Source organism: Schistocerca nitens, chromosome 2 (genome assembly GCF_023898315.1).
Source record: "Schistocerca nitens isolate TAMUIC-IGC-003100 chromosome 2, iqSchNite1.1, whole genome shotgun sequence".
In the NCBI taxonomy this organism is placed as follows: domain Eukaryota; kingdom Metazoa; phylum Arthropoda; class Insecta; order Orthoptera; family Acrididae; genus Schistocerca; species Schistocerca nitens.
In genome coordinates, this window is record NC_064615.1 from 903,741,401 (window position 1) to 904,894,833 (window position 1,153,433).

The 1,153,433-nt window shown below is 43.3% G+C and overlaps 4 protein-coding genes, 3 non-coding genes and 1 pseudogene across 7 annotated transcripts; 4 read left to right on the top strand and 4 right to left on the bottom strand.

Moving 5' to 3' along the window:
* Positions 1-63,810: 63,810 nt before the first annotated feature.
* On the bottom strand, positions 63,811-63,885 carry Trnaa-ugc (transfer RNA alanine (anticodon UGC)). The gene has a single exon. It is a non-coding gene; the product is annotated as a tRNA-Ala (tRNA).
* Positions 63,886-64,418: 533 nt separating this feature from the next.
* Positions 64,419-64,493, top strand: Trnaa-ugc (transfer RNA alanine (anticodon UGC)). The gene has a single exon. It is a non-coding gene; the product is annotated as a tRNA-Ala (tRNA).
* Positions 64,494-96,932: 32,439 nt separating this feature from the next.
* LOC126237215 (division abnormally delayed protein-like) lies at positions 96,933-728,665 on the bottom strand. The gene is made up of 9 exons (XM_049947101.1): positions 728,134-728,665; positions 379,770-379,928; positions 239,005-239,466; positions 225,926-226,233; positions 206,459-206,612; positions 197,970-198,132; positions 118,297-118,423; positions 106,333-106,495; positions 96,933-98,905 (listed from the first exon to the last, which is right to left on the bottom strand). The coding sequence occupies exons 1-9, from the start codon at positions 728,321-728,323 to the stop codon at positions 98,733-98,735; spliced, it is 1,899 nt and encodes a 632-aa protein (XP_049803058.1). The 5' UTR covers positions 728,324-728,665; the 3' UTR covers positions 96,933-98,732.
* On the top strand, positions 445,649-445,766 carry LOC126238301 (5S ribosomal RNA; annotated as a pseudogene).
* Positions 728,666-751,164: 22,499 nt separating the features above from the next.
* Trnah-gug (transfer RNA histidin (anticodon GUG)) lies at positions 751,165-751,236 on the top strand. Its single transcript has one exon. It is a non-coding gene; the product is annotated as a tRNA-His (tRNA).
* A 47,340-nt stretch (positions 751,237-798,576) lies between these two features.
* On the bottom strand, positions 798,577-859,396 carry LOC126237216 (DNA replication licensing factor Mcm7). The gene is made up of 14 exons (XM_049947102.1): positions 859,233-859,396; positions 859,044-859,147; positions 858,825-858,965; positions 846,880-847,004; positions 843,517-843,697; positions 841,868-842,005; positions 827,570-827,752; positions 822,455-822,668; positions 821,985-822,280; positions 817,276-817,457; positions 816,384-816,535; positions 814,672-814,772; positions 805,364-805,473; positions 798,577-798,998 (listed from the first exon to the last, which is right to left on the bottom strand). Exons 1-14 carry the CDS (start codon positions 859,261-859,263, stop codon positions 798,797-798,799), a joined length of 2,160 nt encoding a protein of 719 aa, XP_049803059.1. The 5' UTR covers positions 859,264-859,396; the 3' UTR covers positions 798,577-798,796.
* Positions 859,397-859,591: 195 nt separating this feature from the next.
* On the top strand, positions 859,592-910,702 carry LOC126237217 (mitochondrial import inner membrane translocase subunit TIM14). The gene is made up of 4 exons (XM_049947103.1): positions 859,592-859,715; positions 894,094-894,225; positions 903,599-903,709; positions 910,182-910,702. The coding sequence occupies exons 1-4, from the start codon at positions 859,713-859,715 to the stop codon at positions 910,290-910,292; spliced, it is 357 nt and encodes a 118-aa protein (XP_049803060.1). The 5' UTR covers positions 859,592-859,712; the 3' UTR covers positions 910,293-910,702.
* A 63,234-nt stretch (positions 910,703-973,936) lies between these two features.
* On the bottom strand, positions 973,937-1,029,513 carry LOC126237218 (growth hormone-regulated TBC protein 1-A). The gene is made up of 7 exons (XM_049947104.1): positions 1,029,355-1,029,513; positions 1,028,989-1,029,190; positions 1,028,175-1,028,408; positions 1,022,325-1,022,485; positions 1,022,068-1,022,176; positions 1,004,312-1,004,497; positions 973,937-974,956 (listed from the first exon to the last, which is right to left on the bottom strand). The coding sequence occupies exons 1-7, from the start codon at positions 1,029,372-1,029,374 to the stop codon at positions 974,849-974,851; spliced, it is 1,020 nt and encodes a 339-aa protein (XP_049803061.1). The 5' UTR covers positions 1,029,375-1,029,513; the 3' UTR covers positions 973,937-974,848.
* Between the last annotated feature and the right edge of the window lie 123,920 nt (positions 1,029,514-1,153,433).

Below are 1,153,433 nucleotides of genomic sequence, written 5' to 3' on the forward strand. Positions count from 1 at the left end.
AACACAGAACAAGTAATCTGACATTCATAAATTGCGTTGTAAAAATCTTTACACGGCAATGTTTAAATACAAAACAAAATTAACAAAAGAAAAAAATTGCATACACTAGTTACACGTAGAAGTCAGGCTCCATATCAGTACTCTAAAACATACATCAAACCCACAGAGAAATAAAACTGAGAAGAAAAACAATGAAATATACCACAAGTTACATACTGGTTACGTAATATAGTCAACCTAAGACATCATGTCATAACTCGTTAACTATCATCACTTAAGCAATTGCCACCACTACTCGACTGTGAGTTTAACCTTATCCTTGTCCACCAGTACAAATACCTGCTGCTGAGCTAGTCACTCTATCAACTTTGATCAATACATGCAGTAAATAGTTTAGCAATAAGTGCTTGAATCCACCAGTAGCTCTCGTATCTTACTCTACTGCTCACTTCTCTGTTGTTACACATTTGGACGACAAGAACTTGCATTTCGACTAGCCTTCGTTACACTTTAATGTGAAATATCACCACTGTGATAATGAAAATAAGTGGCTTCAGTCAACACACCAACAAGATCATTACTGTCCACGACAGCAAAATGCATCAATTAATTCCGATATTTGTTGTGCAATGCAAACTCTTGTCCCCTGTGACAACCTTACTGACCTATGCAACAAGAGCCGCTACGTTAGTATTACGCCACTGGCTAATAACTAAAGCATCATTGTACCAAATTTTCTAATAAACATGCTACGTGAACTGGTAGCCGAGAACAAAAAAAAACACTAACTATTCTAAACACAAATGTTAATGAAATACAACTTGCTGTCCCTTCAGGAATGAAACATATAAAAAATTTAAACAATTACAAGTACAAATACATTATTCCCTATCTTGTGAGTCACACGGAATCATTTCACTCTGTGATTTTCTTGGGGTCAAAAAAGTTGCTGACAGGTTCCCCAGAAACACTGTCTCGGTGTCAAAGCTCTCCCACAGTTACCTGGACGAAAGTATTTAAGTCACTCAAATCGGCATTTTGAACATGCACTGAACAGTAAACTGTATCTCACATTAAACACAAATGTCATAGTCACTCTCAGAGTACCATCCACACGAATCTGGTCGCCCAAAAATGGCCCTACAACTACTATTACCCACGGTTCTGTCCTTTCAGTTCATGGTGTAATTAAAAGTCGTAAGTTCCAACAAACAGCACTTATTCCCGCACCAATTAAAGAAATGTCTCCTACTACAAATGCAAATGTCAATGTCCCACTTTAGTTTCTTGCGTTCATACAATAATTAGTCACCAAACGACAGTATACCAAGCGTCCCACATGCAATTCACAAAGCACACTTAACAAGTCATTGCCAAAAGTTTATAGATCCCACCGTTCAGTGGTCAAGACAAAACAAAACGATCGTCCTGTCTGCTAAAGACAAAATCTTTTCCACCACTCACAATGTGGAAACACCAGTCCTTCACTTTCCACCTTATGGAGACATATGAGCAGTCATCTTGCTTCACGGCTCCACAGTCCAGTACTAGTTAATAGTTGCTGGTAAAAAATGCCCGCCGGACTCTGCCGCGCGTCGTTCATTCTGCCGTGGCGCCGCCGCGCGAGCCGTTGAGCAGAAGAAACCACCCACTGTTGCCTCCGCGGGATACTTTCCCCAGTCGTAAGGGTGGCGGAACTTATGAATGGCCAGTGGTACATGCGTGTCGCCCCAGGCCGTTGACCTGCTGTAGCGGGCGCGTGGAGTGTACCCTGACCGGCAGTGGAGTGGGGAGCGCACCGGCTCTGTTGCCGACGTCTGTTTGGCTTATGTGGTACGGGCGCGTTCTGGGTAGCCCCTCGGCGCTACGACACCCAATCAGTCAGACCCTTCCGTGCATCTCGCAACATTACAGACAAAAGGATATTCTTACAGTATTTAAATGCTCATTGATTACATTTATGATCTATTAGATACATTGGTAATAAAAGAATCTTTGTTCCAAAAAACGTAAAATCATACACCCTAGTTTTCTACACATACAACATCAACATTTATCCCTTTTCTAAATACGGCCCACACTTGTGCTATTTATTGTACCTGTCGTCCCTCATACAAAACATGAAAGTGTAAAAAAAAAAAAAAGGAATAAGAAACAATCTATACAGCTCATAATTACAATATCAAATAGTAGACTACTCTAACATCCTATCACAGTGAAAATATTAGAAACCGTTGATTCTAAAACTACAATATACAGTGAACCTTTGTGCTTGTGACAGACTGAAATTAATACCCCTTTAAAATGTTCTAACAAAAAAATAAGAAATAATCTACACAGCTCACAATTACCCACCACATGTTATTAAATAGTAAACTGCTTTAACATCCTAACACAATAAACATTTTAGAAACTGATGACTCTAAATCTACAACATACAATGCACCTTTGTGCATGTGACAGACTGAAATTAGTATCTCTTTATATATTTTACCTTTTTATTATATATAACAACATTTCTAGGACATGTATGAACCATCCACATGATGTCAGATCCTGACCTGCCATCGAGGTTCATCCAAATCAAACAACAAAGCACAATAATGTTTTAGTTATGGATCGGTAGCATCCCCTTTACAGGAGTGTGCGCATTGATCACACTACTCTACGACTCTCACTCACCAGACATCACATTTTCCTTCTCATTCAATCCATTAATACACTAACAGAATAGGTCTAGAAGTCAGCTAACCTTAACACCACCACACTCACGACAACATGCCATACCTTTGCTCCCTTATACTCATAACACCACCACACTCACGACAACATACCATACCTTTGCTCCCTTATACTCAACCACATAACACATGAAGCTGTTTCGGAGATAGCATTCCAGTCTCCGAATTCGTCCTTTCACTCTGGCACCTCTTTCCATCCGCTTACCTCTGCATTCACTTTACCGATTATTCATCCTGCTAAATATCACTTTAGAATTGCGACATTTCATCTAAGAACAAAAAATACGCAAATTATTCGTCCTGCAAAATAACTGTACACATTCTTGGTACCGTTTTGAATAGTTATACTGGCACCAGGCTTCAACAACAACAACAAAAATTACTTTTTTTTTCATGTTGCAAATGTTATGGTATGAATTAGATTTACACTTATATTACATCTTACGTCAGTATTCCACAACGTTCACCATCTGGGTCTCATACTCCCTTTATGTCCTTTCACGTTGTGCAGTTGTCCTCATCTCTTCATTCGCATTTCGGCTCTCCGTCCGTCGATTACTCCATCATTTCCTGGTCTTCCTTCGCCATTCGCATCAATCTCGATTGCAGCATACACAGGCCTCTCTGTAACATACCTCTAAGACATTTCCACATTATTAGTTCTACTCACCTTTATTTACCACTGTTTCATCACGTCGAATCTCTCTTTATTAATCACACTGCTTCACGTCGCTTCTCTCCTTAAATATCACCTTCATCCACTACTATTTATCACGTCGCTTCTCTATCTACCATCTTTATCCACTCATTAATCATCACGTCGTTTCTGCTTGATCCTTATTCATATGACAAAAAAAATGCGTACAATACCACTCTGTCGACTCCTATTCATGCCTCATTCGACCAGTCTATTCCGTCATACTTCCTGACATTCCGCCTGAAAATTCTTATGTTCGATTTGACCCTGCACAACGTTACACACCACAAATAAATACACTGACTATCTACCATAACTTGCCTACTTTCGATCTATCCTTAACTTTTCCATAATTTGATGTTAGAAATGTGACGAAGCCCACACAATTGTTTTCCCTTGATCGTCTCAATTGTGACAATGATTGTCCTGTCGTGAACGCAATCACTGCCTATCCTCTCTTCGCCCATCATTTTGATTCTCCCTTCTTCTTCCATCTGTGTCCCATCTTCTATTTTCCCGGTTTGACGGTCGATATTTCCACGAATTCTGCCCCCTATTTCCTCGCCATCTTCCATTCCCGTCATTCCTCTGATTCCATGCTCTCCTGCCATTCTGATAGTTTCTGCCGTTCCTATCCTCGACTCTGTCTGACCTATGAGTCGTGTCTCTGTTCACGATGTTCCTCTCATTACCCAGTTCCTGTAACAAGTGCTGAAATGACGCAGAATCGTCTAGGCCTCTGCCTGCTATCGCTATATCTCTGCGCAATCTCACTGGCAACTTCGTTATACAGATCCTAATGAGCTCCCCAGGTTCGTATGGCACATCAAATGGTTCAAATGGCTCTGAGCACTATGGGACTCAACTGCTGAGGTCATTAGTCCCCTAGAACTTAGAACTAGTTAAACCTAACTAACCTAAGGACATCACAAACATCCATGCCCGAGGCAGGATTCGAACCTGCGACCGTAGCGGTCTTGCGGTTCCAGGCTGCAGCGCCTTTAACCGCATGGCCACTTCGGCCGGCTATGGCACATCCAAATATCTATTTCGTCTCAGCATTTCCTGATAGCACGCCACTGGATCTCTTATACTACCTTCATTACAATTTGGCATCATCAATATGCTTTGCTTAACCTGGTCCTGCTTACTTTTCGGCCAGAAGTCATTTAAAAACTTGTCACAAAATATCTTGTAGCTACTACAGTCTTTAATAACTTCCTGCATTTTCGCTCTAGCCTCGTCCCTCAAATGGTTACACACAAACTTCATTTTGAGGAGCGGTCCCCACGATGCAGGTAATGAATCTTGAAATTGAGACAGCCACAGACATGGATGTTGGTAGTTATCAGGATCCGGAAAACAAGTGAACTTTTGTACCGACACGAAGTGCCTCCTACATTCTTCTTCCACATTTATGTTTTCCGACCTTGGGCTATACCCAGCTGGGTTTGCCACCTGTTTTATCCGACACAACCGTTCTTCTAACTCTCTGACTTCGTCTTCCTCTTTCTGCCTATTTTCTTTTTTTGAATTTATCTCACTCTCCCTCTGCGATCTACCTGGTGGTGTGTCACCTCCGCTACTGCATGCTAATTGCAACTGTGCTAGTTCTTCCCTATGTTTCCTATTTATTTATAATTGCGCCTCTTTAAACTGTAATAGTGATTGTATCTCTTCCAGCTCGGCATAAACCTCTCGCTGCGTACTGTCAGAGCCTGTCTCGCCTCTTACACTGACCTTTTCTACATCTGCACTAATTGTATTCATTCTGACCACTACCTCCGCAACTTCATCCCTGTATTTATTTAGCGCCACTTCGTGCTGGGTGACTTGAGCTTCCACGCTGTCTAATGCCCCTTGTTTATCTGCAAGTAAGTCCTCCACTACCTCTTTGATTCGCTCATCTGGCAACACGTCCCTACATTCTGTGATATCTCTCTCTATTGCAATTATTCGTACCTCCAAATTATTGGCTTTTTCTTTCACGGCGTCACATACTTACTTCAACGCACCCAGATTCTTCTCCCCCTCATCTAACCGATTATTAACTGTGGACAGACGCTCATCGATAACTGAGAGTAGCTTCCTCATTGCCTCTTTATTTCCCTTATCCATTGCTTCCAATCTTTCCTTAGTCTCCCTATCTCTTTCCTTATTATCTTTATCCATCGCTTCCAATCTTTCCTTACTATCTTTATCCATCGCTTCCAATCTTTCCTTATTATCTCTATCCATCGCTTCCAATCTTTCCTTATTATCTTTATCCATCCTCTGTAAAAACTGAGGTAGCACATTGTCATTTGCTACTTTCGACGCGCTCACCTCGTTCGCCTGAGAGGCAGTAGCTTCGCTAAGGGTAGCTACACTTTCGCTGCATACCTGACCTAGTCCCGGCTCGCCCGCGTCGTCGGGAAAAGCCCCCGGTTGCGGACAAAGCCCGCCGCTTAAAGGATCACCTCGCCGTGGTCCGCTGACCAATTCAGCCCCTTCCGAGTGTTTGCCGTTCTCGCTCATTAACCCATGGTCGACAGCTACTTCCTGCCGCACTGCTACGTTCACGCCAGAATCACTATTCTCCATGGTGACTACACTTTTCGACTGCGACCTAGTTACTACTGACATTACGCAAAAAAAATTATACAACGATCTTCCAACCTTAGATGACGTAGCAAGTGACTACATAAAAAAAATAAAAGATCCTCACCAATCCAGAAAGAAATTGCAAACAAAAAAAAAATTTACTTCTTAGCGCTATTACAATACATTCCATAAAAAAAATCTTAACAGCAAACCCTAACAGCAGAATCCTGGCAGGGTCGAAATTATGAGAGGCACCCACATGCCTTGCTCATACTGTGGCATCAAGCAGTCAGGCCTGCAAGACGAGTGGTCTGCCAAGCGAGTGGATTCATTCTTATTTATCGAGTAACATGAACTCTCGTATTCACAATTAAGTTACAAATTATCCGCCTGTATGAATAATACGCAACGGAAACGCACATCTGACTATCAGTGATTTACAGAACTCTGACTGTTCACTACGCACTGGCAATACAACATTTTCTTTTTGTCTTTTATTTAACGGCTTTTATCAACATGTGGCCACCGCACTGACTATGAATGGCGCACACATTATAAATTCGGGACATAATGACAACATACAATTCGAAGGAAAAGTCCACCAATCTTTTTCTTTTCACTGTCTTATTTATTCCGATAAATTCTATAACCTAAACACACAAATTCTATAACCTACAACAATAACACATGAGAAATTCCGCCCAGTGGGCGTGGCATTACATTGGTGATTCTCTACCTTATGGTCTCGTAATTATTTAATGCTACAGTGCACTTTCTGGATAGGATGGTGGATCTTTTATTATATCTCACACTATCACTTTCAGCTTTCCCACTTCAATTAGTATTTATCCCAGTTTCACACGACACTGCCCCACTTTGTAATTCTACTTTCCTACTATGAACTCTGGAGATATATGCACGTCTTCCTGTGCAATGCAAGCAAAGTGGCGTTGCTGGATAGACGGCCGACTCACCTTGCTTCTCTCTCAGAGCTTGAATCTAGCGTCACATGAAATCATATCACGCAAAGTAATATTAAGAGCATATTCATCACACACGCGAGTCCTCAACTGATACCATGGACGAGTACTTCTCTTTATCAAAAAAATGGTTCAAATGGCTCTAAGCACTATGGGACTCAACTGCTGAGGTCATTAATCCCCTAGAACTTAGAACTAGTCAAACCTAACTAACCTAAGGACATCACAAACATCCATGCCCGAGGCAGGATTCGAACCTGCGACCATAGCGGTCTTGCGGTTCCAGACTGCAGCGCCTTTAACCACACGGCCACTTCGGCCGGCTTCTCTTTATCCTTTGTCTCATACACAGATTGAGACTCACACAGTACTCACCACGTGGAAGTACTCGTCTCTAATTTCAAGTCCTGCACACGCCATTTCTTAAATGTTTCAACTTATAGTACACACGCTAGTAATTCAGCTTAACTTAAGCACACGGAAGTATTTCAACTTATTGCTACACGTGGTTTCATTGTGACCGTTGGTCACTTCCGAAGATTACTACAATCCCATTAATATTACCTGCCTGACATTTAATTCTCCCCACAAAAGTTCCTGAAATAGGGAAATTATTATTTCAAACTACTCTTAAATATTGCACATGCATACCATGTCTCCACTCTTTTGTCTTTACGGAGCACAACTAAAACAGGTCTTAACAGCACAAGATCCAGCGGCAGAGTGCTGAAAACAAGGCCGTTCTTCAGGTTCTCTCGCACCTCTGTCGAGGTGGCGGAAGACCATGCTACCGTATTGGTCAGCCACATTTCAGGCGCTCAAAGCTCGGGTAAATTTCATCTCTTTGGTCCCACCAAAGGTGGCCAAAGGATCGTCTCAAAGATCACTATCTGCAGTTAGCAGACGACCATACATTCATTCATTTCACAGATCTCACCAAACTGGATGTAGGGATTTATTTTGTGGGAGTGCACATGTGATCAATTAAATAAATAAATTGTCATTCTTTCCCACACTGGTATCCGGCTTCGCTGTATTAATTGAAATTGAGTTATTTTACAAAAAAAAAGTGTTGTTCTGACAAAAATAATGAAGTATGTTGTACCTATTTTCAATGTCGGGCTGTACTGTACCCTTTCAATTGTTTCTGAGATGTCATGTTACTGGTGGAAATAATTTAATTAATTAGAGAGAGACAGATGTGAAGTACAGCAGTCAGAGAGTCTAACCACATAACAATTTGCATTTAATTCCCTTGTGCACAGATTATAGGTCATTGTTTGGAGGTAGTTGTTCTGTGCCGAAGTAAATTCTGTGATAGAAATTAATAGTAGGTATCCCCCATGCCTCATTTTAAATATCGCACTTTCCACAGTCACGATTATTGCTAATGGTAATTTCGCGTATAAATCCTCAGAATGTGTCAGAGAACTTTACTCTGCACCGTTGCTATGACGTTTTACTAAATTGAGATGAATGATGCGCAGTCTTGCTTAATAGGATGTCAGAGATACAGTACAGAGTATTACGATTCGTTTATTTCACTTGAAGTTGGGAACCCCAACTTGGGTGTGCAGTCGTGGTAGCTTACATTCCCTGGGATCAGGTCTGGAACCGTCGGACACAATGCGCGCCAGAAAGACCAGCGGTACCTCTCTGTTCCGAAGTAAAGTTCGGGTCCTCAGGTTGTTTTATGGAAATGCCCAAGGCGGAAGACTGTCAGGTGTGAACAACTGACACCTCCCGAGAGAGCAGGGTGCCCCCAGAACATGGGATTTTTCCACTTTTAGCCAGGTGAAAAGGAAACCACAATTCATGGATTTCTTCCACTTGAAAAACTGGCTGCCCAGTGATTAACAGCAACAAACTGTCGAGTGGACAGTCAAAGAGAGACGAAAAATAGTTGTAAGCAAGAGGACTGCTCGTAGGGCGGAGTGTAATGTTAGAACTTGAAACGAACCCGCCATTGACAGGAGACAGCAAAGTCTGAGTCGAGTGGACATTTCCGCCCTCTGAAAAACTAGTGGCTAACCACAATAATGGATAGGAGGGGGAAGTTTATATATGTAGCAACAACGCTGATTCGCTAAAGTCCACCCCACGTAACTTAAGAGACAGCTCTCCCCATAAGCCGAACCGAAAAAGGTAAATGTCATAACTTCACAAACGTCTCCTGTTGGTGCTGTCGACTTCGACTGTTGTTGTTGACCTCACCCGAGAAGCGTCGCTCCGCGACACCTGCCTTAGCTGTCTACCGCCGCGGTCCAGAGCAGCTCTCGCGAGATAATGAGCTCACACCAGGCGCCGCAATACTTCACAACTTGCAGCCACCTCACGCTTCGGCACCTCAACAGATCGCATGGTGTGACCGACCCACCAGCAGTGAGGGCGTAGGGAATTTTACTCGACGAGCAGTGGTCAATAAGCTTCAGTTATCCCGCTTTAAAATCCAAATGCAGACTTGCATTTTCTAATGACTTGATCACAGCTGTAGTTTATTCGGTGCATTTCCATCAGATTCATCTCTGAGTTGCGCATTACATTCAGTTAGCTGTTCTCACTGTTTTCACAGTCAATCACAGGTACTCACTTAAGTTTATAGTCAGATAGCGTTTTTGAGCGTTTGCTTTACTTTGAATTCACATTACACTTCGAGAACCTTTAACATTTCAATGCCAAATTGTATATCAGGTGCCATTAACGCTAATTTAAAGTCAGATTGCGTATCATGTGCCCCTACTCTTACTCCAACCATATTTAAACACTTTGATAGTAATATTATACGCATTTAGTTCTTGAATGCATGTAGTGAATAAATTATATTATGTATCAATTAAACAACATTCTCCCCCCACTCATTCAGCAAAAAAAACCCTCCTACACCGCGACTTCACGTACCGTGATGGGTATAGCCGTTTACCTTCAGAAAAAGAGAGCATTTCAGGATCAACCTCTACATACACTACTGGCCATTAAAATTGCTACACCACGAAGATCACGTGCTACAGACACGAAATTTAACCGACAGGAAGAAGATGCTGTGATATGCAAATGATTAGCTTTTCAGAGCATTCACACAAGGTTGGCGCCGGTGGCGACACCTACAACGTGCTGACATGAGGAAAGTTTCCAACCGATTTCTCATACACAAACATCAGTTGACCGGCGTTGCCTGGTGAAACGCTGTTGTGATGCATCGTGTAAGGAGAGGAAATGAGTACCATCACGTTTCCGACTTTGATAAAGGTCGGATTGTAGCCTATCGCGATTGCGGTTTATCGTATCGCGACATTACTGCTCGCGTTGGTCGAGATCCAATGACTGTTACCAGAATATGGAATCGGTGGGTCCAGGAGGGTAATACGGAACGCCATGCTCGATCCCATCGGCCTCGTATCACTAGCAGTCGAAATGACAGGCATCTTATCTGCATGGCTGTAACGGATCGTGCAGCCACGTCTCGATCCCTGAGTCAACAGATGGGGACGTTTGCATGACAAGAACCATCTGCACGAACAGTTCGATGACGTTTGCAGCAGCATGGACTATCAGCTCGGAGACCATGGCTGCGGTTACCCTTGACGCCGCATCACAGACAGGAGCGCCTGCGAAGGTGTACTCAACGACGAACCTGGGTGCACGAATGGCAAAACGTCATTTTTTCGGATGAATCCAGGTTCTGTTTACAGCATCATGATGGTCGCATCCGTGTTTGGCGACATAGCGGTGAAAGCACATTGGAAGCGTGTATTCGTCATCGCCATACTGGCGTATTACCGGGCGTGATTGTATGGGGTGCCATTGGTTACACGTCTCGGTCACCTCTTGTTCGCATTGACGGCACTTTGAACAGCGGACGTTACATTTCAGATGTGTTACGACCCGTGGCTCTACCCTTCATTCGATCCCTGCGAAACCATGAATTTCATCAGGATAATGCACGACCGAATGTTGCAGGTCCTGTACGGGCCTTTCTGGATACAGAAAATGTTCGACTGCTGCCCTGGCCAGCACATTCTCTAGATCTCTCACCAACTGAAAACGTCTGGTCAATGGTGGCCGAGCAACTGGCTCGTCACAATACGCCAGTCACTACTCTTGATGAACTGTGGTATCGTGTTGAAGCTGCATGGGCAGCTGTACCTGTGCACGCCGTCCAAGCTCTGTTTGACTCAATGCCCAGGCGTATTAAGGCTGTTATTACGGCCAGAGGTGGTTGTTATGGGTACTGATTTCTCAGGATCTATGCACCCAAATTGCGTGAAAATGTAATCACATGTCAGTTCTGGTATTCTTACACATTTGACCCACTTTCATTAGATAAATTTGTACACGATTTTCGTGTTGATGCCAGATAAAAATCGGGGCTCTACTGACAACGTAGCGGCCGCAAGTTACCCGCACACGCCAGTCGCAGCCGCTGCCACAGCGAGAGCGCCCCGGCGATTTGTGGGCTCGGCGCGGCTCATCGGTCCGGAAGTATCGGCCGCGCTGTGTGCGCTCCGCAGCGCGGCAATCCGGCCGTACAATGGGCCGCCTGATGAAGGGATCCATCACCGGCACGCAGATGAGCCCAGCTGCAGGCCGGCCGCGCACTCATTTAACGGCGCGGCAGACACAGACTCCGCCTCACTCTGTTAAGGCCGCACAGTACTCCCGGAACGCGGTTCCGAATACGTGAACAGTTTAGGCGTGGCGCGGCCATCCATTTATTTGTTTTATTACTTTTGTAACGTGGAGCAGAACTACAGAAAGATGTGACGCATCTTAAACCTGCGAAGGCAAATATACGAAAATATTAACAATGTAGTGTAAAGGTACAGCAAGTTGTAAGGTGACTATAATTTCGCACCTTACAAGCACTCATCCACATACTTTGCCGTGAACTACAACCACAATTTGATATCATTTGATAGGTTGTACATCGTATATATGAATATTCAATGGAGACTGACATTGTCACCTATGCCTTGTAAATAAGTGTTAATGCGTATTGCATGAAAGGTGGCGGAGTGTCTTTATTAACAGTACGGTGTAATGAATGATTGCATATACTAGTAGAAGTTGGAACGCCAGTGGCGATGAAACGGCAGGCAGATCTCAAGCTCTGAGTCGAAGATCCGCACAGGTGTTGGTCCTGCTTAAAAACAGGAAATAGCTAGACGCACGCCATCGCACCTGAGCTCTGGAGTACAATAGGGTGACGGCCGGCTGCTATTGCAGCAGAACCAGAAGGATAACTGGAAACTCTGCAAATCGTGGACGCAGGTGATAGGAACGAAGAAGCGGCACCTCGGAAACCACGTAGGCTGGGTTATTTCCAAGGATTTTTACTCAGAAGCGTACCATTGTACGAGTATAGGTTTTTCCTCTCAAACTTTCCGCGCTGGACGACAAAAGACTAAAATATGGTTGATCGGCGTTCGGAAGAACCTATAGAGAGGGAGAATATTCCGTGGTTTCGGGAATATGATTCGTTTTCGGAATTACAAAGGTGGGGACCCGAGCATTGCTCGGAAGCCAGTCGTGGAGAGACGAGGTCTTCCGTTGTGAGCGCCCGTGTGTGACGGTCGCTCGGTATCAGCTTTGTTGGTACAGACGGACTTGCTGTCTTTGCTCTCAGGAGAGTTTATAGTTAGAACAGTTAGGCACTGTATTGTTGTGAACATATACGATTCTGGACTTCACCTCCGGGTTGGAAGTCGTCGCTGAGTACGCAGCATTCAGTAATTGAGAGCATTTCTTCTGTCTATACTTACCTTGAGACGTTGTCTGAACTCCGTCCTTGTGGCTGGGAGTTCGCATTTCTCGTCTGTAGAACACAGAGAGGAGAAGACAGTATTAGAGTATATCAGTCAGAGGACCGCCTTCTGCCGTCCTAGGGTTTGAAAAAAGTTTATTTGTGGCTGGAGTTCTTCCATCGTCGCAGACGAGTACGAGAATCATCACTTCGACGCAGCAGACGCAGTACGTACGTTGATATCGCAAATTGCTTCGGCTTATAAGGGCTATAAAAGTTAGACAGCTGTTATCACGTTAGTTTATTTCCACTGAGGTTCCACACCACCACAGATCATCTTTGAAAGTAGTGTCTTCTAGTGTTTGGTACGTAGATGATGCCAGTCATTTCGCTTTCTTGATGTTAGATCGCACAGTCATAATAAGGAGCAAAGTTGGGCAATTGATTAATAATTTTAGTTAGGAAATGTAGACAATTGTACTTAGAGAGTTGATTTTAATCGATAATAAATATATATTGAACAACTATGTTTATCATTTAGTGGTATTAGTTGCCTTCATCATACATTTATGTTTAGATTGTAATTTTTGTATAAAAAGAGGATCAAGAGATCCTAAGATCTGCTTCAGGGGGTAGTCAGACAGGGCCAAATCATCATTTTAGCGTTTATTATTTTCCGTTGCGCACATTCATTTTACACCCGCCTGGAGTAGCATCTTGGAAAGTGAACAGTTAGAGACTTTTTTAATTTCACAGTTCCTTCACAGCTCCATGTCCACGAGGCTTAACTATGCAGTAGCTAAAGCGGACATCGGGAAAACAGGCACATCGAGGTCATCTCGCCGTCTTTCAGCATTGTCAATTAGTGATAATTTAAAATGGTGTAAAAATTCCGAAAAATAATACTGGACGTCAGTTTTCAGTCTAGAATATGTTGCCTACAAAAAAAAATAAAAACTAACATTTGGACTTAAAAATATATTAACATTCTGAAAGTTTGTAGATGCATGTGACATATATTTCATCGTGAAAACATGTAAGTATTCAGAGATAAAAAATAAAATACCGGAAGAGATGTGAAACAGTTCCGTCTGTACCAAAAAATCTCGTCGCTGATGAATTTGCATTATGTTGGACCTTGTAGAAATTTCCACCGAGAAAGTTGGTAAGAAAACTATAGAATTAATTTTGATAACATCCGAGACATCATTATTGTGTCGTGTCACCTGTGAACGCATTTCATTCGCGAGAGACCAAGTGCGCGGCAGCGCGCAAGTACTTGGATGTCTCCGCCGTGGTTTGTCTTCCGAAGGCTCGCCTTAATACGGCCGAAAATATTCCATGCCTCCCGAATTTATTTTATTTGCACCTCTTACTGACCCTTCGACACAGCAGCCACCATTCATATGGCCCATATACGCTAACAAAAGTAACTGCAAGCCACTATTTCCATTGAAGTCGAGCAGAATACATTTGTGAGTACGGTTCTGTGAAAGCCAAGTTTAATCGAAGTACTCTACAAGACTACTGTCCTCAACAAGCAATAAGCGCATTGCACAAAAAACTTCCTTCCTGCAGCTACAATCGCTATGCATTCCATTAAAAATTTTCGTCCACCATTACACTTTCTGGTTTTAACCAGGCAAGTAACGAAGACTAACAACAGAGGTCTGTGAGCTAGAATGGTTTTTGTCACCGTGATCACCCTGTAATTTTCTAGCAGTCGGGTACTCCACCCGTCGTGGTATTTAAGTACAGTTCTACGCTCTAACCTTCGTATCAAAGTCATCTAATCCCGTAAATTTCTATTTTCGTATACGGTCCTTTCTTGGAGAATCAAAACCCATGCACACAAATGATTCAAATGGCTCTGAAAACTATGGGACTTAACATTTGAGGTTGAAACGTTCCCTTTTGAAAATTTTAAATGACAGTGCTGGTAAACCTCTTACGTTATTCGATTTTCAAATAGCTGAGCAAAACTGAACGTACTCAGACATTTCTCTCTTTACTTATTCTGATCATCACTAAACTGACACACAATATTTTTAGCGCAACGCAATCTGACCTGACTAACAATAATCTATACCTTTCATGAATCACTTACCTCACAAAAATCTTCGTTACTCGAACTACTGCAATACAGCAAGAGCCAATACTGCCAGCTAAATAAAGGATTCTAACTCTGGAAGGCACTAACTACTGATAGGCATACTTAGCAAATGAAAGATTTTGATGGAAACAAACAATGTATTTACCTTAATGCGGTTCAAAAGTCATTATATATATATATATATATATATATATATATATATATATATATATATATATATATATATATTGTGTTTGTTTGTGTGTCTATCGACCTTCCAGCGCTTTCGTTCGGTAAGTCACATCATCTTTGTGATATATATATCAGTTCATGACATCCAGTCTTACAAATTTCCTTTTTCTGACGGACACACGTCCAGATCGTCCGCTCTCAAAATTCTGCCATCTCTCTCCCCACTGCTGGCGGCTCACCTCCAACTGCGCAACGCTACGCGCTGTTCACATCCAACTGCCCAACACTACAATAGCAAATATTCCAACAATGCAAACCAGCCACAGACTGCACAGAGCGCTACGTGGCGTTACCAACGTAAAAACTTAAACAGCCTACTTACAAGGTCATCAGTCCCCTAGAATTTAGAACTACTTAAACCTAACTAACCTCACACACATTCATGCCCGAAGGAGGTCGCACGGTTCCAGACTGAAGCGCCTAGAACCGCTCGGCCACACCGGCCGGACCCATGCTCACATGTAGAGTTTTTGCTGGCTGTTAACATGCACCACAGTCGATTCCGAAGAAAAAGGTATTCTTGTCATTTTATGAACTCGCGCAAAAATATTATTCCTGGTTTCTTCACTTTTAGCCAGATCAGTAAAAAACTTCAGTCCATTCTATATGACAATTTTAGATTGTTTTAGAATGTCTTTACGTCCTCTACACAGGCCTTAGCGTCTCCATTTCTCTCACTACCAAACACATGTCAATGCACCGTTCCACAGAAGACTGAAAACGCTCCTGAACACGCGATATCGGAAGGAAATATTGAGCATTCAGCTGGCGCTTGTTTACTGAGCTGCCAACGGTGTGGCAACAAAGCTATGAACAAAGCTACACACGTCAAAAAAGTATTGCGTGACCCAATTCGCAGAACTCCTGAAGACAGACGTTGACTGTGGATATTGTATCACAGACTCAGTCCCTTTGACTATCCAGAGACGTCACTAAACTCGCCCAAAGATATAAACAACCATGCATGAGCAGCGCCTATTAGACGGAGGGGGTCCGACAGCTGATCAGTCCCAATCATTCCACCAGGAAGGAGGTACACGGCTCGTGTTGTCTGTAGTTCAACCACGCCTAGACGGTCAATACCGCGGTTCGATCACATCCTCATTGTTACTTTGTGCCAGGATGGACTCTCATCACGGGAAGTGTCCAGGCGTCTCGGAGTGAACCAAAGCGGTGTTGTTCGGACATGGAGGACATATAGAGAGACAGCAACTGTCGATGACAGGCCTCGCTCAGGCCGCCCAAGGGTTACTACTACAGTGGATGACAGCTAGCTACGGATTATGGCTCGGAGAAATTCTGACAGCAACGCCACCATGTTGAATAATGCTTTTCGTGCAGCCACAGGACGTCGTGTTACGACTCAAACTATGCGCAATAGTCTACATGATGCGCAACTTCACTCCCGAAGTACATGGCAGGGTCCATCTTTGCAACCACGACACCATGCAGCGCGGTAGAAATGGGCCGAAAAACATGCCGAATGGACCGCTCAGGATTGGCATCACGTTCTCTCTATCGATGAGTGTCGCATATGCCTTCAACCAGACAATCGTCGGAGACGTGTTTGGAGGCGACCCGGTCACGCTGAACGGCTTAGACACTCTGTGCAGCGAGTGTAGCAAGGTGGAGGTTCCCTGCTGTTTTGGGGTAACATTATATGGGGCCGATGTACGCCGCTGGCGGTCATGGAAGGCGCGGTAACAGCTGTACGATACGTGAATGCCATCCTCCGACCCATAGTGCAACCATATCGGCAGCATATTGGCGAGGCATTCGTCTTCATGGACGACAATTTGCGCCTCCATCGTGTACAGCTTGTGAATGGCTTCCTTCAGGATAACGACATCGCTCGACTAGAATGACCAGCATGTTCTCCAGACCCTGCCGAACATGCGTGGGATAGACTGAAAAGGGCTGTTTATGGGCGACGTGACTCACCAACCACTCTTAGGGATCTACGCCGAACCGCCGTTGATGAGTGGGACAGTCTGGACCAATAGTGCCTTGATGAACTTGTGGATAGTATAACACGACGAATACAGGCAAGCATCAATGCAAAAGGGCGTGCTACTGGGTATTAAGAGGTACCGGTGTGTACAGCAGTCTGGACCACCAAATCTGAAGGTCTCGCTGTATGGTGGTACAACATGCAATGTGTTGTTTTCATGACCAATAAAAAGAGTGGAAATGATGTTTATGTTGATCTCTATTCCAATTTTCTGTACAGGTTCCGGAACTCTCGAAAACCGAGGTGATGCGGAACTTTTTTTAATGCGTGTATATGGCGGGCGTATCACAGCACTTAGCGCCTGTGGACTGCACGCAGTGGGTGTGATCTTCAGGTGCCTAATTTCGTGACGGACCATCTAATAACGGGACATTCGTCTGGCTTTAACGACCGGCTACCCAGTCGATTATTTTTTCTTCACTCGAATGAAACATTGGAATGAAAGTAGTACTGCGGCCCGTTTTTTACTCTCTCGCCGGGTTTCAGTGGTTTCACGTATTTTGAAACAACCGACTGACACAAGTCTGTGACGGTTATAGCAGTTATTTATATGTTTCCACTCAGTCTCCAGGTTTGAATGATTTAAGTCACATATTTGTTCAGTCTTTTCGTTTGCACATGAACCATGACTAGGGATGCCAAGTTTTACGTTATCAGTACTGTTTGCATGCAGTCACAACAGAGCTACGCGTATAACTATGTCACTCCGTCAAGAGCTTCACTCCGCTGTCGTTATATACACTATGTGATCAAAACTATCCGGGTGCCTCCAAAAACATACGTTTTTCATATTACGTGCATTGTGCTGCCACCTACTGCCAGGTACTCCATATTAGCGACCTCAGTAGTCATTATAAATCTGATTTAAAGTAGTTGTCACGTCAAGTACTGGCTGGAGGCAGCCGCCTCAGCGCATCGCTACCTCCGGCGATAGAAAATCGTTTTAAAGCCTGTATCTTCTACAAAAAGTAAGGAAAAAATTTCAAACCCACATATGATGTATATCTCTACAATGTCTCTCAATCTGTCAAATATCTATTCTTAATTTTAATTAGGACAAGAGTTACGTTATTTGTTTGAAACCATTTAAATTCTCGATTTCGCAAACAGCTTCTAACTTATCACATCATTACTGAAAAACTATTGGTGTCACAGCAAAATATTTTTTCCATTCATTACCAAAATAATGCACTCGGCAAAGAATCCTTAAAAGTTTTCGTAGTGCATTACGTTTCCTGTATATAAATTTCTGAAAACAGCGTTTTTAAGCAACCCTATCAGTACTGAACTCGAAACAAGTGTGACGTTTAAAATCTCTATCTCCTATAAATATTATGTAAATATTTTGAAATTTACGTACAGTGTCTGTCTCAGTAGTATCTATAAGCATATCAAATATATTTTCTTAATTTTAATTAGGGCCGTTGTCACATTAACTATTGAAGTGTGAGAAATTTTCGTGTCCGGAAAAATTTTCTTCTTTAGATTGCAAATCTCGAAAACTATTACACACATTGATTAACATCTTGGTGTATAAACAAAATGAAATAGAATTAAAATTCACTCTGACTTACCGTAAGGAGATGACGAGAGCTGGCCAAACAGTATTTCTTAGTCTCACACCAAGAATAAGAATTAATCGAAATAAATTCACAAACACAATATTTAATGGCAGTAAGTACACTACACACTTATCAGACAATGCGAAAACACCGCTTAATTCAGAGTCATAGTCATTGGAACTATCCGTGTCGCTGCTCGTGTTGACAGATATAATCAAGTCTTCGACACGTTGTTGTGAGATACCTTCATTGTTCCATGCGTCCTGTATCACTCCTTTCACGTGATGCGCTACTTTCTGCCAGTTTTCCTATGTCACAATTTCAAATGCCTCTTTCAAAAGGCGTTCCACTTCGGTTAATGTGAATTTCTTATTTTCTGCAACAATATGCCGTTTAACCTGAGCCCAAATCAACTCTATTGCGTTGAAATGGCAATGGTAAGGAAGCAACCTGAGCACTTTAAGCCCGTATTTTTTTGCTACTTCATCCACAATGTAAATCGGGTTCTTTGGCTTGTGTTGCGATACAAGTTCTAATAATTCTGCCCTTGTCAAATTATTGTCGAACTGTACCTTATGTTTCTGTAACCAGCTAACAATGTCGTTTTCCTCGTTGCCTTTGTGGGTGCTTTATCTTGTATTACTGAGTGGTAAGGAGCGTTATCCATAACAATGATAGGGTTTTTTGTTAAGTTCTGGAGCATACAGTCTTCAAACCATTTCACAAAAGTATTGTGGTTCATCTCTTCGTGGTAGTCGGAGGTCTTATTTGATTGAACTAAACATCAGCAGACGATTTGGAATGAAACCTTTTGAATTTCCATCATGTGCTTCAATTATTCTTTTTCCTCTGCCGATCGGAGCTGCCATACTACCGCTGATGGTACCGTCTGTCCAGCCTTTTTTTTTTAAACTGTGCCCTGCATTCACCCACGTTTCATCAAGCCAAACGATATCATCAAAATTTGTCCCCACTAATTCTCTAAGAGAGCGGCATCGCCATGCTGCAATATCTTGGCATTCCATTAGTAACTTTCTGCCAGAGATGGATTTATAGCGGAATCCTAACATTTTCAGGACTCGTAACAAAGACGATTTACTACCCTGAAACATGTCAGCCCCTGTGAGGGTAGCATGTAGTTTTTTGAGTGTTGGATACTCCTTCCTCGAATAAAATGCGAATATTTGACGACGAATGGCATCTTCCTGAAAAGAGTAAAGCTTTGTGACCCTCTTCTCTAGTCGCCTCTCTGGTCGCCACCTGGGAAAATGTGTCTCCAATTTAGATGATTCACTTGAGCCTTCTTTCGTGAATTTCCCCTTGCAGATTCTTATTACTGATCGTTCGCTAACTTGCAGAGCAGCTGCAGTTCGCTCCACCACCTTATCCAAAGGAACGAGAGGCCCTCCTGCATCCCTCTCTCTCTCTCAAAACACACGTATTCACGCGCCTGACTGCGTATAACGACGCCATGTCCGCCACATTTGGGAAGTTTCCGAGGAGTGTGCAGCCTCGGCCTCCCTCTCTTTCGACTGCTTTCATCAGACATCGTAAACACGCGAAGCTACAAGTCACTCAAATCTCTCACCCGTACGTCTACAACGGCTTGATGAGGACTGGCTGGCTGGCACAATGCCTTAGTCAGCTCAGAAGAGCGAAGTGGCAACGCAGTGGCAGCAAACAGCGCCGGCTGCCATTGGTTTATTGGTGGCGGGAGCCCTGCAGCCCGTTGCCTGGCAAGTGACAACTACTTTAAATCAGACTTGAGAGCAGAATGGGGCGCTCCACATAACTCAAGGACTTCGGCCGTGGTCAGGTGATTGGGTGTTACTTGTGTCATATGTTTGTACGCAAGATTTCCACATTCCTAAACATCCTTAGATCCACTGTTTCCTGAAGTGGAAACGTGAAGGGACACGTACAGCACAAAAGCGTACAGGCCGACCTCGTCTGTTGACTGACAGAGGCCGTCGACAGTAGAAGAGGGTCCTAATGTGTAATGGGCAGACATCTATCAAGACCATCACTCAGGAATTCCATACTGCAACAGGATCCACTGCAAGTATTATGACAGTTAGGCGGGAGGTGAGAAAATTTGAATTTCATGGTCAAGCGGCTGCTCATAAGCCACACATCACTCCGATAAATGCCAAACGACGCTTCTTTTGGTGTAAGGAGTGTAAACATTGAACGATTGAACAGTGGAAAAACGTTGTGTGAAGTGACGAATCACTGTACACAATGTGGCGATCCGATGGGACGGTGTGGGTATGGCGAATGCCCAGTGAACGTCATCTGCCAGCGTGTGTAGTGCCAACAGTAAAATTCGGAGGCAGTGGTGTTATGGTGTGGTTGTGTTTTCCGTGGAGGGGGCTTGCACCCCTTGTTGTTCTGCGTGGCACTATTGCAGCAGAGGCCTACATTGATGTTTTAAGCACCGTCTTGCTTCCCACTGTTGAAGAGCAGTTCGGGGATGGCGAGTGCATCTTTCAACACGATCGAGCACCTGTTCATAATGCACGGCCTGTGGCAGAGTGGTCACACAACAATAACATCCCTGTAATGGACTGGCCTGCACAGAGTCCTGACCTGAATCCTATAGAACACATTTGGGATGTTTTGGAACGCCGACTTCGTGCCAGGCTTCACCGACCGACATCGATACCTTTTATCAGTGCAGCACCCCGTGAAGAATGGGCTGCCATTCCCCAAGAAACCTTCCAGCACCTGATTGAACGTATGACTGCGAGAGTGGAAGCTCTCATCAAGGCTAAGAGTGGGCCAACACCATACTGAATTCCAGCATTACCGACGGAGTGCGCCACGAACTTATAAGTCATTTTCAGCCAGGTTTGCGTTTACTTTTGATTACAAGAGCGTATCTAGGTAGCAAGGAAGGTCGTTCAGTAACAGTATATGTTCTTTTAGCTCAAAAGTATTTTGTAATTTGCTTCAGTGGTACAGTATTCATTAACAATTGTTACTTAGGCTTCAAACAGTGTTGCTTTATTTGTAGAGACAACTTACACCATGCCCAAACAGAAAGGATACTCGACTGATGTGACTAAAGGTGTTTTACATTGCTTGGAGAACGGGAAGTCGCAATCTAGCGGTGCTAGAGACTATGGCAGAGTCGACGGCAAAAACAGGAAGGAACAGTGGACAATAAGACAAGGCCAAGCCGTCTCCGATAAACAACAGCCAGAAAGGACAGAATGATTAGTATTCAGTGGTCTGCTGATCCAAGGAAATCGGTTCGACAAATTAGGGATCATGTGGAGCACTCATCATTCACTGAACCTTTACGTCGCTACTATAAAACGTCGCCTAGTAGCAGATGATTTAAACGGTAGACGACTCTCACATAAATCACTCATAAATTCAAAAAATACTAAGGCCAATATAGAGTTTGCAAAGTAACATCAAACTCATTTTTCTGATGGCAGGTTGTGGAGGGAGGGTGTGGGCCTATACAAGTAGACCAAAAAACCAAAGGGACAAAAAAAAGTACCAGGTACCGGCCATTAAGCACGGCGGTGGCGGCGTCATTGTGTGGGGAAATTTTGCTAGACGTGGGACTGCTCCTCTAGTCCAAATGGAAGACAAATGGAACGTTTCCTATACAGTGACATTTCAGAAAAGACATGGTTCAACATGGGAGAAAGAATATGAGATGTGATAGATGTTTCACAGCAGAATGATTCAAAACATACCTTAGGCCATTTAAAAATTTTCTTTGCAAGCACAAATTCAAACTTTTTGAGTGGCCATGTCGGAGCCCGGATGTAAACTCAACTGAGCACGTCAAATTGGCGCCAAGCAACGTGGGGCCACAACACTCAACATTTATTATAATTGTTGTTTATAGGTGTAATGTACCATAATAAAATATTAATACGTATGTTATTCTCTTTTCATGTGAGAATCTGACACGAGCGTCCTCAGCTACTGCTTGCAACACTTCAAATGCCAATAATTCCAATATAGGGTGCCCCCTATGAACCATGGACCTTGCCGTTGGTGGAGAGGTTTGCGTGCCTCAGCGATACAGACAGCCGTACCGTTGGTGCAACCACAACGGAGAGGTATCTGTTGAGAGGCCAGACAAACGTTTGGTTCCTGAAGAGGGGCAGCAGCCTTTTCAGTATTTGCAGGGGCAACAGTCCGGATGATTGACTGATCTGGCCTTGTAACACTAACCAAAACGGTCTTGCTGTGCTGGTACTGCGAACGCCTGAAAGCAAGGGGAAACTACAGCCGTAATTTTACCCTAGGGCATGCAGATTTACTGTATGGTTAAATGATGACGGCGTCCTCTTGGGTAAAATATTCCGGAAGTTAAATAGTCCTCCATTCGGATCTCCGGGCGGGGACTACTCAGAAGTATGTCGTTATCAGGAGAAAGAAAACTGGCGTTCTACGTATCGGAGTGTGGAATGTTAGATCCCTTAATCGGGCAGGTAGGTTAGAAAATTTAAAAAGGAAAACTGATAGGTTAAAGTTAGATATAGTGGAAATTAGTGATGTTCGGTGGCGGGAGGAACAAGACTTCTGGTGCGGTGAATACAGGGTTATACATACAGAAGTAGGAGTAGGTTTAATAACGAAAAAAAATAGGAGTGCGGGTAAGCTACTACAAACAGCTTAGTGAAATCATTATTGTGGCCAAGATAGACACGAAGCCGACGGCTACCACAGTAGTATAAGTTTATATGCCAACTAGCTCTGCAGATGACGAAGAGATTGATGAAATGTATCATGAGATAAAAGAAATTACTCAGATAGTGAAGGGAGACGAAAATTTAATAGTCATTGGTGACTGGAATTCGATAGTAGAAAAAGGAAGAGAAGGAAACGTAGTAGGCGAATATGGAAAGGGGAAGCCGCCTGGTAGAATTCAGCACAGAGCATAGCTAACACATGGTTCAAGAATCATGAAAGAAGGTTGTATGGATGAAAGCGGCCTACAGATACCAAAAGATTTCAGATAGATTATATAATGGTAAGACAGAGATTTAGGAACCAGTTTTTAAATTGTAAGACATTTCCAAGGGCAGATGTGGACTCTGACCACAATTTTTGGTCATGAACTGCAGATTAAAACTGAAGAAACAGCAAAAAGGTGGCAATTTAAGGAGATGGGGTCTGGATAAACTGAAAGAACCAGAGGTTGTAGAGAGTTTCAGGGAGAACATAAGGGAACGATTGACAGGAATGAGGGAAAGAAACGCAGTAGAAGAAAAATGGGTAGCTCTGAGTGATGAAACAGTGAAGGCAGCAGAGGATCAAGTAGGTAAAAAGACGAGGGCTAGTAGAAATCCTTGGGTAACAGAAGAAATATTGAATTTAATTGATGAAAGGAGAAAATATAAAAATGCAGTAAATGAAGCAGGCAAAAAGGAATACAAACGTCTCAAAAATGAGATCGACAGGAAGTGCAAAATGGCTAAGCAGGGATGGCTAGAGGACAAATGTAAGGATGTAGAGGCATATATCACTAGGGGTAAGATAGATACTGCCTACAGGAAAATTAAAGAAACCTTTGGAGAAAAGAGAACCACTTGTATGAATATCAACAGCTCAGATGGAAACCCAGTTCTGCGCAAAGAAGGGAAAGCAGAAGTGTGGAAGGAGTATAGAGGAGTATAGAGGCTCTATACAAGGGCGATGTACTTGAGGACGATATTATGGAAATGGAAGATGATGTAGATGAAGATGAAATGAGAGATATGATATTTCGTGAAGAATTTGACAGAGCAGTGAAAGACCTAAGTCGAAACAAGGTCCCGGGAGTAGACAACATTCCAATAGAACTACTGACAGCCTTGGGAGAGCCATCCCTGACAAAATTCTACCATCTCGTAAGCAAGATGTGAGACAGGCGAAATACCCTCAGACTTCAAGAAGAATATAATAATTCCAATCCCAAAGAAAGCAGGTGTTGACAGATGTGAAAATTACCAAACTATCAGTTTAATAAGCCACGGCTGCAAAATACTAACACGAATTCTTTACAGACGAATGGAAAAACTGGTAGAAGTCGACCTCGGGGAAGATCAGTTTGGATTCCATAGAAATGTTGGAACACGAGGCAATACTAACCCTACGACTTATCTTAGAAGATAGATTAAGGAAAGGCTAACCAACGTTTCTAGCATTTGTAGACTTAGAGAAAGATTTTGCCAATATTGACTGGAATACGCTCTTTCAAATTCTGAAGGCGGCAGGGGTAAAACACAGGGAGCGAAAGGTTATTTACAATTTGTAACGATACCAGACGGCAGTTATAAGAGTCGAGGGGCATGAAAGCGAAGCAGCGGTTGGAAAGGGCCTGAGACAGGGTTGTAGCCTGTCCCCGATTTTATTCAATCTGTATATTGAGCAAACAGTAAAGGAAACAAAAGAAAAATTCGGCGTAGGTATTAAAATCCATGGAGGAGAAATAAAAACCTTCAGGTTTGCCGATGACATTGTAATTCTGTTAGAGACAGCAAAGGACTTGGAAGAGCAGTTGAACGGAATGGACATTGTCTTGAAAGGAGGATATAAGATGAACACCAACAAAAGCAAAACGAGGATAATGGAATGTAATCGAATTAAGTCGGATGATGCAGAGGGAATTAGATTAGGGAATGAGACACTTAAAGTGGTAAAGGAGTTTTGCTATGTGGGGAGCAAAATAACCGATGATGGTCTAAGTAGAGAGGACATAAAATGTAGACTGGCAACGACAAGGAAAGCGTTTCTGAAGGAGAGAAATTTGTTAACATCGAGTATAGAGTTAAGTCTCGGGAAGTCGTTTCTCAAAGTATTTGTATGGGGTGTAGCCATGTATGGAAATGAAACGTAGACGATTAATAGTTTCGTCGTGAAGATAATAGAAGCTTTCGAAATGTGGTGCTACAGAAGAATGCTGAAGATTACATGGATAGATTACATAACTAATGAGGAGGTATTGAATAGAATTGGGGAGAAGAGGAATTTGTGGCACAACTTGACTGGAAGAAGAGATCGGGTGGTAGAACATGTTCTGAGGCATCAAGGGATCACCAATTTAGTATTGGAGGGCAGCGTGGAGCGTAAAAATCGTAGAGGGAGACCAGGAGTTGAATACACTAAGCAGATTCAGAAGGATGTAGGTTGCAGTAGGTAGTGGGAGATGAAGAAACTCAGGGTGATTCACGAAGATGTGCAAATATTTTAATACGTTATTCTACAAGTAGAACTAAAGAAAAAAGTTCATATAAACACAGGTCCTCAAATGTTTAGTTACGTACTTCCGGCTAATAAAAGATTTTGCCTGACATTTAGCAACTTCGCTAATATGAATCCATTGCAATACTGTAGGAGGTTAAAGTAAAGCACGATTTCCATTTATTTTGTTGTTATTCGTCTGGTGAATCTAATAAAACATGTCCCAAACGTGTATCTGCAGTAGTTTTCCAGAATATCCAGAGAAGCAAAGATCATTATACAAGTAAATTTCTTTACTTTCCATTTAGAATGTATAAACGTTTATGTCATTGTTGGCAACCGTTAATGAGTTTTCTCAATCGTTTCCCCAACCTTGAAACGAGCTAGTTTTCTGTATTTTTTAGTGAAAGAACATAATAATAACAATGTATTTAAGTGAAACCACATAGTAATTGTGGTAGTTTGTAGATTATATATGAAATAGGGGTGCCTTTCAACTTTACGACAGAGGAATACGCCGATATGGTGTTTATTTATGGCAAATATGATGAGATGGTAATGCTACGACTGCAGTTAACGAATATTGCGTACGTTATCCAACTCGGAGGATTCCGAATGCACGAACCATTAGTGAAGTATTTCGAATGTTACGGGAGACAAGTTCTCTAGTTGCGTTCATAATCGGCACGAGCGCTCGGTGCGTGAAGACGATGCTGAGGATATTATGGATGCTGTTAACGTAGCCCGGGTATCGCTATACGACGTATCTCTCAACGTATCGCATTTCACAATCTAATGTATGGCGTACACTGATGTGTACCCTTACAATAAACAAAGAGTGCATCACTGCAACGCAATTTCCAGCAGCGATGTAGCATAAATGTCTGGTGTAGTATAATCAACTCACACTTTATTGTACCATTCATTTTCCCAGGATGATCTAACTGGCGAGACGTACTTACAGTTCCTTTAAGAAGAAATGCCCCGCTTGCTCGAAGGTGTTCCAGTTTCTACGCGATTTGAAATGTATTTTCAACATGACGGCGCGCCTCCACATTTCGCTAACGCCGTTACTACATATTTAAATGAATATTTTCCCTAGAAATGGATTAGTCGTGGTGTACAGGTCTGTGGCTACCAAGATCGCCCGATTCAACACCAATGGATTTTTGTGTATGGGGATGGATGAAAGACATAATTTGTGAGCACAAAGTCAATACAACTGAGGCATTACTTGCTCGCATTATGAAACCAATAAACGAAATTAAGAACAAACCAGTGAATCTTCTCATACACTCGCAGCTAAGTGCATTGAGATCCGTAGACATTTTTGATCATTTATTGTGAAATTGTTGGTACAACTTCCATAAGACTGAACTTTATTTTTTCTGGTTTACCATGAATTCACGTGTACTCTGGTATTCATGAAAGCAGATTATCTGACACATTCATACAGTTTCAGTTAACGTTATTACCATCATTTCTCCAAAATTAAATTCTCTACAACTTCTGTTGAAAACTTTGTGTAATTGTCCAGAATTAAAAAAACAAATTGGTCCAAGTATTTAATAAATTAAAAATTTTATGAAATGACTTCTTTGCTTCTCTATATGTTCTGGAAAACTGTTGCAGATACACGTTTGGGACATGTTTTATTAGATTCACCAGATCAATAACAACCAAATAAATGGAAATCGTGCTTTTCTTTAACCTAGTATAGTTTTGCGATGGCTTCATATTAGCGAAGTTGAGAAATTTCAGGCCAAATCTTTTATTAACCGCCGCCGCAGCTAAACATATTCGGACCTATATTTACATGAACCTATTGCTAACACAAATTCAAACAACTGCATGTACGGTTGTTGGACAGGACCAGGAAGAATATGAGCATGTGGTACTAGGTGAAAGCGGTTCTTTTTTTTGGGAGAAGATGATGATCGATTCATTTGATTCATACTTCCTTATGTTATATATGCTTTATATATGCTCTTTCTTTCTGTCTCTCTGAGGGGGTGGTTTTATAATCCCGGCATTTGCCTTACAGGTAAGGGAAACCCCTCTAAAACCTCACCTGGGATTATTGGTTTCAGTTTAGATTGTCTTCTTGAACTCTTCTTTAATTCTAATTTAGTCTTCTTCTAGTAAGTGTCCAATATTATCTTCTGGTCCTGTCTGTAAATTAAGTTCGTCAAAATCTTCTTGTGTGTGTCTAATGCAATGTATTATGGTGTGTGTCGGATATTTATATTGATATTTGGGGAAGTCGAAAGTGATAATGTTTTCTTGTAGCAGCTCAGTTGTCAATGTGCTGGAGTGCAGTCTGTTCAGGCCAATCTTGCTTGCCAGTTTGATAAGTCGACTTTTTAGCGTTGTGATTTTTGCTGTGTCATAGACTTCACTGTTTCTTGTATAGGTGCCAGATCTTGTGGCTAGTCTTAGGATGCGCCTCTCTGTACTTAGTATCCTATCGGTTTGGTATGTGTTTGCTATCCATACTGGTGCTGCGTATTCTAGTACTGGTCTGATGAGTGACTTATATGTATATACTAGTGTGTCGTTTGGGGCACCGTTGAATCTGCCTTTGATCAACTTAAGCAGTCCTTCTCTCCTCCTGGTTTTTGTAATCACCTTATCAATGTGTGGTTTCCATGAGAGGGTGGAGTCCATAATGAGGCCTATATAGTTTGCGTTTTTTGTTCCTTTTATTTCTTGTCCCCATAACTGTAGTCTGACATCATCTGGTTTTTGTTGCCGGTTTTGAGTGTAATTTCGGTGTCTGAAAACCACCAGCTGGCTTTTAAGGGCATTTGGTTTAATTAGCCATTGGCTGAGCCATTCTTCTAGCCTTTGTAACCTCCCCACAGAAATTTTAAATGACAATACTTAATAGAAATGGAGCCAAGCGTAACCTTCCCGCAAAAATATTAATGACAAAGACAATTAAATGATAACTAGCAATCTGACCCAAGTACAAGCTCACATAAAATAATGAAACATGATCCCATGACAATGGAACTACAGTGATAATCAAAACTCAATTTAACCGAAATGTCGGTCTTTGGCCCTGTGCAAAAATCAGAATTAATTTCTTACCTTAATAAAACTGCATGTCAAAATTCTGCTCTTATTCTGTGCCACAGCTTGCAGCAGATGCATCGCAATATCAAAAATTTTTTTTTTTTGAAGTTAATTGAAAAATTTTTTGTTTAAAGGAAATGGAAGGAAATCGAATGATTCTTTGTTAAAAAATTGCTTTTATATCAAAATTATTATTGGGGCGATTCTTTAAAGTCAATTACAATGAATATACACTAGATTATCTGATGAGCGCAAAGCTGCATGAATACTTATTTAATAAAAATATACCTCATCCTGAATCTCGACCATTGCGGTGCCGACGCCCGCCGACTGCTCTGGGCTACCACTACTGAACTCTCTTGCAACTAGACCGCAACTCTACTCGGCTACAACTGCCGACAGACTGCTGTACTGCACTCGACAGACAGCTCACTACTACTGCCTCTGGTCAGAGATTCTGTGCCTCACCATCGCTGCTTATAAAACGTACGCGTTTCATAACCCTCCACTGGGGGGGGGGGGGGGGGGGGGGCAAAAATTTGGCAGCGATGGTGAGTCATTTGGACTTGCCATCGTAACAAATTTTTCTTTTAATTAATTAACATTTACAAAATATTTGGATGTAATACATTAATTAAATGTTATGCGCATGCACCGATTACAAAACATTACAGACAAGACAAAATATAAGTACAATGAGTAGAGAGCGTATCAGAAAATCAGAAAAATGTATATACAAATTATTTGACAAATAACAAAGTGCACACGCACTGTAAGATTCTGTAGCATTTTCAGAACAAAATCATGTTGACAAAGGACATGAGTGCACATGCACTGCAGTGGAGAATATATCAGCAAAAGACGAAATGTATATACAATGAATAACAAATGACATAAAACATATCACGAAATCATAAAAGGTATACAGAATAAGCACAAATCATATTGAAAAATGAGAAAAGTGCACAGGCACTGAAATTCAGTAGAAAACACCTAAGTGCACGTGCACTGAAAACTTTTGAACATTTTCAAAAGAAATAAACGCAAGGGTAGAAAAATCATCAAATCACAAAAAGTATATACAATATAGATGACAAGAGTGCACACATACTGCACTTCAGAACAAATCGAAAATGTCTTTAGTATTTTCACAACAAATAAACAATGGCAGAAAATCATGTCGACAAGTGACACAAGTGTACTCGCACTGGAGTTCAACAAATCGAAAAAAATGTATAGGCCATGAACATAAATGATGTTAGCTAAAATGATTTTCACTATTAGGATAGGAAAGGAAAGGATTGCATCATGGTTGTAGCACTTTAGTTTGCACACAGCTGCACTGAAAGTCCATATCTTTCCACAGAATCACAACACTAAGTGATACAATCTGCAGTTCCGTTCCCAGAAGTATTTATCAGCGTATCAAGACACTGAAACGTCGTAGTAATATTCCATGCTATCATTTGGCAGTATGCCAGGTATACCAAACAGTGGGACCATAATAACGTCTTCGTCGCTTACGGTGGTGGACAGCATGTCGTGTCAACACCACGCTCGTAAGAGGCACACCAACGTAGAATTAGTGCAAAAACCAAATATAGTGCTCCATGATAATGAGGATGGACAAGACAAATGGATGTTACAATAATTCCAGGTAGTTAGGTCAGAAGGTGAAGGACATTATATCACAGACTAGTTTTGATTACATTAGTAGTTTGCGGTATCCATAGCCTAGTTATTGAACATTTCTGTACCATTTATGTAGTATTACAGAAAAATGTTCATTAATTGTTTTACAGACAACATTGTCATTGCTCATTTCAATACCGTAATCAGTAGCATTCATTTCCTAATTACAAAGCATTATTAATTAATCATTGGTCATTTCAATACAGTAATCGGTAGCATTCTTTTCCAAATTACAAAGCATAATCAATAGCATTCAATTCCTTGTTACAAAGCGTAATTAGTAGCATTAATTTCCTAGTTACAAAGCATTAGTAATTAATCATTGGTCATTTAAATACAGTAATCATCTCAATACAGTAATCACTAGCATTCTTTTCCCAGTTACAAAGCATAATTAGTAGCATTCATTTCCTAGTTACAAAGCGTAATTAGTAGCATTACAAAACATAATCAGTATCATTCATTTCCTATTTACAAAACAATGAATAGCATTCATTTTCTAAATACAAAGCATTATTAATCATTGGTCATTTTAATATAGTAATCAGTAGCATTCTTTTCCCAGTTACAAAGCATAATTAGTAGCATTCAATTCCTAGTTACAAAGCATAATTAATTAATGTTCATTTCAATACAGTAATCAGTAGCAATCATTTTTCAGGTGACATTATTCATAGCTGATCAGCATTACACAGAGTTCTCTTAAACTGCTATCATTATTTGGGACTGGTAATACATTTTTGTTAGCAATGCATTGCGTTGGGATCGATAATTAATTGCTCAGGCATAACAATATTTGCTTTTGACCTATTGCTGCAAATGAGGATAGGTAACGTCATTCGTCATGAGTCAGCTGTAGCAAGGTTATGAAACAAGGCAGTATATGTGATCACATTTATAAAGTATAGACACAAATGGGTAAAAATAAAAATGCAAGTATTAGAACGGTATAATAAGTAACAGGTTTAATAAGTATCATGAAAAGCTTCTGCTGGAAAATACAAAATGGATTATTAAGCTGAAAGAAGAAACGTAGACTATGCTGAAAAGTAGTGAACTTCGAATTAACAAGTAGTGAAATGTGTATAAAAAATGTGTTCCATAGCTGTCCTTTCCAAAATCTTCAGTCATCCTACTATGCAATATAACACCTTCTGTCAAAGCAAACTGCAACAAATACTTAAATAACTACATAGCATAAATTCATAACTTCAACATTATCCTCATCTGTAAAGAAAAACTTCATTATCCATATCATCATAACTCCATCATTATCATCATCACCTGTAAAGAAAAAACTTCATTATTCATAGTAGCATATTCTTCATCATTATTCTTCATCAGTATTCATTATCATCTGCAAAAAGTCACTTCATTACTCATTACATAACTATTCCTTATTTCTATCATATTTCATCACTTAAAACTAAGATGTGTAGTTCTGTCTGACAGCTTGCATCAATCGCCTTGTATTCTGAAAGAAAAAAATTAGTTAAGACTGCTATTCTGCGATGTGTATAGTATATTCTTGTTAATGCTTGTTAATTCTGATCCATGTACTCGTCCTCATAAGGTTTTGTATCTTCTTTCATCTATTCCGTAGTTGAAATTCCCATTTCTGTTTAATTTATTTCCTTTACGCATCATTCTTTCTGAAACTGATGAACAAAGATTAATGTCTTGTATTTAAATCATATACCCATTAGATAATGATTGGTTAATGGTGACACAATTAAGCATACAGCATAACATGACAGAAAACGTAATATGTCAAAAACATGGACAGTGTTCAAACGCAAAAATGTACAGAGAATATCACAATGCAGCAGCAAAAAAAAGAAAAATGTAAAACAGTCACGATGTTGAGATATCATAGGGCAAAAATGTCAAAGTCAACTGGTGTGTGTTATACCTTAACTAGTTCACAGTGCATACAAACAAAACTTGAAAACAATCGTACATACATAAGAAAGACAAAATGTGACATTCGTTGTGTTCAGCTTGTATGTAGTGTAGTTAATAGAGGCGATAATTAAAGACTTCAATGGAGAGAGAATTTGATAAAATTAATGCGTCACTACAGAGAATTGCATAATTATTCATAAAATGCGTAAGTTCATCTGGAAAAATATGCACGGTCTAGTGTGTAACGACAAGAAGAGCGACCTGCTAACCTTACCTTGCCGGGCACTTGCCAAGAAAAAATACGATAATCATCAATAATTGTTCACATAAATATCTGGAAAATGTATTACAGTGTGATAAATCATAAAGTATGTTCATTCAATAAACGGTTTAACATTGGAGATATGGTGATTGCCTTTCGATTTTCTGGTTCTCAAAGTTTCGACGTGTACAACATTGGGGTGAGGAATGCTGCGAATCCGATATGGACCTGCGTATAGAAGTTCAAATTTACTGCACTTACCTTTTAATTTGCTGGATAAATAGTGTGTACGTACTAATATCTTCTGTCCAACGTGAAAGTCTCGGCGTCTACAAACCTGTTTTTGCTGTCTTCTCCGGCGCTCTGCGGCACGTTTGATGTTGTTCAGCGCAATGTCAATTATTTCGTGGTGTCTTAGTCGACGTGATCTAGGAAAATTTACTAACTCTTTGATTTTGTTTGGTGGTTCAACGTTTTTCAGTATAACAGACGGAGATAGCATAGTAGATTCATTTGGAATGGAATTAATTACATCTTGGAATGAGTGTATGTGTGTGTCCCAATTAACATGTCTTTTGTGGCAGTATATTCTACACAGTTTACCAATTTCTTTCATTAATCGTTCACAAGGGTTCGAAGAAGCGTGGTACTTGGATATATAGATCGGAGAAATGTTTCTAGCTCGTAACATGCGTGTCCATATAGCACAACGAAATTGTGATCCATTATCTGAAATTACTCTCATCACATGCCCTACATGAAATAGAAAATGTTTTACAAATGCTTTCGAAACAGTTTTAGCAGTAGCTTTGCGTAACGGAGTGAAGGTAACAAATTTTGACGTGAGTTCAACAGCGACAAAGATGTAGCAAAAACCTCTGTTAGTTCTCGGAATTGGACCAAAAATGTCTACTGCGGCCATATGTCTTAATTTAACAGGTACAATGGGGTATAATGGAGGAATATGTGAAGTGGTGTCAGACTTAGCTTTCTGGCAAATTTTACATGACGCTAAAACTCGTCGTATACGTTTTTCCATGTTCGAAAAATAACAGTTCTGTCTCAATATAAGAAAACATTTTCTTGCTCCGTAATGTGCGTAGCTTAAATGCGTGTACCATATTAATTTGTTAAACAGTTCGTCAGGAATGCATAATAACCAATTGTTGCTGTCAGGATGAGAGCGGCGAAACAGAATGTCATTGCGTACAGTGTAGTGGTTCCTAATCGTAACATTATTCTTATCTTGCCAAAGGTGTTTAATTTCTTTCCACACATTGTCTTTGCTTTGCTCTCGTGCTATGTCCTGTAATGACGAGGAAATAAAATTTTCAAATGCTACTTGCTGAATGTACATGACACTGAAATTTGCTTTGCAGAAGTTGGTTGCTACGTCTTGCTGATTGTTGCTGAGAGAACGGGATAATGCGTCTGCTATTACATTTTGTGTGCCGGGAATGTAAACAATCGTAAAATTAAATTCCTGTAAATACAGTTTCCATCTGCTTAACCTGTCGTGAGTAAATTTAGCCGAAAGTAAGAATTGTATCGCTCTGTGGTCTGTATAAATGGTGGTATGTCTGCCATAAAGAAAGTGCCGAAATCTCGTAAAAGCCCATACAACACATAACGTTTCCAATTCTGTGACGGAATAATTTCGCTCAGCAGGTGATAGAATACGACTTGCAAACGCGATGTTTTTAATTACTGTTGAGCCATCTTCTTCAATTTCCTGAAAAATGTGTACGCCTAAAGCTGTGTTGGAACTGTCGGTGGCAATAGAAAAATTTCGAGTAAGATCTGGGTGCGATAAAAGTGGAGCATTCAACAAAGCATATTTCAAATAACATTCTCGTGAACAAAATTCTGCGTGTCAATAAGTATTGCTTACGTTACTCAAATAGGCTACCTATACTGTGTCTGGTCAAATTCTGCCGTACGTGCTGTTATTTACGGGACGATGCTGTGGTATTTTGACTATTTAAACTGCTCTGTTATTTCTTACTGACGTGTTACGCTATAGATGACACCTATTGTCTGTTTCATTCATGATTATATGTTGTTGCTGACATTCTTGCTGCTGAAAAGATCGACTGCAATGAAATGTACGCTGAAAATTGTGCTCGTTAATTTTACGTCTGTCATAATAGTCACTTCTATACGGCGCATTACGATACGAGTCTAAATAGTGTGTTGTCTGTACGTAGTTATTTCTTTGCTGCTGTGTGTTACTATTTATTGTAGCTGGGACTACACGTGCACGCGGCGAAACATTAAAGCTTGGTTGACCTTGTAGACTGCATTGTTGGTTAGGTATGTTAACCGGTTGACTTTCATGCTGTTGTGGTGGAAAACGTCTATTGTTACAAAAATGTGGTTCCTGTTACTAATAATTTTATACACACTGATGATTACGATTTTATCTGTTATCAAAATTACGCTGGTGGTTCTGAAGTGCCTACTGAAAATTGTCACATTCGGTAAAAATTTGTCACATCGGGTTTTCATTACTCATTTTTCTTAATTCTAGGAAGAGCAATAGTTAAAGAGCTGTTTTAATAGATATAAAGGATAGTAGGAGAGAAGGCAGCAGTGCAGAAAACTAAAGATGAAACAGCACTACTACAGCTCGGGGCCCTATGCTCGCTACGGCACATATTCATTAAAGCGTAATGAATCCCCTGAGGTCTATTACGCACTGCAAATAAAATTTAACTTTTGCGTCACAGGCAATGGCGGTATAAATTCAGAAGAAAATTGTAGTATCCATGCTAATTGTCGTTTCTGTATTACACTCAATGCTGATGAAAATACAATGGCAAATTGTCGTATCGAGTTCAAAGCTAGTTTCTGCGTTACAGATAATAGCTGTGGAAGTACAGAAATAAATTGTCGTATACAGCTCAAAGCGTGTATCTGTGCTCTGTCATTATTAAATTCCTTAGATTTTCTTACAAATGCAAATTGCTCATAATCTACGTTCTCGTCACTGAATTTGAGAACACGTTCAGGTTTGTGTGAGAATCTGTTTGTCTGTGTCATTTCGTACTTCAAGTTGCGTAGCTTTTCAGATTTTAAATCGCGTGGCTTTCCGGATTTTAATTCGCGTAGTCTCTGTAAACTCCTCAAATTATACGCACTGCGTGAGTCTGACAATTGTTCGAAAAGTGGCATCTGCTGTGATGTGTTATTAACTGAAATGTTTTTCATCTCTGTTACTTCTTGCTGTAAACTTGACAGTTTTCTACGCAAGGTGTTATTAGACGAATCGATCTCATTAATTGTCTGCTGTAGGTTTTGAAATTCAGGTGTTTGGTTAAATGAAACCGGTGAAGTATCGTCTGATTTATTGTCATTAGTGCTTTCGATGACATCAATACGACTGGCCAATTCATCACATTTTTCAGTCAGTATTTTTACCTGATCATCGGTTTTAGTGTCAGTGGCATTAATCTGGTTTTGCAATTTACGTGTAGTTTCGTTCAGTTTTCTAACGTCAGCTTTGACGACATCGGAATCCTGTGTTAGTTCTAATTGTTCGAGTCTGTCGGTCACTGTTTGAATATCTATTGTGTGTGTATCTGTTTTTGATTTAAGATCCGAAATTTCGTCACGTAATTCTGTGTTCGACTGTTTGAATGTATTAATTTCGTCGGACACTGTGGCAATATTATTGTCTACATATGTTTTTGCCTTCGCAAACATTTTACGTTTGTCTTCCTGTCTCTGAGCAGTGATTGTTTCCATTACTTGACGTTTTACTTTATTTTGATCATCAATAAATTTGCGGAAACGCGTATCACTGTTTTGTACGTGAAGACTAAGACGTTCGTTAATTTGAGTGTTCTGTTGTTCGAATTTCGCGTCAATCTTTTCATCCATTGTGCGCTTAAGTTCTGCTGTCATTGCTTTAAATTCGTCCCGTAATTGTGTAGCTTTTTCAGAGCATTGTTTAGCGACTCCGCTAATTTCGTCTCTGAGTGTTTCTGTTGCAGCTGTTTGCATTTCCCTTAATTCCAGAGCAACAGACCTAATTTCTTCGCTACTTTTTCTTGAACAAGCCTCAATTTCCTCGCGTAACTGCTCCTTAGTGTCATGACACTGCGCGGCAACGGCTCTAATTTGTTCACTAAGTTCCCTGGAATTGTCGTCTAATTTTTTATTAAGCTGTTTGTTCTGTTCACTAAGTTGTTTGAGATTTTCGTCATTGTTGTCTAATTTTTCACTAAGTTTGTCTTGTTTTTCACTCTGTTGTTTCTCCATTTGTCGTAAAAATGCCATAATTTGATCCAAGCCAAAATTGCCGGCGCTATTCTCCGTGCCGTTTAATGCTGGATCTGGAATTGTCTCGCTTTCTGTAACCATTTGGTTATTCTGAGATTTACAAAAAGGTTTGCCAGTCGAATTTACACTGTCGGTCACTATTTCGGAATTAAATGGATCCGTCGTACTTTCAGTACACTGTCCATTTTCATTAGAAAAATTTCTCTGTACGTTACTTGAATTTTCCAAACCGGGTGTGTTAACCTGGGCAGCGCTCATTACAACAGAGCGTCCCGCGTCATCGATCGTCGTCAAATCAACAGAGGACATAACCGAGTTCGTTTGTTCATCATTAAGACAAAAGTCATCATTATTAATGGTTGGAACGCACTGGTTGTCAGTGAACGCAAGATTGTCATCACTATACTGCGTGTCACAATTACTATCGGTCACGTTGTTTAAGTCGGTAAATTCATTCACTACACCTCGCGACGTACTATTAATAGTCTTTCGCGGCATTTTTACAATAGTCACAATTAATCACAAAACAAATAAACACAATGCAAAATCAACACACAAATACAACAGAGCAACGAATTGCCGATGATCTGAGGAAAGAAAGTCACAAATTAGTAAACGCGTTGCGCCAAATTATAATTATATTTAAGCAAATAAGAGCAGATATCTGACTGTTTTTCAAAAGATTCTCACGAAATACGATCCTGGACTGGGTGTCGCCAAGTGTAACCTCCCCACAGAAATTTTAAATGACAATACTTAATAGAAATGGAGCCAAGCGTAACCTTCCCGCAAAAATATTAATGACAAAGACAATTAAATGATAACTAGCAATCTGACCCAAGTACAAGCTCACATAAAATAATGAAACATGATCCCATGACAATGGAACTACAGTGATAATCAAAACTCAATTTAACCGAAATGTCGGTCTTTGGCCCTGTGCAAAAATCAGAATTAATTTCTTACCTTAATAAAACTGCATGTCAAAATTCTGCTCTTATTCTGTGCCACAGCTTGCAGCAGATGCATCGCAATATCAAAATTTTTTTTTTTAAGTTAATTGAAAAATTTTTTGTTTAAAGGAAATGGAAGGAAATCGAATGATTCTTTGTTAAAAAATTGCTTTTATATCAAAATTATTATTGGGGCGATTCTTTAAAGTCAATTACAATGAATATACACTAGATTATCTGATGAGCGCAAAGCTGCATGAATACTTATTTAATAAAAATATACCTCATCCTGAATCTCGACCATTGCGGTGCCGACGCCCGCCGACTGCTCTGGGCTACCACTACTGAACTCTCTTGCAACTAGACCGCAACTCTACTCGGCTACAACTGCCGACAGACTGCTGTACTGCACTCGACAGACAGCTCGCTACTACTGCCTCTGGTCAGAGATTCTGTGCCTCACCATCGCTGCTTATAAAACGTACGCGTTTCACCTTTTTAGGTATTTGGTGTTTGTGAGTTGCAGTTGTTCTCTCGTGACACCAATATACTGTGTCATCAGCATATAGTGCAAGGCCTTCATTCCAATGGTTAGGGCGAGGTATGTCTGCTGTGTATATGCTGTATAGCAGCGGTGACAGTATGGCCCCCTGTGGTACACTGGCTTCTGGTGAGAAAGTATTTGAAAATTTGCCTTCTACTGAAACAGCTGATGGTCTATTGTTTAGGATGGTCTTGATAAGCTGGACTAGTTGTCTGGGTACGCCAAAGTCTATTAGCTTGTGGAATAGGCCATTATGCCACACACTATCGAATGCCCTTTCGATGTCAAGATAGAGGGCTGATGCACAGTCTAATCTATTGATGGCTTTTGTTACATGGTTGACTAGCCTCAGGATTGGGTCTATCGTAGAGTGTTGTTTCCTAAAGCCAGATTGAATGTTCGGTATTATATTTTGTTTCTCCGTATGGTGTTGTAGGCGGTTTTGTAGGATGCTTTCGAGGCATTTTCCTATTACGGGTAATAAGGTGATTGGCCTGTAGGATGTCGGTTTGTTGACTGGTTTCCCCGGTTTAGGGATCATAATTATTTTTGCTGTTTTCCATTGTGTCGGAATTTGTCTAAGATTTAGTGCAGCATTGAAAAGACAGTGGAGTGATGTGGCTAGGGCTTTCTTTGGTGCCAGTCTTAAGTGTTGTCTGGTTATCCCGTCCAGGCCGGGGGCGGAGTTTTTGCCTTTATTTAACGCTAGTTCTATTTCTTCGTCTGTTATTTCTTGAAGGAGTGAGGTCTGTTCTTTATCGAGTACCTCTGGGGCCGCTATTATGTTTTCTATTTGTTTGTCGACTTCATTTTTGTGAGAGAAGTTGAAAAGTGGGTCTTCTGGTATTTGATGTGTGTCCATACGGACTTTTCTGAAAATTTCCGCTTTTTCCTGTCTGTGATTATATTTCCTTCGTTTTCAAGTGGTGGGTCGTTTCTTGTTTTAGCGCCAGTAATTCGTTTGAAGGTGTTACAGAATCTTGTTGATTGTTTACGGTCTAAGGATTTGGCACGTTCTTTCCCATTTTTGGGCTCTGATTTCCTCCAGCTGCCTCTTGACTAGATTGTTAAGCCTGTTCCATTCTATTCTATGTTCGTCTCCTTGCGTTCGTTTCATTTGTCTGTATGTTCTTCTCTTTAATTTGATGGTGGCTAGTATATGTTCTGGGATTCTGCTGAGGCCTGGTTTAATCCTTTTTGTAGGTACAGTGTCTCTTTCCGCTTGTGTTATTGCGGCTATTACGATTTTGTTATATTTGTTTAGTTCATCTGCTGTGATAATGGGTTCAGTTCCTGGTAAGTTTGTTTCTAGGCTTTGCTGGTATTTTTTGACATCGACGTTTTTGATGTCGTAAATTATTTTTGTATCTGTGTGAATGTTTGTGGCATTGAATAAGGTTGTTCTTATTAGAATAGGAAGATGGTCTCGCTTGTTATACTGTTTCCAACAAAATGGGTGGGTATTTGTTTTTCAATTGAGGTAGTGAAAAGAATATGGTCAGGAATGGAGGATCCTCTGTTATTGATAAAGATTGGTTGCCTATTGTCCACTCTTTTGATGTTACTTGTTTCAAAGAGTTTTTCCAATGTGCCGGCCGCGGTGGTCTAGCGGTTCTGGCGCTGCAGTCCGGAACCGCGTGACTGCTACGGTCGCAGGTTCGAATCCTGCCTCGGGCATGGGTGTGTGTGATGTCCTTAGGTTAGTTAGGTTTAAGTAGTTCTAAGTTCTAGGGGACTTAGGACCTAAGATGTTGAGTCCCATAGTGCTCCGAGCCATTTGACCCATTTTTTTTTTTTTCCAATGCTCTGCCATTTATGTTGGTATCTGTATCCCCGAACATGGTTGAACGTGCGTTAAAATCACCCATGATAATGTTTGTGCCTAGGCTTGCGAGGCATCTGATGAAATCTTCTCTGATGTTTGCTTTTGGTGGGGTGTACATTGTTGTTATATAGACCGTTTTCCTGGTTTTTTTTTTTTTTTTTGGGTTCTGAGTATAACACCCTGTATGTTTTCAAATGTTTCTGGGATATCTATCCGAGTGGCTGGGAAATCTTTGTTGTGTAGAACAGCTACTCCTCCATTCCTGTGTCTTCCAGTTTGCGGGTTGTCAAACCTGTGGCAGGTGAAGTTTTTGATGTCTATTGGAATGTTAGTTGCCTTCGTGTCTGCTATTCCTAGCAGACTGATGTTTTCACTTTCAATTAGGTGTTCAATGAGGTTCTTTTTCGTTCTCATCCCATTTGAGTTAACGAAGGCAATGACGGAGCCTTCGGTAGTGTCTTCTCTATCCTTGGTAGCCATTTTGTCCCTGGTGAAACTGTGGGGTCTTTTTTTTTGGGGAGGGGGGGAACTGTGTTGCTTTTCTACTGTTTTCCGCCTGTTTGGACGACTGCCGGTGCTGCACTTTCGTCTGATTGCGCAGGGGGTATCTTCAGAGTCGTTTCACGAGGTTGCGACTGGGCGTGTCTTTCGGGCGTTAACTTCGGTGGCGCGATTGAGGAATTATATTCTGTTGGCATGTCACTTATATGTATGTGCAAAGAGCTCCAGCTTTGTGTGACTGCAATTTTTCTGTTGAAGAATTTCTTGGCTATGTCGTTTATGGCTGTTTCAACTTTGCCCTTTCGTTCAGGTAGTATGTTGATGAGAGCAGTGGTGACAGCTCTAAGGAGGTCGTTGATGTGTACGTATTTCTCGTCGTCGGAATTTGCCTCTTTTTCAGCTGGGGTGTTGATGCAGCGGACTGGGGCGGTGGTTTCAAATGATGCAGGTTCCTTTGGTCTCAGCGGACATCTAACGTCGTTTGCAAGGTGTTCTCCTCCGCAGCCTTGACATTTGGGTGTGGAGTCTTTTGCGGTGCAGCTGCTGCTAAAATGCTGACCGGCTCATTTACTGCAGACAGGTGGTTTTTTGCAGTTGCTGGTTAGGTGTTCATAACTGTGGCACTTGGCGCATTGCGCTGGTTGGGGAGGGGGGAGATTTGATGTCTCTACCTCGTGGACCTTGCAGTGCATTTTGAGGTTGTTTGCTAGAAGCGAATCCACCGTTGCCTGGTCGCTGGTGATCACTCGCATTTTTGCGATTGGGTTTCCTGTCGCCCTGGAACGGATTCTGACCACTCTTTCGAATTTTAGATTTATTTCTCTGAGCGCCTCTTCTACGTCGCCTTCTGTCACATCGAAGTCAACTTTAGTGATTACGACACTTAGGCTTGGTGAGAAAGACTTTGGTCTTGTTGATTCTTGGTTTATTTCGGAGAGCTTGATTGACTGATTTCTCATTTCGGGTCTACAGTGTGTTTTGAGCTTTTTGATTGTGAGTTCTTCGAGATTTAGATTTCGGCTTACTAGGACAGCGCTCCCGTTTCTGTTAAGTTTGGTGTCCAAGATTTCCGCGGCAAGATTGACTTGCTTTAGTTTTGTGTACAGAGACTTTGTGGTTTCCTCTTTCTCAAGGTTTGTCAGTCTCACTGCGTATTTCTGGGCATGGGTGATTGGCGGTTCTTTCTCATCCGACGAGGGGTCGCTCGTATGACTTTTTCTTCTCGATTTTACTTTTGTGAAGTAACCGTCGTGTTGATTGCCTTTTATAATTACGCTGATGAGGGGTTGACTGGGGTCCAGCGTTTCCTCAGTAAGAGGGGGCTGGTGCGGCTCTTCCACAATTTGGTTTGTGTGCTGGTATGGTTCCCCTGTGGTATCACTTGTGTGCGGGTGTTGGTCTTCGGTGTTTTCGTCCGTGTGATTTTCTGGCTGTTGAGTCATGAGGTTTGGTGGTTCCGTGTCCGTTTGTTTGTTTTGCTCCCGTTTCTGTCTTGGCCTTTCAGTTAGCTTCGACATGTTGGGTTTTTGTGTGGCCTTTCTGTCTTGTGTTTATAATCCTACTCGCGGGTTCTATCCCTTGCCCTGATCCTATGCCTTTGCCTCAGTAAGCGCGGGCTGGCCGACGTGAACGGGGCCCTGACTTACTATTTTCCCTAACTATCAGTCCCTATTCGGGCTGTCCGGAAGACTCTCCTAGCACTACTCAGAAGATAACATCGACAATTTGCTTAGCTTGCCCTGATCCTAAGCCTTTGCCTCAGTAAGCGCGGGCTGGCCGACGTGAACGAAGCACTCCTAGCACTACTCAGAAGATAACATCGACAATTTGCTTAGCTTGCCCTGATCCTATGCTTTTGCCTCAGTAAGCGCGGGCTGGCCGACGTGAACGAAGCACTCCTAGCACTACTCAGAAGATAACATCGACAATTTGCTAAGCTTCCCGAACTATCAGTCCCTATTCGACTATTCGACAATTTGCTTAGCTCCCTATTCGACTATTTGCTTAACATCGACAATTTGCTTAGCTTGCCCTGATCCTATGCTTTTGCCTCAGTAAGCGCGGGCTGGCCGACGTGAACGAAGCACTCCTAGCACTACTCAGAAGATAACATCGACAATATGCTTAGCTCCCTATTCGACTATTTGCTTAACATCGACAATTTGCTTAGCTTGCCCTGATCCTATGCTTTTGCCTCAGTAAGCGCGGGCTGGCCGACGTGAACGAAGCACTCCTAGCACTACTCAGAAGATAACATCGACAATTTGCTAAGCTTCCCGAACTATCAGTCCCTATTCGACTATTCGACAATTTGCTTAGCTTGCCTAGCAGACTTCAACTGACAGCACCTTTAAATCTCAGTGCTTCAGTATTCCAGCTGCGAGTCTAATATTTTCAAATATAATTTTTCTTTTAGATATTTTGTGTACAAATTTCACCCGCTTAGCTACTGTTATTTGTATATGTGTTAGTTATAAGATAATTTTTGGGATTTATTGTTATTGTCAGTGATATATTTTTGTGCAATATTAGTGTCACATATGGTTAGTCAGAAGAAGTAAATAAAGTCGAATGAGCATGCTGATGCAGAAATGGCATCAGACCCTCAAATAGATCAACCTTCGCACACTTCAGTGCAAGTCCTCGATAATATAAATATTGATGATGACGATTCATTACCTGATATTCCGAGTGAAAATGCAACTGAGAAGTTGTCGATACAGACGGACATTCCTGCAGTTAGACCTTTAGAAGTGAATGATAATATTTCTACCGGGCAAGGGGCAGAAATTGGAAATCCTCAAGCTGTGCCACTACCGAATGGTAAATTGTTAGCATTATTATTTGAAAAGTTCAATATCATGGAACAGGAAAAGGAAAAGCGAAGGCAAGAAAAAGCTGTAAAAGAACAACAGCGCGAGCTCAGAGAGCAGGAGCGTGATAGGGCATTCATAGAACAAATAAACAATATCTTTATCCAACGAGACACGGAAATTGTCCAGAGAATTAACCAGGTGTTAGTCGATCGCGATACAATAATTATAACTCAATTCAACAACGAAATCAATTCAATAAAGACTAGTATTAAACCATTGGCAAACGTACCAACTAAAGTGAATTATCTTCAAACCGAAGTAGATAAGTTAGAAACGCATTTCAAAGCTTTGACCACTACTGTGGAGTCAATACTGAATTACATCCACACAGAAGTACAGAAACAAGTCCGAACGGAATTAACCAAGGCACTGAAAATCACAATCTTGAAACAATGTCAGCTCACAGCAGTGAGGAAGCTGGTACTGACAGGCAAAAGAACATTGAAAATTTACCGACAATCTCTATTGCAGTGCATAATAGACCAAGTTTCGGTAATCAGTTTGTATTGCCCCAACAATTAATTTCACCAAAAAACCCGAATTATGAAGCAGAGTGTACTTGCAATAAAGTCAATACACCACCTGCTAATGGCAACAACTCCATGCACTTAAGTACATTGATGCATGAAGAGAGCTTGATTAAACACCGCCAATTCCAAAGATTCAACGAGGAGAGTAAAAAGAATATTCATCCCGTAGGTTTTATTAGAAACTTTAGAAGTGTTTTTCCAAACTCTTGGACGGAGGAACAGAAAATCCAGTTCGTGGTTTCACACATTTTCGGTGACGCATCGCTCTGGGCGTTGAACGCAGCTGGAACATGCAAAACATTTAACGAATTTGAGTAGGCCTTTGTCGACCAGTTCTGGTCAGCATCGACACAAGAACGAGTGAGGAAGATTATATAATGCAGAGATATATAACCCTAAGACAGGCTCTTTGAGAAAATATATTGAAAAACATATTAACATGACAAGATTCTGGGATGAACCAGTAACCACACGAGACCTGTTACGAGTACTGACGGCTAGATAGCCAATAAATATTATAGAGAAAAAGTTTAACGTCACAGATACCGATCTTCTGGAATTTTTATCTATGATAGACTCGTCATACTCACTCCAAGAAGGCGCCAGAAAGAATAGTGCCAACTGCGTTAACGGTAAAGGTTGCTGGGACGGAAGCAATGGAAATAGAGGTAAAGGCAGTCCCAAGAAGACCTAAAACAAAACCCATGGTAATGGAAAGTATAATAATAGTAAATTTCATTATAGCCAAAAATCTGATCACCTCAGTAATAATAATAATAATAATTACCAGGAAACCAATGACTACCAGCATTCGAATGGTAATCAAAGGCAATATAGTAATGAAAATGACAACAATAATAATAATTCTAATCGTAAAATACGAATTGAAAATAAATTGGACAGGACGCACACGGATAAACCAAAAACATGCGTGGTGACAATGAATACTGGCAACAACCAGGGCCAAGTTATTGGCAACCGCAGCAAAACTTTATGAATTCGGTCAGCCAGTAAATTACGTACATGCCGAATAACCAGTATCCACAGTGGTGGGACCCGAGTAGACCACGGCCGACTGTAGAATCTCGAAATGTGAAAATAGTGGAGGTATCCTCGGAGCCGAAACAATATACCAAGGTCAACAAACTAATCTCGGACCCTGTAGGCCTTCGCCACGAGATCGAGACTAAGAATGAAGAAAAGAGAACGTTAATATGATTCGCTATCAGGAGGGCAAGAAAATCGAAGATGAACTTTATCAAGAACTTGACGTCGCTGACAAGGAAGAAAAAGAAAGTATTCAGACAAGGGGCAATGTAACCATCAGTGGTGTAACAACCATTATCCTCCTAGACACAAGTGTATCGTTGATGAACGCACAATTTTTCAAGCAGGTAACGCAAATAAAAAGGCTGCCAATTTTGCCTGTTACGAAATGAAAACTTACAGGAGCGCTGGGAAAGAAAGCACAAATTATAAGGTATCAGACACAGGTAGAGATTTCCTTTGGAAATGATAGCATTATATACGCGTTCCCATTAATGTAAAACTTATCAAATACAGGTGTTACAGGGCCTTAAGTTTTTACGGGACAGAGAGGCTATAATAGAACTCGCCTGGGGAACATGTGTACTTAAATAGTGGCAGCGACTAATAACGTTGAAGCTGAATAGGGAGTTCAGTATGAGCCTTCCGCTGACAAGAGGATTAGACGTATCTGTCGGCAAACAAAAATTGTTGGTATTAGAGTATGATCATGTACAATGATACATACTAAGCGAAACAATGACGCACCCAATACCGTGATTGACATCGGCGCAACAATAGAGGAGACGTTGAAAAAGACATCTTACACTGACTCTTCACTGGCTGAGCAGTTAATAAAATTGCTAGATAGCATGACCTGCCCCCATGAACCATGGACCTTGCCGTTGGTGAGGAGGCTTGCGTGCCTCAGTGATACAGATGGCCGTACCGTAGGTGCTACCACAACGGAGGGGTATTTGTTGAGAGGCCAGACAAACGTGTGGTTCCTGAAGAGGGGCAGCAGCCTTTTCAGTAGTTGCAGGGGCATCAGTCTGGATGATTGACTGATCTGGCCTTGCAACACTAACAAAAACGGCCTTGCTGTGCTGGTACTGCGAACGGCTGAAAGCAAGGGGAAACTACAGCCGTAATTTTTCCCGAGGGCATGCAGCTTTACTGTATGGTTAAATGATGATGGCGTCCTCTCGGGTAAAATATTCCGGAGGTAAAATAGTCCCCCATCTGGATCTCCGGGCAGGGACTACTCAAGAGGACGGCGTTATCAGGAGAAAGAAAACTGGCGTTCTTCGGATCGGAGCGTGGAATGTCAGATCCCTTAATCAGGCAGGTAGGTTAGAAAATTTAAAAAGGGAAATGGATAGGCTGAAGTTAGATATAGTGGGAATTAGCGAAGTTCGGTGGCAGGAGGAACAAGACTTTTGGTCAGGTGAATACAGGGTTATAAATACAAAATCAAATAGGGGAAATGCAGGAGTAGGTTCAATAATGAATAAAGAAATAGGAGTATGGGTAAGCTACTACCAACAGCATAGTGAACGCATTATTGTGGCCAAGATAGACACGAAGCCCATGCCTACTACAGTAGTACAAGTTTATATGCCAACTAGCTCTGCAGATGATGAAGAAATTGATGAAATGTATGATGAGATAAAAGAAATTATTCAGGAAGTGAAGGGAGATGAAAATTTAATAGTCATGGGTGACTGGAATTCGAGACTAGGAAAAGGGAGAGAAGGAAACATAGTGGGTGAATATGGATTGGGGGAGAGAAATGAAAGAGGAACCTGTCTGGTAGAATTTTGCACAGAGCATAACTTAATCATAGCTAACACTTGGTTCAAGAATCATAAAAAAAGGTTGTATACATGGAAGAATCCTGGAGATACTAGAAGGTATCAGATAGATTATATAATGGTAAGACAGAGATTTAGGTACCAGGTTTTAAATTGTAAGACATTTCCAGGGGCAGATGTGGACTCTGACCACAATCTATTGGTTATGAACTGTAGTATAAAACTGAAGAAACTGCGAAAAGGTGGGAATTTAAGGAGATGGGACCTGGATAAACTGACTAAACCAGAGGTTGTACAGAGTTTCAGGGAGAGCATAGGGGAACAATTGACAGGAATGTGGGAAATAAATACAGTAGAAGAAGAATGGGTAGCTCTGAGGGATGAAGTAGTGAAGACAGCAGAGGATCAAGTAGGTAAAAAGACGAGGGCTGGTAGAAATCCTTGGGTAACAGAAGAAATATTGAATTTAATTGATGAAAGAAGAAAAGATAAAAACGCAGTAAATGAAACAGGCAAAAGGGAATACAAACGTCTCAAAAATGAGATCGACAGGAAGTGCAAAATGGCTAAGCAGGGATGGCTAGAGGACAAATGTAAGGATGTATAGGCTTATCTCACTAGGGGTAACATAGATACTGTCTACAGGAAAATTAAAGAGACCTTTGGAGAAAAGAGAGCCACTTGTATGAATATCAAGAGCTCGGATGGAAACCCAGTTCTAAGCAAAGAGGGGAAAGCAGAAAGGTGGAAGGAGTATATAGAGGGTCTATACAAGGGCGATGTACTTGAGGACAATATTATGGAAATGGACGAGGATGTAGATGAAGATGAAATGGGAGATACGATACTGCGTATAGAGTTTGACAGAGCACTGAAAGACCTGAGTCGAAACAAGGCCCCGGGAGTAGACAACATTCCATTGGAACTACTGACGGCCTTGGGAGAGCCAGTCCTGACAAAACTCTACCATCTGGTGAGCAAGATGTATGAGACAGGCGAAATACCCTCAGACTTCAAGAAGAATATAATAATTCCAATCCCAAAGAAAGCAGGTGTTGACAGTTGTGAAAATTGCCGAACTATCAGTTTAATAAGTCAGAGGTGCAAAATACTAACACGGATTCTTTACAGACGAATGGAAAAACTCGTAGAAGCCGACCTCGGCGAAGATCAGTTTGGATTCCGCAGAAATGTTGGAACACGTGAGGCAATACTGATCCTACGACTTATCTTAGAAAATAGATTAAGGAAAGGCACACCTACATTTCTAGCATTTGTAGACTTAGAGAAAGCTTTTGACAATCTTGACTGGAATACTCTCTTTCAAATTCTAAAGGTGGCAGGGGTAAAACGCAGGGAGCGAAAGGCTATTTACAATTTGTACAGAAACCAGATGGAAGTTATAAGAGTCGAGGGGCATGAAAGGGAAGCAGTGGTTGGGAAGGGAGTGAGACAGGGTTGTAGCCTTTCCCCGATGTTATTCAATCCGTATATTGAGCAAGCAGTAAAGGAAACAAAAGAAAAATTCGGAATAGGTATTAAAATCCATAGAGAAGAAATAAAAACCTTCAGGTTTGCCGATGACATTGTAATTCTGTTAGAGACAGCAAAGGACTTGGAAGAGCAGTTGAACGGAATGGACAGTGTCTTGAAAGGAGAATATAAGATGAACATCAACAAAAGCAAAACGAGGATAATGGAATGTAGTCGAATTAAGTCGGGTGATGCTGAGGGAATTAGATTAGGAAATGAGATACGTAAAGTAGTAAAGGAGTTTTGCTATGTGGGGAGCAAAATAACCGATGATGGCCGAAGTAGAGAGGACATAAAATGTAGACTGACAATGGCAAGGGAAGCGTTTCTGAAGAAGAGAAATTTGTTAACATCGAGTAAAGATTTAAGTGTCGGGAAGTCGTTTTTAAAAGTATTTGTATGGAGTGTAGCCATGAATGGAAGTGAAACATGGACGATAAATAGTTTGGACAAGAAGAGAATAGAAGCTTTCGAAATGTGATGCTACAGAAGAATGCTGAAGATTAGATGGGTAGATCACATAACTAATGAGGAGGTATTGAATAGAATTGAGGAGAAGAAGAGTTTGTGGCACAACTTGACAAGAAAAAGGGACCTGTTGGTAGGACATGTTCCGAGGCATCAAGCGATTACAAATTTAGCATTTGAGGGCAGCGTGGAGGGAAAAAATCGTAGAGGGAGACCAAGAGATGAATACACTAAGCAGATTCAGAAGGATGTAGGTTGCATTAAGTACTGGGAGATGAAGAAGCTTGCACAGGATAGAGTAGCATGGAGAGCTGCATCAAACCAGTCTCAGGACTGAAGACAACAACAACAACAGATAGCATGAAGTATTTATAGATCGACCAGGTATTATAAAAGGATATGTTTATGACATGAAAGTCTATCTCCATAAGACCTATTGTGGAGCTTCATACTCGGTCCCTCGACAAAGAAAAATGAAGTAATAAAGGAAATCCGAAAAATGCAGGACTTGGGTATTATTGAAACATCAAATTCACCATATAGCAGCCCCATGTTGGCCGTAACCAAAGCAAATGAATGTACACGTTTAGTTCTCGACGCACGAGACATCAACAAGACCATTGTGCCAGTGCGGGTGACGCCTGCGAATCTCGAAGAGGAAATTCAGAAGTTCTTTGGTAAGAAATATTTGACTTCACTTGGTCTGCGTTTCTCGTTTTGGCGGATCGTATTACCTAAGGAATCTAGACAATATACTGCTTTTGTGTTTGGAGGTCGAAGCTACCAATTCTGTGTTCTTCCCTTTGGCTTGAATAATATTGCTAGTGTGTTCATAGCAGCCCCAGATAATGCACTAGGACTCCAGCTATTAGATCAGGTCACAGCATATGTGGATGACCTTTTGCTAGAGATAGACACTTGAGAAGAACCCCTTGATTTATACAGAATGTGCTGGACAAGTTTCTAGCAAGAGGAGTAACTGTAAATTAAAAAAAAAATCCAAGTTTACACAACAAGATATAATATTCTTGGGTCACATTATATCGCCTCAAGGGATAAGACCATATCCAAGCAAAATGGAGGCAACTGCGAATTTTCCGTACCCATGGACGAAAAAACAACTCAAAAGTTTCATTGGGTTAGCATCCTTTTTTCGAAGATTTCTGACGACTCAGCAGCTTAACAGTGAAGCGTTACTGAGCCTGTTAAAGGAAAATGCACAATGGTGCTGTACATCGCAGTGCAGGGAAGACTTTGACAATATCAAGGAGGCACTCATTAATGCACCGATTCTCCATCAGCCGGATATGTCAAAGGATCTCTTCATTGCATCGGACACCTCAAATTATGGAATCGGGGCATGCCTGTTTCAAACTGAACAGTTAGATGATAAACTGGAAGGCGAAATGATCGGATTTGCCAGTTGGATACTAACCAAATATGAACGCTCCTACACAATGAGCGAACTTGAGGCGTTCGCTGTAGTACTTGCTTTTAAAAAATTCCGTTTCTGTGTATACGGGGAGCATGTTAACGTCCTGTGTGATTATTAGGCTTTGAACTTTATGTTAACCTTCAGGTTACTGCATGGACGTTTAGCTCGATGGATTTTAGCTCTACAAAATATGACTTTGAAATCAGGCACGTCCATGGACCTGATAATGGAGTTTCCGACGCATTATCCGAGCCACCGCGTTTACCAGAGTTTGCAGCCTTAGTTGAAAACTGCACAGAATATAAGATCTTGCTGGTAATGGACAAAGCTTGTAGTAAAAGGTATCTAGCGTTGTAGAAAAAACAAGCAATGCCAAGAAAGTGATCCGATTTGGAAGAACATCAAAGACATATTGCGTCAGCAGAATGACAGTGCTTTCCACCAATATTATCAGTTAATCAATGACATTCTGTTTTAAAAATCAGACAATGCTAACAGTAGTTGGCAAGTGTGTATTCCATCAGGCCAGCTTAAAGACATTGAAACCTGGTAATAAAGGAAGGCAGGATTCGGTTACGATTGTGGACGGGCCGTAATTAGTTACTATTAGTTTCCTTTTGCAATTACACACATTTATTTTAAAACGGTAATTCCAGACTCAGCAATAAATAAAGATATCACACGTTATTAATGACGAAAGGAACAACTGTGTAATTAATACCGCTTTCAGTGCGTCACAATTTGACAAATGAGAGTAAAATACAGACACAGCAAATAATGTTTTAAAAACAAGCCAGTGTGATCCCAATTACAATTTTAAGGCAAGTAACCACAGTCACGGCTGAAGGTCTTTAACGCCAAGAACGGCACTTATAAAAAATTTAACAAATATGCTGTAAGACAGCAATGCAATAGCAAGGTTAATTTAAAAAGACAGGCAACTGGTCACCAAATGGGTGAGACAAAGTGATGGTAAACTTGGTAGCACAACCATTTAAACCTGCTGTAACGCCAAGAATGGCAATTATACAAAAATTTAAGAAACATACAGTAAAACAGCAAATACAATAATAAAACACAAGGGCCAGTCACAGACGGTGCACCAGTAATCGACCCCTGAGTAGGTCTGGCAAAAAACACTTTCTTGGAGCGTTTTCTTTTTCTTTTGGGTACGTTTTCTTTACGCGGTTGTCTTTGCCGTTTGCTCTCGTGAGCTTTTGTCTTGTTAGGTGGTCCGAACATGGACATCTGTCCCATAATCTGGTAAAAATTCTAGCAAGAATATGACTGAATGAGTGTAATTGAACATAGGTAAAATGTATGCCATCAAATATGGAAATGTACTGGTATCTAAACAGTTCAGTGAATCCTAAGGTCAGAACAACGTAGAGGATTCCAACGGTCATCTTGTCATTTTTGTTGTTGTTGACAGTATATGACCTTTGTTATCATGTTATTACAATATGGAACAATGTGAACATGAACAAAAATCATTACTTCGTAAAGTGTCAGTTGTATAGAAGATCGTCTTTTGTGTGGTTTATGAAACACTAGCAGTTATCAGGACAGTGAAGCGTTTCTCACAAGTACTTTGAAAGTCTAGTGGACACGTGAAAAACTGTCTTCTTTTAAGGAAAGTGATGAATAGTGATTATAGCTGTGATCAGTGAACATATGAACGCTCATAGAGTGTTAATGTTAGCAGCAACGACATGGACGTTGAAAAACTGTTAACAGTATCAAAACTGATACAAAATTCCAGACCTCAAATAAAGCTGTTACGAGTCATCTTCGCTTGTCAAATGTTATGAGACAGACTGTACTGACAGCCGCGTGGCAACAATAATGCAACGCTCGCTCCGCATCGCCTCGAGCGAATGTTTGCATACTGCACAAAATAAACAAAGGACACGATGGACACCAGACTGAAAACCGTACAGTTTCGTACATATGCATAGCTAATTAAAGCTGACAATGAATCACTACATTCAAATGAACAGTGTTAAGATGCAGAACATCGTCCGAAAACAAACTGTATGAATCGATGCGAATGAAAGGGATCTTGAAACGAACACTTCTTCCACAGGATGAATTTAGTAATTACCTTGTTACTGACCCCCCTTTTCAACATTTCATTTACCCATCTTGTACGAGAGGGACGTGGAACGAGGGAATCAGGAACTGTTGCAGTAATACTTCCAGAGAGCAACAGATCCAGTCCAGGGCGCGGCCGACGGCAACCGACGCTCCATCCACACAGTCGAGGGCGTTCCAGCAGCGGTCTCCGTCTGCCTTCGATCAAGAGGCTCGATTCGAGGGCGGCTACCCGACGTCGTCGGGGAATCGTCATATGAACTTTTGTTATTTTGAACAACATCAACTCGTAATTTTCATGTTAAACCTTGTTGAAAGAACCTTTTGACCGCTGATACAGCTAAACACAGACATAAATAATTGTGCTCAAAATATTTTCTTTTATAATCATGTCAAGCCTGACACATAAGAGTAGGTAACTATATTCTCTTGAAGCCTCTTCGACGGTTTTGATCCCGGTTTTTCGGATACAGTGATTCCAGAAGGGGGGGGGGGATGAGTTAATCCGGGAAGTCTCGGCCGCATTTTCCAAGATTTTATGGTTACTGGAGTCATTTACACAATCTTATCAACACTAATTGTGTCATGTGTTACTCAATGTTATGTCTGAACAGTTGCATAACGAGAACAGTGTGTTAATGAAGTGAAAGTGAACAATAAGAGACGTAGATATGGTGGTCTGGAAAAAAATACAATCCATAAACTATTTCTTTTTTTCTCAGCCCAAGGGGCGATGTAGTACTCACGCCTATATTTGATTCAAAATAATATTCGCAACAGCATTGTATGTGGAATGTGACTGATCCTATTCTCGTAATACTAATAAAAAGGCCTTCATCGTTAGCAAAATAATAAATAATTTAATATTTTGTAAAAAATTGTATCTCAGCAATACCCATGTCAAAAGATAATGAAAATCTTAATCTTTTGTTATCTATGATTTTGTAGAAAAATTCTTCTTCTTGTTGTTCGAACTATTGTACTCATAGGATGTGGTTGGTGTCTGGTAACACAGAAGTTTGCAAAAAAAACTGTACTAAAATATTGTTATGTTGCTAACCGGTATTTGAAAATAGAGTTTATGGATTACTGGTATGAATCTTCTTTGTTTGGAGTTTTATTCTCGTCCTGTATAAATGTTACGTTTTCTGCTCAGCTACCAAAGAGCGCAGCCATTAGCGCTATAGATCTACAGCGCAGTTTATTGGTAAATGGTGAATATTAATGTGTCTTGTAACATTGAGAAATATTTTCAAATGTTAGTGCGTATAGTGAAAGTGAGAAAAGATTTAATATATATTACTTATTACCAGTAAACACAGCCTGTGGCAGAATCGGTAAGTGATTGTCTTATGTTAGTCACCACCTTAATGAAATATTGCAGCGGCAGTTTGAAACTGATTTTCTATACTGACTTAAATGTTGTTGGTTATAATTGCAATAATAATTGTGTATTAGTTACTGAGTACCCACTCCAAGGTAACAAATTCCAGTTAGACTGTGAATACATCTAACTTTTATGAATTCAAACACCATCTTATGCGATATAAATTCTTATCTGCTGATATATGAAGCCTGGTAATTTCGAAACAACTTTTATGAAATATTTTGACAGAAAATACATTAGTGTTGTGTACGTGTGGTATTGTGTGACAAAACTGTTCGTTTTGCTCAAAGAAAAGTGTTGCCACCTCGGGGTAACAGCAGCGTTAAATCTGATAAACGATCTGCAACTAGCGAAGAGTATCTTAAATAACAGCATTGAAATTACTAAAAATCATTAATCTTGTCTAGTTCAGATTACTTGTCATATATATAGCTTGTTTGTTGGTTATAAACGATTAGTTTTGTGAATGAACTTAGTGAATTTTACACTGCCTGACATTCAACATTGCTACACGTTCCCAGGTGGAGATTTCTTTAACAAAATAACGTTCATTAGCCGGGAAAAGCAGTGATTAAATAAAACCTCATGTTACATTAATAATAAGGAACTAATTTTATTGTAATCTTGCTGAACCTGTACGACACAACACACACACAATTACACCACACGTCACTGTCGGAAGTATGTTTTCGTGAGAATTGTTTCCGATCTTCCTTTAATATTCGTTGAATCTCCTTAATTTATACACTCCTGGAAATTGAAATAAGAACACCGTGAATTCATTGTCCCAGGAAGGGGAAACTTTATTGACACATTCCTGGGGTCAGATACATCACATGATCACACTGACAGAACCACAGGCACATAGACACAGGCAACAGAGCATGCACAATGTCGGCACTAGTACAGTGTATATCCACCTTTCGCAGCAATGCAGGCTGCTATTCTCCCATGGAGACGATCGTAGAGATGCTGGATGTAGTCCTGTGGAACGGCTTGCCATGCCATTTCCACCTGGCGCCTCAGTTGGACCTGTTGGAACAGCAAGTTCCCTTGCCGGTCTAGGAATGGTAGAACGATGGGTTCGATGACGGTTTGGATGTACCGTGCACTATTCAGTGTCCCCTCGACGATCACCAGTGGTGTACGGCCAGTGTAGGAGATCGCTCCCCACACCATGATGCCGGGTGTTGGCCCTGTGTGCCTCGGTCGTATGCAGTCCTGATTGTGGCGCTCACCTGCACGGCGCCAAACACGCATACGACCATCATTGGCACCAAGGCAGAAGCGACTCTCATCGCTGAAGACGACACGTCTCCATTCGTCCCTCCATTCACGCCTGTCGCGACACCGCTGGAGGCGGGCTGCACGATGTTGGGGCGTGAGCGGATGACGGCCTAACGGTGTGCGGGACCGTAGCCCAGCTTCATGGAGACGGTTGCGAATGGTCCTCGCCGATACCCCAGGAGCAACAGTGTCCCTAATTTGCTGGGAAGTGGCCTTGCGGTCCCCTACGGCACTGCGTAGGATCTTACGGTCTTGGCGTGCATCCGTGCGTCGCTGCGGTCCGGTCCCAGGTCGACGGGCACGTGCACCTTCCGCCGACCACTGGCGACAACATCGATGTACTGTGGAGACCTCACGCCCCACGTGTTGAGCAATTCGGCGGTACGTCCACCCGGCCTCCCGCATGCCCACTATACGCCCTCGCTCAAAGTCCGTCAACTGCACATACGGTTCAAGTCCACGCTGTCGCGGCATGCTACCAGTGTTAAAGACTGCGATGGAGCTCCGAATGCCACGGCAAACTGGCTGACACTGACGGCGGCGGTGCACAAATGCTGCGCAGCTAGCGCCATTCGACGGCCAACACCGCGGTTCCTGGTGTGTCCGCTGTGCCGTGCGTGTGATCATTGCTTGTACAGCCCTCTCGCAGTGTCCGGAGCAAGTATGGTGGGTCTGACACACCGGTGTCAATGTGTTCTTTTTTCCATTTCCAGGAGTGTATAATATCAAATATGAATTATCCATGCAGATAGCATATATCCCATTGAATTTATCTTCTGAGTCACTTTTTATGAGTCAAATGATTTCTTCTATTCCCACGCCACTGTACGTTTCTGTATTTTGATCGAAACACAAGGTTAACTATTAAGAAAACGCCTAATCATAAACTTGAACAAAAACTGAACTCATAGTTTCTTATTGGCACCCAGTAAAAAGCAAATATCGGAACGTTAATAACAGTGATGACAGAAAATAACGGTGTGAAGTCAACAATAATGATTTAACAATGCGATAATGATGGAATATTTTCATTTGGCTGCCCGCACAGACTGCTTTCACTCAAAAGAATGAATGAACAGTTCAACTAAACGTAAAATTATAACAGAGTGAATCGATTGTTTTGATTCGCTTGCTCCCACAGGCTGCTTTGACTTAAAAATCCCCCATTTATAAACGAATGCTTCGGATCTTCCATTCGCAGGTCAAAGCGGTTTAGGTGGCTTCAGATTTTTCTTTATATAGGTGCGTGCCTGTAAGTGTATTGCTGGTTCAAACCCATCTTCCAGGCCTTTTCCAGCAATGTTCAATTAGAGCTCCAACATTCTTACAAATGGCAAGATCAGATTTAAGTCTGGTATACGGAAGGTGAGAGGGTACTTTATTAACTGGAGAGTTTTTAGGATCTGATCTGCTGCTTATCTTACTTCATTTTCTTTTCAGTGATCCGTCTTCCGACTTTGAAGAGATAAATCTTATACGTTGCCCCAAGTTAACTATAGAAACCCCATGAAGATTCGTTAAGTAGTTTCGGAGATCAGTGTGGTCAAAGAGACAGAGACAGTTTTTAAAAATAGTCTTGTTACATTCTGTTATACCTCCTACATCACTGAAAATAAGTTTTCGGCAGTTATTTTCGATGTACAGACGCGTCAGTTTTACAATTTTATTATTAGTATAGATATATTTTCCAAAGCTCTCTCTCATCTACTCTAATACTGAACCTCGTATGTCTTCCAAATTCACACTCTATCACATCAACACAGTTCCCCCTCTCGTAGTAGCCGTCGTCATACTATTTTAACCTGTCACGTTTCTTTTTTGCGTTTAACGATGGAATTCGTTTTGCACTCTTAATGTTGACGCTTTTGCTTCTAATTTACGTGAAAGTCTATCTAGTATTATCAACAATAGTACTCGGTCTTCTAGGCGCTTCAAACAATTTAACCTACGCTGTCTTTCGACTGGTTATGTCTTGGCAATTATCAAGTGCTCACTGCAGAGTGGCTGATGGGTTGGGTTGATTTGGGGGAAGAGACCAAACAGCGAAGTCATCGGTCTCATCGGATTAGGAAAGGCTGGGGAAGGAAGCCGGCCGTGCCCTTTGAAAGGAACCATCCCAGCGTTTACCTGAAGCGATTTAGGGAAATCACGAAAAACCTAATCAGGATGGCCGGACGTGGGATTGAACCGTCGTCTTCCCGAATGCGAGTCCAGTGTGCTAGCCACTGCGCCACCTCGCCCGGTGATCTGGCTGATGGGACTTCCCTTAATATAAAAGTACAGCGACAATACAAACTGCATAATGCCGTGAATTTTTCGAGGCACACTATCTGGCTATATTTCTGACGCGAGTAGTGACCACGTGTTTGACAATATCGCTGAGTAATAGCTGAAGCGATATATTTCCGAGAGAGACGCTTATGCAGGGGACACAGTAGCACCACGAAGGTGGGGGAAAGGCAGCTAATGGAAGTAGATGTAGCTCTTATACTTTTGGAGTCCACGATGGGAAAAATACCGCAATCAAAAGAGAAATTGTAGGTGCTGAGTCAACCATCCGAGTACAAAGTTATACCAGGAGTCCCAGAAGGAATGGTTAGTATTCAGGGATATGGCAGGAACGCTCATTTGAAGCAAAAAACTTCATATGGATTAATGCCGTATTCCGAATGGTTTCTTAGATGGAGGACATTTAAAACACATTTTTATTTATGGAATTGATGGCTTTACACAGAACTCGATTGAATCGTATTTAACAAACAGCGTGCAAGAATTTCTGCTCAATAAGTCAAAATTGGCTCTGAGCACTATGGGACTTAACATCTCTGGTCATCAGTCCCCTAGAACTTAGAACTACTTAAACCTAACTAACCTAAGGACATCACACAACACCCAGTCATCACGAGGCAGAGAAAATCCCTGACCCCGCCGGGAATCGCTCAATAAGTCAAACAATGTTGAAAAGATAGGAAACTACTCGCTAGGGAGAGGTCACAAAGGGCGTACCACAGAGCACAAAATACATACCGAGCAGAGACCACAGTAGGGTTACAATAAAACGTCAAAGAGTTTGGGTCGGTAAGACACATACTTGGGCGCCACTAGCCCAAAACCAAATGTACAAAAATTTGTTCCGTCTCGGAAACCTTTCGGAATAGGGCACGCGTCCATATGAAGCTTTCCGCTGCAAATAGGCGTTCCTGTCATAACCCCGAAAGTTGACCGTTCTTCCCGAGACACAGTGTGTGCCACATGCAGGCATTCTCCAGCGCTGCGCCAAATTTTTATGATCGGCGTCACATAGGTGGCGCACATGCCTGGAACCTCATTATGCTTCCGGCACACGACATACAAATAGTCCTATCCATCCGCCGATAGTTATATATGCCGTCACGGAAGCCGCTGATACTAAAGGACTACATCCTTCATCCGCACAAAGAGTAGTTCGCAGGTACACATTCTTCTACCGACCACAGATTGAAGCTGCGGCACCGCTTCACTCGGTCAGTTGTCGCACATCCAGCAGTGATCGTAGCGCTCCGTTATCATCGTCTGTTGTCTAACTGCTGCCGCGCGGAGTGGCCGCGAGGTTTGAGGCGTCATGTCACGGACTGCGGGGCATCTCCCACCGGAAGTTCGAGTCCTCCCTCGAGCATGGGTGTGTGTGTTGATCTTAGCATAACTTAGTATAAGGGGGGTAGGACGTCAAACGGGCCGAGTTGCAGCAGGAGAGGCACCACAGGACATTTTAATTTCCACTGTCTATACTTTTACAAATAAATTCATAAAACTTTGTCAACACGACCAGGAAGGATTCAGGATTCAAACTCATAGCAATGTAAGTTCAAAAGTATAACAAAATAAATTTTTATGTTTGAAATTTCATTATTTTTTCACTTACTATTGGCTGCATTTGTTGCTATAGGTACAGTTTTCTTCACAAGTAAGAGAGATTCTTCGATGAATTTTGCACAGCATACAAACCATACTTACAATTCATCGAAGAATCTCCCTTACTTATGAAGAAAAGTGTACCTATAGCAACGAATGCAGCCTATAGTAAGTGAAAAAATGATGACATTTCACATCTAAAGAAAATATATTTTGTTATATTTTTGAACTTCCACTGCTATGAGCGTGAATCCTGAACCCTTCCTGGTCATGCTGACAAAGTTTTATAAATTTATTTGTAAAAGTATAGACAGTGGAAATTAAAATGTCCTGTGGTGCCTCTCCTGCTCCAAGTCGGCCAGTTTGACGTCCTACCCCCCTTAAGTAGTGTGTAAGTCTAGGGACCGATGACCTAAGCAGTTTGGTCACTTAGGAATTCACACGCATTTGGACATTTTTTTGTCTAACAACTTATCGCCTGACGAAGCCTTCTAACAAACTGTCACCGACAGCAGTCCAGACTGAACAACAATTAGAGTAAATAATTATCATTCAGTGAGCGAGGTTAGATCAGTGTTCAGGACCTTTACTCCACTGTCACGCTTTCTCATCAAGCAGAAGTTCAGTATTTATTATGTACAATTTTCTACAAACTATTGCTAATTTTTTCTCATGGTGTATCCGACATTATTTGTACTTTTGTCTGCTAGCGGACTATGATCCGTTAGTTGCTGTACTCAAGCACGCCATCTCAATGTATCCAACTACGTTCTGTGGTAAGGGGTTCGCTTCCTTCGACCACTGCGTTAGGGGCAAACTTATTTGGAACGTTATATTTAACTAGTGAACTGATAATAGATATCAACAGAACATTCGCTCTGAATATCTCGTCAATGAGACTGATTCAACCTTTGGTTAGACTCGAACTAATATGGCAGAGTATACTCCAATGGAAAAACTGCGGGGAAGATCAGTTTGGATTCCGTAGAAATGTTGGAACACGCGAGGCAATACTGATCCCACGAATTATATTAGAATTTAGATTAAGGAAAGGTAAACCTACGTTTCTAGCATTTGTAGACTTAGGGAAAGCTTTTGACAATGTTGACTGGAATACTCTCTTTCAAATTCTGAAGGTGGCAGAGGTAAAATACAGATGGCAGTTATAAGAGTCGAGGACCATCAAAGGGAAGCAGTGGTTGTAGCCTGTCCCCGATGCTATTCAATATGTATATTGAGCAAGCAGTAAAGGAAACAAAAGAAAAATATGGAGTAGGGATTAAAATCCATGGAAAAGAAATAAAAACTTTGAGGTTCGCCGATGGCATTGTAATTCTGTTAGAGACAGCCAAGGACCTGGGAGAGCAGTTGAACGGAATGGAGAGTGTCTTGAAAGGAGGATATAAAGTGAACATCAACAAAAGCAAAACGAGGATAATGGAATGTAGTCGAATTAAGTCAGGTGATGCTGAGGGAATTAGATTAAGAAATGCTTGCAAAGCGGCCAGAGATGGACCAACGCGTTATTGACCTGCTCAATTTGTGAAGCTGTTTCTCTTCAACAAATTATCCATTGTCTTCTGAAATTGTAATCAATGGATAATTCGTTGTTTTTTTTTGTCTTAGAGTGTTTTAGTTGTTGAGAAATTTTGCTTTATGAGAAAAGTTTTTCTAACCAATCAGAGTGTGCATTTTGTATTCTCTCTATTTTTGCCGTCGTAAGATATTTTGCCGCTCAAGTAGCAAAACTCGTCTACTACTTTTAGCATTTGATTTCTTAATATCACTTCTTGAGCATCACTTGATCCGGAATGGAGAGTGTCTTGAAAGGAGGATATAAAGTGAACATCAACACAAGCAAAACGAGGATAATGGAATGTAGTCCAACCTCCTTGCCTAGGGACACCAGATGAAAGTTGATGTCGTTAAGCCCTGAATGAAAATTGCGCAACGGATAACTGGGGAGGGGAGCTTGAGAGCGCTACGTAGAGAGCGTGCCCTTTCTGTAAGATCCTAGGGAAGGGGCTGGAGGGGTCACACGCTAATGTGTGGCTCCCTGCACCTGCATTCTATATCTTTTATTTTAAATGAATTCCTTTAACTTGACTTCTTTGTGATTTATAAGGTATGTTAAAGATTGATGACAATTGATTACCTATTTATTTTAAACATTATCACTCGACTTTACAGCGACTGCAACAATTGTTCCATTTTACAGATATTACAATTTTACAACTTATAGCTCGGGTATATTATATACTAATCTGCACGCACATTTCTATGGGCAAGACGGAATTGCGTTGGCCAAACGTATACCACCGAAGTCTTCCAATATTTTACATAGGACATCCACTATGTGAGGAGGATAACGGGCAAACTGGGGACCAGATACATTAACACAGGCGGCCAAATTTCCGAAATTAAACGAGAACATTCATTTCCTTACACAGTCCGAAGCTGGAAATAAAAGAATTAGTAAAAATATTCAAATACATCTCTTCCATGCGTGAACATTGAGACAGACGCACTGAGGGCACGTCTACTCACTTACCCGTCTTCCATAACACTCCAGAATATGGCGGGCACCCAGAGGTCTTCCTGGGCCCCGGTGGAGAGGGTGGTCGAACCACTTGGCCGTGACCAACCTCTCCACCCCAAATCTTGTGACACTGGAAAGTCTTTGACTTTTACCTGCCTGTGCTGTCTCTCTGATCCCCTACCCAGGAGTAAGGTTGGCACTACTGTACTACAGAACTACTTCCCAACTAAGATTTGGCCACGCTTTACGGAAAGGTGTGAGGAGGATAAGGAAAGGTAATGTGCAGATTCACATTCACGTACAAGAAATGCATAGTACACGACACATATAAATACGTATTATGAAGCCTGACACATTTCTTTCCACCCGTCCACATGGGTTCTGTTGCACCCGCGACCGGCCGCATCGTGTAATAAAATTGGCAGCGGTGCCGCCTCTGTTTGTATTTCCCGGTGCGAGCGAGCAGCGAAACCTGCTGCTTATGGAGCGGAAACTACTGTACCGTTTCAACTTTGACATAATGCACTCCCAAATATACAGAACCCTGCTCTGACCACGACTGACACTTGAGAATATCGCACAGGAGCCCGTGATAAAATACAACAGCATTTATTTTCAAGCAAGTACGAAGCGTGTTTTTTAAGTAAGTACCGTTTTGAAATTTAAAAAAGACGTGCTAAGATATCTCAATAATTTTATTTTTACGTGAAAGTCTGTACCTTAATCTACTTTTCTACATAATTCCCGTCAGTTTTTGAGTACCCTCCTCATAGAAGTCTGCCGCCTGACTTGTTAACAACTGCATCACCACTGTTTTGACTTCGTCATGAGGACGCTGACCGCCCAGGTGTTTCTTCAAGTGCAGGAACAGATGGTAGTCACTGGGCGCAAGATCGGGGCTGTACGGAGGATGATCTAGAGTTTCCCATCGAAAAGATGTGATGAGATCTTTGCTCTGATTCGCCACATGCGGACCGGCATTGTCTTGCAGCAAAACGATGCCCTTGCTCAACTTGCCACGTCTTTTGTTCTGAATTGAACGGCGCAGATTGTGCAATGTCTTGCATTGATTGTCTCATTATTAGGTAAAAATTCCACAAGCAATACTCCTTTCCTGTCCCAAAAAACTGGGCACATGATTTTCCGGGCAGAAATTGTTTGCTTAAACTTCACTTTACTGGGTGAATCTGAATGCCGCCATTCCATGGACTGTTGCTTTGGTTCTGGTGTGACGTAGGCCACCCATGCTTCATCTTGAAGAAACACCTGGGCGGTCAGCGTCTTCAAGACGATGACGAAGTCAAAACAATGGTGATGCAGTGGTTAACAAGTCAGGGGACAAACTTCTATGAGGAGGGTATTCCAAAACTGGTACAACGTTATGACAAGTGCCTCAGTATTGACAGAAATTATGTAGAAAAGTAGATTAAGGTACAGGCTTTCATGTAAAAGTAAAATTTTTGAGATATCTTAGCACGTCTTTTTTTAATTTCAAAACGGTACTTACTTGAAAAACACGCTTCGTATTTCTCGCTGTTTTTCCATATTTTTGTCCAACCTCTGTATCTCTTTGCCTTGAACACTTTTATGTTGATTCACAAATGCAGCGTAAGATGATGATATGCATGCGTGTGTCATGAAAGTAGCTTAGCGCTATTTAATTGTTATCGTCGCTGTTCTGTATTTTAAAGCTGACACTTTTTAAGTGAAGTACGTTTGCAGAAGATGCGCTATTCTGCAACGTGACTGGGCATGATAAAACTATAAATCGAAAAGCATTAACTTCATTCGATAATAACTATTCAGCTGCTTCGATTTATTCATCATCATTTTAATCTCTACAGAAAATCAGTACGAGAATATCGTTAAAATAATATTGATCGTTTATATATATATGACGGTAGTATCTGTTCCCGAAAGAACAGTTACCGTGGATGACCATGCAGCTTTACTAGAAATGAAATGATAATCAAATGGACACCCTAGCTGCAAACAGACGTTGATGTACTTCATTGGGGACATGTTGAAAATGTGTGCCCCGACCGGGACTCGAACCCGGGATCTCCTGCTTGCATGGCAGACGCTCTATCCATCTGAGCCACCGCGGGCACAGAGAATAGTGCGTCTACAGGGACTTATCCCATGCACGCTCCCCGTGAGATCCACATTCCCAACATGTCCACACCACTACATTCGTAGTGCGCCTAATAGATGTTTGCCAATCATACTCATTACTCGTGGCAGATTAATCTACCAAGTCCCGTACGAGTTCGGGCATAGCGTGTGCGTTCGCACAAGAAGGTCAATGGCCGGGAAGCCGTATTTTAACTATATATGACGGTAGTATCTGTTCCCGAAAGAACAGTTACCGTGGATGTCCATGCAGCTGTTCTTTCGGGAACAGATACTACCGTCATATATAGTTAAAATATGGCTTCCCGGCCATTGACCTTCTTGTGCGAACGCACACGCTATGGCCGAATTCGTACGGGACTTGGTAGATTAATCTGCCTCGAGTAATGAGTATGATTGGCAAACATCTATTAGGCGCACTACGAATGTAGTGGTGTGGACATGTTGGGAATGTGGATCTCACTGGGAGCGTGCATGGGATAAGTCCCTGTAGACGCAGTATCCTCTGTGCCCGCGGTAGCTCAGATGGATAGAGCGTCTGCCATGCAAGCAGGAGATCCCGGGTTCGAGTCCCGGTCGGGGTACACATTTTCAACATGTCCCCAATGAAGTACATCAACGCCTGTTTGCAGCTAGGGTGTCCATTTGATTATCATTTCATTGATCGTTTATTTGCACGAGGTTGACATCTTACGTACTCATATTACTTACCTCTTTCTCACGTATAAGATTTTCCAGATATGTATGACCATCTGTCACATATTAACAACTGGTCGCCTCTTTTTGCTCGCCATCAACATTCCGCGAGTAAGACGAACCTGTTGGCATTGGGCGGCTGCAGTGGCGCGGAGCGAGTGACAAAGAACAGGTGCGCCCGAAATGTCTAAAAGCATTCAGAAGTTCGTACCTGCGTACTATCAGGATTACGGCCAAAATTTCGGCGCGGGAGTGGTTTCTGTGCTGATACTTTGCAAGCATAATTTTATCTCCTTAAAATGCGAGGTCAAGTTCTTGTTAGACTCTTTTTCAACTACTGCTTACAATTTATGTTATTCGAATCTTATAGCTTACAAGGAAGGTTTACGTGTGGGCCACCGATTTTGATCAAGTTTTGCAAGGACGCTCTACACTGAAAATAGAGACCAGTGCTTCAACCTTTTGCTAGACAGTCCCTAGTTTCTGAAAAAAAAATCGTGGTCAAAGTTGATGACGGAAAATCATATTTTCAACACTATACATCGAATTATCGTCTAAAAATAAACGCTTTTTGTTAATCTAATATGGGGTCCAACGCTAATAATGTTCGAGTTATCCACGTTTTTGTGTTTTCATGCTGTAGCTTGTATCACCATCATTCAGTATGTCGACCGGAGCGAGTTCGGCGTTTAAGCGGTCAAGACACTATGGTATACTACGAAACTGCTGGTCCGTGTTCGATTCTTCATGGTGGAATTTTTTCGATTCGATATTTTTTTCGGTGTATCTGATAATGCACTGTTAATAGAAAGACATTTCATGCGAATACCTACGCCGTCCGTGGTGGCCGGGCGGTTCTAGGCGCTACAGTCAGGAACCGCGCGACGGCTACGGTCGCAGGTTCGAATCCTGCCTCGGGCATAGATGTGTGTGATGTCCTTAGGTTAGTTAGGTTTAAGTAGTTCTAAGTTCTAGGGGACTGATGACCTCAGAAGTTAAGTCCCATAGTGTTCAGAGCCATGAGAATACCTACCTTTCCGTTTTTTGAAGTAAAACCTTCGGGAGCTGTGATTAATAATCAAATAAGTAGCCTATATATAATGTACTGGCAGTTATTTTCATCGTCATTCATGATACGTTAAATAGGGCTTTCGTAGATGATTATGCTCAACCGACTTGCACCGTGGAAGAGATGCCATTCAAATCTATTTGAATGCACGACTTCAAAATCATGTGACATCACATCAGAACAGATAATTACAAGACAGAGCAGATGCTATCAAAATTCATGCGTTGGTCCACAAGCAGTTGTTCTCGCCTGTCTTTCAAGACAAGCTTTTATACGCTTGATACGCATCTAAATTGATAATTGATAGGTCTGGTTCTAGCTAAATGAATCAGATGTTTTCCATCAACAATGCACCTGAAAACATGTCAATGCGGCGCGAAGCGAGAAATACTTTTTTCTCTGTTTCTATGATACATTTCACTCCACTGATTGCGAGAAAGCTCACCAATAGACGATCATTTGGTAGATAATATACTTCAGGTGTATTTTTGTACTATTTATCAGATGAAACTTGCTGTCACTACATTATAATATATTATTTACTATTTGATTATTAATTACACCTCCCGACGATTTACTTCAAAAAAGCGGAGAAAGGTTTTCCGATTATCAGAATCTTGTCAGAAAAACCGACAAGAATATAGAATTTAAAAAAATGCCAGGATCAATAACTGAATACGAACTTGCTGTTTAGTCGTCTAATGCCTTGATCGCTCGACCGCCGATCTCGCTCTGCAACACTCGTTGAATGACCGGTACCCAAGCTACAGCGTGAAAACATAAAGATGTTAATAACATAACTGACTTTGGACCCCATATTATACTAACAAAAATGTTTTTTTAGACGATCTTTCGATGTACAGCATCAACTTTGCTCTTGATTTTCAAAAACTAAGGACCATCTAGCAAAAACCCGAAACACTCTTTATTTTAAATATAGAACGTCCTTCCAAAAACGGTGGCTCAAAATCGGTGAGCCAGATGTTAGGCCCTCCTCTTGTTCCATAACTACACTGGTGTCTAAAATTAAAGCAACAAACTCCTATTTCCCCGACCTATGTGTAATTCACGATGTAATCATACGAACTGTCAATAGACATTGCTACGATCGTGTTCTGCACGGAAGATGGCATTCCGGTCAACGGGCAACCGCGCTAGCAATGACGTCAAGGCACCTAACAAGCGTGGTAGTGTTTGCAGGGCAGTTCCACATGCACAACCGCTGTGTACACAGTGGCAGACGCATACAGACTCTACTGTGGAGGGCCATGGAAAGAATGGAAGCAGGAGAGTCGCAAACTGATGTGGCCCGATAGTTTAATGTGAATTGTCCTGTTGTTTCTCGGATGAGGCGACAGTTTACAGAGACCGACGTGTGACATCAGAAAGAGTGGACCGTTATTTGGCTGTAAGGGCACGACGGTACCATCTTAGTACTGCACTGCAACTGGCATCTGACCTCGCAGGATGCCCTGGCAGTGTTGTATCGAGGCAAACGGTGTACAGAAGGCTTCAGCAGAGTGGCCCTTATTATTGGACACCTGCTGTCTGTTTACCTCTGGCGTCTCTTTACAGAAGGGAACGTCTAGAGTGGAGCCGTCAACATGCCACCTGGACTGTCGAACGGTGGACCAATGATCTTTTCACAGATGAGTCTGTATTTAGTCTGGAGAATGATTCTCGACCGATTCGCATCTGGAGGGAACGTGAAACACGATTTCAGAACCCAGGCGTTGTGGATAGAGACCGATATCTAGGAGGTTCCCTAATGGTGTGAGCAGGGATTATGTTGACCACTCGAACACCTGTTAACGAAATTGTACGGGTTAATCAGCAAGATTTATATGCTATCAGGTACCGTGAGGAGATCTTAGGATCTCATGCGCGGTTGTTGCGAGGTGCTTTGGGCCCGGACTTCGTACTGATGAACGATAATTCTCGACCTCATAGAGCACAGGTGGTTAATGTTTTCTTGGAAACGAAAGATATTGCACACATAACGTGGACTGCTAGTTCCTCCGATTTGAATCCCGTAGAGCATGTCTGGGATGCATTAGGGAGACGGGTTGCAACACTTAGCATCCACCAATCACTGTCCATGACTTGGGAGCAGCTCTGCAGGAAGAATAGGCGTTATTGCCTCAACATGAGATTGATGACATCATTCACAGCATGTCCCACAGTTGTCAGTCTCGTATTGGTTCAAATGGCTGTAGCACTGGAGGAAAATGTTAAAATGTGTGTGAAATCTTATGGGACTTAACTGCTAAGGTTATCAGTCCCTAAGCTTACACACTACTTAACCTAAATTATCCTAAGAACAAACACACACACCCATGCCTGAGGGAGGACTCGAACCTCCGCCGGGATCAGCCGCGCAGACCACGACTGCAGCGCCTTAAACCGCTCAATCCCGCAAGGCAGCAATGGAGGAAGAATGGGCGTTATTGCCTCAACATGAGATTGATGACATCATTCACAGTATGTCCCACAGCTGTCAGTCTCGTATTGGTTCAAATGGTTCAAATGGCTGTGATCACTGGAGGAAGAATGGGCGTTATTGCCTCAACATCAGATTAATGAAATCATTCAAAACATGTCCCACAGTTGTCAGTCTCGTTTTGCTTCAAATGGTTCAAATGGCTGTGAGCACTGGAGGAAGAATGGGCGTTGTTGCCTCAACATCAGATTAATGACATCATTCACAGCATGTCCCACAGTTGTCAGTCTCGTTTTACTTCATATGGTTCAAATGGCTGTGAGCACTGGAGGAAGAATGGGCGTTCTTGCCTCAACATGAGATTGATTACATGATTCACAGCATGTCCCACAGTTGTCAGTCTCGTATTGGTTCAAATGGTTCAAATGGCTGTGAGCACTGGAGGAAGAATGGGCGTTGTTGCCTCAACATCAGATTAGTGACATCATTCACAGCATGTCCCATCATTGACAGTCTCGTATTGGTTCAAATGGTTCAAATGGCTGTGATCACTGGAGGAAGAATGGGCGTTATTGCCTCAACATCAGATTAATGAAATCATTCAAAACATGTCCCACAGTTGTCAGTCTCGTTTTGCTTCAAATGGTTCAAATGGCTGTGAGCACTGGAGGAAGAATGGGCGTTGTTGCCTCAACATCAGATTAATGACATCATTCACAGCATGTCCCACAGTTGTCAGTCTCGTTTTACTTCATATGGTTCAAATGGCTGTGAGCACTGGAGGAAGAATGGGCGTTCTTCCCTCAACATGAGATTGATTACATGATTCACAGCATGTCCCACAGTTGTCAGTCTCGTATTGGTTCAAATGGTTCAAATGGCTGTGAGCACTGGAGGAAGAATGGGCGTTGTTGCCTCAACATCAGATTAGTGACATCATTCACAGCATGTCCCATCATTGTCAGTCTCGTTTTGGTTCAAATGGTCCAAATGGCTGTGAGCACTGGAGGAAGAATGGGCGTTGTTGCCTCAACATCAGATTAGTGACATCATTCACAGCATGTCCCATCATTGTCAGTCTCGTTTTGGTTCAAATGGTTCAAATGGCTGCGAGCACTGGAGGAAGAATGGGTGTCATTGCCACAACATGAGATTGATGACATCATTCACAGCATGTCCCACCGTTGTCAGTCTCGTATTGGTTCAAATGGTTCAAATAGCTGTGATCACTGGAGGAAGAATGGGCGATATTGCCTCAACATCAGATTAATGACATCATTCATAGCATGTCCCAGAGTTGTCAGTCTCGTATTGGATCAAATGGTTCAAATGGCTGTGAGTACTGGAGGAATATTGGGCGTTACTGCCTCAACATGAGATTGATGTCATCATTCACAGAATGTCCCACAGCTGTCAGTCTCGTATTGGTTCAAATCAAATGGTTCAAATGGCTCTGAGCACTACGGGACTTAACATCTGAGGTCATCAGTCCCCTAGAACTTAGAACTAATTACACCTAACTAACCTAAGGACATCACACATATCCATGCCCGAGGCAGGATTCGAACCTGCGACCTTAGCAGTAGCACGGTTCCGGACTGAAGCGCCTATAACTGCTCGGCCACCACGGCCGGCTCGTATTAGTTCAAATGGTTGAAATGGCTGTGACCACTGGAGCAAGAATGGGCGTTAAAATGGTTAAAATGGCTCTGAGCACTATGGGACTCAACTGCTGAGATCATTAGTCCCCTAGAACTTAGAACTAGTTAAACCTAACTAACCTAAGGACATCACAAACATCCATGCCCGAGGCAGGATTCGAACCTGCGACCGTAGCGGTCTTGCGGTTCCAGACTGCAGCGCCTTTAACCGCACGGCCACTTCGGCCAATGGGCGTTATTGCCTCAACATCAGATTAATGACATCATTCACAGCAGGTCCCACCGTTGTCAGTCTCGTATTGGTTCAAATGGTTCAAATGGCTGTGAGCACTAGAGGAAGAATGGGCGTTATTGCCTCAACATGAGATTGATGACATCATTCACAGCATGTCCCACCGCTGTCAGTCTCGTATTGGTTCAAATGGTTCAAATAGCTGTGAGCACTGGAGGAAGAATGGGCGTTATTGCCTCAACATCAGATTAATGACATCATTCACAGCATGTCCCACAGTTGTCAGTCTCGTATTGGTTCAAATGGTTTAAATGGCTGTGAGCACTATGGGATTTAACTTCTGAGGTCATCAGTCCCCTAGAACTTAGAACTACTTAAACCTAACTAACCTAAGGACATCAGACACACCCATGCCCGAGGCAGGATTCGAACCTGCGACCGTAGCGGTCGCGTGGTTCCAGACTGTAGCACCTAGAACCGCTCGGCCACCATCGCCGGCTCTCGTATTGATGCCAGAGGTAGTCACACCCCATACTGAGCACACTAACCAGCTGTCGGAATGTGTGTGCAAATCCGTTAAGTTGGAAAGAAACGAACAACATTTTTGTCTACTGTTATGCATGTCGCAGTTGATTACATTCTGTATTCTTTACATTGTTTCTACTTTACTATCAACCGTTTATAATATTTTGTGGCAAAATAAACGCAGTCTTGCAGAATTTACATTTCTTGCTTTAATTTTGGACAGCGTTGTATTTCTTCGAAGTGATGATACTTCATAAGTACTCCTAGCGCAGGGCCGTGCTTTTCACTCGTCGCACCGTCTGGAAAAGTGGCGAAGCGCCTCGTTAGAAATGCTGCGTTTCCGGTGTTTGTGGCGCCGATTTAGCGTCTTACAGTCGAGACGCGACCGGGAGGCTCGGTGGCGCGGTAAGTGCTGTTGCCCGTGCTCGTGTCTACGGGCTGTTCGCGATGCGGGATGTGAGGGGGGCCGTGCGCAGATTATCGACCCGTGGCGTGGCGTGGCGTGGCGTGGCGAGGCCTAAGCTGATGCTGTGGCGGCTCGAGACGCGCGCTCTCCAGAGCGGCAGGCCGCGGTTAAAGTGGAAAACACGCGCCGGCCGCCGACGCCAACCACCACGCCGCGCGGTGGGCGCCGCAGCAGCTGGTGCAGCCGAACGTGCCCTTCGGGGCAGCAGGCATCGTGTTTGCTGACTGGGTAACGTTCGTGACGTCATAAGAACGGCAGCCAGGACGTTCAGAACGAGCCGGTAGGTACCTCTGCATTCTTTACTGCTTGCTCGCCGTACCGTGTCCCTTCGCAGAGGTAATACACACATCAAAAAAAGTTTTGCATCACCCCGGTTCCCTGAACTCCTGAAGACAGACGTTGACTGGATATTGTATCACAGGTACAGTCCCTTTGACTGTTCAGAGACGTCACTAAACCCACCCAAAGATGTAAACAACCTTGCATGAGCAGCGCCTGTTAGACGGCGGGGGTCCGACAGCCGATCAGTTCCACTCATTCCACCAGAAAACGGAAATCCAATGAGGTTCCAGCAAACGTGGAAGAATACATAGTGCAGTGTTTACATCAGGTTTATTCTTATGATGAACGGATTATAAGTGTTGTATTAAATCACGAAAAAATGCGTCATTACGTTGCGAGTGCTATCTACAACTCCTTAGAAAAGAAAACTAACACCCACAGTGGGTGTAAACACTTCTCAAAAATATGTTTCCCCGGCACCACTCCTCTTCCCCACTACAGTTGCTTCACTCACACATCCTGCACCCGCATTTAAAATCAGCCAAGTTAAAATGTGTATGCATTATGCTTATTGTTTATAAATCATTTGATTGTTGGTCTCCTTACTTCTGAAATAGCAGAAATTGGTGGACTTCAGACTACCAATACTTTGCGTCTGACTACTGCCAGTAATAATAATAATAATAATAATAATGCATGGGCCCTACGGTAGTGTAGTAGCCACAGCATAAATACAGATGCGTTGTGATGTCAGTTAGATTGTTTATTGTTGCGAAGCGAATAACGAAGCAATTTATGGTCTATTGTAAGAACTACCTACAGACTGGAGAAAGTATTTTCATGAGTATTAAAGCATATTGATGTATGTATATGTATCAGTTTTACTATCTTAGATACATGGTACAGAACATGAATGTCGTGGATGGACTACATGGGGAAGATGTTCATACATTCGTTTCACAAGTTGTAACCTCTACCTCATTGTTTCGTGCGTTAACAGTATTTGAAATAAAACGTTTAATTATTATTAGCATATTTAGTTAGCATCAGTCTTACAAAATAATCATATTTTGAAAATAACTTAATTTTCTTACTGTAACACAGTTCAACCTTTTTCTTTTTACGCCCCAGGAAATTTCATTTACCCCTCAGGGTGTGATTACCGCTGTTGCAGAGAAACTGTGAAGACAGAATAAAAATGATGAACACTCTTTAGGAATATTACTTTAAACACAACTTATCTTCAAGGCGATTACTTGCTTCATTTTCGATCTTTCGTGAAATTTGCAGCCTTGGAGATTGATGTAATGTCAAAAACATAGCTTTAATTACTAGTACTGCAGGAGAAAAAGGACATTCAGGAGGGAAAACGAATATGGAAAAGACATCATTACACAGAGGTAATCATTTATTCTGAAAATGTAACTAACTTCCGTCGACTGTAGTTTACAAGACGACTGGTCTTCATTTTAGAGTAAGAGTCTATGAAAATATTTCCTCCAAATATTACAAGTTTTTGAAGTGATTTCTTTCATATCTTTGCCACACATACACGTTTCAAGTAGAACCAGTCGTCCTTCCCAGGAGCTGTTTAGACGTTTCTCTATAATTTACACTGCTTATGAACCAACTTTCGAAGTCTTCAGACACACATGTTTGAAACAATTCGGAATATTATATCAGATGGTTGATTTTAGGCACCTCTGAACAAATTTCGTAATCCGCAGTACAGCCCGATACACGACATTTACATCCCATTTCAGATACTTAGCACATGTAACATAACAATATATTCTTTTTGAAACACGGAAAAAAGATTTATGTATTCTGTGATTTATCTAAATCGCTTCTGCCGGACCGGACGCGGGGTGGTTCCTTTGAAAAGGGCACAACCGATTTCCTTCACCTTCCTTTCGTAATCCGAGCTTATGCCACATCTCCAATAACCACCCTGTCGACCTGATGTTAACTTTAATCTTCCTTTTTTCATATCGGTCAACAAGGAACTTGTCGAAGTACTTCGGGTCTCACGAGTGCACACAGCAGTCTCCGACGGGGAGCGAGTAACTACACTCCTGGAAATTGAAATAAGAACACCGTGAATTCATTGTCCCAGGAAGGGGAAACTTTATTGACACATTCCTGGGGTCAGATACATCACATGATCACACTGACAGAACCACAGGCACATAGACACAGGCAACAGAGCATGCACAATGTCGGCACTAGTACAGTGTATATCCACCTTTCGCAGCAATGCAGGCTGCTATTCTCCCATGGAGACGATCGTAGAGATGCTGGATGTAGTCCTGTGGAACGGCTTGCCATGCCATTTCCACCTGGCGCCTCAGTTGGACCAGCGTTCGTGCTGGACGTGCAGACCGCGTGATACGACGCTTCATTCAGTCCCAAACATGCTCAATGGGGGACAGATCCGGAGATCTTGCTGGCCAGGGTAGTTGACTTACACCTTCTAGAGCACGTTGGGTGGCACGGGGTACATGCGGACGTGCATTGTCCTGTTGGAACAGCAAGTTCCCTTGCCGGTCTAGGAATGGTAGAACGATGGGTTCGATGACGGTTTGGATGTACCGTGCACTATTCAGTGTCCCCTCGACGATCACCAGTGGTGTACGGCCAGTGTAGGAGATCGCTGCCCACACCATGATGCCGGGTGTTGGCCCTGTGTGCCTCGGTCGTATGCAGTCCTGATTGTGGCGCTCACCTGCACGGCGCCAAACACGCATACGACCATCATTGGCACCAAGGCAGAAGCGACTCTCATCGCTGAAGACGACACGTCTCCATTCGTCCCTCCATTCACGCCTGTCGCGACACCACTGGAGGCGGGCTGCACGATGCCCGGCGTGAGCGGAAGACGGCCTAACGGTGTGCGGGACCGTAGCCCAGCTTCATGGAGACGGTTGCGAATGGTCCTCGCCGATACCCCAGGAGCAACAGTGTCCCTAATTTGCTGGGAAGTGGCGGTGCGGTCCCCTACGGCACTGCGTAGGATCCTACGGTCTTGGCGTGCATCCGTGCGTCGCTGCGGTCCGGTCCCAGGTCGACGGGCACGTGCACCTTCCGCCGACCACTGGCGACAACATCGATGTACTGTGGAGACCTCACGCCCCACGTGTTGAGCAATTCGGCGGTACGTCCACCCGGCCTCCCGCATGCCCACTATACGCCCTCGCTCAAAGTCCGTCAACTGCACATACGGTTCACGTCCACGCTGTCGCGGCATGCTACCAGTGTTAAAGACTGCGATGGAGCTCCGTATGCCACGGCAAACTGGCTGACAATGACGGCGGCGGTGCACAAATGCTGCGCAGCTAGCGCCATTCGACGGCCAACACCGCGGTTCCTGGTGTGTCCGCTGTGCCGTGCGTGTGATCATTGCTTGTACAGCCATCTCGCAGTGTCCGGAGCAAGTATGGTGGGTCTGACACACCGGTGTCAATGTGTTCTTTTTTCCATTTCCAGGAGTGTATTTCAGAGGAGTTTAATAATTCTTGACTGCGTGTTTAAACGCTTGCAAGTTTTCGATAGTACACGACGAAATAACGACCTTTAGTGGGCACTTTTTCAAATAAATATTGATTTCGCTTCGGCCCTGCAGGGAGCCGAGCATTTGCAAAGTGTGACGTCATAAGTTCGTTGCAGGGCCCGTATTTTTCGTTGGCCCCGGTGTTCGTTGTGTTTTCTGACGCGGTGCGGCCATTACAGCTTGTGAAGTCTATACTACACGGCGTAGCTGCGGTGCGTAAGTGACTGCTTTTACTGCGCTTGACTTTTTACTCACACGGCAGGCATGACTCAATCATTTCATATATCCAGAAGTTTTTCTGTGTCGTGCTGCTTTCCTTTACCAGTATATTACGTAGCTCAGTGTAGTTGTGTCATCCAGCGTACTTGTTGGTTAGTTGATGGCGATTTGTGCTGGTAGAGCGTATCTCGTGTTGTGGCAGCAGTTCATTTTTAGCGTACAGTGTAATTGTGGGTGCCCCGTTATTAAGTTACTCGGACTGATATTGTGGTATGTGTTCTTGGTTGGTACACCACTCGTATTTCATCAGGTCCGAACGAGATTATGGTTTAAGGTTATAGTATCAACTTAGAATAAGTTTTTTGCTCCTATATTGAACTGTAGCCAATTTTAACGAATTATTCCTCTGCAGAATGTTGTTTACTTGGTTTGATAATAACTACCAAGGATTCCTGTTCAACCCGTTAAGCTCTTATTTTACAATAAATGGTTGTCAACAAAGGATATTTTAAATAAAGCCCATTCTCACACAACCCCCTGTTCGAACCCCACTCCACACAGGCGTTTTACACGATGGGAAAAATTCATCTGGACTGCCACCGGACCTACGGTAGTAATTAAAGCCACAACTGACAGCTGTAGACCATGTGAATTGCGGACCACCTGCATCTCTTCATGCCTGATATCTTCCACGACGACAATCGCATGTTATAGCAGGATAGGTTTCCGTGTGACAAAGCCAGAATCATGCTACAATGGTTTGAGGAGTGAACTCGTGTTGATGTCTTGGCCACCAAAATTGCCTGACACAAAGATCGCCTGACCTGAAGCCAATAGGACACATCTGGGATGCTATCGAGGACCAGCTCCGCCTTCACAAATCACCAGTCTGTAATTTAACGGAATTGCCAGAGCCTTGCATAGACATCTGATGCCACATATCCCCAGAATTTTATGGACTACTTGTGAATCGATGCCACACAGAAGCGCTGCTGTATTGCGTCCGATAGGTGGGCCAACACGGTATTAAGCAAATGCTCACAACGTTCTGGTGCATCATTGTATGTAGCCAAGTATTTCGCCAAACGGGTAATGGTGAAACCTGACGTAGAACAGAATCGCCGTTGGGTCCGTTGTGCAACTATTTGGTACAAATTAGTCGAAGCAAAATTTCGTTCACACAAATTTTCCTAACAGGGCCTGAGGCAGAACAGATACTCCCTAGGGTCACAGAGGCCCTGAATTGGCTTTCAGGCTTGTGTAAATATTGGCCCTGCTAATAGGGAGGTTCTAGCTCCAATCACTCCGTTTTATTTTTGCCATTTAGTTTGGATTTCAGCCTTAAGTCACCAATGGGTACTCGCTTGAATAGAAGTGAATTGATCTTAGTAGATAGGGACGGTGAACCAGTGTTCATGACTAAGGGTTCACACGGACATTGATGACGGCCAGTAAGTAAGTAGCAGAAAAGAAGTAGCAGATAGTTTTCAAACTGTAACACTTCTAAATCATGCTTGCATACTAAATCCATTTCTTACGTAAACCAGTAATTCATCACACGTGTATGGCACTGATTACGTTGTTTTCAAAAAGCTCAGAGGATGTCTGTCTGGAGGAAACGGAATCGTGACTTTGGTGTAGTTGTTAGAGTAATTTGTCGATTCTCTATTGATAACTCTCCATTATTCAAGTAAAAGGTTCATTACCAACCACATAAAAATAACGCACTGTCTCAGCAATTCAAGCTAGTTTTCGAAACAAATTTCAAGAAAAATGATCTTAGTTTGATTTTTGACATAAACTTTTTAATATAATGTACCTGTACTGCGTAGTATGCCGCTAAGGCATAAGTCTATTTGTTCCGCTGCGTTACAGATTCATTTTTTTTCCTTTGACGAGATGCTGGTATTAATCCACTCATCAATTTTATGGAAATTAATTGCGCTGCGGTCAACATATACAGGACTGCGACTGAAATAAAAGCTGGAAATAAACTCTCATGCAATTAACTTCTTGTGTACACATGGAATATGACTGAAATCCGCTTTCGTCGCATGAGAATCTCATTACGTTGGCACTGTGACGCTCAAGCCTGCTGATTTCATGTCCTGAAAGCACATTGCCATTTTGCATCCTGTCAATGAACAAGTATGCTAGAAGAATCTAATATTCATTAAATTATTATCATTCTTCAAGATTATTTCCTTCATTTCCTGATATTATATTTTAGAGAATCGTTCTCCAAATAAGCCGCTATCAATTGTTATAGTAAGTGGAACCACATGTTGCAAACGCAGCATTTCAAAAATATGGTTCCATAGCAATGAAAACAAACCTACTGCAACTGTCAGAAAAGCCCACTGAGTCTGACCATCAGAACCGACTCGGAACGACCTGGGATCGAACTGAGACACCGCTCATCTTCACGATTTGGCAAGCTCGGCACGTTACTGCAAGGCTGCCTCACTGTGCGCCACCCAACCTGAACTGACTTGCACAGTGTTTGTATCCCAGGCGGCGTAAGTGAAAAGAGCGTGCCATTGTTAAGGGGCAAGATAAATATTAATCAAACTAATATCCTACCCAGTATCATACTGAGGAAATGCAGTGACTACGTCCCTAATTGCACGGCGTCCACATATTTGTACGGACATTGCTCGAAATTGGAACCTTAATAAATAAAATATTTAGAAAATACGGCAAAGGTATTCCGAAATCAGAAAAGAACACAGTACTGTTAACTGAGACAGCCTTCGCTGACATAAACACATTCATAAAATGACATATACACTACTGGCCATTAAAATTGCTACACCACGAAGATGATGTGCTACAGAAGCGAAATTTAACCGACAGGAAGAAGATGCTGTGATATGCAAATGATTAGCTTTTCAGAGCATTCACACAAGGTTGGCGCCGGTGGCGACACTACACGTGCTGACATGAGGAAAGTTTCCAACCGATTCCTCATACACAAACAGCAGTTCACTGGTGTTGCTTGGTGAAACGTTGTTGTGATGCCTCCTGTAAGGAGGAGAAATGCGTACCATCACGTTTCCGACTTTGATAAAGGTCGGAAAGTAGCCTATCGCGATTGCGGTTTATCGTATCGAGATATTGCTGCTCGCGTTGATCGAGATCCAATGACTGTTAGCAGAATATGGAATCGGTGGGTTCAGGAGGGTAATACGGAACGCCGTGCTGGATTCCAAAGGCCTCGTATCACTAGCAGTCGAGGTGACAGGCATCTTATCCGCATGGCTGTAACGGATCGTGCAGCCACGTCTCGATCCCTGAGTCAACAGATGGGGACGTTTGCAAGACAACAACCATCTGCACGAACAGTTCGACGACGTTTGCAGCAGCATGGACTATCAGCTCGGAGACCATGGCTGCGGTTACCCTTGACGCTGCATCACAGACAGGAGCGCCTGCGATGGTGTACTCAACGACGAACCTGGCTACACGAATGGCAAAACGACATTTTTTCGGATGAATCCAAGTTCTGTTTACAGCATCATGATGGTCGCATCCGTGTTTGGCGACATCGCGGTGAACGCTCATTGGAAGCGTGTATTCGTCAACGCCATACTGGCGTATCACCCGGCATGATGTTATGGGTGCCATTGGTTACACGTTCGGTCACCTCTTGTTGACACTGACAGCACTTTGAACAGTGGACGTTACATTTCAGATGTGTTACGATCCGTTGCTCTACCCTTCATTGGATCCCTGCGAAACCCTACCTTTCAGCAGGATAATGCACGACCGCATGTTGCAGCTCCTGTACGGGCTTTTCTGGATACAGAAAATGTTCGACTGCTGCCCTGGCCAGCACATTCTCCAGATCTCTCACCAATTTAAAAGGTCTGGTCAATGGTGGTCGAGCAACTGCACAATACGCCAGTCGCTAGTCTTGATGAACTGTGGTATCGTGTTGAAGCTGTACACGCCATCTAAGCTCTGTTTGACTCAATGCCCAGGCGTATCAAGGCCGTTATTACGGCCAGAGGTGGTTGTTCTGGGTACTGAATTCTCAGGATCTATGCACCCAAATTGCGTGAAAATGTAATCACATGTCAGTTCTAATATAACATATTTGTGCAATGAATACCCGTTTATCACATGCATTTCTTCTTCGTGTAGCAATTTTAATGGCCAGTAGTGTAGAATCAGAATTGTCATCACGGACCTATATCTACACAAGTTTAACGGAGAACACACCGGAGAGAGAAGATGATAACTAGATTTAGGCAACTAAGGGGGTGGTGGATGGCAGACCTGGATGAACCTTACCGTGTGGCTAGCGCTGCTGCTCTGTCGTATCGCGAAATGCTCGCAATCGCCAAACGTCCAAAACAACGATCGAAGCCAGACTTCATTACTATATTCTGTTCAAAGTAATGAATAGTTCGACTTTACTTTAGCCTGATGATGCATACCTATAGCCAAGACTGCGGGCAAAACGGTAACTAGTGATCCTTGCAAGTCCTCTTGGAAGCAGAATGGGCTAGTTTGCAGATGCGCTTGGCGCAACACTGTAGTGACAGATGGAAATGGGTGTGGCGGCAGCAAGCAGCGACCGGTGTAAGTCGGCGCAGTACTCGTCACATCGCTCCCTGACGCTGACATCCGTGAGCCCTTCCTTGGCTCAGGGCTGGCGCAGGTTAAGCATTGGTTCCTGCTAGTCCTCCAGGTGTGATGGTCTTGTAGTTTCTCTTCATGAATTCGTTTCTGGTGATGAAAAACCAAGAATTTTCTTTGAGACATCGCTACCAGTTCTTTGGCGGGCGAATGGTATTGGTGATGATGATGATGATGATGATGAATGGGTGATGTCATAATTGTAGGAAGGGAAAGCTAGTGAGGTCTTGGCAGGGTGGTTCAGCACCTAGCCTATGTCCTTCTCCTCCTCCTTCTTCTCTGAAGGCTTCTCGAGCTCGAAAGCTTCCACTGGGTGGCCTTTACCTCGTCATAGTTGCCCTTTTCGTCATTACAGTTCACCTATTCTGCATCTCGGTGACCTCGTCCGCATTTTTGATGAGGCGCTCTCACTCATTAGGAGTGAAAACTATATGGAAGTTGATGATCTTCACTGTTTGCAGTGGGAGGATGTTGAGAAGCATCCCTAACTGTTCAAGGGAGAACGGATAGGGCTGATGAGGGAAAGGAAGTCTTGTTAGTCAGGAGAAGTGAACAGGTAAGGGTTAAGTTAATTGGATTAGGTGCCATCCTGGAAGGATGTGGCAGTCATCTTCCGCACTGGTCCCACAGTCTCCTTGCGTGGGAGAGGGAGGCAGGCGGGTGGTGGTGGTGCGACAGGCGCTCTAGGGAGCGACGATGACTGGGCGGTTCTGGGAGTGGCGGCCTCTGAAGCCGGCAGACCCCATGTGCGGACAGTGTTTGGAGCAGCCTGCTGCGTAGTCACTGGCCCCTCTGTATTGAGGACGACTAGTGCAGGCGACTCTATCTCATGTGTTGCTTCAGCCTGCTGAGTGACCGCTGGCACATCCAGGGAGGGGGTAGCAGGAGCAGGCGTCTCCGTCTCCAGTAGTCCAGCAACGGGGTACTTTTTCTTTGCAAAAAAGGAGGAAGAAGACTTTATTCTTTTATGTTGTGTATATAGTTGAGAGTATGTTGAATCCAAATTTTCGACCTCCAAAACCCTCGCGACAACAAGAATTTTTGGCACATTTTTTTAGGTTTTCGAGTATTACTCGGAAACTATGCATCTTACTCAAAATTTAATCCACAGCAGAATGAAAGACCATTAAATTTTTCATCGAATGACGTACTTCAATGTCAAAATTGGTGCACCCATTTGGCCATAATGAGCTGTCAAAATCCGTTCGTTTTTACCAACTTTGCTAAAAAGCTGGCTCCAACACTTGTTACTCAAAAACGGCTACTAGAAACGTAAAAGTCAAGTTATTAAAGCTGAAGAGCATGAAGTTTCATGTTACAAAATCATCTAGTTTTTCAGTTTAAGGCACTGTTAAGCGTTCATACACCTGGCATGGGGATAGCAACCTCTGCTGTGTCCATGTCAATAGAGGGAGATCCTACTGGACATTTCATTTGATTGAATAACTTTGACTTACAAAAAAGCAACAAAATGGTATTAATTTGGCTTTCAAGTGTGTGAATGCTTCATAATGACTACAACTGTTAAATTAGATGATTTTGTAGACCAAAATTTCATTCTCTACAACTTTGATAAATTGTCATTTTTCATTCAGAGTAGACATTTTTCAGTTACAGGCGTTGGAACAGACTTTTCATCCGAGTTGGTGAAAACTGACGAACTTGACAACTCATTACAGCCAAACAGCTGCATCGAATTTAACACTGAAGTATGTCATTCGATGAAAAATTTAATGCTCTTTCATTTTGGCACGGGTAAAATTTTCAGTAGAATTCATAGTTTCCGAGTAATAGGTGAAAACCTGAAAAAAGTGCCAAAATTCCTTGGTTTTTTGGCCATAAAGAGTTGTCCCGAAGGTTTTGGAGGTCTAAAACATGGATTCAACATACTCTCAACTACATACACAAGATAAGAAAATAAAAACTTCTACGTCACTTTCTGCATGCAAAGGGCCTTTTTTGTCACGCAGTCACTGGACTATATGGTCACCTCAGCAGCTTCAACAATCTCTGCAGTGGCGAACGAGCTGATTGTCTACGTGGCAGGGTACAAACCTACGTTCAGCCCTCGTATGGTGGTGGGATAAACTCGACAGTCAGCCACATCCGTTTGTTCAAAGACAGGAGCTGTCGTTTCTCAAATCGGAAATGACTATGTCTTTATTTAATCTCTTCCATGCACTCTCCAAGTCGTTACAGACAATGGGGGAGATGGCGGCCTCGGTGCAATTTTAATATCAAATTAATTAAATTAATCAATTAATCAGCCGACCCCCGCCCTTCACCACCGCCACCCACCCCGCCCACAACCACGCACACCCCCACCCACGCATGTCGTCATCTGTTTTTCTCAGCCTGCACGTGTGCCCCAGCCCCTCCTCCCCTTCCTCCCGGTTGTCCGCAGCTCGTGGTCGTGCGGTAGCGTTCTCGCTTCCCGCGCCCGGGTTCCCGGGTTCGATTCCCGGCGGGGTCAGGGATTTTCTCTGCCTCATGATGACTGGGTGTTGTGTGATGTCCTTAGGTTAGTTAGGTTTAAGTAGTTCTAAGTTCTAGGGGACTTATGACCATAGATGTTGAGTCCCATAGTGCTCAGAGCCATTTGAACCATTTTGAACCCTTCCTCCCCACCCCACCCTCACCCATCCCCAACCTACCCTATTGGCAGGAATTTCAAATTTTGGCGGGAATTACGAATTCTGATAGGAATTTCTTTGTCCCAGGGCTGTTCTGAAATCCAACCCCCCCCCCCCACACACCCACACCCACCGAGGAATTGGCGGGAAATTAAAACTGGCGATACCTTTTCTGGGACTCGAACCCTGGTCCTCCTGGTGAAAAGCCCATTAAACCACCAAAGGCGCTTGTAATTGACGGGAAATTATAATTGACTGTGCCGTTTCTGGGACTCTCAACTATACAGTGCCCTAGTGCACCCCCCAACACAAGGAAACTGTCCAGATTCGGGTGAGGAAGGTTAGGTTAGTATACTTTATTTATTTTGGCCTAGAAAATGAAGTACAGATTGGCCCTAATTACGTAATTAATCACAAAGATTGGGCCTAATTACACAACTTATGCGTAGCGCAACACAAGGACGACATAAAAGCGCAATACAACCCAAAAACTGACGATGCCATACAACTGGTTTTATCCTGCTGGGAAAAAAGGGAAATTTACCAGCATAATACTCACCATCAGGAGAACGGTCCAGATGGTCCGCAACACTCGCCTTTCCACCATCTGGCCGCCGCGTTAAGGCGCTGCTCCTACGCCAACGCAGTAGCACGTATAGTCAACTAAACAATAGGAGATTAAAGGATGGCCACCTCACGTGAAACTTGGGGGCTCATTAGCTTGGCTCCAAATATTGGCTTTTTTAGAATTTATAACTTGTATACAAATAACTTTTCTTAGTTTCACACATTAAAATACAGTTGTTTCACTAGTAAACACTACAGTCTGGTTTCTAAGGAATCCACTGTAGATGTGGCCCAGGTTCGAACTCATACAGAACTGTCTCTCCTGGTGCTGGTTTCATAACAGGTGCTCCTGGCACCTCCGGGAGGTGTGACTCTCGCCTCGTCGGATTGGCACCTGTGGTGATGCTGCTTGGATGTGCAGTATCTTTGCAGTGGTCAATCTCTGTGCAACATTATCCGCTATTGGTGGCACCAAAAGTGACGATCCAAGTTAACTTGCTTGTATGGGAGAAGCAGTGATAGGCTTTTTTATTGTGGGAGGGCCAGGGAACAGCATCGACAGAGATCCTGGGTACAGTATAGAGTGTGACCTGGTAAAGATTGCGTCGGCATCGAGACACACCAATGTTGAATTTGTATCTGTCCTGAGACGCCATGACCGGCCTCATTTGAACTCTTCTGTTGGGAGAGTTAATTTGGAGTTGGAACGGCTGCTTGGGTCGGGTGCGGGGGCTCATATTGGTGTGGTTCCTGTTGATTATCTCAGTAGGCGGGACTATACCAGGCACGGCCTACATCTCAACAGGAAAGGGAAGGGGAAACTGGCTGGGGTAATAGCAGGAAATTTAAGGGGGGGAGGCACTGCCATGAATGGTAAAATACCAGTGTTTACAGGTGTTGGAGCAGCACCTTTTTTAGGATAGGTAAGACAGAAAGATGTCAAGTTCTACGAGAGGTCAGGATTGAAACAAATCTTCAGTTTAGGAAAGAAATTAAACAGCACAATTCTAGCACATTGGATCACCAATCACAGCTATCAATTATAAAATTTCACCAATCACCAGAAATTTTATCTCCACCAAGTTGTATCTCAGTCCTAGGTAATTGCATTGATGAATTAAAGTCACCCAACCCAGTTGACATAATCTGCCTCTCTGAACACCGTGTGACCACTGGTATAGGAACTAGGCCTAAGCACAATGAGAAACTCAGACAGGAGAGTACTGCAAATGTTAGAATAAGGAAAGGTTCTCATAAAAGAATAATTAAAAATAATGTAAGTATATTTCATCAAAATATTGGGAGTTTAAAGAATAAAGTAGATGAGCTTCTGGTTTGTTTAGAAGATTTAGAAGCTGAGAATGAAATAGATATACTATGCCTGTCTGAGCATCACATTGTTACTGATATGGATAAGGTAAATGTAAGTGGATATAAGCTCTCTGCACATGTAATGAGAGAAAATATGGAGAAAGGAGGAGTTGCCATATATGTCAAAAGTTATCATTGTGCAAAAAGTATAGACACAAAAAAGTTTTGTGTAGAGAAACATATAGAAGCATGTGCCTGTGAGCTTAAATTAAATAAAGGCACATTTATAATTGTAACTGTATATAGGTCCCCATCAGGAAATTTTCATCTATTTCTGAAAAATTTGGACTCCTTGTTGTGCTATCTGTCAGACAGGGGGAAGCAAATTATTATTTGTGGGGACTTCAATGTAGATTCTCTGAAAGAGGGTAATAGGAAAAATGACCTTGAAGTATTACTCGGTTCTTTCAATTTGACACCCGTTATTGATTTTCCTACTCGGGTGGTAAAGGATAGCAGCTCACTGATAGATAACTTCTTTATAGACCAAGATAAGTTTTAACCAGATAAATGCTCAGCCTGTTGAGAATGGTCTTTCTGATCATGGTGCACAGCTAGTTACAATATGTGACATAGCTCCATTCAGCAATACTAAACAGTCCTCCAAAGTAGTACGTCCAGTCAACGATTTAACAATTGCAAATTTCAGGGAAAGCCTACAGCAGTTAGACTGGGATGAGGTGTACCGTGAACCTGATGCCAATTTCAAATATAATTTATTTCATGACATTTTTGTAAATGCATTTGAAAACTGCTTCCCCAAGAAAATAGTTAAATATACTCGTAAGAAACCTTGTAACAAACCATGGCTTACTAAGGGTATAAAAATATCTTGTAACCGGAAAAGGGAAATGTATCTGACAGCAAGAAAGAGTAGTGACCCAGAAACTATCAAAAATTATAAAAACTACTGTGTTATATTAAGAAAAGTTATTAAAAAATCCAGGAGTATGTGTATCATGTCTGAAATCAGCAACTCTGATAATAAAATTAAAACAATTTGGAATATTATTAAAAGAGAAACAGGTCAACCAAGAGCAGAGGAAGACAGTATTACCATCAAATTGAATGAAAACTTTACGAACAAAAAGTCAGAAGTTGAAAATATTTTTAATAATCATTTTCTAAATGTTGTGGATATGGTAGGATCCAGGTGTTCATTAGAAGATGCTAGGCTGCTAATGGAAGAGGCTATACCTATGCAATTTGATACAATTGAAATCTCACCCACTTCTCCCTCTGAAATTAGGAAAATAATAAACTTGCTTAAAAGCAAACACTCACATGGAATTGTGGCATTTCCAGCAAAATACTAAAAGCTTGTTCTCAACAGATAAGTAAGATTCTCAGCCACCTGTGTAATAGCTCTCTGGAACAGGGCATTTTCCCTGATAGACTGAAATATGCTATTGTTATACCTTTGCATAAAAAGGGGGATAGATCTGATGTCAACAATTACCGTCCAATCTCCCTTCTAACAGCTTTATCCAAAATTTTTGAGAAAGTAATGTATTCAAGAGTAGCTTCACATATCTGTAAAAATGAAGTACTAACAAAATGTCAGTTTGGTTTCCAGAAAGGTTTTTCAACAGAAAATGCCATATATGCTTTCACCAGTCAAATTTTGAATGATCTGAATAACCGAACACCACCCATTGGGATTTTTTGTGATCTCTCAAAGGCTTTTGATTGTGTAAATCATGAAATTCTGCTAGACAAGCTCAAGTATTGTGGCATGAGTGGGACAGTGCACAAATGGTTTAATTCGTACCTAACTGGAAGAGTGCAGAAAGTTGAAATAAGTAGTTCTCGTAACATGCAAAGATCAGCACATTCCTCAAACTGGGGAACTACCAAGAATGGGGTTCCACAAGGGTCAGTCTTGGGTCCTTTGTTGTTCTTATTATATATTAATGACTTGCCATTCTATATTCATGAAGAGGCAAAGTTAGTTCTCTTTGCTGATGATACAAGTATAGTAATCACACCTGACAAACAAGAATTAACTGATGAAATTGTCAATACTGTCTTTCAGAAAATTACTAAGTGGTTCCTTGTAAACAGACTCTCACTGAATTTTGATAAGACACAGTACATACAGTTCTGTACAGTGAATGGTATGACGCCATTAATAAATATAGACCTTAATCAGAAGCATATAGCTAAGGTAGAATATTGCAAATTTTTAGGTGTGTCCATTGATGAGAGATTAAATTGGAAGAAACACGTTGATGATCTGCTGAAACGTTTGAGTTCAGCTACTTATGCAATAAGGGTCATTGCAAATTTTGGTGATAAACATCTTAGTAAATTAGCTTACTACGCCTATTTTCACTCATTGCTTTCATATGGCATCATATTTTGGGGTAATTCATCACTGAGGAATAAAGTATTTATTGCACAAAAGCGTGTAATCAGAATAATAGCTGGAGTCCACCCAAGATCATCCTGCAGACATTTATTTAAGGATCTAGGGATATTCACAGTAGCTTCTCAGTATATATACTCTCTTATGAAATTTGTTATTAACAACCAAACCCAATTCAAAAGTAATAGCAGTGTGCATAACTACAATACTAGGAGAAAGGATGATCTTCACTATTCAAGATTAAATCTAACTTTGGCACAGAAAGGGGTGAATTATACTGGCACTAAAGTCTTTGGTCACTTACCAAATAGTATCAAAAGTCTGACAGATAACCAACAAGTATTTAAGAAGAAATTAAAAGAATTTCTGAATGACAACTCCTTCTACTCCATAGAGGAATTTTTAGATATAAATTAAGAAAAAAAATATTTTAAAAAAATAAAAAAATAAAAATAAAAAATAAAGAAAAACAAAAAAACACAATAAAATAAAGTTGTTATATTAACTTAAGTATGTTGTTAAATTAACCTAATTATGTCACGTATTGGAAAATTCGACTCGTTCCACATCATTACGAAATATCGTATTCATGATCCATGGAACTAGTATTAATCTAATCTAATCTAATCAATGGTGGAGGCGGTTCCAGTAGCAGTGAAGTCAATGACGTCGCAGGTGGTGGCAATGGTGCGGGCAGTGGCAACATCCTCATTTGCAGCTGCAGGTGCCACACCAGTGATGGCACCACTATGACCTGCTGTGCCCCATCACACCTTGTGGCTGCTGGAAACTGTGATTTGAAGACAATGATGGCCATTGCCATGCAAGGTGTCATTCACTGTGGTGTCACTGGAGCTGGCGGACAAGTGTTGATCTGACTGCCCATCTTCTTGCAAGACCAGCTTATAGGTTGATAAATCTTTCTCGACTATTTCTCTCTTTCTTTCTGCAAAACTCTGTAGCAAAAGTGCTTGTGCACTGTTGCCAGATTTGTATGAGGAATTTGTTTAGTTTGACAGGAACCAGTAAAATGCTGTCACTGCAGCTAAGTGCCACAGATCTCAGGCAGGGTGGGAATTCTATGGAAACGATTCATCAGAGGGGTTGTAAACTTCACCCATCGCCAGTAGACATTGCCCAGTATGGTCCCCCTCAACTTAAGTACTATGAACACTACAGGACCATAAACTAGTCCTATTATGTCTGGAAACAGGTTACAGTCGGTGTGCTCTACTAGTTTTCACTTACAACATTGAGACATGAGCTTTTAATGCAATAACCATTGAAATACTGAGGATTTCTCAGTGAGCGAAGGAGAGATGAATATTGCGTTTTATATGACAATAAACAAATGGATAAGCGAAAGCAACATAGTGCAAGGTGTAGTTATGACTGTAGTGAAAATACACCCCTGGAAATGGAAAAAAGAACACATTGACACCGGTGTGTCAGACCCACCATACTTGCTCTGGACACTGCGAGAGGGCTGTACAAGCAATGATCACACGCACGGCACAGCGGACACACCAGGAACCGCGGTGTTGGCCGTCGAATGGCGCTAGCTGCGCAGCATTTGTGCACCGCCGCCGTCAGTGTCAGCCAGTTTGCCGTGGCATACGGAGCTCCATCGCAGTCTTTAACACTGGTAGCATGCCGCGACAGCTTGGACGTGAACCGTATGTGCAGTTGACGGACTTTGAGCGAGGGCGTATAGTGGGCATGCGGGAGGCCGGGTGGACGTACCGCCGAATTGCTCAACACGTGGGGCGTGAGGTCTCCACAGTACATCGATGTTGTCGCCAGTGGTCGGCGGAAGGTGCACGTGCCCGTCGACCTGGGACCGGACCGCAGCGACGCACGGATGTACGCCAAGACCGTAGGATCCTACGCAGTGCCGTAGGGGACCGCACCGCCACTTCCCAGCAAATTAGGGACACTGTTGCTCCTGGGGTATCGGCGAGGACCATTCGCAACCGTCTCCATGAAGCTGGGCTACGGTCCCGCACACCGTTAGGCCGTCTTCCGCTCACGCCCCAACATCGTGCAGCCCGCCTCCACTGAATAGTGCACGGTACATCCAAACCGTCATCGAACCCATCGTTCTACCATTCCTAGACCGGCAAGGGAACTTGCTGTTCCAACAGGACAATGCACGTCCGCATGTATCCCGTGCCACCCAACGTGCTCTAGAAGGTGTAAGTCAACTACCCTGGCCAGCAAGATCTCCGGATCTGTCCCCCATTGAGCATGTTTGGGACTGGATGAAGCGTCGTCTCACGCGGTCTGCACGTCCAGCATGAACGCTGGTCCAACTGAGGCGCCAGGTGGAAATGGCATGGCAAGCCGTTCCACAGGACTACATCCAGCATCTCTACGATCGTCTCCATGGGAGAATAGCAGCCTGCATTGCTGCGAAAGGTGGATATACACTGTACTAGTGCCGACATTGTGCATGCTCTGTTGCCTGTGTCTATGTGCCTGTGGTTCTGTCAGTGTGATCATGTGATGTATCTGACCCCAGGAATGTGTCAATAAAGTTTCCCCTTCCTGGGACAATGAATTCACGGTGTTCTTATTTCAATTTCCAGGAGTGTAGATTCGGACAGGCATGTAGCCATTTGAAAGGATGATAGCTGCATGAAAGTAGTTTTTTTCCTCAATTCAAAGATATGAGAGTGTTTTTCTATATTCTGAACAAAACACAACTGCAACTGAAATGGAGAGTTGTTATATGACTTTGGGAAACATGGCAAGTGACGTGGTTGCCTATACAAAGTTTGTCTGGAAAGTAAAGCCAGTAAGCCCATAAAAACTAATCTATAGATCAGAAAGGTACAATGAATGCATCAACATTTTTCAAAATACGATACTCATGTGTCAATACATTTTTGCCAGCGAGATTTCGGTGTGTTGTAGGCAATACTGGAAGGGGCTGGGTTGGGTGACTGTTAGAGCTTTTATGCTCTCGAAACAGTGCCCATTCAAAGGGTGTCTGGAGCTGGTGAAAAAAAATGAGTCTGCGGAACACGTTTTGGACTGTAGAGCGCTGGGAAAGTGTTTCCATGACGTTTTAACCAGACAGTGCATCACCAAGAAGGCGTTGTGGTTGGGCGCATTGCCTTGGGAGAGCTTTCAGGAACTAGTGATGTATCGTATGTTGCACAAGACACTTTTTTCCGCTTTCTAGCACTTCCACGTAAAAGGCATCCTTGGCAGTCTATATGATGGGTACGAACTCATGGGGGACAAAACTGCTTTCATCGGAAAAGGCAACGTACATTGCCTTTACTCTGGATCTTCTCATACATGCCATCTTACGGCGTGGTGACTGTGAGGTGTGCCCCTCGCAGCTCTCTTTCTGCATCTCAGAGTTGTGTTCGAAAATCCATGACTTATCGTCAGTTATAACATCGTCCAGAAGTTCTCCACAAACGGGTGCTTGGTTGAACTTGTAGTCATTGTTCAAAATCTTTAGGACAAGTTTTTCAAACAGTTTCTTCAGATTAGATTCAGTTTTCGTACCATAGACCCAAAAAATGAGATGATTCTCGTGGGTGTGGAACATGTCAGAAAGTATAACATAAAATATTTGAATATAATACTTACTACCCTGATAATTTGTCAGGAGATTGTCGATATAGATGAATACAATGCGGTAAACTGGAACAGCTAATATTTACAGAATTAACACACTGTCAGAATGAAACATTGTTATGCACTATTCATAAATTTATCATACAGAAAACACCTAATCTTGACTGTTGTGAATAAATGCTGTCAAAACAGAAATCTAGCAGCCATCTTTACTTAAGCGAGCTTAACAGTCTCTGTTAAGATATTCATCTATAGAGTAGGAGTTGCCTATCAAAATGTCTTTCAAACTCTGTTTAAACGTGCTTTACCTGAAACCAAGTTTTTAATGGTTGCTGGCAATTTATTGAAAATGTGTGTTCCTGACTATTAGACCACTTTTTGGACCAAGATAAGTGATTTTAGGTCTTTATGTAGATTGTTCTTATTTTTAGAATTGATACTATGTATTGAGCTATTGGTTGGAAATAGAGATGTATTACCTGCAACAAATTTCATTAAGGAATAAATATACTGAGAATCAGTGGTTAGAATACAAAGTTACTTGAACAGGTTCCTACATGACATTCTTGAATTTACACCACAAATGATTTTTGCCACATGCTTTTGCAGCCTAAAAAGTTTTGCTTGGATGAGTTGCCCCAGAACACGATCCCATATGACATAATAGAATAAAAGCAAGTGAAGTATGCAAGTTTTTTTTGTTATATTTATATCTCATACATCTGACATCATTCTCATTGCAAATATAGACTTATTTAGGTGCTTCAGCAATTCTGTGGTATGCCCTTCCCAAATGAATTTATTATCAAGTTGTAATCCCAGAAATTTAAAAATGTCAACCTCTTCGATCTGCATGTCTTCATATTTTGTACACTTGCTGGAAGGAAATCTTTTACAGGTTCTGAACTGCATATAGTGGGTCTTCCCACAGTTACCTATTTCCCTCCCAGTTATGCTTCTCTTTTCTTTTCCTTTCTCTATGAATCACTCCACCTCCTCCTCACTTATATTCTTCAATTGTATGTTATCACATTCATCTTTCACTCCTCATCCATCTCTTTCTCCATGCCCATTTCTAATAGCACTCATAACTAAAAACTTACCTTATTGTGCTCTTTAATTATTGTTGTATTTACCAAATAAGAATATAAACTGGGTACATATTTTTCTTATTTGTAAGATTTTAACTTTTGTTTTTCTAAATTTAGTATAACATGCTCACTGTAATAAATGAAATGTAAAATATGTAGAAAGCCTGGTTAGGTATAAGAGAAGACCTAATGGACCTAATCTTGCCAGGTTAAATAAATAATCTTGATGTTCCCATGCCCACTGTAATCATAATTGTCAATGTCATTGGATCAGCAATGGAAGACAAATGCACCATCTGCTGCAGAGCTCCGTATTAAAAAATGTGCACTGGACAGTGAGGTATGAAATACAGTACTTTTACCTTCACCAGCATTATACTCTGTTATCATATCTGCCACAGATAGCTGCCTATTCTGGTTTACAGAGTGGGAAAGGCAATGAAGTATAGATGTCCAACACCTTGTTACACACTCATGGTTTCACTGTCTTTCAATCACTTTCCACAGATGTAGATGACTTCCACAAACATTGTATTTATTTGAAACATGAAACTTTCACTTATTTACTGTTGTAAAATTAAATGAAGGTTTTCTCATTTCAGAGTGATTACTGCCAGTTACATTGCAGCAACATACTGTTTTGTTTATATTATGGTGTTTATGTTTATACTGTCATGTTGTCCACAGAATGAGGTATCATGCGAAAGATGGTACACCAAGACAGCATCACAAGTAAAGAAAGTTGCAAGGAAACACTGTAATGAATCAGAGATATCACTGCAGACGTGACCCCTAGTATTTCCTTACACCACTACAGCTGAGGAGTTATTTGTATCCAAGTACAGGGCTGCTCAGCCCACACTCTGTGTAATCAGTGATCAGCTATAATAATCAAATTTAATCTAAACTTCTGAAACTGTCTGGACTGCAAAGACATGTTTCTTACAAAGTGACTGGTTTCAATCATCACATGTTCATCTTAGACCTTCAGAATCATACAGATTGACAATGACTGTACTCAAGAGCAAGAATTGCTGACTGGCAATAGTCGAGTAGTCAGCAGTTGACTATCAGCAGTTCCTGTTGCACATACAGCCATTATCTATCATACAGCCATTATCCAGCAATGCTTTACAAAATAATAGTATCCAACATTAAGACTAACAATACAATGTTGCACAGATATAGCTGTGTGTGACTAGACAGTTGCACTGAACATTTTCATGTTAAAGACAATGATATCTGAGGTGACACTGTCATTCTGTATTGAAATGCTAATGCTGTAGCTGGCAGTGACAGCAACAGTTTCATATTACCTGTGTGAACACACATAGTTGTTCCAAGGTTAAATATTTACCATGCTCAACTTTCAATAAATTACTTATACACTAAAGATTCAAAGACTCTGGTACAGCTGCTTAATATCATTTAGGGCCCCATGAGCACACAAATGTGCCGCAACACGATGTAGCACAACTCTACTAATGTTTGAAGTAGTGCTGAAGGGAATGGACATCATGAATCCTACAGGGCTGTCCACAAATCCATTACAGAACAATGTGGTGGAGACCTCTTCTGGACGGCACATAGCAAGACATCCCAGATATGCTCAATAATGATCATGCCTGGGGAGTTTGGTGGCCAGCAGAAGTGTTTAAATTCAGAAGAGTGTTCTTGGAACTACTCTGTAGCAATTCTGGACGTTTGGGGTGTCACATTGTCCTGCTGGAATTGCCCAAATTCGTCAGAATGCACAATGGACATGAATGGATGCATGTGATCAGACAGATGCTAACAAATGTGTCACCTGTCAAAGTCATCTCTAGGCCTATCAGGGGTCCCATATCACCCCAACTGTACACGCCTCACACAGTTACAGAGCCTCCACCAGCTTGAACAGTCCCCTGCTGACATGCAGGTTCCATGGATTCATGGGGTTGTCTCCATACCCATATACATCCATTCGCTTGACAGAATTTGAAACAAGACTCATCCGACCAGGCAACATGTTTCCAGTCATCAACAACCCAACGGTGGTGTTGATGGGCTCAGGTGAGGCGTAAAGCTTTGTGTCATGCAGTCATCACAGGTACATGAGAGGGCCTTCGGCTCCAAAAGCCCATATCGATGATGTTTCGTTGAATGGTTTGCACGCTTACGCTTGTTGATTGACCAGCATTGAAATTTGCAGCAATGTGCAGAAGAGTCGCACTTCTGTCACACTGAACACGTCTCTTCAGTCACCGATGAGATTTGATGTTTTACCGGATTCCTGATATTCATGGTACATACAGTTGTGAAATGGTCATACGGGAAATCTCAACATTATCACTACCTTGGAGATGCTGTGACCCATAGCTCATGCACCGACTATAATACCGTGTTCAAACTCACTTACATCTTGATAACTTGGCAGTGCAGCAGCAGTAATTGATCTAGCAAATTCACCAGACATTTGTTGTCTTACATAGGCATTGCTGCCCATAGTGCTGTATTCTGCCCCTTTACATATCTCTGTATTTGAATGCACATACCTGTACCAGATTCTTCGGCACTTCAGTGTAATTTGTGTGTGTGTTGTGGTATTCGTTAAACCATTTTCTGAACAAGACTTGCTACATTAATTCACAGTTATGGGTTCTCCAGCCATAACTGTGACTTACTGTAGCAAGTCTTGTTCAAAAAATGGTTTACTACATCACTTTAACATTGTGTGGCCACTTAACAGAAGGTTATTAGTTTCACATCCATCTGATGTACCACCTCCACTGCTATAAAGAGCCAGCAGTATACGTGTTTATGGATATACAGATGAACTGAAAATCTTACTTCTTTTCTCACCTATAATAATGACAGAGTATCATACCTTTCCTTGATCTTCGATCTCTGCTAGACTTATGAAGTCTAAGAAAAAGAAGCTTGAGCATAGTAACAAGCACTACCCTCTAATCCTCCAGGCTCACACATCTCAATTGCAGTTTCTGTTCCCTCAGGCTAGCACCATGTGTGCAGCTGCATTTAGATTTAGCCGGTACCCAGTCAGCTGTTTTCATAGGCCACCTACTAATTCTGTTCCTTCTGGTTAGTTCTGTGTATGGACAGACACATTGAGACAGCTACCGATCACTGTAAAAATCTGAAAGACTATGTGTTCTCCATTAATTTTGGTCATCTTTGATTATTTCTATATGTCACCCCGTCCCTGCCTAAAGGTGCTATAGTTATCTAACCAAAACAGTACTATTTCCCCACATATGAAGCCATATGTGTACCAAGACTGGAGGAATTCATAAGTTTATGAAGTCTGATTTAAATTGCTCCATATGTCCCAGCCTTGTGTTACTTCTTTTCTTTTGGTAGTGGTGTAAAGTATTGTATACAGTTCTCTCTCTCTCATGTACAGGATGGAGCAAAACTGTGTCACGAAATTTTAACCCTAGATAGATGATACCAGTAGGAATCAAACTGACTAATGTTGTGTAGGTCGACAATGCACTATTTTTAAACTACAGAAACTTGGTGCCAATAGGGCAATTGGAGTGTGTGGCACCAAGTTTTCATAGTTTTCCCACTCATGTACCAAGTTTAGTTAAAATTGCTCAAACCATTGCAGACTTATTGCCTCCTGCCCCTCTTATCTAAGTGTGGTAGATGTGTCTTACATGGCGCACAATACTTTTAACCCATAAGTTGTAAGTGCATGAAGTTTGATTGAAATAGTTCTAGCTTCACAGACTTTTTGTCTTCTCCACAACCTTATGCAATTGCCATTGTGTGCTACACCCACAGAATTTAATTCTAGGCAGTTACGTCATACCTGTATTCCAGATTGAAATGCCTGGAACATTTTAACCATAGTTGCCATCACTTTACCAGTTCCTAGTTTGCTAGGGACAAATAGTGTCTATGACACTATTTTTGTTCCCCTGCATAAATTTACAGATGTTCAGTTGAATATATGGGCTTTTCAGTTTTCGATCTGTACTAGAACATACAGGATGACAACTATTGAACTATATGAAATTAAAATCATCATAACTTCTGAAGAGTTTGGGTTAGCACATTCAAACTGCCTGGTTGGACACAGGGCATGATGGGAATTAGTATGTGGCACATTTGGGGGACTGAAAATCCACATTTCACAACCCAGAAGTCTCTTGACCGTCAACGGCTAACATTGTGGAGTGCAACATCCAGTCGTGGAATAATTGGTGCAATATTCCTTGATGACACAGTGACTACTGAGCGGTACGTAAAGGTTTTGGAAGAAGATTTCATCCCCATTATCCAAAGTGACCCTGATTTCGACAAGGTGTGGTTCATGCAAGATGGAGCTCGACCCCATCGAAGCAGCAGAGTTTTTATGTCCTGAAGGAGCACTTTGGGGACCACATTCTGGCTCTAGGGTACCCAGAAGACACTGGCATGAGCCTCAATTGGCCGCCATATTCTCTGAATCTAGATAAATGCAACTCCATTTTGTGGGCTATTAAAGACAAGGTGCACAGCAATAAACCCCAAAACCATTGCTGAACTGATTATAGCCACTTAAGAGGTCACTGACAGCCTTGATGTTCCAACACTTCAGCGGGTCATGCAGAATTTTAGTATTCATTTGTGCCACATCACTGGGAGATGAAGAAGCTTGCACAGGATAGAGTAACATGGAGAGCTGCATCAAACCAGTCTCAGGACTGAAGACCACAACAACAACATTGTGCCACATCATCGTCAGTGATGGCAGGCATATTGGATGTCACAACCTAAATTCAAATATCTGTAGCGATGTTTATGTGTAGAATAAAGTGTGTGCATGCTGTAATTTGTAACTAATTAATGTTTTCTTTATATAGTTCAATAACTGTCACCCTGTACATACATACGTAAATGATGGGTCATAACTGAGAAAAATATTTCATGTTCACACATTGACCTACGACCATAAAATAGATTTTCCATGGTTCTGTGCAACTGAAACTCATAAAATTAAGCTTACATTTGAATGTTCGTTTGTTCTTGCAGTAACGCAGAGGAAAGAGCTGCAAGTCTGTACAACTTGCCACACTGTCAACAATAGCCATGCTTGGGCCATCAGCTGTTCCTTCTGTTAACATGGAATGAGTCCATAAAAAGTGTCAGTGACAGCAACATTTGTTTTAAAAGTTCTTATTAAATTGCTTGTAGTCTAAAATGATGTTGTTCTTTCCATTATTTTCCGAACACTACTGACTAATAGAAACAGGGCCTCAGTTTGTCGGCTGTTCATCCAATGTGAGAATGAAATGTCGTGATTTTTTTAAGTTATTCAGTGTCTCATTACATGGTTAACTTAATTTTGTGAACATTATGCCCAGGAGGGAAAGGAACAGGAAGGTTCTTGACTTGCTGTGCACAACAGCACATGGTTCTCAGTACAAAGTAATGGCAATTGACATCTTCATCATACTCAATCAATAATTAGCACTGTTTTACCACTACGAGAAGATGAGAAAATGTAGAATTCCATGTATCCATCAGCTTATAGTAAACATGTTTAGTTTCTACAACTTCTGGCCAATATGCCATCCCATGAAACCACAATTTCCTACATAACTATTTTAGGAAAGTACACCATATTATGTCAACAATTTATTATTTTTTTCATTAAATACAACCAGTGTAGAATATCATATGCACAAAATAATTACTAACATGTTGTCATGATCAAAATTCGAATAAATGGTAGTCAATTTCATACTATGATGTAACACACCTCGTCCACTGTTTGCACTATGGGACCAACAGTTCCTAAGGATATCATTCGCCATAATTTACAACCACCACACATGTACAACTACTAATCTTCGAAACATTTATCACAGTTTTTTTTTGCTTCTCACAACAAACTCAACATGCAAATGTTGAGCAATAAAATCACGAACCATCAACATATATTACATTTTTAAAGAAAAATTATCGTCCATTCATATTACTAATAAACTAAATATCTATTCGTCCATTCGTCTGCCATATCTCGTTTGCTTACAGTCTGGCGATTGTCATATAGCCAATAGAGCCAATTCAATGCTCCACTAAATGAAACACAAAAAAAATAAGTACCAGAAGGTGAGATTCTTTTGTTCGCTACATACGTCACTGTTCAGCTAAAAAGTGTTAAATTAGGCAACTTTCATTAAGCTGAACTGATTCATCATACGACACAAAACAGACATAAACTTTCAAAATCCATGAACTAACAATATTACATTAGTAGATACTCTATCATGATGTTGACTGTGCGAGTATATTCGGCACTCATAACAATTTTGCTGAATTGTTATTTATGTAGAGGTACGATTAGGAAGCGAAACTAAACTAACAATTCAATGCTGCCTTTTGTTGTGATAGTTAGTCAGGATGCCAAAACAGGGTTGGCCTCGCTATAGTGATTAAAAGAATGAAAAACATAAATAAATAGTCATACTACTTAAATTGTGGATACAGACAGCTGCTATTTTTGCCAGAATTCTCACAAATGATTAATACATCTTAATTATGGTTATGTTCTCTTATTTGTCAAATTTAGGAAGTATTCCCATAAATATTGGGGTACACTAAAGGCTGTGCGTTCTATGCACGGTCAATGACAAATTCCTTATCACCCGAATTTGTTTTCATTCACAGAATGAATAGAAACTGAAGATTTGTTCTGCCATTGCAGTCTGCTGTTGGTATACATATTTTAGGCCGTTCTGATGTATTACTTCCTGAGAACATAAGATCTGAAAGTGGCACAAAGGAACAGTTAAATAATTTAAGGTCAGGTACTGTGCGTCTTTTGGAAAATAACACATTTTCCTCATAGCATATTTTACAGAACTCACTAAATTTTGCCTATAAAACTATTTGCTACAACCTAATTCTTTTTATTGTTGTTGGAACATTTCGGGTGAAATCATTTTGGGTATCAGGTTGTGTCATCTTGCTGCCTTCCAGCCATTTACAAAGAAAGACAATGTTTCAACTGTCTTTACAATGGTCGCTTTCAGGACAACGAAATATCACTATCGTCACACTGTGGAGAACTGCTCCAAAGATGGCTGAACTGTCAGTACAGTTTTGTGGATTTTCTTTAGTGTAACAAAATGATGCAATCAAATCTAATACCCAAATAGATCTTAATCGAACTCACTCTGACCCTGGAAACCTGTGCACTTATGAAGGAAATCTATTTATCCGTGAGTGTAATAATGTGGCCGTACTTCATCAACATGGTGTGTGTAAAATTAAACTCCTCTCAGAACTTGCAGCGACAATCTCTAATGGCTCTTCTGCACCACTTATGCAGCAAAAATGGAATTTGTCGCACTGCTTTTTTTCCGCCTGTTGTTATCCACCAAAATGCAGACTGCTTGTTGGCCAGGGTGAGTTCGTCTCTAGCCGTCTCTGTGACACAGCACTGTAACAATGGCGCCATATGCGATGAGCAGAAGACTCCACGACATGGGCGCCCTGCGGCCGGCGGAAGACTCTGCTGGAGGTTTGTCGGCCCCAACTCCTGGCGACACCTGCACATTCTCTGTTGCACTTCGGTCGCCTCCTTCTGGCACTGCAAAATAAAATAGTGGAGATGCAGTAAGACATGGCTATAGTGTATACCAAATATGGAAATTTTGTAGAAATAATATCGATGTCCCACAAAATATTCATACATTGATATTATGCTGCTGATATATCGACAATATTTATACATTTATATAACTGGAACCCAGATAATTGTGAGCTTGCTGTAATACAAGAGCTAACATCCCACTAAAACAAGTTTACAAAACACAGAAACCTAGACTACGTCCACCCTGCGGCAGGCTATGAGAATTTGCATCTGCCTGATAAAGGCAACCAGTTGAGCATGAAGAGCATACGATGACATTGTGGGATGTGATGTAGTCTGGATTTCACCGCAATCACACACATTGATCCTATCAAATTGGAAGGTATTACTAAAATGACTGATTCTTCCTACTCCAAATTTGATTTGAGTGATAAATTTCCAAGGCTTCCATTCGTCCTCTGTGCCACAGACATATTTTGTAGAGGTTGGGTCAATACCTGGGAAATGTCCAAGTGCTCAGTTCATTTTTGCTTCCTTCCTGTTTTGGCTATTGTAGTGATTTCTCTAGCAGTGCTCTTTCTGGGTTTGAAATGTTAAGCTGTCATAGAGTACATGATTTGAGATGTGGCATCCTTATATATATATCATGTCTGCTATGACATAGCAGCACTATTGCAGCCAGTATGTGGCAAATAAACTTATTAGAGCCAAGATTCAGTATTGCACTCATATGAATCCACAGCTTGTCTATATTGTAACTACTTAATTATTTTCCCATCCATTTAGACTTCTTGGGAGTCTATAAATTCCACATGTATTACACATACACTACTGGCCATTAATCGACAGGAAGAAGATGCTGTGATACGCAAATGATTAGCTTTTCAGAGCATTCTCGCAAGGTTGGCGCCGGTGGTGACACGTACAACGTGCTGACATAAGGAAAGTTTCCAACCGATTCATCATACACAAACAGCAGTTCACTGGTGTTGCTTGGTGAAACGTTGCTATGATGCCTCGTGTAAGGAGGAGAAATGCGTACCATCACGTTTCCGACTTCGATAAAGTTCGGATAGTAGCCTATCGCGATTGCGGTTTATCGTATCGAGATATTGCACTCGCGTTGATCGAGATCCAATGACTGTTAGCAGAATATGGAATCGGTGGGTTCAGGAGGGTAATACGGAACGCCGTGCTGGATCCCAACAGCCTCGTATCACTAGCAGTCGAGATGACTGGCATCTTATCCGCATGGCTGTAACGGATCGTGCAGCTACATCTCGATCCCTGAGTCAATAGATGGGGACGTTTGCAACACAACAACCATCTGCACGAACAGTTGGACGACGCTTGCAGCAGCGTGGACTATCAGCTCGGAGACCATGACTGCGGTTACCCTTGACGCTGCATCACTGACAGGAGCGCCTGCGATGGTGTACTCAAAAACGAACCTGGGTGCACGAATGGCAAAACGTCATTTTTCGGATGAATCCAGGTTCTGTTTACAGCATCATGATGGTCGCATCCGTGTTTGGCGACATCGCGGTGAACGCACATTGGAAGCGTGTATATGTCATCGCCATACTGACGTATCACCTGGCGTGATGGTATGGGGTGCCATTGGTTACACGTCTCGGTCACCTCTTGTTCGCATTGGCGGCACTTTGAACAGTGGACGTTACATTTCAGATGTGTTACGACCAGCGGCTCCACCCTTCATTCGATCCCTGCGAAACCCTACATTTCAGCAGGATAATGCACGACCGCATGTTGCAGGTCCTGTACGGGCCTTTCTGGATACAGAAAATGTTCGACTGCTGCCCTGGCCAGCTCATTCCCCAAAACTCTCACCAATTGAAAAGCCTGCTCAATGGTGGCCGAGCAACTGGCTCGTCACAATACGCCAGTCACTACTCTTGATGAACTGTGGTATCGTGTTGAAGCTGCATGGGCAGCTGTACCTGTGCACGCCATCCAAGCTCTGTTTGACTCAATGCCCAGGCGTATCAAGGACGTTATTACGGCCAGAAGTGGTTGTTCTGGATACTGATTTCTCAGGATCTATGCACCCAAATTGCGTGAAAATGTAATCACATGTCAGTTGAACAGACACCTCGTGCAAAAGGTTTAAATGAAAACAGTTTCAGGCCCCTAACTTAGAAACTTATTTTCAAATAAGTCACTCTTTTGATATTTTTTAAAATCTGATGTATTGTAGACACCTATGATACGTGGTCAACATACAAAAGCTAAATCCAGATACAGTGAGATTCAATGAAATAAAACAGATGATAAAACAATCTAGTTAGATGAAAGTGGTAGGATTCTTTATCAATAGCAAATACGAGTAAAATATGAGTTGCTGTAAACAGTTCAGCGATGCGATTACTTTCATCATAACTGAAACAAAATCAGTGGCAATAATGATAGGAATATATCATAAGTCACTTAGGAACGAATAAATAGCAAGGAAGCTGAAGCGAAATAGCTGAAGGAAATAAGTGAAGGTAGGAAAAATTAGATCTCTGAACTGAAAATCCGCAGACGAAAAGTCTAACTAAATTTCGGAGAATTTAAAGGCAAAGACCAAAGAAAATCTAATAATTAAAGTAGAGAAGAGACGAGATAGGAGAAAAGAGTGGAATGAAGGCCTCTGCAAGAGAATGTAATTGTCTGTTGATGTCCTAGAAGAAAACCAGGGTGTTGATTTGGAGACCACAAAGGCTCCAATATTACAGAGAAAATTTGACAGTACTATGGAAGATTTTTGATAAAACCAGTCAAAAGGCCGACGAAAACAAAATCAGCCTTGGTTTGATTACGAACCAGACTGCCCACATGCTAGGCACACTGAATAAAAAAATCCTGTCATTCCTTGGGGACATCATGCTATCATGCCTTGAAAAGGCCACAGTTTGGTGAGGAAGTGTGTCCACAATTTTCATGAGGTATACCTTGCACGTGCTATTCAAAATAGCCCCAGACATTTGTTATGGTGTTAAGATGTGGAGATTTAGCAGGCCAGTCGAGATGCAATACAGTGCCTGACTGCTCGTCAAACCACGAACGTATGCGTGCATCCCAATAAACAAGGATGTTGTCATCTTGAAAGACAGCAGTGCCTTGAGTATACTCACCATGGAGATATAGAAGAAAGGGCAACACAGCATCACTGAGATTGTTCAAATAAATATCATGATCCGTTTTCACAGAAATCTAAATGAGTGGCCTCCAATCATGTTACCAGAAACACCCCCAAAACATTACAGAACAAAATCCAGTCTGAACTATACCCATCACACACAGAGAGTTAAATGCATCATTCGGCACTTGCTGCAGTCTATGCTCTACATCATTTGCAACGGCACAAAATCGTGCCTCATCGGACAACACTAAACGCCGCAGTCAGCCACTGTCCAGTTTCTGTATTTTTTGGTCCACTGAAGACATGTAACTTCTTGAACCACTGTGAGCAACAGCCTTTTTCTAGGCACCCTACTGGAAATGTCCATTGCATGCAGCTCCCTTGGCTATGTTCACTCTGAAAGTGGCTGAGATGAACCTGTAGTCACTGACAGCAGCAATTCCTCTTGAGTTCGAAACTATCACTGACAAGGCTTAACACTCCTCTCCAGCTGCATTAGGATCTTTTTACGACTTCTGTTCATTTGATGTCTTACAGGGCTGCGAGAGGCACATCATTCCTTGTAGACACTTTGAATACACAGCGTTACAATAATCCCAAATGACCTACAGGCCTGGTGCCAGTGTTTCAATGAACGCCACTACAGCTACTTGCTTGTCCCTGAGCCAGTGGGCCGGCTATTGTGACCGAGCGGTTCTAGGCACTTCAGTCCGGAACTGCGCTGCTGCTATGGTCACAGGTTCGAATCCTGCCTCGGGCATGGATGTGTGTGATGTCCTTAGGTTAGTTAAGTTTAAGTAGTTCTACGTCTAGGGGACTGATGACCTCAGATATTAAGTCCGTAGTGCTCAGAGCCATTTGAACCAGTGGCGCTCGATGTAGCTAGATGGTGACCCATCCAAGAACTGAGGTCTGACATTGCAGGGAAGTGGTGTTTCCAAAATGTCACCCCGTGTTGATAAACCATCAGTGCAGGCAGCTTCATTCACTGCATGGTCATGGGCACGCCCATCCAACACAATAGCTCTTTTCTACCATTCTCTCACAACTCCAACTCACACTGTGCGGAGAATAATGTGGCCTTTAGATGCGCAGTTGGCAGGGCACGTGTGGGGAGAATGGTAGTTGACGGGGTTGCAGGCAGGCGCTTTAGGAGAAATGCTGAGCACTGGAGGCGAAGTGCCATTCGAAACTGAACCCTAACCACACATATTTTGTAAATATTAAGTGGAGCCTCTCCACGCCCACACTTGCATGTTGACAATTCAAAAATATCTGCTTTGTTTAGTATCTAAAAAGAATTCCGCTGAAAATGCAACGAAAGCAGAGATTTATTTTCACCTGGCTTGTTAACCGTTTGTAACTTTCAGAGAAGCGTTATTAGTCGGAAATTTTGAGTAAAATCTACATTTCTCCTATTGCTACGTTAAAATTTGCTTCTCTTCCCAAAACACGGCTGGGTTTACACAATGTCACCTCACTAACACGTGCACATGCAATTGTGAAAGAATTATGAAACAGTGGTTTATTAAGTGAGGAACTGAGGAAAATTAAGGTAAATAGCTTGCTATAAGGCGCATCCTCAGTATCAAAATAAACTTGCAACATATTCACTTGTGTTATAAAACCCACAGCATTTCTCATTTGACCATCTATAGATGGCCCTTTAAAATTACATTTTCATCGAAAACAAGTCTGTAGCTTCTGGAATAACAAGGTAAATAATGAACTTCTGCATAATAACTATATGTGAAAATACTCCCCTCTTTGCATGCTACCATTTGGCTAAATCTCATTTCGATATCTCAAACAATTTGTGAAACATAAGGAATTTTGTGGATATTTTATTCTGGCTTTTTCACTGGTGCGTGTGATCCAAAATGTGTGTGCCACATTCCTCCATCCTAATCTTAAAAAAATGGAAAAAAAATCAGTATGTTAGCTACAATTCATACACAGCGATATGTTGCGTAAAAGGCACCAAACGCAAAATCATAGCAAGCCCCATTTTTCGTTGTAAGCTTTTTCGAATTTTGCACAGCGTCTTTCTTAAATGCAAATATCACAGCGTCTTTCTTAAATGCAAATATCACAATAACTATGACCATTAACGAAATGACGGGCATGTCATCATGAAGCTGACATATAAAGCTATACGTAATAGCACTCCGTCTTCAGGCCACGAGTGGCCTACTGAGACCATCCGACCGCCGTGTCATCCTCAGTGGAGGATGCAGATAGGAGGGGCCTGGTGTCAGCATACCACTCTCCCTGTCGTAAGATGGTATTCTTGACCGAAGCCGCTACTATTCGGTCGAGTCGTCCTCAATTGGCATCACGAGGCAGAGTGCATTCCGAAAAATGTCAACAGCGCATGGCGGCCTGGTTGGTCACCCATCCAAGTGCCGACCACGGTCGACAGCGCTTAACTTCGGTGATCTCACGGGAACCGATGTAACCACTGCGGCAAGGCCGTTGCCAAGCTATACGTAATGCATAAGTGAAACATTTTTACCGAATAGTTTCTGTAAAATCGTTTGAGAAAGATTGTAGGGTGTGCAACTCGATTCTGTCATTGCCAACTGGCTCTACGGCATACAAATAATGTCGGGCTCCCCTTAGAAACAAACGAATGAACTCGCCCAGCGCTTTGGACGAAAACTGATTACTGTGCACTGGCCACTGTATCCTGCGTGGACTCCACACAGACAACAGTTCATTTGGATGACTTATGGCGGTGGTGGTAGCAGTACTGCACCATCTGCAATGCTTCGAAGAGACCGGTGCGCTCTTTTTGTCTCGTTGACTTACATTTTACACTACTGGCCATTAAAATTGCTACACCAAGAAGATATGCAGATGATAAATGGGTATTCATTGGACGAATATATTATAATAGAACTGGCATGTGATTACATTTTCACGCAATTTCGGTGCATAGATCCTGAGAAATCAATACCCAGAACAACCACCTCTGGCCGTAATAACGGCCTTGACACGCCTGGACACTGAGTCAAACAGAGCTTGGATGGCGTGTACAGGTAGCTGCCAATGCAGCTTCAACACGATACCACAGTTCATCAACAGTAGTGACTGGCGTATTGTGACGAGCCAGTTGCTCGGCCACCATTGACCAGACGTTTTCAATTGGTGAGAGATCTCGAGATTGTGCTGGCCAGTGCAGCAGTCGAACATTTTCTGTATCCAGAAAGGCCCGTACAGGAAATGCAACATGCAGTCGTGCATTATCCTGCTGAAATGTAGGGTTTCGCAGGGATCGTATGAAGGGTAGAGCCACGGCTCGTAAAACATCTGAAATGTAACGTCCACTGTTCAAAGTGCCGTCAGTGTCAACAAGAGGTGACCGAGACGTGTAACCAACGGCACCCCATACCATCACGCCGGGTGATACGCCAGTATGGCGATGACGAATGCAGGCTTCCAGTGTGCGTTCACCGCGATGTCGCTAAACACGGACGCTACCATCATGATGCTGTAAACAGATGCTGGATTCATCCGAAAAATGACGTTTTGCCATTCGTGTAGCCAGGTTCGTCGTTGAGTAAACCATCGCAGGCGCTCCTGTCTGTGATGCAGCGTCAAGGGTAACCGCAGCCATGGTCTCCGAGCTAATAGTCCATGCCGCTGCAAACGTCGTCGATCTATTCGTGCAGATGGTTGTTGTCTTGCAAACGTCCCCATCTGTTGACTGAGGGATCGAGACGTGGCTACACGAACCGTTACAGCCATGCTGATAAGATGCCCGTCATCTCGACTGCTAGTGATACGAGGCCAATGGGATCCAGCACGGCGTTCCGTATTGCCCTCCTGAACCCACCAATTCCATATTCTGCTAACAGTCATTGGATCTCGACCAACGCGAGCAGCAATGTCGCGATACAATAAACCGCAATCGCGATAGGCTACAATTCGGCCTTTATCAAAGTCGGAAACGTGATGGTACGCATCTCTCCTCCTTACACGAAACATCACAACAACGTTTCACCAGGCAACGCCGGTCAATTGCTGTTTGTGTTTGAGAAATCGGTTGGAAGCTTTCCTCATGTCAGCACGTTGTAGGTGTCGCCACCGGCGCCATCCTTGTGTGAATGCTCTGAAAAGCTAGTCATTTGCATATCACAGCATCTTCTTGCTGTCGGTTAAATTTCGCGCCTGTAGCAGGTCGTCTTCGTGGTGTAGCAATTTTAATAGCCATTAGTGTAGAAAGGAACAGAGAGAGAGAGAGAGAGAGAGAGAGAGAGAGAGGAGTGGTGCTCACCTATGGGCGCGTCCCCAGAGCCGGAGCCCTCGTCGGGCCAGGCCTCCGCGGAGTCGGCCTCGTCGTCCCACGAGTCCCCCGGCTGCTGGCCGCTGCCGCTGCCTCCCTCGTAGCGGGTGAGCGCCAGCGCGGACGGCGCCTCGGCCACCTGGCTCACCACCACCTGCCAACACCGCCACCAGCGCCGTCTCGAGAACACAGTTACGCAAACAGGACGCTTCCGCACAAAACAAGGCAAGACACACAAAGAAAATCTTACTCAATGCAGCACCGCTGCTCAGAGGCCAGCTGGAAAGAAAAAGCATTTTGTTACATCACGAGAAATACAGGGCTATTACAAATGATTGAAGCGATTTCATAAATTCACTGTAGGTCCATTCATTGACAAATGGTCACGACACACTACAGATACGTAGAAAAACTCAAAGTTTTGTTCGGCTGAAGCCGCACTTCAGGTTTCTGCCGCCAGAGCGCTCGAGAGCGCAGTGAGACAAAATGGCGACAGGAGCCGAGAAAGCGTATGTCGTGCTTGAAATGCACTCACATCAGTCAGTCATAACAGTGCAACGACACTTCAGGACGAAGTTCAGCAAAGATCCACCAACTGCTAACTCCATTCGGCGATGGTATGCGCAGTTTAAAGCTTCTGGATGCCTCTGTAAGGGGAAATCAACGGGTCGGCCTGCAGTGAGCGAAGAAACGGTTGAACGCGTGCGGGCAAGTTTCACGCATAGTGATGTGAAAGATTCAGTGTTTAAACCTCCTCTACCAAGAAACGTGCTAGAACTGCGAGCTCGCATCAACAATGCTTTCGAACTCATTGATGGGGACATGCTGCGCCGAGTGTGGGAGGAACTTGATTATCGGCTTGATGTCTGCCAAATCACTAAAGGGGCACATATCGAACATTTGTGAATGCCTAAAAAAACTTTTTGACTTTTTGTATGTGTGTGCAAAGCATTGTGAAAATATCTCAAATAATAAAGTTATTGTAGAGCTGTGAAATCGCTTCAATCATTTGTAATAACCCTGTATTGCAGAAGAAAAGAAAAATGTCTTCTCAGCCAGACAGTTCGGAGTGGGTCAGGTTGAGAACTGACCACACCTACAGGTTCATCAGTATCCTCCGAAGACACAGACGAAGGTAATGGCACCGCCCTGTGAACTCTACCGGCCGGGCGGCCGAGCGGTTCTAGGCGCTACAATCTGCAACCGCGCGACCGCTACGGTCGCAGGTTCGAATCCTGCCTCGGGCATGGATGTGTGTGATGTCCTTAGGTTAGTTAGGTTTAGGTAGTTCTAAGTTATAGGGGACTGATGACCTTAGAAGTAAAGTCGCATAGTGCTCAGAGCCATTCGAACCATTTGAACCCTGTGAACTCTGCATGATTAAATACGACGATCCAAAGCTGGCAGAACTACGTGACTAGATTCAGTGTGAAGGCAATGGCAGGGAATGGTACCATGACTAATGTGTTAGTGCAGTGATGAAGACGGTATTTACTTCTGGAAAAACATGTTAATTTTTGATGATATACAGGTATTTTTGAACTGACTCTATTAACTAGTTTTATGACGCGATTCACCTTTCTCGAAGAAGGCGAAAAGGTCATACAGGCCATTCCCCATACTGCAATTTGGTTCCACTCAATGTAAAAATAAACTGTGCAAACTCTTGACACAGTACGATAAATAGAAAAAAAAATGGAAGACCGGAAAAACGTGAAAAACCATAAGTTTCTCAAAAGATTACGTTTAACGTGAAAAATGCAAGTACTCCGTTAATGTAATCGAGTTATTTACTTCCTTTATAAATAAATGCGTTCTCATTTCACAGATCGCATTGGTCAGGTGACATGATGGGTCACCTACACCACAGACGGACGCGGTGGCCGAGCGGTTCTAGGCGCTTCAGTCCGGAACCGCGCGACTGCTACGGTCGCAGGTTCGAATCCTGCCTCGGGCATGGGTGTGTGTGCTGAGAGAGAGAGAGAGATTTTAGAGGGCAGACCAACTGAGCCCCGTTTGTTCCTATGACCCAACCTACATCACTCCAGTCGTTTTTCACTTGTGAGGGAAGCAACTGTTGCAGCAAGAACAATGAATTCGTGTTCAGTTTGTTTATGAGTGAAGATTCATTTGATCGAGTTTTAGTCGCATGAAGTAACCGGAAGCAAACTTCTGTCTGTGCACACGTAAATAAACTGTATCAAAGTGCTCTTCTTGATGAGGCACCATCTCGTGCTCCACCTGTTATTCGTCAGGCAAGAAGAATGGTGAAATCTTTTTATTGCTTCGAAATATTTATCCTCCTTTATGAATTTGAACTATTCGCACATGAAGATAGCCGGCCGCGGTGGTCTAGCGGTTCTGGCGCTGCAGTCTGGAACCGCGGGACTGCTACGGTCGCAGGTTCGAATCCTGCCTTGGGCATGGGTGTGTGTGATGTCCTTAGGTTAGTTAGGTTTAAGTAGTTCTAAGTTCTAGGGGACTTATATTCTGAGATGTTGAGTCCCATAGTGCTCAGAGCCACATGAAGATATTGTGATATTTGTATTTTCTTTGTCAGTATGTCGAAGGGTGGTCCTGTGCCCCATCTGCAGCCGAAGCACCTATTTAGATTTCAAGATTATTTCAAAACTTTTGTAAAGTCCGATTTTTGACATATCGCTCGAGTGATCTCGCAAAAAAACGAAAAATCATTTATAGTACCTACGCACTGAATCTGTAGCCTTGCCATTCTTTGACTCGAATGATTGTCGGCGTCGAAAATAAAAGCGGTCACTTTACTGAATCGTTAGCCAGGACCTTCAGACTAAAATAATAAAAGAATACAAGTATAAATCGATCAACTCACAGAAACCATAAAAAACAGGAACATTGTAATAAATCAAAAGTAGCTTTTACCAGCTTTGATTTTAGTGACGATTTCTATAAGGCGTATTCTTCAATGTGGGATTAAAATCAAGTATTCATCAACTCACTATACGTTACACGAAATGTCGGGCGAACTGCCGGACGTACGTAACTTGCTGCCACGATGTTTCGGCGCAGAGTCTTCTGTCCATCTTCAGGACTTTACCGTCGAGAATAAATTGAACTCCCCTATTTAACACCTTGCCAGCGCAATCGTGGCGCAAGCAGTCGTCACTGCGCATGAGCTGCCTGTGCTCACGCGCTTCTGCTTCGAGTCATTGTGCTGCGTCCAGCACCCTCCGTAGTGAAAACTATCTTCGTGCTGTGGATGTGATTTTACCATATGAAGATGACAGATTGCGCTGGCAAGGTGTTAAATAGGGGAGTTCAATGTATTCTCGACGGTAAAGTCCTGAAGATAGAGAGAAGACTCTGCACCGAAACATCGTGGCAGAAAGTTACGTGCGTCTGGCAGTTCGCCCGACATTTCGTGTAACGTGTAGTGAGTTGATGAATACTTGATTTTAATCCCACAGTATCAACATAGATATCGCGGCGTAACACCACCCACCGGTAAAACCTGCCTGTGGCAATAAGCCGAACGTAACGGATCAGCGTGACTTGAGAAGACGTGCAGGATGCCTCGCAGACGTATGCGCGAACCGTACCGTCAGATCAGCGAGTTTGAAAGAGGGCGCATTATTGGCATGAGAAAAGGGATGCTTCCACCCGGGAAATTGCTGCTCGTGTGGAACGAAGTGTTTCGGCAGTGCAACCTGTGTGTGCAGAACGATTCACGGAAGGCCGTAGAACACGACGACGTGGGTCAGGTCGCACCACCCAGACCACTGCGTCTTTCACTTCTCCGCCTACCTTTGACGAATGTGCAGAAACATCCACGACGGCAATGGTGTGTGGAAGACATGACTGGGTACATAAGGGCATAAGATAGTGTTTTCAGACGAATCCAGGTTCTGTTTGTTTGAAAATGATGGCCGCATTCTGGTTCGTCACAGACAGGGGGAACGGCATCACAACGACTGCATTCACACGAGAAACACAGCACTAGCTCAAGGCGTTATGGTGTGGGGTGCTATTGGGTGCAACCACAAATAACAGTCGGTGCATGTCCAGGAGACTGTGAGCAGTGTAGCCTGCGTGAATGACATGCTGCGACCTGTAGCCATACTCTTTCTCTCTTTCTGCACAACACCCCCGAAACCATTTTTTAGGAAGAGAATGCACGACCACAGGTTGCTGCCAAACACGTGCCTTCTTGGTGTCACAGGATGTCAGCCTTTTTTCCTGGACCGCCAGGTCACCAGACTTGTCGCCAATCGGAAATGTGTGTGATATGGTGAAATGAGAGGTGCAGCGCTGTGACCCAATGCCAACCACCACATATGGACTTTAGAACCAGGCGAATGCAGCATGGATGGCTTACCACAGGACGCCATTCGCGCCTTATGCGCGTCGATGCCATCACGCATGGAACAAGTTATCAGGGACCATGCGTACTAGGTACCAGGACATGTGCTGAACCGAGGTGACTGAAATGCTAATCATTTCTGCAGAACTTACTAACGTACATGTCTTGTGAATATGAACGTCCTCTCTCTAGTCTTCAAGCTGATCTGTTCTTTTTTTCCGAACGTGAGTGTAATAGCCTCAGTGTGTATAAAAGACAAGAGATTATACGAGGGTGAGTCAAATGAAAATTTTAAATATTTTTTTAAATATTATTTGTGCAGAAGCGGTACAAAGTTGTATCACTTTTCAACATAATCTCCCCCACGCTCAATGCAAGTCCTCCAGCGCTTAAAAAGTGCATAAATTCCTTTACAAAAAAAATTCTTTTGATAGGTCGCGCAACCACTCATGCACTGCGTGGCGTACCTATTCATCAGAACGGAACTTCTTCCCTCCCATTGCGTCTTTGAGTGGTCCAAACATTTGGAAATCACTTGGGGCAAGGTCTGGTGAGTATGGTGGATGAGGAAGACACTCAAAATGCAGGTCTGTGATTGTTGCAACTGTTGTACGGGCACTGTGTGGCCTTGCATTGTCATGTTGCAAAAGGACACCTGCCGACAGCAATCCACGTCGCTTTGATTTGATTGCAGGCCGCGGATGATATTTTAGGAGGTCTATGTATGATGAACTGGTGACAGTGGTCCCTCTAGGCATGTAATGCTCCAAAATGACGCCTTTTTTTGTCCCAAAAGAGTCAGCATAACCTTCCCTGCTGATGGTTCTGTTCGAAACTTCTTTGGTTTTGGTGATGAGGAATGGCGCCATTCCTTGCTCGCTCTCTTCGTTTCCGGTTGGTGAAAGTGAACTCAGGTTTCGTCCCCAGTAACGATTCTTGCAACGAAGCCATCACCTTCTCGATCAAAGTGCCGAAGAAGTTCTTCACAAGCATCAACACGTCGTTGTCTCATTTCAGGAGTCAGCTCCCGTGGCACCCATCTTACAGACACTTTGTGAAACCGGAACACATCATGCACAATGGGGTGTGCTGTCCCATGACTAATCTGTAAACATGCTGCAATGTCATTCAGTGTCACTCGGCGGTTTTCCTTCACTATGGCTTCAACTGCTGCAATGTTCTGTGGAGTCACAACTCGTTGTGCCTGACCTGGACGAGGAGCATCTTCCACTGAAGCCACACCATTTGCGAACTTCCTACTCCATTCGTAGACTTGCTGCTGTGACAAACATGCATCACCGTACTGAACCTTCATTCGTCGATGAATTTCAATAGGTTTCACACCTTCACTACGCAAAAACCGAATAACAGAACGCTGTTCTTCCCTGGTGCAAGTCACAAGTGGGGCGGCCATCTTCATACTGATACTGCGACGGTATGTGTGCATCTGCACTATGCTGCCACCTACAGGCCGTTCTGCACGCTGTTTGTAGCACGCTTACCAACTTACAGGATAACGGCGCGCAATTTCGATTTGTTACTACAAATTTAAGGTTTTCAAAAATGGTTCAAATGGCTCTGAGCACTATGGGACTTAACATCTGTGGTCATCAGTCCCCTAAAACTTGGAACTACTTAAACCTAACTAAGGACATCACACACATCCATGCCCGAGGCAGGATTCGAACCTGCGACCGTAGCGGTCACGCGGTTCCAGACTGAAGCGCCTAGAACCGCACGGCCACACCGGCCGGCTTAAGGTTTTCATTTTACTCACCCTCGTATTTAACTATTTACTTGTTACAACAGTGGTTTCTTCTTGCTAAGTGAACTGAATTAATAAAAATTAACGGTGGCAGGTTGTTTTAATGTTAGGACTAATGTTCAAAAGTTGATGAGATAATGGTTCAAAATTCGAAGAGTGTAGTGCTGTACCCGCGGTGACCGTAGGCTCCACGCGGCACAGCAGAGTCAGCTAGGCTGCCTGCGAAATAGGCGTACGCGCCGAGATGACACCATAGTTTCGACACGGCTTACAAAGGGCGAAGTCTTCGCTGCACTATTTTTCTGCACCGGTGACATGGACGAAGTTAGACATCTGCTCACTACCGTTCTTTCTGCCACGTATTCAGGGGGCTACATGTCCCTGAAGAGCGAAGTGGAGAGTGCACCGGAGGGTAACTAGAGACTCAGCAAGTCTAGTATTTTCGGGACCGATATCCTGCCAGCTAGTACAACGAGGGACGCTCGCACACCACACTTATCGCTCAGAGAATGGGCTTCTTGGAAGTGTCACTTAACCAGTCTAGGACCCGTTACAACGTTATTACTAGCCGAACACTGCATCTGATGTCGGTGCTCATCAGAAGAGAGTTAAATACTGCGTATACTTTATTCAGTAGTAAATCTTGTGAACTCTTACTCAGAACAGATATAAAATTCAAATTCTCTGTTTACTCACTTATTACTTTAAAAACGTCTTTGCCTTTGGTAGTTCACGGAATTCCCTCGCAACAGAGGTACTGTAAAGCTATGTGTCCTTCAGCAACGAAACGAATAAAAGAAACGAGCTGAGCTAGGTCACTTACATCATCAGATTCATCTCGCTGAACTGCAAACATTAAATTTGTTTCACGAACTCTAGTTATAACAGAATGATCAATGTTTTTATGCATATACTGAATACGTCTTCCAACTATATTATCAGCCAAGGCTCTTTTTAACATCTCGTTCATACTGAGGTCCAAACACTGTTTCCAGTACAACACTGGAAGCAATTATCTCAGCTAGAAGACCTTTCTGAGAGACCTCGAATTTCTTAGTACGTATTGGACTCTGCTGATTCTTCTGTTTTAGGATTTCTTTGAAATAGTCAAAACTTTTAACTTTTAAACGGCTGTGGTTTGTTAGTTGATTTGGTAGGAGGGGACCAAACATCGAGGTCATCGGTCACATTGGATTAGGGAAGGTGGGGGAAGAAAGTCGGCCGTGCCCTTTCAAAAGAACCATCCTGGCATTTGGCTGTAGCGATTTAGGGAAATCACGGAAAACCTAAATCAGGATGGGAGGACAGTGTGCTAACCACTGCGCCATCTCGCTCGGTAAAACGTCGGTGTTTTGTAGAAACATGGCGCAGCAATTTATTCGTACCACTCTTGCGCTGAAAAAGTTTTATACCACATATCATACATTCCGGTGTAGGATGTCCGTCATTTCTACACCACGTGAACGCCATTTTTAAGTATTCTTCATTTGACAGGCTCACCTTTGTGTTCTTGCTACTGCACGAAGGCACGGAACAAACAGAATTTCGGACGCATTGTTTGAGGGTTATTCTGCGTCTAGTACATCTACTGAAGTTCCGGTCTCATTGCATGACTGTTGCCCTACATCTGATGTTTCATAAACCGTCAACAGTCTCTTTCTGGCGGTAAAGTTATCTACTTCTGATGACTTCTGCAAATTATATCACTTTGAAAGAAGTAAAATAATGACACATATCACGAACGAACAGGAAAACATACTACCGAAAAAGTGTACTATCTGCCACTATCGCCGGACCGATAGAGAGCGCCAACGTACAGCAGCAGCAGAGAGACATACACTGACGAGCCAAAACATTATGAGCACCTGCTTAATAGCTTGTTTCGCCATATTTTGAGCGAAATACATCACTGATTCTGCGTATCAGCAGTCCAACATTTTGTTGATACGTTTCTCCAGGTACGTGGCATTACATATCTAAGCACAGGTCATGTAATTCGCGTAAATAGCGAGTTGCTGATTTGCTTACGCGGTAACGGCGCCAGATAGCGACCCAGATCGGTTCCACATGACTCAAATCAGGCGAATTTGATCGCCGAGACATCAACGTGAGTTCACTATAACGCTCCTCAAACCGCTTAGCACGTTTCTGTCTCTGAGACGCGGACAAATCTGTCGCCGGGGAAAACATAATCCATGAAGAGAGGCAGCTTTCAGCGTGTCACAGGTCCCATGCAATCGCAGAAGAATGTCTCCCACAGCATAATACTGTTCCCACCAGGCTGCGTCCGTGCCGCGCCCCACGTTTCAAATCGCCGTTCACTTCGATGACGGCGTTTGTGGAGACGACCGTCGACCTAGTGTAGGAAAAGCGTGACTCACCCGAAGAGTCATCAAGTTTCATTGATCGACGGCCGAACCCCGATGTTGCCGTGGCCACTGCAATCGTAACTGACGATGTCGTTGGGACATCATGTGAACACGTAGGTGTGGTCTGCTGCGCAGCTCCACGTTCAACAATGTACGATGAACGGTCTGCTCCGCAGTTGTACGTGCGCCGGCATTGTGCTCTTTCCACAGAGATGCCACAGATCACCGTCTATCCTACTTCAAGGAGCAGACAAGCCTCCGAACCTGACCTACGATGAAGAGTCGTGGACTTCCAACCATTTAGCTCCCAGTCGTAGTTTCACTATCCTTCTACCTCTTTCCGCAGATGTTCACGACAGTAGCACGTGAACATTTGACCAGCTTCTCCGTTCTTGAGACACTTGTTCAAAGGCTTTGCGCAATAATAATCTCCCCTTTGTCAGAGTCGCTTATCTCAATGGATTCCCCATTTGCAATCCATATCTTCGCTATGGAGATCCTCCGTCCGTCTCTGCTCCGCTCTCGTACTTTAGTTACCGCGTCACGTGCCTGCAACACCACCAGACGGCATCCAGCGTCGCGGTGGGCAGTGGTCATCATGTTTTGGCTGATGGGTGTTTAGTTGCCTTAATTGGTGTACATGCACAAAGTAGTGGGGTACAACATACCGATCACTCGTTCTATACGTGATGTCTGGTTACAATAAGTGAAGAAAAGGATCTTTTGTGTTACTTTACCACACGTTTTTCATTTGTTTTACATTTGAATTTACTAGTCTTGCGACACCCTTGATGCCACTACTCGATACCGGGATGTCCGGACATACAGTCTGGAAAGCTCTCCTCTAGGGGGTCGTCATTTATTATATAGATTTTGGCAATGATATTGACACTTAAAGTAGTAAAGGAGTTTTGCTATTTGGAGAGCAAAATAACTGATGATGGTCGAAGTAGAGAAGATATAAAATTTAGACTGGCAATGGCAAGGAAAGCGTTTCTGAAGAAGAGAAATTTGTTAACATCGGGTATAAATTTAAGTGTTAGGAAGTCGTTTCTGAAAGTATTTGTATGGAGTGTAGCCATGTATGGAAGTGAAACATGGACGATAAATAGTTAAGACAAAAAGAGAATAGAAGCTTTCGAAATGTGGTGCTACAGAAGAATGCTGAAGATTAGATTTGTAGATCACATAACTAATGAGGAGGTATTGAACAGAACTGGAGAGAAGAGTTTGTGGCACAACTTGACAAGAAGAAGGGACCGGTTGGTAGGACATGTTCTGAGGCATCAAGGGATCACAAATTTAGCATTGGAGGGCAGCGAGGAGGGTAAAAATCATAGAGGGAGACCAAGAGATGAATACACTAAGCAGATTCAGAAGGATGTAGGTTGCAGTAAGTACTGGGAGATGAAGAAGCTAGCGCAGGAGAGCTGCATCAAACCAGTCTCAGGACTGAAGACAACAACAACAACAACAACAACAACAACAACATTGGCAGCTGGTGATCGGATGGCCTTTCTGATGGCACTGATCAACCTTTTTTTCTTCCTTTTTTTTTCCTTTATTGGATTTCGAGTCGCCCTGGCAGCAGCTTAGTACGCTGCTTTTCAGCCTACAGAATTTTTGAAACATAAGAAGATAAGAAAAAATAAAAGCAGGCGATAAAATGGTGAAGTAAATTGTAAAACGGCGGAAGATTGTGGAAAGTTAAAACATAAAACAAATGGTGGGCGATGATAACAAAATACACAGGAAGCAGACAGGGAAAATAGTAGACAATTAAAAAACACGGCGACAGTATGGTTTCTGTTCACAAGAGATATAAAAATCACACCCTGCGATAGTATCATGTCCGTTCGCAAAACTTTGGAAGAGACGCACAACACTTAACAATCACTGGAAACACTGCACTAAAATGTCAGCACGAAGATGATACATCACAGGCAAGGGCAGATGGGGAGGGGGGCACCTGGACAGATGAGGGGGGGAAAAGGGGGGAGGAGAGGAAAAACGAACGGTGGGGGGGGGGGGCGGGGGACCGACGAAGGGAGAGGACTCAGAAGGGGAGAGCAGGGCAGATGTGAGAGGGAATGGGGAAAGGCAGAGGAAGGACTCAGGGCGAGAGAAGGGAGGCAGAGGGAGAGTAGGTGGGGAAAAAACAATATGGTAGGGGGGGGGGGGGAGAGGGAGCCCAGGAAAAGGACAAAGGAAAGGAGAGGACGTGAGGATGAGTTGATAGGAGGGATAAATGGAGGGAGAGAGGGCAGCATCTTGGAGGGGGAGTTGACAGAAGCCACCTTGGGAAAGGAGATGAAGGGTGTGGAGATGGAAGGTAGGGGGGACACAACAGTGAAGGTGCAGCAGGAGGCGGGGAGGGGAGAGGAGAGGAGCAACTGGGGGGGGGGGTGAGGGGGATCAAGGTGGCGGGAGGTGTAGAGTATGTGGAGTATGTGGATATGTTCGAGGAATAGGAGCAGATGGGGGAAAGGAATCAGGTCGTAGAGGATCCGTGTGGGGGACGGGATCCGCTCAACTTCCGGGATGGATGGAATCTATCTGCGTTTCGTTTCATGTTCAAGTGCAAGAACGTTTTCGAAATGTTTGCGCACCTTGTATCTGAGGCGGGACTTTGGTACCAGCCCGGTTATTACCTAGGTGGATGTGGGAAACCACCTACCATCATATATTACAAGGACGTAAAATAATAGCTTTCCAAAATACGTGTACATACTTCTGAGTAGGGGACCCGCAGATTGTTAGTGGTATGGGCGCCGCGCGACTTGAAAACCCGCCATGTCTCTGTTGCACTGTTGTGAGAACTGATATCTGAACAGAACGGGGGAGGGATGAAATACACGTAATTCTGTGACAGTCACAATGTCATTACTTCATACACAACCCGTTTCGTTGGTTACACTTTCATCACCAGGTGGATGGCATTTTTTACGTTGTTTTCTTAGTGGCAAAATCGGCGATTTCTTGCCGTGGTAAGTGACATGGCCAAGAGATCAGGTTGCGACTTGCGAACTTAAAGTCAGCAGTGTGTATGTGTGTGTGTGTGTGTGTGTGTGTGTGTGTGTGTGTGTGTGTTGCATTCTGAAGCGTAAAAACCGCGTAAGCTGCTCAGTGGATATAATTCATTCACATTTCCACGTCAGATGCAGTGCACGTACCGTTGTTCTTGTACTCGCAAGTCACAACGTAACCTGTTGGCCACCTCGGATGCTAGTGCTGCAAAAAAACCGCCGATATTTTCCATTACAAATAGCCGCGACTGGTTTAAATTCAAACAAAAAAATTAATTTACGAGTACTGGAAAATATGAACAAAATATGTAAAACAAGAAGACGGTGGCTTGTAGCTAGAGACAGGCTACCGAGCAACGAGCAGTACTAAAATTCCAAGGATAAAATCAACTTGGTTCGTGTAATAAATGCGCGCTATTGAGCACGCTATCGTACACATACGGCGTGTCGAGACTTTACCTGCTTTATATGCCTGAGTTGGTCGCTGAGCTCTGCAATGCGCATGTCCGGCTGGTGGGGCGTCCACGTGATCTCAGGGTTGTACTTCTGCGCCGTAATACTGGACGCCACCACGGTCTTCGTGTACCTGCCGACACACACAAATATCTTGACAATGAAAAAAATAACTGTCATGTTCGTGCGTCATCCGTCTACATGTAGAACTTATGCAATATCAAAGAGTAATCAACACCGCAACTCTTTTCGAGAGTTGAATTTTAAATTTCCTGAGGTCCGCACAACCAAGCGAAGGCCAACAATGTCCCTAGAGTTTTAGACACAACGTAGAGGTTTAAGGGGCTCCGGAAAGGCTCAAAATCATGAAAAGTTCAATTATTACTTTTTTGCGTTTTCTGAATCTGCAAACTATTACCTTTTAATAGATATATAATTTATTCAATTCCGAAGACTACAACTATTTTTAAATTTTTTTTGAAATGTGTTCTACATGGGCGTGACCCACTGTGGCACTGTTAAACTGCTGTCAAATGGTGTTATTATTAACGTCCGTGTTCATCAGGTACATTTTAGTGATGTGAGATAAAGTATGTGTTGTGGCTAACCTGTGATGGTTCAATATATATCGCTGGTGTGATTGTCGATTGTTTCATGTTTATTTACTCTGTCGTTATCTCGAAAATATTCGTAATTAATTCTGTTTTTTGAGTCTCTGTTTTGTTGAAGAATAATAATGAGTAAAAGTAAAGTTATTAGAAATCCTCTGAGGGCTTTTAAGAAAAGGAGAAATGTTGGAAAGCCAAAGGTATGTGTTATTACTGTAAACAATAAAGACGATAACCAAGTGAGTGAACCTAACCTCTCAAGTACACCTGCCCATAGCAGTCAAAGTGGGAAAGAAAATACTTCACAGAAGAAGCTTGGTTCAATGAGTGAAAACTATGAATGTTGCAATTTTCAGAGACTTAGCAGCACCTGAACTGTTGAAAAAGTGTATTCACGGAAAAACTCAAAACCCCAATGAAAGTGTAAATAGTGTTATATGGTCGAGAATCCCCAAGACTGTATTTGTTGGAATAGAAACACTTCACTTTGGTGTGTATGATGCTGTTGCGACTTTCAATGATGGCAACATTGTAAGGTGCAAGGTATTTAGAAATATGGGAATGAAGATAGGTTCTAACATGGTATGAGCGATGCTTGCTTTAGACCAGGAACGCCTTCGGCCTGCAGACAGGGCTGTAAAGAGTCTAGAAATACAAGCAAGAGTAAACAGGAGGAGGAACAAGAGGAAGCTGGAGGATGAGTTTGCAGAGGATGAAGATAATCCATCCTATGGACCTGGAATGCACTAAAAAGTTAATCCAATCTTTGTCGCTCGATTCCCAAAACTTTTATTTTCTCATACTAATTACATGTTTTCTAAGGATCTTCCAAACATATTTGTTTCAAACTTTCAGTAAATGTTACACAGTAGCTTCTGCATAATTTAACACAGCCTTTTTCCAAAAAACTGTATATTTTTGAATATATAAATAAAAAATTGCAAAAAAATTTTGTGAATTTTCATAACAATTGAAAAAAAAAACATCTTTAATAACTGAACTAAAATTTTGTAAAATCCCTGTGTTAAGTTGTAGCCCATATTCCAATAAATAATCTGTAAAAAGTTCAACTTCCTACCTCAAATACTTTGTGAGGAAAGATGTAATTTATAAGCGTTATTTTAACATTGCAAGTATAGGGCGTTCCGGAGCCCCTTAAGAATGGTGCTCGATTTCTCCTGGAAGAAACAATGCTCCCACTGCGAGACGTAGCACAAATTCCGTTATGATAGGTGAGGAAGGAACTCAGCCGTATGCGTTTCAGAGAAGACACACCAGCATGCGTCTCATTGGAGAACGTCAGTTCGCTTTAATTAGTTAGTCAGTTACATTCTCCACAGACTATCTGAACGATTCTTTTATCAAAATGATGCGGAACGATCCAGTTTACACGATATATATACACGATTAGTGTTCACATTACTAAACACATAATTATTATTAGTCCCACTCATGCAAATACACTTTTTTAATTTTTTTATTTGTTAATGGCTACTAGTTTTTAAGCAGAAATTTGTCAAAGGAATAGGAGCTGTCCAGGAGAAATTATTTTAAGTTAGATTTAAAGCTTGCTTCGCTACCTATCTCACATTTTATGTTACTGGGCAAATGATCAACAATTTTTGTTGCTGTCTGAGGTGTCATAAATGAGTAAAAAAAATTGTAAATTTGTGGTAAGGACTATGTGACCAAACTGCTAAGGTCATCGGTCCCTAGGCTTACATACTAAGTAAACTAACTTAAACTAACTTTTGCTAAGGACGACACACACACCCATGCCCGAGTGAGGACTTGAACCTCCGACGGGGGAGCCGCACGGACCGTGACAAGACGCCATAGACCGCACGGCTACCCCGCGCGGCCAGAAATGAATAACAAAGGTGATTTTCCCCTCTAGTGTTGTGGGTATGGACATCACTGTTTTCAAATTATGATGGATTATTTGTGACGAATTTCATTAGCGAATATATGTACGGTGACGGCGCAGTTAAAATGCCTCGAACACCACATACAAGCTCGCTTTTGTGCAATCAGCACTTTCGTTCCAAGTGACGAGTTAGTCACGTATTACCCAACAAAGCGAACTGCGCACCTGACTGTGGTGTCAGAACTGACGCGTTTACGCTACACTTGTACTTCCAAATGCTATGCGTAACGTAACTATTAAGCAGTGGCCACCAGCTTTATTTGACAATACTCCTGACATATCATCACTGTGATAACATTTACTCGCCCTGCAATGTATATGAATCCATCGGTTCGCATATGATCAGTCTTTTACTTTAGCGTCTTTTAAAACATAATACCACAAAAGGAAAAAAAAAATCCTCAGACTTCCCCTGATAGTCCCGAAGTCCAATTACGTGCAACGGATCTACGAAGTTTTCGCAATGTTGTTATTTCTACGTATTGTTCATGATATCGCAGAAATTGTTGACTGTATCACACTTATTCATATTCTCTGAGGTAGATACTTCAATCCCACATTATTCAGCATCGTGAGGACATTTTACACGATCACCTTACGTGATTGCATTCGTTTGACCTGAAACGTGGCTGCACTCTGTCTCGTCAGCAAGTTAGTTCCACTATGGGAAGATCAACAGTTCGCTTTATCGAGTAGTAACTGGTAAGTAACGTATGAATGCACCTCAGCAACAGCAACAACATATCTATTGAAGGCATAAAGTCGGCATACGAGCAAGCGATGATATTTAGCAATTTATTAATAAATATCCGCCTTGATCGCACATTATTATACAGGTTGTTTAACTAGCACAGGTACAAATGAAAAGGACGAGTTGAGAACAGCGAAAATAAGCAAATAATCCTAACAAACACAGGTCCGGAAACCAATGGTTTCCTCAATATCACATATCTACGGTGCACTCATGCTAACGTCACAATACTGTTAGCGTCTAAGGTTACTTTTATTTCGCAATGGCACAAGTGAGGCGTAAATTACATCTACATCTACATTTATACTCCGCAAGCCACCCAAAGGTGTGTGGCGGAGGGCACTTAACGTGCCACTGTCATTACCTCCCTTTCCTGTTCCAGTCGCGTATGGTTCGCGGGAAGAACGACTGCCGGAAAGCCTCCGTGCGCGCTCGAATCTCTCTAATTTTACATTCGTGATCTCCTCGGGAGGTATAAGTAGGGGGAAGCAACATATTCGATACCTCATCCAGAAACGCACCCTCTCGAAACCTGGACAGCAAGCTACACCGCGATGCAGAGCGCCTCTCTTGCAGAGTCTGCCACTTGAGTTTGCTAAACATTTCCGTAACGCTATCACGCTTACCAAATGACCCTGTGACGAAACGCGCCGCTCTTCTTTGAATCTTCTCTATCTCCTCTGTCAACCCGAACTGGCACGGATCCCACACTGATGAGCAATACTCAGGTATAGATCGAACGGGTGTTTTGTAAGCCACCTCCTTTGTTGATGGACTACATTATCTAAGGACTCCCCAATGAATCTCAATCTGGCATCCGCCTTACCAACAATTACTTTTATATGATCATTCCACTTCAAATCGTTCCGTACGCATACTCCCAGATATTTTACAGAAGTAACTGCTACCAATGTTTGTTCCGCTATCATATAATCATACAATAAACCATCCTTCTTTCTATGTATTCGCAATACATTACATTTGTCTATGTTAAGGGTCTGTTGCCACTCCCCGCACCAAGTGCCTATCCACTGCAGATCTTCCTGCATTTCACTGCAAGTGACGAACTGCCCTATTTTGATCTTATCATCATTACGGATACGGTACCTAAGTACTGGTAAATAGCGTTTCGACATCAAGCGTATCAGTCGCGGCCTGCCAGGTCCCCTGATGTAGACACGTTGGATTTTTTGTTTGCCGATATTTAACCCTTTCGCTGCTGTGGGCGTGTATACACGTCGTGCTACGCCGTTCCCCAGGTGCAGTGGACGCGTATAGGCGCGCCACTTGGGATTTCCTAAAGTGCTACGGACGTCTGTAAGCGTCCTCAACTGTCGAACTCTCACTGCTGTAGATAAGTTAGTTCCATACCTCGGCGAATAAAAAAATCTCGAGTATTTATCATACAACATGCCTCATTGCATGCTATCATTGTCAAAAAAAATTGCATCGATATCTTGAACCGTTTATGAGATAGCGATTTTATGAGCGCATGATTCCGATGCGCAAGGACTTGAATGGGAGCGTCACGTGCGACCGTCTTTCGAATTTAATACCCAATATACACTCCTGGAAATTGAAATAAGAACACCGTGAATTCATTGTCCCAGGAAGGGGAAACTTTATTGACACATTCCTGGGGTCAGATACATCACATGATCACACTGACAGAACCACAGGCACATAGACACAGGCAACAGAGCATGCACAATGTCGGCACTAGTACAGTGGATATCCACCTTTCGCAGCAATGCAGGCTGCTATTCTCCCATGGAGACGATCGTAGAGATGCTGGATGTAGTCCTGTGGAACGGCTTGCCATGCCTTTCCACCTGGCGCCTCAGTTGGACCAGCGTTCGTGCTGGACGTGCAGACCGCGTGAGACGACGCTTCATCCAGTCCCAAACATGCTCAATGGGGGACAGATCCGGAGATCTTGCTGGCCAGGGTAGTTGACTTACACCTTCTAGAGCACGTTGGGTGGCACGGGATACATGCGGACGTGCATTGTCCTGTTGGAACAGCAAGTTCCCTTCCCGGTCTAGGAATGGTAGAACGATGGGTTCGATGACGGTTTGGATGTACCGTGCACTATTCAGTGTCCCCTCGACGATCACCAGTGGTGTACGGCCAGTGTAGGAGATCGCTCCCCACACCATGATGCCGGGTGTTGGCCCTGTGTGCCTCGGTCGTATGCAGTCCTGATTGTGGCGCTCACCTGCACGGCGCCAAACACGCATACGACCATCATTGGCACCAAGGCAGAAGCGACTCTCATCGCTGAAGACGACACGTCTCCATTCGTCCCTCCATTCACGCCTGTCGCGACACCACTGGAGGCGGGCTGCACGATGTTGGGGCGTGAGCGGAAGACGGCCTAACGGTGTGCGGGACCGTAGCCCAGCTGCATGGAGACGGTTGCGAATGGTCCTCGCCGATACCCCAGGAGCAACAGTGTCCCTAATTTGCTGGGAAGTGGCGGTGCGGTCCCCTACGGCACTGCGTAGGATCCTACGGCCTTGGCATGCATCCGTGCGTCGCTGCGGTCCGGTCCCAGGTCGACGGGCACGTGCATCTTCCGCCGACCACTGGCGACAACATCGATGTACTGTGGAGACCTCACGCTCCACGTGTTGAGCAATTCGGCGGTACGTCCACCCGGCCTCCCGCATGCCCACTATACGCCCTCGCTCAAAGTCCGTCAACTGCACATACGGTTCACGTCCACGCTGTCGCGGCATGCTACCAGTGTTAAAGACTGCGATGGAGCTCCGTATGCCACGGCAAATTGGCTGACACTGACGGCGGCGGTGCACAAATGCTGCGCAGCTAGCGCCATTCGACGGCCAACACCGCGGTTCCTGGTGTGTCCGCTGTGCCGTGCGTGTGATCATTGCTTGTACAGCCCTCTCGCAGTGTCCGGAGCAAGTATGGTGGGTCTGACACACCGGTGTCAATGTGTTCTTTTTTCCATTTCCAGGAGTGTAGTTTGCACAGGATAGAGTATCATGGAGAGCTGCTGATACCAGTCTCTGGACTGAATACCACAACAACATGGTTCAAATGGCTCTGAGCACTACGGGACTTAACTTCTGAAGTTCAAAAATGGTTCAAATGGCTCTGAGCACTATGGGACTTAACATCTGTGGTCATCAGTCCCCTAGAACTTAGAACTACTTAAACCTAACTAACCTAAGGACATCACACACATCCATGCCCGAGGCAGGATTCGAACCTGCGACCGTAGCGGTCGCGCGGTTCCAAACTGTAGCGCCTAGAACCGCTCGGCCACTCTGGCCGGCTTAATACCCAATAACTTGAGGACTAAATGAGATATCGTTCCGCTCACAATTTTAAACGAAATTCCGATGTATTGTTTACATTTCATTCACTGCAGTATACCAGCTACACTCAACCATATGCAAATGCATTTTTACCTCTGCAAACTATAAAATTTCGTACAATATTTTACTTAATTTCACGCAGTAACCGTGACGGATAACTAATAAAAAATTCAGAACTTTATCGCGTGAAGATATCAGACTTTAAGATGTACAAAAATCAAATTTTTTCACGTAATAGTTTTTGAAAAATCGAATGATTTCATATCGGCCGGAACACCGTCTCTGCACCAGCATTCGGCGAGGCGTACAGCAGTAAAAAAAACAATCGCCTCAGCACGGAATGCAGAGAGAACGTCAGTAGCAGCGGAAAGGTTACAGACTTTGATGTATTCCAGCCTTGTTGATAGTGTGGACGAAATTCGGGAACGCACTGTGGATGGTTGTCGATGCATTCGGAACACGCATGAGATTTCTGGGCCGGCCGCGGTGGCCGAGCGGTTCTAGGCGCCTCAGTCCGGAACCGCGCGACTGCTACGGTCGCAGGTTCGAATCCTGCCTCGGGCATCGATGTGTGTGATGTCCTTAGGTTAGTTAGGTTTAACTAGTTCTAAGTCTAGGGGACTGATGACTTCAAATGTTAAGTCCCATAGTGCTCAGAACCATTTGAGATTTCTGAACGTGTACAGGAATCGATGAGGAGACGTGCTGAATCCTACCTTCACATGAAGGGTGAGACCTGTTGTAATGTGTTTGTCCTTCAAATGCTGTAGTTTGGATCCTCAGTGTCTTTATTATAAGGTGCTCATGTACGCAGTCATAATTAGTCGTTCTAGGGAAACCACTGGTTTCCGGACCCACGTTTACTAGGATGATTTGCTTGTTTCGTTGCCTTCTACTTACCCCTTTCGTTTGTACCTAAATAAACAAACCCCCTGTATAATCTACAATCTTGTCAGTTTCAGCTTTCTGCCATCATCAGGTTTGTTAAAACAAAATGGAAAAATATTAATGGAACAACAGTAGGTTCAATTTGGGCTGAAGGGCAAGACTACAGGAAAAAAAAAATTTAACGGCGGATAATAAGGGTAACCTAGCTGACGATCATATCATTATTAATAATCTGAAACGAGTATCAACGTCAAATGCTTAGCCGGCCAGAGTGGCCGAGCGGTTCTAGGCGCTACAGTCTGGAACCGCGCGACCGCTACGGTCGCAAGTTCGAATCCTGCCTCGGGCATGGATGTGTGTGATGTCCTTAGGTTTTAGTTCTAACTTCTAGGGGACTGATGACCACAGCAGTTAAGTCCCATAGTGCTCAGAGCCATTTGAACAATTTTTTTCAAATGTTTAGTAAACGCATGTACACGAACTAGTGAGCGATTGCCTGGGGGGTGCCTTATACTTACGCCACAGGCGGCATCGAGAGCGGGCCTCCTACCGCAAGCACCCTCACAGGGAAGTACGACGTTCCATTTAGAGGCCACGAGGTGGCGCCGTCTAGATTATCCTCTGAATGTTCTATGGACTCAGACTCTTCTTCACACGACGTCTTTTTTATGTGCTTTGTGATGCTAAAAGTTTTTATATAAGTAGATTTTATACCATTATTACACATTTTATGCTTATTTCAAGTATGGATATGGTATTATTAGAATCAACCATCGCTAGCACTTGTTCAAAAAGCAATCGTTTCCTTATAATATACCTGTTACTGTTATGGGGGTTGAACCCCTCTAACATCCTCCACACCTACAAATCCTTAATCCGCCCCATCCTCTGTTATGACGGTCCCGCCTGGATATCCACCTCCCCAAAATTCTAAAGTCCCTCCAGATCCTCGAGCGCCGTGCACTCTGCCTCTCCTTCCACATACATCTCCCGTCCCCCATGTGGGACTACATTCCACCTGATTCCTTTCCCCCATCTGTTCCTATTCCTCGAACATATCCGTATACTCTACACCTAATGCCGCCTTGATCCCCCTTCATCCCACCTGGTTGCTCCTCTCCTCTCCAACCCCTGCCCTCTGCCACGCCTTCACCGTCCCCCCCCCCCCTATCCTCCACCTCTACACCCTTCATCTCCTTTTCCAAGGTGGCTTCCATCAACTCCCCCTCCTGGATGATGCCCTCTCTCCCTCCATTTATCCCTGCTATCAACTCTGATCCTCATCTCCCCCTCCTTTTCTCTGTCCTTTCCCCGGGTTCCCTCTTCCCCCCCCCCTTCCATCCTGTTTTTTCCCCCACCTACCCTCTCTCTGCTTCCCTTCTCCCACCACCCCGAATCCCTTTTGCATTCCCCTCCTCTCCCTTTCCCCACTCCCTCTTGCGTCTGCCCAGTCCCCCCTCTTATGAGTCCTCGTCCTCTATCGGCTCCTTCCCCCCCTCTTCGTTTTTCCTTTCCTTCCCCCCCCCCTTTTCTTTCCCATCATATCTCCAGGTTCTCCCGTCTGCCCTCGGCTGTGGTGTTTCATATCTGTGCCAACTTTTTAGTGCAGTGTTCAAATGAGTGTTCAGTGTTATGCGTCTTTCCAAAGTGTTGCGAACAGAAATCATGCTGTCGCTGGGTGTGATTTTTATATCTCTTGCGAACAGAAACCAGACAGTCGCTGTGTTTTCTAATTGTCTGTCTATTATTTTTCCTGTCTGCTTCCTGTGTAATTTATTAGCATCACCAACCTTTCGTGTTATGTTTTAAGTTCCACAATTTTCCCCCATATTACCATTTCATTCACCGATTTTATCGCCTGTTTTTATTATTTATTATCTTCATTTTTTAAAACAAATTCTGTAGGCTGAAGGGCGGCGTACTAAGCTGCTGCCAGCCCGACCCGAAAAGCCAAAGCCGTTAATACTGTGAACACATATCCATCCACACATACTATAAATCTAAATGTACGTATGTGTCTGTATGTTCCACACTCCTACTAAACCACAGGACCGATTTCAACCAAACTTGGCACACACATCCCTCGATGTCAGGCAACAGTCGTTGTAGGGCTAAGAATCACCTACCTATCGTGGTTCAGTAGACATGAAGTCATAAACAATGGGATGCTTGAAAAACTGTCACATCATGCTTGACATTTAAATGTGTGACTACCGTGTTACTAACTGTATTTGCAATAAATTTCGCAGGCATTATCTACATATGCCGCTAAATCCACCTACAAAAGTTTGTCATGCTACCACACAGACGGGTAGTTCAGGAGATATGACGGTTTAAACACTAAGATGTGTGAAAACTACCGCACTGAGCATAATGTTTAGAGTTGTTGCTTCTTTTCTACTAACTCTATTCGCAAAACATTTTACAGACAATGGGATGAGAAGTTCCGCCTTATGCAAGACACCTTATTTGTTTTGTTTCACCCACACATGTTTCAGGACTTTCGTGCAATCGTCATTGGGTTCAATTTTTATTTTTAACAGTAAAATTGTTGTTACATACTAACATTTGTGTTGTTTACAACATTATGTAAAAGTTGCATTTATAACTTAATTGCCGAAAAGTGGGCGTAAGCATTAATAAACATACCTAACATGATGTTATTGTCCATGTTAACTAATACTTACACCCATTTTTCGCCAATAAAGTTACAAATGCAACTTTTACATAATGTTGTAAACAACGCAAATGTTAATATGTAACAACAATTTTACTGTTAAAAATAAAAATTGAACCCACTGAGGGTAGCACAAAACTGCTGAAACATGTATGGGTGAAACAAAACAAAAAAGGTGTCTTGCATAAGGCGGAACTTCTCATCCCATTTTCTTAGCAGGCACGGATACAACAAGAAGAACTGCACCACAAGATGATTATTTTACAGACAGTATCCACATACGCCGCTGAATGTACCTATAAAATTATATCATTGTATGACACACAGATCAGGAGATATGACGTCATAAGCACTGAGATACGTGGGGAAAAAAAATACCGCATCCTCCATGACGTTTTAATACATTTAAGCTTTATTGCAAAGACACTCCTTCAGTATAGTTAATTTAAGGAAATCCCTGACACCTAGCAGTGCATTTGACAGCTTTCAACTGTGAAGTGCAAACGGCTTTAGGCGAAAACAATAGGCGTCTATGGAGCTATGAAGAGACATTACCATAGAGACGTTTACAAAAACGCGAAATTGCGTTGTAGACACGGGAAGCAGCTGCGCCCGGAGTACAGAAACCGTCCGGGATATTAAACTTACACATTTTTACATTAAGCATTTTTCTTTGTACGACAGCTTCATAATTGCAAAGGTCTTTTCACGAAAACAAAGAAATGAAATTTTTTCTACACTCCTGGAAATTGAAATAAGAACACCGTGAATTCATTGTCCCAGGAAGGGGAAACATTATTGACACATTCCTGGGGTCAGATACATCACATGATCACACTGACAGAACCACAGGCACATAGACACAGGCAACAGAGCATGCACAATGTCGGCACTAGTACAGTGTATATCCACCTTTCGCAGCAATGCAGGCTGCTATTCTCCCATGGAGACGATCGTAGAGATGCTGGATGTAGTCCTGTGGAACGGCTTGCCATGCCATTTCCACCTGGCGCCTCAGTTGGACCAGCGTTCGTGCTGGACGTGCAGACCGCGTGAGACGACGCTTCATCCAGTCCCAAACATGCTCAATGGGGGACAGATCCGGAGATCTTGCTGGCCAGGGTAGTTGACTTACACCTTCTAGAGCACGTTGGGTGGCACGGGATACATGCGGACGTGCATTGTCCTGTTGGAACAGCAAGTTCCCTTGCCGGTCTAGGAATGGTAGAACGATGGGTTCGATGACGGTTTGGATGTACCGTGCACTATTCAGTGTCCCCTCGACGATCACCAGTGGTGTACGGCCAGTGTAGGAGATCGCTCCCCACACCATGATGCCGGGTGTTGGCCCTGTGTGCCTCGGTCGTATGCAGTCCTGATTGTGGCGCTCACCCGCACGGCGCCAAACACGCATACGACCATCATTGGCACCAAGGCAGAAGCGACTCTCATCGCTGAAGACGACACGTCTCCATTCGTCCCTCCATTCACGCCTGTCGCGACACCACTGGAGGCGGGCTGCACGATGTTGGGGCGTGAGCGGAAGACGGCCTAACGGTGTGCGGGACCGTAGCCCAGCTTCATGGAGACGGTTGCGAATGGTCCTCGCCGATACCCCAGGAGCAACAGTGTCCCTAATTTGCTGGGAAGTGGCGGTGCGGTCCCCTACGGCACTGCGTACGATCCTACGGTCTTGGCGTGCATCCGTGCGTCGCTGCGGTCCGGTCCCAGGTCGACGGGCACGTGCACCTTCCGCCGACCACTGGCGACAACATCGATGTACTGTGGAGACCTCACGCCCCACGTGTTGAGCAATTCGGCGGTACGTCCACCCGGCCTCCCGCATGCCCACTATACGCCCTCGCTCAAAGTCCGTCAACTGCACATACGGTTCACGTCCACGCTGTCGCGGCATGCTACCAGTGTTAAAGACTGCGATGGAGCTCCGTATGCCACGGCAAACTGCCTGACACCGACGGCGGCGGTGCACAAATGCTGCGCAGCTAGCGCCATTCGACGGCCAACACCGCGGTTCCTGGTGTGTCCGCTGTGCCGTGCGTGTGATCATTGCTTGTACAGCCCTCTCGCAGTGTCCGGAGCAAGTTTGGTGGGTCTGACACACCGGTGTCAATGTGTTCTTTTTTCCATTTCCAAGAGTGTATATTCCATTACAAACACAGTTCATTTTTTGTTTCCTTTTATAATAGCGAATCGGTACAAGGAATACACGGACAATTCCGGGCATGTCAGCTATTTACATACTAGAACTGACATGTGATTACATTTTCACGCAATTTCGGTGCATAGATCTTGAGAAATCAGTACCCAGAACAACCACCTCTGGCCGCAATAACGGCCTTGATACGCCTGGGTATTGAGTCAAACAGAGATTGGATGGCGTGTACAGGTACAGCTGCCCATGCAGCTTCAACACCATACCACAGTTCATCAAAAGTAGTGAATGGCGTATTGTGACGAGCCAGTTGCTTGGCCACCATTGACCAGACGTTTTAAATTGGTGAGAGATCTGGAGAAAGTGCTGGCCAGGGCAGCAGTCGAACATTTTCTGTATCCAGAAAGGCCCGTACAGGACCTGCAAAATCCGTTACAGCCATACGGATAAGATGGCTGTCATCTCGACAGATAGTGATACGACGCCGTTGGGATCCAGCATGGCGTTCCGTATTACTCTCCTCAACCCACCGATTCCATATTCTGGTAACAGTCATTGGATCTCGACCAACGCGAGCAGCAATGTCGCGATATGATAAACCGTAATCACGATACGCTACAATCCGACGTTTATCAAAGTCGGAAACGTGATGGTACGCATTTCTCATCCTTACACGAGGCATCACAACAACGTTTCACCAGGCAGCGCCGGTCGACTGCTGTTGGTGTGTGAGAAATCGGTGGGAAACTTTCCTCATGTCAGCATGTTGTAGGTGTCGCCACCGGCGCCAACCTTGTGTGAACGCTCTGAAAAGCTAATCATTTGCATATCACAGCATCTTCTTCCTGTCGGTTAAATTTCGCGTCTGTAACACGTCATCTTCGTGGTGTAGCAATTTTAATGGCCAGTAGTTTAATGAACTGCGAATAAGGCGGATAACTGTTAATGAAGGAATAATAATAATAATAATAATAATAATTCCATCGTAGGGAACAGAGTAATTTGATGGTATTTTTTTTATATTAAAGATTTTGACCTGTCTCAAACAGATTAGCGGTGTGCAGATGCAAAAGCAATGTTAACCCCTGACTAACTAGCTCACTAACATAAAAATATTACAAAACGAACACTGACGGGAAAAAGGCAGGTGTTGCTGCTGTCATTTCCAGATTCTGCTCCACCTGACCAGGTTGATACACTTTTCGAATATTCTCCTTTTCTGTTTGGTGAAACAATCTCGGCATCGTACGTCTTAAGACGAACTACGCAATGCCACTGGGCATCGCTTTGCGTAAAGGGCGAAAGCAGGCAATTTACAGAAATGTTGGCTGCAGTGAGAGTGGATTAGAGGGTCCGCGCTGAAAAGCCGAGACGACGTCTACGCTGAATCTGGAGGGCTTAACGAAAGTACACCGCTGCAGAGTAATCCTCTTCCCCCGGCAAGCGGTGCACTCCAGCGCGATTTCTGTGCCGTATTTCCGCCTACCGCTTGCACGCAGACTTCCCGCTACAGAAAACTTCATTGGGTGGCAGCTGACAGTTTCACTGCAAGAGCTTTGGTACCTCAAAAGAGCCCCGTGCATCTATATTTACTTTTGTATCTACATGATTTCTTACAATTCACACTAAAGTGATTAGCAGAGGGTACATTTTCAGACTCTTTCTTGACCGCTGCATTCTCGAATGGCACGTCGCAAAAACCAACACACAAATCTTTCCGTGCGAGATCCGATTAATCTTACTTTATTCAAAATGGTTCAAATGGCTCTGAGCACTATGGGTCTTAACATCTATGGTCATGAGTCCCCTAGAACTTAGAACTACTTCAACCTAACTAACCTAAGGACATCACACAACACCCAGTCATCACTCTTACTTTATTACGATGGTCATTTCTCCCTGTGCAGGTGGGAGTCAACAAAATATTTTGGCATTTGGAGGACAAAGTAAGTAATTGAAATGACGAGAAAATATCTCGGCAGTATTAAAAACCCCTATTTTAATCATTTCCACCCCAACTTACGTATCATATATGTGTTGTTCTCCCCCCTATTTCGAAATAAAACAAAACGAGCTGCCCTTCTTGACACTGTTTTCGTGTCCTCCATCAATTCTATCTGATGCGGACCCCCACACCGCAAAGCAATACTCCAGAAGATGACGGATAATCATAGTGAACGCAGTCCAAAAAAAATGTGTGTGTAATCTTATGGGACTTAGCTGCTAAGTTCATCAGTTCCTAAGCTTACACACTACTCAACCTAAATTATCCTAAGGACAAACACACACACCCATGCCCAAAGGAGGACTCGAACCTCCGCCGGGACCAGCCGTACGCAGTCTATTTAGAGGATTTGTTTCACCTTCTAAGTGTCAGTTTTCGGTTCGCTTTCCCAAAAACATTATCTATTTGATCGTTCCGGGTTTGAGTTGTTCGTAATTTTGATCTCTAGGTATTTAGTTGAACCGACGACCTATTGTGTAATCGAAAGGCGAAACAAAGACTGCCCTTTGTTGGCAGAACACTTAGAAGATGCGACAAACCCACTAAAGAGATAGCTTACATTGCACTTGTCCGTCCTCTGCTGGAATATTGATGCGCGATGTGATACGCGAGTTGGGGTGGCAGTCACTGAAACAAAGGCGGTTTTCTTTGCGGCAAGATCTATTTACGAAATTTCAATCACCAGCTTTCTCTTCCGAATGCGAAAATATTTTGTTGACACCCACCTACCTAGGGAGAAATGCTCATCACAATAAAATAAGAGAAATCAGAGCTCGAACGGAAAGATTTAGGTGTTCCTTTTTCCCACGCGCCATTCGAGATTGGAATGGTAGAGAAGTAGCATGAAAACGGTTCGATGAACCCTCTGCCAGGCACTTACATGTAAATTGCAGAGTAACGATGTAGATGTAAAAATCTGATGGACTCTTTTTAGTACTCATGTGGAGGATCTCACACTTTTCGTTCTTTAGAGTCGATAGTCACTTTTCATACCATACAAATCTTCTAAGTAATTTTGCAACGGTTTTTGATCTTCCCATGACTTTACTAGATGGTAATCGTCAAAATCATCTGGAAACAATGAGTGAGGGCGGCTCAGATTGTCTTCTAAATCGTTTATATAAATGTCCCATAAATGTTGCGACAAATTTCGAAAAGTTGTAGAGGGTGCCGTGAGGAACAAATCAAGGATGGGAATCTGTGCTGGAAACGTCATACAACGACGCTACAGAAAGCCGAAGTTATTGGCGCCAGTGCCTGCCACTGGGTTACCCCTTCGGAAGTGATGGTGACTGATCGCCATGATCGACAGTGGAGAAGAAGGGGTCAGTTACTGTACAGAATGGTCTTCTCTCCTATGAATGTGATGATGATCTCGGGCACAGGTTTCCATCCGCAGCTTATTTTTCTCCTGGAACCCTCTCAAATCTCCATTATCTTTTGGTATATAGAAGTACAGATGGAAACCATGTGCAAAACCGCCATCCACCAAGGCAACAAAGCAGCGCAAATTTTCGGCACTGCTGACAAGTTAAGGAATAGGTAAAAAGTGTGGTCAAATATATCAAAACGTCAACATTTGTTTGGGATATACGTATACCACGAGTACCTGCGACGCCACTCCACAGTTAATTCGCACCCTTTCGCCATGACGCATTGATTCATCGTGCGTCTCGAAGATACATTAACACAAACTGTGCACTCTCTGTACGGTATCAAACGACCGAGTGGTTCGACTTCAGCTCGCACACTGTTCGCTCCTTTGTCAGACTGTCGCATGTTTACGGGTCACGTAACGGGCCTGTGCCTGTATGGCTATTCACTTTTTCAATTACGAGAGGGCTGAGGCGGCGGAAAATGTGGAAGAAAGTGGTTGAATAAGCTGTTTAAAGGGAGGCGTCAACTTTGTGAAGTTCGCCGTAATGTGGGATGATCTAAATAATTTTTTTTTTCTCTGGATTTACAATGTGAGTACATTTTTCCAGCACCTATTCTAGATTACAGTAAGTCACTAATTATTGTTCTCCACTCTTCTCTATTTGTCCATAAATCTTCAGGAATGTTGTTCTTCCTCATTGCTGACTGAACTCCCTGTATCCATGTATCAGGTGGTCGTCCCCTTTTTCTTCTTCCAATTGGTACCCAGTCGATTATGCATTTTGGTAGCCTTTCCTGTTCCATTCGTCTGATGTGTCCATACCATTTAAGTTGTTTGTGCTCGATGAAATCAATAATTGAATTTTTACATTTCATCTTGTCTCTGATTACTTCATTTCTTATTCTTTCTCGTCTTGATATTCTTGCTGAACGTCTCCATAAATCCATTTCTGTGGCTAATAATTTTGATTTCAGTTGCCATTTTGTTGTCCACACTTCTGAACCACATGTAATAATGCTCCTAACTATTGTTTTAAAAATCCTTATTTTGTTATCAGTTGTTATGTGTTTGTCCCAGAGAATTCCATTCAATAAAGAGATTGTCGTCTTTCCAGAATTTATTCTTGATCTAATTTCTTTGTCCTGTTTCCCATCATTTGTAATTTTCACACCTAAATATTTATATTCCTCAGTAGCTGTTATTGTTCCCATCCCTTCTTCTAATATTAAGTCTCCATTCACTCCACCAATTACCATGTACTTTGTTTTATTCACGTTTACATTTAGACCTGATTTTTTATATTCTTGAATCAATTTTCTGGTCATGTACTCTATGTCCTCATAGTCTTGGGCTATAATCAGTTGGTCATCTGCAAATTGTAACGAGTATATTGTTCTATCATTTATTGGTATTCCCATAGCGTGACATTTTTTCTTCCAATTCTGTAAAGTTACTTCTGTATATATTTTATACAATGTAGGTGAGATGCTACATCCTTGACGTAATCCTTTTGTGACTTGGAATCCATGTGATAGATATTTACCAATTTTTATTTTTGAAATAGAATTTTTATATAAATTTTGAATTGCTTTAATTATTCTTGGATTTATTCCTATTGATATTAAAGCTTTCCATAAACTGGATAAAGGCACACTATCATAGGCTTTTTCTATATCTATGAATACTAAATGTATAGGTTGTGCCCGAACCATTTTTTTTTTTCAATAATTTGTTGTAGGCAAAAGTTATGATCAATTGTTGATCTTCCAGCTCTAAAACCTGCTTGTTCTTCAGCCTCCTTTTCTTTGTATTCTTGTTCTACCAAATATTTAATAATTCTTCCATATAATCTACTGAAGGTATTGGTCACTGTTATTCCCCTATAATTTTTACACTCATCTTTCGCTCCTTTTTTATGTATCACTGAAATATATCCTACTTTCAAATCATTTGGGACATCTTCCCCATTTAAACATCTTTCGAAAAGGTTTCTTAACAATTCCATTAATTTCTTTGTTCCTAATTTTAATAATTCTGCAGGAATACCTCCAATGCCTGTAGCCCTTCCATTCTTTAAAGATTTTATTGCAGTTTTTATTGTCTCTATTTCCAAACGGATGTAATTCTCTGCTTGTATATCTATCATTTCATTATATTCAGGGCCGGCCGAAGTGGCCGTGCGGTTAAAGGCGCTGCAGTCTGGAACCGCAAGACCGCTACGGTCGCAGGTTCGAATCCTGCCTCGGGCATGGATGTTTGTGATGTCCTTAGGTTAGTTAGGTTTAACTAGTTCTAAGTTCTAGGGGACTAATGACCTCAGCAGTTGAGTCCCATAGTGCTCAGAGCCATTTGAACCATTATATTCAGGGTTTCCCAAGTATTCTTCCCAGGTTTTCTGTTAATAAACTTTTAAAATATTTTTCCCAAGAGTCATGAGTAATATATTTAATATGTGTTGTTTCTTTGGAATTCCTTCTTAAATTTTTTATAGTTTTCCATGCTTCTGTGTTTCTTTTACCACCAATATAGGATTCAATTTTTTGACATGACTGTTCCCAAACTTTGTTTTTTGCTTCTGCAACCTTTTTCCGGATTTTCGCTTGTTGTGCATTAAGCTTTATTTTATCTTGAAGATTTCTGGTATTTAACCATTTTAAATATTTTTCTTTCTTTAATTTCACTTCCTTTTTAATTTCTTCATTCCAGTAGTATAATGGATGGTTTGTACGTGTTTCTTCTGTTTCTCCTAAAGCTTCCTTGGCGGCTTCATGTAGTTTATTTACAATATAATGATATTGATCTTCTGTATTATCAAACTCTGTTTCTACCAGTTTTTCATCTAATCTCTTTTGATATAAAAATATTGTGCTTTCATTCTCAAAACTATTCAAATTATATTTAGGAATTTTGATTTCTGTTTGTATATTTTCTATAGGACAATTTCGATTTTCTTCAGTGCTTTTTCCTCTGAAGGGGAATAAAAATTTGGAATTTACCAAATAATGATCGCTAAGAGTTACCCCTCTATATACTCTTATGTCATGTATTTTTATCCTCGTTTGCTGTTTAATTATAATATAGTCTATTATTGATTTTTGATTCAATGTATCTTTATGCCATGTGTATTTATGTATTTCTTTATGTTGATAAAAGCCATTTAATATTTTCAATGAATTTTGTTCACAGATATCAATAAGTCTATTACCATTATCATTTATAACATTTTCTCCAAATGGTCCTATAATTTAATTTCCAATTTTACTTCCAGTTCTACTGTTAAAATCCCCTGCAATAATAATCTCCCTGGTTTTCCCGATATCCTCTATGATTCCATTTAAATTATTATAGAAATCATCCTTTTTACAAATTGGTTCATCTTCACTTATTCCATATACTCCTATAATAGTAATTTTGTATCCATGAATATCAATATTAATTTTAATCAGATTTTCATCAATAGGTTCCCAGTTTGTGACCATTCTTTTGAATTTGTTTTTCATCAATATCGATATCCCCCGTTTTGCTCTTTGATTTTTTGGGACACCACTATAGAAATGTGTATATGATCCTATTCTTTCAATACCTCGTCCTTTTTTCTTAGTTTCTGGGAGTATAATAATATCTTGATTTATAGCCTCCATTTCTTTAATCACTTTTCCTACTTTATTTTGTAATCCTTGTATATTCCATACACCAGTCCGTTTTCTTAGCCTTTTTCGTCTCCTATTATATCCGTCCTGCTGTAATCTTATAGGCTTTTTAACCAGTGAGGTTTTTCCAATGAATGGGGAGTTGGCCCATCGCATTAACCCCCAACCTGGAGGACCAGGTAATTTTTGCTCAAGGTTTTCTTCCTTTAGCCTTTGGTAATCCAATACCTAAACTACAAGGCAGTAGTTGCTAGTTTTGGTCCACCCCGGGTATTTTATTTCCCCGGTACCCTCCATATCTGGTGGGCATTCCCCTATCCGCCACCTGGGGAGGCGCCCGATGGGAGACTAGCAACTCCAATAATTGTCGTGATAAATACTGGTGTTAGATTAGAATGACGTGTGAAATATTTGTTTACATACTGACAAGAGTAGGTCCCACGTTAGAGAAGATGAACAGCTTTCGAAAGGCCACACCTCCAGCATTAAAATAACCTGCGGTGTCTCTTATTTAAAAAGAAGAATTATTTGTTCTCTAATCGACAAGACGTAATAATAAGGATTCTACTTTCTGTTGTGTAACGAAATGGAAGGAAGCAAGATTAGCAGTTTAATGTCACGTCGACGGCGAGGTCACTGGTGACAGAGCACTGGGATTATGGTGCATATGGAAGGATATCGATCACACCCTTTCATAGAACCCACCTCGGAACGCACCTTAAGCGACAAAGGAAAATATTTAGAGAAATAAGGAAACAGTTACATCTTGAAAGCCACCTGGTCCTTACCAATGAATTATGTTTCGATAAATTATCTGTGTTGCTGACAGGTTAAAAAGCACGCTAGTGATCTATAGCACCATCATACACTGAGGGGACAAAAGTCATGGGATACCTTCTAACACCGGCGTACTGCAGCAAGTCGATGTGGCATGGAGTCCCCCGCAGAAACATTCAGCCATGCTGCCACTACAGCCGTCCATAATTGTGAAAGTGTTGCCAGTGACGTCACATAAACGTTCGATGGGATTCATGTCGGGCGATCTGGGTGGCCAAACCATTCGCTCCAACCGTCCAGAATGTTCTTTAAACCACCTTCGAACAATTGTGGCTCGGTGACACGGCGCATTGTCATCCATAAAAATTCAGTCGTTGTTTGGGAACATGAAGTCCATGAATGGTTGCAAATGCTCTCCGAGTTGCCGAATATAACCATTTCTCGCCAATGATCGGTTCAGTTGGACCAGAAGACCCAGACCGAACCATTATGGAGCCACAACCAGCTTGTACACTGACAACTGGTGTGCATGGCTTCGTCGTGGTCAGCGCAACACACGAACTCTACCATCAGCTCTTACCAACTGAAATCGGGACTCACCTGACAAAGCCACGGTTCTCCAGTCGTCTAGGGTTCAACCGATATGGTCACGAGCCCAGGACAGGCGCTGCACCCGATGTCACAATGTTAGCAACGGCATACGCGTCAATCATCTGCTGCCACAGCCCATTAACGCCAAATTTCGTCACGCTGTCAGATCGGATACGTTCATCGTCCGGCCAACAATGATTTCTGCAATTATTTAACGCAATGTTGCTTGTCTGTTAGCACGGACAACTCTACGCACAGGTCTCTGCTCTCGGTCGTTAAGTGAAGGACGTCGGCCACGGCGTTATCCGTTGTGAGAAGTAATGCCTGAAATATATTTTCGACAAGCTCTTGGCACAGTGGATCGCGGGAGATTCAAATGGCTCTAAACACTATGGGACGAAACATCTCAGGTCATCAGTCCCGTAGACTTAGAACTACTTAAACCTAACTAACCTAAGGGCATAACACACATCCATGCCCGAGGGAGGATTCAAACCTGCGACTGTAGCAGCAGCAGCGCGGTTCTGGACTGAAGCCCCTAGAACCGCTCGGCCACAGCGGCCGGCGGATCGCGGGAGATTGGATTTCCTACAGATTTCCTAAATGGAATGTCTCACGCGTCTAGCTCCAAATACCATTCTACATTCAAAGTGTGTTAATTCCCGTCGTGCAGCGATAACCGCGCCGGACACTTTTTCTACACGAATCAGCTGAGTATAAATGAGAGCTCCGCCAGTGCACAGCCCTTTTATACCTCGTGTACGCGATATTACCGCCATCTGTATACGTGCACATCGTTATACCATGGCTTTGGTCACCGCAGTGTATAACTAAATTCTTATACATGCTCTTACCAGGCAGAAAAACGGATTTTCGAAATACGCCTATTATTTACGAAGTACTTAACTGGAATGAAATGACATGGAATGATACAGCAGATGTCCGCCTGCCCGCATCTCGTGGTCGTGCGGTAGCGTTCTCGCTTCCCACGCCCGGGTTCCCGGGTTCGATTCCCGGCGGGGTCAGGGATTTTCTCTGCCTCGTGATGGCTGGGTGTTGTGTGCTGTCCTAAGGTTAGTTAGGTTTAAGTAGTTCTAAGTTCTAGGGGACTGATGACCATAGATGTTAAGTCCCATAGTGCTCAGAGCCATTTGAACCATTTTTAGATGTCCGCCTGCTTCGCTGAGTGGTAACGTGTTTGCCTACCTCGCAGTGGGCCCGTCTTCGATTCCCGGCCGGGTTGAGGAGGAGGGGGAGATTAGTGTTTAACGTCTTGTCGACAACGAGGTCATTAGAGACGGAGCGCAAGCTCGGGTTAGGGAAGGATGGGGAAGGAAATCGGCCGTGCCCTTTCAAAGGAACCATCCCGGCATTTGCCTGTAGCGATTTAGGGAAATCACGGAAAACCTAAATCAGGATGGCCGGAGACGGGATTGAACCGTCGTCCTCCCGAATGCGAGTCCAGTGTGCTAACCACTGCGCCACCTCGCTCGGTGGTCCGGCCGGGTTGAAGATTTTCTCCTATCGTGGACTGGGTGTTGTTCTCATCATCATTTCATCATCACCGACACGCAAGTCGCCCAATGTGGCGTCATCTGACTTGCAACTCTGCAGCCGAACTTCTTCGCGTGGGGCCTCCCGGCCATCAGGGCCACACGATCGTTTCATTTCGTGCAACAGATAAATTATAAATCCAGGTGCAAATGCCGGACTGACATAAATATTCAGTTGTCTGTAAGTTTATATGTGTAAAGATAAAGGTGCCGTCTGTGGCGCTGGTCCGTGAATGGACTATCGACCTCATTGCAGCCCTTCTATCCACCGCGGCACTAGTAGGAGGAGGAGCAGCGGGCCCCTAGCCACAGCCGCCTTTTACTCCCGGGAGAAATTCTGGGTACTCACTCTGATAGCAGGTTAAGTGGACCTGCGGCCGTCCCGCAGACTTTCCATCGAGGAACAATCACCTCGCCCCTATCCGGGACCGAACACGGAGTCTGGCGTATTAAGTCTTGAAAGTGTCCACGGGTTTATTGCCAGACTCTAAAATCAACTTGATTCCATATTTCGACGATCCAACTATCCGCCATCATCAGCAGAACGCTTTTGCTGCTGTTGAGTCCCGCTGAGTTGCAATCCATCATATGAACGCAGTGGGGTAGTTACGACTCTGGTATGCAAAGCACGTTCCATTTCCGACACTGACAGTTTAGCCCAAGAACCTGCACATTTTATGGCTGTTTCTACGGAAAAGGTTACTCTGAGAAGCACATTCGTCAGGCTATGAAGTATGGACCCTCCCCAGTGGCCGGCCGTTGTGGCCGAGCGGTACTAGGCGCTTCAGTTTGGAATCGCGCGACCGCTACGGTCGCAGGTTCGAATTCTGCCTCGGGCATGGATGTGTGTGATGTTTAGCTTAGTTAGGTTTAAGTAGTTCTAAGTTCTAGGAGACTGATGAGCTCAGATGTTAAGCCCCATAGTGCTCAGAGCCATTTGCACCATTTGAACCTCCCCGGTGGTGCATGAAGAGGAGCACAGATCTGTGGTCTTTATTGCTTATTCTGGGGGCAGATCGTTTAAGACTGGAAGAATTTTAAAGAGTTTTAACATTGAGAGTGTTTTTCGTCAACCGGAAAGATTAGGCACTACGCGGCTATGTGAAAGATGATTTGGAGCTTCCGAAGCCTGTCATATACAAAATTCTATGTCAGCGTGAGAAGGCTTACACCGGCCATTCGATTCGCACAGTTCAGGACAGGTGCATCGATCATCGCCGTCATACGAGGTTACAACGGCCGGAAAAATCAGCAGTAGCTGAACATTGCTTAAACGAGGGACGCGGGATGAAACTTGAAGGGACTGTGATAGTTGCCCACACTTCCGGTTTTTGGAACAGTGTTTATAAAGAGGCAATTGAAATTAGGTTGGTAAACAATTTGATTAACAGAGACAATGGCTTTCCTCTTAGCAGGACGTGGACCCTGTGCTATTCCGCGTCGAAACAGAACGTTCTTCGGTGTGGCCAGTTCGAAGTTTTGAAAACAGTCTTTGGGTGCGGTGTATCATTGCCGTCGGTGTTCTACTACGGGGAGCGTGACCCGCCCAGTACTGGAGGACAGCAACTGTGATGGGCGGCGCATGCGCCTTGTATGGTGCAGAGGACTCTCTAAGGCGACGATCTGAAGCCTCGGCATCAGTTTTCAGCGCGACTCAGCCGCTGCAGCAACAGCATTCTCCTGAAGATGACGGACAGTTGGATCGCCAAAATGTCGAATCAAATTGATTTTAGAATCCGGCAGCAAAACCGAGGAGACTTTCAAGACAGAGGCTAGTGCTCTGCCCGCTAGTTCACCACGGCCACTATGTATTCATAAGTAATACGTAAACGTGCCATATAATAGAAGGAAACAGCTTCAAGAATTTCACCATGTGGGGGTCGATATAAATTATAATCGCGATAGCTACTAAAGCTGCTTTACATGACTCCAGTTGTATGTAGCTGGTTACGAGATCAAGACTGTACCGATAGTACCAAATTTCACCCATCATCTCTCACCAAGGGACAACGCAGTGGCTGACGACCTGTGCTTAATGACTGAGAGGAGCGGCGTTTAGGAAGAGCTGTAAGTGCTAACAGACCGGCAACACTGCGTGAAATAACCGTAGAAATCAATGTGGGACGTACGTATCCGTTACTAAAGTGCGACGCAATTTGGCATTGAATGGCTGAGGCAGCAGACGACCAGTGCGAGTGGCTTTGCTAACAGCACGGCATCGCCTTCAGCGCCTCTCCTGGGCACGTGACCATATCGGTTGGACCGTAGACAACAGTAAAACGGTGGCCTGGTCAGTTGGTAAGAGCTGATAGTAAAATTCGAGTGTGGCACAGGGGCCTTGAAGTCATGTACCCGAGCTTTCAAGAAGGGCCTGTGCAAACTGGTGGTGGCTCCATAATGTTGTAGACTCTGTTTACATGGAATGCACCGGGTTCTCTGGTCCAACTGAACCGGTCGCTGACTGGATTTGGTTACGTTCGACTACTTCACTTCCTGCCATTCATTCCCAAACAACGATGTAATTTTTATGGATCACAGTGCGCCACGTCATCAGGCCACAACTGTTCGATGTTGGTTTGAAGAACATTCTGGACAATACGTGAGTGATTAAGCCACCCGGATCGCCCGACATAAATACCATCGAAGATTTATGGGATATAATCGAGAGGTCAGTTCGTGTACAAAATGCCGCGCCGGCAATACATTCGCAGTAATGGACTGATATAGAGCCAGCGCGGCTCATTACTGGTGCAGGCGACTTCCAACGACCTGTCGAGACCATGACAAGTCGAGCTGCCGCGCTGCGCCGGGCGAAAGGAAGTCCGACACGATATTAGGGGGTACTCCATGACATTTGTCACCTCAGTGTGTAAAGCGTGTCGGGGGGAACGCGGGAATCAGTGCAGTGGTAATGCGGAAACGGAGCGATTTATCCAAAGGGCATGGTCATTGGCATTCGGGTCAACGGTGGAAGCATGTCCGAAACAGCTACGTTTTTAAACTGTTCGCGACCAGCCTTGGTCAAAGTATACTGTGCATGGCAAAATGACACTATTCGAAATCCCTCGGGCATGGGTGTGTGTGTGTGTGTGTGTGTGTGTGTGTGTGTGTGTGTGTGTGTGTGTGTGTGTTGTTATTAGCATAAGTTAGTTTAAGTAGTGTGTAAGTCTAGTGACCGATGACCTAAGCAGTTTGGTCACACACATTCGAACATGTTTTTGCTATTCGAAACAGGCGCCGAGGGATAGGGAGGATCAGATGGTCAGAGAGAGGGGGGAGACGGAATTAGGTGGGGAAGGAGGAAATGGACAGAGGGGTAAGCAGCAGACACACAGGGGGAGGGTAAGAGCAGATAGAGCGATATGAAGAGGGAGTGGCAGGAGGAGATGAACATAGTTTGGAGATGGAGGATATGGACAGATATTTGGGTGGTTAGATAGAGAGAGGAGTAAACCCGCCAGGTTAGCCGAATGCGCTAACGCGATCCTTCCTGGACTCAGGTAGGTGCGCCGGCCCCGGATCGAATCTGCCCGGCGGATTAACGACGAGGGCCGGTGTGCCGGCCAGCCTGGATGTGGTTTTTAGGCGGTTTTCCACATCCCCCTAGGTGAATACCGGGCTGGTCCCCACGTCCCGCCTCAGTTAGACGGCTCGCAGACATCTAAACACTTTCGCACTATTCCATGGATTACACTAGTCGCAGACAGTTGGGGTACACTAATTCCTTCCCGAGGGGTACGGGGTGGCGGCAGGAAGGGCATCTGGCCACCCCTTCAACTAATATTGCCACCTCCGATTACCTATACCGACCCTGTGTATCCGCAGGAAAAACGGCACAAGCTGAAGAAGAGGAAGAAGCTAGAGACAGGAGTAAGGAGGAGATGGTCTAATAGAAGACTTAACTAAATACATACCTGAGCAACGATATGCACTCAGTTAGTTAAAATAATAAAAAAAGAGGAAAAGGAAAAAGAGTTTTATTGTGACTTGAAACTCACTTCCCCTTTTTACCTATTTTTAATCTATAGTCTCTGTCTCGTTTGTGGATTCTGTTTTTATTTAACAGACATTTGTGTCACTTTTCTTCTTTCTGTGCACACATTTCACAACCACATGATATAGACCTCATATATTAGTATCTTTGCACTCCCTAGCCTCTTGGTCTGTTTACATCTTTGCCGCTCTTGTGATCCATTTATCACGCCTGCCACACGAAGTTTAAAGTTAAGTGTTTTTAACATTATCTCAAATGGCTCTGAGCACTATGGAACTTAACATCTGAGGTCATCAGTCCCCTAGAACTTAGAACTACTTAAACCTAACTAACCTAAGGACATGACACACATCCACACCCGAGGCAGGATTCGAACCTGCGACCGTAGCGGTCGCGCGGTTCCAGAGTGAAGCGCCAAGAACCTCTCGGCCACTGCGGTCGGCTAACATTATCTCACCAGCTTTCTAGCGTGTATGTAACATGGGTATGTCTTCATTCCACCACCTGGGTCTTGGGACGCAAGCTGTATATAACAATGGGGGCATAGCGGCACCTTGAAGGGCACCCCAGTGAAATGGTTCAAATGGCTCTGAGCACTATGGGACTTAACATCTGTGGTCATCAGTCCCCTAGAACTTAGAACTACTTAAACCTGACTAACCAAAGGACATGACACACATCCATACCCGAGGCAGGATTCGAACCTGTGACCGTAGCGGTCACGCGGTTCCAGACTGAAGCGCCTAGAACCGCACGGCTACACCGGCCGGCACACCCCAATGAAGTTGGCTATTAATTATACTATTATACGTGGGAAATTGTATTTTAAACAGTAGATAAATTCACACTACCACATGCAATTGCGTGTTACAGCTTTTCTTGTTTACTGGGTTAAAACATTCCACGTAAGCAGCTATGGAACTTTCACTTTCAACGGTTGTAAGTTTCATAACTACATGTATAATATATGAGGACAAACTGCTAACAGAATACTTGAAAATGAGCACGTGCCGACATTACGATCCGATAAATGATGTTTTAACAGCCTAAAGCGGAATGTTTTCAATTAAAAATTTCACGAAGGCTGGGGGCCCAATCGTATTCAAATTTCTGTTTGCATTACTCTCTCTCTCTCTCTCTCTCTCTCTCTCTCTCTCTCTCTCTCTACTGTCGTTCACACTCGCTTTCTCTTTTTAAATTGCTCTAACGCGTCCCCGCATAAAATCCGATTCGAAATTTTGTTCTAACTCGGTATATCTGTCGACACTGTTAATCAAAAGAGGGCTTATCCTTCCTGTTTACAGGAGTAAGTAAACCTGTTAAATTTTTGGAACGAAGTATCACCAACTGTATGTGGATGACTGTATGGCAGCAATTAAACAGCAAAAGACGACCGAAAACCGTAGTACTAGGCAGCCGGTGTGTTCGTAACCTCGTGGACACGGACGTATATTTGCTGGTGCGTGCGCCTATGCCACCACCTAGCGGTAGGTCGCCGGCTATTTACTGCGCCGCTGACAGCAGATAGGCCGGCCAGCACAGCACACGCCGGCCGGCCACACATTTCGCTGTGCCCGACACCACAAGGACAGATGCGGCATCGCCATGCGGCCCCTCCACACACACTGGGTTCTCGCTTTGTCGCGGGTCGCAGCATCTCGCAGCAAGCGAAAATAAAACTTTAAAAAAGAAGAGAAGATCGCCTTGCTGTTCTTCCTGAAATAACGAGCTTGATCGCGCGTGTAGCATGTTGTCCTCCTCAGAGGTAAGGACAGCAAGTCTACAACATATTTCAGATCAAAGATATAAACAGACACCACAAAACATCGAGGGACGGCAGGGGCTTTCTAATGACGTGGTGCTATATACTTCGCCAAAGCGCACAGCAGCACTTGGTCCGCGACATAATCAGAATATTCGCGTTCTAATGAACGACTAATAATATGGGACGGGACAACCGACTGGAATAGGTCTTAATGTTTGTAATGGGTATCATATAACTTTCATATGCATGACTACAACGGATGTTCGATTCGACGACCATTAATATTAGGAAATTTCGAGTTGAAATAGTTTAAACTTCGAAATTTTAATGTTGTTACTGCAGTGACTGAAAAATTCTACGATCACTGCTAATGACGAAATGGACGCTGTTCGAAAAAAAAGAAAGGCTGGCTACTTGCTACAGCTGTCAATAATTTTTCTGTCATTAAAACGAATCTTTTGCTGAATACGCATAACGACACATTTGCGACTCGTCAAACGGGATGAGGAGGGGGATGGCCGAAGAAATATTTTAAAACGAACAAAGGCAGGAAGATCGGCTGTTGTTCTATCTCAGCGTGGACTAATTCCTTTCACCGTTAGTGTGTATAGTGCAGGCAACACGTTTTGCATTATGGGAAACGGAGAGAACAAATTTGACTAATGGAGTCACCGTTAGCAAACAGCACAAGAACATAATAATTTGCAAACTGGAACACAGCCGGACATACCATCACAGCACAGTTATTATTTGAAAGATGGACTTCCAGACCCTGAACAAGGTCCATTAGAAGTACAAAAAAAAAAAAAAATGGTTCAAATGGCTCTGAGCACTATGAGACTTAACATCTGAGGTCATGAGTCACCTAGAACTTAGAACTACTTAAACCTAACTAACCTAAGGACATCACATACATCATTCCCCGAGGCAGGATTCGAACCTGCGACAGTAGCGGTGGCGCGGTTCCAGACTGTAGCGCCTAGAACCGCTCGGCCACCCCGGCCGGCATTAGTAGTACACCGACGAGCCAGACCATTATGACCACCTACTTAATAGCTGGTTTGTTCTTCTTTGGAACGAAATGCATCACTGATTCTGCATATCAGGGATCTGACAGTTTGTTGGTAGGTTTGTGGAGGTATGTGGCATCAGATGTGTACGCACAGATTATGCAATTCGCGTAAATAACGGGCTGCCGTTTCCCGTATGCGGTGATGGCGCCCCGGTCTACGCACAGATTATGCAGTTCGCGTAAATAACGGGCTGCCGTTTCCCGTATGCGGTGATGGCGCCCCATAGTTACCCAGATAGGTTCCACAGGATTTCCATCAGGTGAATTTGGCCGACGAGACATCAATGTAAGTTCACTTGAATGCTCCTCAAACCACGGTTCTGGCACCGAGACAAGGACAAGTATACTGCTGAAAGGTAACATCGCTGCAGGGGAAGAAGTCAAGCATGAAGGGATGTAGGTGGCCCGCAGCTATCAGCGTGTCTTCGATTACTACAACAGGCGCCACACAAGTGCAGCAGAATGTCTCCCACAGCATAGTACTGCTTCCACCAGCCTGCGTCCGTGGCGAGCTGCGTGTTTCGATCCGCTGCTCACCTCAATCACAGCGTTTGTGGAGAGCAACATTGATCATATGGTTCAAATGGCTCTGAGCACTATGGGACTTGACATCTGAGGTCATCAGTCACCTAGGCTTAGAACTACTTAAATCTATTTAACCTAAGGACATTACACACATCCGTGCCTGAGGCAGGATTCGAACCTGTGACCGTAGCAAGCGCGCGGTTCCGGACAGAAGCGCCTAGAAACGGTCGGCCTCAGCGGCCGGCTTAGCACCATTGACCTAGTACACCAAAAATGTGATTCACCCGCAGCACCAACACGTTTCCACTGATCGACGGTAGAATCCCGGTGGTTGGGTTCCACTGCAATCGTAACTGACGATGTCGTTGACTCAACATGTAAACACGTACGGGTGGTCTGCTGCGGAGCTCCATGTTCGAGGTACGATTAACGGTGTGCTTCGAAACACTTGTGCGTGCACCACCATTGTGCTCATGCACAGAGATGCCACAGATCACCACCTACCCTATTTTAGTGAGCAGATCAGCCTCCGAACCCCACGTTCTGGGAAGAATCGTGGACGTCCAACCCTCTGGCGCCTAGTGGCAGTTTTACTGTTCTCCTACTTCTTTCCATAGGTGCTCACGACAGTAGCACGTGAACATTCGACCAGCTTCGCCGTTTTCGAGACACACGTTTTTAGGCTCTGCGCAATAATAATAATCCCTTTGTCGCAGTCGCATATCTCAAAGGACTTCCCCATTTGCAGCCCACATCTTCGCTAGGGTGGTCCCGGGCCCGCGTCTGCTCCGCTTACATAGTTTCGTTACCGCGTCAGGTGCCCGCAACGCCACCAGGCGGCATCCAATGTCGCCGTGGGCAGTGGTCATAATGTTTTGGCTTATCAGTGTATGTAATAACATCATCAGTACTACGTAACCAAAGACACAAAAAACTGAAGTTAAATACGAGGTGCATTCAAGTTCTAAGGCCTCCGATTTTTTTTCTAATTAACTACTCACCCGAAATCGATGAAACTGGCGTTACTTCTCGACGTAATCGCCCTGCAGACGTACACATTTTTCACAATGCTGATGCCATGATTCGATGGCAGCGGCGAAGGCTTCTTTAGGAGTCTGTTTTGACCACTGGAAAATCGCTGAGGCAATAGCAGCACGGCTGGTGAATTTGCGGCCACGGAGAGTGTCTTTCATTGGTGGAAAAAGCCAAAAGTCACTAGGAGCCAGGTCAGGTGAGTAGGGAGCATGAGGAATCACTTCAAAGTTGTTATCACGAAGAAACTGTTGCGTAACGTTACATCGATGTGCGGGTGCGTTGTCTTGGTGAAACAGCACACACGCAGCCCTTCCCGGACGTTTTTGTTGCAGTGCAGGAAGGAATTTGTTCTTCAAAACATTTTCGTAGGATGCACCTGTTACCGTAGTGCCCTTTGAAATGCAATGGGTAAGGATTACGCCCTCGCTGTCCCAGAACATGGACACCACCATTTTTTCAACACTGGCGGTTACCCGAAATTTTTTGGTGGCAATGAATCTGTGTGCTTCCATTGAGCTGACTGGCGCTTTGTTTCTGGATTGAAAAATGGCATCCACATCTCATCCATTGTCACAACCGATGAAAAGAAAGTCCCATTCGTGCTGTCGTTGCGCGTCAACATTGCTTGGCAACATGCCACACGGGCAGCCATGTGGTCGTCCGTCAGCATTTGTGGCACCCACCTGGATGACACTTTTCGCATTTTCAGGTCGTCATGCAGGATTGTGTGCACAGAACCCACAGAAATGCCAACTCTGGAGGCGATCTGTTCAACAGTCATTCGGCAATTCCCCAAAACAATTCTCTACACTTTCTCGATCATGTCGTCAGACTGGCTTGTGCGAGCCCGAGGTTGTTTCGGTTTGTTGTCACACGATGTTCTGCCTTCATTAAACTGTCGCACCCATGAATGCACTTTTGACACATCCGTAACTCAATCACCGCATGTCTCCTTCAATTGTTGATGAATTTCAATTGGTTTCGCACCACGCAAATTCAGAAAACGAATGATTGCACGCTGTTCAAGTAAAGAAAACGTCGCCATTTTAAGTATTTAAAACAGTTCTCATTCTCGCCGCTGGCGGTAAAATTCCATCTGCCGTACGGTGCTGCCATCTCTGGGACGTATTGACAATGAACGCGGCCTCATTTTAAAACAATGCGCATGTTTCTATCTCTTTCCAGTCCGGAGAAAAAAAACCGGAGGCCTTAGAACTTGAATACACCTCGTATTTTTGCTGTATAACCACATCCTAAGCATCTGAGAGACTGTTCCCGAAAGCAGGATATACCCTCTCTCAACAATGCACTAGAGTGAGGGGGAAACTTTTCTCGAATATTTTTAATGTGTAGACAAAAAGCAGTGGGACGCATCAAGTTAATTATTGTATTTATTACTTAATAAATATGCTATTAGATGTATTTGTATGCTGCTTACTACGCTATTCTCGTAAATTCAACATCGATGCTAAAAACTTCGATGTTTTGCCGCAAACTATTACCGGCCATCGATCTCTAAAGTTCGATAATGATACCGAAATAGACAGAGATGATCCCTAATGAGAACGAATGTGAGGTATGCGAGGGGTAGTCATAAAGTTTTAATTGTCACCGCTAACGATAATGTTACATAAGTATTACTTTCATTTGTACTTAATCAGACACAATTTAAGTAAGAAATTAGCTGTCTCCGACGCCATCGGCGATCTTCACATAATAAGCCGAATGCAGTTTTTTTACTCCAAACATCACAAAACCACATAACTATTTTTCCAGTACTCTGAGTAGGCCTCGGATTCTCTTGACGCAGCTGAAACACTTCCGTTGCTGCCGAAAACGAATTACTGCACGACACTCAACTTTATCAATGGGCCCTGCCATTTTGTTTGCATTGTGTTAGGCTACTCGGGCGCGAGCATTTTAGTGTAACTTTATTTTTTTCGAGGTTATAAGAAAACTTAATAACAACCCCCGTATAGCTTTGCATTTTGTATGAAACGTAAAAATTTCCTTGCAAAGGTGTGAATTTTTTATTAAACCTTCTACGGTAATTTCTTTTCGATGTCAATTTGTTTGTGACTGAACAACATTCTTATGAATCCATGTTACCCCCGCCCTTTAAGGGATGCACAGAAACCTTGTGAACGTCCGAATGAAACCTGAAAGACCAAGCACCGCGCAACCTGTTACGAAACAGACTACAGACGAGTAAAGAGTATTAAGAAAAGACGCCTAGGCGAGATATGGAATTAGGTTGGTAAATGTATGCGAGTTGTCTCCTTCAAATTCTCTTAAAAAGGGAGTGTTCCATAAACGAATCTTTGCTTCGGAACCTCTATCGTTTACGCGTGGAAGGCGTGTATACGTGCTGGTATTGTTAATGATAATATTTATGAGTATTATACTACGTGTACTGATCCATACACGGCAGTGTTATTTTAGACAAACTCAGTCATCCCACATCGCAGTAAAGAAAATTCATCTCTACCACAATACTTTTATTTATAATGCTATCATCTCCGTAAGAGTAATCCTACGAAACTGGTAGCATTACAAATAAAAGCCATCATAAAGAGGTGTAATTTTATTTACTTCGTTTAATAACTGCTGCCGTGAATCACAACATGAATCATATCATTTCATATCACGTGTGCTTCTGATGGGATCTATATATGTCAAACTGGTAGAATGGCCGATAACATATACAACGTATTAATCTGGAAGTATGGGAGAAATCACTCCACATTTACAGAGCATTTCCGGCAACGTAAGCGCAAGCCACTCTCTAGAATAGAAGACATGAAAATAATCAAAATAAACACAAAAAAACACTTCCACTCTTGCAACAAAATTATCATATATAAAAAACCAAATCGGAAAAGAAAATCCTTTTGAATGACCAAGCACACAAGATAAATAATTCACTATTCACATTAATAGATAAAATTGAAAAGTAATATACCAACGATTTGTATGGCACTGCAGATTTTTCTTGTAAGAACGGTTACTGTGTGTACAAAGTCGTACACAACTCTAACCGTTCTTATAAGAAAAATCTGCAGTTTTTGTCAGACAAATAGTGTCATACCCCAGCACGCGACTTACGAAATATGAAAACTACAAAGCAAAAGGATCGTGACGTGAAAACCTGTTAAATGATTTATAAGTGAATGCCACAGTTGTGAATGACCACATGAGAGGAAACTCAATTTTGGCTCGAAAAACGAATAACTGTATGCAATAATTTACTAACGCAAAAAATTATGGAATGTACTGCTCTCTAATCTAAAGTTATTGCATATAAAAACAGAACTGTATAATTCCACATCCATTGAAGATGGCTTAATATAAAAAGGGAAATGCGTGTGCAGCATAAATTAATACAGACTGCTGCTACAAAAAAGTTTCAGTCTATAAAACGAATAACGTTACTCCAAAACATTGGGATGTGCGGTGAAAGTAATGTACGTAACATCCGAAGAAGTAATACACAAAGGAATTAAACACGTTAGCTGCCAGCAGGCACTGATTTATAACAATGGAGGAAGTTGAAAATTTGTGCCCGACTGGGATTCGAACCGGGTCTCTTGCTGCATGTGCCGCTGATTCGCTACCCATTACGCCATCCTGACACAGTGATCAGCACAACCGCACGGATTACTTTAGCACGCCTCCCATCAGGCCCAAATTCTCAACTTTGTACCAAATGTTCATATATGTGTCAATTCCTAAGCGACCAAACTGCTGAGGTCATCGGTCCCTAGACTTACACACTACTTAAACTAACTTATACTAACAACAACACACACACACACACCCATGCCCGAGGGAGGACTCGACCCACCGGCGGGAGGAGCCGCGTAATCCGTGACATGGCGCCTCAAACCACGCGGCCACTCCACGCGGCGCACCTGCTCATTAGCCTCATTACTCGCGGCATCTCGTCGGTTCCCGTACGACTTCGAGCTTGGTATGCATCTGCTTGCCTTAATTATATTAAACCTGCAGCCACTATGAATCAAGACACAAAGGAATTAAAGACGGTATGTGTCTCACTGATATAAATTAATGCCCACTGGCACTAACGTCTTTAAATCCTTTGTGTCTTAATTAATAGTGGCTGCAGGATCACAATGGTGTCTGTTCTTTGGCACATTTCCGAAAAAACAGACATCACATACATTCAGCGAACTACGCAAATTACCGGTTATACTGTCCAGTCGGTTCATTTTGTCGTCCTCTCTTTTCGTCGTTTGACACATGGGGTTCCGCTAATTTTGAGGCGCACACTACGGTAGCGAGTCTCTGGGCTCTAGGCAGAATACCACTCTGCCTCTCCCGAGACACAGCATCATCTGATCTGCAGAAGCGGAGGAAAAGTCGATTAAAAAGACCGCAGCGTTAAACCGGCAGTCCTGTTTGCCGGTGCCCCTGGGACGACGTGGAGGCTTAACGACAGCGCACCACACTCCTGCCGAATATTCCGCCTCCCTCTAGCATAAAGAGGCGCTCTCGCGCGACACCTACTAGCGTTTTAGCCTACCTCCTGCGCTCCGACGTACAATTTAGAGCACCGTTCGACTTTCGTGTACTACTTCAGTTGTTACGTCCGGATCACGGATTTACTTCATACCTTGTATACTTTTAGAAATCCACTAGGACAATATAACGTGCAAGTAGTAAGGCGTATTTACACTCCTGGAAATGGAAAAAAGAACACATTGACACCGGTGTGTCAGACCCACCATACTTGCTCCGGACACTGCGAGAGGGCTGTACAAGCAATGATCACACGCACGGCACAGCGGACACACCAGGAACCGCGGTGTTGGCCGTCGAATGGCGCTAGCTGCGCAGCATTTGTGCACCGCCGCCGTCAGTGTCAGCCAGTTTGCCGTGGCATACGGAGCTCCATCGCAGTCTTTAACACTGGTAGCATGCCGCGACAGCGTGGACGTGAACCGTATGTGCAGTTGACGGACTTTGAGCGAGGGCGTATAGTGGGCATGCGGGAGGCCGGGTGGACGTACCGCCGAATTGCTCAACACGTGGGGCGTGAGGTCTCCACAGTACATCGATGTTGTCGCCAGTGGTCGGCGGAAGGTGCACGTGCCCGTCGACCTGGGACCGGAGCGCAGCGACGCACGGATGCACGCCAAGACCGTAGGATCCTACGCAGTGCCGTAGGGGACCGCACCTCCACTTCCCAGCAAATTAGGGACACTGTTGCTCCTGGGGTATCGGCGAGGACCATTCGCAACCGTCTCCATGAAGCTGTGCTACGGTCCCGCACACCGTTAGGCCGTCTTCCGCTCACGCCCCAACATCGTGCAGCCCGCCTCCAGTGGTGTCGCGACAGGCGTGAATGGAGGGACGACTGGAGACGTGTCGTCTTCAGCGATGAGAGTCGCTTCTGCCTTGGTGCCAATGATAGTTGTATGCGTGTTTGGCGCCGTGCAGGTGAGCGCCACAATCAGGACTGCATACGACCGAGGCACACAGGGCCAACACCCGGCATCATGGTGTGGGGAGCGATCTCCTACACTGGCCGTACACCACTGGTGATCGTCGAGGGGACACTGAATAGTGCACGGTACATCCAAACCGTCATCGAACCCATCGTTCTACCATTCCTAGACCGGCAAGGGAACTTGCTGTTCCAACAGGACAATGCACGTCCGCATGTATCCCGTGCCACCCAACGTGCTCTAGAAGGTGTAAGTCAACTACCCTGGCCAGCAAGATCTCCGGATCTGTCCCCCATTGAGCATGTTTGGGACTGGATGAAGCGTCGTCTCACGCGGTCTGCACGTCCAGCACGAACGCTGGTCCAACTGAGGCGCCAGGTGGAAATGGCATGGCAAGCCGTTCCACAGGACTACATCCAGCATCTCTACGATCGTCTCCATGGGAGAATAGCAGCCTGCATTGCTGCGAAAGGTGGATATACACTGTACTAGTGCCGACATTGTGCATGCTCTGTTGCCTGTGTCTATGTGCCTGTGGTTCTGTCAGTGTGATCATGTGATGTATCTGACCCCAGGAATGTGTCAATAAAGTTTCCCCTTCCTGGGACAATGAATTCACGGTGTTCTTATTTCAATTTCCAGGAGTGTATTAGACGATTTAGAGAAAATCGCAAGAGATATTTTAGGCCTCAGTGAAGTACCGGTGCCTTGTGATCCTGAGCACGAGATGGCGGCGATCAAGTGGTTAGCGTTCAAGCTCCGTATTCGGTGGATCGCTGGATCAAGTGCTTCTCATTATTTTCTTTTCTTTCTATTTAAATTTTTTTCGACACTAGTCCTATTCGTGGATGACGACTAGTCATATTATTTCGTACATATTACATTTGAAAGATAATACACTAATGACCATTAAAATTGTTACACTAAGAAGAAATGCAGTTGATAAACGGATATTCATTGGACAAATATATTATAATAGAACTGACATGTGATTACATTTTCACGCAATTTCGGTGCATAGATCCTAAGAAATCAGTACCCAGAACAACCACCTCTTGCCGCAATAACGGCCTTGATACGCCAGGGCAATGAGTCAAACAGAGCTTGGATGACGTGTACAGGTACAGCTACCCATGCAGTTTCAACACGATACCACAGTTCATCAAGAGTAGTGACTGACGTATTGTGACGAGCCAGTTGCTCGGTCACTATTGACCACACGTTTTCAATTGGTCAGAGATCTGGAGAATGTGCTGGCCAAGGCAGCAGTCGAACATTTTCTGTATCCAGAAACACCCGTACAGGAGCTGCAACATGCGGTCGTGCATTATCCTGCTGAAATATGGGGTTTCGCAGGGATCGAATGAAGGGTAGAGCCACGGGTCGTAACACATCTGAAATGTAACGTCCACTGTTCAAAGTGCCGTCAATGCGAACAAGAGGTGACCGAGACGTGTAACCAATGGCACCTCATACCATCACGCCGGGTGATACGCCAGTATGGCAATGACGAATACACGCTTCCAATGTGCGTTCACCGCGATTACGCCAAACACGGAAGGGACCATCATGATGCTGTAAAGAGAACCTGGATTCATCCGAAAAAATGACGTGTTGCCATTTGTGCACCCAGGTTCGTCGTTGAGTACACCATCGTAGGCGCTGCTGTCTGTGATGTAGCGTCAAGGGTAACCGCAGCCATGGTTTCCGAGCTGGTAGTCCATGTTGCTGCAAACGTCGTCGAACTGTTCGTGCAGATGGTTGTTATCTTGCAGACGTCCCCATGTGTTGAGTCAGGGATCGAGACGTGGCTGTACCATCTGTTACAGCCATGCGGATAAGATGCCTGTCATCTCGACTGTTAGTGATACGAGGCCGTTGGGATCCAGCACGGCGTTCCGTATTACCCTCCTGACCCACCGATTCCATATTCTGCTAACAGTCATTGGATATCGACCAACGCGAGCAGCCATGTCGCGATACGATAAACCGCAATCGCGATAGGCTACAATCCGACCTTTATGAAAGTCGGAAACGTGATCGTACGCATTTCTCCTCCTTACACGAGGCATCACAACAACGTTTCACCAGGCAACGCTGGTCAACTGCTGTTTGTGTATGAGAAACGGTTGGAAACTTTCCTCATGTCAGCACGTTGTAGGTGTCGCCACCGGCGCCAACCTTGTGTGAATGCTCTGAAAAGCTAATCATTCGCATATCAAAGCATCTTCTTCCTGTCGGTTAAATTTCGCGTCTGTAGCACGTCATCTTCGTGGTGTAGCAATTTTTAAGGCCAGTAGTGTATATTCTGACATTGTTGACTCTGGAACGTGGAATGTCAACCGTATTCTCACATTGTTTCAACCTCGGACGCGGTATGTAAAGTGTGCGGTTGCCACGGCGACGTGACACACACTTTGCGGATGTCACAGTAGGCCGTCCGCTTTGCGGACAAAGCCAACCGCGGACCTGTGGGGAGCGCCAGAGTTGTCTCATGGCTTATTAATGGCCGGCAGGCGGTAGCAGCCTCCGTGGTCGCGCCGGCCACGTCACGTTAAAGTTTCACTCGCGGGGCGCCGATTCCGAAGCGGTGTCAAGACCCGCCCGCAGTGGACAACTTTTAATTGGGAATGGTCTGCGCCAGGGTCAGGCTGTGGCGGTGAGCCTGTACGGAAAGCCCGTCCTCCACAGCTGCTCGCGTAGGGGGAACTGACACACGTCGCGCTGTAACTTTGGCCTCAGCCAGAGTTTCACAGACTTTCCTCAGCTCTGGACAACCTGCAGGCAAGCAATGTAATCCGTATAAATTTTTAATTTGTGGTGCGCGTACTGTAAGACCTTCGGTACACACACCATCAGATTATTTGACTTATCGCTCTAACGAAGTAGGCGAGTGTCAGCAATATGTCTCGTGGTCTTATCGTGGCGGGTTTATCTTCTGCCGTTAGGTCAGACGATAGAAATGCCACTTGCACGCTTAGAGTAGCAGATTGACGGTGACTAACTTTAAACAGAGCTTGATTAATTTTCACACACATTTATTAAAATAATAAATAACATAGACTTTACGTAACTTGATTCTGGATGCTGTTTACAATTGCCAATCTGAAGTTCCTTTGGTCTTGGTACGTTAATCTTATTCTCACATATATCTGATACTTGACAAAGTGTCTATACATTTCTCTTCATGGCTATGTACAGGAATATGATAATCTTATTAGGCACAGACTGAAACTTGACTATAGACTGGTACAGACTAATGCAGACTCGTTATAATACCTCGCGCGTTCATGTATCACTGCGCGAGTGTGATCCGCGAGGAGAAAAGGTTCTACGTTAGCAACAATCTCATTGGCTGCGTTACATATTAATACGCGGATCGGCAGAAGCAGAATTTGATCCGTCTCTAAGACAGCGCCATCTCGTAGTGCGGAGACGGACGAGCGCTGCGCCTGCGCTGTTGTGCTTAGCGGGGCGCGCTCTATTGGGAAAGTTGTGTACGCGCTGACTACGGGGAACTATGTACACAACATAATTATTATTATACTGAAGCGCAAAAGAAACTGGTATAGGCACGCGTATTCAAATACAGAGATATGTAAACAGGCAGAGTACGGTGCTGCGGTAGGCAACACCTATGTAAGACGACAAGTGTCTAACGCAGTCGTTAGATCGGTTACTGCTGCTACAATGGCAGGATATCAAGATTTAAGTGAGTTTGAACGTGCTGTTATAATCGGCGCACGAGCGATGAGACCAGCATCTTCGAGGTAGCGATGAAATGGGGATTTTCCGTACGACCATTTCACGATTGTACCGTGAACATCAGGAATCCGGTAAAACAATAAATCTCCGACATCGCTGCGGTCGGAAAAAGACCCCGCACGAACGGGACCAACGACGACAGAAGAGAATCGTTCAGCGTGACAAAAACGTGCAATATTTCCGCAAATTGCTGCAGATTTCAGTGCTAGACCACCAACAAGTGACAGCGTGCGAACCATTCAACGAAACATCATCGACATGGGCTTTCGGTGCCCAAGGCCCACTCGTGTACCCTTGATGACTGCACGACACAAAGCTTTACGCTCGCCCGGGCCCGTCAACACCGACATTTGGACTGTTAATGTTGCCTGGTCGGACGAATCTCGTTTGAAATTTTAGCGAGCGGATGGAGACAACCTCACGAATCCATGGACCGTGCATGTCAGCAGGAGACTGTCCAAGCTGATGGAGGCTCTATAATGGTGTGGGGCGAGGCGAGTTGCAGTGATATATGGGACCCCTGACACGTCTAGATACGACTCTGACAGGTGACACGTACGTAAGCATCCTGTCTGATCACCTGCGTCCATTTATGTACATTATGCATTTCGACGGACTTCAACAATTCTAGCAGGACAATGCGACATCCCACATGTCCAGAATTGCTACAGAGTCGCTCCAGAAAGACGCTTCTGAGTTTAAACACTTCCGCTGGCCACCAAACTCGCCAGACATGAACATCATTGAACATACCTGGGATGCCTTGCAACGTGCTGTTCAGAAGAGAGCACCACCCCCTCGTACTCTTACGGATTTACGGACAGCCCTGCCAGATTCATGGTGTCAATTCCCTCCATTAGTCGCGTCCATGCCACGTCGTGTTGCGGCACTTCTGCGTGCTCACAGGGGCCCTACACTATATTAGGCACGTGTACCAATGTCTTCGGCTCTTCAGTGTATTTCGTATGGCATCATAAGCCTACAGAAAATGATGTTTAATTTGTACACTATAAAGGGTGATACAAACCTTTAGCGTCAACATTTCACAAAAAGCAGAAGATCTTAAACTGCGTATTTTGTGGTTAGAGCCGTTGAAGGAGAATGAATACGGCGTGTGTCCTAGTTCCGCTAGATCTGCTTGTGTGAAATTGCTAACTGTAAGGCTATCTTAAGACGAGTTGCAGCATTACGACCCTAAAAGTCCCAACAACAACCGTGCAGAAAGTAAAAGAGCACTGCTGCAGCAGGCGGCCTACACGCTAATGTAACAGTATGTGTCTGACACTCGTCAAAAAATGGTTCAAATGGCTCTAAGCACTATGGGACTTAACATCTTAGGTCATTTGTCCCCTGGACTTAGAACTGCTTAAACCTAACTAACCTAAGGACATCACACACACATCCAGCCCGAGGGAGGATTCGAACCTGCGACCGTAGCAGCAGCACGGTTCTGGACTGAAGTGCCTAGAGCCGCTCGGCCACAGTGGCAGGCTGACACTCGTCATACTGGCGGTGGAGTAGCGAGGGAACCAAGTTTTGTGCTAGGTTTTGTGTTTGCGGGCGATAATTCGTCGAATTCGACCCCAATACCGAGAGGCAGGTTCACGGTCGCTCCTCCACCAGAACGCCACAGCCCACAAAGCGAAGACCGTGAGCGAGTTTTTGACCAGCAAACGAGACGCAGTCCTGGATCACCCGCCGTATTTGCCGGGTTTGGCTCCAGACAACTTCTGATTGTTCGGCAAATTGAAGTTGGTTATGAAATGATAACATTACGACGCAGTTAAGGACATGCAAATACTGTTCCAAAAAATGACTAAAGCGACTGTTTCAAAACCCTTCAAAACGATTTCAGCTGTGTTCTGATTCAGGGAAGGATTATTTTGAATAAATGCAATGATTTTGTAAACATAATCCATGACTTTAATTTTCATGGCTACTGTCTTAACGGAATTGGGACACACTGTGTACTTTAGGAGGTGATAGTCTCACAAATTATGCAGAAGAACTTCTATGAATCTTGGAAGGAAGGAAGGATTCAAATGGTTCAAATGGCTCTGAGCACTATGGGACTTAACATCTTAGGTCATCAGTCCCCTAGAACTTAGAACTACTTAAACCTAACTAACCTAAGGACATCACACACATCCATGCCCATGGCAGGAGTCGAACCTGCGACCGTAGCAGTCCCGCGGTTCCGGACTGCAGCGCCTAGAACCGCACGGCCACCGCGGCCGGCAAGGAAGGAAGGAAGGAGATGGTGTATTAGCAGTTAAGGCAGGTCACGAGTTCTGCTTTGAGAGGTCAGTCAGTCACCGGCACTGTAGCTCAGCGGCTAGCCAACATCTTTAATAACAAGAAAACTGACTGAAGGTCTCATCGATAGAATGTAAAGATGTCATGCGACATCCGAAAAGAACCATTGACGACAGAACGACGAAGAAACAGATCGGGAAGAAAGTTGGTAGAGTGAAAATTCACTCTGCAATATTCACTGTCAAAAACGACAAAATTAACAAAAATATATTTAATATCATGTTATCTGTAATTTAGCCTTCAAAAACTAAAAGCAAAAAAATATTCACTGAAATAATTAAAGAATTGTTTTCACGTAAGACACTGTAATTTACCTTAACATAAATTTCCGTTTTCCCAGATGTGATTTTAACAATTCTTAGCACATAGGAGGGTTTCTATAAAAGGTAAAGTTTGACTGCACTTACAGTAGGAATTCTTGAGTGATGGTAATGCGGGTAGACAGGGGGGAAAGGCCGGGTCGGGGGGAACAGGGAACATGTGGAGGGGTGGCGACCATCTCAAAGCAGTAAGGGGACGCTTAGAAGTAGTAGCAGCAGGTTTAGTCCGTGGGCTACTTCCCACAAAAACGATATCACTGAAGGTTGCGTACTTTGTTATAATCCGAAATAACTCCAGTCACATACTTTAATGGATAATCAGTTTCACCGTCGAACTATTGTGAATTCTCTTTGGTTAATTAATAACTGTTTTTCATTTATGCCAACTGTCTTATACGTGAATGTGTATATTTTTGTTGTATGAATGCTACGCCCGGAGAGATTAAAATATGTGTAAAATCAGAGGAATGATCATTCCAAGGAATGTGGAAGAAGTGAAACGAAAAGAGGGCTGGCTGAGATTTTCTGGGTCTGGAATGTACGAAAAGGAAGATTTAAACGACTCGAGGACTAACAGTTAGTGGCACAGCTCTATCAAGGCGAAGTAAAGAACATTGATTCCAAATGATGAAAGTTATTGAGAAAAAAATTGTTCAAATGGCTCTGAGCACTATGGGACTTAACATCTATGGTCATCAGTCCCCTAGAACTTAGAACTACTTAAACCTAACTAACCTAAGGACATCACACAACACCCAGCCATCACGAGGCAGAGAAAATCCCTGACCCCGCCGGGAATCGAAACCGGGAACCCGGGCGTGGGAAGCGAAAGTTATTGAGATTTTAAAGCGATCTATCAGCACAGAGAAGTTGATACGTGAGTTATAAATGACGGAAGAATGTGGTTTTGCACTGAGTTACAGAGAATTAATATGAATTGATGGAGAGTATTTCCGTGAGTGCACGTCACATCTATAGATGGCGCTCTTACATAGGACGCTGCAATGAGATATCTGAAATTGTTACTTGAAAATATTTGTGCCACCTGGATATTCCTTCATATTCGTACTTTTCTCAAAGCCTGTTTGATTAAAGCCAATTTGTCTCTCACGGCGTCAATACTTTTCTTAGCGTATATTAGTGTAAAACCAAGAAAGGTCGATAGCCATCTTGTTAGCAAAATCAAACGAGCCAGAGATTCCAGCATCACTCGCAATCTTGATACATTACAATTTAAGAGAGATTTCTCGGCATGTACCGGGTCATCAAAAAGTCAGTATAAATTTGAAAACTTAATAAACCACGGAATAATGTAGATAGAGAGGTAAGAATTGACACACATGCTTGGAATGACATGGGGTTTTATTAGAACCAAAATGCAGGATGGCGCTCCACCCCATATTGCTAGACGCGTGAAAGACCTCTTGGGCTCGTCGTTTGGTGATGATCGTGTGCTCAGCCGCCACTTTCGTCATGCTTGGCCTCCCAGGTCCCCTGATCTCAGTCCGTGCGATTATTGGCTTTGGGGTTACCTGAAGTCGCAAGTGTGTCGTGATCGACCGACATCTCTAGGGATGCTGAAAGACAACATTCGACGCCAATGCCTCACCATAACTCCGGACATGCTTTACAGTGCTGTTCACAACATTGTTTCTCGACTACAGCTATTGTTGGGGAATGATGGTGGACATATTGAGCATTTCCTGTAAAGATCATCATCTTTGCTTTGCCTTACTTTGTTATGCTAATTATTGCTATTCTGATCAGATGAAGCGCCATCTGTCGGACATTTTTTTAACTTTTGTATTTATTTCTTTTTTGTTCTAATAAAACCCCATGTCATTCCAAGCATGTGTGTCAATTTGTACCTCTCTATCTACATTATTCCGTGATTTATTCAGTTTTCAAATTTATACTGACTTTTTGATCACCCGGTTTTTTTTTGGCAGCGAAAAACATTAAGCAAATCTTGAAAAATAAAACTGGTTTTACATATAGGTAACAAGAACTTACATATAGTTCAAAGACTTCCGTCCCTTATGCACACACACACATGCACGCGCGCGCGCCCACACACACAAACACTCGCATATTTATCTGGCTTTCCTGTAGAACAGGTACACATACCAGATCCACACACACAACATACATACACGCAATGTTAATTTTTTTCTGGGATAATGGACAACATCGTTCCACATACTGACTAAAATAGTTCAAATTCTCCATTCCGACCAAAACATTCTGAGGCTTCCTCTTGCTCATCATGACAGAACTACAAATACTTTCCCAAATATGATCAATTGGGATTCCCTTTCGCCACTACCAGCCATCTGGGATATTTGGATGAAATCAACGAAGTTCTACGACAAAAAAGTGACTATCAGGATTCTTAACTTGCACGATACCTTCCTATCGGTATGTCAAACGACAAAATATTTTGGAACCAGTGACAAATTCATTAAGCTCCATTAAAGCAGAACGCAACATCCGGACGCGAGATGCGACAGCGACGGCGGGCGGAAGATTGACTGGGGCTTACCCCCTCCCCTCCCCCCCTCCCCCCTCCCCCCCACGACCACCACCGCTGTAGCCACAAGCCCCACTCACCACCGAGCACGTCGCGGGGTCGGCCACATCCGAACTCTGGATCGGCGGGCACAAATACCGCCATGAACCAGCAGACACATCTTTACATCATTCCATCATCCACCTGAAGATGTCAGAACGGTTACCTGCCGAAACATCGTGGACATTCGACGATTGGATCCGGCAGTACATACGAAAACCCTGGCAGCAGGATATACGCCGGGAAAGCCTCAGATTTAAAAAACAGCTAACGCAACGCTATATTACAGTTTTAGTTACCAGAAACTATCATATTTCATGTAGTATTGCGTCCACTTAAATGAGCGTTGTGAATGCGGTTTTGCCATCGGAGTAACGGTATGTACCGGGAGAACATTAGTAAAGAAGTAAAAGTAAATAACAGTTACGTGAGGAGCTACACTCGGAAATCTAGAACGGCGGTGTCCAGATGTCGACACGAGCCTACGATTCTGCGCAGAGGTCATCAATGCTACAATGCTATCCCCCCTCCCCACCTCTGAGCTATAGTTTTGAAGAGCTACCGATTCTTTTTCTTTTTTCCAAAAGGGCCACGACCTGGACTTCCGCAGGCTTAGCTACAGAGTGAAAGTGCGTGGGCGCTTCACACACACACCGTAGGAATTCCAATTTACTCTCCAAGTATGCCTTCGCGGCCCCTCAAAGGACGCCGCCATCCCGCACCCCCCTTTTCTTCCGCCACGCAGCGGCAAGTGTCTCTGAAACATGAAGGGGCGACAAGTCACGTGATACTTCACAAGCCGCTGCGTCCGCCGCTCTATAGATCCGCCAGACCCCCGTACTGACTAGACAATCCGCAGCACAAGCAACCACGCACAGTGTCTCACTGTCGCGAAAGTATGATCAAAATACAGCAACCCCAAAAAACCATAGTTAGAAAATTTGGGCCGCTAGGTCGGCTGTACTATTGTTAGTTTGCAATGTTCTGACCCACAAACACACGAGCAACGGATCGCAGCAATCGGTGACCACGTTGCGCGATCTGTCCGTAGATCCCACGTGCAAGCGCATATCGCCGCAACCGATCGCTGATCGCTCGTAATCCCGAATCAATCTGATGAACTGCAGGCGATGAATAGCTCATGTGTGGTAATATGGCTGTCGTTTGTCTCGCTCATTTGTTCCCAGCCTTTCTTAGACCCTTACCCTGAGTGCAATCAGACATTAGCTACTATCCCCGCCTTTCGCCCTATGCCATCTGTTGCCCCTCCCCCTCCCCCACATTATTACCAACTTCAGCACCTAACTAAACTGCAGAATAAAAGCCTTTCCTTGAAGGCTTTTATTTTAAAAACGATGAAAGATGAATGATATTTAGTTTGCGTGCACGTGTTTGTGTTTGTGTGTGTGTGTGTGTTTGCAGGCCGAAGTGGCCGTGTGGTTCTAGGCGCTGCAGTCTGGAACCGCGAGACCGCTACGGTCGCAGGTTCGAATCCTGCCTCGGGCATGGGTGTGTGTGATGTCCTTAGGTTAATTAGGTTTAACTAGTTCTAAGTTCTAGGGGACTAATGACGTCAACAGTTGAGTCCCATAGTGCTCAGAGCCATTTGAACCATTTTTGTGTGTGTGTTTGTATGTGTTAGAATGAATAACGAAGGAATTCGTAGTGCATCGTAAGTGTTACTGACAACTCCTCAGAAAAGAAAGCTATCTATCCACAGTCAGAGCACACAGTTGTTATAAAACACGCTTCCCCTGCAATTCTTCTCATTGCAGCACTTGATTGAGCTGCCCACTGCAATCCCATTTAAAATGAAACAAATTCATATGTGTGCACTATACTTACTTTTCGTAAAACATTTCATTGCTGCGCTGCTTACTTCAGAACTGGCAGAAAATGGATGACTTCAGGCTGTTAATGCTTTGTGTCTAACCACAATAATAATAATAATAATAAAAGTGTGGGTGGATTATGTGAGGAACCTGTAACGTCGGCCGCATTAATACAACTAATTGAAAAATAGTAATTATTGATGACTTGTGTAATCAATATTCGAATCTTACAAAATTGTGATAATAGTAACGAACTTTTGAAAATAATTTATTTTCGCGACTAAAACAGAAACGTGTCTTTTAGTTTTTACCCCTCAGAAAATTTCATTCTACCCCTCAGGGAGTAATTACCCTCCGGTTGGCAACCACTGGGCTATCTGTTAAGCGCGGTTGTATGATTTTGTTTAGTATCGCTAGCGCAGGAGTTCCCAAACTTTTCCTCTGACGGGACACTTTGAGACTCCTGGTATTTTGATTGAACAGCTTGTTTCTTTTGAAGGTTAATAAAAAGAACATTTTTTACTCACTCATTACTTCCATTTTTAATAATAACTAATTAAAGATATCATGATGCAATTTTGAAACTTAAGAAAAACGTCTAAAAACAGCGCTATGTTTTTATTAGTTTTATGAGGGCTAGTATCTGTAGCGTCATTGCAGTGCGAGCTATGCAGGAAATTTTCAATCAAAACAACAATGCGTTTGGCATTGGCAAGAAATTATCTGTTCTACTGGATTTTTCAATGCACGAATTTAAAATTAGATAGTTGTTTTCTGCTTGCAACTAAGTAATATCACATTTTATTGCCTCTTTGGATGCAACTGATAGTATTCTCTGTGTTATTGGTCGTGGCAAAATTCAGACAGCAATTTTGGACAGAGCAGATACAGTAAAAACTTGAAATTTTACGGTTTTTTTCTTTAATAAGCAAGTATGTCGAACTCACGATACGAATAACATGAAAAAAAACACATAGTAAGACTTAGAAAAAATCAGTCTTCTTGAAATGTCAATCAAGGAAGAGTGAAAAATATTCAGTTAAAAGAAGTACCTTGAGTGATGGATTTACGACTTCACGGAAAAACAAAGAGGTGGCTTTGAAACCCGCTTTAGAAAATAAGTTTTCCGATAACATTCAGTGATAAACAAGAAATAATATTTCCGTTCAATGAAACCTTCGAAGAAGAGAGTGGATTCAATGAAATGTTTGTAAACGTTGGGCCGTTGAGAATTGAGGCCGAGCACTGCTGAGCAGTATTTACTATACGTGTGATAAGTGTGTCGCTAGAGGTTCAACAAACCTTTTAATTTAGGCCCATTCTGTACAAATCTTTAACTTAACAACTTTATTATGTAGTTTTGCTTATGTGAGTCAACTTTCTGCGAACATCGAAACTCATTACTAAGATGTCTAACTTGTATTTACTTTAGTATACAGTTTATATATATTTACAGTACAATTAAAACTTCTTTATGACAAAAATTGCTCTTTTACAAATTACTATCACGCATCCAAGTTGCTGACAAGACAGATAGGTAATACAGGGTGTAACACTGTACGGAACATAATTGCTGGAGACATTCATCACAAGAACACGGAGAAATTATGTTATATGAACATGTGTCTGGAAGCGCTTTGTCTCCATGTTACAACTCATTTTCCCGAAATCATTAATCATGGGAAACACAAAAGAGCAGAGTGTCAGAATCATGGGGAACATGCACCCTTGGTGACGTCTGGTTATGTTGTGTGCCTCCAGTGTTTTATTTTACGGTCTACTGCCTGTCGAATGTCCGGAACAGTTCTGAAGCGAATGTCAAGAGCCGGTCGGTTGTGGCCGTGCGGTTCTAGGCGCTGCAGTCTGGACCCGCGCGACCACTACGGTCGCAGGTTCGAGTCCTGCCTCGGGCATGGATGTGCGTGATGTCCTTAGCATAGTTAGGTTTCAGTAGTTCTAAGTTCTAGGGGACTGATGACCTCAGATGTTACGTGCCATAGTGCTCAGAGCCATTTGAATGCCACGAAGTGGTTCCTCCATCTTCAGAACCAAATCAAAGTCGCAAGTACTTAAGTCCGGGGAGTATGGTGGATGGTACAGTATTTCCCAGTCCCATCGACCGAACAGAACAACCACAGCGTGCGCTTTATGCGCCCGCGCATTGTCATGCAAAATGATGGATGGGTTGCGCAGAAAGTGTCGCGCTTCTTTCGCAAAGCTGGCCGCATGTGATCCTCCAAAAACGAACAGTAATACTGTGCATTGATGGTCTGCCGTGGAGGAACGTAATGCGTTAGGGTAACACCATCACAGTCGTAAACGAGGGTCACCATAACTTTAGACCGCTCCATTCGCATTATCAACAGAACAGGCTCTGCTAACGGTATACTACGCCTTCCACATCGCTGGCAACGGGTTCTACACAACGCTGGTGACTACTTTGAAAGACAGTAACAGGTGCAAACATCTAACTCTTTTGTATCGGTAGTGAATAAATAGTTGCCACTATTTAAGTTCCAACCCTCGTACATGTCCCTGTTGCCATGCGACGTACTTGATTGATTGACAATGAGATTTTCACTCTGCAGCGGAGTGTGCGCTGACATGAAACTTGCTGGGTGATTAACACTGTGTGCTGGACCAAGACTCGAACTCGGGATCTTTGCCTTGTGGTGGCCATCATTTGCTGCACACAATTGCAATCTCTGGAGTAATGAATGTCGTACACGCCGCAGTACATTTGGTGCAATTTCGCCGCAGGCTGCCACAATACGTTGTTTCATATCCTCTGGGGTTGTAGGCACATCACGGTACACATTCTCCTTTAACGTACCCCACAGAAAGAAGTCCAGAGGTGTAACATCAGGAGAAACACGGTCGTCATCGTAAACATGTCCCTGCAGATGCTGCTCGCTGACCGTGGCCCGTGTTTGTTACAACACGCAACTGAACGTCGGAGGTTTCAAGCGTCAACTTTAGGTTACAATATCTCCGGATGTAATTAACATTTTACAATGCAACAAACGGCACTGATTACGTATTTGTTTATATGTTCAGATGCGCTAACAAAACTAACGTGGTTCCATTTAAAAAACGTAGGTTTGTGTTAAAAAACATACTTCCGTGCATTTTTTGTATGGTTTGTATTAAACAATTACACTAGCTCCTCTCCTCACGTTCGGTCTGTGGAATCGGTTCGTTAGTATTTGATGTGGTTTACGAAATATATCCAGCGGTAACGTTAGGTGACTCACCCTGTATAGTAGTAGCACTGGACTACACAGTAGTATCCTGGTAAAGCAATCTTGTGTAGCGGGGTCGAAGCTGGACATTGACTGCGGGCAATATCGCTTCGGATATTTTCAGTGATTTGACGCTCGTGTGTGGAGTCCGTTAACCCGCTGACAGTGGGCAGCTTACTTACATTGTTGTATTTCAGGTTGAACCACATGGCCCCACATACGGGCGAGGGATCGCAGCGTTCTGTCGCAAGCGGTAATGCTGGAATCGGTTGCTCGCCTCGAGCCCGTCACACAGGAGCGATCCGCCAAGCAATTTCAACCAGTATTACCAATACCACTGCGTCAATCAGATCTGCTATGAAAAATGAACTGCATGTTTAGCATAGTCGCAGTTGATCTCCGTTTCCACGCGAATATTTTCAAAAAATAAATTTAAAGAAACGAGAATTGAGATGCTTTTCTTGGCAGCTGTAGGTTATTTTACAGGATTTTTTACGTTTTTCACTGACGCCAAGTGCATTGTGTAGATCTTCCCAGTGGGTTAACACAATTCGTTTTTCTTTTATTAGTACTCAATTCTTTTTTCATTCTTTAGTCTTATGGTTTAACTTCAAGTATTTACATATTTGTTTTTCAATTACGATGTGACTGTAGAGATGTTGTCAATGGCAGCACTACTGATTACCGTAAGTGTTGTTACGAAGTGCATGAGGGAGGGTTAGGTTATATGCAGCAGCAAGGGACTGTACATCTGAAAAACTGATTTGCCCTGAGCATTTAAATTAAATAGTCAACTTAATATTACGGCACTGCACCATTCTGTTTAGGTGTTAAAAACTTTGGTAATGGGTGTAAATGTTTCATAACTAATTCAAAACCACCAGATGGAACCCAGTGTATCGTGACTATTACTATAAACTTCCCAACAATTCTGCTTCTACAGCACAAGCTTCAACATTATAATCACCACAAAATCAGAGAGTGTATTTTCTACTATTTTTTAATACAAGCTCCGGCCTCCGATTCGCTTCTCAGAGTGTCTCGTTTGAGCCATTAGATATGGTTTGTGAAAGCTTGCTACTGTGAAAACAATAGGCAAGGTTAATAAATATCTTTCGGGCTACCAGTCACTATTTTCTTTTGTTTGTACTTTACGTGACGGCTAACGATTTTCATTTTCAAGTGCGTTTTTTCTCCGTGTCCTACTCCATTCTTTCATCAGCATCATTACGAAAAAAAAAAAAAAGGAATAGTAAGCAGAGATAAACGCACTTGAAAATGGGAATCATTTCCCGAAGCGCGTAGTGTATAATTTAAACAAAGGAAAATGGTGACTGGTGGCATAAACGTTATTTATAAACAAACTCATTACTTATCACAGTAGTTAGCCAGATTCCTAGATAACTATAAATCCTTTCATTTCTTTCACACACTGGACTCGCACTCGGAAGGACGACGGTTCAATCCAGCGTCCAGCCATCTTGATTTAGGTTTTCCGTGATTTCCCTAAATCGCTCCAGGCAAATGCCGGGATGGTTCCTTTGAAAGGGCACGGCCGACTTCTTTCCCTAATCCGATGAGACCGATGACCTCGCTGTCTGGTCTCCTCCCTAAAACAACCGAACCGAACCGATTTCTTTCACAAAGTTTTATTCAACGTGGTCAAAGAGAAACGAAACAAAAATGTACTAGAGAACCAAGTAGCAGCCGTATTGCATGCACAAATCGAATGCGATCTGTCAGACCACCTGGGATTTTCATGATATCAGCAACCGATCGCTGCGTTTTGGCCGCACACGTACGATCCACAAAGCGATCGGTCGCCCACGCGACGAACTGCTGCGTCCGTCGTTCGCTTGTGGGGTCCTTTACTCTTAAATTCTCTATCGCGAGCAATGGGTCTGGCTAACAGGGCGGAGAAAAAAAAAACCGGAAGGGAGATAGGATTTAACGTCTCGTCGACAGCGAACAAAGTAACGCGTCTTTCAAGTCAAATGCCTTCGTTTCGTGTGCTCGGAACATGAAATTATGAAATCGAGGCTGCTGCATACCAGTCCCTATTTAATTCTTTAATCGTATATTAAACATTGTTCTTTAAATTATCGTTCGTACTGAAAAATGAATGAAAGACTGATAAAGAATAATGAAAAGCGATAGAGATATTCCATGACATCCCGCAATATTTGGAATCCTGCTACGAAGTATTTTCTTTCTGAACAGCGTAAAATTTAACTTCAAGTTATTATTCCAGCAATAAGCCGCATTTCAAAAAGTACGTGCCATGTTTTCAATTGTCCGGTAAAATATTTTCTTCGTGAACAGCGTGTGAAATTGAACTAAAAGTTACTAGTGCCAGTTACAAACCTAATTTGAAATGGTAATCGCAGTACGCCGTCATTTGAACATTTTTCCGAAAGTCGATTAAACAATGTAACACGTAGCCCAAATTAATACATATAGATCATTAATCGATAACTATAGCATAATTATGTCAACACGAATGTCTTGTATTTTGTTAAGTCAATAAAGGGTGTTCAGAAATTCCCGTTAGAAACTTTTAGGACTTGTAGAGGGGAGTGAGTACATAATATTTTGGCTTAGAACCCATGTCCCGAAACGTACTGTTTCCATGCTACAGCCATTTGATAACGCGACCACTTTTACAATTAATTGATCAAGCGTGGCCCATTACATCGCTCATTAATAGCCAAAGAAATTGCACATGTTCTCGCTGACGGGCTCTCTTCAAAGTGATACAGTACGGCCTCTTCCAGTTCGACTGTGCGGCGTCTCCTTGGAGCACCACATTCACGTCTGTTGTGGTTGACGGTAGCCTCTCTCGAAGTCGTTGCATAATAATGGTGAAAAAGGTACGCGACGGAGTCGGACGTTGTGCAGCACGATCTTGACAAAGGCGGCGAGCAGCGTTTCCATTACCGCGAGCTTCGCCATTCGGAAGGATCATGTCGGTGTATTGGTCAACGTGTACTCAGCCGTGTTGTTCTAACACTCACAGGTACATGAGTGAGGCTCGAACCAGGTCAGAGAAGTGGGACAGACGTCAAATGACATCAGCAGATCCGACGTAACCACCCACCACCATTACTGATCTGTTGCATACCTTCCTTCAGAATTGTTTTCAAACGGCTGTAGCACGGAAACGGTACGTTTACGGACATGGGTTCTTATTCAAAATATTATTAATCACTCCCGGTACAAGTCATAGAAAATTGTAACGAGAATTTCCGAACACCCTGCCTAATAAACTAAAGAGTGAGAAAATAATGAGAAAAAGAAAGATCAAAACTTGATATAATATTTATGAAAGTAACACAATATGGAATACATACTACACATTAATTTTAATTTCAATTTCATTTGGTGACAATGTCAATGTTACAATGAAATAATTATTCATTTTGATGATAATTCTCCTACCAAATAAATCGGAAAATTCCTTAACAGAAAAGAGTGGACGTTTAATTAGCGTGCCGGGAAATATGAGGCAGATTATTTCAACCCTATTGAGCGCCAAGTAGCAAGGGGCACCGAATGGTAATTATTAAGGCATATTTCCCTGTTTTTTTTTTCGAAAACGAGAAAAAAAACATAAATTGAAGACCTATTCAACAAGTCAGAACGAAAGAGAACGGATCTCCTTCATCACAGTTCTGATGAATTACCACACGCTGCACAAATGCGTCTCTGAGCTTCAGCAAAATTGGACGCTTTGAAATTTGTACAAGAGGTTTCGTCGTCCAGCCCATCCAAGGTATTAAAACAGTAAAGCAAGAAATGTCTTCTTCGTATCATCAAATTTCCATACGGTTACTGCACAACTCTTATTGACCAGCATATTGCCCATTTCGCTGTAGTTAAAGGGGACGCTAGTTCTACAAGGGTAAAGAGACGTAAGTGTTGGCACTATCGTCGCCAACGGCGTCCTAATTCAGCGTTATTCGTTGCTAACAGGGTTGGTATCCTGACGCATTCAGAACACTTACCGCGTCGCTTGCTGTCAGCTTGTGTGGAGAGAGCGACAAGGAGAGAAAGAGGTAAGGGAGAGAAAGAGATAATGGAGAGAAAGAGGGCGCAAACGCTCTAAAGGCGACAGTAATCATGCAAATTTCGTTTGCGTGCTGGAGATCTAATCCGCCTTTTGGAACACCCGTATCAGAGTCTCCTTACTCGGTAATCCCACTGCTGAGTTCCCCAGAAAATTAAATTTGCTTCTTTTTTTTTTTTTTAAAAAAAAGTAGGGAAAGAAAATCCCTGGTGATCACGCCGCCGGGCGTACTTACCACACGAAAAAGTTTCCTCCTTCTTAATGAATTCGCAAAGTGTTAGTGATAATAAACTTTTAAGAGTAGTTCCACTCCTTATACAGGGGATGAAACCCCAAGCCCTAATACATGGCTTTTCAGAAGTTCTGGTGCAAGAAGGTACGAATAAAAAGACAGCTTGCAATGTAGGATTTAACGGGGCGTCCATTCAATACTGATACCACAGAACTTGATTTAATTAACTATATTGATATAAAGTATATTCTACGTCTTTGCTACATTTTCTATTGGATTTAATCAGGATTCTGTATGACCAAAATAAAGTACACTACGTGAATGCGGAGGTTTGGGGTGACCAGAAACAGTCTGAAAAGCTTGTAAGGGTCCAGCAAGGTAGATTGTGCCTGGAAATAACTGCAGAGAAAAAATTGCGCCGTTTCCGAGTTAATTAGCATTGAAGTTAGCCAATCAGGCCGTTGCTGTCGCAAATTTAAACAGCCCGCCAGATACATTTAGTGTTAGTTGTTGGTTCTGGCGAAAGGGACCAAACTGCAAGGTCATCGGTCCCATTGGATTAGGAAAGGATGGGGAAGGAAGTCGGCCGTGGCCTTTCAAAGGAACCATCCCGGAATTTGCCTGAAGAGATTTAGGGATATCACGGAAAACCTAAATCAGGATGGCCGAACGCGGGATTGAACCGTCGTCCTCCCGAATGCGAGTCCAGTGTGCTAACCACTGCGGCAGCTCTCTCGGTAATTTTAGTTGTTCTTACAGCGTAGACGATAGTGCGTGAGACTGCTCAGCCTTTGACTAGGGTTCGATTCTTAGTACAGCCCCATGTCCAGTTTTATCATTGCTCTCTTGTTCGGTTTTAGGATACCAAACGAAGAACACGTTTGGCGACAGTCTCTTGTGGGCCGCTTGAACTGGCCCGCGCAAGGGGCTGATTGGCTGTCTTTAATGCTAATTAACTGGGACTCGGCGCAACGTATCGAATTATTTTTCTTAACAATCATTTCTGAGCACAACCCACCCTGCAACACCCTTACAAATTATCTGAGTGTTTCTGACCACCTGTATAAATCCTTTCAAACGACAAAATATTGTGTGTCGGTGCAGTGCAGTGTGCTAAAAGTCGAACGGCTGTGTATGAAAGAACACAGAAAAATAATGCAGGAGACAAAACACTGACCACTGAAGATACTTTTAAAAAGCGAAAAGCGTCTAGTCTACATAAGACGTCATACTGACGCAAAACACGGAATATCTCCCACATTAGTTTCAGATACTTGTTCCGTAGTTTCATTGATATAGCTGACTCAGCAAAGCTCTTTTATTAACGATATTCCTCTCTTGTTCCAGTGTGCTTTCGATGTTTTCCATGTTTCAGCCATCCTGCGTAATCTTACATCTCAGGTAAGTCGTTATTCTCCTTTCTCCGGCCCTTCATCAACCACGCCTTTGCTTTGTTTATCCGTACACCATATTCTGTGGTTAAGTATGCTCTCCATTCCTTTCAACAGTTTTTCGAAGTCTCCCTTACATCGGATCAGTAGCGCTATTATCTGTTGTCCCTGCACTTTTGTTCCTGTTCTGAAATTTTCCTTCACTTCTTTCAGTGACGTACACGCCGAACAATAATCACGATAAACTGGTATCCTGTCTTACGCACTTCTTATCGTTAACTTATGTTTCTTGACCTTGAACCATTACATTATTTTTTTTTCCTTTATTTCATTCTCCTCGTCCCCTATAAGTGGACGCAGCATTCCGCTTTACAGCCAAGAGCTTTGGTGGAGACATTTTTGAACATTTATTGTCAATGTATTGTGAAATTGTATTCACACTGTACAACTTCTTTAACATTGAGCTTTGGTTTTTCGGTTTAACATGAATTCACGAGTGCTTTTATTAAAAAAGCAGATTATCGGAGTCATTCATACAGTTTCAGTTAACATTTTTACCATCGTTTTTCCAAAATTAAATTCTCTACAACCTCTGTTAAAACCTTAGTGCAATTGTCTGCAATTTAAAAAACAAATTGGGCCAAGTAGTTAATAAACTAAAAATTTTACGGAATTACGTCTTTGCTTCTCTGGATGTTCTGGCAAACTACTGCAGATACATGTCTGGGACATGTTTTATTAGATTCACCGACCAACAAATGGAAACCGTGGTTTCTTTAACCTCGTACAATTTTGCGATGGCTTCATTTTAGTGATGTTGCTAAATTTCAGGCAAAATCTTTTATTAGCCGTAACTCCGTAACAAAATATTTGCATAGCTTCGTGATTCACCCTGTGTAATTCAGGAGACATGACCTCATAAAGATTGGGCTCCGTAAAATCGAAACTGCAGCGCGAAATAAGCTAGATATACAGGGGAAATAAGTGTACAAATATGTGATAAATATATTAATTATATGTGAAATACATGACACATGTGTATACGGGGCAAAGCAGTGGGGAAAAAATATCCTCCTACGGTCCTGAATCGATTTCAACCAAACTTGGTACACATATTACTTAGTATCTGGAGAGATACACTTTGCACCTATGAACCGGCAACCTACTGTTGTGGTGAAAGAGCTAACGTGGAGTGAAATGGAAGGTCGAAGAGTTGCACAGACCCAGAGGAGGAAGGTGGACATGCGCACAGATATGAGCAAACAGGAGATAAACGAGAAAACTACAAAGAACGGAACTTGTCTAGCTTGAAGGGGGAAACCAGATGGCGCTATGGTTGGCCCGCTAGATGGCGCTGCCATAGGTAAAACGGATATCAACTGCGTTTTTTTAAATATAAACCCCCATTTTTTATTTCATATTCGTGTAGTACGTAAAGAAATACAGGGTTATTACAAATGATTGAAGCGATTTCACAGCTCTACAATAACTTTATTATTTGAGATATTTTCACAATGCTTTGCACACACATACAAAAACTCAAAAAGTTTTTTTAGGCATTCACATATGTTCGATATGTGCCCCTTTAGTGATTCGGCAGACATCAAGCCGATAATTAAGTTCCTCCCACACTCGGCGCAGCATGTCCCCATCAATGAGTTCGAAAGCATCGATGATGCGAGCTCACAGTTCTGGCACGTTTCATGGTAGAGGAGGTTTAAACACTGAATCTTTCACATAACCCCACTGAAAGAAATCGCATGGGGTTAAGTCGGGAGAGCGTGGAGGCCACGACATGAATTGCTGATCATGATCTCCACCACGACCGATCCATCGGTTTTCCAATCTCCTGTTTAAGAAATGCCGAACATCATGATGGAAGTGCGGTGGAGCACCATCCTGTTGAAAGATGAAGTCGGCGCTGTCGGTCTCCAGTTGTGGCATGAGCCAGTTTTCCAGCATGTCCAGATACACGTGTCCTGTAACGTTTTTTTCGCAGAAGAAAAAGGGGCCGTAAACTTTAAACCGTGAGATTGCACAAAACACGTTAACTTTTGGTGAATTGCGAATTTGCAGCACGAATGCGTGAGGATTCTCTACCGCCCAGATTCGCACATTGTGTCTGTTCACTTCACCATTAAGAAAAAATGTTGCCTCATCACTGAAAACAAGTTTCGCACTGAACGCATCCTCTTCCATGAGCTGTTGCAACCGCGCCGAAAATTCAAAGCGTTTGACTTTGTCATCGGGTGTCAGGGCTTGTAGCACTTGTAAACGGTAAGGCTTCTGCTTTAGCCTTTTCCGTAAGATTTTCCAAACCGTCGGCTGTGGTACGTTTAGCTCCCTGCTTGCTTTATTCGTCGACTTCCGCGGGCTACGCGTGAAACTTGCCCGCACGCGTTCAACCGTTTCTTCGCTCGCTGCAGGCCGACCCGTTTATTTCCCCTTACAGAGGCATCCAGAAGCTTTAAACTGCGCATACCATCGCCGGATGGAGTTAGCAGTAGGTGGATCTGTGTTGAACTTCGTCCTGAAGTGTCGTTGCACTGTTATGACTGACTGATGTGAGTGAATTTCAAGCACGACATACGCTTTCTCGGCTGCTGTCGCCATTTTGTCTCATTGCGCTCTCGAGCGCTCTGGCGGCAGAAACCTGAAGTTCGGCTTCAGCCGAACAAAACTTTATGAGTTTTTCTACGTATCTGTAGTGTGTCGTGACCATATGTCAATGAATGGAGCTACAGTGAATTTATGAAATCGCTTCAATCATTTGTAATAGCCCTGTATGAATGTTTTAGTTGGACCACTTTTTTCGCTTTGTGATAGATGGCGCTGTAATAGTCACAAACATATGGCTCACAATTTTAGACGAACAGTTGGTAACAGGTAGGTTTTTAAAATTAAAATACAGAACGTATGTACGTTTGAACATTTTATTTCGGTTGTTCCAATGTGATACATGTACCTTTGTGAACTTATCATTTCTGAGAACGCATACTGTTACAATGTGATTACCTGTAAACACCACATTAATGCAATAAATGCTCAAAATGATGTCCGTCAACCTCAATGCATTTGGCAATACGTGTAAAGACATTCCTCTCAACAGCGAGTAGTTCGCCTTCCGTAATATTCGCACATGCATTGACAATGCGCTGACGCATGTTGTCAGGCGTTGTCGGTGGATCACGATAGCGATTATCCTTCAAGTTTCCCCACAGAAAGAAATCCGGGGACGTCAGATCCGTTGCACGTGCGGGCCACGGTATGGTGCTTCGACGACCAATCCGCCTATAATGAAATATGCTATTCAATACCGCTTCCACCGCACGCGAGCTATGTGCCGGACATCCATCGTGTTGGAAGTACATAGCCATTCTGTCATGCAGTGAAACATCTTGTAGTAACATCGGTAGAACATTACGTAGGAAATCAGCATACATTGCACCATTTAGATTGACATCGATAAAATGGGGGCCAATTATCCTTCCTCCCATAATGCCGCACCATACATTAACCCGCCAAGGTCGCTGATGTTCCACTTGTCGCAGCCGTCGTGGATTTTCCGTTCCCCATTAGTGCATATTATGCCGATTTACCTTACCGCTGTTGGTGAATGAGGCTCACACGCCCGTTGGGCATTTTGATCACAATAGCCATACATCAACAGGATATCGATCTTTTCCGCAGTTGGTAAACGGTCCATTTTAACACGGGTAATGTATCACGAAGCAAAGACCGTACGCACTGGCGGAATGTTACGTGATACCACGTCCTTATAAGTTTGTGACTATTACAGCGCCATCTATAACAAAGCGAAAACAGTGGTCCAGCTAAAACATTCATATTTCTTTACGTACTACACGAATATGTAACAAAAAATGGCGGTTTCTGTTTTAAAAAACGCAGTTGATATCAGTTTGACCTATGGCAGCGCCATCTAGCGGGCCAACCATAGCGCCATCTGGTTTCCCTCTTCAAGCTATACGAGTATCGTTCTTTGTAGTTTTTTCGATTAATGCTTATTTCGTGAGATATTTGGCCCGGTCACTATCAATGGACCACCATATATATATATATATATATACTCCTGGAAATTGAAATAAGAACACCGTGAATTCATTGTCCCAGGAAGGGGAAACTTTATTGACACATTCCTGGGGTCAGATACATCACATGATCACACTGACAGAACCACAGGCACATAGACACAGGCAACAGAGCATGCACAATGTCGGCACTAGAACAGTGTATATCCACCTTTCGCAGCAATGCAGGCTGCTATTCTCCCATGGAGACGATCGTAGAGATGCTGGATGTAGTCCTGTGGAACGGCTTGCCATGCCATTTCCACCTGGCGCCTCAGTTGGACCAGCGTTCGTGCTGGACGTGCAGACCGCGTGAGACGACGCTTCATCCAGTCCCAAACATGCTCAATGGGGGACAGATCCGGAGATCTTGCTGGCCAGGGTAGTTGACTTACACCTTCTAGAGCACGTTGGGTGGCACGGGATACATGCGGACGTGCATTGTCCTGTTGGAACAGCAAGTTCCCTTGCCGGTCTAGGAATGGTAGAACGATGGGTTCGATGACGGTTTGGATGTACCGTGCACTATTCAGTGTCCCCTCGACGATCACCAGTGGTGTACGGCCAGTGTAGGAGATCGCTCCCCACACCATGATACCGGGTGTTGGCCCTGTGTGCCTCGGTCGTATGCAGTCCTGATTGTGGCGCTCACCTGCACGGCGCCAAACACGCATACGACCATCATTGGCACCAAGGCAGAAGCGACTCTCATCGCTGAAGACGACACGTCTCCATTCGTCCCTCCATTCACGCCTGTCGCGACACCACTGGAGGCGGGCTGCACGATGTTGGGGCGTGAGCGGAAGACGGCCTAACGGTGTGCGGGACCGTAGCCCAGCTTCATGGAGACGGTTGCGAATGGTCCTCGCCGATACCCCAGGAGCAACATTGTCCCTAATTTGCTGGGAAGTGGCGGTGCGGTCCCCTACGGCACTGCGTAGGATCCTACGGTCTTGGCGTGCATCCGTGCGTCGCTGCGGTCCGGTCCCAGGTCGACGGGCACGTGCACCTTCCGCCGACCACTGGCGACAACATCCATGTACTGTGGAGACCTCACGCCCCACGTGTTGAGCAATTCGGCGGTACGTCCACCCGGCCTCCCGCATGCCCACTATACGCCCTCGCTCAAAGTCCATCAACTGCACATACGGTTCACGTCCACGCTGTCGCGGCATGCTACCAGTGTTAAAGACTGCGATGGAGCTCCGTATGCCACGGCAAACTGGCTGACACTGACGGCGGCGGTGCACAAATGCTGCGCAGCTAGCGCCATTCGACGGCCAACACCGCGGTTCCTGGTGTGTCCGCTGTGCCGTGTGTGTGATCATTGCTTGTACAGCCCTCTCGCAGTGTCCGGAGCAAGTATGGTGGGTCTGACACACCGGTGTCAATGTGTTCTTTTTTCCATTTCCAGGAGTATATATATATATATATATATATATATATATATACACACACATATATATATATATATATATATATATATATATATATAGAGAGAGAGAGAGAGAGAGAGAGAGAGGGGGGGGGGGATAGGAAGAGATGGACAGAGAATGGAAACAGGAGGAAATGTAGAGACGGGGGTGGAGGATGGGGAGATGGACAAATATGGAGAAGAAGTGGTAACAGATTAGGGAGGAGGACAACTACAGGCAGACGAAGCAGATGGACAGATGGGTCAGGAGCAGATAAACAGAGAAAGAAAAGAGAAAGAGAAGAAGGACAGAGACAGGGTGGAGAAAGGGACAGAGAGGGAAGGGGAGGAGATGGACATAGATAGGGGAGGAGGAAATGGACAGAGAAAGAAAAGAGGAGGCGACGGCCAAGGAAAGACGAGGGGATGGCCAAGGAAAGAGGAGGAGGGTCAGAGAAGGGGGAGGAGATGTATAGAGAGAGAGGTAGGAGAAGATGGACACAATGAGGGAGAAGGTGGAGTTGGAGGGGGTCAGCAGGAGGAGATGGAATAGAAGAGAAGACGTTGCCCATACAAGGAACTGCCTATCAGAAAGTTCTTTAACTGTCGTAAACTCCAGAACGCTATCTGCATGACATTCAATGTGCTCTGCCAGCTTTTGTTTCCAATTATTGACTCCTGTCTGTACTAATGTTAACTCTCTGAAGTCTGCGCAGAGGCTGATTTTGGTCGTACTGTTATATTCATGTCTCCCACTATTTTTTGAGAAAAGAAAGCTTTCTTTACGTCCGTGGATGCTAGTGTAACAATGCCTATAAGGATATTAGCGACAATGCTACATTACTCCTGTCCACATCTGTGTCTCTTACCGGCCAATCATTCATGTCCCTGCAGTAGGATATTGCACTGCGAGAAATAAAAGATTAAATATACAGTTTAAATGACGGATCACGAAGTATACTTTTGGTTGTTGGAATTGTTGCTTCTTCAAAAGCAAATTCAAGCTACACCTTCATTTAGAAAACTCCCGTATGACACAAGACATAATGGATTTCTTCGCATTGAAACTTCAGGTGTGCACGAATTATTAAACCGACCGTAATCTCTAGATGGGTGCAATTTTATCTCGGATGTAGTGAAACACACACTCTTCTACGCACCTGCATTTCAAGAGTGTTGCCACACTGCGCCCATCACGCAAGAACGATAATTAAAAAAAATATCATCAACATGCAAAGGTTATTGTACTGCTGGATACTGCATGACTGCTGGTACTCAATTCCAAGCTAAAGAATAAGCTAAAAAAAAAGTTAAATAATGTGAGGAAATAGTTTCTTCAGCCGTGATGTGATGTCCATTCTGTAGTCCATTAACAAACGCAGTGTCAGAACTGCTTCTCTAGTAACTTTTTTCTTACTGAAAGCAACCTGATCTTCGCCGTACGTCTTCAACATAAATTATCTAGTCCTAAGAAACAGCATTTAGCAAAATTCACTCCGTTACGAAACGAATTTATGTGCGTACAGAATGGCAGTTTCCGCAATCTGCTGCAATTAAATATCTCCTTTCTGCCTCTCCTGACTATGCAGCGAAAAAAAATTTTTAAGCACTACTCTTCGGGAGGCAAAAGCAACTTTGCAGCACAGGTCGTCGATCACAGGTATGATCGCCGAAATGAAGATGGGAAGAGCGGCGCGTTTTAATTAAAATGGAGCCACTGCCTGCGCGCGTTAGTGGCTCTCTGTAGAACACGCTTCGAATAAAGGACGAAAGCTCGTCGTAATTCGCGCGAGTGTTTGCAACAGCGGGCGGCAACAACGCATCAGCGACGAGCGTCTTAATTAATTTGCGTCCTGGGGTCTGGGCTGTGACAAAGCTGCGTGATGAGTGCTTTCAGCCTAATTGTCCTCTCCTCTCGTATGATTGTGAGGCTACTTTCAACGCCTTCCTGCGCAGAAAGCGAACTGCTGTATTCCCTCGCGGAACACACTGCATGTGTAATCAGCTGCAAGATAAGCACCGTGGACATCGTTTGCAGACTACGCGATGATACAATGTCCCTTCTTCTTACAGGAGACAGAACTGCTCGAAATTAAACAAAGTACTGCAAACATGCATCAGGAAAACGAATACTTGTATAAACACGGACCATCCCGACAGCTGAAGTCTGTGCACCAGTGTTTATCTTTCATAATTTGTAAGCTACACCTAGTGAGTCCGCAAATGATTGTATGAGCAGGTTATGTCGCTAGACCAATAATTCCACAAATACACGCTTTCGAAGATAATAGTTTCTCACTAAAGTTATATAAACAAAGAATCAATCATGGCAAAACAAGATCGATCGCGAACTGCCACAAGGAAATCTCATAGAAAAAAAAGGGAAAAGAAGACAGTGAGCCCATTACACGAATACAGAGTCCACTTCTCTCCCATATATATATAAGCACGCATATATCCGCACAAACACACAGGCAGACAGAACTGACATCAGCACACACAGTCACAGGGGGAAAAAAACTGAAAGCAAAACCTGAGAAAGCTGGCAGCACATACAGAAACGAATGGTTTTCTAGACAAAGAATACGGCAGTTAAATTGCTATATTTCGAAAACAGTGATCACAAAGAAAACTGCAGATTTTCAACCAGTTTGCCACATGAGAGAAAAATGTCTGGAATACAAATAATGAGTTAAACGCTGATCTGTAAGTGCTTCTCCATTTTATGATAAAAACTCAATAAACTGTTTTGAATCCATAACCTATACGTGCGAGCGATAACCTATATTTGCAAACGAAAAAATCGTGTAATATATCAGGACACTCCCTGAAGATGCCTTTTAATTACGGTGAAACGCGTCTGGATGCAGAAGATAAAACAAAACACCTAATGTGCAGCATGCAGAAGTCGTTTTTCTTTTGAACTACTTTAATTTATATACAGCTGCTGCGAAAATGGCCACCATAAGAAAATTGAAAAAATATAGACTGCTCGGTGCACGACGTTGCTTCCTATAATACTAACGATGATGATAAAGAACAAGTATAAAATGGAAACAATGTTTCAGGTTCTTGAGAACAAGCAAGCAGATTCATGAAATTGTTATTAGGTTCCCAGCTAATCAGTCGCTCGGAAATCGCAATATATTCGGAAAAATAATATCAATATTATATGTGAAGGCATGGTTATGTTTGTTATTATATTGTTTGTATATTAATTTGACACATTCACCATTCCTATTCTATTCCAGCTGCGTGCTTACAGTGTTTCCCGACGTTTGAATGTTCGCGCAACGGAAAACTGATGTGTCTTGCTGACTAGATAACATCTCCTGTGCGATAATCCTGTGCCGTAGTTTGCTGACGAGATCACGTACCTGTGCTGACATAGAAAAGAAAATCGAGCTGCCGCCATCTTGATTTCAGTGCTGCCGCAATTTGCAGCTTTCGTATTTGCACTTGCGTAGTAAGAAAGTTGAAAGTACGGTTTGTTGTCCTTCAGTGAAGTGCGACATCGGTGTATAAAGCCTTTACTATATGAGGGCGTACTGAGAGGTAATGCCGCCGAAATTTTCATGTGAAAACTCTTAACACTTTTTAAATAATACAAACATTACCAACATTTTACATCTTTATTCTTCATGTCTATACCTATTTATTTCTCAACATAGTCACCCTGGCGACAAGGACATTGCTCCCAACGAGTTTCTTGATACCGTCACTGTAGAATGTTTGATTTTGCTGACCGAGCCACATCCTCACCTCTCCTTCCACCGCTTCATTACTACCAAAGTGAAACTCTCTGAGGTGGATGGCGTCAAGTCGGAAATCAATGTAGGATGATTGATGACAGTGAGTCAAAGGCGTGGATTGCTGCATACGCCGCAGCGCTCGTGTGCACTCTGCCATTGTTATGCTAAAGGAGAGGGGTCCCAATGTGCGGACGAACTCTTCGAATACGAAACTCGATTACAACCTGCTATTTTTCACGCATCGACATACATTGGTGTCCAAAAGTAAAGCAACAAACTGAAACTTTGCAAGGTTGCGTTTATATTGCCAAAAACTACATTACTGCCCATTAAAATTGCTACACCACGAAGGCACGAAATTTAACCGACACGAAGAAGATGCTGTGATATGCAAATGATTAGCTATTCAGAGCATTCACACAAGGTTGGCGCCGGTGGCGACACCTATAACATGCTGAAATAAGGACAGTTTCCAACCGATTTCTCATATACAAACAGCAGTTGACCGGCGTTGCCTGGTGAAACGTTGTTGTGATGCCTCGTGTAAGGAGGAGAAATGCGTACCATCACGTTTGCGACTTTGATAAAGGTCGGATTGTAGACTATCGCGATTGCGGTTTATCGTATCGCGACATTGCTGCTCGCGTTGGTCGAGTTCCAATGACTGTTATCAGAATATGGAATCGGTGGGTTCAGGAGGGTAATACCGAACGCCGTGCTGGATCCCAACGGCCTCGTATCACTAGCAGTCGAGACGACAGGCATCTTATCTGTATGGCTGTAATGGATCGTGCTAAATACTGCATTATCGGGCAACAACAGTCATATTATGTGGCAGGTGTCATTAGAGCACAGTTAATAGTCATTTCATGTAATAATGAAAAAACTAGGCACTCATCTGTTTGTGTTTCCCACGCTGGACTCGTCGTAAAATCATGGCTCAATCGTTGCAAATCTAGGTGGTTATGATTCCAAGCTCGGATGCAAAGAGGCCTAGGTTTTATCCTCCTATATTCAAAAGTTTAGTAGTTGCGCTTCACAAACCATTCTTGAACCTTACACTTTTACTGGACACCCGCATCTCGTGGTCGTGCGGTAGCGTTCTCGCTTCCCACGCCCGGGTTCCCGGGTTCGATTCCCGGCGGGGTCAGGGATTTTCTCTGCCTCGTGATGGCTGGGTGTTGTGTGATGTCCTTAGGTTAGTTAGGTTTAAGTAGTTCTAAGTTCTAGGGGACTGATGACCATAGCTGTTAAGTCCCATAGTGCTCAGAGCCAACTTTTACTGGACAATGGTGATGTAAAAAAAAATAATCAGCACTCCAAATTTAAATTACACTTCTTTTAACTTGCATTTTATTGTAATATCACGTAAACACAAAATATCACTTCACGATACAAAACATACTTGAAAACATCTCTCTCACAGTCACTGTTAAAGTTCACATTTTATAAGCGGACTACGTTATGCGTCTTTCCAACATGACGTCCAACACTTGACCTTTTCAAGGTCCGACTACTTAACAACTAACTAATAATCGCTTACGCGCCCAAAAATCAGAGTTACAAGTACGTCAAAGCTCATAGTGACAAAAGGAATAAGAATAATATCATTGCAATATAAACATATCGATGTATCACAAATGAAATCAAATCTGAATGTTGTCTCAGAAATATGTCAACTACTTTACAGAAACACAGTAGAATATTACTGGTATCGAGAGGTTCAGGTGAGGTGCCGTAATGGTTACGTAATTCAAGTACCATTACAAGGTACGACATTGAGAAAAAAAATGTTTAATGAAAATTGCTCCGTTTTGTGGTTTTTAGTGTGCTGAATCCTAATATGAAAACGAAAAGCTGTATCACCCACAGCTGTTTCACATTCAACGCTGAATAATTAAAAAAACGCAGATTTTGTAATTTTTAATGGTATACGGAACAGTGGCGGATAGAGAAAAACATCAAGGAGGGGGCACTAAAGATATTTTGAGCTATCTTTACTTTTACCGTAATAAAAAAATAATCTAGTCACATGCAAAGCTGAAGAAAGTTTTATTTAAACTGCTTATACACATATACAAGACCATGCCATTTTACGATATAAAAAAATTGCAACTGTGCTTCCTCTTCCTTAAATGTGCGCCTATTCTTTCTGGCAAATTGCTTAATTGCATCGTCAATAGGAAAATCAATGTCGGGGTGAGTGTTCAACAGAGCTAAGCCATTAAGTCGGGGGTGACCGAGGGGTTCTAGGCGCTACAGTCTGGAACCGCACGACCGCTATAGTCGCAGGTTCGAATCCTGCCTCGGGCATGAATGTGTGTGATGTCCTTAGGTTAGTTAGGTTTAAGTAGTTCTAGGGGACTGATGACCTCAGAAGTTAAGTCCCATAGTGCTCAGACCCATTTGAACCATTAAGTCGATCCTCCTTCCTTTGTACGCCGAAATGTTGAAAAACTTCTTTTTACTGTAGCAATAGATGCAGGTAGAAAAGCAAATATTTTGTACAGCGTGTGCAAAGTAGGATAGTCAGATGTAGGACAAACAGACAACGCTTGCATAACAGATTCACGATCATTAAGGGCGTTTATGCTCGTTTGCTTGTATTGAAGAATCTCTCCCATTAAAATACGATGACGCGGACGCGCGTGCTACATAGGAAAGTCGATTGACGAAAGAAACGAACGAATAGCGAGCGGGCTGAATGGGGCGGGTGGCAATGCGGGCGGCCCTGCAGAGTCTCTAGTATGCCCGTAGATCACGTCACGTTGCACAGTGCACAGTAAGCACGTAGAGATGCCTAGAGCGATAGAAACTCCCGTCAAAGGCTGTCATTCGATTTCTTCATGCCAGAGGGCTACGCCTGATTTCATTCAACCCACATAATATAACTGTCAAGCGTCTCTTTCGTGGCAATGCTCGATCGCACACTGCATGTACAACAAAGACGCTCCTACAGTGTTTTCGATGGGAAGTGTTTGATCACCCACCTCACATCCCGGAGTTGGCTCTCTTTGATTTCCATCTCCTCGCTCACATGAACCGCTGTCTGTGAGACGGCGGAAAGCATTGGTGGCTGCTTTGTATGACGAAGGTATGGAAAGCTGGTACCACACTACGACAAATGTCTAAGTCGGAGTGACGATTATATGGAGAAGTAGCTGGAATGCGTAGGTAAATGTTACGAATAAAATATTTCACTGTGGTTTCCATTTAGCGACCGATCAGAAGTTGAAGAAAAAAAAAGCCTTTGTAAGTCTCATATGCTAATTCAATTATTAATATGTTGAAATTTAAGTCGAAGTGGGTGCACTGGTTAATATATCGTACCCACTACGATAAGCTCTCTGATTCTTCTTCCTTTTGGACAAGAACCTAGTCGATACAAAAACATTCTATTATCACCTCTACACATTAAGTTGAGCGTTGTGAGATCTTTTAATCGGTTAGGTAGGTTAGAGTATTTGAAAACAAAACTGTATATGTTCAAGTTAGATATAATGAGAATTCATGAAATTTGGTGACAGGAAGGACGTGTGATCAGCTCAGTACAGGGTTATCAGCGCAGAATCTGACAGGAGTAATGCAGGAGTAGGACTAATAATAAATAAGAAAATAGGAGTGCGGGTAAGATACAATCACGAGCATTGTGAACGCGTTACTACAGCCAAGATAGACAAAAAGCCGGTGCAGTAGTACAAGATTAAGTGCCAACTAGCTTCACAGGCGATGAAGAGATTGAAAGAATGTGTGATGAAAAGGAAAGGTAAAGTTCTGCATTCTGGGCCCGACGTTCCACTCGGAACCGACCGACCGCCATGTCATCGTATGCGAATGGCGTCACTGGCTGCGGTATGGAAGAGCATGGCGTCAACACACCGCTTTTTGGGTCGATGTCGTGCTACTTCACCTTGAAACCGCAACTAATCGGTCGCGAAGCTCCTCAGTTGGCCTGAAGAAGCTAAGTGAACCCAATACCAGACCTCCCACCAAAGAAAAACACCTGGCAGTATCGGGTATAGAACCCGGGTCTCCCGCCTAGCAGTCAGCCGGACTGATTGCTGAACTGCCGAGGCGGACACACGAGTTATGGTGAGCTAAAGTAAATTATTCAGATATTTAAAAACAGACCAATGTAAAGTTTTTTTTTTAATTACCGGTACCAGTTACAAACTTTGTCAACTATTGTATTAATTATTTATTTAGCGACATGTTTCGAGGGTTAAACCTCATCTTCAGGCTAAATGGCATTACAAAAACAACTTTACAATAACGTCATATTGATACTAAATAGTCTTTTCGTAAATACTGTGGTCATCCTGTGGAAGAGGAGAAAACTTAGTAAGAGGCGAGGTCGCTTTGTAAGCTGGACTGATGTTTGCACGAAAATGTTGTGTAACGTCACTCACTTTGTTCTTATGGCGTGGCAGTCTCGTTGTGATGTGTTGCGGTGTATCCATTTCCGTCTCTCACTTGGTCACTGTTCACAAATTGTCAGCAATATAACAGTAACTGGGAAACACTATCACAAACAGTTCTGTAGTGAAGTGAACAAGAACAGTTTGCGATCGTGTTCACAAGTTACTGCTATATTAGTCCTGCTTGTTTACATGTCTCTGTATTTCAATACGCATGCCTATACCAGCTTGTTTGGCGCTTCAGTATATATTAGGCGCTTAAAGGAAGAGAAAGAGAGGGGGAGATAGAGAGAGAGAGAGAGAGAGAGAGAGAGAGAGAGAGAGGGAGAGAGAGAGAGAGGAAATGTAAGCCAATACACGTAATCCATATGTGGTAGAGAGGTATGTACGCGTTTATTTCTCAATAACACCGTTTTTTCATTCAAAAATTCATTACAAATACATGCGTTTTGCCAGTTGTTTAGTTGTAAAAAAGTTACGTAATACCAGAATCATCATAGAATTTATGCGTATAGTGTTTCCAAAAACATGAGATGAACCAAAATGCACAAAAAGTAATAAAAATATTTTTTCGCTAGGCTGTCTATTGAGTTTAGTATTCTACTCCAGGTATTTCTCTGACACGATTTTCAAGTAGTTTTCAAGAGCATTAACGCACCGCACAGACTAAAACGGAGTAAGCGAGGTGCTAAATATTTGAGCTCATCAACAACCATGGCTGATAATGTAGTGGTAATCAGGCCGCCATTTAAAATTGCTTGTGACACGTGATTTGGATGAAAGTGTGAATCTCTTAATTTCTCACGTAATTTGAGATAAATATATAAATGTTTTAGAAACATAAATAAATTAGGAATTTCTTTAATGCAAACGCACATTGATCGAAACAGTCACCTGACTTAAAGAAAAACTTGTGAAAGTTCACTCATTACTCTGAAGTCACTGTCACATGAGAAGTTCCGAAAGTAAACTCTCTTCGCAGGCTGACAAGTTGTCAGATCCAAATATATCGAACTTTTTATATCTTCTGCCAGTGGGAGACAATCAAATACTTCTGCACACTAATTGATTGAAGGCTAGCTACGTTAATGGCGGAAGTACAGTTGCTGGTGTTTCGAAATAATGTAATATTATAGCACATAAAATACAGATACAGTTCCCAAAAACGTACTTTCACACGCAGGAAGTAACCTTCAAAAGCACTGGAAAGTGACATAATGATAGAGAAAGGCGTCGTGTGATTGTCTTGGTATGGTGAGAATACAATGAATAATACGAAGAAAGAATTTGGCACATCACAATAAAAATGAAATGAGCGTGTGGCATCGGTGGCCGGGAGGCCCCTAATCGGGGAAGTTCGGCCGCCAAGTGAAAGCCTTACTTCATTCGACGCCACGTTGGGCGACTTTCGCGCCGGTGATGAGGATGAAATGGTGATGAGGACATCACAACACCCAGTTCGTGAGCGGAGAAAATCTCGAACCCAGCCGAGTACCGAACCCGGGCCCGCTTGCGTGGGAGGCGAGCACGTTACCACTCAGCTAAGCAGGCGGACACACCACTATATAAGAAATATGAAAAAAGAATCGGATATAGATTTTGTTTGCTGTGAACTTAAGGTCACTTGCTAGTGAATCTGCTTGAAAAATTCAAATTTTCTTTTTTCCATCTTAAATTAATATTTAGAGTTTTGTGAACAAAATGGTAGTTAAATCAATCGATTCGGACATCGGGAACATCTTTTAAAAACAAATTTAAATGTATGTCGGTATGCGGCAACGACCGGATTTCCGCTGCGGTCTGATGTCAAATGGCGTCATTATTATTTGCGTTGATCTAGAAGCGTGAAACGCGGAAAGAAACAAGGTTTCACAATACAGTTGAAGGAAAGTAACGGAAAGTGTTTAATTTGTAATTACATAAGACGAAAAAAGAGCTTTTCTGTGAGTTCTTTTAATCCGTTTTTCGGTTTGTATTTCCGTCTTTGAGAGCGTTTTTCCCTGGGAAAGTAAGCGTGTATCAAGTCGAAATTGATATCACGTACTAAGGTCGGTGGTCGCTTGGGGGTGTCAAACGTTTGAAGCTTGTAAGTGAAGGCAGCGAGGAGTTACGGTAATTTATGCGTTCGCGATGTGTCTAATTTATGCGATTATCTCACCGTCACTTGTTTAGACTTGTCCCGTTGTAACGGGACAGCTAGCAAGCGGAGCGCAGCGGAGTCGCATGTAATGCAAAGTCACTGGCTAAGTCGGAAAGTAAACAGGGAAGACGTGAAACGAAAATTTCCGCACGAAAAATGGACCCCTGAGGCAACCAAAGAGGGCAGAATAGCACAGAGGAGCAAGAAAAGGAAGAGAGAAGACGAGGAACACACAAACCACGAACTCTATGTAACTGGAGGGCTTTAAGAACAACAGAGATGAGTAACAACTGAATTTCCCAAGAATCAAAATGTAAAGTCACCCACCAAGTCGGGAAGCAAACAGGGAAGCAGTGAAACGAAAAATTCCGCACGAAAAATGGGCCCTTGAGACAACCAAAGAGGGCAGAATAGCACGGACAAGCAAGAAAAGGAAGAGAGAAGATGAGGAACACACAAACCACGAATATTATGTAACTGGGGGGCTTTAAGAACAAGAGACGTGTACCTTTAAACTGAATTTCCCAAGAATAAAATTTTCTGACAAGCTTATTTTATGCAAAAAAAAAAACCTATTGAGCTAGAGGTCTGAAATTTTTTATGATATTTCAGTCTACCTTTTGGAGAAAAGTAGACTACAGACACCAGCCTATTATCACCAGGAGGAAAAATATACCCGTATTAATTATAAAAAATTATCTTAATTTTGAGTGTCTAATTTATGTATTTATAGTATAAAAACTATTGATTGAAATCAGTTGATTGTAGTGACCTTTTTAGATAACCATGTCATAAATGTGTGCACAAAGTTTTAAGCATCTAGGAAAAGTAGTTAATAAGTGTATAGACTTCAAACATAGACTGGCAGGAAAAATTATAAATTACTGACCGACATAAATGTTTATATAATAAAGTATATATGGAATCTATACTGAATATTATTATACCAAAATCTTCATCCTTAAAACACTTTCATTCTCCTAAAATTTCTTTGTATTCAGAGTTCACATTATGTAGTTAGACCCGCATAAACTTCATGAAAATTTTTTACTGTTTTTACAGCCATTCACTGGCAAGTAACCTTAATGCATCAGTTACAGCTTTTAATACTTAAATGCTTGGGCCTGTTGAAAAGTAATGCCTCCAAATATTTTATGTGAGAACTGTTAAAACTTTTAAATAAAATAAACGTCATTAACAATATACATCCTTATTCGTCATGTTTACATATTCGCAGCTGTCTGCCGCTTCAGGGCTCAAAACTATAGCGTGTTGCATGGCGGCGTATAACATACACTACTGGCCATTAAAATTGCTACACCACACAGATGACGTGCTACAGACGCCGAATTTAACCGACAGGAAGAAGATGCTGTGATATGCAAAATGATTAGCTTTTCAGAGCATTCACACAACGTGCTGACATGAGGAAAGTTTCCAACCGATTTCTCATATACAAACAGCAGTTGACCGGCGTTGCCTGGTGAAACGTTGTTGTGATGCCTCGTGTAAGGAGGAGAAATGCGTACCATCACGTTTCCGACTTTGGTAAAGGTCGGAGTGTAGCCTGTCACGATTGCGGTTTATCGTACCGCGACATTGCTGCTCGCGTTGGTCGAGATCCAATGACTTTTAGAAGAATATGGAATCGGTGGGTTCAGGAGGGTAATACGGAACGCCGCGCTGGATTCCAACGGCCTCGTATCACTAGCAGTCGAGATGACTGGCATCTTATCCGCATGGCTGTAACGGATCGTGCAGCCACGTCTCGATCCCTGAGTCAACAGATGGGGACGTTTGCAAGACAACAACCACCTGCACGAACAGTTCGATGACGTTTGCAGCAGCATGGACTATCACCTCTGAGACCATGACTGCGGTTACGCTTGATGCTGCTTCACAGACAGGAGCGCCTGCGATGGTGTACTCAACGACGAACCTGGGTGCACGAATGGCAAAACGTCATTTTTTCGGATGAATCCAGGTTCTGTTTACAGCATCGTGATGGTTGCATCCGTGTTTGGCGACATCACGGTGAACGCACATTGGAAGCGTTTATTCGTCATCGCCATACTGTCGTATCACCCGGTGTGATGGTATGGGGTGCCATTGGTTACACGTCTCAGTCACCTCTTGTTCGCATTGACGGCACTTTGAACAGTGGACGTTACATTTCAGGTGTGTTATGACCCGTGGTTCTACCCTTCATTCGATCCCTGCGAAACCCTACATTTCAGCAGGATAATGCACGACCGCATGTTGCAGTTCCTGTACGGGTGTTTCTGGATACAGAAAATGTTCGACTGCTGCCCTGACCAGCACATTCTCCAGATCTCTCACCAACTGTAAACGTCTGGTCAATTGTGGCCGGAGTATCTTCTGTTTCCAAAACATCAACCACGTGTGCTGTACGAGGTCAAGCATTATCGTCCATCAATACGACGTCTGGGCCCACAGCACCTCGCAACAGCCGCATATGACGTCCCAGGATCTCTTCACGATACCTGACAGCAACTAAACGTTGACGATTCACCCGTACAATTTTATGAATAGGTATTCGAGTGGTCAATATAATCCCTACCCACGCCATAAGAGATTCTCCTCGATATCGGTCTCTTTCAGCAATGTTTGGATGCCGAAATCATGTTCCACGTTCCCTCCAGATGCGAAGTCGCCGAGTGCCACTCTCCAGACCAAATCGTGACTTATCTGTGAAAAGAATATTGGCCCACTGTTCAACTGTCCAGATGGCACGTTGACGACTCCACTCTAGACGTTCCCTTTTGGAACACGCATCAGAGGTACAAATACAGCATGTCTCCAACAATAAAGACCATTATGCTGAAACCTTCTGTACATCGTTTGCCTCGATACAAGTCAGATGCCAGTTGCTGTGCAATACTAAAGCGGTATTGTCTTGCTCTTACAGTGAAATAACGGTCCTCTCTTTCTGATGTCAAACGTGATCGGCGCTGCCTTGGTGTCCGGATGCAGTTTCGCTCTCTCTAAACTGTCACCACATCGGAGAAACAACAGAACGATTCACACTAAACAATCGGGCCACGTAAGTTTGCGACTATCCTGGTTCCATTCTTCCTATTGCCCTCCACCGCAGAGAGTCTGGTAGGCGTCTCTTCTGTACCATAATGCACCGTCTGTGAGCGTGTACACAGCGATTGTAGACGTGGGACTACCAGGCGAACACTACCCCGTTTGACAGGTGGCCTGCCGCGGTTGTCCGTTGTCCACCGACAGGAATGCCATCTTCCGTGCAGAACACGTTCGTACGGACATCTGTTGGCAGTTTGTATGATTATATCGTGAATTAGACACAAAACAAAGAAATCGCGGTTTGTTGTTTAATTTTGAACACCTGTGTAGTTACGCTACTAGCCATTAAAATTGCTACACCAAGAAGAAAAGCAAATGACAAACGGGCATCCATTGGACAAATATATTACACTGGAACTGACATGTGATTACATTTGCACGCAATTTGGGTGCATAGATCCTGAGAAATCAGTACCCAGAACAACCACCTCTGATACGCCTGGGCACTGAGTCAAACAGAGCTTGGATGGCGTTTACACGTACAGCTGCCCATGCAGCTTCAACACGATGGCCGAAGCATGATTCGAACCTGTGACCGTAGCGGCAGCGCGGTTCCAGACTGAAGACCCTGGAACCGTTCGGGAATATTGATATTATACCGCCAACAGTTGTCTCGTGATGTTGTTGACTCATATACATGAAAAAGCAATTTACACACGTGTAATGGAGAATACATAACTCTTTAAAATTCTCAGAACATTAGAAGATGGTTCCGTACAGGGACCAGAGCCAGAAACCTTCCCTTTCACAGTCTATGCTCTTTACTGGCTGTGCTATTGCGGCGCGACTCGCGACCCACCCTTGGAACTTTTACTTCTGTCAGTACCTCTCGTTCTTTACAAGGTACACAGAAGTTTCTCTCACACAGATTACCGGACTGGCTCTCCTGGATTATAGGATATTGCAGTGAAAGGCTTGGACACGGCCTAGGCCCTATGAAACTGCATTTAAAATGAATCTTTCGTTCTGTGCCGGAGTGTGCGCCGTTTAGAAACTTGCTAAGCAGATTAAAACTGTGAGGGTAAGTTGTGAGTCGCACTCTGCTAGCTTAGTTTTGTAGAGGTATTGCCAGAGTAAGACAAGGTCCGGGTTCCAATTCTTGTCCAAACACGGTTTTCTTGCCTGGTTTGATGCAGTCCGCCCGAATTCGTCCCTCATTTGCTCAAAAACAGTATAATTCCTCCACTTTACTTCGTGGTCACCAACTTCGAACTTAATTTTATCGCTGATCTGATTTTTGCTACTCTCTACTTTCGTCTTTCTTCAGTTTACTCTCGAGTAACAGTGTGTGCTCATTAGACTGTTCATTCCATTCAGCATCTCCTGTAATTCTTTCTCTTTCACTGAGGGTAGTAATGTCATCAATGAATCATAGATACCAATACCGTTTCATTCAGAATTTTAATCCTCCCCCACCTTTCTAACCCCAGGTGTTCGTCCCTGGTCTTCTGATTAATAAAGTTAGAAAGTTTCAAAACGCGCGCAGTCTGCTGTAGAGTGAAATGATCATTGCTACTCTTTGCTTAAAGCTCACAAGCCAATGGTCCAGTCCGACATGTCGAAATCTATCCAGAAATTTTTCACGTGCGAAGAACACACCAAAAGCTGCAAAGGCGCACTGTAAATATTTTTTTAAAAAACGTTTAAGTTACTCTTTGCCGAAGAACCACTTAGAGCAGGGGTTTGTACAGCCTTTCCTACCTTGTGCGGAACCGGCGAATAAGCAGATGCAGCCGTGACAAGAGAACGCAGTGCTGCTTAGCGCGAAATCCGCAGTTCACACACGCGAATTTTAAGCACTTGTATGTGTAATTGTTACAAAAGTGACTACCAGAGGAAAGGAAATGTAGGCAGTGTATGATATTACATTACAGACGACTTCCGTCAATCGGGTCTTTAAACTGTTGACAGTAATTATTTTATAATAACTCCCGTAACACGGTTCTTATGATAATTTTAGGTAATGTAGATTTTGCCAACTTCTTTATTCCGTGATCGTCACAAAAATGGGAAGTAATTACTGGATGACTAAAACGAACATCTTCCTTACACCATTCACACCTATTAAAAGAAATATTACTCCATTCAGTCATTTCACAGTAATTACTAGTTCTATTTAGACAGAATTGAGATGGTATAAGAAATGGTTGTGGCCGTTGTTCTACATATTGAGCTGCATACCAGGCATATTTGATCAAATTCGGAAAATGTGTTGATGCGAACTGACAAAGGTTTTCCGTGATTTCCCTATATCACTTCAGGCAAATGCCGGGATGGTTCCTTTGAAAGGGCACGGCCGATTTCCTTCCCCATCCTTCCCTAACCCGAGCTTGTGCTCCGTCTCTAATGACCTCGTTGTCGATGGGACGTTAAACACTAATCTCCTCCCTCCTCGAACTGACAATGCACAAATGACTTAAGTTTAACGATACTGTTGCGCTAATAAACCTGAAATGACAAATAGCTATCAGAACATATATTTTCCGACAATTTTCTGAAAAATACTTTACGCTGATGAAAAATTTCCTCGAGAGGCTAGTGGTCCCCGAAAACAGATAAAAGCTCTCTAATGTTTCAAGACTGCGCAACAAACTTCACTCGAAATGATAAAGTGCGGCTTGCACGTAGTTCTTGCACAAAACCTGACTGACTGACTTGATGAACGGCATTTTAGGGGATAGCAAGAAGCTTTGTCGTCACATTAGCTACAAATTTCTCTATAATATTACCTATTAGTTACACGTCCTGTGCTGTACATGTTTACTTGAAGTACCCTTCGTAATTTTTGTGTCTTCCTTTCGTGTAATTTCCTGAATCCGTTTAACCAGGTTGAAGAAACTTGGAAATCAGCAACATTCATCTCATTCACAATATTCAGAGGGCCCAGTCTCGTAATTCTCCCACAGTAATGGTGCATTGACTCTCGCAAGTAGTACTAAACTTTCCGAATAGTTTCTGATTCATCCTTTTGCGATTTCCATTTTGGCGCATATTTCATGTAAATAATAAATTTCAGCTATCAGTCATCCTTTGGAATTTTTATTGGCAGATCTAGATTTCAGCTAGAAACTAGCCATTGTCAATGCACTATCATTTTTGATCAATGCATGTAATGCCTGTTGGTCGGGCTTCATCCAAAGTTCGTAGTATTCAATGAACTGTGGATGAAGCCTGACCAACAGGCATTACATGCATTGATCAAAAATGATAGTGCATTGAGAATGGCTAGTTTCTAGCTGAAATCTAGATCTGCCAATAAAAATTCCAAAGGACGACTGATAGCTGAAATCTATTATTTACAAATAAAAATAACAGTCGCTGCGTGCAACAGCCTCTGAATGGAGAGTAACCTGATGCACATTCCATGCTTTGTGTATATCTTTGTTCCATTTATGCAATTCAAAAAAATGGTTCAAATGGCTCTGAGCACTATGGGACTCAACATCTGAGGTCATCAGTCCCCTAGAAATTAGAACTACTTAAACCTAACTAACCTAAGACATCACACACATCCATGCCCGAGGCAGGATTCGAACCTGCGACCGTAGCGGTCGCGCGGTTCCAGACTGAAGCGCCTAGAAACGCTCGGCCACACCGGCCGGCTATGCAATTCACATTCAGATTTTACGAAACTAAACTGGCTTTGCACACTGCTTAACTTTAAGTTTTCTCTCTCTGCTTCGTTTAACCAAAACAATTGCAGCCTTTTCTTTGCCACTTAAAGCTAATATTGTACATGTTTTGTTTGGGCTGGGAAGGTGTTATAGTTTTGTTCAAAATGGTTCAAATGGCTCTGAGCACTATGGGACTCAACTTCTGAGGTCATTAGTCCCCTAGAACTTAGAACTAGTTAAACCTAACTAACCTAAGGACATCACAAACATCCATGCCCGAGGCAGGATTCGAACCTGCGACCGTAGCGGTCATGCGGTTCCAGACTGCAGCGCCTTTAACCGCACGGCCACTTCGACCGGCTAGTTTTGTTCTGGACTGTAATTAGCACAAATACCGTTATTCAAACCACAATTCACGGAACTGTCAGAGGTATTTTCTGGTTCTTCTAATTATTATCCCACAATTTGTAACGAAATGTCGACATCATTCGAATGAATGTCAAAGAAATTAACAAACAAATAACACACATGTAGGTCTTCAGGAGAAGTAGGTGATTTCGACTGCATACCACATTCTTCATATATCATCTTTGCAAGGTGAAAAACATTAACTGGATTCCACATTACTGTGAGACTCTGGAACCTGCACTAAGACTGATACCATTAGCAAGGATACATGAAAGAACGAGTCGCAAAGGCGACTGTAAATTATTATGGATATTTAATGAGTTGCAGATTCGATCGAACAGCAACTGTGAACAATTACGTCAGAGAAACTATCAACAGAAACTGAAATTCGCTTTACAAACTGCGATCGCGGAGCGCCATGTTACCTGTTTACCAATGCGCTGTAAACAAGAGCTGGGCGCCTGCCGTGTTGCGCGTGCGCCGTCTGCTACAGTCACGGTAGTGGTGTACAATTGTAGAGCTACGAATTTGGCAATTCGCAACGTTTTTTTAAATACTTGGAGTGCGAGCAGATAATATTCTGACACTGTGTTTCCTCCTCTATAAAAAATTTCAGGGTAGGTTTCAACATGTCGGACTGGACTGTCCCCTTGTCGGAGTTTGGAGAAGTGACAAAGAGATACACTTCGGCAGATAAGATGCAATAGGGTGACTGAAAAGGCAGAGAGTTATGCCTACGGAAGACAAAGACCTCTTCAAATTCTCGCACACGCCTGCGATGCGCCGATGCTATTGAGAGTGTGGTGAGAGGTGTACTCACTCTCCGATGCGCTGGCCGTTCCAGCAGTCGGCCGTGTCACGGGTCTCGGCGAAGCTCTCGTCGGAGCAGAGCGATTCTGCCAGGTTGGCGTAGAAGCCGCGGCTCTTGCTCAGGCTGGCCAGGAACGGCTGCAGCCTGGACGATAGCGTGCCCGTCGCAGGGGCTGAAAACACAGGCCGCCACTCAATTCTATCCGTGCTTCTTTTAAACAATCGACATATTGTCAAATGGACGCTTGCGATCTTACAACTGTTTCGATGGTTTTGTACAGCAGGTGTCACAGCATAAAAAACGAGAACATATCCGCAAAGTGTCAAGCAAAAATAAAACAAACATGTGGGGCATACACTGAATTACTGTGTAATAAACGGTCACCAAAAACAGTCGTTACATTTGCAGGCACTGTTATCTCAAAGCACACTGTCGAATTTACTAATGTGATCGAACAAAGATGAACATTGTAGGCTATCAGTCTCTTTGGCGTATTCTGTGGTTGGCTCCAGAGAAGTGATGAAGGAACTAAACTAGAGTTAAAAAACTAGAAACCCGCCTCGATTGCGAAAAAAGCACCTAGTGTTAACCTAGGTTTCGGCGTAGATAACTAAACCTTCTTCAGAACAATAAAACCCACGACGTCTTTAGATTACGTCCCCCTCCCCCCCCCCCCCCAGGCTAACTATTGGCTTTAGGAATAGTTTTTAAGAGTTCCTCCTGTTGTCATAGGTAGCTTCATATGTTTCTTTCCTAGCATAAGCAACCGTGTGCGGTTATTTTTAGGTTTCATCTCCTATGTAGTTCGTCACTTATTCTATCCATTCCATTTTTTGATATACGTTGATCCACGGTTGGGAATATATGGGCTATTTAGCCCCGACCCACGTATAACCTTTCTCGTATTCGTATGCGCATGCGCTTTCAAGTAACTTCCCTTGTCTTGCGCATGTGCAAAGGTAGCGGGTCGGGCTTGTAAGTGAGCGACCATTTGTAGCTGCAGTTTATGGCGGTGGTGGTGGTGGTGGTGGTGGTGGTGGTGGTTCAAAAATGGCTCTGAGCACTATGGGACTTAACATCTATGGTCATCAGTCCCATAGAACTTAGAACTACTTAAACCTAACTAACCTAAGGACATCACACAACATCCAGCCATCACGAGGCAGAGAAAATCCCTGACCCCGCCGGGAATCGAACCCGGGAACCCGGGCGTGGGAAGCGAGAACGCTACCGCACGACCACGAGATGTGGGCTACAAGGTGGTGGTGGTGGTTAGTGTTTAACGTCCCGTCGACAACGAGGTCATTACAGACGGAGCGCAAGCTCGGGTTAGGGAAGGATTGGGAAGGAAATCGGCTGTGCCCTTTCAAAGGAACCATCCCGGCATTTGCCTAAAACGATTTAGGGAAATCACGGAAAACCTAAATCAGGATGGCTGGGGACGGGATTGAACCGTCGTCCTCCCGAATGCGAATCCAGTGTGCTACCACTGCGCCACCTCGCTCGGTAGGTTTATGGCGGGTCATGGCCCATCGAACATAGGCCGATGGGAGGTGGAGCGTACACCATTAAGTTTAGTAGTGGTTTTGACTATGTACATATGTACTGTTTGTTTTTTCCTTTTTTCGTTTATAAATGTATAGCTATGGTGTTCTTTTCATCATTGACAAAGGTTTTCTTAGGCACTTGTGGGTTTTATCGTTCTGAAGAAGGTGTAGTTATCTACGACGAAACCTAGGTTAACACTAGGAGCTTTTATCGCAATCGAGGCGGGTTTCTAGTCTTTGTAATATATTTACCAACAATTGCTGACGCGCTGCGATGTTGAAGGTTCTTAAACTAGAGTTACATAAACTCAAAGCTCTCATATATCTTTGGGCGGTCGTTCTACGTTGTAAATACGTAATGTAAACACGTATGTTAGAAAATTTAAGAGTGGCAGTAGGGGACTGTTACACATCTTATACAACATGAAATATAAGCTTACCCTAGTACATCATATGTCAGTTGTAAAGCAAATTATGTAACCATCTGTCAGTGTATTATGAAGAGGACCAATGGATATAATACGAACGTTCTATGAAAGAGCCTATGAATGTTTACTATACAAACATTCAGCACTATAATGTAACAATATATTGCAAAGCAATTGTCTACATACTTACACTAGAGAAAATATTAGACTTGGATACAGGACAAATGCATCATATAACCAAGTTTAATATATTTAACCGATGACGTCGCTTATAGACGTCTGATCATGGCCTAAGTGGAAGCAGCAACAATCTCAAGACTCTCATACAGGGTGAGTCACCTAACGTTACCGCTGGATATATTTCGTAAACCACATCAAATACTGACGAACCGATTCGTCTCCGCACGCAGACCAACTGTAGTACACCGTGTTACCAGACGTCTGTGATAGTGTAGTGTTGTAGGAACTGTGACCATGGTGTATTCGAACTCTGAAAAGGCGGAGATGATACTCATCCATGGCGAGTGTCGACGAAATGCAGCTGAAGCCTGCAGGGTGTATGCAGAACGGTACCCGGACAGAGAGCATCCAACATGCCGCACATTGCAAAACATCTACCGCCAACTGTATGCAACAGGTATGGTCGTAGCACGCAAACGGATCCGTAACAGGCCCGTCACAGGAGAAGCGGATGCAGTTGGTGTATTAGCTGCTGTTGCCATGAACCCACACATGAGTACACGGGACATTGCGAGAGCCGGTGGACTGAGTCAAAGTAGTGTCATGCGCATACTGCATCGTCGCCGCTTTCACCCGTCTCATGTGTCGGTACATCAGCAATTACATGGTGATGACTTTAATCATCGAGTGCAATTCTGTCAATGGGCATTCTACCTGTTTACCGATGAAGCGGGTTTCACAAACCACGGGGCAGTGAATCTACGGAACATGCATTACTGGTCCGTGGACAATCCTCGCTGGCTCAGACAGGTAGAGCGACAGCGACCGTGGACTGTAAATGTATGGTGCGGAATCATTGGCGACCACCTCATTGGTCCTCACTTCATTGCAGGGGCCCAAACAGCTGCAACATACATCGCGTTTCTACAGAATGATCTGCCAACGTTGCTCGAAAATGTCCCACTGGAAACGCGTCGACGTATGTGGTATCAGCATGATGGTACACCTGCACATTCCGCAATTAACACTAGGCTGACCCTTGACAGGATGTTCGACGGGCGTTTCATAGGACGTGGAGGACGCATAAATTGGCCAGCCCGTTCTCCCGATCTTACACCTCTGGACTTCTTTCTGTGGGGTACGTTAAAGGAGAATGTGTACCGTGATGTGCCTACAACCCCAGAGGATATTTGTTGGTTGGTTGGTTGTTTGGAGAAGGAGACCAGACATCGTGGTCATCGGAGTAGGGAAGGATGGGGAAGGAAGTCGGCCGTGCCCTTTCAGAGGAACCATCCCGGCATTTGCCTGGAGTGATTTAGGGAAATCACGGAAAACCTAAATCAGGATGGCCGGACGCGGGATTGAACCGTCGTCCTCCCGAATGCGAGTCCAGTGTCTAACCATTGCGCCACCTCGCTCGGTCCAGAGGATATGAAACAACGTATTGTGGCAACCTGCGGCGACATTACACCAGATGCACTGCGGCGAGTACGACATTCATTACGCCAGAGATTGCAATTGTGTGCAGCAAATGATGGTCACCACATTGAACATCTATTGGCCTGACATGTCGGGACACACTCTATTCCACTCCATAATTGAAAACGGAAACCACGTGTGTACGTGTACCTCACCCCTCATGGTAATCATGGTAATGTACATGTGCGTCCGTGAAAAAGACCAATAAAAAGGTGTTAGCATGTGGACGTAATGTGCTGTTCCAGTCTCTTCTGTACCTAAGGTCCATCACCGTTCCCTTTGGATCCCTACGTAATTCGGTGCTCTCCGATACACACGATCGAACAGCGGACGAGTGGTACTCAAGCGTCAACTTTAGGTTACAATATCTCCGGACGTAATTAACATTTTACAATGCAACAAACGGCACTGATTACGTATTTGTTTATATGTTCAGATGTGCTAACAAAACTTACGGGGTTCCATTTTAAAAAACGTAGGTTTGTGTTAAAAAGCATGCTTCTGTGCATTTTTTTATGGTTAATCAATTGCACTAGCCCCTCTCCTCACGTTCGGTCTGTGGAATCGATTCGTCAGTATTTGATGTGGTTTACGAAATATATCCAGCGGTATTGTTGGGTGACTCACCCTGTATATATTTGCTGTCTTTATCTACAGCTTTTACCCTCTACAGCTCCCTCTAGTACTACAGAAGTTATTTCCTAATGTCTTAACATTAGTCCTACCATCCTGTCCCTTCTCCTTGTCAATGTTTTCCATATATTCCTTTCCTCGCCGATTTTCCGGAAAACTTCCTCATTCCTTGCCTTATCAGTCCACCTAATTTTCAACATTCTTCTATGACACCACATTTCAAATGCTTCGATTCTCTTCTGTTCCGGTTTTCCAAAAGTCCGCGTCGCACTACCATACAATGCTGTGGTCCAAATGTACATTCTCAGAAATTCATGAGTTATTTTTCTGCCTAGGAACCAGATTTCTTTAACTTCATCTACTTCGTCATCACCAACCCTGATGTTTTATCGCTGTTCTCATTTCTACTACTCCTCATCCCTTTCGTCTTTTTTCGTTTACTGTCAATCCACGTTCTGATAAGGCAAGGAATGAGGAGGTTTCCCGGAGAATCGGCGAGGAAAGGAATATATGGAAAACACTGACAAGTAGAAGGGACAGGATAGTAGGACATCTGTTAAGGCATTAGGAAATAACGTTCTGTTCATTCATTCAACATAGCCTGTAATTATTCTTCACTTCCACTGAGGATAGCAATGTCTTCAGCGAATCGTATCATTGATATCCTTTCACTTTGAATTTTAATTCCACTCTTGAACCTCTCTTTTATTTCCGCCATTGCTTATTCGATGTATAGGTTGAACAGTAGGGGCGAAAGGCTACATCCCTTTCTTACGCACTTTCTAATCCGAGCACTTGTTTCTTGGTCTTCCACTTTAATTGATCCCTCTTGGTTCTTGTACAAATTATACACTCCTGGAAATGGAAAAAAGAACACATTGACACCGGTGTGTCAGACCCACCATACTTGCTCCGGACACTGCGAGAGGGCTGTACAAGCAATGATCACACGCACGGCACAGCGGACACACCAGGAACCGCGGTGTTGGCCGTCGAATGGCGCTAGCTGCACAGCATTTGTGCACCGCCGCCGTCAGTGTCAGCCAGTTTGCCGTGGCATACGGAGCTCCATCGCAGTCTTTAACACTGGTAGCATGCCGCGACAGCGTGGACGTGAACCGTATGTGCAGTTGACGGACTTTGAGCGAGGGCGTATAGTGGGCATGCGGGAGGCCGGGTGGACGTACCGCCGAATTGCTCAACACGTGGGGCGTGAGGTCTCCACAGTACATCGATGTTGTCGCCAGTGGTCGGCGGAAGGTGCACGTGCCCGTCGACCTGGGACCGGACCGCAGCGACGCACGGATTGTAAAGACCGTAGGATCCTACGCAGTGCCGTAGGGGACCGCACCGCCACTTCCCAGCAAATTAGGGACACTGTTGCTCCTGGGGTATCGGCGAGGACCATTCGCAACCTTCTCCATGAAGCTGGGCTACGGTCCCGCACACCGTTAGGCCGTCTTCCGCTCACGCCCCAACATCGTGCAGCCCGCCTCCAGTGGTGTCGCGACAGGCGTGAATGGAGGGACGAATGGAGACGTGTCGTCTTCAGCGATGAAAGTCGCTTCTGCCTTGGTGCCAATGATGGTCGTATGCGTGTTTGGCGCCGTGCAAGTGAGCGCCACAATCAGGACTGCATACGACCGAGGCACACAGGGCCAACACCCGGCATCATGGTGTGGGGAGCGATCTCCTACACTGGCCGTACACCACTGGTGATCGTCGAGGGGACACTGAATAGTGCACGGTACATCCAAACCGTCATCGAACCCATCGTTCTACCATTCCTAGACCGGCAAGGGACCTTGCTGTTCCAACAGGACAATGCACGTCCGCATGTATCCCATGCCACCCAACGTGCTCTAGAAGGTGTAAGTCAACTACCCTGGCCAGCAAGATCTCCGGATCTGTCCCCCATTGAGCATGTTTGGGACTGGATGAAGCGTCGTCTCACGCGGTCTGCACGTCCAGCACGAACGCTGGTCCAACTGAGGCGCCAGGTGGAAATGGCATGGCAAGCCGTTCCACAGGACTACATCCAGCATCTCTACGATCGTCTCCATGGGAGAATAGCAGCCTGCATTGCTGCGAAAGGTGGATATACACTGTACTAGTGCCGACATTGTGCATGCTCTGTTGCCTGTGTCTATGTGCCTGTGGTTCTGTCAGTGTGATCATGTGATGTATCTGACCCCAGGAATGTGTCAATAAAGTTTCCCATTCCTGGGACAATGAATTCACGGTGTTCTTATTTCAATTTCCAGGAGTGTATATTCCCCGTCTTTCTCTACAGCTTGCCCCTATTTTTTCTCAGAATTTCGAACATCCTGCACCATTTGACATTGTCTAACGCTATTCCCAGCTCGACAATCCCTGTAAACGCGCCTTGATTTTTCTTTAGCCTTCATTGTTCTCTTTTCACTGCTCAAGTCTCTCCTCTGCTGTTAACAGTGGAATTCGCATTGCACTCTCAATGTTACCACCCTTGCTTTTAAACTCACCGAAGGTTTGTTTTGACTTTTCTATATGCTGAGTCAGCCCATCTGATTATCCTTTCTTTTTCGATTTCTTCTCATGTTTCATGCAGCCATTTCGCTTCAGCTTTCCTGCACTTCCGAGACTTGTATTTCTGAATTTCCCTGACCATTTTTGTACTTCTCTCTTTCATCGATCAACTGAAGTATTTTTTCTGTTACCTGTGGGTTCTTCGCGGTTAATTTCTTTGACCCTACGTTTTTCTTTCCAATTTCTGTGAATGCCCTTTTTAGTGATGTCTATTCCTCTTCAGCTGAACTATCTACTATGCTGTTCATTATCGTAGTATCTATAGTCTTGGATAACTTCAAACGTATGTCTTCATTCCTTCGCACTTCCGTATCCAGTTTCTTTGCGCATTGATTCTTCTTGACTAGTCTCTTAAACTTCAGGCTACTCTTCATCATTTCTAAATTGTGATCTTGGTCTATACCTGCTCCTAAGTACGCCTTACAATCCAGTATCTGATTTCGCAATGTAATTTAACTGGAATCCTCAAGTATCTCCCGGCCTTTTACAAGTATAGCGCCCTCCTCTTGTGATTCTTGAACAGAGTATTCGCTATTACCGTATGAAATTAATTGCGGAACTATACTAGACTTCTTCCTCTCTCATTACTAATACCAAGTCCATAACGCCCCGCACCCCTTTCTTGTACTCCTTTCCCTACAATCGCACTACAGTCCCCAATGACTATTAGATTTCTATCTCCATTTACGTACTGAATTACCCGATAAATATCCTCATATACTTTCTCAAATGGTTCAAATGGCTCTGAGCACTATGGGACTTAACATTTATGGTCATCAGTCCCCTAGAACTTAGAACTACTTAACCCTAACTAACCTAAGGACATCACACAACACCCAGTCATCACGAGGCAGAGAAAATGCCTGACCCCGCCGGGAATCTAACCCGGGAACCCGGGCGTGGGATGCGAGAACGCTACCGCACGACCACGAGCTGCGGACATATACTTTCTCTCTTTCTTCATCTTTGACTTGCGACGTCGGCATGTATACCTGAACTATCACTGAGCTATTCACAGTAACTCACTCTCCGTCCTTTCTTGTTGTTCATAACGAATTCTACTCCCGTAATATCATTTTTTGCTGCTGTTGATATCTATACTCATCTGACCAGAAATCTTTGTCTTATTTCCACTGCACTTCACTGATCCCACTCTATCTAGATTGAGTCTTCCATTTCCCTTTCCATATTTTCTAGCTTACCTACCAAGTTCAAATTTCAGACTCGTAAACATTATCCTTTCGTTGATTATTCAGTCTTTTTCTCATGGTCACCTCCCCGTTGGCAGTCCCCTCACTAATATCCGAATGGGGAACTATTACGGAATCTTTTGCCAATGGAGAGGTCATCATGACAATTTACCTTATTTACTATATACATTACACAAAAGCAAGTAAGGAAGAAATGTGTCATTGTTACGAATTATAAAGATTACACACTACAGAGAGGTTCGGAATTTGCCGTTGCACACTGTAGCAAGCTCTGGCGATAAGGAATTTAATGCCACGACCTTTCCTCCTCGTCGGCCGAATACTGCTGGTGAAAATTTCTTCCACCATCAAGATTCGAGTAGCGACCGCCTAGTAGTAGCCGTGCGTGTGGGAGTGCCTCGGCAACCTCGACTACAGTCGCGACAATCAAGTGTAGGCGGAGGCTGCGTGCTCACCGTGGGCCGCGCCCTGCTCCCGCTGCGGCGCGTCTCCGCCCGCGCCGCCCCCGCTGCCAGCGGCCGCCTCCTCCGCGCTGCCGCCACCACCGCCACCCACCTGAGGCTCCTCTGGGACAGCCGCCCACCGGTACGGCCCGCACGACAGCTTCACCTGCACAAGTGTACGCCACGTACAAAAATGTTACGCCGCAGCAAAAAAGCGCTCTGACAGGCACGAGCTGCACTGTACAGCCGTCAACATTAAAAGTGCAGAAGAAATGATCGAACGGATAGGTGGAAAGGGTACACTGAGGACCTCGAGCGGAAGAAAGTTTTTGCTGGCGTGGTAGAGCAACTGGGTGTCGGTTTGGATGACATACGGCATTCAATGTCTACACTGTGCAACACAATTAACTGTGAAGAGAGTCCTAGGTCCCTGTGGGCAGGCTACGCTGCTGCCCTTGCGACTGCCAGTAGTCATGCGAAAACGGAGAGCCGTCAATAGGTTGCCTATCTGCAGGCGCCTAGGACTCAGTCACAGGTTGTCTCTATATAGGTATGTTTTTAAAGAGCTCAACATAGGTCGGCGAGTGGTAGCGAGGGTGTTGCCAAACTGGGTCGTCTTCGATGTATCAGCGTCGCAGCGCCCCGTAATCACGCCGCAGGAGGACATGAAACAGGTGGGCTAAAAAAGCATTAACACTGTTTGCTGCTGTAGATCGCGTCCAAATTTCTTTGCATGGTTTTCAACGGTCTCCAGTGGTCCTACCCTACACACCACAGCAAAAACTGCACTCCAAAGGCGCGCTGTAACGTTCATTGGTGTTCTCAGAAAAGGGTGGAATCGTCCGGGGGGTTTCAACAGTGTCAAAGAACGTCGTCCTGTTGCTCGCCATACTGCCATCTGTAGTTTTCTACTGAAATGTGTGGGAATAAATGCCCCAAGGAAAGGGGTAGTTTCATTGGCGCCCTTGTACCACCCGCCTGAGATCTTTTCGTCGAGATTCTATGCGGTAGTGTGTCTGAAATGTTTTCCTCGGACACTCAAAAGAAAACTTCATGATTTCAACGCTGGGTGTCACGTTGCTCACGTCAGTCGCAGAGGCGTCAAAAGAAAGGCTGGAATATGGATAAGGGGGGGGGGGGGGGGGGTGACGACCCTCTCATTGTGTGAGACGTCCACGGTCACATTGGGAAGAGCTGTGGTGAAATTTTGTGCCAATGTAATATCAACGACCTAGCATAAGCATCTGAGCTCCGAGCTTTTTTTCCGCATGTGTCAACACCGTGCTACCTCAAGCGTCGCAGAGCCCGAGAGTGACGTCGAAGGGTACCATGCTTTTACACAATTACAGAGGAAGGTTGTAGGCACGTTTGAGTCAATTTTCAAACTTCTACCTTGCAATCGGAGACAATAACGGCGTTTGGAAAATGTAGTCCTTTAATACTGTTACACAGTGAATGTTACTAACAGCTAACAGGAGTCGCGATCACAGTGGTGCCTGTCTAGTGGCTTCCAGGGGTAACAAAAATTTGATTATCAGTAGATCATAGAACTAGTGAGCGAATTTAAAAATTTAAAATGCTGTCATAATCTTCTCGCAGAGAACTGTACCTTACGTTAAAGGTTCACAACAGTAAGACAAGTAGTATAATTAGAAATTCTGCATACGTAACCCACGACGTGAGAATTCACTCACAGAGAGAGGTTCCCAGCAGTGACATAGACATTTTGAAATCATCTATACAATGACATAAGTTAAGGTCCCAGGTTTGATACCCTACTGCCAGCCGGCCGGGGTCGCCAAGCGGTTCTAGGCGCTACAGTCTGGAACCGCGCGACCGCTACGGTCGCAGGTTCAAATCCTGCCTCGGGCGTGGATGTGTGTGATGTCCTTAGGTTAGTTAGGTTTAAGTAGTTCTAAGTTCTAGGGGACTGATGACTTTAGCAGTTAAGTCCCATAGTGCTCAGAGCCATTTGAACCCTACTGCCATTCACCCTGGTGGACCATCATTTGCCAGTAATCGACGAAAAAAAAATTCGGAATTTCGCGTGATGCTCTTCAACTTTAACAAAAGGACTTTTAACAGACTGTTTATACAGCGTGACGGTTATACTACAGGCCTCACGTGCAAGAGGTCGTGGGTTCGGACTTTGTCGTTTGCTTTAAATTTTTTATGTTTAAATCTCTATCGAAATTACTTCCATCATCATTTTTATTCAGTTAATTAGATTAAATGTAATTTTTATCTCTATTCGTTTGTCACATTTTAATCAACATATTAACTTTTTCAAATTGCTCTCAGTTTTTTCTTCCTGTCTTTTTCCACTTGAGGTCTTTATGCATGTGAATTTATTAGTATTTATCTATCACAGTATTTAAACATCTGAAACTGCCGATGCATCGGTTAAAAAAAACAAAAGGTGAAATAATCTATTTAACGCTGACTGTGCAATTGTGTCAAAAATGTATTTTTGTTACAATATGTACATTGTTTTGGATGGTTAAGATCATGAAAAAACGTTTAAAACAGGGATTATTACTCCATTATGGACAAAGTAACGCATATGCAGATTTAAACGAAAGAATGGATTATAAATAACAAAATGAGGAATGGAAATAATGAATGCAGTAACATGGACAAACATTTAGGATGATACAACGGAAAAAATTAAATCGGAGTTAATACATAAAAAGTAATTAAAATCATATGGACAAAGATTCCCTGTGGAAAAAGAATGATAGGACGAAAAAATGAGACCAATTTGAAAAACTTAATACGTTGATTAAAATCATGTGACGAAGAAATAGAAACAAAAAATTAACTCAAGTCATTGAATAAAAATAACAATCAAAGTAATTTCGTAAACATTTAAAAATAAAAAATTCCAAACAATCTGATGAGTTTCGAACAAACAACCCCTTGCACAGGGCGCCTGTACCTTAACCGTTACACTGCTTAACCTGTCTGTTAAACGCCCCTTTTTTAAAGCTGAAGAGCATCAAGCGAAATTCCCAATTTTTTTTCGTCGGTTACTCGCAAACAAGAGCCCAAATAGAGTGAGACGCTGCAGGGTGTGAAACATGGGACCTCCCTTGGACCAATAAGGCGCTACGCATAATAAAATTCCTTCGGAATTTCTCAGTTCATTTAGAGAAATGGCAATCAGACAAATACTCGTTGCAGTGCATAATCTATCAGACTGGAGACATACCATCGGACTTTCGGAAAACACTCCACACAATCCCGAAAGACAACAATGACCGCCGAATGCCAGCTGGCAGCTAAAGTGTTTAATTCCTTTGTGTATTACTTCTTCGGATGTTACGTAGTTACTTTCACCGCACATCCCAATGATCTGAGCAGCCGGCCACGGTGGTGGACGAGCGGTTCTAGGCGCGTTAGTCCGGAATCGCGCGACTGCTACGGTCGCCTGGGGCATGGATGTGTGTGATGTCCATAGCTTAGTTAGGTTTAAGTAGTTCTAAGTTCTAGGGGACGGATGACCTCAGATGTTAAGTCCCATAGTGCTCAGAGCCATTTGAACCATGCGCATGCACACACCGCAACTGTCGTTTGGAATCGTCAACAATGCAATTCGCGTCCGTGGTTCGACATGCGCGAACCGCTATCGTTCGTGGATCGGACTATGTGTGCCTGATTACGTTATGGTGTCCCGCTATCTAAAGCATAACACATCTGCGAGAACAAACTGTTAACGTATCCGTATGGGAGTTTATTCACTCGCAGACTGCATTGTTGGAATCTTAAACTGCATGCACCACAATACAGTCCTCAATTATTTATAACTTCGCCGTTTTGACTGCTCTATTAATTATATTTGGAGGTGACCGACATGATATTGACTATTGAATATGAAATATTTTTCTGAAGATGTTTAACAGATTTCCATGAAAAATATCAATCGGGAACGCCACAGCTGCCAGGGATTTTTCCTCGGTGGGAGGAATGGAACGGAGTGCACTGCGCCTCGAGATACCAGCTGTGGAGCTGCTTGAGAGGGAAGTGGCGGCTCCAAGGTCTGCAAAGCCAAAAACAGCCAGAGAACGGTGTCTTGATTCCACGCCACTCGAAACCACATCCGAATGACGTCACTAGCAGAAGTTGACACGTCAGCCGCTCAGTCTCTATTGGCCATTGTAAGACCAGCATGGCGGAGCTGCCAGCGTACTGGCGACTGAGGTGTACATGGGGGCCAGAAGAACAATCGATACTACTTCGTATGGAGTACTTTCAGCTCGATATCGATACATTTATACTCGACTCTCTTCAGATGCTGATTTTGCTCTTTCTTCTTCTGTAGTGGTCAATCCAAGGATTGGTTTGCAACAGCTACAATGGAAGCTTGTCTCCATTCTGTGCGTCTTTCAACTTTTCTCTTCATTTCTTTATAGGTTTTACATCCCACATCTTTCACGATTTGATCCATGTACCTCAGCCGTGGTCTTCCTCTTGGTCTTTTACCCTCGACATATCCCTCTATGATTGTGTTCAGGAGTCCTTTATGTCTTAATAGATGGCCTGTAAATTGCACTCTTCTTTTAACAATGAAACTCCAGAAGCTTCTCTTCTCACCTGCTCTTGAGCATGCGTCTATAGCACCACATTTCAAAAGAATTTAGCTTCTGGTCTTGCTCTGTCCCGAAAGTCCATGTTTCACACCCATAGCATGCCACACTCCACACATATGATTTCGAAAATCTTTTCCTGATTTCAAGGCTGACGCTCTTAGATGTTAAGATGTTTAACTTCTTGTTTAAAGCATCCTTTGCTTGAGCAATTCTACTTCTCTCTTCTCCCTTGCTCCTTCCATCCCTGGTAATATTACTGCCCAGATAAGTAAATTTATCAATTTGTTCAAGCAGTTCATTGCCTACATTAACTTGGACTTTCACTTGATCTTTTTTGTCGCATGCCATTACTTTTGTTTTTGCTTTATTAATTCTCATATTATATTCTTCCTCCATAACTTTATCCATTCTATTTAGTAGGATTACAAGATCTTCACTTTCAGCTAGGACAGCTATATCATCGGCATATCTTATCATATCTATTCGTTGGCCATGAATTGCTACACCTGTCTGTGAATTTTCCCATACTTTTTTCAGCGCCTCTTCAATGTATAGGTTAAATATAACAGGGGATAGTGCGCAACCTCGTCGGACACCTTTCCGTATCTGCACCTCTTCTTGTTTTGTCTCGTTTTTGTACAGGTTCCATATCATTTTTCTATCTTTATAGTCTATTCCTACTTTTTTGAGTACCTCAAACATCTTTTCCCATTTAACATTATCAATGGCATTGGCAGATACAATTGTTCGGTATCCTCCCTCCCTCCTGATGGATATCGTGCCAAATTCTGTCCGACTGGCGCATTAGTTGTCAAAATCCCAAGATGGTTGGAGGGACCCGCCGACAGTGCCCAAAACATTCCCAATTAGGGAGAGATCTGGCGACCTTGATGGGCAAGGTCGAGTTTTGCAAGGACGAAGACAAGAAGCAGAAATTGTCGCCGTGTCCGAGCGGGAATTATCTTGCGCAAGTGCAAGCCCAGGATTGCTTGCCATGAGGGACAACAAAACTGGGCGTAGAACATCGTCGGATAACAATCAACGGGGTCCTGCTATGAAAAGGTACCCAAATCATCATTCACGGCTGTCGGTCCATATAGCGGACGACAGTCATTTTGGTATCTCATGCTGTCCAGGGCTTCTCCACACACGTCGTCGGCCTAGAATCTTATTGAATGGAGAAGAACTGTCTTCAGTGATGAGACCCACATGGAACTGAGCCCCGATGACCAGCGATGACGTGTCTAAGGACGCCCCAGACAGCCGTGGGATACCAACCTTACTCGCCTACGAATACGGTCCGACAGCCAGGTGTGATGGTCTGGGTGCCTTTCCATTTCACAACAGCGCCCCTTCGATTGTTCATCCGTAGCAGCCTTACGGGACGGTAACTCGACGATATTCTACGCCCCGTTTTGCTGCCCTTTATTGCCAGCCATTCTGGGCTTATATTTCAACAAGTTAACGCCCGCTGGAACACGGTGGGAGTTTCTACTGCTTGTCTTCGTGTTCGCCAAACCTCTTCTTGGCTAACAATGTTATCAGATCTGTCCACAATAGAGAACGTTTGGAGTGTTATAGGAAGGGCTCTCCAAAGAACTCGCGATTTTGACGCTCTAATGGGCCAACTGGACAGAATTTGGCACCGTTTTCCCTCCGAAAGACATCCGACAACTCAACGAATGCCAAGTCGTATACGTGCTTGCATAAGGGCCACAGGTGGAACAACACGTTATTGACATGCATAATTTGTGAATTGAATAAACCAGCCAAGTTTTCTGAAATTGTAGCCATTTGCTTTACTATACGTGTACATCATAACTACCGATTTCCGTCACATTCGGATGATTCCTTTGTAGTGTGTCTTTTTTTTGTATATTTACCCAAAATTTGGACGCACCGGTACGGTTCCAATATTTTCAACAGTTGAACGCACCGTGTTCGTGCGACTTCAAACATTTGCGATGCTTCGTCAACCCTGACAACGTTTCTTCGCAGTTCGCTCACCTGCAGTCTCCTTGTTATAACGATTCCACTTGTTCGTTTTTGAATTGCTGTTTAGAACAATTATAAGTGAAAGAATTACTGAATCGGCACGCAGAATAGGAGGAAATGTTTGTATCTACTCTAATCTCTTTACATTAGACAAGTATCGTAAGCTTGATGAGTATGATATTTTCCCTGCAATAGTACTCATGTATTAGTACTTTCCGTTGGACAGCATGTTCCCAGATGGACACCTATATACAGGGTGTACATAAAGTCTGGGAACACTTTCAATTATTTATTGCACAAGAACTAAACATTGTCAGACGTCATATATATTGCATTTTTAAGAGAAAGTCTGAAAGTTGTTTTATAAACATTCGATATGCGAACCAAGAGTGACCCGGCAGACGTCAATACGGTAATCGAATTCTTGCCATACCCGTCCCAGCATGGCATCGTCGACTGTGGCAGTCGTTTCCCGTATTCTCTCCAGGAGGTCTGCTACATGATGTGGTATACACGGTATATACCCCAGATCTTTATGTGCCCACAGAAAAAATTCCCACGGAGTGAGATCTGGTGATCGGAGAAGACATTTCATGAAACAGCTGTCCCCTTCTGTAGCACGGCCGATCAATCGATGCGGCAGTTCCGTGTTCAGATACCCACGAACTTCACAATGAAAATGGGGTGGAGCCCCATCCGGCTGAGAGATGAACGGAGAGTCCGATTGCATTTGAGGCGTCAGCCATTACTGCAACATGTCCAAAGAGGAATATCCAGTGACAATGCTCTCGACGAAGAATAATGGCCTGTACAGTTTCCCCATTGGGGAATCTCATTAAAATTTAATGCATTCGTGTGGATGCTTTGTACCCCAGATTCGACAATTATGGTTGCTCACTTTCTCATTAGTGTGAAAACTGGCTTCGTCGCTAAAAATTAAGCGATCAACAATTCCATCCCTATTCTCATTCAATTGTTGCAACTGCTAACGAATCACAAAACGCTTGTCTTTGTCGTCGTCACTGATCTTCTGCACTAGCTCCAGTTTGAATGGTTTCATGCCATTGGAGCCATTTCGAGTTCACAGGATGCACGACGCACCAATTTCTTTGGACTCATGAATATCTCTCGTGCGCCCTCCACATTCACTTTACTCACACTGGGACGTCCGCTTCTCTTCATCTACATCTACATCTACATGACTACTCTGCAATTCACATTTAAGTGCTTGGCAGAGGGTTCGTCGAACCACAACCATACTATCTCTCTACCATTCCACTCCCGAACAGCGCGCGGGAAAAACGAACACCTAAAGCTTTCTGTTCGAGCTCAGATTTCTCTTATTTTATTTTGATGATCATTCCTACCTATGTAGGTTGGGCTCAACAAAATATTTTCCCATTCGGAGGAGAAAGTTGGTGACTGAAATTTCGTAAATAGATCTCGCCGCGACGAAAAACGTCTTTGCTGTAATGACTTCCATCCCAATTCGCGTATCATATCTGCCACACTCTCTCCCCCACTACGTGATAATACAAAACGAGATGTCCTTTTTTGCACCCGTTCGATGTCCTCCGTCAATCCCACCTGGTAAGGATCCCACACCGCGCAGCAATATTCTAACAGAGGACGAACGAGTGTAGTGTAAGCTGTCTCTTTAGTGGACTTGTTGCATCTTCTAAGTGTCCTGCCAATGAAACGCAACCTTTGGCTCGCCTTCCCCACAATATTATCTACGTGGTCTTTCCAACTGAAGTTGTTCGTAATTTCAACATCCAGGTACTTAGTTGAATTGACAGTCTTGAGAATTGTACTATTTATCGAGTAATCGAATTCCAACGGATTTCTTTTGGAACTCATGTGGATCACCTCACACTTTTCGTTATTTAGCGTCAACTGCCACCTGCCACACCATACAGAAATCTTTTCTAAATCGCTTTGCAACTGATACTGGTATTCGGATGACCTTACTAGACGGTAAATTACAGCATCATCTGCGAACAACCTAAGAGAACTGCTCAGATTGTCACCCAGGTCATTTATATAGATCAGGAACAGCAGAGGTCCCAGGACGCTTCCCTGAGGAACACCTGATATCACTTCAGTTTTACTCGATGATTTGCCGTCTATTACTACGAACTGCGACCTTCCTGACAGGAAATCATGAATCCAGTCGCACAACTGAGACGATACCCCATAGGCCCGCAGCTTGATTAGAAGTCGCTTGTGAGGAACGGTGTCAAAAGCTTTCCGGAAATCTAGAAATACGGAATCAACTTGAGATCCCCTGTCGATAGCGGCCATTACTTCGTGCGAATAAAGAGCTAGCTGCGTTGCACAAGAATGATGTTTTCTGAAATCATGCTGATTACGTATCAATAGATCGTTCCCTTCGATGTGATTCATAATGTTTGAATACAGTATATGCTCCAAAACCCTACTGCAAACCGATGTCAATGATATAGGTCTGTAGTTCGATGGATTACTCCTACTACCCTTCTTAAACACTGGTGCGACCTGCTCAATTTTCCAATTTGTAGGTACAGATCTATCGGTGAGCGAGCGGTTGTATATGAGTGCTAAGAAGGGAGCTATTGTATCAGCGTAATCTGAAAGGAACCTAATCGGTATACAATCTGGACCTGAAGACTTGCCCGTATCAAGCGATTTGAGTTGCTTCGCAACCCCTAAGGTATCTACTTCTAAGAAACTCATGCTAGCAGCTGTTCGTGTTTCAAATTCTGGAATATTCCATTCATCTTCCCTGGTGAAGGAATTTCGGAAAACTGCGATCAATAACTCCACTTCAGCGGCACAGTCGTCGGGCACAAGCAACCCGTCGAAACGAATTGTTGTGCCAGTGGTAAATGGCCTTTCTTGTTGGTGGCTTCTTACCGTACTCGGTTCTAAACATCTTTTGAACAGCTGTAGCGCACTTGTTTTTTGTAGAACTCCAACACACAGAAAGCTCGCTGCACACATGAACTCGCCAAGTTTGCAACTAGCGCTGACTATCGGCAAATTACCAAACTATGCTGTGGCGGTATACATGGAAAAAAAATTCAGGGTTTCTCTTCAAAATGACAGACGTATGATACCTGTACAATGTTTGGTTCTTGTGCAATAAATAACTGAAAGTGTTCCCGGACTTTATGTTCACCCTGTATTTAAGTATTTTTTCAGCGCACACAGTCTGCTACCGTGCGTCGTTGGAAGTGATCTCACTACCGCTGTAATCAAAGCAGGCGGACGGAGGAATCGCCGTGCTATTTTCATACTCCCCTATTAACATCCGATGTCTCGCCGACTGCGAGTAATCTGGTCCCGACGTTCCAATTGTACTCCCGACAGAAGCCGATAAAACTCATTTCCCTCTCGGCACTCCTTAAAGTGCCTGCTACAGATTTCAGAGTAGCGCTCCACTGAGCCGGCACAGATGAGCTCCATTACCCGTCTAGCGGCTGCTTCCAGCTTCCGCGTCTGCGAAAATGCCGACAGGCCAGCGAGACACGAGAATTCCGCCGGCCCCTCAAAAGATAAGCCCCTAACGAGCGCCGGCCGGGATGGCTTTTCATTTCGTACAGGAACGGACGGGTGGAATCAAAATAAATAAACAGATGAAGGAACAAGTTCTTACATCGCTGTGCTGTTACAGACGAAAATTAGAAGACTCTCCATGAATTTCCAGCAAACGAGGTGTTGACACCGGCCATTAGCTTCCGGGACTCCAGCACGACACAATCCCCTGAAATCAGGGAAAAAGTTACCAGCGGAAAAATGCTCCTATCGATGCACAAAAAGGCATCCTCCTTCTTAAAAATCTCTGGCTGTAAAATGGCGTACCAGCTGCCTCATTTTACCTTCCTCAGCACCTTTAAGAACTTTTCCCCAAAAATTTTGACACGCGAACACATTCGTTCTTTTTAACAAGCAACTCACCTCTCCCTCCTACAACCCCCATAAATGTAACCCATCCGCTCCCACTTGTCCATTCTCATTCACTCATTCAGCCCAACAAACTGTCATATCTCTTTCCGTCTCTCTCACTGTCACAGTGTCCTGTCTCACAGCCACAGTCTCCTTCGTTCTGTCCAACTAATAATACCTCCTCTCTTGCTTTCTCTTACTGCTAATATATCATTACTTCCTTCCCACTGCTGCTGTCTCTTCTCAATGCGGCTATCTCTCTCTTCCTCGTTGTCACTGCCATATAGACTGTCTCCCATTATCACTATCTCTCTTCCACACTCAATTTTTCCGTCTCTTTATTCCTCTCCCACTGACACAGTCTCCTTCAATCTTCTCCTAACACTGTTCTATCATTGTCAACTACGTTCCACTGTCACTGCGTCCCTCTCTTTATCTCAGACTACCATTGTCTCCTTCACTCTTAATACGAGGGTTGGAGCTTAAATAGTGGCAACTATTTATGCACAACCGGTACAAAAGAGTTATATGTTTGCACCTGTTACTATCCTTCAAAGTAGTCACCAGCGTTGTGCAGAACCCGTTGGCAGACATGTGTAAGGCGTAGTATACCGTTAGCAGAGCCTGTTCTTTTGATGGTGCGAATGATGCGGTCTACTGCCTGTCGAATCTCTGGAACAGTTCCGAAGCGAATGCCGTGAAGCCAAAACTGAAACGCCAATCCAACGAATGGCGTCATTATCGGTCGCCGCGAAAGTCGGAAGTGCGTCAGAGCCCCAGTATGGTGAAAGTTATGGTGATTCTCGTGTATGACTATGATGGTGTTATCCTAACGCATTACGTTCCTCCACGGCAGACCGTCAATGCACAGTATTACTGTTCATTTTTGGAGCATCACATGCGACCAGCTTTGCGAAAGAAGCGGCGACACTTTCTGCGCAACCCACCCATCACTTTGCACGACAATGCGCGGGCGCGTAAAGCGCAAGCTGTAAATGCTCTGTTCGGTCGGTGGGACTTGGAAGTACTGTACCATCCACCACACTCCCCGGACTTAAGTCCTTGTGATCTGATTTGTTTCCGAAGATGAAGGAACCACTTCGTGGCCGGCGTAAATGGCAGGCGGAGTTTCAGTGCGGTACAACACTGACATGAATGGAATGCAACATCCTATATTTTTCTGTTTACCTTAGAAATATGCAGACAAGGAAACAATACTTCAGAAATTACAGGAAACTGATCTTGTCAGTATTTTTATTAGCAGGACGCGTTTCGGCAGCATGCTGTCACCATCAGATGCATTTACAGTTACTTTTACATTGTAATTAATATTAAACTTAAATTTATCCATGCTGTACGGATGTTATTTCAGGGCTGCGACTGTTTTGTAAGATTTTAATGAAATAATATATACTGCAACAGTCACTTGTTACTAACATTTTATTAGCACGACGCGTTTCGGCAGTATTCTGCCATTATCAGGTGCGAATTCCATATCTGTTCTAAGAAAGCACAAATTTTCAAATACAGGGCTATTACAAATGATTGAAGCGATTTCATAAATTCACTGTAGCTCCATTCATTGACATATGGTCACGACACACTACAGATACATAGAAAAACATACAGAGTTAAAAACATACAGGCGGCCGGAGTGGCCGTGCGGTTCTAGGCGCTACAGTCTGGAACCGAGCGACCGCTACGGTCGCAGGTTCGAACACTGCCTCGGACATGGATGTGTGTGATGTCCTTAGGTTAGTTAGGTTTAAGTAGCTCTAAGTTCCAGGGGACTGATGATCTCAGATGTTAAGTCCCATAGTGCTCAGAGCCATTTGAACCATTTTGAACAGGCATAGCACCGTGGGTACCAAGAAACAGTGCGACGCTGCAGCACTTGAGATACGTAAAATACAGACTGCCAAATTGTTTCATACGAGGGTACGTCAATTATTATCCGCAATTTAGTTACATTATTGTTTATTTTGGTAGTACTGTCGTTTTACGTTGATTACGCATGCTTTGTTTACTTTTTAATAGATCTTCTCAGTTTTCAAGCTGCTAGGTTAGTTTCGTTGTCGCTGCCGTGCTGTTAATCATGGCTGCTCCGCTGTCTATTTGCACCAAAGAAGAGCAACGTTCAGTGATCCGTTTTTTGTGGTCTGAAGGCGTTCAGGGGTCGAAATTCATCGAAGACTTTCGGTACAGTATGGGAACAGTAATTTGCCACAACGGAGTGTCTACGAATGGCTTGAAAAATTTCGAAATGGTCGAACAAGTGTTACGCACGATGAAGGAGCCGGACGACCGTTTACCGCCACAAATGAAGAAGCCACTGAGCTTTCACGTGAAATGATTCTCTTAGACAGACGATTAATATTGACGAAGTGGCACATCGTATGCAAATTAGTCTCCTGTCTACGAAATCATCTACAACAGACTTGGGTTTCATAAAGTTTGTGCAAGATGGATCCCAAAACAACTCACACAGTTGCATAAACAAACACGCTTGGACATCTGAAAAAACATTTGGATCGCTATGGTAACAAAGGGGACAACTTCTTAGACAGGATCATTACTGGTGACGAAACACGGATCCATCATTACGAGCCGCAGAGCAAACGGCAGAGTATGGAATGGAAACATCCAAATTCGCCGTGGAAGAAAAAGTTCAAGACCCAACCGTCGGCAGCAAAACTGGTGCTTACGGTTTTTTTGGACGCACCAGGTCCTACTGGAACATTATGGGGAAAGGGGCACAACAATAAACAGTGTCCGTTACAGTGAGATGCTTACTGCCAGGCTAAAGCCTGCAATTCGAAGCAAACGCCCGGGATTGCTGTCAAAAGGTGTTGTGTTGTTGCACGACAATGCCCGTCTGCATACTGCAGCCCACACTGCTGAAACGATCCAGAAACTCAAGTTTGAAGCACTGGATCATCCTCCATATAGTCCCGATTTTGTCCCTTCTGATTATCAATTGTTTGGTCCACTCAAACAGGCATTAAGGGGCCGTCGATTTGCCTCGGACGAAGCAGTGAAAGAAGCGGTGGATTCCTGGCATGAGGGCATCAGGAAGCTTGTACAACGATGGGCCAAGCGCGTTGAAACGCAAGGAGACTATGTCGAAAAATGATGTTCATGTAAGTTTGCTTTTTGATTACAATAAAATTTTATAACTGCTTTGCGGATAATAACTGACTTACCCTCGTACATCGGTCGGTGGAGATGAAGTAAGTGAATGTCATCGAGGGACAATGTATTAGGGCATGATAGAAGCAGCGTATAATCTCTATAGTTAGCAGAAACTTTAAATATCGCGTCCAGTTAACACGGACAGAATACCACCGGTAGTGTTGGAAAAACGTCATCTACCAGTGGGTGTCAAGCAACTGCTGCTTATGATGACGATAACTAAAACATCCAACGTAAGAGGTTTAGATAGTAACTGTCAGAAATCGATCACAAACTAATCGCGAGTGTTCTCTTAAGTAGCTACCCGCTACTTCATTCTGTCGCACTCGCCACCAACCATTGAGCCCGCCTCTGTAATTCCAGTTTCTCCAACTTCCCCTCAGAGGCGCCGCCTCCGGAATAAGCCCGTATACGGTGGCTGCGAGTCCCGGCTACAAAAACAGAGCTCCGCCCAGATGGGAAAAGTTGGCACGCTAATCTCGCGTGAGCATGCCAACAGTGTCGCGTACGTAACACAGTTTTAATGCGGTGTGACCGAAACACTGGGCGTGACGGTTGGTTATTCTCTGGTAATGGATCTGAAACACATTTGAGAGGAGTAGAATATTTGCATTCTGTTTAATATGTAAGCGTATTATAAGTCGCAATAAACGCCCAGTAACATGCGTTACTATCGTCGTGCACGGGAAACAGCATTATGGTTGAGTCTTGAACTACAGGCTGTTTCACGTACGACGTAACTGTAGCGCCTGACGTTATAATTACGTAATTAAAGAAATTGTAGCACCTGGAGTTGAAAATTAATCCAGAAACTATTTTAATTAATGAATATTAAAATCTGCATATCCATTTTACGTACGTTGCGAGTGCGGCCTTGAGACCATAAATAGATAATGATGAAACATAGACAGAGCTATTTTTGGATGATTGTTGCAACTCGATACCTACATAGTTACATTATATGGCTCCGAGCACTATGGGACTTAGCTTCTGAGGTCATCTGTCCCCTAGAACTTAGAACCACTTAAACCTAAGGACATCACACACATCCATGCCCGAGGCAGGATTCGAACCTGCGACCGTAGCGGTCGCGTGGTTCCAGACTGTAGCGCCTAGAACCGCACGGCCACTCCGGCCGGCTGTTACATTAAAAGGTACTAATTTCCGCAAAGATTCGGATTTCTCTTAAAGCTGAGTCTTTGTACGAACTTAAATGTTTCACGCCCAGGAATATACCTGAAATGTGAAGTTGGCCATTTGAAGACACCAGTTCCAGGCTACGTAACGTTCCAGAGTGGTCGATCTTGAACTGCTACAAAAGACACGGCGGCCTTTGTGGCCGAGCGGTTCTAGGCGCTTCAGTCTCGAACCGCGCGACCGCTACGGTCGCAAGTTCGAATCCTGCCTCGGGCATAGATATGTGTGATGTCCTTAGGTTAGTTAGGTTTAAGTAGTTCTAAGTTCTAGGGGACTGATGACCTCAGATGTTAAGTCCCATAGTGCTCATAGACATTTGAACCATCTGAACAAAAGACACAGTTACTTTAAACCTAAGAAGTGGTGCCAAATTGGTCTGTCGACTTGTTTCCTTTACAGCAGGGGGTTTAAACAGCACCAAAGGCTAGCAGTGGCTCTCACTTTTTAAAGCGTGCTAGACAGTTCACCACATGATCCCATGATAAGCACGTTCTGTCTTTAGACGACTTGGAACTACATTGGAACGTTGCAGCAACGTTCCGGAGTGCTGACACTTATGGTTTAGAAAGGCTGCCGGATCCCTTCCAGCAAACCATTCAGCCACCTTGTTGCTCACTAGTGGCGACAATTCGAGTAATAGGTAATACACTACTGGCCATTAAAACTGCTACACCACGAAGATGACGTGCTACAGACGCGAAATTTAACCGACAGGAAGAAGATGCTGTGATATGCAAATGATCAGCTTCACAGAGCATTCACACAAGGTTGGCGCCGGTGACGACACCTACAACGTGCTGACATGAGGAAAGTTTCCAACCGATTTCTCATACACAAACACCATTTGACCGACGTTGCCTGGTGAAACGTTGTTGTGATGCCTCGTGTAAGGAGCACAAATGCGTACCATCACGTTTCCGGCCTTGATAAAGGTCGGAATATAGCCTATCGCGATTGCGGTTTATCGCATCGCGACATTGCTGCTCGCGTTGGTCGATATCCAATGACTGTTAGCAGAATATGGAATCGGTGGGTTCAGGAGGGTAACACAGAATGCCGTGCTGGATGCCAACGGCCTCATATCACTAGCAGTCTTATCGGCATGGCTGTAACGGATCGTGTAGCCACGTCTCGCTCCCTGAGTCAACGAATGGGGATGTTTGCAAGACAACAACCATCTGTACGAACAGTTCGACGACGTTTGCATCAGCATGGACTATCAGCACGGAGACCATGGCTGCGGTTACCCTTGACGCTGCATCACAGACAAGAGCACCTGCAATGGTGTACTCGACGACGAACCTGTGTGGACGAATGGCAAAACGTCATTTTTTCGGATAAATCCAGGTTCTGTTTACAGCATCACGATGGTCGCATCCGTGTTTGGCGACATCGCGGTGAACGCACATTGGAAGCGTGTATTCGTCATTGCCATACTGGCGTATCACCCGGCGTTATGGTATGGGGTGCCGTTGGTTACACGTCTCGGTCTCCTCTTGTTCGCATTGACGACACTTTGAACAGGGGACGTTACATTTCAGATGTGTTACGACCCGTGGCTCTACCCTCCATTCGATCCCTGCGAAACCCTACATTTGAGCAGGATAATGCACGAACGCATGTTGCAGGACCTTACGGGCCTTTCTGGATACAGAAAATGTTCGACTGCTGCCCTGGGCAGCACTTTCTCCAGATCTCTCACCAATTGAAAACGTCTGGCCAATGGTGGCCGAGCAACTGGCTCGTCACAATACGCCAGTCATTACTCTTGATGAACTGTACTATCGTGTTGAAGCTGCATGGGCAGCTGTACCTGTACACGCCATCCAAGCTCTGTTTGACGCAATGCACAGGCGTATCAAGGCCGTTATTACGGCCAGAGGTGGCTGTTCTGGGTACTGACTTCTCAAGATCTATGCGCCCAAATTGCGTGAAAGTGTAATCACATGTCAGTTCTAGTATAATATATTTGTCCAATGAATACCCGTTTATCATCTGCATTTCTTCTTGGTGTAGCAATTTTAATGGTCAGTTGTGTACTATGACACTTCGAAAATACTCTAAAAACAAAGCACGAAGCCATCCATTCTGCCACTCAGCTGACGCTAAATATTATGCTGCCGTAGCATCATCATTTCACGGAATCTCTATCTTGACCGCGTTAATTTTCTTATTGTGTATTTCAATATTTCTTGTCTTTTAATTTTTCCTGTTTACTGAGTAGCTACAGCCGGTCCAATATGCTGTAACAGTTGAACAGTTTATGCACACTTCGCCATTCATTTCGTCGCTATCACACCAAATGAATAAGTGATTCTTACATCTTTAACATAGGACTCGATTCACCACACCTGTTTATCTGAGTCTGCCGACGACTCTTACTTGCACAGCGTTGTCAACTCCCCGTCCGACATTAATTTCCATTAGTAGCTAGATCATAAACACAGTGATTAAGCAGCAGGCGAAAGTTAATTACGTCTGCAAGTATGGGAAGAAACTGTACACACTGCACTTAAACATACAATAAAACATGATTGTTGTTACAGAACAACACCTCTCTCCAACACGTCCCAGAGCCTGATGACAGCGCTACGTTAGGTGAGGTTACGTTAGGTTCAAAACAGTAACTTCGAAATGACTGATGTATGGGAGAAATGGCTCAAATGGCTCTGAGCACTATGGGACTTAACCTCTGAGGACATCATTCCCCCAGAACTTAGAACTACTTAAACCTAACTAACCTAAGGACATCACACACATCCATGCCCGAAGCAGGATTCGAACCTGCGACCGTAGCGGTCGCGCGGTTCCAAAGTGTAGCGCCTAGAACTGCTCTGCCACTCCGGCCGGCCGATGTATGGGAGACTTGAAAGTTGTAAGGAACAGACCAATGGCTTAGTTTCATTACGTACTGTACTGTCGATATACTCAGATAATAGGATAACACGATATAGTCAAAAAATAGATTACAAAATTTGTAGTACGGACTATGGGACCAAACTGCGGAGGTCATCGGTCCCAAAGCCTACACACTACTTAATCTAACTGCCCGAGGGAGGACTCGAACCTCCGACAGGGTGGGGGGGGGGGGGGGGCAGCCGCGCAATCCGTGCCAAGACGCCCCTGACCGCACAACTATCACATAAGGCAATTTTTTTTATAAAAAGCAGTAAAGTGTGCTTTCAGTTCTATTCAGTTATAAAAACATGTGATGAGGAATTATTTCAAACTGAAAAAGAAAATACTACAAGGATTTAATAATTATATTTTCCCAAAGAAACATGAAATTATTATTATTAATCTTATTTTTATAGCTTTTTGAGAATAATTTGGAAACATTTGTAATGTAAAGCTTACAAAATATTAATAATACATAGCTTTGACCTTTGAATGTAAAATCGATACTTAAAAATGAATATCTTTCTACTGCGAGATTGGCATATTTGTCACTCTTTATCTAACGTTTAGCGCGTGTTAATGGTGTTGTTTTGGAGAGAAGTGACATTTTATAAGATCAGTCCGATTTTATTATATGTTGAAGCGTAATGTGTTGAGAATTGCTAAACATGAATATCATTGTACTGCGACACTTGCATCTTTGGCCAGTCTTTGTCTTTTTTGGCGTGTGCAAATGCTATCGTGAAAAAAAGTGATGTTCTTTTTTATTATATTTAAGAGCAACGTGTTGATATTTGCTGGCAGAAGCAATAAATACGGAAGAAAACAAAACCTCCACAACGTTTTATTACAAAACTTAATTAAAAAACTTTACAAAATTAGATTTCTTCTTACAAAACGGGAACTTACACAAATGGGCAGTGAACGCCAAAAAAAAAAAATAGTAATCTTAAAGAAGACTGCATAGCAGAGACAAGTTAAGCAAAGTTATTTTTCGAATATGATGATGTTTGGAACTTTATAAACATGCCCCTCCCCAGAATGAGATTTTCACTCTGCAGCGGAGTGTGCACTGATATGAAACTTCCTAGCAAATTAAAACTGTGCCGGACCGAGACTCGACCTCGGGACCTTTGCCTTTCGCGGACAAGTGCTCTACCAACATTTCCCAGGCTGTGGCTAGGCCATGTCTCCGCAATATCCTTCCTTTCAGGAGTGCTAGTTCTGCAAGGTTCACAGGAGAGCTTCTGTAAAGTTTGCAAGGTAGGAGACGAGGTACTGGCAGAAGTAAAGCTGGGAGCACGGGGCGTGAATCGTGCTTGGGTAGCTCAGCTGGTAGAGCACTTGTCCGCGAAAGTAAAAGGTCCCGAGTTCGAGTCTCGGTCCGGCACATAGTTTAAATCTGCCAGGAAGTTTCATTCCCCTCCCCGTTTGTTCTTTGTCATACGTAGTTTACAGCCATGCCCGTCACTGAATATCTGCAAACTTTTTGTCAATACTGATTTCAAAACCGCCGAAACGAACGGAGGTGGTCAGGAAGTGTTACATCTGACGGCGGCAGGAATAAGAGTAAGTACAGAGACAAGCACTGGGAATGAGAAGTGAGCAACGAACACCAACACGAAAACGAGCTAGAGAGTGTACGTAGAGACGGGATGGGGTGGGGTGGGGTGGAGCTCACCTTCCTGTCGAGCCCCGGGCGGGTCTCCATGGCGATGATGATGGCCTCGGCGACGTGCGCGTCTATGGAGCGCAGCGCGTCCTCTAGCGCGGCGTGTCCCTGCACGGCGGCCGCGAGGCGCTCCGCGGCCTCCACGTATCCGTTCCACGGCAGGTCCAACTCGGCGGCGTGCTGCGTCAGGCAGCCGCGCACCACGTTCAGGCAGAGGCCCGAGCACGGCTTGGCCTGCGCCGACAGCCCGCTGCAGCGCGAGCAGTACGACATGCGCAGCAGCGCCGACTGGCACCGCGACCACGACTCCGCCCCGCCTGCCAAGCACCGACACACACTGCTCTGTAGTACAGCGCTACAGGCTGGTTAAAATAAGCATCACTGACGTTGAAAGGTAGCCAAAAGAGTTGGAAAGAAATAAGTCGCCAGGTGCGGATGGAATCCCAGTTGGTTGGTTGGTTTTGGGGAAGGAGACCAGACAGCGAGGTCATCGGTCTCATCGGATTACGGAAGGACCGGGAAGGAAGTCGGCCGTGCCCTTTGAAAGGAACCATCCCGGCATTTGCCTGGAGCGATTTAGGGAAATCACGGAAAACCTAAATCAGGATGGCCGGACGCGGGATTGAACAGTCGTCCTCCCGAATGCGAGTCCAGGAATTCCAGTTCGGTTTTAGCAAACATATGTCATTCCCAGAAAGCTCATTTCGAGTCGTGAGTTCCTTATTGGACTGTTGATTTTTTAAAAATATCGGCAGTCCCATGAAACGATATTTAAAAAAAGTCGCAATCAGCCGTCGATAGATCGAATAAAGGTATCGATACATCGGCCTAAAAAGTATCGACGTATCAACATATAAAAATATCGGCTACATATTTTAAATATACTGTCGGTGTTAGAGCTATATAAGTATTGATTTATTACTAGATATTCTGAACATCAACAAGCTATCAGCCAACTTACCCTCCTTAGAGCAAGAAGTGAAAGGAAAACGATGTACGTTGATGCTTGGTGAAACCACTTTGCTAACGATGGTAACTGCACGTAAGTGGCATAGTAATCCCAGTTCGGTATTACAGAGAGTACTCTTCGGCATTCATGCGGAGGATCCCGGTCCGATTACGGTTACGGCCATGTAGGATTGAAACAGGGTGCACTCACGAGGAGAACACGGCAAGTGCCATAGCCCGATTTCCCAGAAACTTCGCACAGTGGAAGAGGGGCCAAAATAAGCGAAAACTAGTCTCGGGTTATCTGTAAACACTCGAACGTTTCTGAGAAAACGACGGTCAAAGTTTTCGAGGTACTTTATGTGCCTTTCAGCGAGTAAGTAGTTCGACCAAAGCAGTGGCACAATGACACATAGTTACACGTTTGCACCCCATGTACGAAACCCGACTATTTCTTTTCATTTACTTACCCTATGTCTGGTGAGTGAATTTAAAAAAAGAAACAGTAAGTGAATGATCCATGATCAGTTGCAAGCGCCAATTTCCGAAAAAGTAATCCGTCGTTTACAGCGAAATTATCGCCAAAGCGTGAAATCTCCAGCACTGTTAACGACGTATCTTTACCAAGTGAGATCCATACGAAGAAATCTCGCTGTGCAGAAACGGCCTTCGCGTAATCTTCGTGTTGTTTGGAATTTGTATGTTCCAAATGTTTCTACGATCGGTATCTTCCGCGGGACTGAACGAAATCTTCATCAAGAAAAAATATAATAATCAAGAACTGATATCAGAATATAAGAATATGAAGATTTAAAAATATCGTAACACATATTACATAATAAATATATGATATTGTAAAACCCAATTGTAATTTTATAATTAACATGACGTCCTTTTATCCTTTAAATGATAAGAAACATTCGTGTAGCAACCTTCTACAGACTTTGGTCGATTATTGAATAAAATAAAATAAATGAAAACAATAATCCAGTTTCGAACCCCGGATGCAAAAGTGAGAGGCCGTGACGCTAGCCACAAGCAGTTGGGCCGACATTACCGTCCCTTAAAAGGCTTCTAAGGCACTTCGAAAACATTGATGGTCGTTTTCTCAGAAACGGCCAAGTATACGGGGTGGTCCACTGATCGTGACCGGGCCAAATATCTCACGAAATAAGCGTCAAACGAAAAAATTACAAAGAACGAAACTTGTCTAGCTTGAAGGCGGAAACCAGATGGCGCTATGGTTGGCCCGATACATGGCGCTGCAAAAAATCTGTCATCATCCCGTAATTTCTCTCGTGCCCAGTGGCAGGACCGTACACGACGTTCAAAGTCGTCGCCATGCAATTCCTGGTGCACAGAAATATGGTACGGGTGCAATCGATGTTGATGTAGCATTCTCAACGCCGAAGTTTTTGAGAATCCCGATTCTCGCGCCATTTGCCTGCTACTGATGTGCGGATTAGCCGCGACAGCAGCTAAAACACCTACTTGGGCATCACCATTTGTTGCAGATCTTGGTTGACGTTTCACACGTGGCTGAACACTTCCTGTTTCCTTAAATAACGTAACTATCCGGCGAACGGTCCGGACACTTGGATGATGTCGTCCAGGATACCGAACAGCATACATAGCACACGCCCATTGGGCATTTTGATCACAATAGCCATACATCAACACGGTATCGACCTTTTCCGCAATTGGTAAGCGGTCCATTTTAACACGGGTAATGTATCACGAAGCAAATACCGTCCGCACTGGCGGAATGTTACGTGATACCACGTTCTTATACTTTGTGACTATTACAGCGCCATCCATCACAAAGCGAAAAAAAAGGTCCAACTAAAACATTCACATTTCTTTTCGTACTACATGAATATGTAATAAAAAATGGAGGTTCCTATTGTAAAAAACGCAGCTGATGTCCGTTTGACGCATGGCAGCGCCATCTAGGGGACCAACCATAGCGCCATCTGATTTCCACCTTCAAGCCAGACGAGTTTCGTTCTTTGTAGTTTTTTTCGTTTGATGCTTATTTCGTGAGATATTTGGACCGGTCACTATCAATGGACCACCCTGTATATAGATAACCCGAGACACGTGTTCCTTATTTGGACTCCTTTTTCCACTGAGCCAAGTTTCTGGGAAATCGATTTGCGGAACTTCGCCCGCATCTCGTGGTCGTGCGGTAGCGTTCTCGCTTCCCACGCCCGGGTTCCCGGGTTCGATTCCCGGCGGGGTCAGGGATTTTCTCTGCCTCGTGATGGCTGGGTGTTGTGTGCTGTCCTTAGGTTAGTTAGGTTTAAGTAGTTCTAAGTTCTAGGGGACTTATGACCACAGCAGTTGAGTCCCATAGTGCTCAGAGCCATTTGAACCATTTGCGGAACTTCCGGTGTTCTTCTCGTCAGCTTCGTGAAGCCAACTGAGGAAGTACTTGATCAAATAATAGCGGTTCCAGGTCACGAAAACCGACAACGGCTGAGAGAGCGGTGTGCTAGCTCCGCGCCCCTTAATGCCATTGGTAGATAATGAGACGGCGGTCGGTCGGTACCGATGGGCCCGTTAGGATCTTTGGACGGTGTTTAAGTTTACTTTTCGTCAGTGGCCCCTTATTTACTTGCATTATCGCGAATCTTTAGGTAAGTCCTATTTATAAGAAGGTTAAATAAGTGGCAAACATAGAATGAAGGCTTTCACGATCGGATGACATAGCTGCCAGTAAACCTTTCGTGATTATCTCTACTCATCACGTGTTACTTCGACCACGCCCCGTTCGCTACAGTATGTATGTCGCTCTCGGACGTCCGACCGGCCAGTCGGCAAGACTTAGTGGAGGAGCGCCTCTGAGGATGTCCAGCGCAGACCTGGACGAAACGTCAGGAACAGAAGAGTTTCCTGGACCACGATCTCGCATCCCGAAAGGTTTAAAAGCATAAATGGCAAACAGTCTTACAAATGGGGCAGCCACAGTAAAAACAATTATACATACTGAAAGGAACGCTCAAATTAAAATATAGGTTTATTGGTCTGCTATTACCCTGACTCCGCATGTTTGACACGGAGGCTAAGTCGTCCTTTAGCCCAGAACGCCAATTCTGACGTTGCTCTATCGCTTCTCCCTTGGCACTTACATTTTCCAGCCGTTAAGGGGAGTCTGTCTCTCTCCATTCGTTCCACGTGTTCTTTCCATTTTCTCCTATAGTCTACAATTTTATCATTTAGACTAAAAATTTTTAGTTTTTCTCCAATATGTTGATTCCTTAGTCTCTTCTATTGCGCAACCTTTAACTCGCCCAGGAATTTCGATCCTTGTGCCTGAATACGGCTTTCTTGCTTTTAGCTTACCACTAAGTTCTCGCTTCCGCAGGGCATTGTGAGGACTGCAATTATTTTATAGAATTCAATTTGAGTATCTTTCCTAGTTTTATTTTTAAGGTTTCTTTTAACTGTTTCGCATACCCGCCTAAATTTATTAAGCTTAATTTGTATATCCTTGCTGTAGCCATATGTCAACTCAAATGGTTCAAATGGCTCAGCACTATGGGACTCAACTGCTGAGGTCATCAGTCCCCTAGAACTTAGAACTACTTAAACCTAACTAACCTAAGGACATCACACACATCCATGCCCGAGGCAGGATTCGAACCTACGACCGTAGCGGTCGCGCGGTTCCAAACTGTAGCGCTTAGAACCGCGCGGCCACTCCGGCCGGCTTATGTCAACTCACATCCTAGGTAAGTGAAGTGTTTTACTTGCTCTAAAATCTGTTGACCTACCATTATTTTGGGTCTAATGCGTTCTGTCCCCAATGATGGCCACCGTATAAGTTTTTTCTGTCGATATCTCCATGTCAAATTCCCATTTATTTGTTTCAGAACGTAAATTCCTTTCTGAACATACTCTTCTTAATGTGTTAGGATCACTGCGTCGTCAGTATATAGTAAGTTACTTAAAAGAATCGTTCTGCCTAGGTATAAACCTTTTTAAAATCCTGTTTTCCATATGTGCATTATTTTATGTATGTGAATGTTAAACGTAGTTGGGGAGATACAGCAGCCTTGTCATACTCCTTTTTAGTAGTATTTTAATCATTTTTCTGTTGACATCTACAATTATAATCGTGTTCGATACATACTTCTTATCGCGTTTATTAGATGTTTTGAATATCCACGACTCGTCATTACCTCACAAAGTTTCATCCATATAAATTGCAGGTGATTCAAGAGCTGGGAACACTGACAGTAAAAACAGACTCTCCAATGTACTGACATTCTTACAATGGTTAACCGAGAATCACTGTTCTCTAACCACTGATGATCTCCCATGAACCATACTTTTCTCATAAATGGATATGTTAATTCTTTTGTGACGATAACGCCAGACTTGTAGCAACAGTGAATGCCACCCGCTACTGCAAAAGTTGCATAATTTGCTCATTTTTGTTTTGCAAGAGGAGGGTTCTTGAATAAGCGACTTAGCAGGATGGTACAACGGCTCACATAACACGCCAAAGTACAAAAAATGGAAATGAGCGTATGGCATCGTTGGGCGGGAGTCCCCTATTCGGGGAAGTTCAGCCGCCAAGTGCAAGTCTTATTTCATTCGACGCCACTTTGGGCGACTTGCGCGCCAGCGATGATGGTTAAATGATGACGAGGACAACACAACAGCCAGTCTCCGAGCAGAGAAAATCTCCAACCCGGCCGGGAATCGAACCCGGGCCCGCTTGCATGGGAAGCGAGCACGTTACCACACAGGTAAGCTGGCGGACACGCCAAAGTACAGCTACATTTTGACAAATGTTTCCAAATAGTATGGTATTTCGGTTTAACAATATAATGCAGTTGTCCCGTTTCCGTGGTTGACCAGCTTTGGATTACTTTCTTTCGGATTATGTGGAGGAACGGGTTTCTGCCAATCGCTTGCTACAATTGACGAATTGTAGACTGCCATTCGCCGTGAAATAAGCGCCATTCCACTGGATATGTTAAGGCATGTTGTGAAAGCTTGGGCGACGCCTTCAGCTGTGCAACCAGCCAGATGGGGTACATTTGAAGGAACTTATTCTCAAGGAGTAATGACGCGTCTGCCGATATATGTTACGTGTTGTTGTTGTTGTTGTTGTTGTTGTGGTCTTCAGTCCTGATGCAGCTCTCCATGCTACTCTATCCCGTGCAAGCTTCTAAATCTCCCGGTACCTACTTCAGCCTACAGCCTTCTGAATCTGCTTAGTGTATTCATCTCCTGGTCTCCCTCTACGATTTTTACCCTCCACGCTGCCCTCCAATACTAAATTGGTGATCCCTCGATGTCTCAGAACATGTCCTACCAACCGATCCCTTCTTCTAGTCAAGTTGTGTCACAAACTCCTCTTCTCCCCAATTCTATTCAATTCCTCCTCATTAGTTATGTGATCTACCCATCTAATCTGCAGCATTCTTCTGTAGCACCACATTTCGAAAGCTTCTATTCTCTTCTTGTCTAAACTATTTATCGTCCACGTTTCACTTCCATACATGGCTACACTCCATACAAATACTTTCAGGAACGACTTCCTGACATTTAAATCTATACTCGATGTTAACAAATTTTTCTTCTTCAGAAACGCATGTTACATGTTATGTTATGTTAACCAGGGACCTAGAAACGACGGATCCGTCCCCGCCGCAGCCGCAGTGGTCCGCAACCCCAAGACGACTACCGCAGTCCACTTCACCCCTCCGCCGCCCCACACCTAACTAAGGGTTATTGTGCGGTTCGGCCCCCGGTGGACCCCCCAGGGAACGCCTCACACCAGACGAGTGTAATCCCTATGTTTGCGTGGTAGAGTAATGTTGGTGTACACGTATGTGGAGAACTTGTTTGCGCACCTATCGCCGACATAGCGTAGCTGAGGCGGAATAAGGGGAACCAGCCCGCATTTGCTGAGGCAGATGGGAAACCGCCTAAAAACCATCCACAGACTGGCCCGCTCACCGGACCTCGACACAAATCCGCTGGGCGGATCCGTGCCGGGGACCGGCGCTCATTCCCGCCCGGAAAGTCGTGCGTTAGACCGCACGGCCAGCCGGGCGGGCTATGTTACATACTGTAGTTCATTGCCAATTTATATACCTGTATTTCAAAGCTGCAGTCACCATGTAACATCGTTTGAAGTTGGTAGATACAGTACATGCCAGTCTGTATTAAGATGTGGTTTATTATAGGCCTGCACCTTCTTAATAGACGGAAAATAAATTACGAATTCGTGGATAAAAAACTTTCCGATAGCGATACCATATGTCTTGTCTGCACGGTCCTTTCTACAGACAGTCCGGTCTTGCACCAGAATGGAATGCCATTCACTTATAGGATCGGTTGCAGGCACGCGCAGCTGAAGCCGACTTCCCGGACATCGGTTTTGTGTTACGGGCAGCCTACAAATACGGCGCTGCCCGTCCCGCAGCAAGCAAGCAGCGGGTAGTGGAATTTTCTTTTCCGTGTCATCGGATTCAACGCACGGGAAACACCTGAAAACAAGCGCGACGATACGTGACGTTCAACTGTCCCCATCATCTCCGATTTTCCTGCAAAACACGTCCACAATGATACACTTTAAGGACATGTTATACTACGAAAGAACTCGTGAACAATCCACTACGTTCAAGATTAAGATTGACATGTATGAAGGGAGTAGTGGGGAGAGGCTCTGAGAAAGACATGGCACGCATCCGGCTATTCTCACAAGACAGAAGCTACCACACTTTTACTTACCACTGAAACACTTACCGCCTACAACAAGCTTCAGGAAGCCTTGTCCTGCGGAACCGATCGTTGCGCGGAGATTTTGTTCAGCAAAAAAGCTCGACATCGCTCTCTTGCCCAGGGTATTGGCGAACTGTGTCATTTCGGGCTTATGTATCTGCATTGTCACCGATTATTCTTGATTCTAAGGTTCTTGATAAAACGCCCAACATGTCAAAGCGAAAGGGGGAGGTGATTCGCTTCAGCGTCGAAGTAAGTGATTAAAGTTAAGGCCGAAGATTATGGTGCAATATTTCTCCATAAACAACAGCTCTCCATATACGAAATCGATGAGCTGACGAGAAGGGCATTACAGTGTCACCTTATCACTGCCACTTCAACCCAACAGAATTGAAATGGATCCAAACTAAACGTTACGTTGTTTGCAATAATCAAAAAGGTACTCTGCAGTCGAGGCTCTCAGCAACGAAGCTGCTATGAAATTAATTTCTAAAGAGCGGAAGGAAGCCTTCAGTCATCCGCACCGCTTCCTGGGAAAAGCATGGGGGGACGATGTTATTGTTGAAAATTCAGTACCGGAAATGATCAAGTCATTAAATAATCGTGGTATGTGTAATAGCTACAAGAGTAATTTCAGTAGAGATTTTCCATTGTCATCAGAGAAACGATGCATAGGGGTATTGAGCTGCATTTTTTGGTGTGTGTAGTTTAAGTACCTGCATAGCAAAAGCATATTTTGCTAAGGTCTGACTATGAAGGCTGCTATCGACAATTGAGTCCAAATGAAGTTTATTTCAGAAACACGATCATAATCTCGCGAAAGAGATCTCTCTCACTGTTTATACAACAACAGTTTAAATACTGGGGAAGTGTACTGTGCATCACTACTGCCTTTTCTTTCAAACCTATAAGCTGCCTACTTCGATAAACAACCAAAATCTTATTTATGTTAGAAATAAGGATGAATTTGTATCACAAAACATAGTAAAAGGTTAATTATAAAAATTAGTGTGTTTTCCAAATCAAACCGAACAGGTCACTGCTCATCTTTTGAGGCAAATGAGAATTATTGTGCGTCAATTTAAAATAAATTATCTCGTGTTGAAGATCTACGACAGAGTTCTCTTCCGTAGCAAGCAAATAAAAATTCGATGTATCTCAAGATTTTGTCCAGAAAATGAGTTCTCCTTCATTCAATAACAAAAAGGTTTCCCGCATCTCTTACAAACATTCTATGGCAAATAAAAATTAAAGTGTGAACATAGTGCAGTTGTTCCAGAAGACACTGACGCCATTTCCATTTCTGTACGTCTTGTATTTTGCGCATTTGAGCAAGCTGAATCAAGTTCACGATTAAGTGTGTGTTCTGAGCGAGACACGACAATTCTCCCTCGTGTCTCCCAGTGTTCCCACCCAAGATCGTATCAAGTCATTTCCAAAAGACTGGATAACAGGCACGCAAACTCTACCAATAATATGCGTGCTTGCGTATAGATAGCGCTCGATGTAAATGTGCATAGGTCGTCACGCGTGCCGAGATAGTCCGTGCAGCTGTAGTAACGGTGTGTTTCGGATGGCGCAGTGGTTAACGCACCTGTCTAGTAAATAGGATGTCCCAGGTTCGAAGCCCGGTCCGGGTTCGCATTTTCACTAGTTGCCGCTGATCCCGCGTAATGGTCCGATACAGCTTACAGCAGTGATCCCCTTCGCTTTCCTTTCCTTTCCTTTCCTTGCTTCCCCTCTACACCTTCAATTTACACAACATGTGTGCCTATTAGCAGGTGTACGTTTATTGCTGTTATTGTTTTTGGAATAAGGACGCTTAACATTAGTTCCCAGGCTCTTATGTTTAAACGCAAGGTGCTCTTGAAAAGTTAATTGAATGGTCTCAGAAAACAACAGAAACAAGAGCTGCAAACAAAACAGCTTTGACAAAGGTTTCTTGTGGAATCGCTTGAGGCACTGCGATCATTGTTGGTGGACATCCCATCATTACCGGAGATTCGACTTGGTGCTACCAATACGACCCGGAGACCAAGTGACAGTCAATGGCATAGTGCCCATCGTCTGCGTCGCCTCCCAACAAAAGTCAGCTCACAAAATCCAAGATTAAGACGAAGGTCATCGCCTTTTCGACATCATGAGTATCTAACCGCAGGGATGCGGCAAAGGCGATGAACAACATGCCATTGACTGTCGCTTTGCCTTGTATTCGTAGCAGCCGGTCTCATCTCTGGTAACGGTGCGGATATCCAGCAACGCGTGACCACGGTGCTTCTAACGATTCCACAAGAAACCTTTGCTGGAAAAAAAAAAAACCGGTTCTGAGCACTATGGGACTTAACTTCTGAGGTCACCACTCACCTAGAACTTAGAACTACTTAAACCTAACTAACCTAAGGACATCACACACATCCATGCCCGAGGCAGGATTCGAACCTGCGACCATAGCGGTCGCGCGGTTCCAGACTGTAGTGCCTAGAACCGCTCGGCCACACCGGCCGGCTTTTGCTGACAGTTTGCAACAGTTTTACAGCTACGTTGTAGCTAGTGGTGATCACTTTGAAGACTAATAGCAGTTTCCTTTGTTTTCTGTGACTATTCATCGACTTTTTCATACGCACCTTGTATTTCATATCTATTACACGCCAGTGCGCAACTCCTCTCTCGCCATGAAGACGGCGAGGGACTACACGTGACAGATGAACCGTTGACGAGCTACTAGAGCTCTCTCTACATTCACATTCAAGGCCAAGGATCAAGCCACACAGGTGGCTGCCGTATTTCTTGACTCCCGCAAAATATATGACTCTGTACCACACCAATGTTTAACGTACAATTGTATGGTGTATGAAGCGAAATTTGTCACTAGACTGACAATTTCTTGGTGGGAAGAATGCAGCGTGTTACCTTGGAGCCGGCCTGAGTGGCCGTGCGGTTCTAGGCGCTACAGTTTGGAGCCGAACGACCGCTACGGTCGCAGGTTCGAATCCTGCCCCGGGCATGGATGTGTGTGATGTCCTTAGGTTAGTTAGGTTTAATTAGTTCTAAGTTATAGGCGACTGCTGACCTCAGAAGTTAAGTCGCATAGTGCTCAGCGCCATTTGAACCATTTTGTTACCTTGCATGTAGAGTCGTCGATAGATGAACTAACTTCAGGCGAGCCCAGGGAACTGTGTTGGCGTCCTTGCTAGTCATGCTGTACATTAACGACCTGGCACACAATATTAATGATAATCTCAGAATTTTTACAATTCAAACAGTTATCTGTAATGAATCTGGAAAATTGTGTAGCCCGATCCTGATAAGATTTGGAAGTTGTACAAAGATCGGCAACTTGCTTTAAATTTTCAGAAAAGTAAACTTTTGCACTTCCCGAGAGGCATAAACGTAGTGTCCCACGACTACAGTGTCAATGACGTCCGCCCCTGGTAGCTGAGTGGTCAGCGCAACAGACTGTCAATCCTAAGGGTCCGGGTTCGATTCCCGGCTGGGTCGGAGATTTTCTCCGCTCAGGAACTGGGTGTTGTGTTGTTCTAATCATCATCATCAATTAATCCCCATCAACGCCGAAGTGGCGACAAATCGAAAGACTTGCACCCGGCCAACGGTCTACCCGACGGGAGGCCCTAGTCACACGACATTTACATTTAGTGTCAATGACGCACAACTAAAATTAATCAAATCGTACAGAGACATATTATAACTATTAGTAAGGATATGAAACGGCATTATCACATATCTCCATCTACATGCATTCTGCAAGACACTGAATGGTACCACTACTAGTCATTTCCTTTCCCGTTCCATTTGCCAGCACAGCGAGGGAAGAACGGCTATCTATATCCCGCTGTATGAGCCCTGATTTCTCGTATGTTATCTTCGTGGCGCTTATACGAAATGGGGGGCAGTAGGATCGTTTTGCAGTCAGCTTCAAATGTCGATTCTCTAAATTTTATCAATAGTGTTCCTCGAAAAGAACGTCGCGTTCTCACCAGGGATTCCCACTTGAGTTTCCGAAGCATCTCAGTCACACTCGCGTATGGTTCGATCCTATCGCTAACAAATGTAGCAGCCTGCCTCTGAACTCCTTCGGTGCCTACCTTTAATCCGACCTGGTGCGGATCCAAACCACTCGAGCAATAGCGTCCCACATGCGGTCTCCTTTACAGATGAGCCAGACTTCCCTAAAGATTCTTCTGATAAACCTACGTCAACTATTCGTCTTCCCTAGCACAGTCATCGACTGTTCGTTCCATTTCATATTGCTTTGCAACGTTATGCCCACGTATTTAAACAACGTGGCTGTGTCAAGCAAAACACTAATAATTCATCAAACCAGCTAGAAATTTTGTTTACCTCATCTTGTAACATCCTATAGTCACTCATCTTCGACATCTTCCCGTACAACAAAGCATCATCAGTAAACAAGCGCAGATTGCTGCCCACACTGTCCGTCAGATCATTTATATACAAAGAAAATAACAGCGGTTCTACCACAATACCCTGCGGCACTCCTCAAGATACTCTCGTCACTGATGAACACACGCCGTCAAGGAAATCATACTGGATTGTCTTCGAGTCACTCACATCTCTGGGAACCTATTCCATATGCTCTTTCCTTCGTTAACAGGCTGCAGTGGGGCACCGTGTGAAATGCTTTTCCGAAATGCAGGAATATGGAATCTGGCTGTTGGCTTCATCTACTGTTCGCAGTATATCATGTGAAAAAAGGGAAAGCTGGGTTTCACACGAGCGATGCTTTCTGAAACAGTGCTGATTCGTGTACATAAGCTTTTCCTTCAGATTGCACCATCTATCTTATGTTTAACGACATTCAAAGGAAAATAACCAATAAATCCGCAAGGTGTCGAAAGTTACGGTGTTCACTTGTGCTCTTACAAAGGAGTAACCACTGTACAGGAGTCACCTGCGGTTCTTTTTTGTTTCCCCTTTCACTTGAGACTTTGCGAGAGATTCGCAATAAATGCAAGCTAAGTAAAGGGCCAATACCGTAGAGTACTCTTCATAAAACCGAATTAGGATTCCATCCGGACCTGGTGACATACTCGCTTCGAACTCTTTCAGTTGTTTCTCTACGTCAGGGATGTTTATTACTACATCATCCATACGGGACTCTGAGCGATGGTCAAGCGACGATATGTTTGTACTCGTATGGTCCCGCTGCGCGAACGATATCTTGAACGCGGAATTTAAGAAATCTTTCACTTAGGTTCAGTCAAGTAGTGAACTGCGGTTGATTGCTAGGAGACTGAAAACGCAGTGCGTCTAGAAAGATGACTATTTGTCAGACCGATGGCAAATAGGACGATTTGCTTGTTACTGTGCACACACCCCAGACCAGAGGCAGGCAGCCAGAGCAGGGGAGTGAGTACCTGGGTTGGCGGTGAGCAGGCGGTCGGCGTCTGCGAGCACGGCGGCGCCGAGCAGCAGCGCCTGGCGCAGCAGCCGGGCGGCCCCCAGCGCGCCGCGCAGAGCCCTGGCCAGCCGCCGCGGCGCGCCGCCGAACGGCTCCAGCTCGGGCGCCGAGGCGCTCAGGCACGCCGCGTAGTCGGCCGACAAGTCGCGCTGCGCCTTGCGCCCCGACAGCGTCTGGCGGTAGACGAGCGGGAAGAGCCGCCAGAAGGCGTCGCCCACCGCGTCCTCCAGGTCCTCCGGCTCGTCCTGCCCCGCCGCCGCCGCCCCCGGGGGCAGCAGCGGCTGCTCCAGCTGCGCGGCGAGGCGCGCGTACAGCCGTGACACCGGCTCACGGGCGGCGGACGGCGACCGCGGCAGCACCACCGCCAGCAGGGACAGCGTCCGGTTCTCCGACTGCCGCAGCAGCTCCGACACGTGCTCTGCAACACACACAGCCGCACCGTGCGTCGTCACCGCCTGCGTCAGCAACATGTAGGCATTCATTTCCTTCCACCTCCGTAGTGAAGCTGACGTTATTGTGTATGCTGTTCAGGGGGCAGAGGATTCTTCAAACTTTTCTAGAACACACTGCAAGACCACGAATGTATCGTCCACATGTCACGGGAACACATGCATCCAACGTATTAAAAACAGCGGCAACCAAAACTATGTACATTGAATCTTAAAGGACTAGTTTAGCGAAATGGTTGAGAGCAGTCAATTTTCTGATTTTTATATACTTGTTTAAGCTGATAAGATTAAGGGCTTCAGCATGACTCTTACATTAAACCGTGGACCTAAATGCTTACGCCACCACTTTCAAAATAAAGATAATATAACAGTAATAACGAGGCAGTATTAGAAGTGACGGGATGTTCTGTAACAATATTTGTATAACTTATTTCAATACACACATCATGTTCACATTTAAGTTGTTTACTTTTATTTTCAGATGGCTGGTTTCGATCTTCTAAGAGGTCATCTTCAGGTCTTACATTCTTTGATTACCGTATTCCACGCCTGCACTGATTGGCCTGTCCCACGCCAACTGTTCCTGTTGTCATCAAGGAATGTAAGAGTTGAAGATGATCTCTTAGAAGATCGAAACTGGTCATCTGAAAATAAAAAAAAAATTGAATGAGGTCACGACTGTATGTACTGAAATAAGTTATAATACAGGGCGTATCAAAAGGAATCATCCGATTTGGTACGCCTATATTTCTGAAACTGATAAACGTATACAATGAATTTTGTTTTTTGATGAACGGGGAACTCAAAACTTTTTTTTTTCATACCTTTTCATAGGTGTTCACTACGCCCCTTGAGACGCACAGCATATGTCAATGCGGTATTCAAATTGCTCCCACACTGGACTTAAACTGAGTCTTTTATAAACCCCCACAAGAAACAATGAGTTTTAGTCAGATACGGTAACCTTGGAGGCCAGTAATGTACGGCTGAATCATCTGGTCCAGTGCGACCGATCCATCATTCAGTAATCCTTTAATTTAAAAATTTTGTATGGTTTCTTACGTAAACGTCAACGCAACACACGCCAGACCGACATTAGGGGCATGTCGAGTTGCACAGCGATTTGCCTTTACAAATGGTTCAAATGGCTGTGAGCACTATGGGACTTAACTGCTGAGGTCATCAGTCCCCTAGAACTTAGAACTACTTGAACCTAACTAACCTGAGGACATCACACAAACCCATGCCCGAAGCAGGATCCGAACCTGCGACCGTAGCGGTCGCGCGGTTCCAGACTTTAGCGCCTAAACCGCTCGGCCACTCCGGCCGGCATTTGCCTTTACACAAACAACCTGTTTCTCGGAATTGTTCATGCCATCGTCAAAAGCTCTGTGCTGTAGGAGGATCCACGCCATACCTAGTACGAAAGTCACGCTAAACAGCTATTACTGACCCGTACTGCGTAAAATGTAGAACACAAAACGCTTTCTGTTGTCCTGACATCATTTTTACTGGAACTGAAGTGGACGCACACTGCTGCTATCTAGCGGGATCCATGAAAAACATTGCCCACGCACATACACTATGTGATGAAAAGTATTGGACACCCCCTAAAACACACGTTTTTCATATTAGGTGCATTGTGCTGCCACCTACTGCGAGGTACTCCATTCAGCGACATTAGTAGTTATTAGACATCATGAGAAAGCAAAATGGGGCGCTCCGCGGAATTCGCGGACTTCGAACGTGGTCAGTTATTGGGTGTCACCTGTGTCATACATCTGTACACGAGATTTCCACACTGCTAAACATCCCTAGGTCCACTGTTTCCGATGTGATAGTGAAGTGGAAACGTGAAGGGACACGTACAGCACAAAAGCGTACAGGCCGACCTCATCTGTTGACTGACGGCGACAGCCGACAATTGCAGAGGGTCGTAATGTGTAATAGGCAGACGTCTATCCTGACCATCACACGGGAATTCCAGACTGCGTCAGTGTCCATTGCAAGTACTATGACATTTAGGCGGAAGGTGAGGAAACTTAGGATTTCATGATCGAGCGGCTACTCATAAGCCACACATCACGCCTATAGATGCCAAACCTACGTCTCGCTTGGTGTAAGGAGAGTAACCATTGGACGACTGAACAGTGGAAAATGGTTGTGAGAAGTGACGAATCACGGTTCACAATTTGGCGATCCTATGGCAACATGTAGGTATGGCGAATGCCCGGTGAACGTCGTCTGCCAGCGTGCGTAGTGCCAACAGTAAAATTCGGAGGCGGTGCTGTTATGGTGTGGTCGTGTTTTTCATGGAGGGGTCTTGCAACCGTTCTTGCTTTGCGTGGCACTATCACAGCACAGGCCTACATTGACGTTTTAAGCACCTTCTTGCTTTCCATTGTTGAAGAGCAATTCGCTGATGGCGATTGCATCTTTCAACACGGTCGAGCACCTGTTCGTAATGCACGACCTGTGGCGGAGGTGTTACACGACAATAACATCTTTGTAATGGACTAGTCTGCACAGTCCTGACCTGAATCCTATAGAACACCTTTGGGATGTTTTGGAGCTCCATCTTCGTGCCAGGCCTCACCTGTCAACATCGATACCTCTCCTCAGTGCAGCACTCCGTGAAGAATGGGCTGCCATTCCCCAAGAAACCTTCCAGCACCTGATTCAACGTATGCCTGAGAGAGTGGAAGCTGTCATCAAGGCTAAGGGTGGGCCAATACCACGTTGAATTCCAGCATTACCGATGGAGGGCGCCTCGAACTTGAAAGTCATTTTCAGCCAGGTGTCCGGATACTTTCGATCACATAGTGTATCTCAAATAACATAATAGTTATGATTTTATTTAAATCGAATGATTCTTTTTGATACACCCTGTATTATAAATAATGCTGTTTTTCCTAGAACAATATTTCAAAAGATTTGCATAGATGAAATCTCAGGTTATCAGCCTATTCTATTCGTATGGGCGTGTTGTCGAGACGCTTCGACGCGTTTTCTACTCATCTTCAGGCAAAGTGTCACATCAACGGCGACATAGTGAAAATGTCTATACACGCTCTCACCACCACCAATTTCCAGTGTGGTGGATAGTTCTATGTTCAGATAGACGGATTCACTACGGCAACTTCCCGGAACACTTCGAGCGAACAGCTCTCGAAACCGCGCGTCCGAAACCAAAGACGTTCTACACACATGTGGACGACACATTCGTGGTTTCTCCGTGTGTTCAGGAACACCTACAAGAATTCTCTCCCACCTTAACAGCATACACGACAGCGTCAATTTCACTCTGGAGATGGAAGGAAATGTAATGCCTACCGCTCCTAGACATTCTCATAAAGAAGAACCCTGATGAGAGGCCGGGACAGTCCATCTATTCAGCGCAACGCAGATCTGTGCACGCCACCTCGGTACAAGCGGCAAGGCCATAAGGGAAAAAAGTCTGCTACTGAGCGAAACCTTTCGCAAAAAATGGCTACTCGAAGTCACAAATAAGACGCGCTGTCCATCCGAACGAGAAGAAGGAAGTAAAACAATCCAAAAGAATAAAAGAAACACCTCGCGTTGCTTCCACACACAGGGCCACCCGCAGCCAAGACTGCAATGACAATGGAGACACACAACGTAAAAACCATTTTCCGCTCTACGGTTAAGTTCAAGAATACTCTGGCGTCAGTCCAGCTGGGACTACGGGCACCTGGCTCCAACTATACCAGTTGCCAGTGTGGCAAGCAGAATATCAGGCACACGCAGCGATGCATCTCGCAGTGCTGTTCAGATCATGATGTTTGGTTTGGTTTGTAGGGTGCTCAACTGCGCTGTCATCAGCGCCCATACGAAGTCCCAATGTTCACACAGTCCAATTCTTGACTCAGTCCAATCGAGTCACTGTCACGAATGACGACGATGATGATGAAATGATGAGGACAACACAAACACCCAGTCCCCAGGCAGAGAAAATCCCCACCCGGCAGGGATTCGAACCCGGGATCCCCTGATCCAGAGGCAACAACGCTAACCCCAAGACCATCAGTGCGGACAGTGTTCATAACGTGTCAGAAGCGTTCGCTGGGCCACACCTACAAATCTATGAACACAGCATCAACTAAGGGCACCTTCATTTTTGGACACACAGAAATGCTTTGCCGCGTCAATGTTTCTGGGATTCGGTCACCAGAAAGAGGCAGTGGAAATACAAGTACATGACGATCTTGTCGCTTGGGACCACGGTTTCCAACTGAGCTCCACGTGGGATGTGGCGTTAGCAAAAATTCATCAGGAACGCTCTGATGTGAAAGCGGGGGAGGCAGCGGCCGAGACACAGGCAGAGCCATGACACGGTGCCTGGACCCCCCCCCCCCCCCGGCCCGGTCGAGTCCCACAGCCGTCGCCGATATTTCTGGAAGCAATCGACTGCCCCACCCGCAGGTCCTTCGGCAGAGGAGTCTGCGGTCCAGCGGCTATTGTAAAATACCACTTTGTAAGGCTGATCTCAGTACATTTCCACCACTCAGAATGTCGAACAGCTAAATACTTTATTTTTCGGAAGCCTTAAGAAAAGAATGAATTTATATGATGAGTTTTCACTTTGCAGCGGAGTGTACGCTGATAAGAAATTTCCTGCCAGATTAAAACTGTGTGGCGGGCCGAATCTCAAATTCCTTTCTTCCGAGAGTACTAGTAGCGCAAGTTTTGCTGGAGAACTTCCGTGATGTTTGAGACGTGGAAGATGAGACAGTGGTCTAGAAAAATTATGTATGCGAGCTTTTGTCTTGTGTATGAAGTCGGAGCCAGACTTGTGAATTCAATACAGCACAAGATTACATCCTTCCATGTAAATACGGGAGAAGATATTAAACGAAGTGTATTTTAATTCTCAGCTTAGACCTGGTGTGTGCGTGTGTATGATTAACAGAATCTTTGATAGTATCATATTAGGAGATGTTATAGTTTGTCTGCAACGCCTGAAGAGCAAAAGCTCTTTATTTTAACTATGGAAAGTGGCGGTGCCCCGTAGGACTATATAAGGTTTTTTTGAACATTAAGCTTAGTGGGGCGATAGTAAAGAAGTTGTGGACAATAAGATGATATTCACCCAACACCATGCCAATCGGTCAATGACTTTGGACAGAATATAGGTACTCGTGTTTCCTAATTTGTATGGAGGAAAAGTAGCGGCTTCTTTTTACATAAAGTAATAGTTGCCAAACGTGTTAACGTCCGCAGCTCATGGTCTTGCGGTAGCGTTCTCGCTTCCCGCGCACGGGGTTCCGGGTTCGATTCGCGGCGGGGTCAGGAATTTTTCTTGCCTCGAGATGCCTGGTGTTGCTGTGTCATCTTTATCATCGTCATTCATCCGCATTACGGTCGGAGGAAGACAACGGCAAACCACCTCCGCTAGGACCTTGCCTAGCACAGCATCGTCCACTACGCTCCTCGGAGTATGGGACATGATCATCATCAAGTGTGTTAATGAGAACGCATTGCATGTGGCGTATCTCGCAAGAAAAATCAGTAGCACCATAAAACTATCAATATGTGAAAAAGTTGTTTTCAAAAAATTACATTGACCTGGCTACAGTTATAATTATTCTTACAGCGCATCAGATACGATGTATGAGGAACGATCAAAAAGTTTCAGTTCGAAGGCCATACAGTCTAGCGTCAGTATGCCAGCCAGGCCAATTCGCCGAGAGCACTGAGGTAATCAACCCAACGACGCACCACGTTGAAGATATACCTTTGGCAAAACACCGTGCCCTGCTGCGTGAATAACTCTGTAACGGTCTGTTGCACATCCGGCAGGAATCGACGGCCGTTGAAGGCCTTTTTTTTCTGGAACCGAAGGGGTGATAGTCGCATGAGGAGAGATCAGGACTATAGGGCGGGTGCTTCTGGTTACGACGTTTGCGATATGAGAACGTGCGCTATCAAGAAGTACAGCACCCCTTGGCGCACCATTCCACAATGGTGGTTTTCGATGGACGTACTGCCCCATATACATTCTTCATTCTGCGACGGACGTTTGCCTGTGTTTCTCCTTTGACAACCAAGAAAAGAACAGCAACACGTTGTTCCTGTTTGGAGGCATTTGGTAATAACGTCGCCATACTTCATGTTTCCGCCATTTATCACATGTTGGAAAGACACGAATGCCACACTAATTCCTTTCGTTCGTATCGTACTTATATACCCGCATCGGAGCCGCGCTATGTTACATAAATGCTCCAGCAACGCCCTCAAACGGAAATGTTTTGATCTCCCCTCATACAAAAGTCGTACAGGACAAAAATTATTACCAGGTCGTGAGGCATAATTGGCTCTGTGTCTTCATGGCTATTTTAAGTACTCCAAAACAAAAGAACAGAAAACGACGGTGTCTGATACTATACAGGAACGCAATGGACTTAAATTCGACACTGCGCCTGAAGATCACGTGTAGGGAACATTGCCACAACACGACGCCACGATTCAGCTGAAACCCGAAAAACCCAGCATTCACATACATGTAAGCCTATTTTGAATAACAGTACTACAAATTAACAGAAATAATAGCAGTAACACTATTGTCACTACTTCTGCTACTATTACTAACCTTAGTAACAGTGACAGAAGAGGACACACATTGCGTTTCTGGGTATGCAGAAGCTAGATAATATAGCACAGTGCGATCTAAGAAAGCAATTCAGAGGCACTGTTCCTACTATCGACTTACGAAAATGAGAAAGTTCCGGTAGGAAGAAAGGGCACCTAATTGTAAAGGGGTAAAAAACTGGTTCAAGAACAATAGCATGCACTAAGTCATTTAGGAGATAGAGTATTAGCTGTGTTCCAAGGCTGCAGATGTGACTCATATGTCTGATACAGGGAGGGATATCATCCTTGTACCGAAAAGGAGTTAGAGAAGGCGACTACGTAACGGAATAGGACCGGCAGGATTCTGCTCCGACTGTGCTGTTGAGACACGACTATATCGTAGTACTTTTAAGGAATCAACCATACCTACCACAACGCCGCAAGAAATTAATGCCTGTATGGTACAAAAACTTCTGTTATGATCATTACATTAATTTTTAAGGGGTGGCACCAAAGTTATTGAACCTTTGGACTAACGTAACGCTATATATAAGGGAGCGTGATGAAAAAAAAAAATCTGTTCGCCACAAAAAGCAATTATTCCCACGTATGTTGCTGCAATAACGCACTAGCTCTTCTGCCCGTCCTGTCAACATCACCATCCGCATTACAGATGCCGCTTCGAATAAGCTGAGTCGGAAATCATGTTAGTTCCCCGCAGCCCGAGTAACAAATAACTCCGTACTGGTCGTCTCTCTCTGCAGCTACTGTGCGACGATGGCTTCCATGACAGCTTCCCACAGCGCCACAGCATGCCAGCAAGACAAGCAACCATACTACGTGCAGTCTATTCACTGGTACATTTGGTGCAGTTACGGGCAGCTACCACCACTACGCACAACCAAAACTGACGCGTTATTTATCAGCACTTAACTGTTCTTGGGGATTTCAGTCAGAAGACTTGGTTTGATGCAGCTCTCCATGCTAGTCTCATGCAGACTCTTCACATGTGCGTATTGCAATCTACATCCATTTGAGCATGCTTACTGTATTCGAGCCTCGGTCTCCCTCTATGGTTTTGAACCTTAAGCTTCCCTCCATTACCAAATTGGTGATTCCTTCATGATTCAGGATGTCTCCCGTCAACCGATGGTTTCCTTCAATCGAGGTGTGCCATAAATTTCTGTTCTCCCCAGTTCGATTTAGTATCTCCTCATTAGTTATTCGATCTACCCTACTAACCCTCAGCATTCTTCTGTAGTACCACGTTTTAAAAAGTCGTAGTTCTCTTCTTGCGTCAACTGCTTACAATCCACCTTTCACTGCCGTACAAGACTACTGTCCAGATACCTTCAGGACAGGCTTCCTAGCCGGCCGGAGCGGCCGTGCGGTTCTAGGCGCTACAGTCTGGAACCGAGCGACCGTTACGGTCGCAGGTTCTAATCCTGCCTCGGGCATGGATGTGTGTGCTGTCCTTATGTTACGTTTAATTAGTTCTAAGTTCTAGGCGACTCATGACCTCAGGAGTTAAGTCGCATAGTGCTCAGAGCCATTTGAACAGGCTTCCTGACTATTTTATATAGTAACAATTTCCTTTTTTCCGGTAATGTTCCTATTCTCAGTTTGCATTTTATATCCTCCCTACATCGGCAATCATCAGCTATTTTGCTACCCATCTATTACTTTGAGTGTCACGTTTCCTACACACATTCTCTCTCTATCGTCTGAGTTAAAAGGTTCAAATGGCTCTAAGCACTATGGGACTTAACATCTGAAGTCATCAGTCCCCTAGAACTTAGAACTACTTTAACCTAACTAACCTAAGGACATCACATACATCCATGCCCAAGGCGTGATTCGAACCTGCGACCTTAGCAACCGCGTGGTTCCGGACTGAAGCGCCTAGAACCGCCCAGACACCGCGGCCGGCTCGTCTGACTTAACTGGACCACATTCCATCAGCCTCGTTTAGGTTTTCTTGATACTCATCTTACGAGGGGCGTTCAATAAGTAAAGCAACCATTTTTTTCTGAAAGCAGGTTGGTTTTATTCAGCTTTCCAATACACCACATTATTTCTCACTTTTTCTGCTACTAAACCACATTTCTCAACATAATCTCCGTTCAATGTGACGACCTTACGCCACCTATGAAGGGTCCGTATGCCCGCATGGTACCACTTACTTGGCGACGTCGGATCCAACTCCTTGCGGCATTAGTAACCTCCCATAGTCGACGTACTGCTTCCAGCAGTGTGCATTCTTCATTGGTCAAAACAGATGGAAGTCGGAAGGTCCGAGTTCCGGGGTGTCGGACGGATAAGAAAGAACAGTCGAACGAAGTTTTGTGAGCTCTTCTCAGGTGCGCAGACTTGCTTGAAGCTTCGTATTGTTATGGAGAGGCAGAAGTTCGTCTACATTTTTATGGCGAAGAAGACGTTGAAGTCGATTCTTCAGTTTCCTGAGGGCTGTTGTGTGCGACCAGCCGGCACGAAGGAGTTCGGACACGTTGGCGCGAGCTTTTTGTGATGATGACATACGCCTCGCCCAACGAGTCACCGTGCTTTTGTTGGCTGCCAGGTCTCCGCAGAAATTCTGCAAGCGCCTACGAATATCTGCAATGTTCTGGTTTTCCGCCAAAAGAAACTCTGCATGAAATGTCCCTCCGTTACATACACCATTTTGAAGGCTACGTATAGCGCCGCCACCTATGGGAACTTCAAGAAAGTACAAGACACTATTCATTCCTATCAATCGATCTTCCAGTTCTGTATGATCTCCTTCATTTGCTGTACTTTTATATTTTATCCTTTCGTCAATGGACCAGCAGGTAACTACGAAACAAACATTGTCGTAGAGCACGGTGACGTTTCTATAAACCGAGCAACTCCTACTTACTCATGTGCTTTCTGCAAACACCGATCGTGTGGAATCCCATGCGCTCTGCTCGTTCACAATGCCTACAAGGTGTTTATGTTGGTAACGCCACGTAGCACTCTATATGAAAATCACTGACTGTGCTGTGTGCAGTCAGTGGCTGGTTTGAACTGTTGGAATTTGCTATTGTAGTGTTGGGCAGTTGGATGTGAACAGCGCGTAGCGTTGCGCAGTTGGAGGTGAGCAGCCAGCAGTGGTGGATATGGGGAGTGAGATGGCGAAGTTTTGAGTGCGGATGATCTGGACGTGTGTCCATCAGAGAGAGTAAATTTGTAAGACTGGATGTCATGAACTGATATATATATATTATGACGTTTGAACACTATTAAGGTAAATACATTGTTTGTTCTATATCAAACTATTGCATTTGCTATCTGTGCCTATCAGTAGTTAGTGCCTTCAGTAGTTTGAATCTTTTATTTAGATGGCAGCATTGGCGCTCGCTGTATTGCAGTAGTTCGAGTAACGAAGATTTTTGTGAGGTAAGTGATTCATGAAAGGTATAGGTTAATGTTAGTCAAGGCCATTCTTTTGTAGGGATTATTGAAAGTCAGATTGCGTTGCGCTAAAAATATTGTATGTCAATTTAGTGATGATTAGAATAAGTAAAGAGAGAAATGTCTGAGTACGTTCAGTTTTGCTCAGCTGTTTGAAAATCAAATAACGTAAGGGGTTTACCAGCACAGTAATTCATTAATTTTTCTAAGGGGACGTTTCAAAGGCAGCAGACAACGGAGCATAGGCTGACTTCCAGAAAGCCTTCGCTGCACTCTGCGCCTATCTATTCTATCTATCGCTTGCGCCTTGTCCCGCTGTTACACAGGGTCGGACATGGTTAACCGGATTTGGCATGTTAATTCTAAGGGGTGGCCGGATGCCCTTCCTGCCGCCACCCCGTACCCCCCAGGACGGAATTAGTGTACCCCAGCTGTCTGCGTCGAATGTAGATCGTGAAATAGTGTGAATCTGATTCAAATGTCTGTGAGTCGTGTAACTGAGGCGGGATGTGGGGACCAGCCCGGTATTCACCTAGTGGCATGTGGAAAACCTCCTAAAAACCACATCCAGGCTGGCCGGCACACCAGCCGTCGTCGTTAATCCGCCGGGCGGATTCGATCCGGGACCGGCGCGCCTACCCGTGTCCAGCAAGCAGCGCGTTAGCGCTCTCGGCCATCCTGGCGGGTTCGCTGCAGTCTGCACCGTCACCTACTAAACAAAACACACGGGACGCCGGCCGGTCTGCCCGCCACCTGCGTGAGCCGCTATCTCCCGGCCCGGGCCCCAGGCAGACAGCACGTCTGGCGCGGCGCCGCTCAGTGCAGCCTCCTGCCCCCGGCTATCTTATCTGCGGGGCGAGGCTGCTCTAGCACCAGCTGCGCCGCTCCGCGCAACTTGCCAACTCGTCTCGCTCCGTGACGTCACCAGCGATAAGGCGGCGCTTCTAGCTGTCACGTCAGAACCGCGCCGGAATATATTAGGTCACCCGGCAGCAAGGGCCGATAGGTACGGTGCGTATTGAGCCCCTCTATTCACAGAATGTGATCGACGCTATCCACAATCACAGCTAGATAATACAGGGTGATTCAAAAAGAATACCACAACTTTAGGAATTTAAAACTCTGCAACGACAAAAGGCACAGCTAAGCAATATCTATCGGCGAACTAAGGGAGCTATAAAGTTTCATTTAGTTGTACATTTGTTCGCTTGAGGCGCTGTTGACTAGGCGTCAGCGTCAGTTGATGCTAAGATGGCGACCGCTCAACAGAAAGCTTTTTGTGTTATTGAGTACGGCAGAAGTGAATCGACGACAGTTGTTCAGCGTGCATTTCGAACGAAGTATGGTGTTAAACCTCCTGATAGGTGGTGTATTAAACGTTGGTATAAACAGTTTACAGAGAATGGGTGTTTGTGCAAAGGGAAAGGTTCTGGACGGCCGAGAACGAGTGATGAACTGGACTACAGTATCTGGAGATGTTAGAGAATTGGCTGTTCCCTCAGCTCGAACAAGAAGCACAACAATTCATATTTCAGCAGGATGGAGCGCCACCACATTGGCACTTATCTGTCCGTAACTACCTGAACGTCAACTACCCGAGGCGATGGATCGGCCGCCAGGCAGCCCGTGACAGAGCACTTCATCACTGGCCTCCAAGAAGCCCTGATCTTACCCCCTGCGATTTTTTCTTATGGGGGTATGTTAAGGATATGGTGTTTCGGCCACCTCTCCCAGCCACCATTGATGATTTGAAACGAGAAATAACAGCAGCTATCCAAACTGTTACGCCTGATATGCTACAGAGAGTGTGGAACGAGTTGGAGTATCGGGTTGATATTGCTCGAGTGTCTGGAGGGGGCCATATTGAACATCTCTGAACTTGTTTTTGAGTGAAAAAAACCTTTTTAAATACTCTTTGTAATGATGTATAACAGAAGGTTATATTATGTTTCTTTCATTAAATACACATTTTTAAAGTTGTGGTATTCTTTTTGAATCACCCTGTATAAGCGCGGCTATGGTTATCCGCGGCAAAGATTACATTGCTGAAAAATAAATAAATACATAAAATCATATGACATTATTGGCTGGAACTCACCACCCCCACTGGGGTTGTTCGGCCGCCTGGCGAAACTCTCTTTTTGACGCCACTTGGACGACTTGCACGCCGATGAAGACGAGATGAAATAATGCCAACCCAGTTCCCGACCGAAGAAAAATTCCAACCAGGCCAGGAATCGAACCCGGGAACCACAATCTAGAAGTACCAACCGTTTTCCTTTCTATCTATTTTTCTATCTATTTCCTCGTCGTTTTTCTTCTGTGCGGAGGTAGTTTTTATGGGGGAGCGGGTGGGGGGGGGGCAAGGGGGGGGGGGGGCTGGTGCCCAGTCATCAGAACTAACGTGCAAGCAAACAATAGACCACCAAAAAAATGGTTCAAATGGCTCTGAGCACTATGGGACTTAACATCAGTGGTCATCAGTCCCCTAGAACTTAGAACTACTTAAACCTAACTAACCTAAGGACATCACACACATCCATGCCCGAGGCAGGATTCGAACCTGCGACCGTAGCAGTCGCGCAGCTCCGGACTGAGCGCCTAGAACCGCGAGACCACCGCGGTCGGCTAGACCACCAGCTACAGACAGCTGATATCACCTACGTGATCATGAATATCCGCCTATATACGTGTGGATATCCGCAATAATAATTTTTTGGTTAAAAGGTGGGTGTCGTCTGTAGGAATCAACATGGATTCCGCAAACAACAATGGTACGCGCCCTCTCTTCGTCCACGAGAACCTCGAGGCAATGACGCCCAGCTTTGCACCGTCCTCTATGACCTTCGGAAGGCGTTCGATGCAGTTTGGCGCTGTCGCCTAATGAATAAAACATGAGTATACGGAATATCAGGCCAGCTTGTGATTGCACTGAAGGGTTCCTAGAAAACAGTGCTCAGCATATCATTCTTAACGGAAGGAATTTGCAAACGTAAAAGTAACTTAGGGCTTACTCAGACGAGTGTTATAGGATTATCACCATATTGTATATGGCTGGATAATGTCAGAAATTCCATGAGGCGTTTCGCTGATAATATTGTCGTATGCAGAGGAGCTGCAACGTTAGAAAACTGTAGCGGAACTATAAAAATAGATGCAAAGGATCGACGCGTGCTGCAGGAACTGGCAGTTGACACTAAACAAAAAGAAAATAACCCATTGCGCATAAATAGGCAGACACATCCATTACTGTATGATTATATATTTGAGCCGTGCTGCGGCTCGCGTTGGTGCCGTGTGTAGGTTTCTGCCAGACCGTATCGTTTAGGTGGCATGGTTGCGTTGTTTGTCTTCTTTTCTTCTTCACTGGCGCCACTCGGTTTCGTAAGCGTTGCCGGTCCGCTAGTGGCAGCAGCGGCGCTTATCGATATGTAGTTCTGCTGCCCTGTCTTTGAGGATGCCTCGTGCTTCTTCCGTGTAGTGCGAGAATGGAGTTAGGTTGGGGACGAGGAGCAGCGAGGTCCGCGCACAGCCGGGACCTCTGGCGGCGTGAATGGACTGCCGGATCGAAGGGCAGTGGTCACGAGGGTGCACGACCACGCCGAAACCGGATCCTGTATTTTTAAGTTGAGTGGAATCCGCGTAAAGAAACCTCCACCATTATGAAATCTCGCGTTTCTCCAGAGATTTGGGTTCGTGTTGCTGCTCGTAGTGTCGCCAAGGCGAAAAGCAGCGAGTGGACTACCTGGGGAGGGCGGATCTGATTAGCCTTCCTAAGCTTCTAATTACTATTTATTATTTTCAGCTTCTTACATTGTTAATTTTTCCGTCTTGTGGCCGCTAACGCCCCAGTTACCTGCCCTGGGTTTAGGATATGTAATGGCAGTGTACATTCCCTCGCCTTGCAGCCGCTGTCCAGTGAGGCGTATAAGTTTGACAGCTTCTTGATTGTAGGTTGGGTGGCGTAATTTTACATCTTGCATTTGTTACAGGGTAGTATTTTCGGAAGAATTCTTAAAGAATATCATTTCCATTCCGCACAACTTATAGGTGTCGATTATAGTAGCTATGACGAAACAACACAGATTATATTTATTATTAACGAAATAGTGTTATTTAGGTTAAGTAAGTTGTACTGACATTGTAGGATCCTGATTATGACTTGTCCGTTCGAATCAGGTGCGTTTACAAAAATGGTTCAAATGGCTCTGAGCACTGTGGGACTCAACATCTTAGGTCATAAGTCCCCTAGAACTTAGAACTACTTAAACCTAACTAACCTAAGGGCATCACACACACCCATGCCCGAGGCAGGATTCGAACCTGCGACTGTGGCAGTCCCGCGGTTCCGGACTGCAGCGCCAGAACCGCACGGCCACCGCGGGCGGCGGTGCGTTTACAGGAATATCGTTTTCGTCCATTACGGATCTTATCTTTGTATGATTTTTTTTTAAATATTAGGAGGCTCTGGCGCACTGTCTGAATATAACATCCTTCATCACTTGAACAGCCTCATCGATGCTGTTTTCAACGATTCCGTATCGCTATTCCGTATCAAGTCGCAGCTAACATGCGACGTCATGGAGAACGATCTGTCCCCGCAAGAAACCGTTAGTAGATATCCTTTACCGTCCTCCGTCGAACTAAATCCAAAGTGCCTACGTGACTGAAATCAGTCGTCAGCGCAGCCACAAGCGTGTGAACTTCCGCTGTTCGTCTGCCGGTCATCTTATCTTACCAGATAATTAAGATCCCTTACACATATTTGGAAAGCGTACAATGGCTAAGACTGGCTTAAATATTTCACGAGAATAACAGTGTCGGAGAAGTGTTTAACTGGGCAGTTTCTCTGCTGCATTACTCTCATCACATCAAAGACGCCGAAAAATAGGACCAAAACGCTCATGTATTTACCGTTAACATCAAAAATCTAACGGAAATGGAAGTACAAAAAAAAAAATTGGACGTGCGCGTGAACGGTGAGCAACAAGACAGCGGCAATGTGAATATGTACAACGCCCGTTCCATGTAACTTGTTCTCGGAGGGGAAGAGGATTGGAAATGAGAATAATTTTACGCACATTGGAAGTACTGTGGCAAGTGACTAGAGTCTTGGGGCTCTGAACAGGGTAACCGAAGGATCCATCTACAATCTAGTACGAAGACTTTCTGAGTTAAGGAAGTTCCTCTGAGAGCTAAACAGACCATGTTCAAAAATTTTCTTCTGCCTGTCATGTCCTGTAGCCTGGAGAGCACATAAGTCAATTGTCTGTAGATAAAATTAATAACTTTGATCCCCCCCGCAGAAGACAAGGAGAGAGAAGTTCAGAAAGGGCACATAAGGGGATACCTGAAAATGACAGTGACCATAGCGTAACGGCTGATTATAGCAAGCCTGAAGCGGTTTGGTGCGGACTAAGCGAATGCTGGACAAAGACCAGCTAGATATCGAAGAAAAATCTGGCTGGACCAAACTTAAAAAAAAAAAAAGATAAGTGCAAGTATGACTCACGCACCGAGGGTTCCGCACGAACTTAATTATGTATACAGACAGTTCATTCATCCCGGGAATCGAGAACTTTCCTTGTACACTTCGTTTTGTGTTATTTTTTTCTTTTTTTTAGTATTCTCAACCTTTATTTCTTTGGATAAGATTCCACAGCCGTTTTCAAGCTGCAGTTTGCTTTTCGCGGCGTTTGTGAGGATAGTAACATCTTTTAACGCTGTTTTGTTAGGGGTGACAGTTATCAGGACGGATCCTAGGACTTTACGTCCTTTGTTGCTTTTTACTTTCTTTGTCGTAAAAACAGGAGCAGCGTCATAAGGACCAACAGCCGAAGAGGTAGATTTGTTCGGCTGAGGCTGGTGAATTAAAGGGGCTGACAGATCAGCTGCTCCCAGAATAGGGCTATCCGAAGTGGATGGGAGGTCTTGAAAAGGTCGTCCAAACAGTTTTATCCCACCCTGCACGAATCGCCTTGTCAAATCTGTTTCGTTGCATTTCTTCTTCTTTCCCTGCGGGATATATTTCGGCCTTGTTCTCGGATTTCTAGAACGAAAACCGCTCAAGATAGTCACACAGATAAAATAGTTCACAAGCTGGCTCTAGCCAAAATTTAGACCATTTGTAATAGACCGAAATTAGGCCATTATTACTGCATAATTTCTAGCTTATTTACAAAATAACGAAAAATAGTAGTTATCGAAACTAAAGACAATCTAAACGCCAAGATTACGCTTAACCCGATATGCTAGAGAGGCGATTATTCGTGTATGAAAAAATAATGAATGCGTACCTGCTCAAGTTTTAAGATGGTCGAAACTGAGTTTAGGTTGACTACAACCGTATGTGACAATAAGTGCCGAAGTGGTTTACTGATGATCTGAAGTGGCTTGAAGCGCTGTTTTGCATTTTACATTCAGACCCTAGCCGAAATCTGGACCACTTTCACATAAAGCTGCACGTCTTCAGGTGGTTAAACAAGACAGAACCAGGACAGTACCCGACTGGAGGCTTGTAGCGTGATACGATGAGTGACTGTTTTACCTTTGAAATGATGCTGTGCATCGGATCCTACGATGGCCCGTTCAGGTGTTCCACCCACAGTGTGCGGAGGGTGTAGTTCAGGACGGAGGTAGTTCTGTGATGATTGGAGGTGTTTTTTACATCATGACTTGTGCCCACCCATTCAGGTTGCCGTGTACATGACCAAGCTATTTATTTCGACATTCTCGGTAACCTCTCTTTTACAACTTAATGATGAGTAACGGATCTTCCAAAACGATAACGGCCGTATTTGCAGTGATACACGTATACGATCTGCTTTGACGGTCAGGCACCTCTTCTAGCCAGCTAAAGCACCCTGCCTTAATCCCACAGAAAATATCTGGAACTATTTAGAACAGCGAATGATACATAGAAATCAACATCCGCACAGTTTGGTAACTCTAGGTGATCTAATGATCAACGAATAGCTTCAGCTGGATATGGCATATCGTAAAGTACATACGGACTCTCTTCTTCGCCGTACTGTGGCGATTGTAAAGGCTGCACATGGTGTTTAACAGTATTAGCACACTCTAAAGGCGCATTTACAACTCTGCGACTTTCTGTGCGTACTAGGCGCATGCAGCCGTTGCACGAAGACGCAAGGAAGCGGGTGCACCAGTGCGAAGTCACGCATGACCCTGCGTTGTGCGCACAGACCACCGTACACAAGCACAGAAGTCTCCCCATACCAGAGGGGGAGACACGTGCCTCTCTACTTGCTTCTTGGCGAGCACAGCCGCAAGCGGCCTTAAAATATACAGTCGCGACACTCACTACTCTGAAAATTGTTACCGTCTGGCATTTGGAATGACACTAGAACCCCTAGCGACACGAAACCAGGTCGTAAGATTAATTTTTATTTTTTATTATTTTTCTATTTAATTAACGAAACAGTTGCTACATTTTTGCGTTCCAAGCGTTCCATGCTTCAAGAAGCGTGAATAACCGTAAAGTGCATCTAAAAACAGAGGAATCTCACTGATTCACTTACGTAAGTTACAACTATCCATGAAGAAATACTTTTGTATAGGTTTATAGCTGCAGCTGAAAAAAAAATATAAATACATATTTCACGCGTGAGTAGCATATGTTTACACTGAGGTGACGAAAGTCATGGGATAGCGATACGCACATACACAAATGGCACTAGTATCGCATGCACAAGGTATAAACAAAATGGCAGTGCATTGGCGGAGCTGTCACTTGTACTTAGGTGATTCACGTGAAAAGTTTTGCGACGTTATTAGGGATGCACGACAGGAATTAACACACTTTGAACGCTGAATGGTAGGGGGAGCCAGACGCATGGGACATTCCATCTCGGAAATCTTTAGCGAATTCAATGTTCCAAGATCCACAGTTCCAAGACTACTTCTCACCATGGACAAGACAGTGACTGACGGCCTTCACTAAAAGCGCAGCGGCGATTGCGCAGGGCTGTCAGTGCTGTTAGACAAGTAACACTGCTTGAAATGAATCTGGGACGTACGACGAAGGTATCCTTTACGACAGCATGGCGAAATTTGTCATTAATTGGCTATGGCAGCAGACGACCGACCCGAGGGCCTTTGTTAACAGCACGACATCGCCTGCAACGCATCTCCTGAGCTCGTGACCATATCGGCTGGATCCTAGACGATTAGAAAACCGTGGCCATGTCAAACACGATTTCAGTGGGTAAAAGCTGATGCTAGGGTTCCATTGTGGCGTAAACCACACGAAGCCATGGTCCCAAGTTGTCAACTAGGCACTGTGCAAGTTGTTGGTGGCTCCATAATGGTGTGGGCTGTGTTTACATGGAATGCACTGGGTTCACTAGTGCGATTGAAGATGGTTATGTTCAGCTACTTGGAGACCATTTGCAGTCTTTTATCGATTTCACGTTACCAAAGTACAACGGAACTGTTATGGATGACAATGCGTCATGTTACCGGGCCTCAGTTGTTCGCGATTCGTTTGAAGAACATTATGGGAAATTCGAGCGAATGATTTCGCCAGCAAGATCGCCAGGCATAAATCCCATCGAATTTATGGGACATAATCGACAGGTCAGCTCGTGCACAAAATCCAGCGCCGGCAACACTTTCGCAATGATGGACGGCTGCTGAGGCAGCGTGCCACATAATTTATGCAAGGGAGTTCATGCCACGTCGAGTTGCTGCACTATGCAAGGGTAAAAGGAGATCTGACACGATGTTAGGGGGTATCCCATGAATTTTGTCGCCACACTGTATGTTGTTGTCCGTCCTTAATTACGAAATGCACTTTCCTTGACACGTAACAACTTTGTATGGAATCTAATGATTCCCACATTCTTAGACTTCACTCGACCTTCAAAAGACGAACATTTTTGTAGACGTAATTACTTTCGCTTCAAAAGCGAATGTGTTGGAGATTCTTGATGTGTATGGCTCAGATGTAGCAACAACTGACGAATTGGTGTCTTCTGTGCAAGGAATCAGTTTTATTGGTTTTGTTGTTTTATTACCACGACTGTATGGTTTTCCCTTCAGCTACAGTTATGGTGGTGTATTTCGTTTCACTGGTTTGAGCAGAAGGGTAGTGAAGAAAACTTCTCGTTGTTGAGTAGATGCACAACCTCTTTCTGCAAACCCTCGTGTCTTCTGCTGTTTACTGGTCTTTTTTGTTCTTGGATGGAAATGACATTTTTCATTAAAAGTTTGTATGTTACAAGAGAATCGTATATAAACTGCCCTGTACTGTACGGTTTCATATCTCCCAGGATCCTTCGGAAGCTAAATAAAGATAAATATGTGAACATTTTTGTCAGAGCTGATTTTTACGGCTCTACATACGCCCCCTATTGTAAACACTAGGTTACAAATCAATATAAACCATATTATTCCCACTCATCCGATATCGTATCCAAAAGTGTAGCTTTCTGTCCGCTTGGCGCGCTTCTGTCGTAGTGTACAACAAAAATTAGCAGGAGTCTCGTGACTGTTTTGTGTTAGACTGTGGTATTAGCTTGATGGTTCCGTGGGTGAGTAATTTCTTGTGGTCTTGTAATAAACAAGACCAGAACGGCGCAGAATAACGCGTTATCAGCAACGCACAGCGCACCCCTCTGGAGAACATCTTACTTCCAGAGCAACAAAGACTGAATTAGAATCAGGAAAAAAAGAAATCATATGCACCAATCGTTCCGTGACTAAAGCAGTTTGCCGGGCCCGACCCGCATCCCCTATTACGCATACATAAAGCAGTCGTTAGACGCACATTGTCTACCATAACCGCAATACTACAAAGCGTCGGACAGCAAACACAGGGGGGAAAGAAACTCACGCGATCCAGACATTGCAGGGAAGGATGGTATCCAATCACAGCCCGTAGAACTAAATGTTCACGGCTCCATTTGTCCCTAACATAGGGTAACATATTCTTCCGGAAGTGATAACAGCTAAACGACGCAGCGAGAGTTCGTGACCCCTCCGATTTCACCGACGGTGAGGGTAGGTACAAGTTATAAACAGAGGGGACAGGAGCGAGCACGCGATACAATACCGGAGAGAGGGCGGTGGGGGACATGTAAGATGGAGAGCCATAATCTGAAACGAGCAATTTTTCGTTAACAGTCGTTGCTATTAACGTCTTACAGCTATCACTGAAAGTTTTAATGCTCACTGCCAACTTAAAGCTGGCTGGAAAAGGGAGGTAGCTTCATCCTAAGAGTATATGCACTAATTCTTCTTGTTCCAAGCTGCGGGCGATTCGCCTGTTCCAGTCACACAGGAACTTTTTCCCAAACCGTGCTTAGTCTTGCAATGTCTCTTCTATCATTAGGTTTACGTGATAAAACGTTTTTTCGTATTATTCCTTATTTTTTGGTATTCTTCATTCTTGCATTCTACTTCTGCATCCATACTCCGCAAACCACCTGACGGTGTGTGGCGGAGGGTACCCTGAATACCTCTATCGGTTCTCCCTTCTATTCCAGTCTCGTATCGTTCGTGGAAAGAAGGATTGTCGGTATACTTCTCTGTGGGCTCTAATCTCTCTGATTTTATCCTCATGGTCTCTTCGCGAGATATACGTAGGAGGGAGCAATATACTGCTTGACTCTTCGGTGAAGGTATGTTCTCGAAAGTTTAACAAAAGCCCGTACCGAGCTCCTGAGCGTCTCTCCTGCGGAGTCTTCCACTGGAGTTTATCAATCGTCTCCGTAACGCTTTCGCGAGTACTAAATGATCCCGTAACGAAGCGCGCTGCTCTCCGTTGGATCTTCTCTGTCTCTTCTATCAACCCTATTTGGTACGGATCCCACACTGGTGACCAGTATTCAAGCAGTGGACGAACAAGTGTACTGTAACCTACTTTCTTTAGCCGCGCGGGACTAGCCGAGCGGTCTAGGGCGCTGCAGTCATGGACTGTGCGAATGGTCCCGGCGGAGGTGTGAGTCCTCCCTCGAGCATGGGTCTGTATGTTTGTCAGGATAATTTAGGTTAAGTAGTGTGTAAGCTTAGGGCCTGATGACCTTAGCAGTTAAGTCCCATAAGATTTCACACACATTAGCACATTTTCCTACTTCCTTTGTTTTCGGATTGCATTTCCTTAGGATTCTTCCAGTGAATCTCAGTCTGGCATCTGCTTTACCGACGATCAACTTTATATGATCATTCCATTTTAAATCACTCCTAATGCGTACTTCCTGATAATTTATGGAATTAACTGCTTCCAGTTGCTGACCTGCTATATTGGAGCTAAATGATAAGGGATCTTTCTTTCTGTTTAGATGTGAGAGCCATATTCTCCTCCCACATAGTCATTTTTAAATCTATCCAGTTCTATCCAGCCATCCACGGATCACGGCTATCTCGTTTCTGACCGCTCTATCTTACTAATAATGTCACCCGTGTCTCTAAGTCGTAAAGCAAAACCGACACAGCCATCACTTTATATAATTTCAGCCATGTTTTTCTCGTTTCATAGACAACGTTTTTTTCTGAATGTTGCGCATATGGCTCGGCAGTTATTCAGCTGATGATCGTTACCAAGATCAGTGATGTAAGTAAATCACAGCCAAGATTTTGGAAGAGAGGCACTTGCTGAAGAGTACAGAATGGCACTGCCTGCGTTACTGAGAAGTACGATGCGCTCTTCCTTCTGACATACATCCAAATAAGACAGGCTCTGCTATTTCTATGTATTCGCCGATACCAGGCCCTCAACTCTGAATTATTATGCCTTTCCTGGACAGGGATATAAGTAGCATACGCGCGCAGGTTGTGACACATGGTCGACGGCATATGAAGTTTGGATGTAGGCGTGACTCGTGCACGGATAGCCGAAGCGCTTAAGGCGACCGCTCGCGAAGAGCATCAAATCCAAGTTCGAGTCCCGGTCCGGCACAAATTTCCACTGTCGTCATTCCAACATACACCACACGTGGTTCATATTCGCAATTGCGAATACATTTCGTGTACTTGCTGAAGAAGTCAATTATCTAGGGTTATTTTTGATCGGACTGGATATTTGCTTCTAACAGCTGCCTTAGTATTTTGTGCAGAGATTCCCGTGTTGTACACCAAGCAGAGCTGCTGATGTTAATGTACAGAACTATGAAGGCCATACATTCATAACATGGGAGCATATCCTCGTTTAATCATTATGTTCCATAAGCGTGATCCTTTGAGTCTATTAAAAGCCTTTGCATGATCAATGAATGCAAGGCACGTCTCAAGGTGAAATTAGTATTTTCAAGGAAAATATGTCGTCTATGCATGAACGACCCTTTCTAAACAGAATTTGATCTTTATATGTGCTATTCGTTAAACTTATCTTGTATTTAAGAAAAAGCTCTATCTTTCCGTTCAAGAGAAAAAAAGAGAGAGACAGACAGACAGACAAGAGTTCCAGTGCTATCTGTTAGCTTGTTACAAGAAAGACGTTAACCCTTAGTTCCGTCGAACTGCAGTCCACTGTAGCAGTAGCCCTTGGGTGGTCTGAGTGGGGCATGTCAACGACAGTTCCTGCCTCTCTGTCTCCTCCACGTCCGAACAACACCGCTTTGGTTCACTCCGAGACGCCTGGACACTTCTTTTGTTGAGAGCCCTTCCTGGCACAAAGTAACAATGCGGACGCGTTCGAACCGCGGTATTGGCATAATTGAACTACAGACAACACGAGCTGTGTACCTCCTTCCTGGTGGAATGACTGGAACTGATCGGCTGTCGGACCCCCTCCGTCTAATAGGCGCTGCTCATGCAAGATTGTTCACATCTTTGGGCGGGTTTAGTGACATCTCTGAACAGTCAAAGGGACTGTGTCAGTGATGCAATACCCACAGTCAACGTCCATCTTCAAGAGTTCTGGGAACTGGGGTGATGCAAAACTTTTTTTGCTGTGTGTGCAACAGTTTCTTTCCGTTTACTTAAAACCTGAAACACGAAAGGCTCCTCGCTTCAGTTCTACACAGGTATGTCAGACCTAGACCAGGCACGTAACTGCATGCTGTTGGATCTTCTAATCGCAAGATAGTTCTCGTGGCGTCGATCTAACAATTCCTTGTTGCATGTGACCAGTGGAAGATGGCATTGCATGCTTACGTGTAGCCACGGTACTCCAATTGGTTTACAAGATTTTTGGGCCCAAGCCTCCCTTGACCCGAACATAAACTCCTTTCGCACAAGGCTGCCGACGCGAAGTGTGGCGTAAATAATCCAAAGTTTCGAAAAAAATGAGTAAGAGTAGTTACTTCTTTATTAAATAAATGAAATGATCCTATGGTATTATTGGCCAGGAGACTCGAGTTCAATCAACTTTTAATCTTATTACAACTTATTCTTATTACGAAATGAGTGGGCAGGATAAGCTTGTTCATCATTAGCTCTTCAAATCTCGGCACAAGATTAGATATGCGACTCGCATCTCTTTCTCCTCACTCATTCGCGATCTGTACTTCCTACTGGTGATTGACAATGGTGGAAAACCTACACCACATAAGAAGAATGTTGATGTGGCATCATAAATATGGTATCAAAACACTTAGGGCCTTGTTACCTAAAGGCAGATACTCCTGCTTCATTAAGTTCCAAACCTCGAACAGTGAGATGGAACTAGCTTCTATTTTAGTGTGGAATCTGAAAAAATAGCAAAAAATGGCTCTTGTTCTTCAGTGGTAAGTGATGACGGAAGTTGTGTACGGAAAGATCTCTGATCCAGCAGAGCTGATCAGTTAATCATCCATAGGGTATACTTCAACTTTTACTCCATTGAGAGTCAGCGTCTTCTAAACCCGTGTGAAAACGTAATGTACACTAAGAAAAAAAGAAAAAAAAAAAAAGAAAAAGATCTCCGAATGAGACGGAAATCAGTATATGTGATGTACACACAAACAAATGATTACAGTTTCAGAAAAATTGGATGATTTATACCGTGTTGGTCCACCTCTGGCCCTTATGCAAGCAGATATTCGGCTTGGCATTGATTGATGGAGTTGTTGGATGTTCTCCTAGGGATATTGTGCGAACTGTCGAGTTAGATCGTCAAAATCTCGAGATGGTTGGAGGCCCCTACCCGTAATGCTGCAAAACGTTCTCAACTGGGTTGAGATCCGGCTACCTTGATGACCAAGATAGGGTTTTGTAAGCACGAAGGTAAGCAGTAGAAATTCTCGCCGTCTGTGGGCGGACATTACCTTGCTGAAATATAAGACCAGTATGGCTTGCCACGAAGTGCAACAAAACTGGGCGTAGAGTGTCGTCGACGTGCCGCTGTGCCGCGTATGACAAAGAAAGGCGTTCTTCTATGAAAATAAATGGCGTCCCAGACCATCAATCCTGGCATCCCACCGCTCTCTGGGGCGTCTCCAGATACGTCTTCGGCCTGGAATCTCATTCTCTGGAGTAGAATTCGTCCCGCTTCGAACTGAGCCCGATGACCCATTTTGTTGCTTTTCATCACAAGCCGTCGTGGGCTTACATTTCAGCAAGCTAATACCCGACCACACACGGCGAGAGTTTCTACTACTTGTCTTTGTGCTACCTAAACCTGCCTTCGCAACTAGTTGGCCGGATCTCTCCCCAATTGAGAACGTTTGGAGTATTACGGTGATTCTATCTAGCGTGCGAATTAACAGTATTTGGCACGACATCCCGCAGGAGGACATACAACAACTCTGTTGATCAATGCTAAGCCGAATATTAGCTTCTATTAGGGCCAGAGAGAGACTAACACGTTACTGTCTTAGTGTATATACACTCCTGGAAATTGAAATACGAACACCGTGAATTCATTGTCCCAGGAAGGGGAAACTTTATTGACACATTCCTGGGGTCAGATACATCACATGATCACACTGACAGAACCACAGGCACATAGACACAGGCAACAGAGCATGCACAATGTCGGCTCTAGTACAGTGTATATCCACCTTTCGCAGCAATGCAGGCTGCTATTCTCCCATGGAGACGATCGTAGAGATGCTGGATGTAGTCCTGTGGAACGGCTTGCCATGCCATTTCCACCTGGCGCCTCAGTTGGACCAGCGTTCGTGCTGGACGTGCAGACCGCGTGAGACGACGCTTCATCCAGTCCCAAACATGCTCAATGGGGGACAGATCCGGAGATCTTGCTGGCCAGGGTAGTTGACTTACACCTTCTAGAGCACGTTGGGTGGCACGGGATACATGCGGACGTGCATTGTCCTGTTGGAACAGCAAGTTCCCTTGCCGGTCTAGGAATGGTAGAACGATGGGTTCGATGACGGTTTGGATGTACCGTGCACTATTCAGTGTCCCCTCGACGATCACCAGTGGTGTACGGCCAGTGTAGGAGATCGCTCCCCACACCATGATGCCGGGTGTTGGCCCTGTGTGCCTCGGTCGTATGCAGTCCTGATTGTGGCGCTCACTTGCACGGCGCCAAACACGCATACGACCATCATTGGCACCAAGGCAGAAGCGACTCTCATCGCTGAAGACGACACGTCTCCATTCGTCCCTCCATTCACGCCTGTCGCGACACCACTGGAGGCGGGCTGCACGATGTTGGGGCGTGAGCGGAAGACGGCCTAACGGTGTGCGGGACCGTAGCCCAGCTTCATGGACACGGTTGCGAATGGTCCTCGCCGATACCCCAGGAGCAACAGTGTCCCTAATTTGCTGGGAAGTGGCGGTGCGGTCCCCTACGGCACTGCGTAGGATCCTACGGTCTTGGAGTGCATCCGTGCGTCGCTGCGGTCCGGTCCCAGGTCGACGGGCACTTGCACCTTCCGCCGACCACTGGCGACAACATCGATGTACTGTGGAGACCTCACGCCCCACGTGTTGAGCAATTCGGCGGTACGTCCACCCGGCCTCCCGCATGCCCACTATACGCCCTCGCTCAAAGTCCGTCAACTGCACATACGGTTCACGTCCACGCTGTCGCGGCATGCTACCAGTGTTAAGGACTGCGATGGAGCTCCGTATGCCACGGCAAACTGGCTGACACTGACGGCGGCGGTGCACAAATGCTGTGCAGCTACGCCATTCGACGGCCAACACCGCGGTTCCTGGTGTGTCCGCTGTGCTGTGCGTGTGATCATTGCTTGTACAGCCCTCTCGCAGTGTCCGGAGCAAGTATGGTGGGTCTGACACACCGGTGTCAATGTGTTCTTTTTTCCATTTCCAGGAGTGTATATTCATCATGCATCTTTTTCTTCCATAATAGTAAGTTTTTTTTTTCTGAAGGGTGAAATTTTATCTGACAGTTGCAAAACGTTAGACTCATTACCACGAATGGATACATTCAATGAATTGAGCTATTCAATGATGTCACAAAGATACGCCCGCTTCGAGTCAAAGTAGATGTCTACTATCCTCTCGGAGATCTAATGCTTATCTCGAACAACATCTTTTCAAAACATCCGCACGTGAAAGCCAACAAGAGTTACCCTAATGTAACCATTTCTTTTGTCAACGCACGTCTGCTGAAAACATCTCGAGTTAAGTGATCGACTTTTAACGAAGTGTACCATTTCGATCACTGATTGAAAATCTTCACGAAGGACAAGGCTCGTGATCTCTGATGCCAGTGCTTCTCGATGAATAAAACATTGTGTTAAAATAGCACGAGGAGCCTCTTTTCGGATCAGAGATTGCAATCCGGTGTAACAGCCAGCTGTACTACAACTTTTATCTATACACACGCCTACAGATTTTCTAAATAATGTTTTCTTCCATAAAAAAAAAAGGTTCAAATGGCTGAGTACTATGGGACTTAACTTCTGAGGTCATCAGTCCCCTAGAACTTAGAACTGCTTAAACCTAACTAACTTAAGGACATCACACACAGGCCGCCAAGGTGGATGAGCGGTTCTAGGCGCTACAGTCTGGAACCGCGCGACCGCTACGGTCGCAGGTTCGAATCCTGCCTCGGGCATGGATGTATGTGATGTCCTTAGGTTCCTTAGGATTAAGTTGTTCTAAATTCTAGGGGACTGATGACTTCAGATGTTAAGTCCCATAGTGCTCAGAGCCATTTGAACCATTTTTTTCGGGGAGCCCGGGTTCAGTTCCGGCTGGGTTGGTTTTCTCCGCTCAGAGACTGGATGTTTGTGTCGTCTTCATCATTACCATCATTTCATCCTCATCCACGCGCAAGTCGCCGAAGTGGTGTCACTTCAGAAGACTTGCACCAGGCGGTCAGGTTTACCCGCCTGGAGGCCCTCACCACACGACATGGCATTTCGTCTTTCAAAACCTTCACGTACCGTTCGGTAGTCACCGTGCATTGCACACCACACAGTCAAATGTAGAGGGTGAAGACTTCTCGACCGCGAACTGCGGATTCTCAGTCCCCCAAATAGGCCAATTTTGCTTATTGATGAGCCCATTCAAATGAAAGTGGGCTTCGTCGCTAAACCAAACCATACTAGTTCCCATCAAGCCACGCGGTCAACCGTGCAGTTTGAACGTCCTAACGCAAAGCGTTCAGAAGTTATGACGATTTTATATCATGTAGTTGAATAATTATCACCCTGCATATTATCGACACGCTTGTGAAACCAGTAAATAGAACCTCGTCGATTACAAGCCTCTACATGTTACTGTAGTTTAGAGGACTTGCAGAGGAACTGCTCCCTACCAACATAACATCCAGTGTGATCCCTAAGTCAACAGATGGGGACGTTTGCAAGACAACAACCATCTGCACGAACAGTTTGACGACGTCTGCAGCAGCATGGACTATCAGCTCGGAGACCATGGCTGCGGTTACCCTTGACGCTGCATCACAGACAGGAGCGCCTGCGATGGTGTACTCAACGACGAACCTGGGTGCACGAATGGCAAAACGTCATTTTTTCGGATGAATCCAGGTTCTGTGTACTGCATCATGACGGTTACATCCGTGTTTGCCGACATCGCGGTGAACACACATTGGAAGCGTGTATTCGTCATCGCCATACTGGCGTATGACCCGGCGTGATGGTATGGGGTGCCATTGGTTACACGTCTCGATCGCCTCTTGTTCGCATTGACGGCACTTTGAACAGTGGACGCTACATTTCAGATGTGTTACGACTCGTGGCTCTACCCTTCATTCGATCCCTGCGAAATCCTACATTTCAGGCCCCTGCACGGGCCTTTCTGGTTACAGAAAATGTTCGACTGTTGCCCTGGCCAGCACATTCTCCAGATCTCTCACCAATTGAAAACGTCTGGTCAATGGTGGCCGAGCAACTGTCTCGTCACAATATGCCAGTCATTACTCGTCATGAACTGTGGTATCGTGTTGAAGCTGCATGGGCAGCTGTACATGTACACGCCATCCAAGCTCTGTTTGGCCAGGCGTATCAAGGCCGTTATTACGGCCAGAGGCGGTTGTTCTGGGTACTGATTTCTCAGGATGTATGCACCCAAAATGTAATCACATGTCAGTTCTAGTATAATATATTTGTCCAATGAATACCCGTTTATCATCTGCATTTATTCTTGGTGTAGCAATTTTAATGGCCAGTAGTGTATATTTTCAGAAACATATGTCCTGTGGAAGCTGTCTGCTTACACTGTCAGTCTGACAAAATGCTCTCCGAATTTTCGTTCAGTGAAAGCCCTCCATATATTCTGATGGAATCCCATGAAACTGGTTGTGAGGAAGCAAGTAAACGTTTGTCGGTACTAACGAGTTTGTCGCACAATGTCTCCGCCTGCTCTTCAGCCTTTATAAAACTCTTACGCAGATACCGAAATTCAAAAACATTATAATGTGTTTAGAGAGATGACATTTGCCGCTTTCAGATACGATCTAAGTTATCGTGCTCCACCCAGCCGCAAATGACAACGTGATTGACATACGCTCTAAGGAGGTAGCCACGCCCTAATAACAACCATATTTACTAGTATTACAACCAGTCTTCTGACGTGCTCGTCCCACTGACGCAATATTCCGAACGTGACGCGCGCGACACAGACCAGATATTGATCACTAAAACACAAACTAAAAACCCAACGCTTTCCTCAGAACGGAGACGCGGAAATACTACCGCCGAGCAGCGTGTGAATACGCACTAACAGGACATTTATTCTTTGTGCACAGGTCTGTTTGTCGGACACTGATCTACAAAAGTAACCAATGAAAGACGTATTTTCCGTAGTGAGTAGATTTCTTTATGTTCTGTGATTGTAAATTAGCGCCGTCATATGCGGGATACCACTAAGCATATTAGTGGCCAAGAAAGCAAAACCAGATACCGTTGTCATTTTCACAGAACACATGGTAGAGTACGTGGTGTTGAGAAGCTCTCTAATTTGCAGCCCGGTAGCAGTACCGAAATATCGCAGCGTTTCAACGACCCGTACGACTTTCTACGACAGCAGATTCTAGTAAGTATGAGGATTTGATGGATGCGATCAGTTTCGCTTTAGGAAAGGTAAAGACGACTGAGTGGCATTTCTGACATGGCGCTTGATAATCGAGGCAAGAGTTAAGAAATACCAAGACACTTTTACAGGACTATACAACGACGTAAAATGGTACTACATGATTGAAATTCTCCGTAAAACAGGCGTAAGCTACAAGGTAGACGAGTAATATGCAGCGTGCAAGAAGGAAACGGGAACAATAAGAATGGGAGGCCAGGAACGAAGTGCCCGGTTTGAAAAGGATATAAGACAGAAAGTGCACACCTGGCAGGGAAGACTAAATGCAGACTTATACAGGTAAAATGGGCATTGCAGGCAAAAGAACTGCAGTAGTATCAAGCGTACGTCTCAATTCCAGGACGAAATTTCGGAGAATGTACGTTTGGAGCACAGGATTGTATGGAAGTGGATCATGGACTGTGGAAAAATCACAAATGAAGAGAATCGAAGAGTTTGAGACGTGGTGCTAGAGATGAATGTTGAAAGGAGAACGTTCTCCGCAGAACTGACGACGAAAGGAAAAATATGGAAAACGCTGACAAGAAAGACAAGATGATAGGACATGTATAAGGCATCAGGGTACAATTTCCATAGAACTAGAGGAACCAGCAGAGATAGAAACTGTAGGGAAAGACAGGGACTGGAATAACCAAAAAAAAAAAAAAAAAAATGTGCTCATCGTGTCTAAGTGAGATGAAGAGGTTGGCACAGCAGAGGAAGACGTGAAGGCCCCGCATCGAAGTACTCACACGACTGACGATAAAAAGTAAATAAACAGACCATCAGAAAGCCACCAGCGTGCAATATGTGCTGTACAACTTGTGTTTACGTATCGCTAACCCTTTTCTTTGCTTCCTAAAGCGACTGTTCGTTAGTCTGTGAGTAGCATCTCCGTTTTGCTGCCTGCAATTTTGACCAAGAGGGAAGTGCTCAGACTGAAAAAGGTGAAATCACAGAAAACGTGAATCTGTATGGCTGGCTCGCTGTGGGTTAGAACCATCTTTGCCCCTAATACTGAAAATAAACTGTTCAAACAGAAAATATACTGTACATTTCTTGTGTTTTCAGGATTAACATCGACGTTTCTGGGAAAAAAACGAATTGTCTGTATCAATACGGACCCTTAAACCACATATTATTTTTCTGCATACATGGTCCTAGCAGAAGAGTTAAAGTATACAATGAATGATTGCCAGCGAGACGGCATGTACAGGGTGCTCCATTGATCGTGACTGGGCCAAATATCTCACGAAATAAGCATCAAACGAAAAAACTACAAAGAATAAAACTCGTCTAGCTTGAAGGGGGAAACCAGATGGCGCTATGGTTGGCCCGCTAGATGGCGCTGCCATAGGTCAAACGGACATCAACTGCGTTTTTTTCAAATAGGAACCCCCATTTATTACATATTCGTGCAGTACGTAAAGAAATATGAATGTTTTAGTTGGACCACTTTTTTCGCTTTGTGATAGATGGCGCTGTAATAGTCAAACGTATAAGTACGTGGTATCACGTAACATTCCGCCAGTGCGGACGGTATCGTGTTGGTGTATGGCTATTGTGATCAAAATGCCCAACGGACGTGTGTTATGTATGCTGCTCGGTATACTGGACGACATAATCAAAGTGTCCGCAACATTCGCCGGATAGTTACGTTATTTAAGGAAACAGGAAGTGTTCAGGCACATGTGAAACGTCAACCACGACCTGCAACAAATTATGATGCCCAAGTAGGTGTTTTAGCTGCTGTCGCGGCTAGTCCGCGCATCAGTAGAAAACATATTGCACGAGAATCGGGAATCTCAAAAACGTTGATGTTGAGAATGCTTCATCAATATCGATTGCACCCGTACCATATTTCTATGCACCAGGAATTGCATGGAGACGACTTTGAACGTCGTGTACAATTCTGCCACTGGGCACAAGAGAAATTACGGGACGCGTTCTATTTAGCGACGAAGCGTCATTCACCAACAGCGGTAACGTAAAGTGGCATAATATGCACTATTGGGCAACGGAAAATCCACGATGGTTGCGACAAGTGGAACATCAGCGACGTTGGCGGGTTAATGTATGGTGCGGCATTATGGGAAGAAGGATAATTGTCCCCCATTTTATCGATGACAATCTAAATGGTGCAATATATGCTGATTTCCTACGTAATGTTCTACCGATGTTACTACAAGATGTTTCACTGCATGACGGAATGGCTATGTACTTCCAACATGATGGATGTCCGGCACATAGCTCACGTGCGATTGAAGCGGTATTAAATAGCATATTTCATGATAGGTGGATTGGTCGTCGAAGCACCATACCATGGCCCGCACGTTCACCGGATCTGACGTCCCCGGATTTCTTTCTGTGGGGAAAGTTGGAAGGATATTTGTTATCGTGATCCACCGGCAACACCTGACAACATACGCCAGCGCATTGTCAATGCATGTGCGAACATTACGGAAGGCGAACTACTCGCTGTTGAGAGGAATGTCGTTACACGTAAATGCATTGAGGTTGACGGACATCATTTTGAGCATTTAATGCATTAATGTGGTATTTACAGGTAATCGCGCTGTAACAGTATGCGTTCTCGGAAATGATAAGTTCACAAAGTTACATGTGTCACATAGGAACAACCGAAATAAAATGTTCAAACATACATACGCTCTGTATTTTAATTTAAAAAACCTACCTGTTTCCAACTGTTCGTCTAAAATTGTGAGCCATATGTTTGTGACTATTACAGCGCCATCTATCACAAAGCGAAAAAAGTGGTCCAACTAAAACATTCATATTTCTTTACGTACTACACGAATATGTAATAAAAAATGGGGGTTCCTATTTAAAAAAAACGCAGTTGATATCCGTTTGACCTATGGCAGGGCCATCTAGCGGGCCAACCATAGCGCCATCTGGTTTCCCCCTTCAAGCTAGACAAGTTCCGTTCTTTGTAGTTTTTTCGTTTGACGCTTATTTCGTGAGATATTTGGCCCGGTCACGATCAATGAACCACCCTGTATAGTCTGGACGGCGAAAGAAAATGGTTCAGAGCTGGCAGCGCTGTTGATTACGGGTATACTTTTTTCACTTGATACTAGGCCATTCGTACGCCTGTATCAAAGAGCTTAATTTTACCAAAAATTTTGCTTCTATATCTGTGAATTAATATTTCGTTTTGATAATAAAAAAATTAATACAATTAAAAGAAACGCTACTAGCGAGAATCGAACTACCGACTTCACGACTAATTCGAGGAGTGTTCAGAAGAAAAATTAGGAAACAACTCTGCGGGTAAAATTGAACTCTTTATTCAAAAGTAATCAACTGCCGAGCAAAGCTATCACACTGTTTCACGAGCTGAAGGATTCTCTGTTCCCAGAATTCCTGTGACAAACAGAAGCCAGTCCTCCATTGTGTCTTTCAATTCGTCGTTCGAGTTGAAGTGCTTCCCTTTGAGACTTCCTTTTTTTTCCGCGGACGAAACATAGAGGAATCGCATGGCGACATGTCTGCGATGTGGGGCGGATGCTCAAGCAACTCCCACCTGAAGCTGGTCATTACTGTTTGTGTGATGTGGGACACGTGTGTACGCGCATTATAGTAGAGCAGAATCGGTCCCTCCGTGAGCGGCCCAGCCTGTTTGCCCTTGATGGGCTTGCGCAGGCTACGGGGTATCTTAAAGTACGCGTCACTGTTAATGGTTTTTCCGTGCTCGAGGAATTCAATGAGTACCGGACTCGGACATGGAAAAGCGCGGTGAGCATCACCTTACCTGGTGTGCGTACAGCTTTAAATATTTTGGAGGCAGGCGACGCCGCTTACGTCCATTGCCTAAATGTCTCACTGCTCCATCGCAAAGCAGGATATGCAAAATTCAACCGGTTTGATTGTTACTATGCTTCGTACATTTTCATTTGAACACTCCTTATAGATTAATACATGACACTAGCTTGGTAGTAAAGGATGTTGTGTGCAACATTGGCTCTGTTTCAAATAGTGCACATCATGACATAAGTTCATGGCTTGTAGAAAATAAACTAACACTAAATCACAGTTGTTGTTGTTGTGGTCTTCAGTCCTGAGACTGGTTTGATGCAGCTCTCCATGCTACTCTATCCTGTGCAAGCTTCTTCATCTCCCAGTACCTACTGCAACCTACATCCTTCTGAATCTGCTTAGTGTATTGATCTCTTGGTCTCCCTCTACGATTTTTACCCTCCACGCTGCCCTCCAATGCTAAATTTGTGATCCATTGATGCCTCAAAACATGTCCTACCAACCGATCCCTTCTTCTAGTCAAGTTGTGCCACAAACTTCTCTTCTCCCCAATCCTATTCAATACCTCCTCATTAGTTACGTGATCTACCCACCTTATCTTCAGCATTCTTCTGTAGCACCACATTTCAAAAGCATCTATTCTCTTCTTGTCCAAACTGGTTATCGTCCATGTTTCACTTCCATACATGGCTACACTCCATACAAATACTTTCAGAACGACTTCCTGACACTTAAATCTATACTCGATGTTAACAAATTTCTCTTCTTCAGAAACGATTTCCTTGTCATTGCCAGTCTACATTTTATATCGTCTCTACTTCGACCATCATCAGTTATTTTGCTCCCTAAATAGCAAAACTCCTTTACTACTTTAAGTGTCTCATTTCCTAATCTAATCCCCTCAGCATCACCCGATTTAATTTGACTACATTCCATTATCCTCGTTTTGCTTTTGTTGATGTTCATCTTATATCCTCCTTTCAAGACACTGTCCATTCCGTTCAACTGCTCTTCCAAGTCCTTTGCTGTCTCTGACAGAATTACAATGTCATCGGCGAACCTCAAAGTTTTTACTTCTTCTCCATGAATTTTAATACCTACTCCGAATTTTTCTTTTGTTTCCTTTACTGCTTGCTCAATATACAGATTGAATAACATCGGGGAGAGGCTACAACCCTGTCTCACTCCTTTCCCAACCACTGCTTCCCTTTCATGCCCCTCGACTCTTATAACTGCCATCTGGTTTCTGTACAAATTGTAAATAGCCTTGCGCTCCCTGTATTTTACCCCTGCCACCTTCAGAATTTGAAAGAGAGTATCCCAGTTAACGTTGTTAAAAGCTTTCTCTAAGTCTAGAAATGCTATAAACGTAGGTTTGCCTTTTCTTAATCTTTCTTCTAAGATAAGTCGTAAGGTCAGTATTGCCTCACGTGTTCCAACATTTCTACGGAATCCAAACTGATCTTCCCCGAGGTCCACTTCTACCAGTTTTTCCATTCGTCTGTAAAGAATCCGTGTTAATATTTTGCCCTGTGACTTATTAAACTGATAGTTCGGTAATTTTCACAACTGTCAACACATGGTTTCTTTGGGATTGGAATTATTATATTCTTCTTGAAGTCTGAGGGTATTTCGCATGTCTCATACATCTTGCTGACCAGATGGTAGAGTTTTGTCAGGACTGGCTCTCCCAAGGCCGTCAGTAGTTCTAATGGAATGTTGTCTACTCCGGGGGCCTTGTTTCGACTCAGGCCTTTCAGTGCTCTGTCAAACTCTTCACGCAGTATCTTATCTCCCATTTCATCTTCATCTTCTTCCATTTCCATAATATTGTCCTCAAGTACATCGCCCTTGTATAAACCCTCTATATACTCCTTCCACCTTTCTGCCTTCCCTTCTTTGCTTAGAACTGGGTTGCCATCTGAGCTCTTGATATTCATACAAGTGGTTCTCTTCTCTCCAAAGGTCTCTTTAATTTTCCTGTAGGCAGTATCTATCTTACCCCTAGTGAGACAAGCCTCTACATCCTTACATTTGTCCTCTAGCCATCCCTGCTTAGCCATTTTGCACTTCCTGTCGATCTCATTTTTGAGACGTTTGTATTCCTTTTTGCCTGCTTCATTTACTGCATTTTTATATTTTCTCCTTTCATCAATTAAATTCAATATTTCTTCTGTTACCCAAGGATTTCTATTAGCCCTCGTCTTTTTACCTACTTGATCCTTTGCTGCCTTCACTACTTCATCCCTCAGAGCTACCTGAACAGTCCAAATTTCTAGGAGTTCAGATAGATAGTAAACTGTCGTGGAAAGCCCACGTTGAGGATCTTGTTCAAAGACTTAATGCTGCCATTTTTACTATTGGAACGGTATCTGAAGTGGGTGACAGTTCACACGAAAAGTAGTTTACTTTGCTTATTTTCATTCGCTTTTGTCGTATGGTATTATATTTTGGGGTAACTCTTCCCATTCTCAAAGGATATTTTTGGCTCAGAAACGGGCAGTTCGGGCAATAAGTGGTGGAAGTTTGCGAACCTCTTGTCGACCGCTGTTCACGAGTCTGGGTATTTTGACATTGGCCTCTCAATATATACATTCTTTACTGTCGTTTCTTGTTAACAAGATCAGCTTATTCCGAAGAATTTGCAGCTTTTACTCAGTCAATACTAGGCAGAAATCCAATCTGCTTTTGGATTGCACTTCCTTGACTCCTATGTAGAAAGATGTGCAATATACTGCTACATCCATTTACAATAAGCTACCACAAGAATTCAAAACTCTTAGCAGTAATCCACGCGCTTTCAAATCGAAACTAAAGAGTTCACTCTTTCTGTTCTGTCGAGGAGTTCCTTGAACATTTAAGCTGATTCCTATGTTATATTGTTGATTGTGTTGACATGAACTTTTGGCCTGTCTTTTTTGGGTTCATAAGCATTTTCTTTTATCTGTTACCGCTTTTATATTGTAATTTAATGTACCGACACGTTCTATGACCTTGGAGATTTGCTCCTCAATTTGATCCTACGGAACTTGGCATGTAAAATAAATTCATACTGGCGATTTCATCTCTCCTCAGATCTTGACGCAGAAATGTAAACAAAATCGCGTTTCGTGATTGGTCGTGACATACATGCAAAACAAGCAACGCCAATCCCATATTTAATTGTCAGGATCTTCTCTTGCCTTATGATTCTTTTTTGTTTTGTTTTGTTTTTAAGGAAAGGGGTACATATCCCATTTTTAACATATTCTTTTGTTTCTTTGTTCAATGTCATTTTGCTTTTTGATGGGACGATATACGCAACCCCGGCATTCTCCTTACAGTCGGGGAAACCCCGCTTTAAATCTTCAGCTTGTAACTCAGCTCTGTGACGCCCTCGAGGCACGTCTTCAACTCGTGGCAGCGTGTTGCGGTGTAAAAATACGTACAGCCTTGTCACAGGGCAGAGAGTTTACTTGGGGCCGCAAGCCATAAACAAACGAAAGCTGCCGGTAGCCGGGGGGACAAGCAGAGGCTGCAGCAGCAGCAGCAGCGCCCGGGTCTGGAGAGGGGAATCCCCGTGAGGTGGGGGGGGGGGGGGGAGCGGACAGAGGGCAGCACTCAGCGCGCCAGATAAGACACTGAGGACTGACCCGCCGCCCTGCTTATCGCTGCCTGCCCAGCACAACTAATTACCGGCCGACCGCAGCGGACAGGTACGGCAGTAGCCCGCTGCCAGCTGCGTTCACTGTGCTGACTGTCTCACGAGGAATAGTTACCACTGTAGGGGGTGACCATATAGACTACTTCGAATAACACATTCCGTACAACGTGTGTTCAGTTTCTACTTGTTACGGAGATAAGTTTTCATTCCTCGTGTCGGTACTCCATTTCCTTCAGGTTTATACAGGGTCTCTCTCCTAAGAGTCGTCAGATGCGTTTTCTCTAGTGCTTCAGCAAATATTTGCAATTTCGTTTTTGCAACGTGTAGCTGGAGTCGGCTCAAACAAATAGTGCTCGCCACGTCTCGAGTGGCGCCCAGTGTCCTCGGAAAGCGTCGGTTTTGTTCCCCGTTAAAAACAAAACTATTTTCATACCCAGTCGATAAAGCGGTCCCAGATTAGTCAAGCATGCAGCGCTAATGAAAAGGGGGAAGGCCATAGACACGGCCAACCGATTCGGCTCAAATTTGGCAGGTCACATGTGTGAAACCTAAAACGAAGGATTTCAAGATATTTTGGCTCAAGACCCTCCCGTTTTTGAGAAAATCACCCCTAAAGGTTATGATTAGCAATCGACTCAAAATTGACGGCATCGATAGATCATTGGAAATGACCATTTTTCATCATCAGGTGTGGGTTCCCCAAGCGCATACTTTTCCAGAACTCGACGAAAGAAACTTTTACAACGGTCGCTTATGTACTCAGATGGTAAACGCTTTTCGCGGAGAGCGCCAATAGCAGCCGGCACGCTAGCTCAGCGTGTTCGGTCAGAGGGTTACCTGCCCTCTGTAATAAAAAACTGAGTGAATGGATCAAGCATCATGCGACGTCTGTCCCGAACAAATACAACTAACAAAACGACATAAAAGAAGCACAACGGCCAAGGTAATTGGCTGGGAAGCGGAGAACCCAGGTTCGAATCTCGAGGAAACTGTACGGTTTTCATTTTTTTAAATTGTAGTTTTCAAAATGGCTCTAAGCACTATGGAACTTAACATCTGAGTTCATCAGTCTCCTAGACTTAGAACTACTTAAACCTAATTAACCTAAGGACATCATACACATCCAGGCCCGAGGCAGGATTCGAACCTGCAACCGTATCAGCAGCGCGGTTCCGGACGGAAGCGCCTAGAACCACTCGGCCACAACGGCCGGCAAATTGTAGTTTTTCGTATCAGAATTCGTAGGGATCGGAGGGTTTACAATGATATCGTGCGCAACTCAACAGGGAATAATAACAGTAATAAGGTAGGCAAACTAATTTCCCAAACGACGTGAATTAGTAAATAATTAAACTGTTAACCCTTGTCACATGAAAACAACTCCGAGTAAGAGTTGCTGCGAATTCCTCACGAGGGACCACAGATAGCGCACCGCGCGACGCTTGTTTACAGCGAGGCGCGGAACAGAATGCACGCGGGGAGAGTTATGTTGCACCGGTTGCCTGTTCGTCACATCATAGTTGTGAACCTCAAAGACCGAGGGTGTCCAGCACGAACCTTATAGAAGTCACTGGGAAAGAGTTGTTTTCCGTCATTAAGCTGCTGCGGACTTCGAGGACACACGTAACGATTTTTCGTCGTTAATCCGCCGAATAAAATGTGTTTTGTGAAAGAATACAGTGATCTTCCGTAAGTAACATGACTTGTACGGTATGTAGTTTGAAGTAATTATCTCGTAGTCGGGAACCTGTTACAGACGACGGCAAGCGGGATTTTACCGACACTGTGTTTTGGTTTGTAAAAGTGTTGCAAGACAGATGTATTATCAATCCACTACCGGAAGCAGGCAGTTCTGTTTCTCGGCGTTCCAGATTCATAGGAGCGGTTATCATCGAGCGATTTTTGGAGCTGACGAACGAAATGACTTTTGTTGATACGAAAACGTGTACCATGAAGGCGTAGCAGGTGATTGAGTGGAAGATATCACGACTAGTCAATCGCACAACGGTCATAATACTCTGGAAATGTCCATCGTCGGTGGCAATCTGTGCTTCATCTGTTCCCGATGAGTATTACGAACCAGTTACTAAACGACTGAACTACGGTGCTATATCCTTGGATGTAAAAGTAAAGGCTGTGGCATTAGCCAGGAATCATCCAAATTGGAATCTACAAACACTGCAAAAGAATGGAGCAGCAACAGCTCTGAAAAGGAAGGAGGACCTAAAATTGTGGGAAAATGATATCGTTAAATGAGGGGCAAGATACGACAAATACCAGGCCGTAAATAAATGGACATGCGAGAGATTTGTCGATCTCGTCGTCGTAACGAGAATGCAACAACGAGAATACTCCAGTAGTGGGCTGCAGGTGCAGCACTTCAATATACGGCCAACGAGGATTTTACGTTTGCTGCATCATTTTCTTGGGCAAGGAATTTCAAATCGGAATATAAAATTCGTCGACGACACGTCACTAAATACGTCTCCCACAAGGAGGCAGAAAGTGGCAGCTCTTTTCAGCACGCAAACGGCGTCACTTATGACCGGCTGTAATCGTGATTACATGATCAACACCGATCAAACACAATGCCAGTATCGGGTGAACATTCGACGCACGTTCGCGCATAGAAAAACGAACCCTTGTCGCATTTGGTTGAGAAAAAAAAAACTAACATTCGAACAAGGCGCAATATACCGCCACAGCCTCTGGAAAAGTGTTGCCTAAGGTTTTCCTGTGTTTACAAGAGACGAATGTTACATTTGGTCCTCGGGTTATAGAGTAGGTCAATCGCTTAACCGACTCGTTGAAAATGTTTACATGACTTGCTCAAAAAATGTTCAAATGTGTGAAATATTATGGGACTTAACTGTTAAGGTCATCGGTCCTTAAGCTTACACACTACTTAACCTAAATTATCCTAAGGACAAACACACACACCCACGCCCGAGGGAGGACTCGAACCTCCGCCGGGACCAGCCGCACAGTCCATGACTCTGCGCCTGAGACCGCTCGGCTAATCCCACGCGGCCATTACTTGCTCCAGATCCGGGAAATTGACAAATGCGACTTACAGAAAATTTCTTGAGAACGTATTAAAACTATACGTTGCTGATAACAAGTTTTGTCTAATACTGGATCCCTGGTGTGGACAAACTAATGTATGGTACTGTGTTTATAGACGACGAGGGTCAACCGACGCGCACGGTAAAAGTAATACCGCCAAACTGCACACCTGTGTGCCAGCCGTGTGATGTTTATTTCTATTACTTTTGAATGCATTATGGGAACAGCAGTGATCAATGTCTTATAAATACCGCGCGACTGCTACGGTCGCAGGTTCGAATCCTGCCTCGGGCATGGATGTGTGTGATGTCCTTAGGTTAGTTAGGTTTAAGTAGTTCTAAGTTCTAGGGGACTGATGACCACAGATGTTAAGTCCCATAGCGCTCAGAACCATTTGAACCATTTTGTCTTATAAATAATTACTACTAAAAACAGTCTTGATCACGATTTATTTAACAAGGTGACCGGTTTCGACCACTACTGTGGTCATCTTCAGACCATTGAGTAGGAACCTCTTTCTGTTGGAGAATCACTACTCACAAGTGATTCTCGAACAGAAAGAGGTTCCTACTCAATGGTCTGAAGATGACCACAGTAGTGGTCGAAACCGGTCACCTTGTTAAATAAATCGTGATCAAGACTGTTTTTAGTAGTAATTGTTTATTTCAATCACCAGGATAAAAACTTATGTCGAGGCTTCAGAATTACTATGTGCTTCTGAAACCCAGCGGAAATTGCACAATCCCACGGATGCAATAACTATTCAAGGCATAATTTATAAACAACTTTCAGCACCGATTTTTCAGGCAATGATACGTATTCGTGGTTCAAATGGTTGAAATTGCTCTGAGCACTATGGGACTTAACTTCTAAGGTCATCATTCCCCTAGAACTTAGAACTACTTAAACCTAAGCACATCACACACATCCATGCCCGTGGCAGGATTCGAACCTGCGACCGTAGCGGTCGCGCGGTTCCAAACTGTAGCGCCTAGAACCGCTCGGCCACCTCGGCCGGCCGTATTCGTGGTACACATCAGAATTAATTCCCGGAAAACGCATATTTTAAATGTAAACAAAGTTTCTTTTCCGCCGACTCTTTGGAAGGAATAGTGTAGCTGTCGAAAGATTGCATTCATTAGATGTTCTTGGTGTCGCGAGTATATTTGTTTCGAATATTTATATGACGAGTACCATCCATCTAGTTGTTCGAAGAAGTGAGGACACACAACAGTGATTGGAAGAGCCATTGTAATGTGACCAGGAGTAACATTTTAGTTGTTTACTATCCCAAGAGGTTTGAGAAATTTATTTGCCTAACTTTTTATCATTCTTTGTTGATATACTTAACTTATTAACTCTCCTATCCCTATAAATTGAGATACGGAAAAATACAAACGAGGAGAACTACATCCGCTAGGCTTCCTCGAGGTTCGATCCCGGGTTCTCCGCTTCCCAGCCAGTTACCTTGGCCGTTGCGCTATCGGCGAGCTTGGCGAAAAAGCGTTTACGATGGGGGGGGGGGGGGGGGCGGCGGCATAAGGGGCACTTGTAAAAGTTTCTTTCCACGACTTCTGGAAAAGTGCGAGTTTGCGGACCCCACATATGATGATAAAAATGCTCTATTTATAATTATCCATCGATCCCGTCTATTTTGAGACGACGGCTCATCATAACCTTTAGGGGTGCTTTTCTCAAAAACGGGAGGGTGTTGAGCCAAAATATCTTAAGGGTCCTTCGTTTTAGGTTGTACACAGGCGACCTACCAAATTTGAGCCGAATCGGTTGGCCGTGTCTTAGGTCTTCCCCTCGTGACTCGCTGCTGGATTGCTGTTTATATTTCGTATTTTACTGTCTCTGTTAATACATATCGATAAAACAAATATCGCACAAGACCAGTCTGGGACCTAGCTATCGAATGGATACGTAAAATTCCGCTATAAAAGTCATTTTGTTTGCAATGGGGAACAAACTGGCGATTTCCGTCAAGAATGGCACCGCATGATCACATTCCACATTATTACGAAGTGTCGCTTTCACATTCTGTGGAACAAGTATTAATGAAAGGTAATGTAATGTAATGAAAGACATGAGCATTGACTACAATTACACGATGCATAAACGAAATTCCAAATATCTGCTGAAGCGCCATAGAAAATTCACCTGACGACTTTGAGAGAGACACTGTATCTCGACAGTCATTTTTCGACATGAAAGCATCTATCCGCTCGCTCGTCGAACTTTCTTGTGCGACATATTACCGCCAGATTTGAATCACAAATAACTGCGAGACTAATAACGCGCAAACAGTTGGTGATCTCACAAAGGATAGATCACGTCTGCACGTGTTTGTCGCGTAGTATGTGTTTTGCATGTGAGGCCATCGTACCAGGGTAGGCACATGAGCGTGACTATTACGAGTTAGTTTTGTGTAAAGTTATAAATCAGAGCACCGTCGAAATGCGTTTTGTTTGGACACTAAATCCGGTGCCATCACGAAGAGCGTGCGGAGCATTACTAGTACCCAAAGTGAGATAATAAAAATATCCGCCAAAATGTATGTGAAAATCGGTATGAAATTTGAAGCTACAAAATAATGAAAGGTGCCGTCGCATATCACTCGTATTGTACTCGAAATAATAGAAAACGAAAGTCAGAGGAAGACTCGCGTCGAAAAGAATCCAAAAAATACCTGGAAAGTCCTGTGAAAAGGGAATGCCAGAGCTACGGGCAGTGTCGAAAAGGAAATGGAATCACAACGCGAAGAGATTACGTAGCTGGCCCAACGGGCACATAGCGGCCAGTGACAGTCCAAACATGTGATTTATGTGTTCTGTAACAATCATACAACTCTGGGTAACCCTCGTATTACAGAGAGTGATAGTTAAATTATATATAAGTACGAAATAACTGTTATGATTTTATCGCGACGTGGCCACAAAAATCTCCTGCTCGTACCCGAATTGCACACACAGAAACTTTTTAATTTCTAGGCGTGCAGTTGTGTTTGAGTTTGCGTAATTGAATTTTTCTATTGTGATTTGATTGTACTGAATTGTGTAAGCATGCCGCATATGCTGATATAGCACATGTGTATGAATTTTGTAAAGGAAATTCTATTGATACCTGTGCAGAATACGGCACACGGTTTCCTAACTGCAGAGTATCAGATTCAATAGTGTTTTACTCATGCTCTCGTTAAACTGCGTGAGAATTCTCCAGTGCCCAGCAGTTATATCTCATTAGACATTGCAAACGAACAGAGTGGATGAAGTAGAAGCAATTATTTGATTGGTAAAGCGTAGTCCTCCAATAAGAACGCAGAGAATTTCTACACGTAGCGATGCTCCACATACAAGAATATGGCGGACATGACGCATCCACGGTCTCTATCCTAATAATGTTCATTCAACACCTTCAAAGTTATACGGATGGAATTTGTCGTTGATTAATTAATCCCATTAATATCTTTTGTTGATGAAGTCACTTTCATTCGTGACGTTATCAATAACATTCCCAACTCACGTCAGTCGTCTGACGAGAACCTACATGACTCTGTAGACACATTTTCAGCAACGCTTCTTTAGAACCATAAATGTGTGATGTGGTAAGACAGACAATCAATTGACTAGGCATGTTGTGTTATCGCATGGTCTTGCGGTGCCCCGTTATCTACGCAGACTTTCTCGAAAACGAGCTTCCAGCATTACTGGAAGACGTTCCTTTGGCCACAAGGAAGGGTATTCATCCAGCATGGCGCGACCCCTCCACATTCAAATCGTCAGGTGACACATCATCGAAACCTGGCATTTTCCGATAGATGGATCAGCAGTAATGGTCTCAATTCCTGGCCACCAAGGACTCTGACCTTCCCCCTTAGATTTTTGTCTGTTGAGATGGTTGAAAGGCGAAGTCTACAAAGAAAAAGTCAACACGAGAGATGAGTAATTGAACAATGAATAAATTTTCACCTGCCACGATCACTAAAATCATTTATTCATATAGATGATCGGTTTCGGCAATTCTCTGTTGCCATCTTCGGATCCATGTTTACATCATAACACAATCTTCTCCTTCCGTACAGGAAGTGGTGCTATGTAATGTATGTCCATGTTGGTATTGGGAGCTATACTAGAAGTCGGAATATCAGTTTTAAAACAATAGCTATGAACACACATATTATTGCGTCAGCTACAAGTGCTCACACTCACCAATGCTTTACAACTGACACATTCCTCGTGATTCAAACACCTAAGTACATCAGATGGTGCAGTAGTCGTACAAATCAATACTATCATCTTACATTAGATTAAGGCATGTATCTATTATTCCATACCATCATATACGCCTAAATTATCATCATAACATATAAGCCAAGTCAGTATTCTACATTTAAAAAACTTGTCTGCAAAATCATGTGGAACATCCATAAAACGTAATTTATACATAAACCTTTTTGTGTCGCTTCAGAAAATTACAAAAAATTATAAACATTCTTAATAGTCCTCTACCAAATTTTACAATACACAAAATTACTACCAATACGAAAAGATATAACCACTTAAAAGCTCTCTATGTAAAGCTAATGGTGTCATATGTAGGTTCGTTTTAACGCACCCAGGAAGAGCTCAGTATCTACAGACACAGATATGACATTTCATCAAGCATACATTCAAGTTCTGTGTTCTAACGATGGAGCTATTTAACGTATGTGCTTCTGTTTTCCAAGACAACACGTCACTCGAGGTCTAGGTGGAATCTCGTCACCTGACCTCTATGTGGAATCTAATCACAAACATTAAATAGCTCCGTTGTTGGTACACATACGTATTCTTGATGAAATATCATATCTGTACTTGTAGATATCGAGCTATTCCTGGGTGTATTAAAATCAATCTACATATGATACCATTAGCTGTACATAGAGAGCTTTTAAGTGGTTATATGTTGTAGTATTGTTTGTGATTACGTTTAAAAAAATGTTTAAATGGCCCTGAGCACTATGGGACATAACATCTGTGGTCATTAGTCCCCTAGAACTTAGAACTACTTAAACCTAACTAACCTAAGGACATCACACACATCCATGCCCGAGGCAGGATTCGAACCTGCGACCGTAGCAGTCACGCGGTTCCGGACTGAGCGCCTTAACCGCGAGACTACCGCGGCCGGCTGTGATTACGTATACAGAAAAATTTGGTAAAGAACCAATAAGAACGTTTGTTAAATTTTTTAAAATGATATAAAATAATTATGTGTAAATTACGTTTTATGAATGTTGCACATGATTTTGCAGACTTTTTTTTAATGTAGGCTCCTGAGTTGGCTTATATGTTATGATATGTGATTGTGTGGAATAACAGGTGCATACTTTAATCAAAATGGTTCAAATGGCTCTGAGCACTATGGGACTCAACTGCTGTGGTCATTAGTCCCCTAGAACTTAGAACTACTTAAACCTAACTAACCTAAGGACATCACACACATCCATGCCCGAGGCAGGATTCGAACCTGCGACCGTAGCAGTCACACGGTTCCGGACTGCGCGCCTAGAACCGCGAGACCACCGCGGCCGGCGCATACTTTAATCTAATGTAACATAATAGTATTGATTTGTACTACTGCTGCGCCATCTGATGTACTTAGGTCTATGTATCACTAAGAATGTTTACGCTGGGATCAGAAGGTTGTAAAGTGGTGGTGAAAGTCAGCACTTGTAGTTGACGCAATACTATGTGTATACCTCAGGGTATCAAAATGGTTCAAATGGCTCTGAGCACTATGCGACTTAACTTCTGAGGTCATCAGTCGCCTAGAACTTAGAACTAATTAAACCTAACTAACCTAAGGACATCACACACATCCATGCCCGAGGCAGGATTCGAACCTGCGACCGTAGCGGTCACGCGGTTCCAGACTGAAGCGCCTTTAACCGCACGGCCACACCGGCCGGCCTCAGGGTATCAACATGGTCATAAATTGTATAGCACCACTTACTGTACTGAAGGAGAAGATCGTGCACTGATGTAAACATAAATCCGAAGATAGCAACAGAGAATTGCCGAAACTGGTTATCTATATGAATAAATGATGTTAGGGATCTAGACAGTTGAAAATATATTTAGTGTTCACAGCACTACAGATCGCCCCCATGTTTGAAGTGTTTATAGATGAATAAGTGGTTGTTCGCTTTACGGATAATAGCACCCTTATAAGTGAATGCTAAGGCGACCTCGGAAGAAGGAAAAGGAGGAAGACTGGGTTTAACGTCCCGTCGACGTCAAGGTCAATAGTAACGGAGCACAGGCCCGGGATGTGTCAAGGATGGGGAAGGAAAATGGCCGTGCCCTTTCAAAGGAACCCCCCGGCATTTTCCTGGAGCGATTTAAGGAAATCACCGAAAACCTGAAGCTGGATGACCGAATGCATGTCGTCCTCCCAAATGCGAGTACGGTGTGCTAACCACTGCGCCACCTGCTCGGTGCAACCTCAGGAGAGAAATACGTTGTGTTGTCAACAGCACAGTAAACTGTATAGAAGTCTGAGCTGGAATTCATGAAAATTAACTCTGAATTTATTCATTTGCTTTTCTTCACGTCTCCTATTGTTTGGACTACATTCTAACAGCTGTGTCTTTGTAACAAATAAAAAATGTTATATGGAATGTTTCACCTGAATTAGTCTATACTGTCAGCTCCTAAAATATTTTTTGTTCCTACTGAAACAGCCAGAATGCTAGGTGTGGTGCCGTCCGCAGAGTGAGGTCTCTCGTAAAGGTACCAAAAGTAAAGAAACGCTGCCACTCGCGCACAAACGAATTGGAGAAGTCGGCGTCGACACGGCCCAAGTGTTTCCTTACACCGCCGCAGCCGCCGAAAGTTATTTATGTCCGAGAGCACAGTGCCATTCAGTCCACTCTCTATGTACGAGTAATAGCCGAGTATCTATGTAATCAGTGACCATTCGTAATCATAGCTTACGACAACAGTATCGTCTTACAACAGATACGGCTGCTTGCGAGTAGAACAATTATTCAGAACTTTATAAAAATCATTGTACTTTGATGTGAAACAATCATTCTGCACGACGAAATGGTCGCCGCAGTTTTCGGGAAGAAGTAGAAAACTGACCTTCAAACTCACTTCCACAGTCACCTCAGGATTTCTAGTACGTTCTTCGTCGCACTTCCTTCTCCAGTGTACAAAGATTACCGACTATACGAACTATCCCGATATTAGACTATTTTTATTTTCTTTTTATTGGGCTATTACGCCACCAATGTAGTAGGCTACTTCGTTAACGTTATTAATTTAAACGCACCAGTGAGGGTAATGGACAAAAAATGACTTTTGTAAGCGGTACACTAAAATTATTTACATTAACAATTCGATCCAAACTTACCCTTACAAGCACAGTAGTTTCGTAGTCAGAATGTCTGAAGAATACAACTACTTTTTTTGTGCTGTTAAAATTTACAAAATTGTTGGGAACAATTTTCAGAAACTTCAGTTTTACAATTTGTAAGTGCTAGACGAAGCCGGTGGCGTAATAGAGCCAGTCAGTGAAGACCAAGCAAGGTCGCCAGTGGGAAATAATTCGTGCTAATATTTGTACAGTGATGAGAGAGAGTGCCATGAACAACATGCTAGAGATGGTTAGGTTAGGTTAGTGTTGTTTAACGTCCCGTTGACAACGAGGTCATTAGAGACGGAGCGCAAGCTCGGGTTAGGGAAGGATGGGGAAGGAAATCGGCCGTGCCCTTTCAAAGGAACCATCCGTAGTTGCCTGAAACGATTTAGGGAAATCACGGAAAACCTAAATCAGGATGGCTGGAGACGGGATTGAACCGTCGTCCTCCCGAATGCGAGTCCAGTGTGCTAACCACTGCGCCACCTCGCTCGGTCAACATGCTAGAGATCCTGACCGGTTGGGTATGAGTGTGGTAGTGGAGGTGCGTTCGAAGGTCACTTTTGTACGAGTATGTTTTTGGCGAATAACTCGAAAACTACGGCCCTTGGCGAAAGCATACCTCAGTACAAAATTAACTACATTAAAGTTCCTACAATGAAAATCTATATTGCAGATTGCATAAAACCAAAGCGGTAGGGGCAGCTGAGACACCCAGTAGACAAGCATCATTGACATCGATCTGCAGCAGGATTCTGAAACATGCACTGTGCTCAAACATTATGATATACCTCGAAGACAACGATATACTGACACACAATCAGCACAGATTCAGAAAACAGCGTTCTTGTAGTACACTAGTGGCTCTTTATTCACACGAAACAATGAGAGCTATCAACAGAGAATCAAGTTGATTCCATATTACTAACCTACGAAAGGCATTAAGTGATGTTTTTGCACAAGCAGTTTCCCATCAAACTGGAATCATCACGTAGAAAATGTATGGGGAAGGCGAATCACAGACTGCGTTTTATTGGCAGAACACTTTGAAGATGCAATAAGTGTACTAAAGAGGCTGCATCACTAAGCTTCCGTGCAGGTGAACACAACCTGTTTTTCTTACTGCTCGCTTTTGTGCAGTCACTACTTTCTTCCTAAGTTGTGTGTTCCCCACTACAGATGTTATGTAAGTAGTTAGTCCTCGAAAATACAATAAATGTGTTAGAAAGTTGATACGTTTGTCTCCAAGACTAGGAATTATACGAAGAGCAAATTTAGCTGAACTTAACTGTTTCAGCAGTTCAGTAACATGCTTCTTTCATGGATACGTACACCCAAAAATTTAGAGCATTCTACTCCGACTCCTGTTCATGAGCTACGTCAGTTGTTGGAAAGGCTCTGTCGCAAAAAACTGAATTAGTGTTTTTTCTCCACTTATCGATAGGGCACAGATGCCCAGCAAGGGCGTTCGCAGAATTATTTAAAATGGGATCGCTAGACTCGTCCGATAACTGTTGTTCATGTGTCTTCAATCCAAAGATTGGTTTGATGCAGGTTTCCATATTAATCTCCCCTGTGCAAGATGCTTCATCTCCGAGTAACTACTGTAACTTATATCCTTCTGAATCTGCTTGCTAAATTCATCTCTTAGTCTCCCTTTTCTATTTTTACCCCCCCCCCCCCACACACACACACACATACACACACCTCCCTCCAATACTAAATCATTGATTCCTCGACGTCTCAGAATGTGTACTATCACTCGATCCCTTCTTCTTGACAGATTGTGCAACAAATTTGTTTTTTCCCCAATTCTGTTCAGTAAATCCCCATTAGTTATCTAACCATCTATTTTTCAGCATTCCGCTGTAGCACCATATTTCAAAAGTTTCCATTATCTTCTTGTCTAAACTGTTTATCGTCTATGTTTCACTTCCATATATGGGTAAACTCCATAAAATACTTTCAGAAAAGATAACAAACATTTAAATCGATATCCGATGTTAACAAATTTCTGTTCCTCTGAAACGCTTTCCTTGCCATTGCTAGCCTACATTTTATATCATCTCTACTTCGGCCCGCATCAGTTATTTTGCTGCCCAAATAACAAAACTTGGGTACTGGTTTAGGTCTCTCGTTTACTAAACTAGTTCCCTCATCATCACCTGACTTAATTCAACTACTATCCTTATTTTGCTTTTGTTGATGTTTATCTTACATCCTATTTTCACTTCAACTGCTCTTCCGATTGCTTTGCTGTCTCTGACAGGATTACAGTGCCAACGGCAAACCACAAAATTTTTATTTCTTCTCCCTGAACTTTAATACCTTCTCCAAAGTTTTCTTTCGTTTCCTTTGTAGCTTGGTCAATGTACGGAGTGAATAACTTGGTCAATGTACGGAGTGAATAACATGGGCAATAGGCTACAACTGTGCCTCACTCCACTGTCAACGACCGCTTCCCTTTCAGGCCCTTCGACTTTTATAATTGCCGTCTGCTTTCTGTACAAGTTGTAAATAGCTTTTCGCTCCCTGTGTTCTACGCCCGCTATCTTCAGAATTTCAAACAGAGAATCCCAGTCAACACTGTTAAAAGCTTTCTATAAGCCTACAAATGCTATAAATGTAGGTTTGCCTTTCTTTATGTATCTTCTGAGATGTCATAGAGTCACTATTGCCTCACGTGTTCCTACATTTCTCTCGAATTCAAACTGATCTTCCTTGAGATCGACTTCCGCCGCTTTTTCCATTCCTCTGTAAAGAATTTATGTTGTTATTTTGCAACCCTGACTTATTAAACTAATAGTTTGGTAATATTCACACCTGACAGCATGTTTGTTTTTTATTTGAATTATTACATTCTTCTTGAAGTTGGAGAGTATTTCGCCTGTCTCACGAATCTTGCACACCAGACAGAAGAGTTCTGTCGTGGCTGGCTCCTCCTCAGCTATCAGTAGTTCTGACGGAATGTCGTCTACTCCCTGGGGCTTTGTTTCGGTTTTGGTCTTCCAGTGCTCTGTTACAATCACAATTCTAGATAACATTATTGGGAATTAGCGATCTGTCAGTTAAGAAAAATTAGTAAAAAGCAGTCTCGATCGCACCGATAGTTATTACAAATACTACCGGTTTCGGTCTCTAAAAGCAGGCCATCTCCAGATAATGCACCATCCGGCTAATGATGATGACGCTTGGAACAGCTGTGCCGACACCAGTCGCGACTGTCTTTTACTAATTTTATTCTCTCAAATTCTTCTAGCAGTATCACGTTTCCCATCTGAATTTCATCTACGTCCTCTTCCATTTCTATAATATTGTCTTCAAGTTGATCTCCCTTCTATAAACCCTCTGTATACTCTTTCTACCAATCAGCTTTCCCTCTTCGGAGACGGCCGCTGTGGACGAGCGGTTCTAGGCGCTTCAGTCCGGAACCGCGCTGTTGCTACGGGCGCAGCTTCTAATCCTGCATGGGCATGGATGTGTGTTGTGTCCTTATGTTAGTTACGTTTCAATACTAAGTCTAGGGGACTGATGACCTCAGATGTTAAGTCCCATAGTGCTCAGAGCGATTTGAACCCTCTTCGGATACACACAATGCAGAAAGACTAGAGTTTTAAAGTTCCGTTGAAGATGCGACGACGATATCATTACAGACATGACAAGCTGAAATAGGAAAAGGATGGGTATGGGCATTGGGAAACCCGCATTTCAGGAACAGTTGGCTAGGGGCAATTTATCTGACCGTGGACCCGAACAGCAAGTAAGCTCCAGGCGTGGTTCGTGTGGGGCAGCCACTTGACACCGTAGCCACACGCGAACGACTAAGGCCGCTGCCGATTAATCGGGCAGCAGGTCTGCGGGCCGAGTCTTGGCACTTGATTCGCGCCGCCTTCGTAATACGTGTCAACTGGGCGGGCGCGAACGCTGGCTCTTGCCTCCCGCACTCCGTATCCGCTGCTATATGTACAGGGTGTTCCGCAATTCCCATTACAGGCTTCTACAGGTTGTAGGGGGGACTTAATACATAAAAGCCACAGTACAATCTGTGGCGGAGGGTACTTCGTGTCAGCATTAACGATTTTCTGTCCCCTTTCTTTCGTTTACTGAGCGAAGCAAATATAAATGTGTATGTGCGCCTCTGTATGTGCCCTAATTCCTCTTACCTTTTACTCATGATCCCTAAGCAAGATATACGGTGTCTTCCATACTCATCAATTCTTGACCATCTTCAGCTCCATCTCAATCTCGCTTTCCATACCCGCTTACCTTTCCCAACACAATTTTGTCTACCACCACATCAAATTCCAGTTTCTCCTTTCTCAAATCAAACTGTTACGAACTTCATTAATCTCCTGCCAACGCTAACCCCGGAGAGAACTGTTTCGCTCCTTATCTCTAACACTAGCACTCTGACACATTTTCACCATGTTGTTGTTGTGGTCTTCAGTCCAGAGACTGGTTTGATGCAGCTCTCCATGCTACTCTATCCTGTGCAAGCTTCTTCATCCCCCAGTACCTACTGCAGCCTACATCCTTCTGAATCTGTATAGTGCTGTCGCAGGTTCGAATCCTGCCTCGGGCATGGATGTGTGTGATGTCATAAGGTTAGTTAGGTTTAAGTAGTTCTAAGTTCTAGGGGACTGATGACCTAAGATGTTAAGTCCCGGCCGGCCGGTGTGGTCGAGCGGTCCTAGGCGCTTCAGTTCGGAACCGCGCTACCGCTACGGTCGCAGGTTCGAATCCTGCCTCGGGCATGGATGTATGTGATGTCCTTAGGTTAGTTAGGTTTAAGTAGTTCTAAGTTCTAGGGGACTGATGACCTAAGGTGTTAAGTCCCATAGTGCTCAGAGCCATTTGAACCATTTGAGCCATTCATCTCTTGGTCTCCCTCTACGATTTTTGCTCTCCACGCTGCCCTCCAATACTAAATTAGTGATCCCTTGATGCCTCAGAATATGTCCTACCAACCGATCCCTTCTTCTACTTAAGTTGTGCCACAAATTTCTCTTCTCCCAAATTCTATGTTCACATGTGTGAAATCTTATGGGACTTACCTGCTAAGGTCATCAGTCCCTAAGCTTACACACTACTTAACCTAAATTATCCTAAGGACAAACACACACATCTATGCCCGAGGGAGGACTCCAACCTCCGCCGGGACCAGCCACACAGTCCATGACCGCAGCGCCTAGACCGCTCGACTAATCCCGCGCGGCCCCCAGTTCTGTTCAATACCTCCTAATTAGTTATGTGATCTACCCATCTAATCTTCAGCATTCTTCTGTAACACCATATTTCGAAAGCTTCTATTCTCTTCTTGTCTAAACTATTTATCGTCCACGTTTCACTTCCATACATGGCTACACTCCATACAAATACTTTCAGAAACGACTTCCTGACACTTAAATCTATACTCGATGTTAACAAATTTCTCTTCTTCAGAAACGCTTTCCTTGCCATTGTCAGTCTACATTTTATATCCTCTCTACTTTGACCATCATCAGCTATTTAGCTCCCCAAATAGCAAAACTCATTTACTACTTGAAGCGTCTCATTTCCTAATTTAATTCCCTCAGCATCACCCGATTTAATTTGACTACATTCCATCATCCTAGTTTTGCTTTTGTTGTTCATCTTATATTCTCCTTTCAGGACACTGTCCATTCCGTTCAGCTGCTCTTCCAAGTCCTTTGCTGTTTCTGACAGAATTACAATGTCATCGGCGAACCTCAAAGTTTTTATTTCTTCTCCACGGATTTTAATTCCTACTCCGAATTTTTCTTTTGTTTCCTTTACAGCTTGCTCAATACACACTTACCATACACACCATAAATTAATTCCCCCCCCCCCTCTCACTCCAATCCATTTCTGAACGCAACTTTTACTGAATCGTGCTCTCGGACAACAAAAACTACATCCCACCCTTAACGTGCATCGTCAGAGTCCTCATTTCCTTCAAAAATGGTTCAAATGTCTCTGAGCACTATAGGACTTAACGTCTAGGGTCATCAGTCCCCTAGAACTTAGAACTACTTAAACCTAACTAACCTAAGGACATCACACAACACCCTGTCATCACGAGGCAGATCATTTCCTTCCCCACACCCGTTCACCGAGCGACATGACGTAACAGTTGTAGTGGACTGACAAGGCAGCCAGTCCACAGTGACGGGTAGCCGAAAGGGCACACGTACACACACGCCGACTGGCGCGAAGTCTGGAACAGGATTCGTAATGAATGTGATAAAGAAAAGAACGTAGCTACTAGAACACTTAACTTTTATATCGTCCTTTGGTATACAGCATTCTTGATGATACAAGTGAGACTATCTTGAGATACATGCAATGGTACAAATGGCGCCTTGCTAGGTCGTAGCCATTAACTTAGCTGAAGGCTATTCTAACTGTCTCTCGGCAAATGAGAGAAAGGCTTCGATCAGTGTAGTCGCTAGCAATGTCGTCGTACAACTGGGGCGAATGCTAGTACGTCTCTCGAGACCTGCCGTGTGGTGGCGCTCGGTCTGCGATCCTGACAGTGGCGACACGCGGGTCCGACATGTACTAATGGACCGCGGCCGATTTAAGCTACCACCTAGCAAGTGTGGTGTCTGGCGGTGACACCACAACAGTAAGACACTGAACTCGGATCGGGCCGTACAGCGGTTCAAACCCCGTTCGTCAACATGAATACTGCTTTTCCGTATCCTCTTCAAATTGCTGCCGGCCGAAGTGGCCGTGCGGTTAAAGGCGCTGCAGTCTGGAACCGCAAGACCGCTACGGTCGCAGGTTCGAATCCTGCCTCGGGCATGGGTGTTTGTGATGTCCTTAGGTTAGTTAGGTTTAACTAGTTCTAAGTTCTAGGGGACTAATGACCTCAGCAGTTGAGTCCCATAGTGCTCAGAGCCATTTGAACCATTTTTTTTCAAATTGCTAAAGACAAACTTCATGAGGCATCGTTTGAGAAGGGCATGGCCGATTTCCTTCTCCCAGTCAGAGCTTTCACTGTGTCTCCATGACCACACGTAGCCGATGGGACGTTAAACAGCAATCTTACTTTTCCTTCTTTCATATCCCTTCCTCTCTTTCTCCACACACTTTGCACGCTTTCTCCGTCCTTTCCTTTGCCTCGCTACACGCTGTCCTTTCCTTCCTTATGTACTGTCGTTTTCTCCCTCATATCCCATTCTACTTTCCCTTTATCCTCTCCATAACCGTGGCCTGACTTCCAAGCTCCCAAATCCAATGTTTTCTTAGCAATGAATCCTAGGCTCCATAGACTATTAGTCCTGACCCATATCACAACATCCCTTCTCCCTTTCACTGCTGCCCCACATCCAACACTTAAGAAAATTGTGCAGCCCTCTATAAACCTACTTATTTTTCCCATTATGTTTCCTTCGAATCATTACCGAGCTCCGCTTCCATCTTCACTTTAGTCCTCTATCACGATTCTTCAAGAGCAACAAGGCAGTCAACATGCATCAAGTTTTAACACATTACACGCTTAATATCATCGTAATACGTTTTAAAAATGCAAATATTTATCTCTTTTATAGTAACTGATACCCGAATAATAGAAGATAAAACTTTCACCATCAGTCAGAAATGCTTCTATTAAAATACACTACGGATTTCGATTTCTGTATGTTCACCATCATGGTTTAGTATCATTACGTTGTCACTGCTTGTACATGGTAGTTCCCACTACTGCTACATACATACATACATATTTCACGGTGACATAACCGTAAGGGATAAAACTGAACTGAAATTACTTCTGAGCGTGTTTAGTCTGAAGCGCAGAGTTTTTAGCCACTGACAGTACTATGACAGTGTTGACTGGAATGCTCTCTTTGAAATTCTGAAGGCAGCAGAGGTAAAAAACAGGAATAGAAAGGCTATTTAAGACTTTTACAAAAACCAGACGGCAGTATACGAGTCGAGGGGTATGAAAGAGAAGCAGTGATTGAGATGGGACTCATACAGAGCTGTAGCCTATCCCGATGTTATTCTATCGGTAATTGAGCAAGCAGTAAATAAAACCAAAGAAAAATTTAAGGTAGGGAGTAGAGTTTATGGGAAAGAAATAACTGCTGTTGAGGTTTTCAATGATATTGTGATTCTGTCAGAGACAGTAAAGGACTTGGAAGAGCAATTGTACGGAATGGAGAGTGCCTTGAAAGGACGATGCAAGATCAACAAAAACAAAACAAGGATAGTGGTCGAATTAAATCAAAGGATGATGAAGGAATAGATAAGGAAACGAGACACTTGAAGTAGCTGAGTGTAGTTATTTGACCAGTAAAATAACTGGCCGAAGTAGAAAGGATATAAAATGCACACTGGCAATGTAAGGAAAAACGTTTCCGAAAAAGAGAAATTTGTTAACATGGAATACGGATTTACGAATTCGGAAAAATTTTCTGAAAATATTTTTGTGTGGAAGTAAAACGTGGACAATAAACAGCCTAGGCAAGAAGAGACCAGAAGCTCTTGATGTGTGGTGCTACAGAACATTGCTGAAGATTAGATGGGTAGATTACGTAACTAATGACGAGATAGGCCTACTGAACAGAATTGGGGAGAAAGGAAATTTGTGGCACATTCTGGCTAGAAGAAGGGATCGGCTGGTAGGACACATTCTGAGACATGAATGGATCAACAATTTAGTATTCGAGGAAAGTGTGAGGGATAAAAATCATAGAGGGAGAACAAGAGATGAATATAGTAAACAGATTCAGAAGGATGTAGGTTACAGTAGCTATTCGGAGATGAAGAGGCTTGCACAGAATAGAGCAGCATGGAGGTCTGCATCAAACCAGTCTTTGGACTGAAGACCACAACAACACAGTACAACTTCACTCCTGAAGAATATGGAAATGGAAGTAACGAGAGAGAGAGAGGGACGAGAAGTTCGATGTTTTATTCCATAATGATTTGGTTCAAGAGAAGGTACCTAGGCTATACAACAAGGGTTGGGCATAAACAGTAAATAAATGTACAAGAAGCGCCTCTGGTTTTTCTAGCTCGAATGAAACGTGGAACTGAGCTTTATCTTGAAGAGCGGCGCTGTTTTTGCGGTGCTGTGGTTGGCAGCAGCGCTAGACTTCCCAAGCAGCACCTCGCCCCTCTCAGCCGGAGGTGAACGATGCCCAGCAGTTTATCAGGGCGGCAACCACTGAGTTGTTTGTGCGCTGCAGTGCCGGCATTCGTCTTTAGTGGTAACCTTTTTCTAAGCAATAGACTTCTCTAACGTTAACTGTTTTCTCCTCAAAAGTATGCGCTTGCCTTCCCTCGTAAATTAACAATCCACTTTATTTTAATTTTTTTTTAAATTTTACCCTTCCAGTCCCTGTAAAATAAGGGCTACTTACCCTCTGAGGCAATTTCGGAAAGCTCCTTTTCTGCCAAGTTATCCAAGTATTTAGTAGTAACATAATGCTTTCAGAAGTCAGAACTTTACATTGCGTGATTCAGTTGCCTATGCACCGTATTTATTTTTATAATTGAAACAAGTTGACCACATTTAAATGGTTCAAATGGCTCTGAGCACTATGGGACTTAACTTCTGAGGTCATCAGTCCCCTAGAACTTAGAACTACTTAAACCTGACTAACCTAAGGACATCACACACATCCATGCCCGAGGCAGGATTCGAACCTGCGACCGCAGCCGTCGCGCGGTTCCAGACTGTAGCGCCTAGAACCGCTCGGCCACTCCGGCCGGCTGACCACATTCAACTCGACGTAATCTGGTACATCAGCAGTGATGTGTGCACGATGCGTGGTCAGTAGATCAAAGAAACTAGAACCGGTTCTTATTCCGACAGTACAGTTGTTACATCATAGACTATTCTCTGTAATCTGTATGCAAGAGATAGCATGCGTACCTAGTATGTTCCAAAGCGTGAGACTGCATAGACAACTGAATCACGCAATGTAAAGTTCTGACTTCTGAAAGCATTATGTTACTACTAAATACTTGGATAACTTGGCAGAAAAGGAGCTTTCCGAAATTGCCTCAGAGGATAAGTAGCCCTTATTTTACAGGGACTGGAAGGGTAAAATTAAAAAAAATTAAAATAAAGTGGATTGTTAATTTACGAGGGAAGGCAAACGTCGCGCATAAAAATCAGATTTACCAGTGCTCATACCTTGCGTTCTGTTAATGATAAAGAGGTACGGCAAGTATTTTGGATAGAGACCATTTCATTTGTATACTCAACATAAGGATCGTCTCAGCATGAATATTGCACACTTCTTCCTGCTTAAGCAACTGGAGCAAATCTGTTGGTTCTTTTTTGCATTTCATGTGGTCTACGGTGACGGGACTTACGGGGGCACCATTCGTTCATGGCAGTTCCACGGAAAACTCCACAAAAAGGGTTTGTGACTATGTCCTCCTACCGGAGCACAGAAAATGCTAAGTTTTTCCTGTTTATTTAAAACACTGACTGAGAAGTGGGGTACCAACTGCTTCATTCTACGTACTCACCACCTTTAAAAACGTTCCCAAAAATTTTGGCATGCGAACAATTCGCGGTTTTCTATGCTCAGAGAGAGGAAGACAGTGGCAGTAGGAAGGAGACGAAAAATAAATAAATACTCGAGTATAGTAGGCAGTAGTTGTGTAATGGAAAGAGAGAAGCGAAGAATGACAGTGTGAGAGAAAGAGAGGGACACAGTGTCAGTGGAATGTAGTTGACAGTAATACAACAGTGCTAGGAGACATTGTAGGAGGAAGTGCTAGGGGGAGGGGGGGCAGGGATAAAGAGAAAGAGGAAATGGAAGTAGGCGAGCGCCAGTGATGATGAAAGACAGGGTATAAGTCAATGACAACAAGGAGGAGAGAGATAGTGACAGGGAGAAGAGACAGCAGGTAGGAAGGAAGGAATGAGATATCAGCAGTAAGAAGGAGCGAGAGGGAGACAATGACAGTGAGAGAAGACTATAGTAGTAGGACAGAGCGAAGGGAGCTGTGGCTGTGACAAAGGAGACAATGACAGAGAGATACAAAGACAGAATGACATTGAGTTTGGGCTGAATAAGGGAGAGAGAAGTCTCTGGCTCTGAGCACTATGGGACTTAACATCTATGGTCATCAGTCCCCTAGAACTTCGAACTACTTAAACCTAACTAACCTAAGGACAGCACACAACACCCAGCCATCACGAGGCAGAGAAAATCCCTGACCCCGCCGGGATTTCGCCGGCCGCGGTGGTCTCGCGGTTCTAGGCGCGCAGTCCGGAACCGTGCGACCGCTACGGTCGCAGGTTCGAATCCTGCCTCGGGCATGGATGTGTATGATGTCCTTAGGTTAGTTAGGTTTAAGTAGTTCTAAGTTCTAGGGGACTGATAACCACAGCAGTTGAGTCCCATAGTGCTCAGAGCCATTTGAACCATTTGAACCCCGCCGGGAATCGAACCCGGGAACCCGGGGGGAGAGAGAAGGGGAGTTATGAGAGACTTATAGCGATGGACAAGTGGGTATGTGAGTTCCCCTAAATGGAACTTTTAGTAGTTTGAGGTATATGTTAGAAAAAGCGCGAATATATTCGCATGCCAAAAATTTGGAGAAATTTTTGAAGAGGTAGATGGTACCCCACCTTCCCGTCAGAGGTTTTTTTTTTCTCCCATAGGAGCGTTTTTCCGCGGATTATATCTACACTAAGTAAGCCACCTTACCGCGTATGGCGGAGGGTACTCTGGAACCACGATCTGATCACCGTTCTCCGCTCCATAGGGGAATGGTGCGTGTGGAGAGCGACAGTCGATAAAACACTGCATGAGCTGAAATTTCTCCGATTTTCTCGACGTGTATTTGTATAAGGAAGTAGCAACTATGTTTCCCTACTCTTTTTGGACCGTTCGATCTCGGCATTTCAACAGCAACCTAACCTGTGATAAACAACGTCCCTCTTTTAACGACTGCCACGGGAGTTTGTTGAACATCTCCGCAACATTCTCGCTCTTACTAAACGGTACCGTGACGAAACGCGCCGCTCTTCGTCGGATCTTCTCTGTCTCTTCCGCTAGTCCTACTTGTGAGGGTCACAGACTGATGCACATTACTCAACGATCGAACGAACGCCTGTTTTGTAAGCCGCTTCCTACATTGATGAATTATATTTCCTTTAGATTCTTCCAATGAATTTCTGGCTGGCGTCTGCTTTTCCTACAGTTCGTTTTATGTGATCATTCCTAGGTGTTCTTTCCGTTGTCACTATTTACAGTGTTTTATCTCCAATGGCGTAATCGAACAAACGTGGGTCTCTTCGCCTATTTACGTGCAACATGGTTATAGACAACAATATCGACTGCAAACAGCCTCATGGAGCTTTCGAGAGAACCTGTTCGTTATCTCAGATCTCGCTTAACAGTCTGCAGCGTAGTACTGTGTCAAACACTTTGTGGAAATCTGGGAATCTCGAATTTGACTGTTGCCGTTCATCCATGTTTCGCAAGGCATCGTGCGACAGAAGTGCATGCTGTGTTTCGCAGTAGTTATTTCCTACATCTCTGTTGACTCGTGGACAGCCGTTTTCCTCTCTAAAGGACATTTATTATATTCGAACTTAGAACATGCTAAAGAATTCCGCAGCTTCTCACTCCTTCTCGTATAGATCAGCAAATGATGGGCCAATAACGTGCTCTATTTCCACAGTATTTTGCATATTCCTTTTTTTTAAAAAACGAAATGTTTGTAGAATAATGATTCGCTTCAGTTGCTAGTAATTTTCTTAATTTATTCCACGATCGGTTTCGAAGCTTAAAGCTTCATCTTCAGCTGACACCAACTGTGAACAAGACAAGGGGTACTAACGTACAAGTACTGTGGAGCTGGCATACTAAAATGAAAGCTACAGTTATAGAAAATGGCGTACTCACGTAATTATGAAAACATGAATGTGTGGCGGTCGGGCCAGTCAGTCACACCAGACACACGACAAACAAACCCATGGGACTGGAACAAAAGCGTTAACTTTGGGGAGGGTTCCGGACAGAAATGAACTCAGTAATACTGTAAATAAATAAGTAACTGAACTAGCGCATAGTACCAGCAACCACAGCGCCCCCTAGACAGCACGACACGGAAGTGACTAGTGATGGGTTAGTTAACCTTTGGCACAAGACAGAAATTAACTGAGCCTTACCCTGTACGTCGGTCATTTCGGTTCCTACTCCCCAACCTTTAGAAGGTATATCTCATCGCAATCGATTTAATATGCTACCAGGCAAGATTAATCTGACAACATTACGTTTCCAGAATGAGATTTTCACTCTCCAGAGGTGTGTGCGCTGATATGAAACTTCCTGATAGATTAAAACTGTGTGCCGGACCGAGGCTCGAACTCGGGACCTGTGCCTTTCGCGGGAAAGCGCTCTACCATTTGAGCTACCCAGGCACGACTCACGACCCGTCCTCACAACTTCAATTCTGCCAGTACCTCGACTCCTACCTTCCAAACTTCAAAGAAGCTCTTCTGCGAACCTTGCAGAACTAGCACTCCTGGAAGAAAGGATATTGCGGAGACATGGCTTAACCAAAGCGTGGGGGATGTTTCCAGAATGAGATTTTCACTCTGCAGCGGAGTGTGCGCTGATATGAAACTGCATGACAGATTAAAACTGTGTGCCCGACGGACACTCGAACTCGGGATCTTTGCCTTTCGTGGGCAAGCGCTCTACCAACTGTTTTCCTGAAATCGCCACGTGAACTGAAAACATATATCCTTATACATCGTATGATTCTTCTGTGCAATGTTATCATTCGTTGAGGAGAACGAAAAAAAACTTATTGCCGTACAGAACTTCAATTTTTCGTAAGAAGATAAAAGGATAATATTCAGTAGCTCAATGCCTCATTCCGCCTGCTGGCCCCGCCTCCCGTGTGTAGACTTCGTCGACCTCGCAGAGCTAAGTTTACGCTTGCCAGAGGTAAATAAACATTTTCAAACGTAAGCAATTTACACAGACCACATTCAGCTGCGGAGTACGAAGGTTTTTTTCTCGCGGCAAGGACCATCGCTCATTAGAAACATTTACCTCTAAGTACTACAAAGAGTACTTCTGTTGTCGAACAACACACCACGACGTATTGCCAGTAACAATTTTAATGTAAGCGGAGCAATGTGCTCGGGGTTTTCAGTATTTTAACTGTAATTCATATATAAATAAATCTGTGGCTTAATGGCAGCGTCCATAATTATATCGTTACAAGTTATGTTGGACGCCTCATTCATGAATTACAACTCTGTTAAAAATTAAATCAGTAACTGTGCAAATTCAGTCGAAGCATAATAGCAAAAATGAATTATTTTATACAACAATAGCGTACACTTCAGTCGTAACTAATGGTCCCCTTGCGTGAGATATTCGTCATACTTACTGAGTGTAAACGACTGTAACGAAACTACGTATAGGGCTGCGCCATGTTTTTTCGTCATTGTTCGAGTAGAGAGAGAACAAAGCTCTCATGAAATTACACAAAGGATTTTTGTCCGAATTTTCATAGACAAAGTAGAAAATGAACAAATGGCGTATGAAACAACCAGCGTGAAATCCAGTTTAAGAAACCGACTTCAATGTAATCAGGGTAATTAAGAAACTTAATTAGTGAACTGAAGGAAAACTGAAATATTTTGTAAATGAACTGTCAAAAAGTTTATGTATTCAAGGCCTAGCTATTTTGCGCATAAAAAGTTGCATTGGTGTAGAAATTTTGAAATTCTTACATGTTAAAAATCAAATTACTGCATAAATTTATACATTCTTAACAATAATAGAATACCGATCGAGATTTATATATACGAAAGCGTCCAATCATTAATGCAATACATTTTTTCTGGGCCAATTTCGGATGAATAAATGCGGATATTGTGCAATATTCCCGCCTCAGACCCTACAGTTTCATGTAGCTCCGATAGGTAACGGCACTATACGTAGCCTCCATAATGGCATCTGTAGCAAAGGTGCTTTCCAAGCAGAGAGCTATTATTGAGCTTCTTTTGGCGGAAAACCAGAGCTTGCTGAATGTCTACGGAGAGTTGGCTGTGAACAAAAGCACGGTGAGTTTTTGGGCGAGGCGTCTGTCACCATACCAACAAGGTCGCGCAAACCTGTCCGATCTTCCGTGTGCCGGCCGCCCGCACAAAGCTGTGACCCCTGCAATCTTGGAACGTGCGGACACTCTCATTCGAGGGAATTGACAGATCACTATCAGACACCTCTCTGCACAACTGGACGTCTCTGCTGGTAGTGCTGGCGCACTCGTCCACCAGTTGAGGTAGTCAAGGATGTGTGCCCGCTAGAGTCTTCGTCGCTCATAACGAGCAACGAAGGCCCATCTGTGTGGGAATTGCTTGCGCGTTACAGGGAAGGTTCTGATGCAGCAAGACGTGATCGGACGTCGGCCAGTAGAGTGGTACCACGTGGGCATACCGGCTCTCGCAGTAAGGTGGCGTAAGAGCGTCGCACGGAATGGAGGTTATGTTGCAAAATAGCTTTTTGTAGCCAAAAGGGTGCGAAATAATTTGGTGTACTGAAATCCTGAACAAAACCAACCTGCTTTAAAAAAAAGTTCAATTACTTACTGAACACCCCTTCTATTATATTTTATGCTTTCTGTGCAAAATATGAAAATTTTAATAAAATTGAAGGACGGTAAAATGTTTTGTGCAATGATTTACCTAAAAGCAAGAAGTAAAATAAATTAGACCAACACCTGGCGCACCTAATTTGCATCATTCAAAGGTGCGTCAAATGTTTCTCTAACCAGTTTCATTTCTTACTTTTAGACAAAACATTTCACAAAACATTTGACCACTTTTCTCATGCTGCGTATATAGCGATGTGCTCGTACTGGCACATCGCCCACACCTATAGAAGAAAAACATGGTGGCCGCCTTGCTTAACGTCCAAATCCGGTGGAGACGCTGCGGAGAGGTTTGGCCTGCCAAAGAATTCGAAATAGCTAACTCCGTGTTGCTTGAAATAAGGAAAAACACCTTTCTTTTTAATTATTTTTTTTCCTTTTTTAATTTTATTTATTTATTTTTGTATCACTTTTCGCAGGAGAACTTCTGGGAATTTTGGAAGGTATTAGGCGAGGTACTGCCGGAAGTACAGCTGAGAGGACGGATCGTGAGTAGTAATAATAAAATTCCGAGAGCATACGTTCCAAGAAAAGGACTCTGATAACTCTGTCGGTAGAGCACTTTCCCGCGAAAGGCAAAGGTTCCAAGGTCAAGCTGGAAAGGGGGAGAAAGATGGTACCTGTAGTACCGGCCGCCATTCACCATATAGTGTAGAGATTGCGAGCAACCTCCGTGGTCGATCATGACTCCGCCCTACCATTGGGTGTACTGTCGCCACCATAAAATTACTCGGTGATACATCGCGCAGGTAGCAACTGTTTGGATAAACTACTTAGCAGTTCCGTTTAGAAAATAAACCGACCTTCTGTTAATTACTACCCAACGGAGATATTATTGGCATGCGGTTGGCAGCACTGCCGCGCGCATTACCTCTTTGTAACCACGTGTTCACAGAGTGTTGATAGCTCGTTTACTTTTCGTGATGTTATTTGTGTGCTGCATGTGTGCTGAAGTGCTAGTGGTGATTTTGGTAACAGTGATTTCTGAAATATGCGATTTTTTGAAGCAATGAGGCAGTGTAAAATTTTGCTTGAAACTGGCGAAAACGTTTAAACAAACGTTTCAGCTTTTGAAACAAGCTTATGAATATGATGTTCTGAATGGTACGCAATGTTTCAAATGGTTTCTACAATTGCAAAGTGGTCGTATGCCGACTGAAGAGTATCATCGACTATGAGGGCCTTCCACTTCAACTGACGAGTCACACGGTCAATAAATCAAAGATCTGGTGCGTGCAGATCGCCGACTGACCGTTTTGCAACGGTTACGTGAAAAAATCCACGGAAAGAGACCAGAGTTATGACGAAACAACTCATCTTTTCTTGCAGCACCACAGAACGCCTGCAAGCTCAGGTCTGTGGATTCGTCAGGTTTGTGCCAAACATCAGATGCCTGTTCTTCTACTGTCCCCTTACTCGTCATACTTGTCTCCTTGCGATTTCTTCTTATTTTCGAAATTGAAGTCAATGCTGAAAGTACGATGTTTTCAGAGCAGCCTTAAATGCCATCTGAAATGAAGCTATCTGGGACTGATTCGAGAAATAAAAAGATCGCATGGGAAAATTGTGTTAATTGGGGTGGGGGTGGTAGGGGGGAGGAGTTTAAAGTTATAAAGAAATAAACTTCGTTTTTTTCTGAACAGACTCGTAATAGGACTAAACCCCAGGCAATCATGGTTTATTATGATTCGTAATGTGTCCCAGCGGATACCCGAGTCAAAACTGCTGACTTCTTAGAGCACTGAATTTGAGTATTAGATTTTCGGCAACATTCGTGACATCTTCAGCTGTTTCTGGCTCGATAACAAGCCAACAAAAATTTGGAAATTTGTGGTAAGTTCTTATGCGACCAAACCACTCAGGTCATCGGTGCCTAACATTACACACTACTTAATCTGACTTAAACTAAGTTACGCTAAAGACGACACATACACCCATGCCCGAGGGAGGACTCGAACCTCCGACGGGGGGCGCCACGCGGGCTGTGACAAGACGCCTTAGACCGCACGGCTATCCCGCGCGGCAACACGCCAACAATTGTTTTATAAAACTTTTACTTTAAATGTAATTACACACCGAATTAATACAGGGAATTATTAAGATTTCTCCATAGCTTCATACCTGCGGCTCTTGCCTATTTTGTTATTAAAATATTCCAAAAATGGCAAATGGCTCTAAGCACTATGGGACTTAACACCTGAGGTCATCAGTCCCCTAGACTTAGAACTACTTAAACCTAACTAACCTAAGGACATCACACACATCCATGCCCGAGGCAGGATTCGAACCTGCGACCGTAGCAACAGCGAGGTTCCGGACTGAAGCGCCTAGAACCGATCGTCCACAGGGGCGGCAGAATATTCCATTCTAGCGCTTAAAATGAAAGCGTTTGGTTTTTCGCCGTGACTGTCACGACGATAAGATGAAGAGAAGCCGGAGAGAGTACTTTTTCTCTGTATCGAATATTCACTGGTATTGCTGAATTTTGTGTTAATAGGGAGATATAGAAATATATGTGGAATTCATCTGATCTGTATTCGAGGTCGCTAACACGTGCATTTATCAAAATGAAATTTTCACTCTGCAGCGGAGTGTACGATGAGATGAAACTTCCTGGTAGATTAAGACTGTGTGCTGGACCGAGACTCGAACTCGGGACCTTTGCCTTTCGCGGGCAAGTGCTCTACCGACTCAGCTATCCGAGTCCTTTTCTTGGAACGTATGCTCTCGGAATTTTACTAGCAAACCACACCATGACGCAAAATGCCTCACTTGCAACGTCTGCCACTGCAGTTGGATGATCGTACGCGTGACGCTTTCGCGGTTAGTGAATGAACCCGTAATTAAAAACTGCTGCTCTTCTTTAGATCTTCTCTATTTCATCTATCAATTCTATTCGATACAAGTCTCAGACTGATGAGCAGTCTTCAAGTATTGGTCGAACGAGAGTTTCGTACGCTACTTGCTTTCCTAAAGACCTTTCCAATGAATCTCAGTCTGGCATCTGCATTTCATGCGATTAGTTTTACATCGTCGTTCCCACTTTAAATAGCTCCCTACGTATGCTCCCACTATTTAATGGATGCAGCTGTTTCCATAATTTTTCTATATTCGTGTAATCAAACAGTAATGGCTCTTTCGACTTATTTATGGGTAATACCTTACAATCGTTCATGTTGAGGGTAAACTGCCGACCCCTGCACCAAGTGTCGATCCTTTTCAGCTTTCCAGACATTTCGCTGCAATTTTCGGTCGTTATGACTGTTGTTTATTCGACATCATCCTCGAAAGCCTCCGTCTTTCCCACATTTACTAGGTCTTTTAGACATGGTGTTTCACAATTTCTATTGCAGGCTTTTAGTGGTTGTAGAGGGGACTTAGTAGATTAAGTTTTAATAAGGAACCCACGTACAGAAATGTGCAGTTTGGATGTTAGATAAGCTTGAATATCGGATCACTTTCAAATCTCCCGCTTGACGATACACACGCGGCAGAAATAATGAGCTCTGACCTGTATACCCTAAAGGAGCCTATGGCATAGGCAATGTTTCCAGCACTCGTCATAGAGTCTTGTTCAAAATCGAGGGTGAGGTGCGTCCATGGAACATTACAGTCAACACTCCTAGTTGCGAACGAAGCAGTCTGTCGCAACTGTTATTGTAGTCAGATGAAAAGGGTGTGTGGTGTTACAATTACAACAGGGGGTGACGGCAGCGCCTTCTTTCCAGCTCGTGTTCTTGCCGTAAAGCGGCAGCTTGGAAAGTGATCCGAACTTCAAACTTATTTTAGATCCACGCGGAACATTTACGGACATGGGTTCCTTATCAAAACTAATAACTCCTACCTACAATATAATCCCTAAAAGCCTGTAATAGGAATTGTTGAAGTCCATGTATATACTGTGAACGGTGAGGTTAAGTTCAGATGACGGAAACCATATAGTCTGCGTGTTCAAGTCTACCTCCACCAACAAAACAGTTGTTACATTAAGCCTGAACGCTATCCATTGATGGAGTGCGTCGTCATTGTGGGTAGCATTTATATTGTCGAAATTTTCGTCTAAGGTGTCTTAGTTCTTAAATGCATCTCTCATCTGAATATAGCTGGGAAGTAATCGCTTTTAGAATGCCCTCGGCACAACCCAGGCTGATATCTAATGGGCGATGTAATAATTTTCATTTATTACACTCCACACCCGACGTTCACGCTATACCAGAATTCTTTCAAGATATCTGAGTGCTGAAGTTGGTAATTAATTAAATATCTTTTTTTTTCACTAGCCAGCAGCTTTCCGTCGTAATGTCTCATCAAATTTTTCATCAGCCTTAACCCTTCTTCATCCACGAGAACTGTTATGTAAGGAAGTGCCATGTAGTTTCTTTTTTCTTTTTGTTAAACGTCTTGGTGTCAGTATATTCAAATATTTTTCAGTGATTTTTTCGTATCGAACAGAATCTCAGTTGCTGTCTTTTTCATAAGCGCTAATGTCTACCGACACAAACCGATAGAGTGAAACAGCGCCGACAGTACTAGAGGAAAAAGTGTTTGTAAGTGAAGTACAAGAAACTTGAGTGTTCTGGATTTTGTATTCTGATATGATTACCATACAGAGCTCCGACACAATGAGGATGGTTTGCGTACTGTTTAAACCCTTGAGAAATTTCAACCTATTTTTATTCACCTGGTGTTGGAAATCCTCATAAAGATAATTTTGCATACTTGACGAATTATTCTACATATAGTGGATTATCGAGTTTTATATGAATAGTAAGAGTTCCCCGTTAAGCATCCTCTTGCAAGATAATCTGAAACCGAACAGACTGCGAGAGAGTGACTTCATGCTCTATCGCTTTGTTATCTGAATTCATTTGAAATTCGATCGTGCTTTAGCGTGCGTCAACACGTGTTAGATCTGTACTTTGCTTAATACTTCTGTGACATTCTGTTGGCGTACACTTCAAGTTACTATTACGTCTGAAGATTTCTGTCCGTTAAGAATGATATTCTTTGTTGTATTTACTAGGAATATGCAACTTCTCAGAAATAGTCTTGTTACAAGAAAAACAAAACTCCTAATATCTTAACTCCCCATTCCGCCCAGTTATCATATACAGATCAGTGGTATGGACGTTGACAGAACGTCATAAAAATGCACTAAGAATCCTTGAGCGGAAAATACTACGCAAAACCTATGGTCAAATAAGGGAGGAAGAAGGCTGGAGAATACGCTACAACGCCGAATTACAAGTGTTAATACAACGTAGGGACATAGTAATATTTGTGAAATCACAGCGAATACGATGGCTAGGACACGTGGAGAGAATGGCAGAGGATATAAGACGGTTTGACGACATAGTAGTGAATCTCACTACTATGGGAGTCCGGGGATGGAAAAAAGCAGCAAATAACCGAGAAATGTGAGGAAGATCGTTGAAGAAGCCAAGGCTTACCAAGGGCTGTAGCGCTACTGAAGAAGAAGATTTGCTAGGAATTCTTCAAACAAATTACAAAGATGGTCTGGTATTCCATAAAGTCGCATTTCGTTCATTAGGGATTAGTGTGGAACTGCATATAACGCTTCCGGAAATCACGAAACACGGCATCAACCTGGGCACCGCTATCTAGTGCCTTCAGGGTCACGTGGACGAAGAGAGTGAGCTAGAATTCACGCGATAGTTGCTTTCGGAACCCCTGTTGACTCCAGAAATGTCGTAATATGTTAGCATAAAACGTGCTCTAACACTCAACAACAGACTGACATCAGCACGGCAGGCCTTCATTTGTCTGCGTCTGTTCGGCTACCCGTCTAGTAAAACTCCTGCCGACGCGCAGACAGTGCACGGCAAGGCGCGCGCAGATCCTGGTGGGAGTTGCAGAGCGGCAGGTGACCTCGAGGAGGCGGTCTCTCCGCCAAAAGCGCGCGGCTCGCTTCTCACCGCCCACGCTGCTGCAGCCGCTTCCAGCGCGACCTGACGCCGACTCCAGCAAACGGCGCGCACTCACCTGGAACACGCAAACAGGAGGCGTCAAGTCACTCGGCACTGAGAACAAAGCGCTATAACGTAGCGGCGCATGCTGTTAAACATTGAAACTAGTGGATGACAGATCACACTCGCTAACTGCTTAGCAGATTAACATTCCGAAGACCTGAAAGAAAAACTGAGGGCGTACTGATGCAGATCAGTTTGAGTACAGGAAAGAAAAAGGTACCACACGTGTAATTCGGAAACTACTTACTAAAACTATTAACTGGCCGAACACAGCATCAAATTTCATCAATTATACAGGGTGTTTCAAAAAGGACTTCACAACTTTAAAAATCCATATAAATTTACTGAAAAAAGATATAGAGCTGGGTTTAGTGTTATTTTGTAGGGAAACACATCAACTTTTTTCACCTTACACTAGAGATGTATGCAGCTTCCGGCGTTTATCCTGCACACATTCCATCGGAATTCAATTTCTTCCCAAACTTGCTGTAGCATTGCAAGTGTAACTCGCTCAGTGGCGCCGTAAATTCTTCATCTAAGTTCAGGTAGAGAAGCCAGCACAGCAGGTACAAACACGATATCCTTCATGAATCCCCCACAAAATAATCGAGTGGTGTCAGGTCTGGAAAACGTGGGGGGGGGGGGGGGGCGGCATACAACTGGCGCATCACGACCAATCCATTGAACTGAGAAAATCAGCCAGGTAGTGGGCTGGTGCACCATCTTACAAGAAGTAAACATTTCGTTCTTGGTCATCCACATCGATCTGTGGTATCAAAAATTGTTGTAACATATCCAGGTACACTACCCTGTTGATGGTTGTCTCACGGATAAAAGAGGGGCTGTACACTTTGTCCTTGCTCAATGCACAAAAAACGTTCAGTTTAGGGCTATCAAATGGTTCAAATGGCTCTGAGGACTATGGGACTAAACTTCTGAGGTCATCAGTCCCCTAGAACTTAGAACTACTTAAACCTAACTAACCTAAGGACATCACACACATCCATGCCCGAGGCAGGATTCGAACCTGCGACCGTAGCGGTCGCGCGGTTCCAGACTGAAGCGCCTAGGGCTATCACAAACATGCTTCAATGTTTGATGTGGATTTTCACTGCCCCAAGTCGATTTCGTAGGGCTGTTGACAAAACGTTGTCCCAATCGCTCAACGACGTCGTCACATGTGCTTGGACGACCTGATCATTTCCCATGTCTTACCGAGTATCCTGTTTCTACAAAACATTTATGTCACTCCTAAATTGTAGGCCTACTAAGAGGACCTTTAGCGTACTTCGTACTGAAATTACGCTGAGCTGTTATCGCCGTCTTCGATTCTTCAAACCAAAACACACAGCTAGCACACTCAGGTCCAGTGAAGGCAGCCATCTTCAACGCAACTGCCGCTAGCGCTCCTTACGGTGCGATTCGGCACTAGCGAACTACGCGAGAGAAAACTTGATGTATTTCCCTACAAATTGACACTACAATCTCCTCTTTAGGTACTATGAATTAATTAAAATGAATTTTCAAAGTTGTAAAGTGCTTTGTGAAACACCTTGTAACTGAAAGCTCACAGATAAAATATTGATCGCCACTTAAAAGGACAAACTAGTCGGTTTGGAACACAGTAGATCAGTGTTTCCCAACCTTTTTGAGATCATTACCCCTGAGTGTAATGAGATATTTTTAAATATTTTTACTGGCTGAGATCTACAACCGTACGTTATTTTGTTACAGGATGTATATATAGCAACATCGGTTGCACAAAAACCGATGTAGCTACATACAGGGTGTTACAAAAAAGTACGGCCAAACTTTCAGGAAACATTCCTCACACACAAATAAAGAAAAGATATTACGTGGACATGTGTCCGGAAACGCTTAATTTCCATGTTAGAGCTCATTTTAGTTTCGTCAGTATGTACTGTACTTCCTCGATTCACCGCCAGTTGGCCCAATTGAAGGAAGGTAATGTTGACTTCGGTGCTTGTGTTGACATGCGACTCATTGCTCTACAGTACTAGCATCAAGCACATCAGTACGTAGCATCAACAGGTTAGTGTTCATCAAGAACGTGGTTCCAAATGCGGAGTTGGCAGATGCCCATTTGATGTATGGATTAGCACGGGGCAATAGCCGTGGCGCGGTACCTTTGTATCGAGACAGATTTCCAGAAGGAAGGTGTCCCGACAGGAAGACATTCGAAGCAATTGATCGGCGTCTTAGGGAGCACGGAACATTCCAGTAGAGAAGTTGCTGCTGTACAAGGTAACGTTGACCATGTCACTGTATGGAGAGTGCTACGGGAGAACCAGTTGTTTCCGTACCATGTAAAGCGTGTGCAGGCACTATCAACAGCTGATTGGCATCCACGGGTACACTTCTGCGAATGGTTCATCCAACAATGTGTCAATCCTCATTTCAGTGCAAATGTTCTTTTTACGGATGAGGCTTCATTCCAACGTGATCAAATTGTAAATTTTCACAATCAACATGTGTGGGCTGACGAGAATCCGCACGCAATTGTGCAATCACGTCATCGACACAGATTTTCTGTGAACGTTTGGGCAGACATTGTTGGTGATGTCTTGATTGGGCCCCATGTTCTTCTACCTATGCTCAATGGAGCACGTTATCATGATTTCATACGGGATACTCTACATGTGCTGCTAGAACATGTGCCTTTACAAGTACGACACAACATGTGGTTCATGCACGATGGAGCTCCTACACATTTCAGTCGAAGTGTTCGTACGCTTCTCAACAACAGATTCGGTGACCGATGGATTGGTAGAGGCGGACCAATTCCATGGCCTCCACGCTCTCCTGACCTCAACCCTCTTGACTTTCATTTATGGGGGCATTTGAAAGCTCTTGTCTACGCAACCCCGGTACCAAATGTAGAGACTCTTCGTGCTCGTATTGTGGACGGCTGTGATACAATACGTAATTCTCCAGGGCTGCATCAGCGCATCAGGGATTCCATGCGACGGAGGGTGGATGCACGTATCCTCGCTAACGGAGGACATTTTGAACATTTCCTGTAACAAAGTGTTTGAAGTCACGGTGGTACGTTCTGTTGCTGTGTGTTTCCATTCCATGATTAATGTGATTTGAAGAGAAGTAATAAAATGAGCTCTAACATGGAAAGTAAGCGTTTCCGGACACATGTCCACATAACATATTTTCTTTCTTTGTGTGTGAGGAATGTTTCCTGAAGGTTTGGCCGTACCTTTTTGTGACACCCTGTATACATCCCGTACCAAAATGAGACATTTATTAGCTAGTACCTACCTGGCCATCATCATCAACATTATTGCTTAACTAAAGTTTACACTGAAAAAGAATTCTCTTCGAACACATTTTAGAATGGCGAAAGATAAATGTTACTTAGTTTTTGTCGATATTCCATTAAACCTCACCAACTAACGAGAAACTTTATTCCTAACAACCTTTCCTTTATAGAATGATAAAGCACAGTGTATTACGCATGCCACCTACAGCCCCTTCTCATTGAAGAAAACTAATTATCCACACTCATGGTATGCACTTGTCAGAAAACGTCATTCATCTGCACCACTCCTCTCCACAGCGACACTTGCTTCACCCATACCCAGTATCCCCATTCAGAATCAACCAAGTTAAAATGTGCGCATTATACTTGCTTTCTGTAAAGTGGTCATTATTTCTGAACTGACAGAAACTGGAAGAGTTTAGTCTGCCAATACTTTGAGTCCGACAAGTACCACTAATAATAATAAGAAGAAGAAGAAGAAGAAGAAGAAGAATGTCAATAATAACACAGTGTAATAGTCAATACTGTTGCGTTGTGCTGGTCCATTGTGGGAACCACCTGCAATTAGAAGAAAACTTTACTAACATCATCTCCGCTTTATGTATTAGACATATACTGATTTATCATATATATTTAAAATATATCACTCTATGTCCGTCTGGAGGTTTGTTAGAGCATAGTGAAACAATTGACGTAAATCGTCTTTCAGGATTCTTGGTAACAACTTAAATTAACGACTTGTCCTTATACAGTAAGAATATACATACAGGGTGCGGCACGTAAAACCAGTCCGTCGCACGCAACCTTAATGTTCCAGTGCGTGCGCGCGTGCCAATGATAATGGAAAATGAGAAACGCCGTCCAAACAGCCGCGCACGAACTAATCATTCCCTCTGATGTACCGACACTGCGCGGAACTATGTTGCGTAAAGCAGCTGCAGCCGCAGCCAGTGAAACTCGCCGAAACCAGTTCAGAAAAAGGCCTCGTTGTGTGAAGCTGGGTTACTGTGAGTGTGTGATAGTGCCGTATTCGTTAGCCGAGCGTGTTGCCATTGTTGAAGCGTTCATTCGCACTGGATCTTTTGTGAAAACAAAGAATTTGTTTCAAGAGAAATTTCCAGGACGTAGTGTGGCAGCAAATGACACCGTATAGGAACTGATTGAAAAATGGCGGCGTACAGAATCGGTTCAAAATTCTCCCAGGAGCAGACCAACACCTGTCAACACATCTGAATTAAAGAGGCAGGTGCAGGAGATAATGACAAGAAGTCTCCGTAAGTCAACCAGGAGATTTAGTCAACAGGTTCATGCGAGTGACGAAAGTTTCAGACGTGTTTTAAGGGGCCTGAAGTTAAAACCGTATCGGATATGTGTTGTGCATGAACTGAAGGAGCCTCACCTGCAGAAAAGAGTGCACTTCTGTTCATGGCCCTTTTGACAAATGTTGCCAGTGGTGTCTTGGACTCTCTAAGGCTCATCATACGCAATACATTGCATATAATTTTATGCTCGTGTGTGGACTTTACGGGCCGGTTTTACGTGCCGCACTCGGTATGTATCGTGTGAACAATGACGTAAATCGGGAATTACTGCAAGAATGTTTCCCCATAATACATTATATATACCGTATAAGAATTAAAAATGTATAGCCTATGTTCGTCCGAATTTTTATAGAGCAGCGGGTAAAAAATTGAAGTAAATCGATTGAGAACTGGTAACAGCGTTAAACAACGAGTATTGTGTAAAAATATGAAATAAGTCAGTCAAGAACTTTCCAAGATTTTTACTAAAAACCTTTCACATATCCTATGGCCGTCCGAACGTTTATTAGACTGTCGTGTAAAACTTTGAAGTAAACTGTGTTAAACTACAACTTGTCTTTATATAGCAGAATAGATGTGCATGGCGTTACTCTTTCCTACTTCGTGCGTTCACGTCGAAATGCCAACCATTTGCATATCCAAGCTCTTAGTACACCTTACGCCAATTTGGCATTTCATCATTTTGATTTGCACCTCTTTGTGTTGGCCGTGTACATATTTCGGCACCACTGCCCCATCATCAGTGGGTTTTCGTTTTTATTATTTATTCATGTACACCAAATGTAAAGAATAAATAAAAACGAAAACTCGCTGACGATTGCACAGTGGTGCCAAAAAATGTTTGGGTACTGAGAAGAAACGGTGTTTTGCATAACTGGCGGACCTCACATACAACAATTTGGCATTTGTTGCATGCTGCTATCGTGGTGCTGCAGCTGAAATTATACATATACAAATGATTCATTCGTTTTCAAAGTTCTGTATTTTGCAAAGCATCATATGTACAAATTTGACTGATGCATGAATGCAACCGTAAACTGACCGAGTCTGCATTGCGCAACCGTTTGGCGTTACGAGTGCACTACCTTGACAAAATGGTTACAAAGCAAAAATAGAGTTTTTGTTAGTTTCCACTATGCCAGATGTTTATCCGTTACAACAGTGGGCGAGCATTAAGACGGAAATATGGAGAAGAAAGCCATGTAAATAGCGCATTATGCATCATGATCGACAGTTTAGGGATATGGGTGTCTCTGTAAACGGAAAAGTATTTGCCGACCACTTCTGAAAACGAATCAATAATTTATCGTGTCCCTGTATTTTGCTTGCAGGCGCAAGTGGTTCAGGAGTAGTGGGATGGAAGCGCATCAGGGTAATCGCATCCTCGGCGTAGAAGACTTATGTAAAGTGTGCACTGTTGCCAGCCCACTGCCCTGCCCGCACCACAGTGCATAGAAGTAATGGTCTGTGGTCTGGACAGAGAGCGCGCCACACCGTGGGAAAGGCAGCTGCGGCTAACAGCTTACCTTCGGCCCAACACAAACAAGGGTGCCTGCTTTAGGCAAACGGTATCCGCCTCCCGTCCGACAACAGGCCCAAGCAGCGGTCTGCCCTCACTACGCCTGCTGCTGCTCCGTAAGAACGGATTTATCCAGTCAGTGACTGCTTGTGATTCACACACACACACACACACAGACGCCCAAAGAAACTGGTATAGGCATGCGTATTCAAATACAGAGATTTGTAAACAGGCAGAATACGGCGCTACGGTCATCTAAGTCTATATAAGGCGACAAGTGTATGGCGCAGTTGTTAGATCGGTTACTGCTGCTACAATGGCAGGTTATCAAGATTTAAGTGTGTCTGAACGAGCGGGACACAGCATCTCCGAGGTAGCGATGAAGTGGCCGGCCGGAGTGGCCGTGCGGTTCTAGGCGCTACAGTCTGGAACCGAGCGACCGCTACGGTCGCAGGTTCGAATCCTGCCTCGGGCATGGATGTGTCTGATGTCCTCAGGTTAGTTAGGTTTAATTAGTTCTAAGTTCTAGGCGACTGATGACCTCAGAAGTTAAGTCGCATAGTGCTCAGAGCCATTTTTGATTTGTAGCGATGAAGTGGGGATTTTCCCGTATGATCATTTCAAGAGTGTGCCGTGAATATCAGGAATCCGGTAAAACATCAAATCTCCGACATCGCTGCGACCGGAAAAATATCCTGCAAGAGCGGGACCAGCGACGACTGAAGAGAAGCGTTCAACCTGACAGAAGTGCAACCCGTCCGCGAACTGCTGCAGATGTCAATGCTGGGCCATCAGTAAGTGTCAGCGTGCGAAACATTCAACGAAACATCATCGATATGTGCTTTCGGAGCCGGAGGCCCACTCGTGTACCCTTGATTACTGTACGGCAAAAAGCTTTACGCCGCGCCTGGGCCCGTCAACACCGACATTGGACTGTTGATGACCGGAAACGTTTTGCCTCATGGGACGAGTCTCGTTTCAAATTGCATCGAGCGGATGGACGTGTACGGGTATGGACACAACCTCACGAATCCATCGAATCTGCATATCGGCAGAGGACTGTCCAAGCTGTTTCAGGCTTTGTAATGGTGTGCGGAGTGTGCAGTTGGGACCCCTGATATATCTACATAGGTCTCTGACAGGTGACACGTACGTAAGCATCCTGTCTGATCACCTGCACCCATTCGTGTCCACGGGACTTGGGCAATTCCAGCAGGACAATGCGACACCCCATATGTCCAGATTTGCTAGGAAGTGGCACCAGGAACACTCTTCTGAGTTCAAACACTTCCGCTGGCCACCAAAGTCGCAGACATGAACATTATTGAGCATATCTGGCATGCCTTGCAATGTGCTGTTCAGAAGAGATCTCCACCCCCTCGTACTCCTGCCGATTTATGGACAGCCCTGCAGGATTCATGGTGTCAGTTCCCCCCAGCACTATTTCAGACATTAGTCGAGTCCGTCCGACGTCGTTTTGCGGCACTTCTGCGTGCTGGCGGCGGCCCTACACGATATTAGGCACGCGTACCAGTTTCTTTGGCTCATCAGTATATATAATTTCGTCACATTATAAACTCTCGGTGTAATATCGGCAATAAAGTGTGACAAGAATGTCCGCCTCCTTAGCGTCTTTGGCTGCCATGCAGCGGGCCTAGGCTCGCTTTCCTGCCGGGACGGAGATTTTCTCTGCCCAGTGACTGGATATTGTGTTGTCCTCATCATCATTTCATCGCCATTGAGACGCAAATCGCCCATTTTGACATCAACTGAAAAGACTTACAACGCGGAGGCCGAACTTCTCCAGGCGGGGGCTCCCGGCCATGAATGCTATACTATAATTTCATCTGTGAAGATGAATTATAATGTGTATTCAGTCAATCGTCATACATGGGTTCTATCCGGATGGATTTACTGTAGTACCCGGTATGTTGCGAGTGTAAAATGACATCAAAGAGATAGAGCATACTTGTGTCCATGGGAAAAAGTTAAATGCACTGTATAGAATGAAAAATTGAAAACTGAGTGAACAAAGCTGCTAAATTTGGTGTTGAAGCCTTTGCAAACATTGCAGAATGCTCAGACATGGGTCTTATAGACTCAAATGAATGATTTCTGATGGAGGAAGGAATCGCCGTTTGTTCGTGTTTGTCAAAAAAACTAGTCAGTTGACTTGTGTGACCTCAATGAAGTTTTCTAAAATACTTTTATTCGTTAAATCTTTTTGTTTATCTGTGATCAGTCGCCACGGTATTTCTTTCATACTCGGTAATGAGGCCAATTTTGTGCTACTTAAGAGTCGTGGTGTATTCATACTGTAACTTAGGGGACTGTCTAAAGGAAAGATGAATTGCTTTCCATCTGCTGTACTGCTCTATCTTCCTGTGATGATGGTCGCTACGACCGAGACCGGTAAAGCGTATAGAATAATTGGAACAGCTGACGGCTAAGATGCAGACCGTCGAAAAGGGTACATTGGGCACATGTATGAGAGTGAGTGATTGCGTGTTATCGTGGTAGAAGAAGAAATGTATTTTGTTTTCGAAAACGTTGGATACTCAGTGTAAAGTCGCAGATTGACAAAGCTTTCGAAGATTTGCGATTAAACAATGCAAAAGGGATAAATAGCATTCCTTCGGTTCAAAAATGTCTCAAATGGCTTTAAGCAGTGTGGGACTTAACATCTGAGGTCATCAGTCCCCTAGACTTAGAACTACTTAAACCTAACTAACCTAAGTACAGCACAAACATCCATGCCCGAGGCAGAATTCGAACCTGCGACCGTAGTAGCAGCGCGGTTCCGGACTACAGCGCTAGAACCGCTCGGCCACAGCGACCGGCCATTCCTTCGGAATTCCTAAAATCATGGGAGTAGGCCTATGTGGCAACCAAACGATTATTCAAATGTGCCGAAACTATTCAACCGGAGACACACACCCAGACTTTTCGACACGATCCCATACAGAGCAAGCGCAGATTAACCAGAGATTTACCGCAGAAACAACTTCACAACTGACGAGTACAAGTTTCATAAATAACATGCAATGTAAAGGAATATTGAGGCTATGTTGTCTTACGATAAGTTCGATTTCAATCAAGTTAAAGGCGAGAGAGAATTCTGACGTCGCGCTTGATTATACGAGGGCTATTCCGAAAGTAAGGTCCGATCGGTCACGAAATGGAAACGACTATGAAAATCCGATAAAGCTTTGCACAGATGTGTTGGATAGTGTCTCTAGTATAACCCCAGTTAGCATCACGTCGCTCTTCTCATTTCTGAGCTCGCAGTGAGTGCGTAAAGATGTCTAGAAAATAGTGTCTGCCGCCAAGTACGGGGGCCTGGTGAGAAATTTCCCCTGAAGCTATGCAGCTAACATTACATAACTGTCGTGCTGTTTCGTCTTCAAGACAATTCTCAGCCGCATTCTGCAGGGGCAATGAAGATGCTCCTGCATCGTTTTCAAATGGAAATGTGAGATTACCCACAATACAGCCCGTAATTGTCTCCCTCTGAGTGTCAGCTCAGGTCACATGAACCGCTGGTTATGAAGACAACATTTCGGCACAAGACAACGAGCCGTAGGCCAGCGTAGAGAATTGGCGGAGAGCACTGGCGGCTGCCTTCTGTAGCGAGGGTATGGGAAAGTTGGTACAACGCTACGATACACGTCTAAGTCGGGTCGGCGACTATGGAGATAAGTAGCTGCAAGGTGTATCTAACTGTTGCAAATAAAACATTTTTGATTTTTACCGTGGTTTCCATTTCGCGACCTATCGGACCTTACTTTCGGAATAGCCCTCGTAGATGCAAGATTTTTAAAAAAATATCAAGAGACTGTCGAGAGATTTTTCGATCTAGAATCATTGGTCGTTAATGTGAGGTGGAGCAAGATGTTTGAAACCCATTCTCGCCTTTTACGGCACCCTCTAGTACCACACTCATTAATACGTGTTCCACCATCTTGTTCATTCTTCTGGTTACTGTTTTGCGCGCATTCCTTTCTTTGTCGATACTGGAGAAGACTTCCTCATGTCACAACATATATTCTCAGCAATATATTCCTCAGTTAAAGTCTTACATTTGATACTAGTATACTACTTTGGTTGGAATTTTAATAGTGGCAAGTATTTATTTATAACTTATACAAAATACAGTAGATACGTGTCTCAGAGTTTCACTGTTCTTCAAAGTAGTCACACCAGCATTGTGTATATAATACGTTGCCAACGATATGGAAGTCGTAGGACACCCGTAGCAGCGCCAATTGTGTTGACAGTTCAAATGATTCAAATGGCTCTGAGCACTATGCGACTTAACTTCTGAGGTCATCAGTCGCCTAGAACTTAGAACTAATTAAACCTAACTAACCTAAGGACATCACACACATCCATGCCCGAGGCAGGATTCGAACCTGCGACCGTAGCGGTCGCTCGCTTCCAGACTGTAGCGCCTAGAACCGCACGGCCACTCCGTCCGGCTTGTTGACAGTTCGAGTGGCGCGGTCTCTTTCCCGACAGTCTCTGTAACAGCCTCAAGCGAATGCCATGAATTGCTTACTTCAATTTAGGAATGAAGATGAAGTCACAAGGGCTTAAGTCCGGGGAATGTCTTGGGCGGTATAGCACTTCCTATCCTCATCGGTCGAACAAATCAGTCACAACGTGCACCATGCACGAGAAAGTGGCGCCGCTTCTTGCTCTCCGGTTGTCACATGCTGTGTTCAAAAAATGAACAGCTTAGAGGAAGAAGTGGCGACACTTTTTGCAAAACCTACCCAACATTTAGCAGGACAATGCTCGAGCGCATATGGTGCGAGCTGTGACTGGTTTGTTCGACAGACGGGGATGGGAAGTCTTGTACCATCCACCACACTTCTGGACCTAGACCTTTGTGATTTCAACTTGAAGGAAGCCCTTCACGCCATTCGTTACAGAGCTGTTACAGAGTTTTTCGGGAAAGAGACCGGTACACTCAAACTATCAACACAACTGGCGCAGCTAGAGGCAACCTACGACTTCCTCATCGCTGGCAACGAAGCAGACACAATTCTGGGAGTACTTTCAAGGACACGACAGAACTTTGAAACGTCTATCTATTTTGTATAAGTTGTAAATAGATAGCTGCCTCTATTAAAGGTTCAACCCTCGAAATTTTGGAGAGGATTGCCCTCTTTGCCTGCGCTAGTTTGCTTTTTATATTATCTTTGATTCGTCCAAACAAATAGCAGAATTGCCACATTTCATCTACAACATGGTTGACAATTTTTATGTTACGTTTATCGCCAACCTCACTTTTGCTATTCCTCAATACTTTCATCTTTCTTCGGTTTACTCCGAATCCATACTGTTTGCTCCTTAGACTGACCAATCGGTTCAGCAGACGCTGTAACTCTTTTTCACTTTCTTCACACTCTTATCTCATGGTTTTCCATTCTTACTGTTCCCTCTTGGCTGTTTTACGTACAGAGTTTTAGGGGTGTAAGTGGAGATATTTCTACCTATTACTGAGGACAGTGCACAGAAAAACATTACATCGGTATTACGGTTTGGTCGTTTTGGTACAGTACATAAATGATGTTGTAAAGGGTATGATTACCTGCAGTGTTGTCAGCAGTGGTATTGCCAGCTCTGGTAGAGAAAGAAACATAAAAGAATCTTTGAGAGAGAAACTGGGAGCCGACAACTCCTCTTCGTTCTTTTGCACATAATCAGAGCCGAATATCGTTCAGTGTTAGTCTACTGAATATTCTATATCCATAAAAAATTAAACTGCATTTTATAAGTAATAAAAATTAGTTGATCGCGTTATTTCTGCGCTCATAAGTAACCAAAGAAATTATTCTTGATGCAAGTACAGTTTACATGCACAAACGGACCTATTGTTATTTTGTAACTAATAGAACATTCTTGATCATGATCAAAGGCAAAAGTTTCCTATTATTATTGACAAGTCCGAAAATTGTTTATGAGTAACAGACGCAAATTTTATATAAGCCCGACGAAGTACTGAAGCGATGTTTGACATATGTTTTGTTCAAATGGCTCTGAGCACTACGGGACTTAACATCTGAGGTCATCAGTCCCCTAGAACTTAGAACTAATTAAACCTAACTAACCTAAAGACATCACACACATCCATGCCCGAGGCAGGATTCGAACCTGCGACCGTAGCGGTCGCGCGGTTCCAGACTGAAGCGCCTAGAACCGCTCAGCCACGCGGGCCGCCCATATGTTTGTTGTAGTTTTTTTTTCAGTCTTACACTTCTTGTAGGAAGTGGCAGTTTCCAGCGCTATTGATAAAGCTGTATTTTCTTTATTTTTACTTCCACGACATCCCTCAGTTCACGTTACAAGTAAAACAATTTTCGGATAAAACCAGAACTAAACAGTGACTGCGTTAATGTTGCTATAAGTGCTATTTATTTTTTAAGTGACAGAAGGATGACTATGTAGAATAAAAATGTTCTGTACGTCAATTTCTACACGGTTCACCACTTGCGGTTTCTAGGGGAACCTAGAAGAGACTGATCGCACACGCCAACAAAGCGATCGAAATGAGGTCACGCCCGCTAGGTATGCAACACACCTATTGTACAGGTGTCGCAGTTAACTGACCAAATCTACTAGGAAAAATTCCGTAGTACACTCTTACGATAGTCTATAGTAGCCTACAGCAGTTTTACTACTCTAGGCACATGCAAAGCATTAATATTTATTTTCCCCTGAGTGGTCAGGTGTAGAGAGTGTGGACATAAGCACGCTAAACGGTTAGTCTATACTGACAGGCGTAGTCCATTTCGCGGTACAGTTACGACAGTGCATAAAACATTAATTAGTAAATCATCTGATGTGTTTGCAAGAAGACTGTCAAATGCAGAGAAAAAACGACTGACACACTGAAGTGGATACAATTAAGGTACTAATGATCAAAATATCTGTTCCTTCACCCCTAACACCGTTGTATATTACCTGTCTTTCTGCACAGCATGTAGCCGGCCGGGGTGGCCAAGCGGTTAAAGGCGCTACAGTCTGGAACCGCGCGACCGCTACGGTCGCAGGTTCGAATCCTGCCTCGGGCATATATGTGTGTGATGTCCTTAGGTTAGTTAGGTTTAAGTAGTTCTACGTTCTAGGGGCTGATGACCTTAGAAGGTAAGTCCCATAGTGCTCAGAGCCATTTTTTTGCACAGCATGTATCTATTTACTGAGGATTCCAAATACCTTACACCATTTTGCATTGTCGAGCACTTTTGCTAGATCAATAAAATCAGTGAAAGTGTTGATTATAAGTATTGCATCCATAATGAAACATAACGACCGATCTTCCTCTCTGGTGTCTTTACCTTTCCTGACACGAAACTAGTTATCATTTAACACACCCTCAGCTTGCATTTACATCTTTTGTACATTATTCAGTAACTTGGATGCATGAGCTGTTGGTCATATAGTATGGTCTTACAATTATCTGTCAATCTTCCGGACTGTGTGGATCAGTGATAGCCAACCAGGACCCTAACGCCCACTAGTGGTGAGGGATAGGCAGTGGGGGTTTTAAAAGAGATGTCATTAGGTTTTCATAAATCTCTGACATAAAATATTCGATAAGTAATTGTTATTGTTTGCTTTAACTTGCCATTCGTTATTGTGAAGCTGGTGGGTGGTTTTACTAGTAACAGAGACCCAAAAGTGGCGGAAGGTGGAAAAATGTTGACTACCCCCGGTGTGGATGATATTCATACAAGAAATGTTATCTACCGTTCCTGCGTTGTTTGCTCGGAAGTCTGCGGAACTAAGGAAAATTAAAAGTAAAATCAGCTGTACAGGTTCAAATGGCTCTGAGCACTATGGGACTTAACATCTGAGGTCATCAGTCCCCTACAACTTAGAACTACTTAAACCTAACTAACCTAAGGACATCACACACATCCATGCCCGAGGCAGGATTCGAACCTGCGATCGTAGCAGTCGCGGGGTTCCGGACTGAAGCGCCTAGAACCGCACGGCCACCGAGGCCGGCAGCCGCACAGGAATTGAGCACGATATTCCTGCATGGGGTAGATCGCAATGGTCACTCAGAGTAACTCATTTTATTTCAGATATATTTATAATAATTTTCAAGAAACTTTCTTAAAAACAGGGAGCTATGAGGTTGACAAGACGAGAGAATGGTGACGATTGCTTTGGTTTTTATGACCCAGTGGAGAGGATTACATGCGTGGGAGCTTATCTGTGAGCTAGTAATTGGTGGCGCGACCGGTGCTGGCGCGGGGTAATTATCTCGTATGTCGGTCGCACTGCGGCCATTAGCAGCAATTAAAGTCCGGCAGCCAATAATGAAGCAATAAAGTGCCGTGTCATCGCGCTGTGTGTTCCTTCCTAACGGCAAACTGCGGCTGGCGATTAATCTAGTCGGCCAGGAAATACTTCACGTCCGAAGCAAGAGCAACGCTGCGTCCGGGTCCACAATAAATCTCCAAACTAAAGCATTACGCTTTATTTCCAATCCTTCTCCGTAACGGTACACATAGTTCCCCTCCTTTTACCCAATGGCATGCAAAGCGCTTGGACATACAATACGGTATCTACCAAAACGGAGGGTAAGGTTTCAAGACACATTCGTCAAACATCAAAGTAGAAAATACACTACTGGCCATTAAAATTGTTACACCACGAAGATGACGTGCTACAGACGCGAAATTTAACTGACAGGAAGAAGATGCTGTGATTAGCTTTTCAGAGCATTCATACAAGGTTGGCGCCGGTGGCGACACCTACAACGTGCTGACATGAGGAAAGTTTCCAACCGATTTCTCATACAGAAACAGCAGTTGACCGGCATTGCCTGGTGAAACGTTGTTGTGATGCCTCGTGAAAGGAGCACAAATGCGTACCATCACGTTTCCGACTTTGATAAAGGTCGGATAGTAGCCTATCCCGATTGCGGTTTATCGTATCGCGGCATTGCTGCTCGCGTTGGTCGATATCCAATGACTGTTAGCAGAATATGGAATCGGTGGGTCAGGAGGGTAATACGGAACGCTGTGCTGGATCCCAACGGCCTCGTATCACTAGCAGTCGAGATGACTGGCATCTTATCCGCATGGCTGTAACGGATCGTACAGCCACATCCCGATCCCTGAGTCAACAGATGGGGTTGTTTGCAAGACAACAATAACCTGCACGAACAGTTCGACGACGTTTGCAGCGGCATGGACTATCAGCTCGGAGACAATGGCTGCGGTTACCCTTGACGCTGCATCACAGACAGGAGCGCCTGTGATGGTGTACTCAACGACGAACCTGAATGCACGAATCGTAAAACGTCATTTTTTTCGGATTAATCCAGGATCTGTTTACAGCATCATGATGGTCTCATCCGTGTTGGGCTTCTCGATAACCTCTTGTTCGCATTGACGGCACTTTGAACAGTGGACGTTACATTTCAGATGTGTTACGACCCGTGGCTCTACCCTTCATTCGATCCCTGCGGAACCCTACATTTCAGCAGGATAATGCACGACCGCATGTTGCAGGTCGTGTACGGGCCTTTCCGGATACAGAAATGTTCGACTGCTGTCCTGGCCAGCACATTTTCCAGATCACTCACCAATTGAAAACGTCTGGTCAATGGTGGCCGAGCAACTGCCTCGTCACTATTCTTGATGAACTGTGGTATCGTGTTGAAGGTGCATGAGCAGCTCTACCTGTACACGCCTGTGTTTGACTCAATGCCCAGGTGTATGAAGGCCGTTATTACGGCCAGAGGTGGTTGTTCTGGGTACTCATTTCTCAGGATCTATGCACCCAAATTGCGTGAAAATGTAATCACATGTCAGTTCTAGTATAATATATTTGTCCAATGAATAACCGTTTATCATCTCCATTTCTTCTTGGTGAAGTAATTTTAAAGGCCCTTAGTGTACTAGGCTGCTGCATAAGTTCGTAACGCGTTTCCAAAAGTTTAACAAACACAACAGATACACATAACAGAGACTTTAGTCATCAATAATGTATTTTCTTTCACTGTTTACAACAGTCTGTCAACGTGCTTTCGAGGCGAAGAACTCGTGCATTCATCCACGAAGAGCGCTTTCATCCGGAAGGCAAGTTCTTGAAGGTTGTTGGATAGAGAGCGGAAAACGTAAAAATCTGAAGGCGCACGATCAGGTGAATAAGTTGGGTGCGGAATGACTTCCCAATCCAACTCCTGTACAGTGATTTTTGTCAGTCTAGCATAATGCGGGGCGGGCGTTGTCGTGGAGTAGCGTAACTTCACGCAGTCTTCCTGGTCTGCAAGACGTCTCAGTTCTTGTCATTAATGTCAGCAGTGATGGATACACATTGGGGAAGCAATTCGTAGTACAACACACTATCACCGCTCCACCAGATGCATAACATCTTTTGTGGATACGCATTGGTCTTTGTATGGGGAGTTGCTACTTTGTTTGAGCTCATCCATTCCTTTCTTTTCCTTGTTGTTGTTGTTGTTGTTGTTGTGGTTTTCAGTCCAGAGACTGGTTTGACGCAGCGCTCCACGCTACTCTATCCTGTGCAAGATTCTTCATCTCCCAGTACCTACTGCAACCTACATCCTTCTGAACCTGTTTAGTGTATTCATCTCTTTGTCTCCCTCTACGATTTTTAGCCTACGCGCTGCCCTCCAATTCTAATTGGTGATCCCTTGACGCCTCAGAATATGTCCTACCAACCGATCCCTTCTTCTAGTCAAGTTGTGCCACAAACTCCTCTTCTCCCCAATTCTGTGCAATACCTCCTCAATAGTTATTTTATCTACCCATTTAGTCTTCAGCATTCTCCTATAGCACCACATTTCGAAAGCTTCTATCCTCTTCTTGTCTAAACTAGTTATCGTCCACGTTTCACTTCCATACAAGGCTACGCCGGCCGCGGTGGCCGTGCGGTTCTGGCGCTGCAGTCCGGAACCGCGGGACTGCTACGGTCGCAGGTTCGAATCCTGCCTCGGGCATGGGTGTGTGTGATGTCCTTAGGTTAGTTAGGTTTAAGTAGTTCTAAGTTCTAGGGGACTTATGACCTAAGATGTTGAGTCCCATAGTGCTCAGAGCCATTTGAACCATTTTGAACCACACAAGGCTACACTCCATACAAATACTTTCAGAAACGACATCCTGACAAATCTATACTCGATGTTAACAAATTTCTCTTCTTCAGAAACGCTTTCCTTGGCATTGCCAGTCTACATTTTATATCCTCTCTACTTCGATCATCATCAGTTATTTTGCTCCCCAAATAGCAAAACTCATTTTTAAACGTCTCATTTCCTAATCTAATCCCCTCAGCATCACCCGATTTGATTCGACTACGTTCCATTATCCTCGTTTTGCTTTTGTTGATGCTCACCTTATATCCTCCTTTCAAGACACTGTCCATTCCGTTCAGCTGCTCTTCCAGGTCCTTTGCTGTTTCTGATAGAATTACAATGTCATCGACAAACCTCAAAGTTTTTATTTCTTCTCCATGGATTTTAATTGCTACTCCGAATCTTTCTTTTGTTTCCTTTACTGCTTGCTCAATAAACAAATTGAATAACATCGGTCATAGGCTATGACTCACTCCCTTCCCGACCACTGCTTCCCTTTCGTGCCCCTCTACTCTTATAACCGCCATCTGGTTTCTGTACAAATTGTAAATAGCCTTTCGTTCCCTGTATTTTACCCCTGCCACCTTCATAATTTGAAAGAGAGCGTTCCAGTCAACATTGTCAAAAGCTTTCGCTAAGTCTACAAATGCTAGAAACGTAGGTTTGCCTTTCCTTAATCTATTTTCTACGATAAGTCGTACGGTCAGTATTGCCTCACATGTCCCAACATGTCTACGGAATCCAAACTGATCTTCCCCGAGGTCGGATTCTACCAGTTTTTCCATTCGTCTGTAAAGAATTCATGTTAGTATTTTGCAGCCGTGGCTTATTAAACTGATAGTTCGGTAATTTTCACATCTGTCAACACCTGCTTTCTTTTCCTTATGTTAGCATAAAGACACCATTTCTCGTCACCAGTAATGCCACAGGATGGGAATGGTAGGTGTCGTTCAAGAGCTAATGATGATGAGCAAGAAGAGCTGCACAGACAGCCACCCGCTGATTTTAGCTTAGAGCATGCGATACCCATACGCCCGAGTTTTCAAGCTTCCCGATTACATGCAAATGTCGCACGAGGGTGGAATGATCACAGTTTATCACGTTTGTCAGTTCTCGAGTACATTGATGTGGATCATTGTGGATTAATGCGTGTAAACGATCTTCGTAAAACCCCGAAGATCTTGCTGAACATGGAGACTCACTAATGCCTAAACAATCCTCCTTCAACGAGAAAACTATTTTCTTGTCGTACTCTGTCCAGTGGCATTATCCCCATACACGGCGCAAATGTTTCTGGCTTCCTTCGCTGCTGCCACCCCTCTATTCAACTCAAATAGAAGAATAAGGCGGAAATGTCACGATTTCTCCACTTGGCACTCAATATTTTACGGTCCATAGCTCCACTCACTACCTCCAAATGACAAGATGACAGTATATAGACCCAGGTAGCAACACTGAACTACAAATGAAAAGTTACAGTAGATAAATAAACCCATAGCAAAAACGCTACGAACTTATGCACTAATCTGTTACATGGACATGGGAATGGATACGCTCTATCTCCATTTTAAAACACACATTCTACAACTCTTCATAGAGCATTAATCACGGAATGGGATGTACTATCACGCCATATGAGATTTGTACATGTTATGTTCAAAATACCCCCCGTTAGCATTGATACATGCATCAAACATGCGGGCATAATGAATAGCGAACGGGCTGATATTGTTGTTGTAACGGTAATTGAAGTAAGTTTGTGTGTTTGTGTGTGTGGGGAGAGGCGGAGGGGACAAAACTCGTACAGGGTGACCAAGGCTTGAATTCAGTACTTATGTTCAAATTGAAGTAGGCTGCAATAGTTATTCGGAGACGAATAGGTTTTCACGGAGAGCTACGTCATAACTATCTTGAACTGAACAGCAAAACAATAGCGCGTGAAAGATAGTCTCATGTGATTTCCTTGTATGTTACGCTCCTGTGTGTTAACTCTGACGAATGTGCCGTGATGAGCTGTAGAAACTGAGGCTAATGTGAAAACACAGCTTTCTCTGTACGTTGATCGTTTGTTTTTTCTCCCTGTACAATCACAGCTGAATCCTGAATAGCAACCTATTCAATCCTTATTTATATTCTTTGGGTTTGGATGCTCTAACAGCAGTCGTGCTTACCGACTAATTTATGGGAAGTAGGTTCTGTCTTATTGTGCGAACAGTACAATTTTTTCTAGCTCAAATATGTTTCGGCACATCTGTGCCATCAGAAGTAGGTCATGCTTTAGTGGTCTGAAAAATACAAGTTTTACAAGGTGATATGACGTTTCGAGTTATATGCGAAACATTCGCAGACTAGACTGCTGATATTTGTTTCACATACAACTGGAAACACCTTATCTACGTGCAGTAATCCCTCCAGGATATCTGATGATGGATAAATTAAAAAAACACGTCATATGGGCAATAAAGTTATTCCTTGCCTGATGTCTGACTTTTACCATTGGCACGCAGTAAGCCTGAATGCAGAACCACTGATTGTTTTAATTTCAAGTTTCACGTCGATTAACAAATTGCAAAAGAAATATTTTTAATGAGTGACGTAATTAAAAATTAACAATTTACCGATTTTTTCTTTTACTTGTACTGTGAAACCTAACTTCTTGCCAAATTTCACCATTTTAGATCGACCGAAAGTACTCTATAGGTTTTGATAAGTAATTTTGCGAGTATTAAATTGTGTGATATAAATAGCCCTACCTTTCGACTGCGTTGACGTCGTATCTTCCATTATTTACACCGCCAAGGGACCATAGGCCTTAGTATGTGAGATAAATTTCAACTTCGTACGTCTACTCGTTCCTGAGAAAAAGGGTTTTAGCGCTCTGACAGACAGACGGACAACAGATAGATGTATAAGGGTTCCGTTTTTACCGATTGAGGCACGGGACCCTCAAAAGTATTTTTTTATTTATTTTACAAATGTAGATGCTTTAGTGGCTGTCCTGTCATGTAACAGAGGGGGACAAAAGCGAACTAAACTGCTTAGGAGGATCGGCAAAGACCTGAATGCTGCAAACGAAGACGTGCGTGTGGCCCGATGGACAGGCAGTTAAGCTAATGCTAGAGCAAGGTGGTGCTCTAGCCGGTATTATGAGGCATCGAAAGGAGTCCAAGAAATTCAGGTACACCGTGACAGGTGACTCTCGGCTTTGCTAGGAACGCGAGTCTGCAGACTAACGCTGGGAACGATTTATCACGGCCGAAATAAAAATAACTTGCAGTAAGGTGCTCCAACGCACGTGGCACAAGACGACGCGGAGAAGTAAGGAGAGACCGCTAATCCCAGCCGAGTGCAGCTATCAATTTCACTGCAACCAATCAGGAACATTTTTATCGGGAATTTTGAGAGACACGTGGTAATGTCATGCAGTGGACGTGGCAATATACTGACTAGGAGATATCTGGGTGTACCACCAGGGGGACTGTTGGGTGTACCACCAGGAAAGATGGTACTGCACTACTCGATGTGTGTGTGTGTGTGTGTGTGTGTGTGTGTGTGTGTGTGAGTGAGTGAGTGAGTGAGAGAGAGAGAGAGAGAACGTAAAGAGAGAGTGAAAAGAGTGAGTAAGAACTACAGTAACAGCCCTGCAACTCCTGTTATCGCTGTAATTACCGTGCCAGTGAAAAGCTGTTATGTCAGAAACTACTTGTTTCAGGACACTTAAAAAGCTAGTGGGGCGAGTACCTTATCTAATGTTAACTACAAACAGGTACCTTCATTTCTGTGTAGGGCGGCACGTGTACTGGACCTAATGAACTCCCAGGCGACTCAGAAACTAACGATCATCTTGTTAATAGTATCAGCAACGTGGGTAATATTTACTTGATATACACTCTAAGACAAAAAAGAACGACGCACCACGAAGAAATTATACGAATGGGACGGAAATCGATAGATGAGTTGTACATATACAAAGAAATGATTACAGTTCCAGCAAAATTGGATGTTTATCAAAGAGAAAGTGATACGCCCGCTAAACCCGGTGGGCAGAACAGGTAATAGGATTGTGGAAAATGCCAAGGGTTGAGGTCAGTTTCTGCTTCTAATTGTCATTTATTGTAATTTAATAACCTTTACAACCAAATCTTTACAACCTTTACAACCAATCTTTACCGAATGCAACTCTTTCACGCCTGAAGGCCTCCAACAAGAAATCTTAACAAGATAAAAATCCAATTAAGATGGCAATAAAATAATTTAAAGAAGCAACATATGCAAGGAGCAATACCGATTGCTCAGGGCCACAATTAAACTTCAAAATATTAAAATGTATTACCATAAGCTTCAAAGGCAGAAGGCCGCGGTGTTTAAGCTTGAAAGATAAATTTAAAAATTAATTTTGCAAATTTTAAGAAAACAAACTAATAACCATAAGCCTAAAACAAATAAATAAATTCCAGTGGCACTCAGAAGGCCTCTACGGAGGTCGCTCTGCCCTCGTTCACTTAGGTGAGACAGGTGGTGAGCCCCACTATGCTTGATCTGTCAGAACCCAAACAGGGGACAGCCACGGACCGACCGACACAACGACTTGCTTCCCATCAATCAGTACATGAGAACTCAAACCAGCAATGTTACAAACGGGATAATCCACAATGGAGTATGTATTAGCTGTCAAAATTACAAACCATGTTGGACAGCGACAACAGGTGAGGAAAGGACGCTGCCTGAAATTACGTTAATGGCCAGGGCAGGTAACCGGAACACTAACGGCCACAAGACAGAAAATTCCACTGGTGCATTCGAATCGTAGTCGACCAAAATAGCATGACGGCTAAAACTCAGCAGTAGAACCACTCGGTGTTGCCCATCGGAAAACCTCCCCAACAGCAAACCACCGAATCGAACGACCACGACATGAATAGACGTGGCTTGGGTAGCTGAAACCACTACTCAACTTTGGCGTCTTAGGTCGATGAAGCCACGAAGCTCGTAGCGATCGGATAGCTCCTCACACGCTCCGACACCGCGCAGGGGCTGCCAACGGCTCCAGCCGACTGCACCGCGCGAAGATAACTTCCCTCGTCCGCAACAACCGAACGACTGACTCCAGACCCCCCCGACGGAAACAATATGCAACAAACCAAAGATGGTACACGGCGCAAATATCGATACACATCACTGCTGCCACACGTAGAAGAAAGAAGAACCACGACGTAGCCGTGACAATGGTGGGAAACTATACACAGATAGACAGCGAAGTTCACGAAAACGCATACTGGGAGAGAGCACGGCTCAGAAAGAGCTTCACAAATTGAGCAAATCAACAATGCGTTGGTCCACCTCTGGCCCTTAAACAAGCAGCTATTCGCCTTGGCATTAATTGACACAGTTGTTGGATGTCGTCCTCATGGTACCATGCCAAATCCTGCCCAATTGACGCGTTAGATTCTCAAAATCCCGGAGTGGTTGGAGGAACCGTTTCACAATGCTCAGAACGTTCGTAACTGGGGAGAGATCCGGCGACCTAGTTGGCAAAGCAGGGTTTGGTAAGCAAGAAGACAAGCAGTAGAACTCTCGCCGTGCGCGGGCAGAAATTGCAGTGCTGACATGTAAGCCCAGGGTGCCTTACCATAAAAAGGACAACAAAACAAGGCATAGAACATCGTCAATGTACCACTGCCGTGTAAGGGTGCCGCGGAAGACAATCAACGGAGTCCTGCTATGAAAAGAAATGACATCCCAGACCTCCACTCCTGGTTGTCGAGTCGTAGGACAGATGACAGTCAGGTTGGTTCCCAACGCTGTCTGGGACGTCTCCAGACACATCTTCGCCGTTCATCCAGGCGCAGTTCGAAGCACGACCCCTCAATGACGACAGTTCAACTCCAGTTAATACGATTCTAGGCCGAAGACGTGTCTGGAGGCGCCCAGGGCGGCTGTGGGACGCCAACCTGACTGTCGCCCGTCACACGGATCGACAAATAACACTGATGGTTCGGAGTGTCATGTCTTTTCATAGTAGGACCACTTTGGCAGTAGTCGGCGGCACACTTACAACACAGCGGTACATTTTGTTTTCCTTAATGGCAAGCCATACTGAGCTTACGTTTCAGCAAGACAATTCCCGCCCGCAGACGGTCAGAGTTTCTACTGCTTGTCTTCGTACTTCCCAAACCCAACCAAGGCCCGAAAGGCTGTCGGATTTGTCCCCAATTAAGAGTGTTTGGAGCATTATGGGAAGAGCCCTCGAACCATCTTGGGATTTTGACGATCTAACGCGCCAAGTGGACAGAATTTGGCAAGATATTCCTCAGGAGGACATCCAGCCAAAGGTGGACCAACGCGTTATTGACTTGCTCAGTTGGTGAAGCTCTTTCTTTTGAGTGAATCATTCAGTTTTTCTGAAACTGTAATCACTTATTTGTCTATACCTGTACATCACACCTACTGATTTCCGCCCCATTCGGATAATTTATTTGTCTTGGAATGTATGCATGGCTTGATGCCTGACGATTAGCACCAGTGGTCCGAAACGCTTCGACAGTCAATTGATGTCACAAGATCAATAATCCTTCGCCTTTACTATAACACATTCATCGAGAACGAATCTGCCAAAATGACAGTGGTTACAGAGAATCCTCAGTGTTTTTGCGAAGTAAGAGATGACGCGCAAGAGATACAAAGGGCGTTCAAAAAGTTTTGCACAGTCGTCTGTAATTTTTTTATTTTTTGCAGGAGGAGAATGAAATTGTTTGCGAACATACTTGGAATATTTGGCTATAAGTTGGCACATAAAAGTATTTTCTTTTATTTACAGGTGAGCGATAATGGATCGTGAAGTAGATGTCAGGTTGCGACAACGGTCGGTGATGGAGTTCCTCTTCAAGATTGGCGATGACTCTGCCACATCGATTCACAGCAAGTTGTTCCCTGTTCATGGGGAGTACACAGAGGATTGCAGCAGTATCCAGCGGTGGTTGCAGAGATTTAAATATTTCTCTCTACTGAACAATCCACGGTGTGGTAGACCCTCGACGGCAGTGAGTGACGCGAATAAGGACAGATGTGTTACCAGGTACAGTCACTAGGGTACAGAAAAATCTGTGCACGTTGGGTGCCTAGATTATTGACAAGAGAAAGAATGTGTGCGAAGGTCTCATGAAGACCTTTACTGAAGAGTGGAAACACTGCTCTGACGGCGTCATTACCCAGGATGAAACATGGTTGTTTTTGTCCGAACCTGAGAGCAAAACACAATCCATGGAGTGGCGTCATCCGGGTTCCCCTTGGAAGAAGAAACCAAGACTTTCACGAACAGCAGGGCGAAATGTGATGGCCTCCTTCTTCTGGGATCGGTGTGGTGTCATTTTCATTGACTTTTTGGATTCTGGCTCCACAATTAGCTGAAACCGTTACTGTTTGTCATTGGACAAGCTGCGACGTGCCATCAAGACTCACAGACCACAGCTTCAGGGTCAGCTCATCGGACTACACCATGACAATGCCAAACCCCGTACAGCCCTTATGACGCAGGAGAAAATCAGGAAAATGGGTTGAAAAATTGTTCCTCATCCTCCGTACAGTCCGGACTTTGCTCCGTCTGATTTTTACCTCTTTGGTCGTCTGAAGGCCCACCTGCGCGGTAAAACATTTGACAGTGAGAAAGACCTTATTTCCTGTGTCAAGCGATGGTGTAAAAGTCAATCCCCAGAATTTTACCAAAGAGCATTTACATCATGGAAAGAACGTTGCGCCAGATACGTCACAGCCGACGGAGGCTACATTGAGTAGGCTCAATGTACAGCTAAATGTTCCAAGTACATGGCTATTGCAAATGATGGAAGCGATTTCATAAATTCACTGTGGCTCCATTCATTGACATATGGTCACGACACACTACAGATACGTAGAAAAACTCATAAAGTTTTGTTCGGCTGAAGCCGCACTTCAGGTTTCTGCCGCCAGAGCGCTCGAGAGCGCAGTGAGACAAAATGGCGACTGGAGCCGAGAAAGCGTCTGTCGTGCTTGAAATTCACTCACATCAGTCAGTCATAACAGTGCAACGACACTTCAGGACGAAGTTCAACAAAGATCCACCAACTGCTAACTCCATTCGGCGATGGTATGCGCAGTTTAAAGCTTCTGGATGCCTCTGTAAGAGGAAATCAACGGGTCGGCCTGCAGTGAGCGAAGAAACGATTGAACGCGTGCGGGCAAGTTTCACGCGTAGCCCGAGGACATGCTGGAAAATTGGCTCATGCCACAACTGGAGACCGACAGCGCCGACTTCATCTTTCAACAGGATGGTGCTCCACCGCACTTCCATCATCATGTTCGGCATTTCTTAAACAGGAGATTGGAAAACCGATGGATCGGTCGTGGTGGAGATCATGATCAGCAATTCATGTCATGGCCTCCACGCTCTCCCGACTTAACCCCATGCGATTTCTTTCTGTGGGGTTATGTGAAAGATTCAGTGTTTAAACCTCCTCTACCAAGAAACGTGCGACAACTGCGAGCTCGCATCAACGATGCTTTCGAACTCATTGATGGGGACATGCTGCGCCGAGTGTGGGAGGAACTTGATTATCGGCTTGATGTCTGCCGAATCCCCAAATGGGCACATATCGAACATTTGTGAATGCCTAAAAAAACTTTTTGAGTTTTTGTATGTGTGTGCAAAGCATTGTAAAAATATCTCAAATAATAAAGTTATTGTAGAGCTGTAAAATCGCTTCAATCATTTGTAATAACCCTGTATGTTCAAAAAACAAAAATTAATTCTCCTCTTGAAAAAAATAAAAAAATTCGAGACGACTGTGCAAAACTTTTTCAATGCCTTTCGTACATAGTACGAGGGTCACTCCAAAAGAAATGCACACTATTTTTTTTAAAATCCATCTTTTATTCTACATGTTTGAAAGTTTTACAGTCCTTTAGCAACAATATTTTCATTTCTCAACATAATTTCCATCCCTTTCAACTGCCTTACGCCATCTTGGAACCAGCGCCTGTATACCAGCACGGTAAAAGTCTGGACCAACCTGCTGGAGCCATTGTTTGGCAGCGTGCACAAGGGAGTCATCATCTTCAAACCTTGTTCCACAAGAGAGTCTTTCAGTTTGCCAAAGAGATGATAGTCACATGGAGCCAGGTCAGGACTGCAAGGTGGGTGTTTCGGTGTTGTCCATCCGAGTTTTGTGATCGCATCCATGGTTGTTTGACTGACATGTGGTCGTGCATTGTCATGCAACAGCAAAACATCCTGCTTTTGCCGATGTGGTTGAACACGACTCAGTCGACTTTGATGTTTTTTCAGTGTCGTCACATATGCATCAGAATTTACGGTGGTTCCACTTGGCATGATGTCCACAAGCAAGAGTCCTCTGGAATCGAAAAACACCGTAGCCGTAACTTTTCCAGCAGAAGGTGTGGCTTCGAGTTTTTTTCTTTTTTTCTTTGGTGAATTTGCATGATGCCCCTCCATTGTTGCCTCTTCGTCTCTGGTGGAAAATGATGGAGCCATGTTTCATCACCTGTCACAATTCTTCCAAGAAATTCATGTCAACCATTCTCGTACTGTTCCAAAAGTTCGCTGCATACCGTTTTTCTTGTTTCTTTGTGAGCCACTGTGAACATCCTGGGAACCCACCTGGCACCCACCTAACCTAACCTTTTTTAACGCCAACACTTTCAGTATTCCGCAAAAATTTCCTTCCCCTATCCCAGCTTAGCGTGACAGTTCGTTCATTGTGATGCGTCTGTCAGTAGTCACCATTTTGTTAACTCTCTGCACATTGTCTGGAGTGTGTGCAGTACGAGGCCGCTGCGAGGACAATCTTCAATATTGCCGTGCCCGCTTTCATCACGTAACCTGCTTGCCCGCCGACTAACTGTACTGCGTTCGACAGTAGCATCTGCATACACCTTTTTCAACCTCTTGTGGATGTTTCCCACTGTCTCGTTTTCACAGCACAGGCATTCTATGACAGCATGTTGGTTCTGACGAACGTCAAGTGTAGCAGCCAACTTGAAGACATGCTGTGACGGCGCCACTCACGGGAACAGGTTGAACTAAGTTTGGAAACAAGCGGGAAGGATGTATCTACACACTGTAAAACTTTCACACATGCAGAATGAAAACTGTATTTTTACAAAAATAGTGTGCATTTCTTTAGGAGTGACCCTCGTATAATGAGACGCGGCGTGGTTGCAGACTGGGGACACGTTTCCCGTTACAGGCAGACACCGGCGGGACAGAAGAGCCCGCCCTGAATGGGCGGCAGAGGACAGGCCTCTTGCTCCCTGGTGGGCTTCTGCAGACGCAGCAGACCGCCCCCGGGCGCGGGTTTTGTCCCTCGCCATTAGCGCCTTTCTTCTTCTACCTGCTCGCTGCTCCATTCAGGAGCCTACCGGACACAACTGGCCGCGCGGAAAACCCAGAGCGGGCGCCCTCCTAAAAGATCACCAGACGCGAACCTTTAACACGTCCTGCTCCCAAAGCACCACTACCTCAACGCTCTCGAGCACACAGATTTTGTCCGCCGGTAGCTGAGTGGTCAGCGTGACAGACTGTCAATCCTAAGGGCCCGGGTTCGATTCCCAGCTGGGTCGGAGATTTTCTCCGCTCGGGGACTGGGTGTTGTGTTGTCCTAAACATCACCATTTCATCCCCATCGACGTGCAGGTCGCCGAAGTGGCGTCAAATCGAAAGACCTGCACCAGGCGAACGGTCTACCCGACGGGAGGCCCTATCCACACGACATTTCATCTTTTTTGCTCCGTTCCACCTACAAGAGGTGTGATGAGCAGTTTCCAGCGGGTTCATGCGTATGCGCAGAGCTGAAGCCGCGTATGAGCAGCCCCTTCGCCGACTTCCGGCTACCTGAAGTACGAGCAGTAGCAGCACGTAGCCAATTGCTAGCCGGAAAAATTTTTCTGGCACGCCGAATCTGCCACATTAGCGCAGAACAATCTAAGTTAAAATGGAGGGGGGGGGGGAGGAATCACCACGTGAGCTGTTTCAACGTTCTGTGATTTTGCTGTTTTCGTTTGCAGCTCTCGCCTCCAATGAAAACATAGCGGATTTCTGTGCTGGGAGCCATCAAGTAAATTAAAACACATTCACATAATCACGGAAGATTGAAATGTTGGTTTCAGTTTTCTGATTTTATTTCCAGGATATCAGCAAGAAAGCATTAATCGTCTTGCAGTGCAATGAAGTTACCTTTGTCGGTTTCCTAAAAAATCATGGCTTTTATTAACATTTTCCGCGGAGACAGTCAATTTATTTGAAATCAACTGTTTCGTTCCGCACTATGGCCTATTTTCCAATGTTTGTTCAATTTCATGTGCACTATTATTTGGTCATAGAGGATCAGAAAGTGCCAGACTATTTACACTGTTGAGCCAAAACATTATGACCATTGTTTAACAGCGTGTTGTATTTTCTAAACACAGTACAACAGAGATTCTACAAGTCCTTGACAGGATTTCAGAAGTATGTGGCCGCAGACGTCGACGCACAGGCCAAGCAAGTCCCGCAAATGATGGTTTACGGCCGGCCGCTGTGACCGAGCGGTTCTAGGCGCTTCAGTCTGGAACCGCGCTGCTGCAACGGTCGCAGGTTCGAATCCTGCCTCGGGCATGGATGTGTGTGATGTTCTTAGGTTAGTTAGGTTTAAGTAGTTCTAAGCCTAGGGAACTGATGACTTCAGATGTTAAGTCCCATAGTGCTCAGAGCCATTTGATTTTGATGGTTTACGTGCACGAGGCTGGCGCCCGATAAGTGTTCCAATAGGTACAGATCAGGCACATCTGCTGGCCAAAACGTCAATCTGAGTTCACTATAACGCCCCTCAAACCACTGTAGCACGATTCTGACCTTGGAACACGGACAGTTATCCTGCTGGAATACGTCATAGCCGTAGGGGGAGACTTCAACCATGAAGCGATGCAGCCGGTCCGCAATAATGATGTTCACGTAGTTCACTGCTGTCTTTATGCTTTCGATTACCAGCACAGATCTCACGGAAGCCCAACTCCATGAACTCCACAGCATAATCCTGCCCTCACCGGCCTGCATCTGTGGGGCGGTGCACTTTTAGTGTAGCCATTAAGCTGGATGACGACGTATAAGGACCCATCCATCGAGCTGGCGATACGTTTCTATTGATCCACGGTGAAAGCTCAGTGATGCTGTGCCCATTGCAATCGCAATTGACGATGTCACTGGGTCAACACAGGAGTCGTGTGATGTGGAGTTCCATGTTCGACAGTGGCCTCTGAACGGTGTGCTCCGAAACACTTGTGTCTGCACCAGCATTGTACTCTGTCGTCGTATCTGCTACAGATCGCTGCCTGTCCTGGGTTACACAGTGGGGGCTCCTCCGAACATGTTTTATGATGAGACTTGATCGTCCAATACCATACGGCCTACTCGTTATTTCACCATCCTTCTACCACTTTCCATAGGAGCTCGACACAGTAGTACGCCAACAGGCGACCAGGTTCGCCGTTTCAGACATTCTCGTTTCCACCCGCAGCGCATCAACAATGAGCCCTTTGTCAAAACCGCTTATCTCAGTAGATTTGCGACCCACATCTTCACTATAATGACTACCCGTTCGTCGCTCTTCCGATTACATTCTGTCATTTTTCGTGTCACTTGCCCGCAACACCACCAGGAGGCATTGAATCCCGTGGCGGGTAGTAGTCACAATGGTTTTGCTCTTCAGTGTAGAATGTCCAATACGCAAAACAAAACAGTTTAAACACAAATATGTATGTATTCAGGCCACTGATGACGCCTTTAAAGTAACAAAGACGAAACGCATAAGGTGCGAAAAATTCGTTCAGTTATAATTAGATGGACTTAAAGTGATTATTATCAGTTCGTATGATGTTTATTCAACGTTGCCTTTGAAGGTCCTAGCAACGGCTCCATTTCGAAAGCATAATAAACATATCATGTACACTAACAAGAGAGTGTCCTGAGCGGGTAAGGACTGTTGTCTAAATGATCAGCCACTTCTGGTATCGATCTGCAACACAGTAGGTAGAGAAGCTGGCTGCCCCGGTCCATTTCACGAATAGGGAACACAACTGCTTTCTGTTTTTGCTCCAAAACCAGTAGAAACAGGGTAATTCCGTGATGATGTTACGAACTTTTAGGGGTGATGGAGGGGTAAATGTATCAATTTGAAGTCAGGAACCCTAGTCCAGAAACGGGCGAGTCGAAAGATATAAGCGAATAACCATTCAAGTTACGGCTTAGCCTCGCGCAGCGCTCAGACTAAACGCCACAACTTCCGAACCCTGGTCATGACGTACAGAATTCTCGCTGAATGCTCCCCATTAACCTCAGATAATTTCTCCTGTTGATGGACCTTCAACGGCGCACCTACCTTGATGTCACAGAGGCCGAAAATCCTAACTGTACGGTACAGTAATACAGTAATAATGAATTCCATTTACCTGCACAGCTTTCACAAGCTGCTACATTTACAACACTTGTTCAAAATGACGTCCCTTAGCGACATTGCCGGCAGGGCATCGTTGCACAAAGTTCTGTCGTCCACGTTATAATAACCCCAGTGTCATAAATGAAAAGCACCAGTTTGCTTTTGTTCTGCAATATTGTAGAACAAAATCAAACTGGTGCTTTTCATTTATTATAATGTTGTTCTACCAAGAACCGACGGAAGATTCTGTTAACATGAACCCCAGTGTGGTTTGAGCAGTGTCGCAGGCTGCGAGAATTCTTGCTAGGGCCTCCTCTTCAGTCTCGACAGGTGTCTTGTACACAAGATTTATCACATGGTCCGACAACAACAAAAACGGGGGAGGGGGCGGGTGGGGGGGGGAGAGCAAGTGAACGTGCTGGCCACAAAACAGGACGTTCATTGTCTATCCACTTTTCAGGGAATACCTGAATGCTCTCAGACAAAGCCGGCCAGAGTGGCCGAGCGGTTCTAGCCGCTACAGTCTGGAACCGCGCGACCGCTACGGTCGCAGGTTCGAATCCTGCCTCCAAGGCAGTTAAGTTTAAGTAGTTCTAAGTTCTAGGGGACTAATGACCTCAGCAGTTGAGTCCCATAGTACTCAGAGCCATTTGAACCCTCAGACCAAAGTAAGGTTAGGCTCCTTAACGTTGGAGCCTCTACACTTCAGTGCTCGTTGGGATCGCCTACCCTATAGCAACAGTACCACTGACAAGAGGTATCACAGCAAATATTCACTTATAACTTTCAACTCTGTCCTTTCCGGACCAGCGTCATCTACCTCAAATTGAAGCATTACGCTTCTCCATCGTCCCTAAAAGTTTGTAACGTCATTACGGAATCAGCCTGTATTCAGTTTACATGATTTGAAGCAGGTATAGTCCGGTATGACTTCACAGCATTAGCCGGTTACGCAAACGCCACTGCTAGACGGCTGACGTTCTATTATTGTATTCAATGAGCTAGTAAACTTCTGAACCTCGACATCTCCGAAAGCTTTGAGAACAGCGTCGTACTAGAGAATTACTCGGTAGACATAAGTGTGTAGTACAACAGTTAGGCGTATCTTCCCACATTCGTACTGTTATGTGAAGGTATTTTAGGACAGCACCTATTGTTGTATCTTTGGTCGGAAGATTAGTTACATGTAGCACATCATGCTAGTCTATCCTACACAAGCCTCTGCAGAACTGCTGCAACCTACATCTGTTTCAAAGTGCTTATTGTACTCAAGCCTGGATCTACCTCCACAATTTTTGCATCCCCCCCCCCCCCTCGCCAACACACACACACACACACACACACACACACACACACACAATTCCCTGCATAACCAAAATAACAATTCGTTGATGCGTTAGGACGTGTCCTATCAATCAATCACTTCGTTTAGCCAACTTGTGCCATAAATTTCTATCTCCCCCTATTCCATTCATTACCCCTTCAATACTGACTCGAAATACTTCTGTAGCACCACACTGCAAAAACTTCTATTTTCTTCTTGTATGTATTGCTCATTGTTCCAGATTTATTTCCGTACAAAGACTACACTCCAAACATAAATATTCGGAAAATACTTCCTTAACATACCAATTTACGTTAAATGGTAAAATAATTGTCCTTTCATGATAAACAAAAAAATGGTTCAAATGGCTCTGAGCACTATGGGACTTAACAGCTATGGTCATCAGTCCCCTAGAACCTAACTAACCTAAGGACATCACACAACACCCAGTCATCACGAGGCAGAGAAAACCCCTGACCCCGCCGGGAATCGAACCCGGGAACCCGGGCGTGGGAAGCGAGAACGCATGATAAACAAAATTACATTAAAAACGCCTGGTCTGCCAGGAAGTTTCATATCAGTGCACACTTAGCTGCAGAGTGAAAATTCATTCTGGAGACATTATTGGTACCGTTTGTATTTTTATATTTTTATTTTTCCACTCCGGTATCGAGTTACACGCCCTTCGTCAGCGGTCCTATACAAGATACGTTATAATAGAATACATGATATATTATATCCTATGGAGTAAGTGTTACAGAATTAGGGACACGTTCTATTACTATGTATCTTCAGCAGGACCGCTGAGGATGATCGTGAAGCTCCATACCGGTCTGGAAAAATAAAAACACGAAAAAAGCAGCCTTGACCTTGTCTGTATATATAAATAAAATCGTTTGTCAACTCCACGAAGGCTTCAGGACACCGTGAATACGAAACATTCTCCAATGATGACACGCTTTTCTTGCTATTCTTGATTTTACTTAGACGTTAAAATGTTCCCCTATTCTCAGAAAGGCTATTGTTGCTCCCGCAAGTCTACCTTTTATATTCTCTCGACTTCGACCATCGTCACGTACCTTGCTGCTCAAATCACAAAACTTGGCTTCTACTATTAGTGTTTCATTTTCTAATCCGTCTTCCTTCAGCTCGTTTAGTTCTACTATACTCTTTTTCGTTTTTATTTTTGTTGATTTTCATCTTATAACCTCTTTTCGAGACAGACCCATTCCGTTAAGTCACCTTATGTATTGTTAGCCATCTTCGAAGGAATTACACTGTCACAGGTAAACCTTATATTTTTAATTTCTTCTTCCTGAATGTTGCCTCCCCTTTCCAAATTCTCTGCAGTTTGCTTCACTGCTTGCTCGGCGTACAAAGTGAATAACAAGTGGATAGAACTGCTTCCCCCCTTTCATGTTCTTAGTTGTTGTACAAGGTGTAAATAGCCTTTCGCTCCCTGCACTTTACACCTGCTACCTTCATAATTTCAAAGTCAGTATTCCAGTCAAAAATGTGAAAAGTTTTATCTAAGTTTGCCTTTCAATAACCTATCTTCTAAGATAAGTCACAGGATCAGTATCGCCCTGCATGTTCCTCTTTCCACTTTTTCGTAAACCATTCGTGTTAGTATACTTGCAAGTTAGTTGTTGCGGTATCGTCTAGGGATCGTGGTGACACACCAAGGTTGGCGACTCATATCGATACCACAGACGCTTGCAAACCACCACGACGAATCGGAGGCGCTACCGAAGACCAAACCTCCTCTCTCAGTGCTGCAGTGTCCTCGTACTGAGGTCAATACAGTGTCGAGCATGCAAGATGGCTCTGAGCACTATGGGACTTAACAGCTATGGTCATCAGTCCCCTAGAACTTAGAACTACTTAAACCTAACTAACCTAAGGACATCACACAACACCCAGCCATCACGAGGAAGAGAAAATCTCTGACCCCGCCGGGAATCGAACCCGGGGGTGGGAAGCGAGAACGCTACCGCACGACCACGAGATGCGGGCAGCATGCAAGAGCTCTCCCGAGTTCGAGGCCTCGGCTACAGCAGTCGGCTTCAACTAGTAGGACAGTGTTAGTCGAAGGCTCAGTGGAACATGCAGTTGTGTTAATGTTGAACGTTGTACTTCAAAGAATAGTTAAGTGATGCTCTGACAGTCAATGACAGTTGTAAATTATCCAGTAATCCTGTGCAAAGAAAAATGTCGTAGTTAAGTAACTTTTTTATTTATTTATGTAATAAAGTGGAGTAATATTTCATCTGAAACTTCCTGACAGATTAAAACTGTGTGCCGGACCAAGACACGAACTCGGGACCTTTGCCTTACGCGGGCAAGTGCTCTACCAACTGAGCTACCCAAGCACGACTCACGACCCGTCCTCACAGCTTCAATTCTGCCAGTATCTCGTCTCCTGGCAGAGCACTTGCCCGCGGAAGGCAAAGGTCCCGAGTTCGAGTCTCGGTCCGGCACACAGTTTTAATCTGTCAGGAAGTTTCACATCAGCACACACTCCGCTGCAGAATGAAAATCTCATTCTGGTAATATTTCATCTGTTATGGTTAAAAATGAACCTTCTATCAGGGCAGTCAGAGAACCATTAGTTATGGTCGGACGATTGTAGATTCGCCTGGTCACAACATTTATCAAGACGCACATCGGTATTTCCTTCCGTAACGCTTGAACCGTCGAGTACGGCCTCGCGGCGGCTGATGATTTTCAGAGATATCACACAGGCCTGGCGCGGGAGCCCACGAGAGCGACCTGGGGGAACACGTGACGGCCAGCCGTGGAGCCGCACGCGTCGTGTTTACCGCGAGAGTAAACAGCGGCGGCCGGACACGACGTATCCACAGCAGGGGCGGTGCCGGCCTGGGCTAATATTACACTGCACAGGCTCCGCCGCAAGACCCAGCCACTGTAGCGGCGCTGCGTGTCCGTCTGGAGTGGGCCGCCGCTGTCATCAACTCAGCTCTAACACTGCCACTGGAACCAAGAAACTAAACGACTGATGCCTACGCGGATGGCGGTCAGTTCAGTCTTCGTTATGCCCCGAGAATCATGAATACCTACATCTGTACTCCGCAAAACCACAGTGAAAGGTATGCCGAGGGTGCCTCTACTGTGCCAGTTATTAGGGCTTCCTCCCGTTGCATTCACGTACAGAGCGCGAGATTTATATGCCCCTGTGCCCGCTGTAATTACTCTTGTATTCACGATCTCCAGGGGAGCGCTATGTAAGGGGTTGCGGGATATTCCTAGATTCTACATTTAAAGTTGGTTCTTGAAACTGTAAGTGGGCTTCCTTGGGCTGATTTGCATCTGTCTTCAAGTGTCTGCCAGTTCATCTCCATGACACTTTCAAACAGGTGAAACCAACCTCTGACCATTCATGCTGCCCTTCTCTGTATACGTTAGATACCCCCGTTTAGTTCTATTTGGTACCAGTGCCACACACTTGAGCAATATTCTAGGATAGATCCTTTGTAGACTGACTGCAGTTCCCTAGCGTTCCATCAGTAAATCGAAATCTGCCATCTCGTTTAGGTATGACTGATCTTATGCGATCGTTCTATTTCAAATCCCCTCATATCAGGCACTTGACCGCCTTCAACCGTAATCACTGGATACTACACGGTCCAGTCACAGTAATGTGACCACTATTTATTTATTTATTTCATTAACACTACTGAGTAACCCACCGCCTTGAAATGTAAAGTGGGTCGGATGCTTCTGAATCTAATAGCAAAGCCGGCCGGGGTGGCCGGGCGGTTCTAGGCGCTACAGTCTGTAACCGCGCGACCGCTGTGGCCGCAGGTTCGAATCCTGTCTCGGGCACGGATGTGCGTGATAGCCTTAGGTTAGTTAGGTTCAAGTAGTTCTAAGTTCTAGGGGACTGATGACCTCAGCAGTTAAGTCCCATAGTGCTCAGAGCCATTTGAACCATTTTTTCTAATAGCAAAGATTTCTCATTGTTACAATCTTATTGGTCTACAGTAAATAATGCTGTTTTTAATCATATAAAAAACATAATATATAAAGATTTCTCTGAGGTTACAGCGAATTGAATGCTTAACAGTTGTTAAAATTGTTCCATATAATTTGTTACTACCTAGTTGATGAGAATATAATTTATATAATGAAAATGTCAAAGGAAAAGAAATAAGAAAACGTAACACAATGAGGGTGGTGAAAATAATTTGTAGTATCTAGAGGGAAGTGATGTGCTGTATTTGGATGTGTAATACAGTCTAAGTAGCACGTTGGTTAGTAATGGCCTATTTCTATGAATTTCAGATGAGAAGGTCTCGGTACAACCTCGAGCCATTCTCATCTGAAATGGTTTGCGCTAATGTATGTTTACACAGATTATACAGATTAAATGCTGATTGAGCTCTTCATACAAAGAATACATGAATTTTAGCTGTACATGAGAAATACACTTATGTTTGTTATTTGTTAGTAGAAATAGAATATAGTTCATTGCTACTTGAATGCATTATTCCTTAAATAACTTAGTACATTTCTGATATATGAAATTCATTTATTATAGCTTTGAACAGAGAAGAGGATATACTTCTGTCTGCACACAATAAGACGAGCAATACATTACTGCTTGCGGCCGGAATGGTGGCCAAGCTGGTTACACCCGTTCATGCAAGATTCACCCAACCTATTAGTAACACACAAAGGGCATTATTACTACGCAATAAAAACGTACTACAGAATGTGTGAAATCAATTTTGTGGTTATTATTGTTCAAGCATACTTAAATTAACATACACTTCTTAACAGTACATGGCCGGAGAAGGGAAGATCAGGAAGGAAATGACAAGTGAAGAATATCAGACAACAGACGAGTATTAATTTATGTCTTACAATCATAAGCCCTTTTTTCTTATCTGTCATGACAAATAACACATTTCAAAGGCAGTTTATTATATCTACTCTAAAGGATAAGAGAAAAATAAATAAAAAATATATTGTGTCTGCCTGTTCATGTGATTGCCGATAGGTGTGTGAACTACGACGTCGCATACCAACGACAGGAACTCCAGACAAGCTCGCAGATGCATCGGATTGGTCTGCATGTTTGTGGTATGTCCGGTAGAAGTCACATTGGTCATTTATCAGAGAAAAATGAAAAATTTGATACTAAAGATGACTATAAGAAGTACCCCAACGCTGTATGGGATCGTTCCACGTTACATCGCTCCGTCCGCATACTCCCAGGTATTTAATTGATTTGATTGTTTCCAGTGATTGCTCGGTAATTTCGAAATCATCCAAGATGCAACTGAAAAGTTTGGTAAAGGAAACAGGAATTACAAATAAAATTACTTTACTGGCCTCCAAAGCAATCACCTTTAGCTACAGCACACTTCTGAAACCGGTAGCGAAGCTATTGGGAACTGTCAGCAAACGCTTCTTGTGGAATCGCACGAAGCGCTGTGGTCACGTGTTGCTGGATATCCGCAACGTCTGCGTGTTCAACTTTCTCGCTCAACCCAAAGACGACTGTTCTTAAGCACCCTCCTCAATCTCCAGATTTGGCGCTGGAAAACTACTTCTTGTTTCCCCAGCTTAAGTTAGTCCTGCAAGGCTTACGCAACGCAGACGTTGAGCGTGAACACGGTGCTCCGGGTGTTTCCACAAGAGGCGTTTTCTGACAGTTTGCAATGGCTTCAGAACGGATGTCTGAAGTGTGCTGCATCTAATGGCGGTACTTTCAAGGCCAGTAAAGGTATTTTGTTTGTTTAAACTCCTGATTCGTATATTTTCTGAAACCATTCACCGAACTTCTCTGACGCGCCTTGCATAATGACAGGACTTTCCGCTAAATGAGTAATTCGTTGCACTTGTTTACGTTGAGGGTAACTGCCGCTTACTACAACAACTGTCGATCCCCTGCATGTTTTCTTGTACTTCGCTACAATTTTCTAGCGTTGAGACTTCTCTGCAAATAGGTAAAAGAAATAGTGTTGAAAGTGGATGCAATTACGAAGGCAATAGTAATATAACTAGGTAAAAAGACAAGGCCCAACAGAATCATAGGATAACACACGAGATACTTAATTTAATTCACAAAAGGAGAAAATAGAAAAAACGCAGTAATAGATAACGATCATCCATTTGCACAGTTGAGTCGAACTCAAATGAACACCATTCCATACCGAAAAGACCTAGGTAGCCAAGAGCTACAGATAAGTAAACCATTAGTACGTTGTCATTCAATGGACATAATAAATCCATAGCCGGAGGTCAGCGCAGATAACACTAACCACAAGCGTGAGTACTTAGTCCGTATCCGCTAGTCTTATTTATATCCGCCGATATTAAAACTTTGGAAACCACTTTAACCTCGAGTTGACTTATCTTGAGTGATAATTATTTGAGAGAAGATGAACTTCTTAGCCAAGATCGCTTTTAAACAACCTTTACTATCGATTGCCGGTTTCGGCAATCATGCTTACCATCTTCAGATCCCGATAAAAAGTTATTACGTGTCTCCTGTACCAGCTGCACTTGTAGAAAATGCAGTTGGTGTAGCTGTACCTATACTATCAATACCTATACTAGCTGCACTTGTACAGCTGGTATAGGAGATGCGTAATAACCTTCTATCGGTGTCTGAAGATGGTAATCATGCTTACCGAAACCGGTAATCGAAAATAAAGGTTGTTTAAAAGCGATCTTGGGTAAGAAGTTCACCTTCTGTCAGGCAGCTAATGTAACCTTTTCGGATTGTCGGAGCTCTGCTGATTGCTGAAGATTTCAATGGATAGAATGACCTAGCATAGCCTTCATATCGGATCAGCGACAAATAATTTTGAAAAAGCATGTTTTATTGGCTTCACTGGTTTTGGCCATCACGCACACCTTCAGATTGCTACTCCTGTTTTAGTACAATGTCCGTATCATTAGTAGTATGTCTTTTGCTCCTGTTTAGCCATCCCAAGATGTTGATGATAGCCGAAAATTGGTCGTGGTAATAAAATAAAACATTCTGTGGCTGGCTGCAGTCTCCCTCTACAATCTGTAATTGAATAACAAATCTGGAGTTCAACATCAAGCATGAATACAATAACACAACCTTCATGTCGCTTTCTGGCAGCCGAATTATACAGATTTAAGGGAGCTGCTGGTACGACGGAAGCAGGATGTACGTGTAATTGCACGTGGAAAACGAGGGAGAACGGCATGTTGACATCTTTCGCCCGTGCAGACGCCAATAATGCATTTTTTTCTCTCCCGGACACTGCATATTGTACACACTTTTCTATGCAGATGATCAGGTCGTTGCAGCAAACAATGAAGAGGACATATTTCAGACGCTTAGGAAGTTCTTGGAAGAATGTAGAAAATAGGCTCTGAAAATTAATTTTGAGAAGACACAGTATCTGTGTTGTACAGAAGAGTGAAATAACTTTGATATTAGCGTACATCGTATTAGAGTGTGAAAGCGTTTAAGTATCCTATCATGTGATGGAAGATGGGACAGAGATATCCAACAAGAATCAGATAGGGAAGGGGGCTATCCAAACAGTAAATCCTGTACTTTCAACCTCAAAAAAGGTTAAAGGTTAAAATGAGTTTATACAAATCCGTTGTGGAACCAATAACAATCAATGGGAGTGAGTGCTGGGAACTCACAGAAAGGAAGAAGAGAGACTCAGAGCTATGACTCGAGAAGAGCTTGTTGAATTTCTCGACGTGAGAACGTAAGAAACGAGGAAATACGAGAGAAGATGCAGACCCTTACACCATTACAAATACAAGAAATGCAGCTAGGATGGTTTGGATGCAACTGTACTTGGGCTCGTTCACTACCTATTTTTCACATAGCTCATCTACAAAGGGGGTTGGTAGTGAACGGTTGCATTTGCGCCCCTACTATTGAGTCATATATTGGCTAGCTTTTGAACAGCAGTGAATTGAATACACAAATTTTCTATACCACAACCTAGCGAAAATGAGATATACTATACACGTTCAGATTGAAACTTATTTATTCAAAGAAACACTTTAACTTTGTGGTCATTCATTTTTAAGTTCACAAATAAATCCGATCAGTACAAATAATAATCAGTGCAATTCGTACACTGTTTGTCTCACACATACACACTTTCACGTTGTTCCTTCACATACACTGACGTCCATGGTTACACTCGCGGCACTTTGCCGCTCCCAACTTACCACCACAACGGACAACGACCAAAGATCCGATTTTCCCGCTCATATCCACAGTCCTGAGTCGGTTCACGTGACAGTACATAAGTCAAAATAATCTCTAAACATGGCCACAATTCGTTTACAATTTTTATAAGATTTCAGTACTTCAACCTAAATACATTATATAATTTTACACACATTTATCACCACAATTTTATAATTCGTTACAATTAAAAGAAAAACAAAACACTATGCAACGGAACTACAACGCTCATAAAAACACAAAACAAGTATTTCCCGGTCTATTTTGCCCAACATACACTACTGGCCATTAACAATGCTACACCAACAAGAAATGCAGATGATAAAAGGGTATTCATTGGACAAATATATTATACTAGAACTGACATGTGATTACATTTTCAGGCAACTTAGGTGCATAGATCCTGAGAGATCAGTACCCAGAACAACCACCTCTGGCCATAATAACGGCCTTGATACGCCTGGGCATTGAGTCAGACACAGCTTGGATGACGTGTACAGGTACAGCTGCCCATGCAGCTTCAACACGATACCACAGTTCATCAAGAGTAGCGATTGGCGTATTGTGACGAGCCAGTTGCTCGGCTACCATTGACCAGACGTTTTCAATTGGTGAGAGATCTGGAGAATGTGCTGGCCAGGGCAGCAGTCGAACATTTTCCGTATCCAGAAAGGCCCGTACAGGACCTGCGGTCGTGCATTATCCTGCCGAAATGTAGGGTTTCGCAGAGATCAAATGAAGGGTAGAGCCACGGGTCGTGACACATCTGAAATGTAACGTCCACTGTTCAAAGGGCTGTCAATGCGAACAAGAGGTGACAGAGACGTGTAACCAATGGCACCCCATACCATCAGACAGGGTGATACGCCAGTATGGCGATGATGAATACACGCTTCCAATGCATGTTCACCGCGATGTTGCCCAACACGGATGCGACCATCATGATGCTGTAAACAGAACCTGGATTCATCCGAAAAAATGACGTTTTGCCATTCGTGCACCCAGGTTCGTCGTTGAGTACACCATCGCAGGCACTCCTGTGTGTGATGCAGCGTCAAGGGTAACCGCAGCTATGGTCTCCGAGCTGATAGTCCATGCTGCTGCAAACGTCGTCAAATTCTTCGTGGAGATGGTTGTTGTCTTGCAAACGTCCCCATCTGTTGACTCAGGGATCGAGACGTGGCTGCACGATCCGTTACAGCCATGCGGATAAGATGCCTGTCATCTCGACTGCTAGTGATACGAGGCCGTTGGGATCCAGCACGGCGTTCCGTATTACCCACCTGCACCCACCGATTCCATATTCTAACAGTCGTTGGATCTCGACCAACACGAGCAGGACTGTCGCGATACGATAAACCTTTATCAAAGTCGGAAACGTGATGGTATGCATTTCTCCTTCTTACATGAGGCATCACAACGACGTTTCACCAGGTAACGCCGGTCAACTGCTGTTTGTGTATGAGAAATCGGCTGGAAACTTCCCTCATGTCAGCACGTTATAGGTGTCGCCACCGGCGCCAACCTTGTGTGAATGGTCTGAAAAGCTAATCATTTGCATATCACAGCATCTTCTTCCAGTCGGTTAAATTACGCGTCTGTTGCACGTCAACTTCGTGGTGTAGCCATTTTAATGGCCAGTAGTGTATTTTTCCTGCTGCTGTGCTTTAAATTTAAATTACGAACTACTTGAAAGAGCTCCACATTATCCCCCGTTACCTTACAAGGACACGTCTGAAGAAAGGAAGAAGATAGATGGCCCAAGTACTTTCACGGCAACCTACTGGAAGGAGAAGAAGAGGAAGGCCACGAAAAGGGTGGCTAAGTAGGTTCCAAGAAACGATGGAGAGAAGATGAATACAAGAGGATGTGGAAAAATGGCGAGATCGAGGCGTTTGGCGACAGAGATGCTTGCATCGGCAGCTGTAGGATCCCCAGATCTACGTCCCGAATGGGTAATAATGGTGACTTAAAGTGATTACTCCTGTTGTTATCATGAGGTCACATGCTGTGTACACTGACAAAGGTAGCAATGTTGACACCGTCCTTTAACCATTGATCAAAAAGTAGTAACATGGCCGATATTCGTATTCGCGAAGGTGCAAGGTGTCCACAACAGACGCTGATTTCAGATACGGCGCACATTCACTGTGCTGTTTCGCCCAACAGCCTTTCCTTCTGTTATCAAAGCAGTAGTCATCCGAGTAGTAGCGCCGAAAAAGAGATCGCAGTGAGGGGGGGGGGGGATTGGGGCGGGGGGGGGGGGCGGGACCTGCGCCAGCGAGGAGGAGCGGGCTGTCCCGTGTTGCGGCTTTGAAGAGCGCGCCACTGTCGTGTGCAGCGCCGCAGTTGCGCCCTCAGTGGTATTTCGCTTCGGACGCGGCCCGTGCGCCATTGTCTCTCCGTTCCTTTGGAGATCGCTTTATGCCGCACGCAGATGAGAGAAGCGACACGTGACGGTACATTTCCATCTCGGCGGGCGCGTTTTATCTCGAGGACAATGCCGGCTCCGAGTATAAGAGGCGCTGGCGGGCAGGCAAGCAGGAAAGATGAAGCCGCACCGACTCCGCGTTGATACACGGCGACGGCTGAACGCCACTCCCATTCTGCCTCGTGCATATATCGGGTCCATCAGTTTCGTAGCTCAGCCTCGAAAGAATCCATTCCGTCGTCGGAGATGAAGATTGCCTCCGCATAGTTCCAACAACGCGCGATGGATGTGTGCGGAAGGCTGACGAGAAGTTTTCGCATTTGCTCGCTATCTCGTGTGAACACAGTCTGGCGTCGGTGAGATGGTGGTTGTGGTGGAGGTGGGGGGGGGGGGGGACGTCGAGGCGGGTGATGGTTGCAACCATAAGTAGCAAGGCTCCGGGAAATGCACAGGTGGAAGGTGGAAGAAATCTAGCCACACTCGTGTTGCACTTTCTGTATACATCTCTAACATCCCCTCACCCACGATTCATTAAAAATTGACAATGCGTTTTAACCCTTATTTGGCACAGACAGAAATACTGCGAAGAAAAAGTATTAAGTTACTGAAATCAGATGTATATAGTTTGTGAATAATTTTAAACGCTTTGTTTCAACGTCAACTGTATCACTGCCACGAAAGGTGGTGCATGGGTGCTACAATATACGTACTAGAATGTAGTTCCTATGGCTGAAATAACTGTTTGCATTTTGCACTACTGCATGTGATATGTCAAAAAAAAAAAACTGCTCTTTGCTACAAAGCCCAGAACAATTCCATATTTTTCGCAATTTATAGTCGACTATCCCTGAGGGCAAAGTTTACGTAATCGCTTTTGGCCCATACTCTTGCCATTGACCGAAATTATTGTATCGTATATCACTCACTGCAGTTTTCTTCTTCTTCTTCTGGATTCGTTGTCCATCCAATACTCACCCAGGAAAGATAAGTCCATTTGCAATATACCAGGTAATGTGATGTCCTTAGGTTAGTTAGGTCTAAGTAGTTCTAAGTTCTAGGGGACTGATGACCTAAGATGTTAAGTCCCATAGTGCTCAGAGCCATTTGAACTTTTTTTTTTTTTTTTTTTAAACTGCTACATCGGTAACTGATGCTCGCATAGCATTGCAAGATGTCTGCTAAAGATGTACACTGTTCAGAAACTTTTCACCAGAAACAATGTTATAGCGCAGCATCATTACACATCCAAGGACGAATCTTTAAATATGTTGTAGAAAACAGTGTACAGTTTTGATGTTGCCTGAGAGCAGCGGAGCCAAATAAAAGGTTAAGGAAAGTTAGTTTTTCACGCATTTCAATGTTTATGACGCCGTATATCCTGGACTACGTGTTGTAGAAGGATATAATCTCAACGGAATATGTGGACACTGTTTGTAAAACGTGTTGCAAATAGAGCTAAAAGCTAAGAAGTAATAAGTTAAAACGTCATGCCTGCATGAATAGCAAATATGTAGTAAGTTCTCGTTTTTACTGATATCTTGAGATTATAGCACGTCTTACATCAGAGACGTGATTAAGATTTATTATAAAACAATATTCGTTCTATACATGTTAATGAAGTTTAACTTCTGCTATATAATGTTTTGTTTTTCTCTGCTTGTTTCGTGTGTGATCGGGAGGAGACGTAAGGATGATGCCGATTTCAGGCGCAGTGTTGCTTTCGAAAGATCAAGACAACACTGCCGCACGACCGAAGCCACGCCGCGGAAGAATAGAACACCGTCATTATGGGTGTTTCCTGCGCTCACTATTCGCTTGTATCATAATTTGTTGAAATGAATTAACAACGTCTTGTAATAAGATTCAGTTCACTTATTATCTACAATTACTTGAATTCATACGAAGCTGTGCACTCTATATACGTAGCAGACTGTTATGTGCGTTCACTAGAGATAATAAACCGGTGTCAAGGGATCTTGATTTACAACGAACATACTGTAGCTGTGTTCCGAGTCTTTATTTAAGAGATGCCTGTTTTGAGAGAAAGTTGCTTTTCTTAGTGCTATCAAGAATATTATACATAATACATACTGGCCATTAAAATTGCTACACCAAGAAGAAATGCAGAATAAACGGGTATTCATTGGACAAATATATTATACTAGAACTGACATGTGATTGATTGCATTTTCACGCAATTTGGGTACATAGATCCTGAGAAATCAGTACCCAGAACAACCACCTCTAGCCGTAATAACGGCCTTGATACCCCTGGGCACTGAGTCAAACTGAGCTTGAATGGCGTGTACAGGTACAGCTGCCCATGCAGCTTCAACACGATACCACAGCTCGTACGCCAGTATGGCGATGACGAATACACGCTTCCAATGTGCGTCCACCACGATGTCGCCAAACACGGATGCGACCATCATGATGCTGTAAACAGAACCTGGATCATCCGAAAAAATGACCTTTTGCCATTCGTGCACCCAGGTTCGTCGTTGAGTACACCATCGCAGGCGCTCCTGTCTGTGATACAGCGTCGAAGGTAACCGCAGCCATGGTCTCCGAGCTGATAGTCCATGCTGATGCAAACGTAGTCGAACTGTTCGTGCAGATGGTTGTTGTCTTGCAAACGTCCCCATCTGTTGACTCAGGGATCGAGACGTAGCTGCACGAGCCGTTACAGCCATGCGGATAAGATGCCTGTCATCTCGACTGCTAGTGATACGAGGCCGTTGGGATCCAGCACGGCGTTCCGTATTACCCTCCCGAACCCACCGATTCCGTATTCTGCTAACAGTCATTGGATCTCGACCAACGCGAGCAGCAACGTCGCGATACGATAAACCGCGATCGCTATAGGCTACAATCCGACCTTTATCAAAGTCGGAAACGTGATGGTGCGCATTTCTCCTCCTCACACGAGGCATCACAACAACGTTTCACCTGGCAACGCCGGTCAATTGCTGTTTGTGTACGAGAAATCGGTTGGAAACTTTCCTCATGTCAGCACGTTGTAGGTGTCGCCACCGCCGCCAACCTTTTCTCAATGCTCTGAAAAGCTGATCATTTGCATATCACAGCATCTTCTTCCTGTCGGTTAAATTTCGCGTCTGTAGCACGTCATCTTCGTGATGTAGCAATTTTAATGGCCAGTAGTTTACTTCTTTGATAATTACATGAGACGGAAAATTATGAATCTTATATTTCTGACCGTCTATAAACTACGATAACTGAATATTTATACAAGAGATAACCTTATATTGAAAGGAAGATAGTCTAAAGTGACATAAGAGATTAAAAAAACAGTGAAAATTATTCTGAGTCATAAAGATTTTCAGAAGGTTACGTAATGTACGAAGTTAGTTTGTATCTGAATCAAAGATATAACGACAGACGTTTACGTTCTACAATATGCTTGGAGGTATAAATAAGGACAGCTGATGCCGCAGACCTACACTGTACTTGCTTTGAAGCGAGCGTCACCGTGTTAGATGCCCCGAAACTTTAGCAGACTATTGTTTACGACTGCTTCTTGTTCTTAATTCGTGTGCACGCGACAGCTGCTTTAAACAATAAATGTTACAGTGCTTTCGTGAATAACGCAGTGTCAGGTACGCATTTTCAGGTGTTTTTCTTGCCTTACATGCATGTCTGATCCAGTAGTACGACGCGTTTGATCTCGTTAATGTAACTTTCTTTTTGTTGTACTTTTCGAAAAACCATGAAGAGAAAGAAGCATGTAATCCAACATGTTCCTGAATATGGACTATCGAAACTTATCTGCGGTCTATGTTCTCTTCCCGAAAATGCGAGAACCTATGTTTGCTCTGTTTCCAGTCTTTCTTATCACAGCGTTCGCCTAAAGAGTTTTTCGAGTTGGACTATTAGCAAATATAAAATCAAATGACAGACACAAAAACACTACAAAGTAAGTAGCGCAACCAAAATACATATACATCAAAGAAATATCGCTTGAACAAGTCCACATACGAATGATATGTGATTCCCTTACACTTCAGACTATAATCAGAACGATTAGTACACCCGTAAATGTTGCAAAGTGTCATTTTTGATAAAATTCTTTCACTAGAATATAACATTTGAGGTAATTGACATGGCGGACGTAGGCTTCAAGTTTGTGACGTCATGAGAACTTTCCTTATTATACCTCCAAGATAACACGCAGGTATAAAGACCATTATCTATGACTTTCGGAGCAACGAAAATACATCGCTTCTAAACTACAAAGAATTGCTAATCCTTATGACGTAATTTGCCCTTCAATATGAAATGAAGAGTTTGCGTCCCTGAAAAGAAAACAAGTTACCTCGAAAACAGCTTCGGATAGATGAATGATACTTCATACACGCCTACGGTCGATAGACGCTTAACCGAGAATCGGCGAAGTAATAAAACCAACGAATACTTTCTTGTTAAATAAGGACAAAGCATAATCATCTATGTTGGCTTAATTCCGAGATAAAATGAGTTAAAAATCATTACAGGTGTCTTTGGCTCTGAGCACTATGGGACTCAACTGCTGTGGTTATCAGTCCCCTAGAACTTAGAACTACTTAAACCTAACTAACCTAAGGACATCACACACATCCATGCCCGAGGCAGGATTCGAACCTGCGACCGTAGCAGTCGCACGGTTCCGGACTGCGCGCCTAGAACCGCGAGACCACCGCGGCCGGCACAGGTGTCTTTGACTAACAACAAGCGTAAGAAAAAAAACCATTTACCTTTCATCACTTTGTGGGGGATGTCAACGAGAACAAGTTTCGTAAAAGTTTGAAATTAAGTATAAAGTTAATTGGAAAACTCTAAGTGCTCTCATTCTCAAATATTGGATAAATGTAGTCTGGGTAATTTGCGCGCACTGAGTTTGCGCTGCCCGAAGACACACAGGCCTACACAGTACTAACTACTATACACATTTACTCTAATATAACGCCTCTTAATCCATAGATTGACAGCATTTTAAACTTTTAAATTCGATCAACAATTATCTGAAATATTGAAAATCAAAACTTTGTTGCCCGTGGAAGCAAAGTTAGATACGCAGCCTGCAATTAGAACAGTGCACCGTTGACCGGGTTAGCCGTTTACTACCATAGACTGATAACAGATAGCGACTGATATGAACCGGCTGGAGATGGCAAGATGATTAAAATGAATTGCAAAATGATTAGGCAAGATAGATGTTTGGCGCGAAAATTGGCAGTTGACCAGAAACAACAAAAAATTTTGAGATCGTCCACGTTAGTACTAAAAAGAAAATTTCGTTAAATTTCTGTTATACTATAAATCACATTTCTCTGCCTCGTGATGACTGGGTGTTGTGTGATGTCCTTAGATTAGTTAGGTTTAAGTAGTTCTAAGTTCTAGGGGACTGATGACCATAGATGTTAAGTCCCATAGTGCTCAGAGCCATTTGAACCATTTTTTTTATAAATCACACACACTTAAACATTGTCGATTCAGTTAAATATTTAAGGATGACAATAAAGAACAACTTAAGTTGGAACCATCACACAGCAAATATTGTGGCGAATTTCCTCATTCATGTACTCAACTCATAATGGGCGATTCATTTTTACTTAAATCTCATCCTGTGCGGCTCTTCACTATCCTCAAGATTCTCATACCTGCGGCTTGTATTTTTTGACATCTGCCTTTTTATTTTTGTTTCCATACATGGGTAATGGTATCGCCATAATTTTATAAAATTTTATGCTTGCATCTTCCTGGGTTTTGTAGATTTCTGTTTATAGTTCCACATATTGCTTGAAATTTGTGCACATTCTTCCCAGTTTCACTATCATAATAGTGACTCGTGTCGTAGGCCAGATATTTCAAATGTCACATCTACTCAACTTCGTTGTCAGTTACTGTCTACAATTGTACTCCACATTTATCATTATTTTATTCTTCCGTAAAATATTACGAGCTGCGAGTGAGAAACGTGTAACGTCTCCAGCTGTCATTTGTCACAATGCCTCTCTCAGCGGTACTAACGTGATGCCCTTGTGGCTTGTGCGTGACCGTTGTTCAGTTAAAAGCAGCCACAACATTCAATCACGATTAATTACAAAATAATGAAATTAGATTGTTCACAGCACATTTTTAATATAGCTTTCATTACACAAAATTGTTATGTCAACTGAAACTAGCGAACAAACAGCGAATAAATTACACACATATTTCAAATGACTGAATTAATAACAGTACTCTCAGAATACAAAAAAACAAATTTATGATCATGAGGGTATGTTCGAAAAACAAGGGTGAGTCAGTAGATTGGACAACAAGAGCTTTCACAAATGTATAAATAACCCGTGTGATTTAAATTCCAAACCTAGATATAAGAGACAATCAAAGCTTTCAAATGCCGCCGCCAGATACAGGTTGGAGTACTGCTGTTCTTCGAAATACATTTAAGAGAGAAGCGTTGGGGGATACAAGGTCGGCCATTATAGTGCAATAAGTAATAAGGTTTCGCTTTTAAATAAAATATTCATCGCCAACTAGTGGTAGTTTACGGAGCAAGTGTAGTGTCACGGAAAAAAGATCAGCTTTTGGTCTCAGGAATTAGACAAAAATAGAACAGATGTGCGAGACGGCCGAAGGGGACTTCCACCTCAGATGTGAACGTGTGCCGTGTCGAAAGGTTGATTTGATTCAAACCTATCGTCGCATTCATGCGAGGCAGACCGCACACAGACTCAACATCTCCATCGACAGTGTAGTGGTTATCGTGCACAACTCATTGGATCCAGATTTTCTTAAACGCTGGTTTCGACTGAACGGTATGCCGATGGAACAAATGCTTGGACAACCTTGGTGGCTATGTGGGAAAATAATATGTACGCATGCATCAGTAGCTTTGGGTGTATCTTTGATTTCCTAAATAAACGTTTTGTCGCAGAGAGCCGATTACCTTCGTTCTTTAACAACCCTCTTACAGTATCCTCTCTCTAAATACCTTACTTTCAATACGCCTCCGACAAAATTTCTTCGCCAGAGAGGAAAGAAAGTACAATAAATTTAATATGATACATTTCGCCGGGAGTCCTTTTCAGGTGCGTTAGTCCGCCTAGTGCAAGTTTTTCATCTGATGTCACTTCAACGGCTTGCGCGTCGGTACTAAAGAAATAATGAAGAAGACAACACACACAACCGGCCCAGACTGTAGAAAATCCTCTACCAGGCTGGGAACCGAGCCAGAGACCCCATGATCGAGAGTCAACACGGTTAACCACAAGACCACGAGCTGCTGACAAACAAAGTGCAGTAAGTTGTAAAATGCCTGCAGCCTACAGCTAATTTTGGTTCTTCAATATGTACATGTAACTTTTCCAATCCTCATTTCATGAACACTCAAAACGAAGGTTAGACAGACGTTTCTCACGAACTCTGATAAAAGCTACTAGCTAATCACACGTCGCGCGACAGTTTGAGAATATTGCTGTAACAGACTCATACCGAACAACACATGAGCTACCACCGATAGGTGATTAACTGTGTCACTTTCTCAGTGACAACCTACATGACTCACGCTAACTTGCACATTCAGTTATGGTCAACACATCAAACTTGCTGAGCTGGCGCGTTGCTGGCGCCCGTTCCCATCGATTGTCTTTTGATCGTTGAGTCGACTTCGATGCTTGTTTGTCTTTTGACATCTTTGGCGGGGGGGGGGGGGGATTTTAACTGCAGTGCGCGCGCTCTGCTGGTGGCTGGTGTGCGGGTATCCGCTGTGTGAGGTGGAGTGACGTGGGACTTGTCTTTGTATGAAGCACGGCGAGAGGCCGAGTCGACACGACGAAGGAGCGTGGCCAGCCGCTATTGCGAGTGTAACCGTTACAGTGCATATCTTCTGCCCATAGTGTTTGGGATTTCCTCGAGGTTGGAAGGACAAGTTCCGTCGAGTTGGTTATAAGTTACACAGGCCGAATGAATTGAAGTCGTCGAGTTGCTTCGGCGGGTGGTGATCATGTTAACTAAATATTCCAGTGTACTAAAAACTATTTGGAATTGATCCAGTTGCTTATCGGCAACGGCCCTGCCGCAGTGAATACACCGGTTCCAGTGAGATCACCGAAGTTAAGCACTGTCGGGCGTGGCCGGCGCTTCGATGGGAGACCATCCAGCCGCCATGCGCTGTTGCCATTTTTCGGGTGCACTCAGCCTCGTGATGCCAATTGAGGAGCTACTCGACCGAATAGTAGTGGCTCCGGTCAAAGAAAACCATCATAACGACCGGGATAGCGGTGTGCTGACCACACGCCCCTCCTATCCGCATCCTCATCGAAGGACGACACCGCGGTCGGATGGTCCCGATGGGCCACTTGTGGCCTGAAGACGGAGTGCTTTTCTGAGTGCAGTTGCTTATCACTGAATTTGGTGTCGTCATTTGATACCTTGACGGCAGTTAAGGAAGTGTAACGACGCCACCAAACAGACATGAAACACGGCTAAACACGTAGCTAGAAGTGTAACTAAGTAGTGCATAAGTGTGTGTTTGGCGTTCCAAGCTACGCTGGAATATTTTTCCCATTCTACCTGTTATGTGGTAATTCTAGCCTGGCTTTTAAATGTCCGCCGAGATTATTCTTGCTATTCTAACTTTTATGCATTTATTTTAGTGGTGGTTTTAAGGGATTGGCTAACCAATTTTTTAAGAGCCGTGACTGCCAAAGTAAGTCACTGAGGTTAATTCTGTTGGTTTCATTTGTGGAGTATATCATTGAAAGATATTGGTAACTACTTGTGTAGTTAGGATTGTGTATCTCATACCTCAGAATATTGTCTGCCGCTGATGCGTTTTATGTTGCAAATAATTGGCAGTGGTTAACGCGAGCAAACTGGGATCGCACTACCACGGTGGCAGAGTGATATTTAAGGGCTTGCCCCCCCACCCTCCCCCCCACTCCCCCACCGCGTCTCGGGTTATGCTGTTACTGTCCTGTAATTCCATCCTTTTGGTGGAGAGTTACGGTTTCTGAAGCTCAATCGCAGTGCAAAGTTGAGTACCTTTTTATTTCATTTCCTGTCCTGTATTTTTCTTGTATTGGTTAAAATCTTTTTGTGTGCTCGCGTCCATCACTAATTCTCGTGTAGAGTGGAAGCGGCCCGTGTTAAGTGTTTCTTGGGGATATCTTGTCGTTATAGTCAGATAATGAAATCATACGAACCTGGTATATGCAAGTCGTATTGTTCTAATTAATGAGAAGTTGGCCGAGTAAACTTTAAAAATTTTGGGGCTTGTTGAACTCAGAACTCTGATGTGAGTTAGTCATGTTAGTGATATTTTATAAATGAGGATTTTATGAACCTTGTATTAGTTAATGAAAAGTTGGGCGAATAAACCTTAAAATTTTGGTGTTTGTTGAATTCAGAACTTTTATCTGAGATAGTCACGTTACTCATATTTTACGAACATGCTTTTATGAATATTGTGTTTGAATTATGAAAAGTTGGCCAAGGAAGCCTTAAAACATTACTGTCTGTTGAACTCCGAACTTGGATGTGATGAAAAGAGAGATAAAGGGGTTTCCATGTAAGTGATGAAGTAGATATGATTTATTTGTCAGTCATACTGAATTCTAGTATAAAGATACTAGAAGGTATCAGATAGATTATATAATGGTAAGACAGAGATTTAGGAACCAGGTTTTAAATTGTAAGACATTTCCAGGGGCAGATGTGGACTCTGACCACAATCTATTGGTTATGAACTGTAGATTAAAAGTGAAGAAACTGCAAAAAGGTGGGAATTTAAGGAGATGGGACCTGGATAAACTGACTAAACCAGAGGTTGCACAGAGTTTCAGGGAGAGCATAAGGGAACAATTGACAGTAATGGGGGAAAGAAATACAGTAGAACAAGAATGGGTAACCCTGAGGAATGAAGTAGTGAAGGCAGCAGAGGGTCAAGTAGGTAAAAAGACGAGGGCTAGTAGAAACCCTTGGGTGACAGAAGAAATACCGAATTTAATTGATGAAAAGAGAAAATATAAAATGCAGTAAATGAAGCAGGCAACAAGGAATACAAACTTCTCAAAAATGAGATCGACAGGAAGTGCAAAATGGCTAAGCAGGGATGGCTAGAGGACAAATGTAAGGATGTAGAGGCTTATCTCACTTGGGGTAAGTTAGATACTACCTACAAGAAAATTGAAGAGACCTTTGGAGAAAAGAGAACCACTTGCATGAATATCAAGAGCTCAGATGGAAACCCAGTTCTAAGCAAACAAGGGAAAGCAGAAAGGTGGAAGGAGTATATAGAGTGTCTATATAAGGGCGATGTACTTCAGGGCAATATTATGGAAATGGAAGAGGAGGTAGATGAAGATGAAATGGGAGATACGATACTGCGTGAAGAGTTTGACAGAGCACTGAAAGGCCTGAGTCGAAACAAGGCCCCCGGAGTAGACAACATTCCATTAGAACTACTGACGGCCTTGGGAGAGCCAGTCCTGACAAAACTCTACCATCTGGTGAGCAAGATGTATGAGACAGGCGAAATACCCTCAGACTTCAAGAAGAATATAATAATTCCAATCCCAAAGAAACCAGGTGTTGACAGATGTGAAAATTACCGAACTATCAGTTTAATAAGTCACAGATGCAAAATACTAACGCGAATTCTTTACAGACGAATGGAAAAACTGGTAGAAGCCGACCTCGGAGAACATCAGTTTGGATTCCGTAGAAATGTTGGAACACGTGAGGCAATAGTAACCCTACGACTTATCTTAGAAGAAAGATTAAGGAAAGGCAAACCTACGTTTCTAGCATTTGTAGACTTAGAGAAAGCTTTTGACAATGTTGACTGGAATACCCTCTTTCAGATTCTGAAGGTGGCAGGGGTAAAATACAGGGAGCAAAAGGCTATTTACAATTTGTACAGTAGTCAGATGGCAGTTATAAGAGCAGAGAGACATGAAAGGAAAGCAGTGGTTGGGAAGGGAGTGAGACAGAGTTGTAGCCTATCCCCGATGTTATTCAATCTGTATATTGAGCAAGCAGTAAAGGAAACAAAAGGAAAATTCGGTGTAGGTATTAAAATCCATGGAGAAGAAATAAAAACTTTGAGATTCTCCGATGACATTGTAATTCTGTGAGAGGCAGCAAAGGACGTGGAAGAGCAGTTGAACGGAATGGACAATGTCTTGAAAGGAGGATATAAGATGAACATCAACAAAAGCAAAACGAGGATATTGGAATGTAATCGAATGAAGTCGGGTGATGCTGCGGGAATTAGATTAGGAAATGAAACACTTAAAGTAGTAAAGGAGTTTTGCTATTTGAGGAGCAAAATAACTGATGATGGTCGAAGTAGAGAGGATATAAAATGTAGACTGACAATGGCAAGGAAAGCGTTTCTGAAGAAGAGAAATTTGTTAACATCGAGTATAGATTTAAGTGTCAGGAAGTCGTTTCTGAAAGTATTTGTATGGAGTGCAGCCATGTATGGAAGTGAAATATGGACGATAAATGGTTTGGACAAGAAGAGAATAGAAGCTTTCGAAATGTGGTGCTACAGAAGAATGCTGAAGATTAGATGGGCAGATCACATAACTAATGAGGAGGTATTGAATAGAATTGGGGAGAAGAGGAGTTTGTGGCACAACTTGACAAGAAGAAGGGACCGGTTGGTAGGACATGTTCTTAGGCATCAGGGGATCACAAATTTAGCATTGGAGGGCAGCGTGGAGGGTAAAAACCGTAGAGGGACACCAAGAGATGAATACACTAAGCAGATTCAGAAGGATGTAGGTTGCAGTAACTACTGGGAGATGAAGCTTGCACAGGATAGAGTAGCATGGAGAGCTGCATCAAACCAGTCTCAGGACTGAAGACCACAACAACAACAACATACTGAATTAATTATGCGTCCATGGGCATGGTTTAAATTAATGTAAGTGGTTGAAAGAGAACGATATGTGGAAGATATCTTAAAAGATTTTTGTTTTCTATAATACAAGCTTAATTGTAATTATGGTTACTGTGGATGTATTATGAGCAATGCGTTTTTAATAAAGAAGTGTGTGGCAACTACAACTGATTTCGATTGTGGTTTCGGTTTGTCCTTAGGGAACACATCCCACTTGCCTCTTTGAGGTGGAGATAAGATCTTGTACTTATGTTCACAGATGATGAAAACATAGCTTCATGAAGTCTTCCAACAATTTATAGCCGCATATTCTTCTTGTGTTATCACTTATCAATATCACCTTACCGGCGTCTTCGAGTTGGCAATGAAACTTCAAGTTTCCGCTGATAGTGGTCGGGCGGGATCTGTCGGACCCAATGGTGCGCACCCGCTGAGTCACATCTCCAGCGGCTCTCGCTGCGAGCGCCCTCTGCCACCGTGATACAGGACGGCCGGCGGAAGCCAGACGGCGTACTGGCGCTCCGAACCACTTCACTACTCAGACGCCGGCTACTCGCGACTCCGGCACCATCGTCGAGCTTATTTCACAGAGCCTCATCCTTGCTGATACTGTGACTGCTGGATTCTGTTTCTTGCTGCATTACTTGCAATGAGTGTTCTTATGTTTGGAGAAATACAAGTTTAGTAAATCTTTCGTTTACTGTTTACTGTTTTATCTTGTGCACTAATCATATCTGCTCCTGTCCAGGTTTTCTACGACAGTTGCTGTGCCACTCTGTAGCCCACCTCTCCTTACCATTGTTGGCGAAGTCGTACATAACAGTTCTTAATCCGAATCCTGTCCACTATTAGCTTGTTTGCCTTTATTTTTCTTTTTGTCACTAATGGTTTTTTGAGTATGGAGTCCCCTGTATCGAGAAGAACCAGTCTTTTTTTAATCTGTTCCGTTACGTTGCTAGATCTAGTATTTTAGTGTTGTCTACGATTTCTTTAGCTGGAGTTTCCTTTTTCCTAGTACATTCTCTGCCACTCTAATGGGGTTCCCCCTCAAAGATTACAGTTTCCTTGCTTATCTAGGCAGTTCCGCTACTAAGTTCTTCAGCTTTATTCGTTAGCAATTTCTGTCGTAGTGCTTAATTTTATAATTTAGAAATAAACTACCGGCCATTAAATTTGCTACACCACGAAGATGACGTGCCACAGACGCGAAATTTAACCGACAGGAAGAAGATGCTGTGATTTGCAAATGATTAGCTTTTCAGAGCATTCACACAAGGTTGGCGACACCTACAACGAGCTGACATGACGAAAGTTTCCAAACGATTTCTCATACACAAACAGCAGTTCGCCGGCGTTGCCTGGTGAAACGTTGTTGTGATCCCTCGTGTAAGGAGGAGAAATGTGTACCATCACGTTTCCGACTATGATAAAGGTCGGATTGTAGCCTATTGCGATTGCGGTTTCTCTTATCGCGACATTGCTGCTCGCGTTGGTCGAGATCCAATGACTGTTAGCAGAATATTGAATCGGTGGGTTCAGGAAGGTAATACGGAACGCCAGGTGGATCCCAACGGCCTCGAATCACTAGCAGTCGAGATGACAGGCATCTTATCCGCATGGCTGTAACGGATCGTGCAGCCACGTCTCGATCCCTGAGTCAACAGATGGGGACGTTTGCAAGACAACAACCATTTGCACCAACAGTTCAACGACGTTTGCAGCAGCGTGGACTATCAGCTTGGAGACTGTGGCTGCGGTTACCCTTGACGCTGCAGCACAGACAGGAGCGCCTGCGATGGTGTACTCAACGGCAAACCTGGGTGCGCGAATGGCAAAACGCCATTTTTTCGACTGAATCCAGATTCTGTTTACAGCATCATGATGGTCGCATCCGTGTTTGGCGACATCGCGGTGAATGCACATTGGAGGCGTGTATTCGTCATCGCCATACTGGCATATCACCCGGCGTGATGGTATGGGGTGTCATTGGTTACACGTTTCGGTCACCTCTTGTTCGCATTGACGGCACTTTGAACAGTGGACTTTACAGTTCAGATGTCTTACGACCCGTGGCTCTACTCTTCATTCGATCCCTGCGAAACCCTACATTTCAGCAGGATAATGCACGACCGCATGTTGCAGGTCCTGTACGGGCCTTTCTGGGCACAGAAAATGTTCGACTGCTGCCCTGGCCAGCACATTCTCCAGATCTCTCACCAACTGAAAACGTCTGGTCAATGTTGGCCAAGCAACTGGCTGGCCACAATACGCCAGTCACTACTCTTGATGAACTGTGGTATCGTGTTGAAGCTGCATGGGCAGCTGTACCTGTACACGCCATCCCAGCTCTGTTTTACTCAATGCCCAGGCATATCAAGGCCGTTATTACGGCCAGAGGTGGTTGTTCTGGGTACTGATTTCACAGGATCTATGCAGCAAATTGCGTGAAAATGTAATCACATGTCAGTTCTAGTATAATACACTCCTGGAAATTGAAATAAGAACACCGTGAATTCATTGTCCCAGGAAGGGGAAACTTTATTGACACATTCCTGGGGTCAGATACATCACATGATCACACTGACAGAACCACAGGCACATAGACACAGGCAACAGAGCATGCACAATGTCGGCACTAGTACAGTGTATATCCACCTTTCGCAGCAATGCAGGCTGCTATTCTCCCATGGAGACGATCGTAGAGATGCTGGATGTAGTCCTGTGGAACGGCTTGCCATACCATTTCCACCTGGCGCCTCAGTTGGACCAGCGTTCGTGCTGGACGTGCAGACCGCGTGAGACGACGCTTCATCCAGTCCCAAACATGCTCAATGGGGGACAGATCCGGAGATCTTGCTGGCCAGGGTAGTTGACTTACACCTTCTAGAGCACGTTGGGTGGCACGGGATACATGCGGACGTGCATTGTCCTGTTGGAACAGCAAGTTCCCTTGCCGGTCTAGGAATGGTAGAACGATGGGTTCGATGACGGTTTGGATGTACCGTGCACTATTCAGTGTCCCCTCGACGATCACCAGTGGTGTACGGCCAGTGTAGGAGATCGCTCCCCACACCATGATGCCGGGTGTTGGCCCTGTGTGCCTCGGTCGTATGCAGTCCTGATTGTGGCGCTCACCTGCACGGCGCCAAACACGCATACGACCATCATTGGCACCAAGGCAGAAGCGACTCTCATCGCTGAAGACGACACGTCTCCATTCGTCCCTCCATTCACGCCTGTCGCGACACCACTGGAGGCGGGCTGCACGATGTTGGGGCGTGAGCGGAAGACGGCCTAACGGTGTGCGGCACCGTAGCCCAGCTTCATGGAGACGGTTGCGAATGGTCCTCGCCGATACCCCAGGAGCAACAGTGTCCCTAATTTGCTGGGAAGTGGCGGTGCGGTCCCCTACGGCACTGCGTAGGATCCTACGGTCTTGGCGTGCATCCGTGCGTCGCTGCGGTCCGGTCCCAGGTCGACGGGCACGTGCACCTTCCGCCGACCACTGGCGACAACATCGATGTACTGTGGAGACCTCACGCCCCACGTGTTGAGCAATTCGGCGGTACGTCCTCCCGGCCTCCCGCATGCCCACTATACGCCCTCGCTCAAAGTCCGTCAACTGCACATACGGTTCACGTCCACGCTGTCGCGGCATGCTACCAGTGTTAAAAACTGCGATGGAGCTCCGTATGCCACGGCAAACTGGCTGACACACGGCGGCGGTGCACAAATGCTGCGCAGCTAGCGCCATTCGACGGCCAACACCGCAGTTCCTGGTGTGTCCGCTGTGCCGTGCGTGTGATCATTGCTTGTACAGCCCTGTCGCAGTGTCCGGAGCAAGTATGGTGGGTCTGACACACCGGTGTCAATGTGTTCTTTTTTCCATTTCCAGGAGTGTATATTTGTCCAATGAATACCAATTTATCATCTGCATTTCTTCTTGGTGTAGCAATTTTAATGGCCAGTAGTGTAGTAAATTTTAAGTGATTTCTATGACTGTAAGAACATGTGTAAGAAGTATTGGATTTAACCTGGAAAACGTAAAACTCATAATTTTTTCTTTCTGTGGGTGTTCTTTTTATTTATTTATTTATTTATTTATTACACTTTCACTGTAGCAGTTTCTCATCCTTCCATCCAGTTTGCACTCTGTTATTCGGTAAAGATCTCCCTCTAAATATTTATTTACTATCGTGCCTTAAGGTACAAAGCATTTTGACACCAGTTTATACGATGATGGTTTGAGAAGTTCTCGGAACGGAATAGGAAAAAAGTACTTACTTCAATGATACTTTTTTATTTTTCAATGTAATCTCCTTGTAGATTAATGCACATGGTCCAGCGACGTTCCAGTGCCTTGATCCCATCTCGAAAATGAGTTTCTTCCAGTCCTACAAAATAGTTGTCAACTCCGGCTATCAATCTTCGTTTGAAGTGAATCTTCGTCCACGAAGAAAAATTTTCAGTCTTGGGAAGAGATGAAAATTTGACGGAGCCAAATCAGACGAATGTGTGGCAACAATTCATACCTTAGCTCGTGTAATTTCGCCATGGTGACGGCACATGTTTGTGATCCGGCGTCAAGAGTCGCGGCACCCATCTTGCAGATAATTTTTTCATTTCTAATTCTTCAGTTAAAATGTGATATACCCTTTCAGACAACATCTGGCAAGCACGAGCAATTTCACGCACTTTCAATCGGCGATCTTCCATGACCATTTTCTGCACTTTTGCAATGATTTCTGGAATAGCGACACATCGTGGCCCACTACTGCGCATATCATCGTCTAAGCTCTCCCGAACAAATTTAAATTCATTCGTCCACTTGGAAACAGTTGAATATGAAGGAGCAGAGTCCCCCAGTATATTCTACAAAGCGGCATGAATGTCCTTTGCTTTCATACCTATCTTTACGAAGTACTTAATCACTGCTCGAATCTCGATTTTTTTCCATCTTCGCAAAGCACTACGCGGGAACAACAACAGAGCCGCGTCATCGCCACAGCTCTCTTCCAAGAGCACTGACGTGGCACGTGTTTACAGGCAACAGTCCAATGAATATCACGTGAACAACTCGTTGCGCTAGCGCTGACCTCTCATCGTGATTTTGGCTGACCTGAAACTGAACGCGTCAAGCACATTCCTTATCGCCCTCATCAGGTCTGTCATGCCGCATGTGGTTGGAGCTGAAGAACACTGCAGCAGGTGGCTGATAGACTGCACAGCACCACACATGCAAAAAAACTGACTCCGCAGAATACGAGAGCACACTCTGTTAAGAGCCTTCCATGTTGTCCATTCTCGGAATGACCAGCAGGGAGCTCTTCCTTCGGAAGAACGCGTTTCTCAAACTGTTGACTTTTCCTCCGCCACTTTGAGATTCTTCTTACAGTGGTTTACCTGTCACAGCTTGCCAAGAAGCTGTTTCTTGATTTCATCCGAAGATGTGCTGGCTGCCGGCCATATAAAGGCTGGCTTCTGTAGTTACAACCTTGCTTTTATCGTGTCTAGCAGCTATCTAATTTCAGGAGGGGCTATGCCAATAAGGCAGTGGAGTTTATTACGGGTGAAGGCCTTAAACAACTCGTGATAATACGACAGGTCTCATTAAGCGCCTTATCTACGTTTCTGGCACGGTTGGACTTGTACCATGCTGGACATGCATATTCAGCACCGAAATAACACAGCACTAACGCGCTAGGTCTCACGGCGCATGGGTGAGCTCCCCATCTGGCACCTGTCAGTTCCCGCAATACGTTATTTCTGGCTGGACACACAGGTCTGAATTATGGCCGTTATTTTTTAAACGTTTGGTGTAAGGCAAAAGGACCGCTTGGTACATGTTCTACAATGATATACAGCGGCCCAAAGCGAATAGTTTCCTGTTTTAAGGGAGAGAAACCAGATGGCAGTTATAAGAGTCGAGGGGCATGAAAGGGAAGCAGTGGTTGTGAAGGGAGTGAGACAAGGTTGTAGCCTATCCCCAATGTTATTCAATCTGTATATTGAGCGAGCAGTAAAGGAAACAAAAGAAAAATTCGGAGTAGGTATTAAAATCCATGGAGAAGAAATAAAAACTTTGAGGTTCGCCGGTGACATTGTAATTCTGTCAGAGGCAGCAAAGGACTTGGAACAGCAGTTGAACGGAATGGACAGTGTCTTGAAAGGAGGATATAAGATGAGCATCAACAAAAGCAAAACGAGGATAATGGAATGTAGTCGAATTAAGTCGGGTGATGCTGAGGGAATTAGATTAGGAAATGGGACACTTAAAGTAGTAAAGGAGTTTTGCTATTTGGGGAGCAAAAGAACTGATAATGGTCGAAGTAGAGATGATATAAAATGTAGACTGGCAATGGCAAGGAAAGCGTTTCTGAAGAAGAGAAATTTGTTAACATCGAGTATTGATTTAAGTGTCAGGAAGTCGTTTCTGAAAATATTTGTATGGAGTGTAGCCATGTATGGAAGTGAAACATGGACGATAAATAGTTTAGACAAGAATAGAAGCTTTCGAAATGTGGTGCTACAGAAGAATGCTGAAGATTAGATGGGTAGATCATATAACTAATGAGGAGGTATTGAATAGAATTGGGGAGAAGAGGAGTTTGTGGCACAACTTGACAAGAAGAAGGGACCGGTTGGTAAGACATGTTCTGAGACATCAAGGGATCACAAATTTAGCATTGGAGGGCAGCGTGGAGGGTAAAATTCGTAGAGAGAGACCAAGAGATGAATACACTAAGCAGACTCAGAAGGATGTAATATGTAGTAAGTACTGGGAGATGAAGAAGCTTGCACAGGATAGGGTAGCACGGAGAGCTGCATCAAACCAGTCTCAGGACTGAAGACCACAACATTGACGACTATTTTGTGTAGCGAGGTAAGTTTGGAAATGTTGTCTTGCACTCTCTGCCAAGCACTTAAACTTCAACTGCATAGTAATCGCGTGTGTATGTAAAGGATTTTTTAAATTACCGCTACCAGTCACCAACTTTGTCAACTATTGTTTTACTTATTTATTTAGCGACATGTTTCGAGGTAAACCTCATCTGCAGGGTAAATGGCATTACAAAACCATCTTTAAAATAAGGCCATACTGATGTTACATAGTCTTTTCGTAAATGCTAGGGTCATCTTTTCGTAAATGCATTTACGAAAAGACTATGTAACACCAGTATGGCCTTATTTTAAAGTTGTTTTTGTAATGTCATTTAGCCTGAAGATGAGGTTTACCTCGAAACATGTCGCCAAATAAATAAGTTTCCTTTAATTTACGTCTATGATCACTAACTGTTCGATAACAGATTACCGGTTTCGGTCTTTAATGACCATCATCAGATCTGTTTCAAAAAAACTAAGTCCTAATGTTTTAGTTTTCTGAAACAGATCTGATGATGGTCATTAAAGACCGAAACCGGTAATCTGTTATCAAACAGTTTGTGACCATAAACGTAAATTAAAGGAAACTTATTACTTATACGGGTCACTGTTTTTTCGCGACGATGTCGCAGCTTGTGAAAATAAATAAGTAATACAACTGACAAAGTTTGTGACTGGTAGCGGTAATTTAAAAAAAAAAAAAAAAAAAAAAAAAAAAAAAAAAAAAAACTTTACATATTTCTTGAGACAGTCACGGTCGAAAAATAGTCAAAATGGCTTCAAAATCGTGTAGATGTTGATGTGCACACAAGACACTATCCAGTCGCTGCATTTTCCTCTCCTTCCGCTCCGCTGAATGAAAGAAACTAAATCACCAGCGCACAACGCGTGTACGAGCGGCAGTAAATATTTCCAGCACGGCGTGTGGAGTTCTAGCAAAAAGCAGTAGTACTCGCAGGAGGTGGCTCTGTTCTGCCTCATTAACATGTTGAGGGCGCAGCGAGGAGTATGCGAACGGTAGCTGGTGAATTAATTTCACGCCACAACGCCAGGAGGCGTTCCAATGGCCAATTATGCACACCGGACGGCAGCTGGCGCAAAAACCAGCTGACAGCCGGTTCGCCCAGAAGGCGCTCGGCCGACCGATGTCTGCTGTCTGATCGCAGCGACCAGCAGCTACTCAGCTGAACCTTCACAGAACACGTTGTCTTATTTAGTTGCAAACTGTTGTTGTGATCTTCCGCCCGAAGACTGGCTTGGAATAGCTGTCCACGCTAGTCTATCATGTGCAAAGTTCAACTGCTCACAGAGTTCCATTGTGGGCTGTAATTATCATATGGCACCGAAACTTGGTAGATACTGTAGTGCGTTGATGCGGAACTGTTTTACGACGGGAAAAAAATTAGTATAATTTTGGCCACCAGATGCAAATCTGGCGCTGTGACTGCAAGAAAGACGTGATGAAATGTTTCCATAAGTAACGGATTACGAACCGGTCGTGAACAGTTGATCAACATTTCCGGTGGAATGTGAGTAATGTGTTCCTGCATACTTGCCTTCAGATCAGGTAGAAACCGAGCGCGTCCTTGGTAAACGCGTTCTTTTAGTCACCGCTAGAGCCAAAAGTCGCATGGATTCAGATCAGGTGTTCTTGCAGACCATGCATATGTAAAACATCTGGACTTAACACGTTCGTAGAGCATTGAGCAGATCTTTCACTTAGCGAGCGACATGAGCGGTTGCCCCATCTTGCATGAGAACAGTGGTTTCCACACAGTTGCGCTCTTCCAAAGCAGTAATCACACGCTGTATATGGAAGTCTCGGTAAACTTGACAGGCTCTCTCGGTGTATTCTTCTCAAAGAAGAACGGACCTATAGTAAAGGAGCTTGTGAATCCACACCATACAGTCTCATACGGTGAGTGCAATGGCTATTCGTGCACAACAAGTGGTTTAGCAGTACTTTAGCAGTACCCCAGAGTCGGCAGTTCTGTGTATTCGTTGCACTCTGTAGTGCAGAATGTGCCTCCTCATTGCATAGAATATTGCCCTGCCACATTGATTGTCATATGTAACTGGCGGATGTTTGAACCTTGTCGGCCGGCCGAAGTGGCCGTGCGGTTAAAGGCGCTGCAGCCTGGAACCGCAGGACCGATACGGTCGCAGGTTCGAATCCTGCCTCGGGTATGGATGTTTGTGATGTCCCTAGGTTAGTTAGGTTTAACTAGTTCTAAGTTCTAGGGGACTAATGACCTCAGCAGTTGAGTCCCATAGTGCTCAGAGCCATCTGAACCATTTTTTTTTTTTTTGAACCTTGTCTTCGACTGCACTTTCTGACATTTACTCTCTCTTAGTAAATATTCTCTTATTAAATGTCTGTCGTCGTTCCTTCCACGAGCTGCACTTGTGCCTAGTTTGTAGCATTTCACCAGTTACTTAAATATTACGCACCATGTTAATCAGATCTGTTTAACACTATACGTCATAGGCCTGCTGCTCTATGTAAGGCAATTACTGTACATAGTTTCGTGTGTATGTAATAGATTCGAGTATTTAATTCACTAATGCTAGATTTGATTTTAAAGAGTTCTAAAGCCGAAAACGGAAATATTTTAAATACATCAAAATTTGGTCAGAAATGTAAATTCTTCAGTCCACTAATATATTATCCAAAACATATGGTAAGTATACACAGGTTGAGGAAATATGATGTACCAACATAGTTAGTACGTACTTCTTATGTTTTTGGCGACCTGTAAGTGCCATTCAATTGCGCAAAGTTAAATCGTTGAGAAACTTCGGTTCGTTAGTTTTGTTACACGACATAAATGATGTAGTAAATGGTAGGATTACCGGTAGTACTGGTAGCATTGGAAGGGAAACAGACAAATGAATTTATAAGAGAGGAACTTCGAGTTGACGACTACCATTTTTTTTCTTTGTTTGTTTGTTTGCTTGCTTGTTTTGCAGATAATTAGAACATTCATTGTTCAATTTTAGTTCACTGGGTATTTTATATCCTCACAGAATAAACATGTAATTTTATAAGTAACAAAAATTAGTTGATTACGTAACTACTGCGCTTTTGTGCAACCAAAGGAATTACTTTTGATGCGAGTTGAGTTTACATGCCAAGCATAAAACAATCTATGTAACTACTATTAATATTTTGTAGCAAAACGAACGTTCTTCATCATCATCAAAGGAAAGAGTATCCTGCTATTACTGATAAATGAAAAAGTTTTTCATGAATAACAGAAACATGTTTTGTATAAGCACCACGAAGTATTGAAGAAATGTTTGATATATTTTTCTTTTGCCATAATTTTATTTCATTTTTAATTAAATGAAATAGCGTTTTCTGGCACTATATGACAGCCTGTATTTTTTATTTTTATTGTAACAGCCCTCTGTTTCACATTATAAATCAACGATTTTCGAATGAAACTTGAATTAAACAACATTGACATTTTCAATTTTGCTATAAATACTGTTTATTTTTAAACAACAGACACGTGAATAACTATGCAGAACACAAATGTTCCGTAGGTTACGCTGCCCGTTATATATCCTCACTCAGTTTCTGGACGGTTCACCGGTTTCTAGGGGAATCTATTAAGTCACTGATCGCACGCGTAAAAAAGCGGTCGATATGGGGCAAAGCCCGTTAGAGAGTCTGGCAGAGGTTTTATCCAACTACATTCACACTATTTTTCCACCGCCCCAATACCGAAGAGCGCGCGGATAAAACGATGTCTTAAAACCTTTCCGCGCAACTTCTGATCTCTCTTATTTTATTACGATAATCAATTCTCCCTACGTAGAAGGGCGTCAACAGGATAATTTCGATTCGGCGAAGAAAATTGGTGTTTGACATTTTGTGAAAAGATCTCGCCGCAACCAAAAATGCTTTTGTTTTAATAGCCGGCCGGAGTGGCAGAGCGGTTCTAGGCGCTACAGTCTGGCACCGCGTGAGTGCTACGGTCGCAGGTTCGAACCCTGCCTTGGGCATGGATGTGTATGATGTCCTTAGGTTAGTTACGTTAAAGTTCTAGGGGACTGATGACCTCAGAAGTTAAGTCCCATAGTGCTCAGAACCATTTGAACCATTTTGTTTTTGTATTTGTTTTAAAGATTGCCACCCCAGTTCCCGTATCGTATCCGTGACACTCCCTCCCCTCCTTCGCGATAGAACAAAATGAACTGCTCCTGTTTAAACGTTTTCGATATCCTCCATCATTCATATCCGGTAATGATAGCACACCTCACAGCAATACTCTAGCACAGGTCGGACAAGCATACTGTAGATAGTCGCTTTAGATGATCCGTTGCGTCTTTTAAGAGCTTCTTTGGTTTTCGTAATTGTAAATCCTAGGTATTTAGATGAACTGACAGTCTTTATACTTATGTGATTTATCGTGTACCCGAAATTTAACGGATTCCTTTTGGTATTCATGCGGATGAGTTTACACATTTGGTTATTTAGAGTCAACAGCCAATTTTTTTACAGTACAGATAGCTTACCTAAATCATTTTCCAATCCGTTTTGGTCTTCTGATGACCTTACGAGACGGTAAATGACAGCATCATCTGCCAACAATGATAAGGAACTTTCTTAGGGAACGCCAGATGTCACTTCAGTTTTACTCGATGACTTTCCTTCAATTACTATTGACCTTTCTGACAGGAAATCGTGTATCCTATTGCACAGCGGAGACGATACTTCATAGGCACGCAATTTACTTCTGAGGAACGACATCAAGAGTGTTTCAGGAATCTAGAAATACGGAATCAATTCGAGATTCCCTGTCGATAGCACTCGTTACCTCATGAGAATAAAGAGCTGGTTGTGTTGCACACGTGCGATATTTTCTGAATCCGTTCTTTGCGTCAATAGATCGTTTCCTTCGAGTTAATTCATTATGTTCGAAAACAGTAAATGTTCCAAAATTCTACTCCATAACGACATTAGTGACATGCGTCTGTAATTCAGCGGAACACTATTTCCTACCTTGTGACCGGAGCAACTTTTCCGTCTTTACGTACGGATCTTCCGTCGAGGGAGCGATTGTATATTCTACATCTACATCTACATACATACTCCGCAATCGACCATACGGTGCGTGGCGGAGGGTACCTCGTACCACAACTAGCATCTTCTCTCCCTGTTCCACTCCCAAGCAGAACGAGGGAAAAATGACCGCCTATATACCTCCGTACGAGCCCTAATCTCTCTTATCTTTGTGGTCATTCCGCGAAATATAAGTTGGCGGCAGTAAAATAATACTGCAGTCAGCCTCAAATGCTGGTTCTCTAAATTTACTCAGTAGCGATTCACGAAAAGAACGCCTCCTTTTCTCCAAAGACTCCCAACCGAGCTCCTGAAGCATTTCCGTAACACTCGCGTGATCATCAAACCTACCAGTAACAAATCTAGCAGCCTTCCTCTGAATTGCTTCTATGTCCTCCCTCAATCCCACCTGATAGGGATCCCAAACGCTCGAGCACTACTCAAGAATAGGTCGTATTAGTGTTTTATAAGCGGTCTCCTTTACAGATGAACCACATCTTCCCAAAATTCTACCAATGAACCGAAGACGACTATCCGCCTTCCCCACGACTGCCATTACATGCTTGTCCCACTTCATATCGCTGTGCAATGTTACGCCCAAATATTTAATCAACGTAATGTGTCAAGCGCTACACTACTAATGGAGTATTCAAACATTATGGGATTCTTTTTCCTATTCATCTGCATTAATTTACATTTATCTATATTTAGAGTTAGCTACCATTCTTTACACCAATCACAAATTGTGTCCAAGTCATCTTGTATCCTCCTACAGTCACTCAACGACGACACCTTCCCGTACACCACAGCATCATCAGCAAACAGCCGCACATTGCTATCCACTCTATCCAAAAGATCATTTATGTAGATAGAAAACAACAGCGGAACACTACTATTACTGCTAAACTTGGAGCTATTTAACAGCATACTGTGAAATGAACCTAACTGCCGTGCTTTCTGGACCGGAAGACTTGCCTTTATTAAGTGCTTTTAGTTGCTTCGCTACAGCAAAGGTACCAACTACTAAGCTACTCACGGTGGCCGCTGTGCTTGATTTCCACAGTACGCTCCTTTTACGTATTCGTTTATACTAAAAGAATAACCATGTGTACTAAGGATAATTAGATTTGTCATCATCTGTGACCACTGATACTTCTGTTTTTCCCCATAAGAGAATTTTGTACGTCACCACTTCTAATCCTAACAATTGGATGACTGAGCTTCGTGTGTGCTACCCGTCACGACCTGTCCAGAATTCCACGGTACACTATAAATTCCAGTCGTAACCGGTCGTGTTGCGCATTGCGTGAAAGCTAGGTAGTCATCAGTGTAAAGTGAAGTTTCTACGCGCCAGCCGCTGACATCCTGTTCCTGGCATTCTGCGATTAGTGAGCTGGGTACCGCCTCCTTGCGAGCGCTTCACACACGAAACCGGTCGTGGCGACCACTAAATAATACAGCCGTTGAAAATATTAACTGGCGCCGAGTATTTAGTACGGACTCCTGGACGTGCCCACGGACCAGACAGTCGTTTGCTTTCGATGGGCGGGCTTCCCAGCGCTGAACCGCTTCGTGACACGGGCATCGCTCGTCTCTCGTCTGTTTAGGGAACTCATTATACGCGATATTATCTAAATAACGCAGGCTACCTGTACGGAATCAGTTGTTTTGTTTTTGCTGTTCTTATGGCTCTTTACTGCAGTTCGCTAAAAACAGGTTACCAGCAGGCACATCCTAGTTCAGTAATGGACACGGCGGGCGCAACTTATTACGATTAAGTAAGGTCGACTGGCTTTGCTTATACTTCCAACGCGAATTTCCCAACAGAGAGCGCTTTTGTGCACGTTGCTACTTGACCTGAAATAAAATGCACGTATGGAACCAGTTTATGCAGCTGAGACAGTGGCCCTTGGATTTTGCCGTCAGTACATCTGACGCCAGCACAAATGTTGTAAAAATTTAAAAATCTTGTACTGAATCGGACCTCGTCCCTAGGTTGTCAGATTGATGATTTCATGTGTAACAGAGCAATTAGCTTGTCTATTTTTTTATCGAGTGATCAGTCAGCCACATTAACCTGTAGTGCTGGCCACCTAGCACGAATTAATCATTCCGATACGGATATAAAAAACCACCTCCATGTCCTACACATTTAGGCTACTGGATAAAGATAGGCCTTCTGGAACAGTTAGAGATTTTCACCAATAACCATAACTCAAGCTACACCATCTTAAATGAAGAAACTGACTTAATAAAACAAACCATTTTTTCGGAATTTTAAACAATCTTTAATCTTGCAAAACAGGCATTTGCTGTATAACAGACGCATACACGCACGAGCGCCCCTCACCCGCCCGCTTATATCGAGCGAGGTGGCGCTGTGGTTACCACACTGGACTCGCATTCGGGAGGGCGCCAATTCAATCCCGCGTCCGGCCATCCTGATTTAGGTTTTCCGTGATTTCCCTAAATCGCTTCAGCCAAATTCTGGGATGGTTCCTTGGAAAGGGCACGGCCGACTTCCTTCCCCATCCTTCCCTAATACGATGACACCGATAATCTCGCTGTTTGGTCTCCACTCCCAAAGCAACCCAACTCAACCCCATCGCCCGCCCAATTAACATCTCTCTTTCTCTCACACAAATCCTCGACGAACACCTCCTTCCCAAACGTGCAGGTAACTTGACATATTCATTAAGTGTTGCCACCAACATGCTAAGCTCACATGTCTTCGTAGTTCATAACCAATACGGAATAAGCAAGAATCAACCTGCTAAATACAAACATCAAAAAAAGTTCCGGAACCTGTACAGAAAATTGGAATGGAAATAAAATAAACATCATTTCTGCCCTTTTTATTGCTCCTGGAAACCAGACATTGCATTTTGTACCACCATACAGCGGGACCTTCAGAAGTGGTGGTCCAGATTACTGTACACACCGGTACCTCTTAATACCCAGCAGCACGTCCTCTTGCATTGATGCATGCCTGTATTCGTCGTGCCATACTATCCGCAAGTTCATCGAGGCACTGTTGCTCCAGACTGTCCCGCTCCTCCCTCAGAGTGGTTGGTGAGTCACGTCGTCCAGAAACAGCCCTTTTCAATCTATTCCAAGCATGTTCGATAGCGTTCATATCTGGAGAACATGCTGGCCACGTTAGTCGAGCGATGTGCACGATGGGGGCGCAAATTTACTGTGTCTAAGGCGTTCAGCCTGACCGGGTTGCCTCCAAACAAGTCTCCGACGATTGTCTGGTTGAAGGGATATGCGACACTCATCGTTGGAGAGGACGTGATGCCAATGCTGAGCGGTCCATTCGGCATGCTGTTAGGGCCCATCTGTACCGCGCTGCATGGTGTCGTGGTTGCATAGATGGACCTCGCCATGGACGTCGAGAGTGACGTTACGCATCGTGCAGCCTATTGCGCACAGTTTGAGTCATAACACGACGTCCTGTGGCTGCACGAAAAGCATTATTCAACATGGTGGCCTCTCTGCCTCGTGATGACTGGGTGTTGTGTGCTGTCCTTAGGTTAGTTAGGTTTAAGTAGTTCTAAGTTCTAGGGGACTGATGACCATAGCTGTTAAGTCCCATAGTGCTCAGAGCCATTTGAACCAACATGGTGGCTTTGCTGTCAGGGTTCATTCACTGCAACAGTAGCCCTTGGGCGGCCTGAGCGAGGCATGTCATCGACAGTTCCTGTCTCTCTGTATTTGCTCCATGTCCGTACAACAGCGTTTTGGTTCATTCCGAGACGCCTGCACTCTTCCCTTGTTGAGAGCCCCTCCTGGCACAAAGTAACAATGCGGACGGGATCGAACCGCGGTATTGACCGTCTATGCATGGTTCAACTACAGACAACACGAGCCGTGTACCTGCTTCCTGGTGGAATGACTGGAACTGATTGGCTGTCGGACCCCTCCGTCTAATAGGCGCTGCTCACGCCTGGTTGTTTACATCTTTGGGCGGGTTTAGTGACATTTCTGAACAGTCCAAAGGATTGTCTCTGTGATACAATACCCACAGTCAATGTCTATCTTCAGAAATTCTGGGAACCGGGGTGATGCAAAACTTTTTTTGGTGTATGTATAATTTCAATAACCGGATATGAAGAAAAAATGCCATTTTCAACGCTTTGTTCAAAAGGTTTGTTAATTTTGTCGTACTTAGTATCATTCAAGATCAATTAGAACTTCCGGAAAATACACTTTTTGTTCTGTTTATAGCCTATAAAGGATAGTTGTTGCCTGAGACAAAGTGTGAGGAATGTTGTGTAAATAACCTCACCGGCGAACATTGCGTACGTTCAACGTGATGTGGAATCAAATAACTGTAATGTCATCAAGCCGACTTTGTGATTTCCCTTGAGATGTATGCTGGACCTGTATTTATCCACTTGGCTGGAAGCTGTTTTGAGTGTTGGGCATGCTAATGTGTTGTGTTTGTGGTGTTTGCATATTTCTGTCCACCCCACGTATCGGAGACGTACCAGCCTCTCATAATAGCTCCAGCTGTAGTGGACGAAATGTGAGGCGCAGAAACACAATATCGGCCGCGGCCTAATGCCTACGAAACAAAATTCACCAGTGCAGTTGGTGCGTCCGAGCCCATTGGCGTAACGTGTGGATACTTCCGTTTAAAGCTGTGGGCTATCGAGAAGCCGCACGGCGCAAACTGTAGCGCGTGAGACAAGCCAGAGATTAGTGGCAGTGTTGGTGGAGACCCATACAGTACCTCTGACGGTGTCGGCGGCGGAGACGAGCAGCCCCTGCAGCGACCTGGAGTTGTGGTGCAGCAGCGCCTCGAAGTCCTTGCGCACGAGCCGCAGCAGTTCCTGCTCCATCTGCGCCGAGCAGCACGACCGTTCGGCGGTGCACACGTTCAGCGCCATACCTGCAACCGACAATGCACAAGCGGGGTTAGTACCCCTCCCACTCACCGTCTCTTCTCACGAAGCACACTGCATAAGCCAGCTCTCACACCTTACACTTGCACTGCACTAATCTTAGCGGGCCTGACTTCCGGACGAGAAGGTCCGGTAGTATCGGACACGTAACCTTACCCGAAACTGTCTTTGATGACTGCCGTTCTGCAGCTTATGCTGGAATTGGTCAGGGGCACATTCTAGTATACAACACGATACATATAAATAAATTCATATCCCGACCCAGTAACATTTTTCGCACAGCATTTATTTTTGATTTTCGGTTACAACCAAACAAATGTTAATGTATAATTAGTTTACGTACAAATGTAAAAATACGTACAGAAATACACACACACACACACACACAGATATATCCATATATTGTTCCACACCGCCTTAATTACAGGAAGAATTTTCCGAGGACATATGTCTGTAGCACACCGCAACTCCCCGAGTTACTAGAGGGAACCGTAGAGGGCAAAATTCGCTGCAAAAACCAGAGATTGGAATATGTTCAACAAACGACCGAGGACGTGAGAATCAGGTGCTTCTCTGAGATGAATAGCATGGCACTGAAAAGGAAATCGGGGCTGACCGCCTCAAATAAGTCAGATAAATGAGAAATCAAATAAAAGATGATCACACGTAAGCGTAGAAACGCGTATGAGTTACGTAGAATCCTTGTAAATGACCCAGGTATTGTAATATTTTCATTCACATTAGAAAGCGCTGTCCTCCACAACATAGTCGTTAATAAATGAAATGTCGTTATTAGACCCCACCCAAACCTTTATGTGAGCTAACCAAGGATCACAGAGCACATAGCAAGATATCCAAGGGAAGAAGTACCCACTGAACATTCAAAATGTTCAAATGTGTATGAAATCTTATTGGACTTAACTGCTAAGGTCATCAGTCCCTAAGCTTACGCACTACTTAACCTAAATTATTCTAACGACAAACACACACACCCATGCCCGAGGGAGGAATCGAATCTCCGCCGGGACCAGCCGCACAGTCCATGACTGCAGCGCCTAAGACCGCTCGGCTAATCCCGCGCGGCACTGCACATTCACAGAACTTATATGGGATCGAGAGTGCTGCGCCCTTTATGTGCGGCATCCCGACTATATTTTTCTAGTAAGGCTTTAGGAGCTAAAAATTAATTATGGAGGTGCCGCGCGCATTCATGAGAACTCCGGCTCCCGATGTCACGCCGAGTAATGGAAGAGTTAAGCAAGGAAAATTAAAAAAGTTTGCCGCACCTCCTAGCGAGTGACATCAACCGCTCCGCTAAATTACTAGGAACCGCCATTTTTCCCAAATATTCATTAGCTTGCTATGAATATTTATGGCAGGAAAATATTTTGCTGTAAGAGTTAATTCGGTCACTGGGTGCAGTTATTCATTAAACTCTTGTTGGCTCTCCAAGCTCCCAAAACGCAGTATTTTTTTAACACGCAAAATAAACATTTTTTCTTATTTTTCTTTTCTGTTCTTCGCATATTGGCTGCACTTGGTGTGGCTGCCTTGTGAGGCGCAGCGATATCCGTGGTTTTAGAGTTTCTGGGGAATTTTCTCACCGGATACCACTTTTTTTTCAGTCGTTCCATAGGGACCTGGCTAGACATCCAATTTCCAGAATCATCGACGGGAAATTACATGGCAAATTCGCAAGACAGACGCTGAGCAGACGTAATGGGCTACCGGCGATGGACTCGTTTTGGAAAAACTGCACTCACACTTTTAGACTGTGCTTTTGTGGGCGTATTTTCCCGATAGAGTAAAACAAAGGGTGTATCTAACTGCACTCTTGATCACTGACACAAACGCTATATCACATGTTCGACTTGCGCCCGTAATTCCTTTCACAAACTCGCACGATTAGTTTTCCATGACGTACTTCAGGAACATAGGCTAAGTTCTTGATTATGTCGCACAGTCATCATAAAACATACAGAGTTAAAAACATACAGGCGGCCGGAGTGGCCGTGCGGTTCTAGGCGCTACAGTCTGGAACTGCGCGACCGCTACGGTCGCAGGTTCGAATCCTGCCTCGGGCATGGATGTGTGTGATGTCCTTAGGTTAGTTAGGTTTAAGTAGTTCTTAGTTCTAGGGGACTGATGACCTCAGAAGTTAAGTGCCATAGTGCTCAGAGCCATTTGAACCAACCTAAAAACATACAAGATCATATACGCAAACAACACCATGTTGTTGTTGTTGTTGTCTTCTCCTACAATTTTACCCCTCTCCCTCCCATCCCAACCCAGTTAGGAAGCTGACGAGTCGTTGGTGCGTCAAGACGTGTTATATCAACAGATCGCTTCTTTTATTCCAGTTGGGCATAAATTTCTTTTCACCCTAATTCGACTCAGTACCTGCTAATTAGTTATCCGATATACTCACCTAATCGTCAGCATCCTTCTGTAGCCAACATTTCGAAAGCCTATATTCTCTTCTTGTCCGAATTGTTTATCATCCACAGTTTAGGACAGTATGACAGTACACTCCAGACAACTACCTTCATAAAAGACTTCGTAACATTTTAATTTATGTTAGATGTTAACAGATTTTTCTTTCTCAGGGAAGTTGGTGCCCCTCTTGTAATCTTCTTTCAGGACACTATCTATTCCGTTCAACTACTCTTCGAAGGTCCTTGCTGTCTGTGAAAGGGTACCTTGATAAACCAACATTCCTTTAAGGCCTTGTTCCTTTGCTATGGAAGAGCTAGATACTCTCGGAGTTCCACTTCCACCGCCGCAAGAAAATCAGACAATAATTTGAAAAAGTCCAATGTCATCTACATCTACATGTATACTCTGCCTGGCAGAGGGTTCATCAACCCATCATCCCAACAATTCTCTATTATTTCGCCGCGAGGGGTACCCGTGCGGTCTAGGGCGCCTTGTCTCGGTTCGCGCGGCTCCCTCCGTCGGAGGTTTGATTCCTCCCTCGGGCATGGGTGTGTCTGTTGTCTATAGGGTAAGTTAGTTTAAGTTAGATTAAGTAGTGTGTAAGCTTAGGGACCGACGATCTCAGCAGTTTGGTCCCATAGAACTTACTTTCCTTCTATTATTTCCCACTTGAACAATGCGCGGAAAAAAAATGAACGCCTACATTTTTCCGTGCGAGTTCTGATTTCCCATGTTTTATTATGATATCGTTTCTCCCTATGTAGGTCGGCGTTAGCAAAATATATCCGCATTCCGAGGAGAAAGTTGGTAATTGAAATTCCGTTAGAAGATCCTGCTGCAACGAGATACCCCTTTGTTTTAATGATGTTCAACGCAAACTTGCATCATGTCCGTGACACTCTCTCCCTTATTTCTCGATAACATAAAACGTGCTGCTCTTCTTGGAACTTTATTGATGTATTCCGTTAATCCTATATGGACGTTGGGCTCCATAAGGTTCCCTTTCTATGCAGCGACCGTGGAATATAAAATTATAAAGAATGTAGCAACCAGTCGCGGAAACATGATTTATTTATCTCGTTGCAAATCGATGTCGACTGATATCAGTCATCATCGATGCATTTTTCTAACGGATACATTCCATAAGTAGAAGTACTGTCCTGGCAGATTTCTATCATGAAGTGACACATCATGGGTCATAGTGTTGACCTATGAAGTGTCACTATGATGTGTGTAGAAAAATGCACCGATGATGACCGATATCAGTCGAAATCGATTTGCAACAAGATAAATAAATTATCTTTCCGCAACTGGTTGCTACATTCTTTATAATTTTAATCCTGTATGATAAGGATCCCACACCGCGCAGCAGTACTTCAAAAGAGGACGGACAAGCGTAGTGTAGGCAGTCTCTTTAGCGGATCTGTTGCATCTTAAATGTTCTGCCAATAAGTCGCAGTCTTTAGTTCGCCTTCCCGACGACATGTTCTATATGCTCTTTCAAATTTAAATTGTTCGTAACTGTAATTCCTTGGTATTTAGTTGAATTTACAGTCCTTGGATTTGATAGGTTTATTGTGTAATCGAATTTTACGGATTCCTTTTAGCACTCATATGGATGACATCGTGTGCGGTAGCGTTCTCGCTTCCCACGCCCGGGTTCCCGGGTTCGATTCCCGGCGGGGTCAGGGATTTTCTCTGCCTCGTGATGGCTGGGTGTTGTGTGATGTCCTTAGGTTAGTTAGGTTTAAGTAGTTCTAAGTTCTAGGGGACTGATGACCATAGATGTTAAGTCCCATAGTGCTCAGAGCCATTTGGATGACATCGTGCTTTTCATTATTTAGAGACAATTGCCAATTGTCGCATCATACATGTATCTAAATCGTTTTGTAATTTGTTTTGGCATTCTAATGACTTTGCTAGATGATAAACGACAACATCATCTACAAACAACCTAAGACGGCTGCCCAAATTGTCTCCTAAATCGTTTATGTAGATAATGAACTGCAGGAGGCCTATAACGATACCTTGGGAAACGCCAGAGATCACTTCTGTTTTACTCTATTACTTCCCGTCAGTTACTACGAACCTCTTTGAATGGAAACCACGAATCGAGTCGCATAACTGAGGCGATATTCCAAACGCAAGCAAATTGATTACATTCCGCTTGTAAGGTAGGATGTAGCCTACAGGCCTGCACCATAAAAATTTAAAATAAAATAAAAAGGTCTTTGTTTTAACAGTGGTCTTGGAGTCATCTTAAATTGTAAAAAACGTCAACGTAAATATTTTCTAAGGACTTTCCTGGCTGTTTCAGTGGACAGCTGATGAACTCCGCATCGGCCTCTAAAACATCGGATCAAACTCGCAATGGCTTCCCGTGAGACGCGTGTCACTGTAACCGAAAAAAAACGAAATTTTTTAAAAGGATAGTTAACGTAACGTTGGCAATTTGAAGAGTCTCCGATTTTGCAGAAAGCTGATTTTCTGCCTAACTCATTTCATACAAACCAGGAATCATAGACTTTAATTTTCCTGTTTCCAAATTTGGATTCTTGTGCTCTTGAAGCTGGATGCAAAAACCATTTTCAAATAATTTTTTTCGTTAAATAGATACTGCAAGACTTCTTAGAATCTACAGCGCCTGAGAGACAGCTTACTGACTCACGTACTAACGCCAGTAGAGAACAAGTGAAAAAAAAATTAATTTCCTATTACAATGTTATCGCGGCTATACTCATCACTATAGCTGGCTGACAAAGTAAAACAAAACAGAGTAGGGCTATTAGTCTAATAAGCTTTCTTATACCTTTCCATATAAGTTAATTTGTAATTCCAAAAGAGCTAAAGCCCCATAGGCGGGTCATTTAGCACTGACCGGCTGTCTTATCCTCAGTGTAAAGCGTCACTTCAATGTGGTCGGGTGAGTCATGTGGCCAGCACACCACTCTCCCGGCCGTTGTTAGCTCTCCAGCCTCCGAAGCCGCTACTTCTCACTCTAGCAGCTCCTCAGTTGGCATGACGGGGCTGAGTACATATCGTTCCAGTCATTCCATCAAATAAAACCTATGGCAATACCGAGAATCTAACCCATGTCTACATAGCAGTGAGGTACGCTGACTACTTAGCTAAGGAGCCTACCTAATCTTCAGGATGGTCTTAATTAAACTTTCGTTATTTGAGCCACTGTAGATGGAGAACTTTTTACCGTAAAGTTTTTTATTTATTTTATTTGTTATTTTCTTTTAGTCCGTTATCTATACACAAAAACATACCGCATCAAGTGCCTTGAATACAGCATATATACGGACATCAAAAAAAATTTTGCATCGCCTCGGTTCCAAGAGTTCCAGAACCTGTACAGAAAATTGGAACAGAGATCAACATAAACATCATTTCCGCCCTTTTTATTAGTCATGAAAACTACACATTGCATGCTGTACCACCATAAAGCGAGACCTCCAGAGGTGGTGGTCGTGATTGCTGTACACACCGATAGCTGTAATACCCAGTGTCCTCTTGCATTGATGCATGCCTGTATTCGTCGTGGCACTGTTAGTTCATATTGTCCCACGGCTCAACGGCGATTCGGCGTAGATCCCTCAGAGTGGTGCGTGGGTCACGTCGTCCATAACAGCCCTTTCTATTCTATCCCAGGCATGTTCGATAGGGTTCATGTCTGGAGAACATGCTGGCTACTCTAGTCGAGCGATGTCGTTATCCTGAAGGAAGTCATTCACAAGATGTGCACGATGGGGGCGTGAATTGTCGTCCATGAAGACGAATGCCTCGCCAATATGCTGCCGATATGGTTGCACTATCGGTCGGAGGATGGCATTCACGTATTGTACAGCCGTTACGGCGCCTTCCATGACCACCAGCGGCGTATGTCGGCCCCACATAATGCCACATAAACAGCAGGGAACCTCCACCTTGCTGCACTCGCTGGACAGTGTGTCTAAAGCGTTCAGCCTGACCGGGTTGCCTCCAAACACGTCCCTGGTGGAAGGCATATCTGACATTCATAGCTGAAGAGTACGTGATGCCAATCCTGAGCAGTCCATTCGGCATGTTGTTGGGCCCATCTGTACCGCGCTGCATGGTGTCGTGGTTGCAAAGATGGACCTCGCCATGGACGTCGGGAGTGAAGTTGCGCATCATGCAACCTATTGCGCTCAGTTTAAGTCGTAACACGACCTCCTGTGGCTGCACAAAAAGCATTATTCAACATGTTGGCGTTGCTGTCACGGTTCCTCCGAGCCATAATCCGTAGCTAGCGGTCATCCATTACAGTAGTAGCCCTTGGGCGACCTGAGCGAGGCATGTCATCGACAGTTCCTGTCTCTCTGTATCTCCCGCAAGTCCGAACAACACCGCTTTGGTTCACTCCGAGACGCCTGGACACTTCCTTTGTTGAGAGTCCTTCCTGGTACAAAGTAAGAATACGGTATTGACTGTCTAGGCATGATTGAACTAGAGACAACATGAGCAGTGTACCTCCTTCCTGGTGGAATGATTGGAACTGATCGGCTGTCGGACTCCCTCCGTCTAATAGGCGCTGCTCATGCATAGTTGTTTGCATCCTTGGGCGGGTTTAGTGACATCTCTGAATAGTGAAAGCCACAATGTCTGTGATACAATATCCACAATCAACGTTTACCTTCAGAAGTGCTGGGAACCGTGGTGATGCAAAACATTTTTTGATGTTTGTAGTATTTTAACATAATTTCAAATGTGTTAGTAATAACTAAGCATTATACTGTTTGAGGGGAAGAAATCTACATAGAATATCTACTTAAAAAGAAAGGTGATAATAATAATTATGAAAAATTTTAGTTCCTAACTTTTGGCCGTCTGGCGCACAGGTATATATTCATGCGGAATCCAGAAGGCACACGCTACTGATCTGCTTGACTATACAGCGTTGATGGATCACAATTTTTTTTACTTCATAAATCTGGACTACAGAACTACACAACACTACACCGCAACGTATGGAAACCCAACTTTATAGGAATGATGATCGTACTGCGCTACAGGATTTGTGTTAGTAGTTTCAGTATCATGACTTGCCGTTAGGCGCTGGTATTGGTAGGGTTGCACAGTTGCAGACAGTCAGCATGGGTCTGGAAAAGGTGAGCAAAGCTTTAGCTGCTTTTACAAAACAACAGCAGTAGTGTTGCTGCTTTTCGCCAATATCGATGCATTAAAGCAATACGGAGAGGTCCTTCTTCCGCCCGGTATTGAAGAACATGATTCGGAAGTTGGAATTAACTGGCGATTTGGGTATTGTTCCTGGGAGAGGCCGACGATCGATTGCGCCACAAATTGTGGACCAAATTACTGTTGCATGGCTGACAGTGGGAGACGCAGTGTGCGATCTTCAAGAGGTGCACCAACCGTGTCACGGCAACTGAACATTCTATGGACCACCGTTTGAAAAGTGCTGCGAATAACTGTAATCTGGTATCTCTGGTTAGGTTCCAGACTCTCGTGGATGCAGATGATCGTCACTCTGAGCAACGTTAATAACCTGGAAAGTAAACAGGGTAGGCAATTAACAAGTGTTACCTTCTCATGTAGAAATTAAAATGTGTTCCTTTAATGGCTTATTCGTTATTTCTCTTCTCCATGTCCTTAGTAATGCTTCCACAAAGTTTCATTGTCCTACGATCAGTCGTATTAAACACTGACCTACAGAATTTTCCCTCACAAAGACAACTCAAACTTAACCTATTCATTTATTACCCACAATATGCAAGCCCAACGCAATCTGACTGCTATACTACACTGACAACATGACTTCGACTAATTAACACAAAAGAATGGCCCCCAATCGCCAGAAATCATAACAATAATACAAATGCAAAAAAATGAAATTAAGAACTATGAAACTACCTCCACTCTGCCTAAACTCATTTCAATCACGAATCCCAACAGTGCAAACCCCATTCTTTTTTTATAAGTCACTTACCTCACAGAAAATCTTCATAACACGAACTACTGCAATTAACCCAGTAGCAATTACAGCCAGCTAAATAAAAAGATTGTAACTACTATCGACTCTAACTACTAGGAGACATATGGTTACCGAAAGAAAGATTTTGTTGAAGAGCAAACAATGTATTTAGAAAATTTTATCGTATTCATGTGACATCCAGTTCCAAAAATTATATAGTTGTCGATAATTCCACTGCCAAAACACTATCAACCAAACATCCATCATCTACATTTACTTATATATTTTCTTATAAACATATCACTTCATCTCGCTTTACAATGCATGTGCTACCAACACAGAGTCTCCACTAAGGATATCATGTCCATACACATCCCTGTCCACTCGCTAACTGCTAGTCCGTCCAACCACAGAGTCTCCTGCCGAGGGTGCAGAGCGCTGTCAGCGATATTAACGCAGTCTACAGCGCTGCCAACATACAAACAGGCTACTTACAGTTATCACGGTGAGTTGTGGAAGTTTAATCATAACAACCCTGATCTTTACAGACCGCCAAAAGTACTAACTAATCGCGATAAAAAGAAAGAGTACTATAAAAAGAAAGAGGACTATAAATACGGTGGTGCCAAACGAATATTCTTTCGTTGTTTAAACTCATGAATTCGGTAAACCATAATTTGTAGAGTAAAATTTTATAGGACTGAACAATAAACCTTAAATGCTGCGTTCTAGGCTATTAATTCGAAAAGTGGTCTAAAATGCTTAGTTACCACAGAATTTCCCTTGGTGTGGTCCGCACTACAGGTTCGGACTAGCCGTCTGTAGATGCTAAATAGGGCCCTGACTCTACAGGGTTGGCGGCTTATGCACGAGGTGCATTCAAGTTCTAAGGCCTCCGATTTCTTTTTCTCTGGACTGGAAAGAGATAGAAACATGCGCATTGTTTTAAAATGAGGCTGCGTTCATTGTCAATACGTCCCAGAGATGGCAGCACCGTACAGCAGATGGAATTTTACCGCCAGCGGCGAGAATGAGAACTGTTTTAAATACTTAAAATGGCGACGTTTTCCTTACTTGAACAGCGTGCAATCATTCGTTTTCTGAATTTGCGTAGTGTGAAACCAATTGAAATTCATCAACAGTTCAGACATGTGGTGATGGAGTTATGGATGTGTCGAAAGTGCGTTCGTGGCTGCGACAGTTTAATGAAGGCAGAACATCGTGTGACAACAAATCGAAACAACCTCGGGCTCGCACAAGCCGGTCTGACGACATGATCGAGAAAGTGGAGAGAATTGTTTTGGGGGATCGCCGAATGACTGTTGAACAGATCGTCTCCAGAGTTGGCATTTCTGTGGGTTCTGTGCACACAATCGTGCATGACGGCCTGAAAATGCGAAAAGTGTTATCCAGGTGGGTGCCACGAATGCTGACGGACGACCACATGGCTGCCCGTGTGGCATGTTGCCAAGCAATGTTGACGCGCAACGACAGCACGAATGGGACTTTCTTTTCGTCGGTTGTGACAATGGATGAGACGTGGATGCCATTTTTCAATCCAGAAACAAAGCGCAAGTCAGCTCAATGGAAGCATACAGATTCACCGCCACCAAAAAAATTTCGGGTAACCGCCAGTGCTGAAAAAATGATGGTGTCCATGTTCTGGGACAGCGAGGGCGTAATCCTTACTCATTGCGTTCTAAAGGGCACTACGGTAACAGGTGCATCCTACAAAAATGTTTTGAAGAACAAATTCCTTCCTGCACTGCAACAAAAACGTCCAGGAAGGGCTGCGCGTGTGCTGTTTCACCAAGACAACGCACCCGCACATCGAGCTAACGTTACGCAACAGTTTCTTCGTTATAACAACTTTGAAGTGATTCCTCATGCTCCCTACTCACCTGACCTAGCTCCTAGTGACGTTTGGCTTTTTCCAACAATGAAAGACACTCTCCGTGGCCGCACATTCACCAGCCGTGCTGCTATTGCCTCAGCGATTTTCCAGTGGTCGAAACAGACTCCTAAAAAAGCCTTCGCCGCTGCCATGGAATCATGGCGTCAGCGTTGTGAAAAATGTGTACGTCTGCAGGGCGATTACGTCGAGAAGTAACGCCAGTTTCATCGATTTCGGGTGAGTAGTTAATTAGAAAAATAATCGGAGGCCTTAGAACTTGAATGCACCTCGTACTATAAGTGGTTGTTGTTTCCCGTAGGTCGGTGACAGCGCTCGCGGCCACTCCACACACACGGAAGACCGGTTAAGCGATAGAGTAAATGCACTTCTCTCGGCAGCTCGATGAACTGGTCAGCTCTCACGAAGCAATAAAAAAACTGCGCTACAACGGGATGAATAACGATGTAGGCTGTGCGCTACATCGCTGACGTGGAAATGAGAACGTCAAGTCGGTGACAGCCGGTGTCGGGGGGAAACCAATTAACTACACCGGTATATGCACTACACGCCTTCTCTGCCGATCCGCAGCCATCAGTCTCCTAGTCAGCTGCAGCACTGGCCACAAAAGGAGAAACCAGCCAGCTTGTCTCGCCGCAAAAACGTAGTCCGCGTTGCGGCAGTCGCTCCAAAACTGAATTATGTCACAGCCTCCCGACAAACCTGTACATAATTTTGCTGCAATCCTCTGCAGTGAGAGCTGCGTACCAATTTGCCTGGCGCTGCAGTCGAACATAGCCACTCTGCGTCAGGTAATTACTTTCCTGCTTGCGAGGAGATCTCGTACAACTGTAGCGTGCGTGGCGCAGGGTTCTTCGTACTATTACGACCGATTTTCTGTCCTGTTCCACCAGCGTGCGAGAGAATAATGACTTCCTATATGTCCACGTATATAGCATTTGTAGGGTTACAGAAAGCTTTTGACAATGTTGACTGGACTGCGCTCTTTGAAATTTTGAAGGTAGGAGAGATAAAATACGGGGAACGAAAGTTCATTTAATAACCCAGGCAACAGTTAGATTGAAAGACAATAAAGAGGCAATAGTTGAAAAATGGCTAAGAGAGGGTTGTTGCCTGTCCCCCGTGTTATTCAATCTGTTCACTGACCAAGCAGTAAGGGAAATTGAGGGAAAATTTGGAAAGAGAATTATTGTTCAGGGGGAATAAATGAAAATTTTGATATCTGGCGATGGTTCTATCAGAGATGGCAAAGCACTTGAAGGGAATAGTCTCCTGAAAAGAGGTTACAAGATGAACATCAACAACAGTAAAACAAGGGTAATGGAAAGTAGACGAATTAAATAAAGTGATGCTGAGGGAATTGGATTTGTAAAAGGGATTTGCTGTTTGGAGAGGTACATACCTGACGATGGCAGAAGTGCAGACTGGCGATAGCATAAAAGAAAGTTTTGAAGAAGAGACACTTATTAACATTGAATATAATTGAAGTGATATGAAGGTTGTTGGCTGGCGTGTTCCCTTGTACGGAAGTGAAACGTGCACGGAAAAACAAGTACATACAAGAGAGAGGAGAACCGTTTGAATTATGACGCCGCTGACAATCAGACGAGCTGAAAATGTGAACGGATAATATAAGAAATGAGGAAGTTCTCTGCAGAATAGGTGAGGAAAGGAAAATGTACGTAACGCTGATTACAACCAGGGATACAGTGATAGGACATGTGTTAAGACACCAGGGAGTAACTTCCAATGTAAAAGAGGAAACCACAGAGGGTAAGAACTGTGGGGGAAGACACAGGCTGGAATAGGTCCCAACAAATAGCTGAGGACATTGGGTGTTACGTGCTAGGCTTGAGATGTTGGCAATGGAGAATAAATCGTGGTGAGGGATATCAAGCCATGTCAGAAGACATGGAGAAAAAAAATTATACTGGGTGTTCCAGGTGAAATTGTCAATATTCAGGGATAAGAAAGATCATTTGAAGCAAAAAAAAACTTCATACGGACATATCTCCTACTCCTAATGGTTTCCCAGACACAACATATTTCATGTACATTGTTATTTATTTCCTGTATTATTCAGCACATCGTTATTGTTTACAACGTACCTCAGCAGTGTAGAGGACGTCGAGACGAACAGTTGTGGCTATAAAGGCGGGAAACTACTTCAAACTGGCCCGCAGAATCTAAGCTACAGCGCAAGCGGGTGGCGCGAACAGATTTTCATTATCCTTTCGCCCTCTTCGCGCAAGCTATTAGTCCTACAGAATAAAATGAATGGGACCTTTAGGTGGGAAATTTAACGTAGTTTAATTTTGTACTGCGTCATGTTTTCACTGGCCTTTTTCCAAGAAAAACGCACAAAAATGACATTAAATATATTCTCTCTCGGAAACCACTCTGAATAGGGTATATACAAAAATGAAATTTTGCCTCAAATGAGCGTTCCTGTCATATCCCTGAAAACTGATCCTTCCTCCTGCGACACCGTTTATAACTCTGTACGCGCCCAAATCTTTTGATGTTCCCTGTGCGATATTTAAGGTGCTGGCAGCATAACTGTCGCACTACCTTCCACCAATATCGGGGTCAAATTTTACGAAACTAGGTTTTTTGGATGACTACAGCTCACTTCTTAACATTGCCACGTAAGCGAGGAAACAAGATTAGTAGCCAAGCATCGTTCACGACAACGCCACTGAAGATTGATATCAGATAGGGTAGGGGAAGGTTGCGGAAGGAAGGCTGAAGTATATTTTTGAACGGAATGTTCTCCCATCATTTGCCTTAGGCGATTTTGGGGAAGCACGGAGAATTTAAATCCGTGTGGCCGGTCGGGGATTTGAATTGCTACCCTCACGAATGTGAGCATTGCTCGCCTTATAACCCAAACTACGGCTTACGGCTTCCATTGCCTCTAGCATTGCTGTTATACCTTCGGAAGACGATATATCGACTCGCTACGCTCCTGCTCTCTGTATTCGTTCTACTTCTCCCTTCACATCTACAGGATGACGACTCTAAACACTGTAGCAATCAGAATCAGTCGCACTAGCGTCTTGTAAGGGAGTGCCTTTCCAGGTACAAACTCAGAACCTGTCCAACAAATCTAAACATTTCAATATTCCACTCTCCTTCCTTACAACAGACTTCATATGTTCGTGCCATTTGACCAATCTCTCTAAATATTTGCACTATGTAACGTGTTACACATATCTTGTAATCGGGCGTTTTTGGTTACTCTCTCTTTGTTATAAACGTTGTATCGCGTTTATCCACATTTAAATAGAGCTGCCAACAAGCGGGAATTTTGTCCAAGCCTTTCAGCTGTTCCTTACTATAGTCCAGTAACGACACTTTCCTCTAGAGTCTAGACAACCGCATCATTTGCGAACAATCTGATGGCGGTGCCGAACGTACACTATAAATCATTAATGTGTATTTAAAACCATACCTATTCTAACTCCATGCGAAGAGGCCCAAGGGTACCGACCGACCGCCGTGTCATCGTCAGATCAGTCCGCAGTTCGTGGTCTAGTGGCTAGCTCTGGATCATGGGATTCCGGGTTCGATGTTTACTCTGCACGGGGCTGGGTGTTTGTGTTGTCCCCATCATTCAAATGGCTCTGAGCACTATGGGACTTAACATCTGAGGTCATCAGTCCCCTAGAACTAAGAACTACTTAAACCTAACTAACCTAAGGACATCATACACATCCATGCCCGAGGCAGGATTCGACCTGCGACCGTAGCGGTCGCGCGGTTCCAGACTGAAGCGCCTAGAACCGCTCGGCCACAGCGGCCGGCTGTCCGCATCATTCCATCATCATTCGTGCAAGTGGCTAGATTGGACTGTGTACAGATTGGGAATTTGTAGGGGCGCTGACGACCGAGCACTTGAGCGCCCCACAAATCAATCATCGTCATCATCATCATCGTCAGGTGACTAAGAGACATCGGATGAGGATATGAGTGGCGCGGAATCAGCACTCCGCTCTCTCGGGCGTTGGCAGTTTTCGTGATGTGAGGCCGCTAGTACTCGGCTACCATCGGGTAGCTCCTCAGCGGGTATCACGAGGCCGATACCCGGATCAAAATAACAAAATGATTGATAGCGAAACACAGCTGAACGTGGAAGGGGGCAATGTTGTCGGTTCGCCGGTGCATGCGCGCGCAGTGTGACTGTAGCAGCAACAGCTGTGCAGATCCTTACTGTACTGCTTCTCACGCTGCCTTTTAATTTGCGGTACTAAATTCGCTTTACAAGATCGTAATATCGTTGTGGCTTAACAGACTCAATCCCGTGTATAAAATGATACCATGCTTCTATTATTTATATATCGCAACAAATTCAACAGGAAGCACTCTGTCTTTTACAATAATCAGTTTGGCTAAAATGGCTCTGAGCACTATGGGACTCAACTGCTGAGGTCATTAGTCCCCTAGAACTTAGAACTAGTTAAACCTAACTAACCTAAGGACATCACAAACATCCATGCCCGAGGCAGGATTCGAACCTGCGACCGTAGCGGTCTTGCGGTTCCAGACTGCAGCGCCTTTAACCGCACGGCCACTTCGAATAATCAGTTTGAATCACGTTTAGTATGGCTCTGAGCACTATGGGACTCAACTGCTGTGGTCATTAGTCCCCTAGAACTTAGAACTACTTAAACCTAACTAACCTAAGGACATCACACACACACATGCCCGAGGCAGGATTCGACCTGCGACCATAGCGGCCGCGCGGTTCCAGACCGAAGCGCCTAGAACCGCTCGGTCACAGCGGCCGACGGTTATTTAGGTTTAAGTAGTTCTAAGTCTAGGGAAGTGATGACCTCGTATGTCAAGTCCCATAGTGCTTAGAACCATTTGAATATTACCTCCTACACACACTTCACTTTCACATGCTCCCTTAACAACCGTTTCTGTGTGGGCTTACAACATTACTCCACTTCTCTGGCGTTATTTGTGCCACTGTTTGGATTTCTGCCACTGTGAAGCCTTTGTTATTTGTTGCCACGTGTTGTTTAATCTGCGCCCAAATCACTTCGATGGCGTTGAAGTAGCAGTGGTATGATGGAAATCTAAGAACCCTGTGGCCAAGTTCTTTAGCTACCTCGTCCATAACACACATGCTACTTCCGTAAGTTCCACCTCACATAAATCATCGTGAAATTTAACATTGTGGCGCTTGGGCGATTTTAGAAAGCTGTCGTGGTTCATCTCCTCGTGGCAGTCGCTTGTTTTCCTCGATTTGTAAACGAGGAGACGGTTAGAAGCGAAACCAGACACAGTTCCAACGCCCCAAGTCAACAGTTCTTGCGCTCTTGCCCACGGGATCGGTAGAAGTTCCATGTATGCTATCATCTGTCCAGTATTTTCTGACGGAATGACCGGCTTGTATCAATGTTTCGTCGAGCCAGAAAATGTCTTCAAACGGCACTTTAACGACATTTCTTAAAAATCGACAACGCCACACTACAATGTCACCTCTCTCCATTGTAATTTTCCGTCCATTAACTTTTTTGTACCGAAAGCCGAGGGCTCTGACAACCGTTACGAAAGTCGTCTTGCTGCCTCTGAATAACTCTGCCTCGCGAAAAGTAACGCACAGCTCTTTTTATAATTGGATGTTCTTTTTTCTCACAATATCCATACATGTAGCGACGAACAGCATCTTATTAATAAGAGTACAGGTTTGTTACTCTTGTTTCTGTTCTTCTCTCTTTGCTGGGTGATCGCAGTTTGCATGAACCAGGTTCTTCCCTTCTGCACAGTATTTCTCCTTAGAAATTTTGACGACAATATAAACTGCTGGCCACCGTAAATGCAACACCAAGAAAGACAAGAGGTAGCACAACAAGATTTATTTTGTAGATAACATGTTGACCAAGTATCAAATGATTACGTTTACAGACGTCTGTGACATGTGGTTCCTGTCAGAATCAGTAGCCAGAGTAGCCGCCATTGTTGGAGATCACCGCTGCCACACGTCTCGGCATTGAGTCAAAGGGACGTTGGATGTGTTCCTGGGGTACAGCAGCCCAAGCAGCTTCCACACGTTGCCAAAGATCATCTGGTGTGGCAGCTGGGGATGTAGTCTGGGTCACTCGTTGAGCAACCATGGACCACATGTTTTCTATCGGCGAAAGATCCGGAGAGCGAGCCGGCCAGGGAAGCAATTCAATCTGGTTATTGACGAAGAACCTTTGGACAATGCGTGCCACGTGTGGTCGCGCATTATCCTGTTGAAATATGGCTGTGGCCGAGCCCTGAAGGTAAGGAAGGACAACTGGCTCCAGCACCTCGGATATGTAGCGCCGGCTATTTAAAGTACCGGCAATGCGTACTAGCGGCGTGCGAGAGTAATATCCAATACCGCTCCATACCATAATACCCGGTGCAAGACCAGTGTGGCGGTGCATAATGCAGCTGTCCGGCATCCTCTCTCCACGGTGTCTCCACACTCGAATCCGACCATCGTGGTGCTGCAGACAGAAGCGTGCCTCGTCAGTAAAGACAACGTCATTCCATTCTGCCGTCCACATCCGTCTGTCATCACACCATTGGCTACGGAGACGTCTGTGGTTCTGCGTCAATGGTAGACGAAGCAATGGACGTCTTGCGGACAGACCACTCTGCTGTAAACGGCGTCGAATGGTACGCGCAGACACTGGATGATGCGTTACAGACGCAACGTGCTGTGCTATGGTTCGGGATGTCACTGAGCGATCCGTCACTGCCATGCGCACAATTTGCCTATCAGCACGTGCAGTGGTGCACCGAGGTGAGTGCGATCGACCACGTCGGTCCGTCGTACCCTCCTGCATCCAACGGTCACATATCCGCATTACAGTTGTTTGGTTTCGTCCAACACGACTAGCGATTTCTCTGTATGATAATCCACACTCTCGGTAAGCCACTATCCTTCCTCTGTCGAACTCGGATACTTGATCAAAAGGTGTTCGCTGTTGTCTACGAGGCATAACTGATCGTCTTGTGAAACAACCACAAGGTAAACACACGTGCCGAACGTACACTCGTCGAAATCGCCAAGCCTTAAATGGCGCTATGAGGTGGCGCCACAGGCGCGCGTGATGTGCGTCTGCGCTGAAATTCTAATCAGTTGCATATCTCATCGCTGCAAACCCATGGTGTAAATTTCACTTGATTCGGATGCTTCCTTCAGGGTGTTGCATTTATGGTGGCCAGCAGTGTATAATGAAATCTTTACAGCGTCTGCAGTTCTTTCGACTACCTTCGTTACAGGCAATACTGTTGCATCAGTGTCTCTCTCCTTCTCTAAATATCCCCCACCCCCCCACCCCCTATCGAGCACACAAACTCACGTGTCTGACCACGCAAAACATGAGCACATCGCTGAACGTTCCGTTTGGCCGCCACACTTTTTTGCACGCTTCCAGTACAAGCTTCAGACATTCCGTAGCACAAAACAAACTCGCCGCACAGAGAAACAAAGCAGACAACAATTCGGGTCACAACTGTTTACGTTACCAGCTACGAGCGTCGTCTGCAACTGGCTACAGCAGCCGCTACCTGAAGGAGCACAGAGATTTGACAACGATCGACGTAACAAGAGGTGCGGCCAAGCGCGTTCTCTCGTTGGCTGTTGCTATTATAGCAGCTAGACGTCAATCACTTTGTTATTCTGATCCTGGTGTAGTGCACCCCAGTAGGTCAACAGCGCACGGCGGCTCTGATGGTCACCCATTCATGTGCCAATCACGCCCAACGGTGTTTAACTTCGGTGATCTGTCGGGAACTGGTGTATCCATCGCGGCACGGCCGTTGACTCGTAATTCTAACACAGCTTTCAAATTTAATACAGAGTGACTGTGCATTGGTTACCTGACAGTGAGAGGAGGCTGGAAATGTGATAAAATTTATTAAATTGCCTACCCTCGTTTATCTCAGTTTTCATTATTTTAAAGTGGTCTTACGTCGCTCCCATATATCTTGCTGGAAAGCTCGATTTTTTTTTTCATGTCCTCTTGGACAGTTGAGAGCCACATTTCAAGAGGTTCCACTCTGTGTCTGTTATAGACTTACATGACGGAGAGGGTTTTATTCGTGAGTAATCGCTCGTTTCAACGAGATGTGGCCCTACACCTCTTTCCAATTTTGTAAGCTTTTTATGTAATGTGAGCTACATTAAAACAACTCCTTATATGTCCGATACGGAATGTATCCTTAACGAGCTAGTTAGCCTCGATATAAAAATTTCTCCGCGTCGTAGCTGTCACTCCTTGAAATTATGTCACTGCTATCCGCTAAACCTGTACATGATTTTCCAGTCGTTCTCTGCGATGGAACTTGCGTGTTAATACACCGTCCGCCCAAAACGTTCCCAGATCGATTTTATTCCTGGGGTATAAGCGACATCTCTAACTACAGCGGCAGCTTGAATCGACAACTGTGAATAACAGATGTGCATTCGAACAGCCCGTTGTGACCAGGCGGTGTAAAGTAGCGGACGGGCGGCCGCAGAATGTCAACGTTGTTGTGTCGCAAATCGAAATGGAGAAACATCTCCAAACCAAATGCACAAGACATTTCCAAAATGTTTTCAAGAAGGGGGAAGTGTGTGCAAAGTTTGACCCGCACATGTTGACTCCCGAACAAAAACAACGACCCGTGACACGGGTTGATTGAAATGCCAAACGTGGACAATTCTTTCGTGGGAAAAAAATCATTATGGGTGACGAGACTTGCTATTATCAGTACGAACCTACCACAAAATGAATATGTGCAAAACTTTATATGAAGAGTCAACGCTTTCACGTCATAACCGACATTCAATTCACTGTGGCACTCAAGTTGAACACAATGCGAAAGGAGGACTTTTCTGACAGTTTCAGATGGCTGTATGAACGTTCTGTGCGTTGTACTCAAGAGGGGGAAGACTATGTAGAACACATGAAGCAAACCGCCATCTTAATTTTTCTCTCTTTTATTAATCCCGTCTCGAAACTTTTTGACCTCACGGGCTGTATAAAAAATTGTCCAGCTGCGAGTAGGACCCGTGCCAGGGAGGTCCGAACAAACTTAATAATGTACACACATCAAAAGAAGTTTTGCATCACCCCGGCTCCCAGAACTCCTGAAGATAGACGTTGACTGTGGATACGGTATCACAGACACAGCCTCTCTGACTGTTCACAGATGTCACTAAGCCCGCCCAACGATGTAAACAACCATGCATGAGCAGCGCCTATTAGACAGAGGGGGTTCGACAGCCGTTATACAATAATTTGAACCAATTATGGTACAATCTTCCTGTCGTTTATGCTAGCTAAAGATGATAATGGTCATTGACCGAAACTAGTAGCGAATTGTACAAAATGAATGACAGCTGAAGGTTTCACCATGAATTTTAACAATTAGTTATGTAAACAGACAGTTCATCAAACCGCGGAATCGAGAATCTCGACAACTGTTGCCTGTTATGGACATTGATACTGACAAGATAACGGACCCGGGAATTCCAAGACTTTCGAGAATGATTTAATTTTAAGTTTGAAGGTATGAGAAATGCCAATTTTTTTTTCTATTATAATTATAAATTAACACTTCTAGGGCTATTTTCCTTCATTTGTACAGTCAACCCTAGCGCTTTGCTAAATTTTATGATTTTAGGCCAAAGGGAAGTACCATTCAGGTTTTGACGAGTGAGTTTGCGAGTATCAAAATGTGTGACATTAGTGACCGTATCTTTTGATCCATTGACTTGGAAGCTTCCATTTTTTATACCATAACGTACATTAGAACTCGTCATGTGATATAACTTCCAAATTTAAATGGATATCCGTTCCCGAGGAAAAAAAGTTTTAACAGTCTGTCGGACAGACAGACAGGACAACGAAGTGATACTATAATGTTTCCGTTTTTACCGATTGAGGTTCGCAACCCCCAAAACGAAAAAGACTGCTGTCTAGAGGAAAAACAGCAAGAAAAGATCCTTTATTCTCTGTAAGAAGAATTAAATTTCAATCCTACAGCCGCCAAGAGCGCCAGCTTAGGACGCATTAACGAGGCGGAGCTGTTGGGGGCTTTTGTGGTCGGCGCGTATCTGCGGGCTCGGCAGATGGCGTAGCCTGTGGGAGCCCCCAAACAAACGCCGCCCGCGCACGCGGCAGGCAGAGTTTGTCCGCGACGCAGAACTTGCTGCGTATGTGCGTGCGTGGGCGGCCGACGTTCATTACGGAGCCGGCCGCACGCACACACACACGAGAGAGAGAGAGAGGGAGGGAGGGAGGGAGGGGGAGAGAGGCTGCGGCGCCCCTTAACGACGCGACGCCTAACAGCTGCCCCGTAAGCAGGCCACTAGAGGTTCGTGCTAACCCCACGTACCCCTCAAGATCCACGACTATAGCACATGTTTGTCTGGGTAAGAGAAGCCTACTCTATCTGTCATATCCTCCAAGAGATAATAGTTACTAACCGGTGACAAAAAAAGGCAGTCTAGTCATTATGTTGGACAAACTGTCATCAACGTTCACGAAACGGAGGCATTAGCTACCAGAACCATTAACGGTTATGGTAAATAATAAAACTTTTGCAGGAACCGCGCGATCGCTACGGTCGCAGGTTCGAATCCTGCCTCGGGCATGGATGTGTGTGATGTCCTTAGGTTAGTTAGGTTTAAGTAGTTCTAAATTCTAGGGGACTGATGACCTTAGAAGTTAAGTCCCATAGTGCTCAGAGCCATTTGAACAATTTGAAACTTTTGCAGTGTTGTATCCCGGATGCATTAAAGGATGAACTCCGATTCTGAGTTACGCCGCAGCGACTTGTGGACGAGTCTCTCAAATCTCACATCGGCTATGCCGGTCTCCTATCACGTGGGCTTATCACGAGCATAGCAGTTACCCGGCACCGATTCGTATGAATAATCGTCAGGAAATGGGATTCATCCAAAGGACTACCGGGGTAAAACAGTCTCGGTAGTCTAATTTCGTCTAGAGGAGCTAGAGTGCGCTCGGACTGACAAGGGTTTATCAAACCAATGTCTGTTATAGTTTACTGAGGTTGCTATTGTTATCGGGCGCCCATCACATAGTCAGCCTATAAAAGTGAGCCAGTTCGCAGTTATAACTTACTGGACTGTTTCTAAGTAAGCTACGTCTGTTATGCTTTTTCCTTCAAAATCAACGTTTATTCTACCTAAATAAGCTTGCCCTTAGCTGTCTTCGTATACGACGCAGTTGAGAATAATTTATTTATGGTAGACACCGATTATTTTCACAACAGACATGCGTTTGGTCTACTGATATAGTGCGTACCGGCCCAGTCGCTTTTTACTCTTCATTTGACGGCTTCTACGACATGTTTTGTCTTTCTTGTTTGCAAATTGCATTTCATTATGTACGGAAAACGGAGAGACAAAACTGGTCCACGAAAAATACGCATCCATCCTTAACTCCACTGGGTCAAGCTTCATTACCTTTAGCTCGCAAAATGTTACACCAATACCCACAGCTACACCAGGGCTGAAATGATTGGCAAGAAAGGTGAAACCGCTTTTCTCGCATTAGAGAATGAGATACAAGAAGCAGTCAAAAAATCCCTGGACGCTAAAGAATGTCACGCTGCTAACTCGATAAGAGAAGAAGAAAGTGAATGGAAAAGGTATTCAGTGAAAGAATAGAAAGACAAAAGCAAAAGTAACTGACTCTACAGTAAAGTAAGCTACAAAGATGCGGCATGTATATATTGCAATAAACTATATTCCACTTCAGCTGAGGATTGGATTGCACGTCACAAGTACACGCAGTGTGCTCGTAATTCATGCGCTGGCATAGATGGTGAAAACGATGGTGCCCCGTTTATGCGTACGATGAGTCACTGAAGAAATTAAAAAAGAAATGGGCACCCATTCAGACCCGCATACAGGAACGGACTTGAAGACACTTTCTTAGTTTACTGATATAAAAAACGAAATGTTATATTCTTTTATCTTCATTTGGAAATAGTCAAAAATGTTTGAATAAATGGTTCCAAATTTTTTAAAAAGCTTTTTATCGTTGAGACCTCAAAAATTTGCTCCAAACGGGCGGGTTCCCCTATTCTCGAACGAACTGGGACCCTTACCAAGAAGGTTCAACAAAAGCGGTACAGAGAATCCAATTAAGTGTGGCATGGTTCGTCAAGGGATCCTTTAGACGCCGAGAGAGCGTTACGGAGATGATCAACGAACTGTGGCAGTCGCAACAAGAGGCGTTTTGTATCACAGAGAGCGTTACTGTTCAAATTCCGTAGGCGTACTTTCGAAGACGAGTCAGGTGAGTTCCTCCAATATATGTCTCGCCAGATGATCATAGCTATTATGGAAGTTTACAGACAGTCGTTCTTGCCACGCTCCATTCGCAGATGGAACGCAGAAAGGGGGAAAAAAAATCATCGTTCCAGATGTAACCTCCGCCACACACCGTAAGACGGTTTTGATGTAGATGAAGCCGATATTTGCGATTATCGCTGAAAATGTCGTAAGCAGGCTTTTCGTTATATATTCCTTCCCTCAACAATTCTGCAGAGAACCTTCTCATTCCTTACCTTATCAGTCCACCTAATTTTCAACATTCGTCTGTAGCGTCACATCTCAAATACTTCGAGTCTTTTCTTTTCCGGATTTCCCAGTCCATGATTTCACTACCATACAACGCTGTGCTCCAAACGTACATTCCCAGAAATTTCTTCCTCAAATTATGGTCTATGTTATACTAGCACACTTTTCTTGGCTAGGAATGCCCTTTTTGCCAGTGTTAGTCTGATTTGCATGTCCTCCTTGCTCTGTTCGTCATCGGTTACGTAGCTCCCTAGGTCGCAGAATTCCACAACTTCATCTACTTTGTTATCACCAATCCTTGTTTAGTTTCTCATTGTTCTCATTTTTATATTTCTCATTACTTTCCTCTTTCTTCGATTTACTCTCAATCCATATTTTGTACTCATTAGACTGTTCATTCCCTTCAGCCGATCCTGTAATTCTTCTTCACTTTCACTGAGGGTAGCAATGTCATCAGCGAATCGTATCACTGATATCCTTTCACCTTCGATTTCAATTCCACTCTTGAACCTGTCTTTTATTTCTATCACTGCTTGTTCGGTGAAAAGTTTGAACAGCGCATGCGAAAGACTCCATCCCAGTCTTACATCCCTTTTAATCCGCGCACTTCGTTCTTGGTCTTGCAGTCTTATTATTCCCTCTTAGCTCTTGAACCTATCGTTTATTACCGTCTTTCCCTATAGCTTACCCCTATTTTTCTCAGAATTTCGATCATTTTGCAGTATTTTACATTGCCGAACGCTTTTTCCAGGCCTCTCTATGCATCGGAAAATTGCGAGGTAATCTGTAACTGAAATACCTCCGTTAACACTTTTTCCATCACGAACTACCTCTTTCGACAACGTATTTGCCATTTCATTGCTTCGGATCTGCCAAATTTTCGAGTAGATGCCCCTTCGGCTATAATTATTACACTCGGGAAATTTCTCTTTTGGCTGCGCCATGCTGAATAGGCTCCCTTCTACAACAAACACATCTGTTATGTCAGCAGGAATCGAGTCTAGCATCTTTCCATCGGTAGTAAGAAATGTACACCACCAGATCACTTGCCCTCGTCACCACCGATTTCGTCCAGATTTATGGTATATGCAGAGCATGGCCAGAAAAGTAAGTGACAGAAGTAGGAACTCCAGATGGCCAAGCGTGTAGAAAAAAATTGCATTTTCGGCGCGGCTCGAGCGACGATGTGAGCGATTTATGTTAGCGTAATTTCTAGGAAGCGGTTGGCGCACTTGAAAGAGTGCATAACGCTAATCCGAGGATTGTGGGGTCGAGCCCCATTGCGGAAAAATTTTTGTTTTATTTTCAACTTTTACATTATTTACATTGCAAATAAACTGGAAATAATGCTAAATATACTGCATTTCTTAATATCTTCACACAAGGAATGAAAAGGAATGGAACTGCACATAAATTCCCAGTAAAGGATTGTACGGTATACACGAGAAATTCGTATATAAATTTGCCGCCCGTTGTGGCCGAGCGGTTCTAGGCGCTTCAGTCCGGATCCGCGGTGCTGCTACGGTCGCAGGTTCGAATCCTGCCTCGAGCATGGATGTGTCCTTAGGTTAGTTAGGTTTAAGTAGTTTTAAGTCTAGGGGACTGATGACGTCAGATGTTAAATCCCATGGTGCTTAGAGCCATTTGAACCATTTTTTTTTTTCGTATATAAATTTACATTCTTCTATTATTTTACAGATGACATGGTAAAAACAGAGGGAACCTGTAGTTCGCGTCGAGCAAACTGAGGGTTGAATAAACGTCTAAAAGAAAGCAAACAGAAGTCTCATATGCTTTAATTACAATCTGTTCTTGGAAACTTATTTGCAGCGTCCTGGTGGGCAGTGGAAGTACAGTCATCATCATCATCATCATCATTGACTTGAGGCCGTATTCCCGCCGCAATGCGGGGTCGGCTTTGTTACTATCGATTTGGCAGTATTAGTTGCAGAGGGTGGACGGAATGCCCTTACTGCCGCCACCCCGAACCCCCCAGGGTGGAATTAGTGTACCCAGCTGTCTGCGAGTCGTGGAACTTAGGTGGAACGTGAGGACCAGCCCGGTATTCACTTAGCAGGATGTGGAAAACTGCCAAAAACTACATCCAGGCTGGCCGACATACCGGCCCTCATCGCTAATCCGCCAGGCGGATTCGATCCGGGGCCGGCGCGTCTATCCGAATCCAGGAAGCAGCGCGTTAGCGCTCTCGCCTATCATGGCGGGTTGGGCAGTGTAAGTACAGTCTTGCAATCAAAAATTGGTTCAAATGCCTCTGAGCACTATGAAACTTAACATCTGAGGTCATCAGTCCCCTAGAACTTAGAATTAGTTAAACCTAACTAACCTAAGGACATCACAAACATCCATGCCCGAGGCAGGATTCGAACCTGCGACCGTAGCGGTCGCGCGGTACCAGAGTGAAGCGCCTAGAACTGCTCGGCCACTGCGGCCGGCTATTTGCAATCCCAAATTTTCTTTCGCTGAAACTTTCCACGTCTTTTATGAAGATATTAATAAATACGATATTTTGAAAAGTATTTTGGTTCATCTGCAGTTTTAATAACGTAAAACACGAAAATAAAAAAAAAGTTTCGAGGCAGGGACTCGACCCACGACCCACCTATTAGTGTTCTGTAACCTTTTCAGCTGCGCCAACCGCTGCCTGGAAACTAAGCAAACGTAATAAATGTATCATGTCTCGACCAACCGACAAAATTTTTTTTAAAAAAAAGCTCGTTTGGCATTTTGGTGCTCCCCCTTCTGTCACTTTCATCCAAACCCTGCATATACCACTAATTTGGACGAAATCGGTGATGAGTACGCGCAGTCCCCTTGTAAACCACGATGCTGGACTGGTGTCTGAGCCCCACTCAAGTCCGCTGTGGAAACCACTGTTCCACCAGGGCTGTACTCGTCAAACATCGAGCATGTTTAATGTTGGTGACAGTCCGAGGGCGCGTAAGTAGAGACAGAGTAGCTGGAGTGCAGGACGAGATGGCGCTTGGAGCCTGAGGCGCCGCCCTGTGAATCTGCCGCTGTTTATTAGAGCGGGACGGCCTGGTGGCGAGAGGTCTCCCGTGACGGCAGTCTTGTTAACAGAGAAGACGCAGCCAGCTGCACGAGACACATGTGGGAGGCGGATGCTGTCAGTGGCGGCAGTATACAGCGAGGATCCGCTTTTTCTATCGCGGGAGAAGAAAAAGAAATATTCAGAACTGGTCATGCTTGTCGACAGGGAGTTATCCGCGATCCTTATTTGTAGGAAATACACTCGTTTTCCGCTTGCCGATTGCATTTTTTATTGCTTCAAACTGACCGGTTTCGTGCAGTGTTGCCCATTTTCGGATCATGTGTCGTACTTTAACCAGTCTTAATGGGACACTTCAGTTTGAGTGTAGGACAGTGAAAAATATATATACACTCCTGGAAATTGAAATAAGAACACCGTGAATCCATTGTCCCAGGAAGGGGAAACTTTATTGACACATTCCTGGGGTCAGATACATCACATGATCACACTGACAGAACCACAGGCACATAGACACAGGCAACAGAGCATGCACGATGTCGGCACTAGTACAGTGTATATCCACCTTTCGCAGCAATGCAGGCTGCTATTCTCCCATGGAGACGATCGTAGAGATGCTGGATGTAGTCCTGTGGAACGGCTTGCCATGCCATTTCCACCTGGCACCTCAGTTGGACCAGCGTTCGTGCTGGACGTGCAGACCGCGTGAGACGACGCTTCATCCAGTCCCAAACATGCTCAATGGGGGACACATCCGGAGATCTTGCTGGCCAGGGTAGTTGACTTACACCTTCTAGAGCACGTTGGGTGGCACGGGATACATGCGGACGTGCATTGTCCTGTTGGAACAGCAAGTTCCCTTGCCGGTCTAGGAATGGCAGAACGATGGGTTCGATGACGGTTTGGATGTACCGTGCACTATTCAGTGTCCCCTCGACGATCACCAGTGGTGTACGGCCAGTGTAGGAGATCGCTCCCCACACCATGATGCCGGGTGTTGGCCCTGTGTGCCTCGGTCGTATGCAGTCCTGATTGTGGCGCTCACCTGCACGGCGCCAAACACGCATACGACCATCATTGGCACCAAGGCAGAAGCGACTCTCATCGCTGAATGGGACACGTCTCCATTCGTCCCTCCATTCACGCCTGTCGCGACACCACTGGAGGCGGTCTGCACGATGTTGGGGCGTGAGCGGAAGACGGCCTAACGGTGTGCGGGACCGTAGCCCAGCTTCATGGAGACGGTTGCGAATGGTCCTCGCCGATACCCCAGGAGCAACAGTGTCCCTAATTTGCTGGGAAGTGGCGGTGCGGTCCCCTACGGCACTGCGTAGGATCCTACGGTCTTGGCGTGCATCCGTGCGTCGCTGCGGTCCGGTCCCAGGTCGACGGCACGTGCACCTTCCGCCGACCACTGGCGACAACATCGATGTACTGTGGAGACCTCACGCCCCACGTGTTGAGCAATTCGGCGGTACGTCCACCCGGCCTCCCGCATGCCCACTGTACGCCCTCGCTCAAAGTCCGTCAACTGCACATACGGTCCACGTCCACGCTGTCGCGGCATGCTACCAGTGTTAAAGACTGCGATGGAGCTCCGTATGCCACGGCAAACTGGCTGACACTGACGGCGGCGGTGCACAAATGCTGCGCAGCTAGCGCCATTCGACGGCCAACACCGCGGTTCCTGGTGTGTCCGCTGTGCCGTGCGTGTGATCATTGCTTGTACAGCCCTCTCGCAGTGTCCGGAGCAAGTATGGTGGGTCTGACACACCGGTGTCAATGTGTTCTTTTTTCCATTTCCAGGAGTGTATATTACGACTCGTTACACAGTCACTATGACAAATGGTGTGAATATAGACGATACTGCCCGAAACCGGTCAGTTTGAGATAATAAAACAGCGATGATCGACACACGGAAAATAAAAGTATTTTCAATTACATACTAATCGGATGTTAGAGATGGTTATAAGAGTTTCTGGTCAGATACTAGTAAAAAAATTTCACCAATCTGCGAGCAACGCGACAAAATATTCCGCAACGTCACAGATCTTCTTCATCCGTGTCTAACTGGGCCTACTTTCCATGTCCAATGATCCTGACGTCTATGAGACATCAAAATCAAATCTGAAGTTATTCGGCTAACATACGCTGAAGACAAAAAAAATCTGGTACACCTGCGTAATATAGTGTAGGGCCCCCGCGAGCACGCCGAACTGCCGCAACACAACGCGGCATGGACTCGATTAATGTCTGAAGTAGTGCTGGAGGGAACTGACACCATGAATCCTGCAGGACTGTCCATAAATCCGTAAGAGCACGATGGAGTGGAGATTGCATCTGAACAGCACGTATGTTTCAATGCATCCAAGATATGCTCAGTGATGTTCATGTCTGAGGAGTTTGGCGGCCAGCGGAAGTGTTTAAACTCAGAAGAGTGTTTCTGCAGCCACTCTGTAGCAATTCTAGACGTGTGCGGGGTCGCATTGTCATGCTGAAATTGCCCAAGTCCGTCGGAATGGACAATGGACATGAATGGGTGTAAGTGATGAGACAGGATGCTGACGTAGGCGTCACCTGTCAGAGTCGTATATACAGTGTGTTAACTGTAAGACGGCAGAGTTGTGAGGGGAGTGCGGGGAGAGCAGGAAGCAAGCATTGGCTGGCGAGGGGCGAGGAGCCGTTGGGAGGGGGACAAGGCACGCCTACCAGTTGCAGTGCTGGCACTACAAATTGCGCGTCATGCTTACACGAAAGCAGACGAAAGGCTTGGAAGTAAAACTCGCTTTAAATGTTGTTCGTAAACGAAACTGAAATCGTCATGTATATTGAAATCTATGTACATAAAAATGAATGTATGTATGTTTGTCTACTATGCGCTCACAAACCATTCATCCACTTGCAATGAAACTTTGGTGAGTTGTTCTCCGAATGCCCGAAAAGAGTAATAGACAATGTTTCAACAGTTAGGTTACTGTTGCATGCGTAGCGCAATTGATTAGGTAAAGGCTTGTCATGCAGCAGACCCGGGTTTGATTCCCACTGCTCGAAATTTTTTATTTCATTCCCCGCAATGTTAAACTATTAATTATAAAATTTAAATATACTTAAACAGGTCATATAGTATAACGTAACTGTCAATATATATATATACAAATGAATGTATGTATGTCTGCCCTCTGTGCGTTTTGCATTTGGAAACGTAGTGTAATATGAAAGTGTTTCGAAATAATACAGTAACCAGTGGTGTTTCCATACAAAGCAATACGGTAGCAAGGAAAAATGAAATATAAGGTAATTCGGACGAAATAGGGGGCTCCTTCAAAGTGATCGCGAACAAAATACCTGAAATGGAAACTCACCTAATCTTGCTAGACGTTTCTGGTGATACGCCAGGATGATTCTTGGAAAACTGTTTGAATCTTCCAATGCTACGCATGCTTTGTCTTGTGTATGTAGCAGCTCTCACTGAAGATTTGTAAATGGGGTGAAGCAATTTTTTCCGCTCCCTTTCCCTTTCGCAGCATTCAATCACACGCAATATAATTTTGCGAGCATCGCTACGTAATATTGGTTTCCTTCTAACCGTAGGCCTACCGGTAGGGGTTGTTGGCGACTCCCGAGATGGGCCAGCAACTGCCTCTTCACTCATTTTGATAATGTTTAGCACAACTGCACAATAAAAACACGCAGAACAGTACAGCGCAAAACAATAACGAAGCGACACAGTCAGCTACGTAATGTTGGCAGCAGTCGAAACAGCGTGCCAACGGAAGCCTCCCGACGTTTACCGATTTCTACCGATTCAGGACTAGGGAGAGGTCTGCCATCTAAAAGTTTACACACTGTACTCGTACGTGTATCACGGGTCCCATATCACTCCAACTGCACACGCCCCACACAATTAGGTAGCCTCCACCAGCTTGAGAAGTCCCCTGCTGACATGAAGGTCCATGGATTGATGAGGTTGTCTCCATACCCGAACACGCCCATCCGCTCGATACAATTTAAAACGAGACTCGTCCGTCCTGGCAACATGTTTCCGGTCATCAACAGTCCAATGTCGGTGTTGACGGGCCCAGGCGAGGCGTAAAGCTTTGTGTCGTGCAGTCATCAAGGGTATACGAGTGGGCCTTCGGCTCCGAAAGCCCGTATCGATGATGTTTCGTTGAATGGTTCGTACGCTGAATTGGAAATTTGTGGTAAGGTCATATGGGACCAAATTGCTCAGGTCATCGGTCCCTATGGTTACACACTATTTAGTCTAACTTAAACTAACTTACGCTAAGGACAACACACATGCCCATGGAAGGACTCGAACCTCCGACGGTGGGGAGCCACACGGACCGTGACAAGGCGCCTGAGATCCCGCGGCTACCCCGTGCGGCCTCGCACGCTGACACTTGTTGATGGCCCAGCACTGAAATCTGCAGCAATTTGCGGAAGGGTTGCACCACTGCCTCGATGAACGATTTTCTACAGTCGTCGTTGGTCCCGTTCTTGCAGTATCTATTTCCGACCGCAGCGACGTCGGTGATTTCATGTTTTACCCGATTCGTAATATTCAAGGTACACTCGTGAAATTATCGTATGGGAAAATCCCCACTTCATCGCTACCTCGGTGATGCTGTGTCCCATGGCTCGTGTGCCCACTGTAACACCACGTTCAAAGTCACTTAAATCTTGGTAACCGGCCATTGTAGCAGCAGTAACCGATCCAACAACTGCAACAGTCACGTGACTTATATAGGCTTTGCCGACCGCAGTGCCGTATTCTGCCTGTTTACGAGGGCAGTTCAATAAGTAATGCAACACATTTTTTTTCTGAAACAGGGGTTGTTTTATTCAGCATTGAAATACACCAGGTTATTCCCCAATCTTTTAGCTACACAACACTATTTTTCAACGTAATCTCCATTCAATGCTACGGCATTACGCCACCTTGAAATGAGGGCCTGTATGCCTGCACGGTACCATTCCACTGGTCGATGTCGGAGCCAACGTCGTACTGCATCAATAACTTCTTCATCATCCGCGTAGTGCGTCCCACGGATTGCGTCCTTCATTGGGCCAAACATATGGAAATCCGACGGTGCGAGATCGGGGCTGTAGGGTGCATGAGGAAGAACAGTCCACTGAAGTTTTGTGAGCTCCTCTCGGGTGCGAAGACTTGTGTGAGGTCTTGCGTTGTCATGAAGAAGGAGAAGTTCGTTCTGATTTTTGTGCCTACGAACACGCTGAAGTCGTTTCTTCAATTTCTGAAGAGTAGCACAATACACTTCAGAGTTGATCGTTTGACCATGGGGAAGGACATCGAACAGAATAACCCCTTCAGCGTCCCAGAAGACTGTAACCGTGACTTTACCGGCTGAGGGTATGGCTTTAAACTTTTTCTTGGTACGGGAGTGAGTGTGGCGCCACTTCATTGATTGCCGTTTTGTTTCAGGTTCGAAGTGATGAACCCATGTTTCATCGCCTGTAACAATCTTTGACAAGAAATTGTCACCCTCAGCCACATGACGAGCAAGCAATTCCGCACAGATGGTTCTCCTTTGCTCTTTATGGTGTTCGGTTAGACAACGAGGGACCCAGCGGGAACAAACCTTTGAATATCCCAACTGGTGAACAATTGTGACAGCACTACCAACAGAGATGTCAAGTTGAGCACTGAGTTGTTTGATGGTGATCTGTCGATCATCTCGAACGAGTGTGTTCGCACGCTCCGCCATTGCAGGAGTCACAGCTGTGCACGGCCGGCCCGCACGTGGGAGATCAGACAGTCTTGCTTGACCTTGCGGCGATGATGACACACGCTTTGCCCAACGACTCACCGTGCTTTTGTCCACTGCCAGATCACCGTAGACATTCTGCAAGCGCCTATGAATATCTGAGATGCCCTGGTTTTCCGCCAAAAGAAACTCGATCACTGCCCGTTGTTTGCAACGCACATCCGTTACAGACGCCATTTTAACAGCTCCGTAAAGCGCTGCCACCTGTCGGAAGTCAATGAAACTATACGAGACGAAGCGGGAATGTTTGAAAATATTCCACAAGAAATTTCCGGTTTTTTCAACCAAAATTGGCCGAGAAAAAAAATGTGTTGCATTACTTATTGAACTGCCCTCGTACATATCTCTGTATTTGAACACGCATGCCTACACCAGTTTCTTTGGCGCGTCAGTGTATATTCCTAGGCACGCTATGTCGTTAAATTCTGTACTCAAAGTGCGGCAACGTTAGTTAGTTCCCTAACTTCCACCGAGCGAGGTGGCGCAGTGGTTAGACACTGGACTCGCATTCGGGAGGACGACGGTTCAATCCCGCGTCCGGCCATCCTGATTTAGGTTTTCCGTGATTTCCCTAAATCACTCCAGGCAAATGCCGGGATGGTTCCTCTGAAAGGGCACGGCCGACTTCCTTCCCCATTCTTCCCTAATCCGATGAGACCGATGACCACGCTGTCTGGTCTCCTTCCCCAAAACCAACCAACCAACCCTAACTTCCGTTCACACGCAATGTTCTTAAAATAGTATCCAGTAACATAGTTATTCTGGATTATATTTCAGGTTGAGAATTGCCTCTGAGACAGAACGCTCACACTTCGCAAGAAAAAGTGCCTCTGCGCACGAATAACACCGATTTTGTAGCAAACTCACTCCTCCTTCGGTTTTCAGGTCTCTAACCAGAGTACACGTCGAAGCTCATCGCATGTAATGTACTGAAAAAAAAAACTAGATAGCCATCGAAATATCTTCGGCTATAAATAACTTAGACGACTGTTAGGGAACTTCCCTATGCGCTTCAGTCTGGAACCACGCGACCGCTACGGTCGCAGGTTCGAATCCTGCCTCGGGCATGGATGTGTGTGATGTCCTTAGGTTAGTTAGGTTTGAGTGGTTCTAAGTTCTAGGGGACTGATGACCTCAGCTGTTAAGTCCCATAGTGCTCAGAGCCATTTGAACCATTTTTGAAGGGAACTTCCCTAAACATTGCGGCAAAAACGAAACCAATAATCGTTACGTACATGTGAACAAAACACGGGTCCTATGGCGGATCCTTAAAAACACGCATTTCTAGTAAGCTTGAAAACAGTACATAAATAAATGAGTAATGTTTTTTAGTACTGTAACATTATGTTTTAATTTTTTTTTAAGTACAGAAACGTTTGCGACATTAGCAAACTGCTCCCAGTTAATGAACAGAATAATATGACTAGTTCACTGGGAACTACAACTCTTCTGTCTAACACAAAATTGAAATGAGATTAAAGAATTCATCGATTACTGAATGGAAATAAAATGAGCCGCAAGAATAGCTGTAATTGGTGATTTCCTTATTGTCACAACCAGTTTCGCTGCATTAAAAGAGCATCCTCAGGTGAAAACAGTGTCACATTAGCGCACCAAGACGCCCCCAACGTTTGTAGTCAAAAATCAAACCCCTGAGGAGGGGAAGTCGTCAAAATAAATAAAACTGGACAACGGGGCAAATAGTGCGGTGGGACACTTGTGTTGGTTGGAAGGGTAGAGCACGGAAGGCGCCACAAGAAACGCACAAGTGTAGTGGAGTATAGCCGAAGTAAATTACTTTATGTCGAGAGTATTATGTTACGAAATGAGATACTAAAACGTAAAACAGATCTTATGAACACGAGACAATAAAATGAAATACACCATAAAAATTGCGGTGATGAGACAAACTTACGGCAACTTTAAATATGATTCTACGATAAGTATTAAGAAAGCTACAACTTCGTTTAATTATGTATATTACACTGCACATTAAAAAATTAATAATAATAAACCACCGGAGCGATCACGTCATATCAAGTGAAAGTTGACGGCATCAGAAAACACCCAAATAGGCTACATTTCAAATATGAGTGTATATCAAAAGTTACAGACGACCTTATAAAATATTAATATGTAAATGTGCCACAGCCATTACTACTTCACAAGTTACATGTCATTTGGAGACGACATGAGTTACCTAGTTTCTCGCTTCTCATCCCAGATATAGACTAATTACAGTTAATTATCAGATATACTTTCAATGATTATTTATGTATGTGGCCATTAATGAAACCTATAGTATACCACCATAGAAGTGCGAACAATAAAAAGTAAAACAATAATAATAATAGGGAAGGTATCTGGATGGCAGAAGGACTCACTTTCTTCAAGCGGGTCAAATGTACTTTGTAGTTTTAACGTAATTGTTTCGTGTTATAATACTGGATGTAAGCATGTTTATGAATTTTGTTAATAACTTACATAGCACAGGCTCACTGTTTAAGTTTGCACTGAGCTTAGGAGAATTAATTGATTTTGATAACTGAGTGTAACACCTATAAGAGCTTCAATTTTATTTGTGGGACCACATAGCTGAGAACTCTAACAAGGCTGCTGCACTTAATACTGAGACTCGCGTGTGACGAACTTGTTTGCTTGTTTTTGCAGTTATTATTGAGAATAACGAACCACAGTTTTGTAGCATGATTACTATTGAGAAACTGTGCTATCGAACTTGGAATATTTTGCTTTCTAATTTCGTAATTAATGGGCTGGTGAGCGAACTTTCCACGCATATGTTATGTTTACGTTGCTCTGTTGCACTCCGTTAATTATTATTTATCTTTGTTTTCATCTGAATCCGCAAATGTGTAAGGCCACCATTCGCAAATATTCAGATTTTTATCAGTAAACATTTATTTGATTTAAACGATAATTAACCTGTTTCGACAAGTTTATTAACCGCATGGGATTTAGGTACGCAGTTTAAATTCATTAATGAAACTGCATACTAAATTACGAGGAGCGTACAATAAGTAATGCAACACATTTTTTCTGTAAGCAGCTTGGTTTTATTCAGGATTCCAGTACACCATATGACTCCGCAATATTTTGACTACAGAGCCCTATTTTTCAATATAATCTCCGTTCAATTCGACGGCCTCACGCCACCTTACTGGCAGGACCTGTATGCCCGCATGGTACCACTCTACTGGCCGACGTCGGAGTCAGCCTTTTGCTGCATCAGTGACCTCCACATCATCCACGTACTGCTTCCCGCGGAGTGCAGCCTTCCTTGGGCCAAACAGATGGAAGTCGGAAGGCGGAAGGTACGAAATGAGGTAGCCCAGTCTAGTGAATTTTGTGAGGCCCTCCCGACTGCGCAAACTTGGGTGAGGCCTTGCTTTGCCATGGAGAAGGAGAACTTCGTTTGCATTTCTGTGGTGACGAACACGCTGAAGTCGCGCCTGTGACGATGCTCGACAAAAAATTGTCACAATCAGCCCCGTAACGTGCAAACAATTCTGCACATATGCTACTTCGTTCCTCTTTCTAGTTTCCTGTTAGGCGATGCGGAACCCAGCGGTCACACTTCTTTCGAGTATCCCAACTGGTAGATGAATGTGTCACCACTACCAAAAGAAACGTCCAGTTGACCAGCGAGGTGTTTCGATTGTGATCCGTCGATCCAAAGAAATTCAATGACAGCTCTCTGCTTGGAACTCATCTCCGTTGCAGACACCATTCTGAGGGCTACGTATAGCGCCGCCACCTATCGGAACTTTGTGTAACTACAGGGGCTGAAGCGAGAATTTTCCACGATGTCCCGCATCAAATTCCGCATTTTTCATCCGCGATTGACCGAGAAAAAAAAAAGTGCTGTATTACTTATTGAGCTCCCCTAGTGCTGTGGTCCAAGGGCCAGTTCTTTAGTAAACTGAAACGAGGTAAGCTAGGAGTCTAGGTCGTAAATTGTTCACACCAAGCAGGCTTTTAAAACCGCCGGTGCAGTCGAAAGACCATCCTACCCTTCCACGGTCCCAACGTACCCTCCAAACCCACCTTTACCAATTCACCACTTGGTGCAACCAGTGGCTTCTTATTATCAACCCCTCCAAGACCCAGGCGATCATCATAGGCCGCACCACCCTCTCCTCCTGTCCCCATGATATCTACCTAACCATTAACGGCCGTCCTATCCACCTCACTCCTACCCCCAAATACCTTGGCCTCACACTCGACCGCCACCTCACCTGGACTCTCCATCTCCTCACAATCCAACACAAAGCCCACAACAGACTCTGCCTCCGGAAACTCCTATCTGGCCGGACATGGGGACTGCATTCTTCCACCATTCTTCCACCATCCTTCACCCCTACAAATCTTTGACCTGCCCCATACTTAGTTATGCAGTGTTGCTTGGATTTCTGCCCCTCCGTGGTTCTATAAAGCCCTCCAAATCCTAGAACGCCATGCACTCTGCCTCACCTTCTTTATCTGCCTTCAGTCCCCCATGCACATCCTCTATGACTTCATCCCCTTCCCCCACCTTCTCCTTTTCCTTGACCACATCTGCATCCTGTATATTGTCTGCTGACTCGATCCCCCACCCCCTGGTGTCCCCCTTTCTCTCCACGCCCAGCCTGTTGCTGTGCTTTTGCCATTGTGCCCTGCTCTCTCTCCATTCCACATCCTCCACCTCCTTTCCCAGTGCAACTTCCAGCACCTACCCCTCTCGGATGAATGAGCTTCGCCTTGAGTTATACCCCTCCTACATACTCCAACCCCACCTTTCTCCTCCCTCCTCCTCAGGGCTCTGTACCCCCTCCCATACCCTGAGCGGCTTTCCCCCTCCTACACCCCCTCCCACCCTCTCCTGCATTCCCCTTCAGCGTCTCTGCATTCCCTCCTGCTTTGTCTTCCCTCTTCATCTCCCGCCCTGCCCGTCTTCTTCCTCTTGGTGCGTCCCCTGCCCCCCTTTTTCATCTTCCTCCCACCCCCATCCCCCTCCCCTCTTTTTCCCTCCCCTCCGACCTACAGTCCCTCAGCAGGTCCCTAAGTGTCTCGCTCTGTGTGATTCTTATACTGTGGCCGACTTTTAACTTGTGTTTGATTCTTGTGATTTTAAATGCACAACGAATTGCCAGTGGTGTTCTTTTAACTTTATGTCGACATTTTTCCTGTCCCTCCTGTGCATGTCACCGTATTAGTGCATATTTTAACCCCCATCATCTCCATTTGTTGTGTTTTTTTATGTCCCCCTTCTGTCACCCCCTGTTTTGTAGGCGTTTCCCCTTTCATGTATGCTGCACGAGGGGCGTTTGAAAAGCCCATGGAAAAATAAAAACTACTTACATGTTTGGGGTAAACCTTTTTTATTTTTCGACATAGTCTCTTTTTACACTTATAAACTTCGTCCAACGCCGTTCTAATTTTTTGATCCCTTCCGAATTATAGGAATTGCCCAAGTCTGTATAATACCTATTAGTTGCAGCACTCACCTCCTTGTTTGAATAAAATCTTCATCCTGCCAGCCATTTCTTCAAATTGGGGAACAAATAGTAGTCCGAGGGAGCCAAGTATGGAGAATAGGGTGGGGGGGGGGGATGTGAAACGAGATGGAATCCTATTTCCATTAATTTTCGAACAACTGCTGGGATGTGTGCTGGTGTATTGTCGTGATGGAAAAGGACTTTTTTGCAGTCAAAGTGCCGGCGTTTTTCTTGCGGCTCGGTTTTCAAACGATCCAATAACGATGAATAATATGCACTTGTAATAGTTTTACCCTTTTCCAGATAGTCGATGACGATTATCCCTTGTGAATCCCAAAAGACAGTCGCCATAACCTTTCTGGCGAAGGAATGGTCTTCGCCTTTTTTGGTGCAGATTCTCCCTTGGTAACCCATTGTTTAGACTGTTGTTTGGTCTCAGGAATACAGTAATGTATCCATGTTTCATCCACAGTGACGAAACAACGCTTTAAGTCCTGTGGGTTCTTCCTGAACAGCTGCAAACCATCCTTGCAACACTTCACACGATTCCGTTTTTGGTCAAGGGTGAGCAATTGCGGAACACATCTTGCGGATGCCCAAATGTTTATGCAAAATATTAAGTACCCGTTCATTCGAGATGCACCTTAACTCATTTGTCATCCATCACCATATCATGTGTTTTATCAATGATTTCTGGGGTTGTAACCTCTACAGGGCGCCCAGAACGTTCAGCATCACTTGTGCCCATACGGCCACTCCGAAAACTTTGAAACCAATTACAAACTGTTCTAATGGAAGGTGCAGAGTCACCGTAATGTTTATCAAGGTTCGTTTTAGTCTCCTGAGGCGTTTTGCCTTTCATGAAGTAATGTTTAATCACCACTTGAAATGCTTTTTCGTCCATTTTTTGACAGTCTCTCGACTTCCTCGATTCACACGAATGCCAAACACAAAGAAATGGACCAATATGGCTGAAACTTGGTGTGCGTTCTTTCCAAAGATGCTACTATCTAAACATGACCTCGATAAGTGCCGGTGGTGTCATCTCTCGGACTTTGCACGGACTTTCCAAACGCCCCTCGTACAAACGTTTGGCTGAAGAGTGGTGGACTGTGCCACTGCCAGCCCTCCCCTGCCCATGGGGCAGAGGAATGAAATTACAACAAAGAAAAAAAATCGAATGAGCAAGGCTAGAATAAAGCAGGCATTTTCAAACGGATGTTGGTTGAATTAGTTATACATAAATCAACAGGATTGCACATGGCGGACTCGTGTGGAGAGCTCCAGAAATACAGTTTTCGGACTGAAGAATATAACGACGATTGTTTCTGAAACATGTCAAATGTAATATGAGAAAAACGCGGTAAGACGAATGTGGGATGCGAGCTGGCTTTTATAAGAAAGGAAACATTATCGAGAACATTTAAAATTAATTTTATATAAAAAAACATAATTAGTTAAACACTGTTGAGTGCGATTGATTACCTTTTCATGTTAATTAACTGAAATGATACAGAGATCACTTATAGAGGCGATAAATAACATGGTCTAATTTGTCGCTTATGAAAGAGTATTTCATTGGGCGCGTGAGGTACATCCCGCAATTAATCAAAATAAAAATAAGCAGCCTTTAATAGACAGTAGTAAAATCTGCGGAATATTTACAAACGCTTCTGATGCCTCGTCCGCACTAAACTTAAGACATGATGAGGCCCGTTAGCAAGCTGGAAGCTACAGTGGCTTAACAGCTTTCAGCAGCTTTTTTCATGTGTGCATACTTCACTCTACTGTCTGTCTGTCACAATCTGTGCGCCTTCGTATCGGTGCGGCTTTTCGCCGTTTCCCGAAATGGCTTCAGTCAATTGCCACTGTGGTTTCTTTGAAGAGGACATGTCTCAGTTCCTTAGACGTCCCGTTCCAAACCGCCGCAGCCTGTAATGGCCTCGTTGCCGCGATAAACTAAGACCTAATCTTCCTGCCTTCCCAGCTATTTACGGCTTTTCTGCGCAGCCCATTTTACGCCAATATTTAATTCGCGTCTAAAGGCGTTATGCCTCGTACAGAGCACACGGCGAGGCAGCACGTTTTTACGCCATCTTTCTTTTCCCTTTTCCTCTCCTCTTGTGAGACATTCTTTGCTTTTCCTTTCCTCGCACTGTGTGGGCGACTTCCTCTTTACGTAAACTTTCCGCTCATATGCTACAGATATTCCTTCTACTTCTCATAAGTTCCTTCAACACCAGAAAGCACTACGTTCTAAAAACGTTAAGCCGTATGCAGCGCAAATACGTCCAGTAAAGTTTCTCGGTTTCGGCAGATTCTCTCAAATAAAAATCTCGTGTCTTTCTACACAGTAAACAAACGTGCAGCTTTGATGTTTACTCGTGAAGTGCGCAACGGTTCCCAAAAATGCATGACTTTAAATCCGAGCTTAATTCATCAGGTAGAGCTGAGAAACGTATGTACTGCCAAGAACTCATCTGCATCTGGTACTATTACAATCTGTCTGTCTTGTTCTTGTCGCTGTGCATGAAAAACACGATTACACTATAACATAATTGTATATCTCGCACCTTCTGAACGATATATTTTGGAAGGACTGGATATTCATTATACTTCAACCGAAGCCAACAAATTCACAGAACTTCTTTCCTATATCCTAACACTTGGTTAGGTTGTTCCATGCAAAGAATTAATATCGTAGTTTGTTGCAACTTTCGAGGGTTGACGTTAACACAGTATCGGGTTTTGAGGATCAATGTACAATATTTTTTCAATAATGACGACGATGGCGGACCTCATTGTTCAGTGTCAAGACTACATTAGTCACATACAACCTTATCGATGTTTTAAAGTCACGTTATCGTGTTTTTACCAAGTTATTCGACGACGGAGAGTAAATTTTTGAACGTCATAAATGCAGAGATACACTCGTGCTGAAATGTTATAAACATTTATTGTCTGGTGGAAATCATTTCTTGCCATTTATACTGGTTGCATATATAAAGCTGTAAGCTTCACCCTCTTTTATCTGCTGTACTGTCACTAATTATGCAGAAAAGGCATCGGTAGCATTAACACAAAAGGAGCAGTTTACTATCAGGCGAAGTACCTCATTCAATAAAGATTCACCGTGCGCTTCACTTAAACAGGAACACACCTGCAATAAACTACAACTCAGTTTTAACTTAATTGGTGAGGGTATTTAAATGTGAACATGGCGACTGATACACTGCTTTTAGTGACAGTTAACACAGACACGCTCCTGTAGATTTCCAGTCACGCAGTTATTCGCCATTACTAATGTTCACTCCTTAAAGCGTCTCTGCTGTACTTACTGTTTGTTACCTTTAGAGTAATCCGTCTGGAGATTACCACTACTTTCAACAGTAGGTAGAATCGCCTTATTAGAGGGAGTGGTACATTCCCATCCTACTGTCTGACTTGGATCCCGAATAGTGGTGCAATGTGAAATGTTTTTCGCGTTAACAAATCTTTGCCAGAAGTAAAACAGCAGCAACTGACCCAAAACAATCTCAGCAACATACGAGGGTCGTACCTCAGATCTTCAGATTTGAAATCAAGCATGGATGCACTTTTAGATATATATTTTTTAATTAGTTCTTGTATTTGAACACGGAATATCAATGTTAATACGTGTAATGTCCCTACGTAATGTAATAAGATTGTAATATTGCGGCTGCGAGTACCAGCGATCATGCGCGACCGTAATTTAATACGACAACGCTCTTTGCTCTGACGACAACGCTCTTTGCTGAAAAGAAAGAGAAGCATCTATGTTTCTTTGTAATTGTTGGAGATAAGAAATGCCGATTAGACATTGTGCCTTTCTGACGTCAGATAAGTTTGCATATAGAAGTAATTTGAAGTGCAGGGGTCAACATGTAATCGCGATTATCAAGAATAAAAATTGAATTTGAGGAAAAAGGAAGGTAAATATCTTTACGAACCTTTATTCGATGTTAGATCCTCGGACTTTCATAAAAACTATTAGTGTGTTTTAGTATAGTGCATAGTGATTTCTTCGCGAATTAGCAATACTGGGCGCATCTGCTACTATCACGGTCCGAACGACGCGCAATATTTCGCCGTCAGCTTGTGTATTCAAGTTCCCTAAGCGACCAGTTTGTTAGTCAGATGATATCATACTGCCATTGTTGTTGAAACTTATCATTCTGAAAGTGTTTCCAGAAAAGAAAATCTTAAGGCGACTGTGAATATTGTAGCTGCTAAGGGAGACGGCGTCTTCATCGCGAGTTGGAGCAGTTTTTTCCGACTTTGCCTGGCGTTCTCTGAGAACCAGAGAAGCAGACACCTCCAACCGCCAACTCATCCTGTATCTAACCAGTTCTCTCTTTCCAGCAGCCACGAAGAAAACACATTCATCTATAATCAAATTTTTTCACAGATTGTTTGTATTAGACAGGTAAAAATTTTATAATCTATGCATCTAGGCAAAAAAAAAAAAATTCATAAGAGAGTATTTTTTTATGCAGTATCTGTCTTATCTTTGTCGAAAACAAAAGTCAAAGAGCAAGTTAATTAATATTTTTTTGCGTAGCAGTTTCATTTCATACGATTCAGTATGCATGAGTGACTGTATAAAGAATATCAGAATTAACATTGATACACTGCTTTTTACATAATACAAAAAATTGAAGAAGAATGTTTCCATTACAGTGAGAATACATGTGTAAATAAATTCCTAGTTACAATTGGCAACTATAGCATTCATAGCGTAAAGACTGGGAATCATCTTCACAGTCAGTCCTAAAAGTGGTAGCACATCTGTGTTTTCTTGCGCATCCTGAGGCTCCCCTTTATGAGTGTCCTAGCCTTCATTAACCATTCTCTAGTTACGGAGACGTTTCCCCGTGACGTTTCGGAGTAGATGCTGACTGCAGAAAAAGTTTGAAAAACAATTTTTTTTTTCTTTTTCTGATTTGCTTCAGCCCGTATCGTCATCTCGCCAGTACATGTACGAGTCCGGTTTGCTGTCTTCTTTTCAACAGAATCTTTTATTTATGTTTCTTTTTGTTTCAACATTTCCTAGTAAAAATAATGTATCTTCTTTCTTTGTGGTTAGCTTTTCGTAAACATGGGATATTTGGCGTTGATGTTGAGGACGCACTAAGGGAAAGACAAAACTAAAAATATTCGTCCAACGTGGAGCCCGGACCATGGACTGAGGTTAAGAGTCTCATGCTCTACCGACGTTTATTACAATATTTTTGCATATAACATTATTCATGGATTTTGGTGAAATTCAGTTACATGACTGCCCCATGCCGAACAGAATACACATCAATTTAATGAGCACGTGATTTCCATCAGTGGTCAATACCGTAGTTCCGGTTGCAGATTGCTGTCCCGTTTGAATTTTATTAAAATTTATACCACTTCCTTTTAAAAAAAGAATCCTTTTTCTGACTGGTTTAAGGGGGCCCGTCGGTAATACCTTGCGTGATCCCAACTCCTCATCTCAGAGCACCACTTGCACCAAATGTCCACAATTATTTGTTGGAAATATTCTGAACTTTATTATACCTAACACTCTTTACTCTCTACGGCTCCTAGTACCACAACTTATGAAATACAAATTTTAACATATTGCCAAAGTTTCTATTGTGACCACGTCTAGTATATTCTTTATAGAAATCAGATACGATACGACATTTCTAATCCTCGATTGAGTCTAAGCCTTCGTTAAAGATCGCATAAGTAACAAAATGGTCGTATAGTATCACATAACAGCATTACCCTCCTGCTTTGCGAAATACATGACATCTGGTGCAGTCAGTTCCGCCTTAGAGATGTATATCTCAGCACGTTTTTTAGAAATGCGACCTGTTCCTGAGATTCAGAGCCATACTTATAACCTGTCATATCTAGAGTTCCATCGCTGAAATGCTGTCGCAATAACATCGCTTTTGATAAACAGAATAAATCTTTTACACGTGGCCCGGGCAAGAAGTTGTGCGTAACCGAAATCCTGGATTATCAAAGGGGCTAAGAGCCTAAAACAAGAAATCGAGTAACTGTTTAATTAGTCATTGTACACATGTACGTAGGCGATTATATTCAGGTTGAACTAAACATTTTATTAAAAATACTTTTGTGACCATCTGTACACCGCAAAATAAATACAGGTATTCTTCTTAACAAAACATCGTTTCACACTTAAGTTAAGCGCCTGTTAACGGCTACGTGCAATACACGTCGTCGACTTAATTGACATCGCAATGCAATTTCATACAAGCGTACATGAAATAATTTACTAACCCAAGTCACATAACATAAATTTTGTCTTCCAAAAATATTACCGGGGGCCGAACCGCACAATAACCCTGAAAGAATGCTTCCTTGTGGGAACCGGAGGGGTGAAGTGGACTGCATTAGTCGTCGTGGGGTTGTGGACCACTGCGGCTGCGGCGGGGACGGAACCTCTCCGTCATTTCTAGGCCTCCGGTTAACACACAATACAAGGTCTATTAAAATCTAAGTGGTGTGCGTCCCGGTGTTCTGCCGGGTAGCTGTTACCATTTTAAGCAGAATACATCGACGTCATACAGCCGTCATCTTGACGTGCTGCGAATTTTTCTGTTACGTGTAATCGCTGCGTGGATGGAGTCCAGGCAGATAGTACACATTAAGAGCAAACCTCGCAGCACCTCAAATAGACGGTTGAGTAGCTCCTAGATATATTGTGCTTAAAATGGAAACAACAACTCGGCAGCACACCCGGAAGCATATTTTTTATCAATCGCGCCGAGAAAACCTGAGAGATCATATCAAAATTTATTTACTTCCAATCAACCGAATTTCTCCATGCGCAAAAAATGTTGGGGTCTACCCCGGACAGCTGCATAAAAAAAACTAGAATCCCTCCGTACGTCCTCTTAAACTAGGAAAAAACCTGGGGAAACCTGGACGTATGGCAGCCCCATTCATACCGCCAAAACGCCTGGCGAAGTTCCCACGATATACAACTGTGAGCAGATTGTTCACGCATGCATGTTGTTATAATGGTCCAAAATCGCATGACTGCCCGCGCTTGGCCATTTCTCTTCTTTCCTTTGAAGGGTTTCAGAATACATACTATAACCTGCAATTACTACCTTACCTTTTTCTTGTGTGGACTGTGATCACACGTTCAGTAGCAATGAAATTAACTGCTTACTTCTCATTCATCCACATTCCTTTCTCCGTGCACACACGTGCCTAGAAAGATTCGCTATCAAATACGAGAACACGACTGAAATATTCACGTCGCTCGTATTGCCGATACAGAATTCTGACACGCGTCCGAAGTTTCGCACCTTCGCTCTCAGGCAGAGATGAAAAATTCACTTTCATTAAAACTTGCAAGGAACTTTCTACGAGCGGCGAAACGTCAAAGGGCAAGGAAACAGCCAACCGTCTAACTTCATCCCACGAAGAAGTCAAATTAGCGATATTCCCACGAACGAACACGAGGCCCCAATGTCGCGCCTTGGCGTTCGGAAGTCGAACTCGGTCAAGAGGACGCAGTCGCCTCTGTGGCATTCGTTAGGATGTAAAAGTTCTCCCCCGCCCTCCCCCTCTCCCCCCACCATTGCCATTCCATCCAGGGAGTCCAGTCGTATCTCAGAACAAACTTTCCGCCTCTCTTTTACGCCTCGTCCTTTCTTTTCGCGCGGGCCTCGCCCTGAAGTTAGCCGACCGAGTTGCCAACTTCGTGGAACACACGAAGCTCTTCACCTAGCCTGCCAGCTTGTTTCGGACCGTGTGAAGTGGTGCTGCCCTCTGTGGAGTGACGACGTTAGGCGCTCCGTTGCTTTTGTTCGACATCCACAACGCGTCCTTGAACTTCCCCTACCGAAATAAAATTTTAGTTATAAGTGAAGATCTAACAAGATAAGGTCTCTGGACAAAATATTAGTCACTTCTTAAATAATAGAACCCAGTACGTTGTCCTCGATGGTGAGTGTTCATCGGGGGTGAGGGTATCATCTGGAGTGTCCCCGGAAAGTGTGGTAGGTCCGATGTTGTTTTCTATCTACATAAATGATCTTTTGGGTAGGGTGGATAGCAATGTGCGGCTATTTGCTGATGATGCTGTGGTGTACGGGAAAGTGTCGTCGTTGAGTGACTGTAGGAGGATACAAGATGACTTGGACACTATTTGTGATTGGTGAAAAGAATGGCAGCTAACTCTAAATATAGATAAATGTAAATTAATGCAGGTGAATAGGAAAAAGAATCCCGTAATGTTTGAATACTCCATTAGTAGTGTAGCGCTTGACACAGTCACGTCGATTAAATATTTGGGCGTAACAATGCAGAGCGATATGAAGTGGGACAAGCATGTAATGGCAGTTGTGGGGAAGGCGGATAGTCGTCTTCGGTTCATTGGTAGAATTTTGGGAAGACGTGGTTCACCTGTAAATGAGACCGCTTATAAAACATTAATACGACCTATTCTTGAGTAGTGCTCGAGCGTTTGGCATCCCTATCAGGTGGGATTGAGGGAGGACATAGAAGCAATTCAGAGGCGGGCTGCTAGATTTGTTACTGGTAGGTTTGATCATCACGCGAGTGTTACAGAAATGCTTCAGGAACTCGGGTGGGAGTCTCTAGAGGAAAGGCGTTCTTTTCGTAAATCGCTACTGAGGAAATTTAGAGAACCAGCATTTGAGGCTGACTCCAGTACAATTTCACGGCCGCCAACTTACATTTCGCGGAAAGACAACAAAGATAAGAGAGATTAGGGCTCGTACAGAGGCATATAGGCAGTCATTTTTCCGTCGTTCTGTTTGGGAGGGGAACAGGGAGAGAAGATGCTAGTTGTGGTACGAGGTACCGCTACGCACCGTATGGTGGATTGCGGAGTATGTATGTAGAAGTAGATCGCACTGATCGCTTTGGAGCCCTGTACATTGCCTAGCTCTGGTGAAAGGTGGTCACAGACCATCCACGGCCGACGTCATGGCAACGAAGTAGTATCAATAAGAGGTAGTCAAATGAAAATCGAACACGCGCCACAACGGAGCATGGAAAAGTTCCATTCAAGAGTAATCACCACAGCCTTAACATATTTATCCCAGTGGGAAACAAGACGATCAATTCCTGCTCCGTAGAACGCGCTCGGTTGCTGACGGATCCACAACCGCACCCACTCTTGCTGTTCCTCGTCCAATGAAACCGGCGTCCACGCATATCTTTCTTGAGATCGCTAAAGACGTGAAAGTCACACGGTGAATGTACCAGGCTGAACAGAGGGCGTTCCAGTATTTTCCAACCAAATGGCTGAAGCATTGCCTTCGTACCATTCGCAGTGAGGGAAACGGGATTTATCGTGCAACCGAATGATTCCGCCTGATAGCATTCGAGGACGTTTTGACTTTATGACGCGTCGCAGTTTCTGCAGTGTCTTCACAGTGCTGCGCATTTATTGTGGTTCCACATCCGCAAAACCCGACAAACAGTGGACCCCTGCAGTCTAAGGAGGCCATCATGACCTTACTGGACTTTGTATGAACAGTTTTGTATTTCTTCTGTTAACTCCGCCGTTTTCCCTTAGGTTCGATGTTATGGCACCAGTAATGTCCTCGACCTTGGGACCATAATCAATGTTCGGCACTAGAAGCATACTTTACTTTACTGAAAATGCGATAAGTCATAGAGCCAAACAGCTAAGGAATGTTGTCTGATGGAATAATCTTGTTTCACGACAACGCCTGCACCCCAAAACACGATGGCTACCCTTGGTTGGGAAACACTGTAAATCCTCTGTACAGCCCGGATCGTTCACAGTGTGATTTTCATATCTTTAGCGACTGGAAGAAAGACCTGTGTGGACGGGGCTTTCGGTTAGGTGAGGGAGTGCAAAAGTGGGTGCACTTGCAGATCCGTCAGTGGCCAACCGCGTTCAGCGAAACATGACATGATCGTTTCGTCTCCAAATGGGATAGATGTGTTATACCATGTGGTGATTACTTTGGAATAGAACCAGACCCAGAATGTGAATGAGTCCTTCAGTAACGTTGTGTGGTGCCGTGTGGCTAAAAATGTATTTGTTGGCCTTATGAGTCTAAAGTTAGCAGTGTCTGATGCTGTAATAACTTTTAATGATGGGAACTATTAAGGACTTAAGGTTCTGGAGAAGTTAGGTAAATGACTGCGGGAAATGGGTGAGCTTCGTGTACGTGAAGCAGAGTTAGCTGCTCAGCTGGTAACAAAGGAACCAAGAAAGAACAGGAGGAGGCAAGCACTGTGCTGGTGTGACAGTCAGAAAGAGACTACGGGCCAGGACAATTCTAGTGCATAAAAGACGCAAAAATGTAAGTTTGTATAAGAATTTGAAATAAAAAAGTTTTAAACCTCAATACCGCTGAACTACATTTTTTGCTATAAATGGCCCGTTTTCTAAAAGAGTACTGATGTTAGAGACATGAAATTTTCACAGCTTGACAAGTGTGAGATCAACACGTGGAACTAGAATAATTAAATTATCCTGAGTTGTTTTCTTTTTACGTTCATTTATTTATAAAATTCTGTCAAAAAAGGAGTGTTAGAAAAAACAGGATAACATGCCCCAGAATACAATTTTAGTAATAATTCTAGTTCGGTGTATTTAGAAAGGTGCATTCAATAAATATGGAAAATTGTAAGTTGGTGTCTTAAAAAGTTTCCAAGATAATGGGTCACAAAATTGGATAACTTAACATTGGCGGTATAGGACATAAATGTCCCCTTAATCTGAATGAACAAATATAGAGTCAATAATAAAGTTGCGTTCACGACCTACACTTGGCGTCCAACATAAAGGTGGCATGAAGAGAACCTCTTGCAACACAGGAAGTTATTGCTGTTATCGAGGTGGCTTGCTAGCACTCAGCATCTGAACACAGTCATCACAGGGCCAACTAGGGTTTGGGAGAAACTGATAACACGCGTTAACAACACTTGGCAGTATTTCGTAAAAAGAAATATTACACTACTAACTCGTATTAAGACGATGTGGGGCAATGTTGTTAAAAGTTCACTTGCACCTCTAAGCGTGACCATTGGTCTAGTTCTGAATCCAGTTACCGATGACAGACTTCATTATGGCTCTGAGCACTATGGGACTTAACATCTATGGTCATCAGTCCCCTAGACTTAGAACTACTTCTAAGGACATCACACAACACCCAGTCATCACGAGGCAGAGAAAATCCCTGACCCCGCCGGGAATCGAACCCGGGGACCCGGGTGCGGGAAGCGAGAACGCTACCGCACGACCACGAGCTGCGGACAGAGACTTCATTAGCAGAACGTCCGCTTGGGCTCTGCTAGCAGTGACGTTAGGTTAAGTCCTGGTGCTATCTTGAGGCACTGTTGATACACATACTGCGATACTCAGCGGATACTGGATGCACGCTGCAGCACTGTGGCAAAGGGCTGATTGAAGCCATATGTATGGTTATATCTGTGATTGGTGGATGAATGTCCGTTTGAGACGTGAGGCGAAAACATGATACATTTAGAGTCCTGCGCGCTCATTTTGGCGTCGCACAGTTACTACGGCGGATGGATAGGACTATTTGAGCGTCTTGTGGCGGAACTATAACATATTTGCTGTTATGCACGTCCTGTACGGAGTCTGACCTTAACTCTGTTGCACTACACTGGAGGATGGCGCCATGTGGTGCCCGCTCGGTGTTTGGGTGTGTAGTCTCTTCTGGCGGACACTACAATTAAATTCACACGGATTGTAGCGGCACCACCGTTAGGTTAGGGAAAGTTAGTTTTGTGCGAAATTCAGTGCACGAGTTACAGCCAGGTGCGGACCGGATTGCAGTTGGTTACGCATACCAGCAGTTGCGAAGGCAAACAGAGGCCACAGGGGCGTAGAACTGCCAGAGAGGGCACACACAGCAGTTTCCATGGCGCTAGTCACAGGCAGAAGGGGGCCACTGGCCAACATAAGTGTTACGCGTACGTGACGCAAAGCGGCACACAGCCGAGCGTAAATAGGTGCCTTTTTCTAACGAGATTCATTCAAGTGTGGCAGCTCTGCTGGACGGAGAGGCGTGTCACACCACCGGGCTACACGCAGCAACAGATGGGGCGACAGTGTCGCAGTCCACAGTGGGTCGTTGGTCGGACCCTCTGAGGCCGACGGGGTCCGGAACCAACCAGGGCCGCAACTCTTCGGCTCGCTACCGCGGGCAGTCGTCTCAGCTCCCGACACACGCTGGAGACTTCCCGAGGCGAGGGCCACAGATTCGGACGCCGTGTTCCCAGTTACACCAGCGAGGAAGAAGCAGCGGAAAGAACGAGGACAGTGGCCGCTGAGTGGGCTGCTGGCGCAGTCATCCTCTGCAGCTGGCGTACAGGGCCGGCTCGACACAGCTGCGCGTTGCACTGGGTCGCTGGGGCGGCGCCCTCGGCTTTGCGGGGCCCTGCGACGCAGACCGAGGTGAATGGAGTACTGCAGTGGAAACAAATAAATCATTTGGAAAGTTCTCGCCGAGTTTTAATACGGCACTTCCTGGCACCCACCCACTACATTTGGTGTCTTCCCGCCACATTTGGCGTCTGATAGCACAACACAGATGTTCAAAACTTAAGGGGCTCCGGAACGCCCTATACTTGCAATGTTAAAATAACGCTTATAAATTACATCTTTCCTCACAAAGTATTTGAGGTAGGAAGTTGAACTTTTTACAGATTATTTATTGGAATATGGGCTACAACTTAACACAGCGATTTTACAAAATTTTAGTTCAGTTATTAAAGATGATTTTTTTTCAATTGTAATGAAAATTCACAACATTTTTTGCAATGTTTTATTTATATATTCAAAAATATACAGTTTTTTGGAAAAAGGCTGTGTTAAATTATGCAGAAGGTACTGTGTAACATTTACTGAAAGTTTGAAACAAATATATTTGGAAGATCCTTAGAAAACATGTAATTATTATGAGAAAATAAAAGTTTTGGGAATCGAGCGACAAAGATTGGATTAACTTTTTAGTGCATTCCAGGTCCATAGGATGGATTATCTTCATCCTCTGCAAACTCCTCCTCCAGCTTCCTCTTGTTCCTCCTCCTGTTTACTCTTGCTTGTATTTCTAGACTCTTTACAGCCCTGTCTGCAGCCCGAAGGCGTTCCTTGTCTAAAGCAAGCATCGCTCGTACCATGTTAGAACCTATCTTCATTCCCATATTTCTAAATACCTTGCACCTTACAATGTTGCCATCATTGAAAGTCGCAACAGCATCATACACACCAAAGTGAAGTGTTTCTATGCCAACAAATACAGTCTTGGGGATTCTCGACCATATAACACTATTTACACTTTCATTGGGGTTTTGAGTTTTTCCGTGAATACACTTTTTCAACAGTTCAGGTGCTGCTAAGTCTCTGAAAATAGGTTTTATCACCTCCATTATTGCATGAGGCAGACTATGCTTATGAGTGTACACTTCACCAGTTAGCAATCCTTTGTTATATTTACACCAACTGTCTTCTTCTTTGGGACACAAGCTATGTTGGGGATTTTCATCGTCTTTATTGTTTACAGTAATAACACATACCTTTGGCTTTCCAACATTTCTCCTTTTCTTAAAAGCCTTCAGAGGATTTCTAATAACTTTACTTTTACTCATTATTATACTTCAACAAAACAGAGACTCAAGAAACAGAATTAATTACGAATATTTTCGAGATAACGACAGAGTAAATAAACATGAAACAATCGACAATCACACCAGCGATATATATTGAACCATCACTGGTTAGCCACAACACATACTTTATCTCACATCACTAAAATGTACCTGATGAACACGGACGTTAATAATAACACCATTTGACAGCAGTTTCACAGCGCCACAGTGGGTCACGCCCATGTAGAACACATTTCAAAAAAAATTTAAAAATAGTTGTAGTCTTCGGAATTGAATAAATTATATATCTATTAAAAGGTAATAGTCTGCAGATTCAGAAAACGCAAAAAAGTAAAAATTGAACTTTTCATGATTTTGAGCCTTTCCGGAGCCCCGTAAGGGCAAAAGAAACTTTCGCCTATGTGTCACTGCCAAGTACCATAGTTCTATGAAACTTGGATCACGCATAGAAAGAGCTCATACAGTACAGTACAAAAGGTAAATGAAAGAAATATGCAATGAGACGAACAGAAAAGACACAGTTATTAAAAGACAATAATTACATTGAAGTTACCGCGAATTTATGATGTCTCCTAGATATTACAAAAAGCGGGACGTAGTTCTTATTAGGGTGTGTGATCACCACGGATAGTAAGGCGTGCTTTGTAACGTACTCCCAACTTGGCCACAAGGTTGGTGAGTAGTTCTTGTGGTAGGGCGTTCTATTATTCCACCAGCGCGGTAGGCAGCTGCTGAATGATCGCTAATGGATGTGGACGTGCTGCAGTAGTCTCCACAACGCATCCCACACGTGCTCCGTGGTATTTTGGTCGTGGGAACGGCCAGGCCAGTTCATTCAGCGGATACCCGTTTCAAGAGCTGCTCCAACTGCGCTGTTCGATGTGGTCGCGTCTTGTCATCCATATAATTGAAGTTAGGGCTAAAAGCACACTTGACACGATGCACAAGGGGAGGGAGTGTTCATTGTGACAATAACGTTGACTCATGAGTGTACCACGTTCAGATATTTGGAGGTCTACATGCACATGCACCATTATGCCTCCCCACACCATAACACTTCGTAACCGCTCTTTAGAGAGTGGTAATACAGAAACGAGTATTAGATTACATTCTGTAATACGAAATGACCTAAGAGCCAAAAAACGGTAGTAGTATTTCAAAGTAATAGTTAAAATTTTTACAATGAGTAGATATTTGAAATAGAGTAACGCAAAGCAGTACAAAGGGAATTCAAGGAAGACATAACAGAGCTGCGTTTTGTTTTGCATGTAATATATAAACCAATGCGCAGCATTGTAGGTCTCTTGAGTTTTTGTTTTTAGCGGTGGCAAGTGTGTTCGCAGTTCTTCCGTGGTAGTCGGAATTCTGGGATTAGAGGCCTAATTAAATTGCATTCTTAGAACTGGATTAAACATTGGAGTGGTGGAGAATAGATTATTTTTGGATAAATTCAGAGACGGAGTCAATTAGAGGTGATTGGGTGTACGAACATTGATATTCAAGTGAACGGTGATTGTAAGTGTTAAACGAAATGCATCGATCGTATACTTACGAGTTTGAAGAGATTTATTGACAAAACGGAAACTTTTATGTTGAATTAGGACTTTATTCGCTGTATGCGAATTATTAAAGAGTATTGGGACCGAAAACAGTTTGGACCTTATCACACTAGTATCTTTGCCGTTCGTTGTCAAGCAGATTCCGCTAATAAACGAAAATTGAAAAATAGTGCCCGTTAAAAGATTAAACTTGTGCTGAACAGACACTGAAAGGATTCGAACTCATAATTAATATCGTGTCGTGGGAATTGAGAAGCTTGGACATTGTAAGGCCCAGAGACACATTTATAATTTATCGGACATTAATGGCAGTTTCATGGGAAAGCATATCTTTGGTGGTAGGTACATGAAGGAATGTAGTACTGACTGACTGTTATCATACCGAAACAGTACACAATAGGATCAGCTCTCCTTTCATTGATCCCCCGGTGCCATCTCTAATTAATTTAAGAACTTAATAGTGTGGTGGTGGTGGTTGTTGGGATGTTTAAGGGGGACTAAACAGCTAAGGTCATCAGTCCCCCACTTAATAGTGTTTCAAGGGTTATCGGAGGAAGCTGATAAACCTTTTTTACTAACAGATTCAATTGGATTCAACGAATGCATGCTAAAGTAACTAAATCAAATTACTCAGGGAAACAAATTAGTAAAAATAGGCTGGAACTCAACTGATGTCTTACTAAAGAGTAATAAAAAAACCTGTCTTTGGATCCGCCGTGGTTGAAAGTGTATGAAATATCTCTGGAAAAACGCGATCAATTTTTAACTACTAGTTCACACGAATAGATTCACAACGTGATTTAGAGATGTTTTATGCCCGACCCACACGGCAAGGAGTGGTTCTTAACTGGCCGGGACAATAAATACACAAACTTCTGAGATCAGCTCCGCTCCCGAAGGGAGGGGGGGGGGGGGGGGGGACGGCGAAGCGATATCTGTGCAGTCGCGACGGCGGTGGGTGTGTATTAAGAGTTCCCACCTCTCGCCATATAAGGGCACTTACCGAATCTGCTCTCATCCAAGAAGAGCACGCGACTCCACTCCTCATTGGTCAAGTACCTACGTTCTTGGCAACATCGCAAACGAAGCCGCCGATGTGCGTGTGCCAACGGAAAACAACATACTGGTCATAGGTAAAAGTAAACACACGCACGCTTCGCCGTGCCACTGTCGAGTGTGAAATCGCAGTCATGTTAAATGTGATTGCAACTGCACCTGCTGTTTGGCGTGCATCCCTTATCGCCTGTTGCACAATATCGCGGTCACCTGCTGCTGCAGTTGACAGTGGTCGACCATCTCTTCTCTTAGGGGCAGCAGTGCTGTGGTTCGGAAAGATACCCATGCACGCGAAACAATGCTGTGGGGAATGTAGTATCAACGTTCGACACCACACTTGTTAGGGGTTGCAGTTATCAACCGCGGTCCGTACTAGTATCGCAAACCCGCGAGTCAAGACTAGCGCTGCTCCGCGGCTTGCAACAAGTCTCTAGCGTGCGCTCGGCCACTCTGCTCGGGACGTCAAGTAGGAAAGTAGTATAGCCTTCAGCTGATAGGAAGCAACCTCGACCAAGGCGCTTAGTTAAAGTATGGCCTATGTGATGCCTCTATAGCTCTCTGTTTGTAATAATATTCCTCCTGACTATGAAGACTTCTGTACCACCAATTAAGTACAATATATTACTTTTTACCACCGACTTCTAATTATTTTAGTCGTTGTAGACCCAGACCATGCAGCCAGATCCTTATCGCCTTCACTGACAAACCTGCTGTATATGCAAAGAAGGGATTTGTATGTGTCTATTTAGCATTGGCCACCAGTCATTCACATTGGCGACGATTCGATCGTCGTCAACATAACAGGGAACACCAAACTCCTGGACTAGACTCGTAACACTTCGTCCTTGTTCTAGTTTCCCGATGATTCTTCTCTGTGTGAAGTCATCCAAATGTTGTCTCCGGGTCCATGTTACACTAAAGAACACCACTGCTCGCTGACTGACACACACACACACACACACACACACACACACACACACACACACACACACACACACACACAGTCTGCAAAAGAGATTGGTTACAAATCACTCGCGCACGCATACAGATAAGGGAAGCACGAATGGTCACAGCTTTGTTTAATCTCTGGGAGAGTGTCACAGAGATACTGAAGAAACTGAACTGGCAGACTTTTGAAGACAGACATAAGCTATCCCAAGAAAGTCTGTTAACAAAGTTTCAAGGACCGGCTCTAAATGATTACTCTAGGGATATACTACAATCCCCTATGTATCGCTCACACAGGTATCGTGAGGATAAAATTAGAATAATTACTGCATGCACTGAGGCATTCAAACAATCATTCTTCCCGCGCTCCGGATGTAGAGGCTTATCTCACGAGGGTAAGATAGATACTGCCTACAGGAAAATTAAAGAGACCTTTGGTGAAAAGAGAACCACTTGCATGAATATCAAGAGCTCAGATAGAAACCCAGTTCTGAGCAAAGAAGGGAAAGCAGAAAGGTGGAAGGAATATATAGAGGGTCTATACAGGAGCGATGTTCTTGAGGACAATATTCTGGAAATCGAATAGGATGTAGATGAAGATGAAATGGGAGATATGATACTGCGTGAAGAGTTTGACAGAGCACTGAAAGACCTGAGTCCAAACAAGGCCCCGGGAGTAGATAACATTCCATTAGAACTACTGACAGCTTTTGACAAAGTTGACTGGAATACTCTCTTTCAAATCCTGAAGGTGGTAGGTGTATAATACAGGGAGCGAAAGGCAATTTACAATTTGTACAGACAGCAGATGGCAGTTATAAGTGTCGAGAGTTGTAGCCTCTCCCCGATGCTATTCAATCTGTATATTGAGCAAGCAGTAAAGGAAACAAAAGAAAAGTTCGGAGTAGGCATTAAAATCCACGGAGAAGAAATAAAAACTTTGAGGTTCGCCGATGACATTGTAATTCTATCAGAAACAGCAAAGGACTTGGAAGAGCAGTTGAGCGGAATGGACAGTGTCTTGAAAGGAGGGTATAAGATGAACATCAAGAAAAGCAAAACGAGGATAATGGAATGTAGTCGAATTACGTAGGGTGATGCTGAGGGAATTAGATTAGGAAATGAGGCACTTAAAGTAGTAAAGGAGTTTTGCTATGTAGGGAGCAAAATAACTGATGATGGTCGAAGTAGAGAGGATATAAAGTGTAGACTGGTAATGTCAAGAAAGCGTTTCTGAAGAAGAGAAATTTGTTAACATCGAGTATAGATTTAAGTGTCAGGAAGTCGTTTCTGAAAGTATTTGTATGGAGTGTAGCCATGTATGGAAGCGAAGCATGGACGATAAATAGTTTGGACAAGAAGAGAATAGAAGCTTTCGAAATGTGGCGCTTCAGAAGAATGCTGAAGATTAGATGGGTAGATCATATAACTAATGAGGAGGTACTGAATAGAATTGGGGAGAAGAGGAGTTTGTGGCACAACTTGACTGGAAGAAGGGATCGGTTGGTAGGACATGTTCTGAGGCATCAAGGGATCACCAATTTAGTACTGAAGGGCAGAGTGGAGGGTAAAAATCGTAGAGGGAGACCAAGATATGAATATACTAAGCAGATTCAGAAGGATGTAGGCTGCAGTAGGTACTGGGAGATGAAGAAGCTTGCACAGGATAGAGTAGCATGGAGAGCTGCATCAAACCAGTCTCAGGACTGAAGACCACAACAACAACAACATCTCGTCCTGAAGTTTGCAGAGCAGTGCACACTCAGCTGGTGTATGTCATGGGATAACAATACGCACATATAGATATGGCGGTAGTATCGCATACTCAAGGCACAAAGGGACAGTGCATTGGCGGAATAGTCATTTGTATTCAGGTGATCCGTTTGAAAAGGTTTCCGACGTAATTATGGCCGTGGAATGATAATTGGAGCTAGACGCAGGGGACAGCCGATCTCGGATACCGTCAGGGAATTCAATATTCCGAGATTCACAATGTCAAGAGCGTGCGCCGAGAATACCAAATTTCACGCATTACCTCTCACCAGGAAAACCGACTGGAAAACCGTGGCCTGCTCAGATGAGTCTCAATTTCAGATGGTACGACCTGATGATAGGGATCACGTGTGGCGCAGACTCAACGAAGTCATGGACACAAGTGTCATGAAGGCACTCTCTAAGCTGGTGGTGGCTCCGTAATGGTGTGTGCTGTGTTTACATGGGATGCAAAGGGTCCTCTGCTCCAACTGAACCGACCATTTACTGGCATTGGTTATGTTTGGCTGCTTTGAGACTATCTGCAGCCGTTCATGGACTTCATGTTCCCAAACAACGATGGAATTTTTATGGATGACAATGCGCCATGTCACCGAGCCACAATTATTCGCAATTGGTTTGGAGAACATTCTGGACAATGCGAGTGATTAATTTGGCCACCCAGATCGCCCGACATGAATCGCACTGAACATTTATACGGCATAATAGAGAGGTCAGTTCATGCAAAAATCCTTCACCGGCAACACATTCGCAGTTATGGACGGCCACAGCTGCAGCATGGCTAAATACTTCTGTGGGGGACTTCCATCAACACCGTCGGAGGGTCGAGTCCTCCCTCGGGCATGGGAACGTGTGTTGTCCTTAGCGTAAGTTAGTTTAATTAGTGTGTACACCTAGGGACCGATTACCTCAGCAATTTGATCCCATAAGACCTTACCACAAATTTGAAGCCGGCCCATGTGGCCGAGCGGTTCTAGGCGCTTCAGTCCGGAACCGCGCTGGTGCTACGGTCGCAGATTCGAATCCTGCCTCGGGCATGGATATGTGTGATGCCCTTAGGCTAGTTAGGTTTAAGTAGTTCTACGTCCAGGGGACTGATGACCTCAGATGTCAAAGTCCCATAGTGCTTACAAGGGAACCTCCCCATCGCACCCCCCTCAGATTTAGTTATAAGTTGGCACAGTGGATAGGCCTTGAAAAACTGAACACAGATCAATCGAGAAAACAGGAAGAAGTTGTGTGGAACTATGAAAAAATAAACAAAATATACAAACTGAGTAGTCCATGCGCAAGATAGGCAACATCAAGGAAAGTGTCAGCTGAGGAGCGCCGTGGTCCAGTAGTTACCGTGAGTAGCTGCAGAGCGAGAGATCCTTGGTTCAAGTCTTCCCTCGACTGAAAACTTTAATTTCTTTATTTTCGCAAAGTTATGATCTATCCGTTCGTTCATTGACGTCTCTGTTCACTGCAATAAGTTTAGTGTCTATGTTTTGCGACCGCACCGCAAAACCGTGCGATTAGTAGACTAAAGGACGTGCCTCTCCAATGGGAACCGAAAACATTTGATCGCAAGGTCATAGGTCAACCGATTTCTCCACAGGAAAACACGTCTGATATATTCTATACGACACTGGTGGCGGCATGTGCGTCACATGACAGGAATATGTTGTCGACCCACTTAACTTGTACACTTAGCGAATGGGTAAAAAGATTCTTCTATCTTGCCCGTTTTAGGTTTTCTTGTGGATGTGATAATCACTCCCAAGAAAAGTGAAGAGTCTGTCACATAAACTGAAAATAAAAAATTAAACTTTTCACTCGAGGGAAGACTTGAACCTAGGACCTCTCGTTCCATAGGTGCTCTCGCTAACCACGGGACCACGGCGCTCCTTGACTCCCAGTGTCCTTGATGTTGCCTATCTTCGCATGGACTACTCAGTTTGTATATTTTGTTTATTTTTTCATAGTTCCACACAACTTCTTCCTGTTTTCTCGATTGATCTGTGTTCAGGTTTTCAAGGCCTATCCACTGTGCCAACTTATAACTAAAACTGAGGGGGGTGCGATGGGGAGGTTCCCTTGTTAGAGCCATTTGAAATTTGAAATCCATCGACTTGTTGAGTCCATATCACATCGAGTTGCTGCATTACGCAAGGCAAAAGGAGGTCCGACACGATATTAGGAGGTATTCCATGATTTTGTCACTGTATGTCAGTGTATGCTCTGTTATTTGGGGGTTCAACAATAACTGCTTTATTGTAAAGCAGCCCCATTGTCTGATTTCTTTTGCCTACATCCATACTGTTTGCCTTCCGATCTAGTACTGCTGCGTGATTACCGTCGCGACGCCGTCGTGTGTGTAGGCCACTGAGACTATTTTTGACGCTGCCAGTTCGCTGCGAACACAAGCGTCTGTTACTCGTTCTGAGCACAGAGCCGGAAGTGTTGTACGAAAGAGCACTGCTTATCCGTCAGCTGCGCCTTCATCGCAAGCCACGCCGCATCACTCACTCGTCTCCCATTACACACGGGATGAACTAGTGCTCGTCTAGCGGGCTCGCGACTGCACTTATACTGCAGACAGCGCAGCGAGTGCTGGTGTGCACGCGGCGGTGACGTCAGCTAATGAAGACGGCGGGCTAAAATTACGGCCGCTCCTCCACGCGATAGAGCAGCAGCAGCAGCGATGCACCGCCGTATCCATTCCGCTAATGAAGTGCGCGCGCTATTTTTAGCGGCGCCTCGCTCGCTAATGCGCCCGCCTTCTGACGACTGAACCACTTATCTCGCACGGTTCGAGCCTGCCAGTGCACACAATGATACATTCAGCTCCGCGCCCACTGGCGGTTTGCCAAGAAGGTACGTGCTTCTCGACAGTAGAAGGCAGCTATACTTTCATTTTAACCTACATATACGACCGGAAAAAAGCGTGTAAGAAACAGCTACGTTCAGGTCACATTGCTCACACACCAAAGGAGAAATAATAATTATAATTATTACTATCATCATCATCATCATTTTCTCACACACCCGGATGGCCGCGATCGGTGCTTCCGGGATCGGTGAGGCGTGCCGGCCTGTGAACGAATCCACCCGCCGGATTAATGTCGACGGCCAGCGTGCCGGCAGGCTCGATGTGGTTTTTTTAGGTGGTTTCCCACACCCAACTAGGAGAATAACGGGCTGGTTCCGAATTCCTGTCTCAGTTACACGATTAGCAAACATTTCGAAAACGTTCTCACATTAACACACGCATAAAATTAGACGCATACAGATGGGGTAGGCGAATTCCGTCCCCTTGCGTGAGTTTCGGTGTGTGTGTGTGTGTGTGTGTGTGTGTGTGTGTGTGTGTTTGTGGGCGGGGAGGGGGGGGGGGGAGCTTAGTAACAAGAAGGCCATCTGGCCACCTTGTACCACTAACACTGCCATATCCAGAATAACATGCCGACTATCTGAAGGCACGGGATACAGCCAGCAAAAAAAAAAAACTCCTGAACAGGCGAACCGGCAGTCGTGTCATCATCAGCTCATAGGCGTCACTGTATGCGGATATGGAGATGCATGTGGTCAGCACACCGCTCTCCCGGCCGTATGCCAGTTTCCGAGACCGGAGCCGCAACTTCTCAATCAAGTAGTTCCTCAGTTTGCCTCACAACGGCTGAGCGGACCCCACTTGCCAACGGCGTTCGGCAGACCGGGTGGGCGCCCATCCAAGTGCTAGCCCAGCCCGACAGCGCTTTACTTCGGTGATCTGACGGGAACCGGTGTTACCAAACAGCCAGCAAAAAGGTGGTGTTTATTATTATCTTCTTGGAGACATTATGCGTCTATGCAACTATATAAAGTGCTGCTTGTTTTTGCTATGAGCGCTTAGAATCCTCTGAATACCGTAATACATGTTACATAATGTTTTCATATCTTTTAGTTTATTACAGTTTTTTCTTTGTTCTCTTATTGTTAGATAAGGAACAACGTTTTCGGACGCAACTTTCCTCGGGTTAAATCACTGATTGGTTCTACATACGATTTCTTGAGATATTATGACGTATATTTAACCTGGGTTTGTACCTCGTTGGCCTGCGCACACCATGAGTCCCTTCGCGAACGCATTTCGCTCGAACTTTTCGATAAACAATAACTTTCTAATGTTATCATAAATAGAAGTCTGATGGGTCTACCTCCACTGTTTATTGTTGTACTTTCTAGCACAAAAACGTCTTTAATCTTGGGAACTATGGTGGGATACTGTACTCCTCATTTATTATTCTTTTAAATATTTCTCACAGATGGCACTACTTCGTTATTTGAGATTCCAGTTAATCTTTAAGCAGGTAGAGATCTGTCGAGTAGCAGGTTCAAACATATTTGAAGTGGTTGTGTTTTTCATGGTTCAAATGGCTCTGAGCACTATGGGACTTAAGATCTGAGATCATCAGTCTCCTAGACTTAGGACTACTTAAACCTAACTAACCTAAGGACATCACACACATCCATGTCCGAGGCAGGATTCGAACCTGCGACCGTAGCAGTAGCTCGGTTCCGGACTGAAGCGCCTAGAACCGCTCGGCCACAGCGGCCGGCATCTTTTTCATGAACAGCATTGTTGGGACACCAGTATGATGTTACTGTACGTACATCTTTCCCCATTACCGTCTTTATGAAGTTTTAAATACCGATACAAAAGTGTGATAGAATTCCAACAATTACAACACTAAGAACAACAACAACAACACTAATAATAGACCTTATAATCGTACGTTTTACAGGTCCAGGTGGTAAGAGAGTCTTTTTGTTATCAATCATATTTGGTGGAAATAGCAGGAAAGAAGAGATTCTCAGGATACTTTACTGTCAAGGGTAAAGTGACGTTGAAGGAGGAGACTAATAGGACGCAGTGAAATAGACGTACACAAATGCAATGATGATAATCATGTTCAAGAGAAAGTGATAGTCGATGATGAACTGTATTTTGGATAAGGACCTCAAGTTCCAGAGGTACAAACAAGCCCAAAAGAAAATACTGTTAAAACAGGACGCTATTGCGTTTGTGGCCGGTAGAACAACAGAAAAACAACAGTTAAGTGTGAAGAATGTAGCAGATTGAAGCACACGTGGTGTCTATATTCCTTGGTTGAATGTAAATTATCGAGTGAAAAATAATTTCACTATTCGCTGCACTGTTAACGATGATCTCACAGCAATAAAACATTAATTTCACCCATTACAACAGTGACAATTTTTTGACAGTGGGGTATACAGTTCCCGAGAGTAGTATTCACGAGTATTGCATACAGATGTCGTAATGCAGGATGCAAAGTGAATCCGGGTATAGGGAAGCTATCAACCCGAAATGAGCTTCAGTTTCTGTCAAAATAATTTCAAACTTTAATTACTGACTTGTCATTCTATTTATAATAACAGGACACTGCCCGTTTCTTGTCATAAGAATACTTTGTAGTGAAAATTGAACTCAGCGTGCCAGCATCCCGCGCTGACTGTCGGCGGCATCAGAGTAACCCTCTCGAATGGCTGCACTCCCGTTGCATTGTAGAGTTCACAGGGGATGGCTTACCTGTAACAGAACAGATAATTTATTATTACCATTTGTTGTACACAATCCATAACTAAGACTTACAGTAAGAATGGGAAGTGGTCAATTTTTTGGATATTTACTTGGAGTCGGCGGCGACTACAGTACAACGAAACGTAAAAAGAGAACGAAGTAATCAAGGGAAGATACGTTTCTCCGAGACATATTTCTGCATTAGGCCTTACAGGACGGCGTTAACTCCATAAAGTAGGACATTTCTATGAAGTAAGACATTAAGGCATTTTCGACAAGTGCGTATGACGTTAGGGCACACAGTACAGAGACATACCTCCCAATCAAACACGAAACTGTTATGAAGCGCTGTTTACCCTCCGTATGTGGAAGAAATTAGGATATACATATCGAGGAATATTATTATGGTTGATAACGTAGATCTAGCTATGAACCATCCTATATTTATACACGCTATGATCAGAAAAATGTTCCACTGACCCGCTGACTGGTATCCCAACAAGATTCAGAATATGCTCCAAATGAAGCCCCCAAGGCAGGCTACAACGCAGTGACTTTGCCATTCGCTTTTTGGCACGCATGTAAATGGATGCGTGTGGCCTGAGAATAGTCTTTGGACGGACGTTCCACATTTTGGACAGCACGGTGCCGTGAATGCACAGAACTGCTCCACCTGTTGTACAGGAATATCCGCTGCACTCAGCTTATGTGACTGTATAGTGTGGTTTCACAAACTCCAATCTCGGTTATTTTTCTTCCAGGACATGACACCTCGCGGCCCTGTTAGGTGCACATTTGCATAAGGACCTCCTTGTGCACACGTGATTCAAGCTTTGCAAGAACGCAACTATGTCCACATTACTACACTACACTCATGCTCATAAATCAAGGATAATGCTGATACTTGGTGAAACAACGCTCTGGTGGGCGGTTTTCGGGTTTATGTCACCTCGGGGTATGACCATGCGGTGCATTTGACCTGCGGTCGTCACACGGCGCTGACAGCAGTCCACATACGCAGAGGACTGTTGGTGCATGTCAGAGTACGGTGCAGCGAGTAAGTGTGCAGACGTTTTCAGACGTGCTAATGGTGACTGTGTGTTGAAAATGGCTCAGCAGACAGGAAACGTGTCCAGGCGTTACAGTACGGGACGTCCACAGTGTACAACACCACAAGAAGACCGTTATCTCACCATCAGTGCACGCAGACGCCCACTGAATACTGCAGGTGGCCTTGCTCGGGATCTTGCCGCAGCCGCTGGAACAGTTGTCTCCAGACACACAGTCCACATACGACTGAACAGACATGGTTTATTCGCCCGGAGACCTGCAAGGTGCATTCCACTGACCCCTGGTCACAGGAGAGCCCGTAAAGCCTGGTGTCGAGAATACAGTAGGCTACATGGTCATTGGAACAGTGGTCCCAGGTTATGTTCACGGACGAGTCCAAGTATAGTCTGAACAGTGATTCTGACCGCGTTTTCATCTGGCGTGAACCAGGAACCAGATACCAACCCCTTAATGTCCTTGCAAGGGACCTGTATGGAGGTCGTGGTTTGATGGTGTGGGGTGGGACTATGATTGGTGCATGAACACACACCCCTGCATGTCTTTGACAGAGGAACTGTAACAGGTCAGGTGTACCCGGACGTCATTTTGCACCAGCTTGTCCGCCTTTTCAGGGGTGCAGTGGGTCCCATCTTCCTCCTGATGGATGATAACGCACGGTCCCACCGAGCTGCCATCGCGGAGGAGTCCGTTGAAACAGAAGATATCAGGCGAATGGAGTGACCTGCCTGTTCTCCAGACCTAAACCCCATCGAGCACATCTGGAATGCTCTCGGTCGACGTATTGCTGCACGTCTTCAAACCTCTAGGACACTTCAGGAGCTCCGACAGGCACTGGTACAAAATGGGAGGCTATACCCCAGCAGCTGCTCGACCACCTGATCCAGAGTATGCCAACCCATTGTGCGGCCTGTGTACGTGTGCATGGTGATCATATCTCATACTGATGTCGGGATACATGCGCAGGAAACAGTGGCGTTTTGTAGCACATGTGTTTCGGGACGGTTTTCGCAACGTATCACCAATATCGTGGATTTACATACCTGTGTTGTGTTTGTTCCCTATGTGCCTATGCTATTAGCGCCAGTTTTGTGTAGTGCCCCTTTGTGTGGCACCGCACTCTGCAATTATCCTTAATTTCTGAGCACGAGTGTATTTCCATCCAAGACGGGAAGACACTATATGTTGCTTGACAGGTGAAAGACTTGCTTCGAGAAACTTTCAGTAACGACGTTACCTTCTGTAGGCAGTTTGAAGATGTTTGGCTTCCAGATCCTCCGACCTAAAGTCATGTGACTTCTAGTTGTGGGGACTTCTGACAGCTCGTGTCTATCAGAGATGTATCATCACTGCTCCTGATATGAAATATAGAATATGACGACATGTCGCTCTGATTGCACCGAATGTACTGTGAGAAATTGCCGACCATGCCGTGTTACAGATGCAGCATGTTTTTGAGACCATACTGAACACATGTGGTTACTTACGATCGTATCCTAATGAGTGTGCCAGAACCACCGTTATCATGTGTTTGATCGTCCCTCTCCTTTTCCTGCACCCACACCACATTCTGACTGTTTATAGCGCCACATTTTCACCTCGTGGTAGAAAGTGGAACTATTATTTTTTTCAGCGTACTCCGTGAGTGCGGTGATTAATACCTACAATGTTCCAGCACCCTGCGATGTTGCAGCCCACACTGCAGCACCCACAACACCTTCAGTTTAATTGCAACCATCCGGTACAGCACATCCATCCACCCACCATCGCACTGATCCCACATGAAGTAAGCTCCTAGAATACCGCTTACGATATTACAGCCTTCCACAAAACAAGGTCTCTGTTACTTGTACTGCCGTTTGACAGAGAAGAACTTGCAGATGACCCAGTAGATAGAGGTTTAGTGTATTTAGGTGTGAGAAAGTGGAAGTTAGGGAATTTGTGAACCTCTTCTTGTCAAAGTGCCGTGGGGGTTTGTTGCCCAGAAGACGGCTGTCATAGTACCTCTGAAGGGCGAGGAAGCAAATCCTTCCGCAGTGCGTCTTTTGAATCGGTGGGGACGCGGTGCGCAGACAGGCTCAGGGAGTGTTTATTTCCACTAAATGCGTCAATACTATACGAAATTCAGAAATGAGTAACTCACGTAACTAACGCAAGAAACGCACATGAACAAAGTCCACGTAAATTACAACATTCACAACACGCTGCACTGCACAGCTACATGGGAAACTGACTCTAGGTCAGCTGTAGCGATCTGAAGGGAAACGCCACCCCCCCCCCTCCCTCCCCTACCCACAAGCGTTACCAACTGTCCAGTTTACAGGTAGGCGACACATGAGGATGAGCTCAACCGTGTATCAAGTAAATGTTCCGTACTTACAAAGGCACTTCTTCTAACTGATTACGTAGGGTATTCCCTAAGAAAATAACCGTCTGGCCGCACTGCGGTGTTATTTTATAAAATTCTTGAAATGCTAAAATACTAAAATAACCGGCGTTCATCTGGATATAGAATAATCAGGTTGGGAGTGGATGTTTCAATGCATTGCAAAGACCATCGTCACGTATCTTAGAATTTCATTTGCCCTATAACGCCACTGATCGATGTTAGGAGAGGAGGAGTGGATGTGTGGCATGCTATTTGTAGGTTGCACGGCTTGCTGGCAACTGGCAGCCAGCTACCAATCAGCGTCAAGCTTCGGCTCGACGTGTTTTCCAGGCGCTACTTGCAGAGAAACGACGGGGAACGCAGTGTGCCTGCCGGCGCCCACACTGCAGACCAGCACCACTTCACCACGTTAACAAAGAATTTGGAAATCAAATAAAATTATTTTAGTTCGCCCTTATTTATAAGAGGCAACGGCCTTGCCGCAGTGGATACACCGGTTCCCGTCAGATCACCGAAGTTAAGCGCTGTCGGGCGTGGTCGGCACTTGGATGGGTGACCATCCGGGCCACCATGTGCTGTTGCCATTTTTCGGGGTGCACTCAGCCTCATGATGCGAACTGAGGACCTCCTCGACCGAATAGTAGCGGCTCCGGTCAAAGAAAACTATCGTAACGACCGGGAGAGCGGTGTGCTGACCACACGCCCCTCTTATCCGTATCCTTATCTGAGGATGACACGGCGGTCGGATGGTCCCCGTGGGCCACTTGTGGCCTGAAGACGGAGTGCTTATTTATAAGCGTCCCTTATAGGACAAAACTTTGAAAAAAAGAAAAATCTAGGATAATTGCAGATACGTCACGTCTCAATGCGACGTCTGACCTCAGTGCTAACAGCTATGGCTTGGTTATCTAGTAACGAGAATTAGAAACAAAAACGAGTTGTATGCAACACGTACAGCATAAACATAAAGAAAGGAAACGATCACTATGCAATGTAAAATTTATAGTGTGGGCCTGCAGAACTGAGGGTGCAGGTACATAGCAATCAGTGCGTCGGTAAAAACCAGGTGGGAAGAGGTGTCACGGAGTGTGACTACCCCCTTCACTCGTTTTAAGGTTTTAGTCCTTCCATGAGTTTCAGAAATCTTCAAGCAACACTCCTAGCATCACTTTCACACTTTCCTGCTGATGTTATCTTTATCTTGTGTAGCTATCGGGCAAAGCCTTTTGTATTTCCTCTTATTGGACCGTGAGATGTGGTAATCTTAGTTGGATCATACAGAACGTCGAACAAGACACTGCACCCGATTTCCTGTACACCGGCGTCAACTCAATCAAGAAATAAAAATTAGTTTAAAGTACTGCAAGAAATGTACAGCAAGTACAACTATAAGAATCCACAGTTGCGACCAAGGCTAAACTGATGAAACCAACACCACCATGGCCAAACGATAGTGTTGTAACGCCATACCCATGAGCGAACGTAATGTTAGGCAGACAACGCCAAAAGAATTGTGTGGCTCGTAAAATTAGCAATTTCTGAGTTGTTACTTGAATGAGTAATTAATAGGGAAAAGACATATAGGTCGTGAAGTGGAAAAAAGACGAAAACAATGAAGAACGCGTTTCATTTGGCACGTAGCATGTACAACATAACACATTTGTAAAAAAAAAAAGCTGCTCACGTCTTTGAAAAAATGCATTATTTTGAGGGTATGAACTGTTAGGAACATCTGGAGCATTTTTAATTGAGTAATAGTCATTTAGTAAAACTGACACATATTTTCAAATAAGATTTTTATACAAAAACAGTGAGGCATGTGCATTACAGTCGTTTGTATTCATACCATTTTCTGTAAGAGTACAACGAAAAATCTGAGTGACTAGAACATTGTTTAATGAAACTTCTTTCAAAAGACCTTCACTTTCAGATAATTATGTGTCACAATATACATCACACTCAGTATTGGAACTACACAGATACATCGATATAAAAATAGTACACTCTTCTTTCATCATTTTCACCCAATTTTTATGTAAAGATGCAGTTACTGAAGGCTGTTATTAGAATATTCATTACGGCTCGCTACACTAATCTTGATGGTTTCCCGCGATGCTGCTGCCCCCAACGTCCTCATTTTTTCTTCCGGTCTCTCTCTGGATAGTCCTGCAGCTGAAGACAGGTGCGCTGGACAGACCGGAAAAACGCATGGCACGGCATTTGAAACAAACCGTGGTTTTGAAAGTGGAGCAGTTATGGTATATCTATCTGCGACAGATACTTCCTAGGTAGTGTTATTAGCTTTGAAATGTGTATGACGCATCTGAAAAAGGAGCAGTGAAGTACAGTAATAATACATTAAAGTCACGTCATCCGAACAGTATACCATAATTTAAAACATACATTAGTACATTACCACTGAATAATTGATAACAGTGAAATCCTGCCTTAGAACTGAATGGAGCCATTAGTCTCATTATTTCATCTTTAGGAAACTTGAAAACATGAACCCTGTTTCCTGCTATGCAGTTTCTGTTACCTTTCAGTACGCAGCACTTCATAGCAATAATGAAGACGAAACTGAATAAACGTATATTATACGTTGATTATTATTATAAAGAAGTTGACGGACATCATTTTGAGCATTTATTGCATTAATGTGGTATTTACAGGTAATCACGCTGTAACGCACGTAAAGGTACATGTATCACATTGGAACACCCGAACTCAAATGCTCAAACGTATGTACGTTCTGTATTTTAGTTTAAAAAACCTCCCTGTTACCAACTGTTCGTCTAAAATTGTGAGCCATATGTTTGTGACTATTACAGCGCCATCTATCACAAAGCGAAAAAATTGGTCCAACTAAAACATTCATATTTCTTTACGTACTATACGAATATGTAATAAAAAATGGGGGTTCCTATTTTAAAAAACGCAGTTGATATCCGTTTGACCTATGGCAGCTCCATCTAGCGAGCCAACCATAGCGCCATCTGGTTTCCCCCTTCAAGCTAGACGAGTTTCGTTCTTTGTAGTTTTTTCGTTTGATGCTTTTTTCGTGAGATATTTGGCCCAGTCACTATAAATGGACGACCCTGTATAGTATTAAACTCACAAAAACAAAACTTAATACCTGTAACACATAATATATACCCAGTACACAACCGATTCAACACAAAATATCTGTTGACTTTCGCCGCTTCTTGTTGACGTCACAACTTGCAGTTCTCGCAATTGTACGGCCTTCCCATCTAGGTGGTGGTGCTCCAACCCAAGATCGCATTTACAGGCCACCTGTTAATGAAGTGTCGGATGATGTATGGGAGATCTCTGGAGCAGCAAAGTCAGAGAGTAGCACACACACAGGAAACGGAATACACACAGTAAACGGAATATGATGAAAGTAATGACAAGAAGTTGTCTCTCTCCATCAGCTTAATTACATGACAGCCTAATAAGAACGTTAATGATGGATGAAGACAACAGGTCACAAATATAATTGTGATGCACGGCAACAGAAAGGAATTTCTCTACATAATGACCACTTAAGAGACCAATGAAATAAATACGCCACGAGGGTTTGCAAGCATTTCCAGTACATTCCGGCAAATTAAAAGCGTAGGATACTACGATGGCGTAGATGTGCTGGAACACGTTTGGCCATTAGAAAGAATAGTTGTTTGCATAATAGGCAGACCCGAATTCCCTTACTCTCTATCTGAAAAGTAACAGCGTCGGGAAGCGGCAGTGTTTGCACTGCCGGAGACAGACAGCTGGCCTGCCCCCTGCCCTTCGTGGCTGTGGTCTGCCCCCCGGACAGGGGCGGTTTGCTGTGGCGGTGAGGCGGGTGCCGCCTCGCTTCGTTATTCGCACCGTGCCGCCGTGATGACGCGGCCCTCCACTCCTCCCCCTGACCCTTTCCCTTCCCTTCCGCACCCTTCCCGGCCCTTCACAGCCCTTGCCCTACCCCCATCCTGGCGCGCCTCGCAGAATGCCGCGCGTCATAAATCACCCAGTCGGCACAATGGTGGCACGTCCGCGTCCTGTTGTGTGTGCAGACCGCGCTTTGTCGCGACCTTGCTTTTCGCGGACTCTGCTGTTGGCCCACAAAGGGTCCACACCCGTTACCCTTCGCCGCTGCGCCTCACGGCTTCCTTCGTTTTACCTGCTAGCGTTACCAGGTGTCCCGATTTTTGCGGGGTCTCTCTAATTTTTGGGGCATCGTAACACGATCAGCCGATCAACTGAAGAGACGCCTCGGCGCATTCCCAAACTGTACGTTTCGTAAACGCTCAGCAGCGTGGCTTCCATTATTGTATTTACCCCTAAGCCACAGTGTTTCACCATCCCTCCCTCCTCTCTCTCCATTCCGCCACTTCACTTGGCGCTCCAATTACTACTGTACTTCCTTCACGGTAAATGATGACAGCCAAAACAGTTGCAGGATAAAGATTTATTAAAATTCTTGACCACGGTTACGGTATATCTAAATACACCCTCATCAGAAGTAAAATAAACTAAAATTACATCTTACGATGGAGATTCATAAAACAATTGTGCCAAAGGCGTCGTCAGTAGTTAAAACGTCATGTCCATTTTTTAACTACTGACGACGCTTTTGGCACAATTGTTTTATGAATCTCCATTGCAAGATGTAATTTTAGTGTATTTTACTTCTGATGAAGGTATATTTAGATATACCGAAACCGTGGCCAAGAATTTTAATAAATCTTTATCCTGCAACTGTTTTGGCTGTCATCATTTACCGTGAAGAGTTTCAACAGTTGCTGTTTCAGCCATGTTTAAAATCTTGAGATACTGTACTTCCACTCCATGGCGGCGTCCGCACCTCGTGCCCTCTCACTTGTTCGTTTCGTACTTTCGTTCGTAATGCGAAGTAAAATGCAGGAACCAGGTGAGTTTAAGGTGTGTACACAGCGCCCGTAGACACTCTCTGTTCATCCAATCAGTGGAAATACGACTGGTAATTTATAGAATGCAAGACACACGTATTTAGAAAAACAATTTGAATGACAGACATATTAAGTAACTACATCATCATCATCATCATCATCATCATCATCATCATTTAAGACTGATTATGCCTTTCAGCGTTCAGTCTGGAGCATAGCCCCCTTATAAAATTCCTCCATGATCCCCTATTCAGTGCTAACATTGGTGCCTCTTCTGATGTTAAACCTGTTACTTCAAAATCATTCTTAACCGAATCCAGGTACCTTCCCCTTGGTCTGCCCCGACTCCTCCTACCCTCTACTGCTGAACCCATGAGTCTCTTGGGTAACCTTGCTTCTCCCATGCCTTATTTTAACTACGCTGGGTTCCATTTCTTTCCTGATGTAAAGCCCTACACCCCATTGTGCTAGTCCTCCTTTGACTCCTGACAGGTAGACCTTGTATTCTCCCACTTCCTCTTCTTTCTCACCCCTTACCCGAATGTCACTAACAGCTAAAACGTCCAGCCCCAACTTACTTGCAGCCTCTGCCAGCTCTACCTTCTTCCCAGAGTAGCCCCTATTGATATTAATAGCTCCCCATCTCATTACCATTTGTTTGCCAAGTCGTATCTTAGGAGTCCCTGGTCTGTCAGTTAGAGGTGGGACTCCGTCACCTCCAAAGCTCCGAGGCATTTTGCTCTGATTGTTGCCAGCATCATATTTAAAGTACCAGGGAAGCAGGTTGCTAGCCTTACTTGCCCCGAGTCCCATTGAGTTTTTCCCCTAACGGTTGAGGGACTAACCGGTGGATTTGGTAGTCTTTGCCGTATGAGCACAAAGGTGACCACGAGAATATGTCCGAGATGCCTAGCCTTATTCCAAAGTAACTGGTATCCCGACTGTCGGGACCACTTACTTGGCCACTCATACGTTGCCCGTGGTTCATGAACTAGGACATGACTACAGGAACCCACACCATGAGCCACTACATTAAAAAACTAAACTTACCAGTCAGGCCCTGAATACAGGGCAATATCCACCGACTGCCGTGTCATCCTGTGCCTTGTGGCCTAATACGGATGCTGTATGAAGAGGCGTTGTGTCAGCATACCGCTCCGCCGGGCGTTGTCGACTTTCGAGACGTGGGAGCCGATTCTATTCATCCAAGTAGCTCCTCAGCTGGCATTAAGAGGCTGAGTGAGCCAAGGGAAAAAAAAAGACCGTGGCAGTACCGGGAATTGAACCCAGATCGTCCGCATGGGAGTCAGATCCGCTGACCACATGCTTTTGTCTTCTTTCTTTCGGTCTGCTTCTTTGTCGTTCTTCGTCAGTGGTTCTGTGCGGATATCGACGTCTTTCAGATTCCATCCATGACAAACTCCACTCAGTTTTCCCTTTTTATTATATATATATATATATATATATATATATATATATATATATATATATATATATATATATATATATATATATATATAAAGAAGCGGAATGGAGGGGGGATGGGAGAGATGGTGAAACACTGTGGCTTAGGGGTACATACAATAATGAAAGCCACACTGCTGAGCGTTTACGAAGCGTACAGCTCGGGCATGCGCTGAGGCGACCCATATAGAGAGACGCTGAGTTACCGAGGCGGTACTGTTCGCCTACCGAAGCGGGGAAGCAGCCACAGTCTAACAACCTTAAACATCGAACTGTCTTACTATTAAAGTTTCAATATTTTTCTTAAGAAACGCAAAGCATACAAGTCTTTACTGTGCGTGTTTCTTCATATTGAACCCTTTATTGCGCTGCTTTTTTTAAATTTAGGGTATTTTTTGTAGACACGCTTATGAGTCATATATATATATATATATATATATATATATATATATATATATATATATATATATATATATATATATATATAGAAGTATTCCTGAACTTCCTTGCCATGTTATAAATTAGAATGATAAACGAAACGGACCTCATATCTCTTGTCATTTCTTTAATCCATTATGTTTCCATAAATTTGACAAGAGGCACCGATTTCGATCACTGCGCGTTGTGTAGCCACGACAAGTACTGCTGCTGCAAAAGCAATTAGAACAAAAAATTCCTAACATTGCAGGAAAATTTCATACACAAAGAGATCTTACAATGAACAAGAAAGTAATAAAATGACCAAATCAGTATAAGGAACAACTAATTGGTCATGTTAACCACTATTACAATAACAGAGATGTAGAACATACCCAGGCTAAATTAAAAATTAAAAAAACACACACACAAAACAATACTCAACTACATACACACACAACACAACACAACACAAACAATAGACGACCGAAGAATACAGAGCGACAGATGGCACCATTACATACATAAAGAAAACCAACACACACTGAACATCGGAAGTGACGTGCTATGTCGAACCGTCTTCGTAAAGCACCGAAAATCGGAAATCCTGGGTACGCAAACGATCTAAGTACATCTCCAGGCCGTCACATATGCACAAACAAAACAACAAATCCTAAATAGCCGGCCGCGGTGGTCTCGCGGTTCTAGGCGCGCAGTCAGGAACCGTGCGGCTGCTATGGTCGCAGGTTCGAATCCTGCCCTGGGCATGGATGTGTGTGATGTCCTTAGGTTAGTTAGGTCTAAGTAGTTCTAAGTTCTAGGGGACTAATGACCACAGCAGTTGAGTCCCATAGTGCTCAAAGCCATTTGAACCATTTTTTTGAAATCCTAAATAGAAAAAAATAGTAATTTAACCTCACGAAACTTGTGCTACGAAACAGATGTTTCCCACCCAACAACAAAAGAATAACTAAAAACTTTAATGTACAGGGTGTTTCAAAAATGACCGGTATATTTGAAACGGCAATAAAAACTAAACGAGCAGCGATAGAAATACACCGTTTGTTGCAATATGCTTGGGACAACAGTACATTTTCAGGCACAAAAACTTTCGAAATTACAGTAGTTACAATTTTCAACAACAGATGGCGCTGCGGTCTGGGAAACTCTATAGTACGATATTTTCCACATATCCACCATGCGTAGCAATAATATGGCGTAGTCTCTGAATGAAATTACCCGAAACCTTTGACAACGTGTCTGGCGGAATAGCTTCACATGCAGATGAGATGTACTGCTTCAGATGTTCAATTGTTTCTGGATTCTGGCGGTACACCTGGTCTTTCAAGTGTCCCCACAGAAAGAAGTCACAGGGGTTCATGTCTGGCGAATAGGGAGGCCAATCCACGCCGCCTCCTGTATGTTTCGGATAGCCCAAAGCAATCACACGATCATCGAAATATTCATTCAGGAAATTAAAGACGTCGGCCGTGCGATGTGGCCGGGCACCATCTTGCATAAACCACGAGGTGTTCGCAGTGTCGTCTAAGGCAGTTTGTACCGCCACAAATTCACGAAGAATGTCCAGATAACGTGATGCAGTAATCGTTTCGGATCTGAAAAATGGGCCAATGATTCCTTTGGAAGACATGGCGGCCCAGACCAGTACTTTTTGAGGATGCAGGGACGATGGGACTGCAACATGGGGCTTTTCGGTTCCCCATATGCGCCAGTTCTGTTTATTGACGAAGCCGTCCAGGTAAAAATAAGCTTCGTCAGTAAACCAAATGCTGCCCACATGCATATCGCCGTCATCAATCCTGTGCACTATATCGTTAGCGAATGTCTCTCGTGCAGCAATGGTAGCGGCGCTGAGGGGTTGCCGCGTTTGAATTTTGTGTGGATAGAGGTGTAAACTCTGGCGCATGAGACGATACGTGGACGTTGGCGTCATTTGGACCGCAGCTGCAACACGGCGAACGGAAACCCGAGGCCGCTGTTGGATCACCTGCTGCACTAGCTGCGCGTTGCCTTCTGTGGTTGCCGTACGCGGTCGCCCTACCTTTCCAGCACGTTCATCCGTCACGTTCCCAGTCCGTTGAAATTTTTCAAACAGATCCTTTATTGTATCGCTTTTCGGTCCTTTGGTTACATTAAACCTCCGTTGAAAACTTCGTCTTGTTGCAACAACACTGTGTTCTAGGCGGTGGAATTCCAACACCAGAAAAATCCTCTGTTCTAAGGAATAAACCATATTGTCTACAGCACACTTGCACGTTGTGAACAGCACACGCTTACAGCAGAAAGACGACGTACAGAATGGCGCACCCACAGACTGCGTTGTCTTCTATATCTTTCACATCACTTGCAGCACCATCTGTTGTTGAAAATTGTAACTACTGTAATTTCGAAAGTTTGTTCGCCTGAAAATGTACTGTTGTCCCAAGCATATTGCAACAAACGGTGTATTTCTATCGCTGCTCGTTTAGTTTTTATTGCCGTTTCAAATATACCGGTCATTTTTGAAACACCCTGTAGTAACAAATCTGTAATTATTATATATTACAAATACTATATATATAAAAACCAAACATGTATTACACACCAATGACGATGCTTCTTAAGTAAAACGAAGCCAAATGCGTATGACACAATCGAAACAGTAATTCATTTAGTTGCATTAGACGAACCACATCCCAAGAAAAGTAATAGAGCTGACGGCGCTGAGGCCGATCTTCTTCAGTAAGTAGCTAAAAGACACGCAACATTCATACTCACCTAGTCGTAAACACAATAAATTATTTTGGGCCAACAAGCTTTCAAATAAGCAGTGCGGTACATGGAAAGAACAACGTAGTTTTATGACTTTTCTTTACGATAATAACGTCTCAAAACTAGAAACTGCGAGAAGAGCCTATTTTGCCTGTAAGAGAGCTTGTATTTTGCCTGTGTGATTTCACCAGTTTATCAACATTCTTCATGAGACATTATAAAGAAATAGTTACCTATCGATTGACAATTTACGTTTCTTTTTAATTGAAAATTACCTTTTTTCTGTCAGGACCTTTAGGTCCATGTCCAGTCGTCGTAGAACCGCCATTGCCGGAGTCCTGATTTTCTGCGAACTGGATCTGACACACTACTATCTGCAGATACAACGCTGCAGTTACTAGCACCATTCCCAAAGCAATGCAACATATTCTGTTATTTTTCGGGAGTGCGTGGAGCATCGCTACTTCAGCCACAACCAAGGCGATGCCGGTTCTGACTTCAAACGAGCCCGCATCTAGTGGTCGTGCGGTAGCGTTCTCGCTTCCCACGCTCGGGTTCCCGGGTTCGATTCCCGGCGGGGTCAGGGATTTTCTCTCCCTCGTGATGGCTGGGTGTTGTGTGATGTCCTTAGGTTAGTTAGGTTTAAGTAGTTCTGACTTCTAGGGGACTGATGACCATAGATGTTTAGTCCCATAGTTCTCAGAGCCATTTGAACCATTTTGAACTTCAAACGAACGTGCTTATTAATTTACTGAGACGCCAAAGCCATTTCACTCGAATTCTGTACAGGGAAGTTCTAAGCGCGCACGTCAGAAATGACACTTGGCCCAATACTGACAGTCACATGCAAAACTTGATAGCGTATTTTACCGACAACTCCAAGAGGGCCTGTTGAATGGAATGAACAGTATAATCCGCACTGATGGACAGAGAACAGAACTAACAAAAACGAAAGTAATGCGGAGTAACAGGGTTGGGTTGGGTTGGGTTGTTTTCGGGAAGGAGACCAGACAGCGAGGTCATCGATCTCATCGGGTTAGGGAAGGACGGGGAAGGAATTCGGCCGTGTCCTTTGAAAGGAACCATCCCGGCATTTGCCTGGAGCGATTTAGGGAAATCACGGAAAACCTAAATCAGGATGGCCGGACGCGGGATTGAACCGTCGTCCTCCCGAATGCGAGTCCAGTGTCTAACCACTGCGCCACCTCGCTCGGTGCGCGGAGTAACAGAAATGAGATTAAAGTAACATCACAAAATGGTTCAGATGGCTCTGAGCACTATGGGACTTAACATCTGAGATCATCAGTACCCTAGAACTTAGGACTACTTAAACCTAACTAACCTAAGGACATCACACACATCCATGCCCGAGGCAGGATTCGAACCTGCGACCGTAGCAGTCGCGCGGTTCCAGACTGAAGCGCCTAGAACCTCTCGGTCACAGCGGCTGGCTCACAATTCGGGACCTTTTAGTAGACGAAATAAAAGAGTTCTGCTATCTTCGAAGTACCGTTGCATATTAATTCAAAGTATCTATAATGGATACCTATTGTGGAGATGTTTAAAAGAAGGAAGAGCATTTTCTTAGGTTTATTAAATAAAAGTTAAGGATACGATTAGTGAAGTGCTTGGTAGGGAGTGTTGCGCTATGTGGTGCCAACACATGGACATGACGACGAAGAAACGAGAATTACTTAGAAGCTTTTGATTTGTGGATGTGGAGAAGAATGGAAGTGTAAAGAGGACAGGTAAAATAAATAAATGAGCTTACGTTATGCAGTGTAAATGAGAAAAGAGGAATACTGGGCCGCGCGGGATTAGCTGAGCGGTCTGAGGCGCTGCAGTCGTGGACTGCGCGGCTGGTCGCGGCGGAGGTTCGAGTCCTCCCCCGGGCTTGGGTGTGTGTGTGTTTGTCCTTAGGATAATTTAGGTTAAGTAGTGTGTAAGCTTAGGGACTGGTGACCTTAGCAGTTAAGACGCATAAGATTTCACACACATTCACACAGGAATACTGGAAACAAGAGCAGAAAGAGAAATTGGCTAAGACAAAGGATGAGAAGAGACTACAAAATATATTATTCAGTAGGAGGAATGGTGAATGGGAAGAGAGCCAAAGGAAGAAGATAATACCAGCTAAAAGACGACATCAAGATAAATTTGTCATATGCAGCTACGAAAAGGGTGGTGGAAAGCTAGGACTGGAAAATACTGAAGTCACCATCATCATTTGTATCAAAAAATATAGCATAATTTTGAAGAAAAAGAAGATGTCCGAAGATGACAGCAAAGTACAGTTGAAACCGGTTATCAACTGAAAATAAAAATTTAAATGACATCTTAGCTCTGAAGCACTTCTTCAAATGATACATCTGCCCTGATCAGAATGTCTGTAATATACATCATTATCATCATCGTCGTCGTCACAATCACCACTACCACCCATGCCCGCTATGTACGATAGCACCTTCACAGCGCTATTCAGCAGTGGTATTCAGCAGATGGCGAGGCGAATACACAGAGCCCTCACACGTCCTCCCACCCCACCCCCCTCCCAGCCGCTCCAGCCAACACCGGCGCTTTCCTTCTCCCTCTTCTTGTCTGGCCGGTGTCTCGCCATGGCGGCGGTGTTCTTTGATGACGTCACGGCTGCCGCCCACGCCGCTCCTCCGCAAATACCTTGCGCCAGTGGGAGGTCGCGAGGCTGCACTGGCTGCAAACGCTTCGGTGGTTCGGAGACGCCTGCCTCTCTGCAGCGTAGCTGGTCGAGTGAAATCCTGACTCCCGCGGTGCTCCAGCTCCGTACGAGTTAAGCTGGAAATACTTAACCGGAGTGGATATGAGGAGGTCAACTGCAACTGCTGGTTTTACTATTACCAGTTACTAACTCTGTTCCCACTAAGGGTTGCATAGGTTTAAACCTCCGTCAGAAGCTGGGTAACATGTGGCACTGTCTTGTGGCAGAAGCCAAAAACAAAACACTACTTTACTACAAGGCTCTACGTTTTGTGAGGATCTGTGATTGCGAAGATCAACGGAAATAAAAATGTAAATACCTCCAGTGCTCACAGGCTACTTCCCTTGTCGTGTTTACATCACATACACTTTCTATACATTAAAGGGAATAAAGATGGCGTATTAGAAGCTACTAAGTTCAGAAAAAAATAAATACCAATATTGCCCACGGTGACAAATTTATACAACAGGATCATTATTGTTGTTCACGTTTAAGCCCAGCTGTACAACGGGCATTTTCAGAGTTTTGTTTTAGTTTTCCTATTTGCCCACTTTACTTTCATTCTCTCGGTACGGGCTCTATTCCGTTAGTTAAACAAAGTGCTGGCCGTGGTGGCCGAGCGGTTCTAGGCGCTACAGTCTGGAACCGCGCGACCGCTACGTCAGTACACCAAATGGACGTCCACTGAGTGGCGACAGGTAGTCTTTTCTGATGAATCGCGTTTTATACTCCATCGGACAGACGGTCATGGCGCGGAACGCCTGAAAGCAAACGCCCTGTCACAATCGTCGTCCAGGTCAGAGGACGTTCCCTGGGTGGTCTCATCATAATTCAACACAACTATGCATCCATCCTTGGGGTCCACTCCCCACATGCAGTTTCAAAAAATGGTTCAAATGGCTCTCAGCAGATCATCAGTCCCCTAGACTTAGAACTACTTAAACCTAACCAACCTATGGACATCACATACATCCATGCCCGGGGTAGGATTCGAACCTGCGGACTCAACCGCCTAGAACCGCGGCCGGCACATGCAGTTTGATGGTGGTGATTAGTGTTTAACATCCCGCCGTCATTAGAGACGGAGCACAAGCTCGGGTTAAGGAAGAATGGGGAAGGAAATCTGCCGTGCCCTTTCAAAGGTATCTGCTTGAAGCGATTTAGCGAAATCACGGAAAACCTAAATCAGGATGACCGGACACAGGTTTGAACCGTCATCCTCCCGAATGTGAGTCCAGGGTGCTAATCACTACCCGTGCGTATGGCGGTCATATTCCATACTGATGTCGGGGTACATGCACAGGAAACAGTGACGTTTTGTAGCACGTGTGCTTAGGGACGGTCTTCTCAACTTATCACCAATACCGTGGACTTATAGATCTGTGAACGTGTGTGTTCCCTATGTGCCTATGCTATTAGCGCCAGTTTTGTGTAGTGCCACGTTGTGTGGCACCACATTCTGCAGTTATCCTTAATTTATGAGCATGAGTGTAGGAAAATGCAGTATACCTGGTACAGTTTACAGTCGCAATCGCATAAATTAAGCCCATCTTCAAGGTGTCTTTTTTGACGTGGTTGTCAGGTTCCGCCAAGCATCGGTGGAGAACTTAATTAATGTCACTTAAATGTATTTCGTTTTACTCAAAATAATTAAAAACGGACTTCGCTGTCTCTTAAACATCACTGACGTTCTGGAAGTGCGGCACAACCTTCTTGTCACATGCTGCCTCATAATCACACTTCCATGCACTCAAAGAATGTTAATCTCAGAGAAATACTTCTTCCCCTGTCGGCTGGCGTTAGTGACAGAGAAGTGTGAACAAAGGGTTGACTGCACCGTAACAGAAAAACCTGTAGAGCTCGACGTTATAGGGAGACAAAGGCTGAGAAGGGTAGTACGGCAGTGGCCCTACTATTGAGAAGTGCGGCGAGTGCCAGCTGAGGCAAGCGGCTGCTGAGAGGAATGCTGTACGCTGCAGAGGGGCTTAAGCAGCAGGCCTCTCTGAAAGGAAGCCGCTACGCTAATGGCCGCCTGCTAAAAGGAAGTGCGACACGCGCTCCATCGACAGTTAGAGCACTGGGCTTTACAGCAGAACCCAAATGGCTTGTGAGTGGACGCTAGCGGCTCGAGTGACCTAGGACACGCATACTGGACGATCGATATCTGCGCGAAGTACGCAGCTAATGTGGATATTGACGACACTGATAAATGGAACGCCGGCCACTGTGGCCGAGCGGTTCTAGGCGCTTCAGACTGGACCCGCGCGACCGCTACGGTCGCAGGTTCGAATCCTGCCTCGCGCGCGGCTGTGTGTGAAGTCCTTAGGTTAGTTGGGTTTAAGTAGTTCTAAGTTCTAGGTTCGCCGATGACATTGTAATTCTGTCAGTGACAGAAATGGACTTGGAAGAGCAGTTGAACAGAATGGACAGTGTCTTGAAAGGAGGATATAAGATGAACATCAACAAAAACTAAATGAGGATAATGGAATGTAGTCGAATTAAGTAGGGTGATGCTGAGGGAATTAAGATTAGGAAATGAGACACTTAAAGTAGTAAAGGAGTTTTGCTATTTGGGGAGAAAAATAACTGATGATGGTCGAAGTAGAGAGGATATAAAATGTAGACTGGTAATGGCAAGGAAAGCATTTCTGAAGAAGAGAAATTTGTTAACATCGAGTATAGATTTAAGTGTCAGGAAATCGTTTCTGAAAGTATTTCTATGGAGTGCACAGTGTGAAAACTTTTAGATGGCAGACCTCTCCCAATCCTGAATCGGTAGAAGTCGGTAAACGTCGGGAGGCTTCGGTAGGCACGCAGTTTCGACTGCTGCCAACATTACGTAGCTGACTGTGTTGTACAAGGTAGCCATTGTCGTCTACTTCGTTATTGTTTTGCGCTGTACTGTTCTGCGTGTTTTTATTGTGCAGTTGTGCTAAACATTATCAAAATGAGTGAAGAGGTAGTTGCTGGCCCATCTCGGGAGTCGCCAACAACCCCTACCGGTAGGTCTACGGAGAACAACTCACCAAATTTTCATTGCAATCGGATGAATAGTTTGTGAGCGCATAGTAGACAAACATACGTACTTTCATTTATATATATATATATATATATATATACATATATATATACATATACATATATATATATATATATATATATATATATATATATATATATATATATATATATATATATTTTAATGTACATGACGATTTCAGTTTCGTTTACGAACAACATTTAAAGCGTGTTTTACTTCCAAGCCTTTCGTCTGCTTTCGTGTAAGCATGACGCGCAATTTGTAGTGCCAGCACTGCAACTGGTATGCGTGCCAAGCCTCCCCCCCCCCCCCCCCCAACATCTCCTCACCCCTCGCCAGCCAATGCTTGCTTCCTCCTCTCCCCGCACTCCCCTCACAACTCACCCATCTTACGAGGTGCATTCAAGTTCTAAGGCCTCCGATTTTTTTTCTCCTGACTGGAAAGAGATAGAAACATGCGCATTGTTTTAAAATGAGGCCGCGTTCATTGTCAATATGTCCCAGAGATGGCAGCACTGTACAGCAGATGGAATTTTACCGCCAGCGGCGAGAATGAGAACTGTTTTAAATACTTAAAATGGCGACGTTTTCCTTACTTGAACAGCGTGCAATCATTCGTTTTCTGAATTTGCGTGGTGTGAAACCAACTGAAATTCATCGACAGTTGAACGAGACATGTGATGATGGATTTATGGATGTGTCGAAAGTGTGTTCGTGGGTGTGACAGTTTAATGAAGGCAGAACATCGTGTGAAAACAAACCGAAACAACCTTGGGCTCGCACAAGCTGGTCTGATGACATGATCGAGAAAGTGGAGAGAATTGTTTTGGGCGATCGCCGAATGACTGTTGAACAGATCGCCTCCAGAGTTGGCATTTCTGTGGGTTCTGTGCACACAATCCTGCATGACGACCTGAAAATGCGAAAAGTGTCATCCAGGTGGGTGCCACGAATGCTGACGGACGACCACATGGCTGCCCGTGTGGCATGTTGCCAAGCAATGTTGACGCGCAACGACAGCATGAATGGGACTTTCTTTTCGTCGGTTGTGACAATGGATGAGACGTGGATGCCATTTTTCAATCCAGAAACAAAGCGCAAGTCAGCTCAATGGAAGCACACAGATTCACTGCCACCAAAAAAATTTCGGGTAACCGCCAGTGCTGAAAAAATGATGGTGTCCATGTTCTGGGACAGCGAGGGCGTAATCCTTACCCATTGCATTCCAAAGGGCACTGCGGTAACAGGTGCATCCTACGAAAATGTTTTGAAGAACAAATTCCTTTCTGCACTGCAACAAAAACGTCCGGGAAGGGCTGCGCGTGTTCCGTTTCACCAAGACAACGCACCACCACATCGAGCTAACGTTACGCAACAGTTTCTTCGTGATAACAACTTTGAAGTGATTCCTCATGCTCCCTACTCACCTGACCTGGCTCCTAGTGACGTTTGGCTTTTTCCAACAATGAAAGACACTCTCCGTGGCTGCACATTCACCAGCCGTGCTGCTATTGCCTCAGCGATTTTCCAGTGGTCAAAACAGACTCCTAAAGAAGCCTTCGCCGCTGCCATGGAATCATGGCGTCAGCGTTGTGAAAAATGTGTACGTCTGCAGGGCGATTACGTCGAGAAGTAACGCCAGTTTCATCGATTTCGGGTGAGTAGTTAGTTAGAAAAAAAATCGGAGGCCTTAGAACTTGAACGCACCTCGTACAGTTAACACACTGTAGCTATGTATGGAAGTGAAACATGGGCGATAAATAGTTTGGACTAGAAGAGAATAGAAAAGCTTTCGAAATGTGGTGCTACAGAAGAATGTTGAAGATTAGATGGGTAGATCACATAACTAATGAGGAGGTATTGAATTGAATTGGGGAGAAGAGGAGTTTGTGGCACAACTTGACAAGAAGAAAGGACCGGTTGGTAGGACATGTTCTGAGGCATCAAGGGATCACAAATTTAGCATTGGGGGCAGCGCGGAGGATAAAAATCGTAGAGGGAGACCAAGAGATGAATACACTAAGCAGATTCAAAAGGATGTAGGCTTCAGTAGGTACTGGGAGATGAAGAAGCTTGCACAGGATAGAGTAGCATGGAGAGCTGCATCAAACCAGTCTCAGGATTGAAGACCACCACAACAACAACAAGTTCTAGGGGATTGATGACCTCAGATGTTGAGTCCCATAGTGCTCAGAGCCATTTGAACAATTTGATAAATGAAACAGATTGTCGGGAAGCAGTGTCGGGGGACACAACACTGACGAGGCAGGACACTGACCACCGCTCGGTACGGATGGTGGTTATCGCTGAAACAACCAGTTTTTGGTTATATCGATTTTTGCCACGCCAGTTTAACCTGACTGTTAAACCTGCTCAAAATAACCGGTTTGTCAAATAACCAATTTTGGGCATTTTATTCCTATTATTTCCTGTAAAAAAACTTTGAAATCGAACAAAGACTCAAAAATTTTGACTACTTCAGTTTCAAAATGCATAGAATCAAAATATTGAATTGTATAAGCACATAAGACAAAACTTAGTCCGTCCTCCGTTCTCTGCTTTTCTCGAAAAGTGATAAGTGGTTGAAAACACCATTATTCTCCTACTGACATTGATTTTTTGAAACTATGCTCAATAATTATGTTGTTATCGGTGATGGTATTACTACTTGAGCAATGCGAATAGTCAGTGCTAAACGGTGAAAACTGGTGTTTAAGAATTCTGTTTTTCGTGTTAATTTGTCCGTTTTACAGGGCTACGAGCAGGTAAAAGCATATTATGTTGACGGAGGCAGCAGATCAGCTGTTTTCTGTTTTTATTGTGAACTATGAACGAATTGCTATTAAGTTTTTAATTTATTACTGTTGCCGTAATTTCTTTCTTTTCTTTCTTTGTATTTCATTCGTAAAATATTCCCATTCGATATCCCAACTGATATACGATGGATGTCCAGCGACGACACTGAGAAACGATAGACCACAAGGGGCAAGTCTTCCACTTTGCATGTACACGTATACCATCTAATAGGCCACGCCACACGGTAACACGTACATTATTTCTTAAAAGACATCATAGTCGCCATTGGCTGTATAAAATATTTATTATTATGATTGCAATTTCGGCCTTATGACCATTTTCAAGTAACACTGCAAAAGTTACCTAAACACAAAAAATACAAAAGTGAAGCACAGGGTGTATATACATAATTAAGCAAACATTTCATTAAGATAGTAGCGCACTTATAAAAATTGGTGAGAAATGTACATTACTTACATTCTGTCAGAATATAAGACTATCTGACACGAGTACATGTCGTCGTCAAAATGCACCCCTTTGACTGTGAGAGTCCCTCGAGATGAGTACGACACTTATTGCATAGTAATATGTTGTTAAATATGTACTGAACTGTCAATGTTACCATCGTTCTAATAATCTATCACACATACAAGTTCAGCTGCATTGACAATATGTGGAGCTAAGTCCGCTGGCGCGAAAATACGTTTACCAGAGATACTGCCTGTGCACGTAGCAAAGATAGTGCACGCCAAGGATACAACTTATGAGCTTTATATCGTAAAGTCTTTCATCTGTCGCATAGAGTAAATATCTCTGGAGTGAGCATTCACATGCGCAGAACAGATTTTGTATTGTCAACATACATTGCCGGCCTGGTCACGTGATCTCGGGACGACGTGTGTTTGTCCGTATAGCGCCCTGTATATTTAGAATGTCACTTCATCCCTAGTACAGACGGATTCTTGTCGTACGTGTCGTGGATTATTTATATATGTTGCGCAAACATTTTAACAGTATCCATTTGATACCGGGAATAAACCAACTACGTAACTTTTAAGGGTAAGTGATATTACACCCTGCTTCTTTGCGATAGGTGTCACAGTTCAGATGCACTTGATTTTTGGTAGTTTTCGGTATGATACCGCACTTTATAGTATTACAGAGCCTGACGTACATTTTTGCAGTAATAGTCTTGCAAAACGACTTCACAGTACGCTAGTACTTTTGCAAGTGTCCGAAAAACACCGAATTTGCCACACATTCTCGATTATATCCCTGCTAATTCGTCCTTTTTTCCTGCTATTTCTGCGTATTTTTTACTCGTTTTTGCAACCTAAAGCACAATTTTTCTTACTGGTGAGACTTTGAAGTATTTATTTAACGCATTTTACGTACTTGCTCCCAGTTTATTACATAAATAGTAGACTGAGTAATCTATATACATAATCGACAAGTCACTGATAAATGAATGGTGGATAGTATTTTTTGAAACAACTAACCATTCCCTTTCCACTAGCAAATTTACGAGAGGAAGCGATTGTTTGTAAGGTTTTGTACGAGTCGTAATATCTAATATATAGTCATAAAATCGTAGAAAAATAGGTCTACAGAATTAAGCCTTAATTATAATGCGTCTCGAAATTTTTAAACATATACAATGTCTCTTACTAATATGACAACTATAATTAGAGCTACATGGTATGTACCCATGAAAAGTTACTATCCCTCCTTTCACATAATTTTCTTTGCATCCGTAGCAACAACAGTAATTCACCATCGCTATTACACTATCAACAAACGGTGAAACACAACAAAAACTCTTGATATTATAAACTTCAAACGCTGCAGACAGCACACACGCACAGCGAAGTCCCGAAAACACGTAACAATCCTGGTTTAATGTTGATAACATGCGCAGAACGCAATGCTCACTCCAGAGATATTTACTCTATGATCTGTCGACACCATACAGCTTTCTAAATAGTGCTATGATTGTAAGGGTCAATAGAATAGGATGGGAATATTTATTCATAACATAGAGGATAATACATGTGTTATTTGTTAATAAGCTCTCCCATTGACTTAAGTGCTCGTAAATGAGACGAAGACAGAGCTCTGATATATAATACTTTGTAAGCGTATACATTTTAAGAATATGAATGGCGTAAAACGCTCGCCAGCAATCCAATTCACTGTGCAGCACCACAAATTGCGACAAAACATCACAATGCCTCCGCATAATGCCATAAGGCCGCAATTGCTATCGTAATAACAAATATTTTATACGGTCAATGGCGACTATGATGACTTTTAAGAAATATTATATGACTGTGATGGCTGATGGCTCTGAGCACTATGGGACTCAACTGCTGTGGTCATAAGTCCCCTAGAACTTAGAACTAGTTAAACCTAACTAACCTAAGGACAGCACACAACACCCAGCCATCACGAGGCAGAGAAAATCCCTGACCCCGCCGGGAATCGAACCCGGGAACCCGGGCGTGGGAAGCGAGAACGCTACCGCACGACCACGAGATGCGGGCTATATGACTGTGAATCCCAACCATGAGAAGTTAATCAAATGGTTCAAATGGCTCTGAGCACTATGGGACTTAACATTTGAGGTCATCAGTGCCCTAGAACTTAGAACTACTTAAACCTAACAAACCTAAGGACATCACACACATCCATGCCCGAGGCAGGATTCGAACCTGCGACCGTAGCGGTCGCGCGGTTCCAGACTGAAGCGCCCAGAACCGCTCGGTCACACCGGCCGGCGAGAAGTTAATCAAAAGAACATTACTGTCTCAGCCATGCTGTTATACCAGTTCTTATATCATGTGCCTGTTGCTCGTTTCTGTCAGGATTGTTATTAAAATACCACTTTTCGTTTTCCCCATTTTCTATAAAAATACAAATCAAAATAATATAAATAAAAATACAAATACAAATAAAAAACGAAAAAAATTTGCACTGCTACTGTAGCTAGTTGATGTTTCGGTTTTTACGCGGTTATCAGTCAAAAATAAACAGCTATTATAACCGAGAACAAATAAATAACGAAAAATTCCGGTTATTCAGAACTAATATAACGGTATCTGTTTTAACCAGTCGGTTTTTTCCATCCCTATTACTCACGGCGAGACTGAAAGCCGCCTAGTTGCGATGCGGGCACGTGACGCGGTAGGGAAAAGAGCATAACCATAGCTGAGACGAATGGAGAATCATTCAAGCAACTGTACGGGCCGCAATGGGAAAATCCAGTGCCACAAGTGACTTTGACAAAGGACAGATTATTGTTGCCCGGCGCCTGGGAACGAGCATCGCGAAAACAGCGAAATTGGTCGGCCCCTATGGAAAGTCGTCGGAAGAAGATGAAACCACGAGAGGCGATAGCGTGTTGGACGTCTACGCCTGACCATAGAGCGTGCCGGTCGGAAGCTCGCCCACTCTCTAAAGCAGGATAGGTGGCCATCTGTGACAGATCTCACGACAGATTACAATGCTGGTACGTTTCGGAGCACACTGTTGGGTGCACATTCTTGAAAACGGCGCTCCTCAGAAGGCGATCCTTATGTGTTCCCTTGTTGACCCACTGAAATCGTCAATTACGATAGCAGTGGACAAAGGATCATCGAGATTGGACCGTGGGTAGTTGGAAACGTGTCGCCTGGTCGGTAGAATCTGATTTCCTGTTAGACCGGGTCGATGACCTACACAGATAGGCAATCACCCAGACGAACGTCTTCTCGAAACGTGCATCGCGCCAAGGGCACAGGTCGCCGAGGGCAATATTATGCTATGAGGAGCGTTCACCTGGGCTTCCACAGAACCTGTGGCAGTAATCGAAGAAACCATTAGACGTAGTACTACGTCGATATCATTGCGGGACATCTGCTTCCCTTCGCGTTTGATTAGATTAGATTCAGTTTTCGTTCCATAGAACCAAAAATGAGATCATTCTCATGGGTGTGGAACAGATCAGAAAGTATAACATTAAAAACAAAATGTTTGAATATAATACTCACTACCCTGACCATCTGTCAGGAGATTGTCAAAATATGCCAATACGTTACAGTAAACTGGAACTGCTAATATTCACAGAAGTAATACACTGTCAGAATGAAACACAGTTATGCACTTTTTTTATCATACACAAAATACCTAATCTTGATTATTGACCAAGCGCTGTTATAATTGAAATCTGCCATTTTTACTTAAGCTGGGCTAACAGTCCTTGTTAAGATACTTATCCACAGAATAGGAGATGCCTATCATAAAGACTCCCAAACTCTGCTCAAATTGTGCTCCATCTGAACCCAAGTTACCAATGGTTGCCGGCAATCCATTTAAAATGCGCGCTCTGAACACTGGACCCCCACTTTATCAAGGTAAGTGATTTTAGATCTGTATGTAGATTGTTCTTATTAAAGAGCTAAAATCACTTACCCTGGTCCTAAAGGGGTCCAACATTCAGGAATATACACCTTCAACAAACCGCCAGCAACCAACAAAACTGGCCTCAGACAAATCACCGTCCAAACAGAGCTTGAAAGACCCCCGCCCCCCGATAGGTAACTCCCTTCACTCCGCGGATACATATCTTAACAGGGACCTTTTGTGAGATTTTTTTTTTTCAGATTGTAGGAAGTTGTCACTATGTGTGTAATGTTGTATCATACAGTTCCTTCTAACATCAGCCTTGATTGATTTGTTAAAAGCACCGACCGCGGTGGTCTAGCGGTTCTAGGCGCTCAGTCCGGAACCGCGCGACTGCTACGGTCGCAGGTTCGAATCCTGCCTCGGGCATGGATGTGTGTGATGTCCTTAGGTTAGTTAGGTTTAAGTAGTTCTAAGTTCTAGGGGACTGATGACCACAGATGTTAAGTCCCATAGTGCTCAGAGCCATTTGAACCATTTGATTAGTTAAAAACAGTCTTGGTTGCAACTTTAGTTTTTTTATTTATCAACTACGCGTTTCATCTTATTTAGGCATCTTCAGGCTGATATTAATTTGGTACTTCGTAGGGCGATCCTTCAGACAGTGTAGCTAAAGGGCATCGTCGAGTGCATCAGGCCAACATCGCCTTCGTTAACCTCAGTAAATACTTTCTAGATGGACATGAGTGACTCCAAGACCTGCATAACGCGTACACGTTCACAGGAGCAAATTATAGGATAGTCTTGATTGAAACACTTTTCCGTTGTTAGAGATCATTACATACATTTCCCACACCTCAGAATTAAGTCTTTTACAACATACTTGGTGATTTCTGGTGCTTCAGCTGTTGGTACAGATTTGGTGACAGCATAACGGACGAGGTACTCAGCGCACACCGTTATCCATTTATTCCTATCTGTTGGTTTAGAAAACCACTCCAGGAGTTTAAATTCAAATCTGGTGAACTGGAACGAGTGGAGGACAATTTGGTCCCCTACAATATATTGTCTAATATATTGATAGAAACCTGGCCAGTGATACCTGAATCCGATTTTATCAAGGGTCTTCACAAATTCCAGCTGGCCAGGTGTCAAAGCACCATGAAATTCTTCAGTATGGCTAGCCCCAAATGAACTGAGAATGTTAGCAAACACTTGCACTGGTTGTAATTTCTTTTATAGACCTGACGACGATTGCATCTTCCAGCACGATAACTGTCGGTCTCACGAGGTCAGATCCGTGATATAATACTTTGAGGATGATGTTGATGTTCTGGCCATCAAATTCCGCTGATCTGAAACCGATGGAACACACATGAGCCGTTATGTGGTGCCAGCTCAGCGCCCACAAAAGCGACGCCATGCAGAACGGCTGCTGTATTGCATTCCTGGCTTGTACCAACATGCTACGAAGCAGGTGGTCATGTTTTGGCTCCTCACTGCAGGCGGTGTTTTGTGTTTTCGCCTGCCTATAGTTTACTTCAAAACACGATATTCTACGCTGTTACTTGCCAGCCATCGGTGAACACTGACATAGGATTTGATATGTCGCACTATTTACCAGTGCATGTTTAGTAAGGCAAATGGGCTGACGACGAAGGTTTGAAACTATTTTGATTTGTTGCTAGAAAGACTGCAGCGGTCAAAGATATGTACACCAAAGGCGTGCAGTCTACCTACATTAGTGAGTCTTGTAGTGGACTGTTAAGGCAGCCAGTCCACAGTGAAGTAGCCGAAAGGGCACGCGTCAACTCACGCCGTCTGGCGTTAAGTCTGGAACAGGATTCGTAATGAATGTGATACAGAAAAGAACGTAGCTACTAGAACACTTAACTTTTATATTGTCCTTTGGTATACAGCATTCTTGATGATACAAGTGAGACTATCTTGAGATACATGCAACGTTACAAATGGTTAATGGCGCCTTGCTAGGTCGTAGCCATTAACTTAGCTGAAGGCTATTCTAACTGTCTCTCGGCAAATGAGAGAAAGGCTTCGTCAGTGTAGTCGCTAGCAACGTCGTCGTACAACTGGGGCGAGTGCTAGTACGTCTCTCGAGACCTGCCTTGTGGTGGCGCTCGGTCTGCGATCCTGACAGTGGTGACACGCGGGTCCGACATGTACTAATGGACCGCGGCCGATTTAAGCTACCACCTAGCAAGTGTGGTGTCTGGCGGTGACACCACAAGTCTAATAAAATAAAGTCGATGTCTTTTTTATCATTCTTGTGATGTTCGCTTGTCATTCATGACTCTGATGGGAGCGGAGGGATTGGTATACAGTAAAAGTCTTTTCTCCTAGGGTACTTCGTGCTGTTGGGAAACTACTTATTTTAAGGATAATCTTAGGGTGCGTAGTTTTTCAGTTACTTTGCTGCTTTCAGAAGGGGATATTTTACAGTCGCGATATTTACCGTAGTGGTGAGTGAAACTCATCTAAAAGATCGCTAGGCGTTGTATTGCTGCTCTCTCGTACCCAGGACCTGAGCTAGTTGAGGATGAAGATGGGGAAGAGAGGGTCGAATCATGTTAATTTTGCGGTGGATGACGAAGTAGTTTTGAGGGGGGTTGGGTTGATTGGGGGGAAGAGAGCAAACTGCGAGGTCATCGGTTTCATGGATTAGAGAAGGACGGGGAAGGAAGTCGGCCGTGCCCTTTCAAAGGAACCATCTCGGCATCTGCCTGGAGCGATTTAGGGAAATCACGGAAAACCTACTTCAGGATGGCCGGACGCGGGATTGAACCATCGTCCTCCCGAATGCGGGTCCAGTGTGCCAACCACTGCGCCACCTCGCTCGGCGAAGTAGTTTTGTGATTCGACGACAAATGATTACATTTCTAACAGTTCAGTATCCACTGCATGCTCTAAGCTTCGAAAAATTGATTCTGAATTCAGAGTCGGGATTCATACGCCCATCTGTCTGGCGTGGTAGGATGCGAGTTCAGTATTCTGGGCTGTGATTGGTTTATAGGAGCAAACCGAGAAGACGCCACACTGATTTACGCGTTTTGTGAAGCGTTAAGTGCCATGTCTGGTGGTTTTCGTATGCATTACTAATTTATGCAGTTTAACAGACGCATCGCCTTGAACATCTCTCAGAAAGCGTCATCGTCATTTTTGATAGGATTTGTAATGCAAAAGCGTCTGGAAACGCGTCGATTGCGAATAAAACGGGAACGAAGTTCATTGCGAGTACGACGTCACATCGTGGGAAATGAACGGTCCCTTTAAGTTTGTATCCGAACGTCACCCTCGAAAAAAAAAGGGTAAAAGAGCGACTCTCAATATTAAACAAACATAATGAGACTTTTCACTCTGCATCGGAGTGTGCGCTGATATGAAACTTCCTGGCAGATTAAAACTGTGTGCCGGACCGAGACTCGAACTCGGGACCTTCTTCCTTTCGGGGGCAAGTGCTCTACCATCTGAGTTACCCAAGCACGACTCACGGCCCGCCCTCACAGTTTTTCTCATTCTGAAAACATCCCCCAGGCTGTGTGTAAGCCATATCTCCGCAATATCCTTTCTTCCGGGAGTGCTAGTCCTGCAAGGTTCGCAGAACAGCTTCTGTGAAGTTTATAAGGTAGGAGACGACGTGCTGACAGAATTGAAACTCTCAGGGCGGGTCGGCATGTCCCGAGTTCGAGTCTCGGTCCGGTACACAGTTTTAATCTACCAGGAAGTTTTAAATAAACATTATTACCAATAGCAGTAAAACGGTGTCCTCAGAGTTGTGACATTTTCGCATGGGAATTAAGAAAACTGTAAAATTTCGCAACATTTATTAAAAATCGCCTTTTCGCGTTATCGTTTACGCGAAATTTACAAGTCCCTGTCTATCCCGCCTGCAACTTATTCCTTCTGTGATAGTATGATGGTTTCGAGCTCCTAACAGGGTGGTGTCTATTGTACTGTCATCGTCACTTGTGTTCTTCATACACTGCATCGCCTTATATGATGGATAAGAGTAAGCGTGGCGGCGCTAATTGAATATTATAATAGTTTCACATACGAATTGAGTATGTTGCATAACAATTTTGCTCTTACGCCATCATGTCTAGTGGTTACTGTACTCATATAATGTTCATTTGTTAAAGTAGTGGCAGCTTGCGCGATTGTGAGAATCTGCCTTCTGTTCTTTCTGTTTCCGCCACATTAGCTGCTGATACCATCGAAACTGAAGCTGCGTATTATAGTAGAGGTGTTACGAACTTTTATTTTCCATTTGGACTATCGCTTTCCCGCGTGCCTAGTTTTTCCGTCATATTAATGAAAGAGATATATAATTAAAGGTCGTTGGTATTAATCCTAGCGTATCCCTTGCTTTTCTTGTTATGTGTCGTTTATGTGTGATTCATAGGTCTCTGCGACTTATGTCGTAATTCCTAGTTATTTTGCATTGTTAGCTGCAATGTTTGTCGTCGGAGTTTCAGTCATGCTTATTCCTGTTCCTGTACTCTTTTCCTGTACTCAAAACAACCAGTTGGCTGTTAAAGTGCGTTGGCCGTCTTTTGTCATAGAGCAAAACAGAGCTCTAGTCCGCCTGCTTGGCTGAGTGGTAACTTGTTTGCCTGCCGTGCATCGGGCCTATGTTCGATTCCCGGCCGGGTAGGCGATTTTCTCTGCTCGCGTACTGGGTGTTGTGTTGTCCTCATCATCATTTCATCATCATCGATACGCAATTCGCCTAGTGTGGCGTCACCTGAAATAAGACTTGCACCCGGCGGTCGAACTTCCTCAGATGGGACTTCCCGGGCAAAGATGCCACCTGATCATTTCATTTTTACAGAGCTCTAACAATAAGTTACGAAGCATTTCGTTGTTCATACGATTCAGCTTAGCCACTGCTTGCAGGGTAAAACCAGCATACAGTGCTGTCTGCACGCGGAACTAGACCTGCATCCCATTTCCTGCGTGACTTGCGATTTCTTAATTGTACAAACATAAATGTCGCGGGCAAGTACTCCCAGGGGCGCGTTATTCAATAGCGGTCAGACTTCCCACATTGGCAGGCAGCATTCTGAGCTTCTGTACGACGATGGCTTGTTCAGCCACTTAGCGGTACTGATATCACATACTATCAGGTGTCACGTGTCGAGTTGGTGATTTCCTGTGTTATCTAACGCTTATCGGGGCATAAGAAGGGGAACCACCGGTGCAAGTCTAGCGTCGGCTTCAGAAATGAACGCGATTAGTATTGCGCATGAAACATAACTCAGAAGTTCCGCAGCATTTCTGTAAATCAGCCTAGTTTCTGTTTACCCGTGCATAAAGTTCCATGGTTGTAATAACAGGTATCGGCACTACTTACGAAAGTACCACACGACCCATTAGTGCGACAGTTAATCATTTCGTGGTTAGAACTCGTTTTGAACATATTTTAAAAAAATGATGGTTGAAAACACCGCTAACAGCCAGTAAAACTTGGTTTTAATTGACCACACTACCGGTTTGACGAATTTAACAGTCGCATGTTCAGGTGCAACTAAAATTATTACTTTAATCTATCACAGGTGAAGGCGATATTCTTAGTCATGGTACTGCCATTCAAAGAATATTGTCAGTATTTAAAAACCTCGATCGAACGAAAGCTTCTGGAAGGTGGTCGTTTGTTCGTCCAGTTTTTTTAATACTGACAGTATTCTCTGAATGGAATTACCTTGACTAAGAACGTTGGGTTCACCTATGATGGGTTAATGTAATAATTTTTGTTGCACCTGAAGATGCAACTGAAAGCCGTAAAATCAGTAGTGTGGTTAATTAAAACCAAGACTTACCAGCTGTCAGCGGAGTTTTCACTCATCATGACCTTGAGCACCTGCGGACGTCCTGCATATATTGTGTGTGTCCAAGTGCGGTCAGTACATCTACATCTATACTCCGCGAGCCACCTTACGGTGTGTGGCGGAGGGTACTTATTGTACCACTATCTGATCCCCCCTTCCCTGTTCCATTCACGAATTGTGCGTGGGAAGAACGACTGCTTGTAAGTCTCCGTATTTGCTCTAATTTCTCGGATCTTTTCGTTGTGATCATTACGCGAGATATATGTGGGCGGTAGTAATATGTTGCCCATCTCTTCCCGGAATGTGCTCTCTCGTAATTTCGATAATAAACCTCTCCGTATTGCGTAACGCCTTTCTTGAAGTGTCCGCCACTGGAGCTTGTTCAGCATCTCCGTAACGCTCTCGCGCTGACTAAATGTCCCCATGACGAATCGCGCTGCTTTTCGCTGGATCATGTCTATCTCTTCTATTAATCCAACCTGGTAAGGGTCCCATACTGATGAGCAATACTCAAGAATCGGACGAACAAGCGTTTTGTAAGCTACTTCTTTCGTCGATGAGTCACATTTTCTTAGAATTCTTCCTATGAATCTCAACCTGGCGCCTGCTTTTCCCACTATTTGTTTTATGTGATCATTCCACTTCAGATCGCTCCGGATAGTAACTCCTAAGTATTTTACGGTCGTTACCGCTTCCAATGATTTACCACCTATGGCATAATCGTACTGGAATGGATTTCTGCCCCTATGTATGCGCATTATATTACATTTATCTACGTTTAGGGAAAGCTGCCAGCTGTCGCACCATTCATTAATCCTCTGCAGGTCTTCCTGGAGTACGTACGAGTCTTCTGATGTTGCTACTTTCTTGTAGACAACCGTGTCATCTGCAAATAGCCAGCCCGCATCTCGTGGTCGTGCGGTAGCGTTCTCGCTTCCCACGCCCGGGTTCCCGGGTTCGATTCCCGGCGGGGTCAGGGATTTTCTCTGCCTCGTGATGGCTGGGTGTTGTGTGCTGTCCTTAGGTTAGTTAGGTTTAAGTAGTTCTAAGTTCTAGGGGACTTATGACCACAGCAGTTGAGTCCCATAGTGCTCAGAGCCATTTGAACCATTTTCAAATAGCCTCACGGAGCTACCGATGTTGTCAACTAAGTCATTTATGTATATTGTAAACAATAAAGGTCCTATCACGCTTCCTTGCGGTACTCCCGAAATTACCTCTACATCTGCAGATTTTGAACCGTTAAGAATGACATGTTGTGTTCTTTCTTCTAGGAAATCCTGAATCCAATCACAAACCTGGTCCGATATTCCGTAAGCTCGTATTTTTTTCACTAAACGTAAGTGCGGAACCGTATCAAATGCCTTCCTGAAGTCCAGGAATACGGCATCAATCTGCTCGCCAGTGTCTACGGCACTGTGAATTTCTTGGGCAAATAGCTGAGCAATGGGTGCTTGGGAAGGTGGTCCTTTGTTCTTTCGGTTTTTTAAATACGTAATGTGCAAGTGTGCTCATTAGATGTGAAAACAACCTTCTGAAACAAAAAGATGTCGATAAACACAAATTTAAAGTCAAGTAGTATGAAGTGGGAGACGGGGAAAAACCAAGCAGGCTGTGTCACCAATATGGCGGCTATTTTGGAAGCTTTTTCATGATACAACTTTTAATTCTCAAATGGGAAGATAGTCATACGAAGTATCACACAGATAGAGAATAACATGAGGAAAACAACGGTAACTGTCCTTTTTTTTCTTACAGCTGACTTGCAAACTGATGGCATCAATACAAAACGAGCGCATTGAGGTCGTTCTGATATCAGGAGAGGGTAGCACACGTGTCATTGCTGATGACGTCATCCACCGTTACCCAGACACAGAAAAGGGTCGCGAAATGCCGGCCGGACTGGCCGAGCGGTTCTAGGAGCTTCAGTCTGGAACCGCGCGACCGCTACGGTCGCAGGTTCGAAACCTGCTTCGGGCATGGATGTGTGTGAAGTCCTTAGGTTATATAGGTTTAAGCGGTTCTAAGTTCTAGGGGACTGATGACCTCCTCTGTTAAGTCCCATAGTGCTCAGAGCCAACTGTCGCGAAATGGTGAGGCAAACAGAATCAGAGATGCTGGCTAGGTGTCAACCCTCATTGGATTGATATATCAGAAGCAGCTGGCGCATCAAAAGTGATGGATGGTGTGGAGTAATGAATTTTCCAGCTCGTTATCTGCTGTCCAAAGACGGAAGTTTTCCAGCTTACTTTCATGACAGTGCTGCCCCAGCTCATTAGAAGCTGTTCGGGAACAGTGTATTTCCAGTTTCCCTGGAGGTGGATAGGCCTTAGAGGTCCGATGGAGTGGTCGGCATGTCTCTCGGATTTAAGTGCATTAGACTTCTAAAATGTTTGACACCACAAACGGTGGTCAAGCCACAGTCACAAAAACAATGAAATTTTTAAGAGGTTACATAACTAGTTTCGACCCACTGAGTAGTCATTTTCAAATGTAATCACAAACCTGGAAAACTGCATTAATAATTGCAACCACATTTCTTTCAAATATTACAAAAAATACACTAAAACTAGTAAACTGAAGCAAAGGTAGCAGAAACGGGTCGCAAGGCGTCATGACAACTTTTGGTAGATTTCTCTCTCTGATGACAGAAGATCTGAAACCTTTCACACCGCAGGGAGGGAGTTGTTGATGCTTCTGCTCGCATCACGGTACGTGGTTCAAGTCCATCGGTAATGGGTGAAGGGATAACAACGACCGTGTTTATCACATTCTGTACAAAACGCGATGCAGATGAAGAGTGAATAAGGCTACGCTAAAATGAAAGGAACTATTGTTTTTCTTGTGAAAGTCCCCATGTGTGTGATACGTCACATGACACCGTTTCCCTTTGCAAATTACGAGTTGCATACAAGACGGAGGCAATCAAAATGCTCGCTATTTTGGTAACATAACCTCACTGGTTTGCCTCCCTGTCCCATCTCACAAGATTTGGTTCTGAGCGGTGTTTCCACACCTATGGACTACGTCCTATATTTGTGTAGATGATGAGTGTGTTTCAAAACTACGCTTCCTAAATAAATTCCTTCTTTTTTCGCTCTTGCTGTGGCTCATCGTGTGAACCCAGACGACATTTCGAGCTCGCATCTCTAACGGGAGTGTGTGTAAAATACACTCTTGGAAATTGAAATAAGAACACCGTGAATTCATTGTCCCAGGAAGGGGAAACTTTATTGACACATTCCTGGGGTCAGATACATCACATGATCACACTGACAGAACCACAGGCACATAGACACAGGCAACAGAGCATGCACAATGTCGGCACTAGTACAGTGTATATCCACCTTTCGCAGCAATGCAGGCTGCTATTCTCCCATGGAGACGATCGTAGAGATGCTGGATGTAGTCCTGTGGAACGGCTTGCCATGCCATTTCCACCTGGCGCCTCAGTTGGACCAGCGTCCGTGCTGGACGTGCAGACCGCGTGAGACGACGCTTCATCCAGTCCCAAACATGCTCAATGGGGGACAGATCCGGAGATCTTGCTGGCCAGGGTAGTTGACTTACACCTTCTAGAGCACGTTGGGTGGCACGGGATACATGCGGACGTGCATTGTCCTGTTGGAACAGCAAGTTCCCTTGCCGGTCTAGGAATGGTAGAACGATGGGTTCGATGACGGTTTGGATTACCGTGCACTGTTCAGTGTCCCCTCGACGATCACCAGTGGTGTACGGCCAGTGTAGGAGATCGCTCTCCACACAATGATGCCGGGTGTTGGCCCTGTGTGCCTCGGTCGTATGCAGTCCTGATTGTGGCGCTCACCTGCACGGCGCCAAACACGCATACGACCATCATTGGCACCAAGGCAGAAGCGACTCTCATCGCTGAAGACGACACGTCTCCATTCGTCCCTCCATTCACGCCTGTCGCGACACCACTGGAGGCGGGCTGCACGATGTTGGGGCGTGAGCGGAAGACGGCCTAACAGTGTGCGGGACCGTAGCCCAGCTTCATGGAGACGGTTGCGAATGGTCCTCGCCGATACCCCAGGAGCAACAGTGTCCCTAATTTGCTGGGAAGTGGCGGTGCGGTCCCCTACGGCACTGCGTAGGATCCTACGGTCTTGGCGTGCATCCGTGCGTCGTTGCGGTCCGGTCCCAGGTCGACGGGCACGTGCACCTTCCGCCGACCACTGGCGACAACATCGATGTACTGTGGAGACCTCACGCCCCACGTGTTGAGCAATTCAGCGGTACGTCCACCCGGCCTCCCGTATGCCCACTATACGCCCTCGCTCAAAGTCCGTCAACTGCACATACGGTTCACGTCCACGCTGTCGCGGCATGCTACCAGTGTTAAAGACTGCGATGGAGCTCCGTATGCCACGGCAAACTGGCTGACACTGACGGCGGCGGTGCACAAATGCTGCGCAGCTAGCGCCATTCGACGGCCAACACCGCGGTTCCTGGTGTGTCCGCTGTGCCGTACGTGTGATCATTGCTTGTACAGCCCTCTCGCAGTGTCCGGAGCAAGTATGGTGGGTCTGACACACCGGTGTCAATGTGTTCTTTTTTCCATTTCCAGGAGTGTATTAGCGTCATTAGAGGCCGAAAAGTCAAGAGGTCCATTGACCTCCTGAGGCCTTATAGCAGTAGTACAAAGACGGTGGGTAGAGAAGCGACGTGGCGGCTGGCACCTGGCGAAGGCGATGGCGCCCCAGGGCCGGAACCCGCCCCTGGGGAGCAGGCGGGGCGCCATGTGCTGACGTGTCGCAGCCGCCCCTGCAGCCGTTTGCTCGCCGTTTCCCACCTGCGGCCCCGCTTACCGCCACCAACGACCGCCCCCTGACGCTACGCGTCGCTACTACGTGCACAGGAAGCTACACTACTGGACATTAAAATTGCTACACTACTGGACATTAAAATTGCTACTCCACGAAGATGACGTGCTACAGACGCGAAATTTAACCGACAGGAAGAAGATGCTGTGATATCCAAATGATTAGTTTTTCAGAGAATTCACACAAGGTTGGCGCCGGTGGCGACACCTACAACGTGCTGACATGAGGAAAGTTTCTCATACACAAACAGCAGTTGACCGGCGTTGCCTTGTGAAACGTTGTTGTGATGCCTCGTGTAAGGAGGAGAAATGCGTACCATCACGTTTCCGACTTTGATAAAGGTCGGATTGTAGCATATCGCGATTGCCTGTTATCGTATCGCGACATTGCTGCTCGCCTTGGTCGAGATCCAATAACTGTTAGCAGAATATGGAATCGGTGGGTTCAGGAGGGTAATGCGGAACGCCGTGCTGGATCCCAACGGCCTCGTATCACTAGTAGCAGTCGAGATGACCGGCATCTTATCCGCATGGCTGTAACGGATGGTACAGCCACGTCTCGATCCCTGAGTCAACAGATGGGAACGTTTGCAAGACAACAACCATCTGCACCAACAGTTCGACGACATTTGCAGCGGCATGGATATCATCTCGGAGACCTTACCCTTGACGCTGCACCACAGACAAGAGCGCCTGCGATGGTGTACTCAACGACGAACCTGGGTGCACGAACGGCAAAACGTCATTTTTTCGGATGAATCCAGGTTCTGTTTACAGCATCATGATGGTCACATCCGTCTTTGGCGACATCGCGGTGAACGCACAGTGGAAGCGTGTATTCGTCATCGCCATACTGGCGTATCACCCGGCGTGATGGTATGGGGTGCCATTGGTTACACGTCTCGGCCACCTCTTGTTCGCATTGCCGGCACTTTGAACAGTGGACGTTACATTTCAGATGTGTTACGACCCGTGGCTCTAACCTTCATTCGATCCCTGCGAAACCCACGACCGCATGTTGCAGGTCCTGTACGGGCCTTTCTGGATACAGAAAATGTTCGAGTGCTGCCCTGGCCAGCACATTCACCAGATCTCTCACCAACTGAAAACGTCTGGTCAATGGTGGCAGAGCAACTGGTTCGTCACAATACGCCAGTCACTACTCTTGATGAACTGTGGTATCGTGTTGAAGCTGCATGGGAAGCTGTACCTATACACCCCATCCAAGCTCTGTTTGACTCAATGCCCAAGCGTATCAAAGCCGTTATAACGGTCAGAGGTGGTTGTTTTGGGTACTGATTTCTCAGGATCTATGCACCCAAATGCACATATCAGTTCTAGTATAATATATTTGTCCAATGAATACCCGTTTATCATCTGCATATCTTCTTGGTGTAGCAATTGTAATGGCCAGTACTGCCTCCGACGCATTTGCACATACCTTTTCTCAGCATATCCCATACGTTTACATACGAGGTCAGTTTAAGAAATTCCGGAACTTTATCCACAAAATTTTGCTACGCTTACCTTTTACTTATTGTGCATGGTCTCCTGCGAAATATTCTACTCCACAACTAATACACCGCTTCCAACACCGTTTCCACTTCTGGAAGCAGTCTTGGAACGCCTATTGCTGGATCGAGCGAAGAGCCGTCTCCGAATTTTCTTTTATCTCTGCTATCGTTTCATATCTTCGTCCTTTCAATGGGGTTTTCAACTTTGGAAATAAAAAAAAGTCCGCAGGGGCCACGTCTGGAGAGCAAGAACGATGAGGCAGAACAAAATATTTGTATTAAAATTGGTTCAAATGGCTCTGAGCACTATGGGACTTAACATCTGAGGTCATAAGTCCCCTAGAACTTACAACTACTTAAACCTGACTAACCTAAGGACATCACACACATCCATGCCCGAGGCAGTATTAGAATCTGCGATCGTAGCGGTCGCACGGTTCAAGACTGAATCGCCTTGAACCGCTCGGCCACACCGGCCGGCTGAGGCAGAACAGTGATTTCGTTTTTTGTGCAATAGTCACACACCAACAGGGATGAATGTGCGTAAGTTTTTTGGTGGTGCAAGAGCCATGAATTGCCTCGACACATTTCAGGCCGTTTCCGCCTCACATTTTGTTGCAGGCGTCGCAATATGTCCCGATAGTACCATCGATTAACAGTTGGTCTCTGAGGTACGCATTCATGATGAACTAATCCTTGAAAGTCAAAGAAAACTATCAGCATCGCTTTGACATTTGATCTGATCTGACGAGCTTTTTTTGGTTTGTAGAACCTTTCGCGACCCACTGAGGAGATTGAACCTTGGTCTCAACATCATAACCGTAGACCCACGCCTCTTCGCCAATTACGATTCCCTTAAGGAACACCTCGTTCTTATTTGTGCGATCCAAAAGCTCTTCACAGACTGTGAGGCGAAGGACTTTCTGGTCTTCACTGATGAGCGTGGGACGAACTTTGCTGCAACACGATACATTACAAGATGCTGTGTCAGAATTTCATAACATGATCCAAATGAAATGTTGATGTTTGTGATACGAGGGTCATATTTAACTTTCGTCCGGCCATTTTTACAAATATCGTTCAAATGTCTCTGAGCACTTTGAGATTTAACATCTGAGGTCGTCAATCCCGTAGAACATAGAACTAATTAAACCTACCTAACCTAAGGGCCTCACACACATCCATGCCCGAGGCAGGATTCGAACCTGCGACCGTAGCGGTCGCGCGGATCCAGGCTGAAGCGCCTAGAACCGCTCGGCCAGTGCGGCCGGTGTCATTTTTACACCGTGTGAACCTTCGCAACCTGGAATACGGCTTAAGCACTCATCACCGTAGACTTCCTGCATCATCTGGTGTGTCTGCGTAAAGGTGTCCCCGAATTTCACGTAAAATTTAATGCCATCTCTAAATTCGCAAATTGTGCGACACAACGTTCTACTCACTAAAGCACTGTATGGTAACCAACAGACACACCACAATGAAATTAATGGCAGTTACACATTAAACACAGGTGTGTGCAGGAATGTCAACCATATTTCATCACTGGCCGAAATTAAGAACGTTCCGGAATTTTTTTGATTAGAGATCGTACTTAAAATGCACCCATTCCTTTAGATGGTGTGACACAAATCCGGTTATGCTTTGGATTGCAAAAGGGCTGTCCTTACGAAATAGCCAATTATACAGAGTGGGCGAAGTGCAACTACCCCGGACAAAAATTTCATGCACCTCAAGGTAGGCAATCCAACTTACATCCTATGTCCCAGGCACGTACAAGTTGGGTTGTCTGTCTTCAGATGCACGAACTTTTTTTCTGGGCCAGTTGCACTTTGCCTACCCCGTACATTCAGTAAGCACATGAAAACAAACTGCTTGCCATTAAAATTTGTAACGGTGTTGTTCTCACGAGCCGGCCGCAGCGACCGAGCGGTTCTAGGCGCTTCGGACCGGAACCGCGCGACTGCTACTGTCGCAGGTTCGAGTCCTGCCTCGGGCATGGATGTGCGTGATGTCCCTAGGTTAGTTAGGTTTAAGTAGTTCTAAGTTCTAGGGGACTGATGTTAAGTCCCATAGTGCTTAGGGCCATTTGAACCATGAAAACATTCCGGAGACCACAATGCTTCCGGCCTGGACCTTTGGACGATTGTTGTACGGTGTTCACTTTCACACGTTTCCCGCCGTACGCGCCAACGGTCATCCGTCCGATGGAGCATACAGCACGATCCATCTAAAAAGGCCACTCAGTGGACGTCCAATTCCAATAATGGCATGCAAATTGCAGGCTTCGCCGCCGACGAGAAGAAGTCAGCATGGGTGTATGAACCTGGCGCCTCCTGGGAATGTCCATATTACGGCAACGTTCTCTGAACGGTCGTTGAGGAGACACTGTTGGCAGTCTCTCGGTTCATTTGGTTGGTCAGTTGTTCAACAGTTGCAGGTGTGTTCTCCTGTACACATATCCGCAGCCGTCGTTGACCCCACTCATCTATGGCCCGTGGTGCATCACAGTTGCCTCGAAGCCAGAGTTGGATTTCGAAACCGCGCGGGGTAGCCGCGCAATCTCAGGCGTCTTGTCACGGTCCGCATGGCTGCCGCCGTCGGAGGTTCGAGTCCTTCCTCGGGAATAGGTGTGTGTGTTGGCCTTAGCGTAAGTTAGTTTAAGTTAGTGCGCAGGCTTAGGGACCTTACCACAAAGTAAATTGGATTGCGTCATTTTGCCATGCACGATATTCTTTAACCAAGACGGCACGCGAACAGTTAAAATTAGCTGTTTCGGAAGTTCTTTTACTTCGGCCGTAAAGAGAATGATCATGCCCTTTTGGGCGTCAGGTAAATCGCTCCCTTTCCGCATTATGACAACGACTGCACTGTTTTCCGTATTACATAACCTCCGTTGCTAGTGCTGCCACCTGCCGTCTGAGTGATAACACCACGTTGACGTGGAACATGGGCGGTCGTCACATTGCGACTGGGCCGTGTATATTTCTTGTAGTGTGGGACTGTTACTTTCAACCATTAAATTCGTTTTTAAGGCATTAATGTACTTGCAACAATGCAAGTCATGTGACTGTTTTAAAGGAATGTTTTTAGAAATTTGTTTTTAAGATCTTTGAAGAGTATGACGGTATGTCTTTGGCTGTGGAGTTCCACCTAAAAACTGTGAAAGCCATCTTGTACAGTTTAGTTGTCCACTTCATTATGTTAAGGCTGTGCATTGTGCTTATGTGTGATGTAATTGGGAGGGAGCTGTAGAGGTCAGAAACTGTATAGGAAGACAGAGATTGGAATACATTCAGCAAATAATTGAGGACGTAGGTTGTAGGTTGCATGTGCTACTCTTGGCATAGGAGAGGAATTCGTGGCGGGCCGCATCAAACCAGTAAGAAGACTGATGCGAAAAAAAAAAAAAAAAAAAATCAGTCGGTAGAGAACCTCTCCAAGTTCATCACTCAAATTGGCGTTTGATATGCGCACTTTTTGTGACGCGGCAAACGGCGTTAACTGTTTACAGTTCATTGACACGAACTGTCCGGGAAGCCGCGACAGCCACACGCTTTGCTCATCTGTTCATTAGGTTTCCTATTTACAGGCGTGGCGTAATCCGATGCGACAATGCTGAGCAGAGTGGAGCAGAGGCTGGAAACAGCACAAGCAACAGCTGTAATTATAACAATTCTGCAAACCATTATCAAGTTTCTGTTTACCAGTGGGACACTGACACGTAGCAACATGCAGAGAATTCTGACTGGTGCCCTGACGGTCTCTCGTGGAACACGTACAGGGGTTCGACAAAATAATGGAAACACTGAGAGAAATGCTTGGATGAACATAAATGCAGATGCTGGCCCAGCCTGCAGGTTGAGCTGTTGTACTTGATCACGAACGGCACCTGTGCAAAGTACTCAGTAAGTTTCAAGTGTCACTCATGGTCAGAACAGTGTTCCACGTAGTTGTGTGGACATGATGTCGGAGCCAAGTGAATTCGAACGTGTGCATATTGTTGGCGCTTGTGTGGTGGGTGCTTCTGTGACCAAGGGAGCCGAAGAGGAAGCATACCAAAGATTTATACCGCATTCAGGGAACGCGGAAAAACATTACCCGTTAGCTATAAAGCATACGAAAGTGTGTGTTGAGTGATCGCGGCGGATGGTGATTGAACACGATTTTGACGAAATTAAGAGGAGCATCACTGCAAAATTTGAATGTCCCACTCGCGAACCCTTTCAGCACCAAAACAACACGAACGGTGCGCCAAAGTAGGGAATTTCAGGGCGACCTAGAATTCTGAAAGCACTCATCAGTTACGCAGAAGCCCGTGCCAGGAAAACACGGTGCCGAGGTCATAAAATCTGAAGTACTGAACAGTCGAAGACAGTCATTTGGCTGGATTAGTCTCTTTTCACACTGTTTCCAACCCCTATCAAATTTACGTCGCAAGAGTGAACCACGGCGGTGGTTCGGAGATGATTTGGGCAGGTATATGGTAGTATTCCGTGGACTCCATGGTTACTCTGCGAGATCGAATTACTGCCAAGGATTATGTGACCATTTTGGCTGATCAGGTCCATCCCATAGTGCAGTGTTTGTTCCCCAGTGGTGATGCTGTGTTTTAAGGCGTCAGGGTTACTGTTCAGAAAGCTCGCATCGCCCAGGACTGGTTTTGTGAGCACGAGGGTGAACTGTCGCATTTTCCCTGATGCCAATAATACTGAGCCTTTGTGTACTACTTTGAAGAGAACGGTGTGCGACCGCTATCCAACTCCATCATCGTTGCCTGTATTTGCTATTATTTTGCAGGAAAAATGGTATAAGACTGCAGTGAAAACTATACATAACCAGTATTTATCCATTCAGATACGGCTGGAATCCGTTTTGAGTATCAATGGGTTACCTACACCGTATTAGATACAGTAATGTGTTGTGTTTTTGGCGTTTCCATACTTTTATCCAACCTATGAATGATCCAGCGGTAACTACAGGATTAAGGCCGGTGTCTGTGCCTAATGCCCGTGATCTCTGGGACACTATATATCAAAAACGTGATTCAGGATCGCATGTTGCCCATGCTTTCCTGGCTCACATCGAAGCAGAGGGTGTTCGACTGTTGCCGTCGCCAGCACGTTTCTCCAGTTCTCTCACTCACTGAAGACATCAGGTCGTGGCTTACAGAGGGACTGACCTGCCACTGCGATTGATGAACTCCGACATACCGCTAGAGCAGCATGGAAAGGCGAACTCTTGCGTTCAGTTCGACTCGATGCCCAGTTGGCTTAGAACCACTGTTGCTGCCAAATGCGTACTAAATTTCGTACCTTACAAATTTAATCACGTATTCTTCCAACTATAATGTCAAAAAAATTCGTAGCATTTTTGAGTAACAGCGACCTTGTAAGCAATATAAAATTAAAGAAAAATATCTAGATCGCGGTGGTTATTTTATTTAAAATGACCAGTTTCGGCCTAGTCCTAGGCCGGCTTCAGAATAGCACCATCAGCTGTAGTTGACGATGTCCATAACACTTAGTCGACCTGTTCACTGTGTTTTAAGACGACAGTGCTCCTGTTCAGACAGAACTGCTCGCAGTTTCAGCGACTGAGATCTACTGACTGTTCTGGGCATCGTCAACTTCAGCTGATGTTGCTATTCTGAGGATGGGCTAGAATTAGGCCGAAACCGGACATTTTAAATAAATTAACCATCATCGCATTTCAGGCTGTTTTTTCCACTACTTTTATATACTGTTGAAACATTCCCTTAGCTAACCACCGTTACTGACTAGTGGATTACAACCTAACAGTTTAGGATAGTTCGACCGTGTGCAACTGATAAAGGCTGATCGGTTAATATTTGCGCAGGAGTTGTTTCGTATCAAATTCAACAAAGCTAATCAGAATTTCAGATAGCAATAATCGGTACATACTTTGTTAAGGTTCTATGTATATTGTCTAAATAGTACGAATGAGGCAGTTACTCCCTTCGTCTGACAAGAAACAACGGTTAACTCATCACAGGTCGCCTATTAATCTCGTCACACGCCAATATTCTCCACGTGCACTGAAAGCACAATCCTCACTGCAATCCAAATCGTGGGTGCCCGACGCGGTTGTCGCGTAATCACGGTGCACCAATGAACACTTAAACACATCAACAGATCACTCAATTAATGCAATTTCCGTATTTGCTGGAGGTCAGGCCCACGGCGTTGGGTGACATACACAGCCGTTAAACACTTTTAAATGCGGTCGGCAGTCCTGCCGGAACCCCCCCTCCCCCCTGCATGTTTAGCAGTCAACAACTTGCTTGCTCGGAGTATCAACACTGATTACTCACTGGTGCACTTGGCGCTCGACTATCGATAGCACCTACGGCGAGCTGCATGAGGCAAAGATATATCGTACTCAATACGTAAGGGGCGGTTGACCCCTTACACCGTCTAAGCACAATAAGTGAAATTTCGTTAATTATTAGCCTCTCCCATAATTTTGTAACCGAGCAACGTCAAGGAAATAGGTCAAAAAACGATAAATACCAAAGACTGAAATGATCTTGGGCTTTTTCCAAACAGTTTTTACGCTTCGTTGTTCCACCACACTACCGTCAAATTGCTAATAGACGGGGAAGGAGGTCTTCGCACATACCTATATGGAATCACACAGGTGTCCCACCAGGTACAGTCTCCGTTCTTTTGTTGTTCGTTCTTAGTTGATTCTGCTGTTCCACGATGACGTATATCACTCTACAACTCTCTTTCTCTTGTCGGATATGAAAGCTGTGACTTTTAATGTGATCGCCCAGGTGGGACGGTGAGAGCAGCTTTGAGACTGTTTTCCCCATTTCCATGGAAGTTCGGGGCGCAGCATTGGCGACGTGCTGTTTGCGATCCGGATGAGTCGCCCTGGCGCGCTGCTTTAATTGCGACACGGCGTCAGCGAATCGCGTCTTCTCGAGAGCCGTCGGCTGTTTGCCCTCGCGGGGATTTTATTTGCTCTATCGACTTGTCCCATCCTCCCTGGCTGAGCAGAAGTACGCACGTGACGCTTTGCTCCGTCAGGATTCATTCCCCAAAAATATGATGACAGTAAATACACTGCGCGACAAAAATAAATAAATAAAATTGAAGCACCCTGAAGGCAAGGACGAAAGTAAATGTAACTAACAAAGGGACCTCCCCATCGCACCCCCTCTCAGATTTAGTTATAAGTTGGCACAGTGGATAGGCCTTGGAAAACTGAACACAGATCTATCGAGAAAACAGGAAGAAGTTGTGTGGAACTATGAAAAAATAAACAAAATATACAAACTGAGTAGTCCATGTGCATGATAAGCAGTATCAAGGACAGTAACAGCTCGATAGTGGAGTGGTCCCGTGGTTAGCGTGAGCAGCTGCGGAACGGGAGGTCCTTGGTTCAAATCTCCCCTCGAGTGAATAATTTATTTTCTTTATTTTCGCAAAGTTATGATCTGTCCGTTCGTTCATTGACGTCTCTGTTCACTGTAATAAGTTTAGTGTCTGTGTTTTGCGACCGCACCGCAAAACCGTGCGATTAGTAGACGAAAGGACGTGCCTCTCCAATGGGAACATAAAACATTTGATCGCAAGGCCATAGGTCAACCGATTCCTCAACAGGAAAACACGTCTGATATATTCTACACGACATTGGTGACGACATGTGCGTCACATGACAGGAATATGTTGTCGACCCACCTAACTTGTACACTTGGCCAATGGGTAAAAAGATTCTTCTGTCTTGCCCGATTTAGGTTTTCTTGTGGATATGATAATCACTCCTAAAAAAGTGATGAAAACATAAGAGTTTTTCACATAAACTAAAAATAAAAAAATTGAACTTTTCATTTGAGGGAAGACTTGAACCAAGGACCTCTAGTTCCGGAGCTGCTCACGCCAACCACGGGACCACGGCGCTCCTCAGCTGACATTATCCATGATATTGCATATCTTTCGCATTGACTACTCAGTTTGTATATTTTGCTTATTTTTTCATAATTCCACACAACTTCTTCCTGTTTTCTCGATTGATCTGTGTTCAGTTTTTCAAGGCCTATCCACTGTGCCAACTTATAACTAAATCTGAGGGGGGTGCGATGGGGAGGTTCCCTTGTAAGTATACTCTTAATGATTTACACTCGCTGACGGTATCATCAGCGAGTGTAAATGATTAAGAGTTCGTTCTGTGTGATAGGTAGAATGGCCACGAAAGCGCATTAGTGTTCTTAGTGTTTAATGTTTATTTAAGCTGATCTGACTAGGGCTATCAGATCCTCTCTTACATCGGACCAGGGCTTCACACAGACAGTGTCTGTTACATCATAGTTACCTAAAAATAACAGTTTTAATACGACAACTGGTATTAAAATGACATGTGTGTCTGTTATGGCAGTGTGAGTAAATTTTACTAACTGTGAACTAACAAAGTTAATACTAAGATTAATTTTACTATTACAGCTGCGGCCACTAATAGGAATAATAACAATAATAGTAATAAAAAATGAGAATAACTGTGACATTAATAACAATAATGGCAGATATAAGAAGAATTTATAGTTCTATAAAATACATGTTTTCTGATATAGTGAGTTCTGGGAAAAGGAAATTTAAGGAGGTTGCATCGGCTAAGACTACTGGGAAATGAGGGAGATCAGGTTGGAAAGAGGGATGTATAAAGACAACGAGTGTGTACAGGAACAATGGTAATCTAATTGTTGCTTTAGAAGATATGTCTTTAACGGTCTTCTGAAGCTGGAGATGTTATTTAGTTCCATGATATAAGGCTGGAGATTGTTCCAGAGTCAAGTTCCTGCTACTGAGAAGGACTACGAGAAAGTGGCTGAACGATGGAATGGGACAGAAAGGATTTTGCTCTGATGGGAACGGATGTTTCTGCCGTGTCGTTCACCAAGAGCGTTAAGGTCGAGTAGAGATACGAGGGACAGTGTTCATTGATAAGACAATAGAGAAGAGAGAGGGTATGGAAATCTCTGCGCTTGTCTGCACGCAGCCAGCACAGCTGCGCATATGGTAGTGAAGTGCGATGAAAGAGTCGAACATCACAGGCATTCATAACCAAATCCAACCGCCGTGAGCTTTTCTGAAAAAGACCTTGCCGGATAACACCTCTGTAATCAATAAGTGGTAGTATACGTGCTTGTACAAGCTTCTTTTCCAGGACAATAGGGAGGAACCTATATTTTTGTAAGGCATGGACAGATGCTGATGCCTTCTTATACATTGCGTACATAGGTTTTCATCTGATACTGCTCCTAGGCTCCTTACTGAAGGAGAGGAGTTGATAATAGGAAATCTCGATATTTCGGACTCAATGAGTCTAGAATAACCAACCAGTACCACTTGGGTTTTGGATAGAGTAAGCTTTAACCCTATATCCTGTGCCCATTTTGATAGTGCAAAAAGGTCGGTATTCAAGGATAGGAATGATGATACATCGTTTACGTACAATGAAAAGAGTATAGGACCTAATAACGAACCGTGGGGGACGACTTATAACACTACCGTCTGCTACTGCTGTACCATAACCTTAGAGCTGGAAACAGGTTTTGAAATAAAACTATTTTTGTTAAAGCAATTATGGCTTAAAGCAACAGAGCAGTGTTACCCTCTGAGAGGAATTTTGTTATGTTGACCGTGTTGTACCTAATGGAGGTGGCTTATCGGAAAATGAAAGTCAGAATTATGTAAATATTCGAACAGTAACAAACAAAATTTTGCCTATCTGCACTGTTTAACGTATAAAGAAAACGGTCGCCAGCCTAACTAGGCAAGAGAATGATTAACATTCTCGTTCAAGAAAATAGTTATTAGTAATTTTGACGGATAAACACAACCTATACTTTGTCACACGCGAGTGCAATGAACTCTGACACATACATACGTTTACGGTAAGATTGAAACTAACAGTTAGAGCAGCACAAACTATTTGCAAAATTATAACAGGTATCGAAAAACACTATTACTTTCAGGGCTTATACAAACTGAATGGTCTTTATAACGTTATTATTACTATTCACTGCAGAATCATTAATTGGACATAGGTTAAGCCTCTCTCAGTTAAATACTTTACTATTTAAAATGAAAGTTAATTGGAATCCACTAACAGGTTGCTTCTCACTATCATTTGAATAAAGAAATTATGGTTTTTATAATTAGTGGTCTTCCCATTACTTGTTACCCAGCATTAATACAATATACAAACTGTGGATCCCGTTATATTATTAATATGCACTTCCTATACACAAGAGAGACAAACACTTAGCAAACATGAGTATATAACTTTTCACAATTGCAGTTTTCCACTTTTACTACATTGAGAGACAAAATTAACATATGTAAGATACTGACTCACCTTCTGCGATTTACAACAGGCAGTAATGTGATCATTTACTAAGCAAAACTTTATAAGCCTCAGTCTTAAGAACTTTTAATTTTGAATTTGGCAACAACACATTAATAAGCAGTTTTAATAGGAAAATTATTTTCAGAAAGCATCATTTACTTTAACTCACTCTCTTGCCACATTCACTTTAACTTTATTTTTACTATGTTCAAGAGCCATTAATTAGCAAAACACTGGGCTTTAATATTCTTTCAGTAGGGATACTCGGTAATCACTTTAGTTCAAACGGAGAGGAACCTGAGAGGTGTTATGATGAGGAGAAAAATCAAGGTAGGTACATAAATTCAGATATAAATTACCTTATATTTGAGCACACTAACACATCCATTAAGCTGATCCTTCACTGTACATCATTGTAGCATTCCGATGCAATGATTGCGCAATGTGGTGGCAACTGCATGTTGGTAGGTGGAATTGCAGGTAGAATTGCTGAACTCTGTCAGTTCTTGGTGGCGATGATAGATACAAATTCCAGAATAGTTCCAGCTATTTATCCATCCATCCGAGGCATTGGAAAGTAGCAGAAAAAGCCTCTCTCGGAACCAGCACAATATGCATCCTTTACTAGGCAGTGCACAGTTTGGTAGCTCGTTCCCGACTCGTAGCTCGTTCCCGACTGACTCTTGGTTCCACCTTTTCTACTTAGGCCAACCACAATTTGCGCGCGCTACACAGTTCCGTTCCCGAGGGGAACCAAAACAACTTTTACATACAGAATAACTAAGAACCCTAAGTGAGGATCAGCAGTTTACATAACAGAGAACAAATATTTTAAATAAAACAGAGCCTTTGCACATATTAGCATTTCTACAAAAAATTATTCACACAAAATTACAATTATATACAGAAGGATTTGTTCACTCCAATTGAGACAAAGAATTTAAATGGCAGATACACTATTTTGCATAGAACCAAATCATGACATCAAAGTTCTTACAAAGAAAGGAGTATACAGTTTTGTGTTATTGATTCAAACAAACACATTTACAGAAGCTCAGCGATGTAACATTAAATGAAACAAAAGCAAAATAAATCAGTATAGCATTAGAGCTATGGTGTTACAGACTGACACTGCCTGCTTCAATTGTGACTTTATGGAGCCTGACATAACGCACTGCTGGCGGGACGTCAGGTTGGTACGAGGCCTGGTAGGATACATAACAAGAGGTGAACGGCCTCAGGGGTCACCATGAAGGAAAGGAACATGTCACGTTGTCGTGTGAGACAGCGTTATCAGTACCCGATACAGTTAGAAAGATACCTCAACGGTGATCTCCGCTTGACTGTGTGGTGGCATCGTACAATATCCAGATTTGTAGGACATTCGGATGTAGCAGTGGCTCGATGTCGGACTAATCCTTAAGGCGCCGACTGAGCAAATCTGACCACTGAAAGGGAGAACCACCGTGTACCAAGCACATCGTAAGCGCCTGCCATTTAAGAACAACTAATTAATTACTTCCAACTATCTATGCCGCCCCGCACGATTGTTCGGGACCTAGTGTGGCGGCGACCTGAGGATAGGTCCCATACTTCCAATGTTTTGGAGAGGCATAGCGATGTCACATCTGGTCATGGTGTAGGGAGCCATCGGGTACGCAATCAAGTAACGGCTGGTAGTGACTGAAGGAACTCTGACGACACAACTGTACGTCATGAACATGCTGCGTCCTCACGCGTTTCTTCCCATGTTACAGTATCGGTGTGCTATTCTTGAACAGGACCGATTAGGTTCCTTTCAGATTACGCTGATACAATAGCTCCCTACTTAGCAATCATATACAATCGCTCGCTCACCGATAGATCTGTACCTACAAATTGGAAAATTGCGCAGGTCGCACCAGTGTTTAAGAAGGGTAGTAGAAGTAAGCCATCGAACTACAGACCTATATCATTGACGTCGGTTTGCAGTAGGGTTTTGGAGCATATACTGTATTCAAACATTATGAATCACCTCGAAGGGAACGATCTATTGATACGTAATCAGCATGGTTTCAGAAAACGTCGTTCTTGTGCAACGCTGCTAGCTCTTTATTCGCACGAAGTAATGGCCGCTATCGACAGGGGATCTCAAGTTGATTCCGTATTTCTAGATTTCCGGAAAGCTTTTGACGCCGTTCCTCACAAGCGACTTCTAATCAAGCTGCGGACCTACGGGGTATCGTCTCAGTTGTGCGACTGGATTCGTGATTTCCTGTCAGGAAGGCCGCAGTTCGTAGTAATAGACGGCAAATCATCGAGTAAAACTGAAGTGATATCAGGTGTTCCCCAGGGAAGCGTCCTGGGACCTCTGCTGTTCCTGATCTATATAAATGACCTAGGTGACAATCTGAGCAGTTCTCTTAGGTTGTTCGCAGATGATGCTGTAATTTACCGTCTAGTAAGGTCATCCGAAGACCAGTATCAGTTGCGAAGCGATTTAGAAAAGATTGCTGTATGGTGTGGCAGGTGGCAGTTGACGCTAAATAACGAAAAATGTGAGATGATCCACATGAGTTCCAAAAGAAATCTGTTGGAATTCGATTAATCGATAAATAGTACAATTCTCAAGGCTGTCAATTCAATTAAGTACCCGGGTGTTAAAATTACGAACTTCAGTTGGAAAGATAGAGAGATAATATTGTGGGGAAGGCGAGCCAAAGGTTGCGTTTCATTGGCAGGACACTTAGAAGATGCAACAAGTCCACTAAGGAGACAGCTTACACTACACTCGTTCGTCCTCTGTTAGAATATTGCTGCGCTGTGTGGGATCCTTACCAGGTGGGATTGACGGAGGACATCGAAAGGGTGCAAAAAAGGGCAGCTCGTTTTGTATTATCACGTAATAGGGGAGAGAGTGTGGCAGATATGATACGCGAGTTGGGAAGGAAGTCATTAAAACAAAGACGTTTTTCGTCGCGGCGAGATCTATTTACGAAATTTCAGTCATCAACTTTCTCTTCCGAATGCGAAAATATTTTGTTGAGCCCAACCTACATAGGTAGGAATGATCATCAGAATAAAATAAGAGATATCAGAGCTCGAACAGAAAGGTTTAGGTGTTCGTTTTTCCCGCGCGCTGTTCGGGAGTGAAATGGTAGAGAGATAGTATGATTGTGGTTCGATGAACCCTCTGCCAAGCACTTAAATCTGAATTGCAGAGTAATCATGTAGATGTAGACTGTGCTCGTCCACATATAGTACGCGTATCTATAAACTGTCTGCGTGATGTTGAGGTACTCACGTGGTTACAAGATCCCCAGATCTGACGCCGACAGAACCTAAGTGGCACGATCTGCGACATAAAATCCGGCCCAGTGCCAGTACCCACGATATCATGGACCAGTTACGACAGCTGTGGGGCAACCTGCCAGGAGAGAATATGACGGCCTTACGACTTCCTTCTCAAGAGAATCACCGCATTCACATTCAGCTCAGCGGGGGTGCAACGTCATACTGATACATGGGCTCGTACTAATTTCTTTGTAAATTTGACTCGATTTTGTAATCACTAAAATATCATGACATACCCTCTCAAACCATGAACTTTCAGTTCATTCCTCCTCTCCTTCTGGATGCTTAATTTTTATTGTGAGGCAACGTATTTATACCTGCAGCTTTGTTTCTTCTTCAAGAGGTACCGTTCACGGCAATTCAAAATGAATATAGAGATTACAAACGGCTGTAGCAAACTAACGGATAGCAGCGCAACGATAGGAATTATAAAGAGCGTAAAAGAGTTTTTACAGTGTTCCAGGAACCCAGGAACCTATTCGTAACTACAGAGGAAGTGCTCAGATGTGTCACGCTACCGAGGTATCTGAGAAGATTCTCGAAGACACAGTATGGAAGACATTAGTCTGGAGACTGAGATGAGAAACAGTATGGACTCACACGAGGAAGGTCGAAAGTGGATCTAATTTTTGCGTAAGGCAGCTTCAAGACAGGCACTGCGAATACAGTAAAGATTTAGTAATGGTATTCCTGGACACTGCGTCTGACAGTGCGAAAAGAGCCAGGTCCTGGAAAACTTTTCTGATAACGGGAATTGTAAGGCTGACTATGAAAAGGAGGAAGGAAATGTATCAAGGAAGTGCGATCAATGTAGAAGTCGGAGAAACAAACTGATCAGAGCAGAAAAATGAACTGAAGCTAGAGAGCGCACTGTGTAGTTAGCTAGCTACTATGTTTGCTGATAAGTTAATTGTGAGGGGACGTGGAGAAAAAGAGACATGCACTACAAAATGCGGTAAGTTTCAAGTAACTGGCGAACGTAATAGAAGACAGGAGGAGGAGAGACAAGATTAGTGAAAAGGGAAGCTACGCATATACACTCGTGCAGGGTGTAAGAAGTCTGGTCTGTAGCGAGGACGTACATCCAAAAACCAAATAATTGTTATCAGAGCATATCATTCTTCAGCACTCACTTATGTATCGGAAACGTGGGTAATGAATAAAAGGCAGGCTTGTGATATGAACTTTCTAATAAGCAGGATACGACTAGCTAGAAGGAGAGAGTAAGGCATGAGATGCTGGGAGAAATAATGAAAGAGAAACCCAGGCAGAAGACCATATAAAAGACAAGATTAGGACGGCATGTCCTTATTAGTGGAAGTTGGCAGTATATCGAGACAGGCCCACGAAATGATAATGGAAGGCAAGAGACCCAGATGGATCGTTGGAGCGAAGTAATGTGTGCTGAAGAGTGGGGGGGGGGGGGGGGGGGACAGGGAAAAGTGCCCGCATCTCGTGGTCGTGCGGTAGCGTTCTCGCTTCCCACGCCCGGGTTCCCGGGTTCGATTCCCGGCGGGTTCAGGGATTTTCTCTGCCTCGTGATGGCTGGGTGTTGTGTGTGATGTCCTTAGGTTAGTTAGGTTTAAGTAGTTCTAAGTTCTAGGGGACTGATAACCATAGATGTTAAGTCCCATAGTGCTCAGAGCCATTTGAACATTTTTTTTTTTTTTTTTTTTTTGAACAGGGAAAAGCACAGAACTATTGTTCCAAACAGACCCAGGCGGGAGCTGCAAGCTCTGTAAGATGATGATGATGTATAAGAAATTTCAAAATTTCGATCACTGAACAAGCTCTGGGTATCTGAAGACGGAGCGTGCAAGGTTACGTATAAGTGAGAAGTGTATTCACAGTGCGGAGAATATTTCGTCAGTGATTCAATTAAGGACCTCCCAACGCCAAAAAATTCGCAGGTGGTTCGGCAGTTTGAAGCAACAGGATGTCTGTGCAAATGAAAATAGTACCGGCCGGCGACGTGAATCAGCACCAGACGTTGAAAAAATTGGCCTTTTGTCCGGACGTAGTCCACGGACATCAACGTACGAAGTCAGTAGGCATCAAACAACGATTTGACGCGTTTTTAAAACGAAGCTAACAGTGAAACAGTACATAACTCAAATTTTGTAGCAACTGAAACAGGAAGACTACCCCAAACGCCCAAATTGTACTTCGACAATGGTGGAAGAAACCTAGACAATGTGACCTATGGATTACATTCTATGGGGTTATGTGAAAGACCTTGTGTAAGTACCTCGTTTGCTGCAAACAATTCCAGAAGTCAAAATGCGCTCACGACAGTGACTCCACATATGCTTCAGAATGTATGCCGTTAATGGATTACCGCTTAGATGTTGTCCCCGCGTGACCAAGGGGAGTCATGCTGAACAGGTATAAAATAAAAAGTAAATAAATAAATGAAATAGAAAATAAAAATGAAAAAAGTAAAATAAGAAAAATCGAGCTCTCTCTTTTACACGTACGTTCTGTGTAATATGAAGCAAAAAGTTGAAGCTGTTTCTAACATCTATATTCATTTTGAACTGCCCTGCATAACGGTGGCAAAGAGCGCCTAATAGCATTACCGGAACGTACCTCCACAATTTCCCATCCTCACCCCCTATTCCATTCACAGCGTCTGCGCATTCTGTCACTGTGACCCTTGCACCATCTGAATGCAGCACGTCACCAGTCAATGATCAAAGCTCTTTGTGAAATTCGAGAAGACTAAGTGACCATTCAGACGATCCTTAAAGGACGCAACAAAGCGAGACCAAGCGAATGGGGAAGTCGCGTGTGGTTAGACGCCCACAAAGCGAACGTCATTACTGCAGGCACAGAGAGCTATAGTGGCTTCGAGTGCTAAAAAGTCGGTCTTGCTTTCTCTGCGGCAGCTGTGTTATATTCTGTGGCAGTGGCAATGAAAAACGAAGAAAACGGTCGTTATGTGTGACAAAATGAATGAGCACACGAGATGAGAGGGGAAGCTTGTCATTTCTTCAAAAATAACGTCTTCCCGAGAACGAATACTCGTTTAGAAATTGAGGATGAGCGAGTAGAATAAACGATTCATACTAGACCTAGTGAAGAAGACATTAACGAAGCAGGAAAGCAACTACGGGATGTTTATAAATTAGTTATACAAAAGTTCATCTTTAACTGCGAAAGGCAAAATAACTTACACAAACGTTTCTCACACCATTGAATGAAGTAAGCTTCAAGTTACCGTATACTCCTGCCTAACACAGTTCCCGACATTCCCGCTAGGTGGCACGCGCGAATGAATTATTTTAAGATTCATCATGGAGTCGCATAATGGTGCAGGACGTGTGCAGTGTTGTGGTTTCATGAATCCAAATCCGCTACTACAGTTCAGAGACAATTCAGGACCAAATATTGCAAGCCACAACTTCAAAGCTGAAGTTTTAGTAATTGTTACAATCGTGTGTATCACATTGGACGCCGTGTCAGGGTCGACGAGCAGTCGCTGACGCAGCATTTGAAGAAGTTCGACAGTCTTCCTTTCATAGTCCGTGTAAATCAATGACACGTACCAGATTAAAATTGAATACGCCTATACGATGTGGAAGGTATAACGGAAATGCCTGTCATTCACACTTTCCTTGTCAACTCCTGTTAACTCAGACACTGCTCTGATTGTTAAACGGCGATCTTGTCGAACAAGTTTACCGATTTTTTCAATGTTTGCATCAGTTTTTGCTGACAATGGTCTGCCAGTGCGAGTGTCATCACTGGTGTCTTCGCGGCCATCTTTAAATCGTTTAAACCACTCAAACACTTGTGTTCGCGATAAACAATCATCGCCGTACACTTGTTGTAACATTACAAACGTTTCACTTGCAGATTTTCCTAGTTTGAAACAAAATTTGATGTTAACACGCTGTTCTTTCTGTACACTCAACATTTTCCGACGCACAGACAAAACGTCAACTACTTAAAACAGACGCCACGGGCAGACTGAGTGCAGGAGGCAGATGAAACTCGAGCAGTAGGCGGAGCGAGAGTCACGTGACAGGCCACGCGACTTTCAGCCTTATTGCATTCGTTTTATTGTTTCACCAGTACTAGTCCGGTTTTTTTCTAGCCACACCTCGTACTGCAAAAGTTGAGCAAACAATTTCTTCATTTGTATGGCATAGTGTCCGTTACTAAAGATATTTTAATCAGTCTGTCCACCTACAAAGAGAACATGCTTATTCAGTGCAACCCATTCAACATTTGCAGATCATCTAAAACAGGAATATCACAGGCCAAGCACAATAGAACAAGATATTTGTGGTGTCACCGCCAGACACCACACTTGCTAGGTGGTAGCCTTTAAATCGACCGCGGTCCGTTAGTATACGTCGGACCCGCGTGTCGCCACTATCAGTGATTGCAGACCGAGCGCCGCCACACGGCAGGTCTAGTCTAGAGAGACTCCCTAGCATTCGCCCCAGTTGTACAGCCGACTTTGCTAGCGATGGTTCACTGACTACATACGCTCTCATTTGCAGAGACGACAGTTTAGCATAGCCTTCAGCTACGTCATTTGCTACGACCTAGCAAGGCGCCATATTCTTCAAGAATGTATTCTGAACTGATAATATTGTGAATCATGTACCGTCAAGAGCGACGTTAATCATTAATGGATTAAAGTTAAGTATCAAACTAATTACGTCCGCTTTCTGAATTCTAATTCCTTGTCATATTCCAGACCTCACATCAGTGTAGTCCTTCCCTCCTCACGCCAGCCTGCGTGAGCTAAAACGCGTGCATTTCGGCATCCACTAGTAACACGGTGTTGGCTCTTCTGCCAACCCAACAATATTAGTATTAAAAAAATTAGTAAAAACGGACATCTCTCATTTCTCAAGACAGCTATTACACACACACAGCAGTCCAGACACTATACAATTTCGATGAAGAAATTACATCAAAAATACACCCCTCCATTTCATCTCCATTGTCTTTCTTCCGCTTTTTTCTCTACCTCATTACCAACTCATTCTCATTATACATTCACTCATTATACATTCACTGTTCGTTACCTTTGCTCGCATTTGGCCCACCTTCTGCCCTTCCCCACGCTCCACTTGGATCTTCAACGCCTTCACTACTACTTAATTTAATAAATAATGACATCATTAAAACGATCTCATGCAAGTATGACAAATCACAGATGTATAGAACATTTTTAGATCTCCGAAACTAGCAGTTAAGTTGGCTACACTGCTCACACAAAAACGTACAGAGACATGTTTTGCAGAAGAAGGCAAGAAAATAACAGAAGTGTCGTATTTCACGACAAGACTGTACTAAAGTCCACCACTGAATTTTATCTAAATTCAGCGTCAGTCCATTTGCAGAACACCAATTAGTAATTTTCAAAACATTATTACTTACCGTACATTTTCAAGTGCTGAATTATGATTTATCATTTGCAAAGAGCTTTTTGGACATATGATAGATCATCTGTATACATAAAAGGCAATGCCCCGACTGACTGGCTCATTATCGCCCAGTCCAAAGCACTACCGACAGAAACTTGAAATTCGCAGAGGGTGTAGATCTTATACTACAGGCGTCGTTTAAGAAGGGAGTTTTCGAAATTCCACCCCTAAGAGGGTAAAACAGGGAATGAGAGGGTTTTTGAAGATGTCGCTATTAAGACAATTTTGAAGCTAGACCTACGGAAATTTGTATTTCGTTTCTCGGCCAGAAATAAACAAATACGTGTTCCAGAATTTTTTAGAAATTTATTCCCTATGATGGTGAAATAGTTGTTGAAGTTTTTCTAAAAAAGAATCAGCATGAAAGAGCCAATAAAGTATTTTTAGGCTATATCTATGAAAATTGATATTCGACTTCTCGGTTACAAAAAACAAAAATACGTGTTTCAGTGTTTTTGGAAATTCAACTCCCGAGATGGTGAAACAGGGCCAACCTGATGTACAAACTCATTACAGCCCAGGCCAAACCGCTAAGAATAGAAACTTGAAATTTGGAGAGATTGTGGATCTTATACTGTAGGCATCGTCTGGGAAGGGATTGTTCGAAATTCCGCTCCTAATGGGATGATAAAAGGAGATGAGGTGTTTCGAGAAAGTATTTCATTATGAAACCATTTCTGAAGCTAAATCTATGAAAATTTTAATTTGGTTTATCGGTTGGAAGCAAAAAAATAAATATTTCACTTTTTTTGGAAATTCAACCCCAATGGGTGTGAAACAGAGGATTAAAATTTTTATGGAAATATTTCATTACGCGAGCATTTTTGAAGATAAATGTATGAAAATTTATTTGGCTTCTGTGTCAGAAATTTAAAAAAAATCGTGTTTCACTGTTTTTATGGAAATTCAATCCCTAAGAGGATGAAATAGGGGATGAAAATTTTTAAGAAATTATTTCGTTATATTATAAGAATTTAAAGCTAGGTCTGTGATAACTGACATTTCACTTCTCGGTTAGGTAGAAAGAAATATGTCTTAGGGGCTGAAAGTTTCTGCGGAAAAATCACCACAAGAACGCACAAAGCATGATTAACAAAAACCTTGGACTCGAGCTACCACAACCGCTTCTCGGTCAGAAGTACGATCGGAAAAGACCATGCTTTAATTGGCCCTCCTCAGTGTGAAAAATGCAGAATTTGTGAACAACATAAAATTTGATTAAAGAAAAACAAAAACAAACAACAAAATCTGTGGAGACCATACAGTCTCCGCGGGTGAAGCAGGAGGCGCTAAGCAAGTTTATGTATACTAAGAACAAGAACGGATCCAATATGACCCAATATTCCTGAGTTTCGCTTCGCAGCACTTTGCATCCTTTTTGACAGAATTCACTCGTGTCAGAATTCATTACTAATTACGATACACAGTGTAAATACGAGGGTCACTCCAAAAGAAATGCACACTATTTTTGTAAAAATACAGTTTCCATTCTGCATGTGCGAAAGTTTTACAGTGTGTAGATACATCCTTCCCGCTTGTTTTCAAACTTAGTTCAACCTGTTCCCAGAGTGGCGCCGTCACAGCATGTCTTCAAGATGGCTGCTACACTTGACGTTCGTCTGAAGCAACGTGTTGTCATAGAATTCCTGTGCTGTGAAAACGAGACAGTGGGAAACATGCACAAGAGGTTGAAAAAGGTGTATGGAGATGCCCTTGTCGATCGCAGTACAGTTAGTCAGTGGGCAAACAGGTTACGTGATGAAAGCGGGCACGGCAATATTGAAGATTGTCCTCGCAGCTGTAGGCCTCGTACTGCACACACTCCAGACAGTGTGCAGAGAGTTAACGAATTGGTGACTGCTGTCAGACGCAGCACAGTGAACGAATTGTCACGCTACGTTGGGATAGGGGAAGGAAGTGTTTGCAGAATATTGAAAGTGTTGGCGTTAAAAAAGGTTTGTGCCAGGTGGGTTCCCAGGATGTTGACAGTGGCTCACGAAGAAACAAGAAAAACGGTATGCAGAGATCTTTTGGAACAGTACGAGAATGGCGGAGATGAATTTCGTGGAAGAATTGTGACAGGTGATGAAATATGGCTCCATCATTTTTCACCAGAGACGAAGAGGCAATCAATGGCGTGGCATCAAGCAAATTCACCCAAGAAAAAGAAAATTAAAAACCACACCTTCTGCTGGAAAAGTTATGGCTACGTGTTTTTCGATTCCGAAGGACTCTTGTTTGTGCACATCATGCCAAGTGGAACCACCATAAATTCTGATGCATATGTGACGATACTGTAGAACCTTTAACCTCGACTGAGTCGCGTTCGACCACATCGGCATAAGCTGTTTTGCTGTTGCACGACAATGTACGGCGACATGTGAGTCAAAAAACCATGGAAGCGATCACAAAACTCGGATGGACAACACTGAAAGACCCGCCTTGCAGTCCTGACCTGGTTCCATGTGACTACCACCTCTTTGGGAAACTGAAAGACTCTCTTCGTGGAACAAGGTTTGAAGATGATGACTCCCTTGTGCACGCTGCCAAAAAGTGGCTCCAAGAGTCCGGTTACCGTGCGGGTATACAGGCGCTGGTTCCAAGATGGCGTAATGCAGTTGAAAGAGATGGAAATTATGTGGAGAAATGAAAATATTGTTCCTACAGGATGTATGTACACACTGTAAAACTTTCAAACATGTAGAATAAAAGATGGATTTTACAAAAACTAGTGTGCATTTCTTTTGGAGTGACCCGCGTATAATTAAAATCTGGGAATAAAAAGAAAGTTGCGACAGCAAGTGCAAGTCGCAGTGTCTTCGGCGAAAAGTGCAATATCGCAGCCGTTCTGCACAAATTTGGGTCGACGTAATTTCCTCGTTTGCGTCCCCAGCGAGTTTCGGCGCGGGTTATTTCGGCGAGGCCGGTGTCCAGACGGCAGGGCACGGCGCTTGTACGTGACGCGGAGACGGCGAGGTGACGCAATGGGGGCCACGGAAACCTGTCCGGCCCCCGAGAGGCGCCCAGGCTGCGTAGGCGGCGCGCACCACGCACGGAGGGACGGCGGAGCCGCTTGCAGCCGGCCTGTCCAGCCGAGCCGCTACACCACGCGTCCTCCCAAAACGGTCTGAAAATTACGTTTTTACAGTATACTCGCCATCCGCACTGTCACCACAATGAGCAGAATACAAGCTTACGGAATATCACGCCAGATTTTTCATTGCACTGAACAGTTCCTAGCAAGCGGAACACACCATGTCATTACTGAAAGAGAAAATCTTCTGACGTACAGGTAACGGGTGGTTATACACTACAAGCCTCTAAAATTGCTACACCACGAAGATGACGTGCTACAGGCGCGAAATTTAACCGACAGGAAGAAGATGCTGTGATATCCAAATGATTAGTTTTTCAGAGAATTCACACAAGGTTGGCGACGGTGGCGACACCTACAACGTGCTGACATGAGGAAAGTTTCCAACCGATTTCTCACACACAAACAGCAGCTGACCGGCGTTGCCTGGTGAAACGTTGTTGTGATGCCTCGTGTAAGGAGGAGAAATGCGTACCATCACGTTTCCGACTTTGATACAGGTCGGATTGTAGCATATCGCGATTACGGTTTATCGTATCGCGACGTTGCTGCTCGCGTTGGTCGAGCTCCAACGACTGTTAGCAGAATATTGAATCGGTGGGTTCAGGAGGGTAATACGGAACGCCGTGCAGGATCCAAACGGCCTCGTATCACCAGCAGTCGAGATGACAGGCATCTTATCCGCATGGCTGTAACGGATGGTGCAGCCACATCTCCATCCCTGAGTCAACAGATGGGGACGTTTGCAAGACAACAACCATCTGCACCAACAGTTCGACGACGTTTGCAGCAGCGTGGACTATCACCTCTGAGACCGTGGCTGCGGTTACCCTTGACGCTGCATCACAGACAGGAGCGCCTGCGATGGTGTACTCAACGACGAACCTGGGTGCACGAATGAAAAAACGTCATTTTTTTCGGATCAATCCAGGTTCTGTTTACAGCATCATGATGGTCGCATCCGTGTTTGGCGTCATCGCGGTGAACGCACATTGGAAGCGTGTATTCGTCATCGCCATACTGGCGTATCACCCGGCGTGGTGGTATGGGGTGCCATTGGTAACACGTCTCGGTCACCTCTTGTTCGCTTGGCTCTACCGTTCATTCGATCCCTGCGAAACCCTACATTTCAGCAGGATAATGCACGACCGCATGTTGCAGGTCCTGTACGGGCCTTTCTGCATATAGAAAATGTTCGACTACTGCCCTGACCATCTCATTCTCCAGATCTCTCACCAATAGAAAACGTCTGGTCAATGGTGGCCGAGCAACTGGCTCGTCACAATACGCCAGTCACTACTCTGGATGAACTGTGGTATCGTGTTGAAGCTGCATGGGCAGCTGTACCTGTACACGCCATCCAAGCTCTGTTTGACTCAAAGCCCAGGCGTATCAAGGTCGTTATTACGGCCAGAGGTGGTTGTTCTGGGTACTGTCAGTTCTAGTATAATATATTTGTCCAATGAATACCCGTTTATTATCTGCGTTTCTTCTTGGTGTAGCAATTTTAATGGCCAGTAGGGTAATTAAACTGTAGCTAATCACAGAGGCCCAATGTTGGCTGCAGTTACCGTATGGCAGCGAAAGCTGGGAAGTATTGTAATGCTTTATGCAGAACAGATTTATGCTGGAAAAACAATTAGTTCCAATTTTGGTCACCAGGAGCGAATCTGAAGCTGTGAATCCAAGAAAGACGTATAGAAATGTTGCTATATGTAATGGACTAGGAACACAATTTGTGAGAGCACCGGAGACGTAGACGAGATGCTGCATCCGTTTCTCGCAGCAGTTTCGGTGGAATCTGAACAACGTGTGCCCGTATACTGATCTTCAGATCAGGTAGAGGCCGAATGTTTCCTGGTAAACACGTTGTTTTAGATATCCCCAGGGACAACAATCACATAGATTCAGATCAGGTGATGTTGCAGGCCATACATCTGGGAAATCTCTGGAGATAACAATTTCGTAGAAGGTTGCATCAGGCAGATCTTTCATTGGACGAGTGACATGAGGTGTTCCCGCATCTTGCATGAAAACAGGAGTTTCCACACAGTTGCGCTCTTCCAGCGGAGGAATCGTATGCTGTTCAAGGAGGTCTCGATAACGTGCTGACGTCACTGTACACCTGACAGTCCCTCTGGGTGTATTCTCTTCAGAGAAGAACAGACCGACAGCAAAGGTGCTTGTGAAACCAAACCACATAATCACATACGACGACTGCAATGGCTCTTCGTGCGCAACTCGCGGTTAAACAGTACCCCAAATTCGGCTGTTCGACGTATTCACTGCAGCCTGTAGCGTAAAATGTGTCTCGTCCCTCCATACAATATTGCCCGGCCACATTCATCAACTATGATTCATGCCAGAAACCGAAGAGCAAATTCAGAACGTTTGACGTTTCAGTTTCTGCACCGTCTGGATCTTGTACGCGAACCAGTGAAAAGAGACAGCAAAACTTCCCGTACTATTGACCATGAGATGGACAGTGCTCGTGACACTGCACGAGCAGCAGCACTACCCGGGCGTGTGCCGCATGGTCAGTTACAGAGCAGCAAATCGTCAATAAATTCCCGCCGGGATAGGACTCCTTTCTCATCTAAGTACCACATTAAGTTCACCCGCGTTTTAGAATTTCCTTATCATCTTTATTAAACCATAAATGAAATCGGGCCCCTCCTTAGACATTTCCGTCGCCGATACTTTCCCAATGCGCCTCTGTAACTGCTGCCGCTCACGTAGAACAGTGTCATTAAAAGCGCACGGTCTCTCTTCTCGCACGTTGTGGATACAAAAAGTGCACAGCGCCACATTTGCACCTGGTAGCCAGAACTGTAACTACCTTGTTTCCCACAGTTCTGCATTAACGCATTACAATATCTACCAAGTTTCGCTGGCATACGATAGTTAAAGCCCACACTGGACCCCGTGAGTAGCTTCACTACAATTATAACCACGTGGTATCTACGGGAGAAACCCCAAGAAACTATTACTGTATGAATGAAGTACGGAAGCTCCAAGAAGTTGTACGCGGATGATGCTATCCAATATATAGAAGTCGTCATCATCGTCAAACACTAAAAACAACGCCTTGTTGATGAAGCCATGCCGCTCTGTCCCTCTCCATCTTTACCATTGCAGCTTTACCGCTTATGGTTCTGTTACGTCGACTTGCGCGTCCAATTAATTCACTTTTTTGTCTGTACTATGTTACTCAACGCACTTTTCTGTTTAATTTCTTTTAGCATTTTTACATTAGATTTTCTTTCAGGCCAGGAGAGTTTTGTGGCTCTTCTCCATACACACATCCACCGCGACTTTTGTTATGGAGTTGTTATGTCGAATTGGGTGCCCAGTTAACTTAGTTTTACTTTTCTGTATCATGTTAATCAACGCACTTTTCTGTTTAATTTCTTTTAGTACCTGTTCATTGTTTGTTTTCTTATTTCCACATTGACCGCCCTTCACACCGTGCCTGAAAATATTCCAAATAAATGTGTTGATAAATTTCTTTCTCGTTCCTATATTAAGGTCATTTTTTGCTGCTAAATTACACTTATTTCTGAAGGCTTGCAAAGTCATTGTAATCCTTCTTTCAGGATCAATTACACAGTTCTGTTGTTATCTGCTATTGTACTTCCTAAGTAGCAAACTTCATTTCCGTATTTTACTATTTTATTTCCTGTCTTAATGTTTCCCTTTACCTGTTCAGTTTATCTATCACTATTATTTTAGATTTAGGTGCGTTTATTTTCAGTTTCTGTTTGTCGATGCATTATAGAAAAATCTTTACATGTAACCCATGTTCTTTTCAGAATTTCGCCAGCCGAAGTGGCCGTGCGGTTAAAGGCGCTGCAGTCTGGAACCGCAGGACCGCTACGGTCGCAGGTTCGAATCCTGCCTCGGGCATGGATGTTTGTGATGTCCTTAGGTTACTTAGGTTTAACTAGTTCTAAGTTCTAGGGGACTAATGACCTCAGCAGTTGAGTCCCATAGTGCTCAGAGCCATTTTCAGAATTTCATCAGCAAATCCAATTCAGCGCATTTGTTTACAATTACTTTTGATCCTTTGATGCCCGTTTTCAGCATACTTCCATTATGTTAATATCTATAAATAAAATAAATAAACATGGAGCGATAGGATAGCCTCGGCGGACACCTCTTCCTATTTCAAAATAAATTCACTGACTGCGAATATCGAACAAATTTCGGACGGCTGTCAGTCGTCACTAATGTCTGTTCACTCAGACATGCAAGTCAGTATCACGTGATGAAGAGGGCATAAGACTATAATATCACGGGACTCGGGTAGTCATAGTCTCATTACCACTGGTGCGGGAATACAGGAAGTAAATCTGCGACTATTAAGTGATGAAAACAGGGGACTATGGCATAGGAATGTAGGCAGTGTAGCATACGGATGTTTGGGTCGGTCCGAGAAGCATAATATCACGGTTAGACTCCCTGTCCGACACCAATTCTCACATGTCAGTAATTCTAAGATCATTGCTAGTGCCTTTATAGCTTCCCTTGGTTCCCGGCCGCAAAACTAGAAAATTACAGACAAATGTGTGAGACCCGATAACGATCAACGCTCGGTGCAAGGATTGGCAGCAGACCCTCGGTATAAACAAATGTAATGTATTGCGAATGAAAAGGGCAGTACGTTTCTAAAAACAGCCACATCAGTTAAATATCGGAGCGCATGCGCACACAGCGTGTTTCAACGTGATTGATCTCTTATACAGCCCGAGATCCTCGATCTTTCGTATGGCCTACGATTACATTATTGGTCCTTTTCTGTTACAACGGTATTAAAACCAAATAAGTTAATAGGGCACACCAAGTAGCACAGAAGTAAGAATTCAGCAACCAAAATAGAAATTAGAGTTAATCTCTGCATTACACACACGCGAAACACTGGTGATTAGCTTTGAAGAACATATTTCACAGGGAATTTTATGTCATTGTGGTTATTATAATGTTTCATCAGGCTTTCAGAATTAAGTCAGGAAGCTGAAACAAGTATTTCAGCGCGCAGCTGTGCAGTTACGTCAGTCATGTAGTCATCGGAGAAGAAATTTCACACAAAGAACGGGGACAAACACATTTTGCAAGACAAGTATGCGCCTTTTATCTCCTTTCATTGAACGTAACATACTTTTACGTCACACTTGCTCTGCGTAACACATCTACCACTACGCTTGTACATTCCTTTAAAGAGCTCACTGTGGGCTGCATCAGTACTTTTAGTCTTCCTTCAAGTGGTTCAAATGGCTCAGAGCAATGTGGGACTTAACATCTGAGGTCATCAGTCCTCTAGAACTTAGAACTACTTAAACCTGACCAACCTAAGGACATCACACACATCCATGCCCAAGTCAGGATTCGAACCTGCGACCGTAGCAGTCGCGCGGTTCCGGACTGAAGCGCCTAGAACCGCTCGGCCGCCAGTCTTCCTCCATTTCCTTCCTCTTCGAGCCCTTAGCGTAAGACTTAAAAAAAAAAAAGATAACTGAAACACAGTGGAGCAAAGAAAGTAAACGTAGCAATTCTGCAGAAATAATACCCGAATATTATATGTTTGTTTATACTGAGAAGATCGCCACTTAACTGCATAGAATAAACTGCTATACGACACTACTATCTTGTCTGAGTCAGTTAGCTTGATTTCCCTTATCTGTTGTATTACGCTATCTTTTGTTCTGTGGGTGTGCGCCTTAAACAGGAAGGTTTTCGCAAACGACTCACTTGTGTACAAGGAGTTCACATCATTAGGAAATACAGCGAGAGTTGCAGATGAGCATCGTCTGGTGCAAAGATTGGCGGCTGACTCTTTAACCTAAACAAATACAACGTAATGCTCGTAAGTAGACGGAAAGATATGATATTATCTCTCATGTTTTCTCGGGGTGATTTGATTACTGGAGTGCTTACGGATGTTTAGCCGACTTGCTGTTTTCACTGAACTCTTTTAGGCACGTTCTCAAGTCAATGTTTTCCCTGTTCGACGAAAAGTATTATGAACGATCTGTAGTCCGTTATCGCCTGTTGCTAAGCAAAGGCTCCGGAGTCGACTAAGTTCAAACCGACATGTTTGTATTGATACATGGATGACACATTTCTGGTGTGGCCACATGGAACGAAAAGATAGAGTTCCCAGAATGAGATTTTCACTCTGCAGCGGAGTGTGCGCTGATATGAAACTTCCTGGCAGATTAAAACTGTGTGCCCGACCGAGACTCGAACTCGGGACCTTTGCCTTTCGCGGGCAAGTGCTCTACCAACTGAGCTACCGAAGCACGACTCACGCCCGGTACTCACAGCTTCGCTTCTGCCAGTACCTCGTCTCCTACCTCCCAAACTTTACGGAAGCTCTCCTGCGAACCTTGCAGAACTAGCACTCCTGAAAGAAAGGATATAGCGGAGACATGGCTTAGCCACAGCCTGGGGGATGTTTCCAGAATGAGATTTTCACTCTGCAGCGGAGTGTGCGCTGATATGAAACTTCCTGGCAGATTAAAACTGTGTGCCCGACCGAGACTCGAACTCGGGACCTTTGCCTTTCGCGGGCAAGTGCTCTACCAACTGAGCTACCGAAGCACGACTCACGCCCGGTACTCACAGCTTCACTTCTGCCAGTACCTCGTCTCCTACCTTCCAAACTTTACAGAAGCTCTCCTGCGAACCTTGCAGAACTAGCACTCCTGAAAGAAAGGATATAGCGGAGACATGGCTTAGCCACAGCCTGGCGGATGTTTCCAGAATGAGATTTTCACTCTGCAGCGGAGTGTGCGCTGATATGAAACTTCCTGGCAGATTAAAACTGTGTGCCCGACCGAGACTCGAACTCGGGACCTTTGCCTTTCGCGGGCAAGTGCTCTACCAACTGAGCTACCGAAGCACGACTCACGCCCGGTACTCACAGCTTCACTTCTGCCAGTACCTCGTCTCCTACCTTCCAAACTTTACAGAAGCTCTCCTGCGAACCTTGCAGAACTAGCACTCCTGAAAGAAAGGATATAGCGGAGACATGGCTTAGCCACAGCCTGGGGGATGTTTCCAGAATGAGATTTTCACTCTGCAGCGGAGTGTGCGCTGATATGAAAGGTCCCGAGTTCGAGTCTCGGTCGGGCACACAGTTTTAATCTGCCAGGAAGTTTCATATCAGCGCACACTCCGCTGCAGAGTGAAAATCTCATTCTGGAAACATCCCCCAGGCTGTGGCTAAGCCATGTCTCCGCTATATCCTTTCTTTCAGGAGTGCTAGTTCTGCAAGGTTCGCAGGAGAGCTTCTGTAAAGTTTGGAAGGTAGGAGACGAGGTACTGGCAGAAGTGAAGCTGTGAGTACCGGGCGTGAGTCGTGCTTCGGTAGCTCAGTTGGTAGAGCACTTGCCCGCGAAAGGCAAAGGTCCCGAGTTCGAGTCTCGGTCGGGCACACAGTTTTAATCTGCCAGGAAGTTTCAAAAGATAGAGTTCCTGGAACATTTGAACTCTGTCCGTCCTAATTAACTATGGAACTTGAGAAAAAGGACCATCTACCTTTCCCCGACGAGTTAGTTAAGAGGGGACCGGACGGTACCCTTGGTCACAGCGTGTGTAGAAAACCCCGCACATTGACCTCTATCTCTACGCCTCGAGCCACCATCATCGCCACAGAGTTATTTGGTATTAAAGAAAGACTGGTCCGTAGAGCTCTTAACACTTTCAGAAAAGAAGAGTGTGTCATCAGTCTTCTGACTGGTTTGATGTGGCCCGCCACGAATTCCTCTCCTGTGCCAACCTCTTATCTCAATGTAGCACCTGCAACCTACTTCCTCAATTAATTCCTAAATGTATTCCAATTTCTGTCTTTCTCTACAATTTTTATACTCTACAGCTCCCTCTAGAACCATGCAAGTCACTCCCTAATTCCTCCTTCTTGTCAGAGTTTTCCATATACTCCTTTCCTCTCCGATTCTGCGTAGAACTTCCTCATAGCTTACCTTATCAGTTCACCTAATTTTGAACATTCGTCTATAGCACCACATCTTAAATGCAACGATTGTCGTTTGTTCTGGTTTTCCCGCATCCATGTTTCACTACCATACAATGCTGTGCTCTAAACGTACATTCTCAGAAATGTCTTCCTCAGATTAAGGCCTATATTTGATACTAGTAGACTTCTCTTGGTCAGTGCTAGTCGACTTTTGATATCATCCTTGCTTCGTCCGTGATACGTTATTTTTCTGCCTAGGTAGCAGAATTCCTTAACTTCATCTACTTCGTGAGCACGAATCTTGATGTCAAGTTTCTAGCTTTTCCCATTTTTTGCTATTTCTCATTACTTTCGTCTTTCTTCGATTTACTCTCAATCCATATTATGTACTAATTATAGTGTTTATTCCATTCAACAGAACCTGTAATTCTTCTTCGCTTTTACTGAGCACAGGATTATGTCATCAGTGAATCTTATCATTCATATCTCTTCACCTTGAATTTTAATTCCACTCTTCGACGTGGCTGCTACGGTCGCAGGTTCGAATCCTGCCTCGGGTATGGATGTGTGTGATGTCCTTAGGTTAGTTAGGTTTAAGTAGTTCTAAGTCCAGGGGACTGATGACCTCAGATGTTAAGTCCCATAGTGCTTAGAGCCATTTGAAGCATTTCTTGAACAGCACTCTAGAACCTTTCTTTTATTTCCATCTTCGCGTCTTCGATGTACAGATTGAACAGTAAGGGCGAAAGATTACATCCCTCTCTTAAACCCTTTTTAATCCGAGCACTTCGTTCTTGGTCTTCCACTACGTTTATACCCTCTTGACTCTTGTACATGTCGTATATTGGCCATCTCTCTCCATACCTTACCCCTATTTCTCTCAGAATTTCGAACATCTTGCACCGTTTTACACTATCGAACGCATTTTCCACGTCGACAAATCCTACGGGAAATCTTGATTTTTCTTTAGTATTGTTTCCATTATCAATCGCAACGTCAGAATTCTCTCTCTGCTGCCTTTACCTTTCCTAAAGTCAAACTGATGGTCACCTAACACATCTTCAGTGTCCTTTTCTGTTCTTCCGTATATCATTCTTGTCAGCACCTTGGATGCATGATCTGTTAACCTGATTGTGCGATAATTCTCGCACTTGTCAGTTCTTGCAGTCTTTGGAATTATGTGGATGATATTTCTCAGAACATCAGATGGTATATCGCCAGACTCATATATTCTACACACCAACGTGAATAGTCGTTTTGTGCCACTTCCCCCAGTGATTTTAGAAATTCTGGTGGAATGTTATCTATCCCTTCATCCTTATTTGATCTTAAGTCTTCTAAAGCTCTTTTAGCCTTATTCTAATACTGGATAACCTATACCTTCCCTACCGACTCCTGTTTGTTCTTCTTTGACATCAGAGAGAAGAGCGTAGCCAAACATTTACACAACACCTACGAATAGTGTTCCAAGGAATGGGTACTTACATCATCAAGCTTCACGGGCGATGCAGTGAGAATCATAAACGCCTAGGAAAGAGGTTGAGACTGAGATCAAGGAAGAGGAGCTTAACTGCTTTATGCTGACCTAATATACGAAAGTCTCAGTATACTAGTACGGGAACGGGGCATCACGTGTATTTCGCTCTCGTCAACAAAAATAAAAAGTTGCCTCTGAAATGTTAAAGATGACCTAGGTCTCTGGAAGCCGGATGTGTAACCGCATTTCATGGGACTGTGGTTTGTCTTACGTTGAGCAGACTATCAGAACAGTCGAGGAGTGATGCAAGGAGCATCAGCGAAACTCTCGACTAAAACAGCCAAGCAAATCAGCTGCTTCGAATATTATGATGAAATTGAAATAAGAGAAGATCAGTATAGTGGTGTAAACGCAAGTGTCTCAGATAGCATAATTAAGGTGTATATCAAAGTAAAGATGTCGGAAAACCTAATAAAGAGGGCCCTCAGGACATCACATTCACCAGGGATCAGAGATGTAAACGCGGAGAGATTATGCGTTTCACGGAATATCAGTGTAGGTTCTGAAACACAGCAGAGCATCAAACGGCGTAGTCGTCATCGGGATTGGAACTCAACTGTAAAATACGGCGACTGAACAATAACAGTTCACAGTCTGGTTGGAGCCTAGGCAGCGAGTAAACGTAACAGCACACAGCTCGTAACAACTGCAGAAGACGGATGGGTCGATCGTCGAAATATCGTGTATAGAAGAGAAACAAAACTCGGCAGAACACCTGGAGGCACATCATTAAGGTGTGACAGTATTTTACTACGCAATCGACGATCAAAAACCTTACTTTCTGATACACCTTCGGAGTATTTGTAGATACAAAATTTGAGAAACAATGCCCCTCGGAATGAAATACACATATTGCAATGGATCCAGTTACCAGATATTTCATGTTACTTGTAATTTAATGTGAACTGGCACGGCACCTCGCAAACTTTCATACAGAGTCAGAAATATGACTGAAAATGATTTCACTCTTTCGTAAATAATTTTCAAATGGTTCAAATGGCTCTGAGCACTATGGGACTTAACATCTATGGTCATCAGTCCCCTAGAACTTAGAACTACTTAAACCTAACTAACCTAAGGACAGCACACAACACCCAGCCATCACGAGGCAGAGAAAATCCCTGACCCCGCCGGGAATCGAACCCGGGAACCCGGGCGTGGGAAGCGAGAACGCTACCGCACGACCACGAGATGCGGGCAAATAATTTTCGAAAGATACGTCTTCTTCAGTAGATAACTGGCCTGTTAGTGTATTTGATGTTCCCAAAAGATTCCTACGAGATGCCCATTTGCATACCCAACATCTGCCGATCAGTTTTTTCTTCTGTAACGTCACTAGAAGCTCTTCGGCTAAAAGCTGTGCAAATCCCGTACGAATAATTTCATTTTTCGCCATCATGAAAATCGCGCAATTAACGTTTGCAACTTCTTCGGCATCTGGAAGCGCTAATCAGGATGTAAGGGTAGTTGTGGGGGGATGCACATGTGAGAAATTCGTGCCTGTCGAAACCCGGCTTAATGCCTGACGACCACTACCCGCTGCATATTCGTTGAGTGCATAGCCCCACAACGTGTGCTCTGCCCAGCGGAACCACCATTCATCTGTCTTTTGACTTTGAACAGATACGTAGCATAGGGGCTATAGCCAGTCAAGCAATGTACCAGTCCACTCTAAGAGTGAAAACATTTCGTTTTTATCTCTCCCTGGTGTTAGGAAAACATACAATGACGAAAAAAAGTCGCAATAACAAAAATAATTAATGTCGAGTAATGAAATTTCGGGAATATATTTGACTAGGTAACATATTTAAGTGATTAATATTACAAGACCACAGGTTATGAAGACTGCTTCACGCGCTCTGTGTAAACATGCGCACGCCGCTCTGAGGCGCTGTCTTGGCTTGGCAGCAGTTGAGAATGGAGCTCCCGTTGGATGTTACCGTCAAGTGCGAATTGCCAGCAGTTACTCGATTTTTGAACGCAAAGGGCACGGCGCTGATTGAAATCCATCGCCAATTGACTGAAGTGTGTGGTGAGTCGTGCATGGATGTCAAAAATGTTCGTAAGTGGTGTAGAGAGTTTGCAGCTGGTCGGACCTAAATTTACGATGAACAAAGGAGCGGGAGACCGTCAATTTCTGAGGAGACAGTGTTGAAGGTTGAGCAAAGCATGCATGAAGATCGGCGGATCACACTGAATGATCTCTGCACGTTGGTTCCTGAGATTTCCCGAAGCACCGCTCACAGAATTTTAACGGAAACATTGAACTACCGGAAGGCGTGCGCAAGATGGGTGCCACGCCTGCTGACTGAGGACCACATACGGTAACGAGTTGATGCTTCCCGCGCATTTCTTCACCGCCTTGCAGCCGAACGGGACAACTTTCTGGACGCAATTATCACGGGTGACGAAACCTGGGCATACCACTCTACACCTGAGACCAAGCAACAGTCACGCCAGTGGCGGCATCCTTCTTCGCCAAGGCCGCGGAAATTCAAACAAACACCGTCTGCCGGTAAAGTCATGATAACCGTTTTTTGGGATCGGAAAGGGGTATTGTTGGTCGACTTTATGCCCACCGGTACCACAATTAACGCTGACAGGTACTGTGAGACTGACAAAACTCAAACGGGCGATTGAGAACTGGAGAAGAGGAATGTTGTGCAAGGGCGTACATATTCTCAATGGCAACACTCGCCCACACATCGCTCGGCAAACCGTTGCTCTCCTGCAACAGTTTCAGTGCAACATAACCACCCACCCACCCTATAGTCCCGACTTGGCGCCCAGTGACTATCACCTGTTCCCTAAGTTAAAAGAACATTTGGCCGGAAAGCGATTCAGCCCCGACGACGAGGCGAAAGAAGAGGTTCATAACTTTCTGAACAGTATGGCGGCGAGCTGGTATGACATGGGCATACAGAAACTGCCACAGCATCTACAAAAATGCATCGACAGAAATGGTGATTATGTCGAAAATAGCTAAATGTTCAAGCTCTAAACTGATGTAAACCACTGTAGAAATAAACAAGTCTATGTACTTATAAGAAATAGGAGACCTTACTTTTGTGATTACCCTAGTACATTAATAACCGGAGTAACCGCCAGAATTTTGAACGCAAGCATGCCGACCTGCATGCAATATGTTGTACAGGTGCTGGGTTTCAATTTTTGTGATGGCGTTTCACGCCTATTGGGCAGGAACGCTGTTCATGAATGGCAGCACAAGAGATCGAATCACCAGACTGACGTACAAATTTGCAGTCAGCGTGCGTGGCGTGGGATAACCACGAGGGAGCTCCTACTGTCATAAGAAATCGCACCCCAGACCATAACTCCTGGTGTAGGTCCAGTGTGTCTAGCACGCAGACAGGTCGGTTGCAGGCTGTCAACTGGCCTCCTCCTGACCAATATAAGACCATCACTGGCACCGCAGCAGAACCACATTTCATCAGAAACAACAGACCTCCACCTGCCCCCCCCCCCCCCCAAGAGCTCACGTGCGACACCACTGAAGTCGCAAACATCGGTGGTCTGGGGTCAGTCGAATGCACGCTACAGAGGGTCTGCCTCGCAGCTGTCGTTGAAGTAATCGATTCGTAACAGTTCGTTGTGACACTGTGGTGCCAACTGTCGCTCAAATTCCTGCTGGATGTGCACTACGGTGACCCACAGCCATACGCCGAACACCCAACGACGAATCTGGGTGCACGAATGAAAAAACGTCATTTTTTCGGATGAATCCAGGTTCTGTTTACAGAATCATGATGGTCGCATCCGTGTTTGGCGACATCGCGGTGAACGCACATTTGAAGCGTGTATTTGTCATCGCCATACTGGCGTATTACCCGGCGTGAAGGCATGGGGTGCCATTGGTTACATGTCTCGGTCACCTCTTGTTCGCATTGACGGCACTTTGAACAGTGGACGTTACATTTCAGATGTGTTACGACCCGTGGCTCTACCCTTCATTCGATCCCTGCGAAACCCTACATTTCAGCAGGATAATGCACGACCGCATGTTGCAGGTCCTGTACGGGCCTTTCTGCATATAGAAAATGTTCGACTGCTGCCCTGGCCATCTCATTCTCCAGATCTCTCACCAATAGAAAACGTCTGGTCAATGGTGGCCGAGCAACTGGCTCGTCACAATACGCCAGTCACTACTCTGGATGAACTGTGGTATCGTGTTGAAGCTGCATGGGCAGCTGTACCTGTACACGGCATCCAAGCTCTGTTTGACTCAATGCCCAGGCGTATCAAGGTCGTTATTACGGCCAGAGGTGGTTGTTCTGGGTACTGATTTCTCAGGATCTTTGCAGCCAAATTGCGTGAAAATGTAATCACATGTCAGTTCTAGTATAATATATTTGTCCAATGAATACTCGTTTATCATCTGCATATCTTCTTGGTGTAGCAATTTAAATGGCCAGTAGTGTAACTAACAATCACAATCGCTACAGCGTTTATTTAAAGCAAAGATAATTTGCATTCTCATAGTCGCACTACGAGCGCCACTCCAATGTGACTGGCGTGAAATTTGAATAGACATCATCTTTCAGATGTAGAAACACGCCTACCAACTTTCGTTTATGTTACACAACTCCTTCTCGGTGTTGCGATTGTTTTTCCATCAGTGTATACATACTTTGCTGCCTGTGCCTTAAGTGCTCTATCCATTTCGCTACGTATTACAACTGTGGCAGAATAAATGGGACGGACTTGATGTGCTAGTGTGAATTCTAATGAAGCAAACGAACAGAAGACCTTAAATGATGAAACCTTTCAACAGATAAAGGCGAAACGAGTATGGCACGATAAAATCGATTTTATCTAGCAGCGCTTACGTAGACCTAACCTGAAAATGATCAACATCACATTTTCACGCACGTTTGCTGGCCCTGAGGGAACGCCACGCACATCTGCTCTTGAGGCAAAAGTTTTTTAACTGTAAAGTCGCCAGATAAACAACGGCATCAACGAGGCGCTAAAAATGGACGGACAAACACACACACACACACACACACACACACACACATTCACATACACACATTTGCACTGTCTCTCCACGTACAAATGAAATAACCTGGCGAGTCACAATGCTGGCTCATTCCTCCCTCGCTGTTTCGACCGTTATCCCTACACACACACACACACACACACACACACACACACACACACACATAGCCACTCTGCGCTTACGGCCCGGGTGGGGCCGCGCGGCGCCAGCAATGCTACCCACGGCCGCCTGATAGGAAAAAAACAGCGCGCGTTTTGCTTTTATTTCGTGTTCGCTAACTGAGTGTTGTTCCATCGCAGCGACGATTTCGCCCCCTCGGAAGTGCGCCACCTCGCGTTAAAAAACCGGTGCACAGCACTTGTGATAAATGCAGCTTTCGTACGCGCCAATGATTCCCAACGGCTTACACTTTTTTAAAAAAAAAAAAAAAAATCTCCATTTAGGCTCTCCTATGCACATTTAAAACTGAAAAATACTCTGCTGTAATGAATGCATCATGCGCTTAACTTCTCAAGTGTGCGCCCCTTACAGCGTCGAACGGTAATATAAGCGTAGTGCACAATGCCAAATGAATAATACTATTCACTCCATCTGACCCTTAGCACGACCCTTCTAATGCAATCAAGTCACCCCTAATTTACACTTATCGTAAGTTTCACCGTGTAAAAAATTTTTAAAGTACCAAAAACAAGACAATCGTTTTTAAAATTGGGAAACCTAACCCATCACTATTAGGTACTACAGAATTCCTTGACCCCAACAGTAAAAAAAAAAAAAAAAAAAAAAAAAAAAAAAAAAAAAATACTGCATAGTTACTGTTGGGAAAGTTGCTTCATAGACTAATGATTCCATAACTGACAGGGACAGAAGCCCGCATCTCGTGGTCGTGCGGTAGCGTTCTCGCTTCCCACGCCCGGGTTCCCGGGTTCGATTCCCGGCGGGGTCAGGGATTTTCTCTGCCTCGTGATGGCTGGGTGTTGTGTGATGTCCTTAGGTTAGTTAGGTTTAAGTAGTTCTAAGTTCTAGGGGACTGATGACCATAGCTGTTAAGTCCCATAGTGCTCAGAGCCATTTGAACAGGAACAGAAAATACACCGAATACATTTTACAGAAAACGAAAGCCACACTGAAGAAAAAACTAGCTAATCTGAAGAAACAGCAGTTCCCCCCCCCCCACCCCCACCCAAATTCAACCAAAACAGCCGAAAGAAACACATTCTACACATCTTTCCTCAACAACACCGACATAATATTCACTGCAGAAGAAAAGGCAGTACTCAGCAAACATTAAAAGATAACGTTCAAGCTCCAATGGACCAAAAGAACAGAGGGAAGCTCATCAATGTGTCACACAGATTTCAACCATAGCCTTTAAGTAGCAAGGTGACAGAATATCAGCCTGCCATAAAATCAACGAAATTATTGAGAAGGTGATTGCAAAACCATTCCCAGCAAACAAGAAAAGAGAAGAAGCCCTCGCACGTACCATTAAGACTAAATTAAATACGAATAGTGCAATAATTGCAAGAGCTGACAAGGGCAATACAACTATTGTAATGAACTGAGAAACACACATAGAAAAAAACTTTAGATTTCTTTCGAGTCAATAGCATAACAGAAGTACCTAAGTATCCAACAGCAAAAATATATTAAAAAAAGATATCAAGCACATCTCAAACAACGTAAATTTCCTACTTACGAACCAAGAAGCTCTCACTAAGCTGCCGACATGCATCTTGTCTTAAACACAACAGAAGGCACCGAGTAATGAGACCCCCATCAGGTCTATAGAGAACTGTAGGGACAGCCCAACATTCTGACTCAATACAAAGCTCTTCAACATTCTCAACACACTCCGTAATAATAGAACACTTAAAAACACAGCAGGATTTACACAACATGCCAGAAAGTTCCTGATGTAGCCACACTTGTCTCATTTGACATACAAAACCTTTATTCTTCTGTATCAATAGATCAGACACTATTAAAAATTGATGGCAATCTGCAACAGCCCCAAAAAAAAAGAAATCCCTTCCACTCACATTACTGAGTTAATGGACCTGCTGGAATTCACACTCTCACACAACTATTTCAAATCCCACAGTAACAGGTAACTGGTATCAGTAAACTTTTTGTTTCATTCGATATCAGTAACAATCACGGTAAAGTCTAACCTAAAATGTTCGCATTTAAAACTTCGGTATGTTTCCTATCATGCTGTTAACACATTTCCATATGCCTCCATGTTTTTTTTTTTGACATGTTTTTCAGCATGTCCCGTGTTATAGTTCGAAATTCATCCTCAACAGCACAGCGCAGTTCTTCGCTTGCAGCATAACAACGTGCAGATAAATGTATCAAATGACTCGTTTGCAGCATAACAACGTGCAGATAAATGTGCCAAAATGACTCACTACAACGAGTCGTTAGGTGTGGTGAGGTCAGGAGTTCCTGGTGGCCATTTAAAGGGAGCTGGTGTCACTGATGAACCACAACCTACCCACGACGGGCATCTCGTGGTCGTGCGGTAGCGTTCTCGCTTCCCACGCCCGGGTTCCCGGGTTCGATTCCCGGCGGGGTCAGGGATTTTCTCTGCCTCGTGATGGCTGGGTGTTGTGTGCTGTCCTTAGGTTAGTTAGGTTTAAGTAGTTCTAAGTTCTAGGGGACTTATGACCACAGCAGTTGAGTCCCATAGTGCTCAGAGCCATTTTTTTTTTTTTGAACCCACGACGGAGGCGGCGCTCAGTCTTGTCGCAACCATATGCCCCTTTCCTCAAGCTAAGGTATTAGCCATGTTTGTAACATGTGTAAATAATTTGTGCCATTCACAGTCCCTTCAGAAAAGTACGGCTAGAGCAGATGTGATCTCGTTGCTGCCCATATCATTACGTGAGGTGGGTTCCTTTCTAGCTCGACTATGTAATGAGGATTCTCTTTGGCCCAAATGACAATACGTGAGCTGCGATAAGTGGCATGTTCATCTGAAAACACAACGTTGGCACAGTTCACTGTATTTGGAAATTGTGTTAATGCTCGGCATGCTAAAACGCACTCGTTCCAGCGTGCATCCCATAACTCTACGAACGTCCGTCGAAAAGGCCTGACCTGAAGGTCTTTATTTCAGGTGATCTCGCATTGTTGTCCTCAGTATATGCAGTCCTGAAGCACGTGTACGTGTCGATTTCGTAGGAGAGTGTTCAATCGAAGCAGACTCCGGCATGTTTCTTCTCGTGTCTTCTCGCTTCCATTCCGCGGCCTATCTTTAACGCTGCCAAAAGCAAAAGCACGTCTTTCCCGATCCACAAGTGTTGTTTTTCACGGCTGTATCTTATTAAATATTTTCTGGAATGCTCCTGTAATCATTGTCTGCCCTGTGTGTTGTCGTTCGTGCACCCACACATTGCCATTAAGTCTTCCTCAATAGTGCAACTAAAAAAATGGTTCAAATGGCTCTGAGCACTATGGGACTCAACTGCTGAGGTCATTAGTCCCCTAGAACTTAGAACTAGTTAAACCTAACTAACCTAAGGACATCACAAACATCCATGCCCGAGGCAGGATTCGAACCTGCGACCGTAGCGGTCTTGCGGTTCCAGACTGCAGCGCCTTTAACCGCACGGCCACTTCGGCCGGCAATAGTGCAACTATGACCGCTCACATCTGCCATGGCTACAGATTAAAAACTCGTCTGCGACTGCGAGTGCGAAAACATGTAAACATGAATTGCAACAATTGATAAGAAGTAACGTAGCCACCAACACGCACCATAACATTTGATACAAAACAGGGGTTTCAGGGATACGGGAACTTCTCGCCCAGCCTGTGCATTAACTGAAAAGTCGTAGAGGATGGACTCAGAAAGAATATCCAATACGTGAACAAATACTGCTGTGCTATTGCCCGTAGGTGGACGTGCTGACAGTGCGCTCGGAAGTTTCATACAGCTGTAACATTACGACAACGAAATTTTTAAATAAATACCTGTAAACATACACCCACAAAACAGCATCCTTCGCAGCACTTGAAAACTGTATTGAGGGAAGTGAGTTACAGCTGAACGATGACAACTATTGAGAACGTCAACTCAAACAATTATTCATTGAGAACGTTAACTCAAAGACTTATTCAAAATGGACACAATCTTTAAATATTGTGATATTACTTTGCGGACCAAAGGCTTCCTAACCGTCTGAAAGAACAGGTGATATAATGCGGGAGTTTTCTTCAAGGTAGACGGAAATTCATATACAATCCACGAAAGGTCGGAACTGAACGTAAGGTTCTGAAAGAGCCTAAATTTCAGTGCAGTGACCATTGTGCGACTACCAGTCTCTTTGAGGGAGATCGATGGAATCCCTCCTACTACGGCTGTCACCTCATAGTAACGGAAAATGTCGACAAACATTTGTGTTAGGGACTTTGTTGTACGCAGGAACACAAAAGAAGGTGGATATGAATACAGACTTTATGTCGACAAACATTGCGACGGAAGATGAATGGAATGCTGTTAGCATTCATGATGATAAAACTGCAGAGACTACGGAAAAAGAAGGATTAAAAATATGTGCACATGCACAAATTAGAGTCGATAGCCGTCTTCCAGTCTCTTTGGGCACAAAAGCAACAGTGCTCTTGTATTTCAAAAGATGAATGAATGCTAGGTAGTAGTTTTGCGTTTTGAATTGCTTGTGAGCCAGCATTTGGAAGAGTTGGTCCAAATATCTGGTGCGTGGGAGCATTGACAGTGTTCCCCAATAATGCACCGGTACACAAAAGAGTCCACACGAGACTCTTCAACCGAAAACTTTTTCATGGCGCTATGTCTTACTGCATTATAGGCCCAAAGTTCGCTTTACACAAAGCGACAAAAAATGCTTGTAAATTGTATGACGGATGTATGGCGCCACCCTACATTTGGATTAAATTTTGGTTTTACAGTATTTACTTTGTAGATTGCTGTCGTATTCGTTTGGCATCGGCCTATTGATTTAGACGAGTGGGCTTACTTCCAAGGTACATCTATCACAGTAATAAAGTTTCTAACCGTGTGCCTAAGTGGCATGTACCCTACACATAATTAAGTCGCTAAACTCATTAAATCGATGAGTAAGGTCTCCTGAAACAAGAAACAATTTTTATGATACACTGAATTTATCATATAGCAGGATCATGGAAAATGTCCCTACGATGTCTATCATCCACACAACTTTCGCATTCACAAGATTTCATAACTCCAATTGAGTTAGCCATTTATTTATAGATTCTTTCTGGTCGCCATAAAATATACTAAAAAAATAAAAACAAAAAAAGCACGACGCACGACGAAGGAGACATGACAATTGGGCACAAAAAATATTCATACAGGTATATATAGAGAATACAAAATTATAAACTTTGGCGGCCGACGGATGAACGTATGACGCTGCAACGCAACTTCATCGCGCACATGGGGAAGATAGTAAGATGGGGACATGTCGATAGCAGGGCATAAAGTCTTTGCGAATTTCATTCAGTGTACACAGTTGGACAATACCTACGCCTCGCAACAGGCACGTGAACCAAACGTGGAGATGCCAGCATTTGAGAGAGGATACGAGTTGCGCTCTAAGAAACAGGTTGGAGTAACCGCCAAACCGCTTGATATTTGAACAGCGACGATACCACTACTCCATGATGTTGGCAGGAATGGGTGTACCATGGCCGAACACAGCGCCAAGAAGGAAGCGGTGTAAGTAGAGAGATAACAGAACATGAGGACCGAGCAATAGTTACAGAGGCACTCAGAGCCCCGGATTCATCTTTATAATCGATCCGACGTGCAACTGATGCTTCAGTGATCACAAACACCATTAAGAAGTGGCTCACAGAAGGGGGGCGAGCTCACGGCGACCCTTCCGCTGATACCACTCATCTCTGTACACCAACAAGTCCGTTTACAGTGGTGTCTGGCACATCTGGCCTGGAATCTCATTGGCCGCAGTCTAATTGTCTTCAATGATGAGTCCCGCTTCCAGCTGAGCCCCGACGGCGGTTCTGGAGACTCCCAGGACAGCGCTGGGATACCAACCTGACTATCGCCCGCCATACGAGGTGCATTCAAGTTCTAAGGCCTCCGATTTTTTTTCTCCGGACTGGAAAGAGATAGAAACATGCGCATTGTTTTAAAATGAGGCCGCGTTCATTGTCAATACGTCCCAGAGATGGCAGCACCGTACGGCAGATGGAATTTTACCGCCAGCGGCGAGAATGAGAACTGTTTTAAATACTTAAAATGGCGACGTTTTCCTTACTTGAACAGCGTGCAATCATTCGTTTTCTGAATTTGCGTGGTGTGAAACCAATTGAAATTCATCGATAGTTGAAGGAGACATGTGGTGATGGAGTTATGGATGTGTCGAAAGTGCGTTCGTGGCTGCGACAGTTTAATGAAGGCAGAACATCGTGTGACAACAAACCGAAACAACCTCGGGCTCGCACAAGCCGATCTGACGACATGATCGAGAAAGTGGAGAGAATTGTTTTGGGGGATCGCCGAATGACTGTTGAACAGATCGCCTCCAGAGTTGGCATTTCTGTGGGTTCTGTGCACACAATCGTGAATGACGACCTGAAAATGCAAAAAGTGTCATCCAGGTGGGTGCCACGAATGCTGACGGACGACCACATGGCTGCCCGTGTGGCATGTTGCCAAGCAATGTTGACGCGCAACGACAGCATGAATGGGACTTTCTTTTCGTCGGTTGTGACAATGGATGAGACGTGGATGCCATTTTTCAATCCAGAAACAAAGCGCCAGTCAGCTCAATGGAAGCACACAGATTCACCGCCACCAAAAAAAATTTCGGGTATCTGCCAGTGCTGAAAAAATGATGGTGTCCATGTTCTGGGACAGCGAGGGCGTAATCCTTACCCATTGCATTCCAAAGGGCACTATGGTAACAGGAGCATCCTACGAAAATGTTTTGAAGAACAAATTCCTTCCTGCACTGCAACAAAACCGTCCGGGAAGGGCTGCGCGTGTGCTGTTTCACCAAGACAACGCACCCGCACATCGAGCTAACGTTACGCAACAGTTTCTTCGTGATAACAACTTTGAAGTGATTCCTCATGCTCCCTACTCACCTGACCTGGCTCCTAGTGACTTTTGGCTTTTTCCAACAATGAAAGACACTCTCTGTGGCCGCACATTCACCAGCCGTGCTGCTATTGCCTCAACGATTTTCCAGTGGTCAAAACAGACTCCTAAAGAAGCCTTCGCCGCTGCCATGGAATCATGGCGTCAGCGTTGTGAAAAATGTGTACGTCTGCAGGGCGATTATGTCGAGTTGTAACGCCAGTTTCATCGATTTTGGGTGAGTAGTTAATCAGAAAAAAAAATCGGAGGCCTTAGAACTTGAATGCACCTCGTACAGGAGTGATAGACAGGGATGCCATTTTATTTCACAGCAGAATTCCTTTGGTTGTCATCTGCAGCACCCTTACATCACAGTGGAAAGTTGATGATATTCTACGCCCCGTTTTGTTCCCCTTAATGGCAAGCCATCCTGGGCTTACATTCCAGCAAAATAATGCCCTCCCGCACACGGCGAGAGTTTCTACTGCTTGTTTTCGTGCTTGCCAAACCCCTCTTTCCAGCAGGATCGGCAGATCTGTCTCCGACTGAGAACGTCTGGACCACTATGGGTAGGGCGCACTAACCAGCTCCGGATTTAGACGACCCCACGGGCCGATTAGAATTTAACACGATATCCCTCAGGAGGGACTTTCAATCAATGCCCAGTCGAATAACTGTTTGCATGGCGGCCAGAGGTTGACCAACGCGTACTGACTTGCTCAATTTGTGAAGCTGTTCTCTTGAATAAATCATACAACTTATCATTTCTCTGTACATGTACATAGCATCTGCCGATTTCCGTCCCATAGGGTACCGAAATGACCAGATTGAGGTGTAGTTTAAAAAAAAAATTAATTGCTTGAAAATAATCAGCATGATTACGAAACTTAATTACTGATCAGGTTACCCTCCCTTCAGAGACTGTTGCACGCAGCGACCGTTATTTTGATTTGTAAATAATAGATTTCAGCTCTCAGTCGTCCTTTGGAATTTTTATTGGCATATGTAGATTTCAGCTAGCAACTAGCCATGCTCAGTGCTAAGAATACAACAGGTACATAGTTAGATGATGTCACAAAAAAGTTGCAATTAATGGCTTAACTCATGTAGTTTGTATATTACATACCACTATCCTTTTTTGGTCAATGCCTGTTGGTCTGGCTTTGTACACAGTTCATGGAATACTAATTTTTGCGGAAGGCGGGCTGTGTGGAGAACACATCGGTTGGTTATATGGCGCCATTTATGTGAACTACATATAAACCCCAATGGAAGTAAACCACTTCAAATTTAATTACATGAAATGGAAGATAAGTAAAATTCTTACATTGTCGTCCGACTTATTTCATCTTTATCGTCAAGTAATAAATTACTGATTTCAGGGAAAAGTGAAAATTTCACGAACAGCTGCTGATAGGTATCTAAAAGAAGTGTCCAACATATCATCTGTTCAAGGCATAGCTACGTTGCGCATTAAAAACTAATTTGGTGTGATATTTAACTGTCAAAAAGGTTTCCTTCGAATCAAGTTATAAATTTATATTTAGAGAACAGAGGACGGCAGGAAGGCAAATGAGGAGAGAAAAAGATTTATTTCTTCAAGACGTAGCTGTTTTGCGTAAAAAAAAGTTGCATTGGTGTGTTTTCTTATTTTAAAAATGACTTCTCTGGAATCAAATACTAAATTTAGGACATTACAGAGCAGTAGACACTAGGAAGACAAATGAAGAGTCAATGAGTTCATGCTTTCTGAACACAACTTGAAAATAAACGAAAGTTTGAAATCAATATCGGTCAAATGATTTGTTTCAAAAAAGAAATGCATTACATTATAAGAGCTTCTGATGCGTCTTTGAATGATGTTCGAAATCATTATGAGTATATGAGGTGCGTCAAATATTTCTCTAATCTAATTTATTTCCTACAAATCGTTCACGAAACATTTGACTTTTTTCATATTTTTTATTAAATTTTCAATTATTTTATATTTTGTCGCCTGACATTGTATAAAAAACTTCTTATGCTACTTTAATCTTAATTATAGATCTGATGACAATAACTAAAACTTTCGGGCCGGAAATGTCACCGTCACTAAAATATTCCGCGATTTTACGCTACAGTCGAATGGTTTTCACATTAAAACCTAACGTTTCGTTCCTATCTGCAGCGGACGCTTTCAATGGGGATCGTAGCTTCTTTGAGTGTCCCATTCACACCCTGGCTTGCTACCGATTGCAGCAGTGTTCCATTTACGCGTGCTCCCGTGCAGTGGCGTGACGTCACATGATTTGAATACCTGATCTCAATTGGGGGTTGTCTGTTGCCGTCGTCCGGTGTTGCTATCACCCGATGGTGATACAGCAGTCCAGTGGGATCCAGGCGTCATTCAGTTTCAAGCCTTCCTCCTCTATACTGAAATTCCTGGGATGTTTAACGATCTGTGTGGCTTCTCTGTGTACCCTTTCATGTTATCCGCTTGTGGCTGCTAGTATTTGAGTCCTATCAAAGTGAATGTGTTTGTCTCCTGGCTGCAAAGCATGTTCCGCAGCAGCTGATCTGTCAATATCTCTCCTTCTACAGTTACTCTTGTGCTCTTCCAGTCTTTTTTTCTGACCGTTCTGTTTGTAGTACTCAGGTACGCCTCCCCACAACCTGCTTTTTTCCAACAAGGCAGCATATAAACGTTCGTGGATAGAGCAAGGAACATCTGTGAACCGGATCCGCTTAACAAAGAGTTAAAATATCTCACCAACGCATTGCTCAAGAATGGTTATTGGTCCGCTGAGTTAAAAAGAGCGTTAAAATCACCGCACAAAAATCACAGCCATGCACAAGCGCCTGTGATATCGAAAGTTTTTCTGGCTTTCATTAAGGACTTTAATGAGCGCATAGGAAAACTCTTGACGAAACGGATCACATAAAAGCCACCCGGAAGATACAGGATCACCTAAAATTGGTCAAGGATGCTCGCAAACCGCTGGAAAAAGCAGGAATATATAGGATTCCATGTAGTTGTGGAGATGTGTACGTGGCCACTACAAAAAGAAGGTTAAAACACAGACATAAGAGCAACTGTAGAAGGGGAGATACTGACAAATCAACTTTTGCGGAACATACTTTGCAGCCAGGAGACGTTCATTTTGGTAGGACTCAAGTACTGGCAGATACAAGCGGATACCATGAAAGGCTATACAGAGAGGCCGGAGAGATTGTTAAATACCCCAGGAAATGCAATAGGAAGGTGGAGGGGTTGAAATTGAAAGACGTCTAGGATCCAGTGGTGAAGAAGATGTGTACTAGTCTTCACGATGGGGTGACAGCAGAAGGAAGGAAGGAGAACTGAGTTTAACGTCCCGTCGATAGAGACGGAACGTAAGTTCGGATTGTATCATGGATGGGGAAAGAAATCGGCCGTTCCCTCTGAAAGGAACCATCCCGGCATTTGTCTCGAGCGACTTAGGGAAATCACATAAAACCATAAATCTGGAAGGCTCGACGCGAGTTTGAACCGTGTCCTGCCGAATGCCAGTCCACTGTGCTAACCACTGCGCCACCTCCCTCGGTTGGGGTAATAACAACAGCGAACGACGGCAACAGACAACGCCCAATTGGGCTATGGTATTCAAATCATGAGACGTCACGCCACTGCGCGGGAGCACATGTTAACGGAAGTTGCTGAAGTCAATAGCGAGCCAGGGAATGAATCGGACACTCAAAAAGCAGAATTACACATCTGAAGGGAACAACAAGGGTGCGAGGATACGTAATGGTCGTGAAGAAGCGCACACGTGTTGCCCTTGGCTGTCAACCTGCGTCTGTCTCGGTCAAGGTCTCGAGTGCCGACAGCAAATATTGACTTGTCCGGTCGCTTCCGTGAAGAGAGCAGCGGGCAAACAGCACTCTGCAGCGCCGGCTGGCCGGAAAAGTGCCTCCAGCCAGCCGGGGCCGAGCGACACGGAGCGAATCACCTGTACAGTCAGCCGCGTCATCTCCCATCAGTACTGGCCACTAAAACACAGCTATTTCCTTTTTGAAAAACATTATCAACAATTTCTTCTTTTGATGCCTCTCTACTCACATTATTTTTAACACTTTTATCATCTTCAAAACGTACCAACTCTGCTTGAAGTGTGTAAAGCGTGAGGCCAATCTACAGCTACATAAGAACTCCGCAAGTCACCACGTTTGGCGGCGGGGGTACCTCGTACTACTGTTCGTCACTACCTTTCCTGCTCCACTCGCAAATGGAGCGAAGGGAAAAACTACTATCTACGAGGGTTGGAACTTTAATAGTGGCAACTATTTATTTACAGCTCGTACAAAATAGATACTTGTTTCACAGTTTTATTGACCTTCAAAGTAGTCACCAGCGTTGTGTATAACCTGTTGACAGCGATGTGGATGTAGTAGGATACTCTTAGCAGTGCCAGTTGTGTTGACAGTTCGAGCGGCGCGGTCTATTGCACGACGAATCTGTAGCAGTTCTTAAGCGAATGCCGTGAAGTGATTCCTTCAGTTTAACTGACGAGGGCTTAAGTCAGGGGAGTGCAGTAGGTGGTATAGCACTTAGCAGCTCCATCAGTCAAACAAATCAGTAACAGGTTGCACTGTACGCTCTTGAGCATTGTCCTGCGCCGGCCGCGGTGGTCTAGCGGTTCTAGGCGCTCAGTCCGGAACCGCGCGACCGCTACGGTCGCAGGTTCGAATCCTGCCTCGGGCATCGATGTGCGTGATGTCCTTAGGTTAGTTAGGTTTAAGTAGTTCTAAGTTCTAGGGGACTGATGACCGCAGAAGTTAAGTCCCATAGTGCTCAGAGCCATTTGAACCATTTTTTTGTGCGCATCACGTCCAAGAATGACACATTTTCTTTAGAGGTGTCCGCTAAATCCTGCCAGTATGGTCGAATTAGATGCTTCATAGCTGATAGCCGGTCAGGCTTAACCTGTTCTCAGCATCTCACTGTAACCGAACCGGTGATATATACTTAGCTGACAAAAATGCCAGAGGATACCTGTTAGTATCTTGTGGAACCTTCTTTTGACCAGAGTAGTGCAGCAACTCGACGTGGCATTAAAACAGATAGCTGGAAGTCCGCTGTAGAAATACTTAGCCAGTCTGCCTCTATAGCTGTCCATAATTGCGAAAGTGTCGTCGGTGCAGGAGTTTGTGCACCCATTGACCTCTCGATTATGTCCCACATCATGTCGGGCGATCTGGGTGGCCATAAAATCCACTCGAATTGTCCAGAATGTTCCTCAAACCAACTGCGAACAACTGTGAACCGTGACGTGGCGCATTCTCATCCACAAAAATTCCATCGTTGTTTGAGAATACGAAGTCCACGAACAGCTGTAAATGGTCTCCAAGTAGCCGGACATATCCATTTTCAGTCAATGATCGGTTCAGTTTTGCCAGAGGACCGAGTCCATTCCACGTAAACAGCGCACACCATTATGTAGCCACCACCAGCTTGAACAGTGCCTTGCTGACAACTTGGATCCATGGTAAACCCTACCGTCAGCTCTTCCCAACTTAAATCGAAACTCATCTTGCCAGTCTCAGTTTTCCAGTCGTTTAGGGTCCAACTGGTATGATCACGAGGCCAGGAGGGGCGCTACAAGCAATGTTGTACTGTTAGCGAAGGCTATAGCCCATTAATGCCAAATTTCGTCGCACTGTCCTAACAGATACCTTCGTCGTACATCTCACAATGGTTTGTAGTCTGTTAGCAAGGACAACTCTACACAATACCGCTGCTTTCGGTCGTTAACTGAAGGCCTTAGGCCACTGCGTTGTCCGTCGCGACAGGCAATGCCTGAAATTTGGTGTTCCCGGCAAAATTTTGACACTGCATCTCGGAATACGAATTCCCTTATGAACTCCATAATCGACTGTATCATACGTCTAGCTACAACTACCATTCTGAGTCCAAAATCTGCTACTTCCCGTCGTGCAGCCATAACCACGTCAGAAATTTTTTCATATGTATCGCCTGAGCACAAATGACAGTTCCGCCTATGCCTTGCCCTATTACACCTTGTGTACGCGAGACTACCGCCATCTGTATACGTGCATTACGCTAGAGAAGCAGAGTAGGCAGTTTCACAAATGGGTGCGTCAACCAGATATATCACTCACTTTCGACTTGAGAAAGATCTCATCCAAGCGGACGGAACGGTTCTCGCTTTCGCCGAAAGGAGTCAGGCAGTTACGGATGGTTAGTTCTGAAGTGCACTCTCAGTGTTTGCAAATACTTGTACAGTGTGCCGTACCTGCGACGTTAGGTGACGTCACTGCTCCCGCACTTCGTGGTGGTCCAGCGATAAGAGTGCGTCCTGGTGCTGAGAGGCTACTTGAAGATCGAACAACAGGCAGGTTGAGTGAATGTGTCTGTAGCGTTGCCACGAATGACATCAGCTCTCCTGGGTTACATCGAGGCACCATCTGTGAATATTTGTCACCAGAAGAGTGCTTAGTACCGTCGGTGTCAACAAAAATGCTTCCTCTACTTAGTGGCTTCCACAGTCCAACCATCAACCGAGGAAGCCTCATATTACATCCCGAAAATTCTACAGGTCAAAATACGCAGGTACGACTAGTTACAATTCAGGAAGCTTTTCCTGATGGAGCTTCCCAGGCAATCTAACGATGAGAAATCCAGAGACGTGGATCGCGAACTCTCCATTTCCATTGGCAGGGTGCCTCTGTACCACTAAACGACGCTTGTAAAACCGTTAATAAAATGTGTCTGTATTCTTTGTAAAAACTCAGATTTAAAATCGTCACGGAAAAGATCTTTCGGTGGTGGTCGTTACAGAAAAAGAATCACATATTTACAGTTTGTAGTCATGACGTCTAGCAGTTTCTGAAGTGATTTGGAAAGGCATCTCATTAGAAAAGAAATCATCAGATTTTGTTTTGCAATTGTGAAGGTGTACCCATTTTTCTGCTTCCGAACTGTCATCAGGAACACATTTTCATCACCAGAACTGTTCGTTAGGGATGCACAATACGTGCTTTCATACTACTTATAGAAAAAAGTTACTGGCAGCCTCGGGTTGTGAGTTGATGTAACGGTGGAGTATATTGAGGGGTCTGTAGAAGGGAGATGAAGGCAATATTACAAAAATGGAAGAGGATGTAGATGAACGTGAGATGGGTGAAATGATAATGCGAGAAGAATTTGACAGAGCACTGAAAGATCTAAGTCGAAACAAGGCCGGGGAGTAGACGACATTCCGTAAGAACTGCTGATAGCCTCGGGGGAGCCAGCCATGACAAAACTCTCCCCCTGGCGTGCGAGATCTAAGAGACTAGCGACATACTCTTATACTTAAAGAAGAATATAATCAATCCAATTGTAAAGCAAGTTTGTGCTGACATACGTGAATGCAACCGAACTACGTGTAATAATTCATGGTTGCAAAATACTAACACAAGAGGTTGCAAAATACTAACACAAATTCTTTACAGAAGAATGGAAAAACTGGTAGAAGCTGCCTCGGGGAAGATTGCAATGTAGGAATACGCAAGGCAATACTGACCCTACGACTTATCATAGAAGATAGGTTAAGGAAAGGCAAACCTATGTTTATGGCAATTGTAGAGTTACAGAAAGCTTTTGACAATCTTGATTAGAACACTCCCTTTCAAATTCTGAAGGTAGCAGGGTTAACATACAGGGAGCGAAAGGCTATTTACAACTTGCACAGAAACCAGACGGCATATTTAAAGAGTCGGGGGACATGAAAGGGAATCAGTGGTTGAGAAGAGAGTGAGACAAGTTTGTAGCCTATCCCAGATATTATTCAATTTGTTTATTGAGTAAAGGAAACCACAGAGAGATTTGGAGTAGGAATTGAAGTTCAAGAAGAAGAGATAAAAACTTCGAGCTGATTTGACGGCATTGTAATTCTGTTAAAGACAGTAAAGCACTTGGAATAGCAGTTGAACGGAATGGACAGTGTCTTGAAAGGAGGATATAAGATGAGCATCAACAAAAGCGAAACAAGGACAATGGAATATACTCGAATTAAACCAGGTAATGCCGAGAGATTTAGATTAGGAAATGAGACACTTAAAGTAGTAGATGAGTTTTGCTATTTGGGCAGCAAAATAACTGATGATGGTCGAAACAGAGAGGATATGAAATGCACACTGGTAATGCCAACACAAGCGTTTCATTAGAAGAGAAGTTTGTTAAAATCGAATACAGTGGTAATTGTTAGGAACTCTTTTCTAAAGATATTTTCTGGAGTGTAGCCACGTATGGAAGTGAAACATGGACGATAAACAGTTTGGACAAGGAGAAAATAGAAGCTTCTGAAATGGAGTACTACAGAAGAATGATAAACACATGATGGGTAGATCACGTAACTAATGCGGAGGTACTGAACGGAACTGGGGAGATCAGACATTCGTAATACAACTTGACTAAAGGGGGGGGGGGGAATCATAGAGGGGGAAGAAGAGCTGAATGAATACAGTAAGCAGGTTCAGAAGGAGTTAGGTGGCAGTAGTTATTCAAAAATGAAAAAGAGTGAACAGGATAGAGTAGCATTGAGGGCAGCATCAAACCAGTCCTTGCACTAAACACCACAACAACAACATATACCTACGAATGTATGAGCATAGCCAATGGAAGTTCGAAGTGAAAGAATAACCCTAATGTAACAAAAAAGACGTTACTTCGAAATAAAAAGAAACAGTAAAAAAAGACAGTTTGTTCGAAAGGACAAAAAAAAAAAAAAGCCTTACGAAGCACTTTGCTGCACTTAAACTGACAGGATTTGCACCGTGGGTGAGTAATTTGGGAGAGAACAGGGTGAATGCGTCTGGTGATATAAAGTGCGAGGCTTTAATGTAGCAAAAGGGCTGGTGGTTGGGGACGGCTGTAATATGGGACGATGGATGATAGAGAAGCGTGGGATTTGGGACAGGAGCAACTATGATGAAGACCAGGACGGGGGGGGGGGGGGGGGGGGGTAGATCGGAAAAGCTTTCAACATGGCAGGAACGGGCAATGTAATGTAGGATTTCATTGGCTGGGAGAGGGTACCTGTACCTACATACATAGTCCGAAAGCCATTGCACAGTGCGTGGCATAGGGTATATCCTATGGATATTATTCATTTCAGTATACTCTATTTGCGACGTGAGCGAGGGAAAAATGGCTAGCTATATACACCAATGCACGTACCCTAATCTCTATTACCTTATTCTCCTGATTCCTATACGACAGATGCAATAGTGGCAGTATAATCGTCGAACAGTATTCTTCAATTACAGCTTCTTAAAATCTACCCAACAGGGTTTCGTCACAAGTACGTCGTCTTTCTTAGAAGGATTCCCATTTAGGTACTCTGAGCACTTGTGTTATGCTTCCAAATGGTTTATACTGACTTCTTACGATCCTAAAAGCACGTCTTAGAATTCTTTCGAAGCATGTTGTCATGTCAACCTGATAAGCACACCAAACACTCAAACAATATCGTCCATTTGCCTTACTAATACTGATTTTACATTATTCCATTTCATATCGCTTCTTAGTGTTACACCTAAACATGTATGTGATGTGAAGTGTTCAAGACATACACCACTAGTCTTGTAAGCGGATACCATCGTCTTCTGTCTCTTCGTTATACGCATTATCTAACATTTATCGACACGGAGAGTTTGTAGGTGTAGGGCTGACGGTATATGTTGGTATAGCGTTGGAAGTCAGAGGGGAAACAATGGAACTATTGGAAATGAGTTTGCGGAAATGAAGGTTGTTAGGTGTTCAAGGCAAGGGAAGGGAACAGTGATGAAGTCGTAAAGGATTTGTGTAGGGAAGGGCAATCGGATGCGAAAAGCAGTAGACTTTTTTTGTTTAAGTTTTTCGCATTCCCTCTTCCGAATACGTGGGGAATGGGCTAGCTAGTAGTGACCACGTTATTAAAGTAGTGCGGATTAAAATAAAACAATTAATGAGGCTAAAACAGAGATGATGTCTATGAGAAGACGAGGGGTATGTGATATATGTTCTACACCATAAGGAGGGAACTGTAATGTGGGCACGTGGTACAGTGGTGTGCACATAAGAAGGTGTGTGATGGGGCGATGCGCGATGGTAAAAAGCAGTGCACCACGTGACGCTCTAGCCAATAGCGTCATTCTGCCGCGTCCATTGTCGCGTGCGCTCCAGAGAACGTGGTGAGCATTTAGCGTTGATTTTCATGTTAGTTTACATATTGTAAAGGAAATTGCCACGTTAGTATTCATTTGGGTCGCATAAAGCAAACAGAACACGTACTACCATAAGAAGCTACGGCGATAGTTTTCCGAGGATACGTACGAGTATGTTTATAGGGAGAGTCAGAAGCAGAAACAGTGGCCCGGTGTGCCTTTTACCCCTACGTTGCCAGTACTACGGTACACAATGTCTGGAAAGTGCCCTGCAGACGCCACAAGATATTCACCTTCTCCCTCTGCACAGAACGCACCACACAGCAGTCTTCGTAGTTGAGGAATCAGTTAAAGGCATGTACACCATGTGATAAAAGTAACCGGACACCCCGAAAAACATACGTTTTTCATTTTAAGTCCGTTGTGCTGCTACCTGCTGCCAGATACTCCATATCAGCGACCTCAGTAGTCATTAGACATCTTGAGAGAACAGAATGGGGCACTCCGCGGAACACGGACTTTGAACGAGGTCAGACGATTGGGTGTCACTTGTGTCATACGTCTGTACGCGAGATTTCCACACTCCTAAACGTCCCTAGGTCCACTGTTTCCGATGTGATAGTGAAGTGGAAACGTGAAGAGACACGTACAGCACAAAAGCGTACAATCCGACAGAGACTGGCAGAGATCGCCGACAGTTGAAGAGGGTCGTAGTGTGTAATAGGCAGACATCTATCCAGAACATCACACAGGAATTCCAAACAGCATCAGGATCCACTGCAAGTACTATGACATTTAGGCGGGAGGTGAGAAAACTTGAATTTATGGTCGAGCGGCTGCTCATAAGCCACACATCACGCCGGTAAATGTCAAACGACGCGTCGCTTGGTGTAAGGAGCGTAAATATTGGACGATTGAACAGTGGAAAAACGTTGTGTGGAGTGACGAATCACGGTACACAATATGGCGATCGGATGGCAGGGTGTGGGTATGGCGACGCCCGGTGAACGTCATCTACCAGCGTGTGTAGTACCAACAGTAAAATTCGATGGTGTTATGGTATGGTCGTGTTTTTCATGGAGGGGGGCTTGCACCACTTGTTTTGCGTGGCACTATCACAGTACAGGCCTACATTGATTTTGAAGCACCTTCTTGCTTCCCACTGTTGAAGAGCAATTCGGGGACGGCGATTGCATCTATCGACACGATCGAGCACCTGTTCATAATGCACGGCCTGTGGCGGAGTGGTTACAGGACACAAACATTCCTGTAATGGACTGGCCTGCACAGAGTCCTGACCTGAATCCTATAGAACACTTTCGGGATGTTTTGGAACGCCCACTTCGTGCCAGGCCTCACCGACTCACATCGATACTTCTCCTCAGTGCAGCACTCCGTGAAGAATGGTCTGCCATTACCCAAGAAACCTTCCAGCGCCCGACTGAACGTATGCCTGCGAAAGTGGAAGCTGTCATCAAGGCTAAGGATCGGCCAATACTATATTGAACTCCAGCATTACCGATGGAGGGTGCCACGAACTTGTAAGTCATTTTCAGCCAGGTGTCCGGATAATTTTGATCACGTGGTGTATATCTGTAGAAAAATTAACTTTGTCGTTTGGAATACGTAGTACTGCACAGTGTATATCCAGTATTAAGATAACCTGTATTCCGACAAATGCAGTCAAATGGTATCGCATTTGATGTCAGCAATGCAGCATGTAACAAGACATCAGCGATTCAGGTGGTAGAGGGTCAAACTCGGTATAAAGGCAGTCAGCTCTGTGTAGTGTTAGTGTGTGCGTACATGCCTTCACTGCAGGTAAGAAACAGATACCACGTGTTGAGTACATAAACCACAATTGTGGCGTAGCCACACGGAAAACATTAATCATGCGATGAAAAAGCAATAATTGGTCTGTACATGGAAACAGGCCTCTCTGACAGTTTATTCGCCAAGAAGTTGGAGCGTTCAAGTACAATGATTAACAGTTCCGCTAGACTGGCCGCACGATATGGACAGAGCGGAAAAAAATGGGCGAAGTGGAAAATTATCTGAAGCATTAAAGCTGTTATTTTTGCGCAAATCAAGGGCCTCAGACTGTTATTCTTCTCAAATTGTTGGTGATTTACAGTTGCTAGTAACTGCCAGATGTGCACGAAAACAATTTAACAAATGACATATTGCATGGAATAAACAACTGCAGAAACCTGCTCAAACATCCAAAACATAAATAGCATATACTGGAGTTTGCTCAAAAACATATGTCATGGACTTCAGAATGGGATAAGGTGACCTTCACGGATGAGAAGAACTTTGATTTACATGAGTCAGATGAATATCATTATTACTAGCATGATCTGAGAACAGAGTAGAAGCTAAGAATGAGCAGAAGTTTTGGTGGTGGAAGTATTATGATTTGCGCTAAATTTCTGCTTTAAATGTAAAGCACACATTGCTTGGTCGAACACTAGAATGAACTCTAACATCTACACTGAGTTGCTAGTGATAGAATTGATTACTCTATACAAGTACGTAGGGGACGAAAGTCAAATGTTTCAACAAGATAATGCATCTGTGCATGTTTCTGCTACGTCCAAAAAATGACTTGAATTTAAAGATATTGGTGACTTGCCTTGGCGTGCGCGTAGCTCTGATTTGAACCCCACGGAAAACCTTTGGGAAACACTTGCAATGAATGTTTCACTGCAAGATCTACAACGCCCCCCCCCCCCCAAAAAAAAAAGAAAAAAAAAGACAGAGAGAGAAACCGACGCCGAAGAGAATTTTTGAGATAATTACGAAGAACGGAGGTTGGAGAAAGTACTAACAATTCAATAACACAACACGATAGTGAGTGCCTTTACGCCAGTTTCCATCCAGGAAACCCAAATGCCTTATTTCGTTACTCATAGTATGAAAGAAATTTTGTAATTCCGTCATAAGTGTTAATGTCTTATATGTATCTACTACTTTCATAATAAATCGGATACATGTATGTTTCAGATATTGCACTTTTAATTTCGTAGTAACCCTGCCTGCATACTTTCCACTACCGTACACCATTTATAACTGTGATTTGGGTTTAGACTGTGGAAGTTACTGAAGAGTATGTTGGATGGAAAAGGATGAGGGATGTCTTTGTGGGAAGCAGCTGATAGTTGGGATGTAGTAGTTAGCATAGGGGTGGGATACATCTGGAAGAGGAAAGGTTGGGTTGGAATATTCATTTGGGATGGGGTGGGTAGGGTAAGTTTGGTTGTAAGGAGGGACTGTTCTCGGGGATGAGTTTACAGATTAGGAGGGGAAAACGATTGAAATTCCGTCGCGAAGAGGTATGGAGTGCATGGAGATGGACGGAAGCTGGGACATGTTAACAGAGGCGCTGGAGCGTTCTCAAGGATGGAGGAGACTGTAGGGTGTCGGGACTCAAGTTTGTGGGAGACGTAGGAGAGGCGAAGGTGTTCTGAGTGCTGGAGGAGTGGTAGAAATTCGACTAAATGGTAATGTGGATGGGTGTAGAAGGGTAGACAGATACAGAATGGAAAATGGAGTGCATGACACTATATGATTCTTTTTGGGGGGGGAGGGGAGGGGAGGGGAGGGGGGGAGTGGAAAAATTTATAAGGGGCAGAAATCCATGGAACATTGGCAGAGGTAAGGATAGCACTGGAGAATGATACGGGGATTTATTCCTTATGTTCAGTCTGTTATGCACTCTTAGTCTATTGTGGGCTTTCTTCTGGATGGTTAGTATGTGGAGTTCCCAGATCCTCTTATGATCAAGTGTTAGTCCGAGATATTTTAGTGTTTTGGTTAGTATGAGTTGGCGGTTGAAGACTGTGAGGTAGCGGTTTCTTGAGACGGAAAGCTCGTACGGTTTTACCTATGATTATTGCCTGGCTTTTTGGGGAATTGGTGGAAAGGTACATACACAGGCAGCAGATGTTTTTAAAACTGACGGCCGCAACATGAGCTGAGATTGTTGGTTAAAGCTGCTCCTTCCCGTTGCATCCTCCGCAAAAATAAAAATTTGAGCCTTCAGAGCGCACGCCAGTTTCACAGACGCTGCCCCTGAATAAAACGTGTCCCACATTCAGGAATACCTTGCTGCTGACGCCGTTACAGTACTAACGGAAGCACGCCCTATGTCCGCCAGGCAGATAATGTTATGACGACGATGACCCGAGTGCCGGCTGGCGCCGCTAGGAGCGCTGCGTGCGCGCGCCGTCCATTGTCTGAGCGGCGGTTAGCGGATTACGACCGCTAAGCCGCCAAACGGCCCGGAACATGCGCGCTGCGCTAGCTAGCTGACTGCTACAGGAGGGCAGTGTGGGCTGGACTAGGGAGCCGCCCACCTCCGTCCCAACTTACGCGGATTGCGGCCTACACTGCAGCGGTTAGTACCACCAGAAACAACGTCCCTATAGTTCGAATAAAATGACTTTGTGATTGACAGATTTGTAGTAGGGGGTTGGCGGGGTAATGCTTCGGGCGTGTAGTCATCCACGCTCGACAAGATTCTGCATGCACCTGGAGGACAGGCAACACTTCGTGGACGTGGCGCTGGAGAAGGAACTTCAGTTGGCTGGCCCCTGCCACACAAAGTGCTGAAACGTTAACCACAAAGTTATACTCAAATATCTTCAGCGTGTGCCTCAAAATAGAGCCTTTCTTTCATTTTGGAGGGAAAGCCCTTGAGTGTCGGGAATTACGTCCCTTATCCAAATGTAAATAGTGTACAAGATGTGTGAGAAAAGTAATGAGACTGATTTTTTATGTACCGAAATTTTTTAAAATTTTTTTCCTAACAACAGTATTAGCAGAATTTGGACTAGATCAAAAGACAACAAACATCATAAAAGAAACACTCACGGAGACCAAATCCAAAGTAAAATTTATGGGAGAATTGAGCACAGAATTTGAAATAGACACAGGAGTACGACAAGGGGATGTACTGTCCCCAGTGCTCTTCAACTGTGCTCTTGAAAAAGTTGTTAGACAATGGAAAAAAGCAGGTGCACCAGCACACAGACTGGGACCAAGACATAAGGGCATAGAATTACACTGTTTAGCATTTGCTGATGACATGGCACTGATCGCACAAGACATTACTGATGCACAGAAACAGCTAGAATTATTACAAGAACAGGATTACAAATTTCATTTGAAAAAACAAAATTTATGACTGACGTCAAAGGTGCACCTTCTGATCTCAAAATTGGTAATAACTACATCTCTCGAGTAAAAGAATTTAAATATTTAGGTGAATGGATTGCAGAAAATTGTAATGAAAAGAAATCTGTCAGATCAAGAGTCCAGAAAATGGAGACGACGTTTCAGTTAACAAAAAACATTTACAACAAAAAGAGTCTCTCGTGGAACTGCAAAATACGACACTACACAACAGTAATTAGACCCGAAGCTCTCTACGCATCTGAGACACTAAACCTTCAACACAGAACACTAAAAGAGGAATTAGAAGTGAAAGAACGCAAGATAATGAGGGAAATCATAGGACCAAGAACTAAAGATGGGGTACATTATCCAAAACCCAATGCAGAAATATATAAAAATATCTCCAAAATAACAGACACAATGCGCATGAGAAGAATCCAATTCATGGGGCACTTAGAAAGAATGGACTCAAACAGGTTAACGCACAAAATCCATACATTTTTAAAGAACAAAACTACAAGACCGAACTGGTACAAACAGACGGAAAAAGACCTGAGAGAATTAGGGTCTCCAAATCAAATGGTAGAAATGAAATCAGAAAAATCACAAACACACGGGGTTTTGAGGAAGAAGAGAGAAAAACTAACCGACATACATGGTCTACGCAACGAAAGCTAGCCCATTCGTTGTTTATGAAGGAATACTGGGCGAAAAGGAAGGCCAACAAATGTTGATTACCCGTGGTCCTAAGTGATCCATCCGCGAAGAAGAAGTACTGTCCCCTTCAAAGTACAGTATTTCCTTTCGGCAGCTACACACCGTCTGAATCCTTGTTTCCAGTCTTGGCAACAGCGCTAAAAGGCTTCAGCTGGCAGGGCCTTTAACATGTCGCTCATATTCTTTTGCATGTTCTCCAGAGTCCCAAAATGACGCCCTTTTAAGATATTTTTCAATGTCGGGAAAGAAAGTACCAGGGACTCATATGGTCTGTGCAACACCAGGAGTGGCTTTTGAGGTCAAAAATTCCGTGATGGAAGTGGCCGTATGACATTGGGACGTTGTCACGATGCAGTATCCACTTGGCGCGAACCTTTCACATGTGCAAATCTCCGCTCAAAATTTGATGTACAGCGAATGTATTTTGTGCCGAAGAAAAACTTGTGCTCTTTATAAGGAATGTTCCCCAGTGACCTGTTTCAACTTCTCAAAGATCACACTCGAGGATTTCACTTATGGTGCTCTCAAAAATCACGTGATCGCTATATGGAGCTGAAACTCTGACGGAGTATCTGGAAGGGATGAACACACCGGTCTACACAAGCACAGTAACACAAGAAAATGGGCTCTGAGCACTATGGGACTTAACATCTGAAGTCATCAGTCCCCTAGAACTTAGAACTACTTAAACTTAACTAACCTAAGGACATCACACACATCCATGCCCGAGGCAGGATTCGAACCTGCGACCGTAGCGATCGCGCGGTTTCAGGCTGAAGCGCCTAGAACCGCTCGGCCACTACGGTCGGCACAGCAACACAGCGTTACAGTACCGCTCACAGCGTTGTCAGTTTCATTACGTTTCTCACACATTTCGTATAATAGAGAGCATATGAAGGAAGCAGCTTGGTGACTTGAAATAAAAATATTCCATTGGAAATAAAGTAAAAAATCCAATTTGTAACGGATTATGTCAAAGGCTGAAGTACTTAATACTAGCAAGATTGAAAATAACAGAGTTTTTTCTATAGTCTGCATTTCCTGTAGCCTATCAGAGAGGAGTGCATCTACTATAGAACAAAAAATTAGAGCTTGGATACTCGGGAATATGAACATCGTAACGTGGAGTAAGAAAAAGAAGATGCAGAAATGGCACTAATTCAGACTGAAAAATCAGATGTCTCCGAAATAAAAGTTAAAAACTTTCCTTTTCTACTTGTAATTATTTAAGACGAGGCAAAAGACAGCGAAAAGTTACCTACTCGTATAACTTGCAGTTTTTTTATAATTGAAGGGCATAAAAATGGAGCATTGTTGAGAACAGAGCGAGACATGACAGAACCTTGCGCATATAGTAAAGGAAACCAAGGCGAAATGGACATAGAACTGAAATTCACGGAGAAAAAATAAAACCACAAAAGTCTTCTGAGTGCTGTTGAACGGAACTGATAATCTCTTGAAAAGTAATTACACGAACATCAACCAAAGCAAAACTAGGGTAACAGAATGTAGCGATGCTGAGGGAATTAGATAAGCAACTGTGACACTGAAACTAGCTATTTGGGAACCAAACAAACTTATGAAGGGAGAGTAGAGAGGATATAAAATGCACGATGGGAATAGCAAAAAATGAAATGATCGTGTGGCATTGATGGCCGCGGGAAAGTTCGGCAGCCGGGTTGCACGTCTTATTTCAGGTGATGGTAACATAACACCCAGTCCACGATCGGAGAAAATTTCCAACCCGGCCGGGAATCGAACCCGGGCGCACGGCACGATAGGCAAACACGTTACTATTCAGCTAAGGAAGCGGACTGGCAACAGCAAGGAAAGAATTTCTGTATAAATAACAATCTGTTAACATATAAATTTAATTATTAAGTATTTTTGTTGATTATAGCTTTGCACAGAAGCGAAACTTGGATAATAGGAAATTCAGACAAGCAGAGAACAGAAGCGTTTGAAATCTGGTGCTACAAAAGACTGGTGGAGATTATATGGGTAGGTTGAAGTACTAGTGAGGATGCGCTGAACAGAAATGGAAAAAAAAAGAAATTTATGATCCAACGTAACTACAAGAAGGGATCATTTGATAGAATACGGCCTAATGCATGACGGATTCATTAATTTGATAATGGAGGAAAGTGTGAAGGTTAAAAATTGGTTAAGGAGACAAAGGGGTGAATACAGTAAGCAGATTCAAACAGATGTAGGTTGCAGCAGTTATGCGTAAGTAAAGAGGATTGCATCACAGGTGGAGGGGGGGGGGAGCCGGGAGGGGTATGAAAGAGTATGCATTTGCTACGCTATGTAGCAATCGCCGTCCTTTCACGTAAATCCTTCTTGACACTTTGTCTGAAAACGATAAGTCGGAAACTGCCTGAAACCTTGCCTCGAGAAGATTTCATGCTGTATAGCGTTTACAGCTGCAAATCTCTATGCCAGTTCATCTGATGGATAAGGTATCTGAATACGAAAAAGTAAAAAACAAAAATTTTGTAAGTGGCTTGAAGTGAAACTTGTGAGAGAATAAACACACGTGGGTACGGATATCTCTTACCGAAAAGGTTGCAGTGATCGGCCACTCACCTGGAACAAAAGAAAGCAACTTTAGTTCTTCTGCAAGTGCACCTAATTTTCTATTAATTAACGTACGCAACATCGTTATAAATCCTTGAAATTTTATTCAGGCGAGGATAATTTTACGACGAATAGCAAGGAGTCTTACTATTTCTACAAAGTTTTATTCGTCAAAAGACCTCTTAATGGTCGGTTCAGACAAATGTTAATATTATACTTGCTCCAGGATCACGAAGTTATGTACACTGAAGCGCCAAAGAAACTGGTATAGGTATGTGTATTCAAATACATAGGTAGAAAACGGCGCTGCGGTCTGCAACGAATATATAAGACAAAAAGTGTCTGGCACAGTTGTTAGATTGATTATTGCTATTACAATGGCAGATTAATACCATTTAAGTGAGTTTGAACGTGGTGTTTTAGTCGGCGCACGACCGATGTGACACATTTCCGAGGTAGTGATGAAGTGGGAATCTTCCCGTATGACCATTTCACGAGTGTCCGTGAATATCAGGAATCCGGCAAAACATCAAATCTCTGACATCGCTGCGTCCGGAAAAAGATCCTGCAAAAACGGGACCAACGACGACTGAAGAGAATCGTTCAACATGACAGAAATGCTAGCTTTCCGAAAATTGCTGCAGATTTCAATGCTGGGCCATCAACAAGTGTCAGCGTGCGAACCATTCAACGAAACATCATCGAAATAGGCTTTCGGAGCCACCGGAGGCCCAGTCGTGTACCCTTTATCACTGCACGACACAAATCTTTACGCCGCGCCTGGGCCCGTCAACACCGACATTGGACTGTTGATGACTGGAAACATGTTGCCTAGTCGGACGAGTCTCGTTTCAAATTGTATCGAGCGGATGGACGTGAAGGGGTATGGAGACAATCTCACGAATCTACGAACCCTGCATGTCAGCAGGGGACTGTTCAAGCTGATGCAGGCTCTGTAATGGTGTCGCCGGCCGAAGTGGCCGTGCGGTTAAAGGCGCTGCAGTCTGGAACCGCAAGACCGCTACGGTCGCAGGTTCGAATCCTGCCTCGGGCATGGATGTTTGTGATGTCCTTAGGTTAGTTAGGTTTAACTAGTTCTAAGTTCTAGGGGACTAATGACCTCAGCAGTTGAGTCCCATAGTGCTCAGAGCCATTTGAATTTTTTTTGTAATGGTGTCGGGCGTGTGCAATTGGAGTGATATGTGTCCCTGATACGTCTAGATACGACTCTGACAGGTGACAAGCAAGTAAGCATCCTGTATGATCACCTGTATCCATTCATGTCCATTGTGCATTCCGATGGACTTGGACAATTCCAGCAGGACAATGCGACACCCTAAACGTCCAGCATTGCTACTGAGTGCCTTCAAGAACGCTCTTCTGAGTTTAAACAATTCCGCTGGCTACCAAATTCCCCAGACATGAACATTATTGAGCATATCTGGGATGCCTTGCAACGTGCTATTCAGAAGGGAACTCCACCCCTTCGCCTCTTACGGATTTACGGTCAGCCCTGCAGGATTCACGGTGTCAGTTCCCTCCAGCACTACTTCAGACATCAGTTGAATCCATGCCACGTAGTTGTGGGGCACGTCTGCATGCTCGTGGGGGCCTTACACGATATTAGGCAGGTGAACCAGTTTCTTTGGTTCTTCAGTATAAGTTTAATGTACTTCTCTAGAACACAGGATTCTTAGAATTGAGAAATCAAAATAATATTTAATGGCAGTATGGATTGCGATTTGTATAAGCATTGTATTCATTACATAGAGTCGTATTACGTAGAACATAGAAACATACAAAAGCCTTTCCTTAATTCGCATACTATTCTTCAAATAAATAAATATGTTTTACTGCACACTTCCTAAAGTAATCTATGTTGTTCCTTGAGTTTCACGCTATCTCCATACCAAATTTCATCAAAATTGTTAGAGCGCTTTAGTTGTGAAAACCGAACAGGCAAAAACAATTTTGCAATTATAAAAAATGGTTCAAATGGCTCTGAGCACTATGCGACTTAACTGCTATGGTCATCAGTCGCCTAGAACTTAGAACTAATTAAACATAACTAACCTAAGGACATCACACACATCCATGCCCGAGGCAGGATTCGAACCTGCGACCGTAGCGGTCGCTCGGCTCCAGACTGTAGCGCCCAGAACCGCACGGCCACTACGGCCGGCCTGCAATTATAACATTAGTGTGGATGTGTCAGCCCATCCGTAAACAATTTTTAAAATCATAGGGATTATCACAGTTCCATAATAGAGCTACATGACCACAGCGATCTCTGTCCTCGCGACATCTTTTTAGTGACATTTTTCTGTGTTGAAATACAATGAATATGATACAGCACAAGCAACTGCACGAGTTTTTAACTTTCTTAACGACATGATGTTCGAAACAACACACTAAGCTGGTCGTAGATTCTGTATCAAAACTGAAGAGCACTGACCATCCTTTTGCAGGACAACGCTCAAGCACGTACAGTGCAAGCTGTTACTGATTCGTCTGAATGATGGGGCTGCTAAGTGCTATACCACCTAGTGCACTCCCTAGACTTAAGCCCTCGCGAGTTCAACTCGATTTCTAAACTGAAGGAAACACTTCACAGCATTCGCTTCAGAACTGCTACAAATATATCGGGCAACAGACCGCGCCGCTCGAACTGTCAACACAACTGGCACTGCTAAGAGTATCCTACGACTTCCACATCGCTTGTAACGGGTTATACACAACGCTGGTGACTACTTTGAAGGTCAATAAAACTGTGAAACAAGTATCTATTTTGTACGAGCTGTAAATAAATAGTTGCCACTATTAAAGTTCCAACCCTTGTATTAAGGAGAAAAAATGAACACACTATGCTGTACGTGGAATACAATTTGACAGTCGGCGCGGTGGCTGATGAGAGCGACAGTAAAGGCATTTCCCATTTATAGTCGCTCTCCCAGCAGCCACCGCGAGCACTGTCAAGTTAGTTTGTTCGTACAGTAGATGAGTCGGTGTAAGTTGATCCTTGACAGCTGCTGTCGTTTGCTTCGCGAGTCCACCTCAACCAATAGCGCAACGCTATTGTGTAAACGTCGCTATGGCAACGCCCCAGTGTTGTCACAGCTCTGTAGACGGCTACTGTTTGGAGGTGGGGCCGTTAGCGCTTCGCAGTTGAAAAGTCGGCAACAGCGTGCGAAAATTGGGGCATGATTCTGATAACACACAGTTATGACGTTCTGAATGTACAATTTTCAAACTGAAATATTACGTAAAACAACGAAACGACGTGTTCTCGATCTAGGTTTCACAACATATTACGCAGATGTGTCCCCCCTCCCCTCCCCCTGCCATAATCATCCCTCTACTTCAACATCCTGAGAACTGTAGGGCGCTGGTTGTCACTTCGTTGTACAGTACGTCGTGATCGGGTAGGCAGGTGCAGTGGGGCGAAGCGAGTGACACAACTGGCGCACGCGGAAGTTTAGAAAAAGTACATTCAAAAGATCGTAACACAGTGCTATCAGAATTTTGGCCTAAATTTTTCACGCAGGATCGATTGCTGAGGCTGATATCTTCGAAGAGTGCCTTTTTCTCGTTAAAGTATGACGTAAATTTGCCGATGTTCCCTTGTGAGAACGGTGTATGTTAACTTTGTGCGTGAAGAAAACTTTCCGCCTCGGCGGAAACTTTACACTCCGCACGAAAAGCTGTTACTACTCCACAGGCACAGTTTTGGCGCGCAAGCTTCGGTGTGTGCTCTTTTCTGCATGCGCGCTGCGCGCACACTCCAAGCACGAGAGTGCCGCTCCAGAAACAGCAGTTCGGAGCGTGCGTGCAAATGGGGCCATTATGAGCTAGATCCACTCATTGCGCCACTGTAGCGTGTTATACAAGATGTCCATAAATGATCTTCACAACTTCAGATTTTATCAACTTTAAAACTATACTAGATATTAACAAATGGTTTTCAAAGTTCGATACGATAACTCAGAAAGCATCTTTTTTACCTTCCAGGTGACCAATTTTGACGCAAAATTTAACTTGAAAACCTGATAACATGTGAAAGCCATAGGAGAAAATCAGTGTGTGGCCTAGTGCACACAGACTACGTCCGATACCCAATTGCAACGAAACTTTCGAACGAGGTATGGAAAGCAACCACCGTCCCGACCGACTATTCCCGCTTTCCATACGTCATTTATGGAAACAGGTAGTGTCCTCCATAAGAAAGGGGACGGGACGTCCATCTTTTTCACGCGCCAACGTCGACATTGTACCCCTGTATTTGAAAAGCGGACAAAACACGTGCGTAGGGCAACCAGAGAATTGAAAATGCCGGCCGATGCGGCCGAGCGGTTCTAGGCGCTTCAGTCAGTACTAATCAGTGTTTATTCCATTCAAAAGAACCTGTAACTCTTCTTCGCTTTTACTGAGCATAGCAATGTCATCAGTGAATCTTATCATTCATATCTTTTCACTGCCGGTCAGTGTGGCCGAGCGGTTCTAGGCGCTACAGTCCGGAACCGCGCTGCTGCTACGGTCGCAGGTTCTAATCCTGCCTCGGGCATGGATGTGTGTGATGTCCTTAGGTTAGTTAGGTTTACGTAGTTCTAAGTTCTAGGGGACTGATGATCTCAGATGTTAAGTCACATAGTGCTCAGAGCCATTTGAACCATTTTGATATCTCTTCACCTTGAATATTAATTCCACTCTACAACCTTTCTTTTATTTCCATCTTTGCGTCTTCGATGTACAGATTGAACACTAAGGGCGAAAGATTACATCCTTCTCTTAAAACAGCCTTTTTAATCCGAGCACTTCGTTCTTAGTCTTCCACTGCTTTTAAGCCGGTCGATGTGCCGAGTGGTTGTAGGCGCTTCAGTCCGGAACCGTGCTGCTGCTACGGTCGCAGGTTCGAATCCTGCCTTGGGCATGGATATGTGTGATGTCCTTAGGTTAGTTAGGTTTAAGTAGTTCTAAGACTAGGGGACTGATGACCTCAGATGTTAAGTCCCATAGTGCTTAGGGCCATTTTTTGAATTGGTTCAAATGGTTCAAATGGCTCTGAGCACTATGGGACTCAACTGCTGAGGTCATTAGTCCCCTAGAACTTAGAACTAGTTAAACCTAACTAACCTAAGGACATCACAAACATCCATGCCCGAGGCAGGATTCGAACCTGCGACCGTAGCAGTCACACTGCGGTGGATATGCTAGGCACTTAACGGTAACTCGAGAAGGTTTGTTTCTCCGATGAGGCAACATTTCATGTGTCTGGCCACCTGAATCTTCATAACATTCGTATACAGGGTTCACAGCATCCTCATGTCACACGTAGAATCAAAAGAGACGGTCCGATACTCAACGCTGGGCGCGGACTGACGCACAATCGCATTGTTGGTTCGCCAATGTTGGTTTTTGGGGACATGTTACAAGATTTGCTGCGTCACAATTGGAACATCTGCAATCTGATGTCATATTACAGCAGGATGGGGCACCACCCCATTGGTCCAATTTCTAAATCAAATGTTTCCGGATAAGTGGTTGGAAGAGATTGTTCAAATCGATGGCAGTCACGATCCACTGATCTCACACCACTATTCTTACCCTGGGGTACCGTAAAAGATCTGATGTAGCGTACCAAGGTTAGAGACCTACAGCATGCATTCGCAGTGCATTGGAACATGTCACCGTGCAGATACTGAATCGTACGTCGAGAGAAATGGAATTCCGACCAGACATTGCCCGTGCCAGTAAGGGTACACGCATTGATGTACATGAATGAGCAGACAAAACTTTATGAGTTATCCCGTTATCCCATGTTGAAAACCATTCTTCTTCTTCTTGCATTACGGCCTCTGTAGGGCCACGGGTAGCCCCTTCGTGGACTGCATTTTCCTCTTCTTCTCCCAGAACCTCTTCATTCTTTCTCTTCTTCTTTCCCGCTCTTCTTCCGAGATCTTCAGTTTCCGTTTCTCCTGGCGGCTCCACTGTGACATTCTAATCTTTTCCCGTATTCTTCTCTGTCATTGATCTCCGGCATTTTTATCGGTGTATATTTGTTCCTCCAATTTTCGTTTCCTTCGACGTTGATCCCTAATTACAACCACTCCTTCCGAAGATCAACAACCTGCTTGGTTCCTGTCTTTCCCCTTGTCCTCCCTGTTGTTTCCCACACTCTCTTCGTCATTCTGTCCATACTCATCCTAACTACTTGCCCAGTAAACCTGGCCCTTTTTTAGTCTGATTTCCCCGGATATTGTTCTCATGTTCCGGTACAATTATTCCCTAGGTCTTCACATCCACCTCTCTCCACCTCTTTTGGGACCTAGTATTTTTCTCAGTATTTTTCTCTCTTCTTTCTCTAGTTGTTCTGCCCCATTTCTTCCTATTGTCATCGTCTCAGCAGCATATAATACTGCATTCCTCACTGTTGCCTTGTAGCGGCTTATCTTTGCCTCTGTGGATATATTCTTTTTATTGTATATCTCTCTCGTCACGCAGAAGGCTGACCTCATCTTCTTTATCCTCTCTGTTATTCCCCCCTTGCTCCTGTTCCTTCCTGTTATAAATTCTCCCAGGTATTTAAATTTGCTCACCATTTGCACAGTGCCTTCCGGTGTTTCCCAGTCTGCAGTGGTGTTTAATGTCTTTCTCTTGTTATAGGCGATCCTCAGTCCCACCTTTCTGGCTACCTTACTGAAGTTGTAGAGTTGTGTCTTTGCGTCTTCCGTCTCATTTACTATTGCTATGTCATCTACAAAGGCTAGGTAGTCCACTTGAGCCCAGTTGTCCTTTTTGTCCCCCACACGGGTCTTTGATATTCCCATTTCCTCGTTTATTGCTCTCCACTGCCTGATCACTTCGTCCAGTGCTATATTGAACAACAATGGTGACAATCCATCTCAATGTTTAACACCAGTATTGATCTCAAATTCTTCTGATGGAGTGTCGTGTCTACTACCTAAAGTGCCAGCGAGAAAGTTAACGTACTCTCGGTGCGTTGAAAACCATTCGTTAAAATCTAGCACAGTTTTAAAGGTATCAAAGTCTTCAATTTCAAAGGTAATTTATGGACATCCTGTATAATTGCAGAGGTACCTAGTTTCTACTTTCCCGCTTTTCCTTTCCTTCGCCGATACAACATTCCCGACAGTTATGATGAAGGCCGGGGAACCGCGTGGGAGTGTCGTTGCTGCTTAGTCGCTGCACAGGGCAGTCGCCGGCTGACCTTGCGTGCCTGGCGGTAAAATGTGCAGAGGCTGCGCCGGAGCACGGCGGGTTGCCCGCCTCGCAGGCGGACGGCAGACGCTACGCTACGGCTATGCCGTGGTGTCTGGTTGTGCTGTGCCGGTGGCCAGCCCGGGCCAGACGGGCGAGTGAGAGTATATTTAGCAGCGCCCGCGACCGCGCCGTCTGCTGGCCGCGTCTCCCGCTGCAATGCACACGACACTCGCTGACCGTTGCGCCTGTTCGTACATCACTTTCCCCGCGGGAAATTCTCAAATTACACAAGTAACAGCAACGTACATATACCCAGGGTATTCCATACCTTGGCTGGGTGTCTGCTGCAGCGCAGACTACGTCGAGTATGTTGGCCAAGGCACCGGAGGCAGAGCCTACGCGCCATTCCAATCGCAACCTCCGGAGACGATAATTATTTTTAATATAGGCCACTCAACATCATCGTAATCTTTCACTTTACTTCCACATCACATAATTTCTCTAATTTCTCTAGCATTTCCCTAATTAATCCCGCCTGAGATACTGTTAAAACTAGGCAGACTGCCGTCCTGGTACTATTCTATCGCTTTAGCCATAGTCCCGCAGCGATCGCAGGGTCGGCGTGGTTACAACGGATTTGGCAATGTTAGTGTTAGGGGTGGCCGGATGCCCTTCCTGCCGCCACCCTGTACCCCCCAGGCCCGAATCAGTGTATCCCAACTGTCTGCGCCGGCCGCGGTGGTCTAGCGGTTCTAGGCGCTCAGTCCGGAACCGCGCGACTGCTACGGTCGCAGGTTCGAATCCTGCCTCGGGCATGGATGTGTGTGATGTCCTTAGGTTAGTTAGGTTTAAGTAGTTCTAGGGGGCTGATGACCACAGATGTTAAGTCCCATAGTGCTCAGAGCCATTTGAACCATTTGAACCAACTGTCTGCGTCTAGTGTAAATCGTGAAATAGTGCGGACTTGTTTCAAATGTCTGCGACGCGTGTAACTGAAGCGGAACGTGGGGACCAGCCCGGTATTCACCTACGGGATGTGGAAAACCGCCTAAAAACCGCCGGGCGGATTCGATCCGGGGTCAGTGCCGTCCTGTTACTGTTTTAGGTGAAAAACTGAAGCACAGGTAACTGCTATTAAGTCCACACAGACCTTGTAAACGGAGCTGTAGCACCGAAACGCGTTGGACAGTAACTCGAAAATAAAAACATTGAGACTGAAGACGGAATATCATTAATAAAATACATCCCCAACGTAGAACTTACAGGCACGCACTGCGCGCGATGTAATGTCTGTCAATAACTTTACGCAAAAACAGGGATCTAACCATTCACCCAGAGTGCGTTAACTTTCTCACTGACGCTTTAGGTAGTAGACACGACACTCCACAAAATTATAAAATGCTAGTTACGCTGTTGTCGCTGCCTGCTAGGATGGTGAACAGGTCTACAGCAAAACTGAGGCTTGCCCTAATGTCAGGATATGAAACACACGTTAAAACATCAAGTACTGAACGTGTCATTCCACAGGCTCCACATCTTGATGGATCATCCTGTCAAAACCGCGAACTGTGTCTCAATGAACTGTTTATAATACGGCGACCATCACTGCCTTCCATCGGTGCGGTTGCCGTGAGGTTCGCCACGCCTGGGCTGTCAATTTGATTGACAGCAATTTGTCGTTTACCGCCTTTACAATAACCCCTGAGCCACCCGTCTCGCTGTGAGGACAGCGCTACAGTCACAGCACATCCTCTACACGCATCTTTGGTTGCTTTTCTGGCCGTGTCATTTGCCCGTATCGCGACATGTATCACCAACCAGCAGAATATCACCTCTTTTCCTTGTTTTCGATCCGCTGTAAGGCATCTTGCGCGGTCTACACCACATACATTTTTGTTCAGAATTCAGGACTCTGACAGATCCTAATCAGATGATACTCATTCTACTACGATTGATTCTCATTTACTCTTGTGTCTTCCGGACTCTGTATATTTCGGCGCCATAACTTGTCAGTGGTTCTGAGTGGCAAACTTTCTCGGGGAAGACAACCTAGTGTATTCTCCTACTTCGATCCAGCTGTAAAATAACGATAAAGTATTGATACGATTTCAAAATCGAAGGAAACTAAATTCAAAAAATTAATATGGTGTACAATATTTCGTGCACTCTTTCAAGTTGCCCAATTTCGATAGGGAGCTAGTGTCTCAGATCATCGCCGCTCCCTCAAATTCCACGTATACGGTGAGGCATCTGCTTCTGTTTATTTACTTTCTGGTAGCGCTAAAGTCGATGATCATCTTTTTTCATTTTCAGAAACAGTGACTATGGCCTTGTAAAATTGAGAACAGTGTGCTATCGTGAGTTTTTTAAACAATGAGAAATTCGGCGGTTTTTGGATCTAGAATCTGCATCAACATTTCTCTACGGTAACTTGTCAAAATACAGAATACAGTAGATGAAGAATGGGTAGCTTTGAGAGGCGAAATAGTGAAGGCAGCAGAGAATCAAGCAGATAAAAAGAGGAGGGCTAGTAGAAATCCTTGGGTAACAGAAGAGATATTCAGTTTAATTGATGAAAGGAGAAAATATAAAAATGCAGTAACTGAAGCAGGGCGAAAAGGAATAGAAACATCTCAAAAATGAGATCGACAGGGAGTGCAAACCGGCTAAGCGGGAATGGCTAGAGGACAAATGTAAGAGTGTATAAGGACATATCACTAGGGGTAAGATAGATGCCGCCTACAGAAAAATTAGAGACCTTTGGAGAAAATAGAACCACCTGTATGAATATCAAGAGCTGAGATAGTAAACCAGTCCTAAGCAAAGAAGTGAAAGCCGAAAGGTGGAACAAGTATATAGATGGTCTACACAAAGGCGATGTACATAACGGCAATATTATGGGAATTGAAGAGTACGTAGATGAAGGTGAGGTGGCAGATATGATACTGCGAGAAGAATTTGACAGAGCACTGAAAGACAGTAAAAACAGCATCCTGTTAGAACTACTGATAACCTTTGGAGAACCAGCCATGACAAAACTCTTCCATCCGGTGTGCAAGCCGTATGAGACATGCGCAATACCCTCCTACTTCAAGAAGAATATAGTAGCTCCTATCCCAAAGAAAGCAGTTTCCGACAGGTGTGAAAATTACCGAACTATCAGTTTAATAAGTCACGGTTACAAAATACTAACACAATTCTTTACAGACGAATGGAGAAACTGGCAGAAGCCGATCCTCGGGGAAGATCAGTTTGGATTCCGTAGAAATGTAGCAACGCGCGAGGCAATACTGACCCTACGACTTCACACATAAGATAGGTTAATATAAGGCAAACCTACGTTTATAGCATTTGTGGACTTGCAGAAAGCTTTTCACAATGTTCACTAGAATACTCTTTTTAAAATTCTAAAAGTGGCAGGGGTAAAATACAGTGAGTGAAAGGCTATTTACAATTAGTACAGAAACCAGGTGGCAGTCATAAGAGTCGAAGGGCACGAAAGGAAAGCAATGGTTGAGAAGGGAGTGAGACAGGGTTGTGGCCTATCTATTAAACAAGGAAAAAAGGAAACCAAAGAAAAATTTGGAGTAGGAATTAAAATCCAGGGAAAAATACAAATCTTGAGATTTGCCGATGACACTGTAATTCTGTCAGAGACAGCAAAGTACTTGGAAGAACAGTTGAACGGAATGGACAGTGCCTTAAAAGGAGGATATAAGATGAACCACAACAAAAGCAAAACGAGGATAATGGATTGTAGTCGAATTAAATCGGGTTCCCGGGTTCGATTCCCGGCGGGGTCAGGGATTTTCTCTGCCTCGTGATGACTGGGTGTTGTGTGCTGTCCTTAGGTTAGTCAGGTTTAAGTAGTTGTAAGTTCTAGGGGACTGATGACCTCAGAAGTTAAGTCCCATAGTGCTCAGAGCCATTTGAACCATTTTTGAACCATCGAATTAAATCGGGTGATGCTAAGGAATTAGATTAGGAAATGAGACACTTAAAGTAGTAGATGAGTTTTACTATTTGGGCAGCAAAATAACTGAGGATGGTTGAAGCAGAGAGGACATAAAATGTATACTGGCGATGGCAGGGAAAGCGTTTCTGAAGAAGAGAAATTTGTTAACATCGATTGTATATTTAAGCGTCAGGAAGTCTTTTTCTGAAAGTGTTTGATGGAGTTTAGCAATGTATATTGGTGAAACACGGGCGATAAACAGTTTAGACAAGGAGAGAATATAAGCTTTTGAAATGTGGTGTTACAGAAGAATGCTGAAGATTAGATACGCAGATCGCATAACTAATGAGGAGGTACTAAATAGAATTGGGAGAAGAGCAATTTGTGGCACAACTACACTAGAAGAAGGGATCGGTTTCTAGGATACGTTCTTAGGCACCAAAGGATCACGCATTTAGTACTGGAGGTAATTGTTGAGGTTAAAAATCGTAGAGGGAGGCAAAGAGATGAATACACAATTCCTGAAATGGACTGGCCTGCCAAAAGTCGCAACTTGAAACAATGGAAGATCTTTGGGATCAGTTGGAATGTCTAATTTCGGCTCTTGAGGAAGAATGTGCTACCAGTCCTCCACAGATATTGAGGCAGCTCACGAAAGTAACCTAAGCAGAATTCAAGCCGTAATAAGTCGAAGGGCGGACACTGATAGGTGTCCAGATACTTTCGATCAGATAGTGTACATCTACGGGTATGTGGCCGAGGTATTTCTGATACCTAAGTTTCCCCTTTCTACTGTTCCATTCGCGAATGGCGCGTTGGAAGAACGACTACTAGTAAAGCTCCATATGACATCCGGTTTCTCTGATTCTCCAGTCGTGATTACTCCCTGCAACTTACGCTCTCGAAATTTCAACAGTAAATCTCTCTGTTATGCACAATGCCACAGCTTTAGCGTCTGCTACTGGAGTTTGTTGAGCATATCTGTAACGCTCTCGCGCCGAGTAGACGCTCCCGTGACGAAACTTGCAGCTCATCATTGCGTCTTCTGTATCTCTTCTATCAGCCCTACTTGTTAAGGGCCCCACGCTCATGAGTAGTATTCAAGAATCAATAGAACGAGTGTTTCGGAAGGCCACTTTTTCCGTGGGCGAGTTGCGTTTCCTCAAGATTTTGCCAGTGACTCTCAATCTGGCGTCTGCTTTTCCTATGATTCCTACTGAGGTCAGTGGTGGTTCAGACATCCTACAAAAAATGATGCTTATTCCAATATCTCCGCCCATTACATAAGAAGATAACACAATTAAGCAACAAAGTATACCGTAATACATGGAATAGTTGAAGACATAAGCCAACGAAAGTCGGCGGTGCACAAGCATCACATTTTTGTTTCTCGTTTCGTACGGTTTTGCAGCTAACGTTGACGTTTACATGCTTTAGTTATGTCCCTTTGTCTCTTTAAGCTATCCTTTATTTCTTGCAATAAATCAAGTTTACTGCGGTACTTTGCTGTCACCGCTCACTCTAGGCTCTCGCAGCTGCCACGTTGAACTGTTTGAGAAGAGCTTACGAACAACAGATTATAGTTGTCTTTATTTATACACTGGCGCATTTATCTTCGTGCTGCTTCAAAGCGTAGTGGCGCGCCCCGCAACGCTGGACATAATATTTCTGTCCGCTTTCAAAGAACTTCTAACATCTGTGAGAAAGAGGCGGAAAAACCTCTGAGGTGACATTCACAAACAGCGTACGGTGCGCGGGCAACGGTACGCAGCGGTTAATTTAGGCGACCACCGCGAGAATCCTTTGAAACACCACAACCGCGACGTCTTTCAAGGTGGAGCTTCGCTCGTTATCAGGCGTCGCTGTAAATCCACGCTGATAAAACCTTCAACAGTCATTCTGCGCAAATACTAAGCTGAAACACAAGCTCATGGAGAAATTAATAGCCACCCCCTAAAAACAGCACGCTGGCCGCTTTGGAGCACTTGGATGGCAATCACCTGCTGACGTAACTCATGGCAGTGAAGTGGTGTGCCTCTACCATTTGGTTGCAAGGAATCACAGCAGTGAGATTGGATTCATGTGGAGACGCGACAGATGGGAGCTATCGTATTTAGACGTGACGATGGCCACACCGTGAATAAATTTGTCCGGTTTGTTCGCCTATGAACGGGGACGAGCGTCATACCTTGTCAATGATATTCGATTTCAAAGCCGATAGGAACTGCTCTGCTGTTGGTGTATGCAAGGCCATGTCATCGAATTATCGAGCGAACATTACGAATGCAACTACGCACGGTGGAGATTTGGACTCAGCCAACTCGCAAAACGCCATTGCTCTCTCGGCAACACATACTGCTGCACTCCTTCAGTGAAACAAACTACTCAGAGAATAGACAGTAGCTGATTGCAGGCGTGTAGTGCGGCAGGATATATAACTTGCGACGCGAAAGTGCCTATCGAAGTCAAATGAAATACAATGCGGAAAAAAGTATCACTTTGTCGAAGCCCCGGTGTTGCCTTCCCTTGAAAATTTGGCTCAAAGATGCCTATAATCTTCCCCTGTAATGGCGCCTAAGCGTGGCACTCTGCAACGTCACCCTCGGGCTCTGCGAGGCTTCAAACAGCAACGTGTCGACACAAACGAAAAAAGGCCACAGCTCAGAATTTCATGTGAGGTATAATGGGGCACCAAATTACACCACAATTCGTGGACGTGTCACATGATGGGATGGTAATCACAGCCCCTCTTACCCACATTTCACCCCTTCTTTCGACGCCTATACGATGGAGGTCAGCCGGCCGGTGTGGCCGAGCGGTTCTAGGCGCAGGTTCGAATCCTGCCTCGGGCATGGTTGTGTGTAATGTCCTTAGGTTACAAAATTGTTAAGGCTTTCGTGGCCACTTGCTGACAAATTGCCTATTGGCTTCTGTCTCGGGTTCTTCGGCCGACGTTCATCTAATGATTTTTCTGACGTTTCGCCAGCACGAGTGGCTGGCATTGTCAAAGCTTCACCCTCCATTGCCGGTGGTGAACTGGAGGCGAGCTCGCGGGCGCAGACTATATGTACCTGGTGCGCCAACGTCCGAGGGCTTCTCCGCGGTCATTTCCGGTGCGGTTCTCCTCTTGCTACTTGCGACGGTCGTTCGCTGCAGTACAGGAAGCCAGGATCCGTTTACCTTAAGGCTTTCCTCTTTCTTGTTGAAACTGTTCGCGTGTTTTTGTATTTCTACAGCTTCTCTGAACAAGCGCGTGTGATAGTGCTTCTCTACAGCTAGAACTTCCGTGTCGGCGAATTTTATTACGTGGTCGGTCCCATTCAGTGATTGCTCTGCCACGGCCGATTTCTCCACCTGCCCCAACCTGCAGTGTCGCTTGTGCTCTTTGATCCTGGTGTTAATTGATCGTCCAGTCATTCCGACATAAACTTTTCCGCATGTGCATGGTATACGGTATATTCCCGACCTTGCAAGTGGGTCTCTTTTCGCCTTCGCCGATCTAAGACACTCTTTGATCTTCCTTGTCGGTTTGAAAATCGTCTTTACGCCATGTTTGCGCAATGTACGGCCGATTCTGTCCGTCACTCTGGGAATGTATGGCAGAAAGGCCGTACCCGACGACGTACCGAAAACTAAGCGCAGATCCGACGCAGCGTATCACTCGGAATACGAATAGATTAATCAAGGCGTCTTCTCTGCCGGCGGACATACAGAGAAACCTGCGCAACACGGAAGCCCTACCACCTCGGCTGTATGGATTACCCAAGATCCATAAGAACAACGTTCCACTGAGACCGATCGTTAGCGCTCCTGGGTCACCAACGTATAAACTGGCAAAACACTTGGCCTCTCTGCTCCAGCCACACGTGGGGAAGACCGACACATAAATTAAGGACTCAGGACATTTCATTGAGAAGCTGAAGCAACTGAAACTTGCACCAAACGACATCTTGGTCAGCTTTGATGTTGTTTCGTTATTTACGAAAGTGCCACTCAGTGACGCTCTGGAGCACATCGGTTCCATGTTCCCGCAAGACATCAAAAAGCTCTTCCATGCATGTCTCACCACGAGCTATTTCACATGGAATGGCGATTTCTACGAACAGCTGGAAGGCGTCGCCATGGGTAGTCCTCTCAGTCCAGTGGTGGCCAACTTCTTCATGGAACAATTCGAAGCACAGGCACTGGACTCGGCGATTTGCAAACCTAAGGTGTGGTACAGGCACGTCGATGATACTTTCGTGGTGTGGAACCATGGTGAAGAACAGCTCGGTGACTTCCTAAGACACTTGAACAGCCTCCATGCCAACATAACATTTACCATGGAAGTAGAAAAGATAAGAAACTGCCATTTCTAGATGTGCTGGTCATAAGGGAAGGCGAGAACCTGGGACACAGCGTGTATCGAAAACCGACACACACGGACCGATACCTGCACAAACTGTCAAACCACCACCCGAGCCAGAAAAGAGGCATGATTAGTACGCTCGTAACGAGAACAGGACGAATATATGAGCCGCAACACCTCAAACGAGAAATGAAACACCTGCAAACTGTTCTGAGGAGCAATGGGTACTCCACAAACTACATTAGAAGTGTAACAGAGCCCAACACTCGGCGAAGTAAGGAACCAGAAAAAGAAAGGTCGGGTACGGCCTTTCTGCCATACATTCCCAGAGTGACGGACAGAATCGGCCGTACATTGCGCAAACATGGCGTAAAGACGATTTTCAAACCGACAAGGAAGATCAAAGAGTGTCTTAGATCGGCGAAGGAGAAAAGAGACCCACTTGCAAGGTCGGGAATATACCGTATACCATGCACATGCGGAAAAGTTTATGTCGGAATGACTGGACGATCAATTAACACCAGGATCAAAGAGCACAAGCGACATTGCAGGTTGGGGCAGGTGGAGAAATCGGCCGTGGCAGAGCAATCACTGAATGGGACCGACCACGTAATAAAATTCGCCGACACGGAAGTTCTAGCTGTAGAGAAGCACTATCACACGCGCTTGTTCAGAGAAGCTGTAGAAATACAAAAACACGCGAACAGTTTCAACAAGAAAGAGGAAAGCCTTAAGGTAAACGGATCCTGGCTTCCCGTACTGCAGCGAACGACCGTCGCAGGTAGCAAGAGGAGAACCGCACCGGAAATGACCGCGGAGAAGCCCTCGGACGTTGGCGCACCAGGTACATATAGTCTGCGCCCGCGAGCTCGCCTCCAGTTCACCACCGGCAATGGAGGGTGAAGCTTTGACAATGCCAGCCACTCGTGCTGGCGAAACGTCAGAAAAATCATTCGATGAACGTCGGCCGAAGAACCCGAGGCAGAAGCCAATAGGCAATTTGTCGTCCTTAGGTTAGTTAGATTTAAGTAGTTCTAAGTTCTAGGGGACTGATGACCTCAGATGTTAAGTCCCATAGTGCTCAGAGCCATTTTGATAGAGGTCAGAACCGTAACACCCAAGTTAAAATCATGCGGTTTTCTTATACGTAGCCGAGGAAAACATTTCAGATACACCACCGACGATCCGAGGCAGCAGCGGAAACTTGGCAACTGTGTCGCTTTGATACGAGACAAAGGAACAGATCAAGCAGTAAATTAATGTGGGTTCACTACCGACATCTCCTGACAAAGTTACGGGAGACTGTCATTACCTGCCACGCGGGATTAGCCGAGCGGTCTGGGGCGCTGCAGTCATGGACTGTGCGGCTGGTCCCGGCGGAGGTTCGAGTCCTCCCTCGGGCATGGGTGTGTGTGTTTAGTTAGGTTTAGGTTAAGTAGTGTGTAAGCTTAGGGACTGATGACCTTAGCAGTTAAGTCCCATAAGATTTCACACACATTTGAACTGTCATAACCATGTGTGGCGGGAAGCTATGTAATAGTGTGTACTGCTCCATGAGAACGCCACAGCTTATTCTACGTAGGACACAGTCACACATGCTGCTTCTTTGGGCTGTCAAACTTTGCCCCCCCACCCCGTCCGTATTCATCTGACAACGCACTCAGTGACTTCTTTCTCTTTTTGAATGATGAATTGTTGTGTGGCAGGTATTTCCAGGGACGCTTCCTGAGTAACCAAAATGCAGAAACACCCAGGGAAAAATGTATCGCAACGAAGGACGAATATTCCTCCAGTTTCCCAATCAGGGCGCAAATATGCTTACATTGTGTAGCATTTATAGCTCTTGGAGCCGTATTTTATTGCCGGCCTGTGTGGCCGAGCGGTTCTAGGCGCTTCAGTCTGGAACCGCGCGATCGCTACGGTCGCCTGTTCGAATCCTGCCTCGGGCATGGATGTGTGTGATGTCCTTAGATTAGTTAGGTTTACGTAGTTCTAAGTTCTAGGGGACTGATGACCTCAGATGTTAAGTGCCATAGTGCTCAGAGCCATTTGAACCTTATTTTATTCCTACAGATTACACCTGACATGACAGAGGTAATAACAGCAGACGTAAGGCGTCACAAGGTGGGATGAAGCTACTTTGACAAATACTGCTACCTTGAAGTAGGAGCTCCTGGGAAATTGCGACAACAGAGACTACTTGCGTTCTTACTGGCTGCTGCAACGAAAGTTAGAACCGACTATCCTCTTCTCTTTGCACAAAACCGCTATTTTCATTTAATTATAGTAACTAAATTACTCTTTGTGTATAGAGGAGAGGAAATCAGTATAAAGATATTGATATTGGTACGAAAATTATCATTGTCGGCTAGAATAGTTGTGCACAGTGTATATGCAATAGTATGAGATCCAGTATCTGACAAAGGCAGTCAAATGTTATCGCATTTGATGTCAGTAACACAATATATAACAAGACATAAACGATTCAGGTGGTAGAGGGTGGCACTCATTACAAAGGCAGTCGACTTTTTGTGGTGTTAGTACGTATGTACGTGGCGCTACTGCAAATAGGCAACAGACACCATAGGCGCCACTGCGTGTTGTGTGCATAAACCACGACTGTGACACTGCCACACGGAAAACAGTTATCGCGTGATGAAAAAGCAAAAATCCGTGCTTACATGAAAATGGGACACACTAATCGTCACATCGCCAAAAAGGTGAAATGTTCAAGCACAGTGATTGATGGTTTCGTTAGATTGGGTGAACAATACGGGCAGAACTTAAAATATGGCCTAGGTAGAAAATTATTTGAGGCATCGAAACGGTTCCTTTTGCGCAAAGCAAGGGCCACAAACGACATTCTTCTCAATTTGTTGCTGATTTACAATTGCCAGTAACTGCCACAGGTGTACGACAAATTTTGTCGAATGACAAACATCTTGCATTCGGTAGAGGACTGCAGAAATCTGCTGTAAAACCCAAATATAACTAGACTGAATGGGAATTTGCTGAAAAACATATGGAGTTAAGAACGGGATAAATTGACCTACAGTGATGAGAAGAGGCTTACGATAGGGCTGATAGATTTCAATAATATTCGTATGATCTGAGAACAAAGCAGCAGGTAAGAATGAGCAGAAATTTTGATGGTGGAAATGTTCCGATTTGGGTATCCTTCTGTGCTAAATGTAAATAACGCGTTGCTTGAATAATCACTACAATGAGTCCTAAAACGTACACTGAGATGCTACAGACAGGTCAAAAAGTGGTCTGAACATGAATGTATGAGGACTTAGGGAACAAAACTCTACTATTTCGACAAGATAATGCTTCTGTGCATGTTTCCGCTACAACCAAAAAGTAGTTTGAAGCTAAAGATATCAATGTCTTGCCCTTGACTGCAAGTAGCCCGGATATGACTCCACGTGGAAAATCATTGGCGAATACTTGCAAGGCGTATTCATTGCAACGGAAGACAATTTGAGGCCTTATGTGAGCTGTAAACTGCAATACTAGAAGAGTGGGCGACAGTTTCACTGGAAGAAATATAAACCCTAACAAAATCAATGCCGAAAAGAATTTTGGAGATAGTTAGGAAGTACTACCAATGCAATAACACAACAGGAAAGTGAATGCCTTTAGACAAGTTTCCACCCAGGAAATGCAAACGCCTTTTTTTGTTATTCGTCATCCGAAAGAAACTATGTAATTCCATCACGACTACTTATGTCTCATAGGTATCTATTACTTTCATTATAAATTCGATGCGGTATGCTACAGGCATTATACAGTTACTGTTGTAGGAACCCTGATTTTTTACAGATTTCCACTACAATATTTCAAAATAGCATGATAGACCCTTCCCCCATGAACCATGGACCTTGCCGTTGGTGGGGAGGCTTGCGTGCCTCAGCGATACAGATGGCCGTACCGTAGGTGCAACCACAACGGAGGGGTATCTGTTGAGAGGCCAGACAAACATGTGGTTCCTGAAGAGGGGCAGCAGCCTTTTCAGTAGTTGCAGGGGCAACAGTCTGGATGATTGACTGATCTGGCCTTGTAACATTAACCAAAACGGCCTTGCTGTGCTGGTACTGCGAACGGCTGAAAGCAAGGGGAAACTACGGCCGTAATTTTTCCCGAGGACATGCAGCTTTACTGTATGATTAAATGATGATGGCGTCCTCTTGGGTAAAATATTCCGGAGGTAAAATAGTCCCCCATTCGGATCTCCGGGCGGGGACTACACAAGAGGACGTCGTTATCAGGAGAAAGAAAACTGGCATTCTACGGATCGGAGCGTGGAATGTCAGATCCCTTAATCGGGCAGGTAGGTTAGAAAATTTAAAAAGGGAAATGGATAGGTTAAAGTTAGATATAGTGGGAATTAGTGAAGTTCGGTGGCAGGAGGAACAAGACTTTTGGTCAGGTGATTACAGGGTTATAAATACAAAATCAAATAGGGGTAATGCAGGAGTAGGTTTAATAATGAATAAAAAAATAGGAGTGCGGGTTAGCTACTACAAACAGCATAGTGAACGCATTATTGTGGCCAAGATAGACACAAAGCCCATGCCTACTACAGTAGTACAAGTCTATATGCCAACTAGCTCTGCAGATGATGAAGAAATTGATGAAATGTATGACGAGATAAAAGAAATTATTCAGGTAGTGAAGGGAGACGAAAATTTAATAGTCATGGGTGACTGGAATTCGTCAGTAGGAAAAGGGAGAGAAGGAAACATAGTAGGTGAATATGGATTGGGGGGAAGAAATGAAAGAGGAAGCCGCCTTGTAGAATTTTGCACAGAGCATAACTTAATCATTGCTAACACTTGGTTCAAGAATCATAAAAGAAGGTTGTATACCTGGAAGAATCCTGGAGATACTAATAGGTATCAGATAGATTATATAATGGTAAGACAGAGATTTAGGAACCAGGTTTTAAATTGTAAGACATTTCCAGGGGCAGATGTGGATTCTGACCACAATCTATTGGTTATGAACTGCAGATTGAAACTGAAGAAACTGCAAAAAGGTGGGAATTTAAGGAGATGGGACCTGGATAAACTGAAAGAACCAGAGGTTGTAGAGAGTTTCAGGGAGAGCATAAGGGAACAATTGACAGGAATGGGGGAAAGAAATACAGTAGAAGAAGAATGGGTAGCTCTGAGGGATGAAGTAGTGAAGGCAGCAGAGGATCAAGTAGGTAAAAAGACGAGGGCTAATAGAAATCCTTGGGTAACAGAAGAAATATTGAATTTAATTGATGAAAGGAGAAAATATAAAAATGCAGTAAATGAAGCAGGCAAAAGGGAATACAAACGTCTCAAAAATGAGATCGACAGAAAGTGCAAAATGGCTAAGCAGGGATGGCTAGAGGACAAATGTAAGGATGTAGAGGCTTGTCTCACTAGGGGTAAGATAGATACTGCCTACAGGAAAATTAAATGGACCTTTGGAGAGAAGAGAACCACTTGTATGAATATCAAGAGCTCAGATGGAAACCCTGTTCTAAGCAAAGAAGGGAAGGCAGAAAGGTGGAAGGAGTATATAGAGGGTTTATACAAGGGCGATGTACTTGGACAGTATTATGGAAATGGAAGAGGATGTAGATGAAGATGAAATGGGAGATAAGATACTGCGTGAAGAGTTTGACAGAGCACTGAAAGACCTGAGTCGAAACAAGGCCCCGGGAGTAGACAACATTCCATTAGAACTACTGATGGCCTTGGGAGAGCCAGTCATGACAAAACTCTACCATCTGGTGAGCAAGATGTATGAGACAGGCGAAATACCCACAGACTTCAAGAAGAATATAATAATTCCAATACCAAAGAAAGCAGGTGTTGACAGATGTGAAAATTACCGAACTATCAGTTTAATAAGTCACAGCTGCAAAATACTAACGCGAATTCTTTACAGACGAATGGAAAAACTGGTAGAAGCGGACCTCGGGGAAGATCAGTTTGGATTCCGTAGAAATGTTGGAACACGTGAGGCAATACTAACCTTACGACTTATCTTAGAAGAAAGATTAAGAAAAGGCAAACCTACGTTTCTAGCATTTGTAGACTTAGAGAAAGCTTTTGACAACGTTAACTGGAATACTCTCTTTCAAATTCTGAAGGTGGCAGGGGTAAAATACAGGGAGCGAAAGGCTATTTACAATTTGTACAGAAACCAGATGGCAGTTATAAGAGTCGAGGGGCATGAAAGGGAAGCAGTGGTTGGGAAAGGAGTGAGACAGGGTTGTAGCCTCTCCCCGATGTTATTCAATCTGTATATTGAGCAAGCAGTAAAGGAAACAAAAGAAAAATTCGGAGTAGGTATTAAAATTCATGGAGAAGAAGTAAAAACTTTGAGGTTCGCCGATGACATTGTAATTCTGTCAGAGACAGCAAAGGACTTGGAAGAGCAGTTGAACGGAATGGACAGTGTCTTGAAAGGAGGATATAAGATGAACATCAACAAAAACAAAACGAGGATAATGGAATGTAGTCAAATTAAATCGGGTGATGCTAAGGGGATTAGATTAGGAAATGAGACACTTAAAGTAGTAAAGGAGTTTTGCTATTTAGGGAGTAAAATAACTGATGATGGTCGAAATAGAGAGGATATAAAATGTAGACTGGCAATGGCAAGGAAAGCGTTTCTGAAGAAGAGAAATTTGTTAACATCGAGTATAGATTTAAGTGTCAGGAAGTCGTTTCTGAAAGTATTTGTATGGAGTGTAGCCATGTATGGAAGTGAAACATGGACGATAAATAGTTTGGACAAGAAGAGAATAGAAGCTTTCGAAATGTGGTGCCACAGAAGAATGCTGAAGATAAGATGGGTAGATCACGTAACTAATGAGGAGGTATTGAATAGGATTGGGGAGAAGAGAAGTTTGTGGCACAATTTGACTAGAAGAAGGGATCGGTTGGTAGGACATGTTTTGAGGCATCAAGGGATCACAAATTTAGCATTGGAGGGCAGCGTGGAGGGTAAAAATCGCAGAGGGAGACCAAGAGATCAATACACTAAGCAGATTCAGAAGGATGTAGGTTGCAGTAGGTACTGGGAGATGAAGAAGCTTGCACAGGATAGAGTAGCATGGAGAGCTGCATCAAACCAGTCTCAGGACTGAAGACCACAACAACAACAACATGATAGACCATCTCAGTACTCTACTATCATGACGCAGTTGGAACATAATTTTTATGCTCAATTTTGGTGAAACAACTGAAATACTAAGGAGACACAAATCAGTTCGTGCATCATCGCCGCTGTAACGAATGACTGACCAGCAAAGTAATTCACGCCATAATTTTTTTTTTTTTTTTTGTATATAATAGTCAGTGCTAAGTCAAATGGCAAAGCGTCAGGAAGCAAGCGGCAAAGCTCGATCATATGCGAGTAAGGCAAAAATGGCTCTGAGCACTATGGGACTCAACTGCTGAGGTCATTAGTCCCCTAGAACTTAGAACTAGTTAAACCTAACTAACCTAAGGACAACACAAACATCCATGCCCGAGGCAGGATTCGAACCTGCAACCGTAGCGGTCTTGCGGTTCCAGACTGCAGCGCCTTTAACCGCACGGCCACTTCGGCCGGCTGCGAGTAAGGCAGATTATATTATTAGTTCATGAATGGTTAACTTGTATCACGTCAGCAACATGTATTATTCCGTTAGATAGTGATAAAGGACTTAATTTTGATGAATAATGGATGAATTTGATGGAAGCACGTATGCTTACGCAACATTTAAAAACTCAGTTCACTATTTTCTCTAAAGAATATGTTATTATAAAAACTAGCTGGTATATTTATGAACTACGTACCGATTATTTAGGCAAAAAAAATCCTTAGCCCATTTGACTGCAATTCCATACAGCCTCTTACCAAAAGCAATGGAGTCTAAGTCTACGTACTGCTTCTGAGCTGGAGCAGCGACATCGCACGAAGAAGGCAGGCTGGTGGGACTGTTAAAAATTTTAATGTCTCGGTCAGATGGCAATGTGTAACAAGGATCCTTCCACGTCCTGCTACTCTAGTGCAAAAGGGGATACAGTGCCTAATAAAATCAGTGAAACACCCAGAAGACATAAAAGACATAGATAACAGTGTAACTTCGTACACGTATACATCAATGAGGTTATCAACAGGGACTCATTGGGGATCTCCATTTGGCCAGATAGTCGAATCGTACAATATACATATTTGTGGGGCATTCGGAAGTCACAGTGGGCTGATGCTGGACTGCGTGGGAACGTGAGAGTAGGCACATTTGTAATCACGATTACGGGCGACCACACCTGACCATGACAATGGAGGATCGCCGTATTGTGCACCAAGCACATCGTAACATACATCTACGCCACCCAAAAACACGTAACAGACTGCCTGTAACAATGTGTCATCCCGTACTGCTGATGAATGTAATTACATTGTGTTGAGCAGTGAGTCACACTTCTACACTACCTTGCACAGCCCAAATCGGGGAGAAAGGCGGTGACATCGGGACAGGTCCCATTCTTACAAATTTTTTGAGAGGCACAGTGGCGTTACTGCTGGCGTCATGGTTTGGGGGCCATTGGCTATGACTTCAGGTCACGTCTGTTGCGTCTGAAGGTACAACGATATATCACGGGCACCCCACGATCCCGTGTTTTTCCTCTCACGCGACAGTAACGTGACGCCAATTTTCAACAGGACAATGCTCGTGTAGGCACTCCCGTAACAAGCACGGTCCCCAGTACTATCCCCGATAGCAAATGTGTGAGACCAGCTCGGACGTCGAATACCTCTCAGTGCCAGTCTCCAGGAAATAAACAGCCAGTTACAACAGTTGTGAGCCAGTTTTACAATATGACACCCTTCACAACCGAATCAGCGCAAGCATTCAGGCCAGAATGGGTGCAAGGTCATATCGATACGTGGGCTCATGCCACTTTTTCTTTGTAAATTTGACTCCTTTTTGTAATCACTGAAATAACATCAGATGCCCTCTCAACGCGTGAAGTTTCACTTAGTTTCCTCCTCTCCTTCTCGGCGCTTTAGTTTTCAAATTCAGCTGCTACACAAAGAGAGGCGGAAGATACGCTCCTGTTCATGGAGGACAACAATCAGAAAGGTCCACACGAGAACGATACGTGACTCACTTTCTTTACCTGCATAGTAATACACTGAAGAGCCAAAGAAACTGGTACACCTGCCTAATATCGTATAAGGACCCCACAAGCACGCGGAAGTGCCGCAATACGACGTGGCATGGACTCGACTGATGTCTGAAGTAGTGCTGCAGGGCATTCACACCATGAATCCTGCAGGTCCGTCCATAAATCCATAAGAGCACGAGGGGGGTGGAGATCTCTTCTGAACAGCATGTTGGAAGGCATCCCAGATATGCCCAATAATGTTCATGTCTGGGGGTTTGGTGGCCAGCGGAAGTGTTTAAACTCATAACAGTGTTTCTGGAGCCTCTCTGTAGCAATTCTGGTCGTATGGGGTATCGCAGTGTCCTGCTCAAATTGCCCAAGTCCGTCGGAATGCATTATGTACATGAATGGATGCAGGTGATCACACAGGATGCTTACCTACGCGACATTTGTCAGAGTCGTATCTAGACGTATCAGGGGGACCATATCACTCCAACTGCAGACGCCCCGCACCTTTACAGAGCCTCCACAAGCTTGAACAGTCCCCTTTTGACATGCAGGGTCCATGGATTCATGAGGTTGTCTCCATACCCTTACACGTCCATCCGCTCGATACAATTTGAAATGTAACTCGTCTGACTAGGCAACATGTTTCCAGTCATCAACAGTCCAATGTCGGTGTTGTGTCGTGCAGTCATCTGGCTCCGAAAGCCCATTTCGATGACGTTTCGTTGAATGGTTCGCACGCTGACATTTGATGATGGTACAGCATTGAAATCTGCAGCAATTTGCGGCAAGCTTGCACTTGTGTCACGTTCAACGATTCTCTTGAGTCGTCGTTGGTCCCCTTCTTGGACGATCTTTTTTCCGGCCGCAGCGATGTCGGAGATTTGATGTTTCGCCTGATTCCTGATATTCATGGTACACTCGTGAAATGCTCGTACGGGAAAATCCCCACTTCATCGCTTCCTCGGAGATGCAGCGTCCCATCGCTCGTGAGCTGACTATAACGCCACGTTCAAACTTACTTAAATCTTGATAACCTGCCATTGTAGCAGCAGTAACAGATCTAACGACTGCTCCAGACACATGTCGACCGCAGCGCCGTATTCTGCCCGTTTACTTACCTCTGTATTTGAATGCGCATGCCTATACCAGTTTCTTTGCCGCTTCAGTGTATGTACAGTACATGTGATCCCTCTAGCGCAGATGGTGCGGTCCACAATAAAGTGCGCCTGGTTTGGACTAGGTCAGACTGATGGGCTCTGCGCCAACGCCGCCCATATCTGACGTTGCCGCAACATTTCACAGGCGCGCCGAAGCCTGGTTCGTGACTCAGTTCGACCGCTGTGAATGCGGGTCACGTTCCCCGTGCACTATGCTTGCTCGCAGTGCCCCGATTTACTACGCTTGCACTTCTGTTCTTCACAGCGGAAACTTTCCATCTCTCGTAACTCAAGTATTGGCCACTAGGTGCTACAATATGGCAAGTTCAAACTGTACACTGTACGTGTGGACTAATCAGTTTGACAGCTACCGGACACACAAGGAATGTTGTAAATTCCAGGAAGCCACACTATCTTTTATCGGGTGTAGCATACAGTAATCTTCTAAGCTAGTTAGAAAATAAGATAAATTTTTCGTGTGTCCTCACTAAATATCTGAAATACGTGTTACGTTAGAAAGTCCATGTTGAACGAGATGTTAAGTTTCCTCTAAGAAACGAAAATACGCAGTTGTTAAGCCATCTAAAGACACTCTGTGGGACTACTTCCTGAAACGATACGTACTTTTGATAAGCAGGAATTTCTGATAACGTTCTCAAAATTTTCGAAGTGAACCTAGAATTTAAAAGCGTTAGCACGACAACAACGTGTAACGTGCGCATGCACACGAGCTCGTTTTCTTAATCTATGCCGCTCTATCTTAGTTTTATTTCAGCGCTACCGATACAGCACCAAATATCTGCGAGAGCACAGACTGCTTGGCAACGAGGCGCGCTTCAGAGATAGGAGGACGCTATCTCAACGGTTTGCAGAACCTTATCAATAACAAGTTGGCACAGATGTTTGTTTTGACAGACTGTGTTCGCCAGTCGTTTGCAGTACTGAGTTCCTGAAGTTTTCTTTTGTACATACACAAACATGCGACATCATTTCTTGCTTCAGTATTTCATTTTTCCCGGTGCCACCAATTATCTCACGTCTTCAAAGATTCTTCAAACACTGACACTGCGTGTTATACACTACTGGCCATTAAAATTGCTACACCACGAAGATGACGTGCTACAGACGCGATATTTAAACGACAGGAAGAAGAAGCTGTGATATGCAAATGATTAGTTTTTCAGAGCATTCACACAAGGTTGGTGCCGGTGGCGATACCTACAACGTGCTGACATGAGGAAAGTTTCCAACCGATTTCTCATACATAAACAGCAGTTGACCGGCGTTGCCCGGTGAAACGTTGTTGTGATGCCTCGTGTAAGGAGGAGAAATGCGTACCATCACGTTTCCGACATTGATTAAGGTCGGATTGTAGCCTATCGCGATTACGGTTTATCGTATCTCGACATTACTGCTCGCGTTGGTCGAGATCCAATGACTGTTAGCACAATATGGAATCGGTGGGTACAGGAGGGTACTACGGAACGCCGTGATGGATCCCAACGGCCTCGTATCATTAGCAGTCGAGATGACCGGCTTCTTATCCGCATGGCTGTAACGGATCGTGCAGCCACGTCTCGATCCCTGAGTCAGCAGATGGGGACGTTTGCAAGACAACAACCATCTGCACGAACAGTTCGACGACGTTTGCAGCAGCATGGACTATATCAGCTCGGAGACCTTGGCTGAAGTTACCCTTGACGCTGCATCACAGACAGGAGCGCATGCGATGGTGTACTTAACGACGAACCTGGGCGCACGAATGGCAAAACGTCATTTTTTCGGATGAATCCAGGTTCTGTTTACAGCATAATGATGGTCGCACATTGGAAGCGTGTATTCGTCATCGCCATACTGGCGTATCACCCGGCGTGATGGTATGGAGTGCCATTGGTTACACGTCTCGACCACCTCTTGTTCGCACTGACGGCACTTTGAACAGTGGACGTCACATTTCAGTTGTGTTACCACCCGTGGTTCTACCCTTCATTCGATCCCTTCCAAACCCTACATTTCAGCAGGATAATGCACGACCGCATGTTGCACGTCCTGTACGGGCGTTTCTGGATACAGAAAATGTTCGATTGCTGTCCTGGCCAGCACATTGTCCAGGTCTCTCACTAATTGAAAATGTCTGGTCAATGGTGGCCGAGCAACTGGCTCGTCACAATACGCCAGTCACTACTCTTCATCAACTGTGATATCGTGTTGAAGCTGCATGGGCAGCTGTAGCTTTACACGGCATCCAAGCTCTGTTTGACTCAATGCCCAGGCGTATCAAGGTCGTTATTACGGCCATAGGTTGTTGTTCTGGGTACTGATTTCTCAGGATCTATGCACCCAAATTGCGTGAAAATATAATCACATGTCAGTTCTAGTATATTTGTCCTATGAATACCCGTTTATCATCTGCATTTCTTCTTGGTGTAGCAATTTTAATGGCCAGTAGTGTATTTTACGTTGGAGCTTAAATTTAAGTTAACACCAATAACGTCATCTGCTTCTGAAACCGAGGTCGCTAACGCACGCCTGCGTAGTGGCTCTCGACTCGGAGGTGTAAGTCGGTTCGAATCCTGACGGTGGATGAAATTTTCACTGCCAGTATTTAGCCGGCAAGGGAAGGACGGGCGGTAGCGTAACGTCCCAGATCACCAGCCTCTCCGCTAGTGTACTACGAGGGCAGTTCAATAAGTAATGCAACACATTTTTTTTCCCGGCCAATTTTGGTTGAAAAAACCGGAAATTTCTTGTGGAATATTTTCAAACATTCCCGCTTCGTCTCGTATAGTTTCATTGACTTCCGACAAGTGGCAGCCCTGTACGGAGCTGTTAAAATAGCGTCTGTAACGGATGTGCGTTGCAAACAACGGGCAGTGATCGAGTTTCTTTTGGCGGAACACCAGGGCATCTCAGATATTCATAGGCGCTTGCAGAATGTCTACGGTGATCTGGCAGTGGACAAAAGCACGGTGAGTCGTTGGGCAAAGCGTGTGTCATCATCGCCGCAAGGTCAAGGAAGACTGATCTCCCGCGTGCGGGCCGGCCGTGCACAGCTGTGACTCCTGCAATGGCGGAGCGTGCGAACACACTCGTTCGAGATGATCGACGGATCACCATCAAACAACTCAGTGCTCAACTTGACATCTCTGTTGGTAGTGCTGTCACAATTGTTCACCAGTTGGGATATTCAAAGGTTTGTTCCCGCTGGGTCCCTCGTTGTCTAACCGAACACCATAAAGAGCAAAGGAGAACCATCTGTGCGGAATTGCTTGCTCGTCATGTGGCTGAGGGTGACAATTTCTTGTCAAAGATTGTTACAGGCGATGAAACATGGGTTCATCACTTCGAACCTGAAACAAAACGGCAATCAATGGAGTGGCGCCACACCCACTCCCCTACCAAGAAAAAGTTTAAAGCCATACCCTCAGCCGGTAAAGTCATGGTTACAGTCTTCTGGGACGCTGAGGGGGTTATTCTGTTCGATGTCCTTCCCCATGGTCAAACGATCAACTCTGAAGTGTATTGTGCTACTCTTCAGAAATTGAAGAAACGACTTCAGCGTGTTCGTAGGCACAAAAATCAGAACGAGCTTCTTCATGACAACGCAAGACCTCACACAAGTCTTCGCACCCGAGAGGAGCTCACAAAACTTCAGTGGACTGTTCTTCCTCATGCACACTACAGCCCCGATCTCGCACCGTCGGATTTCCATATGTTTGGCCCAATGAAGGACGCAATCCGTGGGACGCACTACGCGGATGATGAAGAAGTTATTGATGCAGTACGACGTTGGCTCCGACATCGACCAGTGGAATGGTACCGTGCAGGCATACAGGCCCTCATTTCAAGGTGGCGTAAGGCCGTAGCATTGAATGGAGATTACGTTGAAAAATAGTGTTGTGTAGCTAAAAGACTAGGGAATAACCTGGTGTATTTCAATGCTGAATAAAACAACCCCTGTTTCAGAAAAAAAATGTGTTGCATTACTTATTGAACTGCCCTCGTAGATGAAATTCCAGATCTCTCTGTAGTGTGCATGAAATTAGGATGTGTGGCACTGTTAATGGCGATCCGTCCTTCGGGTGGGTAGAATAAGCTACGCGGCTGCCTTGATGCTATTCGAGAGCAGTGTGCTACGTCACCGGGTTTCATCCTCTCCGTTCTCTCATCCTCACAATCATACAACACAAAAAACATGACGCTACGCTATACAAGCACCCTTTACATCGACCCACACTGCATACACACACATATGTCACACCTGCCACACATCCGCCATTGTTGCCGGAGGAGGAATACCATTTTCGACAGGCGACTAATCCCACCATGCGGGATATCTAATCCAACAATGCCATACGACATTAACATGGTAATGTGAAACATCAATATAAGGGACGATTAAAAAGTTTCTTCGAAGTCTGCACAGTCAATAATTGGTATGCCACTCAGGCAAAATCGCAGTGAGCATTTATATACGAGGGTAATCCCAAAAGTAAGGCCTCCTGTTTTTTTATAAGTACATAGACCTGTTTATTTCTACAATGATTTACATCAGTTTACAGCTTGAACATTTAGCTATTTTTCGACATAATTACCATTTCTGTCGATGCATTTTTGCAGATGCTGTGGCAGTTTTCGTATGCCCATGTCATACCAGCTCGCCGCCATGCTGTTCAGAAAGTTATGAACCTCTTCTTTCACCTCGTCGTCGGAGCTGAATGACTTTCCGGCCAAATGTTCTTTTAACTTAGGGAACAGGTGATAGTCACTGAAACTGTTGCAGGAGAGCAACGGTTTGCGGAGAGACGTGTGGGCGAGCGTTGTCATGGAGAATGTGTAAGCCCTTACTCAACATTCCTCTTCTCCGCTTCTGAATTGCCCGTTTGAGTTTTTTCAGTCTCACAGTACCTGTCAGCGTTAATTGTGGTCCCAGTGGGCATAAAGTCGACCAACAATACCAATTTCCGATCACAAAAAACGGTTGTCATGATTTTACCGGCAGACTGTGTTTGTTTGAATTTCCGCGGCCTTGGCGAAGAAGGATGCCGCCACTGGCGTGATTGTTCCTTGTCTCAGGTGTAGAGTGGTATACCCAGGTTTCGTCACCCGTGATAATTGCGTCCAGAAAGTTGTCCTGTTCGGCTGCAAGGCGGTGAAGAAATGCGCGGGAAGCATCAACTCGTTGCCGCATGTGGTCCTCAGTCAGCATGCGTGGCACCCATCTTGCGCACACCTTCCGGTAGTTCAATGTTTCCGTTAAAATTCTGTGAGTGGTGCTTCGGGAAACCTCAGGAACCAACGTGCAGAGATCATCCAGGGTGATCCGCCGATCTTCACGCATGCTTTGCTCAACCTTCAACACTGTCTCCTCAGAAATTGACGGTCTGCCGCTCCTTTGTTCGTCGTAAATTTCGGTCCGACCAGCTGCAAACTCTCTACACCACTTACGAACATTTTTGACATCCATGCACGACTCACCACACACTTCCGTCAATTGGCGATGGATTTCAATCGGCGCCGTGCCCTTTGCGTTCAAAAATCGAGTAACTGCGGGCAATTCGCACTTGACGGTAACATCCAACGGGAGGTCCATTCTCAACGGCTGCCAAGCCTAAGACATAGCGCCTCAGAGCGGCGAGCGCATGTTTACACACAGCGCGTGAAGCACTCTTCATAACAGTGTGGCCAACTGCCACACAAACAGAGTTCTGTACTTATAAAAAAAATAGGAGACCTTACTTTTGGGATTACACTAGTAATCATCGCACCGACGCACCAGGTTGAAGAGAGCCGTTTGGTTGAACGGAGTGTCCTGCTGCGTAAAGAAATCCGCAACTGCCTGCTGCATATCCTCGTCCGACAGGGATCGTCGACCTTTCAAGGCCTTTTTTACGGGACCGAAGGCTTGATAATCGCACGGGGTAGAGATCAAGACTGCAGGGCGGGTGCTCGAGTGGTACCACTTGAGTTGACGTGACTTCTGCGGTACGACATTTGCGATACGGGGGACGTGCGTTATCATGAAGCAGCAGCACGCCTCGGCGCACCATTCCACAACGGAGGTTATCGACAGATATGCTGCCGCATAAAAATCATAGTTCTCCGATGAATGTCTACCGATGCTTGTCCTTCGGCATCCAAGAAAAGAATAACAGCACATCGATCCTGTTTGAACGCATTTGGTAATAATGTCGCCGTAGTTCACGTTTCCGCACTTGCCGCACGCACGTCGAAAATACACAAATGCCACACTAATCCCTTGCCTAACCGTCGGTGCTTATATTCCCGCATCGGCATCGCGCTACGTCGCACATCCGCTGCAGCAACGCCCTCAGATGGAAACTTTGCATCACCCCTCTGGGTGACGTTTACACAGACTTCCATCTGTACTAAACCCGGAGGAACGTCTTCATGGTAAAAACTTTGCTGATGATGAAGATGATGACGGCTACAAGGATGAATGATAGAGTAACTCCGAGTTGTAAGGCAGAACTACTGCAACTCTTATCGAGGTACAGCTTTAGTTTTTAAAGTGCCAATGTGCAGGTACGTGGGAAGGCTTGTTTAATACAGGGTATTCGACTGTGACTAGGTACTGACGAAAGGGGCGAATAAAGGACAATGAAACATCCAAATAACACTAACGAACCTGGGACGCCGGTCGGGGGTGCCGAGGGGTTCTAGGCACTACAGTCTGGAACCGCGCGAGCGCTATGGTCGCAGGTTCGGATCCTGCATCGGGCATGGATGTGGGTGATGTCCTTAGGTTAGTTAGGTTTAAGTAGTTCTAAGTTCTAGAGGACTGATGACCTCAGAAGTTAAGTCCCATAGTGCTCAGAGCCATTTGAACCATTTTTTTGAACCTGGGTCCGGAAACTAATGGTTTCTCTGGTACGACGTATGCCCAAGTACAGGGTTATTACAAATGATTGAAGCGATTTCACAGTTCTACAATAACTTTATTATTTGAGATATTTTCGCAATGCTTTGCACACACATACAAAAACTCAAAAAGTTTTTTTAGGCATTCACAAATGTTCAATATGTGCCACTTTAGTGGTTCGGCAGACATCAAGCCGATAATCATGTTCCTCCCTCACTCGGCGCAGCATGTCCCCATCAATGAGTTCGAAAGCATCGTTGATGCGAGCTCGCAGTTCTGGCACGTTTCTTGGTAGAGGAGGTTTAAACACTGAATCTTTCACATAACCCCACAGAAAGAAATCGCATGGGGTTAAGTCGGGAGAGCGTGGAGGCCATGACATGAATTGCTGATCATGATCTCCACCACGACCGATCCATCGGTTTTCCAATCTCCTGTTTAAGAAATGCCGAACATCATGATGGAAGTGCGGTGGAGCACCATCCTGTTGAAAGATGAAGTCGGCGCTGTCAGTCTCCAGTTGTGGCATGAGCCAATTTTCCAGCATGTCCAGATACACGTGTCCTGTAACGTTTTTTTCGCAGAAGAAAAAGGGACCGTAAACTTTAAACCGTGAGATTGCACAAAACACGTTAACTTTTGGTGAATTGCGAATTTGCTGCACGAATGCGTGAGGATTCTCTATCGCCCAGATGCGCACATTGTGTCTGTTCACTTCACCATTAAGAAAAAATTTTGCTTCATCACTGAAAACAAGTTTCGCTCTGAACGCATCCTCTTCCATGAGCTGTTGCAACCGCGCCGAAAATTCAAAGCGTTTGACTTTGTCATCGGGTGTCAGGGCTTGTAGCAATTGTAAACGGTAAGGCTTCTGCTTTAGCCTTTTCCGTAAGATTTTCGAAACCGTCGGCTGTGGTACGTATAGCTCCCTGCTTGCTTTATTCGTCGACTTCCGCGGGCTACGCGTGAAACTTGCCCGCACGCGTTCAACCGTTTCTTCGCTCACTGCAGGCCGACCCGTTGATTTCCCCTTACAGAGGCATCCAGAAGCTTTAAACTGCGCATACCATCGCCGAATGAAGTTAGCAGTTGGTGGATCTTTGTTGAACTTCGTCCTGAAGTTTCGTTGCACTGTTATGACTGACTGATGTGAGTGCATTTCAAGCACGACATACGCTTTCTCGGCTCCTGTCGCCATTTTGTCTCACTGCGCTCTCGAGCGCTCTGACGGCAGAAACCTGAAGTGCGGCTTCAGCCGAACAAAACTTTATGAGTTTTTCTACGTATCTGTAGTGTGTCGTGACCATATGTCAATGAATGGAGCTACAGTGAATTTATGAAATCGCTCCAATCATTTGTAATAGCCCTGTACAGTCATGTCAATGTTACAACACTGTTAATGTCAAAGGCTACGTTTATTTCACAATACCGCAATAGTCAGCGACTCTGCAGTATTAACGGAAGACACGACGATCAGCTAGAGCACCATGACCACCGACATAATATCAATCTATACCCGTCCAGGCGATAGCAGCGTCACCTAGCGAGGAATGACTGCTAGTCAGACACCCGCACGGTACATCTACCGTGAGTCGAATGGGGAAAACGCACGATCTACCTTAGTTTGATCGAGGGAAGATTGTGATTGCCCGGAGGCTCGGCGCGAGTATTTGGGAAACTGCATGACTTGTCGGATGTTCGAGGAGTGCTGTGGTGAGTGTCTTCAATACGTGGCGAAACCAAGGTGAAACCACGTAGAGACGTCGTGGTATTGGGCGGTCACCGCTTATTACATACACTCCTGGAAATTGAAATAAGAACACCGTGAATTCATTGTCCCAAAAGGGGAAACTTTATTGGCACATTCCTGGGGTCAGATACATCACATGATCTCACTGACAGAACCACAGGCACATAGACACAGGCAACAGAGCATGCACAATGTCGGCACTAGTACAGTGTATATCCACCTTTCGCAGCAATGCAGGCTGCTATTCTCCCATGGAGACGATCGTAGAGATGCTGGATGTAGTCCTGTGGAACGGCTTGCCATGCCATTTCCACCTGGCGCCTCAGTTGGACCAGCGTTCGTGCTGGACGTGCAGACCGCGTGAGACGACGCTTCATCCAGTCCAAAACATGCTCAATGGGGGACAGATCTGGAGATCTTGCTGGCCAGGGTAGTTGACTTACACCTTCTAGAGCACGTTGGGTGGCACGGGATACATGCGGACGTGCATTGTCCTGTTGGAACAGCAAGTTCCCTTGCCGGTCTAGGAATGGTAGAACGATGGGTTCGATGACGGTTTGGATGTACCGTGCACTATTCAGTGTCCCCTCGACGATCACCAGTGGTGTACGGCCAGTGTAGGAGATCGCTCCCCACACCATGATGCCGGGTGTTGGCCCTGTGTGCCTCGGTCGTATGCAGTCCTGATTGTGGCGCTCACCTGCACGGCGCCAAACACGCATACGACCATCATTGGCACCAAGGCAGAAGCGACTCTCATCGCTGAAGACGACACGTCTCCATTCGTCCCTCCATTCACGCCTGTCGCGACACCACTGGAGGCGGGCTGCACGATGTTGGGGCGTGAGCGGAAGACGGCCTAACGGTGTGCGGGACCGTAGCCCAGCTTCATGGAGACGGTTGCGAATGGTCCTCGCCGATACCCCAGGAGCAACAGTGTCCTTAATTTGCTGGGAAGTGGCGGTGCGGTCCCCTACGGCACTGCGTAGGATCCTACGGTCTTGGCGTGCATCCGTGCGTCGCTGCGGTCCGGTCCCAGGTCGACGGGCACGTGCACCTTCCGCCGACCACTGGCGACAACATCGATGTACTGTGGAGACCTCACGCCCCACGTGTTGAGCAATTCGGCGGTACGTCCACCCGGCCTCCCGCATGCCCACTATACGCCCTCGCTCAAAGTCCGTCAACTGCACATACGGTTCACGTCCACGCTGTCGCGGCATGCTACCAGTGTTAAAGACTGCGATGGAGCTCCGTATGCCACGGCAAACTGGCTGACACTGACGGCGGCGGTGCACAAATGCTGCGCAGCTAGCGCCATTCGACGGCCAACACCGCGGTTCCTGGTGTGTCCGCTGTGCCGTGCGTGTGATCATTGCTTGTACAGCCCTCTCGCAGTGTCCGGAGCAAGTATGGTGGGTCTGACACACCGGTGTCAATGTGTTCTTTTTTCCATTTCCAGGAGTGTATATCGGACATCGTAGGCTGGGCAGACTGGTAAAGCAGGACAGGCGGCGACTTTAATGCTGGGCAGAGCACAAGTGTGCCTGACTTCAAAGTACACCGAATACTCCTAAAGATGGGCCTCCATGCATGTGCCAGTGTTGGCACCACGACATCGGCAACTACGACTGAAATGGGCACGTGACCATCGGCACTCGACAGACCGTTGCATCGTATGATGAATCCCGAGACCTTCTTCATCACGCCGATGGTAGGGCGCGAATCCGTCTTCTTCCAGGGGAACAGCTCCTTGACACGTGCAGTGCGCGCCTACGACAAACTGGCGGCGACTGTATTGTGCTCTGGGGAACATTCACGTGGGCATCCACGGATCCTCGTGCAAGGCGCTGTGACAGCCAAGGAGTATTGTATACTGGTTGCAAAACTTGCACACCCCTTCATGACGATCACGTATCCCGACGGCAGTGGCATTTTTCAACAAGATAACGCGCCATGTCACAAGGCCAGGAGTGTGATGGAGCGTTTCAAGTAACACTGTGACGAGTTCAGATTAGTGTGCTGCCCCCTCCCCCGCCCCCACTCGCCACATCTCAACCCGATCGAACACATCTGGGATGTGATCGAACGTGGCGTTAGAGATCATCGACCCCTTCCCCGGAAATTACGGGAGTCAGGCGACTTGTATGTAGAGACGCGGTGCTACCCGCGAAACATACCAAGGCCTCACTGCTTCCATGCCACGACGCGTCGCCGCTGATACCTGTGCCAAAGGCGGACATGGCTAAAAGGTAAGAGGTCATAACACGGAGCCACAGGTGGCCATAATGTTCTGAACGACCAGCGTTTCTTTGTATGACGGAACGCTCCACTGTGACTTTACTTATAGAATTTCGACTCAGTCGTTGCGCGGACTTGTGAACTCCAAAGGACTAAATCTAAATTCACCTCGTATACTCTCGAACCATTTCCCGATTATCACCTTCCTCCACAGAAACGCCTTGTACCAACGGTTAAAGTGACATTACCCAGAGAATACGACTATACTATTCACAGGCCGGTGGGCAATTAGCGATCTTTAGCGGAGCCTGCTCAGCGGGTACAAACCGTGGCCTACGATAAATACAAGCCTCAGAGCACGTCTGTGTGACGTCATCAATGTAGTGTTAATAGCCAGCCGACACAAATGCATGCTGTGTCAAAGATTTCGTCAAACGCCCTTGAGAAAAGTACTTCACTGGAGCTATCACACGATCGTAAAATTTTTCGTCGTAGTTGTTAAGGAATGGATGCCAAACAATTAAGAACAGAATATGGGTGGTGACGAGCACACTGCTTGAAAAGAAAGAGACATGGAAACGATTGTGGGTGACAGTGCTGATAGCAAGAGGAGGAGCTCGAAGTGTTCACCAGAATTGGCTTCGTGAGCTACAGGGCAAGGACACAAAGAACAACGAAAATTGTTTAAGAATGGGCGAACAGACATTTCAATTTGCCCTCATGTAAGTGGCCCCTCAATTTTGTATACACGATGCTCATTGAAGAAATGGCTTTTTTACTTTCATTCCTCATAATCGATGCTTTTGGAAAGCCTAAAACTGTGTCATTCATGATTTAAATAATGAAACATTGCAGTAGTTACGCGTATTTTTTCATGTTTAATAGAATGCTTTTCGAGAATATCTTATCATTATCATTCATACAGGTATTTAATGTACTGTCTGTATGTCTATTGTTCAATCTCTGTTGCCCTGGGTTGTATTTTTACGGTTTACTGCACACGGAGAAATTTCTTTTATCCTATTTTCTGAAACATCACATAAAATACCTATATAAATATTTGTTCTTGGTTACCAGAAAAAATTCTCGCAAAGCGTTGTGCAAATCGTTATTTATATTGAAACGCGTACGTCGCGTATGTATTCAGTACCAGCGATGGCGAGGCATGACAGAATCTCTGACCAGAGAGTTATTTATCGTTGCTAGTCTGCGTGGAGTCGGCAGAACGAGTTGTCAGTTGCGAGTTGCACTCAGTCGGCAGTAGTGAGTGGACGGTTGTACTGAGCGGCTTTGCCGACTCCTCACACACTACTGCAGTCTCGCGCGGTCAAGCGCGGACTAGCAACGATAAATAACTCTCTGGTCAGAGATTCTGTCATGCCTCGCCATCGCTGGTGCTGAATACATACGCGACGTACGCGTTTCAATATCATGAACGTTATTTCTACTAAATATCGTCTTATGGCTAAATTAAGATTTTTAGCAACAGGCGAAAGCTATTCCACCTTTCAATATAGTACTCAAATCCCACAGTGTACTATTTTACGTATTATTCCAGAAACGTGAACAATATATAAAGCACCTAATAAGAAAAGTTTATGATGGTTAAGTTAGTTTATTTAGAACAGAAAAAAATTACATTTATTTCACTTACGTACACTTTGAACACATTTGACTTTCCACACCTCCATATTATATGTAAGCTTAACGTCATCCACGGCGCAACAACTACGAATGCAGCTGTTTGCTGCACCTATTTCTTTGTAAGAAACCGCTTATCACGGTTTTTGTAGTCAATATGGGTGGGGTTGTTTGGGGGGAAGAGACCAAACTGCGAGGTTTAGGAAGGATTAGGGAAGGAAGCCGGCCGTGCCCTTTCAAAGGAACCATCCCAGCATTTGCCTGGAGCGATTTAGGGAAATCACGGAAAACCTAAATCAGGATGGCCGGACGCGGGATTGAACCGTCGTCCTCCCGAATGCGAGTCCAGTGTGCTAACCACTGCGCCACCGCGCTCGGTGTAGTCAACGTGCTTTGTGTTTGAAGAATTTCGCATTGTTCATACTTCGTAATGATCACTGTGGTCGTAGTCACGCACCAAGTACGCTTCATCATTCATCATAAGTACACTAAAGCAAACGAAGTGACACGTGAACAATAGCCCTCTCACTAACTTTTGAAAGCTTCCCTACTACACTGTCAAAGATTACAAAAGGGCTTTGATAAGCATTTATCGTTGGCCACGAACAATACGTTGCGGACGTCACACAGACATGCGCTCAGGCCTGTATTTATCGGTGGCCACGGTACAAACGCGTAAAAAATAAAAAAAGATATAGCCATTGTGGTGAATGCTGACTTTCTCGGCGCATGATCCTTATGAAAAACTCTTGGTCTTGAAGGAGGGTGGGAATATTAAAAAAATTGCGACATTTTGAATAGCGCCATACTCACCAGGAGGTGACGAATACGACACTCGTCAAAACATTTCGCTTTTCCTACATTACCATCCGACTGCAATCCCGAGAGATTTTTAACACACAGCCACGGTGCGTATACTCTGCCAGCAGACAACAATCAACTCGTAAATTTGTTTGTGACAAGGCGGCTGGCTGTTGTATCTACAGCAGAATGACATCAGACGCGAACAATGGATTCACACATCGCTGACCGCAGCACAGAAAACCGACACAACTGTGTTGCCAGCGAGTTGCGTCGACTCAAACAGCTAGATCAGCATTTAAGCCTTTAAACCCAGTAGTGCGCAGAATCCGTAGGTAGCCACGACAGTTTATCAGTTCTCTTTAGGAACAGAAAATCGCTTTAAATGTTAATTCCCCTACGATATAGATCTCACGAAGTAATAACTGCTGTCGATAGAAGACGTCAAATGATACCAGAAAGCTTTTGACACCGTTCATCACAAGCGGCTTCTAATCAAACTGCATGACTATGGAGTGTCGTCTCAGTTGCGTGACTGGATTCGTGATTTGCTGTCAGAAATGTCACACTTCGTAGCAACTGGCGGAAAGTCATCGAGTAAAACAAATAATATCTGGCGTTTCCACAGGCAATGTTATAGGCCCTCTTCTTTTCTTCATCTACACAAACGATTTAGGAGACAGTCTGAACAGCCCTCTTAGATTGCTCGCAGGTGCTATCATTTGCTGTCTTGGAAAGCCATCAGATGACCAAAACGAATTACAAAGTAAGATATCTCTGTATAGTGCTAAGAGTGGCAACTGATTTTAAATAATGAAAAGTGTGAAGTCATCTACATGAGTACTAAAAGGAATCCGCTAAATTTCGGTTACACTACAAATCATAAGGCTGTACACTCAACAAAATACTTAGTGATTACAATTACGAATGACTTAAATTGGAACGATCACAGAGATAATGTTGTGGGGAAAGCAAACCAAAGAGTGCAATTTATTGGCAGAACACTTAGAAAATGTAACACGTCTAGGACATAGACTGATTCCACTACGCTTGTTCGCCCTCTTCTGGAGTATTGCTGTGCGGTTTGGGATCTGCCATCAGATAGGATTGATGGAGGAAATCAAAAAAAGTTCGAAGAAGGGCAACTCATTTTGTATTATCGCGAAATAGTGGAGAGGGTGGCACGTGTGTGATACACTCAATGGGGTGGCAATCATTAAAACAAAGGCGTTTTTCCCTGCAACAAGTCGTCCTCATGAAATTTCAATCAGCAACTTTCTCGTCAAGAGTGTGAAAATATTTTGTTGGCACCCACAGGGAGAAATGATCATACAATAAAACAGGAGAAGAACTCGCACGGAAAGATTAAATGTTCGTTTTTTCCGCGCGATTTTCTAGAGAGAACCGATAAAGAAGCAGCTTAAAGTTGGTTCGATGAACGCTCTGCTAGGCACTCAACTGTGAACTGCACAGTAATCATGTAGATGTTTATCTCCATAACGTCTCTAAAAACGTCAAAATCTGTTCTTAATTTTAATTAGTGGCAGAGTTAGGTTTTTCTAGAAGCAGGCGGAACTTTCGCATCAAGAAAGGTTTCCTGCTTGTGCTCCATCTCTGACGATTTCGCCGTCAATAGAACGTTAAAACCTTTTTCACGTGGAGAAAACAATCGCTTTTTATAAATATACTCGCTGATGCTTATGTAAGTAAACGATTTCAGCAGGCGTATCCCATGTTTGTGCCAATTTTCATGCTCTGCCTATTTTCAGCAGCACATCTAGGAAGCGACGGCACAGAAGTCAACAGATATCCACAGCGATAACATTCGCTACAACGAGTTTTCCTCGTGGTTCATTTCTAGCGTCCTAGTGAACTGAGGAAAAGAGAGCGAGGGGTGAGGACGAAATAAAGGAAATATACTTTTATGGATTTGGTGTCTGTTCTTTCGGACACCACTGTATTAACACCTTCAGCTATTAACGGGCGTTGATATATATCGACGGGGACAGGTGAAAATGTGTACCCCGACCGGGGCTCGAACCCGGGATCTCCTGCTTACACGGCAGACGCTCTATCCATCTGCGCCACCGAGGGCACCGAGGATAGCGCGACTGCAGGGATTATGTCGCGCACGCCTCACGCTAGACCCACATTCTCACCTCGTATGTGCACACACTACATTCGTAGTGTCCCACCCCAACACACTCATTACTCGTGGAAGACCTTCTTACCAAGTCCCGTAAGAGTTCGGGGAATAAGTGTGCATCCGCATAGAAGAAGAAGGTCATGGCCGGTATTGCCAGAACTACATACTTATACGGATATGGTGTCTGTTCTTTAGGACATGTTCGACATTTTGCTGAAATACTGCATACTGCTTCTCTGCGTCTGTTAAGTGCACAGTAAGAACCAAAGATCTCTAGATATCTGGCACTGTTCAAGGTGTAATTAAAAAATATGAGGCCAGTAATGCACATGCCGCACAACGCACATCTTCTGAGTGTAGAGGCTCTTCATGCTGAGTATGTGGGTTGTCCTGCGACACTAGTATCTGCAACTCTGGGAGTTTACATAACCTAACAAATGAAACCAGGCCTCTTCTGACATGAAGTAAAGCAAAGGATCCAAGTAACCGTCAGCAGTTTATGTTGATAGCTAGTTACAATAATAAACACTAATACATGTATTTCTACTCTTGCACCACACTCACACGATAGAGTTTTAATTTCATATATTTTAGTACACGATACATCAACCTGCGGCAATAATCTCCTTTTCGAATTGCGGGGACTTGTAATATTCATGCCAATTATGTCTGAAGTTTCAGGGCTTCTCCCTGTCGGTCTCCTATTCCTCTGCACGTTCTGAACGAATCACATAGCCGTCCATTTCTTGTACAGATCTTGAATAGCGCTGGTCGTGGTGAGTTTCCTACCAGGATACTTCGCCCAAACTTTTTTTTTAATTCCTTGATGGAGCCTGTCTTTACGGAACACTCCACAATATCAATACGCTGTTCTAATGCAAATTGCTCCATTTCTGTAACATCTCAACAGTACGAGTTTCTCACAACAAATGACGCACGAACACACAGATGCACTCAGCTTTCCGATAAAATGCAGTGTAGCCAACTTTCGAAACAGTGTTGCCAGCCGCAGGGGGTGGCCGCGCGGTTTGAGGCGTCGCATCATGAATCGCGCGGCCACTCCTGCCGAAGGTTCGAGTCCTCCCTCGGGCACGGGTGTGTGTGTTGTTCTTAGCATAAGTTAGTTTAAGTAGTGTGTAAGTCTAGGGACCGATGACGTCAGCAATTTGGTCCCTTAGGAATTCACATACATTTGAACATTTGTTGCCACTTTACAAGCAATTCTACTAGAGGTGATTAACCGGTACGTGAGGCGTACCTATCAAAGATAAACAAAACCCCGCTCAAAGTTTCCTAGAAATGTCAAGCAGTTCTACATTCTCTTATCACGAATGTGCGACTTACTGTTGATAATAGTCACGTACACATCCTATTTTCGTGAAAGATCGTAAACAGATCAAAAGGCGTTACAATGGTCTGTACGTCATATCAAGTTAATCAGGCTTCTTTTCTTTATTGGGTGGGTTTACAGGAACTTTCTGAATGAAGACGGATTCGCAAAAACGCGAATGAAAGTTCATCGTAAACCCTCAGTTGTACTAGAAACTTCGTTTACATTTCCTTCCGAAACACGACGAGATCAAAAGACATGCATTCATTGTTAACTGCCTGTGTACGACATGACTTGTGTCTTGACAGATCTGTCCAACATACAGAACAGTGTTTTGTTTGGTATCAGTCTAGCGAGAGATTACCTTTTCAGTTTCAGTTCTAGGAGGACTGTTACGAAGTAAAATTAATCTTCCTTCCATCGCTTCATAAAATGTCCCTGAATTCTTCCATCGTTGGGTCAGTAGTTTAGGACTGATTTGTGTTTCTTTTAATGGGTATCCGGTTGACATTTCGTAGCCGTCTTTATTGGTACTGATGTACGTTCATATAGGAGCTCTCCTTTTCTTTTTCTGTTCCCTTTCTGAATAGCCTGTAGCTGAGCTCAATGAGCATCTCTTTATACTGGCACTCAATCCATTGTGCATGAAATACATCTCTCTACCATAACAAATAACAGGTCATATTAAGATTTTGTACAGGCGGGAGCGAGTACATTTTATCTTGTTTGTAATTCTTCTACTTTCACAATATTTTAGATTTTTTCATTCAGATATCGTTATTTGCCAGGACTAATGGTTTAAACCCAAGATATGTAAACGTTTTCTAAGATTTTCTTATTTATAATAAATTTGTTCGATTTGCGTTATTTTGCACAGGACATTATTTTCAGTCTTCAGAGGAAGCCTTAATTATGATTTGCAATAGCCGTTCTTAAAAACACCTGAAATATCTTTTTACTGCATTAATATACACGTTATAGAGGAAGGAAGGTAGTCCCCAACTTTGTCCGTCTTCTGTAAAAATCTGTTTCCAGCTCGATAATTTCTCCTCAGTTCTAGCTGCAATTGCCGCCTACCTGTCCATATTGCAAACCTAGTGACATCTTTACTGTAAAACGCAGTCTTGTAGAGTACTGTTAGCAGCTTGTTGTGTTTTACTTTGCGAAAAGGTTTCTTACAGCCCATGACTTCCTTGTTGTGGCACGCTATCCGTAGTAGTACTGCTAACAGCACGCTGCGCTATACATTGCCGAAAGATTTCTTACATCCCACAAAGGCAAAATGTGTTGCAGTGTTGAATTCCCTAGGTTTTCCCACCAAAAGTTTACAAGTAAGTAACCGTCTCAAAACGATCTCTCCTTCCTACAACCATTTTGTTCTTCTCCCAGAATGCTTATGAAGGTTATGAACTGGACAAATCTGGAACCAACTCGGCCAGCTCTTCAGGTTCCGATTGACGCCAGCAAACGCCGGCCGCTGCACGTGTACCGCTTATCTGGACAGATAACACCTGCTGAAGGACAAACAGAGCAAGCGGGATTACCAGAAAACATCAGGCCACGCACTGTCAGACAAGTAATGTTATGGGCGTTTGTGACCTTGATGTGAAAACACAGAAGTGGTATGCTCGTCAAAGAAAGAAATTATTGAAACATTTCTTGTTATGTTGAGGAGTGCATCATAGTCTCACACTGACTAGGGCTCAACGTGCTGCGGAGTCCGTCATGAGAAACTAAGAGGTACGATTGATACTACCATCTTAGAACATAAGGTCTATCGGTGTAATTACATGATACACAGAAGAGCCAAAGCAACTGGTACACCTGTCTAATATCGTGTAGGGCCCACGCGAGCACGCAGAAGTGCAGCAACACGACCTGGCATGGACTCGACTGATGTCTGAAGTAGTGCTGGAGGGAACTGACACCATGAATCCTGCAAGGCTGTCCATAAATCAATTAGAGCAGGAGGGGGTGGAGATCTCTTCTGAACAGCACGTTGCAAGGCATCCCAGATATACTCAATAATGTTCATGTCTCGAGAGTTTGGTGGCCAACGGAAGTGTTTAAACTCAGAAGACTGTTCCTGAAGCCACTATATCGCAATTCTGGACGTGTGGGATGTCGCATTGTCCTGCTGGAATTCCCCGAGTCCGTCGGAATGCACAATGGACATGAATGGATGCAGGTGATAAGACATGATGTTTATACCTATGCGTCACTTGTCAGAGTAGTATCTGGATGTATCAGGGGTCCCATATCTCTCCAACTGCACATGCCCCTCAACATTACAGAGCCTCCAATAGCTTGAAAAGTCCCTTGCTGACATGCAGGGTCCATGAATTCATGTCGTCGTCTCCATACCAGTACACGTCCGTCCGCTCGATACAATTTGAAGAGAGACTCGTCCGATCAGGCAACATGTTTCCAGTCATCAACAGTCCAATGTCGGTGTTGACGGGCCCAGGCGAGGCGTGCAGTCTTCTTGGGTACACGAGTGGGCCTTTGGCTCCGCAAGCCAATATTGGTGATGTTTCGTTGAATGTGGTTCGCACAGTGACACTTGTTGATGATCCAGCATGGAAAACTGCACCAGTTTGAGGAAGGATTGCACTTCTGTCACGTTGAACGATTCTCTTCAGTTGTCGTTCGTCCCGTTCTTGCACCGCTCGCGAGCCGATTAACACACCATGTTCAAACTCTTGTTAACCTGCCACTGTAGCAGCAGTAACCGTCAGTCACTCGTTGCCTTATATTAGCGTTGCCGACCGCAGCGCCGTATTCTGCATGTTTACACATATTTGAATACGCATACCTATACCACTTTCTTTGGTGCTTCAGTGTGGGTTGATTGTTTGATTGCCCTATGCGTTTCATTTCTTTAATTTTTGAATCGTCTTCAGTCACCTGAATGTACGAGGGCATGCTGAAAACTAACACCTCCGAATTTTTAATATTAAAACTCTTGACGGGTTTTAAATAAAACAAAGGTTATTAACATTCTACATATTTGCAGACTTCTGCACCCAGACGCATGACGGCTCTCCCCGTCGGAGGTTCTAGTCCTCCCTCGGGCATAGGTGCGTGTGTTGTCCTTAGCGTAAGTTAGTGTAAGTTAGATTAAGTAGTAGTGTGTAAGCCTAGGGACCGATGACCTCAGCAGTTTGGTCCCATAGCAACTTACCACAAATTTCCAAATTTTCCAGACGGATCCGAACTGTAGCGATAACATGGCGGTGTCTAACGTAACGATGTCGGTGGGTGAGAAAGAGCAAGCTGTGATCGAATTTCGAATTGGAAGAGTTGATCCACACATCGAGCCACCCCCCCCCCCCTCCTACAGCTTGACGATACCAGATCACACACAAGGGCCGAGACATATGCAACAAACAGTTGTTTATGGTGCTGAGCAACAGTCACACATTAATTTTGAAGTGAACACACCGCCGTTTGATTGTATTATTGTTTGTTTAATTACGACCCAGATTTCGGCCTTTTACGCCATTTTCAAGTGATTGAGTTTATGTCATTAACAGGACATGAGGCTCAAAATTGGCCATAAATTAAGAAAAATATTGGCCAATTTTGAGCTTGATGTCCTGCAATATATTTTAATGACATAAACTCAATCACTTGTAAATGGCATAAAAGGAACAAACCTGCGTCGTAATTAAATAAACAATAATACTGTCAAATGGCGGTGTGTACATTAAAAAAATTGCAACAATTCGAGGCCTTGGGTTCACTGTTATCGATCACACACAGTCCCGACTTGGCCTCATCGTATGTTCATCTGTTTCCAAAACCTAAAGAACACCTTCGAAGACTTCACTTTGATGGTGATGAAATGGCGCATGCAGAGGTGACGTTGTGACACTGTCAACAAAGTGAAACATTTTATAGTGACGGTATCAACAAACTGGTCTCTCATTGGGAGAAATGTGTTCATTCCCAGGGTGACTATGTCGAGAAAAAAAGTATATATGAAGAATGAAGATGTAGAGTGTTAATAACGTTTGTTTTAATTAAAAATCTTTAAGAGATTCTACATAAAAAATTTAGAGGCATTACTTTTCAGCATCTGATATTATTCTTGCTTCTTTGACATGTATGTGATGGATACATTATAAAAACATATTGTCCAGACAGATATCAGGATGCAAGAAATCCATAACACCAACGCTAATATTAATGTATTTTATTTACAAATCGGTTTCCGTCCAGGACCATGTCCACGGTACTGTACAAAAACAAAACAAAAGTTGCAGTAAAATGCAGTGGCCAACACTATCTGCCAGTTCGAAAATTACGATAAAAACATTCACAAGAAGGTACGTCAAATATGCAATTGCAGAACCACCGTTACATACCACACGTTTTTCTAAATCCAGGACACATAATTAAAGTCAAGCAGAACAATTCTGAACACCACAACTGTGTGAAATTCAGGCAGAATCACTACCAGTGAAGACAATCAATTGGCTCAGGGTAGTTATCAACAGAATCAAGTATGATCACAGTATCATGGCCAAGCAACATGGAGTACAAAGATAACACAACCATGGAACACATTTGAATACATCAAAGATTACAAGGTCAAAATGTAAAACACATGTACCTACAAGACACAATACTATAATGCATCTTACGTGAAATACATAAAAGATTAAAATGGAAGTCAGGTTCTTTTAGCAGTATATATATACACAATCGGAGGGAGGTGCGTGTGAGGGTGTGGTCTGGACAATACAACTCTTAATTAACAACGAATGTCATATGAACATACAGTAAATTAGGATATAGCTGGTACGCCACTGCAGGGTAAAGTGTTAAGTAAGACAACAAAATCGACTATAAACCAAACCACAATTCTTATAATAATATACCAAATGTGTGACATAGATGTAACTATTGTAGCTAATACGCACAATACGGTAAGTTAGAAGTACAAATCGTAATCTTCTAGATGTAAAATAGGAAGATTGCTGACACAGCTAACATCAGCAGTCTATCTAGGACGTTGGGGAGCAAAATAACTGATGATGGTCGAAGTAGAGAGGATATAAAATGTAGACTGGCAATGGCAAGGAAAGCGTTTCTGAAGAAGAGAAATTTGTTAACATCGAGTATAGATTTAAGTGCCATGAAGTCGTTTCTGAAAGTATTTGATGGAGTGTAGCCATGTATGGAAGTGAAACACGGACGATAAATAGTTTAGACAAGAAGAAAATAGAAGCTTTAGAAATGTGGTGCTACAGAAGAATGCTGAAGATTAGATGGGAAGATCACATAACTAATGAGGAGATAGTGAATAGAATTGGTGAGAAGAGAAATTTGTGGCACAACTTGACTAGAAGAAGGGATCGGTTAGTAGGGCATATTCTGAAGCAGCAAGGGATCACCAGTTTAGTATTGGAGGGCAGCGTGGAGGGTAAAAATCGTAGGGGGAGACCAAGAGATGCATACACTAAGCAGATTCAGAAGGATGTAGGTTGCAGTAGGTACTGGGAGATGAAGAAGCTTGCACAGGATAGAGTAGCATGGAGAGCTGCATCAAACCAGTCTCTGGACTGAAGACCACAACAACAACATTTATGTTAAAGATCTAGCCCTATGTGTCATCATTAGACAGAAGACAAGAAAACTGTAGGGAAGACAGAATACAAGATGCTGTACTAGCATGGAAATAACATTTAAATTTGGCAGCCTGTATAACAACAACGTTATTGACATTTCTTTCATCTTATTTCTTTAAAATCAGTATGTAGATAAGGTACCCTTTCTGGGTGTAGAACCATCCTTACGAATTATTTAATTTCCATTAATACATTTGTAATAAAAGGTGTAACACAAAGGGTATAACTTTTCAGTCTTCGAGTAGCTGTTCGCCGAGATGTCGGCGTTTCCGGACATAGTCGTCGACCTGGTGGCACATGATACGTGATTCATCCCATTAGGCGACACGTTTCATTGATATACGGTCCACTCTCGACGATCACGCGCCCACTGCAATCGTAACTGACGATGTCATTGAATCAATGTGGGAATACGTGGGGGTCGACTGCTGCAGAACCCTTGTTCTACATGTTAGCTGAACGATGCACTCCAAAATACAATCTAAGAAAGAAAAAAAACACACCACGATGGAGCTTGGTTACAGATTTACAGCGGCTGGTCCCGGCGGAGGTTCGAGTCCTCCCTCGGGCATGGGTGTGTGTGTTTGTCCTTAGGAAAATTTAGGTTAAGTAGTGTGTAAGCTTAGGGACTGATGACCTTAGCAGTTAAGTCCCATAAGATTTCACACACATTTGAACATTTGAACAGATTCATATTCATGCAGGTATCGACGGAAAATGCAAAACTGTAAATTTTGGCAACCACTGATGAATGTATCATGCTGCAGGACAGCTTCATCGCGCAGCGGGCAAGGATAGTAAACAGGGGACGCGTCGATTCCAGAGCCGTTAGTCTCTCCGAATTGTATTCTGTGCAGTAACCTAGACAGTAACTATACCTCGCAAACATGCGCGTGAACAACATATGCAGATGATAGCATTTTAGACAGGACGTGCAGTTGACCACAAAGACACCGGTTGGAGTAACCGGCGAATCGCTCGACATTTGAATAGAAGCGATGCCCCAGTTGGATGATATTGGCAGGAATGGGTGTATCATGGCCGAACGCAGCGTCAAGAAAGAAGCGGTCGACTTTGAGAGACGACAGAACGCGAGGACCCAGAAAACGTCAGAGAGGTACCTCGAGTGTGTGTGAAATCTTATGGGACTTGACTGCTAAGGTCATCAGTCCCTAAGCTTACACACTACTTAACCTAAATTATCCTAAGGACAAACACACACACACACATGCCCGAGGGAGGACTCGAACCTCCGCCGGGACCAGCCGCATAGTCCAGACTGCAGCGCCTCAGAACGCTCGGCTAATCCCGCGCGGCGGTACCTCGAGTCCCGGATTCATCATTATTATCGATCCGACCTCCAACTGATACTTTAGTGACTACGAGGACCATTAATAGGCGGCTTACAGAAAGGAAATAAACTCACGACGCCCCTTGCGCCGACCACGATCGACGTCTGTACTCCAACAAGCCCATGTACACTTTCAGCCTGGAATCTCATTGATTGGAGTAGAAATGTCTTCAGTGACGAGACCCGCTTCGAACTGAGCCCCAGTGACGTGTCTGGAGGTGCCCCGGAGAGCGGTGAGATAGCAATGTTGCCGGCCATACGGCCCGACAGCCTTGAGTGATGGTCTGGGCTGTCATTTCTTTTCCTAGCAGAACTTCTTTAGTTGTCATCTGCGGCACTGTTACAACAGAGCGGTACGTCGACGATATTCTACGCCCCGTCTTATTGTCCTTCATGACAAGCCATCCTTCTGGGCTTACAATTCAGCTCCGCCAACACACAGCGAGAGTTTCTACTGTTTGTTTCCGTGCTTGCCAAACCCTGCCTTGGCCAGCTAGGTCGCCGCATCTCTCCCCAATTGAGAAAGTTTACATGGTGGGCAGGGCCCTCCAACCAGCTGGGGAATCTGACGATTTAATGCGCCAATTGGACATAATTTGGCACGATATCCGTTAGGAGGACATCCAAAAACTTCAATCAATGTCCAGCCGAATAACTGCTTGCTTGCGATCCAGAGGTGGACCGATCCGTTGGTGGCTAGCTGAGTTTGTGAAGCTCTTTCTCTTGAATAAACCATCCAATTTTCTGAAATTGTAATCACTTGTTTGTGTGTATCACATAAACCGATTTCCGTCCCAGTCGGATAATTCCTTCGTGGTGTATCTTTTTTTCCCTTAGAGTGCACTTGGTGCCTGCACCAGCATTGTACTCTGACGTGGGATCTACCACCGATCGCCGTCTGTCCTGCTTACAGAGAGGACAAGCCTATGCCCTCCATGTTCAGTGATGACAAGAGGACTTTCAACACCTTGTCGCCTGCTCGTAGTTTCACCGTCCTTCAACCACTTTCCGCAGATGCTACGACAGCAGCATGCGAACAGCCGACCAGCTTCTGTGTTTCCGAGATGCTCGTTCCCAGACGCTAGACCATAACAATATGCCCTTTGTCAAAGCGGCTTATGGCAGTAGATTTCCCCATTCGCGGCCCGTATCGTCGCTAGAATGATTCTCCACTCCTCTCTGCTCCGCTTACACACTTTCCTGTCCGTCCCCGGTAGCTGAATGGTCAGCGTGACGGATTGTCAATCCTCTGGGCCCGGGTTCGATTCCCGGCTGTGTCGGGGAATTTTCTTCGCCCAGGAACTGGCTGTTGTGCTGTCATCATCCTATCATCCTCATCGACTGCAGGTCGCCGAAGTGGCGTCAAATTGAAAGACCGGCACCCGATGAACGGCCAGCCCGACGATTAAATGAAATAAACATTTTCCTCAGCGCGCCAAGTGCCCAAAGCGCCACCAGTCGGCCTTCAGTCTCGCGTTGCGCAGTGATCAAAATGTTGTGGCTCACCAGTGTACGTCGTATCGATGAGCGGCGGCAGTACAAAAGCACCGTGGCGTTGATATAATCATGTGTCTTCATTTCGAAAAAGGGCTCAATAAAATTTTGTGAACAGTTAAATCGCTGATGACAGGAACAAACACTCATGAGATGCAGACAGGGCAACCAAGTCTCGAATATTCTCTTGATATAATCGAACAAACCTATTGCAGCCGCGTTGGCACTGGATTACAGACAGTAGGATTAGACAATAAACTGATCCTTGTGTAACGACCGCAGAAAATATATGCTTGTAACTCCAATAACTGTCTACTCTGGCCACTAGTGAAGCAGCCTGTACAGGGGGTAAACGATAACTGATTATAACGTAGTTCGAGACGAACAATTTGACATGGAACACTTGTGGTCTATCAAGTCGGGAAATGACAAACTGCGTACAAAAGCGCATGTGCGCCGCCCGTAGAGTTACCAGGTGTCAGGTCTTTTACCGTCGCGCCCGGCCAAAAGTACAGAAGGCCAGCTTCTCCAACTTTTGTTAGGCTTTTTAACGACGAAATAGAAAACGCACAACGAAACCCCGTTCCAACCTAGTCACATATGCAAGAAGAATAAGTATAAGGAGTACTACCAAAGATAAACCAACCAATGTTATTCTTATGTTTGTGTCCTAAGCAGAGGCCAACCTGCCTCGCTAGAAAGTCGCTCCTAATGGTCTTGAAACGCACAAGTGCGAACGAGGGTTAATCTGCGCGGCATCTCGGTTAGGAAAGCGTATAGTGTGTGCCTTTTATTGGAGGAGGAGGAAGACAGAGTCGTGAAGAAGGCTGAGTAGTTAGTTGTTGGCATAATTGCCAAATTATAAGGATGTTCACTGTTTTTTTTAATCCCTTTAAAGATGATGTCGCAAAAACTGGCTGTAATTGATCATTAATAAACGACTGAAAATACCTAACTGTTTTTATTTCTCTTTAAAATAGGTAGTCTGGCTTTGAGGAGAAACTGTCTACATCCTCTCGCTCTCTTTACGCCACCGACTCAGTCGGCTGTTTCGTTAACATTACGAAGTTAAACTTCCTCTGGAGGGTAATGAACGAGAAAAAGACTTTTACAAAAGTTGTGCAAAACTAATTACATTTATAATCCGATCTGAACTTAACGTCCCGCGCCCGGGTTCGATTCCCGGCGGGGCCAGGGATTTTCTCTGCCTCGTGATGACTGTGTGTTGTGTGATGTCCTTAGGTTAGTTAGGTTTAAGTACTTCTATGTTCTAAAGGACTGATGACCATAGATGTTAAGTCCCCTAGTGCTCAGAGCCATTTTTTTTAACTTAACGCTTACAAGCACATGAGTTTAGTTGCAAGACAGCCACGGAAACAAAACGATTTGTTAATTTCATGCTGTTAAAAGCTCACAATATGCTGTACTAAAATTTACACTAACGTCGATTTTACATTTTGCAAGTGCAAAAAAGAAAAATCAGGGTAAAAATTTGGGAATCTCTTAACTAAATCGTGAATCAACGCGAAGGTGTGTGACTTTGATAAAAAGTGAACGGTTTACTATCACAGCAACAACGATAGGTAACCGCTAACACTATGCGTTAATTAGCAACTGCAGTGTTTACTGTCACCACAACACAAAGAAAATGCGACATAAGAATGCACCGTCGCAGATGAATTCCAAGTGGAATCAATTTTTTAAGCAAAGGTGCATGGTCTATGAGTATTTACGTGAGGTGTCGTTTGCAATGGAAACTGGATTTTTGTATGTAACTTATAATCAGAAATAAGAAGACACGCATTTTTCATATAAATGACAACTACATGTGTTAGTCAGCACACATTCGACAAGTTATATATGTAAATGACGTAGAAATTCAAAGTGAACGGAAAAAGACGAAAGGAAATAATGACCGCAACGAGACTCGATCCAACGATTACCAGTCTCATGCGCCTTATCCATCCGACGTTTCATGGAAATGCTCTTAGGACATGCACCTTTATTAACTTAATTTCGTTCATCATACTCAATGTGTCAACAGAGCCTGCAGTTCTGTCATTCATGATTTAAATAATGAAAACTGCACCACTTACTCATTTTTTTTATGTTTGGCACAACGCGTTTCGAGAATTTATTCTCATTTTCAAGTGCATTTGTTTACATGAATATTTTTGGTGATGTTCGCAAGTACGATTTTTCTGCCACTCTTGCGTCTTTTTGAGGTATGCATGTGTGATTTTCTGCCTCTCTTATGTCTTTTTCAGGTTATAACAGGTGATTTTCTGCGTATTTTACGACTTTTTGAGGTTATAAGAGACAGAAAATCACACATGCGAACCTCAAAAAGACGCAAGAGGGGCAGGAAGCACATGCGAACATCGCAAAAAAAATAAATAAATAAATAAATAAATAAATTCATGGCACAAATGCATTTGAAAATGAAAATAAATTATCGAAATGCGTTGCGCTAAGTACAAAAAATAAGTAATTGGTGCAGTTTTCATTATTTAGATAATACATGCAGCTTTGTTTAAAAATTTGATTCCACCTGGAATCGAACACAGGCCCCCCACACAGCGAGAAAGAACACTAAAACAGAGCCACACTGCTCGCCGAAAAAATAAATCTGCCTGATTTTAGTAAGTGAAACGCGTTCGGGAAACTTTAAAGTCGATTTTCTTAAGAATTTTTGAGATATTCATCGAAATGCTTCGGGAGAGGTATATTTGAGTTCTCAACTTCACGTAAAAAAAAAAGTAAATAAATAAATCCAATTGCCGTGCATTCCCTAGTTAGTGAGCGCTTCTTCAAAAAGCAGTGATGATGATTATGAACACACTCGCCCTGATAGCTTAGTTACACGATAGCAACACTATACAAAGGCTTGTACTAGCGTCAATAGATCGAAACAGTTTATACAGTGGCGGAAAACCGCAAGAGCGTCATATACCTATAGCAGCAATATCCGAAACATGGCTGAAACTCGAAGAGCACTTTAATCTTGCTGCATACGATATCATTCTACCAGATTTAGGTGGCTTTGGCCGACGTACGATTTTGTTCCACCAAGGTTCGCCTTACACGACCCTTTCTTTACGTCTCGATCTACATGATCAATCAAGCAACCGTCGGCCGAGTCACGCTAATGTTACGTCCTCTGTAATATCAAAGCATATCGAACAACTCGCGCCCAAAATATTGTAGTATGTTATTTCTGTAGCGTGTTGTGTTCTGCATTCTGCTGTAACGATATTGTTTACTTTTATGTTCGTAGAACGGGAGTAAAGTGTTTTTACGCATCGGAATGATACTTTTTTTTTTAAATTTTGATTGACGTTGTACTTCAAGTTATGTTTACTTTTAATAGCGTGGCTGTTATTCTGACATTTCATTTCTAGTTGCAGCCTGTCTGATTTCCGTAGGCTTGTCAGTTCTGCACTGATGTGACAAAAATGATATCTCATTTGATGCACTGAAACTGTATTACTTCCATATTTCGTCATGTGGCACTGGTGTTCCCGCAGACTTGTTAAGCCACGGAATAAAATCTTCAAGGGTTTCTTGCGGCATAAGATCGCAGTGTGAGCGCGACGTTCCTGATAGGCTACTCTCTTATTCCATCTTCTGGCGAAGTGCCGGTGTATGACAGTCCATCCCCTTGTATATCAGGGAGTTATAATTAAAGTACAGCTACTTACAGTGATTCACTGTGGGCCGTAATTATCGTATGGCAGCGAAACTTGGTGGATACGCTAATGTGTTAATGAGAACCAATTAAACTGGATAAAAATTAATACCAATTCTGGCCGCCAGTTGCAAATCTGGCGCTGTACAGCATCTCGTCGACGTCTCCAGTGGAGTATTGAACAAATTGAGTACGTGGCGTTTACGAATACAATCAAAATTATGCCTTTATCAATTGTTTGACCTTTTCTGCCCATGTCCTGTTCCTAACTCGTTACATATGGAACCATTTCTGCACGTCCTTCTTGCATTCACAGCGCCAAATTTGCACCTGGTGGCCAAAATTGGAACTAATTTTTTTTTTCCATTGTAAATCAGTTCCGCACGCATTAGACTATCTCCTAAGTTCGCTGCCATACGATACTTACAGCCCACACTGGACCTCTGTGAGGAGCTGCACTTTATAACCACCCGGTCTGGATCAGCGGTATGTGCTGATCTGGCACAGGTCGCTCCACTACAGTTTTAACAGCGGTCCGGCCGGTTGTTTACGTAGCCGGCAACTGGCGTCGGTCGTCCACCTCTGCCCTACCCGACACAGACCGCTTAATGCTACGAAGGCTTGTTGCCAAGGCGCGCAGAGTGCGAAACCCTTACCTCGATTAACAACGTACGTCAACACTCGTATCTCGATTGCCTCATGGTGTCCCACAAACCATTTGCCGAGACGATGACAGACGTCTTTTCGAAATCGAACATGTTTTTCCTTTACGCTGTGCTCCGCCAGTGGAGATTATTTTCCCGCTCGAATCTTACGTTCCATCTACGTTCAGTGCAACGTAGGGAGACACAGTGCTACGTTTGTTCGATTCACATTCGTACAGATGGTGATAGACCACAGGTGTACAAAGTCCGAGTGCATCTCACGCTGCCTTTTCTTATATGAAAACTGCAGATCGCGCTACTCCTGCCTACATGGTCAGGTTCCTCTGAGAAGGTGTGTGCACCGAGCGAAATGGCGCAGCGGTTAGCACGCCGGATTCGCATTCGGGTGGACGACGGTTCAAACCGCGGGCGGCCATCCTGATTTATGTTTTCTGTATAATAATGTCGTCTGGCTAGGGTCTCCCGTCGGGTAGACCGTTCGCCTGGTGCAGGTCTTTCGAGTTGACGCCACTTCGGTGAACTGCGCGTCAATGGGGATGAAATGATGATGATTAGGACAACACAACACCCAGTCCCTGAGCGGAGAAAATCTCCGACCCACCCGGGAATCGAACCCGGGCCCGTAGGATTGACATTCTGTCACGCTGACCACTCAGCTACCGGGGGGCGGACTATGTTTTCTGTGATTTCCCTAAATCGCTTCAGGAAAATTCTGGGATGGTTCCTTTGAAAAGGCACGGCCGACTTCCTTCACCATCCTTTCCTAAACCGATGAGATCAATGACCTCGCTGTTTGGTCCGCTCCCTCCAATCAACCAATCATCACTTTTGCACACCATCCTACTGGTGTTACCAATGTTAACAACCAGCATAGTACAAGGTTCAATAACAAGTACTCGCTACAACAGAATGGCTGTGTAATGATGAGTCGAAACAGTATGACCACTGGCCAACGTAAGACTGACTGCTGCAGGCAAGTGACGCGGTTAAGTACTGGGTAGTTATAATTAAACTGACCGTGTTCCGACTGCTGCAGTGCAGGCTGTATGCGTCTCAGGACGATGAAACGTCGTAGGTATGTTCATTGATCGGTGCGCTCGTTGCGTATCCGAAAAAATAATAGTTCCATTTCTTGCCACCAGATTAAAATATGGCGCTGTAAGACGCCAGTGGGACCGATGACCATCGCAGTCTGGTCCCTTTAATCCCACAAACCAACCAACCTAAGACGCCAGAACGTAAAATGCTTCCTGTTTTGTTTGTCCCTTTGCGATGCGTGTCCGTTTCTTTTATGAAGTGACTGTTGGTGTAAAGTGTTTAACAAGGTTGAAGTTCTCCGTAAGAAGCACAATGGCTATTGAGAAGAAAGGCCGTGCACTGCTGGTAATATTGTTTCATCAGAACGGCAGCAATAAAAGCGCTGCACTGCGGGAATTTCGTCAACATAAACAGCTCCGAAGAGGCCCACTGTCGATAAGTGGGCTAAAGAATATGAAGAAGAAATCTGAAGAAACATGTGAATTACGTGGTGCAGCAGAGAGAGGGAGGTGGTCCACTTCCATGACATTTGTCTCTCCCCTGATGAACAGTTCAAAGGTTTTTGAGGCGCGTTTTACACTGGTATCCCTATAAGATTCATAATGTGCGCCAGATAAAGCCCCAAGATAGACCACCACGCCGCCACTTTGCCTTCCGTTTTTTGGTACGCACGGAAATGGATGACATGTGGCTGCGTAGTATTCTTTGGACTGAGGAAGCATATCTTACTTTGCACGGTGCCGTGAATGCACAGAACTGTCTCATATGGGGTCCTACTCCGCACACATGTTGTGCAGGAACATCCACTGCACTCAGCTGACGGACTGTGTGGTGTAGTTTCACAAGCTCCTTCATCCTCAATCTGTTTTTCTTCGAGGAGATGTCACGTCGCTGACCTGTTAGGTGTACTACAGTGGTATCTGCACCATATAATGAACTCCTTGTGTAACACGTGATTCTAGCTTTACAAGAACGCATCTGTGTCCACACCACTGTTTTCATGCTAAATGGAGCTACAACATTTGCCAGGTGAAAGAATTGCCATGAGAACCTTCGTTAACGACCGCATCATCTTTAGGCGATTTAATGACGTCTGCCCTTCCGATCTCCAGACTTAAATCCATGTCACTTCTGGTTGTGGGGATATCTGAATGACTGTGTCTATCAGAGATGTATCCGGAGTCTTCCTGGTATTAATGACAGCATACGACGACGTATCTCGCTGATTACACCGGATATTCAGCCGTTGTGGCCGAGCGGTTCTAGGCGCTTCAGTCCGGAACCGAGCTGCTGCTACGGTCGCAGTTTCAAATCTTGCCTCGGGCATGGATGTGTGTGATGTCCTTAGGTTAGTTAGGTCTAAGTAGTTCTAAGTCTAGGGGACTGATGACCTCATATGTTAAATCCCATAGTGCTCAGAGCCATTTGAACCAATTACACCGGATACAAGCCGGCTGGGGTACCCGAGCGGTTCTAGGCGCTACAGTCTGGAAACGCGCGACCGCTACGGTCGCAGGTTCGAATCCTGCCTCGGGCATGGATGTGTGTGATGTCCTTAGGTTAGTTAGGTTTAAGTAGTTCTAAGTTCTAGGGGACTCATGACCTCAGAAGTTAAGTCCCATAGTGCTCAGAGCCATTTGAACCAACACCGGATACACTCCGAGCAACTATCGCCCATGCCGTGTTACGGATGCAGCATGTTGCTGATTCGGGAGACCAAATCGAACACATGTTGTAACTTGTGACTATATCCTAATAAACGTGACAGAATCGCCGTTATCATGTTTTTGATCGCTCCTCTCCTTTTCTTGCACCCACACCAAGTTCTGACTGCCTACAGCGCCTATTTTCACCTGGCGGCAGAAATGGAGCTATAATTTTTGTCATCTTACTCCCCGAGTATACCGATTAATGAACATATCTATGATGTTTCAGAACATCTGTATGATGTTTCAGCGTCTAGCAATGCATACAGCCCGCACTTCAGCGCTCGGAACACCGTCAGTTTAATTATAACCATCCAGTATATAAGCGGAGTATAGACGAATGGGAGATGATAATACTGACGACACAGGTTGCAAATGACTAATGTAATGACGTAAGCGGCACTGATATAGGGCAGATTGTTACAGCCCGACGTCTAGGAACGAGTACCTCGCAGACGGCGAAGCTGATCGGCGCTTCGCGTGATACTGTCGTGAGCATCCATGGAAACTGGTGAAATCACGAGTGGGCGACAAGCCGCTGGACTTAACGCCTACGATAGAACGTGGAGGTTGGAAGCTTGCCCACTCTGTAAACCAGGGCAGGTGGCAATCTGTGGCAGATATGGCGACAGAGTACAATGATGGTGCAGGTACAAATGTTTCGGAGCACACTCTTCGGCATCAGTTTTTGCTTCGCAGCAGGCGACCCGTAACTACTCCGTCAGTCCAAAAAGTTTCGAGACCGGATCAATAAAAATAAGATATAAGCGTTAAAATAAGTTGTGTGTAGTCTCCCCCCCCCCCCCCCTCCCAATTGAGTACAACGCACAGAATGTCAATCTTTCATTGGAATGTTGTTCAATTCACGCGTCACACGGGCTTGAACGACGGTTATGTCAGGAAAGCGTTGATCCGTCATCTGTATTTCTGCACTTTGTCGTGATAGTTTCGTATTGATAACACCAAGTCTCGACACCTGTGGTGATTTTTTCCAAAACAGAATTGCCTGCATGTGAACGCGAAATGTACGAAGGGGAAGGAAAGGGAAAGGATGGGTGGGAAATACTGACAGCTAGCCGAACAAGGTATTGTGATAATGCAGAGCTGAAATTTTGTGCCGGACCGGTACACGAACCCGGATTTTAGCGTTTCTCATGAACGGTTGCCTTATCTGCTTCGCCCAACCTGACAGAGTCCCTGACTGACTCAGATTTCCAAATTAACGCTCGAGTGCAATGCACCGTCCCTCGTCCATTAAACTCTCTACTCGCAAGTACTGATTCCCTTAGGAGTTCGGATGATATTCGAGCTTCCGAGCTGAAACAAACGTCGAGGAGCGGTCACCTACTTTTTCACAAATTTATATATCTGAGTGATGTCTGTTCTGTCGGACATGACGCAAGGAATAAAATCAGTCTCGGAACCCTTTGGACCTTTTGAAATTCCATGTTCAACCTACGATAGCGTCATACGGTTGCAGTGGGCACGGAATCATTGAGTTTGTCCCGTGCACATGTGAAACGTGTTGCTTGCTAGGCTGCATCTGGTATATTTCTTCTCCAGATCGATGCTCACGTCCGGATACGGCTGCTCGAAACATGCACCGCGGCACGGACACAGGCCGATGGGGGCAGTTTTACGCTACGGGGAACGTTCAAATGGTTCAAATTGCTCTAAGCACTATGGGACTTAACATCTGAGGTCTTCACTCCCCTAGACTTAGAACTACGTAAACCTAAGTTACCTAAGGACATCACACACATTAATGCCCGAGGCAGGATTCGAACCTGCGACCATAGCAGCAGCGAGGTTCCAAACCGGAGCGCCTAGAACCGCTCGGCCACAGCGGCCGGCTGCGGAACGTTCAGCTGGTCTTGCATGGGACCTGTACCAGTAATCTAATGCATCACGCCATCTGTGAACGTTATTGCGGATCACTTACATCCCTTGATGCATGACGTCTTCCCCGACGGCGCTGGCACCGCCCAGCAGGGATGTGTCTGTGTCACGAGGACGGAAACCTGATGCAGTGGTTCTCATGAGCAAGGTAGTGAACTCACGTTGATGTTTTGACACCAAATTCGCCTGGTCTGGATCCGATAAACTCACACACGCCCACAAACCATCGGCCTGTAACTTATGGGAAATGCGTCCACTGGTATCACATACTTCCAGAAAGTTACAAAGGACATGTCGAAACCATGCCATGGTCGCTGCCGTATTGCGTTAGTAAGATGGGCCAATATGCCACTGAACAGGTGGGTCATAAAGTTTTGGCTCATCGGTGTAGACTCAGTTGCCATTTACCACCGTAGATACCTCACGACTCGCTACAGTTTCTACCCAGAGAACAGGTTGTTGTTGTAGTACATCAAGAAGGCGGACAGAGACAGCGAAAAACTGGCAATACTAATTAGTCGGCCACGATTAGAGAGCCGGGGCGCGCGCCGCCACGGGTGGTAAGCAGCGTGTTTATGCATGCAGACGCTCGTCTTCCGGCGAGACCCGGTGCCTAACAATGACAGCGTGTCTCGAGGTCGCACGCCGATGTCTCCGCCTTGGGAAAGTTTCGCCGTCATCGGCTGCGGCATGGCGGCGCTGCCGTCTGAAAGACATCCCTGCTTACGCCCTCCAGCGCAACTTCACCCACCAGACCACTGGAGTCCAAATGAAGTGCGCTCCTTTATATACGATTATTTCAAAGCTACACCGAACATCACCTATTTTCAGACAACTGCTAAGTTCGCTACGTTCAGGATAAGAATCACCCTCCTAGCAAATTTTTGTTGTGACTAACCGATTCCACAAGATATAACAAACTTAAACGTTATTTTCCAGTAGTAGTACACAGTTTTCTGCTCTGTGACAGGGATTTCGGCATTGCAAGAAAGAAAACTAAGTAAACAGGACAATTTTTTACTCTGCACGATGTCACAGAGGTGATTCTTCACGGGTCGAAACCAAGTAAATGTCTGAAATGACAATTAAATCAAGACCTTAAGCTGTCGCAGGCGTTGATATACATCAACGGGGACAGTTGAAAACGTGTACCCCGTCCGGGACTCAAACCCGGGATCTCCTGTTTAACATGGCAGACGCTCTATTCATCTGACAAGGGAACCTCCCCATCGCACCCCCCTCAGATTCAGTTATAAGTTGGCACAGTGGATAGGGCTTGAAAAACTGAACACAGATCAATCGAGAAAACAGGAAGAAGTTGTATGGAACCGTGAAAAACATTAGTAAAATATACAAACTGAGTAGTCCATGCGCAAGATAGGCAACATCAAGGAGTATGTAAGCTTAGGATCGCCGTGGTCCCGTGGTTAGCGTGAGTAGCTGCGGAGGGAGAGGTCCTTGGTTCAAGTCTTCCCTTAACTGAAAATTTTACTTTCTTTAATTTCGCAAATTTATCATCTGTCCGTTCGTTCATTGACGTCTCTGTTCACTGCAATAAGTTTAGTGTCTGTGTTTTGCGACCGCACCGCAAAACCGTGCGATTAGTAGACGAAAGGACGTGCCTCTCCAATGGGAACCGAAAACATTTGATCGCAAGGTCATAGGTCAACCGATTCCTCCACGGGAAAACACGTCTGATGTATTTTATACGACACTGATGACGGCATGTGCGTCACATGACAGGAATATGTTGTCGACCCATCTAACTTGTAAACTTGGCGAATGGGTAAAAAGATTCTTCTACCTTGCCCGATTTAGGTTTTCTTGTGGATGTGATAATCACTTCCAAAAAAGTGATGAAAATATAAGAGTTTGTCACATAAACTGAAAATAAAAAATTAAACTTTTCACTCGAGAGAAGACTTGAACCTAGGACCTCTCATTCCGTAGCTGCTCTCGCTAACCACGGGACCACGGCTCTCCTTGACGGCAAGTGTCCTTGATGTTGCTTATCTTGCGCATGGACTACTCAGTTTGTATACACTCCTGGAAATGGAAAAAAGAACACATTGACACCGGTGTGTCAGACCCACCATACTTGCTCCGGACACTGCGAGAGGGCTGTACAAGCAATGATCACACGCACGGCACAGCGGACACACCAGGAACCGCGGTGTTGGCCGTCGAATGGCGCTAGCTGCGCAGCATTTGTGCACCGCCGCCGTCAGTGTCAGCCAGTTTGCCGTGGCATACGGAGCTCCATCGCAGTCTTTAACACTGGTAGCATGCCGCGACAGCGTGGACGTGAACCGTATGTGCAGTTGACGGACTTTGAGCGAGGGCGTATAGTGGGCATGCGGGAGGCCGGGTGGACGTACCGCCGAATTGCTCAACACGTGGGGCGTGAGGTCTCCACAGTACATCGATGTTGTCGCCAGTGGTCGGCGGAAGGTGCACGTGCCCGTCGACCTGCGACCGGACCGCAGCGACGCACGGATGCACGCCAAGACCGTAGGATCCTACGCAGTGCCGTAGGGGACCGCACCGCCACTTCCCAGCAAATTAGGGACACTGTTGCTCCTGGGGTATCGGCGAGGACCATTCGCAACCGTCTCCATGAAGCTGGGCTACGGTCCCGCACACCGTTAGGCCGTCTTCCGCTCACGCCCCAACATCGTGCAGCCCGCCTCCAGTGGTGTCGCGACAGGCGTGAATGGAGGGACGAATGGAGACGTGTCGTCTTCAGCGATGAGAGTCGCTTCTGCCTTGGTGCCAATGATGGTCGTATGCGTGTTTGGCGCCGTGCAGGTGAGCGCCACAATCAGGACTGCATACGACCGAGGCACACTGGGCCAACACCCGGCATCATGGTGTGGGGAGCGATCTCCTACACTGGCCGTACACCACTGGTGATCGTCGAGGGGACACTGAATAGTGCACGGTACATCCAAACCGTCATCGAACCCATCGTTCTACCATTCCTAGACCGGCAAGGGAACTTGCTGTTCCAACAGGACAATGCACGTCCGCATGTATCCCGTGCCACCCAACGTGCTCTACAAGGTGTAAGTCAACTACCCTGGCCAGCAAGATCTCCGGATCTGTCCCCCATTGAGCATGTTTGGGACTGGATGAAGCGTCGTCTCACGCGGTCTGCACGTCCAGCACGAACGCTGGTCCAACTGAGGCGCCAGGTGGAAATGGCATGGCAAGCCGTTCCACAGGACTACATCCAGCATCTCTACGATCGTCTCCATGGGAGAATAGCAGCCTGCATTGGTGCGAAAGGTGGATATACACTGTACTAGTGCCGACATTGTGCATGCTCTGTTGCCTGTGTCTATGTGCCTGTGGTTCTGTCAGTGTGATCATGTGATGTATCTGACCCCAGGAATGTGTCAATAAAGTGTCCCCTTCCTGGGACAATGAATTCACGGTGTTCTTATTTCAATTTCCAGGAATGTATTTTACTAATTTTTTTCATAGTTCCTCACAACTTCTTCCTGTTTTCTCGATTGATCTGTGTTCAGTTTTTCAAGGCCTATCCACTGTGCCAACTTATAACTAAATCTGAGGGGGGTGCGATGGGGAGGTTCTCTTGTGAGCCACGGAGGGCACAGAGGATAGTGCGACTGCAGGGATTTATCCCTTGCACGCTCCTCGTGAGACCCACATTCCCAACTTAATGTCCACACACTACATTCGTAGTGCCCCTGCCCATTACACTCATTACTCGCGGCAGACAATCTTACCGAGTCCCGTAAGAGTTCAGGCAATGCGTGTGCATCCAGCGCTGAAGAAGAAGGTCAATGGCCGGTTAGCCTTAACTATATAAGAAGATGGTATCTGTTCTTTCGGACAGCAGTATCGTCTGTGACCTCGGTGGCTCAGATGGATAGAGCGTCTGCCATGTGAGCAGGTGATCCCGGGTTCGAGTCTTGCCGGCACGGTAACTCAGCGTGTTCGGTCAGAGGGTTAGCTGCCCTCTGTAATAATAAAACTGAGTTATTGGATCAACGATGAACTGAAACGGGTGTCTTGCGACGTCCGCCCCGAGCAGATGCAACGAACGAAAACGAACAAAATGAGATTAAAAAAAAAGTATCGGTCAGGGCACACATTTTTCACTGTCCCCGTAGATGTATATCAACGCCTGTCGAGACAGATTAAGGTCTTGATTTAATTATCATTTCATTCTAAGAGAGCAGCATGGACACTGATGGTATGTGTTCTTTCGGACATGTCCGAAAGAACAGACACTATCTTCATATAAAGTAGACTTCTTGTTAGAGAGATTGCTGCTAATTAAATACTACACTTCATGTTATGGTGGCAGCCGTACTACAACAGGACCAGAATTTCTGAAAAAACACAGACTTTTTTTTCACGTTTCGTTTCTGATAACAAAAGAAATGGTGGTATTACAGCTAATACAACAATCAATGGAGTGATTACTCAGTCTTGTCTGGGCCTCCGACGTAGTTCACTGACTGCGCAAGAAAAACTATCTTATCCATCTGGAAAGGTTCCAGTTAAGTCCAGTGCTATCTAGGACTTGAAAAGACTCCAACGCTATGTGCCTGACGAACACCTACCTTTCTATGAAGATATTCTGAAATGGCCTGTAAAGAACGACAGCCAAGACGATGATTGGACTGTCAAACTCTTAACTATTGTGTTAGAATGATGCATTATTATTGTGAAACGAAGAACTATACGCATTGGCTCAAATGGCTCTAAGCACTATGGGACTTATGTACGTATTGCTTTGTATACGATCAAGATAATGTCAATGTGAATAAAAAGAAGTGTGCGACTTCAGCATCTTTTACGTATATTTTTTAAAGTCATCAGTTTCCAGCTTTTAATGATTAATTACACTACCAAAATATAATATTATAACTTTAGTCTCATCTCTGGCAATCACATTTGCATCATATAGGATAACAATGCCAATAAAGATGCCTTTTATCGTGCAATTTAAACAGTTTTTCTCAGTTTCCCACAAATTTGTGTCGGTTGACTTTTAAAAAAAAATATAAAAGTGTGGCTGCTCATGCTACAGCAAACTAGCTCTTGCAGCCTTATTTTATCTACACACTTGGGTAGGTATATGCAATTGAGAATGGAGAAATAAAGGGAAAGGATGGGTGGGAAACCATGACTTCCAGCCGCACAGGGCATTGCGGTACTGCAATGGCGAAAGTTAAAAATTAGTTTTGTATCCCGGACTCTGACACGGATCCTCCGCTTTTGTAGAACCGTTGCTTTAACCGCCTCGGCCATCCGAACCCGCTTGCCATCTGACCTAAATTCTCAACTTATCGCACACTGCAATGCAGCTTACTTCGTCCCTTAACCCCCTAATATCCAATTGTTGATTCCCGTAGAGTCCGGGGGATACCACTGTATCCGCACTGAAATAGACATCAAGGAACCGCCGCACTCTCACAGAAATGTATACAGGGTGAACATTAATAAAACTGACAAACTGCAGCGACGGATTCCTGGTTGGAAACTGTGGAAAAAAGGTCCTATGAACATGTTTCCGGAAACGCGTCATTGCCACAGTAGATGGCGCTGACGAATGAAAGTTCCTCTGACCACGTGCCGTGTATTCCATGTGTGTTACAAGTTGTGTGACTGACACAGCGTACTGTAAGCACCAGAATGGTCTGGTACTCATGTGGGGAACAAGGAGAGATGGTTTCTGTGTACGGCCAAGCAGATGGATACAAAAGTTGAGAGGCAGCACGGCTATAAGAAAACAAATACCCTCAGAGAGACCAAGCACATTAACACAATTTTCAAGCACTTTTTGGGCGTTTGTGTGACAATGGGTCCTTTCAGATAGCCGAACGCGTAGGGAGGCGGCGGACTGCGTCTACACCAGGTTTGGAGGACCAGGTTCTGCAGGATATTGAGACGAAGCCTAGTATATAAGCTCCAGGCAAGTTGCCAGCCAACATGTTGTAAGTCAAAATGGTTCAAATGGCTCTGAGCACTATGGGACTTAACATCTATGGTCATCAGCCCCCTAGTACTTAGAACTACTTAAACCCAACTAACCTAAGGAGATCACACAACACCCAGTCATCGCGAGGAGAGAAAATCCCTGACCCCGCCGGGAATCGAACCCGGGAACCCAGGCGTGGGAAGCGAGAAACGCTACCGCACGGTTGTAAGTCATAATATGACTATGTGTACCCTGCATGACAACCGCTACTACCGCTATCATCTGCAATAAGTGCAAGGATTATAGCCAGCAGATTTCCCTCTACACGAAGGATTTCGTCGACGGTTTCTGAACAGACCATCACAATTACGGGATTTCTGACATCAGCCCTCTTTAGCAACGAAGCAACCTTCACCGTTGGTTGAGGCACCTCCTCAGCATCGGTTCAGCATCAGTGTGTGGGCAGGGATTCTTGGCGACCACATACTTCGACCGGCCATTATTCCACAACGTCTCAACAGAGGAAAGTAACTGGACTTCCTGCGGAATAATCTACCAGGGCTGCTTGAAACTATGCCTTTGGTAATACGACAGGTTATGTGGCTTCTGAGTGTCGGAGTGCCACCCCACTTCCGCATTACTTTTCGCCGACACCTCAACAATGTCTTCCCCAGACATGCTCTCCTAGATCATCGGGTTTAACCCCCGGATTTTTACCTATGGTGGCATCTGAAAAGTACTGTGTGTGCTGAACCAGTCCCTGATGTGCAGACCCTTCAACAGCGTGTTCACGACGCCTATGACAGTATTCGGAGAGAGGCCGGAAAGTGCAAAACAGTGCGGCAGTGTGACCGCGTGTACTGCATCCCATGGAGGTCACTTTGAACATCTGTTGTGCTGTGAATGCGATGCAGCTCTGTACTGTGTTCCGGCACTATTTGTTGTCGTTACACGCACACACACACACACACACACACACACACTGTCCATTTCCGGACACATCTTCACAGACCCTTCTTTCCCCTCCATTTCCAGTCAGGAATCCGTCCCTGCAATTTGTCGGTGTTATTAATGTTCACCCATGTATATCTGAGTGGTATCTGTTCTGTCGCCCACCATTCAGATATATACCCTTGATTAGGTTACGCGAAACTTTGTGAGCCTTCAAGATGAGCGCTGAAGATGGAGCGAGCTTTGATGCCTGGGTGTTGCCTCTGCTCGCAAGCTACGGACCAGCCGGGATAAACGGGCCAACGGCCGCTTATTCATTCAGTCTGGAACCGCGCGACCGCTACGGTCGCCGGTTCGAATCCTGCCTCGGGCATGGATGTGGGTGATGTCCTTAGGATAGTTAGGTTTAATTAGTTCTAAGTTCTAGGGGACTGATGACCTCAGATGTTAAGTCCCATAGTGCTCAGAGCCATTTGAACCATTTGGATCGCTTATTCATTAGACTGTGGCGGACAAGCGACGAAAGATCTTGTTTCCACCCGAACGACCAAAGGCAGTGACGTCACGCTCATGTCGGCCGTTCGCGATGTAAGTCGATCGGGGACTACAAGTCGAGCTGAAGTGAAAGTGGTACAGTGTCTGCTGACCACGCAGCAACAGTTTTCATCATGTGATGGAATTCGCGCCGTGCGGGATTAGCCGAGCGGTCTAGGGCGCCGCAGTCATGGACTGTGCGGCTGGTACCGGCGGAGGTTCGAGTCCTCCCGCGGGCATGGGTGTATGTGTTTGTCCTTAGGATAATTTAGGTTAAGTAGTGTGTAAGCTTAGGGACTGATGACCTTAGCAGTTATAAGATTTCACCACATTTGAACATTTTGATGGAATTCGCAAATGCGTAGTAATTACTAAACAGAAAAGAAGAAAGAAACAAGAAGAAGAAACGGCGCACCACGAACGAGCTATGCAAATTTGTCACAAATTGATATTCATACAGGTAAATGCTAAATTGTTAAGTTCAGCGAATGATGGACGACTGTTGACGCTGCAGCGCAGTTTCACGGCGAGGCTGACAAGCATAGTAAACAAGGACATGTCGATACACAGGGCACAAGTATCTCCGAATTTCATTCCGTGTACACAACTGGACAGTATCTATGCCTCTCAGACAGGCAGGTGAGTAATATTGGGGATGGCAACAATTGAGAGAGAACGTGTAGTTGAGGCTTAAAGAAACTGGTTGGAGTAAACGGTGAATAGCTTGATATTTGAACAGCAGCGATGTTACTGTTCGACAATGTTGGCAGGAATGGGCTGAACACACTGTCAACCAGGAAGCGGTCGACGCAGGGAGACGACAGAACAAGAGGATTGCTGTATAATTGTACCGTTTTTGTTCTCTCTCTCAATAGAAGCTAAGCGATGTCAAAGTTAGCGTAAGGAGGGCTATGCGAGAAGCGTTCAGTGAATTCGAAAGTAAAATTCTATGTACAGACTTGACAGAAAATCCTAGGAAGTTCTGGTCTTACGTTAAATCAGTAAGTGGCTCGAAACAGCATATCCAGACACTCCGGGATGATGATGGCATTGAAACAGAGGACGACACGCGTAAAGCTGAAATACTAAACACCTTTTTCCAAACTTGTTTCACAGAGGAAGACCGCACTGCAGTTCCTTCTCTAAATCCTCGCACAAACGAAAAAATGGCTGACATCGAAATAAGTGTCCAAGGAATAGAAAAGCAACTGGAATCACTCAACAGAGGAAAGTCCACTGGACCTGACGGGATACCAATTCGATTCTACACAGAGTACGCGAAAGAACTTGCCCCCCTTCTAACAGCCGTGTACCGCAAGTCTCTAGAGGAACGGAGGGTTCCAAATGATTGGAAAAGAGCACAGGTAGTCCCAGTCTTCAAGAAGGGTCGTCGAGCAGATGCGCAAAACTATAGACCTATATCTCTGACGTCGATCTGTTGTAGAATTTTAGAACATGTTTTTTGCTCGAGTATCATGTCGTTTTTGGAAACCCAGAATCTACTATGTAGGAATCAACATGGATTCCGGAAACAGCGATCGTGTGAGACCCAACTCGCGTTATTTGTTCATGAGACCCAGAAAATATTAGATACAGGCTCCCAGGTAGATGCTATTTTTCTTGACTTCCGGAAGGCGTTCGATACAGTTCCGCACTGTCGCCTGATAAAGTAAGAGCCTACGGAATATCAGACCAGCTGTGTGGCTGGATTGAAGAGTTTTTAGCAAACAGAACACAGCATGTTGTTCTCAATGGAGAGACATCTACAGACGTTAAAATAACCTCTGGCGTGCCACAGGGGAGTGTTATGGGACCATTGCTTTTCACAATATATATAAATGACCTAGTAGATAGTGTCGGAAGTTCCATGCGGCTTTTCGCGGATGATGCTATAGTATACAGAGAAGTTGCAGCATTAGAAAATTGTAGCGAAATGCAGGAAGATCTGCAGCGGATAGGCACTTGGTGCAGGGAGTGGCAACTGTCCCTTAACATAGACAAATGTAATGTATTGCGAATACATAGAAAGAAGGATCCTTTATTGTATGATTATATGATAGCGGAACAAACACTGGTAGCAGTTACTTCTGTAAAATATCTGGGAGTATGCGTGCGGAACGATTTGAAGTGGAATGATCATATAAAATTAATTGTTGGTAAGGCGGGTGCCAGGTTGAGATTCATTGGGAGAGTGCTTAGAAAATGTAGTCCATCAACAAAGGAGGTGGCTTACAAAACACTCGTTCGACCTATACTTGAGTATTGCTCGTCAGTGTGGGATCCGTACCAGATCGGGTTGACGGAGGAGATAGAGAAGATCCAAAGAAGAGCGGCGCGTTTCGTCACAGGGTAATTTGGTAACCGTGATAGCGTTACGGAGATGTTTAGCAAACTCAAGTGGCAGACTCTGGAAGAGAGGCGCTCTGCATCGCGGTGTAGCTTGCTCGCCAGGTTTCGAGAGGGTGCGTTTCTGGATGAGGTATCGAGTATATTGCTTCCCCCTACTTATACCTCCCGAGGAGATCACGAATGTAAAATTAGAGAGATTAGAGCGCGCACGGAGGCTTTCAGACAGTCGTTCTTCCCGCGAACCATACGCGACTGGAACAGGAAAGGGAGGTAATGACAGTGGCACGTAAAGTGCCCTCCGCCACACACCGTTGGGTGGCTTGCGGAGTATGAATGTAGATGTAGATGTAGATGTACCGGTTCGCCTATATAAGGTACGATTTGCCACCACGACAACCACACGAAAACCTAATTTTTTTTCTAATGATAAAACTAAGTAGTTGACTCAGAAGACTTTAGAACAGGTTAATTATGAACCCAGCGATCTCATCTTGTAACGAAACCACACTGGCTACCGTTAAGCACATATGCGGGAGCGGACCATTCTACGTCCCATTTAACAGAAAGTCGCTTGTGTTAGAAGTTTCAGTTTGGAGCGGATGAAAATATGATGTATTCTTAAGATTTCTTTTGCATAATAGTTTCAGCTTATTTTAATTACAAAAAAAAAAAAAATTGTCGCGATTCGAAAGTTCACTAAGGGCGCAAGGAAACCTATTTCCTAAACTGACCGTGTATCGATATGACATTAATAACCATAGTTTGGATCCGTCTGATTGCAACTGAATGAAATGAATTAAAAAAAAAACACACACACACACCAATTTGGATACGTCTGATTACAGCTGAATGAAATGAATTCTTCATACCGTGGCGTTAGCTTTTATTACCTTAAAATCATCTTCAGTAGCCTGAAATATACCAATATTTTGTGTTCACACTCTTATTTTGCATACTGGACGCTACACATTGAGGTTATAAATAGTTGTGACACATCTGATTTTCTATGACGTCGTAATAGTTGAAATTTTTACTTCCGGACTTCGTACATACTGCTCTATTCGTGCTCTTGTTCCCGTTTTATAGCTGCTGTTCTCCTTATTCCCAAACGATATTTCGAAATTTCATTTGCACTGCAGCACAAACTGAACACCCGTTTTCTTCATGTTATCTTTTGGATGTTGTCACCAGCTGTTGAATGTTATTATTGCCAACTATCGAATGTATGTGATGTGATATATCTGTGTCGTCTCTCTCTCTCTCTCTCTCTCTCTCTCTCTCTCTCTCTCTCTTTGTGTGTGTGTGTGTGTGTGTGTGTGTGTGTGTGTGTGTGTGTGTGTGTGTAGGGGAGAGAGAGAGAGAGAGAGAGAGTTGTATTCGTTAGCGCTGTGCATACGAAATCTACGTATGCATGGCAGGAGTATGCACGAAATTTAAATTATTGCGGCGTCATAGAAAATCACAAACTGCCACAACTGTTTATAACCTCAGTGTATAGTGTCCAATACGTGAAATAAATGAGTGTAAACATAAATATATGTATATTTCAGGCCAATGAAGATGTCTTTCAAACAATAAAGGCGAAATGCGTACGGCACGAAGAATTCGTTTCATCCTTTTGTAATTAGATCCAAGATGATAATCTACACTAACAATAAATCTATGAAACCATCGTGTCTGCCTGTTTGTCTTTCGACAGGCTAATCTCCGAAACTACGAGGCGAATTTCGATGGGATTCTCTCAGGTAACTTGAACATAGTTTGAGGTACCGTATATAGGCCCTAGCTCATCAAAATTGGATCACAGAAACAGATATCGTGATTTAATGTTTTACTAAGATTTTCATGTCTGAATACACTAATCTCCAAAACTATTAAATGGATTTTTTTTGGGATTTGCACTGGTAACTTCAGCGTAGCTAGGGGCGCCATGTAAACTATATTTCATCAAAATCGTGTCACGAAGGAAATATTCATAGATATTATAAAAATGTCTGTAGGTGTGTATGTACCTATGTATGTTCCACATCTGCTAAAAGACCATTGGACCGATTTCAATCAAACATCGTAAATAAATCACTTACTGTCTGTAAAGAATCGTTGTGGGGGTAAGAACCACGTACCTATCAAAGGGGTGGGGGTGAAAAAGAAGAGTAGGCCACGATGTGCGAACTCCCATTTTTTATTCTTGTAGTATTTGAGAAAGAGAGCTCTTAGCGGCTTGCAACTAACTTCACAAACCATTTTAAACTCTTACAATTCTTTTTTCTCTCTGACATCTCCCCACGTAATGATGAAAGAGAGAAAGTTTTTCACTTACAACATTTTGGCTATTCACTTTCGCATCAGGTATGGCGTGCTCTTCAGTTTCACATCAGACATGACTTTCAATTTATTACTTCTTTACTATTCACTGTATTCGCGACACATTGTGCATACCGTGTTCACACGTATGTATCTGCAAGTTTATATCATCGTACGGCACATAGTTCAATGAACACACCTTAAGAAAACGTTGGAATATCACAGAGTTTACTGCAATGACTTATTACAGGATACCCACTGAGGTTTGTATAATGCCTTATTAACCAAATAAACACAATTCCTTTTGAAAACAAGAACGATTTTGATTAGGTACCAAAAAATCATTACAAACCAAAGCAGCGTCTGTCCTAAGTAACAAAAACAGTGAAATCTTTATTTCATGATGGTGACAATCAGTCTATAGTAGTGAGTATGTCCTCCCCACACACACAGATGATTTCTTCCACACTGTGAAGCACGCTCTGGATAAGACCATCAAGTTTATCTAGGGTTATGAGGACCCATTCCTCAATGGCAACTTCAGTGAGGTCCTGAAGATTGTCAGGTGGATTCGGACGCTGTGCAGTGGCCACCTTCAACAGATCCCATGCATGATCATTTGCAATCATGTCTGGGAACTGTGCTGGTCAAGGCATTCAGTTGATGTTGGATCTTTGCAGATACCGAGACCTTGCACTGTCATCGACTAGCATGAAGCTGTGACCGACTTCACATCTGTAGGGCCTTACAATTGTTTGCAGGACCTGTTGGAAGTACTGGGGGACCAGTCGAACTCCCGTAGATGAAAATTCGAGAGGTCTACCGTCCGATCATTACTACCGCCCAGAACATTACACTTCCACACGCAAACGTTGGTTGGTTGGTTGGTTGGTTTTGGGGAAGGAGACCAGACAGCGTGGTCATCGGTCTCATCGGATTAGGGAAGGATGGGGAAGGAAGTCGGCCGTGCCCTTTTAGAGGAACCATCCCGGCATTTGCCTGGAGTGATTTAGGGAAATCACACCACACGCAAACGGATGGACTTCCTAAACGTATCGGCATTCCTGAAGTCGTCTAGCACTTCTCCAAACCCTAACACGTCTTGTGTCCGGTCGCAAACCAAACCTGGTCTCGTCAACATGCATGACATTAGTCCGTTCTGCAATGGCCCAATGTTGATGTATAAGACCCCAAGTCTTTCCATTGTGTCGGTTCCGTTGGTTCAGTTCAAAACTTCTCATAGGTCTTCTGGAACGAAGACCACCCTGAAGCAATCTTCTGCGCACTTATATACGAATCCCTATTCCCGGGAGAAGCCATTTCCAATATTTCTGGCAGCTGATGTTGGGCACCTGCGGGCCGACAGTTGGAGAAAACAATGCTGGTGTTGTCATACGAGGGCGATCACTGTGAGATGTATCGTTGACATTTCCCGTCTCTCTGTGCTTTCTCCACACTTAGACACCACTTTGAGTGACATGTAATCGGCAACATTTTGCTGTGTACGAACAGCTGAAAGAAAAGCCACTATCCTTACTCTATCAAAGTGTTGTATGCCTCTACATGGCGTGTTTCTGCAGTGCTGGACACAAACTGAGTGAAGTAGTTGTTGATACTGCACTGTGCGTCGTGTGCCGCTGAAGCAGCGGTATGGGAAACGGCCACTAAGCACGCCAATAGTAAGAACCATCCAGTGTAGAGGCTCCAAATATGAAAGGCATGAAACGCCTAGGTCAATAACACCGGGGAGGAAGTGAGTTCCAAGCAGAGAGCTGTTACTGAGTCTTGTCGGAACCATAGATATTTGGGTTGGAAGAGATGGACACAAAGGGGGGCATCTGAGATGGACAGAGGGGGGAGGAGCACGCTAACAGAACTGAAATAAATACACTGAAGAGCCCATGAAACTGGTACACCTGCCCAATATCGTGAAGGGCCCCCGCGAGCACGCACAAGTGCTGCTACACGACTTCGCATGAACTCGACTAATATCTAAAGTAGTGCTGGAGGGATTTGACACCATGAATCATACAAGGCTGTCCATAAATCCGTAAGAGTACGAGGGGGTGGAATCTCTTCTGAACAGCATGTTGCAAGGCATCCGAGACATGCTCAATAATATCCATCTATGGAGAGTTTGATGGCCATCAGAAATATTTAAATTCAAGAGCGTGTTCCTGGAGCCACTCTGTAGCAATTCTGGACGTGTAGAGTGTCGTATTGTCCTGCTGGAACTGCCCAAGTCCGTCGGAATGTACAATGCACTTGAATGGATGCAGGTGATCAGACAGGATGCTTACGTACGTGCCAACTGTCAGAGTCGTTTCTAGACGTATCACGGGTCCCAGATCACTCCAACTGCACACGCCCCACACCATTATAGAGCCTCCATCAGCTTGAACAGTCCCCTGCTGACAAGCAGCGTTCGTGGATTCATGAGGCTGTCTCCATACCCGTACACGTCCATCAGTGCGATAAATTCGAAACGAGACTCGTCCGACCAGGCAACATGTTTCCAGTCATCAACAGTCCAATGTCGGTGTTGACGGACCCAGGCGAGGCAAAAAGCTTTGTGTCGTGCAGTCATCAAGGGTACACGAGTGAACCTTCGGCTCCGAAAGCCCATACCGATGATGACACTTTTTGATGGCCCAGCATTGAAATCTGCAGCAATTTGCGGAAATGTTGACCTTCTGTCACGTTGAACTATTTATTGTCTTCAGTTGTCATTGGTTCCGTTCTTGCAGGATCTTTTTCCGACCGCAATGACGTCCGAGTCTTTATGTTTTACCGGATTTCTGATATTCACAGTACACTCGTGAAATCCCCACTTTGTCGCTACTTTGGAGATGCTGTGTCCCATCGCTCGTGCGCAAACACCACGTTCAAACTCACTTAAATGTTGATAACCTGCCATTGTAGCAGCAGTAATCGATCTAACTGCGCCAGGTACTTCTCGTGTTATATAGTAGCTGCCGACCGCAGCGTCGTACTGTGCCTGTCTACATATCACTGTATTTGAATACGCATGCCTGTATCAATTTCTCTGGCACTTCCGTGCACATACCCTGGCAACGCCGAGTACTCAGTTAGTCTGAGGTATTGATATAACTTTTCTGGTGATTCCAAAAACTAAGACATGATTGTACAGTACTCAATGCGTTCTTTTCGTGAGATGCTGCTTATTCACAAGCATTCGGTGTCGTTTTAACAGCAAACGCCTCACTGCAGCACTCGTGTCCAACCACAGAGGTGCCGTGGCATTGATCTCGGACGTGAAGGTTAAAATAAGATTCTAACCTACTTGATCCCCCCAAAAACTGACGGGGTAGATCGGACGACCTATGGCAACAGTTGCCCCCGCCACCGTGAACGCAGCCTACCGCTACTGGACAGTGTATTGAGCCGGAACAGAACCCTTTGCCCCGTGTCCGCAGCTCGTGGTCGTGCGGTAGCGTTCTCGCTTCCCGCGCCCGGGTTCCCGGGTTCGATTCCCGGCGGGGTCAGGGATTTTCTCTGCCTCGTGATGACTGGGTGTTGTGTGATGTCCTTAGGTTAGTTAGGTTTAAGTAGTTCTAAGTTCTAAGGGACTCATGACCATAGTTGTTAAGTCCCATAGTGCTCAGAGCCAGCCTTTGCCCCGGGCCTGCCCTGGCTGGCAGAAATGGCACAGCCTTGCGTGGCTGGCGCCGCAGCCGCTACCAGCCTTGTTCGGCTCATTAGCACACACACAATGCCACAGCCAGGCACAGCTGCTGCACGTATTCCGCTCCTCCGTTCACACATGTTCCATTCGCCAGGAAACGCTGCTACCGCATCGCTCTAATACTAACGAGGAGCTGAATTTTTCGGTACGGATACGATGCTGCGTACTGCGCAACAAATGGAGAAAATGCCAATAATCTTTCCTATCATTATTCTCAGGGCTCACACACGATGAGTGCGGTACTTCAACTATTCAGAAGCAGTTTCGATCCACGTTCCTGCCTTGCAAAACTAACACAACACACTTTTTTTATCGGCCGATTCCCGCTGAAAAAATGTGTGGGACATCGCGGAATATTCTCGCTTCAGCCCTTATAGTTTCTTGGAGTTATCCACGTTCCTGCCTTGCACAACTAACACAACACACTTTTTTTTATCGGCCGATTCCCGCTGAAAAAATGTGTGGGACATCGCGGAATATTCTCGCTTCAGCCCTTATAGTTTCTTGGAGTTATCCACGTTCCTGCCTTGCACAACTAACACAACACACTTTTTTTTTATCGGCCGATTCCCGCTGAAAAAATGTGTGGGACATCGCGGAATATTCTCGCTTCAGCCCTTATAGTTTCTTGGAGTTATCCACGTTCCTTCCTTGCACAACTAAGACAACACACTTTTTTTTATCGGCCGATTCCCGCTGAAAAAATGTGTGGGACATCGCGGAATATTCTCGCTTCAGCCCTTATAGTTTCTTGGAGTTATCCACGTTCCTGCCTTGCACAACTAACACAACACACTTTTTTTTTATCGGCCGATTCCCGCTGAAAAAATGTGTGGGACATCGCGGAATATTCTCGCTTCAGCCCTTATAGTTTCTTGGAGTTATCCACGTTCCTGCCTTGCACAACTAACACAACACACTTTTTTTTTATCGGCCGATTCCCGCTGAAAAAATGTGTGGGACATCGCGGAATATTCTCGCTTCAGCCCTTATAGTTTCTTGGAGTTATCCACGTTCCTGCCTTGCACAACTAACACAATACACTTTTTTTTTTATCGGCCGATTCCCGCTGAAAAAATGTGTGGGACATCGCGGAATATTCTCGCTTCAGCCCTTATAGTTTCTTGGAGTTATCCACGTTCCTGCCTTGCACAACTAACACAACACACTTTTTTTTTATCGGCCGATTCCCGCTGAAAAAATGTGTGGGACATCGCGGAATATTCTCGCTTCAGCCCTTATAGTTTCTTGGAGTTATCCACGTTCCTGCCTTGCACAACTAACACAATACACTTTTTTTTTTATCGGCCGATTCCCGCTGAAAAAATGTGTGGGACATCGCGGAATATTCTCGCTTCAGCCCTTATAGTTTCTTGGAGTTATCCACGTTCCTGCCTTGCACAACTAACACAATACACTTTTTTTTTTATCGGCCGATTCCCGCTGAAAAAATGTGTGGGACATCGCGGAATATTCTCGCTTCAGCCCTTATAGTTTCTTGGAGTTATCCACGTTCCTGCCTTGCACAACTAACACAACACACTTTTTTTTTATCGGCCGATTCCCGCTGAAAAAATGTGTGGGACATCGCGGAATATTCTCGCTTCAGCCCTTATAGTTTCTTGGAGTTATCCACGTTCCTTCCTTGCACAACTAAGACAACACACTTTTTTTTATCGGCCGATTCCCGCTGAAAAAATGTGTGGGACATCGAGGAATATTCTCGCTTCAGCCCTTATAGTTTCTTGGAGTTCCGCTGTCGTAGCCTTCAAAATGGCGTCTGTAACGGAAACGCGTTCCAACCAGAGAGCTGTCATTGAGTCTCGTCGGCAAAACAGAGCATCATAGGTACACACAGGCGCTTGCAGAAAGTCTACGGAGACGTGAGAGTGACAAAGAAGCATGGTGAGTCGTTGGGCGAGGCGGCTGTCATCATCGCAACAAGGTCGCGCAAACCTTTCTGACCTGCCGCGTGCCAGTCTTCCGCACAAAACTGACTCCTGGGACGCCGGAACGTGCGGACAGTCTCATTCGAAGTGATCGACGATGAAAACCAGTCATCTCACTGCACAACTAGGCGTCTCTGTTGGTAGTGCTGACGCACTCATCCACCAGTTGGCCACTCAAAGGTGTGTGCCCTCTGGATTCCTCGCCGCCTAACAGAAGACCATAAAGAACAACGAATGTTACGCGACTGACCGCGACTATTTTTTGTCGAACGTCGTCGCAGGCGATAAAAAATCGGTTCAACACTTCCAACCGGAAACAAAACGGGCCGGCCGCTGTGGCCGAGCGGTTCTAGGCACTTCACTCCGGAACCGCGCGACTGCTACGGTCGCAGGTTCGAATCCTGCCTCGGGCATGGATGTGTGTGATGTCCTTAGGTTACTTAGGTTTACGTAGTTCTAAGTTCTAGGGGCCTGATGACCTCCGATGTTGTCCCACAGTGCTCAGAGCCATTTGAAGCCACCTCTCCTCCGAAGGAACAGTTCAAAGCCGCTCCCTCAGCCGGTGAAGTCATAGGGACGGTGTTGTGGGACTCCGAAGGAATTATTCTGTTTGATGTCCTCCCACATGGCGCAACGATTAACTCTGAAGTGTATTGTGCTACTCTCAGGAAACTGAAGAAACGACTTCAGTGTCTTTGTCGCCACAAACTGCAAACGAACTTATCCTCCTCCATGACAACGCGAGGCATCACACGAGTCCGCGCACCCGAGAGGAGCTCACAGAACTTCATTGGACCGTTCTTGCCAGTCCATCCTACATTCCGGATCTCGTACTTTCCGGCTTGCATCTGTTCGGACGATGAAGGATGCACTTCAGAAATGGCTCCGAGCACTATGGGACTTACATCTGAGGTCATCAGTCCCCTAGAACTTAGAACTACTTAAACCTAACTAACCTAAGGACATCACACACATCCATGCCCCAGGCAGGATTCGAACCTGCGAGCGTAGCAGCAGCGCGGTTCCGGATTGAATCGGCAGGCGAAGGATGCACTCCGAGGGAAGGAGAACGTGGATGATGAGGGGGTTAGCGATGCACCAAGACGTTAGCCTCGACGTCGACCAGTACAGTGGTACCATGCGGGTGAAAGGCCTTCCCAGTAAGGCGGTGTAAGTCCGGAGAGTATGTTGAAAAATAGGGTTTTGTAGCCAAAAGAATGGGCAATCATATGGTGAACTGGAATCTTGAATAAAACCAACCTGGTTTCAGAAAAAAGTGTGTTGCATTGCTTAATGAGCGCCCCTCGTAAATAACCAAAAAAGTGAACTGAAGACGAAGAACAGCTGTTGTTTTTTTATTTTTTAAACTGAAAAAGGTTTTACAATAAGACCGCAAGATTTGAACAGCCAGCAGTTTTGGCTGTTGATTGTGATAGGTCGATAGGAGACACAAGATAGTAAACATGGAGCTCAAACGATACGACAATGCATCCTTATTGTTTAAAAAGTGACTGCTGATTTTGTGGAGAAAATCATTTTCAGTAAGTAGTCCCATTTTCACCTCGATGGCATCGTTAAAAGGCACAACTGCCGCATTGGGGGATCAAGTGAGGAACAAATTTACCCCTAAGTGTCACTGTTCGGTGTGCATTGTGGTCTGGAGGAATCACTGGGCTATCATCTTTTTTTTTTTCGAAAACTACGGAAGTATAGCATTAACGGTGAATGGCAAACGTTGTCGTACCATAATATCCAAGATAGTAGTGCCTGAAACTTGAACACGCGCGGTTTTAGCAGGACGGAGCCACTTCCACACTGCCCGTGAAATACTGATGAATTCTCGGGTTTACACCAACAAATCCACGACCACCCAAGCATTAAAGGCAGCGAATGAACGGTGAGCCAACGAAATACCACATTTATGCAAAATCTTTGTTGAAAACTTCGCCGTAAGATTACACGTGTGCCATTCTAGTCATTGTGGCCATTTACCGGATGTAGATATATGGATATGGTGTCTCAGACAGCATATCCATGAATGTATATATTTCTGGCAATACTGGTCATAACCTTCTTCTTCTGTGCGGATGCACACATATTCCCCGAACTCTTACGGGAGTAATGAGTAATGAGTGTGTTGGGGTGGGACACTACGAATGTAGTGTGTGGACATACAAGGTGAGAATGTGGGTCTCGCGGGAGGCGTGCGCGAGATAGTCCCTGCAGTCGCACTATCCTCTGTGCCTTCGGTGGCTCAGATGGATACAGCGTCTGCCATGTAAACAGGAGATCCCGGGCTCGAGTCCGGATCGGGGCACACATTTTCACCTGTCCCCGTTGATATATATCAACGCCCGTCAGCAGCTGAAGGCATTAATATAATTCTAATTTACCGGATGGGTTGTTCCATACATAATTCCCGTATGAGTACATTATGAATCCATAAATACTGCATGGCTTTGTTATAGGAAATAATGTTTTATTTAAAATCCAAATGATATGCTCTTACTTGGCCACTATACTCCGAGTCATGAACAATGGCAGCTCGCGCAGTTCGAGGAATGGACGGGCATTGCAATCGACATTTGCGGTACGAGCATGCGGACGATTTGCACTTGAAGATAGCGTATATCCTGAAAATTATGTCTCTCGTTTGCTTATGTAGAATCTGACGCTTACCCCCAATATCAGCAATGGCAGCTCGCAACAAGTGGAATAAAAATTCACTGAATAACTTTCTACGATCACGTTTAATTCTCTCACTGGCTACGACAATTACTGCAAAGCTCTCACAACGCTACTGAACGCTCATTGCTTGTCGGAGAATGCATGACATAGGTGCGCAGAACAATCCTGAACTCGCCCGCCATCGTCCGTGACTCGAATTATAGCAGCCCAGCTACTTAGGCAATTATATTGTTGTTTAATATGTTTAGAAATTACAGATTCATTTGTTAAGTTTACAGTCGAGTTTAGGCCAATGTCACTTTTTTTCAGCTACATATAATAATTTCGCGGCGCGGTGTGGCCGCGCGGTTAGAGGCGCCATGTCACTAATCGTGCGGCCCCTCACGCCGGAGGTTCGAGTCCTCCCTCGGGCATGGGTGTGAGGGTTGTCTTTAGCGTTAAGTTAGTTTAAGTAGTGTGTAAGTCTAGGGAGCAATGACTTCAGCAGTTTGGTCCCTTAGGAATTCACACACGTTACATTATAATAATTTTAAATAACATATAAACATTCAGACTTTCTTATTTTTATTACTATATTTTCTTTATCATGAGATATGTTTTGCGCTGAGGATGTTATAATTCACGATTATTTTCGCTCGTAGTTATATGGAGTTCATGACTGGAGATGAATAACCATATATCTAAGGACTAACACTGAACAAATTACACGTTAATGAATAAATAAGTGCAGGTGGTTTCTTGTTAAGGAATCAGCTGACTGGTGTGTGCACCTGTGGAGAACCTTCACAACTTGGAATTCACAGAGAAAGGTCCGTCACTTGGAAATATCTTGTGATATGGACACAGATTTTTGGATGTCAGCCACCGTTCGTGACACTTGTGGTTAGGGTAATTCCCAGTTTGACGACTGCCTTATAGTGTTTGACCTGCTTATTGGGAAGCGTGAACAGTTGCGAGCAGTTGGTGATTTAGATCTGTCAGCTCTGAGGCATGATCTTCGCGCCATGGATACGTTAAAACTTTGAGTCTATGGATAGCAGCCCCGTCGTGTTTACGCCCAGTAAACAGGGAGAGTGGTACTACAGGCGTGCCCGCCCGGTTAGCCGTGCGGTCTAACGCACGGCTTTTCGGATTGGGAAGGAGCGCCTGGTCCCTGGCACGAATCCGTCCGGCGGAATTGTGTCGAGGTCCGATGAGCCGGCCAGTCTGTGGGTGGTTTTTAGGCGGTTTTCCATCTGCCACGGCGAATGCGGGCTGGTTCCCCTTATTCCGCCTCAGCTACAGCTACACTATGTCGGCGATTGCTGCGCAAACAAGTTCTCCACGTACGCGTACACCACCATTACTGTACCACGCAAACATAGGGGTTACACTCGTCTGTTGTGAGACGTTCCCTGGGGGGGGGGGGGGGGGGGGGGGGGGAGATCCACCGGGCGCCGTACCGCACATTAACCCTGAAAGAGTGGTTCGGTGTGGGGCGGCGGAGGAGTGAAATGGACTGCGGTAGTCGTCGTGGGGTTGTGGACCAATGCGGCTGCGGCGGGGACGGAGCCTCTCCGTCGTTTCATGGCCCCCAGTTATCATACAATACAATACTATAGGCGTACACTCCCACTGTTCTTACAAGTTCATATGAACAATATCGCACTGAAACTTCCTGGCACATTAAAAATGTGCCGGACCGAGACTCCAACTCGGGGACCTTTGCCTTTTCCTTTTGCAGGCAAGTGCTGTATCGGCTACGCTACTCAAGTACGACTCACGACCGTCCTCACAGCTTTATTTCCTGCCAGTATTTCGTCTCCTATCATCCGAATTTCATAGAAGCTCTCCTGCGAAACTTGCAAGACTAACAACACTCCTGGAAGAAAGGATATGGCCGAGTCATGGCTTAGCCACAGCTTGGAGGATGTTGCCAGAATGAAATTTTCATCCTGCAGCGGAGTGTGCAGTGATATGAAACTTCCTGGCAGATTAAAATTTTGTGCCGGATCGAGACTCCGCTGGAGGGTGAAAATTTTATTCTGGAAACATCTCGCAAGCTATGGCTAAGCCATATCTCTGCACTATCCCTTCTCAAGAAGCGCTAGTATTCCAAGTTCCACAGGAGGGCTTCTGTGAAGTTTGGAAGGCAGAAGATGAAGCACTGGCAGAAGTAAAGCTGTGGGAACAGGTCGTGGGACCTGCTTGCGGCCGGCCGGTGTGGCCGTGCGGTTATAGGCGCTTCAGTCTGGAACCGCGTGACCGCTACGGTCGCAGGTTCGAATCCTGCCTCGGGCATGGATGTGTGTGATGTCCTTAGGTTAGTTAGGTTTAAGTAGTTCTAAGTTCTAGGGGACTGATGACCTCAGAAGTTAAGTCCCATAGTGCTCAGAGCCATTTCTGAATCCTGCTTGCGTAGTTTAGTCGATAAAGCACTTGCCCACGAAAGGCAAAAGTTCTGAGTTCGAGCCTCAGTCCGATACACAGTTCTGAACTGCCAGGAAGTTTCATTTCAGCGCACACTCCGCTACAGAATAGAAATTTCATTCCAGATATATCCCACTACCCTCTACAGCACAACAATTAAATTGACCAGAAAGTTAGATTCACAACACTCACACAACGTCCCTTTGAAAACATTCATTCACAATGTGAACAGCATGAATTCACGTTTCCTGTGAGAAAAATAATGCCCGCTTTAATTCTGAGTCTTCATCTTTGGTAACGATCAATTTTTTTAACCACGCCAATTCGTCAGCTTGTGGTCACTGGTTTGTTCTGGCACATTTTAAAATCTAACCCGTTGACAGACAAATGGCTGTCGGAGCTTATTTGCTAGCTTTGAAATACAATTACACAACGTCCGTCCAAGAAGATCAGAGGGTGACTTTATTCCTGGCGTACAAGCGACGTCGGCGCAGTAATTAGAGTGGCAGCTTCTAGTAACAACTGCAAACAACAGACTTGTATTCGACCAGTCAGTTGCGAGCAGGCAGTTTTAGGTAGAGGACGTGCAGCTATGGTGTGTCAGTGTTGTTGCTCACAAATCGCAATGGAGCAATGAACTGAACATTTCTGAATCAAGTGTTCAAGACATTCTCCAGAATGTTCTGAAGACAAGAAAAACGTATGCGTAGTTTGTCGCGCACATCTCGTTCCCGAACAAAAAACAACGACACGTGGACGCCGGTCACAACATGATTGCAATGAAACACCCGGACAGTTCGTTTCTGGAAAAACTTATTACGGGTGACGAGAATTGGTATTACCAATACGAACCTACCATAAAACGACACAGTGCAGAACGGGTCTCTGACGGTGCGAATTTCTTCTTGGTGTAGCAATTTTAATGGCCAGTAGTGTAGAAGCCATGAAGCATTAAAAACACCATCTTAAGTTCTCTGTTTTTTAACAACGCAGTCTCGAAACTTTCTGGACTGCTAGGTATGTGACGTAACCTTTCAAGTTTTCGCAGAGTTGATATTTCCTTGTACTGTTCACAATAACTGAGGAACTGCTGCCTAAGAATACACTGTCCATATCGTCCAAGGCATATTTATTGCGTGCCCTTCGTTTCTTCTTCGGTGTAGGTACTTCAGTCACATTCCACTTAGCACCGTGTCCCTCCTGCCGTAATTTGTAATTTGCAAACTATCGTTTTACTCATTCAAAATTTATCTTGCACGTTCCGTCGCCTCCTCCTTCAGCACTGTCATTGGTCTCTATTTCTCATCGTCCATAAATTCAGTGATGTTAACAGCATGCCAACGGCGCTGCCAGTGAAGCCATCTTCCGTGACTACATTCAATGCTTGTACTGTGACTCAGCAATGTCGACTAATTTCTACTGGAACGTGGCTGAATCTAGCCACGTGACCAAGTTACTTGCCGTTACGGCTTGGTCTACGGTTGGCTTTGTCGAATAATCGTCCGTTCCTTTTTTCACTTACAATCTTCTGAACCTGTTTCTCAATACTCGTCTGACCACAGGAAAACGCTACGTACAGTCTGCTGTGTCATGAAGTTGAAAGTCAACCTGCATTCTCAGACTAGCAGCAGTGAGTGTCTCCAGTCACGAACGGCCCAAGGCAGCTTGTGTAGACTTCAGTCTCTCAAAATGCGAAATAGCAGTGCTTGTGTTACCAAGAAGTAAGATGCAATGCGTGTCCGAAGGAACAGACTCTGCAGCGACTACAGTCGTTCAGAAATACAGGAACTTTTGATGCAGCCCGCGACTAATTTCTCTCCTGTACCAACCTCTTCATCTCAGAGTATCACTTGCAATCTTCGTCCTCAATTATTTGCTGAATGTATTCCAATATCTGTCTTCCTCTAAAGTTTTTGCCCCCTACAGCTCCCTCTAGTACCATGGAAGTCATTCCTTGATGTGTTAACAAATGTCCAATCATACTGTCCCTTCCCCTTGTTAGTGTTTTCCACATATTCCTTTTGTCTCCAATTCTGCTCAGAACCTCCTCATTCCGTACCTTATCAGTCTACCTAATTTTCAACATTCGTCCGTAGCACCACATCTCACATGCTTCGATTCTCTTCTGTTGCGGCTTTCCCACAGTCCATATTTCACTACCATACAATGCTGTGCCCCAAACGTACATTCTCAGAAATTTCTTCCTCAAATTAAGGCCTACGTTTGATATTAGTAGACTTCTTTTGGCCACGAATACCCTTTTTTCCAGTGCTAGTCTGCTTTTGATGTCCTCCTTGCTCCAAGGTGCTTAAAACATCAGTGTAAGCCTGCGCTGTAATAGTGCCACGCAAAACAACAAGGGGTACAAGCCCCCTCCATGAAAGACACGACTACACCATAACACCACCGCCTCCGAATTTTACTGTTGGCACTACACACGCTGGTAGATGATGTTCACCGGGCATTCGCCATACTCACACCCTGCCATCGGATCGCCACATTGTATACCGTGATTCAGCACTCTACACAGAATTTTACCACTGTTCAATCGACCAATGTTTACGCTCCTTGCCGGCCGGAGTGGCCGAGCGGTTCTAAGCGCTTCAGTCTGGAACCGCGCGACCGCTACGGTCGCAGGTTCGAATCCTGCCTCGGGCATGGATGTGTGTGACGTCCTTAGATTAGTTAGGTTTAAGTAGTTCTAAGTTCTAGGGGACTGATGACCTGAGATGTTAAGTCCCATAGTGCTCAGAGCCATTTGAACCCTTTTTTTTTTTTTTTTTTTTTTTTTTTTTTTTTTTTTTTTTTTTTTTTACGCTCCTTAACCAAGCGTGGCGTCGTTTGTCATTTACCGGCGTGTTGTGTGGCCTATGAGCAGCCACTCGACCTTGAAATGCAAGTTTTCTCATCTCCCGCCTAACTGTCATAGTACTTGCATTGGATCCTGATGCAGTTTGGAATTCCTGTATGATGGTCTGGATAGATGTCTGCCTATTACACATTACGACCCTCTACAAATGTCGGCGGTCTCTGTCAGTCAACAGACGAGGTCGGCCTGTATGCTTTTGTGCTGTACGTGTCCCTTCACGTTTCCACTTCACTATTACATCGGAAACAGTGGACCTAGGGATGTTTAGGAAAGTGGAAATCTCGCGTACCGAGGTATGACACAAGTGACACGCAATCAGCTGATTTCCGCGGAGCGCCCCATTCTGCTCTCTCACGATGTCTAATGACTACTGAGATCGCTGATATGGTATACCTGGTAGTAGGTGGCAGCGCAGTGCACCTAATATGAAAATCGGGGTGTCCGAATACTTTCGATCACATAGTGTACCTTCATTCAGTACTATGTGGCTGTGCTGCCCATACGAAGTTTTGCGATGAGATTGGAAAATAATTTTCCCTGACGCTAGACACAAAGCATTTGCCAGGTTTGTTGAACACTGGTGTGTTGGAGTATAGCGACAATTTGTCATTTGCAACATTGGAGTCTTAAATCTCACCCAGAAGACAGATATGGACTGACAGTACACAATTATCTGAATATAATTCTCGAGATATTTAAGAAACAAAAATGACGATGAGAATTAGACTTTAGTCAGAAGTGTACTGATGGAACAAGACAGATGGAAAAATCATATTAACTTACTAAGAAAACTGTCTTAAAATGCAGACTGTTTCGAGATAACATACACATTGCAACCAAGACAAATCATTGTTTAGAGCTAATTTGTGTGTATGTGTGTAGGTTTTTTTTTGTTGTTTGTGTTATTATTAGTATCATCTTTAAGTGTAAGAGAAGGAAATGATACGCTTTGCATCTAACGCCTAATTTCATGTGTGTGGTGTCATCGATATCGAAGGGCCACCACCAACACCACTAAGAGGAAAGTCTCTGCCTGCCGGAGCGACCAACCATGACACGCTCACGACCACACCTTCGAGGAATCTGTGCGCCACCGCTATCGGCGAGTGTTTACTTCCGCACGCAGAGCTGAACGGCCAGCGTGTCTTTAGCCGAGAGTCTGATTGCTGTGGAGCTTATATTCTCTGCTACGGAGTTGTCAACAAGCTGCAAGTGGACTCGGTACAGCCCATGTATTCCACGCAGAAGGACTCTGCGTGTTACTCAACAGTTATCAGTGACCTCAACGTTATATCCTTTGTACAGTCTATAGATGTAACGACCCACTCACGGGTTGCACCCTCCTTGCAAGTTCATTGTAATACACAATGAATATATTTTAGTTAAGATTGTGTCGCCATTCTTTATTGTTTTATGACATGTCTGTTCCTATCTCCGATCAGTGCTTCAGTTTCACTAACAAAAATTTAATGAATGGCTTTAATTTACAAAATTATTTTAACTAACGATTCATATCATTAACATAAATATCGCTTGTGCGTTTCCTTGTAATACCTTTGAAATGCTTTTAGGAACAACGTAAATCCTGCAGCAATTGTTACAATCTTGCCGTTTCATTTCTCTAATTTACATGACAAGTAATGACACAATATATATTATACAGAAAATGTTCTGTAAACATAACTAAAAACAATTTAAGTTGTTTAAAAAAAATATTTTCCTGTGGCTACAAAATACTTACTGCTGTAGTCAGCACTTTTATCACTGTCGTCGTCATATAATTATACGTAACTCCTTGTTTAATGAAAATAATTTGAAGGATACACGGTGTTGGTTAAACTGTGCATCAACATTTGTAGGACCTTGCAATCCTTTTTATTTCAGTTCAGTAAAAGATTTATTTAAAAAAAGTGGACAGAGTTTTGCATTAGAGTACTGGCGTGTGCGACATGTAGGTGTATTTCTTATATTTTCAGACTGCGTGATCTGGTTTCTTAAATATTAAATAGCAATTACAACAGGACTCATACAAAACTACGTGCCCACTTAAATGTGTCAGTTTTTTTTCTCTGCGTCTAACGGGTTTCCCACAAACACATAATTTACTACCTAATGTTTTCTGCACGATCGTAATTGCACCACTAACTGTACTACGCCTGTCAGTATAGACTAACCATTTGGAGTCAACACTTCAACACGTGATATACTGTTCAGCGGAAAGCCGGCCGAAGTGGCCGTGCGGTTCTAGGCGCTGCAGTCTGGAACCGCGAGACCGCTACGGTCGCAGGTTCGAATCCTGCCTCGGGCATGGATGTGGGTGATGTCCTTAGGTTAGTTAGGTTTAACTAGTTCTAAGTTCTAGGGGACTAATGACCTCAGAAGTTGAGTTCCATAGTGCTCAGAGCCATTTTTGTTCAGCGGAAAATAAGCATTAATGGCTTGCTATCGCCACATGTGCTTGGGTACTAAACTATCTAAAAACACACTACTCCTAATAGCTATAATTATTAGTCTGCAAACATAGTAAATACTGACATAATGCTGTTCAGTACGCTGTCCTGAGTTACCAATAAAAATATGTGCACTTATATCGCTAACACACTGTATATATGTATGCAAGGAAATAGCACTATGGTGTCCAAGTGAAAGAAGTTTGGTTCACCCTCTCGATGCTTGTATGTTCCCAACTTGGATATGGTTAGTGCCAGTGTTAAGATTCCTGACAATGGGATAGACACGAACACCAGTCAGTTAATAAATAATTTGCACCTAGCATAACGGTATATTTGAGAAAATGTAATCTGTAAATCCTGAGATAGTGATTGCGACTCCGTGTTGTGTGCGTAGACTGTGGTGTCACCGCCAGACACCACACTTGCTAGGTGATAGCCTTTAAATCGGCCGCGGTCCGTTAGTATACGTCTGACCCGCGTGTCGCCGCCACACGGCAGGTCTAGTCTAGAGACTCCCTAGCACTCGCCCCAGTTGTACAGCCGACTTTGCTAGCGATGGTTCACTGACTACATACGCTCTCATTTGCAGAGACGACAGTTCAGCATAGCCTTCAGCTACGTCATTTGCTACGACCTAGCAAGGCGTCATATTCTTCAAGAATGTATTCTGAACAGATAATACTGTGAATCATGTACCGTCAAGAGCTACGTTCATCATTAATGGATTAAAGTTAAGTATCTAACTAATTACGTCCGCTTTCTGAATTCTAATTCCTTGTCATGTTTCAGACCTCACGTCAGCGTAGTCCTGCCCTCCTCACGCCAGCCTGCGTGAGCTAAAACGCGTGCATTTAGGCCTCCTCCAGTAACACGGTGTTGGCACTTCTGCCAACACAACATAGGCAGTGTACGGAAGGAAGATAAAGTTACGCGAGTCCAATCATAGGTAAGCAGAAGTTTCCCCTTTTGTTAATGTATACCTTGACTCATTCAGCATCCTTGAAAGTCGACCTCCTTGGTAGAACCTACAGAATGAATAAACATATGTTGGAGGCAGAGTTTAGAGAAAAGACAACAATAGTAAGTGGTGGATAAAGGAAAGCAGCAACAGCACGCAGCAGCGGTCGTGTGTAATAATTTACCACGCATCTGCGGACCAGACACTAGTGCCAGACGCTCTTCGCCGTATAATTGTCCGTTGCCAAAACCGTGAATATGAAAGCACGCACCGTAAAGGACTGCTGCCCCAGACGCGAATTTTATTGGCGTGCCATCCTCGTGAATGGGCGGCCATTAGCTACACCCGCACATTCCGCAGAAGTTAACTCGGCGAAGACGTTCTACCGTGGGAGAGGGTGGGAGGGGGAGCGGTAGAAGGGGGAGAAAAACGAGAAGTAAAAGCAGCAGTTCCGCCGTGGCGCGGCGCGGCAGACGCAAAGATCATGCTAAGCAAAGAGAAGTCTCTTCTGATGCAACAGAATGGTTCAAATGGCTCTGAGCACTATGGGACTTAACATCTATGGTCATCAGTCCCCTAGAACTTAGAACTACTTAAACCTAACTAACCTAAGGACATCACACAACACCCAGTCATCACGAGGCAGAGAAAATCCCTGACCCCGCCGGGAATCGAACCCGGGAACCCAGGCGCGGGAAGCGAGAACGCTACCGCACGACCACGAGCTGCGGACGATGCAACAGAAATCGCTACACCGGCCGTCAGAGAAATAAGCACATCAAGGTCATCTCACCGTCCTACATCACTGCCAGCTAGTGATAATTTCAAATGCTAGTACAAATTACGAAAAAAAAAATTAGTGATATACATTTTTAGTCTAGAACATGATGGAGGAAATTCTTGTCTGCTACTATGAAAAACAAAAAATGCTGACCAACGTTATAAAAAAATTTGAGAAAAATATTTTTTTACTCAACCTGAGGGAAATAACAGAACCAGTGACGTATTTGGACTGAAAATAGTATATGAATATTCTCAAAGTTTATAAATGCATGTGATACATATTTCATTGTGAAAGCATAAAAACATTTCAAGGTAAAAAATTAAATGCCATAACAGGAGCGAAATTTTTCCGTATGTGTAACGAAAAAGGTTGACACTGATGAATTTGCGCTCTATTGAGTCTTGTATAAACTTCCAGTGAGAGAGATTTTAAGTAGGCTGTAAGATTAATTTAGCTAACATCTGAGACGTCATAAAGATATACCATGTGATCAAAAGTATGCGGACACCTGGTTGAAAATTACTTACAAGTTGGTGGCACCCTCCATTGGTAAAGCTGTAATTCATTATGGTGTTGGCCCACCTTTAGCCTTGATGACAGCTTCGACTCTCGAAAGCATACGTTCAATCAAGTGCTGGAAGGTTTCTTAGGGAATAGCAGTCCATTCTTCCCGGAGTGCTGCACTGAGGTGAGGTATCGATGTCGTTCGATGAGGCCTGGAACGAATTCGACATTCCGAAACAACTATAGGATTCAAGTCAGGACTCTGTGCAGATCAGTCCATTACAGGGATGTAATTGTCGTGTAACCACTCCGCCACAGGCTTTGCATTGTGAACAGGTGCTCCAACGTAATGAAAGATGCAAACGCCATCCCCGAATTGCTCTTCAACAGTAGGCCTGTGCTGTGATAGTGCCACGCAAAACAACAAGGGGTGCAAGCCCCCTCCATTAAAAACACGATATACCGTAACAATACAGCCTCCGAATTTTACTGTTGGCACTATACACGCTGGCAGATGACGTTCACCAGGCATCGCCATACCCACACCCTGCCATCCGATCGCCATATTGTGTACCGTGATTCGTCACTCCACACAACGTTTTTCCACTGTCCAATCGTCCAATGTTTACGCTCCTTACGCCAAGCGAGGCGTCGTTTGGAAATTTACGGACGTGATGTGTGGCTTATGAGCAGCCACTCGACCATGAAATCCAAGTTTTCTCACCTCCCGCCTAAGTGTCGTAGTACTTGCAGTGGTCCTGAAGCAGTTGGGAATTCCTGTGTAATGGTCTGGATAGATGGCTCTGAGCACTATGGGACTTAACATCTATGGTCATCAGTCCCCTAGAACTTAGAACTACTTAAACCTAACTAACCTAAGGACAGCACACAACACCCAGCCATCACGAGGCAGAGAGAAAATCCCTGACCCCGCCGGGAATCGAACCCGGGAACCCGGGCGTGGGAAGCGAGAACGCTACCACACGACCGGTCTGGATAGATGCCTGCCTATTACACAGTACGGCCCTCTTCAAATGTCGGCGGTCTGTCTGTCAACAGACGAGGTCGGCCTGTACGCTTTTGTGCTGGACGTCTCCCTTCACGATTCCACTTCACCATCAGATCGGAAACAGTGGACCTAGGGATGTTTAGGAGCGTGGAAATCTCGCGTACAGACGTATGACACAAGTGACACCCAATCACCAGACCACGTTCGAAACCTGTGAGTTCCGCGGAGCGCCCCATTCTGCTCTCTCACGATGTCTAATGACTACTGAGGTCGCTGATACGGAGTACCTGGCAGCAGGTGGCAGCACAGTGCACCTAATATGAAAAACGTATGTTTTTGGCGGTGTCCGGATACTTTTGATCGTACACGACAGCGTGTGAGTACTTGTGTGTCAGCTTGATAGGACCGAGAATATTCCGTAAGTCTCGAAAATTTATTTGCAGCTCTTACTGATCCTTCGTCACAGCACCCATTCCCCAAATCGCCTATGTACTCTGCACAAAAGTACCTGTACGTACTTTCAGGCCAGCTGTAGGTACTTTCAGGTCAACATTAGCGTTGAAGTCGAGCAAAAAGATATTTTTGCATGTGGTTTTGTGACACCCACATTTTATCAAGGAATACTACAAGACTACTGTCCTCAGCACGCAGTAAGTGCAGTTTACGCAAAACTTCGTTCTTTCTTGTGCAATGTCTCCGCTTTCCATCCAAAATTTTTGTGCATCATTATACTTTCTGGACCAAAAACCAAGTGAGTGGATAAGACAAATGACGAGATCTCTGACCCAATAATCATTAATTTTTCCACGGAAATCACTCCAGGTTTTACTAGCCGTCGGGTATTGTCCTCTGTCATGATATTGAAGTACAGTTCTATGCTCAAACTTTTTGTCAAATCGTCAGATCCCGCAATTTCCGTTTTCACTCATATCCCTATCTTAGATAATCACATCTCGAGATTCTGATGTTACTACACTGTTGATACGAAAATACCACAAGGTTTTGTCGTCATTTTATGAAGTTGTAGAAAATTTATAGTATTCCTGGTTTCTTCGCTGTTGGCCAGATCAGTAACAAAACAATCTCCAATATACTCGATACGACAGTTTTAGATATAGTTCATTTTTTTTTAACGCACACCGACCGGAGTAACGCTACTCGTGGGTCCATCCTCCTGCATTTCGCTCACTACGAAACACACGACAGTGCACCGTTCCACGGAAGACGGAAACCATACGTGAACACACGATGTCGCACGCAACTCAGAACATTGAGCTGAAAGTGACCGAATGCGCTGTTAACATCGTACACGCTGCAAGAAAGCTATGAGATGGGCAATCACAGCGCTTTGCGCCAGAGGACTCAAAGGAGTGGTTGTGACCTTGAGGCGTCTAATTTCGTGACCGCCACTCTTGTCGACAAGGTTTTGTTATTAACCACCTTCATTCTGCAGTCGTCGTACCTAACAGAACTTATCGTTTTACGGACCCATTAACCCTCTATTGCACAAGAACAGTAAAACTAAGAATTTTGCAATAACAACTTTGGATTTATACTTCATAGTGCCCATGAATGAAAAATAGATGATGATAAACTTTCTAGTATATATATTTTGGAAAATATCACTCTGTATGTTCAAATATACACTGCGCAAATACGGATGTAATGAGTACGTACATATTAGTTCGTATAAGGGACTACATTTTTGGAGAACAGAGTTCAAAATTTATAGTACAACAACAAATTAAGACTTTAAATTAAATTTTATTTAAAAAACGAAAATAAAAAACATTATAAAAGTTGGGTATACATCAGTTAGCAAAATGTCACTACTATGCAGTTACATATTTCCAGAATTTATACATTGTGAAAATTGTAGAAACAATTTCTATCTGGTACAAAACACAAATAGGTGTTACATTTGGTACACATTACTTTTGTTATTTTTTGACATTTATTATATTTACATCTGGCAGATTTTTCACAGTAGTTAGGCCAGTGATCGATTCTGTCCTTCCTGATGTCAGCATTTGCTGTATTTGGCTGCCTTCTCTTTTTGGTGCCACTGCCTGGTGAGCTATCCAGCGATTGTCTCTTGGATTGTTTTCCTGACCAGCATAAGGATTCAGCAATATCAAGCTTGAAATCAAACAAAGCCATCTGGGTTTTCTTTTCAATACTATTTTCATGACAGGCTCTCTTGTAAAGTAGCCAAGCAACAACACAACTCATGTCCAATAAATGGAAGAACAGTCTCATGTAATATTTCTTTGACCTGATTTTCGTTCTGTACAGATCTAATAAGGAGTCAATAGTGTCAACACCTCCCATAAACTTGTTGTACTCCTTCACAATCTTTGGGCATTTTATTTCGATATGTTGCTTTGTTTTTTGTCATATCTTGCAACCTGGCTTTCTGGGTGAGTACCTGAAAAGGTGCCCAGAAGGCTGACACACCTGTTGTCTTGCCATTTCACAAGAATCAGGTCATATCCAGAAACAGATGCAGTGGATTCAACAGATGTGCCTCTTCCCTGCTTTTTCATTTCAGCATCAGATGGCATCTTATTGTTTCTCACTCTATTCAACTGTACTGTTCCCAGACTGTGAATACCACATTTTACCAGCTCAACTTGAAGCTCTGGACTGCAGAACCAGTTATCATAGAACAGTTTATGATTTTTGTACTTTGGTATTCTTTCAGCCAATCTAAGCACTACATTTCCACTGGCGTTTACATTAGGAATATGACTGGGTTGATTGACGGGTCCAGAATAGATTTCGAAATCATAAATAATACCACTGGCACCTGCTATGCAATATATTTTGTAGCCCCACTTTTTTGGTTTCTTGGGATTATACTGTTTCAAGCTACTGTGACCTTTGAATGGCACAATTTGTTCGTCCACTGCAAGGTGTTCTTCAATTGGTATTTTTGATAAATTTTTTCGCAGCATGTCGCTTACCATTCTAACCTTGAACAGTCTGTCAGGTGCAGAATGTTGCTGAGTATTGTCAGCAAAATGTAAATATCTCTTTATTTGTTCCCATCTGCGTAGTGTCATTACATCAGACACTTGTTTCACACCACATTTCTTGTTCCAGTATCTTCTGTTCCCAGGTATAGCAATCAGTGACATGTAGAATGCAATACCAATAAATTGTTCAATTTCAGTAGAGGTAACACTGAAGGTGTTGGCCACATCACACTGCTTCGAATACAGATTTGTTTGTTGACATATGTAGTCAATGATACTTGAGTCAAAAATCTTTTTGAAGTACGTTAGTGGTGAAAATACTTCTGTAGATGGTGGAATTTCTCCAGTCCAAACAGGAGAAGGAAATACAGATTTTACCGTGTTCCTCTTCCAAAGAAGGTTCAATTTCGGCACATTACAACGAGATGGAGATTGTGCCTGAGGAAGATTATCACCAACTTCAGGTTCAACTATCTGCTCTGTGTTTGCAACACAAGGCACTCCCACTTCATTTGGCTCATCACAGTTTTCTTCGCTGCTGCTACTGTCACCTGATTGTGAGCCTGAAAAGTAGAGTGTGAATTACTTGTCATCAGAAACTGAACAAGAGATGGTGCTGGGAAACTATATAAAGCTGACTAGGCTACAATGCTGGTCTAAGTCACAGTCACAATTTTTTAGATAAAAAGCATGAAACACATTTGGGACATCAACAATTGATATATTGTCACGAGAAAAAGAACACACATGAAAAGAACTGTAAAGAGTTGTATATTAGAGCAAGTAAATGTTGCCACTGTAGCGAAAATCCAATCAACTTCTCATACTGATGTAACTCTTTACATGATTTTTTTATGAAAATTGCTGATCAATTTCTAACTCACCTGTAAGCCGTTCAGGAATGTAGGTTTTATCCAGATCACTGTCATCACTGTCAAAACAGTCCTCGTCACTGCTTTCTGGAGGAATGTAGCTTCTCCCTTGTCTTTTTCCGTAAAATAAACGGGTATCCATGTTTCCTTCACGTATTGTCCACTTTTACCTTTACTGCACACTGTTCATTCAGATACACACTCACAAAAGTTTGAATAAAAAGCAAAGAAACAATTATTTCGAAAGAAACAATACGTTTATAGCTTTTGTAGATCCTTCCAATAGAAACACGGCGAAAGAAAAGCTCAAAAGACACGTCACTCATGAATAAATAAATTCAAGCAATCGCACGCCCGGAGACCCACAGCCTTCTAGACATACCAACAATTCTGCGAACTTTTACTCAACTGCCGTAAGCAGATGCTGCCATCTGACGTGATACACGAAAAACACATATGTACATCTGAGTATACAGTGCACGTCAGTGGCACAGTTACATTACATGAGCCAGTACAGAGTTCTGAAAATATGTATATTTAAATATACACAGTGCAATAGAGGGTTAAGTAAATGGAAAAGTTGCTCCTTTCAGCTTATTGTCCCAGTAACAATGCAACAAAAATGGACAGTGGAACATCAGAATTCCACACTACAGATGCAAACAGTTATAGTTTTAATGTTTCGTGGGATTTCACTATTATCCCAGCGAAATTTTGTATTAGAATCTAAGTGGCACAGAGTATAAATATTGATGGAGTGAGTATTCAGGGGCATAGTCCAGAATTTTTATTGCCGATGTATATTTCCTCAGATGCTACGTGAATTCTTTGATATATTAGATTTACTTCAATAGCAGTAACAATTTTCCGCCCTACTAGTACTAATAAATAAATGTGTAAAAATTGGGCAAATATGTGTAATATTACAGTTTAGCTCTTAGCATAAAACGTAACCAAAACAGAATTACAAAAAAGACACTAGCAACCACGGTTTAATGTTGGCGACATCCGGATTGCACAATGCTCACTCCATGGACATTCATACCCTACAGCGAAAGCCACAGATATTTGCGTTCCTTGGTAAAAACAGAATACACTGTGCATAGCATGTTATGTGTTAAACGTAAACCGATGAAAAAATGACCACATACAAATTGTGGTGTCACCGCAAGGCACCACAGTTGATAGGTTGTAGGCTTCAAATCGGCCGTGGTCCGTCAGTACACATCGGAGCCGCGAGTCGCCACTGTCGACGTTAGTAGACCGAGCGCCGACACTCGGCTGGTCTTACGAGACAAGCTAGCGCACTGCCCCAGTTCTACAGCCGACTTTAATAGGAATGGTTCACTAGTTATAGCTTCAGAGGTCTCATTTGCAGAGACGTTAGTTACATAGCCTTCAGCTAAGTCAGTAGCTACGTCCTAGCCAGGCGCCAAATACAGTTTATGCATTGCCAATTGATCTGTATGTGTGAAGCAATCAGAATTGTAAAGAAGTTCTAAGGCGCTGCATTCAAGGGCTGTGGGGCTGGTCCCGGCGGAGGTTCGCGTCCTCCCTCGGGCATGGGTGTGTGTGTTTGTTCTTAGGATAATTTAGGTTAAGTAGTGTGTAAGCTTAGGGACTGATGACCTTAGCAGTTAAGTCCCATAAGATTTCACACACATTTGAACATTTTTTTGTAAAGAAGTGTTCGCAGTTCAGTCTATAACTGCACTTGTAAATATTATTGTACAAAGTCAAGATCGACGTTCACCGCTGATGCTGAATTGAAGCTAAGTATTTAATTTTACTCCTGTCTACTACTTTCTAATCACCTAAGATGTTCCAGATACATCCCGTCAAGTATAGTTCATTGATCCTCACGTCAGCATACGTGATCAACGCTTGCAATTAATGACCACACTTCATGATCAGACTATGAGTCAAATTGTAATGAAAATCGCCCCCCGTTGTTTTGGATCTGAAATACATTTCATACTTTGAGTCCCTCCTTGATTGCACTTGTAAGCTGTTGGGAGAAGAAGGAAATTATTGTCTCCGCTAAATTTCTTACAAGTAGAATGGAACCAAAATACACATACAAATAACTGTTGTGACCTTCGTACAAAGAATATAATAATTCCAATCCCGAAAAAGCAGGTGTTGACATGTGAAAATTAGCGAACTATCTGTTTAATAAGCCACGGCTGCAAAATACTAACACGAATTATTTACAGACGAATGGAAAAACTGGTAGAAGCCGACCTCGGGGTAGATCAGTTTGGATTCCGTAAAAATGTTGGAACACGTGAGGCAGTACTGACCCTACGACTTATCTTAGAAAACAGATTAAGGAAAGGCAAACCTACGTTTCTAGCATTTGTAGACTTAGAGAGAGCTTTTGACTTTGTTGACTGGAATACTCTCTTTCAAATTCTGAAGGTGGCAGGGGTAAAATACAGGGAGCGAAAGGCTATTTACAACTCGTACAGAAACCAGATGGCAGTTATAAGAGTCGAGGGGCATGAAAGGGAGGCAGTGGTTGGGAAGGGAGTGAGACAGGGTTGTAACCTCTCCCCGATACTATTCAATCTGTATATTGAGCAAGCAGTAAAGGAAACAAAAGAAAAATTCGGAGTAGGTATTAAAATCCATGGAAAAGAAATAAAAACTCTGAGGTTTGCCGATGACATTATAATTCTGTCAGAGACAGCAAAGGACCTGGAAGAGTAGCTGAACGGTATGGACAGTGTCTTGAAAGGAGGATATAAGATGAACATCAACAAAAGCAAAACGAGGATAATGGAATGTAGTCAAATTAAGTCGGGTGATGCTGAGGGAATTAGATTAGGAAATGAGACACTTAAAGTAGTAAAGGAATTTTGCTATTTGGGGAGCAAAATAACTGATGATGATGATGGTCGAAGTAGAGAGGATATAAAATGCAGACTGGCAATGGCAAGGAAAGCGTTTCTGAAGAAGAGAAATTTGTTAACATCGAGTATAGATTTAAGTGTCAGGAAGTCGTTTCTGAAAGTACACTCCTGGAAATGGAAAAAAGAACACATTGACACCGGTGTGTCAGACCCACCATACTTGCTCCGGACACTGCGAGAGGGCTGTACAAGCAATGATCACACGCACGGCACAGCGGACACACCAGGAACCGCGGTGTTGGCCGTCGAATGGCGCTAGCTGCGCAGCATTTGTGCACCGCCGCCGTCAGTGTCAGCCAGTTTGCCGTGGCATACGGAGCTCCATCGCAGTCTTTAACACTGGTAGCATGCCGCGACAGCGTGGACGTGAACCGTATGTGCAGTTGACGGACTTTGAGCGAGGGCGTATAGTGGGCATGCGGGAGGCCGGGTGGACGTACCGCCGAATTGCTCAACACGTGGGGCGTGAGGTCTCCACAGTACATCGATGTTGTCGCCAGTGGTCGGCGGAAGGTGCACGTGCCCGTCGACCTGGGACCGGACCGCAGCGACGCACGGATGCACGCCAAGACCGTAGGATCCTACGCAGTGCCGTAGGGGACCGCACCGCCACTTCCCAGCAAATTAGGGACACTGTTGCTCCTGGGGTATCGGCGAGGACCATTCGCAACCGTCTCCATGAAGCCGGGCTACGGTCCCGCACACCGTTAGGCCGTCTTCCGCTCACGCCCCAACATCGTGCAGCCCGCCTCCAGTGGTGTCGCGACAGGCGTGAATGGAGGGACGAATGGAGACGTGTCGTCTTCAGCGATGAGAGTCGCTTCTGCCTTGGTGCCAATGATGGTCGTATGCGTGTTTGGCGCCGTGCAGGTGAGCGCCACAATCAGGACTGCATACGACCGAGGCACACAGGGCCAACACCCGGCATCATGGTGTGGGGAGCGATCTCCTACACTGGCCGTACACCACTGGTGATCGTCGAGGGGACACTGAATAGTGCACGGTACATCCAAACCGTCATCGAACCCATCGTTCTACCATTCCTAGACCGGCAAGGGAACTTGCTGTTCCAACAGGACAATGCACGTCCGCATGTATCCCGTGCCACCCAACGTGCTCTAGAAGGTGTAAGTCAACTACCCTGGCCAGCAAGATCTCCGGATCTGTCCCCCATTGAGCATGTTTGGGACTGGATGAAGCGTCGTCTCACGCGGTCTGCTGGTCCAACTGAGGCGCCAGGTGGAAATGGCATGGCAAGCCGTTCCACAGGACTACATCCAGCATCTCTACGATCGTCTCCATGGGAGAATAGCAGCCTGCATTGCTGCGAAAGGTGGATATACACTGTACTATTGCCGACATTGAGCATGCTCTGTTGCCTGTGTCTATGTGCCTGTGGTTCTGTCAGTGTGATCATGTGATGTATCTGACCCCAGGAATGTGTCAATAAAGTTTCCCCTTCCTGGGACAATGAATTCACGGTGTTCTTATTTCAATTTCCAGGAGTGTATATGTATGGAGTGTAGCCATGTATGGAAGTGAAACATGGACGATATCTAGTTTGGACAAGAAGAGAATAGAAGCTTTAGAAATGTGGTGCTACAGAAGAATGCTGAAGATTAGATGGGTAGATCACATAACTAATGAAGAGGTATTGAATACAATTGGAGAGAAGAGAAATTTGTGGCACAACTTGACTAGAAGAAGGGATCGGTTGGTAGGACATATTCTGAGGCATCAAGGGATCACCAATTTAGTACTGGTGGGCAGCGCGGGGGGTAAAAATCGGAGACCAAGAGATGAATACACTAAACAGATTCAGAAGGATGTAGGTTGCACTAGGTACTGGGAGATGAAGAAGCTTGCACAGGATAGAGTACATGGAGAGCTGCATCAAACCAGTCTCTGGACTGAAGACCACAACAACAACAACCTTCGTACAGGCGCCCTGATTCGTCCATAACTTAACAAACAATCGTTCGAAGGAAGGTTTTATTCAAAACCCTGACGAAATCTAAATCAATAGAATCAGGTGAAATTCTTGTTCGAAGAACGAAAAGTTTATACACAGAGATTCCAGGACGTGAAGCAAGCAGTAAACTAAAATTACAGCAAGGTTTTCTTTCAGTCTAAATGACTTAAAATATGTGTGATCTATACAATAGATTGTGGTTTGAACGAAATATGAAGAAATTTCAGGTAGTTTGGTATTTAGAATGTAAAACGCGGTACTGAAATATGTACTGTTCCTACGAAACTACGCAACAACCAGCAGATTTATTATACCCAACTCATTAATAGCAAACACACTTCACTCTTAAGTAACTACAGCTTTATCTTTCAAGCGGCTCGCAACATTTTTTTCTCTCATCACGCACAATTTTTTTCTGATTATAGAAACGTTTAATACTATTTGCCACGACCTTAGAGATTTCAGACTTGCACCAGACATTTTTGCGCCATTAATGTGGTTTCTGGATATTGTGGCAACATTCCCGACATTCTGAATCCTCCTGAACACTACACATTTTGTTACACCGCTGTTGTAAGTAATTGCGTAAGTGAAGCTAGCACAAAAGGGTGAGTAAACACCAATCTACGCAGGAAGTGAGCTATGGGATTACAGAATCTGGCTTGGATTAAAAAAACAGTATTTTCAGCGTCTGACCAGGATTTCATCAAACGAAACACGACAGTCCAACAGTTCGCTCCAATCACCAGAAACGTTTCCTATTAAAACACTAGCCTGCTTTGTAATACAGGCGTAGACAGGAAAAGATTTGAGAGTATTTTGCTTCGTTAACTGTGAGTTTTTATTCATGCTAAAACAAGTCTAAATGCTTTTTCGTAAATTAAGGTAACAATATACGGTATATAACACTTAAAATACCATCAGCAGTTATTTACTAATGATCATACGAACTCCGTATGTATTATCCACTTCGAAATATAATATTTTTTTCACACTTGCCTTTATCCACTTCGAAATATAATATTTTTGTCAGACTTTCCTTCTTTGTGTTTAATGTAGTTCACCTACGGCAGACCCGTAAAGGCATTTACTTGTCTGCTACCATGCTGCTTATCACAGAGGCGGCACTCACCTGGAACACAAATAACACACACACATTCAGAGAGCGACTAACTACTACACTAACAGAAAAAAAGCAATTGCAGAAATGTGATGTGGAAATATATTTGCATAGGATACTGCCTGAGGTACAGTGATGTCTTAACTGTACGATGGCCGATTGCCAGAGAGGGTTGTGGGGAGAGGAGGAAGCAAACCCCAACCTCCACACAGACGGCCACGGAGTGAGCAGCCGTTCTCGGGAAACAAGCCCCAACTGCTTCCCTCACCGCGTGTTCCTTCACATGTGCTTCAAACTTTCACGAAAGCAGATGTCATGCAAGGAGATTACATCGTTTTAAATCGAAACTGAAATCATCTTATTAATTGACGCGTTTCATAAAGATCCACATCACACAGAAAAAAGGAAACAGCACATAATAGACCGAACCACAAGCACAGCTATGGCCATCTGACCCATTACTGTCGGCCAGGTAATGTTGGCCGCAAATGCTCAACGTTGGGGGAGGGCAATCAACTTGGGTAATTCGTGCAGCAATGCTGACTATAGTGCTACAATGGTGTAATCGTCAACATTACTGCCTAATAAGCAAGAAAACCCGGGTTCGAGTTCCGGCTGTGCCACAAATTTTAATTCATTTCTTTATCTTAGATAAAGATGAGACTTAAATGTCTCTGGGAAAATTTAGTTATAAGATATGTAAGTAGTCTTTTTTACACCGCCAGACAAAAAAACTGCAACACCCTCAAGGAAAAGGACATCTTATTCACAAGTGAGATGGCAGACAGTTCCTCATAGTGGGACTGCATGATAACAAAATCAGACCAAATGAAGCATACATGTCACAGTAAAGGGTGCTATAACAGTCGCATCAGTACTCGGTGTACCCCCCCCCCCCCCCCCCGCCATCAGTATACCCCCGGCGGTAACATAGGCGCCTATCGTCGCATGAAAGCATGAAAACTATCATAAAGGTGCTGACTGGTATGCTGCGATAGACACTTCCAACCATCTTGCACCTTTTGTTGCAATTCGGCAATGGTTCTTGCCAGCCCTGGAGAACGGGTTCCGTTCGTGTTGGCGAGAGATTTGGTGCTCTCGCTGGCCGAGGCGGTTGTCGTACACCACGGACAGCACGTTGCGTCGCAGCAGCCGTTATGTGTACAGTCATTGTCCCTCTGTAAAAGCACATCACCCTCCTGTCGAGGAAATTACAGTAGCTCGGGGATAACAGCCTGTGCATTGTAGCGTGTACTGGTTATTTTACCCTGGAGAAACACCTGATGCGGCCGCGAGCTGTAACTCATTGAAACCCACACCACGAAGCCTGAGATGGGACCTGTGTGTCGTCAAAGAATGCACTTTGGAATAGGCAGCTCACCAGCACGACGACATACACGTATACAGCTATTACACGCATACCGACAGAAACTACTCTCATCACGGAAGGCAACCGAGCGGCATCTAGTCTGCAGTCAACTCCTTCACGGCGGCGGATTAATCGTGCTTGGCGGTGTCCTGGTGTCCTTCATAGCCTGGTCACAGGCACACGTCATCTTAATCTTGCTGCGAGCAGACGGTTCCTCGTCGTCCCTGATGACACACCAGGTACAACATTGATCCGATTTCGCCCTTGGATGACGTTCGATCGGCCACCGCTCCTCGTCGGTCAAGACGTGCGTCTTTAATATGTGGACGACCACAACCTGGTCTGCAGGTGTGGGAATGTTCCACCGACCACCGTTTAAAGCAGCAACACACCACCAATACATTGATCCCAACATGCCCCCTATGAGCAGCAGTCCTTCGATGCGTCCACCCAGCTCCCCGCAGGTCCACAATGCGAATCCATACAAATGGCTGAAGCTGTCCAACTGGAGTACGTACTGCCCGGTGGGGGATGGTTGCACCCAACAATGAATGTTAAGAACAATGTTCAGCCCGAAATTCAGTACAGTTACTGCCTGCAGAGTCAAAACACAGGGTGCACAAACAGGTTTCCTTAGCGCCATCTGACCCCCGACAACCGTCACGAATCACTAACACTACAGCTCCTTAGAACTGAGGTGACAAAAAACATGGCCGGCCGCGGTGGTCTCGCGGTTCTAGGCGCGCAGTCCGGAACCGTGCGACTGCTACAGTCGCAGGTTCGAATCCTGCCTCGGGCATGGATGTTTGTGATGTCCTTAGGTTAGTTAGGTTTAAGTAGTTCTAAGTTCTAGGGGACTAATGACCACAGCAGTTGAGTCCCATAGTGCTCAGAGCCATTTGAACCATTTTTGAACAAAAAACATGGGATAACGAAATGCACATACACAAATGGCGGTTTTATCGCGTACACAAAGTATAAAGGGGCAGTGCATTAGCACAGCTGTCATTTGTACTCGGGTGATTAATGTGAAAAGGTTTATGACGTGATTATGGCTGCACGACGAGGATTACCAGACTTTGAACACCGAATGGTAGTTGGAGCTAGACCTATGGGACAGTCATTAGGGAATTCAATATTCCGAAATGCACGGTGTCAAGAGTGTGCCGAGAATACGATCAGGCATTATCTCTCACAAGGACAACACAGTGGTCGATGGCATTCACTTAACGACCGAGAGCAGAGGTGTTTGCGATGAGTTGTCACTGCTAACAGAGATGCAAAACTACGTGCAATACTGCAAAAATCTATTTGGGACGTATAATGAAAGTATCCGTTAGGACAATGCGGCTAAATCTGGCGTTAATGGGCTATGGCAGCAGACGGCCGATGCGAGTGCCTTTGGTAAGAGCACGACGTCGCCTACAGCACCTCTCCTGGGCTGGTGACCATATCTGTCGGACCCTTGATGACTGGAAAACCGTGGGGTGGTCGGATGAGTCCCAATTTCAGTTGGTACGAGCTGATGATAGGTTTCGAGTGTGGCGCGGACCACAAGTAGCCAAGGACCCAAGTTGTCAACAAGACACTGTGCAAGATGGTGGTGCCTTCCTAATGGTATCGGCTTTGTTTACACAGAATGGACTGGATGTCGATCATTGACTGGAAGTTGTTATGTTCGGTTACTTGGAGACCATTTGCAGCCATTCATGTTCCCAAACAACGATGGAATTTTTAGGGAAGAAAATCTCCCATGTCACCGGGTCACAAATTTTAGCGATTACATTGAAGAACATTTTCGACAGTTCGAGCGAACGGTTTGGCCACCCAGATCGCCTGACATGAATCGCAACGAACATTTATGGGACATAATCTAGAGGTCAATTCGTGCAAAAAATCAGCACCGGCAACACTTTCGCAATTATGGACGGCTATAGAGGCAGCTTGGTTCAATATCTCCGCAGGGGACTTCCAGCGATTTGCGGAGCTGACACCACGAAGAGTGGTTGGACTACGCCGCGCAAAAGAAGGTCTGACACGATATTATGAGGTATCCCATGACCTTTGTCTCTCAGAGTATCACCCCCTGGTGCCACTGAACACGGTCGTTGAGGACGTTACATTTTTCCCGAAAGTGTAATTAAGTAATTTTTTAGCAGTATCCCGTAATAATGCACAGGTATGTGATGTAGTTTTGCACGGGCTCTGAATCGAACAAAAATGGGCTGAAGAAAGCTGAGGACCGATCGATTAGGTCCCTTTGTCAGAAGAAGACAGGTGGCTGGTCATTACTGCTCGTACTCGTCGGAGCTGATCGGGCACGTCTGGACGCATTATAGCACCGACCTGCCGGCGCGTGCGCGGCTGCTGCGAGCTGCGCCAGTGTCCGGTGGGGGTGGGGGCGGGACCGGCAGGAATGCCGCGACAGGCAGCGACCTGTGGCGGCGAGACCGGCTGCCGGCCCCCGGCTCGCAGACTCGGCCTTCATCAGCGGCGGCGCTGCATTCCTCGGCTAACCCGTCTACCTGCCGGCCCCGCCACGCCCCGCCCTGCCCCACACAAAGCGCTCCTCCGCCTCCGACACTCTGTGAGCGCCGCCTGTTTACCGCCCACCACGCTTCCCCCAGGTGACTCACGAGAGCTAGCAAGTAGGAGCGTGACGTATCACAATGAACGGAATTACTCTCTTATCCAGCAGCAAAGACGGGACAAACCGACCGGTTAAAAAGGATACCGGTATTTAGTTTTGAATAACCGCTACTTTTCGGTATTTCTTTGGTCACGCTTATAGCAGCGATTTTATAATTTTTACTAATAAGTGAGTAATAAACTGCAATATAGATTAGCATAGCGGCACTGCTAAAATGTTTTTAAAATAAAATTTTTTTAAAAAAAGGAGTAATTTTAATTCGTAATGTTTGCATTAATTTGAAAAAGTTTTGCATCACCTCGGTTCCGAGAGTTTCCGAACCTGTACAGAAAATGGAATAGAGAGCAACATAAACATCATTTCCGCCCTTTTTATTGCTCATAAAAGCCACACATTGCATGTTGTACCACCGGACAGCGAGACCTTCAGAGGCGATGGTCCAGACTGCAGTCCACAGATGGTTCAGATGGCACTGAGCACTATGGTACTTAACATCTGAGGTCATCAGTCCCCTAGAACTTAGAACTACTTAAACCTAACTAACCTAAGGACATCACACCCATCCATGCCCGAGGCAGGATTCGAACCCGCGACCGTCGCGGTCGAGCGGTTTCAGACTGAAGCGTCTAGAACCGCTCGACCACACTGGCCGGCTGCTGTCCACACCGGTACCTCTAATACCCAATAGCACGTCCTCTTATATTGGCGTATCCCTGTATTCGTCGTGGCATATTATCCACAAGTTTATCAGGGCACTGTTGGTCCAGATTGTCCCACTCCTCAACGTCGATTCGGCGTACATCCTTCAGAGTGGTTTGTGGGTCACGTCGTCCATAAACAGCCCTTTTCAGTCTATCCCAGGCATGTTTCATAGGGTTCATATCTGGATAACATGCTGGCCACTAAAGACGAACGATATCGTTACCCAGAAGGAAGTTATTCACAAGACGTGCATCATGGGGGCGCGAATTGTCGTCCATGAAGACGGTTGCCTCACCAATATGCTGCCGATATCGTTGCACCATCGGTCGGAGCCTTCCATGACCACCAGCGGCGTCCGTCGGCCCCACATAATGCCACACCAAAACAGCAGGTGACCTTCACTTTGTTGCACTCGCTGGACAGTGTGTCTAAGGCGTTCAGCTTGACGGGGTTGCCTCCATACACGTCTCCGACGATTGCCTGGCTGGAGGCATATGCGACACTCATCGGTGAAGAGAAAGTGATGCCAATCCTAAACGGTCCATTCGGCATGTTGTTGGGCCCATCGGTACCGCGCTGCATGGTGTCGTGGTTGCATAGATGGACCTCGCCATAGACGTCGGGAGTGAAGCTACGCATCATGCAGCCTATTGCGCACAGTTTGAGCCGTAACACGACGCCCTGTGGCTGCACGAAAAGCGTTATTCAACATGGTGGCGTTGTTGTCAGGGTTCATTCGAGCCATAATCCGTAGGTAGCGATCATCCATTGCAGTAGTCGCCCTTGGGCGGCCTGAGCGAGGCATGTCATCGACACTTCCTGTCTCTCTGTATCTCTTCCATGTCCGAACAATATCGCTTTGGTTAACTCCGAGACACATGGACACTTCCCTTGTTGAGAGCCCTTCCTGCCACAAAGTAACAATTCGGACGCGATCGAACCGAGGTATTGACCGTCTAGGCATTGTTGAAGTACAGACAACACGAACCGTGTATCTCCTTTCTTGTGGAATGACTGGAACTGATCGGCTGTCGGACCCACTCCGCCTAATAGGCGCTGCTCATGCACGGTTGTTTACATCTTTGGCCGGGTTTAGTGACATCTCTGAACGGTCAAATGGACTGTGTCTGATACATTATCCACAGTGAACGTCTATCATCAGGAGTTCTGGGAACTGGGGTGATGCAAAACTTTTTTTGATGTGTGTAGGGAAGGCGATCAATACTGCCTTAATAACAATGTCGACAGAAACGAGCGACAAACACATGGCATTGAGCGTTGCTGAGACAACAATGTCCTCGTTGGCATCTGTCGCGGCTTGATGTACGAGTGTACATGCAACGTGCGAGACTTGTCGCCATCCGGCTGTACGGTAGGTTCTCGCTGTCGTCGCAGGACATCCCTTCCGTTGCGGAATGGCACCAACCCTCGTCTGCAATTTTTTTTTTTTTTACAAAGTGACATACCAATGAGGTAAATGCCTTCGTTTGCTTTAAAATATTAGATATTGTCTGCCATTTGTATGAAATAATAATGGAGATAAGAAATTATGGTAACAGTAATAAATTAAAAACTTAACCGCTAGCTTCCTAGACATTTCTTCGTCAAACACTGTCCCAGGTGCGGTCTGACAGATCGCTATATTTAAATAGCCATAAAAACTGCATTCAGAAAATACAGTGAAACAGTTGAGTTTTTATGAAAAAGGTTGGATACATTAATACCCACAAAAGATATATCCAAATAAAGTTTAAAGTTTATTTTTACGAAAAAATGCATTTAAACAAAAAGTTGCACATAATATTACACGATAACGTTAATGCAATGCAAACTCAAATACCCTGCACTCTACATTTTACTTTTTGCTATATTTTTATTGTTTAATGTACATGTAATAACAAAAACATCAAAAGCTTCCCATAAAACGTTCAAAAAATGGAAATTACAATAGTGCTTGTCAGGTTCTTAGTTTCCTTCTCAGAAGTTTTCTTTGCACACGCTGGAATTTTTTTGTAGAGAAATCAAGTTAGACTGGCTTCTTGCAACAATGGAAATATAAGGCATCTTTCTCTTCTCTTTTGGGTCACAAGTGGAGCATTCTTCGCTGTTTTACGTTTTTCCAATTTTTTTACGTCTTTTACTCTTGGTTGTGCTACACCCAAAATACTGTGTATGGTTGCACGAAGTTCACAGCGGATGCGATATTTGTTGACTCGCTTTTTATCTGTGGTGGCACTAATACGTTTACAAGCTTCTACAAAAAATTAAAACGGTTCGCCAGAGTATCGTCTTCGCAGGAACTGTGAAGGACAAACGCATTCACCCCACTTATGTCCAACGTGCGGAGAAATAATACCATTGGCCATCAATGGAAGAGGCTTCGACGACCAGCGATATTTGTTTGAACTAAATATCTTTGTGGTAGAATCTTTAGCTAAAGGTTTAGTCTCTACGCTTCTATCTTCATCAGTTTGATCACCTGGTTCCTCCAAGAAATTAACGGGTGGCAAAACAAATTCGTTTGCACTTTCACACTGTTCCTCCTCTCAATTATGATCACTTTCAGTTTCGTTGTCACTACCTAATCCAACATCACTTCCTCAAATCATTTTAAAACATTTCTTTATTAAAAACAACCAGTTTTTACAGACTTCGCTGACATCTTGAGGTCTTAACAAAATCACCTCGTTATGAAAAGTGTTCAATTTAAGTACACTACCGGCCATTAAAATCACTACACCACGAAGATGACGTGCTACAGACGCGAAATTTAACCGACAGGAAGAAGATGCTTTGATATGCAAATCATTAGCTTTTCAGAGCATTCACACAAGGTTGGCGCCGGTGGCGACACCTACAACGTACTGACATGAGGAAATTTTCCAACCGATTTCTCATACACAAACAGCAGTTGGCTGGCGTTGCCTCGTGAAACGTTGTTGTGATGCCTCGTGTAAGGAGGAGAAATGCGTACCATCACGTTTCCGACTTTGATAAAGGTCGGATTGTAGCATATCGCGATTGCGGTTTATCGTATCGCGACATTGCTGCTCGCGTTGGTCGAGATCCACTGACTGTTAGCAGAATATGGAAGCGGTGGGTTCAGGAGGGTAATAAGGAACGCCGTGCTGGATCCCAACGGCCTCGTATCACTAGCAGTAGAGATGACAGGCATCTTATCCGTATGGCTGTAACGGATCGTGCAGCCACGTCTCGATCCTTGAGTGAACAGATGGGAACGTTTGCAAGACAACCATCAGCACGAACAGTTCGACGACGTTTGCAGTAGCATGGACTATCAGCTCGGAGACCATGGCTGCGGTTACCCTTGACGCTGCATCACAGACAGGAGCGCCTGCGATGGTGAACTCAACGACGAACCTGGGTGCACGAATGGCAAAATGTCAGTTTTTCGGATGAATCCAGGTTCTGTTTACAGCATCATGATGGTCGCATCCGTGTTTGGCGACATCGCGCTGAACGCATATTGGAAGCGTGTATTCGTCATCGCCATACTGGCGTATCACCCGGCGTGATGGTATCGGGTGCCATTCGTTACACGTCTCCGTCACCTCTTGTTCGCATTGACGGCACTTTGAACAGTGGACGTTACATTTCACATGTGTTACGACCCGTGGCTCTACCCTTCATTCGAGCCCCGAGAAAGCCTACATTTCAGCAGGATAATGCACGACCGCATGTTGTAGGTCCTGTACGGGCCTTTCTGGATACAGAAAATGTTCGACTGCTGCCCTGACCAGCACATTCTACAGATCTCCTACCAATTGAAAACGTCTGGTCAATGGTGGCCGAGCAACTGGCTCGTCACAATACGCCGGTCACTACTCTTGATGAACTGTGGTATCGTGTTGAAGCTGCATGGGCAGCTGCACTTGTACACGCCATTTAAGCTCTGTTTGACTCAATGCCCAGGCGTATCAAAACCGTTATTACGGCCAGAGGTGGTTGTTCGGGGTACTGATTTCTCAGGATGTATGCACCCAAATTGCATGAAAACGTAATCACATGTCTGTTCTAGTCTAATATATTGTCCAATGAATACCCGTTTATGATCTGCATTTCTTCTTGGTGTAGCAATTTTAATGGCCAGTAGTGTAGAAACGAATACCAAGTTGCTATGTGGATTTAAAAACTGCACATTATAATGTATATAGCATATTACAACATTTATGCGATCTTGGCTTCAGAACGTTTTTAGCAAGGAAAACAGATTGCTGCTTCTGTCTTCTCAAAATGAGAAAATTTAATGATGGTGAAAGCTAAGTAACCTCGCGAGAACGATTGTGCGAAGAACATGAATGGCCTGAGGTTGGTCTGAGCCATGGTAATGCGTCAAAGAAATGCTGATGAAACTGAACCTAAAGGCGCTAAGAGATAGACCCAAATTATCTCGTGAAAGCCTGCTTACCAAGTTTCAAAAACCAGTTTCAATTGAAGACTCTAAGAATATAGTACAAGTCCCTCGTATTGCTTCCGTAAGTATCGCGAGAACGAGACGAGGCTAATTACTGGGTGCATAGAGGCGCTTAAGTAGTCATTCTTATCGGAGTGGAAAGACGCCGCAATAATTGCTTCAATGGGAGTACCCTACGCCATGCATTTTACAGTGGTTAGCAGAGTATGTAGATGCACATGTGAGGAATTAGCAAGAGTTGGCCACTGCATGCATTCGATAGCCTCGATGTTTAAGTAGCCATCAAAACTGGAATCGCTATAGGCATTGACCTGCCAAATATTGCACATCATTGGTGGGAACACAAAATAAGAGGCCGAGGATTGTGGTTCGGGCCGGGCAGCGAGCAGGTCTGCGCCTGTCGCAAGACGCGCATTCCACGGCAAACGGCCAAAGAGCCAGGACCGACAAAAGGAAGCGGCGCGGCGCGGCGCGGCGGGCGTTCTTCAGCCCTGCGAGAGGATTAGCGCGCACCTCCCGGCCCATTGATAACGCACCGGCGCTTCGCCAGACGTTTATCCCTACCCGTACCCCTACGCCCGTCACTTGAAACGACCGCCGTGACCGCCTGGGTGCGCCCTGCCTATGAAAGCAACTTTCTGCTGGCTGGATACTTACTTCCAAGCTGCTACCTCTGAATCGAACCCACTCCCGCAGCCGAGGTCGCTAGTGTGGAGGTACCAGACACGGAAATCAGGGTTACGGCACAAATTTTTTTTGGTGTCGTAACACCACGATTACATGGGGTACACCTTGCAAAAGACGAAAATCGGGTTTCGGAAGCCTATCCACTCTGATGCCTTCCCATGTAATTCAACCAGTGCATTGTTCTCTACGGGGAGAAACCTTGTACGGTGTCCCACAGGGTTCGAAGTTGGTTCCACTTTTTTGCTCATATACACGGTGTTTCAGCACAGCGGTTGCAACTTTTCAGGATAGACAGAGTACACCGAGACGAGAGTTTACCAAACCTTTATCATAGCGAACTGGATAACTGACAAAATGAGAAGCATGGACGGCGTCATATTTCTGCACAGTACTTGTCAGAACTAGAGATGGGTCGTTCGCAAACTAACGGGTCCAAAGGAACGGTTCACCGAGATGAAAAGAAGGATCGAGGAACGAATTCTAAGGAACGGTCTTTCATAGTTCACTTCGGTCGCGGTTTTCTACTTTTAGTTCTCGGGAACGGGTAATAGTCGGTCTCGTTCCCCAACGGCACGTCGGGCGGTCTCGTTCCCGGCTCAGTCCCGTTCCCACCCGGGTTCGATTCCCGGCGGGGTCAGGGATTTTCTCTGCCTCGTGATGACTGGGTGTTGTGTGATGTCGTTAGGTTAGTTAGGTTTAAGTAGTTCTAAGTTCTAGGGGACTGATGACCATAGACGTTAAGTCCCATAGTGGTCAGAGCCATTTGAACCCGTTCCCGCCTGTCTCGGTCTCCCTCGGCCAGACTCGTCCTTCGCGAGACCACTCGTCGCTGCTCATAGCTAGTTCAGTATCGAGTTTTCGTTTCGTTCGCTGCGCACGCCAATTCTAGACCTGTTCCAAACCTTTTTTTTTTTAACTCTGGGCTTCTGGTTCTTTTCGTAATCTATTCAGCGTCCACGACCGGTAATTAAAATGTATTTTATAATTACGTAAATTACATAAAAATTACGTGGTATGTAATGCATACATCTTTTTAGGTAACAATAGGGCAAATCAGCTTACTTCACTATTTAGATAAACAGCAGAAGACATACTTATAAAAAGCAAGTTTTTTTTATTACACATGCAAAGGAAATCGACACGGCACACACGAGTGGCCATTCTCCGTCTTTTTTTGATCCAAGATAAAACAGCATGTCCATTGTTATGGAAGGCATACCGACATACAACCGGATGAAGCCCGCGCTCCATAATCGACTGTCGGGTGTCACATTTTGTAATGAGAATACGATAACTTCTACAATATTATTTCAGTGGTAGAGGGTGGCGCACGAAAAATCTGCCCCGAGTACTAGACTGCTCATTGTCGCCTAGCATTCGTCATCTATTGTTTCGAAGTAGTTGTTTGCATTAGCTTATCTGTTATTTCTTTACTGCGTAATTATTACATATTTATCTATTCTGCTCGTAGCGGTAAACAAATCGTACGTAATTGGCGAGCAGTCTGGACTCGAGGCCGGTTTTTCGTGCGCCACCTTATATTACTTCACTGCGATCAACAACATAACGCTACAGTTGGCTAAACGAGAGGTTTTGCAGAATCAAGAAAATTACTTCTACAAGTGCGTGAGAATTCTGTAATGAAGAAAAACTCTGTACTCGAGAGGGCAGGCAAGTGCCCCCTCTTGGCACCTTCCATCTTCAGTCACCTATACTACTAATTTTCAGTTTTGCGTAAGAACCATATACCATGCCCTTATGAACGGTGAACGAGTAAAAATGAACGATTCCCAAAAAGGAGCGATCCCCAGGGAACCAGTTCCCAAGGATGAACGAGTTTGCCCATCTCTAGTCAGAACAAAAGCTCTGGGCAAGCAGACGAAAAACAAAGTTCAGCATTCCATGTTACAGGTGGTTGAGTAGCAAGCATTTCACAGAAAATAAAGACAACCAATATATTATTCCGCCTCTGTAGCCGAGTGGTCAGCGCGGCTGACTATTATGCAGGGAGCCAGGTTCGACTTCCGGCTGGAGGGGAGATTTTATCCGCTCGGGGACTGGGTGTGTGTTCTCATCATAATTTTACCATCATCATCATCATCATCGACGCGCAAGTAGGCCTTCGGCTGCGTGGCGGGGCGGACGCGTTCAGCACCCCGAGCCGCACTCCGCTAGCAAGTGTTTGTTTACTTGTGCGCGGTATTATGTAGTAGCGTTATTTAGATCGACTCGAAGCACGGTGGCGATGATCAAGCTTATGTTCAACGCACAATACACCCGACCCAAAGTTCATGAAACTGAACATTTTTTGCGTGACATGATGCATTTGTAACCACAAGGTCTGCCAGGAACTCATCTGTCCATTGTCTTCAAAACGGTTTACCTCAAGCACATATACGAAGCGGCTTGTGACACGTTGCTTCGCAGATCCGCCGACGGATTACGCTTTTTCCATTCTGATGGGAACGTGAGTGTGACAGCGGTTGATCATGCTGGTCTGGGAATTCGAATGGTGCGCGTTTTCGAACTCCCCTTTAAGTCAACGCCGCTCTGGTCATGAACGCTCTACGGCTGCATGGCACAGTTCTTAGCCATGTGGAGGAAAAATAGATAACTTTTGAGACGTATCCGTACCGGGTCAAGTTCGTATTGAGCTCTGAAAACATATACCGTTATGTAACTCTGCAGGCTTTCGTGGCCGTTGTCACTGAAGTTAAAGTCTTCTGGGTTATTAGGCCGCGTCATGTTTCTTCTAAAATGTTCGACGTTTCGACCCCTCTGCTGGGATCATCCTCAGGATCTGTGTTCTAGCAGTAGTGGACACCAAAAGATCATGAGGAAGATCCCAGCAGAGGGGTCGAAACGTCGAACATTTTAGAAGAAACATGACGCGGCCTAATAACCCAGAAGATTTTGACTTCATATACCTTTATATTTGTCCAGCGATGGATGTCGCTCAATCGTTATTTATGACAGACAACCGAGGACCTGCTCCAGTTGTGGACAAGAAGGATATGCTCGCTCGGACTGTATCCCTCTCACATATGTGAAGGCGCTGAGGAATGATGTAGATGTTGACCACAACCGGCCCTCATCTCAGGTGAGCCTAAGTTCTGGCCCAGATCCTATATTACAGCAGTCATATTTGATCCAGCACATCTCCATTCCGTCACGCCACAATTACATCGGGGTTAGGAAAAATGACGATTCATTCTTTTGATGTGAAAGCGAGGCTTCAAGGGGATAATACCGACCCGAGCGGAGACGTGCCAAGGCAAACACAAGTCCCCGAAATGGTGTAAGAAGGCGTGGCTGTCCACAGAAGAAGGGCTGCCCTATGATAAATCCTGCCATAAACCCGTACCACACAGTGACCTTTTCAGGATGAAGTGATAATGGTTGATTTGCGTGTGGATTTTCCATTGCCCATATTCGACAATTCTGTGCCTTGACATATCCTGTCAGATGGAAGTGGGCTTTGTCTGTTCACAAAATTTTCCTTGGCCTATCAGTGGCCACTTCCACGTGAGCAAGAAATTCTAAAGCAAAGCTCTCTTGCTGCCAGATCAGCAGGAAGCATCTTGTGCACATGGCTAATTTTGAATGGATAACAAAGAAGTACTATTTTAAGCACCGTGCTCACGGGTATGTCCAATGTTTGGGCAATTCTCACTACACGTTTGCACACCACTACTCATCTCCTCCTGCTTTGCTGTGTTGGGGCTGCACAAGAGAGGTGTGCAGCCGGAAGACTAGGTCGGCCCCAACAAGCCACTGTCCGCTATATTAGATGCAACCAATCCTGTCACGCTGCTGCCACTGGTCGACTTGGAGCACAAAACGCATGGAGGTGAGACAGAGGCAGCTATGCAGCGGGATGAACCCACGTTCGAGGTGACTAGTGCACGCCAACCGACGGTACCTGTCCCACAATACTCGTTGGGAGAGTTGCAGGACTAACCGATGCCCCTCGCTGACACTGCGGCGGACGGGCCGAGAACGCTAGGTGACCTTGCGTGTCAACCGCCCCGGTGACTGGGCGGCGATCAGTCCACGGTCACAGTGACGCCGTGACCATTCCTAGCACACCTAGTTAAGGGGCTCCGGAACGCCCTATACTTGCAATGTTAAAATAACGCTTATAAATTACATCTTTCCTCACAAAGTATTTGAGGTAGGAAGAACTTTTTACAGATTATTTATTGGAATATGGGCTACAACTTAACACAGGGATTTTACAAAATTTTAGTTCAGTTATTAAAGATGATTTTTTTTCAATTGTAATGAAAATTCACAACATTTTTTTGCAATTTTTTATTTATATATTCAAAAATATACAGTTTTTTGGAAAAAGGCTGTGTTAAATTATGCAGAAGGTACTGTGTAACATTTACTGAAAGTTTGAAACAAATATGTTTGGAAGATCCTTAGAAAACATGTAATTAGTATGAGAAAATAAAAGTTTTGGGAATCGAGCGACAAAGAGTGGATTAACTTTTTAGTGCATTCCAGGTCCATAGGATGGATTATCTTCATCCTCTGCAAACTCCTCCTCCAGCTTCCTCTTGTTTCTCCTCCTGTTTACTCTTGCTTGTATTTCTAGACTCTTTACAGCCCTGTCTGCAGCCCGAAGGCGTTCCTTGTCTAAAGCAAGCATCGCTCGTACCATGTTAGAACCTATCTTCATTCCCATATTTCTAAATACCTTTGGCTTTCCAACATTTCTCCTTTTCTTAAAAGCCTTCAGAGGATTTCTAATAACTTTAATTTTACTCATTATTATACTTCAACAAAACAGAGACTCAAGAAACAGAATTAATTACGAATATTTTCGAGATAACGACAGAGTAAATAAACATGAAACAATCGACAATCACACCAGCGATATATATTGAACCATCACAGGTTAGCCACAACACATACTTTATCTCACATCACTAAAATGTACCTGATGAACACGGACGTTAATAATAACACCATTTGACAGCAGTTTAACACCGCCACAGTGGGTCACGCCCATGTAGAACACATTTCAAAAAAAATTTAAAAATAGTTGTAGTCTTCGGAATTGAATAAATTATATATCTATTAAAACGCAAAAAAGTAAAAATTGAACTTTTCATGATTTTGAGCCTTTCCGGAGCCCCTTAACTGCGATGTCACAAGTATACTGCATAGGTACCTTAACGCCAACAATATTCGCACCCCAGTAAAGCACAAATGTTAACGGATACACTACGGGCAGCACACGTGGGTATTGTTTCCTCCAAGAAGCCTTTCGCAGGCAAAGCTCCCGGGTTCGAATCTCGGTCCGGCACACAGTTTTAACCTGCCAGGAAGTTTCATATCAGCGCACACTCCGCTGCAGAGTGAAAATTTCATACTGGAAACATCCCCCAGGCTCTGGCTAAGCCATGTCTCCGCAATATTCTTTCTTTCAGGAGTGCTAGTTCTGCAAGGTTCGCAGTAGAGCTGCTGTGAAGTTTGGAAGGTAGGAGACGAGGTACTGGCGAGACTGGGCGTGAGTCGTGCTTGGGTAGCTCTGACGGTTCAGCACTTGCCCGCTATAGCGTCCCCAGTGCCATATTACGAAAAGACTTAAAAACAATATTTATAAAGAAGAGACATTCATAATTTGTAAGAGATTTTTTTTTTTCATGTAGCCGATAAACAATAATTTCTCTGTCGAGAAATGCAAAGAAATGCAATGCAAAGAAATATAACAAAGTGATCTAAAGAGACGACAAGATACGCTCTTTTGTTAGTTTTTTAATCGTCTTGACTTCTTCTCTTGTCTTTATTGTGTATCGACGGACATCTTTCGAGTGCTGGCAAATGTAAGCATATTTGTATGAGTTAAGCATATAATATAATGATTTAATATTATTGTGCACTTTTAATTTGTAAGAGGTGATCCCGATTTCATGTCCGCCTTCCTTGAATTAACCTGCATTCAACTAATTTACAGCTCAACAATCGCAGCAGCCGATGCAGCCAACGACGCCATTACGTGGCGATATTAACTTATGAAAAATTAGCGGAAGCGGAAAACTCGCCCGCTATTAACATAATGTTAATTTTTCTCCACAGCCGCACGAAGTTGCAGAAATACGTAGCTCTAAGACTCTTATTTTCAGTACCATAGCCGAGACCCAGAGCCAGGACTCTGACTACAATACAATGGTTAACGGAGGTAAGAAAAATACTCTCGCGCGTGTGTGGGCCGCAATTGTAATTAATAACTAAAGATCTTTTGCTTTAAAGTGAACTCACTAGCCGAGGAAATTAATATGAAAAGTTTATTACATTGTACAACTTATATGCTCATGTTTTAAGATTCAGCGAGCCTAACATTCATTAACGTAACAAATAATTTAAGATTAATATTGTTAAAAGGAGAACTTCAGGAAAGCATTTAATCGCAAAATCAAAATTACATGGAATATCATTTTTATTAAGGCCCACCACGTAAGTCGGCAACAATCAAAAAATAATAATAATAATAACAATAATAATATATTAAATTACGACGGCCGACGGACGCGAGACCGCGAAAGGCAAAGGTCCCGAGTTCGAGTCTGCCAGGAAGTTTCAGCATGCATTGCTGTCTGCGATGATCAAACACCCTCTTAAGAACCATGTCCTACCTCTTGTAATGGCCAGGTGACCATCATATACATCGCACTAACTTCAGTGTAATTATTGTATTTGAATAAAAATGTCATTTCTGTTCGTCTCATTGCATATTTCTTTCAGTTACCTTCTGTTCCATACTGTGGAAGTTCTTTCTATGTACTGTCCAAGTTTTATAGAACTATGTTACTGGGCAGTGATAGATTATGTGAAAGTTACTTACACCCTCAACCCTTTGGTAGACTTGTCCACTCCAGTGGACAACTGTTAATGATCGCTTCTTTTGATGTGTCGGCAGCTGGGCCAACACCTTGTAGATAGAGGTGGCTTAAAGGGCACGCGAGACTAACGCAGACGGGCGTGAAGTACTGGAACAGGATACGTAATTAATGCTATGAAGAAAAGAACGGAGCTTCTCATATACTTATCTTTAATGTCTTCTTGTACATCTCTATGGTGAACACAAGTGAGACAATTACAATCACTGTAAGGCTAATGGCGCCTTGCTAGTTCGTAGCCATTAACTTAGCTGAAGGCTATTCTGTCTCTCGGCTAATGAGAGAGAAAGGCTTCGTACGTCTAGTCGCTAGCTCTGTCGTCCGTACAACTGGGCTGAGTTCGAGTCAGTCTCTCGAGACCTGCCTTGTGGTGGCGCTAGGTTTGCGATCACACAGTGGCGACACGCGGGTCCGACATGTACTACAGGACCGCGGCCGATTTAAGCTACCACCTAGCACGTGTGGTGTCTGGCTGTGACACCACATCTTTGGCGTTTTCAGTCAGTTCTGAAGCTGCAAATGCACTGCATTTGCAGCCTCAGGACGACTGAAAACGCCAAAGAACCGGCCATTAACAGTTGGCACTGCAGTGGACAAGCGCACTACAGATTTAGGTTTTACATGTCCATTTTCCTTACCGCGTCTTGCGCTCGCAACGCCAAAAACCAGCAGTGGCAGTGGTTATAATGTTTTGACTCATCAGTGTGTATTTTCTGATCAACGCCCGTTACGAATAATATTGTGTCCACTGCTTCCTACAGCCAATGGATAGAAGACGCGCCAAACACGACAGAGGGTGGAGGCGGGATTCGGACGCTGGGCCACGGCCCCCGCTGCCAGCAGGGAGCTGGCGGCCTGCCAGCTTTGACGCGACAGCGTCTGGCGCCGGAGTTGCTGGTCGATCTGCCACTGCGTCTGTCCCTCTCAACTCTGTCCTCGCTATTCTCTGTTTCGGTGTCACTGGCTGGCATGTCGTAGGGCTCTTTCGCGCGAGCGACTTTCTCGTCTCAATCGACTGCTCGTGCGCGTGAGTCTAGACAGCGCGCCTGCTTATTCATAATTATACCGAGACTCGCTTGCCACGAGTAGAGACGCTGTATGGAACAAGAGGTATCGACACTTATACGCAGTATGACAATAAAAGTAGTGTACTCATTAAAGAGTAGAGGCCGGGTGTGTGACATCTTCTGTTGCGAGCTGCACTGCTGCAGTGTGGAATGGGTTGACGCCTGTTGGATACCCAGTGAAAGGTGCTAGTAAAACACTATTAACACATCAAATTAGACCTCAATCTCTGTTTTATCCGTCATCAGCCTTGTCACTGGTTTTATGCGGCCAGCCACGAATTCCTCTCCTATGCACAAACTTTTCTCCTCAGAGTAACAATAGCAACCTACAACCTCAGTTATTTGCTGAATTCAAAAAATGGTTCAAATGGCTCTGAGCACTATGGGACTCAACTGCTGTGGTCATTAGTCCCCTAGAACTTAGAACTACTTAAACCTAACTAACCTAAGGACATCACACACATCCATGCCCGAGGCAGGATTCGAACCTGCGACCGTAGCAGTAGCAGGGTTCCGGATTGCGCGCCTAGAACCGCGAGACCACCGCGGCCGGCATATTTGCTGAATTCGTTCCAGTTGAAACGTCCCCTTAGAACAATTATACACGACTGTCCTTAAACTGATACACAATATTTTTAGCGCAACGCAATCTGACTTTCAAAAAATCCCTACGAAAGAATGGCCCTGACTAACATTAACCTATACCTTTCACGAATCACTTACCTCACAAAAATCTTCGTTACTGGAACTACTACAATACAGCGAGCGCCACTACTGCCAGCTAAATAAAAAATTCAAACTACGGAAGGCACTAACTACTGATAGGCATAGTTAGGAAATGAAAGATTTTAGTAGAGAACAAACAATGTATTTACCTTAATAGTGTTGAAAAATCATAATATACATATGATCCTAGTCTGGGGAGGGCGAGACCTGTGCCAAATTCTTCTCAAAGGAAACCTTCGAAAGCTCACTGTAGGAAAAACTTTCCATCTAATAACCAGCCTTGGGGGGATGGTGCCCACAATAATTTTGTACATTCACCATCAGAAACATTTTCTGTCAGTGGCAATCGTTATAATAGCTCTCAAACAGAATGTGGCTAGAAATGAAAGTCCTGTGTTTGATGATGACTTTTACTCAAGACTTCCCTTTCAGGAAGTTCCAAGTGATGTTCGGGACACATATTTACGTGATGTGGAAGCAATCCGAAGTGGCGTGAATTACGAGGTAGCACTGATGGTAAACGCATGAGACAGAGAAGTGAATCTGAACCTGGTGTTGGAAATGGAGGAATTCCAGCTGGATCATCATGGGAGCCAAAAAGAGCCAGAGACATTTCCCCAAAACTTCCAGAATGTAATGGCCATGTCAGAATGGGTGAATGCACCTCCAGACGAAAGATGTCCTCAAGTTTGTCAGATCCAGTCTGCAGTTACTTACCATCACAAAATCATCCATGCCATCGCCGTGAAGCGAAGCTTCCCTGTATCCCTCTGCAACCGAGCTGTGACGACTTCTCCAGAACTCTTCAGCTTCACTCGAGTGATCGGAGTATCTCCCTAGACTCAGGCCTTCACAATAATTACAGTGGAGAAGATGGTGACAGTTGGAGGTGAGCCGCCAGCAGTGGTGGATGTGGGGAGAGAAATGGCGGAGTTTGGAAATTTTTAAGACTGGATGTCATGAACTCCTATGTATATTATGATTTTTCAACACTATTAAGGTAAATACATTGTTTGTTCTCTACTAAAATCTTTCATTTCCTAATTATGCCTATCAGTAGTTAGTGCCTTCCGTAGTTTGAATCTTTTATTTAGCTGGCAGTAGTGGCGCTCGCTGTATTGTAGTAGTTCCAGTAACGAAGATTTTTGTGAGGTAAGTGATTTGTGAAAGGTATAGGTTAATGTTAGTCAGGGCCATTCTTTCGTAGGGATTTTTTGAAAGTCAGATTGCGTTGCGCTAAAAATGTTGTGTGTCAGTTTAAGGACAGTCGTGTATAATTGTTCTAAGGGGACGTTTCACAGTCTCTGTCGTCCCCTACGGAAAAAAAAGACCATGGAAGTGATTACCACATGTCTTAATAGATGTCCTGTCACCCCGTTCCTTCTTCTTGACACTGTTCTCTATATATTCCTTTCCTTGCCGATTCTGTGGAAAAACTCCTCATTCCTTATCTTAAAGCCCACCTAATTTTCAACATTCTTCTGTAGCACCACATCTCAAAGGCTTCGATTCTCTTCTGCTCCAGTTTTCCCATGCTCCATGTTTCACTACCATACAATGCTGCAAACGTACATTCTCAGAAATTTCTTCCTCAGATTAAGGCCTGATCTTTGATGCTAGTAGACTTCTCTCGGCAATGAAAGCCCTTTTTGCAAATTCTAGTGTTTATGTCCTCCTTGCACCGCTCATCATAAATTATTTTATTGCCTACGTAGCAGCAGAATTCCCTAGCTTCATCTACTTCGTGATCATCAATTTTGATGTTAAGCTTCTCGCATTTCAAATGGTTCAAATGGCTCTGAGCACTATGGGACTTAACATCTGAGGTCATCAGTCCCCTAGAACTTAGAACTACTTAAACCTAACTAACCTAAGGACATCACACACATCCATGCCCGAGGCAGGATTCGAACCTGCGACCGTAGCGGTTGCGCGGTTCCAGACTGAAGCGCCTAGAACCGCTCTTCTCGCATTTCACATTCTGCTACTACTCATTACTTTCGTATACATGCCCAAAATTCTACATTGGACAGACAGGCAGAAGTTTTGAAATTAGATATAAAGAACATATTGACGCTCTAAGACTTGGTAACTTGAACAAATCAGCATTTGCAGCCCATATTGCTGAAGAAAACCATTCAGTGGGAAACATTGAGGACAACTTAAAGATTTTACATCTAACAGAAAAAGGGGCCACTATGAATATATTAGAAGAATTAGAAATACACACACACAAAAACAGCACCCCAGACTATATCCTTAACGAACAAACAGAGTTGGCTAACACCCCTTTCCTGAAAAATTTCCAAAAATTACTTTCCAGCCTCCATAGCAAATAATATTAATACACCTATCTGCAGATCAAGTGGAAAATTTATATGTTACTATAATTCTCATGCTGCCAAATGTAATAAAATAATGTACTATTTTACCTATACAGTTCTAAATATATATAAAAAACTTTATAATTAAATTAGCAATAACAGATTAAAAAAAATCTCTGTACTAATGTAAAAGACATTACAGTTTTGTAAAAGAATATATGATTCTTTCCAAACATAGGACATCATCGTCAAATGTTACGATATATCATAGCATCTGTGACACCCATATGTTTGTAAGCTCTTTGTATGTACCAAAACATGTGGTGCGTGGTTGGAATGATCTCAGCGACAAATCTAAAGTGTACAGTGAGAACTATTACGTGTGCAACAACGAGGATGCAGTGTGAATGCACTTACATCGATTGGATGAACGTTATGGAAACAAACACTCGAAACCGACGTTTCACGTAAGTCACATGCAACGAAAATCTGCAACGCAACCACCTGTGTGTGGCGTGTTTGTAATTATGTTTTATTTATATTTTAGGACAATTAATCTATAAAAACACACCAAATGTAGAAAGAAAGCGTGTAAACCGTCTGATGATGAATCGCAACGATTCGAAACCGGTAACGGTTTCCTTTGAATAAAGGAACTCAAAGTAAATTTGTGGCTGGTTGCTGTCCTAACACCATCAACATTTGTCTTCAAAAACAGCCACGGTCTCCAACATGTCATCATATGACAATATTGCATTACTTTCGTATTTCTTCGATTTACCCTCAGTCCATATTCTGTACTCATTAGCCTGTTCATTCGATTCAACGGATCTTGTAACTCTTCTTATCTTTCACTGAGGATACCAAAGTCCTCACCGAATCTTATCATTGATATTCTTTCACACCGAATTTCAGTCCCACTCTTGAACCTTTCTTTAATTTCCATCACTCCTCCTTCGATGTACCCATTGGACAGTTGGGGCTAAAAGGCTACATCCCTGTCTTATATCACTGGTCTTCCAGTCTTATTGTTCTCTTTTGGTTCTAATAAAATAGCTCAAATGGCTCTAAGCACTATGAGACTTAGCATCTGAGGTCATCAGTCCTCTACACTTAGAACTACTTAAACCTAACGTACCTAAGGACATCACACACATCCATACCCGAGGTAGGATTCGAACCTCGGACCGTAGCAACAGCGCGGTTCCGGACTGAAGCGCCTAGAACCGCTCGTCCACAGCGGCCGGCTGGTTCTAATAAATCTTCTCCATAGCTTACCTGTGTTTTTCTCAGAATTTCGAACATCTTGCACAATATGACGTTGTCGAACGCTTTTTCCAGGTGAACAGTCTTATAAACGTGTCTTGATTTTTCTTCATGTCTGCTTCCGTTATCAACTGCAGCGTCGCAGTTTCCTTTCTGGTGCTTTTGCCACTCCTAAAGCCAAACTTATCCTCATCTAACAGAGCCTCGATATTCTTGACCATCCTGGTCAGCAACTTGGATGCACAAGCCGTCAAGCTAATTGTGCAATAATTCTCGCACTTGTCGGCTCTTGCTATCTTCGGAACAGTGTGGATGATCTTTTCCGACAGTCATGGTATATCGCCGTCTCATACATTCTATAGGCTAACTTGAATAGTCGTACTGTTGCCACTTGCGCCAACAATTTGGTAATTCTGATAAAATATTTTCCATCCCTTCTGCCTTATTCCGTTTTAAGTGGTGCAAAGCTCTTTTAAATTCTGACTAATACTGACTCCCCCATAGCCGGCCGCGGTGGTCTCGCGGTTCTAGGCGCTCAGTCCGGAGCCGCGCGACCGCTACGGTCGCAGGTTCGAATCCTGCCTCGGGCATGGATGTGTGTGATGTCCTTAGGTTAGTTAGGTTTAAGTAGTTCTAAGTTCTAGGGGACTGATGACCAAAGATGTTAAGTCCCATAGTGCTCAGAGCCATTTGAACCATTTTGACTCCCCCATCTCTTCCCTGTCGACTCGTGTTTCTTCGTCTATCACGTCATCAGACACGTCTTCCACCTCATAGAGGCCTTTCAGTGTATTCTTTCCACCTATCAGCTCTCTCCTCTGTATTTATCAGTGGAATTCCCATTGCGCTCATAATGTTACCACCCTTGCTCTTAATTTCACCACATATTCTTTTAACTTTTCTACATGTTGACTCCGTCTTTCGGACGATCACTTCTTTTTCTATGCACATTTTTCATGTAGCCACTTCGCCTGAGCTTCCTTGCACTTCCTGTTTATTTCATTCCTAAATAGAAGTCTATTTCTGTATTCCTGAATTCCCCGGAACATATTTTTACTTCGTTCTTTCGTCGATCAACTAAAGTATTTCTTCTATTACCCATGGTTTCTTTGCAGTTACGTTATTTGTACCTATGTTTTTCTTTCCGACTTCTATGATTGTCCTTTTTTAGAGATGTCAATTCCTCTTCATATTATTCTAAAATATCAGGTACACGTTTTTAAGATAAATTGTAAATCTTTTTTAGTGATTATCGGTTTAGACAGATCCGTGCTGTCGTCATCGGATCTTGCAAAACATTAACAGAAGTTCGTGATCTTTACGAACTTGCAAGTGACATAATGAAGTTGTGTCGTTTTAAATGGTTCAAATGGCTCTGAGCACTTTGCGACTTAACTTCTGAGGTCATCAGTCGCCTAGAACGTATAACTAATTAAACCTAACTAACCTAAGGACATCACACACATCCATGCCCGAGGCAGGATTCGAACCTGCGACCTTAGCGGTCGCTCGGTTCCAGACCGTAGCGCCTAGAACCGCACGGCCACTCCGGACGGCTGTGCCGTTTTACAATAAAAGGTAGCAAGGAACCTTAGCATGTCAAAGACAAAATTCCACAAATATAAAACATGGGTCATGTGCTGATGTCCTAGCGAACTCGTTCACTTAACTCTCTCGTGCAGTCAGATCCCCCATCAGGTGACACAATGTCAAAAATATATAATTCCTGTTCGACTGAACTGCCTAGTGAGCTATTCATAATCGCAGTTTCTATAGGCTCAGAGAACTTCAAGCGCGCCTCTTCATTCCTTACAAGGGAACCTCCCCATCGCACCCCCCCTCAGATTTAGTTATAAGTTGGCACAGTGGATAGGCCTTGAAAAACTGAACACATATCAATCGAGAAAATAGGAAGAAGTTGTGTGGAACAATGAAAAAAATTAGTAAAGTATACAAACTGAGTAGTCCATGCACATGATAGGCAACATCAAGGAGAGTGTGAGCTCAGTAGCGCCGTGGTCCCGTGGTTAGCGTAAGTAGCTGCAGAACGAGAGGTCCTTGGTTCAAGTCGTCCCTCGACTGAAAATTTTAGTTTCTTTATTTTCGTAAAGTTATGATCTGTCCGTTCGTTCACTGACGTCTCTGTTCACTGCAATAAGTTTAGTGTCTGTGTTTTGAGACCGCACCGCAAAACCGTGCGATTAGTAGACGAAAGGACGTGGCTCTCCAATGGGAACCGAAAACATTTGATCGCAAGGTCATAGGTCAACCGATTACTCCACGGGAAATTACGTCTGATATATTCTATACGACACTGGTGACGGCATGTGCGTCACACGACAGGAATATGTTGTCGACCCACCTAACTTGTACACTTGGCGAATGGGTAAAAAGATTCTTCTACCTTGCCCGATTTAGGTTTTCTTGTGGATGTGATAATCACTCCCAAAAAAGTGATGAAAACATAAGAGTTTGTCACATAAACTGAAAATAAAAAATTAAACTTTTCACTCGAGGGAAGACTTGAACCTAGGACCTCTCGTTCCGTAGCTACTCTCGCTAACGACGGGACCACGGCGCTCCTTGACTTCCAGTGTCCTTGATGTTGCCTATCTTCGCATGGACTACTCAGTTTGTGTATTTTACTAATTTTTTTCATTTTTCCACACAACTTCTTCCTGTTTTCTCGATTGATCTGTGTTCAGTTTTTCAAGGCCTATCCACTGTGCCAACTTATAACTAAATCTGAGGGGGGTGCGATGGGGAGGTTCCCTTGTTAGTACTTCCGTATCCACGTCTTTGTGCACTGATTCTTTCTGATTAGTCTCAAACTTTAGGCTACTGTTCATCATCACTAAATTGTATTCTGCGTCTGTATCTGCTCCTGGATGCGCCCGTTTACTGTTCATAAAATACCACGGCTGCAGTATCGACATTACAGGCAGCTATCGTTGGCGGATGCCCCAGCAGAAGGCGCCCGTCCGGTATATGCTGATCAAGACGTGAGTCGCATCCGCAGCGACGGTGTAGGCTTCAGCGAAGACACAAGGCCGGCGACTGCACACAGCGTGGGCAGTGTCCGCGCTCAGACGGCTAGCAGCTTGGGGAAGCAGGTGACAAGCGCGTTATCACGCTGCAGATTGCACACAGGTAAGTCGGTCACCGACACCGAAGTCTGCCCACTAGTCGAAGTCGCCCAAGTTCTTCCCAACGGACTCAGCATGCATTACGGCACTGAGGCTAACAGCGTCCAAGTCCCCAGGGTGGACTTTCTGTTCCATAGAAGCGCGTATACAGCTACACCAGCAGACAGCAGAGTGACGTAGGTCCCTCCTCCCCAGGCTGGTCGGCTGCAGACTGAAAGACATCTACTGGAAATGAACAACGTTTATGTGCTATTCACCTGCGTTGGTCATGCTACCGTAAGGCAGCAATGACATCACTTGGCCTTCTTTTCCCATCAGATCATCTTCCCTTAATGCTACTTGATGTCCCAACTTTACGTTTCAAGTGCTCCGGCTGGTGTATCCTGTGTACTGAATAGTTATTCTTGGACTCGTCCTACGGTGTTCTTGCTCAGTCGTGCATGATCGTCAAAATGAAGGAAATACTATTCGTACGAAGCCTTTTCGCTACATTAGCATCAGATGGTTCAGTGCCCTAGACATAGGCGGTGTTCATGCCTCGGGCATGGATGTGTGTGATGTCCTTAGGTTATGGTTCAAATGGCTCTGAGCACTATGTGAGTTAACTTCTAACGTCATCAGTCCCCTAGAACTTAGAACTACTTAAACGTAACTAACCTAAGGACATCACACACATCCATGGCGAGGCAGGATTCGAACCTGCGACCGTAGCGGTCGCGCGGTTCCAGACTGTAGCGCCTAGAACCGTTCGGCCACCACGGTCGGCTCCTTAGGTTAGTTAGGTTTAAATAGTTCTAAGTTCTGGGGGACTGATGACCTCAGATGTTAAGTCCGATAGTGCTCAGAGCCATTTGAACCATTTTGTTTGTTCAACACTCCTATTTCAATGCTTCTTGAGTAAGCAAGGAAGGCGTCTTAATTATTAATCGGCTGCACTAATATATTATTCCGCGGAGCAACAAAATGGTTCAAATGGCTCTGAGCACTATGGGACTCAACTGCTGAGGTTATTAGTCCCCTAGAACTTAGAACTAGTTAAACCTAACTAACCTAAGGACATCACAAACATCCATGCCCGAGGCAGGATTCGAACCTGCGACCGTAGCGGTCTTGCGGCTCCAGACTGCAGCGCCTTTAACCGCACGGCCACTTCGGCCGGCGCGGAGCAACAAAAATATCGATACCTTGAAGTAGCAGAAAACGGAAATTGCAACGATTAGCTGTCCTTCGATGGCACTATCTAAAAAAAAAAAAAAAAAAAAAAAAAAAAAAAAGAGGGGGAGAGAGAGAAAGAGAGGGGGGGAGGGAGAGTGAGGGAGCGAGAGAGAGGGAGGGAGAGAGAGAGAGAGAGAGAGAGAGAGAGAGAGAGAGAGAGAGAGAGAAATCATTTGGATCATACCGATATTTTAGGAGTTGTAGAGGGAGCTGTAGAGAGCAACAACTGAAGAGGGAGACTGGAATAATGCAGCAAATAATTGAGGGCGTAGGTTGCTCTTGCTGCTTTGAGACGAAGAGGTTAGCACAGGAGAGGAATTCGTGGCGGGCTGTATCAAACCAGTCAAAAGACTCAACAGTCACACAGCGTGATAACTGGAAGTTGGTGACCGTCAAAGGTGGTTGTGGGGAGCGGAGGAAGCGAGCCACAGGGTGAGAAGTGTGTGGGGTGAGTAAGATCATTTGCCTCCAGATGTGTAGCCACTTTCATGAGTGCTTCATGCTTCCACGAAAGTAGGTTGGTTGGCTGGTTGGTTGGTTGGGGAAGGCGAGCAGACAGCGTGGTCATCGGTCTCATCGGATTAGGGAAGGATGGGGAAGGAAGTCGGCCGTGCCCTTTCAGAGGAACCATCCCGCCATTTGCCTGGAGTGATTTAGGGAAATCACGGAAAACCTAAATCAGGATGGCCGGACGCGGGATTGAACCGTCGTCCTCCCGAATGCGAGTCCAGTGTCTAACCACTGCGCCACCTCGCTCGGTTCACCACGAAAGTAGGAATCACGCACGGAGGTAAAAATTGTTTAAATGTTATTAGTAACCTAAAACAGATATCGTCGTATGCACTGACATATTTAATAAAGGAAAGGAACTCACGAAATAGAGTGAAGTACAAAACTGTAGCACAGGAGACAAAAATGGCTCAAGTAGCCATCGTAGGGACACAGTAATGTCAGCTGGGTGACGTCGGCAGCCAGCAAACACAAAAAAACTACCGGCCGAAACCTTCCGACTGCACGATTCACGACTAGGAAGCTCGCCGGTCAATTTAAAGTTAACGCACAGTACGAACTTTTTCCACCGGTGATCCATCTTTGGAAAGTGGTATAAAATGTGTCCATGGAAACGTGTAACTAAAACTCATAGAAACAGCTGTTAATTACCAAATTTATGCCAGTGGCATTATCGCAGTGGTGACACCGGTTCCCGACATTCACCGAAGTTAAGCGCTATCGGGTTTGGCTAGCACTTCGATAGGTGGCCGTCCAGGTCTGTCGAGCGCTGTTGGCAGACGGGTTGAACTCAGCCCTTGTGAGACCAGTGAAGGAGCTACATTATTTACAAGTATGGCTCCGGTTACGAAAACTGACAACGGCCGGGAGAGCGGTGTGATGACCACACGCCCCAGCATACACGCATCCCAGTCACGCCTATGGACTGTCGTCACGGCGGTCGGTCGGTAGCCGTAGAGCCTTCCGAGGCCTGTACGGACAGCATTTAGTTAGCTCAACTACCAGATTTATAAAACTATTTAAAGTGAATTCTAATGACAAATCAAGCTCCTCGTGGCAGATCATATTGTTGAAATATGACAGTTTTTTAACCCAGTAATATTTGAAATTAGATTATCTCAATCCGCCATTTTTAATAAACGCCCTTTTTCCACCCATGTCATTATTTATTTATTTATACTAACAAATACGTAACTCTCTATTCACTCTCATCTTATCTTGTTCAGTAAATCATTTTAAGCCGTCCGCGGCGGCCGTGCGGTTCTAGGCACTTCATTCCAGAACCGCGTGAGTGCTACGGTCGCAGGTTCGAATCCTGCCTCGGGCATGGATGTGTGTGATGTCCTTAGGTTAGTTAGGTTAAAGTAGTTCTAAGTTCTAGGGGACTGATGACCTCAGATGTTGAGTCCCATAGTGCTCAGAGCCATTTGAAGCATTTGAACCAAATAATTTTAACTTACCACAAATCTTTGAAACTTTTCGCACATTTTGTTCAAATGTGGGTGAAATCTTATGGGACTTAACTGCTAAGGTCATCAGTCCCTAAACTTACACACTACTTAACCTAAATTATCCTAAGGACAAACACACACACCCATGCCCGAGGGAGGACTCGAACCTCCGCCGGGTCCAGCCGCACAGTCCATGACTGCAGCGCCAAAGACCGCTCGGCTAATCCCGCGCGGCTCGCACATTTTGATCGGATCCAATTTCTATCCGCTGATTCAGTCATTCTACAAGTAAGTCTAACCGTGTAAACAAGGAGGTAAAAGTTTTGTCTGTTCCCACCTTCGTAGTTTGCCTATTGGCATATACCGAGCGAGGTGGTTCAGTGGTTAGCACACTGGACTCGCATTCGGGAGGACGAAGGTTCAAACCCGCGTCGAGCCATCCAGATTTAGGTTTACCGTGATTTCCCTGAATCACTTCAAGCAAATGCCGGGATAGTTCCTTTGAAAAGGCACGGCCGATTTCCTTCCCCATCGTTCTCTAGTCCGGCTTACGCTCCGTCTCTAATGACATCGATGTCGACGGGACGTTAAACACTAATCTCCTCCTCTTCCTCCTATTGGCATATTCCAGCAGCTTTCCTCCCGTCTAACACGGAATCCATACCTCTGTCACACTGTCAACAACATCCGAGCTTTTCACATTCGTATCTGTTCCCTGCTTCCTTCCTGTCATTGCATCTGTTCACCTTACCCTATTGTTTCTCGCTCTTCCTCTGAGCGGTCAATTACTTCTCTACATTTGAGTCTCTCTAAACTTCTGGCGTATATTTCTAATAGATGTTGTAGCACCCATTCGACACGGTAGAGGAAATTGCTTAAAGTAAAGTTAACAAACTCACATTTCGTAAGTTTCACATATTTATTTTTATAACTGTTGGTATTATCATTATGTGCTAATCACGTACTATGCATATTGTAAAGTTTACTCACTAAAGATGTCTGTTTAGATGTAAGAGAGGCTCTGCCAGGCATAAATGAATAAATAAAAACCTTTCCCCGTGTGACTCTTCTTTTACTTCCTTTCGTATACTATTGCAATTTCGGCACTTTTTTTTTAGTCATCAGTCTTCTGACTCGTTTAATGTGGCCCGCCATGAATTCATCTCCTGTACCAACCTCTTCATCTCAGATTAGCACTTGCAACCTACGTCCTCAATTATTTGCTAAATGTATTCCAGACACTGGCCACATTGCTTTCCAATTTTAATGCAATCCTCGCATTACTTTGCGAAAGGTTGCAACGTCACTACTAACAAGCGCTATATTACCGTAATTGTCTTTCCAAGAGCTACTGAATGCAGTTATGAATAGTATAGGGGACTTATGACCTAAGATGTTGAGTCCCATAGTGCTCAGAGCCAATAGTATAGGGTTCCATAAAAAATACTTGTTTCATTATGTCGGCTGACACCAGAGCGCAGAACATTATTCACACGAAACATTACGTGCCCTCAGCGTGAAATCAAGTGCAGAAAACCTGGAATTGTTTAGGAAATAAAAGGCATGTCACACCTTACGTGACTCACCCTGTATATAGATATTTACCTCTGCATGCCAAGTTTCCATCACTTCCTCGAAGTTTCAGGTCTTCGAAAGAACCAGTAGCAAGGTATCGTAACGTAATGGATACCGTGAGCGCTGACTTGGTGGAACTGCGTCTCTCACTGTTTTTTTGGGTCATCAGTCTTCTTACTGGTTTGATGCGGCCCGCGACGAATTCCTCTCCTGTGCTAACCTCTTCATCTCAGAGTAGCACTGGCAACCTACGTCCTCAATTATCTGTTGGATGTATTCCAGTCTCTGTCTTCCCCTACAGTTTTTGCCCTCTAGAGCTCCCTCTAGTACCATGGAAGTCTTACCTCTGCATGCCAAGTTTCCATCACTTCCTCGAAGTTTCAAGTTTTCCAAAGAACCAGTCTTAACAGATGTCCTATCATCCTGTCCCTTCTCCCTGTCAGTGTTTCCCTTATATTTCTTTCCCCTCCGATTCTGCCCAGAACCTCCACATTCCTTCCCGTATCAGTCTACCTAATTTTCAACATTCGTCTATAGCACCACATCTCAAATGCTCCAATTCTCTTCTGTTCCGGTTTTCCCAATGTCCATGTTTCACTACCATACAATGCTGTACTCCAGACGTACGCTCTCAGGAATTTCTTCCTGAAATTATGGCCTATGTCTGATACTAGTAGACTTCTCTTAGCCAGGACTGCTCTTTTTGCCAGTGCTATTCTACTTTTGTTGTCTCCTTGCTTCGTCCGTCACTGGTTATTTTGCTGCCTAGGTATAGTCCGCTTTAAACGATTCATTATTTTCCTATGGTAATTAGTCGCACTGCATGCAGTAGCAATGCACGACAGCTGTTGCACGAGGTGTGGCAATACAGTGACGTGCCCGATGCTGTATTAACGTAAGTACACATGCACCTAAGATCGACCAATAGCCGCGAAGCTTTCTCAGTCGAATGCGACATCCCTAGTGTCTGAAGAGAAATGAGTGTGGCCGTGGCCTTCGTTTGTGTAACAGTTGTTATTTTGTTTTGCATGAAAAATTGTAAGTGTAAAAATAGAGCAACGATTTGACGTGAAGTTTCACATGAAACTTGGGAAAACTGCTACTGAAATCTATCTTTTACTAAAAGAAGTGTACGGCGAAGACTGTTTATTATGTATGCCAGTTTCCGAGCGTTTCAACCGTTTCCAAGACGGCAGAGAAGACGTTGAAGATGACTGATGCCCGGGACGTCGTTCAACATCAAAAACGGATGGAAATATTGAAAAAATACTATCTTATTCAGTCTGACCGTCCGTTGAATATTTGATCGATTGCTGAAACTGTGGGAATTGACAAAGATGCGTAAGGCAAATTTTACATAACCAAGTCAACATGAAAAACGTGTGCGCGAAATTGGTGCCAAAAATTCTCGCGATGGAACAAAAAGAAGCTCGTGAAAATGTTTGTACTTACACTTTGAATACCATCGAAAATAATACTAATTGCTTAGAAAGAATGATAACATGAAACGAATCTTGGTGTTTCACTTATGATCGAGAAACTAAGCGCCAATTCACGCAGTGGAAGGGCCGTTACCGAGAGCGAAGAAAGCTCGAATCAGCAAATCAAGATTCAAAGCGATGACGATTGTTTGTGTGGTGTCACCGCCAGACACCACACTTGCTAGGTGGTAGCCTTTAAATCGGCCGCGGTCCATTAGTATACGTCGGACCCGCGTGTCGCCACTGTCAGTGATCGCAGACCGAGCGCCGCCACACGGCAGGTCTAGAGAGACTTCCTAGCACTCGCCCCAGTTGTACAGCCGACGTTCATAGCAATGGTTCACTGACAAATACGCTCTCATTTGCCGAGACGATAGTTAGCATAGCCTTCAGCTACGTCATTTGCTACGACCTAGCAAGGCGCCATTACCAGTTTATATTGAGCATATTAATGTACCGTCAAGAGCGATGTACACCAATTATGGATTAAAGTTAAGTATTCTACCAGTTACCTCCTGTTTTTGCTAGTCTTATTTCTCTGACCTGTTCCAGACCTCACGCCAGTCTGCGTGTAATTAAACGCGTGCATTTCGGCCTCCTCTAGCAACACGGTGTTGGCTCTTCTGCCAACACAGCAGTTTGATTTTTCGGTATTCATGGAATTGTGGATCTTTACTCGGTTCCTGAATGTCAAGCTATTGAATCAACATTACTATCCTAAGGTTGATGCTCAAATCCGTAGCAAAATGAGAAAAAAAAACGAGCCGTATTCTGGAAGAACAAGTCATGGGTTCTGCATCAACACAGCGCACCCAGCTCATACCGCATTTTCTGTCAAGACGTTTCTAGCGAAGTTCGGTAACGCAATGTTAGACACCCACCTTATTCGCCTGACCTAGCGCCATGTGACTTTATTCCCCAACGTCATATCTGCATTTAAAGTAACAAGATTTCAGTCCGTGGAAGCAGTGAAAGAAAAAGCCGTATGCGTCATCAAGAGGTTCACCGAGGAAGACTTCCACCAGTCATTCAAATATGGCTCAAATGGCTCTAAGCACTATGGAACTTAACATCTGAGGTCATCAGTCCCCTAGAACTTAGAACTGCGTAAACCTAACTAACCTAAGGACATCACACACATCCAAGTCCGAGGCAAGATTCGAACTCGCGACTGTTGCAGCAGCGCGGTTCCGAACCGCAGCGTCTAGAACCGCTCGGACCATTCTTTCCCTCAATGGAAAATTCGCATGGAACATTGTAGAGATAGATGAGAGGAGTAAACTGAGAGTGACAATAACTAAAATGTATGTTTTTGGAAAAAAAAGTTCCGCAGCAATAGTCCGGTTATTTTCACATATGGTATAAGTGTTGTTTGTGAATAGTTATTCCGAGGTCGTGTCCAGTGACGATTATGTCATGCGTAATTGTCCATCCCAGGTAACTTTTCTTATATACTTGCGAGAAAGGTACATAGACGTATGATATGTCCACCTCCATTTGTGTACATTAGTATTAACACAGGATGGAAACTTGGTAATAATACTTTAGACAGTATGTTCACGTGTTTAAACTGACAGCCTGGTGCGAATGGCGCCGTTTTCCAGATTAATGTACTACTTCTAGCAGCCAATTTCACGCCATTTTAAAGAACTCATTATGTTACGTTAAACATTTTGTGCCTCTAAAAACAACTATATGCTCGTACCTTGAACAATAATACATTGTCGTATAGTGCCTGCCTGCTTCAGTCCGCAACACGCGACTGCTACCGTCGCAGGTTCGAATCCTCCCTCGGGCATGGATGTGTGTGATGTCCTTATGTTAGTTAGGTTTGGGTAGTTCTAAGTCTAGGGGACTGATGATCTCAGATGTTAAGTCCCATAGTATTAAGAACCATTTGAACCATTTAGTGCCTGCCACGTGCTTATCAAACGCCCTAGAACAAAAATGTTAGAAAGTAGGTTTTAATATAATAGCAAAAATTAAATAAAAATAAAGAGGACCAAGGATTAACAGATGATACTTGTAGTTTCATTATCAGCATGGTGTAGCATTGTCCAAGGGCTAGTTTTGTACAGAATATTCGATATTGCTAATCTATCGTTCCGAACTTATAGACGCTATTAATGTGTTGCTAGACGATATCGGGAAATAAAGTAGAGCGTGCAGGTTGCAGTCGATGATGCGGGCCTGATAACACCGAATCAGACCTCGTCTGTGCCCAGCAAGCACACGGATTGCTCGTTCACGGTGCCTTCCCCCACCCCTGACCCGGAAGTCGACCGTTCAAATCGATTGTCGAAGCTAACAGCGAACGGGCATTAATTCCCGCTATAAATAAAAGGCAGTCGCACTAACAAACTGCACAGGGGCGCTTGTCGGGGTGCGTTCCAGCTGGCCGAATCACCTAATTCTGCCTCGAACGCGCAGTTAACTCTGCTTCGATACTGCGGCAACTGTATCGTCTTCCGATGCAATTTGAAAGCCGACAATTCTCGGGAAGTTACGGTTGGTGATGCTACACTTCACATCGGGCTAGACGAGGGCCATTCGTTAAGTAATACAACATATTTTCTTCTCGCCCAGTATCGGTTGAAAAAAATGCAGAATTTGCAGAGAGGCATCGTGGAATATTTCCGTTTCAACCGCTATAGTTTCACAAAGTACCAATAGGTGGCGGCGCTATATGCAGCCTTTAAAATGGCGTCTGTAACGGAAATGTGTGTGGGTATGCCCTATGGGACTAAACTGCTGAGGTCATCGGTCCTAGGCTTACACATTACTTAATCTAACTTACACCAAGGACAACACACACGCATATGCCCGAGGGAGGACTCGAACGTCCGACGGGCGGGAGTGGGGGAGGGGGGTAGGGGGTGGGGGGGTGGGGGGGGGGGGGAGGGACCGCGCGAACCATGCGGAAATCCAGACCATCACCGATATTCATAGGCGCTTGCAGAATCTCTACGGAGACGTGGCAGTGAACTAAAGCACGGCGAGACGTATGTCGTCATCGAAACAAGGTCGCGCAAACTTGCCCGATCCCCCGCGTGCCGACTGGCCGCGCACGGCTGTGACTCCTGGAATGTTGGAACGTGCGGACACTCTCAAGGCGATCGACGGATCACAATCAAACACCTCGCTGCACAACTGTTGGTAGTCCTGACACACTCGTCCACCAGGTGTGTGCCCATTGAGCTCCTCGTCGCCTAACAGAACGCCGTAACGGACAATGAAGGAACATTGGTGCGGGATTGCTTGCGCGTTACGAAGATGATAGTGACAAATGGCTGGTTCAAATGGCTCTGAGCACTATGGAACTTAACTTCTAAGGTCATCAGTCCCCTAGAACTTAGAACTACTTCAACATAACTAACCTAAGGACATCACTCACATCCATGCCCGAGGCAGGATTTGAACCTGCGACCGTAACGGTCGCGCGGTTCCAGACTATAGCGCCTAGAACCGCTCGGCTCGTCACAGGCGATGAAACATTGGTTCGTCACTTCGAACCGTAAACAAAACGATATATGACAACAGATATACCGTATGTTTGACAGTAATGGGGTCATATTCTCTTGGAGAACCAAGTCAGACAAGATCACTGAAAGTTCATTTTAATACTATTACCGGTTTCACAGATGTATGCTGCCATCATTAGATCTTCTAAGATGCGATGACGATAGCATAGATCTTGTAAGTGGGCTGCTTCTGTGTAGGCAGCGCTACGTAGCGCTTTGCATTGGACCTCACTGCGCTGTCTTTGCTGTGGCTGGTTGGACTCGTTGTTGGAAGTTAATCGCTAGTAGTGTTGGGCAGTTGGAAGTTAGTCGCCAGCAGTGATGGAAGTACTGTTGAGCAGTTGGAGGTGAACGGGCAGCAGTGATGGATGTTAGATGTGAGAAGTTAGTATTGATGGAGGGTACAGGTCTGAAGTGTTAGCGTAGGCTAACGATCTGGAAGTATCCGACTTTCAGATTGAAAATTATTCATGATTATATATCTTTGTACTGGATGTCACACTGTTAAGGTAAAAAATACATTATTTGGTCTGCAACAAAATCTTTCAAATGGTTCAAATGGCTCTGAGCACTATGGGACTTAACATCTGAGGTCATCAGTCCCCTAGAACTTGGAACTACTTAAACCTAACTAACCTAAGGACATCACACACATCCATGCCCGAGGCAGGATTCGAACCTGCGACCGTAGCAGTCGCGCGGTTCCGGACTGAAGCGCCTAGAAGCGCTCGGCCACCGCGGCCGGCCAAAATCTTTCCTTTGCTAACCAAATGCCTATTAGTAGTTAGTGGCTTTCTAGTTACAATCTTTTATTTAGCAGAGAGTATTGACGCTCGTTGTATTGCAGTAGTTCGCGTAATGAAGATTTTTGTGAAGTAAATGTTAAATGAAATGTATAGGTTATTGTCAGGATTGTTTCTTATTCAGGGCCATTCTTTTGTAATAATTATTTGAAGTCACAGAATGCGTAGCGCTAGAATACTGTGGGTCAGTGTTGACACGATCAGAAAAGGTAAAGAGAAAGTAGGCTCAGTACGTTCAGTTTTTTACTCAGCTGTTTCAGAATCAAATAACGTGGAAGTTTCATCTTCTCTGTCATTCAGCAATTTAAGTACAGACACACTCAATTGAAAGAAAGAAGTTTCAATCTGTCGAAACCAGTAATAGTAATAAAAAGAATTCCTAGCGATCTTGGCAAATTTGATTCTTCAAGAGTATAAAACGGCAGCCCATGGAGCGACGCTACACCACCTCTCCTCCAAAGGAAAAGTTAAAATCCGCACCTTCCGACTTCCACCTGTTTGGCGCAATGGCTGCGCGGGAAATAGTACATTGATGATAGGGAGGTTATTGGTGCAGCAAGACGTTGGCTCCGAAGTCCACCAATAGAATGGTACCAAACCCTCCCAGCTAGGCGTCGCGAGGGCCGTCGAAGCGGAGACTATGTAGAAAAATAGGGTTCTGTAGCCAAATGAGTGGGGAAAAATATGGTGTATTGGAATCCTGAATAAAATCAAAGTGCATTAATTACTGAACGCCCCTCGTTTTATTATTAATATGCTACAGGTACTCTGGACAAACATCACATTTTCCGCCACTTTCTAGTACAGCTAACCGTACTAAAAATGAGGCGATCTGATGTGATGTATCACGAGAACTGCACTTTTCGTAATGCTCAAGAATAAACACGAAAACTACGAAATGCGGCATGTTTCCTAAGCTAACACTGAAATCAACACCTCGGCTTGTCTTAATTTTAATTATCAACAGCCTCGGTTGCACCGTTTACCTAGAATTTACCTAGCCTTCAGTCGGCATAACCCAACCTTCTTCAGAATAACAGTAACTACCTTTTGTCCATAGTCTACATCGTCAAGCTAAAACTGTTGTTATGGTCTTCAGTCCTGAGACTGGTTTGATGCAGCTCTCTATGCTACTCTATCCTGTGCAAGCTTCTTCATCTCCCAGTACCTATTGCAACCTACATCCTTCCGAATCTGCTTAGTGTATTCATCTCTTGGTCTCCCTCTACGATTTTTACCCTCCACGCTGCCCTCCAATGCTAAATTTGTGATCCCTCGATGCCTCATGACATGTCCTACCAACCGATCCCTTTTTCTAGTCAAATTGTGCCACAAACTTCTCTTCTCCCCAATCCTATTCAATACCTCCTCATTAGTTACGTGATCTACCCACCTAATCTTCAACATTCTTCTGTAGCACCACATTTCGAAAGCTTCTATTCTCTTCTTGTCCAAACTAGTTATCGTCCATGTTTCACTTCCATACATGGCTACACTCCATACAAATACTTTCAGAAACGACTTCCTGACACTTAAATCTATACTCGATCTTAACAAATTTCTCTTCTTCAGAAACGCTTTCCTTGCCATTGCCAGTCTACATTTTATATCCTCTCTACTTCGTCCATCATCAGTTATTTTGCTCCCCAAATAGCAAAACTCCTTTACTACTTTAAGTGTCTCATTTCCTAATCTAATCCCCTCAGCATCACCCGACTTAATTCGACTACATTCCATTATCCTCGTTTTGCTTTTGTTGATGTTCATCTTATATCCTCCTTTCAAGACACTGTCCATTCCGTTCAACTGCTCTTCCAAGTCAGTTGCTGTCTCTGACAGAATTACAATGTCATCGGCGAACCTCAAAGTTTTTATTTCTTCTCCATGGATTTTAATGCCTATTCCGAACTTATCTTTTGTTTCCTTTACTGCTTGCTCAATATAAAGATTGAGTAACATCGGGGAGAGACTACAACCCTGTCTCACTCCCTTCCCGACCACTGCTTCCCTTTCATGTCCCTCGACCCTTATAACTGCCATCTGGTTTCTGTACAAATTGCAAATAGCCTTTCGCTCCCTGTATTTTACCCCTGCCACCTTCAGTACTGCCTCACGTGTTCCAACATTTCTACGGAATCCAAACTGATCTTCCCCGAGGTCGCCTTCTACCAGTTTTTCCATTCGTCTGTAAATAATTCGTGTTAGTATTTTGCAGCTGTGACTTATTAAACTGATAGTTCGGTAATTTTCACATCTGTCAACACCTGCTTTCTTTGGGATTGGAATTATTAAATTCTTCTTGAAGTCTGAGGGTATTTCGCCTGTCTCGTACATCTTGCTCACCAGATGGTAGAGTTTTGTCAGGACTGGCTCTCCCAAGGCCGTCAGTAGTTCCAGTGGAATGTTGTCTACTCCGGGGGCCTTCTTTCGACTCAGGTCTTTCAGTGCTCTGTCAAACTCTTCACGCAGTATCGTATCTCCCATTTCATCTTCATTTACATCCTCTTCCATTTCCCTAATATTGTCCTCAAGTACATCGCCCTTGTATAGACCCTCTATATACTCCTTCCACCTTTCTGCTTTCCCCTTTTTGCTTAGAACTGGGTTTCTATTTGAGCTCTTGATATTCATACAAGCGGCTCTCTTTTCTCCAAAGGTCTCTTTAATTTTCCTGTAGGCAGTATCTATCTTACCCCTAGTGAGATAAGCCTCTACATCCTTACATTTGTCCTCTAGCCATGCCTGCTTAGCCATTTTGCACTTCCTGTGGATCTCATTTTTGAGACGTTTGAATTCCTTTGTGCCTGCTTCATTTACTGCATTTATATATTTTCTCCTTTCATCAATTAAATTCAATATTTCTTCTGTTACCCAAGGATTTCTATTAGCCCTCGTCTTTTTACCTACTTGATCCTCTGCTGCCTTCACTACTTCATCCCTCAGAGCTACCCATTTGTCTTCTACTGTATTTCTTTCCCATATTCCTGTCAATTGTTCCCTTATGCTCTCCCTGAAACTCTGTACAACCTCTGGTTCTTTCAGTTTATCCAGGTCCCATCTCCTGAAATTCCCACCTTTTTGCAGTTTCTTCAGTTTTAATCTACAGTTCGTAACCAATAGATTGTGGTCAGAGTCCACATCTGGGTCAGAGTCCACATCTGCCCCTGGAAATGTCCTACAATTTAAAACCTGGTTCCTAAATCTCTGTCTTACCATTATATAATCTATCTGATACCTTCTAGTATCTCCAGGATTCTCCCATGTATACAACCTTCTTTTATGATTCTTGAACCAAGTGTTAGCTATGGTTAAGTTATGCTCTGTGCAAAATTTTAACAGACGGCTTCCTCTTTCATTTCTTCCCCCCAATCCATATTCACCTACTATGTTTCCTTCTCTCCCTTTTCCTACTGTCGAATTCCAGTCACCCATGACTATTAAATTTTCGTCTCCCTTCACTACCTGAATAATTTCTTTTATCTCATCATACATTTCTTCAATTTCTTCGTCATCTGCATAGCTAGTTGGCATACACATTTGTACTACTGTAGTAGGCATGGGCTTCGTGTCTATCTTGGCCACTATAACACGTTCACTATGTTGTTTGTAGTAGCTTACCCGCACTCCTATTTTTTTATTCATTATTAAACCTACTCCTGCATTACCCCTATTTGATTTTCCATTTCCCTTTTTAAATTTTCTAACCTACCTGCCCGATTAAGGGATCTGACATTCCACGCTCCGATCCGTAGAATGCCAGTTTTCTTTCTCCTGATAACGACGTCCTCTTGAGTAGTCCCCGCCCGGAGATCCGAATGGAGGACTATTTTACCTCCGGAATATTTTACCCAAGAGGACGCCATCATCATTTAACCATACAGTAAAGCTGCATGCCCTCGGGAAAAATTACGGCCGTATTTTCCCCTTGCTTTCAGCAGTTCGCAGTACCACAACAGCAAGGCCGTTTTGGTTAATGTTACAAGGCCAGTTCAGTCAATCATCCAGACTGTTGCCCCTGCAACTACTGAAAAGGCTGCTGCCCCTCTTCAGGAACCACACGTTTGTCTGGTCTCTCAACAGATACCCCTCCGAGAAATTAGAGCAAATACGGAGACTTACAAGCAGTCGTTCTTCCCACGCACAATTCGTGAATGGAACAGGGAAGGGGGGATCAGATAGTGGTACAATAAGTACCCTCCGCCACACACCGTAAGGTGGCTCGCGGAGTATAGATGTAGATGTAGATGTAGATGGTTGCACCTACGGTACGACTATCTGTATCGTTGAGGCACGCAAGCCTCCCCACCAACGGCAAGGTCCATGGTTCATGGGGGGGGAAGCCACAAATCCATAAATTATCGTCAGACTGTAAAAATTTATCTGAAACTGCCTCGGCCACACTTCGCGACCGCGATGCGGCAGCCACGAGTGTTGTACAGGAACTCTTGGCTGTTGATTATTAAAATTAAAATTTATACTGTTGCTGACGAGGCCGCGAAATGTTGAAGATATTTAACCTCTGCTTGTCGGTTAGCTTCTGTCAGCCCATCACAGCATGGGACACGTGATCTAGTCAGCTAATGACAGCACAGGACACGTGACTGATATGTCACACAAGAAATATATTAATCTAATTCTACTCATCTGACTTGCAGAAATTTAAGCTGCGCTATTTGATCCCAACATAACCGTAACCTCGTAATTCGTGACATCTTCGGAAAAGACAGCCAAATATTTGTGACAACCAAGATTATTAATTTAATTGCCGCTCCTCTCAGTTGAAGCAGTTTAAGCTGTACTATTAGGTTCCAGTCATTGTCACGTGTCATGTGCTGACTTGTTGACAAAAGTATACCGAGCAGCCGACATGTTGATTTCAGTGTTTGCAAAGATAATAGACCGCATCTGGTGGCTTTCATAAGTACGCTTTTGTATGAGGAAATACGCAGTTTCAGTGATACACTGTATTATTAAAGATCTCTCTCAAAACGCTTCATTTTTCGGACAGTTTGCTGTGTTAAAGTGAAGGGCGTTGTGACGTTGGTCTCTATAATTTTTATTATATTTTGGTTTGAATTTTAAAGAACACTTGGAACCACTTGTTACCTTCAGTCTTTTTGTTCTTCTAGTCTTCCCAAAACTCGCTCATCCTGTGACAATAAGTCTATCTTCACTCTCGTGACAACTTGTTTTGAGTTTCAGATTTCGTTCTTTTTACAGGCCCGACCGGACAGCCGTGTCTCTTAAGTCGCCGCTTCAGGGACGGGGAGTTGCGCTGGCCCCGGATCGAAACCGCCCAGCGATGGTCGGTGAGCACGGCAGTTTGGATGCCGTTTTTAGGCGGTTTCCCCCATCGTACTAGCTGAATACGAGGCTGGTGCCCAATTCCCGCCTCAGTCACACGATTCACAAACGTTTAGAAAACTTTCGCCGACTGTCACATGAATGAAACTCCACGCGGACACCTGGGATACACATATTCCCTCTCCGGGGGAGAATCGTGTGGCGACAGAAAAAGGAACCGGCCACCCCTTAAACTAATCTTAACAAATTCATAAATAACTATGTCGACACTGCGCAGATGATGGTCAAAGGTACAAGGGAAAGAAGAAGAAGACTTACACTTCACCCTCACTGATTTCGGATTATGTAAAAATCAATCGCTGCGGCCTCGCTTTGTAGTAGTTAATTGTTTGGTGCTATAAGGTAATAAAAATTGTTTAGAACTCAATAATTGTATGGAAAAGGTTTGCATGTTTTTATGGCCAACTGTGAGTGAAATATAGATGTGAACTGTACAGTCAAGCTTACATTTTCAGTATCACTTTATGCGTTTGGTCGTTTACTAGTCTATAGTTACGAATATTATATTATTTGTGATAATAAAAATTTGTAAAATGCCAAATAACATTGTAAATTTAATAAAAGTTCATCCGATTACACGTATTTTTCCCCATTACATCAATTGTAATATAAATAAACGATGTTCAGCAGTGTCCACTGTTGCGCAGCCTAAACATAGTGGAGTGTCTGCCAAATGAATCGCGTGCCGCCGTTGATTCGTTGCGAACTTCCTATTTACCACCACATACCATGTTGAGCGTACCGACGTTGGGAGGTAAACGTCCCGTATAACGCGCCATATCTGTCGCCAGTTCTTGTCTGGGTACTTCCTTTTCAGGATATTCCTGGGGCACCGGCGCAGTAAGAGTTGGTATACATCTCGCGTCGTCGGTGGTCGTGTTGTTGGGAAGGATCCTCTGACATAGCTAAGCTCCACAAAAAAAAAAAAAAAAAAAAAAAAAAAAAAAAAAAAAAAAAGGACCTGAAATGTGACATCTTCGGTGAAATATGGCCCACATTGACTGGGGGCAGCATTGAAGTGGGCGCTAGTACATCGGCCAACGCACCAGAGATATTGCGAAATTGACCGCGCCACTGTCGTAGAATTGTACTGACGAATAACGCCCGTGCCTTTTCATATACGTTCACTAGACCAAGTCCACCCTCTCCAGGTGGTAGCGTAAGCGTTGTGTATTGGATCTTAAACAGGTGTCCCACACTCACGTACGTTCCGAAAGTTGCTTGTATCCGTGATGCCACTGTGCGCGTTAAAGGCAAGACATGCGCTACGTGAGTGAGTCTCGGTGCTAGGTATACGTTAACATAGGTCACCCTCTGAATCATATCCAACGCTCTTAATTTCTGTAACAGCACCATTGTCCGTATCAGCTTCAACATGCGTCGGTAGTTATCCACTGCTGTCCGCTGCACGTCCGCGTGGAACGTAACACCTAGACATTTTATGGTCTTAACTAACATGAGCGGGCCTTCTTTTTTAAATGGTTCAAATGGCTCTGAGCACTATGGGACTTAACGTCTGAGATCATCAGTCCCCCATAACTCAGAACTACTTAAACCTAACTAACCTAAGGACATCACACACATCCATGCCCGAGTCAGGATTCGAACCTGCGACCGTAGCAGTCGCGCGGTTCCGGACTGAAGCGCCTAGAACCGCTTGGCCACAGCGGCCGGACCACTCGGCTGCCGCTGCTTCCTGGCAAAAATGGCCACGCACAGGTATATATTTGACGACCGAAATTATCTTGCGATTTTCTCAATAACGCTTGAGAAGTACGCGCTACTCCTTACACATTTTGTTGTTCTCATGGAGTACAAAATAGTGTACGAAGTTTGCAGTAAATTCGCATTCCAAACGTTGTGGCCTCCCCTTGTTAGTGTTAATCGACTGACGAACCGCCAGTGCGTTATCAGTGGTGGGGAAGCTGTGCGTCGAGTGGAGGTGCCAGTTGGCGCAGGAAGCAGGCAGCTCAGCGCAGCGCAGGGGCAGGCAGACCCATTGTCGCAGAGCGCGGTCCGGCCTCCTTTGTCGCCCCGCCGCGGAATGCGCGCCCACCTTTCCACCTTTCCGCAGGCTGGGACCTGCGCCCACGCCGCACCGGAAATCCTTGTTTGTCTTGTTTTGCACTGCCCCGGCAGAAACCTGCTCGCCCCTCGCCGTAGGCTGGCTGCACCTGTGTCCACGGAAAGCTGCCAGTTTTCGCGTCTCATCACTCCCACGTGTGATGGAAACTACCTGCAGATAGCGTATATACTTGCAGTGCCTCCTGACATGAGCAATAGAATACAAATCTTATACGAAGTTTTAAGTCGTAACGCACTATCTAGTCAAAGTACCCACGCACCTACTGGTGGAATACTAGCGGAGTACGTCCTTCGCTTTTATGACGGCTTGAAATCTGCTGCAGACACTTTCAATGAGATATCTGCTGTCTGTAGAGAAACGGCAGCCCATTCCTTCTCAAGAGCAAAAATCAGAGAAGGCAGTGATGTTTGGACGCTTGGGTCTGGAGCGGAGCCGATGATCTAAATAGCTCATCCCAAAGGTGTTCCATCCGGTTCAAGTCGGGACTCTGCGCAGGCCGGTCAATTTCAAGACTGTTATTGTCCACAAACCACTGCCTCACAGGCAAGGTGCCCTGCCATGCTGAAACATTCCACCGTCTCCTGCCTGTTTCTCCGTTGTAAAATCTGCTCATGTTCTTCCACGTTTGGCGTTTTCTTAACCACGAAAAGAGGACGACACATTAATCCCGTAAAAGAACCCCATACCTTAACAGCAGCTGTATCTACACTACTGGCCATTAAATTTGCTACACCACGAAGATGACGTGCTACAGACGCGAAATTTAACCGACAGGAACAAGATGCTGTGATATGCAAATGATTAGTTTGTCAGAGCATTCACACACGGTTTGCACCGGTGGTGATACCTACAACGTACTGACATGAGGAAAGTTTCCAACCGATTTCTCATACACAAACAGCAGTTGACCGGCGTTGCCTGGTGAAACGTTGTAGTGATGCCTCGTGTAAGGAGGAGAAATGCGTACCATCACGTTTCAGACTTTGATAAAGGTCGGATTGTAGCTTATCGCGATTGCGGTTTATCGTATCGCGCCATGGCTGCTCACGTTGATCGAGATCCACTGACTGTTAGCACAGTATGGAATCGGCGGGTTCAGGAGGGCAATACGGAACGCCGTGCTGGATCCCAACGGCCTCGTATCACTAGCAGTCGAGATGACAGACATCTTATCCGCATGGCTGCAACGGATCGTGAAGCCACGTCTCGATCCCTGAGTCAACAGATGGGGACGTTTGCAAGACAACAACCATCTGCACGAACAGTTCGACGAAGTTTGCGGCAGCATGGTCTATCACCTCGGAGATGTGGCTGCGGTTACCCTTGATGCTGCATCACAAACAGGAGGCCTGCGAAGGTGTACTCAACGACGAACCTGGGTGCACGAATGTCAAAACGTCATTTTTTCGGATGAATCCAGGTTCTGTTTACAGCATCATGATGGTCGCATCCGTGTTTGGCGACATCATGGTGAACACATATTGTAAGTGCACATTGTAAGCGTGTATTTGTCATCTCCATACTGGCGTATCACCCGGCGTGATGGTATGGGGTGCCATTGGTTACACGTCTCGGTAACCTCTTGTTCACATTGACTGCACTTTGAACAGTGGACGTTACATTTCAGTCTTGTTACGACCCGTGGCTCTACCCTTCATTCGATCCCTGCGAAACTCTACATTTCAGCAGGATAATGCACGACCGCTTGTCGCAGGTCCTGTACGGGCCTTTCTGGATACAGAAAATGTTCGACTCCTGCCCTGGCCAGTACGCTCTCCAGGTTTCTCACCAATTGAAAAGTCTGGTCAATGGTGGCCGAGCAACTGGCTCGTTACAATACACCAGTCACTAGTCTTGATGAACTGTGGTATCGTGTTGAAGCTGCATGGGCAGCTGTACCTGTACACGCCATCCAAGCTCTGTTTGACTCAATGCCCAGGCGTATCAAGGCCGTTATTACGGCCAGAGGTGGTTGTTCTGGGTACTGATTTCTCAGGATCTATGCACCCAAACTGCGTGAAAATGTAATCATATGTCAGTTCCAGTATAATATAATTGTCCAATGAATACCCGTTTATCATCCGCATTTCTTATTGGTGTAGCAATTTTAATGGCCAAAAATGTATATCTACAGTATTACGCTGCAGTTCGCAATTATTCCAATTTCGAAACCGAGGGGAATGGCGCACTGGATTTGCATTAGGGAGGACGACGTTTCAACCCCGTGTCCAGCCATCCAGATCTAGTTGAGGTATCCGGGAGTTCCCTACATCGCTCCAGTCAAGCGCCGGGATGGCTCCTTTAAAAGGCACGACTGATTTCTTTCCCCATCCTTGGCACCATCCGAGCTTGTGTTCCGTCTCTGATAATCTCTATGGCATGATACTGTAAGCAAAGGTCAAAAAATGGTTCAAATGGCTCTGAGCACTATGGGACTCAACTGCTGTGGTCATAAGTCCCCTAGAACTTAGAACTACTTAAACCTAACTAACCTAAGGACAGCACACAACACCCAGCCCTCACGAGGGGCAAAGGTCATTTTTTTTTTTTTTGTGATATGTTACAATACAGCATCACCGGTCTATTGCGGTCTAATTGTGTTGGTGAGGCAGTAAATTTCCACAGGGCAGTGACTGCGTCACTGCAATTCACTTTGGAGGTGTGGCGGTGGGACTTGTAGTCCCGTACCACCCTCTGACGGTGACAGTACTACATGAGTCAGGCAGAAAAATTTAGCCTAACATGGGCAGGTATGATTGGAAAGTATTGGACGTAGAATGGGGGCTAGTCCCGCCAAAGGATGCGTCTGTGGTGGGCGTGCCAGACCTATCGTTAGCCATGGTCGGAATCCGTTTCCTCTAGGATGGTTAGGGGAACCGGATGTCGATGCCAGCGGCGTGGAAGTGTGGTCCCAACGTGGCGTAACCCATGGACAGTGTCCCGCAAGGCATCCACTTTCTCATAGAGCCGCCGCGCGTTGTTGCGTATGGTCGTCTTTAGGGGGACGATATCCGCTTCCTCGTGGAGAGTGACAATTCTCGTGAGTGGCGGGGCGTGCAGGCTCCACCTGAGCACCTTGTTCTGCAGGCGTTGCAATGTCCGCATCCTGGTGACACTAATCGTGGCCCATGCAGCAGATCCATACGTGAGGGCAGGCAGGATAACTGTTCGGTAAATGCGGAGCTTGGTATGCAGGTTAAGTTCCCTACTGCGAAAGAGCGGGTACAGAGCCCTGGTTAGCTTTTGCCCCTTGTTGGTGACATACTCCGCATGACAGTGGAAGAGCAACTTGTGGTCCATCTGGACCCCGAGATAGGTGGTTGTCGGGGACCAGGGCACCTGCACACCTGCAATCGAGATATTGCGGCGGAGGACTGGGCGCCGTTTCGTGAAGTAAACTGCCGTAGTTTTGGCGGCATTGAGAGCTATTTTGTTTGTCCGGCACCAGGTGATAGTGGCGTCCACCTGTCGCTGGAGGCGGGCGACGACGGCGTCAGTAATGCGGCCAGTGGTGTATAGCGCTGTGTCGTCAGCGTATTGTGCAAGGTGGCACTCGGGGATGACCGGCATATCATTGACATAGATATTAAATAGGATGGGAGATAGCACCGATCCTTGCGGAATGCCTGCCGACAACTGGCGAATGCCAGAACGCATTCCCCGTTGAGCCACTAGGAAAATCCTACCACGGAGGAAGTCATCCACGATCTTGACATAAATGTCCGGTATAGGGGTCAGAGGTGCGACGCATTCATATTGTGGTGAAAGGCATATACCGACTGCGAGAATCGGACGTTCCGTGCTACGAACGCATCTCTGTGTGTTGCCGAACCAAAGGTTATGTTTTATAGACTCTTTATGAAGGAAATGGAGAGATCGGACGTGTGAGCGGAGGACAGAGACTGTATGTATTGTTGTGAGACGCCATTACGGCATATAGCAAATATTCAAATAGTTTTTTGCACAAAATAAAATCCAATAACTAGCCTCAAGTATTCAAGGTATGTATATTCCATACCGAAATTAGTTAATTATCACGGTACAGATATTACGAGACGTAGATCGCTCGGAGGTGAAGTTTGGAACGGTAGTGCGAACCTGCATTTTCCACGGTCAGAATTCGTCGAGAGATTATCTCCGAATTAATAACTTGCTGAACTGTGGGACCTATCATCCACACTCATCAAACAACATCGCACACAATTGTGCCGATCGATCTAAGTAGCGAGTAAAGGTTTTAGAGATTTCAGGTGGAGCAGACAACGAAGAGGAATTTCCGCGAGATAGCCGCTGCGGAATACATCTTTTGCTCTCCTGTGGTACTTAAAACGAAATATTTATATTTTCGTGGTTTTCAGGAGAGTAAAGATAAAAGGAAATAAGGAACTAAGCTAAATCGACTAAAGCCAATAACTTAACCAATAAATAAAATAAAAGCACACATAAATATTTATTTATAATAATAGATAAATATTTTTAATTAAATAAGCAATACTAATAATAATGTATCAAACCTCGATGTCGACAGAACTTTAAACTTCCTTCCTTCCAATTTCGAACACCGCGCGGGAAAAACGAGCACTTAAAATCATTTCTGTGTGAGCTCTGATTTCTCTTATTTTATTAGGGTGATCACTTTTCGATAAGCAGGTGGGCGCTCGCACTCGGAGGAGAAAGCTGGTGAATGAAATTTCGTGAGAGGATCCTGCCACCTTTTTTTGACAATTGCCACACCAATTGGTGTCACATCCGCGGCGCTCTCTCCCCTATTTCCTGATAATACAAAAAGAGTTGCCCTTCTTTGAACTGTTTCGATGTCCTCCGTGAATACTATCTGATGTGGATCCCATATCGTGCAGCAATAGTCCAGGAGAGGGCAGACCAGCGTAATGTATAGGCATCTCTTTAATAAATGGTTCAAATGGCTCTGAGCACTGTGGGACTTAACATCTGAGGTCATCAGTCCCCTAGAACTTAGAACTACTTAAACCTAACTAACCTAAGGACATCACACACATCCATGCCCAAGGCAGGATTCGAACCTGCGACCGTAGCAGTCGCGCGGTTCCAGACTGAAGCGCCTAGAACCGCTCGGCCACCTACGGGCGGCTCTCTTTAATAGACCTGTTGCATTTTCTAAGCATACTGCCAAGAAATCCCATTCTTTGGTTTGCTTTCCGCACAACATTATCAATGTATTCGTTCCAGTTTAAGTTATTCGTAGTAGTAATACCATTAGATTTGTGTGGTTTATCGTGTAATTATAGTTTGGCAGATTCCTTTTAGCACTCAAGTGGATGACTTCACACTACTTATTATATATAGTTAGTTGTCACTTTTCGCACCTTACTGATATCTTGTCTAAATCATTTTGAGTTGGTTTTGATCATCTGAAAAACGTGCAGGTTTTAGAGAAATGGCAGACGATAGAGAAAGATGTTTGGTTTTGAAATTTCGAGAGAATACTTTCCACGAAGAGTCGGACCACATATTACTTCGTCCCACGTACATCTCCCGAAATGACCACGATGGAAAAGTTCGAGGAATTGGAGCTAATACGGACTCTTAAAGACAGTCATCCTTCCCACGCGCCATTCGCGATTGATTGGAACAGGGAGGGAGGGAGTGGGGGGGGGGGAATCAGTTAGTGGTACCACAATTACCCTCCGCCACACACTGACAGATGGCTTGCGGAGTAATGCCGTAGATGTAGGTGCAGAAAGATGGAGAGCCGAATGTTAAATAAGGCCCGTCGTATAGGCAGAACATAATGCAATAAAATAAATAGGTAGACAGAATGGACGAATATCCAGTCAGCCAGAATTATCTGTCCCGTATGATGAATCGATTTCGTCGAGTGTTTCGAGATATCATCAGTAAATGCGAAGGTCAGCCCAGAATGCAAGCTTGATTTGGAAAAAAAAAAAAAAAAAAAAAAAAAGTGGTGCCATAACACTGCTGGGTATTGCAGTGTGTAATGATAACTAGGTGCTGAGAGTTTTGTTTTCTCGCTGTATTTATGGAAGCGTAACTTCAGTGCCATTTACATATTTTGGAAACACAACATCAAAGAGCTTGCACTAGCTTTGACAGAACTAGATCAAAGTGTAACAAAGTTATGAAACTATTGCAGAAGCATTTTGACGAGGGTGATACATAGCGAAGACGGGATACGTTAACGGGCAGTACAGAATGACTAATCATTTTGCTTACACTTACAGTTCTAGGATGATTCAAAATAATATGGCACCAGTGCAGAAACGCATTCTCGTTGCGAGCGATGGACGAGTCCATCCTGCAGTCATGAGGGGGGCGGCCGCCTTAGATGGCTGTCACCTGCCTACCTGCGCACTTTTGAGTGCCTTCTTGTTGGTATCTCTTTACTACATCACTTGGCAATGCAGTCAGCACGCACCACAGGTGCAGGGAAAGTTCTTCATAATCAGGGGCATGTGATTATATGCAATGTCATTATTTTTTATCAGAAAAGGCAAATAAGAAAGCACATACCTCATTGAAAACTATGTGTGAGAGGGCTGAATTAGCCTGTAGGTATTCCAGTCGCTCAATAAAGAGAATAAAGAGAAGCGGAAAAAACACGGCTACAGGTACTTCCTGAGTCTTCACTACTACAGAAAGATGCAGAAGAAGAAAATTTTATTATTTGTTATTATTGCCGAGCAGATTGTCAAGGGACTGACACATAATTTCCACATTACACATATTCTTTATTTCATGTCGTCAGTAGCGTAGCAAGCGACATTTTTTATGTCACTATTTCTTTTCCAGTACTCTACAGGGTGTTTCAAAATACGACAGAACTTCAACAATGGATTCCTCATAAACAAGAAGAAAAAGAGGCTATGTGAACATAGGTCTGGAAATACACCGTTAGAGATATATTCGACCTTCAGTTCCTGCAAACTGCTCTGTATCTTTGTATTTCCAGCTCGTACACTCTGCTTATGTATCAGAGGAAATGTTCAAAGTGATCTCGTACTGCCTTAGCACAGACCACCGTTCATCTGCCCATCGAATTTTGCACTAGATCAAAATGCCTTATTTAGTTTGTACTGTCTGAAAGGCTATCACAATGCGTGCATGGAGATTGGGTTCATCCACAACAGCAACTGAATATAGGAGACACTTTATGTGTCCTGACAGGTGAAAGTCCAGGGGGTTTAAGTCAGACGAACGGGATGGCCAAGCAACCAGTGCTCAGCAAAATGCGCATCCAGGTACCTCCGGGCAGAGAGACTGAAATGTGCGTGCATGAAATAGAGTTATCGACGGGATGCAAGTGGCATGTCTTCTGAATACTCAGGCAATGCGGTAAGCAAGAAATCTGTGTACTTCTGCCCAGATGTTCGTGGAAGGACGTAGGGTCCCAACAAGCAATTGCCAAGGAATTATCAAATGGGATGGGAATCGGTAGATGTGGTGTACATGTGCAGACAAATTAATGATTACAGGAGGAGATTAGCGTTTAACGTCCCGTCGACAACGACGTCATTAAAGACGGAGCACAAGCTCGGATTAGGGAAGGACGGGGAAGGAAACCGACCGTACCCTTTCAAAGGAACTATCCCGGCCTCTGCCTGGAACGATTTAGGGAAATCATGGAACACCTAAATCAGGATGGCCGAAGACGGGTTTGAACTGTCGTCCTTCCGAATGCGAGTCCAGTGTAACCTAAGGACATCACACACACCCATGCCCGAGGCAGGATTCGAACCTGCGACCGTAGCGGTCGCGCGGTTCCAGACTGTAGCGCCTAGAACCGCTCGGCCATATTTGTTACAATGATCATCATTTCTTCCTATGTAGGTGGGTGTCAACAAGATACTTTCACGTTCGGAGGAGAAAGTTGGGTACTGAAATTTCGTGTAAGATTTTGCCGAAACGAAAACCGCCTTTGTTTAAATGATTGCCGCCGATGCAGTCTCTTCCCTATATAGCGATGATACAAAATGAGCTGCTCTTCTTTGAACTTCTTTTCAACTTAAGTTTCTTAACTATAATTCCTAGGTGACTCTTCAGTTTCTCCCGGCGTATTTCTTGCTCGAACAGTCCACGGGTGTACTGCTTGTCCATAGTGTCCAACAGGAACAATATTTCGGCGATCAGACATGTCGCCATCGTCAGGTGCGCTGACGAACTGAGCTCCTGAGGGCGGGCGGCCGCCTTATAAACTCAGCAAGGAATGGGAACCAGCGTTGAGTCTAATTAAAAAGAGGCTCAGCAAAGAAAACGAACGGGCGACAATGGCGAACAAGGCAGTTACACCGACGCCACCACAGACGCCGCCACCAGCGTCTCAGCGACCGCCGACGCGCGGCCGCGCACCGCGGAGAGAACGCCTCGCAGGGGGAGGGGATTTAAGACTGCCGCCCGCCCTCAGGAGCTCAGTTCGTCAGCGCAACAGACGAAGGCGACATGTCTGATCGCCGAAATATTGTGCCCGTTGGACACTATGGACCAGCAGTGAGAATGCATCACTCTTTTTTCCCTCTGTAACTGACTCAATTCCGCATAAAAACATAAAGCATTTTATGAAATTCCACATTACCAAAGCCTACTATATCAATATTAAGGGAGGCGTACAGAAACACTTATTTCTGAAGAAGAAAACTCTCATTTTTCGTGACACGTTATCACGTATCAGGTTCTTTTTGCGTACGAAAGTTAATATTGTACCTCTTTTGAACCACATTGGTGCAGTGAGTGTACGCCACAACTTCAAGATCCGACACATCACATCCGATGGCCTCACAAAACCGACAGTTGATACTGCGTCAGTCGAGACCTGATGCGCTAAATTTGCACAACTTTGCTGTTCCGATAAGTTTTTGATGTCTTCTGTTCACTTACCTATACTCTGATAACGGCTTTATCATATCAGTTTGTGCTGTTGTATACAAATATCTGGCGGACTGCGCAGTTGCAGAGTAGCGCTGTGCTTACTGTTTTGTCGTTCCTGTTCTGAAGTGAAGGTGGTAGAATTCCAGAACATTGAGCGTAATACATTAAGCTTATGCATTATGGATGTTCTATAACTTGTGACTGTGTATTACGAGGTGCATTCAAGTTCTAAGGCCTCCGATTTTTTTTCTAATTAACTACTCACCCGAAATCGATGAAACTGGCGTTACTTCTCGACGTAATCGCCCTGCAGACGTACACATTTTTCACAACGCTGACGCCATGATTCCATGGCAGCGGCGAAGGCTTCTTTAGGAGTCTGTTTTGACCACTGTAAAATCGCTGAGGCAATAACAGCACGGCTGGTGAATGTGCGGCCACGGAGAGTGTCTTTCATTGGTGGAAAAAGCCAAAAGTCACTAGGAGCCAGGTCAGGTGAGTAGGGAGCATGAGGAATCACTTCAAAGTTGTTATCACGAAGAAACTGTTGCGTAACGTTAGCTCGATTTGTGGGTGCGTAGTCTTGGTGTGACAGCACACGCGCAGCCCTTCCCCTTCCCGGACGTTTTTGTTGCAGTGCAGGAAGGAATTTGTTCTTCAAAACATTTTCGTAGGATGCACCTGTTACCGTAGTGCCCTTTGGAACGCAATGGGTAAGGATTACGCCCTCGCTGTCCCAGAACATGGACACCATCATTTTTTCAGCACTGGCGGTTACCCGAAATTTTTTTGGTGGCGGTGAATCTGTGTGCTTCCATTGAGCTGACTGGCGCTTTGTTTCTGGATTGAAAAATGGCATCCACGTCTCATCCATTGTCACAACCGACGAAAAGGAAGTCCCATTCATGCTGTCGTTGCGTGTCAACATTGCTTGGCAACATGCCACACGGGCAGCCGCGTGGTCGTCCGTCAGCATTCGTGTCACCCACCTGGAAGACACTTTTCGCATTTTTAGGTCGTCATGCAGGATTGTGTGCACAGAACCCACAGAAATGCCAACTCTGGAGGCGATCTGTTCAACAGTCATTCGGCGATCCCCCAAAACAATTCTCTCCACTTTCTCGATCAAGTCGTCAGACCGGCTTGTGCGAGCCTGAGGTTGTTTCGGTTTGTTGTCACACGATGTTCTGCCTTCATTAAACTGTCGCAGCCATGAACGCACTTTCGACACATCCATAACTCCATCACCACATGTCTCCTTCAACTGTCGATGAATTTCAATTGGTTAGGTTAGTGTTGTTTAACGTCCCGTCGACAACGAGGTCATTAGAGACGGAGCGCTAGCTCGGGTTAGGGAAGGAAATCGGCCGTGCCCTTTGAAAGGAACCATCCCGGCATTTGCCTGAAACGATTTAGGTAAATCACGGAAAACCTAAATCAGGATGGCTGGAGATGGGATTGAACCGTCGTCCTCCCGAATGCGAGTCCAGTGTCTAACCACTGTGCCACCTCGCTCGGTGAATTTCAATTGGTTTCACACCACGCAAATTCAGAAAACGAATGATTGCATGCTGTTCAAGTAAGGAAAACGTCGCCATTGTAAGTATTTAAAACAGTTCTCATTCTCGCCGCTGGCGGTAAAATTCCATGTGCCGTACGGTGCTGCCATCTCTGGGACGTATTGACAAAGAACGCAGCCTCATTTTAAAACAATGCGCATGTTTCTATCTCTTTCCAGTCCAGAGAAAAAAAATCGGAGGCCTTAAGACTTGAATGCACCTCGTAAATACAAACGACAAAACTGTAACCAGTCACTTTTTGAAATATTTGTGTATTACGATAAACTAATTTTCGATTCTTTTTAGGCTCATCTTCAGATGGGGCACATGGAAGTTACATTTTTACACCAGCAGGGCGATTGAGCGACGGTCTTGGGCAGTACTCAGCCGTTTAAGACTGGCGATCAGCCGCAGGTCTTTGTCCCATCGGACTGGCGGTCCCTCTCTTGGCCTTCGTTTCCAGTACCGCCTTTGTTCATTGGATCATCATTTCTTCTGCCAACACAGCCAGCCCACTGCCATTTCACAGTGCCTTTTCTCAGTCTTCTCTGACATCGGTAATTGAACTGGTGTCTTCTGCCCAGCATACCTTTCCATGCCATGCCGTGCAGTTCTAAGTGTCCGTCTTGCACTTGTATGGAGTGTTCAGGCCTCACAGCCATAGGTCAACATGGAAGGATTGAATGACCAAAAATAATTTTCTTCCAGTCTCACTGTCATGTTTATTCTGGAGATATAGCTGAATTCTTCAAAATGCTTGGTGCGTAGAAAAAAATTCCGATCTTGTGTCTCCAGTCATACTTACACGTTGTCCAGGACAAATGTATTCTCTGTAGTCCAGTAGTGTATTTTTGAGTTGTATGTTTCCCACCGTACCCCATCTAGTGGACATAAATTAATTCTTGGAGAAGTTTATGTTCAGTGCCACTGCCTGACAACCCGAAGAGAGATCCGATACCAATGTCCTTCAAATTCGTTTACCAATAGCAAAATGCCGCCGACAAATCTCTCAAGTCGTTAACTATCTTCTGACTGATTGTAATTCCTTTTTTTTTCCAGGTTGTATACATGGACGAGGAAAAAAAACATCCCGGAATTTTGAAAATACACATTCTCCCGGGTGAAAATACACTTTCTCCGTGTTAAGTGTCAGTATACTTTTCCTCGGCACTGTAAAACTTATCAATCCTTAGAATGTTCATGGTTTTCTACACAGACGTAGAATTTGCTGGCGCTTTAGAAAACGAAACCCATGGCGGAAAAAAAAAACATGTTTTGGGAAGACCTTTGATGTGCAGCAACATGTACGCTGCATTTTTTCGTGTTACGGAGGTATAAATTCGAATTCCACCAAACACTGCATGTTACTTTCCGAAGCAATTAAATCGAGATTGCGATGCACTTTTTTAAGCCAGTCATAGCTCATGTAACGTGGTCTCGCCAGCTGATGATAGCACAGGATACGTGATGTAGTCAACCAATAGCAAGATCACTCTTAAGTAGCGCGAACACACAAAAAAGAAAAGTTAATGGTTGAAATTAATATACATAGTGTTGCTACAAGAAAAACAAAGCTTTCACAAATAATATTGGTCTCGAAGATTAATAAGCTGCAGGAGAAGCTAAGCTTCCACATAGGGCCTATAATGCTGATTTTTTCCGCGTGTTACACTTTAAGATATATCACACAAATGTGCCAGTAAAATTTTTAATTACGACGTAAATGTCTGATCTTCTGGGCTCGAAATTCTTCTAGATGGTCGTCCTCAAAGAGTTGATTTTTAAATGAGAGTCAAACGCTCTGTGATTTAAGAAATTCATCGTACATTCTCGCACATAGTTCATCTTGCGTAAAAGGAATTTACTTTGAAAGTAACACTTTTCAAACCACCATTCGCATATTTTCCCGTGACCTGTTAGAAACTGGTTCGTTTCAGCAGTTGCCAGAGAGCGCCAGATAACAGGCGTCACTGCGCCTGCGCAGCTACGATGACGCAGTAAGCCCGCATGTTCGTAGGTGTAAAACATTAAAAGAGAGCATTATGTCATAAAAGAAACAAGACATCAAAGGATACTTCAAGAGCATCGGAATTTCGTGAACCATACTAAAATGCATAATTCGGCTAAAAGTGCACAATCGTATGTCCAGATTCGGATGTAAATTTTCTTGAGTACCAGTACTGTATTATCTCATGTTTGGTTCTTTATTATGGCATAATGCCATACGAGCTAGAAGATGGAAAACGTGCACTTGAAATGCAGCGAACAGTTGAAACTAGCAAATAGTGTTAAATTAAACACTTCGTTTCAAATAAATTGACTGCCTCAGCGCAAAAGATTGAAAAAAGCCAAATCTCTTTAGCAAACCGAGAAAAATAACTTCATTGTTCTGCAAGGCGATTAATGCTTGACTGTCAGAAAGATGGAAATAAAACCTGAAACTAACAACAAATTTTAGCCTTCCGTAACTATGCGAACGTATTTTAATTCATTTGGTAGCTCCCGACCACAGAAATCCGTTTTGTTTTCATTTCATGTGAGAGCAATAACCGAAGAGGAAACAGCAAAATCACTAAACGTAAACACAGGTCACGTGGAGGCTACCCACCTCCCCACTACAACTCAAGACTGCTCTGTGGATCAGCCCCGGATCTACGATATTTCCGAACCGGAGCAATTTAGGTAGTGGCGCCAAGCCACACATCTGTAGCCAGAAGCGAGAGAAGGTGCTACTCACACGCGACTCAACTGCGCACGCGCAAGAGCCCGCCCGCAACTGCTCAAATGAATCCAATGTAAACAGCTGTCATGTCACGCTCATCGGAGGCAATTTGTTGTTACCACAGTGTTTTGTTGTTGTATATGGCGGACGACGGTTCAATCCCGTCTCCGGCCATCCTGATTTAGGTTTTCCGTGATTTTCCTAAATCGTTTCAGGCAAATGCCGCGATGGTTCCTTTGAAAGGGAACGGCCGATTTCCTTCCCTAACCCGAGCTTGCGCTCCGTCTCTAATGACCTCGTTGTCGACGGGACGTTAAACATTAACCACCACCACCACCTCTCTGTCCCTTGGTCGGCTAAGGGTTGCACGTTTCTTGGACGACAGATTTTTTTTCATGACCAGCGTTTTATCATAGGTTGCAATTACATGACAGCCATGATTAAAAAAAATGGAAGCTTCCAAGTGGACACTGGCTACAAACCCGTCCATACTACTGCAGTGCGAAAAATAATTCTTTTTTTCTTTCTTCGCCTACAGAAAATAGATATATTATCTACATTTGCGTTATCTTGTCTGTCGATACGTGTGTAATGATGCATGGTATATAACTCCGTGTGTGTGGAAGAAACGAAGGGGTGGGAGGGGTGGGGATCGGAGCGTTGGAGAGAAATAAAGGTCGTTGGTCCTTCAGAACTTGATTGCAGCAATCTATTTGAGGCAAATGCTTCGAGATATAGACCGCGGGGGAGTAGGAGGAAAGTACACTGTTGTCAAGATAACGAACTGTGATGGACGCCGCATTTACCAACACAGACTATCAGCAAATACCCGCTCGGATAACGTCCGCGAGTCCACTTCTAGACCGAGACGTTTTCAGAGTGGATTTGACACTACCCAGAACTATCTTACAGTATACCGGTAAAACACATTACATTTTGAAAATATAATTTTATACGTAGCAGTATAGTCCCTTAAGAGCTCCGTGCGATGCATGGGGAAAAATGATACATATTCATTCCATCTTCTCGTTGTCAACAGCATCTGTAGACCGATAGGAACAATGGCTTTTCCAGTCGAAAGGGAAAGGGCGACCAGCACTCGGGAAACGGGGATCTCCCAAAGGGAATACCGAGCAAGGGCATGGGAGGGACAATGTAAAGCCCGGGGAAACAATACTTGACTATAGTAAACAGCTTCAAATGGATGTCTCAGGTTGCAATAGTGATTCGGAGATGAAGGCGCTTGTAGGGGATTGATTACCGTGGAGAGATAAAAGTCATAGCAGTTTTCGGACTAATTTCCACAACAACAACCACCAGCCAATGTCAAAACCTGCTAACATGAAATTATAAAAAGTTGTTGTTTGTTGTTGTGGTCTTCAGTCCTGAGACTGGTTTGATGCAGCTCTCCATGCTAATCTATCCTGTGCAAGCTCCTTCATCTCCCAGTACCTACTGCAACCTACATCCTTCTGAATCTGCTTAGTGTGTTCATCTCTTGGTCTCCCACTACGATTTTTACCCTCCACGCTGCCCTCCAATGCTAAATTTGTGATCCCTTGATGTCTCAAAACATGTCCTACCAACCGATCCCTTCTTCTAGTCAAGTTGTGCCACAAACTTCTCTTCTCCCCAATCCTATTCAATACCTCCTCATTACTTACGTGATCTACCTACCTAATCTTCAACATTCTTCTGTAGCACCACATTTCGAAAGCTTCTATTCTCTTCTTGTCCAAACTATTTATCGTCCATGTTTCACTTCCATACATGGCTACACTCCATACAAATACTTTCAGAAACTACTTCCTGACACTTAAATCTATACTCGATGTTAACAAATTTGTCTTCTTCAGAAACGCTTTCCTTGCCGTTGCCAGTCTACATTTTATATCTTCTCTACTTCGACCATCCTCAGTTATTTCGCTCCCCAAATAGCAAAACTCCTTTACTACTTTAAGTGTCTCATTACCTAATCTAATTCCCTCAGCATCACCCTACTTAATTCGACTACATTGCATTATCCTCGTTTTGCTTTTGTTGATGTTCATCTTATATCCTCCTTTCAAGACACTGTCCATTCCGTTCAACTGCTCTTCGTCCTTTGCTGTCTCTGACAGAAATTACAATGTCGTCGGCGAACCTCAAAGTTTTTATTTCTTCTCCCTGGATTTTAATACCTACTCCAAATTTTTCTTTTGTTTCCTTTATTGCTTGCTCAATATGCAGATTGAATAACAAAGAAAGTATTGTTATGTATTAGGTTGGTGCATAAATTCCTAGCATTTTTCCGTAAGATTAATAAACACAACAGATAAACATAACAGAGACTTTAGCCGTCAATAACATATTCTCCTTCACTAATACAAGGCTGACAACGCTGGGTTAACTTTTCGATTCCGCAACTGTAGAAATCACGTGGTTTTGAAGCGAAGAACGCATCGAGCCATGTTCGGAACGCATTTTCATCCGGAAAGGAAGTTTCTTCAAGTTTGTTCGATAAAGAGCGGAAAAGGTGAAACTCTGAGGGCGCAAGATCAGCTGAATAAAGTGGGTGCGAACTGGCTTTCTAACCCATCTCCTACATAGCAGACTGCGAGCGGGCTTTATCGTGGAGTAGCATCACTTCATGCAGTTTTCCTGGTCGTTGTTCTTGGATTGCGTCTGCAAGATGTCTCAGGTGTTGACCATAAATGTGAGCAGCAATTCGTAGTATACCATACCGTCGCTGTTCCATCAGATGCAGAACATTATCTTTTCTCGATGCGCGCAGGTTTTTGTACAGGGAGTTACTACTTTGTTTGTGGGTCAACCACTGTTTCGTTTTCCTTATGTTAGAAAAAAGATACCGCTTCTCGTCGCCTATAACGATACAGGTTAGGAATGGTCGGTGTTGTTCACGCGCCAACTGATACCAAGCGAGGGGAGACGCACATATGGCCACTCGCTGATTATTGTGATTTTGGCTTAGAGCACACATATTTGAACGTTTTCCATTGCTTTCGCCGGCCGCGGTGGCCGTGAGGTTCTGGCGCTGCAGTCCGGAACCGCTGGACTGCTACGGTCGCAGGTTCGAATCCTGCCTCGGGCATGGGTGTGTGTGATGTCCTTAGGTTAGTTAGGTTTAAGTAGTTCTAAGTTCTAGGGGACTTATGACCTAAGATGTTGAGTCCCATAGTGCTCAGAGCCATTTGAACCATTGCTTTCAAATGTCGCGGGATGGTGGAATGATAACAGTTCATCACGTTTGCCAGTTTCGAGTCCACTGGGTGAATCGTTGTGGGTTAATGCGTTTAAACGATCTTTATCAAATCCCAAAGATCTTCCTGACCATAGAGCGTCACTAATGTCATAACGATCCCCCCTTAAAACGAGAAAACCGTTTTCTTGCTGTGCTATGTCCAATGGCATAAGCCACATACAAGGTGTAAATGTTTCTGTCTGCCTCTGCTGTCACACCTGTATTGTACTCAAATAGAAGTATATGTCGGAAATATTCCGATTTCTCCACTTGACACCCCATTTCCTAGCGTCCACAGCTCCACTCACTATCTCCAAATGACAAAATGACAATATGTACACTCAAATAGCAGCAGTGAACTACAAATAAAAAATGGCAATCGATAAATAAACCCATAGCAAGCGGATCACCAACATGCAAAATAAAAACGCTACGAACTTATGAATCAACCTAATATCTGAGCATCACCTATCTGGCATTAAAATGACATCTACGAATCCCACACAAATTATACACTCACAGATTAAAACTGGGTGCCTGACAGGGACTCGAACCCGTGACCTTTGCCTTTCGCGAGCTAATGCTCTTCCGACTAAGCTATCCAAGCATGAGTCACCATCCGTCCTCATAGTTTCATTCCTGCTAGTTTAATTTCTCCCACCTTCAAAACTTCCGCAATATCCTGTCTCCCAGAGTGCTAGTCCCGCAAGGTATGCAGGAGAACGTTTATGTAGTTCGGAAGGTAGAAGATGAGCTGCGTAGAAAATTTGTTCTGAATATACTCTCCCAGTTAAGAACATTATAAATAATTGGTACCTATTACAAAACGGCAGCATTAGTATTATTGGCACTTAATAAACATATTTTTTACATTTTTATTTTTGTTTTGTAAGCTGTGGCATTGTCGCGGATTAAAATAGTAATCCAGCAAGTGCAGAAATATTTCTTTAATTTCCATCAATGATCACTAAACGTTTGTTCTTTAAGGCTACCAGTTTCGGCCAGCAATGATCATCTTCAGATATGCAGGAAAACAAGGGAAATTATATACAACTACTGGAAAGGTTACATCATAAAACAATAAAATGTGTCATAACGAAAAATTATTACTTTCATGGATGAGGAAACATGGGCTTAAAATGTGACGAGGCATAACACGTCCTAATATAATGAAGCCATGGTGTCATCATCACAAAATATACACAAATCAGCTAAGCATCGCCCCACATATTTAAAATATGAGGTAAAGTAGGCCACCGTGCCGATGGAGTCGTACTATCAACAGCAGTACCGTTCATAACAAACTGCAGTACAGTAACAACAATGTGTGTTTTTGCCGTAAGTTTGTTTGATGTTGCTATTGCAAGTCTACACACATTCGTAAATTATAAAATTGTAGAGAATATATGAAGAGTACAACAGGTAAAGTCTACAGTGCGCTTGCCAAACGTATAAATTACTATAACGAGTTTTAAATTGTTCAAAGGAAATGGTTAAATGATAATATGATTCTTAGAAGCTTTTGTGGTCATTTTAGATAAAAATAATAATATACAAAAGAACAAGCACGTGGAGCTAGTAAATTAATATACTGTAGATAGAATAATTACAGAAATAAACGAGAAGTATGAAAACAATAGTAAGTAATCAGCGACATCTAATGGCACGGCTAGAAGAATGCCGCATAAGCGAGACGTCGGAGGAATTTGAACTGCCAGAGGGCCTAACGTACCCTACACGCCGTTCCGAGGAAAGTATAATGAAATATTGTAACAGTCACGTAATAAGGTAATCTTGTCAATGAAATGTATTGCATAAACAGGGAAGGGTCAACCAAACGCGAGATTTACGGCGTACGTTAGAAAATGAAGCGAATATGTGATGCACTCTATCCTATGTACAGATATACAAACGAGAGGCGTTCTATAATTAATATAATGCATCAAATAAAGCCAGACATTGAGTATAAAGACGGAAATAAAAACAAATATCTTGTAACAAATTGTGCTTAATTCCTCCACTTCTTCCCCAATTACGAAATCGATGTGAACGCTTCCCCCTTCCCTTTTCCAATAAAAATAAAGGGAAAAATTCGGGAAACATCTCCCAATAGTAAACATCCATACCAATGACCACTAAAAAAAAAAAAAAAAAAGTTAGCCGCAAAGTGACCACAGAAGCCACTAATTGTAGTGGTTCTGGCATTAATTTGATACGCTGGTCACTGGCTGTGTACTGGAAAACTTTCGGTCGGTATGTGAAACACGCTTTTGTTTGCTACACGCTGCAGCCACCACAGAACGTGTCCGCCGTGTACGGCATTTTAACTTTTACATCTATAGGGCAAAATTATTCCTTCAAAGACGAGTGGAACAAGAAACTTGATTCATCCAACCATGTGACAAGTTCCCATTGATCTATTCTCCAATCTCTATGACCCCGTGCCCATAGCAGTGGTAAGTGGCGATGGCCTTAGGTCACCAAGTGGATGTCCTTAGGTCACCATGGGAACACGTAGCAGCGGTCTGCTGCGGAATCCCATATTCAACAGTGTGCGCTTAGCGGAGTGCTCAGAAAGACTTCTGCCTGCACCAGCACTATATTCTGTCGTCAGATCTGCCACAAATCGCCACCCATTTCGCTTTGCAGAGTAGGAAAACCTCCAACTTCCGTACTGTGTAGTGAGAAGTGGACGTTCGAACACCTCACCCTTTCGTGGTTTCACTGCCTTTCATTCGCTTCCATAGATGCTCATAACAGTAGCAAAACAGCCGACCAGCTTCATCATTTGCGAGATGAACGTTCCCAGGCAGCGAACATAACATTCTGGCATTTACCAAAAGTCGCTTTTATCAGCGGTTTTCTTACTTCCCTTGCGTCTCGCGGTGAGCAGTCGCCATAATTGGTTGGTTTGGGGAAGGAGACCAGACAGCGTGGTCATCAGTCTCATCTGAGTAGGGAAGGATGGGGAAGGAAGTCGGCCGTGCCCTTTCAGAGGAACCATCCCGGCATTTGCCTGGAGTGATTTAGGGAAAGCACGGAAAACCTAAATCAGGATGGCCGGACGCGGGATTGAACCGTCGTCCTCCCGAATGCGAGTCCAGTGTCTTACCACTGCGCCACCTCGCTCGGTCAGTCGCCATAATGTTTTGGATCATGAATATAGTGGCACTCATGCGATACTACCAGAAACGAACTCTGACTTTTTTTTCGTAATTTTATCAGACAGAAAAAAATATATGCGAAATGTACTGATAAAATTCTGTCGAGCTTCCAGCCGTGTCAAATGGCTCACGATATTTCGGCCGAGTACTCCTCGGCTATTTTCAAGCGGTGACTGTCTTTTAGTTGTTGCTGTCTTCCTTATATAGCCACGCTGTCTTCTGTGACGTCACTGGTGCTCACTCGTTGGGCGGTAGCTCTACAAAACGGACATCGTATTGCATTCGAAGAGACATCTGCTATTACACTGACTAATAGTTTGTGGGGCAGCGTAATTAAAGAAGCGATCGAGATAAAAAAAAAGTGGCTACACGCTCAATAGAAATGGCGGTCTACAGGTAAGCATGGCTTGCGACCCGGCCATCGGAAGGCTAAAGCCGATGCACAAGGAAAACATTGCTTTGTATTGCGCTGGAGCGAGCACCACTGATGTCACGAAAGGCAGTGCGGCTATATAAGGACGGTAGCAGCAATCAAAAGACCACTTGACAATGGCCGAGGCGTTCTCGGCCGAAAGATCGTGAATCTGGAAACTCGAGAGAGAATTTTATCAGAAGAAATATATAATCAACCGAGTCAGGACTTCATTGATGATATATCACTCAAGGCGGTTCATGGTGCCTAACGGTGTGTCCTATCGGAAAAAATGGAAATGATCATACGTATGGCGCCAGTGGCCGGGAGTTCCCAGACGGGAAGTTCGCCCACCAAGTGCAAGTCTCATTGGTGCGGCGCCACATTGGGCGACTTGCGCGTCGACAGTGGCGATGAAATGATGATGAGGAGAGCACAGCACCCAGTCCCTGAGTGGGGAAAAATCTCCCACAACAGCCTGGAATCGATCCCGGGGCCCCGTGCGTGGGTTTTCCAACGCGCTGACCGGTCAGCTATTAGGGCGGACTGTGTCCTATCAACTGTTCCCTTCTCTTGGTTTACTTGTACCCTAAATTTATTTTGTCCTCGATTCGTTTCAGTACTTCCTCGTAAGAATTCGATATACCCATTTAATCTTCACCACTTTGGTGAAATAGCACAACTCATCTGCTGGTCTTACAAGGGAACCTCCCCATCGCACCCCCCTCAGATTTAATTATAAGTTGGTAGAGTGGATAGGCCTTGAAAAACTGAACACAGATCAATCGAGAAAACGGGAAGAAGTTGTGTGGAACTATGAAAAAAATTAGCAAAATATACGAAATGAGTAGTCCACGTGCAATATATGAAACTTCATGGGTACTGTGCAGTCAGGAGCGCCGTGGTCCTGTGGTTAGCGTGAGAAGCTGTGGAGTCAGAGGTCCTTGGTTCAAGTCTTCCCTCGACTGAAAATTTTAATTTTTTGTATTCAGACAATTATTATCTGTCCGTCTGTCCGTCCGATGCGATCACTTTTTTGGGAGTGATAATCACATCCACAAGAAAAACTAAATCGGGCAAGGTAGAAGAATCTTTTTACCCATTCGCCAAGTGTACAAGTTAGGTGGGTCGACAACATATTACTGTCATGTGATGCACATGCCGTCAACAGTATCGTATAGAATATATCAGACGTGTTTTCCTGTGGAGGAATCGGTTGACCTATGACCTTGCGATGAAATGTTTTCGGTTCCCATTGGAGAGGCACGTCCTTTCGTCTACTAATCGCACGGTTTTGCAGTTCGGTCGCAAAACACAGACACTAAACTTATTACAGTGAACAGAGACGTCAATGAACGAACGGACAGATCATAACTTTGAGAAAATAAAGAAAGTAAATTTTTCGCTCGGGGGAGAACTTGATCCAAAGACCTCTAGCTCCGCAGCTGCACACGCTAACCACAGGACCACGGCGCTCCTGATTGCACGTCACCCTTGAAGTTGCATATGTTGCACGTGAACTACTCATTTAGTATATTTTGCTGATTTTTTTCATAGTTCCACACAACTTCTTCCTTTTTTCTCGATTGATCTGTGTTCAGTTTTTCAAGGCCTATCCACTCTACCAACTTATAATTAAATCTGAGGGGGGTGCGATGGGGAGGTTCCCTTGTTAGTGTCTCATTTCTTAATTTAATTCCCTCGGCATAGTTTGAATTAATTCGACTACGTTCCACTAACCTTGTTTTGCTTTTGTTGACGTTCACCTTAAAAGCACTTTTCAAGGTACTGCCCATTCAATTCATCTGCTCTCGCAAGTCCTTTTCCGTCTCTGACAGAATTATAAGGGGGCGAACAAGAATTTTCCAAGGTCACAGTAACTCCTTGCCAACATGTCTGTCTTTGTACACCAGTTTAGGAATAGCGCTGGGTGGCATATACTCTGAGGCAACGACCTCAAACGGAATATTTTTGATAGCCCTTTATACAATTCATCATCAAACCTCCAAATTTTCATTTCTTCTCCCTGATCTTTATCACTGGTTTGCTTCTCAGCTTGCTGACTGTACAGCTTCAAATATATGAGGAAGAGGCAACAAACACTGTCTCGCTCCCCCTCACAATTGCTGCTTTCCTTTTATGTCCTTCGACTATTATAACTGCAAATGCTGATAAATCAGCAACAACCTTGTATCCCTAGAGTCATCGTCTGGGGCGATCTGAAGTGGAATGACAGAAAAAAAGAAACAGTAAGGAAAGCAAATGCCAGAAGGAGAGTCATTAGAACAGTCTTGAGGAAACGCAATTCACTCACGAAACAAGTGGCTTACAAAGCACTTATTAGAGCGATTCTTGAATCTTGCTCGTCGGCCCTGCTTTCTCCGGTGGGAGACATGTCTGCAGTAGCCAGTGCCATGTGATAGGAGTTAAGAACGCAAACTGATGTTTGCCAGTCTCCCATTGCCACTGTATGCTACATTATTTCCCACTTAAGAACTGCACGACGTACAATTTCGTTTCACGATCGTTACAAGCTGCAGACTACCACCGCAAGTTCATTCAGTGCTCTGCGCTCTTTATTTCTGGCTCTCGAGCGGTTGAGGCATGCGGTACTCACCGCTGCGTGCATTCCAGGTGTATCTGGCTACTGTCAAAGTGGATCATTATTTGCAGATATGTGTCTATATTGTATAGGGCTGGAGATGACAATTACCCGTCATAAATCTACAAGAGACACTAAGCATTACCTCAACCTCACAGCCAACACACGTTTAAATAGTATCATCCAGCCGAGCGGTTCTAGGCGCTACAGTCTGGAACCGCGCGACCGCTACGGTCGCAGGTTCGAATCCTGCCTCGGGCATGGATGTGTGTGATGTCCGTAGGTTAGTTAGGTTTAAGTAGTTCTAAGTTCTAGGGGACTGATGACCTCAGAAGTTAAGTCCCATAGTGCTCAGAGCCATTTTTTTTTTTTTTTAAGTATCATCCAGTCACCCTTACTTTACAAACTCTAACTCAGATGCGCTGTTTAAACATTTACGCTACAACGGCGGTATCACATCGCACCACAATGTATGATGCAAGGCCACCAAACATCACCTGAGAAGACCCTAACGTCAATCATACTCAAACACATACTAATAAAAAAAAGTTAATCTTCGATGTAAACGTAGTATCTTTATAGTGAGTGGACATGGAAAGTAAATACAACATATGTAAAATATAGCACAGACTTATTGTTAAATAACTTTAAATTTCATAGCTTATTACAGCTTATGCATCTAAGCCTGATATATCGTCATCGTCATCATTATCATTATAACCTGCAACAACGTGCGAGATGATTACATGGAACCTATATTCAACTATTCATTCACAATAACACGGCAAGTACACACCAGAAGCACCAGCAGCAGTGTAGGTAATGACGTATTAACATACCAGAGCAGGAGTGTTTACACAACACTTATGAAAACACGATACTTAAGTTTTTATTTTTGAGTCATCAGTCGTCTGACTGGTTTGATGCGGCCCGTCACGAATTCCTCTCCTGTGCAACCTCTTCATTTCAGAGTAGCACTTGCAGCTTACGTCCTCAATTATTTGCTGGATGTATTCTAATCTCTGTCTTCCTCTACAGTTTTTACCGTCTCTAACTGCCCCCCTTCTAACAGCCGTGTACCGCAAGTCTCTAGAGGAACGGAAGGTTCCAAATGATTGGAAAAGAGCACAGGTAGTCCCAGTCCTCAAGAAGGGTCGTCGAGCAGATGCGCAAAACTATAGACCTATATCTCTGACGTCGATCTGTTGTAGAATATTAGAACATGTTTTTTGCTCGAGTATCATGTCGTTTTTGGAAACCCAGAATCTACTATGTAGGAATCAACATGGATTCCGGAAACAGCGATCGTGTGAGACCCAACTCGCTTTATTTGTTCATGAGACCCAGAAAATATTAGATACAGGCTCCCAGGTAGATGCTATTTTTCTTGACTTCCGGAAGGCGTTCGATACAGTTCCGCACTGTCGCCTGACAAACAAAGTAAAAGCCTACGGAATATCAGACCAGCTGTGTGGCTGGATTGAAGAGTTTTTAGCAAACAGAACACAGCATGTTGTTCTCAATGGAGAGACGTCTACAGACGTTAAAGTAACCTCTGGCGTGCCACAGGGGAGTGTTATGGGACCATTGCTTTTCACAATATATATAAATGACCTAGTAGATAGTGTCGGAAGTTCCATGCGGCTTTTCGCAGATGATGCTGTAGTATACAGAGAAGTTGCAGCATTAGAAAATTGTAGCGAAATGCAGGAAGATCTGCAGCGGATAGGCACTTGGTGCAGGGAGTGGCAACTGTCCCTTAACATAGACAAATGTAATGTATTGCGAATACATAGAATGAAGGATCCTTTATTGTATGATTATATGATAGCGGAACAAACACTGGTAGCAGTTACTTCTGTAAAATATCTGGGAGTATGCGTGCGGAACGATTTGAAATGGAATGATCATATAAAATTAATTGTTGGTAAGTCGGGTACCAGGTTGAGATTCATTGGGAGAGTGCGTAGAAAATGTAGTCCATCAACAAAGGAGGTGGCTTACAAAACACTCGTTCGACCTATACTTGAGTATTGCTCCAGTGTGGGATCCGTACCAGATCGGGTTGACGGAGAAGATAGAGAAGATCCAAAGAAGAGCGGCGCGTTTCGACACAGGGTTATTTGGTGGCAGACTCTGCAAGAGAGGCGCTCTGCATCGCGGTGTAGCTTGCTCGCCAGGTTTCGAGAGGGTGCGTTTCTGGATGAGGTATCGAATATATTGCTTCCCCCTACTTATACCTCCCGAGGAGATCACGAATGTAAAATTAGAGAGATTAGAGCGCACACGGAGGCTTTCAGACAGTCGTTCTTCCCGCGAACCATACGCGACTGGAACTGGAAAGGGAGGTAATGACAGTGGCACGTAAAGTACCCTCCGCCACACACCGTTGGGTGGCTTGCGGAGTATAAATGTAGATGTAGATGTACCATGGAAGTTATTCCCGGATGTCGTAACAGATGTCCTACTATCCTGTCCCTTCTTCTTGTCAGTGTTTTCCATATATTCTTGTCAGTGTTTTCCATATATTCTTTTCCTCTGCGATTCTGTGCAGAATCTCCTCATTCTTTACCTTATCAGTCCACCTACATTTCGACATTCTTCTGTAGCACCACATCTCAAATGCTTTCATTCTCTTCTGTTCCAGTTTTTCCACAGTCCTTGTTTCACTACCATACAATGCTGTACTCCAAATGGACATGCTCAGAAATTTTTTCTTCGAATTAAAGACTAAGCTTGATATCAGTATTCTCCTTGCCAGGTACGCACTTTTTCCCAGTGCTAGTCTCCTTCTGATGTCCTCATGATTTTCCTCATAATATCGAACACCTTGCACTATTTGGTATTGTAGAACACTTTTCCCATGTCGACAAATCTTTAGTCTTGCTTCCATTATCAACCACAACCTCAGAACTGCCTCTCTGCTGCCTTTATCTTTCCTAACGTCAAACTGATCGTCCTCTAACACATCCTCAATTTTTTCCATCCTTCTGTATTTTATTCTTGCCAGCAAATTGGATGAAAGAGCTGTTAAGATGATTGGGCGGTAAGTCTCGCACTTGTCAGTTCTTGCAATCTTAGGAATTGTTTGGATGATACTTTTCCGAAAGTCAGATGGTATATCGCAAGACTTATATATTCAACACACCAACGTGGATAGTCGTTTCGTTGCCATTTCCCCCAATGATTTTAGAAATTCGATATTTATCCCTTCTGCCTTATTTCATCTTAAGTCTTCCAAAGCTGTCTTAAATTCTGATTCTAATATTGGATCTCCTATCTCTTCTCAATGAACTCCCGTTTCTTCTTCTATCACATCAAACAAATCTTCCCTCATAGAGGCCTTCAGTGTACTCTTTCCACCTCCCGCTCTCTTTCCTCTTCATTTGACAGTGAAATTCCCATTGCACTCTTGATGTTACCATCTTTGCTTTTAATTTCACTGATGATGATGATGATGATGTTTGGTTTGTGGGGCGCTCAACTGCGCAGTTATCAGCGCCCGTACAAATTCCCAACCTTTGCTCAGCCCAATCTCACCATGTTCATGAATGATGATGAAATGATGAGGACGACACAAACACCCAGTCATCTCGAGGCAGGTGAAAATCCCTGACCCCGCCGGGAATCGAACCCGGGATCCCGTGCTCGGGAAGCGAGAACGCGACGGCGAGACCACGAGCTGGGGACTAAAATTTCACTGAAGACTGTTTTGACTTACCTATATGCTGAGTCAGTCCTTCAGACAATCATTTCTTTTTCGATTTCTTCACATTTTTTATGCAGCCATTTCACCTTAGCTTCCGTGTATTTCCTATTCATTTCATTATTAAGCTACTTGTATTTCTGTATCCTGAATCTCACTGAACATTTTCGTACTTCCTTCTTTCATTGCTCAGCTGAAATACTTCTTCTGTTACTCATGGTTTCTCCGCAGATGACTTCTTTGTACCTATATTTTTCTTTCCAACTTCATCTTTTGCAAATATACCTCTTCCTCTTGTGATTCTTCAATAGGATATTCGCTATTAACAGCTGAAATTTATTGCAAAACTCAATTAGTCTTTCTCCTCTCTCATTCCTAGTAGCAAGCCATATTCACCCGTAACCGTTTCTTGTACTCCTTCCTCTAAAACTGCATTCCAGCCCCCATGACTACTAGAGTTACATCTCCGTTTACGTACTGAACTCTCCGTTCAGTATCCTCATATACTTCCTGTATCTTTTCATCTTCAGATTGCGCCTTTGCATTTCCCTTTCTGATTTTCTACCTTCCCTACCACATTCAAGCTTCTGGCACTCCATGCCCCCGACTAGTAGAGCGTTATCCTTTCTTTTTCTCGTGGTCATCTTCCTCTTGGCTGTCCCCGCCTGAAGATCCGAATGGGGGATTATTCCGGAATCTTTTGCCAGAGGAGAGGTCATCTTCACACTTTTTCGAATACAGGCTACGAGTCCTTTGGATGCACACGATGTGTCTTTAATGCAGTGGTTTCCATTGCCTGCTGTATCCCAATGCCGTTGATCATTGTTGATTTTTCCGCGTTTAGGGGCAGTTTCCCACACTAAGGGCAAGAGAGTGCCATGAACCTTTGTCTGCTCCTGCCCTCTTTGACAAGGCCTTTGGCAAATGAGGGTGATTTCTTATACCGGAAGTCTTCGGCCGCCTTTGCTAATAATTTTTATTCAAAATTTAAGCAGAAGCGAGGTTCGAACCCGGGACTCAGGACGTTCTGATTACTAGTCAAAGACATTACCCCTAGATCACCTACAGTGAAAATCAGTATTAGTTAAAGAACAGTACTCACATCCATCAAGAGGGTGAGATACATGTAGCTGAGTATCCATGGTTATGAACGTTCTTCTGCAACAGCTTTTTGGAGACCTATTGCAATCTGTAGTAAGAATCTGCCAGTAGTACCTCACCGGATTCGCCATGGGACCTGCTATCTGAATCCATGGAATGAGTGTACCGCTGCAAGAACCGCTAATACGAGGCCAGATACATCAGAAGGAGGCGCTGTGAAATTGACTCGTCTACGTATGTGACCTCCCTGCCTGCAGTCGTAAGCTTCATGTAGAAAGTATTGTAACCTTTCTCTCATTTGTGAGTGAATTGTTGGATGAAGTTGTACCAGAAATCTATCACTTCGACGTTTAGTTTCATGACTATGTACATACTTATTGATAAAAGTCTGTTTCGGAATTTCTCTACGTAGCGTTACTGTGATAGAATTGAAGGGTTCTTAGGAAACCTTTGTTCTAAAACTGAAATCTGATTATGCTCTGTACGATAGTGTAACGTTTTTTGGAAAGTTTCTGCAGCATTACCTGGCGTGTTGAACGTGTGGCTTTGTGAGTTTATCACCGTGTTAAGAGGGTCAGTGGCTCCCAATGGGGTGTGAAGCTTACGTGAACCTAGTAACCAGTGCCTGAAGAATGTTTCGGTATCCTTTTGTTGCGTATGTTAGTGCACGGAGGTTTGGAAGATTTGTTCGACATCACCTGCCGTGGAGAGCCTTCTGATTTTATCATCGTGTAAGAGCGTAGCGTTGTGCCAAAGTATGGTGAAGTGGGCCTAATGCGATGTGTAAGTACTGTGTCAGTTGGTTAGAAATATTATGCAAAAAGGTTTTGGAAGTGTATCGGACAGCATGACCTGAGGTGAGTGTTAATGATCGTAAGATTACCTCTCATCCCGTAGTTGTGTCTGTATATAAGTCTCGAGCTCAAGCTTTGTTTATTCAGACGTCTTTGAAAAATGAAGACAATACTGAGACTCAATAGCGCGGCCGCTGGAGGCAAGCGTTGTAAACACCGCGCGGCTGAGGTATTTGGGGACTTGGATCATTTCTTTGATACGTCGGACTATGATGAGGAAATGCACCGTGAGTATTGAGTTTTGCTTGACATCAGGAGTGTTTGTGTTTATTATTTATTTATCTACGTCGTTGCTGTTAATTATGATGAAGATACATGTGAATTTTTGATGAGATATCGTTTCGTTATCTCCATAAATGATGTAAGCGCATTTGTGAGCGGGATATCATTTGAAGAGTGGCGGTGACCGGAGAGCGCAACATTAGAGGATCTTGAAGTGATAAGCTTACTACCGCCACCACCACAACGTAAGTACATTTTTAGAAAGCAGTGTGTGTATATATTTGATATCGGAGTTGTTATGTGTGTATTTATTTATATGTACAATTGATGACGAAGTGGGTGTTACTGTTTATTTTTTTAATTTATCCACACAGTTGCATACGATTACGATGATGGACACGTCATCGAGAGATCATCTGATGAGGACGATTATGATGATGGAAACATCACCACCATATCTTCCGATGAGGATGATGCACCACGACACGGTATCATGTGAAATATTCTGCACAGGTATTGTCTATTTTCAAGTAGTGTGTAAACATTCACGCCCTGGTATGTTAAGTACGTCACTGTGCGCACTGCTGCCGATTTGTAGATGTGTCCGTGCAGTGTTATTATCTGAATGACTAGTTGGCTATTGGTTTGATCTAATCATTTCACATGTTGTTGCAGATTCTAATGATGATGACGATAAATCAGTTTTAGATGCATAAGTTGTAGTAAGCTAGCCAGCCAAAGTGGCCGTGCGGTTAAAGGCGCTGCAGTCTGGAACCGCAAGACCACTACGGTCGCAGGTTCGAATCCTGCCTCGGGCATGGATGTTTGTGATGTCCTTAGGTTAGTTAGGTTTAACTAGTTCTAAGTTCTAGGGGACTAATGACCTCAGCAGTTGAGTCCCATAGTGCTCAGAGCCAATTTTTTTTGTAGTAAGCTATCGAATCCGGGCGGGAAGAAGTGTCGGTCCCCGGCGCGAATCCGACCGGCGGATTTTTGTCGAGATCCGGTGAGTTGGCCAGTCTGTGGATGGCTTTTAGGCGGTTTTCCATCTGCCTCGGCAAATGCGGGCTGGTTCCCCTTACTCCGCCTCAGCGACACTATGTCGGCGATTGCTGCCCAAACAAGTTCTCCACGTACGCGTACACCACCATTACTCTACCATGCAAACATAAGGGTTACACTCGTCTGGTGTGAGCCGTTCCCTGGGGGGTCCACCGTGAGCCGAACCCCACAATAACCCTGGGTTCGGGGTGGGGCGGCGGAGGGGTGGAGTGGACTGCGGTAGTCGTCTTGGGGTTGCGGACCACTGCGGCTGCGGCGGGGACGGAGCCTCTCCGTCCTTTCTAGGTCCCCGGTTAACATAACAAAAGCCATGGAATGTAACTGTAAATTATTTAACAGTAAATCTGTGTTTTTTTACAGCTGTTGTACCGGGTGATCGAAAAGTCAGTATAAATTTGAAAACTGAATAAATCACGGAATAATGTAGATAGAGATGTACAAATTGACACACATGCTTGGAATGACATGGGGTTTTATTAGAACCAAAAAAATACAAACGTTCAAAAAATATCCAACAGATGGCGTTTCATCTGATCAGAATAGCAATAATTAGCATAACAAAGTAAGATAAAGCAAAGATGATGTTCTTTATAGGAAATGCTCAAAATGTCCACCATCATTCCTCAACAATAGCTGTAGTCGAGGAATAATGTTGTGAACAGTACTGTAAAGCATGTCCGGAGTTATGGTGAGGCATTGGCGTCGGATGTTGTCTTTCAGCATCCCTAGAGATGTCAGTCGATCACGATACACTTGCGACTTCAGGTAACCCCAAAGCCAATAATCGCACGGACTGAGGTCTGGGGACCTGGAAGGCCAAGCATGACGAAAGTGGCGGCTGAGCACACGATCATTTCCAAACGACGCGCGCAAGAGATCTTTCACGCGTCTAGCAATACTTTTTTTTTTGTTCTAATAAAACCCCATGTCATTCCAAGCATGTGTGTCAATTTTTACCTCTCTATCTACATTATTCCGTGGTTTATTAAGTTTGCAAATTTATACTGACTTTTTGATCACCCAGTACTTAATTTCCATATTCACCCTCTATAACGATATCACATTTACATCGAAGATTAACTTTTTTCTATTGTATGATTCGTGTTAGGGGTTTCTCAGGTTTTATGTCGTTGTATGGTTAAGTTTTGTACACCATACACTGTGATAATATATTAATGTTATACCACCATTATAGCCTACATGTTTAAATAGCGTATGTGAGTTACAGTCTTTTAAAGTAAGGGTGAGTGGGTGATATTATTTAAATATGTGTTTGTTGTAAGCATGACGTCAGGCTGTGCGCCTCTTGTAGGCTTTATGGGATGTCAACGTTCATCTTCAGCCCTATACAACGTAGACACATATCTGCATAAAGTGATCAGTGTTTACAGAGGCCATATATATCTGGATTGCATTCATCGCTGAGAGGCTTTCTTACTTCAGTTTTACTCTACAGAAACGCATACATCTGCATAAGTGTTCATTTTTTAAAACAGGCTGAGACTTGTTCATTGACATGTTCTCTCTACAAGAATGAACGCAATTACACTTCACTGAACTGATGAAATGTTATATAGAGGAGGGGACGTGGGAGGTGAATGGTCATCTCCAGCACTATGACGCAGATCGACATTTGCATAAAATGATTAATTTTTACATTAGCCAGACACATCTGGACTGCGGGCAACGGTGAACAGTGGATGCCTCAAACGCTCAAGAGTCTCACATAGATGCAGTGTGTGGTACTGTTGATGGTGAAAGCGTGCCTAGACGGGAGCGCAGAGCATTGAAAGCACTCAGGGTGGTAGTCTGCAGGTCGTGAAGCGAAATTGGACGTCGTACAGTTCTTAAGTGAGAAATAATGTAGCACGATGTGGCAAGGTACCAGCCCGTACAGGCAACAGGAGACTGGCAAACACCAGACTGCATTCTTAGCTCTGTGAAGTGGCGCCGCTTGCTGCAGACCAGTCTCCCGCAGGAGAAAGCGGCGCCCCACGGCATTCGGATGAGGGCGTTTGGCAACATTTTGATGATGGAGATGGTGTGATAGTGCGATATGGCCTCTGGGGGTGGCGGCGTCATCCAAGCGCTGGCTCACATATCGATCAACTGACGACAGGTACAGCTGCGGTTGCGGTGACTTTTGTTTAAATAAAGGTGGAACTGTTCCTATCCTATTTTTCATATTCCCTCCACCTGATGGTGGTGGTTGTCTGTGCTGTTCAAATGGTTCAAATGGCTCTGAGCACTATGGGACTTAACATCTATGGTCATCAGTCCCCTAGAACTTAGAACTACTTAAACCTAACTAACCTAAGGACAGCACACAACACCCAGTCATCACGAGGCATAGAAAATCCCTGACCCCGCCGGGAATCGAACCCGGGAACCCGGGCGCGGGAAGCGAGAACGGTCTGTGCTGTGTCGTCGTCGATAGCTAGTAGAGTCATCTACCGTCAGTTGGCGGTGCATTCTGATGTAAAGGTAGTTGAGTTTTCTCGTCATGAAATATGTCGCGCAAAATGGTTAGGCTACAGACCGATACTCTCGTAAAAAGTATTTACCGCAATTTTGATTGTTACGAGCCACCTTGTTACTTCATATAAACGCGTTTAGCTCTCAAATTTTATTGCTACATGTCTGGTAAGTACATGTTCTCAGATTTGATTCTTCTGTGACGTATGACTATCTTCCTGCCGATGAAATAGCCGCTAACCATTCCACAAATTTTTTTGTTTTGAATTTTATAAGCACAGTACCTGAACCTAACTTTATGGCCTCTGAACCACCTCACAAGTGTCCAACGCTAGGATGAGTACTGCACACCTCTTGATATATCTATTTCCGTATGTGCAGGTTTCGTGGTTCCCATCATTTTAAATTAAGTCGTGTGCTGCAGTGCCTTCAAGACTGCTCCAACTATGGAAGTCAGTCACATGTGGGTTATAGGTTACTTTAGCGTGCTACAGCAAACTTCTCAAACGGAAGAATGAGGATTCCATGCCGAAACTGGAGCTTTGCCGCGAGCATTATATCTTACTGCTTGTTTTAATATCGAGTCATCCATCCCGTACACTCATTTTTTTGTGATGAATTTTACATGTAAAACGTCTAATTACGTGCGGTGTTTGCATTTGAAATTTCTCTCACACTATGTACACATTCGTGCAGACACACACATCTACATAAAGTGTTCGATTTTTTTACAACAGGTAGACACATCTGTCTGCAACGCACGTTTCCTTTCTATAAGGACGGATGCATTAAATAAGTAACGCATATCTCTAGATTTTCCATTTCCATGCGGAACATACGTGCAGGTTTCACATTTCCTGTCACTTTAATTTAGGTCATGTGGTGCGGCAACATCAAGACTGTTCCAGCTATGGAATGTCAGAACAATTACATTGCCTTCCTCTAGCAAAATTTGGGTACAGTGGACTTCTCAAACGGTATGGCGGTCAAGAACTTCACCACCACGAAAACGGGGTAAGCTCATTGCGCCACGGTCCGGTCGGCGTCCAGTAAGTGTTAGCTCGGACACGGTCAGCTACCTCGGGCGACAACGTGTCCGTAGGGTACCTCCACAGGTGTTTGCTTAAAGTGGAGAGATCCGAACTTAGAGTCAGGAGAAGCAGTGATGATACACCTCTCAGTGAATAATACCTTTGAAAAATACCTCAAGTGGGTCACAAGGCAGGCTTGGACCAGCACAGACATCCTGTGTCTCTGATGGCATAGTGCCAGTATTTCAGAACTTAGATTCTGAAGTCAGAGAACCTATCCCATTATGTCAAGTCTGGGCCAGTAAGCCAGAATTTTACCTCTATAGGTCTGATCTGGATAGTGACGTCATAGAGGTAGTGCCAATATTCCAAGTCTTGGATTCTGACATCATAAAGCTCTTCCAGTATACCCTGGTTGCCAAGTTCGATCACCGTCTTGTATTCCAGGTCCACCATCTTGGATATGATGTCATACTAGGACTGTGCCAGTATTCCAAGCCTTCGATTTGACAACATAGAAAAAATAGTTCAAATGACTCTGAGCACTGTGGGACTTAACATCTGAGGTCATCAGTCCCCTAGAACTTAGAACTACGTAAACCTAACTAACCTAAGGACATCACACACATCCATGCCAGAGGCAGGATTCGAACCTGCGACCGTAGCAGGCTCGCGGTTCCGGACTGAAGCGCCTAAAACCGCTCGTCCACCGCGGCCGGCTGACATCATAGAGCCAGAGCCAGTACTTCAAGTCAGCCAGCACGACAATGCACCATCTTGCATTTCCACCAATTCATACTTAGGACATCAGCCCTGCTTCCATAGGAACATCATTAGCACAGCTGAGCCATTTTTAATTTGCCACCGAAATTTGAATTTCACGCCATTTTATACATCTGCCTTTGTCAGACAGAGGAGGGAGAGGTGGGTGAGGAAATCCCACAATGTCATCGATGACACAGTGTGCCTGAATGCTTCTAACATATCTACTTTTACCTTATCATCCCACTTAGTTTTCAATATTCTTCTGTAGCACCTAATCTCAAACGCTTCCTTTTTCTTCTGTTCTGATTTTATCACTGTCCATGATCCAGTATCATAAAATGCCATGTTCTAAACATACATTCTGAGAAATTTATTCCTCAAATTGAGGCCTATGTTTGTTACCAGTAGATTTCTCTTGGCCATTAATAATCTCTTTGCCTCTTCTAGTCTGCTTATTATGTCCTTGATTCGTTCGTCATGGGTTATTTAGCTTTAAGGTAGAGGAATGAACTTGTTTACATCGTTATCACCAATTTTGATGATCAATTTTTTTGCTGTTCTCGTTACTTTTGTTTTCTACCGGTTTACTCTCAATCCATACTCTTTGCTCATTAGAGTGTTCATTCCACACAATACATTCTGTAATTCTTCTCCACTTTCACTGAGGACAGCAATGTCATCCTTCCACCTTGAATTTTATTTCCAACACGGGTTCTTCGATGTGTACATTGAACAATTGTGAAATACTGCATACCTGTCTTAAACCGTTTTTAATCCGAATACTTTCTTCTTCGCCTTACATTCTTCTTGTCCTCTCTTGGTTCTTGTACATATAGCGTATTACCCGTCTTTCCCTACAGCTTACTCCTATTTTTCTCAGGATTTTGAACATCTTACAGCATTTTACATTGTCGAACGCTTCTTCTAGGTTGACAAACCCTTTGAGCGTTTCTTGATTTTTCTTGTCTTGCCTCCACTATCAAGCGCAATGTCACGACTGCTCATCAGCAAGGGACCTTTAACACAAGAAACAGAGAAATGCCCGAAGAGTAGCACGTTTAGTAGGCGCGACAGCCTGGCGGAGATGTTCATCACGGTGGCAGACATTACAAGAGAAGCGCTTTGTAAATACGGAGAGCACTACTGTTAATATTGCCAGAGCGCACGTTCCCGGAAGTCCACATACGTCTCGCGAACGAACAGAGAAAGTAGAGCGCACGCGGAATCTTGCTAGCGATCATTCTTCCCACGCACCGTACTAGAATGTAACAAGGTACGGGGGAAATGGAAATTGTACTGTAAACATCCTCAACCACACACCGTAAGGTATTTTGTAGAGCACAGATGAGGATGTAGATGAAGCGGAAGAAACTTTTAACTATTGTGAACTACCGTACTATTGTATCTGTGTAACAGTTTTCTTGGCGAAACAGCAAGCATTCGCTGCGTTGCTACAGGATTACTGAATGGATTACTGAATGTAACAAGGTACGGGGGAAATGGAAATTGTACTGTAAACATCCTCAACCACACACCGTAAGGTATTTTGTAGAGCACAGATGAGGATGTAGATGAAGCGGAAGAAACTTTTAACTATTGTGAACTACCGTACTATTGTATCTGTGTAACAGTTTTCTTGGCGAAACAGCAAGCATTCGCTGCGTTGCTACAGGATTACTGAATGGAGACGGTGTCTGCCTGAAGGTTCCTGGTTGCTCAGCGGTGCCAACCGTTCATGGCTGGCTCATCGCATTTCAAAACTCGCCGCCGCAGTCCATCAGGATGTGAGCTCGCTCAGTGTCGCGGCATCCGCAGCATCTTATCTGCAGACACTCAGCATCCTGATGCGTCAAATCGCCTGTATCTTTCTTGAGCAAACAGATGTGTCAGCTTCCACTACTGTTCTGTGAATGTGTTGTTTACAACTCGAAATCCTCTGCATGGGTACAGCTACTGAATGTTAGCGTCTGCCGATACTGCTAAACTTGTCCCTTCTGGTGGGTAAGTTTTTGCTTGTGAGAATCATAACGACAGGCAACTGGAAGTGAATACTGTCAAAGCGGCGATATACCAGGACCTCCTTTGTCCGGCCCTCATTAACTCAGATTTCAATTTTAGGGTTCCGTACCTCAATCGATAAAAATGGAACCCTTTAGGATCGCTTTGTTGTTGTCTATCTGTCTGTCCGACTGTTAAAACCATTTTTCTCACAAACGGGTAGACGTATCAAGTTGAAATTTACGTCACAAACTAAGGCCTATGGTCCCTTGGCGGTATAATAAACGGTAGCTTCTAAGTCAATGCAATCAAAAGATATCTTTTGATACTCGCAAGCTCACTCATCAAAACCTATATAGGGTACTTCCCGTTGAACTAGACACATGAAATTTGGTAAGAAGCAAGGTTTCACAGTATACGTACACGAAGAAATCCGAAAACTGTTTTTTTTGTCGTTTCTCATCCGCCTGTCTGTCTGTCCCTCTATTAAGAGCTCTTTCTCTCAGGAACGGGTATGCGTATCAAGTTCAAATTTATGTCACGGTCCCTTGGCGGTGTAAAACATACGAGCTTCTACGTCTGCAACCAACGGCCATTTACGTCACATATATCGATACTCGCCAACTCACTCAGTAAAACCTTTACGTATGTCCCGCTCACGTAAAATCATGAAATTTGGTAAGAAGCCCAGTGCAAGTAGGGGAAAAAGTAAGGGAAAAATTGTTAATTATTTCACATAAAAATATATTTTTGCCTTTAGAACTTACATTTTATGCATCATCCGTCAAAAACATAATAGAAAATTATTACTGCATGCAAACATAAAATATAAGTTGTAGTCACGTTTTAGAATGTACATCAATATAAGTTATTAGGTCTTGTCTCTTCATATGTATAAACTTAAGACCCCACTAGCTTCTTTTGGTATTTCCTGGCTAGTCTCAGGAACTACTGTAGAGATTTTCATACAGTCTTGGAGTTCCGGGGACCGGTATGTTGCCAATATCGATACTGATAGCAGGCAAAAATTGTCGAGCTTTTCGATTCCCAGGACTGAGGAACTATCAGTATACATAATCAAGTCTGTATGCAACCCTCAGAGGGCGAGTCCTACTCGCACTTCGCCATTTTTTCTTTCCTTTTTCTTTTTTTTAATGCGAAAATGTGTGGTATACGGTTGGTACGGAACGGTATATGTTCAGTCGTTATGTTCGCACCGCAGGTTGCCTGTTCCATGCACCCAGTTTTCTATATCCACTGACGAGAAAAAATCGCAACACCAAAAAAATTACAGTGGAGTGAAGAAATTTCGGGAATACATTTGTCTAGGTAATGTTCTGAAGTGATTAATATTGCAAGATCACAGTTTAATGTAAGCGCAACATAAGGCACTGCAAATGTGAAATGCTTGTACATTAATGAGTGGTATAACCGCCAGAATGATGAACGCACGCATGCAAATATGTATGCTTTGTGTAATGCAGGTGTTGGATGTCAGTTTGTGGGATGGAATTCTATGCCTGTTGCACTTTGTCAATACAGGGACGGTTAATGCTGTCCCAAGCGTGCTCGATTGACGACAGATATGCTGATCGAGCAGGCCAGGGCTCAATGTCAACACTATGTGTGCATGTTGCGTTACATCAGCGGCATGTGGACGAGCGTTATCCTGTTGGAAAACATCACTGGAATGCTGCTCATGAATGGTAGCACAGCAGGTCGAATCACCAGATTGACGTAGGCCTACAAAACTGCGGTCAGGGTGCGTGGGATAGCGCCGGCCGTGGTGGCCGAGCGGGTCTACGCGCTACAGTCTGGAACCGCGCGACCGCTACGGTCGCAGGTTCTAATCCTGCCTCGGACATGGATGTGTGTGATGTCCTTAGGTTAGTTAGGTTTAAGTAGTTCTAAGTTCTAGGGGACTGATGACCTCAGAAGTTAAGTCCCATAGCGCTCAGAGCCATTTTTTTGTCTTATAGTCACACAGGGCCAGTTAGTCACGCAAGAGAGCAAGGAAACGGGGCTAACTCCGCGTCATATTCAGCGTAAAGTCTTTTTTGTCCACAGTGCTGTGGCTGTCAATGGAAAAGCAGTTTCTGGCGACAGCATACTCGGATAAAATTTTCTCCATTTTCTTGTCCTGACGGGCTTCGCTGCAAACTTAAAGTTTTTGACGCCGTTCTCACTTACCATCGTCACAAGAAAACTGAAAAAATTTAATCTAAAGGTGTCACTGTCGATAGTGGCTGGCAGTGCCTGATTGAGAGTGTGCACTTAACTTTGTTCCAGCCGTCCATGAGCGGCTCGTAAGGGCATGCTAGAAATGTTTTCCTTAAAATTAATCTCTGCGAAACATGAGGAAGATACAATAATTTAGCTCTATTTAAGTGGGAAACTTACTTTTCATGGTTATCCAAAACGAATATACCGTAGGACCATTCGACACGCGGGTGTCTCGGTTTGAGATGTTCTAAGAAGTGTAAGGTGTACCGTAGGACCATGCAATACGCGGGTGTCTCTGTTTGAGATAACTGTAACAAGTGTAAGGTGTTATTACACCCTGAACGACAAAACCGATTTCTTCAACTTTTTCTTTTCCCTCTATGAAAATTGACACGATCCTGGGTATATGTTTCTTCAGATGAAAAATAAACACAAGTACTTCATTTATCACTAACTTTAATCTTATACTTACGGCATTTGCTCGCCATAACAGGCTCTTATATTTTTTTTAAAACTTTTTTGTCACAGCTGCTACGTCCGCTTCTTTGTAATGTTAAAGTAACGACGAGCTATCTTCCATCGTGTGGACCCTTCTTGTAGATACTGCTCAGAGAAAACGAAGAGACGCTGAATGAATGATAAAAGTTTCCTATCGGTAAATATATCGAAAATAGCTTACAGGATTTTCGATTTCGCACGTAAACGTACAAAAAAAGGAGAAAAAATTAAAACTGGAGATGTAAAATAGAAAAGTCCCTTTCACGAACAGTTGCAACTCTGCTTTATAGTTCCTTTATCATTGCATGTTGTAGGTTAGTCTTTCACCTTCCGTGTACATTAACGTAAATATCTGCGCATTGGATGCTAAATGTTGCGAAACACGCTTGGTTTATGTAGCCTTGCCCCGCAAAAGACTGCTGATTTCGTTTGTTGCTTACAGGTGGCAAAATCATTTAAAACTAATTTCACTTAGTAGTTACATTAAAATTACTATGCGATCTAAAAAATGACTGAGAATAGTGAGAAGATTTTTACGAGCTTGAAAATAATGTGTCGGTGAGGACGAGTATAAAATATTTGAAACCGGACGACTGGTCTAGAATAGCAATTTTCTCTACTGTTTAAGGCACCATGATCAAGCAAACAAGTTCGCTAAAAGAGGTGAAAAGGTTTACGCGAGGTGCAGGCATTGAAGCTCGTGCCATTACATCAAAAAGATTGTATGCCATAAAATATTCTACCTGCTTTAATTTTCGAACTCATAGAAATAGGTCATGGCAGCCAGAAAAACTTGTAGTTTTTATGGTGGTGTTGTACAATTTCAATGACATTTTACAGCATCATTCAAAATTGCCAGTGTCGTGTTGCCAAACAGTTAACGAACGTTCGTGCCCTGTGCAGGCAGTAACTGAATAGCGCGTTTGAAGCATGGCCCGTCGAAGCATTTTCCGTTAACCGAGGCGACGGTGGTCTTTCATCCATATCGGTCAAACGAGCGAGACCAAAGTTCCGCTAATCAACGCCGAAGGCCGGCGCGCTGGGCGAGGTCAAGAAATAGCCGAGGTTAGCAGTTCAGTTCAGAGTTAGCAGATGGCCGCTTGCTTAACTCGTGCGGTCGCCGGTATGCTCTGAGAGCGGCATTCGCACAGCCGCTGCGTGCGTTGCATTGACAGCTGCTGCTGTATGAATGAGCAGGTGTGCCTGCTACAAAAGACACGCCGTCTGCTACTTAATGCACGGGGACACCTGCTAGAGATTACAGAGGAAACCGTTATGTAGAACGATTTACGGAGAAAATTAGGCGCGAAAGGCTCATGAAATTCATATGTCCTTTGCAATTTTCTCATCAAAACAGCAGATTCTGGTTTACCTCATGGTAACATCACAGTGACAAACCACAAAAATGCTAAATACAGCACTAAATCTGGCCGGATCAGGAAACTTTGGTAAAATCAGATACAACTCGTGCACAACTGGACAAAAAATAAGGCTACAAATGGCATTTCCTACAGAGCGAACAACCGTACAAAGCTTGTAGCGCATTTCTTGTCAACCTGTCAAAATGTGTGCAAAGCTGTCGTCGTCAACAAAAAACGGAAAATAACAAGAGTTGGCCAATTTCGCAGCTGCTGTATATAAATTACACCAGAGCGAAAGAAAACGCATTTTGCATGCTGCACATTCAGTTTTTTTTTTTTTTTTTTTTTTTGTGCATCCAGACACGTTTTGCCTGATCCACTGAAGATGCCTAGTAACTACGGTGAAACGCGACTGGCTGCACGAGAAAAATAAAAAAAAAACTTAATGAGCAGCATAAAAAAAGTATTTTCGTTTGAACTACTGTAATTTATACCGAAAATCTTCGACGGACCCTGCTTTAAACGAGCTATCGGAATACTGAATGCACAGGGCACCAGCACTCGCTGATAGGCAAAACGGCACTAGTAATTTTGAGTACTGGTATCGGATGCCATAGATGTATAACAATAGCACCAAACACTGCATGTTCTGTGGGTTTGATAAGCAGAAACGAGTTCACGATTGCAGTTTAAATATTTTATATCTTAATTTTGTTGCAAACACCGTACGTAAAAACTTTAGCCAGCAATGTCTCTTGACTGCATAGTTTCGCTATGACTGTGAGTTTACAAAAATATTTCACCAGTAAAAATATTAATAAAGCTGACACACTTCGCTTTCCAGAAGACGTGAAGCGTCCATCATATACGCACTTCAAAACGCCGGTAACGGTGGCTTTTAGGCGAAATGGAAGACATAATGGTCCATACACAGACGTTAGAATTCTTTCATAATCTCTGACAAAAAAAGATGCAATTAAAAATATATGAACTGAGTGGGATATACAAATACGGTACTTGAACAATCCTCCACCTTTAGTTCATTGTTGGGATGCTAACGGCTTTGCAAACTACAGCTGGTCAGAAATGAGACGCATTTCGCTAATTTGTCCGTTACTGTCAGCGCTTGTTGCGAAAAAGGCAAAAGAATGCAGTGCAGAAACTTACCATTTATGGGCTTGTCCGGTATGTCAACCGATATATTCTTCATTTCGAAGATCGGTTTCACAGACGCGCAAGACGTCACCATATTTTCGGGCGTTTGTCCAGTACCCGCGAGTGCGTTCCCAAACACGACATAGGTACACATGCACAGAAATGACAACACTGTCACGGAACACAACTCTCTTCTCGCCATTTTCTCCGGCCGGTGTCTACCGAAATAAAAACTCGGGAAGAAACACTACACGACAATGCCGGCGGGAGAAAACGAAGCATTCACTGGAGACGACCGGTAGCTGGAATGCGCATTCACAGCTACGCGCGAAGGCTGGAACTAAATACGAATCTGGCGGTATTCACACGTGCGCGGACATGCGCTTTATTCCGCGCCGCACGCACCGTTCAGCTCGCAGCGCGCACTAGCACACTGCCACACAGTAGGTTACTAGCTGATGCCGGCACGGACGCTGGCAAACTACTCAGCTGATGCGACCTACCGCATGCTTGCACGTCTCCCAAGCACGCTCTCTGCCCGCCTACCCGCCCCCACTACGCCGATACACACATTCATGGGACGCTGACCGCGTCGCGAGCGTCATCTACCGACAAACATTGGCATCTGCTGCGCGGCATTGGAGCGGCGCGCTACTGCGGCCACCTGGCGGCACGAATTTCAACTGCTTGCGGCACGAGTTCCATCATTTGCATCAAAATAGAATTCGGTTACTTCCGAGCCGCGAGTGGAATGCGACGCCGTGGAGAATAAAGGAAGGCTATAACGTTTCTGAATGTCATCCGATCACCGCCACCCACAGAAACATCTCAATATTGAATTTTACTCGTCACAGACTTGCATATCATCGCACTCTCCCATAGTGAGCCAGTTTTTACACGATTACATTATTTTATCCACGATGATTCGAGAAAGCCGCGACTGTTTTCGTAAATTTCAATATTTCATAACCATAGAATAAAGGTGGCAGGGGTAAAATACAGGGGGCGAAAGGCTATTCACAATTTGTACAGAAAGCAGATGGCAGTTATAAGAGTCGAGGGACATGAAAGGGAAGCAGTGGTAGGGAAGGGAGTGAGACAGGGTTGTAGCCTCTCCCCGATGCTATTCAGTCTATACATTGAGCAAGCAGTAAAGGAAATAAAAGAAAAGTTCGGAAAAGGCATTAAAATCCATGGAGAAGAAATAAAAACTTTGAGGTTCGCCGACGACATTGTTATTCTGTCAGAGACAGCAAATGACTTGGAAGAGCAGTTGAACGGAATGGACAGTGTCTTGAAAGGAGGGTATAAGATGAACATCAACAAAAGCAAAACAAGGATAATGGAATGTAGTCAAATTAAATCGGGTGATGCTGAAGGAATTAGATTAGGAAATGAGACACTTAAAGCAGTAAAGGAGTTTTGCTATTTGGGGAGCAAACTAACTGATGATGGTCGAAGTAGAGAGGATATAAAATGTAGACTGGCAATGGCAAGGAAAGCGTTTCTGAAGAAGAGAAATTTGTTAACATCGAGTATAGATTTAAGTCTCAGGAAGTCGTTTCTGAAAGTATTTGTATGGAGTGTAGCCATGTATGGAAATGAAACATGGACGATAAATACACTCCTGGAAATTGAAATAAGAACACCGTGAATTCATTGTCCCAGGAAGGGGAAACTTTATTGACACATTCCTGGGGTCAGATACATCACATGATCACACTTACAGAACCACAGGCACATAGACACAGGCAACAGAGCATGCACAATGTCGGCACTAGTACAGTGTATATCCACCTTTCGCAGCAATGCAGGCTGCTATTCTCCCATGGAGACGATCGTAGAGATGCTGGATGTAGTCCTGTGGAACGGCTTGCCATGCCATTTCCACCTGGCGCCTCAGTTGGACCAGCGTTCGTGCTGGACGTGCAGACCGCGTGAGACGACGCTTCATCCAGTCCCAAACATGCTCAATGGGGGACAGATCCGGAGATCTTGCTGGCCAGGGTAGTTGACGTACACCTTCTAGAGCACGTTGGGTGGCACGGGATACATGCGGACGTGCATTGTCCTGTTGGAACAGCAAGTTCCCTTGCCGGTCTAGAAATGGTAGAACGATGGGTTCGATGACGGTTTGGATGTACCGTGCACTATTCAGTGTCCCCTCGACGATCACCAGTGGTGTACGGCCAGTGTAGGAGATCGCTCCCCACACCATGATGCCGGGTGTTGGCCCTGTGTGCCTCGGTCGTATGCAGTCCTGATTGTGGCGCTCACCTGCACGGCGCCAAACACGCATACGACCATCATTGGCACCAAGGCAGAAGCGACTCTCATCGCTGAAGACGACACGTCTCCATTCGTCCCTCCATTCACGCCTGTCGCGACACCACTGGAGGCGGGCTGCACGATGTTGGGGCGTGAGCGGAAGACGGCCTAACGGTGTGCGGGACCGTAGCCCAGCTTCATGGAGACGGTTGCGAATGGTCCTCGCCGATACCCCAGGAGCAACAGTGTCCCTAATTTGCTGGGAAGTGGCGGTGCGGTCCCCTACGGCACTGCGTAGGATCCTACGGTCTTGGCGTGCATCCGTGCGTCGCTGCGGTCCGGTCCCAGGTCGACGGGCACGTGCACCTTCCGCCGACCACTGGCGACAACATCGATGTACTATGGAGACCTCACGCCCCACGTGTTGAGCAATTCGGCGGTACGTCCACCCGGCCTCCCGCATGCCCACTATACGCCCTCGCTCAAAGTCCGTCAACTGCACATACGGTTCACGTCCACGCTGTCGCGGCATGCTACCAGTGTTAAAGACTGCGATGGAGCTCCGTATGCCACGGCAAACTGGCTGACACTGACGGCAGCGGTGCACAAATGCTGCGCAGCTAGCGCCATTCGACGGCCAACACCGCGGGTCCTGGTGTGTCCGCTGTGCCGTGCGTGTGATCATTGCTTGTACAGCCCTCTCGCAGTGTCCGGAGCAAGTATGGTGGGTCTGACACACCGGTGTCAATGTGTTCTTTTTTCCATTTCCAGGAGTGTAGTTTAGACAAGATGAGAATAGAAGCTTTCGAAATGTGATGCTACAGAAGAATGCGAAGATTAGATGGGTAGATCACATAACTAATGAGGAGGTATTGAATAGAATTGTTGAGAAGAGGAGTTTGTGGCACAACTTGACCAGAAGAAGGGATCGGTTGGTAGGACATTTTCTGAGGCATCAAGGGATCACCAATTTAGTACTGGAGGGCAGCGTGGAGGGTAGAAATCGTAGAGGGAGACCAAAAGATGAATACACTACGCAGATTCAGAAGGATGTAGGCTGCAGTAGGTACTGGGAGATGAAGAAGCTTGCACAGGATAGAGTAGCATGGAGAGGTGCATCAAACCAGTCTCAGGACTCAAGACCACAACAACAACAGAATAAATCTACCCTAGGTTTCAATATGTCACATATCAACGAAGCAGACATCTGTGCTGTAATGTGTCAAGACAAAAATGTGAAATTTGCACGAAACATCTTTGCTGCCGTCTGATGTGTTACGGTGAAATAAATCACAAAAGGTGTGTCCGTTTGGTGGTTTTTCTGCACTGGTATTAAATCTGCGGGCTCTTGGGCGAAGCTGGAATAAAGCGTTAGTGATGACCTCCAACACATGCGGCAGCGATGTTCGAGCAGTAAATTAGCCATAGAAGCAGACAGAACAACTTACACGCTACTCAAAGGCCAATTATCTGAAGCGGAACCTAGACGGTCAATAATAATGATAATATTTCCCTGATGCTGCAGTAATATTGACCATATAGGAGTAAGATTGAGAGGTTGTGCAATAATATTGAGAACACCGGAAACTCTACAAATATATTACGCTGCCTAGAAATGTTGTGCCGTCTGTGGGCAGTATTATCAATATTCGTGATAGCATCTCGCATGCTACACAGACGAAGGAGGTTATGTTATGTAAAGTTCTGTAGAAAATGAGTTCAAAACAACACGAAAGAGCATTATTATTAGAGTGCATCGAAATGTCTAAACCACTGACGATAGCTGGCCGGGGTGGCCGAGCGGTTCTAGGCGCTTCAGTGTGGAGCCGCGCGTTCGCTACGGTCGCAGGTTCGAATTCTGTCTCGGGCATGGATGTGTGTGTTGTCCTTAGGTTAGTTAGGTTTAAGTAGTTTTAAGTTCTAGGGGACTGATAACCTTGGAAGTTAAGTCCCATAGTGCTCAGAGCCACTGACGATATTGTGGGGTGTTAGAACAGATGAGTACAAATACTGGTGTGTTAAGAATGATGGATCGCATGATTTGTTGGGCAGAAAACATAGGGAAGGCCCACGAAGGAAGATATTTTTTTTAAAAAAGTAATTTATGCAGAGTTCTGAGTAAAGGTATACATGGTGAGTAATATAAGATGTAACATCCCTTTTATTTCGTGATCTGTTTTAGTTATCTAAATGAGGTTTTCGAGAAATGACAGTTAGCTAAGAGGTGCGTACTCTAGTATGTAATAAAACGTCTTCACTCTTTTATTGGTCAAGATTTTGAAGGAAGTATGATTTTTTTTAATAGTAAGTTTTCCTTTTTACGGCATCGGAAAGCGCTTTAAAAGATGAAACAGTGGTGCAACGGTTGTTAATTTTGAGGCTGAAACTCTTCGAAAAAGAGGCCCAGAAATATTCTGAAACTGAAAAGCAAGTCAGCTGAAATCGGCTATTGCGCTATAAACATGATCATCGCAGTCTACGTCGTTGTATCAAACTTTTCGACTGTTTACTTATCTGTACTGCACAACAAGCAGGAACTGCGTTGTCTTTCGGCAGGTCATTTTTGCTTCAACATTTCTTGCATGCAGAAATGTACAGCAATGAGGGGAAGTTAGACATTCCACTTTTATACGCTGAATATCAAACAAATGCTGTCGAAACAGTAATGGAAAATTGCCTGACGAAACTTTAAATGTTGCACAAGAAACTGGAAACATACGCACATTTGAAATACTTTCCCTAAACCGCATATGATGCGTAGAAGCTAGCTTATCCCGTAGTGCCATATACAAAAATCATAGCTGACCGGGTATTTACGTCGTATAGGATATGAGAGAGGTTTTATCTGATAATCAGTAGCGTAGGCCCATCTAGCTGTATCGGGCTACAACGACGGAGCCTCGCATGAGAGTTTTGCTTGGAGTTGATTGCACCGCAATAACCGACTCTGTCCACATTGCTTTTCAATTTTAGTGCATTTCTCGCATTATTTTATGAAAAGTTGCAACGTCACTACTAGCAAGCGTTATATTAAAGTAAATGTCTTTCCAAGAGCTACTGAATGCAGTTATGAATAGCATGGGGTTATGGGGTTTCACGTATATATATATATATATATATATATATATATATATATATATATATATATATATATATATATATCGGTTGATACTAGGGTGCAGAACATTATTCGCACGAAAGAATACGTAGCCACAGCGAGCAATCAATTGCAGAAAACCTGGAATTATTCTGGAAATAAAAGGGATGTTCCACTTACGTGACTCACCCTATATATAAATATTTATCTCTGCATGACAGGTTTCCTCCATCACTTCTTCAAAGTTTCAGATCTTCGAAAGAACTGCCAGTGGCAAGGTCTCGAGCGAAATGGCTGCGGTGCGCGCTGGCTTGGTGGAACTGCGTCTCTCTCTCTCTCTTTTTTTTTTTCAGCCATGAGCCGTCTGACTGGCTTGATGCGTCCGGTCACGAATTTCTCTCCTGGGCGAACCTCTTCATATCAGAGTACGAGGGGCGTGTGAAAAGTCCGTGGAAAAATAAAAACTACTTACGTGTTTGGCATAAACCTTTTTTATTTTTCGACATAGTCTCCTTTTAGACTTATACACTTCGTCCAACGCTGTTCTAATTTGTTGATCCCTTCCGAATAATAGGAATTGTCCAAGTCTGCAAAATAGCTATTAGTTGCTGCAGTCACCTCCTCGTTTGAATAAAATACTTGTCCCGCCAGCCATTTCTTCAAATTGGGGAACAAATAGTAGTCCGAGGGAGCCACGTCTGGAGAATAGAGGGGATGTGAAACGAGTTGGAATCCTGTTTCCATTAATTTTGCGACCACAACTGCTGAGGTGTGTGCTGGTGCATTGTCATGATGGAAAAGGACATTTTTGCGGTCCAATCGCCGGCGTTTTTCTTGCAGCTCGGTTTTCAAACGGTCCAATAACGATGACTAATATACACCTGTAATAGTTTTACCCTTTTCCAGATAGTCGATGAGGATTATCCCTTGCGAATCGCAAAAGACAGTCGCCATAACCTTTCCGGCCGAAGGACTGATCTCCGCCTTTTTTGGTGCAGATTCTCCCTTGGTAAACAATTGTTTAGATTGTTGTTTGGTCTCAGGAATATAGTAATATATTCATGTTTCATCCACAGTGACGAAACGACGCTTAAAGTCCTGCGGATTCTTCCTGAACAGTTGGTTCAAATGGCTCTGAGCACTATGGGACTCAACTGCTGTGGTCATAAGTCCCCTAGAACTTAGAACTACTTAAACCTAACTAACCTAAGGACAGCACACAACACCCAGCCACACGAGGCAGAGAACCTGAACAGTTGCAAACCATCCTTGCAACACTTCACACGATTCCGTTTTTGGTCAAGCGTGAGCAACCGCGGAACCCATCTTGCGGATAGCCGGTGTGGCTGAGCGGTTCTAGGCACTTCAGTCTGGAACTACGCGACCACTACGGTCGCAAGTTCGAATCCTGCCTCGGGCATGGATGTGTGTGATGTCCTTAGGTTAGTTAGGTTTGAGTGGTTCTCAGTTCTAGGGGACTGATGACCTCAGATGTTAAGTCCCATAGTGCTCAGAGCCATTTGAACCATTTTGAAGTAGACTCGACTGATCGCAAGTGATTACATTGGTAAATATCAGTAACAAAATTCGACTCCGGGACTTGGAGAATAGATGATTGGTAGCTCGACTGGAAGTGGAAATGACTGTACGGCATTGTGTGCCGGGAGTCCATTCGGGGAAGTTCAGCCGCCGAGGGCAAGTACGCAGTCATATTACGCGCGTCCATTTTCGTAAAGAAACTGCGTGGTTTTCAAGGCTAATAAAGCCGACAACGGCCGTTGGAGAGCGCGAAGAGCGCAAATCGCGTTAACCAGTAGTGCCGTATGCCGGATTGTTGTACAAGAGCGGAGAAAATTGCGAAGATTCTGGACTCGACGATGGCTTGACCAGCGAATTTCTGGTAGAGGAACAGTGTATAATGCTGTACAACGATCTGAGATACACACTAGCAGGAGTTATTCGTTAACTCAGTTAAATTTTCATCTCATTTTCAATTTTAAATTGGGTATAGCTAAGATATAGTGTCTAACGTCAGTCTGTGCGTGCATAAACCACGTTCTCGATGCGGCATTGCCTACAAATCACCTAAAATGATGTACTTCATCAAAAAGACTTCAAGATCGAGATTTGTTTCGTAAATTCATTCGAATGGAAGAGGAGTTTGTTTTCAAACTGCTCGCAATTGTTATAAAAGATACTGGTGTTTAGCGGCAATATGCAAACATGAGCCAGTCCATAAACATATTTTACACAAAGTTTTCGTAATAGCATAAATTCCCAGAGTATAACTTGTGTTTATTTTCAGAGTTCAAACATAGACTGCCCTTCAAGTTAAGCTTTCTGATCACTGGGAAAATATTCGAGTCGTTGGCTTTCACAACAAGAATTGCTGCAAATACATTATGTATAATAAATAACATCGACTTTTCAGATAATACTTCTATCAAATGAATAATAAAGACCCAGAATCTTTTAGAAAACAAAAGGTGAAAAAATATTATCTTGCTACCTTTTACTCTACAACACATCAGTCTACAACGCTATCAACTGTACCCCCGTTTCAACAGAGCATCCAACTTTCCTTATACAACGTACACTATGTAAAGAGTACCCACAAATGTCATTATTTTTGTATTTGAAATGAGAGCTGTACGCAAAACATTCGCTTTTGACAGATCATCGATGCGCCTTAGCATTGAAACGGTATACTTTCGCACCATACAAGTTATAACAGTAAAATCATTTAACTACAGGAAGTCTGTATCTACCAATATGTAGTTTCCTGTCGTTTGTTATAACAAGTCGTAGCTAAAAGGACGCGTTTTCGAGGGATCGTCAATCTACTGATACTCTGGCACAGTTTATATTCATATTGCATTCACTATTAGAAACAAAACCTATCAAATATGATGATTAAAGCCATACAATATGGTGGCTCCTGTGTTCCACTTGTGGTGTAAAATACTGTCGCATCCTATTGGCCACGTTCCTCTACACGAGGCTCGGATCCTTTATTTCACGCTCCGCAGTGTATTGCAACGTGGAATTCCACGCTATGCACGTGCGTTTTCATGTCCCGTGAGCGGACAGGTTAAATGAATGGTCATTACTAGACATCGTCCATATCCGTCCTCCTACAGAACAGGGAGACATGCTATCTGTGACTGCACTGCCTCATTGCAAGTTAATCGAACAGAAAGGGAAGTGCTGCATAACTTGAACTGTGCAGAACTGGAAAAGATACCGAAGGATGGAAGTCATTTAACTCTGTCTGCAGTTCATAGTCTTGTGGTTAGCGATGCTGACTCGATGACGGGGCCCAATTTCGATTCCCAGCAGGGTCGGGAATTTTCTCCGCTCGGGATTGTGTGTGTGTGTGTGTGTGTGTATGAGTGTTGTCCTCTTGTTTCATAATCATGGACACACAAATAGCCAAAGTACCGTCAAATTAAAAAAAAATGACTTTCAACAGGCTGCCGATCCCACTAGGGGAGTCACAGCCAACATTGCCATACGCACATTTCACTTAACTCTGCTGCCAGTAGAATGTCAAGAGCACTGAAGTATCATTTTTACAATGGAAAACGTAGGGATATCGATGCCCAAGTATGGGACAATATTCCTATTAACCAAATGGCACAACATAAAAGAGGTTTGGGGTGTAGGCGTACAACAGCAGTGGAACCACCTCAAGAAGGACTTCAAAAAGGAAACAAGGAGGAGTGAAGCTCATCGTGAAGTGAAACAAGTGCTGTATCGTGTGTGAGATACAGAGGTGAGCGAGTGTGCCCGGACTTACCCCAGTTCACTGTTAGTAACGCCATGTCACCTCGACGCATCTGTGCGTAGCGTACAAGTATTGCACCATAATTAAGTATAAAATTAAAAGTCAAAGTGTTATATTCAAACTTTGTTAACATATATTTTAATGTAATAACGTTTCAAAAATGTCAAGTCTTAAAAGCAATTAAATCAATAATTTTTGTAAAAACACCATTTTAAGAAAAAAATAAGTAGCGCTAAATAAGAAAAGCTAGAAAGCCAGAATTTGGTCAGAATGGGCCTATGAGGTAATAAATAAGTGGTGCAAGTTTCAAAATAATAGAATTAAAAATACAGCCAGAATCGATGTTTTAAAGAAAAATTATAGGCACTAAATATTAGACTTAGAAATGTAAAAATTTCTGTGATACTTCAGGTCAACTTAAAAATAATAACTAATAGACCACGTTAGGCTACCTCTTATAGTTTTTGAATAATTTAGTGAAAACTTAATTTGTAACTAAAATATACCCATTTGTAGTAGATTAAGTACCTGTAATTTTGGTTATTAAATAATAGAGCGATAACAAATTTTAGAACTGTAGTATTAATAACAAACAATACAAGATTTATTAAAACTATAGTTCAGTGGTAACGATCTGCCGTTAATTTCACTTTAAAAATTCTAGAAAGCAAAGTTTTTATTCTAGCGAGCTGAAACTTTTTCTGTGATTTCAAATAATTACCAGAATGCAGGTAAAAATTAAGAAGATTCTAAATTAATTCATAACTTTGTTATTAAAGATTGTGTGTCCGAGAAAGCGGTCGTTCGGAGGCTGCTGCCGTGTGCATAAAGGCCGGTTCCCACTATAGTTCAATTCTTTTATCTTGGCGGCTCGCGCATGCCCACCCAGACGCGGGAGATTGCTGCGTTGCCAGTTGCACACGACGCACGCGCCAATAGAAGCAGCGCCATAGTATAGCATAGTTCGCAAGCTTACGTTTAGGGGGCAGCGCGCAGTTCATGAAGTGAAGCCACTACGGCCGCATTAACCCTTTCGCTGCTACAGAGACGTGCTTCCTGCATTCCGCGCTGTGCGCGATTTTGTCACTGCACTGATCGCCTGTGCAGACACATTGTGTTCCGACTGCTTTGACACTCGTATCATTCGATTCCACAAAAATTATTTGGCCCAAAAATTTGATTTTTACACGGCTTCTTGACTGATACCTTCCCCCCATAAATGACTTAATTTTGTTTCTATGTTCAACGCAGTCATTATGCAGCACTTTTTGTGAAATCGAATGATAAGCGTGTCAAAGCAGTGGGAACACCATGTGTCAGCACAGGCGAGCAGTGCAGTGATGACAAAATCGCCCACAGCGCGGAATGCGGGGAGCACGTGTTTGCAGCAGCGAAAGGGTTAAGGGGCTCCGGAACGCCCTATACTTGCAATGTTAAAATAACGCTTATAAATTACATCTTTCTTCACAAAGTATTTGAGGTAGGAAGTTGAACTTTTTACAGATTATTTATTGGAATATGGGCTACAACTTAACACAGGGATTTTACAAAATTTTAGTTCAGTTATTAAAGATGATTTTTTTTCAATTGTAATGAAAATTCACAACATTTTTTTGCAATTTTTTATTTATATATTCAAAAACATACAGTTTTTTGGAAAAAGGCTGTGTTAAATTATGCAGAAGGTACTGTGTAACATTTACTGAAAGTTTGAAACAAATATGTTTGGAAGATCCTTAGAAAACATGTAATTAGTATGAGAAAATAAAAGTTTTGGGAATCGAGCGACAAAGATTGGATTAACTTTTTAGTGCATTCCAGGTCCATAGGATGGATTATCTTCATCCTCTGCAAACTCCTCCTCCAGCTTCGTCTTGTTCCTCCTCCTGTTTACTCTTGCTTGTATTTCTAGACTCTTTACAGCCCTGTCTGCAGCCCGAAGGCGTTCCTTGTCTAAAGCAAGCATCGCTCGTACCATGTTAGAACCTATCTTCATTCCCATATTTCTAAATACCTTGCACCTTACAATGTTGCCATCATTGAAAGTCGCAACAGCATCATACACACCAAAGTGAAGTGTTTCTATTCCAACAAATATAGTCTTGGGGATTCTCGACCATATAACACTATTTACAATTTCATTGGGGTTTTGAATTTTTCTGTGAATACACTTTTTCAACAGTTCAGGTGCTGCTAAGTCTCTGAAAATAGGTTTTATCACCTCCATTATTGCATGAGGCAGACTATGCTTATGAGTGTACACTTCACCAGTTAGCAATCCTTTGTTATATTTACACCAACTGTCTTCTTCTTTGGGACACAAGCTATGTTGGGGATTTTCATCGTCTTTATTGTTTACAGTAATAACACATACCTTTGGCTTTCCAACATTTCTCCTTTTCTTAAAAGCCTTCAGAGGATTTCTAATAACTTTACTTTTACTCATTATTATACTTCAACAAAACATGAAACAATCGACAATCACACCAGCGATATATATTGAACCATCACAGGTTAGCCACAACACATACTTTATCTCACATCACTAAAATGTACCTGATGAACACGGACGTTAATAATAACACCATTTGACAGCAGTTTAACAGCGCCACAGTGGGTCACGCCCATGTAGAACACATTTCAAAAAAAATTTAAAAATAGTTGTAGTCTTCGGAATTGAATAAATTATATATCTATTAAAAGGTAATAGTCTGCAGATTCAGAAAACGCAAAAAGTAAAAATTGAACTTTTCATGATTTTGAGCCTTTCCGGAGCCCCTTAATGAAGAGACAAAGCACTAGAAATTTCAAAAAATTGCATTCAAACGAATATAATTCGTGAAGTAAGGCACTTCGATATTGTTTTTAAATCACGAAAATATTAAGCACCGCACACACCTTAAACGTTACGCTAACGCGGCTCGTCCGCTTACATAATGCCATGAGGACTATAACACGTCACACAAAATACTGACAAACACTGTTGGCATAACTATGAATTACTCACGCTTCGTCGAAGTACAATAGGAAATAAACAATTACCGCTGTTCTTTATTGCGAAAAAGCGGTATAAAAGAAAGTCTGCTATCAAGACATTGCTTTTGTTCTATTACTTTATTTATGACTGAACGTTTCTAAAACTGAAGACACTCGTCCATGCTCTGCACTGCAGTCAAGCTCTGGCAACGTCGTTCTCTGTTCATTGGCTGACTGTGTTTTGTGACGTCAGATGCGCAGAACGAACCTAAACTCGGCCGCCGTCATAAATGACGCGCACTTTAGGGTTACCGCGCGCCAAAACCGCGCGGCAGGCTCGTGGTTACCATGGAAACGCTGTCAGCGGCGCCGCATAGCGGCCTCTGCGCCGCCGTTTGCCCATGTCGAATCGCTGCCGCTGCCAGGTGCCGCGCTCCAGGTCCGCGCCGCCAATCACAGAACGTGCTGAGCGTGACGTCAGGTACTGAATCCCGGGCCACACGAACTCTTGCTGTACCGCTGGCGCGGACGCGGCGGCAGCTATGATACACTTATCATCCGATTTCCAGGAAACTATTCGGTAGAAAAATTTGATTCTTGTGCATGTTACAGCCTGATATCTTCTCTCTATAAAGGACCGAATTTCTTTTCGTTATTCGTCGTGGTTACTTGCTCTATCGCATTTACGTAAACCATTACATGAAATTTTAATGAGTGTGCAGAGGTAAAAACGCATTGCGTGGACTTAGCGTACAGTTCATTTTAGGTAATACATTATTGCGTATGAAATTTAGTCAACATATCGAAATAGTTTTTAAAGCTGAGAGCAGAAGAACGATAGCTATCACCGTTCTCAAGATATTGAATAATATGTTGGCAGATGGGCTGTGTGGTGGACGCGCGTGGGTCGCTCGCAATGCGACCGATACTTCGTCCTACTCATCGTAAACCATGTGGTTGTATCAGCCGCAAATTTCGTAAACGGTTCAAGAAATCGAAACGTGTTTTTTTGCAAATGATAACTTGTAAAAGGTCATGTATTTCGTCGCATGATAAATATCCAAAATATATTTATCTACCGAGCTATGAAAGTAACTACAGTTTTTCAGAATGAATCGATGAATTTTTTTAAACGGTATTTAATAGCAAGTGGAATGAGAATTACAGTGACATGGAACATGTTATTATTTACAATATTCTATATAGACTTACAGACATTAAACCGAAACTAATTTGCTGGTATATATAAATGTAATTTGCTAAGTATCTACAGCTAGTGATTATTTCCTTTGGTAAGTAACAAACGTTTTTTTTCTTGCTCCAGTGTACTTTATTTGTTCAAGACGCGTTTCGCTTTTTACTTTAAGACATCTTCGGTGGAATCCAGAATGTTTCAGTTCTGTTTTGATATGGGATACTTGCAGATTATAAAACACTTCACATCTTTTTTTTACGTGAATAACTGGTTACTTACAGTTAATCGAGTTTTTGGCGGACATCTGCGTTTCCCTCACCTGGTCACATGCTGGAGGTTGAACTAAAAGTTAGATTATGGAACATAAGCACATTTCAATGTTCGCTCTTTTTTCTTCTGTCACTAGCTGTAGAAATTTTACCGAAAACTCTGATTTCAAGTCGTAACTAAAGTTTGTTCACCTCATGTCCCTTCCTGTTTGGTTTGTTTATGTACATGATGCCAACCTAAAGAATTATATGCTGAAAACTAATGTTTGTTTATTTCTGTTCCGCCTTATATCTGTATGTGTGTGTGGCTGGCCAGTGACAGTTATAGAAAGTTGAAAGTGAATACAGTAGTTGTCCGTCAGTGGTTGAAAGGTTTGGTGTTCAGCTGATTTCAGTTTTGGTTTAAATGTTTTGTGGAGGAGTTCATGTAAGAGTAAATTCACTGCTTACATTAATAGATAAAATAGTAGAATAACATTTCAACAGATTATTATTATCAGAATACTAGCACCCAACCCCTTTGTCCTCACTTTTACATGAACTCCTCCACAAAATAATTAAATCAAAACTCGAATCAGCTGAACACGAAAACTTTCAACTACGCTCTGTCACATATTACATTCTCATTCAGTTCTTAAGCTCAGCCTAACTACACGCACACATGAGCAGACATAAGGAAAACAGAATGAACACACTTTGGTTTTCAGCATTTGCTTCATTAGGTTGGCAACGTGTACATAAAAAAACCAAATAAGAAGAGACATTAATTGAACACACTGTAGTTACGACTCTAAATCAGTTTTTGGTAAAATATTCGCAGATAGTGACAGAAGAATAATTGTGCTCCACAACAATTAGCCCAAAGAACATAAAAATTGTGAAGGAAAAAAGTTTGTAACGTGAAATTGATGTCCTTACGTCTCGTAAGTGATTTTATAGGATTTTATAGTGCGAGCAATTGAGAGTAAAACACAGACACCAGCCAAAAATCACTTATTCACGTAAAACAAAAAACATCTGAAGTGTTTCATAATCTACAAATAACACAAAGATTCCATTGGAAGTGCCTTAAAGTAAAAGGCGAAAAGCGTACAGCACAAATAAAATACGTCACAGGAAGAAAATGGCGTTTGTTACTTGCAAAACGCATATTTCTGTGTTTGCTGCAGGTAATGGTGGCGTAGACAAATTTCTTGTTTATTATTTCGTTTTGCCTTAAGATATTTTGTTTATTTGCAACGTTTAGAATTCTTTATAGTTACATGTAATAACACCTGATTGCCAATTTCTCTTTCCAGCATCGCTAAAACAGTCTATACAGTCAGATGACATGCCAGCCCGTGTAGCCGAGTGGTTCTAGGCGCTTCAGTCTGGAACCGCGCGACCGCTACGGTCGCAGGTTCGAATCCTGCCTCGGGCATGGATGTGTGTGATGTCCTTAGGTTAATTAGGTTTAAGTAGCTCTAGGGGACTCATGACCTCAGATGTTAAGTCCCATAGTGGTCAGAGCCATTTGAACCATTTTTGAACAGTCAGATGTAAAGTCTTTGATAAGTCGATTTCTTTTACTGAAAGATTTTACGTCCCTGATAGAATCATTGTGTCAAACACCTTGGCATATGGTACCAAATATAATATTATGTGAATCGTTTTCAATATCCATGAAGTCTCACTGATCTCAGTCTTGCAAGTAGTTATGAAGGAGCAGTCATAATAATTGGTTTCACAGTTACCACTTTAGGCGTTATAATCCAATTGCCGATCCATATTTGGTTGCCAAAATACCGTATTAATTTTTGATTAACCTGCTTTCCCCTACGAAAACGGCAATTAAAAATAGTTTCATACGACGTTCATGCATCATTTAATATGCCTGAGAATGGTCACATGATATCTGAAGTCAGCGGAAAAGCCTCCTCTGCACAAAAAACGTATGGCAGCATATGTAAAAGTGCATTACGATACATTTGCCACTGATGACTTCTACACAGTTTGAGAACTGCCTTGTCGGCCGGAGTGGCCGTGCGGTTCTAGGCGCTAAAGTCTGGAGCCGAGCGACCGCTACGGTCGCCGGTTCGAATCTTGCCTCGGGCATGGATGTGTGTGATGTCCTTAGGTTAGTGAGGTTTAATTAGTTCTAAGTTCTAGGCGACTGATGACCTCAGAAGTTAAGTCGCATAGTGCTCAGAGCCATGTGAACCATTTGAGAATGCCATTGCATTCGAAAGTCATTGGTTGTTGTTTCATGAAGGAATACATGTCTTATGGAAAATGCTGCAATTGGCAGTGTGGCCATAACAGTAATTAAACTTCATCATTTGCTAACAGTCACCATAACAAAACTGCATTCAAGTTGTAACTTTTCCCTAACATAAGGCTGTTTGCAGAGATTAATAGAGATGTACACAAATACTTCACAAATATATCTGCTAGAGGCTACATTAAACAGATATCCTGGCAATAAATTCGCAGTTGACCTATTTAATGAAAAGTGATGTTATTTGCTGCTGAGCTGCAGTAACAAGAAATACGATTCGTCTGTATGTTGATACAGTGTTCCACAGTAGTCAATCCTCTGCAGGCCTCTTCATCTCTGCATAACTACTGCATCCTACATCCATTCGAATCTGCTTACTATTGGTAAGCCTTGGTCCCATTCTACCATTTAGCCTTCATTACCAAACTGACGATTCTTTGATGCCTCATAATATGTCCTGTCAACAAACCCCTCTTGTAGTCAAGTTGTGCAATAATTTCCTCTTCCTCCTCTATTTAATTTAGTACCTCTTCTTTAGTTACACGATCCTCGTACCTAATCTTCAGCATTCTTATTTATCACCACGTTTTGAAGGCGTCCATTGTCTTCTTGACAGAACTGTTCATCGTCCACGTTTCACTTACATACAAGGCTACACTCTACACAAATACCTTTGTAAAATAGTACCCAACCATTAAAATTTATATTTCGATGTGAACAAATTTTCTTCTTCAGAACGTTTTTCTTACTGTTGACGGTCTTCATTTTATATCCTCTCTACTTCTGCCTTCTCAATTACTGCTTCCCTTTCAAGTCATTGAAGTCTTAGAAATGCAGTTTGGTTCCTGTACAGGTTGTAGATAATCTCGTGTCCTTGTGTTTTATCGATGACATCTCCAGAGGTTCAAAGAATGTTTTTCAATTAAGCTTGTCAAAACCTTTCTCTAAACATGCAAATGCTATAAACACAGATTTGCAGTTCTTCAGTCTGTCTAGTTAACTAAGTGGTAGGATCAGTATTGCCTTACGTGTTCAGACATTTCACAGAAATCTAACATTGTGCTTATGTTAGCTTGTACAACCCCTCCCACTCGCCTCTCTACATATTCGTTCCACTTTCTAGCCTTCTCTTATTTGCTTAGTTCTGGCTTGCCAAAGGAGTTCTTGACAGTTGCTTCTCCTTTGAGCAAAGTTTTCTTTCTTCTTTCTCATTTTCATTCTCCAACGCGATTTTGGGCTCTCTGTCAACGTCATGTTTAGACATTTCTGTTTCTCATGGCCTACTTTATTTGCTGCATTTTTATATTTTTCCCTCTTTTCAATTAATTTTAATGTATCACGTTTTATCCAATGATTTCTACTGTAGCTTTTTCCCGTCCACATACTCTGCTGCATTCACCACTTCTTCTCTCAAAGGTACCTATTGCTATTATAGCGGATTACTTCCTCTGTTTCAGTCAGTCGTTGCATTTCGGTAACTTTAAAATTATCGAAAAACTTTGGCTTCCATCTCCTTAATTTGCTATCGTTTACTGTCTCTTTAGTTGTAAACTGCAGCTCGTAACCAATAAATTATTGTCGGTTTGCGTCTGCACCGGGAAGTGTCTTGCAATTTAAAATCTGGTTTCGAAAAGTCTGTTCCAAATGTGTATTATTCTTTGATGATTCTTAAGCAAGGTGTTGGCGATAATTACGTTATGCTCTGTGTGAAATTCTATCAGGTGGCTTCCACTTTCATCCCTTCCCCCAAGCCTTTGTGTTCTTACTGTTTTCCTGTACCTGCTACCATATCACATTTTAAACTTTTGTATCGCTTACCTATCTGAATAATCTCTTTTATCGTATATTGTTTCCTTCTCTTCCTTTTCCTACTATCGAATTCCAGTCCCACATGACTATTAATTTTCCGTCTCCCTTAACTATCTGAATAATTTCCTTTATTGCATCATACATTTCTTCATCTGCGAAACCAGCAGGCATACAAACTTGTACTTCTGTGGTAGGCGTGGGCTTCTTGTCCATCTTGGCTACAATAATGCGTTCACTATGCTATTCGCAGTAGCTTATACGTGTTCCTATCTTTTATTCATTATTAAACCTACTCCTGCATTACCCATATTTTATTTTGCATTTATAACCCTGTATTCACCTGACCAGAAGTCTTGTTCCTCCTGCCACCGAACTTCACTAATTCCCACTCTTTCTAGCTTTAACCTATCCATTTCCCCTTTTAAATTTTCTAACCTACCCTCCCGATTAAGGGATCTGACATTCCACGCTCCGATCCGTAGAACGCCAATTTTGTTTCTCCTAATAACGACGTCCTCCTGAGTAGTCCCCGTCAGGAGATCCAAATGGGGGACTACTTTACCTCCGAAATATTTTAACCAAGAGGACGTCATCATCATTTATCCATACAGTAATGCTGCATGCCTTCAGGAAAAATTACGGCTGTAGTTTCCCCTTGTTTTCAGTCGTTTGCAGTACCAGCACAGCAAGGCCGTTTTGGTTGATGTTACAAGGCCTCATCAGTCAGTCATCCAGACTATTTGCCCCTGCAACTACTGAAAAGCCTGCTGCCTCTTCAGGGGCCATACGTTTGTCTGGCCTCTCAACAGACACCTCTCCATTGTAGTTGCACCTACAGTATGACTATCTGTATCGCTGATGCATGCAAGCCTCCCCACCAATGGCAAAGTCCATGGTTCATGGGGGGGGGGGGGGGGGGGGGGGGGAGACATATCACTAATCCATGTCTTTTGTCACCTCATTGTAGTTCTATCTTTTAACCAACCTATACTTTGGGGAAAAGAAATGCAGCAGCATAATCATTAAGAACTCTGGAGGGATGCCAGTACTAAGCAAGAAAAGGGACGTTTGAAAGGCTTAAGAAATATGTGGAAGGGCTGTGCACTATCTGATCAAAAGTATCTGCAGTCGTACAAAAGAACATTAATATGGAGTGTGTGTCCACCTTTCACCTTTACGACGATTTTTACTCTGCTGGAAACACTTTCAGTAAGATGTCTAAGTGCCTATGGAGAAGTGGCAGCCCATTCTTTCTTAGATACCAAAACTGGAAGAAGATGGTGGTGCTGGACGCTGGGGTCTGAAGTGAAGTCGACTTCCTAACTCATCCCAAAATTGTTCCGCTGGATTCAAGTCGGGAATCTGGGCATGCCAATCTATTAGTGGGATGTCACTGTCCACAAACCTTTGCGTCATAGATGCCGCTTTATGACAGAGTGCATTCTGGGGCATCGTGTTGTTAGCGTTATTGTATGCGGTAAACATTGCTGTAAAATGTGTCGACTTACTTCCACATTTAGTTGTTCCTTAAGCACAGGGGGACCACGAAAAACACACCCATACCGAAATTGTACTCCAAAGTTCTCCAGGCATTCGCTAAACCTGAACCCTTCATCGGATTGCCTTAGGGTATAGCATGATTCAACACACCAAATCGTTTGCTTCCGTCCGTCCACTGTCCAGTGCTTTCGGTCTTTACACTACCTTAAGTTAAAAAATGGCTCTGAGCACTATGGGACTTAACATCTTAGGTCATCAGTCCCCTAGAACTTAGAACTAGTTAAACCTAACTAACCTAAGGACATCACACACATCCATGCCCGAGGCAGGATTCGAACCTGCGACCGTAGCAGTCGCGCGGTTCCGGACTGCGCGCCTAGAACCGCGAGACCACCGCGGCCGGCACTACCTTAAGTGTTGCTTACCAATGACTATAGGTATGTGTGGCTTATGAGGAGATACTCCACTCTTCTTAACTCCCTATGCACAGTCATTGTGCTATCTGGAATGTTGGTAGCATTTTGGAACTCACGAGTGATCCCTTTCGTTGATTTCATGCGATTTTTTGCAGTTTTTCGAAGGTCTCTGGTCTTGGTTTTGCTGTGGTTGTTTCTTCGTGTTTCCAAATCGTAGTCACATCACCAACAGTTGACGTGGGGAACTTCAGAAGAGTTGAAATGCCCCTGAGGGCGATAACCAATGACCAGGCCACGTTCGAAGTCACTGGGCTCTCCTGGCGGACTCATCCTACTATTACCGCTTCTCTGGGTACAACACGATAGTCCCACTGCTCATTTCGTACTGGCAGGACAGCTTCTCGTGACATCTAGAGGTCAATTTCCCGTTGCATAGCACTGTCCATTTACTTTTGATTGGACAATGTATAGATGAGAGAAACTATAAAATATTACGGATAGGAAAGAGAATGCGGATGAAGATGAATATGAGGATGAAATAGGGTCTGGCTGTGCTTCTATAAGAATTTTGACAGAGCACTGAAAGACCAGACTTCAGTCAATGTACCTGAAATAAACAACGTCACCTCAGAAGTTATAAGATCCTCAGAAGAACCAGTCACTACCAGGCAATCATCATAGGCTGCACCACCCGCTCCTTCCATCTCCACGATTTCTACCTCACCATTTATGCTCGTCCCATCGAGCTCACCCCCACCCTGAAATACCTTGGCCTCATCCTTGGTCGTCACCTCACCTGGACCCCTCATCTCCTGACAATCCAGCAGGAAGCCCATGCCTGTCTCCACCTCCTAAAACTCCTGTCTGGCTGGACATGGGGATTGCATCCTTCCACCATCCTCCAGATCTACAAATCCCTCATCCGTCCTATCCTCTGTTATGCCAGTGTTGCCTAGATCTTCGCCTCCCCCCCACTTTTATAAGGCCCTCCAAATCCTCGAACGCCACACGCTCCACCTCCTGTATGACCTCATCCCCTTCCCCCACCTCCTCCTTTTCCTCCAACATCTCCATATCCTTTACACTGTCTGCAGGATTGATCCCCCCCACTCCCTGGTTTCCTCATTCCTCTCCACCCCCCGGCCATTGCCGCACCTCTATTGCTGTATCCCTCCCTCTCTCCACCTCCACACCCTCCATCTCCTTCATCAGGGCAATTTCCAGCACCTCCCCCACCTGGATGTTGAACTTTGCTGTCACATCTGCTCTTCCTACCAACTGTAACCTGGCCTTGTCCCCCCCCCCCCTCCCCAGGGCCCCCTTTCTCCCAGAGCGGATTCCCATCCTTCCCCATGGGTCCCTGCACCCCCTCCTCGACAGTTTCCCTCCCACATTCTTCCCTCCCCAGCCTTCCCCACCCGTCTCCCCCACTCTCCTCCCCCCCCCCTCCATTCTTCCGTTCTCCCTTGTCTCCAAGCTCCTGGCAGATCCTCTCAGTTTGCTCATCGTAATCAGTGTGCTACATCAGTGTCGCGTTTGCTGCTGTTCTACCGTGTGTCAAGAGCTGTGATTCTAATTGTGTGTTGGACTTGCACATAGTGCTACTGTCAGTGGTTGTTATGTGTTCCGCCTTCCGTCGATACTCTTATGCTTCGGTCATACTGCGCCTTGTGTTCTTTAATTGTCCCAGTGTGTGGTTTCTTTTTATGTGCGCTACTTTTTACGGTTTTTTTATCTCCATTTTACAGTCGCCCCCCTTTTTGTCTGTTCTCTTCCGTACTGTTCCCCATTTTTATATCTATGTACGCCATATTTTCTCCTTTCTATTATTTTTAATGTCTTCTTTGTATAATTACTGTCTTTCGGCTGAAGAGCAGCGCATATACTGCTGCCAGCCCGCCCCTGATGGGGCATTGAAACACAATAAAGGAAAAAAAAAACAGTCACTTCAAAAGTGTTCCACCTGATATGCAAACTGTATGAGACAGGCGAAATACCCTAAGCCATCAAGCAAAATGTAATAATCCCAATACCAAAATAGGCAGGTATTCACAGATGTGACTGTCACAAAACCATCAGTTTAAGAAATGTTATAGTAGCAAAATAGTGAGGTGAATATCTATAGGAGAATGGAACCTCTGCCACAAGAATACCTGGAACATGGGAGGCCATACTAATCCCACAACTCATCTTAGAAGATATTGTGTAGAAAGGCGTACCTACATTTGTAGGATATGAAGATTTAAAAAAAGAAAATCTTTTGACAGAATTTATAGCAATGTACTCTTTGAAATTCTGAAGTCATTAGTGATAATATAGAGGAAGCTGAAGTTACATATTACTCGTATGAAGTCAGATTGCAGTTATAAGAGTCACAGGGACATATAAATGACGTATTAATAGAGAGATGAATGAGACAGAATTGTAGACTACCGCCCATGTCATTCGATCGTGTACTGAGTAAGTACTAAAGGAAACTGAGAAGAAATGTGATAAAGAGACTAAAGTACGCGAAGGATAATTGCCAACGACGTCGTATTTCTGTCAGAGACGAAAAGGGGCTTGGAAGAACAGTTGAACAGAATGGACACTGTCGTGAAAATAAATTGGAAGATGTACATAAAAAAGTAAAAACACGAGTAATGTACAGTAATCAATTTAAATGAGACAATGACGAGAAAATTAGATTACAAAATGAGACACTAAAAGTAGGAGAATATTTTGCGGTTTGGGCATCAAAATAACTGTTGCTGTAGAATAAAAATAATATAAAATGTAAATAACAGGAAATGCTCTTTTGGAAAAAGGGGAATTTACTAACATCGAACATAAATTTTAAGTGTTGGGAAGCCTTTTCTGAAATTATTTCTCTGTACTGGGACCTTATTTGGAAGTAACACGTGGATTTTAAGTAGTGCAGACAAGAAGAATAAGAAACTAGTCAAAATTTGGTGTTAAGAATGCTGAAAATTAGACAAGAGATCAGATGACGAATGAAGAGATACTGAATAGAGTCAGGGAGAAAATACTTTTATCGAATGATTCAATGAAAAGAAGGGGTGGATTAACAGGATACGTCGCGAGGCGACAAGGAAGACTTGTTCGGTTATCGAGAGAGATGTACGAGGTTAAATGTTCAAGAGATAGACTAAGTCTCGGCTACCGCAAGTATGTTCAGATGGATGGAGGCTGCAATATTTATGCGGAGATGAACACATTACCACAGGATAGACTGGGACGTAGAGATGCATCGAACCAGCCTCTTGACAGAAGACAACATCAATAACACAGGCTGCAATATAAAACCTTGTAACCACGTTGTCTATCAACAAGAACTTATTTTCGTCTCCGACGTGGCGATAGAGAAAGCTGGAGCGACGGCTCAGCGGTACTGTGTGACGTAGGCAGCACGTAAGCGGTATCTGGGCCGCGAAGAACAGATTACAGCTTGGCGGCTGCTTAGCAACCAGCCGTGATAGTCTAGTGGTTAGGACATTGCGTTGTGGCCGCAAGAACCCAGGTTCGAATCCTGGTCACGGCAAGAGGCTAATATTTTTATGTAGAATATACATAAATATTACTTTAGTCACTGAAGTAAATATGGCTATTTGTTATCTTCAGATAACAACATTAGCAGTGCAGGAGCTTACATTTTAAGCAGTTTTTTAACAACATTAGCAGTGCAGGAGCTTACATTTTAAGCAGTTTTTTTCTTTTTTTGACAAATATGGGCTTTCATCTGCTGTTCTCATTACGTAATTACGCAAGGCTTTCAAATTTTGCCCCGGCAAAACTGACTGGTCAGTTTGTTTGCAGTATAGTGTTCTTCAGCCAGCGCATAACCTCCTAATAGACATACAAGGTGAGCATGTGGGGCATGTATCCTTCCCCTGACTACAAAAATTTATTTCTAAGGAATTATACTATATACAACCATGTGGTTTGTTGCAAATGGTAGCTTTCATCATACAGTTTGTTATGGATACACTTCTATTTGTCTGTGCTGTTTTTTGAAAATTGTAGCTCAACTCATAAAGTTTTTATCGGTACATGTCTACATGTGCTCTGACAGCAATTGATTTCTTTTCTCACACTCTCTTATTACAGGAATGCTGCCTCCCAATGGCCCCTATGAAGGAGAAAGCGCACTGTGTCTTGTGGTTTCGTTAATACGGTCGCCTGTTACAGTTCAGCGACATTTCCGAACTGCCAATGGTCGAGACGCGCCAGGTGTGAAGTACATAAAAGGATGTTACGAAAATTTTAATTCGAGGCAACATTTTTCATAGTTTAATTACAGGTGGCAGATGGGGATTCAATGACTTGCTAAGAACCGACTACGCCACACTATGCAGAAAGAAAAAAATTTTTGGATACCCATTTGTTTGAAAAATTTATGTGAGATGGCTTCCACGCACTGGGAGATGATGCTAACAAAACTTTTTAGGCGTTTCTTCTTACAAAAACTGACACTGCAAAACAAATTAAGAAATGTACGTGATTGGCAGATGATCTTTTATTCACAAAATCTTAATAACAATTTAATTACTGAATTTTATGGATCAGTCTGAAACATATGTCTACACACAAAGCGCCATTGCAATCTCAGCAAATTTTTCTTGTTCTTTTTCATCTTTTCTTGTGCTGAACGCATGACAACGTTTGTATTTCAGTTTTCTGTGGTAGGTGTTCAGCCACATTTGATAGCCTGAGTTCACCAGGAACGCCACAGCTGTCTTTCACTGAAATGGATACTTGTGGATGACTACGTCATTCCCTTGATGAATGATGAGAATCTTGCTGAGTGTAAACGTAAAGTTAGCTGCTCTCCTCGTCCTGTGGCTGGTGCGTCCGTTATAAATACATTCTCCGTCTTAGTATCAACTTTAAGTAAAAAACAAAAAATTCGGTGCTACCTTTCTGTAGATCGCCCTCCGATTTCATACCGTTCCGCTCCTCATCAGAGTTCTACTCCAACTATTGCACTATTGTATAAACTTTTGGCACTTGGTCAAGCTATGGTGCACATACGACCATCTCTTCCTTTTCTGGAAACACATATTACGTCTTTAGAAGGTGTTGCTTGAAACAGAAGTGTTAATGTCCGTGTGTCTTGGCTCTTTATCGCAGCGACTGAACTTCTTATCTGCGCCTTGAACTCGCCTGCGAAAATTTGTCGTTTGTTTCATTATTCCAGAAGACTTTTTCTGTTGACTCAGATAAGACTTACACAGGATGTATTCCACTATCCAGAAGTATTTTCATTAGAAAGTTCGAAGTGAAATAGTTGCCAAATGTAATAGTTTTTCAAAGGTGAGCACGATTCATGTACAATCCTTTCAACAAGAGGAATGTTAGCATTATTGTTTTCCCCTTACCCACAACAGATCTGGAACTTCAGTAGGTAGCAGGTCTTAGCATCAGCCGGACACCAGACCTTCTATTCGTTTGCTCTTTTTATGGGCCTCATGGACATGTACTGCTTTTTGCTCGATCTTTCCTTAAAGGTGCCACAGCTTCGGGAACGGATAGTATTATACGCATCTAAGAAATTAGCATTTAGGACAGGGCTTAACAACTGGCCGGTTTCGAGCGCGAGTACTCGCGTCTGCTCAGGCACGTGCTCGCGAGCAGCTGCGTGGTCGCGGAGTAGGGCGGGTGGGGAGGGAGGGGAAATGCGCGCGCACGTTTGAATAGGGCCGCAGCGTGCCTATTGAATTCGCGCCGACTGTGTAACGTTTAAAGTACTACGATCAGCTCTTAACAGTCACTTCGCTGGTTAAGAATCATGTGAAGTCGCCGTTGTGTAACCCCAACCATGCTTTCGCAGTTCAACCCCCATTGGGGGGAATTGTATCTGTTTACAGAAAAAGATGGTGTTGCAAAATGTTTAGTATGTCACAAAACGCTGAATTCTGTTATGAAATTTAATTTGCAGCGACATTATATGTTTTACCATGCGAAAGACTACGGACATGGAAAATGTGATTGACCAGATCGTGCACAGGAAGTTATTAAACTTAAAAGGAAGCTATCCGAAGAAGATCTGGACGACGAAGAAAAATCAACTGAGGCAGCTCTCAGAGTGGGTTACAAAATTGCTTTGCTTTTAGCAAAATCCCTGCGCCCCTTAACTGATGGCGATTTAATAAAGGAATGTTTGGTAGTTGCAGCAGAACATTTGTGTCCATCTCAAGTTGAACAGTTTCGGATTGTGCCATTATCTAACATGACCATTATGCGTCGCATACAGGACATGGCAGACGACGTCCAGAGCCAGCTTGCAAATATCTGCAAAGATTTTATGGCGTATTCTCTAGCTCTGGACGAAAGTGTTGATATCACTGGAACAGCGCAGCTTGCCATATTTATTAGAGGTGTTAATAGAGATCTTCAGGTGAGGGAGGAGCTCCTCGATGTAGTAGCCATGAAGAACACTACAACCGGAGGTGATATTTTAAGTAGTGTTGAAGAAAGTGTTGAAAATATAGGATTGTCGTGGAATTCTTTAGTTTCAGTATCTACAGATGGTAGAGGCATACACTAAGCTAATAAAATTATGTGGCATGTGTACATTCTCCTTTATTTGTTTCATTTGTCGCAGTAATAATTCGTGAGTGATATCCCTGCAGGTGGCCGCGGATTTACATCGACTGGCGGCAGCTGTTGTGTACCCCACGTGACTCTCCCCACTCTCCGCTCTGGTCCTGTAGTGGGGGTAGCGTGCTCCCGCTGCTCCGTGCTTGCGCCTTGCTGCTCACAGCTTGCTCCGCGAGCACGTATGTTGTGAAGCCCTGATTTAGGACGTCAGTTAATGGCCTCACTTTTTATAACCTCTATATATAAAGGCAATGTCCCAACCGACTGACTCTCTCACTGACTCATCATCGCCCAGCCCAAACCACTAAGGATATACACCTGAAATTGCACAGGGCGTCGCCGTTTATAATGTAGACGTCATTTAAGACGGGATTTTCCGATATCCCATCCGTAAGGGGCTGAAATAGGGGATGAAAGGCTTTGTGAAAATAGGTCGCTATTAAGGCAATCTTGAAGCTAGACCTACGAAAATAGGTATTTGGTTTCTCGATCAGAAATAAAGAAATATGTGTATGACAATTCTTGGAAATTAACCTAACTGGGGTGAAATAGTGGGTGCAAATTTTTTTTCTTAAATAAATCGTTATTAAAAAACTACCAAGGTATTTTTCAAGCTACAGCTAGGAAAACTGGCATTTGACTTCACGGTTAGAAATAAAAAAATACAACTTTTTAATAGTTCAACCCCTAAGAGGGTGAAATAGGGGATGAAATACTTTAGCAATATATATGATTATGAAAGCATTTTTAAATCTAAATCTATGAAAATTTGAATCTGGCTTCTCGGCTAGTAATAAAAAAATAGTCTTTCACTGTTTCTGGAAAATCAACCCCTATGGGGGCGAAATAGCGGATTAGGGTTTATACGGAAATATTTCATTATGCAAGCATTTTTAAGTTAAATCAACGAAAATTCATAATTGGCTTCTCTGTCACAAATTTAAAAAAATACGCATTTCACTGTTTCTGGAAATTCAATCCCTAAGGTGATGAAATAGGGCCACACTGATTCACTGACTCATCATCGCTCAGCCCAGACCGCTAGGAATAAAAACTTGAAGGTTGCAGAGGGTACTGATCTTATACTGAAGCATCGTTTAAGAAGAGACTGTTCGAAGGGGATGAAAGGCTTTTTGGAAATATGTCGCCATTAAGACACTTTTGAAGCTTTTATTGTTGTGGTCTTCAGTCCAAAGACTGGTTTGATCCAACTCTCCCTGCTACTCTATCCTGTGCAAGCTTCTTCATATCCGAGAAACTACTTTCTTCTCCTCCCCAATTCTATTCAGTACCTCCTCATTAGTTACGTGATCTACTCCTCTAATCTTCAGAATTCTTATGCAACACCACATTTCGAAAGCTCCTCATTACTTCTTGTCTAAACTGTTTATCTTCCATGTTTCACTTCCACAAATAGCTACACTGCATACAAACACTTTCAGAAAGGACTTCCTGACAGTTAGATCTATACTCGACGTTATCAAATTTCTCTTCTTCAGAAAAGCTTTTCTTGTCATTGTCAGTCCACATTTTATATCCTCCCTTCTTCGACCATCGTCGCTATTTTGCTGCCCAAATAGCAAAACTCAATTACTACTTTAGGTGTCTCATTTCCTTATCTAATTCCCTCAGCATCACCTGATTTAATTCGACTACATTCCATCATCCTCGTTTTGATGTTATTGATGTTCATCGGTTCAACCGCTCTTCCAAGTCCTTTGGTGTGTCTGACAGAGCTACAATCTCATCAGCAGATCTCAAAGTTTTTATTTGTTCTCCATAGATTTTAATTCTTATTCCTTTACTGCTTGCTCAATATACAGATTGAATAACATCGGGGATAGGCTACAATCCTGTTTCACTCCATTCTCAATCACTGCTTCCCTTTCGTGCCCTTGGGCTCTTATAACTGACATCTGTTTTCTGTACAAATTGTAGATAGCCTTTTGCTCCCTGTATTTTACTCCGGCCACCTTAGAATTTGAAAGACAGTACTCCGGCCAACATTGTCAAAAGCTTTCTCTAAGCCTACTAATGCTATAAACCTAGATTTCTATTCCTTAACCTATCTTCTATGAGAAGTTGTAGGGTCAGTATTTTGAAGCTAGAACCATGAAAATTGGTATTTCGTCCCTCTTTAGAAAGACAAAAATATGTGTTTCATCATTTCTGGAAATTCAGCCACTAAAGGGATAAATACTTGGTGAACTTTTTTAAAAAATAAGTCATTATTAAAGACCTATTGAAGACTTTTTATACCTATAAAAAATACTTGTTTCACGGTTTTTGGAAATTCAGACCCCAAAGGGGTGAAATCGAGAATGATAATTGTTAAGAAAATACACTACTGGCCATTAAAATTACTACACCACGAAGATGACGTGCTACAGACGCGAAATTTAACCGACAGGAAGAAGATGCTGTGATATGCAAATGATTAGCTTTTCAGAGCATTCACACAAGGCTGGCGCCGGTGGCGACACCTACAACGTGCTGACATGAGGAAAGTTTCCAACCGATTTCTCATTCACAAACAACAGTTGACCGGCGTTGCCTGGTGAAACGTTGTTGTGGTGCCTCGTGTAAGGAGGAGAAATGCATACCATCACGTTTCCGACTTTGATAAAGGTCGGATTGTAGCCTATCGCGATTGCGGTTTATCGTATTGCGACATTGCTGCTCGTGTTGGTCGAGATCCAATGACTGTTAGCAGAATATGGAATCGGTGGGTTCAGGAGGGTAATTCGGAACGCCGTGCTGGATCCCAACGGCCTCGTATCACTAGCAATCGAGATGACAGGCATCTTATCCACATGGCTGTACCGGGTGGTGCAGCCACGTTTCGATCCCTGAGTCAACAGATGGGGACGTTTGCAAGACAACAACCGTCTGCACGAACAGTTCGACGACGTTTGCAGCAGCATGGACTATCAGCTCGGAGACCATGGCTGCGGTTACCCTTGACGCTGCATCACAGACAGGAGCGCCTGCGATGGTGTACTCGACGACGAACCTGGGTGCACGAATGGCAAAACGTCATTTTTTCGGATGAACCAGCTTCTGTTTACAGCATCATGATGGTCGCATCCGTGTTTGGCGTCATCGCGGTGAACGCACATTGGAAGCGTGTATTCGTCATCGCCATACTGGCGTCTCACCCGGCGTATGGTATGGGGTGCCATTGGTTACACGTCTCGGTCACCTCTTGTTCGCATTGACGGCACTTTGAACAGTAGACGTTACATTTCACATGTGTTACGACCCGTGGCTCTACCTTTAATTCGATCCCTGCGAAACCCTATATTTCAGCAGAATAATGCACGATCGCGTGTTGCAGGTCCTGTACGGGCCTTTCTGGATACAGAAAATGTTCGACTGCTGCCCTGGCCAGCACATACTACAGATCTCTCACCAACTGCAAACGTCTGGTCAATAGTGGCCGAGCAACTGGCTCGTCTCAATACGCCAGTCATTACTCTTGATGAACTGTGGTATCGTGTTGAAGCTGCATGGGCAGCTGTACCTGTACACGCCATCCAAGCTCTGTTTGACTCAATGCCCAGACGTATCAAGGCCGTTATTAGAGCCAGAGGTGGTTGTTCTGCGTACTGATTTCTCAGGATCTATGCACCCAAATTGCGTGAAAATGTAACCACATGTCAGTTCTAGTATAATATATTTGTCCACTGAATACCCGTTTATCATCTGAATTTCTTCTTGGTGTAGCAATTTTAATGGCCAGTAGTGTATTACGTTTCAATAAAAAAAATTTAAAACTAATTCTATGAAAATTGGATTTCACTTCACAGTTACATATCAAGAAATATGTGTTAAGGGAAGGAATTTTCTATGAAAATATCACCACAAGAACGCAAAAAGGCATGTTTAGCAAAAACCTTGGACTCTAGCTACTAGAATCACATTTTTTGGTCAGAAGTACATTCGGGAAAGACTATGCTTCTAGGGTCTTAATTAGCGTGAAAAATTTAGAAGGTATTGCAAGAAGTGCACAACATAAAAATTCGATTAAAGAAAAGAAAAAAAAGAGTATCTGTGTGGACTACGCGATCGAAGGAGCGGGCGCTAAGCTGATTTATCATATCCAAGAGCACAGTTTCCCACAGCTTTTGAATTATCGTTGCGATGAAAGCTTTCTAAATTTCTTTGACACTTTTTAGCGTCGTCACTTTCCACACTGATTCAACATGCAAAAAAGTGTCTGAAGTCCAGTAATTTCAAAAATGTGGCAATTTGTGGATGCCCTTAACGATGAGCAAACCAATAAATCCTTTGATTTCATTTTCGTGTCCACCCACTTCTTCGTTGCCACAGGAGTTTCAAGGCTAGATCGAAAATTTTGTTGTTATTGAAAGGCATACAAATTGGTTTGTTCAACAATATTCCGAATGATGGTTCAAATGGGTCAAATGGCTCTGAGCACTATGGGACTCAACTGCTGAGGTCATTAGTCCCCTAGAACTTAGAACTAGTTAAACCTAACTAACCTAAGGACATCACAAACATCCATGCCCGAGGCAGGATTCGAACCTGCGACCGTAGCGGTCTTGCGGTTCCAGACTGCAGCGCCTTTAACCGCACGGCCACTTCGGCCGGCTATTCCGAATGATCTTTTGATTGAAATTATCTAGAAAGTACTCGCACGCACGGTTCATTTTAGGGAATGCTTTCTTTGACAATGCCAAATTACCTGTAACAGAATATACGTCTAAACAGTGAGGCAGTGTTTCACCCTAATCAGTTTCAGAGACCTCATCATTATCATTTGGGACTCGAATTCTTGTCGACTCTGTGGGAGAATCTGCAGAGACTGAACTTGTTCCACGGACTGTAATATTGTCTAATAGTGAGCGCAATTTTTGTTGAAAAGAAGCAGAAGAAAGTGGGTGGATGTTCAGTATATTATGTTCCTCATCCGTTGAAACATCAGTGTCGGAAACTGCCTCATCCTCAGTAAGTGAGAAGAGATACTCTAGCACGTCTTCCTCTGTGAGAAAGTAATTCTGTAATGCGAAATACCTAAACTAAGTGAAGATGCCTAATAACACCTCAGTAAACAGGCTTGTTGTCTGCACTAGAAGTGGGAAAGAGTGCTAGACGCATGACCAACTTGGTCAGTATGAGTAAATATTTCCACATATTTGCAGCTATTTTTGATGTGTTAGGATGGACTAACATTGCATTAAGTATCAAGTAAGTGTCTTAGAGTTAATTACAAATGCCTCTGTAGGCAGATATACAAAAAGAAATTCTAATGTACAGGTGGCAATACCATCTAAACGTGGCAGTGTTGAGTACCTTGATCCATGGAGAACGTTAAAGTATGTGGGAACGAATCTTCCCATTACCGGCGAAAGGATTAGAGTGTGGGAGTGTTGGTGACAAACGGAGCACATGTGGAAGTGTATCCACAAAAAACGTGATGCGTTAAGCTACCATTTGAAACAAAATCGCATTGCTGTATCTAATATAGGTCCTTAGAAATAAAATTCTACAATAAGGGACAGACTTCATGCTCAACGTGTGTTATCAGTGCATAGAAATCTCTTTTTAGTGGACCAGCTGATAATTGTTTAACTCCATATTTACACACTCAGTCTTGATCGTACAAACTTTGTTGTACCTTCTCAGATGCAAGGAGCTGTGTGTTCAATGAAGCCAAGGGCTACGGCGGCGGTAGTGTAGCTACCATCAGAATCAGAGCCACCCCTTTTGGTTAGTCCTTGGAGGTAAGGCAAGACAAAGTATGTCTCGAAGTGACCCTTATTCTCTGATTCCCATTCTTATTCCAGTCCAAGCTTAAACATGCGATAGAATTCCACATCCCGATAACGCAATCTGTCTAACAGAAGAAAATCACGCTGTAAAATTTTCCTGGTGCTCCTAGTTAGGGGTTGGAGCTTCCGGCCTATACTCAGTCACCCCGAAAAGCTCACCCACTACAAAATTTCCTGTAGTAGCCTCGGAACGAGACGGATCATGTGGTAAGCAGAAAATGATATGGGAAAATTACTATGCATATTGGTACAGCGTGAAAGCTGTCTATTTTGGCATGCTGGACGGCTTTTTTTGTATTTTTACAGTGTTTGTCACCTTTCATCGCCTGGTCATGGAACCATTAGGCCTACTCCATAGAATGAAGAGGAATTTTGTACATGATCTCTTGCGCCAAAGACTCGGGAACGTATCCCTGCGTCGAAGTATGGAAGCTCTTGACCAGCGTGGGCTTGGGTGTGGAAATGCTTGTGGGTCGAGACACTATCTGGCGGGAATGCATTTTTTTTCTTTTTTTTTTTTGCACGCAGCCACGCGTTAGGCAATGCTAGGGACGATGCAACAACTATTATTCATTTGTAAAGTGTGACGTTTCAATCTATGGTGCAGATGCTTAAATAAAGGCAGAGCACATACCTGAAACATGCATCCCTTTTATCTCGTCAACGGTTCAAGATATCGAAATCACATTTTTGACAGATGATAATAGACAGAGGGGCAGATAATTTTGTAGCATGGGTAATCCCCGTAATTCTTGTACCAACCGAGATATAGATTCAAATGGTTCAAATGTCTCTGAGGACTATGGGACTTAACTTTTGAGGTCATGAGTCCCCCAGAACTTAGAACTACTTAAACCTAACTAACCTAAGGACATCACACACATCCATGCCCGAGGCAGGATTCGAACCTGCGACCGTAGCGGTCGCGCGGTTCCAGACTCTAACTCCCAGAACCGCTCGGTCACCCAAGCCGGCGAGATATAGAAGCAAATATAAAACATCCTTTGATATCGATTTTTTTTCCTTTGTTTTATGGCCGGTTTCGATCTATGTGATCATAATCAGGTAAGTCTGTCACTTTGACGTAGTATATGAAACATAAAAAAAAAAGCTTTCACCCAAGATAGGCGTCGTCGAAAGACGTAAATATTTAATAAAGCTATGGTAAACAAACACAGTTGACCCTTGGTATAGGCTCACCGCCAGCATATTTGCCTCAGTATCTTCCGTTGATATAATGGTTAATAGCATACACAGTCAACAAAAATTTGGGTCCCCTGCGTAACATCATTGCCTAACAAGAGTTCGTTTCGATATCTTGCACTATTCACGAAATAAAAGGGGCCACGAAATAAAATGGGTGAGTGTTTTAGGTGACTGACCGTATAGAAATGCGCTTGTTTCGCAGTACTTTCTTTGGAAATTGTGTATGTTACGTTTGTCAGTGAAATCAGCTTCAGGTAATCATCTCAACAGGTATCAGCCAGCATAGGCGGCGCAACAGATGCCAAGACTTGAGGTAAGTGTTCAGTGAACAGTGATCAGTGAACAGTATTCTCAGTTAGGTAGGGTTTCGGCACTTTAGCAGACCGCTGTAATATGACGTCCAAGGAACCATCACAAAAGTTGAGGATGGGTGCAAAGCAACAGAAAAGGTCGGTATGGATAGTGTGAGGCTAACTGAAACAAAGATGAGAGGAAATGGCACAGAAGAAAGACACGTCTGTATTAATACCTACAGCTGGTTGCTTACAGAGCAGATAACACGATGTGGAGTCTTGATAGCAATAGGCAAAAAAAGTATGATATTAAATCATGGAATCTAATTAGTGGGAGGGCCCTCATGTTCCAAGGTTGTTTCGACTACGTTGCAGAAGTTTCGCTGGGAAGCCCTCACACATCCTCCACACAGTCCCGATCTCTCCCTGTGCTGTTTACGAATATTTGGAGTCCCGAAGAAATATATTCGCGGGTGTCGATTTGCTTCGGGCGATGAGGTGCACGCCTGTGTACAATCATGGTTCCATAGACGACTGCTGATATTTTTTCATGAAGGCATTGACCGTCTTGTCACACAGTGTATTAAATCTTTTAACAGTTATGACGATTACGTTTTAAATAATAAACAGTTTATTTTTCCATCTCTCTCGTTTTCATTTGGCTGCTCCTTTTAAGTGTCCATACTTAACTCCAGCATTCTTTATAGTAAGCTCTGGAGTATCATATCGTTCCTCTGCTCTCTATTTTTGGTCTAAAGCCAAGCTGATCCTCTTCACTTTATTGCTACATTTTACATTTAATTCTGTTTCTCATAATGGAAGTGAGTATTTTTGTTGCATGTGAAATTTTCTTATAGTTCGGTAATTAGAGCAGTGAGTTGCATCTCCTTTCTTAGGAAATAGTATTCTCTTACTTTCTGAAAAATTATTTGGAAGAGACCCATAATCAAAACAACAGTTTATAACTTCGAATAATTCATCTTTCAATTTTCCCACATTAGAGATCAATTTTTTTCAGCCTCCGATTCATCACTAAATGAAAACCACAGTGAAAATAAAAAAAATGTTTTATTTGCAACAGTTAGCTACACCTTCTATCTACTTCTCGACATAGTCATCGCGCCGACTTAGACATATTTTTGTAAAGTGGTACCAGTTTCCCAATTTCATATGAGGCCAATGATTGCCGCCAATTCCCTCTGCTGGTGTGCAGTCCGTTGTCTGTGCCAAAATGCTGTCATAGCCAGCGGTTCGTGTGATCGAAGAGCTGAAAATCAGAGGGAGCCAATTCCGGGCCGTTTGCAGTGTGCGACCGAGAATTGTCATCAAAGACTTGCTACAGTTAAGTTATGTGAGCTGCATGAAATTAGTTGAAATCTGTGAGAAGACACGTCACACTTGCCAGCCGAGGTGGCCGTGCGGTTCTAGGCGCTACAGTCTGGAGCCGAGCGACCGCTACGGTCGCAGGTTCGAATCATGCTTCGGGCATGGAAGTGTGTGATGTCCTTAGGTCAGTTAGGTTTAATTAATTATAAGTTCTAGGCTACTGATGACCTCAGAAGTTAAGTCGCATAGTGCTCAGAGCCATTTTGAACACGTCACACTTGGCTGGAGATATTCTTTTCTAGGCATCTTTACGTGCTCACTTGCGCTCTGTGTGGCGTGACACGGGCATACTAGAGACACAGCGCGACGCATCTGCGCAAAGCTTAACGGTATTTTTTCACTGTGGTTTTAATTTTGCGACCAATCGGGGATTGAAAAAAAATAGTTGTTGTATCAGCTGCCTGCTCATCTGCTCCTGGGGCTTTCTTTGGTCTCAGTTCTATGAGTGCTGCTGCGATGATTGCAGTAACTATTTCAGTTGCTGAAAATATGTCTTCCATCCGTTGGCTACTTCATAGACAATCAGCAATAGATTTCGTTTCTTATTTTATAGCTCAGATAATCAGTCCTTGTCTTGAACTAAAATTTACGAACAACTTCGTATGCTTTATCTCTCATTACACTTTATAGGTATTTTTCTGCATTTGTACACATATCATGTGACGGTGTCCTGTAAGATACTAAACTTTATAGACATTCTATAGTGTTCCGTTTTCTGAATTTATTTCTTTCCCGAAAAAAAGCTTATTATATTGTCTGGCATATAGGCGTAGCCAGGGTTTGATTTCCATGGAAGATTTTCAACAAATGGTCATCGTTATAAAGTGGAATTGTAAAAGAACACAAAACGGTACAATATAATGTATGTACAAAATTTAAGTTATTGTGGGTGATTTAGCTAGTAAATTATAAAATTTGTTATCAAGCGGAAATCAGTCAATAAACTTCTTTTGTCGATGGTATCTCTATACAGATGTGTTTCTGTATTGCAGTAAATGTTCAGAGATTGTGGTGAACATTTGCGCGCGCATATCGGCAATCCACGTCTTTTCAACGAGTGGTACGGTTTCAAAGAAGAACAAGTTAGTGAGTTGGGGTAGCAGCAGACCGCCACGAATAGAGGAGAAGTATGTGGAAAAGAATTTCCATCTTGCTCAGTGCTGACAACACAAGCACGTTTTCCTCTTCGCCTGCTATGGATGAAATAAGAAAGTAAGTTAAATGTTTTATGTCTCGTCGGCAGCTATAGTCACTGGAGCATTAGTCCGATTTTCAAATACTGGTGGTGAAGGAAGCGACGTGGCCATTTCAAGGTACCATCCCGGCATTCACCTGGAGTGAACGGCGAAGCCAAGGAAAACCCAAATCTGGATGGCAGTTCTGTGATTTAACTCGGGTCTTCCGAATGTGAGACTGAGCGAGGTGGCGCAGTGGTTCTGGATCCGCATTCGGGAGAATGACGGTTCAAACCCCCGTCCGGCCATCTGATTTAGATTTTCCGTGCTTTCCGTAAATCACTTCAGGCAAATGCCGAGATGGTTCCCCTGAAAGGGCACGGCCGACTTCCTTCCCCATACTTCCCTAATTCGATGGGTCCGATGATCTCGCTGTTTTGTCTCCTGCCCTAAATCAGTCAACCAACCAATCAACCGAATGCGAGACAAGTGGATTAGGCACCACGCCAGCCCGCTCACTGACGTCGTGGAAATGTCAGACGAAAATCATAAGGTTTCGTGAAAGCACGAACAGGAACGTTTATGTAATTCTTGAGTTTCTCCCGGCGTATTTGATAATCAAAATATCCACGGGTGTGCTGCCGGTCTATAGTGTCCAAATGGGCACAATATTTCGGCAATCATACATGTCGCCATCATCAGGTGAACTGACGGACTGAGCTCCTGTGAACGTGCCGGCACGGAGATCCGTACGCTATGGCTGCTCAGAGGGAACTGGGTTCGGTCGCGGCGGCGGACGATTTAAATACCCTCCGCCCGCGGCGCGCTCCCTCCGCCGTCCGCGCCCCGCGCCACGGTCGCGCGGTGGAACAGATTGCGACGGCGTCTGAGTTGACGTCGGTGTGATGGCTCTGTCCGCCGTGGTCGTCACAACTATACGTTTGCTCGATTTACTCTTGATTAACCCAATCGCTGGTTCCCAAGCCTTGCTAAGATTATAGCCACAGTCACAATTTATGAGGTCGTCATTGGTGCGAATTTCGATGGCCTCTCTAACAACGCTGTACCAGTATCTCGACGTCTGTACCAGAATCCTCGTGCGGTCATACTCCATAGCGTGATTTTCCGACAAACAATGTTCAGCGACCGCCGACTTGCTCGGATACATCAGTCGAGTGTGCCTCTGGTGTTCACGGCATCGATCATCGACGGTACGCATCGTCTGACCAATATACGACTTGCCACATTGACACGGAATCTGGTACACGCCGGCCTTCCTCAAACCGAGGTCATCTTTGGCGCTCCCCACTAGTGCACGGGTTTTATTCGGAGGACAAAACACAGTTCCGACCCGGTGTTTCTTCAGAATGCGGGCGATTTTCCCCGAGAGTGCGCCTGTGTATGGAATAAATGCAGTGCCTGCCTCCTCCCTCGTGACTTCATCCATCTCAACAGGTTGTGCTGCAGTGGTTGGGCGGAGAGCACGTTGAATCTGCCACTCTGAGTACCCATTTTCTCGAAATACAGTTCTCAGATGTTCCAATTCCTGGGGTAGACTCTCTGCGTCAGAGATAGTGCGCGCCCTATGTACTAGAGTTTTAAGGACCCCATTCCTCTGTGAATGGTGGTGGCAGCTGTCTGCGTGCAAATACAGATCACAGAGGAATGGGGTACTTAAAACTCTAGTACATAGGGCGCGCACTATCTCTGACGCAGAGAGTCTACCCCAGGAATTGGAACATCTGAGAACAGTATTTCGAAAAAATGGGTACTCAGAGTGGCAGATTCAACGTGCTCTCCGCCCAACCACTGCAGCACAACGTGTTGAGATGGATGAAGTCACGAGGGAGGAGGTAGGCACTGCATTTATTCCATACACAGGCGCACTCTCGGGGAAAATCGCCCGCATTCTGAAGAAACACCGGGTCGGAACTGTGTTTTGTCCTCCGAATAAAACCCGTGCACTGTTGGGGAGCGCCAAAGATGACCTCGGTTTGAGGAAGGCCGGCGTGTACCAGATTCCGTGTCAATGTGGCAAGTCGTATATTGGTCAGACGATGCGTACCGTCGATGATCGATGCCGTGAACACCAGAGGCACACTCGACTGAAGTATCCGAGCAAGTCGGCGGTCGCTGAACATTGTTTGTCGGAAAATCACGCTATGGAGTATGACCGCACGAGGATTCTGGTACAGACGTCGAGATACTGGGACAGCGTTGTTAGAGAGGCCATCGAAATTCGCACCAATGACGACCACATAAATTGTGACTGTGGCTATAATCTTAGCAAGGCTTGGGAACCAGCGATTGGGTTAATCAAGAGTAAATCGAGCAAACGTATAGTTGTGACGACCACGGCGGACAGAGCCATCACACCGACGTCAACTCAGACGCCGTCGCAATCTGTTCCACCGCGCGACCGTGGCGCGGGGCGCGGACGGCGGAGGGAGCGCGCCGCGGGCGGAGGGTATTTAAATCGGCCGCCGCCGCGACCGAACACGGAGTTCGCTGCTCGACTCGCTGCCGCTCACATCGTTATCGTCGCTCGCGCACGCCTTTGTTCCATCCACAAGTCATGGCAGGACGCAAGGGCAACAAGTTAGCAGCCGCGCTGGATCTCTTCATCAATGCTTTGGGGAGCTCCCGCGGCCGCAGACGACAGCAGAAGCCGAAGCGCAAGCAGCGATCACTGGAACGCGTCCAGTGCTACAAGTGCCAGCAGTTGGGGCATGTGGCGGGTGTCTGCCGGAACGCAGTCGCGTGTTTGAAATGCGCGGCGGCACACGACACCCGTAACTGCCCCAAACCACGCGGAGCACCCAGCAGATGCGCGAACTGCGGCGGTCCTCACGCCGCCAACTCGCGTAGCTGCGGCTACCGTCGGCAGCACACCACAGCAAGTTCCGAGGTGCCTGCCGCCAAGTCGGCCGCACTGCCTCCCCGCTCCGGCGAGGGGCGCGCCTCGTGCCGCGTCGAAGCGGCCACCGACCAAGCGCTGGCCGACCTACAAGCAGCCTTCGCGGCCGAAAGGGCCGCAACGAAGGATGAGCTCGTGGCTGTCCACCGGCAGCTTCAACAGCTGCGGGAGGAGCTGCGGCTTCTCAAGAAGGCGCCGCCTGTCCCTGCTCCCCCCGCCCCTGTGAGGCGGCCAGTGGGGGTAGACGCCGCCACCCAGACATCCACCGACCCGCCTCCTGCAGCAATGCAGGCGGCGTCGCGCATGGAAGTCGACGTCGGGACGCCTGCGCTGTCTTCTCCCCTGGAAACAGACGTGGAAGAATCGTCCGAAGAAGAGATGCCGACCGCTTCTTCGCAAGCTGAAGAAGCGGTAACCGACGAAGAGCTGCCCCTCCCGCTCCCAGACGAGCGGAGCGTGCAGCCCTTCCTGAAGAAGATCGTGGCGTCGCTGAAGGACGGGACGTACCCTCACGGGGAAAACCCGTACCCCTTCTCGCCGGCGCACGCGAAGCCACCACTCCCTCACCAAACGTGCGACCTCAGGCACATGCGTTGCATGTTGCGTGAGGCGGTAACCAGGAAGGAGCTGATTTTGCTCAACAGCCGCCCCATCTTCACCCCTTCGGACTGGGAACACATCACCCAGGTCACAGAGAAGTGGGTGAAGGAGGAGTGGCGCTCCGGCAGGCGTCAGCCTGCCCCAGAAGACCTACCAGCAATAAACTACTTCGCTAATTTAAACTTAGCGGGGTAGCCAGAGGCCCATTCGAACGAGAGGCCACACTTACGACAACACAGCTGTTAAAGGAGGAATAGCAGCACTGCTGCTTAGCCTCCCCCATCTCCGGACAGAGGATGTCCGTGAGTTTAGCGAGACGAGACGACCGAACCCAGTTCCCTCTGAGCAGCCATAGCGTACGGATCTCCGTGCCGGCACGTTCACAGGAGCTCAGTTCGTCAGTTCACCTGGTGATGGCGACATGTATGATCGCCGAAATATTGTGCCCGTTGGACACTATCGACCGGCAGCACACCCGTGGATATTTTCATTAGGGACGTTTATGTTCAAACATGGTACTTATGAATGATGATGAATATGAAATTAAATTAAGCGTATTGTAAAAATAGTTGATCGCTAAAGTTGACAAAAACAGACTACTGCATGAAGTTTCAACCGTAGCTTGCAAAACTTTTCTTGGCAGTTTCGCCCCCTTTTTCTGATCGATGCTAGACGATAAAGTCAGAAATCGTGGTACCGTTTGTGTTCTGCTTGAGGTCCCTGTCAACCTTACCAATCAATGAATAATTCTAAGTGCTAGGACAGGATTAATTTAATTCCATCCCCCTTACTTCAAAGAAGCGTCACATTTGAAGGTGTGTATAATACGCCTTCACGAAATATTGTTACTTCCACGCCTTCCTCGCCACAGTACATTAGAAAATGCCAGTTCTTCTCCTTTCGATAAGCACCTGTTTCGTAGCCATAAAACGTGCAATATCTGAGAAATGGTCAATTTGACAGTTGTAGAGTATTAAAATATGTTTTCAAAAAGCCAAAGAAAGTTTCGATAAACTTAATTGGTTAATAAATATCGCCATTTATTAGTTTTATGGAAATAGCGTGGTTGATGACCGTCAATTTTTTACTGTGTATTCAGTGGCTTTTTGCAATGTTCACTCTCGTTTTTTCTTTTGTTTATCAGTACAGTTATTCTCTTTATTTATTGCTCCGCTGACGAAAACATGTGCTCTCTGCCAAGTATTTTATTAAGCACTGCTGAATTTGGCTCTGGAGGAGGCATCAGTTGTCAACTGACATTGTTTGATTACGCACGTCAGTGAAAGTCGGCACAATGTCTCAAAATTTTATTTGTGGTGGACGGGGTGGATCTGACAGTGAAGGAAAAAGGCATACAAAAATAGATTAAGGGATTAAGAGAAGAAAGGAGGTAAACATGTTATTACAGTGAACTGCAGCGGTGTTGTTCATGAAAAGTGCAGGAAACTTTATTAAAAGCATTGTTGTCCTAGAACGGGTACAGTGGAAAATGAGTCCCACATTTATTGACCGTCAGTTAAGAAATTTTACCTTAAAAGAAACAGTTCGTAAGATGGCAAGAACTATGCCCCTTACATGAAGTCATTAAAGATCACCTAACTCACGTTGAGCGAACAGTAAGGCTGAACAAAATGACTGACAAGGCACAATGCATCTTGTAGAGGGCATAGTATGGACGTATTGGAATAATTAATGTCAGGTAATGGTTTTAAAGTAATTCACACGACATGAAAACTTTGTGGAAATGAGTCGATTTACTGGACGCTAGTTTACCCCAGGGAAGCATTTAGAGTTGACCGTGGCCGGCTGGGGAACGGTGAAGGGAAGCGACAATAGGCAGCTTAGGGCGGCTCAAGCTCTGAGAAAGCGGTAACGGGGCGCGGCCTCCAGCTGCCTTAAGATGAGTGACAGTGAGTAGGTGGTTGACCCCAACTCCATGCTGGTGTACCGGGAAACAGACAGAGAACTTGTACACCTGTTGATAAATGTCCGTCGTTCCGTTTTCTGTGAAACATGCGAGAAAGCCGTGCAAAGCTACGGTGGAGCGGTCAACAGAAGTCAAAATATGCGTGTTCGTTACTACAGCAACTTCATGCTGAATTCACGGTCTGCAGAGTCTGAAGCAAATCAGGTGAAGAGCGACAGAATGAAATATGCCGGCCTCCGATGGGAACTTAGGACCAAGGAATTTGAAGTACTCTCCTGGGAGTCAGAATTCCGGAAAACTTGGTGTTTGTGCAGACACTAACCTTGATGGGTGGCCCGGGAGGAGCAAAATAGAAGTTGAGAGGAAGGGAAATTTTGTGGGAATTTGTTCACTTCCCAGAGCAGGCATTGGTCAGCACTGGGAAGCGATGCATAATTAACGCGACTTGCGCTGCAATTGGCGTAAGTAATTTTGCTGGAGGGGAAACCGAGGCGAAGAGTGGACTGTGAGAAGTCTCCAAAGAAGTCTTCCGTTCCCAGCTTGCCTAGAGTGTGGACGTGGCGTTCTTGACTCAGCTTGCCTGAGAAAGAGTGAGCATCTCTGCAGTTTAGGACTTAGCAAAGGGAACGATTGAGCTTGGAGATAGGAAGTTTTGGTTCAGCTATGTACTGAGCAAGATAGCTAGGAGTGAATAGACGAGCGCAGCCTTGCAGCACCACAAGGTCGGCCGACGTCCACACAACAACGCCGCTCCACCACGCTGAATTTGGTGATATTGCGCCCCCTCCGGCAACTGATTAATTTGTTGGATCACGTCGGCAAAGTTTCCACGAGGGTTTCATGGGCCGTGTATTATAGAATTCTTCTTGCACTTCGCATTACGCCTGGGTCAGTAATGCTGCCGTTGAGACCTTCATGAGCGATCATAACATAGATGGTTTTACAGTTTCTGACCTGCAGGGCAAAATTTATTGAGTTAGGAGCACATATACCACTGAATTAAGAAAAATAGAAGCAAGTGTAATTTTAGCTGTGGCAATGCCCTCATCTACAAGACTAAAATCCCATCGTTCGAGTTGGCCAACTCTTTGTTAAGGAATATTGTTGACAGAAGAGAAGGCTATACAAATTCAAGAAGCTGCATTCTTTATTCAATATTCATCAGTTTAAAGTGTCGCTGCAGTGCTCCCCATTAACATACGTTAGAATTTTGGAATATTGCCACTGTACAGATCTATGCTTCACACAGTCAAAGAGTAGGACTGGATGTGATGATAGTTCAAAAAGTAGTACAACTCCTTCACACAGTGAAAGAAAAATTGTGTTCTACTGCAATTTCAGAGAAACAATTTCAAATATTTACCTAAAATGCCAAAAAAATATTGTGTAAAATAAAAATATTAGCACTCAATAATGCCATTTCAATATCGATTTATCACTACAGTGCAGAAAAAAATATCACACTTTTTTTCCAAAAAATATTGATACATCAATATGTTATCAACAACCCTATCAAGAATAACTTCTTTTTTTCTGAAGCCGCTCTCTTGATTAATTGTACCTTCCCTCACAACACTTTGGTTATGCCCACTGGATTCACCATATTCATTTTCATACATTTCAGTGGGATTCACAAAAACTGAAGGAGACACATAGTAACCACTTCCAGATGGCAACATTCCTAACTAAAAGGATAGAATTCCTTGATAAATAGCAGGAAAAATCGCTCCACTCATTTCCCAAAGGAAGCAGTGTGACCAACTTAACTCCATGGGTAAATACCACATGCAGTAACATACCATGTATTGTTTTTACATAACAATGAAAAGAATCAATTATTGACTATCTAACGTAAACAGGTAGATAAAAACTCTACTCACCAGGTGATGGCACAGGGACACACACATACAAAAAGCTTTAACTTTTACAAGCTTTTGGAGTCAGTGGCTCCTTCTTTTGGCAGAGGAGTTGAAGGGGAAGGAAGAGGGGTGAAGGAAGAAGACTGGAGAGGTTTAGGGAAAGGGATAAAGTTCAGAAAAATCGCCCAGAATCCCCGGTCAGGGGAGACTTACCTGATGGGATGAGAAGGAAAGACTGTTGTGGGCTGCACGAGTTGAGAGCTTAAAGGTGGAAGATATGGTAACACGCGAGACAGAGATTACTACTACAACATCGTGCATGAGTTAATAAGTGTGAAAAGCTAAGTGCTTTGTGTGTAACAGAGGTGGGAGTGGGGATGGCAAAAAATAGACAGGTTAGAAAATTGAAAACTGTAGAAAACTAAAACCAAGTGAAGAAAGTAGTAGTTACAGGGCTGGAATAGGTGGCGGTAGAAGGGTGCAGACAGAATGTATCTCATTTCAGGGCATGATTTTAGGAAGTCAGCTACTCTGACAAGGCCATGACTTTCTAAAATCATGCCCTGAAATGAGATCCATTCTGTCTGAGATTTTGCCCACCACACCTAGAACAGCATTTCGTCACCTTCCTGATCTCCGCAATATCCTTGTCAGACCCGTCTCCCTACTCCATGGCTCCTACTCCTGTGACCGTTCCTGCTGCAAGACTTGCACTATGCACCCTCCTGCCACCACCTATTCCAGCCCTGTCTCTGGCAAAACACATACTATCATCAAAGGGAGAGCTACCTGTGAAATGACACATCATGTACCAGCTGTTATGTAAACACTGCTTGGCCTTTTACATTGGTATGACTACTAATCAGTTATCAGTCAGGATGAATGGGCATAGGTAGAGGGTATAATACAGGCAACATACAATATTCTGTTGCAGAGCATGCTGCACAACATGACAGTCATGATCTCGGTGCCTGTTTCACCACATGTGCCATCTGGATTCTTCCCCCAAGACACCAGGTTCTCAGAGCTCCGCAGGTGTGAACTAGCACTACAACATGTCCTTGGTCCTTGCCATCCACCTGGCCTTAATTTACGTTAATTCCTTCTGACTCAGCATTATTCACAGTAAGTACTCCTTTCTTCACTCAGTTTTAGTTTTCTATGTTTTTCATTTTATGACCTGACCATTTTTTTCAGTTGTTCCTCCCACTTCTATTACACACAATGCACTTAACTCTGTGCACTTATTAACTCATGCATGATGTTTTAGTAGTAATCTCTGTCTTGCATATTACCCCGTCTTCCATCTTTAAGCTCTCAGGTTTTCGAATCTCATCCAGTGCAGTCCCCAACAATCAGTCTTTCCTTATCATCCTGTCTGGTAAGTCTCCCCTGACTCGGGGCTCTGGGTGACTTTCATGAACTGTACCCCTTTCTCTAAACCTCTCCAGTCCTTTCCCTTCACCCTTCTGACCTTCCCATTCAACTCTTCTGCCAGAAAAAGGAGCCATTGACTTGAAAAGCTTGTAAAAGTTAAATGCTTTTGTGTGTATGTTCCCCTGCCACTGCTTGGTGAGTTGATTTTTTATCTATCCATTTACATAATTTTTTTTGTATGCCGAAAGTATTCCTTATGGAGCTTGAAATAGCAGCTTTTGCATCTATAACTGTAAGGGTGGACCATATTGCCTTAATGGTTTTAGCAGGTATTGCAAAAGTAAAAATGGCTTTGTGCAATTAGGTCTTGTATCCTTGACCATCTAACATCTCGCAAGTTTTGCAACAGTCTACAAATTTCTGCTTTAATTTCAAAACTGTTAGAGCTGGTTTTGGAAAAGGAAGTGTTGTTCCTTCTGTAGCCAATAGAGAACTGAAGAAATGGTTACCACAATCTCATTTTTCATATTTTTGAAAATTATGCATTTTGCAACTGGGGTGCTCAATTGCAATTTTTTAGAAATTATGTTGAAGTGAAGTGCAAAGCATGATTGTAAAAAATTATATAAAACATTTTAATATATTAATAATATCGTATTGTCAATATTTTTAATATCTTAGCCATCTGTGGCTTGTACGTTGTAGTCTGCCACAGCTATGTTTTGGTATTTTTGGTACAGTACATAAATGAAATAGTAAATGGTAGAATTACTGGTAGTATTGGTGGCATTGGTAGGGAAAGGAACATAAATGAATCTGTGGGAAAAAACTGGGAGCCAATGTTTTCTCTTTGTTTGTTTTGCACACTGGACATCATTCACTATTAGTCCTTTGCGTGTTTTATATTCTTACAAAATATGAAATCCATTTTGTAAAAAAGTTATTCATGAAACTTCTGCATTGTTATGTAACCAATGCAATTACTTCTGATGCAAGTACAGTTTACATGCAAAAAGTTCATGTATGAGGGCAAATCGAAAAGTAAGTTTCACTACGTTACCACGAGAGCACGTTGCGTTTTGTGACAGTGGCCATTGTGTAGCACCCGACAGTAACTGTCAACATGTCCAACAGGATGGGTGGTGTGGTATCATACCATGTTGTGTGTGCAGAGCGGGCTAGGCTCAATGGCGCATCAAGTGGATGTTCACTCCAAATTGAAGGTCCATGCAATGATCAGATGTCTGTGCGCTAAATGGCTCAATTGCACAGACATTCATCATGAAATCACTGCTGTGTATGGTGAATACACAATCTCTCATCAAGATGTTGTAAAGTGGTGTAAGGGATTTGACACTGGATGCACGAATCTCAATGACAAATATTGTAAAGGCAGGCCTTCAATGTTCAGTACAACTGCAAATGTTGACCCTGTGGATGTGAAGATTAGAGAGGAAAGTGCCACAATGCTGAACTTTTTGTATGGCAGTGTGTTATCCACTGTTTACCAGCACCTTAGGTATCATAAACTGTGTGCCAGATGGGTCCCATGGCTGCTCATCAATGTTCAATAGGGCAATGTATCCAATCGTCACTGGCATTTTTGGAACGGTATTTTGTGGAGGACAACAAGTTACTGCAGTGAATCATCACAGACGATGACATGTGAGTCCACCCGCTTCATCCCTAAAACAAAGAGAACCGATGAAATGGTGCACACCGCATCACCACTATGAAAGAAGGCCCAGGTTCAACTTGCAGCATGAAAGGTGATGGTGACCGTGTTTTTTGACAAGGAGGGTATGATGCATATGGAATTTATGCCAAAAGGCACGACAGTCAACTCTGCTTCATATTGTCCAATGTTGCACTGGTTGCAGAAGGCTGTTACAGAAAAGAGTCAGGGACAATCGAGTGCCGGTGTGATTTTGTTGCATAATAATGCAACACTGCATTTGTCCCATCAAACATAAGAATTGCTGCAGTGATTCAAGTGGGAGGTATGGCAACACCCTCCATACAGTCCAGACCTAGCATCATGCGATTATCATGTGTTTGACAAGATGAAAGAGGATTTCAGTGAATGACAATTCTGAAACAATGAGGAGGTGAAAGCAGCTTTATCCAGGTGGTTGCACAGTGTTGCAGGTGATTTCTATGCATCCATAAACAAAAGGCTGCTTACCCATTCCAAGAAATGTTTACAGTCTCTTGGAGGCTATGTGGAAACGTGAATTTAAATTGTACATTGTCAGAGCCGTGTTGCCTATGTGTGTGTTGTTTAATAAATGGCCATTACTTGGAAGCATAACTAATTTCTTTTATTCTCCCTTGTAATTATTGTTATTATTTTTTACTCAACAGTATATTCTTCACCACGATCAAAGTCAAAAGTCTGCTGTTATTATTGATAAGTGTGGAAGTTGTTTATGAAGAACAGAAACATGTCCTGTATAAGCTTGATGAAGTACTGAAGCAGTTTTGACATGCTTTTGTCTTGCGTTTTTTTTAATACTACTTTCTTTTTGAGCAAATTTCATTTTATAGCGCTGTATGATAAATCTGTATAGTTTTTTTTTTTTATTTTTGCTACAACATCCCTCTATTTCACATTACAAATAAAAAAACAGAATTAAATATTGACAATTTCAATTTTGCTATAAATACTGTTTATTTATAAACAACACACAGGAGGATAACAACGTAGATGTTCCAAAGGATATGTGGCCCTTTATATACAATCATTCTGTTTCTAGATCGTTCACCACTTCTCATTTCCAGGGGAATCTAGTAAGACACTGATTGCACACACACACACACACACACACACACACACACACACACACACACACAAAGTCATCAAAATAAAGTAATACTCGATAGGAATGCAACACACTTCATGTACAGGTAATGCAGTTGTGATCTTGACTGACCAAAGCCACTAGGAAAACTGCAGTGGTTGACACTTACTTGTGATAGTCTGCCAAAGCGTACAGCAGTTTTACAACTCCAGTGGCTCGTTAAAAGTGAGGATTAAGGAAAGTTATATATACATTTAAGGGGGAGCCTTCTGGTTGAGGCTCTTGGGGACTGCTTGAGTGTCAATAGAAGAACTTTTCACAGTCCGTAACTCTGATTGTACAGATGGTGCCTCTGCAGCTGGATGTGGCTCTGGATCCTCCAAGTTACTTTCCATATGCTCATCTCGCCTCTCTTCCTTGCCCCTTGGCCTTCTCCTCCAAGAGCTTTGCATAAGTCTTCTCCCTTCATTTGTCACTTACTTGCTTGCAGGAGAAGCCTCTGCCCAGTCTGTCAGTGATGGTCTTTTAACTCTAACTCTAGCATGGTTATCTGTCTGAGGAGCTTAATGGTGAACTTTGCATTCTTCTTATCTTTACTAGGATTTGCCTTTGTTTCGTTATGAATCTTGTTCCTCTGCCCAAAATGGCAGTGCCCCAGTGCTGTGATAATGCCACAATTGCTAACAGGAAGTCCTCTTCAGCACCATGATAGGCTTGAATCTTGCATTCACTGACAATGTGGTGAACAGTCTGGTATGGAGCCCGCAGTCACAGGCTGGATTAGGCAGCTTATTCCACTTAAAGAGAGCATCCCTGCATTGGCATGGCCAGTACAGATTCTGTTGAGGGTAGTCTAGGTCTTGCGTGGTAGGTCGAATCCATTTGGAAGTTTAGCACCTGAGATGTTATGCAGGCACACATCTGTCACTGCTTCCCACCAACCTTTCCATTCTTCAAAGGGTTTGAAATCCTTGGCAACCATGTCAGCAGCATCGCAAAAGTTGGATGGCATGATTTCAGTCTCTTACGATTTACAAGTGACAGGTCACTATGCACAGGTAGGTTAGAATTCCAGGAGATCTTGTGGAATTCCCTCATAAGGGCAGTACATCTGCGTAGATCAGGAGGCATTATGCTGGTTAATAGTGGTAGTCAATAAAAAGGGAGTAGATCTGATTGTGTCAGATGTAATGCACATTGTCTTATTCAGCTGGGTGTCAACAAGCCTTATATGATGGCTGTTCATCCAAACAGGTGCACAATACTCAGCACTTGAGTACGTCAAGCCCAGAGCTGAAGACCGCAGGGCAGTTGCTGAAGATCCCCAGGTAGTTCTGCATAGTTAATGGAGGATGTTGTTTTGAGTCCTCCAATTTTGAGCTAAGTTAAGAAGGTGTTGTTTGAAGCATATTGTATGGTCCAGGATGACACCAAGGTATTTTGCGTTCCAATTATGATGAGGACTTGTGCCTGTGAAACTTACTTCCAGTTTTACGTTTGCCAACTGATTATTTAAATGGAAGCAACACACTTCTGTTTTACTCACACTGGGTTGGAGTCTCCAGATTTTGAAGTAATTATCTAATACAGCCCCCCCCCCCCCCCCAAGAACCATGGACCTTGCCGTTGGTGGGGAGGCTTGCGTGCCTCAGCGATACAGATGGCCATACCGTAGGTGCAACCACAACGGAGGGGTATCTGTTGAGAGGCCAGACAAACGTGTGGTTCCTGAAGAGGGGCAGCAGCCTTTTCAGTAGTTGCAGGGGCAACAGTGTGGCTGATTGACTGATCTGGCCTTGTAACACTAACCAAAATGGCCTTGCTGTGCTGATACTGCGAACGGCTGAAAGCAAGGGAAAACTACGGCCGTAATTTTTCCCGAGGGCATGCAGCTTTACTATATGGTTAAATGTAACACTAACCAAAATGGTCTTGCTGTGCTGGTACTGCGAACAGCTGAAAGCAAGGGGAAACTACAGCTGTAATTTTTCCCGAGGGCATGCAGCTTTACTATATGGTTAAATGATGATGGCATCCTGTTGGGTAAAATATTCCGGAGGTAAAATAGTCCCCCACTTGGATCTCCAGGCGGGGACTACTCAAGAGGACATTGTTATCAGGAGAAAGAAAACTGGCGTTCTACGGATCAGAGCGTGGAATGTCAGATCCCTTAATCAAGCAGGTAGGTTAGAAAATTTAAAAAGGGAAATGGATAGGTTAAAGTTAGATATAGTATGAATTAGTGAAGTTCGGTGGCAGGAGGAATAAGACTTTTGGCCAGGCGAATACAGGGTTATAAATACAAAATCAAATAGGGGTAATGCAGGGGTCGTTTCATAATGAATAAAAAAATAGGAGTGTGGGTAAACTACTACAAACTACAAACAGTAGCCCATGCCTACTACAGTAGTACAAATTTATATGCCAACTAGCTCTGCAGATGACAAAGAAATTGAAGAAAGCTATGATGAAATAAAAGAAATTATTCAGATAGTGAAGAGAGACGAAAATTTAATAGTCATGGGTGACTGGAATTCGGTAGTAGGAAAAGGGAGAGAAGGAAACATAGTAGGTGAATATGGATTGGGGCTAAGAAATGAAAGAGGAAGCCGCCTGGTGGAATTTTGCACGCAGCACAAATTAATCATAGCTAACACTTGCTTTAAGAATCATAAAAGAAGGTTGTATACATGGAAGAAGCCTGGAGATACTGACAGGTTTCAGATAGATTATATAATGGTATGACAGAGATTTAGGAACCAAGTTTTAAATTGTAAGACACTTCCAGGGGCAGATGTGTACTCTGACCACAATCTATTGGTTATGAACTGTAGATTAAAACTGAAGAAACTGCAAAAAGTTAGGAATTTGAGGAGATGGGACCTGGATAAACTGAAAGAACCAGAGGTTTTACAGAGTTTCAGGGACAGCTTAAGGGAACAATTGACAGGAATGGGGGAAAGAAATACAGTAGAAGAAGAATGGGTAGCTTTGAGAGATGAAATAGTGAAGGCAGCAGAGGATCAAGTAGGTAAAAAGACGATGGCTAGTAGAAATCCTTGGGTAACAGAAGAAATATTGAATTTAATTGATGAAAGGAGAAAATATAAAAATGCAGTAAATGAAGCAGGCAAAAAGGAATACAAACGTCTCAAAATTGAGACTGACAGGAAGTGCAAAATGGCTAAGCAGGAATGACTAGAGGACAAATGTAAGGATGTAGAGGCTTATCTCACTAGGGGTAAGATAGATACTGCCTACAGGAAAATTAAAGAGACCTTTGGAGAAAAGAGAACGACTTGTATGAATATCAAGAGCTCAGATGGAAACTCAGTTCTAAGCAAAGAAGGGAAAGCAGAAAAGTGGAAGGAGTATATAGAGTGTCTATACAAGGGCGATGTACTTGAGGACAATATTATGGAAATGGAAGAGGATGTAAATGAAGATGAAGTGGGAGATACGATACTGCGTGAAGAGTTTGATAGAGCACTGAAAGACCTGAGTCTAAACAAGGCCCTGGGAGTAGACAACATTCCATCACAACGACTGACGGCCTTGGGAGAGCCACTCCTGACAAAACTCTACCATCTGGTGAGCAAGATGTATGAGACAGGCGAAATACCTTCAGACTTCAAGAAGAATATAATAATTACAATCCCAAAGAAAACAGGTGCTGACAGATGTGAAAATTACCGAACTATCAGTTTAATAAGTCACGGATGCAAAATACTAATGCGAATTCTTTACAGATGAATGGAAAAACTGGTAGAAGGTGACCTCGGGGAAGAAGAGTTTGGATTCCGTAGAAATGTTGGAACACGTGAGGCAATACTGACCCTACGACTTATCTTAGAAGAAAGATTAAGGAAAGGCAAACCTACGTTTCTAGCCTTTGTAGACTTAGAGAAAGCTTTTGACAATGTTGACTGGAATACTCTCTTTCAAATTCTGAAGGTGGCAGGGGTAAAATACAGGGAGCGAAAGCCTATTTACAATTTGTACAGAAACCAGATGGCAGTTATAAGAGTCAAGGGACATGAAAGGGAATCAGTTGTTGGGAAGGGAGTGAGACAGGCTTGTAGCCTCTCCTCGATGTTGTTCAATCTGTATATTGAGCAAGCAGTAAAGGAAATTAAAGAAAAATTTGGAGTAGGTATTAAAATCCATGGAGAAGACATAAAAACTTTGAGGTTCGCTGATGACATTGTAATTGTGTCAGAGACATCAAAGGACTTAGAAGAGCAGTTGAACAGAATGGATAGTGTCTTGAAAGGAGGATATAAGATGAACATCAACAAAAGCAAAACGAGAATAATGGAATGTAGTCGAATTAAGTCGGGTGATGCTGAAGGAATTAGATTAGGAAATGAGACACTTAAAGTAGTAAAGGAGTTTTGCTGTTTGGGGAGCAAAATAACTGATGATGATGATGGTCGAAGTAGAGAGAATATAAAATATAGACTGGCAATGGCAAGGAAAGCGTTTCTAAAGAAGAGAAATTTGTTAACATCGAGTATAGATTTAAGTGTCCGGAAGTTGTTTCTGAAAGTATTTGTATGGGGTGTAGCCATATATGGAAATGAAACGTGGACGATTAATAGTTTTGTCATGAAGAGAATAGAAGCTTCTGAAATGTGGTGCTACAGAAGAATGCTGAAGATTAGATGGGTAGATCATATAACTAATGAGGAGGTATTGAATAGGATTGGGGAGAAGAGAAGTTTGTGGCCCAACTTGACTAGAAGAAGGGATCGGTTGGTAGGACATGTTCTGAGGCATCAAGGGATCACCAATTTAGTATTGGAGGGAAGCGTGGAGGGTAAAAATCGTAGAGGGAGACCAAGAGATGAATACACTAAACAGATTCAGAAGGATGTAGGTTGCACTAGGTACTGGGGGGTGAAGAAGCTTGCACAGGATAGAGTAGCATGTAGAGCTGCATCAAACCAGTCTCAGGACTGAAGACCACAACAACAACAACAACATCTAATACAGACAGGTCACTGGTTAGAATGTCTTCTGTTGTCTTCATTTCCATGTGTTGTACAGCTAGAGCCAGGTCTTCGACATAGCAGAATTTTCTGGAAGAAGTGTCAGGTATATCAGATAGATATAGATTGGACAGTAAGATTGAGAGAACTGATCCTTGGGGCAATCCGTTGTTTAGCTTCCTCTCCTTACTTATGTTGCTTCCAGTGATTACCTGGAACTTCCAATTGCTTAGCTTACTGTTAATTAGTCAAGTCATTGTTCTGCAGGGTATGATGTGGAGAAATTTGTAGATAAAGCCTTCCCTCCACACAGTGTCGAAGGCGCAGTTAGATCAACAAATGCCACAAATGTTTTCTGCTTCATTTGTTATACTGACTCTATGAGGGATGTGAGAGACAATACTTGGTCGCAGCAGCTACACCTTGGTCTGAAGCCTGCCTGATCAAGTGGAACATTCTCTAAGATAACACTTCTTACTCTGTTATATACTAGCCTTTCAAAAGAATTATGACAGATACCATATTACTGTACACACGAAGTGACTATAAGTTTGGTTCTGTGTGTTATCTCACACAGGTGAAGCCTACATGAGACCCCAAACAATCTGGTGTGCTTGGCTGGCATTGTGGCATGGGGGAGGGGGGGGGGGTCGTCGCAGTCCATTGGCTACCTTAAAAATGTCATAGGGTTGCCCACGTGGCAACTTTTAAGAGATGCTTGGTTACTTAAGTGGTTTCCAGGTTCTAGATTGTTCTTCTGCAGTTCTTTTTATGCTTTTGGATTCTCTTTTATTGCTGCCTCTAATTCTTCATTCCGTATTCTTAATTTTTCTTTGGTTTTGTGAATTCTTTCTTCACCCCACTGCCTCTTTAGTGCATTTTCTATATAGGTTCTTATATTGTGCCACTCTTCATCACTTTTTATAGGTGCATCCTTATTGTTTCATCTTACAGGAGATGTGCTTTATATACATCTTGAGCTGTTTTTATTTTGATAATTGTTGCTTTTTCCATCTGGCAAGTAATATAGCACACAGTGATACAAATACATGTCACATACTCTATAAACCAGTGCATCTTGAACAATATTTTCCATTTTTTTGCTTGTTATTGCACAATCCATGAGTGACCCTTCTCCTGTTGTGCTCCATGGGTATTTAGGGATACCTTCTTTCGTAAGAAAGCATCGATTAGCTTCCACTTGCTGAATGTTGCAAACTGTCTCTCTTCTCCATCATCATTCATTCAATTTTCCCCAAAGATTCCCACCACTGCTGGTTTTGGGAGATATCAAACACATGTATTCAGATCTTCAAAAATAATAAAAAGGTCTGTTTTATTGATTTTTTCTTACATTTTACCATGGAAACAGCTTATTTCAATACACAGTAATGATTGTGTTTAAGTTGTTTATTTTTATTTTCAGATGATCGATTTTGATCTTCAAAGAGATCATCTTCAGATCTTACATTCTTTGATGACCACAGGAACCATTGGTGTGGAGCAGGTCCATCTGCACAGGCATATTTTCCATGCTTGCACAGATGGACCGGCTCGATGCCAAGGGTTCCTATAGTCAACAAGGAATATAATATTAGCCAATGTGGTCTTGCTGCGTTGTGCTGCAAACATCTGAAAGCAAGAGCAAAAAACTACCATCCTGTTTCCAGAGCACATGCAGATCTACCATACAGCTTAATAATGATGGTATCAGTTTCACTAAGCATTTCAGTAGTAAAATAGTCTACTATTCTGATATCCAGATGGGTAGTAGTATTAGTTCCCATACCATGAGCAGACAGAGAGGAAACGTAGGTGTGTGTATGTGGTCATGTAGAAAATGCAATTACAAGAGACAGAATATTTCAGTAAGACATTTGTTGAGCACTACCTCTGTTAAGTGCTCTATATCTCCAATTACCTGTTTCATCATCTACATCTACATCATACTCTGAAAGCCATCTAATGGTGTGCGGCAGAGGGTACTTTCAGAACCACTATCTGATCCCTCCAACCCTGCTCCACTTGCAAATAGTGCGTGGGAAGAATGATTGTCGGCAGTCCTCTGTATTGGCTCTAATTTCTCAGACTTTCTCCTCGTGGTGAATACGCAAGATGTATGTGGTGGGAAATAATATGTCGTCCGACTCCTCCTGAAAAGTGCTGTCCTGAAATTTCAATAGTAAATCTCTCCGTGATATAAAACGTTTCTCTTGTAATGTCTGCCAGTAGAGTTTGTTTAGCATCTCTGTAACACTCTCTCGCCATCTAAACGATCCCGTGACGAAATGCACCGCTCTTTGTTGGATCTTCTCTATCTCCACTATTAGTCCTACCTGCATCAGAGAGTTAAAGTTTTCTTATCAGAAGGGAGATGAAGCAGAAGGTGCTGAATGTAAATCAAACTAAAACACACACACATTAGCATATCTAAGTACTACTTCATATGTTAGACTTTTTGCAATATTTCTTTGTGAAAATTATCCTTACTTTTCGAAAGAGTTTTTTCTCTTTATTCTGTTATTTCTTGTTGTTTGTATAAATTTTTCTGACATGTTACACTGTGATGGCCTACAACCTTTTGACTTATGAGGATAGTAATCATAACTAAATTGAATATACCAAACAATGGAAAATCCTGGTGCAATAATAACAATACCCCCCACCCTCTGTCTAACCTCCTGACTGCAGCTAGCTGCCCTACCCTCTTTCGAGCTCATCCTTGTATGCTTCCACAAACAGCACTTTACCGTCCTCCACCCGTACCTTGCTCTCCCTGCCCCTGTCTCTTCCTTATCCCCGCCATCCAGATTGCTTCTCCCATTATTCACAGTTGGTCACATTCTGGCCTAGGAAGGCCAGAGACAGTGGCTGTGTGAATGTGTGAGTCTATGTCGTCTATTTAGAAGAAGGCCTTCTGGCCAAAAGCTTACATGTTTAGTAGTCTTTTTGTTGTGCCTGTCTTGGCATATCTGTTATATTGTGAGTAGCAATCTATCCTTTTCATAATATTGTCATAAACTGAATATATTAGTTTTACGTACATAAATTGAACTACTGCTATTTAAATTTTATAATTAGTAGTAGTAGTAGTAGCTTTATTCATCCATAGATATCTTTTTACAAGGGTATAGGACATGTCGAAGTATTAGCAAGTTTAGACCAATTTAAAATAAGATAATTCGTATACACAAATATTTACAGACTTCTAGTTAGAGACAATCATTAGATTTCACTCCTGGTATACAATACTTTTTTTTACAAGTAACTCACTATCAGTGAGTCATTTTCTGTACCGCAACTTCCCATTTGCTATCCTGAAAAACTGAGTCAGCATCCCTCCATAATGAGTGAGATGTTGAGCTCAGAAAGAGAAAGAGGCGTTAGTATTGTGCTATGCATAGCTTGAGGGGAGAGTGTTTCTAGAAAGGAAAAAAATATAAAGCGAAGGTGTTATGCGGAATTATTTATTTATTTGTATAACATTTTTTAAACCAAACCCCTACTCTATTTTATCTAAGTAATCCTTCAATGAATAAAATGTATTGCGTAACATGTACTTTTTAGCTGTCTTTTTAAATAAGTGTATTTTTGCAATTTCTTTTGGTAATTTATTGTACAGTTTTATTCCTTGGTAAAAAATGCTGTTTTGAGTTTTATATTTATTTTTTCTTGGTAAATGTAAGTTGAGTCAATCTCTTGTTGCATGGTCATGGGCAGAGCTGTTTGTGCAGTAATTACCAATGTTATTTTTGATGTGTACAACTGACTGGTAAATGTATTCACACAGAGCAGTTAAAATCCCGTGTTTTGAACAGATCTTTACAACAAGCTCAACTAATATTTTTGGTTATTATTCTTATGGCTCTTTTCTGGAGTTTAAAACTTGTGTTCATATTTTCTGTGTTTATTCCCCAAAAAAGAATGCCATAGCTAAGAATTGAGTGATGTATGAATAATATGTAACTGAAAGACACTGAATGTTACACATTGATGATAGGATTCTAAGGGCATAACATGCTGATGACACTCTGTTTGCAAGTACCTTTGTGTGTTCACACCACTTCAACTGAAAATCAATATTCAATCCTGGAAATTTTGCACTTGTTACACAGTCTATAGAGGTGCCATCTACATTTAATTTAACATTGCCATTTTTCCTCTTCAAACTGAAATTCACGGCATTAGTTTTCTTAATGTTCGATGTCACCTTATTGCTTATTAACCAATCGTAAACTTCCTTGAGAGTTTCATTTGCTTTCTCGGCAAGGAGTTCTCTTGTTTTCCCATTGACTATAATATTGCTGTCATCAGCAAAGAGAATTTTTCCACCATGAATAACACTACTGGAAAAGTCATTGATGTATATCAGGAATAGTATTGGTCCTAATATCCTACCTTGTGGAACCCTTATATTAAAGTATTTTGGTTCAGATAAGTGTTTTACCAAATGTTTGGATCTATTGGAAGTGTTTGTTATCTCTACTCTTTGTACCCTATCTGCTAGGTATGATCGAAATCAGTCATTGGGTACCCCTCTTATTCCTAATGCTTCTAATTTATTTTATAGGATCTTGTGGTCGATTGTATCAAACGCCTTAGAAAGATCCAAAAATATGCCTGTGACACACTCATCTTTATCAAGAGCATAAAGTACAACTTTTGTGAATTCAACTATGACTGACTCCGTATTTTTGCCACTTCGGAAACCAAACTGTGATTCGCTTAAAAGATTGTATTTACTCAGGTAAATCATTAATCTGTCTTTCATAACTACTTCTGTTATTTTTGAGAATGCTGACAGCAGGGAAATGGGCCGGTAATTTCCTATATCTTCTACGTTACCTTTCTTAATAAAAGGTACAACTCTTGCCTGTTTTAGCTGCTCTGGAAATGTCCCTGATGTGAAGGATTCATTTATTATATTTGTTAAGGGGCCTTGTATAATCCCTCTGCATTGTTTCAGTACACACACTGGTACTTCATTTAAGCCTACCAACTTTTTATTTTTTAGTTTTTGAACAGTCTTATGACTTCATTCTCTGTGGTTGGAAGTAACATCATTGTATTTAGTGCAACATTATTTACAGGTGTTATATTTGTTTCGGGGAATTTTTGCTGTAACTTCTCTGCAATACTTGAAAAATGCTCGTTTACACAGTTTGCTAAGTGTTGTGGATCATTTATTACCTTATCCTCCTCCCTTAGCAGTATGTTATTCTGCGTTTGTTTGCCTCTTCCCGTTTCCTTTTTTATAACACCCCAGACTGCTTTGTCTTTATTCTCTGCATTATAAATGTTTTTGTCATTAAATGACTTTTTTGCAGCAATCAGCATCTTCCTATAGAAGATAGAAATTTAAGAATTCTGGATCATTGTGAATTTTTTTCATGGAACTGAGGTGTTTTAAGTGTTTGGGAGGACTTCTTAACACCTGCTGTTATCCACCTGTTTTTGAGAGATGTTTATACAGACATGCATTCTTTTGGAAATGCCTTTTCAAAGTTCAATTTAAATTAATTGTTTAGCACTGGAATGTAACTAATTTTCATCTAAGAGACTACAATAACTGTTTTCAGTTAATCATTTGTTGTGTTGTGGAATGCAAGTTTTAGTATGCATTTCATACCCAATGAAATAAAATAAAATTATAGTAGCAGCGGGAAGTGAAAATGAGCTGACAAATTGCCAGTTGGTGCACTTGACCACTTGGCTATTGTGCCAATATATGAAGTGCTGCTCAAAAATCCCTCACTCTCTATGCATAAATCTTTAGTGTGTGTCTACCTTTCCCACGGCCCACTCAGGTGAAATATTATAGGAACAAAGGGGGCCATCTACCTGGTTCCATTCACGTAGTTTGAGCCAAATCATTGAGCCTCATCCCATGCCTTTCTGTTATCAGATTTGCATTTTGGAGTAGATTATCTAATTTTTATAAATCTCACTTTCTCCTCCAAACATCTGCTGGAAAAGGACCTCATTAGCAAATCATCTACAGAAACACTTTCACACTAAATTTCTTTGTATACACACCTTTTTTACCACCATTTCTAGTCTTTCAACTTACAAGCTGTAGTAAATGTGACTAAATTGACTACATTAGTTAGTCTGACTTCGACTGCCAGAGACTGCAGTCATGTGTGTGAGAGTTGCATTTGAGTGAGTGTGTCTGTTGTCAATTTTCAACAAACACCTTGTTGGCCGAAAGCTCACTTTCTGATAGCCTTTTTGCTACCTGTGACTCATCATTTCCACTTTATGGTGAGTACAACAATCCTTTTCATAATATTGTTACATCCCATCCTGGGGTTTTACATATTAATTTTATATATATAAACTGAACCTAAGCCAATAAAATGACAGTCAGTGCATCTGATCACTCCGCCATAACACTTTTACTGCAATAGCTCCACAAAAATCCCTCATACTCTACACTTGCACATGTTACATGCACTTTCAAAGAAAAATGTTGACCTCATGCTGTGAGCAACATAACACTCACAGTGCTGGAAGGGATGACGTCACATCAGAGCATGCACAGTCAAAAATAGGCACCTGCATCCCTTCTGTGAGTTGATTGTAGCATGGCTGACCATCCTTCCAGTACTCAACACTAGTTTCTAGTTTTTGGGGAAAGAATGCTATAACGTATGTTTTTGTTTGTTTTATTTGCATACCAGCCCACGTGCAAAGAGAAAAGGTGTAATTTTAGTGATTTCCGGCTCACATTCGGTGAGAAGTTGCAAAATTTTTAGCATGATGTTTACCGTGTGCTGGAGCACATGTTAACTGACCACCACTGTTCGCATTCACTGGATGTAACTAATTTTCATCTAATAGACTACAATGCAACTGTTATTGTCAGTTAATGATTTGTGGCATGAAGTTTTAGTATGTGTTTCATATCCAATTTTCTTCTTAGGAGCTGAATTTTGAAAAAAAAAAAGAGTTCTAAGCATACAATATAAGTTACCTACAAATAATAAACATCTAGAAAGAATGGTCTAGACTGGCTGTCAAACTGCAAAAAAATTCATACCATTTTCTTTCCCTTGATGCTAAACTTGGAAATAACCTCCCTTTCTTACTGGGTGCCTACATTACAAAAAGGATGTTTCTTAACAATTTCATATTTTAGTACAATAGTTTAAAATAATCATTAATATGCCTCTCCTGGATTCTGAAGTTTGGCAAATCCTTTCTATGTCATACAAGGAACAGCCCACGCAAATTTCAGGTCTCTAGAACCAATGGTTCACGTTAAGAATTGGTTCTTAGATTGTACCAGCTGTCATCACCTGAAACTAAATAATAATGCTCCCATCAAATTTCATGTTTCTAGGAACAGTGGTTTATGCTGGATGTTGTCATGTCAGTCAATTGGTCTCTCCTTTTCTCCCCAGGTGCTTACAATAGGAGAGTTTCTCTTCATCCTTTCTAACCTTCCCCAAGTTATCCTTCTTTCCTCCTCGAGGAAGGAACAAATTGTTGAAGTAACTAGGACTTTTTGTAGTTGTGCGTGTACAATGCACACTACTTACATGAATAAAGTAACAAATAATTTCAGTGAATGTTTTATGAGTCCGAGTACATCCAGTTTGTTTGCTCTTTCCTTATTAACTGTTCCTAGAAAAATCTTAACTGGTGATATAATAAATTCTGAGTATCACTTTCAATGTGCTCCTAGAATTGTCAGCTTTTGTTCCTTCATAAATTACTGCAAATGGGGAGGATGGATATAAACATTGTTTCACTTATGCACAGCTGAATTTTGGTTACTAAACTGGCTCTAATTTTTATCTCCGACCTTTTCATGCTGCAAAGTGGTCTTAATTCTAGTTTCTGAGTGCAAGTAACAATGTATGTATTGGTCCTATGTGACTGTTTATGATATACAATGGCACTGATTGCTGATTCTGCATTTTGCTACCATGAGTACAGGTCTACAGATAATGACTGACTAAAACTAGTAATTATATTTCACTGTTACAATCAAAGGTAAGAATAAATAATCCTTTTAGCATGTCTGGATCATCATTATCCATTAATAGTTTTAAAAACATTAAAACAATCACACAAATGTGCAGACTAATGAAAACTGTTGGTCAACTCTGTTCACAAGTATCTGAGCTTTTTAAACAATAGACCTGACAGAGGTAGGGTGGCTTGTGTGCCTTAGTGCTGTAACTGCAGGTGCAATCTCAGCAGAGGGCTATCTGTGAAGAGGCCAGCAAAAACAGTTGTTTCTGTAGAGATGCCGCAACTTTTCAGTAGTTGCAGGAGCAGCAGCCTGGATGATTTACTGATCTGGCCTTGTAACACTTAGCTATGTTGGTACAGTGCATGGGTGTCACTGCTAGGGGAGCATGGGCAGGGAGGTATGTGACCCCCCCTCCCCCAATATGTTTTGAAAAGTAATTTCAAGTTTTTGGGTCTTAGTTGACAAAAAATGACAGCACTGAAAGAACATATCCAATCTCAACTAATTACACATACTAAAAGCTATTGTGCAGTGAGAATTGGTGGTTTGATTAATGTCCCAGTAAGTCAAACCACTTACATTTTCACTAAAAAGACAATATTCCAAGTTTTAATGAAGTGTGTTGCTACAAGTAAGAGTGATGAAGGGAGCCCAAATCTGCTTGGTTTTGCTGTAAGTTTGTAGGAGTAGTGGCCAGGAGATAGATGGCTAACAACTGAATATCACACAACAATCACTTACAGTCTGGTGTTGGTATAATAATAAACTTGTAGTCAGTGCATGAGTCAAGAAGATTTGCTATGAAAAGAGTTCAAGGCAATAGTAAGTAAATGTTTATTACAAAATGTATTCCAATTTACTGAATTTTACTATTGCAATGTCAGTTACTGGAATTTATCAACTGTTTTTAAACTGATCTAAATATAGTATATAGCTTCTTATGTTCTATACATATTATTTTTCCCTCATTCTTCCCTACAAAAAGGTTATGATATAATACATCATAATCATACTCCACTGTTGATAAATTTATACGATGATAAACGACTTTTTATACACGGTAATCACAAAATATGTTTTAGTCCATGCTTAAATTGGCACGCTTCAGGAGTTTTTTCGAGTAACAATGAAATATGTGGTCTAAGACATCCAGAATGCTCCAAAAGGCTGTTTTAGGTCCCAAACTTTTCAATGGGTTCGCCTGTTTAGGGTCCCTTTTAATCGATACCCTATCTGTTAAGTCGTAAATGGCTGAAAGAAAGTGGAAACAAAAGCCATTATTCTTCATAAGGACAAGCAGGACTACGGTACTTCATGGCTTAATGATGATGGCATCCTCTGGATGAAAACTGACTTCTACTCAGATCTCCAGGCGGGGAACACTCAGAAAATTATCATTATAGAATAACTAGTATTCTATGGTTTGGATTGTTACATTTCTAATGAGCAGTAGGTTAGAGAATTCAAAAAGGGAAATGGAGGCGGTTGAAATTAAATGTAGTGGGAATTAGTGAAATGCAGAGGCAGGAAGAAAAGAACTTCTGATGAGGCGAGTACAGGGTGGTTGTTGTTGTGGTCTTCAGTCCTGAGACTGGTTTGATGCAGCTCTCCGCACTACTCTATCCTGTGCAAGCTTCTTCATCTCCCAGTACCTACTGCAGCCTACATCCTTCTGAATCTGCTTAGTGTATTCATCTCTTGGTCTCCCTCTACGATTTTTACCCTCCACGCTGCCCTCCAATACTAAATTGGTGATCCCTTGATGCCTCAGAACATGTCCTACCAACCGATCCCTTCTTCTAGTCAAGTTGGGCCACAATCTCCCCTTCTCCCCAATTCTATTCAATATCTCCTCATTAGTTATGTGATCTACCCATCTGATCTCCAGCATTCTTCTGTAGCACCACATTTCGAAAGCTTCTATTCCCTTCTTGTCCAAACTAGATATCGTCCATGTTTCACTTCCATACATGGCTACACTCCATACATATACTTTCAGAAACGACTTCCTGACACATAAATCTATACTTGATGTTAACAAATTTCTCTTCTTCAGAAACGCTTTCCTTGCCATTGCCAGTCTACATTTTATATCCTCTCTACTTCGACCATCATCATCATCAGTTATTTTGCTCCCCAAATAGCAAAACTCCTTTACTACTTTAAGTGTCTCATTTCCTAATCTAATTCCCTCAGCATCACCCGACTTAATTTGACTACATTCCATTATCCTCGTTTTGCTTTTGTTGATGTTCATCTTATATCCTCCTTTCAAGACACTGTCCATTCCGTTCAACTGCTCTTCCAAGTCCTTTGATGTCTCTGACACAATTATAATTTCATCGGCGAACCTTAAAGTTTTTATTTCTTCTCCATGGATTTTAATACCTACTCCGAATTTTTCTTTTGTTTCCTTTACTGCTTGCTCAATATACAGATTGAACAACATCAGGGAGAGGCCTGTCTCACTCCCTTCCCAACCACTGCTTCCCTTTCATGCCCCTCGACTCATATAACTGCCATCTGGTTTCTGTACAAATTGTAAATAGACTTTCGCTCCCTGTATTTTACCCCTGCCACCTACAGAATTTGAAAGAGAGTATTCCAGTCAACATTGTCAAAAGCTTTCTCTAAGTCTACAAATGCTAGACCCGTAGGTTTGCCTTTTCTTAATCAAGCTTCTAAAATAACTCGAAGGGTCAGTATTGCCTCACGTGTTCCCATATTTCTATGGAATCCAAACTGATCTTCCCCAAGGTCGGCTTCTACCAGTTTTTCCATTCATCTGTAAAGAATTCACGTTAGTATTTTGCAGCTGTGACTTATTAAACTGATAGTTTGGTAATTTTCACATCTGTCAACGCCTGCTTTCTTTGGGATTGGAATTATTATACTCTTCTTGAAGTCTGAGGGTATTTCGCCTGTCTCATACATTTTGCTCACCAGATGGTAGAGTTTTGTCAGGACTGGCTTTCCCAAGGCTGTCAGTAGTTCTAATGGAATGTTGTCTACTCCTGGAGCCTTGTTTAGACTCAGGTCTTTCAGTGCTCCGTCAAACTCTTCACGCAGTATCATATCTCCCATTTCATCTTCATCTACATCCTCTTCCATTTCCATAATATTGTCCTCAAGTACATCTCCCTTGTATAGACCCTCTATATACTCCTTCCACCTTTCTGCTTTCCCTTCTTTGCTTAGAACTGGGTTTCTATCTGAGCACTTGATATTCATACAAGTCGTTCTCTTTTCTCCAAAGGTCTCTTTAATTTTCCTGTAGGCAGTATCTATCTTACCTCTAGTGAGATAAGCCTCTACATCCTTACATTTGTCCTCTAGCCATGCATGCTTAGCCATTTTGCACTTCCTGTCGATCTCATTTTTGAGACGTTTGTATTCCTTTTTGCCTGCTTCATTTACTGCCTTTTTATATTTTCTCCTTTCGTCAATTAAATTCAATATTTCTTCTGTCACCCAAGGATTTCTACTAGCCCTCATCTTTTTACCTACTTGATCCTCTGCTGACTCCGCTACTTCATCCCTCGCAGCTGTCCATTCTTCTTCTACTGTACTTCTTTCCCCCATTCCTGTCAATTGTTCCCTTATGCTCTCCCTGAAACTCTGTACAACCTCTGGTTCTTTCAGTTTATCCAGGTCCCATCTCCGTAAATTCCCACCTTTTTGCAGTTTCTTCAGTTTTAATCTACAGTTCATAACCAATAGATTGTGGTCAGAGTCCACATCTGCCCCTGGAAATGTCTTACAATTTAAAACCTGGTTCCTAAATTTCTGTCTTACCATTATATAATATATCTGAAACCTGTCAGTATCTCCAGGCTTCTTCAATGTATACAACCTTCTTTTATGATTCTTGAACCAAGTGTTAGCTATGATTAATTTGTGCTGCGTGCAAAATTCCACCAGGCGGCTTCCTGTTTCATTTCTTAGCCCCAATCCATATTCACCTATTACATTTCCTTCTCTCCCTTTTCCTACTACCGAATTCCAGTCACCCATGACTATTAAATTTTCGTCTCCCTTCACTATCTGAATAATTTCTTTTATTTAATCATACCTTTCTTCAACTTCTTCGTCATCTGTAGAGTTAGTTGGCATATTGACTTGTACTACTGTTGTAGGCGTGGGCTTCGTGTCTTTCTTGGCCACAACAATGCGTTCGCTGTGCTGTTTGTAGTAGCTTACCCGCATTCCTATTGTTTTATTCATTATTAAACCTACTCCTGCATTACCCCTATTTGATTTTGCATTTATAACCCTGTTTTCACCTGACCAAAAGTCTTGCTCCTCCTGCCACCGAACTTCACTAATTCCCACTATATCACTATATCCACCTTTAACCTATCCATTTCCCTTTTTAAATTTTCTAACCTACGTGCCCGATTAAGGGATCTGACATTCCACACTCTGATCCGTAGAACGCCAGTTTTCTTTCTCCTGATAATGACAGGGTTATAAATACAAAAACATAGAGGGGTATTGCAGGAGCAGGTCTTAATATTGAATAAGAAAACAGGAATACGGCTAAACTAATATGAATAGCATAGTGAACACATTATGGTAGCCAAGGTAGACATTACATCAACACTGACAAAAGTAGTAGAAGTTCATATGTCTACTACCTTCGCAGATGAAGAGACTGAAACAATGTAAGTTGAGGTAAAAGAAATTCCTCAGATAATTAAGGGAAATGAAAATTTGGCTTGGGAGCCTGGAACTAGACAGTAGGAACAGGACGAAAAGGAAAAATAGTATGAGAACATGGGACTGGGGTAAAGGAATGAAAGGGGAAGCTAGCTGGTAGAATTTTGCACAGAGCCTAATTTAGTCATTGCTAACATGGGGTTCAAGAATGATGAAGGATCGTTATTTACGTGGAAGAGAGTTGGAGACATAAGAAGGTTTTAGATATAATAATATAATGTAATAATACATTACGTAATGTTAAGTTGGAGATTTCAAAATCAGATTTAAAACCGCAAAACATTTCCATATGTAGATGCGAACTCTGACCATAATTTACCAGTAATGAACCACTAACTTATGGCAGGAAATTAAGGACATAGGACCTGGATAAACTCAAGGAACCAGAAGCCATTGGGAAATTCGCAGGAAGTATTAGGCACTGATTGATAGAAAAAAGGAGTAATAAATGCAACTGAAGAAGAATGAGTAGCTCTGACAGATGAAATGGTAAGACCACCGGAGGATAAAACAGGGAGAAACACAAAACCCTGTAGAAATTCTTTGATAACACATGAGCTACAGAATTTAGTTGGGTAAAGGAGAAAATACAAAAATGCAGAAAATGAAACAGGCAAAATGGTATACAGAGGGCAAAAAATTTAATTGAGACAAAGGGCAAAATGGCTAAGAAGTTATGGTTATAGAACAAATGAAAAGTTACAGCAACATTAATGAGAACAGGAAGATAAATAGTGCCTGCAGGAACATCAAAGAGAAGCAGCTATTTGAGTATCAAGAGCTCAGATGTCAAGCCAGTATTAAAGGAAGGAAGGCTTAAAGGTGGAAGGAATGTGTAGAAAAGAACTTTAAGACAACATTATAGTAAGAGAAAGTAACTGAACTTTGCTATCTTGGTAGCAACATGGAAGAAACATGTACATTTCTCAAGGAAACCAACCTGAACTTTGCTATCTTGGTAGCAACATGGAAGAAACAGTACATTTCTCAAGGAAACCAAGAGACAGATAGATCTGGCCGAAAGTGTCTTAGAAAAATAAGAAGAACTGTCTGTTGCACAAGCACATCAGCTTCTGTAGCAAGAAAAAGATTTGTAAGTACCTTTGTATAGAGTGTCCTAACATACAGAGTTGGAACCTGAATGTTTGCACAGCAGGAGGAAGCTCACCTCGAAGCTATCAGAATGTGATTCTGCAGGAGAATTACAAGTAGCAGCTGGACTGTTAGAAAAACTAATGATGTGGTTCTAAAAAAAATAGGAGAGAAGAGAGAATTACTGAAAGTGAAAGGCCAACAAAGCAGAAATCACTGAAGTCTTAAAAATACGTTTACAAAAATTTTTAAAAGGAAAGATCATAGGGAAGAAAACAAAGGGATCACTGAGAACATTCTATTCAAACTAAATGATAGAGTGAGATGGGATGTTCTTCATACATGGCGAAGATCTGGGCTGCTGAAGAGAGGTAGCTGTGGCTGTAGAGGCAAGGATTTGCCTTTTGAAAGAAGACAAAGATAGAAACAGAAGTAAATGAAGATAAGATGGGAGATATGATACCATGTGATTAATTTGACACAGAACTGAAGACCTAAGTCAAAACAAGGCTCCTGGCATATATGACATTGTCGGATTACTGAGGTTTTTGTTATGACCATCTTTGACAGAATTATTCCACCTGGTGAAGAAGATACTAGCATATCAAACTTCAAGAAGACTATAATAACTCCAATTTTAAAAAATGCAGATGTTGATAAGAGTGAATATCACATTCAGTTTTAATGTCATGGTTGCAAAATACTGACACAAATATTTTCAAAACAACGGAAAAGTTGGTGGGGGGGGAAAAAAAAAAAAAAAAAAAAAAAAAAAAAGAAAGGAGCACTTGAGGCAAGACTAACTTTACGAGTATCCTGAGAGGTTGAAACTGTTGTCTAGACTACAGTCTCTGAACTTAAAGAAAATAGCAGAGATAAAGTGCATGGAGAGAAAGGCTATCTTTAACTTGACGAAACAGGACTATAATTATAAGAGTTGAAGGAGATGACAGAGAAGCAGTAACTGACAAGTGAATGAGTCAGGGTCGTCTCCTATTCCCGATGATATTTCAAATGTTCATCGAGCAAGCTCTGAAGGAAGCCAAGGAGCAATTTGGAAAGGGAATTAAGTCAGGGAGAAGAAATAACAACTTTTAAGGTTTGCCGATGACATTAATTCTGTCACAGCCAGCAAGGACCTGAAACATTAGGTGAGTAGAATGAATAATGGATGTTCACAGGAATTTTTCCAAGAGGTTAAAGATTCAAAACGTGCTAGTTTTATTACAACTGATTTGGTGAGTTTGAAAACCTGCCATGCCCCAGTAACTAAATTTGACAAGAAGTACACAACACTATTTGTCAAAAGATTGATACTTATCTACTCTGTATTTTTTAGGCTGATTACTTTCGTACCTAAACAGTAAGCATATTTCAAAGACACATGTAAAGCACACCCTTTTATGTATTAATATGAATATGGTTGCCATCTTTTTGATTCAACATTCAGAAATTATATGCTCACATGATTAAATCCAGCATATACAACAAAAATGAAATACAGATTGAAAATATTCACAAAAATAATTTAGTCGTTCTCCAATAATGTTACCTTGAAACTGAAAATTATAAATATGAAAGAGAAAGAAAAATCAGAATGTTTGAGGAAGTCCTACTGGAAACCAACAAAAAGTCTAAAGACTAGATATGGTGGTAAGAAAGGTGCGTATACAAAGAAATTTAGTGTGAAAGTGTTTCTGTTGGTGACCTGCTAATGAGGTCCTTTTCCAGCAGACGTCTGAAGAAGAAAGTGAGATTCATAAAAATTAGTTAATCTACTCCAAAATGCAAATTGATAACAGAAGGGCATGGGTTGAGGCTCAAACTATGTGATTGGAACCAGGTAGATGCCCCCTTTGTTCCTAGAATTTTTCACCTGAGTAGGCCGTAGGAAAGGTAGAACACACATGTAAGATTTATGCGTAGAGATGAGGGATTTTTGAGTAGCACTTCACAAATTGGCACAATAGCCAATTGGTCAAATGCACCAACTGGTAATTTGTCAGCTCATTTTCACTTCCCGCTGCTACTATAATTTTTTTTAAATTTATTTCATTGGGTAAGAAATGTATACTAAAACTTGCATTTCACAATGCACGCCACAAATGATTAACTGACAACAGTGATTGCATTGTAATCTCTTGGATGAAAATTGTTACACTCCAGTGCTAAGCAATTAATTATAAAATTTAATTACCATTAGTTCAATTTATGTACGTAAAACTAATATATTCAGTTTATGACAATATTATGAAATGGATAGATTGCTGCTCACAATATAACGTATTTGCTGAGACAGGCACAACACAAAGACAACTAAACACGTAAGCTTTTGGTCAGAAGACCTTCTAAAATTGACAACACACACACACACACACACACACACACACACACACACATTCAAATGAATACACACCCACAGCCACTGTCTCTGGCTACCTAGACCAGACTGTGAGCAACTGTGAATAATGGGAGAAGCAATCTGGATGGTGGGCAAAAGGAGACGACAGGGCCAGGAAGGGGGAGGGAGAGCAAAGTATGGGTGGAGGACTCACTCTCATTCAAACGCAACTCACATAAACGACACTCGAGTCGAGTGGTGAGTTGCATTTGCATGAGTGTGAGAGAGATCTAATTTTGACGAAAGCCTTACTGGCTGAAAGCTTTATGTGTGACAGTCTTTTGTAGTGCCTATCAGCGCCTCAGCATCTCCACTATATGGTAAGTAGCAACTTTCCTTTTCATAATATTATTAGATTTAATAATTTTTTATAACCTAAGTAAATGTATTGTTAATGTCAATAAATATAATGTTACTGATAGACATATTTCGGTTTTCAATGTAACACTGTAAAACAATGAAATAAGGCAAAAAAAACCACAGTATTTAAAAAATTAGCCCTCAAGAACCTAATATCAAAAATGGCCAAAAAATAAAACCATTTTTCTTATCCATACTAAACAAATATGGTAGATTCATTGAGATTTTATTTAAATTATTTTCAAATATATTGTAATGGTTGTATGACTGGTATATTGTTACTGTACCTTAACTCATTTGCTGTTACGGATGTGCTCTCTGCATTCTGTGTTGAGGTGGTTTTTGTTATGGCTGAACTGCTTGCCAAATGCTGATGCCTGTGCTGAGACAGCATTCTGGTCGATATGAAATACTTATCAGATTTTTGAAAAACTATTAGGTTAAAAAATTTTATTTTTGCAGACCTTAAATTGTGAATGAAGTTTGCATAGTCAGAGTTGTAGGTTAGGTTGAAAGATAATGGATTGGATGAACCAATTAAATAAGAATCTATCATTCTACTTATGCAGCATGATTTAAATTCTTTTGTCTCTCATATGTGATGACAGTGCTGTCTGCCTTCAGTCGTGTGTCCTGTGCTGTTATTGACTAAGCACATACCATACTGATGTGTGTGTTTGGGTAGCTAGAGTTAACTGAATTTCTTTTCAATATCCGTCATACTTACTGGGTTGCAGCAATTTTAATAACTTGGCAGAGGCAAAAATACATTGCGTAAGGCTGATCTAAGCTGATGCTTTGCAGCGAAAGAAATGTAGATAAGACATCAAAATTTAATATAAATATGGGTTTTATATTTGAAGGATGATTGCATGCGACACGCCCTTTTCTTTTTTTTTTTTTACAGATGATAGCATGCAATGAGGTGCGTACAGTGTACCATAAATACTCTAGAACTTTTCTATTAACCAACATATGGAAGTAACTAGTCCACAGCAGTGAGAGGTCAGTGGCGCATACACATCCACAGCACTCAGGGAATGGTATAGCAGGATGTGTATACACGCTCACAGCAGTGAAAGAGTTCATGTTGGAGAACTATATACAACATAATATTAATTACAAATATTTTTTGTTACTTATTATGTCAGAGTTACTAATTTTTGGATACATGGTGTTTGTGAAATTGGTAATGAGTGTTGTATTATAGCAGTGAAGCTATGACCAATGAGGAAGTGTTTTTTATAGAGAAAAAACAGATATCTAAGTACTGTGGTGATAATGACGCACAGGACAGGTAAAACTAGGTTGTGGAAGGGGCTGAAAATAATAGCCCGCACATTTTAGTACAAGAGAGCTATTTATGCTCTCAACTTTATCATCTTCATACATTAAAATCTGTATAAAAATATAGTATCCCAGCAGTGATAAACATCGTTAAGAGATTTCACACACATACACAATTAAGAGATTTAGTTTCACGTGCTTAGCAATATATTTACAAAAACTAACAACAAAAACAGTGTTGTTTATTGTGCAATGAAATTCTATCAGTTTTTACTGCAGAATATTTTAAAAAGTATATCTACCAACATGTAATTGTAATGAAGTTCCAACTTCACACAAATGTTATCTTTGTTCGTGCCTGATTTACGTGCCAAACGTTTAATTCTTCATACTCTTCAATGCATTCATCTATTTGGTCTGGCTTGAAGCCCTTGCCAGTACAATGCTCTCTTATTTCAGATAATTTTACCGTTTTAGAGTCACCAGCGAGTTCACGAATAACTGAAAATATTCTGTCAACAACAGTTTGTGCCCTGAAAAGGAACAATTTGTTTTAGACTTTAGCACCATTATATGTACAGATATCTACTGTTGATAAAGAAAACATGACCTGAAGACTGTTACTAGTCAACAGAAACTGATTATCATCTAGTTTTAATTGTATTTTATTGTGATCAAAATAATTACAATTTATAATAATGAAGAGATATCTACTACACCTTTCTTTCAACACCAGCAAGAAAGAATGCCCAGACTGGCTCATAAAATGACCATTGCAAATAAATACAACTATTACTCCTGACTCAAAACAGGACACCAATTAAGTAAATGTTGAAGTGACTTCATAATACCTGATATAAAATATAATATTTGCTGCTGTCTGCAGAAAAAAATTGTGGATCCATAATGTGCATGTCAATAATGTCATAATAGATTTTAAAATGGTTTAAATGGCTCTGAGCATTTTGGGACTTAACATCTGAAGTCATCAGTCCCCTAGAACGTAGAACTACTTACACCTAACTAACCTAAGGACATCACACACATCCATGCCCGAGGCAGGATTCGGGCCTGCGACCGTAGCAGTTGCGCGGTTCCAGACTGAAGCGCCTAGAACCACTCGGCCACAGCGGCCGGCATAATAGATCTTAAAAATTAGTATTTGCCATTACCTGATTAATGTGCAATATAAATGTGGATACTAATTTTAGATAATCTGTAATGTTAGTGAATGTCAGACATAGTACTGAACTTAAAGAAACAGGATCTATTTATAAGCTGTGCACATTGAAGCCCTAAGAATATTGATTGTAATTTCCAATCCCTGTCAGATAACTTGTATGTTTTTATGTCGTAAGCATGTGTGTGAGAGACCTTCAAACTGTATTTAAAGTTCACTGTGTTAAAATATTTAAGTAGTAACATTTATGAAATGAAAGAATAATGTGTATTCAGAACAAATATCAGACCTGCTATTTGTTTTATGTAATATAAATAGTTGTGCACCTTCTATAGATGGGTGTGAAAACTCCCAAAACTGATAAAGGGCAATAAACTTATTTCATAACCCAAAAGATGACTGCTTGCTGAAAACCCTTCCTCCACAATACACAACCTAATCACAGCGTTCACTAATATATTACAGAAAAAATTATTTTCAGTTGCTGAAAATGTTGAATTTAACATTTTTTTGTAACCGGCAACTGATTTATCAGTGGCAAAACTGAAGTATCCATTTCATTGGTGAAAAAACCACATCACCCTACAAGAAAAATTAGAAATAAATAAATTTATGCACAACTTCTAGGCACCATGAATAACAGAACATTTTTTTTTTATTTTTAAATTAATCCTACACATACATCTCTACTGTTTTCTGAATACCCACAAGAGAACTGGATGAACACGATGATATACTTTTTCATCTTCCTCACTCAACATAACTTATCTCTACACAAAAAACTGCCATCCTCTGGACAAAATATGCAGTAGCTCTGGATACTGGTGAAGACAGGACTATAGAATCAATGGATACTACGCTTTAGAGAGAATCACTGCACCACACTCATAATCAGAGCCAATCTTGTAGAATTAGGACACTCATTAGCCACACTTCTTATTGTGGCCATCGATTTAAAGACTGTATACTGCCTTGTTAGTCTCTCCCTAATGATACAGCAACTTGGACTTTCTGCACTGTTGGGCAGATAAGAAGTTGACAATTTTTGCTACATTTGCAGCCTGTTTCCAGATATTCTAGGGCAGGATGTCCCATTGGGCATGGCGTCTGCAAGCACCATTCAGCTCACACGGGAGTAGTCACAGCTGGTGTGGGCAACCAGACGGACAGTCCGATTGCTTGTGTTTCTGTGCACACGCTGCCTGCTTGGCCACCTGAGCTCGGAAAGTGGACTATGATCATGTACACTACAGCTACAAAACTGGCTGTGCACCTGGCTGGCTAATTTCGGGCAGGTGTGCCGGGTGGAACAGCCTACTCTGGAAAGATTCTCTAAGACAACACAGTTGCCATAAGCTCTTATTTTGTGTTCTACATTTCAACAAAGGTGTGTTCAGTAAGCATGACATTAAGAGGCTTTAAAGATTTTTCTATTACATGAGCCACACAAAAACAAGCCACCAAGCGGCTACTTCTATGATGGCGCCAGTGCGATAAAGCTGCAGAAAGATATCAACCACACCTGTATCCAGGCTACTTAAACTTTGCACTTGACATGTGTGTTTCAGGTTGGTAGCCTAACATTTTAACATGTGAAGAATGAGAAGTGTGAGGCCCTTACTCAGTAGTGAAGACACTTTATAAATGGGAGGCAGGGATAATTTAGACAATTTTAGACCTATTTCTATGCCATCAATGTTTGCTAAAGTTATTGAAAAGGCTGTGTTTGTAAGGAAAATTGATCATATTATATCACATAATTTGCTATCACATGTACAGTTCGGCTTTAGAAGTCATTTAACAACTAAAAATGCAACATTCTCTTTTCTCTATGAGGTACTGGATGGGTTAAACAAAAGGCTTTGAGTGTTAGGCACATTTTTTAATTTAACTAAAGCAAAAGGTCTTTACCCTCACAGTGTTGAGAATGGCTGTGATGCGGGGGGTACGGTCAAATGGGTGTTGCCCCAGGGATCAGTGTTGGGGCCACTCCTGTTCCTTATTTATATAAATGATACCCCCTCTAGTATTAGGGGTAACTCTAAAATATTTCTGTTTGCTGATGACACTAGCTTGGTAATGAAGGATGTGGTGTGCAACATTGGCTTGGTTTCAAATAGTGCAGTTCATGATCTAGGTTCTTACATTTTGAAACACACAATTCGACAAAACCCAACTTTTCAATTTCACAGAATGGGCAAATGATTAGTGAAACTGAACAATTCAAATTTCTAGGTGTTCAGACAGACAGTAAACTGTTGTGGAAAGCCCACATTCAGGATCTCGTTCAAAGACTTAATGCTGTGATTTTTACTATTCGAATGGTATCAGAAGTTTGCTTATTTTCATTTGCTTATGTTGTATGGTATTATATTTTGGGGCAATTCTTCCAATTCTAAAATGATCGTTTTGGCTCAGAAACAGGCAGTTAAAGCAATAATTGGGTATGTTCATGAACCTCTAGTCAACCCCTGTTCGCGAGCCTGGGTATTTTGACATTGGCCTCTCAATATATATATTCTGTACTGTCATACCAGCTTATTCCCAAGAACAAGCAGCTTTCACTCAGTTAATACTCGGCAGAAATCCAACCTGCATTTGGATCGGACTTCCTTAACTCTTGTGCAGAAAGGTGTACAGTATACTGCTGCATCCATTTTCAGTAAGCTACTACAGGAATTCAAAAATCTTAGCAGTAATCCATGCGCTTTCAAATCAAAATCGGAGTTTCATCATGGGTCAAAAAACAGTTCAAATGGCTCTGAGCACTATGGGACTTAACATCTGAGGTCATCAGTCCCCTAGAACTTGGAACTACTTAAGCCTAACTAACCTAAGGACATCACACACATCCATGCCCGAGGCAGGAATTGAACCTGCGACCGTAGCGGTCGCGCGGTTCCAGACTGAAGTGCCTAGAACCGCTCGGCCACTCTGGCCGGCCATCATGGGTCACTCCTTCTATTCTGTTGAGGAGTTCCTTCAAATATTAAGCTTATTCTTATGTTACATTGTGATTGGCTTGACTTTTTCTGGGTTCATAAACATTTTATTTTTAGCTGTTATTACTTTTATGTTGTAATTTCATGTGGTGACACGTTCACCGACCTTTGAGATTTGCTCCTCAATTTGGTCCTACAGAACCTGCTGTGTAAATAAATATGTAAATAAACTACATGTGGCACGCGAACCAATCCCAGCATAGTAATCACTACCGATCATGATGTCGAAGCTCCCTCATTGCCAGTTTTGTCTGAATGGATATAAACAGTGCGTGTTGTGTGTGGTTACTACCGTGTGTTTGCATTGTACTGGGCTTTGTTTCACTAATACTTGGAAAAAGCCAATGAAAGACACTGTTCACCTAGTGACAATCCTTTGCAATGAGGTGTGCTGCTAAACTCCAGGCACGAGTTACTACAGAGAACTCGTGGGCTTTATGAGAAGAAGAAAGTATATGTAAGTATTCATTGGTCAGCCAAAAATTCTTGCTGATAAAGTTGTGGAACGAACATCAAAAACTCTCGGAATTAGTGCGAGAACAGTAATAAGAAAGAGAGCATTATTGCAAAAGTTGAAAAAAGTAGATGTGAACTGTAACAATTCTGATTCACATGGATCAGATATATTTATAGCAACCTCAGAAAATTGGAAAAAGCAGCCTTACCTTGTCACTGACTTAAAATTGTTTCCAAACAGGTGCAATTTGCAGGCAAATTTAAGCTTACTAAAGCAAGAAACAGTATCCTATCTTAGCAAAGTCACTAGTGTGCTAAAATAAACTGAACTTTTGAAGATGGGAAAAAGTCACTAAAAATTGTGCTGAAAAGTATGCGTTTCCATTACAAAGTGCTAGATGGATGCAAAAGCCTGTTAGAAAAAGTATTTATGTTCTGGAGGAAAGCAAGTTCTTGCAAAAAATTGGGTTGGCAAAGACATACATTCAATAATATGGCTAGAAAAAAACACGGGTTAATGCTGAGTAAGGTGTCAGTGAATGTTGGATGCATGATACTCTAAGCAGTAGCAGTCATCATCAGTAGACAGCTAGAAGAGCTAGATTAATTGCAGTCCTTGTAGGCTCTTCCAGTGGTTCTGCTTCTGATGGACTTTTAGTTTTTCAATCCACAAAGACAGTTGATTACCATGAAGACATGTACCATACATGATTTGTTGAGAGACAATGCTCCATATCAATCAGTGATACTGAGTGAAGCTCAACCACAAACAATCATAAAGAAGTTAAGGCACAATGTTTACAGTCGCAAAATATTACTGCTGATATGAGTATGATGGAGCTTCTGTTATACTCACTTGTTAAAGAAAATAAGCCTATGATGGCTACATATGTAGCAGACTAAGTTGCCGAGGAGCAGCATAATACTCGAATAAGGCTGCCACCATATCACTGCCTTTTCAACCCTATTGGTTTCATATGGAGTAAATGTGAAGACACACATAAGGAACAATAACAGAATTGGAAAGGCTGTTGCGTGAAGCTTTTGCGATTTTGGACGCAGCCTTGTGGAAGAGAACGGCCGAGCATGTCAAAAAACTTGTCTGAGCAGCACAGAAAATGGAAGGTATAACATGAACAACTAACGATTTGTCTTGGTGATGACAAAGGTGCTTTTGGTGCTGATTCTGACAACAGTGATGATGGGGAGCTGGATGGAATTGCGCTGTTGTCCAGTAAACTGGTGAGTACAAAACTACAAATATCTGTTATTTATTGCATCACTGTCATAATCATTGTCATTATAAAATGTAGAGCGAGAAGTTACAATGTCAGTTACTGTTTATTTTGTAAACTATGTGCTATATTGTTTTTGCGATATTGGATATCATCATCAAATGTTTTATTTTCTGTATTTTTTTGCTCTACTAATGAAACCATGTGCTTTGTTATGCTCGTATCTATATCATTATGTGGTTGTTTATTTGCTGACATTGTGGTAGCAACTCAAATTCTTATATTCATTGCTATTGCTCAACAGGTCACATCTATGAGATGGAACAGGAAACCGCTTCTCCTCCTTTGATGCAGTACTTGATTTTACCTATATTGAGCTCGTCTTTATTTTTTATCTATAGTGAGCAGTCAAATGTACACAAGTCAGACAGATCAAAGTAAGTAAACTGTTTATTATTTCAAAAGTAATCATCGTAAATGTTAATATATTTACTTCACTGTAATACATGACAGTCAATTCCTTCATGGAAAAATGTCTGTGGTTACCTATGAAGTTGTGATTGTACCTGGGCATGCACCTCTTGGTGCAAAGCAAATCAATGGCCATGAACACATCTTTCTTCAGGAGTCTAAAAATATGGAAATTGCATGGGAGGAGAGTGGGATTTCATGGAGGATGTGTAAGGGCTTCCAAGCAAAACTTCTGCAGTAAAGTTGACATGACCTTGGTAACACGTGTGGTCAACCACAGTTTTAACAGTTAAAATCAGGGCAAGCAGATAAACAGCGTTACTTGAACTATGTGCAGAAATGATGTTTGCTCAAGATGTTACACACTGATAATGAATTTCTTCAGGTAATTCTTACAAGGATAAACTGCATTGTTGATGTAACTAATTGAAGTATAATTTGTAGACCTCTACTGGTGTTCCTCTGTTGCTTCCTTCCTCACATGCCCAGTATAATAATAATAATAATAATAATAATAATAATAATAATACATATTACTTCTATAGAAAACTAACCTCCCTAGTCTCTCCTCAGTGTGATTTAGAGAATCCTTTGACATTTCCATAAGCCTCATAGCTTCAGCAACGTCTTCCTTAACAACAACATCAGCCAGTCTCAGACGAGCCTACAACATAAAGAGAAAACATACAAGTGAAGTTCATTCAGTAATAAAAGTTAATTCAGTTTTATTATTCAGAGTAATGTACTAAACAGCAAAACTAAAAATCCCCTCTCCCCTCCACAAATTGACAGGTACAATTTCAAAATGAGCAAAACTGTAACATCTTTCTTAGTCTTAGCATCTGGTAGCATCAAACATCATGCTTTCCATATCCATATCATCATCATCATCATCAACTAACCTCTGTCTTGGCACTTAAAGAAGATTTTCCAGCATTAGAAATCATAAAATTTACCTCCTCCACAGTGGTTGTTATCTTGTCCAAACTTATCTGACGATGGATAAATTCTGAAATGTGTCATATGAGCATTAAAATCATCCCTTGCTTGATGTCTGACAAACCATTGTGATCCAGACAGCCTGAATGCAGAAAAAAAGAACAATTTTTTTCCATGTGATACTATTATAAATTAGTGGTTTTAGTTTTTTTCTGTACTTGTACTGTGAAACCTTTCTTCTTGCTAACTTTCATGACTCTAGGCCTACTGGAAGTACCCTATAAGTTTAGATGTGTGAGTCTGCGACTATCAAAATATGTGACCTAATTGGCTGTAACTTTTGATTGCATTGATGTAGAAACTTTAATGTTTTACACCGCCAAGGACCATAGATTTCAGTATGTGACATAAATTTCAACGAGATACGACAATACATTTATGAGAAAAACAGTTTTAAACAGACGAACAGGCAAGCAGACAGACAACAAACTGATCTTAAAAGGGTTTCGTTTTTACTGAATGTGGTATGGAACCCTAAGATCATATAGTGTTAGCAGAGCTGGCTCATTATGCTCGTTCTTTCGTGTTCTCTCCAACCGTTTGTTGACAGATACAAACAAACTGTAGTGATCACTGGTAAACATTTTGAATGCTTTTTCGCTTGTGTTCACTTCAATTTGCTGTGGTGTATACAAGGCGTTACACTAGTTCACTCAAGTTCGATGCAGTATGTACAAACAAGGCTTTAAAACATGGAAATGATATTGTACGATTATTTTTACTTGGTTGGGGTCTATAGTCATAATTAGAGACGGGATTATATCCATTATAAAAATATTAAAATATGCATGAAAAATGTTTAAAAATGCATGAAAAATGTCAAAATATGTTAATATGAAATAATAAAAAAACGTTGTAGTTATTGCGTGAATTATATCTCGAAGTCAAACCTGTGCATATCAGTTATGAGGATGAGGGCTGGCCATGTGAAAAATTGGTACATTTAGAATGCTGATATAATTTCCTGAATACTTTCAGGTAGAGGTTAGGAAGGGGTCCTTTCTGGGATTATTTTCTAAAAATTTGCAAAATGGGGACGCATATCCTATTTCAAGAATTGTTCCTTCTTTGCTGCTGTTGTTGGTAACAGGTGGATACGATGTGAGTGAGTCACAGCGAAATAATCAATATGTACAGGATCAACTTCAAGATATATCGCATGCAGAGGGGCACGCTCAAAAACTCCGAAATATTTAGAAAAGCATACAATCCTGAATTTTTTGAACAGCATTAACTTTTAATTAACACTATTGGACCAAAGCATCATTTACAATTTATTTCACATTTTTCTACTGTTGTAAACATAAACGACCAAGTACGGTTCCAAATGTTTGGTAGTAAGAGTGTGTCTTCGATCATTCAAAACATTTTTATAAGCAGAAAAGGACCATTCTTCTTCAACTGACATAACTGGGCAGTAATTGAATTTGGGTGCTATGTTGGCACTTATTGTTTCTGGTAAAACTTCACCCATCCCATTAATAAAACTATGAATTTGGCACACGGGTTCAAAGCTTGAGTTATTGTTTAAAATGTTTTCAAACTTAACTTTAAGTTTTCTTGGTAATACCTCCAGCAATCAGGAATTCACTAGAATAATTTTATTCATTAACTGAATAGATTCATTCAACGCCAAACCTTGAGTTTCAAGCTTTTTAGTACTTGCAGGTATATGGGAAAAATGAGTGCTGATCATAGCAATGTCTTTTTTAATACTGGAATCATTAAAAGCTTCCTTGCACTGGCAAACTGCCAAAGTCTCTGCACTATCAAAGTCATTTACTACCCCTCTAATAGCCTCGAAATGTTCATTGTAAAATAACATAGCTTCAACACATTGTAAAACAACATAGCTTCGACACACGTACCCCAACAAGTTACCACTGGTTCAGGAGGTAAAGGCACATTTGTAGTTTTTCTTTATGGGTCTTGATGTGAGCAGGAGCCTTTAGAAACACTATCTCTGTGAATGAAATCAGTTTATTTACAATCAACAATAAGGAACATACTTCTTCAGCAAGGCAATGTACTCCACGAGCAAAGCACGTCACATGAATCTAATTGGGATAAAACACTCGGAGGGCTTTTCCTGCTTTGACATATAGGGAGCAGCATCTCAAATAAACACAAACAATCTCTCATCTGCAGAAGATTCTGGAAATATTTTTCTAATACCCTCATTCACAAATCTGGCGATCGTAGAATGATTTTCAACTTCTTTGCGTCCCGCTAAATATGAAGAAGAAGGCTCTTCTTTTAAAGCACTAACAATTAAATTTGCAATGTAACAGCCACTAGTGCCTGTAGTTTCGTCAACTGAAATCCAGATAACGCTGTCCTTGAGTTCATTGTGTATTTCTTTCAGAACATTTACGTAAATTGTCGGTATGTAGTTTTTACGCAATGTTGATTCATCTGGTGTATTTTGATTTAAGTAATATTTGCTCAGGAAGCCTCTGAGGATAGGGTTTGTAAGTTTGTGAAGAGGAATATTGCTTGCAATGAATGCTTCACATAGGTCCATGTTAAACCAATTTTTTTGACAAATCCCTGCTACTGCAACTTGCTGTTGTCAAAAGCTGTTGTCAAGATCCTTTCTTCTGCATTCCTGCAATATGAAGACTTCTCTTGACACGCTGGTCTATTTGAAACATTTTTTTCTGCACGAAATGTTTTTCTCACATACTCAACAATATAAAACAATTGCGTCATATGTAAATGTTCCAGCATGGTCAGCTATCCACAAAACGACATTTCTTTTTTCGTGCGGTATGGCGCGCAACATGTTACACACTACACGTTGTAAACATGTTCAACTGTGAACAAGTAAATAGAAAGCTAAACTGAAACAATAGACGTGTAACTAAAAGCTTGTGTAGTTTAATTTAATTGTTGCCAATGCGTACGGTATGACAGCAGAGAGGATTAACAGGGATCACAGGCACAGGAGCATTGACTCTGCCTGCCTGTTCCTGTTCCTCTTCTGTAATGATTTCACTAGCAGTGGCCTCTCGGTTAGTGTTCTGGTTCTAGGTCATGGTTAATCTACGAGACATCAAAACTAGATCGAGTTAGAGACCGCCCGTCTAAATTTTTAAAATACTGTAAACATAGGGTGAAAATATCAACATCACTAGTTTTTTGTTAAAGTGTGCAATAACCGGTGAAAAGGAGCCAAATATGAAAATGCATATGCAACATGCAAATACGTACAATCTGGTTTCTAGTCATAATATACTTTTTAAATAAAATCACTGCTGTCATTAGACTGTCAGATTCTATTATTCGTTTATTTCATTATCGCAGTTTCAGATGTGGACTTATTTTCAAGTGCGAGGCCACAACTAAGTACTGCTTCTCAAGTTGCGTTGTTTACGAAATAATATCACATTATGCCTTGCACTTTTTTATCCATGTGTTTTATAGGTTTCAATTACCTTGCAGTTGAAAATGGCTCTACAGCCGAAATCACTATAGTGAAATAAACAAATACATGCCAAATAGTGATAATGATTTCATTTAAAAGTACCATATGGCTTCTGTGTGGGAGGCTCAGTTGCCGCATTATGTAAACATGTAAATTTTAAAATTTGGACAGTATCAAGTGCTTGGGACTCTTATTAGTTCTTACTTGTAACTATTAATTCATTCATCTGAATTCAAAATCCACTGCCTTTCTTCATCTTTAATGGGAAATCTGAACATTGTTTGTTCAGGAATTGTCTGTCTGCTCCTTCCACAGTTAATGTACTCACAGGCACTCGTCAAGATGACTCGGTCCTCTAGCAACACTATCTCAGAAACAACTGTACTTCACAGCTGCCAGCTGGTTAAAATGGCTCTGAGCACTATGCGACTTAACTGCTGAGGTCATCAGTCGCCTAGAACTTAGAACTAATTAAACCTAACTAACCTAAGGACATCACACACATCCATGCCCGAGGCAGGATTCGAACCTGCGACCGTAGCGGTCACGCGGTTCCAGACTGAAGCGCCTTTAACCGCACGGCCACACCGGCCTGCTGCCAGCTGGTGGAAAGTGGCTTGTGACTGCTTAGCAGTCAGGCAAGGTTGCCATAAATGTTGCCGAAGGGAGTGTCACCTAATGGTTGATGCCGCAAGTAAGGGTGTGACGCTTCCACTGCCTGGTAGCTGTTTCCTGACGAGTGTCGCCTGTCAGAGCAAGTGCTTGGTCAATCTGTTTCTTATGTGATCTGGGATGTAATGTAATGTAATTTCAGCATGTATTTCATTATGTAGTATGGTAGGACCATTTATTATGAACAACAGATCACGCCCAAATATTCATGGCTGTCTGCCATATTAACATTTTGTTGGTTTCATAGTTGGACTTTTTGCTCATTGTATGGTCTCTGAGTGTCAGGCGTTATCCTTTCTCTTTTTGTAATAATACTCTTTACTGTCTTTTTTAATGGCTCCATGTTAACCTATGTTTAAATATCATTTTGTACTTTATTTTGTTTTACTTTTAAAGAAGTTCTTCAACTTTTATCTAGTCACGTGCTTACATACCTGGCCACCTGCAGGACCTCCCTGTAACTTGGCTCTACCCTGTTTAGGTGCCACGTCCTGGCATGTATCAGCAGTTGTTTTGTATCTATCAGAATGATTTAGATGTATGATGTGTGCAAGAATAGTAACGAGATTGATTTTTTCATCTACTAAAGCTTTTATTTGTTTCAAACAACAGTACTATATCCTTCAAAATATGTATTTCGCTTCAACAGGTATACACTGGTGGAGTTGTCGTTCCCTATCAAGGCGGCAGCGCTGAAAAGCTTCAACTGGTTGGGCCTTTAACATGGTAGTCACATTTCTTTTGATTGTTCTCCAGAGTCCCAAAACGATTTCATTTCAAGACATTTTTCAATGGCGGGAAAAGAAAAAAGTCACAAGGACTCGGATCAGGTGAATAGTGGGGCTGTGGAACAACGAGAATATGTTACCAGGTAAAAAAATTTGTGATGGAAGTGGCTGTGTGACATGATGCAGCATCCATTTGTCTGCAATGACCCATCTCACTCCATTCACTTTTTCCTGAGCATTTCAAAGATATCTTTGTAAAACACTTGGTTGACAGTTTGTTCTGGAGGAACAAATTCTTTATGCACAATAATACTCTTACTGTAAAAAAGCAAATCAGCATCATTTTGATCTTTGATTTGCTCATTCGAGCTTTTTTTGGTCGAGGAGGTATCTCAGTGTGCCACTTCTCACTTTACCACTTTGTCTCAGGTTCGTACTCAAAAAACCAGGATTCATCACCTGTGCTCACATGAGTGAGCCATTTGTGGTCATTGACAATCCTCTAAAGAAGATCAATGCACGTTTCTTCAATTGTCCTTCTGCTCAGTAGAGTTTTTTTGGCACAAACCTTTTGCATGTGCTTAACTTAAGTCAAAATTTGATTTATGGTCTAAGTGTTTAACAGGTCATCCATCATCCATATTGTTAAATGTCAATCTGATCTCACAAGAGCAAGCAAACATTCAACATTTTCATTGATTTTTGAAGTTGAAGGTCTCCCTGAGCGAGCTACATCTCCAGTGTGTTCTCGGCCTTCCAAAAATGATTTGTGCCACAGAAAAACTTGTGCTCTTGGTCAGGAATGTTCCCCATAGGCCTGTTCCAACTTTTCAAAGGTCACACTCGCATATTCTCCAAGTTTAACATAAAACTTGATGGCACAACACTGCTTTACATTCCACTTTTACATTTTCATAACACACAATAAAAACACAACTTCACTGATAGAGCTCTCAAAAATCACGGGGGGCTGTTGCCTCATCAGTTGCAGTGTTGTCAGTCTCATTACTTTTTTTTTTTTCCTCTTCTCTACACACCTCTGTGAAGTACATGTAACATATCAGTTTTCTAGAACATAACAATTTCATACAATATTTATGTTGTTATGATCTTTTAAGGTGTTTGTAGGCATTCAATTTTTTTACATCACATATATTTTAATACGAGTACACATTACACTACTTTTTAATTTGTTGCTTCTATGAAGTGCTCCATTTGAGTAATTCTGTTGTACTTTGTTGTTCAGGACCATGTAGACACCACTGGATAATGGCCTTGAGGGCCAAAACGGGTTGTGGTCTTTTAAAATAAAATGGCATTTTATTCAAAATCAATAATACAGTTGCAGAAAACTGCTCCATATGCTAGACAAGAAATTATTCTGTTCAGAGATTCAGTTTGCCACATGTATCTTTGTGGATGGCTCTCTTAAAAATTTTTTTCAGACTTTTGTCATGTCTGTCCTCCTTGTTTCTAAACAACAAAGGGGTCTTCTGTATGATAGTGATGTGAAGCACACAGGTTGAACAATTCTACAGTACACCTTGTGAGTTACCTAGGCAGGTTTATCAACTGTCGTTACCTTTGATTCCTCTAGAGTCTTACATAATCAGACATCTCCCTGGGTCCTAATGTATTGGAAAATATAAAAAATAATCTAAATTACATACTCACGATACCGACACCATTTCCTACCACGCAATTCACTACGCACTCCCATGGGTGAATTTGTCAGTACAGTCCTTACTGTTATGTTGATGCCTAAGTTCATAGTGTTTTTCCGCAAGTTTAATAAACACAACAGGTACAAATAACAGAGACTTTAATCATCAGTAATATATTCTCCTTCACTATTTACAACATTCTGCCAATGCTGCGGTAATTTTTCGATTTCATGACTGTAGAAATCAAGTGGTTTTGAGGCAAAGCACTCATTGAACCACATTTGGAGCACATTATCATCTGGAAAGCAAGTTCCTTGAAATATGTTTGATAGAGAGCGGAAAACGTGAAAATCTGAGGGTGCAAGATAGGTGAATAAGTTGGTTGCGGAATGATTTCTGAACCCAACTCCTGTATAGCGTTTTTTGTCAGTCTATCAGAATGTGGGCAGGCATTACCATGGATTGGCACCATTTCACGCAGCATTCCTGGTCTTGTTCTTGGACTGCATTTGTAAGGCAACTCAGTTGTTGACAATAAAAATCGTACAATCAGTCAAATTTTTTTGAAATAGCACTCTCCTGCTTCAATAAAATTCTAGAGGCAGTGTTTCCAGATCTGGAAAGCCTTATCCTTGATGTCCTCAGAGCTGATGTAACATGAGCCTGGATGTTTTTAATCATATCTCAATGTTTCCCCTTCAGACTTCCTTTTAAGCAAGGAAACAAAACAAGTCTGGGGGAGCCAGGTCAGGACTGCAGGGAGAATACAGAAGCAATGGAGTGTGGGTCCTCTCCAGAAATTCGTTGTCAATGAAGACACTGTGGCTTGGGAGGGTTATCACAAGGCAGGTTCCATTAGTCCTTAATATTGCTTTGGCAAGGTGCAATTGTCCTTTTCAGTTTTTTTAGCACTCCCAAACAGAAAGCTGCATTCACAGTGGTCCCGGTAGGCACATATTCTTAGTGGACAATGTCTCTGACATTTTCATCAGTTCAGCAGGTTGATGGATGTCCGTTGTGAGGTTCATTGGTGGCCACCTCTTGGCCCTCCTTGAACGACTTGTGCCATGAGAGAACTTGAGATGTGGACAAACAATCGCTCCCAAAAAGGCTTGCTGAATTAATGGAAATATTACGGTTGTGGACTTCCTAAATTTAACACAAAATTTGATAGCATACTGTTGCTCCACAGAACAACTCATTGTGCCATTTTATGTAACAACACTGCCACATTTTAAATCTAACACCTCCCTCTGCCTAATCCAGCAGCTTAGCATGTGCTGCAGTGTATTACTGCATGAGAAAGAAATTGGTCGCATTACCCACCTTGTATAGTATACACACCACTTATTGCAATGTACGATTTTGCCATGGGACCTAGCATCTTAGGACGAAGAAACACGTGCATCTGTCTGTAGCTGAAGTCGGTGTTACATGGGCATTTTAATATGGCAGTTTGAAGTGGGGAGCCATTTTGTATTATGGCTGGGTGATAGTCTCGGCACTCAACTGAGCAGTAGCTGTTTCCATATGCTTTATGTACTCCACTTTCTTTTGCATTGTGCATAGCTCATTATTTTATTTTCTTATTTTTGAATGAGTGGAAAGACCAATCATGGTCCATCAGAGGCTTCGAGTAACTCTTCCACAGCACAGAAACTCCTTTGTTTAAAGCTCAAATAAAGCCAAAAGAAGAAAACAAGCATAGACCATTTCAGGAGGGAAAAAAACTGTTGAAGTTTTTGCACAAGCAAACACTCCAGTCAAGAAGCTCTTGTTACATCATCATTGTTATCACCACCACCACCACTCTCTTTTTATGACAATTTCAAAGCACCAATACTTTGTCATTGGGCACACAGCATGGCAACCTTTCAAATTTGTATCACCAGTAGCCGCTCAAGCAGGCACATACTGATTTCGCCAAAAACAGAGGCAATATTTTAAGGTTCCTACTCATTTGTATCCACACAGAAATATTTGATTACAAAACAGCACAATCCACACACAGCACTTAATTGTTCAAAAACTCACATGCAAGTTGAAATTTATTCTATTTGCCAACAATTTGCTTTCAATAACCTAGTATTTTGTAAGAAACCAACAACCCACGTATAAACTGAAATTACAGCATTGTCCTAGTAAAAGGTTGTCTTGCAGCACAAGATTGAATAATTCTATTGTAGTTCTTTGCTCTGATGACCAAAGAGAAAAATCTATTTAAACATAATTTTAAGTTTAAGCACACAGTCAGCATTACTGATTTAATGACAGCATAAATCAGAACAATTATGCAGGAAACAACCTGATGACAAGTTCAGTTTGCTGTGGGACAATAGTGGTAATAGTGCAATGTCTTATGTACAGCTTACCAAAGCTGTTGACAAGCGAAGAATTGCCAACAGATTTCTTGCAGATGTAAACGTGACATCCTTGCTGTTGCGTGCTTCTCTTCTCATTTCCACGTATGAACCTGAAAGAAAAATGATTATTACATATTAGGCAGTTCCAGATATGGCAATATTACCAACTACGGTTGACACACATTCTGTTGTGTTATGATCTGTATGTCACTCAATCTCAGCAGCAAGATACTCAGGATCACATACATTCTTAAACCAAAGGTTACAATTTAAATTTGGATGCTAATTAAAAATTCAAAATAAAGAAAAACAACTGCTATAATAGTGATACCCCTGTTCAGATGAGAGTAACTCATAGTATTCTATTTTAAATGATTACAACATGTAATATTTAGCAGTACAGGTCACTACACACAAAGTTTTACAGTTGCTCCTTTGCTCTGACTGCAAATGGCCCATTTGCTTAAGTCATGACTAGTAACTGAAGCGTAAAGTGGTGTTACATGTAATTAGTGCAAAAGCTGTATCATGAGACACTGCCTACAGAAGGAAAAAGGAAAGTCTCCACACACTGGCCAGAAATGGCTCCACCAGATTTCAGAGACTTTTTCTTTCTTAGCATGTTATGTATGAGGAGTTTAATCTTAATTATTTTTCACTTTGAGACTCGGTTTTATTGTTAATGATAAATCTTTGTATTCCACACTCCTCATTTGTTTGCAACTGCAGAAAATAAGGCAGGGTTTACGGGCCTTGCAAACAACCAAAGCAAGCGAAACTACGTGTTGTGGGCCTGACAGTCAAGCAAAATAAATCGAACTACATGCTGCATTATGAAACACATCACTGACAATATTGTAATACATTATAGAAGTAACTCATTGATGGCGAAAGCTTCCTGAAAATAATTGGGTAAAAGTAACATCAGGAGGAGCGTTCTCCTTGCTCCTCTTGCCCACTCCTTTTGGTGCAACCCCTCCACTCAGTACAGCTACCACACCAGGACAATGTAGCAGTGTGTATTTGTTTTGTCTGTCTGTTAGCTTGAGAGGAGGACATTGTCCAAAAGTTTACTGACAATTTAATTTTGTTTTCATTCCTTTTGACTGCTCAATTGAATGGTGAGTGGCAATTTTTTACACCTTCCATTCTTTGTACTCCATCCTGAACTTTTGACTAGTGAAACTAAAGATTTTGTATCAAGGCAGACCTGAAAAACTTACATTAATAAACATTTTGTCAAGCATTAATTTTTAAAAATTATTTCAGCATGACCTATTCCAACAAGTCTGAACAACAGTCTCCGAATTATATACTAAATAGAGTACAAGCAACTAAATGAAATTAGAAACCTTCACTTAAACGTGCTATTGAATTCAAAACAGTGACATCTGTATATTTTTCATACATATTCATTTTATCAGAAGTGGAAGTCACATTATGCACAAGGGAAAATTTTTGAACACCACCTGCCTATTGGTGAAATTCTGGTTTACTACACTGCACTTAATGAACAACCACCAACCCATTTACTTGACATTGTTGTATACAAGTAATCATAATCGCGTTATATAAGCATATGTATATTTACATCAGAGAGAGCTCGTGGAAAAAGGGGGCGCCAACAACCACAATTAGAGAAAAGCTCCAGAAGAAGCAAAAGATATTTCTTCATTATACTTTTAACTAGAAATAGAATTAGCATTAACAGTCCAACTTACCAACAATGTAATCTGACAGTTCTTCAGGAATAACAGGATTCTTTTTCTTGCATAATGCAATGTAACGCCGCATTAACTGCATGTCCATTGATTTGAATGTCATCGGTGGTTGTTTGCAATGTTGGTGAACATAAGCAATGTGATGAGCCAGCCTGTGTAAGAAACAAAACAAAGGAAACTTTATACTACTTGCCATGTTGACATCTTTATTACTTTTTGCCTATATGAAATGAAAATCTCCCACTCCCCACATACACAAACAAAACACTAGAGAAGCTTCCCATAGCTTTCATCTGATCAAGTCTGTAACTACCAACATGTGACAGACATACAACTGGTCAAACACACAAAACAGTATTGCAATATTGTGTTTGAAGTATACATGGCATTCTTCATGTAAAATCTCATGTCAACTTTCTTCTCCACATAATTTACTAACTAAATCTACAGTGTTGGCTGCACTAAGATGAATACTATGTAACTTGCCATCTCATTACAACCTATCTTTTGGTCCTAAACCAGGAATTCCACAGTTGTTCAGATACATTATTATTACCTTTATTATCTGGACACATGCTGAACTAATCTATTAAGGAAATTCCAAAACAAATGTATCAATGAGGTAACAGCTAACTTCCAGTTTGCCGTAGCAGAGATATAATAAACTATTTTCGCTGCATCTTGCATAGAACGACATGTTGGCATCAGGCCATGAATGAGCTTCCCAAAAAAATGACACTTGTCTGGTTATTGTGCAAAACCTTAAAATTAATTGCATATCGATTGTCAGTAATTACATTTTAATTATTTCTTAGCCAAGAAAATCTATCCAGATATGTAAGAACCTAAAAATGATACTTTTAAGCAATTAATATTTTGTTTCTACATGTACCTGAGATCATTATCCCTGTCCGGCTTGTCCTGAATTAACCAGAGTAGGTCAAATCGTGACAAAAGGGCTGCAGGTAGCTGGATATTTTGTTCCACAGAGCGTTTAGGATTGTAACGACCATATGCTGGATTTGCTGCAGCAAGAATACTCACACGTGCATTCAGACTTGTCATGATACCAGCCTGAAAAAGGAACAAAGGCAAACATGCCACACGTTAATTAAAAAAAAAACTGTGACAGTAATTATAATATATATATAATTAAATGTCCAACAGATACAGCAGATATTTTAACCCCAACACATTTGTCAATGTGATTACATTATCATTTCTTACATTTAAAAGCAAAGTTCCCCTGACACTCATTTAAGTTAACCCTTTTTCTGCTACCAACATGATCTCTGCATTCCGTGCTGAAAGTGGGTTTGTTATGGCAGTAGGATCGTCGACTGCTGCGATCTGGGATTGCCACTACTGTGAGACACTTATCACTCACTCAAAAAATTTGTAATGAGCTTGCAGAATTAGCAACGCACTGATTTTAGCTCATATATTACAGTGTATCAAATGTAGATAAGATAATGAAATTTTATTTAAAACTGAGAGCAGAACAGTATCTTATTTCGTTCTGTAAGTTATTGAGTTTTACATCTGGAGGACAGTCCCACTCATTGTGCCAATTTCCGTCCTTGTGCATTGCAAATCATGTTGTCACAACATGTTTCATAAATGGTTCATAATAGTGAAACAAGATTTTCTGCACTTGACAGCATGCGATGAGGCATGTATATTGTATGAAAAATACTCAAAATGTTTTTATTTGTCAAGATACGGAAGTAACTTGTCCGCAGCAGTGAGGGGTCAATGGAACACGACCAGTAAACATGTCAATAGCACTTCACGAAAACACAGGCACTGCATTTAAACACCCCTTCAGCACCTGTGGAATGGCAGAGTATGAAAAGTTTACTTGTCTTCAGCTGTTAAGGGGTTAAGAATCAAAATTAAATTTCTATCCAAAGAAAATTTTTTCTCGAATGAGATTTTCACTCTGCAGCGGAGTGTGCGCTGATATGAAACTTCCTGGCAGATTAGAACTGTGTGCCCGACCGAGACTTGAACTCGGGACCTTTGCCTTTCGCGGGCAAGTGCTCTACTATCTGAGCTACCGAAGCACAACTCACGCCCGGTACTCACAGCTTTACTTCTGCCAGTATCTCGTCTCCTACCTTTTTCTGTTGAGAAAAAGAAGAGAGTTGGATTTATGAAAAGCAAACTGGAAATGTGAAAGTGCTTGTGCTTGTATAGTATATGAATCCTTTAGGCTTTTCATCCCCCCCCCCTCCCAATGCACACACAAATGGCCAGGTGTTCACCGGCCGGTACTATCCTTACTTACACTTAAAGAAGCTCAAAGAGTTTATTTAGACATATGCAACTGAAGAAGAGCAATCGTCCTGTAGAAAATGTTTGGCACATACTGAAGTAGGACAAAAAACAAAAACAACAAAATATTAGGAAACACAAATAAACTTCAGCAACTATCACTGGTTTCTCTGTCTTAAGCTTACGATGTTCCTGCCTCTTGTTTACACATTCTGCAAACCCAAGATTCTTCCTTCACTGTTTGTTTGTTTGTGTGTGTGTGTGTGGGGGGGGGGGGGGGGAGGAGGGTGTTTGAGGTTGAAAGAAACTTGCTTGTGCATTCACACTTGGTGGCAACTTTTGCTTTTTTTGAAGGCACTTTTTCTTACATTGCATTTTCATTACTTCCACTTCAACTCACTTTATGAATAGAACTGCAGTTGCATGTGTTCCACACTCAGCACCATATTAAAATGTTTATGTTGTTTTTTGTGTATGTTGTGAGCATTGCCAATGCATGAAAGTTTTTTTATGTATTTATATGTATGTGTGGAGGGTGGTGTGGGTGGGATGCAGTGAGTGGGTGACATTGTGTAGGGGGTGGTGAACATCTATATTTAATGTCATGTTAAGTGCCGAAAGTCAAGTATCCTTTTAGAACCCTGTACTGCCTGGATCGTAAGTTCGTTTCACAGATAACCAATTTCAGCCAGTTCAGCAATGAAGGGTTCTGAAAGAATACTAGGCTCTCAAAGATATATAAGATGGCCTCCTGCTTCCACTGACGATGTTATTATTTATGATTTTTTTTTTCTTTTCTGTTACGGTTTTCAGAATGCGATTGTTTTCTTGTAGTGTAGGAAGGTAGGTTTTTTTTTTCTCTGTTTAAATCCGTGCATGACTTTGATGGTAATTTTATGGTGGTGCAAGTGTTTCGCAAAAGTTGAGTGATTTGTCCTAAGCTTCCATACTCTTTATATCTGGTGTCCAATGTTCTCCACCACATGTATTACATTTCAGTTGGTATACTCCTGATTTCTGATATAGATATCTTTTCCCCCATCTTTTTTTTGGAAGTACCTTTGAATTGAATTGTTAGTTTGGTGGGGTATTTTTTGAAAATACTGGATATTCTGTATTTGTGGTTGTACATCACTGTACAAGATCTTTTGTCTTCTCTTTCTTTCTCCTCTTGTGTCATTCCTGTTCTTGTGTCTCGTATGTATGTTCGGGTGGAATTCTGTACTTGCATTGGCGATGGCTGGATGTTTGCACTTTCCTGTTCTTGATTTTATCATTCAGCTTTTTACTAAATGTTCTTTTCATCCCTTGCTTGTGGTTATATGTACTATGGTGTTAATTTTTTATAGCTGCCTGTGTCTAATGGTACTATGTTTGCTCAGTGGTGCATGTGAGTGCTCCTTGTTTGTGCGAGTTTGGGCAATTTGATGCCTGGTGTATTAATGCATTTGTCTCAAATATGTGTAGATTTTTCTGATCCTTTATGGTAATGTCCAAGAAATTTAATTGCTTAAGTCACTCTTTTTCTATTGCAAAATGTATCCACTATGAACAGAATTTATTTCTGTATGTTACTGGTCAATTTTAGTGTTTGTTTTACCCATAAGTGATGATCATGAAAGTTTCAGTTTCAGAGCATTGTTGCAGCGTATATGCAACAGTGTGAATGTGCTGCTGGTATATAAACACTGACATGTAGGCAGGGGATTAGTGTGGCATTCGTGTCTTTCCGACATGTGTGCAGCAAATGCGGGAATTTGAACTAAGGCTACTTCATTACCAAATGTATCCAAACAGACAAATGGCACTAGACATCCATCGAAGAATGAAGAATGTGTTGGGGGCTGCATGCCTGTTGAAAACCACCATTGTCAAATGGTGCATCAAATTCTGTGTTGGTTGCAATTCAACACAAGAAGTTGGTCAATCTGGGAGGCCAGCCACATCCATTATGGACAAGTGGGAGATACTATAGCACCTGCCCCATAGTCCTGATCTCTCCCCATATGATTATCACACTTTGATCGGCTGACAATTCCTGTAGGATGTGTAGCATGCAGTTATGGACCTCTTCACACAGAAGGACACGGTGTTTTACGCAATCAGTATCTTCAACCTGATGTGTCGGTGGACTGATTGGCTCAATGCTCATGGTGATTTTGCCTGATAGGTATAAATATTCTTCAAACAGAAACTTTTTGACTGCCTCATATCAGGCACAAGATATTACCCATATACCTAATCCAGTATATGATGTTAAACCGATCTGACAATATTTTGTTAAAAATGACTTGTTTCGCATGGCCCATAAATGTGTTTGCTATGGTTCCACATACTACTAGGGATCCCATTGGTAGAACCATGTTGAACAAGTCACACTTAAGATCTCCTCCGAGTTACTTTCTCTATAATCAACCCCCCCCCCCCCCCCCAATTCTTATCTCTGCAGAGCATGTAATACATAAATGCTAATTTACACACATGCACACCAACTTTTGTCTCTGCTCCCCACCAGTCTAATATTAATAATTTCGAAAGTTGGCAACACTCACAACCTACAGGAAAAACTAATGAAAAGGCATAAAATGTAATAATAATGTGCCGAGTGTGCAATGAAGAAAGGGAGTGGTTTGCAGAATATGTGAACTATCTAAACACTGTAAGATGCATGCTGGATTTATAAAGAAATGCGGTTTTTAATCTATACGAACCAAAATATACCAACATATTATATATTCATATTTCCAGAATGGGCACAGAAGATGAGTTGTAAATAAAATCAAAAAGCGTTTGGTATAAAATTATCTCTAATTGCAGTAAGCTTAAGAGAGAGAAACCAATGATAATTTATGATAACAGCTGCTGCTGCTGAGGATCATGCAAATGAACATATTTAATTTCAGCAACTTGTTGATTGCTCCACATGTAGAAACCGTAATCATCCTTTTATTAAATACCCATTTTTGGGGCAAAGACCACAACTCAGTAACCCTTTTTGTTTCCTTCATCAATTAAGAATGAAGCGACTCCTGCTTCAGTACTTTATTCTGTTAGCAAACACTATTAACTTGACTGATGTTTCATTGATATCTTTCTGAGGCCCATCTTCAACTTACCAGTTACCTTACACCTGAGCCCATTTCATTTTAAACATCTCTATTTTATGATCCAAGGAGTAAGCCTATCTTTTCCTGTAAAGGTTTTTGCTGATATTAATTCTGCCCTATTCATCGAGGGAACAAGTTGTTTTGAGCAAGATTTAAGTTTTGAAACCTTCAGGAACACACAAAAAGAAACGTTAAGTCCATTCTTCTTTACACTCACCTTTGCGATAGAAATTGTCTGCTGTTCCATGACTTCATGAATGGCAGTACGATCATATTCAGCCATCTTATCAAATTCATCTATACAGCATATTCCCTGGTCTGCCAACACAAGGGCTCCACCTTCTAACATCATTTCGCCAGTCAATGGGTCTTTGGTGACAGAGGCAGTGAGACCAACACCTGATGATCCACGGCCAGTTGTATACTGACTTCTTGGAGCTAATCGGTCTATGTATGATAGTAGCTGTGATTTGGCCACACCAGGATCTCCCATTAAGCATATATTGATATTGCCTGAGAAAAACAAATGCTTGTTTACTAATCAAAATGAAGACAAATTTTGGATATCAACATTTCATTTTAAGTAAAATTACGAACACTAATTTGAGATTTCCTGTAGACTTTCTCTGCACAGAGACAAGAGTAATATGCAGTGACACAAAGCAACAGAACTCACATAAAACTAACCTCTAATCTTCATGCCATTTGGACAGCGGTCTACACCACCAACAAGAAGCAATAACAAAGCCTTCTTAACATCCTCATGGCCGTAAATCTCAGGTGCAATGCTTCCTGCTAACTTGCTATAGAATTCCTCTTCCGTCAGTTGCTGAATTTCTTCTTCAGTCAGATCACCATCTGGTACTTCATTGTCCTCAGCTTTATTCACACAAACAACTCTCTAGAAAAGGAAAATTAATCACCCATATGAACAGTATTATTTGTTAAAATATCAGAAAACTTGGAAAGCAATTATGAATCTATGAAGGTCACATACAACTACATTCAACAATTAAAACTGCAAAACTGGTGAGTGCGAGTAGCACAACTACGCCTACAAAACAGGATCTTCATAGTCAAAGAAACAGCTAGAAGTTACTCACCATGAATAATTTATACTTCATTGGTGGAATACTAGGGAAATGCAGATAGTCTACAAAGAAGTTTGCTAATAAAGCACTTTGAGACCCATCCTAGAATATTGCTAAAGTGTGTGGGATATGCATCAAGCAGAACTAACAGGGGAGGCTGAAAGTATACACAGATGGGTAGCATTAATGGTCACAGGTTTGTGAGATCCATGGAAAAGTGTCACAGAGATGCTGAAGAAACTGAACACGAAGACCCTTGAAGATAGACATAAACTATCCTGATAAAGCCTACCTACAAAGTTTCACGAACCAGCTTTAAATGATGTCTCTAGGAAATAAACTACACCTTCCACAGGGATTGTGCAGACAAGATTAGATTGATTACAGCACAAATGGATGCATTTAAACAAGCATTCTTCCCACACTCCATACGTGAATAGGAAAGGGGAACAAACCCTAATAACTGGTACAGTGGGATGTACACTCTGCCTTGCAGTTCACAGTGTTTTGTGAGTACAAATGTAGAGGCAGATAATTTACATTGTTGCAGTCTTAACAAACCCTGTAGAACAAGAAAGTTCAGACCTCCAGTGAATGCTCAATTCAAATAAAATATTACTTTTTTTTTTTTTACCACTAATTTTAGCTTTTCTCCCAACCTACAGGTTACTCACATGATTCACTGGACAACAAATGAGTAACTTTAATACTACACTAAAAGAAAATCTAAACTCCAAGATCAGAACCAGACGACCCCACTATGCTGACCAGCCACCATATCATCTGGATGCAGTACAGAGGGGCATGTGATCAGCACAGTGCTCTCCCAGTTGTTGTCAACTTTCCAGACCTAAAAGCTACTACTTCTGATTTACACAACTCATCAATTGGTCTCACAAGACAGTGTCCTCCCATCAAGGAAAAATCCCTGGCACTACCAGGAAATGACCCCAGGTTCACCATATGGGAGTCACATGCACTGAACACTCAGCTTTGAAGGTGGACATCACACAACAACGTAAATTACTGCACATTTTAGGAACTTTTCAATACACTTCCAAAAGAGAATGCTGAACAATTCATGTCAACTCACAAATTCAGAGCTGTGAATCTCACATAATGTGGGTTGTGGTCACAGCTTTGCCAATTCTATGCCAGGAGGCATCAAAATTCCTTAATTTTTTAAACTTTAACACATTCACGTCAGTGCTAAGAGTTATGTTTCTCACTGTGAAGTGGTGAGCGTATTAATGCTTTCCTTCATTTGGTGGCACTGTTTTTCCCGTTTCTCACAGTGGGGCAGTGGTCATATTCAAGCACCCTAAGCTACCTTTTATTTTGAAAGTGGTGTAAGTCCATTCTTTTAAAACAATGAGAGGTCTCACAAAATAATTTTTCACTAAAGCACTTATTATGTGATGTACCATTTGCTCAGAAAGCTCTCTTATTGAAGGGTTACACAAAATTGTATTCTCAACTATTCATTGCACCTGGCTGATAGGCAATACATCATGACACATTTTGTCATCACAGTCACTGTGTTCCACATCCATGCTGCATAAAAGTTTTAATACAGCATATGTTGGTGTATTGCCAGTAACATAATTGGTAGAGTCAAGTGCGAGCCACTGACTGCACATGCTGATGTGAACAGGTTACACAATGTCCTTTTTATGTAAAGTTCAGTAGGATAACCTTCAATACCATAGCAGTGCACTCAGTTGGAAAACTGCATAGGAGTAATGAGTACATTACTTGCAGCATAGAATACAGTTCAAATATACCCAATGGATTATGTGATGTGTGCATATCCTAATAATAAATAAGGTCCCAATTACACGATTGTAAGCTAGAATGAAGAAGAGAGTGAAATGACAACATGGCTAAGTGGCTGTATGCATGTGGGATGTTTGTATAGAATAGGATCACATCAGAAGTGACAAGGAGGATACCAGGTGGAAGGAAATGGATTTAAGACAATACATGATGTGATTGTGGTTTTCTCTGTAGGATGAGAGGCTGAGGGAGATTGGTTACAGATGTTGGTCTACAAGGCCTGAGACACATTGAATACGGGCTTTGATGCCAGCTACAGTGGTATGGTTTTTTAGTGTAATTTGGGAAGAAGGCAGAAGGTCAGGGTGCGAGGGTTACGAGGGGGAATGACTTCTACACGTGTAACTTTGAACCCTTGTGAGTAGCCTAGGATTGTAAAGATTTACTGCAGCTCTGTCTGTATGGAAGCAATGTGGTCATGAAGAGCAGTTTTGGTATGTTGAGGTATTCAAGAGCTCTGAAGCCCCTAGACCATATACTCATTATGGTGAAGTGGAGATTTTGCCTGCAGAGAGTATGACGACGGACTGGTCTTCCTTCAGTTCTTGGACAGGTCTGATTTGAGGTTTTGGTGATATTTTTCAGGAAAGATTGGGAGATAGGGATGGATTACCTTAAGCAGATGATATTTTGGGAAGAGGAGAAGGATACCTTTGGGATTTGAGTTAGAACTGTTCTACGCAGGGTTTGTTCACTCTGTTGGTTGTAAGTCGTGATTGAATGGTGATGTGATATTTTCAATTAAGGTTAAGGGTGAATAAGGGGACATTCTGACTAGGGCATTTACCACTGAATTTGGGCGTGGGAAGATTAAAAGATTGGTTGAAAATATGAGATGACAGACTAGTGAAGGACCACTTGAAATAGGAAAAAAGACAAGATGAAGTCTCTATGTCAGGCAAATTGGACACTGAAAAGTCTGTGCAGAAAATAAGACACACAAAACAGTCATTAGACTACTAAAAGCAAATAATAGCACGGAAATAGAGAAAATAAGTGGCCACACAAGACAAAACTGTTGATAAACACTGGAAAATGATTGTTGAACAGAGAGAGAACATAGCTCAATGATGAAAGTAAATCATCAAACAAAGTTTTTAGTTCGCCCAACAATAACAATAGATTGCTCAGTACCGATGGAAGATCGCTGGGGGAGAGGGGAGGGGGGGGGGGAGGAGAGGAGGAGATCGCTAAATAAAAAATATCCCACTAAATGGGTAAAATATCACTCAACACGAATGTGAAAAAGGTCAAATAATGAAAAAATGCTGATAGGCAAGAATTACAGATATACAGAAAAGACAAAAAAAGTGATCAATGCAATCGGCTGTATCAAAAGGAAAATTCACTTAAAAATAAATAAATAAAAAAAAAGACTATAAAATTACAAAGCCACAGAATACTTGGCCAGTACTTATCTTCAATAAGTGCAATTCCATTATTGCCAAAAAGCACATTTCAAAGAGAAAAAATATCAATGGCTTTCAGAGTTACTAGTTCCTTTCTGAGGGAATAAAGAGGGGTAGGTTTGGGAAGGCTAGAAAGGAGTATTTAATGATACAAGCCCACAGATGAGAGTGACCCACTTGCTACGAGGGCAAGGAAAAACAAGATGAAGAAGGAGGTGTCAGAGAAACTAGGAGATCGAAGGTATTACTTTGGGAGGGAGGGTGTAATGTAGATAACAAGGAATAAATACAATATATAATTAGAAAAATGAGTGAAGAATTGTATATTAACATAAGTTAAGTCCAGGAGGGTGGCAGGATGCGACCATATGCTTAAGAGAAAATTCCTATGCCTGGAGGTCAGAGAAATAATTATCAGGTGGGAGAATCCAAATATCCTATGTGGAGTAGCAGGCAGTTTGGTTCCTTGAGTCATACTGCAGAAAATGATTACCAACCGTGTATTAAGTGTGCCAAATATAGACCATTATTGTATGTGCACTCATGCTCTTCAGTCAGTTTGACAGTGGTCATTCTTACAAAAAAACAACGAGCAGTGAACACACCAGTTGGTAAACAACATGTGGTTTCACATGCCACTCTGTCTTTTATGCTGCACAGTTTACCTGTGCATGGATGGAATAAATGGCACTATGTGGATGCATGGGGCAGATTGTGAAACAGGAGCGATTACAACAGTGGAAACCTTGGAATAATGGTATAGGAATGTCGTATGGCTGAACAAGGGTGATGATAATATACTGATATTGTTAACTGTTGAGCATGCAGTGTGACATAGTGGTTAGTGTCACTAGCTAGTGTCCTGTAGGTCGCCAGTTCAAACCAACCTGTCAGAAATTATTTAGTATTTATAATTTCTGGAAGTTTCTCAAAATTTCTAAAGTTTATATATTCTGGAATTGCAACGTTTGTATAAACAGCAGCAATTCTGCTATGGCTGTACACTGGTGTTCATGATAAAAATGTTCTCAATACTAAGTCTTGTACCTCACTAAAGACACTACTTTCGGTTTGGATTTGAGTGTCATTATAAAATGACAATATAATTACAAGCTAGAGAATAAACACAGCCCTTTGAAATGAAGCTGGGAAGATCCTTTTTCATATTTTCCTTGTTACGGGCAGAAAGTATTAGGGAGCACATTACATTAAACTATAAACTTTATTTTGGTCACTGCACACACAAAAATTGTTTAGCAACTTATGTAAGATTGATTGAAATAAACTTTATAGTAAAATCAGGACAAGCCTGAATCTGTACAATAGTATTTCACAGTATTAAAGCAATATAAGCTAAGAGGTTGTCTAAGAGGTATCTTTCCAATGGAGCCACCAAAACTAAGTGTGAATACCACTGAATCATTAACAAAAATTTTAAAATACATTATGAATAATTTATTACTTACATGTGCATCCAAGTATGTCTCCGACAACAACCCTTGTACGATTTGCTTAAAGCCTGTGCGATGGAGTGGAAGGAATATGCCTGTCACAGTGACATGATCACCAGGCATGGCTTGTCGTGTAATTTCTCCTCGACAGAAAACAGTTAAACTGCGAGGAATATTGCCCACTGGAACTTGGTCACTCTGAAACAGAAGGATTTTCAGTACTTGATATAGTCATCTCGTAGAGCAGCAACACAAGCACTGCACTAATCACCACCTTCAACAGTATCCATCACCTGAGTCAATTCATTTGCATTAAAGAATTTGATGAGCAGACAAGCACACTGTGTGATAGTAAGTGCAGAGCAGTGTACAGACATGTACATAAGTTGAAGACTGTCACTTGGCTAACACACACACACACACACACACACACACACACACACACACACACACACACTCTCTCTCTCTCTCTCTCTCCCAATTGGAGAGCACACACCCACTCCTCTCAACTTTGCTTCCTACTAGTTTTCCTTCATCTACCTTAGTTTTCTTTCTACTGTGTTCCCTATATATCTGGACCTCTTTCTAGGTATACTTTGTAGGATTATTTTGCTTAAAGTTATATGATGTTAGCATCATCATATTACCATTTACAAAATAGAATAATTTGCTTTTATAAATACAGATCGTTACATGCTTATGTGGCAGCTTGCACTGGTATATAAATAACTAGAGTAGAAATTAGAACAGCAGTTTGTTTTTACACAAAGGAGGAATGTTACAGTTTAACGTCTGTGTATCTCATCGTCACAGAAGATTGAGCTGCTGTTCAATTGTTTAAGTACAAGGAAGGAAATTGGCCACTACCAAGTACTGGAATTTATGTGAATTATGGAAACTGAAATCTGACTGGCTAAACAGGGAATACAAATAAATATAAGCACAATATCTCTTGGCAACTGTAACTGGTCATTCACAGTTAATAAATTACTTTCCTATTAACAATGAAGTAATAGCATATGGTTATTGTCCTATAGAAGACTTCACACATTTTAGAAGCACGTATATGATAAATACCATTCTCCCGAATATTTCACACAGCAGAAGTATGTACTATTAATAACTACTTTGCTTAGTGCAAGAACAAAAATTCATTTAAGAAAATTGTTGAAATAATAAAGAGACGAAAAGGCTGGCAGCACATAACTTCACAAGGTGCAACTTCCAGTCCTGCAAGCAAAAATACATAAGATAAAACAAAGCACTCCTAACATTCAGAACAACAGGCTCCTTGTTCAGGGAAGAAAAGATGAAACAGTTGGGGAAATGGCACAGGCATTACAGGGAACTCAAACTCCAGCAGTTCTGAGGGACCCCACCCTGAATGAGGGCGAAGAGAAGCTTAGATGAAGGAGCAGGTAGTAAAATATAGAATATCACTAACGCCCACATTAGACTTTAAAAGATCACTGACCACATCTCTTATCACAGTCCTTTGGTCAAATCTTTGATAGTGAACTAGGCAAGCATTTATCAAAGATCTTTAAAAGTTATAGCGAGGACATAGCTTTGATCAAAGTGTCATTGTATACATGTTGCTTCACCTACAAAATGATGTCGAAGTACATCTGGTGTGTGGCTACCAGCACAGTGATCATTGCAAAGTAGGAAGAATAGGAAATTCTTAATAACTCAAAGCATTCTGACTAGAAAAACTGCAATGTGTGATTAGAATCTTTTAAAAAATAGCTACAGAAATCAGTTGCATACAAAGTGGCTGCACTGTAGATGATGTTAAGCTGACATATAGAAAGAAAGGATTTGGAACAAGACGATATGTGGAATCCGAGTGTCGTCTAAATGTACATAAGTAAAATAAATGTATTTATCTGTACAGTAAACTAACCTTCATAAAGTAATACTTAAGTGATTTATGTATTTGTTTACATCCCTGGAATAATAAGTAAAATGGTACACTGTGGGATATGAGTACTATATTGCAAGCAGGAACAGCTTTCAACTGTTGCTACAAATCTTAACCTCACCATGAGACAATCTCGAGCAGAAATGGAATGCATGGTTTAAATAATGTAACACTGCACCCGTTACATATTTTTTGCAAGAATTTATTCTCATTATCAAGTGCAAATATGTACAAAGGTATTATATGTGATGTTTTGGAAAATCGGACAAAAAATAAAAATAAAAAAAGGTAATATCTGCCTGACTGCAATAAGCCACAAAAACATAACTGCAGGACAAGAAAGTACAACACACATACAGTCACCACATAAATTACCTATGTAAATATTTACTCTTGATAATGAGAATAAATTCTCAAAATGCAACATACTAAGCATGAGAATGTACATAACTGGTGTAGTGTTTCATTATTTAAATCATGAATGACACAGATGCAGGCTTTCCAAAAAGATTGATTATGATGAATTAAATTAAGAATGAGTATCATATCTGCAAATATGAGGGACTACTTTCACGAGGACAAAGTGAAATGTTTGTTCGCCCATTCTCAAACAATTGTTGTCTTTCTTTATGTCCTCCACTTCGAGTAAGGAGCAAATTCTGGTGAATACCTTGAGCTTCTCTTCCTGCTACCCCCGATTTCACACACAATCTTTTTCATTTTTTCTTTTCAAGCAATGCGCTTGCTACCAACGAAAGCTTCTGTACAGGCAATTAACTGTACAGCATCCATTCCTGACCCACTATGAGGAAAACTTTTACAATAGTACAGGATGGTGCAGGGGAATGGGAAATTTTGAACATTACAGTTGGCAGCACTGTAGCGCCAGCAGATGTTCGAAACTTTGCACAATTGATGTGAACACATTGCCATTTAGTAATCTTGGAGAATTGGACTGGTGCGGAACGTGCAGTAGCTGTGAGAGAGTTTTACAAAAATGGTGATAGTGCGACTGCCGCGCAGAGAACATTTCGACAGCATTCCCAGCTAGGACGTCATGGACGTGTCCCATCTGCGCATGCAATTACAACGTGGGTGCGTAATTTTGAAGAAACAGGATCTGCCTTGAAAAAGAAACCTCCAGGTGGCATTCCAACAGTACGTACCCCAGAGAACATTGCAGCTGCTAGAGCTGCAATCGAGAGAAGTCCTCGCCGCTCCGTTCGACAGCATGCATCTTTGCTAGGGATTAAGCGATGAAGCTTACAAAGAATACTGCATGAATTAGACTTCCATCCCTATAAGTTGCAGATTGTGCAACACTTACATGAATGAGACCCAGCGTCACGTATGGAGTTTAGTAGCCAGATATTGGCTAAAATCAATGAGGACGCGAATTTCCTTGGTAACTTATGGATATCAGACGAAGCCCATTTCCACCTGAACGGATTCGTGAACAAACAGAATTTTCATTATTGGGCACAGGACAATCCTTGTGAGTTTCACCAGCGACCACTACATAGCGCCAAGGTCACAATATAGTGTGCTGTATCATGTCATGGTGTTATCGGCCCGTATTTTTTTGAACGTGAGGATGGTAGTGCAGTGACAGTAACATCCGCTCGATATGTTGAAATGCTTCAAACATTCTTTACACCGAGACTGTACTAGCTTAATCTTAACGTCGAAAACATGTGGTTTCAGCAGGATGGAGCCACTTCACACACTGCTAGACAATCGATGGCAGTAGTTCGTCAATTGTTTGGACGACGCATTATTTCACGTAACGGTGACATTGCATGGCCTGCGAGATCCCCTGATCTTAGTGTGTGTGACTTCTTCCTGTGGGGTATCTTAAAGGCAAGGTGTACCGTACACGTCCTGCAACAATCCATGAATTGAAGGAGAACATTGAAAACGAAATCACTGCCATTCCCCAAGATTTTTTACACCACGCATTCCAGAGTTTTCATAACAGGCTGTTAAGAGTGTGAACGCCGAATGGGAGAACATCTTTCCGATGTCATCTTTAAAAAGTAAAGAGACACTGTTGGACATTTTGATTGTAAAGACATACTGAATAATGGCATACTGAATACATTCACTTTCGTTAATAAATTACTAGTTTTATGAATTTATTCATGGAAATGACATTATTTTGAAATTCCCGTTTCCCTGCGCCACCCTGTATAATACCCCAAGTGAAGTAGACTGACCAAAGATGTATGACAACATTTTTGACAAAGATCTTTTACAGTGTAATATGGGCCTAAGCACTATTCCAGTTTCAGTTCAAAGATTACAGAAGGGACAGATAGAGTGAGATCTTAAATACGAAATAAAAGACATACGGAAAACAGCAAGCGAAAAGAATAATAAAAATAATTTGTAATAAAAAGAGCAACAGAGTGGCTCCAAAGGGAGAGATAAACAGGTAAATAAAAATTCTAACAAAGACCAAAGAAAAGTGAGGGGCTTAAACTAGCACAAATCTAGAATGGTGGTGAGGTTATAAAAGACCAGACAGTAATGTTCAAAGTGTTGAAGTTTAGCTGCTACTAATGTCAATTATGTGAAGGCAGAATAGTCTCTCGTTTCCAAAGAACCATTTCAATGGGACAAAATTAAAGAGTTTCAGTGAGTAAGGTGAGAATTAGGACAACATTTTTATGCTCTCTGCTACTAAGAGTGACGTCATTCTGTTTAGAAGTATGGGGAAGTCACGGTTGGATGCACATCTAGGCTGAGTCTATGTGGAGAGGCACAGGCATTGCTAATCCAAGCATCAGAGAAAATTGTCCAGCCATTTGTAGTGACATTTAAAATAAAGAAGGGTGGAGAAAGAGCAAGTGATGAAAACTACAGAGGGTTACCTGACTTTGTTGAGCGTGTCAGTGAAAGGAAAGGAGCTCGATGACAGCAGCTTTGGACTGAAACTACAAGGAGAACTTCCATTTCCAATACCAACTTAGAACTTCAAGATAAAACCTTGGGTGGGCCTGGTGTGACTAATGTGCAGTCTGCATAGTGTGACAGATTCTTTGAGAGGCTTGTAGGGACTTTTTCCATGCATCATCAGGGGTTTCACTGATCAGTTTGAATTTGTTAGCATTTGTGTTATCTATTTGACGCCTCAGACCCTCATGAATAAACAAGTTATTGAAAATTGGTCATTGGTAACTGGTGTTCTGAGTTTAAGTGGTTCTTGTGTTGCAACTTTCTTGGCCTACTGAAAAGCAGGCTCCTTTCCTAGGATGTCCAAATGGCCTGGATTTCAAATGAACTTGATGGAGATGTCAGCACCATGAATCTCTGTCAACAGATCTTTGATGTTAGATGGTAGTACATCCTGTGGGTAACAATGGCCAATTGTAAGGAGACTGTTCAATGCATTGTAAAACAATAGGAAGTTCTTACTGTTCTGAGTTCTAATGTGGTACTGGACCTTGGCAATGGTCCAAAGCTCTGCAAAGAACATGCTAAATAAATTCAGTAGAGTTCATTGTTACAATGCAAAGCCAATTAAGTTGTTTGTCCAGGAGCCACCAGTACAGATATTTTTCAATCTTCAGTGCTTCTGGGGGGGCAGAGAGAAAAGTTGTCGGCAAACTGTTGGATCTGTATTCCCATTTGGCCCTTGAAACGTGTGGACGTGACCTACATGCCATGGAGACTTTAGAGAAAACCTCAGTTCATTATTAAGTTCCGCAATCATACTGTAATCATCGGTGAAGACTTTAATCATCCAACAATTAATTGGGAAACTTGCAGTTTTATTGGTGGTGGGGGTGATAAGATATCTGGTGAAGCTTTACTAAATGCCTTCTCTGAAGACCACCTAGAACAGACAGTTAGGAACCTCACTCATGAAAATATATTGGATCTAATGGCACGACTTGAACTCTTTGAGGATGTCCACATCGAAACTGGTATCAGTGACCATGATGCGGTTGTGGCAACAGTGATTACCAAAGCACAAAGAACAAGTAAAACAAGCATAAAGATATATATTTTCAGCAAACTAAATGAAAAATCAGTAGGGTCATACCTCAGATGAGGAACTTGAAACTTTCAGCACAGGACAAGAGAATGTAGGGGAACTATGACTCAAGTTTTAAAGAATAGTTTACCACATACTGGATACATATGTACCCAGTCTAACAGTCCGTAATTGGAAGGACCATCCAGGGTATACGGTTACAGTAAAGAAACTTCTAAAGAATGAGAGATTATCGCATAATAGACGTAAAATCAAGTGGGGGCTATAGATAGAGATATGCTGAATGAAACGCATTTGGCTGTCAAGAGAGCAATGCGTGATGCTTTCTGTGACTACCATAGCAGAATACTGTCAAATTATAATTCACAGAACCCAAAGAAATTCTGGTCATATGTAAAGGCTGTTAGCAGCACCAAAGTTAGTGTCCAGTCCCTCGTGAATAAAACAGCAAGTGAAACTTAGGGTGGCAAAGCAAAACCTGAAATGCTTAACTCCATATTCAAATGTTCCCTTACAAAAGAAAATGATGGAGAAATGCCCCAATTTAGTCCTTGTACCACTGAAAAGAAGTATTTGTGACAGTGATGTTGAGAAGCAGCTGAAATTGTTAAATTTGAACAAAGCTCCAGGACCCGATGCAATCCTTATAAGATTCTGTACTGAATTTGTGGCTGATTTAGCCCCTCTTGTAACTATCATGTATGGTAGATCCCTTGAACAAAAAATCATTCCCATTCCTTGGAAAAAAGCACAGGTCACACCCACCTACAAGAAGGGTAGTAGAAGTGATCCACAAACATTCAATATCCTTGATATTGGTTTGTTGTAGAATCTCAGAACATATTCTGAGCTAAAAAATGTCGTCTTTTGTACAAAATAACCTCCTCAATGCCAACCAGTGTGGTTTCCAAAAATATCGATCATGTGAAACTCAACACACTTCTCTCACAAGACATACTGAAAGTTTTGGATCAAGTCAATCATCTAGATGCATTACTTCTCGATTTCCAAAAAGCATTAGACTCAGTACCATACCTATGCTTATTGTCAAAAGTATGATCATGTCAGATAACAAGTGAAATTTGTAATTGGACCGAGGACTCATTGTCTGATGTACAAGTAAATTCAGGTGTGCCCCACGAAAATGTGTTGGGACCCTTGCTGTTCATGTTGCGTATCAATGACCTTGCAGACAATATTAACTGTAACTTCAGACATTTTGCAGATGATGCAGTTATCTAGATTTCAAAGCAGTTCAAAGATTGCCAACATGCTTTAAATGTTCATAAATTTAAAATTGTGCACTTCACAAAAAACACCAAGATAGTATCCTATGACTACCATATCAGTGAGTCACTGTTGGAATCGGCCAACTCATACAAATACCTGGATGTAACACTTTGTAATGATATGAAATAGAATGATCACATAGGCCCAGTTGTCGATAAAGCAGGTGGTAGACTTCAGTTTATTGGTAGAATACTGGGGAATTGCAATCAATCTACAAAGGAAATTGCTTACATAAAATTTGTGTGACCAGTTCCAGATTATTGCTTAAGTGTGTGGGACCTGTATCAACTGGGACTAACGTGGGGTATTGAATGTATACAGAGAAGGGCAGCACAAATGGTCACATTCCCAAGAACAATTTCAAGACCCCACACTATCTCATAGAGATAGTGAGGATAAGATTAGAATAACTACTGCACACACAGAGGCATTCAAACAATCACTCTCCCCGTGCACCATACCAGAATTGAAAGGGAATAATAATAATAACTAGTACAACCGGATGTACTCTCTGACACGCACTTCGCTATGGTTTGCAGAGTATAGATGTAGATGTATATATGTATGCTCACAAAACCTAAGAGCTTGTTGTACAAGATGGACATTTGCATCCTTCTGTCCAGCACTAGTTCCCATAAACACCAGAAATGGACTCATGCTTTTCAACATATCCTCATACTGCCCATAGTTTCAAGGACTAAAAATACTAAATGTACATTCCCTCTGTATTAACCCTTTGACTGCTACAGACATGCTCTCTGCATTTCGTGCTAAGTGTGGCTTTGTTGTCGCAGTACTGCTTGCCTAATGCTGCTACCTGAGCTGAGAGATGGTGTTCCAGCCACTGGGGTACATACTAGCTGATTTTAAGAAAACCATTCAATGAAAAAAATTTATGTTTGTACATCTTACAATTAGACATCTTCACTCAATAAAGGTCTGAATTTCTGTTCATTATGCATCGAAGTTACTGTGCTGCATCAAATTAAGTAAAGCATTGCATGAAATTTTAAGGAGCTTGCAGAGGTAAAAACACATTACATAAAATTTGCATATGGTTGATTTTAGTTCATATGTTGCTGCATATGAAATGCAGATGAGATGTTGAATTTTTATTTAAAATGTAGAGCAGAGTGATATCTCATTTGGGAGTGTTATTCTGTTACCAGCTTTTATACCTAGCATATGGTCACAAGCTGCATTCCTAATTCTGTAAGGGGGATTTTCTGAAAATGATAGCATGCAAAAATGCACTCCTGTTATATGATAAATACTCAAAACTTTCTTATTCACTAAGATATGGAAGTAACTCGTCCACAGAAGTGACATGTAAACACTTCAACACCGCTTAAGGAAAGCCCATAGGCCGTGTTTAAACACATCCTCAGCATCTGAGAAGTAGCGGAGCAGAATAAATTAATTCATCTACATAAGTCACAGAGTTAAGGCCTGTCTCTTCTATATGGGAAAAAAAGCAGTCAGAGACTAATTTTCGGAAGTGGTTCTAAGGAAGAAGAATGCTATAATAGTGTGGTATATCCTAAACCTGACATGTAATTTTTAATATAAAATCTTGTTATTTTACGTCTACAAGGGAGCGGTTGTCAAAACCTATACTATCTATATGACCAGTGGTTGCTGAATGAATATGAAATACAGATCTTGTCACCTTCCTAGAGTAAACTCATTAGTCTGCCACTACCATTACAACACAACCTTTACAAGATTTTCCCCTTAGGGGCTCCTTTGTTGTTCTAAATTTGTAACAAATTATTTGCATTATGCTTCCTGACTGTTTTAAAGCTGTTCTAAGGTCGAGTGATCTGGCCCCCTCCCTCCTCCTTCCAACCTGTCACAATCAATTGCTATTTCCTCTCTGCTGAAGTAACCTATTGTTAAGGAAACTAAGGGAGGGTGCCGTGGTGTTTATAATGTTCCTATCGGCAGTAGTGGAAGTTGTGCCTATTAAAGGTTTTATTTTGTGCTTTTTCATTACCATTCGTAAATCACTCTCAAGGAACAAAATACTACGCACACACTGCCCAAGATTTCTTTTCAATTACTTCATTTGATGCTCCATATTCAACCATCCATAATGGAGTGTTCATATGATGCCCCTTTCCTTGCGTGCAATTGCAGATGCACAGAAATGAAAGTGCACGCACAAAAATTTGTGGAAAGAATGCAACTATATATAGGCATTCTCATGTCCACATATTGCCTCAATGCATAAGCAGTCTGCTGTGGATCTCCATCTTTGCTTGGGAGTTTTTGTCGTGTTTATTGTGGTGACACTCTCTCTCTCTCTCTCTCTCTATAAGGGGCAATGAGTAAAACATTATCTAAATAACAAAGGAACAAGAAAAACAATGTGACGACTTTTTGTTTGCAAATTTCAGGAGAAGGTAACAGCTAGATTTTAAGATTTTCTGCTTGGGAAACTGCAATGATAATGTTGGCAATAACATTTTGTTAGCTGGTAATTGGCGACTTACATATCAGTCTGAACTATTTATTAAGAATTTCAAAACAGAACATTTCAGTAATTACTCCTACAACAGAAATACCTAAGGGATGTTCTTAGTCATTATGTGGCAGTTAATTAACTTTCAATATGTCATTTGTATTTTATTTTATGAGGAAGTTTACACAACTTTAATGATGATTTAGATTAACATCCTCAGACATGACAAATTTGGGGACGTCACAGATGCCAGAATCCACTAGAACGAAGGTTGTGTTTTTCCAATTTTGTAGGGTGAAGTGGGGTAAGTGTAACCACGTTTTGGCATAGTTCAACTTTTGACACCAAATTGCCAACTTGTTATTGAAGATATGATTTTGAAATTTCTCATGCTTAAAGTTTGACTTATTGACTTTTAAACAATATACATTTTGTTTCTGAAAGAAAAAATTATATGGTCAAATAATTGTTTTCAAAATTTTGTGTTGTGAGGTTACACTTGCCCCATGGTTCGGGGCAAGTGTAACCCCGCATTCTTGTACCCACACAGAGCATTGTAAAAGAGACTTGGGGTAAGTGACCTGATTACCCAATTTTTACTGAATTTGAGGATTTTTAAATTATTAAAATACCTTAAATTTTACTCAAGATATGAACTTTTTTGCACTCGCCTCTTTGTATATTATGAAATACACAGAAACTGTTAGCTAAACTAAAAAAATAAATGTTAGCCTAAACTATAAAACACTGAAACAGAATGCATCATAGATGATTTATTTTTGTTTTAGGCCAGTAATTTATTAGTTTAAATTCTACAAAAGTAATATTTTTTTTCTTTAGTAGGCAATTTGACAAAAATAATAAAATATCTAGTCTCAAGAGAAAAGTAAAAACACTTTATAAGTTCACTTTCTATTATTTTTCATGGTAATTGAAGTAAAGTTGTTGGCAATTTTTGTTTACTGCTAAACTGCCCTAATTCAACTTATTACATTCACACTTAGGCCCTAACTATTATTTAGTCACTGGATGCTGTATGAATCAAATGTAACACCAAATGTCAGGTCTCCCTTGTGACCCAAAGTAGGCTCAGGCAGCACTGAAATGACATCAGAGGAGGGAACTTGCGTCTCATCTCTTCTATCAGGCTAATAGAATGTGGTGCCATGCTTTGTCTTATTTTTGCATCTGAGGAAAATCACTTCTGGATCTCCTAAATCAATAATTTTGGTAACTTGACCAATAAAATGAACTTTCTTACATTTTGTTGCAAAAGCTACCAGAACATACTTTTCCAACTGTAATTTTATCTTTGGCTTCAAAAAAGTTTGCCTCTTTTTCTTCTTCTTCTTCACAGCTTATCATTTCTTTCCTGAGATCATCCAGTGTTATCTTCATCACTACTTATTAAAAATAGGCCTCCTTCAGTTTCACTTTCTTCACTTGTTGATTCAACTTCCAGTCTTTTTTCTTGTTACCCACGTGAGCAATCGGGGATTTTTTTTCCACAACATTCTGAGATGCCATTTCGGATAAAGTAACAGCACTTTGTTTGGAAGATTTACTTTTCATTACCAAGCCCTTTTTATGCCGATAATACTTTTTTGTTTTGCTTTCTCTTTATTACTCTTGTTTCCTTTAAAATCTTTTTCTTTATAGATGGCATCTTGAAAAGTGATAACTTCAGCTCCTGGTGCAATCCTTTCCTTCTTCGTTTTACCAGTGGGACTACACTGTTGGACTGTTTCCAATAATAACCTTTCAAATGACAAATCAGAAGTTCCAGAACATAATGAAACATTGGTTAGCTTGGGAATGGTTGAGAAAGAACTCTGATACTGAGAGAACTACAGGGCTCAGTAGATGTAGGCCTATAAAATTCTGGAGGTTGTTCAGCTGGAAGCTTCCCAAAAATCTGAGTACTTTCTGTTAGAGACGTAGTTTCCACACAGTCTATGGCTGCATTATCGTGAGCTGGCAATGGATTTGTTTCTGCCAAAGATTTGGTATGCGCTACATATCTTTTATATGCCTCGGGATCATATTTAGTTTTATCAATTACTTCTCTACTGTAAGGGAATATTCCTGCCTTTTGAAAACCACTTTTCACAAATTCAGGTGGTGTTTCATTCCATACAGCAGTGAGGAGATTGGAACAGTCACGTTTGCTCATTTTTACCCCTTGATGATGTCTCTGGTGATGAGTTAACTTTTGGTCCCACAAGTAGATTTCACACACAGGAAGGTCAGTTTAGTTGATCTAGTGTGATGGCAAAAACAGCGTTATGGCTTAAATAAATAAATATGTTCTGGTAAGTTTGTTTGGGGCAAGTGTAACCCCCTCTAGTTACACTTGCCCCAGCCGATTGGTTACACTTGCCCCACATGGGAAAAAGTTGGGGTAAGTGTAACCATGCCTGGCATATCAAGAGCTTTATCAGTAGAGTAAAACGAATCTCATATTTGAAATTATCATGCAAAAGTTAGTTTGTAACCAAAAAATTGTGCAGTTATCTTTAAAACTGTGAAAATGACAGACCACCAAATTCTGAGCATGTCACTCTCTCGCACAGTGAAAATGTAGACATCAATTAAAGTCCAAAAATTAATTACCAATTTATGTCAGATTTGACAACTTATGGTTAAATATAACAAAGAAAGGAGTAAATTAACATGTGTGATAGGTCAGAGGTAAAAATACAGCTTCTTTAAGGCACCATAAGCCATGGTTACACTAACCCCATGGTTACACTTACCCCACTTCACCCTATTTTTTTTGCATCATCAAAGTTCTTAACTTAAAATTTTAGTAATTTTTTTGAGGAGCTACACAAAAGTTACCCCACAATATCTCTTGTTCAGATGTCAAGCTCCTCAGATGTTGTGCTATTAACATATCACAGAATGAATATCTGTCCACAGTTTTCATGAATTTGTAGGCTGCAACTTCTTCACTGTTTTCCTACTTGGAGACATATATTATCTTATTTTTTACTGTACTAATGATCAGAGATGTTTTATCTAATAACTAATGATTAGGGCACCACATCTCAAATATTTATTCAAATAATCTTTAGAAGTAGCATTCTATGTTACTTCTCTTTCTGATCTATACATTTCAGCCTTCTTTCTTTGGAGTCAACAGACATGCGCAAAGGTGAGCAGAAAGAAGGTACTGTGTGGACGCACCTTAAACCTTTGACTGCTCTGACTGTGTTAATGCGCGCCACAGCTACTGTCCTCGGGTGCTCTGGATGCCTTTACATGTGCCTTTGATCCCTCCATCAGGTGCTCTAGACTAGACGTGTGTATAAATGTTCCCTTGCTGCTGTCTTTGTGCTCCCGATGTTATAACATTGTCCTGCGACTCGGGTCTCTGTGTGCTCCACAGACATTAACACCTACAGCAGTCAGTCAGAATAGCCTAGTAGCCGCTTTTCCACCCTGAGTGTTCAGCAGATTTCCATTGTTTGGCCTGCGTGCACCTGGTGCTGTGATCTTATTTGTGTTATTGTACAGAGAAAGAAATCAAGAGGCTGGTGGCAGGCAATCACACCTGGAGCTTGGCATCACAGGATAAAAGTAACTACAGCAGAGCATTAGACGCATCAATATAAAAACCATTGAAATAGTGTTGCTAGAGAGACTAGTTGTCAAGGTGATATCATTACACATAGGTTATATTGTATTCTAAAGGTTGTAAACAGACAAAAGATCTAGATGGAAAGTTAAATAAATGAAATGTTCAGTTATTTAGCAATTACATCTTGTAAGATAACAACAAAGAGCTTTCAATTAAATCTGAATATCCCATACACAATATTGTAAATATTAATGTGTGCAATGCCACAATATTCTTTTTTGATGGGATATTAAAAGTTATTGTTGCATCTATATCTTGATATACACGAAGTTTTTAGTATTAATCATGCAGCAATTTATGCACCTGTTTGTGCAATCTGCACAAACGTCCCTTAAATATAAAAGCCAACATCTTGACAACGGTTGTACACATTGTTCAGCTCTCAACTTTAAATACAATTTCAATATGTTAGTTATATCTCTTACACAGCAATAAATTATGTGAAATGAACTTTACACAAAATCTGAGCAATGTGTTTATACCTCAGCAAAATCTTAAAATTTTGTTCAATGTTTTATTTAACTGGATGTATGTATGATGTGAAATAATCATATTCTTTAGCCAGGTAGTTTTCCGAAAATCAGAGCCCAAATGACTGCTCAGCCACGGTGGTGACAATTCACGAACGCAATGAACAAATGTGGAGCCAAAAAGTTATTACTGCAGTTCCCAAAGACTGCTAATGTGTTGGAGTGTATCACCTATAGATTCATCCTTTCCTCGAGTTATTACAGTTACGAAAACATGTTCCACTGCCGTTGCTTAATGAGTAGATTTTTTATCTATCCAATTACATTGCACTGCAAGTTATTTTCTTTGCACTCCTAAGCCCCTGCTGATGCTCACTGTAGATTTATCAGCAATCAATGGCTGATTATAGAGATTGTGAAAGCAAGGATGTGAAAGAATAAGACAGGAAATATGGTAAAAATAGAAACTCTTTCCAAACAGGCAGCCATGGAGAGTGCACAGTATGAAATTAAAGAATTTACCTGTTCTTGAATCTTTAGTTCCTGAAATTTCACAAATTTTGATCCTCGGGTTTGTAGGTACAACCTCCCACCAGACTTATTGACACGGCAGTCATCACTGGGGCACAAACTAGCTGGCATGAAGCTCATTCCCGCCACCTGTAAATTAAAAACATGTCATTAATCACATGATATTTTGATAGAACAAGAAAAAGACTTTCACAGCTTAATTAAATTTTGTCCTTCTTACATTCTTTCTCTGTTTATGAAAAAAGAAACCACTGGCAGTAAAACCCTGAGATGTATTTGACTCTCCAGTTACTGTTACTTTTATAAGGGAACAAATCCATAACTTCTGAATAGTTTCTATGTTCATTTTTAGATACCTTTCTTATGCCTGAAAAATTTGACCCTGCCAAAAACAAGTAAATTCAATTATACCAATAGCACTTCTATATGGGCTGCAAATATTTTGCAGAGGTACAATAGATCCTAAAAATGTATTTATTCTGTAAAGTTAATTGGTTCTTTACTGTTAATAGCAATACCTTGACAGTTCCCAAACTCTAATTTTACTTGTTAACTGAATCTTCTGTCAGTTCTTGGTTCTGTAGAACAAAAGCAAACTAGTGCTTTTTTTATTTTAATTTTACTCCATACACAACAAATTTTAATTAAAATATCCTTTGTGTAAAACTATATGGGAGAGGCAAAACACTTATATATAGCAGACTGTCACTGTCGTCACTCATCCAGCCTCCTCCTGTTCCCATTCCAGAACTAACCAGCCGTCATTTCACCAACTCACCCAGTCTTTTTATTTCTCTCCTTTCCGCTACTCCCCCACCCCTGCCCTCCATCTAAACTGCAGCACTTCACTGTCTGCCACCCCCACCATACTATCCTTCCCCCTCCCCAGCCCAGCCTCCTCCTTACCACCACCCAGTCGTCACTACCATCAAGCACTGGTGCTGCTGCTCACAGTGTGGTTTCAGTTGCCCAAGACTGAAGTCGTGTGTGCAAGTTACGTTTGCGTTTGTGTGTCTATTGTTGACAAAGGCCTTAATGGCCGAAAGCTGTAATTGTGAGAATCTTTTTGTCGTGCCTATCTGCGACTCAGCATCTCCGCTATAAGGTGAGTGGCAAATTTTCTTCTCTAATATTATAGTAAGACTGACATGTTGCACATACAGACGTGTAACAGAAAAGAACACTTTAACGAAAACTGCTTTTGTCACATTTGTCTATGTGGCAGGTGAATGGTTAAATTTCCCTTATTTTACATATTTTTCCATTAATGAACTCCCATTAATGCTTTAGATGTAAAACTAATTGATCATCAGAAAGCGCAGATGATTAGTCAACCCTGTGCTGTACATGGGTACGTTCAATTATTTCTATCTGTCTGATCTGATTTCATATGGAAGCAGAAGTGCTTAATGACTATATTAATTTCGAGGAGTAAAGTATTGCTGTATCCTTTACTACTTCTATTTGTTCCTAATAACTTTTTACCTCTCTGAAATTTATTATATCATTGAAATTTACACATTTTTTTATGCTACCATCTACTAAGAACGTTTCTTTTTTTTTAATTTTAATGAAGAGAGCTTTATATCAATTACATTATACAAATAAACATTACAAAGATAAGGCATATATATACTTACAGGTTGGTAAGTTTCAGCACCACATTGATCACAACTGTAAGTAGCAACTGTCATAACTGGCTTCACTTCCGTACTCCTTGTAACAATTCCACGAACTGTTACAAGTTTTCCTATGTGATCTGCCTTTACATCTCTTATTGGAGTGGGCTTGGTTGCAGATAGGTCCTTGAAATATATTTCACTGAAAATAAATTTTTTCTAAAATAACAACCATTACAGTTTCCAAATTTTGTACTGTATATATGCAATGTTAACACATTCCAGTCGGGCCACAGTGAATGCTGCAAACCCTAGAAATCTTAAAACTTTTTCGACTTCTTTCTGTAGCTCCTGCTTATAAGATGAAGGAGAAAAGCAGATTACCGCCTTCAATTTCAAAACCATCATCGTCAATTTCGGAGCAGCTCCAGAATTTCTTCATCAGTCAAACTGTCCCCATTTTACAACAAACTTTTGCTATCCAGATAACTACAGAAGCTGTAAGAGTACAGATGTTGATCTGGCATTCGATGGATCGAATCTTTCCCTTATGCTTTTTACTACAGCACTGCGTGTCTCTTTGCTAAGGCACAGCAGCATCACTATGGTGATCCCCCATAGTTGTGAACGGTGCAAATTAGTGCCTAGAGATCGGTTGACGGGAGGCAGTCGTACTCAGCCATCACAAGGGAGCGAGTGCAGACACTGTGTTAAAAATATCAATTTTAGGATTATGAAACATTTAATATCGTAAAGGCGGCTGTACAGGAACAGAATGGCAATGGCCACCTTATTTTATACCATGAATGATAAGGATATGCATATGTAGTAAGAAACCATGTTGAACTGATTTGGAATCAAGGTATGAGTAAATTCGGCTGTCGGTGCTCCATGAGTAAAGACAATCGAGACATCGCTGAAGACACTTTCCAACGAGACAAGTCCATGGAGAACTGCAATAGACGGCAAAATCGTCAACGAAAGGGAGCCAGAGATGCCTGGTGTGAGACAGGCCACAGTAGGGTAATGGCGACAGCAAAGAGGACAACGCTCAGGATGTAACCCTGAGACACACTGTTTTTCCAGGTAAAGGTGCCTGACAAGGCAGAACTCGTACGTATCTTGAAAAGTTGATCTTTTAAGAATTCCAGAAGGAAACGGGGCATAAGGCCACAGAAGCCCCATATGTAGAGAGTGTGGAGGATAGCAGTACTCCAGCAGATGTTGTAGGCTTTCTCCAAATTGAAAAACACGGCCACAGTTTTGTATTTCCACAGGAAACCTTTCATGACATGGGTTGACAGTGATGAGATCGTCAACCGCAGAATGCCGCACTTGAAATCCACACTGCAGTGGTTAGTAAATTGTGAGACTCGAGCCCTCATACCAGCTGGACATGAATCATACGTTTCATCACCTTGCAAACACAGCTGGTGAGAGAAATGGGGTGATAACTAGAAGGAAGGTTTTTGCTCCTGCTGGGCTTAGGTACGGGTATGACAGCTACTTCCTACCAGCATCTGGGAAACGTGCCCTCTGCCCCGATGCAACTGTACGTACGAACCTAAATGATAAGACACACACACACACACACACACACACACACACACACACACACACACACACACACCCGAGGGAGGACTCGAACCTCCGCCAGGACCAGCCGCACAGTCCATGACTGCAGCGCCTTAGACTGCTCGGCTAATTCCACGCGGCACTTAGCTTTTGTAGGAGACAAAGATTTTAAAGAGATTTTCTATCACCGGAGACAGTGGTGCAGTGCGTGCCTGCCTGAAGATAGCACTTGTTGAAGCAACATAACAATTTCAGACTCTAATGACGGATGAAAACTAATTTAAATCAGATAGCAACAAGAATGCGCACCAACTCCCCTCCCCCAAACACACACACACACACACACACACACACACACACACACACACACACACACACAGCTACAGTGTTCTGGTGCTGTAGTCTGATTGTTGGGTCGGGTGGGTGAGAGAAACAGGATGGTTAGCTTACCTGGTCAAAGGCAGGGGAAACTGCATGTGTCACACAAAGTGGAATGGGTTAGCAGTACATAAACAGGATAGGAGAAGGAACTGCAGAGAGGACAGGAGCGGCATAGTTCCTGCATTGCATAGATTACACTCCAAAACAACAAGCAATATAGGAATGACATTGGCCATTTCTCAGTTTTGTAATGTTTTTGAAAGTTCGTATTCTGTCTGTCACCTGTACAAAGATACTTTATGATGTTTTTATTACCATGAGGAAACACAGACAGCAACACTTGTCACTTGAATTGGTGGAAAAGGAATACAGACAACATTGTATGTTACTTGCTTTGCAGCGTTCACATTTCCCTTACTGGCAAGTGTCACTCACTGTGCAGAGAGCATCGATTGTCATCTGCTACATGCTTAATATTAATTTTCAAGATGGTATTACAACATAGTAATGAAAAATAGAAACACGCTAGCTAAAGATCTAGCTGACCTTTCATACTAAGGTAAATGTAGCTACACAAATTTCAATAAACCCAATTTTCAAGTAGTTTTATTTTTAGTACCATCAACTTCTAAATTCATCGCCATTTAGGAAACGATGGATGAAAATTAATTCATTGCCATTGTGGAAACAATCCATGTTCATTTCAATACACAATATGTTCACTAATGTAACTGTAAGTTTCTTTGCAGTATTTCACAGAAAAATGAACCCCTTTTAAATGCAATAAACTGACTTCAGTTCTGTGTGGTATAAACTGATATAACAAAATTCAGAAAAACTGTGGAGGGGGAAAAAAAATAATAAAAAATAAAAAAATTACCTGCCAGTGGAACTACTCTCTAGCTGTCCAGTCCTCAAAGTGTTAATGAAATGAAATGGCAGGCATGGGCAAAGGTGGGCGCGAAAAAAGGAATACAATACGAGAAATTCTGGGAGCAAAGGGAGGGCCATCAACAGAATGCGAATGATTCATTTTCGGGCAGACAAACACCAGATTAAAAGCTTATCATTTGATACCCCTTGTCATCCTGCCATTGGTTATCTCCAGTATTAAAGTATGACAAAATGGTGGCGACATGGGTTTAAGTACTATACTATCAGCTTAAAATGAAACCATATGAACTCTTAACAATAGGAAGAAATTTAGAAATAAGAATAATGTGCCAAAATTGTTGGAATCAGTTTCCTCTTATACAGACTGTAACACCAAATATAGTGTAACAATACTATTATTGTAACTTAAATGACTTATGGCATTTATCTGTTTCAATAAGAATGAATAATAATGACACTGTTTGATACTCGAATATAACTTTCACATATGAAGACACTGAAAGGTATATAACTGATCAAATGCCCAATACTTACAATCTCCTCATTAGTTCAGGAGGATACTTGTTTTGTGGATTCCGTTGTTCACCTGTTTGTCGTAAGCGTTGTTCTAACATTTGCCGATGCTCAATGTACACATCTAATGAGTCCTTGGCTGTTACCTTTAAAAACCGAGACAGAAAACTAAATTCTATATAAGTTTTACACACAGGAAGAGAAACAAATCTGTAGGAAGGAAATATTAGTGCTCCACTAAATAGTAACATGTGAAGACAAATGAATGAACAAGTTATAAAAAAAGATCTACAGGCAATGCTACTCTTACTTCTATTTTTACTGCTGCTCCACTGTGGAAATGTCTTACTTATACAAAAAAAGCACTGTAAAATATTTAAATCTCTTGTCAACAATATTACATTGTAATATGAGGAACAAAAAAATGACTGCCAAAATGTGGTACACAGACAAAGCTTGTTAATAAAAATCACTGACACCAACGGGTACTACTATTAGATAAACGACAGTTATACAGCAAAAAATAGGAAGCAGCAGCATTTTTGAAAATATCAGCTTTGCTACTGATTTACTCAAATTTAGCAAAAGCATGAATTAATTCATTATGAAGATTACGTTACTATTATTTCTTAGTCTTTTGTCAACGTAAACCTTGATTTGTTCTATATTCCTTAAGTTGTTCTTCAAGGCATTTACAGAACACGATATATGGGGGAATCAACGGTGGGTCAAACAGGATGATTTTATGCTTTTATATACAAAATGCCTCACGAGTTTTAGTGGCAGAGTGCTCTAGAGAGACCTTGGAGAATATTGTTACGTTTTCAAATATGCTATTGTGATAAGGGGAAATTTCAATTTGTCAGTTATACAATGAGAGTGAAATTCAATTATAACTGGTGCCAGGGACAGGCATTCATCTGAGATTGTTTTGAATTCCGTATCACAAAATTACTTTATATGATGACAAACGAACTGCTAACTGTCTGAGTAGCCAATATAAAATATTCAGCTGTGAAGGACGAAGATGTGAAGCAAAACTGAACAAAATTCACAAGCGATTTATAATATGCCTCACACAAGTATTTGCAGGGCAAGTTTATGAGAGAGGCTATACCCAACTGTGGTACAATAGCTGTGACAAAGTTGCCATGGAAGCAAGGATAGCTTCACCACAGATTGAAGTAAAGTCACAAGTCAAGTTCACAAGCAAAAGCTGACTGAAGCCAAAATGATAACCAGAAAAACAAAAAAATGTGAGCAGCATTCAATGAATTAGAAAGTAAAAATTTTGCAAACTGATCTGAGAAAATCTAAGAAGTTTTGGGCTTACATAAAATCAGTAAGCAGATCAAAATCATCTACGCGGTTGCTCAGGCACCATAATGACACAAGAACAGAAGACTGTAGAGAGAGAACTCCAAAATACTGAATTCAGTATTCTGAAATCGTTTCGCACCGGAAGAATATGATGTAGTTTCTCCTTTCAATCATTGTGCTAATGCCGAAATGGCGGATACCGAGATACATGACTGTGGAATAGAAAATCAACTGAAAATGCTTATTAATCTGGACAACATGAGAGACCCATGAGGTTGAGATTACATGAAAGAATTTACTAAGCTATCATGGGTCGCTGGAAGAAAGGCAAGCAATTAGGAAAAAAGCACACCATTCCCACTTTTTAGAAGGGCCATTGAACTCATTCCAATAATTACAGACCTATATTGCTGACGTTGTGTGACTCAGTGTCAGACTACAAATCCAAAGGTCATGGGTTTGATTCCGTGTCAATCCTAGGATTTTTATCTCTCACTTATCCCCTCAGGCAATGTCTGTTGATATGAAAAATGCCGAGTTGCTATGTGGTTCGGAATCCATGTTAAACTGTCGGTCCTCCTACAACTGGCTCGGTGAGCAAGTACAAAGGTTGGAGGAAAGGCAACGACAAACCTCCTCTAACTGTAAAGCAGTGTGGTGTCCAAAACAATCTTCGGCTCGGTGACTGCTTTGCTTTTTATTGCTGATGTCAATTTGTTGTGGAATTACGGAACATGTTCTGTGCCCACGCTTTATTATGTTTATGGAAAATTAAAAAATCTCCTCTGTAAAAGCCATTATGGATTCTATAAATGGAGATGTTGGGAAACACAGCTTCATCTGTTCCTCTATGAAGCACTGGTTGATAACGAGTTCCTTGCCTTCTGGAAGGCTTTCTGACAGGTCTGCACTGTTGTTCAGTGAACAAAATACGAGCTTACTGAGTATCGGACAGATTTATGACTTGATTCAAGAGTTCCTAAAAAACAGAACTCAACACACTATTGTTAATGGGCTGAAATTGACAGGTGTAAAGGAAATTTCTGGAATACCCCAAGGTGTATTATAGGACTATTACTGATTACAATACACAGGCATCTCAAAAATACTTTTACAAACTTTGGGGACAGGTTCCTTACACCAAAACAACAAGAAAAGTTAATATAAACATGTCCAAAAACACTTCATTTTTTGAGTTGTTGATGAAAGACCACAATTCAGGTAACTAGAATTCATCAACACAAAAACTCATAACTAATGCTCAAAATGCAGTTGTCTACCTTCTAAACATGCATATATGCATCGAATCATGGACTGACTCATCCTTTCAAGTACTTCATGTCGACGAAGAATTTCTGTATCTGTGTGGTCTGTTGCCTAGACCACCTGTTTAAGGTGGCCCTAGACATAATTCCAATGACTGAGGTCAGGGGAGTGTGTGGGCCAAGGAACTGTTTCTCCTCTACCTATCCATCCGTCACAGCAGTACCAGCCAGTGCATCTCGAACACTGACACTGAAATTTGTTGGAGCTGCATCATGCATAAACCACATGTTTCTTCTTATTTGCATGGAGAAATCTACTAGTAGGTCTCAAAATGAAGTCCATGAAGTTAGTACCTGCAAAACGTGCTGGGGGAAAATCACCTGCTGTTCCAACTCACATATTTAAACTGATGCTGATGTCTAGCCTGTGCTGCCCCCTAAGGATCTCTATCTGCCCATACGTGTTGATTGTGGAAATCTATTACACTATCACTTCCAAACTCTGCCTCATCTACAAACAAAACTAAAGAAACAAACAACAGATTGGCAAAAGTTCTCCCATGGTATGTCATTGGTAGGCGTAAGGTTCTTCACATGTTGAAGATGGTATGGATACACGAGTTGTTCATGAAGTATCCTCCATACTGAACTTGGATAGGTGCCACATGCAAGGGCCACTTGTCTTGTGGTCTTCCTGGTCAGGCATACGAGCAGCATGTGGTTTTCTGCAGTCAATAGGTTGTGGTGCTACAAACCCTGTCTCAACAACGTGATGATACAGAGCACCAAAGGTTGGATGACTTGACTGCCTTCGGCCTGGAAATTTCATTTGATCCAGCCTTGCAGGCTCTTGTCCAATACCATTAACATGGTCGTAACTAAAAATCATGGCTGCGTACTTACAAAATGTATGCACTGCCATGTTTGAAGGGAGCTCTTCCAGTTAAGACTACCTGTAGTACTTTAACACAATGGACGCACTGGAGACAGGCAAACTATGAATGTAAACAAGTCTCCCTGGTAGCACAATACCATCTAGGTATAAAATTCAAATGGAAATGTAGGTAAATAAATTTGTTGGGTTGTACTGCAAAGCCATTCAACTCAACTTTCCTTAATAATCTGAAAAATGAAGGATTTTTGGACATATGTTTAAATGGACTTTTTTTCTTGTTTCGGTGTATGGGACCCATCCCCAAAGTTTGTAAACTACTTTTAAAATACCCAGTATACAAATGGTCTACTGGATAACATCAGAAGCTCTATGAGGCTTTTATTTGTAGACAATGCTGGTGCCCACAGGAAAATTGCAAAGCCAGAAGACTGGCAAAATGCAGAAAGGCCTGCACAGCATCAATAGTTGGTGCAGGGACTGGCAATTGACACTGAACATAAATGACTGTAACAATGTGCTAAAATGGCCAAAGAGCTCCATTACTATTCAATTATGCTATTGGCGTAAAATCACTGGAAACATAACTGTAAAATGCCTACAATTAACTATCTGGAGCAAATGAAAGTGGAATAACCTCATAAAGCAAGACTGAAGGAAAAGCAGATGCCTGGCTGAGATTCGCTGGAAAATGCTTACGGAATTATGTAACGTGCACATGACTTACAAAACACTTGTTCCATTGATTATTCAATACTGTTAATTGATCTAGGACCCTTAGCAAGTAGGATTAACTGAAGAGAGAGAGAAGATGCAACAAAGAACAGTTCATTTCACAATCATTTAGCAAGCGCAGTAGCGTTATAGAGATGCTCAACACACTCCAGTGGATGTTGCTGCAAGATAGGTGTTGCATGTCATAGAGAAGGTTACTGTTGAAATTCCAAGACTGCATGAGTTTTAAAAAGATTTGGGGAACATGTATTTATGAAGAAAACCTCCATCTTTATGAAATAAATGATGATATATACAACCAGTGCCATTCAGCATAGCTTATCGGGAGCACAGAATAGTGAGAAGTAAACAGAGCAACTGGTGAGAGCAACGGAAAGAGTGCGGGCCATGTCGGCGATAGTCCCAGCGATCAGCACATTTAGACATGACAGAAGCAGCAAGCAGCTGTAATACCAGGCCCCCAGCACCACCTTGTTTTAATGCTGTATGGGAAGACCTATACCTTCTCACTGAACATGATGCTTGTGTAAGAAGATTAGTTTGTCACAGGGAATTAACCCACATAAGGAAATTCAATTGAAGGCACAATTATGAAGGTGAATTTGTTAAAGAATGTCTTGAAGCAGTGGGGGGAAGAGCTGTGCCCACCTGTGCCCGCAGCTACAGTACATGTCATTTTCTCGGCCCATTGCAATGCGCGGAACTGAAGAATTAAAAGACTTGGAGGTCCAGCTGACAATGAATATTAAAGGTAGCATTGCATTTTCTTTGTCTTTAGATAACTCTTGACTTTTCAGACACAGCATCGCGCATATTTTCATTAGGACAGTAAAGAAAATGCTGGAAGTTCACAAGGAGACATCAGGTCTCATCCAACTGAAGAACACAACAACACGTCGAAAAGACATGTTTGATGCACTTGAAGCGGTTATGGAAAAGTTATGTCTGCTGTGGGAATTAATAACTTCCATAGCTACAAACGGTACACCAGCTCTGACTGGCAAAATCAGTGGATTAATAGGGTGTGTCCAGAGAAGAATCAAGATCTCCTGGTTACTCCTGATTCATCAACAACATTCATGTTCCGCAAGCATAAAACAGAATAATGTAATTAGCTAGGTTGTGAAACATCATTAATTCTATTCAAACAAAAGGAGTCAATCATGACTTATTCAAAGTGTTTCTGGATGATGTTGGTTGTGAATATGCAAGTTTACCTTACCACTGTGAGATTTGCTGGCTCAATCATGCTGAAGTTCTGGAGCACTTCATGGAACTGTCCCAAAAAATGTCAGATGATAGATGGATTTGATAAAGTCATAGAAGATGAAACTGTCACTCTGGGAAAGGCAGGTGGAGGCTAGAAACGTTGCCACAGCTGCACATTTTGAAGAGTATACAGATTTTTTTAAGAAAACTGCATACTGAATTAGAAACAAGATTCACTGATTTTACACACTTGGAAACAGATTAGGAATTTTTGGTACTCCATACTTTGTGAACGGCAATTCTGTAAGCCACCCACTCCAAACTGAAATCACAGATCTTCAGTGCAATTCAGAGTTGAAAGATAGCTACCATAGCAAAAAGGCTAAGTGACTCTTACAAACATCTATCACAGAAGAGTTACCCAGAACTTCATAGACATGCAGCACAGATGCTTAGCCTGTTCGGAGCAATGTATAGTTGTGAGCAAATCTTTTCCCTAATGAAACTGTGTAAAACACAACCAAAATGCTCCATACTAGATTATTGTCTGAAATACGTTTTGGGATAGGGCAGTGCTGAATCAATCATTCCCAACATAGAAGCTCTTACGCAAAGAAAAGTAAATAAATGTAGAAAGCAGCAATAGAAAAATGAGATGGCTTAATTTTCCTCATTTTCCTTGTTTTTCAGATTCCTAGTTTTTGCCCTCCAGTTTGCCATCTATTAATTTTTGTATATAGTATGTATTTACATTCATTTAGTTCTTTTGTTTCCTGGCATGGTTTTTCTTGAATTTAGAAATCTGTTTGGCAGAAAGACTATTGTAATAAGAATCTTCATTAAATGTTCAAGATGTTTAATTAGAATTGTGGTTCCTTTGGTATGCATATCCCTAATTGCCAACCCGAGAATTGATTTACTTGTGACTGAACAATTTCAAATGCTGTCTTCTATTTACAACACCACAGTCTTAAACAAAAGGAGAATAAGCCACCTCTGCACAGCGCCACTTGGCTGTCACTGTCAAGCGAACAGTCAAGTGCTCCACAGTGCTGCTCACAGAGCTTCAATGGAGCTGGAGCAAAGAGCGGATCCATTCCATAGAGTGGTACCTTAAACAGTTCTGAATACATACACAGTACTACCGTACTAGTGGTAAGATTACCTGTCAAGCTAGGAAATGAATAAACGGCATGTCAGTGTGAGACATTAGGGCAGCATACTTCATAATAAAATGGAGTGGCCATTCAAAAACAGCATAAAAATTGTTTTTATTCAGTTGATGAATATATTGGGGATTGTATGGAATCAGTTCTGCCCTGTTATCATCCTCGGTGGGATTTTCAAACAGCAACACAACATCTACCACAGGTGTGAGTATCAAAATAAACTTCAACCCCTGCTGTGCTGGAGCTCACCACTGGGAGAGTGCTATCATTTATCTCTGATGCATGTGCAGTCTTTCACAAACAAAATGATGGAACTGAACAATGAGTTTGTCACTCCCATCAGCAAAATGCAAATTTAGTAGGAAGGGCATACACAATGTATTGCTATGGAGAAGGACCTGTAGGGTTGTGCTGGGGCTCTTATGCTAGGATTTATGACAGTCAATCCGAAAATGATAATCAAGCTTTTCATCAGACTGCTACAATGTGTTAATGTCATAATAAAATATAACACCTTGATAGTCTCAGAAGCCAGAGCGACTTGACAGTTATATCCCTCAGTTTGTGACTGATACTGATAAACATTTTTTTCAAAACCTTGGTCACAAAAACTAATTGAAAACATCTTATTTGTAGAATACCTACAGTAGCAGACATATGTCATGCCTCAGAACAATAAGATTAGCTAAAGGCACAATACATTAAAAAAAAAAAAAAAGAGGTTCAAATGGCTTTGAGCACTATGGGACTTAACATCTATGGTCATCAGTCCCCTAGAACTTAGAACTACTTAAACCTAACTAACCTAAGGACATCACACACATCCATGCCCGAGGCAGGATTCAATTCCAGACTGAAGCGCCTATAACCGCACGGCACAATACATCACCAACAGACTGATGACATCAACATGACAGGTATGAGTTTCAGTAAGTGGGCAATGGATGAGGTCACTAACAATAAGAAAATGCTAATAAGTCAACCCCCCCCCCCCCATGAACCATGGACCTTGCCGTTGGTGGGGAGGCTTGCGTGCCTCAGCGATACAGATAGCCGTACCATAGGTACAACCACAACAGAGGGGTATCTGTTGAGAGGCCAGACAAACGTGTGGTTCCTGAAGAGGGGCAGCAGCCTTTTCAGTAGTTGCAAGGGCAACAGTCTGGATGATTGACTGATCTGGCCTTGTAACAATAACCAAAACGGCCTTGCTGTGCTGGTACTGCGAACGGCTGAAAGCAAGGGGAAACTACGGCCGTAATTTTACCCCAGGGCATGCAGCTTTACTGTATGATTAAATGATGATGGCGTCCTCTTGGGTAAAATATTCCGGAGGTAAAATAGTCCCCCATTCGGATCTCCGGGCGGGGACTACTCAAGAGGATGTCGTTATCAGGAGAAAGAAAACTGGCGTTCTACGGATCGGAGCGTGGAATGTCAGATCCCTTAATCGGCCAGGTAGGTTAGAAAATTTAAAAAGGGAAATGGATAGGTTAAAGTTAGATATAGTGGGAATTAGTGAAGTTCGGTGGCAGGAGGAACAAGACTTCTGGTCAGGTGACTACAGGGTTATCAACACAAAGTCAAATAGGGGTAATGCAGGAGTAGGTTTAATAATGAATAAAACAATAGGAATGCGGGTAAGCTACTACAAACAGCATACTGAACGCATTATTGTGGCCAAGATAGATACGAAGCCCACACCTACTACAGTAGTACAAGTTTATATGCCAACTAGCTCTGCAGATGACGAAGAAATTGAAGAAATGTACGATGAAATAAAAGAAATTATTCAGATAGTGAAGGGAGACGAAAATTTAATAGTCATGGCTGACTGGAATTCGAGTGTAGGAAAAGGGAGAGAAGGAAACGTAGTAGGTGAATATGGATTGGGGCTAAGAAATGAAAGAGGAAGCCGCCTGGTAGAAATTTGCACAGAGCACAACTTAATCATAGCTAACACTTGGTTTAAGAATCATGATAGAAGGTTGTATACATGGAAGAACCCTGGAGATACTAAAAGGTATCAGATAGATTATATAATGGTAAGACAGAGATTTAGGAACCAGGTTTTAAATTGTAAGACATTTCCAGGGGCAGATGTGGACTCTGACCACAATCTATTGGTTATGACCTGTAGATTAAAACTGAAGAAACTGCAAAAAGGTGGGAATTTAAGGAGATGGGACCTGGATAAACTGAAAGAACCAGAGGTTGTAGAGAGTTTCAGGGAGAGCATAAGGGAACAATTGACAGGAATGGGGGAAAGAAATACAGTAGAAGAGGAATGGGTAGCTTTGAGGGATGAAGTAGTGAAAGCAGCAGAGGATCAAATAGGTAAAAAGACGAGGGCTAGTAGAAATCCTTGGGTAACAGAAGAAATATTGAATTTAATTGATGAAAGGAGAAAATATAAAAATGCAGTAAATGAAGCAGGCAAAAAGGAATACAAACGTCTCAAAAATGAGATCGACAGGAAGTGCAAAATGGCTAAGCAGGGATGGCTAGAGGACAAATGTAAGAATGTAGAGGCTTTTCTCACTAGGGGTAAGATAGATACTGCCTACAGGAAAATTAAAGAGACCTTTGGAGATAAGAGAACCACTTGTATGAACATCAAGAGCTCAGATGGAAACCCAGTTCTAAGCAAAGAAGGGAAAGCAGAAAGGTGGAAGGAGTATATAGAGGGTGTATACAAGGGCGATGTACTTGAAGACAATATTATGGAAATGGAAGAGGATGTAGATGAAGATGAAATGGGAGATACGATACTGCGTGAAGAGTTTGACAGAGCACTGAAAGACCTGTGTCGAAACAAGGCCCCCGGAGTAGACAACATTCCATTGGAACTACTGACGGGCTTGGGAGAGCCAGTCCTGACAAAACTCTACCATCTGGTGAGCAAGATGTATGAAACAGGTGAAATACCCTCAGACTTCAAGAAGAATATAATAATTCCAATCCCAAAGAAAGCAGGTGTTGACAGATGTGAAAATTACCGGACAATCAGTTTAATAAGCCACAGCTGCAAAATACTAACACGAATTCTTTACAGACGAATGGAAAAACTAGTAGAAGCTGGCCTCGGGGAAGATCAGTTTGGATTCCGTAGAAATACTGGAACACTGAGGCAATACTGACCTTACGACTTATCTTAGAAGAAAGATTAAGGAAAGGCAAACCTACGTTTCTAGCATTTGTAGACTTAGAGAAAGCTTTTGACAATGTTGACTGGAATACTCTCTTTCAAATTCTAAAGGTGGCAGGGGTAAAATACAGGGAGCGAAAGGCTATTTACAATTTGTACAGAAACCAGATGGCAGTTATAAGTGTCGAGGGACATGAACGGGAAGCAGCGGTTGGGAAGGGAGTAAGACAGGGTTGTAGCCTCTCCCCGATGTTATTCAATCTTTATATTGAGCAAGCAGTAAAGGAAACAAAAGAAAAATTCGGAGTAGGTATTAAAATCCATGGAGAAGAAATAAAAACTTTGAGGTTCGCCGATGACATTGTAATTCTGTCAGAGACAGCAAAGGACTTGGAAGAGCAGTTGAACGGAATGGATGGTGTCTTGAAGGGAGGATATAAGATGAACATCAACAAAAGCAAAACGAGGATAATGGAATGTAGTCGAATTAAGTCGGGTGATGTTGAGGGTATTAGATTAGGAAATGAGACACTTAAAGTAGTAAAGGAGTTTTGCTATTTGGGGAGCAAAATAACTGATGATGGTCGAAGTAGAGAGGATATAAAATGTAGACTGGCAATGGCGAGGAAAGCGTTTCTGAAGAAGAGAAATTTGTTGACATCGAGTATAGATTTAAGTGTCAGGAAGTCATTTCTGAAAGTATTTGTATGGAGTGTAGCCATGTATGGAAGTGAAACATGGACGGTAAATAGTTTGGACAAGAAGAGAATAGAAGCTTTCGAAATGTGGTGCTACAGAAGAATGCTCAAGATTAGATGGGTAGATCACATAACTAATGAGGAAGTATTGAATAGGATTGGGGAGAAGATAAGTTTGTGGCACAACTTGACCAGAAGAAGGGATTGGTTGGTAGGACATGTTCTGAGGCATCAAGGGATCACCAATTCAGTATTGGAGGGCAGCGTGGAGGGTAAAAATCGTAGGGGGAGACCAAGAGATGAATACACTAAGCAGATTCAGAAGGACGTAGGCTGCAGTAGGTACTGGGAGGGAGGAGGAGATTAGTGTTTAACGTCCCGTCGACAACGAGGTCATTAGAGACGGAGCGCAAGCTCGGGTTAGGGAAGGATGGGGAAGGAAATCGGCCGTGCCCTTTCAAAGGAACCATCCCGGCATTTGCCAGAAGCGATTTAGGGAAATCACGGAAAACCTAAATCAGGATGGCCGGAGACGGGATTGAACCGTCGTCCTCCCGAATGCGAGTCCAATAGGTACTGGGAGATGAAGAAGCTTGCACAGGATAGAGTAGCATGGAGAGCTGCATCAAACCAGTCTCAGGACTGAAGACCACAACAACAACAACAACAACAACAATAAGTCAACAATAGAAACTAAGAGAACCTCCATAGGTACAAGGCTTTTTAGAAAAGGACGTTCTTGAAACACATTAAAAACATTGAATAACAATGAAATAGAAGAGCTTGTTACCAGGCACATAATTGTAACTAGGAATATTCAAGGAATAAAAAAATACTGTTGACAAATTGGTTGGTCTCGCTATTTCACAACCAAACTGTCACCTTTCAAGGCTCAAGCTACACTACATATTAACGTCAACACAACAGTAATAAAAATAAGTGCACAGCAATATTGCAAATTTCAACTCTTGTTACCACCATCAATATGACTACGCCTGGTAGGGCATTGTAGTCTTCAAACCAGTCTTTGGTTGATGACAGCTCTACCTTAGCAAAGAGATCTTTACTATTATACTTGGATAATTTTGTAACTGCTTCTAATGAAATTGGAATGGCTAACAAAGCTGTATTCTGAAAGCGATTAAATCTTAAATGGCAACTTCACAGTGGTAGTCTCTTCTATAAACATACATGCAATACTGAAAATTCACCAATCTCAGTGTGATATTTGCCACTTCCATATTTATCTCTTTTTATTTACCATCATTTACATTTATTTTGAATACTGCTACATTGTAGGAGAATTTGCAAAGTGAATATCAGACAAGAAAAAATCCCAGTACCACTTGACAAGATTATTTGAGAATTGGTTACTCTTAACTCATCAAATCACTTATTAATTTCCAATGTAACATCTCTTACTAATCGATCAGCACACAACTTTCTAGCTTAACCAATTCGAGGGAAATTGGTGTAATTTACGAGATGCGAAGCTGTAGCATCATTATTAAACGTATGTTTTGTACCCACCTCATGCTCTTTGTAGTCCGGTAATAATTCTTCCACTACTTCAGAGAATATGTTTACATATCTTCGAGTATTCATTATAACTGATTCCATAAATGTTGAGTCGAACTCGTACAAATCGTCCAGTTCTATGAACATTGCAACCTATAACAGACGGTCGAACATTATGTACAAATTGAGATATATTATAGCAAGTACACAGCTGCAACAGCACATTCTCACCTGATCTCGGTGAGCTAATTTTGTCAATTGTTGGGCGTACTTGAAATCTTTCATTCCATCCTCGTCAACTGATGCAAATTCGACGAGAAACTGCCTTGCCTTTTCTAAAAATACATATACCAATAGAAGAAAGCAAATAATGCATGAGATATACGTAAAGCACAACACACATATTTCCATTAATTATACCTTTATCACTGGCATAATCCTTCCCTGCCATGCTGAAGGCTATTTGTCCTTATTTTATAATTATTGCACGCTTAAAAACCTTATTAAAGGAAACAATAACAGATAAATCTTCAACACGACAAGTTTGAGCTTATCCCGCCTTTCGACAACACGCAAATTTTGGCGGTAAACCTAACAAGCACAACAACATCTACATTTAAAAATTCCCGAAGATTACAGGAACTGTGTAAAATGTTGTATATCTCCCAATTACATAGCTAAAAATGTTCTTGATTTCATCTGAATGTGACACTTAATTATCAGTCAGCTATTAGCTCGATAGAAAAATTGAAGTTTGACTACACATTTCGGTAAATTTAGTGTTCCTGACAAGGGACAAGTGACTTTCGCTATCCGTTCATAATGGTGTTTTGTAAATCAAGAGACAAGAAGTATAAAGTGAAATCACAAATCACGGTTTGAAGGATTTATTTGTCTGTTATGGTATGTTTTCTTGCGAATTAAGTACAAAATTAATTTATCGAGTTAATGTTATTTTGTGACAGGCGTTGTTTCATATGTAAGGCTTGAGTGATTTCTGAGAGCCTACAGCAGAAGTGCGTGTTTTTATGCAATGATAATGCTAGGCGTGATTTCTGCATGATTTTTGCTATGACATAAGGCTGTTACTCTTGTAGCACTTTATTTACCCTTTGTAGGTGATGGTTTCCAAATGTTTGAAAGCTAAAGTGTTGTCTTGCTAGGCTTGTGCAAGGATGTGCGCTCTTCTGGTTAGAATAAGTACATGACAGAGCATCATTTCTTATTGTTTTCCTTGACTCTTGTCGCTCATGAGGAACGGTTTGCGAGTAAAGCCGTTTAGAGGAGGAGGAGATTTAGTGTTTAACGTCCCGTCGACAACGAGGTCATTAGAGACGGAGCGCAAGCTCGGGTTAGGGAAGGGTGGGGAAGGAAATCGGCCGTGCCCTTTCAAAGGATCCATCCCGGCATTTGCCTGAAGCGATTTAGGGAAATCACGGAAAACCTAAACCAGGATGGCCGGAGACGGGATTGAACCGTCGTCCTCCCGAATGCGAGTCCAGTGTGCTAACCACTGCGCCACCTCGCTCGGTGCCGTTTAGATAATTTCTATAATCACACCGGGAGTGTGAGGCCGCCGAATATGCATCACCCTCGCAATTTTTCTATGGTAGTGGACGGATATGATAATTCACTGCTTCAGATGTCACGACTCTCTTGGATAAGTTGAACAAACCTTACGGAATTTATATTATCTTAGCCAAAAATAAAATACGGCTACACTCCATCATCATGTTCAGTAAAGCCCCTCATGAAGGACCACCAGGGATGCCACCAATTTGTATAAGAAATTGAAAGTAATCAACAATTTCTATTTTCATTTGGACTTGTAAGGATTCTTAGTGTCTTGCTCGTTTGTAGGGAAAACAAATCTCCATTGCACAGACATCTCTGAACCACCTCTGTTCTCTCCATAAGACATTTGTATTGGGCATTTCCTCTTTCCTACATTCCAAAGTGCAAACTGAAGTTCTTTCTCTCCACCAGCTGGAAGAGCAATCTAAACATGACCTTCAAATGTTTTCCAGTTTACTGTCGTCTTACTTGTGACACAATTTTTACAATAGCCTATCTATCATATCGCCAAGTGACCTCTGCCCAAAATTTGGTTTGTTATTTTAAAAGGTCTGATCTACAGCTGCACAGTCAAGTTCAGTAGTGGTGCAAACTGATCAAACACCTATTACTCTTCACCTGCCTTCTATGGTAAAAGCACTTTTCTCTGCAAACAGTCCTTGTGACCAAAGCTGTCCATAAGTCACCACAGAACTTTCCCAGTCCCAGCTCATACCTCTGTTCATTCCTGACCCATCCTCCCAACCACCCCTGGTTATCTTTCAAGAATTTCTTTCCTCTAACCAGATGTGATACTTTCCTAAGTCCCTTACAAGAACACAAATCTCTCGACACTTGAATGAAGAGCCATCTACTACCGCAAAACCTGCATGAATTTAACATCTTTCATACAGACAGAGGGTCCACCAGTGTTGTGATGAACCACAGTGGCTGCCTGATAGAATGTATCACCCAGCTTTCTAACCCATCCATCTGTAAGTCCTGCCATAATAATCCCATCCCAGATTCCAGCCTTAACCACAATCCCTACTGAAATCTCTAGGTCAATTCCACCTCTTTTCTCACCCCAAGTAACCCCCCCCCCCCCCCCCCGCCCACATGCCACATTACACATCTATTCTCTAATGCTTCCATGAACCTATAACACTAACCACTGTGGCTGTCACATTGAAGCTGAGTGTTGTGCTTTAGCAATAGACAAAGATGAGAACCTGAAATCTATTAAATCTGAGTACAGGAGGGTAATAAATTGGTCAGAAATTGAGAATTTCAGGAGATTACTCAAAAACATGAATTGATCAGATGTTTACTATATTTCTGACTCAAATGAAAAATACAAAGCATTCATTAATAAAGTTGCTTCCTCATTTGAAAATTATTTTTTCCCTAAAGGTAATGCAAATCAAATGGAAGTTTAAAAATAAACTGTGTATTACACAGAGAATAAAGATATCATGTGGGACAAAAAAGAGATTATATGTACTATCTAGGAACAACACTGATGTTAACATTGCAATGAATTACAGAGAATACTGCAAAATATTGAAGCAATAGTCCAGAAATCTAAGCAGCTTTGTTATGAGAAAAAGATAATTACCCCCAGCAACAAAATAAAAACTCTGTGGGATGTAGTGAAGCCAGAGACAGATGGGGACAAAAAGAAAGAGGAACAGATAGCTCTAAAAGTAAATAAGACAATGGGAACAAGTGCATGTTGTGTTGCAAACCTCTTAAACAAGGACTTTGTTTCTATTATTGACAGCTTACAGTTATCAGGTTGAGTGAACAACATAACGGAATATCTGAGAGCAGTCCTTACAAATAAATTCAGTAAAATGGAAATGACACTCTCATCTCCTAAAGAAGTAGAAATCCTTAAAATCAAAGTATTCTAGTGGTTGTGATATATCAATGAAGTTAGAGTGCTCATGTGAGCTGAGTTCTGTCTCAAGTTTTTTCCTGTAATCAATCTCTTATCAGCAGAACATTTCCAGGCAGGCTAAAATGTGCTGAAGTTAAGCCTCTTTTACAAGAAGAGAGATAAAGATATACCGTCGAACTATCGACCAATTTCACTGTTGCAGTCTTCTTTAAAACTATTTGAAAAGATTGTGTTCAAGCACCTTCTTAAGCTGCTGACTTTAAATGATGTTCTTTCCAAGTCACAGTCTGGATTCTTTAAGGGTTCTGATGTAGAGAAGGCTATTTACATGTACAGTGAGAACATACTTAATTCATTAGATGGGCTACTGGCATGTTCTGTGACCTGTCAAAAGTCTTTGACTGTCTGAATCACAGCATTCTTTTAAGTAAGTTTAAATATTCTGGTGTCCCCGACAGTGCTTTGAAATGGTTTGAGTATTACCTCACTAACAGGAAACAAAGGATGTCATTACGAAATACCTGTGGAGTAAGCAATCAGTCTTTATCTGACTGGGAATTAACTACATGTGGTGTTCTTCAAGGTTCCATCTTGGGCCGTTGCTTTTTCTTGTGTACATTAATGACCTCTCATCTGTTACAGTGCCAGATGCTAGATTTGTTTGCAGATGATACAAACATTGCAATAAATAGCAGGTCAAGTACAGATTTAGAAATGGCTGCTAGTCAAATTTTCACCAACATTAATAAAGGGTTTAAAGCTAATTCACTGTCATTAAACTTTGAAAAGACTCACTTTATGCTGTTCAGGATCTGTAAGAGATTTTCTTCCAGCATATTGAGTATAACACATGAAGACGTGCAGATCAAAGAGGTCGAAAGTGTTAAATTTCTGGGATTACTACTCGATAATAAATTCAATTGGGAAGGGCTTACCACAGAATTGCTGAAGTGCCTAAACAAGTCTGTATTTGCAATGCAAATGCTGTCAGATATAGAATATATAAATATAAAAAAAAACTTGCATACTTCACTCACTTTCATTCTATTATGTCATACGGGACCATATTTTGGGGTAACTCGTCAAACTGAGCAAAAGTTTTTAGAGTGCAAATGTATGTAATAAGACTCATTTGTGGTGTAAATTCAACAACATCACACAGAAACCTGTTCAAGGAAATGGGTATTCTAACCAATGCTTCTCAGTAAATTTGTTTCTTAATGAAATTTTTTGCAAATAATATGTGTTTATTTCCATCCAATAGCTCAATACACAGTATCAATACTAGGAATAAGAAGAATCCACATGTTGTTGTGGTCTTCAGTCCTGAGACTGGTTTGATGCAGCTCTCCATGCTACTCTATCCTGTGCAAGCTTCTTCATCTCCCAGTACCTACTGCAACCTACATCCTTCTGAATCTGCTTAGTGTATTGATCTCTTGGTCTCCCTCTACGATTTTTACCATCCACGGTGCCCTCCAATGCTAAATTTGTGATCCCTTGATGCCTCAAAACATGTCCTACCAACCGATCCCTTCTTCTAGTCAAGTTGTGCCACAAACTTCTCTTCTCCCCAATCCTATTCAATACCTCCTCATTAGTTACGTGATCTTTTCGTATTACGATTTCTCGGGAAAAATTACGGCTGTAGTTTCCCCTTGCTTTCAGCCGTTCGCAGTACCAGCACAGCAAGGCCGTTTTGGTTAATGTTACAAGGCCAGATCAGTCAATCATCCAGACTGTTGCCCCTGCAACTACTGAAAAGGCTGCTGCCCCTCTTCAGGAACCACATGTTTGTCTGGCCTCTCAACAGATACCCCTCCGTTGTGGTTGCACCTACGGTACGGCCATCTGTATCGCTGAGGCACGCAAGCCTCCCCACCAACGGCAAGGTCCATGGTTCATAGAGACCTAAAATCTCTTGCTGTGGTCTAAAAAGGGATCCAGTATTCAGGAACACGAATTTTCAATAAACTGCCAGCAACCATTAAAAACTTGATTTCAGATAAAGCACAGTTTAAACAGAGTTTGAAAGACTTTTTCATAGGCAACTCATACTCTGTTGATGAATATTTTAACAGTGACTGTTAGACACGCTTAAATAAAAATGTCTGTTCGATTTCCTTTCAGCAGCAGTTGTTCACAGTAGTCAATATTTTGTATTTTGTGTGTGATAAATTTATTAAAAGTGCATAACTATGTTTGATTCTGACAGTGTATTCCGTAAACATTAGCAGTTCCAGTTTACTGTAATGTTTTCACACACTTTGACACTCTCCTGACAGGTGATCAATTCTCCAGTGACATTTATCTGTCTTTTTGGAGCACTCAAAAAGTTTGCTGCTTCCCATATTACTAGTCTTTAAACAACTTTTTCATTTTCATCAGAACTTATTAAATATTGTAGGTCCACCCTCTTGCATTTTTCATAATACGTTTTGAAAGTTAATGGAGCACATTCCTTATGTTCCTGTTCTTGAAAATATTATATATTTAAAATACATCGTTCAATGCAACATTCTACATTAATAACAAGTGAAAAAATCATTGATGTTGCTTAAATTCCTATAGTAAGAGATGACAGGTATGAACTAGTAAAGAATGCAAATCCAAGAATTGAGAAATTTTGTTTCATTTCAGCCAGTGGTAATTAATACACATTTGGGAAGTAGGAACAGAAAAGAACTTAAAACTCGCGAACACCAAAAAGTTGGTGGAATCGAGAAGTTTGTGGTTCTCCGTTCTCATATTGCCCATCATTGCTGTGGCCCCACAAAAAGAATTTTGGCTTATGTCAGCTATCACCTCCAACCCAGCAGCCTAGATTCCCATCTGAAGGACATGAATCATTTCCTTAATTGATCACAGCCATACTGTTGTTGAACACTATCCCTCTCAATGTTCACTGAATTTACACCTACCACCTAACTCCTTGTACATTTGACCAACTATATGCCGACTCATGACTACTTTTGCTTACATGGACCAGTATATAAACAAATAAGCAACATGGCCATCTCCTTGGCCCTTGTATGTCATTCTGTTGCCTTCGTTACTGCTTCACAAACTCTCAGCCAAACTGTCATCTGTCAGCCTAACCTATACTTTGTACAACACTACAAATCAGGGGTCGACAGAAGCGTCCGATCCCACGTGTCGGCTTTGACCCGTGATGTAAGGGTGTTGTCATGTGTGACGTCATGACGGCGCGGAGTTTGGTTTGCGAGTGTGGCGTGTTTGTAGATGTCGTCGTGTTGTGGTTTGTTGTGATCTCTGGTTGTATGTTCAGGGTCTTCGTTTGTGTTGTGTAATGGGCTCAGTTTGCTTTTGCTCACTATTCAGAATTGTTCGAGTGTCGGCTGTGTTTGTAGTGGAATTCGTTTCAGTGAGTTAACGATTTTGTGTGAAGGTTAATTTAGTGTTGTTTGCTGTACATCGTGTGGTAATTTTAGTAAGATTAATAGGTTGTTGTTTTTGTTCAGGACTGGATATGACGGATAAAATTAACAGTGCGCAGGTCAAGGGAAGTGTTCGATCCCAATGTGTGGCTGTGTATGTTGATATTGGTATCGGGAGATGTTTTTGAGCTATATAGGCCAAGGGAAGTGTTTGATCCTAATTTATGGGATCGGGAGCTGCTGTTGAACTATATAGGTCAAGGGAAGTGTCCGATTCCAGATGATATTGTGTTTAGTGGTATTTGGGGAGTTTTGTGATGTCGGTTTTTTTCGTCGGTTTGTATGGGGGTGGGTGGCTAAATTTGTTTATATTTAGTTTGCCCCAACCCAAAAACACCCCATTTCCTGCACTTGTCCCGTTAGTGTCGTTATGCTTTTTGTGGAAAGTGTGTGTGTTTGTTTTTCGATGTATTTTCGATCTCATAATGTGTACGTACCGACTTTATATGCGCCATATTGGAATCGTGGTTTATGGTCGTTTCCGCCATATTTGTGTCGTCATGCGTCAAAGCAGACGGGCGGGATCGGACGCTTCTGTATTTCCCAAATCAGTATGTCACTGTGACTAAAGTCACATTCGTTGGGTTCACCAACTTACAATCAAATTGTCACCTTTGAATGTATCCTTTGTTTCAGGGTATGCAACAGATCAGTCAATGACTGCAACCTACATTCCAAAAAATCATATTGGTGCAAAAACAAATACTGTCAGTGTTCGCTTTTTGCTTTTATGTTTATAAAGTTGCATGCCACAACACTATTATGTCAGTGGATGAAACCAACATTTGGTTCAGTAGGTTCAGTATGATCCAACATGTTTCTGGATTGTTGAGAGGAAATCTTCCTAATTACTCAAGATCCTAATGTCTTGGCTGGTTGAGGTACACTGACGATATCTTCCTGCTCTGGACCCAGAACGAGGACACTGTCTTCATTCCCCTACAGTCTCAACATTTCACCTATCTGCTTCTCCTGGTCCTCAACTCTGTGTGTGGCATTTCCAGGCATTGGCCTTGACCTCTCCAATGACTCCACAAAAACATCTGTTAATATCAGGCCCATCACCCGTCAGTAGTATGCACTTCCATTTTGATAGCTGCCACCTCTTACATGCTAAAAGTCTCATCTATACAGCCTGGCCACAGGTGTTTGGTGCATTTGCAATGACAGCTCTTCTTTATCCAGTATCCTAAAGTCTTCCTAAAGCCTTAACAGGCCAGCACAACCCACCAAACCTAGTCTGCAAATATCTTTGTTACCTCCAATTGTACAACCACCTTCACAAATCAGCCACAAAGGAACATTTTCCTCACTACCCATTATCAACCTGGATTTGAGCAACTAAACCAAGGGCTTTGTCAGGGCTTCAACTACCTACCACTGTGCCTAGAAATGAAGAACCCAATCCCATCATAGGCATATCCTACCCAGTAAGCTACCTATGAAAGGAGTCCAATCACTTACCAGCTCTGCTAAAATTTCTGCGGAGCCTTCAATGTTGGTGTGACCTCTATCCAGGTGTACGGCTGAATGTGTGGCAACTGCTAAACTGTGGCCACTTAAGAAGTTGACCACTCACGGGAGAACACATTGCTAGGCACAAGATATTTGACTTCAGTGTCTGCTTTGCAACCTGTTGCAACCAGATCTCCCCTACCACGTCAGATATCAGCTGCTCTGAATTACTTATGCTTGAATTATTCTTATAACTCATCCTTCAGTTCTGCAATCCTTCTGGCCTCAATCTATGCTAGCCTATGTCCACAGACACCCTGCTTAACCCCATTAGTTTACACATGTACTTTTCTCTTCACAGTTTCTTTCTTTCTCTGTTCTTCTCCCTTTTTAATGAATTCACGCATGTGTTACCTCTATTTTAGCTTGTTTTTTTTTTTTTAACTGGACCCCAAGAAAATTAATATGTAGTGTTGGTACAAGCTGGGCAGGCTGTTGTTTGATGATAAACTCCTGAATGTATCTGAGCATGGAAGATCTGTACTGCACAAAAAAATCACTTGTGCAACTTTATTGAATGTGGTCACAAGAGAAACAGCTAAGAAATATAAGAGCTTCTGAGAATACAACACACAAGTTAAAGTTAGTCCACCAGGAGCAGTACATTCAAGGAATCCCGTAACTATGCGGTAATAACAAGGCACAGAAGATAGAAACACATAAAAAGTGTAAATCAAAGAATAAACAAGACCAAAACACATATTTAAAGCACAGTGGCTCTGGTGTCTGGCGTGCAATGTTTGACAGTGGTGGGGGGGGGGGGGGGGGCGGAAACCACACACACAGAGCATTTGCAACACAACACAACATAGTGGCAGATAGTTGCTACATCAGCCCCCTTGGTGGAGGCAGAAAATGGATGTGTTGTCCAGATCTTGGGGTGCGTTCTGGTGGCGGGTTCACTGTTGCTGAGTCGGTGCTAGTGATGGTGGTGTTGAGTATGGTGCAGCTGTTGAACAAGGGTGGAGACTTGGCACTTCTGATGAGAGTGCTCCTTGAAGTGTGTGTGCTACTTGACCCTGTCAGTGGAAACTGGTCGATTTCCTGTTAATTGAATCAAAATGTCAGGTGTTTTTGTCTCCCCTTGTAAGTACATGATATGGGCCTTTGTATGGATGCCATAGAGACAGTTGCAGCCCTCTGTGCATAGCATGAATTAGGAACAGGTATTGAGGTGCTGATGCACAAAGGTAGAGGCTGTTCTGTGCCTGGAAGGCTCTTGGGGCGGATCCAGGTTACATGCTCTCTGAGTTGATTGACAAAGTCGGGCTGATCTCGATCCGGTGGTGGAAGGGGTTTTAGGGTCCTTAAATTCACCTGGTAAACACATCTTGCTGTACATTGGCTTTGCCAATGATGCATCTAAGTTTTGTTTGTATGTGTTCCTAGGCCCAGTAGCACCACGAGAAGGGCCTTAGTCCACTCAGTGTCATGTCGCATCAGTGTTGCAAGTGAATGGTGCAATCCCTCAGTGATAGCTGAGCCAGATGATAGCTTGTCATTTTGTGGTGGGCCGTGCCACAAAATTTAGTGAGTTGGCAAATAGATCGGACTCATATTATTGTGATGTGCTGCTGACAGCCGAATAGCAGTACACAGTGCAACACAAAAGCAGAGGCTAAGGTTTCCGCTGAAATATTGTTTACCAGTGCAGCTTCTGCCCAGCTTGCAAAACAGTCTGTCATTATGAATAGATAACGTTAGCCACTGGGCAATGGTGTGGCCGAACAGTGTCGATGTAGACAAGGGCAAAGCAGGCGGTTGCACTCAGAAAGTTCCCTACAGGTGCATGCAAGAGTATGTAAATCTTGCCGCACTGACATTTAATGCAACTCCTCACCCATTCACAGCAGTCTTTTTGCATCCCTGGCCTTACATAACAATTTGTCCCCAGATGGGTCATTGATGATATAACAAGGTGACTCAATTCATGTAAAGTCATGAACGTGTCCTTTCTGAATGTGACTGGTTGGAAAGGATGAGGCTTTGAGGTGGACGTGTCACAATACGGTTCAACATCAGTTCTGGAAATCTCGATTAGCTCGACGTCTAATGCTGATCATGCTGCTGTAGTAGTTCCTGGGCTATACGCTGTGCTTCGGCAAGATTACTGTAAGCGATTGTGCTGGAGATCCTGATGACACAAGAAAGGCAATTGGCTACCATATTGTTGATACCAGAAACGTGTTGAACATTGGTGCTAAGGTATGAGATGAACACAAGCTGGTTGTGCTGCCTTTGTGAACAGTTCATGTTGTTCTGACAAATGGCTTACATCAGCAGTTTTCCCCCTGCGGGTCCGGGGGTTAGAGTAGGTTTGAGGTATTCCTGCCTGTCATAGAAGGTGACTAAAAGGAGTCTCTCACATTTTGGCCTTTATGTGATGGTCCCCTGTAGGGTTTGACCTCCATTTTTCAAACTGAGCCAATTGGGAAAGGGCGCCTTACATGTTGCATCATGTCCATCGTGCATTGAGACCCATTGCATCCTTCATCGACGTGGATCTGCACTTCTGCTCATTCTCCGACTGTTGGGTGAGGTCACCCTCTTGCGTGTGTATTTTTCCATCAGCTGTGCAGCATCGTTTTCTATGCTGACGATGATAATGGACTTGTTTGCTTAGTTGCACCTGATATCCAGCACGGTAGCCAGTCTGTTGTGGTGGGGCCGACATGTACCCTGTTGGTTGTAGCTCCCTGACCACACAGCTATGCTGATGCCTGTGCCGTTAACTCCTCATGTATGCTGAGGAGTAGAAGCCTGTCACCCTGGGGCATTGGGACTCCCAGCGATGGCCATTGTGCCAGGTGGCCTTTGCTGCGGGTGGGTGGCGCCCGTGGGGAGGGCCTCTGGTTGGAGTGGGTGGCATCAGGGCGGATGACACGCAATGAAGCGTAGTACATCATCTCTTGCTGGTGGTCAAACACCAGCAGTCTCTAAGTGTTCAAGGGCTCAATTCAATGCACAGAAGTGCAACCCCAAATCGTTCACCTACCTGGCCACATCATGGGAGGAATGTCAGGCTAAGGATGGCAGCGGGTCTTATATGCTCCGGTATCTTGTGTGTTACAGACCTGATGGGGAATCTTTCATGATGATGAAGCCTCAGTTTTTTTTTGTTGAGCATTTAGAGGACAGGTTTGGGGAGGTGAAGGGCTTGTCCAAAATGAGATCTGAGTCAGTCTTGATCAAAACAGCATACTCTGCCCAGTCACAGGCGTTACTCGCTTGTGACAAGCTGGGGGATGTTTCTGTAACCATCACACCCCATAAGACCTTCTTTTGCAGTCTGACAATGAGCTGCTTGCCAGTTTAGAGCAGCCAGGTGTACATTTTGTTCGCTGTGTCCACCAGGGTCTGAAGGATAATCAGGTTGCCACTGGTGCTCTGGTACCAAGCGCTACGAGTTTCAAATCCGCGACCACTAGAGGTCTCTGCAGCAGTCGTGCCGTACGCTGTGACTGCGCGCGCTCCTGGCCCCGAGTCTAACGTGAGGGCGCCGCAGTGGAGCACGTGGTCCCAGTGGCCAATAGCGACATACCCTGTCGTATATTTAAGTGGCTGCCTCTCACTCGGTGAGGCAGTCTGGTAGTTGCATTGAGTCGGTTGATATCTCGCTTATAGGCATCATGTTTACGTTGTGTGTGCTTACTTCCCGTTTACGAGTGGATGTTGTTTTGATTTCATGAGGTTATCTCTTGTGACCCCATTGCTTAATACTTTGTTGTTGATTTTGGTGTCTTGTCAATCGTCGTGCTTGTCCTTCCATTCCTGTTCGTCCGTCTTGTTTGTTCGTGGGGCGCTCCCGTTCGGTCCCGCCGCATTTTCGTTAGCGGCAACCCCACAACCTTTCCTGTCGCGTTTACAACGGGTGCTTTCATTTTATCCTTCGAGAGTGATACATTACCTGAGAATGTCAAGGTGATGGTCTACCACTGTGATGTAAAGTCCTATATCCCTCCCCCAATGTGGTGCTTTAAATGCTGGAAGTTTCAGCCATATGTCTTCCCACTGTACTTCCAGCATCACATGTAGAGATTGTGAATGCCCATCACATCCCAATACTCCATGTGCCCTGCCTCCCATCTGTGTCAACTGCAGAGAGCATCATTCGCATTGACCGCGTGACTGCATGATTCTCCAGAAAGAAAGGAAAATCATGGAGTACAAGACCCTGGACTGACTGACCTACCCTGAGGATAAGAGGAAATTTGAACACCTACATCCTGTACGTATGACATTGTCTTACGCCGCCGCTACAACAGTTCTAGCCACATCAGCTCCGCCAACCCCAGTCACCTCTCAGAGCCAGAAGACTACACCTGCCCACTTGATGGTGGGCGGGCTCTTCCCTCTCTGTTGCTCCTGCACCACCTACTTCGGGAGCAACAGCCCCCCAACCATCAGGGATATCAGTCCCCACTTCTGGCCGGAGAAGCGTAAGTCTTCTTCGGCTCCTCTCGCTAGGAAAGAGTCCCTTGGGTCACTATATTCCCAGGTTTCTGCTAGTAGGAAAGATGACACCTGCCAGTGGCTGAAGAGCCCAAAAGCAGCTGGTCACAGGGCTTCACACTCATCCTCCATCCCGGAGACTGAATCAGTGAAGTTCTCCCAGCCAGGGAAACCCAAGGGGCAGTGAGAGAAATCCAAAAAGAAGATCCCCAAGACCAAGGGAGTTGCTGTGGCACCCGCACCACCGCTCCCTACAAGCTCTGCATCTGTGGATGAGGTGGAGATTCTGGTGCCCACTGAGGACTTATATCTCGCCAGACCCTCAGACACAATGGATACTCAGGCAATAAGTCAGTGGCAGCAGGTGACCCTGAGGTGTAAACTGCCTCATTGAATGTTCCATGCCTTCCCAGTCTCACGATGTCATCCTCCAGTGGAATTGCGGCGGTTTTTCCACCACCTGGCTGAGCTACGGCAGCTGTTAACCTTCACACCTGCTTTCTGCAGTGCCTTCCAGGGAACCTGGTTCCCAGCAATGCAGACCCCTGCCCTCCGTGGCTATAAGGGATATTACAGGAACTGTAGCGACTATAATCGAGTGTCGGGTGGAGTTGCATTTATGTTCTAAACTCAGTCTGTAGTGAAACTGTGCCCCTTCAAACCCCTCTTGAAACTGTGGCTGTCAGAATAAGGACAATGCAGGAAATAACTGTCTGCAATGTATATCTTCCTCCAGATGGTGCAGTGTTCCTGAATGTATTAGCTGCACTGATTGATCAACTCCCTAAACCTGAGCACCATCATTCTGTTGCTAAACCCATGTAAGAAACCGCTTGATGTGGATAGCTGTTGGTCCATCAGCCTTACCAATGTTCTTTGTAAGCTGCTGGAACGTATGGTGTGTTGGCAATTGGGTTGGGTCCTGGAGTCATGCTGCCTACTGGCTCAATGTCAGGCCGGCTTCTGCCAGGGCGCTCTACCACTGATAATCTTGTGTCCCTAGAGTCTGCCATCCGAACAGCCTTTTTCAGACCCCAACACTTGGTTGGCATCTTTTTTGATTTACGAAAAGCGTATGACACAACCTGGCGACATAATATCTTGCCAGATTATATGACTGGGGTCTCCGAGGCCCACTCCTGATTTTTATCCAGAATTTCCTGTCACTTCTTACTTTCCATGTACAAGTTGGTGCCTTCCATTGTCCCTCCCCCCCACCCCCCCCCACCCCATATCCATGAGAATGGGGTCCTACAGGGCTCTGTATTGAGTGTATCTCTATTTTTATTGGCCATTAATGGTCTAGCAGCAGCTGTAGGGCCATCTTTCTCACCTTCTCTGTATGCAGACGACGTCTGCATTTCATGCTGCTCCACCAGTACTGGTATTGCTGAGCAGCGTGTACAGGGAGCCAGCCACAAGGTTTCCAGTTTTCGGCACAAAGTCGTGTGTTATGCACTTCTGTCAGTGTCATACCGTTCATCTGGAACCAGAACTTTACCTTAAATAATGACTATCCACTCACTGTAGTGGAGACATATCGATTCTTAGGACTGGTTTTCAACACGCGATTGACTTGGCTTCCGCATCTTCGTCAGCTTAAGTGGAAGTGCAGGACGCACCTCAATGCCCTCCGCTGCCTGAGTAACACCAACTGGGGTACAGATCATTCAACGTTGCTGCAGCTCTACAGAGCCCTTGTTCAATCCTGCCTTGGCTACGGGAGTCTGGTTTATGGTTTGGCAGCGCCCTCAGCGTTGCGTTTACTCGACCCAGTGCTCCATTGTGGCATTCGCCTAATGACAGGAGCTTCTAGGATGAGTCCGGTGACCAGCGTCCTGGTGGAGGTCGAAGCCCCTCCATTGCAGGTTAGTCGTGCACAACTGCTGTCCAATTACATTGCACACATTCGTAGTTCTTCTGTGCATCCGAATTACTGTCTCCTTTTCCCACCCACGGCGGTTCATCTCCCACATCGGTGGCCCAGGCCAGGGCTTCCAATTGCAGTTAGTGTCTGATCCCATCTTTCCAAACTGGAGTCCTTGCCTTTACCACATATCCTTGAGGTCCATTCACCTACAACTCCATGGTGTACACCTAGGCCGCGGCTTCACCTGGACCTTTCACATGGCCCTAAGGACTTAGTTAACCCCTGGCTCTCCGTTGCCACTTCCTCTCGATTCTTGACATGTACTGAGGTCATGAAGTGGTTTACACGGACGGCTTGATGGCTGATGATCACGTCGGCTTCGCGTATGACCATGGAGGACATATTGAACAGCATTCCTTGCCGAATGGTTGCAGTGTTTTCACTGCTGAGCTGGTGGCTACATCTCATGCTTTTGAGCACATTCGTTCTTGCCCTGGGGAGTCATTTCTTCTGCGTACTGACTCCTTGAGCAGCCTACAAGCTATCGACCAGTGCTACCCTCATCATCCTTTGGTTGTGACCATCCAGGAGCCCATCTATATCCTGGAATTTTCCAGTCGTTCATTAGTGTTTGTTGGACCCCTGGCCACATCAGAATCCCAGGTACGAACTTGCCGACAGGCTACACGGAAACCGTTTATGGAGATCAGCATTCCACTAAGTGACCTGTGTTTGTTTTTATGCCACCAGGTAAGGCTTTGGGAGATGGAATGGCACAGTCTCAGTAAGCACAACAAACTGCGTGCCATTAAGGAGACTACAAATGTGTGGCAGTCCTCCATGCGGGCCTCTTGCAAGGACTCTTTGGTTCTCTGCCGGCTCCGCATTTGCCATGCTGGGGTGACCCATGGCTACCTCCTGCACCGTGAAGACCCACTTCAGTGTCGATGCGGCACCCGGTTGTCAGTGGCCCACGTTCTGGTGCACCACTGTCCCACTTTGACTGCCCTGCGATGAAATCTTCGGTTACCGGACTCGTTGCTGCTAATTTTATCTGACAATGCCTCATTGGCTGATTTAGTTCTTTTGTTTTATTCGTGAGGGTGGGTTTTCTTATTTGATCGTAGTTTTAGTGTGTGTCCTTTGTCCCTCTTGTGTCCTCGTGTTGCAGAGTGGCTGGCTTCTCCTTTTTATTCTCATGGTCAGCCAGCCATGGTAATTTGTTATCTGTTTTGTCATTTTAATCTCTTCTACTTGTTTCTTGAGTTTCTGTGGTTTTCTTCTCCTATTTTGTCCATTTAAGTGTTTGGTGCCCTCCCATTGATCTTGTGGTTTTTTCCTTTCTGTGTTGTGTTGTCAGTCTCGCTTGCTTTCTTCTCACTCTTGTGGCATTGTTTTGTTTGGAATAAGGGACCGACGACTTAGCAGTTTGGTCCCCCCCCCCCTTTTAAACCAACCAACCAACATCAGCGGTTTGTGATCAGTATAAATGATAAAACCTTTGGCTGCCAGCTGAGGCCTGAAGTATTTAATGACCTCATATATGGCTAGACTTTCCCATTATACGTACTCCATTTCCATTGCAAGGGCGACATCTTAATAAGAACGCTAGTGGTTGCCATGCATCGTCACACCATTGCTGTAGCACTGCACCAATCACTGACTGACGAGCATCAACTACCTGTGCCAAGGGCACATTTCGGTCAGGGTGTGCAAGCAATGCAATGTCCATGATGCTCTTTCTGGCTGCTCCAAATGCCAAGGTCAGACTATCAGTCTACATTATGGGCAAGTTGCCCTTATTTATTGGGCCTGAGAGTGCTGCAGATAATGGCTCTTGTCACTCAGTTGAGAATGACAGGTGGTGGTCGTAGAAATTTAATGTGCCCAGAAACCAGCACAATTTCTTGGTGGTTTTGGCTGTGCAATTTGTAACATAGCTTCCATCCTCTCAGGTAGCGGTATCAATCCTACTAATGATATTGTGTGTCTCAGGAAATCCACTAAAAAAAGACAGACCTTTTAACACCAAGCCAGTAAACCCCTGCCAAGTTTGTGTAGCATTCAGGAGACCAGATGTTGTAAACATACTTTCAAACAGTCCAGAAGAAGTTATTATAGCTGTCTTCAGGATATCGTATTTGCCACAGGTGTTTGTGTGTATGCTTTGGCACAGCCAAGTACACTGAAGGTATTGGCACCATTCAGTGCATAATTATAATCACGCAACAATGGCGCAGGGTATCTGTCTGGTATTGTTTTGACATTAACAGCTCCATAGTCACCATGTGGATGCCATGCAGCACATTTCTCCTGAACTAGAAGTAATGGCAGAGACCATGGACTGTTGGACAGGTGCATAACTGCCTCACGAATTGTACCATCAAATTCTGCCTTTGTGATCGCCAGCACTTCCGGAGCCAAACATTGTGGTCTGTAGGATGTGAGAGGCTCTTTGGTTGTCAGGATACAATGAACAATGTTGTGCATTACATCTTTAGGTGTGCCAGTGGTTATGTCAAGACTGGAAATCCGCACAACAGTTCGGTGTACTCTCTGTCCACTACTTGAATCAGTTTGGCAGTGTGTATGGCTGCGTCTTGTCAAAACCCAAATGCTGTGAGGCCAGTTGTGTTATCAACCAGGTGTGTGTTCTACATGTTCGGCAGTATCTTATAATAGGCGAAAAGTCTGCTCCGATAATGGGTATGACAATGTCCACGGTGGTGAAATCTCGCATGAAAGCTCGATGCAAACCCAGATCTAATTCTAACCACAGAGTGCCTTACATCGTTATGACCGAGTTGTTTACTGTGGTCAGACAGAATGATATGGGTGGTTGTCTTCTGTGCAATGTGGTCCATGGATAAATATGCAAATTGGATCTGGTGTCTATTAAATATTTCCAGCCAGATCGCTGATCATTAATAAACAAGTGCAGAGACACTGACCAAAAATTGGAGGAGGCACCTACTTCCGACTACCGCCAACAGTTGGATAAGCATAGGAATTTGTGCATCTGTGTGCTTGCTTGCCAAATTTTCGCTAATACCAACAGATAGCTTGCTGCAAAGACCCAGTTGTAGAAGAGGTCATTAATGATCTGCTGTGTGAGCATTGGCAGTATCAGTCCCGGCCTCTGTCATCACTAGAATTGCGGCGAGATAATTGTTTGCATGTTTGCTGCATCACTAGATATATCTTGGCTGCTGAGGTGTAGTAATCTGTGCAGGAAACAGTTGGCATCGCATGGTGATTTTGCTGACAGGAGCCAGCATCATCATGTTCCAGATTTTGTCTGACAAATCCACTACCACATCCAATATTGTCAGTCTGGGACACTATAATTGCTTTGATGGGTGGTAGTAAATGACTGCTACATATTGTCCACAGTAAGTTGTATGGTACTGTTCCCATGTTCATTTTGATATGTAGATGCTGCAAGTACTGCAAAGGCTTTCTGTCTCTGATATCTTCTTGGGTGAGAACCTCTAGAATTCGCTCTTCCTGTTATGCTGACACTCACTGGATCAATTCTGCTTTAAGCCAGTCATAGGAGTTAAACTCTGGCGGTGAGATAATCACATTTTGTAGCTCTGTGGTTTACTAGTGATGTAATTGATTTACTACCAGTGCAAACTTGGTAGCACCTGCCAAAATTTCAGAATAGGGAAAACTGCCCACCACCTGCACAAACTACAGAGTTGGATTGTGTGGCCAGAAAGTGGTAGCTGTACAGCCAGTCGTGGCATGGTGGGATTAGTCATAGCTGGTGCATCAGTCATTTCATAAATCTCCTCCATGAGCATTCATTATTTTGGTGATATTAGGCAGGTGACTACATTGGGGACAGCAATTTGTCCTTACTATCCGAGCAGCTGTTGTTCGACAATTTAATCTTGTTTATATGTCAGCATGATGGATCTGGACTACATAGAAAACTCACTTGTGCAACCAGTGTCGAAATTTATTGAATGCAATCACAGGAGAAATGGCGAAGCAATATAGCAGCTTCTGAGAAGACTCGCACCTTAATGTTAATCTGCCAGGAACAGTACGTTCAGGTTGTAAAAAAAAAATATGTCTTTGGCTGGCCTTTTTACTTATTTATAATTGTATTATATGTGTTGCAGCCAGATTAAGAATTAAACTGTTTGCTGTGAACTAATTGTAGGTCCTTTTAATTATCAGCTGGGCCATTTCCAGAATGTATTCTCACTCTGAAGCATAATGTATGCTGATTTGAAACTTCCTAGCAGATTAAAAATGTGTTGGACTGGGACTTGGCCATGTCTGGTATTGTTGAGTTTGGATCATTGATTAGTGTGCTAGTGTCACCAATGAAGATTAAAGTTTTTGAGCAATTCTTCATGTCATTGGAACTCTATTTACATGGCAAGAAACAGGATTGTAGCCATTTTGAACCTTGTGAAGTTGCTCAGTTTAGTTTTATTCTCCCATTACAGCGATGACGGTAAGACCCCGTCCGTATAAGAAAGGTGATACAAATTCTAATTTTACAAGTATAATTTTATAGTTGAAATGATCAAAGGCCTTGGTTAGCTTACAGAATATTACAAAGGAATAGTTTTCTCTTGCATAGCTTTCGTAGGAATTGATTTGTGAGATAGTATATGACTTTCTGTTTAGATTTCGACAATATTAGGAAAAGGATAGTTTGCCACCTAGCATAAAGATGACATGTGGATTTACAGACAGGAACATTTAGCTTCTAGCTAAAGCCTTCTTCAGAAAAGAAAACGTGTGCAATCGCCCCCCCCCCCCCCCTCACACACACACACATACACACACACAAAATCGATCACACCTCATGTAAACATTGCCACCATTTCTGGCAGCTTTCTGTAGATAATTCCGTACAAAATCCAAACTGAGATGAGGTTAATGTGTTCTACAGTGAAAAATAATCCAGTATTTCTGTTGTAGGACACTTTATCAGATAGTGAGGATTTAAATGCGCCTGCAGTTATATTGTCATGTAGAAGGTGTAATTAGCTGAATGATGAACACTAATTTTACTTAACGAAGGTTTATTCAGCACTTGCACATATAAGAGCGCGGAGCGAACAGCCTCCAGCCAGAACACATACAGTATATATACAGCTACAGAACATTCCAGTACAATGATTCTTGACATTTGTGGATACTTCTAGAATGTACTCGAACCGAATATAGAAATTAAAATTGTACAGTCGAACTCGCAACTCTCCATGCAACAGTTTAGTATCATAACCACTACACCACAGTGCTACTCAGCTTCTTCTGCGACATTGCTTCCTCCTTAAGAGAACAACATCTCAGTGTTACATCCTTTTAGTCTGGGAACGAGTTATCGGTCCTGCATACTCCGACTCCCGATGACTGATTCTCGCCCTGGCAGTGATCTTCTTAGAACTTCTTTTGCTGCTACGCTCTTCATCACCTTTCTGCTTGTTGTCTGTCGCTGGAGCTTTGAATTTACCCTGGGTTGCAGGATCCTTGTAGGGCTTCATTCGAAGGACGTGGACCGTATCTCTGATCTTTCGTCGTCTTGTGTCGAGGTCGAAACCTTCAACTTCATAAGTAACATCAGACAACTGTCGTACAACCTTATAAGGTCCAAAGTAGCACCTGAGGAGCTTCTCAGAGACACCAACCTTCCAAACAGGAGTGAAGATCCAGATGAGGTCACTAGGTTGATAGACAAGAGGGCATTGCTCGCATCATACCTTCGGCGATTGTTTTCATGAGCCTGCAGTGTGCGGAGTCGAGCTAACTGCTGAGCTTCCTCAGCTCTGGTTGACACCTGGCCGATGTAGTCGTTGTCCGCGTCATCAGGATGTAACGGAAACACAGTATCCATCGTCGTAGTCGCCTCACGCCCATGCACCAGAAAAATTGGCGTAAATCTTGTGGTGTATTGTGTGGCAGTGTTGTGGGCAAATGTCACAGAAGGTAGCACCTCGTCCCAGTTGCTCTGCTCAACATTGACGAACGTTAATAGCATGTCGGCCAAGGTCTTATTAAGGCGTTCAGTAAGCCCGTTAGTTTGCGGATGGTAGACAGTCATCATGTGATGAGTAATGTTGCACCGACAGTTTATCACTGTTACAAGATTCGATTGAAAAACTTTCACTCAATCCGTAATTAACGACCTTGGGGCACCATGTTTTAATACAATGTCTTCCTCGATGAATTTGGCTACCTCAGATGCTTCGGCTGTTTTCAAGGCTTTTGTAATGGCATAGTTTGTCAGAGAGAGGATATAAAATGTAGACTGGCAACGGCAAGGAAAGTGTTTCTGAAGAAGAGAAATTTGTTAACATCGAGTATAGATTTAAGTGTTAGGAAGTCGTTTCTGAAAGTATTTGTATGGAATTTAGCCATGCATGGAAGTGAAACATGGACAAAAATAGTTTAGATGAAAAGAGAATAGAAGCTTTCGAAATGTGGTGCTACAGAAGAATGCTGAGGGTTAGATGGGTAGATCACATAACTAATGAGAAGGTATTGAATAGAATTGGGGAAAAGAGGAGTTTGTGGCACAACTTGACAAAAAGAAGGGACCAATTGGTAGGACATGTTCTGGGGCATCAAGGGATCACAAATTTAGCATTGGAGGGCAGCGTGGAGGGTAAAAATCGTAGAGGGAGACCAAGAGATGAATACGCAAACAGATTCAGAACGATGTAGGTTGCAGTAGGTACTGGGAGATGAAGAAGCTTGCACAGGATAGATTAGCATAGAGAGCTGCATCAAACCAGTCTCTGGACTGAAGACTACAACAACAACAACAACAACAACAACAACAGTGTCTCAGATAATTAGTGCAAACAATAATCCATCTATTGCCACTAGTAGACATTGGAAATCATCTGAGGAGGTCAGTCCCAACAAGCTGGAAAGGCGTTTAACTACGTTAAATTGTCCTTTCACATCCTCTGACCGATTTAAGGTAAGCATAATTTGAGGTATCTTGGCATCCTTCTTCTGCTCAGCAGAGAGATCCTGGAGTGCAGCGAGACAGTCACTATCTTCATCAAAGTCTTGATGGTCTTGCACAGGGTTTCTTGAGAGACAGTCAGCATCTTGGTGTTTACTTCCACTTTTGTACACTACTGTAATTTCATACTCTTGAAGACATAGTGCCCACCTGGCGGGTCATCCTGTTGGATCCTTAAGACCTGTCAACCAACAAAGAATGATGGTCTGTAACAACTGTGAATGGCCTTCCATAGAGATACTGTTGAAATCTGCACATGGTCCAGATCACAGCAAGACATTCTCTTTTTTTAGTTGAGTAGTTTCTCTCGACTTTTGTAAGTGTCCTAGAAGCATAAGCTACAACCTTCTCTTTTCCATCTGAAATTTGCACCAGAACAGCACTGATCGCATACCCATTGCCATCTGTGTGTAGTTCTGTAGGTGCTCTCTCATCATACAGACCAAGTACAGGGTCAGTCATCAGAGCTTTTCACAGCACATCAAAAGCATCTTGTTGAGCTTCACCCCAGATAAATTTAGCATCAGCTTTTAACAACTTTTGGAGTGGCCTGGCTTTGATGCAAAAGTCTTTGATAAAATGATGGTAGTAAGAACATAATCCGAGGAAGCTTCTCACATCTCTAATACTTTTAGGAATAGGAAATTCCATTATAGCTGTCACTTTTTCTGGGTCTTGCCCAAAACCTTCGTTTGACACAGGGTGTCCAAGTATTTTGATTTCTTTTGCTCCAAAGAGACACTTTCTTGTATTAAGTTTCTGCCCACTTTGTTGGAGACACTTAAGAATGGCCTTCAGTCTTTTTATATGTTCATCAAATGTCTCTGCGAACACTATAATGTTGTCTAAATAACAAAGACACATCGTCCACTTCAGGTGACGTTGAAGATTGTTAATCATCCGTTCAAAAGTTGCTGGTGCATTACGCAAACCAAACAGCATTACCTTAAACTCATACAGGCTGTCAGGGGTGATGAATGCAGTTCTCTCATGATCAGCCTCATCTACTTCGATTTGCTTGTATCCCGAGTACATGTCCATGGTTGAGAAAAACTTAGCCCCCTTCAGACAATCTAGTGTATCATCAATTCGTGGAAGAGGGTAAACGTCCTTTTTAGTTATCTTATTAAGCTTCCTGTAATCAACACAAAAGCGCCACCTGCCATCCTTCTTCCTGAAGAGGACCACTGGTGATGACCATAGGCTCTGCGAAGGCTGAATGATGTCATTCTTCATCATTTTCTCTACCTCATATCGAATTATTTGATGTTCCATTGCTGACGCATTATTCGTTGATGGTCTCCCATGCTAATCTGGTGCTTCACCATCGATTTGTCTAATTTGCTCTTCAACTATGGATTGAAGCATTCAGAGAACTCTTGAAGAATGGCAAGTAGCTTCTTCTGTTGTTCCTTAGTGAGATTCGGTGATAGTTGTGCTAGCAGATCTTGTCTCATTGTGGTAGCGCTAATTTCGCCCACAGACTCAGCCTGGGAGGTTTCTATGGTACTCAGCTGTTCTGCATTTAACAACTCAGCGTTTGCTATGCACATGCGTCTTGGAAGGATCTGCGGTTCTCGGCGACAGTTAACTATCCACAATTCACCAGATCTGTTCGTAACCGAGATGACAGAGGCTTGGATGACCAAGTTATTCTCCAGTGGTATGCTTCTCTTACATTTCCCTACAAGGTCCATGGGTTGATGCATGGCATGGCACTTGATAGTTACCTTTCTAGCGCCGACCGCAGGAATGATCAAATGATCACTTCATCCAGCTCACGTAGTCTCCACACACTCGGATGCACATCTTCTTGTCCACAGTATCTCATCTCGTCTATCATAATCTTTGAGTGGCCGCAATCTATAATTGCCTGAGAAGCTTTCAAAAAGTCCCATCTGAGAAGGATGTCATGACTACACTCTTGTAAGATGATGATTTCTAAGGGCTGTGTATGGCCACTTATACCCACACGAATGGTGCATCTTTCTGTAGGTTTTACATATTTCCCATTAGCCACCTTCAACGGAAATGTTTTGTTGTTGACGAATACAGTTTTCTGCAACTGGTGATGGTACTTCTCCGAAATGACTAAATATGATGCTCCAGAGTCCACAAGAGCTTGGGCTGGTCAGCCATCCATGAGGATATCAATGTATTTTTGCAGTGATGGATGGCGGAGGAGTTTTCTCTTCGGCGGCCTCACCTCCAAGGAAGGTTGCGGTCTCTAGGTGATCGGCTGGAACTTCTAAACGGCAATGGAGACCTTGATCGGCATGTTGGGGATCATCCTCTTCAGTGGCGATCTTGCGCGATGGTGACCTACGTCATCCTGCACCCACATCTTCTTGTTCATCTTCGTCATCCCAGAGTTGACGTCGACTAAGATCGGTCTGCTGCCTTCTGGCACGGGCGTCATCAAATATCCACCACCTTTCTCGACAATAGTGCACCACATGTCCCAGTTGTCTGCAGTGGAAACATACTGGTTGGTTATCCTGGGTCCTCCAGACGTCAGTCTTCCTTGGTGCCCAAACAGGTTCCTCATGCGGCATTGTAGGAACGTAACTCCGTCTGGGTCTCAACTTTTTCATCATTTTAAAGGGAAATGAAGGACGAGATATTGGGTTCAATGTCTGTTCCACTTCCTCCCTTATGACCTCTTGAAACATCTCGGTTTTTTGCTCACTGTGCAATCCAAGTGCCGTCCTCTTTCACTATCTGATGAACACTTGTGAAATCAGTTGCTTCCTCCATCACAGACATTGATTCGACGTTTGCAAGCCATTCAAACTTCTTGCATGTAATTCTTTTTTGATGCATTGTCTCGATAAACTGGTACTATTTTATGAAGTCGTCTGCTGTCGAAACCTCCTTCAGTAGTAGGGCTTGATACATGTCCTCAGCAACACCCTTCATGAGATGTGCAACCTTATCTTCCTCCTTCATTTTAGGATCCACTATTTTACACAGCTCCAAGATGTCTTGAATGTAGGATGCTGTAGTTTCTGCTGGATGCTGTGCCCTGCACTTTAATTAATCTTCAGCCTTGCACTTCTGTCGTGTGTTGCTGAGATACTTGCGCAATTCTGCCTAGAATACTTCCCAGCTTGTGAACTTCTCCTCGTTGTTCTCATACCATTGTTTGGTGGTGCCCTCCAAGTAGAAAAATACGTTAGCCAAAGACACGGTGTCATCCCATTTGTTAAATTTGGCTATACGCTCATATACTTTCAGCCACATGTTTGGATCTTGGTCATCATCACCAGAGAAAACCCGTAAGGGTGTCTCATGTGGTGGCACACAGTTGCTGTCATCATAAAATCCTCTTCTTTTTCTGTCTCCAGTAGATTGCAGTCTGTTGAATATGGCTCGAACTGGGCTTTCTCGCCATGTAAACGGTGGCTCTGTCATGGCCTGATGGGAGCCACTGTGTCGTTGATAATGTGCGCTATCACAAGTTCCAATACCCGGTGCCTCCACCAGAATAATGTCACGAAGAAGAAGGTGTACTTACCTGAATGACAAACACGAACTTCACTTAACGAAGGTTTTTTCAGCACTTGCACATATAAGACGCGAATGCCTACTTCTAAAATAACACGGCATAACTAATCTATCTCGATGCTGCTGCATGTGCAGCTGTTCGATGACTGATGCCGTCTTTCCAGATTCATTACTTATATAGCTGCCAGTTATCAAACCACAAATTCAGGGCTGCGGCGCAGTGGCAGCGGAAGCAGAAGGGTGTTGACCGGAAGTTTTGAATTTAGCTCCACAGACACCATGTTATTGTAAAATAAATGAATTGGAATCTGTCTCCGTATGAGTGAAAGCTGTTGACAACTGTAAAAAGATTGCACTTGTTAGTGATCTGACTCATTATTATAGAAATTAAATAAAGCTCCCTTCCTTATCCGTAATCCTTATGGTGTTGTAGCTCTCTGGGGCACCCTATAATGATAAATGCTCAATGCTCATTAATATTTGTTCAAATGGGCGAAAATCTTGTTTTACACATACGGAACAAACTGCTTCCAGCCAGAACACATGGGATATAGTATATATACAGCTACAGAAAATTCCAGTACAATGATTCTTGACATTTGTGGATACTTCTAGAATGTACCCGAACTGAATATAGAAATTAAAATTTTACAGTCCAGGTGAGTTTTGAACTCACGACCCTCCATGCAACAATTTAGTATCATAACTGCTATACCATGGTGCTACTCAGCTTCTTCTGCGACAATATGTGATTTACCCAGTTTCCATTTTGATAGATATGCGTCACTACTGGATGAACTTGAGAAACATTAACTGATTACACAGGTATTCTGTCCAACAAATCAGCATACAAATTTAATACTCTGAAAAACAATCATAGCCAGAAAGAAGAATGTAGTGATATTTTTCCTTGTAAATTTCTTAGGATTTGTAGTTCTTAAATTAATATTTGTTTGTGATATGAGTAGTGTATTCTGAAAAAAATTTAATGCCTGTATGTTTGTGTATTTATTAGTAGCTGCAATATCTTCTGCAACTGTGAGAAAGTAATTATTGCACTCAATGGACAATTGTGATTTCTGCCACAGCTGTCACCTAGGCTGTCACTTCCATTTGCCTCACTGTTTCCATTAGCTTGCATTTGTCTGTTTTTGAAGCTTTTTTGTACATAAGGTTTTTTTCAGTGGGCTGGAGGATTTCACAATAATTTTAAAAAAGGCAAAATTCAAAAGTGCAAATGTTGAAGTAATATTTTTAATAAGGTTTTTTTTTAAAAAAAAAAATATTTCTGATTTGCTTTATGAATGTGTTCCTAGTGTTTTAAATTAAGTTTTCTCGAAACACCATGAGAGACTCATTGATTATTTTTGTGTTGTACACTGTTTTTTGTTTTGATCTGAATTTAAGTGAGCGACATCCTGTAATGTGAAAATGTGACTAGTGTACTGCACCAAAATGAAATGTTGAAGAGATCTAATAGGATATTTGTTTAGTATTCCAGTCAACAAAGGAAAATTAGGGGAAATATTGTGTACTCTCAATTTTTTGTACAATGGTAGGGTAGAGTGTAATGAATAACATAATTAAAATCCTGACCAGTGAGGTGTAAGCATGGGGATGGGGGTGAGGGGTCATTTAAAAGTCACTTTTTAGTTTTTATTTTTTTATTTTCATTGTATCAAAAACTGCATCTTCTAGTGAAAATATTTTCTAATACAAAATAAACCTGCATTAAATTTCCACAAAAAAAGGCACTGTTAATTTCTTCACTAGGAGTCATAGTTCCTCATGATGGGGTGAAAAATTTCAGGATATTAAAAACAGTGTTTTAATGTTATAAATTTTTTTGTATGTTGTTAAATAATTTGGGTTGAGAACAAACATTAGACCTTTGTACCACATGTGAGAGCAGTAGAACCATATTAAGGGATAAATTGTACTCTGGGGGTTTTACAGGGTGAAAAGGAGCAATGGAGGTTAGAAGTACAAGGAAAAGTAGGTCACTGGATTGTGGTCATGCACTTCCCTCCTTCATAGATCTGCAAAACGAAGAGTGAGCAGGCAATTCCCTTCTCTACTTACCCCATTTTGTCACAAGAAGCAACTACAGGGTGTTAAACAAAGTTAGACCAACCATCCGCTGCACACCTTATGAATCACTGGCGACAGTGCGCAGAAATGCCCAGGGGTGTTCATTTTCCACAAAGTGTTTTAACACTACGTGGAATACAGATATGAGTTACTATTAATACTAACACAAGAAACACATCTGGACAGAATTTACATGAACCTTTACACTTCTAGAAAGGAAATTAATTCTTGTCTTCCCATACAGCCACTATAGCATTCTTCTGGAAAAGTAACTTCCGCCACCACGAGTGCTGCTCACTTTTCATTTTGCAGACAGATAATACCCTGCCAGCATTTTCTGTCCAGTTCTCTTATGTGAGTAGACAAAATTACTTCAGTGAACTTGTGTTTAAATAGTGAAGTTATTTTCAGTTTATTAAGTAATATTCATATGCATTTGTTAAGTGAAATATTATGTAAAAAATCTCAGCAGCTGCAGCTGTGGACTGCTGACCACAGTGAAGAGCTTACCCAAGTGTAACACGCTGTCAATATGTATGTGACAGTGTCGGTCTGCATTATCAGTGGCTGGAATACTTTTTCAGACTTGAAGGTATCAAATGCATCACCCCAGCTTCAGCTTTCCCAACATCTGAGGAGGCCCAGAGGCTTATAATTGGCTCCCTCTTTAACAGAAGTGGGTCACCTAGACGTAATGGAACTTCAGATATTTCTACCCAAGTCAAACAGTGCATTGCAACAGACTACTGTTTTAGATTTAAACATGGTCAGTCTTATTCCAACAGACATATTGAGACCCACTTTACAAGATGTACTGTGGATGTGTAGTAAGTAGCTCTTGAATGGAAGAGATTTTTGCAGTCTACCAGTAAGTGATGCAAGTGCAGTAACTTTCTAGTCATCTGTTAATTAATTGCAGTCAGGCGTACCCTGGACAATGTCTGAGTCCAACTCAGAATGGCCTGCCGGCTGATCCTTTCACACCAGAAGTATTGGAGACTGTTTCTGTACTTTTGACACAATAAATAAATCTGTTAATTCACCAGCAGGTGGTTACAACATGGTTACATGGCTTTACAATATGCTGTCAATGACAGACAGTAGCAGTATGTCACATTTACCAATCCAATCCCTTATCTGTTTACAATTCCCAACAGGTCACTTACAACATTAAACTTACAAATTAAGCACTTCTCAGCCATTATTTATAGATATTTATTTTCCATTAAAGATGACTTTACAACTGCAGATAAGTACTCATTTAATAAACGGACAATAATGAAATTATTTTGACTAGTTAGATAAGAGAACTGGATGGATGTGCTGGGAGATTTAGTCTGTCTGTAAACTGAAAAGTTAGCAGCACTCTTGGTGGAGGAATTCACCGTTCACAGAAAAATGCTACTACTAAGTTATAGTATGTCTAACAAGGGAAACTCCCCATTACACCCCCCTCAGATTTAGTGATAAGATTGCCCAGTGGATAGCCTGTCAAAAACTGAACACAGATCTAGCTTGAAAACAGGAAGAAGTTGTAGTGGAGTGTGAAAAAAAAAAACAAAGCAAAATAGTAATAGTGAACGGTCCAAGGTCAAAATGTGCGAGAACGAGTGCAACCTACAAGCTGTGATGTTGTGGTCAAGTGGTCACATTGTTAGGCTGCTATTGGGATTACCTGTGTTCAAAACTCATCCGTGTCATTTATTTTTTTCACAAAATTATGAACTGTCCATCCGGTCATTGAAATGTTTGTACTCTCTGTCGTCTTGGCAGTTGTCATACTGTACATTGATTATAAAATGTGAGTCATGTGGTAAGAATAAATTACCGTCATTACAGTGGACTGTTTTGTTTCTTGGACTTGGAAATGTGATGAATAGTGAGAGCAGGTGAGATACCAAACAGATAACTGATACCAAATGGATAACTGTATGCAAACTGTTCATTGCACATTTTGACATAGTTTTCACATCTTTGGAAATACAATTTTGACTGTGTTAAGATGATTTGAAAATGGGTCTCAGCCCAAAACTAGTCATCGAGTAAATAAAAAAGGTATATCAGCCCGAAACTAGTCATCGAGTAAATAAAAAAGGTATAATTTGCAACTCTGGACTGGTTTTTCGTTCTACTGATTAACAGAAGTTGCTGACCCGCAGCTATTCCAATTTGCTGGAAGTTCATAAAGTTGAATTAGTTTGTGATCAAGAATGGGGAATATTAAATGGGTGGATAAAGTTAAGACTTATGGAGTAGTTACTGGAAAGAATAAAGGAACAATTACTCCCTTATACCTGGTTTAGAGAAGGAAAGTGGACTGAATGGAACATATAGAGCACAGAAAAGTAATTCTTATGACAGGTACCAAAGGTACAGTGGGAGGACAGAAGAAAATAGGAAAGAGAAGAATATAAATAAAGTGAAAATAAAAAGATGGCAGACTGCAAAGCAATTGGCCTGGAACAGAATTAAATAAAAACAGTAATAGTGTCAAGAACCTACCAATAGGTAGACTGCATGATGATAATGATTGGTGCTGATCTGCACTGTTGCTGTTCACTTTCAAAACTTTTACAATTTTTTTTTCATTTCCTCAATAGTGCTGGTATCTCATATGTTATCCATGGCTGCCTTTTTCAATCACATACCTTTTTACTCTACTTACCATATATCTTTTGGACTATTTCCTCAGTTTTCCACACCAGTAGTGCCTTGAAATGTCATTTTTTCTTTTGTCACAAGCTTTAAGAGGTTATTTTGAGTTTTTTGTTTCTTCAGTGGATAGCTCTTGCTGTTCTTAACATTATACATGAATCTTTGCTTTACCAAAAATAGCCAATCTGACATCTTCTGGGATCCCCTGGCATCTGCCACATATACTTCTTTCTCAAAGGGTTCTTGAAAGGTGCATTTGCAGTGACTTAACTCATTCCCAACACAGAATTCCAATAGTTTGCCCAGAATGAAACTTTTTCATTATTTTCTGTCCATTACCTAACAGCTGCAAATTACTCCGAAAAAAATTTCCCTCTTCTCCCCATTGCATCTCACAGAGTTGTAAAGTTTCTGTCATGATCGTTTCCAACTGTAGCTTTTGGTTTTCTAGTTTCTCACACTGCCTCAGCATTTTACATTCCTTGTGCATATCATAACTATGATTATTATTTTATGTGATAGCTTCTCCCCAGTTGCCCTTGCTTGGTGATCTGAATGAAGCACAGTTTTAGCCCTGGAGGAGATGGCTATCAAGACATTTTAAGAGAGAACAGCTTGTACTAGGTAAAGAATTGTGGTGGTTTCACATTGCCTTTCACACCACAGTTGTACAGTCTTAATGTTGTCATGACAGTACCTGCAGATAGCATCTCAGTTGCTGTACCAGTCTCCTTGATTTCTGCCAAATGTGAATACTGGAGAACTGCTGTCTTTCTGCATGGTGACGCTTCTGTGTGAACCAACATGAATAAAGAGGTGTGTTGATTCGCACTGTGAGGTGTATTGCTGATCTCATGGCCTCTTTCACATCACAGATTGTTGCAATCTTCACAGGCATTATCAGAGAATGAAGAAATGTTGAAGGTGTTTCATAAATTGACTAAGTGGCGAAGAAAAGGGGATTTTGTAAGTAATGGGCACAACAAAAAGAAGAAACTTAGATGTAATGCATGTGTAAGCCCCAACAGGCCAGATGTGTCTTAGAAGAAAAAGAATAGTAAGAAAAAGAATAGTGGAAGAAATAGGAAAACACCTAGGCTGACAAAATAATAATTATGAAAAATGTAAATGCACATACTGGCACAAGGAGGCAGAGCTATGACAAGGCATTGGGGACCCATGGTTTGAAAGTAAAAATGACAAGGGAAAGGAGTTAATAAAATAACGTAATGAAATAGATACCTGATTTGTCAGCTTCAGGTTAAAGGACACCCATAAGATGATGGTGACTGGATAAGTAGATCTGTGGCTGGCTATGTGCTCATCAGCAATACACTTGTGTCTGAAACTTAAGGACAAAATTGACTTTTGCCTGGTGTGTCAGTGCTGCCAGGTAACATAGCTCGATGGAATTTGGACCGTACATATACAGAGCTCATGCAGTGTGGTACAAATGGTAGTTGAAAGAAATAAAAAATGAGATGAATAGAAGTGACACTTATTCAGAGACAATAATTAGACTGCTCTCCTGGACATTACAAATGACAGTACATGGGTCTTAATTGGGAGTATGATTACCACTGATGGCAATGCATATTCAGCAATATGTTCCCATGCTGGCCTTGAGGTTGGTAAGAAACTGTTGTGGTAAGTCATTCCATACCTTAACAAGCGTGATTGATAACTGCTGGGTGGTCATTGGTACATGTATGTGTGTCTCCCCAATGCATCGCACACATGCTCAATGGGATTTAGTTGCAGGAATGAGCAGGCCAGTCCAGTCCTTGAATATCGTCTCATTTCAGGGGCTACTTCATTTGTGAAGTTTGCTGCAGTCGTGCATTGCCTTCGATAAAAATAAAGTCAGGGCCGAATGTACCACTTAAACACGACACACATGAGGAAGGGGTACAGTGTCACAATGATATGGAATGGTGAGTGCACTGTGTTCGAAGACTTGGAGGTCAGCACACCTGTGCAACATTATGCCTCCCTACACTATAACACCTGAACCACCAAAACAATCATGTTCATCAATGTTCCTGGGTGCATTATGTGTTCTGACCTTTTACAGCATCCAGCATTGTTGAACAGGATTGTTTTGGTGGTCCAGGTGTTATGTTGTGGGGAGGCATAATGATGCAAGGGCATACTGACCTCCAAATGTTTTAACAAAGTGCACTCACTGGTCAACATTATTGTGACACTATACTTCTTCCCCATGTGCATCTTACCAGGGGTGTATTTGGCCCAAACACAGTTTTATGGGTGACCATGTGTGGCCCCATTGCACAGCACATGTGGAAGAGTTCTTGGAACTAGAGGATATTTGTTAAATGAACTGGCCTGCTCATTTGCCAAAGTAAATCCCATTAAGCACATGTGGGTTGTGTAGAGGAGAAATATTGCAGCACATTCACATGCGTGACTATCCAACAGTTGCCAACTGTGCTGAGGGAGGAATTGGAATGCACTATCCCAAGACCTCCTTTTGTGGCCAGCATGTGAGCATGTTGCAGAGCATGCATTGCTGTCCATTGTGATCACACACACTATTAAGAACCATGTGGCGCATGTTGTAATGTCTAGGTGACTGCAGTGTAATTTTTGTCTTTGAATATGTCATTTCTGTTTGTCTCGCTGTTTATTTCTTTCAGTTACCTTTTGTGTTGTGCTGTGGCAGTTCTTTGTGTGTATGGTCCATGTTTTATTAAGTTTTGTTACTTGACACTGACATACCGTCTGATAGTTCCTTTTCTCCTTAACTTTTGCTCACCAGTGTAAATTAAAGGGGAGTGTTAGAGATATCAAGTGAATGCTGTCAGAGGCTGCACTGGCTCCTGGTGAGAGCAGGGAACGAAGAAAATACAAAATTAAAATAAAAGTATGGCAGCTGAAAGATAAAGGAGCAGAGATGAGTAGCAGGAAATATTGATAGCTATCTTGACAAGGGTAAAAGAATGACACCAATTCAGAAGTGTAATGATAGAAGTAGAAGATAAATGTATGCAGTGATAAATAAGAAGACGTGGAAGAAGATACCATTGTGGAAACAAAGAAAATGATGGGAAAGAAAAAGAAAAACAAAACTTTCTGGGAGTATCAGAAGAATATAGACCCCTAAAAAAGGAATTAAAAACTATGATAGCAGGAGAGAAAAGAAAATGTCTGGGAGAATAGAAGAGACTCGTGGAGAGAAATGAAAAAAAGAGGTCAAGGAAACAAAGAAAGTGTCATACTGTTTAGTGCCTCCATCTGATGTTATCATGGAAGCAGAGTAGCTGGTACAACTTGGTGCCACTACTCAGATGATCTAGAACCTCAGATTGTATCGTGCCAGACTCTGGCATATAAGCTGGCCCATGGCTGGTTAAGCTAGTGCTGATGGAAGCAGTGGAGTGCACACTCTTTAAGTGTTGTTATATTGCCTATGGTGTTATTCTGGACGACTCCATTTGGAATACATGGAACTCTGATATGGTATGGATTGGACTTTGCCTGGGAATAAGGACTTAAAAACAGCTTACACTCCTCCTAGTAGCTCATTGTTTTACAAAGTATGGGATGATAAATATTTGAGAAAACTATTACAAACCTAAACCCAGTAAGAATGAGATCTTTTGCAGTTTTGTATACTGGTAGCTACTGAGCAAAATTTGCAGTTAATAAAAATATAATCATTGCATTCTAACCATTTTAGGCGAACCACATAATCTTTTATACTGCTTTTCCATACATGAAGTGATATTTTTGCCTGTTACTGAAGAGCACCAAGATAGAAAAAACCACTAATACTTTAACTTCAAGGTAGTTTACTAGAATTATTTTATTATATCACTATTGCATAATCACCACCACCAGTATTTAAAATAAATACATTAGCATGTTGTTCCTAATAGATGTAATGTTTTTTTTTTTATAGTTGATTTTTTGTTTAGTTTTCTCATATTTATTTCATGTGGTTGCTTCAGCTATCACCAGGGGATTTCAGTTTTTATAATTTTTATTTTTTAGTTGCTGCTTTTCTATTCATTTGTGGATGAGGATCAAGTTACTATATGTGATATGCTTGATGTCAGTTGTTTAGTGGTAGCTGTAGCTGTGAGAAATTTAGCACTTCACTGCCTACTTTCCACATCACCCATTAGCAAGTGCCTCTTTCAGGAGAAAAGGGGGTTGGGGAATCATGCATGCAGTCTGCTAATTTGAGTGCTAAAAATCTCATATTAACTGCCCCCACCAAATAACTACATAAGAGATGGCCACAAACATGCACACAACAAGCAGGTTATGTTGTGTTCTGGTGAACTTCTCTTCAATTTTGCTTAAGAATAGCAACTGAAAAGAACAATGATTGAAAAGCTGGTGAGTATGACACTGTTCTTACATGTAGAGTAGATTGGAGTGTACCAGTTTGCTTTTCTATAACCCATAAAAAACCTGTGACTGCTAGTGTTACAATAGATACTTCAAGCACATAATTGACAGTGAAAAAAAGAGTCCTTGCCAAAACATATGACATCAACCACATGACGGGACGGTACTTCCAACAAGGCCACATCCAGCCACCTGTCCTCCAATCATTAAACACGTGTGTAATCATATGTCTGTATATGTGACTTATGTTTTCCTTGTATTTAGTTAACAGATCCTGTGTCATTGTAAAATGATCCTTGAATGAATAAGTTGCAACTAGTCCTGCTGCTGCTGTCACTGTTCACACACAGACTACGCTGTTCTGTAGTTGTTAAGTGTTTCACAAAAATTTAAATGCTCTGTGAAGAAGGTGATAAGTGGGTTGCGCCACGTGTGTCAATATGATAGCAGTGGGGTTGTCTGACTATGTCTTGGCTGACATAAAATGTCAAAAAAGTATACTGTTCTTTTCACTTTAAAAATATTCATGTTTTGTTGCATGTTCACTGTCTTTGAATCTATAGTATTTTAAACCCCATTTTCACTGTCCCCTTTGTGGTCTGAATTTACTAGTTGCTCTTCTGTCACAGTACAGGAGTATAATTTCTGGACAGTAGTATATTATTTCCATTCTTTAGGAGGGTAGATCTGTTAACAGATTTTGGTTGGAAACTTTGTATTCAGCTTACAAAATAGACCAAGATCAACAGAGTATTGAATCTGGACCTTGGAATTTGTTGCTTGTACTTATCCAGAAAGCTACACTCGTTTAGACATAAGTGTGCAATGTCAAATGGTGATGTTGTAAAACTCTTTTAAGTAAAATAAACTAGCAGCTCAATGCATCTGTTTTACAGGCTTCCACCGTTATTGTTGTGGGCCTTGGAGCAGCTGCTGTAGGTTTTCTTGGACGTCACTTGTTGAGGACTATGCCAGGAATGACGAAGAAAGTTAATGAAGCACTGAAGTCATTTCCAACAATGGAATCTGTAAGTCATACTATTTTAATTGCCATCTACATTATCTTCATTTGTAAGACGGATGTTCAGTTTCTTCAAATACTGTGGTAGTTTCATATAGCTGTGAGTGCTGCGTTTGTTCAGGTGTAGCATGCGAGTATGAAATTGCCTTCTGGAGGGATCATATGAAGTTTGAATGTACTACCTATGTAAAAATTTGTGTTGAGTATTGGGATGGGCTTGAAATGTTTTGTTGATTCAATGGTGCCTTGAAAGTAAAAGGTCTAATGTGCCCCATAGTTATTCTCTGTCATGAAAATTTTTCGATCAAGTTTTGGATTTGTTAAAAATGTTAGGATGTTCTGTAACAGGTAACCTGCAAAAAGGGTGATTATCGTTTGTTGTAAAAAGAGAAATTGTTTCCAAGGACCTGAAGTCAGAAAGAAGAAGACGAAATAAACATTTGATCGTGTAATAGAAAATTCAGGACCATGTGTCATGCACACCTTAAGTGTGGTGCAAGACTACCGCTTCTTCTTACCTTGAAATTCAAGGTAAAGTATACACAACAGATTACTACATTAGCTATTTCACACATTTATTCCGGGTATGGAATATGGTAATGGTTCTCATACGTCATTAAAATTCCCAGAGTCCATACACTGATTCAGAGTTGGGCTTGATCTCTTGTTAAGTTCATGAAATTAAGTAGGTTGTCATTCACTGTATTCTTCAGTGTTTAACTTTAGATTTTTTTTTCATGAAGGCATTAGAGTTGAATATAAATTCTTTATCCACAACAAGGAATAGTAAAACTAGTGTTGTTCTTTTCACTTTGGATCACATTTTAATTTAAATGTATTAAACATCACAGATTCTCTGTACATGTCAGGTATGTAGCAAATGATGTACGCAAAATACATACTTCTAGAAAATGAAATTGAAAATGGCAAATCGGGAATAGCTAGACAAGAAATCCAAGGCTGTAAAAGCATTCTTTGACCTTTGGGAAGATAGATGCTGCCAAAGGGAAATTTAAAGGGCAACTGTACAAATATTAACAGCTCATATGACAAGCCTGTACTAAGCAAAGAAAGTAATGCTAGAAAGAATATGCTTTGAGTGCCTTCTGTCGCCGCAATATAGGAGGGCCGGCAGCAGTGGCTCAGCCCACATGCACTTGGAGCCTCTTTCTCGACACTATAGTTCATGCTATAGTGCAGAAATCCTCATCCTAGTTGACACTGATAGGTGGACCCTATTTCTTGTTGGATCATTTGTAATGAGTCTTCATTCTTTGGAGAAAAAAGTTAAATAAATCTTCTGTTTGTTTCGTGATAATTTCTGCACGTGTCCAGGTTCCCTTCGACAACAGTTGCCACACCACTCTGTAGCGTACCTCTTCTTACCATTGTGTATGAAATCGCAGACAACACTTGTAGTAGATGACATTACCTCAGAACCATTGAGATCGTTGGGAGAGCCAACCATGACAGAACTATTCCACCTGGTATGCAAGATACACAAAACAAGTGAAATACTCTCAGACTTAAAGAAGAATATAATAATTACTATTTCAAAGAAAGCAGGTACTAGTAGAAGCCAATCTCAGTGAAGATCAGTTTGGGTTTTGCAAAAATGTAGGAACAAGTGAGGCAGTGCTGACTCGTCTCAATTTTCTTTATGGAAACACTTCATCTCCTAATCTGTGGTGAAGACTTAGCTCTGCAAGCTGTCATTTCACACTTAAATGTCTATTTCAAGTCGTCTTAAGTTGCCCTTTTGAGCATCTTGAAAAATACCAAAAATTTTTTACATATAGTATGTTTAAAGAACACATTATTCTGCTAGCAGGTGCTTGGATTTGAACACTGACACTACATCTTATCTTAGAAGATAGATTGAAGAAAAGCAAACAGGCATTTATAGTGTTTGTAGATTTAAAGAAAACTTTTGACAGTGTTGACTGGAATACACTCTGAAATTCTGAAGGTGACAGGGATAAAATACAGATAGCAAAAAGTTATATACAACTAATACAGAAACCACAGTATGGCGTGCCCAGCCGTCTGCCACTTGCCCCTCTACCTACATTCCCAGCTAGCCCACAGATGGCTCCCGACTCTCCCACAAGCTGCTAGATGCTTCCCCACAACCCCCTGCTTGTGTGCCACCTCTCTCCATCCCTCTCCCCACCCCACCCCACCCCAGTGCACTCACTGTGGGCCAGGAAAGACCTGGCAGTCGACTGAGAACAGTGTAGGGAGACGTGTGTGTGTGTGTGTGTGTGTGTGTGTGTGTGTGTGTGTGTGTGTGTGTGTGTGTGTGTTTTCCTATAAGCTTTAAAAAGGAAGTGCATTCCAAAAACTAGTCAAGCTCTGTACCTTTTGTTTGCGTTCCTAAAGATTACGCAGTGCTTCTGCCATTTAGTGAGTTGTCTCCTTTATTCCTAAATAATTCGTAATTCTCAGCCAGAACTTCCAGTGTATTATCATCATCATCATCATCATCATCATCATCATCTGAGAAAAAATTAATTTTGTTAGTGTTGAATGTATATTTTAGTATTAGAATATCTTTTCTGGCCATTGGACAGATGGAGGTGAACGTCGAGGAAAGTGGCATGGGATTTGGAGTAGGACCAGGTGAATCTGATGATGGAACCAAAGGAGTTGAGGTTGGAGAGGAAATTCGGGAGTTCTTCTTCACTGCAAGTCCAGATCATGAAGATGTCATCATTAAATCTGTACCGAACTTTGGGTTGGCAGGCCTGGGTAACCAAGAAGGCTTCCTCTAAGAGACCCATAAATAGGTTTGCGTACGAGGGCGACATCCTGGTACCCATGGCTTTTCCCTTTAATTGTTGGTATGTCTGGCCTTCAAAAGAGAAGAAGTTGTGGGTTAGGATGAAGCTGGCTAACGTAATGAGGAAAGAGGTTTTAGGTAGGGTAGCAGGTGATCGGCGTGAAAGGAAGTGTTCCATCGCAGCGAGGCCCTGGATGTGCGGGATATTTGTGTATAAGGAAGTGGCGTCAATGGTTACAAGGATGGTTTCCGGGGGTAACAGATTGGGTAAGGATTCCAGGCGTTTGAGAAAGTGGTTAGTGTCTTTGATGAAGGATGGGAGACTGCATGTAATGGGTTGAAGGTGTTGATCTACGTAGGCAGATACTTTCTGTGGGAGCTGGTATGTCTGGCCTAAAAAAGTGAAGAAGTTGTGAGTGGGAACCTCCTCTCTTTGCACACAGACCCAGTCTCTCCCATCTACTCAATCTCCTACTTCCAGCTCCATTCCCCCCAAAACCTCAAAATTCTAGTCAACACAAACTGGAACAACAAACACCCCAATTCAGTAGTTAACCTTTCCTCCAAACCTCTCTCCCAATCTGAAACCTCTGTCCTATCCAAAGGCCTCACCTTCAGCCCTACTCCCAGATTCAACCAAACAGACCTCGTCAAAGATTTACTGTCCTACACTTGTAGTCTCTGCTGGAAATATCACTTTGCCACGAAGACAAATAATCCTAACCCTACTCCTAATGATCCAACCCCCCAAGACACTATCCAAATTGAACCCTTCCTGGAACAGTTCCGTCTTCCGTCACAATGGGACCCACCTCCTCTTCCTCAAAATCACCCTTTCCAAACCTTCCAGGAATTTCTCACTTCCAGCCTTCCCTCTCAATCTTTCTTGAAAGATCTTAATCCTACTCCCAACATCACCACTGCTGAAGCCCAGGCTATCCGTGATCTGAAGGCTGACCGATCCATCATCATTCTTCCGGCTGACAAGGGTTCCACGACCATGGTACTTGATCATCGGGAGTATGTGGCTGAGGGACTGCGTCAGCTTTCAGACAACACTACATACAAAGTTTGCCAAGGTAATCCCATTCCTGATGTCCAGGGGGAGCTTCAAGGAATCCTCGGAACCTTATGCCCCCTACAAAACCTTTCACCTGACTCCATCAACCTTGTGACCCCACCGACACCCCACACCCCTACCTTCTACTTACTTCCTAAATTTCACAAACCCAAACATCCCGACCGTCCCATTGTAGCTGGTTACCAAGCCCCCACAGAACATTTCTCTGCCTACGTAGATCAACACCTTCAACCCATTACATGCAGTCTCCCATCCTTCATCAAAGACACCAACCACTTTCTCAAACGCCTGGAATCCTTACCCAATCTGTTACCCCCAGAACCATCCTTGTAACCATTGATGCCACTTCCTTATACACAAATATCCCGCACGTCCAGGGCCTCGCTGCGATGGAGCACTTCCTTTCACGCCGATCACCTGCTACCCTACCTAAAACCTCTTTCCTCATTACGTTAGCCAGCTTCATCCTAACCCACAACTTCTTCTCTTTTGAAGGCCAGACATACCAACAATTAAAGGGAACAGCCATGGGTACCAGGATGTCGCCCTCGTACGCAAACCTATTTATGGGTCTCTTAGAGGAAGCCTTCTTGGTTACCCAGGCCTGCCAACCCAAAGTTCGGTACAGATTTAATGATGACATCTTCATGATCTGGACTTGCAGTGAAGAAGAACTCCAGAATTTCCTCTCCAACCTCAACTCCTTTCGTTCCATCATCAGATTCACCTGGTCCTACTCCAAATCCCATGCCACTTTCCTCGACGTTGACCTCCATCTGTCCAATGGCCAGCTTCACACATCCGTCCACATGAAACCCACCAACAAGCAACAGTACCTCTGTTATGACAGCTGCCACCCATTCCATATCAAACGGTCCCTTCCGTACAGCTTAGGTCTTTGTGGCAAACAAATCTGCTCCAGTCCTGAATCCATGAACCATTACACCAATAACCTGAAAACAGCTTTCGCATCCCGCAACTACCCTCCCGACTTCGTACAGAAGCAAATAACCAGAGCCACTTCCTCATCCCGTCAAACCAAAACCTCCCTCAGAAGAAACCCAAAATTGTCCCACTTGTGACAGGATACTTTCCAGGACTGGATCAGACTCTGAATGTGGCTCTCCTGCCTTGAAATGAGATCCATCCTTCATGAAATCCTCCCCACTCCACCAAGAGTGTCTTTCCGCCGTCCACCTAACCTTCGTAACCTCTTGGTTCATCCCTATGAAATCCCCAAACCACCTTCCCTACCCTCAGGCTCCTACCCTTGTAACTGCCCCCGGTGTAAAACCTGTCCCATGCACCCTCCCACCACCACCTACTCCAGTCCTGTAACCCGGAAGGTGTACACGATCAAAGGCAGAGCCACGTGTGAAAGCACTCACGTGATTCACCAACTGGCATGCCTACACTGTGAAGCTTTCTATGTGGGAATGACCAGCAACAAACTGTCCATTCGCATGAACGGACAGAGGCAGACAGTGTTTGTTGGTTAATGAGGATCACCCTGTGGCTAAACATGCCTTGGTGCACGGGCAGCACATCTTGGCACAGTGTTACACCGTCCGGGTTATCTGGATACTTCCCACTGACACCAACCTATCAGAACTCCAGAGATGGGAACTTGCCCTTCAATATATTCTCTCTTCCAGTTACCCACCAGGCCTCAACCTCTGCTAATTTCAAGTTGCTGCTCCTGGTACATCACTTGTCATTCAACAACATCTTTGCCTCTGTAATTCCGCTTCGACTGACATCTCTGCCTAACCTCTTAGCCTTTACATATGTGTGCTTGTGTCTGTATATGTGCGGATGGATATATATCTGTGTGTGTGTGTGTGTGTGTGTGTGTGTGTGTGTGTGTGCGCGCGCGCGCGAATGTATGCCTGTCCTTTTTTCCCCCTAAGGTAAGTCTTTCTGCTCCCAGGATTGGAATTACTCCTGACCCTCTCCCTTAAAACACACATCCTTTCGTCTTTCCCTCCCCTTCCCTCTTTCCTGATGAAGCAACCTTGGGTTGCGAAAGCTTGAAATTTGTGTGTGTGTTTGTGTGTTTTTTTATTGTGTCTATCTACCAGCGCTTTCTCGTTTGGTAAGTCACAGTATCTTTGTTTTTTATATATATTTATTTCCCCTGTGGAATGTTTCCCTCTATTACATACAGGGTGTTTCAAAAATGACCGGTATATTTGAAACGGCAATAAAAACTAAACGAGCAGCGATAGAAATACACCGTTTGTTGCAATATGCTTGGGACAACAGTACATTTTCAGGCAGACAAACTTTCGAAATTACAGTAGTTACAATTTTCAACAACAGATGGCGCTGCGGTCTGGGAAACTCTATAGTACGATATTTTCCACATATCCACCATGCGTAGCAATAATATGGCGTAGTCTCTGAATGAAATTACCCGATACCTTTGACAACGTGTCTGGCGGAATGGCTTCACATGCAGATGAGATGTACTGCTTCAGCTGTTCAATTGTTTCTGGATTCTGGCGGTACACCTGGTCTTTCAAGTGTCCCCACAGAAAGAAGTCACAGGGGTTCATGTCTGGTGAATAGGGGGGCCAATCCACGCCGCCTCCTGTATGTTTCGGATAGCCCAAAGCAATCACACGATCATCGAAATATTCATTCAGGAAATTAAAGACGTCGGCCGTGCGATGTGGCCGGGCACCATCTTGCATAAACCACGAGGTGTTCGCAGTGTCGTCTAAGGCAGCTTGTACTGCCACAAATTCACGAAGAATGTCCAGATAGCGTGATGCAGTAATCGTTTCGGATCTGAAAAATGGGCCAATGATTCCTTTGGAAGAAATGGCAGCCCAGACCAGTACTTTTTGAGGATGCAGGGACGATGGGACTGCAACATGGGGCTTTTCGGTTCCCCATATGCGCCAGTTCTGTTTATTGACGAAGCCGTCCAGGTAAAAATAAGCTTCGTCAGTAAACCAAATGCTGCCCACATGCATATCGCCGTCATCAATCCTGTGCACTATATCGTTAGCGAATGTCTCTCGTGCAGCAATGGTAGCGGCGCTGAGGGGTTGCCGCGTTTGAATTTTGTATGGATAGAGGTGTAAACTCTGGCGCATGAGACGATACGTGGACGTTGGTGTCATTTGGACCGCAGCTGCAACACGGCGAACGGAAACCCAAGGCCGCTGTTGGATCACCTGCTGCACTAGCTGCGCGTTGCCCTCTGTGGTTGCCGTACGCGGTCGCCCTACCTTTCCAGCACGTTCATCCGTCACGTTCCCAGTCCGTTGAAATTTTTCAAACAGATCCTTTATTGTATCGCTTTTCGGTCCTTTGGTTACATTAAACCTCCGTTGAAAACTTCGTCGTGTTGCAACAACACTGTGTTCTAGGCGGTGGAATTCCAACACCAGAAAAATCCTCTGTTCTAAGGAATAAACCATGTTGTCTACAGCACACTTGCACGTTGTGAACAGCACACGCTTACAGCAGAAAGACGACGTACAGAATGGCGCACCCACAGACTGCGTTGTCTTCTATATCTTTCACATCACTTGCAGCGCCATCTGTTGTTGAAAATTGTAACTACTGTAATTTCGAAAGTTTGTCCGCCTGAAAATGTACTGTTGTCCCAAGCATATTGCAACAAACGGTGTATTTCTATCGCTGCTCGTTTAGTTTTTATTGCCGTTTCAAATATACCGGTCATTTTTGGAACACACTGTAGATGATGTAACTTACCAAACGAAAGCATTGGTATGTTGATAGAGACACTAATAAACCCAAACACACACACAAAATTCAAGCTTTCGCAACCCATGGTTGCTTCATCAGGAAAGAGTGAAGGAGAGGGAAAGACGAAAGGATGTGGGTTTTAAGGGAGAGGGTAAGGAGTCATTCCAAACCCGGGAGCGGAAAGACTTACCTTAGGGGGAAAAAAGGACAGGTATACACTCGCGCGTACCCACACACCCACACATATCCATCCGCACATATACAGACACAAGCAGACATATGTAAAGGCAAAGAGTTTGGGCAGAGATGTCAGTCGAGGCAGTAGTACAGATGCAGAGATGTTGTTGAATGACAGGTGAGGTATGAGCGGCGGCAACTTGAAATTAGTGGAGGTTGAGGCCCGGTGGGTAACGTGAAGAGAGGATATATTGAAGGGCAAGTTGCCATCTCCGGAGTTCTGATAGGTTGGCGTTAGTGGGAAGTATCCAAATAATCCGGACGGTGTAACACTGTGCCAAGATGTGCTGGCCGTGCACCAAGGCATGTTTAGCCACAGGGTGATCCTCATTACCAACAAACACTGTCTGCCTGTGTCCGTTCAAACTCTTTGCCTTTACATATGTCTGCTTGTGTCTGTATATGTGCAGATGGATGTGTGTGTGTGTGTGTGTGTGTGTGTGTGTGTGTGCGCGCGCGCGCGTATACCTGTCCCTTTTTCCCCCCAAGGTAAGTCTTTCCGCTCGCGGGATTGGAATGTCTCCTTACCCTCTCCCTTAAAAACCACATCCTTTCGCCTTTCCCTCTCCTTCCCTCTTTCCTGATGAAGCAACCGTGGGTTGCGAAAGCTTGAATTTTGTGTGTGTGCTTGTGTTTATTAGTGTCTCTATCCACATATCAATACTTTCGTTTGGTAAGTTACACCATCTTCACACACACACACACACACACACACACACACACACACACACACACAAAGTGAATGTGAAAATATTTTATTGTTACTCACCTATGTACCGTGAGATTTAAGTGTCCTTTTTTTTTTTTTTTTTTTTTTTTTTTTTTTTTTTTTTTTTTTTTTTTCTTTTTCCCACCTGCTGTTCCAGAGCAGAACGGTAGAGAAATAGTACGAAAGTCGTTCGATGAACCCTCTGCCAAGTACTTCAGTGTGAATCGCAGAGTAGTGATGTAGATGTAAGAGTACACAAGTAGCTGAGCAACAGTATCTCTGACATCTGAGTTGTTCCACTCTTTTCTTAGTTGCTTCTCGCCACAGTTTCCTCGTAGTAGCAAAAAAAGGCAGGTTACATAGGAGAAAAGTAAAATATACTGTAGGGGTTCATATAAAACAGTTAAGCACTATAAAATATTGTTTTGCCTGTATCGTGGCTATAAATTTAAACAAAATCAACTGAACCATGCTTTTGAAAGCACTAAAATCTCTGCTGTTCCTTGTGGGCTAACACTGTTTCAAGCCTTCACAGTGGCTTTTGAAATATCTCCCAGAACATGTAATTTTTAGTTAATATCGACTTTCAAGTTTCCATTTTGCGACAGCATTGAAATTTCGTGTTATTTCAATGTTTTTCTTACTCTTTTTTTTGTGGTAAAGCTTCAGCAGTACATCTTGGCTGGAAACCTGATAGCTTTTCAACAACACTGTATGCAGGAGTAGTTTACATTCACATTTGCACGTTTTATTTTTATGTTTAACATTTAGGTTTTGTATATGAATGTGTTTGTAGAAAGTAACCGTACTGTCTGTGTGTGTAATCAACCTTCAACTTTCTTTTTCAGACCTTTGCTAACAGTAAATATTATAAAGGTGGCTTTGATCCAAAAATGACAAGAAGAGAAGCTGCTCTCATTCTAGGAGTATCACCTAATGCAAGCAAGCTAAAGATAAAGGTTGGTAGGACAGTACCAGAGAATTTAAGTGAAGCAGTAGTAGTACGGTATTTACACACATCTGCACTAATAATATTATAATAAAGTCTGAACAGTACTAAAATATTTGCATGTGAATGCTCTCACTAGAATGTTGAATTTTAGCAGCAAGGCATTGCCAGATATAGTAGTTTTGATTGTAATGCATGCTAACACATGTTCTTTGTCTGCATACATCTGAATTTTCACGTGGAGATTGTAACAGTCTAGAGCTTCCGGTTATTGGCAAATGACTGATGTTGGTACGCTCGATTTTTTGTTTGCAACTCAGTTGGTATTCCACCTTAAACAATCTTGATGTTACAGAGATATGCTGCAGTAACCATGCTTCTCCTCTTTTGAGGAAATCGTTGTAGGTTTCTTACTTTTTTTTTGTTATTCTACTGTTTTACATCACAAAATGCAAACGTTATCACTGTTCAAGTTCTTTTCTACCTCTCATAATGAGTCTCTAGATGCTTAATCTTCTGTGTAAATATTTTTTTTAAATATGTAAATTTAAAACGCAAAAATAGCACCTACCTAGGAATTGTTGAGGTAGAGGTGACTGTGGTAGGTCTGACAGTTCATGATTGAAGAAAGAAAGATTCAGTTTTGAACTTGTGGAACTCAATAAACAATTCTTTCATTGTAAAGAAAAAGAGAAACTAATAAAATTTAAACAAGTGGGTACCCCATGCGAACAATAGAAGGAAACATGGGTGCAGAATATGACAATAGGTAGTGATCAGACATGGTCAACCAGAACCTTGATTACGAGTGTGCCTGTCCTCACATTTCCGTACAGTCCAACATTGGACAACTGTCTCATCTGAATCCCCCACAGCTCTGGATATTGTATGATTTGACCAGCCAGCTATATGGTGCCCCACGATGAGGCCCCTTTCAAACACTGACAGGTGGCATTCCCATCCACGTATGAGACATCTCTGTAGTAGCCACCAGAAAGATCGCGGGAGGCGCACATTGGCACGGCGCGTCACGGGCGGTAGTTGCCGCAAGTAGCGTCCCCTCCACCAGAGGGCACGCGAGAATTCGGACGCGACCTCTGCCGGCGTAACAACAAGAACAACAACAACAACTCCGGCAGGACGGGCCGTGCCCAGTCAGTTAACATCGGGCATGCCTAGGACACAGTCCCGGTCGATGCTAAGTGAAGTGTGACGTAACGTGAACAGTGTTACTACACAATTGGCGACGAGTAGGGTCGTTCTTTCGCGTGTTGCGTCGTTGTTCCGGTTTCGCAGCTTCTCCACGGCATGGAGGATTTGGTACGGGTTTTGGTGGCGCAGCAGACGGAGCTCATGGCCACCATGAAACAAGTGCTTCCGGCGTTGCTCTCCACGCCGTCTGCTCCGGCGCAGTTCCCTCCTCCCTTTCTCCCGTATGACGAGACGGCAGAGGATTGGGACGCATATGAACATCGCCTTCGGCAGCATTTCCAGGCGTTTCATGTTGCCGATGCGGAGGTATGTCGTGCTCTCTTCTTGTCTTGGATATCTCCCTCGCTGTATCAAGTTTTGAGGCAGCTAGCGCCGTTGCAGGAACCCTCGTCCTTGTCTTTTGACTCATTGTGTTCATTGCTGTCTTCATATTATCGCCGCCGCACGCATGTTGTGGCGGCTAGGGTCGAGTTCTATCAATGCAAGAAACAGCCCCATCAGTCTTACCGGGCGTGGGCCGCTACCCTGCACGGTCTTAGTCGCAAGTGTCATTTTGTCACGGAGCAGTCGCGAGAGTCGTATGCCCACGTTATGGTACGCGACGTCATTGTTCGTTCGGCCCCTGATAGGGAGGTCCGGCAACGGGCCCTGCAGTTAGAAGACCCTTCCCTCGAGGAAGTCCTGTCCATTGCTCAATCGTATGAAGTCTCTCACGCAGCAGGTCAACAGCTGGAAGCGTGGTGCGACGTCGCAGAGGTTCAGGGCGGCGCGGCCGCGTCCACTGTGTCCGGGGTGGACGACGTGCGAGCTGTACAATCCGGCTGTTACGGCCGCTCCCGCATGGCGTGTAAACAGAATTCTGGCCGCCGGCCCCTGTTGCCGTCCTGTGCGTCATGCTATATACATCATGATCGGTCAGAGTGCCCCCGGCGTTGGGCCGTTTGTCGCAAATGTAATAAAAAAGGTGACATTGCTAAAGTTTTCCGCTCAGCCTTGAAGGAATCGAAGGAAGCAAGTACAGAGGACATGGACGTTGACATTCAGGAAGTTTCATCGGGCCAGGCTCCCGACGCATCGGCACGCAAACTCTTTATCGAGGTGTCGGTTCGGTCGCGCCGGTTACAACTGCAAGTAGATACGGGCGCGGCAGTTTCGTTGTTGAATGCACAAACTTACTCCGACCTTGGATCGCCCCCGTTGGCGCCAGTTTACCGGCATCTACGCGGTTATGGTAAACAGTTCATTCCCCTACTGGGTCAATCCACTACCGACGTGACTTACAAATCAGTCACTCGGCCTATTACTTTTATTGTTGTCAGTGATGCGAGCTCCGCTAACCTTTTTGGCCTGGATGCCTTTCAAGCTTTCGGTTTTTCTATTGGTGACACCATACAGTTGGTCTCCGAAGACGTTCCCTATCACTCATTGGAATCTTTGATCTCCGACTTTCCAGATATTTTTGAGGAGGGCCTGGGGCGTGTTTCCGATTTTGAAGCTCACTTAACGTTGAAGGCGTCGGCTCGCCCGCGTTTTCTACGCGCGAGACAGATCCCCTTGGCTCTCCGCCCTCAGGTAAAGGAAGAGCTAGACCGGCTGACAGCCCTAGGGGTCGTTCTTCCCGTTTCTTCCAGTGAGTGGGCTTCGCCCCTCGTTATTGTCAAGAAGCCCTCGGGAAACTTGCGTCTTTGTGGCGATTTCAAGGCCACCATTAATTCCCAAATGGTGGTGGACACCTATCCTTTGCCTCGTGCTGATGAATTGTTCTCTGCCGTAGCGGGAGGCCAATATTTTTCGAAAATCGATCTTTCGGAGGCTTATCATCAGATACCACTTGATGAGGACTCCAAACGCCTGGCGGTCGTCAACACCCCGTTTGGCCTTTACCAATACCAGCGGTTGGCTTTTGGAATATCCAATGCCCCGGCGATATTGCAGCGTTATCTTGAGCATGTCACGTCGACAATCCCTCATTGTATTAATTACCTGGATGACATAATTGTCACAGGCCGCAGCACGAAGGAACACTTGCACAACCTTCGCACCCTCTTTCTCAAATTCAGGTCTGTGGGCTTGCGTTGCAACCTGCATAAGTCAACCTTCTTCCAACCGTCCATTGAGTATGTGGGCTACACCATATCTCGGCATGGCATCCAGCCACTAGGAAGTTTGGTCCAAGGTATCGTCAACCTTCCTCGGCCCACTTCTCTGAAAGAGTTACAAGCTTTTTTAGGCAAGATCGCCTATTACCACCGGTTCATTCCCAGGGCTTCCGCTATAGCCCACCCCCTGTACTGCCTTCTGCACAAGGGTGTTCCTTTTGATTGGTCGCCTGCATGCGAGCGAGCGTTCACCTCGTTGAAGGGCCTTCTCACTTCCGCCCCTTGTTTGGCTACTTTTGATCCCCATAAGCCGTTGGTCCTGGCTACAGATGCTTCGCAGTATGGGGTGGGGGCGGTCCTGGCCCATCGCAACGCAGATGGTTCCGAGCAACCACTGGCGTTTGCGTCTAAAGCGCTTAGTCCCGCGCAGGCCCATTACTCCCAGGTGGAAAAAGAGGCTTTGGCCATTGTCTACGCTGTTACCAAGTTTCACCCTTTCTTGTATGGCACGAAGTTTCAGTTAATCACTGACCATAAGCCGTTAATATCGTTATTTGGCCCCGCCTCTCAGATTCCGGATAGGGCGGCCCACAGACTACAGCGCTGGGCCTTGTTCCTCTCTAAGTACCATTATGACATTCATTTTCGCCCTACAGGACAGCATGCCAACGCCGACGCTCTTTCCCGTCTTCCAGTGGCCCGGATCCTACGTTCGATCGAGAGGAGATTATGTGTTTTCATTTGGATGTGGCGTCCCGCCAAGCAGTTGATGGCTTCCCGATCACTAGTTCTCAAGTCGCCAGGGAAACGGCGGCTGACCCGGTTCTCCGGCAAGTAGTTCGCCTCATTCAGCAGGGGTGGTCCTCCCGCCCTCCGGGCCGGGCCTCGGACCCTCTCCGTAATTATTTTCTTCTACGAGACCGCCTCTCGGTCTTGGAAGGAGTTCTCCTTCTGGCTACCGATGATACAGCTCCTCGCGTGGTTGTTCCTGCAGGTTTACGAAGGGAGGTCCTCACGTTATTACATGCGGGGCACTGGGGTGTTTCCCGTACTAAAACCTTGACTCGCAGACATGTGTACTGGCCCGGTATTGACAGAGAAATTGAGCACTTAGTGGCCGCCTGTTCCCAGTGTGCGAGCCAACAAGCATCTCCCAGGGCAGCGTTCTCTTCATGGCCGCCGGCAACCCAAGCATGGGAACGTGTTCACATCGATTTTGCCGGCCCGTTTCTCAATGGCTTTTGGCTGATTGTCATTGATGCTTATTCCCGATTCCCATATGTGGTTCGCTGCTCCTCAACCACTTCAGAAGTTGCAATCCAGGCACTAGCAAAAATCTTTTCTGTGGAAGGTCTGCCAATCACCCTGGTCTCAGACAATGGACCACAGTTTATTTCGCAGACCTTCCAGGATTTTTGTAGGCGCTTTGGTATTCGGCATATTTGCTCTCCCCACTTCCATCCACAATCGAATGGGGAAGCCGAGCGCATGGTGCGCACATTTAAGACGCAGATGAAAAAGTATGTGCATGAATTTCCTGCAGAGGAAGCCTTGACGTTTTTCTTGACGGCATACCGGACCACACCAATGGGCAAACGCAGCCCCGCAGAGCTCCTCCATGGGCGTCAACCTAGGACTCGGCTGCACCTCCTCCGGCCTGGTCCTTGCCTGTCTTCACAAAACGGAGTACCTGGCTTTCCACTGGGTATGTCGGTCTGCGCCCGTGGGTTTCGTCGCAATCCACGTTGGATACCGGCGGTGGTCCTGCGCCGAAATGGCCGCCGGCTCTATACCTTGCAGGCGGGGGATCGGGTGGTACGTCGTCACCAAAATCAGCTACGTCCACGTTCGGGCACCCGCCCGCCGACCTCTCGGACACCGGCTTCCCCATTGCCGGCACCTGTATTGGTTTCACAGGGGACGTTACCTCCTCTCCCCGCTGTGACTCTGCCGCACTGCGATGGTTCTCAGCCTTGGCAGCCTCCAGTAGCTCCAGCACCGGCATCGCCATCATTCGAGATGCCCCAGCGAGAGCCGGCCCGCCTAGCAGGCCCGGTTTCTAAGGGGGCTAGTTCACCTGTGGTCGTCCCTTTCCCTTCGTCCCCGCCACTGGGTCTTGCCCCTCCCGAGGTGGAACAGGATCCGGAGTTCGACAGCTTGTCACCCGTTCTGTCCCGAGCTCCGGTTGTGGGACGACGGGGGCCTCTTCGTGTGGGTCACTTCCAGCCGTATTCGAAGGTTCCGGCTCGAGGGTTGGGAGATCCCCTCGACTCCGGCCATCCAATGGATGTGGAGGTCATCGCTCCTGCCCGACGCTCCGCCTTCCGCCGCAGTGGATCACAGTGGCTTCACCCCCCGAAGGAGGAGGAGTGTAGTAGCCACCAGAAAGATCGCGGGAGGCGCACATTGGCACGGCGCGTCACGGGCGGTAGTTGCCGCAAGTAGCGTCCCCTCCACCAGAGGGCACGTGAGAATTCGGGCGCGACCTCTGCCGGCGTAACAACAAGAACAACAACAACAACTCCGGCAGGACGGGCCGTGCCCAGTCAGTTAACATCGGGCATGCCTAGGACACAGTCCCGGTCGACGCTAAGTGAAGTGCGACGTAACGTGAACAATGTTACTACAATCTCATTGCCCTTCCTGTGATCACTCAACATCAGACACTTTTCACCCCCCCCCCCCCCCCCCCTTTTTACACACTGCCAGATATAGTAACAACACTAAACATGAGCAACTGTAATAAACTCTGGTGGCCATTCTACTATCACAGAGAATCACAACTCTAAAAATTTACATGCTCGATAATGGAGTGTTTATGTGTACAAAGTTTTGTTGGCATCCCAGCATGTCTTCTGGATACTTAACAATGTTTGTAAGGAGTCCATCAAGGACTTTACATTAATATATTGATCTGTAATGGTTGAGAGAGTCATCAGACTACAACCAGGCCACTGTAGTAGTGTGAGGATAACACTTCTTGTAACAGTGGATTATTGTGTACCATATTGCCCAACATTATGAGAAGATCCTGAAGTTATGAACACTGACTACTGGGACTGATATGTATTTTATGTACTTGCATATAAAGTGTGTGTACCACATATGTAATACTCCTTTTGTCTCTCTTCATTGATGTGTAAAATAAAATTCTGGACTTATTATTTTCAGGAAGCTCACAAGAGAATTATGGCTTTAAATCATCCAGATCGTGGTGGTTCTCCGCTTATAGCAGCTAAAATAAATGAAGCCAAAGATTTACTTGAGAGTGGAAAGTCATAAAAAATGATTAGTCTTTGTTCTTGGACATGTTATAGTTGCCTAAGTAACTGTGAAATCCTGCCTCACAACTTCTTTCATATTTCTATTTTATTTATATAAATGTTTTCTTGTATTTATGTAGATAAATTGTGTGATATTGATGTATATATAAATAGAAAGAGATCTAATTTTACATTTTTATAACCATATCACAATGCAATTTTGTATAATACCTTCCTAAGATAATAGACATAATTTAGAATTTTTTATTTGTCTGCAACAAACATTATCAGAGATTAATAGTCAAAAATCTTCACGAAGAGAACTTGTCCTAATACCTAATCATGAATTATCAAAGTATTGAAATTTGTCTTTCTTTGATGATACTTGATGTCCTTTACAGACACAGCTCCTTACATGTTTTAACAGTATAAATAAAGTGTGAATTCTTTAAAACAGGAATTTTATTTTGTGCTATTATTTCCAGATGTCATATTGTTCTTAAGATTGCAGTAAAAAACATGTAATCATTAGTAGCTTTTGTAGTTATTTTTCAACTAACAACATGCCATTCCCAGGAAACTTGTTGGCAATGACAGACAATTAATTGTAAAATAATGTATCAGTGCTTGATCTTATTGAACATTGTAGTTATATTCAATTTAGTAGTGTTGACGGAGAATGCAGCTACTCACAGATGCTGTTAAGGAGTTTTATTTTACTGTTATGACTTTTTTGGGCTATCATGCCATCTTAACTTTGTGTGTTTTCAGTTCTAATCACATAAGTATATTTTGCTATATTCTACGAGGTATCCACACAGTGTGTAAAGTGCCACTAACTGCTCAAATATTCTAATGGAGAACAATAGCAAATACCATCCTGCTGGTCATTCTAATGCTGCCAGTAAAACAAATGTAGAGATTTTAAGGTGGGCATGATATTCCAAAACTGACCTTGACAGTAAAATAAAGCTTCTTAAAAGTATTCATGGCTGCCTGCACTCTCCATCAACAATTTATTGCAATTTAGACTTGTTTATGCATAGTAGTAAACAAAAAAAACCCATGCCATGCACTTTATAGTGATGTACATGGCTGATTCATCCTCCATTTTTGTTGAATCCAAGTTACAGACCCATCTCTAAAGCTCATAATGTTGACAGTTGTTAAATTGTAACCCCCAACCCCCCTCCCACACTCTCTTTTGTGCCAACAGCTACAGAAATCGAGCACAACTTCACTGATCTCATGAGTACACTGAGAATGAAACCTGAATCAGGAGTAATATTTGTTAACATGTGACATAAATGCCAAACTTAATTCAGTTTGGTTGATTTCTCATGGCTGTAATGTATTTTTGAATTGTTGTCCTTTATTTTCCATTTCTTACTGCTTAGTCTCCATTTCTCACCTTACTGCACCAAACTTTGTGCCACTGGTACCTGACTACAGAAGTGCCATCTACCTAACTGTACATTATTTACTTTTTTTGCTTGTCTATCTTATATGTTGTCTGATTCTTGTCCATCTGTGTATTCAAGTTCTTTGCAGCAAAGTTGTAGCAAAATAGAAACCTTAAATGGTGGACAGTGCATAAATTGAGTATTTTGGATGAAACAAATATGTGCGAGAAGTTCAGAAAATAGGGGAATTGCACCTTTCCACATCTGTTCCCTTATTTATTATATCTGATATAACCACTAGAATTATCCTATTAATGAATAAGTGCAAAAGTCTTAGGAAAGTTAGCAGAAAGATTGACCCTTGAAGAAGTGATCATTTGCGCGTTAAGGCCCATCCCTATGCAATGATATGTCTGCGCATGCAATAATTCACTGCAAGTGTGGCATGTTCATGCAACATAAGTTCCAATCTACTCCTAGTCCACCATCTGTCAATCTAAAAAAGAAATTTCAGCAGTTAGCGACTATGATCTTGCAATGTCGAAGTTCATTTCATTTATTTAGACATTCTGGTATATCTTGTGTTCTCCATTTGAGCTGCTGACAGTTACATTAAGATTCCTGGGAGCAGAAAGAAGCTACAAAGATGTAGAATTTTCTACTGCAATTTCAAAGCAAGCATTTAGTGAAATCATATTTAACATGTGTGAAGCTGTTTACTCTGTCCTGAAGAAGGATTTCATGAATGCAAATAAAGTACTTCATTTCTGTAAAATATAAATTCTGACAAGTTACAGATAATATTTTCACAGTTTTAGACTTGTTTGAATCTCAAGTTTGCAGTGAGCTGTAGTTTAGCTGTTTTATTACAATTACTGGACCAGCACTTCTAAGGAAAAACTATAGAGTGCAACATGTGCACAAAAAAAAGGTGTGGGGTCAAGGGGGCGTAAGTCTTTTCCGCACCAGAGCTGGTGCTGCTCTGTCAACCACCTGCAACTAGATTAAACTGACTGTTCTTACTGGTACTGATACCTTCACATGTGGAACCCCCTGATTAAGAATATGAGGGTAACTCTGATCTCCTGAGTGCAACCATAATTACCACACTTCACACCAGGGATCTCAATCTCAAACATCACAGACAACACCAGCCTATGCTCTCCAGGAGGAAGCAGAGCTCAGAAGATTCCTATTCTCCAGGTGACATCTCAGTACGCTCACACTCCAGCAGTGTGACATCAACAAAAAGTTCACAGGGAGGTTTCAGAGACATTGTTACCAATGGCATAGAAAATACACCCAAAGACATAGACCAACACAAACACACTGGCAAGTTCAAGCAATCGAGCTCCCTTATAGATGGAACTCCACATTTAAGCCCTCTATCTACTAAAAGGAAACAGGGGATCGGCACTGTTCAAAACCAACTGGTAAAACGAGTCGGTACACATTCAAAAGATCTTAAGAACCAAAAGTGACCACCATCACAGTTACAGAAACAAAAAAAAGTCCCCCCCCCCACCCCAAGCCTCTCCCAAACCAAGCAGGACCAGTTTATGAATTGTCACCAAATGAATCGATGTAAGCTGTAGGGTAAATGAGAAGCTCGAGTTGCTTTAAAAAAATATGATGTCATCATGGTATGAGTCCTTGTGGCAAAACAAAACAATGCTCCAATGATGAAGATGAAACTTGTAACCTATTCAAAAGAAGACTCTGACAGACTTCTGCTTGATGGAATACACACATCTGGCAAGCTGTACAAAATGAATCCCCTACCAACCCACCAACCTCTCAACCTGCCCAATGCAGTAAATGCTTGAGCTTTGAGCACAGAGCAGAAAGTTGCACCAGTACAAATCAAACTAGTCAATATGTAGCAGCATTCAGGACTTCACCAAGTGCAACAAGTTTTAAGGGAAACCAAAGTTTCTTAACTGCTGAGGAGCACACATTTCCATTACACGCCTGCCCCAGCAGGCCCAAAATACTCCCTTCGACAGTTCTTCAAGCCTCCCCCTCAAAATCGCCAGTCCTATAGCACCAACAGCAAGATGGTCAAAAACTCTCGATGAAGCAGGTCTGAACTAGTAAGTGACTGTCTAACCCCAGACTACTTCCAAGCCACGATGGTGAATCAAAGGCCCTTAACCCTTTGACTGCTGCAGGCGCTCAACCTGCTTGGTGCACTGAGGCGCCGCGGCCTGTAGCTTAATCTGGCTACCTGCGCTCAGTGCCTGTCTGTCTCTTGGAGCTGCCGCCGAGACCAGAGCAGCTCGCACTGCCTAACCTGCCCTGTGCTTTAATACATCTGGGCTGATTACAACTCAAGCAGAGCCAGCGTGAATTTTAGGCGACTTTGAGCTGTAATATCCGGTGCAATAGTTTTTGTAAAGAAATCCAATTTGGCCATCTTGTACAACTTTACGTGTTCTCTTAAGAATAATAATGAGAAGAATTTTATGAGCCATATTGAGCCAGAACAGTGTAGGTAAAAAATCAGTAAAAAAAAAGGCTGCCCGAAAAAATTTTGAAGTTTGGCTTTTTGCATCTCCTGGACTAATGCCACAATGAACGTTAAACTTGGCATGTAGTAACCTAACAACACAATTCCCTTAAATGTGAAGTTTCAGCTCCTTAGCACTTACCAGTATTCAATTAATTAAGCACAAAATTGAAGATTTTATAAAAATGTAAAAAATGCAGTATTTTCATTCTGATTTTGTTAAAAAACTTTGCTCTCTAAAACATTCCAAGCTGTATAATTGGAACGAATGATAAAAATGATATTTGGAGTAGATTGGTATGGATTAAAAATTTTCATTCCGCTACTATTTTCCAATATTCTACAAATTAGTCATAAAGAGGTTGATTTTTATGAAAAGATGAAAGTAGGCTATATTCGATACTTCTTTTACAAATACTGTTTTCTCTTAATGCTTTTAAAGCCAGTCTCATTCGAACAACCAGTTTTAAGCCCCCAACCCTCCCCACAACAGGGAGCTTAATACTGGCTAACGAGAGGCAAAGTAGCAAGAAAAATTGCACTGAGAACAGAGTTGTAGATTAATATATGGGTTTTGTTATACTGGCGCAGTGTACTTGGCGTAATTACATTTGCCACGGTACAGATATTGTGCCATCTCCATCACAAAGTGTGTTCATTTGCCAGCAAACTGCTACATATGAAGAAGTCAGGCATTGTTTAAATTAATTTTACACCTGTTGCAGCTATTTCCCATCCTCTTTTTCGATCAGAGCTTTGGACCGGCACTGGCGAAAATAAAATAGATTTATGTTTTTTTTTTTTTCCTCAGATTTAGTTCTCAATGATTAGTAATACTTCTTTGTATGATAAGTCTCAAACATAATGAAATGTTGCAAGTTTTGAATTGGTATCTAGTTTCCCGGTGCACTTTCTGTTTGATGCAAACTATGCATCTGCACATTAGCGTACTTTTCTGCAAATGTTCACTCACAATAACAGCTGGAAAATGTCCCCTGTGAATCGCAGAGGATTTTCATCATCATAGCGCCTTCCCCTGCCAGCTTTCTTTCGTTCTATAGCATATTTTTTTACAATCTCCCTTACAAGAGAAAGGTAAAACTCTACGAGTGCCATTTTTTGCCCTGTTATCGACCGGTGGAGAGCATGAGCATTTAGAATGGACAAATCCAGAATTGTACCATTTCACAGTCTTACTCACTGATCCCACTGAGCTCAGTAACATGTCACAATGGTCAATTGCACCCATACTCGAATTGTAATCTACAGTACATTGCAGTTTCTTTATTTTTTTTGCCAGTATTTCTGTCAGTATTCTCTGTTCCAACCATTTGTTTTGTGTGACTTGTGGTCAACATGCACACCTGTCTCTTATCGCACCACTTGATAGCAAGGATCTTGTCAGTGGACTTAAACTCAGTCTCTCCTCATTTTAATTTCTTCTGCAGTTTTGGCACGTTGCGCTTATTCTTATGAGCAGTGCCAAATATGGCTGTTCCATGGTTGTGAAGCCAAAGGAACAGGTTTGGGCTGGAGTACCAATTATCGACATGTAAAATATGATCCTGTTCCAGATACGGTCCCATAAGAGTTGCCACTGCATCACCACTTTTTCCTAAATTGTGGAACCCAATTTCTGTTGTTGCACCTGTATATACAATAAAATCCAAAATATACCCGCTCTGACTGTCACACTGTACTAATGTCTTTATTCCCAATCTACTTCACTTGGTTGTAATAAATTGCTTAAAAGATAATCGTCCTTTGAACAGCAAGACACTTTCATCTATACAAAGCTTGTGATGTGGGCAAAATGAATTACGAAACGTCTTACAAATCTTGTCAACCATTATCATAATTTTAAATAGACTGTCTCCTCCAGTACTCGCAGATTTATCGCTGAAGTGTAACATTCTCAGATGTATACGAAAATGGTCTCAGAACCTAATTTTGCTGAAAACTGGTGTGTTCAAAAGTGTATCTCCAGACCAACAATCACTTAACTTCTTACCTTGCACCATTAGAAGGCAAATAGCAACAAAACAATACATTTCCTCAAATCCAGTGCCTTTCCTCTTTGACAGTCGAGAATTCAAAGATTCTGGTGTAAACGTAAAAACAATTTGTTTCGTCTGCAATAAATTGCAACAGTTCTTCAGACATAAATATCACAAAAATGAAAGAATACTTGGGTCAGTATCTAGTTGACATTTGTGTCCTGAACTCGAGTCATCACAGTAATGGCTTAACAGCTGAAAATCGGTTTCTTTCCAGTCAAACATGTCACCTAAGCGCGCTCTCTTCCAAACCATTTCACTGCCACTTTCTGATTCGTCAGATTCTGAGGAACGGCTGACTGTAATTCTTGCTCTGCCCTCTGATATAAAGGGCTGAGGACTACAGCTTCGAGATTCTGTTGAAGGCTTATCACTGCTATCTGGGCAACAATGGCGATGTGACATTTCTCCTGTAGAAAACAAGAAAACTGATGAAAACACAGGAAGTGAAGTTGAATTCTCCAAAGAGAGAACACAGCAAAAAACATAAACACACTCTCGAACTATACAGTCAGACCACTGAGCAGTTGCTGGAAGAGCAGGGCAGAAAGACAGCTCTGCGTGTTTACACGTCCGTCGTGCACATGCAGCTGTGACTCAGCGCGCCTAAACTCGTCCCTAGCGGTTGAAAGGCTGGTGGCACGGTACACGTCAACACGTTCTTAGTGTTATAGGAAAAGCCAAGGGCCACGCTAAAACACGTCGGGTGCGCCACGAGAATGGCGAAGGAACACACACACACACGTGATGTCAGAGGTAGGGGCACCCTGTTCACCTGTAGAGATCTACCAGCTACAGAGACCCCCTTCCCCAGCAATTTCAAAACGAGATTATCTAATACTGAACATCCCAGGAGACAAAGACTACCCATAGCCTGTATCTATGTTACTGCACTGTCAGGCGTGCCATCCTACTTCTTACATTACAGTTTATCATAATGGGCTACTTCTACACCAGACATTGTCTACTAGACAATATGACCATCCAGCGACATGGACGACAACTGCATGACTTCCTTGCAATTGAATATACCTGCTGACTAAATTTTTCTTCACCAACCTTCGATGGCCACCAGGATCACTCGCTCCGTGACTACATTCTAGTACATCCACTGGGTGCTAGCATCACAAGTGACAACTTACCAGTACTTTTCTCAACATCGGTAACAGCAGGACCAGCCTCTTGATTGACAGAACATGCCAGAATACATTATGGAATGTCTGACTGAACGTGCAATAAAAACACAGCTTCAGTTTCCCATAACTTTTACACTGTACTAAGACCTAGAGACAATAAATGACAGACTACAAGAGACACTACCAACAGCCACGGCTGTGTCAATTCCCACAAAAACAATTAAAAATTACCGTCCAACAATATCCCAGGACTGATCCAATTTAAATGACAGATATACAGAGAGATCAAAAGAACAAACAATGCAGATCTCAAACCAGTGTGGAACAGGCTGAACGCTCAGCTTAAAAGAATCATTTCAGACGACAGGCAAAGATGGGGATTACACAGCCAAAGTCTGGACTGCCAAAAAGGTTGAAATTTTTTGAAAAAAATCCAGAAACTCACTGACCAAACAACCAAATTCTACTTGTGCTGGACAATAAATAACTATCCAGCCGTAGATGACCAACAAAAAGCTGAAATTCTCTGTAATGTGCTTGAAGTTGTCCATTCTTTTTCCAAGAGCAACGTTTGATGATGCTTTTTACCACCCTGCATCCAGACAATTCCCTACGATATTAAATATCCCAGCAGTCACAACGGAAACAGACATACATAGCAATGACATCAACCCAGATGAAGTGCTGGATGCCATTACCACAGGATGCAATTCAGCACCACCACTTGTGGGAAATGGCATCACTAGACTCCACTAAGAAGAGCCCCACAAAATACACTCATTACTATATTCCTCACAATCTTTAATTACTACCTGATGAAAGAAATCGTATCAGCCACATGGAAACAGACAAAGACAATCATGATGCCAAAGCCCCCACTAATCCTAAATCCTGCACACCCATCTCCCTCCTAGACCTAATCAGAAAGACCTTTGGGTGAATAGTCACAGATAGATTAACAAAAATCAACGTTCTCCCATGGTTTGGGAAAAACAGTTCGACTATATACTCACCGTATGACATACATCAGATATCACCAAAACCGTAAACATAGGAATCTGCACTCTGACCATGGATATAGAGAGGGTATTCGATAAAATCTGGCATGGAGAACTCTTATACAAACTGATAGACATAGGCATACTGACAAAAACAGACTATCAAGCTTCCTGTTTAAGGATAGACAATGCAGGGGGCAAGTAAACGCCACCAGGGACAGATGATGTAGAGTACATGTAAACACCACAACCTCTTCTGACTTCACTGCTCAGGCAAATGCTATACACGTTATACGTGACTGATGTCCCCGAGACAGAACAAACCAATCAAAATGTAGCAATGTATGCAGATGACACACCTACAGGTATTCGGTCACCTCCACAAATTCTATACAAAACAAACCAGCCACTACGTGACTGCATTCAGCAGCCGTAGGAGCCACTGGAGAATTAAAATGAAACCACACAAGACACAGACACAGAAAAATGCCAAGCTTGAAAGGTACCAATGAAAGGCACACACAACTCCAGCTCTGGTATATTGAACCTAGGAAAATAGGCATGAAAAAATGCATAGGAATACATTGCAACAGGTATCTCAGCTGGAAAACACACAACATTCAAACCATCGACAAAGCCAGGAAAAGGCAACTACTTCTAAGACTACTTCAAGGACACTTTCACAGATGCAGCACCAGTGCACCAAACATACAGTAATCACACACAAGCAAAACATTCATCAGACCAGTGATGGAATAAGGGGTGGTGCCAATCACTAGGCGAAAATTAGAGTGATTATTCGCTTCAGAGGAGTGTCGTACAACATCTGTTAGTATCTGTTGCAAACGACAAGCACACCACTGCTGACATCACCCAACTGTGTAATTATGAGACTAGAGAATGTTCGTGCCTGATACGGATGACACATTCTCAAGAACAGACCCGACATGAAAAGCCAGATTGAGATGTATGCCCAAACACAAACTTAAATACATATACCCCCACCCCATACAGTCATTTCCCTAACTGCTACTGCATTCATAGCCAGAGCAGTAGAACTGACTCCCAAAACAAAAATAATCCATCTCATCTGATGAAAAGGGACATCGAAGAAAATGACTGACAAACCACAGACATAAAGACAACAGCCAACATAAAGCCAACAACCAAGCTGCACCATGCCACAAGACATAACACCTTCAGAAACATGGCTGTCCTGTGACAATTAGCACATTGTGTTTTGTAACATGAAGCAAAAACAGCTAGTAACAAAACCACTGGATTTAAACTCTTCTTTTGATCCTTCTGTAAGAATGACTAATCCATGTTTTTGTTTAGAACATTTATTTTGATATTTTTGTGAAACTAAGATTTATCCTCGTAATACCCACAAATGTTAGACTACAATACACAGACTGAGAACCATGGACCTTGTTGTTGGTGGGGAGGCTTGTGTGCCTCAGCAATACAGATAGCAGTACCATAGGTGCAACCACAATGGAGAGGTATCTGTTGAAGAGCGGCAGCAGCCTTTTCAGTAGTTGCAGGGGCAACAGTCTGGATGATTGAATGATATGGCCTTGTGACATTAACCAGAACGGCCTTCCTGTGCTGGTACTGCGAATGGCTGAAAGCAAGGGGAAACTACAGCCATAATTTTTACTGAGGGCATACAGCTTTCCTGTATGGTTAAACGATGATGGCGTCCTCTTGGGTAAAATATTCCAGAGATAAAATAGTGCCCCATTCGGATCTCCAGGCGGGGACCACTCATGAGGATATCATTATCAGGAGAAACAAAACTGGCATTCTACAGATCGGAGCATGGAATTTTCAGATCCCTTAATAGGGCTGGTATGTTAGAAAATTTAAAAAGGGAAATGGATAGGTTAAAGTTAGATATAGCGATAATTAGTGAAGTTCGGTGGCAGGAGGAATGAGACTTCTGGTCAGGTGAATGTAGGGTTATAAATACAAAATCAAATAAGGATAATGCAGGAGTAGGTTTAATAATGAATAGAAAATAGGAATGTGGGTAAACTACTACAAACAGCATTGTGAACTCATTATTGTAGCAAAGATAGACACGAGGGCCACACCTACCACAATAGTACGAGTTTATATGCCAACTAGCTCCGCAGGTGACGAAGAGAGTGAAGAAATGCATGATGAGATAAAAGAAATTATTCAGACAGTGAAGGGAGACGAAAATTTAGTATTCATGAGGGACTGAAATTCGATAGCAGGAAAAGGAAGAGAAGGAAAAGTATTAGGTAAATATGGAATGAGGATAAGGAATGAAAGACGAAGCCACCTGGTAGAATTGTGCACAGAGTGTAACTTAATCATACCTAACACTTGGTTTAAGAATCGTGAATGAAGGTTGTATACGTGGAAGAGGCCTAGAGCTACTGGAAAGTTTCAGATAGATTATATAATGGTAAGACAGAGATTTAGGAACCAGGTTTTAAATTGTAAGACATTTCCAGGAGCAGATGTAGCCTCTGACCACAATCTATTGGTTGTGAACTGTAGATTAAAACTGAGTAAACTGCAAAAAGGTGGGAATTTAAGGAATGGGACCTGGATAAACTCAAAGAACAAGAGGGCGTAGAGAATTTCAGAGATAACATTAGGGAACAGTTTACAAGAACAGGGGAAAGAAATACAGTAGAAGAAGAATGAGTAGCTTTGAGAGATGAAATAGAGAAGGCAGCAGAGGATCAAGTAGGTAAAAAGATGAGAGCTAGTAGAAATCCGTGGGTAACAGAAGAGGTACTGAATTTAATTGATGAAACGAGAAAATATAAAAATGCATTAAATGAAGCAGACAAATAGGAATTCAAACATTTCAAAAATGAGATCGACAGGATGTGCAAAATGGCTAAGCAGGGATGGCTAGAGGACAAATGTAAGGATGTAGAGTCATATATCACTAGATACTGCCTACAGGAAAATTAGAGAGACCTTTGGAGAAAAGAGAACCACCTGTATGAATATCAAGACTCGGATAAAAAACCAGTTCTAAGCAAAGAAGGGAAGGCAGAAAGATGGAAGGAGTATATAGAGGGCCTATACAAGGGTGATGTACTTGAGGGCAATGTTATGGAAATGGAAGAGGACAAAAATGAAATGGGAGATATGATACTGCAGAACAACTTTGACAGAGCACTGAAAGATCTAAGTCGAAACAAGGTCCCTGGAGTAGACAACATTCCATGAGAACTACTGATAGCCTTGGGATAGCCAGCCATGAGAAGATTCTACCATCTGGCAAGCAAGATGTATGAGTCAGGTGAAATTCCCTCGGACTTCAAGAAGAATATTATAATTCCAATCCCAAAGAGAGCAGGTGTTGACAGGTGTGAAAATTACCAAACTATCAGTTTAATAAGTCACGGCTGCAAAATACTAACACGAATTCTTTACAGACGAATGGAAAAACTGGCAGAAGCCGACATTGGGGAAGATCAGTTTTGATTCCATACAAATGTTGGTACACATGAGCAATACTGACCCTATGACTTATCTTCGAAGATAGATTAAGGAAAGGCAAACCTACGTTTCTAGCATTTGTAGACTTAGAGAAAGCTTTTGACAGTGATGACTGGAATACTCTCTTTCAAATTCTGAAGGTGGCATGGGTCAAATACAGGAAGCAAAAAGCTATTTACCATTTGTACAGAAAACAGATGGCAGTAATAAGAGTCGAGGGGCATGAAAGGGAAGCAGTGGTTGGGAAGGGAGTGAGACAGAGTTGTAGCCTATCCCCGACATTATTCTATCTATATACTGAGCAATCAGTAAAGGAAACAAAAGAAAAATTTGGGGTAGGGATTAAAATCCATGTAGAAGAAATACAAACTTTGAGGTTTGCACTGCAAAGGACCTGGAAGAGCAGCTTAATGTAATGGACAGTGTCTTGAAAGGAGGATATAAGATAAATATCAACAAAGGTAAAATGAGGATAATGGAATGTAGTCGAATTAAATCAGGTGATGCTGAGGGAATTAGATTAGGAAATGAGACACTTAAAGTAGTAGATGAGATCTGATATTTGGGGAGCAAAATGGCTGATGATGGTCGAAGTAGAGAGGTTATAAAATGTAGACTGGCAATGGCAAGGAAAGCTTTTCTAAAGGAGAGAAATTTGTTAACATCGAATATAGATTTAAGTGTCAGGAAGTCTTTTCTGAAAGTATTTGTGTGGAGTGTATGGAAGTGAGACATGGATGATAAACAGTGTAGACAAGAAGAGAATAGAGGCTTTCTAAATGTGGTGCTACAGAAGAAGGCTGAAGATTAGATGGGTGGATCACGTTACTAATGAGGAGGTACTGAACAGAATTGGGGAGAAGAGAAATTTGTGGCACAACTTGACTAGAAGAAGGGATCGGTTGGTAGGACATGTTCTGAGGCATCAAGGGATGAATAATTTAGTATTGGAGGGCAGTGTGGAAGGTAAAAGTTGTAGAGGGAGACGAAAAGATGAATACACTAAGCAGATTCAGAAGGATGTAGGTTGCAGTAGGATACTTGGAGATGAAGAAGCTTGCACAGGATAGAGTAGCATGGTGAGCAGCATCAAACCAGTGTCTGGACTGAAGACCACAACAACAACAACAACACATAAAGCTTATAACTATTTCTGTAATCACTGTAAACCAAATAAGCTTTCAACTGCCATTGTTGCTAACACCCAAAATCTTCTTTCTGATGTTATATTATTTTTTCTTTTTTCTAATGTATTGATATTATTGAGATTGTTTACTTGTTACTTTTTTTCCCGCATTTAGAATTAAGAGCCAATTATATATAAAAATGAAATAATATATCTAAAAACAAAGATGATGTCACTTACCAAACGAAAGCATTGGTATGTTGATAGAGACACTAACAAACACAAACACACACACAAAATTCAAGCTTTCGCAACCCACAGTTGCTTCATCAGGAAAGAGGGAAGGAGAGGGAAAGACGAAAGGATATGGGTTTTAAGGGAGAGTGTAAGGAGTCATTTCAATCCCGGGAGCGAAAGACTTACCTTAGGGTGAAATAAGGACAGGTATACACACACACACACACACACACACACACACACATACACACACACACACACACACACACACACATCCATCCGCACATATACAGACTTGTGTCTGTATATGTGCGGATGGATATGTGTGTGTGTTTGTGTGCGAGTGCATACCTGTCCTTTTTTCCCCCTAAGGTAAGTCTTTCCGCTCCCGGGATTGGAATGACTCCTTACCCTCTCCTTTAAAACCCATATCCTTTCGTCTTTCCCTCTCCTTCCCTCTTTCCTGATGAAGCAACCATGGGTTGCGAAAGCTTGAATTTTGTGTGTGTGTTTGTGTTTGTTAGTGTCTCTATCAACATACCAATGCTTTCGTTTGGTAAGTGACATCATCTTTGTTTTTAGATATATTTTTCCCACGTGGAATGTTCCCTCTATTATATTCATATCATTAAAAATGAAATAAAGTATGTATGTGTAATATCGATTTCATAATGATTGACCCCTGACTTTGAGCTAATATTATGGTTATGTCACATGATGAACATCGATGTGTTATACCTTGCTGGAATTATGGAAATATCTACTTTTATTTGGTGTATGAATATTACATTTTAGTTGGAAGAAAGGTGCAGTATACATAGTAATAGAAAGCATGCAGAACATAATTAGGGGAAAAATTTCACTTGCATAGTATAAAGATAGAATGTTTTTCTGTTTGCAGATGGATTTTAGCTATTTTCTGATTGGACTTTTCATTGCTATAATGTGAAACACAAGATGCTGTGGTTGAGCTTAACATTGTAGCTATTGTGGTGGAGAAAGCATAGTTGTAAAGCTTGAAATTTAGTTGGTTACCTTGTATGCTGTTGCTAATAAACACTCCCCATATTTTTCAATTAAGAGTTTGTAAAGCAGTTGAGTTACCGTATTTACTCGAATCTAAGCCGCACTTTTTTTCTGGTTTTTGTAATCCAAAAAACCACCTGTGGCTTAGAATCAAGTGCAAAGTAAGCGGAAATTCGGAAAAATGTTGGTAGGTGCTGCTACAACTAGGTAGTAGCTGCAATCCATGTGAGACAGTGGTGGAACATAGTTGACATATCAGAACACTGCCACTGTTGTGATGTGCAATAAGTGTTATTCACCAGTGAAGATTGGCAGCAAGAATTCCAATACAGCACTGTACTTTCTAACAGTAAATGAAAAATCAGTTAGCTCAAATAAGTTCTGCAGCAAAGAATGATGAATGAGATAAAATATACTTTAATCGCTTATTTACTTCATTGCTTCTTTTGAACTGCAATGGATTATTTACAAAAAGGCTTCATGAGGGGGTAAATATACTGTGAAACAGTCCTCGAACAATTGTCTACAAGATGATTGTGGGTGAACATCACATATTATTTTTACAGTGTGTTTTTAAGCTATGAACACTTACTTTCTAAAGTTAAGTTACCCCAGAACGTTATTCCACATGGCATTACTGTATGAAAATATGCAAAATATGCCAACTTACTGGTTTGTCTGTCCCCAAGATTTGAAATGATTCAAAGTGGAAATGTGGCTGGACTAATTTGTTTTAGGTGTTCCAAAATGTTTTTTTTTTTTTTTTCCCAGTTTAAATACCCATCAGTATGGACACCTAAAATTTTTGAAGTTGCTAGACTAATCATTATTTCATCACCATATGTTACACTTGTCACTGACTGAGTATCTCTAGGTATGCAGAACTAGTTATGTTGTATCTTTTTGAAACTGAAAGTTAGACCATTTGCAGGAAATCACTCCGTAATATTTTTAAGAAAATTGTTTACCATTTCTTATGTTGCTGCATGCATGTTTGGTTTCATTGCAATACTAGTGTAATCCCTAAAAAAAGACCTAATCCTTGTTTTACTACATTCCACGTAGCTGTAAGTTTGTTGTTGGAATTACTGATTTCTGACATAATGTGCATGTTCCTTGATTTTGTATCAGCAACAGTTCTACTGTTATGCCAATACAGTGGGCTGTTTGTGCACCTCTGATTTCAAGTTTTTGCACCTGATGCGTTGAATTCCTCCAAACACTTTGGAGAACACTTTCAAGAAAGGAGTGACACAACTATCACTTATCATTTATCTCAAAATTTTTGTTCTTGTTTGCTACTTTGTTCTTGACAAAGGGCCAAATAAGTTCAATGATGTGAATTCACAGTGCACCCCACGCCAGACTTCTCACGAAACACTTTGTCTGTCCCAGGATCAAACAGGTCTGTAAACTATGGACCAAGGCATGTATTGCATATGAACAAGCCAAGATTAGATGCTGTACTACCCCTCCCACCCCCTCCCCCAACCCCCCTCCCCCATACTTCAGGCACATTTGGCATTCTGAAGACACGCTTTTTACATGTTCATGTGGACTTGGTAGGACCCTTACCTGAATACCGAGGGTCCCTCTACATACTGTCTATCGTTGACTGTGTTATGAGATTGATTGAGGCCATGACTATTAATGATGTTATGGTGTCTTCATAGATACTTGGATAGCCAGCTTCGGCTGCGTCACTGTCATCACCATTGACCAAGGGTGGCAATTCGAAGTGGGCCCCTTCAGTGAGTTGTGCAGCATGTGTTCTGTCCAGAGTTCCCACGCCACTGCTTACCACCCCCAAGGCAATGGTTTAGTGGAGCACTGGCATTGCACACTGAAAGGTGCACTAATGTGCTACACTGGAGAGCGGAGCAACACTCTCCCGTGGCTTTTACTAGGCATCTGCACAGTGTTCAAGAAGGACCTTAATGTGTCATTAGCTGAACTCACCTAAGGTGAATTCATCAGCATGCCAGCTGAATATTTCAAGACTGCACCAACTGTCTCTGACATGCACCTGCATACAACATTACTCAATGTCAGTCAGCGCATCTCATGATTACATACACTCTCATCAGAGACTCACTCTGTCCTGTCATATGCTTCCTTGTCCATAAGGATCTGGATACATTGTCCAACGACTGGCATCCCCCTCCCCCCTCCCCCTTTCCCTTTGGGTGCTTAACTGGTGGGACAACACCTGCAAGGCCCTCTACTGGAACAAGCCCGTCACTGTTTCCATTAATCATCTCAAGCCAGCTCATGTACTCCATGATCACGCTGAGGCTGTCAAAGAGAAAAGTAAAGAACCTTCATGGACCGACCCAAGTCAGTCTCCATCTCACCTGATCAAGGCTGTGTGATAGTGAATGCACTGCCATCTGGCAACCCTTCACTACCTCCTCCTGTTCATCACGCCTGGATACCTCACAAGGTTGATGAATTACGTATCATCTTGCTTTTCTGACTCAATGGCAGTCTCTCCATTTTTGGATAACTTTGTGCTGCCTCAACCTTGACACCACTAGAAGCCAGATCATCCTCACTAGACAACAACACCTATGCAGTCATTAATCCCTCACCTGATAATGCTGCAACCACAGGTGCCACAACATTGTCGCTTGATTCACTTCCAGGACTACCATCTCTATGGTATTACCACACCCTATGCTCAGTTCTCCACATGCTCTGCACTCCTGGGAGGTTGGGGGACCCTGTAGGGACTCTGTACAATAACCTCTAGAGTGAAGGCATTGTGAAGCAGCATTGCTGACTTTTCAATCTGGTCTCTAACCTTGATGCATGTAGATGCATGTTGTTGCTTATTGTTGTTGTTGTCTTCAGTCCAGAGACTGGTTTGATGCAACTCACCATACTACTCTATCCTGTGCAAGCCTCTTCATCTCTGAATAACTACTACAACCTACATCCTTCTGAATCTGTTTAATGTATTCATCTCTTGGTCTCCCTCTACAATTTTTACCTTCTACAGGGCTGACCTCCAATACTAAATTGGTGATACCTTGATGCCTCAGAATATGTCCTATCAACCCATCCCTTCTTCTAGACAAGTTGTGACACGAATTCCTCTTCTCCCCAATTCTATTTAATACCTCCTCATTAGTTACACGATCTACCCATCTAATCTTCAGCATTATTCTGTAGCACCAAATTTTGAAAGCTTCTATTCTCTTCTTGTCTAAACTAATTATCGTCCTTGTTTCACTTCCATACGTGGCTACACTCCATACAAATACTTTCAGAAACAACTTCCTGACACTTAAATCTATACTTGATGTTAGCAAATTTCTCCTCTTCAGAAACACTTTCCTTGCTATTATGAGTCTACATTTTATATCCTCTACTTTGACCAACATCAGTTATTTTCCTCCCCAAATAGCAAAACTCATCTACTACTTTAAGTGTCTCATTTCCTAATCTAATTCCCTCTGCATCACCTGATTTAATTCAACCACATCCCATTATCCTCATTTTGCTTTTGTTGATGTTCATCTTATATCCTCCTTTCAAGACACTGTCCATTCCATTAAGCTGCTCTTCCAGGTCCTTTGCTGTCTCTGGCAGAATTGCAATGTTGCTGGCAAACCTCAAAGTTCTTATTTCTTCTCTATGGATGCATGTATCATAGAAAAAATTGCAAGTATTAGAGACTGTATATGTTTATCTCTCTACCAATACCCGGTGTCTACAAGTTTAAGGACTAAAGTTGCAATGAGCCTGTGAGCTCTCAACTGGCCCACCTCCCCATCAGGAGGAGGAACGGACAGAAAAAATTTGTGAATTACAGGAATTCTCTCTCCAAAAGGGGGCAGAGTTAAAAGAAAAAAAAAAAAAAAAAACTGAGGACCATGTGATCTCCATGTCAGTTATTATGAGACTGAGATTTTGGAGGCTTTGGCTGCTACTGACTACAGGACCTCTCATGGTCATAGCTCTGTTAGCTGCTGGTTTTATTGGCCAAATAGACTTAGGACATTAAGTAAGCAGAACAATGACTGTCTCTGCATTAGATGTGACTTTCCATCATGAATGCCTCTCACATTACCACAAGGTGATACAAAGTATGTTTCAATTCTGATAAACTTCTAATGAGCTACACTGCTGGCCTTTAAAATTGCACCACCATGAAGTTGGCACACAACAAACCGCAAATCCCTCCACTCCATAATCCTGGCACAGCAACAGCGAGTAGCTATTCCAAAAAGAAAAAGCGATCTCTGTTGCAAAAGGCTTTATTGCTGATGACACATTTCGCATGGTTGGCACATCTTCAGGTCATCTTAAAACAGGGAATGCAACATTAGTCAGATAAGGGAGGCCATTATCTATTATCTATTTCACAATGACTGACCTCTGACTTTGAGCTCATATTCTGGTCACATTGCATGACGAACATCAATATCTTATATCTTGCTGGAATTGTAGAAATATCTATTTTTATTTGGTGTATGAATATTAGTTGAAAAGGGGGTGGTAATATTTAAGAGAAGGCATGCTCTTTCACCATATTTTGGCATGTGTTAAATTTGAGGAGTCATTATCATTTACAGAGTTGTGAAAAGTCTATGGTGATCATATGTGTTGTGACTTGCCGATCTTTCAAAGTGCCGCCGCGCAGTTACGAGTGTCCTATACATGCGGCCCTGTCTACCAGCCATACAGCAGCCATGTCACCTAAGCGGCCAGCCAGCCAGCGGCCGCTAGACTTGGACTCAGTACTGATTTGACTGTTACTGTGTACACATGTCTTACCTTGTCTACTTGCTCTGTGACTTACATGTGTTGTGTCGTTTTTGAAATATATGTGTTCAACTTGATGTTATAACAATTGGCGATGAGGTAGTGGATTTTTCCTTTTCATCGTTGACTCACAGTTTTCCATGGCTACTTTAGAGCACCTATTGCAAGGTCTCATTGAACAGCAAATGCTTCTCACATCGGCAATTCGCGATTTCATCGCGGCATCAAATGCGGGGCATTTCTCGTCGTTGTCTATACCTCCCTTTCCTCCTTACGACAAGAAGGCGGAAGACTGGTCTGATTACGAAAAATGTCTTTGACAGCACTTTTGGCATTTCATGTCACAGACGAACAAACATGTAAGTCTCTGTTCCTTTCATGGATTTCACCTCAAATGTATCAGTTGTTGTCGCAATTGGCTCCTTCGAAAGATCCTGCGTCTTTGTCCTTTGCTGACATGTGCTCACTTCTGTCCATCTATTTTCAAAAGCATACGCATGTGGTAGCCTTTTGTGTTGCCTTTAATCACTGTCATTAACAACCGCATTAATCTTATCGCACTTGGGCTGCTGAACTTCACGGCCTCAGTAGAAAGTGTCAATTTGTTACTGAAGTTCACAAAGAATCCTATGCCGATTCCATGGTATGGGATGCTATTATCCGGTGGGCGCCCGACAAAGATGTTAGGCAACATGCCCTTCAGGTGGCAAATCCAACTCTAGATGAAGTCCTATCCATCACACAGTTGTTTGAAATTTCTTGCGCCGCTGGAGTGAAAATAGAGACGTGGGGTGACGTCGGAGAAATACAACCTCTGTGTGACGTTGACGACGCGTGCGGTGTGTCCCCGCCGGCCGACGTGGCCGCAGTACGCCCCCAAGCGCAGCCTCGGCCTAACCATAAACAAACCTCTAAGAAACTGCAGCAAAACTCTCAGCACCTTCCTTCATGTCCGCGGTGTTTTACGAAACATTCACTGGAGGATTGTCCCCAACATTGGGCTGTGTGTCACAATTGCAAAAAGAAGGGTCATGTGTCATCTGTTTGCAAATCCGACCGCATACATGATGTTCATGGACATGACGCTGATTCTGATTCTGTGTTGTCTGTCAATTGCACTTCTTCCCTTTCAGGGAAGTTATTCCTCACAGTCCAAATACTTGGTCGTGATGTTCGCATGCAGGTGGATACTGGTTCTGCTGCCACTATCATCAATTCTCAGACGTATGTTCAGTTGGGTTCTCCAACCCTATCACCTGTCACTAGGCAATTACGGACATACAATAAACAGAAGATTTCTCTCTTGGGACAATTTGATGCTGAGGTATCTTACAAATCTGTCGTTCGCACTGTTCCCATATTTGTGGTCGACCCTAGTAATGCAGAGAATCTTTTTGGTTTTAATGCCTTTCGCGTTTTTGGGTTCTCCATAGATGACTCTGTCAATATCTTCTCTGATGCCATTCCTTATGCTCAATTGGATTCCTTGTCAATGACATTTTTGTCCCCTTTTTCTCCTGGGTTAGGCCGTGCAAACGATTTTGAAGCTCATATCATGCTCAAACCCACTGCTTGGCCTAAGTTTTTTTGGGCTCAGCCCATTCCTGTGGCCCTTCGTGATCGGGTCAAACAGGAGCTGGATCGTCTCATTGCTTCAGGGGTCTTGCTTCCTGTCTCTTCAACTGAGTGGTCCCCTCCTGTCATTGTAGTTGCTAAGCCTAATGGTGATATTCGTCTCTGTGGCGATTTCAAAGCCACTGTAAATGCCCAATGCCTCATTGACACTTACCCTATGCCCTGACCTGAAGAATTGTTCACTAAACTTGCTGGAGGCCAGTGTTTTTCTAAACTTGACCTGCCAGAAGCTTATCATCAACTTCCTCTCGACGCTGCTACCCGGCAGTTCCTGGTACTTCACACGTCTTTCGGCCTCTATCGATACCAACGATTGCCATTCGGGGTTGCCAGCGCCCCTGCTCTCTTTCAGCGCTTCTTGGAACAATTATTGCTCCCTGTCCCTGGGTGTATAAATTACATGGACGACATTGTTGTCACTGGCCCCACCACTGAAGAACATCTTCAGAATCTCCGCCAACTTTTTCATGTCTTACAGACTGCCAGTTTTACGTGTAACCTTCAGAAATCGAAATTTTTTCAGGCATCTATCACGTACTTGGGGTTTCAAATCTCTCGGGATGGTATTCGACCGCTTCAGCGAACTGTCGCTGCGATCGATGCCCTTCCTCGCCCTGCATCTGTTAAGGAGCTGCAGGCCTTCTTGGCGAAAATAGCATACTATCACAGGTTTTTACCGTCTGCTGCTTTGGTGGCTCAGCTGTTGCATCGCCTGTTGCATAAAAATGTGCCTTTTCACTGGTCCGCATCATGCGAAGCGGCTTTCAGAAATTGAAGACTATGCTGAAACAGGCCCCGTGCCTGGCTACTTATTGACCTGGCAAACATCTTGTTCTTGCCATGGACGCCTCTCAATACGGGTCCTTGCGCACCATTTTTCTGACGGTTTTGAACAACCCATTGCTTATGCCTCCAAGACGCTCACGGATGCCCAACGAAAATATTCTCAAATTGAAAAAGTAGCTTTGGCCATTATTTATGCTCTGCATAAGGTTGGTGTTTTTTTTATGGATCCAAATTTCATCTTGTTACGGACCACAAACCACTTGTTTCCTTGTTTCATCCATCAACGTTGCTTCCCGACAAGACTGCACACCGCCTCCAGCATTGGGCTCTTTACTTGTTTTGTTTCAATTATGAGATTCATTTCCGGCCAATGGCTCAACATGCGAATGCTGATGCACTGTCTCGCCTTCCCATGGGTCCTGATCTGGCATTTGATAGGGACGAACTTTTGTGTTTCCACTTGGATGTTGCCAAGTAGCGGGTTGTGGACGGGTTCCCCATCACCAGGGACCGGCTGGCGGCTGCTACGGGTTCTGACCCTACCCTCTCCCGGGTTTTACGCTGTATGCAGAAGGGTTGGCCAGATCGTCCGTTCGCTAAGACTTCTGATCCATTGCAGAACTACTACACTTTGCGTTACTGCCTCACGGCTAGGGATGGTGTTATCCTCCTTTCCACCAAAACTGCTTCACTGCGTGTGGTACCTGCGTCTTTGCATGCTTCAGTCTTGCGCCTCCTTCACCAAGGGCACTGGGGTGTCTCTCGCACAAAATCTCTGGCGCGCTGTCATGTGTACTGGCCCGGCATCGACTCTGAAATCGCACACATGGTCACTGCCTGCGGCCCTTGTGCGTCACAGGCCGCCACCCTGAAGTCATCTTTGTCACCGTGGCCTTCACCTGAGAAGCCCTGGGGGCGTATTCGTACTGACTTCACGGGACCTTTTTAGGTACTTATTGGCTACTCGTAATTGACGCCTACTCTAACTTTCCTTTCATTGTCCGTTGCACGTCGCCTACCACCGCGGCAACCACAAATGCTCTAGCTCGCATTTTCTCTTTGGAAGGCCTTCCCTCTACTCTTGTTACTGATAATGGTCCACAATTTGCCTCTTCTGAATTTGTGGATTTTTGTGCCCGTCACGGCATCATGCATGTCTCAGCCCCGCCGTTCCATCCACAGTCAAACGGTGAGGCTGAACGACTGGTCCACACATTTAAGGCTCAGATGAGGAAACTCCTGACCTCTTCTGCTGCTGATGATGCACTTCTCCAATTTCTGGCTTCTCACCGTTTCACCCCCATGGGTGACCACAGCCCGGGTGAGCTCTTACATGGCCAACAGCCCCGCACCCTACTTCATCTTCTGCGGCCTTCCACCTCACGACCGCGGGTGCCTTCGCTTGGCCGGTTCACCGCCGGCGACCTTGCATTGGTACGGGGATATGGCAGGCGGCCAAAATGGAGTCCTGGCCGCATATTATGACACCATGGCCGACGCCTGTATGAAATCCAGACGGACACGGGTGTTGCAGTGCGTCATTCGGACCAGCTTCGGCCTCGTGTGCTGGCAACGCCTGTTCCAAATGCCACTACACCACCTTTGGCTCTACCTGACGCTTGGGATCTTGGCATCTCTCATTACTCACAACACAGCCCTCTCACAATCATATCGGTGCCAGAACAAGAACGGACGCCACCAGGAGATGTGCCCATGCACGAACCGGATGACCATCATCTGTCGGAGCAACTCTACTCACCTCCTTCTCCTATGGATGCCGACACATTGCCCATGTTTCCTGTTATAACAACCAGACTTGCCAAAAAGGGCAGATTGGTGCACGGCACCCCAGCAGATTCGACCCCTACGTCTCCTGTCATCTCGACCCGTTAGCATTGGGGACACTTCTGTCCGTACGGGAAGCTGCCTCCTCAAGACTTTACGGCCAGTCAAACAACACCTATGGATGTTAGCCATCTACAGGCCTCCTCTATCAAGATCAGTGCAAACAATTCAAAGAGGGGGAAAGTGGTGTGACTCGCCGATGTTTCAAAGTGCCGCCGCGCAGTTACGCGCGTCCTATACATGCGGCGCTGTCTGCCAGCCATGCAGCAGTCCGCCATCTAAGCGGCCAGCCAGCCAGCGGCCACTAGACTTGGACTCAGTGCTGATTTGACTGTTACTGTGTACACATGTCTTACCTTGTCTACTTGCTCTGTGACTTACATGTGTTGTGTCGTTTTTGATATATATGTGTTCAACTTGATGTCATAACAATATGCACACTTACTTTGAGACCAAAAGAGAACAGGGCATGAGCAGTTCTGTATCACAGTCAGTAAAGAGAACTTCTGAATGTCTCGTTATTAGTGAAAGTATAGCAAAGCGAATTTCGAGAGAATACAGAAAAACTTCATGTCTTGTATTACCAAAAAAATGTTCTGACTCGGGACAGAAGTTTGTATTGGACAAGTTTACACAGGGAGTCATAAGAAGGAAAATCCATGACCTCTATGTGGAAAAGCAGTTTCCGACAGTGGCAGCCATGTTGGATAAGCAAAAGACTGAAGTGGAGGATTTTCCTGATACGAGAGAAACAACTCTTTGGCGTGCTATTCGAAAATTGGACTTCAGAGTTAAAAAGTTCAACAAAAAACCTGTGCTGATGGAAAATAACCAAGTAGCAAGAAATAGAGACGGGAAATAAAACACTTGTGCAACATTGGATGGACTGTTTATTACACTGATAAGAGTTGGTGTGGTACACATCATTCCAGAAAGTTTGGCTGGCAGGAACAAAAAATGCCTTATGCAGCAGAAAATGTACATGATTATGATAGATGAATTGTTCAAGAGTGGAAAAGCTGGAAAGGAGGAATTCAAACACCGTCCAGTTCTGGAAAATGGATTATAATATGCCACCCTGGGAACAAAAATGGGTTCATGCAAAATGCTGGTTTATGTTTTACTGGGCAAAAAGGAGGTGCAGATTATCATGCTGGAATTAATGCTAGACACTATGAGGAGTCGTTTATGAGTGTCCTCGAAAAATTACCAAACAGATATGTGATTGTTTTACATCAGGCTCTATATCACACAATGATAAATCCAGTATCATGAAACCCATCTACAAAATGGAGAAAGGATTCTGTTTTTGAATGGATGGAAAGCAGTAATATAGAGCTTTCATCTAATGACACATCATGGCAGGAATTTACTAAAGATGCCCTAATGGAACACGTGCGACTGCACTTCAGGGTGCAGGAATACCTTCTGGAAAGTATATTGCATCACTGGACAAGGAAATTAAACTTCTAGGGTAGCCTGTAGTGCACCGCAATTTGAACACCACTGAAATTATGTGTGCATTTACCAAGAACACGGTAGCAAAGGAGAACAAGAATTTTAAAGTAAATGATACTTTACAGTTGCGTCAGTCCACTCTTGAAAATGTTTCCCAAAGTGTCTGGAGGAATTCAGTGAGCCATATACACAAACTTGAAAACAGTTATGCACAAAGAGCTCACTGTCTTGACATAGCAATGGAACCATTGCTGATCCAAGTAGATGACCGCAATAGCAGCAGTGAGACCTCAGCTAGCAGCAATAGAGATTAAGGTAGATTTTATTTCAGTCATTATTTTTTACCGAAAAATTTATTCAAGCTAATGACTTCTCCATTTATTGTTGAAATGTGAGATACAAATATTCATTTATTGTGAGCTGCCTGCACATCAAATTTTTTTTGCAGTTTCACATATTATTTCCTTCTATTCACAACAATAATTGAATGCAGCAATGCTGTACTGAAATGCGACTTCAAAGTTGTTCTTCACTTATGGCTCGGCGCTTGTGGTGCATTACAGCAGTGACAGTGTGCTGGTGTGACAATTACACTCCATGTATATATTGCAGATACTAACAAAATTGCTTTACAAACTCTTATCTAACAAACATAAGGAGTTTTCATTAGTAAAGACGTACGATGTAACCAACAAAAGTTCAAGCTTCTCCGTCACAGTAGCTACACAGGTAACCTCAGTCGCAGAATCTTGCATTTGACATTATAGAAATGACACAAGTAAGCAGAAAATAAGGAAAAGCTGCCTGTAAATAGAACAAGGTTGTATCTGTAAACTGTACAATGGAAATTTTTCTCCTAATTATGGCATGATTTTTATGCATCATTAAATTTGACACTCACCAAAAAAAGCTAGAAAAAAGCACAGTTTCTCTTAAACATTACTGCTTATGTTGCCCCTAACTAAGATGTATTACTCATACACCAAATAAGAGTAGACATTTACACAATTCCGGCAACGTGTAATATGTTGATGTTTGTAATGTAGTGTGACCAGAATATGAGCTCAAAGTGAAGAGTCAATCACAATGAAATGGGATAATAATCTGAAGATGCACCATCTGCATGAAATGGTCATTAGCAGTGAAGCCTTTTGCAACAGAGACTGTTTCTTCTTTTTGAAACCTCAAATTGACATGAAGCATACTACTGGCCTGGATATGCAGGAGTGACACTATATTTTGTTTTATATGGAAAGATGACACAGCAATTTCTCATACACAAATCACATATAAAAGTTGGTCAGTTCAATACCTTCTCATTAGTTATTGTGAACTTCAGCGTTCTTCTGCAGTAGCACATTTCAAAAGCTTCGATTCTCTTCTTGTCTGAACTGTTTATAGTACACGTTTCACTTCTGTACATGGCTACACTTCTGACAAGTATCATCAAAAAATACATCCTAAAATAAAACAGTGGTAAATCCAAGTTGAAATATCAACAATTATGAGAAGGATAGATTGCTACTAACCATAAAGATGATACATTGAGGTTGCAGACAGGTACAATGAAAAGATTGTTACACACTAAGTTTTTGGCCAAAGCCTTCTTCAGAACATAAAGGAAAACACACAAACATTCACACAAGCATGTGCTCTTTACGCACACATGACTGCTATCTCCAGCTGCTGCAGCCAGATTCCAACGGTTGTGTTTAATCAATGTTGTTAGGAAGTCACTGCAAAAATATAAGACTACCATGGAAAATATCATACATTTCTAATTTTCTGTCTCTGCTCATCTACTACAATCTTGGCCTGTGCAGATAGTATTAATTGGCCTATGTTCCATAGTTACAAAAAATTGAAAATATTTAACAACATAAAATAAAAATAAACAGTGTCACTGCTAGAGCTGTTTGTACCTGTCTGGATGAATCTATTCACTGTTACCGATTTCAATATAATGTCTGATATAGTCAGTAACTATCAACTTTATCTACATCGTTCGAAGGTTAAAGATGAGCACTTGTCATTCTTTGAATTATAGACTTGGTCGGCTGGAATGTAGTGCAGCAGCCGCCAGACCATTTGACATGGTAATTCGGGTAATTTGCTTATCAACTTTGCGTTAACAAAAGGCTTATGAGCTCATTGCTATGTCTTAACAATAATATAAAAGAAGTTACTCAGAAAGATGTTGTGAATGCTATGCATTTCAAGAAATTTAAAACTTTTTTGTCTAAAATAAAACACATTTTTGCAATAGTTTGATATTTTAAGGTATTAAAACAACTTAAAACAGTAGTTTTTTAAGGTTTCTTCCCTGAACTTTCAAGGAGAGGACCCCTGTGTCCTCTTTCCCTTCTAGGCAACCACTCCCACCCATAAAACTTCATTAATCCACCCCTGGTAACAGTAACAACTAAACAGATTATTATTTTCTGGCAATAATGATTTTCACCTTACCTGAATATTCGCTTGCATTCTGCTGTGGAATGTGGAAATGATAGTACTGCCAGGGTGACATCTGCTAAAGCACCATACAAATATATACAGTCATTGAACAAGATTTCTACAACCTGAAAAATATATATGCATATTGTCCTTTAATTAGGCCTGTATTTACAGATATTTAAAACATGGCATAACAGTTTTCCCTTCATATATGTCTTCAGACTAAAATTATTTTAAAAGTTCATACACAGCACGTTATTATGAAAAGCTAGATGTACGTTGTGCCAAAATCTGTCAGATTCACATTACAAATAAACATATGCTGGAAGCACATCCAAGGGCAAAGAGCACCATTCATCATCCACTTTTTGTATTTCAGTACTGTGGTTCCACTCATGGTAGTACAAGATCTGCCAGGAGAGAGAGAGAGAGAGAGAGAGAGAGAGAGAGAGAGAGAGAGAGAGAGAGAGAGAGGGGGGGGGGGGTGAGAACAAAAGAAATAATGGACCACAATTTCACTTGCAGGGCAACAAACTAATAGAAGAGTTTAGCATATACAGCTACTATATTTACTAGTGCCCTTGCAATATTACATAAAATAATGTAAAACCAGGACTTACATTAGTGAAGTGCTTGCTTCTCCTTTCAGTAGATGCAGCTTTCTTTTTGTATAACTACTACTTCCGAAACACATACTCTTCCGTCTTTTAGTGCCCATCACACACTTAAACTTTCACTTAACACAAGTTTTTCTTATTGTGAAGACTGAAATGTTTTAGTTCCACTTCATAAGCTGTGCAGTCTATTCCTTTTGCTTGAAATGAAGACCTCACAACACTATGAAATTTGAATTCTCACCTCCAACTCTATTCTATTTTCTTGCTTTTACATCCCTTGCAACAGAAAATATTCTTTCGGCTTCAGTGTTAGAATGTGTAAGGAAAAAAAAACCAGCTTAGCAAGTTTACTGACATTCTGGAAACACAGATGATCCTGGAAGTCCTTCAAATTAGAGATTTCACTCCACATACAATCCAAGTCCATATCTGAAATTTTCTCTTTCCATCCTCGGGCACCAGTGGAAGACTTCTCAGTTCAGCTTCTAAGGTATTTAGATAAAATCTTCCAAAATATGACGCAACACACAATAAATCCTTTACCTGGGACCCCCCATCAATTACTAATGCAATATTTGACTCTGTGAATTTTGTTTCCAAAAAATTCATCATGTATAGGTAGACATATCTTCATTTCTATTGTTGTTGGGATATAGAAATCAAGGCATTTATGTCTTAGTTGATGAATTCCCTTTTCACATTCCCTAGGGAGGGTTTGTTATAACTGTTCACATTGGGGGCAAGATACATTGATTCTCATGAGAGATAATGGCATGGTTGACATTTATTAATCTTGTGCATTTCAGTGAGGACACCATGGTTTAAAAAGTTCTGACCAATTTTTGAAACAGACACAGAGAATCTTCTGAAAGCTTCTGAATTAATATTTTCCTTGATCAGAAAAGGGCATTAAAACTGTTAAAGTAAACCAAAACTATTCTGGGATAACCACAAATGCCTGAACGAAGATGCAGAACGGAAGACCAGAGAAAGAGATGAGGAAACATCGACCAATGGTGTGCGGAATTGAACTGCGCCGCGCCAGGAGCGCCCCCTGCAAGAAGTGAATGTAAGTGCTGCTCCTGCCAGCCTCAACTGCTCAGATCGCCTCAGTGCACTGACATTAGTGGAATGTATTTACATAGCATGCTACAAGAACAACTGGCTATGATTCTTATCGGTTACTTGTCTGGACTTTGCCTATAGCAATGACTATTACTGTTTGCATGTTACTTGCAATGACAATGTAACTCCAAAGTCAAGTATTGTCAATTGCTTTATGGAAATAAAACTACTAATGTAATTTGTTTGAATTATTGTATAGCATTCTGAAAATGCAGCATCATTTAGGCACCCTATAAGTGACGAGTGGGCAAGATCTCACAATTGGTGACAAGGTGTTACACAGAAACTAGGTGCCTGTTGGCCATAGACTTTTTTTTGTGTGTGCTGGCGCCAGTGTTCTCTTTTGTCTTTACTTTGCTTTAACAGTTTCTTGTTATTTTTTGCTAGTCAGTGTTTTGAGGTGGGCATTGCAGAAACTTTCTTTGAACATATTTTTGTCTGTTTGTTACATCTGTGTCTTCCAACATGCCCCTCCCCCCTCCTCCACCTGTCCTGCCCTTGATCAGGTATGACAGCTGCAAGCATTAGATGCCACCCAGACTCAACAAATCTCCACATTACTTAACACGGTGAAGCAGCTACTGGCCAACGCTGCACACCCGCCAGAACAAGAAATGCCTATTACAGCTGCTATGCCACCTTTTTGACAGTATTGTGAGCAAGAAGAGGAATGGCTCTGGTGATTGTCCCAGTTTGAGGTGCACATCATCGCCCCCAATGTACCAGGTACTATGAAACTTCCCTATCTGTTATCAGTGGTAGGACATGCAGTGTTCCACCTCATTCAGAAACTTCTTCCTCGTGCCACTCTGAGTGAACTTTATTACAATCAGGTGGTACAGGCCCTAACAAAACTATTACGACCAACAAGTGAATGTGGTAGCAGCTAGGTATCAATTCTTTGATTACAAAAAATGATATGAACAAACTTATCGCGTGTAGGTAACAGATTTGCAAGGTATGACAAGAAAATGCAAATTCAAATGTGCTTGCAGTGCTTTATATTAAGATATCATGTTGCATGATATGATCGTGCATAATGTGTCTGATGTCAAAATCAGAGAACAAATTTTGGAACAGTCCGATCCATCGTTTCAGCAGGTAGTGCAAATACTAGATCAGTACGATTCTGGTACCTTTTCGGGTCATACATTTGAGCAGCCAGCTATTTGTCAGGTTGAATCCTTAGTTGTGATCGCCCCTTTCTGCACCGGCAGCGTGCGCTAGCCGTGCCAAGTAAACAACCTTCTACACTACATATGCAGTTCGCTAAACAGGTGGCTACACAGGCGAACAAAATTAAGTATTTCCCTCACTGTTATACATGGCACAATAGCCACAATGTTGTGCTTGTGGTAGGAAAGGACATGTGCAATCCATGTGTTTGTAATGGAACAAAATTCAGAATTCGGCCCACTCACAAAAATATAGACACAAGGCCTATGGCATTAATGCGGTATATTCCAAGTCTGCAACAGGCACTAGCAAACCTAGCAAGCATGCAGTTTCATCAGTGATATGCCAGTCAAACAAACATTTTGTTCATTTGCTTATTTGTGGGAAATGTGTGAAATTTCAATTGTACACGGGTGCCTCTGTCACATCGCTAAATCATCGCACGTATGAACTGTTAAGCTCCTCATGCCTGTCTAAAACTAGCATGCAGTGGACAAGACATTCCCATTCTTGGAACATGCACTTTGCCTACTGTGTATTGCTTGCATACATGAGCAGTGACATTTACAGTGCTCAAATCACGCGAGAGTGAGAACGTATTTGGTCTTGATTCTTTTCAATTGTTTGGCTTTAACAGTCAGGAAAATGTGTTGTCAGTGTCCACTTTCAATGCAAAAGATAGTGTACCTAGCTTGCTAAAAGAATTCCCAGAACTCTTTTCTGACAGTTTAGGCAACGCTAACAATTTTGTTGCACATATTACGCTGAAAGACAATGCTCAGCTGAAATTTTGTTGGGCCTGAACAGTTCCCATTGCACTACGGGACAAAGTCGTTGCTGAACTTAAAGAATTGCAAGATAGTGGAGTTATTGTGCTTATATCAGCTAGTCAATGGGCAAGTCCACTGGTTTTGCTCCCCAAACCTTCAACTCACATTCGCTTCAGGGCGTGTTGACTTTAAGTCTACAATCAAGCCACAAACTGTGATTGATACTTATCAATTGCCATTGCCCATAGGATCTTGTGAACAAATTAGGCACTGGACGCTACTTTTCTAAAATCGATTTGCGTGTCACATATCTTCAAATATTGCTCAATGAAGAATCTCGAAAAGTGTGTGCAGTAAATACTCATTTGTGCTTGAATGAGATTTTCACTCTGCAGCGGAGTGTGCACTGATATGAAACTTCCTGGTAGATTAAAACTGTGTGCCCGACCGAGACTCGAACTCGGGACCTTTGCCTTTCGCGGGCAAGTGCTCTACCATCTGAGCTACCGAAGCATGACTCACGCCCGGTACTCACAGCTTTACTTCTGCCAGTATCTCGTCTCCTACCTTCCAAACTTTACAGAAGCTGTTCTGCGAACCAGAAGAGCTTCTGTAAAGTTTCGAAGGTGTCACAAAATTTCACCACTATTTGAATCGCAGAAAATTCTACTTAATGGATCACAAGCCTTTGAAGTCCTTGTTGTATCCAACGAAACTAGTTCCTGTACGAATGACCCAAAAATTGTAAAGATGGATTTTGTTGTTGTCTCAGTACCAGTATGAGATTTTGTATTGTCCAGCAGCTCAACATGGTAATGCGGACGCACTCGCACGTCTTCCAATTGGCCCTGATACAAACTTTGACACTTCTGCTGCACATTTTTGAAACATCGATGCTCAGGATTCTGAATTGCTTCAGTCTTTTCTGCTAAACTATAAGAAAATTGCACAGAAGCTGATTCTAATTTGAACATATTGCTCAATTATATTCACACCTCTTGGCCACACTCATTGAATAGCATAAGGAACTCTGTAGTGCACTGATATTTTGCACATCAGCACATCCTCACTGTACAGACAGGTGTGATTCTTGTTCAGAATGACAGTAGACAGTCATGTGTGTTGATCCCTAAAGCTTTGTAAAAAGAAGTGTTGCAGTTACTTCACTAAGGACACTGGGGGATTGTTCATGTGAAACAGTTAGTTTGGCAGGGTATGGACACCCAAATAGAAAGGATGACATCACAGTGTCATGCAAGTGCAGAAAATCAGTCTGCTCCACCACAAAAATTCTCTCTAAGTTACAATTGCCATGGCAATGTGTGCACATAGACTTTGCGAGACATTTATGGAACACTTGTTGGTTGATTGTGGTTGACTTGTATAGCAAGTTTCCTTCTGCTGTGCCAATGAACTCAACAATGTGACGTAGCACAATTCAGGTGTTGTCATCAGTTTCTTGCCTAGAAGGCTTACTTGAAGTAATAGTGTCAGACAACGGTCCTCATTTCATGTCACATGAATTTGAAACATTCTGTGAGTGCAATAGCATACAGCATCTAACTAGTGCACCATTCCATCCACAGTCAAACAGCGAAGCAGAACGTTTAGTCAGAACGTTCAAGCAGCAGATGGCCAAACTTCACTCTGCACACACCAGGGATCAAGCATTGCAACTGTTTCTCACCACATATCATTCGCACCCACGAGATAGACCATCGCTGGTGGAATTGCTTCACAGCTGCCGCCATCAGACACTGCTCCACCCTCCTCAGCTTCCGGCACTGAAGGAAGGTCGCAAATATCACTTTGCACCACATGATATTGTCGTTACAGGGTTTTTAGTGGCAGCAGACAGTGGGCATGAGGTGTGATTGACCATTGACCAGGCACTTGCATAAATCTTCTTTCAGGTCCAGATGACTTGCAGCGCTGCTATCAAAATCAACTTTGCCTCACGTACATGATGGTCTTTCAGTCTGTCTCCCACAGATTCGTGAGGCCAGATGACAGTGTGGCCGCAGCAGCCACCAGAGGGTGTCATCACGACACCGCGGGACAACCCCATGCAGACGGAGCCTTTGTCTCCTCCACCTCCTCTCATCCTACCAATGGAGCTGGACCTGCCCACACAACAGCAGTTGCTGCCTTCTTCATAGGTTCATGGCAGCAGAAGGTGGACGTATACCCTCCTGGTTGTTTTCTGGGGAATGTTTCCAACAGAGCACAGGCTGGATGGTGGGGTACGATCGGAAGCTTAACATCCCCTGCAGCCACTCCTCGCCATGGTCGCACTACTTACATGGCGACGATCCATCGCTTCGGGGGGGAGGGGGGGGAGGAATGTTCTGGCATAACCACAAGCGCTGGAACAGAGATGCAGAATGGAAGACCAGAGAAGGCAGTGAGGAAACGTCAGCCAATGGTGTGTGGAATTGGACTGCGCCATGCCAGGAGCACCCCCCGCAAGAAGTGAATATAAGCGCTGCTCCTGCCAGCCTTGGCTTGCCAGATTGCCTCAGTGTACTGACATTAGTGGAACGTATTTGCAGAGCATGTTACAAGAACAATTTATGATCCTTATCAGTTACTAGTCTGGACTTTGCGTATAGCAATGACTATTACTGTTTGCATGTTACTTGCTATGACGATGTAACTCCAAAGTTAAGTATTGTCAATTGCTATATAGAAATAATACTACTAATGTAAATTATTTGAATTGTTGTATAGCATTCTAAGAATGCAGCATCCTTTAGGCACCCTGTAAGTGATGAGTGGGAAAGATCCCACAAAAACATATTTTAGAAATAACATGTAAGATATAGGACACAATTTTGTAATTCATGAAGAATCATTTCTGCAGACTTTAATTTATCTTCAAGAGTTGATGACTGGAAGTAGTGTAAAAATATATACCAGTCCTCCAACAGCCGAAAAACACATGCATATAAAACAAGTCACTGTGTACCCAACAATTTAAGCACATTTTTACTTTCGACTCCAAAAAATTCTTGAAATTCTTGTAAAATAAGGCAGCACTTTACTCTGTCAGATATGTAGTTTGCCACACACCTTATTAACTTTTCACAGGATCTAGGAAGCTTCTAACGTGCCTTGCTTGCAACTAAAGCAGATGAATAACATATACAGTTGAGAACAATAAGATTTGGCACAACATTTTTATGTCTTGTTATGACACAATTATGGCTTCTGACCATTACATATGCATTGTCACTAGCTGTGCCAATTAAATTTGTGATTGGAGTATTGTTCTCTTTCAACATACTCTAAAGAGCTACAAAGAGGTTTCTGCCGTGCAGAACATGCCCGTCAACTGGCGACACACGTTTCACTAAAATGCACATATGTTTGCTTATGTCCACACTCTAGTCCACCAGAACAGAAAATTTAATGTCCTTTAGTAACTGAACCATTTTGTCAGTTTCAACCTCTGAAATAACATTTTTCACTTTATTGGTGTACTTTGTGTTTTGGTTGGCAGGAGAGCCAACACCGTGTTACTAGAGGAGGCCGAAAGGCAAGCGTTGTAGCTCACGCAGGCTGGCGTGAGGTCTGGAACAGGACAAGGAAATTAGAATTTAGAAAAACGGACGTAGCTGGTGGAATACTTAACTTTAATCCGTTAATGAAGAACGTCGGTCTTGACGGTACATGAATCAATATCAATAGTAAATGATAATGGCGCCTTGCTAGGTCGTAGCAAATGACGTAGCTGAAGGCTATGTTAAACTATCGTCTCGGCAAATGAGAGCATATTTTGTCAGTGAACCATCACTAGCAAAGTCGGTTGTACAACTGGGGCGAGTGCTAGGAAGTCTCTCTAGACCTGCCGTGTGGCGTTGCTCGGTTTGCAATCACTGATAGTGGCGACACGCGGGTCCGACGTACACAACCGGACCACGGCCGATTTAAAGGCTACCACCTAGCAAGTGTGGTGTCTGGCGGTGACACCACATTCCTCCCCCACAAATCGGTGTACGGTGGTGGCATAAGGCTTCTGCCTGCCGTGGGGAGGACCCCATGTTGACGTATGCGACGAGGTGGGGAGCCTAACAACAGGCGAGGCTGTGCCACCCGTACCCTGCCATTCAGACCGCCATGGGGCAAAATGGAAGGCAGCGTCGGTAACACCTGGGGCTGAGGCGAGCCAGTAGATGGGTCCCCAGGGCGCTGACCGGACGGCACCGTCACTGAAAGCAGACGGCGAGCGGCAGATCCCATGCGACGACAGAGGCACAGTTGGTTGAGATGCCGGCGCACCTCACCAGAGGCCTCCAAAACCAGATACATAGCGCGGCCGAGGCAGCGAAGAATGTGCCCTGCGAGCCAACACCGTGAACCTCAGTAGTGATGATAGAAGACAACGTCGCCTGGAGCAAAAGCAGGTGTCTGCCGCTGCACAGGAACCTGATGCGGCGGATGTAGCAAAGACATCAAGGTTCGATGATGACGACCGTGTAGCAACTCAGCCGGTGAGCGACCATCTCGGGGCAGAGAGCGATATGAGGACAAAAAGAGCAATAACGCGTCCTCCCGAGAATGCGACTCTTTTAACTTCAACATCTGTGACTTGAAAGTCCTGACCAATCGTTCAGCGGCACCATTTGACTGTGGCGAAAACGGCGCGGACGTCAGATGTTGTATACCATTGGCCTTGCAGAATGACTGAAATTCTGCGGACATGAATTGTGGGCCATTGTCGGAAACAATAGTCTGTGGAAGACCTTCAATGCAAAAGATAGCAGATAACGCTTGGATGGTGACAGATGACGTCGTGGAAGACATCCGGACAACAAAAGGAAAATTACTGAATGAATCTAACACAACCAACCATCGAGCATTCCAGAATGGACCACCAAATCGATGTGTAAGCATTGCCAAGGGGAAGTGGCTTTTGGCCATGCAAAGAATTTCTGCAGTGGGGCTGATTGTTGTTCGGCACACACCATGCAAGAAGAGCACATATTCGTAATCGCGGCATCGATTCCGAACCAAGTACAGTGCTGACGAGCAAGTTGTTTTGTTCTCACTATACCCCAATGTCCTTGGTGGAGAAGCTGTAAGACAGAGGACTGTAACGAACGTGGGACCACGACCCTGGACTGATCAGTATCAGAACGCAACAGCAAAACACCATGTCGAACAAAAAGTCTCTCCTTGTGAGCAAAAAATCGCCAAGCCAACGGAACCCCGATCCGTGACTTTGACAAGGGCCATTGCGTAGCAACAAAACGCAGAATGGTAGCAAGGACAGGGTCGGCAGATGTGGCAGTAGCTACACGATGAAAATCAATCGGAAAGGATTCGACCACATCATCGCTTGCCGAATCAATGAACATGCAAGCAAGTTCAGAGGAATCGAATTCTCTATCCTCAGCAACAGGCAAATGGGACAACGCATCGGCATTTCCGTGCTTAGCAGTGGACCGATACAAGATATCGTAGCGGTACTGCGAAAGGAAAATAGACCAGCGAATGAATTTCTGCTCTGTATGTGGAGGTACAGGCTTGTTCGGATGAAAAAGCGATGTCAAAGGTTTGTGATCTGTGATGATGGTAAAGTGACGACCATACAAGAAATCATGAAACTTTGTAACACCAAATACGAGAGCCAATGCTTCTTTCTCGATCTGTGAATAATTTCTTTGCGCACACGAGAGTAATTTGGATGCAAAGGCAATAGGGCGATCGTGCGATTCATCTTTGTGCGCAAGCACAGCACCGATCCCGAAATCCGATGCATCCACCATCAACAAAAGGGGCTTCTGGGGATCGAATGGCATAAGGCAAGTATTGGAAAGCAACGCCGATGTCAACTGGCGAAAGGCGCGTTCGCATTCTGTTGTCCAGATGAACGGAACACCTTTATGGCGTAAGCGATGAAGCAGAGCTGAAATGGAAGAGGCGTGCGGCACATATTTGTTATAATAATTAATTTTTCCCAGCACACTCTGTAGCTGCTTCAAATTCTGCGGTGAAGGCAAGTCTTGTATGGCACGGAGGTGCTCGGGACTGGGATGTATGCCTTGGGCATTGAGTACATGTCCCAGGTAGGGCAAGTCACAAGCAAAAAACACACATTGTCTTTCCACAAGCGAAGACCATTTCGTCGCAAGACCGGAAATAATGTTCTGAGATTGGCTAAATGTTCTTCTTCCGTCTTTCTGGAGATCACAATATCGTCCAGATAGTTTGCTGCAGTAGGGACCGATGCACAAACAGTTTGGAGATATTGCTGAAACAATGCAGGGGCGGATGCACACCCGAATGGCAGTCATTTGAATCGATACAAACCAAGATATGTGTTAACCACCAAAACGCGCTGGGAGTCTTCGTCCACCGGTATTTGCAAGTACGCATCTGCTAGGTCCAACTTCGAAAAATATTTACCTGGGCACAGTTTGTCAAAAAGATCTTCCGGGCGGGGTAAAGGAAAAGTTGCAATCACTAGTTGTGGATTCACTGTTGCCTTGAAGTCCACACAAAGTCTCAATTTTCCGGAAGGTTTTGGCAAAATTACTAAGGCTGATGCCCAGAGAGAAGCCTTCACACGTTCAATCACACCTTGTGATTCCAAATCGTGTAATGTTTTTGCGACCTCTCCACGCAATGCGTGGGGAACATTGCGCGCTCTGAAAAATTTCGGTTGCGCATTTACTTTCAGTTCCAAATGTGCTTTATAGTTCTTAGCGCAGCCGAGGCCCGGTGCAAAAATGTCTGCAAATTCTTCACATAGACGAGAAACACTGTCTGAAGGCACAGTCTGTTTCACTGATAGGACCTGATTTACTATAGACAAGTTAAACAACTGAAATAAATCGAAACCAAACAAGTTCACTGCAGAAGAAGAGCAAAGGTCGTAAAATGACACAAGTTTTGTTTGTCCTTTGTATGTTGCAAGAAAGCTGCACTGTCCTAACACAGGGATATCTTGACCTGAATAACTAGTTAACTTAACATTTGCGGCACGCAACGAAGGTGTGCCCAGCTGTTTGTACGTGTCTTGATTGATCAGTGAAACTGCAGCTCCGGTATCAAGCTGGAGTGGTATCACTTTGCCGTTAATGTTCAAGTCTACAAAAAGTTTATTGTCCTGCTGACAACAAGAGCGACTGTCTCGTGCAATGTGAACTGACACTGGTACATAATCACTTGTGACTTGACGGGATTTCCGGCGATGTCGATGCACACTATTTGTGGGACGAACACCGTCACTGTTAGAGAGAGTGGCACTGAGCGGAGTGGAGTGAACTACATGAATTTCCATGGGCAAAGTTTCATGAGCCTGAGTATCCTTGGTTCGAATTCGGCACGAAGAAAAGGGCCTGGAATGGTTGTGAGTTTCCGATCTGAGCTTTTTCTGGCAAACGCTCTGAACATGTCCTTTATTATTACAGAGAAAGCAAATAGCCTGGCGTGATGGGCAATTCTCACGCGAATGTCTAGTAGCACACTGCGGGCATGATTTTAGCACTGCATTTGCTTGCCTGCGCGGCACACGTGGCTGAGAGCCTGGCAGCAGCAGCGCGGCCGGGCGCGACGACTGTTTACTGCTCCGTGCAGCTCGCCCGGCGGGCCGGTTAACCTGACACACGGCTGGTGAAGTTTCAAATGATTCCTGAGCAAAGTCAAATGTGTCCTGCCGATCCAATATGTCCATCACTTGTTGAAGGGAGGGATTGACTAGTTTCAAAATCTGTTCCCTTATACGAACATCAGAAACGTTCTGTGCAATTGCATCACGTACCATAGTATCTGAATAAGGGAGTCCACATTGACACTCAAAAGCACAATCCCTAGTAAGGCCTTGCAAGGTTGCAACCCACCCACTCCCGATTAGTCTGACCTGCCCTACGTTTTGTATGAAAGAAGGTATACCTTTTCGCAACGACATTGACTGATTCTTTGAAATATGCATCTAATGCAGACAAAATTTCTTCGTAGGACAGAGTTGCTACGTCGCGTTGGGGAAATAATTTGAATATCACACAGTACGTGGTCACCCCAACTGATGATGACAAAAAAGGCTGCCGCTTGTTACCTTGAATTCTGTAGGCGGCGAGATGGAATCCAAATTGGCGTGACCACTCCGTCCAGCTTTCCAGTGCAGCATGAAAAGGACGAAAAGTTGGTGCAACAGTGTGTTTGGCGGCGTTAGCGGTGGAGCGACGGCTGCCGCATCGTTTTGCATTGCCCGTTGACCCTAGACGAGCTGTCCAAGGGCATCCAGTAAGGCCTGCGTCTGCTGATTCTGTAAGCGATAAAATTCGGACAGCACATCTGGAGATTGTGGCGAAGCCATTACAGAAGTAAATCAGGGCAATATTGATAAGAACGTGGTTGTGCCTTGATAAGAACGTGGTTGTGCCTCGTTGCCAATGTTTTGGTTGGCAGGAGAGCCAACACCGTGTTACTAGAGGAGGCCGAAAGGCACGCGTTTTAGCTCACGCAGACTGGCGTGAGGTCTGGAACAGGACAAGGAAATTAGAATTTAGAAAAACGGACGTAGCTGGTGGAATACTTAACTTTAATCCATTAATGAAGAATGTTGGTCTTGACGGTACATGAATCAATATCAATAGTAACTGATAATGGCGCCTTACTATGTTGTAGCAAATGACGTAGCTGAAGGCTATGCTAAACTATCGTCTCGGCAAATGAGAGCGTATTTTGTCAGTGAACCATTGCTAGCAAAGTCGGTTGTACAACTGGGGCGAGTGCTAGGAAGTCTCTCTAGACCTGCCGTGTGGCGGCGCTCGGTCTGCAATCACTGATAGTGGCGACACGCGGGTCCGACGTATACTACCGGACCGCGGCCGATTTAAAGGCTACCACCTAGCAAGTGTGGCATCTGGCAGTGACACCCCACTTTGTACGACCTAAAGTCACCTCTGAAGCAATTTTGGAGTCAGGGAAAATGTCTTTTAACACAGGAAGAAGATGGTCCACTGTTGAAAACGCAACATTATACTCCACAAAAAAAAGTTGCTAATCTTATTTCAGCTGTCTTCACTTTTTCCACATGTTTGCTATCATCACACATTTTTTAAAACCATCAACAATTCTCTTACTCTGAACATTTATAATGTGTTTAACTTGAGAAGCATGTTTATTAAGCTTGCTTTTACCGCAACTAACAGTCACGTTACACACTTTATACTGTCCCTTCAATGGCCTCCAACCACACTTTAAATCTGTTAATCTGAAACCAAGGGTCTTGGAAAGTTTTAGTATGTTTTTCCAGATCTTATTCACGCTCCCGGGTTTTGATTTCCTTGCGCGCGGAGAACCGCAATCTGACATTCTTAAATATGTACAAAACAGACCACTTAGAAACAGTTATTATTTAATAAGACCAAGATTTGCACACAAGACTAAGTCCAAGTGACAACAAATGGATTATAACTTTGAGTGACACTGACCTGAGCAAACAATAACAGTGTGCCTATGTTACAGATCAACATTCAGCTTGACTTGGCCTCCCGTCCAACTTGCATTCTGAGATGCAGTGTTTATTCAGAAATTAGATGATGTGTCACATGTATAACTCGCTCATAAATAATGGTGCATTTAAGTCATGCATATGAAAGGAAATTTGAATTAACAATAGTTACTACAATGGTAGTGCTGACTGCTAGTTGAACAAATAACAGTCATCAGGTGTCATGTAATTACTTCCATGAGCTGTTTCACCTTATTTTTGCAGCATGTGAAAATCATAACTATAACAGCGCACATGTGTTACTGTTGTCTAAGCAAACCTATGGTGCCCATAGTGAAAATGCTGACTGCTGGCTGTATAAATGACAGTTGACAGGTGTCATGTACATAACTTCCGTGAAATGTTTATCTTTCCTGTTGTATGTACCGCAACCATTACTGCACTATGTTAGAGGCAGAAATTAAATGTCCCATATTCATCTCACTTTTTAACAAAAAACCCTTTGTCCCTTCCTGAAAAATATTTGTCAATTTTCCCACAATAATGCAAGCAGAACTACTGAAACAGTATCAGCACTTTCTTCTGTCAGAATTGAGAGTTTGACCTTTTGAAGCTTGGCAATAAGATAATTTTTTTTTGAATAGGCAATATCATTTCTTATAACAGATGTACTTTTATTCCTTTTCATTACTACATTTTGTGCTGTCTCAGAATCAGGAAGTGCACTTTTTAACATAGCTGTCAAATGGTCACCTGTATTAAAAGGAATATCATCAGATGCTAGGAATGTGGCAATTTTAAGTGCAGCTTCTGTAGTTTTTTTGTCCAGCATTGTCTTGCCTTTAGGCAAAAGCTTTGCAAAAGTTGCGCATGATTTTTCAGTGATACTATTCATTTTATTCATATGCTTTTTAGATTGCATTTGCTTCTTTAATACAGTTAGAGTAGTCTTGTTTATAACAGTTCTTACAGTCTTTGTTATCTATGAACAAAATGATGATTCCTCTTCCCATGCACTACGATATTGTTCAAGCGTATACTAAGGTCTCTAACCTTTTGGCAACTCACCTCTTTGTAGCTTCTTTTTCTTTGGTGTAGAAACATCATACATCTCTTCATCACTACTTGACATTACACTCACTTAATAAATTACACAAATTAACATAAAATGTTAATATTTTATGTTGTTTGATAAGGCGTGCTACACACCAAACTAGAGCATGAAGAGGTGAGAATGACTGTCAAACAGCTCACCGTACAGCTGCTAATATAACCACAAATAATGAGAAATTATACACTACAGGAAGCATCTAACGAAAATCCGTTGTTAGTCAAATATTTAAGTATTAAACCAAACTGTAATGGACACACAGCACCAAAATGAACCTTACTGCACAACAAGATTCCTGCAAGGCACATGTATTGGAAGAGGTTTTTATACTCAACTACAGAATATTAACGTGAGTGTAGTTCATTGTTGTGCACATGCCTTGTAATTGCATGACAGTAACCTAATAATGTATGCAGAGTTGATTTGTTTCACAATAGTTTCTCATTCAGAAATAAAAAATCACAAAATTATTATATTTTCATGTATAATTCTTCACTTCGTATTGTACATTGTATAGAACTTGAAATTGTCATATATGATCCTTATCAGACATCTAACAACAATCCATTGAACAAAAGAAGCAATTGGGATTGGGGCAGGGAAGGGGGAGAGATAGCAAAGTATGAGTGGGGTAAGAGAAGAGCACTTTCTGGTGGAGCATGCAGGGACTAGGAGGCAGCAGGACAAGGCTGTCAGGGGCAATGTCGGGAGGCCGTGGGGAGATGTGGAGGACAGGAACTGGAAAAAAAAAGGAGTAAAGGAGTAAAGAGGGGAAAAGACTGGTGGGTGCAGTGGCAGAGAGTGAGTACAATGAGGGTGAAGGGATGCAAACTGGGAGAAGGTTATAGGGTAGAGGGTGAGGAAACTGTTGGACGAAGGGTGCGGGGACAGTAGATTATTGTAGGCTGAGACTGGAATAATATCTGGAATGGAGAATATGTTGTAAGGATAACTTCCAACTGTGCAGTTCAGAAAAGCTCGTGGTGGGGAGGAGGATCTGGATGGCCCAGGTTGTGAAGCAGCCATTGAAATCAAGCACGCTATGTTCAGCTGCATGTTGTGCCACAGGGTGGTCCACTTTGTCCTTGGCCACAGTTTGGTGATTGCCATTCATTCTGGTGAACAGATGGTTGGTAGTCATGTTGTTGTTGTTGTTGTTGTTGTGGTCTTCAGTCCTGAGTCTGGTTTGATGCAGCTCTTCATGCTACTCTGTACTGTGCAAGCTTCTTCGTCTCCCAGTACCTACTGCAGCCTACATACTTCTGAATCTGTTTAGTGTATTCATCTCTTGGTCTCCCTCTACAATTTTTACCCTCCAATACTAAATTGGTGATCCCTTGATGCCTCAGAATATGCCCTACCAACCAAACCCTTCTTCTAGTCAAGTTGTACCACAAATTTCTCTTCTCTCCAATTCTGTTCAACACCTCCACATTAGTTTTGTGATCTACCCATCTAATCTTCAGCATTCTTCTGTAGCACCACATTTCAAAAGCTTCTATTCTCTTCTTGTCTAAACTAATTATTGTCTACTTTCACTTCCATACATGGCTACACTCCATACAAATACTTTCAGAAACAATTTCCTGACACTTAAATCTATACTTGATGTTAACAAATTTCTCTTCTTCAGAAACGCTTTCCTTGCCATTGCCAGTCTACATTTTATATCCTCTCTACTTCGACCATCATCAGTTATTTTGCTCACCAAATAGCAAAACTCCTTTACTACTTTAAGTGTCTCATTTCCTAATCTAATTCCTCAGCATCACCTGACTTAATTCAACTACATTCCATTATCCTCGTTTTGCTCTTGTTGATGTTCATCTTATATCCTTCTTTCAAAACACTGTCCATTCCGTTCAACTGCTCTTCCAAGTCCTTTTCTGTCTCTGACAGAATTACAATGTCATCCGCGAACCACAAAGTTTTTATTTCTTCATAATGGATTTTAATACCTACTCCGAACTTTTATTTCCTTTACTGCTTGCTCAATATATAGACTGAATAGCATCGGGGAGAGGCTACAACCCTGTCTCACTCCCTTCCCAACCATTGCTTCCCTTTCATACCCCTCGACTCTTATAACTGCCATCTGCTTTCTGTACAAATTGTAAATAGCCTTTCGCTCCTTGTATTTTACCCCTGCCACCTTTAGAATTTAAAAGAGAGTATTCCAATCAAAATTGTCAAAAGCTTTCTCTAAGTCTACAAATGCTAGAAACGTAAGTTTGCCTTTCCTTAATCTTCCTTCTAAGATAAATCGTAGGGTCAGTATTGCCTCACGTGTTCCAACATTTCTACGGAATCCAAACTGATCTTCCCCGAGGTCGGCTTCTATCAGTTTTTCCATTCGTCTATAAAGAATTCGCATTAGTACTTTGCAGCTGTGACTTATTAAACTGATAGTTCGGTATGAAACTTCCTGGCAGATTAAAACTGTGTGCCCGACCAAGACTCGAACTCGGGACTTTTGCCTTTCGCGGGCAAGCGCTCTACCAAGGTAGGAGACGAGATACTGGCAGAAGTAAAGCTGTGAGTACTGGGCGTGAGTCGTGCTTCGGTAGCTCAGATGGTAGAGCGCTTGCCCGCGAAAGGCAAAGGTCCCGAGTTCGAGTCTTGGTCGGGCACACAGTTTTAATCTGCCAGGAAGTTTCATATCAGCGCACTCTCCGCTGCAGAGTGAAAATCTCATTCTGGAAACCTCCCCCAGGCTGTGGCTACGCCATGTCTCCGCAATATCCTTTCTTTCAGGAGTGCTAATTCTGCAAGGTTCGCAGGAGAGCTTCTGTAAAGTTTGGAAGGTAGGAGACGAGATACTGGCAGAAGTAAAGCTGTGAGTACCAGGCGTGAGTTGTTCTTCGGTAGCTCAGATGGTAGAGCGCTTGCCCGCGAAAGGCAAAAGTCCCGAGTTCGAGTCTCGGTCGGGCACACAGTTTTAATCTGCCAGGAAGTTTCATATCAGCACACACTCCGCTGCAGAGTGAAAATCTCATTCTGATAGTTCGGTAATTTTCACATCTGTCAACACCTGGTTTCTTTGGGATTGGAATTATTATATTCTTCTTGAAGTCTGAGGGTATTTCGTCTGTCTCATACATCTTGCTCACCAGATGGTAGAGTTTTGTCAGGACTGGCTCTCCCAAGGCTGTTAGTAGTTCTAATGGAATGCTGTCTACTTTGGTAGTCATACCAATATAAAAATCTGTGATATGGTTGCAGCTGAGGTGGTGTGTGAAAATGCTGCTTTCACAGGTAGCCCAGTCTCTGATGGGGTAAGATAAGCCTTTGACAGGGCTGGAATAGTAAGTGCTGGGTGGGTTGATTGGGCAGTTCTTGCACCTAGGTCTCCAACAGGGAGCTTCAGAAAAGCTACTATAATTGGAGTGCGGAGGAGAAAGTTGGACAGACATAAGGAAAATGGTCCAACCTGGGAATATACAAGAAGAGTGCATACTAGAGCCAAACTGAGAATAAAGCTGCCCATAAGAAAAAGAAAGCAAATTGGAGTTAGAGGCATGAGAGTTATACAGAAAAAAGAAAATCTGGGAATGAAACTGGTGATATTATGGCTCCAATATTGTTAGGAATGCCATAACTGAATAGAGCATAACTCAAGCCACACCACTGTGTTCAAAGGACTACACCCAAGCATATCTCAAGCCATGATTATCATGACATGTGACCACCTGCAATCGAAAATTGGACCAGTTTCATATGAGAACAATGTACAGATGTCTCACTACCTGTTCTTGACAAGTGCTGTGTTCTGTTGTCAATTTCTAGAGTTACTTTGAAAGAAGCAGTAGTGAGCATAAGAAGTACTGTCATGACTGAGTGAGCCTTTGTGTGCTAGCATTGTCATGAGTTTCATGTGTGTACGCCTTAAGTTTTACAGTTTGTTGCAGTTCTGCTAAAAATAGGTTGCATTTGTTTAGTGGGCAAGAAATTTTGGAAGCTCAAGAGGAAAAATTCAGTGATCCTGGATCAGAGGAGAATGATCTGCGTGCGAACAGTCTGTAGAAGCTTCATGTTGACATAAGCTGAAGCTGTTACAATTTTTCATCACTAATATAGGTACTGCCTACAACCTTGCCACAGTGGTAACACTGGTTCCTGTCAGATCACCAAAGTTAAGCACTGTCAGGCAGGGCTAGCAGTTGCCAAGTGCTGTTGGCAAGCAGGGTGCACTCAGCACTTGTGAGGTAGACTGAGGAGCTACTTGAGTGAGAAGTAGCAGCTCCAGTCTCAGAAACTGACATATGGCTGGGAGAGCGGTGTGGTGACCACATGCCCCTCCATATCCGCATCCAGTGACCCCTATGGGCTGAGAACGACTCAGCAGCTGGTCAGTACTGTTGGGCCTTCATGACCTGTTCAGGAGGAGTTTAGTTTAGTTTTAATATAGCTACTACAGATACTGGTGCTGTAATTGAATGGGGATATTGAGAAACCCCACATGAATGTTTTTTTGAGAAAAGTGAGTTACCTATGACTATGTACAGGGTGTTTCAAAAATGACCAGTATATTTGAAACGGCAATAAAAACTAAATGAGCAGCGATAGAAATACACCGTTTGTTGCAATATGCTTGGGACAACAGTACATTTTCAGGCAGACAAACTTTCGAAATTACAGTAGTTACAATTTTCAACAACTGATGGCGCTGCGGTCTGGGAAACTCTATAGTACGATATTTTCCACATATCCACCATGCGTAGCAATAATATGGCGTAGTCTCTGAATGAAATTACCCGAAACCTTTGACAATGTGTCTGGCGGAATGGCTTCACATGCAGATGAGATGTACTGCTTCAGCTGTTCAATTGTTTCTGGATTCTGGCGGTACACCTGGTCTTTCAAGTGTCCCCACAGAAAGAAGTCACAGGGGTTCATGTCTGGCGAATAGGGAGGCCAATCCACGCCACCTCCTGTATGTTTCGGATAGCCAAAGCAATCACACGATCATCAAAATATTCATTCAGGAAATTAAAGACGTCGGCCGTGCGATGTGGCCGGGCACCATCTTGCATAAACCACGAGGTGTTCACAGTGTCGTCTAAGGCAGTTTGTACTGCCACAAATTCACGAAGAATGTCCAGATAGCGTGATGCAGTAATCTAATCATTTCGGATCTGAAAAATGGGCCAATGATTCCTTTGGAAGAAATGGCAGCCCAGACCAGTACTTTTTGAGAATGCAGGGACGATGGGACTGCAACATGGGGCTTTTCGGTTCCCCATATGCGCCAGTTCTGTTTATTGATGAAGCCATCCAGGTAAAAATAATCTTCGTCAGTAAACCAAATGCTGCCCACATGCATATTGCCGTCATCAATCCTGTGCACTATATCGTTAGCGAATGTCTCTCGTGCAGCAATGGTAGCGGCGCTGAGGGGTTGCCGCGTTTGAATTTTGTATGGATAGAGGTGTAAACTCTGGCGCATGAGACGATACATGGACGTTGGCGTCATTTGGACCGCAGCTGCAACACGGCGAACGGAAACCCGAGGCCGCTGTTGGATCACCTGCTGCACTAGCTGCGTGTTGCCCTCTGTGGTTGCCGTACGCAGTCGCCCTACCTTTCCAGCACGTTCATCCGTCACGTTCCCAGTCCGTTGAAATTTTTCAAACAGATCCTTTATTGTATCGCTTTTCGGTCCTTTGGTTACATTAAACCTCCGTTGAAAACTTCGTCTTGTTGCAACAACACTGTGTTCTAGGCGGTGGAATTCCAACACCAGAAAAATCCTCTGTTCTAAGGAATAAACCATGTTGTCTACAGCACACTTGCACGTTGTGAACAGCACACGCTTACAGCAGAAGGACGACGTACAGAATGGCGCACCCACAGACTGCGTTGTCTTCTATATCTTTCACATCACTTGCAGCGCCATCTGTTGTTGAAAATTGTAACTACTGTAATTTCGAAAGTTTGTCCGCCTGAAAATGTACTGTTGTCCCAAGCATATTGCAACAAACGGTGTATTTCTATCGCTGCTCGTTTAGTTTTTATTGCCGTTTCAAATATACCGGTCATTTTTGAAACACCCTGTACTTTAAACATACAGGCCAATCATGATAAACAGAATCCCCATACATTCTGCCATTTTCTGTGTTGTCATGTGACATCCTATCACATAAACTGAAGAGAAGGTGTGAGCTTTCTCAAAATTTTAAGTTGTCAGCACTGTTTTAAACAAAAAGAATAATCAGTATTGCCTCTTACCCTTTGGTTTCATCAATTTCTATTGTTATTAGTAGTAAAATGTCAGACAGTGGTGATGATAATGACAAATGTCAGGAAATAATGGAAAAAGAAGGAAGAGTACATTGGAGTTTCTGAAACATGTAGCCATGAAACGAGCACGAGTTGAAAAAGAAGCATGTATAAATTAGAAGGGGGATACAGGTACAACTGCAGGAGGGTGCTGTTTAAAAATTATTTTATTTGTGCTACTCTTGTCTTTTTTACAGATGAATTTGATGATGAAGCACAATATTATGAAAAGGAAAGTTAATGTAGAACATTAAATTCAGTGGAATGTGTACTTCTGTTTCCAGTTGCCAAATGAAATAATGGAAGGCAGCAAGTTAAATTATACACAAAATCTATGGACTTCCATACTAATAATGTTGGACAACACATTAAACACTTTCATTTGTCGTCTGCTTCTTGTGGAGGCCAAAATAAAAACCATGTTACAGTAAGATTTTGTTTAATGCTTGCAGCACAGGGAATATCTCAGTTCATCACCCATTACTTTCCAGTAAGAAGCCACTCTTACCTTCCATCAATAGAGACATCAGCATGGTAAAAAGGAAGATCAGAAACGCAGATAGGATATATTTGCCCTGTAAGTCAGGCTAATTAAGATCATGTGCCCATAAATGAGAAGAAAGTGCATGGCCTAAGTCAAATTCTAGCATTTATACCAAAAGATGAAATGTTGAATGGTGGTAAATAGAATATTATAATCTTCCTTGTTAAGAAATTGTTCCAGTTGCCTGAGGGAAGCTACAAGATGGTAATTGTCAATATGCAGAATTACTAAGAGAATCCAACAAGAAGATGAACTTTGAATTGAAATAACAAAAAATGTACAGGTGCTGAATTTTAAGGAATAGTGGCCAGTCCTACCTAATGAATGCTGTTTTCGTTAAAACTCAAAGAAGGGCTGCACAAAGAAAAACCATCAGCACATTAATGTAAAACAAATAATGAAGTTTGTGCTATTCACATGTAAGTCTTAATGTTGTTATAGTTTGGCCATTCATTGTAGGAGTAGAAGAGCACACAATCCAACTGGCTGATCCATCTGTAATTCCACCAAGCACTGTAAGTCAGGCTAATCAAGATCATGTGCCTATAAATGAGAAGAAAATGCATGGCCTAAGGCAATTTCTAGCATTTCTATGAAAATAAGAAATGAAATAGAACTTCTAACATCACATATACAATTGGCCAACATGTCTCAAAGAAAAACGATGTGTGGAGTGTAATGCCAAAGAGAATAGAAAATAGATGTAATTTGCTTGATTTTCGTCCATATTAGCAATAAATTATAAGTTAAGTAGTTACTGATGCTTATTTACTACAATTATTGAGGAAGCCCATATGTTCACTACACAAATTGTAACTTAATGTCAAGAAAATATATCAAAATTGCCTACAGTGCATTGGTATTCTTCCCTCAACATTCAGGTAGCAGAGGATCAAGTAGGTAAAAAGATGAGGGCTAAAAGAAATCCTTGGGTAACAGAAGAGATATTGAATGTAATTGATGAAAGGAGAAAATATAAAAATTCAGTAAATGAAGCAGGCAAAAAGGAATACAAATGTCTCAAAAATGAGATCGACAGGAAGTGCAAAGTGGCTAAGCAGGGATGGCTAGAGGACAAATGTAACGATGTAGAGGCGCATATCTCTAGGGGTACTGCCCACAGGAAAATTAAAGAGGCTCTTGGAGAAAAGAGAACCACTTGCATGAATATCAAGAGCTCAAATGGAAACCCAATTCTAAGCAAAGAAGGGAAAGCAGAAAGGTGGAAGCAGTTTATAGAGGGTCTATACAAGGGCGATGTTTTTGAGGACAATATTATAGAAATGGAAGAGAATATAGATGAAGATGAAATAGGAGATATGATACTGCGTGAAGAGTTTGACAGGGCACTGAAAGTTCTAAGTCGAAACAAGGCCCCAGGAGTAGACAACATTCCATTAGAACTACTGACAGCCTTGGGAGAGCCAGGCCTAACAAAACTCTACCATCTAGTGAGAAAAATGTAAGAGAGAGGCGAAATACCCTCAGACTTCAAGAAGAATATAATAATTTCAATCCCAAAGGAAGCAGGTGTTGACAGATGTGAAAATTACCGAACTATCAGTTTAATAAGCCACCGCTGCAAAATACTAACACAAATTCTTTACAGACGAATGGAAAAACTGGTAGAAGCCTACCTTGGGGAAGATCAGTTTGGATTCCATAGAAATGTTGGAACATGTGAGGCAATACTGACCCTACGACTTATCTTAGAAAATAGATTAAGGAAAGGCAAACCTACATTTCTAGCATTTGTAGACTAAGAGAAAGCTTTTGACAATGTTGACTGGAATACTCTCTTTCAAATTCTGAAGGCGGCTGGGGTAAAATACAGGCAGCAATTTGTACAGAAACCAGATGGCAGTTATAAGAGTCGAGGGGCATGAAATGAAAGCACTGGTTGGGAAGGGAGTGAGACAGGGTTGTAGCCTATCCCCGATGTTATTCAATCTGTATATTGAGCAAGCAGTGAAGGAAACAAAAGAAAAGTTTGGAGTAGGTATTAAAATTCATGGAGAAGAAGTAAAAACTTTGAGGTTCGCCGATGACATTGTAATTCTGTCAGAGACAGCAAAGGACTTGGAAGAGCAGTTGAACGGAATGGACAGTGTCTTGAAAGGAGGATATAAGATGATCATCAACAAAAGCAAAACGAGGATAATGGAATGTAGTCGAATTCAATCGGGTGATGCTGAGGGAATTATATTAGGAAAAGAGATGCTTAAAGTAGTAAATAAGTTTTGCTATTTGGGGAGCAAAATAACTGATGATGGTCGAAGTAGAGAGGATATAAAATGTAGACTGGCAATGGCAAGGAAAGTGTTTCTGATGAAGAGAAATTTGTTAACATCAAGTATAGATTTAAGTATCAGGAAATTGTTTCTGAAAGTATTTGTATGGAGTGTAGCCATGTATGGAAGTGAAAGTGGACAATAATTGGTTTAGACAAGAAGAGAATAGAAGCTTTTGAAATGTGGTGCTTCAGAAGAATGCTGAAGATTAGATGGGTAGATCACAAAACTAATGTGGAGGTGTTGAACAGAATTGGAGAGAAGAGAAATTTGTGGTACAACTTGACTAGAAGAAGGGTTTGGTTGGTAGGGCATATTCTGAGGCATCAAGGGAGCACCAATTTAGTATTGGAGGGTAAAAATTGTAGAGGGAGACCAAGAGATGAATACACTAAACAGATTCAGAAGTATGTAGGTTGCAATAGGTACTGGGAGACGAAGAAGCTTGCACAGGACAGAGTAGCATGGAGAGCTGCATCAAACCAGTCTCTGGACTGAAGACCACAACAACAACATTCATTTCAACAAAAGATGAGAAGTGAAACGGAATTTCAGCATAATTTTAAGACCTAGGATGTTTTTTGTATCTCCTATAAAGTTTAGTTTTTTGGGGTGTGGGGGGGGGGGGGGGGGGGGCGGGTTCTCAATATTCCCATTCAATTAAAGTCCACTTCTGTTTTATTTGTGCTACTCTTGCCTCTTTTACAGATGAATCTGATGAAGAAGCACAATATGGGGAGATGCTAAGTTGCAGATAGGCACAACAAAAAGACTGTCACAAATATGCTTTTTGCCAGTAAGGCCTTCTTCAAAAATAGATGATAGACACATACACATGCTCCCACACAAACAAACCTCACACACACATGATTGCATTGTTGTTCACATGTTTATAATTTCTGATTTGTGTTTTTATTAATGCATTAATATGTCCTTGATCTTCCACGCCCCTGCATCCAATGCGTCACTGGTCCTGAATAAAGAAACACAGAAAGCAAAAAAAGACATTTTGGACATCACATCTGCAGATTCAGCTGTTTCCATGCACTTTCATACTACATTTCCTCGTATACTTGCTTTTTTGGCCACCACCTATAGCCTTTTGATTTTGATTTAAATATGGAGTAGGTCTAAAGGGGGTCCCTTTAGCAAGTCATCTACAGAATTTGCATATTGTTTGCACAATACTTTACTTGCACTTTCAAAGAAAAAACATGCCGTAAGACACTTCTCTCATGAACTTACAGTGCTCTGCTGATGTGGTGCTGCAAGGATTGTCGCATCATTAGCACCAGCAGGAATGACATCACATCAGAACAAGCACTGTTGAATACAGGCAACTGTATCCCTTCTATGAGTGAATCATTTCAGCACCTGAGACTGTGGTTCTACTTATCACAAAGACAGCACTATAAAACATATCTTTGTCAGTTTTGTTTGCCTAGTAGCGTGCATTCAAAGAGAAATCATGTAATTTTAGTGTGATTCCTGGTTCGCATTCAAAGAGAAATGCCATAATTTTAGTGCAATGTTTATGGTGTGCTATAGCATGTGATCACTGACTGCCAATGTTAAGACTAAGTGATTGCTGACAATATGTGCATGTTGGAACTCGGTGAAGTCAGATATGGCAGTACATGTAGATCAATAAAATAACATATGTTCACAGGAATACTCATGGCTCATAACACGAGTTGTACTACAGTGGCAACATCACCATCAGTGTGTTACATGTTAGTCACAGTCAGTTACAGGTGTTTACATTGCTTTGTATGATCCTTAGGCCCTCAGTCTAGTAAAAAATTAACTTGTGTATGTGGCTACATAGAAGCCTGAGTTGAGGTAACATCATCATTTGCAAACTAGGTGGATAATTTCATAAAGGGAACTTGGCTTAATGTGGCATCAGACACATGCAAGAAAATTACTATAGCCCTAATTTTTTTCACCACTCTTCTTCATGGTGTTGTACCTTTTCATTGTGTCATCTGCCTCTGGCATAGCTTTAATTGTGATGTGATTTTTTGTGTGTGTGTGTGTGTGTGTGTGTGTGTGTGTGTTTGGAGCTTACGGGCACTCAACACCCCCAGCACCCTTACACATATTAAACAAAACAAATGTGGATAAGGTGACTAAAATTGTTGTCAAACAGTGAGGAGGAAACCTGTAAAATGCAACTCATTCACTCACTCTCGCCTCACTCACGCCAACCCACGCAATCACTCAATCTCATAGGCCATAAAACAACAGAGAAAGATGAAAGGTGCTGTACCTGAGATTAAAACAGAAGTAAAACTGCAGAAGAGCTAAAAGAAATGGACAGAGAAATGTGACTGGCTGACTGCTTACAAAAAAACAGGTGTGAGCCAATCACTCTGTTAACACATTAGGAACATCTCCGTAAAATTTTTGGAAATTACAATAGAGGACAGATCTGCTAACAAATCTGCTGCCACTCGCTTGTCTGAGAATAAAACACAGTCTAGCAAAATGTGGCACACACTGATCTGTATGCAATAAGCACCACACTTTGGAGGTTCCTCTCACTGGAGCAAAATGCCATGCGTCAGAGGACTGTGGCCTATGCAAAAACAAGTAAGGAGGACCTTACCCTGCCTTCATGGCTGAAAGGAGGTATGACATGGCCAATTAGTGGCTTTAACTTAATGCAGCTTATTATCAGTCAGTTCCAGCCACTCATCTTCCAATCAACGCATGACACTCTATCTCAACAGCAAGGTGATAGCATGTAGGGGGTGGCACACAAAATAACTATGGATCATGACACTCCTCCTTGGTTGATACAACCACCCCTTCATTTCTCACAAAATACCCACATGCCCTAGTACACAACAGAAAGACATCTCCTTCCTCAGCTGTTGTAGCTGGAGGAGGGCATCTTGGATATTCTGGACTTCATTATCTGCTGGGTAAAAACAATGTAGAGATTGTAGGGCACTCAAAGAATCATAACAAAAAAGGAATTTAGTACTTGAAGCACATCTCGTCTGCTCCAGTCCCTGTAAGTTTGTATATAATTCTGCGTGTGAGATCGTAAAGTTTTGAGGCAGTTGGATCTTGAGAACAAGCTCAAAGAAAACAAAAGGGCAACCAACAGAGTCCCCTGTTCTGACCCATCTGAAGACAGCTACAGAGAAGTGGTGCTCAGTTAAAATGTTATAAAATGATGTATTAAAACCACACACAGGAGCACAATCTCTCCTGTACTGCACTAAATCTAAAATAGCTCTGGGCTTCGGCAGTAACCAGGGTGGCAGGTACTTAAAATCCTGGATTTGCAGTTGTACATGCTCCATACCAAGTGACTCCAGCACACGCTGCACGTAGATCCACAAATGTCATTGTTGCTTGTGGACGACTGGAGAAAAGGAGTTCCAGAGATGGCTGAACAACAGTACGGTATGCCGGTGAAGTTGGCGCTGCTAGGAACTTGCATGCTCGATGCATCCCAAGGAGCTGCTGCTGGATGGTGTGCGGTGGTTCCCAGTGTCAGTACAGAGACTAGGTATGGGACTGGCTGCGAACAGCCTAATCCCCTCACAGTGGATAGCATCATTAATTGTCAGGCAGGAAGAACTCACTAACCTACCCACAGTCTAACTGCAAATGCATTAAAGCCCTCTAAAACTGGAGCAGATGCACTCTGCCTGTTCCCCAAGACTTTTCTGTGGCTATGTCACTTTAAGATATTCAGTGTCTTCTGGGTTCTGGCTTTCAGGTGTGGTAACCATGGCAGTCTGAAGTAAAAAATGAGGCTCAGAAACCTCACTGGGTCTTTAAAATATAGAATAGTATCACTCATATGCAAATCAGGTAAATTAAAAATATGACAAGAAGAATTAAAGTGACCAAACACACACTTATCTACATAAAACTGAATACCTATCTTTGCAACCCACTCCTCAAACCTCCACAACTGATGCGCCACTGTTGCAACATTGGAGGAGGAACAGAAAACCAAAAGATCATCCACAAATAAGAAGCACTGTACAGGTCTCCTTACTGTATACATGATACTGTTTATGGCTGTGACAGAGAAGGTAACATTCTTCTGCTCAAAACAATCTGGCAGTGTGTCACCAATTCAGGATCTAAAAAACACTTAGATAGAAAAGGCTGTATGAAGACTGGCAGGTGGCCATAAAAGCCACATCGATGGAGTTGCATGAGAATACTATGTCTTCAAGTAGTAGTGTACGCCTTACTTACATCAAAGAATGTACTGAGACAGTGATGGTTATGTAGGAGAGCCTGCTGAATAGCCCCTCTAGAAGGGGAAGGTTGTCAACAGTGGACCGAAATCTCCAGCATCCACACTGAGACAGCTTAGGAATTGGTCTTTAAATATGGCTGCTTGTGTCTGTATATGTGTAGATGGATATGTGTGTGTGTGCGAGTGTATACCCGTCCTTTTTTCCCCCTAAGGTAAGTCTTTCCGCTCCCGGGATTGGAATGACTCCTTACCCTCTCCCTTAAAACCCACATCCTTTCGTCCCTCCCCTTCCCTCTTTCCTGATGAGGCAACAGTTTGTTGCGAAAGCTTGAATTTTGTGTGTATGTTTGTGTTTGTTTGTGTGTCTATCGACGTGCCAGCGCTTTCGTTTGGTAAGTCACATCATTTTTGTTTTTAGATATATTTTTCCCACGTGGAATGTTTCCCTCTATTAATTTATATCATTAATTTGAACCCAACAATTACGTTCGTTATTGTCACTGTTGTATTTCGAAATCTTTTCTGTCATCTTATTTTCTCTTTTTGTTTGTGCCAGTAGTTTCACTTTGTATTTACCTTCTCCTTTTTACCGTAATCTACTATACAATTTTATCCCGCTTATATAGACTCAATAATACGTCACCCACTTCCAAACCATAACCAAAAATTTTTTTCCGCTTTCAACACTACCGCTGCTATAAAATCCACCGTTTCTAGTCCACAAACAGTTCATTTCAGCTATTAAACAACCTTTTCGTCTAGTTCTGATAACTTTCGCTTTATTTCCATTTCCGTTCTTCCCACATCACTGATAATTTTTAGCCGCTTGGTCTTTAAATATGTCTGCTTGTGTCTGTATATGTGTGGATGGATATGTGTGTGTGTGCGCGAGTGTATACCCGTCCTTTTTTCCCCCTAAGGTAAGTCTTTCCGCTCCCGGGATTGGAATGACTCCTTACCCTCTCCCTTAAAACCCACATCCTTTCGTCCCTCCCCTTCCCTCTTTCCTGATGAGGCAACAGTTTGTTGCGAAAGCTTGAATTTTGTTTGTATGTTTGTGTTTGTTTGTGTGTCTATCGACATGCCAGCGCTTTCGTTTGGTAAGTCACATCATTTTTGTTTTTAGATATATTTTTCCCACGTGGAATGTTTCCCTCTATTAATTTATGTAAAGTAGGTATCACGATGGATGTTTTCAGTTATTCTTCGAGCCATTTCTTGTACCCTGTTATGTGGATATTCTACTGTCAAAAAGTTAATCGCAAAAATTACATTGGGCTCTTCTGTACATTTTAACTCTTTCATGCCTACAGGTAACCTAGACAAAGCGTCAGGTACAATATTTTCAGAAACTTTTATATACTGTATTTTAATGTCACATTCCTGTAGGAACAACATCCACTGCATTAATCTACTATGTAATAACCAATTACTCACTAAAAATAGTTCTTTTTCTGTGGCTGTATAGTTTAATTCATGTTTGCCGAGACTCCGGCTAGCAAAAGCTATAGATCTGTGATTTGTACTTTCCAGACTCCACTCTCCTGCTGTACCATAGTCGGATGCATCTGTTGAAATTTTAAATGGCTCACCCATAACATGGGTGATTCAACCAGTGCTCTTTTTACATTTTCAAATGCGTCATTGGCCTCTTGGTCCCAAACCCACAGTATTCCCTTCCCTAATAAACATAAAAGTCTTGGGTCATTCAGTCTTGACTTCGTATACAATACCATTTCGTAGTCCAATAGAATTTTGGATAAATATAGTTTTTTTTCACTGGTTAATATTGGCAATTTGCCCTGTATGTCAACTCAATGGGACATGTAACTTAATTTTTCAATCTCTGGTGACAACTGCGCTGTCGTCGTTAATCGTAAATATTGTTTATCAGTCTGTCTGTCTGTCACAAACTTTACAGAATATTTGTAGTCACCTTTTCCGAAATAAAGAATCTTATCCTCAAAATTCAATATGACATTAAATTCTGATAGCTGGCCTAGGCCAAATAACATACCCCTATTGATATTTTCTACTGCTAAAAGTGTCTGATGAAATGGGATATTCCCAATGTTGCAGTTCACCTGGGTCTCATGTTTTACAACTTTGCTCTTTGTTCCAGTAATACCGACTATGTAAACTCCCGTTATTGGTAATAGCGATAAGTGATATTTTGTTCATAATGTGTTAAAGAAAACACTAGAAATAAATGACACTTCACTCCCAGAATCTATAATTATGTTAACTTCAAAATCCTCCACTTTTCCTATTATTAATATTGGTTGCGGATTAATGGTAGTTAAGCTTGGTTCTTTTAGTAACAACCATTCTTTGGTTGGTACTTTATGTGTAAAATTATGAGTTAGGCCTCCTAATGTATTTCTATGACCTAGGCCCGTGTATTTCTATGACCTGGGCCCTGGCCCTGGATCCAGATCGCACTATGTTTTCCTCATTATTGGTAATCACTGGCTGGTTACCATATCAGGGTATTACATTACCACTTTGTATTCTATTACTGCTCGGTACAAATTCCTGCGACATCACTGGGCCTATATTCAAAGGTGGATGCTTTTTTGGTAAATATCATTACTCCTATTACACTGGTGTACTCAAGCAAAATTAGCCTCATGATTCCTAAAATTACTATTACCACTGTTACTACCTCTTCTGTAATTCTGATTTTCACTTTGGTGTATGCTCTCGCTGTAGTCGTTATTCAAGGCATCGAGTGCATCCACAAAGGACAACAACTCTTCTACTGTCTTCCGCCCACTACATATTATATCTTTCCTGGCGTAAATGGGTAAACGTTTGATTAGAATTCGAACTAACCCTTCTTCCTGAATTGGCTTATCTAAGTATTTCGCACATGTTAAATGCCAGTCAAAATACTTTCTCATTGTACCCCACGTACTGTTGTAATACTTAGGATCCCAAAAATCAGATATTAATTTTTCTTGGGCGCTAGTTGACCAATACTTCTCCTTAAACTTTTTTTCGAAGTCCGCCCAATACGAAAAATTCTGTGTTCCCTGTGCCCCACTCTGAAGTTTCTCCTAAAAGGTACCCTACAGCAAATTCGACTTTCTTTGAATCTTCCCAGTTTTTCAGCAAGGCTTGGTTGAACCATTTCAGAAAATGAGTAGGATGTACTTCCCGTCTGGCTTAAACTTTGGAAACTGTCGGGATAGTCCAGAATTTGCCCCCCATTGTAGGTCGGCCATTATTTCATTGGTTAACACCATGTTAGGAGAAGTCATATTCTTGTCTACCTTATCCTGGATAAGTCTGAATTCTTTTCATAAATTATCTATGCCTCTCGTAGTATCATTAAGTTATGAAGTTAAATTTGAAGAAACATTGTTGGGGGTTACCCTCTCGGCAACTTTTCACTTGATTATTTCCTCTACCTGTTCCTCCAGATTACTTATGTTTACTATGTCTGAAGTGGTTAGTATCTCTGTAACATTTCGTTCCACGTCTTCTACTCGAACATTCATGCCAGCAATTGCGATTGGACCATAGGTATTAATTTATCCTGTTTTTCCAAACTCTCTTTTAAGGTGTGCAACATCTGCTTTATGGCATCGAATGTAACATTGCATACACTTTGAAATGATCCTAACTTTTTGCCAAGTTCAGTTTCTACATTATTACATATATCTTCAATATCAAATTCTAGTTTCTTAGCGAAGTCCTGAAATTGGTTACTCTGTGTCTGACTAAAGCCAGTGAACAGTTGGTTTACATGGACAGTCAGGGAATTACTTAATTTATTCTTTAAATCTAATTGCAAACTCTCCACTTTATCATTTAAGGCATTGAACTTAACATTTTCACTTAAAGAAGCACTTAGTTCCTTTCTTAAAGCAGCTGAATCCGCCTTCTGTTCATCTATTCTATCATTTAACCGAGTATTTACTGAATCTAACATAAGACATCTAATCTGTCACTTAACTGAGTATTACTGAGTCTAATTTAAGACTTAGTACTTTAATTGAATTTGTTACCTCAGTCCAGTCTGGCATTTCTTTTCTCAGTGTCAGGGCCATGGCTGGTTCTGATGTTTCCCCAGTATTTTGAGTATTATCGATATTCCTCTTGCTTTTAGATCTAGTGATCATTAAAAAAATTCACCTCTGTATATAATATCTATACTAACAGTCTATTATTGAATGGTATCCCTAACTTCACACTCAAATAATTGTCTTTCGCTCACCCAGCGTCGAGTTTTAGGCTGCGTTGGTGAGCTGGTATGGAATCAGCACCAGTGAACAGCATGGGTGCCGGCAGCATCGAAGGTTGGTTTCAGCGTCGGTGACGTTGAGCAGATTTGTAGTCAGCACTGGTCAGCAGCAGCTGGTACCGCTGGCATCCATTGCTGGTTATGGGGCCCATGCCCCTTGCGATGTGTGTGAGGGCTGCTTACTCTCCACACTGGATATTTGTTGTTGAATAGATCCCGTCGTAACTCTTCATATTCTGAACTGTTGAGTGTTTCCTTGCGTCTTTTCTTGTATGGTATTTATTAACTTTCACGCCTTTTTACCATTTATGCAGACTCCAACTCTGTGAAACAATTTCCCTGTCTTGTTACTATTGGTTGCTATGGCAACACACAATATCTTTTTATCTTGATTTTGTTTCAAAATTCCTCTTTCTTCGAGTCCTGATCACTTCAGTCACCACAAAAAAAAAAAAAAAAAAAAATGGTTCAAATGGCTCTGAGCACTATGGGACTCAACTGCTGTGATCATAAGTCCCCTAGAACCTAGAACTACTTAAACCTAACTAACCTAAGGACAGCACACAACACCCAGCCATCACGAGGCAGAGAAAATCCCTGACCCCGCCGGGAATCGAACCCGGGAACCCGGGCGTGGGAAGCGAGAACGCTACCGCACGACCACGAGATGCGGGCCAGTCACCACATTCTAACAGTTTTGGCGACAAGAGAAGCAGTGCAAAACTGGATTGCAAACTTCGCACCTCACTCACTTCAGTTGACTTACTTGAAACGTTCAGCTGAGCCTCTTCTCTGGATATGCAGCTGGGGTCAATCTCCACAACTTCTTGTCTGAAGAAATAATGCTGGTTAGAGGAGCTAAAAAATACTCTCTCTCTCTCTCACTAGAAATAACTCGGTACCCTCATACTTTCAGTTCAGCTCAGGTATATTTTCATTTCCACAAGTTTCACATCAGCATACGAACTCTTGCAAGTCAACTACATCGATAACCATTAGATACCATTAAATATAATCACAATTGCCTGGTTTTAACATCCAAATAATTTATAGACGTCACATGTGTCTTGCTTTGTTCAGAGCTAAGACACGAAGTAAGTTAAAAGTCTATGGTCAATTGTTCACATCTCTTTTTCTACAATAATCACTTTCACTAACACAACAAAGAATACTACTTAACTATTCCTCGGGCTTTTCATCACGGCTTCTGTGGCGCAGGCTACAAACACTTGTTGGAGTCATTGTACCGCCACGCTTACAGTCATCTCATAACAAACTTTCAACCTGCACAAAGAAACGGTTGGCGAAGTAGATACGCTTCCCCTCGTCTACACTCATACTTAAAATATTGGGTGTTCGAGACTGTGGAAGGCCGAGTGTCTCTAGAATTTACACCAAAATTCTGGAGGCACTACAACCTCCCTTGTGGGTGGGCACCTTTGCAATGAGTAGTATTATATGAATTAACTTCCAGCTTCAGCATTTGAATTACTTTGTCATTACCTTTCACTCATGTTGTATACAGGTCACCTGTGCAGGTATGTGACAGTAATACAAACAATTTCCTTAAAGAGTAGGGTTGTAATATGTAGAATGAATGAAAATTAGAATGAATGAAAATTAGAATGAATGAAAATTAGAATGAGACATGTCACCAGTGTATATCTATCTTAACTTGTTCTGATCTCATTGGGTCAGATATACAATTTGTGTATAAAAAAAGACCCCTGAAAATATAATTTCATCTTTAAGTCCCTCCATAAAATGGTTTAAAATGAATTTTTGAGATCAAATCAGCTGCAAAAAATGGTTGACAATATGAGTTAGTCTGGGCAAGACCAGTAGCTTCATAATGTAAGCTGCACCATTTCATAAATATGGTAATTTTCTGTTGGGGTGCAATGTGATATGATGCATGTCAAAATAAAAATCCCGGTTGAGGTTATTTTTTCTTCATTCATCACAGAAGCCTCTAATCCTACAGTGTGTGGCAAATGCCTTGAAAAACTAAGACAATTTTGTGTCTTAAGCTTAGGAAAGTCTGTTCAGATGTTTACATCTACACACCACTGAGAATTGCCTGGCAGATGGTACTTCTCATTGTAACAGTTATTATGGACTCCTCCCATTGCAGTCATATTTGGTGCATGGGAAGAATGATTGTTAAATGCCTCTGAGCTCAACATCTCACTCATTACAGAGGGATGCTGCCTCAATTTCTCAGGGTAGCAAATGGCAGGTTGTGATACAGAAAATGGCCCAGAGAGAGAGAGAGAGAGAGAGAGAGAGAGAGAGAGGTTATGAAACAGTGTGTGTATAATGTGTGCAGAGACTGATAGTGAGATATGAGTGAACAGTATGGCATTACATTATTTAATAAGTTATTTGTGGAAAAAGTATTGTATACCAGGAGTAAAACTAATGATTGTCTCCAACTAGAGGTATGTAAATGTATGTGTATACGAATTAGCTTATTTTAAATTGGTCTAAACTTGTAAATACCTCGACATGTCCTATATCCTTGTAAAAAGAGATCTACCGATCTAAAACCATGTAGTGTATCCTCTATTGGAAGGACTACTACTACAACCATGTAATGTATCCTCTATTGGAAGGAAACCTATTGCTGAACCTGGTGGTGTTAAAGAACTCTTTGAGGAAGTTATTTGCCTCATCATTCTGATTCTGACAGTTCCATTATTGTCAGCATCCTCTGGGAGGTCATTCAGTGCCTTGAGGCGACTTAATCTTACCTCAGATCAACAATGACTCAGTTGAAACTCACCCGCCTCCTCCTCCTCCATGTTCATCAAGACAGGGCTGGAAAAATTAATCTTATGGATGTCATGAAAGTATTTGTTCCCGAACTGTTGAAGGGAAAACTAAATTTGAAAACAGCACATAAAATTTTTGAGTCTAAATAAAAACAAAATAAATGCCTTCTTTTTTCAGAAAAATTATGTTTTTTTTTTCATTAAGATGTGATGCACAGTGTTTGTAAAATAGTAAAAATAACAGAACGTTTCTCTCTGGCTGATTGATATTGCAGTCTACAGTAAATATGAACTCCTTTTCGTAACTGGTCTCAAAGCAAAGTGGGACCAATGTCTTCCCAGATAAATGATGCCTCTTTAAAAATTGAAGTAATGAAATTGTTTTCAAGAGCACGACCTATCAAATTGGGTCCATATTACTATTAATGAGCTGTTTCTCTCTATAGAACATCATAGTGCTGATTGCCTATACACACCTTCCCACAGTATCGGTATGCATGCATTCTTAATTGGTTTATTGAAAGATGAAATCAGTGAATGGATTTGCTTGCCTCCTTCGCCCCCCCCCCCCCCCACCTTGCAAACAAACCCCTCTAAACAAATAGTTGATAAACAACTGGCCCTCCCTACCAAGAAAGACTCAAACCATCTTTGCCTTGTCAACTGATCATTTCACTCACAAGAAAGTTTTACATCCATTATATGAAAACAATCCGTTTATCATTGCCTACCAGTTCAATTTTTGTATTAAGCAGTGTTAATTCATAAATTAGCAAGGTATATTACTTATATTGCTGTATATTGTGACCTACACATACAAACTTATCAAGCACGTCAAAAGTAAACACAATAATCAAAATAATAAAAGTTTCATGTAATGTAGGTAAAGAGAGGATTAACATGTAAACAAATTAGTTTGAAGGACTTTATTCTGAATTTTGTATGGTTAACAGTTCGTGCTTAGTGAATAATAATCACAATTCACATCACAACCTGTTATAAATGTAGAGTATCACAGACAAATGCCCATTTTTAATTGAAATTGTAACAAGTGAGATCCAAGAATTGTGGTAATTATTATATATTAAAATTTCTGAAATATTGCTAGATGAAAGAAACTAGTTCATAGAAAAAACCTGTTTAATTCAAGCACTGCTATACAGCAGTCTGAAAATTGTACAGAAAATATTGTTACATTATAATATATGCATGTTAACAGGCAATGATAAAAGTGAAATCATGTTGCAAACATGGATTCTGTTGAGCTATATTATTAATGGAAAGGGAACATGATCCAGGGTTGTTCTGAGCGCACACAATGAGACCAGTCATATTACCCATGACACAGGCACACAATCTCAACAATCACTAATTTCAATGTCCACTATAAATTCACAGGGTTTGTCTTAAGAAGTGGTTCCATGACTAGTATCATATCACTTAATTGTTGAAGTAAAATGTGGCCGATGATATGAATTAGTTTATCACAATGATTTTCCATAGTTGAAAATTATAGTTAAACATGATTATACATTTCAAAGCAAAACAAATTTTTATCATTACAATTCTAACTATCTGTGTCCCATCTCATTTTTGTAGACAGCCTTAAGCAAAATGTTTATAAATATAACCACAAAATTCTTCACTTGTAGTCTTACCTCCATCGGAATCTAAATAAGCCTCATTCATAGTAACAGTTTATAATTAAAATGGACGGTATTTCTTACATAAAGTTTAATATTGATCAATTCACTTGGCTATACCAACTTAACATTAGAAAACAGTTTGTAGTGTTCGGATAGCTGCTAGATGAGCCCTTGAAATTATGTAATTACTACAAAGCTATGTTTTCTTATGTACAAAAAAGCTGCCTCAGGACCCATTCTGTAAAGGCTATAAAAATATGGAGCCAGAAGAGACCTTTTGCTAATTAGCTCTACAACAAAGAAAGTGAATTAGAAACACACATAAATTTGGCCCTAATAACCACAAAGCCAGATAAAAATTATGAAAGCAATAACAGCACATCATCTATAGCAGTACATGAAACAAATTATTTGCTGCTCTCTCCCCCCCCCTCCCCCCCCCTCCCCCCATACAGATGACCCACCAAGGCATGGATCTACAATGATTGTGTGACTATAGCCAATCACAAGTGGTAGTCTAGTAGGCCAGATTATCAGGATAAATTATCTTGAAAAATTTCTGTTTTGCCAAAATGAGTTTTGTATGACAATAAAGCTGCCTTATAATGGCTCATACTTTGATGGCCATGATTCAAAAATTAACTAGAGCAACCACATTTAAATACAATAGAAGAAATATTTTACCCCAGGAAACTACATAGTACAACAAGTCACTATCATTCCTTACAATCTTCACAAGATTGATGTGTATTTCAATTATAACTATACATTTGTACAAAGGATTTTTCTGGGTAACAAAACATTTCAGAAATGCTATAATTAAATAAATTAGAAGGAAATTATGAAATGAGTAAATCCACAAAGTATGGGAAAAATCACAATGTGCATGCCTCTTAACCCACAAAAATAAATACTATACAATACATTATTACTGAACTAAACAGTTTGATTTCCTTGTCATGTTTTGCAAGTTATGTAAGTTTACAGAGACTATTATGTCAACAATAAGGTCTAAGCTACACCTGTTCACATACAAAAAGAAGACACTATACACACACACACACACACACACACATATATAATTTCATAAATGTGACTCATGATTAACTCATATTATACCTGTACGAAAACTAATAAATTTCATCTGAAGCCAGTGCTCATGAATGAAAAAAGAACGTGCTGTAATTATTGTATCTCATCAATAGTAACAAAGACTTAAAATGCAAATGCTACACATTTTGTAACATTACTGAGAATCAACATGAACTCTTAATTCATTCTGCCTGATTCAACAGGTAGCATCTAATTCAGGAACTTGACAGCTGATTTTCTGAGGTAATACCATGCAATCAGCATTACTTTCATCTTAGCACTTCAGTTTGCTTCCTTGTTTCTTTTTGTTGTGAATGTTGTTCACGTAGTCTACTGATTGTTGTGGCCGGAAGTGAACCTGGTGTCTTGAATATGCTCTGAATAACAATACAAGAGATTGAAAAACCATGTATATCAGTGCTCAATGAATCAAATTAGAGAGAGAAATCCATATGATAATCATTTGTAACAATAATCAAATAATTAAAATTAAACTCAACATTTCTTGTGTATGGGGCTTTTATGATACACACCGAAGGAACAGTATAGGGTGTATCAAACAGAATCATCCGATTTGACACAACTATATTTCTGAAACTAATAAACATATATAATGAATTTTGTTTTTTGACGAATGGGAAATTCAAAAAGTTTTTTTTCATACCTTCTCATAGGTAGTCAATGTGGCCCCTTTAGATGCATGGCGTATGTCGATGCAGCATTCAAATTGTTCCCACACTGCAACAAGCATGTCCTGAGTTACAGTTTCCGTAACTGCTGTTATACGATGTCTCAGCCTATTCATTGTTGTTGGTAATGGTAGCACGTAAACAGAATCCGTTATAAATCCCACAACAAGTAATCACATACAGTCAGGTCCTGTGACCTCGGAGGCTAGTAATGTAAGTCTGAATCATTTGGTCCAGTGCGACCAATCAATTGTTCAGTAATCTTTTGATCTACAAATTCCTTCACTTCCTGATGTGGGTGCACACTGCTGCTACTTAGTGGGAACCATATAAAACTTCAGAGTTTTCCCTTTCCAACAGTATGTTGTTCATGCACATATCTTGAATAACACAATAGTTATGATTTTTTTTAAAAAATCGGATGATTCTTTTTAATACCCCCTATGTACTGGTGCTAGATTGGACATTTCCTTCTGGTCAAGAAGTTCTGTAAAGAATGTACTTTTAATGGTAACAGTCACTAATGTGCAGTAACACTTGACAACAGGACTGAATTATACAAAACTACATGTAGCTAAAGGAACATTTAAATGTAATGTGGACACTTCAGTGTGATTTTCAAGATTCACACAGCAATTCAAATTTACATATTTTATAACAGAAACAGAAGAACAACTTCAAATAGCCAAGATCACTACTGCCCAGCATTTACTGTGAGGACCGGTTTCAGCGAACTGTGTTCCACAGTAATTCTTTTTAATAAAGTAGTGAAATAATGTCACTTCATAAAATTTACAAAGCAGAGTTCAGCAAATTAAAGCTTATAATAATAATTGCTTACCAAATACATGGTCACAATTTTATGCAAAGCTAATGAAAATAATTTTAATACCCTTACTACCTACTGCCCATCATCAAAGTTGGAACACCCACTAGTAGGTGATAGGGAGCAGTTTGACTACCACTGCACTAAATGGCTTCCATTGACAGGTGAAATTTATTTAGTTACATTGGTGTTTTTTTTTTAAAGAAAATAGTTTCTCTCATATGTAAATACTGAGCATGGTTTCCAGTACATTACTACTCATATGACTTTACAATGAACGCTGCTACTTGCCAGGTAGCTAACAGAGTATTTCAATTCTTAAATATAGACATTCAGGTAACTCGTAGGAAAAGTGGTTAGGAGGAATGCTTTTAATTTTCTTTTGAACCATTTGGGATTCCCAATTTCTTGCTTTATATTAGCTGGGAGCAAGTTGAAACTTTGTACCAGAGCACCTTATTTCACACTGAACCCTAAACAAAAAGGCAAAGTCTGCATGAAAATTATTTTTTGTCATGTACTGCAACTCTGTATTACTGTTCAGTTACTGTTATTAACAAGAACCATTAAGGATTAAATGTATTGTGCAATGTAAGAATTCCAAAATGTTTCAAATGTGTCTGCAAGATGTATGTACATTTACTTTACATAATATTCTTATAGCTTATTTTTGCTAAATAAACATCTTATTTACACTTGGTGCACTACCCCAGGTGAAAATCTTATAAAGTAACAAGAACTGAAAACTTAAAACAAGCCAATATACTTTTTTTAGATTAAATAATTGAGAGATGATTCTAAGGGTAAACATGCTTACTTGAGCTTCCTGATTAGTTTATGGAGGTGTTGACTCAATTTTAACTTGTTAGTCACCTGCATCGCAAGGCGTTTTACACTGTGTTTCACTTAGTGTACAACCATTAATATCTGCTTCTGGTATCAACATGTCATCACTGCTTGTTTGAAAGTGCAAAATGTGGGTCTTTGTATGATTAGGATTCACACTGTGAGCTGTGAACTACTTTTGTATCTGTTAAGCTATTATCTACACTGAGTCAGGTGATGCTGAGTTTGTGCCTATGATTAGTGTGCTTGCACCATCTGCAAACTCTTATAATTTTTCAACCACCCTTTGAAATCAATGGCTGCTGATCTTTTATATAGTTTAAGAACAAGAGTGGACCCTGTATATTGATCCTCGTGGTACCCTTCTTATGTCCCCTTATTCCAAGCCCTTTTCTTGTCTGTCATATAGTCTGTCAATGAGGTTACCAACATTGTGCTATAGAGGCAAGACTCCATCCATGCAGAGCTATGCCATTAGTACTATAACATCTCAGTCTGCTAAGTCAAATTTTGTGATCCATGCAATCAAAGGCATGACAAAGTCACAGAATGTACCAACAGGATGATTTTTTTATTTATCTCTGCCAAAATTTCGTTTATGAGGCCTTTTATTGGTTTCTTTGTGGAGAATACCTTACAAAAGCTGAACAGAGGCGCTAACAAATTCGACACAGTTAAATGAATGAGTATCCTATTACATTTCACATTTTCAAACCCTTTTGAGAAGTCTGGGTGGAATGAAAGAAGGAGTTAGAGCTGGTTTGATCGTCTCCAATTTACAAATGGGTGTTGCTATAGCATAATTATGTCATTCAGGAACTACAACCAGTCACTGATCGATTAGAAAGATAGCTTAAAAGTTGTCCCATCAAATCATGGCCAGGTTTCAGAAATTTTGCTTGGAACACAATTACAGTCAGCAGAATTACTACTTTTTGATGTCGTGAAGAATTCTGTACACTCCTTATGGTTTGTAGTTTTGAAACTGTGTGTTGGTGGTGCATCCAATGTTTGCCCAAATAGATCTAACTTCTGTGTATTTGGTTTTTTGTTTGTGGGTGCAATGTTTGTTTTTCTGTGAGGAAAAAAATCACTGAATTTGAAAGTGTAAAGGTACCAACTTGGAAGGGTTGTGGAGAGGTGTGCTGAGGGCGAGAGGCAGCATGTGCCCAGGATAGGAAAGTGACACCAGTAACCTCCATCAAGCTGCAGGCCCAGGGAGTTGTGCCCTGTGCTGTAGAGGAGTAGACTGGGAGGGGAAGAGAGATCAGAAGATGAGGGAGACTGGAGATGAGGATGTGAGCACAGGGTAAGTAAGGTTAGGGTCATGGTGTAGGTGGGAGTAGACCAGGAGCAAGTGGAGAGGGGCCAGGAGGCTTACAGGATCAAAGGGAGTGTTGCAAGGACAACTCCTACCTACGAATTCAGAGGAGCTGGTGTTCGGCAGGGAAGGGTCCTGATAACAAGGTTTGTGAAGCAGCTATTGAACTCTAGCAAGTCATGTTCAGCAGTGAGTTCTGCCACTGAGTATTCTACTGTGTCCTTGGCCACAGTCAAACTGTCATCTGGATGTTTCTCAGTGCATAATTCCATTCAAAGCACTGTCATCGAGTAACTGCTTACAATTCTGTGATACAGCACTTTTCTTCTATGGCCTGTACCTATATACACTGATGGAAAAAAAAATTCACCACCAAAAAATAAGTAACGTAGAATAATGAGGTTTTGAGAATACATTTGGCTATGTAACCTATTTAAGTGATTAACACTGCAAAATCACAGGTTAATCTAATTGTGAGATAAGATATTGCAAATGTGAAATGCTGGTAGATTAATAACTGCCAGAATGTTGAAATACATGCATGCAAATGTGCTTGCATTGTGTTGAACAGGTGACGGATGTTAGCTTGTGGGGTGGAGTTCCATGCCTGCTACATTTGATCGGTCAATATAGGGACATTTAATGATAGTTGTGGATGATGCTGGATTTGTCCAATGATGTCCCATGTGTGTTCGATTGGAGACAGATTTGATGATTCAGCAGGTGAAGGCAACAGGTCGACACTCTGCTGTGCATGTTGGGTTACAACAGCAGTATGTGGGTGAGTGTTATCCTGTTGGAAAACTCCCTGAAATGCTGGTCCTGAATAGTAGCACAACGGGTCAAATCACCAAATTGGAATACAGATTTGCAGACAGGGTGCATGGGTTGAGAGTGCTCCTGCTGTCATGTGAAATCGCACTGCATCCTGTAATCCCAGGTGTAGGTCCAGTGTGTCTACCACGCAGGCAGGGTGGATGCAGGCCCTCATATGGTCTCCTCCTAACCAACAAACAGCTGTCACGGGCACCGAAGCAGAACCAGTTTTCATCTGAAAACACAACAGACCTCCACTCTGCACTCCAATGAGCTCTTGCTGTCAAGCAGTGAAGCTGTGAATGGCGGTAGTGTGGGGTCATTGGACTGCTGCAGGGCATTTGGCTTGGAGCTGCCTTTGAAGCAACCAATTTGTAACAGTTAGTTGTGTCACTGTGGAGCCAAATGCAGCTCAAACTGCTGCTGCAGATGCAGTACAATGTGCCAAAGCCAAGTATTTCTGCAATATTGCAGAAGGAAAATCCAGCTTCTCGTAGCCTTATTAGATGACCTTTGTCGAACTCAGTGAGGAGTTGATAATGGTATCTTTTTCACCCTAAAGGCATTCTACACTAAAATCAACTCACCACGTCCTCTCAAAGGTGCAAACCTGATTTCCGTCCTCATAGTGGCACTACTAATGCCACTGCTACACAGTTGGAGCAAAATTGGAATGGAAATCATCTTTCAGATGTCACACAACTCACTCTAGGTGTTGTGATTTTTTTTTCCATCAGTGTATCTTATTCTAAACATATGGCAATCATATTGACTATTGGTTTTACAAGTGAATCACTGCAGGTTGTTGGGTCTAGAAACAAACAGTCAATGGCTGCTTACATCAGTCCTGGAATCATTGTAAGAAATATTACAATGGCAAATAACCCAAAACTAGATGTCAATGACATCATGTTTAACTTGTGCCACATAGCAGATAATACTAGCTTAAGGATAAGTGTACAATTTGTGATTTTGGAGAAAAACAGATAAATTGAAATGTAAACAAATGAAGATAATGAGAAATCTGTACGGACCAAAAAAATGTGGAATTATGAGAATGGCACCACAAATTTACAAATTTTAAGAAGCCTTCAAGATTTGTATCTGTCAGTCAGAAGATTAGGTCTACGATCACACCAGGAACAATGAGGGAAGATTGAGTTTGAGGAAACACACACACACTATTTATTGTTTTCGAATAGTTAACAATTTGGGTCTTCAGAATCCAATGCGGAGTGGGATGAACTAAGGCATAATAATTACATTTTGGAGGACAAGATTACAAAATGCTGTTTGACCGCCTAGAAATACGTTTTCCTATGTTTCCCTAAATAACTGATGGTGAGTGCCCCTGATGGTATGTTCTAAGTACCAAGACAAATTTCCTGCACCATTGTTGGACCTGAGCTCAATGTCCACCTCTAATGATTTCATTTTTGAAAGGACATTAATGCTGGCCACATTCAGTGTGAACAGAGAGAGTTGTCATTTTACAAGAGTGAACACAATTCCAGCAGGGAGGAAACACTGGACAACTGTACAAGGAGGGTTGAACATATGTCAAAATCCAGTCCAAGAATTGTTAGCTTCCCTAAAGGACTGAAAGATCTCCAACCAACAACTGCCCTTGGTACAGACTCCACTACAGCCACTGGGTCACATATCTCTGACTTAACTGAATATTTTTGACTCCAGGAGCTTAATCTGTAAGTTCAGTGGTCTACCAAATGCATTCCATTTACACACAGGCATCACATGTCTGGGCAAATGTGGTGTCTTGTCTACCTCAAGTAGCTCCACGAACAGCAGGATATTGTACTGTTCATGGATAGGTCCCCCCATGAACCATGGACCTTGCCGTTAGTTGGGAGGCGATACAGATAGCTGTACTGTAGGTGCAGTCAGAACAGAGGGATATCTGTTGAGAGGCTAGATAAACATGTGGTTTTTGAAGAGGGGCAGCAGCCTTTTCAGTAGTTGCATGGGCAACAGTCTGGATGATTGATCTGTGGAAGTGGAAGTGGGTTTAGCCATACATTAAGCAGCTTTTGAAACAGCATAAGCAAGATCTGGATGAGTAGAAAATGCTATGTATATTAATGATTTCACAGCCAAACAATAAGGAACATTCCTGACCACAGTATTACTATATTCATTGTCTAATTGTTCATTAACACAGGGAGTTTTTAATGGTTTCGAATCAGCCATGTTCAAACAGTGTACAATCTTCTGTGTATGCTTGCTGTGCAACAAACAAGCTCTATTTGCATGTCTAAAAATGAGTCTAAAGATCCCACTGTTATTTTGATGTCTTACTTTAACAAATCTAAAAATGAGTTGCTCCAATGATAAGCCCATCACCAACATAAATAGCAACCAGTAATTTTTCTGTTGCCTTGAGGAACATAAAGACAAAGATCTGCTGTAGAACTAATAAAGCCATTCTTTTTCAGAGTGAAACTTATTATTCCAGCAACGAGGTGATTGATTAAGTCCATGCAATGATTTCTTGAAGTGACAAACATGACCTGACCCATCATCGAAAACTTCTGGTTGAGTTGAGCATATTTCTGTACACAAGTCACCAAACAAAAATGCAGTTCCAACATCAAATTGAACAACTCTCAAATTTTCTTCTGTTGCAACAACTATTACAGCATGAATAGTGTCATAATGAGCAACTGGACTAAAAGTTTCTTCACAGTTAAGTCCGGCACACTGAAACATACCATGCACAATCAAACGAGAATGGTATTGATCAATCGATCCACCAGATCTATATTTAATATGAATTACCTATACATTATCGATAGTGCATTTTCCTTTAGGCAGTTCTACTGAGTCCCACGTATCATTTTCTTCAAATGCCTTCATTTCTTCTTCATCATGTTAAACAACTTATTGGAATTACTACTTTCTGTAGCTTCACTGCAGTTTGTTAGTGCAAGCTCTTCATGGATTGCTTTTGATAGCCAAACCAATGCATTTGATTCTTGAGACTGTTGAGGCTGATATCCTAATTTGTAGTCACTAAATTTCACTGGGGGACATATTCATGAGCTGGACATTGATTTGGTAACCCATTCAAATATTCCTGGTCACTAGTTTCAATTTGAGAGTATCAGGCAAGAAAGAAATAAGCAAAAAGAGTGGTGGTGGAGGAAAGAAGAAAGTGGATGGAACAGTAGACCATAATGATGGAGGAGGATAGTGAAGGTTCAATAAAGGTGTTATATGGGATGATTGAAAGTAAGAGGAAGAACGGAATGACAGATTATGCTCGAATGGTGAACTAAAGTGAACAAGATGTAGAGAATAAGGAGGAACTCAAGAATATGTGGAAGGAGTATTTTGAAGAACTCCTGAACACGAATGGGGACCTGGATGAGGAGGAACAAGGGGAGGAGAAAAAAGAGGAGGAACAGCAAATAGAAAAAGACCTTACATGGGGAGAAGTGCAAGAGGCATTGGGCAAGGGAGGGAAGTCACTAGTCTGGATGAGCTAAGTGAAGAGATGGTGAGAGCAGCAGGAGAGATGGGCATACAATGGCTATATCGAGTAATGAAAATTGTGTGGAGACAGAAGACGATCCCAGAAGATTGGAAGTAGGGAATAATTGTCCCGATCTTTAAGAAGGGAAATAGAAAAGAGTGCAAGAACTATAGAGGGATACCATTGATGAGTCATTGTGCAAAGATTTTTGAGAAAATTTTGGAAGCACGAATTCGGGCAAAACTACTCTTCATTGTAGTGATGGATGATATAATGAGTACAGTAGCATAAGTAATTGGTGAAAGGAAGATGAAAGCTATGGTGTTTGCAGATGATCTGATGATTTGGGGGAATGAGGAGGAGGTACAATAGCAGCTGGACATATGGGAGTGAAGAGTACAAGAATATGGGATGAAATTTAGTATAAGTAAGAATGAGATGATTATCACAACAAGAGAGGAGGAGAGAGGAACAACTGGAATAACGATTGAGGAGAGTGGAGAGTTTCAAGTACCTAGGAAGCCTGATACAGGAGGAGAGAAAAAAACGGCAGAGAAATAAATGAGTGGGGGAGAAATGCAGAAGCATTTCGGAAGAGTGTCAGAAGCCTGATATGGACCAAGGATGTACCCCAAATCAGTAAAAAGGTTATATACCAGTCATACTATGTCCCAATCCTGACATACGCATCATTAACCTGGGTTATGAAAGGAAGAGAGAGAAGCAAAGTACAAGCTAGTGAGATGAAATTCTTGAGAAACAGTACTGGAGTAACAAAGACAGGTTAAGAAATGAGAGGGTCAGAGAATTAATGAAGGTGTAACAATTACAGGAGCAGGTGGAGAAATTAAGGCTGAGATGGTATGGGCATGTTAAGAGAATGGAGGAGAAGAGGATACCCAGGATGATACATGATATGAAACTGGAAGGAAAGAGACCAAGAGGAACACTGAGAGACAGATGGCTGAAAGGAGTAGAGGAATGCGCCCAGAAGAAAGGAGAAGATTGGACCAAGGTGAAGACGGAGAGACGGTGGCAAGACAGTAGACAATGGAGAGGTTTGTGTTCCATACAGACCTGGCCAGAGGCTGGAAACTGTCCAAGATGATGATGATGTGATGATGACTAGTTTTAATTTGATGAACAGTGGATTGACATCTCTCTTCTATTTCTTCAGGTATGGTTGGTTGGTTTAAAAGAGGGGGTACGGATTAAACTGCTAGGTCATCGGTCCCTTGTTCTGAATAAAACAATGCCACATGGGTGAGAATAAAACAAGCGAGACTGACAACACAAAACGGAGAGAAAGGAAAAACCACAAGAACGATGTAAGGGCAACAAACACTGAAATGGAAAAAAGGGGAGAATAAATCCACAGACACGCAAGAAACAGGTAGAAGAGATTAAAACAACACAACAGATTACCACGACTGGCTGACCATGAGAATAAAACAGAGAATCCAGCCACTCTGCAACACATTAAAACCTCCACCCTAAGAGCACTAGGGTGGACAACACAGAGTGACAAAGGACTTGGGCTAAAACTTAGATCAAATGATAAAACCCACCCTCAAGAATAAAACATAAAACCAAATAAGCCAATGAAGCGTTGTCAGATAAAATTAGTGGCAATGAGTTTGGTAACTGAAGATTTCATCACAGGGCAGTCAAAGTGGGACAGTGCACCAGAATATGGGCCACTGTTAACAGGACGCTGCATCGACACTGAGGTGGGTTTTCATGGCGCACGAGGTAGTCGTGGGTCGCCCAAGCGTTGTCAATGCGGAGGCGGCAGAGAACCACAGAGTCCTTGCAAGAGGCCTGCATGGAGGACTGCCACACATTCGTAGTCTCCTTAATAGCACACAGTTTGCTGTTCATACTGAGACTATGCCATTCCGTCTCCCGAGGCCAAAAAACCTGGCGGCTTAAAAACAAATGCAAGTCAGTTATTGGAATGCCTATCTCCATAAGCAGTTTCCATGTAGGTCGTTTGGCCAGCCTGTCAGCAAGTTCATTGCCTGGGATTCCGATGCATCCTGGGGTCCACACAAACACTACTGAATGACTGGACTGTTCCAGAGCGTAGATGACTCCTGGATGGTCGCTACCAAAGGATGACAAGGGTAGCACTGGTCGATAGCTTTTAGGATTCAGTACACTGAAGAAACGACATCCCAGGGCACGAACGGATGTGTTAAAGAGTACGAGATATAGCCACCAGCTCTGCAGTGAAAACATTGCAGCCATCGGGCCAGGAATGTTGTTCATTATGTCGTCCATGGACATGCGCGAAGCCGACGTGACCATCAGCTATTGAGCCATCGGTGTAAACCACTTCATGGCCTTGGTACATGTCAAGAATTGAGAGGAAGTGACAGTGGAGAGCCACGGGGTGAACTGAGTTCTTTGGGCAGTGTGAAAGGTCCAGGCGAAGCCGCGGACCAGGTGTACACCATGGAGGTGTACGCAAATGGACCTCGAGTATAGGTGGTAAAGGCAAGGACTCCACTTCAGACAGAAGAGATTGGATGTGAAATGCAGTTGAAGGCCAGACCTGGGCACTGGTGCGGGAGATGAACGTGGATGGGAAAAGGAGACGGTAATTCAGATGAACAGGAGAATTATGAACGTGTGCAATGTAACTGGCAAGCAGTTGGGCATGCCTGACCTGCAATGGAGGGACTCCAGCCTCCACAAGGACGCTGGTCATCTGACTCGTCCTGAAAGTTCCCGTCACTAGCCAAACGCCACAGTGGTGCACTGGGTCGAGTAAACGCACGAAATGCTGAGGGTGACCATAAACTAGACTCCCATAGTCAAGGCGGGATTGAACAAGGGCTCTGTAGAGCTGCAGCAGCGCAGAGCAATCTGCACCCCAATTGGTGTTGCTCAGGCAGTGGAGGGCATTGATGTCCTGCCAGCACTTCTGCAGACGAAGGTGAGGAAGCCAAGTCAACCGGGCATCGAAAACCAGTCCTAAAAATTGATATGTCTCCACTACAGTGAGGGGACCATCATTAAGGTAAAGTTCTGGTTCCAGATGAATGGTACTATGCTGATGGAAGTGCATAGCATACGACTTCACGGCTGAAAACTGGAAGTTGTGGACTACAGCCCATGACTGTGCCTTGTGAATGGCTCCCTGTAGGTGCTGCTCATCAACTCCAGTACTGGTGGAGCAGTACAAAATGCTAAGTCACCTGCATACAGAGAGTGTGAGACAGACAGCCCTACAGCTGCTGCTAGACTGTTAACGGCCACTAAAAATAGAGATACACTCAATACAGAGTCCTACGGGACCCCATTCTCTTGGATATGGGAGGAACTATGGGAGGCACCAACTTGAACATTGAAAGTAAGAAGTGACAGGCAATTCTGCATAAAAATCTGGAGTCATCCTCGGAGACCCCATTCGTATAATGTGGCAAGGAGATGATTTCGCCAGTTGATGTCAAATGCTTTTCGTAAATAAAAAAATATGGCAACGAGGTGTTGTCATCTGGAAAAGGCACTTCAGATGGCAGACTCAAAGGACACAAGTAGTAGAGCGCTGGGGGTAATTCTCTGATGCAGAGGCGCGAGCATAGTGCTCCGCAAAGTGCTCGAAAATCTCGTTTGTGTCGGTAGATATGATGTTAACACCAGGAACACCTGTTGGGGTCTGGTACCCAAAAACTCATTTGATCTTTTCCCAGACTTGGGAAGGTGACATGTGGCACCCAATGGTCGAGACATATCTCTCCCAACACTCCTGTTTCCGTCTTTTGATAAGCTAGCGAACGTGGGCACGGCGCCGTTTACAGGCTATGAAGTGCTCCAGGGAAGGGTGCTGCTTATGCTGCTGTAGAGCTCACCGATGCTCCTTAATTGCCTCAGCAACTTCCGGCGACCACCAAGGGACTGTCTTTCGCCGGGGGCACCCTAAAGAACGAGGGATCGCGTTTTCCACTGCAGAAATAATCGTTGTATTTACCTGCTCAACAACCACATCAATGTTACCACATGGGGAAAGAGTCAACGGTGACAGCAGAGGTGAAAGCGTCCCAGTCTGCCTTGTTTAAAGCCCATCTGGACAGGCGTCTGTGGGCCTGGCGCCAGGGCAGTGACAGGAAGACAGCGAAGTGGTCACTACCACACAGGTCGTCATATGCTCTCCAGTGGATAGATGGTAGAAGGCCGGGACTGCAAACCGAGAGATCAATGGCCGCATATGTGGCATTAGACACACTGAAATGTGTGGGGCAACTGTATTTAAGAGGCAGAGGTCGAGTTGTAAGTGTTTAGAAATGGCAGGAGATTGGGTCGACAATGGGGGCTGGATTTGTTTACAGCTTCTGTAACAGTGCAAGCTGGAGCTGCTTGTTGCCTGGGTGTGTTTATATTCAGTAGAAAGTAGATATTTCTCAGTGAGTGAAATATTTTTTTGCATTCTTTAAAGTGTTGAGTCAGATGATGTGGCAGCCTAGAAGAAAGCAAGATAAAGTGAACAAAGACAAGCATCCAAAAGAAAAGGAGAAATTAGCCACACAAAGGGGTGAAGAATTTGTCACAAGCAAGGGTTATTTGGTGGAGGCTACAAGAACTGGTTCAGATTGCAGCTGTTGTATGAAGCGCGTGGCTTGTTTCAATGCAGTTGAGAAATGGAGAGTGATTAAAAATTTCTACAGTGGATTATTCTACAACTGATTTTATGGCTGACAAACTGCTTATTGGCTTCTGTCTCGGGTTCTTTGGCCGACGTTCATCTAATGATTTTTCTGACGTTTCGCCAGCACGAGTGGCTGGCATTGTCAAAGCTTCACCCTCCATTGCCGGTGGTGAACTGGAGCCGAGCTCGCGGCCGCAGACTATATGTACCTGGTGCGCCAACGTCCGAGGGCTTCTCCATGGTCATTTCCGGTGCGGTTCTCCTCTTGCTACCTGCGACGGTCGTCCGCTGCAGTACGGGAAGCCAGGATCCGTTTACCTTAAGGCTTTCCTCTTTCTTGTTCAAACTGTTCGCGTGTTTGTATTTCTACAGCTTCTCTGGACAAGCGCATGTGGTAGTGCTTTTCTACAGCCAGAACTTCCGTGTCTGCGAATTTTATTACGTGGTCGGTCTCATTCAGTGCGTGCTCTGCCACGGCCGATTTCTCCACCTGCCCCAACCTGCAATGTCACTTACGCTCTTTGATCCACATGATGCACATGCGGAAAAGTTTGTCGGAATGACTGGACGATCCATTAACAGAGGAGAACCGCACCGGGAATGACCACGGAGAAGCCCTCGGACGTTGGCGCGCCAGGTACATATAGTCTGCGGCCGGAAGCTCGGCTCCAGTTCACCACCGGCAATGGAGGGTGAAGCTTTGATAATGCCAGCCACTCGTGCTGGCGAAACAGAAGCCAATAGGCAGTTTGTCAACAAGTGGCCACGAAAGCCTTAATTTTGGATTTTATGGCTGTTGCCTATTTAAATTTTTTATTGTTTCATTGTAATAAAATTTGATTGTGACATATTATTAGTTAACAGCATCACCCAATATTCATTTAGTTTATTTATTTTTAATGCAATATTAAACAATAGGAGCTTTTGCTTTTGTTCTAAGGTAATAAAAATGCCCATTTACGTTTAGGCTTATTGTCAATAAAGAAGTACATTATTGCTGGGTGTGGCATTGTTTTAGTCAGTCTGTTCTGGAACCTCCGTTAGAGTGGATGTACATACTTCATCGAGAGTGTAGACTGTGTTACGCGCTTTGTTCTGTGTGTAATTTGTAATTAATTTTGAGAGTAACTGGAATGCAATAACATGGATGAACAGTGCTCTGCTGGACAGACAGCAAGTGAGATGTGTCAAAACAGTTTACAGTTCAGTTTCAAAAAACTTGAAAAATGTCAATGACTTTGATGAAGTTACACAAACTTTGTTTAAATTTCGAGTAAGTTGTTCTGTAACATCACTGTATGAGTATCATGAGAAGAAATATATTCTGAAGCACAACCACATTTTTGGAAGAAACTGCTGTGATCCACTTAAAGTTCATAAAAAGCCTATTACTAAAGGTTTGAGGGAAATAAAACTTGAACATTTCTCCTTGTTACGTGAGAGAGACAGCTTCCCAAGTGAAACGTAATGTGATTCCCAGAAATTTTGTTACTCAAAAATATTTGTGGTGAATCCAGAACCAGAATCATGTAACCTTGTTAATGACATTTATATTCTAAATGAGGAAGCTGTTAGCATATTGGATTTTGCTTGTTCTAAGTTAAGACTATCTCCTGCTTCAAAAATAATAAAATTAAGTAGCAGAAAAAGAAAAGCAGCTATTGAAAATAAGGTACAACAAATTTCAGACAAAATTAGAAAAGACTTGGTATCATGCTTTAATAATACAGATACCAACATTATTTCTAAAGAAAAAGAAAACCTACCACCAGCATCATCTAACACTGAATATTTGAGCTTAATAGAGAAATTACAAATTAAATGTTCAGTGACATCTAAAGAGGAAAAAGTTAAAATTTTAAGTTTGCTCCTTGACTCATGTTCAAGAGAAAAAAATAGTTCATGAATTCAACATTTCTCACTGTTTGGTTAAACTAACTCAAAAATTAGTGAAAGAGCAAGGCATTCTTCCAGTTTTAGGAAAGAAGAAAGGAGTAGGTATAAGTGAAGAAACAATTGAAAAGATCCAGCAGTTTTTTTGAGGATGATGAAAACAGTAGAATGTGCCTAGGTTGCAAAGATAGCAAAAGAATTGTTATAAATGGAGTTAAAGTAACAAAGCCGAAATGACTAGTGCTGTCAAATTCAAATGAACTTTATGTAGCTTTCAAAAATTCTCATCCTGAATGCAAAACTGGAAGGTCAAAATTTTATGACCTCCACCCTAAGTGGTGTATTTTGGCTGGATTCTCAGGGACACACTAAGTATATGTTTGTTTACATCATCAAAATGTCAAGCTGATGATTGTGGGTTCAAAACTCAGTGATCTTAACTACAAAGCGTTACTAGATTTAATGGTCTGTGACACTTAAGCGACTACTTGGAACACAACACATTGGCTGTACATGTGTTTCAAAAGTATGTAATAAATTACATAAAAGAAAATTTTGCCAACATTGAGAAACATACTTTTCAGATGGAAGTGGTAGTCAGTACAAGAACAAAAAGAATTTTTCAAATCTGTGCAACCACAAAGCAGACTTTGGGTTGCAGGCTGAATGGCACTTTTTTGCATCTTGTCATGGTAAAAATGCATGTGATGGACTAGGATATGCAACAAAACATGAAGTACGTAACGCCAGCTTACAAAGACCAACCACAGACCAAAATTCTCACAGTACAGGACATGTATTTCTTCTACAAGGATAATATTAAAGACATCACTTATTTTCTGATCAAGAAAGAAGTGGTTCTGCATATGAAAACAACACTTCAAACCAGATTTGAAAACTGTGTAGCAATAAAAAGGAACAAGGCATTTCCACAAATTCCTTGGCATTGCAGAAAACTTAGTTCGAGGCTATGTAACATCAGAAACCAAAATTTATGAGGATCATTGTGTTAGTAAAATTACATCTCTGTCTTCAACATTGAATGACATAGTGGCATGTGTGTATGATGGACAGTGGTGACTTGCAGAGATTGAAAGAATAAGTTTGGAAAACAATGATATTTCTGTGCATTTTTACCACCCTGATGGCCCAAGAACATCATTCAAGAAATCTACTAGTAACAAAGTTTTGATACCAATGAAAAATGTTTTAAGGAAACTTTCAGTGCTTGAACTTACCACATCAACTGGGAGGTCTTATGCTATATCACAGAAACTGTCTGAAGAAATAGGTGTTCTTAACATTCAGCACCAGGTTTAGGAACAGTGGCATTTCGAAGGATGTTAATTGAAAATATTTATTTTAAGAGTGTGAAAATAATATAAACGTTAATTTCAGTGATGTTTCCACTTTTTGTATATAATTCAGTACCGTATTTCAATAATAACTGATTATATCCCGCCAATATCACACACGAATAGGCAACAGCCATAGGCTGAGTAGTAGAGTAATATGAATTATCTCATTTTCAAAAATTCGTATCTTTTTTCAGTCAGATATCAATGTTGAAATTTTTACAGTACGTTGCCATCATATAGGTGTACAAACTGTGCAAAAAACATATTTTATTTTCAGTCCCACCTGAGATAATTAACCCCAAACTTTACAAAAAATGAAAATTTTCAAATTTCAAAAATTCATAAAAAATTAAGGAAACATTTGTAAATGTTCTTACTCTATATGAGGCTAGTAGTGTATGATATCTAACTATAGGTAAAAAATAGACTTTCATAAATCACTCCTTGTTTGTTATTTTTGGGCCTAAAAAAGTGGGCTTTTGAAAATTTGGATACCAAACTTTGGAGGTCATTTTGACTGGTTATTTTTGAATTTAGGGTATTTTGTGTAATTGACATTGTTGTAACCTAACCCAGTGCAGAGATATTCATATTTTTGCTAACGTCTCTAAACTGAAACACAGTCACACTTACAAATGAAAATGGCCACCATTCAGTAAAGGTGAAAGGAAAATTTTTTTAAAAAAACTGTTTTGAACTTCTCAATTATAGGGTAATCACATATAAAAAAATTAAAATACTTAAAAATGGTCAATCAACCAACCTAATTTTTATTGGATCACTTCATTTGGATTGATCCACTATCTGCAGAACTTAGATGCTTAAGATGATCTGTAACATGTGACTTCCAGTTAGGGACAGGAAAAACTGACCAGTTAAAGCAGATACTGATATTTTAGTACCAAATAACAGGTATATTTTCGTATTTGTTTGGTCTCAGTTACAACCGTTTTTTTTTCATAAAAAAGACATATAAATATGCCATACTAGCAGCACTTTAACAATGAGTAAAATCCATTCATCAAATTTCCACTGCTTTGAAATATTGGATTATTAAAGAAATTGGGAAAAGTGATTAGCACTATTTTAATAACAATGCCTACAGTTAGAAACTAGAAACAAACATGATGTAAGGATTGGTACAGCACTGCAGACACAATACCATACCCTTTGCCATGTGGCATGGTCTATTAGATAGTACACACACATGTGCAGAGTGCAAGACTTCTCCCCACCTGGTCTATATGGTAGTTTCTTGCAATCGTCCTCTGACATCAGTTTTACTGCAAATGGTACCATTCATAGTTTGGAAGTATTTTAAGAAGTATGGTAACAATGAAATATGTCACTTCATCTGTTTTAAAACATTAAATATGGGAAGAGGCACATCCAACTTCAGACATCATATAAGGAGAAAACGCCTACAATGTACCTTGGAAGAGAAGGTAAATTTGACTGATATACCTATAATTTTAATGACCTACTGTAAATTGAGGATAATAACTGAACCTTTAGTTTTGTAGTTGTTTCAGAGTGAAAAATTGATACCATCCAAAAGTAATGATGCAGGAAAGTCATTAAAATGTGACCTTTTGCTCTCGCTGACACCTCATCTGTCTCCTTCACCTTCACAATTTTGGCCGGAAACAATGAGACCAATTACTGCAGCTGTGTCAACCACTATATCGACCATCGTTTTGAGCTCTTCACCTTCATTAGAAGTTTTTGATTTTTATTTGAAATCTACATTTCTTTCTGAAAGTAATAGCAATGCAAAATCAATAATTGGTTATTTCAGAAACCAGTTATTTTGAGCAATAACTGGCATCCCTACTTCCTGTTCAAGTTTTTATCTATATAAACACTTAAGAATTTAGAATATTATATTATGATTATTGGTTTACTCCTCGTGCAAAAGTGGAGGATTCTCCACCTGGGATTGACTATAATCTTGCATCCTCAACAAAGATAACTATTTCTGTTTCTAATATATGATGACAGTTATACACAAGGGCTGATCAACAAAGACTTTTTTTTCCTTCACAGATGTTTATTACTCAATTTCAGTGCTTGCATGAACTTTTTCAAAGTACTCCCCGCCTACGTGAATGCACATCTTGTATTGTCTCTACTAGTCCTTGAACATATGGTGCTGGCCATTCTTTGTCAGATCCTTGAGAATTGCCTCACTTTTCTTGACCATTGCTTCAGAGTTCTCAAATCGAATGTCCCACAGCTCTGCCTTTAGTGATGGGAATAAAATTTCAGACTCCAAAGGTTGTGCATCATCATGATGGAGTTGCCACCTGTAACGTCTTGTAATAAACAAAGACAATATATTATGTAATAATTAAAATATTAGATGTGTCATATTGTGTCATTATGTAAAATTATGTATTATTTTCTTTATTTTTTATTTTTGAGAACGTCTGTGTCGGCGAGTAATAAGACCGACACAGAAGATAAATGTTGTACAGAGATCACCAACTGAATTTGTATATAAGGCATGATGTAATGCAATGTCTCTGTTCTTCGTAATCTGGAAGCTGCGAGATCAAGATCTCCTGTTGTTGTCGTAGAGAGCGCGGAGGTAGCATTTTTTTGTCGAGATTGTGAATTGGACGCCATTGCGCGTGAATGTACACAGGTCTGTAATTATTAAGATATTTAAATGTTTAAATAGAGTTGTTTAAATGAAAACTTGTATTACTTAAATGTTAAAGTGTGCCTGCCTATTATCCCATCCTGTTAAGATATTTTTCAGCCATATAAAAATATTATCTGTGGAGCTGAGCCGTTGGAGAAAGAAGAGCCGCTGCCGCGGCGTATTTAAACGACTTACAATATAGTCGAGTATACCGCAAGGAAGCGGTAAAATAATAGTAAAAAATAATATTATTTCTTTTAGCTCTCAGGCTGGCAGTGAAGATCAGCAGATTTTATGATGTGTTGCAGGTTGACGCGGGCTGCTGATAGGATATAATTTTCAGTGCAAATAATTTTATGTACCTAAAGAATCTGATAGGAAACTTGCTGTGCTCCGTTCTGATCTGGCTAAATTTTATAGTGAATACGTAATTTTCTTTAATGAGAGTCTCATGTTCTTGGGCTAGCCGTGGCATGAAATAGCATTTTAGTAAGAAATAAAATCCACTGCAAACTTGTATTTGTGAACGATCGTACGAACTGTAACATCAGTGATCATAGGACATTAATTTCAACTTTGAATAATTATGAAGTAGGAAAGATATATTGATACTTAGCATGAGTTGCAGTTACCTAAAAATCGTTCTTTAAATTGTAGGCCAGATCCAGAACAATAATACTTCCATCATTTTATTTTGCTAAAAAAGGTAACGATGATAAAGCAATTAAAAGCACAGCATTGTTAAAAGAATTTCACGTCACTCTTTCCATATATGCGTTGTTACGCCAATAATAATTAAAAATAATTAAATAAACCATTAAGAGCAAAAACAATTTTTATAAAAGCAACAATTAACGAAAGGGCAGTCAGCAACAGATATAATAGTTTTTTTTTTAAGAGAGAAGACGTGAAACTGGCGCCCAAAAACGCGGGGCCCGAATTTGCAGTGGTCACAATTATAAAATTTTATGTATTTTCTTTCAGTGTCTATTGTTATGTAGGTGTATATGTATATGTATTTAGTGTTAAATGTATGTATATCATGATCTATGCTATGTATTAATGAAGGTTCAAACACTCTTTCATGACAAAACGTACTACTGCAAGCGAGTTTGAGGAGACGATCCTGATTGTACTGAGAAGCTCTAACGACTACGTAATCCGGGGGCAGCCGAACCCCGAGATAATAGAAACTAAAGGTAAGACTACAGTGTAGTTGTCCTGTTTGTAGAAGTTGAGCTCCAGTGAAGTAATCTCATATCGCTAGTGGTGTGCATACTGTACGTAGTTTGATGTTAGTATTTGTGACAGGACAAAGTTGATGTAGATAGTAATTTTTAGTGTGCAGTGTAGTGTATATAAAGTGATGTACTTTGTGTGCAAGGGGAAAAACTGTTAGATTTAGTGTTTTAGTAAGCAATTTAGGAATATGGTTAAGTTGCGTAGTCAACGTCCGAGCAATATGGATACTGAAGAACAACAATTAGCTAGTGAAGGAAATGTGGAACCGGGTGCCTCAAGTAGTACTAGTACTCTCTTTGAGGATATAACAGGCGAAATTGTGGGGGCAGGGCCACAAGAAGTAGTGCCACCGCCCACTAGTCATCAAGTCGATGTAGATAAAGAAATTGTACCACCACCAGAAAAGCAGGAACCAGAGAGTGGTAATCTGCCTGGTGGGTATTCAATTCAGGCTATATTAGAGCGTGTGCTAAATTACCAGGCAAAATTTGCGCAACAGCAAGTTGAGCGAGATCGCAGGCTAGAAGAAAATTTACTTGCCCAGCAAGCTGAACGAGATCGACAATTAAGAGAAAATTTACTTGAACAGCTAGCTGAGCGAGACCAGCAACTTGTGCAATCACTAGAAAGTATGAAAAAAGAGATAGCAGGTATGAAAAAGAATTATGAGTCAATACCTAAGGCCGTGCAGGAACTGACTGAACAGGTCACCCACCTGCAAGTAGCAAACACTAACATGGTAGATGAAATAGGTGTCTTAGCCAACAGAGTAGAAAAGCTAGAAATAGATTCCACACAGCTTGTAGAGCAGAAGTGGAATGAACAGGCAAATAAAATTGAAACAGAATTTAAATCATGGATAGAAGTGAAGGAGACTGAGATTGACACGAATATTAATTCTAAAGTAGAAGCAGCAATAGCGAATAGAGATTCAGAATCGTTCAGTACCGCCGTAAATAGTCAGGTACAGAACGATGTGCAAACCATTAAACAAATACTCAGTGAGGATATTCCGCAGTGGCAAGTGAATGTTAACAAACGGATATCCGAACTGGAGAAAGGTTTAGCACAAAGCAGGAAACATGTGGAACAGGAACCTCTGTCGCCAACAGCCCATGGTTTTGGCAACGCACAAACTTATATGCGATACAACAATGGGGAATCTGTAGTCGATAATGTGAAGAGCTGTAGCTCCGGTTCGGAGCACACAGCATATGTCCCAGCAGCAAACCCATGTAGTTCAAAAATATTAGTGGAAGAAAGTTTAATTAAAAATAGACAATTTCAAACATTTACTACTGAAAGGAAATCAGTACACCCAGTAGTATTTATAAAAAGCTTTAAAAATATCTTACCCAGTGTATGGAACGAAACACAGAAAATACAATACGTAATGTCGTACATTCAAGGTGACGCAGCACTGTGGGCTACAGAAGTAGCAGACAGCTGCAAGACATACGAACAGTTTGAAAGGGCATTTTTATCGAAATATTGGTCGCCGTGTATACAAGAGCGACTAAGAAAAGAGGTATATAATCCCGAACCGTACTCACCCCGTCTTGGGAATTTGAGGCGGTACTTTGAAAAATATATAAACAAAACACGCTACTGGGACGAGCCTATATCACCGAGAGACATAATAAGACTACTCAAATCCCATTTACCAATTCAAATCAAGGAGAAGTTAATACATGTACCAGAAAGCGACATGGAAAACTTCCTGTCGGTCCTAGATTCCATAGATTTGATACAGGAAGATGTAAAATCGGCGTGCGACCATTTGCGGAATAATGGGTCAGGATGTAATCACGACAGAAACAGTAGTGCACAGAACCACAACCATAGAAATGGTGGGGGTGGTAGCAAGCGACAAGAACAATCGCAAAATGGTAGTAACGGTAGAGGCCAAAACGGGTATGGACAACCAAATTATAACAAAAAGCGTCGATTTGACGACAGATACGAATCCGGAATGTCAGGGACCAACCGCTGGAAAAATGCGCGAGGTCAGTGGCAGAGTAATTATAATGATAGTAATCGAAATTGGCAACAGAATCAGTGTAGAAGCCCAGAGCGACAGGCTAGTGACCGGTATGACAACAATAGACCACCACCGCAAAACGCGCCTATTGCGCAGCCGTGGCGGCCTACAAATCAGAACGTACATATAGTGGAGGTCGCGGACAATAGCCGTCCAAGTACCTCCCAAGTAACTAATCCAACAAACTAGAATCGGCCTCGATATGCTCTCCATCGACGGCCGAGGGATGGAGTGAGAGCAACTCGAGTAATAACAGTAATAGACCTGGGATACGCATGCTGCGATACAACGAAGGTGTCAGTATGGATAAAGATCTGCTAAACGAACCGCACGAATGTAAGAAGGATAATAATGAAAATGTGCAAGCTATTATTGAAGCTAGAATCAATGATGTTGCAGTAAACATAATTATCGACACAGGTGCCTCAGTAAGTGTGATGAGTATGGAGCTATTTAAAGCACTGGGAAAGGGACATAGTATTCCGACCTTCCCGGTTAATAATTGTAAGGTGTCTGGAGCCATTAGTGCACAGAGCCAATTAGTTAAGTACCAGGTGCAGGTGGAGATTTATAAGGAGGGCGAAGCCATAGTGAGCTCGTTCCTCGTGGTTAAAGGATTGAAGGTGGCCTGCATTCTGGGAGTAGATTTTCTCCGTGAGAGGGACGCATTGATCGACCTCTCCGTGGGGAAACTAAGCATAATTAATAGGGGTAGAAGGATTGAATTATCTATGATGAAATCGAAGGAGGTACTTGTGCCGTGCTGTAATCGAATCGATATCAAAGGTAGGAACCCTTGGGTACTACACATCGATGATTTTTCACATGCAACAGACCTCTATTACCCGAACTTAGAGGATCAAAATTTCGAAACAAATGTTGAGGCATTTCAGACTAAAGTGCACGAATCGGAAGGTTTAAATGATACGCAAAAGCAACAGTTGACGCAGCTGCTATCGGAATATACTATGGTATTTACCGACCGTCCAGGAATAGTCAAAGGGTACCACTATCACATAGAGGTGATACCCCATAATACATACTGTCGTGCAACCTACTCCATCCCTTGGTCGAGGAGGGAATTAGTAGCTATTTGTTAGCACATCCCCATACGGGGAAGATCAAAGGATTATATCCACGTAAAGACGTGAAGTTATTTATTCAGTGACACATAATATATAAAGAGTAATAGTTGTAAAAGATTTTAATTGTGTTTTAGAATATAAGTGTGTTAGTATTTAGAAAGAAATTTGTGTGTAATGAAGTTGGGAGGAAGTGGAATCAGAAAGTGAGCAATAGCTTACACAGGACAGATTTTGTTACAGACAATTAGTCATTAAGATATTATGTGCTTATTAAAAAATGAACAATTTTCTTGTTGTATAAAGGATTAATTTCTTGAACCATTTTCTATGTGTAGTGTGTAAGTGCAATTAATGATGCAATCTTATAGAGTAAGGGAATTGCTGTAATTGTATTAGGATAAGAAACCCTGAGAGAGAGAGTCTTTACTAGCCAGACATTAACTTTGCAATATGCAACAATGATGTAATGTGATGTTGGCTGCCAGTAGTGATTTGAGAACGACACTGGAGCAGAACCTAATTAAAAACGAGCCCGTTCCGTGGAAACTCCGTTCTGTATGTAGCAATGCTTCAATTGAAGCCTGTGTACTTGGTACACGACCTTGAATATTCATTACGCGATACGCGAGTTAAGTCAGACAATGCAGAACCTACACTGTAGTCATATAGGAAAAATCATTAAAAATAATGTTATTGCTGAACGAAGTATTTATTGAACAATATGCCCGAGTCAAGCTGTCATGCACATGGTAAAATCTGTTTGATAGATGGGTGATAATCAGGCAAGCTACACTAAGAAAAAAAAAAAATATGTATAAAAAAAAAAAAAAAAAAATTCACACACCGTTAAAAAAGAAATTTACAAAAGGGCCAAATACGCCTAGCAACAATATGAAGAGTATGTTGTGATAAAGTGAAAACAAATAAATGCTATGTAAATCAGAGTGACTATGCAAAGAACAGTTAAAAGGTGTTAAAAAATAAACTGTGTGCATAAACACTTAAGGACAGGACGGAATATTGTGTGTAGTAGGGACAGAAAATGACTGTTGTATCTGCACCAATATATACGTCGATAAATCTAGTGTTGAGTGATAGACTGTCTTAGTGCAGCGCTCAACGAACAATAGACAGTGTATAAAAACAGTAGTTATTGATCCGTTCGGAGACGATTTACACAAACATCGCTCAACGGAGACATGTAGTATGAGTGTAACGAACCATTTTCGCGTGTTGAAAGACGCTCTGGCAGTGCATCAACCGTGGAAGTGAGTGAAAACGTGTAGTACAATGTGCGTGTGACGAACTCTGAATACCAGTGTCACGATGCCACAAAAAACCTGTTATCACGCCAAAACATCCTGTGCATACCAGTGAAGCGACGGCTTACTGAACAATAAACGCTTTTAACAAATTGCCTCTTCTTCCACAGCTAGTAATCTGTGTCCTTAAAGACAGTACACCGTTGTGGAATGTTTGTTTCATGCGCCACGACGGGGAGCCATGCGGAGAAGCAGAGACGAGTGCCGTGCCGCCATCCAGCCGGTTGCGGTAAACCACTGCCACTCGCCGACAACAGCGAATGGTTCAGCGCGGTTCGCGACTGCTTGGGCGCCACGCTAGCACGACCTCACTGTTATTGAGAGCCGGTCGTCGAACCCAGCGGCCGTCGGTACGCGGCGTTCCAGACGACGCTACTCAACAATTGCTTCGCGCCGCCAGCTCCATACCACATTGTTGTCATTCAAATGAACTATTAACTATATGTATAATGTGCTAACATGAATGGTGTTTAATGGACACGCAATGACGTGATAAACATTTTTTTGTTGTTATCCAACACGAACTCACAATATTCATGGATTTAGTGATGTATCGATCTAATATGTTTGCGTCATGTTAATGAAAGATACTCGCACGAATGCTAGACATTTTAAACCAACTGTCGCGAGTAAGTGCAAAGACGGTTCATTATACTATTGTAAAAATGTGTAATAAGTGACTTTCATAACAATCCAGAATACAAGTAGTATATTGATAACAAAGAGACTAAAAGTGTAGCATGCTATCACAAATAGCCTTTGTTATATGTGGACATTGAATAGAGTCTAAACTTTTCGTGAGATGACCATGGCTCCGGCGCAGTTTTCCCAGGTTTTCTGATCGCACGTAGCCCGAATGGGGGAGCCAAATAAATGTAATGACCCTGGGACTAGGTTGACGGTCACCTCGCAAAGTGTAAGAACAGTATACGAAGTGTAATTAAACCTACAGTGTAAAAGAACTGAGTAGTGTAAAGTGAATGTTCCAACCAAAGTAATAAACCATAAACAAGACAGACGTTAGTGGCAGCATATTGCCGAACATTTTCATCGTTAGTCAAATGCTGCCAGGGGGCAGTGTAACGTCTTGTAATAAACAAAGACAATATATTATGTAATAATTAAAATATTAGATGTGTCATATTGTGTCATTATGTAAAATTATGTATTATTTTCTTTATTTTTTATTTTTGAGAACGTCTGTGTCGGCGAGTAATAAGACCGACACAGAAGATAAATGTTGTACAGAGATCACCAACTGAATTTGTATATAAGGCATGATGTAATGCAATGTCTCTGTTCTTCGTAATCTGGAAGCTGCGAGATCAAGATCTCCTGTTGTTGTCGTAGAGAGCGCGGAGGTAGCATTTTTTTGTCGAGATTGTGAATTGGACGCCATTGCGCGTGAATGTACACAGGTCTGTAATTATTAAGATATTTAAATGTTTAAATAGAGTTGTTTAAATGAAAACTTGTATTACTTAAATGTTAAAGTGTGCCTGCCTATTATCCCATCCTGTTAAGATATTTTTCAGCCATATAAAAATATTATCTGTGGAGCTGAGCCGTTGGAGAAAGAAGAGCCGCTGCCGCGGCGTATTTAAACGACTTACAATATAGTCGAGTATACCGCAAGGAAGCGGTAAAATAATAGTAAAAAATAATATTATTTCTTTTAGCTCTCAGGCTGGCAGTGAAGATCAGCAGATTTTATGATGTGTTGCAGGTTGACGCGGGCTGCTGATAGGATATAATTTTCAGTGCAAATAATTTTATGTACCTAAAGAATCTGATAGGAAACTTGCTGTGCTCCGTTCTGATCTGGCTAAATTTTATAGTGAATACGTAATTTTCTTTAATGAGAGTCTCATGTTCTTGGGCTAGCCGTGGCATGAAATAGCATTTTAGTAAGAAATAAAATCCACTGCAAACTTGTATTTGTGAACGATCGTACGAACTGTAACATCAGTGATCATAGGACATTAATTTCAACTTTGAATAATTATGAAGTAGGAAAGATATATTGATACTTAGCATGAGTTGCAGTTACCTAAAAATCGTTCTTTAAATTGTAGGCCAGATCCAGAACAATAATACTTCCATCATTTTATTTTGCTAAAAAAGGTAACGATGATAAAGCAATTAAAAGCACAGCATTGTTAAAAGAATTTCACGTCACTCTTTCCATATATGCGTTGTTACGCCAATAATAATTAAAAATAATTAAATAAACCATTAAGAGCAAAAACAATTTTTATAAAAGCAACAATTAACGAAAGGGCAGTCAGCAACAGATATAATAGTTTTTTTTTTAAGAGAGAAGACGTGAAACACCCTGTTCAAGATAGTTCTGGTAGTTTCCTTGCAATGTGCTGCCCCAGTTTAGCCAATACTGATCTGTGGTGTGCTACTTCAGTCCTGGTGGTACTGAGTCACATGGGGAATGGTCCTCTTAGGCTGGATGGTGGGAATTTGGAAGGTGGTGTGTGACTGGAGAGATAAGGCAAGGGAGATCTGATTTTGTACAAGGTTAGGAGGGTAATTACAGTCTGTGAAGGCCTCAGTGAGACCCTCCGTGTATTTCAAGAGTGACTGCTTGTCACTACAGATGCAACTGTCACGGGTGGCTAGGCTGTATAGAATAGGTGGCAGCTGTCGAAGTTGAGGTATTGTTGGTGGTTGGTGGGTTTGATATAGACGGAGGTACTGATGTAGCAATTTTTGAAGTGGAGACCAACATCGAGGAAGGTGGTTTGTTGGGTTCAGTAGGACAAGGTGAAACGAATGGGGAAGAAAGTGTTTAGGTTCTGGAGGAATTTGGATAGGGTGTCCTCACACTCAATCCAGATCATGAATATGCCATCAATAAATCTGAAACAGGTGAGGGGGTTTGGGATTCTGGGTGTTCAGGGAGTCCTCTAGATGGTCCATGAATAGGTTGGCATAGGACGGTGCCATGCGAGTGCCCTTAGCTGCACCCAGGATTTGTTTGTATGTAATGCCTTCAAACGAGAAGTAATTGTGGATGAGGATATAGTGGGTCACGGCAATTATGAAGGAGGTTGTAGAATTGGAATCTGTCAGGTGTTGGGAGAGGTAGTTTTCAATAGCAGTATTAGGGATGTTAGTGTAAAAGGGGGTGGCATCAATAGTGATGAGCAGGGCACCAAGTGGTAAAGGAACAGGAATTGTGGAGAGTCGGTGGAGGAAATGGTTGGTATCTTTGATAGCTGTCACTCACTCGATACCAAGAAATCCCTTCCATACAGCCTAGCCACCCATGGCCATTAAATCTGCAATAACAAGCAGCCTCTCTTGAAACACACAGGGGATCTCACTGAGGCCTTCGCAGACTATAATTACCCTCCCAACCTTGGACAATAACAGATCTCCTGCGCCTTATCTCTCCAGTCACCCACCACCTTCCAAATTCGCAATGTCCAGCCACAGAGGAGCATTCCCCTTGTGACTCAGTACCACCCAGGACAGGAGCAACTGAATCACATGCTCCGGCAGGATTTTGAATACCTCTTACCGTATCCTTAAATGAGGAATGTTCTACCAACTATCCTTGCCACCTCTCCCACAGTGGTATTCCACTGCCCACCGAACCTACACAATATCCTCGTCCATCCCTATACAATTCCTGCTCCCAATCCCTTGCCTCATGGCTCATATTCCCATAATAGACCTAGATGAAAGACTTGTCCCATACATGCTCCCACCACCACCTAATGCACTCCAGTCACAAGCATCACCTATCCCATAAAAGGTGGGGCAACCTGTGAAACAAGTCATGCGATGTACAAGATAAGCTGCAATCACTGCATCACATTCTACATGGGTGTAACAACTAACAAGCTACCTGTCGACATGAATGGCCACTGACAAACTGTAGCCAAGAAACAGCTGGACCACCCCATTGCTGCACACACTGCCCAACATAATGTTCTACATTTCCACGAGTGCTTCACAGCATGTGCCAGCTGGATCCTTCCCACCAACAACAGCTTTCCTGAACTGCACAGGTGGAACTCTCCCTGCAATATAACCTACGTCCCCTAACCCTTCTGGTCTCAACCTTCGTTAGCCTCTGTCCTTATGCTCTAGCCCCTTTCCTGTTTCCATTCCAGCACTACACAGTCCTCTATTCCATCAACACACCCACAGTCTTTTAACCTCTCTTCTTTTCCACTAATCCTCCCCTGTGCCCTCTGTCTCACCACCTGATTTCACCTAGCTGCCCTACTCTCTCTCCACCTCATCCCTGTATGTTCCCATGAGCAGCACTTTACCATACCCCAACCCTACACTGCTATCAATCCCTCTGCCTGCCCCAGCCTCCCCCTTACTCCCACCAACTAGTTGTGTCTCTCACCATGTGCACCCGCTCACAGGGAAGTCTCAGCGGGCACAGACTACAGTCATGAGTGTGTGAGTTGCATTTGCGCGCGCGCGTGTGTGTGTGTGTGTGTGTGTGTGTGTGTGTGTGAGAGAGCGTGTGTGTGTGTGTGAGTGTGTGTGTGTGTGTGTGTGTGTGTGTGTGTGTGTGTGAGAGCGTGTGTGTGTGTGTGTGTGTGTGTGTGTGTGTGTGTGTGAGAGAGAGCGTGTGTGTGTGTGTGAGAGAGAGCGTGTGTGTGTGTGTGTGTGTGAGAGAGAGCGTGTGTGTGTGTGTGTGTGAGAGCGTGTGTGTCTGCATCTGCGCGCGTTTTCGGGGGAAAGGGGCTGCACACATGCACATGTGTTCAATTGCATTGTTTTATAATTTCAATGCACCCTCTGCCCACAACCAGGTATTAACTTCAATATAATGAACAAGGTTCTGGTAGGCCCCTGTTAATTATGTTCCCACTGCCAAAGACACTAGTAACTAAATATAACTAACTGTGTTGAGGAACAGTGGCTGGAAGGAGATACCTCATCCCCTGCAAGACATGGCAATTAGGAAACTCACTAACAACAAAATAACCACACACCAACCTCTTCTGAAAGTAGGCGACAAAGATGTCCAAATTGCTTGTGCAAAGGTTAAATTATATCATCATCCTCATTGCATGTAAATTAATTTCACACGCACAACAACTTCCCAAAAGACTGTACTCCCTCCCAATCCCCCACGCCAACACCCAATCGCCTCTGCACCCCAGCATTACTCCAAAGTATTACACGACACAAAGGCAGCTTGTACAGGTGAAGGGTTAATTAATCTGTAATGACAGGATGAGCACTATCACACATTACAGCTCTCTTACTGAAAAAGAAAACTAACAAAGGGACATGCTACATGTTGAACCTCACATCACAATCAACTACTAATTTCAGCTACTTACAATGATACGGTCACTGGTTTAACTTAACTACACACACACACACACACGCACGCACACACGCACGCACACGCATTTTGGATAAATATTGCTTTACATGTGGCTTTGTTAAAGATAAATACACAATTTTGCTACCAGAAAATGCAGCTTGGGTCATATTAAAGAGAAAACTAACCTCCATAAAGTCATGGCATTGAATGACTAACGAATCCTTAGTAATATTCTTGAAACACTCCGCCAGTGTAGCAAAGTCAGTGCTTTCAAGGAGACTGCTTCGATTTCTCTTAATAAGTGTTAGACACACTCTGAATATTATCTTGGACCCTTCATAAAAAAGACAATCCCATATCCTCAGCACAGTCTGAAAAGGAAAAATACAAATTTTAAATAAAATTAACTTATATATACCGAAAAACTGATTTTGAGTGGCATTTTGTTATTGGCTAATACAAGTGTGGAAAGCCAAATTAAAAAAGTGTTGCGATTGCTGATTTTCGTCCTCAATATCAGTAGGAACGAGTCAGAATATTAAGATAAAAAGGTACTTTGTTTTCATCTAGCTACATTTGTTAATGATTGATATGTTCCAGAAAGAAAGTGTGCATTGCAATAAATTGTTATTAATCAATAAGACTGCTGAGCGAACTAGAATTAGCAGTAATCCATACTGGAAAATCAGATAAGAGAGACAACTGTGATACCACGTTAATCTGTCTCAACTGTAATAGGAACCAAGTGTGTAATAATAATAATAATAATAATAATAATAACAACAACTATCACCAGGAGGGTGACGTTCGGATGGAAGAAGCATTAGAGGCAACAACAAAAATAGGATGATTTGCTGTAGGGATACCTTTTATTACAGATCAGCACAGTATGCTTGGCACACATGCAAAGTGTAGTGATGTCCCTGCTGCAATGATATGAGCAGTGCTGGAGCCGTGAAAGCAAATGAGGTATTTACAATGTAACTAATCATCAAAATCTTCTGCTGACTGAGTAAAAGAATGTTGTGTTTCAAGGCAGGTCAGCAAAAGGTGCCATCCCTACTAATAAGATTATCAGCCAGCCTAATTTCAACAGATTCATTCAGAACACAATCCTAGTACAGGGAAGTGGCAACAACCACCTCTGTCTGATTATATTTCATTGCATGTCCCTCATCTGAGCACTGCACAGCCACAATGGATTATGTGGGTGGTTGTAACATTGTGTACCAGTGATATACCACACACACTTCCTGAACAAACAGAATGAATAGTTTGACCAATGTATGCTTTATAACCCCCCACCCCACCTCCCCCAATCCCATGAACCATGGATCTTGCCGTCGGCTGGGAGGCTTGCGTGCCTCAGCGATACAGATAGCTGTACCATAGGTGCAACAACAATGGAGGGGTACCTGTTGAGAGGCCAGACAAATGTGTAGTACCTGAAGAGGGTTGGTTGGTTGGTTATTTGGGGAAGGAGACCAGACAGCGTGGTCATCGGTCTCATCAGATTAGGGAAGGATGGGGAAGGAAGTCGGCCGTGCCCTTTCACAGGAACCATCCCGGCATTTGCCTGGAGTGATTTAGGGAAATCACGGAAAACCTAAATCAGGATGGCCGGACGCGGGATTGAACCGTCGTCCTCCCGAATGCGAGTCCAGTACCTGAAGAGGGTCACCAGCCTTTTCAGTAGTTGCAGGGGCAACAGCCTGGATGATTGACTGATCTGGCCTTGTAACATAAACCAAAACAGCCTTGCCGTGCTGGTACTGAAAACAACTGAAAGCAAGGGGAAACCATAGCCGTAATTTTTCTCGAGGGCATGCAGCTTTACCGTATGGTTAAATGATGATAGCATCCTCTTGGGTAAAATATTCCAGAGAGAAAATATTCCCCCATTCGGATCTTCGGGTGGGTACTACTCAGGACGACGTTGTTATCAGGAGAAAGAAAACTGGCATTCTACGGATTGGAGCATAGAATGCCAGACCCCTTAATTCGGCAGGTAGGTTAAATAATTTAGAAAGGGTAATGGTTAGGTTGAAGTTAAATATAGTGGGAATTAGTGAAGTTCGGTGGCAGGAAGAACAAGACTTCTGGTCAGGTGAATACAAGGTTATAAATACAAAATCAGAGAGGGGTAATGCAGGAGTAGGTTTAATAATGAATAAAAAAAAAATAGGAGTGCAGGTAAACTACTACAAACAGCATAGTAGCTCCGCAGATGACGAAGAGATTGAAGAAATGTATGATGTCATGAAAGAAATTATTCAGATAGTGAAGGGAGATGAACATTTAATAGTCATGGGGGGGGTTTGGGTTGTTCGGGGAAGACCAGACAGCGAGGTCATCGGTCTTAATAGTCATGGGGGACTGGAATTCAATAGTAGGAAAAGGAAGAGAAGGAGAAGTAGTAGATGAATATGGAATGAGGGTAAGGAATGAAAGAGGAAGCCGCCTGGTAGAATTTAGCACAGAGCATAACTTAATCATAGCTAACACTTTGTTTAAGAATCATGAATGAAGGTGGTATACGTGGAAGAGGCCTGGAGACACTGAAGGTTTCAGATGGATTATACAACGGTAAGACAGAGATTCAGGAACCAGGTTATAATTGTAAGACATTTCCAGGGACAGATGTGGACTCTGACCAGAATCTATTGGTTATGAACTGTAGATTAAAACTGAAGAAACTGCAAAAAGGTGGGACTTTAAGGAGATGGGACCTGGATAAACTGAAACAACCAGATGTTGTAGAGAATTTCAGAGAGAGCATTAGGGAACGACTGACAGGAACATGGGAAAGAAATACAGTAGGAGAAGAAGGGGTAACTTTGAAAGACGAAATAGGCAGCAGAGGATCAAGTAAGTAAAAAGACAAGGGCTAGTAGAAATCCTTGTGTAACAGAAGAGATACTGAATTTAATTGACAAAAGGAGAAAATATAGAAATGCAGTAAATGAAGCAGCCAAAAAGGAGTACAAATGTCTCAAAAATGAGATCAACAGAAAAGAGAACTACCAATATGAGGATCAAGAGCTCAGATGGAAACGCAGTTCTAGGCAAGAAGGGAAAGCAGAAAGGTGGAAGGGGTATATAGAGGGTCTATACAAGGGAGATGTACTTGAGGGCAATATTGTGGAAATGGAAGAGGACATAGGTGAAGATGAAATGGGAGATATGATACTGTCTGAAGAATTTGACCAAGCACCGTAAGACATAAGTCGAAAGAAAGCCCTGCGATTAGACAATATTTCATTAGAACTACTGATAGCCTGGTGAGCAAGATGTATGAGACAGGCGAAATACCCTCAGACTTCAAGAAGAATATAAGAATTCCAATCACAAAGAGAGCAGTTGTTGACAGGTGCGAAAATGACCAAACTATCAGTTTAGTAAGTCACAGCGGCAAAATACTGACATGAATTCTTTACAGACGAATGAGAAAACTGGTAGAAGCCTACCTTGGGGAAGATCTGTTTTGATTCCGTAGAAATGTTGGAACACGTGAGGCAGTACTGACCCTACGACTTATTTTCAAAGATAGGTTAAGGAATCGCAAACCTACATTTCAAGCATTTATAGACTTAAAGAAAGCTTTTGACAATGTTGACTGGAATACTCTCTTTCAAATTCTGAATGTGGCAGGGGTAAAATACAGGGAGCAAAAGGCTATTTACAATTTGTACAGAAACCAGATGGCAGTTATAAGAGCCGAGGGGCATGAAATGGAAGCAGTGGTTGGGAAGGGAGTGAGACAGGGTTGTAGCCCATCCCCGATGTTATTCAATCTGTATATTGAGCAAGCAATAAAGGAAACAAAAGAAAAATTTGGAGTAGGAATTAAAATCCATGGAGAAAAAATAAAAAAAAATTTAAGGTTCGCCGATGACATTGTAATTCTGTGGGAGACAGCGAAGGACCTGGAAGAGCAGTAGAACGGACTGGACAGTGTCTTGAAAAGAGGATATAAGATGAACATCAATGAAAGCAAAACGAGGACAATGGAATGTAGTCGAATTAAATCAGGTGATGTTGAGGGAATTAGATTAGGAAATGAGACACTTAAAGTAGTAAAGGAGTTTTTCTATTTGGGGAGCAAAATAGCATGACGGTCAAAGCAGAGAGGATATAAAATGTAGACTGGCAGTGGCAAGGAAAGTGTTTCTGAAGAAGAGAAATTTGCTGATGTCAAGTATAGAGTTAAGTGTTAGGAAGTCTTTTCTGAAAGTATTTGTATGGAGTGTGGCCATGTATGGAAGTGAAACATGGACAATAAATAGATTAGACAAGAACAGAATAGAGACTTTTGGAATGTGGTGCTACAGCAGGATTCTTAAGATTAGATGGATAGATCACATAAGTAATGAGGAGTTACTGAACAGAATTGGGGAGAAGAGGAATTTGTGGCACAATTTGAATAGAAAAAGGTATCGGTTGGTAGGATATATTCTGAGGCATCAAGGGATCACCAATTTAGTACTGGAGGGCAGCGTGGAGGGTAAAAATCGTAGAGGGAGACCAAGAGATCAATGAAGTAAGTAGATTCAGAAGCATGTTGGGTGCAGTAATTACTTGGAGATGACGAAGCTTGCACAGGATAGAGTAGCATGGAGAGCAGCTTCAAATCAGTCTCTGGACTGAAGACCACAACAACAACAACAACAACAACAACCTTTATAACAATGGGAATCTTATAAGCAGTGGGCTTCCTTTATCTTGGAATCTCCCTGTACATAATGATGAAAGATGCAGCACTATCAACAACTGTCGTTATTCTACATCCGGGGAAAGCACTACCACCAATGGAAATGCAGCACTTCTGGCTGACTGATCATATGAAACCACTTAGCAGATTGATTTTAGCCTAAGTGGCCAAATACTCATGTCCATTCTTGGCGAGTCAACTGACACTATGTTCTGATGTAACTGATGCTTCCCTAGACAATGAGGCTATATTTATGAACTCTGTCCAATAACGAAACGGACTATTCTTATTGTTGTACAAGTCATTTATACTTAAATGTGAGAATACTAGAGCTTAGTTGTTGTTCATGGCCTACAGACTGATAAACGTATTCAGTGGACATTGGCTTCCATCGCTGTTTATCAATAGAGACACAAGTCTGTCACTATATGGCAACTGACCTTTATTTAGTTTTACCTGTGCGAACAGTGAATTAGTTGTGTGAATTCCTTAATTTTCTTATGGCTTAGGAAAATTATTTATTTCACTGTGTAATTGATCACCTTTTGTGCCCATTAACATTTGTTAATTCCTCAATACGTGGCCGGCTTATCAGGATTTTAATTACAAAGGCTCCTGGGAGGTCAAATGATCTATGGGTGAGGGAAATTTTGTATATGCTAATAGTGGAAATGATTATGTTGCAGAAGCCAAGTAACTGAATGACCACACTGTTTGCTATGGGACTGGCGGAACTACAGTAAATCTCCTCCTACAGTGTGCACCAGCACAGCGAGGTGACAATCAGCTGCAGTCAAAGAATACTTTGCTGCCCCAACTGATGAAAATTAAATGCCTTTAACAATTATATGTTCAACTCTTGTTTGAAGTGTGTAGAATCTAAGACTGAACTTGCCTTAAAGTTGGTTAGGGAATTATGGCATGGGCACTGTATAATATTATGAAAAATATATATGAATTGTGTTAAAGCAGAAAACATATAATACTTCTTGTAGCCAGAAGTTGTTATATAATTTTATTATTACATGATGGTTGAAGTGATAAGGATTCACATCAGATGAAGCCGTAATCTCTAACTCTAAACACCATGCAGTCAGATACATGGAGACTTGTCAAGGCTTATGAGATATCAAACACAGCATTTATCAGGAGATGTAATTTAGGTCCCTCCTGTGTGGTATCTGCTCTGGGTCAATATGCATCCAGGTTTGGGAAGGCAAGAAGATGGACTCACAAATTATCATCACGTATAATTAAAATTCTTCCTAACAGGAGAGATGTCACACTGGTGACTATTTTTGTTCAGCATCGTATTGGCAGATTATTAGCTGAGGAGGAGTTTGATAGGTGGGTGGTGGTGAAGCCGTGACTTCATTTGGCTGTGGACAGCAGATTGGTTGATGCTGCTCCTCTCAACTCTGTACATGACACAGTTTTATATATCCTTAGTAGTGCCTGCAGAAGCATTAGGTGAGTCTGAGGCAACTGACATAATGCTAGTGAACAATGAAGAAATCAAAGATTGAAAGCAGAAAATGGTTCGTCACAGGCAGTGCAGCTGTGGTGTTGACTGAGCATGATAGAGCAAATTTGTTCACTCACTGGTTCTTGATGATCTGCTCGATTAGTACAGTCCTGTATCCACTAGATGGGTATGATTGGTTGCCTTCCAACTTCACAGGTCTAATAGCCAGCATTTGTATCAGTTCATTGCAGTGAGTGGTTATGGCACAGGTGAGCATTTCAGACACCGGCAGAAAGGCAGCCGTCACAGGTCCATAACGATCGGCAACAGTGGATGGGACATTGCACCCATCTGTGTGTTAACCAGCTGAGCAATCAGGGAGCCGCTGGTTGCTGCTTAGGGGCTGTGACTGCAGCCTACTGGTCATGGGTTTTTCAGCTACACTTGTGAATGTTGGCAGCTCAGCCACCATCCAGTGACACTGCTTCTCTCATAGATTATAATTAAGATGCATGTAACAGGTCTAAGTGACCTCAAGTTAATTCTGGGATGTTTTTACCAAAGATCTGATTCTACTGTGGTAGTATTAGAATCGTTCAAAGACAGTTTATGCTTAGTAGTGTGGAAATACTTAGATCCTGCAATACTAGTAGGAGGTAACTAACCTACTGAGTAAAGACTGGGACATCTATGGATTCATTGCAGGTAGTAATGGACAAGCAGTCTTGTGAAGTTGTTTTGAAGACGTTTGCCAAAAACTGTCTTGAGGAGGTAGTTCGACAGACCATATGCATTGGAAATGTCGCACCAGTGTTTAAGATGGGTAGTAGGAGTAATCCATCGAACTACAGACCTATATCATTGACGTCGGTTTGCAATAGGATTTTGGAGCACTGTATTCAAACATTATGAATCACCTCGAAGGGAACGATCTATTTATATGTAATCAGCATGGTTTCAGAAAACATCGTTCTTGTGCAACGCAGCTAGCTTTTTATTCGCACTAAGTAATGGCCGCTATCGACAGGGGATCTCAAGTTGATTCCGTATTTCTAGATTTCCAGAAAGCTTTTGACACCGTTCCTCACAAGCGACTTCTAATCAAGCTGCGCGCCTATGGGGTATCATCTCAGTTGTGCGACTGGATTTGTGATTTCCTGTCAGGAAGGTGACAGTTCGTAGTAATAGACGACAAATCATCGAGTAAAACTGAAGTGATATCAGGTGTTCCCCAGGGAAGCTTCCTGGGACCTCTGCTGTTCCTGATCTATATAAATGACCTGGGTGACAATCTGAGCAGTTCTCTTAGGTTGTTCGCAGATGATGCTGTAATTTACTGTCTAGTAAGGTCATCCGAAGACCAGTATCAGTTGCAAAGCGATTTAGAAAAGATTGCTGTATGGTGTGGCAGGTGGCAGTTGACGCTAAATAATGAAAAGTGTGAGGTGATCCACGTGAGTTCCAAAAGAAATCCGTTGGAATTCTATTACTCGATAAATATTACTATTCTCAAGGTTGTCAATTCAACTGTACCTGGGTGTTCAAATCACGAACAACTTCAGTTGGAAAGACCACATAGATAATATTGTGGGGAAGGCGAGCCAAAGGTTGCGTTTCATTGGCAGGACACTTAGAAGATGCAACAAGTCCACTAAAGAGACAGCTTACACTACACTCGTTCGTCCTCTGTTAGAATATTGCTGCGCGGTGTGGGATCCTTACCAGGTGGGATTGACGGAGGACATCGAAAGGGTGCAAAAAACGGCAGCTCGTTTTGTATTATCACGTAATAGGGGAGAGAGAGTGGCAGATACGATACGCGAGTTGGGATGGAAGTCATTAAAGCAAAGACTTTTTCGTCGCGGCGAGATCTATTTATGAAATTTCAGTCGTCAGCAACTTTCTCTTCCGAATGCGAAAATATTTTGTTGAACCCAACCTACATAGGTAGGAATGATCATCAAAATAAAATAAGAGAAATCAGAGCTCGAACTGTAAGGTTTAGGTGTTTGTTTTTCCCGCGCACTGTTCGGGAGTGGAATGGTAGAGAGATATTACGATTGTAGTTCGATGAACCCTCTGCCAAGCACTTAAATGTGAATTGCAGAGTAATCATGTAGATTTAGACCTTGCAGCTACAAACAGGCTTTAAGTTGCAACATTGTCAGTATAGAAACAAAAATTAGTGATCATGATATCATAATGACAATAGTTACTGAAGTTAATGAATTCATCAACAAGGCTAGGAGAGTAGTTTTGATATGGTGTAAATCATCACTTGTTAGCATCCCACTTATAAAATGAATGTACGTCATTTAGTTCCAGTGTGATGGACACAGAGAAATTACGAGCAAAGTTTAAATGGAAAGTGAATTGCATCCCCGAGAAGTACATGCCAAGTAAATTAAGGATGAAAAATACCCACTGTGCTTTAGTAACAAAATTTGGAAATTGCTTTAGAAACAGAGATTGTTGTACTTTTGTTTCAAAAATGAACTTGCAAATGAAGATAGGCAAAAGCTAGTAAAGATTCTAAAGTGACCGGAGTCAGGACACGTCCGAGAATGACTTCACAATGAGCTTTGGCTGACCAACTGGCTGACAGGGAGTCACCAGACAATAACTGGCGGCCAACGTGAGAGAACGATGGACAATGGAGACAGCATGGCAGAATAAAAAATCCGAAGGGCAAACCAAAATCAAATACTATTAAGTAGTGAATTCAGAATGAAGACAACGGCGTACAGCAAAATCTATATGGTAAAGTGAGAAATCACAACTAACGCATGGAGAGGCCATGCTGCTGGCTTTAAAGGATGGCCGCAAGCCCTAATAGGCTGGCTTACATTAACACATACTACTGTAGCAGTGTTGCCTAGTGGTCATCATCAATGCCCATACCGTCCGGTGGGTCTTCAAACATGCCAAGCTGGGATACCAGGTACCTCCACCTGAAATGGGCATTTAACGATGGAAGTACCACAGACAATTCTGGGGAAGGCGAACAAGTGGCAGGTGTTGAGGCCCAGCATAGAGGTTTGCTGGCAGGGAGGAAAACACTGGGGCACCCAGTGGTGTGGGTATGGATTGAGTGGGCGACGACAGCCGAGACAGAAGAGGTCGCCCTGAGACCACCTCTGCCATGCTGCATCCTTGAGAACTGTTGTTGGGGACCCAGGAATGTAAGCTGTACCTTGGCTGGTGTGGAAACCACTTTGGCCAGCACCAGCAAGGGTTTTGCCCCATATGAGTAAGCCCACGCAGCTGTACCCTGCAGAAAGTACTGAACAGGTTGGGTCTGGGGTTCTGTCAGCTGTGGGGCCAGGAGGTGGGTGAGAATATGTGACTGCCACCCACACAGGAACTCTGTTGGGCTATGGTCATGGGAAGGGTGGACTGGTAGGTGCCGAGAAACAGTGTGAGCGCAGCCATGGTGGTGAAAGTACCCACAGCTTTCAACATTTGTTGCTTAAACGTATGCAACTTATACTCTGATTTACCACTGGAGGTTTTGTTTGTTTTGTTTTAGGGTGTAAAAACTTTGAGGGTCATATGTGTCTATGTCATAACTGTAGAAAACAAAGACAAAGAAAGGAGTTAAAAGCGAGTACACGTTAAGCTCAATCGACAGCAGGAAAGACAGCTAAAAACAAGTACTTGGAGACTGATCCATAAAATATGCCACAGAGAAATATAGGTCCTGAGCTAAAGATTAGATGTCCTTCGCCATATTGTGACAGATAAAAAGTTCAACAAGAGCGACAGCCTGTGCTTCGTTCACTAAAATGGCTGATAACTCAGGCTGTAAACATAAATTGGAAGTAAGCAGTAAAAAAAAGGGCATTCCTCCAGGAAATGGCAAACTGACAAAGATTGAGGGCAATGAGCACCAAGTGGAGGGGGAACAAAACTTAACAAATGGCGATGGCTAAAAAGATAGTGCCCAATACACACCACTGGAGGTGCAGAACTGTTCAAAAGCCACCACTGTGAATTGGTGTGTATTATCCAACATGATGGTGCAATGAGGCCCTAAGATGGCAAGAATCTGGATGAGAGCAGTAAGAGTGGCGTCAGTGGTGGCAGACGCCATACTGACCACATATGGGTAGCTACAATAAGTGACCACGACAATGAGCCACATACATTCCACAACAGGGCCAGCAAAGCCCAGATGAATGAAATTCCAGAGTCAACAAGGGTGGGTCAGGGGGCAAAAGACTAAGTTGGAGTTGCCTAGTGCCAGACACAAGCAGAACAGTTGCACATCATGGTCTTCATATTTCTGTTCAGTCCCAGTCAGTAGGCATGGTGTCTTATGGGGGGTTTTCTTTCACAACATACCCCAAGTCTCACAATGGGGGATGTCAGAACATGGGGGCACAGGTTAGGTGAGTGATGACATGGTGAGTATCTCCCCTCGGCATCAAGCAGGAGAACATCAGAGATGACAAACAAACTGTGGCAGAGGTGGCCTAGGCTTGGAGCTCAGAATCGGCAGGCAGACATTGAAAAAGAAGTGGCTCCCACTTGTAGAACATAGTGCTTGACATGTTGCAAGATGGGGCATGGTGCAAGTCTGCAGCGGTGTGAATAATCATAATGAGAAATCCCTCAACGAATGCTGTCATTACTTGTCGATGTGAAAACTGGAGATTTCCTGTCAGTCATATGCCGGATCGGGCCCTCAGGACAGATGAGAAAGGGAAAGGGAATTCACTATTGTGTGTTGTGCCGTTGGCTTGTATTTAATAGTATAAATGTAAGAGCTGAGGGAGAGTGCCCTCTGTTGGAGGTGGTGTGCAGTCCACTCCAGAAGCTGAGAGAGGGTCCAGAGAGAGCCACTATTGGCTTGTGGTTCATAATGAGGATAAACTTGGTACAAAGAGATAAATGTACAACTTCTTAATGGTAAAGATGATCACCAGAGCCTCTTTCTCAATCTGTTAGTAGTTCTTTTGAGCTGCTGTCAGTGTTTCTTGACGCACAGGCTGCCCCATACAGTCATCTTTCCTATGCGCCAGTACAGCGCCACTTGTTCCTGAAAAATTTGACATTTGTGTATGCAGCACTTGAGCCGTGCACCAAGCACCATGTTAAAGAGGGTATGAAAGTTGTGCAGGTGGTGTTGACACAGTCAAGTCATCTAGATTGTTAGTATGTGCAGGAATGAACACGGGTTAACTGTCCCAGTTCTTTCTAGAAAATCGCTGGAGTGGAAGAGATCCAAAAGGGCAAGAGCAAAAGCGTAAGCAAAAGAGAGAGTTGATGAGCATGATGCATTGTGATTCCTCATCCAGGGGGATCTGCAAATGTGTGTCAGCAAGGTCTACCTTAAAGAAATATTAATGTTCAGCACTCTTCGTGAGGAGGTCCCCCGGATGCAAGATGGGATAGGTTTCCACTTATGCCTGGGCACTGATCATCAGTTGAAAATCTTATCATGGCCATAGAGAGCCACTGGGTTTCTGGACCACCACCAGGGGTGTGGCCCAAGTACTAATTTTGACAGGTTCAATTACTGTAGCTGCATGGAGGTGATCGAGTACTTGCTTAACAACTGCCCTTGAAGAGACAGGAAGAGGTCCTGCTCAGCAGAAATGGGGCATAGAATCTGGACCCAAGGAGACCTGGGCCTGGGAATCCATGGCGCACCCTAGGCTGGTTTAAACAGAGGCACGAATGTGTCACAGAGGTCTTCAAGCTCCTGGAATCAAACTGTGTTGAAGCTGACCTGAACCTCACCAGTGATGGAGAAGTCAAATAGTGAGAAGACATAGAGATCAAAAATGTTGCCAGTTGTCTGACTAGTGACAACAAATAGAGATATCAGCTGGACGATCTGTATGTTTGTAACATTGACCATGAATTGATCCTAAAGAGGATTCAAACTGTTACCACAGATGACGAATGTACAGGAAGGTGGGCTCAAGCCTGGGGAACCAAGACATGCATAGGTATGGAAGTTGATCAAAGAAACACTAGTTCCTGTGTCCACACCTGGAAGAGGACATTCTAGGTTGCATTCATGAGGGTGGTAAACAACTTAGACGTGGAAGAATCATCCTGGGAAAGAACTTTCTTAAGTTCATGCACCATCCCATGATGCACAGGTGGCGGTGGTGGTGGTGGTGGTGGTGGTAGGGGCCATCTGACTGTGTCACTGGTTCATGACGAACAGTGTGGAGATGCCTTTCTTTCCCACAATGGGCACAGTGTGCCCAGCAAACCGGACAGTGCGTAGGCAGGTGTGCCATGAAGCAGTCAGGACATCATGGGAGAGACTGCTGCTGACGGCAAAGGTTCAGCCTCCAAGGCGGCGGCTGGACTGCCACTACCTGAGGTCGCGCCATGAGATGTTGTTTGCAGCCTGTGTGATCTCAAAAGAGGGCGTGAGTTCCAAAATATTGTCTAAGGTAGGGTTGTCCAGTTTGAGAGCTGCAGTATGAAGTTCCGAATCGGGAGACAACTGGACCACAACATCTCAGATCAGTGAATCCGCACATGAAGTTTTGCAAGTCAGGCTAGTACAAATGAAATCGCAACATCAACTCAAACCTTGTATATCCATCACCCATGAGCAGTATGACTGACCAGGCTGCTTGGCTATTGATGCAACTCTGTGCGCGATGCGACCACATGGGATCATTGTAAATAGTAACTGGATAGCAATGAAGGCATCTCTCCGAACTTCAGTGCAACTGGATTTGAGAGAGGAACCAACATCTTTAGCAAGAAAAACATCTTCGGGAAGGCCAAAAAAGGAAGAGCAATCTTTGGAGAGTGTCATCTGAAACCTGAAAAGCACTGAACTCGTGCTTCAGACACTGCAAATATGTGCCCCAGTCATCTTTCTTATCATTAAATGACAAAAACTCGGGTGGGTGGCACCCCACCTGGGAAATGACCACAGCCTGGATGGGTTGAGAAACATGAACCTGTAAGCGATCCAACAAATGTTGAAATTTTTGTTGCAACTGCTGTTGCTGCTGGACCTGCATTAACAACTGTTGCTCCCAGAGCAGCTGTTACTGCTTCACGAGTTATATTCAGGCAACCACAGAAAGTCACTATACTTTTACCTCATTGTCAATCATGGTGATGAGAATTGGACAAGTAGGGGAATAACTTCACAACCAGCACTGGCTGACCAGCTGGTCGAGAGCATCAACAATCAGATGCCCAAGAACAATAGGTGGATAACACAAGAGAATGGCAGAAAACTGAGACAGTTTGGCAGAATAAAAAGTCCAAAGGGCAAACCAAGATCAAATAGAGTAGTGACTTCAGAAGCAAGACAATGATGTGTAGTGAGATATATTTGATAAAGCAAAGAAATGACAACTAACAAAGGAATGGCTGCATTGCTGGCTTTGAAGGGAGTCTGCGAGCCCTGAAAGGTCAGCCAGGCAGACATGGCTTATGGTGGTGCTTACATTGGCACCCACAGCGCCCACACTTGCAGCAGTGCCGCCTGGCGGCCATTACCTGCATCCATTCTGCCTGGCAGATCTTCAAACACACCGGGGCAGAATATCAGAGATTTGTGCGTCTGTAAAAAGATCGATACATGTCGCACCTTAGCAACAGATCTTTCTGAGAACCCTAGGAAATTCTGGTCCTACATAAAATTTCCAAGCAGGTTAAAGGCTTTTATTCAGTCACGCATCAATCAGTCTGGCATGGAAATAGAAGACATCAAATGGAAAGCCGAAATTGTAAACCTTGCATTTAAGAAGTCATTCACACAGGACTTCACAAACTGCTTGGCCATTGTATGGGCTCCCGTATGGAAGACTTAGTAACAGGTATCTCTGTCATAGAGAAGCAATTAAAAGAGTTGAAACAAATGTCACCGGGTCTGGATGGAATCACAATTTGGTTGGAATCACAATTTGGTTTTACAGAGCACTCTGTGGCACTGGCCCCTTAGTTTACATTTGTCACAAATCTCTCAATTAGTGGAAAGTCCCAACAGACTGGAAAAGAGCAAGTCGAAAGTGAAATGCATGCTTGTGTGCTTCTTTGATTCAAAGGGAATTGTTCATAAAGAGTGGGTGCCTCCTAGACAAACAGTTAACCAATATTACTACAAAGAAATTTTAGGAAGACTTCGTAAAAGAATTCTTTGTGTCCGTGCCAACATTGCTTATAATTGGATTCTCTATCATGATAATGCGCCATCCCATACTGCTCTGTCAGTACAGCAAAATGTAAATAACTGATAAAGTAATTGATAAGGTGCCTGCGTATATAGTATATAGGAAGAATATAGTCTACGTAGTCTCATACACAACATGTACAAAGAGATGAGAGCTAATAGTACTGCTTTGCATAAGCAACATGCTAATTAAACAGAATTGAAATCTGATCTTCATGCCCGAACTCATGATCTAAGAAATGAATTCAAAGAGTATCTTAATTCCATTCAACTTGTGGTGGAATTGACGAGGCCAGAAGCAGCAAAAAAGTGCCATGAGAATTTTATTATATGTAAGGAAGGACATTAAGAAGACATTGTAATCACTGATAAGGAAATAGATGATTTAATTGTTGACAGTCCAAATTTTATAGTTAACCTAAAGGAGACTGGGTGAGAAGCAGGAAATAGTGTGAAGTTGTCTATACAGAGAAGGTACCTTAAGGTCGATTGTCAGTACCTAAACCTATAGTTAACGTAAGAAATAAGAGTGATACATATGATTTCGACAATAGCAAAACTTTATGGGACTGTGACGCACAGATGTGATGAATGCAGGTCACAGCAATCTAGTGGATGCTGAATATGTCATACTGTGCACAATGTCAGCTATATTATGTATCTTTGATATGTACTTATATTCTTCAATGAGACAACTTGTCTTTGAGTCACTGGGATGCTACAGTAGAAGAGAGAGGGTAAGGATTATTACTGGCATAGATACTTCAGAAAAAAAAAAGGACAAGATTTCTGGAGCACTGTAATAGGTTTTAATTCTTGCAGGAAAAACACATTTTCAAAATCACAAGAGATGAAAATATATTAAAAACACAATGGGATGCATGGTACAATAAATTTAAGTACATCACAGTTAGAGAAAGTTAATAAATCAAATAATGGACTGCAACAATCAGTTGCAACTGCTGCTGTTTCACAGAAATTATTTTTAAAACTATGGAACTTTAAAGAGATTTTTATGCCATGATTGGTCAATTTTGACTTTATCATCACTTTGCAGTGCACTAGAAAGCACTAAAACATAGCCACAACATTATATTACAAAGACAAAGGTGAGTTTTGTGAACTTAGACAATGTTGGTCACGATCTCTACAACACTCTCATGTGATTATTTTTTTTCTTTTTTACTGACATTTAATTTGTATGTTTACATGGATATTATTCAGGACTTAATTACACTCGACATAGGCACGTACATTAAAGTTGGACTGATTGTTTGCATTAGCAATGCTGAACTCTTTCTGTTTGGTCATATAATTGAATTTTAATAGCTGCAGGGAGTAGTGTCAAGGTTTAGCAAGTATGTGTGATGGCCATCAGGGGAAATTCTAGAAGTTTGTCACCCGGTGGGGGGGGGTAATGGAATATTGCTTAACAAAAGGAGAGTTGGGGTCCTCCACCGACAAATTGGTAAAATTTGGTGTTGCTTAAAGTAGTTTTTAGTAACTGTTTTGGAGTTCAGGGTAAAAAATGTGTAACAATAAATAATAAGACGCGCATTTTAAATTAAATGATATTTATTGGTTTAGATAGTAAGCTATTTGCCACTCTTGTTCTTTTGTTAAAATGTGTTTGAAATACACTGCAACCTATATTGCTACATAGTTATTAAAAAAATGATTGAATCTGTTGGAGTAACACATTCGCTGATTTCTGAAGGGGGGGGGGGGGGCTATAGCCCCCCCCCTCTTGCCACCGTCCCTGATGGCCATGTAGGTCACATGTAACATACCATAAGTCAAGTGGTGATGTTGTGAGTGTGACACGTAAGCAACACTACTTGACAGTAAAGAACTGTCTATATAGATGTATGATACTTTTGAATTTATCAAGTTAAATACAAAACAATGAGTGTGACAGTAAATACGGTCTTTTGCATGGAAGTATGACAGACAATTTGATATGTTCTGTAAATTGTCTACAAGGCTGTTTGGAAAATAATTTCATTTCATTGTGTCACCTAATATGGCCAAATGTCTAACTGTATTAAGTTACTTAAAATGTGACAAAAATGATCATCAGCTCAGACTGTACACATTATCATAAAATATTAATGACAACCATCACAGCTGTATTGAAACATGTTTATTGTGTCACAGCTGCGTTTGCTCACTGCAACTGACAGAAGCATTATGAGCAGTAATCGCAGGCAACATGATGTCTGTACATTATACTCAATCTTTTACCAATCAAATGTCAACATAAAGTACCTAAGCATGCAAGCTTTTATTTCTCTCTAACCAAATCTGACCACTTTAAATTATATTGCTTGAAACATATAAAACAGATTCTGTCTTTTATGTGCTAACACAATAGATTACACACTGAGGTGACAGAAGTCATGGGATAGCAATACACACACATACAGATGGCAGTAGTATCATGTACACAACATATACAAGGGCAGTGCATTGGCGGAGCTATCATTTGTACTCAGGGGATTTATGTGAAATGGTTACCGATGTGAATATGGCCACATGATGGGAAGTAAAAGACTTTGAACGCAGAATGCTAGTAGGAGCTAGACGCATAGGGCATTTCATTTTGGAAATTGTTACAGAATTCATATTCCAAGATAAACAGTGTGCTGAGAATACCAAATTTCAGGCATTACCTCTCACCATGGGCAACATAATGGCCGATGGCCTTCACTTAAAGACCGAGAGCAGCAGTTTTTGCACAGAGATGTCAGTGTTAACAGACAAGCAACACTGGGTGAAATAAACACAAAAATCAATTTGGGACGTATGATGAAAGTACCCGTTAGCACAACATGGTGAAATTTGGCGTTAATGGGCTATGGCGGCAGACAACTGACGTGAGTGCCTGTGTGAACAGCACGACCATTGCTTGTGGTGCCTCTCCTGGGCTCGAGACCATATTGGTTGGACCCAAGGTGACTGAAAAACCTGTGACCTGGTCAGAAGAGTACAGATTTCAGTTGATAAGAGCTGATAGTAGGATGCAAGTGTAGATGGACCCCACAAAGCCATGGACCCAAGTTGTCAACCAGGCACTGTAAAAGCTGTTGGTGGGTCCATAAAGGTGTGGACTGTGTTTACAGGGAATGGACTGGGCCCTTGGGCCAACTGAACTAACTGCTGACTGGAAATGGTTATGTTTGGCTACTTGGATACCATTTGCAGCCTCTCATGTACTTCATGTCCCCATATAAACGATGTCGTGTCATTGGGCTAAAATTATTTGCGACTGGTTTGAAGAACATTGTGAACAATTCCGAGTGAATGACCTGGTAACCCAGATCGCCCGACATGAATCCCATTGAACATTTATAAGTCACAATCGAGAGGTCGATCAGTGCACAGCTTCCTGCATCGGCAACACTTCCACAACAATGGACAGCTATAGAGGAAGGGGACTACCAGCGAGTCCATGCTACGTCAAGTTGTTGCACTACACCGGGCAAAAGGAGGCCCAAAAACTATATTAGGAAGTATCCCATGACTTTTGTCTTATCAGTGTAAAGTTGCTATTCATCTGCAAGAAAAAATTCTACAGAGAATTTTGTAACAGTAAAGCACTTACTTCTATTGGCAGAACTTCTGCAAAGAGACAGATAAACCATTTTGTTGTTATCACAGCCCATGGTAAGCCGACATCCTGGACATGTTTGTGTACATCTGGTATTTTTAGCCTAGGAACAAAACCAGCCACCAGAAAATGAAACATCAAATTTAGAGGGCAAATTTAATTTCCGTACACATGATATTGCAACTAATAATGAGTATTTTTTAAGAATTTCAGAATTCAGACCAGAATTTAATTTTAATTTCTGATGATACCTTACAAGTTCTTCCAGTACTGCTATGTCAGTTATCACACCCTCCATAGTCCTCGTGTAATATTTCGGCAGTGTTTTCTCAACAAGTACTTTCAATAACCAGAAAGTTGTTTCCTCATCCTTGGTGACAAGCAAAAGTAAACCTGCAATATAATTCAGACCCTGGAAGGAAAAGCAACTGTAATGTAAAACAAGCAACACAATTATACTGAAAAATCAGACCATCTCTTATCTTTAGGTTTTTGTTGTGCAGCATGAAACAAGAGGAAACATTTCAATGACTTGATATGTGGTAACTCAAAGCTAGATATCATCATGAACAGTCTTCATTTTACTATCTCAATCTTTCCTGAGGCTTTTCACATCTTTGTAGTCCTGTCACATAATGGTTTTAGATCACAGTTATCTTTATGTATAACATTACAACATCAAAAGACAAAACAAAACCTATTTTGACACAGCTATATAAAAAAATTATCGTTTATCAAAAGCATTAATCTGAAGAGCTTTGCACAAATCTTTTTTTTATATCAGCTATGGAAAATCTAGAAATTTGAACAAGATAGCAACATCCTATGGCCATCTCTCAGCAATGAACATGTTTCAAGTGACATCACTGCCCTGAAGGCTGTTTTCAATGAATTTACCATACAGTCAAATATAAGTACGGAGTCCATGGTGCCAATAAGGCAAACAAACAAGTTTCCATGGAGATGAGCTACCTTACTGAAGTATTAACCTTGCAGAACCACTGTATAAAAAGGTCGAAACAATTGTAGGAATATATTGCTTAAGTTCACTAGCATATAGTTTTTGAAAGTATGCTGTAGCAACACACATCTCCTGTACTTATGCCAGTCCAATGTGATATTTACCAGTTAACAAGAAAACACAATAGATCAATAAAACTTCACAAGCAGTGATGCAAATTTTTACCGCAATGTGATCAAACTAAATTTTCGTGGGAAAGTGTAGTATGTAGGGACAGAGAAAGAAGTAATAAATCAGCTTTCATATTAAAAGCATATGCGCAACACATAGTAATATAATTCTCAAAGATTTTCAACCTCTCATTACAAACATATTTTTCCAAACATTTTCAAAACAGCAAAAATCTCAGAACTACTGAATAAAACATTCTCTTGATATACTGGTGGTTTGACTATTAGACAGGGACAAGTAGGGGTCAATAAAACAAGCAAATAATCCTAATGAACACAGGTACAGAAACCAATGTATTATGACTGCATAGATGAACATCTTATAAAAAGATGTCCCTTGAGGATCCAACTGCAGATATGTGTTTGAAGAGGGACAGGTGTTCCACCTGGCCATCATTTGAGTGATGGGAAGCTCCAGCATGTTTCCTCATCGAAGCCCTAATACATTCAAAAATCTTAGGTATGTTCTGAACACAATGAAAACCATCCACAATGTGATCCCAGAGTACAACACTATCAATCTAATGATTCTGGAAACATCACCTAAGCTGTGTCCAAGCCTTGTCTCTGCTGTATGCTTTCTTCAAAGGGGTGCTAGTCCCGCAAGGTATGCAGGAGAACTTCTGTGAAATCTGGAAGGTAGGAGATCAGGTACTCACCCTCAGGAGACACCACCTTAACGAAACATTGTCTATGTTGACATGGCAGTCTGTGTGTTCCAATGAAGTGGAGGGCTAGACCATTTGAGTGACTCTGTAATTGCCGGCAGGATCACCCAAGCCGGGCAGGTCCCCCACAGAGGATACAAACTGCCTCTCACAGTGCCCTGTCTTATATCCTATCTTTTCCTTTTCCTTTATAATTTGTGACAATAGGCACAGTCTAGTAATATGGGCAGCAAATGACCCTTGGTATCAAGGACAGCAGTGATGCACTTAGGCCTTACTGTGGAGGGTGGATGATGATCTGTGACTGACGTGAAGACAAGCAGTGTGACAAAGCACTGAAATAAAACCCGGCCATGAGAAGACAGCCCCAGCAGAACACACTGATGCTGTGGGCTCATAACGTGCACTACCAAAAAATTCAAATCACTGAAACTGAAAGGAAAAATAACAAGATGGATTTTAAATATATGTCCTTTGGAACGAAAAGAAAATCCATACTAGATATTGGGACTAAGTGAAATAAGATGGCCAGAATCCACGGAAGTTTGAACATAAAATGGTGGAGTGCTGATATATGTAGGGCAGACAGGTGAAGATGCAGTGCACAGGAATGGCGTAGGGCTCTTACTCTCTCAAAGCTTCGAGAGGAGTTTATCGTAGTGGAAACCTCTCTCAGAAAAGACAATAACCATAGACTTCAAAACCAGGGAAAATCAGGGAATTTCAAACACATAAAGGAAATTTGAAAAAACACTGGAAAAAATCTCATTTTTGTCTCAGTAAATAAAATAGTTTGTTTACTGAGGTTTCATGCATTGTCGCTGTCTGGATGCAGCTGAGTACGTGCACCGCCTTCCCTACTCCCTCTTTACTACTGCTTCTCCTCTTCCTACCACTCCCCTCAGCTTGCAGCCAGTGTTGCCACCACTTCTTGTCGTTAGCCTTGCAGCTGCCGACGAGAGGCATGAAGAGTGGTTTGTTTGGATCTGGTTCTCAGAGACTGTACACACAGAGGCCTTGGCCAGTGGCCAAGTGTGCACGAGTTGTATCTGAGTGACTGTGTGAATGTATGTGTGCTCGTTTTCTGACAAAAGCTATGGCTGAAAATTCAGTTGTGGGAGGATAATTGTCTTTACTATGTGCCTGCTTGTGGCTCAGCAATCATCTTTACTGTGGGTTGGTACCTACCCTCATTACTATTCCCAGAGCATTTGAATAAGTCATCTGTTGTATGGATTGATCACCACGGTCTCATTTCATCAATGTTGTCTGTGGCTCCTGAATAGCTGGCCATATGAGTGGATTCCTGCGATGGGCCAAAACCACAGGCTGTTTCTGCAGGTATCTGTAATGGATTGGGTCTGCCGATCTGAAGCCTTTTGGATCCCACTAGTGTGCAGGCCCTGCCCGCTGGATCTAGTCTCACCAATATGCCCACAAGCCAGGTCTGTTTGTCTGTGACGTAATGCAGCAGGGCTGCAGTGCTTCTCTGCAGGCCAGAGACCATGGATGATGGATTCCAGGAATTGCAACTGTCTCACAGCAAGTATGTTGTGCAATTCGGAGTTTCATAGGCTTTTCATTTGTTCTAGCACATTTTACCACTTCAAAAGTAGTTTATATGTTAAAGAGTGTGGACGGTAAGAAGAAGAAAACTGTATCAGTTGATGGTGGTTTGTACATTATGTACTCATATATTTCTCAAAAGAAAAATCACACAGTATCTGTAAAATAATAGATATAACACAGAGGGTAATAAGTGAAATAACGAATATAGTAGAACCAACGTGTTATTGGCGGTCGCCTACAGTGTTGGTTTACACAATTCTTCCCTGCCTTATTTCAAGAGGCCTACTTTTTTCTGAGGTTATTTCTGAAATCAGTGAAGGTATTTTAAACTTGTCTTGCGACTCCAAGGAAGTTTTGCGATGCCAAGGAAATGCATATTTATGTCACCAAATGTGTTTTGTTTTATTGAAATAAGATAACATCAGTGATCTTAATGAAACAAATATACCACTTGGCTTGCTTTCTCCATCTAAAAACAGTTCATTACAAAAGATGCTGATGATAGTACTTAAGATTTTTGCCCATATCAGGAAACGTCATCTGCTTGTAAGATTTTTCAGATATGCAGCAGTGAAATTTTCTTGTGTTTGTAAGACGTGTGGTAGTGATAACTTTCAGATTATAGATGATGGTAAGGGATTAGGCTTGGCAGCCAATCTGCATATTGCGCGCAAAAAATGCGATGCTGATAGCACATTCAAAACTTCTAAATGTAAAAACTGGTACTATGAAGCTAATATGAGGTTTACCTATGGATTGAGGTGCACTGGAGTTGGAAGAGAAAGGGGAAATTTATTGTGTGGAATAATGAATATGCCAGAGCCATGTCTGAGATTTACACAAATAAACTGTGTACTGGAAAACATAATTTCTGAAGTGTGTGAGGACAGTATGATAGCAGCTACAGTAGAAGCTATTGCAGACAATGACCTGTCAGATGAGAACGATTCTGATCATGTTAGAACAGATCTTGTTGTGTTATGCGATGTTACATTCGTGAAAAGAGGGCATACATCTTTATATGGTGTGCCAAGTGTAATACGTATTGACACAGGGAAGGTACTAGATGTTCAAGTTACGAGCAAATTCTGCTATAACTGTGCACTTAGTGGAGAATATGAAGAAGATGTAAAGAGCATAACTGCAGCAAAACATTTTCTGGTTCTAGTGGTGGAATGGAAGGAGCTGGTATGCAAATTATTTTTAAGACATCTGTCAAGGAACATGGTGGGAGATATGTGAAATATCTTGGGGATGGTGACTCCAATGCATTCAAGTCTGTGAATGAGAGCAAACCTTATGGAGAACTTTCAATTGAAAAACTTGAATGCATATGTCACATCCAGAAGAGAATGGGCTCAAGATTGATGAAACTTGTCAGTGACGATTGAGGAAACTTGTCAGTGACATGAAAGGCCAAAGGTTGGAAGATGGAAAGTGCATTATTGGACACAGACTCTCAAAGAAGATGACAGACTCTCTTCAAGCATATTATGGCAAGGCAATCTGACAGAACCTATCCAGTGTAAATTACATGAAAAGTGCAGTATGGGCTACATATTTCCACACATTGTCAACATATGAACACCCTGTTCATAATCTGTGCCACATTAGCTGGTGTGAATATCTACAAGCTCAGAGGAATAACAACCCCTACATTCACAAGAAGAGGCTTCCAAATTGTATCCTGGATCTTGTCAAGCCCACTTACAGGGTTCTGGCCGATCCTGCACTTCTTAAATAGTGTGCTCATGGCAAAACCCAAAATCCAAACGAGTCTCTAAATTCACTCATATGGAAACGATGCCCTAAAAATACATTTGCAGTTATTGTATTTAATGATGGGAACATCAGGAGGATGAAAGTATCAGAAAGAATGGGCTTCAAGATAGGTAATTTTACTCGAGACATCCTGAGAAAAATAGATTTACAGCATGTCTCTGCAGCTGAAATGTCACTAGAAGACCTGGTAAAGGAATGAAAACAGACAAGAAACCAGAAGAGGAGCCTTGAAGGGAAAGACTGCCCAGAACACAAACATGGTGCCTTCTGAAGAAGTGACACAAGGAAAAAGGTTAAGTTTCAATTTTAATTGCAGTTCCTGAAAAGTTTGTTTTTTAAAGTTTATATACCTTTTCCTCAGATGCTATGAATGCTAGAATTACGAAATTACACATCTTTCTGTAAACCTAACAAACGTTGTATCAAGAGCAAATCTTGAAATTCTGATTGCAAGATGAGATATGGGCAAAGTGCTTGGAATTTAAATTAATAAATTATGAAAATTCTCCTATTTGACATATTCCAAAAACCTCATGAGAGAAGCTTACAACATATAAAGAGATGAAACAGAGAAATTTTTGTTGAAATCTCTTTAATACTTTCTGAGAAAAAGGAGCATATATTATTTTTTGAAAATAAAACTTCAAATTTCATTTTAAAAAAAGTTGAATATAAATAATCAAAGGATTTTATATGTAAATTTGATACTTTCATGTAAAGTGTGGTACAAAATTTCATTGCCATATCTCCAAAACTGTAGATTTGGTGCATTTTTGAAATAGTGTGTGTTTTTCATCAATGTCCCCCCTTAAGTTCAATAGACACTGCTGCCTCGAGAAACTATTTTACATTGTGTGATACTTATAGAAATCACAATAGTAAGGTATTTACCTGACAGTATCCAACTTCTTTGTTGTCATGTGCATAGGCAACTAATATATTACAGAGCTGCCTCTGATGGTCTGCAGCAGCATTGAAGAATATGTTATCTGGGTATGTCCTGGGCAGATCGGTCTTCACAATGTCAACAATATCTTGATCTATATCACCAGAAAGCAACTGAAGATAATAGTTGGGACCTGAATCGTCTTTCATTTTCTCTGCACCACTTACAGTTAGCCATACCTGAAACAAATACATCCAAAATATCCAGTCTGCCTATTTTCCCATAAATTGTTATGTTAACATATTAACCATGAATTCATTCAGTGTGACACAAAAGGCAGTAGAATGTTTTGAGTGGTTCACAAACGTATATCTTGCAGGTATTTGTTAAAGTAATTGGGAACATTAACCACAGTCAAAAGACTATTCCTGGAAACTATGCGGACGGATGACCATAGAAGTTAAGTCCCATAGTGCTCAGAGCCATCTGAAACTATGCACATCCTCACAGCAGAAACTATAGGCCTGAACATCAAAGTCTAAAATGTTTACTGAAGGCAGTTCATCACTAATACTGCAAGATCTACGCTTGTAACGTTTAGTGCGAGACTCTGCAATACTCTGGAAGTTTGTGCCCTGCTCTCATTTGAGTTGCCTTTTAAAATATCAAACAAACTCTACCGTTTACAGAGCACTGATTCCATTTGATTTTTCTTTGAAACAAGAAAGCTCCGTATATTATGTTTCCGACTCTATAATATAAACTAGGTAGTGTATTGATTACCGTACGATGATATCCAGAGACTACTCTGTGTCTTACCTTGCCTCTATATTCACTTGGAATTCCTTTTCGCACATAGCGTTTAACTGTCAAATTCCTTTTCAACGACCTCCCTTCGCCTACCAGGTCTGCCCATTTCTTTGCCCTCCTTGCCAGGACGACAAGATAATGGGACATAAATTCTTCATAAGTTTCATAATCGAAGTCATCAGGACGCTCAAATCCGTACTCGTCAATTTTACTGAAACAGAAATATATACATAGGACCACAAGTAACAAATTCGCAACATAACTTTACGGGCAATTTTTGCCGGTTACTTGACGCGGCAGGACGTTTTGTAAACCAGTTTCGAGACTCTTATTATGAACCAAACATGAAATAATTTATGTCATGCGTAAGTTTACCTAAAATGAGAGTTTGCCATTACAGGAAGTAGCAGTTCAGAAGCATTGTCAGCGAATTCTCTTCTGGTTTCTTCCGTTACTTATCATAATTAACGAGGTTAAACTTGATATTTTGAAATGAGTACACCAGTTACGAAATACTTGCTACCTGCTGTTCAGTGTATTTACATCTGTGTATCGATTGCTTGGAATCGATAACTGACATAACGATAGTAGACAATCACACAAAGTAGTGCAAACGTGCTAAGCGCACAAAGTCTATACATCGTTATGAGGAATGTTTGATGTTGATTTCAGTTTTATTATGAATAAAGTGTTCTTTTCTATCAGATAGTCAATACAGCATTGTACAGCTAATTTACTCGAAGTGAGAAATGGCTAATTTATCTTGATTAAGTTACAGCTGCAACAAAGATAGCGGACTCGAGGACATTCTTAGATTTTTACACTAAAATTGTTCTGTAAATTCCACTGATATATTTCATAAGATTATTGGCACAAATCTGAAGGATCAACAACTCAGATGTTTCATTTTGGGCAGATCCTTCCAAGAGTTACGCTAGATGCAGTAGGCCACACTACCCTTATCTGCACCATGGCCGAGACGGCTAGTAACCGTCTGCAGAGCGGCGACAGGCGCGTTGCCGTAGAGACCCAGCCCTCTGCAACCGTCAGGGATTATCATACACCGACTCAGCTCAAGTTCGATGTTACTTGGTTGTTCAGCCTCAAGAAACGTCATCTACTTGTAAGATTTTTCAGATATTTCCTTCTTTGCACTACTGTTTCTTGTACCACAGCTGCAGAGATAGACTGCCAACTTATGTCTTAACTTACCCTTGAGATCTCTAAATTTGTCAGGGAAATATCTCAAATCTTGTCTGGAAATCGGGGAAATATCAGGGAATTTTACTTGGGGAAACTTATGGCAACCCTGAAAACAAATGTGCAAAATATAACTGTAATTGAATGCTGTGTACCCACTGAAATGGCTGAAGGAGAGTTAAAAGATGAAGGGCTTGAACACATCGTGGGTGTCCACATAATTGAGAAAGTAATGTAAATTGAAAACAGCTTGAATTTCCCCTAGTGGGGAAATTCACTAACTTGGCTGGGAATTGAACCATGCATCCCAGAAGCTAGAGGTAGGAACACTAACTGCTAGATCAGGAGGTACAGACTCTACAGCAAAGAGAAAGGACCCAATGGAACCTGAAATTCGATAAGAAGATTAGTGGTGAACAGGGGCAGCGGGGGGGGGGGGGGGGGGGGGGCAGCTGCCCCCCCCCCCCCCCCAGAAAATATTCGCAGTTTTTCACTAGTTTACTGTTTTATTTAATAAGAAATGCTGCATGTTTTCTCGGATTGTACAAGTGCATTCTTGTATTTAAAATGTTTATTAAAAGCTCTATTTCACTGGTTTACTGTTTTATTTAATAAGAAGTGCTGTATGTTGTCTCGAGTCCTTGTTTCCTGAGACTAGTATGACCTGCCCCCCCCCCCCCCCCCCGCCCCACAGTTCAGATCCTGGGTACGCCCTTGATAGTGAACATCTTGAGCATGTCACATTGTGTGAGTATTTAGAGCCAACAGTAAGAAGTGATATGAAACCGGGCGATCATAAAATCAGTATTAAATAAGGCAGATGGAAGACTTACATGGGAATGGTCCAATGCGACATGTCGAAACCTATCCTGAAAATTTTCATTTGGGAAGAATACCCCAAAAGAAATGCACTGTCAAAATTTTAGTTGCTAAGGCGCACCGCAAGTATTCTTTAAAATATTTTAAAATGACTCGTTTTTGCCGCACGAAGAACGGTTTATAACAGCGGTTTGTACAGCCTTTTTCTGCCTAGCGCGGAATCAGCGAATAAGCAGAAAAAGCCATGACAAGAGAACGTAGCGTCACGTAAAGCGAAGTCCAAAGTGCAAAAACGTGGATTTTAAGCACTTAAACCATGCAAAAAATGTCTCAAATCATTAGTTATTCGGGAACTTGCAGTTCGTTCTCCTGAAGACAGAGGTGTTGTTATGTCCAAAGAATCCAACGAAAGCAATTAGTTATTTTCTTCAGCTGGTAATAAGACGTATCGGATGCAGTATTGAAAACTATTCTCTCACAGTTTTACAAATTTTGCTACGTCGGTTACAAGATATTTGCAACCAAACTTTTCTGTTTTAAACTTTGGCCCTAATTTACCGTGAGGTTCCTGAAGATAGACATAAATCTCGCTTGTGCTTCAACCTTGTGCTACAAACTTTACTTGAAATGATAAAAGGCGGCTTGCACGCAGTTCTTGCAAGAAACCTGATTGATTAGCTTTACACACAGATTTTTATGGTATAGCAAGAAGTCTTTCTAATTGAATCAAATGTGGATTCTTGGTGAAACATTGTAAATTAAACAAACACTTTCTTTGCCTTCTTTCACAAATTTTATTATGGTTACGGGACAACCTAGGTTTCATGTTATAAGCTCATTATCAAGTAAACGCCCATTTTCAAGAAAATAGGCTTATAGCCCGGAACCTTAGTTGTGCAGTAACTATACTGAAATTTGTGAAACAAATAACAATGATAACACGAAGCTCTGTCTTCACATCAACTTCAAATTTCTCTAAAGTATTAGCCATTAATGAAATGTCTAGTACACGTTTACTTGAAGTAAATTATCTTTTCTGTGTAATTTCCTGAATCTGTTAATAGGTAGACAAGGAGAATTCTGGCACAAAGTATCTCACAGATAACATCATTGATGAGTCCTGGGAATTCCACAGCCATCTCCCTTTTCCATCTGACAAAGGTCAATTGCCCTATGTATACAGTTGTGGAAAATTCATATTTTGACATGACATTCAAAAAGCAGTCCCAATTGTGCTAGTGTTCACACCTGTGACAGCTAGCGCTGTTGTATTAAGTGTAAAATTAAAAATGGCGACGCCGGCCGCGGTGGTCTAGCGGTTCTGGCGCTGCAGTCCGGAACCGCGGGACTGCTACGGTCGCAGGTTCGAATCCTGCCTCGGGCATGGGTGTGTGTGATGTCCTTAGGTTAGTTAGGTTTAAGTAGTTCTAAGTTCTAGGGGACTTATGACCTAAGATGTTGAGTCCCATAGTGCTCAGAGCCATTTTTGAAAAATGGCGACCAGAGCACACCAGCCCAAGTTTGTGAGATGAGCAAAAGCTTAACTATAACGTCACAACCGAGCTGAGACCTGCTGACTTATATGCCCACAGTGTATAGAGTCTCTCCATAGTAAACCATACTGCAGAGTACAAGTCGTACAGGTTCGTATAGGTAAGAAACGAGGATCACTACGATTTCAGCTACCTAGTTTCAACTATTTTTCAAGGTGAACCTCTCCCCTACGCCCCCCCCCCCCCCACACACACACATGTCAAAAGACACATACACATAGGTCATTTTAAATAACAGACTCTTTTAGGATGTTTAACTGGGAAGAGAATACGAAAACAGATATTCTTCTACAAAAATTTTTATTAATTTTTCCATGTAGATTTACACACAGAAAACAAATCTTTTATTTATTTTTGTTTGGTGTGGTTTTAATAACATCCAGCTTAATTTTTAACTAATATTTTAAGACTACATCTGGATCTTATATTGCTTTATCCAGCCAGTAATTTGACAAGTACAAAGAAGGCATGTTCTTGAATATTAAAATACATCTAATTTTTTCTTGTAAACTATCTCCTTTATAACTTAAACAATTAGTTCTACTCGTTCTTGCAATTCTGTTAGCCGATAGCTTTGGGAAGTTTAATTTTCCCTCTTACTTGCTGCATAAAATGTTGTTAAAACATTTCAATTACCTTCGGTATGTTGACTAATCATCAGTTCCACATTATTGTGCAATTTCTGCATAGAACTCTATAATTCTTGCAAACGAATTATCATTAAATGTTGTTACACCATTAGTTTTAAACTCTACAAATGGTTGTTCTGTTGCTAGGTACACAACATCCAGTTGACAACATTTAGAAACAGTGTGCTCATGCTTTTTAAGAGGACATACACGGAAATGGAGTTTTTTAAACAGATGTTTTGTGTGTCCTTTAATGCAGTAAATATTGTCGATTCTGAAATTTTCGGCCAGTACTCCAATGTAAGACCACTTATCACTGCTACTTACGGTAAATGTTGATCTCTTATATCTTCCACTTGTATCAAGACTTTTCCATACTTAATGTAATATGTAAGTCTTGCCTGTACATCAGCAATGGCTTCTTCTTTTTACCTTTGTGGCGGTTGTTTCTGCCATATACTCCAGATCTCGTTTCGTAGAATCAACCTCTGCAATTTCCTGTTCTCTTTCTCGTACACAAAACACATTAACTGCACTTAGAGAGTAAGTTCTTTAATGGGGAATGGTTTAAGTCAGTTCGATACATTGATTCCCTTTTCTTAAGACTTGTGGAGTAATATTATTTGTGGGGAGCAATACAGTACAGAACTATCTGTATCCAACGGTATTTCGGAGGACAATGTCCTGGATTGTGAGAAATATGTTGCTCCTGCTATAGCACAGGACTTCTTTATGATACTTGTACTGTCTTTGTCGGAGTAAAACTTTACGTACACTGAACAGAATTTATAAGCGTTTCTCAGTCTTAAAAGTGTGAGGTTTATTTCTACACCAGTCATTTTTCGGATATTGCTATTACCCTAGTATACAAACAGCAGACCTTTATTAAACACAACACAACAGCTGTTCTGTAAGATATTCGTTAGTCAACAGCATATGGATGTTACTGGCACAGAGTACACCAGAGCACATTATTTGTTAGAGCTGAAACACTTAAACAATCTTGTACATGGTTCAACACATGATCCTTTTGTAGCTGTACATTGTAACCTCCAGGCTGGTAATACCACAAACTTTAGCCAATGAGGATGTAAAAGTTACTCATAGTCACATGTCTGGACACTATGTAAGAACTATAAGGTGGTTAGCAAGAACTTTGTTCACACTTGGGTTTATGATCTGATGTACAGATTTATTACATATCTCTATAGTTGGAGGTCACCCATGTTAAACAGTCTGCTCCAACTGTTTTATCGTTGTTCACAATCTCATTTCTCCTTCCCTGACAGTTTCCTTCCATCTAGAATCGTTGTTTTATATTAGGTTGTCACGTATCTCCAAGTTATTAAAAATTCCGGCAAAATCTTGTATTATGTCCAAATCCAAAAGGTAATATTCCAGGCAACTCCTCCATTAGAAAATCCATTTTAACATCAGATGATTCCACTTTGTATGATATAGGCAAAGAATGTTTATATTTCCTCAAAATCGTTTTCTGTGTTTCCTTGCCAATTTTTTTGAATAAATATCTTGCTGTCACACTATTGTTCCCATGTTGCATAAAAGGTAGCATCGCCTTGACACCTAGATTTGCAGTGACGAACTTGGAGAATTTAATATGTAGATAATAGTTATATGAGCCACACATCTTTTTCTTGAACATTGAGTTAAATCTTTCTCTGATTGCTCCAGACAATCCACTTGATCATAGATTTTACCTACAATAATACTATCGCAAAACAGCTCTGTAATGCGTGTAAGTGCAGTTAATTTCTTCTTGCTAAGGAGCATGCCAATTTCGGTGCAATTTATGTTACCAATGTCAGTAACAAGATTGTCCAATTTCTTCCATAATAATCACAAACCAAAGTGTTTGTCAGCTGATCTAGTCTTCCTCCCTAAAAGCTGAGGGATGTCTAGTACTTTGGGAGAATAAATGTCGAAACTTTCACCTACCACAGGAGAGTGATTGGTTGCAGCTCTCAGACCTCTTTTATACTCTAAAGATCCAAGAATGCGTCACTTCTGATCACGTGATCTTCTGGTCATACATTCTAAATTTGGTTGCTCTTGCACTGCATTTGTAAACTCCTTAGCCCAGTTATCCTATTTTGTGTGCAGAACATTCGTGGGAAAAAGGGAACACTCTACCATGCGGGCCCTGCACTGTCCTACCATGTCCAAAATCGCATCCGATTGCAGCGCTATGCTATACGGTCTGACTCTTAGGTTATAGTAACCTGTCCGGGTATCGAATCTGGGTACAGCACCATACTATACCATCCAGCTAATATGCTGGTGCTATCCCATACGTAAGGGTGGTACTTGTGAGGAGTGGTCTCCCTCCTTCCTACAGACATCTTGTATATAAAATAGCGCGAATGGGCTAGGAGTTTACAATTAGAATGCAAGTGCAAACAAATTTAAAATGTATGACCAGAAGATCACGTGCCAGAAGTGACGAGATCTTTGATCTTGAGTACAAAAGGATCAGTCTTCTGTGGTAGGAGAAAGTGTCGATATGGATTCTTCCAAAGTGCTAAACATCCCTCAGCTACTAGTGAGGAAGACCCAATCAACCGACAAACGCTTTGGTTTTGTGGTTATTACGAGAGAACCTGGACAGCCTTATTACTGACATTGGTAATTTAAATTACACAGAAAATGACACACTCCTTAGTAAGAAGAATTTAAATGCGCTTACATCCAATACAGAATCGTTTTGAGATGATGTTATGGTAGTTAAAACCTGTGATCAAGTGGATGTCTGGAGAAGTTGGACAAAGGACGATCTGTAATGTTAAAGAAGGAGATGAGTGGCCCATTTAACTATTATCTTTATTGTAAGTTCTCCAAGTTCGTCACTGCAAGACGTGGTGTTAAGGCGAAGCTACCTTTTATGCAATGTGGAAATGGCAGTGTGACAGCAAGAATACTGGAAAAAAATACAAGGAAGCACTGGAAACAACATCAAGGAAATATAAACATTCTGTGGCTGTATCATATGAAGCGAAATTAGCTGATGTTACATTGGATTTTCTGATGGAAGAGTTGCATGGAATATTACCTTTTGGATCTGGACATTAAGCAAAATTTTGTCTCAGATTTTAATAAAATTTAGATGTGCGATTACCTAATACCAGACCACGACTTCTGCATCGAAGGAGGCAATTGAAATAGTATGTTTAACATGTGTGACCTCCAGTTGCAGAATAAAGGTATATAATAAATTTAAATGTCAAATCACAAGCTGAGACTTGAACAAAGTTATTGGTAACCATCTAATAGATCATAGGAAGTGTCCAGATATGCGACAAGGAAGCATTGGAAACCATTTCAATGAAATACGCAAGGGTGGTTTGATAGGTCTGATAAATCTCCATGAAAAAATGAAACATTTGTTTTGCGCCTTCATGGTTGGTAAATCTGATTATTACAAAGACTGTATAAACAATTTCAACAACACACAGCGCACAGGTCATTGTCGACAGCTGTCTGAGGTGGTCAGTGTGTCGATTTCGATTGGAAATGGAGAAAACCGAGTTTCCCCCTGTTATTAAACATTTCCATTTGAGGTGTTGAACTAGTAGATTTGCACACAAATCAAGACAGGACTGGATGAAGTTCATGCGGACTCTGCATCATCACTGAAGACATTTACCTTTAGATCAATTAAGTTAAAGGTGGTCGGACAATCACAGGAAAAGAAACGCGCTGTGGTCGTCTAGTTGCGGTCAGCAAAAAAGGACACCACTGACAAAATCGATGCTATCGTAAGGCAAGACCTCTGAATAAAAATTCGTGACATTGCTGAGACTTAGGCATCTTGCCAGTGCATAACGTGCTGCACAGAGAATTGGCTATAGAAAAGCGGTATGCAGGGTGAGTGCCGCAGTTGCTTACAGTCGACCAAAAGCGCATCCAGCACAACATTTCAACACAACGTCTAGCGATGTTTAATTGCAATCCACAAGAATTTTTGCTTCCATTTGTGACTGTTGATGAAACCTGGATCTATCATTACACACCAGAGTCAAAATGGTAGTCAAAGCAATGGACCATGGCTGGTGAAAATGCACTAAAGAAGGCAAAGGACATTTTGTCAGCTGGCAAGGTGGTGCCACTTTTTTTTGTGATTCCCGAGGGATAATCGTCATAGTTTACTTGGTAAAAGGCAGAACCATAATTGGATCCTATTGTGCTTCATTGTTGGAGCGTCTGAAACTTACGTTGGCTGAAAAAAGACCAAGGTTGGCATGAGAAAAAGCGCTCTTTCACCAGAACAATGCACTACCCCACACATTAGTGATACCAATGGAGAATGGGCTTCGAATTAGTTCCTCATTCATCAGACTTAGCCCCATGTGACTTCTTCCCATTTCCTAGCTTGAAACTTCGGCTTGCTGAAAAAAAATTCATCAAATGAACTGGTTATAGTTATAGTCAAGAATATTTTGCTGAGTTTGACACAACCTATTTTTCCGATGAAATGAGAAAACTGGAGGATCGTTGGACCAAGTGCATATCCCTCATAAGAGACTATCTCGAGAACTAAGGTGAGTTACTTATAAAAAAAATGTTTTCTTGGTTTTTTACCAGACTCATCAAACCATCCTTATAAACACCCTGCGGCTATACCACGTGAAGTGGAATTATCTGACGTTTAAATGGATGTTCTAATGGAAGAGCTGCCTGGAATACACCAGCTGCTTTGTCTAGACGACTATTACCTTATGGATTTGAACATAACGCAAGATTTAGCCGGTATTTTTAATAAAGTGAAGATATGGAACTACCTAACATAAAAACCATGCCTTCTGCATTGAAAGAGACTGCTAGGAAATCAGCAGTGTGAATGTGGACAACGACGAGGCAGCTGGAATAGATTGTTTAAAGTGGATGACTTCCAAGTGTATCGTAAAGAAGCATAATAAATTTTTATGTCAAATGAATAAAGTTATTGATAACCACTTTATAAATTTTATACGGTGTCCAGACATGCGACTATGAGAAACTTTTATGTCCTCCTTGGTTAAAGAACATGGTACTACCAGGCTGGAGACTACAATATACAGCCACAGAATGGATCATGTGTTTGACCCTGTGCAAGACTGTTTAAGTGTTTCAACTCTAACAAACAATGAGCTCTGCTGTACTCTGTGCCAGTCATATCAATGTGGTATCAGCTAACGAATATCATGATCGAAGCTGGGATCAGGACGCAAAGGAAGGCGGGAAAAGGTGTCGACATCCGCATGGATTTTGTAATTGTAGTGAGACAAGAACAGCACGCAGCATTATAGTCGGTATGCTGCCTTGTCAGGCAAGGAAGTCTGAGGGCTAAACAAATAAACCGAGAGTTTATGGTCAGTAGTGAAGTGAAACTTGGAGCCGTACAAAAAACATGAGATTTCTGGAGAGCACAGGCTATAGCAAGAGCCTCTTTTTCCACCTGAGAGTAACGCTGCTGGGACAGAGTGAGAGATTTAGAGGCAAAAGCAACAGGTCCTTCAGAGCAGCCTGCATATCAATGAAATAGGACCACAATGAAGCCATACTCTGAAGCCTCAGTCACCAGAACTACATGATAGTCCAGAGAGAATGAAGCTAAACAAGGAGCTGAGAGTAGTCTAGATTTCAACATTTGAAAAGCACGTTTGCAATTCAGGCTTCAGGAAAAAGGCACATTCTTGTGTAATAAGACATGCAACGAATGGGCCAGCATGCCTGCCCACGACAAGAATTTACAGTAGTTGGCTATCTTCCCTAGAAAGGCCTGAAGTTCCTTCATGGACGTGGGATGAAGCATAGACATAACAGTGGAGGTGTGGTCTGGTAGAGGGCAAACCTCATCCTGGTAGACCTCAAACATCAAATAAACAACAGAATGTTGAAAAACTGAGATTTTGTGAGGTGACACTGTAAGCCTGTACACTGTAAGATAGAAAACTAAGTGGGCAAATTTTTCAAGTGATCCGTGCTAGAGGGGCCTGCGACAGTGATATCACCAGATAATTAATGCAATCTGGCATTGGCATAATCAACTGCTCTACAAATCATTGGAAAATATCAGGGGTACTAGTCACACTAAAAGGAAGGTGCAAATATTGATAGAGACCAAAGGAGTATTCAAAATGAGAACTCGCTGAGACTGTTCATCCACAGGAAACTGCAGATAAGCCTACGACAAGTCAATTTTACAAAAGTATTGACCACCTGATATTTCGCCAACAGTTCCTCCTGGCATGGGAGAGGGTGTCTATCTATGATCGACTGTGCATTGACGGTAGTACTGAAGTCGCCACAGAGGCGAAGTTTCCCCTATGGTTTCCGGCATAGAGTCAGAGGAGATGACCATTCACTACCCATAACAGGTTGCACCACCCCTAGACATTGAAGTCTGCCAAATTCTGCTTTCACTGGATCTTTCAGGGTGACAGGAATAAGATGTGAACAATAAAAATGAGGCCAAGCCATGGATTTCAGAGAAATACACTCCTGGAAATGGAAAAAAGAACACATTGACACCGGTGTGTCAGACCCACCATACTTGCTCCGGACACTGCGAGAGGGCTGTACAAGCAATGATCACACGCACGGCACAGCGGACACACCAGGAACCGCGGTGTTGGCCGTCGAATGGCGCTAGCTGCGCAGCATTTGTGCACCGCCGCCGTCAGTGTCAGCCAGTTTGCCGTGGCATACGGAGCTCCATCGCAGTCTTTAACACTGGTAGCATGCCGCGACAGCGTGGACGTGAACCGTATGTGCAGTTGACGGACTTTGAGCGAGGGCGTATAGTGGGCATGCGGGAGGCCGGGTGGACGTACCGCCGAATTGCTCAACACGTGGGGCGTGAGGTCTCCACAGTACATCGATGTTGTCGCCAGTGATCGGCGGAAGGTGCACGTGCCCGTCGACCTGGGACCGGACCGCAGCGACGTACGGATGCACGCCAAGACCGTAGGATCCTACGCAGTGCCGTAGGGGACCGCACCGCCACTTCCCAGCAAATTAGGGACACTGTTGCTCCTGGGATATCGGCGAGGACCATTCGCAACCGTCTCCATGAAGCTGGGCTACGGTCCCGCACACCGTTAGGCCGTCTTCCGCTCACGCCCCAACATCGTGCAGCCCGCCTCCAGTGGTGTCGCGACAGGCGTGAATGGAGGGACGAATGGAGACGTGTCGTCTTCAGCGATGAGAGTCGCTTCTGCCTTGGTGCCAATGATGGTCGTATGCGTGTTTGGCGCCGTGCAGGTGAGCGCCACAATCAGGACTGCATACGACCGAGGCACACAGGGCCAACACCCGGCATCATGGTGTGGGGAGCGATCTCCTACACTGGCCGTACACCACTGGTGATCGTCGAGGGGACACTGAATAGTGCACGGTACATCCAAACCGTCATCGAACCCATCGTTCTACCATTCCTAGACCGGCAAGGGAACTTGCTGTTCCAACAGGACAATGCACGTCCGCATGTATCCCGTGCCACCCAACGTGCTCTAGAAGGTGTAAGTCAACTACCCTGGCCAGCAAGATCTCCGGATCTGTCCCCCATTGAGCATGTTTGGGACTGGATGAAGCGTCGTCTCACGCGGTCTGCACGTCCGGCACGAACGCTGGTCCAGCTGAGGCGCCAGGTGGAAATGGCATGGCACGCCGTTCCACAGGACTACATCCAGCATCTCTACGATCGTGTCCATGGGAGAATAGCAGCCTGCATTGCTGCGAAAGGTGGATATACACTGTACTAGTGCCGACATTGTGCATGCTCTGTTGCCTGTGTCTATGTACCTGTGGTTCTGTCAGTGTGATCATGTGATGTATCTGACCCCAGGAATGTGTCAATAAAGTTTCCCCTTCCTGGGACAATGAATTCACGGTGTTCTTATTTCAGTTTCCAGGAGTGTATGAGCAGAAAAATTCGTAGCACATCCACGTACTCTGCAGCAGCTGTGCCAACCTGTAGTCAGAGCACTTGGTGAAAAACACTTAGCTTGATAAACAACTTGGGAGAAGTCGCAAGCATTGGAGTCACAGTTTACAGCCATGTCCATCTTCCGAGCAATCTTCAGTGAATGACACACTGAAGCAACGTGGCATTTCTTCTGGCAAGCATTACAAGAAGCCCAGCTTTTAGGGCAAGCTGAACGTTGGACAAAACAGAAAGGATAAGAAACAGAGAACACTGATGCTGGTACTGTGGTGGTCATGGGTGCTTGGGCCAGCCTTGGTCTGCTCGGCGCTGAGCCTGTATGTTTACCGCTGTCTCCACTCGTAACAAGACAAATGAATCATACAGGAGATGCAACATAAGCGACATACAGAACAACTGATGTGAGCAGTACAAACTAAAAGAACATAGTAAGAGTCAATCAGCGCTGCTCTGCAAGTATGAGGGCAGTTCAATAAGTAATGCAACACATTTTTTTTCTGAAACAAGGGTTGTTTTATACAGCATTGAAATACACCAGGTTATTCCCCAATCTTTTAGCTACACAACACTATTTTTCAACGTAATCTCCATTCAATGCTACGGCCTTACGCCACCTTGAAATGAGGGCCTGTATGCCTGCACGGTACCATTCCACTGGTCGATGTCGGAGCCAACGTCGTACTGCATCAATAACTTCTTCATCATCCGCGTAGTGCGTCCCACGGATTGCGTCCTTCATTGGGCCAAACATATGGAAATCCGACGGTGCGAGATCGGGGCTATAGGGTGCATGAGGAAGAACAGTCCACTGAAGTTTTGTGAGCTCCTCCCGGGTGCGAAGACTTGTGTGAGGTCTTGCGTTGTCATGAAGAATGAGAAGTTCGTTCTGATTTTTGTGCCTACGAACACGCTGAAGTCGTTTCTTCAATTTCTGAAGAGTAGCACAATACACTTCAGAGTTGATCGTTTGACCATGGGGAAGGGCATCGAACAGAATAACCCCTTCAGCGTCCCAGAAGACTGTAACCATGACTTTACCGGCTGAGGGTATGGCTTTAAACTTTTTCTTGGTAGGGGAGTGGGTGTGGCGCCACTCCATTGATTGCCGTTTTGTTTCAGGTTCGAAGTGATGAACCCATGTTTCATCGCCTGTAACAATCTTTGACAAGAAATTGTCACCCTCAGCCACATGACGAGCAAGCAATTCCGCACAGATGGTTCTCCTTTGCTCTTTATGGTGTTCGGTTAGACAACGAGGGACCCAGCGGGAACAAACCTTTGAATATCCCAACTGGTGAACAATTGTGACAGCACTACCAACAGAGATGTCAAGTTGAGCACTGAGTTGTTTGATGGTGATCCGTCGATCATCTCGAACGAGTGTGTTCGCACGCTCCGCCATTGCAGGAGTCACAGCTGTGCACGGCCGGCCCGCACGCGGGAGATCAGACAGTCTTGCTTGACCTTGCGGCGATGATGACACACGCTTTGCCCAACGACTCACCGTGCTTTTGTCCACTGCCAGATCACCGTAGACATTCTGCAAGCGCCTATGAATATCTGAGATGCCCTGGTTTTCCGCCAAAACAAACTCGATCACTGCCCGTTGTTTGCAACGCACATCCGTTACAGACGCCATTTTAACAGCTCCGTACAGCGCTGCCACCTGTCGGAAGTCAATGAAACTATACGAGACGAAGCGGGAATGTTTGAAAATATTCCACAAGAAATTTCCGGTTTTTTCAACCAAAATTGGCCGAGAAAAAAAATGTGTTGCATTACTTATTGAACTGCCCTCGTATAAAGGTGTGAGTCGTCGGTAGATGGTGCAGAGGAGACCATGTCAAGTGCATGCTTCCTTCAGGTGGCCTCTAGTGTCTGGCCCACGCTGGTACAGTTGGCGGTTGATTTAAATACACACACGCGGCGATTCTACGCTCGGTGCACTCAGAATCACACACACTAGCAGCAGAATACAGCACAGACAATCATTCCTCCCATGCTCCACATACGAATAGAACAGATAGAAACCCTAATAACTGGTACAGTGGGACGCACTCTCTGCCATGCACGTCATTGTGGTTTGTAGAGTATAGATGTAGATGTAGAGAACAGCTGTTGTGTGATGTTTAATATAGCTCTGCAGTTTGTCTGCTAGGGTAATAACAATATCCAAAAAATGACTGGTGTAGAAGTAAGCCTTTCAAGTTCTCAAGACCTGGAGAAGCTTACAAATTATGTTCCATCTGCATACAGTTCTAATTAACTAGCTGTAAAATACATGAAGATTCTTAACACAGACTCCAACAAAGACGATGTAACTACGACACAGAAGTGCTACATTAAAGAAGAAGAAACATATTACTCGCAATCCAGGACATCGTTCACCAAAATACCATTGGATAGAGATATTTCTGAATTGGGATTGGTTCCCACAAATAATGTTATCCCACAGGTCCTAAGAAAGAGAATCAATGCGTCTTTTAGACTTAAACCATTCCCCATTAAATAACTTACGCCTTTAAGTGCAGTTAATGTGTTGTGTATACGAAAAAGAGAACTGGAAATGGAAGAGGTCGATGCTAAGAAACGAGATCTGGAGTATGTGGCGAATACAACTGCCACAAAAGAGGAATATGAACTGCTATAGGAAAAAAGAAGAAGCCATTGCCGGTATGAGAAATGTGATTATGAACAACGATAAGACATAAAAATTTTCTGGGTTTGGTACCGTGTCATAATGTAAAAACTACTGCTGCTATAGAATAGCCAACGTTTCGGCCACGAGAGTTCCCTCTCCTTCTTCCTTTAGTGACCAATGAAACACTCTACTTTTTAAAATTTTGACGTAATGGCATGCGCAGTGAACATTAACAACAAAATATAAAGGACACTGCATAGCTAGAACGCACCATTAGACCCAGAAGAAGGCCGCTGCAATTGTGGCCGAAACGTTGGTCATTCTATAGCAGCAGTAGTTTTTATATTATGACGTGGTACCAAACCCAGAAAACTTTTATGTAGACTGACTCTGGCCGCAGAAGCCTACGCAATTATATTAGCGATAAGACAGTTGGAACAGACTGTTTAACATGGGTGGTTTTTCAGCAGTTTGTATTCAACCTAAAGCAACTGCGATCCACATAGTCACTTTTCTAAAGGTTTCATTTCCCGGTTTAGCAGAAGTAGCGTGAAAGTCGTGTACTTACAAGAGTTGTAAATTTTCTAGACTTGGCAGAGCACCCATTTGATTTTGACTATGAATGTCCTACATCTCAGTACACGTAAACGAGTGACATATACATCAAATGTTACAAGGGGATTCCAAACCATTTCTGAAGAACAGTTTAAGATATGCATACCATAGATAAAGTCTCTACATCAGGGCCGGCCAAACGCTGCACAGTGTGCAGACGTGCGGAAGTGCTGCACATGTGCGCACGTGTGCGACAGCGAACGACAGCGACATCTGTTATTAGACATGTGTCCTAAATGAACGGCGGCGGCTCCACTTCCCTGTTTATGTGGTACAAGCAAGAGCGCAATATACCCAGTCTCGTTTACCCTTGGTAACCGTAACCTTAACAGAGAAGTACTGAGAAATGGCAGGTACTGTGAAAAAGCAAAGGACGGGAGATCTATGTTCTCAGTCGTTTGGGAACTGCAATTCTTATTTGTAGCCATTGGCGAAAACTCACAGTGTTTGATGTGCCGCCGAATAATAGGCGGCCAGCGTAAGTTTACAAGTGAAAGACACTACAATACACATCACAAAGACGAGTGTAGTGTACTCAACAGTGAAGAACGGCAAGCAAAATTAAATGTCCTTAAGAAAATGGATGAGACACATCAACTCGATTTTACTGTACGTCAAAGTAACTCATACTTCTTGAACTCTTAGTTTCTTGTGTTACATGTATGTCTATTTTACTGTACACTGTACATTGTACTGTTTTCAGTTTTCCAGAATGACAACCACACTAAATCTTTACTGCGAGCAAGTTCTAAAATCGTATTAAGAATTGCACAATCTGGGAAACCCTTTTCCGAATGGCAGTTTGTGAAAGGGTGTCTGATTGATGCTGCAGAACTTGTGTGTCCCACGAACGTTAACAGGTTTCAAGAAATCAGTCTATCCAAACAAACAGTGACAAGATGTATCAGTGCTATGGCCCGCGATGTGCACAGGCAGCTAATAAATAAGGCTAAAGACTTAATTGCTTTCTCTGTTGCGCTCGATGAAGCAACAGATCTTACAGATACAGCCCAGGTTGTGATATATATACCAGGTGTCGATAACGCACTTCGTGTAACAGAGAACGTTTTGGACTTAGTACCTTTGAAAGGGACTACGACAGGTGCGGACTTACTCCAAGCTGTCGAGCAAGCGATTGATGGTGTCGGTATGGACTGGAATCGGTTAGTTTCAGTGACCACAGATGGAGCACCATCAATGCAAGGCCTCAAGAGGACTCATAGCAGGGATGCGCAAAAAGCTAGGGTGCACAGACGAGACGTTGTATGGAATTCACTGCATTCTGCATCGAGAGGCACTTTGTGCAAAATCAGTAACGTTAGCAAACGTCATGCAAATTGTTGTACGTACTGTAAACTATCTGAAGACACACGGGCTTACGCATCGCCAGTTTCGGCGATTCTTGGAGGAATTAGGAGCGGAGTACGGTGACATACCTCACTATACCGAAGTATGCTGGCTCAATCGAGGTAAAATGCTGAAAATATTTTTTGATTTACGTTTGGTCATAGTCACATTCTCACATGAGAAGGGAAAAAGTGAACCTATGTTGGAAGACCGTTGTTGGTTATCAGACCTTGCATTTCTCGTGGACATTACGTCTCACACGAACAGCCTGAACGTCACTTTGCAAGGTGAAAATAATTTAATTTCTGACTTGTTGGAAAAAGTAAATGCCTTTTAAAGGAAGCTTGCGCTTTGGGAGAGCCAGCTATTGACAGAAAACACTGCACATTTCCCGACTCTTGGATTGGTCAATGAAAGTGCTAGATTTCAAGAATACGTGTCAATAATTGTAAAAATTAAGGAACAATTTCGAGCACGATTTGCAGATGTTAAGAGTTTGTCTCCTGTCATTCGCCTCTTTGCTCGAACGTTATCGTCGTCAGTTGAAGATGCTCCGAATGATCTAAAGACGGAACTGGTCGACCTACAGTGCAATACAAGACTGAAGGACAAATTCTTTGCAGTGCGAAGTACAAAAGAATTCTACGAAAATTTTTCACAACAAGAATTTCCACGTCTGCACCGATAAGCCGTGAGAGCTATGTCCATGTTCGGATCGACATATGTTTGTGACAGATTTTTCTCGGTGATGAAAATGAATAAATCAAGGTTTCGATCAAGCACAAGTGATGAAAATCTTAGCAACTGCTTGCGTTTGTCAATGAGCCTTGCTTTTGTGCCCGATATTAACTATATCATTTCTCATGACCAGTGATAAACGTGTTTGGATTTATTCCTTTCATAATTAAAAAATATTGTTTACTAACTGTGCATTATTGCCTCATTCTGCTCCATGTTACATTATTATCAGAGAAATTGGTCATTAAGCCGATTGTTCCAAAGTATACATACATTTAGGGGTTTTTTAATGTGTGAATGGCTACGCTCAGCTAAAGTCGATAAAACATAACATTCATCTAATTGTCGGTTATTATGCAGATTTCAGACGGAACTGATAAAAGATGTAGCAATAATCGTATTGAAATAAAAGGTGATCATCGAGAGGTCTGCGGTTATCATTCTGTTCAGAGGTCAGTGAGACAGAAATTATGTGTGTGTAACTGAGGGCACCGAGAATTAGTTATAGGAAACCTAGCATTAGTTTAAAGTTATTTGAAATCATGAATAAGGTTCGTTGGAAGTCGCTATTTTTGTTTTTTTCTTTATTGATTTTCAATTCCCCCCGCAGCAGCTTACTACGCTGCTCTACAGCCTACAGACTTTTATTTAAAAAAAGGAAGAAGAAAGAAACAAGGAAAAACAGGCGATAAAATGGTGATTTAAAGTGTAAAATGGCGTAAAAATGCGGAAAGTTAAAACAGAAAGCAAAAGGGGTTGGCAATGTTGATAAAATACACAGGAATCAGACAAGTAACATAGTAGACACACAATTAAAAAACATGGCGACAGTCTGGTTTCTGTTCGCAAGTGATAAAAAAAAAAAAAGTACACCCAGCGACAGTATGATGGCTGTTCGCTACACTTCCCAAAAGACACAACACGGAGCACGCACTGGAAAAACACACTGTAAAACACTGCACGAAAAAGGCGGCACAAAGATGGCACTCCCGATCCAAGGCAGATGGGGGGGGGGGGACCTGGAGTAGGGGGAAAAACAAGGAGGGAGGAGAGGAAAAAACGAAAAAGGGGGGGAACCAAGGAGGGAGACGACTAATAAAGGGGGAGAAGGGCAGACGCAAGACGGAATGAGAGGAGGCAGAGGAGGGAAATGTAAAAGGACTCGGGGGAGAGAAGGGGGCAAAGAGAGGGGAGGTGGGGAAGAAAGAGGATGGAAGGGGGGGAGAGGGAGCCCGGGAAAAGGACAGAGGAAAGGAGGGGGAGTGAGGATCAGAGTTGATAGGAGGGATAAATGGAGGGAGAGAGGGCATCATCTGGGAGGGGGAGTTGATGGAAGCCACCTTGGGAAAGGAGATGTAGGGTGTAGAGATGGAGGGTAGGGGGGACACAACGGTGAAGACATGGCAGGGGGCGGGGATCGGAGAGGAGAGGAGCAACCAGGGGGTGAGGGGGTTCAAGACGGCGGGAGGTGTAGAGGATGTGGATATGTTCGAGGAATAGGAGCAGATGGGGGAAAGGAATGAGATCATAGAGGATCCGCGTGGGGGACGGGAGGCGTATACGGAAGTCGAGGCGGAGTGCATGACACTCAAGGATCTGGAGGGACTTATAGAATTTTGGGGGGGGGGGGAGGCAGATATCCAGGCAGGACTGGCATAACAGAGGATGGGACGGATTAAGGATTTGTAGGTGTGGAGGATGGTAGAGGGGTGCAACCCCCATGTCCGGCCGGAGAGGAGTTTGAGGAGTCGGAGGCGGTTGTGGGCTTTGGATTGGGTGGAGCGGAGATGAGGGATCCAGGTGAGGTGACGGTCAATGGTGAGGCCATGGTAGGTGAGGGTGGGGGTGAGGCGACAGGACGGGCACAGACAGTAAGGGAGAAATCCAGGAGCCGGAAGGAGCGAGTGGTACGACCTACGATGATCGCCTGGGTCTTGGAAGGGTTGAGTTTCAGGAGCCACTGGTTACACCACGCAGCAAAAAGGTCAAGGTGATTCTGGAGAAGGTGTTGGGACCGTTGGAGGGTAGGAGCGAGGGCGAGGAATGCGATGTCATCAGCATATTGCAAGAGGTGTACTGGAGGGGGGGGGGTTGGGGCATATCTGCCGTGTACAGGAGGTAGAGGAGAGGGGAGAGGACAGAGCCCTGGGGCACACCTGCAGAGGGGTAGAAGGTGTGGGAATTGGCATTATGGATGGTAACGTAGGAGGGGCGGTGGGAGAGGAAGGAGGCCACCAGACGGATGTAGTTGATAGGAAGGGCGTAGGTGTGGAGTTTAAACAGGAGACCGGGATGCCAGACACGGTCGTAGGCCTTTTCGAGGTCAAGGCAGACAAAAATGGCGGAGCGACGGGAGTTTAGCTGAAGGGAGAGGAGATGAGTGAGGCGGAGGAGTTGGTCATCAGCAGAGAAGGAAGGTCGAAAGCCACATTGGGTGTTTGGGAGGAGGTGGTTTTGGCGGAGGTGGTGATGGATGCGCCGGGGAAGTCGCTAAGTGCTCTCTTTCTTAAATACTAGATCAAAAACATTACGCGTATTTACGTGCCGTCAGTCAAGCTGCCTTAATAAAAACCCACGGTTGTTAACTGTATTACTTGTTTTACTGGGTTAAACTGTTAACATAAAAGTAGACGTCTCAGTGAGTAGACTGTGACAGTATTTTAAATGTTTAGTACGTGAAATACCTTCCCATGGTTGACTTGCAAGCTGTGGAAAGAGCACTATAATGCGCCGGTACAGAATATCCCAGCAAGTGGATAAAGCGACATCTGTGCGTAGAAACATGCACGCTGTGACCCGGAAGTTGCACATGTGCAGGAGCACCGCACGCGTGCAGAATTTCTGGCCGGCCCTGCTCTACATAGTGATCCACATTGCAGAGTATAAGTCGCAGAGGCTCATATAGATAAGAAACAAGGATCACTATACTTTCAATTACCTAGTTTCAACTACTTTTCAAGGTCGCCCCTCCTCTACTCCTCCTCACATTCCAAAAGATACACAGATAGATCGTTTTAAATCGTAGACTCTTTTAGGATCTTCGACTGGGTAAAGAATACAAAAACAAATACTCTTGCACATAAACTTTTATTAATTTTGCATACTCATTTATAAACAGAAAACAACTCTTTATTAATTTTTGTTTTTTGTAGTTTTAATAGCATCCACCTTAATTATTAACTTTTATTTTAAGTCTACATCTGAATCACATATTTCTTTCTCCAGCCCGTAATTTGACAAGTACAAAGAAGACATGTTCTTGATTTTAAAACAGATTTAATTTTTTTTTTTTTTTTTGTAAACTATCTCCTTCATGGCTTTATCAAATAGTTCTGCTCCTTCTTGTAACTCTTCTAGTCGAGAGCATTCGGGAAGTTAAATTTCCCTTCTTACTTCCTGAATAGCACTGTTATTAAAACACTTAACCAATCATCAGTTCCACATTCTTGTGGAATTTTCACAGAGAATTTTAAATTTACAGTTCTTGCAAACGAATTATCATTCATTGTTGTTACTCCATCAGTTTTAAATTCTGCAGATGGTTGTTCTGTTGCTAGGTACACAATATCAAATCTACAACATTTAGAAACAGTGTACTTATGCTTTTTAAGAGGATCCACATGCGAATGGAGCTTTACAAACAGATTTTTGTGTATCCTTTAGTAGAGCAAATATTCTAGATTCTGAAGTTTTCGACCAATATACCAACGTATCGCCACTTATCATTGCGGTTTACTGTAAATGCTGATCTCTTATGTCTTCCATTTACCGGCCGAAGTGGCCGTGCGGTTAAAGGCGCTGCGGTCTGGAACCGCAAGACCGCTACGGTCGCAGGTTCGAATCCTGCCTCGGGCATGGTTGTTTGTGATGTCCTTAGGTTAGTTAGGTTTAACTAGTTCTAAGTTCTAGGGGACTAATGACCTCAGCAGTTGAGTCCCATAGTGCTCAGAGCCATTTGAACCATTTTTTGTCTTCCATTTGTATTGAGACTTTTCCGTTGTTGTTGTTGTTGTGGTCATCAGTCCTGAGACTGGTTTGATGCAGCTCTCCATGCTACTCTATCCTGTGCAAGCTTATTCATCTCCCAGTACTTTCTGCAGGCTACCTCCTTCTGAATCTGCTTAGTGTATACATCTCTCGGTCTCCATCTACGATTTTTACCCACCACACTGCCCTTCAATACTAAATTGGTGATCCCTTGATGCCTCAGAACATGTCTTACCAACCGATCCCTTCCTCTTGTCAAGTTGTGCCACAAACTCCTCTTCTCCCCAATCCTATTCAGTACCTCCTCATTAGTTATGTGATCTACCCATCTAATCTTCAGCATTCTTCTGTAGCACCACATTTCGAAAGCTTCTATTCTCTTCTTGTCCAAACTACTTACCGTCCATGTTTCACTTCCATACATGGCTACACCACATACAAATACTTTCAGAAACAACTTCCTGACAATTAAATCTATACTTTATGTTAACAAATTTCTCTTCTTCAGAAACGGTTTCCTTGCCATTGTCAGTCAACATTTTATATCCTCTCTACTTCAACCATCATCAGTTATTTTGCTCCCCAAATAGCAAAACTCCTTTACTACTTTAAGTGTCTCATTTCCTAACCTAATTCCCTCAGCATCACCTGATTTAATTCGACTACATTCCGTTATCCTCGTTTTGCTTTTGTCGACGTTCATCTTATATCCTCCTTTCAAGACACTGTCCATTCCGTTCAACTGCTCTTCCAAGTCCTTTGCTGTCTCTGACAGAATTACAATGTCTTCGGTGAACCTCGAAGTTTTTGTTTCTTCTCCATGGATTTTAATACCTACTCCGAATTTTTCTTTTGTTTCCTTTACTGCTTGCTCAATATACAGATTGAACAACATCGGGGAGAGGCTACAACCCTGTCTCACTCCCTTCCCAACCACTGCTTCCCTTTCATGTCCCTCGACTCTTATAACTGCCATCTGGTTTCTGTACAAATTGTAAATAGCCTTTCGCTCCCTGTATTTTACCCCTCCCACCTTGAGAATTTGAAAGAGAGTATTCCAGTCAACATTGTCAAAAGCTTTCTCTAAGCCTACAAATGCTAGAAACTTAGGTTTGCCTTTTCTTAATCTAGCTTCTAAAATAAGTCGTAGGGTCGCAGCCGTGACTTATTAAACTGATAGTTCGGTAATTTTCACATCTGTCAACACCTGCTTTTTGGGATTGGAATTATTATATTCTTCTTGAAGTCTGAGGGTATTTCGCCTGTCTCATACATTTTGCTCACCAGATGGTAGAGTTTTGTCAGGACCTGCTCTCCCAAGGCTGTCAGTAGTTCTAATGGAATGTTGTCTACTCCCGGGGCTTTGTTTCGACTTAGGTCTTTCAGTGCTCTATCAAACTATTCACGCAGTATCATATCTCCCAGTTCATCTTCATCTACATCCTCTTCCATTTCTATAACATTGCCCTCAAGTACATCGCCCTTGTATAGACCTTCTATATACTCCTTCCACATTTCTGCTTTCCCTTCTTTGCTTAGAACTGGGTTTCCATCTGAGCTCTTGATATTCATACAAGTGGTTCTCTTTTCTCCAAAGGTCTCTTTAATTTTCCTGTAGGCAGTATCTATCTTACCCATAGTGAGATAAACCTCTACATCCTTACATTTGTCCTCTAGCCATCCCTGCTTAGCCATTTTGCACTTCCTGTCGATCTAATTTTTGAGACGTTTGTATTCCTTTTTGCCGGCTTCATTTACTGCATTTTTATATTTTCTCCTTTCGTCAATTAAATTCAATATTTCTTCTGGCACCCAAGGATTTCTACTAACCCTCGTCTTTTTACCTACTTGATCCTCTGCTGCCTTCACTACTTCATCCCTCAAAGCTACCCATTCTTCTTCTACTGTATTTCTTTCCCCCATTCTTGCCAATTGTTCCCTTATGCTCTCCCTGAAACTCTGTATAACCTCTGGTTTAGTCAGTTTATCCAGGTCACATCTACTCAAATTCCTACCGTTTTGTGGTTTCTTCAGTTTTAATCTACAGTTCATAAGCAATAAGTTGTGGTCACAGTCCACATCTGCCCCTGGAAATGTCTTACAATTTAAAACCTGGTTCTTAAATCTCTGTCTTATCATTATATAATCTATCTGAAACCTGTCAGTATCTCCAGGCTTCTTCCATGTATACAACCTTCTTTTATGATTCTTGAACCAAGTGTTAGCTATGATTAAGTTGTGCTCTGTGCAAAATTCCACCAGGTGGCTTCCTCTTTCATTTCTTACCCCCAATCCATATTCACCTACTACGTTTCCTTCTCTTCCTTTTCCTACTATCGAATTCCAGTCACCCATGACTATTAAATTTTCGTCTCCTTTCACTATCCGAATAATTTCTTTTATCTCATCACACATTTCTTCAATTTCTTCGTCATCTGCAGAGCTAGTTGGCATATAGACTTGCACTACTGTCGTTGGCGTGGGCTTCGTGTCTATCTTGGCCACAATAACGCGTTCACTATGTTGTTTGTAGTAGCTTACCCGAACTCATTTTTTTATTCATTATTAAACCAACTCCTGCATTACCCCTATTTGATTTTGTATTTATAACCCCGTATTCACCTGACCAAAAGTCTTTTTCCTCCTGCCACCGAACTTCGCTAATTCCCACTGTATATAACTTTAACCTATCCATTTCCCTTTTTAAATTTTCTAATCTATCTGCCCGATTAAGGGATCTGACATTCCACGCTCCGATCCGTAGAACGCCAGTTTTCTTTCTCCTGATAACGACGTCCTCTTGAGTAGTCCCCGCCCGGAGATCCGAATGGGGGACTATTTTACCTCCGGAATATTTTACCCAAGAGGACGCCATCATCATTTATCCATACAGTAAAGCTGCATGCCCTCGGGAAAAATTACGGCCGTAGTTTCCCCTTGCTTTCAGCCGTTCACAGTATCAGCACAGCAAGGCCGTTGTGGTTAGTGTTACAAGGCCAGATCAGTCAATCATCCAGACTGTTGCCCCTCGAACTACTGAAAAGGCTGCTGCCCCTCCAGGAACCACACGTTTGTCTGGCCTCTCAACAGATACTCCTCCGTTGTGGTTGCACCTACGGTACAGCCATCTGTATCGCTGAGGCACGCAAGCCTCCCCACCAACGGCAAGGTCTATGGTTCATGGGGGGAGGGACTTTTCCGTACTTAATGTAATATATAAGTCTTGCCTGTACATCAGCAATGGATTCTTCTTTTTTCCTTTGTGGCAGTTGTTTCCGCCATATACTCCAGATCTCGTTTCTCAGCATCAACCTCTTCAATTTCCAGTTCTCACTTTCGTACACATAACACATTAACTGCACTTAAAGGAGTAAGTTGTTTAGTGGGGAATGGTTCAAGTCTGTTCGATACTTTGATTCTCTTTACTTAAGACTTGTGGTGTACCATTATCTGTGGGGAGCAACACAGTTCAGAAATATCTGTGTCCAATGGTATTTTGGAGGACGAAGTCCTCGATCGCGAGAAATATGTTTTCCTGCTATAACACAGGACTACTTTATGATATTTGTACTGTCTTTGTTGGAGCTTATGTTAAGAATCTCCATGGTGTTTACAGGTAGATAATTAAAACTGTACGTAGACTGAACATAATTTATAAGGGTTTCTCCATCTTAAAAGCCTGAGGTGTATTTCTACACCAGTCATTTTTCGGATATTGTTATTACCCTAGTATACAAACAGCAGAACTTTATTAAACACCACACAACAGCTGTTCTGTTAGATATTCGTTAGTCAATACCACATGGATGTGACTGGTACAGAGTACACCAGAGCACAGTATTTGTTACATGGTTCAACACATGATCCTTTTGTAGCTGTACATTGTAACCTCCAGGCTGGTAACACCACGTACTTTAGTCAATGAGGATGTAAAAGTTTCTCATAGTCACAAGTCTGGACACTTTGTAAGATCTATAAGGTGGTTAGCAAGAACTTTGTTCACACTTGGGCTTTTGATTTGACGTACAGATTTATTATATATCTCTACAGTTGGAGGTCACCCATGTTAAACAGTCTGTTCCAACTGTCTTACCGTTGTTCATAATCACATTTCTCATACCGGCAATGGCTTCTTCTTTTTTTTCTATAGCAGTTCATATTCCTCTTTTGTGGCAGTTGTTTTCGCCACATACTCCAGATCTCGTTTCTTAGCATCGATCTCTTCAATTTCCAAGTCTCTTTTTCGTATACACAACACATTAACTGCACTTAAGGCGTAAGTTATTCCAGCTGTGGAACAGTATGTCAGAATTCTAAGCCATTGTAAACAGCCTGACAGGTCTCATCCGGGTTGTGATATCAGAGTTCAGGTAGTGCTCGTATCACAAGTCCGGGTTAGAGTGTTCTGGTCGCCATCTTTAATTATATACTTAGTAAAATAACCCTAGACGTCATAGGAGTGAACACTAGTGCAATAGAGCTATTTTTTGAATTTACCACCAAAATTTGAACTTTCCACGATTTTACACATACGGCAACTAATCATTGTCAGAGGGGGAAGGAGGGGGGTTGGGAAAATCCCATGACTCATCGATGCATTGGTGACATACTTTGGACCAGAATTCTCCTTGTCTACCTAGCTCCTTTTAACCAAGCCGAAGAAGCATGGAAATCAGCAATGTTCATCTCATTTATAATTCACAGTGCCCAGTCTTGTAGATCTCCTTTGGTAAAGGTACACTCATCTTACGAGCAGGTCTCAATCTTTTGAATAGTTTTTCTTTCACATTTTTGTCTGTTTCATTTGGGCGCGTGTTTTGTACTTTGTGTATATCTTTTTCCATTCATACAACTCAAATTCATAGTTTACGAAACGGAACCGGCTTTGCACACTGCGCCGGCCGAAGTGGCCGTGCGGTTAAAGGCGCTGCAGTCTGGAACCGCAGGACCGCTACGGTCGCAGGTTCGAATCCTGCCTCGGGCATGGATGTTTGTGATGTCCTTAGGTTAGTTAGGTTTAACTAGTTCTAAGTTCTAGGGGACTAATGACCTCAGCAGTTGAGTCCCATAGTGCTCAGAGCCATTTTTGCACACTGCTTACTTTTAAACAGTTCGTTTAACCAGTATAGATCGAAATTTCAGGGCAAGTTTCGACATGTCAGATTGGACCGCACCTTTGTGAGGCACGGCGTCTTCCTCTCCCTCACCATATATTCCATTAAACATGGTGGAATATAGTCCTCAGACGTTCACCAGGAACACGAGTTTTGAATTCAAAGAAGAAAACTTCATTTTATTACAAATAAATTGTCTTAATGTGTGCTTTTATTGTAATTATTGGTTTAGTTATTGGTTTTAGTTGGTTTAACTTAATTCCGTATTGCCTTTCATCTTTACTCTTCTGAAAACCTGGAAAACATAAATATTTCGTTTTAAATACGAGAGGAGAGCAAGATATGTATTCCGCAGCGGCGATCTCGCGGAAATCCCTCGCCGTTATCTGCTGCACCTGAAATCTCTAAAGCCTTTACTCAAAAAATGGTTCAAATGGCTCTGAGCACTATGGGACTCAACTGCTGTGGTCATCAGTCCCCTAGAACTTAGAACTACTTAAACCTAACTAACCTAAGGACATCACACACATCCATGCCCGAGGCAGGATTCGAACCTGCGACCGTAGCAGTCGCACGGTTCCGGACTGAAGCGCCTAGAACCGCTCGGCCACCGCGGCCGGCGTTCGACACAACTATGTGCTATGTTGTTTGATGAGTCTGGATGATAGATCCAACAATTTAGCAAGTTAAAGTTTATTAATTCGGAGAATTATGACCGTGGAAAATGCAGGTTCGCACTGTCGTTCCAAACTTCACCTCCGAGCGATCTACGTCTCGTAATATATGTACCGTGATAATTATTTAATTTCGGTATGGAGATATACACACCTTGTATACTTGATATTAGTTATTGGATTTTATTATGTGCAAAGACTATTTGAACATTTACTATATACCGTAATGTCGTCTCACAACAGTACAATCTTTCTCCTCCTCTCACACGTCCATTTCCTTCACAAATAGTCCTTAAAACAAATCTTTGGTTCGGTGAGTCATAGAGATGCGTTCGTAGCACGGTAGCACGGAACGTCTCATTTTCGCAATCAGTACGTGCCGTTCACCCCAGTATCAATTTGTCGCACCCAAATTAAGGTTTTGCATTCATTGGTACACCATAATGTGTATCACACAAAAAGACATAGTCTGGGTGTACAAGATATTCGGGAAGCTCGAAAAGTAAACAACCACTTTCCCACGAGCGACTTGGGTGGGAGGGGGTGCGGGGGTGAGGGGGCGATGTGTACTCGACGGCGGCTCGTGATGAAATGGCCAAAACGTGAGCCACATGGCTGTCGTCAAAAATCAGGGTCCAATATGCTGCTCTTGTAACCAACATTTATAATATACGAAATAACCATGGGATTGTCTGCAAACACCTCACGCTTGCCATCAGTATCTGAAGTATTCTTGCCAGTATCTTTCAATGCGCTCATACACAAGTTTAATGACTAATTTATAACGTCTGAAACTCCTTCACTCCCACATATCAATCATCCCAAGCCATATCAGCTCAACTTCGCAGTCACTGTAAATATGAAACTAATGAGGTGATACAATATTTTTTTCAGACATACAGTGGTTGGACAGAAATATGTAAACACAGCGAGAAATGCAGACTTGAATACAAATGAAGATGTTATTCAAGTCTCCAGGTTGCGCTGTTGCATTTAACCACGAATGGCACACGTGGAATGTCCTGACCATGTTGCAAGTGTCATTCGTGTTCAGAACAATGTTCTGTGTAGTTCTGAGTGCATTGTGTGGGATCTCTGTGACTTCGAATGTGGGCAAATTTCTGGTGTCCGTATGGTGGGTGCTTCCCTAACGAAGGTAGTCGAAGTGTTTGGTGCTTCAGCAGAAACCGTATCGAAGATTTATATCGCGTACAGGAAAAGCGGAGAAACATCATCCGCTAAGTCACGACGCGCATGAAAGTGTGTATAGAGTGATAATGACAGACTGTCATTGAAGAGGATTGTGGCGAAAAATACCTGGACTATGGAGGCGATGGAAGAAAGTCATTCGGTCGGATGAGCCTCGTTTCACACTGTTTACAACTTCTGGCCGAGATTATGTCCTAAGACTGAAACATGACAGGGGTTCAAAAAAATGTTCAAATGTGTGTGAAATCTTATGGGACTTAACTGCTAAGGTCATCAGTCCCTAAGCTTACACACTACTTAACCTAAATTATCCTAAGGACAAACACACACACCCATGCCCGAGGGAGGACTCGAACCTCCGCCGGGACCAGCCGCACAGCCCACGACTGCAGCGCCTTAGACGGCTCGGCTAATCCCGCACGGCTGACAGGGGTTCGGTGAGGATTTGAGCAGCCGTATCGTGGTATTCAATGGGCTCCATGGTTACTTTGGAATGTCGCATTACTGCTAAGGATTATGCTATCATTTTGACTTATCAGATCCATCTTACGGTTTAATGTTTCTTCAGCAATGGCGACGCAGTGATCTAAGACAACAGGCCCCTGTTCACAAAGCTCGCACTGTCTAGGACTGGTTCTGCGAGCACAGGATGAGTTGTCGCATCTCACTGGCCACTGGTCACCAGATCTGAACACTATTGAGCCTTTGTTGTCGTCTTTGGAGAGATGGGTGCGTGATTGCTCGGTCATTCTTACCTGAACGTGACACTATTTTGCAGGAAGAATGATAAGATACCATTGAAAACAATACAGTGCCTATATTTACCTATTCCGAGACGATTGGAAACCGTTTTGAGTGACAACGGGTTTCCTACACTGTATTAGGCGTGGTAGAGCGTTTTGTTTTAGATGTTTCTGTATTTTTGTCCACCTCGTAAATGATATTAGTAAAACTGTCACAAAAAATGGTGTAACAAGAGAACTTTTGCAACTATCATCATCTGGACGTACTGATTTCTGAGGAAATGAGGAAGGAGGCAAGTTAGTTTATATTCGTATGTACCGTCGATATCAAGATCTTTGAGACAGGGAATACAAGCTCCGAATGGACCGAGGATGGAGCAACAAATCGCAAAAACAAAGTGGCAGTCATCTGAAGGTATTTCGAGAAAATACCGAAAAACTAAATCAGAATTGGACAAGCACAGATCTAGAGTTGGGTTCAGCGGTGGTAATTAAGTCGGGAGGGGGTCACAGTTTCTTAATTTCTTCCCACCTCCTCCTCATCTATCATCCTCCCGAGCCAAAACATAGTGTGCTGTCACGCCCACACAGCTACTTAGGATTTAACAACTGTTACAGTGAAGTATACAGGGTGTATGAAAATATATGTGTTGGAAACATTAATTATTTATTCCTGACTCCGAAACGTTACAAAAAAGTTCATATGAACAAGGGCCCGAAACTCCTTCCTTATGGAGGCATGAAAGAAATTCCCTGTAGTGACTCCTGTTTGTGTAATTTACCTCGAATGTGTATTTTTACTCACTTTCTTGTTTACAGTCGGTGATATCGTTTGTGTTGTCCGATTGTCGTTTATCTTTTCTTAGCATAGCTTCCATCATAATACATCACAACGATGTATTTAATGTTTGAAATGACGGATACACACAATATACGCGCGGCATAACAAATAGGAATGCGGACGGACGTCAACGATATGATGAACGTTGCATTTCGAGATAATTACACACATCAAAAAAAGTTTTGCTTCATCTCGGTTCCGAGATTTCCGGAACCTGTACAGAAAATTGGAATAGAGATCAACATAAATATCATTTCCACCCTTTTTATTGCTCACGAAAACCACACATTGCACATTGTACCACCATGTAGCGAGACCATCAGAGCTGGTGGTCCAGATTGCTGTACACAACGGTACCCATAATACCCTGTAGCACGTCCTCTTGCATTGATGCATGCCTGTATTCTTCGTGGCATACCATCCACAAGTTCATCAAGGCACTGTTGGTCGAGATTGTCCCACTCCTCAAAGGCGATTCGACATAGATCCCTCAGAGTGGTTGGTGGGTCACGTCGTCCATAGACAGCCCTTTTCAATCTATCCCAGGCATGCTCGATAGGGTTCATGTCTGGAAAACGTGCTGGCCACTCTAGTCGAGCGATGTCGTTATCCTGAAGTAAGTCATTCACAAGATGTGCACTATGTGGGCGCGAATTGTTGTCCATGAAGACGAATGCCTCGCCAATATGCTGCCGATATGGTTGCAGTGTCGGTCGCAGGACGGCATTCACGTATCGTACAGCCGTTATGGCGCCTTCCAGGACCATCAGCAGCGTACGTCGGCCCCACATAATGCCACCCCAAAACAGCAGGGAACCTCCACCTTGCTGCACTCGCTGGACAGTGTGTCTAATGCGTTCAGACTGACGGGGTTGCCTCCAAACACGTCTCCGACGACTGTCTAGCTGACGGCATAAGCGACACTCATCGGTGAAGAGAACGTGATGCCAATGCTGAGCGATCCATTCGGCATGTTGTTGGGCTCATCTGCACCCCGCTGCATGGTGTCGTGGTTGCAAAGATGGACCTCGCCATGGACATCGGGAGTGAAGCTGCGCATCATGCAGCCTATTGCGCACAGTTTGAGTCGCAATACGACTTCCAGTGGCTGCACGAAAAGCATTATTCAACATGGTGGCGTTGCTGTCAGGGTTCCTCTGAGCTACAATCCGTAGGTAGCGGTCATCCACTGCAGTAGTAGCCCTTGGGCGGCTGAGGGAAGCATGTCATCGACACTTCCTGTCTCTCTTTATCTCCTCCATGCCCGAACAACATCGCCTTGGTCCACTCCGCCTGGACCCTTCCTTTGTTGAGAACCCTTCCTGGCACAAAGTAACAATGCGGACGCGATCGAACCGCGTTATTGATCGTCTAGGCTTGGTTGAACTACAGACAACACGAGCCGTGTACCTCCTTCCTGGTGGGATGACTGGAACTGATCGGCTGTCGGACCCCCTCCGTCTAATAGGCGCTGCTCATGCTTGGTTATTTACATCTTTGGGGGGTTTAGTGACATCTCTCAACAGTCAAATGGACTGTGTCTGTGATACAATATCCACAGTCAACGTCTATTTTCAGGAGTTTTGGGAACCAGGGTGATGAAAAACTTTTTTTGATGTGAGTAGTTTGTGCAAGTAGGTTTATACGATTCCACCAACTCTTGCGAGAGATTGGCAGATCGTAGGGGAACACGCGATGTACGAATGCCTGAGCTTGTACTATCGGTTTTTCGTGTCGTGGATGAAACTCCATCAAGTAATACAATCATAATTGTGAGAAGGGAACATTTTGTATGATAATCTTTTGTACCCACATTATCTTCTGAGGGTGCAACGGTTATAAGAGGTAGTCTTTCAGCCAAGAATAAATTTCTGTCAACGCGTGTTCTACCACGTAACATTGCTACTGGAAACATGTTTCTATTGGAAGTCGACATAGGCTACAAATATTTCTCCTACGATACGACACTGAAGCGCCTGTGTTGTTCAGAAGTACGATGCGATATTCCTTCGAACATGCATGCACGTGTCAAGAAGCAGGCAATGCGGCAACTACAGTCGTCATGAAATACGTGACACGCTTTCGCAGTTGCAAATATGGACAACCGTCAACTGTATTATGGAATGACAACAGTGAAAATTTGTGTCGCACCGGAATTACATAGTACTTCTAAGCAACACAGGAACTGCAATATCATGTTTATCCGCGGACGCCGGGCAAGCGACTTTCAATTAAAATGTCTCCCCTGAATATAAATCATGAATGCACGAGTACAGGCTTTAGAAACATGGTTGACGATAATGTAAATTTGTGACTGGCCATGAGTCGTGCTCAGTCAGTCTAATGGTAAGGTGACTGCTCGCGATAAGTGGGAAATCCGGGTTGGAGTCCTGGTCCGGTCAAATTTTCATTGCCGTCATTCCATTATATAGCTGATGGTTGTCCTTATTTGCACCTAAAAGTACGTTGCATGTGTAACATTTGCCGTAGTGAATTCTCATCGCTTTTATTGGCTTTCGAAATGTGCCCGTTCAGCCATCTCGACACAGGAAATGTTATATTACCAATGGTAGACATTATTTTAAATTGTACCCTTGTACGAAGATACATAGGGTTAATCCGACATGAAACAAGATTTACAATCAGAGTATCTACATCTACATGACTACTCTGCAATTCACATTTAAGTGCTTGGCAGAGGGTTCGTCGAACCACAATCATACTATCTCTCTACCATTCTAATCCCGAACAGCGCGCGGGAAAAACGAACACCTAAACCTTTCTGTCCGAGCTCTGATTTCTCTTATTTTATTTTGATGATCATTCCTACCTATGTAGGCTGGGCTCAACAAAATATTTTCGGATTCGGAAGAGAAAGTTGGTGACTGAAATTTCGTAAATAGATCTCGCCGTGACGAAAAACGTCTTTGCTGTAATCACTTCCATCCCAATTCGCGTATCATATCTGCCACACTCTCTCCCCTACTACGTGATAATACAAAACGGGCTGCCCTTTTTTCCACCCTTTCGATGTCCTCCGTCAATCCCACCTGGTAAGAATCCCACACCGCGCAGCAATATTCTAACAGAGGACGAACGAGTGTAGTGTAAGCTGTCTCTTTAGTGGACTTGCTGCATCTTCTAAGTGTCCTGCCAATGAAACGCAACCTTTGGCTCGCCTTCCCCACAATATTATCTATGTGGTCTTTCCAACTGAAGTTGTTCGTAATTTTACCCAGGTACTTAGTTGAATTGACAGCCTTGAGAATTGTACTATTTATCGAGTAATCGAATTTCAACGGATTTCTTTTGGAACTCATGTGGATCACCTCACACTTTTCGTTATTTAGCGTCAACTGCCACCTGCCACACCATACAGCAATCTTTTCTAAATCGCTTTGCAATTGATACTGGTCTTCGGGTGATCTTACTAGACGGTAAATTACAGCATCATCTGCGAACAACCTAAGAGAACTGCTCAGATTGTCACCCAGGTCATTTATATAGATCAGGAACAGCAGAGGTTCCAGGACACTTCCCTGGGGAACACCTGATATCACTTCAGTTTTACTCTATGATTTTCCGTCTATTACTACGAACTGCGACCTTCCTGACAGGAAATCACGAATCCAGTCGCACAACTGAGACGATATCCCATAGGCCCGCAGCTTGATTAGAAGTCGCTTGTGAGGAACGGTGTTAAAAGATTTCCGGAAATCTAGAAATACGGAATCAACTTGAGATCCCCTGTCGATAGCGGCCATTACTTCGTGCGAATAAAGAGCTAGCTGCGTTGTACAAGAACGATGTTTTCTGAAACCATGCTCATTAGTATCAATAGATCGTTCCCTTCGAGGTGATTCATAATGTTTGAATACAGTATATGTTCCAAAACCCTACTGCAAACCGACGTCAATGATATAGGTCTGCAGTTAGATGGATTACTCCTACTACCCTTCTTAAACACTGGTGCGACCTGCGCAATTTTCCAATCTGTAGGTACAGATCTATCGGTGAGCGAGCGGTTGTATATGAGTGCTAAGTAGGGAGCTATTGTATCAGCGTAATCTGAAAGGAACCTAACTGGTATACAATCTGGACCTGAAGACTTGCCCGTGTCAAGCGATTTGAGTTGCTTCGCAACCCCTAAGGTATCTACTTCTAAGAAACTCATGCTAGCAGCTGTTCGTGTTTCAAATTCTGGAATATTCCATTCATCTTCCCTGGTGAAGGAATTTCGGAAAACTGCGTTCAATAACTCCGCTTTAGCGGCACAGTCGTCTGTAACAGTACCAACGGCACTGCGCAGCGAAGGTATTGACTGCGTCTTGCCGCTTGTGTATTCTAACGAAAAAAAAACATAACGAAAATGGAACACAGGACATACAGTGGCAGTATACTAAAAAAATCCTACTGGTAACACAAGAAGAAATGATAAATCGCATTTGGTACACATTTGGGTATTCCCAATTTAGTCCATATTTATGACTATATATCTAAATTAACAATAAAATGTTCTTTGTATGTCCTATGAGAATTGTTTCAAATTCTGCGGGTAGAGAATTCATTGTTTGTACAGTTCTGTAAGTACCATATGGACAGAACAGGAGAACAGTTTACAAGAACCAGAGTTGTATATCACAGATGAACGTATAGACACAGCAGTATTAGACACATACATATAGGAAGTACACTAGTGACATACATTTAGAGACTGAGCGTTTCATATTTGCGGAGTACAACGTGGTTATATAGGCAGTTAATTGAGCTTCTGTCTTCCCGTGCCGATATAAGTAGCAGGAGAATTAGGTTAGCGGCGCAGGGAGCTACACCTTGACGCTGGCAATGTTGACGGACTCGTATAGTAGCTTATACGTTGCTAAATCACTGGATGTTAAAAAGGTTTGGAGGCTACTTCAGGGAATGATGACCAAGAGCCCGAAGATTACTTGCGAGGTCGTTTATGTGACACGCTTTCAGAGGACATTGTGGAAATATACGGTTGATATCTTGTTCCTCACTGCAAACACATGAAGGGGAGTCGCTTAAGTTGAGCCAATAGTGGTGTTCATTGAACTTCCAGTGATTAAATTTCAGCCGTGCTATAATGGCCCTGAAGCTCGCTACATCTGCAGTATTATTTTCGTATCGTCTGCTGTGTTATGTCCAGTGACAAGGGAACTATAATAATATGTGATGCTGCACTATTAATACATGAAGGTTCAAGCAAACGAAGTGAAAGGCGTCGTCGTCGTAGGTGGACGAAAACATACTACAGAAGAACTGGCGGTAATAACTTGTCACGGAAGGTGAATGTCCAAGACGGCTCTGGTTTCCTAACTTTAGTAGGATGTCATCTGCAGATTTTGAATTTCTGGCAGATATGATAGCACCATTTGTTTCAAAACAGGACATAAACTTCAAGATAGTTGTTACAGTTAGCCAAAGACTTGCTGTTACTCTTAGTTTTCTTGGCAACGTGAGATTCGTTCCAGAGTCTTGCGAATTTATTTCACATCTCAAATTGTATCTGAAGCTTTTAGAGCACTGGTGGAAATTCTGAATGATTATGTAGGTCTTAAAGGTAATTAAATACTCATATTTTTATTTACGTAGTATTGCTTCACATAATTCATCGAAAAGAGTGTCGTCTGCGTCGGGATTGCTTGGGAATGTGACAGGGGAACCAGCACTGCTCTTTGATGCCCCTGGCACGTCCACGCCTACTGACGATTCCAAACTCTGGAAATAATCTATCTGTTTTTGAATTAAAACAGCATTTTGCTTTCCCACAACTGTAGCAGTTTTCTTAGCATAGTTGTCACATGTTGACGATAGGTGCCACATTCATCAGTATTGCCTGATACAGTCTTTTCAGCAATGCTGATAATAATTGGGAAGCAACACTACCCGTCTCGTATCCCAGAACCTTGTCTTATTTTTCTCACTGGAGTAGAAGAAGTTGATGGGCCGGCAACGTTCTCTTCGTCTTCTTTTCCACCTTGTGGCAACTCTTCCAAAACTTGGAATCAAATTTCTTTCTTTCAGATGCTGGCTGCAGAAAACGACTGGCCTGAAATAGCATGTGTGTTCTCACAAATACTTCACTTCCCTGGTTGTGATGGAGCAACTGATGGGCAGCACATTAGTCTGTTGCTAGTGGGAGCGAATTTTACAATTACAAAAGCTCATTAGGCATCGTGCTGCTTGCTGTCTTTGACGCTAGCTGCAACTTTTCCAAGGAAGAATTTCAGATGGCGGTGAATTCAAGAACGCGACCGTAAGTTAACTAGTTTTTAAACATAATGCCACAAGCTGAATACTTACCTGGTCGCAGAAGTAGCGTCCGCAAGTTAGTGGTGTAGAGAAATGTTGGATGAGGATGGAAACTGTCAGGCGGCGCCGTATTAAAACTCGTCCGAGTTTCCAAAGTGATTTATGATTTCCAGCTACAGTGCCACCATTCCTCTTGGTCTGCGTCACCAGGTCCCACAATGCTGAGGACACCACTTCGCTACCGAGCGAGGTGGCGCAGTGGTTAGACACTGGACTCGCATTCGGGAGGACGACGGTTCAATCCCGCGTCCGGCCATCCTGATTTAGGTTTTCCGTGATTTCCCTAAATCGCTCCAGGCAAATGCCGGGATGGTTCCTTTCAAAGGGCACGGCCAACTTCCTTCCCCGTCCTTCCCTAATCCGATGAGACCGATGACCTTGTTGTCTGGTCTCCTTCCCCAAAACAACCAACCAACCAACCAACCAACCACTTCGCTGTCCGTGCAACGGCTTGATGCGGGATGGCTGCCTCAGCGACCCATACAACTCTCTGCTCTGTGTCGGCCTTGTAGGGCCACGGAGTTGTGACGACTTCAGGACGCACCAGCAGTTGACTCAGCAGTCTCCGTCACTGCTGCCTCAGCGCCGCCTGTTGCGAGCTGCAAGGCGGCCTGTGGCATGCTTCCTCGCCGGTGACAACAAGCGCCTGCGATCCGGCATCTGAATCTGTGGTCCTCACCTCAGGATGCCTCCAGCGTGTGTTGGGAGCCAACAAGACTGCCCGCAGTAGCAAGCCGTGGCGTGGCTTGCAGCTGGCTGGCTGCGGACCCCGCATTGGCCTCAGAGGGTCGAACCAGTGACCTGCCGTGGACTGGAACGCTGGAGCCCCATCTGCGTTGCCGGTGGTGTGACATGCCCCACTGTCCAGGGGAGCCTTGTTAGTGAACCAGCGCCTATTTATATGCAGCTGTGTGCCTTTGTTTTGCTAATGCGCCACTCTGAGTCATGTACTGCTAACATCTTGGTTGGGCCAGTGGGCCCCTTCTGCCTGTAACTTGCGCCATGCAAACCGCTGCATTTACTCTTTTCAGCAGGTCTATGGCCCTGTGGCCTCCATTCTAGTTCGCAACCGCTGGTAGCGTAACTTACTGTCAACAGGCCCACACCTCGCTGTAACTTGTGCGCTCACAAATATTGCACCGAGGCTAACCTTTTCTCATCTTAAACGGTGGTAATGCTACAGTGGAAACAGTTTTTTGCATCTTGCTGCAAGTAGTTGCCAAACTAGCCAGCTGATTGAAGTTTTTCTCGAAGTTGTAGAAGTTTTGTGTTCAATACCGGCATGACAATTTCAGTGACGAAAAGGAGAATGGCACAAGACAGATGAACCGAAACAAGTGTACCATGGGAACCCATAAACAAATATACTTGGCTACCATCAGCCAAGGAAAGGAGAAAAAATTATCCGATTACTTTGTTTCACCAGAAGGGAAAGTAGAACGGCTGTAGAGACGTCTTTAAATTTTGGCTGCTTTTTAATCTTAGCTCAAACATAAATCAATTATGTTTGTAAAAATCGAAGAGTAATCAAAAGGCGATATCTTGGTGATGCAGCTTGCAGCAGTTTGCATCCTGTTTTCGGACACGCATTACGTTTGTAATAAACGTAATAAATACTTTTTACGAAAGTCGAAGAATAATTAAAAGGTGATCTCTTCGTGATACAGCTAGCAGCATCTTCGTATCCTGGTTTAGAATATTTTATTGTACAATAGGCAAGAGATTTTCGAAAATTACATACAACATTCTCACAAAGTTTTTAATCTGAACGAAGTAGTCCGATTTTAATTCATGCAGTAGTGTTTCTTGATAAGTATTTTCACATCTACATCCAATTCTTCACCTAAACTGTTCTTTTTCGTAACTTTTTATTTTCTTCACGGTTTGTCTTCAGTAATAATTTTAACAACAATAATGGAACAACGATGGTAAATACCCTGCTTTTAGCATGACATTGTAAACATCCACTTGCCGATCTCAAGAAGCGTTTCTAGCGGGAACATTTCTGCGAGTACTTGTAGCAAGTTGCTGAAATTAAATTGCCCAGGCGATTTTCAGAAGTAAACTTGAGCAAGTTTTTGTTCTAATGTAAACATCTCAGCAACTGCTTGCGTAAGTTACTTGCTAGTGGGCATGCACTTTTATAACTATGAGTCTCCACAATTTTCTTAAGGCGAAATGCTGAAGCAAAGAACCAACATACCCCATAAGGAAGCTTCAAATCGTATGACTGACAGAGAGGTGAGATGATGCCAGGTACATGCAAACTAGATGACACAACTTCGATTTTTACTGCGCCCCAGAATATGTCGCGGGAAGTTTCTAATACAAACAAACAAATTCGAGACGATTTGCTTATTATTTTGAAGCCTACTAGGAGGTGTACAGTGGCAGATCAACTGTGGGTGAATCTAAAGTATAAATTACAAATAAACATCAGCAAGCATAATTTTTGTGTCTCTTTACCTACTGTATCTGTGGTTTCTTTCGGATCATGTTTGTCACTGAGAAACTTCAAGAGTAGATAACCAAACCATCTAGGTTCGTATATAGTATCCGCACACTGCTCGATGGTTTGCTTGACACTATCCTCCTCTTTTCCCATACGCAACGACAACCAACCGCATTTTTTTCCCCCTGCACTTTCTTTGCCTGTGCCAAATGTAGCAGCAATTCTTTGTAGACCATCACGTTTTTTATTGATGTTCTTGTATTACTAAATTCGTTAAGCGCCACACGCAGTCCTCAACGTGGTTTCGTGCTAGCAATTCGACAGTCTGCTGCCTCGTCCACTCCATTTTTTTTAGAAGAAAATCATAGGAAAACACAACACAGCACGAAAGGTACTATACATCTCTATAAACAACAGACGACACAAGCGGCATATAAATATAGCCAGCGCCGTGCAGGTGCAGTGGTGACATGTGGTAGCTGGCCTGAAACATTGTTCCCATTGATTTGGACCGACACTGCTTCAGATAGATGTTTCCGAGTTTTGAAACATGTTTCCAAACGCTATACACATCCAGCAGCCGGAAATATGTTCCAGTCCCAGCGTGTACGCGGCTTTAGAGCAATGTGCTGTGGTTCTGCATTTCTTAGCACAATGTGCAGCAAAGTATGGATCGCGGTGTCAGGGGATGCGCGGAAGCAGGAGGTGGTCACTTCGAGCAGTTTCTGTAAATGTAAATGTGTTTCAGGAATGTATCATTTTTGGTTCCTTGTTAACTAGGGATTTTCGGATCCATGTTCACGTGAACTTCTTGTGATGTTTTGCTGTCAAGAATAAATCCCTAGTTTCTGTAACATTTTTATATACCATGTATAAAATAGTTTAATATAGTAATTATAATTTTCTCGCATTAGAGCTTAGTACATCTTTTTAGCGTAGTTTACAAGAAAAATAATATAAATATAAAATCTTAGTGTAAATTCGACATTTTTAAAATGATTTTATGCTATCGGGACTTTATTTTTTGAATATTATGTAAGAAATTCGTGAACTAATATACATAAAAATATAAACATTATTAGTAAAACGTTGCTCCGTCTCTCCAGGAACGCGCCTGATTTTCGAAAGGTGTTTTAAATCCCCTCTGCACTTACGTGCGCGTCCATAGTCGTAAACATTGCTCCACGTCTTGAGTCACAGCACAGCTGGCGCAACTAGTACTGGGTTCCGACGATAGATGGCAGTAGTGGTTACCACTGTACGTACGTATCGTGCTACAGAATCAGTGATGTTGCCATGCTTTTGCCAGAGCGGGAAATGATCATATAAAATCGCACGAAAAGTTTAAGAATGTGAGGTTAAAGAAAATTCCAAAATCTACGTTACGTACGATAACTTTAGAAGGAGGTAGAAGCTCTTCGCCACGCTTTTGGATTTCACTGCTATTGTGACGATAATATTCAGCGAGACAGAAAATCAGGGTATTGATAGGATAATATTTTCAGAAAACAGCTCAAATTTCATTTTCTAAATTCGCCGTAAACTACAGCTCTTGCCGAGGAACCAAGTGAAAAGCATGGCCATGTGACATAACTCGCTACCTCTGGCCTCTAAAGGTCTCGCATTTGCTCGGATACGTCACAGCCCCGCGCCCCGCTCAGCCAACCAGCGGGCAGGCTGCGGAGCCAATAGCTGCTCACGTCTTCTCATTGGCTGTCTCTCGTCCTCCAACAGCTAGCTTTCGAGTCTATAGCAATCGGAAGGAAATGGTCGTGTTATCACAGCTGGTGTGACAGCGGGGAGTGGGGTTGAAGTAAATTATTATGCATATTAACGCGCGGTATTGTCCGCCGGGTATTCTCAAAGCGTAAAACTGTAACACGATACGAGAAGCAAAAATGCCCTTAAAGAATGTTGTAGGTTTTTATTCTTTGTACTGCTGCAGTAGATGGAACGAGATGCTGGGCAATACGCAGTTAAATAAACGTAGTATATTTAATCTCAAATGTCAATACTTGTTTTATACATAACAGACTACTGTAGGTCTGGCATTAGTTGTTGTTGTTGTAGTAGTAGTAGTAGAAGATTTATTCATTCGAGGATCACTTTCAGAAGGAAGCTGGTCTGCATCTGCACCTACATCTACGTCATTACTCTGCTATTCACAATAAAGTACCTGGCAGAGGGTTCAATGAACCACCTTCAAGCTGTCTCTCTACCGTTCCACTCTCGAATGGCAAGCGGGAAAAACGAGCACTTAAATATTTCTGTGAGAGACCTAATTTCTCTTATTTCATCTTGATGATCATTTCTCCCTATGTAGGTGGGTGCCAACAGAATGTTTTCGAAATCGGAGGAGAAAACTGGTGATTGAAATTTCATGAGAAGATCCCGGCACAACGAAAAACGCCTTTGTTTTAATGATTGCCACTCCAATTCACGTATCATGTCTGTGATACTATCTCCCCTATTTCGCGATAATACAAAACGAGCCGCCCTTCTTTGTACTTTTTCGATGTCATCCGTCAGTCCCACCAGATGTGGATCCCACACCGCACCGCAATACTCCAGAATAGGGCGGACAAGCGTGGTGTAAGCAGTCTCTTTAGTAGACCTGTTGCACCTTCTAAGGGTTCTGCCAATGAATCGCAGTCTTTGGTTTGCTCTACCCACAATATCATCTATGTGATCGTTCCAATTTAGGTTAGTCTATTTGTAATTGTAATCCCTAAGTATTTAGTTGAATTTACAGCCTTCAGATTTGCGTGACTTATCGCGTAATCGAAATTTAGCTGATATCTTTTAGTACTCATGTGAATAAATTCACACTTTTCCTTATTCAGGGTCAGTTGTCACTTTTCGCAGCATACAGATATCTATCTAAATCATTTTGCAAGTCGTTTTGATCATCTGATGCCTTTCCAAGACGGTAAATGACAACATAATCTGCAAACAATCTAATAGGGCTACTCAGATTGTCTCCAATGTCGTTAATATAGATCAGGAACAATAGAGGGTCTATAACACTTCCTTGGGGAACTTCGGATATTACTTCTGTTTTACACGATAACTTTCCATCTATTACGACGAACTGTGACCTTTGTGGCAGGATATCACGAATCCAGTCGCACAACTAAGGCGATATTCCACAGGCACGCAGTTTGGTTAGTGGACCCTTGCGAGGAACGGTGTCGAAACACTTCTGGGAATCTAAAAATAAGGAATCAATTTGACATCCCCTGTCGATAGCACTTATTACTTCATGAGTATAAAGAGCTAGTTGTGTTTCACAAGAACGATATTTTCTGAAACTGTGCTATGTGTCAATAAATTGTTTTCTTCGAGGTACTTCATAATGTTCGAATACAGTATACGTTCCAAAACCCTACTGAAAATCGACGTTAGTGATATAGGCCTTTTTGAGTATTGGTGTGACTTGAGCAATTTTCCAGTCTTTAGGTACGGATCTTTCTGTGAGCGAGTGGTTGTATATAATTGCTAAATATGGAGCTATTTTATCAGCATGCTCTGAGAGGAACCTGACTGGTATACAATGTGGACCGGAGGCCTTGTCTTTATTAAGTGATTTAAGTTGCTTCGTTACTCCGAGGATATCTGCCTCTATGTTTCTCATCTTGGCAGTTGTTCTTGATTGGAATTCAGGAATATTTACTTCGTCTTCTTTGGTGAAGGAGTTTCGGAAAACCGTGTTTAATAACTCTGCTTTAGCGGCACTGTCATCAGTGACTTCACCGTTGTTATCGCGCACTGAAGGTACTGATTGCATCTTGCCACTGGTGTGCTTTATGTATGAACAGAATGCCTTTGGATTTTCTGCCATATTTCGAGACAGAATTTCGTTGTGGAAATTATTAAAAGCACCTCGCATCGAAGTACGTGCCATACTTCGAACTTCTGTAAAACTATGCCAATCATGGGGATTTTGCGTTGTTGTAAATTTGGCAGCTTTTTTCGTTGCTTCTGCAACAACGATCTGACCTGTTTTGTGTACCATGGGGAATCAGTACCATCACTTATTAGTTTATGTGGTGTATATCTCTCGATTGCTGTCGATACTATCTCTTTCACAACATTCCACAACTTTTCTACACTTACATGATCAGATCGGAAGGCGTGAAGACTGTCTCTTAAAAAGGCGTTAAGAGCATTTTTATCAGCTTTTTTTTTTAAAAAAAAAAATAGATGTACTTTGCGTTTCTTTTTGATGGTTGCAGGTGTTACGGTATTCAGCCTAGCAGCAACCGCCTTGTGGTCGCTAATCCCTGTATTCGTCACAATACCCCCTATTTGTCCAGGATTATTTGTTGCTAAAAGGTCAAGTATGCTTTCGCAACCATGGTATTACAGAAAAAAGAAGACACTTCGTCTCCACTGTACATGGTAATCACTTAAAATTGGCAACACTTTTATTTCGCGAATCGTTTGAGGTATACAAATGACGTTTTCAGCAAATGATTTGTTGTACAGGTGATATTCTTCTCTCTTGTACCAACCAAGATACTGAAGTATGTTTTTAAGGTTCCGTACCTAGATCGCTAAAAACGGAATCCTAATAGGATCATTTTCATATTTATCTCAGGAATGGGCAGAAGTATCAAGTTTAAATATATATAGAAAACTAAGGTGTAAAAAGTCCCCTATTAATGTAAAAAAATATAAGCTTCTAAATCAATACAATCAACAAAGACGCCGGCCGAAGTGGCCGTGCGGTTAAAGGCGCTGCAGTCTGGAACCGCAAGACCGCTACGGTCGCAGGTTCGAATCCTGCCTCGGGCATGGATGTTTGTGATGTCCTTAGGTTAGTTAGGTTTAACTAGTTCTAAGTTCTAGGGGACTAATGACCTCAGCAGTTGAGTCCCATAGTGCTCAGAGCCATTTGAACCATTTTTCAACAAAGACGGCCGTTTAAGTCACACATTTTTTGATAGGCTACTCGCAAACCCACCCATCAAAACCTATATGGGACTTCCTGTTGGCTGAGAATCGTGAAATTTGGCAAGAAAGAAAGTTTCACAGTACAAGTAAAGGAAAAAAATCCGAAACTGTTAATTTATAATTATCTTACACGAAAAAACTGTCATTTGCTATCTGATTGTCTGCCTGTCCATAAAGCTGAAATTCATGTCACACGCTAAGGTCTGTACTCCTTGGCGGTGCAACACACTTAAGCTTGTAAGTCAATGCAGTCAAAAGATATAGCCACTTGCGTCATGTATTTTGATACTCTCAAACTCGCTCATCAAAACTTTCAGTGTACTTTTCGTTGACCTAAAATCATGAAATTTAGTAAGCAGCAAGCATTTGTTTACGACTGTCTGCCCGTCGCTCTGTTAAGATCTGTATTTCTCAGTAACGGACAGACGTATCAGTTGATTTAGGTCACATACTAAGGTGTATGGTCCCTATGCGGTGCAGGAACCACAAGCTTCTAAGTCAATACAATCAGTTTATGTCACACGTTTAGATACTTGCAAAATCATTCGTTAAAATGTATAGGGTACTTCCTGTTGACATAGAATCATGAAATTCGAAAGAAGCAAAGTTTCACAGTACAAGTAAAGAAAAAAATCAGAAATTGTTAATTTGTATTTGTATCACACCAAAAAAACATTTTTTTTGTCATTTGTTATCTGACTCCAAACTTCAAACATTCTCGAAAGTATTGGTATTCCCAGGACCGATATCTTGCGAGTATCAGTCTCGATAACTGGCAAAAATCGTGAAAGATTTTCGATTTCTAGGATGAATGAACTGTCTATATTACATAATTAAGTTCGTAAGGAACTCTCAGAGTGCGAGTCCTATAAGCGTCCGCTCAAAATTTAAAAAAAACGATATTTTTGTCCTTTTTTGCAGTATTCGAAAAGTACTGTGATGTAACTATATGTAAATATTACTGTTGAAACTGTTCGAGAAAGTAGCTGAAAATGTGCCCCAAGTGAATATTCAAGTGGGGTTCCTGTGCTATACTCCGTCGTTTCAAGCCTTTTCCACAAAAGCTGTCGCCGAGCGATTCTAGACGCTTCAGTCCGGAACCGCGCGGCTGCTACGGTCGCAGGTTCGAATCCTGCCTCGGGCATGGATGTGTGTGATGTCCTTAGGTTAGTTAGGTTTAAGCAGTTCTAAGTTCTAGGGGACTGATGACCTCAGATGTTAAGTCCCATAGTGCTCAGAGCCATTTGAACCATTTGATCCACAAAGGCTGTCCACTCAAATATGAGTTTGCCCAGAAATTTGAAATAGTTTTCTTAAGCCCTTTTTGATACACTAGAAGCCAGCATATAGTGCCACTTACAACAATCGTAGTTGACCATGTACCTACAAGATGTTCCAAGAGTAACGGTCAATAATCAGCGAATTTTGTAAAATTTTCTAAAATGAAGAAACCGAACGGCAGTTGCTTAATCCACAATCTATTATTGTGTACACGACCGGCTTCGGAACGCTTTAAGTCCCGTCATCTGGTGTAAACTGTAATGATGAAAATATTGAGTTACAGGAGAGGAGGCGAGTCCTCATGTCTGAAAATATCAGTTAAGGAACTATGTGCTAAAATTTCTAAATGAAAATAAATTAGAGGAGTGGACAGGACGGCCGGACGGTGTGGCCGAGCGGTTCTAGGCGCTACAGTCTGGAACCGCGCGACCGCTACGGTCGCAGGTTCGAATCCTGCCTCGGGCATGGATGTGTGTGATGTCCTTAGGTTAGTTAGGTTTATGTAATTCTAAGTTCTAGGGGACTGATGACCTCAGCAGTTAAGTCCCATAGTGCTCAGAGCCATTTGAACCATTTTTAGAGGAATGGACGATACTTACAAATAAAATTACTTAACCATCTCAGGTCATCATCACCCTAATGTTGTCATGAAACGAAAGGTTCCCTGTCAGAAGGATAAAAGGGACAAGGAAAAAAAAAATCCGAAGAAACGGGCGTCAATACCGGACACCAAAAGTCACCATAAACTCGAAACATGTAGAATGCAATTAAAAATTGGGATGGAGAGAAATAACGTGTTGCGTGGAATAACTTACCCCACGTTGCGTGACTAGGAACAAAAACTACGTACTAGTAAATATTAGCCATAAGTACTGAGACCGCACACGAGCCATAGCGCAAGCGCGATACGAAATAGACATGAGATTGGTGAACTGTTTAAATTGAAAAAGCGGGAAGTTACAGCAGAAAGGACACGGAACCATCACAACATTAGAAGGTTCAAATGGTTCAAATGGCTCTAAGCACTATTGGACTTAAAATCTGAGGTAATCAGTACCCTAGACTTTGAACTACTTAAACCCAACTTACCTAAGGACATCACATACATCCATGCCCGAAGCAGGATTTGAACCTGCGACCGCAGCAGCAGCGCGGTTCCAGGCTGAAGCGCCTAGAATCGCTCGGCCACAGCGGCCAGCCATTAAGAAGAAAGAGGACCCGTACACTTAAAAAAAACGAGGAAAATATTACCTTATATGGACACCTTAACCTGCCTGGAAAATGTCATAATTAATAGGTGGTAGTATGGAGCAAAACAGTAAATAAATATCCAGTAAACAAGGGCTCTAAAGTGCATACCTTAGAAGCTATGAGCAATTCTTCTTCTTCGCTACTGTGTAGCCGGCCGAAGTGGCCGTGCGGTTAAAGGCGCTGCAGCCTGGAACCGCAAGACCGCTACGGTCGCAGGTTCGAATCCTGCCTCGGGCATGGATGTTTGTGATGTCCTTAGGTTAGTTAGGTTTAACTAGTTCTAAGTTCTAGGGGACTAATGACCACAGCAGTTGAGTCCCATAGTGCTCAGAGCCATTTTGAGCTACTGTGTAGCATCTCTTGCACTGAGCAAGTGCCCATTTTAGATCCCATGTTTACTAAACAATTTTTCCTTGTTTTGGTCCATACTATCTCCTCCCAAAACATAGAAAGCAAATAGCTTGCAGTAGAAGATATTTGTTTCATAATACCGAAGATGAAGAAGAGTTCATAGCTATTAAGGGATGCACTTTAGAGACCATGTTTACCAGACTTCTCTGTTCCGAAGGATCGTTCCTGTCATGTCCTTGAATACTGACCATTCTTCCTGGGACTCCCTGTACGGCATAACGTCCATTTAGAGGCAGCGAGCCGGCCGCTGTGGCCGAGCGGTTCTAGGCGCTTCAGTCCGGAACCGCGCTGCTGCTGCGGTCGCAGGTTCGAATCCTGCTTCGGGCATGGATGTGTGTGATGCCCTTAGGTTAGTTAGCTTTAAGTAGTTCTAAGTCTAGGGGAGGAGGTTCTGCGCAGAATCGTAGAGGAAAGGAGTATGTGGAAAACACTGACAAGGAGAAGGGACAGGATGATAGGACATCTGTTAAGACGTCGTCAGCGAATGACTTTCGTAGCACTAGAGGGAGCTGTAGAGGGCAAAAACAGTAGAGGAAGAAGCAGATTGGAATACATCCAGCAAATAATTGAGGACGGAGGTTGCAAGTGCTGCTCTGAGATGAAGAGGTTGGCACAGGAGAGGAATGCTTGGCGGGCCGCATCAAACCAGTCAGAAGACTGATGACCCAAAAAATAAATAAATAAAAAATATTTTAAAAAAATGAACGATCTAGGACGAATGTGATTATTTTAAATCACTGTTTCTTCTGTTTAGTCACTCCATCACAGAAATCACTGAAAAAATATGTTTATGAACATGTATTAGATAATCAGAGACTACGTGTACTGAGCCTGGTTACAAGGATTGTGCAGGACCACTTGCCGAAGTGGAGTGGGTGTGCTGGTTTCTCGTTACATGCTGCCAGCCGGACACAGCCGAAACGAAATGCAGCGAAGGCAGTGTCGTCACAGCACGCAGCGGGCGTGCTCGGGGTGCGGCCGGGTGTCGTGTGTCGCAGCCAATGCCAGCCTGTTCTAGCTGCCGCACGCCCTGCAACGGGGTGCTGAAGCGGACGGGGTGGAGCAAGGCACAATGGAGCGGAGTGGCCCCTATGGGTGCGCTGGCCAATGGCAGCTGACTGACGAGGCGGTCGAGGCAAATACCTGTCTGCTATGGCGGATCGTGTCTTCAAAGGAGTTCCCTCAACCTGTAGGACTGTTACGGCTGAGATGTTGGTATATTGCCGCAATTAACCCCTCTACAGTTGGTGATCATAATAGAACGAGTCGGCTGCAAGTTAACCTCTAAATATATGCTTCTGCTGGTGAAATTCAATAGCCAGTTTGCACCACCAAGCATTTCTGTGCAAGCCAACCAACTCAATATAACCTATATTCTCGCGCGGATAGACTGCTAATTTCTATCTACTGCAGCTACTGGTACTGATAGGTTTCCCCTATTTTCATACAAACACAATCTTTGGCTATGGGTTGTCCAACTAGTCAGGTGATATTAATCATCACTGTCAAAGTACAGTTGAAACGACACCAGAGGTCAAAACCAGCTGCATCCGCACACACCTTGGGGACACTGCTGAGTGCTATTCTGGATCACACACCATTGGTCCCCAAAACTACAATGTTGGAAAAGGTTGACCACAACCAGTCGAGCGCGAAGATGTCACGTCAGAATAACAGCCCCTCTGTGAACTGTCCAGGACGTGAAGGAGGACAGCCAGTTGACCTCTGCATTGCCTGTCCCTTCGTAGTGACGCGCCTATCCTGTACAGGTCGCTGAGACGACTGCACTGGACTATTCTGCATACCCTTTCCAAGTTATGTAAATTAAGTGATCCCGCACTATACTGGTGTGTCAGTGAACCAGTGCCGTGTGACGTTCAACGGATTTTCTTTCTAAAAAGGCAGATCAGGCTCATTTTTATGTGAAAGTACGTAAAAATATTTATTTTGCTTACTGTTCTGTTGTATTGTATATTCCGTGTCTTATGTATACTTTTGTCAATGTCTTGTACTGTTGTTGTTGTTCTTGTGGTCTTCAAAAAATGGTTCAAATGGCTCTGAGCACTATGGGACTTAACATCTATGGTCATCAGTCCCCTAGAACTTAGAACTACTTAAACCTAACTGCCCTAAGGACATCACACAACACCCAGTCATCACGAGGCAGAGAAAATCCCTGACCCCGCCGGGAATCGAACCCGAGAACCCGGGCGTGGGAAGCGAGAACGCTACCGCACGACCACGAGCTGCGGACCCTTGTGGTCTTCAGTCCTGAGACTGGTTTGATGCAGCTCTCCATGCTACCCTATCCTGTGCAAGCTTCTTCATCTCCCAGTACTTAATGCAACCTACATCCTTCTGAATCTTCTTAGTGTATTCATCTCTTGGTCTCCCTCTACGATTTTTACCCTCCTCGCTGCCCTCCAGTGCTAAATTTGTGATCCCTTGATGCCTCAGAACATGTCCTACCAACTGGTCCCTTCTTCTTGTCAAGTTGTGCCACAAACTTCTCTTCTCCCCAATTCTATTCAATACTTCATTGTTAGTTATGTGATCTACCCATCTAATCTTCTGCATTCTTCTGTAGCACCACATTTCGAAAGCTTCTATTCTCTTCTTGTCCGAACTATTTATCGTCCATGTTTCACTTCCATACATGGCTATACTCCATACAAATACTTTCAGAAACGACTTTCTGACACTTAAATCTATACTCGATGTCAACAAATTTCTCTTCTTCAGAAACGCTTGTAATATTGTAGCTTTAATTTGCTATGATGATCGGTGCTAATAGACAATGAAACCGGGTTACAAGCTGTGAGCTGTCTGGGGAAGTTAATCTTGAATTACTAAGCAACTGTTTCATCAGGTATCTAGTCCAGGTTTACCATATTCCCAAACACACTAACATTAATGATAATCTTTTAATAGTCATACAACAACCGGTAATATATATATATATATATATATATATATATATATATATATATATATATATATATATATATAAAGGAGAATTTAAATAAAAAGAAAGAAATCAGTTTATATTTGGAAATTTATTTTTAAGATTGGTCATGAAATTTCAGCTTATTAAATTTTATTCGTAACAAGCTGGTGCCTTATTTAGGATGGTGAAAATCTTACGGAACACATCAAATATGGAGCCAAGATTGGGAGTCTGCATACAACACTGCATTCATAAAACAACACACAAAGAACGTTGAAACGCATGCAAGAGAAAGTTAACCACTACAAACAGATTCAAATTTTTACCCAAAGAAATTACGTTCGAAGCACAATCCTGTCCGTCATGTAATTACCATACACTGGTATACTAAATTCATATTAACTCTTTGTGAAATCTTCGCGAAAAGAATAGCTGACGCCTACTTTGATGATTACACCACATGCTTCACGTGGTCAACTTGGTTTACACAAAGCGTATAACTCCACAATAATTTTGATAATTAAAATAAATTAGATTGAAAAGCAAATTACAAAAGAAAAACCTCGAACTGGTTACTAACGTCTTACTGTTAACCTGACGGGTCAAACAGTTATATAAGCACGTGGTACTGGTCTCACGAAGTACACCCCACGTGTGTTGAACATAAAGAAAAGTTGCTATATTGCAAAATATTGTCAAGACGAGACGTTATAATCACACAAGCATTTGCATTTAAGATTGATCTTAGTTAGAGTTACTGATCAACACGTGGTTCCACTTTACTCACAAAGTAGTAACAAAGCAACTCCCGGAAAATAATATGAACTTCACACGAGAATTACACTACGCTGCAATTTAAGATAACCTTAGATATCTTAGAGCTAACCCGAAATAAAGGTGATTAAATTCTCAGTTAGGCTGAACTTAAGAAATCCATTGTCCTATGGACTTAGCAGACACGCGCTTAGCTGGAGATCTTACCACTTCAGACGCTCGCCACCGCCAGACTGCAACTGCCTACTACCGAGAGTGCTTCCTGAGGGTGGCTCACAAAGACCAACGGAAGGGACCAGAGGGGCAGCTTCCTATACCAACATGACAACGGACGGACAGGACCATACTAAGGATAGAAACCTCTCTGCTTTAAGAAAGCGTAGCTACCTGTTCCGACGTTGGTCCTACTGTTCTCTAGCAGACAGCCTTGTCTGCTACCCTCAAGCATGCAACTACAAACACATTTGATCATTCATCCTCTCACACAGAAGGGAAGGGGGATGACAGTATCTTATCATATACAGTATATAAAAGAAAGCGGATGTAGGTTCCGTATGAGACTGTGTGACATGAATTACATATAAACTGTGTTTTAAAGTGTAGTAGTGTGACAGATCGTTCTTGTTTACGTGTAAAAGTAACACGTTCCACTACTCAGTCTCCTCCCAGATAGTAAGAAACGCCACAGTAAATTTAGAAAAGGAATTTATGCCGTAAAAGACAACAAATTTGAGAAATTAAACATGAAAGGAATCCAACAGAGACCTTTCACGCTTTTCTTGCCCTTGCCAGTCTACATTCTATATCTTCTCTGCTTCGACCATCATCAGTTATTTTGCTCACCAAATAGCAAAGCTCCTTTATTACTTTAAGTGTCTCATTTCCTAATCTAATTCCCTCAGCATCACCCGACTTAATTCGAGTACATCCCATTATCCTCGTTTTGCTTTGGTTGATGTTCATCTTATATCCTCCTTTCAAGACCCTGTCCATTCCGTTCAACTGCTCTTCCAAGTCCTTTGCTCTCTCTGATAGAATTACAATCGTCATCGGCGAACCTCAAAGTTTTTATTTCTTCTCCATGGATTTTAATACCTACTCCGAATTTTTCTTTTGTTTCCTTTACTGCTTGCTCAGTATACAGATTGAATAACATCGGGGAGAGGCTACAATCCTGTCTCACTCCCTTCCCAACCACTGCGTCCCTTTCACGACCCTCGACTCTTATAACTGCCATCTGGTTTCTGTGTAAATTGCAAGTAGCCTTTCAAAAAATGGTTCAAATGGCTCTGAGCACAATGCGACTTAACTTCTGAGGTCATCAGTCGCCTAGAACTTAGAACTAATTAAACCTAACTAACCTAAGGACATCACACACATCCATGCCCGAGGCAGGATTCGAACCTGCGACCGTAGCGGTCGCTCGGTTCCAGACTGTAGCGCCTAGAACCGCACGGCCACTCCGGCCGGCAATAGCCTTTCGCTTCCTGTATTTTACCCCTGCCACCTTTAGAATTTGAAAGAGAGTATTCCAATCCAACATTGTCAAAAGCTTTCTCTAAGTCTATAAATGCTAGAAACGTAGGTTTGCCTTTCCTTAAGCTTTCTTCTAAGATAAGTCGTAAGGTCAGTATTGCCTCACGTGTTCCAACATTTTCCATTCGTCTGTAAAGAATTTGCGTTAGTGTTTTGCAGCTGTGACTTATTAAACTGATAATTCGGTAATTTTCACATCTGTCAACACCTGCTCTCTTTGGGATTGGAATTATTATGTTCTTCTTCAAGTCTGAGGGTATTTCGCCAGTCTCATACATTTTACTCACCAGATGATAGAGTTTTGTCAGGGCTGGCTCTCCCAAGGCTATCAATAATTCTAATGGAATGTTGTCTAATTCTGGGGCCTGTTTTGACTATGGTCTTTCAGTGCTCGGTTAAATTCTTCATGCAGTATCATGTCTCCCATTTCATCTTCACCTATTTCCTCTTCCATTTTCACAATATTGCCCTCAAGTACATCGCCCTTGTAAAGACCCTCTATATACTCCTTCCACCTTTCTGCTTTCCCTTCTTTGCTTAGAACTGGGTTTCCATCTGAGCTCTTGATATTCATACAAGTGGTTCTCTTTCCTCCAAAGATCTCTTTAATTTTCCTGTAGGCAGTATCTCTCTTACCCCTAGTGAGATAAGCCTCTACATCCTTACATTTGTGCTGTAGCCATTTGTCTTGTACTGGGTGTGCCAAATTTCACATGTTAGATCATAAGGATACCACCAAAACACACCCTTGATTATGCCTATATTGTTGTTTTACGTGCCGCAGACATTCACCATGTTATCGAAAACCACGTAGCTATTAAGTATACACAACAAAGAGGATGCACTACTGACAATACTCATAGAATTATTTAACTAATTCGGAAACATGAGTAATCATGAGAAATGTCTGATGGTTTATTAATAATATTCAATGTTTAACAAACCTAAGATTATGTTGTTCAACTTTGAATGACCATGTTTTGTGTTTGGTGATTGTCAGGATAAATTCAATCATATCTAAGGGCGCAAACCTACAAACTTTCGTTATAGATGTTCTAATTGTCAATCCAGAAGTTACTCTTTAGACAAACTGCCTATTGGCTTCTGTCTCGGGTTCTTCGGCCGACGTTCATCTAATGATTTTTCTGACGTTTCGCCAGCACGAGTGGCTGGCATTGTCAAAGCTTCACCCTCCATTGCCGGTGGTGAACCGGCAATGGAGGGTGAAGCTTTGACAATGCCAGCCACTCGTGCTGGCGAAACGTCAGAAAAATCATTAGATGAACGTCGGCCGAAGAACCCGAGACAGAAGCCAATAGGCAGTTTGTCAACAAGTGGCCACGAAAGCCTCAATAATTTTGTATTACTCTTTAGAACTACACATTCCTGAGACACAAATATCAATGACCTCGAGTCAGTTAATCTGATCATATTAATCGGCAATGAGCCGATGTGAACGTCAAGCAGAGTTAAGTTTTCACGATAAGCTTTTTAGTGTAATACTAACTTTGACCTGTAAGCCGAGATTTACTTTGCATTTGTTTGCTGGATCATCAGTCCTTGTTGTTAAGATGGCATCATCTCAAAGGACGTGACTTCTGTGCACAATCAAGTAGTAAATATGAGGTAAAGGCGGTATCTTTGGATTTGAATCTGATGGAGCGAGGGTGCTACCAATAGTCAACACACTAATGAAAACAGTGCATTTTGAAGCTTGATAACCTGGACAGTCCTTCGGGTAGACCGGAGGGTGAACCAACAAGTGGAGGTAAAAATTTTGCTTGTGGCTGCCCTACTACTTAGCTTAAGAGGGTCACCCTCTGTCCAAAATTTTAACTAGAACGGGCGATGTAAAGAAATGTGGCAGCCAGTTCTGAGTGTAGTTTTCATCAAAATTATAGGGTAACTTTATAATTCAGTGACTGAAAATAGGATAAATCGGTATGAAAATATTTATTGAGGGGATGGAGTCATGATGACTGGGAGTACAGTGGTCCATGTAATTGTCATTTATTTCCTTTATCAACATGGTGATGGGCTCACTGGGTTGTGGAAGGTTTTGGTACGCACGCGAATAAACAGTCCGTTGGATTAGACCCGGCCGGGGTGGCCGAGCGGTTTTGGGCGCTACAGTCTGGAACCGTGCGACCGCTGCGGTTGCAGGTTCGAATCCTGCCTCGGACATGGATGTGTGTGATGTCCTTAGGTTAGTTAGGTTTAAGTAGTTCTAAGTTCTAGGGCAGTGATGACCTTAGAAGTTAAGTCCCATAGTGCTCAGAACCATTTGAACCGTTGGACCTGAAATGACGAGCAGGGAACGTGGCGGCTAATCGGGACTGGCCAGGCGGCTGGAATGGATGTCCAGAGGGGTGGCAAGCTATTGCCTACTGAACAATTTAATGTCCGGTTGGCGAGCAGTGCGCGGCGAAGAGCGGGAGGCGGGGGTGTCTTTCCGTGTTTTGCTGATCTCCTTTGAAGATAGTGCATGGGGACTTAATTAAAATAAAATGAAAATACTTTTTAAATTTTTCGTAGCTGTAAGTCCGATTACGAAGTCTCGTAAACGGTGGGCCCTGACTAGTTTTAGTTCGCAATCTGACTGCATAGAATAACAACAAAGAATGAAAGAAAATTTCCGTTAACACAATTAATTAATTAAGTCCCCAGCAACTATAAAACGTACGAAACCAAAGCACAAGTGTAACTGTTCTGTGTGTGGAAGTGTGATTCAACGTACACATCTGGCACGGTTCTTCTTCAATAAGACAAGAAATTTTAAATACCATTTATACTGAAGCAATTAAAAAAAATATATAAATACTATAATTGCGTAAGGAAACCAGAATTACACTCTAATACAAGAACACAAGCCAGATGCTTTGTTGACTGAACCTGTAATGACGCATTATTTAAGACACTGAAATAATAAAAAAAAGGGAATTTTTTTACCTTCATATATATTGACGAAAAGCACTCTGATCATTACAATATCTCCATTCGAACAACATCTGCTGTCTAGCCCATCAAAACTGCATAAAACATGGAACAAGCACTCCCTACTACAACATCTCAACACCGACTCACTACTACCACATCTCGATAAGCACTCTCCACCACGACTTCTCGACAAGAACTCTTCACCACGACTTCTCGACAAGCACTGCCAGTGGAGGCGGCGGAATAAAACTCTTTGGCGCGATCTCTGGCGCTGTGACTCAGTGTAGCCACCTTTCAATAGGCATCTACCGGTTGTAGAAAGGTGGTGAGGGCTTCAGCCTCGCAGAGGCTCTTGCTTCAATAGTGTGTGACGTCAAGAGTGTAGCTCTGAAGACAATGGCTTTTTGGCAGTAGGGGAGATGTTGTTGCTGTGATTGGCGTCTGAAGGAGGCGCGCTATTTTGGTGAGATTCTCTAGCTGGAGGGAATCCTCACAATTGGGAGCTGAGTTAATTAACTCTGCAATTGGAAACTAGCACTGTTTTGGCGTGAAAGGAATTTGGAGGGTGTAAGTGACCGTCACGACAGGAAGGGACTAGGCGTTTGTTTGCGGAGGTATCTGTATCGTTTTGCGCTTTGGTCGCGGAGGTGTCCAGATCGAAACCGTGGACAATAGCGATAAAGGACGGAAAGACGAGGCGTGGCATCTTGGCTGGGTCTGCAACATCTTCGCGTTGCGGCAGGATGCTGACGATCTCGTCTTCACGAAAAGCCAGCACTTCTGCAGTGTGCAGTGTTCACAGCATCGTCATACTCACGATGAGCGTAGTTCGCAGCACCGGCAGAGTAGTTCGTTTCGATTTCACTCTCGTGGAATCGAGATATTCCTGACTGTGGCCGCCAGTGTTCCATCTTGCTAGAAGCTCGCCTTGATGGAGCCTGATACACGTGAAGCAGCATATGGTAAAAAGTGGAATGAGCTGCAAGCGACAGATGGTACAGAATGTACCAGTCCCATGGGAGAGTCCGCCAATTGTACTGAACTTGCTTCTGATTGGTAGGCACATTTCGGTGCTAGGCGCCAAATGCTTAGCTTCTCTTGCGAGGTGCCGGGGCTAGTAGTGTATTTATCACTAAATTCTACTAGAATCCACATGTGTAAATCATGCTCTAAGCCCCCCCTATTCTAACTCCGACTTTTGCTGTTGCACAAGGATAAAACAAATACGCGAACTGACTCTAATCAACCCTGCTAGTGGAGTAGAAGAGAGTTTGGCACCTGCAATAATTTAATTTGATAAATAAGTTAAATAAACAAAGGTTTCATTAGCATAGTGAGGAATGATAGGGTTGCTCTATTGATTAACAGAAAGAAAGTTCTGTCCAAAATAACAATATGATTTATTAAGATTAAACGCAGAATAGTAAAAGAGACACAGGAAATATAAAACATCAAATTGGCTAAAATTGGAGATTCATACAAACACAGTAAAGGTGAAGTTGTCCCTAACTTAGATCGTGAGGTTTAAGACGAAGTGGTATGTGGAGCCAATTCCTTTCCACTCAAATCTCAAGAGAGACACACAGCTAACCCAATAGTAATTGCTGCTACTCGAAACTGAACAAAGTTAGAAAAGGATGAACAGGCGCGCTCTGCTGAGCTCTGATTATCACCTAGGAAAATCCCTATCTGCCGGTGCTGCGGACGTACATTACCAACAGTCTTCTTATCTCCCAGAACACGATCTGGCGTACCGCAGGCGAGGGCTGGTTGCTCCAACGTCCTCGACCGAAAGGCGACTGCCGACTACCCAGAGCACCCGTACAGGCCGAACACCGAACATTCCCGCCCCCACGACAGTGGCCGTGGTTACGTTCCAATCAGCAACTCGAAAACCGGCGGAAATTCCACTCCATTGCCGGAGCACTACCATTCCACCAATGGAGATTCTTGGCGCCAATTTCTGTGCTGATTTTGCAGAAAGTGCGGGAATTTTCCCGCCACAACTGCGTGGGTACACAAGTCATTCCCACGCCTCGCTGGTAGCCCGCCAGAAAGTGTTTTCGCAAAGTTTCTCTGAAGTAACGGAACCTCTAGCCCAGCCGCTACTTCACACCCCAGCGGGCGTGTCTCTTGACAATGTCGGCGTCTGAAAAGCATTCACTCGACTGCCTCACACACGTCGGCTTAACTCTCTCCCGTTCCACAGAGCCCGCCTGTCACCGGCCCACCCGGGTGACGAGAGACGCTGCGTGGAAAGTACGCGTGTTAAGGAAAAGCAACCCTCCACCGCATGCAACTAGAGAGGAGAATCGTAAGATAGAAATATGAGAGGGGGCTCATGCCACCTCTCATTGCCCCTACGCCATTTTAGATTGTAATTGGTGAGCGGTTGGCTCACTTAGGAGCAAGGTAGTGAGTCAATCGCCCAAGAACAATCTTACAAAGTGACTCCACATACCGCACTCTATAAAAAAGATCATTGCAACTGAAAAATGCAACTCATAGAGGGAGGATTATTTATGATGTAGCCAACTTCACCTTCTTAATATGGAACACTAACACTCACATCACACATCCATACCCAGGGAGCCCCTTCCAAACACCGATTCACGCAGACATTCACGCTCTAAACATGGCCCGGGCATCTGAGCCAAATATGGAGCAGTTTATTCTTTACAATCAGAGTTGGAGTGCTCCGCAATTAAATGCCCAAGATGTTACAACAATTTTAATCATTAGACTAACCTGACCTCACTCACACATGATAATATTTAAGTTAACAATCTCTTTGTGAGTTTTCAGAATCTAGTTACAACCTCCGATTCATTCTGTCTCCCTGCAGCAAGAATAACCTTTACAAAATGTTCCCTGAACTGATGGTCCATTCACAATGACAGTGGTGGTATCTGCTTCAGTTTATGGGGACTTCAGGCACACTGTTAGCATACACACAACAATAAACACAAAATACAAAAAAAACATGATGTGGAGAACAATACAGTAATCTGTAATAAGAATTACAGTGTAAAACACAAACGCATACAAGGTATAACATACATTACAGAAACAACATAAGAGAAAGAAATTTAAGAAAAACAAAAAAAACAAGGTTCATGGGGCATCAAATTGTGCGTGCACATTGCACAAAGTTCACGACTGTGCTGAGAATGAGGCACTAAATCACATTGTTAGAAATATCCGTGGCACTTCACTGATTCCACTGTACTGACATCACATAAGGCTAAACGTCGGTTGTAGTTGCTACGTTGTGGCAACAGCAATAGGGAGTTCTGGAGTGTCTGCAGTACGCTGTTGAGATTGTAGTCAGACCCACGCATATGATCACGGCCGTATGGTAGGAAGACACAGTGATAGGCTCTCCTCACGTCGATTAATTGTCTCTGAGGTCTACTCGTTGGGATACATCACTAGTCTAGGTCTCTTCTCTCGCTGGACAGAACTTTATGTTTCCCAATATTGCAGTTCGACGAGGGATGATGGCACGTGGAGTGACTCCACAAGTGTGTGAGGTCATCCATACAGGATCGAACTAGGAGCGACTATTGTTAAAAACTGCTCTCTAATAGAGAGGAGAAGTAAGACATGAGACCATACATTTGTTAGTGTGGCACGATACTGCTTTGTGTATGCAGATCGGCCAATGCTAGTGAGTTGTAAAAACCCAAACAGGTGAGTATAGAGCGTCCCTTTCTGTCCTGAGGCACATGAGGCGCAGGTTCTGACACGATATGTGATGTTCTTCGTGTACTCACGACAACGTGGTCTGCCGCAGGGAATCCCTCCAAGCGGCTGCCGCGTCCGGAGAGCTAGCAGGCTGTCGCGTGTCAGGGTCAACGGCCAGCCCCACTTTCGCTTGTGGCGGGGCGAGGGTCCCGTGTAATCCCTCAGGTAAGCAGCCGGGTGACTGTCAGCGTGTAGGACGGGACGCTCGCCCTCTAGCAGGTAGCCGAAGACCTCTTGTTTTTGCGCTGGCTGGCCTCTGCATTGCCACGTTCCTCGTCATCTGTACAATTCTTACAAAAGTCTTATGCCTAACTTTTTCCCATGACCTTCTATGTTATAATAAATTTACCTAATGAAACATTGATGGTCTGTCATTTCAGACACTCTTATTTTACTTTTATAGTTATTAATCTATGGCAATCATTATAACATCTAATATAGACATGGAAATAATTTATTTTGATATACGTGTAGAGACCGATCTCAGTAAGTACATGGTGTGTGATAACTGATGCTTTGTAATGGATGAACAACTAAATGTGCGGGCCCGCACTAATATTACTATTAATTATATAGATCGACAGTAGACATGCTTCAAGAATTAACTACCATATCCCAACGATCTACATTCTACGTCTTTTAATTAAATTATGTTGTTATGCAGGTCTAAGTTTTACTGTGCTATAAAGAACATGCAACTACGCTACTTTCGCTCGCCCGTCGTCCCTCCATCTCGGGTCTGTGGTTTGGTGACCTGAAAAATAGCAACTCAACAGGCGCGCGCCACACTTGTGGTAGAAAACCCCCACAATATTAATCTAGTTATTGTTAAATCCTACAGTTTAACTTATCCTAGTATCGTACTTTCCCTTTATTTATTTATTTATTTTATTTATTTATTTATTTATTTATTTATTTATTTATTTATTTTTTTTATTTACCTTATACAATACCCTTACATAGTTCCTGTTACGCTGAGATGTCTTGCTGCTCGCCGCTATTGACGACAGTGATGTGCACGCCGTACGACATGACCTCCGAGTTTTCATTACGCCTCACTGAAACTCCAGAGACTGGGTTAGCCATGGCTATACACGACAATAAATTTATAGTTGCAACTTCCTTCTCTATGTGAAGCGGTTTTCGCGATCGAAGTACACCTTTCCAGAAGCAATGTAATATGACCAAGCCAGGACTGGTTCCTGTTGAGGATTCAGACACCCAACACACGCCAGCTACACAGTATGTCACGAATATCCAAGTACAATTCCTTGGTGATTCATCTGTGACAAAAACGAGCAGCACGCTAAATCCCCAACCAGCACATTAGCATGGTAGGCTTTTATGCCCTCATTTCTCTCGTCTAGGGCACCATTAGAGTCAAATGCTCACAGGTTCACCCCGACTTGCAAGACAACGATACCGGCGCAGCTCTGCAAAAACTATACTGCCCATATTCACCCTCGAAATCGCGCAATATACCACAATCGTGCAGTGCACTGACGCGTGCCTGCAAGCATTGGTATGAACGTCTCACGAACTGGTTGTGGCCGCTATGGAGCGTATCACGACCTCTCAGAACGCTTCTAAGAGCACGTTCTTGTATGCGCCCGTTTGTGCGACGTCTCGTCACTCATCCTTATCCCTTAACATGGACACCAGATAGGAAAGGACAAAAACATTGCTCATGAAAAGGTAGTGTCTCCTACTCCATCGACATTGGAGATCGCAAACATAAACAAAAAGAGGATAGCAGCAGTAAATTCTTATGCAAGACAACGCAGCGTGTTAATACTTTAGCAATCTTAATCTATTAATGTAACGATTATTGTTCCCCGAACAAAGGTTCATATATTTGCCTATTCTACTATGTACATTTCTTACACTACTACTATTCTACGAACTCCTTTATGTGAGATATGTGGTGGAGTCCTATGGACTTCTTTCCTTTCAGCGTCTCCAATTCATAAGCATTGTGGTGAGCTGCTCTCCTTATACGGTACGGGCCGTTGTAAACAGAATAGAATTTTTGGCATTTCATTTTTTGTTTGTTCGAAAGTCGGAAAGACTTAACGAGCACCTTTTGTCCAACTTGGAAGTGTCGTAGACGAGCTCCCCTGTCGGCACGTCTCTTCCTGACCTCTGCTGCAGCCCGTATCCTCTTGAGAGCCAAATCCACTATGGCTTGGTGCTGCGTTCGCGCCCTTGGTGGGAAGTTTACGACCTTGGTTATCAAGTCCTTAGGAATCCAGTTTTTTAGTACTGTAATGGGTGCCAATTTTGTTATCCCATGGGGTGCCTCATTGATCACCTCCTGGAAGTCTTTAAGGAAAACGTCCCATGTCGTGTGCTGTTTGTTACAGTACAACCGGCACAAGTTTCCGAGTTCTTTAATAACCCGTTCTGCAGCATTCGAGCTCGGATGGTGTGAAGATATAAAAATGGGATCAATTTTACATCGACGCAACGTCTCCTTCCATGTTTTTGACTTAAACTGTGGCCCGTTATCAGAAATGATTCTACTCACATGACCAACCTGTGGTAGGAAATCCCGGATGAGGGCTCGTGATACAGTTCGTCCTGTCGCCCTCTTCAGTGGCGTAAAGGTAACGTATTTGGACGTTAGTTCAACAAACACTAATACGTAAGTATATCCTCTTCTTGTTCTTGGCAAAGGTCCCATCAAATCTGTTGCTGCTAATTGTCTTAATTTGGTCGGTACGATTGGGTATAATGGTGCCTGCATGCTCACAGTGGTGTGCTTAGCCTTTTGGCAGTCTTTACACACCGACAGTACCCTCCGAATTCGACGCTCCATGTTTCGAAAGTAACACATGGTCCTTAGCTTGAGATTGCACTTGCGTGGTCCGAAGTGTCCATAGCTAAGGTGAGTATGCCATATAACCTTGTTTATTAGGTGTTCAGGGATGCATACCCCCCATTCAGTGTCATTGGTATAATTTCGGTGGAAAATTATGCCTTTACGCAAGAGGTAGAACTGCCTGATGGTGGCGTGTCTTCTGTCTATCCATTTCTGCTTCAATAACACTAGGGCAGGGTCCTTGTCTTGCTCCTTCTTGATGTCCTGCATACTACAGGTAATAAAATTCTCAAAGGCTACTTTCTGCATATAGTAAAGGCAGTAGTGATTTTCCTCTAGATCTTCTTCCATGTTGTGCTCAAATCCGATCGGTGACCGTGATAAGGCGTCTGCAATAATGTTCTGACTGCCGGGGATATATTCTATCGAAAAGTTGTACTGCTGTAGATATGATGCCCACCTAATGAGCCGCCTGTGATTAAGCTTTGCAGTCATCAAGAACTCGAGTGCCTTGTGGTCTGTGTAGACTTTCGTCTGGCGACCAAACAGAAGGTATCTGAATTTTTCAAACGCCCATACAATAGCCAGCGCCTCTAACTCGGTTACTGAGTAATTCCTCTCACTCTTGGCTAGTACTCTGCTAGCAAACGCAATTGTCTTCCACACCCTGTTTCCTTCATGTACATAGTCTTGGAACACCATGACACCCAGACCGGAGTATGAACTGTCCGTTACTATGCAAAGCTCTTCAGCTAAATTAGGGTGTGATAGGATGGGTGCTTGTAATAATGCGAATTTTAATGTTTTCCATTCGGATTCGGCCGCCTCATCCCATTCCCAAGGAATCTTCTTTCCTGTAAGTTGATGCAACCGAGGACTGCTCTGAGTTTTGACATGTATAAAGCGGTTGTAAAAATTTATGATCCCCAAGAACCCCCTTAACTGCTTCTTTGTCGTAGGAATGGGAAACTTTTCAATCGCTTCGATCTTTTCGGGATTTGGCGCAATGCCCTCACCCGTGATGATATGTCCTAGAAATTTCACAGAGGACGTCCCAAAATTCGATTTTTCGATATTGATAGTCACACCGTATTCCTTGAATGTCGCTAGGAGTTCACCGAGGACCGCATTGTGCTCTCCCCAAGATTTCTCCGCGATCAGCAAATCGTCCACATAGCTGGTGACATGACGTTTCAAATTATCGCTTAGTATGCCGTCCAGCCCCCGAATGAATGCGGCAGATGAAACGTTCAAACCAAATGGTAGACGACGAAACCGGTAACATCTTCCAAATGCTAAAAAGGCTGTGTACTGTCTGCAATTTGGATGGAGCTCGATCTGCCAGAAACTCGATTTTAGATCAACTGATGAGAAGATTGATATTCCATGGAAGTTTTGTAAGAGTTCCTCTAATCGTTCCGGTCTGTCTGTTTCGGGTTCTATTATGGTATTAATTTGTCGCGAGTCCAAGACTAAACGAATACTACCATCTGCCTTCTCGACTACTCTTAACGGGTTATTATAGGCTGAAGCCGTAGGTTCTATTATTCCTTCACTCAGCATTCGCGTAATTTCAGCTGCTACTTTCTGTCGATATGCCAAGGGGATTGGATAGGGTGGCACACGAAACTGGTTGTGCGGACGTACACGAAATTCATATTGGAAGTTCTTTATTGATCCTGTCTTGGGAAGGAAGACCTCCGCATGTTCTACTAGTAATTTATGAAGTTCTTTGCGGTGTTCGCCCCTTATATTCTTTATTGCTTCCACTTTTTCTCCTATTTTCTCCTTTATTTCTCCCATTATTCCGACTTCATTCTCATCCGTGTCCTCTCCCCTATCCGCAACGTCGTCCTGTTCTTCCTTTCTGTCTTTCAGACACGCATAGTTTATCCGAACACAGTTAGACGGTAGTTGAGCTGGGATCAGCTGATCGTCGAACTTAATGTGGACGGGATTCCCTTTCCTCAAAACCACTTCACCTCGTCCTAGATCAACTATCGCTTCATGTTCATTTAGGAAGTCCGTTCCTATTATCATGTCGATCGCCAGATTTGGCACGATCCAGAAGTTAGACTCTATTTTGTGTCCTTGGCAGGAGAATTCCAGTCTTGTTTGTTGGGTGACCTCCGTACATTTACCCGCTAATGCCCCTTTTATTTTGGTTTTCTTAACCGATAGGACAGGCCAGTCCATCTCCTGAGAGCACCTCTTGTATGCTGCCTCAGATATTGCTGTTATGTAGCTTCCACTATCTATTATCGCATTCAGACTCTTTTCAGCTATTGCTACTGTGATAAGAGGCTGCCGATCATGTCGAGGAGTTGCTTTATGTTCCTCGAGCAGGATTTCTGATAAATCTTCGTAATGTATCATCCGTAGTTGGCCGGGTCCGAGATTACGTGCGAAATTCCGGCGGCCTGTGTTCGCACTAGTCTGGCGTCAATCCCTAGTTAGGCTCCCCCTCCTCTGACGTGCATTAGGATTTGCGGGTCTGGTTTCAATCTCCTGGTTCCACCGTTGTCCTTGGTTTCGCTCTCTCCAATTACGGTCGCTTTGCCGTTCGTTATTCCTTCTATCCCAGATTCCTTGTCTAGATTGACCCTGCTCCCTGACGTTCTGGTTTCCGTGTCTTTGGTTTCCATAACCTTGAATAGCGTAACCTTGACTTCCGTAACCCTGGTTTCCTAACTGACCAGTGCGATTATGCAATCTGCTGTCGTCTTCTGTTCCTGGCCGGTGGTATTTGTTACTTTGCCCCTTCTTCCTGTCCTTTGCGTCTTGTTTATCAAAGACTACTTCGAGTTCGCGCAATAGAATCTTGAATGCTTCTATGTCAGCTCCACACTTGCCGACAAGTGTCTGTTGGTACCTAACTGGCAATTTGGAAAAGCAAAATTTAATGATTTCTCCGTTACTATATGGACTATCTAAAAATTGATTCTTCTTGAGTAAATCATCAAGAAATTTGGTTGCGCTCCTATGCCCGGACACTTCCAGTTCAGGACAAAATATTATTTCCTCTTTAATCCTATCTTGCGTTTCCTTTGACCAGTAGGTCCGCAGGAATGCACCAACAAATTCCTGATAAGTCCGACACGTCACTGCCACACCCCGCATCTTTTCCGCGGCTTGGCCTTCGATGTGTCCACACATGAATTCTAATTTTGCCTGGGTTGGCCATGATGCCGGTAATGAATTTGTAAACTGCATCACCCAGCTCTTCGGATGCATCGACCCTCCATTTTCTTTGAACTTCTGGAATTTCAGTATCGACAGGAAGTGATTGTGATCAAAATCCTGTCTGATCCTCGCACTGGTGTTGTCACTCGTTTCCGATACTTGCACGTCTGCTGAGTCTGAGTGTCCTGTTCTATCTTGCTGATAACTGTGATGTGCAACCTCTGTATCACAGTGGAAGTGGCACTCAGAATTCACTCTCCTAAGTGGGCTATAATTATTGGAGCTATTACTTGCTGTTTCTGCGTGTGCATTGTTAGTTCCGCACTCTGTCACTGGGCTAGAGCACGGCGGGCTTTTCCTCGGAGACACAATTCTGTGTACTCCATCGTGGGTATCCGAACGCGCAGTGCTCGTGTGCCCGTTTTGCTCTAGTTTTGCTATCCGACTCTCTACTTCTTCCATTCGTTTCGTGGAGTTCGCAACCGCGATATTACCTTGAGTTTTTAAGAATGCTAGGGATTTTGAGTGGGATTGTGTTGTACGTCGCAAGCGCCCTGCGAGTTTAGAAGTTGCTTCCGCGACTTTCATTGCCCCTGTTGCTGCAGTTTTGGCAAGGCCTGCTACTTTTTGTGCTACCGTTGACATTTGTTTTGCTTCTCCACATTCTTTCTTTATTGTTAATAATTCCCCACGAATTTCCCCTATATGCGAAATTATTGCCTCCGTGTCCTTCTTACGCTGTTCGTCAGCTTCTTCCTTCTCCTTCTTACGTTGTTTCTCCTCTTCTTCCTTCTCCTTCTTACGTTGTTTCTCCTCTTCTTCCTTCTCCTTCTTACGTTGTTTCTCCTCTTCTTCCTTCTCCTTCTTACGCTGTTCGTCAGCTTCTTCCTTCTCCTTCTTACGTTGTTTCTCCTCTTCTTCCTTCTCCCTCTTACGCTGTTCGTCAGCTTCTTCCTTTTCCTTCTTACGTTGTTTCTCCTCTTCTTCTTTCATTGATCGTAGGAAGCTCAGTATTGGGTTTACGTCATCTTCTTGATCCTCTTCAAACATGGGCGATGTAACTCTGGACACCTGGGCGCTAGAGCTCTGACGTGACCGAGCTGGCCTCTGTCTGCACTCGTTCGTTTGACTATAAACTTCTGCTACCGTCTCGACCTGTGTGCCTGTCTCTGTTTCATCCTCTACTTCACTATCATAATCACGGCCGCAACGCTGCTCTGAGATCGCGTCCAAATCACCTTCCTCATCAATGCCCCTGGCGTCCTGTCCTGCTAAAAATGTGCCCATCTCATCTCCGAACCTATTCCCGTCAGTAAACTGCCCCTTATCCATTATGCTATCCTCTTTTGTTTTAGCTTCGCCCGATAATAGTCGTGCCTTACTTCTCGTTATCATTCATAAAAACAAATTCATCTAAAATGCACAATAAAATTAATCTACTCCATATATTTTTTACACATAAACATAAAATTTCAACAACGCTGTTCCAACGCTGTAATCACAAACACAATTTGATGTGGTACGGAAACCGCACACAAATCCGACAAAGTGCGATGCGGTACAGACACCACATCAGCGAAACACAAAAAAACAATGAACACAAAATATATACACTGAAAACAAAACTGTAGTCATGCGCCGCTACTTAAAACTAAACGCGGAACTACCAAAAAAAACTTGGGTATTAATCATTAAAAAAAATAGAGAGAAAAAAATTGAATGTTCCTACTAAGAATCCTGTTTGTTTATCAGAGATTCACAGGAAAGATCCGAGGCCAAGGGTCGCCATATTATGCGAGGTGCCGGGGCTAGTAGTGTATTTATCACTAAATTCTACTAGAATCCACATGTGTAAATCATGCTCTAAGCCCCCCCTATTCTAACTCCGACTTTTGCTGTTGCACAAGGATAAAACAAATACGCGAACTGACTCTAATCAACCCTGCTAGTGGAGTAGAAGAGAGTTTGGCACCTGCAATAATTTAATTTGATAAATAAGTTAAATAAACAAAGGTTTCATTAGCATAGTGAGGAATGATAGGGTTGCTCTATTGATTAACAGAAAGAAAGTTCTGTCCAAAATAACAATATGATTTATTAAGATTAAACGCAGAATAGTAAAAGAGACACAGGAAATATAAAACATCAAATTGGCTAAAATTGGAGATTCATACAAACACAGTAAAGGTGAAGTTGTCCCTAACTTAGATCGTGAGGTTTAAGACGAAGTGGTATGTGGAGCCAATTCCTTTCCACTCAAATCTCAAGAGAGACACACAGCTAACCCAATAGTAATTGCTGCTACTCGAAACTGAACAAAGTTAGAAAAGGATGAACAGGCGCGCTCTGCTGAGCTCTGATTATCACCTAGGAAAATCCCTATCTGCCGGTGCTGCGGACGTACATTACCAACAGTCTTCTTATCTCCCAGAACACGATCTGGCGTACCGCAGGCGAGGGCTGGTTGCTCCAACGTCCTCGACCGAAAGGCGACTGCCGACTACCCAGAGCACCCGTACAGGCCGAACACCGAACATTCCCGCCCCCACGACAGTGGCCGTGGTTACGTTCCAATCAGCAACTCGAAAACCGGCGGAAATTCCACTCCATTGCCGGAGCACTACCATTCCACCAATGGAGATTCTTGGCGCCAATTTCTGTGCTGATTTTGCAGAAAGTGCGGGAATTTTCCCGCCACAACTGCGTGGGTACACAAGTCATTCCCACGCCTCGCTGGTAGCCCGCCAGAAAGTGTTTTCGCAAAGTTTCTCTGAAGTAACGGAACCTCTAGCCCAGCCGCTACTTCACACCCCAGCGGGCGTGTCTCTTGACAATGTCGGCGTCTGAAAAGCATTCACTCGACTGCCTCACACACGTCGGCTTAACTCTCTCCCGTTCCACAGAGCCCGCCTGTCACCGGCCCACCCGGGTGACGAGAGACGCTGCGTGGGAAGTACGCGTGTTAAGGAAAAGCAACCCTCCATCGCATGCAACTAGAGAGGAGAATCGTAAGATAGAAATATGAGAGGGGGCTCATGCCACCTCTCACTCTTATTAATTATTTATATACTTTTCATTGTACAGGGCTATTACAAATGATTGAAGCGATTTCATAAATTCACTGTAGCTCCATTCATTGACATATGGTCACGACACACTACAGATACGTAGAAAAACTCATAAAGTTTTGTTCGGCTGAAGCCGCACTTCAGGTTTCTGCCGCCAGAGCGCTCGAGAGCGCAGTGAGACAAAATGGCGACAGGAGCCGAGAAAGCGTATGTCGTGCTTGAAATGCACTCACATCAGTCAGTCATAACAGTGCAACGACACTTCAGGACGAAGTTCAACAAAGATCCACCAACTGCTAACTCCATTCGGCGATGGTATGCGCAGTTTAAAGCTTCTGGATGCCTCTGTAAGGGGAAATCAACGGGTCGGCCTGCAGTGAGCGAAGAAACGGTTGAACGCACGCGGGCAAGTTTCACGCGTAGCCCGCGGAAGTCGATGAATAAAGCAAGCAGGGAGCTAAACGTACCACAGCCGACGGTTTGGAAAATCTTACGGAAAAGGCTAAAGCAGAAGCCTTACCGTTTACAATTGCTACAAGCCCTGATACACGATGACAAAGTCAAACGCTTTGAATTATCGGCGCGGTTGCAACAGCTCATGGAAGAGGATGCGTTCAGTGCGAAACTTGTTTTCAGTGATGAAGCAACATTTTTTCTTAATGGTGAAGTGAACAGACACAATGTGCGAATCTGGGCGGTAGAGAATCCTCACGCATTCGTGCAGCAAATTCGCAATTCACCAAAAGTTAACGTGTTTTGTGCAATCTCACAGTTTAAAGTTTACGGCCCCTTTTTCTTCTGCGAAAAAAACGTTACAGGACACGTGTATCTGGACATGCTGGAAAATTGGCTCATGCCACAACTGGAGTCCGACAGCGCCGACTTCATCTTTCAACAGGATGGTGCTCCACCGCACTTCCATCATGATGTTCGGCATTTCTTAAACAGGAGATTGGAAAACCGATGGATCGGTCGTGGTGGAGATCATGATCAGCAATTCATGTCATAGCCTCTACGCTCTCCCGACTTAACCCCGTGCGATTATTTCTGTGGGGTTATGTGAAAGATTCAGTGTTTAAACCTCCTCTACCAAGAAACGTGCCAGAACTGCGAGCTCGCATCAACGATGCTTTCGAACTCATTGATGGGGACATGCTGCGCCGAGTGTGGGAGGAACTTGATTATCGGCTTGATGTCTGCCGAATCACTAAAGGGGCACATATCGAACATTTGTGAATGCCTAACTTTTTGAGTTTTTGTATGTGTGTGCAAAGCATTGTGAAAATATCTCAAATAATAAAGTTATTGTAGAGCTGTGAAATCGCTTCAATCACTTGTAATAACCCTGTATTTAACCCAGTTTTTAGTATACTCTACGAGTCTGTCGTTCTCGTTTATTAAAATTCACTAGTTTTGAAAAAAAAATAAGAGTAACGGTATTGCAAACCGTGGTGCTTCGGACACCTTCGGGTCGCCTTGGCGCGCCTGGCAGACGAGGTACATCGGCTGCGCTAGTCACTCTGTCTCGGACATTCTGGAGGGCCAGACATGTCGTACTCTATATCAGTAGTTGGATGGAAAAGTTACCGTACAATTAAGAAAGCCATGTAGAGTGTTGTAAAAGACAGTGTAAAATGTGTGAATATTTAAATAATAACCAAACAGGATACATTTATGAGAAATGTAGCCTACCATCATTGTCAGTACTCCAAATCTTGTCCTCTGTGGATACAGAGAGTAACCTGGGCAAGTGGCATCCCATAAAAAGCACAGTCACAGGTTCGAGATGGCAGCATAGCAGCGTCCGCCGAAGAAGATCTACGGCCGACGAGCTGTCTTCTGCGCAGGGGACACAACTTTAGAAGACGACAGGGTGGTGGATAGAACGGTTAGAGACTCTTGCTCTATCTCTCCAGATCTCTCCAGCTACCAGATCTGACTTCCAAACGACACATAATTTAATGAATCTATGACGATCGCATGTCTCAAGTTCTTCGCATGTGTTTGAATGTGCGGACTTTTGGCGATGGCCACGTACTTCCAGACTCCGAGGAAAAGCCCGCCGTGCTCTAGCCCAGTGACAGCGTGCGGAACGAACAATGCACACGCAGAAACAGCGAGTAATAGCTCCAATAATTGCAGCCCACTTAGAAGAGTGAATGCTGAATGCCACCTCCACTGTGATACAGACGTAGCACATCACAGTTATCAGCAAGATAGAACAGGACACTCAGACTCAGCAGACGTGCAAGTATCGGAAACGAGTGACAACACCAGTGCGAGGTTCAGACAGGATTTTGATCACAATCACTTCCTGTCGATACTAAAATTCCAGAAGTTCAAAGAAAATGGAGGGTCGATGCATCCGAAGAGCTGGGTGATGCAGTTTACAAATTCATTACCGGCATCATGGCCAACCCAGGCAAAATTAGAATTCATGTGTGGACACATCGAAGGCCAAGCAGCGGAAAAGATGCGGGGCGTGGCAGCGACGTGTCGGACTTATCAGGAATTTGTTGGTGCTTTCCTGCGGACCTACTGGTCAAAGGAAACGCAAGATAGGATTAAAGAGGAAATAATATTTTGTCCTGAACTGGAAGTGTCCGGGCATAGGAGCGCAACCAAATTTTTTGATGATTTACTCAAGAAGAATCAGTTTTTAGATAGTCCATATAGCAACGGAGAAATCATTAAATTTTGCTTTTCCAAATTGCCAGTTAGGTATCAACAGACACTTGTCGGGAAGTGTGGATCTGACATAGATGCATTCAAGAGTCTACTGCGCGAACTCGAAGTAGTCTTCGATAAACAAGACGCAAAGGACAGGAAGAATGCGCAAAATAACAAATACCACGGGCCAGCAAGGGAAGACGACAACAGATCGCATAATCGCACTGGTCAGTTAGGAAACCAGGGTTACGGAAATCAAGGTTACGCTATTCAAGGTTATGGAAACCAGAGACACAGAAACCAGAACGTCAGGGAACAGGTTCAATCTAGACAAGCAATCTGGGACAGGAGGAATGACGAACGGCAAAGTGACCGTAATTGGAGAGAGCGAAATCAAGGACAACAGGAGAACCAGGAGATTGAAATTAGACCTGCAAATCCTAATGCACGTCAGAGGAGGGGGAGTCTAAGAAGGGATTGACGCTAGTCCATAGGACTCCACCACTTCTCTCACACAAAGAAGTTCGTGGAATAATAGTAGTTTAAGTGGTGTACATAATAGAATAGGCAAATATATGAACCTTTCTTCGGGGAACAATAATCGTTGCATTAATAGATTAAGATTGTTAAAGTATTAACACGCTGCGTTTTCTCGCATAAGAATTTACTGCTGTTAACTTTTTTGTCTATGTTCGGGATCTCCTCTGTCGTTGCGATAAGAGGCACTACCTTTCCATGAGCAATGTTTTTGTCCTTTCCTATCTGGTGTCCATGTTAAGGGATAAAGATGAGTGACGAGATGTCGCATAAACGGGCGCATACAAGAACGTGCTCTTAGAAGCGTTCTGAGAAGTCGTGATACGCTCCATAGCGGACACAACCAGTTCGTGAGACGTTCATACCAATGCTTGCAGGCACGCGTCAGTGCACTGCAAGAGTGTGGTATATTGCGTGATTTCGAGGATGAACATGTGCAGTATAGTTTTTACATTGATGCGCCAGCATCGTTGTCTTGCAAGTCGGGGTGAACCTGTGAGCGTTTGACTCCAATGGTGCCCTAGGGCCTAGACGGTAGAAATGCGGGCATAAAGCCTACCATGCCAATGTGCTGGTTGGGGATTTAGCGTGCTGCTTGTGACTGTCACAGATGAATCACCAAGGAATTATACTTGGAAATTCGTGACATACTGTGTAGCTGATGTGTGGTGGGCGACGGAATCCTCAACAGGAACCAGTCCGGGCTTGGTCAAATTACATTGCCTCTGGAAGGGTGCGCTTTCATTGCTAAAACTGCATCACATACAAAATTAAGTTCAACTATAAATTTATTGTCTTGTATAGCCATGGCTAACCCAGTCTCCGGAGTTTCAGTGAGGCGTAATGAAAACTCAGAGGTCATGTCTTACGGCGTGCACATCACTGTCGTCAATAGCGGCGTGCAGCGAGACATCTCAGCGTAACAGGAATTATGTAAGAGTATTGTATAAGGTAAACAAAAAAATAAATAAATAAATAAATAAAATAAATAAATAAATAAATAGATAAATAAATAAAAGGGAAAGTACGATATACTAGGATAAGTTAAACTGTAGGATTTAACAATAACTAGATTATTATTGTGGGGGTTTTCTACCACAAGTGTGGCGCGCGCCTGTTGAGATGCTATTTTTCAGGTCACCAAACCACAGACCCGAGATGGAGGGACGACGGGCGAGCGAAAGTAGCATAGTTGCATGTTCCTTATAGCACAGTAAAACTTAGACCTGCATAACAACATAATTGAATTAAAGGACATATAATGTAGATCGTTGGCTAATGGTAGTAATTCTTGAGCATGTCTACTGTCGATCTATATAATTAATAGTAATATTAGTGCGGGCCCGCACATTTAGTTCTTCATCCAATATAGCGTCACACATCATGTACAATAGTGAGATCGGTCTCTACACATATATCAAAATAAATTATTTCCATGCCTAGATTAGATGTTATAATGATAGCTAAAGATAAATAACTATAAAAGTAAAATAAGAGTGTCTGAAATGACAGACCATCAATGTGTCATTATGTAAATTTATTATAACATAGAAGGTCATGGGAAAAAGTTAGGCATAAGATTTTTGTCAGAACTGTGCAGATGACGGGTATCGTGGCAATGCAGAGGCCAGCCAGCGCTAAAACAAGAGGTCTTCGGCTACCTGCAGGAGGGCGAGCGTCCGGTCCTGCAACCTGACAGTCACCGGGCCGTATACCTGAGGGATTACGCGGGATCCTCGCCGGGCCACAAGCGAAAGTGAGGCTGGCCGTTGACCCTGACACGCGACCCACACGCGACAGCCTGCTAGCTCTCCGGAGGTGGCAGCCGTTTGGAGGGATTCCCTGCGGCAGACCACGTTGAGGGATTACGCGGGATCCTCGCCAGGCCACAAGCGAAAGTGAGGCTGGCTGTTGACCCTGACACGCGACCCACACGCGACAGCCTGCTAGCTCTCCGGAGGTGGCAGCCGTTTGGAGGGATTCCCTGCGGCAGACCACGTTGTCGTGAGTACACAAAGAAGATCACATATCGTGTCAGAACCTGCGCCTCATGTGCCTCAGGACAGAAAGGGACGCTCTATACTCACCTGTTTGGGTTTTTACAACTCACTAGCATTGGCCGATCTGCATACACAAAGCAGTATCGTGCCACACTAACAAATGTATGGCCTCATTTCTAACTTCTCCTCTCTATTAGAGAGCAGTTTTAGCAATCGTCGCTCCTAGTTCGATCCTGTATGGATGACCTCACACACTTGTGGAGTCACTCCACGTGCCATCATCCCTTGTCGAACTGCAATATTGGGAAACGTAAAGTACTGTCCAGCGAGAGAAGAGACCTAGACTAGTGATGTATCCCAACAAATAGACCTCAGAGACAATTAATCGACGTGAGGAGAGCCTATAACTGTGTCTTCCTACCCTATTGCCGTTGCAACAACGTAGCAACAACATCCGACGTTTAGCCCTATGAGATGTCAGTACTGTCGTATTTGTGAAGTGCTTCGAATATTTCTAACAATGTGATTTAGTGCCTCATTCTCAGCACAGTCGTGAACTTTGTGCAATGTGCATGCACAACTTGATGCCCCATGAACCTTGTTTTCTTTTCTTAAATTTCTTTCTCTACTGTTGTTTTTGTAATGTATGTTATACCTTGTATGTGTTTGTGTTTTACACTGTAATTCTTATTACAAATTACTGTATTGTTCTACACACCATGTTTTTTTTGTATTTTGTATTTATTGTTGTGTGTATGCAAACAGTGTGCCTGAAGTCCCCATAAACTGAAGCAGATACCACCACTGTCATTGTGAATGGACCATCAGTTCAGGGAACATTTTGTAAAGGTTATTCTTGCTGCAGGGAGACAGAATGAATCGGAGGTTGTAACTAGATTCTGAAAGCTCACAAAGAGATTGTTAACTTAAATAGTATCATGTGTGAGTGAGTTCAGGTTAGTTTCATGATTCAAATTGTTGTAAAATCTTGGGCATTTAATTGCGGAGCACTCCAACTCTGATTGTAAAGAATAAACTGCTCCATATTTGGCTCACATGCCCGGGCCATATTTAGAGCGTGAATGTCTGTGTGAATCGGTGTTTGGAAGGGGCTCCCTGGGTATGGATGTGTGATGTGAGTGTTAGTGTTCCATATTAAGAAGGTGAAGTTGGCTACATCATAAATAATCCTCCCTCTATGAGCTGCATTTTTCAGTTGCAGTGATTTTCTTTATAGAGTGCGGCATGTGGAGTCAGTTTGCGAGATTGTTCTTGGGCGATTGACTCACTACCTTGCTCCTAAGTGAGCCAACCGCTCACCAATTACAATATAAAAATGGCGTAGGGGCAATGAGAGGTGGCATGAGCCCCCTCTCATATTTCTATCTTACGATTCTCCTCTCTAATTGCATGCGGTGGAAAGTTGCTATTCCTTCACACGCGGACTTCCCACGCAGCGTCTCTCGTCACCCGGGTGGTCCGGTGACAGGCGGGCTCTGTTGAACTGGAGAGGGTTAAGCCGACGGGTGCGAGGAAGTCGAGTGAATGCTTTGCAGACGCCGACATTGTCAAAAGACACGCCCGGAGGGGTTTGAAGTAGCGGCTGGGCTAGAGGTTCCGTTACTTCGCAGAATCTTAGCGAAAACACTTTCTGGCGGGCTACCAGCGAGGCGTGGGAATGACTTGTGTACCCAGGCAGTTGTGGCGGAAAAATTCCCGCGCTTTCTGCAAAATAGTAACTGTGATTGGCTTGCTCATTGCATAGCTCCGTGACGTAGCAAAATCAGCGCAGAAATTGGCGCCAAGAATCTCCATTGGTGGAATGGTAGTGCTCCGGCAATGGAGTGGAATTTTCCGTCGGTTTTCGAGTTGCTGATTGGAACGTTTAGCCACGGCCACTGTCGTGGGGGCGGGAATGTTCTGTGTTCGGCCTGTACGGGTGCTCAGGGGTAGTCGGCTCTCGCCTTTCGGTCGAGGACGTCGAAGCAACCAGCCATCGCCGCCGATACGCCAGATCGTGTTCTGGCAGTCAAGAAGACAGTTTGGTAATGTATGTCCGCAGCACCAGCAGATAGGGATTTTCCTAGTCAATCAGAGCTCAGCAGAGCGCGCCTGTTCGTCTTTTTCTAACTTTGTTCTGTGTTGAGTAGCAGCAATTACTGTTGGGTTAGCTGTGTGTCTCTCTTGAGATTTGAGTGGCAAGGAATTGGCTCCACATACCACTTCGTCATAAACCTCACGATCTAGTTTAGGGACAACTTCACCTTTACAGTGTTTGTATGAGTCTCCAATTTGAGCCAATTTGATGTATTATAAATATTTCATGTGTTTTTTTTATTATTTTGTGTTTAGTCTTAATAAATCATATTGTTATTTTGGACAGAACTTTCATTCTGTTAATCGGTAGAGCAACCCATCATTTCCCACTATGTTAATGAAACCTTCGTTTATTTAACTTATCAAATTAAATTATTGCAGGTGCCAAACTCTCTTCTACTCCACTGGCAGGGTTGATTAGAGTCAGTTCGCGTGTTTTTTTATCCTTGTGCAACAGCAAAAGTCGGAGTTAGAATAGGGGGGGCTTAGGGCATCATTTACATATGTAGATTCAAGAAGAATTTAGTGTCAAATAAACTGCTAGCCCCGGCACCTCGCACCCTTAATTATTCATTTATGTTTATGGTGTAATTTATATGTTAAAGAGCAATAAGGAGGAAATAATATCACGATTAAGAGATCCTAAGATCTGCTTTAGGGGGTAGTCAGACATGGCGAAATCTTCATTTGCGCGTTCAGCATTTTCCGTTGCGCACGTTCATTTTTACACCGGCCTGGAGTAGCATCTTGGAAGGTGTAATGAACTCGTTTCGTTAATAAGAAGAGTTTGTGGTACTTAGTTTTAACGGAAGTTGTGGGGAACACGTGGACCCATCTTATAGCAAACGTTATACAGTTCGTACACGCCAGTTTTCGAATATTTTCACCCTGAAGCTACCTGCACACCGATGTCATGGGATGAGCTTTGCAAGGCCTAAGGAATACTGACCAGAGATTTCGGCAATGAAAGCCAACTTGTGCTTTTCTCGCATGACATCCTGAAAGCCATAGATCAAGGCAGTCAGGGAGATGCAGTACTTCTTGACCATTCGACTCATAATCAGTACCACACCTGTACTTGACATTGAAAGTACTATTGTATGGGTTATCGAGCGAGATTTGTTACTGAATGGAGAATCTCTTGGCAGGGAGGACAAAGCATGTTATCTTAGATGGAGAGTCATCAACAGAAATAACTTCCAGTGAGCTGCCAGCGAAGTATACTGGGACCCTCGCGATTCATGTTGTAGAATAATGACCTGGGATACAGTACTAACAACAACCTCAGAATTTCGTAAAAGTTGAGCACCCAGAAGGTATGATCGGATGTCAATGTAACTTCATACATGGCAGGTCGGTATGTAACTGATTAGAGTTACAATTCCTTCTGAGAGATAGAGCGGCGACTAGACTGCGTTAGAGATGATCGTGTTTATTGTCGCTACCAGTCCTGGTTGGGGAAAAAAAGGGCTCGAACAATGTCAAAAGTTGAGTGACAACTGCGAGGAACACGGAGATCCCGTGTACGTGTAAGACAGCTTTGTCAGTACCTGCCAGAGATGGAAAGGGGCCTGACTGTAGGTCTTCATTTGGCTTGCTGGTTGATGGCCTCATAATCAGATTTTTGGAGCATTCGGACTTGACAGTGGCAGAATGAAGGAGTGCATGAGAACGCGAGGGCAGCCATTCTCGTCGTCAGGCTCCTCGTCGACCACGGGTGGCCACCACAAGGGAGCATCGCCGTATTGTACACCATGTCCCAGTCTTCAAGAAGGGTCGTCGAGCAGATGCGCAAAACTATAGACCTATATCTCTGACGTCGATCTGTTGTAGAATTTTAGAAGATGTTTTTTGCTCGAGTATCATGTCGTTTTTGGAAACCCAGAATCTACTATGTAGGAATCAACATGGATTCCGGAAACAGCGATCGTGTGAGACCCAACTCGCTTTATTTGTTCATGAGACCCAGAAAATATTAGATACAGGCTCCCAGGTAGATGCTATTTTTCTTGACTTCCGGAAGGCGTTCGATACAGTTCCGCACTATCGCTTGATAAACAAAGTAAGAGCCTACGGAATATCAGACCAGCTGTGTGGCTGGATTGAAGAGTTTTTAGCAAACAGAACACAGCATGTTGTTATCAATGGAGAGACGTCTACAGACGTTAAAGTAACCTCTGGCGTGCCACAGGGGAGTGTTATTGGACCATTGCTTTTCACAATATATATAAATGACCCAGTAGATAGTGTCGGAAGTTCCATGCGGCTTTTCGTGGATGATGCTGTAGTATACAGAGAAGTTGCAGCATTAGAAAATTGTAGCGAAATGCAGGAAGATCTGCAGCGGATAGGCACTTGGTGCAGGGAGTGGCAACTGTCCCTTAACATAGACAAATGTAATGTATTGCGAATACATAGAAAGAAGGATCCTTTATTGTATGATTATATGATAGCGGAGCAAACACTGGTAGCAGTTACTTCTGTAAAATATCTGGGAGTATGCGTGCGGAACGATTTGAAGTGGAATGATCATATAAAATTAATTGTTGGTAAGGCGGGTACCAGGTTGAGATTCATTGGGAGAGTGCTTAGAAAATGTAGTCCATCAACAAAGGAGGTGGCTTACAAAACACTCGTTCGACCTATACTTGAGTATTGCTCCAGTGTGGGATCCGTACCAGATCGGGTTGACGGAGGAGATAGAGAAGATCCAAAGAAGAGCGGCGCGTTTCGTCACAGGGTTATTTGGTAACCGTGATAGCGTTACGGAGATGTTTAATAAACTCAAGTGGCAGACTCTGCAAGAGAGGCGCTCTGCATCGCGGTGTAGCTTGCTCGCCAGGTTTCGAGAGGGTGCGTTTCTGGATGAGGTATCGAATATATTGCTTCCCCCTACTTATACCTCCCGAGGAGATCACGAATGTAAAATTAGAGAGATTAGAGCGCGCACGGAGGCTTTCAGACATTCGTTCTTCCCGCGAACCATACTCGACTGGAACAGGAAAGGGAGGTAATGACAGTGGCACGTAAAGTGCCCTCCGCCGCACACCGTTGGGTGGCTTGCGGAGTATAAATGTAGATGTAGATGTAGATGCACATCGTAACCCCTTCACATTTGCGTCTGCCATTCGCGAACAAGTAATGGACTCCGTGCAGCATTTCTGAGCCATCCTGTATCGTTGAGCAAGGCTTGAGGCAATCTGACTCGGAGATTGACGTCCCATGCGTGGGCTGCTGTTCACAACACACCACAAACGGCTTCGTTTGGAATTTCGCCGTGTCTGGGAGAGAGCCGTGCGTCGCGCCACATTTAGCCACCCGAACCCGGCTGCTGCCGACCGCTCCGTCCTGTTGCCCCACCCCGGGTAGTCGAGCTCAGCTTCAAACATCCCCTTAAAAAAATTTATAAATGACAGTGCTGGAAAACCTCTTACGGTATTTGATTTTCAAACAGCTGAGCAAAACTCAATGTACTCACACAGTTTTCTCTATACTTATTCTGATCATCACTAAACTGAGACACAATATTTTAGCGCAACGCAATCTGACTTTCAATAATCCCTACAAAAGAATGGCCCTGACTAACAATAACCTTTACCTTTGATGAATCGCTTACCTCACAAAAATCTTCGTTACTCGAACTACTGCAATACAGCGAGCGCCAATACTGCCAGCTATAGTCCGTAAGACGAGTGATTGGTACTGACAGTTCCGTCGGGCAGACGGCGCTGTTGCCGAACGTGGCTCACAGCACGCGGCGCCCTGTCTGCTACACGCATTCTCTAGCAGCAGAAATAAAAGCGAGACAAAATACAAGTCGTATTGGTACGCGTGAATTTATTTAAAGTTGTGACTCTTGAGTTTCTCCCGGCGTATTTGATAATCAAAATATCCACGGGTGTGCTGCCGGTCTATAGTGTCCAACGGGCACAATATTTCGGCGATTATACATGTCGCCATCATCAGGTGAACTGACGGACTGAGCTCCTGTGAACGTGCCGGCACGGAGATCCGTACGCTATGGCTGCTCAGAGGGAACTGGGTTCGGTCAGGGCGGCGGCCGATTTAAATACCCTCCGCCCGCGGCGCGCTCCCTCCGCCGTCCGCGACCCGCGCCACGGTCGCGCGGTGGAACAGATTGCGACGGCGTCTGAGATGACGTCGGTGTGATGGCTCTGTCCGCCGTGGTCGTCACAACTATACGTTTGCTCGATTTACTCTTGATTAACCCGATCGCTGGTTCCCAAGCCTTGCTAAGATTATAGCCACAGTCACGGTTTATGAGGTCGTCATTTGTACGAATTTCGATGGCCTCTCTAATAACGCTGTCCCAGTATCTCGACGTCTGTACCAGAATCCTCGTGCGGTCATACTCCATGGCGTGATTTTCCGACAAACAATGTCAGCGACCGCCGACTTGCTCGGACACATCAGTCGAGTGTGCCTCTGGTGTTCGAGTGTGCCTCTGGTGTTCACGGCATCGATCCTCGACGGTACGCATCGTCTGACCAATATACGACTTGCCACATTGACACGGAATCTGGTACACGCCGGCCTTCCTCAAACCGAGGTCATCTTTGGCGCTCCCCACCAGTGCACGAGTTTTATTTGGAGGACAAAACACAGTTCCGACCCGGTGTTTCTTCAGAATGCGGGCGATTTTCCCCGAGAGTGCGCCTGTGTATGGAATAAATGCAGTGCCTACCTCCTCCCTCGTGACTTCATCCATCTCAACAGGTTGTGCTGCAGTGGTTGGGCGGAGAGCACGTTGAATCTGCCACTCTGAGTACCCATTTTTTCGAAATACTGTTCTCAGATGTTCCAATTCCTGAGGTAGACACTCTGCGTCAGAGATAGTGCGCGCCCTATGTACTAGAGTTTTAAGTACCCCATTCCTCTGTGAAGGGTGGTGGCAGCTGTCTGCGTGCAAATACAGATCAGTGTGCGTAGTCTTCCGATACACCCCATGACCTAGGGTGCCGTCAGCCCTTCTCTTGACCAAGACGTCAAGGAAAGGTAATTTACCCTCTGTTTCAGTCTCCATAGTGAATTTTATGTTGGGGTGTATGGAGTTTAGATGTGTAAGGAAGTCAAGGAGTTTATCCATACCATGTGGCCAGATGACGAACGTGTCGTCCACGTAACGGAAAAAGCAAGTAGGTTTCCATACGGATGACGACAGGGCTTCCTCCTCGAAGTTCTCCATGTACAAATTCGCTACCACCGGTGAGAGTGGGCTACCCATGGCGACTCCCTCCGTTTGTTCGTAGTATTCTCCATTAAAAAGAAAAAAACGTGGAAGTCAAGACATGCCTAAAAAGTTCAGTGGTCTTCTCGTCAAACTTCTGACTAATCAATTCTAGTGACTCTCGCAGGGGTACCCTCGTAAACAAGGAAACGACGTCAAAACTCACCATGATATCTGACTCATCCAACCTGAAGCTATCAAGGCGTTTAACAAAATCCACGGAATTACGGATGTGATGAGGGCATTTACCCACATAAGGACTTAATATTCCCGTCAGGTATTTGGCCAACAAGTATGTAGGTGCCCTGATGTTGCTGACAATGGGGCGTAATGGTACCCCCTCTTTGTGAACCTTCGGGAGTCCATATAGTCTAGGCGGTACAGGGCCTTGGGGTAACAATTTCTTAGCGTCACCCTCCGGTAAATCTGCGTCCTTGAGAAGCGCCCTCGTCTTGTTCTCCACCGTCTTTGTAGGGTCAACGCTGATCTTCTGGTAGGAATCGTCATTTAGCAGGCTCTGCATCTTATCAGTGTAGTCCTTATGGGAGACAACAACTGTCGCATTGCCTTTGTCAGCCGGTAAGACAACAATTTCAGAGCGCTCCCTCAGATCACGAATGGCCGCCCTCTCTTTACTGCCGTAAATCATACACCTTACGGGGAGGAGATGTATCGCAGCATGAAGAAATTTGAAAAGTTGCGCAACCGTAGATGTCGTTTGCTAAGTACTCTTGCCTTTCTAAAGAGATGTCGTTCCGAGAATGTTGTTCCAAATTTTGCTAAGGTTATGCATCACATCGATTCTGCAGCAGCTAAGAGAATCAAGAAACGAGCCAGCCTCGCATTGGTACGTGAGTGAGTGCAATTCAGCCGCCGGAGCCTTGAGTTTATCTCACAGGAATTACTCAAACTACATTTGCAACTGGCTAGTAAGTTCATTTCTTGTTCCTGGGATTGGATTGATGGTGTCACCTGGGTGTCAGCTGATTCCGCCCATGAGAAGGCTACGGGACGTCAAACAGCTAAGTTCTCACGTCTCCTTGACAAACCATCTCTGCAGGTTCCGGGCAAGACTGTCATCAATTTGAGTGGCATGGTGTTGAGTGATGATGCGGTCTCGGTTTTGCAGAAAGGTCTCAACTTCGCTCCCACCCCCAAGTTCACTCCGGTCGCAGAAATTGTTAGTGCTGTTGAACAGGTTGCAGCTCGACTTCCGCCAGTATCAGCCGAGGAAATACGTCGTGAAACTTGTCGTGATGTGGGGCGGCGGTTAGGAAAATAATGATGCTGTTGCATAAATGTTTGAAATGTAAAATCAGTTCCTATTATTTAGAATGTTATTTATGCTGTCTTCCGCCGTTCTCAACACTGGCTCTCTAATTACACTTTAGCAACCAGAAAGTGATTTAACAAAACGTGAAGCCTGTAATTAGAATTCCTAGTGCCCACTTCATCTGAGAATACAATTATATACCGAGCGAGGTGGCGCAGTGGTTAGCACACTGGACTCGCATTCGGGAGGACGACGGTTCAATCCCGTCTCCGGCCATCCTGATTTAGGTTTTCCGTGATTTCCCTAAATCGTTTCAGGCAAATGCCGGGATGGTTCCTTTGAAAGGGCACGGCCGATTTCCTTCCCAATCCTTCCCCAACCCGAGCTTGCGCTCCGTCTCTAATGACCTCGTTGTCGACGGGACGTTAAACACTAACCACCACCACCACCACCACCAATACAATTATAGCTGCAGCTTATAGCTCTGAGGAAATAGGAGACTGTCCGGGATTTATAATCAAAAACGATTTTCCAAAATAGTTGAGTATATTCTGAAAGTCACAGATGAAAAACACAAGTATCCATACAACCTAACTAACAGAGCAGTTCAGAGTCTAATGCGCTGATGCAACTATAAATGTCCGAATTAAATGTTGAAATGAATGCTCGCCATAATTTGATGATTAGTTTCATCAAACGCCACGCTAAATAATGGTAGAATGTCTGTCCCGCGACGGCACGTGAAAATACGACAATACGCAAACTGAAGCTAGATAATGAAAATCATCCGAGAATTAACCCTTCACTCGCAAATGATTTCATGGTTACGCGTATCTCGAGTAACTGAATACGGCATCCGAGGCTGTTTGTAGCAGTGATACCGACGCGACGCGACTCGCGACACAGATGGCGTGTTATTCAGCGTCTGGAGAGAACTGGGGCCTTCTTCCTTGCGCAGCGTTCTTATATATAAAGCCGCGGTGTGGACGGCTAAGGGAACGCCTGATCAAATCGGCTCTCCCGACTAGCCGCTGGGCTAGTAATGCACCACTTTAGGTTACCTAATAAATCATAGCTTCTCTTGCTGATGGCCGATGAAGCTCTTAATTTAAATGTGCATTCAGCACGCAGGTAAGTATTGATAATAAAATTTTGACGTGGCTGAGTTAAATATTTTGGGCGAGAGAATTAATTTAATTACACTGCACGCAGTAGATGAGCTCTGAACTAGCCCTTTGGAGATACGCTATCGCTATAATTTTATAGGTATTCAAATGAAACTTTTCACATCTTCATAGTTATAGCGGATCTCCAACCTATTTAAATCTAAACATCCTAGCCTTATTTAGTAGCCTACTTAATCTATCTTGCTTCCTTAAGTTTTGAGATGAAAACCAGAAAATCATGAATTTCCACTAAAATTTTAATTTGTGAAATCCAAAGTACTGTTTTTATTAAATTATTATGAAAGAGGAATCTGATTATAAATTTTGAAGTCTCTAGCTCTTTTCTGTTGCGCCAATGATTTTTACAGAAAAACGTCCAAATTTCGAAAATGGCTTAAGTTATCGAACTGATATTCAACACACATTAATTTAGTATTACTCCTGACATGCTAGAAAAGTTTTAGGTTATTTGCTTGATTTTTAAAGTATTGCGCAACATTTATGACGTCAGAGCTAGTTACAGCAGACTGGCTGGCACACAATGGAAAGACTGATGTGAATTTACTACAGCGTGAGTAGGCTGCTTCCCTACATCATCCTCTACTTAAATTTTTTTGTTTATGAATGTTAATGAATGAAAAAAAATTTAATTACAAAAAGGGAAGCAAGAGTACAGCGTAACTTCCTATGAAAATTTAAAATTGAAATATAAACATGTAGACACACTAAAAGAAAACTGATTACCTACATTAATTATTTAAATTGCGGGCATGTTCACTGCCTCTTAAGCAACATTACTCAAAATTTAAGCAAAGTCCATGAAACACTTTGGCATACATATTGCCTTAGACAAACACATACAATATGTAAAATTATGAAAATCTTAAATCCATTAAATACATTAAATACATTTTTACATACACAAATTCAAGGAAAATAACATGATACATAAACAGATGATTATCTCTTAGCAGTCTTTTCTAAACCTGAAAGAAAATTTCACAAATAATTTTTACACACGTGGTTGTAGCCGCTTTGGCTGGCGTCCTACACTTCCATTCACAAGGGTAGAGGAGGGGAAGTTGCTATGGTGTGCGTCCTTCACGTTCACTCTAAATTACATGGGGAAAGGGGAGGGGTCACTGTGAGTTGTGTCCAAGTCACTCCACGCTTTCACGCAGCTACCAGGATGCCATTATCTGGTTTGTCCTGTAGAACAAACAAAAAGAGTGCCTCAGACTCTGTTCACTTAATATCTATAGGTGGGTCACAATGAAATGGGGATATATACATTTTATCCTTCAATATGTTGCTGGAACAAAGTTAACAGAACTTTTTCAAATTTACTCTCATGGTTACTTAATTGTCATAAAATCGATAAACAAATGGCTCAAAACGCCATTAGTCACGTACTAGAGAAAATTTATGCTCAAGGCATATAATCATAAATCATATTTAATCTGAATTTATCATTTCTGGGCCGGAACACTGAACCAATGCTCGGTACATTCCTGATACATTTGTATTTTATTCATTTAGCTGACTCATCTTTGATTACCTTATTCTCAGAGATAGTATGAGTATATTTGATTAGTAGTTGTTTCTCAGCTTCTTTGTACATGTGAGTAACTTTTGGTAACACAAGAGGGGGTACCATTACGCCCCATTGTCAGCAACATCAGGGCACCTACATATTTGTTGGCCAAATACCTGACGGGAATATTAAGTCCTTATGTGGGTAAATGCCCTCATCACATCCGTAATTCCGTGGATTTTGTTAAACGCCTTGATAGCTTCAGGTTGGATGAGTCAGATATCATGGTGAGTTTTGACGTCGTTTCCTTGTTTACGAGGGTACCCCTGCGAGAGTCACTAGAATTGATTAGTCAGAAGTTTGACGAGAAGACCACTGAACTTTTTAGGCATGTCTTGACTTCCACGTTTTTTTCTTTTTAATGGAGAATACTACGAACAAACGGAGGGAGTCGCCATGGGTAGCCCACTCTCACCGGTGGTAGCGAATTTGTACATGGAGAACTTCGAGGAGGAAGCCCTGTCGTCATCCGTATGGAAACCTACTTGCTTTTTCCGTTACGTGGACGACACGTTCGTCATCTGGCCACATGGTATGGATAAACTCCTTGACTTTCTTACACATCTAAACTCCATACACCCCAACATAAAATTCACTATGGAGACTGAAACAGAGGGTAAATTACCTTTCCTTGACGTCTTGGTCAAGAGAAGGGCTGACGGCACCCTAGGTCATGGGGTGTATCGGAAGACTACGCACACTGATCTGTATTTGCACGCAGACAGCTGCCACCACCCTTCACAGAGGAATGGGGTACTTAAAACTCTAGTACATAGGGCGCGCACTATCTCTGACGCAGAGTGTCTACCCCAGGAATTGGAACATCTGAGAACAGTATTTCGAAAAAATGGGTACTCAGAGTGGCAGATTCAACGTGCTCTCCGCCCAACCACTGCAGCACAACCTGTTGAGATGGATGAAGTCACGAGGGAGGAGGTAGGCACTGCATTTATTCCATACACAGGCGCACTCTCGGGGAAAATCGCCCGCATTCTGAAGAAACACCGGGTCGGAACTGTGTTTTGTCCTCCAAATAAAACTCGTGCACTGGTGGGGAGCGCCAAAGATGACCTCGGTTTGAGGAAGGCCGGCGTGTACCAGATTCCGTGTCAATGTGGCAAGTCGTATATTGGTCAGACGATGCGTACCGTCGAGGATCGATGCCGTGAACACCAGAGGCACACTCGAACACCAGAGGCACACTCGACTGATGTGTCCGAGCAAGTCGGCGGTCGCTGACATTGTTTGTCGGAAAATCACGCCATGGAGTATGACCGCACGAGGATTCTGGTACAGACGTCGAGATACTGGGACAGCGTTATTAGAGAGGCCATCGAAATTCGTACAAATGACGACCTCATAAACCGTGACTGTGGCTATAATCTTAGCAAGGCTTGGGAACCAGCGATCGGGTTAATCAAGAGTAAATCGAGCAAACGTATAGTTGTGACGACCACGGCGGACAGAGCCATCACACCGACGTCATCTCAGACGCCGTCGCAATCTGTTCCACCGCGCGACCGTGGCGCGGGTCGCGGACGGCGGAGGGAGCGCGCCGCGGGCGGAGGGTATTTAAATCGGCCGCCGCCCTGACCGAACCCACCGCGCCCTCAGAAGGGCGCTGCGTCTACCTTATGGATTCCCTACGGACGACTTGCACGCCGCAGCCGAAATCCCACTCCTGAGAGAGCGTTTCCAGGATCTGGCAAGGGCCTTCTATGAGGGTTCTTCCAGATCCGGTAACGCGCTCATCCACTCCCTAGGTCGGTATGACATGTCCCGCGATAAGCATAAGCGCCCTATGACGATCTTCGACGATTAAGTCGAAGAGAAAATCCCAATATCCCATCCCTAATCCAATTCCTTCCCATATAACACCAATCTTTTCGCCTACCTCAGGCAAGTACCAGACTCACTCACAACAAACATCACAAGTCACAGACACCAAAAAACTATAGAAAAATCACACACACACGTTCACAGGGGAGTAAAAGCCGAAAGGCTACAAACTCCCCCTCACACTTCCCCAAAGAGGGGAAAGTAATAGATGTGAGCAGCAGCAGCAGCTGACCGAACCCAGTTCCATCTGAGCAGCCATAGCGTACGGATCTCCGTGCCGGCACGTTCACAGGAGCTCAGTCCGTCAGTTCACCTGATGATGGCGACATGTATGATCGCCGAAATATTGTGCCCGTTGGACACTATAGACCGGCAGCACACCCGTGGATATTTTGATTATTTAAAGTTGATGCTTGAAATATATTAACTCGAAAACTGATAAGAGCTATTTAGTACAAGTATCTTAGATGCTGAAACATAATAAAGTTATTTGTTAAACTTCACAACTGAAATGAAAACTATTTTCGCAAGTTGTTGAACATTAGCAGTTTTGGTTTTCATGGTCAAGTATTAGCATTATTAACTTGTTGTACTACAAGCTACAGAATAATTGGTCAGTGTATTAAGAGTTATAATCTGAAGAAAGTACTCACAATATGATGATCTGGTTGTAGATCGAAAGCAAACTACCTCCTTACATTCCTGAATACGTTGTAGTTACTGTAATGGAAAAACACCACTCACATCACTGTCAGAATCTGATTTGACATTGTCTTCCTCAGCACTACTCGAACTATCACTGCTCTCTCCCAGATGTATAATTAAATTTTCGATGCATTCTTCCACAACCCCTTCGGTTTTGGCCGCCTCTCTGATGGCACTTGCAGTGCTGTTTACAATTTTAGCCCACGTCTCGCTTGTCACTTTATTGATAGCTGCTGGAAGGAGAGTTTCCACTTCAGAGATCGTGAATTTTTTATTGTTTGCAGCAATGTAATTTTTTATCTGCGCCCACACTCCTTCAATTGCATTGAAGTGACAGTGGTATGGAGGAAGCCGAACGATTTCATACCCGTGCCTTTTAGCAATCTCGTCAATTACATATGTTGGAAATTGGGGTTTCTTTTGTGCCACAGTTTCGAGCAGTTCCGCCTTCCTTAAACCTTCTCTGAAATCTACTTTTCGCCGTTTCAACCACTGAATGATATCGTCTTTTTTTGTTGCCAAGGTTGGTGGCTTATCGTGAACAACGGAATGATAAGGCGCATTGTACATAACAATCACTGATGGACTTGTCAGATTCGTCATAAGCGATGTCTCGAACCATTCTTGAAATACTACACTGTTCATTTCTTCATGGTAATCTCCCGTCTTTTTTGACCGAAACATTTTCAAGCAGTTTGGCACAAAACCTTTCGATGTTCCTGCATGTAAGACAATAATACGCCCTCCTTTGCCAACAGGCACTGCCATTGTCCCCTCGGGCGTTCCATCATTCCAGCCTCTACGTAAAGAATGGCTGGCATTGACCCAAGTTTCATCTAACCACACTATACTTTCGAATTCCACACCCATGATCCTGCGCAGAAATCTGCACCGCCATGCAACTACATCTGTCCTTTCCATTAATATTTTGCGTCCGTTAAACAGTGAATAGCTGAAGCCTATGTCTTTCAACACTGTACGCAATGAAAATTTGCTCCCTTTAAAAAGATCGTCTTCCTGAAGCGACAGCTGTAATTTACATAGAGTGGGATGTTCCCTTCTCTTATAATAGCTGTATATATGACGACGAATAGCGTCTTTCTGAAAATCGTCCAAAGCTGTCACCTGCTTATTTCTCGGTCGCTTCTTTCCTGGTGTGTGCAGCTTTGGTGTGCCACTCTCGTCACAATCTACACTATACTGTTCTTTCCCTATCTTTACAACAGTGTTCTTACTTATTTTCAATGCTGCTGCAGTTCTCTTCACAACCTGAACAACAGGAATTAAGGGCCCACCTTTGTCCTTTTCTTTCTCAAAGTAATCCCTTACAGAGCACACGAAGTCAGGGGCCTGGGTGTGTAGCTCACTTTTCTTCCTCCGTTTCACTTCCTGTGTCGGGCTGGTACTACCCGCCGCACTAGACATTGTTTACAACGAAACATAAACAAAGAAACACTAAAAACAACAAAAACGAAATAAACTGCGAATTCAACTTCAGACAAACGACGAACGACCGCACCGCCTGCACGCGAGACACTGGTAAGTTTCATAAGCGCGCGCGACCGGGTTTCAGAGCGGCAACGTGGCCCTTGCTACCCGCTCAAAGTCAGGCCGTCATTAGCTGTCTGCCTGCGGCCGCTAGGCAACGGAAAGACGCTACCGAGCTGTCAATACCAAAGACTCGTCTCCCAGACTATAAATAAAAGATTCTAACTACTGAAGGCACTAACTACTGATAGGCATCGTTAGCAAATGAAAGATTTTGACAGAGAACAAACAATGTAGCTTTCAAAAGTCATAATATATATATCTATCAATACATGACATCCATATTTACAAATTTCCTTTTTCTGGCGGACACACGTCCAGATCGTCCGTTCTCAAAACTCTGTCATCTCTCTCCCCACATCCACCACTGCCGGCGGCTCACCTCCAACTGCACAACGCTACGTGTTGTTCACATCCAACAGCCCAACACTACACAAGCGAATATTCCAACAATGAGTACAACCAGCCACAGACTGCACACAGCACAGCCAGTGATTTTCATACAGAGCGCTACGTGGCACTACCAATATAAAAACCTAAACAGCCTGCTTACAAACTATACGGGCAACGGAGTGCGCGAACCGCGGTGCACCGTCAACGCCCGCTGCTCCTCGGGTACCCGGCCGAGCCCGGGCGTCAACAGCGCTCGATGCAACCCGGAAACAGGCAGCGCTGGGAAGGCGGGACTGACTGGCCACACACGCTCCGAACTGCTTTCTGACTTCTCTACACTCCTTTTATGATGACGATGACGATGATGATGACGTTTGGTTTGTGGGGCGCTCAACTGCGTAGTCATCAGCGCCCGTACATAGTCTAATTTTTACGCAGTCCACTGTCACGAATGATGATGAAATGATGAGAGCAACACAAACACCCAGTCCCCGGGCAGAGAAAATCCCCAAACCGGTCGGGAATCAAACTCGGGACCCCGTGATGCAGAGGCAGTAACGCTAGCCACTAGGCCACGAGTTGCGGCCTCACACCTTTGAGAATCGTAAAGATCTGATGTGCTAAAAATAGGGTGTTCTTGTTCCTTTACATTGAAAGATAACGCGTAATGTAAAATGATGTAACACAAAAAGCACTTACTGTAACTTGGAAATAATTGACTTCAAAGCAAATGGTTTAACAGTCGTAATGCCTTTACATTTCTCCTGTACCAGCTTTCGCACAATTGATAGGTCTAGTATGTAATATTACAGTATTTTGTACTCTTAATATACAAGTTTTCGTTATGGAATTGACCGGCTCAACCCTTTCTCGGAATTCTTTGATGAGGATCCGCCTGCTTTGCATGTGACATAACTTCGAAATCAGGAACCACAGAAGGTAAAGACAGTTTCAAATTACTTTCGCTATGAGATTTGTTTCTGGACTTATTTTTTAGGGAAAGCCTTTTCCTTCAAATGGCTCTGAGCACTATGCGACTTAACTTCTGAGGTCATCAGTCGCCTAGAACTTAGAACTAATTAAACCTAACTAACCTAAGGACATCACACACATTCATGCCGGAGGCAGGATTCGAACCTGCGACCGTAGCGGTCGCTCGGCTCCAGACTGTAGCGCCTAGAACCGCACGGCCACTCCGGCCGGCAAAGCCTTTTCGTACAGATATGCGGACGAAACAAGTAATAAACTTCCAGAATGAGATTTTCGCTCTGCAGCGGAGTGTGCGCTGATATGAAACTTCCTGGCAGATTAAAACTGTGTACCGGACCGAGACCCGAACTCGGGACCTTGCCTTTCGCGGGCAAGTGCTCTACCAACTGAGCTACCCAAGCACGACTCATGCCCCATCCTCACAGCTTTACTTCCGTCAGGTCTGCATGTTTCACGTTTTTTGTCAGGCGCTGTATAAAGAAATTCTGTCTAGTAAAATGCTACACAAATACTCAGTTATATCTCGCTAATACTTCAGAGTGCTGCAGAGATTGGCAATTGCTTCAAATGTTCGGAAATGAAAAATTATGCACTTCACTAAACGAAAAAACCTTCTATTCTATTCTAAATTATCGATGATTGAAAGTTAGGAATAGTCATCTCATACAACTACCTGGGTGTAACAATTTGTAGGGATACAAAGTGTAATGATCACTTAGTCTCAGCCGTAAGTAAGGCAAGTTTTATTGGCAGGCTGCAAAGGACACTGCTTAGAAATCGCTTGCGCCTTCGATCCTACAGTTTTGCTCCACCCGTACCAAATAGGACTAACTGAAGAAACTGAACGCGTACAGACAGGGGCAGCACGAATGGTCACAGTTTTTTTGCCCGTTTGAAGAGCGTCTTGGAGGTGTTGAAAAATATCAACTGGCAGACGAAGATAGACGCAAATTATCTTGCAAAAGCCTAGTTATAAAATGTCGAGAACCTGTGTTAAGTGAAGAATCTAGAAATGTTCTTCATCCTCCTACGCATCTCTTCCGCAGAGATCGTGAAGACATAATTAGGTTAAGAATAGGACGCACAGATGCATTCAGTCTTCCCGTGATCCATACCCGGTTGGAATGGAGAGGAACTCTGACATGTGGCACCACGCTACGTAACCTCTGTTACGCTCTTCATAGTGTTTTGTGGAGTATGTATGTAGATGTAGATGCAGATGCAGATGGAGAGACTTTCTTTCCATGACTTTACAATCTCCCACCACCCTCAGCTCGTTACATGGCTCTGCTCACAGCTTAATGGGAGCTCTGCTTTCAAAACGCAGGTCTGCCAGCGACTGACAAGAGACCGAATGGGCATGAACTCGCATTGCCTAGTCAGCTCAGTCGATAAGAGCATTGCCTGTGGAAGAGACGGTTCAGAGTTCGAGTTCTGGCTTAGCACTCAGTTTCAATCTGCCAAGAAGTTTCGAAGCAATGTAGAATCCGCTGGCATCCCGGTATTCGTCCTATACAGTTTTGGGAAATAAAGTAACGCGTAAATCTGGAAGGCACCATGGGGATGAGAATCACCAGTCCTCCCGAGCGCGAGTCATTTGCCTGACCACCCTTCCACATCGTTCAGTGTCATTGTTAGAGAATCGTGGGTGAACCATGTATAGTGTCTTTTTTATTTTTTTAACATCTCTTGTTTGATTCAGTAAACTCTTCTTTTATACGTAACTTTAGGTTCAGTAACAGCTGCTGGGATATATCAAAATCAATACGCACAGTTGTTGATATTTATGAGCCATTAGACACATAAAATCCATCTATTGCACAGTACAGTGCCCAAAATTTCTAATAGTCTCTTCATATTTACAAGCTCGTCAAGATTTAATTTCGTGTTACTTTTATGCAAGTTTTAGTTTCCCCATTCGCTAACTCCGCCACTGTTTGCTGAATTAATGAAAAACTGTTCTAGGTCTAAATGATATAAGTACATTAACAATTTGTTGCGTAACGGTAGTTCAAAAGAGAGAGAGAGAGAGAGAGAGAGAGAGAGAGAGAGAGAGAGCTATTATCACGTTGCGACACCTACCTGTAGAAGTATCTCGTATACAGGGTGAAAAGTATTTAAAGCGACAAACTCTGGGAGGTTGTAGGGGACATCAAAACAAATATTTTTCCCTAATGTCATTTTTTCCTATGAGGATTATTTAAACCGGTGGAGGCCGTATTACGCTCTTCAGTTGTAGGCAACTGCTCTCGACCAGCGTAGTAGTGCATTGTCTCTGTTTACTAATGGAGCGATACACATGGGGTGAGTACACTGATATGGTTGGTGCGTACTACGTAGCGCACCACAACGGACGAGCTGCACAGCGGGTTTATCAACAATATCCTAATCGCCGTATCCCGCATCATACGACCTTTGCTGCTGTGTACCAACGTCTGCGTGAGACCGGGTCATTTAGCAGATTACCTGGACAGGGACACCGTCGCTCGATAAGAACACTGCAAACTGAGGAAGATGTCTCGCAGCATGAGGAGCGGGATCCTTCAATCAGCATTCGTGGAATTGCACGTAACATGGGGACGGGCGTGATGGAGTATTCAACATGCACAATTCGCATGTTTGGAGCGAGGGTAATCCACACGCCACAGTTACTAGCGCTCATCAAGTGCGGTTCTTCCTTAAGGCGTGGGTCGGTGTTGTTGGGGGCTGTTTAATTGGGCCGTATCTGATACCTAGGCCATTAAATGGCAGGCACTATTACAATTTTCTCGCCAGAGCATTGCCAGAATAGCTGGAAGACGTCCCGCTCCCTGCAAGACAGCGTATGTGGTTCCAAGATGACGGGGCGCCGGCACATTTCAGTCATCGTGTGCGCCGATTTCTGGACCGACGGTTCCCAGAAACGTGGATTGGCAGAGCTGGTCCTGTACCATGGCCTGCTCGATCCCCAGATATGTCCCCTCTGGACTATTTAGTGTGGGGAGAGATGCGCAACATTGTTTACGTAACTCCTGTTGCATCAGAAGAGGATCTGGTTGCCCGGATAGTAGCAGTAGCAGGAACAATTCAAGATACTCCTGGGGTTTTTGCCCGTGTCAGACAGAACATGATACGACGGTGTAACATTTGTTTACGTGTCAGTGGAGGCATTTTTGAAAATCTACTGTAATTGAAATTGGGTTGTGTTAATGTGCTGCGTGTTGGTGATAAAAAAATGGAAAAATGTTTGTTGGTTTAATTAATTTGCTGCCAGAGAAATCTTCCTCTACCGGTTTCGATACTCCTCATAGGAGAAAATGACATTAGGGAAAAATGTTTGTTTTGATGTCCCCTACCACGTCCCAGAGTTTGTCGGCTTAAATACTTTTCACCCTGTATAAAAGGCAATGTCCTGAATGAGTGACTGATTCATCATCGCGCAGTCCAAACCGCTAAGGATAGAAACTTGAAGTTTGGAGAGGGTGTGGGTCCTACACTGTAGGCATCGTTTCTACATCTTCATCCACGTGATTATTCTGCTATTGACAACAAAGTGCCTGGCAAAGGTTTCAATGAACCATCTTCAAGCTGTCTCTTTACCGTTGCACTCTCGAACGGCGCGCGTGAAAAACGAGCACTTAAATTTTTCTGTGCGAGCCCTGATTTCTCTTATTTTGTCGTGATGACCATTTTTCCCTATGTAGGTGGGTGTCAACATAAGGTTTTCGCAATCAGAAGAGAAAACTGGTGATTGAAATTTCATGAGAAGATTTCGTCGCAACGAAAAAAGCCGTCGTTTTAATGATTGCCACTCCAATTCACGTATCATGTCTTTGGCACTATCTCCCCTACTTCGCGATAGTACAAAACGAGCCGCCTATCTTTGAACTTTTTCGATGCCATCAGTCAGTCTCACTTGATGCGGATCCCGCACTGCACAGCAATACTCCAGAAAGGGGCGTACAAGCGTGGTGTAAGCAGTCTCTGTAGTAGACCTTTTGCATCTTCTAAGTGTTGTGCCAATGAATCGCAGTCTTTGGTTAGCTCTACCCACAAAATTATTTATGTGATCGTTCCAATTTAGGTTATTTGTAATTGTAAACCCTAAGTATTTAGTTGAATGTACAGCTTTCAGATTAGTGTAACTTATCGCGTAATCGAATTTTAGCGGATTTCTTTTAGTACTCATGTGAATGACTTCACACTTTTCGCACCATACAGATATCTTATCTAAATCATTTTGCAATTCGTTTTGGTCATATGATGACTTTACGAGACGGTAAATGACAGCATCTTCTGCAAACAATCTAATAGGGCTACTCAGATTGTCTCCAACGTCGTTAATATAGATCAGGAACAATAGTGGGCCTATAACACTTCCTTGGGGAACGCCGGATATTACTTCTGTTTTACTTGATGACTTTCTGTCTATTACGACGAACTGTGGTGGTCTTTGTGACTGGAAATCACGAATCCAGTCGCACAACTGAGACGATATTCCATAGGCCCGCAGTTTGATTAGTAGACGCTTGTGAGGAACGGTGTCGAAGTCCTTCTGGGAATCTAAAAATAAGGAGTCAATTTGACAACCCCCGTCGATAGCACTCATTACTTCATGATATAAAGAACTAGTGCTTCACAAGAACGATGTTTTCTGAATCCGCGCTGACTATGTGTCAATAAATCGTTTTCTTCGAGGTAATTCATATTGTTCGAACACAAATATCTGTTCCAAAACCATACCGCAAATCGACGTTAGTGATACGGGCTTGTAATTCAGCGGATTACTCCTATTTACCTTTTTGGGTATTGGTTTCTCTTGTGCAATTTTTCGGTCTTAAGGTACGGAACTTTCTGTGAGCGAGAGGGTGTATATAATTGCTAAATATGGAGCTATTGTATCAGCATACTCTGAAAGGAACCTACTGGTATACAATGTGGACCGGAGGCCTTGCCTTAATTAAGTAATTTAAGCTGCTTTGCTACACCGAGGATATCTACTTCTATGTTTCTCATCTTGGCAGTTGTTCTTGACTGGAATTCAGGAATATTTACTTCGTCTTCTTTGGTGAAGGAGTTACGGAAAACCGTGTTTAATAATTCTGCATTAGTGGCACTGTCATCAGTGACTTCACCGTTGTTATCGCACAGTGAAGGTATTAATTGCGTCTTGCCACTGGTGTGCTTTATGTATGACCATAATATCTTTGGTTTTTCTACCAGATTCCGACACAGAGTTTCGTTGTGGAAATTAGTAAAGGAATCTCGCATTGAAGTAAGCGCTATATTTTGGACTTCTGCAAAACTTTACCAATCTTGGGGATTTTGTGTTCTTTTAAATTTGGCATGCTTTTTTCGTTGCTTCTGCAACAACGATCTGACCCATTTTGTGTACCATGGGGGATCAGCACCATCACTTCTTAATTTATGTGGTATATATCTCTCAATTGCCGTCGACACTATCTCTTTGAAATCATTCCACATCTTTTTTACGCTTACGTGATCAGATCGGAAGGATTGGAGACTGTCTCTTAAAAAGGCGTTTAAGCATATTTCTCAGCTTTTTTTAAAATAGATATTCTTTGCGTTTCTTTTTGATAGTTGTAGGTGTTACGGTCTTCAGCCTAGCAGCATCTGCCTTCTGGTCACTAACCTCTGTATTCGTCATGATGATCCCTATTTGTCCAGGATTATTTGTTGTTAAGAGGTTAAGTATGCTTTCACAACAGTTTACTCTTCGAGTGGGTTCCTGAACTAATTGTTCAAAATAATTTTCTGAGAAGGCATTCAGTACAATTTCGGATGACGTTTTATGCCTGCCGCCGGCTTTAAACATTACTTTTCCAGCATATCGAGGGTAGATTGAAGTCACCACCGACTATAATTGTATGAGTAGGGTACCTATTTGAAATTGGACTCAAAGTTTCTTTCAACTGTTCAGCAACTGTATCTTCTGAGTCGGAGGGGTGGGTCGCCAAAAAAGGGATTGTCCGAAATTCCACTCCTAAGCGGGTGAAATAGCGGATGAAAGGGTTTTTGAAAGTAGCTCGCTATTAAGGGAATTGTGAAGCGAGAACTACGAAAACTGGTATTTGGTTTCTCAGACGGAAAATAAAAAAAAAGTGTTTTGGCATTTTTGGCGGTTCAATCACTAAGGGTGTAAAATAGTGGGTGAAAGTTTTTTTCAAAAATAATTATTAAAGAACTATTGAAGGATTTTTAAGGCTACATCAATGACATGTGGTATTTGACTTCTCGGTTAGAAATTAAAAAATACATTATTCAGTGTTTCTGGTAATTCAACCATAGGAGAGTGCAATAGAGGATGAAATTTTTTAAGCAAATGTTTCGTTACATAAAAAATTTAAAGCTAGTTTTATGAAAACTGGTATTTCATTTCTCTGTTAGATATAAAAAAATAAATTTTAGGGGATGAAAGTTGCTATGGAAATGTCTCCACAAGAACGCAAAAGGCATAATTAACAAAAACTGTTGACTCCAGCTACCAGAATCAATTCTTGGTCAGAAGTACAGTCGCGAAAGACCATGCTTATATGGTATTAATTAGTGGGAAAACCTTAGAAGGTGTTGCAATTTAAGAACAACATAAAAATTCGATTAAATAAAAAAAATTCTACAGGTGGAGCAGTGGGCGCTAAGATAATAAAGCAATATAATGGTTCCCGCGGCTCCTGTAAATAAAAACAAATGCGAGAGGCATTGCACACTTTTCTGTAACTGAATCGTCATGGCGAAGGAATAACAACGTAATCCAGTTAACTGATCGATGCATTGCTAAGAGTTGTGAAAGCAAAGCTGAAACCCAACATATACTGACTGAAATCAAGTCAAAGTTAAGACTGAACGCAGACTCACTGAAATGGTGCAACTACGGCCTTATAAAGACTCGCGCTAGAATATATAGTTTGAAAATCACATAGGTTAAAATGTTGATTCCTAACTGGCAGATGAAACTATAGTCAAGTTTGGTTTAACAAACAGTGGTTATGAGCAGTAGCTATCAAAATTTTGATAACCAAACTACGCATATGCACTGGGATTCAGTGGATTACAAATAAAGCACCCATAATGAAAGATGAAATTTAGTTATTGAAAATTATGTATTTGTTAATTAGTGAAGGTTGTCACATAATTTGAATGTCATTGGATGCAGAAAATTAAGATTAACGAAAGCTTAAGGCGAAATCCTGAAATGTCACAGTACTTCAGTCATAATCTATTCCGAAAGTTCGGGCTAGTTGAATTCTTTTTTTTAACGATATCTGACAAACTAACGAAGTTTGGGCAAATGTAATTACATTATTGAAATCATGGAGAAATACTCTTTGTAGTGAATGGGGGTTTTCTTTTAGATTTAATGCATTAGCTCACAAACTTTTCCTGGGTAGCTGGTTATACGAAATTTTATAATTACGAGAAATTTTGAACTACTGTCGTTCTGGTGAAACTGACTGTTACAATTTAGTCAGAATAGTAAATAGCATAACCAAAATTATAGTGTTTTGAAGGGAATTGCAAAAGTGACATTTTATGTAACTTTTACTCACTATTGTAGTATTACCATTAATATTTGAATAAGAATATTAGCACAGAAATTTTTCATATGCCTTAACTTATAAATTAGGAGTGTAAATGAAGTAGGATGGTATGTGCCAATCCTACTTTGTCACACTATATGACATTCTCAAACGAAACCAAACCATTGCTTACAAAGAAAAACCGAACGAAGATCACCTATGCGAGAAGCATTTAGTGAATTCGAAAGCAGGGTTGTACCAACTGGGCTGTGAATAGTCCGTAAAAATGTTGGTCCTACGTGAACTCAATAGAACAAGGACACCCATACAAGTGCACGTCGAACATCATGAAACAGAAACGGAAGACGACCTATATAATAAATTCTGTCACTCGCAGCTGCTTCACCGAAATACACAACGCAGCTCCTACAGTCGACCTTTGCCCAAGTGCCAGAATGGTATACACAGGATGTCCTAGAAATGTTGCAACAAACTTCGTGGGGTTGTAGGCGATATATTGAGGAACAAATCGAAAATAGGAACGTTCGTCCAGGATCGTCATCGAACGACACTACAGAAAGTTGAAGTTATGTACGCTGGCGCCTACCTTTAGCCGACCTCTTCGGCAGCAAACGTGACTTTGCACACTGATGGACATAATAGGGTACGTCTCGCAATATTGTTTGTTTCTCAGTGATCGCGACTGATTGCCAGTGATAAGATGCGAGACAGGCCTTGTCTCCCACAAATGCGATGCTCTGTTACCTTGATCGATGAATATTTCGGACATGGGTTTCTATTTGCAGTTTATTTCTCTCCTATATATCGAAAAACATTGGAGATTTTAATGGGTGCGAGGAGAAAAACAAACTGCTGATGGAAACATGTGTCCGACACCATCATCGACCAACGCAATAGAGCATCACAGTCATAGCAGACTGCAGCAGCTAGCTCCATCTTCTCCACTGGCAATCAGTCGCAATCACTGACTAACAAACAACATTGCGAGACGTACTCCATTATGTCCATCAGTGTACAAAGTAACGATTGCTGCCGAAGAAGTCGTCTAGAGTTAGGCGCCAGCGTATATAACTTCGACTTTCTGTAGTGTCGTTGGATGACGTTTCCGGACACAGGCTCCTATCCTAAACTTTTTCCTCAAGATACCCTCTACAACCCTCGAAGTTTGTCACAACATTTCTGGGACACGCTGTATATAAAACAGTGAGTACAGAACTGAGAAATAGCTGAAAGCGATGGAAGAAGAGCCACAGGGCCTGATAGGTGACGTTAGATTCCATATTGAGTACGTCTCTCTTCTACACTGGTGCTTTGAGGGCGTTATGCAACAAAGGTAAAATTGCGATGAAGTGTACCACATGCTTGGCTACGCAAATGATTATCATTTCAGCGTGATATACATAGAGTAGACGTAACTCCATTCTGATTCCACAGTAGAAGTCAGCACCCCTGGCTGGTGCCCCTAATGTGATCAGGATGGTCATGGTAGGTTACTGAACACGTCAGCAGACACGGTAACAGAAAATCAGCTGTAAGACTTGTTTATTCAGTAAATGTACAGTCCAGACGGCATCTTCCGTTCGTTGATAGGTCCTGGGGGTGAATGTTCATATCCATCTACTGTTATGGTCCTCTGACTTGCGGGCTTTCAAAAAACAAAGTGAAATGTGATGTGTGGCCCTCAACTACGTACCCTCTGACTCAGAGTTGAAATATTAAAAGCTTTGGCTGGTTTCGTTGTCTAGGGGTTGGGATACGTAGTTGCCGCATTACCAGACAAATACTGCTGATTATACAGTATACAATATGAATATATACACGAATCGAATGGTCGAAGGTTTCTGTCACTCAGCAGCTGCGAATTTTGAATGTTATATAGAAATTTATAAATGGACGATTGCAATTAAGTAAATTCTGAAGGTGCTATTTTAACGACTTTAAATGATGGGTACGACAGCAGAAGTACCTTTAAGAATGCCATTTATTACTGTAAAACACTTATTGGTGTCGATGGTGCAGCAATTAGATAAAATGTAAGTTGAATAACAGGGAAACAATACATACCTACTTCACATAATTAGTTGTGAACAACAACATAGCTCGCGAGGTGTTCACTTCTAAATGCAAACTACGTCTTCACTGCAGAAGACACGGAAATCTCACAAGTGCACAAGTCGGCACTACGCAATATTTCTGTCTCCCTCTACAACGCGCAAACTCCCCACCCTCCACATAGTTCCCGCGATCGACCACCGTCCGTCGCGCCGTACTGTCCAGCACCTCCCGTGTCCTGTGCCGTCCTGTTCCTCGCGCCCCACTGTCTAGAATTCCCTATCCTCTCTCGAAACGATTGCAGTGATTGGCTAGAGCGCTCCTGCCCTGCCTCCAAGTCAACGCACACTCACAAACATAACGAAACACATTCGAAATACTGGATTTACATTTAAATAACTTGAAATTAAATAAATATTCCTATGGCTGGACTATAAACAAGCTCTAACACACATTATTACATATATAAACAAATCAAATAAACATATCTCATAGGAATAGAAACAAAAGGTAGGCCAGAAGCCTAATGTCTCTGTGCTTTCTAAAACACAGTAAATATTGAACTAATTTCTTCATGAATAATATACAGGGTGTTACAAAAAGGTACGGCCAAACTTTCAGGAACCATTCCTCACACACAAATAAAGAAAAGATGTTGGTCAACAGGCCGTGCAGTAACATACAGCCATGTCTTGTACTGTGAGAACGATAAACAACAGCTCGATAGTCCACGATCTTACTGCTGTTGGATTCTGACACATGCCTGTAGACATTTCTTCATCCTACTTGAGGCATAACACGTTCTTCTCACAAACAACTAACAGTCAAATGCGATTTTTGAATGAGAAACACACTGTGTACTCTCACCTTATAAACGCAACAGAACATTTCAGTTTGGGAGAACAGAAAAAGTTCACCAGCCGAGCATTGCATCCGCAGCAGGACCAGTGTGTCAGCAGCTGCAGAATGCGTCATAAGCGAGTATGGTTGGCGAGCAGGCCTGGCAGAAGCAGCAAGCTCAGCAAGGCAATGTGTGAGGGCTAACATACCAAAACGAATCACTGAGAAAACGTAGCTGTGGGAGAGACTGCTGATGGCAAGGAATAAAGGAGGATGGTTTGGTCATAACGAATGAAATCTAATAGCAAAACCCCTTCCGCAACCATAACAAATACACCAGCTGACAGGCCAGTAGGCATTCGATCAGAAAGATCGATGGCGTTCACAGTGTTCGCACTTGATTCTCTGATTACCTTTAGGTAACAGTTTGTGTAAGATTGTTCTAGTTCTCTGGTACATCTCCACTGTACTGTTGGGCGAAGAGCCACAAGAAGACTGGAACGACCACTGCCACTGATGAGCCACTCAGAAGACTGTCCCCACAACACCGAGCTGGGGCATGAGCTGCTCTGATATCACAGCCTCTGATCCACCACCAGCTTGCTGAAGGTTGGGTCAGGATTGGTGAACAACGCAGTCACCTGATGGGCAGTAGCATCGGTCATCACGACAACCGACAATATTGCAATATGCAGTGCCTGATAGAGCAATAGTGTCGGACATCACGGCATCTGACAACTCCACAACACGGTATGCGAGGGCGAGAGGAGCCACAGGAGGGACCGAGCACTCCCGCATCCTCGCAGACGTCCAGTCTGTGAGGTAATGGGCGAGTTGTGGCGCCCTGAAAAGATTTTCAAGTTCGGAGTTGGCATAGCCGTGAGGGCCACTCGGCTGGCCGACCGCATGGTGCCAAACAAGAGGGGTAGCCCCAGCGCATGGTCCAAGGACTGCGTGGCCGGGAATTCCATGGTAACGCTGTGTCGATGCAGCAGACATGCCGAGAGTGCCAAAGATGGCGGACTTTGTGAAACCTTAATGGCAGACATTTCACAGTTAGTATAGAAATTAATAGTAGCCAGATGAATCATGATACCTCAAAAAGAAACATGTACATTATTATTATTTGCATGACGATTTTGATGGTGTAAGCAGATTTTCAATATCTTTATTAGTTTAAAGTTTAGTATACGGTAAATTATACAAGTAACACCCAACAACGAATTTCCAAAATCTAAACAGTCCATCCGATTTCGTCGATCGACATGTCTTTAGAAAGCTATTAATGTAAACCTAAATTGGTATGAATTACAGGAATGTAACTTGAATAGTACATAAGTTATTGGAGGTCAAAGTGGCCGATTACTATTAATCGCGTCAGGCCATAAGTACTCCACAGTTACACGAAAAAACGGTAGCAGCATGCTGATAAATATACGAGGGTGTTACAAAAAGGTACGGCCAAACTTTCAGGAAACATTCCTCACACACAAAGAAAGAAAATATGTTATGTGGACATGTGTCCGGAAATGCTTACTTTCCATGTTAGAGCTCATTTTATTACTTCTTACTGCGAGGATGCGGGAGTGCTCGGTCCCTCCTGTGGCTCCTCTCGCCCTCAAATACCGTGTTGTGGAGTTGTCAGATGCCGTGATGTCCGACACTATTGCCCTATCAGGCACTGCATATTGCAATATTGTCGGTTGTCGTGATGACCGATGCTACTGCCCATCAGGTGACTGCGTTGTTCACCAATCCTGACCCAACCTTCAGCAAGCTGGTGGTGGATCAGAGGCTGTGATATCAGAGCAGCTCATGCCCCAGCTCGGTGTTGTGGGGACAGTCTTCTGAGTGGCTCATCAGTGGCAGTGGTCGTTCCAGTCTTCTTGTGGCTCTTCGCCCAACAGTACAGTGGAGATGTACCAGAGAACTAGAACAATCTTACACAAACTGTTACCTAAAGGTAATCAGAGAATCAAGTGCGAACACTGTGAACGCCATCGATCTTTCTGATCGAATGCCTACTGGCCTGTCAGCTGGTGTATTTGTTATGGTTGCGGAAGGGGTTTTGCTATTAGATTTCATTCGTTATGACCAAACCATCCTCCTTTATTCCTTGCCATCAGCAGTCTCTCCCACAGCTACGTTTTCTCAGTGATTCGTTTTGGTATGTTAGCCCTCACACATTGCCTTGCTGAGCTTGCTGCTTCTGCCAGGCCTGCTCGCCAACCATACTCGCTTATGACGCATTCTGCAGCTGCTGACACACTGGTCCTGCTGCGGATGCAATGCTCGGCTGGTGAACTTTTTCTGTTCTCCCAAACTGAAATGTTCTGTTGCGTTTATAAGGTGAGAGTACACAGTGTGTTTCTCATTCAAAAATCGCATTTGACTGTTAGTTGTTTGTGAGAAGAACGTGTTATGCCTCATGTAGGATGAAGAAATGTCTACAGGCATGTGTCAGAATCCAACAGCAGTAAGATCGTGGACTATCGAGCTGTTGTTTATCGTTCTGCGATAATGCTGTTAGCATTTGAGATGATCTCATGATTGCTCTGCGAATATGGACTCCTTGGGTGCGGGAGGACCATGTTCAACGTCAATCATAATCTCAACAGGCCAACACGACTAGCGCCATATTGGTCAACAGGCCGTGCAGTAACATACAGCCATGTCATGTACTGTGAGAAAGGAAATATGCTTGTTTGCAGCAAGACAAGTATCTACACATAGCGTCATACGGATCTACCAATAACTGGAGACAGTGACGACTACGAACATCGCCAAATTGCTTTCATCTTTGCCATACAGACCTAGCAACTGGCCTGCCGTTGAGTAAACAACACAAATACCTCTGGTTGGCACTGCCGGTAATACGGGTGCAGGCGTTACGTTTATGATGTGCTAACGCCGAAAGGAAGGAAGGGGGATTAGGGTTTAACAACCAGTCAACAATGAGGTCATTGCAGACAGAGCACATCTCGTATTGTTTCACGGACGGGGAAAGAAACTGGCCATGCCCTTTCAAAGGAACCATACCGGCATTTGTCAGGAGCGATTTAGGAAAATCACGACAAAACCAAATCAGGATAGCCGGACGCAGATTTGAACCGTTGCAAGGAATTTGTACCAAAATTCTGACCAAAACCGTACAAAGATTGGACCAAGTATATTTTATAGTAATCGACCAAATGGTGAGTTGATAACTCAATTTTCAGGGGCCAGAGACATTTCTGTTTGCCCTTAGAAACAGTTGAAGAGATTTTTATAATGTGGGTCGCTTTTTTTGATTAAGGTATTAGCTTGTTTCTAATTCTTTTGTGGTTTCACTAAATGATTGCTTTAAATTGAAGCAAATCTAAATGTTAACAGCTTTTATTTAAATATGGGATGATCTAATTACTTACATTTATAATGCAGCAATGACACTGAACAATTTTACTAAACAATATTTTAGTTCGTCTGTCACTTCTTTTGACAGTTTCAAATGTGTGTTGAGACTTGTTGAACCTATGCTGAAGTATAGTCGTGAATGGTACAGTACTGAGACTCAGTTACAAAGATAAAAAATTTTCTAAGTTTCCCTTACGTTAGTACAAGACCTATTAAATAATAAACTATTTTTATATATCTTATCGAAAAATTCATGTGCCTTTCGATTACAAACGACCTTAGGACTAAATATGTAATCTGTGTGACTCATTGTTGTTGTTGTGGTCTTCCGTCCTGAGACTGGTTTGATGTAGCTCTCCATGCTACTCTATCCTGTGCAAGCTTCTTCATCTCCCAGTACTTACTGCAACCTACATCCTTCTGAATCTGCTTAATGTATTCGTATCTTGGTCTCCCTCTACGATTTTTACCCTCCACGCTGCCCTCCAATGCTAAATTTGTGATCCCTTGATGCCTCAGAACATGTCCTACCAACCAGTCCCCTCTTCTTGTCAAGTTGTGCCACAAACTCCTCTTCTCCCCAATCCTATTCAATACCTCCTCACTAGTTATGTGATCTACCCACCTAATCTTCAACATTCTTCTGTAGCACTACATTTAGAAAGCTTCTATTCTCTTCTGTGACTCATGTGAGACTGTAAAACGTTATTTATTAACATTTAGTGATGTTTTCAATCAATAATCAGTATTTTTTAACAAAAGAAGAGAAAATGAAGTATTCAACATTACCAGAAAAGCAAAAACATCAAAGACGATATAAAAATATTACGATGAAGGGAGACAGTAATGGAGTGTTGTGCGAAGATGAAAATAGTCAATATTTGCAATCTTAAGAGCTGCTGCCTGGCGGACACAAGGCGAAACCTTTCGCTCTGACCCAACAAAGAGATTTGCAACAGGGATATCTTATACAGGCTTCTTCTTAGCAGAGATCCTTATATGAGCTGCTGCAGGAAAAGACAAATTGAAAACGAGTAAGCCTTGTTGCAGTGATAAGTTGCAACTTCTTCTTCCAGAGCCGTCAGATATTGACTCTTCTGACAAAAGCCAACGAGAGAGTGTTGAGGAAGAGGAATTTGAGGAAGATGATGATGAAGATCTGAATTCTGGGGAATCAGTTTGAAAATGTCGATATGAAAACTAAATGTGTAAATTCTCCAGAATACGAGTCCAGTGGGCTAACCGTTGCGCCATCTCGCTTTTTTCAACGCTGGAGCTGTGCACCATCTTAGAAGTCCCTGTGACGTTATCTTTCAACAAGATAACGCAAGATCATATGTTGTCTGTGCTGTCTTGGCCTACCGTGATGCAGAGGGCGCTCGATTGTTGCTCTGACCAGCACGTTCTCCACATCCCTCACCGATTGAAGATATCTGGTCGTCGGTTACCGAGAGACGGGCGTGCCATCGCTCACCAGCCACTGTGACTGATGTGCTCTTGCATAGAGTTGCAGGAGCATTGAATGACATATTCATATCAGTCATTCGATCTTATTTTGGCTCAGTGCCCAGCCGGGATGGATCCATTGTGCTGGCAGAGGAAGCAACTCAGTGTACTGAAATTCGTACCCTCTCTATTCCCATATCACTTACAAATTCACTGTTGTATTCTCCTACTGTATCGTACATGCGCAATAAGTAAAATTTCGGTATTTTCTATCCTTCCTGGTGTTGTCATTTTAATAGTCAGCTGTGTAAAGGCAGTTTACAGTCGTTCGCTGGAGGAATGGAGCACACCATGCAACATTTCAGTCCTTGGCGTATTGAAGTGCAGAACTATAGACACACTTCACTAACGTCGATTTATTGTACAGATTTCAGAATCTACATTGTGCTCATGCATGATGTCTTTTGTGTAGACCGAACAACTCCGAAGTAGAAATCAACATGGTTTAAATCGGTGCGACTCACCCCGTTGGAGGTTCGAGTCCTCCCTCGGGCATGGGTGTGTGTGTTGTCCTTAGCGTAAGTTAGTTTAAGTTAGATTAATTTGTGTATAAGCTTATGGACCGATGACCTCAGCAGTTTGGTCCCATAAGACCTTACCACAAATTTCCAATTTCCATGGTTTAAAGCAAGGCAATTGTAAGGGATATTTGAGCTGTTACGCCCACTTAAATATAGCGCTGTTTGTTAATTAGCCTGTACACAACAGGTAAACATAGGCCAATGAACGACTGCCAATCGGTTTGTTGATCGAGATTTGCTTAGTGTGTACAGCCTACGGCGGGTTGGGGTTTAATTTCTCGAGTCTATCCGCCGTTGTCACTGTGAAGGCTGCAAATTAAAATTCACTTACCTCAGAATGGTGTCTGCTCAATGTCCCTTCACTCGGCAACGTAGATACTTACAAGATCATGTAAAAGCAGCGTTGATAAAAAACACCACCTAGTTTGTAGAATTACTGAGGCCACGCAACTACAGTTACGAAAGAAAGTTCTGTAGAAATACTGTCATCCAATTTTATCGGGCAGTAAGAAAATGGATTGGCTTCTGGAAAATGATGTCCGAAATTTCTACACAATATTGGTTATTTTGTCCTTGATAACCAAAGAAAAGGTACTATTCGGTCTACATTTAATCTATTGGCTATTTCCTTCCAGTTCACGACTCATACACACGTTTCACATGCACAGCAGCCAGAAATCTGTCCAAACCCGACCCAAATTAAACAACATCTTCACAGTCATTAACTTCACCACTAATATGAGTTATTACATTTGGTCCTTCACAAGCGGATGTCTATCCAACAGATTTAGTCAAAACCTCTGAAATTTCGCCAAGCAGTCTTTAACAACAACTGCTATCGACTTAGCTCACCAATAACTCAAACACTAAGTAATTCTTCATCTTACACATTATTTTGACTGGCACTAGTAACATGACCGTCCACATTCAAAGCCAGCGAGTGACTCCCTTCTCCCAGCCTCACTTCCAGTATAACTATCAGGTAACGAGCGGGAACCGTCTCAATTCTGATTGGCTGATCATACTGACGGCCAATCAGAATACTCGCTCATGATCATACTCGCGCCAAACCTGGCCTACACCAATCCTTATTCACAGTCGCATTTGCGTCAATCTGACATGGATATAGAAAACGAAAAGTCAATAATTCTGGAAATATTCTTTAGATACAGATTTTACTGCTCTGTTACAATAGCAATAACACCTTGACATACGTCATCAGCAAAGTGGTTAAATCCCCTAGGACCATTTTCCCACGACAGGCTTGTGTAACTCTTGCAGGTTACTTAAGACGGTATATAATAAAATAATATAATTTGACAAATGTCCCACATATACACTCTCATTTACTCACAGGCTCACATAACACATAATGAAATAAATATTGATTTTAATAATTCTTTCTGAAGTTTTTCTAGATTTCATACTATGAAAATTGTAGGGTATTTGAAATTTTTAAATTAGATTTCAATTAAATACTTCTATACCCTGATAGTTCAGCTGAGTATTTCAATTGACAACCAAAAACAAGTCATAGATGTTCCCTGGTGAATTTCCTTTCTTAAGTGTAGTTTTTCTAACTTTAAAGTAAATTTTTCAATCTCCGAAAATATGCCCGCTAGAAAGCTGAGGTTTTCACACCACCTTTCTATTAATGACGAAGTGCAGAATACAAATTTTGAAAGCGATCACACAAAAACTACTACCCTTTATTTAGATTCTTATAGGTGGTGAATGTATGCGTTCGGTAAGACACATTGAATAGCTTTCCCACGGCAGGCAGTGGCAGATGCACGTGTGTCTCCCGGGTAGGCCGCTAGATGTCAGCCCCGGAAGTTACATACAGCAAGCTGTCCTAAAACAAACGTTCGGTCGGAATAACTTGCGATGCTACAGGGCGACTAACCGGAGCCAACGAAGCAGTTAGTCATGGTTGTGGATTACTCTGCTGTCAGTAACATCACAGCAATAGTGAGTGATCGGCGTTGGGACCCGTCTTCTAGTATGGACGCCGGGTTGAATGTTCGTTGGTTCCATAGCGATTTGCTGTGTCTGTTGAACGTGCGTGAATTGTTATATTTAAAAAAATGATGATGGAGTTGAATACGGAGATAGCATTAAAGCTTAATGCAGTTTTGTCAAATAAAGACTTGGTTGGAGACCGTGGACGTTATACGAAATAAACTGTTGATGGTGTACAGTAACATGCTGAACACCAGCAACAATTTATAGCATTAAAGCGATTAAAAAAATAAATTGAAAAGATTTAGATGGTAGAAAGGAAATAAGTGAGCCGTTAGAAAGTAATGTGTTAGATGCAAAAAAGAAAGAAAATGGAGTCTTTATTGATACATTTGGCTCGAAACAGCATATCCAGATACTCCGGGATGATGATGGCATTGAAACAGAGGATGACACGCGTAAAGCTGAAATACTAAACACCTTTTTCCAAAGCTGTTTCACAAAGGAAGATCGCACTGCAGTTCCTTCTCTAAATCCTCGCACAAACGAAAAAATGGCTGACATCGAAATAAGTGTCCAGGGAATAGAAAAGCAACTGGAATCACTCAACCGAGGAAAGTCCACTGGACCGGACGGGATACCAATTCGATTCTACACAGAGTACGCGAAAGAACTTGCCCCCCTTCTAACAGCCGTGTACCGCAAGTCTCTAGAGGAACGGAAGGTTCCAAATGATTCGAAAAGAGCACAGGTAGTCCCAGTCTTCAAGAAGGGTCGTCGAGCAGATGCGCAAAACTATAGACCTATATCTCTGACGTCGATCTGTTGTAGAATTTTAGAACATGTTTTTTGCTCGAGTATCATGTCGTTTTTGGAAACCCAGAATCTACTATGTAGGAATCAACATGGATTCCGGAAACAGCGATCGTGTGAGACCCAACTCGCTTTATTTGTTCATGAGACCCAGAAAATATTAGATACAGGCTCCCAGGTAGATGCTATTTTTCTTGACTTCCGGAAGGCGTTCGATACAGTTCCGCACTGTCGCCTGATAAACAAAGTAAGAGCCTACGGAATATCAGACCAGCTGTGTGGCTGGATTGAAGAGTTTTTAGCAAACAGAACACAGCATGTTGTTATCAATGGAGAGACGTCTACAGACGTTAAAGTAACCTCTGGCGTGCCACAGGAGAGTGTTATGGGACCATTGCTTTTCACAATATATATAAATGACCTAGTAGATAGTGTCGGAAGTTCCATGCGGCTTTTCGCGGATGATGCTGTAGTATACAGAGAAGTTGCAGCATTAGAAAATTGTAGCGAAATGCAGGAAGATCTGCAGCGGATAGGCACTTGGTGCAGGGAGTGGCAACTGTCCCTTAACATAGACAAATGTAATGTATTGCGAATACATAGAAAGAAGGATCCTTTATTGTATGATTATATGATAGCGCAACAAACACTGGTAGCAGTTACTTCTGTAAAATATCTGGGAGTATGCGTGCGGAACGATTTGAAGTGGAACGATCATATAAAATTAATTGTTCGTAAGGCGGGTACCAGGTTGAGATTCATTGGGAGAGTCCTTAGAAAATGTAGTCCATCAACAAAGGAGGTGGCTTACAAAACACTCGTTCGACCTATACTTGAGTATTGCTCATCAGTGTGGGATCCGTACCAGATCGAGTTGACGGAGGAGATAGAGAAGATCCAAAGAAGAGCGGCGCGTTTCGTCACAGGGTTATTTGGTAACCGTGATAGCGTTACGGAGATGTTTAACAAACTCAAGTGGCAGACTCTGCAAGAGAGGCGCTCTGCATCGCGGTGTAGCTTGCTTGCCAGGTTTCGAGAGCGTGCGTTTCTGGATGAGGTATCGAATATATTGCTTCCCCCTACTTATACCTCCCGAGGAGAACACGAATGTAAAATTAGAGAGATTAGAGCGCGCACGGAGGCTTTCAGACAGTCGTTCTTCCCGCGAACCATACGCGACTGGAACAGGAAAGGGAGGTAGTGACAGTGGCACGTAAGGTGCCCTCCGCCACACACCGTTGGGTGGCTCGCGGAGTATAAATGTAGATGTAGATGTAGATTTTCGCCGTGATCGACAAAGAGGAGCAAACCGAACTGGGAGTGACCATTAAACTTCGAGTTGCAGATACGGCTCTCCTGAAGAGGTGTCATCGTTGAATATCTTAGGAGTCAACACAATTCAATACGCCTCGCAATTTGTAGTTTTCGTTTGGGAAAAAAAAGTGAAATAGCCCATATTCCAATCCAGTTTTAAGGTCAGACATTAATTTAGTTCCACCACACTGCTCCCTAATTTTTAAAAGAGAGGTCGTCCAACAGCGTTTTCTGATGATCATCTTCTGGCTGTAACGTAAATGCTTTACTTGCGACGACTTCTTCTTCTCTCATAACATCGGTCGGCGAAATTGTGATTCCGTTGGTCCCAATCCCATGGTTGTAGGGGGATTATAGACCGAACGTCAGTGCTTTAGCAACCGACGTTCGGTCGAATCGTATCCGCCGTCGTTCGTCGGCCTAGTGTGTACGCGCCTCATGAGATCCGGAAGATAATGGGCATCGTTGGTCAGCTTGATGTCGTGTTGCTTGACTTCGAGAAAGCTTCACTTTCTGTGATCACTGTTGTTGCATACCGATAGACAAGAAAACACACAAACCTCGTTTAGGAGCGACAGTGGCGCGGTTCAGTACCTCTGAGCTTATTCAGTATTTGAGAATGAGAGCACTTACCTACTTTAAACGAAATTTACACGTAATTTCAAACCCTAGCAAAACTTTTTCTCGCTCAAATTCACCCAAAAAAATTATGAAATGGAGTAAGTAAGTCGCATAACACATTTCCGCTGTTCGTGCAGTAAAACTGCAGCATCAGGCCACTGCAGAGTGCTACGGCTAGTCCAGACGTGTATGTCGTCTATTATCAACCGATCTTCCATGGTGCGACGTGTTTGTCCGATGTATATCTACCTGCAGCTACAAGGAATCTTAGAAACGCCAATCCTTTTCAAACGAAGATTGTCACGTATTCTTGCATGCGGCTTCCGGCAGAGGTAGTTGGGGCGGCTTGGCGACAGTACAAAGGAGGCACGAATGCCTTGCGCGTGCGCCGAGGTCGTTTGTTCATCGTCCGACAGGCGGCGCAGCGGTCCTTCCCACAACCGATATGGAATTACTCGCTGTCGGCCACTTAATTTTCGCCTTCACGCCTTCTCGCTTCCCACCTACAAAGGGAACGCGCCACAGCTCGTGCAACAGTCAATAGTTTCCGAGAAAATGACAAAGCCTTGACGCTACTGCATCAGTAAACGCGAGGAGGACTGAGATAAACGAGGTAATACATTGGTAGCACAGTGGAGGCCACTTTTATTTCCTTGGAAGGTTTCCAGTACTTGCCGAGAACTGAGAAGCTGCAGAGACTTGTTACAGCCGGCCCACGATTTCAGCACGTACTGCTGGGCTATCATTGCTCCCACGATTGGTTTGCTGAAGAAGGGATGCCTTAAGGTGGACCTTGTTCTCGATCCTCGGCCAATAATGGTGAGTAGAAGGGTCACGGGGTGCCTGAGACGAGGTTGCGGCATGGAGCGGAGGCGGTGACTTCCCTCTCTTGTGTGGAGGGCCGGCCGCTGGTGGCCGAGCGGTTCTGGCGCTACAGTCTGGAACCGCGCGACCGCTACGGTCGCAGGTTCGAATCCTGCCTCGGGCATGGATGTGTGTGTTGTCCTTAGGTTAGTTAGATTTAAGTAGATCTAAGTTCCAAGGGACTTATGACCTCAGCAGTTGAGTTCCATAGTGCTCAGAGCCATTTTCTTGTGTGGAGGCCCTCAACTAGCTAGCACGTACCTTTTACACTCTGCTACGTCTGTTCCGGTTTTTCAGTCAGAATGACTACCTTTCCCGGCCGGGGTGGCCGAGCGGTTCTAGGCGCTACAGTCTAGAACCGCGCGACCTCTACGGTCGCAGGTTCGAATCCTGCCTCGGTCATGGATGTGTGTGATGTCCTTAGGTTAGTTAGGTTTTAAGTAGTTCTAATATTCTAGGGGACTGATGACCTCAGAAGTTGAGTCCCATAGTGCTCAGAGCCATTTGACTACCTTTTCGAGCAGTGCCACATGTACCCCTAATCGTAGACATGGTTGAATAAACCCAAGGGGTAGATCTGAGTCAAAATGCCTGTATTTACACTACCGGCCATTAAAACTGCCACATCACGAAGATGACGTGCTACAGACGCGAAACTTAACCGACAGGAAGAAGATGCTGTGATATGCAAATGATTAGCTTTTCAGAGCATTCACACAAAGTTGGCGCCGCTGGCGACACCTACAACGTGCTGACATGAGGAAATTTTCCAACCGATTTCTCATACACAAACAGCAGTTGATCGGCGTTGCCTGGTGAAACGTTGTTGTGATGCCTCGTGTAAGGAGAAGAAATGTGTACCATCACCTTTCCGACTTCGATAAAGGTCGGATTGCAGCCTATCGCGATTGCGGTTTATCGTATCGCAACATTGCTGCTCGCGTTGGTCGAGATCCAATGACTGTTAGCAGAATATGGAATCGGTGGGTTCAGGAGGATAATACGGAACGCCGTGCTGGATTCGAACGGCCTCGTATCATTAGCAGTCGAGATGACAGGCATCTTATCCGCATGGCTGTAACGGATCGTGCAGCCACGTCTCGATCCCTGAGTCAACAGATGGGGACGTTTGAAAGAGAACAACCATCTGCACGAACAGTTCGACGACGTTTGCAGCAGCATGGACTATCAGCTCGGAGACCATGGCTACGGTTACCCTTGACGCTGCATCACAGACAGAAGCGCCTGCGATGGTGTACTCAACGACGAACCTGGGTGCACGAATGGCAAAACGTCATTTTTTCGGATGAATCCACGTTTTGTTTACAGCATCATGATGGTCGCATCCGTGTTTGGCGACATCGCGGTGAACGACATTGGAAGCGTGTATTCGTCATCGCCGTACTGGCGTATCATCCGGCGTGATGGTACGGGGTGCCATTGGTTACACGTGTCGGTCACCTCTTGTTGGCACTGACGGCACTTTGAACAGTGGACGCTACATTTCAGATGTGGCTCCACCCTTCATTCGATCCCTGAGAAACACTACATTTCAGCAGGATAATGCACGACCGCATGTTGCAGGTCGTGTACGGGCCTTTCTGGATATAGAAAATGTTCGACTGCTGCCCTGGCCAGCACATTCTCCAGATCTCTCACCAATTGAAAACGTCTGGTGAATGGTGGCCGAACAACTGGCTCGTTACAATACGCCAGTCACTACTCTTGTTACAATACGCCAGTCACTACTCTTGATGAACTGTGGTATCGTGTTGGGCAGCTATAACTGTACATGGGCAGCTGTACCTGTTCACACCATCCAAGCTCTGTTTGACTCAATGCCCAAGCGTATTAAGACCGTTATTACGGCCTGAGGTGGTTATTCTGGGTACTGATTTCTCAGGACCTATGCACCGAAATTGCGTGAAAATGTAATCACATGTCAGTTCAAGTATAATATATTTGTCCAATGAATACCCGTTTATCATCTGCATTTCTTTTTGGTGTAGCAATTTTAATGGCCAGTAGTGTATTTCCACCTGTAAGTAGGCTGTTTAGGTTTTCTTTTTGGTAACACCACGTAGCGCTGTGTATGAAAATCCCTGGCTCTGCTGTGTGCAGTCTGTGGCTAGTTTGCATTGTTGTCTGCCGTTGTAGTGTTGGGCAGTTGGCTGTTAACAGCGCGTAGCGTTGTGCAGTTGGAGGTGAGCCGCCAGCAGTGGTGGATGTGGGGAGTGAGATGGCGGAGTTTTGAGAGCGGATGATCTGGACAGAGACAGTAAATTTGTAATATTGGATATCATGGACTGATATATATATATATATTATGACTTTTGAACACTATTAAGGTAAATACATTGTTTGTTCTCTATCAAAATCTTTCATTTGCTAACTATGCCTATCAGTAGTTAGTGCCTTCAGTAGTTTGAATCTTTTATTTAGCTGGCAATATTGGCGCTCGCTGTATGTGTGTCAGTTTAGTGTTGATCAGAATAGGTAAAGAGCGAAATGCGAAATGTCTGAGTCGTTCAGTTCTGCTCAGCTGTTTGAAAATCAAATAACGTAGGGGCTTACCAGCACAGTAATTCATTAATTTTTCTAAGGGGACGTTACATACACCATCCGGAAACCCACTACAATTTCCAGGTCTTGCCTTCCTGACAAACACCCTCATGCACAATCTGATGTCAGAATTGTGATCTGAACTCTACTTTGAGCGGCGCGGAGTGGCAGCGCGGTTTGAGGCGTCATGTCACGGAATGCGCGGCCCCTCCAGCCGGAGGTTCGAGTCCTCCCTCGGGCATGGATGTGGGTGTTGCTCTTAGCATAATTTAGTTTAAGTAGTGTGTAAGTCTAGGGACCGATGACCTCAGCAGTTTGGTCCCTTGGGAATTCACACACATTTTGAACATTCTCCTCTGATTCGGAAATTGTCGTTTTTTGGGTTTGAAGTCTACTTTGAGCTGTGTTATATTGCGTTCATCACAAGAATAAACCTGATGTAAACATTACACTTTGTATTCTTTCGTGTTTGCCGGAGCCTCATTGGATTTTCTTTCACGTGGAGCGGAACCCAAGCTGTCTTGAGTATAGTCAAGTATCATGGGATACGTTTCAAGCTGTCTGTTACGCGCACATGGATTCAGCAGTGGTACGGGACAACGACAACAGCGTTTAACTTAGACATCACTAACCAGCCAGCTAGTCCAACTAACATGTACTGATGTCAACGGTTGCAGTTAAGAAGTAAAAAAGGACGATCAGAGAAACAATATAACTTCGAATGTCATCTAAGTTTTAAACAGAATGAAATAATACGAGGGAAAACTCCAGCAATACGCGTCTTAGGCTCAAAAATGGTTCAAATGGCTCTGAGCACTATGGGTTCAAATGGCTCTGAGCACTATGGGACTTAACATCTGTGGACATCAGTCCCCTAGAACTTAGAACTACTTAAACCTAACTAACCTAAGGACATCACACACATCCATGCCCGAGGCAGGATTCGAACCTGCGACCGTAGCGGTCACGCGGTTCCAGACTGAAGCGCCTAGAACCGCACGGCGTCTTAGTTGATCAGACGGAAAACTCAACATGCTCCCGTTCTTAGCTAGCACATTACTATAATTAAAAACAAGAGGGATGAAAATTGCTAACTTAAACACACGATAATTTTTCTTTTTGGGCTATGTGTGACGTAAATTTGACGAATTTAAAATTTAAATGACGTGGGTATTCGAAATGAACGAGAAAAGGAACAGTGATGGTGAGATTGCGACCAGCGATCCACAGAAAACTCGATTACAGCCTCTAACGCTACCAATTACGCCACGCATCTGTATCCAAAAACACCTTACATTAAGTAACTACAGTATCTTAAAAAACTTCAGAGCTGGTTTTCACTGTAATCTTGTGAAAAACATGAAGAACAACTTGTTTCTCGCCATTTTTAACGGCGTTCCGCATTCGTGTTTTGCAGTGAAGCAGGAATCTGTGTCAGTGTGAGAGCAGACAAGAAATCCGGCAGTCTGCGTGTAGACTTTCTCGCTGTCAAGCGCAGTTACACGCTCCTACAGGTGCAAACCTAGAATGCTGGTTGCCTGCTAGTCAGGGTGCAGCAGTGCCATCACACGTAGAACGTCACGCGCAATCCGGTAGATCTGTAGTTTTTCTCACACGATTTTACAGAAACTAATTGCGAAAAGAAATCTATTTTCACGTTACTTATAGCCTTATATGTCAGCTTCATGGTGCAGTGCCGAAAATTTCGGTAATGATAATACTTAACGTGATATTGGCATCTAAGTGCAACGCTGCGAGGAATTTGAAAAAGTTTGCAATGAAAAAGATGAGTCGCTATGATTTTGCGTTTCGTACAAATTACACCACATGTTGCTGCGAATAAAATTTAGCTAAGATACTGAATTTTTCTTTAGACTTGAGAGGAGCTCTGTATCTGTCTCCAGTCTCGAGAAAATGGAATTAATGTAGAATGTGCACTTCCGACCGCACGGGCACGGGAATAAAGTATTCATAACATATGTCATACCTCCTATACCGTTTGAGATATCGATACGATATTTTGGCAGGTGATAGCATGCAAAGAGGAGAGTATTTTGCTACATAATTAATGCTCGGAACTTTCTTCTGTGTCCGCAGCTCGTGGTCGGGCGGTAGCGTTTTCGCTTCCCACGCCCGGGTTCCCGGGTTCGATTCCCGGCGGGGTCAGGGATTTTTTCTGCCTCGTGATGACTGGGTGTTGTGTGATGTCCTTAGGTTACTTAGGTTTAAGTAGTTCTACGTTCTAGGGGACTGATGACCATAGATGTTAAGTCCCATAGTGCTCAGAGCCAGAGCCTTTCTTATGTACGGCAATATAGCAGAAGCTATGATTTTTATTTCATGTTTTCAATCCAATACTATAATTTTCTAATCCTTAGACAACTATTGAACAGAGAATTTGTTAGAACGTAACTAAACACGAAATTTATTATCTTATTTTACAACAAACTGACATACTGAGGTTTTCCGTTAAGTTCTTGACTGCCCTAGTCATCTACTGCATTTTAATAATACACTCTGTTTCACGATTCTGGCGCAATAGGTATTGCAAGGATAGTTTGTGCAACTTATACTGCATTTTAACAAAAAAGCAAAATTACACTCGTCAAAAGAGAAATTTAGCCGTTCCTCATAGCTGATTCTGTTTCTTCAAATGGGGAATAGTTAACAATACACACAAAAATAAATTCTATTGCAATTTTGGAGGAACTCTGTCACCCATCGTATTTTTAATAGTGAACGACTGGAATGGAAATTTACAAAATGATTTTCTCCCTATATCTTATTTGAGAAATATGAAAGTAATTCACAGCAAATAGTGTACGATATTTCTGTTCCTATCCCCATGTAGAGTGACATGGTGAACTTTCCCAACATAATTACCTTTTAATCTGTTAAAGATAGATTACATATATTTATAATTTATTTTAACTTAAATGCGTAGTTTAGAGTGGTTCAGGAAGTAGACCTAATGAAACAACGAAATTTTTAAGGACAATCAATGGAGAAACGAAATTTGCAGTGGGTTTTTGCAACATATGGGAAGAAATTACACGTTTATTTTCATATCGACGATATACTCCTTGGTAAACTATTGACCTGATTTGTCCTCAGTTCCTCACTTAATAAACCACTGTTTTAGGACGCTTAAGATGTAGAAAGAAAATCATTTACTAAATTTCAGTACCACGTGTTCCTTATTAATAGGTTTTTAGATTACAAGAGTACTCTGAAATAGCAACAAAAGGATTTGTAAACCATCTCTCTTTCCGAAAAGCATAATTAGTGGCGATCTTTTGCTAAAAAGTAAGACTTTTCAGGGGCAGATTTATTGGTTATGAACTGTAGATTAAAACTGAAGAAACTCCAAAAGGGTAAGAATTTAAGGAGATGGGACCTGGATAAACTGAAAGAAGCAGAGGCTGTAAAGACTTTCAGAGAGAGCATTAGGGAACGATTGACAAGAACGGTGGAAAGAAATACAGTAGAAGAAGAGTGGGTAGCTTTGAGAGATGCAATAGTCAAGGCAGCAGAGGATCGAACAGGTAAAAAGACAAGGGCTAGTAGAAATCCTTCGGTAGTAGAAGAGACATTGAATTTAATTGATGACAGGAGAAAATATAAAAATGCAGTAAATGAAGCAGGTGAAAAGAAATACAAACCTCTCCAAACTGAGATCACAGGAAGTGCAAAATGGCTAAGCAGGAATGGCTAGAGGACAAATGTAAGGATGTAGAAGCACTAATCACTAGGGTTAAGAAAGATACTGCCTACAAGAAAATTAAACAGACATTTGGAAAAAAGAGAAACACCTGTATGAATATCAAGACCTCAGACGGAAAACCAGTCCTAAGCAAAGAAGGGAAAGCAGAAAGGTGGAAGGAGTATCTAGAGAATCTATACAAGGGCGATGTACTTGAGGGCAGTATTATGGAAATGGAAGAGGACGTAGATCAAGATGAAATGGGAGATATAACACTGCGTGAAGACTTTGACAGAAAGACTAAGTCTAAACAAGGCACCGGAAGTAGACAAGATTCCATTAGAACTACTGATAGCCTTAGGAGAGACAGCCATGACAAAACTATTCCATCTGGTGAGCAAGAAGTATGAGACAGAGGAAATTCCTTCAGATATCAAGAAGAATATAATAATTCCAATCCCAAAGAAAACAGCAGTTGACAGGTGTGAAAATTACTGAACTACCAGTTTACTAATTCATGGTTGGACGATACTGACACGAATTTCTTACAAACGAATGGAAAAATTCGTAGAAGGCGACCTCGGGAAAGATCAGTTTGGATTCTGTAGAAATTTTGGAACACGTGAGGCAATACTGACCCTACGACTTATCTGAGAAGATAGGTTAAGGAAAGGCTAATCTACATTTCTAGCATTTGTAGACTTAGAAAAAGCTTTTGATAATGATGACTGGAATACTCTCTTTCAAATTCTGAAGGTGGCAGGTGTAAAACACAGGGAGCGAAAGGCTACTTATATTTTACACAGAAACCAGATGGCAGTTACATGGGTCAATGGGTATGAAAGGGAAGCAGTGGTTGGGAAGGGAGTGAGACAGGGTTGTAGCCTATCCCCGATGTTATTCAATCTGTATATTGAGCAAGTAGTAAAGGAACAAAAGAAACATTTGGCGTGGGAATTAAGGTCCAGGGAGAAGAAATAAAAACTTCTAGATTTGCCGATAACACTGTAATTTTGGCAGAGACAGCAAAGGACTTGGAAGAACAGCTCAACAGAATGGACAGTACCTTGAAAGGAGGATATAAGATGGACATAAACAAAAGCAAAATGAGGATACTGGAATGTAGTCGTGTAGTAGTGTAGGGAATTAGATTAGGAAACGAGACAAGTGAGTTTTGTTTTTTTTGGGAGCAAAATAACTGACGATGGTCGAAGAAGAGAGGCTGTAAAATGTAGACTTGCTATGGCAAGGAAAGCGTTTCTGAAGAAGAGAAATTTGTTAACATCGTGTATATATTTAAGTGTCAGGAAGTCGTTTCTGAAAGTATTTGTATGTAGTGTAGACATGCATGGAAGTGAAACATGGACGATAAACAGTGTAGACAAGAAAAGAATAGAAGCTTTCGAAATGTGGTGCTACAGAAGAATGCTGAAGATTAGATGGGTAGATCACAAAACTAACGAGGAGGTACTGAATAGAATTGGGGAGAAGAGGAATTTGTGGCACAACTTGACTAGGAGAAGGGATCGGCTGGTAGGACACGTTATGAGGCCTCAAAGGATCACCAGTTTAGTATTGGAGGAAAGCGTGGAGGGTACAAATCGTAGAAGGAGACGAAGAGGTGACTACACTAAAAAGATTCAGAAGGATTATTAAACACAGTTTTTCGAAACTCCTTCACCAAAGAGGACAAAGATAATATTCCTGAATTCCAATCAAGAACATCTGCCAAGATGAGAAACATAGAAGTAGATATCGTCGGAGTAACGAAGCAGCTTAAATCACTTAATAGAGGCAAGGCCTCCGGTCCAGATTGTATACCAGTCAGGTTCCTCTCAGAGTATGCTGATACAATGGCTCCATATTTAGTAATTATGTACAACCAATCGCTCACAGGAAGATCCGTACCTAAAGACTGGAATATTGCTGAAGTCACACCAATACCCAAAAAGGGAAGTAGGAGTAATCCGCTGAATTACCCGCCTATATCACTAACGTCGATTTGCAGTAGGGTTTTGGAACATATACTGCATTCGAACATTATGAAGTACCTCGAAGAAAACGATTTATTGACACATAGTAAGCACGGTTTCAGAAAATATCGTTCTTGTGAAACACAACTAGCTCTTTATACTCATGAAGTAATAAGTGCTATCGACACGGTATGTCAAATTGATTCCTTATTTTTAGATTTCGAGAAGACTTTCGACACCGTTCCTCATAAGCGTCTTCTAACCAAACTGCGTGCCTACGGAGTATCGCTTCAGTTGTGCGACTGGATTCGTGATTTCCTGTTAGAAAGGTCGCAGTTCGTAGTAATAGACGGAAAGTCATCGAGTAAAACAGAAGTAATATCCGGCGTTCCCCAAGTTAGTGTTATAGGCCCTCTATTGTTCCTGATCTATATTAACGACATAGGAGACAATCTGAGTAGCCGTCTTAGATTGTTTGGAGATGATGCTGTCATTTACCGTCTTGCAAAGTGATCAGATGATCGAAACGACTTGCAAAATGATTTAGACAAGATATTTGTATTGTGCGAAAAGTGCTAGTTGACCCTGAATAAGGAAAAGTTTGAAGTTATTCACATGAGTACCGAAAGAAATCAGCTAAATTTCGATTACTCGATAAGTCACACATATGTTAAGGCTGTAAATTCAACTAAATAGTTAGGGATTACAATTACAAATAACCTAAACTGGAATTATCATGTAGATAATATTGTGGGTAGAGCAAACCGAAGACTGCGATTCATTGGCAGAACACTTAGAAGGTGCCACAGGTCTACTAGACTGCTTACACCATGCTTGTCCGCTGTATTCTGGAGTATTGCGGTGCGGTGTGGGATCCGCATTAGGTGGGACTGACGGATGACATCGAAAAAGTACAAACAAGGGCAGCTCGTTTTGTATTATCGCGAAATAGGGGAGATAGTGTCGCAGACATGATACATGTATTGGAGTGGCAATCATTAAAACAAAGGCGTTTTTCGTTGCGACGGGATCTTCTCATGAAATTTCAATCACTAGTTTTCTGCTCCGATTGCGGAAACATTCTGTTGGTACCCACCTACATAGGGAGAAATGATAATCACGATAAAATAAGAGAAATCAGGGCTCGCGCCGTTCGAGAGTGGAACGGTAGAGAGATAGCTTGAAAGTGGTTCATTGAACCACCTGCCTGGCACTTTATTGTGAATAACAGAGTAATCACGTAGATGTAGATGTAGAAGGATGTAGGTTTCAGTAATTATTCGGAGATGAAGACCCTTGAACAGAATAGAGTAGCATGGAGAACTGCATGGAACCAGACTGAAGACCATAACAACAACCTTGAAGTTTCATAGTAATAAGATATCTACTACATAAGTTGGTCGTACTTCGAAGAGCGTAACAACGCCAGTGCTCATTTTCTACGGCTGTTGGCCAGCTATCGCGCTTTCTTTTGTTTGCTTGAGGTATTTTCTTTTGGTGGACGAAGTATAGTTCGGTGGAGTGCCGAGCGTAGCTTTTGGAGCGGCCGGCCGTTGGTTGTGGCTGAAGTTAGCTGGTGCGGTGTGCGTCCTTGCTGCAACGCCGACTATGCAAAGTCGCACGCGCGATGCATACACGCGAGGGGGCGCGCGTCTTGCTATGCTTCACGGTGTCCGTCCGAGCTGCTTGTTCACTAGCAGCGGCTGCCGCACGTCGCCAGCCGGCTCCTGGCTGACACATCGACAACGCAGCTGCGCTGCCCTATGCGGGGTCGCCGTCGCTGTTCCCGTTTGCCCTTCCTGTCTTCAAAAATGGCTCTAAGCACTATGGGACTCAACAGCTGAGGTCATCAGTCGCCTAGAACTTAGAACTACTTAAACCTAACTAACCTAAGGACAGCACACACATCCCTGCTCGAGGCATGATTCGAACCTGCGACTGCAGACTGTAGCGCCTAGAACCGCTCGGCCACAGCGGCCGGCTTCCTGTCTTCACCGTGAGGGTCTAGAGCGGCGACACCAGGTTTGTCACCTCACCGCCGCCGTTACGTCACGTCTGTGCGTCTGCGATGCCACCACCACCTCACCGGCGGCAGCATGCTGCCGACGTCGACGTAGCCGCCGCCGCCGTCTTCAAACGAAGCCAATTACTGTAAGTGTCGCTAGCAGACGCCTTGGTGATCTACCACAGAACTGCAGCGCCACAAATAAGTATAGGCACGGATTTGGGCAAGTCTTGAAAATTTTGCGTAGCTACGGCCGGTACGTAGTACACTCACGCTCATAAATTAAGGATAATGTTGATACATAGTGAAACAACGCTGTGGTGGGCGGTTTGCGGGTTTAAATCACGTCGGGGTATGACTATGCGGTGCATTTGACCTGTGGTCGTCGCACGGTGGCGCTGGCGGCAGTCCACATACGTGGAGGTGTGTTGGTGAATGTCAGAATACGGTGCAGCGAGTAAGTGTGCAGACGTTTTCAGACGCGCTAATAGTGGCTGTGTGTTGAAAATGGCTCAAAGAACACATATTCATAACGTTATGAGGGGTAGAATACTACGTCGACTGGAGGCTGGTCAAACATATCAGGTCGTCGCACGGGCACTCCATGTGCCACAAAGTGTGATCTCAAGATTATGGCAACGATTCCAGCAGACAGGAAACATGTCCAGGAGCTTCAGTACGGGACGTCCACAGTGTACAACACCACAAGAAGACCGATATCTCACCATCATTGCCCGCAGAAGGCCACGGAGTACTACAGGTAGCCTTGCTCGGGACTTTACCGCAGCCACTGGAACAGTTGTCTCCAGACACACAGTATACAGACGACTGAACATATATGGTTTATTCGCCCGGAGGCCTGCAAGGTGCATTCCACTGACCCTTGGCCACGGGAGAGCCCGTAGAGCCTGGTGTCAAGAACACAGCACACGGTCATTTGAATAGTGGTCCCAGGTTATGTTCACAGACGAGTCCAGGTATAGTCTGAACAGTGATTCTCGCCGGATTTTCGTCTAACGTGAACCAGGAACCAGATACCAACCCCTTAATGTCCTTGAAAGGGACCTGTAGGGAGGTCGTGGTTTGATGGTGTGGGGTGGGATTATGACTGGTGCACGTACTTCCCTGCATGTAACAAGTCAGGTGTATCGGGACGTCATTTTGCACCAGTATGTCCGCCTTTTCGGGGTGCAGTGGGTCCCACCTATCTCCTGATGGATGATAACGCACGGCCCCACCGAGCTACCATCGTGGAGGAGTAGCTTGAAACAGAAGATATCAGGGGGATCGAGTGGCCTGCCGGTTCTCCAGACCTAAACGCCACCGAGCACGTCTGGGATGCTCTCGGTCGACGTATCGCTGCACGTCTTCAAACCCCTAGGACACTTCAGGAGCTCCGACAGGCACTGGTGCAAGAATGGGAGGCTATACCCCAGCAGTTGCTCGACCACCTGATCCAAAGTATGCCAACCCGTTGTGCGGCCTGTGTAAGTGTGCATGGTGATCATATCCCATATTGATGTAGGGGTACATGCGCAGGAAACAGTGGCGTTTTGTAGCACATGTGTTTCGGGACGGTTTTCTCAACTTGTCAGCAATACCGTGGACTTACAGATCCGTGTCGTGTGTGTTCCCTACGTGCCTATGCTATTAGCGCCAGTTTTGTGTAGTGCCAAGTAGTGTGGCACCATATTCTGCAATTATCCTTAATTTATGAGCATGAGTGTATTTAAGAGACGTGGATAGACACATCTGGTATCAGTTGTAAGGAAGGTTTACGACACCACTGGCAGGCGAGGGATCACGGCTTGATGGACGCTGTAAATAAGTGTGGAGACGGGTGTGGAATAATCGGGCGCACCGCAGGGCACCGACAAGCTATGAAAAACCCGTACACTGCAGTTACAACAGCGCCTAGCATCCTGTATGTGGGGGCGAATCGGATATTCTACTCGTCCCCGAGAGAGATGTAAGAAAAGGAGTCCTGAGGCTCAAGTAAGCAGTCATGTCGCCATTCTGTTCGGATTTAGAACCGGAGAGAATGACGATTGTTTAGATTGCAGGTCAACCACGACGGTCGTCTGGTGATGGATTTCGGCAGGCAACCGGCCCGCTGAATCAGCCGCCAGGCTCGGACGTACGTGGCGAGGCGGGTTCGATACTCGGCGCTCCACGGGTGCAGGGAGGAGGGGGTCGGCCAGCCTCCGCTCTCTGGGTGAGGTCGTCCGAGGTGTTGCAAGAGGCAGCTGAGAAAAAGGCTCTGGATGTGTGCCCTGAGTAGCGGATTTCATCAAGAGACGTAACAAAACGTCTCTAGCAGACCTATTATTCTCAAAAATCACCTCCTCGATTGGTAGATTCGTTAATGTAATAAAACCGCACTTAATTAGCCTTCATAAACAAGTTTGACGATAATCCTGGAAGCCTCTGCTATTAGTAGTTAGGAAATCAACCTTGAGGTAGTGTGCTATGTATTAAACCACGACTGACAACACGCACAGACCATTTGCACGCTGAAGGGTAGAACCGGCAGACCTCTGACGTGGAACAATTCAGCTCCTATTTGCGTGGTGATGCCATATGAGAATTCCCTCCATCAGTTTACACAGTTAATACCGCTCTCTTGTACACATCTCCTGAAGAGTTACCATGAAGACTGATGTCTTATCCAGTAAGATTTATAACTTGAATCCCTGATGCTTGTCATGATATTATCAATTAATTTCAAATTGCAACTGTCATCATTGTCTACGTGCTGTTATTCCCTTGGAGATACTACTTACGGCCGGCCGCGGTGGTCTAGCGGTTCTGGCGCTGCAGTCCGGAACCGCGGGACTGCTACGGTCGCAGGTTCGAATCCTGCCTCGGGCATGGGTGTGTGTGATGTCCTTAGGTTAGTTAGGTTTAAGTCGTTCTAAGTTCTAGGGGACTTATGACCTAAGATGTTGAGTCCCATAGTGCTCAGAGCCATTTGA

Excerpts from the sequence above, each read along its gene's own strand:
- LOC126237218 (XM_049947104.1), bottom strand. The coding sequence starts at position 1,029,374 with ATGGCAAACTCTCATTTTAG. Across the intron at positions 1,029,191-1,029,354 it reads ATGGCAAACTCTCATTTTAG|TAAAATTGACGAGTACGGAT; the intron begins GTAAACTTACGC and ends TTTCTGTTTCAG. Across the intron at positions 1,022,177-1,022,324 it reads GTACTGGAAGAACTTGTAAG|GCTAAAAATACCAGATGTAC; the intron begins GTATCATCAGAA and ends TTTTGTTCCTAG.
- LOC126237217 (XM_049947103.1), top strand. Across the intron at positions 894,226-903,598 it reads CATTTCCAACAATGGAATCT|ACCTTTGCTAACAGTAAATA; the intron begins GTAAGTCATACT and ends TTTCTTTTTCAG. Across the intron at positions 903,710-910,181 it reads CAAGCAAGCTAAAGATAAAG|GAAGCTCACAAGAGAATTAT; the intron begins GTTGGTAGGACA and ends TATTATTTTCAG.
- LOC126237216 (XM_049947102.1), bottom strand. The coding sequence starts at position 859,263 with ATGGCAGGGAAGGATTATGCCAGTGATAAAG. Across the intron at positions 858,966-859,043 it reads AATTAGCTCACCGAGATCAG|GTTGCAATGTTCATAGAACT; the intron begins GTGAGAATGTGC and ends CGTCTGTTATAG. Across the intron at positions 842,006-843,516 it reads GTGCTGAAACTTACCAACCT|GTGGCGGGAATGAGCTTCAT; the intron begins GTAAGTATATAT and ends TTTAATTTACAG.
- LOC126237215 (XM_049947101.1), bottom strand. The coding sequence starts at position 728,323 with ATGGCGAGAAGAGAGTTGTGTTCCGTGACAGTGTTGTCATTTCTGTGC. Across the intron at positions 226,234-239,004 it reads CCTGCTCACCGCCAACCCAG|GCGGGGCGGAGTCGTGGTCG; the intron begins GTACTCACTCCC and ends GGTGCTTGGCAG. Across the intron at positions 98,906-106,332 it reads CTCTGGGGACGCGCCCATAG|TGCCAGAAGGAGGCGACCGA; the intron begins GTGAGCACCACT and ends TTTATTTTGCAG.